Source organism: Perognathus longimembris, chromosome 5 (assembly GCF_023159225.1).
Source record: "Perognathus longimembris pacificus isolate PPM17 chromosome 5, ASM2315922v1, whole genome shotgun sequence".
In the NCBI taxonomy this organism is placed as follows: Eukaryota; Metazoa; Chordata; class Mammalia; order Rodentia; family Heteromyidae; genus Perognathus; species Perognathus longimembris.
The window spans coordinates 19,548,231-20,701,663 of NC_063165.1; the positions used below are offsets into that span (position 1 = coordinate 19,548,231).

General features: G+C 34.8%; 3 protein-coding genes and 1 pseudogene across 14 annotated transcripts; 2 read left to right on the top strand and 2 right to left on the bottom strand.

The window, feature by feature from the left end:
- The first annotated feature begins 231,070 nt into the window (after positions 1-231,070).
- Positions 231,071-747,387, top strand: Robo2 (roundabout guidance receptor 2). Of its 12 annotated transcripts, none has more exons than XM_048346411.1 (29): positions 231,071-232,004; positions 286,908-287,234; positions 591,711-591,868; positions 595,370-595,490; positions 604,975-605,113; positions 626,315-626,442; positions 631,067-631,078; positions 649,931-650,055; positions 654,468-654,639; positions 660,229-660,434; positions 664,358-664,439; positions 665,042-665,204; positions 666,765-666,931; positions 670,012-670,133; positions 675,976-676,207; positions 678,494-678,618; positions 681,031-681,202; positions 688,716-688,898; positions 695,351-695,393; positions 696,795-696,922; positions 702,167-702,448; positions 707,954-708,110; positions 718,281-718,541; positions 722,388-722,593; positions 733,097-733,279; positions 734,944-735,117; positions 741,923-742,195; positions 744,254-744,454; positions 746,020-747,387. In XM_048346411.1, coding segments are annotated over exons 1-29 (4,602 nt in total). In that variant the 5' UTR covers positions 231,071-231,946; the 3' UTR covers positions 746,022-747,387. The 12 variants fall into 12 exon arrangements, with proteins under 12 accessions (XP_048202368.1, XP_048202369.1, XP_048202380.1 ...); XM_048346412.1 differs by having other exon boundaries at positions 744,254-744,445; XM_048346423.1 differs by lacking the exon at positions 733,097-733,279 and adding an exon at positions 702,841-702,966 and having other exon boundaries at positions 231,072-232,004.
- LOC125351546 (39S ribosomal protein L30, mitochondrial-like) lies at positions 491,277-491,842 on the bottom strand. Its single transcript, XM_048346386.1, has one exon. The coding sequence runs from the start codon at positions 491,840-491,842 to the stop codon at positions 491,363-491,365; it is 480 nt and encodes a 159-aa protein (XP_048202343.1). The 3' UTR covers positions 491,277-491,362.
- Positions 747,388-811,742: 64,355 nt separating the features above from the next.
- On the top strand, positions 811,743-812,258 carry LOC125351242 (stathmin-like). The gene has a single exon (XM_048345951.1). It carries the CDS (start codon positions 811,812-811,814, stop codon positions 812,256-812,258), a length of 447 nt encoding a protein of 148 aa, XP_048201908.1. The 5' UTR covers positions 811,743-811,811.
- A 121,441-nt stretch (positions 812,259-933,699) lies between these two features.
- Positions 933,700-934,236, bottom strand: LOC125351243 (annotated as a pseudogene).
- Positions 934,237-1,153,433: the final 219,197 nt, after the last annotated feature.

Sequence of the window (1,153,433 nt, forward strand, 5' to 3'; positions counted from 1 at the left end):
AGGATATTTGTTCACATGGTAAATTTTAACAGAAATGTCAAGAAGGCAGAAGAAATTGGATTGTGGTAGTGTGATGTCAAGAGGGTGAGCCAAACTTTTAGGCTGGTTCTTGGTGCTGCACAAAGCATTGATTTTTTTTTTTAAAGCAAGGTTCCTTGCTCTAATCAGGGTATTGACAATATTAAAATAAAAGACTGATACTGTCAAATGGCTCTTGAGGTATACTTGGGAAAATAAGGAACTTGTCAGTAGACTAGGATCCACACATAAGTGGTGTGATTTGTCAAAGGTTAACCACCCATACATTCGACCTACTACAGAGAAAAGGCAGACCATACATACTCCTTGAGGATTCCTAAATGGAACTGTGATTTCCCCTCCTTGTTGTTTTTCATGTTTTATTTATATTCTAGCCTTTCTGGATAAGCTCCAAATAGTTGAATAAATCATGGATATGATGATGTTTAACGATCATCACTGAGTAGCTCTGATTACTTGGGCAATGCTGTTTCTTTTATTAGTTCAAACTATGAAATTTACTGCTGATCAGAGATTACTAAGTCTTTTCAAGTGCCCAATTTATATTTAGGATTAGACCTTCATTTTAATAACCCACAGACACCTGATGGATATTTTGAAAAATGTATATCAATGGTTAAACTTAAGACTACAAAATAATTAAGGGGTTTGGCATTCTGTCATTTATGTCTGTTTGCTACATTACTGTGTAATAGGCACGGCAGAAAATTTAAAAATCTGATTTTATAAGGTTGTGTGTTTGCATTATGGTTTTGTGGCCAATCCAAATTGTATACAACTGATAATTTTTGAAATGGAAAGTCAGACAAAACAGAATGATGCTCAGGTATTCATAATACATAAATTCTATTTCTTTCACTACCATTTGTCTCTAAACTGAGTGTTATATTTTAATTTTATATAAATAAAGTACACTCATGATGTCAATAAATTCTATTATTACCCCCCTCAATTTTGTGTTTTTTTTAAATAAGTTGACAGTTGGTATTCCTCTTCTTATGTTTGGATTATTGACTAAATTAATTGCTCAGTAAACTAAACTCTAGACAATAACTAAATCCTTATTTACTTTTGATGCCAGGGTTTATTCAGTCACTCACTCACTGAATATTTATTAAACAGTTTCCATAGGATGGATGGTTTCTAGGTTCTAGAATTGCTGGTTCAGAGAACCAGCTCTGGGCGGTTCATTCTTGTATGGTTCTAGAACCAGTGTGTCAAAGTAGAAGTCTCCAGAAAATATTACAAATCTAGCTTGGAGGCATTGCCACAGAATAAAGATAAATGGCAGTGTCCATGGAGAGAATTGTACCATAAATTCATTTTAAATTCAAGGTAATGTAAAGAGTTTCTTCCAGGACTCATATTAAGAAAAACAAACTCTCAACAGAGTTATAAATATAGCTTGAATAAAATTCTGTGGCAAAATTTATTGTGAAATCCTTTATTTTTATTGGCCTATATTATTTACCCAGGAGGATGTTCATAGTTATACTTCCACAGGTTTGCAGTATATTCCAATCAATTTCACCTCTCTTTTATGTTCCATTCCATCTTCCTCTTAAAACAATAATCTTCAACAGGTTTCCTTGTTCTGTGCTTTACTTCTTTTCTTCATATTTACCTCTGTAACAAACTAAAAATGAACTGACCCATACCACATAGAGAGAATTTGACATACTAACTCTATTCAGGCAGTGGTGGTATCTGAGCTGAGTACAATGAATTTCTTATATATACTCAACTATCCAGAGGCAGAGATAGAAAGTTCAATGTATGAGGCTAGCCTGGGTCTGGTTAAAAAACCTTATCTCAAAAACAAAACCTTAATGGTGGCATAATTCTGTAATCCCAGTTACTTTAAAGGCAAAATTAGAAGGACCATGAACTTATGATAGCCAATGCAAAAACTTCCGTGTCAATCCAAAAAATAAAATAAAAAAAGCCTGAAGACATGGTTCAGGTGATAGAGTGAGAACATTGCTCAAACCCAAGTTCCACTAAGGATAGGAGACCAAGAGAAAATGTGCTCTCCTAACTTCAATGAGAAGACAGGTGCAGTTTAGTTTTTGAGAATATTAAAGGGCCTAAAATTAATTCATTCACTTTTTATCTCTATATATTTTTCAATAAAAACAGTCTGAAAAGTTTCTTCTATAGAATCATATGCCTATATTGATAAATACTTCATTTAAAACCTTATAACCACTAATTTCTACAGACAGCCTCAGTTATAATGATGACAAGGTATGTAGTTACTTATTTTTCGAAGCAACCCATTTAAACTGAATTTTATCTTATCTCCCATTGAAAGATTTTTAAAGTTTAGTTTCTCTGGCCAAAAACATTTTCTGTAATTAACAGAATCACCTATGTTTCAGTTCCTCACATCTTTTTCATGGGAAAACAGCTCCTCAACATTTCACCTAAATAAATTAAATTCCAATAATAATGTAATATTCACCAACTCTTAAGTGTTATATTAATAAAATATGGCTTTGAATTTCATGGTGTATTATCTAAACTCAACAAGAAACACTGTAATCATATATTCTTGGACTAAGTTTATCAATTGAACATTTTTGTGATTGTCTAATATAAGTGCTATTTATTGATATGATATAAATAGAAACTGGAAAAATAATCACAGAAATAAGAAATAATCAAATATAAAAAGTTTCAAAGGTAGAGTATAAGTATACAATATCAAACTTTTTCATACTCCACTCCCTTCCTTTTTTTTTGGCCAGTCTTGGGGCTTGAAATCAGGGCCTGAGCACTGTTCCTGACATCTTTTTGCTCAAGGTGAGCACTCTGCCAACTTGAGCCACAGCACCACTTCTGGCCTTTTCTATATATGTGATGCTGAGGAATCAAACGTAGGGGCTTCATGTATATGAGGCCAGCACTCTTGCCACTAGGCCATATTCCCAGCCCTCCACTCCCTTCCTGAACTTGGAATTTTTTTTTTAATTTTTAAATAATTTTTATCTATTTTACTACCTTATCAAACATCCCACTGCAGTTAGTTTAGCATGAGTTCAATCTGTGAAAGTATTTTCAATTGGAAAATGAAATTGCATTTTATCTTTCAGAGGTTATTTAAACATATATGGGGAAGGTATCTTTGTAGTAAGAATTTTTTAAGAAAACTTGTATTAGATTTAGTTATTAAATTTTCCATGATTGTTTCAGCAAAGTATTCATCACAGTGACCCTTGTATTTTACCTCAAATTAATTATTGCCTATTTTCTTATCGAATAGTGCCTGGGAAATTTCCATCCATGACCAAATTGGAGGTCAAACTGTTCCCAGGGAGTTGTATAATGAGTTTAGTTCTCAAGTCAATCTACAGGAAGATGAAGTTGTGCCTTTCAAGGACATGGAGTTTTGTTAAGGAGGGAAAAAGGGATTTTATGAAGCTGTGTTGCTTTAAAAAGCTGAATATATCTAAGCATATAGGAAGACAGGAAGTGCATTGTTAAGGATGAAAAAATAAAAATAGCAATACTTTGTACAATTAATGATAATTTTCGAAAAGTAAAGCATGATCATAAAATAAAAACAATATAATATAAATTAGTTTGTTAGATAAGCCACATGGGCCTGATCATATTATTTTGAGTTAAGAGATAACAGCTGCAAGACTCCAAGTAATTGCAACTCTCTCTCTATTTGTATGATATATGAAATATGAGATATAATATATGTTATGTAAACATATTTAATTTATACATGCAATTTTAACAAGTATTTAAGATTTTTTACTTTAATTTCCATGTTATGCGTACAAAACTTTCCTAATGGTAAGGCGCTGGTATCTCATGCCTGTCATCCTAGCTACACAGGAGGCTGAGATTAGAGGGATCCTGGTTCAAAGCAAGCCCAGGCAAGAAAGTTTCTGAGACTCTTATCTCGCTCTGACTCAGAGTGGTAGATTGGTAGCCTTAAGCAAAAGGACCCCAGTGATGGCACCCAGTCCCAGTCCCAGAGTTCAACCTTGAGGACTTGCCAAAAAAAAAAAAAAAAAAAATCCTAAAGAAGATCAGATACTTGTCCCATTTTGCAATAAATAAGATAGAAAATAATGTTAGATTTAATCCAGATTTATACAAAGACGTAGCTAGAATAGTCAACACTAGAATTTTCTTCAATCATTTAGAAAGTAGGTATTTATTTGAGTTTTGTAGTGTTAATCCCAGTACACAAGTCCTTTCAGATAATAAAAGACAATTTTATCATAAGCAAAGGCAGAGAACTCAAGATTTCATGCAAAATAATGATATTATACTCTCCCAGTAAGGAAAAGAAGAATGTATGCCTCATCCATATCCAAATACTGGGGGAGGGGGGGGTTGTGTGGTCAGCACAGAATGGAACAAGGCATGGATTCCGGGCTGCTTCTGCCTGAGTATACAGGCGGTGGCCCTCTCCTCACTTGGACTGGTGAGAAATGTCAGTGTTAGGACAATATTGATCTTACACTTACATCACCTCTAGGAGATGAAACATAACTCAGTGGTAGCATTTTTCTTGTTGTTTTTTTATACAACTAGCAAGATTCTTTGTTGATAAAATAAACCATGGTTATGTTTCTGAAACAGAGGGAAGAGGAAATATAAACATTAGGAACAATAATGGCATGAGTTACGTGTATGAAATTTAGAAACATCCAGTAAGAGGTGACTAGGCTTGAACTCACTCAGCAGGAACAGGAAAAAGCACTCAGAATGATAACTTAAGTCATCTGCTCCAATGTTGCTCTAGGAGCATTTTCAACTCTTTACCTTAAGAGACCTTTTCCCTAAAATATATACTTTTAAAAAAAAGCTCTCTTGAGGTAGCTAAAATATTAGAAAGGATAGAGAAGAGTAGCCGCCCCTAAATGGAAAGCATATTTAAATCTCTCCCACTTCTCTCCTTACCACACTTATTTTCTTGCCAAATTTGGTTCATTTCTTTTTATTTTCTCTAGAATTGTGTCATTACAATCTTCAGAAAGATTCATCTCACACTACCACTGAAGCTCATGTCAATGACGGTGGAGCTCTTCCTGAAAGCACAGTATCCCCATCATTTGTGTCCTACATAGCACAGATAAATTGTAAAATAGTTATTTATGATTAAAAAGGTATATCTGAAAATTTCAGCAGAAGTAGAAAAGAAAGGAGATATAAAACATAATAGATGTAAAATATTCAGAAGTAAATAAATTCCTTCAAATATCTTATGTGATGGAATATGCACTTGAAATGGACAAAAAAGAGCATACAATATTTTATTAAATGGGTAAAATGTTACTAATTCTGTATGTCTAGAATATCACTTATAAAAGCAGATATAAGATATTAAGAAACACAAAATATTTGAATAAGGTATATTCAAAGATGAGTCCATCATGACAAAGGTAGTAAGATTTGTCTGTGCTAGTAATTTACTCAGTGTGAAAGAAAGTAACTCGTAGGGTAAAGGCTTTCATTTCAATGGGTTTTATGTATATGATAGGAGACTTGGAAAGTATTTTCGGCATTTTTTTTTCTCCCTTGGCCACCATATCTCCCACTGATCTTTACAGCTTACCTAGATTAAGTGTCCTTAGATATCTAGGGCTCTGAACAATTAAGTGATGTTCTTGATCCTTCAGAAATCCCCAGAGAATCTGAAATTTTACTATCTAGTTCATGAGAGTTGCCCCAACCTATGACCTTCTCACTTGGACCACTTCACTTGGTTGGGAAAATGAAACCTCAGTGAGAAAAGCTGACAAACAGAACTTGGACTGATAAAGGTATTAACACAGTAGGCCATCAATTATGTCTGTTGGTAGTTGACATTCTTGTTCACTGATATTTGTTTTCAACTTTTAAAGAAGATAGCATAGTGAAGAATTACCATTAAGAAGGTAGGTATTGATTTTATGAATACATTTTGTTTGTAAAAATAGAAGCAATATGTACATATAAGAGTAATATGTGGGGCTGGGAATATAGCCTAGTGGTAAAGTGCTTGCCTGGGTTCAATTCCTCAGCACCACATATATAGAAAAGCCAGAAATGGTGCTGTGGCTCAAGTGGTAGAGTGCTAGCCTTGAGCAAAATTAAGCCAGGGACAATGCTCAGGCCCTAAGTTCAAGCCCCAGCACTGACAAAAAAAAAAGAAAGAAAAAGAGTAATATGTGCAAATACAGTTATCTACCCTGCAGAACTTCAACCTGTAAATTTCTCTGTGCAGAAATAAAGGAAAGGTAGGATTTATATTGTTATTGTTTGAAAAGAGATTGTAAAGTAATTGACTTTTGAGTTATCCTTATTGTAAGCAATTATTTATAAAACAGCTATAGTATTTGCTTTTGGAATCTCAGTGAATTTAGAACTTTAATATGATAAGTAATGTACAAAGGTATTTTATTGTCTTTTGCCCTCCATTGTAGACTTATTGGAATATTCCAGTTACAACAAATGAGGGAAACCATACAAACTGTGTTTCTTTGGGTCTGGCTTACTTTGCTGAATGTAATTTTTTCCATGTCTTTCTATTTCCTTACAAATATCACCCTTCCTGAAAAATTATACAGGACTCTACTCATTCATACAGTGACAAAAAGAATTTTCTTAGGAGAATATCTCAAATACTCAATAGCTATGAGCATATTATCATGTAAAATGATATCAAAATGAGTTCCAAAAATTGGAAACAAGGAGATTTTTCTTTTGTTATTTGGTTTTGTTTTGTTTTTCTTCTCCTTTACTGCTGTTTTTTTTTTCTGTACCCTTTGTCCTATATGTAAGTTTATTTGTTTGGGTAGGAGAAGGCAGGAGCACAGATATGTTGGAACAAGGTGAACAAATGCAATGGTGATAATCACTAGACACTGTTGAAAATGAACTATACAGCTTATGGAGGGGGAGTCGGGAGAAGAAAAAAAACTGTGAGAAAATGAGGGAAGAGATGACACTATTCAAAAAGAAATGCACTCATTACATGACTTATATAACTGTAACCCCTCTGTACATAACCTTTACAATAACAATTTAAAATGTTAGTAAAATGAGTCCACCTTGCAAATAAAGTCAAACATAGTTACCCTAAATTGTTCATTGGAATCAAATCTAATAAGCCCAAAAGTTTAAAGGGGAAGTCATTTTTTAATTTCCAAGCCTCTACTTATGATGTTGTTTTATGTCCAAACTCTGCCTAGTCCCTAAATACTAGATAAGCATACAGCTCTTATCTGTGGTGTGATACTTGATACTTTAGAATTTAAATGATTACCTTAAGTACATTTTACTATAATCAGTGCTTTTACCCTTTATTAAAAATGTTCCTCTTTAATCACAAGTTAGAAATACAATGCAGATTGTTGGCACAGTGAGTGTACCCATAAATTTTAGAAGACTTAGGCATGAATGATGTTGTCTGCAATTTCACTCATTGTTAGCTTCTTTTCTGTCATGTTTTCCCTCTCCCCTCCTGTGATCTCTCTTGGCAGTACTTCCTTAATAGCAAGCAAAAATAGTTGTCTTGTTCAGATCTACTTTTGGAGAATCAGCCCTAACAAAAGCTACAGGCCACATGGCCCAAATTCTTTAAGCCCATAGATCCAAGAAATTGCAAAGAAGACTAGATCTCTCCAGGAACTTTCTAATACACTGACACTGCTTTTGTTATTTCAGATGGATGCCTTCCTAAAATTATTTTACATACCAAGAATAATCACTGTCTCTCACTATAACCAGTTTACAAATATTCTTCTGAAAAAACAAAATGGCCTGATGTATTTTCTACGCTGATTATTTGACCTTGTATTTACAGCCCGCACTGAGGAACAAAGTTGAAATGGTGGAAAGGAAATAGGAATGATCAAAATCTGTGTACTTTTTGCTACAGCGCTTTTTTTTTCTTATGCTTCCAGTTGACTTGTGGCCAAACAGGATCAAAGTGACAAAATAGAACTAGTTATTTTTGAGGTATCCTCGAGACTATAAACCGTAATAATACCTGAAATCTATGTATAATGTAGCCAGCCCAGAACAGAGGAGCTTGATGCCAGTGGCATGACAGTGGAAACAGTCAGTACATAGGAGTGAACCACTGTGGCTTATAAACTCGACCACACCTGAACCCACTGCATACTCTTATGCAGGAAGCATTTCCACCCCTCCCCCCCCCCACCCCCCACACACAACCTGTATAAGAGAGGTTGCTTCCTGTTTGGGTCTTTCACCATCTCTCCAGCGTTCTCTATTGACCATCCCTGATTAATGCTAGATGGAATAGGAGAAATATTAACAACACAGTTTTAACAAAACGAAGTAAGAACCAACAAGTGAAGGCTTGGACCTGAGAGGAACATATTTATTATACTTATAGACAAAATCATGTTACAGGGGGTTATTAAAAAGCAATAGAGGCAGTTTTTATGTTCATCTATTAAAGCACTTCATTATAACTCAACGACTGGCACATAGCTGGATCTTTTATCAAATTTTAGCTAAATAAGTATACTCAGAAATAGACACAGAAATAAAAAAATCATGAATTCTGCCAAATAGTCTCTCAAATATTGAATATCCTTAGGTCAAGGGTTTCTCTACTATAAGGAAGTGGAAAATAATCAACTAGATTAAACTTTAGGAAGTTGGTTCTGTTTGTAACTAGTTATAACTTTCTAGCAAGGTTATTTGATGTAACGTCCTAAAATGCAATCCAAAGACTCTGAAATCGATGGATTTTCAGATCCTTTTCGAGATGCTGCCTGCATGACTCTTTTTACCTAGCCAGCCAAACTTCACAAGGTCTGCCATGAGGAAGTTTCACATCAGAGTGATAGAATTTTTGGTGGCAGAATCGTGGGGCAAGTGAGGTGATGAGATGGAGAAGAATGATGAAAGTATAATGATCGATATATGTTATAATGATAAACTGACATGTTGAAATGAAAACATTTTGTACAACTACTTAAGGATAATTATAGAAAAACAATTATCAGGGCTGGGGATATAGCCTACTGGCAAGAGCGCTTGCCTCGTATACATGAAGCCCTGGGTTCGATTCCCCAGCACCACATATACAGAAAATGGCCAGAAGTGACGCTGTGACTCAAGTGGCAGAGCGCTAGCCTTGAGCGGGAAGAAGCCAGGGACAGTGCTCAGGCCCTGAGTCCAAGGCCCAGGACTGGCAAAAAAAAGAAAAAAGAAAAAGAAAAAAGAAAAACAATTATCGTCTATAAAATGTTGAATTAATATATCTTCTCTCTATTCTTTCGCTCACATCTGAAGAAAATGTTTGATAAAAACAGTTTCAATAAAGTATTGGATGAAGCAATATAGAAGAGAACCCAGAAGAGATATAAAGAGAAAATGTCTCCTTTGGAGCTCATACTCAGATATGAAATGATTTGATCGGGGTAAAGCAATTCTAAAGATAAAGTAATCATTTTAATATTACTAAGTTTCTAAAGGACATTTTTATTTTTTGAAAACCCACAATGAGTAAAATAGACTTGCCAGATTACCAAAATAGTGTGCCCTTTTTTCTTGTTAAAGAGTTTCTGATTACCTCCAACCAATTTTAGCCTGCTATTTAAAAAAAAAAATAAGCATGGCATGGTAAAAAGAGATAATCTGGTTTTAAAAAGAACATATGCTTCTGGGCTGGAATATGGCCTAGTGGTACAGTGCTTGCCTCACATCCATGAAGCCTGCATTTGATTCCTCAGCACCACATGATAGAAAAAGGCAGAAGTGGTGCTGTGGTTTAAATATGTGGTAGAGTGCTAGCCTCGAACAAAAAGAAGCCAGGGACAGTGCTCAGGCCCTGAGTCCAAGACCCAGGATTGGCAAGAAAAAAAGAAAAGAACATGTGCTTCTAAAGCGATTTTAACAAACCACCAAGAACACTGCTCTAGTCAAATTCCTAAGCTGCATGTTCTAATGAAAACCAGGTAGGAAACAAGTGTCAGTAATCACCATGGAATCTACAGTGTCCATATGAAGTTGAAGAGAGCCTCAGACAAGCTACTTTCTCCTCTGAATAAAACTGCTTTCTCATTAAATTGCTAGCCTGCCAGTGTGTATGACTCTCTCTCTCTCTCTCTCTCTCTCTCTCTCTCTCTCTCTCTCTCTCTCTCTCTCTTTCTCTCTTTCACTCATGGGTGGGTGCTTGGGGAAATGAATGGATTATCAGCATCTTACCTCTGAGTCAGTAAGTTAATTAAAGAGTGTGTATATAAAATGGAATGATGAATTATTTAGCTGATAACAAACATGATATAAAATTCCATTTATTGGAATGTCAATTCGACTTTAATGGTCTTAGAATTGTATAAATTCTTTTTAATGGAATGCAAAAATACTTAGTATTTACAGAATTATTTTTCACTTCTTACATTTGTCATCTGACAAGCATATACCTTTCAAAGAATTTTATGGAATGCTTTCGGTGTTTGAAGAATAATGCAGTTTGCTTATTTAGGTTATTTAGATTGTGAATCAAGAATGCATAAAAGCCTAAAAATAATCATTATTTTCCCATTCTGTGCTTCTCTAGCCTAGGATTATCTCATTATTTTGAGCAGGATATCCTTTTGCCAAAGTAATTTTCAAATAACTATTAACTAAGGAATAATTCCTTAAACATAAATAGCCATGCTGTTAAACCAGCCCGTATTTTCTTATCTATTTAAGAAAGAAAAGTTCTCATGTTCTCCAAGTTATATAAGTATATTTTTCAGAGGCATATTGCTAAAGGACAACTCTGAAGTCTAGGATTTTACTTTCCACTCTTCAAAATAAATTTTAGTTCAAACTATGGAGAAAGAAAGAATACTTGTGAGTAAAAGTGATCAAGCTGGTCACAGATAGGTTTCTCTCATTTATGAATGCCATGTTATCAGTATGGTACGTATCTATGGAGAGAATGGTCATATATTAAAAATATGAAGAATTGTCCCAATTGAGTCTAGTTAACTAACCATTCTGTCTACTGATTATTCTCTTCCTCATTATTAGGCATTCTCACTTGGAAAGTAAATAATATGGTCTCCTACCCTTCATTGTATATGCCAAATAATAATTCTATAAATTGGTTATCCTAGCTCACTCTACTATGAGGAAATTCTCTATCTTTACTTTCTAGCTTAGTTATAACATGCTGTCTTTCATTTTGTTCCTCTGACTAGACTTGATGTTGTTTCTACCTACCTATATAATTCACAAAAAGTACTATATTCATCTGAAAATGCAAATGCTTTTTTGTTGAACCTATGACTATGGAACAACCAGTTTGCCTACATGTTATGAAAAATATGGGACAGAGAATATTCTTTAGTTGAGCTATGACCTGGTGCAAATTTAAGTTCTTTGATCTTTCATTTCCTGTTTTGTAATATGTGGGTAGTAAAATTCTTCATATGATCATTGTCAGAATTGAACTGTTGTGGTGCCTATGATCATGTTTGATATATAGCAAACAGAATAAAGCAAGTTGTCCCATTATCATTTTTATAATTGTCTTTAAGAAGTTGTTTAAAAGGGTTCTGATGCAACATAATAGGTTGAGAGTGCAATGCATTTTAACCAATGCCACCACATCTGTCTTTCTCCCCCACCTGTTAAACCCCACTCATCCCTTCAAATTTCCTGATATGACTTTCATGTATGTACATTGAGTATTATGATTCTTTTTGCCCAAACTTTTTCTCTCTGTTCATCTATCCTTCTTTTCACCTAAAGCTCCCTGCATGGTACAACGTCCTGGGATGTATTGAAGTGTATGCTCATTATTCATAGGAGTTACCCCCATTGAAATCCTCCCCTACGAGTTTAGACAATTTGTTTGTGAATAGCTATATATAATCATAAGCATGTTTTCATACATTTGTCCAACTTAGATCAAACTTCCGGATATGAGAGAAAACAATCATTCTTTGTTTCTCTGAGCATTTTAATTAAAAAGATCATTTAACATAACTAATGAGAATCTAAAATATAAACGTTTCATTTCTCTCAGAAAGTACCTCAGAACAAAGTTCAGTAGACTTCAACACACATTAAATTTTATGTAGTTGAGTCTCTATTTGATCAAAGATGAATGTCCAGTTCAGACCTTTAAAATATGAATCTCAAGCATCAGAAATGAAGAAATAAGAGAAACTCTGATGTTTTATATAAAGTGATTTTTATTCAATCACCTTTGATTATGATGAATTTGAACAAAGAGAACATGTTTCAGGAATAGGTTATGCAACGATATACAAAAACAATAATCTTTGATGTGACAAGTCACACAGTTCTGGCTTTAAAAATAGAAAAGTCTCTAGTCACTTCAAGAATGCTATTCACTTAAAACAAAATTCAACATACTTTTGTGTGAGTCAAATATTTATTCAATAAAAAGGACCTGTCATATATTCTTCAGTTACTTTCATGCCTCTCTTTGAGGAGGATCCGTCTTTTACTTGTTCTTTTAATCTGTGCAAGCTGTTTGTGAGGGGCAAGTTACGTTGAAAACATGTTCCAGATTTGAATGGATAGTAATGACAAACAGCCATTTTCGGTCAGATTACCCATCATACATGTTTCCCAATTTTGAAATTATAAGTGAGGTTCACCACAGAGAAATGTTTTCTCAAATTTTAATGGGACCATGCAACTTGAAGTCCTGAACTTGTGTGTGATTTTGAAAAAGTGGCTACTTTTCTTAAATTAAACATTGTTAGAATTGTCATCTATTTCCTCTTACTTTGAAGCATGCCTTTCTCTTTAGAGTATATGTAAACTTATAAGGGCTAAATATGCTTCATTGGGAAGAAACAGAGAAAAAAATCTAGGTTATTCGTTCTGAGATTTGTCTGCATTATGTTATTTTCTTTTATATATCTTTGTTTTCCTTTATTGTCAAAGTGAATTACAGAGGGGTTACAGTTTCCTATGTAAATAAGTGAGTAAATTTCTTCTCCAACTTGTTACCTCCTCCCTCATTCCCCTCCCCTCCCCCTTTCGCTCTCCACCCCATGAGTTGTACAGTTGGTTTATACCAACTGGTTTTGCAAGTGTTGGTTTTGGAATCGTTTGTCTTTTTATCCTTTGTCTCTAGGTTTTGGCATTCCCTTTTCTTTCCCTACTTCTAATACAAGTATACACAGTATCCAGGATACTGCGATCAGATACAGTGATAGGAGGTTGAAACCACAGGAAGTGAATACAAAAGGAAAAAAAAGAGGCACGATTTCACATGGCATGTTGAAAATAATTACAACAATGATGAAACACTTGTTTTCATAACACGGAGTTCATTTCACTTAGCCTCATCTTATGTTTTTATAAAGGCAGAGACATTAGGCTATTGTGATCTTCTGCTATGACTAGCCTAAACATGTACCAATTATTCCCTATGAGGGAAACCATAGAGTCCTTGCTTATTTGGGTCTGGCTCACTTCACTTATAATTCTTTCCAAGTCCTTCCATTTCCTTATGAATGGGGCAATGTCATTCTTTCTCATAGAGGCATAGAATTCCACTGTGTATATGTACCACATTTTCCTGAGCTACTCATCTACTGAGGGGCATCTGGGTTGGTTACATATTTTAGCAATGACAAATAGTTCTGCGATAAACATCTTTTATATTTCAATAGTGATAAAACATAACATTTGCCCAACTAACTGGCTCACGATGCCAGTTTGAACAGTTATAGAACAGTTTATAAAATGATGAGCAATCAATTACTGAACATTAATAAGTAAAGACAGAACATCTTTATTTAACCTAGAAGTTATCTACTTCTGTCTTTGTTAAACAAAACCAGTAACATGTAAGCATTTCCTCCTTAAAAGACAATTGTAGTTCTATCTTTAATGCCTGAGCATTCTTAACATCAATCATGCACTAAAAGGATTTTTTTTTCATGTATGTTGATTTTGAGTTATTACAAAGTAGACAAGTTGAAAGCATTTATCTAATGCCAACTACTCATTCTGCCAAGTGCACGGGAATGCTCTGTATGTCTAAGTGAAGTTATCTATTTCATGCAGTAATATATGAAAAAGTACATTCTCAATTACAATTTATAGCAAATGGACATCATCATATTAAATACCAGCCAATGTCTTAGACATTTAATATACCATACTACAACTTCTTCTAATTATCCATTATTTCCTTCAATTCTTCATGAGATAAACATCTATTGCTATAAATCAACTGATTATCTCTCTCTTATTATATTTCAGAATTACCAAGATTTACTTGTCAATTTCCCTTTTAAAAAGTTTTCTTCAATTTTGCACTTCATTGGGATTTTATTCACATTCATTGGAGGAATGCACGAAAATAAACAAAAGGTTTACATTGTTGATTTCAAAGCACTTCTGTTGCTTCAGTGACCTGTTCTGATTATCCATGCTTCCTAAATTTTAGTGTCTGTACAGATCTTTACCTGGCAAAAACATCATAGACTGGGATTCAAAGGGACCATAGAATCTGAATTTCTACTCAGTGTCTAGTGCTTATAATGCTATACACTTCAAGTAGGAGGACTCTGTGGTATTGAGCTTTTGGCTCTCAATTCTTCCTGCCCTTATTGTGCCATTTTCTTACAAATATCTTTTTTCCCCCTAACTGGTCCTGGGGTTTGAACTGTGAGCCAGATTGCTGTCACTGAGCTTCTTTTTGCTCAAAGAAATTCATCTACCATTTGAGCCACAGTGCCATTTCCAGCTTTTAGAGTAGTTTGTTGGAGATGAGTCTCAGCCTTTCCTGCACAGGCTGGCTTTGAACTTCATTGCTCAGATCTCAGCCTCCTGCGTAGTTAGGATGACCAGCATGAGCCAGCAGCACCCAGAACAAGAGTCTTTTTCTATAAACAATAAAACCTTCGAGCTGTAAGCAAATTCCTGCACAGTTTTTTCTATCTTTAACACATTCCATGTGCAGGAAATTCCACCAAACAAAGGAGATTCCTTATTGTGTATTTTATCTAGAAAACTTTTACTCATTGCAATTAGCCCACTCACAGGCAGGGAAATCACGAAACTCAAGTAATTTGAACTCCATGTGTTTTGTCCCTTGGGGGTTAGAATGTGGAGTGTATTCTCTCTGTAGCTTGCACTGTCTTGATTACTACATGAAAATGCAAATGCAGGATCTTTGGAACATAAACCAACAGATGCATGGTGAAGGGAAATTTAGTGAACACCTGATTTCAATCCAGTTCCATGTAGGCTTTGTGTTAAGCATCCATGGTTTGTTTAAACACCTTTTTCTCTGCTCCAAATTCTATTGAAACTTTATGCAGCTTTGACCACTTTGAAATATTTTAATTGCATTGTTTCCGTTGCTTGAAAACATGCCCCAGTACTTTTATGGTCTTAATTCATACTTTCTGACTGCTTTAAATGTGTTCCATCATTAATATTTAACGATTGTATATGTATACAATGTTAAGTATGATAGCTCAACCTTTCTGTTTTTGACTCTTAAGTTTCATCCTTCATCATAATATACACAGAGTACAACATAGCATTATATAATTGAATTCATTTGTTTCTATTTCTTGCCTTCTAAAATATAATTGTGTATGGACGTTTGTAGTTTTGTAGAAGGGAAAAATCCATCCAGATCTCCTTTGTCTATTTTCTGAACACTCAGCAACTCTCTCTTTAAATCCTGTACAGCAAAATTCTACCATCTTTCACCTGTGTGTGCTCCTATGAGAGTACCTAGCATCAATGTACACAACACTATATGTATTCTTCAGTCTTTCCAGCTTTTTCTTCAGGCAGTTTTTTCTTTAATGTTTCATTGCTTAGAATTGAAGTTTCAAAGAGCGTTACACCGATATGTTTTGTTGAATTTAGTGTTTTCATTTTTTAAAAATCTTTACAAGTACTTTAACACTCCATATTAAAGGGTGGGATTTATATACGCTATTCCTTTCCTTATTTTAGACAAAATATTTATCACTATTGCTATCTCTCAATTGGAGTTGAAAGTTTCTTAGATAGGCTTTTGCAACGGAATAACTTGAACTCAAGGTTCTGAGTTCTGTTAAAGACAAAGAAAATTATGGCTTAGAAATTAGCATGCGAACCCTGCCTATGACCTCTTTCAATGAGAATTAACAGTTTTTCCTAAGAACCTCTAAACTATGATCAAGTCAATTGATGCCAAATTTTATTATCTCCTAACAATAATCTCTTCCAATTTCAATGTTGAATTCAATGGGAGAAGTAACTGTGCACGTAGAGGCAAGCTACCAGCTTATAAAAATAGAATGCTGGAAACTGTGGGGGAAAGATGGCAGAAAGAAAACCTAAAAACTGATTCGTTTGAGAAGTGACACAATGAGTAATGATTAAGATGGGAATGAGACTAAAAATAGGCGAGTAAGAAAAGACAGTGGCATTTTTCTCCATTTTCTTTTATATAGTCCAAAATGTGTGGTACTCAACCTTTCCCACAACTGCACTCATCAAAACTCTTGAACTGATATGATTTTACTGTCACTCTCAATCGATATTTTCCTTTATATTAAAGTGAGGGTGATGCAGTGATTTTGGGGGATAAATGCATAATGGAACAATAGCTAATGATTTACCATAAATCTCCTGTTAGTATGTGTCATTGCTCTCTCCTGGGTATTTGAACACAGAAAACAGATACAGGACTAAGGAATTGAAAACCATGGATTCTAACATTGACTTTATGTGTAACAATAGGGAAGTAACTTAATTTGTATTGCTTGAGGGATTGGAAAAGTTTCACGTCTCACACTTATGAAGTTTATACACGGATTAATGAATTGGTGCATAAAAATGATTAATATATGATAAGCATAAGAAATAAATATTAATAGTATCTCAAAACCAAAAATCTAAAAGATTATCATTGTACTTCTCTCAGTCTGTCTTCTTTGTACTAAACCTTCTCAATCTACAGGTATAACAAAAACCTTTTAGTCACTGATTGAAATCCAGGATATATGTGCATTAAGCTAGACATTTTCAATTATCTTCAAAGAATGGATGATTTGTACAGTTTATTGCCTTTGTTATTTAAAAGCCTGAAATATTTAACATGAATACAAGTACTTACATACCTAGTAAATTAGATATATGCACCTTAAAAATATTAATAAGAAATTAATTTACCAAGTCAACCTCTTGTCCAGCAATGATTTAATAAAGCTTCATGAACATGGAACTTGATATGATGAGTAACAGATATTAAGAAATTATTAAACATAATAATTATAAAGGGAATAAAGATAAATTATATGAAGAATAGACATATCCTATGCCTATTTCACTTACAAGTACTAATTTGACTCATTTTAGCTAGGGACAATCTCCATAAAATAAAAGCACATACAAATTTGATTGTGAACACTTCTTTCAGAGTTAATTGCTCTAGTTATTTTATTTTTGCCTAGAGTTAATGTTTCCAGGGCTTCTATTTATGATGCATCATATATACTGAGTACTAGAAAAGCATTTTTCATAGTTCTTTTAGCCTCAGTGTAATATATCTTATATATGATATATAAGATAAATATGTATATTTCAGAGCCATTATATATATAAATCAGAGGCATATTATTAAACATATTAATTAAAGTATAATTCTAAAGCATCAGTTTATGAGATGTTTATTGGATCTACATTTTTTGATTTTCATAGATGTCCCTAAAGTATAAAACAATATTTATTAGCTAAGCTTGAGAAGTGTTTATTTTTTTATTTTTATTTATCCTGCCTTTCTTCTTCAAATCCTAAATAATATGTAAGCGTCCCCCTCGGGGAGTAAGAAGGATACACTAGGACTGGAAAGGTTTTCTGACACCTGGGAGACCCTATTAGGGAGAAAAATGTTTCCCTTGTATCTGACAACTTTCAAACAAATGACAAGTTGAGGGAAATTTGGCTCTCCCTACCTTCTACCACCAGATGTCTTGAGACTTGGGTGACAGGGACCCTCTGAGCCAAGGGGAGCAGTGGCTTGGTTTGGGGACCAAATAGCCTCTGGTACTCTTCACTTTTCCTGGACATTTGGGAAGATCTCTGGTCTTTCCTCTAGCACAGAGCTCCTGATCTGCTAGGAGCACCAGATTGAAACTAGAAGGTCAATAAACCTGGGCCAGCTCCACCTTCTACCCTTCCTCTCCTCACAAGGTCTGTTGTTTCAGACTTGGCAGCAGCTGACTAGGGAATGAGGACAATTGGTGTGTCTTTTTTCCCCTCCTGGTTCCCAAGCCCTGCCAACTCCACCCCCAGGCTTTGTGCGAGGCAGACCCTAAGCTGACCTGCCTTGCTGGAAGTTGGGGGAAACCCAGTCCTAGCCTCTTGCCCCCTGGAGCTTCTGGAGTTCTAGGGATTAACCGAGAATTTGTTCTTAGGGAGGGGCTTAGGGGCAGGAGGGAATTGTTGCGGACTTAGGAAGTCCCCGGGTAAGACCTGCCTGTGGGGTCAGCAGCCCACATAGCCAGCTGTCTTAGATTTTCGTTCTGGACTCATCAGGGTCCTATACAGGTTGCTTGCAGTTCAGGCCAGGCAAAAGCTTGTCCCTAAGGACCCGCTAACCCAAGCTCGTCCCATTCAAACAAGGTTTGGGGGATGATTTGCGTGTTACCTGTGGAGGGTTTCTTTCTTTCCAACAGTCTGGGCTGGCCTGAAGTTGGAGATGCCCCAGAAAAGAGCCATTAATTCTGACAAAATACAAATAAGAGCCTGGCTCCGTGACTCATGCTATAATCCTAGAGACTCCGAGGCTGAGGAAAGTCTATGACACTCTTATCTCTAGCCAGCAAAAAGCAAGAAGGGGAGCTGTGGTTCAAGTGCTAGAGTACCAGCCTTGAGAGAAAAAGCTAAAAGGCTAAGCATCAGTAACTGTGCCCTGAGTTCAAGCTTCAGTACAGGTACACACACACACACACACACACACACACACACACACACACACACACACACACAGCTGCTGTGAACCAATCGAAACCTTTAGGGCTGCTAAGCATGTACCTTCCTCATCTCAAGCGACTCAGGTGTCTACAACACAGCCTGGGAATCTCCACAACAGTGCACAAATACATCATGGTGGGCTTCCGTGCAGGAACTGAGGTACTGAGCAAAGACAGTTCCAAGGAAAACAGACTTGCAGTCCTATTGTCCCAAACACTTCTAGTGGTCCAGAAAGTCAGAAGGAAGCGACTGTGAGCAGAAGCAATCAATGTGGAGATGAACTCGTGGGTCCTTCAATAGTCCTGTTGCTCCCCTACCCTCCACCTCTTACCCTTCTTCCTGAAGACTCTACCAATGATCCTTCCATGTCTCCTCAACCTCCTATCCCAGAAGTGAGCCTGAACTTCTTGAGAAGTGTTTAATAAGAGAGTATATATGTGTTTTATTTTAACTACAGATTTCTATAAATATTATGTTAATATGCATTAAAAACCTATAGTAGAGCCACAACTTTATTTTGAAGAATGCTTGATTTTTTTTGCTGACCTTTGTGAAGTGGCTATATTGCAGAATACAATTTGGAATAATGTGTTCTACACAGCCTTTTCGGATAAGAATGATCTCATCTGTCTATCCTGTCATTGATAAATGGATCCCAAAGATGACTTTCCCCAATAATTTTAGGTTTTCACTGTTTTGTTTTCCTTTTGTGATGTAAAATCAAATTGTAGGTGACTTTTAATCGCTTTGTTCTAGAAATAGTTATTAGATGAAAACTTGAAACAAATGCATTTTTGCAGAGAAATGTATTAGTCCATAGTATAAAACTGTGTTTGACTTGAGATTTTTTTTAAAATCTACTAAATAAATTATCTGCTAAAATTTTCTATAGTAAAAATTGAATTGAGCCTAATTATTTTGTTAAATTGTGTGATAATTAAAGTAGTAAACTGTACATGACAGTAGAAAGTAATTTTAAATATTAGTTGTCTTTGAATTTAAAACACTTTTTCTTCAAATGATTTTCCTAGCAAATACACGCATAATGCACACGGATGTACACAATCATTTTTATAGCTAAATGCATATAGGGATCTTTGGCAGACTAAGATGTGCTTTTATATACACAGGCACTTCTTTTGGCACTTCTTTTTAAAAAACTTCAAAACATTTTTTGCAAATTTCATATGTATTAATAAAGCAACTACCAAGAAAATTGTAGCAAGATTAGAAGTATATCATTGTCTGTTTCTCTCTCTCTCTCTCTCTCTCTCTCTCTCTCTCTCTCTCTAAATAAGGCTGTCAACTATGACCATAGTCTGCTCTGTGATATACTCAGACATCATAAAAATTATATTGTTGGTCATATAGTTGTTCTGTCCTTGACAGATATGATAAAGCTCATGATATGTAAAATTAACCAAATCTTTGTAAAGCTGGTGAGATGTAGGTAAAAAGGCATTTTATGTAGAACTTAGCATCACAGTACAAATTCAAATCATTTGTGATTTTTGTTAAAAAAATTGATCCTTATTTAGTATATGATGAATGGGTCCTGAGATTCTGTATCTTTTAGCAGCCAGTGATGATGATAATGATAAATGATGATGATGATGATGATGATGATGACAATGATGATTCTTTTCCAAGACCTATGATTGTTTTTTGTAACTAGTAAGAACATAGAAGTGTATTGATTCATTTTCTTATTGGTCAGCTGTATAACTCGTCTCTAACATAATCTACACTGGACTATTCTGTAAATGATATACACAAATTTTAAATATATATTATAATGTAGACAAAGGCTAAAGACCTATAAGGCAAAATAATACATTTAACTAGTAAGCGTGCTTTCTTATCCTGACAAGTATATTTTTGATAGTGAGCTCTCAATCCATAATTGTTTATTATCTCCTACTATGTAGAATTTTTTTTTCTAAAATTCACCCTTGACAATTCAGTATATCTAGGTGGATGATTTATTTGCCACTAATGCTTATTAATTGCCCATGTGATCTCATTTAAAGTCATCTGGCTTTAGGAATGATCTGATCAGAAACATATTATTGCTCATCTCTTCTATGGATTGATATTTCAGCATGCATTATTTTCCTCTACACTCCCTGAAAATTTCTCTTAAAAGATCATTTTCCATTATTTTCAAAATATTACTGAAATGTACTAAGGAAGAATATTGACATTCATCAACATATATTTTTCATGTAATGTCATGTCTCCATATGTTTAATTCTCAACTTTAACAGAATATCACATCAAGAATTGTGAGAACACATACTTTTTTGATCAACAATAGATTAGACATTTTCATGGCTTTGATTTAGCATTTGCTCTGAAATCATTCTAAAATATTTAATCAAGCATATTACCATAAGAATATAGTCTCAGACTTTTTTTTTTATCTATTTGCAAGATTTTACCAAGTACACATAAAGTTTTATTCATTTAGGAATGTAAGCTAGGACTATTTTTTAACCTTGTATTGTCTCTCCTTTTCTCTGTATGTATTTCTCCTCCACATGTCCCACTTCAAATGCTGTATGTACTTAATGTACCAATGGAAAGCACTCAGCCTCTCATCATGGTGTTGCCCTCTTTTCCTAGATGATGATTAATCAATTACAAATTTATGAGAAAGTAACACCTGGCACACTTCCCTAAACAAATAGGTTTCCTGTGGTTTTTCAGAAGAACTGAGGGTATTTCAAAGGGTCAGGGTGATCTGAGAGGGAAGCTTTCTTCACAGTTTGACTTCTCCTCCATGCATGTTTCTCATAAATATGCACCCTTACCCCAACAGACAACTATTTACTGACTTCCTTATCAGGCAATGTTGTAAAGCCTATAAAGAAACAAAGCATGTAAGGGAGAAAGAAAGATTGAGATATACTTCATATTGAAATATGGAAAAAGCTATCTATAAAGATATATATTTCTTAGCATGAATGAAAATCAAAAAAATGTAATGGAAGTTGTGACAGTAAGAAAATAATATCATACAGTGTAAAGGAGGCAGTCAGGATTGGAAACAAGGTTCAGAAATATAAGGATGCTGCAACACATCCTTCATTTCTTCCAGACCTACTTCCTTGCCATAGACTACAACTCCATGGAAAACTCTACTGTTATGTTTGTACATTTAAACTTGAAAATATTAAACGTACTGTGATATTTCTCAGCCTTTTTGTATTTTATATATTTCTACCTTACTTTCTGTAAACTCAGATTTCTTTCAGAACAATGTATTTGTGAAATTTGTCCCACTCTTCTCAAAGGCTATATAGTGTAATAGTATAGTTGTTAACCTCAGGTTCAAAGTGAAACATTCCGGTTTTGGGAAACGTAATGAGATACTTAGAATAAGAAAAGAGTAAAAAGCATACTATTCATGATTTTTTTAGCTTGTTTATATGCTGGGATACTAATATGTTTAGTATATTGGAATTAAATAAAATATGGTTACTTTATTTCTTTTTCTTTTTGGCCTCCTGGGCCATGGACTCAGGGCCTGAGCTCCGTCCCTGGCTTCTTCCTGCTCAAGGCTAGCACTCTGCCACCTGAGCCACAGCGCCCCTTCTGGCCGTTTTCCATATATGTGGTGCTGGGGAATCGAACTGAGAGCTTCATGTGTAGGAAGCAAGCACTCTTGCCACTAGGCCATATTCCCAGCCCACACTTTATTTCTTTTTAATCCAATTACTAACAATAGAATCGTATATATAGTGATCTGATGTTTTATTTGAACAATAATTCTGTTTTAATTTCGACTTGGTGTATTTTTATTTTCAATTATGGCAAGGTCAATATTGTTTACATAGTCTGATGCCATCATTCTCATTCGGTTAAATCCTGACACAATTCTGCAAACAGCAAGCTTAAATCTAAAAATAATAGATAGTTTCTTAAAATAATATATTTAAGTCAAGTTCATCTCGATGTGCTTTTTAAAATTATTTAAGTATCACAACTGCTCTAAAACATAAAATCAACAATATCAACAAAATGAACATCAAAGATTTTTAGTACAGCAATGCTGTTTAGTATATTCATATATAGATATATACACATATATAGTTTTATATAATATATAATAACATACTAATTATATATTTTATACTATAGTTCTATAGTATATAGAATTATATATAGTTATATAATATATATAGTTTTATATATAAATTTATATATTTATATGTGGATCAAGTGATAGAGTGCTAGCCTTGAGCAAAAGAAACTCAAGGAGAGTGCCAAGGGCCTGAGTTCAAGCCCCCCAGGACTGGCAAAAATTATTGCATTATGTACACACATTAATCCTGATATAAAAATTATAATATGGAAATTTTGAAGCTATTGTAATCAATAAGTATTGTCACCACATCTTAATGAATCTCATCTGATATCCCAATACCATTTAATTAACATATAATTATTATCAAGTAAGTCTTCTCTGAATTCCCAAAGTCATCTTGATGGTTTGAGACAACAAAAGCACCTTATATCCTATGCATTTGGTTGATAAGTTAGTTTCTCAATATTATTTTTATTATACAATAAACATTTATAGGTGATATCTCTCTATATCTGTGTAGGTATAGCCCACAGGTATTCATTTATTCAAACACAAACAAACCCACACATCAGCAAAGTAAGAAGGAAAAAGAGATTTAAAAAATATATATGTATATGTATATACATATACATATATATATATATATATATATATATATATATATATATATGTAACTTACTCCTGGACTTGAAAATCACATCCTTCTGGTTTGATAAAAATTGGCATCTGATTATTGAAATGTCATGGTTTAAACCTTTAATCAATAACAATATGCAAAGTATTCACCCATGCTTATGTTTGTCTTGAAGGTCTCTTATTCCAAGCCATACCTTTCTTTTCTTCAAACATTTGGTTTGTCGTTGATGTTATTTTTAATGTACTATGCGAAATTATTTCTTTTTCTTTTGTTTATCTTCCCTATGACTTAGCCCCAGTTTTCACTGTATTTGATTCTAGTACTGTGTGTATTTTGTATTGGTTTGCCTGAATTAGGGATGAGGAAGGGAACTTTAAAATAGTGAGACGAAGGGTAAAAAAGTGAACCAATTGAACAGCAATACATACAAGACAATATGTTATAAACTATCTGTACACCTTGGGATGGTGGGTGGGTTGGGTTGGAGGGAGAGTGGGAGAAAAATCAGGAGGGGGTAAAAAGTTGGACAAGAAATGTACACACTACCTTATGTATGTAACTAACCCCTTTATACAACACCTTCAAATTAAAAGTTAAATAACAAAATAAAATTTTAAGAGAATTCTATGTGGGCTGGGAATATGGCCTAGTGGCAAGAGTGCTTGCCTCCTACACATGAAGCTCTTGGTTCGATTCCCCAGCACCACATATATGGAAAACAGCCAGAAGGGGCGCTGTGGCTCAGGTGGCAGAGTGCTAGCCTTGAGCAAGAAGAGGCCAGGAACAGTGCTCAGGCCCTGAGTCCAAGGCCCAGGACTGGCCAAAAAAAAAAAAAAAAAGAGAGAGAGAGAGAGAGAGAGAGAGAGAGAGAGAATTCTATGTAATTTTGTTAAACTTTCATGCTCTTCTTGTATGTTTCTTTGGGAATGATTTCATGAAGGACATTGTTCTTGAAAATTCCCATGGATAAATCAATCATATTAGTTTTTTTCTGTACATAGGTTACATACATATGTTTTTTGTGCTTAATGTTAAGATTCATTTATTTTTCTTCTTGATCTATATTCTGCTTTCATTAGCATATGTCATTCTCAAGTCATTATTTGGATCTCATTATCTGTGAAATGCTACAAATTTGAGTTTTCCTCAATAGTAAGATTAATGGCTTTTGTAAACCTCACAATACAGTGAACTTTCCTCTATGAAATGAATCTCTCTCTCACTCTGTCTGTGTCTCCATACACACACACTCACACTCACATAAAGTACACACATAAAGTACACACACATAAGGACTATTTTCTTGGTTTTTTTGTAAGTGCTCCTTTTTACGAACAAATAATTTAGTTTTATTGCTGTGAGGCTTTGAATCATTGAATAAGTTAGCAAGCTGTATATGTGTGTTATAAAACATAATACAACTCAAATTATTATCTATTTTTGGAATGATTAAATCATTCAATAGCTATGTTCTACAATTTATATTTCTGAAATTCCTGAGTCAATTTTGTACTTACTATGCATTGTGAATAACCATTCCAAACAGTAAATTATTGCTAATACTGTATTTTGCATCATATGATACTCTGGTCTTAGCTAAACTAATTTCTTGTATTATATCCCATATAAAACATAATTTCAATATAATAATATAATTTAGTTGGAAGAAAGAATACATCTAGAAACTACCTTGTTAGATATACTATAAATACTGTTTTAGAAAAATCTTAGTTTAACTCTTTTTATTTTTGCAAAGTTATATTTCCTGACAGATACAAGTTGATATGAATAATGTTTTGTATTAAATCCTTTTATTTGTTTGAGGTAAACTGTCTAACAAATTGCCTATTAGATTGCAAGACATCTTCAGATAATAAGGAAATAGACATGAGAAGAAAAGGCCAAGATCAGAGGCAGGTAGAAAATGTGCATTATTCAGTTTATAAGAAAAGTGTGGTTATTGTTATTTAAAATCAAACTGCATTTTCAAAAGACTGGTTCCTGTGGGAACTTGGATTTCTCACTCTGCATTTACTGGAGAATTGTGAAAAAAAACACTTTAAATTGAACATCAGTTTCTTTTTTGTTGTTTTCATGTAGTAGTAGTGGTAATAGTAAAAACAAGTGTTTCCTTCTACAGCCAAAAATTTAATGAATAATTACAAAGTCTTGATGTACAGCTTGCATGATGACTGAAAGAATACAAAAAGATACAATTTCATCAAGAAGACTCTCTAAATAAATTGGATTCATTTTGGTTTAGTTTTACTACGAAGATTATATTTATGGAAATTATATAACTATCTTCCGGAAAACTACAAAACAGACAGGATTTTTAATTTTTTTTTAATTTTTTATTATCAAACTGATGTACAGAGAGTTTACAGTTTCATATGTTAGGCATTGGATACATTTCTTGTACTGTTTGTTACCTCCTCCCTCATTCCCCCCTCCCCCTTTCCCTTTTCCCCCATGAGTTGTTCAGTTCATTTACACCAGTTTTGCAAGTATTGCTTTTGTAGTTGTTTGTATTTTTTTTACCCTATATACCACTGTTTACCAGTATACATGGTTTCCAATATACTCTGATAAGATACAGAGATAGTGTAGGTACAAATACAGGAAGGGGATACAAGAGGATCATCAATAATAGAAGCTACAGTTACACATAGCATGTTGACAGTAGTTACAACAGTGATATAACAATCGTTTCCATAACATGGAGTTCATTTCACTCAGCATCATCTTATGTGTTCATAAGGGTATAGCTGTTGGGCTCTTGTGATCTTCTGCTGTGACTTGCCTAAACCTGTTCTAATTATTCCCTATAAGGGAGACCATAGAGTTCATGTTTCCTTAGGTCTGGCTCACTTCACTTAGTAAAATTTTTTCCAAGTCCTTCCATTTCCTCACAAATGGGGCAATGTCATTCTTTGTGATAGAGGCATAAAATTCCTTTGTGTATATGTACCATATCTATTGGAAAACTACAAAACAGACAGTTTTTTTTAAAAAACATTACTTTTCTAAAATAAAAATATGTCAAAAATCTTATTACGGGGCTGGGGATATAGCCTAGTGGCAAGAGTGCCTGCCTCGGATACACGAGGCCCTAGGTTCAATTCCCCAGCACCACATATACAGAAAACGGCCAGAAGCGGCGCTGTGGCTCAAGTGGCAGAGTGCTAGCCTTGAGCGGGAAGAAGCCAGGGACAGTGCTCAGGCCCTGAGTCCAAGGCCCAGGACTGGCCAAAAAAAAAAAAAAAAAATCTTATTACGGCTATTAGATTAAGAAGCCAATTTTCACTGGGAATATGTTCTAGTGGCAAGCATGCTTGCCTCGTATACATGAAGCCCTAGGTTCAATTCCTCAACACTACATATATAGAAAAGGCCAGAAGTGGCACCGTGGCTCAAGTTGGTAGAGTGCTAGCCTTGAGAAAAAAGAATCCAGGGACAGTGCTCAGGCCCTGAGTTTCCCCCCATCCCTCACTCCCGCCCCCAGGACTAGGGAAAAAAAAAGAAAAAGGAGCAAATTTTCCATTTACACATAATTATGTATGTAATTCTGCAGAATACCAATAACTTGGTTCTCTCTCTCTCTCTCTCTCTCTCTCTCTCTCTCTCTCTCTCTCTCTCTCTCTGAAAATTGTTTTCTTGCTTTAAACATGTTTATCACTGTTATGCATCTAGATGTTATGCTCATAAAGTCTATAAGGAAAAACACTTACTGAAATTAGTTAAATTCCACTTCCTTTTTGGAATGTGACTTTGGATTTATGAATGAAATATAGTTTCATATTCTGAAGAAGTTACTAGGTATTGATTTATTTGTAAGGAATTTTTGAAACTGTCAAAATATCAGTAAAAAGCAGAAAATTTAAACAAGTCTACAAATTAAATTTTACATGTATTTCAATTACTTTGTATATATTCTTATCTTGAGCAATAGATAACTAGCTTTATCACAGTTACAGGTTAAGCAGTATGTAGAAAACTTGACTATGTGATGATAGCTGATATTAGATTTCCTAGCTTCTTAGAAGGTTGAACCTGAGGATTATCTTCAAAATATAGCCAAGCAGAAAAGTCCACAGGACTCAATCACCAAAATAATCAAGCCCAGATCCATGCTAACGACATTACTCAACTGTTTTAGTACCAGCCTAGCAAATGCATGGGCCTGAGTTCCAGCTCCAGTACTGTCTAAAACAAAACAAAGAAAAGCAACTTATAAATATCACAAATTTATTTGAGAATCTACTCACCAAATAGAAATAGCAATCAACTCATCCATAGAAGTAACATCTCTTTAAAAGTATCAGTGAACATAACCAATCTAACAAATTTCCGGAATACCTAATTGCATTGAGCTGTTCAGTTATATTAAATATAATTTCAATTTTTTCTGTAGTTTAAGGTTCTAAACCTAACTGAAAATCTAAAATGAGATAGAATATTTTTTCATTATCATTGTAGTATCATAAATAATATATATACATAATTTAGTTTATAATTATGATACTACATGTCAACACGCTTTTCTGATAATCAGACAAATTCAAAGAATAGTTGGTACAAGTGACAGACAAAATTAAACAAAGGAAACACATTGATGCCCCTTAGAAGAGTTCTGTTGAATAGCCTTTGATAGCAAGTATGAGCATGCCCTTGTACTTTTTCCTGGTCCCTTTTCCATGTGAATAAATGATTCATTTCTTATTAATTATAAGGATGCTTATAATTTACTTGTAGCTATTACAAAATGAGTTTTATTTCCTCACAAAAAATAAGGACCAGGGGCTCGGGATATGGCCTAGTGGCAAGAGTGCCTGCCTCATATACATGAGGCCCTGGGTTCGATTCCCCAGCACCACATATACAGAGAATGGCCAGAAGTGGCGCTGTGGCTCAAGTGGCAGAGTGCTAGCCTTGAGCAAAAAGAAGCCAGGGACAGTGCTCAGGCCCTGAGTCCAAGCCCCAGGATTGGCCAAAAAAAAAAAGAGACCAGGCAAATATGCAATTCATTTTGTATGTAATTCTCCAGAAAAATAATACGAAATTTGCCTACACTTTTGCTATCAATTTTTCCAGTAATCATTTCCAATGGCAAATAACAGTGTGTTCACAAAATTTTAATCTGTAGAGCAGAGTCCTAACTGCCTTCTACCAGTTTCCTTTTACATGTGGATTTAAATATCCTGTTGTACAAGATATCTATCTTGCAATGAACTCATGTTCTGCATATCCTGTGTAAGATGAATAACTTAATTCAACGCCTAGCATTCCTTCAGTTCTGCAATATAATCCTCAATTTGAAATGAAGTTTGATTGTTTTAACTACAAAACATAAAGGAGTCTGTACTACATCAGGACCTTTAATGGAAACTAATGGAATTTTTGGCATAAAATAGTGGAATTAATTAGATCCAGCAATGCGCACTGTTTAACTGCTAGCCTGCCATTTTACACTGATTTGAAGTCATACATACTTGACAACAGATATTGAGTTGATTGCACAAAGGAGTTAAACATTCTTTTCACATTCATTGTGTAAGTTATTATCCTCAGGGAAAAGATTATTGACTTTTTCTAAGGAGATATTATAGAGAGAAATGATGATGACAAGGATGACTGTTGGAATTAGGTATGAGATAAGTAATAACTCTAATTCCTCCTCTGCTAAATAAATGACTTTAATTTTAAAATACTAGTTAGTGCATATAAGATTTCTGCTGAATAGGGCAGAATTATCCAAACTGGCTTTCAAATGTAAGAGACACAGTATAAATAATAAAAGAAAAAAATTTTTATGTATACTTTTGTTTTTTCAACACTTACATATAGAGCATTGATAGTTACAATGCTTATACCTTCTTAATGAAATTTCATCTAAAAAAGTTACATATCTGTGTTTTATACTGGATTTAGCGTACTGAGATATAGACAGTCTCATACTCTAGTTCTTATGTAAGAGATTGATTATAATTACCCAGAAATAAGGAAAATTTAATCTGTAAAAAGAGGCTAGGTGATCTTAAATTAAAATCTAAAGCATTCTTGTGTGTTATCACTATTGTATTTCTTTCCCATTATTGTGATTTTCTTTAACCAGGTGGTTCAACTCTGCCTGGTCATTTTAAATATGAAAATCCCTTGTTCTGTGAATGCAATCAAATTTGAGAGTCATAGTTGTTGAATGGGGGGAGGGGTATATGCGTGCTTTAGGTAAAATACCTTTTTTTTCCCCCTTTTGCTAGGGTTATACTATATGATCAGGACAATGGACACAAAAACCTATAACATATATTGATTGTGTCATGAAGAGGCAGTTACTGAAATGAGCATCCTTCAACCCTGCTTCCTTTTTTTGGAAACTTGGAAGCTATATAATCTTGACTATATATATATATATACCTATAAAATAGGGGAGAAGGCCCTTTCACATCAATGTGGTAGGGGTTATTGGTACTTGCTGAGTCCTTCCTTGTCTTCCTTCTCAATAGTTATTTTTGGATTCATATGAGTAATTTTACTAGATATGTACAGGAAGCAGAGATTATGCGTTTCATTTCTTTTTTTAGGAATAATTACTTATTTACTGTCAAAGTGATGTACAGAAGGGTTACAGTTCCATATATAAGGCAGTGGGTACATTTCTCCCAGTGGGTACAATTTGTTTCATTTCTTAAGAGCATTTAATTCTAAATGTGAGAGTACAGCTTATATTCTGTATGGTGGGTATTTGTTAGTTTGAGTCCCTTAGAGAGAAGACTATGGTGAGCCCATAGCAGGAAAACAAATTTTTTTTGTGTTTTTATAATTATAAGATTGATAATATTCAGTGGATATAATTTGTCCATTCCAGATTGATATGTGTTAAATAAAACTTCCATTAATTAAACTATTTTTGGTGATTTTTTTTCTTTTTTGTCTACTCACCTAAATTATCTCACATGTAGTATTCTTGAGCCAATTTAGCACGCTTGTTTTTTCCCTTTGTTGTCCTCTAGTCTTTCTAAAATATATTTTAATTGATACATAAGGACTCAATCCTTCCCCCCCTTTCCTTTCTACTCTACCATGCCCGACTTGGACTCTGTTAACTATCATTCTGTCCTCAACTCCTATGAGGAATATTTTTATATCACATATATGTTATCCCATATTTATTTTTTTGTGTGGATTTTTGTTTTCTTTAACAGCCTCTCCGTGTGTGGTTCTGAGAACATAAGAATAATAATCACAGTTTAGTAGCATACACAACAATCTTCCAAAATCATAGTTCAAACTTGAATCTCTATTATTTGTTAGTACTTAAACAGTACACAGACTTTGAGAGTAAACCCTTTAATCCAAACCTCACCACATGAATCACAAAGGTACACCGTGATCAATGGCTCATTACTTCTTTGAGAATCTATCTCTTATTGGTCACTGCACACTTGTTATTCAGTATTTACACAAAGAGCAATGGTATCCCATGGATTTGTGATGACCCCTCTTGCTCCCAGTAATGACCTTGTGGCACTTTAAAAATTGGATAATGAAAAGAGGAATTAACTAACCAAGATTAAAAGGCAAGATGAAAAGTGATAATCCTGTAAGTAAACTCCAAGTTAAATATAAAGAGATTTACAGAGAAAGGATCCCACTGCCATTCAGCAGCCTCCAGACATGCAGCCAGAGGAATTCAGTGAAGGTGAACTCTTCAACATAAATTAGGAACGTGTTATGATGAAAATGATGAAGCTGTCTCACGGGAAGTGCTATGGCAACAAACTTGACTTTGAAGGGATTCTCGGAGAGAGTTCCTGACATTGGAAATATGAATTCTGAGATACTGATGCATGCTTAGAAAGAATTGACTTAGCCTAAATGAAGATGAACATTCTGCATTGATTTTCATAATAAGAGAAGTCTTGTTCAACATCTTTTGATAATTTAACAGCATAATATAAAAATAAACACATCATTAAAATTTCAAATAAATGACATCATAGAAACTTCAATAAACTTTACCTTTGCTCTTTGTATTCCTTGATAAATTTATAGCCAACAGTATTTTTTATCTTTCCTTGCAAGTTTCTAAAGACAGAGATATAAATTTTCCCAATTCCATTACAAAAGCTTAGCACAACATGCACAGTTCATTTTCCACCTCTGTTCTAATATACAAGGGAAGACCCTTGTATTTGATTAGAAATAGTTCATTAACTGAATGAGTGAGGGATGGAAAAATCCACAGTATAGTTAAGTATTCCTTACATCCTAATGTAGCTGTCCATCCAACTTCAGGCTAGCACCCTACAACAAACAAACCTGACTCATTTATTTATGTCTTTAACAAAATCTTCCCTTGTGTTATAATGGTCTCTTTTCATCTTCTCACAAGAATCATGACTCTGCTCTTACCCCAGGCTTTTCCCTCCATTTTTATTTGTCTATCTTTTTCCACCTGATCCCTCCAACTTCTCTTTACCTTCTGACTTCAGGTAATACCTAGGATCAAAAATGTTTCATTGAATGTCCATCTGATAATATATATTCTGATGTTGTTGGATGTAAGATTTTTTTTCCAAATTTATGCTATTATATATGCCATTGAAGTGACTAAGGGAGTGTAGCTCTTTCTTTATGGTTTTGAGTACCAAAATAAAGCTGAAAATTTTAAATGGCTTAAAATTGGAACCTAGCTTTTTATTTTGAATACTTCCGGAAGCAAATCTTTAAAGATTTTAATCATCCATAGTCTCATACCTAATGGACAATTTCCAAATTTGAATAGGACCAGTTTATACATGATAATGAAATTGACCCTACCTTTATTTGACATAAAGGAATACTAAATATTCTTAAAGCATTAAATGATATCTAGGAAAAACATAAGCAAGCTGATTTATTTAAAGGCCAGATAACAAAGGGTGATATTACCTCTGTCACACCATTCCCATCTTTCACTGTAGCGTATAAACAACCATATGTAACACCTAAATAAATACAGGTAGCAGTGTTCTTATAAACTTGTACTTGTGGGTCCTAGAGTTTAATTACATACAATCATTATATGTTACCATATGACATTCTTTGGAGTTTTCAATATCTTATATTTTATTTATTTACTTATGGCATTGGTAGGATAGCATTACACCACTGAGATACATTCCCAACCCACTACCATTTTAATATAAACAATATCATCCACTTGATATTTTTATCTTGTCGGCTATACAAAGAAAAAATGGCTATCTAGATTTAGTCTGTAGATAAACATTGACCCTGTCTTAGCATTCTCAATTGTTTTGAGCAAAAAATGAGGATGAAATTTGATTTACAGGCCTTGAGAACCTTATACATATTGTTATGCCACCTAATTGACAAATGTTGTAAGAACTGTTGCTTCCTGTAATATATCTATGAAACCATTTTATCACAAGTTCTCTAACCATACTTTGTTAAATTATTATTCAAATGTAAATGAAAGACATACTTTATTCTATCTCAGAAGATTAAAACAGGTGACTCATCTGTCAGCTCAAAGTGATGAAACCAAAAAAAAATTGGCTAACATATGAATTAAGCAGATTTTAGTAGACAAAAATATGAAAAAATTAAGATATTTGACCTATGCACACTGTTATATTATAAAAATAATTTTCATGTTTTGGTTAATTTTTAGTAAAACACTTTTACAGTGCACATCTCTCTTACTTTCTAACACATACATGATGAATCAACATAGCATATATACAGAAGGATCCTATGTTTTCTCAGAACAGCTCTGAATTGTAATAAAAATAAACCTAATTTTGACAACAACTTACAACAAATGGAAGAAACTCATTATCAGTCAGTTTAGATAGAGAAAAATCCACATAAAGATAAGATTTTCTTTATTTTTCAAGCAACTCTGTTATTATTATTTCCAAAAGAGAGCAGAAGTAATAAACAGTAAGGTATTGGGAAAATTGGAACTTACATTATTAAATGCCTCAAATATGTCAGTCAAGTAACAACAAAAGTAACAGAAATATACTTTGGAGAAAATATTTGTAAGAAAAGTCAATGGTATTTATGTACTAGTTTATCTCCACTTGACACAGCATATGTACTAATAAATTCTCTGACTTCCTGGTCCTATCTGAAATAGATAAGGTTCCATGATCCTGATCTACCTAATGATTACTATATTGGATATATTGTTCATAATACCTTAATAAACCTAGTAAAGCAGGTGGAGGGAAACTGAGGTACAGAAAATGAACAATATGCCTCATTTTACACACTTAATATAGAATGAAGGACAAGACATGGGACCTATTGTCATTGAATGTAGAAAAGGACATATGAATGTTAATTTTATGAGAAATAATTAACTCAACTAGATATAATTTAAGAAGTCACCACTTTATATTACAAATTGTTATCATATAATGATCACAGCAATGATTTGGCATATATATATATATATAATAGAAAATGTTTTTATGTTTCTTTATCTGATCCTCTTAAGAAGCACAGCATCAATTATTGTGGCGTCAAAAACTGTACACTAATATTTCAATAGATGGGTCTTTGATACAGCACAGTTTCAAAACATCTTTTCCTCTAGCAAGCTAGGGGACCTAAAAGAAAGTTTAACAGTGATAATCAAAAGAACCTTAGGCTTGAACGCTGATCCTATTATGGTAAATGATTAGCACAGGTGGACCTTTCTCCATGTTCAGTGACTGTTGGTAATCCTTAGATAATCAAGCAGCTGCTAGACAGCAAGAAAATGTCAAGTTGAACACCTGGGTGTTAAACATTTATTCATGCTGTAGTCCACTTTTGATCTATCTGCCCAACTGCCAAATGTCAGAAGCTTCACATAGGTTAGGAGGAAAGTACCTCATTAGAGCGTGGCTACTTTGCTAGGCATCAAAACTCACAAAGAACCCTATGCCCTCAGAGGCAGAATGACCATTTTCCTGTGTACTGTGCTTGCTAGTAGATTTGAGTAGCCCAGTTCTTCTATTGTCAATATGTCTATAAACTACTCGCTCCTTTCACCCTCTAAAAAGACCATCTCAAGGGCTTCATTTTGTCCAAGCAGAACAATACAAATTACTGTTTAATGGTGTAGGATGCCATTATAGGAAGGAGCAGCCTGCACTGGCAACCTCAAATTATACTTGGGGTTCGTCAAGGAGTTAATGACTGGTGATGTACACAACACAAGATAAGGCAGCATCCTGACTCACAGGATGTTGTGCAGACAGAAGCATGTTTTCTGATTGCCTCTCCTAACCTTCTGTTCAGCTGTCTGCCTTGCTATTGTACTGCAGAGGCAGTAATTAGTTTGTGAACGGCTTGGGGAAACAGGCTCACAAGTGAACTCATTTTCTTTTTTTCAAAGTAGCTGCCGAAGTTCATAAGCTGTAGTGAGTGCTTTACTAAAATCAATGTGGAGTTTATAAGTGGAAAAGGACAAAGCATAACACAAAATGAAACTTGATTTTTCTATCCAATTTAAAGGACTGCAAATTTGATTTAAGAAATAGAATGTCAAGAAAAAGGAATGCTATGCAGTACAAAGGCTCACAAAAAAAAAAAATACACATTTTCCAAAAGGCATATGATTGTATCACAGCTACCCTATATAAAAACTCCCTGAGCTACAGAAATTTCAAATAACATTGAAAATAGATGTTTCTAGATAAAAATCATTTCTTCATTTGGACATTAAAAAAATCTATTGATCCTCCCATAATATACTTCAATCATAATACATTTCAAACCACTATGGAGGTTTTATTTTTGCAGTTAATGATGTTTTGATTTAAGAATGTATTACTCTATAAATTTTACTAAAATACAGGATTGGTTTTGAACTGCTAAGTCAATATTTCTACCCATTATGAAGATTAATATAAAATGGCTAATAAGTGAAAAAATAACATTTTTTGTATTTTATTAACATACTTATTGTTATTATATAGGTGATATACAGAGGTGCTACAGTTACTAAAGTAAGATACAGAGTGCATTTCTTTTTGGACAATGTCATCCCTTACCTGGCTCTTTCCCACTTTTTTTCCCCATTCCTACCCATAAATTATACAGTTCATTTTCAACATAGTGTCTACTAAGTACCATTGAGGCATTTTTTCACCTTTTGTACCTCCATTTCTGAAACTCCCCATCTAGTCCCAAAGACATATAGATAAACCAAGCAAAAAGAAAATGGAAAAAAAAAAAAGATATCTTCTTGTCTTCTGAAGTTCCTCTGGAAAGTGAAGCGTTTCTCAAAAATTATAGTCTCTAAGTAAAATGGGAAATTTTAGTCAACTTGAGGGTTTTAGGATATTTTAGGAACTCTCTATTGTACGAAGGAGTTGAAGGAATAAGAATAAATAACTTGAAGCTGAGTAGAGTATGGAACTGCTTGTTGAGGGTACAATTAGAGACACAAAATACCTAGGCAGACTCCAAGATTGTCCCAATATCCCCTACTTCCTGTTCTCACCTTTGTACAATGGTCTTCCATGTTGTATGTAAGTTGGTATGCAGGTTGGATTGCAGCAGAAATAATAGATTATCAGTTCTGAAATCAGGTTTAACAAGGTACTATTGCTTCATTCTTTCTCTCTCTCCCCCTCCTTTACCCTCAGTTGCCTCTAGTTCCACCCACCCCAACATTGCTCATTTCCATCTAGTGAGCAACTCTATGCAGAGATGCAGATGGTAATTGTGTCCTGCTCACAACCACACGCCTCAGTAAATTCTTAGTTTAAGAAACATAGAATTTAGTGACATTACAGTTGCATTTGTTCAGCCTTTGTCCCACCATTTGTGTGCCCCACCTTTACCCTCTCAAAACAGATAAATTTACATGTGACGGAAGTTAGAGAAAACAAAACCGTGATGAAGGAAAATAAAGTAACAAAAAACTCTCATTTCCATTTCTTGGAGTTAACTTTGATAAATGACATTTTATATGATCATATGCACACAGCTTTAGTGCCTTTGTGATCCTCTCCTAATAATATCCTCCTTTGGTCTCACTGTGTGAATATTTAGAGTCCTATAAAATGTATTATGTGTATTTTTTTATCTTTTACTATCCACTGTATTTACTTATAGATATATAGGCATATTCTAGTTACAACAAATGAAAAAAATGCAACTTTTCTTTCTTTAAGACTGGCTAGCTTTGCTTATTTCTGAGATTTACGTTTCCGTACAAATGGTGCAATATCTTTCTTTCTGATGGAAACATATGTGATATGTATATATAATCACATTTTCTTCATCCATCTGTACACTGAACCTAGTGCATAGGAGCCCTATTGTTCCCCCTACATGATCTTGTAATAGTTCAGGGTATCTGGCTTACAATGTGGTCTTCAGCCCATTTAGAAGTGATTCTGGTGCAGGGTCAAATGTAAGGATCTAGCTTCAATTTTCTGCAGCTAGTCAATCCTACCAGCTCCATTTGTTGAAGAGGCTGTATTTCTTCCAACCTGTGTTTTTTGTTCCATCATCAAGTATTAGGTGTCTCTACGTATATAGGTTCCCTTCTGCATATTCCATTCTGTTCCATTGGCTATGGTTCAAAGTGCTAGAATGCTGGACTTGAGTGAAGAAACTCAGGGACAGCACCCAGACACTGCGTTCAAGCCCTAAAATTGACATAAGAACAACGACAACAGCAACAACAAAAATAATAATATTTTATTCAATGTAGTACATATAAGATTCATTATCCTTCCTGTATATTGAAATTGACTTTTTGTCATTTTGTATGTGTTCCATTGAATATATTTTGCTTACCAAATCATATCATGACCATTTATATTGACACCTATTTTTCATTATTTACAACCATAGTGCTGTGAGAGAATTGTTAACTAAAATTTCATGTAATTAAAAAAAAAAAGTTTTCCACTTAGTTGTCAACTCTTATGCCTAGTCAAGTTGAACAACAAGGAAAGGGAAAAGTATTTGGGAAAAATTTAGAACTTTGTCAGGAATGTATTTCACCTTAAATAAAATCTGGAATCTTTCAAATTCAAATTTGATATTAATAGCTTTAACTATAAACAAACTGCTCAGATCAGAGTTAAAATTAACTTTTTAATGTAGAGTTTATTTTAAATTTAGAAACACTTGGCATTTAACACTTTAGTAATAATGGCCTTCCAGTTGAGTTTATAAGTTATAAAACCAGAGTCTATTTAACTTTCATAGAATTCCTAACTTTAAGGAACACTATTAAAAATAACTAGGATGGAAGGTAAGGTAATATATCAAGTGCTTTGAAATTTGGTATTAAGTGGCATATGAGTTATTTTTATAAGTATGGTATTCTATATCTGAACAATCCCTGTTATTCATTCCCGTATGTCATGCTCTGATTGTATTTTAAGTCAGTTTTTACTCTACAGCATATATATTTCATTAAAATTTAATACAACATTTTTAAACCTAAGAAGCTATATGAAATGTATCTAGTGCCAATTTTTAAAAAACTTACACCTTTATACTTAACTTACTAGACATTGGTGAAAGTATTTTCATAAGATTATTTTCCTGACTTACGAATCAGTTTTGGTAAAAATAATCACTCCTTCTAAAATACAATTTCCTTATTTGCAAAATAGAAATGACTACCTCGCAGCATTCTTTGTAAGAATTTTCCAATTCCCTAATAACAATCTACCCTAGGAAATGATTGCTTTCATGGAATAGTAATTTATTCTTTTTAAAACCTACTTCCTAAGTCTGCAGTTTTTGTTACTTGGTCTTCTGCTTAGTGAGGATTGTAGCAGCCTTAAAATTGTTCATGATAAGATGCTACCATCATATTTCTTAATAGAGATGAGTGTAAATAGAAAGTAATTATTCTTCTAAATATACACATCTATTTTTCTTCCAGTAGCCTAGTATTTATGTCATTCCACCTGGGCAAAAGGACAGGACCAAATAATATCTGAGGCCAGTGAAGAAGTAGAACTCTCTGAGAAGTGATGACTTATATTAGGCTAGTGGCTGTTTTCTTTATTATCTGTGGAGAGTAATCTTTAATAACATGGATAAATACTGAAAACTTGAGACCTATTTTTGTTCTCATTTCAGAAGTGGAAAAAAAAAATCCCAAAGTCATAGAATATGTTAGCAAAATTAAATTTAAAAGAAAATTAAAACTAAGATAACACTAAATCTGTAATGAAATGTACCAATATTTATGTAATATTTCACCTTCTTCATAAGAAAAAAATATACTGTTAGTTTGCTTAGTTTTGTGTGTAGCTTTGAAGCACTTAGAAGAGCCATTAATTTTAACATGAATAATTCCTAAAAACAAAAGTTTTCTCCACATAATAAGTGCCCCATTTGCTCTTTTCTATTTAAACAAGATGAGGATAAAGAGTATTAGAATGAGAGAGGGAGAGAGAAAACAGGAAGAATGGAGGGAGGGAAGAAAGGAGAGAGGAGAGGAAGAGTATCTGCAGAGAGAGTCTGCATTTTTAGTTGCCTTCTTTCTCTTTTTCTTCCTTTGACATTATTGATATAAATGCCTCTCCTCTGCACTTTCATTTCTGCTCCACTTCAACTTTGATTACTTTTTTCCCTCCATTCTATGTTCCACTGAACTCTTCTACAGCTGGAAATACCTTCTTTTCTCTCAAAAGTCAGTGGCTTTATTCTTCCCCTTGAGTGTTTCCTTTATTATCATTTTCAATATATCCTGCAACCAACAGATCTGTAGAGGAAAGTTAAGCATCTTTCTCTTCCCCTTATTTCCATTCTAAATACACACACACACACACACACACACACACACACACACACAGATTCTATGTATATAGATTTCATTGCTTTGAAGAAATCTATGTTGGTTAATTTTAGTAGTAGAATGGATCACAAAAGTAGTATTTTCTAAAGCTCTATTGTTTCTTATTTGTGTATTTCTAAATTTAGCTATACAATTTCCACATATTTTTGAGTGTATGTGTAAAGTGTATTCAAAGACATTAGCATTTATATGTGCATTCTTAAATCTTACAGACTAACTCTATTTATCCTCATTGGATATTTCTATGTATTGTGCTCCAGTCTTTGTTACTGAGAACCTGTTGAAATTCTTCCCAAACAGACACCACTTTGTGAAAAGTAGAATGAAGTTCAAAAGTGAAATCATTTTTCTCCTTCATATTTCTCATAGAAGTAGTGATTCACAACTAAAAATCTAATCTTGACTTAGTTCACTTCCTGAAAATGTCTTCATATTTAGATACTGAACATCCCCAAATATAGCTGTCAGTTTCCTAAATTAAAGTTCCCCTTATATTTCCTATTCTTATAGAGCAGAGAAAGAGCCTGAGTACCCTGATGTGAAATCAATTTCCGTCTTTGTATGGAGACTTGTTTCTTGTACTAAGATTATATCTAACATTCTTCCTCTAGCTGTCTGTGTTTTCAGTGCATTACACGGTTCTGCTTGAAAGAATGCTTTTCCTATATCTGAATAATTTTAATTAGTCTTTTAAAGTTTCTTTTAAAACCATTCTCCATCTCTTCTGATTATTTACTCTCTATAATTTTCCTTATCTCTTTCTCCATGTTGAGTAATTTTCTGTATTATTATTTCTTCTGTCTGGAATCATAATTCCAGTTATTGGGTGTTTGCCTGCTTATTTTCTTGTGTACATGGGAAAACTATGAACACACACATACATGCACACATAGAGACACATTTTCCACATTTGTATTTTTTTTTTGGCTAGTCCTGGGCCTCACATTTGTATTTTTTCCCTTTCTATTGAATATTCATGAAAACAGAAATAAGTCTCAAGTTTTAGCTTTTTTAAAATTTCATTTTCTCCTCTTCTGTTTATGGTGATACCATAGTTTGATCTGAGGGCCTTTCCACTAGCAAGTAGAAGGTATGTTGGTATTCTACTAGTTGAGCTAAGAGCCTTTCCCTCTTTCTCTCTTGATATTTTGGAAATGAAATATATCTACATTTCTATCCCCGCTAGCCTCAAAGCTTGAATCTCTCAGTTTTAGTCACCTGAGTAGCTAGGATTATAGGTATGAACCATTAATGTTCAGTAAGAAAGAGATGCTCAAATGTAATGTTCTTACACCTTTGCTTAGACATTGGTGGATGGATGAGGAGTGAGCAGAATGTTTTCATATGGAAGGAGAGAGGGCTGGGAATGTGGCTTAGTGGTAGAGTACATGCCAAGTATGCATAAGGCCCTAAATTCAATTCCTTGGTAACACACAAACAAAAAATAAAGACATATGGAAGGAAAGAAAGGTATTATACATAAAATTGGTTTATGCAGTACCTACCTAACAAAAGAGGAAGGTATTGAAATACATATATACATATGTATATATATATATATATATGCACAAATTGAGTTTTTTTCATTATTTTGAATAGGAAAAAAATGCTTCTGTCTCTTAAAGATGCAAGTTGCTCTTTTCAATACTCACAATTTCCAACAGAATTAATGGGGAATAACTTTAGTCAACATCATGGAAATTAAGATTCCACTTCTGCTACTTAAGTAATAAACATGGTGTAAAGTATATAGTTATATAGATACAGATATCACGAAAATTCTCTACCTACCTCACAAAATTAATTTATCCATGCGATGAGAATACATGTTGTTATTGCCTTCAGTCTATTAGTACCACATTTTGGACTCAAATTTTGGACTGCAAAATCTTATAATGTGGGAACAAATGTATACGAGGAATTCATGAGAAATTGAACTCAATACAATGAAACTACATCTCTTAACCTCAAAAACTACAAAATAGTTCTTTCCACTTTCCAATGATAATGAAAGTGTTCTGATTTTTTTTTTTTGCTTTTTTCCCTTTTGCACGATGTCGTGTATGTTGTCAGTTCAGAAGCATTGTATGGCTAGTACCTCTGAGTCCTCAGTAACTGGTTATTTATTAAATTATTTCTTCTGAGCATATCAGGAATAAAATCTATTATGTGAATCTCAACTTACACACTTTACCTTGAAACTGAAGATGCAACTCTGGATCCTGCAACCAATTAATACTTATCTTAAGTGTTTTCACTTCCTACTGTGTTCGCTTATATCCATATCCTTTGTAAATTGGCTATTTTCCATTTCTGGAAAAATTTAAACATTCTTCATTTATTGATGGACCGAGATATAAAAGAACCCCTGAAGATATATTCATTGATAAGAACACCTACTAGAAGACTTTATTAGCCACCTACTTTGAAACTTATTAACTAATTAAAAATACAAAATGTCCCCCTCATCTTTTTGGTTCTAATGCTTTCTTTATACTTTGGTACTAATTTATTATAGCTGTAGAATGAATTCTGAGTTCATTTAGCCTTTAACAAAAATATAAGAAAGAATGGTAAAAATTGATTGTGTAGAATATGTTCTTTTTAAAGTAAATGGATATGATATTTTGAATATCTCTTGCTTAACAATATTACAACAAAATAGCAAGAATTATATCTATTAGTAGAAAACATTACAGCTTTCGAGCAATCTAAAATATGAAAAAGTAATTCAAAGGACAAATTATGATTATTGCAATTAATTTTGTTGGAGAATAAATCAAACACAAAACTGTAGACCAACTCATTCAATGCTAAGGTTATGTTGCATTGTATGGCATTTAACTATCTGAAAAAACAATTTGCAAGTCAAAAAGTTGAAACCTATTGTCAGCAAATCATCAATGCAATGAAGTAATTTCAGGAAAACTTTTTTAATAGGCTGAATAAACATAATTCTTTATATTTTTCATGGAAGTACAATGTCCAACAGGTAGTAAGATGAAAACTAACAAGGAAATGATACTACAGGAAGCAGTTAGATATCTTAGTAGCAGTGCAGTAATCTTAGAAACATATCCCAGATGAGACCCTGTCTATTCCTATAATCACCTTGTAATAATGGATACCCTAACCAGCAAAAGTGCAATTTTCCTGATCCACTCCTCTATTGAGGGGCATCGAGACTGGTTCCATGTTTTGGCAATGACAAGTTGTGCTGCAATGAACATAGTTGTGCTGGTGGTCTTGCTTGTAGTATTTTGGGTAGATGCCCCAAAGTGGGGCTTCTGGGTCGTAGGGGAGCACAATAGAATTTTATGCCACTGTCAGAACACTGCCCCATTTGTAAGGAAATGGAAGAACTTGGAAAAAATCATACTAACTGAAGTGACCTGGACCCAAAGAAACATAAACCGTATGGTGTCCTTCATAAGGAATAGCTAGTAAATGATTAGGCTAGTCATGGTAGAAGAGCAAAATACCCCAATAGTTAAACCCAAATGATCACATAAGGTGATGCCAAGTGCAATGAACTCCATGTTATGGTAACAAGAGTTATCCCACTGTTGTAATTATTATCAACATGCCATGTGAAACCTTACTTTTTGTATTTTTTTCTTGTCTGTTTGTTTGATTGTATTAGAACTAGGGAAGGGAAAGGGGATATCAAAATCGAGAGACAAAGAACAAAAAGACAAACCATTCCAAAAGCAAGACTTACAAGGCATAGCAGAGCATCACAAGAGCCCAATAGCTATACCCTTATGAACAAATAAGATGATGCTAAGTGAAATGAACTCCATGTTATGGAAACGATTGTTATATCACAGTTGTAACTACTTTCAACGTCCCATCTGTATCTGTAGCTTCTATTATTGATGATGTTCTTGTATCACCTTCCAGTGGTTGTACCTACGCTATCTCTGTAATCTTATCTGAGTATATTGGAAACTGTGTATACTGGTATTAGAAGTAGGAATTTAAAAGGGAATACCAAAATTGAGAGACACGGGGTAAAAAAAAAAAAGACAAACAACTACAAAAGCAATACTTGCAAAACTGGTGAAAGTGAACTGAACACCTGGGGGGGGAGGGAAAGGGGGAGGAGGGAGGGGGGTATGAGGGACAAGGTAACAAACAGTACAAGAAATGTATCCAATGCCTAACATATGAAACTGTAACCTCTCTGTACATCAGTTTGATAATAAAAATTTGAAAAAAAAAAACCACTTGGTGTGAATCAACTTCACAACTCTTGGGGGGGAGAGGAGAGGGGGAGGGTGGAGGTGAGGGAAAAAGGAGGGAGGAAGTAACAAGCAGAACAAGAAATGTGAGTACTGCCTTACATATGAATCAGTAACCCCTCTGTACCACACTTTGACAACAAAGAAAAAAGACTAATTAAAAAAAAATCTGCAATTTCCCTAGAGACAGAGAAGCAAATGAATAGAACATCTGAACTCTTTAGCTCAAAGCTAGTGCTCTACTAATTGCATCAGAGTTTCACTTTTTTGTGATTAATTGGAGATAAGAGACTCAAGGGTTTTCCTGCCCACACTGTCTTGGAACCATGATCTTCAACCCCCTGCATAGCTAGGATTACAGGTGTGAGTTGCCTGCACCCAGCTAATTTATTCAGTTCTTAGTGGCTATATTTCTTTTCATCTCTTTTCCATGAGTCAAATATTCAAGGAAGATTTGTCTGGTCTTCTGGTAAGAATTTCACTGTATTGCATGACAGCAGAGGAACAACCAAGGAAAGATCTGCTTTAGTTCCTCAGGCTATTGAGAGAACTATTATTCTTGAAGGTGTAGGACCGACATCTTAACTTCTAGCTAGAAATTGAACACAAGACCTGCTCTCTGCTTCCAAAACAGGGCAGGCTGGCCTGTCTCTCACAGGATGACAGATTACTACCTTAAAGCACCAAGCTATCTTCTCTCTTCAGTCTTCTATAACAGTCCTTTATGAAGTCATAAATTCAAAGGGCTTTAAAAAAATTAACTTTGAAATTTCCTGAATTTATATCAAAGCCTAAATTCTACCTTAATGTCAAAAGGAGAGACTCTTACACTAGAGTCAATGATTTGGTTGTTATTTTGTAAGTTAAGCACTTATCAGATTAGATATCCAACAGAAAAGCAAAGAGAAAAAATGTCATATGAGATAAATTTATGTAACATATTTTGGAAGTGAAACAGGAAGAATTAAATTACACTAGACATAATTTAACATTTAAAGACTGTAAGATATTACCAACTGGCTGAGTACTTACTAATTTCGGTGTAAATCATTTCAAGCAACATTTTCCAAAAAATAAGGTTAAAGTTCACCAAAGGATAAAATATTGTTAACTTAAATTTTTAATTTCATTTATACATTTTAGCTATTATTCTAAAATTAAGAAGGATATGAGAGGTCGTGTACTACTGTCTCATGCTTATAATCTTAGCTGCTAAAGAGGATGAGTTCTCAGGATCACGGTTCAAAGCCATTCCAGGCAGGAGAGTCTGTGATACTCTCAAATTAACCACCAAAATAATCTGTGTATCATTTAGCAAAAAAAGCTGAGAAACAACACCCAGGTCCCAAGTTCAAGCCCCAGGACTGGCATAATAAAGTAGAAAAGATATTAAGAAAAAAAGCATTACAATTTGATGGAGACAGATAAATTCCTATTTAATGACAGTTTCTGAGATGTAGATAATTTGCTTGTTTATTAATAAGATGCAAGTGACTTCCATAATGAATCATTTTAATCAGTGCCTTATCAGTTAATCAGTGTTAATCAGTGTTTCATTACTAAATAAGGAGTTCAGGAAGGAGTGGACAAACTCATAGTGTAGAATGCCTAATAAGCAGACATCACTTTTTTTCTAAAGGTATTTTTATTAGTAATGTCTATAATATTAAAATGTGTTGAACATCTGTCTTTAGGTTAACAAAGTCCAAAAGCATCTTGTGGGCAATCCAGACTTCAGTAGGAGATATTTCTGAGACTACCTTAGTTAGTGGTGTATGTCCAACTTATTCAAGATCTGGAGAAAATAGTATTGTTTACTTTAAATAAAAACACGGAACAGCCTCTGCATTTTTTTCTTTTATTTTTGTTTCTTGTGTTCTATTTTATTACTGATATTATTCCATCTTTCAAATGAAAAGATGCTAGACTTTTGAGATAAAAAAAAGTCAAGCAGTTCTTAGAAAGTAGTTCAGTCATACACTATGCTTGCCAGAGATGTAATACCCCTTCTGTTTGATGTGTGTCATGTTTTAAATATTGAGTAGATTACAATTCATCCTGATTTCTGGTGAACAATTTGTCTGAATGTTCTAGTACTGATGACTCTTTATCTACCTTTTAGCTTTGGGCCTCTAACCCTCAGAACTAGAAAGTCAAGTATCACAACTAGTCACATTAAAAAAGGTTTAAGAGAGAGATTGTGTTGTAAATTGAAGACTTTTAGACTGTGTCTACTCTCCAGACTGCTTGCCATGATTTTTGGTTACCTCATGTTTATTCTTTTTTTTTTCTGAGAAGCCTGAAAATTACAGGAGATGTACAAATCTTTCTTCGTCCAGCTGTCAATTTTATGTTCTAAATGATGACTTACAATATTATTTCTTCTATGAACAAAAATAATAGACATGTTGCTACAGGGTAAATATTGAAAACTGATAAAAGTTTTAAACGTACAAGATGTTTCAAAGAAATTGTATGTTTACAATTGAACATGTTGGGCTAGGGATATGGCCTACTGGCAAGAGTGCTTGCCTCTTATACATGAAGCCCTGGGTTCAATTCCCCAGCACCACACATATAGAAAACAGACAGAAGTGGACTTGTGGCTCACATGGCAGAATAGAATGCTATCCTTCAGCAAAAAGAAGCCAGGGACAGTGCTCAGGCCCTGAGTCCAAGGCTCAGGACTGGCAATAAATAAATAAATAAATAACATTCTAAGAAAATACAAGTGGACATGTTTCATTTCCAAATAGCATGGGTATTTGAATATATTATCCTCTACTTATAAGCCTGATTTGTATATTTTATAAAGTTAGGGTAGAATCAAGAGGAAAGCTTTGTTTAGAAAAATTTTAGAAAAATAAATATTAGAAAAATAAAAACTTGAAAGGAAGAAAAGGAATGAGAACATAATTGATCATTTCTAGGTTCCCCTATCATTTTATATGAGAAAATCAACTATGTATGATGGAGAGTTATTGCACAAATTATTCAATTGTTCATTGAAATAAAATACTACCCCTAAATGAAGATTATTTATTTTATTGTAAATGTAATTATGGGGATATACAGAGGAATTACAGTTATATAAGTCAGGCAATGACTTATATTTCTTTTTGAACAGGGTCATATCTTCCCTCATTTGTCCCAGTTTTTCCCTACCAACTGCCCTCCCCCACAAGTTGTATACAACTCATTCATTTTCAAAATAGTGTCTAAGGAGTATCACTTCTCCATTTTCTCACTCTTTTCCCACCATTTCTGTGCACCCTTGCTCTCCTAAAACAGATAAACTTACATATAAGACAAAATGTACATAAATCAAAAACAGTGACAAAGGAGAAAAACAAACAAAAAAATCAAATACAAAACATAAAGCAAAATAATTTAAAAAAACTTATTTTCACTTCTTGGAGTCCATTTTGATAAACCTCATTTTATATTATCATATAGCACATACCTTTTGCACTTTTGTAATTCTCTCCTGAGAATATGCTCCTTTGGCCTCACTGTGTGAATGTTCAGAATCCCATTAAACACCCCAAAAACAAACCTCAAAGAAACAACCCTTTTAATAGTGGGATAAAAACTGAAGGCAGTATTTCCCTTTAGAAGTAAGAGTGGCCAATAGACACATGATGAAATGTTCAACATCTCTGGCCATAAAAGAAATGCGAATACAGTAACTTTGAGATTCTACCTCACCCAAGTTAGAATGGCTATTATCAAGAAAATTAACAGTAACAAATGCTGGTAGGGATGCAACCAAAAGGGAACATTGCTACACTGTTTGTGGGAATGTAAACATATTCAATCACTCTGGAAATCAGTATGTAGGTTCCTCAAAAGACTAAACATAGAGCTTCCCAATAATTCCACTCCTGGCTATTTATCCAATAGACCACAAACAGGGCCACACTAAAGCTATCAGCATAACAGTATTGATTACAACATTGTTTACCTTAGATAAAATATGAAGTCAATCTAGATGCCCCTCACCCCCACCCCATGGATGAATGGATCAAGAAAGTGTAGTTTATATACACAACAAAATTCTATGTTTCCATCAGAAAGAATGGCTTGCTTTATTCATAACGAAAAGTAAAGACTTGGAAAACAATTATATTTCACAAAGTAAGCCAGATAGAAAGAAGCATTGTTTGCATGATTTCTCTTATTTGTTGCAAATAGCGTGTGCCTATAAATCTAAAAAATAAACACAACAGATGATAAAATACAAATATTTTGATTTATTAATAACACAGTGGAGTTCTCTCAAATATACTCAGGAAATTTTAGTAGATAATCACCACTAGTTAATGGTAGAAATAGTTAAATTTGAACAAATATAGTAAGAAAAACTTAGTAAGGGAAGTAATTTGTTAGAAGCGTTCTTAATGCTATGACGAGAAATCTAATTAAGTTTAATCTGTTCCTCAAAATAAAAACATTGAAACACTGACATGCTTTTCTCAAATACCATATTACAAGATGACACTTACTTAGGAGATTCTTCAAAAAGCAAAGTAAGTAAACACAGCTCATTGTTTGTACTGACACTCTTGCTAGTCAAACTTTAAAACTTGAAAGTATATTAAAAATAATTCCTATCAGGAAATTTGAATTAGCATAGAACAGAAAGACTCTTTTAAACAGTCATAGCTCATTAAGAACATTGTGCCTGCAGCTCAAGTATACATGTACAAGACTACAGTAATTTTGTTTTAAGATATTTCCTATGTTTAAATAACATTACTTTTCTTTAAACATTAAATTCACTGATATTTAGCCACAGAACTCTAAATAATTAACACAAAATTTTTATTAATCTATGGGTTACATAAACCTGGAAGTCAGTTCATATTTTTTTTAATTTTGGATTGTTACCTTAAATGAATTACCAGAATGGAGGATTTGGCCTGTATTTATTTGTCAAAGCATCTTTAATGTTATTTATTAATAATTTTGTATATATAAATAATTGTCTACCTAAACAAAAATAGACATTTCTGCTTTAAGAAAACTAAAATGATATATAAAATTAATTGATACTATATTAATGTTCATAGTCAAAATGATGTTTGATAAGCAAATTCAAATTTGTGAATTTTTTACAGATATATATGTATATATATATATATATATATACATAATGCCTTTGTATTTGGTGCTACAATAAAATAGGGAATATCTTACAATATCTTTTCCCATTGGTGTTAATGTAGTATGTCTAAGGAGAAAATTCATTAATATACAAAAATTTGTGCATCTCATAATTGCTATTTTTTTCATCTTCTGTATTGAAGATCACTGAAGGTGAGAATAAAGGACAATTTTATGTTTTTGATGAAGTTGAAAAGTTTCAAAGATAAGGTCAAAACTGAAAATAGTAAGATAAAATTAAGTATTAATATAATGGTAGTATAGGAATCTTATTAATACATAGCTTTTAATAACCACTTAATGTAAACATAGAGAATGTTAAAAACCACTCTTCCTCAAAGACATACAAATGGCTAAGAAAAATAATGTTCAACCTCACTAACAGTCAAAAATATGTAAAATAATAAATATTGCTTCTAAGAGCAATGTAGATAATTTTAAAATCACACATAAGAGTTTATCTTTGTGAAATTTACACTTGACGGTGCTGATTTTTTTTTTTTTTTTTTTTTTGGCCAGTCCTGGGACTTGTTCTCAGGGCCTGAGCACGGTGCTGATTTTTTACGCTCATTCAATTGAAGTATTTTAAACTTGAATTTGGACAAACATTTAAATGTTTAACAATCTCTCCCAAGTTCAGTAGTAATAAATAACCAGTGAATTGCAATGTGTTAAACAGATAAAAAGCAGAGGCTTATAATCTCAACTAACAATTAGGGAGAATATATACTGAAGTTTGAAATGAAGAATAAGGTGTTTCCAGTGGATAATTTTTTTTTTTTTTTCGGCCAGTCCTGGGCCTTGGACTCAGGGCCTGAGCACTGTCCCTGGCTTCTTTTCACTCAAGGCTAGCACTCTGCCACTTGAGCCACAGCGCCACTTCTGGCCATTTTCTGTATATGTGGTGCTGGGGAATTGAACCCAGGACCTCATGTATACGAGGCAAGCGCTCTTGCCACTAGGCCATATCCCCAGCCCAAGTTTCTAAAATTTTAACAAGTACAATGCCTTGTTCTTTTCCCCTTTTTACATTTTCCTTCATTTTTATTTCTTTTTTAAAAATAATCTTTCTTTAAGGGGCTGGAAAAAAAATGGTCTGTCATCTCTGTAGTTTAATTACATGTCAGACATTTTGGAGACTGGAAAGCTGCTAATAAGAGCTCCATACTAAAATGTTAAACATGTCCATATGATGTTCTTCCTCTTCCTGCCTAAGAAACCCTCTGGTAACAACTATAATGATGTGTTTATGTTTCAATCCATTGTTCTCTTTCCTCACTCATATTTGGTAATTACTTTCGCCTCAAGACTGCACTTTTGTAAATTTTCAAAGCATTTTGAGTAAAATCCAGCTTCTATGATAGAGCACGATTTTGAGAATTAGACAGCTTGTAGTTTTTACCACTTATTTCTATCTCTTCCAGAGTTCCTTAAAAAATATTCAAATATGTTTTCCTTTGTTAGGGAAATGTATTTTTTGTGCTTTCTTTTTTATTAGAAACCTTTCTGGGTTACCTAGGGAAAAGACCAGGTCATATTTTTTTGAACTTCCTAGTAGCATCTTTGCTATTCCAACAGGCTATGAGAAAAGGAAGGAACCGAATTTGGGTAGCAAGTGCTGAGCATTGGGAAATGGTTCCTAATGCTATGACAGGCCATTATTGTTTGCATTTTCAGAATTTTGCTACTCTTGACATTAGAAAAATATTTACTTGCATATGCATATATTAATATATTTATTTATTCACTTATTCATATATTAAATTAGACCTGGGGCTTTAACTCAGGTACTCACACTGTTGCAGGGCCCTTTTGTTCAACTTCCTACTTTAGCTGATATTAGTCAGTGTTCTGGGCAAACTTCTAATTTTGATCCTTATAACATGGCCTACAGAATAGTATCTACATTTATGAACCATCAGTGCCTGGCCTAGTATAAGATGTTTATAAGAACATATTCTCTTCAACTCTAGGTAATGTTCAAAGTGAATTTTTATGACAAATTTTAAGACCACAGAGAACACAATCATATGAATATAGAATCATCCTGCAGAAATGCTGCATGAGTGAGTACAATCATTGAGACAACACGTGTTTGACTCTGAATTTCAATGGTCCTAATTGCTTTGTCATTGTTTTTAAATGCAAGGTCAGTCTAATATATGAGGAAACTATGATTTTAATAGCACTTTGGTTGTGATGTTTCTTATGCTCAAGTGCATATCACTTGTCCTTCTGTCAACCTTTAGCTCATTAAGAATAATTTGAAGCTACCTTCAACATTCTGAACCTCTGTATAAAACCAAGAAATGGGATATTTTATGACCCTTTATTTGCCAGTAAAAGTTAGTTTTTATATCTTCAAGTGGGTACTATGAAATTATATTTATCTTTCTCTGGATATCATTGGGGTAATTGAAATCTTGATCTGAAAGCAAACTGCAGAATATGACATCAAAAAGCAGCAAAGAATTATTAAAGTATAATGCAGAAGGGTAAACCAGTATTGCCTCTTCAGTGTTCAGCTGTTCATCCTAGACTTTGTAAAATATAGCAGGATAATATCTAATGACTTTAACTTATCCTAGGCATTTTTTTATTTTAACAACTGTTGATAAAAGTAATCCCATAGATAAACAAATAACATTTACTAACCATACATAAGAAGACACAATCTCATCTGAGGGTCAGACATGTCCGTGTCAAAATTATATTTAATTTGATATCTAAAGCATGAATATGAGTAAGTAAAAGGAAGATTGCATTAGGTGGACTAGGCTGTGAAAAAAAAATCTGTTGTCACCTTGGATATGTTCTTCTAGGCAAATATTTTCAGACCAGAGAGTATTTTTCATCGGGATTTTAATGATTCATTCTTAACCTCTTTGCTGGTAGATCAGCTTCTTAGTTCAGAATATGTTAATGTATATTAACTGATCGTGAGTCTTATATGTAAGCATCTATTACACAAAAATATATAATATATTATGCTTCTCTTAGAGTGGGTTCATTAATAGCATCTGGAGCAACAGCAAATCTTCTATGCCTGTACTGTAGCTTGAACTGAAACGTGTTGTCATGGGAGCCTGTGTTGGAAGAATAAGGATAAATACTGGCTTTGTTTCAATGGAAGTTTTCAAGCAACACAATCTCTATTCTTCCTGTCTGATGACTCTTTTTCTATGTGTTCTAATCAAAGACATAACTCACATTCACTCAAACAAAATGCTCCACCAGGTAAATGATGAGTGACAGCCTCACTGCAGTTCAATCCTGGTTCAATATTGCACAGCAACTACATAAGTCATTGGAGGTCTGTTGATCAATTTGCCTCATGTACACATAATTTTGATTCACAGTGATTGCAAGCATCAAATTTTCAAATGCTATTATATCCCAAGTCAACACCACTAGCATTCTTACTATCTACTCCTTTACAACCACACACGAACATGCATTCATCATAACTTCCTTCTACATGTTCCCTAGCACTGCATTTATTGCAGAAGTTAAATTTTTCTTCACCTAAATAAATATGAAAAATAATATCAGCTAATAAAATAGTCTATTAGATATACAACATGTATATGTAATAAATAATAAAGTGTTACATATACAGTAGTAAAATCTATTTTCTTATAACTTATATAAGGTTTTTTTTTAAATAGCATGTAATCTTACTTAGGATTATCTCTACTTATGCCTATCACTACAGAGGTATTAGTGTTACTGTGTTTCATTTTTTTGTCTTTAAACATTTTAAAATGGAAAATTTTAGAAAAATAGATACAGTCATGCCTATAAATTGGCCTCAACTAATTCCTAACAGCAAATTTTAGTGGGAAAGAGACAAACTTCCTTGCACTAATGTACTTGAGTATAATCTTTTGAAGTGGGGTCTATAAATGTACACATATTGTTTATATTCTGAAGTGTAGACTACATGATGTTGTATATCTTCCCCTGAATCATTGCCAACAAGCAAGACTACTGGAAATTAGACAACTTTCTCATTCTTTAGTAATATATTTTGCATTTGAGTTATTTTGGCTAATATACATAAATATACTTCCTTCCTTGTAAAAAATTACAAAGAAATATATCCACAAGAAAATGTGAAGAGTAAACCATGTAGTTAATATTACAAGCTTAAGCTGGGTGCTGGAGGCTCATTCTTATAATCTTAACTACTCAGAATCCTGAGATCAGAATATTGAATCTTGAAGCTAACGCTGGCAGGAAAAGCTGTGAGACTCAGATCTACAACTAATCATCAAAAAGCTGGGAGTGGGCTGGGGATATAGCCTAGTGGGCAAGAGTGCCTGCCTCGGATACACGAGGCCCTAGGTTCGATTCCCCAGCACCACATATACAGAAAACGGCCAGAAGCTGCGCTGTGGCTCAAGTGGCAGAGTGCTAGCCTTGAGCGGGAAGAAGCCAGGGACAGTGCTCAGGCCCTGAGTCCAAGGCCCAGGACTGGCCAAAAAAAAAAAAAAAAAAAAAGCTGGGAGTGTAGCACTGTATTAAACATTAGAGAAACAATCTTAAGCAAAAAGCTAAGGGACAGCACCTAGGATTTGAGCCCAAGCCCCAAGTTTGGGTGCATGCGCATGTGTGTACACATGTGCACACACACACAAACACACACGCACACACACAATGAAAATGAGCACTTGGAAATTGGTAAAAATATTTAAGTAAAATTTGAAGAATAGGGGCTGGGGATATGGCCTAGTGGCAAGAGTGCTTGCCTCCTATAGATGAGGCCCTAGGTTCGATTCCTCAGCACCACATATACAGAAAATGGCCAGAAGTGGCGCTGTGGCTCAAGTGGCAGAGTGCTAGCCTTGAGCAAGAAGAAGCCAGGGACAGTGCTCAGGCCCTGAGTCCAAGCCCCAGGACTGGCAAAAAAAAAAAAAAAAAAAAAAAAAAATTGAAGAACACATACTAATGTTTAATTTTTTATTGAAGTTATAATCACAGGAACATTACTTTGTCATTATTTTAATGTGTGTAGTAAACACAACCAAAATAATGGATGCAACTGGAACCTTAAGTGCAGTGCTGTATCTGCACATTGATATGGTCTATGTTTTCATGCTAGGCAGACAGACAAATGCATTCTAAATAAAAGTAATTACTTCATTTAAACAGGTTAACTACCTGCCTTTTATCATTATATCACACGTATGGATTTTATATTATCTTTACATAACTCAATAATGTGAATATTGGATTTTTAGATAATAATTCCTTTAGCATTTCAAAGAGCTCCAATCAATTCTGTTTCTGACACTTATTTTTATATCATTTCTCAAAGAAATTCTCAATTCTATAGCAGAAACCAAAGTTTAATCTCCTATTACTTTTTTTAAGTCTCCAAAGCACAGGCTCTTATTAACAGACTAATTTTTGAACTAAAATAATAAAATCAGTGCTTATTGTATATCAATTTTCCACAAGCTATTTCTATGAAGGATTTCAAAAATAACATTTAAATATGAATATTCTTTGAACTACACTTAGCATCTAACAAATTCTCTTTAAATATGATAATAAAAATTGAAATGCAAAAATTCCAGTAAAGCATTGTATTTTACAGTATTATTTCTTTTTAAAAAATTATTTATTGTAATGGTGTTGAACAAGGAGGTTACAGTTACATAAGTAAGCTAATGAGTACTCTGCTTTTGAACACGTTACTCTCCCCTTCTTCCTCTGTCCCCGAAAGTTGTAAAGTTCATTTCTAACATAGTGTTTAGTGAGAATCAAAGTGAGTATCATTGTTGCATTAGTTACTTGAGTCACCTTCCCCAAGGGTCCTTGCTCTTCTGTTAACAATTAAAGGCTGAGAAATTTATTGGTGCTGTTATTGTTGTTTCGGTGTTGGTCCAGAACCTGAACTCCATGTTCATGCTTTCACTTGGCTTTTTTGCTCACACCCAGCATTCTACTTTTACTTCAGACACAATTCCTGCACTACATTATGCTGGTTACTGTATAAAGTTATGAAGATTTTCTTCGTGCTCTGGATTTATTCTGTGATCTTGCAGGTCTTATCCTCTTGAGAAGGTAGAATTTTAGGGATAAGACACCCACCACTACTCATTTTTTTAAAAAAATTCTTAAAAAGCAAGCTCTAGTCATCTGTCCTCAAACTAGACAACAAATGCACTTATATATCAATTTTGATGGGATTTTTCAGATATATTATCTTTAAAATATATTTAAATATTTTATGATCAGCATCACAATAGTTTTTATCAATAAGTTACAATAAAAAAAAAACCCTCAGCATTAATTGAATTCCTATTGGGTGCTCTTGAAAAAAAAAAAAACTTCCATATTATACCTGTCTCCTCCATTTCACTAGAGAGTTCATGAAATTAATAATATTGCCCACCTTGCTCAGTGATAAAATCCTGGTTTCTGCTATAAAGTGCAGATATCATAAATTTTTCTTGAATGTCAAAGATTCTTACTAATAAGGGTTAACAATATTCTTTTGGCCATACGCCTTATAATATTCATGACATTTCACTGAATTAGAATAATACTAAGATAATCTCTGCATCCCAATGTTAACTTATATACTGCTACTACATGGACTACAATAAAGGAATAATAATAATAATATTAATAATAATATTTCACAGTTGGAGAGTCTTGACTCTAAGGCAACATTCTACAAGCATTACATGCTGGCCGTGGTGGCGCACGCTGGTAATCAACGAGGAGGATGAGGCAGGAGGGTCACAAGTTCCAGACCAGCATTACGCATATATATATATATATATATATATCATGTGTAACTTTTATCCTCAATGTACAAAAAGTATTTATTTTACTGAATAATTATTGTCATTGCTGAAGAATTACAATAATATAAGAACAATTACATATTATATAATTACAATAATATAATAATTCATCCATAGTGACAGTCGGTAGAAGAGAAATTAAAGAAGATAGACATAAGTACTGACTCAGAGGACCAAAACAGGGAACATCTTTGTATATTTAGGGACTGTCCAGGAAGATGGGAAAGTAGATGCCCTATACTTTTTACTTTCCTAAGTACACCTCTGAGTATTTAAGAGAGATTTCATTTAGAAATTTATCCTTAGCCTTGTGACATATTCAGAAAGTAATTGTATTTGTAACAATAAAAGGCAGAGGTTACTTCAAAGTACCTTGACGAAGACATGAGATCAGAATGAGATCACCTAGCTCTTCAAGTGTGTGAAAGATTAAAAGTAGAAGCACTAAGACATTAAAATTATTCCAGGCACATAGACTAGCAGCGAAGACTCAGACCATAGTTTAAGAATTGGAAATAAATGTTTATTGACTAAAGAGAGATTTGGTGGAACAATAGTTTAATGTGGATGAGAAATTAAATTGCAATACCTATGGAAGATGGAGTAATATTTGTGGCTTTCCCTATTTATCATTGTATTAGGAGAAAATTTGGCTACTACAACAATGAGATCCTAAATTATAGTTGCTCAGTTCCACAAAATATGCACTAAAATGGACCTGAGGTTTCCTTGTATTCCTTGATTTTCATGGCTGTGACCAATGTTTAGGAGAAACAATTAAAATGATGGAAAGATTTATTTTGGCTCAAAATTTGGTCCATGGTTAGCTGGCCCAATGGCATTCAGCCTGAGGTGAGACAAAACATCTAGCTGCAAGAATGTGCACTGGAGTCTATTTACGTCATAATGCCAGCCAGAGGTTTCCTGGACAAGACATAGAACCTCAGGAACATGCATATACGAGGACTTAGTTCCTCCAGTCAGCATTTCTGTAACCAACTGATGAAGTTAGCACTGTTGTGATCCAATCACCTCTCAATAGCATCTCCATCTGGAGGAACACCTTAAATATATGAATGGGTGTGGGGGTGGGATTCCATAACCAAACCACAAAAGAACTTATTCAAATTAATAAGGCAACTCTGTTCCTTATTCAAGGACCAAGTTTCTTCTGAATTGTTGCACTACTCTTTTAAGACAGTGTTGTAATCTGTAAGGTCTACACAAGGTCAACTCCACATTTGGCTTCTAACCAGATAGAAGAGAATGTGAAGAGGCTGTCCATGATCTGACATGCCCCTGAGGAAGAGGAGGGAGGTGTCATGTCCTCTCATACTCTATTGTTTAGGATGTGTTTATAGGCTTACACAAAATTGCAATGGGAAGAAGTGAATGTGGACACCTAGGAAACTCATGAAGAGGTCCAAAAATGGTAGATATGGAAGATAGAGTAAGAAAACTTTGAAAGAGCTCCACGAGTTATCTCCTTCTGTGTCTAGTGCCAATGTTGAGATGAAAATTTTGTTGGGTTGAGGGCCAATTGGATGGCAGTGATTGCTAAGGACATACAGACAATGGGAAGGGATAGGTACCAAAGGAGATACTGCCTGCTGGTGATGCATTGAAAGGCATTGTCTAGATGCCTACTTGGTAGATTGTGAAATACATACTAGATTGCTTCTCACAAGGAGTGTTGGAAAAATTGGATGAAAAAAAATGTGTTTTGCTGAATTTCTTCCACAACAGTGGCAGTCATACCAAAGAGAAAAGACGTATAAATCAGCCCAGAACCAAGAAAAGCAGTTCTTGGTCTTATAGTATGCCTTCCACATTGTCTACCAAGACAGCTGCACATTCTGCTGGGACAAAAGATGAACTGATACTGAATCCAGTTCTAATGTCTTCAAGACCAGAAAAAAGGCCAAGATGAATTAAAGACAGTTAATTGATTTATTGCTTTCTTAGTTTTCTCATTTTAGAACTTAAATGTCATTAGTATCATAGTCTCCCTCCTCCATATAATCAAACACTCCAAAACAAAATTGCTGCATAATAATCAGTCTGCAGACCTCCTCTCTTTCCATATTAATAGCCCTTTGTAAACTCCTCATCCCATTGCACAGTAACCATGAGAAAAAATTTTGTTAATTGCCTAAATTTCACTGGAAGTCCCCTCTCTTGTAATCTCAGTGAAACAAAAGCTATCTGGGTACATAGTTTCCCATGAGGTGGTATCTTGCTTGTTAGGATGGTTGCACTCATCCCCTCAGTGACCCTTTCATTAGTGTAAGCAGTGTGAAAATGAAAATCAAAGCTACAGATGTGTTTTTGGAGCCATCTGGTTCTTTGCAAGGTAATTTTCTTACCTAAAAATAATCACATGTGTTTGGACTTCCCCTTCTCTTAACATAACATATTCCAAGATCGGTTAATACTCCGCATTCTGTTGAATTTACAAAGAATAGCATTTCTCCTATGCATACTGTTCTTTTGTTACTATTCATATGTGCTTCTTAGAAACAGAAGCAACTCTCAGAAATCCTAGGAAGCAGGAAAAATCTGTTGATGAGAGATTTTTTTTTTTAATCCAAAGTGTTATCTTAGGCACATTCAATCAGTGGGTTTGTGTGGTTCTTTTTTTATGTTTTTTTTTTCTTTAAAGTAGCTGGAAGAGTGTAACATTTTTGAAGTAGCAATTTAGTTTGATTCCTGATTTCTTTATATACAGAGTTCTGAAAGGTAGTTCTGAAAGATAGACCATGATTATCTTTTAAGTTTTCTGGCTGTACATAAGCATGTTAACACTGGAAATGTGAATTATTCAAGCATTATTATTCATTCCTATCTGCCATACAGATAGAAATAATCCAAAACACGGTTTAGATCCTGTCTTTAGACCTTGTATGGTTGAATAACAAGAGAGGTTTTAACATGGTGGATGCAAAGCCAACTGTTACTACAGACGCTTGGTTCTAGCTGCCTCATCATCCCAGAGTTCTCCTTCACTATCAGTGAAAAGGATTTTTATTCCATGGATGGTGAATGCACAGGCAAAGATCACCTGTGCTATGTAAGTAGTCTTGAGCTGATGTTGAGTTTCGGTGTGCACACCCCATAAGAGCAAAAAAATGACTCCACGTGTTGCTGCATTTAGGACCTGCATAGTAAGTAAAGATATGTTTTACTGTGATCTACTTCCTGAATATTAAGCTTAAATCTACTTGACATACTAAATATCTAGGACATTCATGCAGCTCAAAATGTAAGTTAATTCTACATTAGTAAAACTTGGTTTGGAAAGGAAACTATTGATTTTATGCTAGTCTCTATAATTTTACCTGACTTACTTATATGCTAAATTACAAAGATGATGTTCCTTTATATTTTCAGCTTGTCAAAGTGTTTTCAAATTGCTTAGAAATAAGAGCGAAATAGAGAAACAGCTGTCTTGTGTTATTTTGTTTCCTGCATACAAATAGTCTTAAATTGCTGTAAATGGAAAGGCTGGAACAAATTCAAACACTGCTTGTTTAAATACACTGAGACTGATGTTTTTGTGTTGGAACCTTTGGAAAGAGTAGCATGAGAAAATATAACACATTAACTTGTCTCACATGACAATATACGGTTATGGCCTCCCTTTGTTTGTTAGGTAGAGTTGAATTGGAATCATTAAAAAAATCTAGTGAAAGTAAATCACAAGTTATTTGAACTAAGATATCCAAAATGCAGCATTATATTATGAGATATTTAATAGAATCATTATTCTAACTCGTCTTATGAAAGCCAAGATCCTTTTGGACTTGTATATTTAATTGTGTCCAGAACAGTATTACAGATTTCATGACAGGAAAAGGATGACTGAATAAACCCAGTTTTTTCTCTTTCTGATATCCAAATATAAAATAAATGAGAAATTAATCTATATGCACAAGTCAAAAACTGGAATTCAGAGCACTAGGAATATGGCTTAGTGGTACCGTGCTTGTTTTGCATGCATGAAGCCCTGTTTTTTATTTCTCCACATCCCATAAACAGAAACGTCCAGAAGTGGAGCTGTGACTAAAGTGGTAGTGTGTCAGCCTTGAGCAAAAAGAAACTAGGGACAGTGCTCAGGTCCTGAGGAGTCCATACCCCAGGGCGGGCAAAAAAAAAAAAAGGAATTCATATGTTTTCTCTCTATCGTTACATTAAAGGAAATCCTGTCCTCAGGATGTTCTTAAATATTAGAACATATACATATAATACATATTATCATACATAACACACTATGTGTGTGTATGTATCCAACATCATTACTAAATATATCCAATTATAAAGATTGATTTGTTAGCTTGTTTTATTTAATGTTTGAGGACACTGAAGTAAGAAAGACTATGAAATTTGACTGAGATAACAAGTTCATACTTAGTACAAAGTCAGAAATAAGTCACTAGGGTTTAAAATTACAGCCCAATATTTTTATCATAAAACATTTTTCATAATTCAATCACAATTTACCTCTAATCATCATTCTGCAGAATAAGTCAAACTCCAATTTTTGTTATATAATTGCACTATTTTGAGTCTATTTTCCTGTTTGATTTGACAAGAAACTCAAAGTTGAGCACCTCACATGGAAGGGAAGTCAGGGAAAAAAGTTAGACTCAGCTTTCTGAAATTAAATCTGCTATAATTTTACTATCACCTGGCTTACTCATGGATTAGAAAGTGGCATGGGGCTGGGGATATAGCCTAGTGGCAAGAGTGCCTGCCTCGGATACACGAGGCCCTAGGTTCGATTCCCCAGCACCACATATACAGAAAACGGCCAGAAGCGGTGCTGTGGCTCAAGTGGCAGAGTGCTAGCCTTGAGCGGGAAGAAGCCAGGGACAGTGCTCAGGCCCTGAGTCCAAGGCCCAGGACTGGCCAAAAAAAAAAAAAAAAAAAGAAAGTGGCAGTGACAATCAAAGAAAAACGAAGTGAGGATTAATGGTTAATAAACCCAATAAACACAGTTCTTGTAGAAAACAAAAAATAAACTGTGAATTAAAGAACTTCAAGTAGAGTTGCAAACAGAAGGTAAAAAGCAAGGTGGTTTTCTTTTTCCTTCAAACGATATCTGGAAGAGAAAAATGAGTAATATTATCTCACAAAACATGTTTAATGCAATCTCTTGCAATAATAGTAACCCAAGTCTATATATATGGCTTACATTAGCTTTTGAATATGTTAGTGAACACTTATGAATCTGAGATGATTACAATTAAATAAGCTGATATATAACGTCCTTTGACAATTACAATTAAATAAGCTGACAATTACAATTTGACAATTACCATTAAATAAGATGATATATAAAGTCCTTATCTAGGTAGATGCCCAAAAGATTATTCAACTTATTTTATAGTGTTCATATTGTAAGTATGTGTAACAGAACTATATGCTAAAGTGACATAGCACTAAAATAATAGCATTTAACTGCTTAATCATCTAATTCATACTATTCTCCAATTTATACACAAATGTACATACAATTACTTTTTAAAATTTATTCACAACATACAGTTACTGTATAGTATGTTATTATAGTATTTATGCACAGTGTATTACAATGTACTACTTATTGTATAGTATTGAAAATAAATCAATCATTCAGTAAAGCTTATTATGGAAGTGGGGAAGAATGGTTCATGCCTTCCATCTCAGCTACTTGCAAAGCAGAGATCAGAATTTGAGGCAAGCACACTCCCCTTCACTCCTCCCAAAAAATCTTAATGAGACAGCATATCAATAAATAAGCCACAAACGGTGATTCCTCAATGAATTTACGTTTATAAGGACCCTATCCCATGATTAGGAAGTGGTCCCTTAAAAGACCATAAAATATTCACTTTCACATAAAATTCCACATGATGGAGACTCCCTTGTCTGTGTAATTGACATAAAAGTATCTAAGCAATAACAATCACCTTGATGTTTTAATCATCCTTATTTCTCTCTTTTGTACTCAACCTAATTTTGTTCAATTACTTTCTAATAAGTCTTACATTGCCACTCTTGTCAAAAGACAGAATATTTTTCTCCCTTATATGAGAAAGACTTATCTTTACCTTTTAAATAGCTATTTTATACTTCTGAATACCGCAAGCTTCTTCATTGTGTCTTACATTTTTTTAACCAAGCTGCAGTTGACAATTCAGCATCCTTCCTTTCTCTTTTATCTTTCCACTACTAAAGATCTTCAACCTTGCACCCCTAAGTCATTACTGTCATTCAACCCTGGTTCCCTACACGCTCCTATCTACATTTGAAGTTCTACTTTCCTCTTTAATCAGCAATCACACCTACTCTACATTTTCCAATATGCTAATGAAGTTTTCTCAGAAATGTACACACTAAAACTTGCCATGTTCTTAGACAAAATGTTAGTTGATCTTCTCAGAGTATTTGTCTTTGCTTCTTTCAGGAAATCCTCCCATGCGTGAAAACAAAATATTTTTCTGCATTCTCCTCCTTTCTAGTTTGCTTCTCTATCTCTAAATCCTCCACCATCCTTAGGATGCTATATTTCTAAAGAGTAATTTTCAGCCTGCTCATTCTATTGTGTGAATATCATTTCTTCATCCCTGACTTCTGTCTCCTGGGTCCCAGCTTGGCTTTTAGAGTGGTTTACAATATACCTACCACTGAACCTAATCTGCTTGATTATTGTAAGAATTACCAGTGTATTCACAGAGCTCAACCATGGCAACATTCTTTTTACTTCCTCTTCACAACTAGCTAGACCCCCAGCCCTACCAGTGGTACTTTAGAAATATGTTACCTCTCCCATGCTAACTTTCCACTATTGTGAAAAGTATCTGAGATACTCAGCTTAAGAGGAGGAAAGTTTTATAGCAATTCATGATATGCAGAATTCCATTCACAGTTAGCTGACTTTGTGAGAGTAGTGAGGCATGGAATCATGGGAGGAGCACATGGTAAAAGAACCTGATCAATTTATGGTCAACAGGAAGCGAAGACAGAAAAGAAGACAAAGGTATGTGTTACAATTTATCTGCTTAGGAGAAGAGTGAACTTGAGAACTGTGGTTTGAGCCTAACCCAGGAAAAAAATCTGTTAGATTCCATCTCTAAAATAACCTGCAAGAGCATACCTGGAGAAATGGTTCAGCACTAAAGCACCAGCTGACCAAGTTTGAAGTCCTGAAGTAAAAAATCTAGTACCAAGAACGAGAGAGAGAGAGAGAAGAAAGAAGGAAGGAAGGAGGGAAGGAAGGAAGGAAGCTAAGATCTTAGTATTCCAAGGCATAACTAACTTCCTTTCCATTCACACTACCTCCTAAAATTTCCTCCAGTTCATAAGAACATCATAATTTGAAGGCCAAATTTTCAAAATAGGATCTTTGAAGAACCTTAAAGATCCAAACAATAGTTGTCCTGACAGTAAATCTTAAATTCCACATTTGCTAATATCTTAACTACTTTACAGAGGGTCTTTATTATCTATTCTATTTTCACTCAAACCCACAGGGTATATATGTAATATTTTATACATTATATAAAGTGTGTACTATATATATTAATTATGTATATAAAACAAATATCCACCATCATCTTCTCCTCAAGGAACATGAGTTTGTTCCTCACTTCTTGCACAATAAAATAAAATATTTTTAGCATTTGCCGCGATCTAGACTTCATATTAGCCTACATCCTAAAGGCAAGCCAAGTATTTTTAAGCAGCTTCTCTCCTCTATGACTTAGATTCTTCTGCTTCCTGTATCCATGTGCAAATCCTACTCAGTCCTCAAAAAATATAGCAAATATCACAATCCTATCTATGCTAGGATTACCTCTACTAGCATGTACTTATTTCTCTTCCTAGCATTCATCAGTTTACCTAAATCTTTTTTGATGAATTTTTGTGTCCATTTACTAAATAAGACATGTAAAATAACATCTAAAATAATTGTTTATTTAGTTTCATCCTAGGTCAAACATTGTCTATCAGATTAGTAAGCATTTTCTGGAGTTTCTTTTTTCCTCTGATTTTTTTAATCATAAGCTTTTATGTATGCTACTTAACTACATTACAAAGTGAATATTTTCACCTCAAAAGTACATAATTTCTTAATATGGTAATTCTAGTCATCTATTTAAGGAACTTGAAAATTTTGTTTGCTTATTTATCACCCTTTCAAGGTAGGGTTAGCACATAAACAATATGAATTTTGTGATAAATCTATTAGAACATCTAAATGTGTGAATCTCTATAGGGCTTTATTTCAGGTACAACATTCCATATTTTTTTCCTTTTTTAGAGAAAGAAAGTAATGGGCCTAGTTTTAAGTTGAATTAAACCAAACTATAAGTCTAAACTTGGTGTTGGAAACCACTCACCTATTTGTGACTAATTTCATGCTTGTATTATTGTTATCCCTTTTCAATCTTTGCATCTATTCTTTTACTGCACATATTTGTATTTCAGGTAAAATGATTAATGTCTCCTTCAACTATGTTCTCTTCAACTATGTATTACAATAGAAAAAATAGTGTTAGGATATTTTAAGTTTCTTGAACAAAATTACTTTCATAAATATAACAAGATAAATTATTTTAAATATTATAAAAGTCCTATTGGACCATGTACATAAAATTGAAATTGCCTCAATAAATGTGTATCTGCATGGATACATCCACCTGTCTGTGGCTAGGAAAAGACCATGTGCTGATTGGCCTATGCCAAATTTACTGGAATTTGCTAAAAAAAAAAAAATACTTACTTGTTTAAACAAAACAACAACAAAAAACATTTAATGGAGGGGAAAGGGTGAAATCAATCCATTCCAAATTGCATGATTCCCATACTTGGGCAAAGAGTAAAATGGAGAAAATGAATGTTGGGAAGACAAATACAATGACTACCAATAAGATTAATTAGTAACTTTGACTTCACTTAATGCTTTTACTCTGAAATGTCCTGCAGAAGACTGTTAAGAAATTTAACACAAATCAATGAATTAATTAAAATACTTCCCTGCTATAGCCAAAGGAAGAAAGACTTATTGAACTAATTTTCAACTTAATGTGTCTCTAAATAGGCATAGGATCTAAAGATTGTGGGATATTATGACTGACTATTTCCTGCTCTCTTAAAATCAATATAAAGTTATAGCACACTTATTAACGGCAAGTATTTCAGAATTTATATAAGGTATTGTCTTTGCTCTGGAGGAATTAGGAACTGTTACGGTGGAGACAATACCTAAATACATAAAATAGTTGAGGATGTCACATGTTAATGCATGGCAGACTACTAGAGGATGGGATCATAATACAAGGGAATGGTCCTCCATGATTTGTCTATGTTCAAGAGTCAATGTGGCTAGGCATCTCACTGTAGGGTGATATGTTTCAATAAGTAAAAAAGGACAGAAAATCCCTTCAAGGTAAAGCAAACAGCACAAATAAGTGCACACATTTTGGAAGGCACAAATGGGGTGTATGTGTAGAACGCAGGGAGTTGGTTATGTGCAGCTGATGGAGGACAAGGTAGATGTCCTCTCTAGAGAGGACATCCTCTCTCAGAACTGTTGTCAAAGAGCATTTCAAAGAAAAGGTGAGGATGGATTTAGGCTTCAAATTGTAGCATAAGTCTGCTTGCAGAAATATCAAAAGTGGACATACTTTATCTGGGGAAAACGAAGATCAGTGCAAGATCGGTGTCTTACACTTATACAAGACCAAGAACAATGTGTCAATACAGATTGAATTAAAGTTTAATTCCGTAGCAAAAAAGCACATTGATCTTAAGTCCATTGTGACAGGATAGGATGAATTCAAGAGTTACCACCAGGGCTGGGGATATAGCCTAGTGGCAAGAGTGCCTGCCTCGGATACACGAGGCCCTAGGTTCGATTCCCCAGCACCACATATACAGAAAACGGCCAGAAGCCGCGCTGTGGCTCAAGTGGCAGAGTGCTAGCCTTGAGCGGGAAGAAGCCAGGGACAGTGCTCAGGCCCTGAGTCCAAGCCCCAGGACTGGCCAAAAAAAAAAAAAAAGAGTTACCACCAAAGCCAGGTTTGGGGTCAAATAGTACAGAAATTGAAGTGGAATATTTAACTTTTAGAAGTTATGGGGCTTTAACAGATTCGTTTTCTTTTTGAAGTTAAGATAGCAAAAAGTCAAAATAATTTCCTTCATCAACTACATTATCTCATTTTACAAGAGCTGCTGAAGTCAATGTGGCCATACAGGCAAACAATAAATAATGTGTGTCCAACTCACTGTTACCATCAAGTCTCGGAGAGCTCTGACATTTAAAACCTTGAAAGATTGTGGGAGGCACCTATTTATGTTAATAAAATCATGCTAATATATACATGGATGTGTTAGGTAAATGAGTAGCTTTCATTTATATCTTTCTTAAATCTTTAAGTAGTTGTACAAAGCAGTTAATGAATGCAATACATTTTGATCAGTGTCATGCCTTTTCAGCATTCTCACCCATCCCTCCCCTACTTACCCCTTCCCTGACTCTTCTTAATTTTGTAGGATAAGCATTGAATTCTTGACTGCATTCTCCCCATCTTTTCTTCTCTACTAATCTACCCCTTTCTCCTTGACAATACCTTTTCCCTTTCAAATACCTGTTTCGTAGTATTTATTTCATTGAACTTTGACTTAGCCTTTCTAAGAAATTGCTCAATTAGAGTTCTTCCCTGAATCTACCATACCTCAGATAGATCTTGATTAAAGCTATTTAAGTATTTACAACAGAGATACCAAGTGAACTTTGAGATGTTTGTAGAAATATGTCCAAATAAATGAATAGAATTTGATTTGATGCCAACCTGGGAAAAAGCTTAAGATCTCCATTTCAACAGAACTAGGTGTAGAGTGTCCCACCAGCAATCCTGCTATGTAGGAGTTATAGATAGGGGTACTGTAGTCTTGAGTTCAGCCTCGGCTAAAAATTTCTGAGCCTATCCCAAATGTAACCAAGAGAGAATTGTTGTGAGTGCACCTCAAACAGTAGTATACCACTAAGCAAGAATAAGGCCCTGTTTGAAAGGAAGAAATCTGGGTACTATGGCTGAAGCCTATAATACTCACTACTCAGGAGGCTGAGATCTGAGGATCATGGTTCAAAGCTAACCCGGGCAGCAAAATCCAAAAGACTTTTATCTTCAATTACCCACCAAATAGCTAGAACTGGAGCTATCGTTCAAGTGGCAGAGGGCTAGTCCTGACAATAAAAACTCAGGGTCAGGATGTAGGCCCTAAGTTTAAACTCCAGGACCAATATAAAATCAATGGGACAGAGAAAAAAAAAAAAAAAGATAAGGAGGTGGAGAAAGAGAGAGAGAGAGAGAGAGAGAGAGACAGAGATAGAGACAGAGACAGAGACAGAGACAGAGAGACAGAGAGAGAGACAGATTAGAGAATGGAGGGGGAGAGAGAAATAGGAAAATAGGAAATCACATGTATTCCACATGTGTACACGAGCACTTGCCCAAATTCGCACTCTCCTCTTTCTCAAACCCAGTCTGCTGTTCCTCTCAATCTTTATGCTCTCAGCCCACCCTCAACACCTGCTTTTCTCTTTCATATTCGTTGAAGAGCACACAGAGACACATTCATTTCTGAGTACATGAAATTTGAACCACACATTTTCAATCGGTTAAAGTACATAAAAGTTCCTTGAAAAATCCTTGAAAGTATTTGGATATCCACGTGCTCATTGGGCATTTTATAGGTTTTTATCTAGATGATAAGATTTCTTGATACTGCGTTTTGTAGGATACAGTGCCAGCTATTAAATTATTTATAAACACTTTAGTTAGAAGTTTGTTGGCACTGTTTAGACAGGTCGTGTGGATCTAAAATTGGAAACTTTCACCATTTCCTAAAAAAAAAAAAGTCAACTGAGTTTATATTTTTGCAAATTTACACCTGGAAATGGTATTTATGTCAGAGAAATAAGACACCATTTAGGAGCAATTATAATTATAGAATGAAAACATTTTGGCAACAATAAATGTTGACCAAAACATTACATTGACCATAAATAGAAAAGTTATGCTTCCTTGACAATAGTCATGAAAACTTAATTTTTCAATATTTTAAAATAAATTTGAAGAGTTAAAATGTGAAATAATTGCATACTACAATTTGCAAACTTATTTTTTCTTATGGTGGCATTTTAAAAATTTACATGAAGTTTTTTTCTTCTTCTTTATTGTCAAAGTAAAGTACAGAGAGGTTACAGTTTCATATGTAAGGCCGTGAGTACATTTCTGATCCAACTGGTCACCTCCATCCTCATTTGCCTTCCTCTTCCCCCTCCCCATCTCCCTCCCCCTTCTCCCCCCCCCCCATGATTTGTACAGTTGGTTTACCCCAATTGGTTTTGTAAATGTTGCTATTGCAATGGTTTGTCTTTTTATCCTTTGTCTCTTGATTTTGGTATTCCCTTTCCCTTCACTAGTTCTAATACATGTCTATTCAGCATCCAGGGTATTAAGATCAGTTACAGTAAAAGCAGGGGTAAAACCACAGTAAGGGAATACAAGAGAAAAACAAAAACAAAAACAAAAACAGTACCGATTCACATGACATGTTGAAAATACCTACAAAAATGACATACTACTTATTTCCATAAATTGGAGTTCTTAATTGTTCCATTTGTATGACCTTATGGGTCATTTTGAAATAAGTAGAAACTTTTATAATGACTATATAAAAATGCATATAAATTACAGCAATGCACAATGTTTTATAAATCATATGCAAACACTAATTGATGTATAACACAATAACACACAGAAATACATATTTGGTTTTGTTTACAAATTGGTCAGTGATGTGTAAGTTTGTTTTGACATGTATCAAGTAGTAATTAATTATTTTATTAATTCATTTTTTTCATTTTTTATTGTCCAAGTGAAGTACAGAGGGGTTACAGTTTCATGTGTAAGGCAGTGATTCCATTTCTTATCCAACTTATTATTATTATTTTTGTAAAGTTGGTGTACACAGGGATGACAGTTATGTAAATCAGGTAATGAGTGTTTTTCTTTTTTAACAGTCTCATGTCTTCCCTGGCTTTCTCCTAGTTTTTCCCACCAGAAACATCCCTCCCACCCTAACCTCCACCCCCAACCTCCCCCCACACACAGTTGTATAATTCCTTTTCAATATAGTGTCTGGTGAGTATCAATCCTGCACTTTTTTTCTCCCTTTTTCTTACCATTTCTGTACTCCCCTTCAGCCTCCCCCAAACAGATATATATTTTTATCCAGTTCACATAACTTTCATTTCCCTTAGAGTCTAAACACCTTTTTTTTTTTTTTTTTGTCAGTCATGGGGCTTGAATTCAGGGCTTGAGTACTGTCCATGAGCTGCTTTTGCTCAAGGCTAGCACTCTACCACTAGAGCCACATTGGCACTTCTGGATTTTTCTGTTTATGTGGTTCTGTGGAATTGAACCCAGGGCTTCATGCTTACTAGGCAAGCACTCTACCAATAAATTATTAAAAGACTGGAAACTGAAATACCTAATCTAAGATTGCATATTCTATAGTATCTTAAGTTATGGTCAAATATTCTTTTCTTGTATTATGATAACATTAATGTTACCACCTCAGATTATCATAGGTGAATACTGCATTTTTATTTCAATAAATTTGTATATATTTCTCGATGTACAGTTTGCAACTGCAGTAACTACATTACCAAAGAATGATAGGAAAATGGAAGAAAGTAGATGACATTTAATATCCTATATTTCAATTAACAGAGAGCACACTCTGTGTGCTAATATATGTAATATATGTGATATATAATCTAAAATATTTATATATTACATAATGTACACATAGAAACAATTAACTATTGTGATTAATTCAAATTAGTTACTAAGACATTTACAATAAAATGGCTAAATATGAGTGTTTTTTGTTGTTGTTGTTTTCAAAGTTACAACCTGACCATAGCAGCTGGACTAACCCAGGAAAGAGAAGCAGACTGAGGGGATTTCCAGAAGATTAGATATAGGAAGATAATTAGAAGGGTCCATATGGCTAAACTATAGTATATTTATGGGTGGAAGTATAGTTAAACTCACTAGTATATGCAATCAATATGCCTTATTAATTTTAGTACCTAGATTGTCTTATACTAAAAGAAAAAAAGAAAATCTAAAAAAGATCAGCTATCATGTTATATTCCTATGATCCCAGCTGTTCTTTTGGGAAATCAGAAGGTTCACAGTTTCAGGCCAGCCTGGTGAAAACATAATGAGATCACTTTTTATCACTTTTAGACACAGGGTGGGGCGCATGACAGACACTTTCTGAAAAAGCTGCCTAAAGTAAAAAAGAGCTAGTAATACAGAAGAGGTAAAGCACTTGCTAAGCAATTGTGAGTGCCTGAATTCAAGATCTAGTACCACCATACAATGAAAATAAAATCATCTAACAGCATCATTATTTGATTCATGCAATTGAAATTATTTAAATTCAGTGGATTGACTTTTGTAGTCTTCCTATTCCTGGATTTCATTATATATGATGTTTTAATTTTTTATGTATTCATTTCATTAATGATGCATCAACTATCCATAGAAGTACTTGATTTATAGGAGTCCTTAAAATACTCACGATTTTAGGTCTTGTAACCATGCCCTCCTCATAGAATTAAGATATTTTCATGTGTTCTAATAATTTTATAATTACTTTATACTTTTTATGTTTTTAAAACTCCTCAAACTTATAAAATATTGTCAGTAATATAACTAACTAATTTATACCTTTTACTTGGATTTGCTATGCAACGTTTCACTATGCTTGGTTTAGCACCTTCTGGGTGTATATTTTGTGCACTTTGGTGTATACACACCTATACACCTATATACCTATACACCTGTACACATATATACATGAATATATGTAATATCACTATTATTGGTGGCTCATTTGCAAATTATAATTTAGTGTTTATAATTTAATGTTTGTCTCCTAAGAACAAAGAAGAGGTTTTTTTGTGTTTTTTTTTCTTTTCAAATTTTTATTATCAAACTGATGTACAGAGAGGTTACAGTTTCATACATTAGACATTGGATACATTTCTACTGTTATCAAATTCCAGACATTTAACACTGATGCTACGGTATAATATCCATGCCATACCAAAGTTTTGTCAGTTGCCCTGTGTCTCTTATGGTTTTGCATCCAGGATTCTCTTTTGAATTGGACTCTTCTTTGTCTTCTTAACATTATTTGATGTTACACTTCAGCCAGCTTTTATATGCAATTGTCTCGTGTGATGTTTGTTGTGACACATAGTATTAAAGAAGAATTTTTTCTCAAATGCACTTTTTGAGAATTGGCATTAAAATGCTACATGCTTTCTCATATTGAAGAAGCTTGCAACTCAAATTGCTAGAACCTGTTTTAAAATGCAGGGGTAGATTTCCTTTGAAACACCCAACTATGGACTTGTCCTAGCACTTCCAGAACAATCAGCCCTTTTACTCCTTTGCAGATTATATTGTTTAAATGAGCTCATAAACCAACTGATGGAGTATTGTTTAAAATTTCCCTTGCTGATCTATATCTGTGACATATACCAAATCCAAGAAGGCACATAACTCAGTGGTAGACCTCTAGAAACAGAACTCTTGTTTTTAATTCTACTCTCCTGATCATCTAAGGAAATATTTCTTATGTAAATCAAAGTAATTTATTTCAGTTTCTTTATTAGAAAATCTTGTGGATAAGCACAGTGCCTTTCTAACAAGTGTGTTTATGAGAAAATTCAATGACAACATCACATCTGATCTACTCTTTGTCTCTCTCTCACTCACACACAAAGTTTACACACTGACTGGCATTTTTAGACACTAACTGGCACTCAATAAACATTAGCTACTTCTAGTTTATAAAACCACTAACTGCGGTCATTCCTCAAATGTTTAAACATCCCTCTTTATTGCATCTAGGAACCACTTTTTACACAGTCTCTGTTTTCCTTCAAACCCCTAAAATATATGACATCATTAATACACCAAAATGCCAGAAAAAAGGAAAGCAGCCAATGTAACTATTGGGTTCTAAAATACAAGAAAAGATTTCTCACATTCGATAACTAATAATGTATTTATATTTAGATAATAAATTCTGGAACTTCATCACATATTTTTTACTATGAAGAAATAATTGTCATGAAATCTGAGGGGAGAAGATATGATATGAATTTAGCAGTAAAAGTAAACTATAGAAAAGAGCTAGAGAAATAGCTTGATCCTTGAAAACAAGATCCAAATAGAAAGGGTAGTTAGGGAAGTGAATATTCTGTCCAGGGGAATGTAGATATACAAACATCTGCCCACACACAAACATACATACTTACACATGAATAAAACAGCTCACCCCAAATAAAGCATTGGTTTTCTTTATAGTAACTAGTAATATTAGAGAACTTATTTTGGAACTGTCCTAGTATCTATATGAAATGTTTGTAGACTCCAAGAAGATGGCCAATCATTTTGTACACAATTGTTCTAACCAAAAAAGTTAAAGTAAAATTTACATTATCATACAGAGTCACATGATGCAAGTACCCAAGTATCTTTGATTAAACTCTTGATATAATAAGGTAAAGACTAAGTTTTATTTTTAAGCTTTTTATTATCTTTAAGTAGCTGGATAAAGGAGTTGCCATTTTACAAATCCATATTTAAGCACAACATATTTTGATCCATGTCACCATTTTCAACAATAAATGCTTATTTTAATCAAGGTCAGTTCCTCACAGAAAAGACAAGGGATAAGATGTGATGATCTTCTTGGATCCCCTTCCTGTGGTATACCTGTACTATCTCTGTATCTTATTTGAGTACATTGGAAACCGTGTATATTGGTATTAGAACTAGGAAACTAAAAGGGAATATCAAAATGTAAGAGACACAGGGTAAAAAAGACAAATGACTACAAAAGCTATACTTGCAAAACTGTTTGGTGTAAATGAACTGAACAACTGGGGGGGAGGGAAGGGGGAGGGGGAGGGGGGAATGAGGGAGGAGGTAACAAACAGTACAAGAAATGTATCCAATGCCTAACATATGAAATTGTAACCTCTCTGTACATCAGTTTGACAATAAAAATTAAATAAAAAAGATGTGAAGAGTTAGGACTGCTGAAAGTGAGAGATAGGAGTGGGAAATTTGGAATACTCACAGTAATGTTCCCATTGAATTTTCCATTAAGTTGGTGTCCCTATAATTAGAAAAATCTATAATTTTTTGTCTCTATAAGTAGAAATATTTGCAGAAAATGTCTAAAGGGTGAGGTACATGCCACATAGCCCCTCCTTGTAGAGAAACAATCTTCCTATTTGCTGTTGGAGGTCTGGGGATATGGCCTAGTGGCAAGAGTGCTTGCCTCCTATACATGAAGCCTTGGGTTCAATTCCTCAGCACCAAATATATATAAAACGGCCAGAAGTGGTGCTGTGGCTCAAGTGACAGAGTACTAGCCTTGAGCAAAAAAAAAGCCAGGGACAGTCAATGCTCAAGCCCTGAGTTCAAGCCCCACGACTGGCAAAAAATTAAAAAAAAAAAATTTGCTGTTGGAGCTTTTTGTACTTCTACAGCCCTGAGATTGCACAAAGAAAGACAAGGGTAATTCTCCGAAGAGAAATAAGTGTCTATCCAAGTAGAAAAAAAAGTAATTCAACATACTAAAAGTGACATTTTCAAGTAGACCTTGTACCTCCATTCGAAGCCTTGGAGTTGGACATGAAGAAGACACTGAAAATTAATGACTTGTAGTACCCTGGGAAGGTGAATGGCAACACTCTGGACTCAGGATCCATGTTTCCAGGAACATTCTTGGGGCTTCTGACTTGTATACACACAATTCTATCTCTACACTCTGCAAGTGAGCAGAATTTTCCAATGTCTCCAATACTTCATTTTATATAAATGAAATCTACAAATATAAGAGGCAGAAGCAAAAGGGAAGGGCGGGATGTACAGATGTGGGGGAAAAGTCATTTGCTAAACTGGCCAGTGTCCCTGGAATTTGGGTGAAGGCTGGAAAATTGCCTTGTTGTTTTTGAGAGAAGGAACATTAACAATCCTGACATCCTTGCCCTCGCTTTGTACTGTGCATGTAATAAATTCAGGAACTTCGGTCTTAACATTCCTCATAAGAAATAATTGTCGGACTTCCAAACAGCATCATTATTGGTAACTAAGAAGGGGCCATTGGTGGTTTTGTCTGCCACCAAGATCAGTACATATGAGACAAAAAAAGTATCAAATATTTCTGAATACACAAAATAAAGGATATCTTTCATATATAAAATCTAAAAGTATTCTGCTTAGGGGAATTAAGTACAAATTTGTCTGGCAGCTAGCTGAAGCAGAACTTGTCTTATTCACTGCAGCTGATGCCTATCAGACGCTGAGGCGCAGTATGTACAGCTGAAGTCTGTCAACAGAGAGAACAGCATAAGGGTAACATGATAGTCAAAACAGGATGAAACCACAGTCTAAACAAGATGACATGAACATTTGTGCAATTAGCAGCATCAGCAAGAGGGAAGTCCTGATTGGAATATTCTGCCAGAATTTTTTTTTAAGGCAGAATGCTTATTTTTACCATAATAGGGTTACATTTGGTGTAATAGAATTAGTAGAACCATGAAGAACACTGCATTGACTACTGAAGTAAATGATAGAGTTGTAGCTAGTAGCAATGTCATAAGGCTGAACACCTTTCTCAGACTGCTGTAGCAGTAAGTAGAATCTCCATCTTCCATATGCGTTCCTCCTTAGCTTGCCCATCCAATGACAGTGCTCAGCCTGACGACTTGCTGCCAAGCATTTCACTGACCTTTTCATATGTATTTTTGTTTTAGTTTTGAAAACAAGCATTCACCATATACATTTGTTAGTCCCATTTCACTGATAACAAATATAAAGTAGCTTGTAACAATGACATGATGGAAAACCTAGGAAATATTCAAGAGACAAATCTACATAGAAATTAGATTTCTACTGGTTGATTTACTCAAGTCATGTAAATCTTGTGGACTAGCTAGTTTTATACAATGGATATACTTCCATCTGAATGAGGATTTAGATTATATACTGCTTTTAACACAATGTTTACATGAAGCAGTTCTTCAATAAATGGTTGAATCAATATTATTGCCATTATTATGAGTTTAGTAGTAAAAAGCTCAAAGAGATTTCATTACACAAGAAAAATGTGTCTTCAGTCTTCTCTTTATTTCCATCTCTTTCCCCCACTTGCTATTCTTTTCAACGTATAAAAGTAGTAGCTACTTGTTATTAATCTACAATGCAGGATGTGTCAATATTTACTGAATTCCTACTTGAACTTTAGAGAATATTTTTGTATTCCTTTTTTAATGACATTAAGTGTTGGTTCACAATTCTTTACTTGATGATAATGTCTTTTGATTTTTGTTTTTGTTTAGTAATTATCTAAGTAGTTGTGAAAAGGGGTTTCAGTGATTGGAGTTGGGATTGACGGTGAGAAAAATGAAAGGGGTGACACTGGTCAAGATTCATTGTACACACATTTTGATATGTTGATGATAATTCCTCATATTAAACATTTGTTAAAATGGTATAATGTAAACTATAATTATAAATCACTATGGTTATATGTAGTACAGGATACATTATGTAATATGATATGGTTAATAATAAACATTTATATCAGATACTGATCAAAACTCACTTCCAGAGGAAGGCTGCAAGGAGACCAGATGACTCAAAATAGAATGTCAGTTTATCTATAGTGCATTACATTGTTGGTGTAGTGAATATTTTGCAGCTATTAATGAGAAATTTAAAGCCTTACTACCTCTTAAAAGGAAGGCAGGTTTCTGGCTTCTGTGGATGGTGGCATAATTGTTACTTCAGTTTACTTAGTTACATCTCAGGAACAGCATCATCATCCCTTCCATTTTGTTTGTCTCCTTATTCAGAGATGAACAAGATTTATGCAGGAACCTTGTTGGCAGTAACACACATACACACACACACACACACACACACACACACACACGTATGTATATATGTAAAATATCCCTTATCTGGGTCTTCAGAAAATTGCTAAGTAGAAGAAGATCATCTGGTATATCTGTATACGGATTCTGGGATCCCACTCTAGGTCAGCTGAATCAGAATTTTCAACCTTACAACTTCAAGGAAGTTATCTTTACCTAAATATTTTAAAGCATTTTCACAAAAATAAACTACAAGCTGGAAATGCTGATATATTTATCTTAACAGAGCTTTTATGTGTACTGAAAACGAGAAATTTATGTCACCCTAGTGTTATGACAAGATCTGGTTTACAGAAATACAAAAAATAATCTTATATCCTTCTAGGTCCAGAATAAGGTATAATTTTTAAATTAGCTCATTGTGAAAGAGTATGTCTACTTTATCATAGTGAAGGGCTATAAATCTCTTTAGAAGCATCCTGGTGTCTTGTACTGAGGAACATTGGCATCACTTCTTTTGTTTCCCCAACATGTATATTATTTGAATAAATAGCGTATTTATTCAAAGTTAAACTGTTCCATGAAATATTGTTTGCAACTGGGTATATATGAATTGGTTTGAATGAAACTGTTACAAATAACATTATAGTCTGTTTGGAATAAAGTATGGTTTTCCAATCTTTCTGAACAGATTTCATATTATGTAACCAACTTAATATAAATTATTCTGCATCGGCGAGGATTCCATGCTAGCAAATTGGAGTACATAAAAAGATCTATGTGGGCTAGGAATGTGCCTCAGTGGTAAAGATGTTGAACAGCATGAATAAAGCCCTGGGTTTGATTCTTCAACACCACATAACCAGAAAAAAAAAAGCTGGGAGTGGCGCTGTGGCTCAAGTGGTAGAGTGTTAGCCTTGAGCAAAAAGAAGCCAGGGACAGTACTCAGGCCCTAAGTTCAAGCCTCAGGACTGGAAAAAAAAAAAAAAAAGAACAGAACATGTATGTGTATAGTAAAACACAGATACAGTCTGAACTACTTCATCAATAGGAATGTTTCCTCGTGTTAACTGTGTATATTTCAGATTATGGAGTAGCAGTGGCCAGTATGAATATTTTTAAAAGAAAATATTTATCTATTTTAACAGTTTTACTTTATTCATAGCATTTACCTCAGAGGACACCCCCCCCCCCGACATTGCTAACATCATTCCCACCAAGAGTCCATCAAGGCTTACTTATATCAGTGTTCTATTCCATGTACAATTCTTGTACTTTGAACACTGGATTTCCTTTTGCTAAAGATGCTATATCTTCAGAGTTATTGTTCTGGTATCTAACCAACCCCTAATGGAAAATGTTAAAATAAAATAAAAACTGTGTCTGTTTGGACTTATAGAGCATTTTCTTGTCATTGCTCTCTCAAGAATATAGTATAGCTACTATTTGTATAGGATTTGTGTTGCATTAGGATTTTACAAGTTATCTTATAAAAAGAAACTTAAAGTATATGAGATGTGGGTAGGTTATGTGGAAGTAGTATGCCACTTTATATATGGTACTCAAACATACAAAGGTGTAGGTATCTATAAGGGTTCTGAAACCAGGATATCAAGGGATATCTGCAATTGTAAACTCATTTTTGTCTCGGGTGAGTGCTTTGGCCATAGATCTGTCATGAGTCCTATTTTCTAATTACAGTACTCAACATACCAGTTTACTTTTTCACTTTGGATTCTGCCTATGACTAAAGAAGGAATAAAAATATCTTTATAAAATAGCATAGCATAAACATGCATACTACATTTTAAATTAAATTAACAAAGTGATAATGACTTCAGCAAGTTAAAACAAAAATATCAATTTGGGGGCAGAAATTTTAGAGTGGGAAATGAAGAGCTATAGCATGACATATGTAAGAAAACCACCAAACTCTTTTGTCCTGGATCTTCTCTGAATGTTCTTAGTATGATCAAAGTGAGATGGTCAGAAACATCTTTTTGAAACTGAAAATATCAGCATTTCATAGCTTCATAAATACACTTGGTCTAAAATAGTAACTAAATGTATCTCAAAATGTCAACATCAAAACCATAACTTTTACCTAATAAACAACTTTAACATGTTCTTTTCCCATTTGCTCTCTGTAAATGTTGGTTTGGTTGCTTTTGAGCTAAGAAAAAAATTCAAATGCAAGCTAACATCTTCACATAGAAGGAATCATTTTAAACTCTTTTATTACTCTACAGATTCTGAAATGATAATAAAATGTCTATCATTGAAACTCCTAGCGTCTTCATACAAAAGATGTTTTACCATGATGGATATTATGATATAAAATATGGTCTTTATTTTCATTTAAAATATCTATTTTTTACATTTAATTAAACTAATATTAAGTATCTCTTAATCAAAAAGTATCTGGGCTGGGCATGTGGCTTAATACTAGAATGCTTGCCTAGCACGCATGAAAACTTGGGTTCAATTCCTCAGTAACACATAAACACATAAACAGAAAAAGCCAGAAGTGGCACTGTGGCTCAAGTGAGCAAAAGGAAGCTCAGGGACAGTGCCCACGGTGAGTTCAAGCCCAGGACTGGCAGGAGGAGGAGGAGGAGGAGGAGGAGGAGGAGGAGGAGGAGGAGGAGGAGGAGGAGGAGGAGGAGGAGGAGGAGGAGGAGGAGGGAGGAGGAGGAGGAGGAGGAGGAGGAGGAGGAGGAGGAGGAGGAGGAGGAGGAGGAGGAGGAGGAGGAGGAGGAGGAGGAGGAGGAGGAGGAGGAGGAGGAGGAGGAGGAGGAGGAGGAGGAGGAGGAGGAGGAGGAGGAGGAGGAGGAGGAGGAGGAGGAGGAGGAGGAGGAGGAGGAGGAGGAGGAGGAGGAGGAGGAGGAGGAGGAGGAGGAGGAGGAGGAGGAGGAGGAGGAGGAGGAGGAGGAGGAGGAGGAGGAGGAGGAGGAGGAGGAGGGAGGAGGAGGAGGAGGAGGAGGAGGAGGAGGAGGAGGAGGAGGAGGAGGAGGAGGAGGAGGAGGAGGAGGAGGAGGAGGAGGAGGGAAAAGGATCAGATTATAGTATAACTTAGCCCAAGGTCTCAAACTTGAGGAGTGGGCAAACCTGGCTTCAATTGCAGCTCTCTGGTCCTAGATATTAGGTTTTTGACACCATCATTCTACCTCATCCAATTACTAAATCTATTGCTTCCTATAACTCTAAGAGTCTTTTCTGAACCCACATTTGACTTTTCTACCTCTTCTCTGTACTGTGTCAGACTTATTTTAGTCATGCTTAAGTATGCAAGGGACTTTCCCAGTTTTACAATTCCTGTTCTCATTCAATCAGTTTGATAACCTTCATTTGTCCCTATTGGATTTCATCATAATTAATTCTGACAACTTGTAGAATTTCCTTAGGTTATTTTACATTCTCATTCTTTCCCTCTGAAGGGCTGGAGATGTCACTCTCCACAACTTATCTGCAAAATTAATGATCATGTTCACGATTCAATCATCAAAGTCACTGATTAAAATGCTCAGCATTATGTCTGGAACCATCCACTGTGGAACATTACTTATGTCACCTGAACTTGGCAATGGCCCATCAAATACAACTCATTCCATAATCCCATACCTCTATGCTGTAACCTAATGGTGGTTGAAACAAGACAATATATTCCAACTTATTGATCACTGTTGGCATGCAGTACAGAACCAAAAGCTGCATAAAATAAAACTGCTTTTTTCCCAATTTATCATATCTGTCATTCTATCAAAGACGCAATTGATCATTATACTCTCTCCCTCTCTCTCTCTCTCTCTCTCTCTCTCTCTCTCTCTCTCTCTCTCTCTCTCTCTCGGTCCTTAGTGATTATTAAAAAAGTAGTTGTTTTTCTGCCCTGGTAATTAATGGAATAGTTATTCTTTGCATATGTATTAGTCTGTAAAACAATGCTTTGCATGGCTTGTTTTTAGTTGATTGCAGTGAACACATAATTCTCACTAAAGTTTGCTATGCTGGAATCTTGCTGTTTGTAGTCACTGAAATGTAATTATGATACATACATGAGTAAACATCTTCATATATTTAAGAAATACGCATGTTAGATGTGTTTTCTGTTTTCCTCATTTTGTAACTCTGAAGAATAGGCTAAAGAGTCAATACTTCAATTTACAATAAATAGTAGTTTTTGTTTTGTAATACCCCAAACCCACATACTATTACTTAACTGGAAGTGTTTTTGCAAAATTTTATCTTTTTATTTTTGCCTATTCAGTGGCTGTTCAGAGATTACATAAATTGAGCAAGTCTACATGGTTAAAAATCACAAGTATTCATTCTTATTCTTTTGTTTCTTTTGTTATTTTAACTCAAGTTCATCATTTGGTACTTTTTCCTTTATCAGTAATGTAGCTGCTGATGAAGAGAGCAGACCTGTATTATACACTCAATGACGCTTTGTAGCTTTTTTTTTTTTTTTTTTTTTTTTTTTGCTGCCAATACTAGTCTGTTTCTGTAATTCAGCTCAGATGGTTCCTGACCTTGTGATTCATGTCTTTCCTGGAACTTAATTACATAATTGAACAACAATCAACTTATACACTTTCAGTGGCCCTTCAGGCTGGAAATGTCAATAATAATTCTTCTTTACAGAAGCAAATTCAAGGTTTATTTAGAGCTATTTGACTGCATTGTTAAATATGCCAAATACACAGTTCCTAATTCCTTGATTCGCTACTGTAAAAGAGTTTAAATGTTTTATTTTCTTCCTCACATATTAGCCTTTTGAACAGAAGGTGAAGTGATATACACATACACTGCTTCTGTTTATGCCTTTCAGACCTACAGAAAGTAATTTTAAATATGTAGGCAATAATATTCTAGAAGAAAATACATAAATGTAAAATCTACTCTAACTAAGGAAGTGAACATTTTTCTAATCAACGGAAACATCATTAATCATGGGTGTGAGACAGTGTAGATATTAGAACAGTTATCCCAATGGGTAGATAAAGTTAGATTAGAATTACCTTATTTTTTCTCATCTTGCTTAATCTGATATAATGAATATCAAGCATAATCAAGCTGAGTGAAATGTATAAGAGACTAGAGGATAAATCTGAGAGGTAGACCCTTATTTTTAATGAGAGAGACCTCTGAAGGCCACATGCTTATATTTGGAATTTTACATAATTTCTCTACAGAAAAATATGCTGTAAAAATCTTATAAGAAACATGCTTCTGGGAATAGTAAAGAAAGTAATAAGTACTAAACATATGAAACGTAATGCTGAACTAAATGGCTCTCTAGACTTTGGAAGGTTACTGTGTATTGTGCTCAGCAACCTCAACTACCTTGACATTGCTCAGAGCTAGCTAGCCTTTTCTCGGTATTTTCTTACTACCTTCTAAGATTTCTTTTTCAGAAGAAATTTTATGACTTGTGTGTGTGTGTGTGTGTGTGTGTGTGTGTGTGTGTGTGTGTGTGTGTATCTGTGAAAGGAATTCCAACTGCCTCTCCATGTAATGGAAAAGCTTGTATTGATAAATATGAAAACAGTGGTTGGAATGCAAAAATTTGTTTCCTAGCAAGAATTAAGTGTACACCTTAATGTTTTTTAAAAAGTAAATGTTCTTTTGGTCATGAAATAAAGAAGAGATCACATATTTTAATGACAAAGAAAAATTAGAAATATTCAGATTATGTATGTGTGTGATAGAGAGACAGAGATAGAGACAGAGAGACTATGGGAACTTGAACCATGTATGGTTAAAACTCATATCCAGAGTATCTGTTATATACTATAAAATAAAACCTGAGCTAAGATTCCATGATCAGATCTCTTGGACTTTACAAACTGGAAAATTGTTTGAAGTCCCTAGCTTTACCTGTCAGCTGCTTTTTTCTCTTGAGGAATTGGGGTTCGGAGCAGGTATGAATTTTTGTGAAATATTTTGGCATCCAAGATAGTTGTTGCAGATAATTCTTCAGCCTGAGTATAAACTAATAGCTTTTGATTTCTGCTTTGATTAATTAAAGGAAGTACATATTTGTTCTCTGAATTAAATAAGGAATCTAAGACTCTAAACCATGTAAACCTAAGATCTGTCCTTAATCATTATTATCTTTGCCTTTTAAAGTACTGTGCACTCTAGCCATGTAGAATTATGTTGATTTGCCTAAGGAGTGTTCTCCATGTCATATGTCATCTCAAGGGTAATGGATTCTTGATGGCTGTTGAATATTTATCAGGAAAAGGTTAAAAAAAAAAGATTTACATTGCAGAAAGTTACTTCACAAATATTTTCAGGGAGGAAATTAAAAACCCAAGCAAGTGGGGCCGGGGATATAGCCTAGTGGCAAGAGTGCCTGCCTCGGATACACGAGGCCCTAGGTTCGATTCCCCAGCACCACATATACAGAAAACGGCCAGAAGCCGCGCTGTGGCTCAAGTGGCAGAGTGCTAGCCTTGAGCGGGAAGAAGCCAGGGACAGTGCTCAGGCCCTGAGTCCAAGGCCCAGGACTGGCCAAAAAAAAAAAAAAAAAAAAAAAAAAAACCCAAGCAAGTGCACAAAAACAATTGGTGTACATTTCCAAATACTAATATGTTAATAAAACATCAATGTCCTGTGAAGAAGACTGTATATTATGAGTAATTAGGTCCTTTACAGTGCTTACAGTTATTTCAAAATTTAAAGCAGCAAATGTGTTTTCTATACATTTTACCTATTCACTTAGCAGGTGATAACTGCATGTAATATTATTTTAAATAATGTCAGGACTGTTGTAAATATGAAACGTAAAAAAATAATCAATGTACACATACTTAAAAGCATCATTAGATGCCCCCTGCAGTAATACACACAACTGCTCTCTAACAATTTATGGTGGTTATTAAGGAATTGCATACATGTGAGAAGGTAGTTTCTTAGTAACTCACTTCAAGAAATACTGATTAATTTTTAATGAATAAATGTTAAAATTTATATATTAAAATAGCACTATATCTCATTACACTTCTCACAATAGGATATGAAATATTTTGGAAACCCTATAATCCTCATACTTAACTCCTGGAATATATAATACAACTTTATTAATATTTACTTTCTTTAATCCCCTTAGTTAATTTTTAAATCCCTTTCCTTGTGATGGTGGAAGTGTTTCTGGGGGGAAAAGAAATATTTTGAAAAGGATCCAAGGGATGGCTACTTGACTTTCTAAATGTATAAGTTTCTCCAAAGTTAGTCAGGCTTATTAGGTAATATAGAATTTCATTCAAAAACAAGAACTAATTTTAAAGTAGTTTTCAAAGTGATTAATATATCACTTCTTGTATATAGTTTAAGATTGACAATAAACAATATTAATTCCTACATTATCTCATTATAAAAATTGGGTTTTTAAATCCTGAGATCTATGTAGCATTAAAAATTCAAATATAACCTGGGCATGCATATGTAAATAAGTCTCCAGGATTTATTATAATTTTCCAATTGTATGTGGTTGAAATGGAGGAAGAGTTTATCTTGCTCGTCAATTTTTTTAAATGTGAATTGGCATCCCAGTTTTAAAATGTAAATAAAGTGTAGGCAATTGACAGAAACCACAAGTACTCAAAGACCACCAGAAGAACATTTATGAACTGTTCCTAATGGACTAGACTTTAAAATATATGACACAATGAAAGGTTTAACACTGAATTATTTTCAATTGCAATTTTAATTTTAAATTTTGTTTACCTGGTACTCTACTGTGATAAACTGTCTTTAAAAATTTTTTTAAATACAAAGAGAAATGGAAAGTTTATATCAACCTAACTGCTCTGCTCAGTCTCTGAATTGTTTTGAACATGTCTCCGGCAAGATAGTCATAACCATTCTATTTCCCTCCTTCTCTTTCTCCTTCCATCTATTTTCCATCCTTTATTCCTCATCCTCATGTTTCCTTTCTTCCCTCTCATGAAAACTATAGTGTGATATATATAACCAGTGCCTTGATAGTTTAAAATAGGTACACATGGATGATTAATCTACGTGATTATGTTCATATAGTACTACAATGCCTGATTCTTTTAAGTATCAGCAAGTAACTCATTATGTGGATGCACCATTGTTTAAATAACCTATCCCCTATTAACAGATATTTAGATTTCTTGCAGTAATTTCCTATTATAAACTATGATACAATGAATGTTTTGAATGTGTTCAATTTGCATAAATTTAATCCCATGAGGCAGATTGCTGGTTTAAATAGTAAATGCATGTTTGCTTTTTATAGATGTCAGCAAATTATCTCATGAAGGCAGTACCATTTTGCATTTTTACCAACAATGAATGCCATATGATCATGCAATCTCTCAGGGATCTAGCCCTGACTACTCAAGTATAACAATATAACTCAACAGATGGGCACTGAGTCAAAGGAATCTTGTAGTTTAACAGTAAGCCTTCTAGGTTCACATATCTACAAGTATGTTTAAATGTCCCATGGAAATTTTTTGCCAAATATTTATTTGAAATCTAATATAAAATGAGTATAACTACAGCCCCAATTTTTCTTGCACTAACAGTTTTACTAATACAGCATTTAGTTAACATAAAATGTACATTAGTGTTGAATAAACACTTACACTATCAGATAAAAAGGTAGGGAGGAAATCTAGGCCTCCTTAAAAGATTATCTAAAAGAATAGGCCATTGGGGCAAGGGATATAGCCTTGTGGCAAGAGTGCTTGCCTCTTATACATGAATCCCTGGGTTCGAGTCCCCAGCACCACATATACAGAAAGCGACCAGAAGTGGTGCTGTGGATCATGTGGCCGAGTGCTAGCCTTGAGCCAAAAGAAGCCAGGGACAGTGCTCAGGCACTGAATCCAAGGCCTAGGATGGCAAAAAAAAAAAAAAAAAAAAAAAAAAAAGAAAAGAAAAATAAGGCCATTGTTGGAATCTAAAATGTAAGCCAAAAATAACTGGAACAAATGAAAATCTTATTGCTTATGAGTAAATAATCAAATATCAAGAGACATATATATATATATATATATATATCCCCTCCTTGTCTATAGATGAAAACAATGAAATTACACTTTTTTTTTTGTTTTCCAATCCTTTGAAGTCATTACAAAGAACTACAAATGCTCATGAAAATTTTATTCCACCATTAAATGAAATTCACACATGGTTAAATAAGTAAAGAAGCACGACTAAAAAAGCATTTTATATGTTTTCTCATTATTAAACCTTCAGAACAAATCCATCTAAGTAGTTCGTTGTCATCCATTTAAATTATACCTTCAAATTTAATCAAAATCTTTTCTTTAGGGCAAAACAGTTCAACATATGTGGATGGTGATGTTAATGGTGATCAAGAGGGGGAAGACATTTTGCATATCACTTAGACTGCTAATGAAAATCTTCACACCCAGCTTAACCACAACAAGATGGGAGGTGTTTGAACACTGGTCCAACAGAAACCACAAGTGAGGGTTCAGGACACTGAGTTCAAATTTTGGACTTCTGCAGTCTGTATGTATGAAACAAATGTTGTCACAGTATGAACGAAATAGTTCTCTTCTGATACGATTGCATAATTCTTAGATCAACATCCATCTGTGTATGTGTACTTTTTTTTTCTTTTAGCTTATGTTAATGGCTTTATTTGGCAACTTAATGTTTTCCTTTTTCCTCCTAACAGCAGGTGAAAGAATTCATAAATCTGCCATGAACAGTTGCCAATGAATATTCATATCAAAGATGTCTGATTGCAGTAGTTTGACATTTTTATTTGCTTTCCATCAAGAAAAAGAAATGCTTTGTTTCCTAGTTCACAATGCATTCTATTTCATTTCTGCACAATATATTACTGGTAAAGTTATTGTCATTAGTATCAAACAACTAATTTATAAAATATGAAGATAGTGCAATATAGAAATTCACTAAGAATGAATCACACAAATCCTTTGAAAGGAACATACCTTTGTGATTTATTGTATAATTTACTTAAAAATTACCCACACTAAGCTCCTCCATTTCCCATCTGAACTGTATGGTGCCACCTGCATGGCATGTTCTTGTGTCTTGCGTTGCATAACCTGAAATAACCCAGGAAACTCCTTTTATAAAAAAGTCATAATGAACAGATGATATAAATTTAATGGAATATATTTATATCATTTTATTTTATGAACAAGAAGATATAATTGGTTAACACTGACTTAATATGGCTCAACTTTAGTAAATATTTATGGTTACATGTGAAAGTTAAAGGGATTTTCAGAGTAACATAGATCTGCATGTATGTTTCTGTGTGTCTGTATGTCTGTGTCTCTGTGTGCATTCATACCAATACCAGGGCTTGAATTCAGAGCCTCAGATCTTACTTGGCTTTGTGTTGAAGACTGGAGCTCTGCCACTTGTGCCATATCACCAATCGAAGTGGTAAATTGAAAATGAGTCTCACAGACTTTGTTGCCCAGGCTAGTTTTGAATGGTGATGCTCAGATCTCAGCCTCCGGAGTGGAAAGAATTACACACTTAAGACACTTCTGGGCTTGAATTTTTGTATTAATTAAAAGCCGATTGAATTGATTACTTAGATAGCCTTCTTTAATTGCAAATGGTCTGGAAAAATTATAAAATACAGATTCCTGGGCTGATATCTAGAGCCTTCTTAATATTTCTGGGTTTGGATCCAATACCTATTATTTCTAACATGTTGTTAGGCAATGATTGATGAAGGTCTGGTGTCTCTTAGTCATCTTTAAAATTTAAGAATACATAAAATTACAGAAAAATAATAAGATGAATTAAAAACTACATAAATTTCATAAGACTACAGCATGAAAATAATTAAGAAGCTTGTACTTCTAGTAACATTTCAAATTTTACATGAGGCAAAGTGGTTAAAAAATAGCATACACATCCAATAATCTAGCACCATGAGTACTCGCTATAACCCTTTATTTAAATAAATACAGTATTTGCATTTGGTATGCATTATGTACAAGGGGTTAAAAAACTAATAAAGAATGTTTTGTTTAATCCTCTTACAAAAATGGAAACTGAATTCCCAGACCTACTGTTTTGTTGAAAAATATAATTTAATAGTAAATGAATGCATTTCTATTCCTAGTCATTAAATACTGAACACCAAATACTGAAGAAAACTAACAAATTAGGAGAAACTACCATGGAATTACAGTATCCTCCATGTTTATTACTTAATTCAATGCATTTAGTTTTCGTTGCAAAATAGGCAATGCTGATTTCTGCATGTTTGCACAGCAGAGATGTATTCTCTTGAAATATTGTTATATTTTAATACATCCTCAATACCAAAAGCTGTTTTGATGACCCTTTTGTTTTCAGCACTAACAATAAGCACGAGTTATATTTTAGTGATGATAGTGGTTGTTTTTAAGCAATAAATGTTTCCCCAAGACTTTGTAAAGGAGGAAAGCTTCCCAAATTGTTTTCTTTTTTCTACTTCATGCTCATTGTCTTCCAAGCATTTTCGACTTTGCTGCAAGGCATCTTGCTAAAACACCAATATCATCATGCAGCTCATTATCTTAATTAAAATATTTCAGAAGTGTTTAGGATAAAGTAAATATTTTTTCAGCATTTCTGACCAAATTCCTCATTTATAATATCATAGCTAAACCCTTTAACCTAACCATTTGAGTCCCTTGACTGTATCCTGACCTCCTATTCTAAAATATCTTCACTTAGATTAAATCCTATTTGTCCTGCAAATTTCAGATCATTGATCCATGTCTTCTGTAATATTTCCTTATGGCTATGGTCTCTATTAATTCTACACAGGCTGTGTCCCAAGTATATCTTTATGTACTTCTAGCACACAGCTAACTGCCCTGTTCTTCAGCCTTCCTTAAGGACTGCATTCAAGATCTTGAGGACAGAATGTGTCATTTATGTTTATGTTTATTGTAGTGAAAACATGACATGTAACATCAACTCAGTAAATAGCTTTCTGAAACTGAATTGTTAACCAAGTTATGGGTACTGAAAAATAAGATCAGAGCTAAAGCCAAATTGTAATGGACCTAGTATGCCAGATAGAATAACTGTTTTATGAAATATTGAGAAGGAAAAATATGAGGAGTTCATTTTGATTACCATCATCTTATATGGTCATATGAACATAGATATTGAGCTATTGTGATCTTCTGCTAGGACTATTCTAGACATATACTAATTATCACAAATGAGGGAAATCATGGACCCTATGCTACAAGATATGAAAACTAGAGGTTTTGTTTATTGTTGTTTTAATGTATTGTGTGAAGTAATTTATTTATTTATGTTTGCCAATCCTGGGGCTTGGACTCAGGGCCTGAGCACTGTCCTTGGCTTCTTTTTGCTCAAGGCTAGCACTACCACTTAAGCCACAGCCCCACTTCTGACCTTTTCTCTATATATATGATGCTGAGGAATTGAATCAAGGGCTTCATGTTTACAAGGCAAGCACTCTTGCCACTAGGCTATATTACTAGCCCATAGAATTTGTTCTCTTTCTTAATTTTTTTTTTCCAGTTCTGGGGCTTGAACTCGGGTCCTGATCTCTGTCCCTTGCTTCTTTTTGCTCCATGCTAGCACACTACCACTTGAACTACAGTGCCACTTCCGGCTTTTTCTTTATGTCTGGTGCTGAGGAATTGAAACCAGGGCTTCATGTATACCAGGCGAGCACTTTACCGCTAGGCTATATTCCCAGCCCGGAGTTCTTTTTTTTTCTCTCAATTTTTTCCCCGTTTAGCTTACCCCTTGTTGTCACTGTATTTGATTTTTAGTACCCTGTGTCTTGTATATACATTCATTGGATTTGTGCAAGGGAAGAGGAACAACAAATGGCGAGACAACGGACAAAGAGTAATCCAATACAAAAGGGATACTCACAAGGCACGATGTTGGAAGTGAACTTTACAACTTAGTGGCAATGGGGACAGTTGGATAAAAGGGAAAGTGGAAGGAAAATGAGGGAGGGTGTAACAATGTTCAACAAAAATACGTGATACTGCAAATCAGTCATCACAATGGTTGAAATAGAGTGTAAAAGAATCTGTATTTGTGTGGCTTTTGTTATTTGAGTGGAGCCATGAGAACAATGGGTGTCCTAGGAGTTAAAAATTATGATTAAAAATAGAAGATAGATATTCTTGTTGTGTTAAATACCTATACATCTCCTCTTGCTAAGAATATTTTCCATGTGTTGAGATGGCATGTCCTTTCTGCAAGAGGATATTCTTGGTTATCAGAGGCTAGATCAAATTTATCTATCAGGTCTTGATCTTTTCAAATGTGTTTCACCTATTTTGTTTTATATTTCAGATAACTTTCCATTTTGATGAATTATAAATGGACATGCCATTAAAAGAAAGATGTGCAATGATTTAAAAATGAATAGCAGAAAATGATGAAATGGAGGGTTACATGTTACATTGAGAATAGTCAGATATTTTGTATAGATTATGCTTAAGAAATAAATGAAGGGGCTGAGGATATGGCCTAGTGGCAAGAGTGCTTGCCTTGTATACATGAGGCCCTGGGTTCAATTCCCCAGCACCACATATACAGAAAATGGCCAGAAGTGGCGCTGTGGCTCAAATGGCAGAGTGCTAGCCTTGAGCAAAAAGAAGCCAGGGACAGTGCTCAGGCCCTGAGTTCAAGGCCCAGGACTGAACAAAACAAAACAAAACAAAAAGATATAAATGAAAAAAATATAGAAAATCTGCAGCCATAAAAATAAGCATCTGCCAGGAAAATGAGTCGGTTCAGCTCAAGTCTTGAACATTAGCATCAGTTGCATGAACGAAAAGTGATAATGCACAAAAGAAGCAAGAACTTTCAAGAGAGGCATTGTCAATATTGCCAGTGATAAGACTGTCCAATGCTTCTGTTCTATGAAATATAATCACAAATATTGCGTGCTCTGATATTTTGCACACATGGTCGAAGAAACTGTCACCATGCATGGTTTACCTGGCTGCTGTGGAGATGGGAATGCCTAATTAAATTCTTTAATCTGCTTTGGGCTCATCAGATGTCCTAATTTATGCCCCTTATGATGATCCATTCCTGTCTGGAAGTCTTCTTTATCCTCCTATCTCACTTTCTTGTTACCTCATTGCTTTTCCTCTTTATGTTTTTTTTCTTTTTCTTCCCACCTGTCCCTGCCAAATCAGTTTTTTACATCCTACCATGTCAGATGCTGAGTACTTGGTTAGATCACATAGGAAAAGCAGATTTTCCATAACTGAACACAACTTCTGGCATCATCATTTTCCTCTTTCAGCTGATGGGGTCCCCACCTCTTCTTGCTGTTCTGCTTGATGGCATATGGCTGTGAACCAGTCTCTGTCCAGTCAGCATGCTTTCCTAGGCAGCTTCCTTTGTTCATATGAATGCCTTGCTGTTTATAGTTAAGTGTGACTCATCAGAGCTCTTACAAACCAAATGTGCTTCTGTAACAAGTCTACCACTTTCAAATACTGAAGCACTTCAACATGACTGCTGTTGGTCAGTTCTTGCTGCTCTTGATCTCCTCAGTTTCAAATGGGATTTCATAATTCCCCAAAGCCTGGTTTGTCATAATGTGCTGACTTGTATTATAACTAATTGGGTATAAATCATTTAGCTTTATCCTTTAAAAAGTTTTTGATATAAGGGCAGGAAACATTGTACAAAGGAAATGAGGTTGATTCAGAGTGGCGACATGCTTTACTCAAAGTGACACTACAGAGATGTACTGGAGTTGACCCACATCTGTTGCTATTCTCACACTGTGCCACAAAAATGCCAGTTTATTCATGGTTTTGCTCTGTAATAAATTCTCAAAGCAGATTCTTTTCTCACAGCCCCTTAGCATTTCGGATTTCCACAAAATCTTGTTTCATTCTAATATTTCATCAATATAAAAGTTGAGATGCTAAAAGCCATAAAGTAAACATACTTCCTCAAATCATTTATATCTGAGCTAGGAAGAGGAGCCAGACATCGTGTTAATTTGCCCCATGCTATTTTTGTAATGGATGTTGTCGTGCAGGCCCTTTTTGATGTTGTTCTTAGAAAAACTTGGTACTTTTTTTTTTTTTGGTCTTTTTCTTTTTTGGTACTGGGGATCGAACCCAGGACATTGTACTTGCTAGGTATGTGCTTTGCCACTGAGCTACATCCCAGCCCTGTCCTTAGAAAAACTTAAAAGTGTGTTGCCTTCAGATTTTCCTGGCATTTCACTGTCCTGCACTAATCCAAGACAAATTTACCTGCATTAGGTTTAGGTAAATCTTGTAGTAAATTCAAGTTTGGTTTACAACTTTTCCTTGCAACCTGAGTTTCCCAACATCTTCTTTTATTTTAACGCATTCCATCCACGGACTTGACTGTATATGATAAATTATTTTTGAGTTATCTAAGAAGAGAACAGCCAGAATTTTTTTCCTCTAAATATTGCCATAATATCCTTCCCTTTCTCTCAGGTTACTAATCTATCCCTTTTTTCATAGACTCATCCTTACTTCTCTTTTATGAAGAGTACTTAAAGTTTATATATGTAAAATATACATATATATGTGGTATATGTGTATTGTGGATGTATACATGTGTGTATAGGATTTATAGCACACACATATATATCACATACATCATACATACATATACATCACATTGACAGTATATAATTTTACACATACATAACATTCAATTGATCTTCTATCTACCACACACACACACACACACACACACACACACACACACACCGTTTCACTAGGATGGCTTTTTGCAAATTCACTTGTGACTGCCAATATTTCCCAACAAATCAATTCTACTTGGTCTTTGTTTTCTGACTTCTTTGAAGCATTAGTAATATTTAATATCTATATTACTTTGGAAGTTCCTTTCTTTTACTGTCATTGCAACATTCTGAGTTGTTTTTTAATAATTCTTAGCATCTTCAACTCTCTCTAGTACATCAAGTCAACAATGAAGAGCAAGGATTCCCTTAACAGGTGACTACCACAGGCACCACCACAAGTTATATAGCTTGGGGACTTTTTTTAATGTCTGGAGAGGACCAATAGAATAGGGACAACATTATATTTCCCACTTATTTTGAGGATTAGATGGCTTGGTGCAAATAAAGTGCTTATGACAATGTCTGGCATGTACTATTTGCTTTGTACATGATTTTACTACAGCTGCTATTGCTGATATCACTTCCCTGCTAACAGGCACTCCGTTTTCTCTTGCTTTTCTCTTCTCCTTTGATCTACTACCTAGATGTGGAAATTTCTAGAGCTCTGGTCTTATTTCCTTTCTCCTTTAAACTCTCTTCAGGGGTATCACATCCATTGGCATCTTTTCAGAAATAGCATTTTCTTCTCAGATATTAACATCAGAATTCTGACTAACATTCTATGCCAATAACTATCTATGAACTTTTTTTGTTGCTAGTCCTGGGTCTTGAACTCAGGGCCTGGGCACGGTCCCTGAGCTTCTTTTACTCAAAGCTAGCATTCTACCACTTGACCCCCAGCACCCTTTCCAGCTTTTTCTGTTTATGTGGTACTGAGGAATTGGATTCAGGGCATCATGCATGTTAGGCAAGCACTCTACCACTAATCACCTTCCTAGCCCCTGAAATCATTCATTTTAAATACCACTCAGGTATTTAGTCAACACTTATAAATCTCACCTCTTGTTCTTCAAAGTATGATTTAAAATGTATTTGCAACTAAGGTTAATTTTTCCTATTTGGTAAACAACCAAGCTAGAAATCTCAAGATTTGGGGGTTGGGGATGTTGTTTGGTTGGTTGGTTTGGTCTTTAACCTTGACTCCAATTCTAATGATCTGCTATGTTATCAGGAAGAGATTTTCCTATGCATAATAGAGAACTTGAAAATAGAAACATCATTAATATTTTCTTATTTTTAGGCACAAAGGAGTTGCCAATCAAGTTCTGCTAATATTAAAAAATAAAAGATGAAACAATTTCTGCTAATATTAAAAAAACAAAAGATGAAATGCGATAAAAGAGAGAAGGAAGGAGGTAGAGAAGAAGGGAAGGAGGGAGAAAGAGATATAGGGAAGCAGGAGGAGGAAAGAGAAAAAGAGAGATAGGTTTCATGTCTTAAAAGAGCTGCTTAATATACTTGCTCTAACATCCTGTCACTTAGAAATTAGTCATAAGTTTATGTGGAACTAAAGAGAAAACAATATGGCTTCTGCATTTTGAATGGTATTATGCTCATCTAGAGTATTGTAAAGGAAGAAAATACATTTATGGGAGGCTGTGTCTCAAAGAAAGCATGAAGATAAATTAGGAGACAAACATGTAAATTTATCTATTAAGGTGAAGTGACATTTTTGAGATCGTCTAAGAAAAGTAGTGCACAAATGATGGACTACATTTGTGCATGTGCGTGCTTTATTTGATGAAGCGCTTAGCCTTGAAGAAATAAAATTGGGCAGATAAGAGTTTGGTCTAACAGTAACCAAATTGGGAAACTTAACAAGAATTATTTGTCCAGATTCTTCTCTGTGTTCTTGTATCATCAGAGATAAATAAGGACACACTTTTCCTGTGGGTAGAAGGAAGTTCCTTTTAGTGGTCTACTTACCAGGGGAAGTTAGAGAATCTTTCTTAGTTTTTCTGACCTATGTCAGGGGACAAGGTTTGAGTAAGGTGGCAATGACTTTGGTGATTCTAATTTCTGTTTATTCTAATGCCAAGTTGCCATAAGTATGTCTTCAGCTTCATCAAATTAAATATATAAGTTAACATATGGGGATGACTCATCCAGTGCTTTCTAATGTCTATTATCAACAGTTGTAACTTTAACAATTTAACATCTTCCCTCTTTACCATTGTCTTAATTAGATGAGTCATCTTCTCCAATAAAAGGCAAACATAAAGAAACTTGTCTCCATATTGCTGATAAAGTCAACTTTCTAGAGCAACACCAGATGATTTAATTTCCCAGATAAAACACACTGTTTATGAGAGACAGGCATTGCCTCCCACAGTAGACATTTAACTAAAATGACATTAACTCACACCAGTTGTTATATCTGGTCCTCTAATCCTATTTCTTCAGGCTCTTTTTCATTCATCTGTCCTTGTAGATGTTTGTACATTTCCTTTATTTCTGTATGAACTACTAATCTACACAGTTTCCTTATAAATTTCTATATATCCTTCAAGATCCAACCCATACAGTAGATAATCTGATAAATTTTTGAAGTTTTATAAATTGATCTGGTCATACCCTCAGAAAACTGTATCTCACATAAAAAATACAATAGTATTGACTATGTTCTCTCATAATTTTTTTTGTTTAACTCCTTTAGTAGATTATAAATGTCACTGGTTATATCTGACTTAACTTTGTTACAGACAGAAAGTAGTTGGTGCTCACAAATAAATATTGTGATTATTCTATCATGAAAGTAATTATTCCATCATGAATTACTATAAGATTATGTATTACTACTAGAAAAATAACTACCCCCTACCAGTCAATGTCACTACCCCCTACCAGTCAATGTCTTAAGCAAGAAGAATGGTAATTATTACTGACTGTTTAAACCTTGAATTAGTATGAGTTACATTTTTCCAAATAATTGCCTTGTTTTAGTGCTTAAGAAAATGAATAATTAACAAAAGGACAATCCTGATGAGACTTAAGGAATTCAGTTATAAAATATAGAACTTTAAAATAAAGATAAACGTAGAATATTTCCAGGTGATGGGAAATTTCCCAGGAGCCTGTGATATTACCTGGAACAGTGATCTAATACATATGGCATGATTAAATCAAAGAGGGTCCTTTCTACAAATTGGCTCTTACATTTAATAGGATCTGGGACATATACTAGTAAAATTATAAATGTCTAAAATATATGTGGAAACTGTTGTTTGCAAGATGATATTTGATGAGCATACTTCTGTGGTTTCCTAAATTTAAAAATATGAGTATTTTTTTATCATACTAACAATTCTTCCTATGGTGTATATTTTCAGTTAAAAAAAAATCACTTCACTGCTTGCAAGAAACTAGACTGAATAATTTCTCATTTCACTTCATTTAATGCCAGAATACCAGGTACCGACTTCCTTCACTTTTCCTTGACAAATAGAAAAATTATTCCACCAACATCCCAGAACTAATCATGAGAATCCTTTAGTTTCTTCATTTCGTATGCCCTGCTCAGTCTCTTCTCATCCATTATGTCTCTAGAGTAGGCCTGCCAGAAACTCAAGTTGATATCACAGCATTTCCTGCTCCCAACATATGCTTTTATTTTGACATTCATCAACAAACTGTCACTATATGTCTTTAAGTATATGGAGCTCTTTAATATGAACATCATTTTACCATCAATAAGCCATGGTTTATCTAACAATAAGTCGACTAGATTGTCAAAAGTAGTAGGTACCTAGTATTATAAATACCTAACAGGATTAATATTTCAGAAAATCTATTTTCTATCCACATTCAAAAAAATAGATTTAGTAAAAGAATCCCATATGACAAATGACAAAATGTAGAACTAGACTTCATGTTGTTTTGGGGGTCAAGGTAAAATTTAATCATGCAAAATACCTATTTAACAGATTTCACACTGCTTAGTTACATTCACTATTAAAATGGCAGAAAATCATATATATGTGTGACTGTGTATGTATATGTGTATGTACGTGCATATATATATATACATACGTTATTGATAAATGAAGTTGTCATTAAAAATATCAACTGAAGTTCACTGTTCAGTTTCCCTAACGACTTATCAGAGAATATTGTTGTTCTAATGTATGATTTTATATGCATATATAATATATATACATGTATGCATATACATATACTCACACATACACACACAAACACAGACATGCACATATACACAATCTATATGTCTGTATGTGCAATTTAGAACATTGAATCTCAAACTACTGATAGTGAAGGATTGAGTTATAAAACAAGATCATATAAAGTCATTTGCCATTCATTTCATAATACCAACTTATGTTCACTGATGTATATGTCACTAAGTTTGGTTGGCCTCATACATAGTAGGTAAATAGAATTTTGTTTAGCAACAAATATTGAACAAAGCCTTAACAACTATAAAGAATATACAGCTTCACTCACCATCATTATCTTTTAAATATTTAATCTAACCTGTTTCTTGTTTAAATGCTACACTGTGTTTGAAATTAAGAGGCATTTGATTCCTGAAGGTAAAATTCTAGGGTTAATTATACCTAACTTGTATTTTAGTAGGCACTTCTACATGATTATATTAATTTAAACATAAAAATCAGGCTACTTATGCAGGAATTGAAGTACAAGAGAGCTTCTCCATGGGCTGCATATTTTAAATCTTACCAGCCGAATTACAGCATAATTGCTTTTATTTGATCTTTTCCTATCTAACAACTGCCTGGAGGGTGCATGTTTCAGTCCATTTAATTCATTCAAAAAAGATAGATTTTTATGAGATTTTCAAGAACTTCCAGATTCCAGTGAAAAAAGTAATATGTATTTTTATTTTCCGACTAGATAAGCAATTTAAACTGTTTTTTAAAAAAGAAAGAAAGAAAATAATGTGCATGATATTTAATGTTTATATTTTTAACAATATAATTACTCAATAGCATATTTGATAATATGTGTATTTTCCCAGGCTAATTTATTATCATATAAAGATTATGACCTTTAGTTCATTACTATCAAAATTTTTAAATGTGTAAAAATGTTATCACTGTCAAAATTCAGTTATGTCTTAATCATTTGGTTTCATTAATTTCAATTAAATAAAATTAATCCACTTGGCAACTAACAATGATATACTTAGCCCTTCCCAAGATTTTACCTTATAGAATTCCTCGTGACATCCTTTGTGAGTCAATCATTCTGCATCTTGTCTTTATTAAGCCTTTACATTTAATTCTATGAAAACATTTAAGCATATAAAAACCCCAAACTGACATTCTATTTCTTATGTCCCATAAAATCTCAGTTCATTTAATTTTATTGATTTATTTTTTAGCCAACAAATAAAACATAAGGAAGATTATTTCTATATAATCAGGTTGAAATAGACTGAAGTAGGGCAATTTTCACAATCCATATTCCTGTAAGTAGATACACCTGCACCTCCAAACTGCAAGCTTCCTGGCGCTCTAGGATATTTTCTCAAGGGTCTGATCGTTTTACTTAATGAACTATATGTTAATTGTTCAGCCATTTCTAGTGGCAGTGTAAAGTCACTCTGACTTAGAATATAAAGTGAACTGTCTCACAATGATGTAGTAGCTACATTTTAACTCAGAAGGATGACTACCACTTACATTTATTCTAGGAAAAGTTGAGGTCATTGGTTCAGTTAGGCAAACACTAAACGTTTATATATTGGTGAATATTTACTTGAGTGCAGTTTGTTACTATTACTTTTAAGACAGAAAATATAATATTGACTTAAAACTTGCTCTCAATAGAAGGCTGATTCAGTGAAAAAATTAATTTTCTGTGGTCATAAGGCATTTGTTTATTTGTTCATTAGGTATAGGTATGTAGGTTAATTGGATATGTGTATTATATGAATTTTAGTGTCAGTCAGCAATCTTTTAGATCCTTTTTGAGTGTTCCTATTATAGAAACTTAAGCATACCATAAGAAGTTATGCATTGCTTTAGCTTGCTTGTTTGCCTTTACATCACTGCTTCAAATTCCAGAACATAAATTGAAGAAAAATTTAATCCACAGTAATTTAAGCCTAAAAAATGTCAATATTTCCAATGCTTAGTTTGAGAGATAGATGCTTTGAGTTCCTGTAGCTTAACAGCACACTAAGTCAACCAAAAATGCTCTCTGCCTCCCAGATTCTTGAAAAGAAAATCCCAACATGAATTTCACCTGAAATGCATTTGTAGTCTCATTTCTATAGTAAAATGTTCAAACTTGAAAGACAAAAACAAGAGCAAATAAACAAGTTTCAGTGGACAGACCGGCTCTCTTTTGTTCTCTTTAGAGCAACCTGCTGTCATAGGAATTAACCAGGGTCCTTCAAGAACTAGGCAATCATTTGCCACACCTCATGGCTGACCACCTTCACTAGTTCCCATCCTTTAAAGAGTTCACTACCATTTAATGTAAGCAATTTCCACACGTAAACCATATCCAAACTTTAACAGCAAGAACTCTGCCTAGTATATCTCCAAATGCTTATGCTTTTTGTGGCAAAAAAGTATGGCAGTCATTTCTCCTTGTTCAAGCAACAAGCCTCAGTGTTCATTTTAAAGCATCAGATAGTATATGTTTCTTCGTTTTATACTATCATATGCCTATATACTGTGTATTTTTAGGGGAAGGAAAAATTAAATTCTGGATACAACCTACTTTGACAATGATAAATATGTACATATGCACAAAATTACTAGATATATTACATTTATTCCAGTTTAGATTCTTGTTAACAAACTACTTCATTTTTTATTTTTATTAAGTTGTGGTACTTCTTGTGTTTTAGATGATAAACTTATAATATGTCTACACAAGGGCTATACTCTTAGAAATCATTGTTGCTCTTCCTCTCATCTTCAACTTTTATATTTTTAAAATTTATTTTTAAGTGTGTGTGTGTGTGTGTGTGTGTGTGTGTGTGTGTGTGTGTGTGTGTTGATAATGGGCTTGAGTTTGGGCCTGGGCTTCTTCCTCCAAGACAGATGCTTTACCACTTGAGCCATATTTCCATTTGCCACTTTTTGGTGATTAACTATAGAGGAGACTCTCTGACTTTTCTTTGCAGTTTGACTTTAAGCAATGATTCTCAGATGTCAACCTTCTTAGTGGCTAGGATGACACACAAGAGCCGCTGGTGCCAACCTTCATATTCCACTTCTTTGTATAGCAAGTTTACATTTTCTTTTATTGTCCTTTAAAAAACAAAAAAGGTAGATTATTTTAAACTTTAGAAGCATAGTTCTCATTCTTAACTTTATTGTCTTTATTCTTGCCTTTATAATACATTCAAACAGACATAGGCATCTCTGGGAAAATAGATGGCCAGTTTTTATTTTATTTTTTAATAATAAATAGTACACTGATAAGTTATTTATGGTATCTTATCACCCTGGATTTTGGCATTGGTCATATGACCCTCCAGTTGTGGCTCTTGTTAAAATGTAGGTAAATCGAAAAAAAAATGCTCTAAGAAAATGATTCTAAGAAAGAATTATTGTAGCCAGATTATGTTTCCAACAATAACTGGATTGCCAGTTATAAAACATAAATAAGAACATCTGGGTAATTTTGAAATGCCATTTGTGTATATGAAACATAAAAAGATGTAAGTGGTGCTGTGGCTCAAGTGGTAGAACGCTAGTTTTAAGCTGAAGGGCTCAGGGACAGTGGCCAAGCCCAGAGTTCAAGCCCCATGATAAAGAAAGAAAAGAAAGAAAGAAAGAAAGAAAGAAAGAAAGAAAGAAAGAAAGAAAGAAAGAAAGAAAGAAAGAAAGAAAGAAAGAAAGAAAGAAAGAAAGAAAGAAAGAAAGAAAGAAAGAAAGAAAGAAAGAAAGAAAGAAAGAAAGAAAGAAAGAAAGAAAGAGAGCGAAAGAAAGAAAGAAAAAGAGAGAAAGAGAAAGAGAGAGAGAAAGAGAGAGAGAAAGAGAGAAAGAAAGAGGAAGAAAGAGAAAGAAAGAGAGAAAGAAAGAGAGAAAGAGAGAAAGAAAGAAAGAAAGAAAGAGAGAGAAAGAGAGAGAGAGGGAGGGAGTGAGGTAGGGAGGGAGGTAGGGAGGGAGGGAGGAAAGGAAAGAAAGACAGAAACAAAGAAACAAAGAAAGAGAAAGAAAGAAAGAAAGAAAGAAAGAAAGAAAGAAAGAAAGAAAGAAAGAAAGAAAGAAAGAAAGAAAGAAAGAAAGAAAGAAAGGGAGGGAGGGAGAGAGGGAGGGAGGGAGAGAGGGAAGAAGAAAAGAAAGAAAGAAAAAAGAAAAGAAAGAAAGAGAGAGAGGGAGGGAGCGAGGGAGGGAGGGAGGGAGGGGGGAAGGGAGGGAGGGAGGGAGGGAGGGAGGGAGGGAGGGAGGGAGGGAGGGAGGGAAAGGAAGGAAGGAAGGAAGGAAGGAAGGAAGGAAGGAAGGAAGGAAGGAAGGAAGGAAGGAAGGAAGGAAGGAAAGAAAGAAAGAAAGACCTAAAGTCATAAAGTCATTTTAATGATTTTGCAGCATAAAACAGTAGGAATTCAAAAAATCAGATTTATAGCATATATTATGATCATATGTTTCTTTTCTTTGGTAGGCCACTGAATATAGACATAATTATGTATCTGAGTAATATTATAGCCACATCACTTCTTAAGCAAAATTATCTTAGTTAAAAATATAAATATGCCTCTAAAAACAACTCCATAAAATCTGCAAAGCATTAACTTCATCATCATCAATGCCTCAGAAAACATTTTGTTTATTTTTTGAATTAAGGAACTGAGGTAGAGTGATTATAGAATTTGCTAAAAATCACTCATAAACTATAGAATTGGTGTACATAGTAATTTAACCATTATGTACACTTCCCTTATTATTAGGTATATAGATCTATAAACATGTACTTTTATTTACACAACATTACTCTTAAATCAAATGAACATATACAGCTTTGTTGAAAACGTTGTGCAATTGTTCCTGCAAATTTTACCAACTAGAATAACAATTAGAAACCTTCTTAAAGAAATTATTCCATTGCCTGCCTTTACACTAAGAAAATAAATGTTTCCTCATAGTCAGAATCAACCACTACTACAACCCAAGGCATCTTCTGATCATATCCTATGAACAAAGAAATGCAACATATTTTGGGTGTTCAGTTTTAGCTCAGTTAATTCTGATTGAGAGGCTTCATCCAATTTTTATTTTGTCCTTCCCACTGAGGTTTCATAACCAGGGACTAATGGATATCATTCTCTAAGACTTCATTCCAAGTAATTACTACATTCTCAAATGAATTAAGAACCCCTCAGAAACTATGTAATACACCCAATCTCATAGGACCTATTGAATTAAAGTAAACCTTGGTAGAATGTTGCCCAATGAATAATGATTTTTTTTCTCCCTAATGACAATGCTCAAGAGATGTGGTATAATGGCTTCTGACATGTTAAACAGTAGTGTTGTTGTTGTTGTTGTTGTTGTTTTCCTAGAATTTCTAGTCCCTGCCTATTTAGCAGTGCTGTGAATTTAAGAGATGTTTGGCTTTTTATAAGACTCACAGAAACAATCTGAGAGTATTATAATCTCTCTAGTACAGACAGATTAGGGACAAAAATATTCCTAAAATATACCTGCAACCTGTTATTTACAAAATATTCTATCTGCTTGAGAGTTCTTAAAGACATCTCTTTAGTAATATTATTATGTACACATAAATACATATTCAACAATAAAAATGGTTTTGTGAAAGGTGTGATGGATGATTGAGACTAGTACTGATGAATATGATTAGAAATTAATTAAATTATAATGGACTGAAAATGGTAGCATTAATGATGCATCTTTTTAGTTGAAGTCCTTTGAACTAAAGAAAATAATGAAACATGTGAAGTCTCGGCAATGAACAGAACATGAAAATGTTATGTCATTTGGGTGATTGTAAACATGAGTTTCCTAATACAGGTTATACAGACTATTGAATATGGGGTATAAAGGATAATAGGAGACAAAAGATAACTCCCTATTTGGATACCCAATCAAAAAAGTAGAAAAATATATGAGACAAGGCTGAACACATTTTTAATTATTTTACCCTTATAAAAAGTCTGAAATTACACATTGATTTAGGAATAACACAGCATTTGTTTGGTGGAAAAAAAATTTTACCATTGTGCATTCCTTCTCTTTTGTACATTATTTAGTGATAGTAATTATCTATATTAGTCATACTGCAGTGCTGTGAAAACAGCAATAATAACTGTGTGGCCTTGTGTAAAAATAAAATGACCTCTCTGGATTTATTCCAAGAAAGGAGAATGCTTTTGAGATTCATGCATGCAAGTACTCACAAAACTGGCATTGATAAGAACCACCCAGGGACTTTTTTTAAATTACAAATTCACACCTCTTTTCTAGAATATGATGCAAAAGATCCTATATAGTCTTCAGTAGTCTCTATTTCCTAAGCTTTCCATTTGATTCCATTATAGCCCAGCCATAGATTGCTAGTTCGAACTATGTAACCACACACTCTTCTAGTTCTAGTTTTCTAGAAAGCCTAAACATCCATGATAGACAACTTTGACTTCATAGGTAGTCTCTAATTAAAAAAAAAAAAAAAAAAAAAAAACAGAATAATTCTTCATTCTGTGTTAGCATTTCTCCACAGAAGATAAACCCCTAAAGAACATGTTTCAATTATTGTTGCTACTTAGAATCTGACATTTGGTAAATATAAATTTTTGAACTACAGTATGCAGTTAACATAACTTTTTTTTCTTGTTTTTTTTTTTTTGCCAGTCCTAGGACTTCGGACTTAGGGTCTGAGTATTGTCTGTCCCTGGCTTCTCTTTGCACAAGGCTAGCACTCTAGCCACAGTGTCACTTCTAGCTTTTTCTGTTTATGTTGTGCTGAGGAATCCAACCCAGGGCTTCAAGCATGATAGGCAAGCACTCTTCTGCCAATCCACATTCCCAGCCCCTCAACATAAGTTTTTTATATTAGCTATAATGCTATCAGCAAGTTGAAAATTACTCTTACCTGCTTTGTGAAATGTCAGTTATGCTGAGAATAAGAGGCATGACAAAAGATACTAAGAATAATGATGAATGAGTTTTTATCCATAAAAGTCATAGTCTTGAATCTATGCGATGAGGCAAAATCTTCAGGTTAGTTTTGTCATATTTTCTCTCCCCTAACCCTCATTGTTTTTTTCTCATTAAAGAATACAGAATTTCTATTGGGGGTCCTTTGTTTTTCATTTTCAAAGATATAAAAAAAATTGGACTTTATACGATGCATAACTAAAGGAAGATAGGAAATCAGACTTTTTTTGTGTGCTGCATCCATCTATATTGAGAAATAAAATGGAGACTTGCAAGGTAGCTCAGTGGTAGAGTTCTTGGGTTAGCATGTACTAGATTCATTCCCTAGCACTGTAATAAAGAACAAGCATTATAAAATAATCATCTAGTTAATGTTTTATTATATTAATTCTCTTCTTTTATTCCACAGAGGAAGTCTTTCTGAAATATTAGACACACAGGCCAAAAATGATATTTATCAATTGAGCAAACAACTGCCCAATTCAAGAGTTTCTGGAAATTGTTTTCTGATTTATTGTGAATAGAAGCCACTGTACTCTTAAGAAAAACAGTCATGACTAAAGCAGACTGATAGTATCATAACCTGACAAATAAAATTACAAAGGCAAATCAGGATAGTGATAGGAAAAGAAAATAAGCCAAGCACTATTAGCTCAGGTTAGCTACTCAAGAGGCTGAGAGCTAGAGGACCATTATTACCAAAGAGCCTAGACTGAAGAATCTGCAAAACTCCATATTCAAAATAGCAAGAAACTAGACTACAGGCATGTCTTGAATAGTAAAGTATCATATTTGTAGGATAACTGAGCAAGCATGAGATACTGAATTGAAAACTTGGCTTCTGAGGAAAGAAATTACCTGCAACCCTAATGCTCATATGGAAGAAAACATTTACTTTATGATTAGGTTTTTATATATCAATGTATTTTATTTCATTTTATACATTAGAAATTAACAAACTATATACTAGAATTAATACGCAAAATGATATGGCTTATATTTTAATTTTTTTTTCTTCTCAAAAGAATTTGTTATATTCCAAGAGAAATGATCAGTGAATGTATGAAACTTAAAACCAATAATCAATCAAGCTGTGTGCCTGGACAAAATCCCTGAGCTTTTTATGTTAGCTCTCTACCTCTTGAGATACAGCTCTACTTCTCTCATTTTTGGTGTTTGATTGGACATAAGTCTCTCCTATGTACATATGACCTGATGACATGATGCTAATTGAAATGACCTACAAGATAAGGAAACAGGAGTTTTGATGATGTTGTTATTGTTGTTAGTGTACTATATGCAGTTTTTTATTTCATTATCCACCCCCCTTTGGTTTACTCCCTGTTGTCACTGTTTTTGTTTTTTAATTCAATACCCTTTGTAATATATATATATATAATCTGACTTGGAAATGGAAAGGAGAATCACCAAAATGGTGAGACAAAGGACACAGGGTGAACCAATACCTAAGTGCAATAGAGATACTCACTGCACAGTGTTTTGGAAGTCAACTTTACAACTTGGAAGGGGTGGGCGTAACTGAGAGAAAATGAGGGAGGGGTTGACACTGTTCAAAAATAAATGTGCTCATTGCGATTACCTTACTTATGTAAATGTAACCCCTCTGCACACCACATCAAGAAAGGAAGAAAGGAAGAAAGAAAGGAGGAAAGGAAGGAAGGAAGGAAGGAAAAAAGGAAGGAAGGAAGGAAGGAAGGAAGGAAGGAAGGAAGGAAGGAAGGAAGAAAGGAAGGAAGGAAGGAAGGAACCACCTGGATGTTCTTGCCCAATTATGATCCTCAGATCTCAGCCTCTTAAATAGCTAGAATTGCCGGCATGAGCCACTGGTGCCCAGATTTGACTTTTAACTTGCTTTAAAAACAATCTAGGAACATTTATTCTTTCACATTAAGCACTACAAGGGTTAATAAATGTCACGGAACAATAAATCAGTCATTATTTATACCTCTTCTAACTCAAAGTTCATGTGATCTTGGGCAGGGAAATAAGCTTCATAAATATTTTAATTATTACAAGCAGAAATAAGAGTATATCGAATGACTTTTTAACCACTGAAATTATTTCGTTTATGTAGTTTCTGTCATTGGAACAAACTTCTGATATTGTTCAGAATCTTTAGAGAGAAATGGCTATGTGAAAACAGCAGATAAAGTTTGTTCTTTAGATTTACAGTTCTATAAATGTTCTCCCAGTTAGCTCTCTGGAAACTTGTGGCAATTCTCTATTCCAAAGATGTGCCTGGTACTGCCAGTTGCAGAACACACAGTTGAAGTGAAACAAAGCAATCAACTCAAGTCTCTGAATATACACTTGTACTAAAAGCTTTCTCCTCACAATTGTTCCATCTGCATAAGAGCTTAAGGATATTAGGAAAAGAATGCCTCATTCTATTCCCTCTTCTATTGCCAGAGGCAGACAGAATTCTGAAGTTTACCACCCAGGACAAACTTTATGTCTCCTGTTAATTGGATTATTGACCCTGGTGGCCTTGAAATAGAGAAAGGCACTAGCTAAGATAAATAGATCATGGGGAAAGAACTAAACAGAAGCCTAACCAAAATGGGCTAAGGAATGTAAATTTCCATGAGTTCCCCAAGTTAAATAGGGAAGCAGGTTAGAGGAACAGCCACAGTTGATTGACTGAAGAGATAAGTCACCCTGGGAATTTGAGAAAAGGAATTTGAATGCCATTACCTTAAACAAAGGGTTTAGGTTAACTATTTTATGGAAGAGTTGGTTGTTTGTTTTCAGACCAATAAAAATAAAGTGACTTTGACTTCCAAGTACCATTAACTCTATTTGTGTCAGCTCATACTTAATCTTATCCATTAAGAACCACAAGTAAAAGAACTTTCTCATCTTCAAACTGCCATCAAGTTTCCTGGCATTTTCCCCTTTTAAGCAATTATTCATTGTTGCCCAGAAATCTCCTTTTAAAGTTGCTACTGATCCCTTCTCAAAATGATCATATATATATAAACCAAGAATGAAGTAAATTTGGTTTTGATTCAAACCCTGACACCTTAAAGCAAGTCCTGATTTTCAAGCTAGTAAAGAATTCACTATGAATCTGCTATAACCCAGAACAGAAATTCTTGCCAACGGATCTTTATTAAGGAGAAAATGATAGCTGTTTGATAACATTTTTAATTGGCTTATCTACTCTTCACTTTAACAGCCCAAACTGAAGTTTATGAAAACCTAAAGGAAGGCAAGCCATAGTTGTATGACTTTATTCTCAGCTATTCCAGAAGTAGAGGGATGAGGATATCCAGTTCAGGCTACACTAGGCAATGCTAGGAGACCCCTATCTCAAAATTAAACCACCATAAAAAGTTTGGGAACATAGCTCAAATGGTAAAGTGCTTTCTCATGATCCAAGAATCCCCAGTTTCAGTCCCTTAGTACAGTAAAACAGAAACAAATAGCAACAGCAACCTAGACAAATACAAATGATGGGAAAAGATACAAAGGCTATCAGAGTAGGAAAAAAAACATAAAAGATGATGGTCTTATTTAGTTGCTTTTCAGTTGAAGTGGAAGTTGCCTAGTCTAGACAAACTAAGAAATTTCCTAAGGTAACACAGTGACTGAGCTAAGGCAAAAATCATAGTTCACTGACTTCATAGTAAAAAAAAAAAAAAAAAAAGAACAACAACAACAACAAAAAAAAACACGTTTGAGACACTGGCATAAGTGATTCTGTCTGAAATTTACCTGTTTAATGATTTAGCACAAGAATACTTTGCTTTCTGCTATGATTTGAAAATTAATGTATTGAAACGTAATGAGCAATGTGAAAGAATTAAAGGTTGAGGTCCCTAAGAGGTGATAAGATCATAAGGGCTCTTCTCTTAGTTAATTCACAACTCTTCAGAGCATTTTTCTTTCTAATATGAAATAATATTAGCATGTTGTATTTAGTGTGTTTGGGAGATGGACTTTCTCTAGATAGATAGGGCTAGCCTGGGACTCAAAATCCTCTGGCCTCACTCTACCATGTGTGTACCACCTATCTACCAGGGCTGTTTTGTTGTAAACTCTTTTGAATGCTTTATACCTTTCTCTGTTCCATGATACATAGTATAGTCTACACATAATCTGATACCTTATGAATATCTTACTTAGTCATAGCAAATTGCCATTGAATAATAGATGTCAAGAACAGACATTTATTCGCCCAACGTTCTGGGGCCTGGGAAACCATGATGAGAGAAAAAAAAAAAAAAAAGATCATTCTCTTCCTGGCTTGCAAATGTGCACAGAGACCTTGTTGACTTCCATTTGCATCCAAGAGCTCTATGTGTAATAGAGACACTTTGATATTTAGGAATTGAATATATGAGTTTGGATAGACAAAATTAACTCCACAGCATTCTGTCATCATGATTCCATAAGTACTTCCAAGGTAAAGGTCTCCATAACATACAAGGCCTTTGAGAAAACTCACACATATGAGAAAGCACTTGACTCCTGATCCAAAATTCTTTGAAGTACATTGATAACTGCACATTTTTAAAATGTCTTTTAAGCAATTAGTCTTTGAAAAAGGGAAATGTAAACAAAATCTTGGCATGAAGGTTTGTCACTTCCTCCATATATATGTGTGTATATATATATGTATATGTATATATATAGCAATTGAACCATAGCAATAATAATAATAAAGCTTTCTTTTATTGTGTTGCTCTCATTTTGACATTATATAATTTGGTAACAGTGAAAATAACTTTGTAACCCTTTGGATATTTTCTCACAGAAATTCAAGAAAAAGAAATGAAATAGCACAAACAAAATAAAATAAATAGGTTAAATTTACATCAGTCACTTTCTGAACATTGCTACCATATAATACTGAATAAGAAAATTTGATCTAAATCCAGTATTAATAATTGTGTAAGAGCTGTGTTTCAGTTGCTCATGCCTGCAATCCTAGCTATTCAGGAAGCTGAGATCTGAGGTTTAAGGTTGGAAGCCAGTCAGGAATTGGTCTTTGAGAGTCATCTCTAATTAACCATGAAAGCCATGAAAGTGGAGCTGTGACTCACTCACAGAGCACTAGCCTTGAGCAATAGCTCAGGGACATTCCCCAGGCTCTAAGTTCAAGCTCCAGGACTAGAACCCAAAAGACAACAAAAGAATATGTACACCATGCTTGTTAAGTAAATATTTTTCCAATTAGTGATATTTTACTTTATTAATTCAATGAAGGAGAAACATTTATTGTAATTGGAAAAAGAAGTATAAGACTTCAGTCGGCAACTGAAATGGTATTTAACCAAACATCTACAGATGCTTTAAAAATAGAAATGAAGCTGAATGGGGGAAAAAAATCAGATGGCATGCAGCATAAATAAGACATTCTAAGCTGCACCTTAATAATACCAATACAAATGGGGGCAAATGTTCATTTCTGTCTCCTGATGAAACATTACATGCCCCTTTCCTTCTTGGGAAATTAAAAGGAGAAATAGTATGTTCACAGTGCCTAGCACTTAGAAATATATATATATATATATATATATATATATATGTATGTATATGTATATATATATATAGAGAGAGAATATATAGAGAGAATATATAGAGAGAGAATATATTCAGCTTTAACAGCATCTATGAAGATAGGGTATAATTTGTTAATATTCTTATATCTAAGGTTAATTCATTTCAGATTGAAATTTTAAAAGAAAAAGCCAAAGGATTTACTCAGGAAAAGGACCCATAAGGCAAAGTCTTTAATTCTTTGACATAAATTTTCATTGCTTTAATGAATTTCCATGCCATTTCTATTTGACATTACCAGTGAAAGTGCTGCCCAGGAAATATTCAGAGAAAAAAAATCATCTATTGATTTTATGTTTTTAATCTTTAAGGTGCATTTGAGTCATCTGAGAATCTTGTTAATGTGAAACTTGAGATTCAATGAATGTCTAAGGATCTGTATTTATAATTAGCAAGTAGTGAAGCCCAGAAGACATTACTTTGAGAATTAACATGCTACAGAGTAAATTACAATGGGAAGAACCTATTCCCAGTAAGTGAACCATCATCCTTGTAGCAACAAAAAGAGATAAAAGAAATTATATTAAAATGACAGTAAAATAGAAGTAAACCCAGCAAACAAAACACCTAGAAAAATCTTCTGAGGCTATTTCAAGTCTAGAAAATCAAGGCTACTGAATCTGACCAAGAAGCCACACTATACAACTATGGAAAAAAACTCGAAAAGGATGAATCCAAGGTGAGACATTCTGAAACTATCATTTAATAATAACAATACCAAAATTGAGAGACAAAGGACAAAAAGACTAACCATTGCAATAGCGATACTCAGAAAACCAATTGTTATTAACCAACTGTACAACTCATGGGTGTGGGGGGGGGAACTGGGGAGTGCGGAGATGGTGAAAATGAAGGAGAAGGTAACAAGTTGGATAAGAAATGTACTTCCCTTAGATAAGAAACTGTAACCCCTCTGTACATCACTTTGACAATAAAGAAGAGAAAAAAAAAAAGAATAGTGAAACTAATGTGTAGATCCTTTCCTGACTTAAAGGTTTATTCATTGCCAACTTTGACTGTAGCTATTGGAAATTTGAAACACTATGTTCCACATGGCTCAACATCTAACCCTATAACAAAAAAAAAAAAAAAAGAAAGAAGATAAGGCTGGGGGTATGGCCTAGTGGCAAGAGTGCTTGTCTCCTATACATGAGGCCCTGGGTTCAATTCCCCAGCACCACATATACAGAAAACAGCCAGAAGTGGCACTGTGGCTCAAGTGGCAGAGTGCTAGCCTTGAGCAAAAGCCAGGGACAGTGCTCAGGCCCTGAGTCCAAGCCCAGGACTGGCAAAAAAAAAAAAAAAAAAAAGATAATACTATTTTTAAAATGGAACACACAAAAAAATGGAACACAAAAATAAATTAGAAGTGTGTTATCTTTTCATATTTGACTGAGTACATTTTGCTGTAGGATATAAATACATCGGGATTGGGTTGCGAATTATTCATTGCATGACAAAAAAAACTAATAGAAGTACGTCTGAATGTAATGATTTAGGGCTTGAATTTCACATGTTTTCCATGGGTCTTTATGACTATACATAATTCATGAATTCGTATTTCGGTAATGTTTGAAATTTTGTCCTCCTCCAAGTGTTTTTTTAATGATTGGGTCATGTGACCTGAGCAGTTCTTTAATGTCTTTTAATGTCTCTTTTTTTTTCTAGTTTATTATTTTTCCATTTTGCTGGTGAATACATTAGCCTTTGTTACATACCCTTGAAACATCTACTTTGACAGGTAGCAAGGAACAGAAAACGAATAGTTGTACCTAATTGAATGTTATCTATTTAAGATGGCTATGACAAACATGTATTTGAGAATTTAAAAAGAGAAAAGGAACAATAAATTCATATGTATCTGTGTAGTAAAGATTTTTAAATGGTCAGTACACCAGAAGAATTGGATATCTGACTATATAGTTCCATGTGTAGGCAAAAGTATATAAATATAGAAAAATATGCTACTCTGAGATCAGGTCAATGATTTCACTTGAAGACCAAAACAATTCAACATTTAACAATTAAAAACACTTTCATTTATAAATAGTTCAGTAGATATGTGAGTATGGGTTCTGACTTTTGATTTTAGTTTCTTGAAGATTTCTTTTCCCTAGAAATTCTAGGAATGGAGATACAACATATTAATGTTTGTAGTCTTGGCTGATTATTCTGTCTGATTCTTAATGTCCCAAATTGTTTGATACTAGGTAAACTCAGTAAAATAATCATTGTTGCTTAAACATTAAAACATTTATAAATACAGTGAATTTAAGAGAATACACTATAGAAAATCTACTTCAGTATTTTAATGCATTCTTAAAAGTTTGGTCTTGGTGTTATTTTATGAACAGAGAGTATTTTAATATGAGAATATGAAAAGATCCTTATTTTGCTTACTGCTCAGCCTTCTCTCTCTTGGGAGAGTTTCCCTATATTAATTGCTTCTGTGCTCAGATGCTTCTAATTATTAACCTGCAGGTGTCTCTAATCACTATGTCTTCCAGCAGAGTTTTGTTTGAGGGCCATTAGCTGTGATGCTTAATTACACTACACTGTACCTAGTTTTGTGTACTGTTTGATCTTTCAGATGGCTTCCCAGACCTCAGAAAATAGTCATTGGCAATCATTTTCAACAATTAACCACTGTGTGCTCTCTCTCTCTCTCTCTCTTTCTCTCGTTAAATTGGATCAGAGAGAATTACACAAGATCTAATTGATAAAATGGAAGACAATAAGCATGAAGAAGCTATGCCCCAAAGACTCCATTTCCAGAATCATACAACCATAATTTACTCCAATAATTTCTGTGAGTTGAAAGTTTGTATAAAGACACATGGAGTCATTGAATATTAAACTGTGTTTAGCGTCCTTGGAAAAAATTCTAGTTCTTTCATCTTAACAAGAGAGAAGTTTGGCTGCAATAGACCTAAGTCTGAAAAAAAAAAAAAGCTGTTTCTCTCATCTGCAACATTGCACTGTATGAACACTCACTTTCATGCCATTCCACTAATCTCAGGAATTTAGAAAATTGAAATAATTAAAAAAATGTTGACATGATTCTTGAGCTACAAACTATGAACTTTCTGTTTCGCATCACAACAAATTGCATGTTGAACATAGATTAACATGCAAATAAAGATGTGCATAGGTCAGTAGTGTTCTATTCAGGGTGCTTATTTGGATCTCTGAATGTCTTTTGACCCAGACGTGGCATCTAAATAGGGCACTGTGATTATGGCCCTGACTGTGGCAGCAAGTGTAGGCAAGGTTTGATGCAGGGATCAAACATAATTTCCTTCGTCTGGTGGTTTCCATGCCTGCCCTTGTAATTACTGTTTGGCTTGATTTAGTAGAATCTCTAGAGCATTTTTTGGATGCTAGGTTAGACATTTGTGTGGGTGTTTTGTTTTTTTTTTCTTCTGTGCTTTGGATGTGTTGGTTAAAGTTTAAGTTTGTTGTTGCTGTTCTTGTTTTGTAGTTAGATAATTGGACTGTTGGTTTTTAAAAAACATGTTCTATCCTGAGAATAAGTATCAGTCCATTAGTTAATGTCACATTCAAAATCAGAATTATTTAATTCAATATAGAGCTTCTTTTGTCCACCTCACTTTTAACTATTGACACAAACTCAGTCATTAGCACATTTGGAAATGTAAAGTCTCCTGTCATTTCACAGGAATAATTTCAATCCTATGTAATCTCAAAATTGCAAATACATTCTGAGTATCAAATTAGATTCAATAATGCGACTTTCCTTTACTTGGAAACAGAATTGGTGTTTTTAGCACTGTCAGCATCTGTTACCTATATTGCTCTGCATGCTAAACAACAACAACAACAAAATGCCCCCTAGCAACAAAATAAGCTCCCAAACAAAAAACACAGTTCTAATATAAAAAAACATGTAAAATACAAAAGACTTTCAAAATATTTACATAATGGAAAGAAAACCCTAACAATAAATTATTTTATTTCATCATGATTATTTGTTAGGTTTGTTCATCATTATATTTACTAGCCCATCTGTGACTTTTTCCATACTAGAGAACAAGAATATTATTATACTTGGAACTTAATGGGTAATTAGGAGCTTTAGGCTACAATATCTCTGAAGGAGAAATCTGAAGATGAATAGCTATGAAACATAATACCACAACTGGTATTGGGCTCACTGTTTTCTTAATTACTTTCCATTATCAATTTGTTCTGTGTTTGATTGGATCACTTGTATGTGTAAAAGTATTTTAACCCATGGATCTGCTGACAGAAAGGAGAATTGCCTCTTTTTGCTTACATGATGCCACTCAAAAATTAAAATTATTAAATACTGGATTATCTTTTTTAGGGTTGCTTTGAATTTTTCAGATTACTTGTCAGTTTATAAAAGGAAGTTTAGGCCAAAATTGTTGCCTGAAATAATTAAAGATTACCATATAAACGTGTTTCATAATCCATATAAAATGTAAATGGTTGAACTAAAATACTCTTTTAAAATCTTGTATATTGTTTTATTTCAATTTATTACAAAAATCCCAAGCATCAAAGTGTACTTCATCAATAGAAGAAAAAAATATCATTTTAGTTATGTTAAACTTAAAATGTGATTTAAACATCTTCGTAATTACAAGCACTCCTATCCTGTTAACACTTTGTAATTATATACCATATCCTTAACTTTGTGAAAGGCCAAAAACAGATAGGAAAAGCTATCTACAGGCCCCATTTTCTAAATTCTTTATTCTAATCTTTATGAATAATGAGGCAATCTCAGTATATTAATGGTGTCATTTTCTGGTTTTTATCCTCAACAGAAGTATATGATAGAAACCATTTGTCTCAAACTAATTTAGAAACATGCTGTAGAAGACAGTAGATGGAAGAAGCCTTATATTATGATTTATCCCATGCCTTATGATCTAAGGCTGCTAACTATCCATTTACTTTATTTGATGCCCGATACAAGATTATCAAATTAAACCCTGATTTTTGGTTTCCTAGGGTTGTTAGAAACATTTGACATAGAATTTGTGCTGGAGCTTGTTCAACATTTTTCCATTTCAAAATCACATTAGAGTTTTGCTTAAAAGAAAGCCCGTCATGTAGTTATTCATGTTGAATATGCACAGGCTGTGGAGCAATGCAAGGAGAAAAATTTCATTCTAAAAACTAAACACAAAGCTAATTTAAAATGACCCTTTATATTGTATTCATTGTTATCTATAGCACACACATCATAATTAATAAACATTCATCAACCCTCTATGCAAGAACACCAGGGGGTTTAATTATCTTTTCTTGCTTAGTATGGGCACAAACATTATTATGAATCATCTAAGTGGCACATCTTCATTCACTTTTATTAACAGATGAAAAACATCTCATCAAAAATTAAGCTTAAATTCAGCATAATTATGTTCTATAATATAACAACGGCAAATACCAATATGTAGAAATTAGCCCCATTGTTTGATATTTTAATCTAAAGTATATTTTAATCAAGTATTTTAAGAGTATATATGTATCTGTATACATATGCATGTGTGTATATACATATATATATACCTATAATTTTTATGTAGTCATCTTTCTCCAAGCAACTTTAAAAAATCTATTATTGTCTAAACTATACTTCATTGTGGAATATAAAGATAAGTAAAGAGGGGCTGGGGATATGGCCTAGTGGCAAGAGTACCTGCCTCATATACATGAGGCCCTGGGTTCGATTCCCCAGCACCACATATACAGAAAATGGCCAGACGTGGCGCTGTGGCTCAAGTGGCAGAGTGCTAGCCTTGAGCAAGAAGAAGCCAGGGACAGTGCTCAAGCCCTGAGTCCAAGGCCCAGGACTGGCAAAAAAAAAAAAAAAAGATAAGTAAAGAGACAGTTCCATTCTGGTGAGGCTCACTTTCTGTCAGGAGAGATGGTCTTGGGAAAAACCAGACACATTGCTGTTGTAGTGCTAGAGAAACATACAAGAGAAACCTTATGCAGAGGGGGGCTGCTAAGTCATCTCAGGATTCTCCAAACATCAGTTCCTGAGGCCCATGACCACCATCAGCTTTTGTTTGTAGCTTTACAATGCAGACATGAATTTGTCAGCAACAGAAAAATAAAATCAGATTTGCACTCAATAAATTACTAGAAAGCAAGGGCTGTTTCAATTTCCTTCATGTTGTTGTACCTAGTACTTTGTAATGCAACTATTCTGTGATCTTTCCTATTTTTAATTCTAATACTTGTGCATCTCTATGGCAATAAAACATTCTATTAAATAGGAGGTAGCTTTGGATGGTGCCCCTATGTCACATATCCATAAACAGAAATTATAAGTGGAAAAAAATTACTGCTTCTAACACACACACAGAGAGAGAGAGAGAGAGAGAGAGAGAGAGAGAGAGAGAGAGAGAAAGCAAGCATAATAAATTGTAGAATCTCAGCCCAGAAAGCTTAAGTCCTTGAGATCAACTGCAAGTACTACCAAAAGTAAAGACCAGTAGCAAATATATATATATATGTATATACATATATATTTAAATATGACAAAGTTCTGACAAGAATACAGGTATTAGAACGTGGGGAAAAGAGTGAATGAATGAGGGTGAAAAATAGACAAAATATGTCATCTATATGTGTGAAAATAGAACAATGAAGTATGTTGAGACTGGTTTGGGAAAATGGAACAGGAGATGAAGAAAAGTCATAAAGGGGATGAATCTCAGCAAGGAGCATAGCATGCATCCATTAACATGTGAAATGAAACTCTATCATACAACTAATCTATGTTAATAGAAACTGTGGAAACAACATATAAAGACATAGCTAGATACTAGTGGTTAATACTAATTTCCAGTCTAGACGGATATGTCCATGAAACTCTTATCTAATTAATTAACAAAGATCCCGAAGTGGTACTATGAATCAAAAGGTAGAACAGGAGGCTTATGGGGAAAAAAAGAAACAGAGAGTACAGGCCTTGGTTAAAGCTCCAGTACTAGCACACACACATACACACACACACACACACACACACACACACACACTAATAAATAAATTTTAAAATTAAAAAAATGGGCACATACATAAGGTAGTTAATCAATTTTGACAATATTTTGTTCAGTGGAATTGTGACACACACATAAATGATTCTATTAAATAAGCAGTAGATGGTAGTGAGAATCAATATTTCAAAACAAAAATTATAGAAGTAATATGTTAATGACATGATGTTTTAGTGAAAACTGGATTTTGCATAACATAATGACTAGCTATATCACAAATAATTTCATATGATTATACAAATAAATAATACATATGTAATAGTACTCCAATAGTGAATGATTTTAATTATGTTGATGTGTAATTTTTGCTGTCATCAATTTTTATTTTAGATGGCAACTCAAGAATTTACACTGAGCCAAGTGTTAGCTATATAACATTTTAGGGGAAGATGACTTTTTTTTTTTTTTTGCCAGTCCTGGGCCTTGGACTCAGGACCTGAGCACTGTCCCTGGCTTCTTTTTGCTCAAGGCTAGCACTCTGCCACATGAGCCACAGCGCCGCTTCTGGCCGTTTTCTGCATATGTGGTGCTGGGGAATCGAACCTAGGGCCTCGTGTATCCGAGGCAGGCACTCTTGCCACTAGGCTATATCCCCAGCCCGGGAAGATGACTTTTGAAGGAAACTTTGAAGGTATATGAGATTTGTCACATAAAAAAGGCAAAATAAAAAATTGTTATAATTTATAATTTATAAATCAAATATAAAATAGATTTGTGTAGGAATTATAAGATTTCAAAAGCAAGTTTAAAAAAACTGATATATCACGTATTTTATTAATATTAGCATTTATAAGACCCCTACCTTCCTCAAGTTTTTCCAGCATATATTTTAGCTAAAAATATCAGTGCTCAAACAAATGAACAGTCATACTCCATAATTATCCCATTTAGAAAACATAACTCATATTAGAAGATGTAGACAAAACACAATTATGAGAAAAGATCAGAAAAGTCTGAAGAAGAAGTTGATACTTGTAACATGCAATAGATAGCACTCAGAGCTAAGAACCTCTTAGCAGGTTCTTCTGGAGTCCTTGAACAAAATATCTCATTCTAGATGTGATTTTTATGAGTCAACAATACTGCATCATTTTCATGTCACATGGCCCAATTTGTATTTATCTTTCATGTTTCTTCTCTGCACTTTCAATAGACACTATTTAAAGAGTTTTCAAAGATTATGAAACGTTGTTGGGAAAAAAACATCATTTAATCAGATCGGGACATGTTGAAGTTGACAAAGATTGTTAAGAATTGGAGAATAAGCTTGTAACTGGTGGCTCACACCTTTAATCCTAGCTCCTCAGGAGGCAGCGATCTGAAAATAGCAGTTCAAAGCCAGCAGAGTTAGGAAAGTCTTATGAGACTCTTATCTCCAGTTGACCACCAGATTACAAGAAGTGGCACTGTTCCTCAAGTGATACAGTGCTAGCCTTGAGCTGAAGAGATCAGAGACAGTGCCTTGGCCCAGAGTCCAAGCCCCATGACTGACATAAAGAAATAATTGGAGCATAATATTAAGAAAACGATCTGGAGAAAGGAGTTGCTTGATGAAACTCAATACAATCAAACAAATAGAGTGTCAAATTGAAGATTCCAGCAAAGAGAAAAGACTAATCCGAATCTGTGTGACATGGCATCACTACCCATATGCAACTACTTAAATGAAAACCAACTAGATAATTCAATTCTCCAGCATCCTGGATACAGGAAAAGCATCATAGTAATTTTGATTATTAGAACTTTGCTAGATCTTAGAAACTGAACTAAGAATTTTTTGTTGCTATTGCAAAGGTGATTTATAGAGGGGTTGCAGTTATATAAATCAGGTAATGAGTAAATTTTTGACCAGTGTCACCCCTTCCCACACTTTCTCCCTGTTGTTTTTCCCTTCCGATACCCTCCAAATTGGTACAGTTCATTTTCAACATAGTGTCTACTGAGTATCATTTCTGTATTTACTAAGTTTTTCTTTTAAATTCTCAATTAAAAAAGAAAAAAGTCCTATAATCTTAACTGAACCACCTTCTGTTTGCTCAGATGTTAAAGATACTAAATTTCCATACACATATATTCTGAACTTGAGGTAATAAATCATGAAAAATACAGGATGAAATAACAGATAAGCTTGAAAACATGGAAAAACAAAAACACTTTCTTCTTTCAAGATTACCTCAGGTGAATCAAAACCATTCTAGTGACGTTAGGCAGGCAAAGGGAGAAATGGAACCAACTTCCCTCATTCCCACCTCCATTCTATCTCTATACTTACATCAATGCAGGTTAGAAACTGATTAAATTGAGATTCTTGATACTGTGGTACTAAGAATGTAACATGCGCCTCTCCCAAATATTTTCTGAGATTCTCTGATTTAGGAAAATCTGGATTCTACTACTAATATGTACTTTCCAGGATACAATTAGTGAAATCAAACGAACAGTTTCTAAGGTCTGCTTTTACTTCTCAACTCTTAGGAAGCCATATTAGGTAACCTTGCTAGATTAGTTAGATTATGTATTCTCCTCCATTCTCTGCACACTGATTCTCATTAATAGTACCAAAAGATAGGATCTGGAGAGGCATTTGAGAGATGAAGTTTAATATAGTGATTAGAAATAGTGTATCATCTACTCTGAATTTCCTTAACTGTAGATTTCTCTTCACCACCATATAGGAAATTCAAAATATTTTGTATGACAGATGTGGTATGATGGCCTAAGGAATATTATAGCTAGATATGGGTATATTAAAGAGAAACCATCATGAACAATTAATGCTAATAAAAATGCGTAAAAACTATTTTGATAACCACTTAAATTGAAGTTAGAAATCATTTTTAACAGACTGGAATATTCAAAAGAAAGACTGTTAAATGAATTAACTTAGGTATTATGATTATAAGTGTCATAATAAAATTTGGTTGCATGTGAGTTTGGCAGTCTTGGGATTTGAAATTTGGGCTTGGATGCTGTCCCTAAACTTCTTTTGCTCCAGTCTAGCACTCTACTCCTGAGCCAAAGCTCCTCAGTTTTCTTGATAATCAATTGGATATATGAATTTCCCAGACTTTCCTACCCTGGGCTAGCTTTGAAATACAATTCTCAGATCTCTGTCTCTTAAGTATCTAGTACTTTAGGTATGAGCCATCCCCACCAAACCAATAAATTACTTTTATATTGATTTATTTGCCAAGTTTTTGTGAAGAATTTTGCATTTCTATACTATGTCCATAATTTAGATTGAATGATAGCTTCCCATTGTGACAATATTACAAAAAAATCAGAATTATGAATGTGCTACCTTGTCAGTTTTGGAGTGAATTATATACTTTTTCTACACTCTGAGGCATTTTAACTTATAAATCACTAGGTTTGCTTTTTAAATACAAATCTATATGAAACTATCCATGTTTTAGCAATAAATGTCTCACTAGTTTCCAGTGTTTCCTATTGTGGATCTATTGATTTTTTTCAGTGTCTTTGGCTGATGTATAAGTATAAATAGAAGCCCATAAAACCTTAAAAAAAAAAAAGAAAAAAGAATCTAGACAGGTGTAGTGTTGGAAGGAAAAAGTGAGGATATGCTAATGTTTTACAACACCAAAAGGAATGACAAAGTATCTATATATGCCTGTGTTGGATGGAACACACTTGGAATTGGAGCTACATAGGATGAAGAAGCAAGTAGATTGTAAGTTTGAGGACATCCCAGGCAAAGGTAGCAAGACCCTATTGCCAAAAAAAAAAAAAAAAAAAAAAAAAAAAAGCAAAAGCAAAGAGAGAGCCAAGAGTGCTCTGTGCATTTGGGCTTAATCTCCAACACCACCACCACTACCAACAACAACAACAACAACACACACAATCAATCAATCAATAGTTGGTTTAAGCTCATAAACCTAAAAACAATTAGGCAAGCAAGACAAAATAATTGAGGAAGAAAGATTTCTAATTTTATGTAACAGAATTGTCTCCATTTAGAAATGTACCAACAGAAGTAATACACTCAACAGAAATAGCAATGTTACTACTGTGACACTCTATAAGTAAGAACATGGAGGGTTTTGGTGATGAGGTTGAAGTTGCAAAGAGTAGAGTAAGAGAATAAGAGGATCAGGAGAAGTGACATATTAGATAATTTTTTTTTCTTCTGATCAATAGTGGGTATTTATTTACTATGCTAGATTTATTTATTTATTTATTTATTTATTTATTTATTTATTTATTTATTTGTTTATTTATTTATTTATTTATTTATTTATTTATTTATTTATTTATGGCATGGGGCTTGAGATTTGGGCCTACTGAGCAACTAGCAACTAGACTTCCAGGCGTGAACCACTGACACCTGCATCAGTGGATTCTTTTTTGTCTTGCCTAAATGTTCAAGTCAATATCTGAGAACGTCAGAATTTGATTATCTTTACATCACCATTAAAAACTTAGAGGAAATGGAGCTGTTGATTTTGGTACCCCATGCATTGTATAAATGTTTATCTGAATTGGGCAAGGAAAGGGGAACAACAAAATGGTGAGACAAAGGACAAAGGGTAAACCAATACAACAGTGATACTCACAAGACAATATGCTGGAAAAAAACTACAAAATGGGGTTGAGATATGGGGGGAGGGAAAGTGGGAGGAAAAAGAGAGAGGGGTAAGAAAAAATGTTTGACAAGAAATGTACTCATTACCTTACATATGTAACTCTAACCTCACTATACATCACCTTGAAAATAAAATTAAATTAATAAAAATATGAACTCCCTCAAAAAAAAAATCTAGAATTTTTCATGGTCTAAGAAGCAGAGACGCCCAGATATCCCTTTGTATATTCCTATCCCTTTTCATGTACTCCCATCCGGTTTTTCAAAATTTAGATTTAAAAAAAAAAGAGATGACCAGATAGTTAAACTTTTGGAAAAGATTAAGATATTAGGAATATAGGATATTGATGAAAATAAATGTGACAGATTCTTAAGAGCACTATGATAATGAAGCAATAAATAATGGCATCCTTGGTGGACATGAAGATGTGAGGAATGTCTGCAGGCAGAGCTCTGCTTTCATCTCTCATATTGTTCCCATGTGGCTATGCAGACACAACACTTCGGAGTGGCATCAAAAGCACACTGAGATCTGCCCTTCAAGGCAATGTCAGCAACAACATTCATCAGCTCTGTCTTAACTCCCTGTGATTATATCCACAAATGTAATCCTTCTCTCGTTGTTCCAATCATGATTTACACTGTTTGTCTCCAATTATTTTGACCTCTTATTTCCTCAGCCCATAGACATTACTGTGAACTCAAAATCAAATGCTCCCTTTCCCATCTGTCCTGTGCAGCCCATCTAGTATTCACACAATAACAGTATCTATGACTCATAGATTCCTACTAATAGACATGTACCTACTGGTAACTAGATGGACAGATAGAAAATCTTTCTCACAGGCGCCAACAACTCCTTTCACCTGTATATTGTAGGCAACCTCCTACCTCAAAAGATACTCAAATATTTTGAGTTGGCCTAAGAAAATCTCTTTCTGTTGGAAACCTGGATCCAGTGATATTTCTTAATTAGGTCTTAGTCTCTACTTGGTTATTTGATGCTAGTCTTTACTATCTCTGTAAAATCATTTTTTTTCTCCTGACTTAGTAAAACTACGACTTATAATCGCACTATAATCCAATGTGTTTGTGGATTTTAGTATGTAATATGCTGTCCAAATATTCTGATATTTCAAAGTTTCATTCCTGTGGATCAGAGATATGACAACTGAACTACTGGTAATAGTGATTTTTGTGGTAGATATAACAAGTTATTTCTTCTAAAGCTTATAAATACCTATCCTAATCATAAATTCCTCTGATATAGTTTATGTCACTATCTTAACTTCTTTTTGTATATATATATAAAATTGTTTTGCTATATTTGTAAATAAAATAATTTCTAGTACTGACTAAATAATTTTGTTTCCATAAAATAATGAGGAATGTTATCTTTGGAAACCAGATCTGCTAAGTTTGCCTGATATTGGCTGAGTTGTCAGATAAAAGGGTTTCTGACAATGAGATAGCTAGCTTATATCTAGTGCTAAAGTCATCCTGGGAAATTATTATAACAATTTTTCATGTAAATAGTTCCAGGCTTCTGAACTGCTTCCTTACGAAGAAAATCTAGTAGGTTTAAATCTCATTTAGTCATGAAAATTTACTTCTCATGCATACCAGAAACATAGTTGTTGACGAAACATATTCATCCAAATCTAGTAGCTTTACTTTTTTTTTTTTTAGTTTTATTTGACTCAAAAAGAAAACATCTATGTTTACCAAACAGTTCCTTCAGGCACCATATGCATTTGCTATTACAATACAAAATATCTTGGGACTTGAACCGCAGTCCTGAGCACTCTCCCTGAACTCTTCAGCTCAAGGCCAGCTGCTCTACCACTTGAGCCACAGTGTCACTTTCAGTTTTCCGGTCGTTAATTGGAGATAAGATTTTCAGGGACTTTTCTGCACAAGCTGGCTTTGAAAGAGGAACCTCAGAGCTCAGTCTCCTGAATAACTAGGATTACAGTTATGGACCACTAGTATCCAGCTAAAATATCTGCTTTTAACTACTCAGTATCTATTGTACCCAGATCATTATGCATTTTCAATATTTGACAGTTTTGACACAAAGGCACTGGATGTCTTGGTGTCATCTAAATATACTTTAAAATGTATTTAAACATATATGTATTCATATGCAACATAATTAACATTAACTATATTTACTACAGTTTCATAGCATATGCAATACTTAATATACCATATAACTTTAATAATTATCAAATTTATGTGATCACAAATGTATACATATTCTTGTTTATATATACATATGTATTTATTCTTATATTCATATTTTTTAAATAGCTTTGAGATTAGTAGTAGAAACTTTCAAGGAAGGAAACTTCCTTTCCTTTTGGACACATAAACCACAAAGCTAAGTTCTTAGAAGTCTATAATTTCTAGCTCAGTAAAACTAGAATGATTTCAAAATATAATTATGTCATAGACTACTTAAGGAGAGGTTTTGAATTCTGTTTAGAGAGATAGTTGTCATTTTTCTAGCTTGGTTATTTTATGGTTTATTTTATTCTTTACTAATCTTGGAAATAATTTCATTTTGGCCACTGTAATTCTCCCAAGATTGTCCTTTATACTTTCCCTCTGGCAAAACTGTACATCTCATTTATTTGATCTTTACCCTTGAGAAAAATAGAATCTTCCTTTTGCTCCTTCGGCAGCTTGACTAGCCATCATATCCCCATATGGCAGACTTGCTCCGTGTGGTTTCCTGTACCTAATGCATTCTCCAAACTCAGAGCTTTACTTTCAGTACCACTGATCATTAACAGTGTGCAACAGTTCACTGTTGCTTCTGTCTCTGGCAGACAGCAAAGCCCATATCTGATCCTACAATTATATATGAACCTACTATTTTCTGTTATAAATGTAGTGTATACTGTCCATATCCAGGGTTGAGACATTAGTGTTATTAGAAATTTCTATTATGCCAACTAATTTTATCTTCATGCGTATTAAACTACTGTATCTACTTGGACTTGTCAATGAAAATAGTAAAAGTTACCTTGATTTTAGATATTTTTATTATCTTAAGTTTTGAACATTGGAATCCTTTTTGCTTATTGCAGTTATGAGTACAGTAATTGACTAAGTACTTCTTAGCATACAAATATGTGTAATTATGTGGCAAATAATAGTAGTAGTTATAGTTATTATTTAAATATAGGCTTCTTATTGTAGATTATATAAATGATTGTGATATCATTTTATGTATTTAAATATTGTCATTTTCAACTCCTAAATGTTAGAAAAATTCTAATTCAGTTGATAAGATTATTAGCAATTTTGAGTGTATATGAACTAAATTTCAAATGTTAAATTCATGGTCTTCGGTAATCTTGATAATAATCTTCATCTGAAAATATTGGTGGCTGAAAGATAATCATAGTTACTCTTGACAAGAGTTTTATTATGATTTAAAATCTAGCAATTGAACAAAATGATTTTAGGCATATATACTTAAGATTAATTTCAGTGCTAGGTATTGTTATTCAAGTATTTTTAAGATCTATATATCAATTGAATATTCAGAAGTGAAATCTGAAACTTATTGGCATATCTCTCATTGTACATGAGACAGTTTTGTGCTGAAGTCCATTTAAATAATTCCTCCACAATAGGTGTGGAAACCCTGCACCCATGGGGACTGTGACTGGCTGCCTGAGACTTGACTGGTGTTTGAATGATGCCAGTGGAAAATGCTGGTTGTATGAGTTTGACCTTCAGTAATCCTGTCAAGAGGCAGGAGATTTGCCTGTGTTTACTTACGTCAGTGATTCCTGGCATCTTGGGTTTGTTACCCAAACTTCCTAGATGACTATTTCTTGATTTATTGTGATCCACCTCTTGGAATAAGTCCTTTTGTTTATAACTCCCGTACGAAAACTTTGGGCCAATCTGATCATAGGAAACTGGGGAAGGTACCTTCATGTTAACCCTGTCTGTGCATTAGCTAAATACATATTCCCTGACAGTATTGGATTGTAATTTGGTTACTATTAAAATTATTTAAGATGAGGTATAGCATTTCTTCATCCATCACCCCAGAATATGCTGGTTAGAACTGGAAAGCATGGATAACTACCATCACTGAGTAATGACTTTGCTTTCACTACTAGTTACTAGTAGATCTCTTAGTTGTAGAAAAGGTCTAAAAATATAAACTGATTGTCTGAACCACAAGTGCCTAGTTGCATATTGTGCATAAAATTATGGAAAGCAGTTTTCACTTCACATTTATGATGGGTCCAACAGTAGTGGAATAAGATTCAAATTCAGATTCACATTAAAAATGCTAATTATATTCTTGTGTGACATCAGGAAACAGCTGCTTTCATCAGAAAAAAAAAAGTAAATGCTGGCTTAACTTACATTTAAGAGAGTTTCAGCAGTTTTGAAAAACTTTGAAACATCCCAATGCATTTTTTTGTATGAGGCTAGACATTCTGTCCATGAAAATTTCAAAAGCACACAAGCTTGCTGTTAAGAAAGTAAAAAAGCAAGTAAGAAAATTAACACCATCCAACCACACAGAATAATCATGATGGCTACCCATACAGATGTTTGTATAAAAGGAGACACAGAAAGCAACCTACATGACATGATTGTGAAATGACAAACGTTAAGAAAATGAATATTCTTCAGAATAAAAGGTTCCTAGAAATCAAATAGGTCTTTTCTGTTACTTCATTTGTGGGGTTGCTGGACCCCAAATTTCCCGGCCGTGCATTCCGGCCCCACGATGGTACCAGATGTTGGGGTCTCTGGGACCCCTCTCCCCACTTCTCCAGAGGAGATGACCAAATTCCAAACTATGAAAGAGCACTCGGCTTTGTCTCCCGCCCGCAGAAGGCAAAACGTGCTCTTGTGGATTGAGTTTAGCCGAGAAGAGAGTTGCCGAAACACCACCACCACCACCACCACCACCACCACCCTCCACCCCCACCCTGCCCCGCCTTCCCCTCTCAAGTGTCAGAGGTCAGCGCAGGAAGGAAGGCTCTGGGGAGACAGTCTGAGGTTTGAATTGGTCTCACCCGCCCAGGGGGCGGGCAGAAGAATTAATTACGGTGACAAAGGCGGAAAGGGAGGAACTTGAGGTGACTAGCTAATTGGCTGAACTGGGCTGCCCATCAGGTGATGTCATGGACCTTCCTCTATGGGCGGAGACTACAGCCCCCCAAGAGCTGGGTCTCTGTAGAAGTCCCTGCCATGATGGCATGCATGTGTTCGCCCCCCATGGGTGGGGTCTTCTCTTCTGGCTGAAGTCGGAAGATGGGAGTGTCTAGCTTTTTACACTGCCCCAGGCCTGGGAGAAGGGCAGCGTGAATCCCCAACATTCATTAATGAATGACCTAGATAACTTTTTAAATTAACACTCATCAAGGAGGAAATAGTCACTGTTTTAAAATGTTAAGCTCAGCCCAGCTTGCACCTATAATATTAGCTACTCAAGAGGCTGAGACATGAGGACGAGAGTTAAAAGAAGCCTGCCTGAGCAGAAAAGTCCTATGAGACTTATCTCCAATTAACTACTCAAAAACCATAAGTGGTGCTGAGGCTCAAGAGGTAGAGCACTAGCCTTCAGGACAAAGATGCTGAGAGTCAGCACCAAGGCCCCGAGATCAAGCCCTACAACTGACAAAATTAATGTTAAGCTCTTCACATATAGTTTAAATGTTATTGACTGACAAAAAATCAGACTGATCTTTCAATTGGCAGTCTGATAGATTTATCCAAAACTAGCAGTAGACTATATACTTTAGCTACATTTAATTGAACAATTAATCAGTAACAATAAAGGTACTATCTGTTGAGTACCAGCATCAACACCTATAAACGTAGCCACTCAGAAGTCTAAGATATGAGAATCCTAGTTCAAAGCCAGACCAGGCAGGGAAGTCTGTGAGATTCTTGTCTCCACTTAAGCACCAGAAAGCTGGAAGTAGACTTATAGCTCAAGTGATAGAGCCTGAACCTGTAGCAAAATGCTCAGGGATACTGCCTAGACCTTGAATTCTAGCCCAAGTTCTATACAAGTAAATTAAATTAAAAAGTACTATCAGTCCAGGCACTCTGGTGTCTCATGACTGTAATCCTAGAAAATCAGGAGACAGAGATCTGAAAGTCTTTGTGTGAAGCCAGCCCAGGCAGAAAAAGTGAAACAATTAACCCACTCAAAAACTGAAAGTGGTGCTGTGGCTCAAAGTAGTAGAGCACTATTCTTGAGCAAGGGAGTTCAGGGACAGCACCCAGGATCTGAGTTCAAGTCACACAAACACACACACACAAAAATACTATCAATAATGTATTCATTACTTGCATAAGTTTTATTGTAGTTGTTTAGAATTGTTATTTATGTACTTCTGTTAGTTATGTTTACCCAGTGATACACTCTTTATGGAGAGATAAAATATTAGATCACTAGATGGAACCCATATTCTCACAACTCCAGGGATCTTTTATTAACTATTATACTAAACAGTAACCAATAATATTTAGTATTGGTGCTTTGGTGGATTTTTATTATTATGTTGAAGTTGTTGTATCTGATGGTATGTACATAGCATAAAATTCCTCTAAAATATAAACAGATAATGTAATAATTAACAGTATCTTACTTAGGTAATAGCTGTATTTCATAGCAGCTCAGCCTCGACATGCTTTTGCAACATTAATTCAATTTTAATATAATTAGCATGGTTATCTCAAAATTAACACAAGCAATACCATATATTTCAGTAAATCCATCTAAAATAAATATTGATTTATTATAGCATAGAGATACTTTCAAGACTGAATATAAAATCAATAGTATGTACGAATAATTAAAACAATACATGAAAATCCAAATTCATGGCATTTATGTTCGTTCAATTGCTGTGTTCTCAAAATAAATTGTGAAATAATGATTTTTATGATATTATTCTATACTTTTTGCTCATTATCTCAGTTTTGAATTCTTATAAATCAGTAGTAACTCATAAATAGTCCCAATTAAAGTTCATGCAAAATTTTAACTAAATAGTTCTTCAAAATTTCAGGGCTGGGGATATGGCCTAGTGGCAAGAGTGATTGCCATGTATACATGAGGCCCTGGGTTTGATTCCCCAGCACCACATATACAGAAAATGGCCAGAAGTGGTGCTGTGGCTCAAGTGGCAGAGTGCTAGCTAGCCTTGAGCAAGAAGAAGCCAGGGACAGTGCTCAGGCCCTGAGTCCAAGCCCCAGGACTGGCCAAAAAAAAAAAAGTAAAATTTCACTCTTAGGTGGAATTTTTATTTCAATCAATTTTTTAAAAATAAAAAACTGACAAACTCAAGTGTTTTCAAATTATATAATGGCATGTTGAATTATTACTATCTTGAATAAAACTTCTATGTGTATTTTATGTTATCTCAAGACTTTTAGCAATATGAGTATTTATTGAAAACGTATTCTACTAGGTTACTAAAAAAGAGGGGTATTTCTAGCTGGCATTTATTACACTACAATTATGGGAGGAAACTCCAGGCTACAAAATGTAAGCACTGAACAACAGGCTTTCCACCATGTGTTTGACTGTAGAGAAGAATGAGTCATGTGATTACCCTAAGGAGTGGAGGGAGAGTAATTGGACACCCATCCCATGTGTTTCCATAATCACCAGTGCCAGATGCAAGATGTATGCAGCCATCCCTTGCTTACTCCTCAAGGAAAACATCTCTTTTATAGCTAATCTTGTGTAGCACTATAAATAAAAACAGGCCTTTTTCAAGGGGAGAAGAGGAAGTTTTGATAGAACCCTTGATCCAGATTGAAAAAAAGTGTTAGTAATATTTTTTCAACCTTTATCGTTAAAAAAAAAAATACATGAAATGGATGAACACTAATCCACTTCCAATGTCAAACCATGCATGCACGTAGAGATGAATAGTAAGCAACTGAAGAACATACCACATTCTACTAATATAAATGTAAAACCTGTACCAAAACTTAAATAATACTTCCTGTTTAGGATTGCAAAATAATCTCACAGACTTATGTTTATTTCCCACGTATTACATGATGATTTTTCTCTGTATTTACATTTTTTAAGTTATATTTTAATTGCCACTCAATTTCTTTGATAACCATTTTCTTCTCATACAAAATATATGCCCTTACAAGAATATGACCTTCCTATCTAGAGCAAGTAGTTTAACATTGGCAAGGATAATTTTTTTCACTATTCAAATAGTTTCGGAGCAACTATTGAATATAAGACATTGGTTAGTCTGAGACACCTAGACACAGCCTCCTCCCTCATTAAGCTTGCATCCTCCCTCAACCAACTTCATTCTCGATGGTGTTCTTGGATCTTGTTACCTTAAGGTCACAAGTCCCAACTTATTCAAAATTAGATCTATATTCATGTTTAAAACCAACGATATGCATTTGTGCTCTCTAGCATTTTAAAAATATTTTTATAGTAAAGGTGATGTACAGATAGGTTACTGTTACATAACTCACATATTGAGTACTTCTCTTTTTAAGCATTGTCACCTCTTCCATCATTTTTTCCCTCCCAACTGCCTCCCCCTCAAGTTGTATAGTTCATTTTCAACATAATGTCTAGTGAGTGTCACTGATGAATTAGTTCACCCTTTGTCCCACCATTTCTGTGCTTCCTCTTCCCATCCCCAAATCAGATAAAGTTACATGCAAGACAAAAATCAGCAACAGCAAGAAAAGCGGGAAAAACAGGAGGAAAAAGAAACCACAAAAAGTGTAACAACAGGGGCCTCGGAATATGGCCTAGTGGCAAGAGTGTTTGTCTCCTATTCATGAAGCCCTGGGTTCGATTCCCCAGCACCACATATATAGAAAACGGCCAGAAGTGGCGCTGTGGCTCAAGTGGCAGAGTGCTAGCCTTGAGCAAAAAGAAGCCAGGGACAGTGCTCAGGCCCTGAGTTCAAGCACCAGGACTGGAAAATTAAACAACAACAACAAAAAAAGTGTAGCAACAACAAAATCCTTGTTTCCATTTATTGGCGTTCATTTCGACAAGCATCATTTTATATGTTCATATACACTTAGTGATTGGGTCCTTGGATCCTTGTAATATTTATTAAAGTAGGTACCCGATGAAAGAGAGCACCACCTGTTTTTCAGGCAGGACAAAAAGGTTTATTCACAAACCGCTGACCCACTGCCCACCCTTGCCTTATCTCAGGCAGGGTCGGGGAGGTGTGGCCAGGTGAGGGGAGGGGCTGGTAAGGCTAAGGTACTGGGCAGAGACTTAGACAGGTGGAGGCATCTTCAAGGAGCCTTCCTGGAGTGGACCTTACAACCCTTTCCTAAGCATACCCCCCTTTGTTCTTTCTTCGTAGTAATATGATTGGGAGATTTTTCTCACTCTGTTACACAAGGACCTAACCTCTTCCCCAATATTTGTTTTATCTGTGCCTGTAAGTCTAGGTGATTTTCAGAAGGCTCTTCTCTCACACCCAAATTACTAGAAGTCCTATCATTTCAGATGGTGTCAAAATGTAACCCGCTTTAGTTAAGCCAAAGCATTAAAAACAATTACTTTCAGTATGACTAAATCTTGAAATGTCACTCTTTCCCCAAGATCTCAGAAGATTGTCTTCCTGTATCCTTTCACAAGGGTTAAGACACAATAAATGATTGTGATTGAAAAGCCATAATGGACGTGGGCTGGCCACTGGATGAGAATTTAGGACCAGTGCTTCCAGCCTGGATGTAAAAGCATAGAAACACATTACCAGAGAAGCTGCTGCTGATTATTAAAGACTGTGCATTCCTGTGGTTCATTTGAAGACAAAGCCATAGCAGTCGGCAGAGGAGACCAGTGACCACATCTGAGGCCTGGAATTTTTGAGTTCCTGTATACAATTGAAGCAGAGGGCCCCAGCAAGGCAGATGAAGGAAAGATGGCGGCAACCATTTCCTTTCCATCTGGTGTTTTACAGCAGCTTTGCTTACAGTTATTCTTAAAGGAAAATCCATTGTTGCAAAATAAATTCGCAAACTTGTGATGTGTAGGCTGAATCATCTAAGCCAAATTATTGCTGAGGAACAAATTAAATTAAATACTGAATAAAACGGAGCCCAAACTGAAATAAAATCTACCCGGGGCAAACTTTTCACTTTAATGAGATCCTGAGCTAAATTTGTCTTTGCCCAAGAGCAATACCACCGGAGTCCGGAGTCTGAGTGTTAATATATATTTTGTCACTTTTCACAGGCTGCCCTATATTAAATTGCAATATTCACAGTGTTTTCAATTTTATATCCCCTAATTTACTTTCATCTATAGAATGTACTTCAAACTTGCCTATTTTATTTTTAACTTTTTACTTTTGTTTATATTCGTTTTCTGGCACTAGAATACAAACTTCTCAAAAGCAAGGAGTTAGAAATGCTTGATTCCATTTAAAGTCTCTAGCTCATAGTGAGCATAAAACATTCATCTACTAAAGAAACAAAGATTTAATTCCCTTCCTATATACTTGATCCAGAGAGAAAGCTTGTGGGTAGTACAGTATATGGTACACTGTGTGGTCATTTAAGATTCAAAAGACATGTTTTGGGCCAAATGTAAATGAATCATTTCATTAATTGCTCTTTTTAAAAAATTTTACTTAGATGGTAAAACATATTTTATTTAAAATCTAGGTGCCAGTGGCTCACCCCTGTAATTCCAGCTAATGTAGAGCTTGATATCTGAGAATAGTGATTCAAAGAAGGCCCAGGCAAGAGAGTCCTTCAGACTCATACATAATTAATCACCAAGAAGCCAGACATGGAGTTGTAGCTTGAAAGTTAGAACACCAGCCTTGAGTGAAAAGGCTGAGGACAAGGCCCAGACCTTAATTTCAAGCCCCACTACACACACACACACACACACACACACACACACACACACACACTGCTTATATTAATTAGTTCTATAAAATAATGTGCTTCATTCTGATATGTTCATACTTGTTTTCGAGGAATATGATCGTATTTACTCCTCATGATCCACATTTATTTCCTAGCTTTCTCTATTGTCTAGAGTCTACCTACTACTTTAATGCCCCTTCCATTTATGTTGAGTTCACCATATAAGAGAAAACATGATGTGATGGTTGTCATTCAGATTCTGGCTTCACTTGATATGTGTGCACAATTCTATCCAATTTCCTGAAAATGACATGATTTTGTTATTTCTTCTATTTATTACATTTTTTGTGTGTTTTTTTCTGGTATTGGGTCTTGAACTCAGGGCCTGGGTACTGTCCCTGTGCCTCTTTGTGCTCAAAGCTAGTACTCTACCACTTGAACCACAGCTCCACTTCCAGCGTGGGTTTTATTTCTGTTTTGTTTTGTTTTATTTTTCCAGAGTAGTTTACTACAGATAAGAGTCTCAATGACTTTTCTAACTGGATTGACTTCAAACTATGATCCTCAGATCTCAGCCTCCTGAGTAGCTAGGATTACAGGCATGAGCCACCAGTGCCCTTTGCTCCTGCTGCTGATTCCTCCTCCTCCTCCTCCTCCTCCTCCTCCTCCTCCTCCTCCTCCTCCTCCTCCTCCTCCTCCTCCTCCTCCTCCTCCTCCTCCTCCTCCTTCTTCTTCTTCTTCTTCTTCTTCTTCTTCTTCTTCTTCTTCTTCTTCTTCTTCTTCTTCTTCCCCCTCCTCCTCCTCTTCCTCCTCCTCCTTCTTTTTCTCTCTCTCTTTCTTTCTTTCTTTCTTTTTCTTTCTTTCTTTCTTTCTTTCTTTCTTTCTTTCTTTCTTTCTTTCTTTCTTTCTTTCTTTCTTTATTTCTTTCCTTCTTTCTTCTCCTTCTACTCCTCCTTCTGCTCCTCTCCTCCTCCTTCTTTCCTCCTCATTCTTCCCCTTCTCCTTCTTTTCTTCTTCCTGCTCCTTCCCTTCCTCCTCTCCCCCTTCTCCTCTTCCTTTCTCTTCTTTTGTTCCTATTATTATTATTGCATTACCATATCATTTTAATCTAAGGGTGATTCATTGCGATTTTCCATTGTGCACATGTACACAGATTTTAATGGCTGAATAATATTTCACCGTGCATACATTTATTTTTTAATTTTTAATATCAAAGTATTTTAACATTTAATACATTTAATCTTCAAGTGATTTTAATGGGTTAAAATGTAACATATCTTAATCAAAATCACTCCTTTATCATTCACTTCCTCATACCTATATTTTTTTCTAGCAATCAATCTTTTCTTACATCCTTTTTGCCTACAAATATTAATGTGATTGTATTTGTCCACTGTTTGTTCCTTTTTCCATTTGTCCACCTCCCTCCCATTTGTTGTTTTCCATATTCAAAATATGTTTCAGGTTCCTGATGCTCATCTTGTTAAACTGTCTGCTAATTATCCAAATTGTTATTTTACACCATGGACTTTCATTCCTGGATACACTATAGTAAAGTCAGGTGGATGTGTAGATGGGTTTAATGACTCTGAAAACATATTTCTTATCTTTCCCATGATTAGTCCATAGCTTTACGTCATAACTTGTGAGGGTGGAGATTTAGCTCAATAGAGTAAATTTGTCTGGCAAGTGCAATATACTGAATTTAGTCCTCAGCTCTGGGGATTAAAAATAAAAAACTAAAACTACATGTAAAATTACATGTAAAATTACAAAAAAATAATTTAAGATTCTTATTTCTGCCATTCTTAGTATGGATTGCAATTAGGTTTCTACATGCTTTTTATTGTAGTCTACTCTCTAACCATCCTCTATGAGCTCCAAGTTATGAGAATAAGCTAGTTAGTTTGTCAAGGTAATTATCAATGTCTGTGTAGAAATCTGGTAGTCATGGATATCAAATTCAGTACTTTGAGTTAACTCAATGTTTCATCTCCTTTTGTATTTTTTGTCAAATATATTTTGAAGAGAGGAGAAAGATTGACAGCCATCAGTAAAAGCTAGCATGTATTATCTTTTTACTAGCTTCTGTTTGTTAAAGCAGACTGGCAGAAAATAAACTAATTCTTTTAAGCTCTAAGCATATGATAATGTGAGATTTTTTTTTATTGCAGTTGAGAATTAATCATAAAGAGCTTGTATAAGATGCAATAGCATTCTTGTCACATATTTATAATTCTTTGCATTAAAGCTATTTCTTATAGGAAATCATTACTTATTACTTAATATCATGGATATATATTTGCTTAAAATTGCATAAATAAATTTGTTTTTATGTTTTATAACTGATAAGATATATTATCTATACACATTTGAATACAATATTTGGAACATATGTACGTTTTGGATTATGCATACACCATGCATAAAATACTATTAGAATGATAAGGAACTTTAAAATTTTTCTAATTCTAGGTACAAAATCCGGGGCCATATGAATTCTTTAGTCTGCACAAAAATCCCATAGGGTATGTGCTATAATGATGGATTTCTTTGACCCCAAGAATTTCAGATACTGACTTACATGCTCTTCTATCTAAGCTCAAGAATCTTCACTTTATAGCTACTATTGCCCAGTTTAGATGGAGTAACAATAGCAAAGATAGATAAGAAAGAAGCTTGTTCTGAGTACAGAGGGCAAGTACCTAGTTGGAATTACAAACTGGATATTCTGAACTCTAGAGTCTGTTTTCTTAACCAGGCTTCCACCCTGCCTCTGCTATTACAATTACTTTACATGCTCATCTCCTTTCTCCAGTATTCCATAAAATTTGCTTTAGCTTCCTTTTTATCTTCATACTGATACCTCACAGCTGGACAACTAGTGTATGAAATGATTCATTTTGAACTAATAAATGTATCTGTTTATGAACCTACTTAGACTGCACAGTAATTTAGGTCTGGGGAAATGCTGTGCCATTAGAGCCTTTAGGAGCAAGCCAGTATACTTTCTTCCCTCTGGCTAGAATGAAAGGCTGGCTGTTTGCTTTGGTTAATTATTCTACTCCAAGTGTCTCTAATAATAACTAGTTTGTATAGGTATGCACAGTTAAGTTAGTAGATCACAAGTTAAATGATGAATGAGGGAGTGGATGCAGGGGGTAATGGAAGCAAAAATGGAAAGAAACTGATTTCTCAGTGACAAATTTAAGCATCAGCCTATGCTCCTTGCTTACTTCTTTTGGGGCTTCCTGATATGTGAAATAACTATAATTATTATTTTAAATGTAAATATTAAGGTAATTATTTTAAATGTCAATAATAAGGTAATACCTCTCCTATATGAAGATTAGTTTCATTTGATAAGAAAAGTATTTTAGGATTTTGCAATATAATAAGACTTGAGTTCCTATATTTTCGCTTCTCTTATTTTTTGTCACAACTTTCCCTATCTCTCTTGTCTTTATCTTATATTGAATATATTTAACCAAGTTAAATATAATAGCAAATATAGACTTCCACCATTGATAAATTCTTTGTTTTTGTTTTTTTGGCCAGTCCTGGGGCTTGGACTCAGGGCCTGAGCACTGTCCCTGGCTTCTTTTTGCTCAAGGCTAGGACTCTGCCACCTGAGCCACAGCACTCCTTCTGGCCATTTTCTGTAGATGTGGTGCTGGGGAATTGAACCCAGGGCCTCATGTATAGGAGGCAAGCACTCTTGCCACTAGGCCATATCCCCAGCCCAGCATTGATAAATTCTAAGAACAAAATAAAAATATTTAACTGCTGTAAGATTCACTACATAATCTGGTAATATTCACTGAAAGTCTTGTAGGTGATAGAGAATTTATTAGATGCTGAAACAAGTGTCAGGAGCAAAATATTACATAATTGTAGGTTAAGTTAAAATGAGTATTGCATATATGTTTGTCTGACTTAGGAAAAGGGGAACATCAAAATGGTGAAGCAAAGGGTAAAAGGCAAACCAATGCAACAGCAATACTTACAAGACAAGATGTTGTAAACTTACCATATAACTCTGGGGTGAAGGGAGGAGACTGGAGATAAGGGAATATAACAGAAAAATGTGGGAGGAAGTAACAAGTTTGATAAGAAATATATTCACTACCTTGTGATGTAACTGTAAACTCTCTGAATATCAACTTCACAATAAAAATGATCTTTACATACTTTTTAAAGAGTAGTCTAATTGTAATGAGAAACATGATCATTAATTAAATTTCTAAAGAGAATGATCTCTGAACAATAATGGTAAATGGCCTCTCTAGCTTAATAATCACATTACAAATCAAAGGCCAAGAAAAAATATTCTCAGACTTAAAAACAAAGAAATTCTCCAAATGCTTTTTGGTAGTATGACTTATTTTCTGTCTTTGGAATGATGTTTGATGTTTGTGAACAAATCAGTATTAAAATTAATAGTTTTAGGAGTTGCAACTTGTGGTCCCAGATATTTTGGTACTATTTCAACTTCAACCTTTTACCAAAATGGTTAAGCTCAGTTTAAGTACAAAGAAGGGTTTGCAGCTGAGAACCAGACCTGGCCTTCACTGATGGGATACCATCCAGGAGGAATTATTTGGTAATCAATTTTACTAACTGTTGGACCAAAATGAGACTCAAAACCACAACCCTGATAAGCTGGCCAACAAAATTCGCATCTTCTTCTTCTTGTATTTACAAACAACACTGTTCAAGGATGAAGTTTGGAAAGGGAGATCTTAGTAATCACAAATAAAGGTGAATTTTATAATTAGAGAAATGTATTCATAGTTATTTCATTCTCAGTTATTTTATTCTTTTTGGTATGAAAGGAATATTGCGTTAATACACTGATCTTATTTTTGCTTATTTATTTTGGAATACTATTTTTATCTTCAAGTATGTGTACAAGGGAGTTGCCATTCACCAAAGCAATTTGTAAATAAAGTGCATCTTGATATATGTCACCCATTTAACATTCTCACTTATCCACCCCCAACTCCCTTTTCACTTACTTACCTTAACTTTAAGTTATATGTTGAATTTTTTGCCACTTAACAAAGCAGTGTATGTCTTGATCTGTCTCAAAAATTCAACTCTTCACCCTCCTTCCACACACTCCTCCCCTTATTTTTCTCAGCTCTGTGGTACATACAATTAATTCTTGCCTTCCTTCTTCCTTCTCACTCATCATTTCTTCTACCCTTCTCCCCTTGGCAAGTACTTGTTGCTGGGAACTTATTTTGGGGGGGGGGGGGCGGCTCCGGCTTACTCTTTTTAAAGAATTATAATATTTGTGCTCTCAACAAAGTCTATTACACTTCAGTTAATTCATTTGTTACTCCTTTTTTTTTTTTTTTTTTACCACCCAGTGTGTTTCCTTGCAGTTTTATATTCACATTCTAGCTACCATAAATGAACGAAACCATACGCTATGTTTCTCTGGATCTGACTTACTTGCTTATTTCACTCCTCATTCCATATTGACTAGCTTAGGAAAAGCAGGCTTATTTGGACAGTAGAGGAGGATTACTCATCCAATCAAGTCAGTAGTGAAATGAAGATTTTGATGCACAATGTCAAGATAATTGATTGATTCCTTCAGTTCAACCAAACAAGATTAATATGTAATCTTATTAATTCTTAAGGAAATTGCTAGTTTTAAATTTTTTTTTTTTTTTTTTTTGGCCAGTCCTGGAGCTTGGACTCAGTGCCTGAGCACTGTCCCTGGCTTCTTTTTGCTCAAGGCTAGCACTCTGCCACTTGAGCCACAGCGCCACTTCTGGCCATTTTCTGTATATGTGGTGCTGGGGAATCAAACCCAGCGTCTCATGTATATAAGGCAGGCACTCTTGCCACAGGCCATATCCCCAGCCCCTTAATTTTTTTTTTTTTTTTAGTTTGAGTTTGTAATGATAGGTTACTTTGACCTCAAACATTTTCAGATATTGGCTTGTATCTATGCTCTTCTATCTATGCTGCAGTAACCCAAGAGGGTTATCATTCATTACAGTGGTAATTCCTCTGTAAAACCACTTAATAAAAGCAATAAGGTTATACTTAAAAAAAGAAAGAAAATGTATGTTCAGGCCTTGAAACAAACACACACATAAAATTACACGCACACATGCTTACACACAGAGACAAAAACATTTCAAATAAGGCAAGTGAAAATACTAAGTGCTAGATAAACCACAGATAAATTTAATCTCCTTGCATTGTCGTTATCTACTTTGCAATTATTAGTGAATAGCTTTCAAATTACTTCTTAGGTATTTAGTGAACAACTGAGGTTTTCTGGGTACTTGAAACATATGCTGTCATTTTTCAAATTTGAATGTTCTTTTTCTAATTCTCAAAGTTTATTGATGAATTATTTAAATATGAATTTCTATTGGCAATATATACATATATATATATATATATGTCCTTCTATTATTGATGATGTTCTTGTGGTCCTGTGGTTGTACCTACACTATCTCTGTAATCTTATCTGAGTATATTGGAAACCATATATACTGGTATTAGAACTAGGAAATTGAAAGGTAATACCAAAATTGAGAGACACAGGGTAAAAAAGACAAACAACTACAAAAGCAATACTTGCAAAACTGTTTGGTGTAAGTGAACTGAACACCTCAAATGGGGAAAGGGAAAGGGGGAGGAGAGGGGGGGTATGAGGGATTAGATAACAAACAGTACAAGAAATGTATCCAATGCCTAATGTATGAAACTGTAACCTCTCTGTACATCAGTTTGATAATAAAATTTGAAAAAAATAACAATTTTAATAAATCTTCAAAAAACTGTTCAATAGGCATAAAGTTCATTGCATAAAGTTTCAGAACAATAAAAGATAACATATTGAAGACTAGACGGGGAATCTCTTCTATCCAGGAATACATATTATGAAGAAAAATCGGAATATTATATCACCTCCAATGTTTATATCACATACTTATACATAGCACCAATTAGAAATAAAATAAACTTATAAAGCTTTAAATTTCTTCTACTGGTTGAAACCCTAGCTTTGTGATCATTCCAAATCATTTCCCCATTTCCCTTTCTATAACAGAAAATAAGTAAATTAAAACCTCCCCCAAAACACTTAAGTAACAAAAGTTCACCATATAGAAGCTCTGGTACCTAAAACACAACTGAGTAAATTTTAACTCTAGTGACACAAGAGGCTTTTAGTTTAAAAATAAATTATAAGTAGATATGATAATATTTTTCTCCATGTATACTTCTCTCCTTTGCAATTTAAAAGCAAAACAAAGAAAGGAACATAAATGTCCATAATATCCATCACAAATCCAAGCGTACAGAAAGTGAAAATTCCATTTGGCAGATAAAATAATTTGCAAACCTGCCAAGTTTATCAGCTCACAATTATCAGTAGACAGCTTCTTATAAATTCTTTTAATTCTCAATCAATAATAGCTAATTGCTCTGTTTTACAATGAATGGTTCTTCCATTAATATCCTAAATAAGACTTCAGAAAAAGAAGTAAAGAATGATCATATCAGAAATGATTCATAGTCATTCCATAAGAAGATAATTTATCGACAGTACTTCTATTTCACTGAATGAAAGTTAATTAAGCAGTATGTATTCAAATTTAGGCAGTGGAGCTTTCTGAACAAAAGCTTTTTTAAAATTAAATTAGAGGAGGACACTCTTAATGATGGATTACTACATTCAGTCTTTGAGATTTGAAATAGACAAATGCAAGGATATAATCCAGAACCCTCAGCTAAGGTTACATTCTTCCTAGGGTGAGGGTTTTTGTTTTTTGTTTGGTTTTGGTTTTTTTTTTTTGTTTTTTTTTTTAAAGAGCACACAGATAACTTCTGGGTAACTCAACATAAACAGGAAAGAAATTTGATAGCCCACTTTGGTGGAGGTCCAGATTGACTCTAATTACTGCCACTCCATGTGAAAAATCTTCAGTTAATAAAGTGGGAGTACAGAAAGGAAAAGCGAGCCATGATGAGCCTTCCAAATAAAATCTGAAACCTTGACCTCTGCTCACAACACGCCTCTCCTCATGAAACTGCCTAAATTGATGTATGAATGAGTGATTTTGGTGTTAAGAGGTCTTAAACTCTTTTCTCTGGTCACTCCAAGTGTGTCGAATATCAATATTATGGAAAGGGGTGTGGCCTTCTTTGCTTCTGAAAAAAATGCAAGGTATTCTCATTACATAGCATGCAGTGACTCCCCATTGCTTAATGAAGTAAAAAATTATCTGGGTCTGTTATGTAGAAGTAATTACAGATGTAGTACTACCTGTACTGGGAGTATGTTTACATGTGTCTATCTTTTCAAATGGTATTCATATGTATTACCAGCAATACAATAAAATAAAACTGAGTCAATGACTTCAAAGCAATTATTTATTTCTAAGATATTTATAACTGCAATTAAATTTCTTTCTTTTATGAAAGATAGATTTTGACAAATAAGTGAATGCTTTGTAGATATTAAACATATAGTCTGCATGGAAAGAGTAAGGTAATTTTGGCAATTCAGCTATTGGCTTCTTGGGGCCACTGTAGAGTCAATCTAATCTCCTGCTCAAATACTACATCTGTATATTGCAAAGCACAAAATAGAGATTAAATTTTAGTTTGATTCCTGATATCCTTGTGCAAATTACATTCAAAGGAAGAATTTATACCAAAGCATTTTCTGTTGTTACTTAATAAAAAATATTATGAAACATAAATATTCACATTACCTGTAAAATATAAATCCAGTTGTATGGAAAAAGTATACTTGTATGTTAAATTCAGTTACCACAACCCCAAGATTATGAGCAATGCACAGATTTTCTGGTAAGTGCTTACTGAATTTACCACAAAAAGTAAACGCTTACATGCTAGTTACATGAAAGATAATTACCTTTAGAATGAAAATACAAATATTATATATAATTTCAATAGTCTACTTCTCAAATATGCACAAGACAGAGTAACAGAGAAAGAGGACAATTTAGTCCTTTTAGTAAACTGCCATCAATTAGTGGATGGTCTCCATTTGATGCATTTTTTTTTTACTCTGAGGAACAACCAATGTCCATATCTAATACTATAAAATGAGTATTTATCATACGAACAAATGAAGTAATACTTCTTGGACCCTGGTTCCAAAAAATATGTAACCTCTTGGTAGCTTGAAAGATATGTCTTAATATTGCTGTGGACAAGATATAGAAGTATGGAAAGAATGAGCTCAGTCTGGTAGTTCTGAGATGTCCACATTCTTTCAGGCTTAAAGAAAGGGTACTGTCTTTGTCACTTCTGGCTGCTATAGCAAAAATATCACCAGGTACTGGCGCTCATGCCTGAAATCCATCAGGGGGCTGAGATGTGAGAAACATTACTTTTTAAAGCCAGCCTGGGCAGGAAAGCCCATAAAACACTTAGCTCCACGTAGCTTCCAGAAAAGCAACAGTCGAGCTGTGGCTCTAAGTGGTAGACCACTAACTTTGAGCAGAAAAGCTCAAGAAGAGCACTCAAGCCCTAAATTCAAGCCCCATCACAAACCAAACAAAACACACACATACGTGTGTGTGTGTGTGTGTGTGTGTGTGTGTGTGTGTGTGTAGCCAGGTGCCAGTGCCAGTGGCTCTCCATATCCTAGTCAGATACCAGTAGCTCATGCCTGAAATTATAGCTATTCAATAAACTGAGATACGAGAATTGAAGTTCAAAGCCAACTGGGATAGAAAAGTCTATGAGAGTCTTATACTCCCATTAATCACCAAGAAAAAAAAAAAAGGTTTGAGTGGTGGCTCAAATTGATCCTGATTTTTTATACATTCATATGCATATGTGTGCTGTGTGTTAGTGTCTATGTTTGTTTGTGTGGTAATATCTAGCAAATATGATTCATTGAAATTAATACTGCATTTCCTTACTGACAGTCTTCAACAGGAATGTAAGAAACAATGAATTCAGTGAAATTTTCTAAGTTCACACCAGAGATCTTGACTCACTCATTCTTAGTACAGGCAACTCTACATATTGTTTTTTGTTTCCGTTTTGGGACTTTAGCATAGTGAATATAGTGGTCCACTTGAGGATCCCTATGAAAGAAACTTCTCCCTCAATTTTATAGCATTTGCCAGCCCATCCTTTTCCTATGACAGCAAACTGACTGAAAAATTACAGATTTCACTTGGAAGGGAAGGCCTTTAAATTTTAGTCTCTGTTAAAGGCATGCATTGATAATAGAAACAGAGAAACTAGTCTGAGCTCTGTGGACAAGGTGGTCTCCATACCCAGAGGGAAGAACACTGAAGCTTGGCACAAGTGCAGTTAGGTTTTCTGCCTCATTTTTATGTTCTGTGTATGATAATCAAGAGTCCCATTAAAGTAAAGAATGAAGTCTGCTAGCCTGTTGCTTAGTAAGCACTGGGATCATTACTATTTGCTTTTTCAGTAAGAGTTATTTCTTTTCTGTCAGGAATTGTAGACTTTTCCAGGGAAACTCTTAACCTTGAGAGGATTCAGAAATTACAATGCCTCTAGGCACTATGGGCACACACACACACACACACACACACACACACACACACACACACGATGTCCTTAATGACAAGAAAAATGATTGGTAAGTATATGCTGAGAAAATCATTCAAACCTCAGAAAACTGTAGAAAGTATTCAATGGAATCAGCTCTATGCAAATGAATATCAACATTTGAATATTTCCTTTTTCTACTTGGAACACTAAGAGGCCCCAGGTGGTGCAGAAAGAAGAGTATGTTTTTTTTTTTAGGATTCGGTAACAACATACGTCTTTTTCTCGTCAACCAGCTGTGTCAAGTATGGCACAACTGGTTGGAACTTCTCACTGAGGGATAAAGTTTCTGGGAATCATATATAAGAGAGTAATAACCACTGATTTAGAAAATCATGTGTAAGATCACAAACTGAGAGGCTCACTCAAATAAATTTGGGTTCCTGAAGTCATTAAGATCTTTTATTATTTGAATTCTTAAATATTGAATTCTTAAAATTCTTAATGTATGAGTAAAAAACTCAAATTCCAAATTTTAGTATCATGTATCCATAGTGTTTAGATATAAAGATTACCTAAAATTATTGTTTGTATACATATATCCATTACAGGTTATGTTTTAGGAATTAGTTATTATTTTCTCTCTCTCTTTGTGTGTGTGTGTGTGTGTGTGTGTGTGTGTGTCTGTCTGTCTGTCTGTCTGTCTGTCTGTCAGTCTGTCATTAGGCTTGAACTCTGGGCTTGGGCACTGTCCCTGAATATTTTTGCTCAAGTCTGTCACTCTACCACTTAAACCACAACTCCATTTCTGACTTTGGGTATAGTTATTTGGAGAAAAGAGGCTCACAGACTTTTCTGCCTAGGCTGGCTTTGAATTGATATTCTCAAATAGCAGCTTGCTGTCTAGGAAAGATTACAGGCTTGAGTCACAAGTGCCTACCCACTAAGTGATTCTTATGAAGGAAGTATTCTAAGTTGTTTATCTTTTCATATAAATTAATTTAATACTAGTCTGGATGTTACTTTAAGTGTTAATTTCCTTAACAGTGTTTCCAGATTTCCTCTGACATTTCTATAATTTGTGTAATATTATAGAAGGAAACAAAAGAGATGTTGATTTACAAGTAATTTTAAAACATCTATTTTTGCACTCAATGCCTTACATCTGCATCTATACTTAACTGTCTATATTTGTATGTATCTATATATGGGTGTTTATACACGTGTGTGCATGTGATGGAGATTGCGCTTAGGACCTCACCCATGCTAAACACGTCTTCTACCACTAAGCGATACCCACACCTTTTGGAATCTTCAACAAGAAGAAAAGCAAAATTTCGTGATGGTCTTTTCCCTAAATATTTAGTTCATTCAAGACTGAATGTATTTTTTGTACGGATGCATAGATCTTTAATGTTATTTTCTGTTTCTAAACTATACCTATCCATTTTTATCGTGTTGCAACTATTGTTCAAAGCACACGTTCTAAAGGCTTGAAAGAAATCTAATAAGTCCTTGACATGTTTTTATTCATCAGTGTACAATCTTATTTTGAAATGATTTGCTTATACAGTTACTGCCTGAGTAGTGTTTTCTCTAAATATAAATATTCATATCAGAACAATATAATCAAATTTAATTATCTATATGAACAGAAGAATGTATATTCCCATTTACCTGGTTTGTTGATTAAGAAAGCTGAACATATCTTTCATCAGAGACAGTAACATAATCTCTAAGGCATGACAAAAAATTAAAATATGGAGCCAATTGTTCAAAAAGAAAAAAAAGTTCAGTAATGCCACACTCAGCAAATCATTGCAACTCTTGTATGCACATATATGTGTGTATATATGTGTGTGAATATATATATATATATATAAATATATGTCAGGTTTCAGCAATTTTATTATTCTGTGATTTTATTATTGTCTTTATTTTACACAAATAAAAAAAAACAAGAACAACTTATCCTAAAGTCTCAAGAGTCTTAATAAATGATATAAGCTTAGTTAAAAAGTGACACAAAGATATAAAAACTTTACATAATTAGCTTATTGTAAGAAATTCTATAAATTTTAGGAAGCTTTTGGAAAACTACAATCAATAAATACACCACTACAATTAACCTTAGATTTCATCTAGGTAGAAAATTTATGTTAACAATTTGAGAGTTTAGGGTCACTAGAAGCAGATACAGTTTTATTGGATACAGTATAAAAGTTAACATTTTCTTGGTCTCAATTTGAAGTTTTACTGTTTAGTTTCCTCTACAAACTAGAAGGCTTTAAACTGATATGGAGAAATCTCCAAAAATATCCAATTGCTAATATGGATACTGTACCAAGGGAGTATTTCTGAAACTTGAGTCAATTTTTAAAGGAGTTGATCACAACTTGCTTAAAAACATTATACAAGACAGAAACATTTAGGGACACAAATTTTAATATGGTTTTAAAAGTTAACATTGTGCATATGTTCAACATCAGTGTCAATTAATTGAATTGCTTAGGTTCAAACATTTTGAGAAGATTCAAAAGAATGCAAATTATAATTTTTTCCATGTCAGTACTCAGGTTAGGCTTTGGTTGCAAAAGTGAGACACATTTAAATAGAGATTTCTCTTAAAGCAATGTATTTAAGGAAAGCTAAAGCAGAGCAATGGTTTTAATAAAGCTTCATTAGAAACTGTGATTTTTGGCAAGCATATACATTGCTATGTTCGCTGTAAAATGTATATGTTCAGAGGGCAAACAGTATTCTCTTTGTTGAGCCAGAGAATGGAAGGGAAAAACTATTTCAAGCTACACTAATAAATTTTTAGTGAGTCCTTTCAAGTAATGTGCCAAAGCATTAGACAGGTTTAAGAGAATGCTTGGTTGCAAATTGATCTATAATAAATTGATTGATGTCATCGCTTGAATGTATGCCTTCTATCGTTGGTGATTTAGGATGTGTTACAGTTGAATGTGTGTTCGACTGTTTAAAATTCCTCTGTGAATTTAGTTTAATTATAAAGAGCAAGTGGGGAGAAAAGCAAATGGGAAATATCCTCTTGTGTGAGTACTTCATGTTTGTTCTATATATCCTCACATTTTGCAATAATAGTTTTCTTAAAAACATGAAGTGTTCTCATATACCAAGCATTGTCCTTGGTGCTTGAGATATTTCTGTGATTCAAAGCAAGGATTGAATGAGTCATGAGGTATCTGTGCTCCTGCTATAGTTCTTAAAGAACATAAAGGTTGTAGCACTACTGTTCAAGTAATATCTGAGTTTCTATGATCATGTGAATTGAGATAATAGTCCAATGTTTTTTGCTTTAAAATTAGCTGAAGTATTAACATACAAGAAGAGTCAAGAAATGTGGTGGTTTACTACAAGGCAGAATGAAATAATGGGTAAGCTGCTTTTCTGTGACCAGATAACAGTGCAGATAGACAATAAATCATTCAAATATTATTCTTAAAAGGTCTAATATGCACATTACAGTGATGGGAACCAGAAAGTAGAGAGAAAACGGAGATATAATTCTTCACTCCGATTGCTCGAAAACTATCTTTCTACGCACCAAGTTTCCAAGAACATGTGGAGAAAATAATTATGGCTTTAGGTAGCATTTAGGTACAACAAGTGAAACTGAGGCTCACTTCAAGATATTCATCAGAGCTTCCTGCCTTTAGGGGCATCATTTTGAAATGGGAACCTCCATACTATTCCACAAAGGACAATGTTCGCTGGGAAGACCTCCCTTAGAATGAGAAACAAAGATCTACTTTGTGGACCCAGCTTACTTACTTGGAGTAGAAGGCTGTCCATCTGTTTCACCATCTCAAACATATCAGAAGCTAAAGCTTATGATGGATCAATTTGGAGACTTGCAATGTCCCAAGATTCATTTTAAGAGCCATACACCCTACCAAAAGCTTTTGGTTTTCTTACATCTGAATGAGTCAGGAGAGTATTGGCCCCTTATTATTTTATTTCTTCATTGATACAAACTTTACACCTTTTCTAAGAGAGAGGGAAGGAAAAACTCTACTATGTTTTCAATCTTCTCACGATCAAATTTATTTTTATTGTCAAGAGATCTCAGTGAAATAAAATTTTGTTTCCTGAAGAACACAAGAGTGAAGGTGATGTTTACATTTATTTCTGTTTCTGGCTGTCGCACAGATGCTTCAGGCATAAAGGAAAAAGCATATGACTCCATTTTTCCTTCTGGTGTCCCAAGGATTTATAACTTCATCCAGGTATAAAGAGGCTGTTATGACAGAGACAGAGCTGAACTCACTCAGAGTTACCATGAAGAATGAATCATTGGCAGAGTCTCAGAGGAACATGCAGCTGCCATTCAGCTTCTGAAAACCATTACCACCTTTTGAAAATTAGAGGATAATGTTGCCTCCTAGCCGTCTACTTTGGAAAGTCGAATGCTTTCTTTTTTTAAATTTTTATTTTATTGTCAAATTTATGTACAGAGAGGTTACAGTTTCATATGTAAGGCAGTGGGTACATTTCTTGTACTGTTTGTTACCTCCTCCCTCATTCCCTCTTTCCCCTTCCCCCTTTCCTTCTCCCCAGATGAGTTGTTGAGTTTGTTTACACCAAATGGTTTTGCAAGTATTGCTTTTGGAGTCGTTTGTCTTTTTATCCTTTGTCTCTCGATTTTGATATTCCCTTTCAATTCCCTAGTTCTAATACCAGTATATACAGTATCCAGTGTATACAGATGAGTTATGATGATAGCACCAGTCCAACCACAGGAAGTGGTATAAGAGGATCATCAACAAAAGAAGCTACAGTTTCACATGGTGTGCTGAAAGTAATTACAACAGTGATGTAACATTCGTTTCCATAACATGAAGTTCATTTCACTTAGCATCATCTTCTACATTCATAAAGGCATATCTATTAGGCTCTTGTGATCCTCTGCTGTGACTAGCCTAAACCTGTGCTAATTTTTCCCTATGAGGAAAACCATAGAGTCCATATTTCTTTGGGTCTGGCTCACTTCACTCAGTATAATTTTTTCCAAGTTCTTCCATTTCCTTACGAATGGGGCAATGTCATTCTTTCTGATGGAGGCATAAAATTCCATTGTTTATATGTACCACATTTTTCCTGATCCATTCGTCTACTGAGGGGCATCTGGGTTGGTTCCATATTTTAGCTATGACAAATTGTGCTGCCATGAACATTGTTGTGCTGGTGGTTTTAGTGTTCTTGTTTGTGGTCTTTTGAGTAGATGCCCAAAAGTGGGGCTGCTGGGTTATAGGGGAGCTCTATGTTTAGCCTTCTGAGGAATCTCCATACTGCTTTCCAGAGTAGCTGAACCAGTTTATATTCCCACCAACAATGAAGTAGGGTTCCCTTTTGGCCACATCCCCGCTAACATTTGTTATTGTTAGTTTTCTTGATATAGGACATTCTTACTGGGGTGAGGTGGAATCTCAATGTTGTTTTGATTTGCATTTCTTTTAAGGCCAGTGAACTTAGAGCACTTTTTCATATGTCTCTTGGCCATTCTCATTTCCTCATCAGAAAAGTATCTTTTTAAGTTTTTAGCCCACTTGTTGAGGGGGCTGTTGGTTCTTTGTGATTTTGTTTGGGAGGAATTTTTCTTTTTTTAGTTCTGCATATATTTTAGATATGAGGCCTTTGTCCATTGTATGGCCGATTAAGATTTTTCGCCAATCTGTGGGCTTTCTGTCTATCTTGCGAGCTATGTCCTTTGCCATACAGAAGCTCTACAGTTTGATGCAGTCCCATTTGTCCAACCTTTTTTTGATTTGTAGCAATTCCTGGGCCTTTATTAAGGAAGTTTTGTCCTGTGCCAAAGAGCCCAAGTGCTTCTCCTACTCCTTCTTGTAGTGTTTTCAGGGTATCTGTTTATATTTTGAGGTCTTTGATCCATTTGGAATTGATTTTGGTGCAGGGTGATATATAAGGATCTAGCTGTAGTTTTTTTGCAGGTGTTGAACCAGTTTTGCCAGCACCATTTGTTAAAGAGGCTATCTTTTTTTTTATTTTTTTATTATCAAATTGAATTACAGAGAGGTTACAGTTTCATACATTAGGCATTGGATACATTTCTTGTACTGTTTGTTACCTTGTCCCTCAATCTCCCCTCCCCACTCCCCATTTCCCTTTCCTCCCACCCCCCCCATGCATTGTTCAGTTCATTTACACCAAACAGTTTTGCAAGAATTGCTTTTGTAGTTTGTCTTTTTTTACCCTGTGTCTCTCGATTTTGGTATTTGCTTACAATTTCCTAGTTCTAATACCAGTATACCTGGCTTCCAATATACTCAGATAAGATACAGAGAAAGTGTAGGTACAACCACAGGAAGGTGATACAAGAAGATCATCAATGGCCTGGGAATATGGCCTAGTGGCAAGAGTGCCTCGCATACATGAAGACCTGGGTTCAATTCCCCAGCATCCACATATATAGAAAATGGCCAGAAGTGGTGCTGTGGCTCAAGTGGCAAAGTGCTAGCCTTGAGCAAAAAGAAGCCAGGGACAGTGCTCAGGCCCTGAGTCCAAGGCCCAGGACTGGCCAAAAAAAAAAAAAAATCAATAATAGAGGCTACAGTTAAATATGGCACGTTGAAAGTAGTTACAACTGTGATATAACAATCGTTTCCATAACAGGTAGTTCATTTCACTTAGCATTATCTTCCATCCTACTTTTTTTTAGTTCCTTTAATCAAAGATTAAGTAGGCATAGTTCTGCGGGTTCATTTCTGGGTCTTCAGTTCTGTGGAAAGTCAAATGCTTTCTGTGCACTAAATTTTACCCTGAATGTGTTAGTAGGGTCTACATGAGTTTAAGTAGATATCTATTATAAATATAATAAAATACTATATACCCAAGATGGCAGGTGTCTGCATATGTATATATGCTTATTATTTGAAATCATATAATCTGCATTCCATCAAATTGCCTTGTTCTGAACTCAGCTAACTCAAGTACATGGCTCTTCCAAAAAAAAAAAAAGGATATGCTAATAATTCTAGTGCATTTTATATTTTCAGTCAGAGTTCTTCTGGCTCATTGGCTGAGCTCATTGGCCAGGAATGAAGAGAAAAAGCAAGTAACCACTGGTAATTGTTCTGTTCTGCAAAGTATCATTAGTACATCAGAAAGATTAATTGCAGAAACACTTTGTCCTGTCTACTACTGTGTTGACAGCCTGAAACAAAGCAGTTGCACTACTGATTTAAACTGAATGTTTCTACAAAACCAAGTTCTTCTACCTGTGCATTTTTCTGAGCTCAAATCTCAAAAATGAAACAGCTAGGAAAATGAAAAAAAAGAAAAAATTATATATAGATACACATATATGTATATATGTATATATTAATATATATACATACATATACATATATGTATGTATATATATATATATCAAGGCAAGTTTGTGGACCTGGAAATGTTGAGGTGCACTGGAAACCAGAGAATATTATACATCACAAAAAGTATTGATTTGCCACTGTCATCCCTCTGTCCTGTCATTTTAATAGTATCCTACTCCTCTTCCTTCTTCTCATATTGGCCCACCTCTTTCTATGCAGCAGCCAAAGTTACAATATTCAACACTGCTTTACGGTACTTCAAAGCTCACTCTTGGTAAAATCTGAAGCCCTTAGCATGTTCACCTCCCATCATTCTCACCTTCAGGCTTCTTCTCTTTTTACCCATTCTGCAGTGAACTGTTTAGACTTATTTATGCATTTTGCGCTCATTCACATCCTTGAGAGCATTCCTTCTAGAATGATCTTTCTTCACTATTTGGACACAGCTCTTTTACATCTTTGAGTTGTTTGCTCAAATGTCACCTTTGAAATCTGCCCTTAACACACCGTGTATCGTTTTACTTCCTATCAATCCTCCCTATTTAAAAGCCTCTTCACTCTCTAGTCCTATGTAATTTGCTTCGTTTTCAAGCCTCTACTATTACAAAGGGTTCTCTAGAGAAAATGAACCAAAAGACTAAACAAAGATATGGAGAGGATTATTAGAAGGGACTGAGCACCATAATTCGGGAGATTCTGGTGGCATGATAAAGCCCAGCAAAGATGGGGGATATAGGTCTACTCCAAACTCAAAGCCTAGATTTTTTCTAATTGTCTATCTCCATTGCCAAAAACGTCTAAATATAAAATTGAGAGTACTTAGCTCAATGCAGCTCATTGGTTGAGATTTATTACCACAGCAAACTCACCTCTTGAGCAGTCACTGCATATGCCAAGCTATGTTCCTATGAATGAACTAGTTCTAATAACTTCTGAAAAACTATTTCTCTTTTGGAAAAATCAATTCACAGCAGTGGACAAATTTTAAAACTTCATAAAGTTATCTCTATAACTTGCTGACATTGGATTTCCTAATGATGAATATTGAAATCTGAATTGTTAATGAAACACTTCTGTCCAAAACAAAATATATGAGTAGCAATGGAATTGATGGATGTTCATTTGTGATCCTGGCTTGATTTTGATTAAATTTCAGAAGTCAGCTTTGTAGCAATGATTTCACAGTTGGCTAAAAAGCTTTTCTCCCTCCAAGTTTGGATTGTTAGACTCATACATTATGTATTCCTTTTAATGACCTACATAGCCAAGAGATGGCACTTTAAATTGATGAGTGTTATATATTCATATGTAGAACAAATTAGTTTAGGGACAAATGAAGAATAGATGTGCTGTTGAGCTAGCATGAATGCTACAATTACAGTGATGATTATAACCACAGTCTAATACCTTCCAGACACCAGCTACCATTACACGTGTCTCTGTCATACAGACGCAGTCCTATTTCTCCTCAGAAAATTATTTCATTACAGGAATATTATTTATATAAAAATAGTTCAGTTGCTTCCTGCATTTCCACATCAAACCACTATTTTCCAGATATTAATATTCAGTATCATAAAAAAATACTTCAAAGCATATGCAGAATTAGAATTTTTCTTGGTAAAGCTTTTCTGTGCTGTATCCTAGAAACTTTTTTTGAGAAAAAAACTATTAAACAAAATGACAGTTTTATGTAAGTTTGACATAAATTGCTTTCTCATGTCTTATTCCTTGCAAGTGACCTGTGCAGAGTACTAGATTAAGAAATAAATATAAGATAAAACAACAGAATTATGGGGCTTGTAGATATAGTTGTATTTGATTCCTACCACACACATGCACATGCACACATACACAAGCACGCAATCAAAACACTTTTGAAAAATAAACTGTGGAACAAATTTGTATGAATTTTTAAAGACTTAAAATTAGAGAATGTTTCTTTACAAAGAGACAATTGTATTTTATTCTTTTTGTTCTTTGTATGTGTGTGTGTGTGTGTGTGTGTGTGTGTGTGTGTGTGTGTGTGTGTGTGTGCAGGGGAGAGAGAGAGAGACCCCATTTTGGTGCTTGAACCCAGAACACTAACATTGTCCTTGACCATTTTTTTTCAAGGCTAGCATTCTACCAATTGAAAGACTTCTGGCCTTTGGTAGTTAATAGGAAATAAGTTTAATGGACTTTCTTGCGCAGGCTGGATTTGAACCACAATCTTCAGATATTATTCTCTTTAGTAGCTAAGATTGCCAGTGTGACTTTCTAGCACCTGGCTTATATTTTATTTTTTATGAAATTTCAATATATCATCTATATCAAATAAGTACATTTATAAGTGTAAGTACATGTATAAATATAATTATGAATGTACTGCATTTACAATTATACATAAAACATTTATATTGTATTTATATTTCTGGTGCTATAGGATGCTTGAATAAATAGGTATCTAAGTAAGAGTCAGAGTACAAATGATTCACGATGAAAATAATTTCACAATAATTTGGAAGCAATAGAAGATTATAATATGCATTTTCACTAGTTAAAAGTTTACAATCTGGGGCTGGGAATATGGCCTAGTGGCAAGAGTGCTTGCCTCCTACACATGAAGCTCTCGGTTCAATTCCCCAGCACCACATATATGGAAAACGGCCAGAAGGGGCGCTGTGGCTCAGGTGGCAGAGTGTTAGCCTTGAGCAAAAAGAAGCCAGAGACAGTGCTCAGTCCCTGAGTCCAAGGCCCAGGACTGGCAAAAAAAAAAAAAAAAAAAAAAAAAGTTTACAATCTGAGATTTGTAGGAAATAGCAGAATAATCCTATGTTTTCCCACAAAGTAAGATATGTGTCCTCTTTGGACTCACAATGTGGAATCACCTACTTTTTATTTTGCTATTTTTGGTCAGTTGTGGGGCTTGAATTCAGGGCCTGAGTGCTGTCCCTGAGCCTCTTTGTGCTCAATGCTAGCACTCTACCACGAGAGCTGCAGCCATTTCTATGTATCTGAGGGGTTAATTGGACTTAATCGTCTCCACGGGACTTCTCTGCCCAGGATGACTTTGAACTGCGATCCTCAGATCTCAGCCTCCTGAATAGGTAGGATTATAGGCATGAGCCACACAGTCAGAAACATTTATTTTAGACTTAAACTATTTTGCAAAAATAATATGCTTTTCACCCATTTCCTTCTAATGTCATTCCATGTATATCATGGTAAGGACACTCTAGTATTAAACCTAAAACTTAATTTGTATTTTTTTCCAGTCATTCTAAATGTTGGTTTTGGGATACAAGATGAAATGCAATGTCTCATCACAGTAAATATCCTGTTCTCTTAAACTTCTGGAGTCTCAAATAATTACTGTCTTTGTTGTGCAAATAATTAATGTCTTTGTTTTCACCTTTTCACTTGTGTAGAGAATATTTAGTGTATACATACAATGATTCAGATGTGGGCGGGTACCAGGTGATAGATTAAAACCCTCCATAGCATTCAAATCTCTGGCTTGACAAAAGTATATCATTTGTTTATATTGAAAATAAGTTCTTCTAGTATTTTGAGATATATACAACATATTCTCATCTCTAATTATTCAACTATACCTAGAATATCAATAAAGAGATCAGTATCATTTGTCTTAGCACATTTGGACTTCAAACATTTATTTCCCAGAGGTTTGGTGGCTACGAAGTACAAAACCCAGATTTCAATAGAACCAAGTATCAGATAAAGGTGGCTTTCAGATTCACAGGTGACATCTTTTATGTGTATCCTCTTACATACAAAGATGGCTGATTTCAGTGTCATTGACCTGAAAGGCTAACAGGGCATCCTGGGGCCTTTGTATGAGGTCACAGATCCAAATTCCTGAAGTACTGATGGTAATATTCTGTGTGATTACATGCAGGGAAAGGGTAAGGCTCTCTGGGGTCACATTTATTTATTTTAGATTATTTTATTCATTTTATTTTTGGCACTGCCATGGTTTGTACTTAGAATGAGCATCCTGAAACCTGAGCCATGTTCTTTCTTTTTATGTGTTCTTGTTTTATTTTATCTTGTTTTTTTGGTAGAGTCTTTTGCTTTTGCCTGCATCAGCCATAGACTGTAGAATTTCTGTCTCTATCTCTTACATAGCTATGATTACAGACATGAATAGCTCATCGCCAGCGACTCAGACCTGTAATCCTACCTGCTCAGGAGGATCTGAGGATTGAGGTTCAAAGGTAGCTAGGCCAGAAAAGTCCTCTGTGAGACTCCTCATATCCAATTAACTACTCAAAGACCAGATGTGGTGCTATAGCTCATGTGGTAGACCCTTGAGCACAAAATGGCCCATGCCCTGAGTTCAAGCCCCACAACCAAAGAAAAAAAAATTACAGGCATTAGTCACAATGCCTAGCTTACTTAACTCATTTTGAAATAGGAACTCATTAACTTTGTTTCCAAGTTTTCTAGGTTTTTAAAAAATAATAATTGTAAAAAGTACTTTAATTGTGATATTTCAATATAGCCTTATAAAGTTCTTGATAACTGTTTATTCAGGCCTGCCTAGAACAGTGAATGATTCTCCCATCCCCACCTCCTGGATAGCTGGATTCCTGTTTTGTTGTTGTTGTTGTTGTTTGTTAATTTTTGTTTTTGTTGTAGTGTTTTAATGCTAGGCCTCGGGCTTGAACTCAGGGCCTCAGCTCTGTCCTTGGCTTCTTTTGCCCAAGGCTAGCACTCTACCAACTTGAGCCACAGCGACACCTCTGGCCTTTTCTATAAATGTGGTACTGAGGAATTGAACCCAGGGCTTCATGTGTACACGGAAAGCACTCTACCTATAGGCCACTAATTATTGTTTTTATATTTTTAAGTATCTTTAACTAGTTTTACAGAGGAATTGCCATTTAACGACTCCTTTTATAAGTTCTAGAGCCTTATATATTCCATCTTTTGTGTGCACATATACACGCACACGCATGCACACACACACATTGCAAGGTCTGGAAACAAGAGATTGTTGGGTTTTTTTTCATGGTTCTATTTTTTTTTCTTGATCAATATCTTCAGATATCTCTGGGAGGGTGGGTGGAGGACATGGAAGACGAGGGTAGAAGGGTGTAAAAATGCAGAAGTGGAACTGATGAAAGTGAACTATACAAGTAGTGACTGGAGATGGGAGGGAGGGCCTGAGAGAGGAGGAGGAATCAGAAGACTCTGTATGAAAGGAAATGCACTCATTACCTGACTCACGTGACTGTAATCCCTCTGTAGATCACCTTTTTAATAACAATAAAGTAAATTAATTTAAAAATTGCATACAACTTTAAAATAATATATTCATCTAAGTATTTCAAAGGTAGTAACTCAAAAACAGAATGTAAGATTGCTCTTGCAAATAGTGGTGTTCCTCTAAGTCAGAGAAGGTGTGATCTGACAGATTTATGAGGTTTTAAAAGCAAGGGCTCATAAATTAATTCTTTGCAGGAGACAACATATTACAATTACCACCACATGTTGACATTAGTAGGTTTGCTTTATAATATAAATGTACATGACTATTAGATATAAATAATGCTAGTTATGAACTTGGGATCATAATCTTTAACACTGGCATGAACAAGACTATAAAAATTCACCACAAGGACAGGCTGTTTCACATGATTTTGCATTTACCTTTTTACCCTTTATAATGGTCTGCTTTTAACCTTGTTTTTTTGTACTAATTTTAACACCTAGTTATATGCATACATTCTTCAGAATACCTTTGATCTTGAGCTACATATCTGAATCCTGATTCTATGGCATTACTTTAGGTACCTTGGAAATTCCAGTGATGACTAGCTTCCAGCCATTCCAGGCAGTTCTTTGTAAAGTTCTTTGACTCCCAAAGCTGGTATTTATTATTGAGCAACCACTTGGAATCTTCAACCCATTTACACTAATTCTGATTGAACTTAGTGAACATCAGCAGTGAGAAGTAGGCATAAAAGGAACTATTTTCTTACATTTAAAACAGAATGAAATACAACATAAGAGTAGCCAAAATACAGGGCATCCATAGGAGAGTTAGGGAATATTACTATAATTTTACTGTCATTACAGATAACTGACTCAAATATCATTCCTCCACCTGGTAGATCTATAGTATACAAAGCTACCTTTAAAATGTTATGGAAAGGGTAAGCAATATAGCTTTTCCAAAATACATCATTGACTCCAAAATACATCCTTGACCTTCTACCATAAATATTAGGTGTTATTGCATCAGAAAAATGTCATTCTATTGGGGGTAATGATATGTTCTTATCATAGGTTAATTCATATTCTCTTAAAATCTTATATTCCATTTCTTGAGTTAAGTATATATTACTTTTCTTTGTATGATTTGGTTTTGCTTGCTAAAATGCTCTACATCCTTATTTTGGCACATTTAACAGAGATAATTAAGTGAAATGAAGGAGAATTATTCCCATCACTAAAGAAACTCTCTTGCCTATTTGACTAAAATGAGAAAAAATTTAACTTGAGCAAGTTTTGCCTTTATTTTTTACTCATTGCATGCATGTGTGATGAGAATCACATGTTCAGTTTTGCAAATGTAGTAGCACTTATTTACACTTAAACTTCAACTCTTTTTACATAAAAAGCTGATCATCTTTGGGCAGACAATGTCACCTAATCCATTTTTACCTTTTGAAACAAATTTAAGCTAAAAGTCATAGTGGGTTGGGTAGGGATAGGATACTGTGAAAACACGGGCAATACCAAGGAACATATAGGTAAAAGACAGGCCACATGAATTAGGCATTCTTGAAATAATCAATAATCCCTGCAATTCTATTTTTATATCCATTCTGTGTGAGTGTGTGTATGTGTGTGTGTCTGTGTGTCTGATGACCATATTGCACATGTACCCAGAGTACTGGGCTTGAACTTTGGGTTTGGGGTTTATCTTATCTTTATCTCTTTGTCCAAATACAGCTGAAATTCTATTATGTGAGCCATATCCCCAACCCAGGCTTTAGTTAGTTCATCATAAATACAGTCTCTCAAACAAGTCTGTTCACAGTTGCTTCAGACTTCCCTTTCCAGCCTCAGCCTCCTCAGTAGTTAGGATTACATGCCGGAGAGACTTGCCTCTTTTATGGACCTGCTTCCTACTTCATTTGATTGATCTGAGTGATCTTTTAGATGATAGTCCTACAAGAATTGTCAATGAAAAGTTGTACCAAAGTAGATACACTTTCTTGACTTCTTTATAATTATTCTTGTTAAGCATTTCTAAATATTTCTTAATATACATTTTATTTCTCAAAACAATATTAAATTATGCTACCAAGAAATTATTCAGTATAGTGATCTACATTCTGTGGGAAATTTGGAAATATTTAGATTTCAACTCTTTAGTGATTTCAACTATTTAGAGCTCTCTCTGTTTTTTTTTTCTCATGTTAAGCCTCAACTGGTTTTTTTTTTTTTTTCCTCTTTTAACTCAACAGCACTGAGCCTGACATTTTTATTACCCCAATGGAATGCCTGGTTTTCATTTGCAGAACACACCTCACTTTTGCAAGTGAACTATTTCACTTTTACAAGTAAAATATCCTGGGCTAATGGTCCATACAGACCTAAACAATCAGCTCTTCTTTATTGTCCCTTCTTGTCTCTTCTCTGTATTTCCACTCCTGGATTGCTCATGCAATAAAGAAGTTTTTTTTTAAGTTAAATTTCTTTTCAATTTGTAATCAGGATCCTACCAACTCAGCTTGAGGATGTTTCTTCTTGTCTTTTTGTTTTTTCTTTCTGTGCTTTTGGGGAAGCAGCCCGCTAATCTTTGAAGAGTGTGACTCACACTTATCACATGCTGACAACAGCTTCTAATGGTGGAACAGGCACTCAACCTGCTCCGCATCCCTGTATCCTTGATGCCAGGGAACAAACACCACAGTGGGAAACACATCAATATAGTGAAGAGAACACAATAGCCTCTGGGATCCTGAAGTTTTGTTTTAGATCTTATTCCAATTCCTAATGCTTGCTTCTTTTTCCTTCTTTGACATTGAACAGTTAAGTCTCCATTTCAGTTCCTCAACTGGGAAATATGGAATCCATCCTGGGAGACTCTAAGAAGGGTCACTTTCAATTTTTGCTTTCAATCACTCTAATTTTCCTTCTCAACTGAAAGAAACAATAACATTATTGAAATACTGCATTCTCTTTTATTAACTTGTATTAACTTACATTGAACTGAACTGTGTCAGGAAGATCATACAACTGTTTATTTAGACTCCTGTGGTTTATAACCTTATCATAGTTTGGAGAATATTATTTTCTTCTTACCCTGCTATGGAACATATTTTGCATGGATGCACACTTAAAAGAAAAGTTTTGGCTAACCTTAAGTGAATACTTCAGCTGTGTAATAGAGACGTAAAGTTTTCTTTTGGGGGAGGAATATTCTTTTACTATGTTAGTGACAAAAATGCTTTCAACTTTACTTGACTGTTTCTTAGACGCATTGATTTGAGGTTAGTCTTTTCTATAGTTTAAGAAAAACATTTCCTTAGAGGACAGGCAATTTGTGTTTGGAGAATTCCCTTCTGTGATTCTCTAACCTCCTTTATCTTGAGGTGTTGCATATCTCTCCTTGCCATCTGGGTTAGTGCTTCGGTCTATCTTTCTGGCAAGGTATTGGAACAAACCTGGTTTATGAAATTTGAGATTTTAATTGTTCTTCTGGTGTTTCAAATGTACTAACCAATGATCCAAAATTTCCTAGAGAATGCATTTTGAAATTAGATCTTTAAAGAAGACATAAAATTAACCATAAGGGTTACATTTAAAATAGTACTAAAGGCACCACTTAGTATGACTAGTTTTTGAAAATTGAAGTCAGTTGCCAAAGTAGACAATACTGAACATATTTTACAAGTAGGTTTTGCACAATATATTTGTATCCTTAGAATGCCCATTTGGTCATAGTACGTAAAAAGTAAAGGAAGAGATGTCATTGGTTTTCTCTGTTATTATTTTACTTTATGGTTATTACAGAGGTGATCTACAGAGGGATTACAATTACCTGAGTCAGGTAATGAGTAGATTTCCTTTCATAAAATGTCTTCTGTTATCTCATTCATTCTCCGCCATTGTGTTTTGTTGTTGTTTGTTTTCGTGTGTATCAGTCTCAGTGCTTGAATTTAGGGCCGACACACTGTCTCTAAGTTTTTGTACTCACAGTTAGTATGCTATCACTTTAGCTCCACTACCACCAGCATTTTGGTGGTTAATTGCCAATGAAAGTTTCACAGACTTTCCTGCTTGGGCTGGCTTTGAACCAAGGGCTTCAGATCTCACCTTCCTGAGTATCTGGGATTAGAGGTTTGACTCTGTCTTTGAAAGGACATTATTTTTATCAGTGTTTTTCTTTCTACTGGATAGCTGAGATATTAGAAGTGCTTAGTACGATTTAGATTTGTTTGCTTCAATCAGTGTGCAAATGAGCATTGTCCTCCTCTGTGCTAAGCGCTTTGAGATGTTGCATTTCTGGTGTCACTTATTTCTCAAAGTCATATGAACATTAAGTTGCACAGTCCATACATGAGGAATAAGAAGGAAACTGAAATTATACTTAACACCATTAAATGATGAGACTGTGGTTCAAGCTGTAATTTATTTATCTAATTCAAGGTTGTTAGGCTTTTCTCTTCAAAGTGTAGTTTGGAAAAATTAGAGAAAAGTGTTTGATGAATGTATGGAAAGTAAAAATAGTTTAGGTTAAGGTTTCAAATGTACAGAATCCCCTATGATAGTATGGTAAATGCTTTCAGTTTCCTCTCTATTATGTCTGTCATCTGCATCATTTGTGGTTGGCTTTGCTTCCTTGGGCTGTGTTTTGTTTCCTCACATACTATGAGTTATATTGTTCTACTTCTCTAGATGGGTGGTAATAATTTATTGGATGGGGAAGACTGTGAATTTTACCTTTTATATTCCTATTTTAATTTTGCTACAAATATTCTTGAATTCCCAGATATTGTTTAGTTGCTTGAATTTTTCTGTTAAATGGGATTTTTGTTTCTGTTAATGGGATTTTTGTTAATTGGGATTATGGCTAGATACCATATTTGTCTACTTTACTTCAGCAAAATTGATCTGAGTAGTCTACCAAATATTCTTAGATTGTAAGGTTTTCTATGCTAGTTGGCCAGATCAATAGCTAATCTGTCTTCTTTTATCTCCATACTTTTTCCCTCTAAGTTGGAGGAAATTTTTTTTTCATTTCCTACCCCAATCCAGCTGTATAATGCCCATGAAATAATTTAGTACATGTTGGGACCTTTGTCCTTGACTACATGCGGCCTGTCTACTTATATTGTTCACATTGTATGGTGCAAGAATGATGCTACGAGCTCTTGGTGGGAAGACAGCGGAGGAGCGGCTGAGCCCTGCAGAGCTCCCTCCGATATCGTAGTTTTCTCACCTCATAGAAACTGTTTCTCCGAGAAAGACAGCCAAAGTAAGTTCTAACAGTACAGGGATTCTGAACAGGAAGGAAAAATCGACTTTGCTGGTCTGAAAACACAGTTTTGAGCTCCGGGCGGCGTCCCGCCGCGGTGCCAGCGCCGGCTCCGGCACAGTGCCGGGCACAGCCCCCCGCACTCCGCGCAGCTAAAGCGAGAAATACTCCAGGCGGCAGCCGAGCACGGAGGACCTGACATCGCAGAGACCGCGTGAGTACCCCGCAAAAAAAAAAAAATTATTCTCGCTTGTGCCCACAGTCCAGCTTCTGGAAGGCATCCCTGTCCCCACCGCCAGAGCAAAGCGCCATCTTTGCCACTGGCATAGGGTCAGACCAGACTGGAACTGAAGCGGGCCTGGGGAAAGCGAGGTCAAAAAAGCCATCTTTGAAAAGGGCAGGAGGGGCGGAATCAGTGAGAACCAGCTCCGCCCAGAAGAACGCCCCCTGCCCTGGTGGGAGGCGAGTCCGGTTCTTAGCCAGAGATGCCCCGCCCTGCCCGCCGGAACTTCTAAACTTAAAGCAAAAGCTGCGAGCAGCTACCAGGGGCACGGAAACAACAGACGGAGGAACAAACAGTTCCGGGGACAGCTAAACTTTCCCGTCACAGAGGAAACTAATTCCCAGCCCAAAATGGAGCTGCATTCCATAGCTACCTATGCCAAGGAGGCCGCCTCCCTCAGGCAAGCAACTCTTAGTGGAGCAAAACAGGCCAGAGGCGCCACGCTCTGCTGAGTTCACAGTCTAGTCAAGTCCAGGCATCAAAGGCAGCGGCCCCACAGCAGACAGAGGAGCCACAGTTCCTGTGACTGCCCACGTCCCCATCGACAGAGGACGCCCAAGGCCTGCCTGCAAGCTGTTCGAACCACAGAGACCCACGATTGCTCCAACAGAGGAGAAGGTCAGCACAGAACCACCCCTTGCCAACTGAAATCAAGTCAAACCAGCCAATCAGGAAAATAGACTGCAGTCCATTGCAGGGAAAGCAGAGACTGGTTTCTTTTTCTTTTCAAACATTTTTTTTAACTTTTCTTTTAAATATTCTTTTTAATTTTTTCACACCTGAAACATCATTGGCTGTTTTTTTTTGTTTTTTTTTGTTTGTTTTCCATTTTTACTGGTTTGTTTTATCAAGTTTTTTTTGTATTTGTTTATTTGCTTGGGTTGTCCCTTTTCTGTTATTTTCCTTTTTATTTACTTATGCTTCCTTGTTAAATAATTTTTGTCTGTTTTGTGTATCTGTCTTCCAGTATTTTTACTTCATTTCTCTCGTTACGTCCTCTTCCTTTAAAAACTACTTTCCTATAAATAACACCTACACCCTTTTCTGCTAACTCTCCAGTGTCTGTCATTTTATCAATGTTCTTTCTACTGATTCTACTCTTCTCCACATTTCCACATCACTGAAACTAAACCAAAATCACCCCCCCCCCAATACACTTTACTCTATTCTCTTTACTACCTCCAACTTACCCTCCTGACTTACTGCCTGGACCTCCAGGTTCCATTGACTCCTGGTTATTGGATAGAGAATATCCCAGCTTAATACGAGTGAATCAAAGGGGTTCATAGAGAAAGCCAGTCCTAAAAGAACTTAATATAAAAACAAGAATTGCGTATAAGGTTGTAACAGTAAATAAGTAACTACTGAATACAGGGCCCAGGATCAGATGTTATATTGAAATTGTATTCTTTAGGAACACCAAATCTAACTTTATAGACAGGTATACAAGTTATCTGTATATAATTGTGAAATTGTAAGATTTACACAACAGTGCTTGGTAAGGGCTGCTTTGGGTCTTAAACAGTGCTCACAGGTGCTGGTAGACTGGCATTCCCAATTCCAATGGGCAGAAGAAACACAAGAAAGATGGCAAATAATGAAGTCTTATCCCCCACCCAAAACAAACAGGAAGCAGAGCAGTCAATCAAAAACATAGAAGAAAACCCCCAAAATGCTCTACAAAGTTTACTGATAAACATGATAAATGAAAAGTTTGAATCTCTTCAGTCAATTATGTTAGAGCGTGAGGAGGCAAGGCAAAAATTAATGGAGAATTTCATGGCATCCACAAATAGAAAGATAAGTGAGCTTCAAGAGTCAAATGAAAAGATAGCTACCCAACTTAAAGATTTGAGAGACAACACTCAAAACCAAAGTAATGAAGTTAATGAAGTAAAGAAGTCCATACAGGACCTAAGAAATGACATGGAAATCATCAGGAAAGACCAGTCAGAAGGAAAAGAGATTCGAAATCAAGTAGCTAGCCTACAGTCCCGACTAACTGAAGCAGAGGATCGAATTTTGGGAGCTGAAGATTCCTTAGCTTCTATGGAGAAAGATCAAAAATCAATACAAATCCAGTCCAAGCAACAAAACAGATCGCTACAGGAGATTCAAGACACAATCAGGAAGCCCAATTTAAGGATAATAGGTATTGAGGAAAACTTGGAGAAAGAGGTTAATGGGATAGGCAACCTATTTAACAGAATATTAGCTGAGAACTTCCCAAACATCCAGAAGGAAAGGCCTATACAGATACAAGAAGCATTTAGAACCCCAAATCGACCAGACCAGAATAGGACTTCCCACCGACACATTGTCATCAAAACAGCTTCAGCAGAGTGCAAGGAAAAAATACTCAAAGCTGTTAGGGCAAAGAAAACAATCACATATAAAGGAAAAGCAATCAGAATTACCCCAGACTTCTTAGCAGAGACCATGAAAGCAAGGAGAGCCTGGAATGAAGTATACCAAACCCTAAATAAAAATAACTACCAACCAAGAATTCTGTACCCCGCCAAACTCTCCTTCATAGCCGAAGGTCAAATAAAAGTCTTCCACAATAAGGAAAAACTGAAACAATATATCTCCACCAAACCAGCTTTACACAAAATCCTTAAAGATGTACTATATAGGGAAAATAATCAAGATCCCAACACAGACAGAGAAATGAACCCTAATTAGCAAACACTAGATCAAGAAATGGGAAGACACAGCTTTAAACAAGACAGTGATAATGAAAGGAACAAACGATCACCTCTCAATCCTAACTGTCAACATTAATGGACTTAATTCTCCAATCAAACGACATAGGCTCATAACTTGGATCAAAAATCAAGATCCATCTTTCTGCTGCCTCCAAGAGACACATCTATCCAGCAAAAGTAAACATCTTCTAAAAGTGAAAGGCTGGAAACAAATCTATCAAGCAAATGGCCCCCATAAGCAGGCTGGAGTTGCAATCCTAGTATCAGACAAAATTGACTTCAAATTAAAAAAGGTAAGAAGAGACAAAGAAGGTTACTACATACTAGTAAAAGGATCTCTCCAACAGGAAGAAATAACCATCCTAAATATCTACACGCCAAATGCAGGAGCACCCAACTTCATCAAACAAACACTACTGGCTCTAAAAACATTCATAGACCCAAACACAATGATAGTGGGGGACTTTAACACTCCACTATCACCTCTGGACAGATCAACACGCCAAAAACTGAACAAAGAAACCACAGAACTAAACAATTGCATTGACCAACTAGACTTAATCGACATCTACAGAATATTCCACCCAGCAAGGACAGAATACACATTCTTTTCGGCAGCACACGGAACATTCTCCAAAATAGATCACATCTTAGGGCACAAAGAAAATCTGTACAAATTCAGAAGAATGATGCTACGAATACCCAAATGGGCCCTAGCAGGATAAAGGATCCTCTCCCCTGTGGATAATACTCTTTGTATCTTCACTCCCTGTCCAGCAAAAGGAATTTGTTTCTCATATGTACTGATTACCCCATCTGATGATTTGATGAGTACCATCTTTAGAGCCCCCAAATTCTAAGCCTGGCTCTTTTCTGTCTGGAAACGGTCCAGAAACCCATGCCAACTACTGAGTGGCAAACAAAATTCACCAAAGCCTATAAGCCAAGGTCAATATTCAGTATTTATTTTTTTTCCTCAACCTCTCATTTATTACTTTTTTCTTTGCCCATTGAAATGCCATTATTATCTGTTAAGTCTAATGTTCCCATTGTTTAAATGAATTAGGAAAATACTGAATTAGGAAACTACTGAATTAGGAAACTACTATTTTTTATCATTTGAAATCACTATAAACTAGCAATTTTCATAGCTTGTTAAGTGTAATTAATCTACTCCACTCCTTTTAATAAAACTTCATTAATTTAGCCTACTCCATTGAAAAACCAGAGAAGGCCAATCATGTTTATACAGTTCTGAAATTTCCATTCTATGGCAGGCATTGGTTGGAAGATATTTGTCCAAATATTCACAAGTAGCTTTCATGAATAGACTTTAACCAGCTCTTGTGCTATTACTCAGTTTCTGTTTTTTAATGGTTTTCTCTTCTATCTTTCTCCTGTAGTTTACATCTGGAATGTTCCATAAAGCTCTTGTTTGGAAGGCTTGTTTCCCTTTGTAGCAGTGTTCAGAGTTGGAGATTGATTGAGTCATGTAGGCTCTAAGCCTGAGAGATGGATCCATTCCAGATGAATATGAAAACTATTAGAGAGAGAGTGATTGTGATCTAAGTATATTATATGAATGTATTGAAATATCACCACACCAAGACCTCAACGTTTTACCATGTATATGCATCAATAAAGATGTTTAATATAAAGAAAATAAAACAAATGACATGAGTTAAAACTAAAGAGTTCAGATTCCCTATTTTATATAAAATTAGTCTTTTACCATGAAAGAATAAATTTTACAAAGCCATTAAAAAATACTAACCCACACCAAGTTCTCATTGATTTTCTGCATTTATTGTCTAAAAAGATTCAAAGAAAGAAGAGAAATTAATCAGAAATGTTGATTTTATGAATCTCACTGTGGCATAGTCATAACTGTCTTCCCAATAAGTTCATAGGGTAACTCATTACAATGAGATGAACTGATTTCCTTCTACTTTATGACATTACAATAGCATATGCATTTTTGCAGTGTTGAGAATCAAACCCATGTCCACAGACAGGCTAAACAAACGACTACTGGTATATGTTTTGAGCTAATACATCTATGTTTTTAACATTTTTGGTCATAATTTCCCCAAAATTCCTGATTAGTTTGGTAATCATACTTTTGATACAATGAGATGTAAATGCAAATAGAGTTGTGAACTGAAGGATTTTATGCTGATTTGTGCTCTGTTCATAATTTCCTAAATTTGGGAATATTCAAATCTCTTCTATTAATAGTTGTTTAATTTGATGTTTGTACTAGTTGCTGACAGAAATAGGACATAGTAATTGAAGAATTCTTCATCTGTCCATTTTAATAGTTCACCTAGCCAACTGGTGTAAGTTCATATCTCTCCCTTGTTCCCAAAGGCCAATAATACCTATATAATTTGATATATGCTGTAAAACACTCACAAAATCTGCTGTAATTTTATCTTTAGTATATACATTTCTCTAACCTTTTCTTGCAAGACATTAAATGTATTCCTCTGTGTGTGTATGTGTGTGTATGTGTGTGTGTGTGTGTTTCAAGTCTTTACCAGTTTTCAATGATCTATAGTTTATTTTGACCAGAAATACGAACTACCATATGCTAGTATCTTGCAATAATAAAGAAATACAGCAGCCTTCCTGTAATAGACATATTCTCTAATAGTTCTGATTGACCATGTTAGATAGTATTTTAAGTACAGTAGTCAATTGCCATTGGGCATGAAAATTTTTGGCATAAGAGCATCGCAAAGCATTTCTCTTGCTGTAAGAAACTTTTGCCACTTGCTTATCAAATAAGTTTTCTACACCCATATAAGGAGCAACCACATGCAACCTAATTTTCTTCTCATCTATCTTTAGGCTGTGTGTATTACAGTATGCATTTATGTGTAAAACATTCATTAATTAGATTTGTAATAACAAATTATGATAAAAATGATATGTTATGTCAGATTTCTCTGCTAGAATATTCAGCAGGAAGATTTTTCATGAAACAAAATTTTCATATTCTGTGTCAATTGTGAAAATGCCAGATTTTTTTACTTTAATGATTAAAATTGATTCATATCATATAAATCTCTGCCAAATGGTAGTAATACTAGCATTGTAATGTCATCAAACCCTAGAGACTTTTGGAAATATTCATCACAAAAACCGTAGAAAGTATCATTCTGCACCATCCTGACAATTAAAATAATAATGTATTAAGAATATTTTAATAATTTAGAAGAATGTTTTTTAAATATGGCATCCAACTTTTTTCAATGTTAGTTCTGAATTCAATATCTTCAGCTTTGAAAATTAATGTCTTTCTATGTTAGATAAGATTGAGAATGTTGGAGCTGTTGAGTTTAGCTGTCTGCTGCTTGTTATTGACAACTGTCTGGAAGGTTACACACACACACACAGACATTCACACACATAAAGTTACACACACAAACACATACACAAAACATAGCATCACTTTGTTAAGTGTTTTTCGGTTTCAAACAAACACATCTAATCCTTACTGTGAATGAAGCTTGATGTGATCTGTTTGATTCAGTAAGAAAAACATACACATACATCAAAAGCTTAGTCTAGACAAGAATCTTTTTAGTGATGGCAAAGAAGGGGAAATATATGCCAAAAGTGTTATGCTACCTAGAAACTTTAGGAGAAACAGCCTGGAGGGCATCAGAATTAAATTTAGACCTGGACAGCATGGATCAGACCTAAAAAGCTGCAGACCTCTTATATATCCTTAAAAACTATGAGTACTTGTATGAAATATTCATGCATATATAAGTATATCATGTATATTATATCTATACATATATTTCCATTCCAATGCTCTCTCCTAATAGAAATTTGAATTTCTCCTGCTGATAAACCATCCTTTGAATGTCACTTGCCTAAAAAAGGACCCTTTCAACTTGATCAGGATATGTGTACCATCATCTTATGCTTTGTGTGAAATACAGTTAGCATTGAAGAGACAATCTTTATAATTGTGCACACATGTGAACACACAACAACTCATAACAGTTCTCACATCTTATTCTCAACAGGAAAGATTGAAAAGACTATATGCTCGGATTTTTATTAATTGTTAATTAATGTATTATGTGTATGTTGGCAGAGGGAGGTTGTGCACAAGTATGAGTGGGTTACCATTCTATATTTAATGACCTAGAGTTATCACTTCACCAGAGTAAGTCTCCACTAAACTGTTATTTCACTAGAGAGAAGCATAGCACACTATACAATTGTTACAATAACCTTGACTGTCTTTCATTCTTGAATATCTATTCAGTTACATGTGTTGAGTGACTTACAACAAAGCAAGAGAATTCTGCGATTTGCCATTTACAGGTCCCAACAGATTCGTTTATTTATTCAACAGAGTAAATATTTAGGCAGCTGAATTAAATTGGAAAATATTTATCAAGTTTGAAACCAGCTTTCTTTCAATATATAAAGCAGAAAGCAAGATGCCTAGGCATAAGGAAATTTACTTAACCATGTACCCTACATAGAAGGGCATATTTAAATTTCTCAGTAGATTTCCTTCAGCCACTAGTTTGTTTTGAAATTTTCTGTCCATACTTTAGTTCAGTGTTATTGAAATAATACTTTATAAACCACAATTTACTTTAAAAAAGCTACCCTTCACCAATGATTTTATGTCAACGTAATCATGTTAGCAATCCTCCAAATGTATATTCTGTTTCTATTTCCACTCAAGCATCTAGTTTAGTTGTCTCACTTGTGTTGCAAACATTGTCCATTCATCACTTGTAAAACCATGTCAATGCATAAACTTGGAACAGATTAGCTTCCAAACTCTAACGAGAAGACAGACTTTATAAACAATATCTCTGCACAGAGCACAGGTTGTGATAAAAATATAAACAATGCTAAGATTATCCTAATGAAAACATTATATAAAAGCTAACTAAAGAGTATTTCTAAAATAAAATTTCCCAGTGATACTCAAAAAATGTTATTTTTCTTGAAGAAGGAACAAAACTATGTCCTGTAAAATGAGACAAGTTTGTCAAGAAGGGTAAAATATAAAAAGAAATCCTAATTTCTATAGAAATATTAAACATTTTCACAGAAAAAAATTTACAATTCTAATCATTTTAGTGTACAAGTAGCTTGTAGAAATTATATTCACAATGTTGTATTAAATTACGTGGTAAAGAACATTACCACGTAATGTTTTATCTCTGGAAGATATCCACACACTGTGAGTTGCAGTTCCTTTTCCATGCTCCCCGAAGCTCGTGGCAATGTCTAATAGACTTTACACCTGCATGATTCTGATTTTTCTAAGAATTCTATATGTGTGTTCATCTATTACTTTGTGTCTGGATCTTTTCATTAAGAACAAAAGTCTCAGAGTTCACATTGTAGTATGTGTCAGAAATTCATCCCATAAGTCTTCCATTATCCACAATTTTGCTTTCTCTATTTCAGTTGTTTGTGGTCAACTGTAGTCTGAAAATATTAAATGAAAACCAATTTCCACAAATAAACAATCCATAATCTTTAAGTTACACTCTTTTCTCAGTAGCGTGATAGCAACTGCTCCTTCCAACCTGACATGTGAATGTTTCCGGACTCCATCTGTGTCCTTACTGAGTCCCTGATACTATCTCTTTTACAATTCCTCATCAGACCAACTCTCCTGACATCACAATGTATATATCCACTTAATAACTATCACCATGTTACAAGAGCAGCATTGCTGGCAATTTAGAATATACAAAACAGTTGCTGGGTATCAGTGACTCACATCTGTAATGCTCTCTACTCAAGAGACTGAGATCTGATGATTGTAGTTCAAAGTGAACCAGGGAAGAAAGTCTGTGTGACTTACCTCCTTTTAACCACCAGAAAAGCAAGTGGTATACCAATTATTTCCATACCATGGAGTTTTACATCATTATGGTAGTTAATTTCAACATGCAATGTGAAACCATACCTTTTTCTTCTTTTGTATTCCCTTCCTGAGGTTTTACTCATGCTATTACTGTAACTGATCATAGTACCTAGGATACTGTATATAAAGTGTACTGGAACTAGAGAAGGGAAAGGGAATACCAAAATTGAGAGACAAAGGATAAAAAGACAAACCATTGCAATAGAGATACTTACAAAACCAATTGATGTAAACCAATTCTACAACTCATGGGAGGGGGGGAGAGAGGCGGGGGAAGAAAGCAGAAAAATGAGGGAGGAGGTAACAAGTTGAATAAGCATGTTCTTGCCTTACATTTGAAACTGTAACCCCCTCTGTACTTCACTTTGACCATAAAGGAAAAAAAATGTATCATTAAGCAAAAAAAAAAAAAAAAAAAGCAAGTGGTAGATTGATAGACTTAAGCAATAGAAACTCAGCAACAGTACCCAGGCCTTGCATTCAAGCCCCAGGACTGGAACCAAGAAACAAATTAATTAAATATACCAAGGAGAAGCTGTTAGGTACTTCCTCACAGAAGAGTCGGGTGCTGGTGTGTCATGCCTGAAATCCTAGCTACTCCTAAGACAGAGTTCAGAAGACATGGAGAATTACATTCCAAAGCCAACCCGAATAGACAAACGAACTCTTATCTCTGCTGAACTAAGAAAAAGCCAGAAGTAGAACTGTGGTTCAAGAGGTAGAGCACCAGGCTCGAATGGAAAACAAGAGCGTGATGTCCCAAGTACCAGCCCCAGTACTAGAACAATATACTAGAATAATAGAACAATACTAGAATATACAATACTTCACATAACTCATGATAACACATTAGTATAATTGCTCTATTTCATTATTATTAACCTTTACAGTACCTAGCTTATACATTAAATTTTGTTATAGATACACACATGTATGTATGTATGTATATATGAACATATATGTATATATAGACAGGGGTCTATGGGTGGAAAAGGGAAACAAACGTGCTTTAGATGAATAACCTTCCACTGCCTGCATACAAAAGATTTGGTTTTCTAGTCATCCTATGAATTGCTTCTGGTCATTTGGCTGTTATGAATAATACTGCAATGAACAGATGTGTACAAATACTTAACTGTGACCTTCTTCCTAAGGCTTTTTGGGTATACACCTAGGAGTACATGACCTGACCATGTTGCTTTATGTTGAGTTTTATGAGGAACTACCTAACTTACATCCTCCCCCCCCCATGAGTGGCTAAGCCACTCTACATTCATAGAGTATTGGTCTCTCTACATTCCTCACAAAGGTTATTTCTAGTTTTATTACAGACTTCCTAATACATATGAAGTCATTATGGATTTTATTTTGGATCTGCCTTTTTTAGTTTGGATTTTAGCCTTGGATGTGATCATTAATAATATTGAATGTCTTTACTTGTTGTTACCGATCAATATTTAGATATATTTGATGCATCAAAATCTGATCATTTTATTTTGATGCCTTGGTTAAAGTACTAGTTTTTTAAAATATAATTCTATAGGTTTAAAATACATTAAGATTTAAAAAATATACTTACTTGCATCTTAAATTTAAATTTCTTTAGCAAAGAAATTTAGGTAAACACTTGAACAGAAATGAATTTTCCCCATATTTTCATACCCTTATGCCTATCAGACCTAAGTGATCAGAAAGCAATCATCATGAAATATTCAGAAAATTTATTACAATTCTACTTTTTAATACAGCATTTCAGATCAAGAGTAAAAGTATATCAGATCAAGAGATAAAGTATTTTTAATATTGAGAATTTTAAACTCTTTTTACATGAAAATATGCTCATTACTTTGGTATATCAACATTGTCACAAATACTGGGTTTCCCAGAGGAAATATATGAATATATATGAATATTGCTGGAAATAATGAAACGACAATTTTCTATGTCACTTTTTCTCAAACTTGCCTCCAGAATATCACAGGGAGTATTTTTTTTAACATATGGAATTCATGACCAATCCCAGAACCACTAAACCCTCCTCCCATAGAAACTTGACCATTTAGTAAGTGCAGTTGAATATTCTTGTGAAAGGGTTAGAAACCACAGAAAGATTGTAAGAGGTTTGTAAAAGTGAATATAGTATATCTCATTACTGTAATATGCAAGGGACAGACTCCAAAAGAGTTTCCAAAAGGTTAAATTATGATACATTGAAACTAAACTCTAGGCCTTTGCTTAAAATTTCATACTTGAGTACATCCATCCTTAATATGTACACTGAAGTAAACCATCTTATGGGGAAATGTGTGGGTATTTTGTATTTTTAGGCAATAACAAGAAATTTTCAAACTGGAGTTTGAACTCACAGTGCTTGCTTGGCTGGTGCACTACTGCTGAGCTACCACTCTTAGTCCTACTCTGGTTAATTTTGACATGAGGTCTCACTTACCATCCAAGAGTATAGCTGGGCTATAATCTACCTATTTTATATTTGAGAATACCCCTTGTAGCTGGGATGATGAGGCTGCACTACCATTCCCTATTTCTTTCTGTTGAGATGAAGTCTTGTGAAATATTCTGCCCAGGTTGACCTAGAATCCCGATCCTCTTGACTTCACTCCCCTATATAGCTAGGATGAAAGATACATACCACGTCAATCAACTGCGCACTGAACAATGATTCTGCAAACGTTTCTGCCCAATCTGGATTCAAATGAATATCGCCAGTGAACTGCTAATTAGCTAGGGTGACACACAGGAACCACCAGCACCCAGCAAAACATTGCTATTTTTACAAAGAAACTACTGAAATCTTTCAGTCTATTGCAGTGACTTTTCTAATTCCCAGGAGTAGAGCTGACCAGTTGTTTCCTTGCAAGAATAACTGTAATTTGTCTATATTATATCCATTTGGCTTACGATAGTCCCCTGCTTATAAAGAAGACTCAACAATGAAGTTAGGTAAACTTTTCCTGCAACTGCCAGTCTCTTCTATCTATTTATCTATCCATCTGTCTATCTATCTATCAATCTATCTATCTGATCCATCAATAGATATCTTCAAGTAATTTTTAAAAAGTGTCTTATTTGGATTTGGGATATTTCTATAATTTTCAGATAGACATGTAAGGTTAATTTTGTTTTATTTTTCCAACTAGTTCACAATGAATCAATAGTAGTTAAAATGTGCTGGTATTGACTACTTCTGATATAATGAAATTCTTAAAGAAAGCAGAAAATTTTAATTCAAAATCAATTTGAAATGTGTCTGAAGATGTGTTCATAACCACAGATCAGATAGGACAGGCATTGTCAGTGTGAGTTCTCTAGAAGGCATTGAAACCCTAATGAATGTCCTCCTTTTCCTTTTAAGTTGTCTTCATTATCAGCTTTATGCTGGGACTTTTCCTAGAAATATGGAATTGTGAGTGGAGGGTGACCCTTAGAATGTGAAAAACAGAATAAAATTCCTTTCCCCATGCAGTAGAATACATATTTCACTTTTTCCATGCTGTTTTGAGGCTTGACTGATTTTACTTCCCTTGTCTTCTCATCTGAATGAATGCAAGGAGATGCTCAAAGCCTCTGAATTAGTCAGCTTTCTAGATACTTATGTCCCCCAATATTAAAATAAATATAAATTGCAAGGGAATAGATTTGTTAGTTATTTGTTTTTGTTTTTGGGGTGACTTTTTGTCTGCTTTTCCTCTCTCAGCTTATTTAGGCATCAAATTTGACTGAGTATCCTTCTAAATCTTAACCCACATAATACACTTCTGCTGACAGGACACGCTACAAAATGATTGTTCTGTTTTGCTATCCATAAATTATAGACTTACTTGCCTTGGGAAATCCCAACTGTCTTGGACTTTTAAGGAAATATTTTATTATGGCTTTTTGAAGTTTCATTTTATCACAGTGTTGAGCAAGTATCAAAACTGAAATTTATACATTTTGAGTGATTGTTGAAACCATGTTTTCAGTTTAGTGCAGTATTGCAGTTCACAATTCAATTGAGTATTCAGGTTTTATTCATCAGGATAGTAGGTAAAGCTTAAAACACAAAGCCAGTGTAAGAGGCAAAAAAAATCTCTTTATGCATCATGGATTCATGAGTTTTTGAAAAGGAGCTGTAATATTTACTTTTTGTTCCCTTTTCAATTATTGGTATAATTGATATTCTCCCTGCCTTTAATACAGTTTCCTCCCCGCCTCTTCTCCTAGGTCAGACTTTTACAGTTATCTCCATAGCAACGTTCACATCTAATAGAAAGATACATCTTCTGAATGGCTAGCAATACAACATTAGCTGTTAGAACATAACATTTTTCATCTTGAAAACATCTGGAATTCACGACCATTCGCGATGTATAAAAATGTCTTTGGCTATTTAATAGTTACCCAAGGCTGAGCTTACTTGCTTTCTTAGAACTCATTTACAAACAACTCTTATTCACCAGCTAACATAGCATAATGAAATTAAGCTTCATTTCAACATCACAAAAAAGTTTCAATTACAAGAGAAGTTGCTTATAAAGTCTCAAATCACCCTTTGTGGAAAAGAGTTTATGGTAGATTTGGGCTGTATGACCAACCTATTACCAGGGCACTAATACTTCTATTTACTGGCTGATTATATCCTCTGGCAAAATTCGGAACTGTCTACTACTCTGGTGCAAACTAATCAGTTTTCAAAATTAGTTATTGATCTCAGGCCCATTGTAGAGGACCAATTTAGTGGCTGGTTCATTGAGTACTGAAGTGACACCGTTTGTGTGAGTACCAGGGCAGTCAGAGCAAATAAACTGTTCAAATCCAGAGCTCAAAGGCAGTTTTCCATCGTAGGAACATTGACAAATACAAGTATTCAGGAATGTTAAGTTGTTCTCATTAGAGATAAATGACACCAGTGCATCTTATCCAGCCATGTGAACGTATGCTTTCCCTGTGGATATTTGTTATTTACATCAGGAATTTAAATAAGTAGTGCAAAGTTGATTATTTAAAATTCCCTAAAGGAAAAATAGCTCTGTTTCTTCAAACTGAAATTTTTGTTCTGATTTATTATTTGTTGTTACCTTGCAAGTATAAAATAATTCTTAGGTGATAAGCATATGAAGAAAGCAAAGCAGTAGTACAGTTTGAAGCACTTGGTACTTAAGCGCCACTTCATATTTTCATTATTCATTCATCTATTTTTGTTTTGTTGGCTTTTATATAGTTCATTTCATAAAGTATTTCTTAGTAGTTTCAGCAAATGCTAGGACAATTGAGAATTAACCTATTTTCTGGATATTTTAGAGAAATAGTTTGGAATAGAACCACTTGGCTACCTATAAAGATGAAAACAATTTAATTATTTTTTTCTGAGTTTTCATATCAATTTGATATCCTGAGTAAAAAACTCTGGAGATTATGTTGAAAAATAGTCACACAAAACCATATATCATAAGGAAAAAATACTTAGCACCTCAAAGGAAGATATTTATTTCTTATCCCCTTTGATAAAGACTTTTGTAACTTATGAGTACGCATTTACTGAAGTGGTTATCAATTAAAGATCATCATTATAGGAACATTATTATTGGGATTGATTATGTACATTTATATACCTTCTAAATATTTGGCTTTGAATACCTCATACTTTCAGCTAACCATTTTATGAGTTCCTTATTAATAAATTAAGCAGTAATTTAATTGAAAATTTCAAAAATTATTTTTTCATCAGACCTAAAGTTAGCTACTTTGAAAGTCTACTTATTCTACAAATGGAAGTTAATGTTAAAAATTCTTGTGTACACCCTTATGAACACATAAGATGATGCTAAGTGAAATGAACTCCATGTTATGGAAACGATTGTTATATCACTGTTGTAACTACTTTCAACATGCTATGTGTAACTGTAGCTTCTATTATTGATGATCTTCTTGTATCCCCTTCCTGTGGTTGTACCTAGACTATCTCTGTATCTTATCTGAGTATATTGGAAACCATGTATACTGGTATTAGAACTAGGAAATTGAAAGGGAATACCAAAATCGAGAGAGACAGGGTAAAAAAAGACAAACAACTGCAAAAGCAATACTTGCAAAACTGTTTGGTGTAAATGAACTGAACAACTCATGAGGGGGAAAGGGAGGGGTGTGGGGGGAGGGGGGAATGAGTGATGAGGTAACAAATAGTACAAGGAATGTACCCAATGCCTAACGTATGAAACTGTAACCTCTCTGTACATCAGTTTGATAATAATTTTTTTTTTAAAAATTCTTGTGTACACTGTAATTCTAAATGAAGAATTGGTGTTCTTTATGAATATAATCTTTTCACATATATCATAGAAAATGTGGGAAAAGTCTCTCATTTGATCTTTCTCTAGTCCTACTTAAACATTTATGTACAATAATTCAGTAGACTTTTTAAGTAATAATCACAACTAAAATCAGCAGACTTACAGTTCTGCCTACTTTCCATTACTATATTGTTGTTGTTGGTTGTCTGGGGACTTGAATTCAGTTCCCTGAGCTTTTTGGCTCAAGGCTAGAGCTTGACCAGTTTGAACTATAGCTCCACTTCTGCTGTGCTGGTTACACCTCTGATCCTTAGATCTCTGCCTCCTGATTAGCTAGAATTGCAGGCATTTTCCATCAGCATCCTGCTGTTCACATTTCTTTATCCAAATATCCATACTTGGTAAAAGCTGTAAATAAAAAGACCAAAATATCAAAAAAGCCCCCAAATTATGAAGATAATATGTAAATTGAAAACTGGAAACTCACCCAGGAGCATATAGTAGGGCAGGAATGGAAAGAACAATCTCCTTTTCAGTGTGCTGAGGCTACCTTTTCTGTAAATCTCTTTGAAAGTCTTTCCTCCCCATCCACCCCAACCCCAACCAGCTGTCAGGAAGTCTGCAATAGCATAGCCACATAATCTATCACAGACAAAAATGGACCACTGCGGAAATTACAACAGGAACATGGTTCTGTGAAGCTGTGCAGAGGCAACTGGCCACTGTACAGCCCCAGCCTTTCTACCTTAGCACTTTCCCTGATATGAAAGACAAGACTGAACATGCTCCACTCTTATTTCTTTCTTTGTGTATGGTAGCAGAACAATGTGGGGGCTTATATCTGAGCTAGGAGCGAGATTAGAACAGCAAAAAGGCCATATTCTTCAGATTTCCAAATCCATACTTTCACCCTTACTGTCTGTATATCATTGGGGAATTAATTTAGCTTCTGAGTCTTTTACATGAGTAAAGGGTAAAATTTTGATAACTTGATGTAAGGATTGGAGGTTCCTGTAAAGATATTTGCCTAATGCCATTATTTTCAAGGCAGTTGGTGCATTATCATTTATAATTTATATCATTATTTAAGAGTAATTATTATTATTATTGTGAACAATACTGAAGAACCATTTGTCATTATTTTCCTATGTGTTCTCTTTTACATTTATTTAACTAGGTGAATCTTTTATTTGACTCATAAAGAAGGCAAAACAGACATTCATAGTTTATTCATGCTGCACTATGACAGACATATTAATATTTATTGAGGCTCTTACATATTCCAAGCAGAGTTTTACCTGTATTCTTTCTCTTTTTTCCTATTTTACTATGAGAAACTATGTTATAGCTTATGTTTCCCAAAAATCATATGGTAGAGCCAGACAATGAGACCAAGCATAATTTAAGTCTCTACTACAATCTCTCTCTGTGTGAGATCAATTTTAGATTCTTTAATTGTGAAAGTAAGGCTACAGAGAAGTGACTATACAAGCAAATCTTCACTGATGAATGAACGGGAGTACAGGGAGTGGAAGAAATCACTGCTGTTAGCTATGGTTCAAGTCCTAACTTTTCTCTTTCCAGCCTTGTGACTGCAAGGTACCTTCCCATCTTTTAACATCCTTATCAACAAATGAGGGGGGGTTATGATAACCCCCACATGGGGGGGTTATCATAAGCATTATTTCAGATGAAATACTGGTTAAGCAGTAGGCATCCAAGCAATATTGGAAATATTTATTGTGGATGTAAATGGGGGAGTGCTCAGGTATCATGACAAAATTCCTATTACACGTCTCTCTCTCTTTTTTTTCTTAAGATACATTGATTAAAAAGAAAAGCTTTCTATTAAGTTTTGGGTCTTCTACAAAAATTTTTTGTTTGTGAGTGCCAGTCCTGGGACTTGAACTCAAGGCCTGAACACTATCCCTGAGCCTGTATTGTTCAAGGTTAGTACTCTACCACTTGAGGCACAGCTCCACTTCTAGCCTTTTGGTTAATTCATTGTTGATAGGAGTCTCATGGACTTCCTGCCCAGTTCACCTTTGAATTGTCATCCTCTTATCTCAATGCCCTGAGTAGGTAGGATTAAAGACACAGTCCATCTGTGCCCATCAGAATCACATTCTTTAACATAGCCAAAAGAGTGAAAATGTCACATTATAGTATTAAGCTTCCATCATACCCCAGAAAACTTGCTGGACACTTTGCATTCAACCCCTCTAATCCCGTATCAAACTGGCAACTACCATATTGTTATTTTTACACATGGGGATACTGATGTATATACAGAAAGTAATAAATCCATAGCTACATACGCACACACCTATGAAGATGGAAAACATATAGAAAATGATTGAAAATTACATAACTGTTAAACCTGATTTTTAATTACAGTTTGTCCCTTTTTATCTAACATTATTTCCATCTTGATACTGAGAGCAGCAGAATATGGCCCTCAAACCTCTCACATTTCTGGTGAGGTTAGGGATCTTCACAAAAGTTTGCCCTATCTTGCCATATCATGTCTTTATTGTGTAGTTTTTGTTTATACTTTTCCTGATGGCTGGAGTGAATTGAAAGGTATTTGAGAGAACCTGAAGAACTGTTTCTCATTGCACTTAAAATCACATGTAAATGTTAAAAGATATTTCTAGACCTAATTGTAAATAATGTAGAACCTTTCTACTACACAGCTATTTAAATAGTTTTAAAGTATAGGTGAGCCATATATTGTTTATATAAATTGGTCCTCTAAGAGCTAAGAGTGGTGGTCCATGCCTGTAATCCCAGCTACTTTTCAGACGAATGTAAGAAAGGTCAGCCTGGTGTTTGGGCTATGTGAAAATGTAAAAGCAAATGGACTGGGATGTAGCTTGATTGTTTCATGGCAGGCATTTAATCAACCCTCAAAATGTCAAAGTTTTTAAAAAGGACTTGTGAAATTCTCACTGTCATGAAATATGACTCTATACATTGGTAAACATCTGTCAACATTTTTCAAAAGGAATTGTGAAATTTCCATGATCACAAAATAGAGCTGTATGCATTCATAAACATCTATACCATTTTTAAACTATATTGGAATTTTATGCTTTCTATGGCTGATATTCTACCCATTAAACTACATCTCCTGCTTTATGTTGTTTATTTTAGAGATAGAGCAAAACTTTCTGCCCAGGTTGGCCTCAAATTATCCCCCTATAGCATTACCCTATTCTCAAACTATTCCCCTATAGCTATGCCCTATCCTCCATAGTTGTTAAAATTAGAATTGTGAGCCAACAGCAATTAACTATCATTTACATTTTTTAAAATCTAAATATAATATATATATAGCATGATGCCATATCTAATGTCATCGTACAAAACATGTAAGGTTCTAATCAATATCTTTTTTGAGTGGACTTAATCAATTTAGCATACATATAACCAATAGTTAGGCTAGTATTTCTCATATTATTAGGGACATTGAACATGTATATATGACCTTCAAAGAAAACAATAGCCAATGTTCAATTTCAATGCTAGTGATTAAGACAGTGTTTAAAATAGTATCTCTTTTGGAGATTGTAGTGCCTTTCTCCATTCTAGCTGTTTCTGTCAAGGTTGAATTTTTATTACTTCAGTTTTCAAATTTGAGCTTAGTAAGCTATAATGGGCAAGTTTTCATCAGATTCATATTGTTTACAAACTAATGTAAATATTATAACTTCATAAATGATTGATGGGTTCTTCCAGTCAAGTATGTGACATTGTCTGTCATAGTGTAGGTTATTTTTTTCAACAAGGTTTACATTTGAAAATGTCATTTCAGTACATTGTTCATCAGCTGATACTCTCCCGTTGAGTCATTTTTTAAAGTAAAAACTGACAGCTGTTTTCAGTTTCTGTTTCATCTCACCCAACATGCAGAACATTTAATTAACTATGATTTAATCTAGATAATGTGTGTCCTGATAGTACAGCATTAGAAGACTTACATTTTAAAGTAAAAACTTGAGGCTACTAAAATAAATTCCCTGAGACAAAAGCCTCAACCAGTTCAATGAGCTTTGAAAGTCGCTGAAAAATAACAAAATTCAAAAACATGTTCAGGAAATTCAACCTTACTTTGCAGATTTTTAGAGTCAATATGTTCAATGCATTATTATTGAAAAACGTTAAGAGTATTCTTTATGGAACATGATATAGCAGTAAACAGTAATGACTAACTGAAATACCAGGCGTCTTTTGTATTAATAGGCCTTGGTTCATTATAGTAAAGTAGAAATTGAAGTGGACTTCAGGCTTAGATAGTCTTTTAGATGTTGATCTTGTGACAAGAGACTGTTTATTTGCTTCACTAACTGAACTTTATTATTTCTACAGAAACTGATGTGCTTATATTTTCTAAGTACAAAAAAAAGACACAAAACACAAGGAACATTTGCTGAATCATATAGCAAACCAAGAAGAGATTTGTTAAACATAATTCTTTTGAAGAACATATTCAGCCCCAACTGGATATCCCCAGCTGGCCACATGCTGGTTTTCTTTCTTTATTTCTACCCTTTTAGCTTTCCCTTTATGTCTTTTTACTAGTTATAAAAGGAGAATTCCAGCCTCTGATAATAACTTATAAGCTTTATTATAAATTGTTGCTGCTTTGGAGTTATCACAAAGAGGATTTTCTTTTCTTATGCTGTTATAGTGCCAATCATATTGGAAAAGCTTTGTGTTAGGGGTGTGTGCGTGCATGTGTGTGTGAGTGTGTGTGTGTCTAGTTGTAGATATTTTTTGAAGCAGTTGAATATTTTTTTGAAAGTCTGTTGTATCATTATATTTTAAGAATGTAATTACAGCAAATATTACAGAGTGCCTTGGACAAGATAAATCCAACATGGTTCAAAAGTTCAGAATACAAAGCATCAAAGTAAGAGGCTGGAAGAAAAGAAATTCCTCTGGGATAACTATCATTTTCTTACATTCCCACCAGTGCTTTGCTGGTTTGTTCTGAAGAAGCATTCTCCACAGACCCCTCATTACCATTTCTGCTGTGACTGGACACAGTCACTTGAAACTTCGTTAAAAGTCAAGCCATTCATCCACGTTGTCATTTTGCTTCTCTGTGGCCAAGGAATTAATCACTTTCTCAAGGGCCTAGCTCTACCATGTCCTCTACTTTCGGGAAAAGAGATTTGAAGAAAATGCCACTGTGTGACCACAGTATATTCTTTAAAAAGAAATGTAATATATCATTTAAAGAAAGAAAATTGCCGGGAGATAATTTTAGCAAGCATTTGGTTACTTAATACATATTTAAGAGGTGACCTCACTTCATGGCTAAATCAGGTCTCGTAGCAGACTTCTAAACATGATGAAAAGCTAATGTCTTCATACAAGTGAACCTCATGGGCTGGCGGGGCGACAAGCATTTGGTTGGCTTCATTTTCATCAGCTTACATCTCCAAGCTGGAAAAGGGCTAAATGGAAACTGACAGGAGAGGTTTTCCAGGAACCAAATCTGGTTAGGATCCATAGAAAGTGATGCTTGGCTCAGGCAATGAATCAATGTAGTGAATTCAGAATTAGCCTTCGAGAAATGGCTGTTACAATTGTTCAGTATACCAATCCTATTGCACGAAAATAGACACGTATCAAATGTGAGTTTAGAACCAGATAATTCCTGAGAAGTTCAGCATATTCTAACAACTATTATGCTAAATTGTTAATTTGTGTGTGTGTGAGGGTAAGTGTGTATGTGTATGTGTGTATGTGCCTATGAATGGACACACACACACACACACACACTATATATATATATATATATCTGGGGCTTGAGGGTGCCTGGGTATTGTCGCTTAGCTTTTTCTATACAAGGTTGGCACTCTACCACTTGAACCACTGTTCTTTCTGGCTTTTTAATCATTTTCCCAGAAAAGAAAGTCTCAAGGGTTTTACTTCCCAGGCTGGCTTTGAACTTCCATCCTTATATCTCTCCCATTTGAAAAGTCTGGATTACAGGTGTCAGACACTGGTGCCTATTTAATTTCTTTTTCTTTTTTCTTTTTCTTTCTTTTTCAGTCCTGGAGCTTGGATTCAGGTCTTGAGCACTGCCCTTGGCTTCTTTTTCTTCAAAGCTAGTATTCTGCCTTTGCAGCCACAGCACCACTTCTGGCTTTTTTGGTTTATGTGGTGCTGAGTATTTGAACCCAGGGCTCTGTGCATGCTAGGCAAGCACTGTACCCCTAAGCCACATTCACAGCCTTAATGTCTTATTCTTTTGAGTCCCTTCTCATTCTTTCTGAGTCTCTTTTGACATCCCTTCAGAATGTCATATGTATGATTTTATTATTATTCATTGCAATTTCATAAAATTTGATATTTTTCTTTCAAAGACAAAAAATAGAAACAGAAAAGAATAAAGGAATTTTGCTGTGATATGTTAAGTTTACTATTTAAAATTGGTATCTGTTTTATACTTGGTCTACAAATTTAGCATTACACTCTGAAATTGTCTTAAGCATTAAAATATAAATTATTAATGTATATTTACCTCCTCTATACAGTTATCTACAATAATAAATTTTGTAAGAATATATTTAAGGACTATATTTTCATTTTTTAAACTTCCTCTGCCTAGGGACAGATGTAGAAAACAGGATCAGGCTATGTAGAAAAGCTGACCTGACAGGTACTATTGTACACAAGTTGGATGTGAACTTGTTATCCTCCTGCCTTATCCTCCTAAGTACTAGGATTACAGGCTGTTGCCTCTATCTTGAAAATAGTGACAAGAGTTACATTTTTTTTACTCTTAGCTTAATTTTCTATAATTAAAAATTGCCTACCATTTTCCTCTGTGATATCCCCATTTCTGATACTACAACGGAAATAAATGTGGTACATTTATTAACATGGCAATCATTCTAATGAAACTTTTTTGTCTTTTAATAAAGAGAAATATTCTAAATATTTGAGCATTTTTATTAAAATTACATTTTGTAAGTTTCCACTGCTTATCCTATATAAACTAAAACTATATATTCAGATTTTTTTCTATATGAGTCCAGTTTAATTAGTACAGATTAGAATTTTTAATGTAAGATAATACTTTAAAGCACGGAAGATAAACACATTATTCTGGCATGAATTCTCCATCTTTCCTGCTTGTTTACAAAAATAAGCCAAGGGGCTAGGAATATGGCAAGAGTGCTTGCCTCGCATACATGAAGCCCTGTGATTTGATTCCTCAGCACTACATATATAGAAAAGGCCAGAAGGGGCCCTGTGCCTCAAGTGGTAGAGTGCTAGCCTTGAGCAAAAAGAAGCCAGGGACAGTGCTCAGGCCCCAGGACTGGCAAAAAAAAAAAACAAAACAAAACAAAAAAAAAACCCAAGTTGAAAATCAATACGAATATATTAATTTTGTCTTTAGTTGTCAAACTAGTTTCATCAAGTCTGTGATCTTTGCCTTAGATTGATAGATACAAAGTAGCTGAGAGAGTTCATATAAAACCATAACATGTATTTTTTAATGTGGTTTTTGAGTCCAAATGAATGCTATTTGGAAGGCAAAGTAATTGGATTCAGCTAAAAAGAGTAAACTCATGCAACTCAACTAATGTTTATGTACTCCCTAACCACATTTTGCTAGGACAAGAAGTATGTAACAGAGGAAACTATACACAATGGTTAGTAGTATTTTCCATGGCAATTAAATTACAACAATAATAGCCATTCTTTTTCTTTTTCTTTGCTTTTTGTCTGGCATGGGGCTTGAACTAAGGGCCTGGGTACTGTCCTTGAGCTATTTAGTTCAAGACTAGTGCTCTACCACTTGGAGCCACAGTTCCACTTCCAATTTTTGAGTGTTTAATTGGAAATAAGAGACTCACTAGGATTTTTCTGTCGAAGTTGGCTTTGAACAGTAATCCTCAGATCTCAGCCTTTTGAGTAGCTAGGATTACAGGCATGAGCCAGACGCATCTGTTGATAATAGCCATTCTTACTGGGTTAGGTTAATATCTCAAGGTGATTTCGATTTTCCTGATGATTAGTGATGGTCATCTGTTTTTATATACCTCTCGGACTTTACATGCCTTCTTTTGAGAACTGTCTATTGAGGTATAGAGTTCTTTTTTTATTTTGTTACTGAGCTTTTGGAGTTCCATATGGATGCTGGATATCAATTCTTAATCAGTACATAACATGCTAATAGTTCTCCCTATTTTGTAGATTGTTTCTTCACTCTGATAATTGTTTCCTGTGTCCTGAAGATCCATAAATTTTAGACAGAAAACAGGATTTTAATCCTTTTACTGCAAAAAAATGAGAACTAAGTTACTTAAACATTACAAAATTTGTAGTCATACCAGAATATCACAGAATACCCCACTCATACATATAACTTATGTTTATTCATCAACAAATAACCTATTAAGCATAGAATAACAGCTCAAAAATATAATCCTATATACGGGGATTATGGTTTGAGGCCAGCCCAGACCAAAAAAAAAAACAAAAAACCACAAGCCTTCATTTCCACTATGACCTGGGCAAGATTTTACAGGCCTTGTATCCTAGTTATACAATGGAGAGATCCAGCAACCCATGCCTGTCACCAGGAGCAAAGCAGAGAGGTACAAATAGGAGGACAGCAATCCAGGCTGATCTAGGCATAAACCACTACCCTAACTTGGAAAATATCAACAGATAAAGAGCTAGAGCCTTGATACAAGTAGTAGCATGACTACCTAGTATGACCAAAATAATAACATTAATTTAATGTAAAAATCACAAGGACTCATAAGTTTTAATAATATATTTAAACAGAAAAATTTAAATCTTGGCAAATATTAGATATGCAGGGTGGTAGGAGGAGTTCATTATGACACTTCCTTAACTATATGTGATGTATTTTGATGAGACTCACTGTTCCATCAACCTCTTAATAACTTAAATGTATTTATTTTTTCTAAATATCTGCTCTGTAAATGGACTTAGTATCTGATACCTAGGCTCCTTGAGTGATCTTTTTTCATCTCTCAGTCTTTGCTTAAGATTCCCATAGGAGTCAGAGCTACTACCTAAAATTCCTTAAGGGCAATCATTGTAAAATTTTTCTTGCTTACTCAATGAGCTATAAAGCAAAAAATTGTTAAACTTCTGGAATCCCTGAAGAAATTTCACCTACATGATTGGGCCCTGCTGGAGCAAAGCATTTTGTGTTTGGGAATGAGATGAATTTACTTAACCACCCATCAAGAAAAAAAATTTATCTGGATTGATTTTCTTTGAGGTAATTGGCTGGAAATTGAAAAGTTTTCTTTTAAAAGGCTCTTCTCAGGAATGTGGGAAGTATATTGATTTGTTAGTTCTTGCCTGTTTGTAAATTATTTTTAATGCTTAGGAAAGGGTCAATGACATTTCATTATTAACGAATGCCATGATTTGGTTCTTTTGTACATATTTTTTATCATATGGGAATATATATGGACCTAAATGTAAATGATGTCTTCTTATTTTAAGGACAAATGCCTTAGCAAAAAGGCCCTACCAACTTCTAAAAAGTCATGTTGTTTCTTTTACCTATCATTTTCTTACAAATTATATTGTTATTATCTTTAAGTGGTTATGTTTATTTGATGATAAGCACAATACATCTTCCATGTTTTGTTAAGAGTAATTTAGTACTTTTCAGTAGACAAAGTACATTTTTAACTCACAATTTAGAGAAACATCCAGATGGCGAAAACTTGCATAAGGCCCTGAGGGCATGGATGTTACTTTTGTCAAAGAATGAAGTTTGCATCTCCTCAAGCTTCATCTTCCTTTCCTCCTTTGTAATTAAACTTTACCTGTGATTCTACAATAAAATCCATAGAAATCAGCCTGGCAACTTAATGGACAACATGCTTTAGCAGCCGAGAGACAACCTGCCTCAGATGATGACACAGGAAATTTAAAGCCTTCCATCTTACCCAAATTTAGGATTGAAAAGAAGAATTTAAAAATGCTTCACATAAGCAAATAAGTGTAGAATTCAAATCTATCTATCTATCATCTATCTATCTATCTATCTATCTATCTATCTATCTATCTATCTATCTATATGTATATATATACACACACACACACTGCCTGGCTGCTGTCTCCAAACTCTTCAGCTCAAGTCTATCTCTCTACCACTTGAGGCACAGCACCATTTCCAGTTTTCTAGTGGTTAATTGGAGATAAGAATCACAAGGACTTTCTTGCCTGGGCTGGCTTTGAAGCACCATCTTCAGATCTCAGCCTCCTGAGTAGCTAGAATTACAGGTGAGAGTCACCTGCAAGACATACAGACAGACAAATAGACAGATTAGTATATGGTTTAATTGTGATTCAGCTGTAGGTAGATCTCAGATATTCTAGACTTACAACTCTGGTGAAACATTTTTAAACTGAACAAGGTTATGAGCAGTTTGTAGAGTTTTCTCTGCCATTGAACTTGTCTATGAAAAGAAATTCAACCTGTTATTATATGCTAGCTTTTCAAGCTATTTGTTAGATGCTCATAGAGAATACAACCTGACAATATGTTTTAAATATCTAGATTGAAATTTCAAATTGTAGAACCTGAAGAAAGAAAATGAAAACTAAATATATTGTTGTGCAATTTGACAGATAACATGAAGAATATATATCATGAAAGGTGAAACACAAAGGTTATATCCCAATGGCCTTGTTAGGTCATCTTTATTTTACAATGATATGCAATAATCTTTTCAGAGTGAATACATTTTTCACTAAAGCATACAAATATTTATTACTATCAACACAATTTCTGTCATGGTCATGCAATAAGAAATACAGAAAGTACTTAAACTACAGAAATGACATTGCAAATGACTGACATTTCAATTTAGTCTCCAGCCATGGCTTTGAGTATATCCACTGAAAACATTACAGAAAGGGCCAGTAAGTAGGTTCACATGTGATAGAAAATGTGACTTTTTTTTTTAACAATTAGTAACCTTGTCTCCCAATGAAGCCCTTAGGCTAGAAGCAGACCCCATAAAGGTTCTTTCTATATTGATTTCCATTGTGTCACATTGTGTTTTACCACCTTGAAAGCCATTTAAATGAATTATTTGTCTGAAAATATGGTACATATTAAAAAAGTAAGGAGAGGAAAAGGAAATATTTTTTCTTTGTTTTATGAATCCTATTCTTAAGAGGAATTTTTATCAAGCAGTAGGATTCATAAAACATATGAAAAATATACAAACATAGATTCAGTGTTCAATATTATGTGATTTACTCTCATGTTGGTATTTGCTACTGAATGACATAATTTTTCTTAGCCATACTTTGGTTTATTTTCAGATAAATTAATTTGCTATTTGTTATTGAAAATGTCCTCCTCATATAAATACTCTCAAGTAAATTTGAAACTGAAGGCAAATACCAGAAGGAAAAATATTACAAAAATTAATAGAAGTTAACCATATATAGAAAAATATGTGTGTAACTCAAAAATGTTGGCAGTTCATCAAATATACATTACATTTCCTGATCAGCTTTGTGGATTTCATTATGCTAAACATTTTAAGTGAGAACTTTATAAGAAAGGAAATGATTCAATAAGTATAACACATTTGTTATCATTGCTAGAATTCTGAATTACCTTCTGAGAGTGTGGGTGGTCCATATATTTAAAGGAATCTTCTGATGATAATAAAAAAATGTGGTCAACTGGGATCTTCATTTTATTATGAGTAGCTAGAAATTACAAGCTGATTTGGTTCACAGAAATCACAGTCAATTTGGTGCAAAGAAGATTTCATAAAGTATTCTTCCAGAGAGCTTTATATTTATCAAATTTTATTTTACCTAAAGTCAAGGAAGCAAACCTTGCTATTTTTTTTAAACTTTGTTATTAAAGTTCCAGTAGGATAAGGCTATTATGTGACTTGGTTTTAGTAAAACATTCATCATTCTCTTCTTCACTGCTTCTTACTGGAGGAGAAAGAATATCTAGTGTGCCTTGTTTAGTAAAACGCATTTGACAGTCATGTAAAATAAAACAATACCAATTGGGGGCTGGGGATATGGCCTAGTGGCAAGAGTGCTTGCCTCGTATACATGAGGCCCTGGGTTCGATTCCCCAGCACCACATATATAGAAAATGGCCAGAAGTGGCGCTGTGGCTCAAGTGGCAGAGTGCTAGCCTTGAGCAAGAAGAAGCCAGGGACAGCGCTCAGGCCCTGAGTCCAAGCCCAGGACTGGCCAAAAAAAAAAAAAAAAAAAAAAAAATTACCAAATTCATAAAAAATAGTGTCATTTTAAATGTGAGATTATACTCTTCTACAATCTTCAAATTGTAATGATAGATCTTTTAATGAATGAGTGTATGTGCAATAATGAATTCATTTTATTGTATACCTGCTTATGATTCACTATCAGATGCTCTGCGGATGGTCTAACCAGTGTAAATATTCCCTGCTCTAAGACAAAACCTCAAAGCCCCAAATTCCACATTTTAACTCTCTTCCATCTCTGTATGAACATTCTCATGTGAATGGTATTGATGATATTCATGGTGAACTCCATGGTTATCTTTTAGCTCTCTATGGTACTAATTGAAGACACTTGGAAAATGATGGAAATCCTAAGTTTAAATGCACCATCTCGTTCTGTGTAGCAAAGATGCATGTTCAATCTTCTGATTCATAATTTAATTGTGAAAACAAAGTTCACAATATTGGAGATTACTTTATGCACCGACCCTACAATCAGTCCCACAATGAAAATACTCATATAGCTTGACACAAAATACTTTTCTCTGCATTTTTTCTGTCAAAATGTCTTTATTATCTTTATCACATGGAAGTGTGTCCTCAAGGATTTGAAATGCATTGGAATATGTAAATAAAGACAATGGATCTCCTAAACAGTTCAGTTTAGATCTCTGTTGTACAAAATCAAAACAAATAACTGGAGAAATCAATATTTCTTTTCCTTAAAAGGTGAAGGCTAAATCATAGGTGGTAGATTCAGGTTTCTATAAAACAAAATTACCTATGCCTCACAAAAATAGATAAATAGATATCCAACACTATTTTAAGAAGAGAAGGTGGTGTTCAATAATCAATAAGGGAAATAAAATATGTTTGTTACTTTGGTGTATGTGTGTTCCACTCAAAGATACACCAAATGTGCACATGCATTATTTGGATAAGACCCACAGGCATGGTTGCAAGAGACATTTGCTAGTTATAAAGGCATGGATCAGTTGTTCTTGTTTCAGAATATGAATGTTTGTCTTCATTTGTTTTTTTTTTTTTACACACACACACACAGTCATCATCTTCATTTCTTTGTACATTTTACATTTCCTCTTTGACAAACACCTTTATTCAGACAAACCTCACCACATAGCAGTTTAGGAAACCTGAAAGCCAGAAATTTTCATAAAACTAAGGACTAAAAAGCAATTAATGATTTGGATGAACATGTAAAAGATCTACTTCAAAGTCAAATGTGAAGACTCAGTATAAAATGAGTCTGTAAAACCACAGAGTTCTTAGAAATAGTAAAACTAGAGTATTTATAGAAGACATTAAAAGTGAAAGGGAGGGGCTGGGGATATGGCCTAGTGGCAAGAGTGCTTGCCTCGGATACACGAGGCCCTAGGTTCGATTCCCCAGCACCACATATACAGAAAAACGGCCAGAAGGGGCGCTGTGGCTCAGGTGGCAGAGTGCTAGCCTTGAGCGCGAAGAAGCCAGGGACAGTGCTCAGGCCCTGAGTCCAAGGCGCAGGACTGGCCAAAAAAAAAAAAAAAAAAAGTGAAAGGGAATATCAAAATCCAGAGACAAAGGATAAAAAGACATACGACTCCAAAAACAATACTTGCAAAACCATTTGGTGTAAACTAACTGAACCAACTCATGGGGGAGAGGGAAAGGGGGAGAGGGAAAGGGGGAGGGGAAGAGGGAGGAGATAACAAACAGTACAAGAAATGTACCCAAGACCTAACGTATGAAACTGTAACCTCTCTGTACATCACTTTGACAATAAATAAGAAATAAGAAAAAGACCCTAACTGAAAAGGCAAATAAATTAGTCATTCTTCCAAAGAAGATATACACATGTAAAAAAAAATCCAGCATCACTAATAACTAGGGAAGTGCAAGTCCAAACCCATGATGAGATGCCATTTCGTATCAGGTTGAACATATAAAAAAAAAAAATGTCAACACCTCTAGTTTCACACTGCTTATATTCATTTTTAGTAAGATATACTAAAAAATGACACAGAAAATTTTGCAAATGGAAAAATGGATCTATCCTACTGGTTATTCCTGACTGCTTTCTGTTTTTGCAAGCTGAACATGATCATGAGAATTTATTCATTTTGACTAATGAAATGATAGGTATTGAAATGATATAAATATAAATGGGTCCCTTTTCCCTACAACATCATCAATTTGCTGGCTCCCTAGATCTACCAAAAAGTCCAAGATTGCAATGTAAGAAATAATAGGCACTGTGTGTTATTCAAGCTGTATTTATGCTGGCAGAAGGAACAATAGCATCTTCCTTTAATTCTGTCTACCAAATATTGTTCCCGGAAGCAAGAGGAATATTATACCAGAAGATTTTTACTAGTATATTACAGATTATATACTAAATATATATATATATATATATATATATATATATATAGTATACTACAGATTACACTAATGGGAGAACAAAAATAGTTTAATGTATATTGAAAATAAAATGACTCATTTTAATGATACTACAGTTCTAAATCAGACACTTGTACTTATGATCCACTGCTGTACCTTAACTAAGGCACTATTTGCACCACTTACTTTTAAGATAGGAATCCAGGCCTGGAATATGCCTGGACTGCAATTCTACTATAGGAGGCTTTGCACAGTCTGAGGGATGGGTTCACAGAAGGTGACGTTTGGTCTTTCAGACTTTTCTGCCAGAGTTGGCATGGAACCAGAATTTCCCCCCAATTCTAAGAACTGCTTTTACATTCTTTTTTTTTTTTCTTTTCTTTTTTTTTTTTTTTTTTTTGCCAGTCCTGGACCTTGGACTCAGAGCCTGAGCACTGTTCCTGGCTTCTCTTTGCTCAAGGCTAGCACTCTGCCACTTGAGCCACAGTGCCACTTCTGGCCATTTTCTATATATGTGGTGCTGGGGAATCGAACCCAGGGCTACATGTATACAAGTCAAGCACTCTTGCCACTAGGCTATATTCCCAGCCCTGCTTTTACATTCTTAATGATTACCTATGAAACAACCACACTGAAAATAAAAAAAAACTTCCAGACTTTTTACAAAATATGTTAATTTTTTTTGCTATGGCTATTCATATTGGATCCATGCTGAAGAAATTAAACTTTCAGTAAGTTCAAGATAACTAAGTATTACATCTATATCTTTTTTCCAAGAGTTTCACACTTGGTTGTCAAATTTTATCATCCATTTTGAGTTACCATGTTGTGTGTAAGGTGAAGGAAGGATCTTTATTCTTTGTACATGAAGAGATATACTTGCACATATGTGAAAACACACTAGTTTTTCACATGGTAGCTAACTGTGAAGAGCAGTTCCCTTTTTACCCACATCTTCACTAGTACTTGTTGTCAATTGACTTCATGACAAAATCAATTCCGACTTGAGTAAGATGGAATTTAAAGGTACTTTGGTATGTGCTTCCTTTTTGGCTAAGGATGTTAAATATTTCTTTACATGTTTATTTCTTTTAGCCATTTGTATTCTTTCTTCTAGAGAACAATCTCTTGATTATTTTTTCATTTATTGAGTTACCTGTCCTTTCACTGATAATTTCTGAACTTCTTTTTTTTTTTTTTTTGGCCAGTCCTGGGGCTTGAACTCAGGGCCTGAGCACTGTCCCTGGCTTCTTTTTGCTCAAGGCTAGCACTCTGCCACTTGAGCCACAGCGCCACTTCTGGCCATTTTCTGTATATGTGGTGCTGAGGAATCGAACCTAGGGCCTCATGTATATGAGGCAAGCACTCTTGCCACTAGGCCATATCCCCAGCCCCATTTCTGAACTTCTTTGTGTATTTTGGATATTAGTGCTTTATCTGTACCATAACTGAAAATGACTTTTTCCCCATTCTATGAGTTTTTTCTCGGTTTCTATGATTGTTTCTTTTGATCTGCAGAAGCTTTTTAATTTGATGCAATCTCATTTGTCCATTTTAAAACTTGTAAAAATAAAATTTATCTGAATTTTGTTAAACATTTGAAATCATCTAATATGTGTTTATATTAAATAGGAAATATGAGCTAAGTAAATTATAAGGTTAATACATTTTTTCACAGCATTGTATTTTTACATAGAAATTGGAGCAATTCCCTTCTTTTGGTACATAATAAATTTGATAATTATTGCTAATAATAGCAACTGTTATTCAGAAATCATTCCATTTCCTATTACAAATGTAACTCAACAGGTGGAATATAACTCAGGCAGCCATGAAAGAACAGAGCAGGATTCTTAGCTGTATATAATTTCAACAATAACACATAAGGTGCCAGCATTTCCTGAGGATTAATGAGCCACTGGAAGAGCCTGTGGTCCTAGGGCCATTAACTCCACGTGGTCATTAATTCTTTAGAAATATCTCACTCCCAAGGACATTTATAGCAATTAATGCTCATCTCTACAATTTTCAGGCAAGATATTTTTAAATCTTTTAAGTTTTGAAGAATTTTAACCATGAGAAATTGCCAATGAATTTATCATAAACATTTATCATAAACATTTTAACAGTCATTTATATTTTATATATTTCTGTATCTTGTTTGCTTTTTATAACAAAACAATAGAAAAGACATCACTGTTACCTAATTAATAAAATGATTCCAAATGAAACAAACCTGGCATGCTTTTGAAGGACTTAGAGAGTTGCATGCATTGGCCAATGTAGAAATTTATAACATCTAAGTTACAGACTGTATTTATCTTCAGGGCCTTTAGATTACATTTCTGAGGAATTGCTGTAGCTTAAAAGATTTATGTTTCTGCTTTCAAGATGCAGGTCAAATTCCTAGTGAAGTTATGGGATGTAGGTTTACTTGGTTTCTCTATGATTTTTTCTCTCAAAAACAGTATTCTCAGTCACTAATACAAAAACTTATGTTCATTTCCTCTTCCTTACTTCCATAGGAACACAAATATATTAAAAATATATCAATTAAACTTCTTAATTCTGGGGTAAAATGTAAAATATTTTAGTTACTTTAGAAGTCCTCAAGAGTATTACTAATTATTAAATCACATCTTATTTAAATATTATTTTCAAATTAATGAGTACATGCTAAGAAATTTAATCACACTACTAAAAAACTATGAATGTAAAACTTATCAAGTTCTTGTTTCAGATATTATTGTAATATGAAACTCATATATTATTAACAGGATTTATATTACATATGTGTTGGTAATTACCATCAATCTTTAATTGATATCCATTACTAAGACAACAATAAGAGACCCCTTTGCTGGGAGAAGAAGCAACCAAAAGGACCCAGCTAGATTCAGGCAGAATGAGTCCTACACTACCTAAAATGAACACAACATTATTAAAAAAAAATCAGTGTCACGTCTTATTGTCGATAAAGGTGCCAAAAGCATGCATATTAGATTAGAGTTAACCTAATTGGAGAATGTGGGATGTTTGAAGTGCAGCAGTAGAAGCAGGCACTAATTTCTGTCATGATATGCCATGTCACTAGGACTTGAAATTCCATTGGGCAATATTAATTCCAGCAGAGGGCTGCGCTACTAATAAATGAGGCAAATTGACTCAATTACTAATTTCATGCTTTTATGATTTGGGGGTTTAGCAAGATAATATCTGCAATTTAATACACTGCCCTCTAGAGATCTTGACCATTTACAAGAACATGCTTTTGCAGACGTATTTGCACTATTCATTTTGTTTAACTTCCATGTGGCATGTGGTGGGGGAAGGGAAAGGCTCTGCCACAATGTTATTTTCTTTCTCAAAGGTCCATATGTGACTTCCCTTTGATTGAAATCTTCATCAGGGTTTATAGCTGGACTCCCCGCCTTCTAGTGGAATTTCCTTGGCCCTATTTCTCTTTGGGGAACAGTCATCACCAAAGACAAAGCAAAATCTATGTATTCATATGTTTTACTGGGATGCTGGCTGGGGCTTTTCTACCATCAAAAATTCACACAGGTTTACAAAATTAACACTATCTTCTACTCTTTTCAAAATCCAGTTATATTGTTGTCCAGCTCAGTAATTCTAAATTCCTTTCTCCCATATTCCCCACATACTCATAGATTCTTAATATCAGTACTGAACTACCAATTAATTTGTGCATACATATCTCTACTGAACACAGTATGTTAACTTTTCCCTTTGATTTCATTTTAAGGAATTTTTTGACACACATAATGAATTAAAAGCATTTAGTTTGCATTTTACAAGTTGAATTCTGTTGGGTTTAAAAGGCAGAAATTAAAACATAGCAATATGAAAATCATTTTCACCATGTGTGCTTTTGTTTGTGATAGGGATGCATTTCCTACATTAAAAGGAATTCCTACATATGCTAGTCTTTATTTGGCTCAAAGGAGGGTAGTTTGTCAACTAACAAGACAAACAAAAATTGTATACAGCCTCTTTGCTGATGTGATCATTACAGCATTTCTCTGAGAAGAGCCGGTTTTGTAAAGCAATCATATTAAGTGTTCATTTGTATCACCTCTAACGTAAAGCTCTCAGCCTGGCTTTCCCAATGTCACCAAGGACCAAATAACAATACACTTTAAATCATGTCTTCCAGCTGTGGTTAACCTGATTCAGGAGAGGTCAGTAGTAGAATGGAAGGTTGCCAAAAACACTCTTTGGCCAGGTCCCCAACACGAAAGTGAAAGTAGTAAATTGAGAATTGAACCAATTATGTGATTAAGTCAAGCTAAAAAGCACTTTCCATGAAACTCTATCAATAATTTACCTAAGCTTTGTTGTGGGAGTTTGGGCTATAACCCAAGTCAGAAACACATAAGAGATTATTTTCCCTTCTTCCTTCTTTCCTTCCTCCTTTCCTTCCTTCCTTCCTTCCTTCCTCCATTCCTTCCTCACTCACTCCCTTCCTTCTCTCCTTTCCTCTCTTCCTCTCTTCCTTCCTTCCTTCTTCTCTCCTTTTCTCCTTCCCTCCCCTCCTTTCCTTCATCCTTCCTTCCTTCCTTGTTTCCTCCCTCCCTCCCTCTCTCCTTTTATTCTCTTTCTTTCCTTTCATCTCACATGTCCTCCCTCCCTCCCTATTTTCCTTCATTTCTTCTTTCCTTCCTTCCCCCCTTCTTTCATCCCTCCCTGCACTCGCCCTCCCTTCCTTCCATCTCTCTTTTTCCTCTCAGTCCTCTAATTCCTTTTCCTCACTTCCTCCTCATTATTTCCCCTCTTTCTCTTCCTAACTCTTACCCTCTTTCCTTCCCTGTTTTCCCCTTTCTTCCTCTTTTCCTCCCATTTCCACTCCCCTTTCCTTCCCTCTTTTTTTTCTTTCCCTTCCTCACCTTCTTCCTGACTCCCTCCCTTCTTCCCTACCATCCTACCTCCCTCATTTGCCATTTTCTTTCTCTACAAAATGCCTTTATTTTCCATTTCATTCTGCTGATACAGGTATGCCTTCCAAACCACTATTTATCCCAGTAGAATAATTTTGTTTCAATAGAATTGAGACATACTGACCACTCCTTCTTTGCTCTTACAACAAAGCTTAAAACAACAGTCTTTCTTGACTGTACATTGTGGTCCAGGTGAACAGCATAGATATTAGCCAAACTGAGTCTTCTGCTGTGTTCCCAAAGATAATACTTAGAAAAGAAGGCTCACCCTGATGGCGAATGTGATGGGCCCATTCAAGAGAGAAGCTTCACATTTCAACACTGGGGTATTTAGAAATTTAATATGTATATCATAAACTATTATGTCATAACATGCAAATCAATAATTATGTTAGTCCAATATCTTCATATTTATCAGCCTATGTCCTGATTAATAAATAAAAATAAAACAGTTGGTGAGCACTAGCACTATTCTACTCATTTTACTCACTGGTAAGTAAAAATATTGTAATATAATCATAGACACAAATATAATTTCATATGAAATTTCTAAAACATTAGGATGATTCATTGCAGAACAGAAAATGATGTGATATTTATCAACAATTTACTCTACAACTGACTTCTATCAACTTCTTTATCTGAGATATTATGGTACTGATTAGGAAACTGAGGCTGAAAAAAGTAAATTAGTTGATCAAGCACTCAAACATATATATTGAGAAAAAAACAACAAAATGTTATTGCCTCTTTTATTTTGGGAATTTTTTGGTGTTTTTAAATTATTATTATCTTGTTGTTGTTGTTTTATTTTTTTTGCCAGTCCTGGGGCTTAGACTCAGGGCCTGAGCACTGTCGCTGGCTTCTTTTTTTTTTTTTTTTTTTTTTTTGCTCAAAGCTAGCACTCTACCACTTGAGCCACTGCACCACTTCAGCCTTTTTCTGTGTGTGTGGAGCTGAGGAATCGAACCCAGGGCTTCATGCATGCTAGGCAAGCACTCTACCGCCAAGCCACATTCCCTGCCCAATTATTATTATCTCTAATAATTGTACAAAGAGGTTATCATTCAATAAATCTGTTTACAAATAACGTGCATCTTGATTGATGTCACCTCTTTCATCATTCTTCCCCATCTTGCCTAATTCTACCCATCTGCTCAATTTTCTTAGTTTTGTAGAATATGATTTAAGTTTTATGACCGCATCTCATTTTCCTCCATTCCTTTCTGCATTGTTTAACTGTGTCTTTTTAATCTCAACCTCTACCTTTCCAGTACCCATTTCCTGATACTCATTTTGTTGGACTGTGAGTTAGCCTTTGTAAGGAGTTGCACCATTTGAATTCTCTCTTGAAAATATTATGTTTTTGTTAATATATTTGTGTATAATTGCAAATGACCCTGAAATATTTTCTTGCACACTTATGTTAGTTCTACTTTCCACATATGAGAGAAAACATTTCTTCTTTGCTTCTCTGGTCCTCAGTTATTTATCTTAACATTATTTTTTTGAGATATATCCACTTCTGTGCAATGTTGCAATATCATTTGTCCTAATGGATGACTAAAATGTACACACACGGACACACACATTTTCTTGATCCATTTGTCAATTGAAAGGTATCTAGGCTGTTTCTATACCTTGTCTTTGGTGAATAATGCTACAATGAATATGGTTGTAGAGGTAGCTCTACTTCTAGTTTGTATTTTCCCCCACAGATTACAAACTGGGTTTTTCTTTATTTGTTCCTACTTTGAAGCCATTTTTGAGTGAAATGTTTTTTGGTGTTTTGTTTTTTTTTGTGTGGTATTTTTCTCACACACATCTATAAATATTTTAGCTGAATTTTTTGTAGTATTTGTCTCACACATATATAAATATACATCTATATACAGATATAATGGAGGCATTGCTTATTTTGCTATTGCATTATTATTTAACTGTAATAGTGATATATCTTGTTTGGAGAATACTTCCACCAATGGGCACTGAATGTTCATCTTGCTGGGATGTAAAGATTCAGTTCAACACTGAGTAATGATTCTGGAAACCAATATGTCAGGTTATTTGTATGAAAAGTTTCCATGATATAGAGTTGTAGATGAAATCAAATTTTCTTAGAGTGTGTGGGGTATATGTGTCTACATGTGTATATTGGTTTGTGTTTCTCTCCAGAAATACACAAGTGAGTGACATGAGTAAATACTGGCATACTAGTGTTTCTTTTCTTGTACAATGTCACAGATTTGTTAGAGACCTTTGTTCCTTCAGAAACTTGCTGTTAGGAAAAAATCCTTGAGCCTAAGTTAGTTGAGGGTTTAAATTTGTACTTTTTATCTTGTGTAAACTTCAGAATAACTAAAGATAATATTTTCCTTTCCAACTACCATAACTTTTTAGAGCTTGTTGAAAAATTATTTTGCTATGTTTTCTTCTTTATATTTGTTAAAATTACTATTCTGAGACCAGAGTGCCAGTAACTCTCATCTACAATCCTTGCTCTTCATGAGACTTGAGATCAGAGAATAGGGATTTAAAAATCTGCCCAGGCAAGAAAAAGTCTGTAAGACCGTGTCTTCAGTTAACCACTAAAAAGGCTAGAGGTGGGACTATGACTATGGACCATGTGATAGAGTGCTAGTCTTGAGTGAATAAACAAAGAAACAGATTCCAGGCCCTGGTTTCAAGCTCCAGTACACCTGTGCACCTGTGCATGAATATGTGCACACGCACGCATACACACACACACACACACACACACACACACGCACTGGTGGCTCAAGCCTACAATCCTAATTACTCAGGAAAGGATTACAATGCCAAGCCACCCTAGGAAGGAAAGTCTATGAGACTCCAATTAACCCCCAAAAATCCAGAAGTAAAGCTAGGGTTCAAGTGGTAGAGTGCTGGCTTGGAGCAAATATGATCAAGGCGCTATCCCAGGATCTAAGTTCAAGCCCCAGGATCCCCATAAAAATTCCTTAGTTAATTTAAAAAAATTAAAACTCAGCCAGATTTTAAAAACAAGACAAAACATAACTTTAAGTTAAGTAAAAAGGAGGAAATTGAGGGTGTTTTAAATAAGTTTACGCTGAAAAATTAGAGAAAGTTTGTGGTGTCAGCTAATATTAGCAACATTTTCTATACAAGAAAAAATTGTATGCCTTCATGATACTGTCACATATATTTGACCTTCTCTTTAGAAAGATAACAAGTACATAATCCTCAAAGAAATCAAGAAGATGAATATTACTATTCATAATTTGTTGTAATGAAAACTAAGGCTCAGTACATATTACATGTATCTCTTTTTAGAAAAAATAACATCATGGAGGTAATTGAGTACAAAAACTCTTCGCCCCTTTATATTTTAAATGAATACACAAATACTTGAAGACTAATTTTTATGCCTAGGGAAATTTGGTGATTAATGAAGTTCATTTGCTGGCAATCGTCTATAAGGATTAAATTAAGTGCTGCTTCTCACACTGCAGAAAGACTTGCCAGTATGTTGGGGGTAACACTTTAATTTACTCAGTTAAAGAAATCTTAAGCAAACCGTAATAATTTTATCTATTTGTTGGAACCGCAACAGCAACGTTTCAACTTATAAGTATTTAATTAGCTGTTAGCTCAAATTAATATTTCTACTTAAATTCAATGAAACTATACATCTAAGTTCCTAGTGACCTTTTCCTAGAATCATCCAGATTCCCAGTGATTGTGTTTTTGTATCTGTAATTAGGTTTACAGAACACAGTGAAGATTTTGTTGATAAAGCACATTTTCAATTATCTGCTTATGGAAAGGAAAGACTTTTGTTTCACAGATGAGTACCAAGGATATCAAATATCTCTTTTTGTGTGTGGAATGAACTTCTGGTTCTTAATGCAGACTCAGAATGAGCTAACACTGTTGCTTACAACCTGGGTGGCTGTGAATCTGACCATAAATCAGATGGTACTAAGGTTGTCCCAAGTGAAGTAAATGCCCTTCTCATAGATAACCAGAGTGCCTGTAAGTCCTTTTCTTCATATTACAGCTTCCTCTAACTTGAAATTTCCAACACATGCCCACTTTTATTTACACTCTTCTTAAACTTTGTCTACAACTCAGCAGAGTCAAATACTTGTGTCCCATGGACTCCTGTTAAAATAACTTTACTCAGTTTAGAAATGCCAATCTTGCCATATCCCCTGGAGATTCTGTATTCTAGTTAATGGTATTCACTCTAGCAATAATTACAACAATTCCAGTTCATGACTAAATACAAAAAATGACTCACATTTTAGCAAGAAATGTGTGACAAGACTGATAACATGCATGAAGCCCCCTTGGGATTTATATAAAATACATTTTAAAGTGTTGTACATTTTCTGTCAGCACTAAGATTCCTAATGCAGAGCTCATTTCAGGAGTTGGTCGTCAGTCTGCTAAGGAGGTATTTGACATTCAACACTGAAACACACAAGCCTTTGTGTTCTCCAGCCCCTATGTTGTTTTTCCTATATGTTGAGAATGAGGCAAGTCAGTTTGCATTGCTTTTGTAACCTCTCATGCAATTAGCATAGCACATGGCATATAGTAGATATTTATAATCTATTCCCTTCACTATCTGTTACTCCTAAGATTTCCAAACCCATCTTATTCTTTTATTATTTCTATTCATTATTATATCACATACCCCCCTGAGACCAGATGTCTTACTTAACATCCCAAAAGTATTTGAGTCCTTTAACTATATATAAAAAAGGGAAGTGATTCACACAAGAACTGCGGTCATGTGAAAACGGATATTGTATATTGTATACCTGAGTGACTCATTCAGATCAGTTTGGGCAAATACAGTCCTGTCATGTGGCTAAATACCTTTGGGCTTTATATGAATCATGGAACTTTAATTGAAGAAGATCTACCATGTGCACACACCTTTCTTCTGGAGTCCAACCTTCATCTGCTTCTTGACTGGGACAAGTCCTCTTTTTCTATTTCAAACTTGGTCCCGAGTCTGTGAAATTAAACTAAGCTAAGCATTTATTGGCTGGGTGGCCGTTCTGTCTTTTTGGATCTTTTCAATGTTCATATTTGTAAACACCTATTAGTTATGTGTAGTTGATATTTTAGTTACTTTTTAAAATTCATGACCTATGTGAATGTGTTAATATGCCTGGAAGGAAGGAATAACAATTTATGTTTCTTTCTACCCAAAGTTCTTAAGAAAAGAATTGGAATATAGTAGATAATTGATGACCATTTTTATGATAATATTCGTCTCTTAAAAAGAAAAGTTGTTTTGTAAGGAAACAAGTGCTATTATAATGAATAAATAAAATCCTAATTTTTCATAACTGAAATGCCTCTTAAGCTGTGTGGCCCAAGCCTGTAACCCTGGATTACTTGGAAGCCTATGGTAGGGAGGATTAAGATTCAGGCAAAAAAGTTCATAAGACCCTTTTTTTACCAGTTAGCTGGGAGCAGTGGTGTGCATCTGACATTCAAGCTTTGAGAGTCTTCCTAAGATAGGTAGATCAAAATCCAGGCATGCGGTGTATACTAAAAATAAGTACTCCCTTTTACAAAGGGGCACTAGAGCATCACCCTAGTTAGCAAGAATCCCTGAGTTCTAAAGTTTTATACCACCCATAATGTAGAAAAAAATAAAACACTTAAAATTACAAATAACCTAATGCTATCTTGTCTGATCTACACAACTATGTGTGTTTTAGAAATAGTAAAATTAATGAATTTACACAAAAAGGATATGACATGTTGTGGCTCCTCGTTTACCCAATTAGGCATCACGTATGTAAGAGCCAGGAGGAGATTTGATAAGCTTACACAGCAGACACACTTTTGTGTGTCTGCTAAATTTCTAGAAATGAGCACAAACTAAACACTGAAGTCTCATTTCACCTAAGAACAAAGATGCAACAGAGCAGCCTAACCCTTTTCCCTCCTAAAAATATGCTCTGTAAATGAAATCTAATACCATCCTTTTGCAAAACTAGGGCAAGAACAGAGCTATTACTTTAAAAACAGACCCCGCTTCAAGCAGCAATCCAAACTGGAATGTCGGCTAATGCCAGTAGTAACAAAGTTTTGGCTACAAAACAATCAGTTTACGGACTTATTAACAGTTCATAAAATGTATGGCATTCTTCTGGTTCTCCTCACTGGGGCACATATGCTCTGAATTTACAACAGACTGAAGCCCCTTTCCATAAATATTAAAAATAATTGTGAGCATCACAATGGAAATACCTCAAGCCTCACTAGAAATATGATGCTTATTAAAAAAAACAGCAGATTTTTGCAGATATGCTCAGCATGGATAATACCTCCAAAACTTGATTTATGATAAGCACTGATTTGAAATGAGAATTTTCAAGGCCTCTAAGCAGTGAAAATTGTCAATTCTTCACTTTGTTTTAGATTTACAATTCTTCTAGTGTGGTGTTTCTCATGATTTGGCTAGTTGTGCTGTGATTTTTTTATGTCAGGAGGGTAGCCCTATTAACATCAATGTTAAACTGTAATGTCATTATGAATATTTTCAAAGTTCTTATTGAACTAACAATTTTAGAACAATAAAGTTACTCCTATCTTCTTCCCCTAAGTCCCTGTTCTTTATGTATTATATGGCACATGTTCACGACAATCATTGTGCTTAGAATGTGGCTAATCCACATTGGATTCTATCTTTCCTAATTACTCAAGTGATCTCCACAAGCAATCTAGAACCATGTCTTGTGGCAAGGCAAACTTTAGCCAGGTGCTGGTGTCTCACTCCTCTGATTCTAGTTACTCAGAATGCTGAGATCTGAGGATCATGGTTCAAAGACAACCTGGGCAGGAAAGTGTAAGAGTCTTATATCCAAAAAACTACTGAGAAAAAGCTGGATCTGGCTCTGTGGCTCACATTGTAGAGCACTAGCCTTGAGCCAAATATTCAGGGACAGAGTTCAGGCCCAGAATACAAGGCCCAGGACCAGCACCAAAATAAATAAATGAATAAATAAACAAACAAACAAACAAATAAATAAAAGATAGTGGGGAAAAGAAAAAGAGAGGAAAAGGAGAGAAAAGAAAGAAAGGTGAACATTATTGTGCATTGCTAAATGACTGAGTCACTATTTGAAAGTATATGACAAAAATTCATGGCAATTGTAGATAAACACTAAGTTACCAAATCTGTTTCTTAGCTATTTTTCAATATTTTTGTATCTCAAGAACATTAACATTATGGTTAAATATCTTAGCATCCAAGTTAAATCCTGTTATAGGCAATAGCTACTAGCACTCAGCTTCTAAAATTATATTGTATACTAAAATTAATCATCAGATTAGGTCATCTGTTTGACAGTCCTAGATATTTCTTTTAATTTTTAAAATGGACACATGGCTCAGATGATTTAAACATATCTAAACATTCATTTAATATTGGAATATCATCTTACTACTTACACCATTGCATTTACAAAGCTAATAAGAAAACCTACCACAGACACAAAAAATTATTTAAGATTTGAAGTGTCTAGCCTTGCCTAAACATTGGCAAATGATTTTAAGTTGAATTTTCTCTTCAGTATCTTTTTTTTTGTCAAAGACTTTAAAATCTATCACATCTATAATTATTAAGTGAATCCGGGATCACAGGGCTTGGAAGAATGGTTCAGTTGGTGGAGCATTAGTCAGTGAGTGAAATTGTCAGGTACTGAATTCAATTCCTGTTCTCAGGCCTGAAAAATAAATTATGGTTTGCATTTCCAAACAATATTTTTCTTTTGGATGTGGCACAACTCTGAAATTCAAATAAACTGTACAATAGAGTTTGCTGTGTATATGGTCAGAATGTGTATTCAAGGAGGTGCTATTACTTAATAAAATATTCATGTATATTAACAAGATCAAAGAAAATTAGTGACTGACCAGACCGTACATATATATAAGCCATAAAGGTAAATGAACAGAAGTATTCCCTATCAATCTTTTATCAAAATGGATGCAGTGGCTCATACTAGCTACCCAGAAGAATGAGATCTGAAGATCATTGTTCAAAGTCAGTTCAGACAGGAAAATCTGTGAGTCTCTTATCTCCAATTAAGCATCAAAAAGATGGAAGTAGTGCTATGGCTCAAATAGTAGAATATTAGACTTGAGTGATAAAGCTCAGAGATATGACCTGGTCCTGAGTTCAAGTCTCAGGACTGGCATAAAAAAGAAGGGAAAACAAGTATTTCATTGATATAACCATTTGAAAAATAAGAGACAAATACCAGATACGTCTTTAGTATATTAACTAGTTTTCCAGTTTCTCTCTATATAAAGATAATATTTTTCTCTATAAATCTGTGAATACATGATATGCTTAGTAAATGTCTTTTTATTTTTCTACAGCACCAGAACTGATCTTTACCTGGAAAAAATAACCTCTTATAAAATAAGGATGAATCAGTTCTGTACTTCTAAAAACACAATAATCACTGGACAATCTTCCTATAAGACACATAATGAGAAAATAAAATCCAAATATCTAGAAGAAATCCAATGCGGGCAATAGACATTCAGTAGGAAATATCTGTAATGTCTTTTAGCTAATAGAACAGTGAGGCTAAGTAGGGTCTTACTTGCCCACTGATTTGAAACTTACGTGGTATATGTCCAAGGCTTAATGAAAGAAGAAACATTAGCATCAATAGTCTTGGTTTCTTTCCAAGATTTTTAAAAAGCCATTTCCCCATGTGGTTACATTGACAGGTACAGAAGCATCACAGACACGACATGGACATCCTTTATTCGGATATAGTCCGTCTTCCCTCTGAAAATAAAAGCATCTATCCTGTTACTCTAGAATTTTTCCACTTGACTGATCCATTAGTCACTGGTTATAAACCGAGAATGTATACTCAATTAAAAACATGTTTTTTTCTATTGAAAATCATGCTCCCTGCTTTCATATTTCAGTTGATAAATCAGTAAGAAAAATACATTGAAAGATTTAAATTCTTGTGGGAGTCAAGAGATTAATTCTGAGTGTGTGTACAACAAATGTTGGGAATCTTAATACGTTCATCAATAATGGGACCTTGTTGTCATTTGAAACTGTTTTGTTTTGTGTTTTTCAACCTGAAGAATTAATGGCTACTGACATTCATAAAACCTCCTTTGTGCTTTTGGTTGGTTTCCTCAAACATGAGGATAGCACAATGGCTTGTAAATATGTCAGTGGTATAAAAAGGAGAAAATGAAACAATGTAAATGCATTAACAACACTGCGCTCTGATTTTAGCTCCTGGTTTATTGGTTACAACCAGTTAACTGTAACTAGGAAAGTGAAAGGGAATACCAAAATCAAGAGACACAGGATAAAAAGACAAACGACTACAAAAGCAAAACTTGCAAAACTGTTAGGTGTAAATCAACTGAACAACTCATAGGGGGAGAGGGAAAAGGGGAGGGGGGATGGGGAATGAGGGAGGAGGTAACAAACAGTACAAGAAATGTAGCTAATGCCTTATGTATGAAACTGTAACCTCTCTGTATATCAGTTTGACAATAAAAATTTTTAAAAAAGAAGTAGTTCAGGGTTGAACATTAGAAGAGAGACTGTAACAGAAGCTATACCTACTCGCACACTTTTAAGTCCTCCCCAAGTAGGAACCCAGTTAGGTCAGTCATTTGAACTACCCATTGTCCATGGGATTATAATTTATCCAGGAAAGCAATGGAAACCAAATATCTAAATTCAGTTGAAAGCTGCTTATCATCAAATTCCCATTCATGCTTTTGAGACCTATTTCAGTCAGAAGGAAGCCCCCTTTATACACATTTAGCTTTCAGTAAAATGTGTTGGTGCTAGTGTTTGTTTCCTCAAATATTTTGCAAATGGTTAAGTAAAGTAATAGCATTTGACACAGTTGAATCGAATTCATCTTGAATATTTTCCTACTGTGTTGGTTCAGAAGTTTGCACATAGGGCCTAACTCTCTTGCTCAATACTGGTCCTCTACTACTTAAGCCATAACTCCACTTCAGGTATTCTGTTGTTGCTAATTGGAGATAAAAGTTTCATATTTTTTCTGCCTATGTTGGTTTTGAACCTTGATCTTCAAAATGCAGCCTCCCAAGTAGTTAGGATTCTAGCTGTGAATCACTTGCTCATCTTGAAATTTTTCAAATCCAGGCAAAACCCATATTGTACACTTGGGATAGCGTACTCTCCAGAAATATTGTCTTTTGCATCAGCTTTTTGCCTGGCTATACTTCTTTCCAACATCTATTATTGGATAGTCCTCTCTCCACTCAGAGAGCCATGTCACTTTTAACTCTGGAAGCAGATAATGAATTTTCACTATCTGATAACATGACTTTGCTCCAAAAAGTTGTGAATTGCTTACAATGAGCACAGTTCATATTCTCTTCTTTTTATACATTATGACAGAACCAAATAGTTTCTGCAGAAGATTCAACTGTGCCTGTTACCATAAAGGACTTGTTTGCATCATAATTCTGATCATGGTCATATATGGAAAAGGAAAGTGTCACTCAGTTCTGATGAACTGATTTTATTTGTGGTTCATGGTGGAGTGATGGTTTTATGTGATGACCAAAGTAAAAAAGAAAGGGGCTTTGTTGTCTCAGTATGCATATACATTGGGCGGATAAGTGAAACTATTTTTTTTATAAAGGGAATGAGAGAAGAATAATCAATGAGAACAGAGGGCTGAAATGGCATGGATTGTTTGACTGGTATGGGCCATTCCAGGATGACTTAGGTTGTTTCTGCTTCGTGTAGATGTCTCTGAGGAAAACTGATCGTGAATGTGAGCTTCCTAACTTTACAAAGCTTACTAACATCAGAGTTAGAGAAATTATGACACATAGAAGGTTGTAGAAATTTCTCTTCACATCTTCTCTGTAATCTTGCTTACCCCAGACCCTGACACTATCTACAAGTATTCTGTCTCCTTGTCTCCTTTAAAGAATTAATTTGTTTTCTGCAATCTTTTTATGGAAAAGTGATGAAATGGTAACTTGATATTATGTGCCATAGAAGATAATAAGAATAAGCAGTGTGTAAAAGTATATGATTTCGATTTTTCCCAACTCCTTTGACTGCCAGTTCATCTTTGCCATAAGAATGTGCAAGAATGGTCAGTTGTATAGTCACTCACACTTGGGTAGTCCTAACTGTAAGATTAAAGGCTCTTCTTAGCTTTAAGAGCCTAGTATTATTTAACCAGAACTATATAGGTCAATAATAGAACATGGAAGTTAGAAATAGACAGGTATTATTAGACATGTATTATGTATAATACTATACACATATAAACATATACATACGCATGCACACAAACACAGTATATATACTAGCCAAATGTGTTTTTTTCTCCACATTTTTTTCTGCAGATTGAATGTGAGTTCTGTGTTGAGCACTAAGCACACTATCACTGATATACACCTACAAACAGATTATAGAAATTAAATAATACTATATTTATACCTGTGAATATACCTCAAAAATTCTATATAATTTAGAAATACTTGGAGAGTTCTAATGTATACCTGTTTGAGGAAAAATTTTTTAAAGATGGGGAAGGAAAATGATAGCAAATTTATGTGATTTTTATGTTATTTGAGAAAACTAATATCTGTGGAAGTCATAAAAAAGAGAAAAAGAAGCAAGGCTATTTGTATAATAGGGAACAAAGAAGAAAGTGATTCGGGTTTAAATAATCAGGGTTTTCTCTTATTGCAATTGCATACATGTCTGTTTCTTTGAGCCTTATTTCTGTTCAGTAAACTATACCTGACCAGTCTTATATGATAGGACTGGGAAAGTATGTGGGACAAGTGTACAAATGTACTTTGTAAATGATAAGGCACTCTTGAAAGATTTATTATCATTGCCTTACAATGGGAGAAATAATGGAATTTAAGGAAATGACTTCGTGGTTCTAAATCCAATGCATATGAGAATAAAATTATGAGACATAAAGAAGTTTAAAGTGGTAGCATAAAACTGACATTATGATAAGGCATGAGGGATTGAAAATATGAAAGAACATTGTAAAAATCATAGGTATTATTAAATGCAGCAGGGCATGTAGATAGTAGATGTTCTATAGTATATATTAGCATTTGAAAAGTTTAAGAAGATGGTACACATTGTATAGGTACAATGTGAGTAATGTACAGAAGGTAAGAGCAAGCTCAAAAGGAATTTGTATCTTAAATGTATTGAAACTACCAAGCAATACCTATGGCAAAATAATTATGAAATTGTTTAAGGCCCAAAAATAGAATGTCAATTTTCTTTAATCAGCAATGAGGTGACAGAATACACAGACAACACCCAGGAGAGCCAGGTAGATTACAGTGGAAAATGTTCTCGTCCAATTCATACTTGAAAAGATACCATCAGAAAATATCCACCAATTCAAATTCTGTGTTGAAAGATTTTATTGTGTGACTATTAATATTGTATAACTACACAGCACCATATATTACGAAATTTAGATCACAGTGATTATGAATTTACTAACGGTCAATACATACACATGCATTTTTCATTTTTTTTCTTCATATAAAACTTTTCTACATCAAAGCTGTTCACATCAGACCATTGTATATAATACCACAATAAATATATTTAGAAGGGGTGGGAGCTTGCCCTAAGTCAGATACCTCCAGGCCTATCTCAGCCTTTTGGTTCAAGGCTAAGGTTTTACAACATAAACCATACCTACAGCCGCTGATTAACTGGAGGTGTGTTTATCTCAGATATTTCCACCCTGGCTAGCTTCACACTATGATTTCCAGATCTCGGGCTCTTTAACTAGCTAGGGTTATAGGCATGAGTCACAACGGCCTGGCTTACAATATTGTACAATTTTTTTGCAAAGTAATATTTTATTTTTTAAAAGATCGCTCTAATAGCCAACTTATGTCTTAGTATGTAGACATCATCCAATTTTGTATTTGACATAAATCCAGTATTCTATTAACTTAATTGCCATTAACTATTTTATGCAAGCACAAAGAGAAACCTACTAAAAATCGTTTTTAGATTCTGCTTTGTTTTCTCTGTTTCTCTTTCCTGTTCTCTCTCTCTTTCTCCATTGCCTCTTCCCAGCTCTTTCCCTATGACTTCCTCCTTTCTTCCCTCCCTCTTTCCCTTACACATCGTCTCTCTACTACTACTGCTCCAGATGTCATTTCACTGTCGTTTCCTGGTTGCAGCCTTGTAACCAGCTGTCTGCTTCTCTTCCTGAAAGCTATGCATCAAGGTATTTAAAGAAAAGAAAAGAAAAAGAATGAAAAACAAACTATCATTAATGTTCCTGTTTATCATTCTCCAAAAAGGTCCCTATTTTATAAGGAAAGGATCCATAATTCCCCACAGGACCAATCCAGATCTTGTGATTCTCTGTTCCCACCACACTTGCCCTACTCACTGGGTCTCGGGAGCACTAATTTACTTGCTTGAACACACCACTCCTGTCCAGGACTCTGGAACCTGGCACGTGGGTTTGCTTCTTTCTGAGACACCTGACTGGATTGTCCCATGGCTGACACCTGTTAAGTTTTCAGATTTCCGACAGAGGCTTCACTTACAATTTTAACCAAAGCAACAATGTGAAGCCATGCACTAGTCACTATCTTCCCTGCTGATTTCCATTAAACTTGCGTAAACTTTATTTTAGTCCTTCCTTGCCTGGTTATATAGAGAAATTACTCTTTTCATAATTTGCCTAATGGAAAATTGTAAGGCAACGATCTTCAGTTTTGACTGGTTGTTAGAATTATTCAATATATTTAAATATTTTGATTGGCAGCTCCTGCCCTTAGAATTATTGGGGGAAAAGAGCCTCAATGTTAGCCTGGTAATGTTTTGTGAACCAAATCCCAGGTCGACCTGATAATCAGCTGCTATATTACACTTTGTTGCATTTTCCTAAACACAGTTCACTCCTTTATATGGGCAAAATTTTTATGAATTACACTTGCATTTTAAGATGTTACTTCTTTTGTTTTGCTATATGAATTCACATTTTGGAAATTTGTATTAGCATGTATTAATTACACAAAGGAGGTTTCATTGTGACTACCACCCCATGTGTCTCCATCTTCTCTCCTCTCTCCTTCCTAAAACAATTTCAGTATGTTTCATTGCTCTATTTCTATACATGCCTTTACAGTGTTTTGGCCATATTCACTTTCTTCTTTCTGATCCCTTGGCCCTGCCTTTTCATTTGATTCCTGCCTGCAAACATAGAATGTTTTACTTTCTTGTAATTTATTTACTTATTTTTTTATTAGCATGTATCAATCATACAAAGGGGCATTACCATGGAAACTCACATGCATATATTAAAATTTAGACAGATTAGCCTTATCTATTACTCTCTTTCTACTCGCTCCCTACTCCTCTATTACTCAAAAGCTTTTAATGAGTTTCCTTCTATCATTTTCATGCAAAGATATCATATATTTCCATATTATTTGTCCTTCATTATTCTCTTTCAGTTTATATACTGTCATCTCCTGAGAGAGAAAGTGTTTCTATTTCCATCATGAATGTTAAAGCAAGAATGAGAAAATACAATTGACTTGATATAATATTCATTTAGAGAAAGAAATATAAAATTCTATAAAATCCTTTTAAATACTAGCCAATATCCATGCCTTGTATCACTTGCAATTACTAGGCATCACATATTTAATCTAATAAGAATTGAGGTATTTTAGTCGAAAAATAACAATAACCTAAATTAAATTGTTAGTGTACCTTAATTTATGAGATAGATTGACCATGGAGGTAATTTCTATTAACTAAATTATATATTGCCATTGATGTAGGCTTATTAATTTAGAAATATGAGTCCTGAGGTATAGTGTAAAGCAGATATAGTTGTGTGGCTAACAAAGAACTAAACATAATTGGAATTTAAAGTTACTTTTTATTTTCTTTAAATATGTTTGAGTATAAATTGTAGATGTTGATAAAATACTTCAGTTTATTAAAAAAAAATAGTGCACCCCAGTTGTAATGCCGTTAAGTCTTTGACCATAAAGAAAAGGAATCATATACATAAGGGACATATTGATTAGAAAAAAAGCCCATCCACAATCAGTTACAGTGCTATCAGGGGTAAAACCACAGGAAAGAATGACAAAAGAAAAAGGGCATAATTTCACATGGTATGTTGCAAATAACAACAATGATAAACCACTTTTGCCAAATGTACAATTCATGGGGCAGGGAGGATAATCGGGTGTGGGGAGGGAGAGCGGGGGCAGGGGAGATAAGGGAGGAGGTAACAAGTTGGATAAGAAATGCATGCACTGCCTACGTGTGAAACTGTAACCTTTCTGTACATTACTTTAACAATAAAGAAATGAAAAGTAAATAAATAAAAGGCCATCCACATCACTGCTTCCTTGTTATTGGGATAATGTAGCATCTTTATATTCTTTTTTTTTTTTTTGCCAATCCTGGGCCTTGGACTCAGGGCCTGAGCACTGTCCCTGGCTTCTTCCCGCTCAAGGCTAGCACTCTGCCACTTGAGTCACAGCGCCGCTTCTGGCCGTTTTCTGTATATGTGGTGCTGGGGAATCGAACCCAGGGCCTCTTGTATCCGAGGCAGGCACTCTTGCCACTAGGCCATATCCCCAGCCCCCATTTTTATATTCTTTTTTTTTTTTTTTTTTTTTTGGCCAGTCCTGGGGCTTGGACTCTGGGCCTCAGCACTGTCCCTGGCTTCTTTTTTGCTCAAAGCTAGCACTCTGCCACTTGAGCCACAGCGCCACTTCTGGCCATTTTCTGTATATGTGGTGCTGGGGAATCGAACCCAGGGCCTCATGTATATGAGGCAGGCACTCTTGCCACTAGGCCATATCCCCAGCCCCCATCTTTATACTCTTAAGAGGTAATGGTCTTCTTACAAACCCAGAGACTATAAGACATTCTACTTCTCATGCCACTATTATATCCTTTCTCCAGGAGTATACAATAGTATTGAGATCTAGAAGGTGAAGTCAGAAATGGTGTTTCTAAAGTGGAGTAGGTTTTTGTTTTTAACGGACTTCCAACAACTCGGAACATTTTTTGTTACATCAGTTACTCAGACTCAGTATTAGGATAAATACAAGTATCCCCCTGGTAAATTTTCTTTCGTAAAATGTGCCCAAATACCTTCAGGATAATAAAAGTTGTATAAAATCTCATTCTCTACATTTTTTAAACAGGAATTCTGGTAGGTATAAACATTTAGCCTGACAGATTCCAAACTTTTAGCACACTGAAGTTTTTAATGGCTGCTAAATTGGCCCTGTCTCTGAAGTTACATTCCCAACATTACCACCTAATGGATCACTGTTTCGTTTGACATTCCTCTCTCCCAAGCAACTCAGATCATTTGTCTACTGGAAGATTCTGGTGAAAGTCTTACTCAGTTCACCACAGCAGACAATGGAATTCAGCCCTTCCCCGTTAGAGCTGTGCTTCAATAGAGAATGGCAGGGGAGACAGTCACCAGGTGAACTGCATAATGGCATGTGAGTCAAAATGTAGCTAACTGTGATGCAGAACAAGGCAGTTCTCACATGCATGCTACATGAAACCCCTGAGAACAGAACATCTAGGGGGTTGGAATTCCTCCCCATCAGTATCTTGCACTTCCGAGTTCAAAAAGAGAGCGAATAGTCAGAGGCAGCTAAGGACCTGGGGGGTGTCAAAAGATTATCTAACTTTGACTCCATTATCAGAGAAAAGCAAAGGGGGCCATTTGAAAGCATCTGAGAGAAACAGAGAAAGCAAAACTGAATAAACAGTTGGCAAAGCCTTGTTCAGCATCTGTATTCCGACTTCTGCGAACTTTTGCACAATTATAATTCATTTTCTGGATGAATAGTATTTTTATATTATTTCATTGATCCTGTTTCTCTTGGTTAAACAAAGAATGCCATCATAATCATCTATAGAATTCTAGCAAACTTAACTTTACAAAGTATTTTATCAGTACATTCTTACATATGAAAAGTTCAACTTCCTTAGTGTCTATTTTAAAATAAGGGTACTCATTTAGGGAAAAACAAGGGAAACATATCATTCTAAGCAATATTTCAGGAGAGATCTTGTCATTTTTCCACTAGGGTAGCTCATCATAAAAGCACTAAGGAAATAGTGTTTAAAATCAATTACCAAGAAGGCCAAAATCAATTTAACAAGAGTTAGCTAATGTTTTACTAAAGCAAGCTCTATTTTATTTAAACATGATTAATATCATTTAGGGGTTGTTATTAGTGGTGCCACTTCTAAAAAGTGTGGCCAATTTGTAATGAAAGGGTTTTTGTGTACACTTATAAGATTTATGAGAGGCAGAGAAACTTACTGTGGTATTAGTGATTACATCTTTTCCTTGTCTTTGATATTTTAAGAGACTACTCCATTTTTACTCTGTCTCCAAAGAATGTCTGCTAAAAAGGTCACTGAAGGATCAAGAAATATTTAAACTATGATCATAGCACAACATAGCACAGCTATGCAAATTGTATTGTAAGATGACATTTTGCAATGTTGAAACTGGGTAGAACAATAAAAATCAATCATTTTTAACATAGAAGGGGAAAAATATTACAGGCCTCACAATGGTTAAACCACCTTAATATAAAGCTTATTTCTTATAAGAATCTGGAATAATCCAATGCTTATCAATGCATCTACTATGTCTAAAAGGAAACACTTTCTAGAGGGGACCTACTGAGATTCTCCTTTATCAAAGTTGGCAAACTTAAGTCCCATAGTTCAAAAGCCACACAGCCATCTGCTGCTTTAATACAACAGCTGAGTGACCACGTGCTTTCCAATGGTTTATCTATATGAGTGCAACCTATTCACAAACTAGAAATGTCTCTTCACCATTAGCTATGATCTCCATTCCTCACTAATTACTATATGCTCATGTTTTTTCTATATATTAGAGAACTTTAGAGTTTTGTGTCTGTGCTTAGTATCCCTTGAGGTCATAAAACTATGAGAATTGGATCCATACATGAACATCTTTCTTTTTTATTGTAATGATGATATACAGAAGGGTTACAGCTATATAAGTAAAGTAGTGAATACATTTCTTTTTGAACACTGTCACCCCTCCCTTGTTTTCTTCCATTTTTTCCCCTCCTAAACCCCCACCCCCACAAGTTGTATAGTTCCTTTCATCATAGTGTTTAGTGAGTATCACTGGGACAAAGGATAAATACCTTTCACTTATGATAAACATAAATATTCTGTTGTTGAATGTGAATAGAAATGTTTTCTTTACCTTCCTATACATACAAAGTTTCCAACCAGAAAAAATATGTCATATCAATTTTTAACTTCAGACACTAGAAATAATACTGATACTAATGGTCACCAGGGCATTCGTATAACTTAAATTGAATCATATAAAATTATCAATATTTAAACATTATATTTAAGCTTCTCATTCTTACAATCACTCTGAAGGGGCCACCATTAATCCTAGTGTATAAGTAAGGAATCTAAGGTTCACAGAGATGAAATTTACCCAAAGCCACAATTTCAGAATTGTAGGGTGAGAGTTTGACCCTACCTCTCTCTAATTCCTGTCCTTTTTTTTTTCTCTTCCATCATACTTGCCAAACTTGTAATCAATATCAGTTGTATGGTTTATGGGAGATATTTCTAGGACCTCTGAATCATTCTGTAACATCAGCTGTCAATCTTAAATTAATATAGCTCATAAACACAGTTTAGTATTCTTGCTACATGTTGTTATGAAGCCAAGAGATCAATATGTTGTCTAGAATTTTAAAGCAAAATAAAATCATATTAGGCCAAAACACAAAAGAAAGCAAATAGAATATAAGAATGATACCCTGAAATTTATATCTAATTTCAGAAACTGTTAAAGGGAAAAATAACCAGCCTTTGTGTCTGTAACCTTTCATCTGTCAAATTTAAAGGAAATGAGTTAGAAACAAAATAACTCTACCAACAAAATAAGCCCTTTGATTGGAAAAGGAAGATAAATAAATGAGAAAAACAACAATGATTTGTGTTTGACCCATTCAGAGAGACTATCAGATGCCTATCAATACCCTAGAAATTAAAGTATTTCTGGAACCAATTGGACCTGGTTTTCTTTCCCAAACATTGCAGAATAAAGTAGTTCAAGAAAAAACATACACGAATAACCTAAACTGAAACAAACCTGAGACAATTTTAGCTTTTGTTATAGTTCTTCCTATTGCTACAAAACTGTGTTCGAGCTGCTAATAGAAATAATTCACCAGAACAAAAGAGGAAAAATTAAAGCTGAGATGCATCAGATGGAGATACAAACCTTCAATAATTATCATAATATTTACTGTATCCATTGAGTAATTTATTATTACAAAGGTGATGTTCTTCACACAATTAAAAAAAATACCCCCCCATTTTTCCCTTAACCTATACTATAATTGATAAATCCCAAATTATATTGGTAGGTATATGACATCCTTTTCTTATATTTTGCTACTGTTCTATATTTATATTAATAGAATATTAAACACCTAGCCCATTTGCACTATAAGATTGTCATCACATAGAAACACTTAGTGAACATGATAAATTATGATAAAGGGAAGGAAATTTAACATGCTCATATTAACTCAGAAGTGGTATCTGACATGTAACCTATCACTGACATGTCTGAATTCAATATCAAGATTTTAAAACATACACTTCCTGTCACCTTACAATTATGTTGTTAGATTCTGTTACACAGCTCTGGTTTACCAAGAAAATTCAGCCACACTTCTCTCTGATCCATTCTTAACAAACCTGATAAAGTTGGTGGGATGAATGAGAATGTCCTTACAAAATAGCGCATCTTCTTTTTGTTCTTGAGAGGCTAGCAAATCATTGCAGTGTTCCTCTAATATCCTAAGCTGAAAAAGGTTAGGATGAACTTCAGATGAGTCAGCTTAATGCATTCAGGCTGCTGTGACTCAATACCAGAAATTGATTGTTTACAATTCTGGAGATTGAGAGGTCCAAACCACACCCTGGCAAGATTTGTAGCTGGTATATAATTGCCACAGTACAACTGTGTCCCTATTTGATGAAGGGGGAAAGCTCTCCAAGGTTTCGTTTACAAAATCACACCACCTCAAGATTTATATTTCAACAAATAGATTCAAGAGAGATACAATCAGACATTACATGAGTCCACCACAGAGAAAATAACAAAAATTTAAGTGTTAAACAAAAAAAGCATTTCTTTAGCCATCAGGAAATTCTTCCACAAGCTGATTGATTTTAAAAGGAAATGGAAAAGAGAATATAGACAGAATTCATAGGAAGAAAATTCCATGAGAATTAATGTATCATGGCATAAAACCACAGTCAGGAAGTCTGAAATGACCACATCCTTAGTTCCCAAACTTTTTTGTTTGCTTGTTTTGTTTTTTTTTATCATTTTCCTCTGAAAGAAATTTTGAATGATATTCCATACTGCAAGTATTGATAACTTAGATATTTGAAACTATTTGTTTCTAAAAAATAAGAACGTGAAACTTGAGGGTCTTCTTTGCCTCTTGATATTACTGCTTTGAATCGTAGATCCAGACAAATGTGGGTTTGAATCATAAGCCAGCCATTTCTGTCTCATTGATGGGGATTAACAGTAGTGGGGACTTAACATTGCGAGTACAATGGATCTTCCTCAAGTTCAAGTAAGACAATCTATAGAAAATAGAAACGAGACAATCTATGGAAGTTAGACAATCCATAGAAAATGACATACATAGAGGACAATCATTAAATATAGTCATTATGACTCCCAATATATTTTAAAACTATTAAATATATTTTGATGTTTTTGAACAAGAAGAGTTACTTAACAAACTAAATAAAAATAGGTAGCAGAAAAAATTAATGTGGATGTTCTTCTGATACTCTATTAAAATAGAAAACACATGTTGATTTTATGGTTAAATATAAAAATGAAGCCACAAGCAAAGCAGTAAAAACTGAGCACTGAATAATTATCTAATATCGCGATGGTGGGAACATTCTATATATAAAAGCATTAGTGAAACAGAAGCTCTTATTCACAGCTGGTGAGAATGTAAATATTGTCTGTTTTTTCTCAGAAACATTTTTGCAATGCATGTTAATCACCTTAAATTGTTCATGTTCTTTATGTTAGTAAGCCAATCTATTCAAGAAAATAACCTAAATTCGAATAAGCTTATGGTAATTTTCCACAGCAGTCCATGTACAATGATACATTCAAGCCAGTTAAATTATATATAGAAACTAAAAATAATGCTGGAATTACCCTAAGCATCTAGTGATAATGGAAGATGAAATATAATGTCACATTCAGTGTATATAATATTACACACTAGAACAAAAGGTGTTATAAATCTATTGAAGTAGTATAATTTTACTTTTTATTATTAACTGGAAGAAAAGAAAGATAGAATGCAATGAAGTATGACTGAACTCATGCTTCTCATGCTGAGAAGCATAGTGATTGTATTGAAAGAATGTGCTCAACTCTTATTGTAGAAATATAGGCTACAAGAATTCTTTTCATTATATAATTTTGTTCCTCAACATTTGCTATAATAAAGAAGAGGAAAATCTACTTTAAGAAAAACTGAGATTAGAATTAATATGTATTTCTAAATTTTGTTAAAATGTAACTTAAAGTTTATCGTTTTAGCTGTGTAAAGTTTATCATCATTTCATTGGCTTTTCCTACATTCACATTGTATACAAACATCACCAGCATACATATACAGAACTTATTCCTTCTTCCCAAACTGAAGCTTTATCTATTAAAAAATAACTTCCATTCTCCTCTCTTTTTGACTGCTGAAAATCATGGTTCTACTTTCTATCTTCATAAATTTGACTACTCGAAGTATCCTGTTAGGGTCGAGTCATATTGTATTTATTTTCTTGAGACTAGCTTAAAAATGCACACTTGTAAGAAGAACTTTATTCTCTCCATGAAAGTACTAAAAAATAACCTAGAGGGTGGATAAACAGTGTCAAACGGCTTCTGAAAGGTTTTTTTTTTTTTTAATAATAATTAAGACCTTTTTGATTTGATATTGTTTCTATACTGATGTGAAGTCATTTTGGTACCATTTGTATTTCCATTGTGTCATATTAAATGTTTTATTTAAGGAATTAAAATATTGCTGAAAGAATATAGCTTTTTAGTTGAAAAAAAGAATGAAAATAAAGGGGGCTGGGGATATGGCCTAGTGGCAAGAGTGCTTGTCTCGTATACATGAGGCCCTGGGTTCAATTCCCCACATAGAAAATGGCCAGAAGTGGCGCTGTGGCTCAAGTGGTAGGGTGCTAGCCTTGAGCAAAAAGAAGCCAGGGACAGTGCTCAGGCCCTGAGTCCAAGCCCCAGGACTGGCAAAAAAAAAAAAAAAAAAAAAAGAATGAAAATAAAGTACTATTATCCATATCAATTTCAAATAAGATGTTGTTTAATTAAACTATTTTTTTTAACATTTATTGAGCTTAAAATTGTTTTTTAAACAGAAATGTAGTCAGGAAAAAATAATTAAGTTCAAGTTATCATGTGATGATATTGATCTTTCATATTCACCATTCTGTTGGTCTGATATTTCTATAACCAGAATAGTTTTTAGAACTGTATTCTGAGTACATTTAAGTCACAAAGTAAAAAAAATGGCACAATAATAGGCATGTAACCTACACACACACACACACACACACACACACACATACACACACACACACACATTTCATTTAAGAATATCTCATGGTGGCGATTATGGCTGGATTATGGCAGAGTACCTCCCTAGCAAGTCGTTGCTATAAATTCAGCCCCCAATGCCACTAAGGAGAATAATAATTTAAAACATAGTAACAGCCAGCAACTTTAGTTTAATTGCTTGAAGTAGGAAAATGTAGTATTAATGTGACATTGTCTCAGGTCTAAAACTTCAGATTCTCTCTACATAACATACACATATGACATTGAAATGCACAGGTTTGTGCTACATAGAAAGAAGACAGACTGATATTATCACAGATTTTTACAACTGCTTCCAAGATATGCTTTATGGATTGCCATGTCAATTTCTGAATTTAAGTGGAAAAAAATTGTGTTAACGTTTCATGTATATCAAACTACCACCTCAGAAATCCTCAAGAGGGAAGAGATGCAATTGGACAGAGGAAAGGTGAGCTGAAGCATCAGAGACATCAGATAAAAAAGTATTAAGCATAATGTGTTTGTTGTTCTGTTATGTATTTGTAGTTTAAACACAGCAAATGGTCTAAGCACAGTACTAAGCTGTTTTCAAAAATTGCAGATGTAACTAAGTTCTAACCATTATCCATCCTTTGTCTAACCCTCTTTTGCTACCATCTTTATCTTCCTCTAGCAAGCATTATTGTACATCCAGACAATCTATTTTTAGCTGCTACATATGAAAAAGAAGATATGAGATATGTATATCTTGCAAGAAGGAATAAATTCTGGTGTGTGTAGCACCAGAGGGTGGTTGTAGTTCACAAAAAAAATCATTATATAATTTATGAACAACTGGAGGAGAGGAGCTTGCTCATTACAGTCACAAAGAAACACGACAGAAAAGCTTTTTACCTAGATTTGATCAGTACATAATGTTTACATATATTGAAATTTTACACTGGACCCTGTAAATACAAGCTTATTATTTTATGAAGTAAGGCAATAAAAATGAGAACTTGAGTTACTGATGGCCACTGATAACAAAGGCAAGAATGATCTCAATTCGAAGAGGAAATGGTCAAAATAGAATACATTGACCAATCTATGTCATGTGATGGTCCGAGAGTCTGAGACACTGGTGAACTTAGAGTAAAAGCTACAACTGACAATTTGTAGATGTAACTGAAATGAGAAAACTAAGACAGAACTCTACACTGAGAGAACTCACTAAAAGCTGGACGCTTAGAGTTCCTATATCCTGCTTATTTTAGATTGAATTTTAAATAATGATACTAATAACAATAACTAAATAAGAATGCATATTTATAATTTCCTTTGAGAACTTGAATCTTATATCAGTATTTGGAACATTTCTATGTATGCATTTTGGTTTGCAAATCCATGACTTTTTTTGAATTTGTGAGTTAATACCTTATTGAATCAGGAAAAGCATGGTTTTGAATACAGGAATACCAAAAAGGAGAGACCTTGAAGCATTAGAAACAACCTCTTATTATTTTTTAAAGAAAATCCATTGGCCATAAAGTAATTTAGTAGGCCTTCTTTAAAAGGCGGGAAACCTGGAGACTAGGTGGGTGGCCTTTCTCCCTTAAGAATGTGTGGTAGTTAAATCTGTAGGAGGGAGCCCTAAACCTCAACTCAAAGTTCTTTCTTTTAATTTTTGTTATGAGATATTTAAGTTCAACTATTGTCAATTTGCATTCCAACACTTAGTTACTATTTTGAACTTGCCTTTACTATACTAATGCCTGCTTAAACCTGCCATAAGCTCATGATACTGTCCCCAAACTGCTTTCTTTTTTTTTTTTTTTTTAATTAGGGCTCTATTACCATGTTGAGCCTTGAAAACAAAATTGAATGGTTTCCCAGTGATATCAATAATTAAGTTTGGGAGAACTTTCCAATTTCTTACATGTAAACAAACTCAAATAAATATCTATTACAAAGAAGAAAAGCCAGGAAAATTTAGTTAACATGATAACAAAAGTTTCTAAAAGAATAGACAAATTGCTCTGAACTGAACATAAAGGGAGGTGACATATGGCTAGACAAAAGATTCACCATTTACTTGAATTTCCTTTGAAATTCAAACAGCCTTAAAGAATCTTTACAACTCTCTTAGGAAAAGTCTCCTGGGTGGTATTGAGAGGACTCAGAATGGACTCTGATGTGATAATGGGAAATCTTACAGTTGCCATTTGGGGATTTACACATAAAAATCCCTGGAGCAATTACTGAAGTTGTCCACATAAAGCTCTGAATCATTTCTTGGGAGCCATTTTCCTTAATGCTGCATTTAGCTCTTCCGAATAAAAACTTTCCTTCCCCCCTCTCTCCCTCCCTCCCTTCACCCTTCCTCTCTCCCTTCCTCCCTCCCTCTCTCCCTCCCTCCCTCCCTCCCTCCCTCCCTTCCTTCCTTCCTTCCTTCCTTCTTTCTTCCTTCTGCCCTTCCTTTTATCCTTCCCTTTCCCCTTCATTTTTTCTTATTTCTCCCTGTCCTCCTTGACTCTGTCTCTTTATATCTAGTGCTAGGTCATTGGATATACCTACTCATGCACCCTACCATGGAGCTACATCTCTGGACATACAGTTTTATATACTTAAAAGGTACCTGATAATGAAAAGCCTCAATATTATAAACAGGGAGACACATTTCTGCTATGAGCACTTCAATATTTCAATGGATAGATGTGTGCATATGTGTTCCTGTGTGTGTGTGTGTGTGTGTGTGTGTGTGTGTGTGTATACAAGTGTTTGAACTCAGGGCTGCCCTAGTTTTTTGTTGTTGTTGTTTGTTTGTTTTTTTAATTTTTTCTTAAGGCTAGCACTCCACCACAGGTCAACTTTTCTTCTTTTTTAATTGGAGATAATATTTCCAGAACTTTTCTTCCTGGGCTCACTTTGATCTTTATTTCTCAGATCTAAGAATCCTAAGTAGCTAGGATTACAGATATGAGCTACAATGCCGAGCAATGGACAGTTTCTTAAAAACAGCCTTCATTATGATCAACAACACCTTCAAATCAATATTCAAAATTAAATGTTCATGATTTTTTTTTTCACCAGTCCTGGGCCTTGAACTCAGGGCCTGAGCACTGTCCCTGGCTTCCTTTTGCTCAAGGCTTCGACTCTGCTACTTGAGCCACAGTGCCACTTCTAGCCATCTTCTATACATGTGGTGCTGGGGAATTGAACCCAGGGCTTCCTGTATACAAGGCAAGCTCTTTTGCCACTAGGCCATATTCCCAGCCCTGAATATTCATGATTTTCTAAAAGTTCAAACTTCAGAAAAGAATACATGCCCATATACTTGATAACATAAACCTATGTAGTTTCTTTTAATCACACGGAGTTGTGATCATTTACCTGTACTGAAATGTTATAGACCAGGGATAAAATTTGATCTTCATGATATCACTGTCTGTATCATTACAAGCTCTTTGTATGGCCAAAATACTGCTTTAGGCACAGAGACTTTATCAGTTTGAACAATCCAAAGAGTGTATATATACCCTGAAAAGTCAACTGGACCATGAAAACACACACACACACAGGCATTTTAAGTAGTTTGTAAATCACCTCATTGCACATGCAATTGCCTTTTATTTTTGGTTTTCCATTTTTAAAGCTACTTTGTTGCTAAAAGATAAGAATTGTTTGTAAGAGACTCTTTGTCACAATTATGTCAGTATGGTCCTTTATGGAATAGCAGCAGTAATAAAAAGTCCTCTCAGCATGGAGAGCTTGCTTAAGGACCATAGAGGGTCAGATTCAAAACTCCTTGCAAGAGTAGGAGTCAAGAACTACTCTCAGGACCACTTAGCATATTTAAATAAGTGGTGTGGGGGAGGGGAGAGAATTACAGCTAAGCCACCTCCAAGCCTCTGGTGTAAACTAAGGCACATTGCTTTGCATGTTACAAACGTGAATAGGAAGAAATCTTGGAGAGCATTTCCTCCGAACATCAAAGGAAAATAAGGAAGCCACAGACTATCAAATGACATGAGTGCTCTAGCATTTGTTTCAGTGCACACAAGTTTATTCAGCAGTCCTCTCTCCCACTTCTCACATTGATGCTTCTTTTTCTTTCCACTTTCATTTTCCCTTATTCTATTTCATTGCCTTCCTACTCTTAGTGACTCAACCTACCAGAAAAACAAAGACTCGTGAATCCCCCTAGGTCAATGGCTCTTTTTAAATCAAAACTGTTCTGCACAGTTTCTCTTTGGGGAGAATAACAACATTCAGCTAGTCAACACAGGGGAGTCCAAACTCAAGGACTCCGCAGGCTTCTGCCAAATCATTTATATTATCAGAGCCAAAGTTTTGTCATTCTTAATAAATGTTCTCCAATATCTCTGATCTGTCCTCCAAAAACTTTTCAAAGTATTTGACATTTTTCCTCTTTTTTTCTCCATGGTTCTGTTCATGTATATTTTTTTTTAAATGTGTTCTTCCAATTTTGACTTCATGTTAGTATATATGTGGTAGCTTTGTTGTAGAGGAACTCGGTGGTGAGAAATAGAGAAGCCACATTTTGAGAGGTCAAATCGGGGGTTTTGATTGGAAAGCCAAAGTCCACTAGTGGACTCTTGTCAGAAAGACCTGCAGCCCCTGAAATACACTTAACACTGTTAGAAAAAGTGAGTGGTGAGAGCAAGAGAATAAAGAAAGAGGAGAAAAACAATACCAACAAGACAGAGCAATTCCAATTGAGAGCAGTAGTGGGACTTCATCGTGGCAAGAGAGCAAGAAGACAAGAGGTGAGGCATAAGGGTGCCTGAGCTGGTCGGGCCTAAATAGGGCCGGGTTAGGTGACAGGGTCACAGGAAAGGTTTCACCATTCAAAGCTGACTGGTCCGGTAACCTATCATACAAGCCCCTGCCCATATCTCTAGCAATTCAGGCAAGCCCATTACCTGGAGGTGGAACTTCCCTGCTTCTACCATAGACAAGATGGTGCCATTTAAATAAAACACATTATCATTCACCACCTGGCCAAGAGGTCAATGGTAAGATCCAGTATCCTTATTTCAGTTTCCTCTATGTCAGTGCTTTGTTCCTTTAGGAAATCTTCTTTTATGTACTTCCTGGAGCTTGTTTGTGAGAAAAAACGATGACCTTTTTCTTTTCTCCCCAAACCATTTACACTGATATTTTGATGCAGCACCTGGCACCTAGCACTGCATGCAGTAAAACTGTTCAGCATCTCTATTTATAAGTTTTTTCCAAAATGTTGGTGTGAATTTCAAGCAGTTTGCTCAGAATAAATCCAGCTTGTGTTATATTTTATTTGTTATTATAGTTGTTATTTTATAAAAAGAAACACAATAGGCTCATAAGATTATGTCCCTTCAAAATAGTTTAAGGTACTCAGCATTTTTAATCATTATTCGTACGTGTGTGTGTGTGTGTGTGTGTGTGTGTGTGTATTTACCCCTCCTTTAGATTGTAATGATTACCTGTTTTATCAGGCCTAAAGTACACATGAGAAAATTGCCAAGTTGAAATGAATTGGGCAATTTAAGGCACTTCTAAAACTGATGCCTTTTTTCTTCCTTTCCTCACTCTATCCCTCTCACCCTTCCTTTCTTCCACTCCTTCTTCTCCTCTTCTTTCTTTCTCAATCCTATTCTTTCTCTCTCCCTTTCCTCTTCTCATTTTCTCCTTTTCCTTGAATACAGAATAAAATCAATTCTCTTCTTTATTATAAAACAAGGAAGCTATAATAAAACAAAGACAAGAGTTAAGTCTTCTTTTCTAAAACTACACTAAATAAATCAAGAGAGCAAACAACTTGAGTCTATTTATTGCCATAGGCTGTTGTTGAAATCTACTTCTGTGATAACCTTCAGTGCATTTTACAAGAAGTGTTCAGTAAAAACAGCAATAAAACTAGGTCTGAATATTTTTCTTTCACATTTCCACGGAGACTATTTGATATTTGTTCTAACACTTTAACTGTATAAATTTATTTCAAAATTCTGATATTCCCCTAATTACACAGAACAATATGTGTGTTTAAATATACAAGATTAAAATCTAAATAAGAATCCATGTGTAATTGAAGTAACCACTAACAGAAGATAACGTACAAATTACTGTAATTATTCCATTTAAATTAAAATAAATATTAGGGACCAGTTAATAAATAAAGTATCTATTATTACATTAATTTGGCTTCTTTTCCTTAGTTATATAACAAACAACAAAATTAAAATTGTTGATCTTAAGATACCATTTTGATCTGAAGTTCTAAAGCAGACTTTGAATAGAAAGTTTAAATTAATTTTTCTTTCATACAAGTTATCTTTGTAATCAAATACACATATCTGTACTTATATACATGTTAATGATCAAGTTTTATCTAAATTGATACAAATGCCTATAACTGTTACCTAAGACATCTTATTTATCATGTATCAACTCAGTTATTATTAAGTAAAAATTATATTTAATGCCAGGTACAGGTGGCTTTTGCCTGTATTCCTAGCTCCTCAGGAGGCTGAAATCTGAGGATCATCGATCATAGCCATCCTGGACAGGAACAGATCTATGAAATTCTTATGTCTGGCTAACCACCAAAATGCCAGAAAATAGACCTCTGGTTCAAGTGGTAGAGTGCTAGCCATGAGAAAAAATATGCTTAGGAAAAATGCCCAAACTGGCACACACACACACACACACACTTATATTTCTACTTTGAATTTATCGAACTAACTGATGGCTATATTGATTCTCTAGGACTGTCAGAACAAATTACTACATATGCAGTGGCTTAAAACAACAATAAATATATTCTTCATGGTTCCTGGGAATAAAATTTCTTCAATCAAGGTTTTGGCTTGACCATACTCCCCTTGAAGGTGAAAGAAGACAATTCTTTCTTTATTCTCCCAGCAATTAATAAATCCTTGAATTTTCTTAGATTGTGGTAGCATAGAACCATCTTATGTCTTCTCTTCATGGTTTCTATTTCTCTTTATCTATATATCTGTTTTATAAGGACAGTCATCATTGGATTAGGGGTCATTCAAACACCCTATAAACTCAACATCACTGTATATGCAAAAACCCTACCTACTTCAAGTTAACATTTTCCATTCTGAGGTTCTAGGTGAACGTAAATTTGGAGGACACTCTACAACTCAGTAAATATGATGGTCATTTTTGTTCAGCCTAAAATAACTCATAGTGCCACAACAAATTTATGCAATCCCCTCCTAAAACAAAGAACTCCAGAACTAGATAGATGTGAGAACATATAGAGATGGCAACAGGTATTTCCAAGGCTATTACTGTAAAAAAATAAAATAAAATAAAAAATAAATACTCATATAAAATCAAGAATGTATTTCTCACAGTTCTGGATGATGGGAAGTCTTAGAACAAAATACTGTCTTGATTCAGAGTCTGGTGAGGGTTTTTGGTTCCTACTTAACACCTTCTTTCTTTACCTCAATATGGAAAGGACTTCCTTAGGAGTCATTTGCCTAGTCAGCAATCCATTAATTATCCCTTTTCTTTGCAGAGATAATAGGTAGAAATGCTACCTCAACATAAGTATAACCAAGACTAATATTTCCCTCATGACCAATGAATGGGTTAATTAAGATGATTGTGAAATCTCATCTGGAAATCGTTGACTGAAATTTTATTTCTTTTTGATAGTTTAAGCATGATTTCAAATACAAGCTGGAAAACAGACTCTCAGAGCTTCCTTTATCTTTTTAATATGTTTAGTAGGGATAGAGCTGAAGGAAACAAAACACTAAGTTATTAACCTGAATTTATTCCAACTGTGGGAAAATCAACAACTTTCTCTCTCTCTCTCTCTTCAATGTTCATCATGTGACATAATTTTCTTTGACCCTGACTCTACTAATTACATCTCAAACACTAACATTTTTCACACCATTGAAGAAAAAGACCTAAATGAATAACGAGTGATTTTACAAGAAGAGGAGAAAGTACAGGACAGAGATTAGTAGAAAAACTTCCCATCTTGCGAAAAACCATAAACTAAGGTAGATGATGAATATATGTTCCATTAGATACAGTGTAAATATATTTAAGTTTTGTACTGCTACTAAATATAGGAAACTAGTTAATACAAGTCAATATAATAGAAAATTGTGCATTTTGTGCCCAATTATCAAAAACACTAGTATTTTTCAGTGTTAAATATTTGGCACTTTGATCCTTTTTCATTTATTTAATGTGTTATTGAAAAGCTATTTAGAGAAAAAAATCACTTTTTTTTCTATGTTCCTTCTTTTTGTGAAGCAAAAGTTGAATCAGTAGAAATAGCTTAAGTGAAAAGGGACTTTTCATCCTAAATGGATACATTTTGATAGGAAATACCTTACCTGGCATATTGGTGCTTCTCTTTAAACTTGGGTGATGAAGATTTTTTTTTCCATTTATTTCAGTTTGTCACTTATGGAAAAGCTTGTGCATGTACATATCTAATTTTTTCAAAGGATGATATTATTGAGATTCCCGGTTCGTTTGTAATCAGTAGAACCCAAGTTTTCTTCTTCAAAAGGACCCCAGGAATGCTAAAGTTAGTCAGAATAAAGAAGTTAGTCAGGCAAAAAGAAGATACTTGGTGTCTTTTCTGGAAGAAAATCAAAATGTAGTTCCAAACAGATTAGTTCTTACATGATAGGACCATAGACTATTCAATTGGATTACATGTGACCTTTAATTAATTCCATGGTATTATTGTAAAGTGGAATAACCAATGTTTTTTTCCAACTTGAAGAATCTATTATGAAATATATCTAAATGACAATTTAGTAAGCAAATACCTGCCAAAATCTGAGACCTAGGTAAATGATGATTCTTTTCCCAAATCTTTAATAATATTTCTTTTCTTAGGAACAAAAAAATAAAAATAAATCTGCTTTGGGTATAAACAAATTTTCCTATTAGGATTATACTTATGTGTTGCTAAAATTCAATTATGCAAAGTCCAGATTGGAGCAGATGGACTTTGAATAGTTTGGCAAAGATTCAAGGGGATTTTCTTGGTTTCATGATACTGCATTATAAAAATGGCAAAAAAATTACCATTTTACATCATGCAAATTAGTTATACACTAAAAAAAAGCAGCTATCACCAGTTATGATCATTGATTGAAGTTGTATTTTTAATTCCTAATTTTGCAAGGGTAGAAAGTTTTCATGTAGGTTTAAAACAAAACAAAACAAAACATTAGCCTAACCTAGATAACTGAATATAATTTTGTGCTGAGATTTTGTAATTTATTAAATTTGTACTGAGAAGGGATGAAATAACTTATACTGACATTATGAAAATAAATAAACTCATCAAAAACTTTGACACAATTGTATATTCTTTTGTAGTTTTCAAATTTTAATATGTATACATATGTCATAGAAAACACTTCATTCTTATATAGAATATTGTAATATTTCACTTAATTTATCTTGCAAATTTCTAAACTAGATTTATTTAATGACATCATGCAATGTACCTAAAAGTACCATTCATAAATAGATACATGGACAGACTTAACTCATATGGAGTGTGTAAAGAATGATTGATTGAAACCAGATATGTGTATTTCAGAAGAATAATATTAATTTGAATTTCTATCCCCAAATCTTTTTGTTAACAATGTAAAATGCAATAGAGCAAAAATAATGTCAGATCAAGTGAGCCATACTCCTCTAATAAAATTATCACAAGTTACTTTTCCAAGTAGTATCTCATACATTTTATTTAAATGTGATGCTTGTGTATTGTATGGTAAGACAAACTTGTCATACGTGAAACTTCTTACAATTTTAAGAAAATGGTTGCTTATGTATTTCTTATGTTTTGGTTTATCTGAGGTTTTCTGAAATCCATAAATCCAATCAATTCCTTAAAGCATGATGGCACTTCTAAGATGTGCAGATATCTTAAATCCATTCCAGGAAGCATAGCCTAAACTAAGCTCATAGATCCTATTGTTAGATATGGACTTAAAGGAAGTTTATTTCTCTTTAAAAAAAAGAAAAACAAAACAGACATCTGATCTTCAATTTTATCATGTGTATAATGAGAATAACATCAACCACACGAGACTTTTAAAGAAATGTAAAAACTGGATGAACTGGATGAAGTCTTTTTTTTTTTTCTTCTAAATAAGACCTTTCTGAAACACACTAGATGTTTGCCAAATGGTAGGAGAGATTGTATATATTTCTATGGATCAAAACTTACTTTTGTATCTATTTTGCCTTGCAATTATGATTAAGAGCAGGTTTGGAAGAGCTCAAGAAATGCATTTGGGGTTTTCCAGTTTATGCCACATCAGTGAGAAATCTCATATGAAAAATAAGTATGTATTTTGTTAAATCCTATATTATGCAGATTGCCTTCATATGCTTATTTTATCTTTTCAAGGAAGGCCAATCACAAAGGAGGTCATTTGATCATCTAACTCAAATAAGAGTAAATTATACTTTTCCCCACAATCTTCTTTAGATGTATTAAAATATATATATGGTAGGCACATTTTGAGTATATAATAATACCATTCCAAATTTTACATGAAAGAAATCTAAATTTTTCCATGTACAGTTCTCTACTCAGATGCTTGTTTAGAAAAGAAAAACATAATCACAGTGGAAGAGATCCTTGTCCAATCTCTATTTGATTTTCAGTATCATAAACAGTAAATTGGTGATAGAGGCTTGTTATATGCTATTTTTTTTTTTTGGCTTTCTGTCTTAATTAAAAAAAAAAAACTAACCCAGTATTCTTTCTGACTTTTCATACAAGTTTCAGGTTATAAATAATTTCCTTTAAATAAAAATAATTATGAATAAACTATTTCTTATATAGACAAGGCTCACTAAAAGTGTGTTAAATAGAATTGGGATATGCATGTTTTTGGTAATTCAGATCTTATCAAGTCTCTCAGAATGAATTGTCTGTGTATCCCATATTGAATTCCTGCCTGAGGACTCTTACTTTGCTTATTTAAATGAGAGTTTTCACCATAATCTTAAACTATGCTTTAATGGAAGGCTTATTTTAATCATCTGTGTTCTTTAGGCATATTTTGTACCAAGTGAGGTAGTTTAAAAAAAATCATTTAGGAACTCATCCCCAAGAAAAGCAGAAAGCATAGATTCCAAAATTCCTTTGTTACAGACATTATTTCATGTTATAGATGGATTCAGAAAAAAAAAAAAAAGTTGGTATCATTCTAAAATCCCAAGCTTGTTTTGTAAGTAAGTAATTCTGTTTAGTAAGTAATGTCAGATGCAAAATGATGCTTGGTACATACAAAGAGCTTTCCATTAATAAATTTCTTCTTTCTTTGTGAGCTTTATTCTCTCTCTTAGATGGGCAACTTTCTGTGCAATTTTTTTCTGTTTTAGAGGAGCACATGGATTATTGGGTTGGTCTCTTCCAACCTAACCACCCTGCTTCCCAAAGTACTCCTTTTATCCCTCAAGTAGTTTCATAGGCTAAAGAAACTTGTTTACAGCCGGGTCCTGGCTTCTCATGTAATCCTTGCCACTTAGGCAGTTGAAATCTGAGGATTGTAGTTTGAAGCCAGCCCAAGGAAATTAGTCTGGTGAGACAGTGAGACTCTTATATCCAAATTAACAACCAAATAAGACAGCGGTGTACATGTGGTTCAAGTAGTAGAGCACCAGTCTTGAGCGGAAAAGTCAAGTAAAGGAACAATTTCCCAAGCTTAAGCCCAACTACCAGCACAAAAAGCAAAAAGAAAGGAAATTAAAACTCAGTGTACAATTTATTCTTTGCCTAATAAATGAAGAAGCCAAAGGAAATTCTTCCAGCTAACTGATTCCCACTTTTCCTTTCTCAGGTTCCTCTTAAAATTTAAATCCTTATTAATTTGCTAATCCCTGCATACTTTAATTAGGGCCATGTGATTTTCAGGATTCTTTGTAATTGCACATAGGCACATAAAATGTATTTGGTGGTGATTAGGGAAGTAGGAAAATATTGTAATCCTTGTCTTTTGAACGATGTAACATGTTTAAAAAGGAAAGGTTTCGTTGTTGTATTGTTTGGTTGGCTTGTTTGTTGTTTTGGTGGGAGGAATGCTAGGGCATAGATTCAGGGAGTTGTCTAGTTCTCTACCATTTCAACCACACCTCCAGCCTTTTGTTCTCTCTCTCTCTCTGTTTCTCTACCTCTGTGTTTCTCTGTCTCTGTCGCTCTCTTGTTTTTCTATTTTCCCTCAATTTTCTGCCCTGGGTGGCTTTGAACTGAGATCTTCCTATTGTCAGACTGCAGATTAGCAAGGATTGTGAGCCACAGACACCCAGCTAAACTGAAAGCTTTAAAGAATTATAGATCCCCCCCCCCCACCCCCGGATTTCAGAGTGGCAAAAGAAATGTTAATCCAAACATTTCTGGATGTTACAAGACCACAACATTATCTAATTTTGGTAAAGGGTACCATGTGAACTTGTTTCCTTTTAATGGTTCCCCCCCCCCACCCCAGTGCTAATTCATAACCGTTACTGAAAGAGCTCAAGTAATTTAACTTCACAACAGTAACTGTTTGTTTTTTTTCCTTTAATCCTAAATACTGTAGATTAAAAGTTTGCAAATTATTCTTAGCCTTTTCATGAAAAGAGTGGTTTGTTTTATTCTTTTGCAAGACTATTTTATTACCATGCTCTCCCATAACCTGGGAATGCTATAGGGTCTCTTCCATACTGTGTGACTGTTATTGACTGTATTTTAGAATACACAATTCCACACCCTCGGGAAGAATTAAGTTAAGCTACAGCACCAAAATGTATCCTTCCAAACAAAAGGCTCTTTCCTCAAAAGACCCCAATAGGGGAATAGGAGAATCCCTTTGCTAATGTTTTCCAGTAGGGGGAACTAAAGACTCACCATCCAGCCTTTCGCTCTGCTCTGAGACCTGCATGAGTTCCCGTAAGCCTTCTAGTCACCCCACAAGCATCAAACAGCGACCAGCCAGCCCTGTGATCCCGCGTGGGTCCGGACACACCGACCTCACTGGGGCACCTCCCATAGTGGCATCCTTTTGATTTCATGTGGCCTTCCTTACGCAGCCCGAGTCCTGAATGTTATTTGCCTGGTAGTTGTTGCTTTCATTTAGGGCTGAAATTCGGCTCTTTCTGAGTTTGTGTTAGCTTTGTTGGGTTACTAGTGTACCTCCTGGATCTGAACCTTCCAACTCTCCCCGTCCCCTGAGTTTTCCTTTCCGAGGTGCTGGGCTCTGGAGGGTAAAACTTGAGTGTGTTCTGAGGCCCTCCAGACTCTTTGGTATTGGTTCCTGGGTGTCAGGAATCTGCACCCGGACCCCACACTCAATCTTGGAGAGGTCATAAGCAACGGAGTGACGTGGGAGGGGGGAGGGGACTGCCACTTCCCTCCCCAACCCTCCGGGATTCGGTAGGAGGCCATAGATCTTGGCTAAAACGAGCTGGTAGAAGTTACAGATTTGTGCTACCCCACCCCCTCTCGCCCAGGTCTTTTTTTTTTTTTTTTTCTGGTTCCTTTCTTAACCACATAGGAAATAGCCGCACACAACCTTTTCCACTCCGAAAGGTGGTTTTCTTTCCATTTCCTTCCCCTTCTGCGTGTGTGTGTGTGTGTGTGTGTGTGTGTGTGTGTGTGTGTGTGTGTGTGTTGTGTTAACGAGTACACTGGCTGCGCCCCGAGTATGGTCCTGGGGGCTGATCTTTTTTTCCAGCGCGTGCGGGGCTCCAGCTAACGGGGGTGGGGGGTTGTGAATAATTAGGGAGGGCTTCTGTGAAATCACTCCCTGAGAAAATTACCTGCCCATTAACTGGGCCGCGTGGGGAGCGGTGGCCAGAGCTCACCTTTCCCCTCCCGGGGCGGGAAACAGTAGGGGGTAAGGGGAGATCGGAGGCTCAGGGAAGGGGCTGGAGCTGACCGGTGGCCTGGTCCTGCAAAGCCCGCAGAGCTCCAGGCTCCTTTCCGCCCCTCTAGGACTCCCCCCTTGACAGGACCCCTCTCCATCCCCCTGCAGGCAGGCGAGTGGGGGAGAGCTCGGCGCACCCCCTCAGCTCCCTCCTCCCCACCCCCTTCCTCGGGGCCGACTCCAAGCAGCTCTCTTTCCACCCCTCCCCGCCCGCCTCCTCGCCTTCCCTCCTCTAAGTCCTTCCACCCGCCGCGGCTGCTGAAAGAGGCGGACGCTCTGCAGCCCGGCTGCCCGAGCAGCGGCGGCGGCGGCGGCGGCTGTGGCTGGAGCGGAGGGACGGGCTGGCGGCTGGACCGCGCGGGCGGCCGGACGGCGCGCTCCCACCACGCTGCTTCGCAGGTCCCCGGCGCACTCGGCCCGCAGTCGCCAGCTGCGAGACCGCGGCAGGGGCACCCGGGGGTGGTTAGAGATCTCAGCCCGGCCCCTCCCTCCCTGCGTCTCTCCACTCCTCCCTCCCGCAGCGCTCCACGGACGAGTTCGGATTCTCCACCCCGAGCGGTCCTGTTTCCCTTTTCTCCTCTCTTTTGGAAAACAGAAAGAGAGAGAGAGAGAGGTTGGCGGGAGGCAACCAGGCTGCAAAGGAGAGACGCTTGTTTGCAAAGTGTTATGTTGACACATCTTTAGGATGGAAGTTAAGTGAAAACAAAACAACACAGAACAAACAAACAAAAAACTCCAGGACGTGTTGCTGCTGCGGTGAGGAGCCGGAGAGGAGCCCACAGTAGACGCCAATGGTGTTTTGGACGGCGCGCTGGCAAGTTGTGGAACACTTTCTAGGAATTAGATCTTTTTTTCCTCCGCATGCATTTGCTTGACTCTTGAAGAAAGAACTTGGCTTTGGATTGCGATGGAACCTCAGGAGAGAGGGCTAGATACACGTGAACCATCCCGCCGCCTGGGGTGAATGTGGGGGAGGAATTTAGGAAGTACATCAGCTTTTTTGAAGTGCCCTCTGTTAATTTGGATGGATCTAAACCTGCCCCCCGTTCAAGACTCTTCCACCCGCCCCTTCTGACCCTGCCACTGGCTCTTCTTGACTTTAATTAGTATCTAGGAAAGTCTCAACTTTGGACCTACCTCCTTTTTTTGATACTTATTTTTGTACTTTTGCTCTCTGGGATTGGTTTCTTAAACAATCTGGATCCTTTTTAATATGTCAAAATGAGTCTGCTGTTTACACAACTACTGCTCTGTGGATTTATCTATGGTCGGGTGGATGGTAAGTTGAAAATGCTCTTTTCCTTTCACCCTCCTGTTCCCCTACATTTCTTTGGGTCTGAGGTGGATTATATATTAAATGGCATTATGTCTGTTATTCAGGTTTGGCCCAGGAAGGAGCTTTTTAGGGAATGGGGCTTTTGAGGTCTTTTGTTTCTAAAGGACTGCATGTGGAGCCTATTGTTATTATTGTTGTTGTTATTCTAATTAATTAATTGAGGAATTGGATAGTAAATGATGGCACTCAGCTTTGTTAGAAAAATAAAGCAATAGGAACATAAGTATCTTGCAAGAGCCCAATACTATTGTATCTGTTGTCTATGAGGTGTTTATTCCTGTGTCTAAACTTTGGCTTAGAAATTGAAGTAAACAATTATAGCGACCGACACTCCAAGGCAGGGCCATTAGGTTGGGAATTTGAGAGTGGACATCTCAGAGATTAATGTGTATCACCTACATGTCAGTGAATGCAATCCTAGCAGGAAATGAGAATGAAGAATTTAGATCATGAGCTGTCAAAAGTGAGACTGGGCAAAGCTCCAGGAAAACGATACATGGTTAAGAGTTGGCTGCTTGCAGGTGGGGACCATGGGTTCACTCACCAGTGGTCTCACACAATGGGGACCTGGAACAGGTGCACTAGGTGTCTCCCTTTAGGTGTCTTCCTCTGACTCAGGTGTCTCAATGAATCAGACTGCCAGGCACATAGACTCTGCCTGATTCTCCTATCTTTTGTTCCAATTGGCGTTCCTGGGTATTTGCACAAAAATTAAGTTTCTTGACAGACTATTACAAAACCATTCCTATAACTGTTTATAATGAAAAGTGGGAATAATCATTACAATGTCCTTTTGGGGAGGGAGGTTTATCATTCATTGAAACTCAAAAGAACATTTAGTACTAGCATCATAGGGACTTTAGTTCTTTTATATTTTCTATGAATGGAAAGTATTGGTGTAAAGAAAGAACTAAGCTTGTCCTTGCCAGAAATGTGCACTGGAAGAGTTTCAGGTTTTAATTCCTTCACTTGCACAGGAGCTGAGGCATAGGAATCTAAATATTTGAGCCATCTTAATAGCATGTCGCTATGCAAACTTTCCTTTAGCATTTCATTGAGGATGAATTCATTATTTGGGGCACTGCCTATTTTTGCCCATCTGTGGGAGCTAACTTTGGTCTTGGCAGCTGCTGTTGCACGAAACCTAATGTATCAGACTTGAAAGGGAAGGCTTTCTATAAACATGAGGCAATACAGATGAGTTTACCTACTGTCAAGTGGCTGTTTTCAATCATGGACCACAGGAGTACTTTTGCCCCTCAGCAATATGAGGCAAGGGTGTGTGTGTGTGTGTGTGTGTGTGTGTGTGTGTGTGTGTGTGTGTGTGTGTCTGTGTGTCTGTGTCTGTGTGTGTCTGTGTGTTTACTGCTTGATTTTCCATCCAATGTAGTCAGACTTGACTACTGTGAATTGCACTGTGACAATGGGTTTTTTCCTCAAGTACATTTACATTAATGGTACATATGCATTACCCTGATATAAAGGTTTATACATTTGTCTCAAATGTGTTTGGTGATGGTGATAAGATTTAGATACAGCTTTTTAAAATGTATACTTGCATGAATCATGATGTCCTAACATACATAAACTACACGTTTACATGTTAGGTTGTAGAATTATCATCAAGTTTTGTTTTTTTTTTAATCAGTGTGTCTCTAAGAGGAATGCAATTAAATTGCACAGTGGAAGTGACAGAGGGAATCAGAAGAGCTTGGTGTTACAGAACATAATTATTGTACCAGGCTGTTTGGAGTTATACTGAACAAATGCAATTAACCAGCTTGCTAGATCAGTGGTAGAAAAGAAGACATCATTTTTCTCCGTCTTTTCACTCCCACTTTCTCCCTCTCTCCCTCCTTCCTTCCTATTCTTCCTTCTTCCCTTTATTTTCCCATTTCTTCCTCCTTTGTCTCCCAGTTTTATTCTTCTCTTCTTCACCACTCTCCCCCTCATCTAAGGACACACCTTTGTTGTGATTTACCAATATGAGATTGAGGGTTTGGGGGCAGTTTGGGCTATAATTTTGCAAGAGAATTTATAGTAATATGTGTGTATGTGGGAGGTGTCCAGGCATAGAAGAGTTAAAACTGTTAAATTGTGTTTATATAAAACTACTTCTGTATTTAACATCTATATCAAGACTAACGGAAACCGTGGACACTGAATTGGAATGTTGAGCATACGTTTGACATTGGTTTGCCTTTGGATACTTAGAATGATGACAGCTTCTCCATGGGGATTGTTGAAAATTTGGGATGTGGACAACACTGCCCTCTAGGCTGTTTTAACACTTGGGACCTGGTGTTCACATGTCTAACCAGAGAGTTGCTTCATAGGATCTCTAAGCTTCATAGTCTTCCAGAATTCCTTTCTCTCCATTTACTTATTATCCCCCTTAGAGGTGTGTGCTTATTCTCCACATGATTTTCAAATTTAGAGAAGCTTGTACCATTTCAAAGATATACTGAGTAACCTTCTGCTAGAAACAGGAATTAATTTTATTCAGTGACAAATGATACATAGATTTGCATTGAAATTTACTTGGTGGGTAATTTATATGTGCATTTTTATAGTATATGAAAAACTGTTGGAGTTTTGCCTCCTCATGGAAGATATGTGTTAATATTATTTATGATTTCTTGGAATCTTCTTCTGGTAAAAATCCATAGAAAAGAAAAATTGAATTAGTTGAGAATTACACACAAACTTTTGGTATATGAATAAAGATTTTCTCATTTCATACAGATTAATTATAGGTAGATTTTTTGTGTTATTTGATAAAATAATATGTATTGTGTGTGTTCCTTGTTTCCCAGATTTTCTTTGTTTTTTTTTTAAATGATAATATATATATTCAATCATTTGCAAGAAAATAATGTGAATTTTAAGATTCTTTGATTCCATGTTTATCTCATATTTCACTCTGGTCATTTAATAGGACTTTTGAAAAGGTGCTTTTAAAATGAGAAAGATTTTCTTATCTCTGCTCTTTAGCTGTTCTTAAATGAAAATGACACACCTGATATTCAGGAAGATGAAGATAATGTGTGTGCGTAGTGCAGATGCATAATATCATATGGATTCCAATATATTGTTAAAGTGCTTCTTTCAATAATGGACCTATTATCATAACCATATGTAGCATATTTCAGAACTTAAATTGAACATACGTTACCTGAAATCTTTTCTTGCAGTGATGTATGACTAGCACATTTCAATTGCCTTTGTTTGCATAGTCTTTAGTGATATACAACATAGAACTATAAGCTAAAATAATTTCTTGGACCATCCAGTAATTTATTTTTATTATTCTATCATCTTTAAGTAGCTGTATAAAGGAGTTTTATTACAGTCAGTTTTTATTTCAGTCATGTTTCTTTTTGTGTGTGTGTACAATGCATCTTAATCAATGTCACTACTTTTGAGAGAGGGAGGAGAAAATTATGAAATTATTTTAGCTGGGATCTGGTGGCTCACACCTGAAATCCTAGCCACTCAGGATGCTAATATCTGAGGATCACAGTTCAAAGCCAACCCAGGGAGGAAAGTCCATGAGACTCGTATCTCAAATTAACCACCAGAAAACTAAAAGTGGCACTGTGGTTCAAAGTGCTAGAGCACTAGCTTTGAGTAAGAGTTCAGGGACAGCACCCAAGCCTTGAATTCAAGACACACACACGCACGCACACACACACACACTATATGTATATATACACATAAATACAAACATATATATGTACACACATGCATGCATGTATATACATATGTATATGTATATATCTGTATATGTATATTTTTAGCCAAATTTGTTTGACTTTTTTTAACGATTCAATGTAATTTTAAGTAGAGTTGCTTTCAGTGGGAGTTATATTTTTCCAATGTAGGCACACACACACACACACACACACACACACACACATATCTTACTGGAGTTCAAACAGACATGGAAACTATAGTACTGCTTTAAGACTTATTTATTTTTATTCGTGGTGATATTAGAGATTTAACTCGAGCCTTGTAAATCACTAGGCAAATGGTACTTCCCTTGTGCTACATCCCAAGACCTTTCAGGTTTAGTTTTCTGACAACTTCCTATGCTTTTACTTAGGCTAGCTTTGGACTGTAATTCTCCTACTTCTGTCTCTCCTTCTGTATAAATGAGATTATAGGTGATGATTCCACATCCAACTTGATTTTTAGTTTACAAGCATGCACCACTGCACTTGCTCCTAGAGTATTTTTAAAGAAAAGAATGGGTAAGTATCTTGCAGTGGTTATAAGTAAAGACCAGTGAAATAATACATTGACTTTAATATTTATTTTCTTCTTTAAAAAACAAGTACTTATCTAAAAATAACTGAATAATGATAGTCTTTTTTTTTTTTTTTTTTTTGCCAGTCCTGGGACTTGAACTCAGGGTCTAGGCACTGTCCTTGAGCTTCTTTTGCTCAAGGCTAGCACTCTACCACTTGAGCCACAGTGCCATTTTCCGTCTTTTTCTGTTTCTGTGGTACTAAGTAATTGAACCTAGAGATTTATGCATGCTAGGCAAGCTCTCAATCACTAAGCCACCTTCCCAGTATTTAGATGGGGGTTTTTATGATAATCTATTTGTTTTATAGCAAGTGAAGTATGGCTCACTCATTCAACATACCTCCTTCTAACTGAAAACTTTTGTGAGTTCTCCCCTATTTGTAGGAAGTCCTGAGTATCATTCATTTGTCTAATCCTCTGGGTTTTCAATACATTGTACAGGGTTAGGATGATGGAGCGTTTCTGTAACCCCAGCTACACAGGAGGCATTAGGAAGACTGCAGTCTGAGGCAGCCTCTAGTTAAAAATGAAAGACTCACTGAGCACTGGTGGCTCATAATTAGAATCCTACTTACTCAGGAAGCTGAGATCATAGGATCCAGGATAGAAGCCAGCCTGGGCATACAAATTCAAGATATTCTTATCTTCAGTAAAATAGAAAAAAGCCAGCAATAGGTATATAGCTAGAGGACTAAAGACCCAGCCTTGACATAAAAAGTTAACTAAGAGTGTAAGGCCTTGAGTTTAGGCCTTGAGTTCAAGCCCCATAAAGACCCAGCCTTGACATAAAAAGTTAACTAAGAGTGTAAGGCCTTGAGTTTAGGCCTTGAGTTCAAGCCCCATAAAGACCCAGCCTTGACATAAAAAGTTAAATAAGAGTGTGAGGCCTTGAGTTTAGGCCTTGAGTTCAAGCCCCATGATCACTGGTTGTGAGTGCACGCACATGCGCGCGTGCACGTGCACACACACACACACAGACCTATTTGGGGGAAAAAAAAAGCATAAACAGGCTGAGTTGTATGACAAATGACAAAGATCCTATGTAGCAAATGTGAGACTTTGAGTTTAAACCACACATTTCTACCCAGAAATAAATAATCAATGATAAAAGTATTAAGGTTAATATTTTTTATAATCCTCTTATCTTTACTTTATGTCCCATGAGAATATATCAAGCTAAAGCCCTGTTCATTTTTTTCTAGCTGCCACCACAGAAAATATTCACAGATTCTTTTTCTGACCCCAAACAATGAATAATTCTTAATTGTTTTCAGGGTCCATATATAGCTTGCTATCAAACTTTTTGAAATTTATCCTGATACCAAGCTCTTTGTGAATTTTTCTCTCCAACATTATCAACATTTTCAATCATGTGAAAAGCCAAAAGAATGTCCATAGAACAAATATCACAATATTCTTACTGAGATCCTTCCATTATGTTTCTAAATGATTTAATCAAATTCCAAATCCAACTTCATCTACTTAGAAATGGGGATGTATTTTTCATCATTATACCTAATAGTTGATGCAACCAACTTATAAAGAAAAAGAAGTTTATTGAGGCTCACTGGTTTGGGAAAAAAGTATATTGAGGCTCACAAATTTGGGAGTTTTACTCTGTGAGCCATTGGCCTCATTGCTTTGGTTAGGCAGGCCAACATGACAGAACAGAGACAAAGTATAAGAGGCACATACACAATGACTCAAGACCCACTCTTTGGGCTCTGCATTCTAGGCTTCACTGCCTCCCAATAGTGCCACCCTGGAAAGGAAGTAGTCAACTAATTGGCTTTTGAAGGACATTATATATCTTGAGTTATAGCAACATTTCAGGTCAAAACATTGCTGGGCTTTGAAACATTATTGGGCTTTCCCCTTTACTTGCTTTAAAGTATTTTCATAGTCCTCATTACATGGTAGGTGTGTGTGTGTGTGTGTGTGTGTGTGTGTGTGTGTGTGTGTGTGTGTGTGTGTGTGTGGTTTGTGTCTATCAAGAATTTTGAAATGACTGACCTTTAGCTTAGTTACAAGCTATGAAGTTAGAGCATCACAAATATTTGAATTCTAGTAGAAGACAAGACATTCTTAGGTAAGAGATGTATTTTCTTAGTCATGTCATACTAATTGACATTATTGTGAGTTTGTGTTGATTTGCTTCTGAAGCCCCTAGAGAGGGGACGAATTCTTAGCTTGAGACGTGAATATTTTGTAATGGGTGATAAGGTAACTTGTCTAGCCCTTGCCTTATAAAAGAAAACATTAAACTGGTTCCATTGGACCATAATAAAATCCACCTTCTGTACTTGAAGTTGACCATCTACGTATTTGAGGATGCATGAACTACATCTCAATAAATATCCCTGAAAACATACTTCTACAGAGAACAATAGTTAGTACATCTTGTAGGAAACTCTGCAGAAGCAGGAGAGATTAACCTGTTCTGCCAACAGTTCATAAGTATAGGCAGACATTGGTTAGTTTATCATCTGCTCCTTCACTAAACTCCTAGGGAAGGGACTTAGCACTGACTGTCATGTCTAGCAATGTACCTTCAGTGCCCAGAGCACGGAATAAAACATAGTAGATAGTCAAATATTTGTTGAATAAATGAAAATGTGCTTACAGAGTACTTAAGTGATGTTTTCATGGCTATCTCAACACATGACTGTTTAATTGTAGTTGCAGTATATGCACGTGTGTGTGTGTATTGGGTGATGGAGAAGAGCAAACATGAATGTCAACTCAAATGACATCATTATTTCTCATAATTTAATATTCTGCCTTATTTCTGGTAGAAGATACAGAATGGAATATTTGTTCCAATAGGCCTCTTTCCTATCAAAGGATATTTTCTATAATGCTGATTTTCAGGACTTTCCCTGATTCTTACACCAATACTGCTGTGTTTTTAGCCCATTACTGAATGATGTACACGTTTTGACAAGACACATACTCTTTCATGTGATTCTTTTTTTTTTAAAGTTTTTATTATTAAACTGATGTACAGAGAGGTTACAGTTTCATACGTTAGGCATTGGATACATTTCTTGTACTGTTTGTTACCTTGTCCCTCATACCCCCCTCCCCCCGCCCCCTTTCCCCCCCCTGAGGTGTTCAGTTCACTTACACCACACAGTTTTGCAAGTATTGCTTTTGTTGTTGTTTCTCTTATTTACCCTTTGTCTCTCAATTTTGGTATTCCCTCTCAATTTCCTAATTCTAATACCAGTATACACGGTTTCCAATATACTCAGATAAGATTACAGAGATAGTGTAGATACAATCCAAGAAGATGATACAAGAACATCATCAACAGTATAAACTACAGATACACATGGGATGTTGAAAGTAGTTACAACTGTGATATAACAATCATTTCCATAAAATGGAGTTCATTTCACTTAGCATCATCTTATGTGATCATAAGGGTATTGCTATTGGGCTCTTGTGATCCTCTGCTGTGGCTTGCCTAATCCTGTGCTAATTATTCCCAATAAGGGAGACCATAGAGTCCATGTTTCTTTGGGTCTGGCTCACTTCCCTTAGTATAATTTTTTCCAAGTCCTTCCATTTCCTTACAAATGGGGCAATGTCATTCTTTCTGATAGAGGCATAAAATTCCATTGTGTATATGTACCACATTTTCCTGATCCATTCGTCTATGGAGGGGCATCTGGGTTGGTTCCAGATTCTCGCTATGACAAATTGCTCTGCAATGAACATTGTTGTGCTGGTGGCTTTACTGTGATTTTGTTTGTGGTTTTTTGGATAAATACCCAAAAGTGGGGTTGCTGGGTCATAGGGGAGTTCTACATTTAGCCTTCTCCTTCATGTGATTCTAATGTGCCATCTAAGAAGATAACACTCTCACACTGAAGTTCTACTTACATGCTGATGTCTCCCAGAATTGAGACATTTCCTTAGCTTTGGAGAAGATTTAACTGTCTACTTAACTGTAACTGATATATACACAGGAAATCAGCAAATGGGACCTTCTCTGTTTATTAATGATTTAAGAAAATAAGTTGGATTGTACTTACCAACTGATTTGTTCAATGGTAACTCCTTCGTACTACTTTTTAAAGATAATAAAATTAAATTAAAATAAAGTCAAGGTACATTATATTAAGAAAAAAAGGGGAATAAAAGTATTAGGAAAATAAGTTGGAGAAGGCACGTGAAAATTTTACTTTTAAAACAGAATTAAGCCCATCATAGATATTAATTAATAATGTTTTGTTATCAATTTTCTCAAGTAGATTTATTGAGATGAAAATAGTATATCATAAAATGGTGCTTTTAATAAGGTTATTCAGTACTTTTAGTATATTAACAGAGTTGTACAACAATGTCGAGTCTAATTTTAGTATGTTTTTTGTCACCAAAAAAGTAGCTTTATACTTTGTTTCTTTTCTAGCAAGCCTTTCTCAAACAGTAAAGCAATAACAACAACTAAACAACAAAATAAAAACATTGACATTTAATTTCTATAGATTTTTCTGTTCTGGGCATCTCATTTAAAGAAATCAGTCAAAATACATGGTATTTTGTGACTTACTTTATTTCAAGCACAATAATTTCAAGGGCAATCCATATGACATTTACCAGTATTTCTTTCCTTTTTTATTGCCAATTACAATTTCAGATCACATATTCCTTGACTTAATAGTTGATGGACATTAAAGTTTTTTCCATTTTGCCACTTTTTACATGAACATTCATGTACTCATTTTTTACTCAGTCATATATTTTTATTTAACCTACAATGGAATTGCAAGGATATATGTGAACACTATGTTTAACCTTTTGGATCATTGCAAAAGGTTTTCCAAAGCAGATATACCAGTTTGCATTTTAAAAGTCATGCGTGGGATAAATGTTTTCTTTTAACTCAAAGAAAGTGTTGAATGGCCTTCATGGGTTTTATTTATTTGTATTTTTATGTACCAGTCCTGAGGCTTGACCTCAGAGCCTGGGTACTGTCCCTGAGCTTCTTTTGCTCAAGGCCAGGCCTCTACCACTTGAGCCACAGCTCTACTTCTAGCTTTTTGGGTAGTTTAGTGCAGGTTTGCTATGTTAAGTCTCACAGACTTTCCTGCCTGGACTGACTTCTAATCATAACCCTCAGATCTCAGCCTCCTGAGTAACTAGGATTAAAGGCATGAGCCTCCAGCATCTGGCTGGATTAGATGGTTTGAGTGAAACAATTTTATATCACAATAATGTCTTCAATTTTCCACAGTCCTAATTTTGAATTCTTTCCGTGATTGTTATCATCAACGTTATGGTCAGTTGCTCTGTAAAATTTTACAACTATAATTAATTCAATTAAACTTGTAGCTGAGACTCAAGAATGATAACTATAACTTATAGAATGCTGTCATCTCAGAACCAGAAAAGTCTCAAGATGTGTGACTTTTGTCTTATATCTTGAGGTTTGATTGAACATATGCAGACTGAAGCTCATATGTTTTATGTGCCTTTTCAAAGACCCCACTGATATACGGTGGCAGAGCTGACTCTGTTTATTTCTACACCACCTTTGTTCCCATGACAGCTTCTACCTTCTTACACCTTAAAACTTCATAACAAGAGTTTAGTTTTTTGTTGTTGGAAAGGGCCAGCTGTTGTTTGGACATTACCATGAGACAATTTGTTTGGGCATATTGAAGTTATCATTTGATTCCTCACAATTTATTGAGCACTAATTTATTGAAAAGAAAACTTACTTGGCCCCAGATATAAGAGAATCACCTGGTAAATTGGTCCCACTTGGGAGGCTATGAATACTTAGATGGGAAGGTAGCAATGAGATGAATCACTGAAATAAAAGAAGAATCTGGTAAATAGGAATCAGAAAACATAGAAAGTAGTCTGATGATTCTAAGAAGGAAGAAGTCATTTCTATCTGCATCATCTAGGAGCTGCAAAATCTACCAACTGGGTCCAATACACTAGGCCTCAGAGGAGGTTTTGACAAGTGGAAAAATGAGGAACGACAAAGAGATGACAGTGGTGAACTGGAGGGAAGGGGAGATGTCTGGGTTGATTGTAAGGAGGAAGTGGATTATGATCATTGAAAGACTGTTACAAAGATTACTCAGTACGTTTGACAAATAATTTAACCATTGCACTCCATATCACTATCTTTAGGAGTAATTAAGTATCAATATCTCTCTCATATAGATGTACCAAAGAAGAAATAAATACCGATAAAAAATATATCCCTAATGTTCTTCGTGGTGCCTAGCATTTTATAAGCGTTATCTAACTGCTGCTTTTAAAGCTGATTAGAAGTATAACTATTGTATTTTTCTAGTGTTTTTTTCTTCTCTGCCTACTGTAAACAGAATATAATTAAAGAGGTCTTTCGTTGTCAAACTTACTTTGGGCTTGTTGAGAACAGATTTTTGCAACCCTTTCCATATGATGTTTCAAGTCTGAGTCTTCAGGTACCTGATTAAGAATTTCGTTGCCCTCTACAAGCCCATCTGTGACCACATCCATGCAAATGTGACAAACATGCTGTGACTGGTGTGTTTCCATTGCATCATAAGCAGATCCCAGAACACATGGCATCCCCCGTGAATAGTGTTATGAATGGAAGCAGTAAACAAGAGAACCACACCAAATATAGCAATTTTGGGTAACAAATAGAACTGGTTTCTATCATACTGCCTTTTGTTCTCTTGTTGGCTGATTGACATTTTTCCAGAATATTGCTTTAAACTACTGGTGTGTGTGTGTGTGTGTGTGTGTGTGTGTGTGTATCCAAGATAGATCTTTTTGTAAATATGCATACTGAGTTCTAAGTAAGTATTCCTAGTTCAGAATGATTCTCTAAAATCAATGCCCAGTCTCCACTTAACTACTTTGCATCAACGTATTTAACTTTTCTACATGTGATAGAGATATTGATTGTAATAACTTTTCACAGTTACTCATTATTCATATTTACATCTGAGTGGTTGTGTATACCGGCAAAGAAAACACAAATAAAATAATATCTTCACTGCTGAATAGTGATTATACCTTGGGTGGCCAGAAGTTTAGACAAGAGATAGGGAGAGATTTGACTGTGCAGCTTTCAAGCCCTTTGGCAACGTTAAATTCTGTTATGCTAACTACTTTTGTATAATGCTCTATTGTTGATTTTTATCCATAAATACATTTGAAAGAGAAAAATTAACCTGGAAAAAATTATCCCACACCACAACCATCCATTTTTTAAAGCACTCGTGCTCTCTTGTCCAGCCTTATGTACTTTATTCCTGGATTTTGACATGGACTCATGATACACACATGGTACAGAAGGTATGCAAATATAATAGTGATTCTTTTGTAACTCATATTTACTATCCTTCATTGGCAGGAAGAAGTACTTATATTTTGTTTATAAATTAATAATATTTAGAATTTAATACTAAAACATTAGTATTCATTTATGATCAATATAATTGGGACTGTATGCAGCAGAGCAATTGCTCAGGTGAGTTATAAGTCATTTTTGTTTTAAATTTCTCTGGCAAGGATTGATTTAGTATCTTCCCTCACTTTTGGTTATTGGCCTTTTTGGAAATTAGCTGAAAAGCATGAACTACTTTGTTAGTTTATGCAAGATGTACCTAGATAGAATCCATCTAAAATTTAAAGTATTTGTCCAAAATCACTGTTATATGTTCATATGTAAGATAGGCAACAAGATAACTTTCAAAATAAATGAAGCAATTTGAATCATAAGGTTTATACATCTTTATATATCAAGGTGAGAATCACACAATAAAGTTTTACAATATATACTTGAAATAGTTGCAAAAACTACAACATGATAAAAATATTTTAAAGATATAACTGATAATTGTAGAATATAGTTTTTAGGCTTACATTAAAATAAGAGAAAGCTGGAACACATCTAAGAAAAAGAACTTTGACAATTATTTTCCAAAATTCCAATGAACTTTGTTTTTCCAAAAACTATACTTACTGAAAACCAAGTTTACTGTTGCTCTACTATCTAAACAATACATCTAACTCTCATATGCCTATATGTCTAATACCTTGTGCATTCAAAAATACATTTCAGGACTGGAGCTTTGGGTCATGTGTTATAAGGTCAAGGGTTTACTTCGCAAGTATGAGGTTTCAGTAAAATCTCTGAAAAGAAGGATGGAAGGGAAATAAGGGAAAAGGGAAAGAAGGGAGGAAATAAAAAAGGAAGGAAAACAGAAGGTGATAGAGGGAGGACAGAAAGGAATGCAAGAAGAGAGAAAGAAATAAAAACAAAGAATCAGGTACCTTTAGATATTAAGAGAGGAACCAGGACAGGACCTAGACTCCCATGATCTTACTTCCCACTCATCTCTATTGTGGATTCTAAGTAAATCTAAGTGGAGAAAAAAATATATTTTACAATCTCTTGTACTCTTTTTCACTCTCTTTCTTCCTTTCCTCCTTTTCTCCCTCCTTTCCCTCTTCATCACCCTTCTTTCTGTCCTCCTTCTCCTTTTCCTCCCCTTTTCTCCTCTCCTTTCTTTCCTCTCCTTCCCTTTTGTCCCCTCACTTCTCCTTATCTCTCCTCTCATTTCTTTATTTTTTTTTCTTCGCTTTCCTTTTGAGATAGCTCATTGTCTTGTAGCTTAGGCTGCCCTTGAGCTCTCAAACCTTCCTACTTCAGGTGAACGGTTATAGGCATGTGTTACTCTACTCAGCTAGAATGTAATTTTTTGAAAAGAAATGCCTGGGTCACCAATAATTCTTTTTTTTTTTTTTTGTGGAAATGGAAATGGAAAGATTTAGAACATTTCATGGTCTCCAAATGAAATGAGTTGTTTTTTCACATGAATTGTTTTCATTTAATCTTGTGTTAAAAGCTAAGATTGGAAAAATATTTCAATGGCATGGGAGTCCCCAACTGACACATCTTTGAAGCTGTCATTCCGTTGAGGTTTCCAACCTCCTTTTTCCTTAAAAACATGGCCACTAGTGCTGTTTAATAACTTCATCAGAAAGGAAGTGTTAACAGATTTAGCCGTTTTTATTCCCCTTGATTGGCTCTCATGAAAACATGTCGATGACTTTATAGTTAAGTATGTTTTTAAGTTTTTCAATCCTGCTCTTGTGCTTTGAAAGCCTGGATAATGTCAGTTTTGAATACACAATGAAAGAAAAGAGAATTCAGGGAAGTATTTGCAACATGTGCCTGCATAGTTTGGGCGAATAGAGCTTTTATCTGTCACCCCATATTCATGAGTGTAAGATATGCATAAATTGAGTTGTTTGATGCCTGCCCTCTGTTCAAATCCAAACTGCATACTTTCATTTCATAAGAACATTTTCCAAACTATAAATCCTATTTTGGTTTTCTGTTGAACTCTTAAAATGTTTGAGTATTTCAGCTGACTCTTAGAAAGGGTTTTGGATGCTTTCAGTAACCCTGACTCATTATGTTAAATGTAAATTCCAATTTGCTTACCTTTTCTCTTCAGAGGGAATTTTTATCTTACCAGACAGGTATGCAAATAAGACAACCAAGCAAAAGCTTACACTTTTATCTCCAGGAGGATTCAATTCTAAACATGGGCTAAATTTGCAGGAATTGTAAGCATATATTTTGCATCTGCAATGATCCAAGAAGTACAAGAAAATACCTGGGAAGGATGAACTTTGTGAACTATGAGGAATCACAGTTGGGGTGCATTGAAAAGTGAATAACAACTTTGAATAAAGTGGATTGTATTAGCATTTGACACTCAACTCTACAGCAAGAAGACCAGCTGATATTTAGTTCTACAGATTGTTCACATTCACATAAAACAGAATTATTTAGCATCGAGTGAATCCTTTTGATAATCAATTTGGGATCGAATGCAAAAGAACATGTGTCTGCTTTGTATGACCCCAAATTCTTCCGTTTTCCCTTTAAGTAGATGACATGCCTTCTTTACTGACTGATATTGGTTGCTAGGAGAAGTGCACTGATTTGGTCCCTTCTTATCAAGCAGTAAAACTAAAGAGTGTATTGAGTGAGAGAAAGAGGCAGAAACCAGTACAGGCCATGAATCATGAGTTGTCTCTTGTATGTCCACTTTGCTCAAATTCTTTTTTTTTTTCCTTCTAAAAACTTTTGTTTTTACCAATGATGCTTTCTTTCAGACATTATCTATAATCCTTCTGAAGCCTAAGGGGTTGAGGATTGCTAAAGAAAGACTGTGCTGCTAAGAGTCCACTCAAAGCTGTAATAAAAGCCTTGAGAGTTATTCATGGGGCCACATGAGTACGAATGCCTGAGTCAGTGAATAGCTTCAGTCAGCTGCCTTTGAGATTAGGTGATTAATACCTTCTGTTTTTAATGCAGAGGGAAAAAAAAGCAGACAAGAAAAGTCTTCATACTACTTTGGACATTTTGCAAATTAGATCTTATACATTATCATAGCTTTTGACAAAGGTTTTCTAAATTTGTGATGCCTTCCATAGTCCTTTCTAATGCATCATTTTATGTACTGTTAATGGAGACTACTGTTACATGAAATTAAATGGTGAAAATACCCCCAAGTAAACACTTACATCACTTGGCTAGTCTTAGGATTTTTTTCATGACATTGAAGGAAAAACATGGCATTAATGATAAAAATATTCAGAATGTGTTGTAGAGAGATCTGTTTCACAACATCTAAATAGCAGTTTTGTTTGTTTGATAAAGAAACTAATTACAATACTCTTGAGAGTTTCAAGAAGCATATAATGAGAATGTGTTAAGGGTGGCAGGTGTTACTTTCCCATGAGCACTTGGATGTAAGAGACAGTTTGTGATTTACAAAGAAGTTGTTCTTTATATTTAGATGTGTATGCACATATCTGTTTTATGGATGGCATAGTTCAGCAGGATAAATGAGAATTTGTAACACTGCAATTCCCTTTCTATCTCTCAGTTATATTATATACACAGTAGAGTTCAATGCCATTGCTAGAGTTACAGAAACCTTGTTGATGGTTGGAGTTGCAAATATAGGAACTCTATTTTTTGCCTGACTTATGCCTAACAAGTGGAACTTTTCAAGCTGATGTTTTTCTATACTTTTTTTTTTTTCAGGGTGATCTTAATGCAATGAGAGCTTTTAATATGCATATGGCAAATTAAACCAAGCCCTAGTTAAAAATATGTATTCCCTTTCTCCTTTTTATTTTATGTTTATCAAATATAAAATAAGATCAGCATGGGGCTTATATGTATACACTCCCTCCAAAAACCTTTGCTTTCACCTATGAGAACAAGTGACATTTGAAAACATGGTGTGAGGCTTATCCTGTTTTGCACTCTATGGAAGTGAAATATCTTGTTAAGAGGTGGTAACACCCAAGGGCAATCAGTGATAAAAATGTAACGATTTAGTGAGTGATGTCTAGAGATCTGCTTTAAGTGAGGTCTGATTTAACATCTTTATTAGTGATATAAAGGAGAGAACAGAACAATGAAGTTACTCATCCTATATTAGAAAACCACCACTTCCCCTCTCCTCCCGCCCACCCTACTCAAAACACAAAAATTTAGACAGAAAAACTCTTCTTAGAACCAGAACCATTGCTTTATTTAGTATATAAATGTAAACTAATTCTTCAGGGAAATAACCAGAAATCTAAGTATCTAACTAGAGGGAGAAGCCAGCAAAGCAATAACATTGAAAGGGCTCAGGGGATAAGTGTGGAAGAGGGGTTGACGGGAGGCTGATTCAGATTAGGAGTGTCATATCCCAGTTGAAAGGTCACAGGATTATAGTACCATTTCGGGTGTATTGCATCACTAGGCACACTTTGTTTCAGTGAACGTTGCTTAAGTACAATTGAAATAATTCTTCCATTTTGCACGTCACTGCCAGAACATGAGATTTGCAGAATACATATAGAGCTTAGTACAAAAACAGTCTTTAGGAAGAAAAACTTCTGTCAACTAAAATGTGAGGCAGTGCTGCATATTGTCTTGTGTACCCTGGCCTATACAGATTAATAATAATATGAATATGAACCTTGTTTGACCTTTTTATGTAGTAGAGGGAAAATTGGCAAGTGCATTTAAAATATTTCAGGTACCTGCTTTTCATGACTGTATAATTTTTAAAAAAGCCTTAGAAAAATGATTAGTTGGAAAATGATCATGCCAGGATTATTGTTGAATTAAATAGTAGGATTTGCTTGTATATGGAATTGCATTGTACAGTTCAAAAGGAAAAGTGCAACCCACTATGGAAGTATATAAGAATTGTAATCAGATACCTTAGTTGAACAGAATCCAGAATATAATACCTTTTACTAGCTTCAACATTAATGAGATCTTATTATCTGGACATATGCCATTGAGGGTCATTCAATTTAAGAGAAAAGGGAAAAATTTGATAGTTTCTGATGAATAGAGAGCTGCAAAATGATAACAGGTGTGGAAAGTAACCCCGAAGACTGGCTACATAAGTTGGAAATCATTCTGTGGTGTTTTTCTTCTGGTTTCATTATTTTAAATGAATTAATACTTGAGTGTGAAATAGTGTATTATAATTTGATTTTCAAATCACCTATCTTGATTTAAAACTTTTCAGATATGCACTAGACATTTCCTACAAGCTGGCACACAGGCTTTGCTTATTGGTTTCTATTATTAATGATAAACCCAAGAGAACAGAAAAAATGTGGAGCTGCCTGCCAACTCTCATCAACTCCTTCCTGATCTTGCCATCTCTCGTTGCCTCTGTAATATACTAAGCGTTAATACTGTAGACAGAATATCCCAGAACTTTTCCATAAAGGGAGAAGGCAATATCTATTTGTGGACATTTTTGAAGACCTATCATACTTCTCAACTTTGCCTTTGTTGGGAGAAAATAGCCATACACTCTATATAAATAAATGATCAGGGCCATGATGCAATAAAACTCTGCTCTAAGATGCACAGAAAGTTGACTCTGTTATGATGTCACAGAATACTTTTCTTGTTATTTCTATCATTTAAGAAATAAAATTTCTATCTCATGTGTCATAGCAAAAATAAGGAATGAGTTACCCTGGGTCTAATGGTATAGGCTTGTATAAAGAATCTGACATGGCTTGTCCTTTGTATTAGAAGCATGGCATGGTATGGGTCAGGTAGAATTAGAACTCTCTCATATACCCTCAGCTTCATCACTCTTCTTCCATTTGTTCAGTTCAGTGCTATATACAGTGGACTGAGCTCCATAGACCTCAAGATAAGTTCAATATGTTCACTTTCTTCCCTCTGAGGCCTCTGATTGAGGTACCTGCCGAGCTCATGTGAGACTCTAAAAGGCTGCCAAAATGGAGTCTTGTGAGAAGATTTCATTTGGCAGCTAACTTGAACAAAAGGTCAAGAATTAAGCATGGTTGAGATTGCTGTTTGAACAGTTGTTTCTAGGATAGTGCGCTCATTTATGGCATGGAGGATAATGTTGGAGAAGAGTGGAGGGGTGGCACAGAATAAGACACATTGTACAATAGCAATACTTGCAAAACTGTTTGGTGTAAGTGAACTGAACACCTCAGGGGGGGAAAGGGTAAGGGGGAGGGGAAAGGGGGGTATGAGGGACAAGGTAACAAACAGTACAAGAAATGTATCCAATGCCTAAGGTATGAAACTGTAACCTCTCTGTACATCAGTTTGATAATAAAAATTTGAAAAAAAACAAACAAACAAACAAAGACACATTGTACTCAGAAACCTGGCTGATGGAATTATAACCTCTTTATAGAACTACTTAACAATAAAATAAAGTAAATATTTAAAAATAAAGAGATTGTATTTCTGATATAGGGGCAGGAGGAAGATTCTTGAAAGTGAGATTGGAGTTCTCCTTGAGAAAAGCTCAGTCATAGAAGGGAATTAGTGAAATCCATCTAGAGGTTTTAAAGTGGATTAATGTTATTAAAAATACAAAGTATGACTGCTAGGAAAGTATTAGTCAAGGTGGAGGGAGGAAGAAAAGGCCAAAGTCAGAAAATGAACTCCAGAATAAAGTGATGAGGTCATAAACAAATGCATTATCACCAAATATGAAGCGATTAAGAATGATTGAAAACCTAACAGAGATATATTTGACAGAATTGGAATAGTAGCAAGGGAAGGGGCAGGTGAACTGTTTCCATGGGCTTAAGTTGAAATTGGGAATTTGGCAAAGTGAGTCAGGATGAAGATCCCCAAATATTTTTTGCTCTAGTTTTATTTCAGACTGAACAGGGGTAAATCTTATATTTTCTTATTGCTTCCCCCAAAATTGAAGATATCAGAAGTTCTTTGGTCGCACTTCTAAGTCTGCTTGTTGAGCTAGAGTAAATTGGAATTCAGCAAGGAATTTATGATTCCTGTAGATATGCTTTTTATTGAAAAATTCAAACTGTTCCTAGCTACTCAAAGACTGAGAGGAGAGGATCACATTTTAAAGCCAGCTGAGGCAGACAAACCAGAAAGACTCTTCTCTTCAATTAACAACCAAAAATCTGGAAGTGGACCTCTGGTTCAAATGGTAGAGTGCTAGATTTGAGCACAGTGTACGTGTATGTGTGTGTGTGTGTGTGTGTGTGTGTGTGTGTGTTTGCAAGTGTAAACCTTAGCTAAAGTTTATTGTATTAGCAATGCAAAGTGTCCTAATAATTAAATCCTTACATATTTACTTTTAGAATTATCATAGTTAATAGATATTTTCTAGAAATAGTAAAATATAGCCACCATGCTCACTTTTCTTTGATTTGTATTACTTGTATTGATTTATTTTAGGATTCTTCCCTTTTACGCAACTTATAATTCATATTTCTACTAAGGCTCAACCCCCTTGTATCTAATGTTTATTATTCTGTAAAAAATAGCATATATGTATTGCAAAGGATGGTCTCTATAGAGGGGTCTATGCATAAGTTCATTTTCCTGGTTTTATGATTAGGCCAGAAACCTGTGCACTGCATCCACAACAGGTTGCATTGTCATAACAGCTTGTGTGCTCAGCAAGGGGTACTTTGCTGGCGAGGCATATGCAAGAGCAAAGACCCACACTACACCACAGGATAAACCTATAATAGTAATGGAGATACTGCAAAAGAAAATACATTGGACTCATTTTCCTTTTTTCTCTACACTGTGATTCTATAATATATCCTCTTTTTATAACATTTCCTAGTAGCGTGTGTGTGTGTGTGTGTGTGTGTGTGTGTGTGTGTGTGTGTGTGTGTGTATTGGTTAGTCCTGGGACTTGAACTAGGGCCTGGGCACTGTCCCTGAGCTTTTTTTGCTCAAAGTTAGTGGTCTACCTGAGCCATAGCTCCACTCCTTGATTCTTTTTTTTTTTAGTAGTTAATTGGAGATAATAATCTCATAAAATTTCCTGCCTAGGCTGGCTTTGAATCATCATCCTCAGATCTGTCTCCTCAGCAGCTAGGATTATAAACGTGTCACCAGCACCCGGATATGAGTCCCTTTAATATTAATTACATGTGAAGGTTATGAAGAGTTTGAGAAAAAATATATAAAGAGGACTTATTTAAATATAAAATATACAATTGTAACCTTGAATGAATTGAATTTGACTATAACTCAGATGATATATAAGTAAACTACATTTTTGGACCCTGGAGAACTAATCAAAACCAGTGGAAACATAACATAATTCCAATTGGTTTATGCCTGTATAAATTTATATAATTTCTAGATATTTCTTAATTTTTGCATGTTAAAACCAAGGTCAATTTAGCTAAAAGGACATTGATAAGGTAAACTTCAGCAAAATGCTGGTTTACATACTATGAAATTTTAATCAACTACAAAGTCATATGGAGTAGCTGAGCTGTCCTTGCAAATGATAGGAATAAAAAGTCTTTCGTGGGCATATTTAGAACGTAGTCTTAAGGCATTTATCTCACACAAAGAGACAAAGTTCCCTTCAGTGGGAAACTAGGATTTAGGAAGGCTTAGAGATTTGAGAAGCAAGTCTGTGAACCCACATCAGACTAAACAAGTTACTACAAGATCAAGTCCTCAGATTAAAGAAAGGGGATGATAATCACACTGATCTGCCACTGTGGTTCTCAGCTTTTTTAATGTACTGTGGCCAAGAACCCTGATGAAGTCATCCTTTCTTGTTCTATTCAGATAAGAAATGCAAGCTCCCCCCATCCTATCCTGCCTCACACACCACCAACCAAACTTATACCTTCTTATTCGCAGGGGAGGAAGTATTTGGCAAATTTGTTACCACCAATTAAAAGATGCAGTTTTGCTTTATGAGATTTACAAGAATCAGGAAACAAAAAGTACAAGGTTGTATATTTGGAAATTAAAAGCAACTGCTTATTGTTAATAACTTTATTCATGTTCTACTTTCCTTCAGAAGGAAAAGGAAGAAATACTGTATGATATTTTTGTGCATTTCATGATGAGAAACAGTATTATTTTATTTCTTTGAAATTATATTTAGAGATGGAAATTCTGGGAACATCATATTTCAGAAAAAGTATAGTATATTTTTAAATAAATATTGTAGCTTTGAATATACAACTAAATCTAACCTCAGACAAAAAAACATCCAAAGTTTGGGAAATTGATGTTAAGATTTAGCAAATGAATAACTTAAAAGTAGTCTTTTCAAATATATTGCTTACTATTTCTGATATGAAAGCTAAGGAGAATTAATTGAGGCTCTAATCATAATCAGGGAACACATTTTATACATTGGAGGTCACTCTCCATATATATATGTATGTACACACATATATATATACACACATGATTATGGTCACAAGTACAGAAATGGTTATAAATATACATTAATACTCAGAGAATATAAAAAGCTTGTACAGTCAAGGTCAAAGTCTTTAACATCTATCCTTTGTCTTACATTTTTGTGAGTTACTAATATATAAGCTATTTGCTATTTGGTTTTTATAGAGTAATTGAAAACAGAAAGTTGAATTTTGATAGCATTTGACCTTATGAGAGGTATGTAGAATACTTTCACCCTCTGTTGGGGATTCATCTTGGCCTTAAGGGGGGAAGGGCAAGGAGAGCACTCCTGAGATGCCGCCCTTCCCCCAGCCCTGGGGCAGTGTGGAAGTGAGCCACACCTATCTCCTTCTGGGTCTGGAACCAGAAGGGGTAGCTTTGAGACCATCCCCCACCTTGCGCCAGCAAGCACTGTGCTCTTCTTTCGTGGGCTTTGCCCAGAGGGCGGTACTATGGGAAGTGACATTAGCCCATGAGGGAGGTCCTTGGGAGCTACTCTTGGATGGACAAGCTCGCCAGCCTATCGCCAGCTCATGCTCAATCCTCATCATCACTACTGTATTACTGTGAGCCCCTCCCAATTAAATTGGATTGCTCTCCGAAGCGTCTCCAAGATCCATCTGTGCCTGGCTTCCTTGGTGGGTAAGGAGGGAGGAAAAGGGGATATCGTTCGGCCATGTGCACCTTAGGCTAACCCGTGTCCCTTTGCTCTACCTTGGCTGCCTGCTGGTCGGGTGCCCAGGGGAGAGGGTGAAAAGGGGAGCACTGATAAGAGAGTAAGCTTAGCATCCCCGCACCAGGGGAGGTAAATCTAGCCCGGCAAACCCTCAAAAAAGTATGTATATTCCTACTTTGCTAATTTATATTTTTATAATTGTGAAAATAAAACCCTCCAAAGACTTTCATTAAACTTTAAAGTGTTACCTGAACAGAATAAGTTAGTAAAAAATGACTGGAATTATGTGTTTTTAGCTTGATTAGCTTTACTTAGTGGCCTATAGGCCACTCAAATGGGCTTTTGTTAAGATCATAATACTCTGATGCCCAGAATATTACCTGAAAAGTTCCACCCACATGTATTCACTGTTTACAGTGCAATTTCTGTTGTCATTTTAAATAAAAGATCATTGTGTATCATCTGGTATAACCCACAGACTTCTTCAATTACTTTCCTAAGAGTAAGTACCCAGCTCCTTTTGAAGTTAGTAAAGTCTGAAGTGACAATGCCAATGCTTTTAAAGAAGCAGTGGGTCCATGTTTTTTTGGGTCTGTCTCACTTAGTATAATTTTTTCCAAGTAAGAGCCCAATAGCTATGCCCTTATGAACATATAAGATGATGCCAAGTGAAATGAACTCCATGTTATGGAAACGAATGCTCTATCACTGTTGTAATTACTTTCAACATATCATATGAAACTGTAGCTTCTTTTGTTGATGATCCTCTTGTATCCCCTTCCTGTGGTTATCCCTGCGTTATCACTGTATCTCATCTAAGTACCCTGGATACTGTATATACTGGTATTAGAACTAGGAAAGGGAAAGGGAATATCAAAATCGAGAGACAAAGGATAAAAAGACAAACGACTCCAAAAGCAATACTTAGAAAACTATTTGGTGTAAACCAAATGAACAACTCATGGGGGGAGAGGGGTGAAGGGGAGGGGGGAAATGAGGGAGGAGGTAACAAATTGTACCCACTGCCTTACATATGAATCTGTAACATCTCTGTACATCAGTTTGACAATAAATAAGTAATTATTCAGAAAAAAAAAGAAGCAGTGGGAAAAAAATGTGTCCATGGATAGGAGACATGCTTTTCAAATACACAAGGTTCTATTCCTTTTCAATTTATGGTTTCTTTTCAGTTTAGATGGTAGCATGAACCTTATCTGTACCTGAAGTCATTAAAACCTCTCTTACTGAGCATCTACATATTTCTGGATGCCTGTAATATTGAATTGAGAGTCTTTAGTTTGAGGAGAAAGACAGAACACGTAATCATATTGGTTACATTTGTAACTGTACTTGAAGTTGAGTACTTATAAAAGAAAATGTAGAGTCACAAATAGATTTAAAAGTCTGCAAATTTGGGATTGTTGTTGGTGAGGTGTTTTTTGTTTTGTTTTGTTTCAGGAGTGAAGCTTATTGTGGGCATGGAATGGAGAAGATTAGGGGAAGGGTGGGATCTGGGAAGAACAGGGAACTCAGAAGGAAAATGTGGAAGTGTGTAGGAAAGGAACAGTATGTGCCTGGAAAAGTAGAAAGCCAGGGAAAAGCAGAAGGAAACAAGTGCAGATAACACTGTGTAGAGAGGCAAGAATGATGTGGTTTATCTTAAGGACAATGGAAAGGCAACAGAAAATTGTCCTGCTCCTGGGGTGGGGTATGAACTGGTGGAAGAGGTCCAGCATGCCATTTGAATACTGTAGAGTATGAACACCTGTAGGCTTGGAAGTGGCCTCTGGGAGCTGTGAAGCTGTGAAGGCATATTGGACAGGTATGGAAACCATACTTATAGGTGAGGAAGTGATACAGAATATGACACAGTGAACTGGGTCTTAAGAAAGCTTTAGCCAGGTGATGTGCTACACCTAGTCTCCACCAATTTTATAAAAAGCTGGGGAACCTCAGCAGTGAAACCCTAGTAAAGCCTGAACTAGGCCCAGAGTTCTATCCCTAGCATTGACAACCAAAAATTAATAAATTAAAATTAAAAAGACATCAGGAAGCTTGTGAGAGAAGTGTAGATGTCTGTTTTCTAAACTGTCTATGCATCCATGGTTTCAGAAGAATTCTGAAAAAAAATATTAGGGAAGAAAATAGAATGAGTCTACAATGGGAATGGAAGCCAGTCAGTCCTTACTGAAGCAAAGTGCTAGGACTGCAAATCAGTTCACAGAAAGAGTGAGACCTTCATCAGACAAGTTTTAAGTAAATGCTGCAAGACAGCAAGGCAATCAAAGTTTGACAGGATCTGTTGAGCACATCAAATCTCATAACTCCCCTTTGCTTTCTGTGGATTACAACTTTCTTGAATGGTGGTAATTTATGTCCACACTTTATGAATCACACTTGTGTTAAGCTCCTTTATGTCAGGAGCTGTTTGGTTTTTACTTGTTATTGCTTGTAGTATGTAGCGAAGAGAAATAACACACACAAATATATACTGTAAATGTGTATTGACTTAGATGAACGTAAATCACTTTCAATGCCTCTTTCCCTGTCCTGAACTCAGTAAATACAACCCCTTTTTCTTTGATTTCATCATTAGCGTGTACCAACTTGTAAGGATTCTACTCATCATTTTCTGAGTGTGTACAATTTATGTGTTCTGAATTTGATTGGGTAATTCCTATTGTTATATATATATTTTTTTTAAATAAGCAGGTTTTGGATGTTTTCATGTTACCGAAATGTGATGAATATGTTAAATGTGCTGAGTTGTCATTTCCCAAGTATATTTGAATCAGAGCATCTCAGTGAACACCGTACATTTATATAAGTATTAAGCATTAATCACAAGTAAAAAGTAAAATTAGGTGAAAAACTTATTTCTCACATGAGATTAATCAGAATACATACTTTCTGTTGTACTTATTCATTTACTGGCGGACATGGAAGTGCAAGCCTGTTTTGCTCCTGTTAACTCTATACCTACATCAAAATATGTATGTTGCTCTTATTAAGTAAGTTTTCATTTAATGATTTTGTGATTTTCATAACTATTTGACATTTTAAAAACATTAAAAGCGGGGCTGGGGATATAGCCTAGTGGCAAGAGTGCCTGCCTCGGGTACACGAGGCCCTAGGTTCGATTCCCCAGCACCACATATACAGAAAACGGCCAGAAGCGGCGCTGTGGCTCAAGTGGCAGAGTGCTAGCCTTGAGCGGGAAGAAGCCAGGGACAGTGCTCAGGCCCTGAGTCCAAGGCCCAGGACTGGCCAAAAAAAAAAATAAATAAATAAAATAAAAACATTAAAAGGAGAAAGTACTAACTTTATTTGGCATAATACTTTCAGAAAGAAAAAAAAAGGAAAACGAAGATCAAGAGATAAGAGTTAAAATGGTATGCAAACAAAAGAAAATGAAGTGAACTAACATTGGTGAAATATATTTTATATAAATTGCAATTTTATGTTGTATCTCCATAATATTAGTAGCATAAAACTAGTGATTTTTAAAACATAATGATAAAATGTATTCTTAAATAATGTGTTAAGAAGTTTGCACTAATTTGAAAATTTGAAACAGAAAAAATACTTCAGTCAGAAGCCATTCTATATGGGCTTTTACACCTGAAAGTTTTTATTTTCTCATGAGATGAAAGGCAGAATTAATTACTTTGTCTAATAAAATATCTGTGATATAGACTTGTCGCCATCCTGGATTAACAAGAATCCATAGTTTGCTTTTTAATTGCTTCAAATACATAAAAAGAAGCATATAAAAAGAAATGTGTATATAAAAATACCTGTGATCCTGATTTCTTTATGTTCTCGTATGTCAACGTTTTCTGTAAGCTTGATGGCCAACAACCAAGGGAATGTGGGAGTCTAGTTAACATGTTCAGCTGAAGAAATGGATTTTTGGAAATTGGCCAAGATTTTGTGACTGCCTGGTTTTGAAGGAGATAGTGCTCACAAAATCATTTTTTGCATGGATTGTAGAATAAGGTAGATCTACTATATTAGTCAAAAATTGTCACTAAGCCTGTGTTGGAAAAAAGACAATTATTTGAGGAACTGTGGATGAAATAATAATAATCACAATAACATTTAGTAATATTATCACAGTGTTTCCCCAAGGAACTTCAAGCACTTGACAATTGTCTCATTAATTCTCAAAAGCTCCCTGGGAAGGAGTAGAGCAATAAATCACCTATTGAAGAGATGTTTAAATAGGATCATCAATTGTATTCTTAATGGATATATGTTGGTCAGCTAAGATCACAACTAAAGTTTAACAAAATAAACTTACTAATTTTCTTTACCAAAAAAAAGTGACTAGGCACCTTATGCCAAATTAATTGTGAAAATTCTTCATTGTTCCCTTTTGTTCTTTTGTCTAAAACCAATTACCTGTCATTACTATGACCTACTTTCAAAATTCTATTAAAGTTAGTGAGTAACAAGATTCTTAGCAATCTTTAGTCAGGTGTCATCTGACTATTGGTGATCAAGATTGAAAGTACCCTAAATGAGGAATTTCAATCAATGGTCATCATCCATACTATTGATTAAACATTTAGGTGCCTTATTAATGGAATAAATTTAAACATTTAAATGTAACAAAGCAATGAAAGTACTAAAATAATACTGTTGTTTACATAATTAAATGAGAAATTGATGCAAGATGAAAGTAAATGTATATGTTTCTCTCTAAAAATAGTGTCTTGTGTGCTATTATTGGATATACAGATGCCCTTTCCACTCTGAGGTCAGAGTTCAAATTAAGCCTCAATCCTAAGTAAATTGAGATGAATGATTTGGCCTTTGTCCCTGGTGTAAAATAGTCCATATCACAAAATTACCATACATCTTTTTTTTTTTTTGCAAAATTGGCATAATTGGCATTCTCCTAGGACATTGTTGTCATCATAGCTGGAGCTATTTCTTATTACAAAGGCAGACTTTTCTAGGTCACGGATTTAAAAATAAATGTCTACAAAAACTGGTGCACAATATATCTGTTCATTTGTGACAAGAGATAATTATGTCTCATCATAATCAATTTTGTAATTGGTAGTAGTACTATAAAAACCTAATACATTTATGAAGATGGATGCACCTGTGGGAACTGGCAAGATAAACAGAATAATCTTGAGGAGACTGCCGCCTTGATCTTATTACCAGTTTTATAAGTACTTTTACCTTGCACCAAATAAAAAATTATTCATAATTATCGTAGATTTTTAAGCTTAAACATGCAGTCATAATATTACAGGCCAAAGGATACGTACCGGAAATACCTCTAATGATGCTAACTACAGATGGAAAAATAGGTCTCATGACCAATTCTTTATTCCATAGTTTCTTGTAGTCTAATGATACAATTTCTCAAATGTTGTTAACTGTTGATAAGCTATAACTTAAACATTTTTTCCATCCAGAAAAAATACATGTGATAAAGACATCTATAGTCATACAGCAATATGAGTTTAATAAAGTTTAAGGATAGAGAAATTAGCTAAAGTACTAAGGCGAGTGATTTAATCTTAAAGATCCTTATGTCTTAGTTATATAATGAATGTTGATTTCTTAAGAGAATGATTATTTTATTTCTATTTAAAAATAATTTTTGATAATACAAACAAGCAATCAAAAACATTTTGTAATGAATTGTTCATTGTTCTATATTGGACATATTATGTGAAAATATACAACAGTTACTCCAATTATCCTTACTTATCCACGTTAATAAAGAGTTCCTTGGGCCAGATATCAGTGGCTCACATGGTAATTCTAGATGCTTAGGAGGCTGAGATCTGAGGATTGTAGTTCAAAGCCAGCCTGGGCAGGAAAGTCTGTGAGACCTTTACCTCCAACTATCTGACGAAAACCAGAAGTTACACTACTGTGTCTCAAAGTGGTAGAGCACTAGCCTTGAAAAAAACAAAACAAAACCAAAAATACAACAATTCTGAAACAGAGTATAGGCCCTGAGTTCAAGCTCCATGACTGACCAAAAGAAAAAAAAGAAAATCCTTGATACTTACTGTTTTAGCAGTTTTTAAAGCTAAAACACGTTTGAGTTAGCAAATTTTTAACTGTCTCATTTAAACTACATAAATACCATTTTAAGAGAAAGAGCATCTACTTTTCTCCTTGAAACATATAAGCATCACAACGACACACATGAGCTTTTGTTTGCTGGTGTTTTTGTGGTAGGTCTTAACACCTTCATGAAGGTTTCAATAAGTATCTGTACTTGATTCTCAGAGAGGACCAATGTTGTTGTATTAGATTATTAAACATTTTTATTGCTTTGACAACTTGAACTGAAGAAGTGGCTGTGTATTTACAACTTTGCACAAGGGTTCATGTATGTGCATGTGTGCTTGCACACTTACCGTACACATACAGACACACATAATAGAATTTAGTAGGTCAGCATGGGTATACCTTTTTTTTTTTTTTTTGGCCAGTCCTGGGCCTTGGACTCAGGGCCTGAGCACTGTCCCTGGCTTCTTCCCGCTCAAGGCTAGCACTCTGCCACTTGAGCCACAGCGCCGCTTCTGGCCGTTTTCTGTATATGTGGTGCTGGGGAATCGAACCTAGGGCCTCGTGTATCCGAGGCAGGCACTCTTGCCACTAGGCTATATCCCCAGCCCACTGGGTATACCTTTTAATTGCATTGCAAAAATTAATAATAATTATTCTGTTTTCTTATCCACTACTTTTCTTCTTTAAAGAAAGGTAGAGAAATGAGCAATATTAAGAATGAAATGGGGGCTTGTATCATAGCTTAATTACTATGAATAAGTTAGTAAATAAATGATATAAAGCAGCAAATAGCCAGGCAAGGTGGTATCTAACTATAACCAAAATACTTAGGAGGTAGAGGTATTTGGATCTTAATGTGAGACTTAGGTCATACAAAAGTTAATGAGACAGTATCTCTAACACAATCCAAGTATGATGGCACTCATTTGTAATCCTTACTTCAGGGCAATATCCTCAGTTTAAAAAAGCTTGTCTTTATCACTACATAAATTGGGAGATTTAAGTTTAATCTTAGCACAGAATAAAAAGAAAAACCAAAAAGCATTTTAACCCTGAATGGTAAATTAGAAACAATTAATATATGTGTCCCTAAAATAAATTGCTTTCAGTTGGATATAAGCTACAGACTAAAATGATTGGAAAAATATAGAGTTTTTGTCAAATGGCATTAAACCAAAATAATATCTGACATGGACCCAGAGCTGCTCTATGCAATCTTTACTAGTTGTGTTCTGAATTTTTTAGTGGAGGTGCTGTAGTCTCTATTTATCTTTAGTCTCAAAAAAACACAGACTTCACAGAGCAGTTAAGAACCCAGGCTTAAGCTAGTGAGAACTCACAGATGTTTAAACCCATAGCTACAAATGAACCCAACCTTAAGAAAGGAGCCACAGTTACTTAAGTTCTCTTTCAAAGTTACAGGTTCTATTGCCAACCAACAAGCCTGGAGGAGGAACTTTAAAGGCTTTGGAATTTTGTCCTTTTAATGGTCACAGCTTAGTGTATTGATTTTAAAACTCATAATTACTAATTTCAAAGTATAATTTCAAACTACATGTTCAAAGCATAATTTCCAACTTTAAGTAAGCCCTGTCTAAATCTTTGGTGCATTTTTCTTTCTTTCCATGTGCTCTTGGCACATGACTTCATTCTCAAAACAGTTGTAAATTTGCATTTACAAAATTTTCCCAAGTCCCACCATTAATTATCCCTCTGCCATTGCATGTGTTATAACATTGTGAGGAGGGAGGAAACCCTCCTTTATTTTGGAGATCTACTCTGTCACCACTGGGAATACAGAGGCATTTTGGTTAATATTTATATCAATGGTGTGAACCTTAATTTGATATGAAAAAACATATTTTTCTGCTGAAAGACAGCTGTGAATCCTTTGCAGTGGAAACAAAGAGTGAGATTAAGAGAGCTTTAGCAAAGATGTCTCCTTCTGTTGTGCTGCCATTTCCCAGGGGAAGTGATAGGAACCATTGTGTTTGGCCTCTTAATTGAGAATGAACAAATCGCCCTTTTGAGAATAATCTTTGTTTAGTTGAGCATTCTACAGATTCGGCATAATCACTTCTGTTTCCATTGCTGATTTTAGGAACCTTGCAACCAGCCACTCAACAATCGGTTTTAGCATGTACTTTTTAAGAGAAAATATATATTGAAAATGTTATTTGAGCACATGATTCCTTTGTATGGGCTAGGGGACTGCATCCTGAAGGCAGGGTAAATAGAAGATGAATAAGGACTCTCCTATTTCTCTGAACCTCAGTATAACTCCATAATGTAATGTGCACCTCACATCTCTGATAAAACACATTGTGAAACCGAAGAGACACTCTCAGGCCATGGGTAGAATTCATCATTTACTTTTGTTTCTACCATCCCCAAATTTCCAAGATGTATTCTTTATACTTTTAACTAGTCAATATCAATTGATGGTACATAATGACTCATGATGTGAAAATTTCATTAGAGTTGATTTCTTGTCTACAAATAAAGTTTTATTGAAACACAACAACTCTTGTTCATTTGTGCACAGCCAGTGACTACCTGCATGGTACACAGAAAGAATTGAATTGAATAGCTGTGACAGACACTGCCTGGCTCACAAAACCTGAACTATTTACAACTCTGGTCTCTCTCTGTGTCTCTCTGTCTGTCTGTCTCTCTGCCTCTGTATCTCTGTCTCTCTCTGTCTCTCTCTGTCTCTGTCTCTCTGTCTCTCTCTCTCACTCTCTCTCTCACAGGTTTATTGCCATGCCATAAAAAAAATGGAATATAGCAAAGCAAAGGAGCATTGTGAAGCTAAGAAACAGGCTTATTTATGGAGCATTTGCTGATTGGCTATCTCCCTTTTACTGAATCCCATTAATTAGTTGTCTCTTTTCAGCCATGGTTTGAATTTCATTGTCATCCAAAGAGGTCAGTTTTCACCTCAGTGTACTTCATGTGGCCCATTTGGGGATTGACATATTCCACCCAGAACACAGAATTTCTCATTCTGCCCTGTTTCCTTTATTAGCGCCTTCTGCCTATTTTCCCTAATAGAACAGAAGAACCAGTCCTGGTGTTAGCAAGGCAAATGCCACATCTTCCTGTAGTATCCTGATTTTTAAGAAAATCTTTGATCATCTCTGATTTGAAATACAAAGGTGACACTTATGCCTTAACTGTATGCAAGAAAGCTATGGCTAAAAACAGGTTATTTAGATTGCAGTGCTCTGTCCATTGTTTTGCAGGGAATTATTAGATTGGTTTTATTTATGCAAAGGGTAAAATTAGAATTAGAAATATAGGTGGAAATTTTACTAAACTACATGTCAATTCTACACACAAAAAAATAAGTTTACTAATGACATCATGCTCTGACCAATTCCTTTACTCTTGTTTAGGTTAGTAATTTTCAGTTCACCAATTATTCATATTGTGGTTAGATGTAATGATTTTCTTATTTTCTCGTTTAATAAATATGTACTGAAAACTTAGTCTGGAGCACTCTTTTGGAAAAAAAATAGTTAAACTAAAACAGTCATTAAGGTAGACTCTAATCCAGTATGACTCAAAACCTTATAACAAGAAATAATCTGAATCCAAAGGCAGAGGCACTAGGACCCTCCATCTGAAGATGAGTTGGACATTAAAGCAAGGACTGAGAATTGAAAGATTCTCAGGAAATAACCCAAGTTGGGAAAAAGACCTAGAAAAGATTTTTCTCACATAGCTCATAGAATGAACCAATGCTAAGATTAAACTTCTAACCTCCTGGAATTGTGAAACAATACATTTTGGTTGTTTAAGCAACTCTGTTTGAAATATTTTCTTAAGACAATACTAGGAAACCAACACATATTTCTCATCATTTGTAGTTGCCCAGGTGCCTGTAAGACTTCTTGCAGCTCCAATGTTTTATTTATTTATTTATTTATTTATTCATTCATTCATTCATTCATTCATCCATTTTCAGTTGTGGTGCTAGAACTCTGGGCCTGGGCACTGCCCCTGAGCTCTTCAGCTCAAGGCTAGCGCTCTACCACTTTAGCCACAGTGCCACTTCCGCTTTTCTGGTGGTTAATTGGAGATAAGATTCTCAAGGACTTTCCTGCCTGGGCTGGTTTTGAATGGCAATCCTCAGCCTCCGGAGTAACTAGGATTACGAGCAGGAGCCACCAGTGTTCAGCCTCTAGTGGATTTTTGTGTGTGTGTGTGTGTTTTTTCCCCCTGGCACTAAATTCTAAACTAGGATTAAATTAAGTTTTAGTATTGTACTAATGAAGTTTTGTGATGCTACTTACAACTTCATAGCCAAAGATTTTTTTTCAATTTTTTTTCTAGAAAACAAGAAAAACATTCTCTCCCTTGTTGGCAAAACTCACCAATGAAAAATGGAATGGGATCATCAATCCATTGAAATGAGTGATGATGGTGTTTTGGAAAACATGGTCATTAAGCAGCTTGCTCGAGGGGCAGGGGCAGACAGACTTGTCACCAGAGTCTATTTGAGGTGAAAGGTGGGATTGGTGGTGCTGTGTAGATGATTGTTCCCCTCTTGTGCCCCACTGGGATCATTGTGCTGTTCTCCAGGACATGCTTGCTGTCATCAGCTTCCTGTCAAAAGACTGGACATGGAGTTTCTCTACTTCCATGAAGCACAGCTCTGTTCTTCAAACTTCAAACTACACACCCCTCATCAAATAACAAAAGTTCCCAGTATTCTCAGTCTTCGTACAGTACATTACTATCTCTTAGTTGGCTGATTGTAAGTGCCTCACCCTTGAAGTCTGTTCTTTTACTAGCTTCTCCATAGGTTGTAGGGTTCATAGAAAATGTGCACCAGCTCATGTTAGCTTCTCTAGGTGTGTAAAAGCACCTTAGTAGTTTCTATTGCACTTTGGATTGGATGGTGGTCATTCACATAGCCTTACAATTTTCTACTGTTTTGGCTGTGACTTTTAAACTCTATTCTATGACTCTCTGCTCTCTACTCAAGGTATATTGATTTATTTCATCTTACAGAGTAAATAAATATAGTTCCCATTTGAAAACTACCCATTTTGGTAATTGAGAGGAGTATTCTATGCTAATTCTTACATTGGCTAATTGTGTTTGTCTTCCAGAAAAGACGTGTGTGTGTGTGTGTGTGTGTGTGTGTGCCCCGCCCATGCGCCTGTGCCCGGGCTTGCGCAGGAGCACACTCTTCAGTTCAGGACCTGGGTGACTTTCCTTAACTATTTTGCCTATCTAGTGCTTAACTTTTTGAGACACAGATCCTTTTCCAGGTTTTCCCTGGCGAATTGAAGATAAGAGTCTAATAGACTCTCCTTCCCAGTTGGCTTTGATCTGTGATGCTCAGATCTCAGCCTCCTGTGTAGCTAGGATTCCAGGAATGAATCAGCTATGCCTGGCTTGAAAAAAAATCATTCCTGACAACCTAAATTAGTTCTTCCTCCTTTATCATATTCATCACCGTTTTAAAATATGTTCTTGCATACTTGTATTTGTACTATGTTTTATGTCCAGTATGTATTACAGTTTACAGAATTGTATCATCTTGAAAGTTGTTTACTTCGAGGCTTTGTACTGGTTCAGTACACCAAATAAAATAAATTCCCATTCATTTTATTCTACATTGTATCTAAATACATCAAAATAATATTCATTTGATTTCACAGAGGAATGGCTAGGCCAATCATCATTTCCTTGAAAGAAATGCCGAGCAGAAGTTAAAATGGAAATCATCAGAAACATGACTAAGAAATAAATCTTCTGAGCCTTTCTTATGTTTATGGTATTTTAACTTCTGAGCAGATTATAGGTTGGTATTGTGGAAAATGTTTAATAGATATGAAAACAATTGCCCTTTAAAAATTACAGCAAACAGTATTTAATCTAAACAGGGTTAATAAATTGCTGGAGGGAGAAGGATTATAATTATGTTTAATCACTATCATTAAAAATATTATTTAACAGGTTGAGTGCTTTTATCAAGGTGTTCAGAATACCAAGTAAACATAAAGCACATTATTTTTCTTATGTTTACTGTGTGGTGAGAAATGAGGAGAGACAAACTTGAAAGTTTCAATTCATATTTTGGAATTTTGGATTAAGGAGGACAAACCAGTGTCAGTGGAAATTACATAGTCTCCAATCTCAGTGTGCTCAGTTTGGGTGTTGGGAATACACTTTGATTTGTGAACAAGGCAAGTTCCTTTCCCTTGTGAACTTCATTTTGAATTGGGAATACAGACAGCTTTTAAGTAAATGAATACACCAAAGAGTTAGAGATTGTGAAGAAAAAAACAACAACAAAATTTCTTTTCAAAAAGCAGATGTGATTTCAAGGTCTTTAATCCATTTGGAATTGATTTTGGTGCAGGGTGATATATAAGGATCTAGTTTTAGTTTGTTGCATGTGTTGAGCCAGTTTTGCCAGCACCAATTGTTAAAGAGGCTATCTTTCTTCCATACTATTGTTTTAGCTCCTTTATCAAAGATTAAGTAGGCGTAGTTCTGTGGGTTCAATTCTGGGTCTTCAATTCTGTTCCATTGGTCTTCAGACCTTGAAATCAAAACAGACACCCTGAAAACACTAAAGGAAGGAGTAGGAGAAACACTTGGGCTCCTTGGCGCAGGACGGAACTTCCTTAAAAAAGACCCAGAAAAGCTACAAATCAAATAAAGGTTGGACAAATGGGACTGCATCAAACTGCAGAGCTTCTGCACGGCAAAGGACATAGCTCGCAAGATAAACAGAAAGCCCACAGACTGGGAGAAGATCTTTACCGGACATTCAAGAGACAAAGGTCTCATCTCTAAAATATATGCAGAACTAAAAAAATTACCTTCTTCCAAAATAAAACCGCAAAGAACCAATAGCCCCCTCATCAAGTGGGCTAAAGACTTACAAAGAAACTTCTCTGATGAGGAAATGAGAACGGCCAATAGACATATGAAAAAATGCTCTACATCACTGGCCATAAAGGAAATGCAAATCAAAACAACATTGAGATTCCATCTCACCCCAGCAAGAATGTCATATATCAAGAAAACTAACAATAACAATTGTTGGAGGGGATGTGGCCAAAAGGGAACCCTAGTTCATTGTTGGTGGGAATGTAAACTGGTTCAGCCACTCTGGCAAGCAATGTGGAGATTCCTCAGAAGGCTCAATATAAAACTCCCCTATGACCCAGCAGCCCCACTTTTGGGTATCTATCCAAAAGACCATGAACAAAATCACAGTAAAGCCACCAGCACAACAATGTTCATCACAGCACAATTTGTCATAGCGAGAATCTGGAACCAACCCAGATGCCCCTCAGTAGACGAATGGATCAGGAAAATGTGGTACATATACACAATGGAATTTTATGCCTCTATCAGAAAGAATGACATTGTTCCATTTGTAAGGAAATGGAAGGACTTGGAAAAAGTTATACTAAGTGAAGTGAGCCAGACCCAAAGAAACATGGACTCTATGGCCTCCTTTATTGGGAATAATTAGTACAGGTTTAGGCAAGTCATAGCAGAGCATCACAAGGCCCAATAGCTATACCCTTATGACCACATAAGATGATGCTAAGTGAAATGAACTCCATGTTATGGAAACAATTGTTATATCACAGTTGTAACTACTTTCAACGTCCTATGTGTATCTGTAGCTTCTATTATTGATGGTTCTTGTATCACTTTCCTGTGGTTGTACCTACACTATCTCTGTAATCTTATGTGAGTATATTGGAAACCGTGTTTACTGGTATTGGAAGTAGGTAATTCAAAGGGAATACCAAATTTGAGAGACACAGGGTAAAAAAAGAGAAACAACTACAAAACAATACTTGCAAAACTGTTTGGTGTAAGTGAACTGAACACCGGGGGAGGGGGGAAGGGAAGGGGGGGAGGGAAGGGGGCATGAGGGACAAGGTAACAAACAGTACAAGAAATGTATCCAATGCCTAACGTATGAAACTGTAATCTCTCAGTACATCAGTTTGATAATAAAAATTTGAATAAAAAAAAGCAGATGTGATAGATTATCAAAGGTGGAAGAAAGCTGATAAAGCGTGTAGGATGACCAGTGAAGATGACTCCAAGGTTGTACTATTTGAAATGAAACCACTAAAATGAGAAAGAATCTAGGAACATAGGATTTAGTGGCTCAGAGATACATAGAGTTCCAGATCTTTGAATGTTTCAAAGTTGTATTCCTGTCCTCCTTTATCATGTAATTCAGGAATATAGTATTATAGACAGATTTTCCTTGGACATCAGTATGATATTATTTTTCAAAAGAATTATTATTTTGAGATTAGTATAATAAAAATTTATCCAAAATGTTAAGAAAAGGCATGAGAGATCAAAACAAAAAAAAATAACACTATTTTCTTAGTAAGTGCAGAAAGCATGCTGTCTCTGGATTCACCTGTAGGGTAGAGTAGATAGCAAAACATATATTCTTTATAATTGTTTAAAAGTCATTGAAAATATTGCCTTTTCATATATAATCAAGGGAAAGGATATAGTGATCCATGATCAATAGGGAAATACAATTAGTTTGAAATTTAAGTAAAGAGGGTCTCTTGTTTGTCAGCCAGTGCCAAATCACACTAAACCTTTAATTACAGGGTTGTGTCCACTGCTCTAAAATCATTTTCACTGGAATCACTTTCCTGGAACTGAAACCTCAGTCTTCTTTACCTGAGTTGTCTGTGAAAACAGACTCCATGATGATGCCCCACTTCTTTTCTGTCCACGTGAATGTTAAGTGATTTCCTCCCTGGAGCATTGTTAAATCGTCTTATTTTATTCTACTTTCTGAGAACTCCACAGCTACTGAATGTGGACTGTAGACTCATCCATGGATGTGGTAAGAGTCTCTATCCTGACATGGGAAACAGCTAAGACATGAAGCAGAAATTATTACCTAAAACTACATACAAAAAAAGAGAATGTATGTAAACTAAATCATACACATTTGAACTTATTAAAAACAAGCCCAGTGATGTCAATAACCATTTATTTTTACAGATACCTTACTATAAAGATGCACAGTATTTATATCAGGAACTAAAATCTTGCATGTACAAATGAGCATTCTCATTAAACAGATAATGTTTCATTTTTATCTCTCGCCTATGCACATTTATGAATTATAGATGAATATTTAAATTTGGAGTTAGCATAAATATTCAAGTGTGTTCTGATTGCTTTCACAAATATTAGTGGGCAAAGCAAGTGCATTTTATATTTTCCACATCAGGAGTGCCATCTTATCATCCATCACATAGGTAACTATCCTTACAGCCTCTTAAGTTTCTTTTCCCTGAGGCTTGGTGTGTGTGTGTGTGTGTGTGTGTGTGTGTGTGTGTGTGTGTGTGTGTGTGTACTGCTCCTTGGTCTTGAAATGAGAGCTGTACCTGAGGGTTTATTTTTGTTGTTTGTATTTTTGTTTTTGTTTGTTTTTGGTTTTGGTTCAAAGCTAGGGCTTTATCACTTAAGCCATAGCTCCAGTCCCAATTTCTTAGGCATTAACTGGAGACAAAATTCTAACAACTATTCCTGTCCAAACCGCTTTTGAATCTTAACCCTAAGATATAAGCATTTTGAGTAGCTAGGATTATAAGTGTGAGCTACTTGTGTCCTGCTTGAAGTTCAGGTTTTTTTGTGGGTTTTTTTTTTTGCCAGTCCTGGAGCTTGGACTCAGGCCCTGAGCACTGTCCCTGGCTTCTTTTTGCTCAAAGCTAGCTACTCTGCCACTTGAGCCACAGCGTCACTTCTGGCCTTTTCTATATATGTGGTGCTGTGGATTCAAACCCAGGGCTTCAAGTATACGAGGCGAACACTCTTGCCACTAGGCCATATTCCCAGCCGAGGTTCAGTTTTAAAACAGAATCTCTTTCCCCCTGTGCCATAACTTTGGGACTTCAATCAAGGGATGAGGAACAAATGATTTTTAAAAATGTGTCTTGAATATTTACAAATGCCTTCTAATATAATTAGTTACATTCCTGGGGGAGTCTTTGTTTTCATCTATTATATTCAGAGCAAACCAAAGAACCATCTTTTCTAGCACATAAGAGTGTTTATTGGTTCAGCTGGTTTGCTGACAGATGTTTCTTTTATAGTAGAAAAAGAACTAATATAAATAGTTCAATTTAAAAAAAATTGTGTCCTGGTTGAATTCACAGCTTTGTGTTTTTCTCTCTTGTTTTTACAGTAACTCTCCGCAGGGAAAACATCACCTTTATTTTTTTTCTCCCTTTTGTGATATGTATTACTCAGTGGAACATTACCTATAAATAAATAAATGATGAATGAATGAATGAGCACTATCCTTTGACGACAGAATAATGTTATTTCAGTACACATAAATGTGCCTAAGGACAAGCTTCAGATGAGAGTATAAGAACATTGTCCCTCGAAACTTTGTGTTTACAGTGATGTACATTGGATTGTGCCTTGTTCTCTTCTGACCAGGCTTCAGATGACAGACTCAGAAAGTCGAACTTTGTATATCTCTTCAAGTTAAAGTTTTGTTGTCACCTTGTTCTTTTTTTAAATAACTTTTAAAGTTTCATAGGTAGAAATTTGACTATGTTAAACTCTGGCTGAAAGAAAATGAGCCATATATCAAAAGGGAAATATTACCTTTTCTCTGATTATTTTTTATTTTATTTTTAAATTTTTTTGGCTGGTCCTGGGGCTTAAGCTCAGGGTGTGAGCTCTGTCCCTGAGCTTCGTTTTGCTCAAAGCTAGCACTCTAACACTTGAGCCATAGTGCCACTTTCCAGCTTTTTGTGTTTAGTTTACTGTAGATAGCACTCTCATGGACTTTCTTGCTGCAGCTGACTTCAAACCATGACCTTCAGATCCGAGCCTCCTGAGTAGCTAGGATTACAGTCCAGAACTACCAATGTCTGACTTCTGGATAGTATTTTAAAACACATTGTCTCTTTACATATTAGCATTTTAATTTATAAGTGGATATTTCTTTTATCCAGGTGGTTATTATACACATTTAATTATACTATTTTCTTTCTTACCAATCATACCTTGGGCTGAAAAGATTTTGTCTTTCTGTCTGTCTCTTCTTCTATCTGAGCTAAAGGAATTTGAAGAAACTCACAACTTTATGCTTGTTAGGTAGGAACTCAACCACTTGATCATACCTCCAGCCCTTGTAGGATTCTCTGTACTTTGAAAAGTCTATATTAATCCTTGGGATGGGGGTGGGATGATAATTGAGTGCTACTACACCCAGAAGTTTTCTTTTGAGCTAAGAGGCATGTTTTGCCCAGACTATCCTTGATCCACAATCCTTAAAATCTGTTTACTAAGTAGCTAGGATTACTGGTGTGAACCATCAAATTCTACTGGCTCTACCTTTTAAAGAATTGAATTAGACTAGTTGTTCAATAAAATGCCTAATTTAACCATTTACGATTTGTTTGGATATTATATAGTGGTATATATATCATGATTCCCAGAACTAATGAGTCTGAAGTAGGATGTTTGTGAATTTGAGACCAGCCAGGGTTACAAAGTCATAACCTGTTTCACAAAAGCCATTATCCTCAATACCACAAATACTTGTTTGAGGGAAGGGAGCCATTTGACCTACATTGAAACACATTTAGTTTGAAGTATCCATCCATCTGTCTATCCATCTTTCCATCTATCCATCCATCCATCTATTGTCTATCTATTTTCCTCCCTCCCTCTCTCTTTCCTCCTTCCTTGCTTTCCTCCCATCCTTTTTTCCTTCCATCCTTCTTTCCTTCCTTGCTCCTTACCTATATACCAAGAGAATTTGATTTTTTAAATCAAACAGTGAAACAGTGAAAATACTTTAAAGTGGAAGAAAATCTTTCCAATCACATCAAGCCATATCTCACTATTTATAAAGTGTTTCAAAACGAAACTATATTAAGTTCTTGCAAGTGATTGCTTTGAAATCTAAATCTCATTATTCAGATGAATATTATACTTTCTAATGTAAGTAACACTGCAATTTGCATCATCAATAACTCATAGTTATGTACAGTTAAGTCTATAGAAAGCATTAATAATTTGCTTTAATTATAGCTCAACATAGAGAGTTTTGAGCTTTGAGTGTCTTTTTACAAAAAAAAAAAGATGTTAAAATTAAGAACTTTTAGTTGTGCCTTAAGGATATCAATAAACATGCTAAAAATATAATTTTTCTTTCAAGATTAAGGTCCTGAAATTTTAGGAAATATATTAGAGAATAAGGACCATTAAAAATTACCCTGAAGCAAGACTGGTAAATTCTTACTTCCTTCTGGTAAATGAGCTGTTTCTGAAGCAAACCCTTGAGCAAAAACATAATATGTCATTTTCAACCTATATGTAGATATACATTTTTCCTTTTGCAAAATGGAACACAAAGTATTTTATTTTCCTTTTCCTTTTGACAATACTGTGGTTTGAACTCAGAGTCTCACAATTGCTAGGCTGCTGGGCTACCACTAAGCCACAACACTAGCCTTAGTTTCTGAATGGGGTGCGTGCTTTAGCCATGATCAACCTGCTTTACACTCCCTGTAGTTGATAGCATCACAGGCACAACCCACTTTATCCAGCTTCCCTCTGATAACATGAAGTCTTCCAGACCTTTCTACTCAGGCTGGCCTAGTACTGCAATCCTTCTTTTTTCAAGTTCCCAGGTCACCAAGGCTAGAGATATGAACCACTGGTCTATTATATTTGGAAAGTCTATGTGTACTGTGAATAACAACACTTTCCTGTGAAACAGCGATCATTAGATAAAGGTCATTGTTTGATAATTAAAGAAAATTATCTTATTAAGGAATCTTATAATTAAAAATTCAGAAAAGTATAATCATTTAACTGATATGATGCTTTAGAATTCAAAACATGTGGTATATAGTTATGATCTCATTTTATCTTGAACACAGTAGATAGAAGCAAGGTGAATATTCAGATGGATCAGCTGATGATTTACGATTGTTTTAGCTGCAATTGTGAGACGGAGCTGGACCAGGAAGTAGATAGATGTATTCAATGCAATATGTTGTTGGGAATGTAAACTGGTTCAGCCACTCTGGAAAGCTGCATGGCGATTCCTCAGAAGGCTAAACATAGAGCTCCCCTATGACTCAAGAGCCCCACTTTTAGGCATCTACCCAAAAGACCACAAACAAGAACACACTAAAGCCACCAGCACAACAATGTTCATCGCAGCACAATTTGTCATAGCTAGAGTAAGGAACCAACCCTGAAGATAGACTTTTAATGTAAGTATTTCCCTGCCTAATTTGTAAGTTTTGCTAAAAGCTGGAATATTTTTGAGGTCACTTACTTATGGGATCACATCAATACTTTATTATCTGTATTTAATTTTGTTTTGAAACTTAAAACAATAAACACACACACACACATACACACACACAACGTATTAATCTAGCTGAGATCCATCAGCTCATACCTGTAATTTTAGCCACTCAGGAGGCTGAGGTCTGAGGATTGAGGTTTATATCCAGCCTGGTCAGAAAAGTCTGTGGAGATTCTATTTAGAAATACTGTTATTGATCTTCTCCTCTCCCTTCCTGTCTCTGCATGTCTCCATCTTGTGTGGGCCAGCAGTTTGCTCTCCCCCCAATAAATTCTTTTCTGCCTGAAAAAAAGATATTGTTATTGTAAAGGTGATGTACAAAGGGGTTACAGTTACATAAGTCAAATAAAGAATGCTTTTCTTTTTGAACCATATCACTCCTCTCCTCACTTTCTTCCAGTTTTTCCCTCTTGTCTCCTCAAGTTCTTTAGTTCATTTTCAATATAGTGTCTAGTGAGTATCACTGAAGCATTTGTTCACCCCTTTTCTCACAATTTCTCTACCTCCCCTGCCCCTAAAAACAGATAAATGATTAAACCAACAACAGGTAAAGAAAATAAAACAGCAACAAAGAAAAAGAAACTAGTTTATATATCATGGAGTTCATTTTGGTAAATATTATTTTATATGATTATATGCACATAGCTACTGTGCCTTTGTGATCCTCTCCTAAAAATATCCTCCCTTGGTCTGCTCTTTGTCCGTGCCTAGAGGCCTGTAAAATTTATCATGTCCTAGTGTACTTTTTTTTTCTTTTACCTTCCAGTGTGTCTACTTGTAGATTGATAGACACAATCTAGTTACTACAAGTGAGGGAAAATATCTTATCTCTAGTAGACTTATTTAAAAAGCCAGAAGTAGAGCTGTGGTTCAAGTGGTAGAGCACTAGCTTTGAGCAAAAGAAACTAAGAAACTTATCATCAATATACATTAAGCAAGAAGTGTAAGAAGTATGGCTATTAACAATGAAACCAGGTTCCCAGAAAGAATAGTTTACTGTGAGCACACACATACACACACACACACACACACACACACACACACACACACACACACATCATAGGACCCTATTAATTTACTTTGGCTAATTACAAAGCCTCTACACGATGATGGGATAGATTCCACAGGTAGTTCTGTCCAGTTCATAGGGGAACATTTAATCTGTGACCTTAATTATGGATCACAGTGGAAGTTCCATGGAACTGAATATCAATGATAGCCAAGGGCTGTGTTGTTCATATTACATAGGCTTCAGTGAATAAATTACAGCATAGTTTTGGAAATTCACAGCTATCTTAAGAACATATTAATTAGCCAACTTAGATTTCCACGTATCTTTGTGATCATTAGATAAACTTCTCAAATTTCATAGAGTAGAGAAGGTTGTATTTTAGACCATACTATGTTAAATAATATTCTCAACACATGTTTGTTAACTGGAACAAAAGACAGATTGAATTATAAAGCTCACTTGACAAATGAGCATGTTTTGCTCTCTTCCTGTATATTTTTTTCTCTCTTGGCTTTTGTGTACTGTGTTTCTTCCCAAGCAGTGTTATGTAAATGAACCAATTAATGGTAGATAAAATAGTCTTCCTACCTCCAAGTGTTAGTAACTGGAAAGGCAACACCCTAAGTCACGTACCTATTCAGTGCATTCTATAGGCCACTGTGAGGGTCTGATTAGCTTGACTGTGGAAGACAATCGCAGAGGCATCTGCTCCGTTAATTTTGAGAGAAAATTTACCAGATGGAGACTGAAGATTTAAGTGATTAGAAGGTAGTAGATTGGAATACAAATTGGATTAAAAGAAATTAGATTGATATAAATCGAATTGAGTCACAACAGTTTGTGTTGTTCGTACCAAGGGCCAGTGGATTATGGAAGAAGCAGATGCTCCAATGAGATAGGAATTAATGTGGCTTTGACAGTCCATCTGCGAAAGTCTGAATATCGAGTACATCCCTAATCTCTCTCTCCATTTATCAATGCCATAATGTTAATTAGTACTTCATTCATTAAGTTACTTACAGGAGAAAGAAGTCTCACCCCTCTCCCCTCTCTGCTCCAGAATTTGTTATTCTGCCAAGAATTAGAAAGCTCTTTTCAGCTGAGTTAGCTACAGTTGACTGAGGAGGGGACCTGGACCTGTGTCCCCCTCATGCATTCTACTGCTTCTGGAATGAGTGCAGGAAGTCTCATAATATTTCCCCCCTGTATTTCTTTTGTTAACCTACAGTTTGGGGGGGGCTTAGGTACACTACCAAGAGTAGATAAATGATACTAGTAAATGTAGATGTGTGCATATATATACTCGCACGTATGAGTCTTGTGATTCACTGATTCTTGTGATAGAAGACATATATATATTTCCATATGTAATGAAATTAAAACATGTATGTGTATAAACATATATATACATACAAATACTTGCATGTATATAAAATACACTCTAGCATTTATAACATTCACAGCAGTCATATTTTAATGGGTAAAGAGTAGCTATATTAATTTGATAAAGTGATCATATACATATATACACACATACATATATGTATATAATAGATCCTGATGTTAACTTATTGACAAAAGTCATATGTTTCATTTATTGGAATAAATATTACATTAATATTGAGTTTAGGTTCCTTTCTGAGGGAAAAATGTGAGAGAGATTTTTGTTTTCATTCTGTGAATGTATTTGTATATGTTGGTGTATATGTTTGTATTTGATGTCTATGTACCAGTTTACTAGTTTATGAAAATTTTTAAGTTGCTAATCGATCATATTTTGGCATATATTCCTTGGGCTTGATTTTGTAAGTAAAAGGTTAGAGGATATTAGTAGAAACACATCCTTCCACTGCTGTTGTTGTATTCAGAATCCCATCCTTTCAATTCCAATGGTTATTGACACAGAGCCTCCTTATTACACCTTTGGCCACCTCAGTGAAATGCAGCAGAAGGCAGTTCTCTCCTGGATCCTATCCAAGGGCACTGAGCCAATGGAGGTGCAAAGGTGATATCACCTCTAAGTCAGCCTGAACGTGTGAGGGCTCCAAGGACAGCTATGTAGAAATGCCCTTGTGTATTCATAATTTTCAGCAAGCACTACTTCTAGAGACTAAGGCAATGAGATGGGGGAAAAATGGAACATTGAATCTTGTGATGCAAGAAGCAAAACATTGAAGATTGTGCCAAGTTATTCAGAAATAATTGTGGTATACACATGTGTGGGCTACCTGCCAGTGTACAGGAAGGAATAATCTCTATTTTTGCTATGTGAAAGAAGGAGATGCTTGCGCAAAGCTGTAATAAAGGTAGTGAATCTTGGGATTTGTAGAAGAAAATTCTATGGGCTAAGAGCAGTTTGGAGAGTGTACTTAATATAATATATATGTTATATATATATGAAAAGGAAATCCTTGGGGAAATATTATATATATATTATAGTATCTCTATATGTCTATACTATATATATTATATATACATACATATATATATATATGAGAGAGAGACAAACAGACAGATAGATAAATAGGTCATTAGGTAGATAGATTTTATACCTATGCAAGCCAGGGGCTTCTCTTTCCCCAGTGTCCATTACTTGAATGGTTTTTGTAATTACTCAGAATAAAATATATATTACTCAGCTATAAAATAAGATTCTTTTAAAATCCTCCTTTCTGCTACCTAAAAAAAACAACAAACTGCCACCTTACAGCTAGTACTAAAGTAAAGATCTATCCAATTCCTGAATCTGTTCACTTATTCAGTTCAGTCATTTAAACAATGGATGAAGTCCCTATCTCTAAGTATGTAGTCATTGATTTAAGTTGATCATAACTTTCATTATCCCCTCTTCTAGGATTATCAAGCTAGACTCCTGAAAAGTTAGAAAAAGGAGAGGGGAAAAAGCCTAAAATACAAACATACAAAATATAAAGGAGGAAGTTCAATCACTGAATTTTAAAGAACATCCACAAAAATGTGTCTCATGTTATTGGAAGAGAGATTAAATAACACCTAAGAACAATTTAGCCTGCAGGATTCAGTCCCATGTTCCTATTTTGACACTTCCATGCTTGATGTAATTGTCATTTGTCTAATTGGTGCCGGTTGTCTTTGTTAGTAGCTATCAATACATCAAGGTGGAGCTTATTGAGCCTGGCAGACTAAAATGTTGTGCTCTCTCTCATTCATGCCTTTGTTTCTATTACTGATCATTGGATGTTTAATACCATTTTGAGTCCCAGTGAGAATAATTAAAATAATCACTTGGTTGTAAATCAATGACCTCAGAACTAGGACCTTCTCATTTGTTGATTGTTGATATATTTTAGGCAAGTGATATGTCTTTTCTGTGAAATAAGTTTCAGTGTTTGTGCATTTAAGTGTTCAATCTGCATGTGGACATATAAATACAGAGATTGAAGAATATGTGTCAGCTATATTATATTCAAATATGCTCTTTAATTATTTTTTTAGTGATCTCATGAGAAATGTTCTGAGATTAAATTAAAGCCCTTTATTAGTAGGTAATATTTCCTTATTTTATATGTAAAAACATTCATAAGCCAAATGGACAAAAAGTCAGCCAAAATATATCATTGCCTTCATGGTTATTTCAGAATTCATATCTTAGGTGGCCAACGTGGCAGTTTGATTATAAATTAGTGCCACAGAAATATGAAGGCAACATGAGTGAATGCTGTCCAAATAAATGTCGAGCCTTGGCATTGCATGGTGTTTCAGCGACTGGGGCTTCATCATCAGACTCAAAAAGCAATTTGCTTAATCCTGGCTGTGCAAACTGGATTTACAAAAGTCTAATTTTAATTCAGCTGGCTGCATAAATGGATTGTTACTGACTAGAGGAGCTGGAAGAATGTAGATAATACCATGGAAATTTGAGAAGTTGTGGCAGTCTAACATATTTCTTGAAAGAAAAGCTACAGATAACTATTCTAAAATCCATATATATGTATATATATGTGTGTGTATATATACATATATGCATTTTTTGCAGGGATTAGGTGATGAGGGAGAAGAAGACACTTAAAAGGGATAAAAGAAACTGAATAGCTCTTGGCATGGTGATACTGTGAAATTCAGTCTCAAGGGAGATTATGACAGGAGAACAGAGACAGACGAAAAAAATGAAATGTGTGGTGTGCATACTTAAGGGACAGTGAAAGAATTTGAAGAGTTAAAATGCAGAAGTTGGATTTTCAATCCATGGGGCTCAAAGACAGTGGAGGTGATGTCAAGTAGGAGAGATTGGAAAGTTTTTCAATAAGGATGAGGTTAAGGAATCCATTGGAGATACAGATTTTGAGGCTATGACCAATGTTCATATGCTCCTCTGAACAAAGCCTAGAGCTTTCATTAGCTGGGAACACTCACCTGAAGATTTGGCAAATGTTATCATACAGACAATTCTTAACCCACTAGAGGAACTGAACTCCCGGGAAAGCACTTAGGAGAACAGATGATAATTGTGCACATAGAAGAATTACTAGACTCAATTTAAACATTTTCTGTGCACTGATAATAGGGCTTGAACTCAGGACACTCCTAGCTTTTTCCACTCATGACTGATGTTCTACCACTTGAGCCACACCTCTACTTCCAGATTTTTACAAGTTAATTGGTGATAATGGTCTCAGAGACTTTTCTTTACAGACTGGCTTTGAAAGGTCATTCTCAGAGCTCACCTTCCTGAGTAACTAGGATTACAGTTGTTAGTCACAAGTAACCATGTCAAATTAAACTTTTAATTCTGTACTGAACACAAAGCACCAAGATAATTTTGCCCCACTTGTGATAGAAATTGAGAACAAAAGTAAATCGTAACCCTTGCCCTTTTTATTGAAAAAATCAGTATTATTATGTATTTTAAAAATCAGTTATTACAAGAACATCATCAATAATAGAAGCTACAGATACACATGGGACGTTGAAAGTAGTTACAACTGTGATACAACAATTGTCTCCATAACATGGAGTTCATTTCACTTAGCATCATCTTAGGTGTTCATAAGGGTAGAGCTATTGGGCCTTGTGATGCTCTGCTATGACTTGCCCTGTGGTTGTACCTACACTATCTCTGTAATCTTATCTGAGTATATTGGAAACCATGTATACTGGTATTGGAACTAGGAAATTGAAAGGGAATACCAAAATTGAGAGACACAGGGTAAAAAAAGACAAACAACTACAAAAGCAATACTTGCAAAACTGTTTGGTGTAAGTGAACTGAACACCTCAGGGGGGGAAAAGGTAAGGGGGAGGGGGGAGGGGGGTATGAGGGACAAGGTAACAAACAGTACAAGAAATGTATCCAATGCCTAACGTATGAAACTGTAACCTCTTTGTACATCAGTTTGATAATAAAAATTTGAAAAAAAATTAAAAAAATAAAAATCAGTTATTATTGCCTCCGTTAAATCAAACTAGCTACATAGAATATTAAGCAAGCATCATTATAGTCATGATTTGTATACATCACTTTCTTTGAGATTTTTCAGTTGCTGCTGCTTTATAAAATACAACTTGTCACAGTTTGATGTGCTGAATACTAGACCTTGAAACCAATTCCCTTCACTAAAAAATATGCCATCTTATTCTAGGCTCTCATTTTTCCTATTTTATGTGAGGGCTGTGCTTTTTTAAAATTCCCTTGATTGTCAGCATTTTCTCACATTTTAACATAATCCAGAGTGATTCTCTGTGTTTCTTTCCTTCTTGCTTTGTGACAAGAAAGCATACTGTTTTGTAAGTGGCTGGGTGGAGGTTAATTCCATGGGCACATGCTAGTAAAACTGAAAAAGCAGGGTGATCAGTTTCATTTGATTCCTTATTTGATAAGCCTCCAAAGTAAGTGGGCTTAGTGTAAAAGTAATATTTTTCCCCATAAGTTTTCTAGAAACTGCAATTGTTTTAGAGAAACTCAAATAATCTAGTCTTATGTATTTTAGAGAAATAATACAAGTAGGAGAAGAGTTCATTTTAAATATTTATAGTAATCCCATTTGCTGCTTTGCTCCATTTAGCTGAAAAAAAAAAAAAAGCCCTTATTGTTTTCCCCTCTATGCACACAGGATCTTTTAACTGTAAACTATACTTGGTCTTTCTCTTTCAATGATGTTATCTGCTGGTCATTTTGTTCTGAAACAGAAGACATCGTTTGAAGGGACATTTAAATTTTCTTCAATCACACACTTTACAGAGGCATAGACAGATAACATTAATAAGCAAAACTAAGAGAAAATAGATCTCCAGATGAAAACTATCTTACCATTAAGGTAATTCCTATTTCTTATCTACTAAAGTAACTCCAGTTTGCAGTATAAATTTGTCCATGTCATTCCATGCCTTTACTACAGATATCTGATCAAAATCATTGTGCTTTACCAAAGTAGAAAGAACATAAGTCCCTCAGGGAAGCCCAGGTCAGATATGTCATTCAGAACGACCTTTATTCAGTAGGTAAGAAGAGAAAGCAACAGAAAATCATACAAAGATGTACAGAAACCATATTTTGAATTATATAAAAAAGAATGTTTTATAGATGTTGGTTCATTGCCTTTATGTAGTCATAGACTTTTGAGGAGAGGGTGAAGGTAATAATGATGAAAAGATTAAACATTAAACTCTGGTAATAGTAGCAAACATTTAGTGAGTGAAAACTTTTTTGTTCAAGACATGGCAAAACACCAGTCTACTCAGCAATTTTATTGGGATGATGCTCATATCTCTAAGAAAAGAACTAAGTCAAAGAATAAACTGGCTAAGCATTTTGATGCTTTGTCTAGCAGAATTTCAAGAGAACATCCTTTATTGTTGGATAGTCTATATTAACTGCTGAAGATATGGCTCATTATTTTTCAAAAAGACCCATAAACTGAATACATTCAAAATACTATATACATTTCACAGGTGTTTTCCTTTAGCTCCATTTCATGTAAAACAATCCATAATTTAAGGTTCAAATTGAAGGCCTGAGAATGTGACTTAGTGGTTGAATGCTTGCCTAGCACACATGAAGCCCTGCGTTTGATACCTCAGCACCACATAAACAGAAAAAGCCTGAAGTGGCGCTGTGGCTCATGAGGTAGATTGCTAGCCTTGAGCAAAAAGAAGTCAGAGACAGTGCTCAGGTCCTGAGTTCAAGCTCCAGGACTGCCCCCCCCCCACCAAAAAAAAAAAAGAATCACATTGAAGAAATACAACTAAAACACAGATGGGGTTCTGGAGGGAAGTGGGGAAAGGGCAGATGGGGGGAAAATGAGGGAGAAGGAAACAAGTTGGATAAGAAATGTACTTGCCTTACATATGAAACTGTACCTTCAGTACTTCACTGTGACAATAGAGAAGAAAAAAATAAAATAAAAAACTATTTAAAAATTTTTACAAAAGTCAAACTCAAAAGACAAAAAACACACATAGCCAATTTCTTTAATAGGTCTTTGTTGATAATAAATGAACAAGTTTATAATCAGTCATGCTGTGCTTCTCTTGGACATAATGTACACAGTGTATTTGATTCAACACAGCAGTTTTCGGTAATGATTTATCCATTATTCTTTTAGGAAACTAAAATCCTGAGTTATACTCAAAATTCTAAACTTGATTTTTAAAAATTCTGTCCTACTGTCTAGTAAAAGAAGTTGTGTGTGATTTTAACAAGGGCCATTGAAACTCTAGTTCACATTTTATTAAAAATGTTAGAGAAAACAAAAAAATGCAGAGTTCTTAAAAAGTTTATCCAAAATAAATGTTTAACAGAGATTAGCTTAGTCAAAATGTCCTTAACCCTGAGATAGTGTGTTCTAGACACTGACATGATTTCCTTGGCATCTATTGTTCTTAAATTAATGTTACTGCTATAGAATTTTTGGAATGTATGGCTTAAGAAATAGAAGGCCCAAATGTTATCAATCCTTCACAAGTTTGTTTCAGTAGCATGACAGTTTTTGGAGACCTCTTCTCAGTCTCCATCAAACAAATGTCCATGGTTTTTAGGACACTAAACATTATGAAACAATTTAATGAGATTGGAGATTGTTTCATTGCAATATATTAGGTCAAGCCAAATGCAATTTTAAACCATGTCGAAGTATTATAAATATGATAATAAAAATCTAAATTTCAAAAATATCTTTCCTAGAATACATATTATTTTTGTCATTCTATGGCAAATATGCATAACCCATGAAAACGTGTGATTTGGAGGTAAATCACTCTTTAAAGAATACCTTCAACCATGTGAGTTGTAGGAAATTGATTTGAAATAGTATTCGATGAGTGTCCAGGTTAATACATCACCTCCTTGTTGGAAAATGAATGTATAAAGTAGGAGATTAATTTGTTATTCCAGGAGGAATATCACCCTTAATTTTCTGAAACCTTTCAGATTAGTGGTCCCAATTATCTCCCCAATGATGTATAGGTAATGCCACTTGAATAGCCTGGACTTTATTGTCTAAAGTGACAGACTCTAACTTATACAAACCAGTTCTTCATTTCCTCTGGAGACTGGCACTTGTCTGTCAGTTATGCCCACCTGCTAATGCAAGATTGGTGCCTTAAATGTGGACAGACATTTGCAATGTCATATTCTAAAATGTTGTATTCTGAATCTTATCTGAAAAAAGTACAGACTTCCACTTGGTGATAGAGAAGAAAAGAAGGACAAGTTTTGATTTTTTTGGTTGTTGTTAATTTTTGTTTGTTTTGGTCGGTTGGTGCTTGAGCTCTGGGCCTGCGTGCTGTCCCTGAGCTCTTCAGCTCAAAGCTAGCACTCTACCACAGTGCCATTTCTCATTTTCTGGTGGTTACTGGAGATAAAAGTCACAAGGACTTTCCTGCTTGGGCTGGCTTTGAACCACAATCCTCAGATCTCAGCCTCCTGAGTAGCTAGAGTTATAGGTGTGGGCCAACTACACCAGGTTTTTTTTGTTAAATTTGTTAACAGATAAGTAAATTTTAGAAAAAAAAACCACAACAACACTTCATGAGTTTATTTTGATTTTTTTTTCTCCTGAATCAGTAATATGTTCAGACTGAAAACCTTAGATAAAGTTTTACTTTATTTAATGAGTAAAATATTTCATTTTTCAAGAAACTATTTATTTCCATTTGTTCTTTTGATGAATGATTTATCAAAGTATGTATGTTCACCTATGTGAATAGAACTAAATTTCATAGAAATTCAAAAGTAAACTTAGATTCATAGCTAACACACTGTGCCCAGCTCCCAGATCTGGAGAAAGAAACTTTAGCTCATTTCATCTGTATTTTCCCTCTCATTTGTAGAATGGAAACTGAGACTAGAGTTTCTAAAAATAGAGTAACTTAATCTTTTGCTTTGTTTTCCCAGAAAACTAGGTAATAGGGAGCTGCTAGACACCATAGTGGGGACCTTCAGTATCAAAGCTACTTGTGGAGATTGACAAGAAACTTTTTTTTGAGACAGTTCCCTTCTACACATACAAACCCTGAGTTTAAGGACTTAAGTAGCTTAAGAGCTGAGGACTGAGGCTCATGCCTGTAATCCTAGCTACTGAGGAGGCTAAGATCTGAGTATTAATGTTTCAAAGCCAACCTGAGTAGACAAATCTGAGAGATTCTTGTCTCTAAATTAACCAGCAAATGACCAGAAGTGGTGCTGTGGCTTAAGAAGTAGAGCACTAGCCTTGAATGAAAAAGTCAAGCAAAAGTGCAAGGCACTGAGTTCAAGCGCCTTTATTAGCACACACACACACACACACACACACACACGTGAGGTCAACAAATAACAACCATCATGTGATCTGGAAAATAGGTTTTATTCTTTATTTTGGAAGGACTGGTGTCATTTTCCCTTTGTGTGTCAGGCAATCTTTATCTCTTCTTGGATTGTTACTGTAACTAGCTAACTGGGGTGCAGCTAATGTCAGGTAGTTACTTCAGAATTTTGTTGATCTTCCTAGGTTAATTCTATTAGGATAATTACTTGAAGGGAAAACTTCAGTAAACTTGAACAAAACAAGTTATTGTGACCTAAGATATGCATACTATGGTATCCCATACATTTTTGTGGCAGAGAAAAACAGACACTGTATAGGAAATAAATTTGAAGAAATGTTCGCAGAATATTCTGAATTTGTTACGAATGTCATCTTTCAGAAATGTTTGGAATGCATTGCTTGATTTGTGGGATGACTAATAGTTGATATAACTACTGAGTTTGTGAATGAAAACTACTGCTACAGTCTAGTAATGCTCTATTTGCATTGAAGAATGAGGCTGGGACATTTTGAAAACACATAAAATGAATCAAAGAGTTTTCTCCTAGGCTATTTATCTCTTTTATTATATTATATAATTGTAATCACTTCCTGAAAACAAAAGTTCTGTAGTGCTCATTGACAAAGAGAGATTATTGACTCAATAAAGTACATTTAACTGTGTTCATGAATCATGATTTATACTTCACATCCGCAAAATCTGAAGAGCTGATAAAGCACTCAACTTTTAAAATAATTAAATACTTTACCAAAATCATTATAAAGTCATTGTTGGAGAGCCCCTGGAAGGCTGAAATAATCCATTATGTAAATTTGGGTGCTTAGAACATTATTCAAAACTGCATCTGCCTCCAGCTGACTGAGTTACTGTGTCATGCCCGTATCATTTCTCCAAGTTTAAGTGCAAAATCTTGTCTTGGTAAGCATCCTAAAATTGCAGCTTCTTAGTTTGTGCTTCTTCCTTCAGTTCTAATTTTTCCTCATTACTTTGAAACTAAGAATTTGAGAGTTTCTTTTAAAAAAATTGTTTTTGTACTGGGATTTGATTCAAATATTTGAGCACACTCAGTTTGCTTGGTCCAAGATGGTACTCAAGCACTGGAGCCATGCTTTCAGCCTGTTTTTTTTCAGGCTAATTTGGAGGTGGAGTCGCATGGGCTTTTTACCTGAGTTGGCTTTGAACCATGAACCTGCTGATCTTCTGACTAGTTAGTATAACAGTGGTGAGCTTCTAGCATCTGGATACGAGTGAGTTTTAAAGAAATATCCCAGGGTTTGTTTTGACAGCACATAAATCCTAATTGGAATGATACAGAGAAAATTGGGCTGATTTTGAACAAGGATGGCAAGCAAATTTGTGAAAGTTTCTATATTAAAGAAAAATTACTCAGACAGTTTTGGTTCAGGTAATCAGAGAATCACAATCATTAGTAATTTTTAGGTGATTCATTTTACTGAAATTAAGTTGTATAGAGGTTCTGTAGATTTAGCCCAGATCCACTTGCCTTCTACCTATTTCCTCCATCCCTTCTTTAAAAAAAACACTTGGCACATTCTGATCTTGAGTTCCCATTATGTGTTTATTGGCTCTTCAATTATGGACAAGTACTCTGACTACACATTTATTTTCTTAGACAATGAATGTCAGTATTTGGATTTCATCTTTAGGATCTCTAATTAGTTTCACCTATCTGTCTTTTATAGTAACTAGCTCAGGTGAATTTAGTAGAACATTTTAAATTAAAATTTAGTTGCTTGCCCAATTAGTAATAAAGATAAAAAAAGGTGTCACAATTGATACTCGCTCCAAGTGAAGTTAGAATATTTGAGAAATTCAGATACATTGCCCTCCTAATGAATTCATGTACATAAGAGCAATGGGAAATGAATTGGGGAGATCGAGTCTGGCTGGCAAAATCTTGGCTGCATGGTGGATGGTAGGGTCTGGCATTTTGTCTTCAGGGGGGAGGAAGGTGAAGGCTCCACTTCCTAAGTGATAGGCTTTCCTGAATCCCTGAAGGCAGGGACTGGAACTTGGATGATAGCTTACTAAACTTTTCAGTTCAGTGCCTGGGACCAGGATTTCCCTCGGCACCAGCCCCTGGACCTACTCTCTTTAGCCCCAGATCAGCTCAGGTGCCATTATGCCATACTACATGTTTCGGTGTTCTGGCTCTTCTCTTGTCATCATGGCATTCCACTTCAGCTCTCCATTGGAGCTGAATTGGTTTGTTAGTATTGTTTTTATTCTTTATTTCCTCTCCAGCCTTCATGGCTCAGTTTCCCAACAGTGTTAAGTGTATTTGCTGGTTGCTAATCTTCGAAACAGGAATCCACCATGCAGTCGTTAGCCTTTTAATAAAGATTCAGTCCATCAAAATGTGGCATAGTTTGTTTCCTCTTCTTTCTCATATTTTTTTAAATGGCCTTAAATGAGGGATTGTCACAAACTAGTAAGCACTTCACAATTTAGGTCATTCTATCAGTCCTTTTGTTTTTCATTGTTTGTGAAATAGGGTCTCCTTAACTTTGCCAGAGCTGGCCTTGAATCCTCTCACGTGAAGGTCTAGGATAGTTGGGGTTATAGGTGTGCCCCTCCACATTTAATTTTCTCCCTCATCCTTGTCCTTTTTCCTCCCATACTACCCTCCTTAGAATTAACATAAAAATGTATTTCTGTGTTGTCACATCTTACAGAAGAGCCGGGATGACATAGGAAAATAACCAAAAAGAAGAATGCAACCTAAAACAAAACGAATGTTCATTCTTTCCTTAAAATTACTGAAAAGTCTAATTTCACCATTAAAATTCAAAGGGCACTGAACAGTGTAGGTATGAGGTTAACACCTGACATGGTTGTGTCTCATTTTGCAGGATCTCGTCTTCGCCAGGAAGACTTCCCGCCCCGGATTGTGGAGCACCCTTCTGATGTCATTGTCTCTAAGGGAGAGCCCACCACTCTGAACTGTAAGGCTGAAGGCCGACCGACACCCACCATTGAGTGGTACAAGGATGGTGAGCGGGTGGAGACCGATAAGGATGACCCCCGGTCCCACAGGATGCTGCTGCCCAGCGGGTCCCTGTTCTTCCTGCGCATTGTTCACGGACGCCGAAGTAAGCCTGACGAAGGCAGCTATGTTTGTGTTGCAAGGAACTATCTCGGAGAAGCAGTGAGCCGAAATGCATCTCTGGAAGTGGCATGTGAGTGAAATAATGGCCCTCCTGTGCACCCTTACTTTTATTTATTTTTGACAGGCTTTGGTTATTTCTCAGATGCTTAATGTCTAAAGCATTAAACAATGAATATAGTCTATAATTTTGGCTTTCGCCCAACTACTACTCTGATCCAAGAGTCTGTCTATGCGATGCAGCACTTATTTAGACAGGATCCATGTGCAACTTATGTTTGTATTTTAAAGCAACTCAGTGTACAGGATGCAAGTTTTTAATTATTAATGAGAGAGAGAAAGTTGGCTGTGTTAAATGGAAAAGTTTTTGTATAACCTGCCATCAAGCAGGAAGCATACATTCAGAATTACACCTATTTTTTATTGGGTATTTATAGATATGTAATCCCCAAACATTTTATCAGACAACTTTAAAAGGAATTTATGGTATTATTCTCTAGGTTGGCATGTTTACTTCTAGGTTGAATTTAGACATTACCCTATTCATGGAGGAAGAAACAACAATAGTATTTTTCCCCTTCCTTCCTTCTTTCCTTCCTTCTTTCCTTCCTTCCTTCCTTCTTTCCTTCCTTCCTTCCTTCCTTCCTTCCTTCCTTCTTTCCTTTTTTCTTTCTTTTGTAGCAAAAACCATTGAAGGCTTTCTGTGAGGACAATATGGTCAAGTGCATGTACATTTGCTTACTCACCCAATTGTTACGATAGTAACTGAAGATAGCTATTTGCACAATGACTTGTTGGATAATGAATTGTTCTCCAGGACAAATTAAAATCACTTTTTTTGTTTCGTTTGGGAGGATTTTAAAGGCTATACTATTATTTTGGTAATATAAATGATCATTTTTAAGGACAATTTTATATAGAATGATGTTGAATCAATGTTTGTTTCAAAAAGGTGTTTGTATTCTATCACTTTCTGGCTGCTGATTAGGTCTTCGTAGAAAAGGGACTTGATAGATGTCAAGATGCATGAGTATTCTTATATAACCAAGAAGACAATGCTAAGTGATAACTTCAGTGGTATGTCCTTAGTTACACTTGATACCTGTAATCACAAGTGACATGGTATTGAAGATGATGAAAAAAAGTTGTATATACGTGTGGGGAAATTTCCAAAAATATATTATTGTCTTTACATCTGACATCATGTCTTGTATACAAAATTGCAATAGTGTTTCAGCCCATTCCTGTTCTCAGTTATCTAGTCTTCTCATTTAAACTTTCTGCCAGGAAACCTGGAATCCACATGACTGCCATCATCCTTCTATTTCATACTAAACAAAAATATTTCCCATGATGGCTAAATGACCAAGGTGCAGAGAATTAGGGGGGATTGTAATACCAAATCTTGCATAATTTAAAAGTTGATTTTAGGGAATTGTGCTATGCACAGAGTAAGCCCTATAAATTGTAAAAAAATTCTGGTATCTTTGGAATAAGTGCAAATTAAGAAAGTTTCTTTTTTTGATTATCTTCTCAGCTGGAACGAATTACTATATTCCCTGTGCTAACTTTTATCTCCAAATTAAAGTATATCCAAATTGGATAGTAATTTTTTCATTGAGCAGTTATGAACAATTTCTTTTTCCTGGAGTCTTAGCTTTGTTGAAACTTCTCCCAACACACATATATCTTTTATTTTTATTTCATGTAAAAGGATTGCTGTCTTTCCTAATTGAATCATTAATAATGAATCAAACTGTTACTGGAGAAAATATTGTCGGCCATAATTCTTTTTCATGTAATGTGACAGTAACATTTTTTATTTCAAAGTAAATGAACTTTTAAAAGATGCTTGAATTACTTATGATCCAGAGAGGAAAATGAGAAGGCTTCCAAATTGGATTTAGCTGGTGAATAAAATTCTTTCTTCTAGTGCCATGTCAACAGTTCATGCCATTTGAGGCAACACAAGATCAAATACTATTCATTTCCATGTTACTCATCTCTTTCCATTAGCTCAGTCTTTTCTCTTTTGTCTTTCCTGAAACCTATTAATATGAAAACTTGGATCAACACATAGCAACTTTTCAGTATCTCTTATGGTGTATAATTATGGTGCATTATTATAGATGAGTAGAGGAATGACTTTAGATTATATAAATGTAGTTTATGTTTTTATTTTAGTACACAACGCACAGGCTCATTCATGTTGTGTTATACTTCTTGTCTGGTACAAGTGAATGGATATATACTGAAATGGAACTGGAGAATAGTAATGAAGGAGACATTTTCCAACCCAGATCAAAGAGTTTACAACATATCTGGAATGACAAACCTGTACATACATAATAATAACTTAAATATGCAAACACTAAAGCCTGTTCTAGAGGGAAATATTATTATATGGAAACCCAGCAGGGCAATATTTAATTCTTACTAGATAAATTATTACAAGTAAAGGTTTTATAATGGTACATTACATGGAATGTGAAAAGTCATTTGAGAATGTCTGAGATGGAGTGAAGGATGACTATGGCAGGTAGAATGGCAAGCAATCCAGAACATTGAGTGTTTGAAAACCTGTAGGTAACTTGTTGGGATGATGGTTGGGTGGAATGAATTGGAAAGATTGGCTTATTCTGAATCATAAAATTGACTATGTTTTTTCATCTTTGAATTGATGTACTGCAGGAATGATAACAGAGGTCAGGGAGGATTTAAGGATCTATTAAATAATTCAGATAAAAGCTTAGTCTTAACTCTAAGCTGAAAATAGTGGTAAAGGTGGGAATGAGAAATGGTTAGAAATAGATGTAGGAATTATAAGTCAGATAATTTTAGGATCAATTTAGGATGATAGCATGTAACCCCCAGATACCTTTATGGCTGGTGATCTGTGGGCTTACATTCTGCATTATTTACCAGCATCTCTGAGCTTTGCTTACAAGATGCCAGTAAGACTGTCTGCCAACCCTAGTTATGACAACCCAATATGTTTGTACATATTGCCAAATGCCCCCTGAGATGTATTTGTGCTGCCACAATCAGGGTATGTATCCATAACTAGTGGGACAACTTGTTGAAACCTGTATTGTGAAATAAGTATTCATATAAAAGCATGGAAATTATTTAACATTGTTTTTAAATAGAAACATATAGTATGTAGCTGTGGCAAAAGTGAGAACGTTGTGGTTAGCCATTGATTTAGATTTAGATTGTGTGGAAATCAACTTATTTCTTCTTCTCTCTCTCTCTCTTTTTCTTTCTCTCTCTGTCTCTCTCTCTCTGTCTCTCTGTCTCTCTCCTCTTCAGCTTTATTTAATATTTAATGGGACCATACAGAGAAACATAGAATTCAGAAGACAATAGTCATTAGGACCAACCATTGCAGTAGGTTTGAATCAACTCATTATTGCTCTTTTCTTTCTTTTAAAAATTATTTTAGGGGGGAAAAGAAAGCAATTCTTTTTTATGCCACTTGAACTTCAGGAATGTCTTATAAAACGTGATGTCTTAATAGTGCGAATATAGCTTTGCAGAGCCAGAATCAGCAGACTTGGCCTCAATAGTTTTCCAGTAGGACCAGCAAGACAGCATGGGGATGCTATGCAGCTAGGGTTTCAGCACTGGACGAGTGCTGGTGTGTGGAGCAGAAGGAGCACAAGGAACCTTCACAGGAAACTTGGCTGCGCTGATGCAGTCAGTCAGTGGCATCCCCTGGAGATCCCCACAGATAGCAGCTGTAGCCCCAGGTGGTAAATATATGACAGCAGTTGAGCTATCGACCAGGGGAAGTGGGGGATCTGGCCTAAATGAAAATTCATGAAAAATTGATGAAGTTCCCAGATTATTTTTTCTCATTCCTTTCCTCAGCACTATGCTAGTACGGAGAGGAGCGATTAAATGAGGTACTGAATGCTTTAGTGGCTGGAGGCTGGAGTTCAAAGGTTAGGGGTCACAGAAACAGATCTTTTTTGTTGATTTTCTTCTAAAGCAGAAGTTAAGATGAGAACTTTTGAGATTTGCTGATGTACCTCTGCTTAGTTATATAAAATGAGCTGAATGTTCTAATTCTGAATTAAGACAATACCAGGAAAAGGAAAAATACGTGATTATTTATTCAATTGGGAAATAAGCAATAGCTTTGGCGTCTTTGGCTTTCTTTTCTCCTTTCTCTTTTTGTTCTGTCTTCCCTTCCCTCTTCTCTTCTTCCTCCCTTCCCTCCCTTTCCTTCCCTTCTCTGTATTCATTCCTTCCCCAACCATTTCTATCTCCTTCCTCCCTCCTTTTTTTTCTATTTCTCTATATTTCAAAACTCATGTTGCAAGAAATTCATTTAGAAAAGAAGGTCTTGCATTATTTATAGGTCACAGATTGTAGACGAGTAAAGCTATGATAGAACAATCTACAAACATAATCATCCCATTTGCCTTCAATTCAAAGCTAAATTGATGTTTCATGAGTACAAAGAAGAGAAGTTACACAGAAAGTAGACTGACTTTAGTTTGAGAGGGCACACGTACTGGAAATGAGTACCAGGTAAATGAACTCTTTGGCATCTCCAAAATTGATAAGATCTTAGGAATTTATTGTGTTCTGTTTTGACTATAGGTTAATTTTACCCTGAAAAAATGTCAATAATCTTCATAATGACATAAGTTAAATCAAAAAGCCTTTTTGTAGAGCATGTAGAAAATGACTTCTCCAGTTAGTTGTGGCTCATGACTGATCTCAGGGGGTTGAGATCTGAGAACTAGAGTTGGAAGCCAGTATGGGCAGGAAAATCCATGAGATACTTCTCAAATTAACCATCTAAAACCCAGAAGTACAGTTATGACTCAAAGTAGCAGAGAACTACTCTTGGACAATCCTGACTTCAATCCCCACATCTAACCCAATGAAAAAAAATAATAATTCAATGAGTTTTAATTCACATACCATACCTTCCCCTTGAAGTATATAGTCCTATGCCTTTCTTCCTTAAAAATATCCTTGTAGTCCTGAGCAACTGATACTACAATCTTATCTAGAATATGTTCTTCATTTCAAATGGAAATTCTATGTACATTTGTAGACAATTTCCATTTTTTTTTGCACTCTGGTAAGAAATGCCTTTTCATTTCATGATACTTTCAAATGCAGGCATTGATTTGTTTGTTTATTTATTTATTAGAAATTATTCATTGGTCACAGATAAAGGAGTGAAATTGTTAGGCCAGGGGAAGGGAAACATGTTCAAACTCCCGATCTACTTAACTATGTATAATGTTTTTGTTTTGTTTTGTTTTTGCCAGTTGTGGGGCTTGAACTCAGTGCCTGAGCACTGTCCCTGGCTTCTTTTTGCTCAAGGCTAGCACTCTACCACTTGAGCCACAGCGCCACTTCTGGCCTTTTCTTTATATGTGGTGCTGAGGAATCTAACCTAGGGCTTCATGTGTAATAGGCCTTATCCCCAGTCCCTATAATGTGTTTTTGTGTTAGGTTTCTTCCTACTGATTGAGTTAACTGTGTCTAATCCCTCATTCAATTCAGGTCTCAAGTTTGAAATTTACCCAGAATTAACTGATTACAAGGAAAATGCACAAATGAATTGAAATCTTGATGTCCTCTCCTTTTCGAAAGTTTATTCCTATAAGTATCATTATTTGAAGTGTAATGTTAAACTGATTAGAGAACTTGAAGGAAGAAAACATGGTGATACTAAGGGAAAAAAGACACATTGTGCTGACTTTTATTTTGGTTTCTAACAAAAAAAAATCATTCTAAACTCAAATTAAGGAAATAATATACATTGTGTTGGAAAGCTTTCCTATAAAGCAGCCTTTAAATAAAAACAACAACCAAAAACCAAAAATTAAAGCAAAAACCTAGTTAGGTTTCTACCTATAACTTCTGTGGTCATAAGTTGAAATTACTGAATGTAGACGTAGTTGACACCACACTCAGGAAAGATAGATTTGTGGAACAACTCACATGCTTCTCAGGTTTGTGTTTCAGCAAATCCCCAGGTCTTCACATTTTCTTCTTGAGACTGTTTCCATGGATGAGAAAACCTATCTTTTCTAATTTAAGCAGCCCCCATATGTGTTCTACAGTTATTTAAATGAGATTATACATATTTCCTACAAGAGTTAATGCATATGAGAAGCTCTTAATAAAATTATGGAAGTAAAAACAATAGCAAAGTACACTCTGGAATCTTTTTCTGTATAAAAGTCTACAATAATTTTACCTGTCAAGCAATAACTCTAAGTGGGCAGTTGCCTTGATGGTATATGGCAAACACCTGCTGGTGACCAGTTGAAAGTGATTTTTATTGCTCTGCTTCCTTTTATATTTTTTACTTTTCTGTTTTTTGTGGAAGCTCCACCACCAAATAACCCTGGATTACTTATTCATTGATGAATCTAATATTATCAAAAAGTGGACCATTTAAACACCAACAAGGAAGGATTAACAGGCTGGCTGAATTATGCAAGAAATGTCACAATGAATGCGCTAGAGATGCATTGAATAACATCACAAGTAGGACCTAGAATTTGAACTTAAATTAATATCCAGGTAGAAAAAGGAGCTCTGGCTTTTTATACTCCTTCTTGAAAGTCAGATCTATTCCCAATTACATGCATACATTTTAGTATTTATGAACATAATCACTATTTTATTGTATATGTTTATCTGACATATAAATTTGTGCCAAGATTTTAGAATCATCTTTAAAGTCCATTTATATATTTTTATAATATATATCCATATGTCTGCATATATATTTGTGTGTATATATGTGAACCTGTGCTATAATTATTTCTTTGTTTACCACAAGGCACATTTTTTAAAAAAGTTTTTATTATAAAACTGATGTACAGAGAGGTTACAGTTTCACACGTTAGGCATTGGATACATTTCTTGTACTGTTTGTTACCTTGTCCCTCATACCCCCCTCCCCCCTCCCCCTGTCCCCCCCTGAGGTGTTCAGTTCACTTACACCAAACAGTTTTGCAAGTATTGCTTTTGTTGTTGTTTCTCGTATTTTACCCTTTGTCTCTCAATTTTGGTATTCCCTTTGAATTTCCTAATTCTAATACCAGTACACACTGTTTCCCATACACTCAGATAAGATTACAGAGATAGTGTAGATACAATCACAAGAAGGTGATACACGAACATCATCAATAGTAGAAACTACAGATACACATGGGATGTTGAAAGTAGTTTCAACTCTGATATAACAATCATTTTCATAAAATGGAGTTCATTTCACTTAGCATCATCTTATGTGATCATAGGGTATAGCTATTGGGCTCTTGTGATCCTCTGCTGTGACTTGCCTAAACCTGTGCTAATTATTCCCAATAAGGGAGACCATAGAGTCCATGTTCACAAGGCACATTTTTATAGACCATTCTATAGGAATGCCCCCAGCTCATTTTTTCCTTGTTTTCTATGTTTATTCATATTGAATGAGTACATTTAGTGTTTTTCCTTGAAGAAATTTCATAGGTTTTTATTGCTCTACCTATTTTGAGCAGTCAGCAGAGTTTTAAGAAATTTGGGACTTTGCTGATGCTTGTATTAAGTTATACTCTCATGAATGACAGGTAAAACCTTCCACTGTAGTATAGTATAAAGTCCTTCTGACAAGGCTTTCCACAGCAGTTGAAAGGAGAGGCCACACATGTTTCTGGCTAAATGAGGAATGAACGTTGTCTCAGGAACTTGGAAGGAAGTAGAAAAGGAAAGGTCTGAGCTTATGTCTGAGCAGACTAGGAAGGAAATGCGTACACTAGTTTGGTTGGAGTATGACCCTAGGGGAGTAAGGAAAGGTGATTTAGGTAGGGCATAGAGACCAGTGATAACTAGCCCATCTTGTTCTGGGACCTAACAGATCCTCTTTGGAGTTGGGCTTCTTATTGGAAGTAAGGTAGATAAGGAGAAAGACAAATCTAGTGTGAAATATATTAGGACAAAGTCCAGTATTGATTTAGATTTATCTACTTCAAAATAAAGTATGAAAGGATTGGGGCTGGGGATATGGCCTAGTGGCAAGAGAGCTTGCCTTGTATACATAAGGCCCTGGGTTCAATTCCCCAGCACCACATATACAGAAAACGGCCAGAAGTGGCGCTGTGGCTCAAGTGGCAGAGTGCTAGCCTTGAGCAAAAAGGAAGCCAGGGACAGTGCTCAGGCCCTGAGTCAAAGGCCCAGGACTGTCCAAAAAAAAAAAAAGTATGAAAGGATTAAGGTTGGATTAAGTTGGTGAAGTCAGTGGATATTAGGGGCAGAGGAGAGATCATTTTCAAGGAGGAATAATAGGATTTTTTTTAAAGTAATGAATTTGGAACTCAAAGAAAGGTGTTAATTTGTAGTGCTAAAGTTTTATACTATACCAATGAACTGCTAGGTACTCAGCTAGGACCTGTGTAGGTCCTTAAAATAGCCTTGGAATTTTTCCATGAATGTAGAGATTCTGGATTATAACAGATCTATAAACCTGTTTCACAAAAATGTTTAGTAGCATTGAGCTTTGGACTTTAATATGGTTAAAAATATATGCTTTATGTTGTATTTTTGTACCCAAACTGAAAAAGTTGCGTGGGATTGTGGAGAATGGGGTTGGGGACTGCTGTGATGCTGTCAAACTCAGAGTAGGAAGAGACTGATTTGGCCAGAAAAGTGGAGATGGTGAACGGATTCTGTAAGTAGGCAGGATGTGAGAAACAATCATGACTGCTCTCACAACAACCCTAAGATCCACTTAATACTATCTTCTCCACATTTCATCCCAAACATAACATTGATTTGCCAAATTTTATACCAAAATGAGAGATAGGATTTGAACTCAGATAGACCTAGCTCTCAAGCCTTTGTTCCTAATCATTAAGGTAAGCATCCTCATTGATTCATTCAAACACGCAAATAATTTGCCACTTAGAAAAAAAATCATTACTGAGCACCTCATGGGGGGAAAGGGAAAGGGAGAGGAGGGAGAGGAAGTATGAGGGATGAGGTAACAAGCAGTACAAGTAATGTATCCAATGCCTAACGTATGAAACTGTAACCTCTCTGTACATCAGTTTGATAATAAAAATTTGAAAAAAAAGAAAAGAAAAAAATCATTAGTGTTTGTTTTGGCATTTTACTGGGAGACCATTTTTCCACTTGTAGATATGCAATGATCATGGTGTTGGGAGATGAAAAGTAAAGCATCATTGTAGTGCTACATTTCTATGATTCATAGCATGTTGAGGAAAATAAAGAACAGATAGAGTAATCTTTTCTATTTTTTATTTAGTTATGTATTGACATTTGAGAGCTCATTAGTTTATTCAAGTAATTTGATTTTCCCTGTTCAGTTCCTACTTGTCAAATATCACTATCAGGAAAATCCATCACTCCCAGTTCCTATTGGCATATTTGCAAGCCAAAGCAGCTTGGAGATTAAGAATCCAATTTATAAGATGAGTCATCTATCATTTAATATCTAGAGATAACTTGACTAAGTTTACAAAAAAAAAAAAGGCCATCTGATAATAGCCATGAAAGCTGCATAATGCCTTAGAGTTTTGAGTGTAACATTAACTTTTTTTGTATGCTATGTATAAGTTAGACACTTGCATATTTTTTTTCCATTGACATTGGTCAATTTAACTTTCCAATTGTTATGTTTATATGCTTTCTAAATTTCAAAAGTGAACTAAAGTAAGGACATTATTTTATGAAATGATTCTAAAATAATTAAATATTCACAGTCGTAAACTCCTCATATCAATAGAAAGCATAAATCATAAGAATCTCTAGGAGAAACTTTTTTTTGCTTAGTGAAGATTTCTTAGACATGGTACTAGAAACACAAAACATGGAAATAAAATGAATAAATTAGATTTACTTACAAATAGAAACTATTATTTCTGAGTGTATTAAAGTAAAAGGTGACAAAATATAAATGCAAAACACACATCAGATAAAAGACTCATACCTCGGGATCTCTTAAAATGTAACTTTAAATAAAGCAATCAAATGATGGATGAATGTCAAATAAGCACATTGGGACAGGCTCAACAGTGGGAAATACAAATTAAGGCCATCCTAAGAGATTGCATGCTTTTGTAAATAGCCAAAATAAGAAATTGTGCTATCACTAAATACTGGTAAGGATGGCTTTTTCATCTATAACTAACTTAAGTGGTAGAATCACATTCTAGAATGCCTTTTCAGTTTCTAAATGCCCTAACTATATACTTACCTTTCTATTGTAATGCTGGGCGTATGTCTCAGAGAAATGATAACATATATGTGCACACAAAAAGTTGCAAAAATTTCAATACCAGATTTATTTGTAATAGGAAAAATCTTGAATTTTGTGAAGTGTCACTCAGTAGATGAATGATTGAACATAGAACGTTGTATTCATGCTAGGGACTACTACTTAGCAATAAAAAGGATTGAATTATTGATAGGCACAACAACTCTGATGAGTCTCCTGGGTGCTATGCTCAGTGTAAAAAAGCATTTAAAAAGACATTTCAAAAGGTCACACACTGTACAAGTCCATTTACATAACGTTCTTGAAATTGACAAAGTCATATGATGAAAAAAAGATTAGGAATGGTCAGGGGTTAGGAATAAAAGGAGAGACAAGACTGTTTAGGATTGAGAGAGAGAGATATCTTTATGGTAGAGATAAAGGTGCAAGGTTCTATATCTCAGTAGTACCATTGGAAAATGCTTGGGTTTGATTTGTATTGTATCTAAGTTTTAACTTTAGGGGGCAATGTCAAGGGTGGAATCTCTTTGCCATCTTAACTACTTCCTATGAATTAATGATTATTGAAAACTGTACACTTTAAAAAGGTGAAAAAATAGGTGGCAAGATATCGTAAGTAAACATTAACAACATAACTATAATTATATTTTTTGAAATTGAATAATTTTTGATAACGTTTGAAAATTCAAGTGTTTCTCCCAAACATTGCTGATTAACACTTTAATTAAAGTCTAGAATGTATTTAAAATTTACTGGTTCTGGGGCTGGGGATATGGCCTAGTGGCAAGAGAGCTTGCCTCGTATACATGAGGCCCTGGGTTCGATTCCCCAGCACCACATATACAGAAAACGGCCATAAGTGGCGCTGTGGCTCAAGTGGCAGAGTGCTAGCCTTGAGCAAAAGGAAGCCAGGGACAGTGCTCAGGCCCTGAGTCCAAGGCCCAGGACTGGCCAAAAAAAAAAAAAAAAAAAAAAAATTTACTGGTTCTGATATAATAATCCACTATATGAGACTTTTTTTTTACTTTAAGGAAAAGTTTCTGAACTTCAAAAATTTGCACAAAATGGTTACTATTTAACATTTCCAGTGGCTCTTGATCAGTGTACCATTGGAACTGAAAATTTGAAGCATGGTACATGAAATTCTCCTATCTTCAATTTCTGGTCTTTGTTTCTTCTTTTTGATTTGTGGTTCAGTGTACTGATAGGTTTAAAATATTATCAAAAGAGGAAGTTAAGGTAAGAGGGGAATTGTCATGAAAGTTATGAATGGTCATGAATGGTCATGAAAGTCACGAATGGTCATGAAAGTCAGAGGCATGACTTAATGAATACAGTGCATTATATAGCTGTACAAAAGTCCTTTACTCCAAAATATATTAATAGTTAAAATTAGAAAGTATAATTGAATGTCATTGTTTTTGCTGCTCTGACTACACATAGAATACTACTTATAGCTGTATATGTTAAATTCTTCATGAAACTAGGGAAACGAAAACATGGTTTGTAGCCCATCTGTGTGTGTGTGTGTGTGTGTGTGTGTGTTATAATGTATATTATTGTAAAAGTGATATACAGAGGGTTTCAGTTTGCACTTCTTTATGAAATAGCCATAGGTTCCATCCTTTGAGCTCACAAAGAAATGCAATGCCAAAGAGAAAATAAATGTCTTTACTGACCCAAGGTAGAAGAGAAGGAACAGTATGTGAAAGTTGGAGGTTTTGCCCTGATATAGTGGACAGGCTTATTATATGTGTGTTGTTTTCTGGGATCCTAAGGCAGTAGGAGTCTATACTAAGAAACACACCTAATAATTTGCATTCAAATGTGTAATTTGGAATAGCTATGCCTATGTTTTCCCCTCTAACAAAATAAGAATTTATAAGATTATTATACCAGAGGCCTCATTCAAAAATAATCCTCATTACTATTCACAAGGAACTTAATAATATAAAATAATTTCCTTTGATTTTTGATTTTGAATTATCATACCGGTAAAAAGACCTTGGGAAAAAGCCTCACTAGTACATATATCTTACACATCTTATTTTGAAATCCTTTGAGATTATAAACAATTAAATTAATTGAATTTTATAGGCAAAGCCCTCATTTATATCAGATAATTCCCAGGAACCACATGTTCAGATTCAAGAGCAACTAGATACAATTGCTCATTTATTTTTGTTTTCATGTTAGATCTGCTTTGGATATTGTGTAAGATGATGTGCAAATGCTGTTTTTAATATTCATGTAGGATTTGCTTTATAGCAGCAGCTCCTATCAGAGTCTGTTGTTAAAGAGGACTACCTATAAACAGGTCAACTTGTAAAAGCCTTTGTAAGTGCTTAGATAATTCTTTAGGATTGATGGATAAGCTGATGGAATTTAATCTTCCAATGTGTATGCCATGAATAGAGATGTAAGAGTTTCAATTTGCTTTGTCTTTTCTTTTTCTGACACATCCTAAGGAAAAGCTGTACTAATGAAGTACCCAATGGTAATAACCCATTATATGCTAGACGCTCCCTTTATATTGGATGACATGCAAATGAACTGTTCTATTTTGGTGGAGAAAGGGAGACTAGGAGTGGTCTAGTTAATCATACTTGAGGGCTGCTATAGTTGTCTTCTGGGAAATATTATCATTATTCATTCTTATTTAAGGGTCCTTACTCTATGCATAAGGAAATCTCCCATTCATTCCATTTGGGTTTGATGTTAATTATAGAGGCATTAGTAGATGCTTTCTCATAAGAAATGAATGTGGGATTAAATCAGGGAAAATAAATAAAGAAGCAACTTTTGTGAGTCAGGTCATCATGAAAACATGCATGCAGAAGCTCACAGGATGGGAGAACTTTGGAAATGATAGACATCCTTGTTGTGCAGAGAGAGAAACTGAGGCTTTAAAAAGCAAAGTGACATGAAGTAGCCAATTTCATCAGGCCACAAGGTAAGGAAAGCATAATTTTAGGAATTCAAGCAAAACCACTCTACTCCTTTTCCACTGTAAATAAAAGATTCGGTTTTTCACAAATATTTTAACTTCTCTGGGTTAGTTTTTTGAGTATATGATAAGGATACTAGACTAGACTACTTTTTCTCCAAATAAATGAAGAAATCTAAGTGATGTCATACCCAGGTCAGTGTGTGATTATTGAATTTTTATTGGGAAAATGAACTTTTAATAGATTGTATTTTCCTTCTAGGGTTTTTGAGGCATCAACTTTGAATATCAAGCAAAATTGACAGCAGTACCTTTATTTGGTCTTTTCCCCTAGTCTAAAAGAAGGCTATTTTTCTGATCTGTATAATATCTATTTATTATTGCTTCATGTATAGTGTAGCTGACAAGAGGTAATTGATCATGTCATGAGTAAAATGAGGCTTTTCCTTAATTTTCTGTGTCTTTTTGAGGAATTAACTGGTCATGTATCGATGTATACAAAGTACTATTCACCTTCTGACCATGTAGTTAAGTCATTTTTCTTTTTCAATCAGTCATTCAGGCCTAAAGCAAGTCATTTTTTGAAATGTTATGTACATCCTGAACCAGTATTTCTGGTCTTGTACAGTTTTCAGTGTGCAAATATAGATTCTTAGGTTGCATACAGGATTCTGCTTTGTTTCTCTCAAGTAAGCAAAACAAAGCAAACAACAAACAAGGAAGTTAGATACTGGCTTCTACTTGGCATAAATTATTTTATTATATAAAATCCATTCTAGTCATCAAAATATAATAAAGTAATTTTGCAAAGGGCAGCCATGTACTAGACCGACATTGTATGATCCCTACTGTCTCTTTGCACCCATGTTATCCAAAACACTGCAATGATGTTTCCCCAAGTATTTCAGATACTTTTTTATTTGTCTTTATTTTTGCATCTTATTTTCCTATTGTTTTGACTGACTATATGTAATATGTTCATGTTTTAGAAATGCTATCTTCTAGAGAATAATTAAAAATATTGCCACCATAAATAGACATAAATATTCTACATTTTCCCATTTTTATGTCAATAATTGCCAAGAGCTTGCCAGCGTAATACTAGACAACTTTTAGAACAGATTCAGTTGTGTCAAATATATCATTGCACCAACAAACAATAAAAACACTACACATACAATGAGATAATGTAATCAAAGATCATCACCTCCAACATAATTTTTGAAGACATTTGCAAAGCTAAAATTATAGGTTCAATATGGTGTCAGAGAAGAAAAATAGATGTAATCTCAATTTCAGTGGTATCTCTGGTAAATCATAAATTCTTAAGATTGTGGTCTCCTTGAAGTCTTTATATAATGGCCTTAGTTCCAAATTTTCATAACATTGTAGGCTGGGATAAAACTTCATTTTCAGCTTTTCCTTATTAGCTCTAATTGTGAATATTAACCCTTCCTCCATCTTTAGAAACCAACTAGAAAAAATAATTGTGGATGAACCAAACTCATGTCTTCTCCTTTTGGGGGGAATTTAGAAGTAGTTTGTTCTGCATTTCTTAAAACTATTTTTTTTTTCAGTATTTGAAACCAGAAAGCACATCTAAAATAGTTTCTCTTTGGTCTATTCATCAGTTATAAAAATGAAATTGGCTTATTTTGTGCAAGTAGTCTTCCTTTAAGTATACCAGTTGGAATGAGCTATGGAGTGACTGGTGTCTTGAGTGATGTAGTTAATGAGATCTAACGACACCATGACCCTGACCCCTCTGTGGCCCTCCCTGCTCTCATCCATCTTCTTAGGGCCATAGGCTGAGTTAGTATATAGACTTAGGATTAAACAAGTGTGAATAAACCAGTTTAGGAGTTTTTCAATCCTGGCTACTGGTGCATAGCAGTGGCAAAGCCAGCGACAGAGAACTTTATTTTGAGAAAATACTTCATACAGCTCTGTGAATCCTATTGGAGCCATCACTGTTTATGGTCATTGTAGTGTATCTAATCTCAGCACTGTGCTCCCTTACTGAGTATTTATAATCAGATAGCTGCTGGCACACTCAATGGATGGGTGGCTGATCTATCACTTATCCAATGTCACAGGTTCCTAAAGCTTTTATCTCATTAACTGTGATTAATGCCTTTATGGCATGGTCTTGTCTTGGAACTGTTCATATTCAGCAGTTTTGAATCCCTTAGCTTCCTTGATGAGCAAAGGATAATTGCTTTGTTTTCCATCATAGGAAAACTTTCTTGAGGATTCAGTGGCAAATAGGACCTGATAACTGTGGTACAGCTCTTGTTTCTTTCCTCATTATTGGTCTTTAGTGTGATGCCTGTCATTGAATGTAGGCGTGCTGTTAAAGAAGTATAGGCAGATGAAAATAAATGTAGTGAAGAAGAGAAGAAATGCAATAGTCGTTGTGGGCATATTTGATTCAATTTTTCACCTAAAAGTTGCTTTCTTAGTACAATTTTCACTTACGTGTTTCCCCAAAGTTAGATGGAAGCACATGTAGATAAAGAATGTTATCCTTTCTTGCCTATGGCTGTGGTTCTTGCTTTATCTGTTTTACATTTGACAAGTCTTTCCCCATAGCCCTGGGCATAATTTGATAAGTTGGCCAGTCAGTGATTAAACATATTTATTTAGTTCAATGGGTCAGAGCCATTGTGACAGATAGAAAATTACTGATGGATTATCAATTTCAACACCTTTGACATCTGGCCTCAGTATAGTCCATCATCTGAACACTCATAACACATTTGCTTAGCCAATAACATGCTCAGCTACCTGTGTGATCACAGAACTGCATATTGGATATATTTTGAATTAATAAAACAAATTGTAGAAATTAGAAGTGTTCTATATTTATCTTTGATAGCTTAAAAATGCCAAATTATCTATACTGCTCAGGGCTGGAATAAAAAACAGGTGCTTATAGTATGTTCTGCTGATTTCTGTAGATGGTTTTATGATTACTTTAACAAGTATATTTTTGGACATATATAATATATATAGGACTTCATATTAATTGTAAAAAGACAACATCAAAATGTTGTAATTTTTTAAATAAATGAAAGTCACAATATTAAATTTGGGGCCTACTTAAGGAGCAGTTGCCAAAATAAAACCTCAACTGAAACTGATTTTCCTCTTTGTTTTTATTTATTGTTATTGAGTGGTTCTTTTGTCCTAAGGGGATTCTAACAAGATTTTTTTTTGTAGCAAGTACTAAGCTAACAGATCTATGCTACTCTTCTGTCTGTTTGACAAATTTATTCCAATATAACCTTCTGCAGAGCCCTATCTTGAAGTGGCATGTAAAATTAAAAACTCATCCTATGATTAGTTTTGAAGACAAATAAGACTCCAGCCAACATTTTGTATTAAAATATGTTTCTAATTTTTCAGAACTGGCTATTGTTTGACAAATTAATAGATGATGATAGACAGTAAACTTTAACATTCCCACCTTATTGTCATTTATAATTGTTTTGTATAATTCATAGGTTTCATATGATCTGTGATAATGTTATTGAAACTTTGATATCAAAATTTACATTTATTCACAAAATCTGCAGCCATACCTTGTGCTCTAAAAGTGACAGATGCTTGGGAATGTCCAACTTCTTACAATGACAATATTACAGGTTTTTCTTGACAATATTGCAGGTATTTATTGCAAAGAATCCCTAATTTGTCTTAAAATGGCATGAAGTTTTTTCCCATTACCCATTACTCTGCCCACCTTTAGTAGTTGATTATATTATTTAATCAGTCTGTCTGTCCTTAGACTGATCAGAACTGACATAGAAAATTCTTAGAAGGATTCTAGTCTCAGGGTCCTATCAGAAATCTAGAAATATTGGTCAGAAAAGCTGGAAAGGATGTTGAGATAAGAAAATAAGGAAGATGGTTTTAGGTTAGTATTTTCATTTGGAAAGTTGGTTAGGGAAACTTTTATATTTTTCTTTTCAGAACATTTCACATGTGCTTTAAATCCTTAAACATGATACAAAAGATGCTTCCTTAGATGTACTACATGTTGCTTTTCAAATTGGAGACATTTTCTGTATGCTCTGAATTCTGATTGTTAAATGTCTCAGCTTTCTTTTTTCTTTTGCTGTGCACCATTTACTGTCTACAAATTTCCGTGTGCCTTTTCTTTTCTAATTTCTTGTCATTCTAAGCTGTGTATGACTGACCAAGCACAGACATTTCCCAATTAAACATACAGGAATGAAAAACTGATGTGCATTATTTTAGAATGAAGATTTTTTGTTGTGATCAGTGAATCAACTTAGATGCAAATATTTATTCATATGGCTTGATTTTAAAAAAAGGATCTTGGATTATAGGATTCATTTAGAAATAGGTCGTTAACATCTGTAATCTGATAGGGAAACTAAGAAATTAGCAATCTAAGGAAGATGAGGGTGCCTTTCAGACTACAAATCATGTGAAGTATTTCAATGCCAGGAGTACACTGGAAATGATTGCTCATTTTATCATTTGCCTACTGGGTGTATTAAAATATAACACATGTAGACCTTCTATTTGGAAGCATCACTTCAGTAATTTTGAGGCACTTTCATGCTGGCTAAGTTTTTTTTTTCCTTTTTATTTTCGTAAAACCTATTAAGCATTGATCATGTTTTCACTTGTTTTATTGTTGGATCTATATGTTGCAGCACCAGCAACCTTGATGTTTGTACGTTAAACTCTGGTTGCAAAGAAGTGTGCTGAACAATACTGATAATGGGGAGGTAAAATAATGATTATTTTTAACTTGTAGTGTGCACTGACACTTATGCCACTGCATCTAGCATACACATTCCATCCATATGTAAAATATTTTGGAAAAAAAATGAGAAAATAGCTACCTATATTGCTTTCCTCAGTATTCTTTTTTTTTTTTTTATTTCAGCTAAGTCTGAACCCAGTCCAAAGTCAAAATTAGGACTGTATTCCTTTATATTTCAGCTAGGTTCAAATGGCAACCTAAAAGTAAAAACAAGAAGTGAAATCTAATGAGCCACTGGGTCTTTTTTATTTGCTGGGTTGATCAGGTGTTAAATGAGCATAGGCATTTTAAAACTGACCACTCTTGAAGCTAGTACTGTTTGGTATCCTCTGCAATTCAATGATCTAGATTTCCTTACAGTTAAATGAATCTTTGCAATGGTTAAGGAAGACTTCTTAAAGGCCTGATGTCTATGAATATAAATTGCAACTAGCAATTCTGGTTATGAGACAGATCAGGGTCTTGCTTTACAGTTATAATTCTTTTTCTATGTATACGAAGTAGATAAGTTTTATAAAACCGAAGGCTGTGTGTGCCAGTTGTGGGTCTTGAACTCAGTCCTAGGCGAAGTCCCTGAGCACTTTTGCTCAAAGCTAGTTCTCTACCACTTGGAGCCACAGAGCCACTTCTAGATTCTGGTGCCTAATTGGAGATAAGAGTCTCATGGACTTTTCTTCCCTAGGCTGGCTTTGAACCAAAATCCTCAGACCTCAGCTTCTTGAGTAGGTTCTATTACAAGTTTGACCCACCAGTGCCTGGCCCTGTGTATGTTTATGTGCAAGAAGAGAGCAAATTGATTAATGTTATCCGGTTCCCAAATTATATGAGCTTGGAATTTTGCATTGTGGTTACAAATATATTTATTTATTGTAAACCTGAGACTGTTATCGCTTGTTATTCTAGTTTCAAATGGAAAATTTGTTTATATTTATAGATACATGTAAATGAGCAAATGCTATCAAAGAAAAGAATATATTTTATCATTTAGCTGTTATTACCACATTTCATTTGTGTGGATTAAAAGAATGAGCATGTAAATTCTTTACTAGTTTCCATATTCAAGAATAGAATGCTAAGTGAAATGAATTCCATGTTATGGAAATGATTGTTATATCACAGTTGTAACTGCTTTCAATGTGCCATATGTAACTGTAGCCTCTATTATTGATGATATTCCTGTATCACCTTCCTGTGGTTGTACCTACACTGTCTCTGTATCTTATCTGAGTATATTGGAAACCAGGTATACTGGTATTAGAACTAGGAAATTGGAAGGGAATACCAAAATCGAGAGACACAGGGAAAAAAGACAAACAACTACAAAAGCAATACTTACAAACTGTTTGGTGAAAATGAACTGAACAACTGAACAACTCATGGGGGTGGAAGGGAAAGGGGGAGGGGGGAGGGGAGAATGAGGGACGAGGTAACAAACAGTACCAGAAATATATCCAATGCCTAATGTATGAAACTGTAACCTCTTTGTAATTCAGATTGATAATAAAAATAAAGAATAGAAACATACCATGTCAGCTAATTCAAGATCGTATCATTAAACTCATAGTAAAATCATAGAGAATGCCCATCTCTAAGACTGAAGTCCAGTCAAATATCTTTCTTATGGTGATGACAGAATAAAAAATGGGTCTATGATGCTTCCTCCAAGGTTTCCTTCTGAGATCTATTTCACATGTGCTGTGGTAATATTGCAAGCACTCAAGTATTAAAACAGTTTTGTCTTGTGTTCTTTCATTGTGACAAGCCAATGACATAATGTTGACAAGCCATGTCTGATAGATTCCAAATTAAAAGTGAATACCCTGCCTCCCCCCCTCCCATTGTTCACACCTAATGGTCTTTGAGTCAATGCTGCCAACATGCAGTCTTTCACAGTAAGTTTGGGAAGAGCTTGTAAAGGAATATTTTTTAGGCTACATGTATTGTTTGGCTTGGGGCCAGTTCACGTGGATCAATGGTAAAGGGCTTACCTAGCATGTATGAAACTCTGTAACAGCGAGTACTTAATTAATTAATTGAAAATAAATATTAAATTACCCATACTTATTTGTTATTAAAGAGAAGCATAGAAAAAATAGGAAATGCTTGTTAAGAATTTAAACCATAAGAAGCAATTTACTAATGAATCTATTAATTATGATTATATGATTTAATGTTTTCAGAATAGTTAGCTGGTTGAGTTTAATAGCTACATATGTAATACAGCATTTCCAAAAGGGAAGATGACAATGTAAAATGTTCTGTGATTTTATTTTTATTTTTACATCATTGCACAGTTTCAATAAGGAAGATAGCTATATATAAAATCTAAAATTTTACTTTCCTACATCTTTTCTCTTCTGCACCATTTTTATTGAATCAAAAGTCTTGGTCCTCTGACTACAAATTCAAGATGTCTTGTTTGACTACTGTCTTTATAAAGATTTGGAAAGTATTGAAAAGATTTAAGGGTAATTAAGGTTGACTATTACAAGAACTTCGCAAGTGTAATTTTTATTTATTTAATCAATGGAATTTTCAATGGTCCTTGCTGATTTCTGAATGCACATTAATTTGAATAATTATACTTTGTCATATAAAATATTGATAGTTCCATCCAATGGATAATATTGTAGTAAATGTAAATAATGCCATGTATTTCAGTGTCATATGTATGTATGTATGTATGTATGTATATAAAATACAGGCCAAATATGTTTGTGTTCGCTCTGTATATATGTGTGTGTGTGTGTGTGTGTGTGTGTGTGTGAGTGTATATGTATAAAACTACTATTTTGACTATACGGATTAGAGACACTATTGAAAATTTTACTTTTTGATTTTATATTTTTATTTTTGATTTTATATAGTTGAAGAAACAACAAAACACGCTGATGTTTAATTACAATCACATTGCCCTAGATTTTTCCTTTTCTCTTTCTTTTTTGTTAACTTTGCTTTATTGTTATTATAGGGGTGATGTATGGAACGATTACAATTACTTGAGTCAGGTGATGAGTGCATTTTCTTTTGTACCATATCTTCCATTCCCTCCTTTTCTCCCATTCTCTCTCCTTCCCATCTCCACCCACTGGCTATATAATTCATTTTCATCAGTGTCCATTGAGCTCTACGGCTACACTTTTTCACCTTCACAAACTGCTTTTTAGAGATAAATTCACATTAGAAATCACTGTTCTAGGCCCCAGATATCTAATCTAAAAAACAGCAATCGTCGATTCTTTTCTTTCTGAAAATGTTAAGGTTTATCTAATTAACAACCATTTTCATAGTTAACAACATGGGCTCAGGACGTTCTGAGCCATATGTGTGGGCTAACAATGGAGATGGGATCTCCCTGTTTGAGAAAATGTGTTTTTCTTTGTTGTTTTATTTTCTGAGCTGAGTAAAATTGGGAAAATTGGAAGACAGGAAAACCAAACATAACAGAAAGAAGAAAATGGTTAAACAGAACCTCTGAGCCAGGAAGGAACAAATAGTCTTTGGACATGAGAAGCCCAAGATAGCAGAAGCGGATTCTACTACAGATTTATGAGGTCAAGCAGTCACCAATACTAGGAGAAAGAACTTCTTGAAGGGTATCTAGGAACATGATATATATATATATATATATATATATATATATATATATATATATATATATATATATATATTTTGCCAGTTGGGGGCTTGACCTCAGGGCCAAGGACTGTCTTTGAGATTTGGTGCATGAGGCTAGTGGTTAGTGCTCTTCCACTTGGAGCCACATCACTATTTCTGACTTTTTCGTAGTTAATTGGAAGTAAGAGTCTCACTTCCTTGCCAGGGCTAGCTTTGAACTGTGATCCTCAGATCTCACACTCGTGAGTAGCTATGATTATTGGCATAAGCCACAGTTGCCCAGCTAGGAAGATTTTTATATTAACATACTTTGGTTTATAGGAGAGAGTTACAATGTATCATGATCGACCTGACCTCTTCTTTCACTCTCCCCATTTCCCACTCCTCTTAAAACAATTTCATCTGGTTTCATTGTTCTTTTATATATGCAAAACCTTATCAAATATAGAACTTTTTTTTAACTAGACATGTTTACACTATTACATGGCAATGGATTCCTGTGAAAAGTAAATTCAGATAGAAGAAGAAATCAGAGAAGTCTGTTGTATTAGTGGGTTCAATTCCAGTAAAAAGTATACTGGTTTTGAAAATAATATATGCAACTAACATATACCGTATCACAGTATATGCCATATATAAGCAAACCGTCTTTATTCTAATAATTATTCATCGTAGTTTGAGAGTTTCTAAATGATTCTCTGCCTTCCTTCCTCTTACCTTCTATGTCTATTTTGCTATTATCTCCTTTTCACCTTTTTCTACATATCATTTCCACATTCAGGTCTTAAAATCATTCTAAATATTAAATTCTACTAGAGTAGGAACATATCCCCATGACACAGGTCTATCAAGGCTGGAAGATGGGACTCAAGGAAGCAGACACCCCCCCTTTTTTTGCCCACTGAACCATGCCTACAACCCTCATTTTTTTCTAGTTTATTTTTAAGAAGGGTCTAGATTCCTTGTGCTGGAAGACCAGGGTATAATCTGCCTATGTTAGACCTCTTGGTAGCCGGGAAAATTGTACCTGGAATTGTACCTGGAAAAATTGCCACTGCTTCCAGGCATTTGTTTAGAAGCAATGTTAAAGACTTTTTTTCTTGTTGAGACTGAACTTAAACCTTGATCACAAAAATTTCAGATTCCCAAGGGTCCAGTATTAGAGGAGGCAGCAGTGCCTGCTTGAATATATGTGCTTGCCAGCTATTTAGCATGTCATAATTTATATCAAGTGTTCCCGATGTGCACACTTATTAATAGCTGATTTTACACAGCTTAATGGTTAATAGTTCATATCATAGACTAAAAGGTGTACAGTTATCATAAAATACACCCACCTTTGGCTGATTGTTCTGTGTAAGAAAATAAGCATTTGTCTTTTCATATACAAAATGAAAGGAAAACATGTTTTCAGAGAATATAGCGTACAAATTCATAGCAGGCTTTTATTATTTACTCATCTCCCAGTGATTGCACACATTTGACCCTAAATGACAAAGTAAATGAAAGCTCTTTTTCAAAGTAATACAATCAGTTCAAAAAATATTGTGCTAATAAAGTTATGCATTCTAATTGAAAGATGGATGGCAATCCATTTAGTTGTTACTAGGTTATTTGTGACAGACAAATGTAGAGTAACCTCATTACAGACAGAATGGTGATGACTTGTAGCTGAGGAGAGGAATAAAGCTTTAAAACCCCTGTCATTGCCCATTTCCAAAATGTATTAAGATGACTTTAATGTATACAGGTGTATGACCATTAAATATAAGTTTGAATTGGTTACTTAAGAGCATTATTATCAAAGCAATGGAGAAATCATTGATTTGATCTTTAGTTAGCCCACTTCAAATTTAGAGATAAAATTTACAGACTCCAATTTAGGTAAGAGAAAGAAAGAAACTCGCATTGAATTGAGAAAGATTATCTGTTGTGGTTTGGTTTTGATATTCTGAGTTCATTTGTTAAGTTTTTCTTCCTTGTCATTAGGTCTAAATCTGTTTATATTCATCATTTGGTTTCACCATCATGAGTCTGTGATAAATTATTCAATACTGTGTATGTGTTCACTAGGGGTTGGAGGTTCAGCTTTCAGCACAAATACTCCAGGGACTTCACTCTACATTTGAAAATTATACAGTTGAGAAAAGGAAGGAAAGGGGGCTGGGAATATGGCCTAGTGGCAAGAGTGCTTGCCTTGTATACATGAAGTCCTGGGTTCAATTCCTCAGCATTACATATATAGAAAAAGCCAGGAGTGGCGCTGTGGCTCAAGTGACAGAGTGCTAGCCTTGAGCGAAAACAAGCCTGGGACAGTGCTCAGGCCCTGAGTTTAAGGCCCAGGACTGGCAAAACAAACAAACAAACAAACAAAAAACAAAAAGGAAGGAAAGTAGAAGTATGCATTTTTTATTTGTTAAAATATTTGTAGGCTATATTTCATGTACATTTTCTCTGGAAACCATTTTTAGTGATTAATTATAATAATGTAGAAATTTGTCCAGACATCTCATTCATTTCCTGAGTATTTCGATAGCAGTATTTGTACCTAGCTCTCAAAGATTATATTCAGAAATGTGTTCGCAGACACACACTCTTATTGTTTTAAATGCCATAATCTATAGCTTTTCCTCATGTATGAACTCATTTTATTTTGTCATTTCTCAATTGTTAGGCAATCTCATCCCTTGTTTTTTCAAAGCCTAACACTTCTACTTTCATATGTATACATTCATATGTATTTGCATGTATTCATATATATATGAATACAGATGCATAGTATGTACATACCTATATACATATATTTATATATTTATATGTATATTCATATATATACACATATATATGAGAGTGCAAAATATATGTCCTGAACTTTTTATTGTAAGCACTGTTGTATGTTTCATTATAGTAATCTTTCATTGTGAATTCTACCTTGTACATAATGTTGAGACACTTCTTCACAAAAACAAGTTTGTAAAGTTGTTTCCTTTAACTTCATCTAGAGCACAACGTGATTTCCATTCTGTGGCTTAGTCAGCAAAGTACTTGTTGAATATCACTGTATAATAAATTTAACATGGTATCCTTTCCAAGATAGTATCTATACAAAAATATTTTATTTTTCTTAATACGTGAATTACAAGGAATATTGGATTTCTGCTCCCATATTAGCCACAGCTAAAAGTTCTACCTGTCTAGGCAAGTTGATTAAAATATCTACAACAAAAGATCCCAGGCAACAGAAATACTAGTCAGTTGAGAGTTATGTGCAGAGGCGAGAGGCCAAAGGGTAATGTGAGAACAAAGCATTGTTCCTACAATTCAAGTAATAAATCATGTACTATAGATTACTTATTAGCAGTGTAACCTCTTGCAAATTATCTAACTTCAGATTCTGACTTGTTTCTCACCTTTGTTGGATGATGAAACTAATCGCATAAGGTTGTTATGTTTATACAAATATTTTATAATTACACATGATTGCTTTATTTATAAATCATTAGAATTAAAAATGCTGCAAAAATTATACTTGCCTTTTTAATTCTTTGAAGCAAAAATTATAGGGTGCCTGCCGCATGGCAGGTTCAGTTTCAGGTGTTATGGATATGGCAATACATAAATAAACACAACCAAATATGTAGCATCTTTCTGAAATTATGTTCAGTGATTGAACACTCAGTGCAGAAACTTTGAAAGTATGTGTGAGAATGTCTAAACATGAAATGACTCAATTGAGTATTTTGTATGTATGCATATATGTGCATGTGTTGTGCAATTCTATTTCAGACGGTCTTTAAAATGATTTGCATTTCCTAGATCATTCTATATCATATATTTTTTCTCCACTAGGATATATAATTATTTATTTACTCCCTTGTACTAGTGTCAAGTACTCACCACTCATTCTATGGACCCGATTCTGCCTTTCTATATCTATGGCTGATGGAACTCCAAAGCTATACTGAACTTTGGATAATTCCCCTCTCCAAACTTACACACACATTTCATTTTCTTTATGCTAGAACAATTTGAACGTAAGTATTATTTTTCATATTTTTTGATGTTGGGCTTGGCCTTTGTCCCTGAGCTTCTTTTGCTCAAGGCTATCTATCCCTTGATCAACAGCTGCACTTCTGGCCTTTTTGGGAGATTAAATGGAGATAAGAGTCTCACAGATTTTCCTGCCTGGGTTGGCTTTGAGTTGTAATCCTGAGATTTTAGCCTCGTAAGTAGCTAGGATTACAGGTGTGAGCCACTTGCTCCTAGTTTATCTTTCATATTTTAGATTATGTAAACAAAAAGGCTAAATAAAGGCAAGGTCATTTAGCCCTAGTGTCTTATGTAATTATGTTCTAATGGCATTTGATGCTTTTAGATGAGTTCTCCGTTCAGATCATCATTCATACTGTAAACCAGATTCGTCTATACCTAGCACTCTAGGATCATGCAGATTACCTGGCTGGATCTAGATGATGTGTAATTTCACAACAGCTACACAATAGCTTAAGATTGGTGAATATAAAAATATCACTGGTAAAAAAAATATTTAAGTGAAATTCCTTTAGGTGATATTAAAATTGCCAGTAACATTGAAGGGAATATGTAACCTTATAATTCATAAATGTCAAAGTGGTTTTGTCAAATTCTCAATTTAATGAGGGCAGGAGGTACGTATTGTAAGTTTTGCTGGAAAGGAAACCCCTCACATGGTTCAGGTAGAAATGAGTTTATTGAGGGGAGAGCAAACTGCTGGCCCGCATGCACAAGATGGAGGTGTGGGGAGACAGAGAAGAAGGAAGAAGAGAAAAAAGAGAGAAAGAGGGCAAGAAAGAGTAAGAGAGAAAAGGAAAGAGGAAAGGAAATACAAAGAGAGCAGGAGAGAATAAGAGAAAAGGAAAGTGAGCGGGGACATGAGTTGAGCAGGATTATATAGGGAAAGGTGAAAGATATGGTCAGGTGGATTGGATGTGATCTCAGAGGAGGAGGTAACTGCCTCTAAGTGGGCCAGTAATTGGGTGATGACTTAAACAGGTAGGGGGCATCTCCATGGAATCCTCCCAGGGGTGGACCTTGCATTCAGCCTTTTAATAATTATGAAAAAGGACATAGACTCTCTTTGGCTACTTCCTGCTGGCCAGGGGCATTGACATTTGGTGCAAAAGGCAGACATGTGGTCTCTCCAGAAGGAGGCAGCAAGCAGCGGCTGTCCGTTCGTTGGTGGTAGATGCCAGTCCTTGAATGAAGCCTGGAGGAAGTCTCATTAGGCAGGAGCTGTAACTTATTAAGAAATGACCATAAATACTTGTCAGAGTTATTTCTCTAAAACTGCCTGATTATTCTTTCGACCTGTGGAAAAGATTATACCCAGAATGTCTAGCTTTTGAGAGGGAACCTAGAGGCGAGGGGGGGAGTATGGGGGGTTGGTCCCGGTTACCTAGCCTGTGTCCTACTCAGGAGGGCACAAGCCAAAAGGTTGGGCCACTGAGACTCATTTTCTAGCCTATGAGGCATTCTGACCTTATGGAGTAATATGGTGTCATGGTGTCATGGTAATATGGTGACATAGGAGTCCATAAGGACGTAAATGGGGGTCCACAAGGACAAAGACAGTGGGTCTGCAAGGACATAGGGTCAAATTCTCAATTCAGTCATCTGAAATGAGAACAGACTGGCCAAAAAGGCATAAGGGGCCCCTCTGGCATGGTCAGAGAGAGGACCTGTAGATGGGAGTCACTCACGATATGTAGAGAGGAGATGGTGTGGTGGATGCATAGCCAGCAGTGGTAAAGGGGAGAAGTCCCCTTTTCCTCTGGCTTTTGGCAGTTTTGTCAGAGGAGGGGCAGTCAAGGAGTTGGATTAACCTTCAAAAGAGAAGAGGGAGGAGGGGATTCAGCCACTCCTGACTCTTTCCCCTCCCAAGTCATGGAACCAGATGTAAGGTTCTCCAGAAAGGAAACACACCACGTGGTTCAGGTAGAAAGGAGTTTTTTGGAGGGAAAGCCCACACAATATGGAGGCCTGGGGAGACAGAAAGGAAGGAGGAAAAGAGAGAAAAGGAAAGAGAGTGAGGACCGTGTTCAGCTGGGTTATATAGGAAAAGGTGGGAAATATGACCAGGTGGATTGGATCTGACCTCAGAGAAGGAGGGGGTAACTGCCTCTGGGTGTGCCAGTTACCCAGGTAACTCAAATACTGGGCATAGACTTAAAAAGGTGGGGAGTATCTGTATAGAAACCTCCTGGGGGTGGACCTTACACATATTTTATTTTTTTAATCTGCAATACAAAAGTTTGCCTACTTTGTATACATATTCAGTATAATTATTTGAATGAAATGTTATAGTTTCCATGTTATTTATATAATATAGGCCACAAAATTAAGAACTGATTATTTATCAGATGTGACAAGTAAATGTTAAATTTATTGGGCAATTACTACAACAGTGGGACAGGGTATTTTTTTTTATATAAGGCTCTTTTATAAAGATAAAATATTTGTAAACCAGGTAATTAAATAGAGCAAAATGTTACTACTAAATTATTAAGCAAATTCATTTTAAATCCGTTTTTTAAAATATATTTTAATTGCATTTTTAGAGTATATGTTTTCCAAAAGAATAGAACCTACCATATTATGAGAAGTAAACATTTTTAATCTTTACCTATATAATGCATATGATTTATTACCCAGCTGTGATTTTTATCCACTGCCTGTGTATTGAATGATGACATTTAATAATGTTGTAATGCTGTATGTCAGAAGATTTATTGTAGTTTTAATTTCTCTGAGCCAGGAGACAGAAGACTTGGATGATAGTTTGGTGATTATTGACTGATAAGCAAAGAAAGAGTCCTACATTAAGCTCCATGGTAAACGTTCCCGCAACTCTCCCTGATTAATATGGCCTTTTTGGTGGAATATGTCAATTTTATCAGATTCAAATTTATCATCAAACTAGCTATAGTAGCTTCTGCTCATGGAAATCTATCATTACAACTTTTTGGCTGAGGAATTACTACACTCACATCAAAAACTTAATATCACTGGTGAAGCTTTTATGAAACGTTCACTCTTAGCTCTGATCAGCAAAATCATTATTTTTAATTGAATTAAGAGTGTATATGTACAATATGAAACTTTTAAGTAGTGCTAATATACTAATAGAAAATTTCACTTAGTCACTAAACCAACCTTGACCCATAACCATCATCCAGCTATTATATCATCTTTGATTCTTATCTTTAGGGAAGAATTTCATTTGTTATTATGGAACTTGTCTGTAGCACTTGGAACCCCTGAAAAATGAGGGTTACTAGTAGAATGAGAACTCAACACAGAGTGAACAGTTCATGAAACTATGTTTAATATGTTAATATTATAATGGAATTTAATTCAGTATTATTATCTTTTGACTATCTACATGTCATGTACTTAATTGAGGGCCTACAGAAATGAATATATGCAAAAAGTAGGTGAATGGGAAATATTATTTGTAGGATACTACATATATTTTCACTATGAATAGAACCATACCAATAAGTTTTTAGCATCCTACCTCCTCCTACCTTGTAATAGATCTCTGTATTTATTCATTGAAGCAGCAAAGAGTGTAACTGGGACATTGCGTGGCCTTTATGGTGTATAAGTACAATTTCAAAAATCTCTAGGTCAGTAAGATGAACATGCCTTTAAAGTGAAAGCTCCCATATGAAAGAATATTATAGAATAATAATTTTCCTTTTGTGACAGAAAATATCTTGAGAAGATAGAGACTAGGCATAAGATGAGTTGATCAGAAATTAAGCATGTTTACTTTCATTACAACAAAATATTATGGACCTCACACTGTTCTCTGTTTCTGTGAATTGCGTCATCCCTTCGTTGCTATCATTGTAGTAGCTATGCGATTTCACTTCTAGGAAAAGCACATACCACAGTCAATTTTTGGAACCCTGAAATTTGAAATTGTGACTATATTTAATGCATCCCATGAAATATAATGTATGACTATAAGATGATTTTTAAAGGTATATCTAATAGATTGCAAAGAAGAAAGAGAGAAAGCAGTTTCTTGAACTGTTGTGCTAAAACACATTCTTCCTGGGATTCTTGTACTGCTATCTTTGTTCCAATCAAAAATTTAACAAATGATTTTGCTTGCTATTTCAATTTTGTCAGTATTAAAAAAATAATTTACATTTAAATTAATTTATTTTAATTTTTAAAATGTAAATTCTTACTTAAAAACTGAACACAGTAAGTTGTACATCTGAACAACTTCTAAAATGCACTTATTCAAAGACGTAGTAAAGTTTGCTTTTCTACCATATTGGACTGTCATACACCTTAGAAGAGTTGTATTTGTTCTCACTGTTTTTATCCAAATTATTCATAGTAAATAAACCCAATGTGGCTCATGAGTTTGCACATTTCCAACCCCAACCCAAACTACTCGGTGCAGAAATGTAAACATCTGTTTTATTCTCTTTGTTTCTAAAATTTACTTCATTAAGCCATGAAAGGAAAAATAGGTGATTCTAATAAGATGTTTTAAAGTTATTTTTGTAGAAACTTTTGCCCATTTTTCTAATCTTTTTGACCTTTCATAAACCTGAAGAAATTTAAATAGTGCACATTTATTTCTCTGTTTATTTTATCCAACACATTCTTTTTAATGATTAACTTCTATGTGGCTTATAACCAACTGATACTTCCTCTCAAGATATACTGCTTTCCACGAGCTTGGACTATTGTACCCAAAACAAGAAGAGGGTTAGGGATATAGCGCAGTGGAAGAGCATATGTTTAATGAACACAGGGACTCCATACCTAGGACTGTTGGTAGAGCATGAAAACAGGAGGGGAGATTGAAGCTTCTTTCAATAAGGCTCCATTGTTAGCATGGATGTGTGATATTTCTACCATATCAATTACCAACCAATAGCATTGCAGTGAGGATATTGTAGATGTGCACTTCTCTACTTGTCAACACTTCAGAGACCTTTTCATCACTCCATTTCTCAGTCTCTTCTTGATCAAAGCATAATTTCACCAAAGCTTTCATGGAATAATAATTTCATAAAAAAAAAAACCCTGAGTGAGAAGACAAAGGAAAAATCTGGGTAGGAGGCTGCTGCTCATTTCACTCCCAACATAATCAAATCAGTACAGCTATCCAGTTTGGACTCATAACCCTTAATAAGTCACTCTACTCAATTAAGAGAAATTGATTTTCCTCTACCGTGGATCATAGTGATTATGATAAATATAGTATCTGCCATTCACTGTGCTCTCCCCCTTCACTGCCAAGGTCCATTCGTTGCAGGGCAGCAGGTAAAGGAGTTATACAGATGATTCTGTGCCATTAAACTGCAGGTGTTTTCCTCACTTCAACAGCTGTGGAACGAAGTGGCTCCATAGATCAGCTTTGAAGACAGTGGTAGGAGAATTGCCCAGAATGTTATTCTGCTGACAACACTGCTGGCAGCCTACCACGTGCAAAACTCCTGGGTTGTGATTTTTAATTGGGAACATGAAAACAGAGCAGAAATTGGTGAGAATGACTGGAGTTTGAACTCTAGTTGTTTTGATATGAGGAATGATGGAAGGAAAAATCAACAGCAACATGCTAACTTGCCTAGGTCATTACATGTTCCTAAGATTATTTGAAATTTATGTTGAATATATTACACTTAGGTCATTGCAATCAAATATCTAGGATTTCAGACAAACGAGTCTTTTTAAATAATCACATTGGTGTAGGGACTTATAACTCCTGTATTGTTTCTCTTTCTGTCTCTTACTTTTTTGTTGTTGTTGTTGTTATTTTACCTGAAAAAGCTTTGATGCAATGACTTTATTTTGATTCATTCTCCATTGTTTGATGTCATTCAACATCTCCTAAGAGTATATTTGGGCATCAGTGGGGAAAATAAGGAAGGGGAGTATTCATTGTGTCAGGACAAAATAATTATAATTGCTAAAGATTTTAAGGTCAACTTTCTACATAGAATGGTGGTTACAAATAGATGTCTGAAAGGGATTTAATAAAGAAACAGAGCACCCAGACTGAAGCCATAGTGATGTTGTGTTCCTTCTTTTTGATGTTAAACATTTGGGCTTTGGTACTTTGTGCACATTTTTACCTTCTAGCATGTATTTCCTATTTCTCTGACTTATACAGAACATATGTAGAATTAGAAAGTAATGATTTGCAGAAAGATTTGAAATGATATTCTTAACTAAGGAGGCAATGCAGTAAGTGACAATCAAAACAGATTTCAAGGTTTCCTTCAAGCAAATAATGAATGCATTGCTTTTGGTTAAAATGTGATCTGTCTTTTCCTGCAGGTGAGTTAAAAATTTATGTCAGCTTTACCACAAAGTACTTATTTCAAATTTCCTGCTAGAGGACACTGATGTGTAACATTGTAATCAATGTCACATTTAAGAGTATATTTTTAAATTGTTATAGAAAAAATAGTCTTTGTGTCTTTATATTTTTGTTTTTTATGAATAAAATAGAGCAAAAAATTTGTTCTTTTCTAGTTTAAAGGTAAACTTAAAGAATCTTCTGTTAAAACCTAATTTTAATGTTGTTCACTTATAAGCATTCCCCAAGGAAAGAAACCCAATGTAATTTAGTAATATTTCACATATAATTTTTCAATAAATTTAATTTTTGTATTTTTTTACCAAAGTATAATAATAAATGATGATTAAAAAGCTCTGTCTCTAAGGTCAATCATTTAAAAGGAATTCTCCTCCCGTTACCCACAGGATTCTTATTTTATAGTCTAGTGAGCCCAAACAAATTCATACTTGAGAGCATTTCTCCAAATGACCGCCGATCTGTAAGAGTCAGTCATTTAATGAGGAAATGTGGCGCGGTGTACTTTATTCTGTCCTGCGGATCAAAGCTGGAAAATTCCTGAATGAAATAAAGCTCAGTGTTTATAATCATCTTAAAGCCAGACCATCCTTGCACCAAGAGTTTGTTGACCTTGTTGAAGAATTCCTGGTGGAGCCCTTCTAAGCAAAAGCAGTCATATCCAATAAAATATTTTTAGCACTCCCACAAAACAAAGATGTCTGCAACATACTTGGCTACCAACAGATTCCCTTCTTACCATCTAAAGAATTTCTCATGTGGGGTTGGGGATATGGCCTAGTGGCAAGAGTGCTTCCCCAGCACCACATATACAGAAAACGGCCAGAAGTGGCGCTGTGGCTCAAGTGGCAGAGTGCTAACCTTGAGCAAAAAAGAAGCTCAGCCCTGAGTTCAAGCCTCAGGATGGGCAAAAAAAAAAAAAAAAAAAATATATATATATATATATATATATATATATATACAAAACAACAACAAAAAAGAACTTCTCATGTAACTCACCTTTTTCTTTTTAGTTTTTAATTTCAAAGAATGGCCCAATTTTTCGGATTACAGTAGTAAGGCAGCACTTCTCACTAGTTGTTATTTTGTCTTCATTTTCATTTGCATGGAAACAGATCACTGGATTTCCATGACCCATATTAATTATGATTCTATTTTGTAAAAACACAGTTAAATATATATATATATGTCAATAGGTCATGGATTTTGTTGCATATTCTAAATTCATCAATAAATTTAAAATGTAACTCATGGACTTTCTTTTTAATAATAATTTAGATGACCGTTTCAAGAGAATGAGAGAATTATGGAATTGGTTTTATTGTTTGTTTTTCAAATAAAAAGTGTAGATGTCTCAAAATATCTTGAGCATGTAGTGTAGAGTATTTGAAAATATATTTAGAGGAAAAAATGATAGACTAATTAGCATATGAGAGACACTAATCATTGTAAGGATGAATTCATAGCATGACAAGATTATGCCCAAAATTTTTAGAATAAAGTGTGTGGAATGAATTTTGAAACATTCTTTGTCTTCAGACCTTTTAAAAAGATCCACTGTAGTTTTAAGTCAACAGAACAATTCATAGCAGTGATTTTTGTAAAATACTTATAATGATGACTTCTGTGTTCTGTTTCCTACAAGTCAGCATAATGTGGGCTAGCAAAAATTCTCACAGACTTCGTTGAGAATTAGAAATTGCAGACACATATACATAGAGTGAGAGGGAATACTCACAAATATTAGAATGGAAGTGACTGGCTATGAAAAAGGGAAAAGGAAAAAGAAATGGCTTTGTGCCAGAAACCCCAGGGGTTGCTATGTGGGAACATGGGTTAACAAGTAAACTGTGTTTAAGATTATTTATGATATAAAACCATTACCAAATCCCACTTTAGCATAGAGAAAGTGATCAGGAGTGGGAAAAGGGATTGTAATCTTTGAAACAGGTAAATCTGATTCTAGAGATTAAATTTAAAAGATCAATAGAGATAAACATCAAAAGCTTATATTTAAAACATATTTAAGAGGTCATCTGATCATTCTTTTGGGGGGTTATTTATTTATTTAAATAATAATTATTTATTGTCAAAGTGATGTACAGAGGGGTTACAGTTTCATACGTTAAGCCATGGGTACATTCCTTGTACGGTTTGTTACCGCCTCCCTCATCTCCCCTCCCCCTTTCCCTTTTCCGCTCGCCCCATGAGTTGTTCTGTTGGTTTACACCAAATGGTTTTGCAAGTATTGCTTTTGGAATCATTTGTCTTTCTTATCCTTTGCCTCTCAGTTTTGATATTCCCTTCACTTCTCTAGTTCTAATACCAGTATATACAGTATCCAGAGTACTCAGATAAGATACAGTAACAGCGCAGGGACAACCTGATTGTGCCCGATCTCGTCTGATTATTCTTAAGACTGTAGAGTGGAGATAGGTGCTTCCTATTGCCCTGATTTTTAAAAAAATACATTAAACAGTTTAAGCTTCATAGAAATAATTTATGGATATTTAAAACCTACTACTACTAGGAAGGAAAATGTTCTAAAAATATTAGGAATTTAAAAAAAAAACAAAACCTGGGGCTGGGAATATGGCCTAGTGGCAAGAGTGCTTGCCTCACATACATGAAGCCCTGGGTTCGATTCCCCAGCACCACATATACAGAAAACGGCCAGAGGTGGCGCTGTGGCTCAAGTGGCAGAGACAGTACTCAGGTCCTGAGTCCAAGCCCCAGGACTGGCAAAAAAAAAAAAAACACAAAACAAAACAAAAAACAACTGTTTCCAAGTCCTTTATTCCATTAGAAAATTCTTCCCATTCACATATATATATTTTATAAAATGTTGAATTTTAAGTGCAGTTAGTGCAGCAATGGATCATAATTGGAATGCTTCTTCAGCCCAATAGCGTTCCTAGAGGATATTCATAGAGAGTAACTTAGCATTGTGTACTAGTGCCTTAAAAGCCTGATGAAAATATTATTTACTGGCAAAAGTTTGTGAATTCTGAATTAATTGATTCAAAAGTAAAATACCTAATGGACAGATAAATAAAACTCCATGTACAAGTTAACAGTTGCTAGCTAAGAAGATCAGTACTTCCTCACAGGAGAACAATTTTCAGAGTGCATTGGCTTCATGACCATGTGACACTTCCCAAGAAAGTTCAGTATTCATGTAGACTGTGTCTTCTGCACACAGTTCTTAAAAAGACCCTCATCCCCACTTTCTCTGAAGTTGGACCCCAGCCCTAGTAGCAGCTGCCTGTCTAGTCACTTCCCTTCCCATTGTTTTGATAATTATGAGCAGAGGTCAGTCATTTCCCCATCAAAGCAAATACTGACAACCCATGTCACAGCCTAAGCTGGAGATGACATGCTTGTCAACATCAAAAAAACCCACTGTACCTTTACATCCTCAGACCAATGGAAAGTCAAAATCATATCGATAATCAGAGGCAGGAGAGGATGAGATGAAAATGGTATGTTGTCCTGTCTTGGTTACCTACAGTTCTGTAGTTTGTGGGAGCCTTTTGTCATTTATGCTCCACAAATGGACAATTACATTTTGCTTGTTAAATATTTTGTTGTGAAATCTCCTGATGCAATGCAAGTGTGTCTGTTGATGAAACCACACGGTAATGCCTTAGACAGAAAGTCTTTAGTTTTATGTGTGTATGTATGCATGTTTTCAGAACCCAGATTGGTCTTTAAAATAATGGTTAAATGTTTTAAAGCTGCAAGTGGGGCATAAATTATGTTCTTAAAGAAAAAGACAAAAAGAAAACTAAAACTCTGTTCTAGGTGAACTAAAACCCTGGCTAGGATTATTATAGGGATAAAGGTATTCAGTTTAGTTCACTGGTGACTGAAAGAAAAAGGAGAACTATTTATTATGAAATTTGATATTAAATCTACACAAGTCAAGTAATCAGATATTGATTTATATGTAATTATAAGATACCTTCCAGTATCCACAGAAGTATACTTTTTTTTAATACTGCTAGTAACCAGAGTCTGAAATTATAGATGAACAAGTTAAAAATCCACCAGCAATAGAGAGCATGTGCTCCAATAGTCTTTAAGTATTGGGGTTTCTGACCATCTAATGTTATGTTAACCATTTGTACTTTCAAGATAGAAATATCGCACTAGTTGCTCTAACTCATAAGGTAGTATGACTTTAGGGACAGCAGAGTCCCAATTTAAGACCTGTCCATCATTTTGCTTCCTTTCTATAAATATTTTTGTAAAACTTTAGATGGAATTCCTACCTCAAGGTAAACTGCAGTTTTTGTCTATCCTTCTCAGAATAATTGCAAACCCTTTTATATAATAAATCATTGTCTGTATACTTTTCACTTGTATAAATCTAACCATACTGTGTTCTATGAATGTCCTGTGAGGTGTTGCACACAGGTGTGCTGTGGTGAGTTTATAATGAGATTTTCATTCTCCATGGGAAAGAAAATATGCCTTTTCCAGATCGTTATGACCTAATGTGATAATTTACGATTAAGATAGTTCGAGAAGTAGTTTATGAAATGAAGAACTCTAACCTAACCTTCCAGCAATTAATGTTTATACAAGACTCTTAAGAATTAAAAACACTTGTATAATCTTGTGTTTTAAGAGCAAATTACTACCTCCTCTCTAACTGCTATACTCTTTGTTGTTTGTGCCAGGAGTGGGGCTTGAACTCAGGACCTGGATGCTGTCCCGCTAGCTTTTTTTGCTCAAGGCTTGTATTCTGCCTCTTGAGCGACAACTTCCAGTTTTATATTGGTTAATTGGACGTACTCGTAGACTTCTGTCCCCCAGCGGATTTGAACCTTTCTCCTCAGATCATAGCCACCTGAGTAGCTGGGATTACAATGGTGAGCCACTGCAGCATAGTGATGTACTTGCTTTTATAAGCAGTCCTATCCCAGGACATACAAGATTTCAGGCAGCCCAATCTGTGGTTGGTGACACTTGAAAAGTGTGGCTTGTCTTCTGTTATTTTCCATTTCTCATCCCATTGGCCAGCATTGCAGTTCTTCACCTACCATGATTCCCACAAAGTAAAGGGAATCAAAAAGCTGGCCAATACACAGGTGTTTTGTCACATTTTTACAATTCTCCTCCCTCAGTTATTCATTATGTTAATGGTACTTTGTGATGTGCAGTTTCTGGATTTATGACCCATTCGTGATAAGTGTGAATCTGGACGGCATGTGCATCTTTGATAAGGTTCTAATTGGATGGCGGTGACCTTTCTGGATGTAATTCAGGAAGGAAGATTAAAAAGCAGTTCAGGAAGTGACAGGTTTGGGACAATAACATATGAATTCGGCACTGCTGGCAGGCAAGAGATGTAAGCCATGATAAATTAGAGGCAGACCAAACAGGCTTACTAAATGATTTTGCCTTTCTGCTACATCCTTGAGTAAAAATCTATTGTATGAATTGTGCTAATACTGCATCTCCTTGCCCTGGTGTTTGACTACTTGCTTACTGATGGCAGAACCTAGCAAATTATTCATTGAGTGCAGTTGCAAAGCAACTAAAGGCTGCATACTTAATTAAAGCTATGGGCTCCAGTTAACAGAGTGTACAGTCTTATAAACTGAACAATCAAGTGAGCAAACTTCAGAAATATCTTTCTGAACCTCTTTTCAGTTTCCTCTTTTTATTTCTTGTATTTGATAAAGATGTTTGTTAGAAATATACCCATGCATATACATAACCAGATTCTGAGAACACCTTTGTCTAACTTTTGGAATTAAAATATAGATTTCAAAGAGAATCAACTTAATAAAGAAGCATGCAGTGACTTTTTCTGTATATAATAAATCCTTAAACTCATACTTTATCATTTACTTTGACTATATAGTGGAAATATATTGGTATAAATCTATATATCTATCTATATGCACACACATTTATATGCAGTATGTACACAGTGCATGCATATACATATGAATTATGCACTCACATGCAAATATATATACCCTAATAATTTGTTTCCTCTGAAATGAGACTAACTCTGAGGGATGCCATTATATAATAAAGCAATCCTAAGTAGATTACTATAATAAAGACTAAAGGGTATTTTTGTCAGATTATTCTTATAACAGCTGCTATTCTGTTAGTACACTCTATTTCTTATACACGTAGAATACAAAATAATGTGTTCCTGCAGCAGTCTTGTCATTCTTAGTCACTTCTGTAGAGATGAATCCAAGGAATTGTTTGCAGTCACTTCCTCTTCAGACCTGCATGTATTCAAGGTTCTTGTTGCATATACCTTTAAAGAGCAATGTCTACATCTTGCAACAGATAGACAGGAAGGTAACTTTTCCCAAAGGCCTGTGGTAGGTCACACACCATGCTAGGCATTTGCATATGAAGAAGTATTGCTAATAGCTCTGTTTTTACAGGTGAGAAGTGTGTTTGCCCAACACTCACTCAATACAAGATCTATCCATCAGCAGTTACTACATAAATGGAAAGAAAATATATTAAGCCAAGAGAAATGAAGTACCTTCTGTAAACATATCTTAATTGAAACCCAGAAAAACCAGACTTGAATTTAGACTCTGTCTTAACATAAGCACAATAAAACACAAGAAAACAATAGCAGGCCTGTAACTGTATTGCTTTTTTAACCTTTACAATTCACTTGCCAGATAATAAGTTTTTTTTTTGTGGCATAATCCATATGCTACCTGGTTCATCCATTTCACATGTGGGACATCACTTTATGTTATATTCCTAGTATAAAATTAGTATGCCATTTCTCTCAGCTGTGTTCCAAACTCATTGAATGAAGATCTGCTGGTATTTTAAACTAAATAAATCAAATAAAGAGTCAAGAGTGTTTCTTCTACTTGAATCCAACAGTGCACATTCCTGCTAGATTCCTTGGATAAATTATTGCTTTTGCAAGATTTCTCAGTTGTTCTGATTTCTTGCTAATGGTTTTCAAATTGATTATTCTTTGCTGTCTTTCAACAAACATTTAGGAAATTGTGAGAAATATTAACTGCTATAGTTTCTAGACGTCTTGCTATACTGTAAACTCACTGAAAATCTAAAAAAAAGTTTACTTTCTCTATAATACTTGAGTGCTTTTTAACATACATTGCATATTAATTTAAAAAGAAAGGACAGCTTAGGGTATTGACTAGTAATACCACCTATGTACTTTATTTACCCAAGTTTCCTTTCATAATTCTTAATCTCTCACTCATGTTCATTTCTGATATTTCCATTACTGGTTGATCCAACTTTTCCTCAGTTTACACTTTTTATTTTCTCATAAAAGTGATCCAAGAGGAAAATGAAATATCAGCTCCTTTGTCAATCTCAATTTTATTAGACATCCACCTCAGTTTACCTTTGTCCTGATTATTGATGGAACAGTTGGTATCACAATGCTCCTCTAGACTGGGCACCAGTGTCTCACACTTGTAATCCTAGAAGTAATAAGGCTGAAATCTGAGCGTCATAGTTGGAGGCCAGCTTGTGTAGAAAACTCCAGGCATATAAAAGCAAGGAGGTAGGAATGTTTCTGAAGTGGTAGAGTGCTGTTACCCTTCCAAAAACAAATGTTTTTGGAATAAACCTATGTATAAGATCATTACAATATCAAAGATCATTACAAATTATGAATGCCCACTTTAGTAGAGCCTGATGATAAAAATGGATAGAAGCTACTTCTCTGGTCATTTGATTTTTTTTTCTTATTTTCTTATTTTCATGTCTCTTTCATTTCTACATTTGTAGAAATGTCAATCATGATAGGAAGCTGTCATTGTTTTTGCATTTATATTTGCTACTTGAATTTAGATTTTAATATTGCATATAACTAAAGTACTTATATTAAGATCGAAGATGAAGCGAGCTTATTCATTTAATAGTTTAGGCAACAGTCTCCCTAGCAGATATGTGAACAATAAGTAGTGAACCCTAGGATGCACAGGTCATAACAAAACTACAATTCCCTGGAAATATATGGAGCACAAAAAGAGAAGTTCTGCATAAAAGTGATTCATAAACTCTTATGATGTCTTTATAGAACAATGGTGAATATTGATGAAAGAGAAACTTGAAACTGAGCCTAGTCCTGCATACCAATAATCCCAACACTTTGGGAAATAGGTCATGTAGATGATAAGTTTGAGACCAATCAAGGCTACATAGGAATCCTAGTCACCAAGAGAAGAAAAACATAACAGTAAAAATAAAAAAGAAAGAGTGGAGAAAATTTGGGAAATTGAGCATTTCTAGATCTAGTATTTATGGCTATGCCATTTATTTTTGATTTTCAAGAATATAAATTCTGTGGTTAGTATTTAATTACTGAAAGAATGTTCTTTTATGTCATATACTTTTCGCATAGAGACAAAACCTCTGAATCACTTTATTAAGAAAGAAAATATTTCCAAATGTTAATAAATATTGTTTAAATTGTGCATTTTACAACATTCCTATGTACTCTAAAAATTAGGAAAAGTAGGACCATGACAAATCTTTCAAAATCAGACATATTACAGCAGCACTTTTCTTGGAGTCAGAATGACATTTTTTCCTGCTTTTCTCACACATTAAGTGAATGGGATAATTGACGGAGTGAATTGAAATGGATATGGCATAAATGTGTCAGGGTAAGTACTGATAATGTATGGTTTTTTTTCTCATTGTAAACAGCAGTAATACAGTTCTTTTTTCAAATTTTTATTATCAAACTTATGTACAGAGAGGTTACAGTTTCAAACGTTAGGCATTGGATACATTTCTTGTACTGTTTGTTACCTTGTCCCTCATTCCCCCTCCCTCCTCCCCCTTTCCCTTTCCCCCCCTGAGGTGTTCAGTTCACTTACACCAAACAGTTTTGCAAGTATTGCTTTTGTAGTTGTTTGTCTTTTTTTAACCTGTGTCTCTCGATTTTGGTATTCCCTTTCAATTAGTAATAATACAGTTCTTATTTTCTAATTAGTACTCTCTCATTGCTAAAAGCAGTTCTAAAATTTTATCCAATCCATGTGTATATGAGTACATTGGTCATCAAAAAAAGAACAGGGCAGTGTGTGGGGATTGGTATCTTCCCCACAGCCTCTTACTCACTTGCCTGCTGACCAGAATGCTGTTACTGCCACTGCACAAGTCAGCCAAAAATGTCTATCCTGCTCCTTAAATGCTATAGCCAGATGACTTTAGCTCCTCTACAAGATGCAAACTCTCATCCTCTGCCATGTCAGGAAGCCAGAGAAATCAAAGAGCTACCCCCTGACCTATCCTATTGTCTGAGCTTGTCATCTTCTCTCAGTAGTGAGCCTCAATCAGTCAGATACATATGTACCTCCTGCTCGCTCAGGGTTTGGCAGCCCCCTGATCCTTGCACCTGTTTGCTTATACATGAGCTCTCTGTGTGTGTGTGTGTGTGTGTGTGTGTGTGTGTGTGTGTGTTTGAATTTAAATAGACACAAGAGGGTAACATGATGGGGAGAGGGCAAGAGTTCTTTCAGAAGGAGTTCATTAATGCATGCAGAAAAGCTAGACCCAGCTTATAGGCAAATGGTGAGATATCTCACAGTATTGGCTATTAAAAGATGAGTTTTGTCTTTGGGAATCACATTTTCCTATTCTCATGTGAAACAAAGAAAGGATAAGTTAAAATATGATCAAACATCATTCTAACAATGTCTATCAATAAGCAACATCTTTGGTTACATAGAAATTATAATATGAGTGATTGCTACACAGGATCTTTTCTAACATAACTCTCCACTAAAATCTTCAAATAATGTAATTATAAACACTAAGTAATCTTAAACATATGGTACTGAAGAAATAACATGGAATTTAGGTATACATATTATTGAAATACAGATAGTATTTAGTGAAATTACACATTGTGGACTCATATTTGGGATATATGTATTATATCTCCCTACACCCATAGACACATATTAATCTAGAAGTAACAATACTATTGATTATCTTTCTCAGATTCCTTACTAAACTTCAACTTAGTTAGGCTGAGTAAAGTATAGCTTACTAGTTGTGATGTGCTGCCCTTACTGTTAGTGGCTTTGAATCGGAAGATCTGGAACATGGTTGGGACATTTATTTGTTCTATGATTTTAGAAGGGATATTCAATCGAATGGAATTTCAACATCATCATAACAAGGGAATTGTCACCCACTTGATATGGCATCAGAGGGTAGAAATCTATGAACAAAAATAATTTTGTTTACAGACCCCCATAAGTCAATCCACAATCAATATTCTTCATATTAATTTTGATGTTGTATGAAATTAACCATACTTTATTATTGGATAAACACTGAAAGTTTCTCACTAAATATACATTTTTCTTTCAAAAATAAACACTCATAGGTGATAAGATCGAATATAACATTCTTCTATGTTAAAATCGTTCCATGATGTACTTTTCTATTATGTATAGTTAACAAAATATCTCTCTAATGCCCAGGTGGAATTTTAACTTGTTATTGCTTAGTGTCATACTGTCACCCTAATTTTATTGTGTCAAGAATCTGTGCAAACCTTTTACCAAGTGGTGTATCCATGTTGTTTTTTCTTTGACTTTTCAACCACTTATCTAATAAACTGAAGATTAAAGAATTTATGAAGTAGCTCTGATATTTATAAATATGTATTATTTCCCTTACTTCTAAACAGCACTAAAACTTCCAGCAAATCTGTCGACTTGGGGATCCCTTGAAGGACTTCAAGCTGTCATCTTTTCACTACCACATGCAGTTTGAGCAAATGAGCAGCCTTGAACTTTGCACATTGAGTTCCAGGCCTGGGCAGAAGGCAGTGCCTGTGTACTCCTTGCATGACTAATTTCCTGTCAGCAAGAGATTTTTATTATCATTTAAATAAGAATTTATCATAATAGCTGTAAACTTGCCAGATGGCTGAACTTGGTGAATTTTAAGGGATATGAGTTTAAAATACTTCTGTACTGTTTTTTCAGTGTTTTCTTTCCCTGCAAAACAGACTTCGGTCCAGTACTTTGGTTATAGGTTTAACTTAGCCATGTTCTTCATTGCTATTGATTAAAAAGATTTTTAATAGCCCAACAGTATAATTCCTGCTTTCTGAGAGGACATGACATGTTTTGTTGCTTGTGGGGAAAAAGAATTTGTCAGTGGATACTGACTTAGGTCTTCCTAAAAATTTATGCAGGAGAAATTATGTTTCTATCTCTGCTTTTCTGTCATTTAATAGGAAAAATACTTTGCCTGAACTTCTTAGTTCTTATTCCTCATAACATTGAAATAAGGTAAATGAGGGTCATTTTCTATTCAGTTTATTCAGTTTTCATTCCTTAAACTATGCAGCATTTTTTTAGTTAAAATTCTTTTATTTATTTATTTTTTAAAATTGTACACAGCACTTTTTATTCAGAAACAAATGAAGACAACCTGAAGCACAGGAGAAGTTTTTAATATTTCAGCTTTCACAATACTTTCCCAAGAGCACAGGTACAACCAAAATTCATATCAAATACAGACTTTCAACAATTAAATACTACCACATCCAAAAAATTCCACTGTACATGAAACACAATGTCATCTTTATGCCATAATATCGTATAGTTAACAAAATAAATCCAATAGAGAAATTAAAACTATCAATTTAGTTTAATTAAAAAGTACTATTTCCCTAGGCCTCTCCCTCTGAGACTTTCAACAGAACATTTGAGAAAGTTTGACACTGCAAATAGAATTACACAACAGTGATAATGTTCACTCCTTTAGATTTCAGATATTGGAATAGGCACTGAGATAAGTTCATTAATTGAAAGCTTAAAGCCAATACGAATTTTAATGATATCTTCCAAACATATGTCTATGGATAATAGTATTGAATATAGAGTAGTGACATTGGCTTGGGGATTACTTTTATGCGTTCCTGAGCTTTTTAGATGGAACCTGCATGCTTAAAAAGCTCAACTCATAACCCACAAGACACCACATTTATCATGAATAATTTCTTTAGGGGGATTTATTCTCCTCCCAGGTCTGGAGTCCCTTATAAGAGACTTAGATGCTTCTGTTAGCAGTAGTCACTTCAATATCGCTTCCATCCAAATGATAGCTTAAATTTACTTCCCTTCCTATGGCTCTGTAGGCTACCCAAAAAGCAACTGTTGATCAACTGCTTTAAGTAGAATCCATTATTGAGTAGTTTTATAACACTCTCATGTTAGTTGTAATGCATGTGAAACATTTTGTTATTGGAATCTGTTTCTTCCTCCTCTCTCCTCCCCCTTCTCCTCTTCCCCTCCCCCTCCTCCACTTCCTCCTCCTCCTCCACCTTCTTCTCTTCTTCTATCTTCTTCCTCATCTTCTATCTTCTTTTTGTTCTGCTTTTGCACCTCTACTGTCAGTGAAAGCTGTGCTTTTCATTTATTTTTTCTCTAAATTTTTCATAATCTCAATCATGTGCTAGTTAGGGGAGGTTACCACTCGGTTTTAAAATTAAGAAGAGGGCTGGGATGTAGCTCAGTGTCAAAGGGTTTGAGTAGCAAGTGCAACATCTTGGGTTTGATCCCCAGTACCAAAAAAAAAAAAAAAAAAAAAAAAAGAAAAGTAAAACAAAAAAAAATTAAGAAGAAATTGAGATTTAAAAAATAGTGATGGGGCTGGGAATATGGCCTTGTGGTAAAGTGCTCATCTCCTTTACATGAAGCCCTGGGCTCCATTCCTCAGCACCACATATATAGAAAATAAGCAGGAAGTGGCGCTGGGGCTCAAGTGGTAGAGTGCTAGCCTTGAGCAAAAAGAAGCTAGGGACAGTGCTCAGGCCCTGAGTCCGTGCCCCAAGACTGGCAACAAAAACAAAACAAATAAATAAAAAAGAGTGATGAAAAAAAAATGTTTCCACAGGAACATGATTATATTTTTCTGCTCATGAATTATTTTTCTTTCCAGTAGACATATGATCATATTATTGTTACTCTAATGTGAAACAAAAATTAGATGTGGAGAAAAACTCTAAATAAGGAACTAAATGTTCTTTTAGAAATGAAGAATTTAACCACACAACTCTAAGCTTCCCTGCTGGGCTCAGGCAAGCTGAAATTAATGCGAGACGGCAGATTTTTTTTTTTTTCTTCAACCAGGCTCTTGGAGATGAGGGATGTGACAGCTTTCAGTTAAAATGTCTTTCAGTGGCAAATGCACACATATTAGTCAAGAGATGTGACATAATTTTCCTGAGTGAGAGAAAATGAACCAATGACCATTTGAACTGAGAACAAAAGAAAAATACTTTATAATAAATTATGGAAAAACAACAAATTAGTTATGATTCCACATTTTTTTCCTTTTGTGTTTTGAAGTATTTCTTATTGTTGAATTACCTTTACAAAATGCTCTGAAACTAAGGGGGAAAGTATTATCTTACTCAATGATTTGTTTCTATCTTGTCTATACATTAAAAAGATTGTTGAATGAAATGTTTTTGCCCCCCAAAACAGGTGACCATTTTTCCTCTAGCCACCCCAAAAAAACTTTCATGAGATAGTTCTGAGTAGTTATTCATCAAAAACTGGGCAGAAAATGTTATAAATTTGTACAGATGAATTAAATTTCAAAATAAGCTGTTAATTTTTTTCCTGAGTGTTCCCTACCTCCTTCTCCCCATGAACAAGCCAATTTAGTTTATCTTATAAAACAGTGTAAACACAAGAAAAGTAGATATGAATTTACAGTGCAGTGTTGTAGGAAAGAAAAATTATTGAGAAACTACAGTTGGCAGAATCAACCATGTGAAAGTCAAATTTAATTAACTTTAGGAGCAGATGTTTTTAAGACATAGTAGTTACCAGTTTGAAATGAAAGTGTAATTGAGTTTTGTAATATAGTTTATTTTTCCAATTAAAATCAAATTTCATTATCATAATTTTTATTTGAAGTGATACACTATAGAGAACACACAAGGATGAATCTACAACTTTCCTCTTTTGTATAAAAGTTAAGAACCGACCAAGATACCTTTTAGTCTAAAATAAATTGTTTAGTGTGAATATTAGTTGTTATTTTAATATTTATATCCTTTAATTTATATTCTTAAAATATATGTTAGACTATAATATTTATTATAAAATGGAACTGAAAATGCAAATACTAAATAACACTTAAAATTTGAAAAGCTCTATTTCTTGACTTTTCTTTTTTAGTTTTTTTTCTGTAATGTGTATGTGCTACCACCTAACTACTTCCACATAGAAATTTATCCTGATAAAAGTAAAGAAAAGCACTATGAGTTACATGTAAGAATATTGTGTTCAAGAATTATAGTCCAATTGAAATGCATATTTGAGTAGAACATGTAAACACAGGAAATGCTATCATTGCATTTCTGAGTTTGAAAAAACAATTTTTTCAATAACACATGAAGTTTGAATAAGATATACTTGCTTAGGTTAGTATCTAATTAGCGACAAGTTTTTCTTCTTGAGATAAATAGATATTTCTGGCTTGAAGTAGACTTTTCTTCTTTAGCTCTAGATAAGAGGAATAGAGAAATCGGATCTTGTATCTTTGGCCTTTAATTGTCTGACTACTTTCTGGGACTAGCAAGATTTCACTCCTCATTCACTTTGCTGGTGACAAAGTTTATGTTGACAGCAGTCAACATACACAAAGAAACATAGGCTGCACGGTCTTTCTCATTCATAATAACTAGAATATGTTTAGGATATTCTTAGGAAAGGACCACAATAGTTATGTACATATGACCATGTAAAATGATGCTTATCAAAATGAACGTCAAGAAATGCAGTTATCTTTTAAAAAGTAAACTAAGCTGGGTGCTGATAGCTCACAGCTTCAATTCTAGTTACTCAGGAGGCTGCAACCTGAGGATCACAGTTCAAAGCCACCCCAGGTAGGAAAGTCCCCGCAAAACACTTATCTCCAATTAACCACTCAAAAACCATAACTGACACTATGGTTCAAGTGGTAGAGCACTATCCTTGAGCACAAAGGGGGGTCTCTCTCTCTCTCTCTCTCTCTCTCTCTCTCTCTCTATATATATATATATATATATATATATATATAGTTGTTTACCTCAATATTTCCCAAACTAAAATGATAATGTTTTTGTCCACATGACACCATTCTGCTTCTCTTTGCAAATCCCAGGTATTATTGTGATCTCACATGTTACTGCTATATCCATTTCTGCAATTTTCCCTCTCTCTTTTTGTTTCACCTGAATCAATCTAGACAGCTAGTTTCATTTAGGCTACAAGGCTCACCTACATTCAGTATGGGCTACTGTATATTCCTCTTCTCTCATCTTAGGCAGAGTGATTTTATACTGTCAATCTCACCGTATGGTACCTGAATCTGATACTATTAAATGGCTTCTATTACCTTTGACTAGGATAAGACCACTTACATATGTCATGCATAGTTCAAGTTTGTTATAACCATTCAATAGACTTAGCAGCCAGTAAAGTACTTTCTCCCAAGCATAATGTTCACCACAATCTAATCACTTTTTAACTGCAGGCAGGCAGTGTTATAAATTATAACCTTGCTAATGTAGAAGATTGATTGAAGATTCAGCTTGTTGTCTTTCTTAGTATCATTATAAATTGGTATCCTTCTGAATACATTCAGAAAGTTGTAGGCAGGTGCCATTTGGAATGTGTAAGGAAAAGATTGATATAAGCTAAAAAATTACTGGACCTGCAGTCAATTTTGACTACACTTCAGATTGTGCTATGGAAGATTATATATTTATGGATATAATTCATTGTACATACTTCTTCAAATAAATGATGTCAGTGTCAAAATGAATTCTAAATATCATTGGTTCTGTATCACTTCCTAAATAAGTGGTTTTTCTACCAAGGTATCTATGACAGAGGAAAATCATTATCCCTTCAGCTAGTCATCACCTATATGAGTCACTTGGAAAAGAGGAAATGTTCCCATGTGCTTCAGGTTAATATGAGGAATTAGAAGAGTTTTTCAAAGATTGTAGTAGTGTACATTAAATAATTTCTCAATATTTTTAAGCTCCTGTTAATCCTATAAATTTAACAACTAAAATATCACTGCATTTACTTATTTAATCTCTGCCAGTTAGTGTTTGAATTCAGGGTCTCATGCGCTCCCTTAGTTTTTTCACTAAAGGCTGGTGCTCTACCATTTGAGCCATAGCTTTACTTTTGTTTTTGTTTTTGCTGGTTAATTGAGCATATTTGCTGGTTAATTTAGTCTCTTGGATTTGCCATCCTGGGCTGACTTTGGACCCCGATCCACAGCTATAAGCCTCTCAAGTAGCTAGGATTACAAGCATGAACCATGAGAATAAGATTAATATGTCATTTAATTTCTCTCCAATTCATTAACAGTACAAGTTTAGGGCCCCATTCTGTTAAAATAGGCCCTCCAAATGGTTCTACATTAAAGATTGAAACTTGTGTCATTATACCCTTTAGAAACCACAGATGTGACAATACCTTCCATCCTTCTTATTGTTCTTTATTTTCAGAACCAAAACTATTTTCCCCCACCATATCTTCCCACCTTCTATTGAAGCCACAAATGTTCCATGTATTCCAAAGAAACAGAACCATGGGCAAAGTGGTACCTGTCCCTTCTCCTTCCTCATAAGAAATTGTCTAACACCACCTAATTTTTGCATAGCACTTCTAAGAGCTGGTTAATAAAAAGTTATTAGCATGTGTTTGCTCTGAATCTTAAATGTCCTTCAAAGCCCTTGTTTTAAAGGCCACCACCATGTGTTGCTGTTAGGACTCAGGAACCTCTTTTGCATGTGTGGTCTGATGGGAGGAAGTTAGGTCATTGCAGGTGGGCCTTTACAAAGAATGTTGGGACCCCAATCTTCCATCTCAGCTTTCTGGCCACCACAAGGTGAACAACCTCCTCCACCACAAAGCCCCACAACCTGTGGTATCGCTTTACTGCAGGCCCAAATGCAACCCTGTCAACCATAGACTAAAACTGTAAAGTGATTATCTCAAGTATTTTTGTCACAGCAATGATAAACTGACTAACACAGTATGATTATCTGATTCTTGTCTGAACTCTGTGAAGGCAAGAGCTAAGTTCGAATGTTCCCAAAGTCTGTAGTGTTCAGCATAGTGGTGGCCCCAAAACATTTTTATATTTCCTGGACCAAGAGAGTACACACTTACTAATTGCCATCCTGGAATATATTGAAGATAATATATAACAAAAATATTGAAATGTTTAAAAATTATGGTGAATATTCTCAATATAAACTACATTCAGCTCCCATATCCTGTTCTAAATGTTTTGTTTTATTTCCTGATAGTAGCTTAAAGATTCTCCAATTCCTAGATTGAATTTTCAAAGAGAGCAACTTCTTATAAGTTTGTACTTGAAGACTGGTTTTGTAGTGCTTTATCTCCTGCAGCTGACAAAGCAAATCAGAAGGCTATTGAAGTCCACATGGAGGGGCTTGTGGACCATTACTGATGTGAACAATCTATATATTTCCTATTTTTTTTCTATTTCTAGTGGTGAATTGTATAAACATTTTGCTTCACTTTATTGTAAGTTGAAGTTATCTACTGCATATAAAGAAATGCCATTTTCCATCTAAAACTAATAGTAAATGGGCTTTGGGGACCCAATTTGTTTCTATATTAGAGATTATGTTTATTTGATTCTGAGTGGCATGTATTGCTATTTGTATATTAAATTTTAGTATAAACATATTTAATAGAATTCTCATGGGAGCTTTGGGAGCTAGAAAATGACAATAATGAGTGCCAAATCCTAAAATGTACCCTGATTGCCCTGGCTTTTTACTTAGGACTTTTTGGTAGAGTTGATTTTTTTTAAATAGAAAAATGAAGCAGAAAAATTAGCTCTTAAAGCACTTATCTAAAATTGCATTCCAGTGGCCTAGCTCCTAAATACAGTCACTAAAATTATACTTCAGTGTTCTTCTATAGGCTGACTTCCCAGCAAGAACTGAAAAATAAAGAAATAACATTTAAAAGACTAAAAAACTTTGAAGGAGATAGTTTGTACAATGAATGAGTTGGACTCAAGCCAGGGCTGATGAAACTGCCTCTGCTAATATTGGGTAGAGCTCGATGACAATCAAGAGTGGTTAGAGGAATTTTTCTCAATGAGTTCATTGGTCAATGCAGCCTTCATGGGAATAGCCCTTGCTATTGATATTTCAAGACTATTACTTGCCCTTAAATAGCTATGATTTAGAGACCTACTCACTCAAGCACTAATGTAGCTCAGTGTGAAAAACAGACAGCTCACCATATGAGGTGAGTTAATACATGTAATTGGGGATAGTGCAGGAGACATTTGAAGCCTTCAGTGGAAAAATGTTCACAAATTGAATACATTAATAACAAATATCACCAGTTTATGCTTGAAATAAAGAATAAGGGCAGTCCTAAAATGCATGTCTAGCGTTTGTATGTTAAGAGATGTTTTTCACATCTTCCATAATAAATATTTGTAGTTGGTATTAGCTTATAACTACAAATATGTGCGCTGAGACTGTCTCAGAAGACTTTGTCTTTCTGACATGCTGACTTGCCCTAGGGTTGGTGGCAGCTTCATAAAATATGTGCGTGTTCAGGGTCGAGCTAGTAAGTTATTTATTCCACTTCTGATCCTGCATGCATGAACTGCCACTGTTTCATGAATCGCTGAAGACAATGGGAACTGACAAACAAGTCCTCCTTTAGAGGCTGGTCACACTGACAACATCAATAGAAAAACACATCATGGGTTCTAAAATGCCACATTTTCACCATTTACCCTGAATAAGACATGAAGCTCTTTAAGGAAAGCAGTAGTATGTTATCATTAAGGACCAGCTGACAGAGAGGCCAGTGTGCTTTGAACTCTCTCAGGTCATCATTCTTAATTTCTCTCTTCTTAGACGGAAGGCCCACCCACACAGGCTCAGAGCAAAGCAGGAAAGGGTTATACCTTTTACAATCTCATTGATAGATTGATTTCATCAACACCCATCCTGGCTCCTGCCCATCAGGGAGAAGCTCCTGTTCTCATTAGGGTCTTATAATGTCTGTGGCTAACATTGTTCTCATGCAAATAGAATGACACAGAAGATAAGTGCCATGAAAATTCAATTTCCCTCGACCATCATTACCCCTTTTCTTATAGTTATTCCCACTTCAATCTGCAGGAGGTAATGTGTGCAATCTGCTGGTACTTCTGCAAGATGATTACTACATTTTAGTAATGAATTTTCCAGCACTAGGGGGTGTTTTTGCAGGTTCCCCTGTTTTCCTAATATAAATTTGGCAACAGTCCTTACATAGTTCTTGCCCACTGAATTTCCACTATGGTGAAAGCCTACCTGACTCATAGGAGGACCAAAGTTCAGTTCCTTCCCTGCTTTAATTGCCAGTGCCCCCCTTGAGGAAGAATAGGTGATTTATTTAATTATGTCTGGAAAATAAAAAACAATAGCACATATTCATCTACTTTTCTAAATCAAACCATAAATGTTCCTCAAAAGCTATCTAATTTCTCCAGACATCCTGGGACTCAGGTCTGTCCTCCTAGCTACTCAGGATGCCAAGTTTTGAGGATCTCAGTACAAAGGCAGCCAGGGCAGACAAATCCTTGAGACTTATTTCTGTTAAAGCAGCAAAACCCAGAAGTGGTAGTGTAGTTCAAGGAGGAGAGTGCTAGCCTTGAGCTAAAAAAAGAAAAAAAGAAAAAGAAATATCAGATCCTGAGTTAAAGACCCAGTACTAGCATAAAAAGAAAAAAAAGTATTTAATATCTGTCAAGAACTAAATATGGATATAGTAATGAAAATGTAAAATTCAGCATAGATCATACACATATGTTGATATAATGAGGATGTATAAGTTAAATAAATCTTACCTTTCAGTTATATATAATTTTTACTAGGGTTTAAGACAATGAAAAAGATAACTTTCAAATTTTATATTTTAACTTTTTTCAAGATGTGATTAAATAAGTAAATATTTTATTGTCAACAACTCATCACATTTTACAAATTCTTTGCTTTTCTGAAAATCTATTCTCACTTCTTTGATATTCTGGGAGTTGACTATACAAATAAGCTGAAAAGGGCAAAAGGTATAAAGAGGAAAATGTAAAAAATACTATATAAAATTTTCTTAGAAAATACTTTTTCTTACACATGGGAAATATATTTTTGTAGAACAAGTACAGTTATGCAGCAGTATTTTCATTGATGTGTTGGTTTTATTACAAAGTGTTTTTTTTTAACTGATGAAACTTATTCATTTATTTAATGAATTCCCCACCCCCATTCTGAGGTACAGATGCAATAGAGAAAAAATGATGTCATTCCTTTATTTGGATTATTTTATTTTATAAAACTGATATATGTACCTACTCAGTACTTGTGTTAAAACTGCTTAGGATATGTGTAGGATATATGAGAAAGGATAGGAATAAATATTGTCAACTACAGCTTTGGAATTGCTACTTCAAGTTAGATGCTGAATATACAATTACTGTATTCTAGGTCTGTAATTATAAAAGTGTTGCAGTTTATGTTGACCTTGAGAATTATTGACACTATAATTTTAAACTAAAAAATACAAGTTGAGTGTGAAATTGTGTGCCGCTTCTTGAACTGCTTACATAGTGAGCTCCCCTGAAGAATTGGTTACAACTATGATAATTTCCTATGGAATTAGAATATGTAAAATGTCATTAAACCGTCCTTTTATGACTGAATGGTTAACTGGTTATATAGATATGTAAAATAAGAAGTATTCCAGTGGATTGGAAGCAACTGCTAATTACAACCCTCCCTTCCTGTAAGCTTCATGGCTGGTACTTCTCTGAAAGATCCAGCCAATGGAGCCTGAATGTCGAGGTTACTCTGTTGGGGTCTGTGGGGGTCTGGGAAGGGGTAAAAGGAGGGATGGACTTGTTTGTTTAAGTGTTAAGAAAAACACATTATGACTATAATAATAATTCTGTATTTGAAATTGGAGCTTCACATCTGTAAGGCAAAGTTGCAGCTTGTATAAAATACAAGCTTAGTGCCATTTTTTTCAAATTTTTATTATCAAACTGATGTACAGAGAGGTTACAGTTTCATAAGTTAGGCATTGGATACATTATGATGCTTCTTTGCATATGGAGCAGTATAAGGTGATTCAAACATAGACTTCACTTGACTATAGACAAGATGCTACTAATCATTTCCCAGGAGTATTCATATTCCTTTTCATTATTCGTGAAAAATGGACATGCATACTCTTTACCTGATATTAAAACTAAGGTAAGAATATTCTAAATAATTTCCAATGCTATGTCACCTTTATATAATTTTGCCTAACAGCAGGAAAGAAAAATTGTTCAACTACATGTTTAGGTAATAATTTCATAGCAGTTTGATTTAATATTTCAAACTATAAACCCAACTAGCTATTTTTAACATCTTTTAAGAAATCAGGCCTGGTAATGTGGCTTACCAGTTGCATGCTTGCCTAGCATACATGAAGCACTAGGTTTGATTCCTCAGCACCACATATAGAGAAAAAGCCTGAAGTGGCACTGTGGCTCAAATGGTAGAGTGCTAGCCTTGAGCAAAAGGAAGACAGGGACGATGCTCAGGCACTGAGTCACTGAGTTCAAGCCCCAGGACTGGAAGAGAAAGAAAGAAAGAAAGAAAGAAAGAAAGAAAGAAAGAAAGAAAGAAAGAAAGAAAGAAAGAAAGAAAGAAAGAAAGAAAGAAAGAAAGGAAGGAAGGAAGGAAGGAAGGAAGGAAGGAAGGAAGGAAGGAAGGAAGGAAGGAAGGAAGGAAGGAAGGAAGGAAGGAAGGAAGAGAGAGAGAGAGAGAGAGAGAGAGGGAGAGAGGGAGAGAGGGAGGGAGGGAGGGAGGGAGGAAGGGAGGGAGGAAGGAAGGAAGGAAGGAAGGAAGGAAGGGAGGGAGGAAAGAGGGAGGGAGGAAGGAAGGAAAGAAGGAAGGAAGGAAGGAAGAGAAAAAAAAAGAAATCAGACTTTTAAATATGAAATTCAGTTGGAAAGCAAATACATTCACCACTAGGTGTTTTCTGAAAATATATTTTCTCTACTTTATCTCTTTATGACAAATAGCAGTTACTCAGTTCTTTGATTCTGTTCTCCCTGCTTACTCTTTTCTTTTCTGCCTCCTTTCTGTGCATCCATAGTTCTTCACCGAGAGTTTCTTCTCTATACAAGAATATCCATGTAATTCTCAAATAAGTGTCTTCATTCAGGTTATATAAGTCAGAGTTTAATAACATGATTAGGGAATTCTCTAATACAGAAACAATGTTACCAACAATGTGTGTGAAAAAATAATATATTTCTAAAGAAGATATGGGTATACTTCATCTCTTTCAGAATTTCAGTAAAGCCTTAAGAGTGAATTTACCAGATTTTAATAAGGAACACATAAATCTTCACTTATGTTTTCTACTCCTATGGAACAACAACAACAACAACAACAAAAAGAACAGGACAAATGACCGAAAAGCATGTTCTGAAACATTATGCCTAAAAAGGAAAAATCAAATATTAAGAATAAATACCATGTCCACTGGAGTAATAATAGCATAATAGCACAGTATATATATTCTACTATGTTATTTTCATCTTTTACATTTCAAAATTGTTGAGTTTAATAAATATGCAATTCTAATTAGGACATTATAATTATCAAGTATTAGCCTGACTCCATCCAAAGAATAAATTTGAAAATATTGTGCTAAGAAAACAGCTACCATTGTCTTCTGTGTTTAATTAAAATAATCTTAAAACAGATAAAGAACTGCCTCCATGAGCAAGATGGAAACACCATTTTATAGAGGCCAAACACTGTGTCTTAATGAATTCTTTTAAGTTGGTAAATGGAAAGAGTGCACACATCCCTAATTCTCTCTCTCTTTCTCTCTCTCTCTCTCTCTCTCTCTCTCTCTGTCTGCTATTCTGTCTGTCTTGTCACCATCTTTGTCTCTGTCTCTGTCTTTCTCTCTTGTTCTCTCTCTGTCTTTCTCTCTTCTCCCTCTCCCTCTCTCTGACTCTGTCTCTATTTGTTGTTGCAGCACTGGTGACTTTAAAAAGATATTTATCCTATATAAATTGAATGATGTATCCCATATAAATTCCGTGCATTTTCTTTTTTTTTCTCAAATATGCCTATAAAATTTAAATAATTGAAGTCAGGCTTAAAGAGATTGGCCCATAAAATAGGTGGCACTCTCAAAATCTTGCCATTTAGCATTTCAGAGAATTCCTTAGACCATTTTAAGAAAGTTAGTGTTAAATTATGCATTTTATGAAATGTTTTTATATATCCTGATATAAATAATGACAATTAGTCTTATATGTACTTTTTGTATTTAAACTACACAATTAAATAAACACTTATATATTTATATGAAATATGTTGTGCACATATTTATTCATTGTCCCTGTAAGACTTAGGTCCTAGCTATTTCTAGTAGTAGTCCTGTCCATCATTCCACTATTAGTTGGTAGCGATTCCAATAATCCATTGACGTATATTGTTCTAGGCCATTGACTTCAAAATAGTTTATATTTTAAAATTCTTTAATTGCAGAGGTCTAGTATAATTGCTGACATCTTTCTGCTATCCTGCCCTTTCTTTCAGTGTCTTGTCATTTTTACATTATTTATTATAGTTAGAAATTATAGCCATATGTTTATTTGTATAGTGTCTATTTTCTCAACTTGACTGACTGATCTCTTTTGTTCACCTACTTATACATAATACTTGTAGAAGTCTTTGGCTTTGAATATGAAATCAAGAAAAGTGGGCAAGCATTGGTGCCTCACAACTATAATTTTATCTATTCAGGAGGCTGAGATAGAAGAATCTCTGTCCAAAGCCAGTCCAGGAAGAAAAGATTGTAAGATATTAATCTTCAATTGACCACCTTTAAAGAAAAAAAAGTGTGCTGAAAGTGCATGGTATAAAGTTATGTAACTGAATATCTACTGTTACTTAAGTACTCTATATTTTAAAATTTTGTAATATTAAATGGAGGGACATGATGCTTTGATACATGTATATATTTGCTATTCAGGTAAAATGTCTGTCTCCTCTAATAGTTACGGCAGAAGCATCCAAATGCAATTTTGCTAGTATTAGAGATATATCATGTTTTCTATAAGAATAGACAGGCATAGAAAATGAAAAACCTCAATTAAGATTTTTATGTAATGTCAGTGATGGTAAGCTGGGCATTGGTAGCTCAGACTGCAATCCTAGATTGAGATCTGAGGATCATGCTTTGAAGCCAGTGTGGGCAGGAACATCTATGAGACTCTTATCTCCAGTTAATCACCAGAATGCTAGAAGAGGGCATTGACAGAAGTGGTAGAGTGCTAGCTTTAAGCAAAAGAAGCTTGTGGGTAGTAGCAGGCTCTGTGTTTAAGCCCCAGCACAGGACACACACATACACACACAAAACAAACAAACAAACAAAAATAATGGTTTTTAACATTAACTATTAACATATTCCTGAATTTTTCATATTTGCTGCTATGTTTTTAAACTTCTCTTGCAGTGTTGAGGCTGCTATCAAAGGAGTTGAACAAGGTAGGATAGCACTCTATCACTGAGTAATAAACCCTCTGGCCTCTGTTTTTGTAAATTGAAGTGTCATATACATAAAGCAAAATGTGTGTGTGTGTATAAATAGATAGAGACATATATGTGCACTTACATATGTATATATATGCATACATTTAAGCATACTGGCCACACCAACATATATAACACATATTGGCTATATATATCAAATATATTATGGAACATTCATTACTCCAGTTTTAAATATATACAATATAGGTTAGTGTGCAAACTCTAGTTGCCAATCATGCATTAGTTTTGGTTATTCAGCATCTCTCTCTCACTTCTTTCTGTTCTCCGTGTGTTTGGAATTTTTTCTAGCATTTTCTGACCCTGTCCCATATAGTTTTAGAAAGTTGTGTCACTTCTTTTAGAGAAAGATACATTATATACTGTTGTAGCTCACAGAAGAAAATATAAATTTTGACATCGCTCTTTATGACGTAGTTCTCTCCCTTACTGACCCATATTAATTACTGACCAGCTTATGTGGTGAAAAATCTTTTAGACTCTATAGTTGAAAACCTGTGTAGTCCTCATTAGACCTTTATTTCCTAAATTTCAAATAAATTAAAAGGATTATCTTATATTGCTACAGTTGTATTGATTTAAATGTATTTGACTGTGTTAGTATATTTGCAGTTAGTATTTTGACAGTGGTACAGAAAATTACATTACATCAATACTTCATTGTTTATTTTGAGAAATAATAACTAATGATGAATGTACCAAATTTTAGATGCTATGCATAGTAACTAAATTATCTTAGAGCATTATCAGCAGAAACTCTGCTACAGAAGTTCTATATAGCTTCTCTAAATTCATCTTCCAAGCTGTTAATTTCTTTTGGAAGAGCTAGCTAGTCTCATGGCAAAACAAGCTTGCTCTTCTGTGTCCTTCATAGCCTTGAGAACTTTGTTTATTTCTTTTGATTCCAAACACAGGGACAACTAGGGTGGCAGTAAGTCTTTATGGGTAATAATTGTCTATGTATTTTATTTCCCAAACCTATATGTTTTATATATTCTTCGAAAAATTAAAATTCTTGTACCAATTTTAAAGCTTAGGAATGTCTAGTGGTGTTAGAAAAAAATTGTTTTTCAGAATTTACCACTATGGTTACAGTGGCATAGCATAAATATTTTAATGTGTTATATCAGGCCTAAAATTTTGTTTCTTAAAAATGATGTGAAGTGTTATGAACATTTACCTAGACAAGATTACTGCCATATGTGATCTTTCTACTTTGCCTTTCAAGAATGTTGACATGATGTTTCTCTGCTGCATTAACTATATCGTGCCCTGTAAACATAAAAGCAAAACTGGGACTTGTAAATGAGAGAGTTGTCTTTATTTTGATCAGAGAATTGGAATTTGTAATTCAAATAAGAAAAGTTAATGAACTTAGTTCATAGCCTTGAAAAGAAGTGTTGTAAGGTGTTAACTTGGTTCTCATAAAGATGATTCCAAACATCGCCATTCAGACATTAATTTTGTCCACTTAGAAAAGTGGAAGGCCAATGACATGGATATGACTACAGAGATTTTATTGACTGAACCATACCATCTCCAAATACATGACAAAGTCAATGACAGAGTAGTGTATAACCAGAAGGGATCTTTGTGTGTGTTTGAGCATGTGTGTATCTGTGTGTATATCTTTAGAAGCCTGTGCACTGTGATTTGAACTCTGGACATGTCTCAAAAATTTCTTTTTTTTTTTCACTTACAGCTGACAACAGGTGCTCTATCACTTGAACCATGGTTCTATGTCTGGCTTAGAGACAAATAGATTCACAGATATGCCTGCTCAAGCTGGCTTTGACCATGATTCTCAGATCTCAGCTTCTTGTGTAGATAGAATTATGTCAGTGAGCCACTGGTCCTGGGTTTACCAGTACAGCTCAGTTTTTACATTATCTTTGGTCCTATTAAGTGCATTATGAATGAAGCACTAAGATAGATCACAGTTAAAATCAATATCACACTCATGGAAGTCCACTCCTGTAATTGTGGTGCACTTCTGTAATCTGAAGCAACAAGCAGGCAGAAAAGGCAGGATCAAAACTTGAAAGACATCTTATACTGCATAGCTAGTTCCAAGCCAGCCCACCTAATTTAAGGCAAGTCTATGCAAGTGAGATTATCGCAAAAACGAACAAACAAACATAATGTCACTCTACAATTCTTTTAATGGACCTCTTTGACCACCCTGGGGGGAGGGAGTATTTGTCAAGCTATTACTTTGGAAATATTAAATCTGATTTTCTCTGGACACTTAAACAAGCAAGCTTGTATACATAACTACTCTCCTCACTCTTACACTTATGCATTTATAAGCCTTTATAGCTAATTTCTCATTTGTTTGTATTCATACAAATGTTATAACTTTATAGGATGACTTCTTACACCATTGCAAGTTTAATTCTTTTCTTTTCTTTTTTGTTTTTGAACAGATCTTAGCACGTACAGCAACTATAATAGGGAATTTAAGCTACACCTTGGTTTGTTTTTAGTATTGAATGAGTAAAGCAATCTCATTTAGTCAACTCTCAGATTTGCTGTGCTTTCTACCACATGCAATTCCCTCGTGTGTCATCTTGGAGTAGTCTACAGTCCACTTCAGGGTAGGTCAAAGGTGACCACGGAGCCAGTAGAACTAGCAGTATTTACCTTCTCTTGTCCATGAGAAGGGTTTCTGCCAAGTTTACAGAAATGCATTTTGTTTTGTCATATCAATAACATATTGGGACCAACAATAACCGTTCTTGTAATTCTACCTATTCAGGATGCTGAGATATAAGGATTGTGCTTTGAAGCTAGCCTTGGCAGAAAAGACCATGAGACTTTCCCTCCAATTTACTACCAAAAATCTGGAAGTGTAGCTTAGGTATTATAATGTCAGCCTCTAGTGAAAAAGCTAAAGATAGCATATAGGAAAGAGAGAGAGACACACACAGAGACAGAATTAGAGAGAAACAAATAGAAACAGAGTCAGAGAGAGAAAAAGACAGAGTACAAAAAGAAGGAAGGAAGGAAGGAAGGAAGGAAGGAAGGAAGGAAGGAAGGAAAGAAGGAAGGAAGGAAGGAAGGAAGGAAAGAAGGAAGGAAAGAAGGGAGGGATAAAGACGGAACAGCAGTGATTCTGTTTCAAGTGTTCAAAAAAACTAAAAATAGGAGTAAAAATGAAAGATTGTTTTCCATTATAGTACTCTAATTAGTCTATATGTAAATGTAATTATTCAGATACCAGATTCTAATATGTGAATAATAGAAAAAAATATGTGAATAATAGAATTTACCCATGTTCTTATTTCTAGAGTGAATTCATGAACAAGTCATTACGTTGTGTTGCAGTAAAGTGATTATTTAATGTTAGTTTTATACTTTCAATTGCGTACTTGGGATTAATGGGATGGTCTAGACTTTTGTGTATAAACTAGTTCTCTGTGTATTCGTTTTCAAATTTGTTATGCTGTAATACAGTATCATTTTTCTGTTATGGTCTCTAAATTAAAGTAAAAGAAACTGCAAGACTTTAGAGTTGCTAGTTGTTTGCAAATTAACTTTAGTAGATAATAGAATTATATTTATACTCCCTAATAGAATGTTTCATTTTAATAAAATTCCTGCACTAAATAGAATGTACACTTATATTCCGGTACTGTTATACACATTGTTTTGCAAAATTCTACTTGAAAATCAAACTAAATTCCCTGCACAGTTTCAGTAAAAACAAAACTGGGCAACTTATGACTGCATGTTTATCCTAGAAACCTGCCTTATTTATGATTGCCTTGATGTTTTCCTTTTCTTTTTCTATTTTTTGTCCATTCAAAGAAGATTGTTCTTGAGTTAAAACTATTCGGAAATGTTGGAAATTACAATGGAAACCGACATGTCTTTCCACAAAAAGGACAGGAGTTGAGCAGGACCCTCCCCACTGCGCTCCTCCCAAGGCCCCTGGGGTGGGGGGAGGGGATCTGACAGCGGTGGGCTTCCCTTGACTGCTTCCTCTCTTTGTACCTAACTCTGGTCCATAAATAGAGCAGCGCATCAAGCTCCCAACTGACACCAGGGAAGCTTCATAAATCAGCCAGTGAGTGTTCCGCCATGCACCTTTAGCCACTGCCTTCCTTCCAGAGCTGACACCTGTCACCTTTTAAAGAGAGTGTTCATTCTCTGTCACTGTAGCTGAGTCCTGTCTTTTCTTTATCCACTTCTCATATTTGGCCAACATGCGATTATCGGGGTGATTGCCCACATATAATTAAATCGCTACTATTTCGGACTTAGTGGGTTTATGTGTAATGCCTAAAAACTTGAAATTTCTAGGTAGTCTTGGGGTAGGCAACTAAGAACACAGTACATGGCATAGGATGTATTGCACTTTTTAGATGATTGTGAATTTGCATAGGAAAATATGTATCTTCTCTATCATAATCATGCCATGTTCGTGGAAAACTTCATGTGAATCAACTTTGATCAGCTTTGGCTTTACCTGATCATTTCTAGTTAAATGGCATTGTATTATCACTTTGTTTATAGCGAAGTGTTATGACAATGTCTTGTAAAAAGAAGACTGTAACCTACAAGAGCAGAAACATCTCCTTAATATTATTTATTAATAACAAATTATTATTACAATTATAACAATTATAAAATAATAATTATTTGTGATTTATTAATCACAAATTAAGTAACCTATGTCAGTCATATCTCACTTCCTAAATCTTATTTCAAATTCTATTACAGCAAATGAGGACCACGAGGTGTTGGTAATTGGGAAGTATTAAGTGCACAATACAAGCAGAGGGTGCTTAAAAGGGACAGAAAAAAGTCAGTTTGCTATTGATTGGGCTGTGGTGGGATAAATGTGTGGCTTCTGCCCTTAATGGAAGCTGATTGTTCAGGGATGTGCCGGTGAGACTGGTCGATTCTTGAGCTGTTGTTTACTGGGAAGGACAATATCAATTTTCCAGAGGGATGATTGGTGGGATGTCAAGGCTGTCACCCTTTTCTCTGTGTCCCTGACAGACAGTCCAGTGACAATTACCAGCGAAGAGACATTGACTGCATTGGCATATACACTAGAGGATATAACTGGCAAAAAAAAAAAAAAAAAAAGAGAGAGAAAGAAACAGGTAACACTCTTGTAAAAAAGATATAATCAGCAGTTGTCAAGACTGGTTACGTATATGATGTCTGAATAACGGGGCCGCAGTGCTGTGCCTTTTCGTTGAGGTGACACACAGCATTTCATCCTTTAAAACATTAACCTTGGGATGGTTAAGAGGAGAGTGTTAATGGTTGAAATTAATTATATTGGATTTAGAATAAAATTCTTCTCATTTGTTTTTTTCTCACTGAAGTGGAATTTACATTTTCAAAAGGGCTTGATAGTAGGTAATTTAATTCTACCAAAATGATTACACAAAGAAAATGTTTCCTGAAGAGTTGAGGTACTTTGTGTGTGTGTGTGAGAGATTTTTGTTTAGGTTCATAGTATTGGTAAAGAAAAGATGCATAGCTAAAAAATTACATTGGATAAATAATAGAGTGACTAAATTTCATAATGGCTAGAAATTGTGGAACTTCAATTGCTACAATGACATTGTGGAATATGTGGAGTTAGATTGTATTTGTGTCTATATATACATATACATACATACATACATATATATACATATATATTAGATTTTCTACATTTTCCCCCACTTTCCCCATTTCTCTCTGTTCTAGTGCCTAATATCTAGCAAGCCTAAAGAAAATCTGTAATTAGCTTATAAATGTATGAGTAAATACACTTGGGATGAATGTGTATGCAAATATACTAACTGAAATGTGGTAAAATAAAGGGAAAACTCAGTGTAATATCTAAGCAAGTAAAAGTCAATAGTCGGTCAAATAAGCACCAGGAAGCAGGTACTAGAGAAGGGTGGGGGTCGGGTTAGAGGAAAGTAGTAGAGCAATGAAGTGAACAAGAAGGGGAGAATACAGTCAACAATTCAATGTATATCCTACAAAATTAAGCACAAGGGAAGGAGTAGGTAGGGGAGGGTTGGTGAGAATGTTGAAAGGTATGGCATTAATCAAGTTGCATTAATTGCTTTGTTAAATGACTACTCCTTTGTATAACTACTTAAATACTGGTATTAGAACTAGGAAATTGAAAGGGAATACCAAAATTGAGAGACACAGGGTGAAAAAAAAACAAACAACTACAAAAGCAATACTTGCAAAACTGTTTGGTGTAAGTGAACTGAACACCTCATGAGGGAAAAGGGAAAGGGGGAGGAGGGACGGGGTATGAGGGACGAGGTAACAAACAGTACAAGTAGTGTATCCAGTGCCTAACATATGAAACTGTAACCTCTCTGTACATCAGTTTGATAATAAAATTTTGAAAAAAAATAATTTTAAAAGACAAAAATAAAATAAAAGAAACCAAAAATATTTCCAATTCATGCATTAGCATATACAGAAACTATTGCCTACATTAGATGAAGTTGAACATCAGAACGATCAGTAGCTGTATATGTTTCTCATCCAGAAACTACCTTTTGTGTTCATTCAAAAACACAATTCATTCCAGTTACTATATTAATTCTAATCACCTCTTTCAATCACCACATACTGCAAAAAGTATAGTTCCTGGAAATATTCATAATGAGTGTTATTTTGGTTTTTGGTTTGTTTGTTTTATAGGAATTAGACATCCCCTTCCATATAAATTTTCTTCATGTCAAGGTGAAAATACCTATATGCACAGATAATAAAAGGCAAGCACTTTTGCCATTAGGCCATATTCCCAGCCCTATGCACAGATAATAGATTTTTGTTGGCTTCCTAGCCCATAAGAATAGTGTGAAAGTACTTTCTGAGTTTATACTGAATTGCCTGGAAAGGATTGATTTTTGTAACATCAGTCCCTGGAGGAATGAAAATAATTAGATACATGTGGTTAGTGCTCTTCTGTATGGTGTATGTGACTTATACCATATATATATATGTATGTATATATACATATATTCTCTATAAGAAACATTATCTTAAACACTACTCATATAACTTAAAAAGATATTGATGTTTATTTAAAAGTTACCATATATTATTAGTAAGTTTGACTAGTGGCATAAATATCACACCTATTCTGCCAGTGAAGGTATTGTTAACATTTCCAAATTTATCTGATTTTTCATGTTTTATTTCTATGTTCCTTAAGTGTGCTCAATGGTTCTGTTCTCTATCTTCATAAATATATATGGAAGCTGAATAATTTTGATGGTTTTATCTTCAATAAGGAGATTTTAGTAATGGCATGTAGCTAAATATAATGGTTATTTGGGATTGTAGCATGCCATGCAAAACTTATCATTAATTTCTCCTCATAAACCATGGGCTAATTGATTTTTCCATTGCACTCATTAAAAATAGATAGATAGCTTTTCAGAAGACAGTCTCAGAAACCCAAGGCAAGGCACTGGTCCTCTGGGATACCATCAACTGACCATTGCACCAGGCCTAGAATAGTGGCCCTCCTACTTGTCAAGACTGAAGTATTTATTCTTTTTCCCAGCAGATAAACATTTGCAAGGCAAATAATAAATTAGCCATTAATCAGAAGAAGGTTTGCATTGGATGAACTCTGAATAGAGTGACATTGTCAGGTAGATAGACAAGGTAAATCAACAAGGGAGAATTGATTACACGGCACATCCAACCATGATTTAGAAAATATCGGCGCTTACATTTGAAGATTTTTGAAAGAATAAGGATCTTCTTTAAGTAATGGGAGACTACTTAGAAGAAAATAAAGTTATCTTTTAAGAGAAATATGAATACTTACATAAGATATATTACTCAGAAATATGATTTGAAAAATTGTCAATTATTTTTTTTCTAAGTATTGTGTTTTTAAATATTCTTTTACAGCTGGGAATATGGCCTAGTGGCAAGAGTGCTTGCCTTGTATACATGAAGCCCTGGGTTCGATTCCCCAGCACCACATATATAAAAATGGCCAGAAGTGGCGCTGTGGCTTAAGTGGCAGAGTGCTAGCCTTGAGCAAAAAGAAGCCAGGGACAGTACTCAGGCCCTGAGTCCAAGGCCCAGGATTGGCAAAAAAAAATTAAATAAATAAATATTCTTTTTCAAAAGAGGTGACTTCATATTGTATGAATGTTTCCATGTTAGTATTTTTTTTCAAAACTAAATGGGCAGGCAGATAGTTTTTAAAACAAAGTATAACCTTACCATTTAATTTTCTTTTTGAAATTATGTTTGTCAGTTCATAGATAAAAATGCAGACACTTTCAGAGTTGTATTCTGAGATGCCCGTATGTTAAGCTTTGCTTGCCCACTTAAAAGTCATGTGATCTGAGGTAAGTTACTTAACCTTTCATAACCTGCCACTTCCTCAGTTGTAAACTAGGGCCAGACACTGTTATTTTCTTTGCATATAGAAAATCTAAGTATGATATATAATTTTCAAACAAATCTTTGTTCATATTTAGCAATTTTAAAAATCTATTATCATTGCATAGCTTATTTCAGAACATTATAGGTAATCAGACAGAAATTGATTTCTATATAAATCTATATAAAGAAATGGATATTATATATAAAAGTATTATAGGCACAGTCGTTATGAAGAAGAAATATTGTCATCTGAAATTCTCCTGAGGCTAGAAACTACAGCCTCTGTTTAGGTAGAATTGACCATCAGGGAAATTGTTCTTTACTCCAAGCACCTAATATCTGGCACATTCTGTTTCCTCAGCACCATAATATGTACAATCTGTCCTAGATTTTTCAGATTTATTGTTTCTACATTTATCCAAAAATAAAGAAAACAATGAAAATAAACAGTAGCCATTGCAATGTTCCTCTCCTGCTTTCTTTCCTCTTTCACCCATTTTATTTTATATGAGTACCTTTCTGTTCCCAAATTACTCTTCATGACTAAGTACCTTATAAGTTATGACACCTTTATTAAAGGATATTAACTGGGTCACAGTTGTCCTGTCCCCATAGCTTTGATTAACTAAGAAGTGATTATTATGATTAGGTACTTATGAGTAATGGTACCTTTATTCTAGGATATTAACTGGGTCAGAGTTGTCCTATCCCCATAGCTTTGATTAGGTAAAAAGTGATTATTAAAGAGGAATTTTAAATGAATCTTGAGGTATTGATTAATATTGCCTCGGGCACACAATACAATTAAAAAGTTTTCAACTTTTCTAATGTGTAAACTACACTTGCAAAGGAAATTGATTTTTAAACCAACCCTAAAACATTGAGCTTTGGCAACCCCTAACTATAGGTTCAACATGGAAAATATTCAAACCAACATGGAGTAGTTGGGCTTCAGTGTTTTTCGCTATGCTATCTTTGTCATTTTTAAATTTGTTTCTAGTTAATCACTCCCAGCTCTATTTTGACTGTGATTTCAGGTAGGAATATAGAATTATACAGAATTGTATGATATCTTCTTTTATCCCCTGATTCATCACATCTTTATTCATTAGTCTATTTTGGGTGTTATTTTGATATTTATATCTAATACTAACCTATCTGTTTCTCCTTCTGTTTATCACTTACTTCTATTCTGTATTTATCAAATATTTACTCTTTTAGTCTCATCATTGATTAATTCTTCCTTAAAGTAAAAGTATACTCAGCTCTCCTCCATTCTAAAGCAGATAATGTAAGCAAAAACATTCTGTAGGGTTTTCTAAATAAAGGGATTTCATTGAGTTTTAGAATTCAACAAGTTGTATAAAGGCCTGGGAATATGGCCTAGTGGTAGAGTACTTGCCTTGCATACATGAAGCCCTAGTATTGATTCCTCAGCACTACGTATATAGAAAAAGCTAGAAGTGGTGCTGTGGCTCAAGTGGTAGAATGCTAGCCTGGAGCAAAAAAAAAGCCAAGGATAGTGATCAGGCCCTGAGTTCAAGGCCCAGGACTGGCAAAAATAAATAAATAAATTAGTTGTATAAAAGTGACATATGAAGAAAGTCTTAAACACTAACAACACAAAATTATCCTAAGTGCAAGTTATTTTCATTGTAGCTTTTAAAAATGGTTAACTCATACTTAATAGGTTTGGTTATAAATCATATAGCATTTCTAATGATTTACGTTCACAATTTATGTTTCTCAGAACTCTGACATAAATATTATTTTCTTATTTTATCAGTGTAGAAACCTAGTTAAGGAGAGAGTAAATAACTTGCATCTAGCAGTAATTATTGGAATTAGAGTTTGTAGTTAATTAGCTTAGAATTTATACTTAATCTACTTATGATGTTCAGTCTTTATATAATCACATATATTATTAACTGTTAAACTGTTAGTCTAATAATACTTATAGACACAATTTTATAATTACTTTTTTTTCTCTTGGTCTGGTAAACATTTCAAGGGAAGTAAGAATGAGATTAAAAATAGAAATGTATTGGAGCTGTGTGGTAGAGGATTTTATACTCTGGATCAAGAGTTTTGATTAATTACCTTGCTATGTCATGAGGAATAATCAAAAAGTTTGGACATTAATTGGCATGGTTAGTGCTACATTTTAGTATCTGCAGGACATATTGAAGCAGGAAATATTGATGCAATGGATAGTCATTTGGAAGGTTTGCAGCAGTGTAGGTGAGAAGGTATAAAGCTTAAATTATGGAGATGACTATAAAGTAATGGTACAAGGAGAATTTGCAGTGTCTGGCACTTTTAAATAGTGATAGACCTTATTAAAAAGGCAAGAGTGGAGCCAAATGATTCCAAAATTTAAATGCAGAACTTTGACCATCAAGGATAAAATAGAGAAAGCTAGATTTAAAGCCAAAATCTATATTTCATTTGAAAAATGTGTTGTTTGCTTTACTAGTGGAACATCTACATGGAATTTTATAAATACCATTTGAGAAGGAAGTAGAAAATTCTGACTGAAAGCTTAATTTTCAGGATTATCTACTGAAAGGAAGTTGAAAACATTTCAGTAGTTGAAATTATGATAGAATAAAATGCAGGAAAGTGAAAGAGAAGTAGGGCAAATCATTCTTCTCCTATAGAAGCTCAAACTTCTTTAAGATGTAAACTGTAGGAACTGAAAGAAGGACAGGAAGTCTCCAAAATGTTGAGATCTTGAATAATATAGCCATAAAGAAAGAAAAGAGAGTCATGAGAAACAAGAGGTGGTTCCAACTGTACACATTTCAGAGCTGAGAGAGAGAAAAACAAAACAAAACAAAAAACTTCAGTCTTCAAAGAAAACCTGCTGTTGGTCATTACCACTAAGGACCAAAGATAGATATGGAAAACCTCCTGAAATATGAATGAGACATTAAATTACCCGATGCAAAAAAAGTATAGGTAAGACCAGTGGATTTTCCCTGTCAGGATTTTTGTGGAAGAAATAATGCTTTCTTTAGGCAAAGGAAGGGAGAGGAAGGGTGGGATCCGTTTTTATAGAGCTTTCATGTAAAAGTGTTAAACAGGAAACAAGCCCTTAAGCAATATGAAATTTGATATCAGTTGGAGAGTAAGGGTAACCTAGAAGAAGATAAGTAGCCTAACTTTTACTCCCAAATTAGCTATTTTCATTGTCCCAAGTTATAGAATGTTGCTTTGCAATACTGAAAATAAAAGTCTATTTGTAAAATTGTCTCTGGCAAAATGGAACTCTAAAGATCATTAGTATTTAATCCTTGCCTTTAGATGAGGCTTTTGGTGTGCCTCCCTCACTTAATAAATTTCAAAACTCCTGGTTGCTTGCTAATAATGCTTCCCTTCTCAGGAGATTGAATGGCTATAGGCTAGTCACTTATAAGTTCAGTGGAAAAACAGTCACAGTTAATAAGAGATTCATGACACTCTCATTTTCAATCATTTTTTTCTAGGTTACCATAAAATATGCTTTGTTCTTTCACATAGCTTATTAATTTATACCAGAACACACATGTGTTTTCAACAAGATTTTTGTTTTGAAAAGTTATTCATATTTTGCATGGAGAAACATAGGACCAAATGTAGGAGGTAAAAATCTTTAAAGCCCAATTTAAATTCATGGGTTAAACAATAGCATTCAAAATCCTGGGCTGGTCCTGTGCAGGTAGCTTATTCTTGTAATTCTACTCAGGAGACTGAGACCTAAGTCTTGAGATTCAAAATCAGCATAGGTAGAAAACTAATCAGTAAATCCAACTAATCAGCAAAAATCCAGCTAATCAGCAAAAACACTGCATGGGATCCCTGGTTCAAGTAGTGGAGAAACAGCCTGCAGTGAAAGAGCTGACTGAGAGCATAAGTCTCTGAGTTCAAACCCTAGAATGGGCTCACACACACACGTACACACACACACGCAGAAAGAGAGAGAGAGAGAGAGAGAGAGAGAGAGAGAGAGAGAGAGAGAGAGAGAGAGAGGAAAAAAATTAAAAGGCTGTATGTGTGACTCAAAAGTGAAGTGGCAACACAGCAAATATGGGGTTAATACTATTTATGCAATCTGGTCTTATTTCTTTGTTTTGGATTCAGAGGCTGGAGATTGGGGATTAAACTCAGGGTTTTGCATATACTAAGGAATGCTTTACAACTGTGCTATGCTGTTGACCCTTATTTTCATTATTTGTACATGGTATGAAATCTTCTGTAAGGTTTTGATTGCTTTCCACTAACACATAAACATGATGAATCAAAAACAAATGATGGCTTTCATTAAGGAAGTATATATGAGTACAAAAAAGAGATTCCAAACTACTATCATTGGGTTAATTTGTCTCTGAAAAGTTGGATTCCTGATGTAGGCGGTTAAGAGATAGTTTCATGAGCCAGAGTCCATGTGTAATTAGATAAGGAAAGGTGACAGGGACAGTTGAGTTAGTGCCTCCCATGGAATGACAGATATTGACTGGACCCGGGGCTGTGTTTGAGATGGTGAGGGAGTCGATAAAAACATCAGGGCTTGTTTAGAGTAACACTGCCAGCAAGGCTTTAATTTGATGCCTGGAAAAGAGCACAGGCATTCTCCCTCCCATGTTTAGTGGTGATGAGATCTAACACTTGCATGTAATCTCCTATTCACCAGGAAAGAGACTTGTAGGAGATACAGCGCACTACGAAGATGAAATAGAACCAACGAACCTATTTTGTATGAAGTCTACTCAGTTGGCCAAGTTTGGAAAAACAATTATCATTTGAATCATCAAATCAATTATGGGAAATTCTCTTTTTTTTTTAAAAGTTTTTATTGTCAAACTGATGTACAGAGAGGTTACAGTTTCATAGTTAGGCATTGGATACATTTCTTGTACTGTTTGTTACCTTGTCCCTCATACCCCCTCCCACCTCCCCCTACCCGTTACCCCCATGAGGTGTTCAGTTCACTTACACCAAACAGTTTTGCAAGTATTGCTTTTGTAGTTGTTTCTCTTTTTTTACCCTGTGTCTCTCAATTTTGGTATTCCCTTTCAATTTCCTAGTTCTAATACCAGTAAACACGGTTTCCAATATACTCAGATAAGATTACAGAGATAGTGTAGATACAATCAAAGGAAGGTGATACAAGAACATCATCAATAGTAGAAGCTACAGATACACATGGGACATTGAAAGTAGTTACAACTGTGATATAACAATCATTTCCATAACATGGAGTTCATTTCACTTAGCATCATCTTATGTCATCATAGGCTCTTGTGATCCTCTGCTGTGACTTGCCTAAACCTGTGCTAATTATTCCCAATAAGGGAGACCATAGAGTCCATGTTTCTTTGGGTCTGGCTCACTTCACTTAGTATAATTTTTTCCAAGTCCTTACATTTCCTTACAAATGGGGCAATGTCATTCTTTCTGATAGAGGCATAAAATTCCATTGTGTATATGTACCACATTTTCCTGATCCATTCGTCTACGGAGGGGCATCTGGGTTGGTTCCAGATTCTCACTATGACAAATTGTGCTGCGATGAACATTGTTTTGCTGGTGGCTTTAGTGTGATTTTGTTTGTGGTTTTTTGGATAGATATCCAAAAGTGGGGTTGCTGGGTCATAGGGGAGTTCTACATTTAGCCTTCTGAGGAATCTCCATACTGCTTGCCAGAGTGGCTGAACCAGTATACATTCCCACCAACAATGAAGTAGGGTTCCCTTTTGGCCACATCCCCTCCAACAACTGTTATTGTTAGTTTTCTTGTTATATGACATTCTTACTGGGGTGAGATGGAATCTCAATGTTTTTTTGATTTGCATTTCTTTTATGGCCAGTGATGTAGAGCACTTTTTCATATGTCTCTTGGCCATTCTCATTTCCTCATCAGAGAAGTCTCTTTGTAAGTCTTTAGCCCACTTGGAGGGGGCTATTGGTTCTTTGCGGTTTTGTTTTGGAGGAAGGTAATTTTTTTACTTCTGCATATATTTTAGATATGAGGCCTTTGTCCGTTGAATGGCCAGTAAAGATCTTCTCCCAGTCTGTGGGCTTTCTGTTTATCTTGCGAGCTATGTCCTTTGCCATGCAGAAGCTCTGAAGTTTGATGCAGTCCCATTTGTCAATTATGGGAAATTCTTTTTAACAAGGTACATAAAATAATGTGGAACAAAGTTAACTAATTTAGAAAAAGAAGTAAAGAGAAGAAAATATCCTTAAATTATCTCCAGGAAGCTGTTGTGAGTTTTTCATATACTATTTCTATTGAGTAAAAGTTAGTGAATTTAAAGTGAAGGGCACAAGGTTTATATGTATATGAGGAATGAATCACCTCTGAGTGTTTTAAAAATTCTATTTCATGTAAGTAAACTTTTCTTAAATATTTCCTTATATTTCAATAAATTTGCTAAAACATACCTGAATACTTTTATTTATACTTATATAAATTTATTATATATTAATGTGATATTACCTTATTAAGTTTACGTAGCAGTAAAATTGTTTGGCAATGCAGTCTTAAATTATATGTGATTATACTTAAATTATCTAACAAACATTAGTGTACTTTTAAATGATGTTTTGTGAGATCATATCTACCCATAAAGTCTGTAAGATCACTTGAATTTTAATATTGAGAATTAGAGAATTCTAGTTACTTGACCCCTGAAAAACACTTCTGATCCCTATACTAAGTACTGTACTTAAATTGCCATTTGAATGCAACAAACATCCCCATAAAAATTTGCACTTACTTATTACTACTGATCCAAACCATCCCCTAAAAAAGAGCTTCAGTGCTAATTAAACAGGTACAGCATTCAATTATTCTAGATCATTTAAATCTCACTCACTTTGCCAGTATTGGATATTTTCCACCTATTCACAAAGAAGAAATGCCAAAGACACTCTAAATTGCTTTTTGGTTGTGCCAGGAAGTTCAACAGCTTAAGGCTTAGTAGTGAATCTTCAATAAGCACATCCTGGGATCAGAGGATGATCTTCCTGGAATCTCTTTCACGGAGGCTCTTATTCCCTATTCCTATTTATGTTCCAAAGGGTGCATTTGCCTGGCAAATTTCATCAGAGACTATGTAAATCCAAATTTATTTGACATAGAACTTGATGTGCCACATTTTATCTCCATAATAATTTTTACCACAAAAATGAAAAAAGATGGAGAGAAGTATAATATTTAGCTAATTCCTTCTCCCATATACCTAGAGTTCCTAGGACCCCTTTCTAAAGTCTTGGCAGAAATTATAAAGGAAAGAGATTATGATTTCACCAAGTGACTCACAACATAAAATATTTCAGATGAAAGTGTGTAATATAAGAATGATATACAAGTATTCTGGATTTTTTATATTCTTTTAGAATATATTGATGAAGCTTTATATCATTATTGTAATGTATATAAGTTGACACATTTAATTATACTACAATGATTTAAATGCAAAATCACACATACATTTCTTGACTAACATTTATAGGAAGTTCAAAAGCAGATGAAATTGGTCTCTATTAAAGAGGAACAACTATTAGAATTTCTATTGATACAATGATTAATTTTAGTTAAATAATATTGATATTAATATTTTATAGAAGTGAAAAACACATGTAGTATAGATTTATCCGGATGTAGCCTGCTCTCCTGAAATTTGTCAGTCACCTGATTCTTTCTAAATTGGTATTTGATTTTAGATGGTTATTTCATGTGTAATGGTTGATTTTAGTCTTCTGAAAAGACTTAATTTGTATTTGGCAGCTTTTAAATCTATATTTAATGGGACTGATTGAGATGAAAGTATTTCCTATCAAGAAATTTCCAACAGCTGCAACCTTATGTGGGTAGGTTCATACTACTATCTAAGGTTATACCAGTGTTTATATTTATGATCATAGGAAAAGCTATACCCATTCACGTATTGTACAAATACTAATTGAGGCCTGTGTTTGAAGTTGGCTTGGGACCACAGTGATGTGCACAGGCTCAATTTTAAGAGATTCCTTAGTCCAGGAAGAGAGAAGGACATTTAAATAAATGGTTGTAATATGGCAAAGTATAGTGTAGTCAGCACAGTAATCAAGGAGTACAAGACTGAACAGTCATTGTTCAGGGGGAGTGATGAATTCTATCTGAGGTAAGAGAGAAAAGGGATTGAATTTGAGCCCATTGTCTTGAATAATGCATGAGATAGCACCAGTCCATCCTCCTAACTTATGTAGTTTTGCCAAAGAGAGCTGCCAGCCTATCCATCAGCTAAGACAGAACTTACTTCTAGCAGCCCTAAATGAATACTGAGTTGACAGAAGCAATTCTTGGGTCCCTTTGCAACTTCATTGCTAAGACTACAGCGAGTTGGTACGCTCAGCAATCATAAGATGAGGTGGCCACACAATTGAAGAAAATGTTGAGAAAGAGCTTAGTAATGAATCTCCAGAGATGAATGTATCCAGCATACATGGCATTATACAGTACCTGAATGCAAACACTTTTTTGTTAAATATAAGTCACAAACCTGTTTCTGAAAGAAATTGTTACTTAGATATTTCTGAGAGTGCAGCAAAGTATTTTTTTCTTATCTTAGCAAGTAAAGGAATAAATGAAATAAAAAGTGAAATAGGAATTAAAGCTGTGCTTGGTCATTGCTCCTGCCTGAATTCACAATGTATATGGTCATTTTTCAGACTGTTTGCTTCTTTGTTTTATCAGTGCAAAGCTTTATCTAAGTATATCTTTCCCAGTAAGCTTTTTCAAGATTCATAACAAAACAAAAAGCAGTCAGGCAGAAACAAATATATTTGGTCTAATCTTCCAGGCTGAAATGTTCTTCCCTTTATCTCTACTTGTATAAACAAAACAGTACAAGAAATGTATCCAATGCCTAATGTATGAAAATGTAACCTCTGTCTACATCAATTTGACAATAAATAAGAAAAAAAATTCCAAACAAACTAGAATTCCTTCATCTCCATTTTTAGTGTAAGGTATATTTCTTCAACTCCTAAAATCCTTAGCTTGGATATTATTGTGAGGGTAGAGTTGTATTCTTTCAAAGCTCTTATGTTAAAGTCCTTAATCCAGGAACTCATAATGAACTTTTGAGATATTCTTTATGATTTACCAGGATTATAGCCCAATATATTCATCGTACTTTGAAAAAAACCTTAAGGCAAAAGTGTGTTCAATGTATCTATCTTACTCAGCATGATGGCTCATGAAATGTACTCAGAAAATGATACTATCCAACAGCTAAACAAAATCTAATGCCTATTTCATAATAAAGTGTTAGATAGTTCATGTAATTTATTCAATGCCTATATGTGAAAATGTTGCAACATGCAACTAGAGTATACCTGCAGTTTCTCCTCATGCTTGCCCATGTGACTAGCTACCTGCCCTGCCCACTTCCTTAGAAGTTATTGTAATGTGTTTAGCCATCCTGATAAAACAGAAAAGCTAAGAATTTATAAATCCTAGTGAATGTTTATTACTTTCACAGCATTTTTAACATGAATAATCATAAATTAGGGACCATATCTCATATAAAGGTAATTAAATGAAAAGTAGGTAATCTATACTTAGACTAGTGTAATTTGTGTCCTAATAAAAAGAAGAGATAAGTAGCTAAACCCACCCAGTGGAAAATGTACCATATGATACAAAGAGGTGTCCATCCATCAATGACATATTTTTGCCATTTTAGACATGATCATAAGCTCTAGCTGAAATTAGGCACCCCAAAGTAGAGTATTTGGTTACAACAGCCCAAGAAAGTTAATACAATAAGGATGAGTTATTATTATTATATTTATTCAGTCCATTGCATCAGTAATTCTTGCAAGTAGAGCTTTATTTACCACCTAACATAAAAAAGAAAAAAAAACTCTTCACAGAGTAAACACTTGAGAAATCACCATTTAAGTGGTAGGATATAATAAATAAAAATTGCCCGTACTGTCCTCTGCTATTGTTACCAATTTTGACCACGCTGATGATCACATTAGCATAGGGAATAGGGAGGTTATGTTCCACTATATATTTATAATATGTTGCATCTGATGTCAGTATCTGTTCCCTTTTGGCCCTGGACATCATTATATCTCAACAAATACCACCCATACTTGAAGGATAAAAGTATTTATAGCTGAGTTTACTGAATGATTAGGAGGATGTTTATAAGATTGGCGCAATGACCCAAGACTCTAGAGACATCTTTACTGCTGGACAACAGAATCTGAAATCTCCAGAGTTGGTTTGTACTAATTACAAAGTGTGTGTGTGCTTTCTTCTAATATAATCTTGCATCAGCTTCATTTTAAAATTCTGAGATTTGTAAAATATTGAATCATTTGATCGGAAATTCAAACTTAGTAAGTCATGTAATTGCTCCAAATGGTTGAAGTATCTACACATAGTGCATCATAGAAGATAGAAGAGATGAGAGAGATGTAGATTTTTCTAGGAATGATCTTATATTTTAATAAAGATCTTGCTCTGTGATAATTGGGAACTGTGATAAATGTTAAAAAAATATCTCCCATAAAAGTGCTACTGATATAAATTTAAGAGTTCAAAAGGTCTTAATGGCTTGTATGATTGAGGTCCTCTGGAAAATGATGGATTGACTACAGACTGTTTAGAAGGGAAAATAGCTTTGAATGTTGTGAAAGAAGCACATTTTTCAAGCTAGTGAAACAATGGGACACACAGGTAAAAGTCGCTATATTCCATTTATGGATATTGGACTAAAACACTGAAAGAAGTTTATGATATATTTTATAAACTTCCAATATTCACTTAAATAACTCATTTTAAAGTGGCTAGAAATATATCCCAAAATTCTGAATATGTTTTTTTAAATGTGAAATGATTCTCTTTCTTTTGTATATGTTGTAGTGGGAGAAAATAGCTTGAGAGATATTTTAGTATCTATGATTGAGATAATGTTAAGCTTTTTAACATACTTATATTCTAACTTAATGCATGGAATTTAGTAGACTAGAGAACTTATTGATAAGTAAGATGTAATGACACACTGCAATAGTGAAATAGCCTAGAAATACAACAGAATAGGATAAGTGAAAGAAACATTGATCCTGACAAAGGTGACAAGTCTTTGTGAGTATCTAGTGCTTGTATAGATAGCATCATCTAGTAAGACTTCCTATGAATCCAGGATGGACATTCGAATGATAGAATAACCAAAGAGACTGAGACACAGAATAAGTTTTACTGAAGAAAGTACTTATTGGGGGATCCACCACTGGAAACAAAAGATAGACATCTTTGTTTCTGCACAGAAGTAGATAAATAAAAGAGTATAGTTTTTACATTGGTAGATGAAGAGGAGTCAAAGACACAGGTATACTATACAAAGACACAGGTAAAGCTGGGGAACTGAACTTGAGGGAATGAATATTTCTGTGGGCAGGAAGAAATCAAACCATAGAAGGGTGGTACTCATACAAAGTGAAGGCACACAATAATCAGTATCAAAGACATGAAAGAGATTAACATTTTCCAGAGTTTGAAATGAAGACAAAAAGAAAGGTATATGGTTTTAAGATGAGTAAGATTCACTGATTATACTGTACAGAACCCATAAATTGAACTGGCAGTTAGTAAGGCATAAAGTGAATATTAATAGACAAGATAGGAATTGCAGTTTAAAAGAGCAGCAACATGAAGGAGACAAAACAGGTGATGCTAAGAAATTGAAGTAATAGAGAGCTGAATGTCAATGTCAGGAGCTAATTCAAATGTCTAGTGCAGAGTACTGCTAACTAAGACTCTTACAAAAAGAGGAATTTTATGTGTTTTTATAATGGAAGCATTGTTTTTAATAGTTATCGTTACCATTTGAGTAATTATTTCTTTAACCCTGGTAATATTTGTAAATAATAGAGTCTTTGAAATTGAGTTTCTGTGGGATAAATTATGTGATTTATGTCATATGACTATCCATGTGCAGTTAAACTCTAATCATTGTGCTGCTTCAAAACATGCAGCTTTGCTATGGTTGTTTCTTTTTGTCTTTTTAATGTTTTCCCTTGACAATAGATAATTTTTAAAAACAAAATGTTAACTTTCTTTTGATAATTAATATGATTAACAGTTGGACTGGCCCACTGAAATATTACATGTATATAACATGCATAATGTTATAAATGTTACATGTACATATGTGTATAATATATATAATATGAATGATAGCTATATCAGCTGATTGTACTCTTGTGCTTTTAGTATTCATGAACCAGGAAGCAAGAGCTAATAAATTTCCTGTAATCATTGTCACAAATGAAACCAGAGCTATTTTTTCTCCTATGAAATTCTCATTTAGTCAATTACAAATCAAGGCAAAAATAAGAGCAATCTTTAACAGTACAAAGTAAGGAAACATTTAAAAAGGGGGTAACTTGGAATTGATGAAGCCATTTGTATTAAAATATTTCTTCTATGAAAGTGGTTAAGTTAAAAGAAAATATAGAATTATTGTGTGGTTTTATTAAAGTAACTACTTTATATAAAATTAACTTGTAACTGTCATTTAGCCTCTCTCTTTCTCTCTCTCTGTCTCTGTCTGTCTCTGTCTGTCTGTCTGTCTGTCTGTCTGTCTCTCTCTCATGATGAAATATACATAAAGTTTCTTTTCTCTATGGTTAATCATCTGAAATATCTGGTTGGTGTCCAGAGTCCCATTTGTCTAACAGCCAAATTACATCAAAAGCCATGAATACAGCTTAAAATAAATATACCTAAAACCAGCAAGTTTAATTCCAAAATAATCAGTACAAAGTTCTTACTTGAGCAGGGATCTCTATCTTTGAAGTTTGTTTTTATCTTCTTTGATGAGCAAAGGAAACATAATGAGTTGTTACAATTTATAAAGTAGCTCATTTTCCATGTGGACTCTAGTTTCCCGTTCCCTCTCACCCTGAGCCATGCTACATATGAGTACTCTATTTTGTCTTTGCAATGTGCCTAGACATGCTTTTCAGTTCAACTTATTCCTGAACTAGTTGTCTCTCTTATGTTTTTAAATATTTAAAATGGTGATATATTATTTGTTATTAAGTGTTGTGCATCTATATGAGAGACAGAAAGACAGAGAGATAGAGAGAGACCAAGACTGAGACAGAGACAGTGATAGAAGATGTAGACAAAGATAGACATTTGGTTTTCACATTTAAAATATAGAAATAGAATTATACAAGAAACATGATTTATTAAAAAGTTCTCATATTTTAAAAAACTGTTGACAGACTATTCTTGCTAAATTATATCTTACAGAGTTTTTCACAAAGAAGATGGCTTCCCAATAAAATTTCTGAAAAAAACATCTTTATTTTTCCTCCTAAGGGCTACAAGTTTTACAAAAACCTATTACATAGTAATTGTTTCAGTTTGATATTGGAAATTATGACATGAGCTGTGATAATTAAGACATAGAGTTACCAGCAGGTTTATGTAGAAAGTGAAGATGTTACAAGTTTGCGGAGACAAAAAAGTTGATAAGATTTGTAACAAACTGTCTTAAAAGAGACTGTGGGAAGTTGATAAATGGTATTTACCTCCTGTGTCTTGATAACTGTTTTCTTAGAGAAAATGTCTCTGACCCCTTTTATCAGCAGTGTAAGGGAAATACATCACTTTCATGCCCTCAGTTGTGCCATTAAGAAATAGCTAACCTTGAGAATGTCAAAACAGTGCCTAACCACCTGCTGCTTTCTCTTGATTTCTGAAATTATTTTTATTATAGTTTCCAAATTAATGATTGTATAAGGTGATCTTTACTCTCTTCAATGATTATATAACAAAGTATCTAAATATATGTGATCTTTACTATCTTCAATGATTATATACCAAAGTATCTAAATATATGTGACACAGGTCAATTTAATTAAAGTATATTTTAGAGTCAACACCTATTTAGACAAGGTAGTGGTATTTGTAGTTGCACCTATTTCAAATTATTATATATTCAAATATTTTCTGTGGGCAAGATGCTCTTCTAAGTGCTCTTAACAAGTGTTCATAGTATTATTACTAAAATATTCCCATGTTATAAATTGAATAACTGGGGCGTGTGATGGTAAAGTAAAATCCTCCCGAAAGAATGCTGTTTTTTTTTTTTATTTCGCTCTGTGTGTGTGTGTGTGTGTGTGTGTGTGTGTGTGTGTGTGTGTGTGTGTTGGTGGAATAAATATCATGGCCTTGAGTCTGCTAGGAAAATATTCTATCACTGAGCTATATCCCAAGATCACACTGATTCCTTCAATAGAGTCACCTATGCCATCATTTCCACCCCCTCCCATCTTTCTCATCCCTACTCATGACCTCATATTTCTTAGTTTCATTTTCAGGTATATACATTGAATATTATGAGAATATTAATGCCCCATTTCTCTCACTTCATTCTACTAACTTCCTCACCTAAACTGCCCTCAAACAAAACATATTTCAGTTTCCTGGCATTAATTTTGTTTCACTATTAATTGCTCAAAAAAGTTACTAAATGTAAATCCACCTTTATGTATGACAGTCTTTTAGTTTGATCATGTCTATAGGCATACGAACTTATATATGTTTATATGTTTTCATATATGTTGATATTTTATATCCACCTTCCATATATGAGGAAACTGATGAACCCTAAATCAGGCTTTGAGTCTGATTTATTTCTCCCAAAATAATTTTTGGGTCCATTCATTTCCCTAGTAATCACATTATGCCTAGTAGATGAATATTGAATAGGAATCACACACACACACACACACACACACACACACACACACACACACACACACACGTGCGCTCCCCCCCACCCCCACTTCTTAATCTATTCATTGGCAGAGTATCTGGGTGTTTCCATACAACACCTTAAATTTTTGACCTGTTATACCACTTGCTGGTCTAGATGAGAGCCATAAATTGAGCAGAGAGTCTTAATTGTTCAGGGACTCTGTGATAGGTCTAAATACTCATAAGGGATTTTGCCAGATCATTCAGCTCTTTAAAATCGTGACCTAGGACAGATAGGAAGCAGGATCTCTGGGGAGAAGGGACTAATGCATTAAACTTGTATACTATCTTGCTTTTGGAATTTACCACTTTGTTCTTATTTTCCTTTTTGACCCCCCAAAATTTAAGGCAGTAGATTTATTTTTAATACTACTGAAAGGTTAAACTAATTGGGCAAAGACTAAAATTTATGATTTGGTGGTTAATTAGACTTAAAGAACAAAGCTAATGCTGTTCCATTTAGTGAGAAAGCCCTCTAAGGAGGGAGGACTGACCAATATTGGTTCTCCTGCTGGGAAAACACTATGCATAAACAAGTCCCCAGGGCTTCATTACCGAGTCTTTTAGACAAACACAAAATGCATCTTAGTTTATTTGAAAATCCTTACAATGAACCTTTATTGTGTGTCCATAAATTTTTCACATTGACATGTCAAAGACTTGTAAAACTATACTGGCAAGAACGATAAACATTATAAATAACACTTTTCTCTTAAATGGAAGATGATTGTGGATTGTACACAGAATGGTTATAAAATGAATAGGATTCTGTTTGGAGAAGCAATTGTGTGAATGAGTTGTAATATCTAACAAATATGTAAACATTCTATTGAACGAATATGCAGTGCAGCGTATTTAGCAATATTGGGATGGGATTTTTGGTAATTAGATTAGAAGGCCTCATTTAGGTATACCACTTTGTTTCATCTGTTTAAAGATAGTTTCTTAAAATTAAATTCATTACATTGTTCCTTCAATTACATTTTCTTTATATATGTTTTAAATCATGTTCTAATTTATGAATGTATTCTAACAATTTTTAAAAAGAAAATGTGTATTTTCATTTCTTAGGGTCTGTGGGTTGCAGTTACCATAAAGTTCACAAGTTTTTCATTTCTCTGTATATTTTTCTTGGGACAAGTACTCTGCCCCATCAATATTAGAATATTTTTAAAAATACGTTCATACAAGTACCTGTTCTGGAGGAATGTATCAACATTTAATATAGTTTGAGTTTCAATATGGTAAGATAGTCAAAGCTAGAAATAGTAGATATGGCCTCTCAAAACAAAATTTGTGACTTCTAGTTATTCTTGGCTTCAGCCAAGAAAACAGGTCACTGTTTTTAACCTTAATTCTAAAAGAAAATTCCATGGAAGAGGTTCTTTTTAGTGTAAGAATATTCTAAAGTGAGCAGCAGAAGTTTTTAATGAATGTGTAGACCTTTAAATCTTCTACATATTGAAGTTAAATTAATAAACTTTTAGGCAAATTTCCTTCATGTTGTTAATTCAGACATAACATTTCAGTAATAGAAGTTGAGGTCAACTTGTGACCTAATCAATGAGAAGGAAATAAATTAATATCATCACCCCTAAGCCTCAGCATTTACACAACAACAATATTCTTCTGTGAGAGATTTCTTGCTTTAATTATTAAAAAATCCCAAATATTTCTTAAGATACACTAATTCATGACACCAGAAAAATAAAATAAGATCCACCATCTAGAATTTGAAGTTCTGGTTACTGAGTGTAGTTATATTTAGAATTATTTATTTAACTAATATGTAGGCATCATTTTTTTTTGAGGGGGGTGCAGTCCTGGGGCTTGGACTCAGGACCTGAGCACTGTTCCTGGCTACTTTTTGCTCAATGCTAGCATGCTACCACTTGAGCCAAAGTGCCACTTCTGTCTTTTACTGCTTTTGTAGTGCTGAGGAATCAACCCAAGGCTTCATGCATACTCGGCAAGCACTCTACCATTAAGCCACATTACCTACTGGGAATAGGCATCATTTTAAACATAGAAATTAGGAATTTACATTTGCAGACAGTAGATTGGTTTATGAAAAAAATGGGGATGGAATATTGATTCAAAATATTAGTTTTCATTATATGATGTCAACCTAGAAAAAATCATAAGTGTTATAACTGGTTTATATAGTTATTCTTGATTGTAATATCACTGTCAGCTTAATCCACTCAATCTATTTACAACTTTCCTCTAAACTCACAAGGGGAACGTTTATGTAAACTCTCTTCTTGACATAGTCTTATTCTCTATTACTTCTCAATTGTTCCTGGACCTGCTGTTCCTCAAGTATGTCTACTAATTCCAAACATAAGATGGTTTTATGTCGCATTGGAAACTGTTTTCTCAGGACGTTACTTAATCTTTCTTTCACAAATTTTGGTTACCCTAGCTACCAGTCTCCTGTGTATATTAAAATTTTCTCCTCAGGTACAGTAAGTTTATATTAAAGATACCTATCATCGACTTAGTGAAAAAAATTAATTTCATTTATTCATCCCAACAAATGTTGGATGATTTAAAACTTGTTTTAAAACTTGTTTACATTAAAAAAATCTGGAGGAGTCTGGGGATCTGGCTAAGTGGAAGAGCCCCTGCCTGTGGAGCGCAAGGTCCCAAGTTCGGTCCCCAGCTCTGGAAGAAAAAAAAGGTGCAAGTAAAAAATCTGGAGATAATGCTCAGTTTTCAGAAGTTATTGTCAGGTTAACTGCAATTATTATTATGTCTATAACTTCTTGTGTTCTTTAAAACATCCCATAAAATGATTGATTTATGCTAGTCAGAACAAAAAAAATGAAATCATATTATTGGGTATTTGGAAAGTGATATTGGATGAAGAAATAGTTCTGCTGGATAGTTTGACTTGTAATATTTGAATTATGCCAGAAAATCATTTTCTTTGTTTTTTTATTAGAAGTTTTTTTTTTTTTTAGAATTTGACTTTCACATGGTTCTTAGAATAAAGAATTTCAAACTATAGGAACCATATAATTTGGATTTCCCCTGTTTGAAATTTCATTGAAATGTATCAACACCCTCCCTCTTCCCTTTCCTTTCGGTGCCTTACTCTTTTTAAATTATTACTTTTATCACTTACATTTCATTAAATTTAGATCCATAGGAAATGATTCAAATGATTCAACATCAACCTTTTCTGTTTTGTCAAGCTAACAATTTCTAATGAAATATTTTTAGCATTTATTTGGCATGCTTATAAAACATAACAATTCCACATTTTAATTTTTAATGTTCAGTTCTTTAGTTAGAGGAGTGCAGAAATTATTTATTGGAATGCTAAGTACATATTTATTAAAATGAATAGAATGTAAATTTTTTCCAAAGGAAAATTTGCTTAAGTTACTTACAATCACATTGTTTCCCTACTTACCAAATAAAAGGAAAGCCCTAGTTAAAAGTTCATTAAAAAATACCGAAAAAAAAAACCACTCCAAGCTTACAGTCAACTATAAAAAATCAAAGTAAAGGTAGCAAATGACATAAAATAAGATTATAGGGAATACTTCACTTTGACAACTTGGTATTTGAAGTTTCTGAAAATGTAGTTCATGGAAACTTACCTTAAATCTAAAATATCTACATTAATAAAATATCTAAGCTTTTTTGCTCTAACAAAAATCCTTTTTAGAATAGAACATAAGCAATTTCAGACTTCCAGATACAGTGTAGAATAATTGCACATATTTCTCTTACAAGACTGCATTACAAAAGTAGCACACTTGTTAAAGTGCTGAAATGTATAGAACCTAAATCTGTCACGTTAGCTGTCTTTCCTATCGTTTTCCCCACCTACCAGGCTCATTAAATCCCTCTGAGAAGAACACTATCTCTTTAAGGCTGGGCTAGTATTGTGCTGATGAGCCCAGGGGTGTCCCACCAATTGGCAGACCCATTGGGTGATGAATGTCCAGGGACCTCTAGGCTGACGACACATTTTTCATCATTAATCCAGCCCATTGTAACCAGGGCCATTCACATTGATTCAAACTAGGGGGCATCATCTGCTGTTTAGAGGGTGATGACTCGCTAAAAATGAAGGCCTGAAACTAATCAAATATCTTTAGAGCCTTCCCTGGTACTTGTTCTGAGAGCATCAGTGGTGAGCTAACAGGAGAGCCATGGACAGGTAGTAAGTGCCATGCTCTGCTTGCTTTGCATAGGAATGTGAGAAAACCATTTAGAAGCCTGTTGTGAAATTCCATCTACTATACAATTAGTACAATGGGAGTGGGAATTATGCAACAGGACCACATTTGAAGGTTTTTTAAAAAATATATTTGAGTAATGAGATGTTTCTGTTCGGAGGATCTAGGAACTGAGAACAATATTTCTCAATTTCAAGCCTTTCAAGGTAATAGTCCATGTGTACACAGGGATATATGTGTATGAGTTAGGCAAAAATGTTTGAATGACAAGCTTTGTTTTAAAGTCAATTAACATTTTTCAAGAATACATACTGTCTTCTGAGACATTACATATTTCAATACCGTATTTCATTAGTTTTAGGAAACCAGGCAAGGCAAATCATTATCTTTTCTAGTTCCACGTATTCTGCGAAAAATATATTGCACATAAAGGTGCTGATTTATATGCGTGAAAAGAGGATTTTCAATATATTTTCATCAGGAAGTTGCTTCATTCACTTTTCAGATTATGTTGACTAATAATGTTTAGTATTGTTGGTGAAATGTATCATGGCAAGAATTTTTCACATTCAGTTTTTGGAAAGAAAAACCTATGAATGACATTTTGAGAGTATGCACCTAATCTTAGGTTAGGAAATGACTTTTTGTCTTCAAATGCTTATGACTTACAATAAACCAGGCTGCAGATCATCCTTGGAAAGGAATGACAAGCATAAGTAAGATGGATTTGTAACTGAGGCATTGGAAACCACTGATGGAGCTGACATTTTAAATGTCAGCTTTGAAGTGTTCGAATATACTTTCTCTGTAAAAGTTACTGAATCAAGCATGCCAGTCTTTCTTTAAGAATTCAAATGTCAGTTTATTATTTACTTATATTTCACTTTTCTCTCTCTTACTTTCCTGTGTTTTTATTGAAAGAGGTTTCAAGACTTTCTTTTTATAATTTTATCCTAATTGTGTTGATCATATCAGTTGAAACTAATTGATTTGCATCTCTCATTAAACAATTCAGCCTGTCTCCATTTCTCTAAAAAATGACTGACTTTGTCATTCAGTCCTCATTGCAATTCTATGTGCTAAGAACTACAGCCAGCACCATTTTGTCAATTAGTAATATAAAAGTATTAATAAATTAAAAATACATTGATTATTTGCTCCTACGGGATCATTCAGCTTCTAAAGCCTGTGACTCTTAACTCTGATTAAAGTTGCCTCTCCATGATATAAATAATTTACATAAAACTGATATGTACTAGTTTTTCTATGTCTTAGGACAAAATATGATCTGTAAGATATCATGGACTCAACATTTCATGGAGAAAGAAATTATGAAATGAAATTGAATTTGCTTTCAAGTAGAAATAAATAAGAACCCTTTGCCACCTATACTACTTTGATTTTTAAATGCATACTGAGATCCATATCAATTGGTGCTTCCTGTATAGACATGAATTACTCCTCTAGCAGTAGCAGAGCTGCTAAAGATATGTGGCCAGCAAAAACTCTCTGTTCTTATTTCTACACTTTTTTTTTTTAAACCAGTTGGTGTCAGTTCCCTCCAGCCATTTTGGTCTTATATTCAATGGCTATGAATGAGAGATAACACTTCTTGTTTAATGAGAACATACTTCTTTCACATTATTTAAACATTAATTTTTTTTAAATAAGTCACATTTCAAAGTAAAATTCTTAATGGTTTCTGTGTAGTTGATATAGAGAGAGGGGACCATGATTCCTATGAATCCTCTGCTGGAGAATCCTTTTTTTGTTTTCCAGTTTCTGGGAGCTCTAGGTGTGACTTAGTTTGAGTGGTTAACTTCCAACTCTCTTTTGTCTTCATGAGACAGACTTTGTTTTTTGCACCTGCTGTCTATCTCGCTCAATTTGCTAGAGAGATTCCAGTCATATTGAATGTAAGGCCCACCAAAACTACTCCAATATGACCTATTGTCACTCGATTATCTTTGCAAGCTGTATGCAGAAAGAAGATACATTTAGAGACACTAGCCTTTAGAACTCCAAAATATCTATTTGAAAAATATAATTTGACCTATATCAAAGGGATTCTTTAATTGTATGACTTCATTTTGTGGGTGAGATAATTCTAGTCGTTTACTTTCCTTGCATGAAATTCATTAATGTAACAGATTTTCTGAAATAACAAAATGTAACAGCACTTACACTTCCTTTTCATTGACCTTCTATTGCACTTTAGTATTCTTGAATGATTGTATGGTCGTACAGTATTTACCATATATTTTTACATAAAGTATAGCACTTGGTTAGGATATATAGATTTACATATAGATATAGATATTAGTGGATTTAGATGGTACAGGGGTTAAACTGAAAGTGTGCTTGCTTAGTAGCAGTAGCCAGACACTCTAACAGTTAAATCACATCATCAAGCTTATTTTTCTTCGCTATTTTTAGATAAGATTTCACTTTTCATCCAGTGTTAACTTTAGCCATAATCTTCCTATCTAAGTCTCCTGCATAGCTGGGATTATATGAATTCACTGAACTTATTTAGCAAAAGAAGGGATAGTTATGAAGCCTATAAGGAATATCTTTATGTATGCATTGTTTCTTTCACTAATCAAGTCCGATTGCATCAATCTTCTTCTTTATTAGAATTTTAACATTAATAAGGAGTTTAGGTTATAAGAATATTTAATACTACAATGATTACTTTTCTAACTATGTTAATAAAAATCATTATAAAATGTAAATGTCACATAATATAAAATCTATTCTGGGTATTACATTATTCACAGAAACATTCTATTTTAACTAACTTTAATATTTAATCATTGATTTAAATGTTGCATTAAATATTTAAATAAGATATTTCCTTAATTCTTCCATTTCAGCAATTACTTTATTTTTCAAGAGCATATAGAAGTATATATGAGTAGAATATGTTCATAACAGCAGTTTCAAGTAAAGAAATATTAACAAATGAGAGTATAACTAATATGTGATACTTTGTATATTATCCTGATACAAATACCAACCAATGGAAATAAAGTTCCAGTTGTTGCAATAGCATAATCATACCCTGTCAATACACAAGTTCATAAGGAAGTTGGAATTCATAGGATCTGTGTGTGAAGTTCTGTCTGTGAAGGCTATTAATGTTATTCTGTGCAATATGTATTTTAAGATCGCTACTACTTCTATACAGGTGTGAGCAATAAAGATTCATTTTTACTCTTGAGAGCTGATTTCAGACACATGGAACCTTGTGAGAGATTTGCTCCCACAGTGGGAACTGTCTATGAACATCTAAGAATGGGAATTGACTTGGATAAAAAAATGAATCTATGTCTTTGAATGGCAATTCCTTTGCGCAACTAGTTAAATATACAAAAATATATTTAAAGATAATATATCTTTTTTAAATCTGAGAGTTGCATATAACATCTTGTTGATTCTGATATTAATTTCTAGTGTCCTTTGTGATTTTTAACTCTTTGGGTTGGCTCTACTTAATGCTCACAGATTCATCAGGAAATAAATTCATTTTATGAAATTCCCATTCTTTCATAGCTTTTAACCATTACCTCATCTGGAACTCAATGCTCCCTTGAATTTAGAAGTTATGACTATATTTCCTCCTTCAATCTATAAAAGTCCATCTTGCTTTGCATAAATATTTAGCATTTTAAACAAATGTTTTTGTGATATGATTGATAAAACTCTGTTATACTCTCACACACATATACATAAATTGCTCTTATCCCAGTTTCATATTGTTTTGTTAATTTAAAATACTAAGAATTAATTGAAACCAGCTACACGAGGTAAATAACACAGGTACAGCAACACAAGCTGATGTCACCCATGTTGAGTAGATGATTGAGTGAACTGGTGCTACAATTATCAATAGGTTTTCATTGACTTCTGCTAAAACTTAACTTCTGAGAACGTACATTGCTAACCAAAATTAATACTAATGAACAGATGCCACTGTTTTCCATCTGTAAATAAGCAATTAGTCTCATGTTTGTTTGAATTTGGACTGTTGCTCTTGAAACAGTGGCTGAATGAGTGATTTGTATGATCCGATATTTAGAGTTCATTTTACAAAGTCATTTTGTCATATATCATATGGTGAAGTCTTGGATGCCTCTTGGATTTCTTTCTGTCATACACTGAAATATGAGATTTCTTTTGCACTTCTCACTGACAGATATTTATGAAGAACACCGAATGAAGAGAGTTATAACTATTCATCTCTTAGAAGTTGTAATTTAGGTGGAAGTGAAACAAAAGAAACCAAAATGGAGATGTAGAAATAAGAAAAGAGCATAAACAAGGATAACATAATGAATTAAAGCCTACTGACATGCATGCTCATTGGTGGAAATTTTTGAAATGGTTGTCAGACAAGGTGTCTCTGAGGTCAAGGCATTAGCTGGAAACAGTGATGTAAATCTCTCATAAGAGAGCATTGGACTCCAAAAGATCGTGGAAGTTCTGAGATAAAGCTAGAAAGTCCATTTGACTGCTGATAGAAGGTGAGTGAAAAGAAAGGTAGAAAGTTAGTTCAGAGAGAGAGAGAGAGAGAGAGAGAGAGAGAGAGAGAGAGAGAGAGAGAGAAGAAAACAAGCAAGCAAACAAGAAAGAAAGAAAGAAAGAAAGAAAAGAAGAAAGAAAGGAAGGAAGAAAGAAAGAAAGAAAAAAAAAGAGAGGCCCATATTCTAAATGACATTGGGACTTGTAAAATAAAATAAGGCAGTTAGACTTCCTTTTAAAGGCAAATATAAGGTAATTTGATTTCTTTAAATAAGAGGTTGTTATTTTTTTTAATTAATGTATCATAGAAAAGTTACCTTTCTTCTGGTGAGCTTTCTAATGATCCCAAGAAATATACCTCATGTATAATTCTTTGAGAAGCTGATCTGATTATGTACAGGTAATAAGGATTTTTCACTGACTTTCTTATCTATTATTTCTTAACAATAATTTCTGAATGAACCTTATTCCAGGAATATTTGGTTATGTTAATATGCATTAGATACGAATGAGAATGAGTCAAGTAGAAATCAGTATTTTTGTTTCGTGATCTACTAAGATCAGATAAAGAATAATAATTAAACATTTGTTAGTCTTGCATGATCTTAAATACCATTTTTGGTGCTGATTATACAAATGTTCATCTTATAAAAAGCCAACAGCTTGTTACCATCTAAAATATATTGTAATTGAAGGTAAAATGGTCTGAATTGTACTGATTTTATTATCTAATTTTCAACAAGTTCAAGGTAATAGCAAGGCAATGAAATAAAAACAGCAGTTAAACTCTGTTCATTAGTAATGGAATCTATGTTTTGAGAAGATGCCATGAATATTATTAGATTATCCATTTATTCCCTGATTGATCATATAATGGTATTACTAGTAGGCAAGGATCACCATATGGGTATATCTCATTGACAATAGACAATGAAAACAAATTGTTATAGTGAAAACAACACTGGTTTGAACATTAGTAAGTCTCAACACATCTATTTTAACTAGAAACTCGTGCTTGCTAACTAGTGTACAGAATTAGCTACTTAATTTATCATGTACAGAAGGAAAGTGGGCAGTAAATCCTATGTATTGACCAAGTTACAAATGTAAAGCTATCCTCTTCAGTATCATGTACATTCAGATGCATTGCTGTTTTACAACAATTGAAATGTATGACCTCCAAAAAGCCCTTCTTTGAAAAATAACAAATAACTATGAATTCTGTGGTTTGATAAATAGTTTCCAAAAATGCTTATAAGTCAGGCCACATTTCTGGGTTTAGTTCATGGGCTCCTATTACTTTGGCATTGGGAATAAGCTCAAAGCTACTTCTGTAGTTTAGCTATTAAGTTACTCTGATATTTCCACAAATATTTCAAAATACTACATTTTTATTTGTTTTGGAAAGTGGCCTTAAAAGTTGTAGGTATTTTAGCTTATTATCTTCAAGCAATTGAGTCTAAATAATGTTTTTAAAAATATAAAAATATAATGTTTTTTAAAAATATAAGAACACCTTACTTATATAAATGTAACACCTCTGTACATCAACTTTACAATAAAATATATTTTTAAAATAATACATTTCACAGTATATTTTATAACTCAAGTTAATTTGGAGCATTGAAAATATCATAAGAGGAGGCACACATTAAAAGTATTTTCACAGAACAAATTGTACTCTGTAGCAATTGATATATTCAGTGTGGTAGACCTGGGGCTATTGTTACATAGGGAACTTCCACTACTGTTTGATGAAAGAAAGAAAACACAAACTATTATTACCCTATATATACAATCTAACAAAAGATTAAAAAAAACTCACATAGACAAAGAGAAAATACCTCTAATGTAAAATTACTTAATATTGTTAGTTGTGTCTTTAAAGATTCTGGATTACATGGATTGTCTTATATTTTGTTTAGATTAATATATCTTTGTATATTTTCTCTCTATATATATTTCCATTTATATTTCTATATTCTTATAAGATACGCTTAGCAAGATTTTACAATAAATTGACACACTGTAGCATGCAGACACTTTTATGCACAGGCATACTGAAAAACAAAACAAAACAACACACTCTAAAGATCTATTCCAAGACATTGTACAAATAGTGACAGAGCTTTAAGGCACAGGAAATAAGAAATAACAGAAATAGTAGAGTTCATTGTTAGATGTTTGTCTATTGACCCTTAATATCAAATGAAATATAAATGAAAGACATCAAATGAAAAGTAAATGTATTTGTCAGTATAAACCTGAAATAGCCATGCACCACTCACCTGAACAAAAAGCATGGCAAACTTCTTATTTCAGTTCTGGTCATCTTTTTCAATCATTTCTTTATTGTTCTTTTTCCCCCAATATTACATTATAACTATTGAAATTATATTTGAAAAGCTCAAAATTGAACACTTAATTATATTCAGTTTCAATTACTGCTACTAATTGATCCAAGCTTATTAACATGACACCTGAAGGGAACCTGTTACAAAACAAAAATGTAGAAAGTACTTGGGGTATTCCACTCACACAACCTACCAGTCTAGATGAAATTCCTTTAATTAACTTGATTAAATTTCACAGCTTTGGGGATTTATATTGGAAATCCATGGTCTAGACCAAACCCTTATTTTATAAATAAGGACACTATAACACCTAAAAGTAAATGATATATTACAGACAGAATTATTTCCCTCTTAGAATGAGTTCATAAATTATTATTTTTCCTACATATTGGCTGTGTTTTCATACACTTAAAATTATGTTTTAACCTTCATGGGAAATATACCTGTATATTCTCACAGAAGGTTCAGTAAGAAGTATTTAGCTCCAAATTAATCATCTTAACTCACTGTTGTAAACATTAATATGAAGTGTTCACTTGGATATGCTATTTTCTTGTAAATGTAAAATGTAAAATGGAACTTATTACATCTACTATTTTAATGTAGTTCATTTGGATTTTATATAAAATTACAAATCATACTTAAAAACTAAAGTCATTATTCTGTCAAGATGATAAAATGGACATATTTCCTAATCTTATTGAAACATTGAATTTTTCATTGAATACTTAAAATCATGTAAATTGTGAATACACTTTCATAGTAGGTGCAACTAACACCACCTGAGTAATGAAGAGAGATTAGTACCTCTTTCATCATTTTGACATTAATGAACTTTCAATCTTACATAACAGATATAACTATTCATCAGAATATTAATTATTGTTTAACTTGCTTCCAAAGTATTACTATATTTGTATAATAGTAGAAACCACACATCTTCTCTCACAAAATTAACTAACTGAAATTGATTTCCAAAAATAAACAAAAATCGAATCCACATGGAAAAAAAGACTATAATCAAGTTGCATTGTAGAAAAGAAATAGACATTTTAAATATAAACACCTTTGCACAGCTTTATGAAGATAATAATAAAAATAGGCCCTTAAAATGAAATTAAATGGACAAAAACCACACTTTCAGAAGTAATTTGTGTATCAGAATATAGCTTTACGCTGTACCTCAACTTTATAAGCAAAATATTTTTGGCAAGGAGAGCCCAATTATATGAGGCAAAAACCCAGATAGGACTGGTGTGCAGCTCTCCCTTCTCAGTCTGAGTTTATATTTTGGTTTTGTTGTTCTTGCCTCAATTCTCTCAGCCAGTTCTGTGATGTTCCGCAATAATGTTCAACATTATATGGCTCTTAAAGCTGAAATCTTACCACCACTCAAACAAATTTCAAAGTAAATAATAAAAAAAAAAAACCTTGACACTATGTGTTTTTTTTTTTTTGTTTTTTTTTTTTTTTGGCCAGTCCTGGGCCTTGGACTCAGGGCCTGAGCACTGTCCCTGGCTTCTTCCCGCTCAAGGCTAGCACTCTGCCACTTGAGCCACAGCGCCGCTTCTGGCCGTTTTCTGTATATGTGGTGCTGGGGAATCGAACCTAGGGCCTCGTGTATCCGAGGCAGGCACTCTTGCCACTAGGCTATATCCCCAGCCCGACACTATGTTTTTAATGAAATTAGTTTGCAACAGACAATACATATAACATATACCCATGGTACATATAACAAATACCCATAATCATTTACAGTGAAAGGAGGACTTTTATTTTAAACCCAACAGATGTGTCACTGATATAATTAATGTGAACGAAACTGAGCCTAACATCAGGTTTCACATTCTATCCTAGCATTAGATCTCTCTTACTACTCTCTTGCTCTCTTTTCTCTGTTTCTGTCTCTTTCTTTTTATGTCTCCCTGTCTCTCCTCTCTCTCTCTCCTACTGTTTCTCTCCCTCCCATTTCCTCTTCTCTCCCAGTTACATAACTTCTTATAATCTATTTCACAGTGTCCCTCCAAAGTTTTTATATCATGTTGCCATTAATACACCAAGTGACTCTAACATATAAACACATGGCTCCTCTAACTTATAAACACATGGCTCTTTGGAAGAATTATAAAGTAGAAATTCCCGAAAGAAAGGGATTTGTGTGAAGATAGATGACAATGTGTGACAAATGAAATATATATATATATGTATATATATATATATATTTGCTTAAAGTGACTTTCATTGTAATATGGTGTTTTACTTTACATTCATGTGCAAAAACCTTGAATGGAATAGAGAAGGTTTCATTATTTTTGAGAAGATACATGGGTCATATAAAAATCCTGCTATACAAAATATAATATCTCATTATCAACATGGAGAACTAAACGTAGATTATGGTCCCTTGTTAAAATTTTTAGTATCACTGTTTTGGTGTATGTATTCCTCTGTGGATCATACATTACCTGTAGTCTGTCAGGAGAATTTAAATATCACTGAGGATTTTTAAAATGAAAAACAAACTTTCCTCTTCATTCTGTTTTCTTATTGTCCTTTCTCTGCCTGTCACTAATTTTTTCTTCTCTTCATTGCTCTTCTCTACCCTTCCCTTCCCAGTTCTGCCCTGAATTGCCCTGCAAGTAAGGGTGAATCAGTTCTTTGAAGAATTTCTGTCTTCTCTTTGTTTCATTTGATTGGTTTGTTGTCTTTAAGTTTTCTTTCCATTATTTGAAAATAACTGCATTTTGATATCTATCTATCTATCTATCTATCTATCTATCTATCTATCTATCTATCTATCTATCTATCTGTCTGTCTGTCTGTCTGTCTATCTACATGAATGTACTCTAAAATCTGTAATGTCTTAAAATCTTTTCGAGCTTGAACACCTTCTTTCTTTATAGTCAGCTGAAGGGATGAGATAGAATGAGGCTCTCTCCATTTGCTTCATGTGATAGGCACATTCGTTCTCTGGGAAATGGTGGTCTACTCCTAATTTCATTTTCATTTCCTAAATAAGAATGCCCATTAAAAGACAGACATCTGGTGTACAAAGCACTTAAAGCTGTAGCTCCCCAAGAGTGCTTGCTTTCCTCTTTAAATATGTATGAACTCTTGTTTTGGTAATCCACTTCACCCTGTCAAAATAGAATCAAATAGAATATAAGTGTGACCTCTTCTCCCGAGCCCTGGGAAAATGAGTTGTAAGATCGTTGAGGTGTACAATATTCTGAAGCTTTCACTTTTTCTCTTTACATCAAAACTCCTCCAGCTATAGAAGCTGAAAGGTTAGCTGCATCTGTTGCATGGTTAGCTATCTTGTTTGACTTATAAAGAATATCTCCGTGAGATTTACATAGTTGGAACTTAATGAATGCACTTTAGTTCTCAAAGCAATAAGCCTGAATAAAAGCTTATGGGTGTCTCTTCCTGCATCAATATGTCATACCTATATTTCATACCAGATAGGGACCAAGAATCTTAAAATGAGCTACCTCAGAAATTCTGTGTCCAAACATTCACATGCATATCCTTCTCTTCCTCTGAGAAGAGAACAACTGGAGGACAGATTTGCATTGACATTTCCTTCCTCAAGGGACTCCCATTTGCTGTTAGTTGGCTTCCTGCATTCTTAGACCCCCCATTTCCCAGTGTTGAGCTCTTCAGATCACTAATTTTCCACATTTTGTTCTGGGAAAATGGTAAACATCTGTCTTTTCCTATAGAATCCTGATTAAAATTAACACTTGATATTTTCTGTTGAAAGTTGTAGTAAGAGCTTTGTCTTACTTTGGCTTTATTACATTTGGGAAATGTTGGTTTAGACTATATTTACATTTAGGTAACTAAAACATTTAATACTATCTTCAAGTAGTTGTGCAAAGGGATTTCAATTCAACAAAGATTCTATTTGGGAAAGTTAGCACAACACTATATTCAGAATATGGAAGAGAAACAACTTCATTTCACCTACTTTCTAGTTTTGAATGTTTATTTTCATATAGTTATATCAATTGAATTTGGTTAGGTTGGAATTTCAGCTTTTTCTATAAATATCTGGGATTTCCATAACATTTCACATATCATTTTCATATATATCTATCAGAATACATTCAAATTACTTTCAGGGAGGAAAACACATACTTTTATTATTACAATTTATTTATAATATATCTTCTCCTTAATTTGTATGAATGAAGACATGCCATTTTTATGTTTTCATTTATTCTGCTGTAGAGTTCTTTCTTTGGTGCTGTTGGTTATGGGACTTGAATTCTGGGCCTGGGCTCTGCACCTGAGCTTTGTTGTTCAAGGCCCAGAACTTTGTTGTTAAAGTGGCTCTGCCACTTTAAGCCACAGCTCCACTTCATTTTCTCATGGTTATTTGGAGTTTCACAAACTTTCCTGCTCAGGTTGCCTTTGAACAACAATCCTCAGATCTCAGCCTCCTGAGTAGCTAGCTATATGAGCCACTAACACCTTACTAATGAGAGTTCTTTAAACAAATGATCTTGAAAGTAGTTACATTCTGTTTGAGTGCTGATTGTAAACCATTCTCTTAACACTATCAGTGTGTTTTCTACTACTTTCTTGCCTGTAAGCAGAAAATTCTTTCACTGAAAGCAAGGTAATCCACTAATATGGATTCCTGAATTTGCCACTCAGGCTCAAACCATTGACACAGACCACTAGTGTTTGATACCAGAGCGGAAAGATTTCAAAATTATGTGAAATAGAATTTTTACTGGATGTGTGAGGAAAAGATACCTGGCTAATTTACCATTTTGCTGAATGGAATTCTTTGCTAATCCATTTTGCAAATAAATATTTATAGTCTTATGAATGTGTTACAGAAACATTAAAATTCTTTGAACTTTGAGCCTTTCACTTGGGATATTATCTTTGAGCTCTTCTCTATTATTGAGTCAAGTCTATATTGTTGCTACCACTTTTCTCAAAATTTGATTTGCTATTGAATGGATTAGGGTAGGGGTATTGTCTTTTATATTTTAAACTAAATTTGTTATAGCTCTGCATACCTTTTATCTAAAGTATTCAGCCTGACAGTGGTCAGAGGATTAGTACAAGAATGCTGATAATTTAAAATTACTTGCTTTATTGATTATAAAGAAGATACATTTTAGGTTTTAGACCCCTTCACCCACAAGAATGATGATAGTAGAACATCTGATCAATAATGTCTGCCTTGTGAACTTTTCACACATGGAAAAAAAATTAAAATTTAGGTCAAATTTGATGTATGTACCTACCAGTAGAACCTTTTGGCATTACTTCCTATTATGAAAAGTTTCACACATTAAAAAAAAAAAAGTCAGAGAAAATGGTGTAATGATCTGCTACATCACCATGACCTACATAACCATAACAAATACTGTGACACATTCCTTTATCTAGCTCTCCTTCCCTTCCTTTTGAAGTAAATTAAAGCATTGGTTTTGCTGCCAGATACTTCCCTAGACACATCTCAAAATACATTTAACTTCCTCAAATGAAATGAATGGAATTTATTGTAGGAATTCATATTTTAATGGAAGATATAAAGTAATTTGGGGTGCTAAATTTACATTATTTAATTGCCTTGAAAACACAGACTTTTTTCCAAGGATATTTCTTCTACTTGGCTTTCTGTATCTAAAAGTCATTTAGATATTCTATCTAACACAAAATGATGAAAAGCCTCATTTTTCTTCTTTCTAATGGTACTCGGATTCTTTTACTCAGAAGAAACTCATCTCCAACATTATTAGGTCATGCAATGTGAATTCATATTGTGCTTTTTTTCCCCCTGTTATTCTTCGAAATTCAGTTTCTTCAGTATTCTTGTGGCCAGGCATTTCTAGGGAGCTCATTTTTATATGTTGTATTCTAAATTAAATAAAGCTCTGTATAGGATATTTTTGATGATCTGATTTAAAATAATATAATTTGCCAAAAGAATAAAGGGAAACATTACGTACTTCTAAATCAATTAAGAGTGTATTTGCCACCAAGCAATAAAAGTGCATTAAAATGCATTTAGTGGTGTTAAAAATGACTCATTAAAATTGAATTAGTACTTGTAAGCTTATAATTGCCTTTGAAAACCATAAACATTTAAACAAAATCCTTAAATGTTGTCTAGAAATAAATTTCTGTATATGAATTCAGATTGTGCAAACTTTATCACAGGTAGATCTTCAAGATATATAAGTCAGAGCAATTTGTCTTAAGAAATTCAGATTTGGGGAAGAAATATTTTCACCAAAATGGTACCATGAGACTTATGACATCACAGATTACTATTGACCTAGATATTTGGAAAGTCACCTGTAATTAAAAGTTAGACACACAATTCTTCTCCAGGCCTGAATATGCAAGGTAAAGACATAGATCTAACTTTAAGGATGGTATACTCATAGAAGCAACAGCATATGTTTAGCCAACAGGAAATATATTCAGTTAAGGCTATTGGAACCAAAATTATTTTTCTTAAATAATAAATAAGCAGCAGGAAAGTGTTACCTAGTAGGCAAAGCAGCCCTTTGGGAGAGTTATACATGAGCACATGCTTCTTGTTTTGTTTTGTTATCTTTCTCCTCAGCTTCATACATGTTCTCTAGTGAACATGTCAATGTACTGTTGAATTTCAATTGGTGGTAATTTTTCGCCATTTCCCACCACTTCCAGCCATTTAGTCTTTTTGCCTGAAAAACACAAGACTATTAAGTCATAATATAATAGTTCTGACCCTGGGAAACTTTACTTAAGTAGCTAAAAGTAGGATGTTAATATGAATGTGGCTTGCTCCAAAACATTCATAACCTTTATTGAATGAGAAAAAGTTATACTTTAAAAGCAAGATTGTCTTTCTGAAAGGCTTTTAGATTTCTAATTTTCCTACAGAAAAAAAAATACAAACAACACCGTAAGTATCAAATTCTTTTTCAGTGTTGCCTAAAGGTTATCTTGATTAATAATTTATATATGTATATATGTATATATATATATATATGGGTTGGGAATATGGCCTAGTGGCAAGAGTGCTTGCCTCTCATACATGAAGCCCTAGGTTCGATTCCTCAGCACCATATATATAGAAAACGGCCAGAAGTGCTGATGTGGTTCAAGTGACAGAGTGCAGGCCTTGAGCAAAAAGAAGACAGCAACAGTGCTCAGGCCCTGAGTCCAAGCCCCAGGACTGGCAAATAAATAAATAAATAAATAAAATAACTAAAATATATACGTGTGTGTGTGTGTGTGTGTGTGTGTGTGTGTATGCACAGAAACATGTTGTTATTGTTGTTGTTGTTGAGCTTCATGGACTTTCCTGCTTGGACTGGCTTTCAACAATACTCAAATCACAGCCTCCTATATAGTTAGGATTATAGGCCTAAGACACCCATGCTCAGATTAAAGTATTTTTCTTAACAACCTCAAAGTACAAGTAAAACAAAAATCAAAGAAATTAATAAAAGTGGCATTTTGTGGTATCATTATCTTTAGTTTATATATACATAAGCTATATATAAATCATATATCTATAGATAAATATAGATATTGATATCTATCTATCTATATCTATATATGACCTTTATGTTAGTATATTTTGTTTTGTTTTGTTTTCAAGTCCTGGGGCTTTAACTCAGGGCCTGAGCACTGTCCCTGGCTTCTTTTTGCTCACGGCTAGCGCTGTACCACTTGAGCCACAGCATCACTTCCAGCTTTTCTGTTTATGTGGTACTGAGGAATCAAACCCAAGTTTTCATGTATGCTAGACAAGCACTGTACCACTAGGCCAGATTCTCTGCCCCATGTTAATGCATTTTGACTCCTAAATAGGTTCTGATAAAAATAATTAAAATTAGGTGTCTGAATTTCAAGTGCAATGAGACAAGTTTTCTGGAAAAACCTATTTTCAGTAAAATAAAACAAAGGATAATAAATGAATGTAATTTTATGTGTAGTGAAATTTCCCCTTTTAGAAGTATACCTAATAATTCTGCCAGAACCAATGTCTACAAACTAACTTACATGTATGTGAAGGGTTTGACTGACAAGTTGCATCAAGTTGAGGTGGGAGATTAGGTTGGACTACAGGGAGAAAACAGGTTATGTTATCCACTGCAGTCAATCAGATTACCTGATTGTTCTTTCAGCTGTCTTACCCTGTCATTGACTGCCAAGTCAGTCAAAACAGTGAAACCAGTATTTGTATGAATAAGAGATATTTAGTTCTTAGTGTCATTACTTCATCTTTGTACAAACTGACAAAACAAATCGTTTGTCCAAGAGTTGAGTACTATTCACAAATGTTGCAAATGTTTATGGGTGTGGATATATGCAAAAATAAACAGACTGAAATTAAATGCAATATTGTACCCCTCATGTTTGAGTTTACTCTTTCACAAACTATAATGATTTAGAAAGCTTACACTCAGATTTTTTTAAATAAAAATACATATCCTTTGTGTCTGTAATCATAATTATTTAAGAGGCTAAGCTCTAAGGGGCTGATTTCAATTAGAAGCCAGCCAATTCAAGAAAGTCCTAAAGACATGCCTTTTGTAAACTACCAAAAATAGCCATAAGTTTAGGTATGGCTTCAGTGGCAGACAACTAGCCTTTAGTACGAAACCTCAAAATCAGGGCTCATGCTCTGAGTTCATGACCTAGGAGCAGTGTGCACACGCACACACACACACACACACACACACACACACTCAAATATTTGTAACTTTCCTCTTTGTATTGTTGGATCTAAGTTAACAGTCATTTCAAGAATCTTTGAGTAATAGTCAACACTTAAAGATATATGCATATGTAAATTTTGAACATACATACAGATACACAAGCTCACACATACACATGCACATACAGATTCAACTTTTGAATTAAAAATTTAACTTCTGAGTTGTATTGTTCCAGCAATAAGATTACAACTTGAAACCAGCCAACATAGCAAGACATTGTCTCCAAGCACTAACAATGATAAATTTCAATTTTTCAAAAAAAAAAAATCTTCCCACATTTTTACTAAATTCAGTTAGGCTTAGAAGGGGATTCCTTTATGTCCATATGTGCATACAATGTGTCTAGATTATATTCACCTTTCTGTAACTCTCCCTATCCCTTCTCAAAATCTTAGTAAAATCCAGACACACTCTCCTAAATTCCTAAGATGTCCCAATCATTTCTGATCTCTTAAAGAGCATACTCTATTGAAATGTTCAAGTCCATATTAAGCTTATCAATTTAAACGAATAAGCTGACAGACTACAATAAAATACAGTTCAAAATAGTTGGATTAGTCATTTCTAATTTTCATTTAATATACCTTTGAGACTCAACATCTGATCTGTCTGCTAGGGCTTATTGGCATGTTTGTTGCTGTGGTCTTTGCTAAACCAATGAAATTAATCTACTCAAAGATGTTTTCACATTTGAGAACTTATTTTAATTTCTGAGCCTTCATTGTATCTTCTATATGTTATTTCTCACAAATGTTCTTTATATATATATTTTTTTATTATCAAACTGAATTACAGAAAAGTTACAGTTTCATAATTTAGGCATTGGATACATTTCTTTATACTGTTTGTTACCTCATCCCTCATTCCCCCTCCCCCTCCCCTTCCCCCTTCCCCTCCCCCTCCCCCTTCCCCTCCCCCTCCCCTCCCCTCCCCCTCCCCCTCCCCCTCCCCCTCCCCCTTCCCCTCCCCCACCATGAGTTGTTCAGTTCATTTACACCAAACAGTTTTGCAAGTATTGCTTTTGTAGTTGTTTGTCTTTTTTTACCCTGTGTCTCTCGATTTTGGTATTCCCTTCCAATTTCCTAGTTCTAATATCAGTATACCCAGTTTCCAATATACTCAGATAAGATACAGAGAAAGTGTAGGTACAACCACAGGAAGGAGATACAAGAAGATCATCAATAATAGAGGCTACAATTATATATGAAACGTTGAAAGTAGTTTCCAGGACCTGGAAAAAGTTATACTAAGTGAAGTGAGCCAGACCCAAAGAAACATGGACTCTATGGTCTCCCTTATAGGGAATAATTAGCAAAGGTTTAGGCAAGTCACAGCAGAGGATCACAGGAGCCCAATAGCTATACCCTTAGGAACACATAAGATAATACTAAGTGAGATGAACTCCATGTTATGGAAACGATTGTTGTCACAAATGTTCTTATAATGATATGGGTGCCCCTATCAACAATTAGAGGAGATTGGATTCAATACTGAGCTGTTACAGAACTGTGTATGGGATTATTTTATGTATCTCCAGAGATAAGCATCATAGGTTTTATTAATGCCACCGAAGAGATAAATGAATGGAGACAAAAGAAAAATAAACCAATGAGCTAAATTTTGACCAGCTCATGAGTAAGAGATTAACCAGTGCTATGGAAGTCTGACAATTCTGAGGGTGTTCCTTCAATTGTCCATGCTACATTGCTTTTTAACAAGACAATAGTAAGATAAATAGGAGTTCCTATACAAATGTGTTGTTAATTTAAATTTCTTTGAGGGAAAAGGTGGGTTTAATAGGAAACACTGAAGAATAGCAGCAAAAGAAAAGAATAGTATTGCTGGAATTGAATGTATGTTGTGTCTCAAATGGAAACTTTTCATATTTATTAAATGAAATAGTTAAAATACTTGTTGCCACAGAATCTAAATTTCTTATAAAGCACAAGCGAGGTTTGGAAAAACATCAGGCAATTGATTGTTAAGAATATTGCAAACAAGTTTCCAGCTTACATTAAAATTCAAATTTTTGCAATACTCAATTATAGTTTTATTAAATTTGATGAAATTAATTTACATAGATTGCCATTAGAGGCTCTAGATTTCAATGAAATATTTTATTTTTAGCATGACCTAAGATAGTTAAGTAACATGCACAACCATTTTTAATTAATAAAAGGAAATATTCATCGAGGGATGATGACACAGACCTAAAGTCTCAAGCTGATCTGGAGACAGAGAGAGCAACACTGTGATCAGCAAGCATAGGAGAAGTTAGTGATATCCTACTCAAACATGAGATACAAGTGAAAGAATTAGCTTGGTAACTCCAATGGTACAGCAGGAACCTAAGACAAGGCCCTATGTTCAATTCCTGCCACAAGCAAGCAACTAAATCTTTTGTGTGCTTAAGACATATAGCTGAATGGCCTGTGCTGAAAATACAGATTTTTTTTTAAATGTTGACTTTCTTTCTTAGTAGTTAAGAACTAGTGGTTCACATTTACAATCTTAGCTACTTGGGAGGCCAAAACCTGGAGGGTCATAATTTGAGTCCAACTCAGGGGAAAAAAAAAGTTCCCTAGATACCATCACCAAAATAACAACAAAAACAGAGCTGGAGGGTTTGGAATGTGGCTGAGGAGTACAGGGCTTGCCTAAGATGCATGAAGCCCTAGGTTTGATTCCTCAGTACCACATAAAGAAAACAAAACAACAGATCTGGAGACATGATTCAAGTGGCAGTGACAGCCAAAAAGCCAGCTAAGCAAGGATGAAACTCTTAGTTCAATCTCCCTAAATAATTGAACAATCACCTAAATCACCTATCACCTAAATAAATGAACAAATAGCCAGACATTGCATTTAAAAGTTTCAGTTCCACTGAAAACTTGTCCAAATAGCATGTGAATCATTCACATGTCCCAACTTCCACATGCGTAGCCTCTCTCACTGTCATTTTGTTCCAGCACAGTTGTGTTATTTGTTAACAACCTATATTGATACATCATTATCATCAGTGCCAAGTTTATATTAGGATTCTCTCTAGGTGGTTTTGTGTTACACTACTCTCTTAGTGCATGCTTATGGATCTGGACAAGTAGACAATGACATGTGTCTATCATTCCAGTATCATGAAGACTAAATTCAATGTCCTAAAATTTCTCTGTGTTCCTATTTTTTTTTCCACACAGGTCTTTTCTCACACCTTCAGCAAACATTCACCTTGATGCTATTTCCGTGCGTTGGAATACTCCAGAGTGAAATATTTTATTGAAAGTACAGTACTCAGTCCAAACACTAGTATCACCAAAACAAAACAAAACAAAAAACCATAAATAAACAAATAAGAATTATCAGGTTCAGAAGGGTTGCATAATTTTTTGATGGTTTGAAACTTAAAAGTCTCAAGTTAAAATAAAAATGAATACATAGGACCTTTGACTAAATTTTCCTCCTCCTCATCCTTCTCCTCCTGTTATTATTATTACTATTATACATTTGGTCTCACTATTTCGTCCAAGCTGGCTTTGATCTCATAGGCTTGATCCAGCCTCCTTTTTTATTATCCAAGTACCTACAGATGTAACAACCCTCAGCTCACATTCTCCTGTTCTTTACTAAGTGCTTTAGTATGCTACCTGCCTTACTGTGTGGATTTTTTTTTTTAAAACTTAACAGTCTACTGAACAAGGCAAATAGGAGTCACCATGACGGTTTCTTTTACCCTTTTTAAACTATAACTTTGTAATATTGTATGCTAAGTAAATGTTTCTCCTGTCTTAAAATAGCAGGACATGTTTGCCTTTCTGTGCTCTATTCCTAGCCTAACAATTCAAGTAGCCATTTTCAGATCTCATGACATTTCTCTTGAGTGCTTGTCTCTTTGACTCTATTTTATCTGTTTTTTTTTTCTCTCTCTCACTGATTCTTTATCTGTACTCACTATCTTTGGTCAACAAAATCACTGGATGTAGACTGACCCAGTAGTCTCTTTCTCCCCCTAGTTTATCTCTATCTTTCAGCCTATCTTCAAACTATTCCATCCAAAGATATTTAATGGTTTACCTGATCCTTACTTCCCACAGCTTTGAAGTTAGTGAGCATCTTATCCGTCCTAATATTTTTCCTTCCTTGAATAATAATACTGTACTTTGTAAACTCTTTCTGTCCTCAGCTTTACAATATTTCCTTCTTTCTATAAATCATTAATATTTTGGATGAATTTTTATTACATGGCTTCTCCAAATCATGTACAGCTTTCATGGACTGATGATAAGGGAAAGAAAATAAATTAGAAAACATATAAACTGTAGCCCTCACAGTGATGGTGAAATGTTCTAGAAAAATGTAAGAAGCAATAACACCCATAGTAACTAAGGCAGGAAGAGCTATTTATGTAGCATGGCTAAATGTTCTTGGGTGGATGCTCTCAAAATGAGACCCTATTTCCAAGGCTGTTCTACAAATACTAGAATAAGAGAACAAGTACAAGTGAATAAAATTATGAAAATGAATGGACAGTTAGAAGTTCACTTTTTGGTAACATTTAATGAAGAGATGAAGAACATGATTATCAAATCTCCCCAAAAGTTGCCTCAGGAGTGTAGGGATAGGTACTTAAAAAATGAAGATATTGTGATATGCTTATGTGTTAAAAAATTACCAGTACTGCAGGTTTCAATGAAGATAATAGCCGTGTTATATGAATTTCAGCAATCAATTCTTGTGGCTCTCTCTTTTCCATAACTAAATATGTGTTTGCTACAGGTGCTCTCTTGTCCTAGCACTTGGCTCAGCATGAGTAGTGTTTTCTCTGGTACTTGATCGAGCATTTCCAATTAGTTTTCTTGTCAGGTTACTACATCTTAGTCCATTATGCCCTACTGTAATAGAATAATAGAGTAATTTGTATACATAAACTTATTGACTTACATTACTTCTGGCTAGAATGTCTAAGGAGATAACATAAGCAGTTCCAGCATTTGATGGGTTTATTTTCTTCTTCCAAGTTAGTGCTTTCTTCACACAGGACACATGGAAAAGCAGTCCTTCCAGGGAGCAAGCCTCCCAACATGATTCCTTTACCAGAACCCATTAAAACATCATTAGGATCCTTAAGGATCCAAACACTTTCCTTTACCATGCCTGCGTCCCAACAATGTCACAGTGGGATTAAGTTTCTGACAGTTGGATTGTGGACTACAACTTCATATCACTGCCCTAACACATCCCACCTTTTCTTCCCAAGGAATTCTATTCTGTGGAGTTCAATTTATACTAACAGAATCATCATTCTCCATTTTATTTACTCTCCCAACTCTCTGAGAATTATTAAACAGTGAATCAGGATTGCTTTCTTCATGGTGCATTCATTCCTTCAACCGATACTACTTGACACATGTTTCTGTCTCTTAGTCATTTGTGTACTGACACTAGATAAGGAAAGCGATTCACAAACTTCAAGTTGATGAACAGTCCTAAGGTGCAACAAAAACTTACATCACCCTTTGTAGTTTGAGACCTTTGCAGTTTATAGCTGTCATAAATCTCCCCTATATAATTACCCTTAAATTACCTTTCTGTTTCTCCTTCTTATTTGGAAGAATTTCATCTTTCTGGTTCCCATAGCTTATTATCTGAAAGTAGATTGTTTTATTCCTCTTTAAATCATTATTTACATATATCTTTCTTCTCCTTTAGTAGTTTAAGGGTAGACTATATTTGCTATATGTTTTTATTTTCCTAAACAATGAACATATGGATTTGACAAAAGATTTGTTAACTGAATCATCTTAATTTCTCCCTTGGTCCCAATTATCTTTATCACTGACCTTGTGATATATTCCTTTTTAAAATTTTCTTCTTTTTAGGCATCAAATATATTTATGGATATGAATCTCCTCATCATTTTCAAAGTGCTTTATAGGTTTAAACAATTTTTAAATTGCATATTCAATAAAGAAATTAAATAGTGTCATTTAAATGACCAGTAGTAGTTGCATCCAACACACATTGAACTCCTTACAAGTCCAGTATCACATATGAGACTAAGGTTTGTAATATAGAATACGTTTATGACTTTTTTTTTTTTTTGGCCAGTCCTGGGCCTTGGACTCAGGGCCTGAGCACTGTCCCTGGCTTCTTCCCGCTCAAGGCTAGCACTCTGCCACTTGAGCCACAGCGCCGCTTCTGGCCGTTTTCTGTATATGTGGTGCTGGGGAATCGAACCTAGGGCCTCGTGTATCCGAGGCAGGCACTCTTGCCACTAGGCTATATCCCCAGCCCTATGACTTTTATATGGAAAAAAAATTAAATGGAAAAATCAACCACAAACTCATATAATAGTTTAAACATGTCTTCAGGGCTAGTTTTGATTTTTGTATAGCCAGTCTGATTGATGGCTGTCATATTAATTAATTTAGATGAAAATTCCTAGTCATATCGTGAACAGGTCACTACCACCAATCAGCCGAAGCCCATTTGTCTTATATTCATAATGTGATTTAAATAAATTTAAGGGAAGTAATTCTTGTATATTTTTAGTCTTGTACAGTTCTATGATGACTTCGTAACAGCTTAGTAAAGGCAGTGTGGACTATAGGAGTGTACTATTAGACCCTGGTGCCAATGACAAAGACAGCAGCTGCCTGCTAAGCTTGCTCTATTACATAAGAAAAGCTCTGTCCACCACGTTATGCAGACATTATCTAGTACAGGAAACCCCATATTGTGGTATTTCAAATTAGAATTATAATAAATAATGCTTTTCAGTATTGAGATTCCTCCGAATGCTAAACATAGAGCTCCCCTATGACCCAGCAACCCACTTTTGAGCATCTACCCAAAAGATTACAAACAAGAACACACTAAAGCCACCAGCACAACAATGTTCATCGCAGCACAATTTGTCATAGCTAAAATATGGAACAAACTCAGATGCCCCTCAGTAGATGAATGGATCAGGAAATGTGGTACATATACACAATGGAATTTTATGCCTCTGTCAGAAAGAATGAAGAACTTGGAAAAAGTTATACTAAGTGAAGTGACCCAGACCCAAAGAAACATGGACTCTATGGTTTTCCTCATAGGGAATAATTAGCACAGGTTTAGGCTAGTCACAGTAGAGGATTACAAGAGCCCAGTAGCTATACCCTTATGAACACATAAGATGATGCTAAGTGAAATAAACTCCATTTCATGGAAATGGAAACGAGTGTTATATCACAGTTGTAATTACCTTCAACATGCCATGTGAAACTGTAGCTTCTTTTGTTGATGATCCTCTTGTGTCCCCTTCCTGTGGTTGTCCCCACACTATCACTGTATCTCATCTGAGTACACTGTATAATGTATATACTGGTATTAGAACTAAGGAAGTGAAAGGGAGTGTCAAAATTGAGAGACAAAGAATAAAAAGACAAATGACTTCAAAAGCAATACTTGCAAAACCATTTGGTATAGGGCTGGGGATATGGCCTAGTGGCAAGAGTGCTTGCCTCATATACATGAGGCCCTGGGTTCAATTCCCCAGCACCACATATACAGAAAATGGCCAGAAGTGGCGCTGTGGCTTAAGTGGCAGAGTGCTAGCCTTGAGCAAAAAGAAGCCAGGGACAGTGCTCAGGCCCTGAGTCCAAGCCCCAGGACTGGCCAAAAAAAAAAAAAAAGCAATACTTGCAAAACCATTTGGTATAAACCAACTGAACAACTCATGGGGGGAGAGTGGAAGGGGGAGGGGTGAATGAGGGAGGAGGTAACAAACAGTACAAGAAATGTACCCATGCCCTTATGTATGAAACTGTAACCCCTCTGTACATCACTTTGACAATAAATAAGTAATTATTATAATAAATAAATAAATAAAGCTTTTGTATCTGTATCTCAGTGTATCGTATACACACACAGCATTTCTTATATAATTAAGAATTAGAGCCGAATTTTCATCTCATTATTTATGTCTACTTTTATATATTACAAAGCAATTATGTATAAACAGTTTTAGGAAACATACTGAGCAATTAGGTATTATTATTAACTGTTTAACTTAATTCCATTATTGGCTAAAAGAAAAAAAACTAACTTAAATGAAACTGATTTAAATTGTTCTTACCATATTTCAAAACCAGTTTACTGTTTATGCATCATAGCAGGATAAATGCATGTAGTTTTTGTTAACATTTCTACGGTTTAAGAACAAGTTGTACTGTAATTCTGTTTTTTTTTTAAATATAGCCTTGGGATTTATAAGAATTCTTGAAGAAATGCCTTATATTTCACAGCCAAATTAGTTCAGAGTTTGGCATTTGCTCTTTACAGCCTAACTAAAGAGCGGACCATTAGCCTTCCTGGTGCTTTGGGACCTGGGGCTTTTGCCTTTAGAAATTAAATATTTAATTTTGCTTTGTCTCTGCTGGCTTAGAACAGGACCTTTTCTTCATCCCAGGTCAATGTCAAAATTCATAGCAAAGCATCTACTCATATTGTCTATTAAAATCAAATGTGACTCTTCTCCCCTCCCATTTCACATGCCTGCTTTGGGATTGTGCCATCATTACAATCTCTGAGAGCCCAAGGGTTGTCCTTCCTATTACAGTGAAGTGAGATTAGAGTTCTAGGGGAGAGCAGTCAAATATTTGCCACTAATCATGCCTGGATATCTTTAATTACTTTCAGGCAGTAGATTTCTTTCGGCTTCAAGAATTATACATTGCAGTGATGTAATGGGACTGTGCACTGACAAGTATACAATTAGGTGAACCATGAGGCCAATCCACTTTACACAACATTCTATAAAATGAAAGATGCATCTACTTAAAGCTTGTCGGATATATGAAAGAGACATTTATTCCCAAAGGAAGATGACATTTATGAATATTTCAAAATTAAAACTGCAATCTCGTGATCCATTTGATTTTTTTTTTGTAATTTTCATGTTTGACCATGTAAATTCTTTGTCCAGGTAGCATTCCAGCCCCTCTTATGGGAAAATATTATCAAAAAGGAAACAGAACTAAAAACTCAATGACAAAAATTCAGTTTCTGTTTTGAGCTTATCTTCTCTGTGAGGGCTTTCATGATCATTGGCAGAGCTGTCTGGGATTGGCTTCTTCATGCCCAGGTGGATGACGTTAGTATCAAGGGAAATAATCTGCTTCTTTAGTTGTGGAGGTTTCTGGTGATTGCATCATATTTAAGCACTATGAATGTACTTAGATAATACATATTCATTCTAAAATATTAATAGGGTCCTGTTTTTGTAATTAGAGCACTGAAATGAGAAAAGGCTGTGTAGCTGTATGAGACAAAATGGAAAAGAATATTATTATATTTTCTTGCCCCCAAATGAATAATTCAGTAACAACTTCTTAGCATATTTGATGAAAATTTATCGTCAGTGATGAATAATATTTGATATGAATTATTAAAATACACTATATAATTGGGAGAGAATTATTATACATTAAATGATGACTAATCAGGAAAGACAGATTAGCCTAAACACTGTTTGGGTTTGTCTAGAAAACCAGAGAAATATTACAAGATTTGAAGCTTCCTATCTAGGTATTACCATTATAATGTGCTACTATCCATCACTAAGAGTTTATTCAACTACAAAATAAAAAGAAGGTCTTGGATATTTTATAATATTTATTTCCAAATATTTCCACTAGGCATTCTGCCAAAAAATAAAATGTGACTTAAAAGCATTCATTTGGATAATTAAATTTCTTTCTACTAGAATAGTCTGATATTAGCATTCCTTATCATTTTCTAAAAAAGACAAAAGAAAAGGAAAAAAAAATAAGACTTTGATTTCGGCATTCGTGTCTCATGAATATTTTCCCAGCTACTTGGGAGGGCAAGAACCTCAAAATAGCTGTTCAAATCCTGCCTAGGCAGAAAAATATGTGAGACTTCATCTCTAAAATATTCAGCAAAAGCAGACCTGAAAGTGTGAGTCATGTAATTTTCTGCCTCTGTTTTTCGCTGGAACTATAGACATGTACCACCACAACCAACCAGGCTCTTAACAATTTTATATTATAACCCCAACTGTAATGAGTATTTTTATTATTTTTTCTCATTTGTTTAAGGATTAGTTGAGGACTCTGGGATGATTGGAAGGTAAAAGTATTCAAATGAAAATATTAAACAAACTACCTAAGCATTTGTTTATAAACAATTTTTGGGTGTGCTCAAAGAAAATTATTTTTACATAAAAAATCTTGGAAATTTGTACACATTTTCATCATTTATCAGATAACATTTTGTAGATAGAAGTTTACCAAATTTATTACTGTTTGCCATTAATTGTAATAGCAAAATCTGTAGGCTGTATCAGAGGAATTACTTAAATAGTTCTATATATTAAAAAGTTTGCAGAATACAACAGCCTCTAGTCTGAAAAGATTAAAAGTACTGTTTTGAAACTTGCATTTCTTTGAATAGTGAGTAGTGTTTCTCTCTCTAATTTTCATGAAAAATCACAAAAACTACACTGATGTAAGTAAAATACTTAAAGTAAGAATATAGCCAAATTTTGTTTTAGTTATTTTGCTGTAACATTTTGTTTTTGTTGCTTAATGGGAAGTCTACGTTTATGAAACTTTTTACTTTAAGTGGCTCTCAGTCATTTACCTAGCTGACAAGTGTGATGTTACAAATAAGAATAATAAGCACTCTCCCATTTGAATTTCAAATAGAATAGATGCAAATCATTATGGATCTCAAGTGACAGAGGAGAAAATTGGGGTTCAGACAAGTTAAGTCATGTGGAAGACTCACAGAGGAAATAAATAGTGGCTAAGCTAGTATAAAATCATCAATCTTCTGACCTTTAATTCAGGGCTTTTCCGCCACTGCAGTATGATTAATCAATACCAGGAAGCAAAGTAAGTATGAAGAAAAGATCATCCATTTGTATCAGTCTTTCCTTTCTGTGGTTGGAATGTAAAATACCAAGTGCACTCAAGAATCACAAGTGAGAAGCTTTGGCTCTTTAGATGATGGGTGAATAGTCTTTTCTGTCTTATCAGCAAGAGAATCCTTAATAAACACAGACATTTACCAAACCCAAATTTTGAAATACCATACTTTGCAGATATTTTTGTAGCATGTTAAAAATGGCACTTTATTTTTGCAACTTATTTTGATTTTCTTTTATTTTTATATTGCTAAGAAAGCACTAGACATGTGCTGAAATATGGATAGCCGTATGGATTTGCAGTTGGAAGGGACTGCTGGTGGTAAAGATTCACACATTTCATCTGAAATTGGGTACATTTGTATCTGTGTAAGAAAGAAAAATAATAGAATTTAAGAACTTAAAAAATACAAGTAAAAAGGCAAAATCATGGTTGTTGGGTAAAGATATAGCTGTATCCTTTTTTAATCTAAAAGTTAGGAAATTTAATTTCACTAAGTTTTGACAAGCAAAAATTCTTTAGTGTGTGTGTGTGTTTGTGTGTGTACTATACTTGAATATCTTGAACTGAGAGAAAAAGACAATTCTTTACATAAAGTAATTACATTAGTTCTAAGATATGTAAGACATAGGCATTTACTAAACAAGAAACACTCCCTCTAAGATGTTGTCATGCAAAATATATTCTTTTTGACAGTTTGCTGAAATAATTTTTAAAGCATGTGGGAATTTCCTGTGCATCCAGCTTTACTGTAGATACCACATCACATCAACAGTGACATGACTTGTTTACAAGGGGATGGTGTAAACAGCAAATGTTCCTCCTCCATGAAACAGATTTCTTGTTGAAATGAAACAGAGAAGGAAGGCTAAATGTAGAAGGAAAAATAAGAATTCATCTTTAGAATGTAGTAGGAAACCTAAGGCAGAGAAGACAGTAGCTGAAAATCTTTTTTTTTTTTGTCTGTTGTGGGTCTTGAACTCAGGACCTGAATATGTCCCTGAGTCACTTTAGGATGGGGCTCTGCCACTTGAGCCACAGCACCACTTCTGGTTTTCTTGGAGATAAGACTTTCATTGACTTTCCTACTTGGGCTGCTTCAAACTGTGATCCTCAGCTCTCAGCTTCCTGAGTAGCTAGGAATACAGGTGTGAGCCACTGATGCCTGGCAATTGTTTCTTTATGTTATGTATTTGCTCCTTTCCCTCCCTCCCTTCCTCCTTCCTTCCTTCCTTCCTTCCTTCCTTCCTTCCTTCCTTCCTTCCTTCCTTCCTTCCTTCCTTCCCCCTCCCTCCCCCCTCCCTCCCTTCCTCCCTTCCTCCCTTCTTTCCTTCCTTCCTTCCTTCCTTCCTTCCTTCCTTCCTTCCTTCCTTCCTTCCTTCCTTCCTTCCTTCCTTCCTTCCTTCCTCTCTTCCCTCACTCACCTGTTCTCTCTTTCTTTCTTTTTGATAAGCAAGTCTAATACTTCTTTCTTCATATTCAGGCAATCTTCAAATTGCACATAGTCTTTTTGTAGACAGTTATTTCTGCCTCATGATGAGTTCAAGTTATGCCACAAGTTATGAAGTGGTTTGACATAAATTAAATAAGAGAAGGAACAGTAGAAAAAATCAAGAAGGAATGGGGGCTGAGAAAGAGAAAGAGAGAAGGAAAGAGAAAGAGTATGTTTGAGAACTTGAGATCTATAAGTGTGATCTGTATTCTCCTTTTCAATTTTCTGATCAAGGATGTGGCAAGTCATACTGAAGGGCTGCTGTTCTCTTGAAGGCAACAAACATACTGAAATTCTATGGTGCCTTTTGTATTTAAGAATGACCACATTTTGAAACTTTCAAAGCATGATTGCTTTTGGTATTTAGCTATTATACACACACACACACACACACACACACACACACACACACACACACACACACACACACACACACACACCCTGGACTGGGACTTGAACACAGGGCTTGGGTGTTGTTCCTGAGCTTTTGTTTTCAAAGCTAGTGCTCTCCACTTTGAATCAGAGTTCCACTTCTGGCTTTTGGTGGTTAATTGAAGATAAGACTCTTGTGGAGTTTAATTCTAGGCTACCTTTGAACTGTGATCCTCAGATCTCAGCCTCCTCAGTAGCTAGCATTACAGTTGTAAGTCACCTTTGCCCAGCTCCTAATAAATAATTGTTTTCAAAATGTGTTTTTTATCTTTAGTAGTTGTATAAGGAGTTGCCACTCAATAGGAAGTTTGTAAATACAAGGTATTTGATCAATATCATACCTTCCAAAATTCTCTCCCCTCCATCCCAACCCAATTCTTACTTTACTTTTCTTAATTTTGTAGTATATATGTTAAATGTTTGACTGCATTGTCCCAATTTCATTTCTTCATTTACTCTCCTCCCTTGATCCCACCCCATGCCATTCAAGTATATGTTTCCTGGTATTTAATTTCTTGAACTTTGCCTTTGCCTTTCTATATACTTATAGCAAATGAGTTCTGCCCTGAATCCACCATATTTCAATCCATATCTTTGTGTATACTTGCATACCACCCAAGGTGTGTATGTATGTACGTATATGTATGTGTATGTATATATACACATATACATTGTATTATATATATATGCATATATATGTATGTACGTAATTCTAGGTTCTATGTATGAGAAAAAAGCATGTAACCCTTGTCTTTCTGGGACTAACTTACTTCACTTAACATAATTTAGTCTAGTTCCTTCTATTTCTTTGCCAGTGATGCAATATTATTTGTTCCAGTATCAAATTCCATTGCGTATATATGTACCACATTTTCTTGCCTTCATAATTAGACAGTTTGTTTTTCTTTCCTTTTGTTGTTGTGTTTGATTTCTCTACATTTTATCTTGTATATAAGTTTATCTGGTCTGGGGAGGGTAAGTGGAAATACAACAATGGTGAGACAAAGAGCAAACAAATGTAGTGATACAGACTACAGAAAATTAAACAGACAACTTTTATGTGTGTCGGGGGGAGACATTGAGAAGTAAAAATTGGGAGAAAATGAGGGAGGAGGTAACAGTGCAAAAAGAAATGTACCTACTACCTGACTTATTTAACAGTAACCCTGCCTGATGCACATAACAATAAGAAAAAAAAATAATGACCATTTGGTTAGGTGTTCCTTAGTTATTTAATTTTCTTAGGCTGGATACTGTAGATAATGTAAAGGTAAATACTGACTCTTCTTTAATAACATCAACCAATTAGAATAAACATGAATTTCTATCATTTGAGTATCTAAATATCTGAGATTGAATATATATATATATATATATATATATATATATATATATATATATATATATAGTGCTGACCAAATGAACAAGAGTGGGTAATTTTAATAGTAAAAGGTAATTAGGTCATTTTCACAAGAGATAGTATACTGTTCATTTAGGTGAGAGCTTACTAGTTTGGGGAATTAAAAACAAAACAATTTAGGTACCCTGAATATTGTATATATGTGCATTGGAACTAGGGAAGGGAAAAGGAATACCAAAATCAAAAGACAAAGGATAAAAAGACAAATCAATGCAACTTACAAACTATATGGTATAAACCAACTGTACAACTCTTGGGGGGGCGGGGCGAGTGAGGAGGGGTGGAGGCCAGAGAAAAATAAGGGAGGAAGTAACAAATTGTGTAAGAAATGTATGCACTGCCTTATATATGAAACTGTAACCCCTCTTTACATCACTTTGACAATAAAGTACTGAATTAAAAAAAAAAAACACAAACATATAGCACTGCAATTGTGAAATTGGATTTATCTAAGAAACTTTTCATAGTTGAATGAGAAATGCTACAGTGTAGAATATGTAAAGTTCCATAAGTGTTTTTTTTTCCTCTCTCAACCTAACACCCTAAATATTGAGTGAAGCCATCTTAGAAAATCCCTGCTTAAGTATATACAAATGAATGAAAATCTAATTTTTATTGAAAGAAGTTGAAGATCGTTGAACTAATTTTACTTTGTTTGTTACCAAATATTATATTTCCATTTTGATTTACAATGATGAGGATGATGGATAAAAATAAGATGAACTGATTTTTATGCATGTTGCATTTTAACAAGTTGAATGTCTCATTGGAATGCACTGCCTTCTTGTTCCACATTTATTTTTGGAATTTAATAAGGCGCCTGTCATATCTGCCTCAAGGCGAAAAAAACATCATGGGGGAAAAATTCCAAAGTACTGTCATGTTTGAGTGACATGGAACCAATTTTATTTTATTTCCTTTTCATGGGGGGTGGCTGAAATTAGCCGGCCACACTCTGAAAATACATCGCTATACCATCTGTTCTAAAGGCCCGGTGCTGGTTAACTGGTAATGACATTGACCGGTGACATTTGTCAGGTGGATTTGACTCAGAAAACCAGTGGAGAGTTTTCATTTAAAAATTAATTCTTTGCATTTTCCTGTGAAGCTCATTCTCATGATAGATTCTGGTACACTGCCACATATTTCCAGAAATGGGTCTCATTACCTGAGAAACTTGGGAAGGTAATAACTTCTTTATTTCTTCTCTGTGATCCCAGAGCACATAATTAACATACTGACTCATTTAGCTCAAGTCTCCATAGGCTGAGGCTGTGTGAATCCAAGGGAGACCCAGAGAAACTGGCAAACAAGTGCACCTCCTGGTTCTCATCTGCCATTTACTGCTTCTTTCTTTGTTTAAAAAAAGTTTTACCTTTAAGTAGTTGTACAAAGAAGTTGCCATTTAACAAAAGAGTTTATGAATATAGCACATCTTGATCAAAGTCACCCTTTCAATATGCTCACCCATCTCTCCTAACCACTCCTTCACTTACACATCTTTATTTGTAGGATATACATTGAATTCTTGACTTCATTCTTCCCCACCTTTCTTTGTTTATCGACATCTGTCCCCTTGAACCTACTATACTACTTTCAAGTACCCACTTTTGGTGTTTATTTTGTTGAACTTTGACTTTGCCTTTCTAAGGAATTAAACTATTTGAATTCTCCCTTGATTCCATCATATTTCAGTTAGTACATGTGTAAATACTTGCTTCTTTCTTTTAAGTGGATATTTAGCACCATGTAACTATTTAAAATAAGACTATAGTATGATTTCAATGAAACTATACTATTTAAGGAATTTGAAGGAAGTCTTGGGATCAGGATGTAGTTATCAGAGAATGATCTTGCTATTCATAAAAGTTAGCAATCACACCAGGGTGCTGGTGGCCCAGGCCTGTAATCATAGCTACTCGGGAGCCTAAAATCTGAGGATCATGTTTCAAAGCCAGCCTAAGCAGGGAAGTCTGTGAGATTCTTAGCTCCAGTTAACCCCCAGAAAACTAGAAGTAGAACTGTGACTCAAAGTGTTAGAGCACTAGCCTTGAGCAAAGGAGCTCAGGGACAGTGCTTAGGCCCTAAGTTCAAACCCCACACCCGAGAGAAAAAAAAAGAAATCACAATAGAAATCACAAGTGGATTAAGAATAAATTATATTTCATTAGATAGATGAGCTATTTTAATGACTGGGATACATATTTCAAATATTTTTAAAATAAATCTGAATTAATACCTAAATTTAGTATTGACTATCAAGAAGCAAGATGTTGCAATTATACAACTGAGCTTATAAATTTTTAATCAGAATACTGTTAGGTTAAATAACTACTATGAAAAAAATAAATAATTTCAATCCAGAATGTTCTTTGTATCTTCACTTCTTGGGATTTCCTGCTTCTTGGGCAAATAGAAAGTAATATCAAATCAAAACTATGTTTTAAATAAATTTCTGCCTTCTTGGGCATAAAAAGTTATTCATAAGCTTTTCCATACATCCAAGACACTTCTAACGTGGAATTGAGCATTGAATTTGGCATGAAATAACTATGTATGTGTTTTAAGTTTTTGTTGTATTGATACGATAGAGGAGGACATGTACATAAAGTTTAATCCTAAAATTGTGTGCCTACATGCACCATTAATTCAAATATGAAGGATTACAGTGGGTTGGATGAAAGATACTTTAATGGCACAGGTAGGTCTGGACCATTAGGCAGCAGGCAGTGTACTTCATGTAGCAAATAAATATGAAGTATGAGATAGCAAGATGAATTCTCCTCAAAGAAACTGCATTTTAGCATTCTTGAGGAACTATGCACCAGTGGAAGTTAAGTTACTGTTGACATGTTCACACTCAACATTTTAATTTCCTTTCTCATGGAACTCCAAAACTGTTCTATTTTAGATTTCCTAAGTACTCTTAAAACTATAAATTTCACATATTTTAATAGACAATGTTCTTTTTTAATAAATACAATTCCTTGGAGGGAATGTAGCCTGAGTATAGCTGGAGTCCATTTTATTTTATACAAGCTTTCTCCCAAGGTTTAGTGCTTTCAGTTGGAGAAACTACAATTTACTGGCTATTTAACTTAAATGTTTATTTAGTTCTCCAAACACTTTATATCTTAATGATTGACAACTTGTGTGGAGAGGAATAAGGATGGAGTCTATTAGACATAAAGGAAGCAAAAAGGTAAATTATTCTGAAGAAAAAGAGATGGAAACAAAATTTAAAAATATGTAATTTGAATAACAAATATTACATTATACTTTAGTGTTATTTACCAAGAGCTCAATCATTCTGAGCAGATGTGTAGTTTTCCATTCTTAGAAGTGTGTGTGTGTGTGTGTGTGTGTGTGTGTGTGTGTGTGTGTTTTAACTTGAATCAGTTACTCATGATACTGCTGTGGAATTGTGTGATGAGGCTCCCATGCATGTCTTGGAGTAGCTTCTAAGCTTTGATTCTCATCTTTATTCCTAGAGATGAAAAGAGAGTAGGTTGTTATGGAGCTAGTGGAGAAATTGGTAGAGTCTATTTATGTTTTAGAAGAAAGGATACTCTCTCCTGTAAAACACTGGAATTAGGCAATGCTGTTGGCAAATCTGTCTGAGTACTTGTCAGATTATATTTTATCCAAAAAAACACTCAATAGATTTTATTGAGAGTGATTTCCATATTCATACCACAAATAAGAAGTCAGTTGCATTCTTTTAAATGTTTGGTTCACAAATACATTGGCTCTTCTTTCTTTACTAAGGAAAATTGGGATCCTTAGAAAATAGATCCTCCATGGCCAGGAATTCCAAGTGTTAGAAACATCTTCCTTGAGAGAAAACACTACATTTCACACACTTTCTCTCTGTCTCTCTGTCTTTGTCTCTCTCTCTCTGTGTTATCTATCTATTTATCTATCTATCTGTCTATCTATCTATCTATCTATCTATCTATCTATCTATCTATCTATCTATCTATCTATCTATTCTTGCTTTCCTTTGTGTTTTTTATACTATTTGGAAACATTTCCCTTAGCATCTCTGAGATCTGACTGAACTACATTTCAATTTCAGACTTGCCATGTCTTAATCCTAGGAAATTAAATGAGTTCAAAAGTATGTTGTTAAATAAGGAATATCACTGTTTTACAATTTTTATGAAGGAAAAACTCAGTAAAAATGACTTTCAGAGAATACAAGTAGATATGAATTTCTAGAACTTGAGTCAATTTTATATTTTTCTTCAACATGTAAATGTTCTTTACTGCATTTTTTGTTGTTGTTTGCCAGTCCTGGGGCTTGGACTCAGGGCATGAGCACTGTCATTGGCTTGAGCCACAGTGTCACTTCCAGCTCTTTCTGTTTATGTAGTGCTGAGGAATCGAATCCAGGGCTTTGTGCATGCTAGGTAAGCACTCTACCACTAAGCCACATTCCCAGCCCCCTTTATTGGATTAAAAAAATGCAATATCTTTAGCATAAACTTGTGACAAACATTTGAAGGAATACAGATATTTAACTCAATTCAATCTTAAATTATATACTATTATATGCTAGAACATCATGCTATATCATTAGCATGTGTAAAGGAAAGTGGAAAGGAATAGTATAAAGATACTTTGCTATATTGCTTGGAAACTGATTTTTCATAAAGCATTATATGTCTATTTTTATTTATCACTTTTTGTTTCAGTTAATTTTATTTAATATGTGCTAAAGGCCCGCACATACATGGAGTCTTAATTCAAGGTTCAAAGACTGTACATACTGATTTGATTTTCTTTAAGGACAATTGTATGCTTATTTTTAACTAAGAATTTGCATAGCAAAAACAGATTGGTGGACACATGGGCACTGGCGGTATAAATAAAATGCATTTAGTTGATGCATTTAGCTTTTACTTTATAATAAGTATAGTACTTTTTTTCAACTGGATACTATCACCCCTCTCCTTAGCCTGATTTTTAGATTTACCAATAATAGCAATCAGAAATAGAATTTCATTTAAAATACCTTTCTTATGCAAATGAAATTTATCAACTATGCGCTAATAATTATCACTATAATACAAGAACGCTATCAATAATAACATTAAACCAAGAGCTGATGATAAAATTATTTAATATTAAATGTAGTGCATGCAGTGGTTCTCCCTCCTCTTCCTCAGTGTTCTTTATATATACTTTACTGAAGGAATCCTCATTTAGTAGGAAACTTCCCCCCAAATTTGTTTATGAAAATACACATAGAAAAATATCAGTATAGCACATTAATATTGCACAGAGTGAAAGTTTACTATAATTTGCTTTAGTGTTCCTGCCTGGTTTAAGCCTGATCTGGGTTAGTGCAATTGTTAAAGGTTCAACTATTTCCCATTCTATATATATATCACTCCACTGGTTTAATACCCTCTCCCATCAACACTGGCCCTTCTTCTGCATCGTAGGGATGCTCACACCTTGCTGCTTGCTTTAGAGAAGTTCATCGGGACACAGTGTTTTGTGTCATGACTAAGGATCTCACATAGCTGTGAGGCAGGCCGATTTTTCTCCAAAATCAAACAATGAAGTATTCACTGACATAAACCTGTTTCTTTAATATTTTCTATTTTATCATCCTTTCACTTATCTTGTGATATACTTGGATTTTTAAAAGTTACTACTCAATTTTAATGCATCTTAGTAGTAGCTCATTTAAAAAAAGTGTCATTCATAAGCAAGGAGAGACCAACCATTCTTTGTGTGTATGTGATTTCTTTCTTTTTTCTGAATAATTATTTATTTATTGTCAAAGTGATGTACAGAGAGAGTGGTTACAGTTTCATACATAAGGCAGTAGGTACATTTCCTGTATAACTTGTTACCTCCTCCCTCATATCTCCCTCCCCCTCCCCCTTTCCCTCTCCCTGCCAGGAGTTGTTCAGTTGGTTTACAACAAATGGTTTTGTAAGTATTGCTTTTAGAGTCCTTTGTCTCTCGATTTTGATATTCCCTTTCACTTTCCTAATTCTAATACCAGTATATACAGTATCCAGGGTAATCAGATGAGATACAGTGATAGCTCAGGGATAGCAGAAGATCACAAGAACCCAATAACTATGCCCTCATGAACACAAAAGATGATGTTAAGTTAAATGAGCTCCATGTTATGGAAACGAGTGTTATGTCATTGTTGTAATTACTTTCAACATGCCATGTGAAACCATAGCTTTTTGTTGTTGTTGTTGTTCCTTTTGTATCCCCTTCCTGTAGTTGTGCCCAAACGTTCTTTAAAAAAACAAACTGAGCATAGTGACGCACATCAGTAATTCCAGCACTTGAGAAAGTGAGGCAGAAGTATCTAGAGTTCAAAGCCATGTTACATGCCAACAGTGAGACTGCCTTAAAAAAAATGAAATCAGAAACAACCAAGTAAGAAATCTAAATGGATTGGAGCTTCAGATGGGTACACAGTTTATTCATCAAACAAGTAATTCTTCTCAGAAGACATTTTCTTATTTTCTTCTTTTGAAAGGAAAAATATTTTATATTTTATTTTGAAACTAGGAAGGAAAATATAACAAATGAATTTCTACCTACTTGTATATTGAGAAGCTCTCAGTTTTTCAATAGTCTTAAAGTTCAACCCAATGAAAGGTCTTGAACAAAATTATGAGGTAAATCATTCCAAAACTGCAAACATAAACAAAACCGCAAAGAACCAACAGTCCGCTCATCAAGTGGGCTAAAGACTTACAAAGAGACTTCTCTGATGAGGAAATGAGAATGGCCAAGAGACATATGAAAAAGTGCTCTATATCACTGGCCATAAAGGAAATGCAAATCAAAACAACATTGAGATTCCATCTCACCCCAGCAAGAATGTCATATATCAAGAAAACTAACAATAACAATTGTTGGAGGGGATGTGGCCAAAAGGGAACCCTACTTCATTGTTGGTGGGAATGTAAACTGGTTCAGCCACTCTGGCAAGCAGTATGGAGATTCCTCAGAAGGCTAAATGTAGAACTCCCCTATGACCCAACAACCCCACTTTGGGGTATTTATCAAAAAAACCACAAACAAAATCACAGTAAAGCCACCAGCAAAACAATGTTCATTGCAGCACAATTTGTCATAGCGAGATTCTGGAACCAACCCAGATGCCCCTCCGTAGATGAATGGATAAGGAAAATGTGGTAAATATACACAATGGAATTTTATGCCTCTATCAGAAAGAATGACATTGTCCCATTTGTAAGGAAATGGAAGGACTTGGAAAAAATTATACTAAGTGAAGTGAGCCAGACCCAAAGAAACACGGACTCTATGGTCTCCCTTATTGGGAATAATTAGCACAGCTTTAGGCAAGTCACAGCAGAGGATCACAAGAGCCCAATAGCTATACCCTTATGATCACATAAGATGATGCTAAGTGAAATGAACTCCATTTTATGTAAATGATTGTTATATCACAGTTGTAACTACTTTCAACATCCCATGTGTATCTGTAGCTTCTACTATTGATGATGTTCTTGTATCACCTTCTTGTGATTGTATCTACACTATCTCTGTAATCTTATCTGAGTATATTGGAAACCGTGTATACTGGTATTGGAACTAGGAAATTGAAAGGGAATACCAAAATTGAGAGACACAGGGTAAAAAAAGAGAAACAACTACAAAAGCAATACTTGCAAAACTGTTTGGTGTAAGTGAACTGAACACCTCAGGGGGGGTAAAGGTAAGGGGGAGGTGGGAGGGGGGTATGAGGGACAAGGTAACAAACAGTACAAGAAATGTATCCAATGCCTAACGTATGAAACTGTAACCTCTCTGTACATCAGTTTTAATAAAAACTTAAATAAATAAATAAACAACAACAACAAAAAAAAACAACTGCAAACATCAAGACATGTTGACATGGCAGGTATGGGTAAAGCATGGTTAGATCTAAAGCTAAAAAGAATTAGGAAGTGATGTCAATTTGTGAGAAGCAAGCAGAGAATGGGAGTTCTCAGCTGGCCTCTCTCTCTCCAGATGGCCAACAGATGCTTCTGTTTGATTCTGTAGAAAGTATACTGCCTCTGAACTACATGGCTTCAACTCTAAAATTTTTATGTTAATGAGAATATTAAAAAGGTAATGATAGCTCCTAGGAGAATTTTTTAAGAGGGCAATTTTGAAGTGAATTCTAAAAGGCTATTAAAGCCAAGCAAGTTGAATTCAACTCTACAAGTTGAATTTTACCTTTGAATATATGCATGTGCAAGGGGTATTTAAAATCCAACAGAGTGAAGAAAGATGATTAATGCAGAAGTTATTCACATAAAGTCTATATGGTATACATTGTAGTTTAATAGTCATTGAACAGCTCTAGTCCAAATATAACTCCCTATTTATATAACTATCTATTGAAATGTGGATCAAGTTTCTCTTATTTGTATGTTAGGATTACCCTGATAATACACAAAAGTTGAGTTATGAAAATTATACAATGAGAGCAACAGGCTTAGATAAATTAAAAAAAAAGATCATGGGAATTATTTTCGTTTTTGGTAATGTGAAAAGTCAACATATATCACCCGAAAGGCATGAGAAAAGCTTCCATCCTAATATTTTGGTTTTCTCTCTAAGGAGATTGTGTTTTTTTGTAGAGAGAGATGTGGACTCTCCAGTGAGAACAAACTCAAAATAATAGAAATTACCCCAAACCATAAATATAAACTTGTCAGGAACAAAAAAACAACAACTCTTTAACTAATAATATTTTAGTACATTATTTAAATAATGAAAAAAAGAGGACACGTTTGGTGATAATTCTTTTCATACTTTCTCTCTCTCTTTTTTTTTTTTTTTTTTTTTTGCCTGTCCTGGGGCTTGAACTCAGGGCCTGAGCACTGTCCCTTCCTTCTTTTTGCTCAAGGATAGCAGTCTACCACTTGAGCCATAGTGCCACTTTTCTATATATGTGGTGCTGAGGAATTGAACCCTGGGCTTCACGTATACGAGGCGAGTACTTTACCACTAGGCCATATTCCCAGCCCTCACACTCTCTTTCATATTTTGCTTTATTACCATATTTAAAGAGACTTTGGCCAACTAGTTTGGATTTTAAGAATATCATAAAACTATTGTGTGATTTTTTTTCTTTAAAGACAATTTTTGGATCTTCTAGTACAGTAATTTCTATATTAAGCCAGTGTGTTCATATTTTCAGTGGATCAATATACACAACTTAAATTGATTGATGCAATAGTCATTTTCCTGGTAGTAACAGAAGACCAATCTTTAGAAATACTTAATAATATACAAAGTTTTTAATATACTACTACTTTAGTTTTCAGGATGATTTTGATTTCTGGTCCTTTTTCAGCTTTGAAGAATAAAGTGTTAGAGATCTAATAATTGTCTATATGAGAAAGCTACATGATGTTGAGGCTAATAGCTTTAGAAGGTATTATTAGAAAAGAGAGGCTTTTACACTCCTTTTATGATAAACCATTTTTATTTGTATATAATAATCTTTTCATTCACTGTCAAATGACACAAATTAAAGCAGTCCTGGTACAACCTTTGTTAAAAGGATCACTGTTTTAAGCACTCTTTATTTTATTTAGTCCAACTTCCATATTGAATCAACAATACCTTTTTTTTTTTTTTAACAGAACAGGAAGCTGAAGGTTAAGAGGTTAAGTGTTTTGCTTCAAATTATTCCTCAAAAACATGGTAGAACAATATGATGTCCCATGTCTTTTGACCCACTGTCTAATATTTCCATTCAGTATAAGATGATGCAGGGAATAGGGGCAGATTATTGTATATGTTACTGGAGAAACATACTGAAATGCAAAGTTTATTGGGCACTATTAAAAGACAACTAACTAGAGAAGGTGAGAAATTCCACAAAGATCCCAACTTGTTGAATTTTGACTAATGTTGGGTTAACCATGTTCTCTTGGTAAAGAAGCACAGAATTGTGATGTCAGTTACTGAAATATGAAGATTAGGGAACACATCTTTTTGAAGATTTATGAAACCCAATCAAATAAGAAGTCTAAAAGTTGAGAAAACCTTTCTTAAATGTACTTGCAAACTTAAAGGAGTTGGTGAAGTTAAAATGTGTGATAATCCATAAAAGAAGCAGTGTGCGGACATTTCAGATTTTGACAACAATTAGCCAAGTGAATGGATTTTAAATATCATTGCTGCCTGGTCTTTGGAGTTTACCTGTCTTTGGAGATCCTAACCATGTGACCACAAATCTCTACTGCCACCTTGTGGTAATTTTATATTTCAGAGATTGGCTGAGGAAACTTAACCTCTGAAGTGCTGTGGAGTGTGTTAAAGATGGGGTGGTGATAGTTACACTGTTAATTTCTTGACTGAGGAACCAAACAGGATTGAGAACATAGCATTTCTCCTCTTTAACTATTATCCAAATTCTTCTGGTAATAATTCAGGGATTCCTTAAATGTGAGAGGGAAGCTGTTATATGGCATCAGAGAGTGAAAGACATGGGGAAAAAAAAAAAGACACTGAATTTCCTGTCAGAATCTTTTCATGTTCATGGTAGAAGAAGACCAACTGTGTTTAAGAAGAAAAGGTTTAGTGCTTTGCACTATTTGAACCTGGAAAATACATTTTCATCTTTTTTTTTTTTTTCTACAAAGCAATGAGGAAAGAGGCTTGCCCAAGCAAACCCTATGGGAATGGGAGAATGAAAGACTTCTGGTAACATCTTTTCCTTGAGCTTCCTTTGCAAACTTGGTTAGGGTAGTTTTTGTCGAGTATGAGGAGATCCCAAGTTGTAAACCAGCTTTGTTGTCAGCACTGAGCATGACATATAATGATCACATTAAATAATATCACTGATTCCAAAATGATCTATTTTTGATATTTTGTACCTGATTTTTAATTCATCTACGAATTCATCAACCAGCAGTTGATCAAAAAGTTACTTGTGTGTAGATATCAGTGGTCTCCCAGTTATAATTAATGAGATAAATATTTCCAAAATAGTACAAATGCCCACAAAAGTCTAAAATTATCTATTGTCATCTTATGCCTAATTAACACATTGAACCTTAAGTATAATTATCATTTATCTTGTTTAAAATGCTTGATACTACTTGACATGCTAATAACAATTTATCATCTGCAAGAACATTAGATGTATAATTGAAATACTCACAGTATAAATATTTTAATTATTATAAAGAAAAAATTGTGAAATTATTATAAAATTCCTAATCATTAAAAATAAGGTTGCTAAAATTAGAATGTGTGTGATTTGGGTAAATCATTGATTTTCCTTTTATTTCTGATTAACATGGTACCAATGTCATACACAATAAACAAGTGTGCATTTGTACATGTGTTTTGTAAGTGAAAACAATGAGCAAAACTATCTCTTTCCTTCAGATGATGCATCTTGACATTTACATCTCATTTAACTTAAAGGTGATGAAAGGATTAAGCGTTAATGTAATGTTTATTCTATAGTGTTTGATTTGTGGAGAATTAGATGGAGAAAGTAGCAAAGAGGAAAACCTAATTCCAGTAGGGTCTTTAGCAAAGAAAAAAACTATAAAAACCAAGGCCGGCAAGGAACACGGAAACAAACCAACAGTGGAAATATCTGATTAAGACACGCATCTTTAGCTTAGCAATTTTCACAGTGCACCCAGAGATATCTCAGTCAATTTTTAGAGCCTATTTGCAAATGGTCTCCAAATTATGCATGAATACAGAACTGTTAATGAAAGTCCTCATAGATGCAACTCATTAGCACTCACTTTTTTTCCCCCCAATCTACACATTCTATCCTTCTTGCTGGACATCTGGTGATGCAGTCTCCATCCCCAAGCCCCACAGCACAGCAGAAATGTAATTGCCAAGGACTAGAATGGAGTTTCATATTACCTAGATGTGTGGCTTATGCAAAACCTTCCCTGATACTGTCTGTTGTCAATAATTAAGAACTATCAAAATACATGGCTAATTTACACTTGTTAATCTGAAATGAGAATCCCTGTGATCAACTAGATCCTGTTGTATTATTTAAATACATATACTGTCAGAGCAGTCTGGGGCTGAGTGACCTGTCTTTGGGAAATGATTGGATTTCTACCAAACAGGATGATACCCAAGAGGATGGGAGCAAGTTTAGCAAGGGTGAGGAAAGTAGAAGAAGCAATGCTCAATGTACAGCTTTTATGGCTGAGCAGCTTCACAGAGCAGATGGGATTTGAGAAGTTCTTTTGAGCATTGGGATGAGAAGATCTGGCAGGATTTAATTGGCAAGCTGATGTTGTCAAATGCAGAGACCATGAACACCAGCATTCATGTTAGACATGGGAAAGGAGCTCAAGCTCCCTTTCAAAATAGAATGATTTCAAGAAGATAAAAACACATGATGTATGGAATGAAACAAAATTAAAAAGTGTTAAATTTCAGAAAATGCAAACTTTAAATTAAAATCAGCAAGCACAATGTGATCTCTGTCTAAATATCAAACATTTTCACTTCAAAAAGAAATTTTTCAACCTGGGTTTTCAGCACAGGATTGACTGACTAACCTACCTGATTATTTGTGAATTCAAGATGGCTGTGGTTTTCCAATTCTCACTTACAAGTTAAGGTTAAAAGATTAGTAGAATAGGTGAAAGTGTTGGTACTTTGGGTCAGATTATGAATTAAATCCATGGTACCAAGAGAGAAAAGTAATGCATGACAATAAACACGGACCCTGTAAAATGCTTTTGCTAGTTTGTCAAATTATGCCTTTTGAATCTAAATAATAAAATAAAAGGGTTCTCTGTAAAGCTATTTAGATATTTCTTAGCACTTGGGACCATAGACTTTATCTGAAACTCTTCTATACAGTAAATGCATAATGCAGGTTTTTGATTTGATGACTGATTGTAAGATGCATTCCTGTGTGAAGGAACATTCAGAGGCCATAAAGTTCCAGCATGTGAAAGGAAAGTGTATGTTGGCAAGCCTGTAGAAGATTGGAAAGATGATGTAGTTCAGGTTCCCTTATATGACTTTCTAGTGGAAGTGGCTTGAAATTTTAGGTTAATTCTAAAGTAAGAAGATTGATGACAAGCTGAATAATTAGAGATTAAGCTAAATAATCTGACTGAGAGGAAAAGAGAGATGCTAGAGAAATTTCAATCTTTTACTTTGTGTTGGATGATCCATTTGTATTCATTATTATTATTTCATTATTTTTTTGTGTTACAATGCTAATGGGACTTGAACTCAGGGCCTAGGTACTTTTTGATTCAAGGCTGATGCTCTGATACTTGAACCATAGCTACACTTCTGGCTTTTTCACTAGATAATTGAAGATAAGCATGTCAAGGACATTCTTGCCTGGGCTGGTTTCCAACCAAGATATCTCCATCTCAGCTTCCTGAATACTTAGGATTACAGATGAGAGCCATAATCTCCCTGCAGTTTTTGGCATGTGAAGTTGAAATATAGTCATTTTGTTCAGAAGACCAGATAGTTTACAGTGTCTAAGTAAGCATTGTTAGCATTTCCGTTCTTCTCTTTGATGGATTAATCCTGTTTTTTTTTTTAATAGCCCTATCTTGTCTTCAAAGTTGAGCCTTCTTCCTCTACATATATGCTAAATCTCTCTTCTCAACGTCCAAGATGTTCTTGCTTGAGATTTTATTGCATATTTTTAATGCATAGGTATTTATGTACCTACAGATATTGCAAATTTTTGTTATTAAGTAGCTGTACAAAAATATTTCTGTAAGTCAGGTTGAATACAATGTATTTTGATAAATATTACTCCTTCCAACAATCACCTTCATTTTCTCCGCTCTGGTCCCTACCCTTGAGTTACAAATAGCTTAGTTTATACATAATGTGAATTGATTATAACAAAATCATTTGCTCCCTCAATTCATGTGCCCCACAATGCCATGCCTACTAAACATGTTTCTCCTAGTACTTATACAAATTTATTTTACATAACCAGTGCTTTAGGAGGTGTTTCCTTACTGACAACAAGCTCCATGATCACCCTCTGCTAACCCTCTGCTTTTATTTCTTTTACACTTTCCCTCTAATTTTATATCTCCTCTGTAAAGAATTGGCTGACCTTTGCACACTCAGTTCTCTGTTTTGGGGTTGTATGTATCTTGCCTGTATGGTCCCTGGCCTATTTTCTTCTAATCCTGCAGGTCTCAAAGGAGATCTTATTTGCTTCCAAAAGCTCTCTCTCTGATACTCTGTTCATATTTGCAACCAGTCCACTGACCATTCTTGAGGTTTGCAGAAATTTCCATGGGCTGTTAACCTGTTAGCATGCCTGCTTTCTGGTCTGTACCCTTAAATGCAATGCCTTCTACATAAGATGAGTTACGTAGCCCAGGTATATGAGCTGTATTCAATATACACTAGCAAATGAATATATTGGAATTAACATTCTAAAACACTGTGAGCACTATAGAAATGGGGACATTGTTTTGTATGTCTCTATAACTTTGGTGTTTTGAATGTAAAATTCTCAATAAATTTCCAAGAAAACATTGGCTGAATGATGGAAATTGAAATATATTGTGCATTGTTAAGAGGAAGTAAGTAGTTCCTAAATGATTGGATCACAAATAATTTATAGCTGATTGGACTTTCTAAAACTTTTAGTGATGACAGAAAGATAGATGAGAGTAGGTAGAGCTTAATATTTGGAAAACAGGAAAATAAAGAAAAGGAACCAAAAAAAAAAACAAATACATAATAGTGTACTAGCCGCGGTTCTTGACAAATAAACTCTCATTCTCTGAAAGTTTACCTTAGCATTTCAGCAGCTGGTGATAATAAAAGGAGTGAGAGGTATGAAAAATCACATGCCATTCCACAATCACTTCCGTTCTTTGTCTGTTTGCTCCATTGTGATGTTTCAGATGGCTCCATTTGACCCCAACCTCTAGCTGTTCCAACCTCAAAACCAATATTTATGGCCACAGATGGGTGATGCAGGGCAGCTGCAAAATCCAGATGCCAAGCTTTGGAATGTGTTTTTATGGCAGCACCATCTGCGGTTCTGGCCAGCCTTCTTTATTGTCTCTTAAATGTTTGTACTAATAGCTTCGCTGCTTTGTGCCACTACCTGTGGGACGTGCTAAGGTCAGTCTGTTTAGGAGAGCCTCTTGTGGCTCTGGCTAGAATTTTCCTTGAAATAACTCTTGCCTACTATCAAATTGTTCCTCTTTTTTTTTTTTTTTTTTTTTGGCCAGTCCTGGGCCTTGGACTCAGGGCCTGAGCACTGTCCCTGGCTTCTTCCCGCTCAAGGCTAGCACTCTGCCACTTGAGCCACAGCGCCGCTTCTGGCCGTTTTCTGTATATGTGGTGCTGGGGAATCGAACCTAGGGCCTCGTGTATCCGAGGCAGGCACTCTTGCCACTAGGCTATATCCCCAGCCCCAAATTGTTCCTCTTAATATAGCTAAGATCCTTTACAAATGTAAGCAGGTAATTACTGAGACCAGGAAAGAAAAATTCTTTTTTATAAGAAGATGTTATGGAGTAGTCCAATTTTGGATTTGTAGGAAGGATGATATGCATATTCTTCTAGTTTATTGACTATCATACATATATCATACATCTAGTTTATTGACTATCATACATATCATACACATACATATATACACATACATATACATGCATACTATTGAAATGAAAGGAATGCCTAATTATCACCATTTTTATTTTTATTTTTCTGTTTTTTTTTAACTTAATTCTTAGAACTAGCACATGGATCTTTAATTAAGATTATTATACCTCACAGCACAACTAAACAGGATTTTAATCCCTGTAAAATTGGGAGGAGAGGTAAGTAAGTCTTAGCAATCAATGGGCTTAGTTGTTTGAAGATTTCCTTACAACTACGCAGAGATGAATGAGTGAATACTTTTGATCCTTCATGCCATGATTTAAGAAATTTAACAAAAGTGAAAATTGGGTCAATTCAGTTTACTTTAAGTTATAGTAAACCCCCTTTTTTTTTAATGAAAGAAAAAGCCAAAAAAAATCCCCTCAAGCAATAATTTAGATTGTTAGATCCAGTAGGGAGAATTAGCCCAGGGAGTTTACGTGACTTATCCAAGGTCACCCGGCCCTTAGCTTCGGAGTCAAAAGGGAGATGAGTCTGTGTAATTATTTGATGGCTGCAGAACAGAGAGAAGTCAATGCTGACAATTGAGCTCCTGAAATGATTAAATGACCAAATAATTGTACCACATCCATCTCCTGTACTTTCACTGCTCTGACACCTTAGATGTCCCAGTGACAAATTTCACCATTTAGAGGTGGCTTTGAAGGGGGAAAGGAAGGAAATGGAATAGTGCTGTGGTGGAGCAATGAACATGAAGAAAACTGCATTTGTTTGACCTCTTTGAGACCTCTTCCTGGTAGGCTGGCTTCATAGAAAATTCACTGAAATGTACCCATATAGAATTAGCCATGAAATGGTGTAGTCTCAGGATCATGGACTCTAATTGACCTGTCACATTTCTGAAGAGGTATTGCAGGATGAGCAGAGGATATGGGAAGGTGATTTCCCTGGACATCTACCTCTACTTTTCATATCTCTAGTAGAATTGATGTAAGAGACAGAGATGTGACTTTTATGCATGCCTTGGTACCAAACTGAGTTTAGGGAGTGTAAGCAGGCTCTCAGAAGCAGTCTTCCAGGTTATGGAGTCACTTAAGAAGCCACAGTTAGATCCAAGGGAAAAACGATATGTTGTCCAAAGGCATTTTGAATAGAAACAAGCAGTTAAGGCTTTTCTGTAGACTGGAATGATGTTTAGTCTTTGCGAAAATAAGATATATTGGTACACTGTGTTGGTTGATCTCTAAAGAAACAGTAGAAATAGGGATTTTTTATTGTGGTTGAATCCATTGTCCTGGAGAATCTGTGCTTCTATATTCAAAGGTATATCCTAACTAAAAGCCATGGTCTTTAACTAAAAACCATGACAGTATCAATATTTTTGTATTAGCAATGAAGTACTAAAATGGACTGGCATATGCTCACAGGTGTTTGTATGTGTGTATGTATATGTGTGCACACACGAGTGCATGTGTGCGCACACACACATAGGCACCCACATGAACATTACTTTAGTAGAAAGAATGTCAGTTCAACCATAACAAAAACTTCTGGTAGCTGTTTTTTCTGAAGGAATTCATTTCTGCTTTCATCACTTGGATGAATGAAATGGAGGAAAAGTTTAAAACATTCTTAAATTGATTGAAACATTTTCAAATTCTTCAGAAATGAGTGCTCTAGAGCTGTCCACCTAGCACATAGCATGTATATATATATATATATATATGTATATAGGCATATATACATATATATTTGCCAGTCCTGGGGCTTGAATTTGTACCTGACCCTGCGCACTGTCCCTGGCTTCTTTTTGCTCAAGGTTAACACTCTACCACTTGAGCTGCACAGCACCACTTCTGACTTTTTCTGTGTATGTGGTACTGAGGAATTGAATCCAGAGTTTCATCCATGCTAGGCAAGCACTCTACCACATTCTCGGCCATATATATTTCTATTTAAAAATAAATGTTTGAATTGACTGCTTGGTTTTTTTTATGGCCATCATCCTGGCTACTTAGGTAGCAAAGATCTTAGTATCACATGACACAGCTTGCTCAGGCAGGCAAATCTGTAAGGCTCTCATGTACAATTTACCAGTAAAAAGCTACATCTTGATATGTTGTTTGAGTGGTAGAACACCCGTTTGAAAGGGAAAGTGGAGAGAAATTGAGCAAGAATGTAAGACCCTGAGTTCCAACCCCACACAAAAAGAAATAGTAAGTAAATAATTATGCAGTGAAAAAATAATAAATTCACAAATGACTACTTTATGTCACTGCTATAATTAGACCTAAGTGCATCACTAACTCCATCATTTTATACAGTAAACAACATATTTGAGATAAAGCTGAAACATTCTCCCAGTGAAAGTATAGACAACAAATGTCCAGTGATAGGAAAACATAACAAAGAATGCTACTATGTCGTCTTTGTTTGGAAATCTGTATTTTTCTAAATGAAAAATGGTAACATTATGGTGCTTAAACTGCTAGGCTCATACAAGAGAAGGAGTAAGTACATTAATAACCAATTGGAACCAGATTTTTATTGCATCAAGTCCTCATGAATGGGCATTTGTGCTGATAGGTGTACTGGGAGTTGTGTATTCACAATGAGGGAACATTCTCCCCATAAAATTCTTTGCACAGACCTTGGCTATGCATTCTGTAAATAATATATTAATACAGGAGAAATCCCTTGTGCTTTCCTGAATGGGCTGGCGTCAAGTTTAACCTGAAGTAGACAGTAAGTGTTCTCCTCTGGTTCACAGACATGCATGCTTGTGAGCACACACACACCCACACACATATGTAACTGAAAACTACTTTTAATTCCTAAAAACAAAATGGAAAGTTGTTATTCAATGTCATAAATCAGAATTTAATATCATAAAATAGGTAGGCATGACCTTACACTAGCCCCAGGGGGTGTTAACAAATCTTTATGAGATCAGATGAGATTGATGGTGGTGATGGTGGTAATGATGATAATGATGAGATGATGATGGTGATGAATGTTATGTGTGACAGTAAAGATAATACCCAACCTTTGCTGTGAACCAAAGTTCTACTCTCAGTATTTTGTTAATTTTTTTTGTTCACAACACTTCTGTGTTATTCCCATTTTACATATGAGAATACAAAAGTGCTTACACCAATTGACTTAGCTCAGACTGTAACAACATGGTAGCTTCTGTTTTCCATGTTGGAGCAGAATGCCACAAATCAGAACAGGAATGGGAATTTAAAACTATTGATTAGGGTTGAATTAAGAATGAAATGGGGGCTGAGGATATAGCCTAGTGGCAAGAGTGCCTGCCTCGGATACACGAGGCCCTAGGTTCGATTCCCCAGCACCACATATACAGAAAACGGCCAGAAGCGGCGCTGTGGCTCAAGTGGCAGAGTGCTAGCCTTGAGCGGAAAGAAGCCAGGGACAGTGCTCAGGCCCTGAGTCCAAGGCCCAGGACTGGCAAAAAAAAAAAAAAAAAAAAAAAAAAAGAATGAAATGATCTACAGCAAAGCATCCTGGTTGAAAAGAGGCATAACTAAATTTTAAGCCATTGACCTTTTTTTTAAAAAAATAGATATTGGTAAGTCTCCTTTCCATTTATAGCAGTAAAACAAATGAAAATTACTATGAGTTACTTTTAAAAAAATTTAAACACAAATTATCTGCCAGTTATAAATCTAGAAGATGTTTTCTTGATCTTGGTCTAAACAAAATTAAAAGATCCATGGAAAGGTTGAAAATGTGGCTCAAGTGATAAAGGACTTGTGTAGTAAGCCCTAGACCCTGAGTTCAAACACCTTTAACTGTCCCCCACCCCATCCAACCTAGAATGCAGCCCCCGGGACATTGATGGAAAACTCCACTTTTCATATTTATTAACAAATCTCTCATATTCATTCATTGTAGCTATATCTATCCCCATTTTTCACACCAGACAGGTTTTGCAAAACTACTATTTTACATGAGCTTCTGTTTTTTTCTTCACCATTTGCTTCTGTGCATGTTGAGAATGGTTATAATTTCAGCCATATTTATTATCGTTTACTTAGGTTTATTCTCTATCATCAAACAAATGTTCTATTTATCTTGTACTACATACATACCCATCTTGAAAAGGCTATATCTGTTGGGAAGAAAAATACCCTTCTATTTCTCTTCTACAGGATTCCATGGGATTTATGTTTTTTCTTTATTTTCAAAGTGTGATACAGAGGGGTTACAGGTTCATATGAAAGGTAGTTAGTACATTTCTTGTTCTACTTGTTACCTCCTCCCTCATTTCCCCCTCCCCCCTCCCCCTTCCCATCTCCCCCCAAGAGTTGTGCAGTTGGTTTACACCAAATGGTTTCTAAGTATTGCTTTTTGAATGGTTTGTCTTTTTGTTCATTGTCTCTCTATTTTGATATTCCCTCTCTTCCCCAGTTATGTTACCTGTATAGACAATATCCAGGGTACTCGATGTAATACAGTGGTAGCGAGGGTACAGCCACAGAAAGGTACTACAAGAGAAACAAAACTAGACAAACCACTCAGTCAAACAAACAGACAAGGAAAAAGAGAAAAAAAAGTAGTATGAGTTCACATGGCATGTTGAGAATAATTACAACAGTGGTATAATTCTTGTCTCCCTAGAGTGGAGTTCATTTCACTTGGCATCATCTTATGTAGTCATATGGGTGTAGCTATTGGGGTATTTTGGTCTTCTACCATGACTAGCCTATTTCTGTTCTAGCTATTCCCTATGAGGGACACCATAGGGTTTATGTTTCTTTGGGTCTGGGTCACTTCACTTAGTATGATTTTTTTTCCATGTGCTTCCATTTCCTTGCGAATGGGGCAGTGCCATTCCTTCTCATGGAGGCATAGAATTCCATTGTGTATATGTAGCACATTTTCCTGACTCTACTGAGGGGAATCTAGGTTTATTTTTTTTTTGGTCATGATTTCTATCAACATTTATAATATTCTTTAAACACAGTTTTTATCTCTGATTATTTGTAGCTAGAAAAAAAGTTCTATGTCTCTAAAACATTATCTGTGCTCTTAATAATTTTATTAGTGATATAATATTGCTGACATGGGAAGTGCATTCCTACTCACATGTCAAGAGATTTCAATATCTTTTTAAAACTATGTACACACAAGACTATTTCTTCTGGTACATTCAGACGAAATATGTTTCTGTCCTTTTAGAAATACCTTGAGTGATGATGTAATTTTCTACATTGTTGATTGCATATATTATTAGCTAAATATGGAATTTGGTCACTTAATTCAATGGGCATAGGATAAGATATCATTGAGTATCTATTGTAATTTCTGAAACCAATTTCTCCTAATGTGCTCTAGCTTTGTGTATATTTTCTGGTTCATCTTTTCTTTTTACATTCTTATGACATAAAATGAGAATAAGCATCACGTTTTCCCCATTTTCCTATTGAAGGATCTAAGATGGGGTCATAGAGGCACTCCCCTGTAATTGCAAACATGAAAGAAGCAGTAGCTGATCATGCTCTGTTTGCTCACTGCAATCTACTCTTCTTCCCATTAGTTTCTAGCCTCTGTCATCCTTAAGGTGTAGGCCATTAGAGGATTGATCTTGTGCAGAAAATCACATTTATTTTTAACCTGGATGCCTTTATAAAGTTGATCAGCTTTGATATAGTTTTAATAATAATATCATTGCCTGATTATTTTGTTATGAGGGATGAAGCAAACGTGAAAAAAAATACACTTAGAGAAATGAAAATAATAAATAAACCCACTTCCATTTCCATTATTCTTAGTCATGCTCCTTGGGACTTCAATCTCAATATGATGTTAATAGAACCATTAGATATGATTCATACCATATATAAGACACTTCTATTGACAATTCCTTCTTGACCAGGGGTCAACAGATCCATTACAATGCAAATCTTACGGAATGCTTTCCATCTAAATCAAAAGAATTTGGTTTTGTGTCCACTCTAATAAGTTTCATGAAGTGGGAGTCCAATCTCAGATGTGAAGTACACATCTGTGTTTCTCATACTAAATCATTCCTGTGCCTACTTGCTCTCAGTTTAAATGGTAATTAATTAAGTTTTATGTCAATAGACTACTTTGGAGTATTTAAAGAAGTACACGATGTTTGTGAGAATCCACATTTGCTCTTTTATATATACCATCCCATAAAAAAAAATTTTGATGGGTCTCTTCATCTGTTTGACATGTGTAATATTCTACTCTTTCTGTTAGATACATATAATTAAGATATTAAAAAAACATATTGGACACAGCTTTATAAAGAATACAAACATCTTGAGGTTTCAACCGGTTTCTTAGATAAACTGAAGGATATTTCTTTAGGCCCAGGTGTATTTATTTAACCATCTCTTTTCCCTAGATTATTTACTTCTAAGGTCATCCATCTTTGTCTATTTTTTCCCACTCTTCTGGGCATCCCTTGTAATCCTGTTTTCAGGGCTCTAGCTTGTGTGCAGAAACCTATCCTTGATAAGAATAATCAAATCCTGCTCTCAGTGCTCTAGCTTGTGTGCAGAAACCTATCCTTGATAAGAATAATCAAATCCTGCTCTCAGTGCTCTAGACCGTGAGTAAAAACCTATCCTTAATAAGCATAATCAATATCCTCATTTCTGACTATATCCAAGCTTCAGAACAGCACTTGTTTTCTTGTCTATTTTTCATTTTTCTTCCTGAATGATGTGTCTATTGCCTTCCAGTTCTGCGTCACCAACTAAACACCTGCTGCAGGTCAGAGCTTGCTGTTACCTGTGAAATGAGAGCATCTCAAGAGTGGTTGTAGCCATATGGTGACAGAAGGACATTCTCTCCCCTGGGAGCCCATGACTTCCCAGCCATGTTCTGATCTCACAGTTCTCCATTTTCCTCTCTTCAGTCTTGGAAGGTTGGGTGAGGGTAAACTTTGGAGCAAGTAGAGTTTGGTACACATCTTGTCTATGTTCTCACTGGGTGGTCATGGGAAAATGGTTTCATATTCAGTTCTGTCATCTGTACATTAGTGATAATAAAACACACACCAGAAGGTTATTGTAAGAATTGATTTGTTGATTTAGGTAAGGGTATCAATATTTGACTAAAAGTAAGTATGTGCATGCTTTATTACCTTTTCACTTTTTTATTTTCTAGCATTTCTACTAAAAATACTTTCTGATTTCATGCAAATAGGTTTGTTTCTGCATGTGCCACTAACCAGTCACATAGCTAAAAGCGGATGTTGTTGACAATTCTTTTTGCAATGCATTTTCTTCTTGCCCCATATCAAGAACAAAGCATTTTAAATCGTATATGAATCTCTCATTAAAATACCCTCAGCTGCATCATGCTTTGATGTTTTGTATAGTAATACTGAAATAAAAAAGACGTTAAAAATGATCCGTATTTCTGAATTTATGGGAAAAATCAACATGTGCATTTTTCATGCCTGTTGAAATATGCTATCTTCTTATAAGTAGTAGTTACAAATTCTAGTTGGTTTAGCACTGGCAGTCTTAGTAAATGGATGAGCATCTAAAAATACAATGTAACCAAAGATTTTTATTAGCAGCTACTGAGCATCAAAGGGCAACTTAACAGAAGAAATATTAAATGGATGTTTTGAAATCTTTCATGTTCCCAGGATCCACTTCTCATAGCTCCCACGACATACTGTGCCTGCATCACCATTTCTATCTTGTACAATCGTATACTTGAAAGAATTAGAGTGTTGATTACATGGTTGGCCTGATGATGAGAGGCAATTCCAGTGTGGAGAAGATGGGTTGCAGTATGGGCCAGAAGTGAACAAGGATAAATAAAACAGTTTATTTGTAAGTGGGACTGATCCCTCTTGCTCATGCATTAGTTCTTGGCTACAAGAGAGTAGTAATTTATTGATGCAGATGGCTATGTAAAGTGCATGCAATTTGTGAGGGGGCTTGACCCTTGACTGATGGGCCATATGTTGTAAAGCCCTAGAGGCGTCATTTGCCTCAGCTCTCTTCCTCTCTCTGTCTCTGCACCTATGGTCCTTGTTCAATCACCACATATTGAACTATGGTCTTAGTAACTCCCCCAATAAATCTCCAACTAATGGCTCAAAAGGCTATAACTTAACCCTTTCTACACAACAGAGCACATTATTTTGCATCATGATCACACTCAGTGAAATAAAAGATAAATATTATATGACCTGCCTACAATATGAAAGCAAATTATTGTAAATGTCATTCCCTGCTGGGTATTCCGAGTAGTTGATGTAGTAAGATTGCTGTAAGCTTGCTAAGTTATATTGTTATTATTCTATCATGCTATAATTACAGTTTTATGTTACTACAAAATTCTTAAGTATCATTAGTACACCATACTAGAAAAACATTAATTTGTTTAATTAGCTTCTTTTGTATGGGTGTTGTTTTTCATACTAGAACATGACACATATTTTCAGTAGACTAAAAACAGGTATTTCAATGCTTGCACAGGAACAAATTTGAAACATATTTAGGCATTTGTATAGAATAACAGAAGAGCAAAGGAAGCATTGATTTTTTCAATGTTTAGTTTCACAAGAAGGATTTTATACCATGAAATAAGTAATTTAGGGAGCACTGAGATTTCTTTGTAATGTCAGGTTAGTTCTGTATGTTACCTGGACTAGTTGAAAATGCTAAGGTTGGAAAGAAATTCCCACATATGTACATAGATATGAATATATTTGCATATGGAAGAATATATATATATATATCCTGTCATGCCTAATGGAATAAAATAAAAAAATGCTATTGACTTATGTACATTAGCATTTGTCTAATATGAGAAGTTCTAGTCTATTGCCATGTGCTCTTTCCCAACATATGGATAAGGGAAGAGAACTTATCTTCCCTGGGCTGCTGAGAAAATATGTGTTCTGACAAAAATGTATTGGGGTTTGTAAAAAGTCTGTAAAAAGAGCCACATACCCTTCACTAGACCTTTAGTTTTCACCAGAGCCATCCATCTATCAGTACGAAGAGAAGTATCAGATGAATGTGTGTAACTATACTTTGTCCTTGTTGTAGTAAAGCAATAAACCAATTTGCATCTACAGAGCATTCTGTTACACTGTCCAAGATCTGTGTCTCATATAATTACATAGGCCATAATATATCCATTTGAAAACTATGTTTCTTTTTAGCTAGATTTACTTCCTTTTTCTTTGTTTATATAAAAATAGAATTCATTTTTTTCTTCTATCTCATAAATATTGTTTTACACCACAGTAAAAATCTAGATTTCGGTGCCAATTAAAATAAATGTTGAAAGTGAAGTTGACTTCCACATCTACTGTGTTAAGATTTTTCATGTTTGAGTCATAAGTCTTATCAACATGGACAAATGATGTAGAAAAAATATTAAAATATACAGAAAAGAAGTCATTGCCTTCTGTCTTAAACCCAATAGATTCAGCACACAATGCAGCCAGACGTAGATCAGCATAAATAAACCATGCATTCAAAATTGAATTTCAATAATTTAAGCATAAATCCTTAAGGCTTTGATACGTCATTTGCCACATGGGCTTTTCTTGGGGATTCTGGCCCTCCTAGTGTTCATTTAAAATTCATCTGTAAGTCACAAATAAACAGAGTGCCCACAAATATCTCATAAAAAATTCCTTTCAGGTTATATTTTTCATGATTTAAAAGGTGCAGTGCAAACTTAGATGGCATAGGATTTTCAGTATGTCTGACAGTAAGCACCTACATTTTAATATAAAATACCAACTTGACTCCAAGCATAATGCCAAGAGGTGTATTTCTGAGATTGCAAGCAAGCAAAGATGAGCTGCTAGTATTCAGGGTCTGGTTCAACTACGTGAAGTCACGATGGCTTTAGAAAACATGTTAACAGAAGAATGTTTCTCTAGTCTGATGTAAATATCTTTTCTTGATTATAAGAATTGAGTTGAATCCGTTGTTTCTTTTCAAAATGAACTAAAATTTAAGGACACTGATAGCAATCTTAAGATTCAACACTGCTCAAATTAAAATTTAGAACTAACAACAAATGGTACATAAAGCATTTGAAAATATGAAGTAACAATAATATGCACTTGAAAATATCAATACACATTGACACTAAATAAAGAAAATAGTTACTTCTTTTCACCTCGTGTTCCATAAAACTTGTCTTTCCCTTGTTCTTCTGTTGGTTAATGTGTCTATAATAAAACTTTCTCTTTAGAAAGAACCAACAGACTAACCCTTAAGAAATAACACATTCTAAGCCAGGCCCTGGTGGCTCACGCCTGTAATTTTAGCTACTTAGGAGGCTGAGATGTCAGGATCATGGTTTGAAGCCAGTCTGGGAAAGTCCCTGTGATACTTTATCTCCAAGTTAACACTCAACAATAACAACAAACAGCAGTGGTGCTATGGGTCAAGTGGTAGAGTGTTAGCCTTGAGCACAAAGATGCTCAGATTTACCCCAAATGGTTTTGTAAGCATTGCTTCTGGAATCATTTGTCTTTTAATCCTTTGTCTCTCAATTTTGTTATTCCCTTTCCTTTCCCTAGTTCTAATATTTGTATATACAGTATGCAGGGTACAAAGGTGAGAAACAGTGGTAGTATGGGTAAATCCACAGGAAGTGAATACATGAATTTTTTTAAAAGGTACGGTTTACATGGCATGTTGAAAATAATTACAACAATGATATAACACTTGTTTCCATAACGTGGAGTTCATTTCACTTAGCATCATCTTATGTGTTCATAAGGGCATAGCTATTGGGCTGTTGTGATCTTCTGCTATGACTAGCCTAAACATGTACTAATTTTTCCCTATGAGGGAAACCACAGAGTCCATGTTTTTTTGGGTCTGGCTCATTTCATTTAGTATGATTTTTTCAAGTCCTTCCATTTCCTTACGAATGAGGCACTGAAATTCTGATAGAGGCAGAGAATTCCATTGTGTATATGTATCACATTTTCCGTATCCACTTGTCTACTGAGGGGTTTCCTATTTTAGCAATGACAAATTGTGTTGTGATGAACATAGTTGTGCTGATGGCTTTACTGTGGTCTTCCTTGTAATCTTTTGGATAAAAGTCCAAAAGTGGGACAGTGGGGGTCATAGGGGAGCTCTATGCTTAGCCTTCTCAGGAACCTCCATATGGCAGGGAGAGGAAAAGGGGGAGAGGGGAGGCAGGGGAAAATGAGGGAGGAGGTAACAAGTTTAACAAGAAATGTACTCACTGCCTTACATATGAAAATTTAACCTCTCTGCACTTCACTTTGACAAAAATAAAAATAAAAAAAATAAAAGATGCTCAGGAACAGCACTCAGGCCCTGAGTTCAAGTCCCAGAGCCAGAAGAAAAAGGAGAAGAAGGAGGAGGAAGAGGAGGACAAGGAGGAGCGGGCAGGAGGAGGAGGAAGAAGACAAGGAACAGAGAGAGAGAGGGAGGGAAGTTGGGAGAGAGGGAGGAAGGGAAGAAGGAAGGGAGGGAGGGAATAAAAGGAAGGAATGAAGGAGGGAAGGAAGGAAGGAACGAATGAACGAAGGAACGAAGGAAGGAAGGAATCATTCTTGCCTCAGATTTGAAAGATCATTGTCTATGATACATTTTTGACCCACAAAAACCCAAACGGAAACCCATTACCACATTTGATAGTTCCTAGTCAATAAGAAAAACCATGTCATTTCCTCTATATGTTCCACTTCAGAAAAATACGAAAATAATTTGTGATAATATTATATCACTATAAGGCATGATAGTAAAATATTATAGTATTTTGACTATATTGGTTAAGATATTTCAATTTTTAACTGAATGGATTGCTTCTGCTTTTTTTAACCAGTATAAAATTTGTTTTTGTAATTACGGCAAATTTTAATAAAATGTAGCAAAACAGCTACCTATGATTGAAATGGTGTACAAATTTTAAAGGAAATTTAAGTTTCTTTTGTTCTTAAACTAGTCTAAGAAATTGTTGAGTGTGATACGATTCTTTAATATAAGAAATATTTTATCAATATGTATAGAGTGTACCTTTTTGCATTTTTTTATTCTTCAGAAATGTTTAATTCTTTTCTGTATAAACATTATTATTCAGAGTAATTAGTTTCTCATGGACTGAATACGCATGATAAATCAAACAAATATTCCATAAGCACTTGCTTTATCCTGGGTATTGAAACAACCTTGAGCAAAACTATGTGCCTTGAAAACCTTACAGTTTAAACTACAAAGATATTTATCTGAATCGTTTAAAATTATAGCGTATTACTTTTAAGTTGTATAAATGCAGCAAAGTTTTACTTATAAAATCACTTCATAAATCCAATGTATGTTGATTGATGATAGCCTCTTCATCATATTCCCCCATATTTGAATATTTTTAATGTCATTTAAACATTCCTGACACTATTACCCTGGAAAGTTCTTCAGAAACAGAGGAGCATTTAACGATAGAACTGGGACAGAAAGATAATTTATATTTTGGAATACAAGGTATTTACATGACTGTATTTGTTGTACATAATATTTTTAAAACTCAGGAACCATCCTGTGAGAAGTGAATTTATCAGTCATTCATGTAAAGTATATTTTGAAGTAACAGCTGATGAAGAACTGAAGCAATAGCTCTGAGTATGGAAATAAGCATGACTTATGATGAACTCCTTCATAGTCTACTATTCTTAGCAAGTGTTTTGCTACGAAACTACAGCCATATTTCTTAGTGACAGTTTTTATTGACCTAATGCAAAAGATAATGAAGCAAAAGAAAAGAAAATATTAAGTGTAAGAACTCTGAGTACTACTGAGATATACTTTAGCATCATTGGTTGGTTTTGGGTACTTTACATTACCTATTAACAGAGAACCGCCCTGTACCAAAATGACATTCTCCCATGGGCTGTGATTTCACCTTTTTCTGTTATTTTATCATGTTAAGAATCTTTTTTGTTGTTGTTTATGGTTAACAAACAAGTTTTTCTTCTTCTGAAGTTCTTATGGTGAGAGGATTCCAGTTTTATTTTTAGCTTGCTCCGTGAATGAAGGTGGCTGGGAATTTCTCTGCCTGCTGAATGCGTATACTTCCCTGCAGAGCATAGAAGGAAGCACTTAATTCAGAGCTTTTCATTCTGGTTAGTAGCACTACAAACATAGCCCAGGTGGCTATAATTTACCCTGTGTGAGTTGAAATGTTCTTTTCTTTCCCCTTACCTTCTTATTTGGCTGTCTTCAACCCTCAAGATGGATAATAAGAGAGCTTAATCTTTTAAATTCATGAACTGGCTTTACAAAGTCTCTTCAAAAAGGCATCCATGTTTTCTATAATCAAACTGTAATATCATGAGCAATGAAGAATTCAAGTAAATGTGAAAGTGGTCCTATTTTTCCACTCTGGACACTGGTACAACTATATCCCAGATAGTTTATCAGAGTTTCATTACTGTAACTGTGCATTATCTCTGTGAAACATCTATGTCACAGATGATAAGATAAAATGTTTTTTCTTCTTTGTAATTTTTAACTCATAAATCTGTTCTCATAGGTATAGGGATTTTTAAATGACCTTAAAAGAAAACCTCAGCATTGATTTTTTTTGCCACAATACCAAGATTCTTGACTATATTTGATTGAAATGTATCTGAAGATTTTCTATAAATCTGAGTCTTAGGTACTGTAGAATAAAAAATAACAACAATAGCAGCATAGAGGTCTTATTAAGATTCATCAATGTGTACATAATATATTAAAACTACATAAAACTGTAGCAAGCAATACAAAATTTTCTGTAGGCCACATGTCCATGATGTTCTTCTTTATTGTATCTATTTTGTCAAGTGTCTCTCTCTTTACTCTCTTTGTTAGTTTCTAATCAATATGAATATTTTAATGTATTCTTATTTTCCTATTATTCTAAACATTATACAATTTATTCCTAAATTTTAACTATAATTTTCTTCAGCTTCTCCTTTGTAACATTTAACATACCTATAGCAGTGGCTCTCTAGGACTAATTTGTTATTCTTCTTAATGCATAAATTGCACTATAGAAAAATTTAAATATGTTCTCAATAATGAGGAAAATGAATTACTTTATTTGAAAATAATAGTGGTCATAAATTATACAATCTATTTCTTAAATATTGGAAAATACCAATTATTCAAAAATTTTACTGTTATGAAGTATAATTAGTGAGTAAAACAATTAAATAGTTTAATGTATAAAAAATTCACAATCATTAGTGCTGCATACAAATTGATTTTACAAACTGTGATGACATAATCACTCAGATTATTCCTGTACAACAAACAGCTAGAAAACACACACACACACACACACACACACACACACACTCACATTTTTTAAAACATTGAATAGCAGGAAGATTAAGGAAGAAAGAGTACAAAGAGTACTTACAAACAGTAAGCCATATATTTGTTTGATTCTTCTTGGACACATCTAGCCTTCTACACAAGGATGAGGAAGTCAAGTAGAATATGGTGACCTCACAGGAATGAATGTGCCTAGTATGTGAAATATAAATTACAGGAAAACATAATACCTCTTAGAAATAGAGACAGAAAGACAGAGACTGGACAACAAAGAAACTCTGGAGGCCCAAAGAGGCTTCCCCTCAAGTCAGCAGTGTTATGGGGAGTTCATAAAGGAAGGAAACCATGCACCACTGGAATATCTAAGCTCACTCAGGGATAGAAAACAGTTACGTCAACCACTAAGTAGAATACTTAGAAAGGTATCATCTCACTCTTGAATATAAATTGGCCTTATCAAAACATTTGTTCTTGCCAGGTGCAGGTGGTTCACACCTGTAACCCGAGATGAGATCTGATAGTCATGGTTCAAAGCTACCCAGGCAGGAAAGTCTGTCAGACTCCAATTAACCACCAGAAAACCAGAAGTATTGCTGTGGCCCAGATGGACAAGCATTAGCCTTGAGCTGAAGAGCTCAGAAACAGCGCCCAAGGTTCAAGCCCCAAGACCTACCAAAACGCATAAAATATGTTCTCAATTTTTCCTTATGGAATTGAAAAACAAATTGTGAAAGTTACCAGCCCATTTCTAGTCATTTAACTCAACATACACATATACTCACAAGTGCGTGTGCAGACACACACACACACACACACATCAAATCAAACATTAATGAAATAAAAGTCTAGCATCCAATCAAAAATTTCCTGACCTGATTTGCTAAAAATCAGAAAACATGACCAAAATTCAAGGTGACAGAAGTATTTCTAGAAACTAAAGAGCTGAAGGAACTCACAGACAGTGGGCTGAAATAGCTATGAGATAGGCTCAATACATATAGGAATGTAAAGAGCATGTAAACATGGTATGTTGCAGAAATGAAAAGTACAATATCTGACATTAAATTATTTTAATAGCAATAGTATCAAATTAGACATAGCAGGAGAAAAGATCAGTAAACATAAAGATATAGAAAAGGAAACTATCCAGAATTAAGCACTGGAAGAGAAAATGGGGAAAAAATAAGCAAAACATCATTAAATAGTGATATGATATGAAACAATTTAGCAGATGTACCACTGTAGGGAGCTCCATAAATCTGAAATGACCTAATGGAAGAGATTTCAAGATGAAACCTCTTTGTACAATGAATACAGGCTAGTACAAAAGAAATCAAATGAGTAAAAATGTGTAAGGTAAATATGCTAGTGAAGTAGTGGAACTGTATCACACTTCCAAAAACAAAAATAAGAAAGGAAAATATCAAGCAACTTTGTGGAAAGTAAAAATTAACAACAGAAGTTGTACTTCATCTGTTAAAATTCTTACTCTTCAAAACACATATTTAGAAACATATATAAAGCACAGTACTTCTATGAAGCATATATATTATTATATTCAATAAGAAAACCTGTAAATTAGTTTTAAAACTTAAAATGTTGAAATAGCACTTCACTGTTGCATACACATGAATAGGAAATATGCAAATGGAATACACTCATTTGTTATTTTCTGCAAGGAGAACATAAATGACACCGCCTTCAGATGCTCTACACACTCACTACATGAAACAAATATAAAACTAATGATAAGATCAAATTTTGATGAGAATTTGGAGCTACTGGAATGCTCCTTATTTGTCAAAGGGAAAGGATAATTCTGCAGTCTTTGAAAACTGGGCAATTTTAATACAGACAAATAAACATATACAGTATTATGTAATATTTAATTCTTCAATATTTTCACTCAAATATTTGTTTTATATTGGAAACAAATATGTTTATATGAATGTTCCCTTAAGAATGTGGTAGTAATAGTTTCAACTGTCATAATAAAAGAAAGAAAAAATAAAGAGGTAGCTAAAATATACATAAATGGGTGAAGAAATAAGTTATAGTTTTGTGTTTGTTTTGCTGTAGTGGGGCTTGAACTCGGGGCCTGGGTGCTATCCCTGAGCTTTTTCTCAAGGCTAGAACTCTATCTGTTGAGCAGTGTAATTCTGGTTTTCTGGGGGTTAATTGAACATTAGAGTCTCACAGACTTTCCTTCCTCTGATGACTTTGAACCAAGGTCCTCAGATCTCAGACTCCTGAGTAGCTAGGATTACAAGTGTGAGCCACTAACATCCAGCTATGGAGAAATTCTATGTACCAATTTAGTAATGGATGATGTCAGAAGTGATACTATATAAAATAAATCAGTCTGAGATAACTATGTTTTATTATTTGCTTTTTGCAATGTTTTCAATGAATGTCTTCCTTCTTCTTCTTCTTCTTCTACTTCTTCTTCTTCTTCTTCTTCTTCTTCTTCTTCTTCTTCTTCTTCTTCTTCTTCATCATTGTCAAAGTGAAGTACAGAGGGGTTACAGTTTCACATGTAAGGCAAGTACATTTCTTATCCAAATTGTTACAACCTCCCTCATTTTCCCCATCTCCCCCATGTGTTGTACAGTTGGTTTACACTAATTGGTTTTGTAAGTATCACTATTGCAATGGTTTGTCTTTTTTATACTTTTTCTCTTGATTTTGGTATTCCCTTTCCCTTCCCTAGTTCCAATACACATATATACAATATCCAGGGTACTAAGATCAGTTACAGTAATAGCAGGAGTAAAACCACAGGAAGGGAATACGAGAGAAAAAAAGGTACAGTTTCACATAACGATAGCAATGATACACCACTATTTCCATAACTTGGAGTTCATTTCACTTAGCTCTATCTTATGTGTTCATATGGGCATAAATGCAATACTCATCAATATCCCAACACCATTCTTTAATGAAATAGAGGTAGCAATCCAGAAATTCATTCAGAAAAATAAAAGACCTGGAATAGCAAAAACAATTCTAAGTAGAAAAAACAGTGCTGGAGGAAATACAATACTAAACTTCAAGCTGTATCACAAAGTTATAGTATTAAAAACAGCTAGGTATTGGCACAAGAACAGGCCTAAGGACCAATGGAACAGAACTGAAGACCCAGAAATGAGCCCACAGACCTATGGCTACTTAATCTTTGATAAACGAACAACAGGAAAAAAAGGATGGAATAAAGATAGGCTCTTCAACAAATGGTGCTTGCAAAACTGTTCAACACCTGCAACAAACTAAAACTAGATCCTTATATATCACCCTGTGCCAAAATCAATTCCAAATGGATCAAAGACCTCGAAGTAAAATCAGTTACCCTGAAAACACTACCAGAAGGAATAGGAGAAAAGCTTGGGCTCCTCAGCACAGGAAGAAACTTTCTTAATAAAGGCTAGAAACACAAAAAAATCAAAGAACATTTGGACAAACAGGACTGCATCAAACTGCAGAGATTCTGCATAGCAAAGGACTTAGCATGAAAGATAAACAGAAAGGCCACAGATTTGGAGAAGATCTTTATTAGCCCTACAGTGGACAAAGGTCTCATATATAAAATATACATAGAACTTAAAAAAATTAAATTCCTCCAAAAAAATTCCTCAAAGAACCAAAGGCCTCCTCAACAAGTGGGCTAAAGATAAAAAAAAGAGACTTTTCTGGAGAGGAAATGAGAATGACCAAGAGACACATGAAGAAGTGCTGTACATTACTGTCCATAAAAGAAATGCAAATCAAAACAACACTGAGATTCCACCTCACCTCAGTAAGAATGTCCATTATCAGGAAAACTATTAAAAACAAATTCTGGAGGGGATGTGGCCAAAAGGGAGCCCTACTACATTGTTTATAGTAATGTAAACTTGTACAACCAGTCTGGAAAGCAGTATGGAGATTCCTCAGAAGGCTAAACATAGACCCCTGTGACCCAGCAGTCCCACTTTCTGCATCTACCCAAAAGATTACAAGCAAGACCACAATAAAGCCATCAACACAACAGTGTTCATTGCAGCACAGTTTGTCATTGCTAAAATATGGGACCAACCCTGATGGCCCTCAGTAGATGAGTGGATCAGGAAAATGTGGTACATATACACAATCGAATTCTATGTCTTTATCAGAAAGAATGATACTGCCCCATTCAGAAGGAAATGGAAGGACTTGGGGGAAAAAAATCATACTAAGTGAAGTTAGCCAGACCCAAAGAAACATGGACTCTATGGTTTCTCTCACAGGGAATAATTAGTACATATCTAGGACAGTCATGGCAGAAGATCACAGTAACTCAATGAGTGATTTTAATTGATAGAATGCTCATCAGTGGCTTTCAGGAGATGAGTTTGAGCAAGAGGACTAACTACCAAGGCAGGAGGAAACATTTTGTTGAGATGTAAATGTGCTATTTTACTATTATTTCCTGAATGTGAGAGAGATTACATGATTGAAGCCACATTGAATGTATTAATGGTTTTTAGCCCTAATATATTTCTAGGTACATGTGAGTTAACTTTATCTCTAGTTACTGACAAACTGTGTAAGCGAGTAAGTTGAATAAAAATTTTAACCAAAACTAAACCCCTTTCCCCCAAGAAACATTCATCAAGCAAGTTCATATAAAATATGGACATTTTATATCCAGATTTGCATATAAAATGTTGTGGGAAAATTAGAAAGCATATGGTCTCTTTTCTTTTTTTATTGTCTCAGAAGCACTAAAGTCAAATAACTTGGCATGCTTCTTCTAGTCTGACTCTTTTAAAATGGTTTTATTGCCAGGCAGATGGGAACTGCTAGCCATTTATTAAAATTACACTTGTACATATTGTTAGAATGTTTTATATTTATTCATGAAAATAGAAGTTTTAGAATTGTCATTTAAAACCAACAGAACCTATCCATCATGAGCTTGAGTAACAACTGTGTCTGCCACCTTAAAACAATTTTGAAATATGTAGTAGCATGCGTGGCTGCCTAATGAATATTCTGAGAATCAGATTCATTTTAATGATTCTCTTTTAGAAGCTTTCCATCACTGGCAGTACAAGGTTATCATAGAGTGCAGATTGGATTACATGAGGAGAATTAACATTAAGGTGAACCACATTTTAGGACAAAATATCTCCTTAAAAGCCATTAGAAGGATATTACAAATAGTTTAATTCACCGATGCTGCTTGAATCATTCTTTCAATTCTATTAGAGCAAATAAAAATACATTCCTCTTATATATAGTGTTATGAAGATACTCCATGAGCTCTTGTAATATATAACCTTCGAGTATTATGTAGCTTGGGTTTATTGCATCATTTATGGAAGGCTGTATAACCCTGCTACAAAACACTTTTGGAGGTTTCCTTGTACTCTCTCATGCATATTTAAAATTTTTATTCTACATTCTTGGTGAATCCATCCATTTTAAAAGTGAACAGGTTGTAGAGTTGATGTCTCTGATATCTATAATATTGTATTTCACAAACTTTTTTCTAGACTACCTCATAAAAGTTGTTTTTACTTTTAAATCCCTTTCCTCTTCTAATTGTTATTGCTAGAAAACATTTCAGATATTAGTTAAACTACATATTTCTATTTTACCACTAATTCTCTGTTTCTAATACATAAAATGTTTAATTTTCTCCAGTCCTTCCCCCAAGTTTATTTTCCGCCTTGTGCAGTTGCTCTGTATTAGGGTGTCAGTTGCAGTTAGAACATACTCCCACACGGTGTCTAATGGTTTAAGTAACTAATGGATTTATTTATACTATTCTGCACTACTTCTTCTAACCTCACTTGGAAATGTTTTAATAATTATAATTTAAAGGAATGCAGTCTTCTTTGTTTCAGAAAGAGCATGGGAAACCGGAAGAGATGAGATCAAGTTTACCCTTTACCCTCTAGACAGAGAATTTAGGTTTTGGTTTTCATCACGGACAGTTTTAGAGATAACACTTCTTCCATGAGTTTAATGCTATGACTTTCTATTACAAAAGCCAGGCTAAGAAATAAGGTTGCTTGTTATTACCAATTTCAGTAGCTATTGTAGACTTTCACTTGGTTAATGATAAGATAATATAAATTACTCATGTATAACCTTGGCTCTAGATTTTTGTTATATTACTGTAACTGATATTAAGGAAATCCTGTAAACAGGACTATATTCAGATCTTATATCCTGTCCTAGAAGATAGCTTTACTGGAAAATAAGTTTAACACATAACTGCATATAGTTTAAGTTAATCAATCTTTCTTTCTTTCCTTCCTTTCTTTTTCCTTTGTTTTTTTTTTTTCCTTTTTTTTTGTCAGAGTGATGTACACAGGGCTTACAGTTTCATATGTTGGGTAGTACATACATTTCTTTCTTTTTTTTTTTTCTTTCTTTCTTTTTTTTTTTTTTTTTTTTGTTGTTGTTGTTGGTCATGGGTCTTAACCTTAGGGCCTCAGCTGTGTCCCTAAGTTTTTCCTCTCAAGGCTAGTGCTCTACCACTTTGAACCTCTGTGCTACTTCCAATTTTCTGGTGGCTAATTGGACATAATAGTCTCACAGACTTTACTACCTAGGATGGCTTCAAACCACAATCCTTCAGATCTTGGCCTCCTGAGTAGCTAGGATTTACACTTTTGAGCCACCAGGTGCAAGCCAGTACCTAACAATTTAGGTTAATTTTAACAATGTTGATATTTGCATGAGTAGAAATCAATAATGAATATTTTTATATGATTACTAGAATCCAGACACAGAGCTATGAAGGCTTCCCAAATAGTGTAATTGTATTTCTTACAGTAACATTTTTCAGCAAACAAAATGATACTTGTATATCTCAACAAACAAACAGAACCTTATATAATAAGCAGCAGAAACAAAACAAAGTGTCTATATTTGCATTATTTCTTCCACATTGTAGCGATACGGACCATAAATACAAACCAAACAAACCACTGGACTGGAAAAATCAAACAGGAAGATCAAGTAAAATTCACAACATTTACGCTGGCAGTTTTGAGGCCACAGACTGTCATAATCATAATCATAGTAACAGCTGGCATGAGTTAACTACTTACTAGGTCATCATCACCTTCAGAGAAGCACTATTATTTTACTGGAGAGGAGACAAAGGGTCAGAGATGCTAATCACAATCCACAGACTCTACCAGCCAATATTTTATTAGTGATGCTCTTGATTACTTGTTGGTGTGAGATGTGTTATAGATAATTAAATTGTGTTCCATGGAAACTGGAAACCTTTGCACACAGAAATAATTATCACAATATAAAATGAGTAGTGTACCATTTATTTTAAAATGCTTGAATTCTCTGAAACTTGTGTGTTTTCTAAGTGTAATTGCCCACACAATAAACTTAATTCTTTTGAGTTGGATAAAATAGACCTTGTCATTTGAAAAATTTCTAGTAACTTAATGACACTGCTTATACAGGAAACATATTATGCAAATGGATCTCAATGAAGTCTATGAGTTTAGTTAAGCTTGAGAAAAAGTTTGTAATTAACAAATTAGCATTTGAAAAAAGATATTTTGAATATTCATAGTAGTAAATTCTACTTAACTTGTGGGGTGTGTTCATAATGATTATTTCAGAATTCATGCATATGCATCATGCAATATGAAAATATCTAAAAGCTTATTGGGCTAGTACAGATCTGACTTGTTTTTTGTTTGTTTTTTTGGCTTAATAAAGAAAAATATATATATATATATGGTGCATATTAGCATATGGAGTCTTATTTACTACTCTCTCAGTTTCTTCTTAAGAACATAACATTGAAAACTTTCTTCTAGTTATTCTTGCAATATAGTTCTATAAAGAACAAAAAGGGGTTGGAGACATGGCTCAGTAGAGCACTAGCCAACAAGTCAAAACATCTGCAGTTCAAGTCCTGGTCTAAGACCTAAATAAAAGTGCAAAAAGGAAAAAAAATGTTGGTATCATCATTTTTCTACCAAGTATGCACTATGCAGTAGCACACTTTTGTTAGAGCTTCATTAGCTTTTATGTTCAGCTGTTATATCTGTGCCTCTTTGGAATTTTGTGTCTTACACTAATCAAACACTCACACTCACATACACACATACACACAAAAATTATAGTGAAAAGAGTATCTTACAATTACTTTTTCTATCTTATGCATTTACGTCAGTGCAAACTATATTTTAATTATATTTTTATCATCTTTAAGTAGTTGTACAAGGGAATCACCATTCAACAAACTAGATTATGACTAAACTGCATCTTGATCAATATCACTATTTTATTCATTCTCCCCCTCCCTCCCAACCCAACCCCTCTCATCATATCTTTTTAATTTCATAAGATATACATTGGATATTATGACTAGATTTCTCTTCCCCCTTCCTCCTTTCACTCATCTACATTCTTCCATTTGGCCTCCATGTTTCTTCCTATAGATCAGGCCTCTACGTTCTTTAGGGAACCCTATAGATTTTTTATTAGTTACTGAATATCATCCTGAATCTTCAGGTTAAATATTGAAGGCTGTCCTCTACTACAGAGGATCTCTCTCCTTACTGTCACCAGTGTTTCATCTCATCTGGTCTCTGTTCTTTTGATTATGCTTCCCATAACTACAGGATCATTAAACTTTTTTTTTCTGCTCCCATCAAAAGATCAAGATGGACAATTTCTTCTCACCTAAAAACTTATTGAACTTGCATAGGTCCTGTAGGTTTCCCATTGCTGTGTCAATACAATATTTATAGTCTGTAAGTTCTACACGATTTAAAACATAGTTTTATTTCTAAGTGAATTCCTGTTTCTTTAATCTTTAAAGAAGAAAAATCTTGTCTCTCATTATTTTGCTTAACCCTATAAAGTAACTCAGAGCCTCATTAGGTAGCTTTATGAGAGGAAAGGTATATCTATCTTTCTAATTCTTAATTTATTCCCCATCTTAGATCCAAAAGGAATAGGTAGACCCAAAGTTCCTGAAATACTTATGTGGAATTTTCGACACCAGGTCAATCCTTTACTAGGAAACAAGATAATTAGGTGAACTCATTAAGCCCTTTTCCAAACCTATCATGCTATGCAGTTTAGTTTTATGCACTTCTCCATCTCTTTGGCTATAGCGTATATTAAACACTGATTTCAAAATAATTGGTAGTGTTTCTTTTCTTATTCATGAGCTTACAATTTCTTAATTTTAGTTTATTGCCAGTCTACCATTTTCATGGTATTCTTTTGGCCGCTAACTCACAGTATTCAATCAAGATCTGGTTTAGAAAAGCAAAGCAAGTAGGAAACAAATTAAAAGTACCTAACCACTAGTCCCAAAGACTGAGCAAGAAGAATCTGAATACAGTTAATAGAGTGGAATCAGAACATGGACATACAGGATCAAATCTGTGAAAACACAGAATAATAAATATCCCACTGAATAAATAAAGTGGAATAGCAAACGGGCTAGATTATCTTTCACAGAGGCCTAAGGGCTCTGCTTACATTACTCAACCTATTAAAATGAGCAGCTGTTCACTGGTTATGTGTTCAAGCCTAGATGAAGATACTTGGAATTATTCAAATGATTTCAGAAGAAGTCAATGAGTCCTAAAATTTCACTGAGTGGCTAGAGTTAGCCAGATTAGATTTGTTGATAACTTTGGGTTCCTTTACTGAGTAACTCTTAATGTTGAGTTTTAAAAATTACTCTGACTCCGAGTTAAATATTTTTATTTATTTATTTATTTATTTTTTGCCAGTCCTGGGCCTTGGACTCAGGGCCTGAGCACTGTCCCTGGCTTCCTTTTGCTCAAAGCTAGCACTCTACCACTTGAGCCACGGCGCTACTACTTCTGGCCGTTTTCTATATATGTGATACTGAGGAATCGAACCCCGGGCTTCATGTATACAAGGCAAGCTCTCTTGCCACTGGGCCATATTCCCAGCCCCAAGTTAAGTATTTTAAACTCAGAAACACAACAACTTTTCTTTAAAAAAATAATTTATTTATTGTCAAAGTGATGGACAGAGGGGTTACAGTTTCATACATAAGGCAGTGTGTACCTTTCTTATCAAACTTGTTACCTCCTCCCTAATTTTTTCTCCCACCTTCCTTTCTCTCCAACACCCCACCCCCCCGAGCACAAGTTGTAGTTGGTTTATAGCATAGATTTTTTTTTAAGTATTTCCGTAGAATTGGTTTGTCTTTGACCCTTTGTCTCTCCATTTTGATGTTCACTCTTGGCAGTATAAAATTTTCTGACTTTACTGAAAGAAGTTGCTTTCTTTTCCTTCCTTCCTTCCTTCCTTCCTCCCTCCCTCCCTCCCTCCCTTCCTTCCTTCTTTCTTTTTGCCAGTTCTGGGGCTTGGGATTCTGGACCTGAGCAACATCTCTGACTTCGTTTTGCTCAACTTTAGCACTCTACCTCTGGAGTCACAGTGCCACTTCTGTTTTCCTGTGCTTATATGGCTCTGAGGACTCGAACCCAGGGCTTCATGCATGCCATGCAAGCACTCTACTACTAAGCTAATTTCCCAGGCCCTGGAGGAAGTTTTGTGTTAGATTATACATTTTCTAAGCCTCTATATTAAAGATTCATTTTGAATTAAATGTAAATAAAAACTAAAGGAGTATTAGAAATCATTTTGGAAGCAGAGACTTTATAGTTTCCAAGCTCTTAAGATTAAATATTCATTATTTTCATTGTCTTTTTCAACTATTGTAGTTAAATTTTTTAGCACATACAGCTTGAATATAGGATTGCATTATATCTAAAAAGAGTGTATGCTCTTTAATATTATTTCTAGATTACAGCTAACTTGTATTATAGATGACATTTGATTAGGTGACTAGAATAGTGAGATGTACTCAGTGGCTTGTTTCTTTAGCGTGAACCATTGCTCTTCAAATTTTATCATACTTGCAAAATTTCGTTTTTCTGTATGTGTATGTCAACTCTGCTTAATTGACCACAACATCACACTAAAATGGAATCAAGTTGTAGAACTTAGTAGAATCAATATTGTCCATGGAGAGCCACTGCATATCTGTTAATATTATTGGTGATGAGAATATATTTCTTTCTGTGAAATGGAAGCACAAATTTTATTTTTAAAAAAGGTTAAGAGAACCAAATATGATATTTGCAAACTTTTTACATATTGATACCTTATAAGATATATGCTTCGGACCAAATAAATCCCTTCTTAATATCTTCAGCAAAACAAAATATAAGGCAGAATCAAGAACATGGAAAGCAGTTCAAAGCATGACAAAAATTAGTGAGAGCCAATCCCAGCAAACAAGGTAGGCATGGTGCTGCAAGATGTTATGCCAGCCATAAAATAAAGCTTAAGTAGGAGGAAAAAACTTAAAAACATATCCAAAATTTACCTAAAGACTGATAGGCCTAGGATAGGACTCAAGTAGTGGAACTGTTGTCTAGCAAATATGAGTCCCTGAGCTCAAACCTCGATACTTAAGAAACAAAGCAAAATGTGCAAACATAAAGTATATCAATACCGTTATGAATTAAACTTCATAATAAGAAAAATTATCTAAACAATTACCTGGTAAGTCTACTATGAAATTAACACTTAACGAAATTCAATGCCTCTAGCATACAAAGAAAAAAATAATATATAAAAGTCAAACAGGGTAAAATAATAAATTGTTGGCCACTGGTGTCTCAGACCTGTAATTCTAGATACTTAGAACGCTGAGATCTGAGGACAGAAATTCAAAGCTAGCATAAGCAGAAATGTTCATGAGATTGTATCTCTAAACAAACAACAAAAAGCTGGAAGTACATAATACGTATTATATTACATATAATATATGCCTTGAATTGAAAAACTGAACTGAGAGTTTGAGACAATGAATTCAATCCCCAGTGGTAGCACTAAATAAAGAAACAAACCAACAAATAAACAACAATGAAATAAAAGTATTTAGATTTTTCTGTTAAACTATTAATATAAGTATCCAAAGCTTTTTGGTATTATTTTATTTTTATTTCAGCTGTTATTAAAATATGACTTTTGTAAGCTACAATAAGCAAAGGTAGAAATGTTCATAGATTTTTTTAACGTTTTAAAAAGCATTATCAACATAAACTTCATTTACTGTATTTCTGTTTTTATTGATGCTGCAAATCATTGATGATGTTTTCTGGGCTGCATCTAGAACAAGCAGAAAACTATAATATATGTGTGTAAGTGGGAAATGAAAATTCATGAAAATATCTAATTGTGTATACTGCTAAGCTAGAGAATTAAAGATGATAACCCCCCCCTTTCACCATTCAGCCAAGCACGAAAGAGCAAAGAAATTCAAAACTTCATTAATTGCCTTCACACAACATTATAAGCCACCTGCACTGGAAAAAATTTACATTGGAGCAGATGGATTGCAGAATGCAATATCAACGATTTTCAGAATGTTTGTTTGAAAAATAAGCTGGCTCTCTATGCAAAGGGCCAACAAGCATGTACAATCTGCAAAGAGGACAGGGCTTTTACTATCGGAACATTAAAACTTAAAGGCACATTTTTATGTCTTAAAGACATACACTCCAACTACTCTTTATAATAATTGTAGTTGCAGCTTTATAAATGGCAGAAGTTGTCACATATTTTAATTTTGCTCTGTTCATTTGGAGGTTTTAACCTACTTGATTGTTTTCCTTTATGCACTCTTTTATCAATCTAGCCTTTTCCCAATGTGAAAATATTCTGATTATTCAAGTACTTGAATAAGCAAAGCTTTAAATAAAAGGTGAAGGTTAACGTTTTGCTAAAGAAACTCATTTTCCCTTGTCATTTGACTTTGAATCAAGCTCTGTATTTGCATGGAGAGATCTGAGTCTCCCACTGGGGAACAGTCAGTCCAGATGACTTTGAACTTAGCTACATGCAGTAGGATTCTGACATCCTGTGCTTTTCTTTTGGAAGACCATGCTGGAGTTTTACTTAGAATTTTCATGAGGATATATTATCATTAACTCAAATCTCTAACCATTGATAAGCAAAGATAAGCAAATGGTGGTTTTCGAAGGCTGAGTATGACTGATTTTAACTTGGTCATGCTGTTGTAAAGATACTTAGTCCAAAGACTGCAGACTTTATAAATTCTAAAATATTTACTATCTGACTTTTCACAGCAGGATTGGAGAAAATGATGCGAACACAGCAGCCTACTGTGTGAACTTAGGCAAGGTTTCAAATAGGGCTAATGAAGACATTACTCAGGCACAGAACCATGACAGGGCCCATTCCTGCTCATGGTGCCACCCTCATTACTAACTGTAGCAAGTACAGGATGACACCTTCCTACACATAAGCAGGACAATGCAGAGCTGACTAGCTGCCTTAGAAATAGTATGAATAGCAAGCAACCTCAGTGCCAAAGTCATCATTTTCCAAAGGAATAACCATGGAATGAATTTGAAATACTATCATTGTAGTTTCCAGCGTTGTCTGATTTTGCCTTTTTTTTTTTTTTTGTAACAGGGTTTTCATGTGTAGCCCAGGTTAACCTTGAACTCATCATTGTCCTGATTCAATTGTGAATACATGTGCTGTGCCCAACCACACACAGCTCTTTCTCATCTTCTTCAATGAGATGATGGTACAGGTCACATATCTTATGATTGTGACTTTTGAATGGTACAAGCTTTAAAGTATGAGCATGAAGGACAATTTGTTCTTTTCTTGGCTATTTAAATAGGCCTTTTATAAACAATGTAAACAGTCTAATTCTTTGCCTTAAAGTAGTAGTAATAATGACATAATAATATAACCTACTATAGACTGCATGCTATAAAGGGTAAGTGAAATATGAAAGAAGGTAAATTGTAAGGTACAATACAAATCAAAGGTTTTCATGGCTAATTAACCCTACCTCACTTTCATATTTCACACTCTGAGATAATGAATATGTGTAATTATTCAGCCAAAAGAACTTAAGATTAACCCTCTATATCAAGTGTTGTCACATGTATTTTCATGGATGAATTTTACAGATATAATGAGCAAATGAACCAGATACGGTAATTCCATACTTATAAAAAAAACAAAAAAACATTTATTACTGATTGGAAAACATACTGGTAATCTTTTGAAATGTGTGTGTGCATGAGCACAGGCACACACGCATGTGCATTAGGATGAAGTGGGGGTGGGGTAGTAGTACAGACTTGGGGAAGGCTGATGACATTCAAAATCTTCATTGAAAGTACAACTTCACTGATCTGAGCACTAAGAACTTGAGCACTTCACTTTACGTACCTATCTAGATTTGGATTATGTTTGAGCTTAAAAATAATCACAATAATGCAAGGAGTAAAAGAGAAAAGGACATTTAACCAGAAAAGAAAATAAATCCAACCACTTATCCTGCTTTCAGAAACATAATAGTTCCTGCAATTTGAAATACCTCATTCTTAATCCTTATTTCAAGCACAAACTAATACACATAGTCACACATACAATGAATGCACACCCAATCACATTCATATTAACAAAACCACACATGCACAAACACACATCAATAATGAAATGGAACCTTTGCTTTGGTCAACCTGACCTTTGTATTGTACCCTGTGCTTTTTGACTGAATTAATGGCTTAGTGTTTTGATTATGAAAATCCAACACCTTCACTTGTACTTGCAGCTTTTTCCTATCTTAGGGTATTATTTGCCTTATGGCACCCATAGATTATGTCCATTCCATATTATACATTCATCCTCATGCTATATTCATACACATGTATCAGTTGTTTTCTCAAATTATATTCTCAGAAAAAAAGAAATGGAAGTTTATTATAGCAATCAAAAGAAATTTAAAATTAAATTCTCACCTTCTTTAAAAAAATGTGTTCAGTACAATACAAAACAAAAAATGAAAGAAGGCCATGAAAAAAATTAGGTCCTTACGACCTTTTAATCCCTGAGAAACCCAGAGTTTCTTCAAGTAACAAATACTGTTTTTGTTCAAATTATCTAATAATTGTGAATGAGCTGGAGCTTGCTTGCTATACATGTAATTTGGGGGGTTTTGTTTCCTCAAGTGAATTGTATATTGAGAATTTTCTTTACTGATAAGGTGAATTAAAAATTCTCAAGTAATACAACCATAAAATAGATTATAAGTAACATCATTTTCTGAATAACTTTACAAATCCTATAAAATGTCTTTCTTTATATCACCAGTCAAGACTATTCTGATAATTGCTTTTATTAACTTTGAGAAGGATTTTGTTTCTAAACTATGTTTGTGTATTGGACTATACTGTAAGCAATTTTTCAATTTGTCCATGTGGCTTTCCCTTATCCTTCACATAGGAATGGTGAATAAATATTTAGTCTATTGTTCTTGAAATCTGCCACAAAAATATGTGAAGTATTCCTATTTTTTTCCTTATTTGTTTGCTGTATTCTGGCCAGGGGTTTGTATAAGTGACATTTCAGAATGGGCTTTGCCAGACGTTGTTATATACTGCTAAGATGTAAGAGTAAATGGTTTCCCTCTTGATTCCTTTGTACAAATGAAAGACAACTTGGAATTCTAAACAGCTTCAAAATTGAGGTTGTTACTCGTTTAGGCTCTCTTTGAAAAGAAGGCTCTCTTTGACAAATCCCTCTGCTTATTAGACAAAGTGCAAAGCATTACATCTGCAGTTCATAAGCCATTGTTTTATGGAATTGATCCACTGTGCAATCCCTTCTACTCTTGAAATAAGCCCAGGAGAATTTGCTAAGTAAGATGCTGCATGCATACTGGCACACATCCACTCTTACACACACACACACACACACACACACACACACACACACACACACACCCCTTCATTTGAGATTTGTGACCTTTCACAACATCTTATGTTATGGAATTTGGGGAACTTAATTCTCAAATTATTTAACATTACTGCTTTGATTTCTTAAACTACAGGAAATATTTTTACTCCTTCAAACTGATAATTACATGTTTTTTAAATTCAAAATGATTTTATAATGCAGCATTTCCTTTTCAATAAAAAGGGAGAAAAAGCTTGAAATATTTTTTAATACACCGTCCCTGGATACTGAAAAATGTATTCCTTCCTCAAATCTTGAAGTACAGGTTATTTCTTTCACATCTTGAGATACTCAGAATCTAAATCGCTCATTCAGTGAGAATCCAATTGCAGGAAACATTCAGGAAGTACCTCAGTGTTTGAGAGGGACTGTGAGAGGGTTTTAGATTTTGAGAGGAATCTCTTCCATTCCACTGCTCTCACAACTCCTCGTGACACCTTCCAAAAGGATGGCTGCAATTCACATAACTAAGGGACTTTGATGTCTTATTTTTACTTTGTCAGACTCTAATCCACATATTCAGAAGGTCTCTCCCTAGAGTATAATTTGTTGTAATTGATAGTCATTGTTCCTGTAAAAGTTTGAATTAAATTAACATAAGCATGAATGAAACTGGTAAAATAACCACATGTAGGGGTTTGTTTTGTTTTGTTTTGTTTCCTTTTTATTTTCTTTAGCATCACTGACAATATTATGCCAAATCCTGGCATTTGACTATTAGAGTTTCTTTGAATCATTCACAACTTGAGTTTAGTGAATATTTCAGTGTATAGTAATTTAGGTTCACAGAAAAGAACGTAGGTTTCTTCGTTCTTGGTTTTGTTGAAGACCCAGACATTTTATTCATGTAGTGACGACTTCCATTCTTTCTCTTTCTTGTACTAAGATCAAATACAGACTGCAAAACTGACCAAGCATGAAATTGTTTTCAGAAATTGAGGGAGCTACTTTAGATGGCAAGAACTGAGGAGCAGTTGTTAGTAGACTGTGTGTGGACAGGATAATGGTAATGGATAGAAATAAAGGTAAAGAGATATTCGTTAGTGCAGGCAAACACAGTCAACTACCAAGCTCATCTGGAGCTTGCTGTTGCATGTACCATAAATTGTATAAATTTGAGAGACTAAAATATTTACCTTTTCTGACTTTTCTTTCCTGGGCATATACAGGGAGGACTAGTATGGCTTTTTGTCTAACAGTAAGTACCACTGCCAAGCAATTAGACTTCATTATAGCTGTGCTTATGCAATACTAATTAACATGCCTGTTGTGCTATTTTCCTTATTCGACCATGTGACAGCCCACAGGTCTGACACCCTCTGTGAACCAACAGCTGAGGAAATTTTCAACATGGCAGATTTTTTTTTTTTTTTTTACAAAATACATCCAAACAGAAATGTAATCACACTTTTCTTGAACAACTGCATTAACAGAATGTGTTACAGTGGATCTGCAATTAGTGGCTTGCATTCATTTACAGCAGGGGAAATAAATAAAAGGGAGTAGAGACTTTTCAAGCATATGTATACAAATGATTATATATTGGGTCTAGAATTCATAAGCATAATAGTACACTGTTACATTTCCATGTGATTCTGTCAGTTCAATCATATCTAATAAAATGACCATTAAAAATGGGAGGCAAAGTAATCAAGTATATTTATAATGCCATTATAGACCTCAACATTGACTAGTCATTAAACCTGTATATGATAGGAATGTAAAAGTTGGGACTTTGGTGAATTTTGGTTTTATTTGTTTGTAAGGAGGTTAAAAGTTACTGTGTTAAATGAAAGCAGATGTAATGACTGCCCACATGGACTATACTATATGTTTGGTGAGGTCAGGGAAGAAAACACAGACCCTAAAGTAAATATACAACTAGCAGTAGAAGTCAAAAAAGGTTCCTCATGATGTGATTGTTCATAGATGCTGTTGGCCAGAGTGTGAAATAAAGAAGGTTAAAAAGTTCATATTCAAGGCTTGGATGCATGGCTAGGTCGATAGAGCACTAACCAATGAGATAAAGCATCTTGGACCTATTAAAAACAAATAAAAAGAAAAAAAGAAAAGAAAAGGTAATGAAGATGGGCATTAGACAGTTGAACTAATGGGGTTAACAGATGTTGATCACATACTTTGCTGTTCATCAAAATCACCTAAGAAGTTGGGTTTTCTTCTTTCATTTGTTAGCTAAGTTGTGAATCTAGTTCTTACCTCTACAAGATAAGAATAAATGGTGCAGGGCATGTTTTGTGAGTCGAGCATTTCATTTGCATGGCTCGTAGTGTGGGAGAACAACCATCCATGATCTCTAGGCAAGTACACAAGGTTTTATTTAAGTGGCAGAGCAACTAGGCTCAAAGGAGAGTGATTGCTCTAGAAAAGCAAAGAGAAGAGAGACTGGGAGAGAGACTTGTGCAATCGAGATTGGACTATAGGAGCAAGATGACACACTGTGAGCCAAGACATGGACACGGGCTTTGACTAAATAACTGTGAGAAGCCACTCAAATCTCTTACTAGAAATGATGTCTTTGTGGAAACATGAATAATTGCTACTTTATTTTTCTTGCAGATTTTGATGTGTTGATTTGTATGTGCCATTACATGAATCGTATTTTTTTCCCCAAGAGAGGCTGTTGTTTACCAAATGTTTTCTAAAAAAAATCAAAATAGGACTTAAGTCCTTGTATAACCCCATAACCCCTCTGATCTGAAATTCAAAAATGTTAGATCTGTACTGGGCAGTGTTGCAGTGGATTTTCAACTTCAACTGGATGTGATGATCTGTTATGAATATAATTACACACACCAATGTTAAGACTCAAATAAGTCCATTTAGGGGTGATGTTTAAGCATAAGTTTTGAGGTTCCAAAATAGCTCTAATAAATTTGGGCCAATTGATCTCAGGGTGGAACTGGAATTTCTTGGATTTTAGAAATGAAGAGAAGTTAAAATTGCTGGTGTCAATGAAATAAAAGAGTCCTTTTGAGGTAGTTACGCTAAAGGAAACAGTTCCCAAAAGGTTGATGGTAAAATGATGGAATCCTTGTCTCCTCTGGAGCTGTAGTATTTTCATATTTTGTTTCTAAAATCTGTCATTTAGAATCTGACTTTAAACATTTATAAAGTTTGAGGACAACAAAGAAATGGTCAAACAAAAGAATTAAATGAGTGGAATTCCTGGGTCATTGGGAAGGTCTATGTTTAGTCTTTTGTGGAACCTCCATACTGATTTCCAGAATGATTGAGCAAGTTTACATTCCTACCAAAAGTACAGTAGTGCTCCCTTTGGGCCACATCCTCACCAGCATTTGTTATTGTTAGTTTTCTTGATAATGGTCATTGTAACTGGGGTGAGATGAAGTCTCAATGTGGTTTTAATTTTCATTTTCTTATGTCCAGAGATGTTGAGCATTTCTTCATATATCAATTATCCATTCTTACTACTCCTGAGAAGTCTATGTCTTTCTTTAAGTCTTTAGCCAATTTTTGTTTCTTTGAGGGTTTATTTCTGAGGGAGGTTACTGTTTTTAGCTCTGAGGATATTTTAAATATGAGGCTCTTGTCTGAAGAATAGCTAGTAAAGATATTCTCCCATTCTGTGTGCTTTCTATGTATTTTTCTAGATATGTCCTTTGCCTTGAAGAGACTCTTCATTTTGATGTAACCCCATTTTTTCAGCCTTTCCTTGATTCATTGTGATTCTGGACCTTTACTTGAGGAAGTTTTGAACTATGTCTAGGAGCCCTAGTGTTTCTTCTATTCCGTCCTGTAATATTTTCATGCTATCTGGCCCTACTCATTATACATTAGGTTGAAAATTCAACTTGTGGGTGGGAATGGGATGGAAAAACTGGGGAGAGAGCAAGGGAAGGAGTGACATGGTTCCAAAAGAAATATATGCAGTATCTTACTGACATAACTGTCACCCCTCTGCACATCCAATTAACAAAAACAATAATATATGTATAAAACATTAAAAATAAAGTATGCATTCTGTTGTCAAAAGAAAATAAATTTTGTAGAAATAAAAGTTTGTAAAAAAAATAGAAATGTAAGGAATATGGCCTTGAGCAAGAGTTGAAAAGAGAAAAACACATTTTCTGGAAGAGAAGGCTTATTGAGATGAGAAGGCTTGCTCTCTAAGAATGTGAAGCAGCTCAGGATGAGTGCCAAAGGGCTTGAAAACCAGGCAGCAATGGATGAGTTTATGAATAGATGGTCTACCTGAGGAGGAAGGCAGGAAGCCATTACTCAGCCAGAATTCCTCAGCCAAGTAATGGATGACATCAGTACCATCAAAGAATTCAGTAATGGGAAATGAGGACTTTTAGTTGATGAATTCCAGGGAAATTCTGAGGGCTGTGACATCAACATAGGGAAAAGCATGAATTGAACAATATTCAAAGTTTCAAAGTTAGAACCTCAAATGACTATTAAAACCATATCAACTAAGCAGCAGGGAAAACCAAGGGTCATTTAATAATAATTTGTAGGAACTCAAGCATATAAAATGATCTTTAAAAGGTCAAAGATCGTAAATTATACCCTTTACCTCCACTGAATTTCAGAGTCAGTAAGGAACTCCCAATTTATCCAGCTCAAACCTTTCATTTAATCAAATGGGAAAATTGAAGCTAGATGGTTTGCTAACCTTTTTTATTTTAAGTTTGGAGAGCTCACTCTATGACCTGAACTGTCTCTCTCACAAGTACTTCATCATCTAATTTATCATATTGCCTACAACTTAGAACTGAATATAGGAAACTGAATTACAACTGTGAACAATTTCTAACAGGTATGGAAAATTGTAATAAGAACTATTTGAAACTGAGAACACCATTAATATAGATATGTTGTAAGAATGACAGCTGATTAAAAATGGCTTGTTATCTGCAACAAGTACACATGGGACTTGAGTTCAAATTATTTTCTGTGATAGACAGGCAAAAGTATACCTTCATTCAGCTATACCTCTGACATGTATTAGAGCATGCATGGTACTGAGGATTGAGTTTTTATTAGAGTACATCCTTAGGATGGTGAAGTTAACACAGATTATAACACAAGGACATAACCAGTGGATTACAGATTATATAAATTATTCTAATATTTAGAACACATCTATATTCAGGACATATAATATAATGTATATTATATGTATAAACATATGTAATATGTTTTATATAATGAATGCACATAATGTATTACTTTCTATATTATATATAGTATATACCAAATATACCCTGTGATACATAGATATATTATACACCATATGTAGATAGATTATACATATACTTACATTGCTTTTATTTATAATATATGCATACATGTGTATATATGTTTGTATACATATAACACACACAAATGTAAATGCTGTAACTTTAACCAATTTCAAAGATTAGCAAACATTCATAAAATTCTGCATTATTTCTGTAGTCTAGAAATCAAATTTCTTATTATTATTCTTATACAAACCACATTCTGCCCAGCATTGTATCATTTGCTATCTTGATGTACATATTTGAGAAATATCCTCCAAGTTATTTGCAGAGTTGAGGCAGTATATAAAGCAAGAACTCAGAATTTAAAATAATCAATAGTAGATTAACATTTGAGTTCCAAGTAGGTATTTAGGCAGAGAACAGAAAGACATTTATTCCTTGTAACTTAATTTACTGCTATACAGAGAAAACAAATGTAGTAGCCCAAACCATCCATTCTTTTTTTCTAATTTTGCATATATAATTTCTGTATCAGTCTTGAAGAATTTTAGTTTTGTTTCTACATGACAAAATAATGACAGCAACAAACTGTAAGAAAATAAAAGACGTTATTGTTAAGTGAACAGGAAATTGTGTAATATTACACTAGCCATTTTTCTAGTTATATGGCATTGTACCTAAATTCATTTGAACGATAATTTTTTCCCTTAAACCACATGAACTTTTACTTTCTCAGTCTCTCTGTCTCAGGTTTTCATTAATATCTCAACATATTCTGCTATGAATTTGTAGTTGACATCTGGTTAATAATATAAGAGAGTTGGAGGGATTTTTTAAAAATCTAAATTGGAATAATAGATGGTTTCTGTAATTGGAATCATGTTAATGATTTAGGAGAATGGCAAGGCATTATAAAGGTGATAATGATTGTTTTATTCTTACCTCTCATAAGATTTGTAAGAAGTGAAATTTTCTATTATTTATTAGGAAAATTCTGAATAGATATTGGGAGCTAGATGTCAAATACATTTCTACTATTACATAATCAAGTGAATTGGCAGAAAGTAATTTATGAAAGAATATTCAAGGATAACTCCTAACTACTTATACATATTCTCTAGTCATTTTGTGCAATTGCATATGTATAGGTTGCTCTAAATGGCAGGATGATATAAATGTTTTCACAGATACCTGTGTTTATTCATTTGTCAAATTCATTTATTCATCAATATAGTTTTCTGAATATAGTTTTGAATATCTAAATTCACAGGCAAAAAATTTTGTGTGCCATTCATTGGAAGCATATGCATAAACATTCAACTGCAATGTCCTATTTTTTAGCTTGACTTATTCGCGTAATATTAGTTAAAATGCTATATTCATTTTGTCTTGCGAAGCCAGTCTTTATATATTATCACTCTCTTACTAGAGAGTTTTGTGGCTAAGTAGGTGCCTCTGGAGTTAGCGTGCCAAGATTTGTAAAATACATGCTGTTTGTCTTTGGGGAAGTACATCTTCTTTCCTGTCTTCATTTACTCCCTATAAAATGAAGGTCATAATAGCACTTATAGAATTACTGTAAATAGTTAACTAATACATGCAAATGACTTAGAACAGTGCCTTGTTTGTTTTCAACTCAATATAACTTCATTATTCTTCTGGCTTAATCATAACTTTTATTTAATAGTCTACATAAGCATTGAGCTTAATTTGCTTTCCTTCCATATTCAGTAACTGTGGGTTATTCCATCTCTAAAATATAAGCAATAAATCAGCAACTGTGTCCATTTTTATCTGTGTACATTCATATACCTTTTTGCTTAGAAATTTTCAAGAATTCTGTTGCTGAAATCCGATGGCAATGCCAATTTCAAAATATCTTCTCTACCACGTTCTGACTCTACCACTATGACATTTTAAATTCAACTATGATTTTAGTTATGTATTTGAAAATACATTAAGTATATTCTAAATGATAAAAATAGATGAAGCAATACATTAAGATAGTTGAGATATGTACTTGGAAGTTAGCAACAGCAGCTGGCTCTGACCTTTTTATTGAGAAATGAACCAGAAATGGCTGTGGAAATTTCCGCATTTATTTCTCACTTCTACACCAAAGTTGCAGATATGTTTAAATCCCCAGAGGATAAAGATGGCTTTCTGTTGTATATAAAATACAAATTAAGGGAATGTTTTATCTTTACTGTTCCAACAAATTGAGGAAGAGTTTTATCTGTATTGTTTCAATATTTTTTGTCAGCTTCTCATATAGAAATATACTTATTTCTTCTTGAAAGTGTACAATTCACCTACAATTAAAATCCCTACTTAACTAGAATTTGTATGGCTTAATGTGCTACCAAATATAAACACAGAATTGGTCAATTCCTTAGAAATGTGCATAAAGAGTCCCTCTGTGCATTTTTTTTCTGTTTTGCTACAAAGTACTATATAATATATTTTATGTTCAGAATGTCATATTAATTGGGAATTTTAATTCCTGGAGTTTATTTTATTTTGACCAGTACTGAAGATTGAACGCAAAGCCTTGTGGTTAGTAGACTATTGCTCTACCACTTGAGCAACATCTTTAGCCCATTTTGTTTATTCTTTTATTTATTTATTTATTTATTTTTTGCCAGTCCTGGGCTGTCCCTGGCTTCCTTTTTGCTCACTGCTAGCACTCTGCCACTTGAGCCACAGCGCCACTTGTGGCCGTTTTCTAGATATGTGGTGCTGGAAAATCGAACCCAGGGCTTCATGTATACAAGACGAGCTCTCTTGCCACTAGGCCATATTCCCAGCCCCATTTTGGTTATTCTTGAGGAAGGGACTTGCTTTATTTGTTGGCCAGCCTAAGGAAGTTACCCTGCTACTTGTTTTCCATATTACAGAGTTCTAGGTCTGCTGTTGTTTCCAGCCACTGTGCTTTTCGTTTAAAAGATAGCAAGCACCCAGCCACTGGTTGAGATGGAATCTAAATTCTTTTTTACTCAGGCTTACTATGAACCATGATCGTGAGTCCAATCTCAGATCATAAATTTGAGCCTCATGCCTATTTTAATATGCCAACCTAAGTCTGTATTGTGTTCATGGATGGGATCTGAATTGTTGTTGTTGTTATATTCTGAGTTTTATTTTTGAGATATGGCTTCATTATATAGCCTGGTGGCCTTAAAATCTTGATTCTTCTCATTTCTTTTCAGTCTTCTAAATGCTGGGATTACAGGCTCATACTACTACATCAAGTCCTCATGTGTTCTTGAAATATGGAACTAAATAATGATCAATGAGAGCTTTTAGCTACTTAAACATAGTCTCTACAATTATGCCATTTGCACCCAATGAATTGCTGAATGAATGGAAAAAAATACAAGCTAAGGAAATTATGGCAACTGAAAAGTAACCAAGCTATGTATTTTATTTGGGACTAAGATAGTACTGTTCAGCATCACATTTATTCCTATGAGAAATTAAATGTTCAATATTTATCACTGAGCAAATATATATACACTTATACTAATAATACTAAAAGCATCAAAAGTGTAGATTTATGAAATGGCGTGTATGCCTTGCCTTCACAGTGTTTATTTTTAAGTAGGGAAGAAAGATAAGGATGTGATTACAACATTGGGACATCTCAGCTGGGTGTTGATAGTTCACTCCTGTAATCCTAGCTACTCAGGATGCTGAGATCTAAGAATTGTGTTTCCAAGTCAGTTCAGGCAAGAGAGACTCCTTTTTTTCTTATTTATTGGCAAAGTGGTGTACAGAGAGCTTATAGTTTCATACGTTAGGCCTTTGGTACATTTCTTGAACTGTTTCCTCCTCCTTCATTCCTCCCACCTCCTCCCCCTTTCTCTCTCCCCCCATGAGTTGTTCAGTTGGTTTACACCAAATGGTTTTGCAAGTATTGCTTTTGGAGTCATGTGTCTTTTTATCCTTTGTCTCTCGATTTTGATATTCCCTTTCACTTCCCTAGTTGTAATGCCAGTATATACAGTACCCAGTGTACTCAGATGAGATACAGTGATAGTGCGAGTACAACCACAGGAAGGGGATACAAGAGGATCATCAACAATAGAAGCTATGGTTTCACATGGCATGTTGAAAGTAATTACAACGGTGATATAACACTCATTTCCATAACATGGAGTTCATTTCACTTAGCATTATCTTATGCGTTCATAAGGGCATAGCTATTGGACACTTGTGATCCTCTGCTGTGACTAGCTTAAAACTGTGCTAATTATTCCCTATGAGGGGAGACCATAGAGTCCATATTTTCTTTGGGTATGGCTCACTTCACTTAGTATATTTTTTTCCAGTTCTTTCCATTTCCTTACGAATGGGGCAATGTCATTCTTTCTGATAGAGGCATAAAATTCCATTGTGTATATGTACCACATTTTCCTGATCCATTTGTCTACTGAGGGGCATCTGGGTTGCTAGCATATTTTAGCTATGACAAATTGTGCTGCGATGACCATTGCTGTGCTGGTGGCTTTAGTGTGTTCCTGTTTGCGGTCTTTTGTGTAGATACCCAAAAGTGGGGCTGCTGGGTCATAGGGGAGCTCTATGTTTAGCCTTCTGAGGAATCGTCATACCACTTTCCAGAGTGGCTGAACCAGTTTACATTCCCACCAACAATGAAGTAAGGTTCCCTTTTGGCCACATCCCCTCCATTTATTATTGTTAGTTTTCTTGATAAAGGACATTCATGAGATCTTTACAAACATGAAAAGTGAAATTAAGGCAGAACTAAGGAAATGGAAAAACCTCCCATGCTCCTGGCTTGGGAGGATTAATATAGTCAAAATGGCAATATTGCCAAAAGGCTATCTGCAAATTCAATGCAAAACCCATTATTATCCCAACACCAATTTTTTTTTTTTTTTTTTTTTTGGCCAGTCCTGGGCCTTGGACTCAGGGCCTGAGCACTGTCCCTGGCTTCTTCCCACTCAAGGCTAGCACTCTGCCACTTGAGCCACAGCGCCGCTTCTGGCCGTTTTCTGTATATGTGGTGCTGGGGAATCGAACCTAGGGCCTCGTGTATCCGAGGCAGGCACTCTTGCCACTAGGCTATATCCCCAGCCCCCCAACACCAATTTTTATTGAAATAGAGGAAGCATTCCAGAAATTCATATGGAACAATAAAAGACCACGAATAGCAAAAACAATCCTAAGCAGAAAGAACAGTGCTGGAGAAATTATAATACCAAACTTCAAGCTGTATTATAAAGCTATAGTAATAAAAACAGCTTGGTATTGGCACCAGAGCAGGCCTGAAGACCAATGGAACAGAATTGAAGACCCAGAAATGAATGCACAAAACTATGCCTACCTAATCTTTGATAAAGGAGCTTAAAACAAATAGGATGCAAGAAAGATATCCTCTTTAACAAATGGTGCTGGCAAAACTGGTTCAACACCTGCAACAAACTAAAACTAGATCCCTATATATCACCCTGCACCAAAATCAATTCCAAATGGATCAAAGACCTCGAAATTAAAACAAATACCCTGAAAAAACTGAAAGAAGTAGTAGGAGAAACACTTGGGCTCCTTGGCACAAGATGAAACTTCCTTAACAAAGACCCAGAAATGCTACAAATCAGAGAAAGGATGGAAAATGGGACTGCATCAAACTGCAGAGCTTCTGCAGGGCAAAGGACACAGCTTGTAAGATAAACAGAAAGCTCACATATTGGGAAAATGATCTTTACCAGCCATACAATGGACAAAGGCCTCATACCTAAAATATATGCAGTATTAAAAAAAATAAATTCCTCCAAAACAAAACTGCAAAGAACCAACAGCCCCATCAACAAGTGGACTAAAGACTTAAAAAAGATACTTTTCTGATGAGGAAATGAGAATGGCCAGGAGATATATGAAAAAGTGCTCTACATCACTGTCCATAAAAGAAATGCAAATCAAAACAATCTTGAGATTCTACCTCCCCTCAAGAGAGACTCTTATCTCCAATTAACCACCAAAAAGTCAAAAGTAAAGGTATAGCTCAAGTGGTAGAACATTTGCCTTGAACAAAAAAGCTAAGGGACAACACCTAGGCCCTGAGTTCTAACTCCCATACTGGTACACATGCACATGCACACATACACACACATAGTGACATAAATATTAATATTTATATTCTTTGGCCACATTTTATGTAGCATGAATAGTGGTTGTTGTGGGAGTAAATTTGACTATGAGAGTCATTACATAGTGTATATATAAATATCACATTGTGCACCTTCAATTTATTCAATATTTGAATAATTATTTTAAAGTTTTATAGACAATGCTGATAAAAGGCACAGTTTTTTTCTGGGAAATTGAGAGGCCACTTTATGATGGCTAAACGTGTGAGAATAAAATTTCACCTTCACCAGGATTCCTAAGTTGTAGTGTATGGCTTACTTTCTGAATGAATGAGAATAACAAAAGCAGACCAGTGTAGCTCTTGTTGGTAGAATAGCTTTCTTTCTCAAGACCAACACAGGTGTCCTGAAAGTTTCAGCCTATAAATATTCTACCTCATTAAACATAAGGACTAGCCATGGACATATGCCACTAGTGTCCACTTTCCTTGGGAGATTTAGGGTGATGAGAAGATAAAGGGTCTGCATACCAGATGGAGCTTGTCAGATTAGCAATTGGAGCAGAGTAAATATCGCTGTCATTTTGGGTTTTTGAAGCACAAAGAACCCCCTTTGTATAAAGCATGTGCATATTTAATAGCTTAAAACAAAACAGCTCAGCAGAAGGTTGGCTGGTGGTTGTACCTCTAGCTGAGTGGCCATTGCCTGAAGGCATGTTTCTGCTTTCCTCATAATAAGGAACATTAGCAACCAGTGGCTTGAGAAAGGCAGAGTCAAATAAGTCTCTTGAGGCCCAATGGGCCACGTGAAGTGAGAGCACAGCAATGAGATTACTGCTCCAGAAAGGGTTTAACCACATATATTACCACATAGACTTTATAGGGCTGCCAGCTCACTCAACTTACAAATGTCAAACATGATTTAAAAGGTTATTATACTATGGAGAGAGAAAGAGGGTGATTTTCCATCACTGAAATTTCTATTTCATTCTTTGGCACATATTGTATCTTCCAAAGTCCAATATTGCTACATAACCTGCTTTTATCTTTAATAAGTGTTTGATGGACCTTAAATTGGAAGAACTATTTTCACTTTATTTGTATTAGAAACTCTGATCCTTTCTGGTTGAATAACTGGGTGATAAATACAGAATGTGCGTCTTTGTATCATGCTTAGAAAATTGTACTTGGAGGGGAGTAAATTCATTTGTTATATGTCGGGGGAGGATATATAGGTAAGCTGCAGATTTGATAAATGCATTTGTAAGTCTGTGGTACTCCATACCAAAGTGATCAGAGATAGCTTTCTATATTTAATTGTTTATTTCTTTTGGTTTTCTTTCCTTTTTTATTGCAATTGGTGTTGCAGCTCTCTCTTCTAGGAATATTTTTTGTGTTCAATAAATATAGGTTATCTTCAACAGTAAGTTAAATTGAACACAGTAGCTTAAATATTGTAGAATATGATGTATTTTTTTAATTTAACTAAATTTTGACACATTGCTTTGCAACATTTGGAAAAGAAATAAATATTCTTCAAGTGTAGCTTTTAAATATATACAACAAATAGCCCAATACCAAGGTGGAATTTTTAAAATTCACATTCGCATTTGAGAAAAAAAAATAATTAAGGGGGAGGAAGCATGAGAAAATAAGGGAGTTCAAAAAACAATGTACTCATTACCTTACTTATGTAACTGTAACCCCACTGTACATCACCTTTACAATAAAAACAAAGGAAAAGGAAAGAATAAAGCAAGATTTCTGCTGCCCTTTTGGTAGCATTCTTCTCTAGCTTCCTAGCAAATAACCCCGATTGCATTTTCTGCTGTGACACTATAAAACTGAAGGTTGCCTGCATAACCACGTCCCTGAGTTTTCCATGCATAGCGATCCATCAGTACTATATGCTGACATACATTGGGATGGTGCTCTCAGATGGGATGTAAAAAGGATGGAAGGAAGGATGTAATCTATGGTGTGGAGGTTTTATCTGCCTCTCTCATGCCTTTCCTTCTGAAATATTCCACTAAAATCTGTATTCACCCATATTCACCTGGCATTGTCAGGTGATTAAATACAAAGCTATACAAAATACTAAATACGGCTATACAAAGAAGTGTACTCAGCCTGAAGAATAACACTTTTGATTCAAGATCAGCACCTATTTTGCCCAAAGTGCTAGAACTAACAGGTTTCAACCACAGCAATAGTAATAAAATATAATCAATATTGCTTTTAATTTTCTTCCATAGTTTTCCTTTCAATGTCAAAATAGTACTCAAAATTATAATGGCTCAAAGATTTTCATCTGGAATGTATAATTAACTTTGTAACATTAGAATGAACTTGAATATCTATAAATGAGTTAATCTCTGTGGGTGTATGCCACTCACACATATATGTATGTATATATATATATATATATATATATACTTTTTTCTTATGTAGTTCTCTTTTGTTTTAAAAGTATATCCAGGATGTGAAAATATTTTATTTTTTTTTCAATTTTTATTATCAAACTGATGTACAGAGAGGTTACAGTTTCATATGTTAGGCATTGGATACCTTGTACTGTTTTTTTGGAAATAATTAAAATATCCTGTTCTCTTCTTATTTTAAATTATAATAAGAGAAAAGCATCATTTTAACTTTTAATGAAAATACTTTCAAATTTAGTTTCAAATTTTTTCATGTAATAAGTTTAATATCGATTTTTTTAATATTTAAGTAAAGTTTTCAATTTTAATATAGCTCTCTTAAATATTTCACACCAATTTTCTAACAGAATTAAACTTCTTTTAAAAATCTAGTACATAAAGTTTTAATTAAAAACAATACACAAAAATGTAATTTTTCAATAAAATGTAATTCCAACACAACTTTCTAAATATCTCATTATTTGGACAAAACAAAGTATATTCATAAATTTAAATTTATAAGCATGATTGCTAATATAATTAATATCTATTGAATAGTCATTTGTAATATACAATAAAAGTTGACAATTATTAAAATCCAGTTTGCATTTAGAGAATCATTCTCTGAAAAGGATGAAGATGTAGTCCTTATAATTTCGTTATTCCAATACATTATTTTCCTTCTATTGTTCTATAGTAACAATATATTGATTGTTATTGTACAAGTTAAGCATACAAATCAGTGCTTCTGTAACCCTAGAATCCATGTTTACCAAAGTCACCACATTTTAAAAAATTCTTAGCTTGATAATGAAATGTCTTTCTGATATGACTGTGCTTCTGTCAGAAACAAAGAGATATATGAAGAGTGCTATCTCTGCAGTTGACAATCTGAAGTGTAGGAAGATCAAGCAGCTGAAAGAGATCAAAAGGGATGAGGGACCTCAAGAGACCTGATCAGAGTTTAATGATTGCTGAAAAGGGGCATCAAGTACCACCAAGCACAGTGGCAGACACAGGGCACTGAGGGCAGGGACTCAGGGCACTTCCACATAGTGCCAGGTGTGAGAGATTGTTTGTTTGTTTGTTTTGTTTTGTTTTGTTTTGTTTTGTTTTGTAAAGAAGTGCTCACGGATTGGAATTTCTGAGAATGGGCCTGTAGTCCTGGACTGAAAGGAGAAAGGACAGTGAGCCAAGGGGGCAATGTTGGATTATGAGGGCAAGGCAGAGTCCCATAATAAAGTATTACTTTTCAGTCTCATTTTCCTTGAAAAATGTTCCAAAATGCTTTCCTATTGCCTCCTCTTTATGCCAAAATAGACACCCTACCTCCTAAAATGTATTTATTTTCCAAAAGAATTGTTGCACTGGTGGTGCATACCACAGCTGTCTGAAAGGTTCCTGAGGCCCAATATTAACAAATAGAGTTTGGTTTAGTAGATTGCCTCTGTCACCACAGCTATAGCAGGAAGACAGGAAGGATGCACCAGGACAATACCAGAAGAAATGAGAAATGTGAAATGAGAGCCAAAGGGCCTGGGTATGGTTCAAATGGGAGACTTCCTGCCCACCAACTGAGAGGCCTAGAATTCAAACAACAATAGTGAAAATAAATTTGAATTGAAAGAGAAAATCATACCTAGAGATTCAAGTATTGACCCTATGGCTGTGTATGTAGGAATACAGTTGATTCAGAATATGATTTCGTGGTCATAAGAATTTCAGTGTAATATTTTTTCCTACCATAAATCTAAAGACAAAAATGAGCATTGAATTCTAATTCTGACATTACTAATAGAAAGGCTGTAAGTATCTGCAGAAAGGGAAGGGGATCATACATCAGTTGTTTGTAGTTTTAGGTATTTATTTATTATTTTCTTTCTTTTTTTGCCATTATGTAATGCCATTTTAATTTCAAATCGCAATCTTAAATTTCAGTTACAATATTTTTTTTTCAAATTTTTATTATCAAACTGTTGTACAGAAAGGTTACAGTTTCATACGTTAGGCACTGGATACATTTCTTGTACAGTTTGTTACCTTGTCCCTCATACCCCCCTCCCTCTTCCTCCTTTCCCTTCCCCCCCTCCCCACAGAGGTGTTCAGTTCACTTACACCAAACAGTTTTGCAAGTATTGCTTTTGTAGTTGTTTGTCTTTTTTTACCCTGTGTCTCTCAAATTTGGTATTCCCTTTCAATTTCCTACTTCCAATACCAGTATACACGGTTTCCAATATACTCAGATAAGATTACAGAGATAGTGTAGGTACAACCACAGGAAGGTGATACAAGAACATTATCAATAATAGAAGCTACAGATACACATAGGACGTTGAAAGTAGTTACAACTGTTTCCATAACATGAAGTTCATTTCACTTAGCATCATCTTATGTGTTCATAAGGGTATAGCTATTGGGCCTTGTGATGCTCTGCTATGACTTGCCTTCCATCCTCACAAATTTCCATTTGTAGCTAGGATTGAAAAACTCTGGATTGGAATTAAGAAAATAAATCTGCATTTCATTTATTGTTCACTGTATGTTCTAGTGAAGTCTGATTGCTATTAAGACACACATTTAATCTTTTCTTCATCCTCAGAAATAAAACTTCTTTACTTTGTTATCTATCCTCAGAACAGATTTATGGAATTCAGAAGAATGGCAGGATGTGGTGTTGATTAGAAAAAAAATAAAATGAGTGAGATGCTTGTGTGTGTGTGTGTGTGTTTAATTTTTTTTCTGTAAAATTTTCCTGTGAGATTCTGATGTCCAATTAACAAAAATACAAAATGCCATCTTTTTCATCTATAGAGACTGGTCTTTCTGAAACTTCTTAGTGGACAATGTGGGACCAATCAAGCACTTCTCTGGGCTATGATTCCATTGAAGGATTCAAATTCATTGGAAGATGATGGGTTTTTGAAACGGTGCTGTCCAAAAAATAACAAGTGGTATTTCATGTTTGGAATTATTTTCAACATGCCATGTGAAATCATACCTTTTTTTTCTTTCTTTTTTTTTCCTCTCATATTCCCTTTCCATGGTTTTACCCCAGCTATCTGATCTTAGTACCCAGGAAACTATAGTACATGTCTTAGAACTAGGGAAGGGAAAGGGAATACCAAAATGGAGAGACAAAGGATAAAAAGACAAACCATTCCAAAAGCAATACTTACAAAACTATTCGGTGTAAAGCAACTGTACAACTCATGGGGGGAGGGAGGGAAAGAAGGAGGAGGGTGGCAGGGAACATATGAGGGAGGAGGTCACAAGTTGGTTAAGAAATGTACTCACTGCCTTACATATGAAACTATACCCCTTCTGTACTTCACTTTGACAATAAAGAAAAAAATTAACAAAAAAACAAAATTTATCACATCAGAAAAGTAAGAGTAAGGCTGAGAAATTATGCTAAAACTAACTTCCTTTATTTTTTCCCTGTGGTGTTGGAGTGCTGTTCCTTAACTTTTTTGCTCTAGGATGGAGCTTTATTACTTGAGTCACAGCTCTATTTTCTCCTTTTTGAGGACTAATTGGAGTTAAGAGTCTTATTGACTTTCCTGCCCTGTCTGACTTCAAGCCTTGATCCATGTATCTGAGCTTCTTGTGTAGATAGGATTATAGGCATGAGCCACTGCCACCTGCCTCTATTTCCTATATTTTTAAATATAAAACAAAACCTTCCTCTTGATAATACACAGGGGAAAAGAAACAATGATTAGCCATTAGTTCTTTCTTCCATTAAAAACAAACAAACAAACAAAAACCTGGAAGATTTCAAGTTCATCCATGTGCTGTCTAAGATGGCTACCAGAGATTTCTTCATTTAGAGTAATGTGATCTCTCCTGTGATTCCAGTGACAGGAAGAGGAAATTGCTTATTATAAATTTGTTTCAATGGATTACTATACAAAAGTTTTATGCCCCTCTGTGTAGGTTTAAATGTAGATTTCACTTATGACAAATTAATTCTTTCTAAGATGCACCATTTTCATGAGACTGAGTCCTTATTTCTATCTTGATCATCTTTAAAATTTGGGTTAAAATCTATTATTACTACATATAGAAGAACATGACAGCCAGTTCAAACCTAAGAAATAAAATCAAGGAAGCTGTTTTGAAACCCTTTATAGAAGAAACAGATTCTATTTTGTGTCTGAAAAACTAAAGCAAATAGTGAATGCCACCAAACAGATAATTCTGTCCAATGTATACAATTCCTCAAGATGAGAATTTGTCTTATATTTATTTTTCTTGCTGTTCCGATGAAAATATTTCTCTTGCTGATCATTGTAAAGCAGATTCTAGAGAAAAGGAGTAATATGTATATATCCATATAGAGTAATTGTAGCTTTCAGAATATTTTTGCCACTTCAGATGTCTCAGTTTTTAATTATTTTATAAGAATTCATTTTGCCTAAGACTGAGCTCTATTTTTCAGATAGTTAACCAACATCCTAATAGATGAAAAATAATTTTATGTCCAAGATTTACCAATTTAATATCCTTCTGTTTAAATATAGAATTCAATGTGGGCAGACATGATGAGCTTTAAGTGTAGAGGAAAAAAAAATCCCATAATGGATTAGGTCTGATACAGCCTTTTCCTCATAATGAAGAGGCTAATGTAATAGAAGCACTTTTGAGTAATCAGATGTCTTCCAATGAGTGAATTGAAATGTCATAGCAGAAGTAATCCACTATATATTTTATTGGGAACTTCTGTGGGCAGATTTTAATTCATTTCTGACTCATTTAATCAAAACAGAATTTAAGATGCCTAAAAAATTTCCATTTGGCTTATAAGAGATTTACACCACTATATGTATGAATTTCTTTTTTTATTTATTTATTTTCCTCATCAGTTGGCTGTCTACATTGGTGCAATCATTCTTTATATCTTTGTTTATCGTTTATTCCCCCTAAGGCCACACAGCCGTAGACAGACAATATTTTTTAGAAAAATCTTTATTATTGTTTGGACACAGAAATATCCTAGTGTTGTTGATAACTGACCAGGTGTTGACTTATTATGATTTGTCAACCTCTTGATATAATTTTTCCTTTCCATATGTGAGCAAAACTGAATTTTATAAGCAGTTAGAAACATATGTGACTATTTAATTGACTTCAGTTATGTTTTTAATTCATGTATGATCTGAGGCAAAGAACACCATGTCATCTAAAATCTGATGCTAAGAACGTCATAGCCAATGGTGAGAATCTAATTGTAGAAGATCTATATTTTGAAGTCATTGGCTAAATGTAAATAGGAAGAAAAGGGAGCAAGTGTTTGAACAATCATCATAGCCATCTTTATTGCCTATGGAAAATTAAGATTTAAGTGGGTTCAGTCAAATAAAACAAAACATTTAAAACAACTTTTAAATATTAAGCAGTTGTGCAAAGGAGTTGTCATTAAGCAAAGCAGTTTGTGATTACAGTACATCTTTATAAATGTCACATCTTTCTTCTCAGAGACTTCCTCCAAGTTATAGAATATGCTTTAATGAAGATCATTAATTTCTTTTCACTGGTAAATTAGGTTTTACAAACAATTTGTTTCTCATCTTCATCTCCCAAAACAAATGTTGAAGATGCTTTCCTGGTTTGCTAAGATACTATCATCCTTTCACAATTATTCATACAAAGGAATACTTGTTAGATCACAGGTTCTTTTCAAATTATTTCCATAAATATCATGCAATACTTTGCAAATAAAAGTAGGTGTAGAATATTGAATTTATTAACTTTTTATTGCACATAAACAGTATCTATATTACTTGGAATCATTTTATCAATCCAACTTTATAAATACCTTTAGAAGTAGAGAATATTCAAAATGGAAGTAGTGATGTTTCTATGTAGTAAAGTAGAAATATTTATCTCTTTAAGGATTTTTGAGTGAGTGTGACTAAGACAAGTCAGACAGTTAATTTTTGTAGTTATTATTCTCAGGCTATCAAGAATATGCTTCTTTTATGAGAAATGGTATGATTGTATATTTTCTTAGCTTAAAACTTCACTGACTTGAGTGAAAGTCTTGGATGTATTTTTGGTGAGTAAAATGATCACCATGAAAATTGTACATGGAATTTAAAAATTCTAGTTACTCTTGGAAATGAGTTAACACACCCATTTTTACAATTACAGTCATAATAATTATAAAATTTATAAATTTGTGCTCTTTATCTACATTAACTTTTACAGTAGTACTTAATTTCACAGCTGATAATACAAGGTTATCTTCATTGAATAAATGTTAAATTGGAATCTAGCAACTATTTGCCATAAAAGAAAATGTACCTTCTGTGAAAAAGTTGTTGCCTGTGAAAACTGTGTAGTTAACCCTCTATGTCATGAAGATCAAATAAACAGATAAATGTAAGTATGCATATATTTCTTTAAGAAATATTTTTTTTTGCCAGTCCTGGCGCTTGAACTCAGGGCCTGGGCACAGTCCCAGTCTTCTTTTTGCTCAAGGCTAACACTCTACCTCTTGATCCATAGTGCCACTTCCAGCTTTTTCTGTTCATGTTGTTTTGGGATATTGAACCCAGAACTTCATCTATGCAAGGCAAGCACTCTAACGCTAAGCCATATTCTCAGCCAAAGAACTAATTTTGTATTAGATCAGTCAGAGTGGGTTATAAGTGCTGCGGCAACCAGCAATGTCAAACATAGAATGTTTTGCTTTTGATATTAAAAAGAAAACAAAGTGCAAGTTGGAGTACATGCTCATTGCCAAAGAGCCGAAGCTTTTCTGGTACAGATAGACTTGGATGGAAAGTGAAGGAATATTTAAATGCTGCTTAGAGTGACAGAGAGAAAAAAGAGTTCTGGAGGCCTTTCTATCAGCCTAAATCATGTAGGTATAATAACATATAATATTTCCTTTCATAACTCACAGCATACAGCAAATCACCGCTGAAAGCCCCAACACTGTCAAAACGCAACCTAGTAGGACTTTGAAGAGAAGTAACTACAAACCTCCAGCAAACGGTGTGAAGGATCATATACACAACTAGCTACAAATGTATGACCTGCATATAGACTCTATTGCTAATACTTTGCTTAGGTTTGCATGCTCTCTCTAGACTCTATAGTTTATATATGGACTCTCTTATAATTCTGAGAAACTTACAGTTTCTGTATCTTACATCATATTATTTTATATGTCTTATAATACACTGCAAATCAAAGAACCTTAACATCATAGGGTTGATAGCAATTGTTAAGAAATATATTTCTAGCAGGTTACTGGTGGCTAAAACCTATAACCATAACTATTCAAAAGGCTGAGAACTGAGGATCATAGTTTGAAGCCAACCTAGGCAGGAGAGTCCATGAGAATCTGATCTTCAATGAACCACTGGAAAACCAGAGGTGGAACTGTGGCACAAAGTGGTACAGTTAGCCTTGTGTGGAAAACCTCTGGGACAGTGCTCAGGCCCTGAGTTCAAGCCCCATCTCACACACACACACACACACACACACACACACACACATATCCACATGCACAGACAAACACACACAAAGAAAGAAAAGTATATTTCTTATATTTATAAAAGTGTTGCTCTATCAGCAAATGTCAAACTACTTAATGTGGGAAAGCAGATAGAAATGCTTTTTCCAAACTCTTTTATTCCATCAATTACTGAGCAAGGTTATCATACAACAATACTGTAAGGAATTGAGTTTGTTTTATTTTAAATGAGCATATTTTTGCATTCTTTTTTGGCTGAATTTGAGTAGCATATTTAGTAGCATAATAAATAAAAAAAAAAAACTTCCAAATGAACCAGTTTGGGAATCTGTACTTATCTGATTAGCCAAATGGTTGTTTTGTATTTCCATAGATTATTGTGAATAATTGCCACAAAAACAAAACAATGTAGAGTAAGGAAAGGAAAAGGAGTGGCTTGGACCACATTGCTCCAATTCTTGAAGTTTTTCTGAATGTCTTTAAAGCCTTAGTGTGTGTGTGTGTGTGTGTGTGTGTGTGTGTGTGTGTGTGTGTGTGTGTGTTATAGAAAACAAAACTGACCTTTTACAAACTAATAATGTGAACTTGGAGCTACATGTGTCTTATTTGTACAACAGTCTTGGCATTAATGCATAAATAGAAGCATCCTAAGTGGGTCTGGACATAATCAAGCATGTGATTTTTAAGTGGAAATTAAATTTCATTATTCAGATGCCATTGGTTTATCTGATCAAACTGTTCACATAGTTGCCTTACAAGGCCTTGAGCTGAATGACATTCTGTGGCAAATTCCAACAAGTCTGGACTTTTCTTAATCAAATTTTTCAGTGTGAGACCAAACAGAAAAAGCTTTTGAAGTTGATTTGTTTTTCTCTCCTTGCCTCGCAGGTGCATTAATCAAATAAAATAAAATTTAAAAGCTAGAAGAGATTTTACATTTATAGTCTTCATTCCCTCTATTTGTATTTTTTAAAGCAGGGTTGTTAACATTTAGTTACTTTATGCAGCCTCTTGTAAACAATTGCTGAAAGTTAGTGACATTTACAAATTATGGATTTGTGCACCTTATGATTTTGAATATTCTCCGGCCTTCTTCACATAGTTTCCTGAAAATTGTGTACAATCTTATTATGAAAGGGTGAAAATGACAAAAACAAAAAGGTAAATGACTAATGACTCTGTCCTCACTTAAGAGCCAGTGTTCCTTGCTTCTGACACCTTGCTCAGTGTTTATGAAAAGACCTCACAGTGCAATGTAGTCCTGTGATCGATCATATTACTTATTCTTCCCAATCTTGAGTTCTATTGAATAAAAATAGAAAAGGCCAGTAGAGATATTTCTCAGAAACATCTCTCTCACAACTCTATTTTACCATTATAGATAGAAGGAATAAAAAATATTTCTTCTACTTATTGTGGTACCATGTCAGCTAACAAGGCATATTTAACCAAAGAACATATGTGAAAACCATATCTTCTGAAATAAAACTGAATTAGTTCAAACTATTATTCTATAATTTGCATATTAACAATGTACTCATCTATGCAATAAGGAAAGTATGCATTTCACTGTGTTAAATATGGCATTAGATAATGCATGAAAAATGTAATGCCTACACATAATGACTAGGATGTAGTCATTGCCCTGGAAATTATTACTGCCACCACCAACCAAGAAATGATGTTTGCTACATTCTGTGACTAGGAAATTAAAGGTGAATGATATTTTATCTAAATCAGTGTCAAATTTATATTGTACCTCAGGCCATCGTAATTACTTTAGAGCCTTTTAGTCTTTCCTTTCAGATGACAATGTTGATTACTCATCTTCTATATTTTTCTATTGAAATCTGGAAGATTGATGTTCTGGAGATACGACTGAGTCAATCATTTGGATTTGCCTGTGCTTTTTACCTAATATTAAAATACGTAAAAATCAATTATATTTTTACTTTTCATTTCAATTTGTTCTTACTATGTTAACAATAATTGGCAATGGCTAAGATCATTATGAGCATAATTGTTCATAAGCCAGGAGTTCAAAAGTCTCTTCTTTGAATGAAAAGAGAACAAAAGATCCAACTAGATGACCCTAATACATTTTGTGCATAGGTTGTTCAGACTAAAGGAAAAGAAATAACTCGTGTTTTTACATTTTAAGCCTGTTGCTGTTTTTGTCTTCAGTGAAATTTTTATCCCTAAGAAAAGCAGGATTAGATTTTTTTTTTTACTAAACAGATTGAGTTTGTGTAGTTTATTCTTGGTTATCAAAATATTCATGTAGCTTTGGGATTTTGAATTGGTGAATTCATAACATTTGGAAAAGCATGAGACATACCATGCGATCTCAGTTACCTAAAATGGATTGGTGTGTGTACATGGAGGATGTAGACAGTCATGTCCAACTGAACTTCTTGTGGCAGTCATGCTTTGCACTTTGCTTATATGTTTTCTGTAGTGCACATGTTAAATAAAGGTTATTAAAAATTTATACAGAGCTTAATCAAGTACATCTGTAAATATTTCCTAGCTATTCATCTTTGACCTGTTCAGAGTTTTTGAGAACTAATAACCTAATTACTCATGTTGATTGACAAAATAAGCACTGACTTTCTAGGTAGTCCAAGCCTTTATTTGGTCCATGGTATTTGTCCATTGGAAGCTACTGGCTAGAAAGTTTAGGTCACAACCAACTGCTATGAATAAGGCAACTGTAACTGAAGCCTCTGAAAAGGAAAATAGAAAACCAGACTTCTGATATCTTCTTCCATTATCAATAATGCCTGCAGCTAAGAATGGTGGTAAATGATAATATGAAACAGGTCTTTTCTTTTCTGTAAGGTTTCAATAGAAACTTATTCAAATTATGCTCTGGGTATGGAATAATGTCTTCATTCACCAAGTACAAATGAAATAGTTTCAAATGGAAGTAAGTAGCTTCTTTTACCCTTTCATATTTTAAGAGGCCCTTAGAAAATATCACAAGAGTATCACTAGTCCTCTTACATATCCATCCGTTCCCCTTTACAATCTGCCCCTAAGGAGTGGAGAGCCTGATTCTAAATAGATACCAACATGGTCAGTCCATGACTTCCTATTGCTATTGTGAGGCTGAATGAGCATTGCAAGTATACAACTAAACAACCTGAAATTTATTGTATGTAATATGAATTCACTCATTCAAATCATTCAGATCACAGCAATATAATAAAACTTAGATGTGTGGCTGTACATTTAAATTCAATACACTAAGTAAATAAACATCAAGAGTGTCCATCTATCACCTGTGAAAAAAGATTTTCAAAGGTTTCCGTAGGATTCATTCACTTCTGCTTCCTTACATGCCTGTATTAAAACCCCCCTTCTTGCCCTGGGCTTGTAAGGAAAAGCATTTTTACTTCTTGATTTTCTAATAGTTGCTAGCTGGGGTTATTGAGTTTTCAAACATTTCAGTGTATTTCCAAACTCTCCCTGTATTCAAGTTCTTAGCAGTTCTCTCTTGTCTCGTTCCCAAACGTGGCCTGTGGGGAATGGCAGTGATCGTGACAGATGGTAAAGGAATAAGATTTCACTCTGGTGCTGCCTCTGTATTTTCCTCTTGATCTCTTTCCACTTCTCAAGGCAAATTATAGATTTCTTTTTCCTCTAGAGGGACGCAAATTGCAGTTGCCAGTTATATGGTTCTTTGTTTCTAGCTCTTAGAAAAAAAAGAGAGACACTTACTTAATTAAATATTGTCATTACATTTGTTGTTGGTAAAGGTGATGTCCAGTATGTGAACCAAATACCCAACTAGACAAAGGTGATGATTTGAATCAATGGCTAAAAAAAGTTCTTTGTTAAATGTGACAGCAGCTCCCCTCTAGTGGCTAGAAGTGGTACTTCACTGAAATTATAACCCACACTATTTATCTTAAAATTTTTTCCCCGTCTATTCTGTATCTTTAATTACTATTAAGATATGATTACTGGTACCCACTTCTCAGTTTTTTTATTTATTGTCAAAGTGATGTACAGAGAGGTTACAGTTTCATACGTTAGGCCTTGGGTACTAAAATTATTTGATACGTAAAATTAGTGGATTGAGCGATTGGTACTCAACTAAAATTGAGTGCCCTGGAAGGTATAAAAATATTATCACTAATTAAACTAATAATTTTAGGCATGAAAAACTTTTTAAGTCATTTTACTATGCCCTTTATCCTCCAATGGAAACCATAACACAAATGAAAGGATCCATATAAATAGTAAGATGATTAATTAAATGTGTGGGATTTTTAAGTAGTTTATGTGTGCAAATCAATTTAAAGTACAAATATAAAATTGGATGATAGGCCTACCTCTACTTTTAACATAGTAGAATTATCTTTACACTTCATGTATTAGAATTATTTCTCTACCCTTAACATGTCTCAAAATAAAAGAATTTGAAGAGAACTAGTGGAATCACTATATATTTAAAAATTGAATGTTAAAATGTTGCTGGAGATGAATTGACTGCTATAATTTTAGCTTGAGCTTATCTCTTTGTGTTTACTTTTCCACTTAGAAATATAGTTAAAAGTGTAATTGTATGCAATTATAGTTATAATTAATATATTATACATAATATGCATATTTATATATATGCTTAAGTATATATGATATATCTATATAAATACAGTTATGAAATCAACCACAATTACTTCTGTCAACTGGCATTCCATCTTCCATATCCACAAACTTATTTTCTACCCTGGATATCAACCATGCTTTCTCTTCACCTCACACCCTGAGATCTCCAGCTTCTCAGGACTAAGAACTCCAGCTTCTCAGGACTAAGAACTCTACAACCCAAACACAGCTTTTCTCACTTAGTAATGCCCCCAGGTTGTTGCGTATGCACACCTCTCCTCCCCAGTGTTATCTGAATACCCCAGTATCTAGTAATAGATGAGATGAAGTATATAAGTGGAGGCCCTATCCTGTACTAATATTTTCATTACTATCTTTCCTTTGCTCAAAATAACTTTGTAGGGGTAGCTTTGTACTAGAAAGTGAGCCACTTGATTGCGAAAATTAATCTTAAGTAACTTTGGCATCATTTAACCATATCAAGTACATGCCTTTGAGCTATCATAGTTAATAGGACAAAATCAGTAGCTGATAAAAGTTTGCAATCCTGATAAATGTCTTAGATAACTCAGTAGTTTACTGTTTTCATATATGAAACTTCGTACACTTATACTTATTAAAAAGTTTCTAGTTTCCTCTGTCTCTGCCCTCCCTTCACACACACACACACACACACACACACAAACACACACACACACACACACACACATTTTCATACTGTGAGAAGCTCAAGTATCAGACAAAGTTTTGGGAGCAGACTTGGAAATCAATGGCATTTTTTTAAGATTTGCCAAGCAGCTTGAGATATTTAAATATATTTTGGTTCGATCAAATCCCCAACATGTTTTTTCCAAGTACATTTTTAGGTGGATTTTTATAGCCTCTGTAATTTTAAGGAAATTTAACCCATATGTCATTTTCTGTTCCTGTATGTTCAAGTTGATTTATAACACAGATGTAAGTTTTTCTTTTGACATTGGCGGTGAACAGGGTGTGAGAGATTCACAGTTTTCCCTTGGGAAAGTCTGCAGCGAGATTTGAAATGAATGATCACAGACCATACCCCAGCTCAGGACAAAAGTCAGAGGAGACTGTCCTTCAGAATCAGGAACAGATGAGATCCAGGTCTTGCAATGTGTTGATGAATGAATGTATATTCCTACCATGAAATAAAAAATGGACCTTTTGATAGATGATTATAGAGCAGGGCTTGGAGCCATTAAATGGTAATAAAGGTCTTTGCCAGCTGCAATTAAAAACCGAAAGAGCAATGAGACTTTGGTCAAAATTAGATGAAGAGTAGCCAACATAGTTTACTTTTTTGGGTTTTTTTTTATGGCCTAAAGCACGGAGTGGGCTAGTTCTCCAAAAGTTGAAATACAAGTTAGAATACTTCCAGACATTACAAGGAACACGGTAAACAAATCTTAAATCAGCATATGTGTTATTTTGAAGTTATTGCTTAAATTAAATGTAAATAGAATATCTCTATGCAGGCCCTTGGATTCAACCAAGATGCCACCTTAGAAGAAAGGGGTACCTGAAAATGGATATTTGGACATGAAAGTAATTGTAGAGTAAAGCAAACTGAAATACAGTCATATACATGTAAGAGGGTGAATGTAAGTCACTCTATAAACAAGAGCACCTAAGAAGTAAATAAATCATCTCTAAGCATTGCTTGTGAATGTAAAACAGAAATGCATTGATCACATTTACGGTGTTATTCAGCTCTTTAAAAATGCCTCCAACCCTCTGTGAGGGACAATTCACTCTCTGATCCTAAGTGTCATACCCAAAAACAAAGAAGAGGAAAAGTATCTGTCTAGTAGAGGAAGAAATCTCAGTGATCGGAGAAGTCAAACAACTTCTTGAACTCTGAGAGCCACCTTAGTGTTTCTGCTTCAGGGCTAAAGACAATGTAACAACATCTTCATGAATGTTACCCATAGCATGTTAATTATACCAAGGCAGATGCAATCTGGGATTTGACAACCCAGCCATACTTTGACTGGACTGACATTTCCTTAGCAGTAACAAGCTGCTGCTGTCTGGTGCCATGGGGGCCCTTGGGCTTGATTTAGGAATGCTGACATTGAGTGCTTGTTATTTCATATCTTAGAGCTGTCAGGAGGCAACTGATGTCAGCATAAACTTATGTGATAGCTCTACATCCGGAGCAAAACCTGAACCTATGGTATCTATAGAATAGCCATCTATTTGTTAAAATTGGGGAGAGGAGATAATTAAGGATAAAAACTCACTTGGTTTATTGTGGTGGACTCTTTTGTGTTAAATTTAGTTTGCATCAATATGAATCATAACTATCCACTAGACACTTACTGGCTACCCCAATTGCATTTTGTTTTCACCTAATCCTAGCAACAATGTCAAGATAAAGAGTATTATTCTGATCCTTATTAGATAAAATAGGGAATATTCCTAAAAGATGGTAGGCTGGCATTGAAAGGCAGACCCTTGTTTCAAAATCCATATTTCTCATTGTGTTATACATTTTTCTCCTACAGAGGAGAAGATGCTTTTAGTTTTATTTCGAGCAGCTAGCTCTTCATTCTATTGGGATTCTATTGGTAACTAATGATTGTATTATCTAACAAAAATACTAAGTAAAAGTTAAGATAGTTCCTCAACCTCATAGCTTTTGTGATTAAGCATCTAGCCAATGGAATGATTGTAATCAAAAGTGGAATTCTCCCATGATGGCACTTAGATTAATGTTGAGAACTGGCTGATATATAAATAAATATAGGGAATTATTTTTGATTAAAAACATTCTCAGTAATAAAGAATCTGTGAAATTCGTAAACTTTCACAGCAATAAATAATTATGTGATGCATAAAAAGTATACCTCAATTTGCCAGTGTAATCACCAAAGCACACATTCTTAACTTCTTCATCAAATGAAGCCATTTTCTAAGAAAAAATAACATTTTCCTGTTTTTGAAGACCCTCTGTAAATTCTGAAGAAGTTCATTTACAACAGTTTTATGTGCACACTTGTCTCGTTCAAAGTGATTATATATGTATGCATATATATATACATTTTATGTGTCCTTGTTATTACATTGGCATATTACAATGTAATTTCTAGAATGTGTTTTTATGTGTATATTTTTTTACCCAACCAAATCACAAAGATCTAGGGGAATTTTAACTCTCTAATTCTATTTCAGTATACACCAATTGGAAGCATTTAGTTGTGATTAAAACAGATTGAAGGAGATAATCCCTTTGAGAGAGCAGCTTCAAATAGCTTAACAGAGCTTCTTCAGGGATAAGAACTAACACAACACAGGCTAATTCTTGCCGTCTCCCTGGTGGTGCTGGGGACACGCCCTCATTTGCTGCTTCCCCCACCCTCCCACCATGGGTTCTTCTTGACTTCCTCCTCAACATGGATTCTACATTCAGGAAATCTTCCTTACTTATTTTGATTTACAGAAGCTAACATTTAGACTTTTGCTTTAACAAATACAGTGGAATACATTTGATATCACAAACGAACAGCATAGTCAGTTCTGAATTTACAATTGAATGAGTATTTTGGTAATTCCTAGGCAAATCACACAATGTTAGTAAGTTGCATGTATATTACCAAAAGAAAATAATAGCTTCATAAGAAGTTCCAGGTTCTTTATTTTCTACATCATTCCTGCTGAGCCTATTTAACCTATAATTTAGCTGTATGTATGGTAATATATCAAGCTTAACCTCTTCTCATAACAAACACATTATTGATAATAGTTATAGCCCTAGCTCTGGATTTAATATTTTTGGGGAAAAAACACATTTATTCCTTGAAAGTGCCACTGATTCATTTCCTTCACAGTATGTGATTGTAAGGATCTACTAATATACCGCAGTGAGGAGAGAACTAGACAAATGAACTGTAGGCTGAAATTTCCTTTAGTTCTTTACCCCTTTCTCATCACTAGCACCCCATCATACAGTGTACCTTATCTCAGAATGTGCATCACCTTTGTGAAATGGAAGAGTGGAGTATATATGGCAGTACTATCTGCCAAAGACCAGGAGCCAGATGTGTTGGTGTGCTTCCAAGGTGAAAGGAGACAGGAGGATTGGAAGTTCAAGGCCAGCTTCCATGACATTACAGGGCCCAGGATCAACACACAGAGAAAGAAAGACAGAAGGAAGGAATGAATGAAAGAGAGGGGGAAGGAAAAGAAGAAAGAAAAAGAGAGAGAGGAGAGGAAAGAAAGAGGACAAAAGGAAGGGAAGAAAAAAAAGAAAATGGAAATGTTTCTTAAGAATGCACAATGAGGGGCTGGGGATATAGCCTAGTGGCAAGAGTGCCTGCCTCGGATACACGAGGCCCTAGGTTCGATTCCCCAGCACCACATATACAGAAAACGGCCAGAAGCGGTGCTGTGGCTCAAGTGGCAGAGTGCTAGCCTTGAGCAGGAAGAAGCCAGGGACAGTGCTCAGGCCCTGAGTCCAAGGACCAGGACTGGCAAAAAAAAAAAAAAAAGAATGCACAATGAAACAAAATGAACGTTTTTCTCTTAAGGATATCTGTAATGACTTAATGATGAATCACATAGTAGGTACTATGAACTCATCAATACCTGAGCTGAGTACTCCTTAACCAAATACTATTACTTACTTATTAAAATATGGTACAACATATTTGGAATGGAATTACTATTGTAAGACATGGAACACCTTTGCTCTGTAATTTTGTAAGTCAGTAAAACAACATAAAGAATAATAATCTACAGGTGTTTCTAGCAAGCCAGAATTGATTGACAGCATAACCCAGTCTAAAGTTTTAATCTAGCCTTTATATATAAAATACCTGCCAGCATTAAATCATTTTTCTATACATCCTTTGCTCTGCTATTATATGATGACTGATCTGCTGTTTAATTTATAGTAATGGTGATGGGCTGGCATTAATAATAATGGCCTATGTTAAAGACTTAATGAGTCACCTTAATGCAATCAAAGAGAGATATATGATTTCAAACCTTTTAACATTGCATTGCCCCCTGTTAATGTTTCAAAACACTTTACGTTCTGGAAAAGAAAAGGAAATAGAGGCATAAAAATAGCATGTTAAGTGTTATTCCCACATGCTCCTCTCAGTCTTGGCATGTCTGTTTTTTCCACATTTTCTACAAATGACAAGAATGCACTCCATCTGATACATCCTGTGAAAAATGTAAGAACATATTTGAAAACACCAAATACTGTTTCATAAACTGCTGAAATCTGTGATAGTTTGGCAGTAATCACAGGAACAATGAAGGAACTCAACTCTTTATTTTTTCTCCTTCCCTTGCAGTTGCTTGTCAAACCCACTAAGTTGCCTGTGATGGTTGGTTTCTGATGATTGGTTTCTGATGTGTTGTCCCAGTCTCCCAGAAACACACATGTTCATGCTTTAACAGCCATTGCCCATTAATTAATGATCAAATATTGATATTAATGTAGGGATAAAAATAGTCCAAACATAATTTATCATTTTGTAAATCAGAAACAAAGCTTTTATGAAAAAAAACAAACCATAAGAATGATGAATGGGCAATACCAGATGTAAGATTCTCCTAGAATGACATATTCGGATAAAATTTTATTGAAGTAAGAATATGCAAAATTCTGAGAATGTTTGTTTCTGAAAGCATATGTCCTGGCCATCCCAGGGGACTATGCGGAGATAATCACAGACAGGAGATGAAGGTTCATAAGGTCTCCCACTGGAGAGGGAGCTACATGGCATCTACCCCTTATCCAGGTGGCAGCTTCTCTCTCTGAGGGTAAAGGGGAAGTAGTTAGGTAGTGAGTAGGAGAGGCTCATTAGTTATGGATGGATCTGGGGGCTAGTAGGAGGAGCTGAGGACCTGAGGCTAAGGAAATGCTAACAGTTTCTATTTTTTTTTCTTAGAAATTGAAGAGACTTGCTAAGAACCAGTGACTTAGCTACTCAGGAGGATGGGATCTGAGGATCCCAGTTCAAAGCCAACCCAGGGCAGAAAAATATACATGAGACTCTTATCTCCAATTAATCATGCAAAAACAGAAATGGAGCTGTGGCTTTAGTGGTACAGTGCTAGCTTTGAGCACAGAGAGGCTCAGGGACAGTGCCCAGGCCTTGAGTTCAAGCTCCACAGCTGAGAGAGAGAGAGAGAGAGAGAGAGAGAGAGAGAGAGAGAGAGAGAGACAGGGACAGAGACAGAGACAGAGACAGAGACAGAGAGAGACAGAGAGAGACAGACAGACAGACATAGACAAGAGCGATACAGAGACAGAGAGAGAGAGAGAGACAAAGTCAGAAACAGAGAAAGAAATTGAAGTCATTCCCTACGTGTATGGCAATGCATAAAAAAATACTAATCTCCATCTGTCCAGACTAGTAGATAATATTTTAACTGGTTTTTTCAGATTTCATTTATACTGAGTGATCCTGTACTGTTTATAAGTCATAACATTTACCTGTTAGCTTTTTGCCAATAAGTACAACAAAAAGAATTTCAGAATAACAACTACAAAAATGCCTGTTGTAGTAGACCTAGTATTACTATAACTTCAGTCACATTGTGCTAAAGTACTTACCTTACTTTTTGTGTATATTTTATTTTATTGGTACAGAGGCTTGAATTCAGGGCCATTTTCCTATGTTTTTTTTACTCAGTGCTGGTGCTCTACTGCATGAGCCACTGCTGGTTAATTGGAGATAAGGGTCTCAGGGCCATTTGTGTCCAGGCTAGATTTGACCTCTATCCTCAAATTTAAGCCTCCAGAGTAACTGGAATTATAGCCATAAATAATCACTTACCTTAAATTTGATGCTCTAGTATTTTATACTTCTCTTTGGATTTGTACTTGCCATGTGACATTTAGTGACATGTGGGAAGACACGGTTACAGAAGCAATGCTAGTTAATGCATATGTGTGCTTCATGTACTTGACATATTATCTCACTTAGTTCTTGTGGTCCTGAAACTTATAGTTAGGAAAGAAAGATTCAAGGAAGCAGTCACTCACTGAGACTAAAGAGTATATGCACTTCAGCATTAGACAAACTCAAACTGAGTTAATTATTTCAATTATTTATTCAGTTCCAATTGCAATTTTGTAACCACTCAATGGAAACAAACCCATTTTTCCCACTTTTCCTAAAAGACTAAACCCAAGCCATAGTACTAAATATCATTAATTCTTAATCTGGGGTTTTTACTCTGTCAAAGAAAGACCCTGAATGCAAGGATAGATGGATAGGTAGGTAGACAGACAGACAGGCAGGCAGGCAGGCAGGCAGGCAGGCAGTTTGTTATCAATGAACATAGTAATCAATGAACATATTTAATGATTGGATGGATGCTCTCATAACCATTACGAATGAGCTCAGCCAATATGGTAGAGGAGTCTACCAGGAAAGTAAAAAGAGGTCACCATTTACAGAGGTGCTTATGGTTTGTCAAAAGTCATTTTAGAGTGCAGGATTCATACTGGGTAGTGAATAATGAAACATTGAATGGGACATCATGCAAGCACTGGAAAGACAGCCATAGTATATTAATTTTGATCTGACCGCATACCTTTTTATACACTGAAAAATGTAAATAGCTGAACACTCACTTTTTTGGGGAAATGCTTTTGTGTTTGATGAAGCATTTGTGTTTCTTAAGTGTTAATAGTTCTGAATCCCCACAAGAAATAAATATCTAGATGAAATTGTAACTCAATACTTGATTGACTTAATGAATTTAAAGAAAAGGTGAGTCAGAGAATATTCTGTATAATGTGGGGTCTGCCATTTAGTGTCAAGAAGTTATCTTTATCTACCATAGTTTGAGAGTTCTCTGTGAATCTGACAAGAAAAGAGCTCCCATATCAATTGAAACACACATTGTCTAATCTAGATTTTAAAAATATGCTCCAGATACTTAGGATATGACTGGAAAACATAAAGCCCAATAAGATGGTAGCTACCTACAGTGTTTCTTTGGCTCCTTATACAACTCACAGATCACAACCCAAGCTAACACCAAAATATAAACTTTAGAATAAGTGCCAAATGTCTGTGTCTGAATTCATAAAAGCCATCTTAGAACCAGACAATTTCTGTTTACAACCTTGTGCCTTAGGGAGACTGTTTAATGAGGAGATGTGAAGCCTTTTAGAGTTTATTGTTGATGACATTTTGAGGACACTTGCAGTTGGGTAGACTGAAAAACAATAAAGCTGGGTGTTTTTTCTTTATTCTTGGATATGATTTTTGTGCCCAAGAGTGTTGTATCAAATTTTATCAGTAATCACATTTCTTCTAGATAGCATAAAGAAAAAAAAAGGCAAACAAAAATCCTTTCAGTAACTGAATCTCGTACATGTAAAGCAAAGAGAAAAATTATAAATCTAATGTCTGGATTTTCTTTTTATTTCTAATTTATATTATATTATCTTTAAATTGTTATACAAAGGGGTTTCAATTCAAAATATTCATTCATGAGTAAAATTCATTTTGATCAGCATTGCCCCTTCTATCATTCTCAGGATTTTCTTCCATTTCTTAAAATTAAAACTCATTTTTTGGAAAGGAAGATTGTTATTACTTGCCATTTTCTGGCTAGGCATGATGCTAACATATTACATACTGTTGGTTGACTAAATTTAAAATTTCTGAAATAACTTGATACATTCCTCCAATAGAAATTACCTACTATTGCTATTTAGACAACAACTTTCTCCTTACATGTTGTATTCACAGATATAATGATTTTTCACGTTTACTACATTATTACCATCTAAATGAAAAAAAGAAAGGGGAATAGCAAATAGAGAGACAAAGGACAAAAGAAAAACCAATGCAACAGCAATAGTTACAAAACTATGTTCTATAAACCAAATGTACAACTCATGGCAGGGGCAACAACAACAAAAATCCTCAAGGATAGGGCTTAGGCCCTGAGTTCAAGCCCCAGAATTGAAAAAAAGAAGTTATTGGCATATGGTACAAAGATGTAATTGAGCAGATGACCCAGCTGTTTCTGTGTAGTGGAGCACTATTGGTATGGCCTCCTGATCTAGTCTGGTAGTGTTGTACATAGGCTCCTCTTCCAGATGTATTATTATGCAGTGCATTAAAAGTTCTGTTACTGAACTCTCTGACCTTGACTATGACCCTATGAATCTTTAAATGTATATCTTTGAGGTAATTATGCAATCTCACTATACTATAAAATAAGCTGTGACACTTTGCACCTTCTTGGGCTATAATGAAAAAAAAGATAATATTTGTAAGTATCTTAATTTCACATATGATACAAAATCAACATTCTCTACTAGGTGTCTTATTAGTAGGAGTGTCAGTACAGTTTTATCATCCTGAAGGTTATTGTTAAATACTGTGTTAAAGCAGAGAGATGTGGAGTGTCTGAATTTCAATTCACCTAGTTCATGGGAACCTTGAAGTTTTGCCCTCAATTATGCTTGACATTGACCAAAATATACTAAATTCTTAACTCCTGGATCTGTTTTTTCATGCTTCCTGCAGATACTTCTTTCTCTAAAAATAATTTATTTGACAGGAAACAATGCCTGTGATTATGTTCTGCAGACTTAAGTCCGTTTATTATTATGGATTCCACTGAGACTTGGTTATATTCCAGCCTTAGCCATTTTATTAACCATGAAGAGGTTATGGCTCTACATTTGTTGATTTACTCATATCTTCTTAAGATACTGTCCCTAACACCTTAATTAAACCTGGCTCTTGCTAAATTTCCTCAGCTACTTCTTTTGCTATGGTTATAATTTTACTCTTTGAAGGATTTCCTTTTGCTTCTGTGTAATTGAGATGGTAAAGAATCCTAGATTTTAGTTTTATTACATGGATCACTATGAAGAGAAGGAAACTAGTTGCTTTTACATAAAACAGACTTATATAGGCTAAAATATATACTTATATTTTTGTTACATATCAGGATTGCATTTTAGTAAATTTATTTATAAAGAGAAGTACCCTTGTTAATATAATAAATAGTAACAAGCCAGTTTCACCATGACTCATGAAACAAAACCTGGCAGTGAGTTTTACTTCATGTGTTCTCAATCCACCTAAACTAGTGTGATTTTTTAAGAAATTTTTGTGTACTACATTGTTGTAGCCATCTGTAATATAATGTGCTCGGCAAAAGAGAGACTAATTTATATAATTTTTACTTGCTTCCATAATGAAAACCAACACATTATGTCTCTTGGAGTAACTAACCAGAGCTTAGAATCCAGTGGGCACTTTTTGGAAGTAAAATGTGCACTTTGGGCCTGTTTTTGTTTGCTATATGCATGCCAAGAGATCTGATCCAACAAAAGCATTGGAAACAGTAAATGTCCCGGGTTAGACAACTACTGCTGTAGAGATAAATTCATCCAGAAATTCTAAGTGCTTTTGTTTAAGGCAGAACGAATACACATGTTTTAAGTACTTGATTCTGAGCTTTCTCAAACACAGCTTTGAAGCAGATATGTTGGTTTTAGTAGAATAGTTTATAACATGTGTCTTTTGACACACAATTCAGGAAGTGGTCATGGTCATTGTAGCAATGAAGTAGCACAAATGAAATCTAAAGAAATGATTCTCAGGTGGTTTTTTTTTTTTTACTTTTTTTAAATCTATGTCAGTTTTAGATATATACAAAGAAGCTATTATTATCATGGTCTTTTCATAGAACTAATATATATATATTTACAGAAAATGATAGCCTCAAGAATAACTGACTTTAGGCATCATAGTAAGTATTAGTGTAGTATCAGAGGCAAACAAACAGCATACAAATGATGTATATTCATTTTTTCTTTCTACTTTAAGGCATTTATTTGAAAACTGCTTATTTGCCTGAATTTGCCCTGCTGGCAAGTTTTTTTCTTCCAGACAGCTACATTTTATTGCTGCTACACATCATGAATAACAGCTTTATTTGATGGCAAATGAGATGCCCCAAGTTTCAAGCTTTCTCTAAACATATCTAAATTGTTCAATTTCCTTTTCATTGTATAATTTCCACATTGGCCCTTTGCCTGCTGATATTCAGATAAAGACTTTATTCAAGTCATTTTCAATTCTGGCCTGTTGTTCATCCTTATAAGTGCAAAGATTGCTCAATTTGTATTCGCTTTAATGTAAGTGCAGCACAGGTTTTTATCAGTTATTACCAAAATAATTTCTTTGTAATGAATGGCAACAAGAATAATAAAACAATGCCTCCAGTTGTTATCCCAAATATTGGTAGTTTATTGAGAACAGAATGAGTAATGTGACAGCGTGCCATCATTTTGCTGAACAAAATATCTTAACAAACCATTTTGTTTCTTCTCTTTTTTTGCATTCCTCCCAATGTGGATTTCGACATCATTGCTGATTGATCCCTAATGACTTCACCTTTGTTTATCAACTAGGTAAGTGATTCTTATTCTTTGATATTTGGGGAGCCCAGAGTTGAACTTTCACAGCATTATGTGTGCCAAGTTATAATCGAGTGTTCTGACAAGATAAAATTTTGACAAAAAATGATCACTTTTTTGAAATATATTTAAATTTTATTTCACTTGTTGGCCAAGATGTGAACTAAGGAAGATGCTCAATTAGAGTTGATATTGTCAGGGGAATTATATGTCCTAAGTCAAGAGGCTTTGATTTGATTGTTCAAATGGGAAATGGCTAAATAGTCCATGTCATATAGACTGCTTATGGATGCTTCTTACCTATGAGAATGCAGAGCATATAGCAACTAGTTACAATTTGATATATATCAGTAGCTAACAGTATTTGTGGTCCTAATATCTATGCTGAAAAATATTATTCATCATCTGGTCCTGAGCTTTTATTACCTAAAATGCAGAAATCAACACACAAATCTATGAGCCAAATCTAGTCAAGGGTGAGTTACGATTGAATTCCTTTTCTGAATTTATCAATACCGGGGAAAATATAAAATAACTATGTGAAGTTAAATTTTTGGTGTTCAGAAAATAGGCGTGTTTGTAATACATATCATCAATGGCCATTTTCATGCTGTAAATATGTGTTCAACAAATCCTCAGATAGTTTGGGTTTTGTTTTTAATTTTTAATTTAATTTTATTTTTTCAAACACCAGTCCTACAGGCTTGAAATCAGGGCCCGGGCTCTGTCCTTGAGACCCCTCTGTGCTCAAGGCCAGTGCTCTAGGACTTGTGCCACAGTGCCACTTCCAGCCTTTTTTGTTTATGTGGTACTGAGGAACTGAACCCAGGGCTTAATAGGTGCTAGGCAAGGACTCTAACAATGAGCCACATTCCCAGCCCCCTCAGCTAGTTTTAACGCAGTCCTTAGCAGAATGAGTTTGATGTTCCAGTCATTGAGTACTCACATGTAAGTGATAAATTAATAAACAACTCTTTCCTTTGGATATATTGGTAAGAACAGAAGTAAATCGTTATATATCTGGCCTTTTCTTCAATCACACAGGACTCTGTCACACCTAAAATGACCAGATGAAGTGAAATGGAAGAGTAAATCTTGACTGTAGATTTAATTTTCTCTGAAGCAGCCTTTTGCATTATTATATTTCCTCTTCCTAAGAACTACAACATTAAATCTGATTATATTTTACTGCTGGCAGGTATTAGAGCTCTGCACAGACATTCTATGTCCAATGGCTTATAGGAACTAGGGAGGTGGCATTTTGTAGCTGGTGAAGCAGCCATGCATCATATAATGAAAAGTAATTTTCTCAAACTTTTCAATAGTTCTTAAGGCTCTGTATCACCTATGAGAACATCAGCATACTAGAGGTACTAATTCTTCTGAATAACACAAAATGGCTTGGAGAAGTATGCCATTACTGACTGTTACTGAGTTTGGTTTTTAAAACAATGCAAGTGTGAAGGTGTGCTTTGAAAAATTCGTTTTGCAATTTTTTTTCAGGAAAGTGGAATATGGGTGGTTTATATGCATATTTTAATGTAGAACATCTTTAACATAATTATAAATATGTTTTTCCTTTCCATTTTTTCTGGAAAAAATACAGTTTTCGTTTGAAAAAAAATTGAGAATAATGAAAGTATTCTCTTGGAATCTTAGAGCAAGAGACAGCAATGTAGAAACCACTAGATATTAAGAATATGCATTATCTTCTAGGTTTTAGACCACTGGGAAATAAAGCTTCTGTGTGTATATTTGATATATAATGACAGGCACAAAGAATAAGGCAAACATACTATGGGTATACTAGCACAGTACAATTATACAGTATGTTTTCTAACCCTTTTCATGAAAATTTGACATTATTGTACCTCAGATAGAAGCAGCGGGAATCACAAGGGAAAGACCAGCTGGATACTTTATTAGGTTTTATGTTGTACATAAGGAGACCATGTTTTCTATTGTCAGTGTGGAAAAGAAAATGAAAGCTCTGGGCATCATTAATGTCTCGAAAGCTTATGATGTGTCAGGTCTATTCTCTCAACACCTGGATTGAAGGCATCATGTGAGGTTAAGGTAAAACAAAAACAAACTGTCTGCTCTGGTTGGAATTTCAAGAGTTGATTTTACAAAAGAAAAGAAACACCCCATAATTGTGGCAGAGAGGTTTATTCCTTTTTAACTAGACAGTTACATGTAGAGACCTAAACTTCCTTGTCTGACAAGGCCAATAATGTGTTCCTCATAGAGTGGCTAACTTGAAAGTGCTCAATGAGTCATCAAGATGCAATGACAACATACCATGGAGACATTGACTGTATGGCTTAAAAAATAGAAGTCTCCTAGTTCATAATTCTGGAGGATGGATGTCTAAAACTGGGGAACTTAGCATGGTTGGGTTTTCATTAGCTCTTTCTTCCTGGCTTGAACATGAATCCCTGTACACATTTGTCCTCAGCTGGCAGAAATCTATGGACAGAGGTGTGTGTGTGTGTGAGATATAGGTGTTAGAGAGATCTTCTATGCCTGTACCTACTGGACAAAAGCTTATTTATTATTAATTACTTTCTAAAAATTCTATCTCCAGTGGGGTGTAGCTCACACCTATATTCTTAGCTGCTCAGGAAGCTTAGATTTGAAAATCTCAGTTTGGAGACAGCTTGACAGTTTTCCAGAAGCTATCTTCAATTAACCAGTGAAATGCCTGCACTGCAAACATGGCTGAAGTGGCAGAACACCAACTGTGAGTAAAAACAAAACCAGAGCTTAAGGCCCTAAGTTCAAGCCCATTGCCGGTGTGCATGTGCATGTCTGCACGTGCACGTGTATGCACACACACACATACACACATGGGGAGGGGGCATGGAGATTGGGGAGAATACATCAATAGATAGGAGACGAGAGCAAGGACATTGACTATGCTTGCTCTCTGTATAACAATCCTCTGGTGGTAACTAACTCATCACCCCATGAGAATGATCTTTATTCCTTTGTGGGTGGAGAACCCAATGACCTCTGACTAGTCTCCCTACTTTAAAGATATTACTACCTCTACAGCACCACAGTAAGGATCAAGCCTCCCAGACTGTACATTTGAAGGACACACTTCAAACCAAATTCAAAGCTGTAGCAATCTGTATCCAAGGGCCTTGACCCACAGGACTGACAAGAGGATACTGGCCCCAAGCTTCAAATCCTTCCTGCTAAGTCTGTCTGCAGAGCTGCTTGTGTGTTGTCACAATACAGCACCCTGTTATATTCTAAGAGCAAGTAGAACTAGCAATGCTATTTAAAGGGACTTGCCAGTCACACTCTCTTGCTGCTTTATTATATACTATAGGGTTGACCCTACTTAAAGTAGGAGGAGCTACACAAGGACCATGAGTGAAGGTCATTAGTAGCCATCTTGATTTTGGTGCTAGTATTAGGACTTGAACACAGGACCAGGCACTGTCTTATAGCTTTTGTACACAAAGTTAGCCCTCTATTCACTTGAACTATAGCTCTACTTCTCCATTTTTGGTGGTGAACTGAAGATAAGAGGCTGATGGATTTTACCTCCCTGGGCTGGCTTTGAACCATGCACCTCAACTCTCTGTCTCTTGAGTAGCTAAAGTCACAGGTGAGAGACATTAGCCCTTGGCCATTTGTAGCCATTCTGTAATCTCATTATCGTATAAAAATAATGTATTTTGTATTTAAACAAATCATTTTGCTATTATACCAACCAAATTGATACTTGAAAAAAATCAGTAATTTGATGTCTGTAACTGGTTAATTGACATAATTATCTTTGAACCTCAGTATCCCATCCCAATTTGATTTCTGGAGTACATATTTATATAATGATGTCTTTCTGTTGATCTGGTTTTGTAAATTAGCTTTATAAATGGAATAATAATATTAAATAACTTTGCAAATCAAAAGGTGAAAATATAAATCCCCAGAGTAAATGGTGAAGAATTTGTCCAGCATAATTGATGGTGATTATTTTCTAGTATACCCTTCAATTCATTACTGTAATAATCTTTTCAACCAATTAAGAGTCAATTTTGTTGGTAATGTTAAAATGTTAGCAACATTATTTGCCTGTTATTGCAGGTTAAGTGTTAATTATGCTGTTCTGTAGTAGATAAGATACTGTATCTCAAAATTGTTCGTATTATAGGTTGTTTCTCTGGCTATTGCATACTAATGTGCCTTATTAATTTTATGTTAATTTTCATACCAAGCTTATCATATAGTTTTACTAAAATAAATTATATCCTTTTAAACGAAACAGTAGGAACTTCTGATCTATAATTTAGGACTAGTTTACATGAGTAAAGAGAAAATGGTCTTCTCTTAAGAAGGCACACAACATAGTCCTGCAACATAGATCACAGTTATAAGTGTTTATAGGTCATGATTTCGATTTTAAGTCCAATGTATATTTTAGCTTCATGAATACCAAGGAGAATTTTCTCTTAAGGGAACAATGTGGTAAGATTGGACTCAACTCTATAATGGAAGGTCACTTTGCTATTTTAAGATCAATTGATAACAGATTTTGATTAAATCTGAGAAGCTCCTCCACAGTACTACCTGGTTGAATAACAAAGGGAAAGAAATCTGTCAGGAATATCTTTAGAATTCTGCTTTCTACTAGGTTGCTGGTTGATTAGAAAGAAGCTTGGGTTAAGGCAACTTGAATGAATCATTTCAAGGAAAATTACCCTGAAATGCTCAGTACCCCTGTCACCATATTTTATATTTCAATCCTATTATCCTCACCTGATGTTTTCTAATGCTAATCCCTGCTTTTACTCTCTTTATTTCTGTTTTGTTTTGTTTTAGTTTTTCATCAGAAAAGTGTCTGGAATGTACATGCTGTGTGGCAAGATTTTTTTTTCTCTTTTTCTCTCTCATTAGTTAAACCTGTCTCTATGATATATATTAGAGGCTCAATAAATAATGATGATAAAAAAAGAAAATATCTAAAATACCATGGTAGATAATGTAATTTTGTGCTGGTTACTAATTTTTGAGGTAGATTATAAAGGTATTATTTTCTTTATTTTGCCAATGAATGCAATTACACATCCTGCCCAAGGTCACAAAATTAGTTAAGTGTCAGAGACTCAACCCAAACTCAACTCTCTTGATTCCTAACCTGATTTTCATCCCACTACAATACGTGCTAAAAATATAGTGTTGTCTCTTCTTGGAGCTACAGTGCAGAATCCCTCAAGAACTTGGAAATAAAGAAATGATTGCCTTCTGAGAATTACACTATAAAGTCGACATATAATGAATCAGTTACTTTAAGGAACCAGAATTGCTTTTAGACCAAAGGGACCATTTCTGATTAAATGGTTTAACATTTCTAAAGAAAGATAATGTTAATAAGAAAAGACAAACTTTAAGGTACTTACAAAGCAAAAGTTGGGCAAATGCTTCTAATGGCCAATAAAATATGAATATTCTGAAGTTGTCTTAGACTCTGCCAGTGAATTTTTTGATTCAGCTCACTTAGTCATTTATTTTTTGTTTTTTGTTTTTTTTCTAATTCTATGGTCTTCAAATCACCTTTTGATTAAATAGCTTTTCTGGACCGGTCTGTCACCACATAAAAGAAAAATTCCTGACAATCTGCAGTAGCAACTTTATCCTGCTATTAGCTATTTTGCTTTGAAAGTTAATAAATTGGCAACATTCATGGCTTAGCTTCTATTAAGCACTCATTTTGAGGAATTGACATACATATTCTAATTGTTCTATCTTGAAAATTAAAAAAACAACAACACAAATTTCAATTCTATGCATTTAATATCACCAAATTTGACTAATTGGCTCTTAATATATTATGTACCAAATAAGGAGATATTCTTAACTCTGTTTGTGGTAGAAAGTACACCAGAAATTCCTTAGCATAACCTCAATTAGAATTACTAACCATGAGAAAATTCTTTTAAAGAGATGCCTATCTGAGGGAAGGACTTTTAATTGAATTGTATTCTAGAACAGAACATCTGATATAGATCCTGAATAAACAAGACAAGTTTACTTGAAGCCAGGTATGGCTATCCATGTCTAAAATCCCAACTATCAAGAAACAGAGGTAGTAGGACTCAATTGAGTTCAATGTCAGCCTGGGCTACATGTTGAGACTCCCTTTCACAAAAGCCCAAACCAAACTGAAAAACTCACCTTGAAACAAAACTCTGGAGCAAGAAAATCCAAACAGTTTGGGCCTGTATCTCTTGTAAGAACTTTTTGTCTATACTGTAATGTGATGAAGAAATTGAAGGAAAGGCAGGTCAGTCCATGAAGTGAACTCACTTTAAAACAATCACTTACTGTCCTAGGCAAAAATCCAGCTTTTCAAGAATGAATCCATTCCTGTGAGACAGACAACACTCCAGTCCTCTAGGGGTGCCCCACATAACATCACCATTCCCACCGGATCCACATCTCCAAGTTTCCACCAAACTCCATACTGAATACTTTGGCTCTAGCTTCTAGCACAAGCACCTTTAGGGACCAAACCACATTTAAACCCTAGCCAGCCCAAGGTCTTTTTTGTTTGACTATTTATTTTTGAGGAAGCATTTTAGAAGGAAGTGTCAGCTAAGGTTCTGCATTTTAGGCAACTATCAGTCAAAGATGGTTTTGATTTTCAAAAGGGGGAGATTCTTCTTATAAGTCAATGTTTAGGCAATTTGAATTTTCATCAAGATGCCTGGGCTGATAGTTTATGACTAAGGTCATCTGCTGGAGGGAGTCTGTTCTGAAAAGATGCTCAGGACAAAGGAAAATAAAAGAGACCCAATGGAACATTATTTGTCTTGTCTCAAGCTTAAAAAAAAAAAAAAGAAAAATCAGGCTTGTTAGCCATACTGTACACTAAGCTGACTGTACACTTTCTGACTTTGTGATTTTACCAAACTCTGATGTAAAAAAAAAATTGTAATTTTTTTTTAGAATTTAAAACATACTTTAATGAGAATACTTTGTCATTGACTTTAGATGAAAGACACTTGCATTTTTAATCTGCAACTGTTGTGGCATCAGGACTCTGCTCCTTGCTCAACAGCCTTTAGATGCCACTGCACTACTAACTCTCCTGTGCTTTTGAGACAAGTGTTGGACATATTCTCTTCTGTTGGAAGTCTTTGTGGCAGCTTCAGGTGCTTGATTCTTATCAAGTGCTTGACTACTTTCAATTTTGCATTCACCGAAGGAATGTTCTTGTGGACTTGAGGGGTATGTGCCTTTTGTAATCCAAGCATCTTTATAATATCTTTTTCCCAATATGGACGTCTTTGTGTACTTCTTATTCTAGTTACAATGTGTAGCTTGTGAGGGTGCTGTGGATCCCCGCCATACTTTTCATGGTCTTCAGGTGAAGCCTGAAACACTTTATCTGGAATTCTTGATCTGGTAAATTTATGATGAATCCAATTTGTACCAATGAGAGACTCCACACCTTTTGTCACAGTCTGTAGTTGGCCTGGGGGTATCTGGACTACTGAGCGCAAAATCCCCATAAAGATAGTACTGTTCTCTTTAGAGGGTCAGGAGAATACAGCATTTACAGAGCCCAGCGGCAAGTCCAACCGCCATTGCCCACCGAGGGGACGCCGAACAGAGGCCAGAAATTGTAATGTTTGTATTTATAAATTTTTATGTTTCAATAAGTTAACTATTGGTGGTTCTGTTTAAAGTATTTAAAAATAGCTAACAAACACTCATGTAATTTTATTTTTATTATTCTTACTGAGGATACATCCTTCCTCTTGTTTGTTTGTATTACTCCAGACTTGGTCTTTTTAAATTTGTTTCACTTTACAAGATCTATCTAAAAGATTATTATGACAATTTCATGTTTCTGTTTTACCAAAGTCAGCTGTAGTGTAAATAATTAATTTGATGGAACAAAAGAGCAACATAAACAAATCAAAACATCTTGGCATGTGAAAAAGGGATTATACCTTGATTTTAGTTCAAGAGCTAAATGTTACTCTCACAAAATCAAAGCTCCATTTAATTACAACACAAATAAAGAATGTGTAGTTGAAGGTGGGTAGGAACAGGATGATGTAACTTTTAGGAGGGGAACATAAAACAAATTATGAAGGAAGGTGAATGGACTAAGGATAAAAGGAAGGAAGGTTATTACCAGGATCAGAAAATTGCTCTACTAAGAATCAGTGTGCAAGTGGAAATAAAGAACTCAGTAGTTGAGATTCTAGGGTGTTTTCCTGTCTTCACCATTGATAGTCTCCTAACAAGGTGACATATTTGAAAGAGGCCCAGAGCCTTTACTTGGTCAGCAAGTAAAACGGAAGGTCAGGATAATAATTTCCAATGTTTTCTAATCAGTATAAAGCTCTTGTGTATTCTTTTTAAATCATTTTAAAGGTCTGGCTCAAGTGACAGAACACCTGTCCTAGAAGTAAAAATTTAAAAAAAAAATCAGGAAGAAATAAAGAAATGAAAGAAAGGAAAAAAGACAGAAAGGAGATAAAGAAAGGAAAGAAGGAAGAGAGAAAGAATAAGACATCATCTGTTGGCCTGGTGTCTTCATATGCATGAGTTACAGGTCAATATTTTAAACCTGCTTTCCTAGAAGAACTTAATTTCAGCTCAAAGGAATACACATCTGAATAAGGAAAGATCTAGGATCTCTTTTGTGAAAGGATATCAAAGAAGTACTAAGATTTGAATACAAATACATGACAGGACCACAGGTGTCCTCCAAAGCAAAGGTGTTTTTTTAATGTTTGAATCATTCTAGTTTCTGAAAAACATCCTCAAGCTAGTTATTATATATCATGTGTGTATCAGTTAGCAAAAAGAAAAGAAGCAATCACCAGAATATTGTGCTGTTTTTCCATAGATGGCTACAATTGTAAGACCATAAAGTGGATTTCTCATTCATTTGATGAACTATGAAGAGATTAGGACATGATATTTTTACTAGAAAAATGTAGGATACAGATGGTCTTTAAAAATAGTTCAAAACTCTTACTTTTACATAAAAATAGGCACATGACTTATTTTTTTCATTCATCTCACTTTTTGATGGTTCAACATCCATCTGTAACATTGCAGTCAACAATGAAAAACTCACCTCTGGAAATTAAGTATTTTTGCTGAATTGATCTGCTTCTGCTGCATTCATTATAGACATTATATTTGGGAACCATTTTCTTTCTTTCTTTTTTTTGTTGTTGCTTTGTTTTGTTTTTTTGCCAGTCCTGGGGGCTTGAACTCAGGGCACTGTCCCTGGCTTCTTTTGTACAAGGCTAGCTAGCACTCTACCACTTGAGCCACAGCACCACTTCTGGCTTTATATATATATATATATATATATATATGGTGAAGAGGACTCGAATCCAGGGCTTCATGTGTAGGAGGGGAGCACTTGACCACGAAGCCTTATTCCCAGCCTGAACATTTTCTTTCTGTGGAGAGAAACATCAGAAGAATTCATAGCTTTTGGATTTAAGTAATTCTTAGGATGCTGTTCCTCCTGATATCCTAAATACAGTGATTTCCATTAATCTCAAGCAACCTACCAATCTGAGTTATCTATCACCTGAGTCTCATTCAATCTCAATGTTTCCAATTTATCTTGAATGAATTGTCCCAGAATTGCTTTTTTGAAATCTGTAATAAAGAAACAAACTCTCACATTTCCATAGCACATTATCAATCAACGTTTTTTTTGTTGTTGTTGTTGTTTTTTGTTTTGTTTTTTTCAGTAAAAAATAAAGCCTGCAAACTTTAGCTCTGTGTTCATGACTACATTGCAACTGTGGGCTCTCCATTCTATGAATTTCATTTTATTGTCAGTTGAGGTGGATAATACAGTTTTAACAATATGTGTCACACTTCCGGGGTTTACTAAAGGCATAAACGATTAGAAAACACTATTTCTGAGAAAGTTGCTTCACAATAGGCCCACATTTTGGGAAAACAAGATTGAAAGAAAGCCTATTTCTGTACATGACTATGAACCAGGAAGAGCACGGTTTCTATGCATGGGACCTTGACTGCCCTCTGAAGACTCACTCGTTAGAGGCTTGTTCCCAGCTTGATGCTAATAGGAGCTGCCAGAAGTCCTAAGACATCTGAAGCCTCATAGGAAGTCTTTGGGTGGTTAGTCGTTTGCCTTCAGAAAATATGTGATCCTAGCCCCTTCCTGCCCTCTTTCTGTTTCCTGACCATGAGCTGAGAATTTTTTTCTCTACTACATTCTCCCACCATGGAACCAATACATCATGATCTGAAACTTTCAAAATGTGTGCCGAAATAAACATTATCTCTCTATAGATTATCCCAGATCTTTGTTGCAGTAACAGGAATCAAATAGATTGTATACTTCTGTTTAAATTTATCCATTATATTTAAATAACTACTGTCGTTTCTGGAACAAATGCATTCAAAGATGGGCAGGGTTTGGTATCAATTCTTCTGTATGTCTCAGAGTGGCTCTTTTATGGAGATCATTGTCATTTAGAAAGATCCAGCAACTATGAATTAGTACTCATAATATGCAAGGGAAAATATTGCTCTAGATATTTTTACATCTCTTCTGAAGTAAACTCTAAGCATAGAAAAAAATGCATAAACGAATTACGTTACATTAATTACATTAATTTCTCTTGTTTCTACCACCATACTTGTCTACAACTTTTTGTACAGAATTGTTTTTACTGAATTGAACTTTGGAATTATACCCTTGGGTCACATTGAGGCTCATTAGAAGAAACAGCCATGAAAAACTCATTACTTTATTTACTGTAAAATTTTGTTGAGGATGAAATTCTCTGCAGTCCCCAATGAACAACTTGAGAAACCTCCCAAGAGAGATATATCTCAAGGGGCACTACCAGAAATAGTCTTCCCTTTTTTTCAGCTAGAAGTTGTTGGTTTTACGGACTTGGAAAATTACAAACTGTTTTTCAGTTTTAACTGGGGAGAAAAGTAATGGAGCAACTTAGGGCAAAATGATTAGTAAAAAAAATTGCAGATTCTGATATTCCTGTATCTACTGTCTTACCATAAATTAGATATAAATCCCAAAATGTGGCTTCTCTATTTTCTAGTGACTGGATTTGTACCGGATTTATGGTACAACACTACCATGTGATCTTTCCTATAGTCATTTCCCTTGCTCTGATGTATTTATCTTCTTCCTATTATTTGATTTACAGTATATAAAATCTATATACAAAGTATTTGAGAAAAGTAGAAATATAATAAACAAATTGCTTTTATCATTTGAGAGCAAGATATCCTTGGTCAGATGCCTGATTTTTAAATAAAGAATTAGGAGATGACTGTCAATTAAAATGTCCCAGTGTAGCCCTGAGGGCTACCTGTATGTAAATATGGTGGAAGACATCTGTTGTTTGAATCAAAATCCCTGGGGATGACAGTCTATCAGAATTATTTTTCAGAAGCTAGAATTATAACATGTATTACCAAAATAATGACATTTTTGGTTTATAAAAGAATGAGGATGAAATTCCTGAGCACAGTTTGGCATGTGTTTTTTTTTTCTTCCCTTTGTCAGGACAGTACAAATGTTTACATAGCTATGAAAAAGTTAGGTAATGGTAATTAGGATAAGGTAATGGTAAAACTGATAGGGAACATGTAAGGTGTCAGGTAGGGCTTTCAAAAGATTTTTCTATGTCATTTCAGTATAAAAAGCAGTAGCATTCTGGTGCTAGTGGCTCACCTCTGTAGACCTAGCTTCTCAGGAAGCTGAGATGTGAAGTTCAAAGATTGAAGCTGGCCACTGCAGGAATTTCTATGGTACCCTTTTCTCCAATTAAGCACCAAAAAAACCATAAATGGATTTGTGGCTCAAAGTGATGAGTGCTATCCATGAGCAGAAAAAGCTCAGGGGCAGTGTCAAAATTCTGAGTTCAAGCCACAGGATAGGCGCAAAAAAAGAAAGAAAGAAAAAAGAAAACAAAAATGAAAAGAGAGGGGTGAAAGGGGGCGGGGGGGGGGGGAAACAGAGAGGGAAAGAGAACAAAAGAAGAAAAAACACATTGGCATTGATTTGTCATCCTGTCTGATACCCTCATTCCCAATCACTAATACTATTTAAGCCAAATCAATTACTATATAAACAGCATTTTGGTAAATTTGAGACAACCAGTCATTGTTGAGGCAAAGCTTCAGCCCTGATCCATTGCCTTTTATTTTATTTTGTTTTGTTTTAATTTAGTTTGGTTCCGCTTTTTTGGTCCTTATCTTCCCTCCTCTGCACGTCCACCCTGGATTGAAAGCCTTAATGGGAACAAAATTGTTTTCTGGTTTTTTTTGTGGTTGTTGTTGTTTTCATATAAAATGGTTAGCACTCTTTCTCACCCATTCTTCCTGATCCTTTTTGACTAGAAAGCAGTTCAGGAGTATCTAAAACAGAAATCAAATGTTCTTGGGAAAAGATACAAAAGGAACAAGGAAACAAACAGATTTTATTCACTTCTCAGGGCAGATTCATTGAACTGCAAAAGCTGAAGCACCTGTTTAAAAAAAAATCTGCCTAGGCAAGCAGAGATGTGAGCAAGAATGGAAAATGTGTTTCTGTCTTGGCTTAGAGAGCTGGGAAGTATTACATAGTGTGGCTGGTGTGTGATCAAGTGAAATGCAACAGAGACATTATTTCAGAACCATAGGGCATAAAAATAAAACATAGAAATCAGATAAGTGTTCATGTCTGTCCTTTGGAGCAGAAAGCATTATTCTGGAAACATAAAATTTACCTAGGCTGATTTTAGAGAGCTCAAAATCTGACATTTGGAAGGACATGCAAGTATTGCTTAGCAAGTGTTCAAAACAAGGAGCACTAAGGGAAGTGTGATATATATGGTTGGGGAAGAGGGACTATATCATAGAAAGACCTGTGGAGATGGCTGTCTGATAACCTAATTCAAAATCACTAATGCTATATTGGTTATTCAGGCAAGGAAAACTATTTCTTAATTAAAACTATTTCTTAGATATTAAATAGTAAGCTATGTGGGTTTTTTATGTCAACATCCAAATACTAGATCTCGGCCGTAGTCCTTGTTATATGCTAGGACTCACCCTCCCACACACACCATTTTAATTTAGCATTTCAGGTGATGCTCATCAACCTCCTACGGCCTGACCAGCTACTCCTCTTATGTAGGGAGCATACTGTTGGGGGCAGATTGTGCCTGTGAGGAAGAATGTCATTAAATGTTCTTGTTGGGTCTGACTGACTTCACTTAATATAATTTTTCCAGGTCTTTCCATTTCCTTACAAATAGTACAATATCATTGTTTTTGATAGATGAGTAGAATTTCATTGTGTATGATTTCTCTCATTCGTGGTAGCTAGAATGTGCTAATAATTCTGTAAGTAAACACACTGGGTGGTATGCAACTTGTTACAAATGAATTCACTCAAGTATATTAGGCTGTCTGGAGAGCTCAAATAGTGTAATTCCTTAGAAAGACTAAGTCAAAACACAACAAAATAAATACAAAAAAAAATGGGTTACAAGCAAAAGGGGATGATAGAACCAATGAGAGATGGGTAGAAAAATGAAGGGGAAAATGGGATAGAATTCAGCCAAGAATTCATTATATGTGCCACAGAATTGAGAAAAAATAAGGTAAGGGAATGGATCGAGGTGTGGGGGCAGTGAAATATTGAAGTGATAGCATAGATCAAGAGGCATTGTGTACATGCACTGTTTTGTTAAATGGCAAAAAAAAAATCAATACATAACCTAAAAAGTAAGAACAGTGAGGAAAGGGATGGGACAGGAGGGGTAGGTGAGAATATTGAAAAGGGTGGCATTGACCATGATGAACTGTATTCAGGAACTGCTTTGCTTAATGGCAACTCCTTTGTGCAACTACTTGAAGTTATTTTTTTTAATCCAAAAATAAATAAATAAAAGTTTCTTGCAAGTGCACTGATTTTCTGGAAAAGGAATGTAATTAAATGCAGAAGCCCTGGAAAATCGTATCTTATCGATAACTAGCAATGTGTTTGATCTTTGCAGACAATTATTTTGTGTAAAACAAAATTCATCAAAGAGAAGATACAGAGAAAGTAGTGAGAATAGGCAAAAAAAAAAATACCTTTAGGTAAACAAAAATCCCTGAATTTGTCAAAATATGTTATCAGTAGTAGCAACTATCTGTTTTCTCAGTGAATTCATATGTGATCACTTAACAAGCCTTTTATAAATACTGAGGATTCTAAGTCTTTTTGTTTGCTTGCTTTTTTCAGATTGAATTTTGTTTTTAAATGTCAGGCATAAAGCTGTGACCTGTAGTCCTCTAGCTTTAATTCCTTTCTTTTGCATTTATTTATTTATTTATTTATTTATTTATTTATTTATTTATTTATTTATTTATTTATCCTGGTCCAGGGGCTTGCATTCAGGGCCTAGGTGCTGTATCTGAGCTTCTTTTGCTAGCACTCTACCACTTGAGCCACAGCACTACTTCCAGCTTTTCTAAGTAGTTTATTGGAGATAGGAGTCTTGTGGACATTCCTGCCCAGGCTGGCTTTGAACCATGATTCTCAGATCTCAACCTTCTGAGTAGCTATGATTACAGGTGTAAGCCACTGGGCACCTGGCTATTTGCTTTAACTTCAAACAAAGTATATATTTTAAGAAGCAAAGTGATTCCTATGTGTCATTTCAATGTCCTGTCCTTGTCCTTCTATCCAAAACCAAAGTGTACATTTTCTCAGCTTAGTACTTTATACTTTCATCTTACCACATTATAGACTTTTGGGAGGATCTAAAAAGTTTCCCTAGGGGCTCTGAGCTAACTGGTAAAGCCTTGGAAGAAGATGTAAAGAAAACCAGAGAACAAATGGAGATTATACTTTGGGGATGGAGGGACATGTTGCCTTAACTGTACAAACTAAAACACCTGAGAAGATTAAGTGCCTTAATCTGCTGTTTCTTGGCTTTGTTGTTTTCTTCTTTTCCCCCAGTTTTACTGATTAGATATTTGTTGCTCATAATGGTTTACATTTCATTCTGATTAAGTTTTTTTTTAATTTCTAAGACTATTGCATTTTCATTCCAAGTATTGTTAGTTTCAAATGCTATTTCTTTTAAGCATCTTCATTGATAACTGTATGAATGTATAAGCTAATGATTCCTATATGAAACAATTATTAACAACTCCAAGTTATATTTTAACAAAGACATCTTTAACACACTATTGACATAATCAAGGCAGCGTGTTGGCTTCAATTTGGATTTCAGTTAAACAAATAGGCTTCCCTTAGCACTAAATATGTAACACAAGTCTACTAGACATTACTGTTACAAATTTAACTAAATTTGAATCTTCATCTATAGTGTTATTTTAGAGGTAAATGTGATTTTAAAAGTTATTATTTTAAAAAAAACATGTTTAAAGTATGAACTATGTATAAACTATTACAGTTCATTTGAGCTACTGTAAGAAAATATCTGAAGTAAAGTAATTTACAAACAAGATTGTATTGTTCAGTTCTGGATGCTGAGAAGTGTAGGATTTTGGTAGCAGTAGGTTTGGTGTCCCCTAAGGGTTACTTCCTCAAAGACAGAGCCTGCCATCCTGCTGTATGTCCCCACTTGGCCCAGCAAGGATGAGCAATTTCCCTGAGTTCCCTACCCTAGTGATACTAATCCCTAACTATTTTGACCAAGTCATATTTTAATGGCATTGTTTCTTAATACTTTGGTATTTGGAATCATGTTTATCAAATGGATTTGGAAGGGTTACTCACATAAACTACAGTACCATCTTTGAGAAAGTGTGTAATTTACCAAATGGCTACCAAATCAAAATGGCTATGAGGGACAAAAAATAACACGAGTCCGTTTCCTCCCCCCACCTTCCACCCCCAGTGGCTGCCAGTCTTTTGAAAACCTAGAGATGTTTTTACCTCAAAGTTCTTCTCTTGAAGGGGCAAGAACTGTAGTTGCTGGGTAGTGTCTTCCTCATGTAGATACTTAGCCTACTTTTCCCTCTCTATAACATATCAAAGGACCTAGACTTCCTCGGGCCACCTCGAACATTTTTCTTTCACACAAGCACGTATATTTCTGTTAATTCATATTCTTTGTGATCCTTAGTGACTAAAGAAATGCTACTTGAAATTTCAAGGTAACGCTTTTCTTCAGCCAAAAGATTAGGGAGGCAAATGAAAGGCTGGGAGAGAGGACAGGTTCAAAGTACTCCCTGTGATAGAATTAACCTTTAATATTGGAGCCAGGAGGGGTAGATATAAATTACAGATCTTTTTAAATGTTAATTCATTAATTTATCTCACAAATGTTTCCTGATATCTTAAAATGTCAGGCTTTAGTGGATGAGCCGAATAAACATAATCCTTGCCTTAATGGAATGTTTGGCTTAATGAAGAATATTAATCAAATAATCTCAAAATTTGGGGGATATGGTAATAAATACAAAAAAAGTGAACATTCTTAGATTAGGGAGCCCCATGGATGTATTTCAACAGGAGAGTCAGTTAGGATTTCCCTGAGGAAGTGAAATTTGAACTGTTAAACCTCAAACAATCCACTGACAGTTGTAAAAGCATGATAAAGGAGTCCAGTAAGGATTGTGACTGCAGGGTAGAGGCTGCTTGCAATGGGATATTGCAGAGGGATATGGCTAGGGAGGGAGACTGAGATAAATGCCGAACAGCAGGGAAAACTCTAGAATCTGTAGGACAGGAGCATAGTTACCATCGCTGAATAGAAGTTACTAAGAGGAAACTCATATGTAAAAGGAAGTCTGACTAAACTAATTCAGCAGTTGAAGTCAAGGTGGTAAGACATCACCTGTGTGGTTGGAGGGAGTGGGGAGGATGAGGAATCTGATCAGACACTGAAAGTAATCAGAGATTGAGCATAAAGATTGGTAGTATATTGATTTTACAAGAAAGAACAGATCTGAGACTAGGAGAAAGAGATTGTCTAAAGTTTGATAGGGTAAATAGGCTAAAATCACAGGTTTAAAGGAGACTAAATTTGACAAAGGATGTGGGGAAAGGAAGAGAGTTTCCATGAAGATAAAGCATCAGGAACTTAATTGAAAGCCAGTGATTGGCTTCTGGGAGCAGTAAAAGTTTTACTAGAAAAGCTGCTAAGGAATTCTGTAACCAGAAAAAAATGAGAAACAAGGGACATTTTTATCTTTACTGTTAAAAGACCAAAGCAATGGGAAGTTTCTACAGGCTTTTCAGACAATATCCAGATTTGCATTTTAAAGATAAATCTGGCAATTTGAAAGAGTGAGGATTAGTATTGATGAAAGAGTTATAAACCATTTCTTGGGTGGTCTCCAAGTATCTCCAGCCAAAGATCACAGGGCTCAATGTACATCAGAGATTGACAAGTGCTTTCTGTGAAGGGTTAGAGGGTAAAGGTCTGAGAATTGGGGGAACATACAATCTTTGTTGTAACTATTCAGTCCCTCTTTGTAGCACTAAGATGCAAATGGAGAAGTATCATTGTGACCTAATAAAACCTTATTTATTAATGCCAAAATATGAATTTGATCATCACTTTCAGATGTCACAGATACTAGTCTTGATTGCAAAAACAAAAAGTAAAAATAAAACCATACTTAGTCTATATACTTAGTTCATTCTTATTGTAATTGCTGAATGTATGCTTAGAGAATTGTTTATTTCTGACTTTGTTTGATGTATTTTTTTCAAGCCTAGGCTGAGGATCAAATTAAGACTCTTTTGTATACTCAATAAGCATTCCAGAATTGAGCAATTCTCCAGTCAAAGTTTGAAAAGTATTCTGGAAATAAAATTGAGAGAAATATTAATAACTTACCTACAAAGGTTGAAGAGAGAAGTATTAAAACTATTGAATTTCTGAGTTATATTCATCGTATGGATAGTTCTAACATTCCACTTAAATGGTATAGAAGACTTTTTGAAGGAGGAAGTCACAATTTAAGAGATGTTGGGTTTTCTGCCCTCTATGTGACATAAATATAAAGAGATATTTTTGTAGTATCAGTAAGTATTTCACCTAAAGCAAAAAAATCATAGTATGAGTTACTTCTAGCCAGTCAAGTCTACAGGGATGACTTCTTTCCTATAACGTTTAGTTTGTAAAGTTTTTCCATTATCTTTTCATTCTAGGTAGGTACAAGTGTACAATTTATTTTTTCTAGTATATTTATGTATCTGATTTTCAGCATTGATTCACACTAATAAGCTATGTGATCCATACATAATGCCAAATATTATGTAATCTAAAACTTCCCTGAATGCATAACCTCACAAATGGGTCACAGGTTAGTGTTGGGAATTTGAGGCAGAAATTTGGTGGCTCTTATAAGGGTAGGCACGCCAGTCACAGTCTTCATTTATAGCTAAAATGATTTCTTTGATTTCGCTTGGTATGGCCTCTTTCCTTTTACTTACCAATGTATCATTATTTTCTCTTTGCAACTTGACTTGGAAAGTTTGGAATGAATAAATTAAATGAAAAAAACAGAATTAAAAAAAAGTGTCAGAGCTCAGTGAATATGGAAATAGATATTGGAAAGAGGATATTTGGAGAAGTTGGAAATTAAATTGTATAAACACAGGCAAATAATCTTTCTAACCTTCAGTTTATGGATTTGTAAAAAGAAGATAGTTTTTTTTTTCTTTTTTTTTTTAGGAACAAAAGGTTTTAGGCAGTGAGACTATTCACTTAGAGAAATGTTTTGAATTCCTTACATGGTTTAGAAGGAAAACTTTTTTCAACCAACTTAGCCCATGTAATGGCCTGCCATTGAGATAGATTGGGGGCCTGGCAAGAGATAGATTAAAAGAAGTGCTTTAACTCAGCTGCGTGCCTGATGCTCACCTTGCTGCAGAGGGGAAGGCTCTTTATACCATCTTAACAACAACAGCAAAAAAAAGGGAGTAAGGAACTAAAGATTCAATGGGAAAGTATAGAATATTATTGTTTTTCTCATCTGAATTCTAATGTGCAGTATTCTGCCTAATAGAATGCTGTTTTGAACAAGGTTATATAGAAAATGAGTTCATACTTGCTAGCACTAAGAATCAGTCTCCTCCCAAGCAGAAGTCTCCTTCTATAGAGGATTAATGGCGACTGTATTTTCCAAAGGCTCCAAGATAAAGTATTTTATTTTATTTGTTTTGTTTTTCTTGAGGCTGTAGTTTTCAGATTGAAGTCATCTTTATGCACATCTGTTAGGTTGACAGTCCCTTCAGTGGCTGCCTCATTTCTGCAACTTGACTGAAGAGAATTGTCTTCTTTTAGAATAAATAAATAAATAAATAAACAAAAACAAATAATTGCAGTGCATAATGTTCATTTTGTATGACACCAATGAAGTTCAGCAGATGACTTGTGTGGGAAGTTATTCCAGATTCCTGGTTGCATGCAACCAGTTAGCAACAATTTGTACAAAATTATGAATCATTCTTGGATACTTGTACTGATTTGAAGATTTCATAGGACTGCCAAAATGCTTTCTGTAAATTATTCTACCTTGTCCAAGGGAACAAAAATATCAGAGGAAACTCTACACTAAAAAATATGTATATATATTGATATTGATATTTATTAGAGAGGAGCAGAGAAGTAGTATTGATTGTCAAAAATTTAATATCTAGGTTTGTTATAAGGACTTGGAAAACACTTAAGAGAAAGAACAATATTCTTTGTCTCTCCTCTCTTTTTAAAGAACAACTTAGCATAAAATGATCAGAGCAATCTGTTATAACAAGAAGTGGTCCAGGTAGTTTTATCTGCTATTGTTATGACAACTTAGTGTAAAACCAAAGTAAAATTTTCTGTTGTTCTTGTGCAAAGAATCTTATGTTTTAACTAGTTCATTCATCCACTTTGATATCTCTACAAAGAACTAATTTCAAGAACTTTGCAAGTAATCTAAAAAACAGAATTTATTTGTCAGGGATTTTTGCTCAAAAATACTTCCTCACTGCTCTAGACCAAATGTGTGTGCACATGTACATGTGTGTATATGTGTGTGTATGTGTGTACATACACAATGCATAAGTTGAAACTTAAACCTGAATATGATGGTATTCCATGGGGCCTTAGATAGCTGACTATGAAGGTAGAACTCTCAAGTGGGATTAATGCTCAAATCAAAGAGGCACGGAGAGACCCCCTGTCTTTTCAGCAGTGTAAGAACACTGTAAGAAAATAACCATCCCAGAAACATGGACTCTTTTCTGATACCAGGGTCATCCATGCCTTAATTTTGTAACTTTCCTGACTCCACAATTAAGAGGAATGGATTTTTTTGTTACTTACAAGCCACTCATTTTATCCTTAACCTGATAAAAATTACCTTGTTTACCATGTTTATCCAGGTAATCAAACACTCATCTTAAAAAAACAGTATTTCCACTTTTCCTGGTAAAATCTGGCTTTACACTGTTGTACAAACACCACATGTTTGGATTGAAACCAAGATAAACTGTGGTGATTTTACTTTGTGAAAACTGCTGTCCAACTCTTTCTAAAGAAATGATCAACCAATGTCAAAATTGATATATCAGTCACACAAGTGTCTGTGTATTAGGAGATGACAAAAATATTTCTCTATATCCGAATATTCCTGGAGTGTAGTTTCCTTTCCCCTTTTCTTATCCTATATAATTAATTCTATCACTTACTGTGAGAATCATCTCCCACTCTAAAGATAATAGCTTTGTACGGTTAATAACTGAGGTCTCAATAGTTAGCTAAGTAATAAAAAGGACATTCAGCATGAAAAAGTAAAGATGTTATGAAGATACCAAGAGACCTATTCTTCATTTTATTGTAAAAGTTTCAGGGGGCAAAAAAAGCTCCAACGCTTTCAAACAGGCAATAGTAATTTTCTCTGGTTCTCTGGGATATTCTATGCTTAGCAACAGGACTGTGTGTAATAAACCTTGTGGTTGAAATATTATTACATCCAGCTTCCAGAACTTTACTCTGTTTATCCTCTCAAAAGGAGTGTACTTTCCTGTTAAATCATAGATTGACAAAGTTTACCAGTGTCAGACATGTGTGGATTTTTGGTCTGATTTTTTAAGTAAGCTTCCGAACTTTAGTGGAAATGGAAAATGAGTTTTTAGATGATTTCTTTCCATTTAACAATATTAATGCATGAATTTACAGGAACTAATGAAGTACACATTTTATGAATTAATATATTGATGCTTTTAGGGTTTACTGCTTTTTTGAATTCTATTTTCTTTTCTTTTTTCTTTTCTCTTCTTTTTGCCAGTCCTAGGACTTGGGTTTCGGGGACTGAAACACTGTCCCTGACTTCTTTTTATTCAAGGCTAATACTCTACCACTTAAGCCATAGTCCCGCATCTGGCTTCTTCTATACATGTGGTGCTGAGGAATTGAACCCAGTGCTCCATGAATACAAGGAAGCACTCTGCCAGTAGGCCCCAGCCTAGGTTCCCAGCCCCTTGAACTGTATTTTCTAGGAAACATTTCCTAAATGATTTCAGGTTGTACACCTCAAGCGTTTGACTATGCTATAGAATCAGGTTATGCATTCTTGAAAGTATTAATGTATAAATCTCAAATACTTACTTCAATTTAGTTATTTCAATATTTTTTCAATATCCTCTTTCTTTGACATTTTTAATTGAAAACCTAAATGGCACATTCAAATGCATACAAAAATTATTTATATATATTTATGTGTACACCTGCATAGTATACACTATAATTTTCTACTTTTTTTTTCTTTTCTGGTTGGTTGTTGGACTTGAACTTGGGGCTTAGGCACTGTCCCTGAGCTCTGCTCAAGGCAAGTGCTGTCCTACTTTGAGCCTCAGCTCAATTTCCAGTTTATCAGTGATTAATTAGAAATGAATCTCCTGGAATTTCCAGCTTAGCTGGCTTTGAATCAAGATTCTCATATCTCACCCTCCTGAGTAGCTAGGATTACAGATATGAGGCAGTAACACCAGACAAGTTCCCACATTAAAAAAAAAAAAAGTTTATAGACTAACAGTATTTGGAAAATTAAAGTAATCTTTTGTTCTTGAGATGAGGATTAAAAAAAGAATCTTAAAAAACAGAAAAGAATAGATGTGAATTTATCATTTAATCTCCCATACTGTGACTAGTATGTAAATAAGTCAAATATTACTAACTCTCATAGTTAGTATGTCCTCCTTATAGAGAGTTGTATAAATTAAAAAGAAACTTATTTATAGAACTATTTTTCAAAGTTTCTGGTTTAGAAAAAAAATTCTACTAATTTTTAATTAGGATGATTCTAATGATGCATCCTAGAAGACAGCTAGAAAATATGACATAAAAGAAGAAAAATCAAGAGCATTGTCTGTTCCTTTTTTGTCAGTAGCTATAAGTAACATTACCTGTGAATACAATGTCCTTAATGTTAAGTTTTGTAGAATATACCAATGTTTAATATAGTATGGATCAAAACACTAGATAATACACTCACTTGAAGATCAAACACAATTTTCCATTTGTCAGTGCATAAGTGTGGTCTACTTATGCAACTGAGGTTTTATTTATATCAGTGTCCTGTTTCTTTTGTGTATGTTTGGACACATTTAACTATGAAGAACCCTCTTTTTCCCCTCCTAAGTTGATCATTTAAGTCTTCACTATAAATACTGTGATTGGTGCCCCATAGGAATGACCTCTTCCTATAATCCTAGCTTTGTGATCTGAGGATTGGGATGCAAAGAAATCCTGGTGAGAAAAAAACATTGTGATATTCTTATCTTCAGTGAATCAGAAAAGAAAAACTAAAACAGGTAGTGTAGCTCAAGTTATAGCATCAGTTGTGATAAAAGAAGTAGAAGGAGACCTTGAAGTCCTAGTTCAAACTTCACTACTAGCACTCAAAACAAACAAACACTGTGACTAATCCCATTCTTAGCTGCCTTTTTTCTTGGGCCCACTGTATCTTGATACCTTGCAATTGGGATACATTGTATTTCCCAGTGGGCTCATTCTAATTTATTTACTGTAGAAGACTGAGGTAAAGATCAGTGGTCAATGAACAATGGCCATATTCCAAATCTGGCCCACAATTATTTTGCTACTGTTTGTGAGCTAAGAATGGTCATTATGGTTTCAAATAAATGTAAAATGGATAATATCTTGGAACACATGAATATTTTATAAAAGTCCAATATCGTTCTCTATAAATAAATTTTTATAGGTGCATATATTTTCATTTATTTATGTTATTGTGTTTATTTAGAAACAAAATTCTGTCTTCATGAGGATTTGATGACATATTATATAATCCACAGACTTCACAATATTTAGTATCTAGCTTTTATAGTAAATCTCCCTTTGATAGCCTAATGAGATAGGATGAAAATATTCTAAAAAGATCTGCACATATACAATTGAGTGTGTGTTTCTGTCATTGAATGGTTGATGGTTTGTTAGGAAATTCTGGACAAAAAATAGCTATTGTAAAGAAAGCAAAGGAATCGGGAAAGTGGTGGTTTATAACTATAATCAGAGCTAATCAAGAGCATGGAATCTGAGAAGCATGGGTCACAGATAGCCTGGGTATAAAAATCCTGGAAACTCTTTTCTCTAGCAAAAAGCAAAAGTAAAGCTGTAGTTAAAGTTGGAGGTGGAGTCTTGAAGCATTTCTCCTGTGCTGACTTCAAATCATGATTTTCTAGGACTTAGCCTCCTGAGTAGCTAGGATTTTAGGTATTAGTTACCATCACATGCAAAACCTGTCAAACCTTAATTCTTAATCATGTCTTTCTGTGCATGTCCATAGGTGTAGGAAAATGTATAAAGCACAAATAATAGTGGGAAAAAAAAGACTGAAGGAGGCAGAAAGTGAAGGAAGGAGTGAGGAAAAGAATGAAAAAATCAAGGAAGGGACCAAGAAAAAAAATACCATTATTTAGAAAGCAACAATTTTTAAAGAAGAATTTAACCCTCCCCCCAAATAAATTCACAAGTCAATACATTTATTTTAAAAATCAAAACATAGGCTCTATGTATTTTTTTCCTTCTCTGAGTCTGAGCTTAATAGTTTCCCCCCAAAACATATACCCTATAGTTTGTAACAGAAAAAGGAAATAAATGATGCAGTCTCATACTAAACATGACAGATTTTAATCTCTTAGACAAGATAATCTTGTGCCTGTGCATATACCCACTAACTTTCTAAACTTCTGGTGCTCAAAATTACGAAATATTTCATTTTTTTTCAACATGTGAGGCACGGTATATTAGGATTTCTCAAAAGGGAAATTAAGCTGAAATTCTTGGCTTCCTTAAATGGAAATATATAATTTTCCTCTTCCTCGAGAAATATCTTCCTAGGTGCTGGTAGCTAGGATGAAAACTGTTATCATTGGATTTGCATTAAATAAACTTCCTTCCTCTTAGGATGGAGTGATTGACAGGGATTAAGACTGAATTACAGAAACAGTTCTAAGCCAGGCTTCTCCCCTTCATGAATAATACTTACCTTCTTATTTATTAATGGTGTTTTTGACAGGTGACAGTTCAAAAAAGCATATGTGCTACTGTATAAACTACTGAAGTCCTGTGCTTAGATGAGTAATGATAGCATACACTGCATACTACATTTTTATTAAAATCATGGATTATCATTGACTTTATTGCAATAAAGTCATAATTAAAGCAAGGCATGCTTTTAATTGTAGATTTTTTTTCTTTATAAGATGGCGCAGCTTTAATTAGAGAAAAAATTCCAAATATTATTAAGATATATTTAATTATGACCATCTTAATGATTTATTTATATATTACTGGTGAATCAACTATAAGACATATTACTCCTTAAATTAATTTTCACATATATTGAGCTTAAATAGTTCTAGTAAATATGTATGTATATATCTTCATATCTATTTGCCCTATTAGCTACTATACCTAGCCAAGTTTTGGCTTAGTATTACTTATATAAAGCAAGGACATAGACTTTATTTTCCATGCCTTAATATTATGTTTCACTTGTAAGGGTTTCTGGCAGAGAAAGATACTACACTCTTCAAAAAATAGTGTTAATATCAAAATTGCAAGTGAGTACAAAGAGCGTCATGTCAAGTGAATTACTTCTCTTCAGAGTAGCTGCCTCCTGGTGAAAAGGGAAACTGAAAAACATACATTTTGATTATGTGGATCAGAGAAATTATAGCTGCCAGCAGCCCTCTCTACAGGGAGAAATTTCACAGTATGAGTTTATCCAAAGGAAGGAGAAAGGGTCATTCGCCTTGCCTTGCTCAGTGTCTCAGCTTGTATTTGGCATTCTGGTTATCTCTCACTGAGCCTATAGTAGCTCAATAGTAACAACAAACAAGGGGAAAAATTTGAATACTTTCTTCAGTTCTTGTTATATCAAGAATGAAATAGAAAGTTGAATGACTAAAATACTTTCAGTAAAGGGAAGGAACTGAGAATTTTTTTTCATGGGATATTTGTTATGGTTGAAAGAACAAATTGTTATTTTTAATATATCTGATTCTATTTTAGAAGCTTATTTAGTTTTAATTATATGTTGATTTTTCTGAAATTTTAAACAAATGTGTTCCATGGAAAATAACTTCATATAAACCTTTGTGTAGACCATATCCAGTTTAATTCCACACCTTGCCCCCTTTAGTTACATGGGTTTCTGTTTTGGATGTTTTCAGGATGGGCAATTCTTGACTTGTTTTCACTACTATTTTGGTTGGCTTAGAATGTATTTTATTTTTAAGTGATTATACCATAGCTGTGATTGACTGAGCAAATTATTTTCCTGTCTCTGAATTGTAGATGTTACTTAAATCCTAACACTCACTGAAGTACTTTAGGGGCTCAGTTCCTGAAGGTTCATTTATAAAGTTACTTTCCTAGAAAGCATTTATGTACCTTTACCATATATGCTAGCAAGGAACATCAGCCTTATCTTGCTGAACTCTACTTAGGTGTGTATTTTTATGCATCTCACACTAGACTGGAAAGCAGAGTCTCCTTGCTTGTCAGTAGCATAGTTTTGGACAGTTGGTAGCTTAAGCTCTGTAGACATCTACTGCCTACAGAATCTCATAATATGGAATTACACAATCATTGCTCTTTTTCCTTTCTTTTATGTTATGGTATGACTTGGCTTGGATATTTTAATTTAAATGTTATTTCTTCCTGTGGCTAACCACACTATATCTAGGCAAAAATGCCATCCAAAATAATTCTCTCATTCTTATTAAGTAGGAAATCCGAGTACAGGTTTATTTACTTTGGACATATTTAGTAAAAATATGTACTGAATCATGAATTTGTCAAGAAGCTGATTTTCTTTCTTTTTTTAGAAAGTTAAATTATAAGTTAATTTTATATTTTATTTTTTCAAATAGATTTATATGACTCAAAATTCAAATGTATGAAAGAACACAAAAATTATGCTGCATAACTTTGCCCATTTGCCTGATTCTTTCAATAACAATTAGTGTTTCTGTTTCTTGGTTATTTCTCCTTAAATATACTGCAAATCAATTAGTAACTGCATATGAAAAAAATGTACAAGGGTTTCTTCGGCTTAAAATAAATATCAATGTATTATGAATAATTGTTTCAATGCTTGAAAGTTGTACTCCATATATCACAGGGACCCTTCTGTATTCACATTGAGAGCATCTCATTCATTTTTATGGCTTGATAAGCATTCCATTATATGCTATATACTGCTGAATTCTGTTTGTTACATTTCACTTATGGCATACAAATCCAGCAGACATTTACACACAAGTCAATAATGTCTCCAGGACCATATCAAACATCAGTCCATGATGTATGGGAGACCTCTCCAGTGATTGTGGAATGTTGTTAAAGTGATTGAGGGTTATTAACTTACTGTAATAGGAGTCAGATATCTGATATAGTAGGGTAAAGAAAGAAAACCTTATGGTTTTTGGTGCTTAATCCTTTGTGTACCTTAACTTCATCCTTGGCCATTAGGTTGGCTATAAAAATACTCAGTATCAGTGAGAGTCTTTCTCTAGCCTGAGCACAAAGCATCTGAGCATTAATGAGTGAGATACAATCAGGTATATGACAGAGATGAGAGATAATTTTGTTTTTATTTTCTCTCTTCTGACTCTTCTGCGGTTTCCCCACTGAATTAGGTCATATCGACCTTTACAGAAATAAAACTTTTCCAGGTGAATGTTTTTACATGTTGACATGAACTCAATACAGGGGTTAGAAAAAGATTGGGAAAATGCATGGTATTTTATGCTTTTTTTTTTCTTATTTTACATGAGACTTCTTGTTCCTTACCTGAAGATAAGAAGTCACATTTTTTTGAAAATCACCATAGTGTTTTCTCAACTTCAGAGATATTATTCTCCTAATTTGTAGATGTAGCTATGGTTTAGTTAGAACATCTTCTTTTAGGTATTAGTTTAGAAAGCCTGGCCAAGTTCCTTTGAGGTAGATCCTTTTAGCATCCTCATTTTATTGATTTATAGGGTTATATTTTTTATCTCATATTGAATCTTGGTCTTAGGACCTAGGAGCTTAATATTTTTACTCCAAATTGGCACTCTACCTCTTGATTTTCAACACCAATTCCCACTTGTGATGGTCAGTTGGAGATAAGGGGCTCCAAGAATTTTCTGTCCAGGCTGACTCCAAACCACAGTTCTTAGATCTCAGCCTTGTGAATAGGTAGGATTACAGACAGGAGCCATGGACACCTGGCTATGTTCCTCATTTTATACAATAACAAAGTCCCAAGATAAAAGACATGGCAAAGAGAATAGTACAACTAGAGCATAGTAAAGTCAAAATTAGAAGAAATGCATTCAAGAAAATTTTATTCTCAGAGTAAGGCTTTTGACTCATGAATTTATTTCATCTCCCAGGTAAGGAAACTGCTTCAATAGCCTTGACACCATGAATTTACTTTGTGGCAAAGCTAGGATTTGACCAAAGCCTCACACCAAAATTTATGTAGTCATAATAACTGAAATTCAATGAATAGGAAAGATAGGATAAATATAAATACAGACAAAAATTTTGTAATTGGCTACATGACATTGAGATAACTAAATTTTCTCTTGCACATTCTCTGAGCCAATATTTTGTATCTTGAACTGTTTACAAAGTGCTATGACACACTTTACAGTGCAATTCTATGCTTGGAACCTCTGTTTAAGATGTCTTTCTCTGTTAAAAAACAAACAAACACAAAAACCTTCTCTAGTCATTCTTGCCTCACATAAAATATGGACATAATCAAGGTATCAATCTTTCATTGTTATCACCTTTATATAACCTAGCTAAGGTACTTAGCAACACTTTGTTAGCTGCATTTATAAGTGCCTTTGTGTCTTCACCCTGCTCACTTTGAAGGCTACTCTTTGCTTCATTAGGATCTGTCCCTGTTACATCTATCAGCTCCTTCATAGCCTTGTTGTTCCCAACATATCTCTTAAATACCAGTCAGCTCCAGACTCCAGTAGCCTCTGGAGATCACCAGAGAGCATCTCATTCCTGTGTCAACTCAGTTGTGCGTGTTCAGCCTGCGTTTCTCAGCTTTAAGTATATGACTGGATCATATGTCATTTTTCTCCCCAAGGAGGAGCAAAGTTAGTTGAATTGGCCTAAAATACTCAGGGAGACCTAATGGATAGTCACTTTAAAACCCTCTTTCTTTTTCTTTTTTGTTTAAGACTTTTACTTTCTTCCTCTGTGCAGTGGGGAAGTAAATCTACTAACATCCCATGTATGAAACATGGAAGATTCATCAAAGTAAGTGCTATCAATGAACTTTTTGGATTTCCTTGCTCACTAAGTAAAAAAAAAAAATCTTTAGGGAAAAGAAAACCCTCAAAATAATACCAATTTTTCTTCTGAAGATCAAGCGTACCAGCTAAGTGGTTCATCTAAACATTTCGTTACTGCCTTGACTCCCAGATGTTTGACAATGTTGACCCATACATACTGACTTCATGAAATGTAGTCTCATTATCTGTTCAGTCTGTCACAGTGAAAACAGAAAATGGAAAGGTTGAGGGAAAGGTCAAAGACAGAGAACCCAAATGTAACATCATGTTCAAATATGGTTTCAAACTATGTGAAGGAGAATAAATACAAAAGAGAAAAATGAAATTCCAGTAGTAATGAAAAAGTGATAGGGAATTGTTTTAAAAGTAATTCAGGATGTATGCTTTATTTTTTCACGAAATTTACTCCTCAGGCTAATGTTCTGTCTGTGTCTATCCCTCTCTGTCTTTCTCTTTGTGTCTCTGTATCTCTCTGTGGTGTTATCCATACTTTTCCTGTCTCTGTGTCATCTCTTCTCTGTCTCTCTGTCTCTCTGTCCCTTTATTTCCCCTTTCCTCTCTTTTCTTTTCCCTCCCTTCCTTCTATTTCATCACAGGAGTATTTCAGAAATTATTTCATTGGTTAATTTGTGTGAGTAGGAATGTTTCTTTGATTTTTTTCTCCCCTGCCTTGTACAGTCTCAAATGCAAGATTTTAAAGTCCCAATCTTTGATACCCTTGTCTGTCCCTACCCTAGCCCTAGACTCAAAGAGAGTAAGATCACAGCATTCCTTTCTCTTTTTCCCCCTTGAAAAAGAAATTGGCATTTCCCCAGGTTTTTTTTTCCTAAAGCACACATTTATAATCAAGACAATGTTCTTACATACCCTGTTTTCATGGAATCTATAGAAAGTCTAAGGTATCTAGGATGCTGTGCTACCCATAAAACCATTATCAGATTTCCAGTCTCTTGAGTCTAGCTTAGATCTTCAGAGGTATAGTGGAGGACAGTTTTCAGCAGAGAAACCCTGCATGAAGGGCTTTTTAAATGTTAGCTTCTACACTTTGTTTTCCTTTGATGATTTCACACTCGGCCTATTTTTGCATCTTCCTGACATTTGCAGTTCCCCAGAGGCATGTATGAAAGCACATACACACTACCCATACTTAGATAATCACAAGTCTAGATATTTGTGAATATTTAGGCTCTAAAGAAGAAAAATGACTAAAGGCAAGAATACTTGTCAACATAATCATAAAAAAAAGTCTCAGAAAATTCCATTTGTGTATATACACATGTGGGAGTATTTAGATGTTTTTTCCATCATATCATTATTCTTTATTTTTGCTATTGTTCTTTTACTGTGCTTTTAGTGTCCCTTTGTATTCATTTACCTTTTTATAATCAGAGTAAATTCATCATGGAAATTTTTACAACTTGTTAAAGTTTGAAGAGGGTGAAAAACCTGATGCTGTTAGATATGAAATTGATTTTTCTTGAGAGGAATTTGAGGTGTTTAGGGCATTGTATTTTTAATTCCATGCTTCCATCCCGTAACATGTGGAGGATGCTTAAGTAAAATTTGTTCTTGTTCCTTTGTAAATAACTCAATATATCTGGTGGACTTGGATATTTTGAAGACAAACCAGTAAATAAACAAACATGAAAATAAAGCTTGCTTAGAACTAACTTTTCACTTTCTCAATGCAGCATAAATAGCAGAGCTGCCAAATGAGTAGAAGGTTGTGTACTGTAACACTGAATCTACAAATGGCTTTGTTTTTTGATTTTGTTGTTGTTGTTTGTTGTCAGTCCTGGGGCTTGAACTCAGGGCTTGAGCACTGTCCCTATCTTCTTTTTGCTCAAGGCTAGCACTCTACCACTTGAGCCACAGTGCCAGGTGGTGCTGAGGAATCAAACCCAGGGCTTCATGTATAGGAGGCCAGCACTTTACCACTAGGCCATATTCCCAGCCCCTACAAATGGCTTTGAACAAAATAAATTTTCAAATTATACTTGCGGAATAAGAATTGAAAAAATGAATAAATACCATAAAATTCAAGTTATTTGAAAGTACAACATTAAAATTGTTGGAACCATCACCCCCCCCCCTTTTTTTTTCAGGTCTGGTTACCAAATTCAGGCCCAGGGCCTTGCACTTTCCAGGAAAGTGCTCTTTCCCTTACATTGTAAGTTCATTTCTAATGTAGTATCTAATGAATATCACTGTTGAAATCGTTCATCCTTTGTCTGACCTTTTCTCTGACTCTCCTTCCCTTCCCCAGCAACAAGATTTTTTATATGCTATCAACCTTTCTTCCTCTACTTCAAATTCTCTACAAATTTCTATGGTTTCAAAGCTCCATAGTTCATTGACTTATTAATTTTCCTAGGAAGTCCTTCCATTCTCTGGAAAATGCATGTCATGTTTTGTGTCAAGGTTTAGCTATGTGGTTTCAAATATGAAGTTTATTCAGATTTTAAAAAAAACATTGATCAAAGCATCTGTAAATACTTTGAATTAGGAACATATTGTTCTTTAATTATTCATAATGATCATGTTAAATCATTGCAACATCCTGTGATAATATCATCCATGTGACCCAGTAGTGCATGGATCAAGAAAGCTCATGCAGAGCCACTAACTTTAGAACTGAGTTTAGCAGTGACAGAAAGGTTGGAATAAGCCATTAGCATCTACCCTTATAAAGCTAAAGGATTCACCCTGAGGACACCTTTTAGACCTGTTCTTAGGAAGGTTGAATTACATATGTGCAGTGAGGCCTTCAGAATGAAACTATCCAATGAAATGAGACACATAGAAAGATTTTTGTGTATTTTTATTGGTCCTGGGGCTTGAACTCAGGGCCTGAGCGCACTATTCCTGTCTTCTTTTTGCTCAAGGCTAGCACTCTACCACTTGAGCCACAGCACCATTTCTGGCTTTTTTACTGTTTTATATGGTGCTGAAAAATTGAACCCAGGCTTCATGCATGCTAGGCAAGGACTACCTGTAAACCATATTGCCATCCTAACACTTGGTATGTCCAACTCATGTCGCAGTGAAGACAGTTTTTTTTTTTTTTTTTTGTAGTGTTTAAATAACTGACTCAAAACTTTTTTTTTTTTTTTTTTTTTTGCCAGTCCTGGGGCTTGGACTCAGGGCCTGAGCACTGTCCCTGGCTTCTTTTTGCTCAAAGCTAGCACTCTGCCACTTGAGCCACAGCGCCGCTTCTGGCCATTTTCTGTATATGTGGTGCTGGGGAATCGAACCCAGGGCCTCATGTATATGAAGCAGGCATTCTTGCCACTAGGCCATATCCCCAGCCCAACTCAAAACTTTTTAAAGAGAGTTAGGTACAGGTATACTAACACGAAGTCCAGAGATTTCATTTCCAATCCTAAATCTAAAATTAATACTTAAAAGCAGAAACAGCAGCAATAACAAAGAGAAGCAAAAGTCTGAAGTATTATCTTGCAAAGTGTTTATAATGACATTTATTCTTTATTATTCTAACAGTGGCTAATGTTTACAGAGTGCTTACAAGTGACCCTCATGTGCCATATATCACACTAGCAATTTACTTGAAGGGTAGCTTTATAGGATCCTCAGAAATGAATAGTAATATCCTTATTCTAGAATTGGTGTAAAGTAAAGTTTTAAAAGCTAAATAACTTCCCAGCCCATGAATATCCATACTGGAATACATTCAAAATTCGGACTTCAGTTATTAAACTTACCTATGTTTCTAGTTTATAATATGTCCAGGACAAGCTTAAACAAAAGTGAATATGTACCAAATCACTTTCGCCCTCTTCCCTCTTCTTTTCTTTTTCTCTCTCTTCTTTTTAAAACAGAACTTGGAAAATAGTAAACATTTTTAGCAAATGTTAGATAGGGAATGTAGTAAACTTAATTGTATTTCCTGCTGCCAATCTTCAAGCTACAAAGTAATTCTAAGAACAATTTTTTCTTACTGTTAGATCAGGCTTATTTCAGAAGGACACTGTACAGAATGTTAATCAGAAAAGAACATCAACAAAATCTATATTTTAAAAAAGTCTTACAAAATAATTTTTCTGTAAAAATACTCTCTTTTTTCTTTTGTTGTCTGTGGGTTTTGAATTCAGGGCCTGGGCTCTATCCTTGAATGTCTTTCTGCTCAAGGCTAGTACTCTACCACTTGAATCACAGCACCATTTCTGGCTTTTGAGTGGTTAATTGGTGATAAGAATCGCATGAGGACTTTCCTGCCTTGGCTAGTTTTGAACTGTGATCTTCATATCTCAGTCTTTTGAGTAGCTAGGATTACACATATGAGCCACCAGTGCCTGACTAATAGTACTCTTTAAACAGAGAAAAGGTTTTCGATTATTAAGGTAGAATGTGGCTGAGCAACAGAAATTCTTGCCTATAATCCTACTTGCTCACGAAGCTGAGATCTGAGGATTGAGGTTCAAAGCAAGCAATTGGTTCTCCAAGTGAACTAGACAAATTTGACCCACACAGTTTCTTCATGTGGCTGATGGCCACTTTATTAGACAGTGTACATATGGACTGTGTCCATGATAACTGAGAAGTCTAATGAAGAGTTCTGCCTACCGGAGAAGCACTATCGCTACATATACCATCCCATGCCTCTCATTCTGAGTATCACAGAAAAACACAAGTAAAAGGATGGCAGTCTAGACCGGCCTAGGCACAAAGCCATTATTGATTATTGGTCTGGACATAATATGCTTGCCTGAAAGTGCAATCCCTAGTAAAAAAAAAAAAGAAAGAAAGAAAAAGGGAACTAAAACCATGTTCCTCTATTCCAAGGGAGAAGTAGATTGTACTTATACTAGTCTTATACCAATGATATCAAACATATTTGTTATAAGATAAAATTGTGATGTTACTTGTATGTACAACTAGTCCAATGATCTATGTCCAGAAGACTGGAACTAGGTTTACCCAAATACCACGCTTGGGAATGAGACATCTTTAGGTGAGTGGAGTTGAGTCAGATGGGAGTGGTAATATCCATTTTGAGGCCATTCCAGCCCATCCACCAACCACAGGGCTTAAGTACATCCCATCGAGCCTTGAGTAAAATAGAATTCTTATTTTACTCTCTGTAGATAAGAGAACTTGATTCAGTTCTTCTAGGAAAATATAAAATTTTACTGGAAATCATTCCCAATCAAGTTTGATTGGCCTGTACCATCCGTAATCATGGTATAATATGAAAAGAATTAACATATCTAGGAGACAGTAGTTTACACCAGTAATTAGTCTTATAATAATCGAAGTGGATATCTGTGAATTGTGGTTCTAAGTCATCCTGGAAAGAAAAGTCTGATAGACATCAAATACAAAGTAACCAGCACCAAGCAGAGCTGGAGGCATAGTTCAAGTTAGAGAGCACTGGCTGAGCATGATGCTCAGCTTAAATACCAGTCCTACTAGCAATAAATAAATACACACATAAATTTAACAATTAACATTTAATTTAATACTTATTAACATTTAGTTATTCATTTTTTTAAATAGTGAACACTATGATTGTAAATAACAAATGACCCAAGGCCACTTAACCCATAGAATCCATTATTGCTCTGAACACTACACTCAATATACCCAGTCTCCAAAGTAGTTCTTTCTGTGATTCCCATGGCTGAGTCTTCAACATCCCAATGTTTAAGAGCATCTCTGCAGTTTTCCCTCTCTAATCACAACCTATTTCAGTTTATATATCACTAACCTCCTTCTGCTTTTCTTCCCTACACTTTTTGGATGTATTTTATTCTACCTGGATTTAAAACCTGTCTTTACCTTTTCCTTAGAATGTGTGAGTTACCTTATTGAGATACAGTTGTTCCCGCATCAGCCAAGAGTCTCACAGTTTTGCTCTGTGATAGGCATTCAGTTACGATCTAAGCTTTTAGAGGAGAACATGGTATTATAATCATTTATTTGTAGTGTCACGTATTTGAGAGCAAGAATAAGATAAAACACACTCTCTGCAAATGGCTAGTTGTAAATTTTCAATGTGGTATGATTATTTTGTCATTTAAAAAACAGCAGTTTATATGCATCTTAATCAATGTCATCTCTTCAATTTTCTCATCCCTTTCTTTTCTACTATCACTTCTCTCACTCTTCATTTTGTAGGACATACATTGAATTCGTAACTGCAGTCTCCCTCTCTTTTCTTCATTTGTCTCAGCGCTTGGGCCCATCCCACTCCTTTCAAGTACCAGCTTATTTTCAATATGTTTTTGAATGTGAAACAAAGGCATGGTCTTTTGTAGAAAGTGAGAAATCTATGCACCTTAGACTCTCTTTTGTTTTATGAGATCTATTTCCATATATCATCCTTTGACTCCCATGAGAATCTTTCAAAAATCCTAATTTTAGCCCAGCCATGCATAATGCATTTTTATCCACATAGTGTGAAATAAGAACTGTTAAACAGTGATATTTTTAAAAAGGGCTTTGATGTCAAATTGAAGACTGACATTTTAATGTAGAAGTCTACTCACTCATCATTTTACTTCATTAATCATATTTAAACTATTAGTGGCTCCAGTAATGAAGTTTCTGTGGATTGTAGAAATGGGGTATTGCTACTATGGTTCCATGTGTATGTATATTTAATAGACTCTGTTTCTGAATAGCTAAAATTCACTTATCTGACTATGTCAGAAGAGCTTTACTGTCCTTCATTGTACAGACTAAGTCTCTGTCACCCTTGACAAATCCTAATAGGAATTAATTTGGTTATAAGCAATAGAATAAGCTGCAACAGTAACTCTGAATTTTGTCATGTATCCAAACTAGTTATAAACTTAGCTTTCCTCACTGCAAGTGGAAAGTTCATTACATCTACAGTGGACCTAGTACTGCCTGTTTTTTCTTTCTCTTGCATGCCTTTACTTAACAAAGCTTCTTTCTTTCTAGGTTGGCCCAATTAGAATTATATATTATAGAGGTATTTGAAATTGCAGTAATAAATATATGTTCTTCCAAATTTTAATCACTTGCCAGTCTGCATTAGCCTTTAATTATTAATAAAGTGAAATCCATTGATTTCCTCCAGTTGTTCGAACATGAGTCTGACCTAATCCTGCCTCAGGCTTCAGGGGTTTTGAGATGAACAGCAAATCCTTGAGCTAAACATTAATTTTGTGGGATTTAAACATAGTACTATTTTTTTTTATTCCTAAAGGAACCTACTCCTTTGTCCTCTTCTTCGAGAATTTGCAGAAGTATTATGAACTTCCGTCTGTTTCATGTTATACAGACAAAGCAAATCTTGGACAAAACAAGTTTGCAATGTCGCAAAAATTTGACCTTTTTCATCATTTTGTGCTGGTATTGGATATTTATCTCTGGATATTCTTAAACTAATAACTTTAGGAGATTTTAGTTTGCTTTTTAATTTAAATTGGAACACTATTAATAGAGCATATTTGTTTTGTGTGCTAAAAATCTATTTTTGTAGCTCTGTTACAAACCATGTTCAATAATATATTTGAATGTATTGCAAGTTTTAAATGAAATCTCATTTTCTACTTTCCTCTGGACTTGACATTATGTCAATTAATGTATCTTCATTTTATCTACCCACATAAATTGAATAATAATATGTCAGTTTCCCTTCTCCATCACCACTTACTAGGCTGAATTAAAACACTGCTTTTAAAAATATTTGCATTTGATAATTGTTTTTCTTTATCCCTAGGAAAAATATACTTTAGAGCCATAGAAACTAGTGAGCATAAGTAAATAAAACGTCCAGAGGATAAACAACAATAGTAAACATTTTATTTTATTCAGTGTGCTCATATTTTATTTTTCAAAGATAGAATCATGAAGGTGTCATGGCTATAGTAACATCCAGTTACTAGTACATAATAAACTAGTTATGAATATGCAAATTGAATGAATAAATTAAACATTATATTATTTGATAATGACAATTCCATTGCCAAAAATTCACATGTTTCAGAATATTCATATATGGAGACAATTTATAAACCTTTCTATTCTCTACAGAGTGACACAAATAAATATATGGGTATTTAATAACTATAAATGTATCAGCTGTTGAATACTTAATATGTTCAATTTGGTTGCTTCTTTTTGTTTGTTTTCATTTTTTTATTGCAAAGGTGATGTACAGAAGTGTTGCAGTTTTATAGGTCAGGTAATGAGTACATTTCCTTTGGTAAAGTGTCACCTCTTCTCTCCTTTTCTCCCAGTTATTTTCCCCTCCTTGTCACCCTCTCTCTCAAGTTGTATAGCTCATTTTCAACACAATGTCTACTGACTATCACTCTTTCACTAGTCCTTTGTCCCTTCATTTCCATGTTTCCCCTTGGTTGCCCTTGAAAAGAAATTTGGATTGTGTCTTTCACTATAACAAGCTTTTAGAATTTCACACAGATCTTCTAGATCTTGTTCGTTAGACACTACACTTTATTAAGCTTAGAGTTCACATACATATTTATAATTACAGCCTGAGCAATGGAAGGCTGAATTGTTTATTTCACCAAAGAACACCAAAAAAAGTTTTATTTAACACATGTAACCTTGTCCTACATAGTGAGCCCTCATAACTTCTTCTAATCTCAAATCTCAGGGAATTTGTTTCCAACACCAAAATAGTCTTTCAAAAGCAAGTGAGATTATTGTAACTTCAAAGCAGCAAACAGCTGTACTTGAAGATGGGCCAGCACAGGCTAGCATCAGTCTTCCATAAAAAAGCAGTTGTGCTTTTCCCTGCTGCCACTTAGGAGGGCTTCCTTGGGGACCTTGTTAGATTCTTTCATGTGAAGACCATTTGACCCACTTCTGATTAGTGTGCAGGTTTTTATTGCAGCGGTTTCTGGGAGGGAGATGCCATTGGCTGGTCGCCTCCTTATTCTTGAAGGGAAAGAAAACTCTCAGTGGAATATATTAAGGTTAATAAAGGAAAGAAGAAACACTGGTTAAAAGATGGGCAAAGTATTGAACTACTATTAAAAAATACAATGAAAGCATATTTCTGTGCCGACTGTTAAGAAAATAATAGAGCCAACACCAGTTTCCTATTTCATGTTCAGAGAAGTGGTGCTTCTCCATTTCTTTTCCTTACAATATTTTCAAAACATATATTTGAAGGTTGTAAGAGTCAGTGTCTCTGCTGCTCATTTTCTCTTGGTTCCATCAGTTTTTTTCTTTTGCCTATATACTTTCTGTATGTTTAGTGAAGCAATAAATATGTGTGTATATTTAACACTATAAACTGTATATATGTTTATTTTAAATATCTCTATATTCATATGTATGTGTGCATATGAATAAATATATATATATTTAATAAACGCATGTTTACACATATATTTATATATTTAAATATATAATATACACACATATATTTGAATATATGTATAGATATATTTAAAACTGACAATGACGAGACCAAAAATAGCTAAATTGTAAATATGGCATATATAGCTTATATATGTTCATTCACCAAACTACATTTCATATGTCATATATGAACGAGAATACTGATATCAAGGTATCAAGAAAACTCAAATTTATTTTGGATTCAATGTCAATTCTTCAATTAGTAGTTAGTATTCAATTTAGAATTCATTTCAGGTCCTAGTAACCTAATTAGAATTTCTCCATTTTTCCAATGATCAGAAAACTTACATTTGCAATGATGAACTATGGGCCATAAAGTTCACTTAATGGTTTCTCTTGCTATTTTGTGCTATTTATTTATGTGCAAATAGTTTACCACATAAGCCAACAATTATGCTCTTTTACTCTTTTCTCACAGAATACTACAATCTATTTTTCCAACAAGAAATTTAATTTTAATATAGTATTTAAATTTAATTTAGTATATACAGTAGTACATTCCACACATAGTGTAAGTAGTCTCATTTTTTAATTTCTTTGGCTCTATCTTTTCAAATGCTACAGCTGTTGCTAAGATAACAAATATGATGTTGAGTAACTGCTTAGTTTTCCACTTTCCCGGAGGGGTGGGGGAACAGCAGGTAGCTAGACCTCATCCCCAAACCAGATGTTACATGATTAATAATTGAACAATTTGAACAGAGTAGGAGGAGTTTTACGCTTAGAAAAGAAAATTTTGAAGTTTTGTGAATATGAGGTGCCCCTTTAATTTTTAAATTCATGTTTTGTGTAACATTATTGTTAGTAACTGATTTTTAAGATTATTATTTTTGAATAGTTGTAAGTTTTAATTCAAGATGTCAGTTTATGAGTACAAGGCATTTTTATATCACCCTTTTCATCATCCTTCCCCATCTCTCCCAATCCCATCAATCCTCCCAAGTTACCTGGTTCCATTTTCATGGATATACATTTAACATTATGATTGAAAATTTAGAAGTCTTTGTGATAATTCAACATCTAATGAACAACTTGATACTTAACAATTGCTACATTAGTTCATTCATCTAGATTTTCTTTCTTTGTATACAAAGACACTTGGGAAAGCTCCATGAAGTGTTTTGATATAATAGAATGTAGTAAAGAATATAGCTGTGAATAACATTCAATTAACTGTTTAATTGCTATAAGAATTTTTAGAGGAATATGATATTTGATATGTTGGTCTACTATTTAATTTCTTTCAAAATATTTTATTATATTTTGTGCCAAACATCTCATATTTGTTACTTTGAAAGATAAAACATATTTCTAAGTTACTAAAGCATGAACAAACCATAGCTTTAAAAGTAATGTAATTTTGACAGTATTAAGAACTCTCTTTCCAACTCATTTTGGAAACACACTGAAAATTATGACTACCATAGAAACCATTATGTATTAACTAAGTCCATTTGGCATCCAAATCATAGATATATTTTGTATTTATAAATCTGTCAGAAAAAGTTATATTTGAGAAACTTTAATAGAAATCTTAGCCATTTCCTTTTCCATTCACCCATTCCTAGGTTAAAATTCTGAAGAATTTTGTCTCATTTGCTTCCCAAATCTACTTCCTATTTACATGTCCACATGCTTTGTTATGCTGCTATATAGTACTTTTCAATTAATGTTTATATAAAAGATCAATACCTGTATCAAAATGAGGTAAAAATACAGTCCCAAAACTAGATTACACACTTCATTTTCTTTCCTTCTTGTTTCATATTTGAATTAGTCAAATTAGAAAGAGCCTCTTACTTAACTTCCAATGACAATGTGGTGATAAAAATACAGATTGCATGAAACACTTTGATCTTGAAAATTACTTTGGACGTATCATGTATTATTGTTGTTGAAATGTCCACTGGAAACTAATTGAGGGCAATTACACAAAGTAATTGATTTTTTAAATTTATTGAACTTAAACACTTGTCTCTTTTTAGTGTTGGTATCTGTTAACTTACTACTCTTCCTACAATATGATCTTCTAGAAACAACTATCCCATTAGAGTCCTGGTAATTCTACTAGTGATGTGTCTCAGTTATGTAAGTCTGTCAACTCTCAGTGAGAATAGATAGTTTAAATCTAGAAATTAGTCAGCAAATATACTAGTAGTCATTTGTCTTAATCTTGTCAATTTCATTTAATACAATTAGGCAAATAAAAGAAGTCACATTTGTTGGTTATTGCTGGTTCACACCTGGAAGTCTAACTACTCAGGAGGTTGAGACCTGATAATCCCAGTTCAAAGCGAAACTGGACAAGAAAGTCCTTAAGACTCTTATCTCCGATAAGCATGAAAGCTCAAAGTGCAGCTGTGGCTCATGTGGTTGAGCACTATCACTGAGCAAGAAGATCTAGGTCAGTGCCCAGGCTCTATGTGCAAGCCCCAGGACAGACAGGGGGGAAATGTATTCTTTTTAATTTAAAATAACTTATTTTATAATATTGTAAAGTTATGAGTAGAACATTGCTTGTTATTCTTTGTAAAGAGAATTAAGAGGTCATCTTCTGAGGAAAGTTTATCTCCTAGCAAATGTGTGGAGAAACCATGGCTTTTTTATATAAGATAAAATATATGTACATGTTTCTGTGAGATAAATACTGAAAACATGTTTAAAGAGGTTGCCTATCTGAATTTCAGAAAGGGTCTGACTATGAAGGTAGAACACATACTATCCATCATAACGTTTGATAAGTTCTCACCAAAAAAGAAATCTATCTATGCCTAATAGAGTCCTAAGACAAAAAGGCTCAGGCAGTGACATTGATGGTGGCTAGTACATATCATGTACCTCCCAAGGTGAAGATTCTGTGAGTTCAGACTACCTAAAAGTCTACCTAGTAGAAAACTGTATAGGAAAATGCAATCAAACATGCCACAGTGGAGAATGCTATACAAAATATGTTTGTTTCTATAAAAAAAAATCACCTTAATGTTATGAGTACAAGTCAGTAACTTTGACTTGAAAAAAAAATCCTGAATTGGAAATCCCACCATGCACCTGTGTCCTTATTTAGTAACCACATCATTTGGCAAATATATGCCATCTTCTTGGCAATGTCTGATATTTACTTATGAATAAATTCCTATGAATATTCAGTGTTAACTTTTTATGTTATAAGAAGTACCTCTGTATCACTTTATCATTTTTCTCTTCTTTTCCTTTTATTTCCTTTTATTTCTTCTTCTAAATATGTATTATGATATTTTAGGACTCTGTTTTACCTTAGAGTAGAAAAAATTAATGAAAGTCCTTCCCAATTTTGAATTGGGTTCTTTATTCATGTATAAAGCTTTTTATTTCCATCATTTTGGTAAAATATGTTAGTTCTAGCAAAAAAAATTAGGAACGAATAAAAAATAAGAGTACAAGACAATTTAAATAGAATAAAGGATGATTAGGGGAGAGTTGAGCAAGCAGACCTAGAACATTCAAGAACATCAAGACATGGGCTGGGGATATGGCCTAGTGGCAAGAGTGCCTGCCTCATATACATGAGGCCCTGGGTTCGATTCCCCAGCACCACATATACAGAAAATGGCCAGAAGTGGCGCTGTGGCTCAAGTGGCAGAGTGCTAGCCTTGAGCAAAAAGAAGCCAGGGACAGTGCTCAGGCCCTGAATCCAAGCCCCAGGACTGGCCAAAAAAAAAAAAAAAAAAAAAAAAAAAGAACATCAAGACAAAAAAGGTAGATTGTGATGCCAAAATGAAAAGAGTTTATTGTTTATTTTATCAGCTTTGCCAATAATAATATTCTGTTGCCAAAAATTAAAGAGCATGGGAGAAAGAATTAGAGAGAGAAAAAAACAATATTTTCTTCCTTTCTAAAAGTGGTAAGATTTATGCTCCCTCCTCAGAAAATAACAAAGATTAGGCATTATCTCTTACTTTTTGATTACCCACTTATTTAAGGGTTTCTTTGGAAAGATAAATGGCCAAGTTTCATTTTGATCGGACTTTCATTTAAATTACTAATTATGCAGTATGTGTTCAGTGGCACAATTTTCAAATGTTACCTGGTAAAGCTTCACTCGAAGAAAATTTTCTTCTTTAGGGTGAAATGAGACTTTTATGAGAATAACAACATATATCTCAAAGTAAATTGATTTAAATGTCCATAATATTGACTTATATTTACGTATCATTTAATAGTAATGAATAAAATCCTTGTGCTGTTTCAAGGAGAATAAAATGGTTTAGGTGTACTTTTCTCTTATTTTTCTATAACCTGGAAGATCTTCAATCCATACCACTGAAAACAGAAAATGTACATCTATGTAGAGTCAAAACTTGTATTCTTGCTTGAGAAATGAAGCTCAAAAACCTTAAGAAATGTTCCCAATTACACAGCTCTAGGAGTCAAGTTGGTAAAATTGGAGCACATCTAATTGGCACAAGGGCAGTATGAAATTTGTGGTTGTGATTGCCTTTGGTTAGCTGAACTGATAATCATTTTAGTGTGTGTGTGTGTGTGTGTATCAGATTGTGTGGAGCAAAGTATTTTGAAGAAGTCTGATCCATATGCAGGAGAAGAAATGATTAGTGGCAGGAGCAAGGAGGAACCAGGAGAGAAGCACTTGATTTTGAAGTCTGTTTCTTAATATTCTCATTTTGTGATTACTATAATTATGCAGCTTTCCTTTTTCTCTTGGCCAAAGATGTCATTATATATCCAAAAATTAGAGCCTTACAAAGAATAATTTTTGTTTAAAGGTGATTAAATGCATGTTGAAAATCATCTGGTTTGATAACCTCTAATTAGTGAAAAGTGTTAAAATGTTTCAATAGCTTTAAGTATATTTTAAATAATTATTCATAGCTACTGTTTACTGAACTCTCCTGCCTCTTTTCTTATTAATTATTGATGATGTAAAATCAATCATAGATTGTTTCTTAATCCCTCTGAAAGCTTCATTAAGTTGTGCAGATATTGGGGCACATAGTTCTAAGAATAGGGCAGAAAACTCAGTTTCAACTTTATCCAATGTGTTTATTTTTCTAAATTATCACTTTTCAAAACTGTAGTCTCTTTTTATATCTAGTTTTGGTTCCTGTGATTTCAGTTGGCTCTGGGCAAATAAAATCCAAACATATGAACAGTAAACTTCCCCAAGTTAGTAATTCACATGTTAGTGAACAAGCACATTAATACTTTGATGTCCTCTGTGGCCCTTGAACCTGAATCCTTTGATCTGTGTCCCTTGCACTTGAATCCTCCCTTTGTCCAATGGATGTAATACATATACACTACTAACCAGTTGTCAGCCATCTGGGTTATTTTGTTAAACTGTTGGAATATTACAATAGATTCAAGAGTTACTTTTTGACTGATGTACCTGGTTAAGTGAGGAATGTTTAACTTTTCTTTTTGAGGAACATTTCTTTGATTCACATTTCCTTAAAATGATTTTGTCCTTATGAGCACTTTTGCACTGTCTAGGAAAAAATTGATAATGTGTGAAGGAGAGATGAAAGCATTTAATCCGACAAGTATTCAATCCTACAAAAATAATGAAGCAGATACAGAGATCTCCATGCCATAAAGGAATGGAAAATGAGTGTTTAATTAAAAGAACTTCTTCCTTTTCTTTACTAAGTGACTTCCCAATTACTATTCAACTTTTTATAACTGAAATTTTCCTGCTATTATCTTTTGCATTCTTCTGTCTGCAATAAATTTGGACATATTTAGACATGGGAGGGGACTTTCCTACCTTTCCTGGAAGAGTGCTAAATATACATATAGCTTGTGTGGGGTTTTCAGAAAGAATCTATTGATGTGAAGGATATAAAGCAGTTCAGATGGAAAACTGGTGCAGATATTACATGCTTTTGTTTAGATTGTTTCTCCATGAGTCTTGCATCTGTTTCTTGAAAAGAACAGCTCTGGGTGGTTGGATTATAAGTTTATATTTCTTTTTCTGGTTTTCCTGTGCTACTGCAGATGTGTTCATATGTTTTGCCTGTTTTTTTTCATGAAGAGAATTTCCAATCTTTAAAAGACAAATGCCTTTATCTTTTTAACATTCATGCTGGGCAACATATTTTTTTAATAATATCCAGTTTCTCCTTCAGGAATATAGTATGAATATACATATATATGCATATATGTGTGTGTTCATATATATGTTCATATATATTCATATATAGTATATATATATATTTCTTTGTATACATGCTGGATTTTACTCAGAACTGTATCAAATGTTTTCTTGAACTAGATTTTACACTGCACAATATTTTGGAAGACTCATATCTCTTTAATCAGGGAGATATAGAAGCAAACCCACTGGTTACACAAAAGGAGAATATACATGAGACACTTATTGGCATACTGAGTATGTGATACTGTAATGAATGCCTAAGGGTTTCCCTAATGGTCATAACTCTAAGAGATCTAGCCTGTGAAATTAGTAAACAATGATAGGCCAAATGTATTAAAATTACTAAACTAAATCAACAAAATTATACAGCTTTATTTTTACAACTTCACATTTTTAAATATATGTACAATGTAGAATAGATTAAAAAACCCAAATAACATGGTATATATTTGTCATTTTGTGATAATACTTAGAATATACATGTTTAATTGTCAACTTGTATAAAAGAACTCTTAGGTTTATTAACCTATCTCACTGAAATTTTGTATCATCTGATCAGCAACTTCTGTTTCTTCCCAGGACCTTGAATTCTACTAATTCTCAAGCTTACCCTGATTAACACACTGATTTCATTTCCTTTCTGTATGTGCACATCAGTAGGATTACTGGATCATACAGTATACATCAGTGTACCAAGCCTTTTGATGGAGCAATAAACCTAGACAAGAAGAGTAGGGTTTACATTAAGAAAAATAGAGTCAGTTCTTTTCAGCTGATGCTTTGTTGTCAACCCCAGATCATCTTCACTAGCTCTATATTCTGTGTTGATAGTATACTTCAAAACGAGTAGCTTTTAAAATTGACATTTGTTAGGATTACAACAACATTAGCAAATGGCTGCATCCAATTAGAGGTGTCCGCATGCCATAATTCCTTTAAAACAATGAAAGAAATGGTTGGGGGAATAAACTACTTTAGGGAACTGAGGCTGCAAAAATTGTAAGTGACAATCTCTCTCTCTAGAATATCATTACTAATGGAAGCTTGCCTTTAAAATAAGCATTGGACATGGGGAAATCATTAAAATGGAGCAAAGCCTGATGTAATATAATAACTCATAAGTAAGTTTATGTATATAGGTCCCCTATATAAACATTAAGTGTATGTGTATGTAAAGAAGCTAACTTTACTTTTAGTTGTGTTTATAGAAAACAGATAATTTTATGATTACATTTCTTATTCTGCTTATAGTATTTGTTCTCACAGTTTTTAGAAAACAAGTTTAGACATTTTAAAATTCTACAGATGTCTTAATTAAAGTTAGTAATCAGTCTGGAAACCAAAATATAAATAAAAGGGAGACATAAAGGTCGGAAAAAATGGCACGGTGTCAACAGGCAATATACGTACTTTGCCTTTAATATAAAAATGCATTTTACAGTTCAAAGCATGTCATTCTTTGCATATGTATGTTTAAATGAAATATGAAAGAAAAATAATTCCCTCCAAATGATTAATGTTATATTTTCCAGGGGACATATGTATGTTCTTAAAATTTAATGTGGGAAGGGAACATTACCTGGAATCAATTACAGAAAATTTGACAAAATGAAAGTGGATATTCATTTTCTCTTTTTGTTAAAATTACTTTTGATATAAACTTTAAATATCCACAAAAATAAGAGGAGAATAATTGTAACCATTGGGATTTAATATGGGAAATAATTATATTCAATTAATAACATGAATTTCTTTTCAATAAAGATGCCCTCTAGTTTTGCATTTGATTTTTTTTTAATTTTTCCTTTTCTAACGAATAACTTTTTAGGCCAAGCTGGCTTCCCTGCATCCCTAGTAATGGGATTAAAGACATGTGCTCCCATTTCTGGCGATAACTGCCATATAAGTATGTGTGCTTAGTAAAAACTTTCAGATCAGTTTCTTTCCTCCCCTTGAATTTATGTACTTAAAATTCACCAAATTGAGGTTATCACTTCCATACCTTGTGTTCTTTTAATCCATTAATCCATTTTTCTGAAACAGAAAGAATATCGTAATTGTTTGCTTATCCAGTTGCAAGTTTGTTTAAAGTTGTAACTTCTCTAAAATCTATCTTTGCTTTCATGATTATTTTCAACACCTAATGAGCTTCCTGCTTCTAATGACTTTGAAAGTTCACAAAAATGATGAAGAATTTATAAGCAAGTGAAACAAGTAAATGAATGAGTGAATACATACATATTTTACAGCTATTTACTTATTTTGATTTGAAATTTTCCATAGTATGAAAATATGAATAATATCCTTTTTATTTGTTTTAAATTTTCATTGTAATGGTGATGTACAGAGGGGCTATAGTTATGTAAGTCAGGTAATGAGTACATTTCTTTTTGAACAGCATCACTTCCTTCCTTCATTTTCTCCTGACTCCCCTGCCCCCAAAATTTATAGTTTCCATCATTTCTAACAATTAGAATGTGCCTATGAATAGTAAAAAAAAAAAATAATAATTACATTTGAACATGATTAATTAAACAGTACTCTAAACATTCACACAATGATCCCAAAGGAGCATAATCTTAGGGGAGGATCAGAACTGCTCAATAGGTATGTGCATATGATCATATAAAATGATGGTTATCGAAATGAACAGCCAGGGTTGGAAACGAGGTTTTTTTATTATGTTGTTTGTGGTTCATATTTTCCTCTGTTTTTCCCCTTTGTTACTGTTTTCTTATTTCTGAACACTTTGTCTTGTATGTGAGTTTATTTGATGTGAGGAGGGGAAGAGGAAGCACAGAAATGGTGGGACAAAGGGTGAGCTAATTCAGCAGTGATACTCACTGGACACTATGTTGGAGATTATTTTTTTACTATGAAAATAGTGCTTTTAGTATTTTCTTAAAAAGATAATTTTACTTTGACATTGAATCTATGTTTGACTCACAAAAACTAAAATTATTGTAATTCAGTTAAGTCTTTAAAGTGAATGTGTGGAGGCGAAAAAGGAAGGGTTGACATATATTAATGTGCATTGTACTCATCACGTCACATGTTTAATTGAAATTCTCATGTAAAACTACTTAAATAAAAACTTCTGAAGGCAAAATAAAGCCAATGTCAGCAACATTCTCTCCTAAATATGAATTAACTTTGCAATCAAATTTAATCATTAGCAAGATCACACTGAAGCCACCAGCACAACTATATTCATCGCAGCACAACTTGTCATTGCTAAAACATGGAACCAACCTAGATGCCCCTCAGTAGACGAGTGGATCAGGAAAATGTGGTACATATACACAATGGAATTCTATGCCTCCATCAGAAGGAATGACACTGCCCCATTCGTAAGGAAATGGAAGGACTTGGAAAAAAAATCATATTAAGTGAAGTGAACCAGACACAAAGAAACCTTATGGTGTCCCTCCTAGGGCATAGCTAGCACATGACTAGGCTAGTCAGGGTAGAAGATCAAAATACCCCAATAGCTACACCCATATGATCACATAAGATAATGCCAAGTGAAATGAACTCCACATTATGGAGACAAGAGTTACACCACTGTTGTAATTATTATCAAAATGGCATGCAAAACTTTACCTCTTGTATTTGTTTTATTTTTTTTTCTTGTCTGTTCATTTGTTTGCTTGTTTTGCTTAGTTTTGTTTCTCTTGCATTCCCTTCCTGTGGTTGTACCCCCACTACCACTGTATCTTATCCTAATACCCTGTATACTTTTTAAATGGGTATTAGAACTGGGGGAGGGAAAGGGAATATCAAAATTAAGAGACAAAGGATAAAAAGACAAACCATTCCAAAAGCAAGACTTATAAAACCATTTGGTGTAAATCAACTGCATAACTCTTGGGGGGAGAGGGAAAGGGAGAAGGGAGGAGGTGGGGGGAAAATGAGGGAGGATGTAACAAGTAGAACAAGAAATGTACTCACTGCCTTACATATGAATCTGTACCCCAAAGTGTACCACACTTTGACAGTAAAGAAAAGAGTTTAAATTAAACAAAAAAGGAAAAAAAAATCATTAGATGGGTCTATGTAGGTGCCACAGTCGCAGTTTCTCCCTTTAGAGTAAATGTCAATATGTAATATTAATATTACTTGCAAACCATATATGTTAATAATCAATCATGTTTTCCAAGTCTACCAAATAATTCAAGATTTTTAGCAGGTTCATAGTGTGGTAGAAAAGAAGAGGGAAATAAATAAAGACATTGAAATGTAAAAGATGCAATTTGATGCTATACAAGTTGTCAAGATTTAAAGGCCAAATTTAGTAAGGTATTAATTGCCCAGTGTTTTACCAAGGCCTGCATGACACTGTATGCTAACCCATATGCTGTGAAAAGAAGGCTGCATTAAAGTTTTCATCAGGACATTAGTGATGGAATAATATGTAGAGTTATGAATTGAGTAACTACTAGATAGTTCTGAGAAATGCATCTCTAGATGATTTTATTATTGTGTACACATTGCTGAAATAACTTCCCAAACCAAGATATCACTCATCATTCAGTGAGGTCATTTTGCAGCATAACAACTGTTATATATGGATTCCATCCATTGACTGGCATAGCATTTTGAAAATCTGACTATATTAATTCTGGTTAAGTGTTAGAAATTAATCAATCAAGCCAGGCACTGGTGGCTTATGTCTATAGACCCAGATACTTAGAATCTTAGACCTAGAGGATAGAGGCTGGAAAGCAGCTCAGGCAGAGAACAAACTTCACAAGATTCTATGTAATTAACAACAAAAAAGGTGAGCTAGAGGTACAGCTCAAATGGGAGTGTCAACATTAAGTAAGAAAGCTGAATGAGTCTGAGTTCTCTGAGTTCAAGCCCCCTTTCCAACTCACACACACACATACACACACACACACAAACACACACACAATCACATTAGTTCTTTTTCTTTGTCCTTTTATCTCATGATGTTAGGTTTGAGTTAACAGATTTTTCTTATCATCATGGTCCTCCATGGATTTTACACATTGGTAATAAATAGAATGCTTACTAGAAACCCAACCCATTGTGATTTAACAACATTGTTAGTTGAATTCTAAGTATCAACTTTGTCTTGTTTTATTATTTGCCCTGGGATTTCGAGTGTATCTATGATTCAGACATTACAATTATGGGCAAAGTTGGCTTGTTTTTCTGACATTTTAAAAATTCCAGGCTTCAGTGTTCCATTTTGTCCTCACTCCCTGATTCTCCTTTCTCAAACTTGTGTTATAGATTCAAACTATTTTGGTTCCTCTAATATATTTATGATTTTTTTCAGCAACTAGGAACTTCAGATGGAAAATGTCAGTTATTTGACTTTGTCAAAGTTCATATTTCAAACCTAGCAAATGTTTGACCTTGTATTTCAAGTTCACTCTGCAATGTGATAAGTACTCACTAATGAGATTTCTTTATGAGCAAAGACAGAAGACAGCTTTAATTCTTTTAAGAGCTATAATTATTTTTACATTTGTAGATGTTTATCCATCCTAAATATGAAGGAATGAGTTAAATTTGTATTGCCTAGATTTCAAGGATTATTTGATATGAGGATATTTTGCAACTTCTTTTTTCTTGGATGAAAGAAGTTATTAGTTGTTTGAGGCAAATATTTTCTGAAATAAATCACAACACACTAGTTTGTTTTTTTGTTTTTTTAGGCCTGTTATATAAGAGTGAGCAGTTTTAAATACTCATATCGCTTAATAAGTGTAATAAAAGCTTTCTGAGCATTCACCGAGAGACTCTTTTTGTAAGAATGTGGTTTCTGTGCCAAAAAAGTATGGAAACTATCATTGTATCACTGTAGCAAAGGTAATCACTGTGCAGTATGAAGCCATCAATTGCTCATTTGGAGGAATTAAGGAAAATTCAAAAGGAAGATTATCATGTTCAAACACAGAGAGCTTAGATATCTTGCCTACTGGCCCTACTGGCGTAAGGTCTCTCCATCATTCCTGTAGCATTTACTTTTTGTATCAGGAGTTAATTAACGTGAAACATGAGGTAATTAAGGCTAATCCTCATAGCCTCCTGCTGGACTGTTGCCTCCTAGGCCATTGGCTAAACCCAACTGTTTTCCCAGATTAAGAAAGAAAAATTTCTTTTTTAAAGTGATAACTTTAATGTGTGTTTAGTCTTTTGCAAGACTGCACATTTTACATTTGTTCATTTTCCTGTTTGTAACAGACTACACAGGAAGGTAAGAATGCTGAAAGGACTGGTATTGTTCAAGATGCACTACATTCATAAACTGCTTTGTTAAATGCTAAGTCTTTACAGGTTATTTTAAAAAGAAATCAGTAGAATGATAAATCTTTAATCCTCATATGCTAGAAAACCAGGTGCTTTCTAAGAAAATTATGTTTGTATATACAGATTTGTCAGTGAATTAGATATTTATAATTATATAATAGTATTTGGAAGTGGAGAGAACAGATAGTCTTTCCTGAATTGCAATCGGGTGCCTTATCCTCAAGAAATATTCTAGATTTTATAGTATAAATAATGAATCTGCTCAGCAGTAACTGGCTAATTTATTCTTAGAATAATACACTTCTGGGTATTAACTATGTTTAGCTCATGCTAAGTTTTGTGTGAGTACCTACTTGTTTTTACTTTTGCTACTTAGGTTGAAGGTAAATTACTCTCTAATTTTCCAACTCCTTTAGAATCTGTACTTTATCCAAAAAACATTTTATTAGGGCATAAGGAATACAGAATTCACAAATCTCCCATGTTAATTAAGAAGCAAATGGCCAAGAATCAAGTCATGACATTCAAAAAAGAGGTAAGATACAGGAGTAAAATCTCTTCTATCATGCATTGCAACATCCTATCAAGTTGTATCATCACCAATTTCATCAGGAAATCATCATTGCTATCAGGAGTTTGACTTATACTTAACCTACACTTCTTTAAACATAGTATTAGTGGCAACAATGTTATTATATCCTGGATAGATGATAGATAGGTAAATAGATGGATGGATCGATGGATGGACAGACATTGCAGAGTTATTTATTTAGTTATTTATGTATTTATTTATTGCCAGTCCTGGGCCTTAGACTCTGGGCCTGAGTACTGTCCGGCTTCCTTTTTGCTCAAGGCAAGCATTCTACCACTTGAGCCACAGCTCCACTTCCAGCCTTTTCTGTTTATATGATACTGAGGAGTCGAACTCAGGGCTTCACACATGCAAGGCAAGCACTCTACCGCTAAGCCATATTCCCAGCTCCCAGAGTGATTTTTAATGTGATTTAAAAAAAAAAACAACAAAAACTAGAGGACAATTATACTGTAACAAGTTGCTAATTAATGCCTTCTGCTTGAGGGTTTGAAGCAGTTAATATTTACTTTGGTAGATGGGTGGCAAAATTAGAAACACTAGTCAGTTTTAAAGCTTTTTAAAGGAGAAAAAATGCCTATTTTTATTCTCCAAACTTTAAAGCTATAGGAAACAGGGATAACAGTGCTTGTGTTGATTTTGTGAATGTGATACTGATCTCTCAAAGGGAAGTGAGCTTTTCTCCTGCAAAATTGCAAGGAGGGCATCTGTTCATAGTATTTAAGAATATATCAGATGAGATGTTTCTATTGATCCCCATGGTGGGGATGAGTGCCTGGGAGAATAAATGAGCTGCCTTTATGAGGCTCCCTGTCATCAAGAATTTAGCTGTTTCATTTACAGATTCCTGTAAATGTTCAATAGATTCATGACCCGTAATTTTCACTGGAGAAGGACTAAACCATGGGTAAGCAAATGACCCTTTGTCATTAATGGTTTCAAGTAGCATGAGAAATATTCTGGGAGCTCAATTGATTCTGATGAAGCTACAGAGCTCAATTGCAAGGTGTATCTAGTTAATATTTCCAATTATCAGGCAAAGCAAATAATATATGGCATATACTATGTGTGCATACACACAAATATGATCACATAGGTTTTCTGTATTCAGATTTCAATTAAGTCTAGACATGTTAATATTTATACTATCACAGAAAAAAAATAAGTAAGCCAGAAACTACTTAGGTTATTAGATTTATCTCTACTAATTTCCCTTTCCTTAATTGGTTATTTTCTAAGTGATCAGTAAATTGCATTCAATAACTAATCTGCATTCTCACTTAGAAATGGTAGCTGCCTGATGATCTTAAATATAAGTATTTATTTGTATGAAATTTGGCTGTGATTAGCAGCAAATAAAAATTTTTCTAAAGTTATTATGATAGGACAGATAAATGGCTTAACACATCTACCTCTGAAAAATTTTTGTATGTATCAAAGATTTTAATGATATAAGTGCTGGTATTTAAATTACCTACTTTACCATAAAGCTCCCATTGCTAACATGATTCCTATTAGAAGTCTTTGGCTGGCTATTTGACAAGCAGCCTAGATTCCCAGTAATTTTTAGGTGACTGGTAGTCTCATACTCCCAAGCTGCCTTTTGCTTTACAAGAGGAGAGGTTTTAACTCACACAGAAATCTGACTAAATTCCAGACAGTTCTGAAGTATTTCCAGGGCCATGCTATTGGGGTCATTTGATTAAAGTGAGACCCTCAACCCAAAGACAACCCTCCACCCATATCCCTAACAAAAAGATAAAGGATAACTGCTACTCCCATTGGGACTCCACTTGATACCCAGAGGTCTCTCTTGGAGCCTGCCTGAACTGCTCTAAACGCTTGTATCTCAAAGCATGGTCATCTCAAGTGTACCAAAAAGACACATCATGTATACATGCTTTATTTTGGAATGTTCACTTTAAAAAATATATATAATTGCAGAACTACCTCCTCAAGAGGTACTGTGAAAGATACTGGTTTGAACTGTGCTTCTCATCTGCTCTGCTGCTTCATGAAGTGTTGGTTCTTGTACTGCCTAAGCCCTAGGAAGTCTCTGAGCAGCCCAGCCCATGGCTCTCTTTGTTAAAGATTTGAGTCTTTCCAAAGCTTTTTAGAGCCCATCCTGCCATGACTGATCCCAAGAATACGCTTTGCTAAATCCATTTCCTGGGGTGTCTGCTTACTGGGAAGACAGCCTGTACATCCTGTCTCATACAGACAGTTTGGCTCTACCCTGAGGCACTGGGATAGTGAATGTGTCCTTGTCCCACCCTAGCTAATGCCTCTTGGCATTTGAGGAGGGATCAGTGTAGTAGATTTTCTAAACTATTAGTTTACTCTTTCAAAAAAAAATATCTATTCAACATAGACTTTGAGCTTCAAACTCCCTGGACTCTAGAGATCCTGAAAAGAACAGAGAGACCAAAAATGTCATCATGAAACTTCCTTTCTGGAACTGGTTGTACACAATAACAGCAGCAAAGTAAAATATGTTTTATGGTAATAAAGTTTCATGACAAGGGAAAAAGCATGAATGACAGCGAAAAAATAAAAGAAGTGTAGCTATAAATTGCAATTTTACATACAGTAACTGAGGAAGGTCTTGAGAATGTGAATTTTGAGCCTTTCTTAAGGTGGGAAGGGGGAGTGGCAGGAAGAGAGAACAGAGTCTCTAGTAGCCAGAGACATTCGTAAACCTAACCTAAAGAGTTGCCTAAATTTACCTAAGGAACACCCTGCAGGCAGATAATTTAGTTTCCATGATGGACAGGACCAATTATAATATGGCACCATAGGTCCATGGAGAGTTCCACTCCTGTTCACAGAATATCCCAAGACCTCCCCAATAGACCACTATATAGTTCTGCTAAAATTCCTATGGTCAGCCTAACCAGCTTCTTGAAAATCAGATGTTTATGCCCTAAACTAGAATTCTCACTTAGGGTACATGTATGAAGAAGAAGAGACAATGAACCTATGATGTCATTTTGACCCACACTATTTAGAGTACAGCTTGAGACTGCTCAGTCTCCATAATAAACAAGAGCACATCTGAATATCTTTGCAAGTCTGGCAAGTCCTGACAGATCTGAACATAGACAAGCATTCATGTATTACATAAGCTTCATTTATCAACCTGTCCATTAGAGTTTACAAACACACACACATACACACACACACACACACACACACACACACACACACACACACACACACACACGGAAAAAGAAAAAGAAATGTTCCGACTCTACCCAACTAGACTTACCTTTCCTAATCCCTCCGTAATGGTAGGAGACAATAGCTTTCTCACATCGGGAGTGCTTACATTTTCTCCATGGGAGATAACTTTTGCTTTCTTATACTTTGTTTTTGCTATGATCAGTTCACATCTTTTGCTCCAGATACCAGGGTCCTGGAACTAAGACACCGGCCCTGACAGGAGACTCTATTCCTGAAACTCTTACCAAAAACGCCCTTGCTCTTGTGTGTACCCTAAAGATGGCTAGAAATATATTGAAGGAATATCCCACAGGTATGGAGTGTCATTTCACATAGCATTGTGCTGTGTAATAATTTATTTTCTCTTTCAAATTTCTAATAAACTTTCCTGTCACTTTCATTACACTTTACAATTTTTCTCTTGCTGGACCCAAGAACAATTGTAGATATCTGCCCAGATTTGCTGGTGACAGATAGACAGTGTTCTAGGAAGAAGAGGGAAGTGTAGATGGCTGAATTTAGGCAGAGCATGAGGCTAAAGTGAGTGCAGCAGTGCAAGGGACACACTCTGAGTGAGATGAGGTGAGAGCCCAGTTCATGTAGTCCCTTTGGGAACTTTCACTTCTTGGGTAAATGAGACAGGAGTCTGTTGAAAGGATTTGATGATGATGATCTGTCCTGTTAAAGTTTTCTTAGTGCTTAATTGAGACTTTCCCAGGGGGTAGCAAGATCCAGAAGATGGGTGGGAGTTGATTTATATGAGAGCTAGCCTGGTAGAGATGTAATTAGAAGGTAATATTGTTTAAAGCCAGCATCATGGATGTTAACCTACCCTGTTTTAGTGTGTGACTCTAAAAGACTGAGGATGCAGGATTTATGAGCAAGTCAAATGAGTGTTATATGCCTATTTGGTAGTACAAACAGAGATACCAGTAGTTAGTTCTATATATGAGTTTATCAACAAGTTAAGCTTAGACAGACACTGGGAAGCTTTGCATACATGTAGCTGTCTTTGTATTCATGTCATTTGATAAGAAGATAAAAGTAGTATGTGAAGGCAGAAGTTCTATGACTGAAATTTTTGGCCACTATTAATGTCATGAAGAGGACCTGGCAAAGACTGTGAGGAAACTGTCGGATCAATGGTAGAAAACAGAGTGAGGGTGTTATTCTGTAAATCAAGTAGAATAACTATTTCAAGATAGGAATGGCCCATTCTGCTGTCAGATGGTACTGAAGGATCACAAAAAATGAACAAGAAGGACTATTGGAAAGAGCAATGGAGAGACCCTGGACCCTGTTTTTGAAGTAGAAAGGAGAAAGTCTTTATTGTACAAGGTCTGTGGAAAATAGGAGGACAAGGTGGAGTTAACAAGTAATGATGTTAAAAAAAACAACAACACAAAAAAACACTAATGATACCTACCTAATTACATTAGAGTGTTACCTGCAGTCTAGGAAAGAAAATAATGAAGAACATGTGGAAAGAAATGTAAGTATAAAAGAAAGATTGGGGGGGGGGGGTGTTGTTATGTAAAATGGCATACACAAGCCTGAAACTGGTTTAAGCCTATAATCTCAGCTATTGTGAAACAGAATTAGGTGGTCACCATTTGAGGCCAGTATAGGGGGGGAAACAAAACAGAAGAAATGGAAAAGAAAAAAAAAGGAACTTGTGAGATCTCAACCAATGGCTGAGTGCAGTGGCCCATGCCTGTTATCTCAGCTATAAGGAAAGTATAAATTCTTGGCAAGTGTGTCATGCCTACCACTCTCAGAAAATTGGAGACACAAATAGGAGGGTTTTTCTAAGCACAAACGGAAGCCTAATTCAAAAGCAACCAGTGCAAAAAAAGGCTAGAAGCATGGCTCAATATCATAATGCCTGCTTCTCCAGTGTGAGTCCCAGAGTTCAAATTCAGTACAGGGGAAAAAAAGACATGCTAAAAGCATATTTACATGGTTATGGAAATCATTTAGTGTATGTAGAAGGAAAAATTGCAAAACGAAAGTCCTTGAGAAGGGAAAAGTAGATGTGAGCTAGATGGAATTAGAGAAGTTGCTCTGATCTAAACATTAGATCATGCAGTAGCATGGTAGGTAGGCAGAATAATCTTATATCTTTAGCTTCATGTGTGCAACTCACAACACATTTTTTTTTCTTTTTTTGGTTTGAGAAAAACAATGAAATGTGTTGAAAGAGAACAGATTTCTAGGGCATAGATTGAGGTCATAGATAATCTTTTACATCTGCCTCCTTTTTTATAGCCAATTTGTACAAACAGAATTCCTTTTCCAGTTTGTTTTCACTTAACCATTGAAGCCCTGTGTGTTCCTAAAGATGGCTAAGACCCCACCCTTGCCTTCAGGGAGCTGCCTATCAGATAGGAAAAGATCAGAAATATAGCCACTGTGTTTTCTAGATATACATCAAGCCTAGTCCTTTCCTCCATGTTCTCACAGGAGAGAAAAATTCACTTTACGACCATTGAGGAATGCACAGGGAATGCGTTCACCATGGCTGTAATTAGTGTCAGATGTCAGCACTGTTGGAGAAAAATAGTGTTAGAAATAAAAATAAAAAACATGTTCAGCCTTGCTAAAGACCTGTTAGGAAGCAAAGCTGAGGCTTCAAAAATTACTAAAACAAAAGGAGGAGAAGGGACTAAGCCTACATTGTTACATTGTTACATTGACTGAAAATTATTCTGAAGAATCTAGATATTATTCTATAAATACAAGGGGGTGTAATTATGTATTTTAGGCAAATACATATGATAGATGTGGTAGAGTAGTCAAATCAAAAGTTATAAAAATATTAGAAGTCCTTTGCACTAGTCTAGATAAATGAGTAAAAATGAGAGGTAGATACTAATAAAGTTGTTTTTAGGGGAAGATTATGAAAAAGGAAAACCAAAATCAAGCTCCATTTAATTTCCTGTCTCTAATTATATAGCAACACGATTAAATAGTATAACAGAATGTTGATTTGACCAAACCACAAAGGCTACATTGGTTTATGCCTGCCTAGTATATGAATTCAATGCATTATAAAATTTAAGTCCAATATTTAACAAACTAAAGGGAAATCAAGAGAAGATCCAGAAAGCCTTATTCAAGTTGGCACTTCATAAATGGCAGGAGGTGATAAAGGAAGAACTATTCATAGATACATGAAATACAGACAGAAGAAAGGAATAATTGGTGTATTCATGACTTCAGTAGGCCAGAAGTTTAATATTAAGATTTGGTGTCTCCTGGAGGCTACAGGGTATAACAATCTCCTACCTACTCATGAAAAATTATAAGATCTCAGTGTTTATTGTTGTTATTATCTCATTAAAAGAAAGAGCAACGAGGTACTGGTGGCTAATGCCAGACACAATAAAGGCTCAAAGCAATATAATTCATCTGTGTGCTTTATGCTTTTACTAATATCCTACAGTAGAAATCTTTATTTAATATTTTGTCACCATACAAAGATATATTACCCTATGTGACAGAATGACTGTATGTATTGTTAATAGCAGTTATGCAATAAACACAGACAAATGTTCCAATTATATATATGCACACACATTTTATATTTCAACTTCAATACATATGTATAAATGCATTTTAATATATATGTAAATGTGTATATGTATATCTATGTGTGTCTACATATAACTCCATATATAGATATAGATATTTATCCAAAATTCCAATTTCTAGACTTATATTTTGGGGTAAAATAAGAAAACATGCTCAATAAAAATCAATTAATGTTAATAAGTGTAAATACTTTCATTTAATAGGTAGAGGTTGTTTTTGTTTTTGTTTTTTTTTGCCAGTCTTGGGGCTTGAACTTAGGGCCTGAGTACTGTCCCTGGCTTCCTTTTGTTCAAGGCTAGCATTCTATACTTGTGCCACAGTGCCACTTCTGGCTTTTTCTATATATGTGGTGCTGAGGAATCGAACACAGGGCTTCATGTATATGAGGCAAGCACTTTACCACTAGGCCATATTCCCAACCCCAATAAGAATACAACAGAATAAATTGAACATGTGGTCATATTTTACTATAAAAATAGAAGAAAAGTACATATGTATAAATATTAAAATGATAGTGTGGCATGACATATAGAAATTGGAACTCTGTGAATTATATGCAACTTAATTTTTACTACTTTCTTCTGCCTTCCACAGCCAAACCCTTTATGCAATATAAAAATGTTATGTGGCTATTTACTGTGATCATAAAAATAAAAGCCCTAGTAAATATAGCTTGAAACCCTACTGTTTGAGTCAGAATGATTTATCTGGAAAAGTAGAATTTAATATGAAGTGCTATTATAAATAAATGGATATTTGTTAAGAAGGAAATAAAATGCAGGAGTGTCTTTAAAATGATGTTATTTTTTATGCTAAAAAAGCCAGAGATGTTGGGTCACCTTGTCAAGTAAGCATATCTCAGGTTTAATCACACCTTGGTGCTACTGAAAACGGGCAGCAGGAAAAGAGATGAAAATGAAGGACTTATGTTTTGAATGTTAAATGAGATGAGAATATCTACATTGCCAGCAAGTATCTCCATAATTACTTAAACACTTGAGAATCTTGGAATTCGTGTTTTCTATTGTGTGTGTGTGTGTGTGTGTGTGTGTGTGTGTGTGTGTGTGTGTGTGTTGTATTTCTGTTGGAACTATGGGGCTCGCTATGGCTTAGATAGGATAAAAGCCACATCCCACACTTCTAGCTTTTTTCTAGTCAATTAGTGTTAAGAGTCTCATAGAGTTTTCTTCCAGAGCTCGGGTAGAATCTTGATGTACAGATCTTAGACTCCAGAGTCTCTTAGATTATGGATGTGAGCCACTAACTCATACCTATGACTAGGTGTGTAGTAGTTTGAATATAGACTCTCACAACATTTATTTAGCCTACATGGCTTCTTCACTTACTCCCTTTTGAATAACATGACATTATTAAGATGGTAGAAAGAACAGTAGTCATAAAATTAAGGTGTAGTGTGAATCTGAAATGATTTCATAAATATTTCTTTCAAATAAGTTTTATTAAGAGGGAAATATTTATGGTACAATTTTACAAACTACTTTTTCAGTCAAGTCACTATGCTTAGAAAAGTATTATCAATTGATAAACTGTATAAAACAGCCTGAATATGACTATGTAATGGTATATATGACATCTCATATAATAGTGAGGTATAAGTAGTAGATTTTGTGCTCTCCTATGAGTCAACAGAAAAGCCTTCACATTGCAAGTGATTCACTGTACCAATTGGGCCAAATTTCTTGGACATCTCGCTATTCTTCTGGGAGTGGCTGCTCTCTTTACTTCCCATTTAGCAGCTGTACAACTGGGAAATGTCCAACAGAAGGAAAGCCACCTGCTCCTCTGGTGATTTCAGCCAGACAAGATTGAAACTTTACCAAGTGTGTTATCTGTTCCTTTGATTCATTTTTCAAAAGTAAATCGAACTAGTCAGATATTCATATCATAGAATTTGTGATTAGTTAGCTCCTGCAGTATTTAAAGTTCCTTTTCAGTAACAAGATTTTGCAGATTTGGACATGCCTTTCTGCAAAGAACTGTGGAGTTAGTTTGGGGAGATAAATTTGGAGTTAAGATATTTTGAAGTATTTCTTCTTTCATACACGATGTCATTATGCCCTGAAATAATGTGTACATGTGGGCACATTGTTTGCCCATTGACAATTTATTTATCTTTAGTGTGTGATTCTAAGTCACTCCTACTAATAATCCCATAAACTCCAAAACTGTTTCCAACTTACCCATTTCCCGAAAGTAGTCACTTTCTACTCCTTTAAAATTGTACATGCTGGTGCATAATGCAAGGACATATTGGAAAGCTTCACTGGAAAATCATGTTGGAAGTGAAAATTGACCTACCCTAAAACTTGAGTTTCTAGCATGTTCTTTCATTCTTTATAGTATGTTATGTGTAAAACATAATAATTTTATGGATGAACTATGCCTGTCACTGTTGTATAAGGACTTCTGTGTTTTGGTTAAATAGACCATCTGGTTTTTAAATATTTTTACATATTTGGGTTTGACATGGTGTCTATCCCATTGATACTTACAAAATGACAAGAATCAGACAAGTTGTTTTTCACTTGTTCCTTTACTATCTGACCTTATTTACTATCTTCTCTCTTCTTTTGCTCCTCCTCTCTTCCTTCTGATCCTCTTTCTCTTCCTCCTCCTCACTCTCCTCACCATTTTACTTCTCCTCCTCCTGTTTCTCCTACTTTCCCTTTTTCTTTTCTCTTTCTTTTGTTTGCCATTCATAAGATTTCACAGTCAATTCTAGTAAAAGAAAAAGCAATGTAACAGCAGCATGAATTTATATATAAAAATATTTCTACAATGATAGGAAATTTGATTTTGATCTATTACTTATGTAGAGCAAGTATTTTTTAGACGGCAAAAATTTGACAATTTTGCTAAATTGCTCTGTGTATGCACCTTTTAAAATTGGATTCCCAAGGTTTTAATCAACAAAATCCTTGAACCCCTTCAATGAACACAATCCCTAAGACATCAAGCTAACTGAAGTATATAAAGGGCATGGAGATAAATAAAGATTTTTTTTGTAATTAAAATGTATGAATGTAATTTTACATAATTGACTCTTAATTTTAGTAGGTAAAAATTGTATTGTAGTAAGCAGATGAACTATATAAACTTAAAATAACTTTAAGTTCAGAAAACCATTTCTGCTATTCAGAAATATTGTTTTGAAAAATGTAATATTATTCATCTTTGGCTCCTTTAATTTGGAGTTCATCAAAGTTTATTCAAATGAATTAGCAATAATATCATTAAAACTAGATCAATGTGCTGATTTGTATTCTTGCATTTAATAAGAACTTTGTTTTATACTCTTCTGGTAATTTTGAATGCTGAAACAGCACCATAGTAAATGCCAACGTCGGCAGATTAGTCTAAAGAAGTCCTTTCTTTAGTTACAGTATCAGTCTAAATGCACAATCAGCCCATGAAGTTTTATGGCACTGGTACCTGAAGTCCACAAGGACTTTGTGTGAAATCAGATCAAAGTCTTTTGACATATGTACATGTCACATTCTTACTGTATATGCATTGTCTTTGGTGTCAAAAGAATCTTCCCAGATGGGACAGTAACATTAAGTACCCAATAATATGTTCCTAATATGCCCCTTCTACCAGAAGATTGTGTCTTGGTAATCTTTGTATCCCAGATCATTCCTGACAAACAAGTTGTTGCATATGGTGGATTTCACCATACACATTTAAACAAAAATATCTTTGCCATGCCTTTTTGAGATATGACTCTGGAATCAATCCACTCTCACAGGCATTTTTTAAATTAGAGTCAGCTCGATGATATTGAACCACCGAATTATTTAAATAGAATTTCATTTCAAGCATGGATTAAAAAATAATTATCATAATATTTTCCTGCAAAACACAACTAATGCATTTCTTTACATTTATCTGACCTCCTCTAGTTGAATTGCTCTCTCTTTTTATTGCTTAAGCATGCAGGATTGCCTGGACACTTGCAATGATTTGCACCAATTTTTCATGGATGTGTCAGCCTGTGATTATATAATTATATGACTTTTATAAAGGCACAGAAGCTCAGAAAATAATGTGCCCTATTTTATGCATACTCAAGTACTCTTTGAATAAAACACTTTGCTCACGTTTAAAGACATGATATGCTACTGGGAGGCAATCATTTGATCTCTTAAGTAAATTACTATTTTTCATTATTTACCAATTCCCAATTGCCCTGTACATAATGTAAGTGTAAGTATTCTCTATGGCATTCAGAGTTGTACAGTTAAAAGTAAAATTATTAAAAAACAAAACAAAAAAACATATCTCCTGACATCTGATGCAATATAATGTTTTGCTGATAATAATGTCTGTTGTTTTTTCCCTTGACCACATAGCAGGCAAAATTTACCCAAATACATATTAGACATGTAAATAAGGTCCCTACATTTCTAATCATATAATTAATCTCTACAGTTCTAGAGATACCTTTGTTTAAGCATCTAAATTATTTATTATGTATTTTCTTTTAGCTAATATGTCCAATTCAGTGATATTCTTAGGTTATAAATAAGCCTTTCCTACTGATCATAAATGTTAAAAATAATTTTAGCATCAAGACATACATGTGATTATATTGCAAAGTAAACATTTATTACAGAGATTAAGTTTATAAATAGTTTGTAATATATGAAATTGCCTTAATTTAAGCAGTTTTGACCTAGCACTCAATTTTATAATTTACCAACTACTTTATATTTCCTCAGCTCTATCTATCTTACATTTCCTCAGCTCTATAACTCTGTCATTATTCCATCTAGCCTGAATATACATTCCTACTTTTTCTGAAAAAAACAACAACAAAGCCACAAAAATAACCCCTTTTCCTCTGCAATCCTTATTGGAGGCTTAGGTACTACTGTGCTTAATATTTGTTCATCACAGGATGACTTAGGTACTGCATTACCAACTATGTACCTTTTGCATTTAGAATACTTGTATGGATAACCTAGAATATGTAATTTTATAGATCCCTGACTTCATCCTCGTACTTTGGTGAAAATAATTCCTCTAGGTTAGTGTCACAAGTTATTTGTGTCCATGAGGGCAGATGTCATAAAAGATTTGTATCTACAGAGCTTACTGATGTGGTTGGCACATAATAAGAGCTGAAGAAATGTATTAATAATTGACTAACTTTCTGAAAGTAGACTAGATCTTGGAGAGTTCTATTTCTGTCCTTTCATTTTATAAACAAGTAAACAGAGGGTCAGAAAATTTAGTTTCATTTTTTCTAAGAGTTGTATTCCAAGGAGACAACACAAGCAACATATGAAAAAATCATTTGAAAATATGTCGACAATATTTGGCACAGATATTTAAGCAATGGTAAAATAACACTGGAATAACTCTAGGCAATGAAGATTAGAGAAAGCTTTAGAAGAACTTGATTTAAATTGGATCTTGAAGGATGGGAAGAAGTTGGACAAGTAGAGGAAATGAGAGAAAGAGATGGTAAGGATATTAAATTGAGGGAGAAAGGACAAAAATGTTCAGAGAAGACTGAGCAGAGAGAATATTAAATTAACCAATGATTCTTCTGATATCTTTACAAAAGATATATTTTTAGACATAGGATCTAGGATATATTTTTAGGTTTTCTGATTTTTTATGACACTGAAATTCTAGAAACTGTTATACCCAATTTTTTAAAAAATGAATGAAAATTTATAGAATTAATCTTAAATAAATTATAATCACAAACTTGGAATGTTGGTTAATATGTAAATCTATTTCTAATTAACTGAAACAATCAGATTTCCATACTTGGTTATTATAAATGATATTTTTTTTCCTTTCCTTTTTATCTTTGGAACCCATCAAATGATTTCTATCAGCTTTAAAAATATTGAAGAGATTTATTTCTCTTTTGGCAGTGAAATGTGCACATGTGTATTTCTGTGTGTGAACTCACAAAGAAGGTTGTGAGGAAATTTGTAGAAATATTTTTTTGTCAATTCAATGTAGTGTTATGAGGTTCCTCTTTTTGATCCAACAATGAATATGTTTTCTCCCTACATACGGCCTTGGCTCTAACATTCACCCAAGAAATCCACCACATGTACCACTTTGGATTACTATTGGCTAAAATACAAGACAGATATACTGATCTGACTGAAGGAATTATGTTTTAGGTTGTTATCCATGATTGTTATTTGGGTGAATGGAATATTGCTGGATATTTCTTCTGTTGAACCATTTTTTAAAGTTATGTAACAACCACTTCCTGAGTACTATTTTTGAGCACAGCATCATGCTGCTTTTCACTGATGTGAAAACTCAGTCCTGGTTTTTGCTTACATGGTTACATTGCATTACTGAGAAACTAGTTAACAAACAAGTGCGTCCAAATTTTTTTTAAGTATTTTGAGGATCATAAACACATTTTTTAGGGCCAGGGGTAATGGCTTAAGTTGTATACTACTTTGGAGAATGTGGGTAGAGGAGAAGTAATTAAATAATATTGAAACCCCTGGATATGAGACTAAGCACACTGTTCATGATGTTTTGCCTACACTACTGAATTCTGGCATCTGAAAAGACAGGCCCATTAATAATGGTAATAATAATAATAACAAATAGCTAATATATATGATAGGCCAGACAGGGTTTGAAAGCACTTTGTGTATTATCTAACTTAATGGTTGTAATGATCCTAAAATCATAGGAGTGAAGGAACTGAGGTCACTTGGATAATTTGCTTAAGTTCGCGTAGTTCCTAAGTGGTAGAGCTAAAGCTTGAATTCCCATGAATAAGAATTCTGATAATTGCTTGAAGAAAATGGTCTGCTAACTCCCACTGGCTAAAATAAAAAGAAAAGGAAAATATCAGCAAGCCATTAATTCATGAAATGTAATTTTCCCAACTGCAAAGCTTGCAGTTTGCACACCTGTCACTTTGCTGATTCATCTCACCTGAATCATCCAGTCAGCTTCATTGTGTTTGCAAAAATGGCTAATTACCTCAGGGGAATAATTTAACTATCAATAAAGAAGGCAATAAATCATTAAAGATATGGTTAATAAGGGGAAATAATTTTGACCATTCAGCTTGCATTGATCCATCATATAAAAAAGATTAATTTTTATATTCCATTCTGAACCTTCCAGGCAACCATTAGCTTTTTATTTTTCTCTGAGTTGAACTGTGCAGATTCTTCATTAAAAATATGGCATTTATCTTATCATCATCTTCTTAGTGTTGTATCTCGTTTCAGGAACATAAATACATTCTGACTTACCAAGAAGGCAAACAAAGACAAATACTACTGTCTAAGTAAAACTCAGTACAGTAAAGCATTGAAATGCATGCTATTTTATTGTCATTTTTTAATGTTTTTCAATTTGTTGTTGTATATGTAATTATTATCCTCATTAACTTAGTTGACCAACCTCTTTTTGTTTTTAAAACTGTAAAAGGTATATGACTTTTACTTTTTACTGAAATTTAGAGGTGATAAAGTATTGAGATAATTTGATCTGTAAAATATAACGTATAAATATATTTCTATCAAAGCATAGCTACTATTTTAGTTATGTCAGTTCAGCAGTACTCAGAACCACATTTATTTCTCATCATTTTAATTTATTTTTATGTTTTTGGCATGGTTGGTCAAAGTTATATTAGAGATGCTTGTGCTTTGTAGTCACATTGATCTATTGCCCAATGGAATTACATTATATAATGCATGTATTTGTGACATCTAGAAGTTTCAAAGTGAACTTTTTCATATCAACAGTGTGGAAGCTGTACTTTCTGTAAAAAGCCCTGCTTGTGGAAGGGACCATCGGAATCATGCTAGAGAAATTTTATTTTCCGATTAGCCCAAAATGAATATTTAACGTATTCTAAAGTTACATTCACTAGGCTGTTTTTATATCTATGAAAATACTTTATCTCCAAATGTGAAAACATGAGAGATACATATTTTAGGATTATTTTCTATCAAGAAGCAAGTCCACTATTTCTATCCCCAGTGTGGATATAAATGTATTTATCATTACTCTTGAATACAGAAAAATGTAGGGTCCTAAATACAGTCACCATATTTTTTCACTAATTAATACATTTTATATACGTGAAATGAGGAGTTCAAGACCTTAGTATACAAATTAGTGCCCAAGGACAATGTTAAAGGAAAAAAAAAAAGATAAAGCTTAAATTCCATCAAATACCATTAATAATGCAATCAAATAGTATAAAGTTTCACTTCACTTAAACATGTTGGAACAATTAGAATCTACGTGGAACTTTACCTGTTTCCTTATTTATAAAGTAACGAACTAAGATAGCTTTATCATAGAAAATGGGAAAATTGGGCTGGGAATATGGCCTAGTGTCAAGAGTGCTTGTCTTGTATACATGAAGCCCTGGGTTCGATTCCCAAGCACCACATCTATAGCAAATGACCAGAGGTGGTGCTGTGGCTCAAGTGGCAGAGTGCTAGCCTTGAGCCAAAAGAAGCCAGGGACAATGCTCAGGTCCTGAGTTCAAGCCCCAGAACTGGCAAAAAAAAAAGAAAATGGGAAAATTTCAGTGAAATAGCAACAAACAAACAAAAATCACCTGTGACTCAAGCCAAGGTATTGTGTGTATGTATTTCTGTCACCATGTTTTATTTTGCCATTCACTTATCCTTTGAACAAGCTAGAAGCTACCATTTATTACTACCCCATAATTGTACCTACATTGTTTATCCCAGGTTTGACACATTTTTATCCTCACTTGTCAGAAAACATAGATTTGTTGTGAAGTGGAATAATATTTCTCTCTTCATTCAAACTCAATGGAGAATTCTTCCTTATGCAATCAACCAATCAATAAATCCTACTGTGCTACTATCTGAGGGGAGCAGTGGAATACCAAGAAGGAAGGATTTTGTACTTTCATTCTGTCTGTGGATGTATTTTATTGCATGTGAAATAGAAAAAAGCAGCTCAACACTACATATTTAAAAATTTGCTGTAAATAGGTTCTCATTTTTCTCATCAAATATATTTATTTAAATCAGATGTAGAAAATTGGAAATCAGAATGTATTCCCCTAAACCAAAATACAGTGCACCCTATTGTTATATACATGCTGTTGTCTTTCTTTTACCAGTGGACTGAAATAGCCCCACTCTTTACCAGGGGACTGAAATAGCTCTACTCGTGACACAAATTCCTAAGCCTTTGTTCTGAGGCCCATTATTGGGTGCCAATAGCCTCTGAATCTGAAGAGGTAGATTCTGAATCAATAGGATAGATCCCAAGACTAAGAACATGACTGGTGCACCAGCTGTGCACATAGGGTTGATGCCTGTGTGTGTCTCTCAGTGCAACAAATAGTGTAAGGCACTGTTTCTTTAATCCTAATCCAGCAAACATGACAGAGACAGTAAAGGATAGCTAGAAATTCAATCCAAGGTCTCTTGAGGAGATAAAATTAGCAAACCCCTCATGACTGGGATTAGTGCTTTCACAAAGGAGGCCCAGAACTGCCTTGCCTCAAAGACCCTGTTTATAAGAATGATGCTTTCCCCAGGCATTGCTAGCAAACTGATCTTGAATGTCAGAGACTATAACAGCAAAAATAAATTTTTGTTTCTTGCCAGTTACTCAATGTAAAGTTTTGTTATAACAGTCCAGACTAAAATAGGAATACTTTAGTACTCATACATGTAATATATATATATGATATATACACATTTAAATATATATGATATATGTATGTATATACATATATATGTATATGGGTGTGTATATGTAGACACACTCAAACATATAGATGCTATCTTCCACATTTCATTACTACTACTTCATTATCTAAAATATGGTCACATATGTTCACACTTATGTCAGTCTGTGGTTATATTTTAAATAGTCATTTGTAGAAAAAACTATAACAGTGGCATTTTTAGGGCATATATCCAATGACATTTTATATAAAAGCTCTTAAAATATTCTTGTATTGATAAACAAGTTCATTATTAGTATTTCTCAATATCCTCTATTCATTTGTGCTTCCAAATTTCAATTGCAAATAATTATTTGCATTGTGGTACATGGGTTTTCATAGAAATATTAAGTTTGGCTTTTATTTAGTTCTATACCAGTCTACAATACCTAATTCATTTGGGCACTAGTGGCTCATGGCAGTAATCATAGCTAAAAGCTGAGATATGAGGATCAAGGTTCAAAGCCATCGTGGGTAGCAAAGTTCCTGAGACTCTTATCTCCAATTAACCACCAGAAAACTGGAAATGATACTGTGGCTCAAAGTGGTAGAGCACAGCACCCAGGCCCTGAGTTCAAGCCCCACAACAGGCCAAACAAACAAACAAACGAACATCATCTACTCTTAGATAATTCTTTATTACTAAAAGAAAGAGTGATTTGTGGAGACATTTAGTGAAGTTTTGCAATCTGAATTTTTATCAGGAATAAATCTTACCATCTCAGGTGGTATGCTGTGTCTCAAAGCACTGTTTTACACAGGCTTACGTTTACAGACAATGAAAATGTTAGAACCCCATTATTCAGGAATGAATTCTCAAGGTTTGAAAAAAAGCAACTTTAGCAACAAAGGCTAGAGACAGAAAAGTGAAGAACTGGCTTATTTCTTCAGATATTTTAACTCTACTAGAGAGGTGGCTTTATCAGGGGACATGACCATCTTTGTGGTAGCTATTGATGAAGGAACATTTCTTCCATCTCATCATATAGTTATCATCACTGGCATTCCTGTGTCTGAGCCCCAGATCACACTATCCATTCATACAAAGTACCACGTGGACATGAATTGACAGTTAAAGGTTTTTATTGTGGGTGAGGGGAGAGTAAGAGCCCACAGAAAAAGTAAGGAAAAATAAGGAGATGGAATAGGAAGTCAAGACAAACAAAAAGGTGTTCCTGGACCACTAGAGAAATAGATAGATAGATAGATAGATAGATAGATAGATAGATAGATAGATGTGTGTGCGTGTGCATGTGTGTGTACATATATGTGTATATATACGTATACATGTATGTGTGTATACATACGTGTATATACATGTATACCTACATGTATACTTATATGTGTACATACACACACACACACACACATATATATATATATATATACTATACACACGCACACACAGTATTTCCCCATCCTATGTTACATTTTCCTTAGCTGTTCTGTATTAGTCTCTGTGATACCTTGGTATGCAGTTGCTGTAACTGCTAGGTATATGTAATGATCACTGGGGATTTTCCCCTCTTCCTCTGGTGACTCCTCCTCTTTCTCTTTAGATGTAATCTTCCTCCATCTGTTCCTTAAATAATTGAGTTCCTTTTGCTTTAGTTTCTCTCAGCTTCCTTTTCTACATTATCTACTTAAACAATCAGAGCTACTTCATTGCCTCAATTGGGTTTTAGAAAGTGATAATTCTCCAATATTTAACTTGCTTCTTGACCTAATTTCTGAGCTTCAGATCTCTTTATCCAACTGCTCACTGAGGAACGTTTCTTCTCTGTTCATTCAAGGTCTTTTATCCTAGTCTTCTATCAGAGCCTGCCTTGGTAAACGTATTCACTTTTCCGGAAACTTCTCAGTCCAATAATTCTTGTGTCAATCTTCTTCCCTCCCTTTCTCTTATCCTCCCTATCTAGTAATCAAGTCCAGTGTGTTTCCTTCTCTAAAGAGCATTGCAAATACATCTACTGCTCTCTCCTAACACCACCATCCCAAAGCAATATCATTTCTCAGAAAAACTATGAAGCAGCTACTTACCTCTATTAACCTAATGTCACTCTGCGCCTGAATCATGGTGATATTGTACTTGAAACTACTCCAGCCCTCATTTGATGTTAGAAAAAGTACAATGTACAATGTACCCTTATATCTGGCCTTCCCCTTTCTTACCAAATGTCTTTACTCCTGTCTTCCATACTTTTGGGTTAGATAGTCCATGAAACCATCATCTCTAGAATTAAGCATTCATAAAAAGCTCTCAAGAACCATAGGATCGAGTTACCCCAGCTTCCATAAGCAACTGTAATCACAGTGATAACTAAGTAAAACAATAATTGTGTGAAATATGTTTGATTCACTAAAATAATCCCTAGAAAGTTGAGGCCACCAATATTCCCATTCAGAGTTGAGTTTCTGTATAATCACAGAGCACTGCTATAATTATTCAAATAAATGACATGTCAACTATTGATTGACGAGGGGAATGAGCTCATTTAACAAATATAAACTTAAAAGATCTTATTGTTGTTTGTCTTCATGTTAGGTAAGTTTACACGAAGTTGTGAATGCAGGCTATCAACCACTCCAGCCAACCAGTCTACTGTACTGCAGAAAGAAAAAAAAAAGGCTCAGGTTCATTTATTTTCTGACTGGGTACCTATTACCAAGTATAATGAAAAGTTGATGAGGTCTGCCTACTGGATCCTAGGAAGGGAAGAGCAAATCAATATGTAACATTGCTTTTGGTGTGAAAGGTCAAATTTAGTAACTTGTGTACCTTATTTTTTTTCACAGAGGTAATAGTTGCCCTGAGTACACTTTTATTTTAAGACTACTTATTCTGTGTTATTATTTGGAATGTACCACCATATAAAATGAAGAAATGGACAAATAATGAATATTCAATCTCTAAATAATGAAATCAATTTAATATGTTTGGAAGATTTAATATTTTCTTAGTAAAATCAGATTGATGAAGTCCTGTTAATGAATATATTGATGAAACTGAAGGAAAATGGGCTCAATGGTCTTTTGTCACACTTTGTGAAATGTGACAATATAGGCTAAGAAGTAGGGAAAGAGTCATATTAAAACATTCAACTAATAAAAGTCACCTAAGTATAAAAATGTACCTATCACACTAAAGAAAATAAGGAAATATGGTTTTTGGCATGTGCAATATTAAATTACTAATTTATCATACAATTTAAAATGAATACACTGTAAGTGTCTTAAGTTCAGATTTTACAGATCTCTTTATTTGCTTTTTACATAGGCACTGTAAACTCAATCCTCCCCCCCCCCCGCTCCTTTTTCTGATACAATGATGGAAGATACTTCATTTCATATTACACTTTATTAAGAAACAAATTAGAAATTTTAAGTATTTCTTTGAAGATATTCATATTCTATAGATAATTGTGAATATAGAATTAACAATTTGAAAAGATTTTTTACCCATTCTAATTCTACTTATCAGGTAGTATTCCCAGGTTAACTAGCCTGAAGACACATACTAATTGTACCCCAATTTGTAATGTATCAATTTAACACTATTGATCAGGTTTAAAAAAAGAAAAGGAAACTAAGCACAAGCCTGTCGCAATACCAAAGGAATGATATATCGATTCCATTTGACAATGCTTTGTCTACAGATCAATGTGTATGTGCTGCATAGAGCAGTTAGGAATGGAACAGGATGGACAAAGGTGATAAAAGTAACAGGATAACCAAATTATTGGAGACAATGAAATAAATCTATCTTAAAATCTATCTGGATAAGTGTTTACATAAAGAAATTATGGAGAAAACACTGCAAAATTATTTGTCATATAAATATTTAGTGACCAAAAGACTATGCCAATTTTTGGGGGAGCCTCTTTGAAGAATTTAAGAGTTATGTCTTTATTGAGAATGACTTTGTTGTAAACTTGCAAAATAAAGACAGAATATGAATTCAGTGAAATCAGCTGTCCTAAAAACTCTATCCCATTTATATCCACATTGATACTTGAAGAATGAATGTGTCCATTCATTTATGATAGTCCAACATCCTCATGTCCACAATTCTCTGCCAGCCTCTAAATTTTATTTCAGATTCTAATAGCAGACATGCATCGTCCTTTGAGAACCAAAGAGCATCTTTATCCTTGGTTATTTTCAGGTCTTTATTAGAATAGACATGTGTTCTCTCAATTGGCGTTCAAGGTTAATTTAGGACATATAATGACATGTTATCCAATATATCTCTGTGTTTTTCATAATATTTTGCTTCCATTGGGTTGACCTCTTTCCAAACGGAATAATTTTTTCAGTACCATATGTTTAGGTCTGTACAGGTCTTTCTGGTTTGCACCCTGATTAATTTCTTTAAAATAGCTTTGGTTAATTACTTTGAGAATAATTTGTGCATCATAAGTCTGTTTTTAAGTCCCTATGGACTGTTTATGCTACAGCTAAATTTGTTCCTAGAGATCTGAATGTGTATGTCTGGTAGTACAGTTACTTCTTTGGTTTTCTCATCCATGTTTCACATTACTTCCAGATTTCTTTATGTTTCAGATTAAAAAAATCAGATATATCATGTTGGGCTGATGAGAGAATGAGAGATGGAAAAAAATTTCCTGGAATGAGTACAAAGCAGTAATTCATCAGGTTGTCCGCTTTTCTACCCTGTGGAATAAAAATGTAACACACTACAGTAAAATGTAAAAGTATGCAAAAATTCCTCATAACCACTGTAATATAGAGCCAGAGATAATTGTGATATAACAGTATGGAAAAGTAATCTATCAAACATTTTCTTTTGTTTTACTTTTTGCTTTCCTTTCTTTACAGTTTTACTTTTCTGGAACTTGTTATATATTTTAACATCAAACTATAACCCATCCTATATCCACATTGATACTTTAAGAATATTTGGTTTTATGAATTATTCAAATAAGCGATTTTTGAGGATTTGAATATGGTCAAATGTGAACTTCTGAGATAAAACAAAGGCAAAACACTTGATTTGTGTGTAGAAATTCAATTCTCTATTCAAGAATAATGTTGTTTTTATAAATTCAGAATATAAGGAGCAAAGTGGCGCAGTGGAAGCATGCTGGGCCCATAAATACAGAATATATCTCTAATGATATATAATATATAGTTATATATAGCTTATATAGTACATATTCTATATGTATGTGAATTTCCTTATTTAATGTCCCCTTTTTGCTTTTTGAACCAGTTTTAAAGTATGTTTGTATGTAAAATACCAAGGAATAAAAAAAGAAACTATGATAGCCTATATGCAGGCAAAGTATCTGTCTATCTTAAAGTCTAGTATCTGTGTAGTATTTATATATGTATATATATTTATATTTGTAGGAGTTATAAAATGAAAAACTTTGATGTTTTTCCATTGTATCAGCTGTGCATTATACTAAGTCCATAGCTTTATGACCTCTACTATGAATTGATAAATTTTATATCCAATTAGTTCTGGAAAAGATGGTTATATTTTTATTCTTCTGTTGTCTTGTGAAATATGCTCAAGTAAATCCTTGCAAGGTACAGTATAGAATTCAGAGAGAAAATAGCTTCATAGGCTTGAAGAGTTCCTTGAATGAGTGCATTCAAGAGAAGACAGTATAGTGACTTATCACCTTCAAAGGCAAAGGTGGATACTCTGAAAATATCATTTTCTTCATTGTTTTCTGTTCCTTCTCATAGTTCAATTTTCCTTTCACTCATCCTTTGCTATTCTCTCTTCTTTCCTAGACACATATTCTTAGGTCTCTTCAAAATCGCTCATAATACATATATGACCTTCTCTTCAAATGGTTTTTGACCATTTATAACCTAGTATTTTTCAAGCAATTAGCTACATAATTTTGATTTAGTGAATAATATAGTGCAATAATGTAGAAATATGTTTAACTTTATACCTTTAAAATAAAAATAGTTATAATAAAGGAATTTCAATGTGAGAAACAAATAGTACAAATGTAGTTAAAACATAGAACTTGTTTCCATTTCTGTCTGCCTACTATATGTTTAACAGTGAAAAATATTCAGTAAAATAATCTTTGCTAATACTATTTGCTTATTGAGATACTTTTAGCTTGATTATCCAGATAATATCCATTTGCATGATTTTCATCAACAAAAGATGAATTTCCATATCGGTAGTGATAGCATACTTATTAGATCCATACTCTTACCTGTAATGAATTCCATATGCTATTTTCATCTTTCTTGAATAGTACAGCTCATTGATGACTTCAGTCTTTTGTTGTGTATAAATGTCAGATTGATGGCATTGCCTGTTGCCTATTTTCAAATAAGTATAATAGTTTTATACTTAAAATGGTAAATATTTATTTTTATACAAAGTAGCACTTAGTATTTGTGGTAGATATAATCTATACAGAGTAACTCTCTCAGTTCATGTATGTGTATCCCAGTATAATAAGTGGAATTTTGTGTTATTCTTTTAAATGCAAGATGAAAGATTAAAGCATCAATTCACCGAGTTTACAGAAGATTAAAGGCTTGATAGATTATTATTTTCTCCCCTTGGAAAATATGTCTTAAAATTTCTTTAAATTTTATGAACTACATGAGAGCTTGAGTTTATACCTCACAGTTCATTCCTTCTTAGAAAGAAGGAAAGGTATAGCTTAGGTTAAATTTTTTTTTTGGGGGGGGTAGTCCTGGGGCTTGGACTCAGAGCCTGAGCACTGTCCCTGTCTTCTTTTTGCTCAAGGCTAGCACTCTGCCACTTGAGCCACAGAGCCACCTCTGGCCGTTTTCTGTATATGTGGTGCTGGGGAATTGAACCCAGGGCCTCATGTATACGAGACAAGCACTCTTGCCACTAGGCCATACCCCCAGCCCTAGGGTAAAATTTTTGATATTAGATTCTGCTAGTTTTCTTTCCATATTTCACTGTTGTGAGCTGATCTGGTTCTTGAAGTCCACTGTCTAGGAATATTTGGCGAATGCAGGATGCAGGTGGAGTGGAAATAAGATAAATAATATTGTACTGTGTTAGGCTTAGCTATTTGTGAGCCCAATAAATGAAATCCTGCAAATGGAAATTAGGCTCAATGGATCCCCAACCCCGAATTAAAGTTTGAGGCTGGGAAGAATACATTTGAATCTTGTAAAAGATGTCTCTACCATTTTATAATTTACCTACTATCCACCTTTATATATGTATTTGTTGGCATTGGGGTTTGAACTCATGATCTCACACTTGCTGTGCAGAACTCTATCTCTTAAAGCCATACCCTCAGCTTCATGTGGTCTCAGTTACTCTTCAGATAAGGTGGAAGATTATTTGACAAGTTAGTCAGCAGACCTCAATCCTCTTACCTATAGCTCTAATGAAGTTAGGTTTTTATGAATGTATCAACATTCCATGGTTGTTTGTTCAGAGAATTCCATTTATTTTCTAGCTCACACTGATATCCTCCTGAACTCTGCCTATGAGTAGCTGGGATTTAAGTGTGAGTCACCAGACCTAGCATCATCTACCTTCTTCTTGGAGAAATAGAAACCCTAAGTGATGTCTTTCTCCAGAGGATCCAGACACTCAGGGATCCTTGCAGAGATGTTAATTGGAGGTTTTTTACTCTCAAATAAGGTCTTGTACTGATTCAAAAGAAACCACTTTTCTCTACCACAAAACAACAACACAAAGTTTTCTTCTAGAAAAATCTCCAAGGAGATATACATATAGATAGATAGTTAGATAGTAGATAGATAGATAGATAGATAGATAGATAGATAGATAGATAGATAGATATAGATAGATAGATATAGATATGTGTATGTATATTTCTATAATTCTTTATTTTTGCCACTCCTGAGCCTTAAATTCTGGGCCTAGGTGCTATCCCTGAACTTCTTTTGCTCAAGGCTTGCACTCTACCACTTGAGCCCCAGCATCACTCTGGCTTTTTCTTAGTAGTTTATTGGAGACAAGCGTCTCATGGACTTTTTTTGCCTGAGCTGACTTGGAAACATGATCCTCAAATCTCAGCCTCCTGAATAACTAGGATTGCAAGCATGAGCCACCAACACCCGGTTTTACTATGTATTCTGAATTTCCCATGTTTTGTTTGTGCTTATATTGGCAACAAAATTTAGTTAGATTTTTTTCTTAACTGTGTGCCATTTTTCCTGGAAATCATGTGTGTGTGTGTGTGTGTGTGTGTGTGTGTGTGTGTGTGTGTCCTGTGTGTCTGTGTATCTGTGAAGGAGGAATGAACTCAGGAACTATTGCATGTTAGAAAAGCACTCTGCCACTTGAGCCATGCCCTCAACTCAATTTGATTTTGAAAAAGTGATGTCCAAAGATATGCTGAGATCCCAGTGTGAAGGCACCTTGTCTGTGTAGACATTGCCATTTTTGCTGTAGTCCCCATGGACTCCTACTTCACTGTCAAACTGATTTTCTATAGCTGCTGTTTTTTATTCCTATTTGTAGTATTTACATTATTTGGAGAATACTTTGTTATTTTTTGTCATCAAACACATATCAAAACAACCTTATATAATTAATTCAGTTTGTTTTCCTTGTATAGTGTAAAAACAACCATTAAGATGAACATGTCTAAGCCAATGAGGCTACTAATTTCTGTTCTATGCATACTCAGTACAGTAAACGTGCATGTTTTTCCCCAAGTTTTTAGCACAGGTTGTTCCAAAACAATTCAAAATATGTATATACACCAAGAAGAGTATAGTTCAATATTTCAATAACAGTAATGGGTTTTTTTCTAGTTTCTGTAATCATCTGCAGAAAAGTATAAAGGCAAACAACACTTTTAACTAAAATAAATACAAAATAGCATTGTCTTATTTAATCCAAGAAATATAGTTTTAAATTGTCCTTATGAAACATGCAGTACTTTCAACAGAATCACAAGAATAAGAATGTGTTGATTCAAGACCAGAATGGTTTGACATGTGGTTTCACTTAATATGTAAGTATACAACTACATATTTGTATAGTTGTATTCACCACAACACCAGCATACACAAATATACATGTTTCTACAAAAAATAATGCATAGAAAAACTGAATAAGAATTAGGTTCATAATACCAGCACCTGATATTGAATTTTAAAGCAGTATTTAAACATCTTGATAAGATTGAAAAAAAGAAAAATATGTATCTTCACATCTGAATTAATGTATATATGCATCTATATATACATGTATTTCTTAGTGTTGGAACTTAAGTTAAAGCTTGCTGACTGTTCCTTAGCTTTTCTCTTTTTTTTTTTTTTTTTTCTCTCAAGGTTCATGTTCTACCACTAGAGCCACCACTCTATCTCTGGCTTTTTGGTGGTTAATTGGAGACAAGATTCTTTTTTTCATTTTTCTTTTTTTTTTTTTTTTTTTTTGGCCAGTCCTGGGCCTTGGACTCAGGGCCTGAGCACTGTCCCTGGCTTCTTCCCGCTCAAGGCTAACACTCTGCCACTTGAGCCACAGCGCCGCTTCTGGCCGTTTTCTGTATATGTGGTGCTGGGGAATCGAACCTAGGGCCTCGTGTATCCGAGGCAGGCACTCTTGCCGCTAGGCTATATCCCCAGCCCCGGAGACAAGATTCTAATAGATTCTTTCTGCCCAGGCTGACTTCACGCCTGTATACTCATATCTCAGCCTCTTGAGTCTTATAGGCATGAGCCACTGGCACCAAATATGTCTGAATTTTATTGAACCAAATTTCATTGATAATATGAGTTCTACTATGTAAGAAATCAGTATTCTGAAGGATATTCATGACAGAGGACTTTGGGGCTCAAGCTGAAGAAAAATGATCACCCAGAGTAAGAGTTATAAGATAAATGTCCTTAGTCAGTTTTCAAAGTGACTTTTTGCCTCTTGTAGAAAGCATACTGCTAGCTTTTAAACTTTAAAATGTAATTTTGATGACTAATCCTAGAGACACTTGAAGAATACTGTTTGAAATTATTATTCAGTTCAGCTAATCAAAGAAAACACAGGTAAAGTAATTACTATTGCTTGTGGATTCAATATTTAATTTATTTTTTGTTTGTTTTGTGCTTTTTTGTTTTGTTTTGTTTCTTTTTTGCTTTTTTTTTCCAGTCGTGGGGCTTGGACTCAGTACCTGAGCACTGCCCCTGGCTTAGTTTTGCCCAAGCCTACCACTCTATCTCTTGAGCTACAGCACCACTTCTGGCTTTTTCTGTTTATGTGTTACTGAGGAATTGAACCCAGGGCTTTGTGTATGCCAGGCAAGCACTCTAATGCTAAGCCACATTTCCAGGCTCACTATTTTACTTTTAGTGTACTAAAAGCTTTGTTCCATTTTAAACTTAAGAAAATTTTGAGTTGTTTAGCTATAACACATATAAAAACCTTAGTTATAAATTGTTAGATATGCTATTTCCAGTCTAAATGTAGAAGCTTACCATCCTATTATGTAGGAGACAATACTCTAACTTGCAGTCTTTCTCTTTTTTTAACCAAATGGAAAACTTTTTCTATGATGAAACACACATTATAAAATACATTTGAACAGTATTTTAAAAGACATTGAGAAATATGAATGTAATAAGATAGTAATATCTAGTGAAATATGAATGACTGATGTGATCATGTAAAATGGGTGCAGGTCACTGTACTTTCTGTTACAGAAAGTATCATGGTAGTTGGATGTCTGGCTGATATTTATCTACTGACTAACTGTAGCATTGTAGGAGCAGATAGATGCCCCTAAATGCTGGCCGGCTCACCAAGAATTCACATGCACAATACCCTCACTTGTACTACTTTTCAAATGAGCTAAGGACATGTTTTAAATAGAAAAAAAAAAGTCCAATGCTACTCACAACCTTAAGATTCTAGAGCTATTGTCAAATGGTAAGTGATTGCTCATATAAAATGTCTGAAATAATTTGCAACCTTTGCAGTTCTGTATGAATATCAGTGATAATATACTCTTTAGTATATGGAAAGAACCTCCATCAAAGCTTTTCCTTAAGTCAGTTATATTGGCAGTTTATACTGTCCTTATGTAGTAAAGCTTTAAACATAACATAACTTGGTATTTTTTTAATATTTAAAGATAACCATATTACATAAACACATTTAAAGTAAAATTCAATTGTTGCATTATTGTAACTCTTAGGTATGTCAATGGGATACCGAGAAATGTTTGGACTCACTTGGAAGAACAGGAATGTAAAAGCAAACTCTCATAATAAGTGCTTAAATAATATTCATGTAGTTATAATAGTTTATAAATAATATCTCACAATGTTTTCAATAATATTAAAATCAATCTTGTGAAATATATAGAACATGGAGATTTTTTTTAATTTTCTTTTTTAAAGCAGAACAAAAATAAATACCAATTGCCACCAACTTTTCTTCCAGTGAATCTAGGGATTGAAGCCTCTTTATATAGGGCCTGGGATAAATATCACAACATATCTTAGAGATAGTGCACAATAAGATATTCTAAGTTTCACTCTTCACTAAGTTAAACTGCAATTCTACTCAATCATTGAGCTAGTAAAAGTATGGACAGCACCATGAGGCACTATTCTAGAATAATGTTAAAGGATACATGCATGTGCCCTTTGGAGGCTGGAAACTTCTACCCAAATGGCATTTTAGAAATAATACTGAAATTTTAGAGATAATAGAGCAATAATATTATTTACTTCTTTTTGTTTCCAAAACATTTTTATCACATCTTTATCAGAAACTAATGTAAACTATTTGCTCTCTCAATATTTACTTATATTAGTGAAGACTTTAGATCCTGTGAGTTCATTTGGAGATATTTATCTTTCTGTTCTCTATGTGAGGTATATTTATAGACCAACAGGCACATATAACAGTAAGATAATCAATTTGGAATAAAGAAGGGACAAATGAAATGCCATGAGACACCAAATTATTCCTAGATATGAGGGCTTCTCCATAATCAGAAACTTTTTTCTTTATTCTCTGTCACTGTAACCAATTTCATGACATTCGAACTTTATCTTACTATGTCTCAGGATGCATAGTTTACAAAGTAAACAGATAAGGTTCCTCATTTTTCTCAAATCTCTATCTCTTATCTCTATATTCATTTCTTATTTATGTGTGTTCCTGACTTTACATTTTATTTTAAATATATGAAATATACCTAAAACTCTCAGAAAACCAGGAACACTTCTGAGTAGAGTAATAACATTAAGGGCTTCCATTGTTAGACATTTTGCATTAACAAGTTTAGGTTCCTGTCTTACATATCATATTACAAAAACTCTTTCTCTAATTAATGAACAGGATAAAGTTTTTGAAAGAAATCTAAGCTTGTCATGATACTCACACATTTTAGTATATAATCATACAATTACTCTGACTTGGTAGTATGTGTATAAAGGTTTCCTATTTTAATGGGCATCCTCTATGCATTAACTTATGTCTCCATGAAAATATTCCAATAGCTGTTTAATGTTACACCAATTTTTGTTTACACCAATAGACACATCAGGTCCTGATGTTTGATGTTAATTAATGTTCTTTGACAAGCAAATTACTTTTCTTTAGTATTAATTTACTGAAACTAATCTTTGCCACTCTGAGAAATTTTAAAGAGAAAAGAGAATGGAAGTTACAATAGCCATTGCAATTTTTTGTGTGTGTGTTGTAAATTCTTTTTTGTTAGCATACATTAGTGGGACAACGGGCTATTCATTGTGACATTTCCGCATGTGCATAGAGTGTAACCCACTGAAGCTAAACCCTTCCACACTCTCTCTACCTCACCTTCTTCTTTCTTAAAACTATTTCCATATGCTCAGTGTTCTACCTTCATAAATGATTAACAGTTTTTGACCATATTCACCTTCATTTTACCTCATTCACTCTCTTGTGTTTCTCCTCACTATTGCTGTTTTACTTTCCTTTCGGTTGTTTCTCCGTTGTTAGTATGTATTAGTGTACACAGAATTTCATTTGGGTGTTACACATATGCACTCTTAATTTAGCAGCTCACCTTTTCCAAACTTCTGTTTCAACACTGTGGTCTCTGAGGGACTGAAATGCAGAATTCTATGGGAGAAAAGGTAGCAATGACCAGAATAACTTATCTATTCGTCTCAGCCATGGGAGTTAGAAATGATCTTTATTTAAGATATGGTAAATGAATATAGGAGTTTCTCATCTGGTTTGAAAAGATATACAGTTCAGTGAGTCAGGAGATGAGAGGCATTGTCATCAATGTCTGGAGTGTCAAGAGGCACCTTTACTAGCTACTGTTATTAAATCAGGATAAGAGGTATGTCCATCCTTCCAGCTGGCCTGTCCCATCCCAAATCCCGAGTTGCATTGCTTTTTTCACATATATTATTTCATATAAATTGCTTTTTTCATATGTATTGCTTTTTTCACGTGTATTATTTAAATGGCATTTCCCTTTGGGAAATAAATAAGCTATTGACATACCAAACAGTTTATTGACATATTTTGCAGTATTGTTGAAGTATTGTGTGCATTTGATCAATAGGAACATTTTCAGGACTCAGTTCAGTAAGTCATTTAAGGAGGAGAATCACTGTCCAAGAGCAGAATGATGGGCATCTGTCATTATTAGTTTCCCTGTGCTGATAGTAGAAATTTCATTTTAATAATCCTTCCTCTGCACTTTAAGTTGAAAATGAAGGTAATTAATTGATAATTAAGATAATTTAGTTTTAAGATATTAAAATTAGGATAGTATCAAGATTACATGTAATCAGTTAAGAAACATGACATTTAATAATTAGCATACATATATATGTATATTCCAACTCAATATCAATTAATTCATTAAATCCCTATAAAAGATGTCCTTCCCTCAATGGCTAGACTACTTTGAACTTGCATGCTTAAATATCTATTCAAAAATGACAATCAAGCTGGGCACTGTAGATCACACCTATAGTCTAGCTACTCAGGAGACTAAGATCTCAGGATTGTGGCTCAAAGGCCAGCCTAAACTGGAATGGCTGTCAGACTCTCATCTCTAATTAAGTATCAAAAAAGAATTAGACATAGAGCTGTGGGTCATGTAATAGAACACTAGCCTTGAGGACAAAAGCTGATTAACAGAGCCTAGACCTAATTCAAGCCCAAACATCAGTACATATACAAGACAATGACCGTCAGTGGTACTAAATAATCATTTTTGGACCAAATTCCTAATAGGAAAAGGGTTTTAAATAATATTTAAAATAAAAATGGTGTAAATTAAAGTAGGATAATTCATAAGCTTATCCTCAAAATGCATATAATATTTTCATAGTGAAGACTATGACCATAATCTTAATCGGTAATTATAGAAGGTATTATTTCTAGGAGAGTTTCCTAGGGGGGGAAAGATAGGAAAATGTCACTTTTGAAAAATTGTTTAATCATACTAATGTAGCAAGGTAATATTTGTTTTTTAGCAGTTAGAAATATGTCTATGCTAACTTTTAATGGGAAGAATCACTTTTCTTTGATAAGTCATAGGAAAAGGATTTTCAAACTATGTCTAATATACTGATAGGTGAAATAATTACTGAGGATGACATGCAGTAATTGGGTCTGTAACTCCAATTACCCTGAGGCATTGACTCATTTAGAGATGCCTTTATTCATCAAGTTTCTGAGATAAGGTTTTTCTGTAGAAATAAATCCAGAGTATCATCCATTGAATTCAAGGATTCCACAACTCTCCTCTCTAGAGAAGCAGCAAGAAATCATTAAATTATTTGCTAATTGTGAGAAAAAATTTGTATTGATTTTTCCCCCGGCTAATGTTAATAGCATCATAGTTTGGGTCACAAAATACTTTTCAGCACCATCTAATTGTCAAAGAAGCACTTACTAAGGCATAATTGTGGATATTAAAGTCACACTGAGACACAAAGATAATGATACTTTAAGTAATTCACATTCTCTTTCTTACTTATCTGTCTCATGTACTGTTTTGCAACATATATTATATAACTTGAAACCAATAACTATGAGAAAAAGTATAAAAGCTATTATGTCTCACCTCTAGTTATGTCACATTGATCAAATATACTTATTTATCACAGCACCATAGGTTCACTTTACCAAACAGTGAAAAAAAAAAAAAAAGAAGTGCAAGCATGTGGTCACATCTTTCATTATGTTGTCATAGCCTTTAAAGGGCATAAGGAACATAGCTTTTGTTGTCCTCTGAAGGTCACTTTCTGCATGTGAAATTATGAAAATAGACAACGCCTATTTTTCCATTGTTGAAACATCTATATGTGGTTTCTGGTAAAATTAAACTATTTCCATGAGGGATAATTTCTACAATATACCAGTAGCATATTCTAAATTGGAAATGAATGTGAGTTCTCTACCCTGCCACACAAAACTATTTTTCACTAAATTTAGTGAAATATTGTAGTGGAAAAAAATAGGAAACAATCCTTTGGATGCTCACAATAGAATTTTACATGGGAAAAGCCATTCCTCTCATGGCCTCTAAGTAGTTGTTAAAACCAATGTACCCAGGCTTTGACATCTGTTTGAGCAGAATGAATCCATTTTAAATCCCCAAATCACTTTCATTGTGACAGAATGCAGTAAATGAAGCAAAATGGTTTGGGGAAATGAGAAAATGTAAACAAGCCAATCAGACACTATTTAATTTCCTGGAGAGCCTGAAGTTTCCCAAGGAAAAGTGAGATCAGAGTTTGATAAAGGAGAACCCACTAATGAACAATTGCTATTTAAAGATGTTCTCTCAAGATCTATTGAGAGTTCAAATAATACTCTACCCTAAAGTGTTTCACAGTAGCAGGTAATTCGAGTAAATTAACACTATGGATAGTCTATGATTATCTGTATACAGAGCAATAGGCACCAGTAATCTTTTAGGTCAGGCTGGCTATACAAAGAAACATGACTCTGAAGACTATGCACTATATTTGGACATGGCTTATCTCATAATGGATCATGTGTTGGAAGTTTGGTTCCATTGGGCAGATGTTAAGTGGTGGAGCTCACTGGGAATTCCTTAAGTCATTGGAAATTCATCCTTAGGAAGCATTAGGGGAGTTCTCAGGGGATCTTTAGGATCTCTTAGTTCTTTTAACTAAATACCTTACTTCCTGTTAGAAAAGAACAAACCCAACAACTCTCTCTGTCATTCAATCTGAGGATATGGTTCCTTCTAGCACATGACATTTTGGCCCTATCCAACTTGAGATCTTTGCTAGAACTGGGCTGATGCAGGCACTATGCCATTAAACATCCAGAACTTGAGTAAAATAAACTTGATCTCTAGAGAAGTATGCCTCAGATGTTTTGTTATAGTAAAAGAAAATCGGTTAATATACCTTCTATAGGAATATTTAACTCAGCTTTTAAAAAATAGAACATTTCATTCTTTAATATTGTTATTGTATTGTCAAATTCTATGAAATTCTCAGAACACTAGAAGAAACTTCTAAAAAACTTACATTCATAACATTTAACCCAAATATAATAAGTTATTGTATTATTTGTGTGCATGTGTATGTATCTGTGTGTATCTGGGCATGTGTGGTATTGGGTATCTAGCTCAGGTTCTTATTTACATCAACTCCATACTTTACTACTGACCACAAATCACTGTATTTATTACAAGATTTTACTTAGTATCACTCTGCCACATTACTCATGTCATGTGCTTATGGAGAGTCTCTGGAGGGACAAGTAGGCTCACAAGATAGCAAAGCAATGACATCATACCTTACTGGGGATTAAATTCATTTTTTATATGAAGCCATTCATGTAGGAATGCCATGAATAGGATACCTTGGGTGAATAAACATTTTCTTTACATTCAGAAGGTAGTTCCATCTTATCTGCTGGCTCCATAATCAAAGTTACTAATTGAGAAATTCTAGTTCACAGTAAAGGTAGAAGTCATCTGTATTATACTTCAGGTTATCATGTTTATAATTTATTTTTTTCATTGAGGGATTGTAAAAAGTATGTATATTGTTGTTATTTCTGATGACAATATCTGAGTTACTAATTTTATACATATAAATATCTTTTTCTTTATGAATATAAAAATAGTAATGAGTTTCAATGAAATTTAAAAGTATTGGGAAGATGAGTCAAATAATCTCTTCAATCCTATTATCCACATTCTTTGCAATGTAATTTTGTCAGTTCTTTGATCAAGAGAGAGACTAAAGTTTTCTACTGCTTCACTTAAGCTGGCCTTGTGACTTATCTTGACAATGCATACATTAATACGACTGTTTCAGTAGCAATAACTAGTTCCAACTAGCTAGTAGACTAGGTTATCTGTGTATGAAACCTACATGGTCTCTAATAAAGCCCCCCTAGATAATATAGTACGTGAATGAGTAGGCCCAAGCAAGAAGACCCACAGGCTTAGCAGTAAGCCATAGTATCTGTCCCACACAAGTGCAAACTAATAACATAGCTGTTGTTGGCATTAATTTTGATTTTTATTAAGCCATTAAGTTTTGGATGGATGAGGCTGGCCAGGATGAGATGGAATTAAGGAAAAACATATTAAAGCAATGAAATAATCTAATGTTTGCTTCAAGAAATTGTTGGTTTCTTTGGGAAACAATTGACTCATATCATTTACTGAATTCAGGCCTACAATAGTCTTATCATCTTGGTGAATTCTACGACTGAGAACATTAAGTATTGTCATCAAAAGCTATTTTAAGAGCCAACATAAAAATGTTCGCATGTAAATCTATGTGCACAGAAATTAATAAGTGAATGTTAATTAAAATTATTTACATTTTTCTCATTTAGTGTGATTATATTCTATTATTTGAAGTACACAATTATACTTTTACATGTCAACACACTACTTTTAAGTAGCTGTTTAAGAAAATTTCCCAAAGTAATTGTCAAATGAACAGTGATTATTTCTAAAATACTGTTTTTTTCAATCAGATATGTCAATTGATCACATCTGAAGGTGAGCTAATAATAAATGAAGTTAGTTTGACTGTTTCTTTAGCATTAAACTTTATTAAACACTCCACAGGTCAATATTAATTAAGGTTTACTTAAACAAACTTGAGCTTGGACAAGATGAATTTATCACCTTTGTAAGGGGCAAACACTAAGCTTCTAGGAAGAAAATATTTTTGGGAATACAGGAAAGGCTTATACTTGGGATTTTGAAGTGACTTTCAAAAGTGTGGATGTAAGCAAATGAAATTTTGGTTGTTAGAATTGCAGTTGGATTGACAAATATAAATTTAATGGGTTCACAGTGATAATATATATGCCATCAGTCTGTAAATTTTGAGTACTTTTAAAGGATTTTTTTTTCTCCATTTAGTAGGAACTGTGTTATTTTAATCATGGTGAGGATATTTTGGGTTGAGTTTCATTGAAAGAAGGGAATAAAGGAACCTGTATATTTCATTAAAATCTCCATGTAGCCCTGTTTTTATTAGAGTTCACTGAAAAATGACTCATAAAACCAACAATTTTATGCATCAGGTGACAGGTTTTGACAGAACCAGTCGTGCAGTTTTTGCGATATGCTACATTTTGAATGCTTAAATCGTGTGATTAAGAGTGCTTTATATGACTTTCACATGCTTAGCTAGCAAAAAACTGAGTTTATTCATACAAAATTATTCAAGTGAAAAAAAAAATGATGTTTCTCACAGGGAGCAAATTCAGACTGCCAAGGGGCTATGGAAACTGACTAGCATTTTATTACCATGTCAGCCCTTCTCTGTTAAAAAAAAATGCAAAAACCTACTTGATAAGCACAATAGAATATTTTTTTTTTACTGACTCAAAAGTAAAAGGACTGAATCTCACCTTTGACTAAAGTAATTTTCTCTTTTAGCTTGTACTATTTCAGATCTAGTAAAAGGAAAATATACACATCCTCTGTAATGAAGAAAAAAGTTGCTCTAAGGTTTTTTTTTTTTTTTTTATGCAGCAGAAACTCCAGTTCTTCTACATAAGAATTAGCAGGATGCTAAAATATTGAGATACTCTCAACATATTTTTCTTGGTATATTTTGAAATAATGACATTGAAAACTCAACTATTTTTTCCACTAACTAAACTTGTGGATTTGGGTTCTTCGATGTTTAAATCTACTCAGTTTCTTCTGGTATTGTACGAAATATACTTCAATTCTTATTGTTCAAATCAAATATTGATAATTTGAGTTAAACTATGTATGTCCCGTTCTAGTAATGGATATAGCAGTGCATGCTTTATAAGACAGCAACCCTAGGTTTCCAAGGTATATGATGCAAGGTATATCCTAGGTTTCTAGGTATATGACCTTTGGATAGATATCTTTGAGCTGGATAATCTACCTTAAATCTTCTGGAGAGTGTATGGTCATTATAGTGTCTGTTGGAGGACACTTGGAGAATACTAGTTGTTAGAACTGGAATGTATACATATCAAGTTTGTAATTTGCATCCTCTACCCCTTAAGTTAATATTTAAAAAAATTAAGCATACTTTTTCCATACTTTCATATGCACTTTCTGAGTTATCAATATTAAAATGCTAGAATATGTAAAACAAATTTTATGAAGAATAGATGTTATCTTGATATGGAAGGGAAAAGATAAGATAGAACAAAATAGAAAATAAAACACTTACATTAAATAGTTTTTGAGACAATGAAAGATATATAAACTGAGTAATTTGGGAATTAAAATTTGATCAGACTATTGTGAGAATTGAGAAACACAATTCTTCATGAAATCACATTTGCAATTCTGTCAAGTTAAGTAGCATGTCTCAAACTTCCATTTATTTTGATGCTGTATCAAACGCCTCAGTCAATTCTAGTAGGTGCCTTCATTTAATTGTCATATGTACAAATTTTCAAAAACCTAAATGTATATGAGATGTTTCTAAGTTGCAAAGGAAATCAGCACAGCTGCCAAGTATATTTATTTATTTTACTTCATTTTTAAAGTTTAAAAAGTCACCTTGCTCAAACTAAATGACATATGCTAAAAAGGATTCCTCAACCCCATTCACACATATCCACATGTACATGCGCACACACACATATACAGTGCACGCATGCACAGTCACACACATGCACACAAGTTGCCTCCTCTTTCCTAAACTATGATCATTTTCCTATTTTTAGGCTTTACTCTTTCTCCTGGAACTTTCTTAACTTAATATGATCTCATGGCTCCTTTCTTTGAAGTTTCTTGCTTTTGACTGTTGAGATTGCACACGTTTGGTTTCTCTGCATGCTATCTCACTGAATTCTAAAAGGCTTGTGTATATTTTGGCTCTGCATTGCATCCTCTGATGCTATCATAGCCTTTGACTGTGGATGGGTTCAATTTGGTTCTGTTTAACATTTATTCAGAGAATAAATTTATTTATTTCTAAAATAAATATTAATTGTAAGATCTCACCCTTTGAAATATGCATATTCCATCAGTATCATTCCTGATGTACCCTGTCTATTTAACTTCCTCCTTATTCATTTCCTTCCTGCATCATTTTCTTTATTTAATTTTATTTTGATTCTGCCTCATCTTTTACTATAGATTCTTTCTTGTCCTTCCTCCTACCTTCCATCCCTCATCAAAGAAAAAAGCAATAAGCTATTCACTGAATCAGGTTTTAAGAAAGAATAAATTTTTTAAATGAACAAAATGATCTTTCTAAATTTTAAAATCATCCACAAAATCTCATAATCCGTACTATCAGAACAGTGAGATAGGGGGAAACTGAAGTTATAAATTGGAAAAGACTTTTAAGTGTTTTTATTGTGTTTGGAACTGATTGAGTTGTGGAACTATAGTCTGTTTGTTTTTCTCTGACAGAATATCTATAGGTAAAATCAGACAAGAAAATAATGTTTTTCTTCCATCCTTGTGTTTTAGCTATAAAAATAGTAACTTTTGTTAATATTCACACTTGTCCAAATACTCTTGTCATCTTTTTTTAGCATTATGACAGTAATATATGTTATACATTACTATATAATGTTATTATATATCATTATTAATACTAAATATAGTCATTAATTTATCAATATTACTATATTTACTATATTACCTCAATATTAATATTAGTAAAGTAACATACTAATAGTATATATTACTATATAGTAACGTTTAGTAATTTCCATATATATCTTTTACATGGAAGTTAATAGTAAGCTATCAGAAAATCTTAAAAATTTGGGTTTATATGAAAAATGTTCATTCATTCCCAATTAAACACTTTGTTCTACTGTACCAAAGTGAGAAATTTAGTGAAATGAAAAAGCAAAGAAAGCAAACAAGCAAATTTCATCTTCCTAGGCCATGATAGCTGTAAATTTCATCCGCCTAGGGCATGATAGCTGTAAGAGCAGAAGTTCTTTTTTTTTTTTTTTTCTTTCTTATTTATTGTCAAAGTGATGTACAGAGAGGTTACAGTTTCATACGTTAGGCATTGGATACATTTCTTGTACTGTTTGTTACCTCCTTCCTCATTGTGCCCCAGATTTGTTGTTGTTTTATGAATAACATTTTAATGTAGTAGAAATGACTTGCTAGCTTTAATTTTGCCCCCTCATTCTTCCCTCTCCCCTCCCCCCCCCCTCTCTGCCTCAAGCTTTTCAGCTTACTGCTGGTGTTGCAAGACACCAGTGCAAGACACCTGTATTTTTTATTGTGTGTGTGTGTGTGTCTGTGTGTGTGTGTGTTTTCCTTTTACTGACTAATTGTACGAGAAAATGTCATGAAGTTTTCTGCCTGGGCTTGCTTTGAACGTCCATCTTCAGATCTCCACTTTTTTAGTAACTAGGATTACAGGAATGAGTCACTGGTGACCAGCTCCAGAAAGCTCTCCTTGATAGAACATGATCGTATAAAACCCAGTATTAAGGGAAGAGGAAGCCTCAGTATGACAGATGTCTTTTCTAATTTTCATTCTTATCATCAACATACTCCTAGGTCACAATGTAAACAGAGTGCTGAGAAGAGACATGGTCAACAATTCCCACCACCACCACCACCTCTTTTTTATACGTTCCTAGGTCAGGAGTGCTGATGGATGATTTGTTGCTTTTCAGATAACACTTGGTACTTGCTCCCACACTGAGTAGAGATTAGACTTTCCCTACAGTTCTTTCAAAGTCCAGCACACCAGCTTTGCCATGTGTTAGCAATATATGAGCACTATTAGCCTTGCTTGAATAGCTTTTGATAACACTCTCTAGGAAGTCAATTAAAGATGTCCGGGGGTGGGCTGGACTGCCTTGCTTTACTAACAGGCTTTTGGGAAGTGGGATATGGAACTGTCAAGAACAGGTAATTTGGGATTACCCAAAACTTGACAGGCATTCTTTGTATTACTATGCTTTTTTGTTTGTTATTTCTGTGATCTTGAAATAAATGATTTGGTTTTCAATTTTTACCAATATTACCCATATAATACGGAGAATCAGACACCTAGTTTAGCAAATAATGCCAAAATCTCCTTAGCATGGTTAAAAAAATTGAAAAAAAGTCTTCCAAATTTGAGCAGAGTGAAAACATATGGGAAGAACTAGTTTTGTGTTTTGGTTTTCTGCAAATCCTAGTTCTTGAACTCAGGGCCAGAGCACTGTCCTTATTTTACTTAAGGCTTATTTTACTCAAGGCTAGCATTCTACCACTTCAGCCACAGTGGCCACTTCTTGCTTTTTCTGTTTATATGCTAGTGAGGAATCAAACCCAGGGCTTCATACATATTAGGCAAGCACTCTACTGCTAATGCACATTCTGAGCCTTAAGGTAATTCTTTATATTCATTTGCTATATGTCAGTAACCATTTCTTTTGGTAAAAGTTTTGGTCATATTGTTTTATCTATTTTTTTTTTTTTTTTGGCCAGTCCTGGGCCTTGGACTCAGGGCCTGAGCACTGTCCCTGGCTTCTTCCCGCTCAAGGCTAGCACTCTGCCACTTGAGCCACAGCGCCGCTTCTGGCCGTTTTCTGTATATGTGGTGCTGGGGAATCGAACCTAGGGCCTCGTGTATCCGAGGCAGGCACTCTTGCCACTAGGCTATATCCCCAGCCCTGTTTTATCTATTTTTTACTGAGAAAGATGATGCATAAAGTGAATGACTGGATTTTTATTTTTCATGAATTAATATAAAAAATTAAAGCATTATTAATAATAACTCAATCTAACTAAATATATATGTGTGTGTTTAGCCAGATTAGTCAGAATAAATAACTCTTTTCTGGCATACAATGTTAATTTATATATGTATATATATATATATATATATCCTCAAGTTAATGAAATAATATAAACTTAATATGTTGTGTTTGATCAATAACTAAGTCATATTTTGTTGCCTAAATCAATAGAATTATCACAGTGGAAAGATATTTACTTTATAAGTAATAACAAAATATAAGCAGTCTATCTGTTGTTCAGGTGTGAGACAAAGGCTCAAATTACTTTCACTTAATTCTTTTTGCCACTTTAGTGATAGGTACCATCACTCTCACTTTAAAGATGAGGAGAAAGTTTAGAAAGGGTTAGCAAGTTCCCACAAATCCCATAGCAAATAATGCCAGGAATCAAAGTAGTTTTCATTCACCAAACCCTGGCAGAGTTGAAGGTAAAAGATTCTAGTTGTACCTGTGGTGGCACAGAAATTTAACCTGTATAAATTATGTCATTTTGAGAAGGTGAACCATCTCGAAGACAGTGGCATTCATTTTCCAGCTCTATGTTAAAAATAAATGAAATGGGAGTAAAATATTGAAGGAGATTGGAAATTTTGCTTCTACTAAGAACTAGTTTGGTTTAAGTAAGAGGAAAAGGTGAAGACTACTGAGGATTTGAGCATATGGTAGAAAAAGCTTCAGTAGTTCATTAGAGAAAACACTAGCATAATTCTCATCAGCAATTCATCTAGAATTTGCTTTTGGTCTCTAGGCTTGTTTTTATTAATGAAAATGACAGTTGTATATAATCAAGCTCATATTAAGGATTTATTCAAAGTAGGAAATTTTATCATGAATTTTGAGTAGAAAAAATACATGTAGCCTTCATGCTAAAAATCACCATATCATGGCAGAGGACAATAAACGAAATGAAAATCTGATGAAATCTAATGAAAATCTGAGTTACCAAGTTAAATCATTTCTAATATAGTTTTTGATTATTAGATTAGAGAATCATGAAACATAGCTACTTTGCCTAAATTCCCATCACAGTATTTTTGAAATGGGAGATCTGGAATAAAGTGGTCTATTTTTGAATCTTGGCACCTCTTCTTGTCTTGAGTTATTTTTTGTTTGTTTTGTTTTGTTTTGTTTTTTTGAACTCAGGGCCTGCGCACTGTCCCTGGCTTCGTTTTGCTCAAGGCTATTACTCTACCACTTGAGCCACAGCGCCACTTCTGGCCATTTCTACATATGTGGTGCTGAGAAATTGAACCTAGGGCTTCGTGTATAGGAGGCGAGCACTCTTGCCACTAGGCCATATTCCCGGCTCCTTTGGTACCTCTTCTTTGTTAACTGAATCAACTTCATTTTCGGAGTGGTTCTTCTTTTTCATTATAAAGTTTTCTGTGTTGCAAGGCCATTGTGAGATTTCCATCGAAATCACAGGTGAGAAATCTTGCCCATTTAATAGGCACTGAACTATCTCACCCTAGTAAATAAATGAGGTATTTAAAAATATTCAGAACATAATTTTTAAGTTTATGAATGAGGTAATTAGTCATATCCTCTGACATTTCTCTGTCAATTTGAATAATATGCATTTGGTAAGTTAACCTGGAAAATAAAAGAACTACTGGCATTTTTGTGGAACATTATTTCTCAATCAAATGTCTCAAAAATAACACTAAATAGAAGGACACAAAATTTCTCAGGTTGGTTGAGTAAAATGTAGACATATAGAGAACTTTCCCAGTAATAAGTAACTATATCCAGTTTGGTGAATGACATGGATTCAATTATTTTATTTATCTTTTTATGCATTAAATATTTGTAAAGGAAAATTATGGCAATAATAGCAATTTCGACTCTGAGGATAAAGCTAAATCTTTGTTTCCATGGAGCTAGCTTTCATTCTGCTGAAAGCAAATAACTAATTAAAAAATAACTGCATATAGAGATGTTTGAGGTATAGTACAATGTAAAAATAAGAGAAATGGCATGTATAATCTTGTTGTTTGGGTAGCTTCAAAGAAGAAAAATATAAGAGTGACCTAGGAACAAATTTTACTCACAAAAAAAGATGAGCTGTCTTTTTCCCCCATTTCTTTATTGTTAAAGTGATGTATGGAGGGGTTACAGTTTCATATATAAGTCAATGAGTACATTTCTTATCCACCTTGTTACCTCCTCCCTCATTTTTCCTCCGCCCCCCATTCCCCACCCTCCCGAGTTGTACAGTTGGTTTACACCATATAGTTTTGTAAGTATTGCTGTTGCATTTATTTGCCTTTTTTTTCCTTTGTCTCTCAATTGTGGTATTTCCTTTCCCTTATATGCCTGTATTGGAACTAGGGAAGAGCTGTCTGAAGGTAGAACATTGTTGCTAGGCTGGCTGAATAGTGCTGAAGGAGGAACTAAAGAAGTAACTCAGAAGTAGCACTGTGGCTCAAAGTGCTAGAGCACTAGCCTTGAGCAAAAGAGCTCAGGGTCAATACTCAGGGTGCAAGTTCAAGCTCTACAACTGACAAAAAAAATAAATAAATAAAAGTATCCTCACTGTAGGAACAGAAGTGCAAGCCTACTTGAGGGTGAATGAATTCGTATGATGAACTATTGTGAGATGAGGATGAGGAAACAGATCTCCAAATGCCTCCAGAGTGGTATTTTGATTTTTTAGTTTTGCATAAATGTGGCAAGAGTTCCATTAGAGACTTTCAAATAAAAAGAATAACCAGATTTTTTAATGACTTTGGAGAGATTACTATGACTGCTGTGTGGAAAACTGACTATAGGAAAGACCCAAGTAGGGGAAAAAATCTTTGAATTGACTCCAGAATAAAATGAGAGATGTTTGTGGATCTAAGACTGAAATTCCAGGGTCTCAGACCTGGAGCACTATATTTTGGAGTTGTCAGGATGGAGCTAGAACTAGAAAGGCTTAACTAAGATAGTATATTAGGGTTTGAAATTAAATAAGTTTTAGAAAGAGGTAATTCATTGCAAATACACAAAAAGGTAACGGCTATTGGAAAAAAAATAGAAAAATATACTAGAAAACAAGGGAGGAAACACATAAATTTAAAGTAGATCCATGTTATGCAATACTTTTCTTCCTTTATTGTTAATGGGAAGTACAGAGCTGTTACAGTTTCATATGCATATACAATACTCTCTAATCTGGTCAGTTATTCTAACTGAAAAACAATGACAACAACCTGAAACCTCTGGTGTGAGCCTGACACAGTAGCTCACGCCTATAATCCCAGCTATGTAGGAGGTGGAAATAGGAGAATCAAGTTTCAAGGCCAATCCCAGTAATAGGGAGAACCTCTCAATAACAACAACAACAACAAAAATATGGTGCTACCTAGTCACCCTAGATAGTTCAATAGGAAGATTAGAGCCTGGGCACAATGAGTAAAACTTATCTTTTAGAAAATGTATCCTTCCTTCCTTCCTTCCTTCCTTCCTTCCTTCCTTCCTTCCTTCCTTCCTTCCTTCCTTCCTTCCTTCCTTCCTTCCTTCCTCCTTCCTTCCTTCCTTCCTTCTTTCTTTTCTTTCTTTCTTTCTTTCTTTCTTTCTTTCTTTCTTTCTTTCTTTCTTTCTTTCTTGTATTTGTTCTCATTTCTTTATTGCCAATGTGATGTACAGTGGGGTTACAATTTCAAACACACGGAAGTGTATACATTTCTTATCAAACTTGTTGCCTCCTCCCTCATTTTCCCCCCACCTCCCCACTCTCCATTCCCTCGCGCCCCCTCATGAGTTGTAGAGTTGGTTTACACCATATAGTATGGTAAGTATTGCTGTTGCATTGCTTTTTCTTTTTATCCTTTGTCTCTCGATTTTGGTCCCACAGAAAATGTATTTTTCTAAAGCACTGAAAACTTCAGGCTGGTTAAGTTTTGATGTTTAATAAAAATATACAGTGAACCTTTTTACTATGCAAATGTATTCAGTTTTGAAAACCATTAAATGATAATAAAACATTCTCTATTTCTTTATGTCATACTATGAAATGAAGCTGTTACCTCTCAGCATGCATTTTAATGAGTTTTAACTAACAATTTAATGAGCTGACATTATCATAAACTAAAAGATTAGACAAAAAGTGAATGCACTAGTAAAGGGAAAGTTTCATGGAGTTAATTTTATTATTTAAAATATACTCGAAAGCATTTTAATATATGTCATCAACTATCATCCTACAAGGAAAAGTATATTAAGAGATTGGATAATGTCCTTATACTTAAACTCTACGACTGTATTTTACCTTAATTTAAAGTAAACAAATGGCTATTTTATATATTCAAACATATGAAATAGAAGTTTATAGAAATTTTATTGTTTGTTACATTTCCTCTAAAGTAAATCTTCATGTGGTGTTGTTTTTTGCTTTTTTAGTTGTTGAATTAGGAATTACAGTTTCCCTAAGTCATATTTATGAGGTGGATTATAGATTCACAAGCTATAATTGGGATTTCTGATTATCAGTTTTATAAAATAAATGCTAGTTGGGCTTTTTAAGAGTATGTACCAGCAGGAAGTTTATGTGATAGTTTTAAGGCACTCAGTGCAGCAGGCTATCCATTATGAACTGGTTACCATTTTTTAAATTTAATTTTTATTTTTTGTTGTCAAGGTGAAGTACAGAGGGACTACAGATAGTTTCATTAGGTAGTGAGTTCATGTATTACCCAACTGTTGCCCCCTCCCTCATTTTTCTCCCACATTCCCTCCTCCCCAATTCAACCCCAATTCAATTATACAGTTGGTTTATACTATATTGTCCTGTAAGTACTGCTGTTGCATTGGTTTGCCTTTTACCCTTTGTCTCACTATTTTAATGTTCCCCTTCCCTTCCCTAATTCAGACAGACATATATAAAATAATCAAGGTAACTGGTTACTATTTATCCAGCCTCTACTGAGACAGTTAAGAAACCATAGGTCTACATACAAAACTTGTCATCATATTCACCTTTATATCTCTTAAATGTAGTTCTTAGTAGGCCTTCTGTAAATGATAAAAGAAAGACAGCCTCAACATTAAAGCTTAAGAATTTTTATTTTATCTTTTCTAAAATCACTAATTGATAAAAAATGTATATGGATTAGCCTTAAGGTCAGGCATACAATAATACACAGTTTATTAATCTTTACATCAAATAGCTACTATGCTATAAAAAAAATATACTTTGTACCACTGAAAGAATCTTCTTGTGAACGTACGTGTGTGTGCGTGCGCGCGTGTGTGTATCTTGGTACTGGGACTTAAACTCAGGGACTGTGGTACTGTCCCTTATTATTTTTGTATTCTAGGTTCTCTACCACTTGAGCCACAGCACCACTGCTGAATTTTTGTTGGTTAGTGGGAGATAAGAGTGTCACACACTTTCCTGCTAGGATGGCTTTGAACTACCATCCTCAAATGTCAGCCATTTTAGTAGGTAAGAATGTAAACATGAGGAGCAGTACCTGGCTACCATTGAAAGAAATTTATAGGTAGCTATGTTTACAAATCTTCAAAACTCTCTGACTTGAATCTAGTTCAATCAGATTATTTGAAAATACACACATACTCTTGCTTTTATTTATTTATTTATTTTTGGTGGGGGAGTGGGGGTGCAGTACTAGGGTTGGAATTTCTGGCTCCATCTTAGTAGGTGAAGCACTCTACCACTTAAACCATATCTCCAGCTCTTGAAATATTCCTGCTCTGTATTTTCAGTTTAGGTGTTGAATTTATAATACATTGTTCATTAATGATATTGGCAAGTAATAAATATATTTGTAGGGTTTAAAATTTTAAAAAGTATAAAACAGATGTCATGACCTCTTTTTCATTCATCCTTCACTTTTCAATACTTTTATTTCTCCAAAGGCAAACATTATTATTAGTTTCTTCTGTGTTATTCCAGAGAGGGTTTTGTGTACATGCAAGCACATTCCAACTTGTTTTCTCCTTCTTGCAATATATTAATGTTATTGCAGACCCAGCTCTGAAACTAGCTCCTCTAAAAATCCTTAATCCTTTTCTGCAAATACTTTGTACTTGTTTCTGATACTTCACATTTTCTACTTTCAAATTATGATTTCTGAGTTAAACATGGTAATATCTCTAATTTTCTTAAAAACCCAGGGGGTGATCTCTACTTCAAATACCTTCTACGCCTAATGTATTTTTATTGTGTATATAATCAACAAGTGTGCAGTACACATTAGTTGAATTTAAAATGTTAACAATTTAAAAACAACATACCTATTTCACCCAACACAAATAGAACCAGAACTGGGTGAAAAGACAACAATGAGTATTTATTTGGTGTTTATTAAGCAAAGTAAAACTAAATATTATTGTAATCACTTTAAAAATACACTTGACATATTAGGCAAAACTTACACTTGAGGGACTTAAGAAATTTTGATCTATTTAATATAATTATTAAAAGCATACAGAAACCAGTGGTATATCATTGTTGTATTATTTTCAACATGCGATGTGAAACTATATCTTTTTTTCTTTTTCCCTTGAATTTCCTTCCTGTGGTTTTACCCCTATTATCACTGTAACTGAGTTTAGTATCCTGGATATTGCATATACATGTATTGGATGTAGGGTATGGAAATGGAATATCAAGATTGAGAGATAAAGGATAAAAAGACAAACCAATGCAACAGCAATACCTACAAAACCATATGGTGTAAAGCACCTGTACAACTCATGGAGGGAGAGGGAAACGGGGAAGGAAGTGGCAGGGGGGAAAATGAGGGAGGAGGTAACAAGTTGGATAAGAAATATAGTCATTGCCTTACATATGAAACTGTAACCCTCTGTACTTCACTTTGACAATAAAGAAGGAGAAAAAAAGGAAAGAGGGAGAAAGAGAGAAAAGAGAGGGTGGGATTAAAAAAACTTTTAAACTCTAATCTCTGACTTGAAAATAAAACTGGCATACTAGCTGAAAAAAATAAAAGCTTAATGGACATACAATCAATATGGGCATTGGGACATGTGGATATATTTTATAACGTTAAAAAGTCACATCTGAATACATTTGACTTAATATTTTGTTATTATATGTAAGTCCAAACTCTCGCCATATTCATTTGCAATAATTCTCATCTTCTACTAGAAGTTGCTTAATATTTACAATTTAGGCCTGGGTAGTTCCAGGAAAGCCATACTGGTTTGATTTGCCTCCTGTATGTGATCTATTCACTAAAAGTTTTACCACACCATCTTTGATTTCTTTATCACAATATTAAACCTATAGTAGCTAACGGCATTTTTCTTCACTTTTAAAATATCTACTTTATACAGGTGTTGTTGACGCAAACCTGTAAATTTTAAATTCAACTAATATGTACATAGGAGGCTGAGATCAGAGAATTACAGTTTGAAGCTAGACTGAGCAGATGAAAACATAAGATTCAAATCTCTAGTTAACCAGCCAAAAGCTGGAAGTTTGGCTGTGGTTCAAGTGGAAGAGGACCTGCCTTGAGTGAGAAAGGCTAAAAAGCAAGAGCTTAGCACCCTGAGCTTGATTCCTAGTATTGACATGTGTGCGTGTGCACACACACACATACACACACACACACACAATATCCGTTTGGTGGATAAAATGTATGATTACACAATTCTTCAGTCATATAGATATTTTTTGCCCCCAAACATGTATAAAACACCCACTAGCTGTTTGGACTATAGAGATGGAAATGAGGTTTTACTGCCTATATGCAGTATTCAGAGCAAGCAAGACATAATCATATTTGGGGCATAGATATAGACATTAGTGATTAAGATCAAATGTGAAGTTTAAAAAGATGACTTTATGAACTGCCATACTTAGGCCTAAATAATATGTGTTTGGAAGGTTCTGTGGTAATTACCTATTACTTACCAGGTGTTTTTTTTTGTTTGTTTGCTTTTTTTGCTTTTTTTGTTTTTTGCCAGTCCTGGGCCTTGGACTCAGGGCCTGAGCACTGTCCCTGGCTTTTTTGCTCAAGGCTAGCACTCTGCCACTTGAGCCACAGCGCCACTTCTGGCCATTTTCTATATATGTGGTGCTGGGGAATCGAACCTAGAGCTTCATGTATATGATGCAAGCACTCTTGCCACTAGGCCATATTCCGAGCCCACTTACCAGGTTTTGATACAATCCCAGGACAAGAAATAGAAAACATCACATGCAAAAGGTAGTTGTCACCATGTAGTACATTTGTTCCTCACCTAGCAATGGAAAAAGTGGCCTATGCATGTTTGTTTTTCATCTCTGAGCAGTTTGCCAGTGACAGAGTAGAAACTCCTCAGATAAAGAGCAATGCGGAAACCCAGCCTTAAAACAAAGCCAAAGACTCAGTAGGTAATTATATTTTCTCCCTTATTGCTGAGCCCACACTCTGTGGCAGGCCAAGAGTGACTCTGGTATGTAACATAAGGGAGGGAATTAAACAAAATCTCACTTTAAACAACTGTTTCTAATTTCATAAATTACATGATGATTTGATTAAAACATGCCTATGTTTTTTAAAAAAACTAATCACTTTTGAAAAAAATTTACACTCTAATAATTTTAATTATGGGAACTCAGTGTTGCTTACACATTTAAAAGATATTTAGGATATGTTGTTGAATATGTTTGTTTTCATGGAGGTATAAGGAAAGGCTGGAGGTGCAGTGGGTTTAGCATCAATAATGCATGAAAATGTGCTTTTCATAGGTAAACAAAACTTGTCAAGCACATTATTTTTCCAATCAATGCCAGTGGTATAATATGAGTTTTCTGAAATAATTTAAATTTGGTCTTTAAGACATTTATATTCATAAAAAAGTGCTTATATATGCTTCTTGCTTTCTCTTCTCCTGTTTACCTGTCAAAACATGGTGATGCTTTTGAAGATTTGTGGTAGATGAGTAATGAGATTGCTGAATGTTAACTGCAGCATTCAGAAATCACATGGTAGCAAAAGAAAAGACCAGTAGTTAGAGCTTTGCAATAGAGTAGAAGGGTGGTAGAGAATTTTTTAAATCAGTCAATTTAAAATATCAGCATGCTACAGTCTGGGTTAAGAAATCCTTCAAGCTTCTTGTCATGTAGTAATCAAACAGAACATTTCCTGAAGAATATAAGACGTCAAGCTCCATCCATTCTAACAGAATTCATGCATGGAGTAATCCTGATATTTTGTGATGTGGACATATGCAAATCCTACTATTGTGTAGGTAATACTGAAGAATCTGTAGGCATATAAAACGTGGTTGTTTTAAAATATTAAAATTTTAGACAGTGCAATGCAGGTAGGGGGTTAGAGCCTGTTCATGTGTGGAAGAAAAAAATAAGCTGTAAAGTCTGAGATGGGTTATTTTGTAAGTTCAAGGTTATGGTAAGATTCATGTGTAACCTCTAAATGGTATCTCTAGTGGGTATGGTTACAAAATGTCTTGCTAAAACAAGTAAAATAATAGAAATCGTCAATTCAACAAGAATCAAGATAAAGGCCAATAGAGGTATTATAATTATACTTCTCTACTTCATTGGGAGATTTGTTGACTTTCTGGCACAAGAGGAAAAGATAAAGCAACAGTAGTTTCAAAGTAACTAGCAGTGGTGACAAGAATGGTTAACCTTGACCTTCTACTCTTTCCAACCCCCCACTTCATCAGCAGGAGTGAGATTACTTTGAGACCCTGCCAATAGGTAATAAATAACACATAAATTCCAGGACACCCTCACACTGGAGGGTGCCCTAATGTGTAATAATCCTTAGACTATTGAGTTTATAACTCATGACATCTGGCAGTTACTTGGCATTGTAATTCCTGTTCATCATGCACATCAGAGTACACCATGGAAGAGAAATACTGGAGCAATAAAGCCTTGATACTGGAATGACAAGAAGATGCTGCTGAGGTTGTACATCTTTGTGAGTGGTGGAATACTGTAAAAGATAATGCCTTCAGATAATAACTAACAAGGTGGGAGAAGAGTGGTAATCTGTTGGGAAGAAATAAATACACACACATATTTGTGTGATAGCTGATCCTCAGAAATGTTCATTTACTGTGGTCAAATAGTACAGGTACAGGGTGAATTAGAGAATAAGAAATGGTTAAAAAAAGAATACTAGTGTGCAAAAATGTATTCTACCATGCATCTACAATAAAACATCCTGGTACCAGTTGCTCTGGCTGAAGACTTGAAACTCAGTGGATGGAAGCCTTGAAAATCCAGAAGCAGATAGATGTTTATTAGTAATCATCCTGTTAATATAAATCATATAAAATTTGTATACTTGCTTGCCAATCTATTTCTCTCTATCTGCAATACATTTATCATCTGTCTATATCTATCTATCTATCTATCTGTCTGTCCATCCATCGTCTGTCTACTTATCTACCTACCTACCTACCTGTCTGTGTATCCTCTAATGTACCAAAACTATGTCATAGAGAAGAAAAGCAGTATTGTAAACTAGGAATTCTCCAGACTATTCATCTTGAGCAGCACTATCTGACATTATTTTCTTGTCTTTTAAATGTCTTTAAACAACTGTTTCTAATTTCATAAATTACATGATGATTTGATTAAAACATGCCTATGTTTTTTAAAAAAACTAATCACTTTTGAAAAAAATTTACACTCTAATAATTTTAATTATGGGAACTCAGTGTTGCTTACACATTTAAAAGATATTTAGGATATGTTGTTGAATATGTTTGTTTTCATGGAGGTATAAGGAAAGGCTGGAGGTGCAGTGGGTTTAGCATCAATAATGCATGAAAATGTGCTTTTCATAGGTAAACAAAACTTGTCAAGCACATTATTTTTCCAATCAATGCCAGTGGTATAATATGAGTTTTCTGAAATAATTTAAATTTGGTCTTTAAGACATTTATATTCATAAAAAAGTGCTTATATATGCTTCTTGCTTTCTCTTCTCCTGTTTACCTGTCAAAACATGGTGATGCTTTTGAAGATTTGTGGTAGATGAGTAATGAGATTGCTGAATGTTAACTGCAGCATTCAGAAATCACATGGTAGCAAAAGAAAAGACCAGTAGTTAGAGCTTTGCAATAGAGTAGAAGGTCCACAAAGACAGTTGTGCTGTACATTTGTCCTGCAAGTGGGGTTCAAGAGAGAAGGTTTAGTTCGGCAGGAGAGGAACACAGCACCATTAGTTTTATATGCATTTCTGAATGTCCTCTTTCTCAAACACTGTATTTGAGCACAGTTTCTAACATGTCCTTGTCAAGCTATCTTTGATTCTGAAGACATCAGTCCTATATAAACAGTTTTGTGGACAAGGACTCTTTAAGGGAAGGAAAAAAAGAGGAACTGATTAAACATTAATTATCTCCAACCCTCAACTTCCTCATATACTAATGGATAGGGCATGCAGATCCCTGTCAAATATCAGATGCTAGACTTTGCCAAAAATAGGACTTCCAAGTCTTGAAGCAATGCCAAACACTGGCTTCTTAGCTGAAAAGCAAAGGAAATGATTGCCAGAGACAGGACTTGAGTCTGCCATGGTCAGATGTCACCAGTTTGCTGTGCCACATGTGATCGCAGAGTTTATGAATGATCTCAACACTTGGTCCCTAAGGAGAACATATGTATTACAGAGGTTACGCATACAAATTACAGAGAGCAAAATATTTCCATGCAATTTCTAAGAATCCTTCATCAAGTTTTAAACATTAATGGAAAACATGAAGGAAGACTTGGCACTCTTAGCAAGACTTCAAATTATTCTGTGGGTGAGGATGGAGCAGAGCTATAAAAAGATTCAAGAATAAAGACTTGGCTACGACACTCAGAGCTGGCCATTCCTCTTGTGTGAATTGTGTGTTTGTGTATTTTATTCCCTGCAGAATACCAGGCTTTGCAAAAAGCTTGGACTTGAAAATGAGCAAGTCACAGGGCAGTCTTGTTTATTCAGTATGCTCCAGTTCATACTACTGGTTTATCTGGTTCATTTGCTGAGTGAATTTGCTTATACAGGGAGTATTAGTGGAAGGGGCGTGGGGGGACCTCATGTCACATTTTGGAATCATCAGTAGGCTTCAGGGGTGCCAGTGTCAGCTTGCATGGCAGTAGCAGGATGTCTCCCATTGATTTCTTTCATTCCTATTCTCCTTCTGTGCAGAAGAAACCACTTGTGATGTGTCTCCCCAGAATCAGATTGTATTTCCTAGTTAGCTGGAAGCTGATCTGTTCATTTTGATCTCAAGTATTTCTCTTTTATTAAAAACATTAGTGTATGTTAACTGTGTAAAATAATTTTATTGTGTTATTTCCATGCATATGGATATGGATATAATGTACTCGAATCACACTCACTACTTCTATTACTCTTTGTTAGCTATCCCATCCCCCCTTTAAAACATTTTTAACCATCATCACATTTGCTGGTACAAAACAGAATGAAGTTGTTTCATATAAATGACACCTCAGCATAAGATTTGTTTTTAAGTTGGTTAAAGTTCAAAAACATATGTAATTATTCCATATCAGTGAAGAACTGTCACTTGGAAGAGAAAATTTGACGTAGACTGCCATCAGTGCAAAATGGAACTGAATTAGAAAGTCTAGACTTAGCAGAGTCTTCAAGATTGAATGATTTATCTACCCATATCATGGAAAACTCAAGTTTTTTCAGCTCATGTTCTACTGGGCTTAATCTGATATGAGACTCCATTTGGACTCAAGTTGGATGGCTGGTACTAATAGTCATCTACTTTGGCATAACACAGGGGATGTTCTTGCAAATGGAACTGAAGTCCTGAGTTTCATACCAGTTTGGACTATATCAAATTAGTCCTCTTATGAACACCCATAGTTCTTGTAGTAGTGTATTGATATGACTACAGAAACAATATGTAACATTTGTATATATTGGCCATTTCATGTGTTATCTTTATTTCAATTTTTACATTTACTTTCTATAATTTCTGGTACTACTTTTGTTGGTTGCAAAAAATGTACTGTTTCTTTGAGTGATTACTTACTGAGCCTTTTGAAGTGTCCTCTTAGTTGCCTTTGGTTTTCAACTGCATCCAGTCAAGAATATGAGTATATTTGTTTTCAGATTACCTTCCTCGTGATCACTTAGCTTTTCTGGGATGATTTATTTCTTTTTCAGTGGTGTATGGATGAATACTTGTATCAATAGTAGTATTATGTTTCTAGTCATTTAACAAAGTCTGTTCTGTGGACACTTGTGGTTCAAAAATATGTCTTCCCTGAGAATTTTAGTTTGTATTTTCTCTTTATTGTCATTCTTAATTTATTTCAGTAAACTTAGATGGAAATGTCTTAGTGACGCCTTACCTTAACTGAGGTTAAAATAAATAAAGTCCAGAAAATTATCAATTTAAGAGAAAGGGAGAAGTCTTGATGTATGAAAGAATAGAGTTGTGAGGATAAGAGTCACAGATGCAAGGTCTAAGGCTATAAGTAGATATAAAGGTTCCTTAGGGTGTACATTAGTTATCCATTGCTTTTTGAGGTATCACAAACACGGGTGAATGTAATAAGAGTCTTCAAGGGTCATTGAATTGAGGACCTCCACATGGTGTTGGTGGTATGCTGGAAGCTGCCCTCATATCCTTGTCATGTTATCCTCTTCATTGGTAAGGTGGTCCTTGCAAGCTCAGAGGTGTGAATGTGTGTGTGTGTGTGTGTGTGTGTGTGTGTGTGTGTGTCGGTCTGTCTGTCTGTCACAGAGAGAGAATGAGGAGGAAGAGGAAAAGTAGAAAGAAGGAAGAAGAAGAGGGGGAGGAAGAGAAATGTCACAATCTAGTTTTACAGTCTAATTACAAATGTGCGATCCTATCACTTTTTCTATTAAAAGATTTATTTGGATGGGAGCAAAGATCTCTATACATGAAGCTATGTCACTAGGCATAAATTAGTTAGCTGAGTTACATACAAACCCCAGAGAGCATATTACAAGTTGAAGAGGGTAACAGTACCAATTATACCATTATCTCACCCTACTTTCTGAGTGAATAGTCTGAAAGCCTAAAATTACAGTTGATGTAGATTTCTTGGCTTCATGTGCAAATTGGAGTCATTTTCTTTCTTTTTTTTCCTGAATGAGTAAACACATGTTATATTGTTTAAGAATACCAGTCCATATAGTATGCTATGATATTTTTTCTTTGTTATGATGTTTTTCTTTTTTACTTTCTCATATCAAAAGGCCTTTTTAAAAAATTGGGTTATTGTGAATAGGTATAACACTGACTCTGAATGATTTTCTGTGGTCTAAAGTACCATTTGAGCTAAAGGTTTTTGGCATTGTATTTGTTAGGAGACCAGAGCTGGGGAAGGCCCTTGAACTGGCCAGATGTGCTATTTTGGAACAGATTGAAGATCTGCCAAAACACCATAGGATGCCAATACCGGATATTGTACTGTGTCCGGGGGTGGGGGGAGGTTGATCACTCTGTTACTGTATTTTTGCACTTCTTACCATTGAATAAATAGGCAGCTGTTCTGTATTTAGAATAAAAATTAGTCACCAGCTTGCTCTCTCTGGAGGAAATGCCTCCAAGAGGAAACCAGAGTGTTCACCCCTTTTTGTGGCTTGCATGAATATCACATTTGAATGCATTACCCCCACTCCCACCCCTAAGATCAATCAGAAGCAAACCTTAAGCACAGGAATCACACCTTTTTCTGCCAGTTAGTGAGAAGACTAAAAATGTGCACTTCTCAGTGCTAACACAGAACATGTTTCCTTCGCAGTAAAAGCACTAAATTAACCTGTTAATAAGCTGAGAATGAACAATTCGTGTGGAATGCTTTCTTCTTTCTCCTTCAGAAGAAATAAGATGCTCTAATCTGGAAAAGGACCATGACTTCATTAAGACAGAAAACCATGTTAAAAGGATGTATTACCAGAGAAAAGAAAAGCCCTAGGAGTCACTTACCTTTTTTCTCTAGGGTTGTTTTCAGGAAAGAGATTTTTATTTATTTGGAGAATGACAATTAACCTAGAGACTTAGCACAGCAGATACACATAGTGATGAAGTGGGTCTTATTATTAGATAGAGAAAGCAGTTGATTTGACTTAATCATCATTTCCGTGGGTGACTTAAATAACAGGCTACCAGTAGCTGCTCTGTTATCTGTTACGGACAGTGTGTTTCTGTGTGTGCATGTACATATATGTATGTATATCTGTGCATATATACATGTACACATGCCTTCATATATAGACACAGTGCCTACATATATATGGTGTGTTATCTATAAAATATTTAACAGACCAGAAATTACACTATACCTAGATACACTTAGGTTGGCTCTACTTTGGAACTTTACAATGAAAGTGTCAGTGTTGAAAGTTCAAAATAGGAAAAATGGATGTAGCTGGGAAAAGTGAAGATAGTGGAGGGATGTGATACCTGACCGATTCTCTTACTTTTTTTTTTTTCCTGGAAGTTTGTCCTAAAAAAGCCCTCAGCCTTGTTTGCTATAGAAACCCTTTTTTTCTGCAGTCTGAGATGCCAAACCATTTCTCTAGCTTTCCATCTTGCCAGGAGCAGAAAAGCAGACTCTGATAGATAGGTTGACATTTGGAGAGCCAGGCATGCCAGATTTTTGGAGGTTACAATGGAGGTCCAACCTGCTGTTCTCCTTAATGAAAGGAGGGGAAATTCAGACTGGAGAAAGTGCTATAAGGGATATCACTGTTCCGAATGTCACGCTGCCCAGATGTCACTCGGCAGGTGGAGAGGCGGAGAAAATGAAGACCTAGCCCTGTGTATTTGGGTGCTAGTGTGTTGCAAGAGTGAACAATAAGCTTGTCTGTGACAGTACAAGAAAAATGGTGATCTTGTCGGTATTGGGCCATGCATGGGGAAGGACTTTCTCAGAGTTTCCTCTCCACTTCCTCCCATCAACATTTGTTCACAAACCCCTTGCACAGGACTTGATTTAGGTTTTAGTTTATCACTGACATTGATTTAGATGTGTTTATGAGCCTACATTGTATGTATGTATGTATATATGTATGTTTGTATGTAGATAGATATTTCCTTGTAGAAAACTGAGTCATACTACATGAAGTCTTTTACACAGTGCTTTGCTACTAAATTTCAAAACGATATCACAAATCTTTCCAATCTCTTTACCTCCAGAATCACCTCCTTTTTGAAACTGGATTTTAGAATGAAGGTCTATGTTCTTATCTTCAGTGAATCTCCTATTGAAAAGCAATTAGGCTGGAATTGGAATATTTTGAGAGGGAGTTGACTATGTTCGTTATCAATGTTTTAGATTGTTTTTCTTTCTAGAACAAGTAGGTATGTCTTGAAGTTACCTTTGCAAATATAAAATGAAGTTACTGACACTGAGCTTTGTTTTGCTATACTTTTATTTCCTTAGTGTTGCGAGATGACTTCCGGCAGAACCCCACAGATGTTGTAGTGGCAGCTGGAGAGCCCGCAATCTTGGAATGCCAGCCTCCCCGGGGACATCCAGAACCCACAATCTACTGGAAAAAAGACAAAGTTCGAATTGATGACAAGGAAGAAAGGATAAGTGTGAGTTAAATGACAAGAGGGTCTAATAAAATTGAATTTCTCTTCTACAAGTGAAAGCACTAGTTCTCTAATTTATTATTAATAAAATAATATTTAAGTACTAACCATTTCCATCTTACTGAAAGTATTTAAAAGCAAAATATTTGGGGAACAAAACATTTCAAAGAAACAGAAATGATACAAATCCAGTGCATATAATAAACTTGTAATTTTCCAACTTTTTATATGTAAATGTATTTTTGCAATATACTGTTTATGTATTAGCCCTCCCCAAAATTGTATTGGTCATTTATACTTTATACATGCTACTTCTTATACTTTATTCAAAAGTATAAATGATAGTAATAAACTATATTAACCATGTCTCATTTTACACTTTTCAAAATTTTAAGGAGAAATAATCTAAAGTGATGAACATTTCATACTTATTTCAATCTTTCTAATAGAGTAGTTCTAGTGACAGTGAAACCTCATCAATGAATTACTTTTTAAAATGACTGTTATACTAACATATAATATTATATACTAATATATATTATATTATATATCAATTATATATAATATATAATTACAATTATATTTATTAATACATTATATTATATATACTAATATATACTAACATATAATATATACTAATATATAATATAAATAATATAATATACATTATATTATATAATGTATGATATATAAAATAATAATATATATACACTAATATATAACTATATAATATAAATTAAAATAACTAATTCTTAGCACAAGTAGGGAAATAGTCTGTTTCCAAAGAAATTGATCAGGCTGGGAATATGGGAATAGTGGCAACAGTGCTTGCCTCGTATACATGAAGCCCTGGGTTCGATTCCTCAGCACCAGATATATAGAAAATGGGCAGAAGTGTGCTGTGGCTCAAATGGCAGATTGCTACCCTTGAGCAAAAAGAAGCCGGGGACAATGCTCAGGCCCTGAGTTCAAGGCACAGGACTGACCAAAAAAACAAACAATAAAAAAAAAACAACAAAGGAAATTGATCAGGTTTATCAGCTGATAAAGATTCCAGTTGATCAACGCCAAAACTGTTACGTGGTAGAAGACATGAGGTAATCATGTAAGTTTCTAAAGGTTTCTGTTAACATTTGCTATTATTATTATTATTTACATTTCCTAAACTTGAAATTGTTGTAGAAGGCATCACAATTAAACGTTTCCATTTTGGTGTCTTGTACTTCTGGATAGAATATGCATTTTTTTTTCAAATTTTTATTATCAAACTTACGTACAGAGAGGTTACAGTGTCATACGGTAGGCATTGGGTACATTATTTGTACTGTTTGTTTTTATCTTAGTGGTAATACAATTTTTAGATTCACTGTCATGAGTGAGAGTAATTTAATTTATACTGTTCCATTTGGGTGAAGAAATACGTCATTTCAATAAAAGGTTTATGTAATTTGAGTGGCGATCAACTTTGAAAATTGCCAGATGCTAATGCTTATGCTACTCAAGAGGCTGAGATCGGAGGATCACAACTTAAAGAAAGCCTGGGCAGGAAAGTCCTTGAGACTCTTTACCTCCAGGTAACCACCAAAAAGCTAGAAATGGAGTTATGGCTCAAGGGACAGAACCCAGGCCCTTAAGTTCAAGCACCAGAAGGGGCATGAAGTATCCTCCTTTATTACATCTATATCTATATCTATATCTATATAATCTATGTAAATATAATCTGTAAATATAATCTATACATATATAATATTTTCCTTTGTAAGACTATTATAATATAGTATTCTAATATTATATAGATAATAAATGAGTATTTCTGTTGTGTGCATATTGAAATTGCATCAAAAGTTAGACACAATAAATTATGTAAGTAATTACAACATATATTGACATGTTTCTGACTTTATTGTCAATATTGTGGAGATCTTTTTTGGGGGGGCAAAGAGAACATAAATATGGTGTGTTGAATATACAACTTTTGAAAATGTGCTATTTGTTTTTTGATCTGTATCAAACCACCCCCAAAATCAGTGATATATACAAAGGATTTTATTTAACCTGTGATTCCCTGGGAAAGTTGGCCCTTTTGCTCAGTCAGCTTGCATGATGTCTCCTAGACACTCTCATTCTTCTATGATCTGTTTAAAGGTGAACTGGCAGTTGGCAGGTCTAGAATGATCTCATGTCTGGAAATCAGCTTACTCTTCAGCTAATCACCTCCAGTTGTTTTTCTGGTCTCGTAACTTTCCAGCAGTTTAGCTCAAGCTCATTTTGTGGTCTCTGCTCTTTTAGCAGCAGCTACTGCAGCAGCAAGAGAAGGCATGTCCCATTGTTGAAGCACTTTTTCTTCTTCTTTACTCTGTAGTTTTATTCTATTGAAAGCTTTAGTTTCATTGCTCAAATCAATCTCTATTGCCATGCTCAGCTTCAAGATGAGACAAATATACTCTATGACACCTTTGTAACCATTCTACCATACTGAAACAAAGTGAGGAGACAGATTGTTCATCTCTTCTCCACACGTGGGGAAAAAAAAAAAAAAGAAAAGCTAAAAATCCCTTCCCAGGACAGGCCACATTTCAGAGTTGAAACTCTCAGGAACACTAATATATATGTGTTAATATATATGTGTTGTTTGCTTATGAATTTGAAATATATACAGAAAATTGCAATTTTTATTTCATCTTTTTAAGATTTCAAATAGATTAATACAAAAAGGTTTCATAATTAGGAGGCAAAAGAACTATGAGTAATAATACACATACTGACAGCCTGACCAATTCAATATTCTACTTAGTATAGATATTTTATTATTATTTCATTTGCTCATTTAATAAATACTTTTCATTTTAGAAATTGTAGGGAACATTTATCAGTTGTTAATTGTAACAAATTGTCATTTTATACAAGTCAATAGTGTTCATCCAAACTATCCTACTTAAAACCTATTTCTTAAATGAAATAAAAAATAGACAATATGAGTAAAAGTAATTCTTGAAATGCCAAGTGCACAAAGGCATGTTTTTGTTTGTTTTTAACTGTTGTACTTAGTTACTACTATAGCCTGGCCCTTATACATCCTCAACAACTTTAACAAATACTCAGAGAATCTTTATAAGTCATCTGGATTTATTTTTTTCTATTTGAAGCAGATACAGAATACTGTTCTGATGACAAATGGCAATAGCATTTCATAAATTGGAATCTGAGTGTAAAGATAAACCCCTGGGGTTTAGTGGATAGTTACCTCAGGAGAGTCAGTAAATGGCTGGGCTAGAGAAAGGAAGGCTTCCCTTAAAAAGCATTCCTGATGAAGGAAATATGGAGACTTTTATTGAGGATGAGTTAGGAAAGAGCATATACCAAGACTAAAATGGAGGAAGAATTTTTCTTTGTTAGATGCAACTGTTTACCTTGGCTAGTAAATAGTTCATATAAATATTTAAAATGATTGACTAGTTGACTTTCTCTCTATTTCCTTTTCCACTTTGGGTTTAATTTCAATAGATTCGTGGTGGCAAATTGATGATTTCCAATACCAGGAAGAGTGATGCTGGCATGTACACCTGTGTCGGGACCAATATGGTGGGGGAAAGAGACAGCGACCCAGCAGAGCTGACTGTCTTTGGTAAATCCCTCTTTTAAATTATAAATTGCTCCTTTGTATTTCATTTTTCTGTGTATTTAATACTTTTGATAACATTCAAAATCAGATTACATATATAGATAATTATCCATTACCTATGATAATGGATTATTACATTTTTCATCTTTCTTATGAAAACTTTGATAGCAGGGGCAAACTTTTGAAACTTTAATCTGTCTATAGTTTTCAGATTTTTGTTTGTATCAAAATGTAAAAGAAAGGTGTTTATGAGTTTATACTACATGTATCTAAAGTGTATCCTTCATATATGGATATAATTATAGGATACCTCTACATATATTCATATATGTGTACACATATTGCAATGTAGATACCCATTCCAATGTGTATATATGTATATATATCAAAATACTTTAACAAAAATTTAACTGATTCAGAATCATAAATTTTTAGTGCTCAGAGTCAGTTATACTTTTTTATTTTTTAAATATGGTGCTAGTTCTTGGGCTTGAACTCAAGGCCTGGACCTTGTCACTCGGTTTCTTTCTGTCCAGATAATACTCTATCACTTGAGTCACAATTCCATTTCTTGATTTTGTTTGGAAGGGAGGCTTTTCTTTCTAGGTTGAACCAGATCCTCAAATCTCATCCTCCCAAGTACCTAGGATTATAGGCAACAGGAGATTACTGTGTTTTAAAAAATATTATCTGTGTCAGTATTGTATTAATGATATCCATGATTGTACTTTATCCAGGATATATTAAGATACCTATTTTTGGTCTTTATCCAAGACCTGTATAAGGGTAACCAAAGCCTTGTTCAGTGCCTAAAAAAGCTTCTTTTGCCGTTTGTGTGATGGGAATGCCATAATGAAAAGAGATATATTATGATCTCCATTACATTTCAAGAATTAAGGTTATGCTTTATGAATATGTACCAGAGTGCAGGCTTCTCTATTCAATCACTCTGAGTACCGAGTAATCTCTTCTAATACTCCCTGTGGATACTAAGCAGCTTGAAGTCTCAAAGGACAAAGCCAGGAAAAATCCCATATTTCATTAAAAGAATGAAATGGTAAAAATGAAATTGTCCAAAGTATGGATATAAAATTCCATCCTGCAGAGCTCAGACAAGTATCAGTTTGACCCTGTCATTTCGAGGTATCTCACAAAGTGCTCCACTCTATAATGAGTAAAATCACTTTTGCCTGATAAAATATGAAATTAGTAACTGTTGGACATTAACACTGAAAGTCCTGTAAGATAGCTCTTTTATTTAAAGAGAGACTCACTACTATTTTTTCTCTGTACCTTTTTACAAGCTTTAGAGTAGAAAACATTGCTTTTCAATAGTACAGATTGCCTTTTAAGGGAAATGCAAAGGGTATAATGTTATTATCTAAGCAATTACACCTACCAATATTGAGTTTATATTGAAATATTTACCCTATTTTTCCTAGATATATGATGACAATTGCAGGAGACACTTAAATATGTCAGTAGCTATAGAGTAACTTCTAAATTATTTTGAAAATAGCTATCAACCAAAGAGATTGAATTTGTCTAGAGGCAGTTCCTCTGGAAGAATTGATTTAAAAACCTGAGAAACGTTTATCTGATGGTGTAAACTAGTCAGAACTGACTCAATGTGTTATAAATACAATAGTCAGTCGAGGACAAACCAAAATTCCATTATTGATAGCAAAACAACACCTAACTCAGAAAAATAGAAAAGAGAAGGGATGACCCAGATCAATGATGTAACAAAATTGTGTGACAATTCTTTTCTTTACCTTGGTTTTCAAGGAAACCTGAAATAAGTTGCTATTCATGGTGAGACTTCCTTTATTCTATTTTGAGCTACTTCATCCAGGATATTTTTTTAAATTTCTCATCATTGAGTATTATGATTTTTGGTCTAATATTTTTTAAATTGATTATATTCGCCTTCTGCACTTTTATTTTCTTGTAGCAGATACTTCATTTTCAACTATCTAGCTAACTGTAACTGCTCAAAGATCCAGAAGGTTTTTTAAAAACCTTTACAACTCAAACTTTGCCTTAGGAAATATTCTACAGAAAAAACAACAACAACAACAACAAAAAAAACCTCATGGTATTTTATTGCTCAAAAACAAAAACACCTTACTCAGGAAAAGCAAGAACAGGAAAAGAACAAAGAAAAAGACAAGAATAAAGGTTCTTTTTCTTACACAATAGCCATGTATTTTCTAAGACATCTTGCTAGAAAAAAAAAATCCTCACTTTTGAAGTATTTTGGTTCCTTAGGAAATGAAGTGTTGAAGTTTCACAGGTTACTTTGCATTAAAAAAATGACCTTTTGATAAAGATATGATCAATGTAAACTGATTTTATGAAAGCTTTTGTACCACACACCATGAGTTATTTGTTCTCTTTGTCTTTCTGCAGTATTTTGTGCTAATGAAACCATATCCCAGTTCAGTGAACAATCTCAAATGTAAAACTGTAATATCCTATTTTTAAAATGATGGTAAACTCTATGGCATATTCTGGCAATTAAACGATGTCTGACTGACTTACAGTTACATTAATACAATTTAGCTTCCTGTATTGGTTCTTAGAATATCACCACAATTCTGATCATGTGTCTTTAAATATAATCAGTTTTCCCTTTTTTTTTCCTTTCCAAATTTTAAGGACTGTGTTTCAACATTGCTCTGAAATGTTTAACTTTTATGCCTTGTTGTCATAATTTTTGTATCTTTCTGACCAAGAAAATAAACAATCATCAATCTGAAAATATCTGACAAAAGTAATTCAGTGAAAATGTCTCCCTATTCTCTGTGTTCCATGTCTCTGTCAAACATATATTCATTTGTTAAATGTTAATCCTTAAAATATTTTCTTTTCTTTAATTTTCCCCTTGAAAGAATCTTGCTCTTGTTTCATTAGTGTTGCAATTCTTAAGTAATTTTCTCTAAGATATTTTACTAGTAGTTCCTTCCTGCCTGCTATTTCTTCCCTGAATTGTTCCCTTTTTATTACACAGAAAGCTTTCTTCAAGTCTTCCTTAATGTATTCTTGCCTGTGCCTATTTGACTTCTATTCACACACATATTATTGTGAACTTTGTACCAATGGCTGCTTTTCACTGTAGCTTACTCATATTGTGAACAAGGCAGTTTGTTTGGCGGTGAGGACAGAGATTAGGGCTATGGATATGGATTTTCAGTAATTGGATAAAAGTTGATAGAGATATTATCATCTACATTTTATTAACATATGTGGCTCTTATGTAAGAATTAGAAGTAGAAAGTGTTCTTAAAATCAGTATGATTCAGGAACAATATAGTTGTTTTCTTGAGTAGAAAAATTAGGGAGAAATAATACATTTGACAAAAAGTGTACTCACAACCTTTTATATGTAACTCTAACACCTCACCCCATCACCTTGACAATTAAATTTAAAAATCAACAAATAATGTATTCAGCCAAAAAAAGAATTTTTGAAAACCTTGTTCAAATGTTGAAATATTGTGAAGAGGGGCAGACAAGGTGCCTATTTCTTGTTGTTTTTTTCCTTTTAGAAAACACTCATTTGTATTGGTCTTTGCTTCCTTGGTTTATTTTTCTCTGATAGAGAGAACTAATGGCAAAAAGCTTAATGTGCTCAAGATTTACCTAATCGCATTCAGATGGGCTGAATTGAATACAGTTGGGTTTTTTGTTGTTGTTATTTGTTTGTGTTTTGAAGAATACACTGTTAACATTCAATGGCTATCCCAATCTGCTCCAACACTCATACACACATAAGCAACCAGCCCTATGACATTCTTTTTTTTTTTTTTTTTTTTTGGCCAGTCTGGGCCTTGGGCTCTGGGCCAGAGCACTGTCCCTGGCTTTTTTTTGCTCAAGGCTAGCACTCTGCCACTTGAGCCACAGCACCACTTCTGGCCATTTTCTGTATATGTGGTGCTGGGGAATCCAACCCAGGGCTTCTTGTAAAGGAGGCAAGCACTCTTGCCACTAAGCCATATTCCCAACCCCACTATGACATTCTTAGTTGATACACACCACAGTGAGGCAGGTCTTTCTAGAGCAACTGAAGTCAAAAGAAGGTTTACAAGCAGTGGTTAAGGCTAATGTCTTTTTATCACATAGCGTTGTTCTTTTAGAACTTAAAAGACTCGACCTACACAATTATTGCTACAACGCTAGTTTTACAATGTCAAGGAAAGTTTATTTTGAAATCACAAAAGTTGTCCTAGAAATAGATGTCATAGCACAGTCATTGGCAATTTTACAACTGTTTCCAATGGCTGAATTCCATTAAAGTATTTCTCAACTGGATACTTTGTTTCCTTCAATGTAGCACATAAATAAAACAAGAAACATTAGATATCTATATCATATATATATATATATAGTCAAGGTTTGGATTCGTGATACTTTGTAATTATTTGAACATATTCCTTTTTTTAATAATGTTTGTAAAATTATGATAAGACTTGGCATTTCATTTTATTATAGCAATATGTAAAGTTGGATTTTCCCTGAATGTAAATTTGGACCTTAGTAGAAAGGAGTACTTGAAAGCTGTATTTTACAGAATAACAGACTGGCAAGCAGTGCTATTTTCTGAAGAGAGATTAACCTTGTAAGCAAGTTATGCAGGTAATTCAAATCCAGTTATTCCCATGGGGCGGGGGAAACCTGTTAATTGCATTGGCAAAGACATTGCCACTGATCAAACCATGGTTATAAAATTAGAAATCAGCCCATTCAGAGGAAAACTAACTTAATTGATAAGCAGTACACAAACAGCCCTCGGGATTTCTCCCTTTGTTTTTCAATATGCGGTCAGAATTGAGTTGATACCATGTTTTGACATGCTTTAAAATTAAGTCTTCTTGTTGTTCAATAGATCAAGAGTTTCCCACATATTTATTTTAACTGTACATAGCACATGGTGACAATTTCTATACACATTAATGTTTATTAAATGTGATTCCTTACCAAGTTATGAGATTACCTTACTTTCAACTTACTTCTTAATACTCTGGCTTTCCATTTCCTTGCACATGATCTTGGTACAAAAATGGATACCAAGCCTCTTTGTTTTGGGTTTGTAAGTCAAGTCTAATAGAGCTTGGCTTCGAATTGTCTTGTGAAATTATTATCTGTCAAAACTATAAAATATTTTAAAACATATGTTCCACTTGGACAATTTCTTTTGTCTTAATTTTTCATGTTTCTTATTCTCACATAGGGATGAAATGTGGTTAGGAAGAGTAGAAAACCATTTTTACAAAAGTAGTTTCTTACATTGATAGAAAATTAGGCAAACATCTTTTGAAACATATTTTTAATAGATAATGACCAAAATTGCAAAGCAGAAGGCAAGCTTAGAATAGTTAAATTAGGATAATTGGAATAATAAATAATACAGCTTAGAGATATTTGCTGAAATGTGTGTTACAGATATCTGCAGAATAACACCTTCAAATTTTGTGAACAATCTCCGTTTGTTGTTGTTGTTGTTGTTGTTGTTGTTTGTTTGTTTGTTTTTTTGCCAGTCCCAGGCCATGGACACAGAGCCTGAGCACTGTCCATGGCTTATTTTGCTCAAGGTTAGCGCTCTCTGTTTGGAGCCACAGTGCCACTTCTGGCCTTTTCTGTTTATGTGGTGCTGAGGAAACGAAACCAGGGCTCCATCCATGCTAGGCAAGCACTCTACCGCTAAGTCACATTTCCAGCTCATCCAACTTATTTTGTTGGAAGGCATAACCCACAATGCTATGATATTAAACCCATCTTTATGAGTCATGTCTAAGCAAGTGACTTATGTCTTTTTATTGAATCCATTTTCTTCTATCAAATGGATGATATTCTCTATCATGAGCAAGTGTCAGGCTTCGAAAATTTTTGTACTATGCCCTTTTCTGCTATTGGCCAGTTGCTAAACACCTGGACTTATCTTAAGGACAGAAGAAAAGAGCAAAAGATCATTGTGACATTCTTCATTCCTGTGAAGTTCATCGAAACAGCAGCAGGAGATCCAGTACCTTCCTTTCTTGAAATTATAAATCAGTTGCTTCTACGTGCCTCCATACAACCCAGTGGAGGGTAGAATATGGCTGATGACAAAAAATGGAATCATTGCAAAAACATGTTTCTATCCCCCAAAGAAAAACTCAACTTTGTTTTCCTGGAATGACTAACAGAAAGCTTGCCATTTAGAGGAATTATTTAGATTAATTCTCTAGTTGCAATACTTTGACAAGTATGTGTTAAGGAATGCATACAAAAACCTTGCTTGACAAAAATACAGTTACTTTAATGAAGCTACTTTCATGAACTATTTTGCAACTTATTTTTCACCCCACAGAATTCTATGGAAATATTCCATATGAGACAAATAGGTAGCTTCACTTTTCCAGTGGTTTAACAGATTTTCAGTATTGGAATTTGCAATTATTTGTTATTTTATTTTATTGTCTTCTTTTTGTCTTTTGTGTTGTGGACCATGATTCTAACTTAGTTTGTGAGGGTTTACTTATTGGCTAACACTCAGTTGATCCGCTCCTTCAACCCTGCAGTGATTTATTCTGAAGTCCCTCATTTTCCAATTCTGATGTTGTTGGAATTCTACAGTTTACTTTTGTCACAATTATAGTTATCTAAATTTTTGTTCTGTACTGTCACACATTGTAGAGTGTCTATAAGTATTGGTTATTTTGGTTCTTTCTTCAATATACATGCTTTCTTTTTCTGGCTGATTACTACTGTTGGCTTGTCTCTAGTTTCCATCAAAATAACTTTAGCTTCTTATATTTTTAAATGAAATTAGCATTTTACTTCTGACAAAAAACTTATTACAAAAATATTTTATTCATTCTCTAGATATTTTAATGAAAATATCATAGTTACAGATAGTTTCATATTTACTTCTCTTGTGTAAGCAGCTATCTCAATTTTATTAATTCAGGATTAACTTGGGTTCCAGTAGTACAAACCATACTAACATTGGCTTAAATATTGGGGGTTCATTTTTCTCCTAACAACCAATATACAGACATGTATACATATATGAGCACACATAACATATCCATATTTAACCTCTTACAGTGTTAAAAATATTAAACAGAAAATTAAAGATCTTTCTAGACTTTCCCTTTTCTCTGTGTATGTATAGTTATTCAGGTTTTAATCTCTTAATTCTCCCTTTCCTTCCATAATCCCAGAAGTACTATCATTTTAAACTAATTTTCTTGGCCTGTGTCATTATTCAGTTTCTATTTATCTTTCACAGGTATAGGAATATGACCTTTTCTCATTTTCATATTTAATGGTATATTTATGTCTTACCTTCAACTACTCTCTTTCACTTAAGGGCAAAACTTTCATTCTTTGTCTTGGCTTATAAATCCTCTACCACTTTCATGAAACTAAGCTGCTGGCTCTTCACCAGCAACCAAGCTTGAAATCTAGAGAGCTGAATTCATGTGTACTCAATGAATTAAGAGATGGTGCAAAACTTCTCTGTCTTGTTCCTCAATATGTTGTGTTATAGCATAATTCCTCCATTAATATCAGAGTGGGCAAGAAGGGGCTCCTCTTGATAAGTCATGTTTCAATCCCAAGTATGATCAACAGCAGTTAAGTCTTTAACATTACATTAAAACAGATTTTGAATAAATGGGATAAATGCACCTACCTAATAGCACAGAAATAGCCTATCCCACATCCTCTGCTAATGACTCTTTTAAATTATTCACATCTGAAACACCCATAAAAATATACTAATCCTTACTGCTAGAAACAACAGCATAGTATCAAATATGCTATAATTAAAATAACTGTCCTGTGCATGTCCATAGTTCAATAGCCTAATACTAAATCACACATCCAATGTACACACCTGGGCATATTGTGCTGCTAATAAATTTAGATTACTGGAGCATTAGATGGAACTTGTTGTAGATTTGAAGGATTGTTCATAAACTTTACATTCAAACCACTCTCCTGAGAACTATATTTTATGCTATAAACTTGAAAGTTAGGATCTCAGAATACAGGTATTAAAATATTTTCAGGATAGTGATTGGAAGAAAAATTGACAGCATTGTCTAATGTTCTGTGGAACATTTCTATTCTTTTTGAATGCCTCTGACAATTGACTTTCTTAAAACTAAGGAATCATTGAACTTGAAATTTAATCAATTGTTCTACAAATGTGTATTGTGATTTAGTCACTAAAATCAATCCATTAAAATATAGTCATATTTTTTAATATTAATGTATTATTTTGAGTGATTTTCTTCTTCAAGGTTTTTCTGATATATATATATATATATATGTACACACTACACACACATGACTATATGAGACTTTTGTGTCATTATATATATAACTCTAAATTAGAAAGCTTGAAACTGGAGTCCTAAGTGGCTAAATATGTCCAGATGGCCAAATATATATTTTCAACTCCCTATAGGTCTCATCTTTCTTTCCCTTGGTTTAGTTCTTTTTCTACTTCACTAAGTAGAAGGAAATATTGTATTTACTTATGAATTAGAGAAATGTGCTAATAAATTGAAGTGGTAATTTTCCCAGTGTCACACCATTGTCAATAAAGAAGAAAAATGCAACAGGAAGAAATTATAACTGTTTAGGGAAAACTTACACACTTTTTTATATTTCTTTTTGTAATTGGACTCATAAGTTTCAAAATGTATTTTCCAATTGTTGTGTGTAGAGGAGTGGTAGACTATAATTTAACAGAGCCAGATTTAGATTAACAAAAGAATAAAATGAAATATATATATGAAATATAAGAGTTACATAAAAATGAATAAGTAGCTCAAACATTTCATAGATCATTGGAGAAGACCAGACTATAGTGTATGACAATACTCATTTGCAATAATTAATAATAACAATACTTATATTAAAGGAAGTTAGTAGTCAGCTTTCCGTAGCTCCCACACATGCTGAAAATATCCATGCATATATTGGGTGCCTGCACAATAATATACTAGGGCAAAATATTTATAACACGTGAGAGTATAATTTTATCATTTTGATGAAATATTAACCTTCATTACTTTTTAATGATTTTCATCAGTCTTACTCTTTAGTTTTTCCACTATGAACTGCTATAATAGATTGATTCAGTCACTGTGAATCATCAGATTTAGTGTTCTGGTGTTTTGTGACAGGATCTCCCTGATTTGTTTCAAGAATTCAGCAGAAAAAGAAAGTCAAATTTAATTTTTTCCACAAGTTGGCATGGTCTTATTTATTGAAAACCCATAGTTTCTCCTGTGCTGAAGAACATTTCGTTATATTCACTTGCATGACATTAAAAAGACCATATCAGATACAGTTGAGAGAGACAGATTTAGAATTCATATACTAAAAAGAAACCATATATTTCCTTTACTTTTTCTTTGATTTTCTTAAAGCCTGAACATTCATCTCACTCTATTTCTCTGTTGTTGTTTTTGTTTTCTCACCCAAGAACGACCCACATTTCTCAGGAGGCCAATTAACCAGGTGGTGCTAGAGGAAGAAGCGGTAGAATTTCGGTGCCAGGTACAAGGAGACCCTCAGCCAGCTGTGAGGTGGAAAAAGGATGATGCTGACTTGCCAAGGGGAAGGTAAGACCATGATGAGATAGAAAATGTTTGGATGACCAATGAATGATTAACAAAGAAAGACACAGTTCCACCACCAGACACTTTTATGTCTATCTTCTATTGTTTCAAGATGTGTGACATTTATGTGCAATGTACATAATGGCCTTGTGCATATTCAAATCTCTTAATATTTTTTTCAATGCCTATGCACACCAATGCCTGACCCTTTACTTGATTACTCCCAAATACCAAGAATTTCTGCTTTTCACATCACCCCTTGTAGGATTGTTCTCTTACTACTGAATTCTTGACCATCCATCATACTCCCTCAATCAATGTTAGTCCTGGTTCCGTGTATTTCAATCCCATTGGATGCCATCTGCCTTCTTTTAATTCCCAAAGCATCTCTAACAAAAGGCTGACTCTTAAGAGTAATAGCAAGGAAAAGGCAAACCACAGATGACATCACTGTCTACACAGGGGATTTCCCTGTAGCGACCTCTGGACACTTTCTTTTCTCATTTCTTTTTGGAGACACACATTTAATCACTTACTCTTGCCAAACCATAAACTCAAACTTTCAACTGTCTACAGTACTCTAAAACCACTTATTCTATTGACTTACAATATTTTGAATTTTTACATTCTTTAAATTTTCCTAAAATGTTGATGTACAGAATTGAATAAGATTTCATTTTTCACACAAAGAACAATCATGTTTTGATGATTTGCCTTGCTTTCTTTCCATTCACACTTACTGAAACTACAGTTATCATACCTACCATAACCATTATACAAAAGTATACAACTTGCATTTTTATCTTGTACTTTCTCCTCAAAAAAAGTGTATTTTATTAAACTGATAGGATTAAACATGTTTCCACAGAAACTGGGAGGCTTGTGTGTGCATTCATGAGTACTGGTGTGGATATTTTGCTAAACTTGGGTACTCATTTTAAAATCCAAGTTGTGTTAAAGCCTTAGGTCTGAGGTACTGTACTTTGTTCTAAGGTCAAACTATCAATGACGATGAGTCAACATTTCAAATATTCAGTGAGAACTTATTTGCAATCTACTGGTATAGGCAGGTTTTCAGCTTTTTTGTTTTTTTTGTTTTAGTATTCATAAGGAAAACAGGCTCAGATTTTGATTGTTTTGTATAGTTACTTGAATTTTGTCACTTTGCTGCCAGGCATTTGCCTATAAATACTTTGCAGAACTGACTTGTAGACATACATCCTTTATGTATCACAAAAAGAAAAAAATTCAAATTTCAGAGCACATTATCAGTGACTTTTTAATGTTGACATATGATTATATATAATTAATAAAATACAGCCTAGCATAGACAATGATTACTCTTTAATTACCAAACCACATTCCTTTGTTCACTCTTTTTTAAAAAGTTACTTTTAGAAAAACATTTGATTTATAAACATAAGAAAGTGAGCACACGTAGTTCCAGTACACTTTGAATCCATTTCACTTACAGGCAACATCTATAAAACATTTGTCTCCACTAATGAACAGATGTTCATACATGATAATTAAATGTAATATAAACAATTTTTTGGATTTCTCCACTTCGATTAATATCTTTTTTTTTCTGCTCCGGGATTCAGTCCAAGGGATTTACTTAGTAGTGGATCATATTGGTGTTTTTTTTTTTTTCTTTCAAATTTCTCTGAATTCTGACATGTTGTTATTGTTTTCTAGTTTTCATGACCTTGAAAATGTTGACAGGGTGCATTGGATAGATGTGCTATAATGTGTCTCCTAAACCTGGATTTGCATAATATTTTCTTTTTTTTCAAATTTTTATTATCAAACTGATGTACAGAGAGGTTACAGTTTCATACTTTAGGCACTGGCTACATTACTTGTACTGTTTGTTACCTCGTCCCTCATACCCCTCCTCCCTCCTCCCATGAGGTGTTCAGTTCACTTACACCAGTTTTGCAAGTATTGTTTTTGTAGTTGTTTTTCTTTTTTTACCCTGTGTCTCTCAATTTTGGTATTCCCTTTCAATTTCCTACCAGTATACATGATTTCCAATATACTCAGATAAGATTACAGAGATAGTGTAGGTACAACCACAGGAAGGTGATACAAGAACATCATCATTAATAGAAGCTACAGATACACATGGGACGTTGAAAGTAGTTACAACTATGATATAACAATTGTTTCCATAACATGGAGTTAATTAGGCTGGTTTTGAGGTATTTTTCTGATCTGCTTTTCAAAAGTAGATAATATCCAAGGAAAATTACTGTTGGCCCATCATTAATAATAATTGTTAAATAATAAACAAACTCAATTTGAGGAAAAATTCAAAAGTAGAGAGCTGTAAAACAACTTTAATTTATCTGTGCTTTTGAACAAAGATAAAATGATAATTAAGTAAGCCTGGATTGATTTTTCCTTACTTACTAAAAGTGTTAAGGCAAACACCTGACAGTGTTAGCTGTTTACACTACTCTATGTCAAATTTACTTTTTTCAAAGTTTAGACAATACACACACACACACACACACACACACACACACACACACACATCAAACAATAGCACAAAAATTTGATTTTCAAAATGTGTAATGTTAAGCCATCAAAATACAGTTTAAATATTGAGGCACTTTCACCTCTCTCCAACTTCCTTTAAAACATGTTCATAATGCTGGCCTCTGTTCTTTTAATGGCATAGTGCTTTTTTGAGTAGCTAATATTTTTAAAGTATCAGTCAAAATGAAGTTCCTTGTAAGCTTTAAATTTTTGTGTCAGGAAGGATTAAAGCATGGATCCACAGACTACAGAAATTGAGGTCAGTATTTTTATCACGATATTTCCAAGAATCTTATTCATGCTTAGGTTTGTATGTATTAACATAAGTTTCATTTATGTGTGATGGGGAAAGAGGCCTCTTTTCTTGGTGAGGAATAGGCAGAATTTTAGCCAACCACCCACTAAATCGAGAACATTGATTCTGATACATTATTTAGGTCTGAGATGAGGGAAGATGGCCAATGTTCTTTCATAAGCAGTTGTTGTGGAGGATGACATATTTTTGGCTTATCACTTAATGAAATTCGAATAAGGTCTGTGTAGTGGTTCTTGCTTAACACATTTAGAGTGAAGCTTTGTAGGGCAGCTGCATAGCCTGTAATTACTATGTAAGTAATATGTGACTATTTTTTTAGAGCCCAAAAAGCTTTTCAACTCAAGTTTAAATTTATGAAATGCTGTGATAGCTATTTAAACCTTCAGTACAGAATAAGGTATCTCTGCCAAACTTTCAGTAACTAGAGATAAATTTAGTGTAGCATTATTTTTTTCCTTGTGGTGAAAATGTTTTTCACAGTATACATGTGTCTCTTTCTTTTATTTAGTCTTATATTCCTGAACTTTCTCATTTAACTAATATTAATTGTGGGGAAGATAGATTCAAAAATTATCTCAGATTATTATATTTTGATGAGGTTAGGAACATAGAAAAATCTTTAAAAATATAATCCCGGTGCCCAACTAAACAAATGCTATTTTGTGTGTTCATTTTCTGTATGACAAATGAACACAATTGAATAGAAGACTTACATTTTATGGATTCCAATCAAAATATTAATTAATTTTAGTTACTTCTCAATTACTACTTGTAGTTTCATATATCATAAGGAAAAGTCACTGCTATGCACTGACCATGCAAAGTATCTTTTCATGTTTACCTGGGACATTAATGTGAGTTGAAATAAATTTCATTTATCAAGGACAAGAGTTTTACACATCAATATGAAGATAATATAAGAAAGATTAGCAAAAAAGGAAAGGCACTTTATAGTTAAACAATGATTAAGATCCTGAACACTACACATTTTAAAGCACAAATTAAATTGTAGAAGATTGTAGAAGAACATGTTTCAGTTGTCTATTGTCATTGAAGGGCTTATCTCTAGTTTCTAATGGCAAAGTCATTTATGCAATGTAGACATAATCCTTTTCATTCTTACCGTTTTTTAGATAAGAAGTCAGTGAAGTGTGAAAAACTATTTGCACATTAAAAAGCATGAGGAAAACATATAAATATAAACAGAGTTCGTTTTTTCCTGAGTGCTTCATCTTTCTTTCTCAGGATCCCTAGATCCTTAGGCTTATTTGTATTCCTCATGATCAAGGAACAAATTATCAGTGGATCTTTTCACTAGGTATTCTATGTGAGAAAAGTTGCCAGTATTTATAATAAAGGATGCCTTGTTCTAATTTATGCATCTCTCTACCATCAGGCAAAAAGATCATATATTCTTTTTCTTTTGCCAGTCCTGGGGCTTGGGGCTCAGGGCCTGAGCACTGTCCCTGGCATCATTTTGCTCAGGGCTAGCACTCTACATCTTGAGCCAAAGTGCCAATTCTGGCACTTTTGTCTGAAACTTCTGTTTATGTGGTGCTGAGGAATCGAATCCAGGGCTTCATCCACACAAGGCAAACATTCTATCACTAATCCACATTCCCAGCTGGGAAAATGATGCCAGGGACAGTGCTCAGACCCTGAGCCCCAAGCCCCAGGACTGGCAAAAGAAAAAGAATATATGATCTTCTTTGCCTGATGGTAGAGAGATGCATATATTCTTGTTAAGCCAGAAATATGTATCCACCAAAACTCCATAATAATATATGAACACAAGAAACAAATACAAATGTATTAACAAAGAAACAAGGGTAAAATTGATATGTAACAATTCTATAATATCTGTGCTATCAATACAGAAGGGAATTTTAGGAACCTCTTTCAGAATCTGAGTAAATTATAGTGTGTTTAATAGAATTATGAATTATCATTTTTATATGAGTGAGTGTGTGTGTGTGTGCACACCTGTACCAGCATTTGAACTCAGGCATAGGCACTGTCTCTGAAGTTTTACACTCAAAATTAGTGATCTACTACTCGAGGCCCAGCTCAACTTCTGACATTTTGGCAATTAATTGGAAATTAAAGTCTCATGACTTTCCTTCCCAGGCTATACTTGAACTGTGGTCCTCAGATCTCAGCCTATTGAGTAGCTAGGGTTACAGACTAAGCTACAGACATCTGTTTTTTTTGTGCATGTGTGCTATTATGAAGGCTTGAATTCAACCCTCATGGTAGGCTTTTTTTTTTTTTTTTTTTTTTTTGTTATTTTGGAGCTGAAATCTCAAGACTTTTCTTTTGAGGCTGGCTTTGAATCATGATCATAGAGATCTCTACTTCCCCAGTAGCTAAGATTATAGACATGAGTTACGGATACCCAGCTTAATTGTGGCTTATTATTTGACATATTAGCACAGTCTGTATCTCAGATAATGATTCTACCCCTGAAAGAACTATAGCCTGCAGACCTTACATCTTTCATCAATCATATAGTTTTCAACATGTCACCATTAGTTAGCTCTACAATTTCTTTTATTCCATTTTTACTTATTTTCTAAACCAATGCTAATGTGACACTAATGTCCTCCAGGAGGATCTGTAGTGGCGAAAGGAATGCCCATGATAGCTTGTCAGAGAAAAAAAGGAAATGAAATATGCCATTTACCTTCTTATGTAAGCCTGCAAATTGTAAATGCTGTTGATAGCTTGCACGTAGTAGATGTAATTCATGAATATTTCATAAAACAGAACAAGGACAAGAGAATATGTATTTCAAGATATATGGTGCAAAATTCTATCAATTTTCTTGAACGTACTGACAAATTCCTTTTTTCTACAGTCTATTTTAAGAGAGACTTTTTAAGAGTTCTTAGTTCCAAGAAATATGAGATTCTCCGCACTATAGGATTCTTTATAAAAGAAACTGAATAGAACCACTTATAATTGCCATTGGTAGCACTTTTACACAAAATGGTTCTTTCCGTGGAACCCTGCAAAGTCCTTGTATTAATTGTCTGGAAGTTCCATTGTTTAAAGCATGTCCTATTGGGACACAGGGATTCTGAACAGGTGCTCCGCTACCCTGCTGAGGACATCAGCCTTCTGCCCATTTTGTGTGCACCTCAAGGACAGGTGGTAGTTTAGATGGCTAATGCACACCCATCCTGATTAGGCTATTTTTAAATGGGAGAGCAATTAAAATAATTTTAGAAAAAGAGAGGGGGAAACAAACAGGAGGAAAGATATATATATATATATATACATATATATATGCACATATATATATATGTGCACACATTTAATAACACAGGACTAGTCCTGTTTTAAGAATCAGCTATATGAAGAATGGTGAAAATCAAAATTCTTTGTCTCTTCTATTGGACAGACACATTGGCCTCTTTTCTCCATTTGAAAAGACTGGCCAAAACAAGAGTAATTACTTATGGGATCTTTTTATATAGATAACAATAGACTCAAATGATATTCCTTAAGGCTTGTTCTTCCACTATTTGTGTCCATTTAGTTACACTCCCATTTCTGAAAAGGATGTTGAACTAGGAGTATGACCTTGACAAGCTATTTAAACTATTTTACATCCCAAAAGTAGGACCAATAATGTGGTACAGCTAATTATTATCTTGTGATTTAGATCATCTTCTCAGGGTAAATAATTATACTATATACTTTAACTCAATGATATAACTATGTCAAAGTGCTGTAAGCATTGTACAATGGATTTATGTGCAAGGTTTTCCAGTTTTATAATTCTTTTTGCAATGGTAGCCTTCATTAGTTCTACAGAGAGAAATGCAAAGAAAACATACTTAATGCTAAAAAGCAGAAAGTTCAATTTTTTATGTAATAATTACACATTCTCCTTTCTTTGCCAGAAACTTTTCATTCAACTAATAAAATGCTAGTTGTTTAATAGATGTCACTTTTGCTTTTAAGTTACGTGCATTCATTTACACACATTACTGTCGAGGTTGGTAAGCCTTCATGTTGCTAGCCGTATTCTGCCCCTTGATATTGTATCCCTTCCTGGGGAAAACACATTTATACGTTTTGCCATTTAAATTTCATGCTGTACTAATTTTTACTAGTATTGAGAAAGCCATCCTTGTATAGGAAGATTGTGTAATGAGAAAAGCAAATTCTTTTTTTTTAATTTATTAATTCTTTTTTTTTACTTCCAAGACTGACTTTTTATTTATTTTGGATCATATTTTTTTGCTTTTCTTATCAATTTCACTGTAATAATTTATTTTTATTTTTATTTTTTAGAGTTTCATATGTTAGGCCATGGGTACATTTCTTGTACTATTTGTTACCTCCTCCCTCATTCCCCTCTCCCCCTCCTCCTTTCTCTCTCCCCCCATGAGTTGTTCAGTTGATTTACACCAAATGGTTTTTCAAGTATTGCTTTTGGAGTCGTTTGTTTTTTTATCCTTTGTCTCTCGATTTTGATATTACCTTTCACTTCCCTAGTTCTAATACCAGTATATAACAGTATCCAGGGTATTCAGTTGAGATACAGTGATAGTGCCATAGTGCCAGTACAACCACAGGAAGGGATTCAAGAGGATCATCAACAAACATGGCATGTTAAAAGTGATTACAACAATGATATAACACTCGTTTCCATAGCATGGAGTTCATTTTACTTAGCATTATCTTATCTGTTCATAAAGGCATAGCTATTGGGCTCTTGTGATCCTTTGCTGTGCCTAGCCTAACCTGTGCTAATTATTCCCTATGAGGGAGACCATAGAGTCCATGTTTCTTTGGGTCTGCAAATTCATTTCTGGAAAACATACTCCCAGTCACATTCTCTACTAAATGTTTTATAGACACATTAAATGAATTATTTTAATAAATAATATTATAGTATAATATTATTCTCATTTGAAAAGTGTGGACACAGTTGTATCAGTAACTTTCCAAATCAAAGATTAATATTGGATGAAGTTGATTTGGAATCTGTCTGAAATAAAAATCTATATTTGAGACCAATAAATTTTATAATTTAGGTGATATTTTATATACCTAGTTACAAATAATATATGAGTATCTGTAGCATAGAAATACTATGTGGTATTACTGTTAAAGGTAATTATAGAGCAATTTTATAAGTTATTCAAATACTATCTTGTTATTTTGAAAATAAAATCTGGACCAATACAAATAACTTTCTTGGAAACTGAAGTTAATGATTTTGTTTACAAACAGAATTAATTAGAAACTTTCAGAGGGTTGCCAGAATGGTACTTTTTGTGTTTTAATCAAATAGGTGCTAATAGTTGCTGTCAACACATAACTAATTGCCACCTAGGGTGGGGAATGCAAGTTGCCTGGTCCTGTGACCACATTGGTCCATCTGTTGAGACTCTCAGCTTAGAACAAGGCTGCAAATGATATCCAATTTGGGCTTTGGCCAGTGGTCAACTAACAAGCTGGGACATACTTGGAATATGAAGTGCCTTGAAATCAGAGATGCTCTGATGTCCATTAACTGACAGCTCTTGTGTTGTATGGTGGAAGTGCCAAGAGCAGGTGCCAGTTTTTCAAGCAAAAGGATCTGTCTGAGTGCCACCTGTCATTGTCTAATATTGGAGTCACAGTAGGTACAGTTCTTCCCTCAAAATAGGACGGTATAAAGGATTCAGTTAGGCTGAGGTGGAGACACAGTGGCATTTAAATTTGCCCAGATTGTCAGACATACCTGAGGCCTGACAGGAGATAGCCACTCTAGTGCATAGGTGAATGAATGTTTACCATTAAGGATGTTTTTTCCTTGTTCACAGTTTCTTACTTGAAAAGAAATATATGAAATTAAATTTTGGTATATTAAGTATATTAACACAGTATCACATCCATAATATGTGTTGTTCGGATAATTTAAATACATATTAAGTGTCTTAGCTTTTCTAAATGAAGTCTATTTCTGAATGCCTCTTGTCATTTTTTTAAAAAAATTCTTGATATATATATAGATATAGATATAGATATAGATATAGATATAGATATAGATATATATGTGTGTGTATTTCTTCCTGGACAACCACTTTTACTTACTTTCATATAGCTTACAAATTTTGTGTGTGTTTAGACCATTTCTTTTATTTCACTGTTGTGTCTGATCTTCAATTCTTATGTAGATATTTTTGCCCTTTCATTTCCCATAGACAAATATTAGTAAATATTTACATAGTATTTACACTAAGTATTCAATATTTATATTCTAGTGTCCTTCGGGATGCTCGAGTGATATCAACATTATTATATATACAAATGTTACAGCTGCTACAAAGTAAGCATATGTAAGGCCAAGGCCACTCCTCTAGTGAAGAGCATGAGATGTGGGCTCTTAAACCCAAACACTGACATTGCCTACAGGTATTAAGCCCTAACAACTTTTGTTTCTGTTTCTCATTTGGGATTGACCATTAACAAAAGACAAATTAGCATATAGTTGCTGAGAAGTATTACTTTTATAATATAGTTATAAAATGTATTTGGGTAGCAAAGTACATACTAAATATTTTTATTAGATGATACTGGTTTATATTATTAACTAGAAATCATAGAAATCAATCATATCATTAATTTTGTTCCTGTTCTCTCCAAAATATATTTTATTGTTCATGGAAATAAAGTATAAATCAGTACTATTTTTCACTTATTGAACAATTTAATTCAATATATTCTTAGTTCCCTTTCAACCTTTTGTTAGGGGGGAAAAGAGGTCATGTTTGTGTGTAAAGAGATATAACTGTGAACGCTAAGAGACTGTAGAAGCCCATGCAAAATATTTTAAGACTGGACCTTATTTCACCACCATAAAGTCAATTATTGGAGAATTCTCATTTAGCTAACACATAGGGTTAACTCACTGGAGTTTATTTTAAAAGGTAATATTAGGGAGTTAGATGATTTCAGGAGGTTGAAGCCAGATGGAAAAGCTTTAACGAATACAGACTAGTACTTCATGGTTTATTTTGAGTGGAGCGTAGAGGAGGAGCCATTCAATCCAAGAACTTAAATTCTGACTGAGGACTTTAAGCTATATATAGGAAGATCATTGAAGTACATTGAATAGCAAGGTACCTGTGCCTACATTTAGAAATGTATTTCTTATATTTCTGTATAGGCAGCAAAGAAAGTTTGAAGGCAGGCACAAAAGGCTGTACAAAAAGTGTGACATTCAGTTGTTTTCTGTGAAAATAGTAAAATAGATAGTAAGGTTAGTTGCAATACAAAGAAAAACATCTTAAAAATTGGGAAATGTATGTTTGAGCTCATGAAAAAAGAGAAATACAAACAATGCTGATGTTTGTAATTTGTAAGAATGAGTTGAAGGCATTGTGCCAAAAGAACAAAGAAGTCAGAAGACTCATTGCTTATTCTAGTCATTTTTAATCAGATAATGGGAACTAGTATCACTGAATTCAGCAGAGAATTGATTGTGAGATCCAAATGTGCTTCTTTTATTCTTCATTAAAGAAGAAAAAAAAACAAATTAATTATGATATACTTTCGGTGGTAACATGATTTCTTAATTTTAGAGATACTAAAATATTAAAAATATGCTTCTTAAAAAGTATTAGTTATGATAGTAATAGCCAATGTTTCTAGTGTTCTCCATGTAAGTTATTTAATTGCTTCATGGACCTGGTATTTTTTTTTATCATCACTAGCTTACAAATACCAACTCTGAAGGACCATTTTAATAGTGGAGATTTGAATCACAAACATAGCAGCTTCAAAGCCCACTCAACTACTATATGTAATATAATACCACATATAATTTACATCATATGTAAAATATTATTAACAAAATATTTAACTGTATGAGGGCTCATTAATTTTGTGATAATATTGACTGAGCTTGTAACGTTCTCAACAACGTTGAAGAATGAGTTCTTTCCTTCAGTAGAGAAAAAACCTGGAAACTTTGAGACATGGAACATCTTACTCAAGCATATTGGTTCCCTGGGTGACCAAGCATAAAATTTTGTCACAGTAATGTTGACTGTTATTCTGATTTTCTATTGTTGATTTGGAACACCATCTTTTCCATATTTCACTTGGCAGCTGTTGATTTTTTTGTTGTATTTTTGATTCTGTATTAATAATTAGCATGGCAGAAAATAATATTGAGTGCATTAATCTTATAATTTTCTAGTTCTCTATTTTACCAGTTTTCTTTTCTGTATTTATTTTCAATCACAATTACCATAATTGTCTAGTTCTATATTTTACCAGCTTTCTTTTCTGTATTTATTTTCAATCACAATTACCCAACCCTTTGTCCAATATCTGATCATTTAAATGCAGCAGAGGTTTCTTAATAGGGGGAAATTCATTTCTCCTATCGCTGAAGTATATTTGACAGTGTTTGCAGTCATTTCTGAATAAGTGTTCCTCCAGAATCCTGGTAAACATCCTACATTGTAAAGGAAACTCATACAGAGAGTAATTCTGAAACAAATATTTAGGCCCAAAATGTCAATAATCCTGAATTAAAGAAAACCTAGTATAGTGAATAGGTGAATCAAGAGCATTGCTTAGTTAAATGTTGCTTTTGTTATTAGAGCAAAAATAATAGAATATAATTCAATGGAAAATGTTTAAAATGTAATGGTCTGTTCTTAGCTGCCTTCGAAGGTTACCTCAGGTGAGATGGACAAATAATAGCATGATTGGATTCAACATTTACATGGCATCATTTAATTAAAAGTGAAATCCCTTTTATTCCCTAATGACTTCAGATGAATTTATATTTTACATGTTTCCTAGAATATATATGGTAAAGAATTACTCTTTATACTTTTTTCTTATTAAATAATTGAGGATCTGATTAAATTAATCAAGGAGACCTTAATTAGATGAATATGTAAGCTTTCATTTTGAGTGGATCTGCTAACCCATAGGTTAGTTATAAGGCATGTTTAATTATCAGTAGTACCACCCCCACCTCCCACCCCCCGTGAAACCATGGTAAAGTCCTAAATTATTTCACAGTCACATTTGGTGAAGTCTTTCCTGTGGCAAAAAAGGAAGAAAGAAAATAAAAAAAGAAAGGAGTAAGAAAGGAAGAAGGAAGAAAGAAAAAGAGAAAAAGAGCCTCTTCAAGTTTCTAGAGCATATGCTAAACTCAACACATATTTTACCACAGTTCACCTACTGTTCAGTTCGAACATTGACAAAGGATACATCTTAGTAGTTTGTCCTGCAATATTAGTGAGGCCACTTACCATTTCAAAAATCCAGTTTTACACAAACTTGTGTTAGTTTCTTATTGTATAGATCCAACTAGGTACTATTGTCTCAGAGGGTCCAAGAATGTGATCTGCCTATTAGAACACTTATGAACTATGAATTCTGTGGATTCCTGTGGACTTAATCCCCAAAGTCTTTTTGTAAAAGGACTGAAAGTTGAGGTTAATTGCTAGCCAAACACCTGACTGTGAGATCTATTCCCTTTTACACATCTGATATTGCAATTTCTAGCCTTAATGTAAAACCAAATTATCTTAAAAGAACTTAAGCCAATGAGATAATTATTTCTAAGTGGAAGGATAATTGAACCTGATTCCATGACTTTATTTGTTCCAACATGCTTTGCTTAATTGTGATATTTTTGCATTTTTACTGTAAAATTGCCAGCAGCCCCGTGATTAGATACCAATAATTATCCTATTAATTATCTTAAGGAGGGAGACATTCTAGATTCTATTTAAAACTAGATGACATGAGTGTCAGTGAAATCAGATTATTTTGTTGCACTTATTTTGAGAAAGGCTGAGTATTTCATTAAAAATGTATTGAATAGCTCCTCTGTCTTAGACACTGACATTATCTCAGATATCTGGGAGAATGAAGGGCAAAGCCTCAGGAAAGAGGTAGATTTCATGTAAAGTATCAAGGGTAATATCCATTGAAGTCAGAGGAGAAGGAATTTTTTTTTAAATCAGGGAACTTACTGGTGATTTATAAAGTGCACTAAAAGCTCTTTACAGGTGGTCACCAAAGTCTTTTGAAAGGTTATATCAGAAGAGATGACTTACTCTGCAGTGGAACTGAAAAATACAGGAATGAGATAACAAAAGAAGAGGAGCACTTGGGCAGGGTCCAAGGGCAACAATTGGCCACACATTTCCCAAGAGATTTAACCCTGAAGGAATTGCCATGTCTGCCATTGGAGTAGAAGACAGACAAGAGAATCAGGAGAAAGCCACAGCCTGTTGTGGTTGTAACTTTTAGGGAGTTTTTGGTTTCATGTGACCAGAATTCTTTGACCTCACAGCTGAAATATTCCAGCTGTGCTTTGCTTTAATTGCCTAAGTTCTAGAGAGATGCTCTGGTTCCCATAGTGTCAATATCCAGGATCCTTGACAATAGTTCAAGGCCTGCTTTATTTGGCCTAGTTAGCCTGTAAGCTAAAAAATCTGTACTTTGTCAAGTCAACTATTGCTATCTTGTTATGGTGACTTTTAAACATCTTTTTTTTCTGTTTATTTTCACTTAGCTTCTCCATTAAAAATGCAACTATGATAAAGGGAAGCTAGTGTCATTATCCCTATTTATCTGTGAGAGATCATATTCCAAGATTCAGAATAGATGCCTGAAACCTAATCTGACATATACTATCTTCTTTTCTATACACATATCCATGATGCATTTTAATTTTTGACTTAGACACAGTAAGAGATTAACAGTAATAAGCCAAAACAAAATGTTTTTATAATTATGTGAGCAGATAAAGTAATATGACATAGTATGAACAAGCCCTGTGTATGTGTGTGTGTGTGTGTGTGTGTGTGTGTGTGTGTGTGTATGAGTGAATGTGTGAGTTTGATACTTTCTCTCTGAGATAACAAAAATATGCATATGATCAGGCTGAGGCAAACCACACTGAACTAATGGAAAATGAAACCATGGATGGGGAGACAACTGTTCAGGGGTTCTGTATCGATATATCAGGCTGATGGGTAGGTCATCCCGTATGACTGAGGATAGAACTGACATGGGTATTGAAGAAAAAGAAGCTGCTAAAAACATTGGTAGGTCAGAGAAGATAAGAATACTATCATATATCAAATTCTATTAGGCTTGTGGAGAATTTCCAGAACACAACAGCAAGCTTAGGTCAGGGATACCCTTGTCTTCTCTTATTTCTCCACAAGTTTTTACTCCCAAAAGGTTCATTTAGTTACTCTCCCCAGTGGATTTCATGACTATTATCATTTTATATTAACACCTCTTTTCTTTAAAGCATGGTACCTGTACCAAGCAAGTGGCTTGATTCCTAAATGAATATGTAGATGAGTTCACCTAAATTATAAACAAATGCCTACTTTCATTTATCAAGTTACCTACATGCTAACTGTATTTCTGTATAATTTTGTTAAAAAGAGGATCATAGCCTGACATGGCTGCAGAAGATTTAAAAGGACTAAGTCTTTGGTAAGCAAATGAGAGGACTCTGTACTCAATCCAGGGTCCCAGGACTCAGATATGATAAAGCTTGCCTTTTGGGTATATCTTAAATATTACAGGTTAAGAAACTCACATGATATTTTTGCTTGTTAGAAGTGCATGCATGAGTTTTTATAACAGTTTCATTAGTGCCTGTGGAAGGATTTTGTTTGATGAAAGGTGAGGAGACATTATTTTAGGTTAGTTAAATAACTTTTCCTATTTATCTCTCTCAAGAATGAAAGGGGCTCAGAAATCTCACTATCTTCCAGAAAGGTTTATGTTTTATAGATGATGCCTTAGCTAAAATTAGGAATCACTAAAATGATTCTTTGTTTTAGAAACTGAAAACACACAGTGCTGGTTCTAAATGGCTCTTCCTTCATGTCCAAAAAAAATGGCACAGTAATATTTAGCTTGATATGCGTGTCATAAATGTGAATAAAAGATTCTATAAAGTTAATAAATTATTTGCATCTTTAAAATCCTTTTTGCTGAAATTAGGGTAAATAGAACATTTGGGATGCTTTCTGTATAAAGCACCACAATGAAATTTTCATCATATTATAGGATTATGGGGGTATAGTTATTACAGACTTTTATTTTCTGAAAAAGTGCAAAAGGTCTTGGGTAATCTTCTGATATTTGAGTTCAGTGAGAAATAAAAGAAGAAAGAAAAAGCTTCCTGGTCTCCTTAAATGTAAAGGAACATTTACTTGCACAGACATTACATGCTTACTTGTTCATCTTAGAGTTTTCATTATTGGCCCTCCTAATAGTTAATAAAACAGATGCTTAATGAAACTTGTCCTAATGTAGAACATTTGTCTAGAATTGACACCAGAAATCTTATAATAGTAGTAGGTTATTTCAGTAAATAAAAGTATTGGGAAATACATATCTCTCTGTGGAAAACAAAGGTACTTTTGAGATGAGAATTACCATTCAGGAAGTTTTGTAGTGTCCTCTTAGGAGTCAAAGAACTTGATAAAGTCCACAGACTTGAAGAAAACATGTCAAAATTCCAGTTTGTAAAAGGAAGTTTCATTTACATACTTCTTAATTTTCTCTTTTCCCATTTTGTACCCAATGTGGAAGGCCTGGGCATCCCTAATTATCTGAATTACAGTCACAAGAGTAAGAAAATCAGGAGAAGTTTCTACTTTAGAGCTGTGACATTCCCTGGGGATTGCAAAGTATAAGCAACGCATGCAGTGTGGTTACTTTATACAATTTGGCCAACTTGATAGTCTTCTTTGATATTCTCATAATAAATTCAGATTAATTGAAACTCCTTCCATTAAGTACAAAAGGAGGTCTCTTCATGAGGAAGACATTAAAATAGATTGTTTTATTTAAAGTTGGGAATTATTTCAGAATATAATGAACAATAATATTTCTGGCACTTTTAGAATTATTCAACAAACTAGAGAGAACCCACAAACAGAGCCTTGCATACAAACTGTTGTTTTAAATATTAAAGTAAATTTATTTTGTTTTGTTTATTACTTAATTGAGCAGATGGTAATGGTTTTGACACAATTCAATTGAACGTAGAGCTTCTTTGCTGCTTTGTCACAGCTGGTTACCAATCAATCTCAATTCACAGTACACTACTGGTGATAGCACAAGTTGTGCAGGGGCCAAATCTGCCTGGGCTGCATTTTTCAGCAGTGTTTCATATGAGAAGAAATGAGGTACCACTGTGGTGGAGCACACAATGGTGTAGCTGTCATTAATCAAACCTGGCGACAATGACTATATCTATATACCAGGAGAGATTGGAAGATTGCTGCATGCAAACTACCCCACTTCTAGTAAGGTGGCCTGCTCACAAATGTGTTTCCTTCATTTTTTTCTCCACTTGTTTTTAATTAAACTCAGCAATACCTCCTACATGTTGTTCATACTTCAAATTAAACCATGTCACAAAGCAGCTGTTTTGTACCAAAATTTGTTCTAGTTGTTCAAAATTTATTCTAAACTAATTAAAGAAAGCTAACAGCAATGGAGAACAATATTTAAGTTTATCTGTGATTAATAAAGGAACCACTATAAACAATGCATCATTAGTAAAAACACTTAAGAACCTCCTAGAGTTAGCGTTGATTTTAAAGTAACCTTGAGAAAAATGTCGATAAAGTTCATTTGTAGTGTTTTCAACATCCTGAATGCAGTCACTCACATAGAAATAATATAGTTACCCAATGCATATATATGCAGTGTAACAAACATGTACATGAAATGGAAAGTTGTGTCACTTTCTATTAGCAAAGGAAATCTATTAAAGGGGTTTATCAGCCCTTCATCAGACAACCATGGCAACATCGTCTTCAAAATTATGTGGCAAAAAAAGCATTTTTTCCCAAAGTTTTGTGTTATTATGGAACCACCTTCTAAGCCATGTTGTACATTGTAAAGATCCCTTTAAGTGTAACAAATCATAATTCATCACATTTCATATATCATTCTGCCAATATTATCTTTCAGGGGAAATATTAGTTATCGCTCTATTCACCCAGTAGAATGGTGTAAAGCTTAAATGAGTACATATTGGGAGACCCAGAAAAATATATGCAACATAACAACTTGTAAAATACATAATTTTAGAAAGCCCCTTACTATCTGAGGTAAAATATGACACAGTGGTGGACACTTCTGTAAATTTGTTTCTCTCATCATGGTAACTGTATACTGTGTGGTCTTGATAAGGTGATATGTCCTGATTTGCCTTTGAAAATTTGTGAAAATTCTTTTCTTCTTCTTCTTCTTCTCCTCCTCCTCCTCCTCCTTTTCTTCCTTTTTTTTTTTTTTTCTTTTTTTTGTCAGCCATGAGCCTTGAACGCTGGGCCAGGGGCTTCCCTGAACTCTTCAACTCAAGGCTAGCACTCTACCACTTGAGCCACAGTACCACTTCTGATTTTCTGGCAGCTAATTGGAGATAATGGTCTCACAGACTTTTCTGCCCCTGGTGGCTTTGAATCGCAATCCTCAGATCTCAGCCTTCTGAGTAGCTGGGATTATAGGTGTGAGCCACTGGGGCCTAGCTGAAATTTAAAATAAACCAAATATTTATTTTCTGTGTTTTGAAGTTAGCTAAATATTATTCTTTACAACCAGTTCTCATATTCTTTGAGAGTTAATCTGATCAAGTTATTGCTCTATTATTTTCCGAGCCCTAGGCCTGTATGAACATTCTTAATGATTCCACAATGTGCTCAAGTCTCCTACCTTTGTTAGGGGCACAATCAATGTTCAAGCTGGAGACTGACACAGTGGTGCAATAAAGTCACAAGGAACAGTAGATGTTTCCCATTATATGATGTACAATTGTATTAAGATGGATGCACAAGCTAGGCACTGGTGGCTTACATCTGTCATCCTAGCTATGCAAGAGACTGAAGATCCCAGTTGGAAGGCAGTGTAGACAGAAAAGATTGTGGGATTCTTACCTGCAATTAACTACAAAAAAGCCAGAAGTTGAGCTGTGATTCAAGTTGTAAAGTACTAATCTTGAGCAAAAGAAACTCAAGGATTGTACCCAGGCCCTGAGTTCAAGCCTCAGTACAGGTACAATAAAAATAAATAAATAATAAATAAATGATGTACAGGCAGGTGATAAGCAGAAGTTGAAGTTAGAGTTACAAGATTGAAAATACAAATTTGTATTCAAGGAAGTTTTTGTCTTTGCTTTTTAGAATAGAAAAGAGACTCAATCAAATAATAGCCATTGACAAACTTATCAGGAGGTCACAATGTGGTTGTAGATACTGAAAATTGTCTGTTTTTAATCTTAGAGCAGAATTTCTAAGCAGAACTAGACTGTAGGAAAGATTTATTTTTGACAGATATTATATCTCAATAAAAATCACAATTTTTCACTTTTTTTTTTTTTGCGCCAGTCCTGGGCCTTGGACTCAGGGCCTGAGCACTGTCCCTGGCTTCTTCCCGCTCAAGGCTAGCACTCTGCCACTTGAGCCACAGCGCCGCTTCTGGCCGTTTTCCGTATATGTGGTGCTGGGGAATCGAACCTAGGGCCTCGTGTATCCGAGGCAGGCACTCTTGCCACTAGGCCATATCCCCAGCCCCAATTTTTCACTTTTTATTAACAAAATTGATCAGAAAATATTTCTCAGTATTATTACCCTCTTAAATCTCTTCACTTAGTACTTTTCCTAACTTGTAAATATAGCCCATTAGAAAGTCAATCAGAAGCCTTATATTCATCACATTCAAATGGCCTTCATAGAAGCAGGAAACAAGGAAGGCATTCATTACATAATTAACTCATATGTTTTGAGTGACTAGCAGATGTAATAAATAATCAAGATGAGATGTATTCTCATCATTCCAGTCTTAAGTAATATATATATTATATTTCATACATAATATGTATAAAAATTATTCAAACCTCATGCTTCTGTTGGGATGTTGTTAGCACAGTTTTATTAATACTTAACTGGAGTCCAAGAGACTTTAAGTGCCTTGTCTGCCATTATATGCATAGAAAGAGGCTGTGATTAAAACTTGACTCCTACGTCTATGCCCTTAACAACTTGGTTATGCAGCTAGGTCTTCAGAGCTCTGTGTTTGAGCATATGGATATTAGACCTGAGTAAACTAGACAAGACTTTACCTTTATCAAATGGACAACCAACAAGAAGAAAGGAAAAGCACAATCACTACTATATCAATGAGTTACAAGGAAGCAATCTTCATAGTTTTTTTTATTACCTGTCATTTTGTTTATTTTTATTATCTTTAAGAGTTGTACAAAGGAGTTGCCATTTAACAAAGTAGTTTATATACACAGTGGAAATTGATCAATGTCAAATATAGTGAATGAAAGTTTCAAGTAAGAGTAGAGTATATGATTTCCTTAGGGACTTGTAAACATGAAGAAATGCAAGGAAAATATGTACACAGAAAAGAAAATCTCATAAATAAAGAATAGAGGAGTATGGATAGCTAGATAGAGTTGACATCGTTAAGACATAGATATTTCCTCTTTTATGTTTGTGTCAGGACTGGTACTTGAACTTTGATCTTAGGTTTCTCACTCCAGTCAGCGCTCTGCTACAGCTCTGTTTCTGAATTTTTGATAGATACTTTGAGATATGAATCTCACAAACATTTCTGTCCAGGCTGGCTTCAAACCACTATCCTCAGATGTGTGACTCCTGAGTAGCTAGGCCTTAGCCCCAGCAACATTGCTTTTTGTTATGCCAAGATGAAAAAGGCACATCTATTATTAGTTCTTATAATAAAGCTGTTAAACTGTGTTACTTTTTTGGTAAATATAGAACTAGAGTACATTGAATTATGTTTATTTTCAGTGCAATCCTAAAAATTTGTCCTAAAACCAACAGAATGCCACAGCTAGTCTCCAGCAGACAGAATCAATTAAAATAACTCATTGAAACCATGAACCAGTGCAATATATGAGACAGAGAACTGGTCCACCCATAGATATTTCAAAAATGAGGGTGAGATACAAAGCAGATGATGATGATGATGATGATGATGATGATGATGATGATAATTAAAAACAGAGGAACGATCATTTAATAAGATGCAAAAATAATAACTCCATGGCTATGTTTTTGCCAATATAACTTCATAGTCTCTAACAAGAGTATGTTCTTATGAAAATATCAACTTCATGTTACTATTTCAGAATTTTTTAACAATCTTTTTTTAAAATTTGCGTTATTGTTGTTTTAGAGGTGATATGCAGCAGGGTTAGCTATACATACATCAGGGATTAAGTGCATTTCCTTTCTTATAGTGTCACATACCATCCCTCCCCTAAACACCCACCAGTTGCCTAGCTCACTCTCATCAATGACTAGACAGCCTGTGTGTTCCACTGCTCTGTTTTTGCACCATTTTCCCTCTATTTCTGTACCCTCCCCTGCCTTCCTGCAGTTGTATGCATGAATACATCATATATAAGGTAAAGAATACATGGTCTTCAAAAATTTTAAGACAAAAGTCCTTTGTTGAAACAGTTGTTTTAAACTATAGTGCTCATGAAGAAGCTGAAAATGTACATTTCTAAAACTCACTGCAGGGGCTAGGGTTATGGACTAGTGGTAGAGTGCTTGCATCATATACAGGAAGCCCTGGGTTCGATTCCTCAGCACCATATATACAGGAAAAGCCAGAAGTGGCGCTGTGGCTCAAGTGGTAGAGTGCTAGCCTTCAGCAAAAAGAAGCCAGGGACAGTGCTCAGGCCCTAAGTTCAAGCACCAGGACTGGCAAAAAAAAAAAAAAATTCACTTCAAATCTTGGTATTTCAGCAATTAATATTAACTGAAAGTAATCAAGCTTCTTTCATTCTTTTAATTTACGTGCATTTACTCAACATGCCTACAGTCAAAACAAAGATTTTCTCCTAATATATTTTAGTGTTTTTGTGTCAAAATGCCTAAAATGCAAACCATCTGTGTATGTGTGGTGTAGCTCATAAATAGACCACTTGTCTACGATGTGTGAGGCCATGGGTTAAATCCTAGTCCCATAGAAACAAAACAAAACAAAGCATCATTGAACACAGTGAAACATAAACAAATCCAGTATAAATCAAGCAAAAAAAAATGATGTATGTCCTATTTTTCTTGTATCTGTTTCTCCAATCATTTTCAGGTATATATGATATGTAAATCATATAAGCAGTTATAGATCAAGTATGAAATTAACCCTATTAGCAACAACTCTAATTGTAATTTTGTGGCTGAAAATTGTATGCATATTATGCTGTGAGAAATTTATATGACAAAAAGCAGAACGAACATGAATACATATAAATGCTGTTTTCTAAAGCCAGTTCATGTTATACCCAGGTATGACATCAAAGATGATTACACTCTGAGAATTAAGAAGGCCTTGAGTACAGATGAAGGTACCTACATGTGCATTGCTGAGAATCGGGTAGGAAAAGTGGAAGCCTCTGCAACCCTCACAGTCCGAGGTAAGAGACATAATATGTCAAGTACAATTGAACCAGGAGACTAATGCATTTTAACTTGGTAAGTGAGTTCACAATGAAACTATTAGAAGCTGAATATGTTGGTGTACAGTGTACACCTGTAATCTCAGGTCTCAGGAGGCTGGAGGAGAAAGATCATGAATTTGAGATGAGCCTCTGCTGTGTATCATGACTGTCTCAAAAAAGAGAGTGATGAAGAAAGGAAGGAAGGAAGGAAGGAAGGAAGGAAGGAAGGAAGGAAGGAAGGAAGGAAGGAAGGAGGAAGGGAGGGAGGGAGGGAGGGAGGGAGGGAGGGAGGGAGGGAGGGAGGGAGGGAGGGAGGGAGGGAGGGAAGGAGGGAGGGAGGGAGGAAGGAAGGAAGGGAGGAAGGAAGGAAGGGAAGATCAGAAATAGATTAGACTGTAATAATATTATATTATATGCCTTGATTTTGAGCTCACCATATCATGTGTTATACTGAAATTATTTGCAAACTTCCAGATAATGATCATTTAAAGAGATGTGCCTTGTTTAGTTAAAAAATAGCTTATATGGTTAAATTGAACTCAAAACTCTGTGCTTGCCAGGCATATGCTCTACCACTTGACCCGTGCCTGACCCCTTTTTGCTTTAGCTATTTTGGGGATGAGATCTCATGTTTATCATCCAGCTGGCCTGAACCAATGTTTTACTGTTTACACTTCCCATACACACCACTATGTGCAATTCTTAATTAAAAGGGGCTCTCAAAATTTTTACCTCAGCCTATCTATCTTCAAGCCATGAACTTCTGATCTTTCCCTCCTTTGTAGCTAGGTTTACAGGCATGAGCCTCTATACCAGCTAAGAGTAAATTTTAACAACATAAAATGTATATGCTAATGTTTTACCTTTTTACTCTATTCTACTATTTACTGCTTTTAAATACCATCCATTTCAAATGTACTCTAATGTTCTCTGTTGATTGAGTTGTTACCTTTGAAACATTATTTTTATTTCAGTATTCATAAAAGCAATGTGATTAAAAACAAAAACACCTAAACATCTAACCATGCTTTCATAGGTTTAGAAAGGAGGAGTTTTAGCATCCTGATAATCTGATTTACATACTGATATATAAAATTCACTATTCCTAAATAATTGAAATAATCCATGATACTCTTGGAAAACTTTCACTTTCCAGGTGTTATGTAATTTCTTGGTCATGGAATAATGTTCATTTGTGAACTCAATGAAATTGCTTACAAAGGAAAGAAAGCATTACTAAGCCCTAGCACTTGGCAGTAGAATGAATTAATTTCCCAGTGCAACATGTTGCTTATAGGAACTAAAGTCCACAGTTCCAAACAGCATCAGGTAGACAGTGAGCCAGCACTAAGTCTTTAAAGCAGATGTTACCATGGTATTGACTATACTCACCTAACTTTAAACAAAGAGACATGCTGCTCATCTGTTCAGTCCTTAGTCTTTCTTCCACCAAGACTAAGTCTCCTCTCACTCATCGAGATCAGTAGGCCAGATAGAAATGTTCATCTCCTCTCAGTTACATCTCTTCCTAGCCAGAACTTTTACTCTTGTACAACCTTATACAATGTATCTTTTTGAATAAAGTTAGTAGGAGAAGGATGTAGATAGAGGAGTTAAAGTTGCTTGATATGTGTTAGAGATTCTGAAGTATTTTTCTTCACTGAGATTTTCACCAGACCTATAAATTAGGTTTAATTTGCCTCCATATAATGAGTAGGAGAAAGGCTTTCTCTGTACTTCAAAAATATTGGCGCTTCCTAAATTCTCGTTGTGTTCCATTCCTATTCCACCTATGTATGTGTGTAAGCATATGTATATGTGTGTTTCATTTTGTTTTATTGGGAATGTAGGCCAAAACAAATTTAAGCAAGATGCTAGTGGCTCAGCCTGTAATCCCAGCTACTCAGGAGACTGAGACCTGAGACTACAAGTTCGAAGCCATTTTAGGCAGAAAAGTCCATGCTATTCTTATGTCAAATTACCCAAGAAATATCTGGAAGTGGAGATTTCAAATGGTAGAATTTCAGCCATGAGTGAAAAAGCCAAGCAAGAGCATGAAGTCCTAGTTCAAGCCCCACTACTAGTCCATGTGCATGAGCATACACACACAATTTAGGCAACATTGACAAACTAGCTGCTTAAAAACTTACTAAGTCAAAAGTACAATGATAATATATGAAGTAAATACATATAAATTGCCTGATTAAAAATCTAGTAACTCCTGTGAACCTATGAAGTCTTTTCACTCTAACCTACATGCTTTGTGGTTTCATAAATGTTTGTTTTGAACTAGCTAGTCATTTACGAAAGTGATTCCCTTGACCAAATCATCTCCACAGTTTGTATGTGTCTGTGTGTTTCTAAAGTGAATGGAAAAACAAACAATCTACCAAGAAATATCCCATTTTGATAAATAAAATATTTGCTGACTAAACACATGGTGAGAAAATATGAGGAGTTGTTTGCTTGTAAAAGCAGCAGGGCTCCTTTTTTATACTTGAATGCTTGGCTGAATGAGATTTGAAGTGTTCTGTTTGCTTTAAAATCTTTCCCAGCTAATTGTTTTCATAATTTGTTAAAAGTTTCAGGTTTAAAATCACATTGAACAAACCATGCTTCTGATGCATGGATGTTTGAATCTAACTTACGAAACTAATTGAAAACATTGTTTATTTTTGGTAGAATTTTTTTAAGCTAGCAAATTTTAAGTGGTATTTGCCCTTAATCTGTAGCTGGATTAGAGTGTTTGTTCTGTATGGTATGTAGGTTGATGATTTTGACTCTTAGTAGACCTAAAAATCAAGGTTTTAAAAAAAATGTATCTATAAGACAATGTGATATAGAAAACAATATTGCTTAAACCGTTTTTTTTAAACCATTAAGGAAAACAGCTGGGACTTCTCATAGTAAGAGATTAATAGGGAAAAATACCACTTTTTTTTTCCTGTGCTCATTTCCTATGCACATAAATGTATTTTTCAGCCTTTCTTTAGTTTGTTTTATTAGAAGCAAGGTCAGTAGACCCCAAATGCCATGTCAGTTTTCATTCATTTAATGCAGGGACACACAGTTTAATTTGCTGATTTTGAAAACATCCACCTGCTGACTTTCTCAGACTAATGTTTTACTATGTAACAAGGACAGGAAGTTTTATGTGGAGTTTCTACTAAAATTGTATCATAATGCTCACATTAATTTGAGAGGGTTCTTTTTGTGTTTGGCTATTTTTGTTCTTGTTGTTCTTATGGTACTCAGGTCTTAAACACAGGGGTTTACATTGTGAGATCATCACTCTACCCCTGAACTATAATCTAGCCCCACTTGGAGAAACTTGTTAGTATAAACAATCAGCATTTGAAACAGGGCTCCTTTAATAATGCTAAAGACTATAACTCTTAGAAAGAGACAACTCTACTGTTATTTGTAGAGATTACAGAATGCTAGGAATTCAATGTGTTTTTAGAATGAATGATTGTATATAAATCTGTTTTTAATGTTCCATCTATCTACCTCACCACCCTCAGAAAGCAATCATCACAAAAATATTCATACCTTCTTCTATAGTGACACATTATTAGGCACTAAGGCTATATCCATTGGGATTTGATAACAATACTGTGTATTGAAAAAACTTATTGAAATGTCAGATTTTAAAAATGTTCAAATACTAATAAATCCAATTATTCTTTCTTGGGGATAAAAAGAATGCATGCTTTTGTAATATTTCCCATTGCTTCTATATAATGTGGTTTATTATCTAAACTCATTAAGAATTAGTTTTAAAGAAATTATTATTAAGCCATGTGCATCCGTTCTTGTTTCTGTGCATTAATATCAGGGCAGCTTAGTACTAGGGATTTAGTGATTGAAAGTTATGGCATAATAAGAAAATAGCAATTTGTTGGAGCAGGCATTTGCAAGCTCTTCTCAATGTGGACAAGAATCAACCTGTCAGTCATTGTTTCATGGCCTCTGCCAAAAGAAGTAAAAAGCTTAACAGTAGTTAGGAAGCTACTGAGTTGAAATCTCTAAGGATGTTCCAGCCTATTTGTTATATTTTCATCCATCGTGTCCACGGTTGAAAAGTGATGTGATCTTAACTTATTACTGACTGAAAAGCAGCATCAGGCGCTTTCCTGTAGTCCTTGTAATAGTTCTGACTAACCATGCTTAAAATCCAATTGCTATTTAAATCAGACAGTGAGGCCTTCTTTTATTGACATGACATTTGCTAGTCTGTGACTTGAATAGTTCCCTTCAGCAGGTTTTAGACTTTGAGGTAGCATATGCCTGTTTCACTCAAGGTCTTTGAAATAATGACTACCATAAGAGGTAATGATAAGACTTACTCATAATATCTCATAAAGTGCTAATAGTACTGAAACTTAAAGTAGTTATGTTCTCAGAATTATATTTACAGCTTTCGGGTTTTATCAAATTCAGTCATCCTGGTCATACATGATTTATCAGACTAGAGATCACTCTATTGTCCATACTTAAATGTAGCATTACACATCATGCATTCTGATAATTTTCTTTTCTTTCTTCTTTTTTTTAATTTCTTTTTTATGTTGTCACCACACCATTGTAATGTCTACAGCTCGCCCTGTTGGTAAGTAGCCATCCTTCTATCCATTCAGCATGACTTTGTACAATGCTTCATAATTCATGTATAGCTGCATCTACCAGATGAAATATACTTATTCATCCATGTTAACATATTACTTGAGGGACCGTCTGCTGTACAGGTAGCTTCTGACTTTTTCATCATTTTGTTAAACCATTTTTATAATGACTTGCTACATAACAATCAATGGGTACCAATTTTCATGTAAAGAATACATGAATGATTAATATTATAAACTGGTAATATTTTCTTAAGGAGAAATATATAATACCTATTTTTTCCTGTACCTGTTAAAAATAGGTTACTGATAGTGTTTGATATTTTTGAAAATTAAAGATTAGGAACTAAAATTTTAAGGTGTTTTTGACTTCTTTGGTTTCTTCACTGTAATTTCCTCAAACTCCCAGCCCTCTAGGACTATTCTTAAACCTTCTGAATGCTTGCCATCTCTGCTTATCTATTTAAACAAATAGTGGTAGATTTCTTTAAGTTACTCTAAGTATATACTTTCTGTAGTGAGTAAAGAAGGAGGAAGGTGTGTTCTTTGACATGAAAAGTTATTTATGACTATATCATATTTCCATTTGAATTCACAAAACTGAATTCATAGTTTGCATTTACAGAATTTTATTGATAATTGTTTATAAATATTTGTATGATAAAATGGTTTCAAATTTCTCCCTGTACTTTACTTCATGTTTAATATTACTCACCAACAAGTGTGTTAAAAATGAATGAAAGCTTGACCCTTTGCTGTAATTAAAGAAATAAATTAATGCATAAATGGTTACAAGATCTCAAGACATTTCTTCTTTAAAATATCAAAAAAATCCTCTAGTAAATTATTTAGTTTTAATTATTTGTAAGTCATCCACATAGCTGTAAAACCTGTCTTAATATACAAGCTTGAGATTTTTGATATCTGATTTGAATTGATCCCACTTAACTTTTACCCATTTAGTTGTGATATTCAAGGACTTTGTTGTTATGAATTATGTTCTTAGCTGGACAGTAAATTTAACAAATAAGACTTTGACTTGCATTTCTTAATTTCTGATATGTAGTCTATCAGTGTTCTTTTTTCTTAGCTTTTCAATCCAGCCACCTCTAATTGAAATATCAGTATTTTAATCTTCAGTTGCCTTCTCTAAAATGGAGATAAAGATAATGTCTTATTAGGGATGTGTTCAGTTAAGATGGGCCAAAATATGAAAAGCATCATATATGTCCAATACTACATAAGGTATTTCTAGTTTCTCAATCATACTATTTTGCATTTAAGTAGTTTTAAATGCAGATGTAGTGTAAATTTAACTGAACCATACACTGGAATGTTTTGATTATACATAATTATTATTTATATATATACTATATTATATATATACTATTATATATACTATATATATATACTATATGTACTATATGTACTATATGTACTATATATGTACTATATGTATATATATGTATATATACTATATGTATATATATACTATATTATATATACTATGTATATATACAATTATTATATATCATATAATATATTGTATTATTATGTATAATTATTATACATAATAATTATTTTTGTTACATAATTATTAAATCAAGGATTTGTTTTTGTTACAATTGGTTATTTGAAATTTAAGAATTTTTTTTTTCCATCTTGGTTCTGGGATTTGAATTCAAGTCTTTACAATCTTCCTTGGCTTTGCTTAGTGCTTGTCCTTTACCACTGGAATTACACATTAACTTGGACTATTTGCTTTGATTAATTACAATAGGTGTCAAATAGACGTATCTGCATAGATAGCTTTGAATTGGTAGCCTCCAGAATCAACCTCCCGAGTATCTAAGATTACAGAAGTGATCCCGTCATCTGGTTAAAAATCACATTTAAGTTATAGGTCATTACTCGTAAAAACTTTACTCTCAAACACAGTGACCACGTGACTAACATTATTTCACAAGCTTTCAAAATATAACACAATGTTAAAAACTTTCTATATATTTATAAACTTTAAACAAAAGTGCACGGATTCAAACAATATGACATACACAGCAAATTGAGATGTATCTGTCACATGTAAGGCATTTCAAAAGTTATTTCAAGTTTTTATTCTTGCTTGAAATGATTTTTAAAATTCCCACTGGAGTGGAAATTAAGCACAGCTTCTTGACACATTATACCATATTCTTAGAAAGTCTGTCATTTCATAGATCTTTCTTGAATGACTTATGACAATGTTCAGAAATCTGAAGATGTACACTTTAAATGTGACAACTACTGTTAATTCTGAAAACTGAATGTTAGATAAAATTTTTATTAGCTTATGGGGGAACAGACTAATAATGGAGAAGTTAGGGTAATTTTCCATTGTATCTACTCCTTAAATACATTTAATTCCACCAGGTATGGTCATTGGAACTTTTGTTCTAGGGTCAAATGATAGACACAAATATGTTAGTTAATTAAATATTCCCCTGAATATTTATTCAATGGTGTTAATGGAGCTGGATACAAGTTTTTAAATATTGGAGCCGTTTTAGATAACACAAAGAATATTTTACAGAATAGACTCCCAGAGAGGAGAGAAAAGCTAGCTTTTCATTCCAATATAAACCACCAACTATATCAGGTCTAGAGAAAAAAATTAGGGTTGTATTTGTGTCTCAGCTTTTCCAATAAAATTAGGAATTAATGCAGATTCTATACTTAAAGACTCATAATTCAAGAAAAGCACATTAGATGAATTTCTCCTAGCCCCACCCATGACCACATGCCAACTTGGTAATTAACAGTATACCAAGCCTTTCTGTGGCTTTGACTTTTCCCTGTTCCACAGGCATTCTTCACATAAGAAGCAAAATAGCATACTAGGGTGCAGCAATCAGTGCTGAAATATTCGTTCATTTACTTGGAAAGCTCTTCTGATGAGAGGAGTGACAATAAGAAAATGATCTAAATAAGGAAAGACTCTTGCTTCCTATACCCATCTGTCTTATTTTTCTATTGGAAGGCCTTCCCAAGCTTAAAAATAAAAAAAGAACATCTATTTTGGAGATGGGCAACACATTTTTTCCTAGCAGCGACTAAAAACATGATGAGTAATTTGGAAAAGAACTGTCAAATCTCCCAGCTGCCGTGCTTGTGAAGATGAGCTCTGCTTGGTTTTGTATCTTATGCATGCCATATGCTAACTGCTGATAGCCTCAAGTATGAAAAATGAAAGTTCAGTTGTATCTGTGAGACTTGTTTAAAATATCAAAAACAATCTGGCAGCACACAGTTTATGGAAACGTATAAGTATTTCCCAATTCATTACACCAAAATATGTTTTCTTGCTAGAGCCTGGTGGCTCATGCCTGTAAACCTAGCTACTCAGGAAGCTGAAATTACAAGGTCATGGTTAAAAGCCAACAGAGGAAGGAATGTCTATGAGTCTTTTATATGCAATTAACCAGCAAAAGGCAAGAAGTGGACTTGTGGCTCAATCAGTAAAACACCACCAGCCTCAAGCAAATGAGCTAAAGAACAGCACCAGGCCCTAATTAATTTCAAGCCCCAGTCCTGGTACAAAAATAGTATGTTTCCTTTTGATAGAAGAACATATATTTAGCCACACAATTTATAACTATTGAGAAATATATGTCATTGGCAAAACTTGCCTTTCTTAAAATTATTTTTTAAAGAAGTAGGCATTTTGAAAACAGACGTCTATATTATCATGTAAATTTCCCCCAACATATCAGTATATTAGAAAGTACTATTTTGTGAGTTGAGGTGAAGATTCTTATAGCCAAATCCAGAACATTTTGGTCTAGGAGCCACCAAAAGTACAAGACAGTAAGTGGCAAATTTAGTAAGGGTGATTTATAAGTAAGACATTATTTAAAAAATAAACTGATGATTATTTTCAATGCTTTCATTTCCTCATACAGCTTGCAATTTGGAAATCCTAATGTGCTGTATATAATTTAATTTAATGCTGAAATGGGTCCATTATTTCTTACTTTAAAAAACATGCTTTTCTTATTTATCACATTATCTACAAAAGATATATTGTGTGAATTTTGGAAGGAGATATAGAAATCGCATCTCTTCTTTAGGGCAAATTGCAAATCACATTGTTTGGGCAAAATGACATGAGGATTAATCTCCCTCCTTCATGCTCTTGCTATTTACTGCACCTTGAACTAATTAGCTACTCTATCAAGAATGCCAATTAATTATCACTAGGCATCAGGATTTCATTACTCTGTATTTTCTGATTACATGATAAGTGCACATCCATTCTATCTTCTATATTCTAATAGATTTTTCATAGTGTAAAGTGCCTGAATTTAATGCTAAATTTGAACATTAAAGGCAAATAAGGCTTATTTCTCACATTGGACTGGCTTTCATCTGTTACTTCATCATGTAAATCCACTATTGTCCTAAGGGAGTCTAGGTATAAAGTTACTGAATTATAATTTGTTTTTTATTCACAGAAGTTGGTGAAAAGATTCTCTTCTCTGGGTATTGATGGGTATTGAATGGTACTATAGTGAATGAAGTATGAAGCTTCCAGATTGTTTCCCTCTTGCCTGAAATTCCCTTTAGCTATATGAATGCTCATAATGTCCATGATTTACTGATTACATTTTGTTGTTCATCATCTAATATTAACACAAGTTCCAAAATCAATAGATTTATGAGTTACTTTGTTTCAAGAACATTTTCTCTGAGTTTATTTTTGGATAATTTCTCTCCTGTTATTTCTTCAAATATTTCAAGAATTTTAGATTTCCTTTGTCTACACTCTGTATTTATCACTTGCCTGTAATAGTCAGTCATATCTCTTGATATTAAAATATATTGACTTCTTGATTATTTGCATTTATATATTTTATCTTTTTTGTTCATTTTAGCTATGTTTTCTCCCTATTTATTTCTCCTACTTGCCTGTTTTCATTTGACTTTGTTTTTAACAAGGAGCCTCTGTAATACATAATTTTATCTAGATAATACCCAATTATTTTAAAATGTGGATATATCCTTTGGGATAAATTTACATATTCTCTTCCTCCTTTTATTTATTTTCATTCCTTTCATTAATTATGTACATTATTATTTGACTTGCTGTCTCATTTTAACTTTACTATTTTTGATGGTTATCAGAATATTAATTATATAGTTAAATATAGAGATTAAAATTTGAAAGTTTAAAGAAGAGAAAGTAGGTTTATTGAATAGCCCTAATTAGATTTTTTTATTATTTTTAACAAACACACATTCTTTTGTAGAAATGCACTTGTTTGACTCTTAACTTGGTTAAATTGTGACTTTTCATCATTCCCATATGAAACTCCATCTTTGGTCATTCTTCATTTATCCTGCTTCAAATGCAAAGGAATTTTCAAGTGTTTTATAATTATGGGTGCATAAGGAAATTGAACAATGAACATGACTGATTCAAACATACAATTGAACACTTAATGAATGGATCAATGAAACAAAACTTGAACAATTAAAAGCAGCATTCTTTTCTGATTTTAAGGTTTATTACAAATTTCAGACATGCACAAGTGGCTTTTCTGCTAATGCCTGTATAGTCTGAGAATGTTGCCTAGGTTAAGATCTTCTGTGGAAATCTGCCTTTTCAAACCCTTTTTAAATCTCAGGTTGTTGAAAGCATTGATGTTGTAGCATTGGTGGTAGTATTAATGTCCCCTTGCCTTTGCTAAAATCCAGATCATTCAGAACTCTCCAGCCTTTACACAAGTCCCATACACCTTCAAAGGTAGCACTACTACCGTGTATTCTTTTTTTTTTTTTTTTTTTTTTTGGCCAGTCCTGGGCCTTGGACTCAGGGCCTGAGCACCATCCCTGGCTTCTTGCCTCCCAAGGCTAGCACTCTGCCACCTGAGCCACAGCGCCCCTTCTGGCCGTTTTCCATATATGTGGTGCTAGGGAATCAAACCAAGAGCTTCATGTGCAGGAGGCAAGCACTCTTGCCACTAGGCCATACTCCCAGCCCCCCGTGTATTCTTTATGTCTTGCTTTGAAATTCACTGACAATTGGTACCTGTACTAAGCAGAAGAAACATTAAAGTTTCTTATGATTAATTGAAGCCTCCCTGGTTATTTTTCTAGTCTTAAGAGTATACGGTTAATAACCTAAATTACCTCTTAAAAATCTCATTTTTAAATATAATGTAATCATAGAAATGATTCCAGGGATAAACATCATGTAGGATGCTGTAGAATTCTGCCAACATGGTAGCCTTTTTCTTTCAGTAAATTCTTCTCCCTCTATCTTCTGAAATCTAGATGGATTGTCCGTGCATTAATGTGTCTCATTTCCAAAGTCTTACACTTGATTCTAGATCATGGTAAAAAGATCAAGGAATAAATTTACAACAATATGGCAGACAATTTTTGCAAAATAATTATCAGTAGAAGATGAAGGTCATTTCTGTTGGTGCTCACCACATTTCTTCATAATCTTCTATTATAGCTTATGGTTATGGTAGTTGTCCTGTACAGTATTCTATCTCTTTCTCTCATTTCTTCCTTCCTTCTTTCCTTCCTTCCTTCCTTCCTTCCTTCCTTCCTTCCTTCTTTCCTTCTTTCCTTCCTTCCTTCTTTCCTTCTTTCCTTCCTTCCTTGTATATTCTCATTAGAGGAAAGTGGAGAAGTGAAACAACAAGCCTCTCTTCCAGTATCTAAGTATCAAAAATTTAAATACTCTGTAACTTCTGATACACTAAGCAAATAATTTTTGAGCTTTTCATCTCAGAAATAGGAACTAATAATCTTTTGCTTTTATGTAACACATGTATTCTTTAAGAATTTTGCGCAAAGCAAATATTGTTAACCATGTCTTGCTCATACTGGAGAAACATCTCAAACGCAGGGAAATTAAAGCATGAGATTTTCCTCTGTTTTAGATAAATGCCTCTCCTTTAAATAAAAACAGGCACATTTGTACATCATTTGGGCAATTTAATCATAGTCATATTTCTACTCTATAAATTAAACCCAACTTACTTTAAAAAATCACTTGTGATAAAGCAAGCAGACAAAACCCTTCCTCTTTCCTCCCACCCCCTTCACAAGACAGTTCTCAGAACATGATGCAAACATACAACCTAAGCTATTTATATAATTTTATTCAAAGAACATGTCTTACTCCCTTCCTGACCTAGACAAGGAGAGTTGAGTGTTATGTTTGTGTGACTATGAGACTTTATTTGCCTAAGTGATATACTTTCCTTTGGCAGATGCCTACTTAAGCAGTTTCATATTGAAAGTTGGAATATTGTAAAAATTTTGTCAAAGATTTACTGTAGTGCTATTTGAAGTACCTGTAACAAAATACTTATTTTCATTTATTATCATTGCAAGCTTCATATGGAAATTTTATATGAATGAACAGAAAACAGATGTTAAGTAATGGTTTGCCGTGTGCTAGAGCTGTAGGTGCTATGGAATAAATTTCTTTGGGTTTCTGGGGAAAAAAAATAAAGATAACTTGGATGCCTTGTTTGGATGAAAAAAAAATTAAATACTCATTGTTTCTGGAATCTCTGCAAACAGTAGGAAAATTTAAATATAACATATTTTAATTTACTATTAAAATTAAAGCGCTATAGTGTCATAAATGGTACAAAATTGTACTATACTTTGAGTATTTAGAGATTTTCTTACCTCTAGGCAGAAAAAAACACATTAACATTCAAGCCATATTTTTTAAAAGTCACAATCTCTACTTCCATGTATTGTAGGCATTTTAAACAAAACAATATAAGGTATATATATTTGCAGTATATAACAATATGCACTATAGCTAAAATTTATTGATGTGGCATTAGAATTACTACACTATTTGTTTCAAGACACTGGAAGTCACTCAAGGAATTGGTACATAATGATATTTATTAAAATACTTAAACTAGCAAATTAGTATTTGAGTAAAAATATCTGAATTCCTTAAAAAAAATCTCTGTGTGCAAGAATTGCTTCCCAGATTTATTAGCAATTCTGCTTTTTTCTCCTCTACTAAAATATTAGTTTCTTATCAGTAAATACTTTTCTGTATTTATCCTACTGCTCTTTCTGGTTCTAACATAAAAGATACACATGGTAGGGGAATGCCAAATACTGGTGCCATTCATTGATACACCCATATGCATACATAGGTAATACTTGCCTAGGAAATGTTTATGCAAGCAGCTTTAAATAGTGCTATAAAAAGATTAAGCAACATTAATGGTAACAGGCCAATTGAATATCACCCATTCTGCTGGTAGGAGATAAAATACAACAAAAAGAAGGTACTAATGAGTTAGGGTAGTGTCTTACTAAGCGTGTAATTAATGTTATTAAGAAACATTGCAGTCACATATTAAAATTCCGTTAACTAAGCAGCCCTTCACCATACATTTGTTCCTTGGTTGCAACAATTTTTTGTTCCCTTTTCATTTTTTTTTTTACTGATTGGCATCTTTACGCAATCTTTCTCTAAAAAAATGAGATAATGGGATGTAATCCGCCTTTGTGGTCTAGCTGTGATGCTGACATGACAGTTCTGGTACATTGACAGGTTAAGTGACTGAAAATGGATGTCCTGTCTCACCATTTTAAGCTATAGATTTCCCTCCTAAATCCCTGTAAACAAACCTCTGGACTCTTACATATAAGGACCTTGGTTTTTCTCAACTGATGAGTTCAGGATTTTGAAGGTCTTTTGTTTTTCACCATTCTTTTACTGATTCTCGTTTTCATTGCCCCAGGGATATTACTGATAGTGTCTTAATAAGTTATAAATTCTTTTTAAACTTGATAGTGTTTCCCTTACAAAATTAACAGTCCCATAAAGAAAAAAAAGTTACTTATTTGTAAAAAATAATACTGGGAAATATGAGGAATTTATTCTAAAGTACTGACTGTTTTCTACAAAGTTTTGCATTTCTAGATTTTTCTAATATACAATTCTGTGAATCTTAGCATGTTGGAATAGAGAAAAATTCCCTCTCGTTACTTAACTTCTCATATACCTGCAGTTAGAGTAAATCTGTGTGAATAATGTGAATTTAAGGAGTTTTAAATTATCTATAAACTAGCCCAACTTAGTTCTCATGGGATAATTATAATATGTACTTCATTTTATAACTCTTTATTATAGGATTTTTTTAAGGTCAGTGAAGATAATTTTCACAGAAAAGTATATGGTACCAGTAATATATTCCTTCAGTTTTTTATTCAGAACGCCTTCATTGCCAAAGGACACAGAGGCAAATGTGAGGTTTGATACCATATAGGAAGTTTCTATCTATAGCATCATGGGTGGCTTTTTACTATGTAAGTTGACAGCTCCTACTCTTATCAAATCACAGTCTCTTTCCTTCCTTTCACTTTTCATCTTTCCTGCTTTTTCTTTTTTATTGGAATTGATTTCACCATTACTATACAGGACAATTTAGAATTCTCCTTCCATTATTTTAAGATTGTTGTAGGTAAACATTTTTAACTTTATTGCCAAATGATTAATCAGAATTTGAATTACTGAGAAAAATGGGGGGAGGATGGTTCACAAACTACATATGCCCTTTAAAATTAAAAGTTTCCCTATTTTGTGATTTAAAGCTCTTACAATATGTCTTTACTCATACAGGGCTGAATGAACTTTGTGTACACATGAAACGTCTAGTAGAGAGCAAACTATAAAGCAAGCAGATGAAAAATCAGAAGACTCTTATTCATTCTAGTTATATTCTTATTAACTAAGGCCATTTACTTCACATTTCATATTTATGAAAGCAGTAACTCAGTACTTTTCTTTTTCCATTTTTGCATTGAAGTATAATTTAAATCAATGGTATATAGGTTTCTAAAATTTAGAGTTACATTGAAGAACATATTTTGCTTGAGGATATGTATCTATATATATTTATACACATATATACACATATTATATCACATATACATACTCCACAGGATTATTGTTGATATCCTATTGTTGATATTATTTTATCATGAAGTGACAACTTATACTATTAACTAGAAGTTATTGGCTGGAAAAAGAGAACCTGTAACTTATCTGCAATGCCATAAACTCAGTAGGAAAATAATTAATTGGAAAAATAAGTAATTTAGCAACTTGATCATTTCTTGGAAACAATGACAAATGAATAAAATGTGATTGAATTATCTGTATAAATATGATAAGGTTTAATATTATATTCCTGTTTTAAAATTTTCTATTTCTGATTTATTGTTTCCTCTGAGATTAATTAGGTTAATACACTTCAAATTAACTATTTTATGATACAATGTAAGCATTTATAATACTAAGTTATTTTTAAATCAAGTGATGAATTAAATGACAAAAATTAGAGACAAATACAACCATTTATCAATGACAACTCATGCATCAATTGAACGAACAGTCATTTTTATACTTCATATATATTGCATCACAATGAAATGACTTCTCATTGGATCTTATTTGTGGGGTAAGCATATTGAGTAATTTTCTGCAGGAATACTTAGGTCTACATAGAAGGCCATGTTCAAATTGGCTAGGGAATTTTGTTTATTTGTTTCATAATTGCTATTAAAATTTGATATACAGAGGGGTTACAGAAACAGGTAATGAGTACATTTCTTTTTGAAAAGTCCCACCTCGTCAATTGTTTTACTCCCAGTTTTTCCCTCCTGACCTCTCTCCCCCACAGTTGCACAGTTCATTTTCAGCATAGTATCTAGTGAGTATTGCTGCTGAATTGGATCAGCCCCTTTTTTCTTTATTGTCAAAGTGAAGTACAGAAGGGTTACAGTTTCATATGTAAGGCAGTGAGTACATTTCTTATCCAATTTGTTACTTTCTCCCTCATCCCCCCCTCCCTCTTTCTCCTCCTCTCCCCATCATGAGTTGTACAGTTCTTTACACCAAATGGTTTTGTAAGCATTGCTTTTGGAATGGTTTGTCTTTTTATCCTTTGTCTCTCTATTTTGCTATTCCCTTTCCCTTGCCTAGTTCTAATGCATGTATATACAGTATCCAGAATGCTAAGATCAGATAGCAGGGGCAAAAATATGGGAAGGGAATATGAGAGAAATAAAAAGAAAAAAATAAGGATACTGCTTCACATGGCATGTTGAAAATAATTACAATGATACACCACTTGTTTCCATAATGTGGAGTTCATTTCACTTATCATCATCTTATGTGTTCATACAGACATAGCTATTGGGCTATTGTGATCTTCTGATATGACTAACCTAAACATGTACTAATTATTCCCTATGAGGGAAACTGTAGCATCCATGTTTTTCCACATCCTTCCATTTCCTTAAGATTGGGGCAGTAATGATCTTTCTGATAGCATTCACCCTTTGTCTCACCAATTGTGTGTTCTACCTTGCCCTCCTGAAAACAGAAAAACTCACATGCAAGACAAATTTACAGAAATCAAAAGTTTATTTGACTTCCCTCTTCCTCTCCATATATTTTATGGAAATATTATCAAGAACAGAAAAGTGTAATATGATTCAACTATAATATGCATTAGATAAATTGAAAATATTTGTATGCTAAGAATTAATTTTTAATTACTATTGGAGAATTTCTAGGACAAGTAAATTCAATAGTCTAATGCAAAGTGGTAGATAGTACCTTTAATTGGAAAGAACACAGGCAAGCACAAAGATAGAGTATGTTCTGGTTAGTCATTTTCCACAAGGTAGATGGATCAAAGATCAGATTGTTACAAACAAGAACCAGCAAAAATATATGCAAGGGACTGAAAGTAGACTGATCTGAATATTATATATATGTATGTATATATACATATGTATATATATATATATGTACACATACACACACATATAACACACCCATATGAATAATCTGCTGAAATTCTGAAACTACATTGGAGACAAAGGAGAGTCAGTATGATAAAATCTTTAGTTCTTAAGGAAGCCAAAATGCAATATGAAAGGGAATAATTTCCCATTACTACAATGGTGTGTATTGTAGTCTTTTATTGATATGTAATGAAAAGACTTGTAGGTTTTAAAATCAAAACTGAGTTAAATAAAGATTGTATTTGCCAGGTCCAGTGGCTCAAACATATAATTCAGCTTCTTGGGAGGTGTGACTGGGAGATGGTGGTTCAAGGATAGCTCTGGCAAACACGTTTACAAGACTCCATCTCACTGCATGGCTGAGTCTTGTGGTAGGAACTTGTTTCCTCAGCTATAGTGGAAGCAAAATGACAGTACTGGTCACATCCAGGAATACAGGGAAGCAGAGCATGAGGATTGAAGCCTAGATTAAGCTGCCATAAATCAATACCGTACCTCAAAATTAAACAATGCAAAAAGGCCCTAGAGGCATGGCTCACGTTATAGACTACTTGCCTCACAAGTTTGAGGGAAACTGGAAAACAAAATCAATATTACTTATAGGTTGTATAGAAAGAACAAGATTACAGACTTTTATGATACTTTAAATGTTATGACTTTTCAAAATATTAAAACACATTAGCAACTATTGCCTTCATCTCTTACTCTTCTTTTTACTCTAGACAAGACAAATCCTGAGTTAATCAGATCCTGATGTGAAGGAAACAAATTTGAACAAGCAGCACTATGTGTTTAATAGATCCAATTGGAACAACCCAAAAGTCAGCCCTTCATTCTAGTCTAATTCTTTATACAAGAAGCCTGTGTATCCTTCATAAGATTCAGTCCGTTGATCTTCATATTATCATCATAGTACTTAAGATACTCAAAATCTAAAAAAATGCCTCTCCAGGCATTTATTTGTGTTCTATTAAAATTGGACATAGTCCGTGACATTTAATAAGCACTCGACTAATGTTAATTTCTGTCATGCTATGATTAAACTAAACTTAAGCCTGAGCAAATGATGGAAGAGATCAATTTTCAAACAATTCTTCAGAAAAATAGTAGCATTTCAGAAGAAAATTATAAAATAGCCAAAAAATATGTTTTCTACTTGAGTTTGTCAGCAAGTTCAAATGTTCACTATGGAATCTAAAGTTAATTCATTCAGGCATGAAATTATACTCTAAGAAACACAACAGCTGAGGGTGCTTGGAGACGCTCTGTATCACATACTAATGTATCGAGCTGTCGCATGACTATTTCATGTTAATGCCTGCCACGGAAAGTCATATTTTGCTGTAGAAACAACTTGAACATGATGTGATTAACCTTTAAGGTTCTCCCTTCCCTCTCTCAAAGCCCACCTCCCTCATGGCCTCTGTTTCCTCCTCTTGTTCAGCCATCTGATTTCCATATCACCCACTCATGCTCCCCAGCAGGCATTAGCATAACAGAGCTGTAGCTTGACTTTGATTGAAGCCAGCTTGAGTTGAATGCAGTATCAAAGCATAATTTAGCAGAAATCAAATCTAATTTGCTGTGCATTGTATTTATATTCTCAAAACACAATTTCAAGAAAACTATCCCAGACCTCTAATCTTAATTGACCTTTTTATATTCGGGTCTACTTTGAAATCATACAGTGTATTTTTCTTATAAAGATATTGTATTTTAACTTGTAAGTGTTGATTAAACACCAAATTGTGCCTTCCTTTTATTTCATCTCATTTCTTCTTACAGCTAAAGCAATAAGGTATAATCACTTGACAGATTAAGCAAGTAGGTTATTACCTCTGACTGACAAGAAATTTATCTAATCTTTTCAGGTTGATAGAAGAGAGAGATACTTTACAGTTTTCTCCCTTACAAACACATAGAGAAAATGCTACTTTCATAACTAGAATATTCATCTGGAATGTATACCTCAATCACTTCAGTTCACTTTGGGTTAAAACATGTGTTTTGAATTGTCCCCTTAAAAACCTACTTGTGCCTTTTGTATTTGACAGGAGGCAACATAGGAAGTCCATTGTATGCATAGCTCTCTATGGGCCCCCCTGCTGTGTTGATAAAATACCACCTCTCTCTCCCATGGAACCATCAACTTAAGACTGTCTTCTCTAACAGTTTTCACTGTCGCCTGACAGAAAGGCTGAAAACTATGAAGAGCTATCAGAAGAAATATTGATGCTCTGTTTAAATTTTAAAATCCTTGAAATACATTCCTCCAACTGATCTTCCTTTGCAGATAATTACAATATAGATCTTGTTCAGGGAATATTATCTACTATAGCAAAAATGATTGTTGTAGTTTGTTTTTTGGGATTGAGTGTAGCTGACCACAGAACAGACTTTTTTTCAGAGATTTGGATCACCTTTGAATATTTTGCTTCATTAAATGCTTCAACAATGTTAGTCTCTCTCCCCCCTCAGTTTTAAACATGTAAAGATAATTTCAGCCACTCTGAAATACAACAGGCTTCAGTTTGGGCAATACAAAACTTATATGCAGTAGAAACACTTAGAATAAAGTACAATTTAAGTACATATCACATAGGAAGGTACTTTTAAAAACGAATATCATGAATGTTGATGACCTTTTGTGAGTGGTCTTTAAAAATGTAAGACTAGGGCTGGGAATATGACCTAGTGGCAAGAGTGCTTGCCTCCTACACATGAAGCTCTCAGTTCGATTCCCCAGCACCACATATATGGAAAACGGCCAAAAGGGGTGCTGTGGCTCAGGTGGCGGAGTGCTAGCCTTGAGCAAAAAGAAGTCAGGGACAGTGCTCAGGCCCTGAGTCCAAGGCCCAGGACTGCCCCCCCCCCCAAAAAAAAAAAAATAAATAAAAATAAAAATAAAATAAAAATGTAAGACTACATCAATGTCCAAGAAATTATGATTTCCTGGGCATTGTTATTATATAAATATTATGTTGTGATAGTTGTTGTAGTCTGGGGAGCCAGAAAATCCACTGAGCAATGTTAAAGGTGACAAATGAGTTTTATTAGCCAGTTTGCAACTGCCTTGCCCTGGACTACCCCAGAGCTAGGAGCAGCTGCAGCCTCTAGGGGCCAAGTTTCTTTCCTTTCTTCCTCTCCACAGGCCTCTCTGCAAGCCTCTTTCTGTACTTCATAGGCCTCTCCCCTCTCTGGGGGACTCCATTTTCCACTTGGCTCTCTGTGGGCCTCTGGTCTCCTCAGGCCTCTGCTCTCTGTGTCCGTTGTGGCTTGGACAGGCACCAGGCTTCGGACTTTCCCACAAGTCTCAAGCTCCGGACTCCTCAGCAGGCCTCAGGCTCTTCTCAGCCCCGCTCCACTCTGCTCCTCTCTGTCTGATCTCCTTGGGACTCTGGCTCTCAGCAGGCCTCTGCTCTGCAGGACTCTCCTTCCTTCCTGCCCAGAGTCGGCCACTCCAGCCTCCATTCTATGCAGGCCCAGACACAGGCCTCCCTGCTCTGCTCATCTGGACTCGGTACTCCCTCCACTGCTGGTCTGGACTAAGGATCAGCTTCTCCTGTCCGAAGGCCTGGGCTCCCCCTCAGGTCTGAGGGGAATTCGGCCACTGCTCAGCTCCTGGAGGCACCTCCTGGCGCCTTACTTTTTCAGCACCTCTCTTTTCCCCCCTCTTATATCCCCCTAACCCCTCTCTGCACTGGGGGTGGTGGTTCCAGTCCCCTCTATGTGGTGGCAGTGATGACAACATGGGATGGGGCTTCTCGTGCCCCCACCCCAGGTTATTACAATATTGTGACATATCTTAATTATTTCAGATTTCTAAGTGGAATTCTTTCCTTAAATGCTGCTATAAATTGCAATTCACAGCTCAACTTTGCTAAGATTTTACAGCCCTTTCACCTTCACCTTTCCCATTTTCACCTCTGATGCTTCCAGAGCATTGTTCTGAAACAGAAATTTCATTATATGTTTCTTGAAAAAAAAGTCTTTGAACAGATTTTAGTTGCTTTGAATAAAGAAAATCCCACTCCTCTTTTTAATATAAATTAACAGTCTCTGTATCAATCTGTATACCAGAGCTTGAACCTTGATACATTTTAAGAATCTTTCCTATGATGATTGAATAATATTGTTTAAGCTATCATTCCTATTAGAAAATAGGGAACCAAGTTATTGTATCTGTTCATCTAGTAGAATGGTGTAGAAATACATAGGTTATGAGAAGCATGGAATTCACTAAAAAGTCAGGGAAACAAAAAACCACACTCTGTTTAAAGAGGTTTATAGATCTAGAGTCTGTGTACTGTTAGAATGAGTTTTCTATTATCTATCATGATGGAAAAAAATCATTTAGTAGATTTACTGCTTGTGTTCATGAGATACATCTTGGATATATTGAATGAAAAGGCAATATAATAGTGTACACAAACTTTAGTTATTCATTTCTCACAATAACATACCACTGATTTCTTACTGAGGGCATTTTTTTTAAGGACAAGTAACTGGTCTTATATTTGGGTCTACCAAACATTTAATCAATTTTTGGATCTGTTTGAATATATAGTTGCCGGAGCCAGCTGGCAGTGAAAGGGAATCCTGAGGGTCGAGGATTAAAGAAAAAGAAAGATACAAGAAAGATACAAGACGGGCTGGGAATAAGGCCTAGTGGCAAGAGAGCTTGCCTCATATACATGAGGCCCTGGGTTCAATTCCTCAGCACCAAATATACAGAAAATGGCCAGAAGTGGCGCTGTGGCTCAAGTGGCAGAGTGCTAGCCTTGAGCAAAAAAGAAGCCAGGGACAGTGCTTAGGCCCTGAGTTCACGGCCTAGGACTGGCAAAAAAAAAAAAAAAAAAAAAAAAAAAAAGAAAGATACAAGACAAGAGAAAAAAGACAAGAGACAAAAGATGAGGTCGGGGAGGTCTGCAGCTCAAGACTGTAGCTCAAGACTACAGCCACATTTATTCTTAACCTCCGGCTTATATGCAGTTTAGGAACCAGGGGATAGCATAGGGTTGCTAAAATTCAAGAACACAAAAAGGCTTTGAAGTTAGGCAACATCTGATGGCAGTAAACACAGGATGAGGTTGATTAACATAGGAATGGACTCCAGTGGACCTAGTAAAGCAATTCTGGGTTAGTGCTGACTTACTAGTAAGCAAATGTTCTCCCACTTAGCATATCCTTGATGGTAACAACACAGCCAGAGGTCAGGATGAGCTTTGCTGGCTCAGCTCCCAACATATAGTAATAGACTAAAGAAATTCCAAGTGAAGGCCTTTACTGGATAGTGCATGTTGTTAGTTCTTTAGAATTCAGATTTGGGGGTTGTTGCCATGTAAACTATTTTCTACAAATTAAAGTTGGTTTTGAACTGTTTTCTTGTCCTTCATTTTCTAGGATGTCAAGTATTAAAATTAAAAGCAGATGATTGGAAAATTTATGGGAGAAACATAATGTTTTCTCTTAAATGGAAGTTACTTTGAGATAAAAGATATCCTTATGAAAAGTTCCAGTTACACTCTCCTGATGTTCACTTTCATGTCTTTCTTTATAATTAGTCTCCGTGGTAATTCATTTCTTTCTTTTTCTTTCTCCTTTTTCTTTCTTCCCTCTTCTCTTTTTCATTTTTCTTTTCATTTCATTTACTCATGTCTTGATCTCATTATCTTCACTGGCTCTATTTTACTATTATTCTAAAGAAACTCCTTACTTTATTGACTAAACACAGCTAACACCATCTATACAATATCCCTTAGAGAGGGGTATGGCTTTGAAAATGTTTGCTTTGCATCTGTCATTACTTAGCATCCTTAGAATAACTTATTAGCCTTCTTTTGTTTCCCTGATGTTTGTATAATTGGATCCTTCATTGGCTTCAGACTATGCATTGTCTTGCCAGATATGTTCTTGTTCCTTTGACTTTGCTCATTGGGCACTTAGCTTTGTATATGATCCAATTCCACCTATCAATCAGTGCTCCCCCCCGCCCCCCCACCCTCCAAGAGCTCCATTAATATCCAGTTCTTACACAATACATTCACAGCTACTACAACACAGGGGAATCATTCTCCCCTAAGTCTTCTCATACTTGGTATATATATATATATATATATATATATATATATATATATATATATATATATATATATATATAATTTGGGGCTTCTGAGTATACCACTGTTATTGCACTTGTCACAGCATTGGTGATTGTTGGTATAGTCTTGATTCTCTTGTTATCCTTGCCATCGTATTGGTTTACCTTTTATTACATGTGAACTTCTTGATAACACTCAGAGCTTTTCATCTGTATCTTGAATATCTAGGAGGGGAAGATATTTCCCCCTAATTATTGCTTATTTAGCTAAACAAAGTTAACCAAGTTGACTGAAATATTTTGGTACATTCATTTATTTATATTGATGATTACTTTTTTATTGAATTTCCATATCATAATAATTTCAAAATTAATTAAACTTTCATCTCTACAATTCTACAGTATAAACATGTTAAAAATGGGATCGTTGCTCCTTCTGTTATTCTTGTACTTCAAACTATGCTTTGAAAATATTATGAGAGTTTATTTTTACAAATAGATTGATTTTAGAGGAAGGAAATATTTGTATTCATGATTCTTTTCTGGCTTTGTTTGTTTAAAAAGAGAAGCAGAAACAAATTGGGACATCAAAAATTTCCTTACAAAAGTTACAGTAATAAGAAAGTATTTTCCTATATAAGTGTGTACAGCATAGGATTATAATGTGCAATGCTTAAAATATGCCTATTAATAGTTTTACTTCTTTCCTCACACAAAATAGAGGGTTCTTGCCCGTTTCTTTTTGTGTTTTAAGAAATACATAAAAAATACTAAGCTATCATTTCTAACACCAAGCAATCCATCTACTACCAGACTTTTCTTTTTAATATTTTTTTCCATTGTCAGTCGTTGATATTTACACATTATATTTGTTTTTAAATTATAGCTCCTCCACAGTTTGTGGTTAGGCCAAGAGATCAGATTGTTGCTCAAGGTCGAACAGTGACATTTCCCTGTGAAACTAAAGGAAACCCACAGCCAGCTGTTTTTTGGCAGAAAGAAGGCAGCCAGGTGAGTGTGAGACTTGACTGCTTTTCTGACATTTCTGAACTTTCCCTGTCTCTGGTGACCCTCATTGCTTGCTTGGCTTCTGTTGCTATAAATACTGATTTTATTTTATTTCTCACAAATAAAATGATTCTTTTTAATTGGAAAACACATTTATAGCCTACTTCATTTGCTAGTGTTATTTATTTTAATTCTGGATCATAGCAATATAATTAAAGCACTGTGACAAAGGTCTATTTAAAAATCAGTTTGGGAGGTTAAGGTATTTTTTTGTTATTTTTGCACTGAGTTAGATAGTATGATTAAATAATTTAGTATATCTAAAATCGTCAGAATGGTCCCTGATACAAGAGAAACAATCAAAAAAATTTCTGCCATTAATTAGCCTAAAACCTAATTTTTATCTATTGTTTGACAGAGTATAAGTGACTTTGTAAAGCTATTGTTTTAATTTAATAATAGAATAAATATTTTTTGTCCCATCTGAATTTCTTCACTGTAGGCTTAGATAGGAAATAACATATTACATACAATAATAAACCAATACCAGCCTTTTTTCCCAATATACTTTCTGACCAGATGCTTCCTCACAGTCTACTCAAAAAGTCACATGGGATAATAATTTTGTCATATCGAACTTGATACAGATTTGAGCAAGTACTTAGCCTCTAGGGTAACAAGCAATGAGTGAAATTTTCAGGCTAAACTAAATCAAAATTGAGACCTTGCCTAAAATTAAACTGTGTATTCCTGAGGGAATTAGGTGCATATTGGTACTATATTCTCAGAACCATCCCAAATAGGTATATAGTTCTCAAAAGGAGACTTTACTCTTTCTCACCATAGTTGTTAATCCAAGTTCTGAAATAATTTCTTAGGGAAAAATCAGATACTGAAAGTCTCAGGAAAGTTGAAAAGTTTTCCAGAAGAATTAAGCTTTAAGGTGTCTTAAGAGACCATGTTGCATGTTGTCCAGAATTTTTATATGTCTATCTGGCTAGAGAACTTTTCAGAATTTCTCTTCAAACATGCTGTTTCAGGTAAAGCTTGCCATTTCAGTGATTCAGTTGGGATGGACGTATAGCCTTCCTTATTTTTGATTCACTTTGTGAAATCTACAGTCAGTGATGAAAAGATAAGTTAAAGTGAAGGCCCCACCTGTTCTACATCAAAATTGTTGGTGGTCAACTGTCAAACTTTTTTAAATCACTGAGTTACTTTCAGATTTCTATTCTTAGTTGTTTGACTCTTAAATGTTTCTTTTCGATGATTTTTTTCTGAACATTAAAGTGAATGTAAACAAATATGAAATAGTTAGATACACACACTCATATTCTAAAAAGGTGCAAGTCCAAAGTCATTTCTTCCTTTTGAATGACAGTATTTTGGAGGATTGACTTAGAACATCACTTTTGGGTCATTTTAAAAAATCAATATAGATAGACAAGCTCTAGGCACCTGTCAAGAACTACTGGAGAAACAAAAATATTTACCTATTGATGTAGCAAATGATTTCAATAGCCTTTATATGACCCAAAGTCTAAACAATCCCCATGCTTAATACATATGTACATTTTATCTCTCCTATGTTATACATATGATACAATTAATTTTGTTTATTTGTGAAGATTTATTATGCAGTACAAAAGTTACACAAAATGTCACCATTTACTAGAAGTAAATATAATGATGTAAAGAATTTTGACTTTTTTTTGCCAATCTTGTGGCTTGGACTCAAGGCCTGACCACTGTCCCTGCCGCCATTTTGCTCCAGGCTAGCACTCTTCCTCTTGTGCAACAGTGCCAGATCTGGCTTTATCTGTTTCTGTGGTGCTGTGGAATCGTACCTAGGGCTTCCTGCATGCTAGGCAAGCACTCTACTGCTAAGCCACATTCACAGCCCTAAGAAATTTGACTCTTGAAAATTTAATTTCAGGTTTATGTTTTGAGTGTTATCCCTTCGTAATGTCTCCTTTATTGTGTATATAATAATATATCCTAATAATATCCCCTAAAAAAGTTCTTCTTTGGATTCAATATAAAATGTGTATCAGACTCTCATTCTATAAGCATACAGTGTTGAACACAAATTTTAATGGTTCAAAAAAAATAATTACCAAAATAATTTAAGCATTTCTATTTCTTCTATTTGTCAAAGTACAAGGAAATTTCATGGAGATTAATTCTAAAGGTTACACAAAATTTATGGTTAATTGTGTTGATTTGCTTATAATGTTGAATCCAGTCATATTTTTTCTATCCATCTCCTACCTATTAGACAAAGAGACAGAGATACAAACAGACTAGACAGGGAGAAATTTAGAGCAAAAAGAAATGCTTAAGCCAATTGTAAACTATGAAATTGTAAACTGGTATATTAAGGAAAATAAATTACTTGCACTGTCTCTAGTATCCAATTTTTATGGACAAATGTGACTATCCATCAGTAGAAAAGGTTGATGCTGGACTTAATGGACCATCTTCTTCAATATGTGCTGATAATGCCAATTAGTACTAATAGGATATCTTGGCACTTCAAGACAGAAGAACTCTGTAGGGCTCCTGACTTTCGCTCATAATCCATTTTTTTTTTTTTTTTTTTGCCTATGTCATACAAGCAAGGAATAAAGATGATGGGTTAAGCTCAATCAAATGTCATTTTCCATGTCAACGAATCATTTAGATGGTGGACTGATATTCCACTATGGAGGAAGACATCCAGAGGGAATTAGAACATCTGATGGATTAGTGCTATGTAAATTAGTTTTCTAATGGCTAATTGCAGGAAAGTGCACACTTTGAGAAATTGTATCACTCTTAAGTGACTTTGAAATGTAGCCTCTTCTCTTTTAGATGGTTTATTTTGGCAGTATGTTTGGATTCCACAGGAGGTTTATGCTCAAATTATCTTTCATAGTTATGAAAATTTCTAACCACATTGAGGAATTCAAATTCTAGAGGAAAGCAATGGCATTTTGAATTATATTCCTGATGTGCTAGCAATAAACAACTCTCTTTTTAGAAGTTTAATAACATGGTAATGTTTATGTAAAGTGGGCTTATAGTGTCACACTTGAATCTAATAAAGTGGACATCCATCATGTCGCAATAAAGAGAAGGGCTTCTAATTAAAGTAGGACATCATTTGCAGGATTAAAGTCATTTAGTGTAATTGAAAAGTGCTAATACCCTATTTTATCCTCTTCCATTGGTATTACTTCAAGGGTAAAAAACATTTTAAGGTGAAAATGTGTCTTGTGCCTTTAATTGAATGTTATTACCTTCTGATTGTAACTTATTGAAACTGTTTAATTACAAACCTGGAAAATTAATTACTATATTGAGAAACCAATCCCAGAGGGTTATCATGTTCTTTTTTGTAAGTAAATACAACATAAAAATTGATATGTCCTTATTTATAGTCCAACTTGTACACATACCTCAATATGATTTATGCTACCCAAGTGTTTTTCTTAATTGAACAACAGTAAAGCAACATAGGTCATTCAAATTAATTTTACTGCTCTTATAGAAGAAGTTTCAAATTTTGCCTTTTGGCTGTAGAAGATCTAGGATGGGCTTTAGTGAGTTCTATAAAATATTAAATTTTGTTTTGAAAATAAAAGAACGTTACTGTGTTCTTGAAGGTAACATGCATACTCAGAGCAATTCATACCATCTTTTGGTTCTCAGCAATTTTCTTTACCTTGCAGATACCCTTCCTAGCTCTTTTGGAAGCTGTGGTGATTTGTAGAACCTTATAACAGAAGATTTGTCTGTGTTAATCTGAGAGGCATGTTTTTGAATGACTTTAGGATAAAGTCCATTGTCCCAATAGTATTAAAGACAATCAAGCATCAAATACATTTTATGTTCTTTGTTAGTGTGTAGATTATTAATCACATACCCAGCTACTATACAGCTTACAGCCTCACAATGTCTTAAGAGTCAAGCCACATGAAAATTATTCTACTTCTTTTACAGATTGAAAAGTCATATTTCAATGATATTAAGAAGAAAGTCAGGGAATAAATGGTTGAAATAAAGATTAATCAACCTGATTTAATACATATTAGATAAAAGTATGAAAGTGTTACATAGCACTCAATGAAAATCTATGAGTATTATAAGGTAATCAAAAATTCAAATTTTAAAAAGATTCATGATTCTTTTTAAGTACAGAGAATTCTTCCTTAAGCTAGACCCTGGTGACTTTGTAAAGTTCAAACTACAATCTGGAAGCATTTTTCCAGCCAAGCCCACTGTGTGGCCTATAATCATTTCATTACCATATATTTTTAAATCTATATGTTTAATTTTCCAACCATACTCTGGTTATTGTAATAACTGTTGTTATCATAATTTTCCTTCCACTTTGAAAAATAATTTTGAAGAAGTTGCATTTATTTCCACAGAACCTACTTTTCCCAAACCAGCCCCAGCAGCCCAACAGTAGATGTTCGGTGTCACCAACTGGAGACCTTACCATTACCAACATCCAGCGCTCAGATGCAGGCTACTACATCTGTCAGGCCCTAACTGTGGCTGGGAGCATTTTAGCAAAGGCTCAACTGGAGGTTACTGATGGTGAGATACTTTCATTTCTGATTGTCTCATGAAAAATAATGATTATTTTCAAGATATACACATGTGGAATTTTTAACTTGTTAAACCATTTAAGTTCAAGTTTGTTCTTTATATTTGATTCTTGGTAAACTAAGACTCATAATTGTTTCTCATTGCCTTTGATTTAAATATCGGTATGCCAATCTTTACCATTTTTCCAGTATTACCTGTTGGACCCGGGTAACTGCAACTGTAGTCAGAACACGGGGGATACAGATGTGAGTGGACCAATGCACACATTATTTCAGGAGGGCCAGGGTTTATATAGGGTTAGAAATCAATTCACAACTTCAAGGGTAAAAATTAATACAGCATGATATCCATATCAATACAAAAGTTGTGGATGTTGCTTCTGACAAAAGTTTTTGCTAGTACAAAGGGCTGAGCTACTACAAAGATTGTTGATACCAAAACAAAGGATTAAACCAGTCAAGGCAAAACTCTATCACCTAGCTACTATTTCCTGGAGACTAATTGTCTTTGACCATGACTTCTCTATTTACTGTGAAAGGACTTCCCTATTTTACAATGAAAAGCTTTTGCTAAAGGCAGCTGGTCAAGCAAGTCTCCCCAGGGAGGCTCTGTAGGGGGGAGGGGGGGTGGAAATCTCATGACAAAGATGGCATCCTTTGGCCATCAAACACAGGAGACCCTTAATGGAGATTTTTCCACAAGGCCTATTAGTTTGCTAATAAGGCTTCAGAACTTCTGTGCCAAGGCTAAGTTTTCCACTGGTTAGAGAAGTTATTCTCCCACAAATACCTATCCCATTGGGAAACTTACCAATGTATTTTTCAAAAAAAAATGAACGTTAAAAGCAAAATTTTATCTTCAGTACATCATTGTGCATTGTTTTCAAGAAACTGACATTGCACTTGCTATGATTACAAGTGTAATTTGTGGAGTTTTATTTAACTTCAAGCTATATATGACTGCTTCTCTTAAGTACTGATAATTTTATTTTACCTCAGGAAAAAGAAATATTATCTTGAACATTATTAGCAAAACAAGTTTGTGATTAACTAATCAAATTATGACATATGTATAACTTCATACATTTACAAAGTGACATTAAACAACTTTGGGTGGGCTGGGAATATGGCCTAGTGGCAAGAGTGCTTGACTTGTATACATGAAGCCCTGGGTTCAATTCCCCAGAACCACATATATAGAAAACAGCCAGAAGTGGCGCTGTGGCTCTAGTGCACAGTTGCTAGCCTTGAGCAAAGAGAAGCCAGGGACAGTGCTCAGGTCCTGAGTCCAAGCCCCAGGACTGGAAAAAAAAAACAACAAAAAAACCCAACAACTTTGGAAGTACTGATGAATAGGTAAGTGATAACTTCTTTACTTGTACATAGATACTTTGAATCATATCCAGGATATATTATTAGTAAAATGTGAAAAGGAACATATTTTTTTCTAGCAGCTTTTTTCCCCACAGTTGATAACTAGAATCTCTGAGCATGGATTTACTGCCTCTACATGGATGTTTTAAACAAAAATTCTTCATTTTGGTTTTATTATTTGTGAGTTTTTTTTATTATATTTTTCTTCTCTGAATGGTGGCTTCTGAGATATTAAAAAAGTCTGGTTTATGTTCTCTATGGTTCCCTTTTTTACTGGTAAAAATTGATAAGCTTTCATAAAATTCACATCTGCATGAACATAAAGAGGTTATTTTAAATGAATAGCTGATCAGTATTTCCAAGTATGTGCCCACGATATAGCCTGATTCAACATTGAGTGAGGAATACAAATAAACAGACAAACATTCGCTGCAGATACAACTGGTTAATGGTTGCACCTGCTAATTCAGTAAGAGATTTATTGCTATAGAACTGAAAGGAGAACTCAAGTTCAAGGGTAAAATGATGAGAAATTTCCCCTTACTTGGGCAAGATTTGTGCAAATGTATTCTATTTATTTAGCAGAATAAAAGGTAACAACAAATCTTATTGAAGTTCTCATACTTTACCTGAGCAAAAATATGTAGATAATGTATACTTGGAAAATAAGGTATTCAGTACAAGGGCTATGTTTTACTACACATTATTATAAAACCTTTCAAATATTTTACTTAAGATGTAGGCTGTAATCTAAATTCTTCTAGTATTTTGCAAAAGCCAGACCTTAAATGCCTTGAGACCAGCACGCATAATAATTGTACAATGTGATACTTCCTACTTTCATATAACATTCTTAATTATATTCATTGCCTTAATTACTATTTCTTCTCCTTCCTCTCCCAAATCCTAACTTCTTTCTTATAAATTAATAATGCATGAAATAAGGAAAGCAGTATTTTTAGCAAACATAATAGGTAAATTAGAAAAACTAGTCCATGTGATTCATAAGATTTATGAGACTGGTGTATATTCAGAATCATGCCTAATTTGAATAAGAGGAAAGATTTTAAAGTTATGACAGTTAATAACATCTTCAAGTTAGTCATTTTTACATCATTCCTTGTGACAATTAAAAGAGTGATGAACAAGTTTAAGATTTCTGATGACTAAGATGTCCCTCAATATTTTGTTACAAATGACTTGAACAGTAACCAATATGTTTCTACATTGATTTTTGCCTAAGTAAACAATTGAAAAGTCAACATGCTTTCTCAGAAACATTGAAGGGAGGTAATAGTGTGAATTTCAATGGTAAAAATAAACCTGACTCCCAGCATAACATGCACACACAATTATAACATATAATATTCTCTAAATAGTGAATTGACAAATTGAGTGATAATTTCAGCATTTACTCACAGTTTCAATATTTTAAGTAATGATAGAGCAGTATATCAGCCACATAATCTTCATTTTGGACATACAATTCTTATGATCTAAGAGAATTTTGAGTTGATTGAAATTCTATTGTATGCTGAAATATGTTTAATACTCTGAGAGATAGGTGATCATTCTGCCTATAGTAATGTTTATGTTATTAAGTTTTTTCCCTAACACTCATTTTCTAGGACTATTTTTTCTTGAAATTTTTACATAAAGTGAAAATGACCATGTAAATTAAATTAGCTATGTTTAGTGATATTTACAATGATTACATTTCAATACAGTGATATCTCAAAATACACCTTCAGATATATTTTCTTCAGTTCCTTAGCACTGTTCATTTTTGTGTATGTGTGCTGCATCTTTTCTTCAGAGTATGTAAAACTGCAATGAAAATTCTATTAATGAAGCATATAGAACATGATCTGTAACTATATCTATGTTAACAATAAATGTCACAACTTACTCTTATATGAAAGGTTTATTGAGGATTTATATTGCATAGTTAAAGAAGACCATAGCATGGTTCACAGATCACTGAAAACCCTAAATGTTTGTTTAACCTTTGACCTTAATGTCATGGAAACCTCTGGTCATCGTTCACCCATAACATCCTTGAAACTGAAAATTTCTTCTGGTCAGGAGATTTTCAATTACTTTATTGATCAATGTCATTCAAAAGACCATGGGCTACTCATTTAGGTAGGAAAAAAAAACCTACAAGGAAAAAACTAATTAGATGACCCTTGGCTGCATCTAATGACTCCAGACATATGACAATAAAAGCAAATGATAAGAAGTTACTGGAATTCTATATCAGTATTTAATTTGAAACAAAGAAGTAGCAATACTTGAATTGGGTGAATACATTTTAATTTGGTAATGAAGATCCATTTTCTCCCTGAATTGACAATTTCTTCATCATGTATTCTTTGTCTTTTATTTAGACTAATAAGGAAAAGAGGTTATATAAAAATTTCTGATTGAGTTTATATTGGCTCAATTATTATCATGTGCCTGAATTATTGTAATATTTATGCCAACATTCTTTTAAGATTCAAATTTTACTTTTCTAGTAATAAGGTGAAATAACATCTAACATAGGCTTTTGCATTACAAGAAATTGCCTGTGCTTCTATTCTAGGGTTTTATAGTAGATGTAGTAGATATAGTTTGACTGGATTCCACAGTATCTTGGTATGTAGGGAACTTATATCATGTCCTCTAAGTTAAAGAATAATTGCTTAGGTTTCTCATGATAAGTCTTAAATATCTGATAATTTTAATGACATCTTATCCGAATCTATGAAATAATGCCATAAAGATGATACGAGATGATTAGGAAAAAGTCATATAAATTAGTATTCAAAAAAAGGTGAAAACACACAAAAAAATTAGAGAATCAAGAAAGATAGATTTTCTGATTGTAATCATAGTAATACAAGGTGATCTTTTTTGAGAAAATATATTATTTCTCATCACAGTTACTAAGCTATTAACTACATGCATATGTGTGTGTGTGTGTGAGAGAGAGAGAGAGACAGACAGACAGAGAGAGAGAGAGAGACAGAGACAGAGACAGAGAGAGAGAGAACATTATCTCCTATCTCCTCAGGAGTTCTCCAAAAACCCTAACTCCATTTATCAGCAATGAAATAAGATGTGCTTTTCAGGTCACTTTCAAATATTCCTGTAACCACAAAGGACCAAGACACTAAAAGTCTTTCATAAGCATAAAAGCACACCAAACCAAGTATTCATAAAATTATGGAAACATTTACCAAAACGAATTCAGGAGCTGCAATACCCAGAAAAGCTGATTTTATAGAAAATCAACTGGGGTGACCCATGATCATTTACTTGAATAATTTACTTTAAGTATTAAATAACATAATTCGAAATAATATGCTATCATTGGAAAATGGACTGTCAAAATTTATCTGGGCAAATTATAATGTTTTTATTTATGAATTGTCATGGTGAAACTACTTTGTACAATTATGGGTGATGAAAAGATTGGAAAAAGAAAGTTAAATAGTCTCTAATAAAGGGCAGGTAAAAGTGCAGTCTGGGAAGTATAAAGGAGAGGCTGAATATGTAGCCATAAAATATCAAGGATGAGGGAGAGAGGAGTAGGTTTGATGGAACTACATCGCATGTATATGGACATATGCTACAACAAACCCTCTTCCTACAACTAATATGCTAATAAAATGTAAATGTTTCAGCTGATATAAGCATACTTTTATATCTCATAGATATGTTTATTAGTAAACCTAACATTGGCTCTGCCTGACATATATTTCACTGGCTTTATTAAACATGCATGTGTAAAATGGAAAGAAAATTTTACAAAGGACTGCTACAGGCTGTCATATTTTCATTTTAATTTCAGTTTAATTAAGCCTATTGATAAAATATGCCCTTCTAAAATAATTTTTTCCATAATTTATTCCAGTATTGTTTTAACTATAGAAATAATTAAGTTATAAACAATAGCATGGGCTTAGAGTATATATAAACATACTATATATATACATATTATATGTATGCACTATATTATATATATATATATATATATATATATATATATACCTGTGTGTTTGTATAGCTAGGCAATGCATAATATTTATTGAGTATGCAAAGGAAAGTGTTAGTAATACAACATAACTTTGGAGATTTAACCATACTTTTAATGTCAAGATTACAATATTGCCTCATACATTGAAGTTAAAATATCTTTAATATATGTGTCTTTTAGTCCTGACAGATAGACCTCCCCCCATAATCCTTCAAGGCCCGGTAAACCAATCTCTGGGAGTCGATGGTACTGCCTTACTGAAATGTAAAGCCACTGGTGATCCTCTTCCTGTGATTAGTTGGCTAAAGGAAGGATTTACTTTTCTGGGTAGAGATCCAAGAGCATCTATTCAAGAGCAAGGAACACTGCAGATTAAGAATTTACGGGTAAGTAATATTTGGCTTTTGTATTAACGTATGTAGTCCTCTAAGGGAAAATTGTGTGGTGAACTTAAAATCTTAGAGCTCAGCATAATTACTATACTTTTCATAAAACCATAAAAGTGAGGTGTTGAAATTAGAAATAAAAGGCACTGTCCTCATGTTGCTCAGAAACTCGTAGATCTAATTTTTTCAAAACTTCTGTCTCTTCTCTTGCATGTATACAATCAATGAAACTAGAACTATGATATACATAAAACTAATAAAACAACTGATATGTAAAAATCATTTGGAAAAAAATAAATTTAAAAAAATCATTTGAAAGTGACAATTGTTTCTGATTTTGCTATCACTAATAAAGCAAAATTGTAGAGCTCTATATATTTGCTTGACCAAATAATTTTGTTGAAATTGTAAAGGGATGAGACAGTGTTCACAGAAATCAGGTTTGGCTAATTCTAGGACAATTTCAGATTTTAGGATAATTTTTGTGGATTTTCTATTTAGTCTCCTACCTGAAAATAAGTTGTTGGTTTTCTTTAAACTGAAATTTATTTGATAAGGATTATTTTCCCTGGACATTTAATAAGTTGTATCTGCCTCAGAGACATCCCAAAATAAAATGTCTGCTTCTTACTAGTGTATTCATTTTCTGTTAGACACTTACAAACAAAGTTAAGGAGATTCATAAACCAACACACTATTTCTCTACAACAGTCTCCGAAAGTTAAAAGCTTGATCATGAGTCACCTGGGTCTTCTTCAAGGGCTCATGGGAATCTGTGAGTACATATGGATATAGGCTGTGTAAAGTGCCCATCTATATTTTATTAAGGAGCTGTGAAAACCAGGTAGATGCTTTATATGTAAGTTAAGTTGCCTATAAACTACCAGTATGTTTTACTCATGCAACCAATTATATTATAAGTCTACCCCTGACTATTTTAGTCAGCAATTGCCACACTAGAGGATAGAATATCCACAAGATTGGAGATCAGATCAGAACTGAGATAACTGATGAAATAATATATGAGGGAAAATCACTTAAAAGCAATTCAGTAAATTAATTAGCAGGTTCAAATCTTCAGGTAGACATTGGAAGCTAAGGTGAATTCAAAGCAGTGTTGTTGAATTTCACTCAGAAGTCAGGAAAGAAGATAAAAATATTTTGATGTACATATTTGTGTACATGTTTGGTGTACACTTAAGTAATACCCACCTATCTCTCCGTCTATCCCTCTATCTCTATTTATCTATCTATACATATTGAAAAGATAGACAGTAATCATTCTCGGAGAAGAAACCCCACCAAGTTCAGTTAAAATAAACTAAATTAATATGGATTGTGTTATTATTTATTGCAGATTAGTGGTTAAGTTTCTTTGAGCAAAGTGGAAGTTATGGAAAAAGTTATGCCAACTGTCTTTGTACAAACACTTTAACCTTTCTCTCTCTGGGCATTGGCTGACTTTGGTACATGGAGGTTAATGCATTTTTACTCTAATGGTGAGTGAAACAGTGTGCAGCAATTATAAAAGGTAGATTCATGGCGCTGTCTAACACTGAGCTTCATCATAGGCTTCTAAGAAGCCTCCCTGAGATGCCTGTGTCTGAGGGCTTATATGCAATCCAGTGCACAGGAGAGAAGGAGGGGACAATGTGTCCAAGCACCCTGACCTGCTTTTGTGATCAGAAAAGACATTATTTAAAGTAATAAAGAAGAACATGGTGATGATGGTGGTGGTGACAGGACAGGGAGACTCAGCAATGCTGCTTAGTTATTTGGAATCACATTTGTTAGTTCACAGTGTGAGCATAGTGTTCTTTTTCTGCAAGATAAGTAACTTTAAAGAGAATAAAATGGATTTATAGTCTTGTTGTGAGAAGTTTGTAGTAGGTCATGTGCCTTTTTATCTTGTATTTTCTCTTCAGTATTTAATGCAAGAGGGGGAAAAAAGCATGATGAATACTGTGTTCTCATAGTTCCACTAATTGGTAACCAAATCTTTATCTTTTGAGAAGTAAAATATTCCAGCACTCATTAAAACCTACCTACCACAGCTAATGTCAGGCTGGTTCTCCTCACAGTGACAAGAAGATGCAGTTAAGAAGCATTACCTATACACTCTTCTTTTAGCACTGGCTGGAATAACAAATGCTACACTTTAGTTCAACAGTGATAATAAAATGTAAATTCTTTTACTCTTTCACAGTCCCTATTTAAATGAACATCCCATTAAAGAACAACCTCTGCTCATTATATTTATTTTGTGAGTGAGGCTTCTGCAATGCAAAGATATCTAATGGCTCTAATGTGCTCCCAGCCACATTTGAAAGGAGGGCTCATTCCACAATGGAGATTCCCATCATCTTTCTGTGTGAAGGAAGACAATCTTAGTGAAATAATATGACAGAAAAGGATATACCAGAGCACTTGAAACTTATTTTAATGGACATAATGACATTTAAAATTAATTAAAATGGTGAGATGACAGCCACATCCATGCACTAATGATTGATCCAAAAAGCAATTTTGAAAGCTTCAAGTTTCACTATGCTTTCATTTTAAACCTAACTGATAGAATATTCCACAAACTCCCAGAATTCACTAAGAATGAGACCCATCTTTATCACTCCCCCTATTTTTGCTCAAAACTATGGCTCATGTGAGCCATAGTTTCTTCTGGTTAATTAGAGATAAGAGTATTAGGGACGTTTTTGCCTGGAATGGATTTTTCATGTCCCTTTCAGAGCTAGGTTAAATTAACTCATAGTCATGTTGGTTTATTTGCTTGTTTGATAGAAAAGAAACTCAAAGAAGAATCACATTTTATGATTGCAATGATGAGAAAAGTAAGAATAAGACAGAAGCAGAAAGTATACATTCAAGGCTGACAAGTGACAGGGTTTGTTTACCATATCAGAGCTTGAAGTAAAAGCCTTGTGCTTACTCAGCTTAGTACAACTGGTGACTTAAGAGTTGGATCACACTTCTAGCCAAACTTTTTGCTGGTCCATTGGAGATAGAGTCTCAAAGAAGTTTGTTTTGGGTCCGATTCATGATCCTTCAGTTCTCAGCCTCCAGAATAGTTAAGATTGCAATCACATCAAGTGGCACATGACCATTAAAAAAATATTTTTGCTGTTGTTCTATATTTACCTTTTCTTTTCTTAGAACGAACCCTTCCCCATTTTTCTTAATGTCTGAAAAAAATGCACCCTTTTATTATTTCATTCTTTAGTCTAGGGTACATTTTTGTCTACAGTTTATTTGAGATGGTTGCTTGGCATTTCTGATGTTCTTCAAACATATAGGAATCGCAATAATTTCTTTCCTGTCCATATCTGATTCTGATATCTGTAAGCCTTACTCTATAATAGAGTTAAGATTTGATTATATCACATTAAGAAAAAGGAAAATATAAATCAAATTTATTTTTTAAAATAACAGTTGTAAAAACAGATTTTTTAAAGCTGGGTGCTAGTGCCACATTCCTGTAATCCTAGTTTCTAAGGAGGCTGATATCTGAGGATTGAGGTTCAAAGCCAGCCTGGGCAGAAGTCCATGAGAATGTTATCTTTAAGTAACCAGCTGAAAGCCAGAAGTTGAGATGTGGGTTAAGTGTTAGAATGCCAGCCTTGAGGAAAAGAGTTAATCAAATGCGTGAGGCACTGAGATCAAGTCCCAGTACCACCATGCACAATAAAAAGAAAATACACAATTTCAAAATCTTTGGTTCAGCATTATGACAAAAACCCAAATTTATTTGATAATTTTTGTATACATACATATGACTGACTCTACCACATAATATGAATAAATGATACCACTCTGTTTGAAAGAGATTAACTCTCTTTTTTTGTCAAAATTGAAGAATCAATGTACAAATATTGCTGAAAGTCAAATCCTTTCTCTCTTTTGCATGTTAGATTTCTGATACTGGCACTTATACTTGTGTGGCTACAAGTTCAAGTGGAGAAACCTCCTGGAGTGCAGTGTTGGATGTGACAGGTGAGATTTTTTTTCTTATTACCTTTCTTATTAGCCAAAATACTGAATCCATAACTTATTATCAAATAAAAATTAAGAGATCAAAGTTTAGTTTTTGAACTACAATCTAATTCTTCACATTCAAAACCACTATGTATGTATGTGTGCATGTGTATGTATGTCTGCATTTACTTTTGTGGGTCTTAGGATTGAGCTCAGGGTTCTGGGCTTGCTTGGCAAGTGGTCTTACAACTTGAGTCATAAACCCAATTGGTTTGCTGTTAAGTATTCTGATAGGTTCCTGGGCTATTTTTGCCTGGGCCGGTCTTTTGAGCAGTTGGGAACACCCAAAACCAACTTGCTTTTGAGATATGTACTCATTTTCAACATAATATGTCACTGACATATGCTTATGCTGATCTGGAACCATGATCCTCCTGGTTTTTCTTCTAAAGGAATTGGTATTACACCTGCAAACTACCAACACCAGCTCAGTGCCAGTTTTTATTTGCTGTACCAGTTTTTGCTTTTGAGGGAAATACATGCTTCTAGTCTTTTTCTTTGAAACATCACTGTTGATTTATGCAACTGGGAATTAAGTTTATTTTATCTATCCTCTGTAGAATCTGGAGCAACAATCAGTAAAAGTTATGATTTAAATGACCTGCCAGGGCCACCATCTAAACCACAAGTCACAGACGTGACTAAGAACAGTGTCACCTTGTCTTGGCAAGCAGGTACCCCCGGAGCTCTTCCAGCAAGTGCATATATCATTGAGGCTTTCAGGTATGGGAAAAATTGCTTTTTTTTTTCTTTTCTGGGGTGTTTGCATTAGTTCCTATTTCCTAAAATGTTACCTAAGCTTGACTACTGTTTTTGTTAAGGACAATTGAATCTATATATCTTAAAGAATTTATCCTTTAACCTCATTCAAGAGCAGTCTTTCATTTTTTCATTTATAAATTAATGATAAGATTTTGCATTATCCATGCCCAGTGTATAGGAATCTAGTCTACAGCATAATAGTTCCTTTCTCTGCCTTTAGCAATTGTGTGCATTTTAACTGAGAATGCAGGATTTAGAACTAAACAGAAAATACAGTAACTGCTAAGCATAGCTATTTTTAAAAGGGATGCAATGGTTATTGAAGCACGAGACTTTGAAATAGCTATTCCTAATAATTGGAGCAGAACTTTAAATAATTGCATTGTTTTACGCTCTATACATGCATGCAGTTATTTTTATTTCTGCAATAAAACTAAAAAAAAAACACAGTTTAGAAATCAATTTCATGTGGCTCTCCACAAGCTATTTAAAACAATTGTCATCAATTTAAAGATATAGATAGTCCCATTGCTTTATTTGACTTAAATAAAGTAAAACGTGGAAAATATTCTAAATATTCTATCATAATCAATTTCATTGTGTTCCTCCCTGACTGGTCAAGTCTGAAGTATAGTCACTCTCTTTTGTCAGTATCAATACAATGAACACTTTAGTTTGATGCCATTCTAATCTAAGGATAGAAACAGTTTTTCAACTTTAGCATTTGTATATTAGATAATTTAATTTTTTATGTTTCCATGCTTCTAGATGTCCCCTCAAGTTGACAGCCCCAAAATCCATATTTTCCCCCCATTCTCAACAAAAATAGTATTTTCCCTTTGATCAAGTGTTGTAAAATGTCATTTATCTATAGCTGTCTGTACAGGGATCCCACACATAAATTCAGCAGTATTTTACCATTTGCGATGAGAAATCACAGTATTGTACAATGTAAATTTTATTAAAGCTCTAAGCAAGGGAAAATATTCATTACATGCTTCCTTTCTTCTTTTACAGATATGTAGTTTTAGAAGGCTCTGTTATAATATTGCATGCGGAGTTGATACAAAAGAAAACACACCTTGTAACAGGAAAATGTATTGGCATAATTTACTCTGTAGCCCATTTATTCTTTCTGCAGGTTAATTCTTTTCAAGGTATATATATGTGTATGCATTTATGAGGACCATATTTATTGTAAAAATTTGATGTTGTGATCTTGGCCTTTGTTCCTTTTACAGGTATTCATTTAGTGGGCTGCTCTGCATTTAGCAAAGGGCTGTCACATCTCCTGTGCTGAGTTTAATTTTGTTGTGCATGGCACTTCCGTTAGGTGGGCTCGGCTTTGTTGTTGAATCAACTGAAATCATTCAAACGTTTCATTTATTGGGCTGAACACTTCAAGTGCTGTGTGTCTGTCTGTCTTTAATTTTCAGCCATTAACTTTTGTCATTGATACCCAATTCCATTTCTAATAATTTTGTGACGGATCTCTAAATGAATGCTCTCTTCATGTTTCAGCCAATCAGTGAGCAATAGCTGGCAGACAGTGGCCAACCATGTAAAGACTACCTTATATACCGTGAGAGGACTCCGGCCCAATACCATCTATTTGTTCATGGTCAGAGCAATCAACTCTCAAGGTCTCAGTGACCCAAGCCCAATGTCAGATCCAGTGCGCACACAAGGTAATTTCATTTTCTCTAAACCTAACTGATTCTAGACAAAGCACCAGACAATCCTTATAGAAGAGGTGTTTCAAAAGTAACATACTTTGATTTTCTATGATGATTCACAGGACTTCATTCAGTGATGAGGAAGAATGTTTGCATTTTATCATATTAAATTGTGTCCTCTTGCTGGACATTGCAGTTTTAAAAGGACACAACAATTGGTGGCATGTGCATAGTAAAAACGAATTCACTAAGTTAGATCTTCATTGTGTTTACAAGGGTGGAAAAATGTTTCTTTCTCTTTGTATTAGTTAGAAAATAGCAAAAAAAAAAAAAAAAAAAAAAAAAAGCAGTTCTGTAAAGGATAGGTACCTAGACAAAACTATGACTTTTCATGAAGCCTACTTTTAAAATTCAGGGCAGCTCATCATAGAGGTTCTGTGAAACCAGTGTCTACTTCTCTAAAAACAGTGAGAAACTCAGATTTCCAGTGTCCCAATGAATAGATCCACAGGGCCCTGTGGGTACATTCATATACCCTCCAAGTGGTCAAGTTTAATAATGACCAGTACTAGCTTTTTTTTTACTCAGATAGTTGAAGGAGTAACCTATTTCAGCAAACAGTAAATGTGGTTTTCTTCCTAAGTCAGTGAATGGTTTTGACTAAGACAAAATTCCCCATAACATTAAAGTATAATTAACTTCACAATGGAAAATTTCCTCATCCCATCTTTAGTGACCTGTCTCTTCTTACTGAGAAGTTACTGAGAGCTAAGATTTAAGGTATAATGTTTCACTATTATCTTCTTTCCTACCAGTAGGTGATGGGAATCAATTCAATAGAAAAAATGGTGCCTTTTTTGTTGGTGCAACTTACTTGCTGTAGGCTTCTTGAGAAAGGATTGCTTTGCCAAAGATGTTGAACAAGATATAATTCAAAGTAGTATTCGATGGTAGAAGAAAACCAGATAAGCATAAAATATTATTATAATTACTGTGTAGTTCAGTAGTAGCAAGTACCATTGCCATTTTAACAGAGAATGGGGGCTTTAAGGAAATGAATAATAAAATGAAATCACCACATGACTATAATATTGCTGACAGGATGATGGTCTAGAGAGGAGGCAATTCCACTTGGCTATTGTTCTTGAAGAAGAATGTGATTAATTTTCCATCATGATAAACAGACTGTAGGTAAAGATCCTGTCTCCAGAGAGAGGGGGGAAAAGCAAAATGAAACAAACAAACAAAAACCACAACAAACACTTGGAAAGGCTGCCAGTTATATTTAATTTTACCTAGATCCAATTGCTTTTAATGTCTCTGAATTTAGTGCCAGATTAAATTAAAAATAGAAGAGATGTATAATTTGAAATCAAGAAATTATACTGTTTAGATTATTTTTACTTGTGGGGATGTGATAGCTTTTGTACATGGCTCTAGTGTAAGGTAGAATGGGAAAGACAGGCCTTGATCATTTAATAACTCTGCAGTCACTAAATCTTGACTCATAAAATAACTTCCAGTGAAAAGGTCAAAAAGAGATTAATGAAAATCTATTTGTGATCTGGCTTGTTCCAGTTGAGAGGCTGTACAAAGCAAAAAACATATGTTCTCTTACCAGATATTTAATAGGAATGTTCATGTTTTCGGTCTCAATGTCAACATCATTTTCACTATCACACCTTGTAGTGCTGTGTTCTAAAAAGAACTACTTTCCAAAGGACACTTTGTTTTATTACCTCTTATTTTCAAAGCTAGTGAATACCATAGGATCTGGATTTTTTTTCATTAAGTATAACAAATAGTTATACATCAACATCATAGTAGACCATACACCTATCAGCAAAGATTAATATTAGTCATATAATGGAACTACTTTTTCTCAATCAATCAGTAATTTACTTTGCTGTTTATATCAGAATGAAAAGACTGGAAATGAAAAATACACCTCTAGTATAGCCCCTTGTTTTTATGTCCTAATTAAAGAGTATACCATAGTGAATTACCATAAGAATTTAAAAAATAGTTTAGCAAGAATGTTTCATTTTGACAAGAGAAAAATAAGAGAAATGATTAAGAAAGTAAATTATTTTAAGTTAAACTTCAGTCATTCAATTAAGTGGAAGTACAGAAAGAATCAGTGTAATCAGAATAACCAGCTTAAAAAAAATGTCAGTTTGACAATGTATGAATTTCCATTAAATAATGGATTTAAATGCCTCTAAATTATCTGTTTTTTTTTGCTTCACAGACAGAGAATATATCTCCTTCCTTTCCTAGTGCAGCTCTAGAACATCTTTTCAGATATTGAAATTCTCTTTCAAATCTTTAATTTCACAGCATTTTGTCAGCATTCTAAGTTTTACAGTTTTGTAACTTTCAGTTCCTATTCTGTTTGCGTTTGATGAAATAAATCACCTCCCCGGTCTCTCAGTCTTCTTCCAGCCCTGAGAAAGGCCCAAGAGTAGGAAGTCAGAACTAGTTGATGCAATATGGGATTCATACAAACCTTCAGATATGCCTGGAAAGTTGAATAAATGTGCCAACATATATGCCAGTTTGGTGGACTTCAATGCCTATGGTTTATCCTTCTAAAGAAGTATTAGTACAGACACCCCAGTCTTTGTAAATAGGCAATCTAATGATCTTCCACAACCATGTATCTGTACTTGGAAGATAATGAAGGATCATAAACATACATTTGAATGAAATTTGATGAAGATAAATAGTATATCTCAAACTATGTTATTTACATACACATGTGCATACATACATATGTATATATATATATATGTAATGTGTGTTAGACCTTTAACTTTTTCATTTCTTAAATTTTGAATTTGTATCTTCAATGGTTGTATCCAGGGATTATAATTTAACATTTCCATTCCTGTGATCAGTGCATATTAATCACAATTATCCCTTTCGAACGTTCCTCCTTCCCTGTCATTTACTTGAAACCTTTTATAAGAAAAGTTTTAATTTTTCTGCTGTAATGAGCTGCGGATGTACTGTGTTGGCTTTTATAGAAATAAACTTGAATTTTACTATGTATTTTTGAAATTGGGAGTGATTGTCTCATCTAACTACAGATATCAGCCCACCAGCACAAGGAGTGGATCACAGACAAGTACAGAAAGAACTGGGGGATGTCATTGTTCGTCTTCACAATCCTGTTGTCCTGACCCCCACAACTGTCCAAGTCACATGGACGGTAAGTTACCAAAGATGGAATTAAGCCTTATATGCAACTTCACATGTAGTAACAAAGTCTATATTAGATCTCTCCTAAAGGTAAACAAAACAAAAGATGCAAATATACAAGCACAAATAAGTAATTAGGAGTCAATCTTCATTGTCCTATGCCTTACTTCTATGGAACTACTGATCTATTTTCTATCTCTATAGATTTATTTAGGCTTTCATAGTATAAATTCATATAATATGTCTTTTTTGTTGTTGTTGTTGTTCCTGGCTTCTTTTTACGCAACATAATGTTTTTAAGGCATCCATGTTGTAGGACCTATATGTCTTTGTTGTTGTTTTTTAATAGTATACCATTATATTATTGTTTTTGTGCTCTTTTAAAATATTCTGCCCTACAGCTGTATCACATTCTCTTTACCTCTTCTTCAATTAATGCTCCTCAGACTGGTTCAAATTTTGACTACTATGAATAAGCAGCTATAAATATTAGTCTTCAAGTTTTTGTATGAATATACAAGTCTCATTTATCTTGTCATATACCTAATTGAACAATATAGTAGATGCATGCTTAACGCCTCATGAATTGCCAGAACATTTAATTTGTGGTCTTATCCTTTATTTTCTAGCCATTGTTGTTTGTTTTGATGTCCTAGCTTCTTCCAGACCCTTCTAGTTGCGTCCATCTTCTTCTGAACTTTTTCTGTTTCCTTCTAGCTATAGTCATTTTAGTAGTTATACCCTGCAATTAGAATTTCATTGCAGGTCTGACTTCTATTAATGAATTGTTAATGAATAATAATGTCTGTGGGTTTTTTTGTTTGTTTGTTTTTTGCCAGTCCTAGGACTTTGACTCAGGGACTGAGCACTGTCTCTGGCTTCCTTTTTGCTCAAGGCTAGCACTCTACCACTTGAGCCACAGCTCTACTTCTGTCCTTTTCTGTTTATGTGGTGCTGAGGAATCGAACCCAGGGCTTCATGCATGCAAGGCGACCACTCTACTGCTAAGCTACATTCCCAGCCCTGTTTTTAGTTTCTTGATGATATGATTAGGAACATAAAAAATTAAATCTGAGTATTTTTGTGAATTTGAAACAACCATCTTTTTATTTTGTTAGCTGAAACATATAAAAGAACATCACATATAAGATAGGTGACAAACAGTATAAGAAATGTACCCAAGGCCTAACATATGAAACTGTAACCTCTCTGTACATCACTTTGACAAAAAAATAAGAAAAAAAGAAGAAAAGATAGGAAATAGTGATTCAGGCACTCAAGAGGCTGTGATCTGCCAATCAAGATCAAAGCTATCCCAGGCAGAAAAGTCCTTGAGACTATAATGTCCAATTACCTACCAAAAAAGCTGGAAGTAGATCAGTGGCTCAAGTAGTAGGGTGCTATTGACAATGCCCAGGCCCTGAGTTCAAGCCCAAGTACTGTCATGCACACACAAAATAAAGAAGAAAAGGACATCACAAATAACATATAATTTTAATAACATGTAGACCAAGATAATGAGTTTCAAGAAATAAATTTATATTTTAACATATGTTGAGAAAGTTCAAGTGTCATGAGTTATTAAATTTATTAAAAAACAATTGGTACATCACATTGAAAAAAAGTTTTGTCAGATGATATGTTCTGCAATAAAAATTGTACACAAACACTATCTCCCACAACTTTCCTTTACTTGGTAATTAAGTATTGCTGATAGGGTAAAGGGAAGTTAAATTAACCAGGCAATAACATTCAAAGGTCAGGTAAATATCAAGTTTACTTGAAGAAGCAGTATTAAAGGACTCTCTGTGAAGCCAGTGATCTCAGTCTTCCTTCTGCCCTCCTGGTCTTTCTACCTATAGCATGACTCACCTCAATCATGTTTCAATGACTTTGGAGTAATAATATAAATTAACAGGGAGTGCCATTTTTTTGCCACAAAAAATCATAATTGGCAAGACAAATGCTTTGGAAAAAAATATCTGCATTTCAGAATATTTAATCATTTTTAAGGATCAAATTCTTAATGTCTCATGTATATTTGCAGGTAAAGATTAAGATTAGAATTCCCTAACTTTCTCTATCTTCAAATGGCTGTACATTGAGATTACAATTTAACATGTCTATATATGTATATAATGCATCTTTTTTTTTTTTTTTTTTTTTTTGCCAGTCCGGGGGCTTGGACTCAGGGCCTGAGCACTGTCCCTGGCTTCTTTTTGCTCAAGGCTAGCACTCTGCCACTTGAGCCACAGCGCCCCTTCTGGCCATTTTCTGTATATGTGGTGCTGGGGAATTGAACCCAGGGCCTCATGTATATGAGGCAAGCACTCTTGCCCCTAGGCCATATCCCCAGCCCCTATAATGCATCTTGATCAGGATCATACTTCCCATCACTCCTCCTACATATCTCTGCTTCTACCAGTCACCTTGGGTCATATTTCTCAAAGTATCCATGAAAAAAAGGTACTGGGAAGCATAAATTCTCTGACTTTAAATCTGTTTCACGTTTTCATTTTAAAAGAAAAATGAAACATTTTTTTTAATAGTGAAATATTGGCATATCATCCTGAGTTGGATATCTTGTTATTTCTTGAACAAGACCATGCCATCAGTCAATTTTCTGGCTTATATATACAAAATTGGATAATCCTTTAAAAGTATAACTAAAGTCAAAATTTTAAAAAAGGCCAGATTCTGGTTAGTCATACCTATAATCCTAGCTAAACAAATTGGAAGTTTGGGAGGGCTTCTTTCAGCTTGCTTTTCAATGAAGGAGCTATTGGGTAAGAATCAAAGTTGTATATTACTAGAATTAATCACTTTAGCACACACTGAGTTTAAAAGTATGTAAAATTAGATCAGAATAATGTGGCAGTATTCTTGGAGTTCCTCCAGAAAAAAGGGCTAGTTATTACGAGTTTGTGAATCTGTCACCTGCATGACTTCCAGACTCCATTACTTTTATGTCTGTTTGTACAGTGAAGTGTCTGTGATGAAATATTTCTTTAATAACTGTTTGTTAAGTTGGTTTTACAAATACTTGGTTTGAAAACATAAGCAATTCAATCCTTCAGCCCATGTATGGGGTAGTTTACAGTTATAATGAGATATATTGCTCTACCTTTTTTTAATGAAGTCACCTTCCCATGAAATATGTCAGACGGAAGGTGAATCTATTGCCAAAGAAATTGTAACTATTTTGCATAATAATTTCCAATTGTTAAATGGACAAGGGAGGAGGAGAACCACACTCCTCATCACAGGCAAATGTTAAAAAAGCAGTAGTTAACAAGATCCATTTCCTAAAACTGACTGCTGTAATAATGAACACAGGCAAAACGAATAAGAATAAGTCACTTGTTGGGAAATGATAATTGGGGGATTTCTTTTGTTATTGTTTTATTCAAAGACAGAAATTTTTATTGCTTAAACATTATGGCAATGGCAATAAAAATATTTTTTTTCTTCAAACTCAACTTTCAGAACTACATTAAAATCAAATTGGCCACTTAGCAAAGCAAATTCACTTCAAATTTTCTGCTTACCATTGAGGTTTTTGTTTTGTGGAGTTCTACACGTTAAAAAAATGATTCCTGACAATCTCAAAAATTCAGTCAAAACACTAAAAGCTACCTGTATCTGTGCCACCTCTCATTCTTTATAAAGTCCTTTCATCAACAAATATGTTTTAACACTGCTCATCTCTAGAGCTTTATAATATGCACTGACTTCATTAATCATTTCTCTGTTTGTGTGCTCTTGAGATGTTCAGAAATTTAGAGACTGAGCTGTGATTCAAACCTAGGTCTTATACTGAAACAAACATCTGAAGCACTCTTTCCATCACTGAATGCAACCACAGCTATTATTTTTTCTTTCAGGCTCACAAACTACAATCTTTTAAATTAATAAGACCCCACAAAATTGTGCTTAGACTGATTGCACTCTGAACAAACATCTTTTTTAATGGCCAGAATACCAATAAAACTCCCAACAAGTGTATGATGCAACTTGAAAACCATCATCAGTCACAAGTCATTCCAATAGGGAGCGGTATTCAACATATATACACATGGAAGTCCACCTAACTTTTTAATGGAATGGTCAGCACTTTTATTTTTTGCTTCTACCTGTAACTGCAGATTGGTCCCTACAAAAGTATCACAAACTGCACAAAATAAAAGCACCGAATTGCTAAGCAGGCCATTGTCCCATTTCAAGCTAATGGCAGTGCCCACTGAAGTGAGCAAGGCAATGTTGTGTAGTAAACACTAGCTTCATAAAGTCCCCCAAACACTTAATTAATGAAAACCAAACATGGATAAAACCAATTTACCCTGATTTACAGACTCCCTTCATCTGGAAACAGCTGCTTAATGTTCTCCTTAAAAACACAGCTTGCTTCTTTCAGTATTAACAAGCTATTATTGTGAGTTATGTCTTTCTTTCAGTATATAAATTCACTTAAACCAAATGCAGAGAAGTTTATAAAATGTAAGCTCACTGTGTTTCTAATATATACTGCAAGGATTTTTTTTAAACTTTGACAGTTTGGATGTAAGGTGCCTCTCTCTTGTCCTCATGTATTTAATATTTTGCTTCTTGGTGGCATTATTTATAATGTCAGAATAATTCCTGCTTTTCAAAATAAATATCGCAGGTATATAGAAGCACAAACTGGTGGCATAGGTGGAGGCCCTATGTTCCGATGCCTTCATGTTAGACCTGGACTCACTCATTCTTTTTTTTTTTTTTTTTTTTTGGCCAGTCCTGGGCCTTGGACTCAGGGCCTGAGCACTGTCCCTGGCTTCTTCCCGCTCAAGGCTAGCACTCTGCCACGTGAGCCACAGCGCCGCTTCTGGCCGTTTTTTCTGTATATGTGGTGCTGGGGAATCGAACCTAGGGCCTCGTGTATCCGAGGCAGGCACTCTTGCCACTAGGCTATATCCCCAGCCCCAAGGACTCACTCATTCTTGATATCATGAGTACGGTACTAATTCCAGCAATCTATCAAGGTTTGGAAGTATTGCATGAGGAAGGGAATTCTTACTTTCCAGACTCATGTGAAAGGTGAATATGGGTGACTGGGAGTATGGCCTAGTGGCAAGAGTGCTTGCCTTTTATACATGAGGCCCTGGGTTCGATACCTCAGCACCACATATACAGAAAATGGCCAGAAGGGGTGCTGTGGCTCAAGTGGCAGAGTGCTAGCCTTGAGCAAAAAGAAGCCAGGGACAGTGCTCATGCCCTGAGTTCACGGCCTAGGACTGGCCAAAAAAAAAAAAAAAAAAGGAGAATATGGCACTACAAGAAAGACAACAGCTCCTGCACATCCACTTTTTGGAGTTTACCATTGTTTGTTATTCCAAACATAGAAAAATAATCTTTTGTTGCTACAATTTGGACTTTCAAAAGACAATATATTAAACTAATAATCATTTGTCTTCCTTGCTGCCTAGCCTTAAAAATAAAACATTCTGCATCTAAATTTAAAATGTTAGAAGTTGTTGAATTTGTTGGATGCAGGAAGCATCAATCAAATGAGGAAAATCAAAGCAAATCTGGGCCTTGACAGCTTTTTTTTTTTTTTAGAAATACAACCTGAAATAATTACACAGATATCTTACATATTGTGAGCTATTTTAAATAGAAGAGAGAGTTGGTCTACTCTTCATTTTGAAAATGCTCATGTGGACAATGTGAATTGAGAATTGGAAAGCTTGTTACAAGCACGTAGAAAGTTACAATGAATTAGATGGCCAAGGCTGACATGGGAGAAGAAAGGTTGGACTGCCATGATATCAGAACATACTTATCTTCAGGTTCTAATCACTTTGCTTTATCGACAGGTGGATCGCCAGCCTCAGTTTATTCAAGGATACCGAGTGATGTATCGTCAGACTTCAGGCCTGCAAGCTACAACTTCGTGGCAGAATTTAGATGCCAAAGTCCCAACTGAACGAAGTGCTGTTTTAGTCAATCTCAAAAAAGGTGTGACCTATGAAATTAAAGTTCGACCATACTTTAATGAGTTCCAAGGAATGGATAGTGAATCCAAAACAGTTCGTACTACTGAAGAAGGTCAGTACCACCACTTTCTTCTTTCCTTCCTTTCTTCCCTTCTTTTTCTCTCATTTTCTTACCCTCCTCCCCCTTTACCTCCTTTCCATTCTTCTTTGTATTTTCAAGAATTTGAGACTTTCTATGCTACCAAAGTTGGCCTGATCCACCTGTTTTATAACCCAAGAATCAGAAATATAAGTGTACACCCCTACACAAACTTCATTAGCCAGATTTCTAATGTAAATTGAATTTAATATGACAATTAAAACAATTTATTTCTCTATTCTGTGCAAGAAAGAACTCAACTAAATCTGATATATATTCCTGTTTGACTTAAGAAATTTTCAGTTACACATTGCCTATAAAAGAATATACAGAAAACTATATTTTTTTAAAAAATTATCTTTAAATAGTTAGACAAAAGGGTTTAAATCAACATCAGTTTATGAACATAATGAATATTGATCAGTGTCACCCCTCCAACATTTTCCCTTTACACACAGAAAGATATATAGATTTTTAGATTCATTATTAATCTATTTTTTAGGATATTTGAAAAAATGCTAAAGTTCATGATAATGTTGTTACCCACCATTACGTTCACCTTATGGTGAAAATTGGTATTACTAAAAAACAGTACTACTCTTCACATAGAGTGCTAAGTTTAACTTGTTTTCACTGAAATTTGACTTTTACTTGAGATTAGACATTTGTCAGTGTTCACTTCACATTTGTCTCTGAGTTTGGTGGGCTGGTGATGGTAACAAATGGAACTAAGCTGGACTATGTCTGTGAACGATAAGCAGTGATTTGTTTTTGTTCACATTTGTAGGAAGAAGCTGAGCACTGGAATAATTGAGCTGTCAGGAAGCAGGCTCGGTGTTCTCAGCAAGCTAGCAGCAAGGGCAATGAAAAGCCAGTTTCAAAAGTGTTATTTTACAGGGCAGTCTACTTAATAACAACAAGGCAGGTAGACAAGAGGTCAAATTTATGTCATTGTGCTGTATTCTGGAAATATACTGTCACAGTAAAGACCAAGAGGTTTTGGCATATGTTAGCTTGAAACCGCTATCTCAATGTAGACATGGTCACACATCCATCACAGATATAAGAAAGATGAGAGCCATTATTAAATAATCTTCTAAGTATTTGGGGAGGACATTTAGAATATTATTGAAGGGTTCAACTGTGTAGAGCTGTGGGGAAAAAAAAACACCACACACACTGATAGTTTTACATAAAGTCCTTCCAAGATGAGAATTTCTTGGATTTTTAAAAGTATCATCAAGAAGGATTTCATGTAGCATTTTGGTTTTACCTTTTCCATGTTTTTTTTTTTTTTAATTCAGAAGTTGCCTGAACACAGAAGAGTTTGTTTTTTTCCCCCTGTAAAATGAGTATTTCTTAGCTTTCAGGTGCATCGAATGGAACCTACTGGAGTTTAATGTCAGGAATGACTTCTCAATCATCTCCCCTCAGCATGGTGATAATTAGTTATAGGAAGAACTATAAAGAAAGAGAGTTATTGTGGGAAATCAAAATCTTCCCATTTCACATTTGACCAAACATGAACATGTTTTCATTTTTATCAGCAGGACCTCTTGGCCATCCATATAAAATAACTTTTAAATCTTAAATTGTGGACCAGTTTATTATGGTCAATTATTTCCCCCAGGATAAAAAGAAAACCATGCTTACTTTTTTGTTGTGTTTCTATTTTTATTTAGTACAGTGCAAAAAGCCTGCTAATAATGCTGGCATTGAGAAATAATGCCTGATACAATGGTGGAGCTTGTCCTCTCAGAATATGCTTGGTTGGAAGCATGTTGGTACATGTGTAGTTTCCAGAAATACAGCCTGTTGTAGCTGAAATAATTTAAAAAATCTACAATCAGATATATCTGGGTTCAAATTCTGACTGCTCTTTGGCTTTGATAAGTCTTTTCCAGTACTTGTTACCTAGTATGTAAAACAAGATAACAGTGATTTCTAACTCTTGAAGTTATTGTAAAAATTAAAAATGACACAAAGCTTAGTGCTTTGCATAGAAAACATATTCACTACAATTTAATTAAGGATATTGATAGTACATTATCTGATCTGTTGGATTTGCTTTAAAGCTATGCATGAATTTAAAGTATATTTTTCTAAAATATTGTCCCTGTTGGATATTATATGCATATTTTGAACTATTGACAACTGGAATGCCATACATCTTGACATTATATTCATAGTCTGTAAGCAGCACTAATGCATACCACCAAGGCTTACAGTTTTCATTCATTCTGATTCTTTCTTCTGCAGCCCCAAGTGCCCCTCCACAATCTGTCACTGTGCTGACAGTTGGAAGCCAAAATAGCACAAGCATTAGTGTTTCCTGGGATCCTCCTCCTCCAGACCACCAGAATGGAATTATCCAAGAATACAAGGTAAGCCTGGGTGAAGATGGAGGCCTCACAGACATAATTTCCTGGAGAAACCTCAGTGTTACCAAGAGAAGACATGTCCTAAGAGAGCAAGGTCCTCTTACTCCATTTCTGTGCAAATGAATGATGTATCTTTGTATGGCAGAAAAGGAGAAATGCATAGGGGATTAGAATTCGATTTTAAGAACAAACATGCAATTAAACTGGACAGCTAAATTTAAGACAGAAGTAATTGTCAGTGTGGTGGGGTTCAGGAAATTCAAAGATTTCGAGTGATGGGGCTCGGGCCATGTGTGCAGCCCTCATCCTAGAACCTGCATTATCTATTAGGATTCTCAGGCATGTAATTTTGATATACGGGCAGAGGGGGACAGGAAATAGGAGCTGGCATGACTAATTCCATACTGTATGCTACTTTTATCTATGTTATTGAAGTTGTGTAAAATATTTGCCTTGAAAAAAGACAAGCACTGAAATGAAGAAATTTAGAGGTAACAATTCTCTCAATTTCGGCTGGTTTGTTAATATGTAAAAATGTTACTTCCTGATTTTATAATTATTTCTAACTTTTCAAAACCAGACACTGTTTAATTATATTGTTATTTGATACTGTGTGTATAAAACACCTCATTAACTTTGGGAAGATCTCAAAATAAAACATTTTGTTATTAAGAAATGTTTCTAATCAAGTATGTAGGTATATTCCTGCACTGTTAGCCCTGAGAAGGCTAAGCCAAGAAGGTATGAGTTTCAGGCCAATCTGAACCACATGTTAAAATCTCATGACAAACTAATAACAACAGAAATAATAACATACTAGATAGATCCAGTGAAGGAGATCTAGATACTGTACCACACTTTAACAATATATGTGGATAATCTTCTTATGTCAGTTATCTAGTAAGATAATAATTTTATGTTAATATTGTTTGTTTGTATCTTTGCTAGTAATCTTACAATGTGAAATTCAACTGAATGATTTCACCCAAAACTTTGAGACTGGAGTTTATTTCTAAGACATAATAAAAAATTTAGTATGAATTTGTTAAGTCAAAAATAAGCTTTCTCAAACAAATAGATAAACTGAATACCTGTGCTTTTAGTTTAGGTTTGTTCTTATCACAATGTAAACATATCTACATAAGAAAAATGAATGACTTTATAGTAATAGCATAATTTCATAGAAAGTTTTATAAATTTTAGGAGATTGTCTGAACATTGAAGAATTAGCCACAAGTTACTGTGCATGTGTGAATGTGTGTGTGTTTGAGTGTTTGTGTTAATGTGGTTAGGAATCTATTTTGTACCATCCATGACTAAATAACCTAAACAATCACTTTGATAAATATTGATAATATTCACAAAATGATGAATTTTTCATAAGTGATAAAATCTGATACTGATTACATACCCATCATATATATTATATATGTATGCATGTGTATGTATGTATGTGTACATACATAGGCATGTGTGTCTGTGTGTATGTGTGTGTGTGTGTGGTGTGGGCTGGTCTTCCAACAGGAACAGAAAAAATATTTGTAAATAAAAGGAACATACAACTCATAGTTATTACTTTGCCTAAAAATACCTTTGCAGAAACAAAGTATTCCAAACTTTTACCTTTATGGAGATTTGTGAAATATTATGTAAGATGACACAAATATAGATAGATAGATAGATAGATAGATAGATAGATTTCTAACATTATATTTGTAACAGATTTGTAACTCCCAAAGGAAATATATCAACATTTATTTCTACTTATAGTGAGAGTGCAGCTTCTTCAACATCATTATATAGACTTCCTATTTTTCATGCCGTGTGTGGATATATATTTTGAACAATATTAAGGTTTGTTAGTGTCAAGTGTAAATATTGGCTTACTTCATTTTAGTCAATAGGTATAACTTGTGGCAATTAATCAGCCTGACTATTTCTATGTAAGTTGTTATTCCCTTAAGTGAAATATAAATTAATTGGGTATATCCTGTATACCCCAATTATTGTAAATTACAATCACCACATTTATAATAGAGTATGTTGAAAAATAAATATTGACAAATTAGCAAGAGGAAATTATAAATTAATCTATACAAAAATGCTGTTTGCAAACAAAGTCTACTTTTCAGCAGTATTTATTACAGGAATCATTGTGACTTCTAACTCATTATGAGTATATAATCATGATACTAAGATATAAATGAACATGATCTTGTTTAAGCTTGTCAAATTATTTTACCTATAACATGCACACGTGTCAATGCATGCAGAGATTGGGCTATAAAATATTTACAAACAGCAGCCTAGAAAATAGAATGGGCAACTATTAACAAGTATTTAATCAATTATAATGATCAATTCTAATTATCAGAAAACATAATTTCATATTATGTTTATACCCTATTTCTGTAGATCTGGTGTCTGGGAAATGAAACACGATTCCATATCAACAAAACTGTTGATGCAGCCATTCGGTCTGTAATAATTGGTGGATTATTCCCAGGTATTCAATACCGGGTAGAGGTGGCAGCCAGTACAAGTGCTGGAGTTGGAGTAAAAAGTGAACCACAGCCAATAATAATTGGTAAGTATCCATGTCTGCCATCTGTATTTGGCTCTCAGCTGGCAGTATGGTAGATGCTTTTGACTCAACATGCTAATTATATATACATAGTTGTGATAGGGCAGCATGCACCATGGAAGCATGAATTAACCACAGGGTTAATTTGTGCATGTGTGTATATGTGTGTGTTTGTGTGTTTGTGTTAATGTGGTTAGGTATCTGTTTTGTACCATTCATGACTAAGTAACCTAAACAATCACTTTGATAAATATTGATAATATTCACAAAATGATGAATTTTTCATAAGTAATAAAATCTGATACTAATTACATACCCATCATATATATTATATATGTATGCATGTGTATGTATGTTTACATACATATGCATGTGTGTGTATGTGTGTGTGTGTGTGTATTGTGGGCTGGTCCAATAGGAACAGAAAAAATATTTGTAAATAAAAGAAACAAACAACTCATAGTAATTACTTTGCATAAAAATACCTTTGCAGAAACAAACAAACTGCTGACCAATTTCTAAATTGTAAATTTGTCTATATCCAGCTGCAAGGAACAAAGACATTCTGTGTCTCTACATTATAACCAAGATTTGACCTTGGCGATCTTTGTAATTGGTCTCAGTCTAGTGTCTACAACAGAATATCTCCTTGTAATTTTAGCCTCAATTTTGTTTCAAGACTTTTTTTTTTAGTTTAATTTTATTGTCAATGGCAATGTACTGATTGGTTACAATAACATGCATATGGTATTGGGTACAACCTCCTCCCTCATTTTTTTTCTACCTTTCCTCCCCCTTCAGCCCCTCCCCCCAGTTGTACAGTTAATTGCAAACATATTGTCTTGTTAGTATGGCTGTTGCATTCCTTTATCTGTTAAACATCTCTCCCTAGGCAGATTTTCCTTTGTACATTGAGCGTGTCTTTCCATTTAAAAATATACTTGTCTGTTTTTTTAAATTAAGCTTTTTATTTATTGTCAAAGTATGGTACAGAGGGGTTAAAGATTCATATGTAAGACAGTGAGTACATTCTTTAACTTGTTAGTATAAATTGTATATTCTGTATAGATTGTGTGCTATCTGTCAGTATCTATCATCTATCTATCTATCCATCTATCTATTGATCTATCTATCTATCTATCTATCTACCTATCTATCTATCTATCTATCTATCTATCTATCTTCTATCTATCATCTATGAACTATGAACTCTGATCCACCATAACAGTCTAAATGTTTTCCCTTGGAGCTTAACTTTGTAGCACTGCATCAATTGACAGTTCCAATGAGAGAAAGGATAGACATAGTACAGTTTTTGTCATGGAGCATCCTTGTTTTACAAGGCAAATTCATTTCTTCTTGCTCTTATTTGCTTGGCAATATCGTTAACAAATCTTCACACAGTTTATAGATTAAAAATGTTTACAGATTTTATAAATCATCCCTTTTTTTGTTTTGCTCATTGACTGAAATAACAAGAGTATATTGCCAGTTTCTGGATAATTATTTCTATTACAAAATGCCTGTTGCATAGGGTCAGCTTCAAAATTCTGTAACAATATCAAACTCTTTGGATTCTGTGGCTGTTCTTTTTTTATATTAAAGATATTGGAGAAGTATAGGTAAAGTATTACCTTTTCTCTAAATTGCTTTTCCTCTCTTAATTAGTCATTCAGACTAAATTAATTCCTTAACCTGAGGGAAACCTAAAATTCCTCTCTTCTGAGATTTTCTGTGCTAAATTAGAATACAAAAGAAATAGAGGTTTAGCCAAAATGATACATACATATCTATATTTATGTGTATGGGTGTATTTCATATTTTGATGAAATATATCTATATATCACATTTTAATCATATGTGTACACATATATTGCATTTCATGGGATATCTATTGAAATAACATTTATAGCACTTAGAAAAGAGTTATTAATTTCTGAATTTCAAAACTATATCTGAGGTTTAAGGGTAGTGGACCATTCTCACATTTGAGAATCTGAGGCAAGGGAATTGTGAATTTGAGTTCAGCTTGGCCGATGTTAGAAAACCTTGTCTCAAAAAAGGAAACAAAGCACAAATATGAAACATTTCAAATGAATAATTTTCTCTGAGAGTCGCTAGATTAGGAAAATTTTAACTATAGTTTATTTATATATGAATGTATATAATAGAGGTGTGTGTGAGTGTGTATGTGTGTGTAATGGATTTAGTGATTATTTCTGATTATTCCTGAAGAATTATATTTCCCTTTCACCTTTTGTATTTCTTATTTCTTTAGTAATTAATTCACAATGTAAGTGGAACACATTGCTGTCCGGGGGGGGGGGGGGCTCTGGACCCCCTCTCCCCACTTCTCCAGGGGAGATGCCTAAATTCTAAACTATGAAAGACACTCAGCCCCACCCCTCCCACCAGCAGAAGGAATAAGCATACCTTTGTGGACTTTGCTGAGTTGAGGAGAAATGCCGAAATCCCCTTCCCCATCATCCCCCTCATGTGTTTGACTCAGGAAGAAAATTCTGGGGAGACAGCCTGATGGTTGAACGGGTCTCACAGGATTTAATTGGGAGGGGGTTTATATAACGGTAATGCCGGGAAAGGAGGGGGACTGGCCAAAGGGCCAGTCATAGGCTAAAGACCATGTCCGTCTTGGGTGGGGACTACAGCCCTCCAAGAGCTGGGTCTCTGTAGGAGACCCCGCCATGATGGCACACACACGTGTTTGCCCCCCAGGGGCGGGGGCTTCTCTTCCTGTTCAAAGCAGAAGGGGAGGGGACAGGCTAAAGCCAGCTGTGGCCTCTTAAAGGCACAGCTGTCCCCAACAGATTGCCTCTTTTTTTTTCAAATGGCCACCTGAAAGTATTTTAGGGATCTATTCCTCTTAAAGTCAAATAGAGGGCTGGGGATATAGCCTAGTGGCAAGAGTGCCTGCCTCGGTATACCCGAGGCCCTAGGTTCGATTCCCCAGCACCACATATACAGAAAACGGCCAGAAGCGGTGCTGTGGCTCAAGTGGCAGAGTGCTATCCTTGAGCGGGAAGAAGCCAGGGACAGTGCTTAGGCCCTGAGTCCAAGGCCCAGGACTGGCCAAAAAAAAAAAAAAAAAGTCAAATAGAATATTGCTAGCCTGCATTATATACAAACCTGTGCCATGACAATGATGGTTGTGTATGACACAATTGTATAGTGCCTAAAAATATTAAAGTTAATTCTGACTAAATCTAATAGAATGCTTTATTTAACTTTTCTATCATTTGAAAAATATTAGGTCTCTAAATGGATTTTAATTACTTTCTATTTATTTTTAGTGTACCCTAAAGTGTTACTGATTTATTTTCTATCAAATAAGGACAAGGTAGTTAAGTGATTTTTCTAGTTAAGTAATTAGAATACACAATGCTCATGGGGTAACCATAAAAATAGAATTGCATTATTTGAAATGAGTGCATATGCACAAGTAAGCAAAATTCAACCCACAAATGGCCATTTGTTGCTGGGAATTTGTTTTGTTTTAACATCTACTGCTGTGCTAAGAAGCCTTCTAATTGTCTCTTTAATTATCTTTCCCTATCTACCTACACATCTTGTCAGATAACATTATCTACACAGCCCTTATTCTTTAGTTGAATAGTGATTTAGTGTTAGGTAATCTTTTATTCTGGCAATTTATGCTTTCCTATTGTCTACTTGTTATTGGGACCATAGTCCAAGTGACAAGCTCTACTTCATTCCCTCATGACTTACTTTAGGTAAATCATGTATGAGCATTTGATGTAGTTTATAATTTTAAATTTTTCTTATGCCAGACCTTGTAAAATTTAATCTCTTCTATCTCAGTTTAATCTTCATCTTCAAAAGTTCCCTGAAGAAGCCATCAATCAAGACACAACTTCTTGCAGACTAAAATCAGGGTCATTTTTTTCTGAAGTTTTCTGTGAGAAAGTGACTTTTACATGAAGCAGTTCATAATTGTCTATCATTAAACTTGCAGACACAAAAATGTAAGCAAGTATGTTCACATATGGGACCATCACATGCTACCCCATGAAACAAATTTGCACTAACATCTAAATTTTTAATTATCTTGCTTTATAAACAATCTGCTATTTTTTAAATCATTTGCCATTTCATGCTTACCTTACTTCATTAGTAATATGTAGAATAGCTGTGAACCTTCCCAGTAACAGACACAATCAAATCTGATGTGTCATACTCCAATGGATGAGAGTCTCTCTCTCTCTCTCTCTCTCTCTCTCTCTCTCTCTCTCTCTCTCTCTCTCGTCTGTCTGTCTGTCTGTGCAATTTAGGATCATCACAGGTTGGTCCATTCTTCTTATGCTCAATTTAATGCAGCTGACAACAGTTTCAAACCTTGGCTGACATAAACGTCCCAAACTGTATTATATTTTATGAAGTTTTATACAGTAAATTGTAATTCTTTTCCTTTCCCTTTGCTCTGTAAGGCTCTTATTTTCAATATCTGCTATTATGTTAAAAATAGGAATTACTTAAATTATTTATTCATTTTATTCATTCACTTATTTATGATTTTTTTTTTTTTTTTTTTTTTTTGGCCAGTCCTGGGCCTTGGACTCAGGGCCTGAGCACTGTCCCTGGCTTCTTCCCGCTCAAGGCTAGTACCCTGCCACTTGAGCCACAGCGCCGCTTCTGGCCGTTTTCTGTATATGTGGTGCTGGGGAATCGAACCTAGGGCCTCGTGTATCCGAGGCAGGCACTCTTGCCACTAGGCTATATCCCCAGCCCTATTTATGAATTTTGATCTCAGGATTTAAAAAAAATTATTATCAAACTGATGTACAGAGAGGTTACAGTTTCATACGTTAGGCATTGGATACATATCTTGTACTGTTTGTTACCTCGTCCCTCATTCCCCCCTCTCTCCTCCCCCTTTTCCTTCCCCCCCATGAGTTGTTCAGTTCATTTACACCAAACAGTTTTGCAAGTATTGCTTTTGTAGTTGTTTGTCTTTTTTTTTTTTACCCTGTGTCTCTTGATTTTGATATTCCCTTTCAATAACCTAGTTCTAATACCAGTATACACGGTTTCCAATATACTCAGATAAGACACAGAGATAGTGTAGGTACAACCACAGGAAGGGGATACAAGAACATCATCAATAATAGAAGCTACAGTTACACATAGCACGTTGAAAGTAGTTACAACAGTGAAATAACAATTGTTTCCATAACATGGAGTGCATTTCACTTAGCATCATCAGGATTTTGATCTCAGCCCTGCACCATTTTTTCCATACTTGCTCCTATTTTAATTTAATCATTTTTCAGATAGAGCTTCACATTTTTGCCCAAGACTAGCTTTTGACTACGGTCCTCATATTCATTTCTTCTATGTAGTTGGATTGTATTTGGAAACCTCCTTGCCTAGTTTATTGTAACAGATGATTTTTATGAACTGTATGCCTAGATTGGCCTCACACCTCAGTTTTCTAATCTCACTTATAATAGAATTAGACCTATGAGCCATTGTGTTCATCTAAATATATATGCTATTTTAAATATGGATTTTTAACTTCACAATCCATGAACTATTATATATGTGTAAGTATATATGTATATATACATACACACATATACATGTATATACACACATATATGTATATACACATATATACATACACATATACATATATGTATATACATACACATACTAGTATATGTATATACATATACATACATATATACACATACATGTATATACATATATGTGTGTACACACACATACACACACACACACACACACACACACACACACATATATATATATATATATATATATACTGCTTATGAGTATACTGGGAAAATATTTACATAAGTGAATTTGATCTAGACCAGCACTGACTTTCTGTAATGCTATATAAGTATCTACAAAAATGCTAACAACTATAACAAACAAGCCTTCATTTTTATATATTTAGCGAATGCATTTGTTATGTATTCAAACATGGGTTATGCGAATGGGGGATATGTTTTTCATTCTCTACTGTTATTCAGAAATCTTGGACTCTTCCTGAGTGTGCAGATATGCACCATCTTCTGAGAAATACTGTGCCTCTGTCTCATTATAAACAAAGAAAGAGTTATCAAACATTGCCACAAAATATGATGGGTTCGAGTTTGTGCTTACTGAATATTGATTAATATACTTTTAATATTTGCCTAAACTGTGATCATTTTCCTCTCAAAACACTAGCATAAATAGTGTGGTTACCAACTCAATTTTGTCTTGTAAGGTTCTCAATTCTAGAGAATTTATCATTCAGGGCTGTGAAGCACTTAAGGTATCCTTTAGTGTTATAGAAGTCATAATTTTGAATGCAAAACTATCATATCCACATTTGTCTCTTTATATACAGCACCTCAATGACTCTTCTCCAAATACATGAAGTAGATATTATTGTTGCCAAGTAGGCCTGAAAGGTTTAAGTTCCATGCATAAGCTTCCTGCTTAGTTAGCTATTAAATAGCAAAGAAAATGTTCCATTGCTATGTGGGATAAGTTGAAATATTATATATATATATATATACATATATATCAATGTATGTGTAATATACATTATACATGTGTGCTGTATTTTAATTACATTATTTTATATATGGTTTATACATGCAACATTTGTGTTGTATATGTTTTCTGTGATATATATGTATATATTTAAGCCTTTCACTTTTATTACGGGATGATTCCTGAATTTAAACCCCAGTTAAAGATATTTTTTTCTTATTTCTGAGTTGTATACATAACCACTAGTAGAATAATCTTCGTCCACACTTAAATGTATGTGTGTTTTAGTTATAACAACCTAAAGGTCAATTTTAAAGTTGGTCTTTTTCCTTCAGAGCTCAAGTGGATTGTCAAATTAACTTTAGCTACTATAAGGGCATATTCATGTATAATCCTTGTGACATTGTAGTTATACATACTGATAGATTTCTATGAAAGAAAGTTTTCATAGTTGTTTTTTTATGTAGTAGCCTTCATGTCTGCTATAAAAATATAGTTGTATGAATAAAATATTAGGTAGGATATTAAGGCCAATATAAAATGACATTAATCTTGTAACTCAAGCATTTGAATATGGGCATATCAACTCATTTTAAATGTACTTGTTGCTTTCTCTTCGAATATTGATATTAAATAACTCAACAAATTTCAAGCAGAGTTGTTATTTCGGTTCCAAGTATTTGTTTGAATAGTAGTTTATAAGGCTAGAAATCAAGAACTGGTTCTTTATCTTCCCATAGCAAATCCCAGGGAAGCATATTCTCAGGTACTCTTTTACATATCAATTTTTTCTTCTTAATAACTTACAAAATTCTTACCAACAGTTGTGATAAGAGCTGGTAAAACAAAACAAATATCAAGCAGAAAAACAGATATTACCTCAGCTTGAAGGGATTACCTGTGCATTAGGCACAGCATATATGTCTTCCTTTATTTATTTTAATACATATTAACTCCATTGTTTTATACATAGGGGGACGCAATGAAGTTGTCATTACTGAGAACAACAACAGCATAACTGAACAAATCACTGATGTCGTAAAGCAACCAGCCTTTATAGCTGGTATTGGTGGTGCCTGCTGGGTAATTTTGATGGGATTTAGCATCTGGTTGTATTGGCGAAGAAAGAAGAGAAAGGGTCTCAGTAATTACGCTGGTAAGAGACTATTTTCAGCCATGTGAACCACTTATCTTTAGGAATGTAATGAAATGAGAAAGAGGAATGGAATGGGATAAGAAGCAAATGATTTTGGCTTGTTTTAAGAACCTGGTCTGTAAAATGCAATTATAAGCAGCATGCTTCAGTGCCTTGCTCTTGACCGTATCACTTTTTTGACCACAGGCAATCTCTCTGCTTCTGTGTTCAATGCAGCATAACAAGTATACACACCAATAAAAAGCTCAAATGTTTTCCCCAACCTGATCTTCAAAAGTATATATAGAAACATACACATACAAACTTTATTTGATCAGAAGATATTCTTCAGGAATGTTAAGAACATTATTGAAATACGCACTAATGATTAGAAACACAGCTTATGCTATGTCAGAATATAGATTACACTGGAACACATCCCAGACAGAATATAATAAGCAAAAATCTCACCAGAATTTAAAACAAAAACTGATGAGATATTAATTCTGTGATTTACTGTTCACTTAAATGGAGTTTATATCTGACTGTGGATCAAAGGGTTTTCAGAAGAAACAGAAGGAAGCAAAGAGAAGAATTCAGAAATAGAAAGGGAAAAGAGAAGATGCTAAATGAACTTTGAACATTTAAAAATGTTTAAGTCTTATATCTAAGCCAGAGTTTGAAGCATGTGAGAAGTGATAGCTTTTAAAACTTTCAAAAAATATAAGGGACAATGATAAAGAGAAAGGAGATAGGGAAGGATTGAGGGAGAAAGAGTGAAGAAAACAGAAGCAGAAAAAAGAGAAGAGATAAAGTCACTGATTAAGAGATTATAATTTATGGTTCAATACATTTTGATTGTTTTATTGTTTTGTTTTGTGTTTTATAAACAGAACTACAATAAAAATGATACATAGTTTTTAAAACTTTTTAGAATTTTCAAAGTGATAAATTGAATTTAACATTGTTCCCTACACACTTTTTTAAGTTTTGTGATACTGTATTCAGTCTTCAATTACTAATGGGTATTGTGAGCATTCATCAATGTCATTTATACAGAACTTATTATTCTTACCAAATAGTAGAAACATGTGTAATTAGTGTAAAAATCAAGCACTGGATGTTTCTCTTGTTACCTGACAGCATTAAATATGGTAACTTGACAATAATATTGTTCCTTACATCTGTATCTTATGAAGATGAAAACTCTTGGTTTCTGACCAGAATAACATTCTAGGAGTAGAGAAAGGAGGATAACCACTGGCTTCCATGCTGAGTGACATGCCATCATTCTGCCATTTTTATTTTCAGTAGCTACTTAATTCCTTGTTCTTTATGCTTTGTCACTACCTCAATGCTCAATCATTGAATATCTGAGAAAATACTGAATAAGGAAGAACTTCTCAGTGTCTGTGTCATCAACATTCACATTATGCCATGCATCTTCCCATTTGAAATCTAGTCCCTATTCATCTCTGAAAAGTGTCCACGATCCTACACATTTAACCAATCATTAAGATGCATTTCACCTTTGTGACACACTCATACCCATCTTATAACACATAAAGAAAAACTGATTTAATTCAAGGTCAGCTTGTGTTTATCCTTTCACATGACTTTACTGGTATTAGAAGATAGACATTCAAAGCACATTAGTGCAAAGTTCTAGTACATCCCGTGTGAATGGTGCCTATTAACCCTCCAAATTCTTCCTTCAGACACTCCTTTTTCCTTTTCTTTTTTTCTTTTTTCCAGTCCTGAGGCTTGACCCCAGAGCCTGGGCATTTCCCTGAGCTTCTTTTGCTCTAGCCACAACATGCTACTTCTCCCTTTTTCTGTTTGTGAGGTAATGAGGAATCAAACCCAGGGCTTCATGCATGCTAGACAACCACTCTATCACTAAGCCACATTCCCAGCCCTCATCACTCACTTTTTCACTTTTTTTTTTTTGCCAGGCCTGGGACTTGTACTCAGGGCTTGAGCACTGAGGAATCGAAACTAGAGCTTCACATATGCCAGGCAAGCACTGTACTGCTGGGCCATATTGCTAGCCCTCACTGACTTATTATAAATAAAATGATTCTTGTAACTGGAAAGTTTACACTTTTAATACATTCATTAAAAAAATTAGCATTCTTTGCAAAACCTATGCAGTTAGTTTTAAAATATCTGTTGGTCATTGAGCTTGACACAAATAACACATTTCCTATTATCATTTTTTTCATCTTGATTGGTGCCCATATGCTTGGGGAAAACCTATTAACTCAGAATGTGCTATGATTTTCAAATATTTTTGTAAAGGCCAAGTGAGAGAGAGAGGCCTTTCAAAATTTTTATACTTACTTGATAGATGGCTGACTCTCAGAATGTATTTACCTTCAGGTAGTAATTCACTTCTTCTAAATGAGAAGCAAATGAAATTTTGTGAAACCATAAGCACCTAGCATTGCATATCTGACTTGTGATAATTGCTATATATTTTCTATCCTAATAACCAATCTCCCACTTTTTCAACTTTTTACATTTCCAGTTAACTTAAAGAATATGATGTTTTTAAATAATATTGAATGACAGAATGTGTGCTAACCATACTGTCATGTTTCTGAAATTAAATAAATTAGTGAATGAATCATTTTAATAGTACAGAGAGTAATTGATGGACTATTTTCTCTGATGTGGTTTTAATTGTATAGAACATACTCTGCATGTGTTCCGTTTATATAGAAAGTTTTATAAAATCTCTGAGAATCTTACAATTTATAAGTATTCTCTGAGAATCTTACAATTTATAAGTACAAAAGAGAGCCCAAACTTATTGAAACAATGTGATTTTACTCACAAGATGAAAACCAAAGATTTAACATTTTCACTGCATGATACATGTTTATGTAGTTTGAATTCCTTACACCTTCATAATCTCTAATTGCCAATTCATATTAGTAGTAATTGATTTTTAGTAAAGAGTCCATACTGAATCAGCATTTTAATTGATTTAGTTTACCTTGTTGAGAAGAAACTTGTTTGGGAAGGAGGAGAGGGAAGAGAGATGAGTCTGCTCATGACTGTATGTTTATATGAACATGTTAAAATGAAACTTCTTGTACAACTAATTAATATTAATAAAGAAGAAAATATACAATAAAATAATTTATAGCTTTAGACTATTTTTCAAAACTCCAGTTATAATTAAGAACACTTGGTATGATTCTCCTGTACTTTTAATAATGCTAGATCTACAATAAATAGAATTATAAAGATAGTTTGATTTCAGCACATACATCTTGACTCTAAGTATCTTGTTAACTAAAGGAGGTACAATAGAGACAGAATGCTTAGTGGGACACATAGGACTCTCTTGTGGGGTGAGCCTTTACTGTGGAAAAGAAGCCTTCCATTCACCTCATGTTGACAAGCATCACCCAACGCCTTTTATTATGGCTGCTTTTTACTAGCTTTACAAATTATATACTTTTTAAAACTTGCAAAAGATAGTTTGCTACTCAGTGTTGATAATTTTCTTTAGGTATCAGAGGATGTAACTTACTTATCCTAGAACACTAGTGGTTTAAACTTGTATGTGCAAGTATTAACAATCATAAATTTGCACATTTAAGCCATTTATAAAGATAATTTTCCTCAAGCATGTTTTGCTTTTTCTTGCCACAGAAAGCAGATGATTCTCTAAGACAGTGTTGCACAAAGACGCTTCATTAAAAAAATAAGTAAATCTTGGCTGGAAATGTGGCTTAGTGGTAGAATGCTTGCCTAGCATGCATGAAGCTCTGAGCTCAATTCCTCAGTACCACGTTCACAGAAAAAGCCAGAATTGGAGCTGTGGCTAAAGTGGCAGAGTTCTAACCTCGAGCAAAAGAAGCACAAGCCCAGACCCTGAGTTCAAGCTCCAGAACTTGCAAAAACAAAACAAAACAAAAAATAAAAATACTAATTCTTCATTTAAGTTCTTCAGATACAAATGCACATCAACAATTTGCCCATGACAATAAGGACAGATAGAACAAATGTTATTCCAGAAACTGACATCCTACATAGAGCACCATGCAATATTATATATCTTTATTTTGCTAAGCATTAAAAATATTCTTGTTCCTACATGGAGATTTTTGGATAATTGGAAAAATTTACTTATCTAGGCTTGATGAGCTCAAACAACATTGTAAAGTTTGGACAGAAAATATTAGGAGACTTTTTTATTTGAAGTAAATGTTTTATCATGTTTACAATGATTTCATGTGTGAAATGCACAAATGTATAGTATATGTACCTATATTACTCTATTGTAATTTTAATGAAGACTGTATGTGTCATTTAAAAGTTATGCTGGATATCATTTATATTTACAATGATTGACAGCAAAAATTATGAAGAAAATATATTTTGACTTCTAAAGGGTAAGTTATATTTTGTGACTATCACTGAACATAACATTTCATAAAATTCAGTAAATATAAATAATTTAGCATGAGTTAGAAAGTTCACAAAATTCTAAATACTTTATACATGTGTTTTAAAGAGATTGGTGACATATAAATTATTTGACAAGACTATCCAAAAGCAGACAAAATATTAGATGGAATTTTTATAGCTTGATTATTTGAGTTGTTAATGCTTATTAAAAGAGGTTTAATCTCCATTCATATTTGAGAAATTGTTTGTCAGAAAATGTAATGTGTTTGGGCAGCAACATTATGGTTTTCATTCAGAATAGGAAAAGGTGACTTTGTGGAGATATACTTCCAAATACTTCCTTAATTCAGAATGTCAATTTACCACATGGTTATATTTTTCTCCCCCTTTTTGTAGCTCTGGCTGGCATGAGATTAGGGTTAAACTTGTCAAATAATATTAGCAGTACTTTGTATGTGTGCTGACCTTGCAAAACCTTTTTATATTTCCCATGAAATTGCAATAAATTTGAATGGTATGCCATTCTAAAAATTATTAGTTCATTTTGTCTAGGGACCTTTTTGGTTCTTAACTATAGCTAACTGAACCTTAGCACTATTCAGTTAGGTTAAGAACTTACAAATGTTACCATGGAATGCTCTTGATTTTTCAAATATTCGAAAAAATTCCTGATTTCGAGTGAATATGTTTCCAGCTTTGTCTCTAGTAAGCACAATCTTTTTCTTGGCACAAGTACAATTCCATATTTTAATGTACTTTAATTACAAATTTGTAATTAAACAATTTTCCCTTCATTTTAGTGGCATGCGAAGCACTGATGGCTCACACATGTAATTCTACTTATTCAGTAAACTGAGATCTGAGGACCGCAATTCAAAGCAAACCTGGGCAAGAAAGTCCCTGAGAGTCTTATCTCCAATAAAATGCCAAAAGAGACAGAAGTGGATCTGTGGCCTAAGTATTAGGGCATTAGTAACCTTGAGCACAAATTCTCAGGGACAACATCCAGATGTTGAATTAAAGTCCCAGTACCAGCAAAAAGAATATAGTGACAAAATTTGATATAAACTAATTTCTGATTTAGGGAGTTTAGGATACTGTTTAGGCATATTCAAATTTGATTGCTAAGTTACTAGTTTTCAGTGGAGTTGCTGTCCTAGATAGTTTTGTAGAATCAAAAGCGCATTATTTCTCCTATTAATAAATTACTTTGAAGTTCAAATACATTTGGTGACAAATCTTTTGTGTAGAAGCTGCTGGATCTGCACTTTTATTTACTTTCTTTCACTAATCTTTGACATCCAGTTTCACTGTTTTGTGCTATATGGAACAGAAACAATTGATGAATGTAAGGTAGTGGATTCATTACCTTGGCTCTGTGGCATGCTTGCTGGTGTTGTTAATAAGTTGTATAGATTTATAGGAATCTTTGACTTGACAAGTATTAAATTCAGTTGGAACCCATTCAGTCTCAATTGTTTGTAAATTCCATTTTCAGGGGCATTTTATTCTGAATTAATTATAAGTTCATCTCTATTGTAATTGTATTTGTACTACTCAGTACATAGTGCTGCTAACTTTACTTAAAAGGATATCTGATGGTGAGGAACAGGTAATCAGCACATACTACTTTTGTTTGCTTTATTAGAAGAACATTCATTTTTGGAAAAATCCTGTTTTAGTATCTATTCTGTGTCTTGTTTAATAACTTCTTATTAAGATGTCTTTATGTTAAGTTTTGGTTTGATAATTCTACATCCTCAGTAGTTTAGGACCAATGCACGTACAACTTGTAGCAGTATTTGGCATTTAAATATAAACTAGCTTTTATAAGTTATAAATTATCATTTTGATTTAAGCATTTACTTGAAGAGATGAAATATTCTATTAAAGTTTGTGCAAGTGATGGCTTTGCCCTGAGCCTGTACAATTACATTAATTATATTTTGTTAAAATTCCCAGAGGCTTCAATTCTAAACTGAGGTCCAATATATAGTCGTTATTAACCATAATTAATATTGACTGTGTCTTTCTGTTTTGTCATTTAGTTACATTTCAAAGAGGGGATGGAGGACTAATGACCAATGGAAGGTATGCTATGAAAATTCCTTTTTATGATTATTGCTACTCAGTACTAGAAAACTATAGTAGGGTGCTATTATTGAAATAAATGATCACTTACAAGTCTAACAAATCTAGGAGGAATTAAATTACTTACCAAAAGGTTTAATGATCTATCTATTGTACACTTTAGAGGAATCAAGTCCAGATGCTTCATATCTCCCAGATGCCCCTGAAGAAATTAGTAGTAAATATCACAAGGAATGTGTTCATTTGTTAGCAGGATGTTTATTGCATTAATTAGACATTAGCAAATGAAGTTGCTCTTGTTTAAGACTCCTTATTGGCTCTCCCTAAATTGCTGTGAGTGAACAATTACACATAATCGATCACAAAGTAAATGATTCATGGATGATGAATGGGCTGTAGATTGATAGGACTGGATTCCACAATTTTGGATACTCAATTGAAATTGATAAAAGCTGATAACAAACCCATATATCCTCATCTATTTTCTCTTTGCCAATATGTAGATTGTAATTAGGCTCTGGTAATAACTTCCAATCTCCCATTTAATCAATATTTTAGCAAAGAGAAATTAAGTCTAATGAGAGCTAGTGAATGTAGCAAGAAAGCTGTTGAATCTTCTTATTGCAGTTTCCATAGAAACACATGTTTCTCTTAGGGATTTGTAACAGAAAGGGTCTATCATAAAATGTACAATGATTATAGATGTTCTATGTCTTTGTAAATATGCTAATCATATGTAAAGGAAGAAGAAATCTAATCTTTAGCATTAAAGAAGGAAATTCTGTACTAAATCTGAGGTGAAAGAACTTTTCCTTACAGATTGTATGCACATGCTGGATCAGATCATAGTGAATCTTTTATTGCTTTTAATATGCCCCTGATATTTGACAATTTAGAAGACTAAAATGTGCTATTGATGGAACAGTAGAAGTACTACTCATTAATTTTCCTCAATTTCTTTGCTTCTAAATCAAGCAGGATAATAAAGTTGGCAGCCTAGAGGCACAGATTTGTGTGGAGTATCAGGAATCCGGGATAGAATCGCCCAAACACCTGAGAATGGCTGATATGGAATGGCCATTCATTGCAAGTGATCCCTTGAGGTGTCAATTTGTCATCAAACTTTGTTTGAGGATCTAATATATCACCAGTTTCAGGGCAGACAACTGATTTCATTTAGATGCTAGCACAAACACAGGCAAAGACTCTGCTTCCACTGACAGGGTTGATGTATCTATCTATCTAGCCTTGATTAACTGCTAAAGTTCCTTAATTCTGAAGTCTTCACATTTTAATTTGAAGTCAATTAAAATCTTCTTTTATGCCTTAACCCTTTGTAATATAAGAGAGAGTGTCAGCATCATGAAACTCTTATTGAGTCCCTTCTCATTTTGGTTTTAGCCGTCCAGGTCTTCTAAATTCTGGTGATCCCAATTATCCTTGGCTTGCTGATTCGTGGCCAGCCACAAGCTTGCCAGTCAACAATAGCAACAGTGGACCCAATGAAATTGGGAATTTTGGGCGTGGAGGTAAGTTATATTTTTTAATTATAAATTTATTATTTGTTTTTTGTTCTTGACTTTCCAATCCCTTTATAAATGAAAATATGGTAGAGAGACTTTTGAAGCTTCCATATGTAAAATATCTTTAGCATATATGCTAATGATTGTTGTGTTCTTGCTAAAAAATTTTGTGTAAAAGTAGTGTGTCTGCATTATATTAAGTGAAACAAAGTTTTTGTTTTGTTTTGTTTTGCCAATCTTGGTCCTTGGACTAAAGGCCTGAGCACTGTCCCTGGCTTCTTTTTGCTCAAGGCTAGCACTCTGCCACTTGAGCCACAGTGCCACTTCTGGCCATTTTCTATATATGTGGTGCTGGGGAATCGAACCCAGGGCCTCATGTATATGAGGCAAGAACTCTTGCCACTAGGCCATATTCCCAGCCCTGAAACAAAGTTTTTTAAAGAAGGTGTTACTCACCTAGAATGTGAATGGTCATAATCCACTTTATTTTCATGAGCATTCATATAATCTATGGGAACTATGCTGCTGACTAGGGCTCATGATTATGAATTATATTTTTCACTTTCCTAAATCTTATACAGTATGAATTTATTGAACATATCATAGGGACCTAGCATTTCATTAGTCACTATGAGTATGGTATTGGTATAGCAATAGATTATCCTTAACCTGATGTAGTATATTACATTAGTAAATTGGACAACATGTTCAGAAAGAACTTTCATCCGTTCTGCAGTTGTTAACTTCAAATGAGATAAAATGATGTAAACGACCTAGCATGCTACTACCTCCAAAGGTTTATGCTAGATTATTCTCTATATTTTTATGTAGTAATACATATGTATCTATTTAAAATAATGTACTCCTCCCAACAAACTACATTTGTTTTCTAATGAATTGAAGAGATTAATTTAGAGAAAGGTAAGGGAGAGTCTATGATATCAATATTTAGCATGAAAGATGCATGCACATTTTTCCTGGCAGAGGACAGTTTCTAGTAATTGAACTTGAGCTCCCATTCCAGTACTCTATGTGGGATACTGTCCATTTTGAGTAAGAAAGTTCCTAAGGGGATGCTATTTAAATTGTATCTGAGGAAAGAATAGGCATTAAGCAAGCAGATGAGAAAAGTGTGGAGAAGAAATTGTCTAGAAATAGCAAGGATAGTGACATTTTAAGAAATGAGATGGGCCCAGACAGCTATCATACACAATCCAGGCAAAGAGTTTTCAATAAACCAAATATGTGTCATGCCATGTTCCTGTGTTTTCAATCACATAGAGGCATGTGCAAGAGGACTGAAGGTGAAGGCCAGTCTGGAAATAAAAGCAAAAGACATTTTATTAAAAATAACTAAAAGTGAAAATGACTAGATGCATGGTTCACGTAGATAGATTGCTTCCCCATGGTCCTGGGTTCAAAACACTAGTGCACACACACAAACAAAAATAAATGAATGGTGGGGCTGAGGATATGGCCTAGTGGCAAGAGAGCTTGCCTCCCATACATAAAGCCCTAGGTTCGATTCCCCAGCACCACATATACAGAAAACGGCCAGAAGGGGTGCTGTGGCTCAAGTGGCAGAGTGCTAGTCTTGAGCAGAAAGAAAGCCAGGGACAGTGCTTAGGCCCTGAGTCCAAGGCCCAGGACTGGCCAAAAAATAAAATAAATAAATAAATAAATAAATAAATAAATTTATGAATGGAAGCCTGAGATCTTAAGTCATTGAGAAAATACTTGCCTGCTATGCCCTAAATTCTGGGTCCATTCCCAATTTGGCACACAGAAGTAAGAAATTAATTAATTAGTTAATTAACTTGCTAATGCTTGTACATAAAAATGCAGAGCAGCAGAAATGGTAGAAAGTACAGAAAACTAGATAACAGAAAATATTCTGTCATGTAAAAAATTAAACTATACCCAGAATTAAACTATTCCCAAAGCCATTGATGGTATTTTGATGAGGAGAGCACTATTTTAAGTCATCCAGTCTGTTATTGAGTGGAGAATGGAATAAGAGTAAAAAATTGGAGTAATTAGTTTGATTACTCTCATCAAAAGCAAGAAAACACTGAAAGATTTTATACTTCTAGAATATATTGACTTCTAAAGTATCTTGGTACAATTTATCCAACATATACATGTGTAGATTTGCAATATTTTTCTTCTATTTCTACCTAATTTTCATCTCATGACAAGAAATGCTTCACAGATGAACATCAAGGTCAAATGTAAGGCTTTTTAGTTTTACTGTCCCTTTTCAGTGTGAGATGCCTGTGAAACATTATTATTTTCTGCTGGAAATACCATAGAGATTTCTATAGTTTTTGAATGTATGACTTTTATGTAACTGAAAAATTGTGTAGCATATTATCAATTTAAAAATCAAGAAACTAAAGTTTGCCAAGCCAAATAATTGGTGATATAGGTATAAAACCTCATATCTTCATTCTCCTCTGCTCTGTAATCTCAACTAGGTGCATATGTTTAACTATATTCTCATAGAATGGGATTTTGATATCTATCTTTACGACTGGAATGCAGACACTCATTTGAATGTAACAATAATGATGTTTTGGCTTTAAAAATAACAAATTATCACATAATTTTTCATTTGTCAATACAGATTGTAAAAATTAATGAGCCATTTGCTAGTAGGCCATTCCTATAATCCTAGATTCTCTGGCTACTGAGATTGGAGGATGATAGTTTGAAGCCATCTTGAGCAGAAGAATCCCTAAGATTACTGTGAAGAAAGCAGTTATTCACACAAATAAATTGTGTATTTGTGCCCATCCTGGGTCTTGAATTCAGGACTTGAGTGCTTTCCCTGTTTTGTTTTGTTTCTTGCTCAAGGCTAGCACTCTACCACTTGAGCCACAGCTCCACTTATTTATTTGCTACATACAATTTTATAAAACAAGACATAAAAACAGGTATAATCAAGATAATTGAAAACTGCATTACAAGTGCACAAGGACTTTGAAAGTGGAATAAATACTGCCTAGCCATGATAAGACCTATTCAGATCCAGCATGGGTGGAAAGATGCAATAGTTTTCCAAAAGACCCACTGAAATAGGCCTCTCCTATACACACACACACACACACACACACACACACACACACACACACACACTTTCGTATAATCTTCCAATATTTCAATATTGGGTTACAATTAAATTCATTTTTGTAAACTATGGTAATGATCAAATGATGTTGGAGGACAACATACAGCTGCCAAATCAAAATACAAGTTATTTGACTTGAAGACTGACTATAATCGCATCTACCAGGAAGACATTTTATTTCTAGAGTCATCCTTTAGTTGTTGTGGAATAATATTACATTAGATTATCTTTGGCTACATTTTCTTTCTTTCTTTTTTTTTTTTTTTTTTTTTTTGGCCAGTCCTGGGCCTCGGACTCAGGGCCTGAGCACTGTCCCTGGCTTCTTCTTGCTCAAGGCTAGCACTCTGCCACTTGAGCCACAGCGCCACTTCTGGCCGTTTTCTGTATATGTGGAGCTGGGGAATGGAACTCAGGGCCTCATGTATACAAGGCAAGCACTCTTGCCACTAGGCCATATCCCCAGCCCCCTTTGGCTACATTTTCTTTTGATAATTTGTGCACAGATAAAAATCAATAACTTGTAATTGGAGTGGCATACAATCTAAATCTAAGGCTTTGGAGAATCTCAAATTCACAGTATATAAAACTGAGTCCCATGTTGAAGGAATATTTTTGTTCAACTAATGTTCACAAGTGAAACAATAAATACAAAATACAGAAACAAAAGTCTGAAAACATCCAAACAGGAGGTTTGATTTCCAGGTGAGGATTTTTGAGACAAAAACGTGATACTAGTACTTCAGAATGAAATATGCTATTCATCATCATACTTAGCAGTTAGCTAAACTAGCACAAGATATAGTGAAATGTTATAAATCTTATAGGTTTAATATATTTAAAGTCCTTATTTCAGCAAAGTTTATTCCCAATGTACTTATAAAACAAATTGGGCCAGATTTTATTTTATATATTTATTGTAAAGGTGACAAAAAGATTTTAAAACTTTTGGTTAGTCTGAGTTATACAATCTACAATGTATATTACAATTCTTTGTTATTATTGCTAAGGACACTTTTAGCTTTCATAAATTTCAAAGCAATGCTATGAAGCTATTTCAAGAAAAACTGATTACCATTAAATTTGTTTGTTAAATTAGTTGAAAATTTCCTATAGTGAAGAAGTCTAGTAATTTTATGATATCATGTTCTGTGAAGCAAGATTTATCAGAATGTCCATTCTTAAGGAAATACAGCTAATTGTATTTATTTTAACTCTATTGGATTAAAACTACTGTCAATATTTTCTAAGATTCGCTTAGTATCTTTCTTCTGAAAAAAGAAAGCATAAGTGCTCAGGAGAGAGGTGGCAGATCCAAATTATAAAGCATCATGTAAAGGTAATTCAGCATACCAAAATGATAAATGAACTGATTGATATTCAGTGTTGTTCCTGAGTTTAATTTTACTCTTGCTGTATTACAACGTGAAACTATAATTCTCCATTTCTAAGAGCTGAGAGCATAAATTAAACTCACTGATCACTGAGATTGCCTTTTCTAAAGCTAAATCCTGCTGTATTGTGAAAATGATTTATTCATGAAAATTTCCCTTTGTTATCCAAGAAAAAAAGAACACATTTTCTGCTATCAGTTATTCTCCATTTCTGGAGCTATAAAATCAAACCAGAGAAATGGCAAGTTAAAACTTAAAAATATATATATTTCATCATCAGAGTAGTATAATTAGGGTCCCTGTTTGCAAGTACTCTGCCATTGTACTCTGTCATTTGGAGTGAAGTGGAAATACATATTTGCTTTTGTGATTTGTGGATTCCTTTTAGGTGTTGCTTCTAACATGCTAAGACTTGGCTCTAGAACTGATGAAACAACTGAAAGTGTTTTTCCATCGTGAAATATCTCAAACTTCTCATTCATGTTTGAATAGACTGGGGGAAGTGATGGGTTAAGCAGTGAAATGTGAAGGGCGAGTACTAGGCCTGCCTATCACTGACGTTGATAGCTTGACGATGGTTGTATATCATCTACCCTTCATTGGCTCATGAAGCCTATCTCAGCTGAAATGCAAACACGCAGCATGACACATTTATTTTTCATCTTCAGTCCTGATAGTTTTGGTTTTCCTATGCATAGTTAAATTGCTCCATTTCCCTGTTCATCACAGATGTACTGCCACCGGTTCCAGGCCAAGGGGATAAAACAGCAACAATGCTCTCAGATGGAGCCATTTATAGCAGCATTGACTTCACTACCAAAACCACGTACAACAGTTCCAGCCAAATAACACAGGCTACCCCATATGCCACAACGCAGATCTTGCATTCCAATAGCATCCATGAACTGGCTGTTGATCTACCTGATCCACAATGGAAAAGTTCTATTCAGCAGAAAACTGATCTGATGGGATTTGGTTATTCTCTACCTGATCAGAACAAAGGTAACAATGGTGAGTCAGGTTCTTGTGTCTTGACAAGTGAATCTCACAACATTTGTGCATGATATAGAGATTAGTATTTGTTGTTCACTTTTGTGATTCATTCCCAGGTTTACTACCTAAACTCAAACACTGTATTGGCATGTATTAAATACCTTGAACAATTCTTACCACCACCATCGCCACCGCCACTGCACACCAGCACCAATCAGTTTCATTCTTTTCAGCATTTCTTTTCGACTAATAATCAACAATCCATCTCTACTTCCATTAGGATAGGACAGACCAAACATTCCTTCACTTTCCCACATCTGCTTCCGAGTTGCTAACTGCATGTTCTGCATGGGCTTGTGCTGTGAACTAATCACATGATGCCACTATGACCTCTGCCCTTTAACCCTTAGCCTTACTTTACATCCCTGACTACCGATTGGCTGAGGGATTGTCTAATAGAATGCCACACAACCAGTCACAGGATTTCAGCACCACCAGCTCTCACAACAGCTCAGAAAGGAGTGGCAGTCTTTCAGGTTGGTCTCCTTACAGTAAGGTGAAATCTTCTGTTTGTCACCAGCATATGACCTGTACTCCTAATAGCCAATGAAGAAATACGCCTGGCTCACAAGCCCCTATCAGGCATTTCTCTTTCAAATGACAAGAGGGGTTTATCCTAGTGAAGTTAAGCTTTGGTTGGGGGGAGGAGGAAGAATAAATTTTCTTGAACTAACTAAACTGGGATAAGTTTGTTAGAAAATTATGCCATTTTACAATAATATTTTTAAGAAAAAAAAGGTGAATGTGATCTGTCTTGAACCCTGTTTATGTCAAGAGAAATTCATAACACAAAGATTTCACATGAAAAGTAATTCTACATCATTGAAAACACAAGCTAAATTCAACTGAAATGAAAATGAGTATGGAGACTTTTCATATAGGGGTTCTACTGATGTGATCACAACTTTTTTATAGTCAGAATGAGGTCATTTTAGTAGACACATTTTAACATCTAACCATAATCTTTACATTATATGGCTGATAACTAACTTTATATTTTTATTGATTTTTTTACCCTTCTTGCTCAACATATTCAGATTAAATATGTGCTATTGTTTGTAAAATATTTTAATTCTTTCTAATAGCAAAGCACCATAGTGTGCTATGGATGTCACATGCTATAGGCATAGACACCATAAAGAGTTAACTAATTTAACATCATTAGGGTTACATTTACTAAATTACTTTTCCTCAGGAGATAGAACCCTCTCAAACTGAAAATGTTAATGCTCTCTCTTCCCTCCAGAATGAGTCATTTACTTTCCTTGCCTATTGGTAGGATTTGATGTATTATAGAATGAAGAAAATTTTAAACATCTGTTATGAATTTAAACTGGCTTAATAATATAGGGGAACTTTTTGAATGACCTTATATGTCATTTGTGCTGTCACTTATGTATAATTACTCCCACAATTGTTCTGAATAATTAAAAAGTATGTTTTTTGCCCTGAGGTTTCCTTTTTATTTCATTGAAATATGTAAAGATCAAGAAATGCATAAAAGCAATCTACATATTCTATGCCATGAATTCTATAATACCTATGAAACTATCATTAAGTACTTTGTATAGATTGATTGCTATTGGATTTTAAAAGTTATATTTTGAGTAATTGTAGGTAGTACAGGTTTCACAATAGTGCTTGCCACTTTTTTGAATCCATTTATCTCTTGAGTGACATTTATATATATCTAGGAATTATATTAACTACTTCATCTACATTTGAATACAAAATTACTTAAATTGGAGATAGAAAGCATTTTCAATAGCTAAGAGTGAAGTGATAATCCTTTCTTTCATTTAATATTGAGTTGATACGCCAGTTGAGTTTGATATTTCATTTTACTGTTCATATATCTATAGGTTTGTTTTCTAAGTCTCAAATTCAAGATAAGTCTTCCAGAAGGCTAGCTAATGGTAACATATTGTATGATTTCTTTAGTTTGTGCACAGTAATGTAACCAATTAAAAAAAAATAAGAGTAATAAAAGACTGGAGATTTTGAGTTATTTGAGTGAATTTCTTACCCTCTTTGAAATGCTTACTATTTACTCAGTACATAAATATGGAGAATTTCTGTTTAAAAGCCAATTCTTAAAACTATGAATCTCAAGAAATTTCAAACCCCTTTTTAAAGTCATAATCACACATGTGTGTATGTATATATACATATATATTGAATGATAAATAATTTAGTATATCATTTTTTAAAAGAATAGGACATATTTTTGTTAATTCGTTTTTGCAGTGCTAGAGGGTTAAACTCATGCATGCTAGGCAAGTCCACAGTCCCTATACATTTCATCCTAAAATGAGATGTTTTCATAATTTCTTCCTGTAGAAATCATATAATAAGTCTAGAAAAATCAAAATATTTACATTTTGCATTGAAGAGACAGGGATCAGATGCATTTGCAAGGCATGTAACTATGCTCTTAGACTCAGTGAAGGCATTTCTCCCATTAAAATAATAGAGCATTTTTTGTGTGTACAAGTAATAGTAGTGGGCTGTGGCTCACATTACTAAGTTCCAGAACCAAAGGAGAACTGATATGCTTTAGGTTATATCATATAGCTACCACTATGCTAAGGTTCTACCACTTAGCTCTTTGCTAAGAGAACATGGTTGTGCAACCAGACTGTTCAAATGAGACAACAGGCATTTTTTAATAGAGAGAAATACTGCTTTAAAAAGCTCTCAGAAAGTCACTTTGTGTATCATTTGTTTCCAAAACACATTTTTAAATCTAGTGTTAAAACAGTAGACAATGAATGCCTTACTTGAATTTGGGTCCTTAATGAAGGACTTAAACAAAAGACTGAAGGGGAGTTGCATTCAGAGCTCCACAAATAGTAGTTTCTTTCTTTCTTTCCCATTTTCACAAATTTTCCTTTAATTGAAAAAGACAAATATTTAAAATATTTTACACAATTAAGTATGAGTAAAAGGTATCCAAATGGTCTTGAACTCTAAAGTAAAATTGATTTGTGTCCCTGCACCACAAGTAATATGTTATGTGATTCTGTACTTTAAAATCCTTTTCCAAATATTTGGCATAATCTACCAAAAAATTAAAAGAAATCTATTTTCCCCAATAGCCATAGATATTTCTAATTGCACTCTGGATCAACTCAATGTGAGACACTGAAATAGAAGATATTACTGTGTGTACTGGAACAATCTGCTTTTTTTTAATAAGTATATATGTACAGTTTTTTTTTATAAGTATATGTATATCTTCTCTCTTGATTTACTCTACTTGGTACCATAATCCAAGGAGAAAGGCTAACTGCCCTTCAGTAGGCCCAGTCTTTGCACTTACAGAGCATGCCATATTGACTGTGCCCAAATTCTATCAGGCAGAACTGTGTGAATGAAACCTGAAGAATGGAAGAAATAATGGAAAACAAGGGGGAAAGCTATTACCATTGATGAAAATTGTATGGAAGAATCATTTCAATAATTTAATGAAAATTTATTTTACACACTAACTTGATATTCAAACCCACATTAACAGAGGCTACGAAGAGAGGAAGTGGGATTTGATGGTTATATTGCAGAAAGTTAGGAAACAAAGAGGGAGAAAGCAAGAATTGAGCTCACTATGCGCAAATCTTGGAGTCAGATAGAAAAGCCTCTATAATCTTGCAAAAATAGACTAAAAAGTAGAGTAAATCAAGAGAGAAGATGGTCCTATGACTGTACACAGATACTTAGGAAAAACAGATTCTCTCTCTTTCTGTCTGTCACTGTCTCTCTGTCTCTCTGTCTCTCTGTCTCTCTCTCTCTCTCTCTGTTTTTCTTTCTCTTTTTCTTTTCTTTATTTCATTCCTTTGCTCGTCCTGGGGCTTGAACCCTCAGCCTGGGTGCTGTTCCTGAGCTTTCCTTTTGCTCAATAGGAGCAACCTATTATCTGAGCCACAGCACCGCTTCTTGCTTTTTTGAGTCATTTATTGAAGGTAAGAATCTCACAGTGTTTCCTGCCTGGACAGGCTTGGAACCATGAACCTCAGATCTCAGCTTCCTGTATCACTAGGATTATAGGTGTGAGGCACTAGCAAATAATAGTTACTAGTAAAGTGGTTATCTGAAAGATTAAAAAATAATTAAACATAAGTTCAATTAAGATTCTTCTGCTAAATAGTGTACCATTTCAGGAATACCCTTGGGACCTGAAGAAGTTAAAGCAGGGAAATCACTAGAGGATTATAAGCTGTGCTTTCTTTAAGATAGAGGAATGATAGAGATAAGTATTAACTGGCCTATATTGTGTAATTACTAATGAGCTCCAATGGGTAAAGCACTTTGTTTGCTGGAATTAGAAATGTGTGTAGATCTACATGCTATATAGAAAACAGATTACACTGTGAATGAATGCATTATCAAATAAGGTACACAACTCAGAGATTAGTAAATGGTAGAAGAAAGAAAATATGGGTCGAATTTCTGTGATGTGTACATGACTAGACAACCATAATATAAATGTTTTATACTCATAGCTTTTAGTCCCAGAATGATGAAATGCAAGAAGTCAATAGCACTTTTTGCATAAATATCGATAGACTAAGGTGGGAATAATGGAAGTTACTTATATTCCAGATATACCATTTACATTGTTAAAGAAGTATTCATTCTTGAATACACTGGTCCATGTGTTTTGTGAACAAGCTTCGTTCTCTTAGTTTTGGAAGAATAAAAAGTATGGTGTTATACAAATAATCTTTTAGTTTTGTTTTTCAGTAAACTCCATGTAATCCTAGATATGGCTCATGTGCTACTGACTTACTTTGTGCATGTGTTCATATGTTTTATAAGTAATACTGGAAATAATTACTATATTAATCTCTTCTTGGAATTTTATAAAATGTTATGATTTTAAATACCTGCGGACTATTTTCACTACATATGAAAGTAACTGAACCTTTCATTAACAAATGATCTTTAGAATGTAGCTGATTGACTTTTATCAGTGACTTTTGAGGAAAAAAATGTTTATTTTCTTGGATAAATTAAACTGAGTGATTTTTTTTGTAATTGAGTAAATTCTAATAGAAACCTCAACCTGAATCCTCTGATACTAAATTTTCTACTGAGAGAGAAGATGCAAAAGAACATTATGCATGCACTAAAATCTGACATTTAAAAGAATTTGCTATGGACCATTATTTCACTTAACAATGAAAAAGGAACTAGCAGACATGAATAAATGAATAAATGTGCTTTGGATACTGCACCCATGATTTTGGTTTATTCAGCTCTGTAGTTAATGTATTAGGAAAGAAACTATCATTTCGATTGATTCGAATCCTCTTTTTCTGATGATACTATCTCTTTATGTTATTATCTAAGCCATCTCTAACATTATGACTGGGTATTTTGTAAACATAGGGTACAGCTTTCCATGTGAGAGTCTCTGTTTCTTTTGATATTCAGCAACTCTGAATGCATGCATTTTACTTTTAGGTGGAAAAGGTGGGAAAAAGAAGAAAAATAAAAACACTTCGAAACCACAGAAAAACAATGGATCAGCCTGGGCCAATGTTCCTCTACCTCCTCCCCCAGTCCAGCCCCTTCCTGGTACAGAGCTGGAACACTACACAGTGGAACAGCAAGAAAATGGGTAAAAGTATACAATTTTTACCAACAAAATGACTAGGCCTGCATTCCCTTCTCTATTGTTCACTATCCTTCCTCTCCTCTACCCTGTCCTTGCATTTTCCCCCTTTTACAGTTTGTACTGAAAATATATTTTTAGCTGATAGATACACAACAGCACACACTGCAGACTGTGAATCCTTGGCCTTCAAGTGCCTTAGATTGTCTGCAATCATGATAATGAAGCCTCCATTTATAATATTGCTTGTTAGTTTGAAAGCAAGTACCCACAGCTCTGTGAACTAAAGAGCCACTCCTGAGAAGGGCTGAAAAGGGAATTAAAATAACCTTCTTCATCATCCCTGGCCGCTCTCTAATGACTTGATGTCTGGCCATAGCAGGGCGCCACGATAGAGCGCCATCACAATGGGATAATTGTAGGGACCTGACCAGTGGGTAGAACTTTAATCATCTGCTGCGATGGGAATTTAGGGGCAGGAACAATGAAAGAGGTTCAAGCCAATGCACAGTCTGCAACAAAACCTTTTTTAAGTTGGAAAATTACCTTTGAGGGCCTTTAAGTGTGAATAAGTTTCCTATTCTTTCTAAAACATCTCGCAAGAGTTGTTTCCTGTTAGTTTAAGTGTTAATTGATTTTAAACACAAAGCCACAGATAATTTTTATTCCAATAAAAAGCAAGTCAAAAAATGGTCTCTTTATAGCATTTCAATGATTCCAAGTGCATATGGCTTCCTTAATCTCTGCAACCTTCTTTTAATTCAGACTAGGCCTATATGTAAACTGAAAATTTAGAATACAAGCAGTTTTTTATCTACATAGTATTTTTTGTTTAGAAATAATTTCATATTGTAACATCTTAGTTCATTTGAATACTGGTTTTATGTCTTTTTTTCAAATAAATATTTCATTGTATATATCACAAGTTATCTCTCTGGGATTACAGTGTCTATTTACATAACTTCATTGTTTTCCTTTACATAAAATTATCACATTTGAGTTAACCAATTATCTTAAAATATGATTTTAATTTATATTAGTGATATAACTATATGTGTGTCAAGTAATCATGAGTAAAGAAAAGCCAAATATTTAAATTTATTAAGAAAAGATTGTTACAGTACTTAATTTTTAAGATTGTGGTTAGAGAATGGTGAAATAGAACAGACAAAATGAATGGGAAGTGATAGTAGAGCTGATAATGCATAAAATGATGAACATAGATCACAAAAAAAAGGGGGGGAATTTAAATGCCACTTTCTTTTCATATTGAATCAAAAGTATAGACTATAAAATGTTTGTTACCTATTGAAATAACACATTTCCATCAACTTAAAACTTGAATTTATTATCTGGAAGTAACATTGGAAATATTTATTTGTTGATGACATAGTACATGTTCTTGCAGCTTCATCATTTTTAGAAAATTATGATACAAAATATAAAGTTACTTGTACATACTTGGAGTAATGTAAAATAATTAGCCAAATTATGTGTTATTAAAAATCTTAATAAGGGCTGGGGATATGGCCTAGTGGCAAGAGTGCTTGTCTCATATACATGAAGCCCTGAGGTCAATTCCCCAGCACCACATATACAGAAAATGTCCAGAAGTGGCTCTGTGGCTCAAGTGGCAGAGTGTTAGCCTTGAACAAAAAGAAGCCAGGGACAGTGCTCAGGCCCTGAGTTCAAGCTCTAGGACTGACAAAAAAACAAAACCAAACAATAAAGCTGCAGTGAATATGGTTGTGCTGGTTGCTTAAGTGCCAGCTGTTTTGTAGTGATTTGGGTAAATGCCCAGGAGTGGGATTTCTGGGTCATAAGGTGCTCTAATGTTTAATTTTTTGAGAAACCTCCATACTGATTGGCAGAGTGGGTGATCATGTTTACATTCACACCAACTGTGTAGAAGCTTTCCCTTTTGGCCACATCCCCACCAGCATGTTATTGTTAGTGTTCTTGATAATGACCATTCCAACTGGGATGAGGGGGAATCTCAATGTTGTTTTGATTTTCATTTATTTTATGGCCAGAGATATTGAACATTTCTTCATGTGTTTGGTGACTATTATTCTGTGTGTGTGTGTGTGTGTGTGTGTGTGTGTACGGTATGTATGTTGTTGGTAGTGGTGGTCATCAATCTTGAATTCAAGGGCCTGAGTGCTATTACAGAGATTTTTGCTCAAGGCCAGTGCTCTAGTCATACTTCTGAGGAAGATCTCCACTTCCAGTTTTCTGGTTGTTAGTTAGAGAGAGCAGAGAGAGGATTCACACATACTTTCCTGCCTGGGCTAGCTTAAAGTGGGCATCCTCAGATCTCAACCTCCTGTGTAGCTAGGCTTTCAGGCATGAGCCCCTAGTACCTGGCAGTATTCTTAATAAAAATAAGGATTAGGTCATATCCTGGCCATATACCAATAGCAAACTGCCAGTCCCTTATTCTTTAGGCTCAGTTTTCTAAAACCTAACATGTAAGTTCTTATTTCAGTTGTTTTTAGTAAAACCACAATAAAATAAACATTACAGAACAAATGAAAATCAGTCAATTGAGGAATTATCATCTTTTCTTGATAGGTTATTTATATTTTTGTGCTTTGAAATTTGTAATCTTCATGAAAAAGTAAAGGAAATATTACTTAATAAGTATTATATTTATAGATTAACTGTGAATATCTCACAGAAATAATCTTCCATATTGCCTTCTCTGCCTTTACTTGAAAACTTTTTAAATTCAGTATTATTTTCTTGATAGAGAAAACTTGAAGACCTTAAAGTTAACTTTTTCTTTAAAGTGTCCTTCTTGATATTTCTGTATTAAAGTGATATACAGATTTGTTATTGATATTCATGGCAAATAATAAAGTAAAATATAAAATAAATTTATAGATATATAGACATATGTACACACACACATATATACATATATATTCATGAGCACATATATATATATATGTGTATTTTTATTTACCTTCTTTTTTGTGACAGACCTGGGATTTGAATTTGGGGCTTGAGCACTGTCCCTGAGAATTTTTTGCTCAAGGCTAGTGTTCTGTTACTTGCGCTACAGCTCCACTTCTGGATTTTCGGTGGTTATTTCTAGATAAATGTCTCAGAGACTTTCCTGCCCAGGCTGGCTCCCAATCATGATGCTGAAATCTCAGCATCCTGTGTAGCTAGAATCACAGTTGTGAGCCACTGGCTCCCAGCCCATTCATATATATATATATATATATATATATATATATATATATATATACACACACACACATATATATATACATATATATGTATATATACATACACACACATACATACATATGTATGTATGTGTGTGTGTCAGAAGGGCTAAGGTTAGAAGCAAGAAGAAAATAGCACAGTTAGAAAAAATACAATTAATAAGAAATATCTGATCCTCTTCCTAAAGGTACATAGGCAATAGACACTACCCCACCATGCACACTGTTTTCTACAAGCCATAATTGAACATCATAATTGAACATTGTATACAATTGAATCAGTAAGGTGAAGTCCCATCTGCCAGATAAACTGGTAAACCTAGGTCAGTCTTATAGCAACTCAGTGTTAGCATGAATCAGAATTATTTGCTCAGAAATAATAGTACACAGAGTAGAGTATCAGTCAGAGCCAGTCGAGCCAGAAATAAGGACAAAGGATAATTGGAAATCTCTAATTGTGCACTAGAATAGATTGCTAGCCAACAACTACAACAAACTGCAGTACTATGGGTCATATCTGTACAAGTGGATAGAATTCCCCTAATCACAAAGAAAAAAATGTAAGTATGGTATGAAATGAGAACACAGAGAAGAAATAGCCTCATTACTCTCCAGCTATAGATTTTATTCAAGCTAATGTTATTTGCCTTATTTTCTATTATTCCTCAAGCTTCTGTGACTTACCACATTGCATATTAATTACTTATCTACACCTTTCAGCCATCAGTTTATGGATAGATATTTGCTGGGTTTTAAACCTACACAGTGCAGGAGATAATATGACAAGGTGTCTTAAGGTTAATTGTGAATCCTTGTGTGCCATAGACGGATTCTGATATTTAACTATAGATGATGAATTACATGAGGCTGTGGCAAGTGGATAAGGTATGGACCATCACAGATTCAGCTGGTATTGTGAAAATGACACATGACAAGAATATGACAAAGGCTGGAAACGAGGAGAAAGGTTAGAATTGGGAGATGTAACAAGCTGAAACATTATGCTCTTTAAAATACAGTCTCTAAATTTTAGTGTTATTTTTATATATTGTTTGTTAGGGTTTAGATTTTCCTTCCAATTCTTTCTTGGGCTACTTTTTTTCTTTTTAATACTAAATACCCAAAGTTATCAAATATGTACCCAATGAAAAATCTACTACTAATTAAATAATAATATAATGATAATAATAGTGGGCTGGGGATATGGCCTAGTGGCAAGAGTGCTTGCCTCATATACATGAGGCCCTGGGTTCAATTCCCCAGCACCACATATATAGAAAACGGCCAGAAGTGGCGCTCTGGCTCAAGTGGTAAAGTGCTAGCCTTGAGCAAAAAGAAGCCAGGGACAGTGCTCAGGCCCTGAGTCCAAGCCCCAGGACTGGCCAAAAAAAAAGAATGATAATAATAGATGTTTTCTCTTGATATAATAGCTTCAGTTTGACAAAAATATATCAAACATATTAGTTCATCTCTATAAGTATAATACATTTTATGGTATTCATTTGATGCTAGGAAGAATTGAGTGGTAACAAAATAATTGTGGAGTTTGGCTCTGCTATTGAAATTAAAGATTGGCAAGCTTCTGCTGTTTTTGAACTTTATTATATTTTTATTAGTAATTTGGTATTTGTATCTGGCCTTTAACAAGTCAGTTCATATGTGACATTGATTTGCTGTCATCTTTATTATTATTCAGAAAGCAAGATAGATAATATGATGCCTCTACTTCATTGACAGAATGTCAAAGAACAAGTGCTTTCCCCAGAAAGGTTGGCCAAAACAACTTTGATTTGCCATTAAAAGCATTTTTATGGTCTTTTAAAATGTTACTGTAAGAAAAAGTTGAAATTCTATCTTCCAAACAAGATGTGTATATCTGATAAAATGTGAGGGAAGCTATAAAAACAGAGCTACTTTATAGAACTTTATAGAATCCTCTATTACCTCCTTATCTTTCCTCACTAACTGAATGCAACCTAAGTATTTGTTCCTCTGGAATGCATTAGGAAATGATTACTACAGAGGTGAGGAAAAATTCTTCCCTATCTTACAAAATACACCTTATCCCAATTTTACTTTAGATTTTATATTCTCCTGGTCTTTTGGTTTATTTTTTTCTATCTTCTCATTTTCCTTCTGGTTTAAGCCACTTTGAGTCATGAACATTTTTAGCTTTGTCCTGAAAAAGTATGGAGTTTTGCTTACCACAGCTTTGGATTATCTCTGAAGAAAGAAAGGAGAATTTTTTGATAATATTTATTCTATTTTAATAAAATAGTACATAAATATATTTCCTCATTTAATATATCAGACAATTGATTTACATAATATTGAAACACTATTTAAATAGAAGGCAGCTTGGGATATAGCCTAGTGGCAAGAGTGCTTGCCTCCTACACATGAAGACTTGGGTTCAATTCCCCAGCACCACATGTACAGAAAATGACCAGAAGTGGCACTGTGGATCAAGTGGCAGAGAGCTAGCCTGAGCAAAAAGAAGCCAGGGACAGTGCTAAGGCCCTGAGTCCAAGTCCCAAGACTGGCCAAAAAAAAAGAAAAATCATTAAATAGATGGCACATGTTATATTAACTAAACAGTAGACATGTATAGCATCATTTTATGCTACATTAATAAATTGTGCCTATACATATTCTTCTTTATGTTATTTGTTTTATTGAATATGTATATCTGCATTACATTTTGGACAAGAAGATTTTTTTTTTTTTTTTTTTTTTTTTGGCCAGTCCTGGGGCTTGGACTCTGGGCCTGAGCACTGTCCCTGGCTTCTTTTTGCTCAAGGCTAGCACTCTGCCACTTGAGCCACAGCGCCACTTCTGGCCATTTTCTGTATATGTGGTGCTGGGGAATCGAACCCAGGGCCTCATGTATATGAGGCAGGCACTCTTGCCACTAGGCCATATCCCCAGCCCGGACAAGAAGATTTTGATACTTACAAAGTAGGGAAATTTCAGAGGATAAGGCTTACCTCAATTTGAAAAGCAGAATGAATTTAAATACATACGATTTTGGTGATAAGCCAAAGTAAATAGATAAATTAGATCAATTGTTTTCTGGCACCAAATGTGTACTGTTTTTCCGAACAATTTTAATGGAGTAAATCTAATTGTAACTGCAGATGAAGTATAATGGCAAATATATTTCATAGTGAAAAGGGGCAGGTTTTTTGGGATTAGTTTTTAAATGAATGTCTTTGTTTCATTTAATATTACCTTCCAAGTCAAATAAATAATTTAAGTAACACAAGCCCTCTTACTAATGAAACAAGTTGTATGTTTTTATTTCAAACCAATAAATATGCTTATGACCTTTTATTTAAGGTATTAGATTATGTTATTAGCACAACTAAAAGTCAACAGTTCAAGATCATAAAATATCTTAAATAATCTTGAGAAATTGAAACTAAACATGTGACAGGCTCTGTACTAAAATAAATGACTGAAAGAAACAACATTGGAAATTTACAATCCATTTTAAAACGAATATAAAATATATTGTCAGTATAGTACTCTTAAGAAGAGAAACTTAAGAGTATTATCTGGCTTCATCAAGGAAATCTTTATGGAAGATAAAGAATTTAGCCTGCAGCTTGAAAATTTTGTAAGCGTAAAATAAGGAAAGTTTGAGTAGTAAAGTTGATTTGAAGGAACTTGAACCTGTTAACAAATATACTGAGCTAGGAAGGATGAAAGGCACAAAGAAATGGAAACAAACACAGCTTAGTTTGATTGTGATGAACTACAGACATTAGGGCAGGTTGAAGTTTAAGCATATTTAATGGCATAGGAGAACTAAAAGGAACAAATGTGCTTTTAGAGCATCCTAATATTTTTATGTACAGTTGTAAGTGGTGGTAGAGAGATTAGAAAAAATTACAATAGAAAAGCTAGCCAATGCTATATATTATGGACATTTTATACAATAGTCTTTTCTCCAAATGACATCTGTGATCTCTGATTTATAAAACAAATGAAAATGACAATAATTTACAGCAATATTCTTTAATAAGTACAGATTGGTATTCACTAGATAGTTAATGAATGTGAATACAAGTTTAACCAATTACATGATACATGTGATGCATTGAGTTATTCTTTCAGTTTAGGCTCTTAAGAAAGACATCAGTTCTATAATAATGAGTTACTCCTATTAAATGTACAGAGTTTCTGAAACAAGCCTTTCACTTGCAATTCATTGAGACTTAAGAATTGTCAGGTAGCATCAGTAAGGAAGAAAATAAATGATCACAGAAGTGAAAATAAGATTCCAATATAAAAATAACTTTGGAAGAGAATTTTGCAGTCTTAGGGAACGTGAATTTAGAATTTCAGGTCTTTGCTAATGTAAAAATGGTACCATTACTTACATAAAACTCCCAGTAGCTTGCAATCACCCATGAAAAAACTCCAAATTCCTCAGGGCCTGCAAGGCCCAGTATGATGATTGAACACACACCCTGCCCCCTTTTCTCTCTCAACTGTGACCATTTGTTTCTTTATTGGTCAGTTCTTGCTCTAGAGGGAACTATTTAAATTGTTAAAATATTTTACTGAAAAGGAAAATATTTGTGTGTTATTTAAAATACTCCCTTTGTGGGCTGGGATTGTGGCTTAGTTGTAGAATGCTTGCCTAGCATGCATGAAGCCCTAGTTTTGATTCCTCAGTACCACATAAGCAGAAATGCTAGAATGTCATTGTGGCTCAAGTGGTACATTGGTAACCTTGAGCAAAAAGAAGCGCAGGGACTGTGCCAGGCCCTGAGTTCAAGCCCATGGACTGACCAAAAGAACAAAAAACAACTTCTTTTTTTAGTGATTAGTGGTAGCTGTCCAGTTGTAAAATCAGTGGACGTCTTTGGCTCTGCATTAATATACTATGTATTGTTGTTTGTTTATAATCTACCTATCCATTTATATTGTGCTTTCTATGAAGTAGATTTATGGCTCTGACACAATATTGATAATATAAAACATTGATAAATAAAGTGTTTCAAACCTTTGATGAGCTTAAGACTCACAGGAAAATCAAAAAGTTAAAAAGATTTGGCCAGGCATACATAGGAACTTACCATCAGCATTGCCTTCAAAGGTGATACTTATTTTACTCTATCAGCATATATTAACACAAAAATATCAGCCAGGGTCCACAGTCTACAATGTGGATCAGTTTTCATTTTACGGATTGCACAGCTTTATTTTATTATTATTATTAGTTGTACACAGGAGTTGCCATTTCACATAACATTGTATTAATCCAATGCATTGATTAAAATGCTATAAGCATCTGTAAATTCAGTTTTACAGAGGAAAAGCAAAATACTCAAGCAAAAATGTTAGACTCATTCAAACATTGATAAGTTATAGTTTGTAGGAGAATTCAAGACTAGGTGTATTCATTTGTGATATTTTTTAGATTTTTTTTAGTGAATATTGCTCATGTACCAGGCACTCTAACCAGGTGGTAGAAATATCATGCTAGGAATGATAAACTTTGAGTTTACAGACATGTCATGATAGTGAAAGAAAAGAAACACAAACAAACAAAAAAATTCCAAATGTAATATGAGAAGTTCCTCCATGTATTGTAGAATTAAAATAAATTTCATATGACGCAGGAGTTTACAGACAAATGATGTCATAGCAGTCAGATACAGACCCAGAAGTTAGAGAGAAATACAAGAGGAGGCTGGTATTGGGGACATAGTGGGCAACCAAGGTAGAAAAGTATGTTGATCAGTCGGGGGGAAAAATGAAGCTGAGCTAATAAGTTTAGATGTTTCTTTAATTAGTTAATATTTCTGAATCATTTTAATCACAAGCATGGTATGTATAATAATTTCAGAAGTATAAACTTGTTGCCTGCATTAAAGGTAGAGTAAGTAAGAAAATAATGTCATTCAGCTAATATGGTAGCTAATAGAAAGCTATATATAATAGAAATGCAATGAAGACAACTGATCTATTGGGAAAATAGGGATGAAATTAGGAGAAATATTTAAGATATGTTCAAGAGACTGAATTTATAAAATAATTATATCCAATGGTAGTATTACTTTTTTTTTGTTTGTTTTTTTTGGCCAGTCCTGGGGCTTGGACTCTGGGCTTAAGCACTGTCCCTGGCTTCTTTTTGCTCAAGGCTAGCACTCTGCCACTTGAGCCACAGCGCCCCCTCTGGCCATTTTCTGTATATGTGGTGCTGGGGAATCGAACCCAGGGCCTCATGTATATGAGGCAGGCACTCTTGCCACTAGGCCATATCCTCAGCCCCGGTAGTATTACTTTTTAAGTCTATTTTTAAAAGTGTCAATGATTTACTAGTCTCCTAAAATATTAGGACTACAGATTAGGTATAACTAGAATTTGTATAATTTAGATATCATTATTGGTGAAACAGTTATGTCTATTAAGGAATTTAGCACAATACAGGGATATTAAATTACTTTTATATTATATCATCTTTATAACTGGTATGTCACATAGAAAGATTGGTATAGATCAAGAAGAGCAAATAATCTTCCCCAACACTTCTTAGATAATCAATCAGCTCTATTGGCATATTTTGTTGTTGCATAAGGATAAATAGAAGGAGGTAGTTCAATCTACTAGCAGAAATTCATTATTGTCTTTAATTAGCAATTTGGTGTTTCCACATGAATAACTTTGCTGGGAAGTTAATGCTCTTTGTAACTGTGGGGGTAACAATTAGCTAATAAGGTCTTTAAGAATTAATTGAGATATTGAGATAACAGATGTAATTTACAAATGGAAATTGAGATAAAAGCCAGGTGATTTACTATGGTAGCTCCACCATGATCAGGAGGAAATAAACTAAGAGAACATATTAGATACCATGTGGTTGCTCTTTATTGCCAGTATAATTGTGTGCTAACATGTGTGTGTGTCAATGTGCACTTTTCCTCAGCTATGACAGCGACAGCTGGTGCCCACCATTACCAGTACAAACATACTTACACCAGGGTATGGAAGATGAACTGGAAGAAGATGATGACCGAGTCCCAACACCTCCTGTGCGAGGCGTGGCCTCCTCTCCTGCTATCTCTTTTGGGCAGCAGTCCACAGCTACTCTTACTCCATCACCGAGGGAGGAGATGCAACCTATGTTGCAGGCACACTTGGATGAGCTGACGAGAGCTTATCAGTTTGATATAGCAAAACAAACATGGTAAATACCCTCACTAAGTCATGGGACCCATGCTTGCAATACAGGCAAACTTTCCTTTATATGAGTTCACAAGAACTCATCCTCAAAAACATACAAGGAATGAAAATGTCTTTGTATACTCTGTAATCTTTAATATAAAAAGAATAGATTGTAGTATTTTTTTTAAATCTGGTCAAAGTGATATAGTTAGATAATGACTGGGAGCAAAAATTTAAATAAACTGATTTTAGTCTAAAGTACTTTTTGCTATACCTAAATTGTTCCTAATATATGACTTACCTTCAACTAGCTTATCCTTGAACTCACTTTTAATGCCATAATAAAGGACTCCTTTTAGATTCTTCAAAGTGCTTGTGATTAATTATATATCTGTGGTTATGAATATGTAAATCGGTTTCTACAAATCACTTATGGACAATGCCAGTTAATAAAAGGAAAAAAGGACCTTCTTTGGGTTGAATTAAATCCATCAAGATAAACAAAAGTTAATGCATCCTAAAGAAGCTCAGGAACAGAATAACAGTCCAAGATTCCTTTAATTAATCAATCCACAAACATTCACAAACTGTAGATGGAAATCTTCTAAGATATCTTGTGAAAGTAAGGCAGAAATACAAATGATACCAATTCTCACAGGTTTATAATTTTCTTTTTATCTTTTCCCCTGATACAGTAAGATATAAGCCTGGACTTTTGTAAATGAAGCACTTTGAACCTCTCACCATTTATATTCTGGTCTTTTGCATCCTGGGCTTGAAATCATTAAAGAAATCCTTGTTTGCTTGGCTAGTTGTAACTAGTGAAATGAGTTGATAATGATATAACTAACATTCACAGTGTTAATCATTACTATTATTTTTGTGGTTGTACCGGAGTATGAATGGACAGTATCATGCTTGCTATGCTGGTATTCTACCATTTGAACCATGCTTCCAGCCTTGTTTTTTGCTCATTATTTTGGAATTCTTTTGGAATTATTTTGGAATCTAGTGAATCGTTTTGCCCAGGCTGCCCTTGAACTATGATCTTCCAGATCTCAGCCTACTGACTAGCTAGGATTATGGGTATGGACCAAGTGTGACAAGTTTTTTGTTTTGAAAATGCAGCTACTCATATAAAAAGAGATAGCGAAATGAAATTTATGATTAAACCTATGTTAAAATGTGCTTTTTATTAGCATGAGAAAATCAAATCCTGAGTTTTTCTTCATAATCAGATACTTTCTCAATAGAGACAACCTACTCTTAAGCAGTATTAATTCACTTGAAGGGACTTCCTACAAAATATTGAAACTGCTTGATAAATGATAGGATTACCTTCATTAGTTATGACACCAAGCAAGTAAGTAATTTAAAACATACTGTGGCTCAGAGTTTCTCCAATTATTCTGCATTTAAGAATTATTTATACACAGATTCAAACTCCAGATAGATTTTGGTGACTTAGTCTGGAATTTGACTGAGAACACCAAAGTTAGGGACTTTTCTATGGAAGTCAACTTATCTTAACAATTGTAGGACCTCACATTGTTTCCCTAGTAAAGACTTTGACCATGTGGAGGGAGTATTGCCAACCAGGGAAAGGAGCATGAGCCCTGAGGAATATACTCTTTATTTAGGTTTTATGTAGACCATTGACTACCAATATGGCAGACTTAAATCTTCCGCCCATGTAGAGGTCAAGCTAAGATTGTGTGATTGAAAGTTTCACCGTAACTTATCCTGTCAGACATTCTAGAGTAGCCTAAGGCCTCCGGGTAAGCAGCAACCTATTTATCTGACAATCTAGAGATTTCTTGCCAGGTATGCTGGAAAAAGCCTCTTCTCTTGGGTCAAGGTTAAATTTTTTATTGTATGTCATAAATTTGTAAGAATTAAATGATGGTACTTGCACAGTACTTAGGAAAGAGCCTGAATGTTACTAGCTGCTATGGTTTACAAAGTCTTGGATTTTGGGCTGGGTTGTTGACTGATGACTTTCCCTACTTAGAAGAGGTGGCTTACTTAGTGCTTGAAAGGAATTTTCCCAAGGGATGAACAAACTAGGTTAAATTCACCTACTCAACAAACCTCCAGACCCTGTTTCATTTTCTTAATATTCCAGATTGCCTTAGTTAATTCCACAAGTAGATGTTGTGACTTTTTATGTCCCCATGTAAAACCTGGCTCATCTGGTTTGGATGTGCCTTTTAATCTGTATTAAACATCACCATCACAGGAACACTACTAACAAACACCTCCAGGATTTCTGTACATGCTGGTCCAGGAAAAGTAGAACACAGTGCCTCTCAATATACACTAAATGTTGGGTATGCTCATTTATATTTCAGTTTTAAATGCAATTTCTTTATTCATCAAGAGGTGCTATCAGTGATAGAGAACTAGCATGTTGTTCTATTCCATCCCATTCTTCCCCAAACCAAATCCCAGTCTTAAAAAGAAATCCTCAGGTGTGTAATTCACAAACAGAATTTGAGGCCATAAACGTGATGAGATGTACTCATTAATACTCAAGACTTGCTTTTTCTTCCTGATTTTTCAATTAATGGTTTGTGCTGAATGTGAAGCGATTATTTGGGGCCTCAAATTTGTGTTCTCTTAGTTACAGAATGGGGTCTGATCATACTGGGTGAGTTTCCAGAACTAGTATTTCTAAACTAATTTTTAACACTGAAAAATCTGGAATCCTATTAATATTGGGGTATAAACTAGGAGAGGAATATTAAGCAAATTCTAGAACGATAAAATATTTTTCATACAAAATTCAAATGAGAAGAGAAGTAATCTGGTATCTTCCACATAAAAGCCAATCATAAAAATGATTAGCACTTGTTTCTAATTTCCTTAAGCAGTAGCCATCTTTCTATTATCTAATACTATAGTGACATTTAAAACATTTCTAGTATTTGTATGAACACAATGGAAAAATATTATGTTCATATGTGTGGCACATTCATTCTTCAGTGACAATAGCAAGTAACAGTTGCTTCTACTTAGCATTTTATAGGTTAGAAGAAACTCAAAGCAGTTTCTAAATATCAAATATCTTCTAAATAAGGTGCATATTGTACATTCTATTGACTGTTCAAGGTTAAATTCTATATTTCGTTTTCACTTCAATATCTTCTAAAGAAGACTAGTATTGGACATTCCATTTAATTTATATGGTTAAAATTCAAATTATTTCACCATGATAAAGGTTTCCTGGAATGCTTTAGTTCTCCTTTTAAGACTTGAGACATGAGTGAGAAATAGTCACAATGTAGTATGATAAATAAAACACAAAGTAGTTGTGCCTATACCTAACTGGGTAAATGGTTACAACCACTCAGCCTGATAATGTGAGGAATCAAAGTTAAACTCATTCCTCTCTCCAGCAAGAAAGGTGCTGAGGAAGGGTGAGAGGGAATTAGTTCATCAAGTGGCTTTCTTTTCTTCATCTTCAAAGCAGGCAGAATGGCTCAAGAAGTTTAAAGACTAAACTGAAAATAAAAGAGGTCATTTTGTAGCAGAAAGTCAACTCTAAATTGTTATTTGTGATAAATATTTCTATTCTCTGTTGCATGAATTACTGATAAAAAGATATCAGTTCTGCATTTTGTCTTTATATCACACAATGTTAATATAAGACATTTTTAATCAACGTTCTTATTTGATAAGATATTCTCCTATAGTTTATTTTTGCTTAAAAGATAAAACCGCACCATTAACTCCAAGAAAGAATTAGTACAAAAGAAGTTAGTGTCAGTTATTATAGCATGCTATCATCTCATTCAGACTGTAATTTTGCTGAACATTAATGAATTGCTCCTCCCCTGCTTTTTTTCCCCACCAATTTAAATTCCAGGCACCTTCAAAGCAATAATCAACCTCCCCAGCCTCCCGTTCCACCATTAGGTTACGTGTCCGGAGCCTTGATTTCCGATTTAGAAACAGATGTTGCAGATGATGATGCTGATGACGAAGAGGAAGCTTTAGAAATCCCCAGGCCCCTGAGAGCCCTAGACCACACTCCAGGATCGAGTATGGACAATCTAGACAGCTCTGTGACAGGTAACACAACCGATTTAATAGGAATGCCTGATTTCTTTGCAACGCTGAAATGCATCAAATGCTTTTTTCATGTAAGAGTTATTCCACTCCATCTATTTCTGTAACATTTTAAATATGTTAATGTTAAACACCAAATTCAAAAAGCATTTAGAAATACTTTTGCTTTGCTGCAAAAAAGATAAGAAAATTCATGAATTTTAAAAAGCTTTAAAGACATGAAAGAAAACTCAATTATATCCAAGGCTTTTATGAAAAGTTCGTTCTGCTAGGGTACCAAATCTTTTACATGAAAGAAAAAAAACCTTGACTTTTAGGGATGATATATTTTGTATATCAGAAGCAACATACAAAGTGAATGCAATCTTAAAATGCCTCTTGATATTTCACTCTGTAAAACCATTCAGTGATGAAAACAAGCAAGTCTTCAAAATATTCCTTTCTTGGTTGCACAGTTTTATTTTTAGACTGGAAAAAATGTATAGAGAGATAAACCATATGTTTATGTGCTTCATTTTGCTGAATCCAATAATTATTCCTCTCCCAAGAAGTATAATTATTCTGTTTACTTTCAAGGCTTTCCCCCTGCCTGTTCACCAAGTGAAAGATTTCAGTTTATATTCTCCTATGATGATCCCAGCACTGATGCATAACCTATTTCCAAGGACTGAAATTGGAATGCTTTGAATCCCAGTATATGCAAAATGAATAATGAAAAGCAAAGCTTCCATCTTTTCCCCCAATCAGGTTATCTTTCCTTTGCTTCTTTCTCTCTGTCTCTCTCTAAGTCTGTCTATCTCCCTCTCTCTCTCCCTTTCTTTGTCTCTCTCTCTCTGCCTCTGTCTCTCTCTTCCTCTCTCTCTCCATCTCTCTCCCCATCTCTCTCTCTCATGCGTGCACGCGCGCGAGCTCACACACACACACTCACTCACTTGCATGACTATCAGGGCACAATCCCCAAAACTTAGATTTGGTCCTTGCATTTCCTTTGTCTTAGAATACCATATGTATTACAGAAAGAATCTCTATTTGCTTTAATGATATCTTTAATCTTGAAAGTATTTTATAGCAGAGTTGTTTCACCTATTTTTACTCTAACAGCTGCTGGACTGTCACAGGATTACGCCATATGTGGTTGTTAGCTTTGCAAATACCAATGCAAACTGATGTGTGGAGAGCAGGAAGCATTAGTACTTGTAATTTCCCTCTCCTCCCTTCCTGGTTTACCCAGTGTGTGATGTCCAACTCTACCCTTTACTTTGTCTTCTTTCATGAGTGCCAGACTGCTTGGTAGGCTAGGACTTAAAACCTACAGATAGACTTCCGTGATTTGAAACCTACATTTAAATGAAGATGACAGAGCTGAAGTTAAAATCTTTGAATATAGAGAGATGACTTATTAGTGCACCATTATGTTAAGCTTATTTGCCTTGACTCCCTAGCCTAATCTCTTCTAGGGTAAAATTCTACATATTTCTGCATATTTCAGTAATGATACTGAACACTTTTCCATCAGGAATATAGTAAAATTGCAAGAATAATGAAAAAATTCAGCATTAGGATATATAATTTTATTACATATAATAATGGCAAAGATGAAAAGTATTTCTATAAATTAGGATAATTCTATTTTACACTTTTCCAAAAACTCACCTGTTAATAATGAGTTGGTCTGTCTTATGTGACAGTAATTGGAGCAATCTGAACTTTTCCAACCAGTGTAATGTTCATTCCAATGAAGCTTTTATTGCTAAGAAAACAAATTCAATTTCTCTGTTTGAATTCACTTCTTAATTAAGATCATATATGGAAATCCCCAAGTGTTTAGGTGTATATTTCACAATAAATTGTCCTCTAAATTTAGCATTACTTAGTCAAATTTGTACTTTACATTAAGCTAACAAAGAGAGTTTTGAGTATAAAGAATTGATCCAAGCTTTTTTCTTAACATGTTTCGAGAGAGTCTCTCTCTCTCTGCACACACAGACACACAGACACACACACGTATTTCTATATAGAGGGTGTGTGAGCACCTTTGCATATTAGTGTATGCAAGTACATACATTTCTTTGAGAATGGTGATAAATGATTGAGCATAACTAGAGAGTGTATGAGTGTGTATAGGGATGTAAGTGAACAGATAGTGTGTGCATGTATAGTACATGCATGTCTACCTCTGTATGGCTGAGAGGTGGAGATATATATGTGTGTGCATACACAAAGACACACACATATTAAACTAAATTGTTAAAAATCAACATGTTAAGAAATAGTGTCCTTGTTTGTCTATATATTCCTCATATACATAAGGTTAGCATAATGGTGTCAAATGAGGTAGGCAAGTAAACAAGAATAAGATGAGTGGTATACACCTATAATCTCAGCATTTGCAAGAGGATGGACAATTTGAGAAAGACTTTAAAAAGAAAAAAATGCAAAACAAAATTAGAGCAACAAAACCTATTACTAATTGATTTGGAATAGATGGATTTTTAAAGTCAGAATGGTAGAGAATGAATTCTGTTCTTATTACTAACAATTCTAAATTTGTTGATAATGTGACTAAATTAGTCATTTACGGAATAGAATCCCAAATAGATGCATGCATTGTCATTACTTTGATGTCCATTTTTATTAACAACTAATATATAGGTTTCATTTCCTGAATCTCTGAAAACAACTATCATACTGATAGCCAAAGACAACCAAGCCGATGAGCTTGTACGTAAAATCATGCAAGATTTTATTTGAATACATTGTACTCTACAACTGCACATTAGTTAATCAATTATAGTGTTCTATTTTTTTTTTTTTTTTTTTTTTGCCTTTCCTGGGGCTTGGACTCAGGGCCTGAGCACTGTCCCTGGGCTTCTTTTTGCTCAAGGCTAGCACTCTGCCACTTGAGCCACAGCGCCACTTCTGACCATTTTCTATATATGTGGTGCTGGGGAATCGAACCCTGGGCTTCAAGTATACAAGGCAAGCGCTCTTGCCACTAGGCAATATTCCCTGCCCCGGTTCTGTGTATTTTTATGACAGCTAAGGAACTGATAATATTTCTTAAATTTTTTAATTATCATTCATGAATGATAAACCCTAAAAATGATGAAAATACTAGCAGATCCAAAATGCATACCTTGGGCTGGGAATATGGCCTAGTGGCAAGAGTGCTTGCCTCCTACACGTGAAGCTCTCCGTTCGATTCCCCAGCACCACATATATGGAAAATGGCCAGAAGGGGCGCTGTGGCTCAGATGGCAGAGTGCTAGCCTTGAGAGGGAAGAAGCCAGGGATGGTGCTCAGGCCCTGAGTCCAAGGCCCAGGACTGGCCAAAAAAAAAAAAAAAATCCAAAACAAAATGCATACCTTATTAGTGAAAAATATTTGCAAACTTATTAATTTATATATTAACTGTAATTTATGCCTGTTACTTTTAACAATGATAAATAATTTAAGCTCCTTAACAATAACCCCAATCATGATAAATAGCACTTATATGGCCTCTAGGAAAGGCCAGGCATCCTTCTAATCAGTGGACTGGTTTGTTGGTTGGTTGGTTGGTTGTTGGTTGGTCAGTGGGTTGTTATTATTTAGTTTAGTTTATTTGTTGGGTTTTTATTTTTACATTTTTAAAGGAGAGGAGAGAGAGTGAGAGAGATTGAGAAAGGGAACGAGAGAAGAAGAGAAAGAGACAAAGAGGGGGAGGGAAGGATGGAAGGAAAGAAGGAAGGAAGGAAGAAAGGAAGGAAGAAAGGAAGGAAGAAAGGAAGGAAGGAAGGAGGGAGGGGGGAGGAGGGAGGGAGGAAGGACATAGTCTGAAATATTAGTATCTATCATTCTATATAATTTTGCTTTTGAAGCTTTGAAGCTCTTAATAAAGAACTCCATTATGAACATTCTCATTTTGTACATAAATTGAGTCAATGAGGAATTTAAATCTCTGTTCATGGTCATCTGCTTGATAAGTATTAGGAGAATGTACAAAATCAGTCAGTCATACTCTAATGGTAAATGACCAAGATCCCTGCTCGGGAAATACTCAACTTTCTTCTTATCTGTATAACTTGTATATTTCACAAGAAAACAATATTCCCTCCTGTTATTACCAGGTGGATCTCATCTCTCTCTCTCTCTCTATCTCTCTCTCTCTCTCTTTCTCTGTTTATATGAGTATTTGAATGTGAATACAAATGAAAAAGTGTATTTTTTGAACAACACATCTTGTAATATTACTGGAACCTTATCACTGGCACATTATTACATAGTTAATGAAGATAAGGACATGAAATATTGGCTGTACCTTTAATTTACTTTCCTCATATTTAGCATGAATTTTTATTCACTTTCTTTGTGTTTCTCTGTTTATTTCCAACAAAACTAAACAAGATCAGCACTTTTATAAGGAAGTCCTCTTGTATAATTTTTATTTTTAATTTATTTTGGAATTACTGAGTCTAGAACTCTGGTACTCATTCTAACTAGGCAGGTCCCTTACCACATTAGCTAGGATCCTCAGTCAAATTTTGTTTTAGTAATTCTGGAGAAACCTGAAATTTTTGTAAGAGCCTGGCATCATTTTGCCATCCTTTCATCTGTGCTGTATAAACTAGAATTACAGTCAAACACAACCTTAGCTTGTTGGCTGAGATGGGATTTTGGTAAATATGCTTGAGCTATCCTTGAATTACAAACCTCCTTTCCCACCTCTAGTAGCTATGCTTACAAACTTGACCCTGACTAGAATTTTAATCTATTCTTACGAGATGGACTTACTTCATTGTTAAAAATTTTTTTAAATGTATTATTATAGCACTTCAAACCTTGTTATGGTCTAGAAAACAAACACATAATTGTTTCAGTTTCCAATAACCTGGAAGCAGTAATTCTTCCTCCCTGTTCAACCTAGTCTGTCCCAGTAAGAGGGTGGGGAAAGTCTTCATCACTTCATTCGGTAACTTCGATGGTGGGAGGCATAGGTAAGAGCTTCCTGGTTTTAAGGTTATGATCATGAAAAAGAAACAGAAAGCAGAAGGAGAAGAAGAAAAATATCCTGCAAGTATAGCCAAGATTCTAACAGCACCAGGGAACACAAAATGTAAAACCAATAGTGAGTGTTATTAAATGAAATCAGGAAAGGTTGTCTGGATGGTTGGACCACACACAAATGGCCAAAAGGAACTTGTGGCTGTGCATATTCTGTGTGTTCAGAGATTTTCACTAGAACTTCCACATCACATGAGTATAAAAAAAAATAAAACCTGGCACTATCTGACTTGACCACACAAATTTCACAGCAGTAGCCACAACAATTTTAACCTGAAATGTTGCCTCCGGTGGGGAAACTTTAAAAAATAACAAACTTAATATGAAAGGACATTTCAGAGATGATAATAAGAAATGATATTATTTTCTTAGACAACTTCCACAGACGAAATGTCTTTAAGTATTTCACAATTTAACAGATAAAAAGCAACACACACACACACACACACACACACACACACAGAAACACACTATTATTTCTTAATGCAATAACTAAGCAGGTATCATATCATATGTTCCCCGGAAGAGGAGTTTTTGGTTTTTTTGTTTGTTTTTTGTTTTGCATTCTTTGTGTTTGTTAGTTCATGGGCTTGAACTGAGGATTGCATGCTTTTGTTTAACTTGTTCACTCAGTGCTGCTACTCAACTACTTGAGCCCCTCCTCCACTTCTGGCTTTTTATTAATTAATTGGAGATAAGAGTAGCTAGGATTGTAGGCTGAGCCACTAGTACCCAGCTTAGTCTGTTTATTCTGCACACTAAGCATTCTTCTCGCATTGAGGATTGTGACTGAAATTATTACATATTCAATATCTTTGAGTGAAAAAAAGAGACTAGACATATCTTTCTACATCTATGCAGAGGTCAATACTTGGATTAATTTGACCAAAAGACAATTATAGCTGAAGATTTTACTTAGCTGGTAGTTAGGAAAATAGCATTTAATAAAAAGTGTTCCCGGATTAAATATTGGCTCAAAAATGGGGCTCTGTTAGTTTTTGTATCTCATAAAAATGGTAATGCAACAATTAGCAGGGTCATATTATAAAGCACAGACTTTACTCTGGCTTAATGGATCTAAGGATAAGCATTTATCAGCTAGGAAGGATTTAGCATAAAATGACATGTAAATGAATTGATGACTGATCATAAATTAATTTTAGTGCTGGAGATGTAATAGAGACACAGCAAGATGCCACTTTATCACAGTATTTTATGCTCAGTAGCATGTGAGCAACAACTTAATGTCCTATGTGCAGTTCCTCTTTAACAGCTTGAATAAATTTGAGATTTTTTTTTTACTGTCTTTCAGCAATTTTAAACTAGAGGAATTGGGGAAGATTGAAAATGTGAACACAAATAAATTTGACTATGTGACATAAATTCATTTTTCATTGAATGTTTAAGTGTATATTGATTATATCAGGAGCTGTAATGTGTTATATGAATATGAATTGCTTGTAATTTGTACATAATGTAGCTAAGCTGTTTGTACTTGGTAGTTTTTAACTTTAACTTTCTTTTTTTTTTTTTTTTTTGGCCAGTCCTGGGCCTTAGACTCAGGGCCTGAGCACTGTCCCTGGCTTCTTCCCGCTCAAGGCTAGCACTCTGCCACTTGAGCCACAGCGCCACTTCTGGCCGTTTTCTGTATATGTGGTGCTGGGGAATCGAACCTAGGGCCTCGTGTATCCGAGGCAGGCACTCTTGCCACTAGGCTGTATCCCCAGCCCCTTTAACTTTCATTTTTAATAAAACAATAACTTACATTTTATTTTAAGAATTAGTATTTTTCTTTTCTTCCAAACTATAGCCTCACCTCTGTGTTTGGTAACTATCTAAATATTCAGGTAATCAAAAAGGAAAAATGGTAGCCAATGAAAGGTGAAATCAGTAGACATTATATAAGTCTATGAGAGGAATACTAATATATATCACTTTTATTAATAGATCATAGCCAAATATCTTGAAAAATAATCCTCACAAATATACCCATTGCATATAGTTTGCTGAAGATGTTGAAACATGACTTCTTTTCATGTTCTTGTCCCCTTTGCTGATAGCGAAGATGATACCAATTTCACTCTCTTTTACATGGGCTTACTAAGTACCTCATGGCCTAATTTTACCAAACCTACTGTCCATATCACTTTAATGTCATCTATCTAGCCTCTTTATCATTTTGAAAGGTATAAAAAATACAAAAGACAGATGATTACGGTTTCTGTATTGACCAACAACTGCTTGAGACCGTGACTACCATAGGATTGGCTCTTTCTAGAAAAGGTAAAAAAAAATCCTGCAAAAATTGGGTAAGTGGGGTTTCTAAGGACAGGACAAAAAACAGTCAAAATGGAGGAAAGTCAGAAGACCAGAGCAGAAAAGAAGACTTGTTTGGGGTGTAGCACATGTGCATGAAGCTCCCATATGAATGACTCCCTACCATCAGACATATAAGATTTTCTTTCTCTTATTTTTTTTTTTGCAACACTTAAGATAATTCTCTTAGAAGTTCTTTTTTGGTGATATTGCTGTGATGTGATTTTGGAGCTAAGGAGGCCAAATATATGAGTATTAGAATACACAACAGACAGAGAACCAAACAGACTATGTCTTGACTGATATTAGTGAAGATATAAGAGCAGAACCAACTTTACCTAAATATATTAAGGTAGATCAGTATAGAGAGATGTCACATGCACAAAAAACAAATTATAAACTGCCACAATATAAATCAAAGTATTACAAATACAAACATTTAATTATATCAAAACATTATAAGATATATAACACATAATTGTAATAGAATATTGCACTATGGAATGAAAATTTTGCTTTTGTAAGTTTTAATTTCTTAGTTTGGATTATATCAATGTTTTCTCAAACAATGAGCAAAAACTTACATATTCCTTGTTTAACAAATTCTCTATGAATGTTTGTGAGGACATGTCTTTCATAAGTTACATTATTAAGAAAATTATACACCAAATAAAATCACACAAATAATTACAGTGAATAATGGAAATATTAAATGGATTTGAGTGACTATTGACTTGCTACTGTACAATGACCCTGAAAAAAATATGAAAAGGCATAAGAAATAGTTCATAAACACAACTTCCCATAATTCTATTATTACAAAGGAAAACCTATATATGCAACAAAGAGCAGGATAGGAAAAAACACAACTGTATGCATAGTATTTGAACAACAGAGCAGAGATTGATTCTCTCTAACATAAAATTGAAAGTGAAGTTAAAACAAGTCAGTCGAATATATGAGACACTGCTAGACAGAACTGGTAGCCTTACAGTTTAAGTAATGGGAGATGACAGAGATGTTAGAGAGAGAGACTGTGCTATATGTCAGACACAATGGAGCTCAGCAACCTCAGAGTTAACTGAACGATCTCAGAAACCTGACCCTGCTGGGTATTAGTGGCTCATGCCTGTAATCCTAGCTACTTAGGAGGCTGAGATCTGAGGTGGTTCAAAGCCAGCCTGGGTATGAAAGTCCATTATACTCTTATCTCCAATTATGACCAGCAAACTTGAAGTGACACTGTGGCTCAAAGTGTAGACTAAAAGCCTTTAGCAAAAGAGCTTAGGATCAGGGCTCAGACCCTGAGTTTAAGTCCCCCATCCCCACCCCCCCACCCCCAAAATGGGGCAGGGGGGAAAAGAAAAAGAACTCTGACTCTGACTTTGGATGTACTATTGGTGGGCTAGGTAAGGCTTTAAACTGAGGATGAAATGTATAGGAAGTGGTTCAGAAAGATAATTTAGACAACTGTAAGGAAGCTAGAAGGAACTAGGAAGAAGCGAGTTCGGAGTTTAGGGATGAAGGTGGAGATGAAGAACAAAGAGATAATTGCTTTGGAGAGAGAGGACAGACATTCAGAAAAACAGTTAAGAGTGGTTGGGAGGCATTGGAAGTGAGCTTCGAAAAGTTTAACTATTCTCAGTTTGAGAGTTCTGTTTTTCTGCCCCTCACTGAATAACTTTGATTTGTTTTCCTTATCTACTGTAGCATTATATTGGCAGGCCTAGTGCATGATTTCTTCTCTTGGTCTTTGACTGGGGATTATTAACTGGAAATGATCTCTCTCAGGAGGTTCAGTTGCTATGGCTATCTCAGCCTCCTTCCAGTGGCCTGTGTCAGGGGAATTCATTTGGAAAGTAAAAAGTGTATCTGTGTGCTTTTGGCAAGGAAACCCAAAACTGCTACACTTAATACCCTTGCAGCTTCTCAGATCATCCTGACACTGCCAATTTCTATTTTCTCTGTCCTGAAAATTGAGGAATCTGTGTTACTGTATCTTGGCACCTTGACAAAAATTAAAAGTGCTTCAGGATGACAGACTGCTAACCACACTGTTATTGCTTAAATATTGGAGAAAAAGAAATAATCTATAGCATTTGATTTTCACCTCTTTTATGTAGTGTATGTATGTGTGTGTGTGTGTGTGTGTGTGTTTAGAACAGTTAACATCAATACTTGTTCGTTCATTTTCTAAAAATAAAATTCATTAGTTGGTATTTTATTGTGGTATGAACTTAAGGTACTCTAACTTAAATAATATTCTAATACTAATATCATGAAATAAAATATTTAGTTTCTAGTGTACCTTTGTCTTAGGAAAAAAATATATTTGTCACTACAAAGTCAATGATAAAGTTATTTTTCAGTATCTACAGAGTTCATTATAACTGAAGCTGCAATTATTTCCTTCCATTTCCATGTTGTTTTAGCCAAAAACAAATCTATATTTTGGCTGGTGATATTCTTCAGAAAGATGAATTTTTATGATTAGTATTAGTATTAAGAAAGTTAAACTAAAGTTCTTAAAATAATGAAAACAGGAATATTATTGATCCTCGAAGCTAATACAATTTTATAGAGTATTTTCTTTATATTTTATTTAATACTGTTTATTAGTTTTGTTTATAACTTTTTGTGACTTTATGAGTAATTTATTATTCTAGTGTCTCAAAATAATTCTGCCATTTTATGATATGTAAATATATATCGAATATACAAATATTCATGCAGATTAACAAGAGTGTAACCTAAATTCAAAAGATTCTCATAGTATTCCATCAGCTGAGTCCCTCTGTTTAAGTACACTAAAACCTGTATCAATAAACATTGCACTTTGATAGTTGTAGGAACTTAAAATGTACATAGAAATTCTCTTGGTGAAATTATCTTCTAATAATTACACTATGTCAGACCTGAATCACTTGCAGTATGTTTTGTTCATGTGCTAGGCACAGATACAGATTGAGATAAACTTCATTCTGCACTTAGAATGCTTACCTGAATGATGTTGCAATAAGAGAATTCATGGCAAAAGCTCCAGACAGTGAGGAGTTCTGAGGCAGCATACTTGCGCATGAGTACAGTGTATAAAATAGATGAGATTCTAATATATACAACTTACTAGACAACTACATTTGTTTTTAGGTTCAATGGTAAATGGATGGGGCTCTGCATCTGATGAGGACCGTAACTTTTCTAGTCATAGATCTAGTGTAGGTAGCTCCTCAGATGGTTCCATCTTTGCCAGCGGCAGCTTTGCACAAGCACTGGTGGCAGCAGCAGATAAGGCTGGTTTTAGGCTGGATGGAACCAGCCTTACAAGAACAGGTTGGTAGCCTCCAAGAAAAACACTCTTTGCATGAGAGAATCTTGTGCTCTGGACACTGACTTTTAATCCTCCTGTTCTCTCTCCTCAGTGAGTCTACCTTCAGGGTTCTCTTTAATATGCATGAACATAATTCAGATGTTCTTTTACCAGAATTCTTCAGATGCTACTTTGGCACAACTAAAAACAATGATCAACTTTTATCTTTCTATCTTTTTCTCTTTGTGGCTTTACTGGTTGATTGGAATATGCTTTTTGTTAAGTATATATTACGAGAAAGCCACAACTGAGATTGCTATTAATTTTTCAATAACTTATACTTTGCAAAACCCTCACATAATCAATAGCAATTAAAATGATTCAGCTTTCATCTCCATTTTTTTTTTGCCCCAGTTCTTTCTGCAAGTTCATTTTCTGGGGAAGATACCTCAGCATGGGGTGAATGGGTCTAAGGCTGTCGATCTAACTGTTCGAATGGCTGATGATCTGGTTAATGGTCTGGCTAATATTTTAATACAGTAATGTATTGTTTGTTTGAAAGGATGCTAATTAAAGATACACTTACTGCATTTGCAAGGTTGAATAAAATGTTGAACACATGTATATTATACCTGAGAGTAATTTAATTTTGATTTCTGGGAGTAATTAGTAATAATGTAAAAGGTGAATTATGTCATTTTTCATGTGCTTCTCATTCCACAATAAAGAATCACAAGATTAACTTTAATAATGAATCAGTAATTTGAAACCATTTGTTTTGCTCAAACAATAGCTTTGGCTTGGTGCATGCCCTTATATTTCTATTATGATTCCTATATGCACCCATGAGTAGATATCTATGAATTAAGCCACAGTTCCTTACAAACAAAGTAATAAAATGTTGAATGCATTTTAAAATTACAATGATGTTCAAATTGTAAAGAAAAATGATTTTGACCCTTTGCTAAACTCTCAGTTTATGAAAATGAGTCTTGGAATTGTCTTTGAATTATGTCATCTATATTTCTTTTGAGCTTGCATTAGCTATCTTGAACCAAAAGGATTTCTCAAGCATTGCAGAGGTTTATTTTCATATAGCATCCAAGCTAAAATATGTTGTAATATAACTGTTATTTGAATTTTCTTGCTTTATAAACCGTTAGTCAGAAACATGTTGCCTGAGTGCTTTTTTTGTGGCATCAGCTATAAGCACAGCAGTGAGAAAGTGCAAGAAAACTAATAAATTAGAAGGCATAAGAGCATTTCTTGCATGTATGCTAATAGCTAATAAAGCATTAAGCAATGTCATGTCACATTGGCTTAGGCAATGTAACTACATAGAAAAAATGGTATGAAATGAAAATATGCACAAAAGAATAAATACATACACATCAACTAAGTTGCTCATACCATAATAAACATTGTATTCCACTAATACGTTGTTGAAAATTTATCAGATAACCTTTCCCAAGGATAAATTCTTGTTTATGTTCTAAAGGAAGCTAGCACATTTTATTTTTTCTATGAGAATTTGGAGTCTGTTTTGATACAGACAATACTGACCAGAGAACACCTCTTCTGTTTTGGATTTAAAAGATGATTTTTAATCTACTGTCTTCTTAGGAAGAGAAGAAATACAACATATCAGTGTTTTCTCTACATCTCATTCCCTTTGTTTCCTTCTTAGGAAAAGCCTTTACCTCCTCTCAAAGGCCTCGACCCACCAGCCCGTTTTCTACAGACAGTAACACCAGTGCAGCCCTGAATCAAAGTCAGAGGCCTAGGCCCACTAAAAAACACAAGGGAGGGCGGACAGACCCACAGCCAGCGTTGCCTCATCGAAGGGAAGGGATGGCAGATGGTAGGTTTCTTTTCTTTTATTCTGTACCATTACACTAAGGGTTGATATTTATTTCGATGTGTGAATCTTGTGACTATAGTCATTCTGCCTATAAGAAATGGTCAGTAGATGTATTTTTCCTATTAGAATGCAGATTGCAAATATTTTCCATTTGGGGGAGCATATGGTCTCTCAGTTGTACAAGTGTTGAATGAATACAGATCTAGGAAAAAAATTAGAAAATGTATATGGTTGATTTCCAGTACATCTTTATTGACACAATGGGCAGTGGCTGATTTCCTCTATAAACCACAGTTTGTTCATCTACATCAATTCTTTTCTTTATCTCTAGCATCTAATATTTTAGTATTTATTTAAACAATGTTAAATTACACTAAGCAAAGCAAGCCAGACCCAAAGAAATATAGGCTCTATGGTTTCCCTTATTTGTAATAACTAAAATATGTCTAGGCTATTCTTAGCAGTGGATCACAATAGGTCAATACCTATGAGCATATTATGATATAAAATGATGCTTATCAAAATGAACTCCAAGAAATGGAAACAAGAGATTTTTTTTTTAGTGTACTGTTTGCAGGGTTTTTTTGTTTGTATGTTTAGTTCCCCTCTATACTTTGATTTGTCCCATTGTCACTGAATCACAGAAATGGTGGGACAAAGGGCAACTAAGGCAACATCTACACAACTTTACAACTTGTGAAGAAGTTGAGTTGAGGAAGTTGGAGAAAATGAAGGTAAAGGTGATTTCCAGAGGGGTTGTAGCTTCATAAGTTAGGTAATGAGTACATTTCATTTTTAACGGTGTCACCCCCTCCTTCATTTTCTACCCTCTCATCCCCACTCTCCCCCAATTTGCTTGTTTCCAAAATGTTTTCTAGTGAGTATTACTGCTGAATTGGTTCACCCTTTGTCCCACCATTTCTGTGCTTCCCCCTTTGCTCCCCAAGTCAGATAAACTTATATACAAGACAAAGAATACTGAAACCAAAAACAGAGACAAAAGGGAATAAGCCAAAGGGGGAGGGGGGACTTCAAGCAATACAATTAAAAAAAACCACACACACACACAACACAAAACAAAACTTCTTTTTCGATTTCTTTTAAAGTATGAATGACATATTTATCTTGAAACTTTAATCCAAAATTATGTAGCTTATTTTAAATGCCTCTATAAATCCTAAATGCAAATTTATTCTACCTCTTCAGGACTATTCTTTCTACTTAAAGCATACAAACCTTATCCTAAGATTGTTCTGTTAAATGTCCAAAGGCTGATGAATATAGATAGCTAAGCTGAATGTTAGAACCATTTAGTGTCTTGAAATATATTCTGAAGATTCTGATTTTGTTGTTTTGGGGTAAAACTCAGTTATGGGTAATTTAGTTGTTCTAGGTGAAATTTAGTTATGAGAAAGTGCAATGCATATTCTGGCTTAGAAAAGTTCTGACTTGGTCCTGAGACCTCAGATTTCTAAGTATGGAAGTGTAGGGCAGAGTGAAGCTGAGTTGGAATAAAAGAAAGTCTTTTTCATGACTTGTTTTTGTGGTGGGTTAAACATGTTTGTTCTAAAAGCTTTCATGTTGACTAAAGATTCCTGCTTACTTTATTTCCTTTTGAATTGTTTCTATGTAATATGAAGGTTATAGGTTCAAATGAGGTATCATTCTCTATAAAGGAATGCCTTGTGGTGAACAATTAATTATTCTGCCCAATATTTTTCTGCCTTAGATGTGCTGAAAACTAGGATTGTGCACATAAGGCAATTTGTAGCGTTGTTCTTATTCTCACTAAAAAATAGAATTGCCTTTCACTAATGTAGAAATACTGATACAACAATTAATAATTATTACTGCTCTAATATTACAGCAAGAAAAAAATAGCTGTGTATTTCCCCTTTTTGCCCAGAAATATTTGAAGGCCATGACTAGCATTGGTGGCTACAATACATAAACCAACAAAATAAAGACTCTTATTATAATACATTTTCATACGACTTTCTCCTACATCCACATAAAGTAATCCACCCCTAGTTGAAAGCATAATCAATATGTTGCTCTTTCTAAAAATCAAATAGGACCCTAGATTTTCAGACATCTAACATGCCAGCATTCTATGCTTATGTATTTTCTGTTATTATTTAGTCCATTATAGAAGTAGTGATATGGAGAAGAAATTTAAGATCACATTTTTCCCAAGTGTTTGATCCACAAACACTTTGATAATGACATAAAGGCAATTATTTTTTTATAGCACTCTACAAAATACTCTCAACAAGAGCATTTTACAGCAATAGTAGGACATTTATGACATGGGAATCATTTTGTAGCATCTTCATGTAAAATAAAATGTTCTTCTTAGGAAGGTTGTTGCTGAGTAGTATTTATTGTATTAGAAACTTCACACTAAGAGTTTGCATTAGAGATTTTACAATAGTGTTTTATGATTTTATTAATTATGGTAATTATTGCTAGATGCTTTACCAAACAATCTCTTACCTTTAGTATCTTTGTATAATAAAAATTTACTTTGTCATTGTCATGATGATCTATCAAAATCAGGCAGCTTTCTTCTCAGAAATCTTGTAAGTCTCTAGGACTCTTTAGTAGAGGATGTTTTTCAAGATTGTAACTTTGTGGTTTCTGTGTGATAGGCAGACAGAGGGTGATTGGTCATTGGAGGTTCTAATAGCAAGTGGCACATGTCCCTTCTCACATATTGGTAGAGCTCTGGTTGTTGCTATCTAACTTCTGAGTTACAAAAATAGTCTCTCCCGGGCTGGGGATATAGCCTAGTGGCAAGAGTGCCTGCCTCGGATACACGAGGCCCTAGGTTCAATTCCCCAGCACCACATATACAGAAAACGGCCAGAAGCGGCGCTGTGGCTCAAGTGGCAGAGTGCTAGCCTTGAGCACAAAGAAGCCAGGGACAGTGCTCAGGCCCTGAGTCCAAGGCCCAGGACTGGCCAAAAAAAAAAAAAAAAAAAAAAAAAAAAAAAAAAAAAAAAAATAGTCTCTCTGTTTCCACTGAGAAAAATATCGAAAATAATGCACAGTGGGAATTCACCCTCTTTCTCAAAGGACATTCAATACTCACACTCACTTAAGGAAGTACTTCTGTGGAGCTTTTTTTTTTTTTTTTTTTTCCTTTTAAATCAATTGTGAAGTTTGAATCCTCAGGGCCTGGGTGCTGTCCCAGAGCTTTTTCACTCAAGGATAGCATTTTACCACATTGAGTGGGGGCACTTCTTTTTTCTTATCTTAAGCAGAGATTGCTGGAAGTAAATATAACTATTTATATGATAAACAATTATTATGTAACCAATACACTGAAGAATGTTGACCAAAGAAGACAGATCCTATATTGGTATAATGGTACATCCTATAATTTCAGCTACCTGCAAAGGTAAAAGGTAGCATGATCCCCTCTCAACAAAGAGTATATGTAAACTCAGATATTCTCTGAGAGGCTGAAGTAGAAATACTGTGGCCAGAGGCCAGTTCTGAGTAAACCAACATAATCATAATTGGAAAATAAGCTAAAGCATAAAAGACCGTAGTTGTCAATGAAGTGGTAAACTATTACCTAGACCGCATGCCTAAGTTCAAACCTCAGGAATAAATAGATTTATAAAAAAACATTTAGATAGACAGACAGATAGATAAGTATGAGTCCCTACCAATCAATGTTTACTCTAGACCATCTCCTTCAATCCTGTTCTCTCTTGCCCTAGTTCATAGTACTTAATTCAGAGAAACAGCTCTTTATTTGCTATGCAACATGCTAACTCTCAAATTTGAGGAAACAGGATTAATTAACTACTTTATTCAAATATTTATTTGGCACATAGTATAGTAGATGGTATTCCTTGGTCTCCTGCTGTTTACATTGATATATATATATGTATATATATATGCATATATATATGTATGTATGTATATTATTACCCTGGATTAAAAAATGTATAGGAAGTTCAGAAGCATATGGGTAAGGAAGATGTATGTTTAATAAAGGTTTTAGGGGAAACATAACTATCAAGGTAACATTTGAGAAAAAGAATGCAATAACATTAGTAAATGAAGAACACTTATACACAAGAAAAAGTATTGTAGGAAATGAGAGCAGCAAGTAAACTTCTGTACTTAGTTGATGAGAAGGATTGGGAATCATGTGACTCAAGAAAAGAGCAACAAATGAAACATGATGTCTGGCAAGCAAAAAGAATCAATGTCATAGGACTTTTAATTTACCTTGATTGCATTGACTTTGATACTGGGTGAATATGTGCAGTTATATGCATTTTAGACACAGGATTGGTGTTATGTTAAACTGAAAGCTCCCTCTGGCTATTATGTTTCAGTACACTAAAAGGGTCAAGGGTAGAAAAATGGAGATTGTAGAAGTAGTTTAAAGAATTGATGATGGTGATTCTCTAAATAGTAGAAGCCGGAAGAAAAGATGTATTCTAGAAGTGAGGCTGTCAGGGTCTGTTGAGAGTAATGTAGGCTGTCAAGCAATCTCAAGGTTATGTCATAGTTTGTTGAACTTGTGGAATGGATTGTTACTAATTGAGAAGAAGAACAAAGTGGTTGGAGAAGCATATCTTACACAGGATAACCTATAGCTTAGTTTTAATGCGAGGACATTTGAGAGTCTTTCTAACCACACAAATGGAACTACCCAGTGGACATTGGGCTCTATGAATCTGGAGTTCAGAGGAGAGATCCAAGCTGCAGATGCTTAAGTTCTTTCTGGCCCCATGTTCTTCTTTATATATGGAGGATAATATTATTACTTGTCTCATGGGATATGTTCCTCAGTAGGTGAATCCTCAGTAGTAGGATAATAAGATACTATTCGGTGAATGGACTTACTCAAAATGAAATCACAATGGAATTGAATAACAAATTTAATTTAAGTGAATGTATTTGATTACCTGCTTTTATTTTTTTCCACAATCATTTGTAATTCCATCTCTTTTTCCAATTTGTTTATTTCAATGTTCATGCAATGTCCTTTCTTCTTAGAAGTTAAACCCTCCGAGGATATTACTTAATTATGAAGCTGAATAAATTCAAGTTGAATTAAATAGTCATCAGAATTTTAGCTGGCATAAGCAGATGCTGTTTGGGCCATTTTAGATATTATACTGCTCTGATGGAGAGAATACAAATCAGTGGCAAGATATGACAGTTTGGAAGCATTTTTTCCTCACTGTTGAACCTCTCTAGGTCAAATAATTCAAATAAAATAATTACTTTGCATTTATAATAACACACAGAAAAAGAAGTCAGTATTGAAAGGAAACATCAACCTCATTGGATTATTCAAAAATTGCATATAACTCCTTATGATATTAGCTCTTTATTTTGAAAGAAATGTTCCAAGTATTCTACCAGACACAGACCATGTTCTCTTTAATAATTAATAATTCATGATCTTAACTGAAGACATACTTAACAACCAGGGATGCTGTTCCACTGCTGTACCACCCACCACATTCCCATAGCACATGCTCAGAAGGTCACCATTGCTAGTACACGATGCTATCATTTTGCTCATAAGAAATTATGAAGCTTTTAAGTAATTTCTTACAAGAAGTTTTGCCTTTCATTAAGGAAGCTATCTTATGTATATAAATGTTATATTTTCCCTTTTAGATGTCACAAACAGAATATTATTAGAAGCAAGAACACAGTACAAAAATGTTGTGGAAATAATTGCCTATGTTAAATATAAAATATTTTATTAATGAAACAAATGTACACAATGTATGATAGGTTGGTCTTATAAATACATAATATAATAACTTTCTCTGAGGATAAAAGGAATTTGTAACAGCACTTGTGTAAAAAATATAGGGAAATTTGAAGTCTTCAGTGAACTAATGCAGAACTCAATCGTTGAAGGAAATGTGATTTCATAATTGAAGGAATTAAAAATATAAGGTTGGTGATGTAAGGAGAAAAATGAAAGAATAACATGAAAAATTAGCTAATACCTGAACTTTTCATTTAGTCACTGGTGACATTTTATTCAAAACTTTTCTGAGACATTATCTGTTCCACTGCATTTCAGATTTTCCTTATACACTGCTTTCTGTGTAATACAACAGTGTTGTACACTGAACATTAAATATCACTTATTAAAATTGCTGCATTGGAAGATTATAATGTATTAGTTGTAATTCATTAGCTAACTCATGAAACGAATAGCCAAAATTGGTTGACAGGGAAAATGTTAATTGTATTTATTAAATATTAGCTTAACCCTTTGACTATTTCTAAATGTGCCACGGACAGGGTAAAAGCAATCATTCGTTGCATATGATATGGCATGTAGCTGTTAATTTCCCAAGGGTGATATTTCTTGTAGAGATTGGCAGAAGAGCTTTGCTTCTTCCTAGGAAATTTTACTAGCACAGATGGTAGAATTTCTAGTGGTCTTATTTTTTTATTATATTATTTCTACTTTGAAGAGGCAACATTAAGCAGAGGATTGAATATGAACTATAATAAGATTCCCTTTCACCTTGAAGGTTAGCCCCAGTGTGCAATTGAAAACAATTTCCACGGTTAACAGTTGAATAAGACCAGTCAATTTTCTTTCAGCGATGATGAAATGAGAAGACAGCAGAGAGATCAATAAAATGCATTTTGGATAAGCATGACTGACTTATTTTGCACAAAATTCTTATGCATGGGGATATTTGTATGAGGGCAAGGTCTATTTTTTTCAGCTTGAACTAAAATCTGTATTTTTTTAATTAAATTTTAGTTCATTCTAAATATTATTCAAAATTTTTAGATCTTCCACCTCCACCAGATCCCCCACCAGGTCAGGGTTTAAGGCAACAAATAGGCCCGAACCAGCTCACTGGTAATGTGGAAAAGTCAACAGAGAGGAAAGGAAGCTCTCTAGAGAGACAACATGCATCCAGCTTAGAAGACACAAAGAGCTCACTGGATTGTCCAGCTAAAACCTCCCTAGAGTGGCAGCGACAAACCCAAGAATGGATAAACTCCACAGACCGCCAAGAAGAGACACGGAAAGCCTCACACAAACAAGGTGTTGGATCAGGTGTGTTCTACACAGTCCCAAGAAAGTGTGGCCTGTTACCATTTTTTCCCTACCAGGTATTTTAGAAATAGCATGGTTTAAGGGCATCTGAAAGACATTTGCCTTAAATCAGTAATTAACTTTGTTTTTCTTCAGCAAAGTTCACTATCTTAAGCATGATACCAGTAGAGATTGTTCCTCAAGTTAAGGTCCTTGAGCCTAAGAGATGTCTAAACATCATCTACCATGCTCAGAAGACAAGTAGAAATTTTTTTTATCTTCTGATTATAATAATATTTTAAGACCACTATATTTCTTCTTTGGTGTCATTTTCATCACAGTCTTCAGCCAGTTTGTGAAATGAAGTAACACATGAAGGTTGAGGGAAACTCACTTTAGTCTAATAAATGAGTTCATTAAAATTATCAGTTGCAAGCTTGGTACCAATGGCTCACGCCTATAATCCAAGCTGATTAGGAGACAGAGATCTAAAGATCTTGGTTTGAAGCCAGCAATGAAGAGAAGTCCTAGAGACTCATATCTCCAGTAAATTATTTAGAAAACACTGGATATGGAGTTGTGGCTCAAGTGGTCGAGTGCTGGTCTTGAGCACAAAGAGGCTCAGGAAAGCACCCAGGCCCTGAGGTCAAGCCCCCTGGACCAGCTTTTTTTTTTTTTTTTTTTTTTTTTTAATGATTAGTTGCAAGTAGAAAAGCTTGAATAGGCTCAAACTTTCTTCAACTGAATAAATGTAATTTATAGTAAACCCTTGGATAGAAAATGTTCTTGTTCTTGTAAGAACCAAGCTTCTTGGAAATACCACATATAAATTTCACAATTTTTGGTTAGATATTATGTAGGGGAGGTATTCTGTTAGAGAAAAGGGGTTCGGGGACTTCGTATTAGCATTTAATGGGAATCAATGCACATATGCATAGAATCACACAATTTTCAAAGCTTTTCTTATTAGTCATTCAGGTTTGATTTTACCTAGATATACTAGATATGTCCTCTCCCCATGCTTTTTTTCCTCCAGAATTCCATTTTGTAACAATATGGTATAAGTTTTTGAAATATTTAATTAATTTCTGTAGGGGCTAGAAGATGACAGTTTCAATATTTTATATGATGAAATATTTAGGAACACTAAATTATTCAAGCTGTAAAAGAAAAAAAATTATGTCAACTCCATCATTACAGACTATCTTGGAGACATAGTCAATTCTCTTACTTTTAAATTTTATTTTGTCATCAGTTTATTTACTAATCATTTAGACCTAGGAATAAAGTAGGGGGTACTTCAAGAAGGAGGTGGGAGATACAAGACAAAATGAAGGAAAGAATAAAGAAAGGAAGAGAAGGAGGAACGAAGGGAGGAAGGGAAGGAAGGAGAAAGGGAGGGAAGAAATCAGGGAAGGGAAGGGAATGAAAAAAAACTAATGAAGTCTTTATTATTTGCAGTATATATCAGGAGTCATTTGTGGAGATGGCAAAGCAATATATAAGTAGAATATTAACAATATATTAATATGTTTTTAGCTTTATGAAACACATAATCTTTCAAATAATGTTGCCATCTTTCAAAAATTGAAAATTTAAGTAACTTATTTAAGTAACTAATATGTAGTCTTGTCTCTAAATTGATCACAAAAATATTGCACCATTTATACTGAAGCAAAACCATGTCATTGTTGTTTTTCCTATCTTAATGAGAAAATTAAATTGGAGACTCTCTGGACTCCAGAAATGGCTCTCAGATATACTTTTGGCTAAGCAAACTATGGTTCCTTGTATACAAGCTCTCTTTTTTAATGAGTTAAAACTTGGTAGTTAATATGTTGTATACTTACCCCAAGATTTATTTTAATTAAATACATTAGATTCTCTTGTAGGAAATGTTGCTTGCACGTGGAAGTTCTTTTCATATCTGGATCTGATTTTACCTCCTATTTCTAATTTTTTTTGAAGAATGAAATAATAAAATCATGTGTTCTGAGCTTAATATGTCAAGAGTTCAGTTGGCGTTTTGCCACCATGTTGCAGTTCACCTTAATCCTTTCTGTTTTTTCTTTTGATTAGAGGAGGCTTTGGTGCCCTACAGCAAGCCCAACTTCCCATCTCCAGGAGGCCACAGCTCATCTGGAACATCCTCTTCTAAAGGTTCTACTGGACCACGGAAACCTGAAGTGTTGAGGGCAGGCCACCAGCGCAATGCTAGCGATATTCTCGACATAGGATACATGGGCTCAAACAGTCAAGGACAGTTTACAGGTGAATTATGTAAGTGCATTAGGTCACTTGGAGGCTTAACAGACCATTACTGATTTGGAAAGGCTATTCCATTCATAACCTTGCAATATTGTACCTTTTTTGGAATAATAGAACATAATAATAGACTATTAATACTTTGTGAAGGCTTGCTCATAAATTAGATAACTGCTATCTATAATAGTAAATGACTAATATTGCAATGATACTGCAAATTGACAGGCTGCATGCATTGTTTTCATATAGGTAGCCTACATTCGTCTTTTTCTTAGATTGAATATCATCCCTTTGGTTATTTTCTTGTTCTTTTTAACTGAAGCGCAGTAAAGAGTTACTACTATATTTTCCTCTATGTAGTATTGCTTTTGTTTGTTTTCATTGTGAGGATTAAATCTATGTGTATGTGTACTAGTCCTGAGGCTTGAACATAGGGCCTGGATCCTGTCCCTTAGCTATTTTTGCTCAGGGATGGTACTCTACTACTTGAACCACACCTGAACTCTGACTTTCTTTTGGTTAGTTTTGAGATAATAATACTTCAGACTTGTTTGACCTGGCTGGTATTTAACCTTGATCCTCATATCTCAGTCTCCTGAGTAGTTAGGTTTATAGGTGTGATCCACTGGTGCCCAAAAAGGATTAAAGTTTGACCTAGGACACACTAAACAGATGTATAATCATTGAGCTGCAGCCCCCTCGTTGCTTTAGAGAACACTGGTGGCAATTCCTCTTGCTCTAGTTGCTCCTCATTTGTTTATTTTCAAAATTTGAGAGTCAACCTTGAAAAGTTGATCTTTGGTTTTGTTTTCAAATATGTTGTTTGTAAATGACATATTCTAAATATAATCATTCTGTAATGATATACTCTATCAATAAATTTATTTTTTGAGTTGATTCCTATCATTGGTAGTGAGTATAACATTTTCTAAATATGAAATAGTAGGCAATAAAGAAAGATACAATGTTTGAAGCAAATCAGAATAAAGAAATGGAATTCTTAGTTTTAATTCTACCTGGAAATATACCCATTTCCCTATTCCATGATATCATTATTGTTACTTAATATTTGTGGAAGCTTCTTTGAATTCAGCTTAAGAACACTACAGAGAGGATAGCCCTAGGTACTAATATTCACAACCCCTGCACTGATTTTACAGTATGAGAAAGCAATCTGCTTTCCTAATCTGCTCCCTATTTTTAAAGGGTAGTGTAGGATTATGTTCATATCATAGACTACTTAGGGCATTTTAATAAAAAATGTAAAGAGAAAATATCCCGTTAAATTATACAATTCTTTATGAGTGTGAATTATTGTTGGTTATTACTAGCCAGATTACTAACATATTTTATAGTTTTTATTTTGATTCACATCTTTTGAGATTTTTTCTCTAATGTTACTTCTGAAATATTTGTAGACTCATAAAGAATGCAAGGAAAGTGCTTCTTTTTCTTTCTCTGTTTCCAAATAATATTGTGCAAAATTTATCTGATAACTTTATCTTCATTTGCTATCTGATTGCTTTGAATTTGGTGAATATGAACTTTAATTCTGAATTTTGCTATTTATCTCTTTTTAGAGTAACTGAGAGGAGACATTCAAAGCTGCTCTGAAGGACCATCAGGTCTGAACTCATGGAAGTGATTACACTACACAGTGCAATGAACAATTTCTTTTATTTATGTACTATTAAGAGAATTGTAAATGCAATGTAAAGACACACAGCCACACATCTCCCACAGATATTTGACTTATGTTCTCCTAAGTACACCACCCACCTTAACTCTTTCTTGTCAGGAGTATATTAAAAAGAAAGAAAAGAAAACTCGCCCTCCAGGATCAAAAGGATTTCCTCTGTATATAATTTCTTTTGTGCATTGCTATGCAAGCTCACTCTTTTTAGCTCTGTTCATATTATTGTCTGTTATTATTGGTCTCTTGTACTATATGTGAATTAATAGGCTGTGGTGCCATATATTAACTTTTAATTGTGTAACTTTTTTGTTAAGATTTTGCACTGCAATTTTATTTGGTGAAAAGCACAAATCTCTACTCCTCATGACATGAAGAAAAGATTGAATGTGAAGGGAGTTTCTGTACTGTAAGCTAGGTTGGATGAAGCTGGTGTAACCAATCATGTTAGATGGTTTTTGGTTGGGGTTTAGAATAGGAAAATGCCAAGGAATGATAGTGTTGGCAAAGTCTGCTTAAAACACCAAAACTGAGTCAAGTTAAAAAACAGAAAGATGGTTAAAAGATGATAAAAAGCAGGGGTCAGGAGAAGAAAATTGAAGTCTTTCCACAACATATGCATTGAAATATGCAGGTAGCAAAGATGTACTAAACTTGCTTTAAAAAAAAAAGATAATTAAAATTTTATTTAGAATCAACTTCACCTGTCATTGAAATTGGCCCATCAGACAATTACAAGCAAATGGAAATTAAGGTTTTTCACAAGAGCTGCATTTATATTACAATTTTTTAAAGAGTATTTTTCTGAATTAGCATAATTAATCTTTCCAACTCATTAAGTCAGAATATAACATGAAGTTCCCCCAAGGAAATAAACAAAATGAACTCTAGAGTATCTAGCAACTAGGTAAAGAAGCAATTTATTATTAGGACATACTCAAGCTGCTTTCAAATACAAACTCTATTGTAATGTCTCATTTCATCTTTCTAATGCATGTAGGCATCACTCAAATTCAAACACTTTTTAAAAAACAATGCAGTCTTTCTACAGTCTGTGATCCGCTCTCAATTCAAGAGTGAAGTTGGTGCCACCAAATAGCCAGCCAAAAGTCCATGCTAAAGAGCAGTATTCAGAGTATGTTCCGTTCACAGTAATTAGATTTATTAAAAAATAATAATACTTTATGGTACATCTTCAGAAATTGGCTACCAAAATCTCTTTGACCCATCCCATCTTGACTTGAGTACATTGAAAAGGGGAATAAAAGGAGAAAAATGCATGTTTATACACTTTTTAAATAAAACCAAATCTTGTAAGTGGACATTAATGAACAGTGTCCTGCCTCATTTGTTTTCACAACTCTAAGAAGTTCCTGAAGTTCTATCATGTAGGAATGCTTAAAAGAAGCATGACTTGAAATGTGTGTCAACTACTGTACATGTATAATCAGCAAAGTAGAAGATACCTTTCCTGAAATTTCCATATGCCACACTTCCTTCCCCATGTGCTACTTACACAATTCTGAATTCTACTTTTGCCTTTATTTTTTTAATATGTTTTCCTATCATATGTCCAGTAGTTGATATTGTGAGAAATATTCAGTATGATAACCAGGGCTAGGCTGAAAATAGGGGACCCTTTGAATAACTATTCATATGGTTATTGGCTTAGTCAGCATGACAATGTGTTGTTATAGTAAATGGAAGATTCAGTTAATGGTTCTATGCTCTTTATCCCAAGAGAATATATCTGCACATCAGGTCTAGAATACAAAGTTTACTATGGGCTCAACATCTTCTTTGTGCCATGTAGTTTATTTCTTTACTAAAGACAACAAGCATTTGGGTGCAAATGTCTAAACCCTTTATTAACTTTCTCCTGTTAGTGACTTTAGCTTAGAACTTTTTATTACATGAAGCCTTGACTTCTGATATCTGACACTTATACCTAATTAGTAAACTGACTTCAAAAAGGTATCTCTATGCAGATGACTTGTAGACTAACATGGGGGCAAAACCTCAGGCTTCCTCATTGACTTCAATACATGAGAATGAATCGTCGTGTTATGCCAATATAGACTTTGTGGTGACTTGGGATGTTCTTTTTAGAAAAGACTATGTTACCTGTTAAATCTTGTTTTGTATAAACTGATCATTCAAATTTTACAACCAGTATGTGGGTATATAGACACCCCACACAGATAGCAATATTAGCTTTCTTTGGCTATATGCATTTTGGAACATTACCAAAAAAATAAAAAACATTGATCAGCTTGTATTATGAAGTTAGAATTCAATTGAAGAACACAAATTACATGAGTGGCACCCTGGTTTACATTTTATAGATGACTAAATGAAATATTGGAATTTCCCTGAACTTACTCTTTTGCAGGCTACATGCAGGCAAGGCAATCTGGAATGTTAAGAATGTAATATCATAGAGAGTGTTGTTTATAGTCATCCCAGACCAAGCACAGCTTTATTCATATCATGCAGAGTCTACTTGGGGAAAATAATCCTATCAGTGGCTCCAACTCAGGAAAGCCAATGTGTTTGATATAGTGAGTTTCCCTGCCTTCGTCCAAATTCTTCCTATGCCATTTTTAAACCTGATACTGTAGGCATATATGTATTCGACTCCTTTACAAGTTTGGAATCCAATTTAAGGGAGAATATAGACAAATCAAAACAACCATGAAACATAGAACACAACCAAAGTGAAGTAAAACAATTGCAAGTTTATTACTTTTAGTGTCAAAACAGATTTACCATGTTCTTTGTCTTAGCTCAAATCTCTGGGCATTTAAATATATTTTCAGTGGGATTTGAATTAAGTTGAAAGTTTGTGCTTTGGTGGAACACCTTCTAAATTTTATTCAGTAAATTTTATGTGATTTTATGTGTGATTGCCCCTTCCCAATAAAACACCATGCCAATGGGCTTTATATGGATTATCTCCATTTCAAAGTGATTGTGTGTCAGTATTAAAGATATGCAGAAACATTACATTCACCAATGTTAGTCGGTTCATTGGATGTATATGTGTTTATAGAATGACACGACAGAAATTGGTGTGAAGCAACATTACTTTCCACATTATCTCAGAGGTGAAGTTACTTTTATTTCACTTCTTCATAATGTGTAGTATAAATGAAAGACCATACATTTTAACTGACATGCAATTTACAATTTTTAACCTCTTAGTCTCTAAAACATTAATAGTAACTTTTAAATGTTGCAAGATAAGGGATTGTTGTGGTCGTGGGTAGACTTTTTTATACTTTGTTTTATAGAAGGATTTTTTTAAAACAAAATTGTAGTTTGTTTAAGTCACTAAACAGTGTCCAAAATCTTTAATATGTTTCATTTGATGTTGTTAGATCAGTAAAGAAAATGGAAAAAAAAGGTTAATAGTACTGTCAAAAATTGTGTATTGTGTACTCACTGGAAAAATAAAATAAACTATATTCACATTTCAAATTTGTAAAAAAAAAAAGCCATTTATGTAAGTCCAACTTGCTTGTAGATAAGCCAAAGATAGACTATCTGGTTGCTTTTTAAATTTTAGATTGATATTCTGTGATCACATTCATAATTTCATTTTCCAACTCAGGTATGGATCAGCAAGTGATGTATAGGAGCTGACATTGACTTAAATCAGTTCCTAAAATATACTAATGAGCCAGGTGTAGCTACTCAGGAGCCTGAGATCTAAGAATCATGGTTCAAAGCCAGCTCAGTCACGAAAAGTCCCTTAGGCTTCTATCTCCAATTAACCATGAAAATACCAAACATGTAGCCCAAATGGTAGTTAGCCTTAATCACAAAAGTTCTGAGACAGCATTCAAGTTGAGTTCATGTGTTAGGTAGGACCAGCATAAAAAGAAAAGGCATTGCTGGACACTGGTGTCTCACACCTGTAAGCCAAGCTACTCAGGAGGTTGAGATCTGAGGATTGTGATTAGAAGGCAGCTTGGGCAGAAATGTCCCTGTGAGACTCTTACCTCCAATTAAACACTCAAAAACCAGAAGTGGAGCTGGGGCTTAAAGTGATAAAGCACTAGTCTTGAGCCAAAGAGCTCCGGGACAGAGCCCAGGCTCTAAATTTCAAGCCCCACAACCAACAAAACAAAAACGAAGGAAGGAAGGAAGGAAGGGAGGGAGGAAGGAAGGAAGGAAGGGAGGGAGGAAGGAAGGAAGGAAATAAGGAAGGAAGGAAGGGAGGGAGGGAGGCAGGAAAGAAGGAAGGAAGGAAGGAAGGAAGGAAGGAAGGAAGGAAGGAAGGAAGCAAGGAAGGAAGGAAGGAAGGAAGGAAAGAAGGAAGGCAGGAAGGAAAAGAAGAGAAAGAAGGAAAGAAGGAAAGAAAGAAAAGGAAAAGACATTGATGAGATGTCTAGTTAATATTTAAATTATATCCCTCACTCCATCAGCACCATTGTCCACATCTTTGGCAAACTCCACTGTAGTGACTTCTAAATATAACTATCAAATACATTTTATCAACAGAAATACTGTTATAAATTGCTGTAAAAAATGTCAACATGAGAACTGGAAAGAAGTGATAATTTAATTGTTTTAGAATATCTACCTATGCGTATTGAAAAGTCACCACCAGGCTTGGGTAGAAAAGATAAACATGCACTCTTATTGTATTTCATAAATATTTCATGTTTCCCTTTAAATTACAGTTAGAGGACCTGATTTTGTCTAAAACATAAAAGCAATCGTTTCCTGTGTTCTACTCAACAATAATCATGATAATAAAAAGAAAAAAGGAGAACAGAAAATATTTTTCTCTGAAATCTTCATTTAAGAATATTTTACATAACATGGTTAATGGATTGTAATTTTGAACTTAATTTAAATAAATGATACAAAAATAAGATACTTTAAGAATAATTGTACAGCTGAGAATTTGGCCTAGTGGTAAAGCTCTTTCCTCATATACACGATGCTCTGAGTTCGATTCCTCAGCAACACATATATAGGAAAAAAAAAATCCAGAAGTGGTGCTGTGGCTCAACTGGTAAAGTGCTAGCCGTGAGCAAAAAGAAGCCACAGACAGTGATCAGGCCGTGAGTTCAAGCCCTATGACAGGCAAAAAAAAAAAAAAAAAAGAATAATTATAAATAATGTTACATTAATATAGTACAGACACAATATATAATATATGTAAATCAAAAACAAAATATATACTGATGTGATCAATTGTACATCCATTTCTTTGTGAAATTTACTTGTACTACAGAAATACACATTGCAAAATGTTAAAATTATCACAAAAGATTATTATAATAACACATTATGTTCTCTTAATTATGTTATGTATTAACTAGAGAAAATATATAGTGATGTTTAAAATAACACTCATACAAATACAATATTTAATATATTTAGAATTGTGTTTCTCCTCCACAGAGAAAACAGTAGGGATTATGTTAAACTTTAATTCACAACAGAAATGTTAAATAACAGGATTCAATAACAGAAAATCAAGTTTAAAGAGTTCACAGGGAAAGGCAAGTAAAGATTATCTAGGAGGGGAAGACAATGTGTTGTCTCAAAATATCTTTTACTTTGGTGAATTTAGGGCAATGTTGAATTTGGCCTTCTGCCAAAGGTACTTGGTGCTAATGTGTTCTGATCCCACAGACAGAATGTAAGATAATGGTATGGCTAATTGTAGTATTTATATAGAACTACATAGATGACTGCCTTTGTTTCTTTTAAATAACTGATTTTCCTTCTGTGGTAATCAAGCTGCAAAAGAGAAAATAACTATGATAGAGATAGAGATACATGCATCTCCATATACTTGTATATATAATATATTTCTAAGACATTTTAATAGATATTACAAAATATCATGTCTATATTATGTATAGATATTCCATATTTACATGAATATCTTACATCTTAATCAGAGAAAGCTGCATTTACATTTCAAATACAATGACCTTGAGCTAAGATCAATGTCCATTTCAAGCCACTGTCAGTGCTCTGAGATCATACCACCACTGAACCCTTTGCCTAAAAATGCACTATGAGAGATTCAGCCTCCAGGAAGTAAAAACATTCTTTGACAATTTTATAAGTCACCATTTTTCTATCATTTGTTTTTCAAAAATCTGTTTTTTTTATTTATTTGTTCATTCTCTTTGCCAGTAAGTATTGAGACATTAGGTTTAAGTGAAATATTCAGAATCCTTGAAAGAGCAATTACCTTTGTCTTCATAAATAGATTAATATCTTCTGTTGACTGTTTCCCAGATTTCTAGGAAAGTAACTCATTGATGAATGGTTTTATGCTAATGGGAAAGAGCAAATAAATAAAGTTTTCAACTATACTACCAAACAATAAATTACATTAGCTTCGTTCACACCTGAAATTACTATCTTACTTCTCTTGTCTTTCTAAAAGGGTCTACTGGATATTAATAGATAGTTTTAACATTGAAGAAATAAGAAACAGAAGCTTGATGGTTGAATATTTTCAGTTATTTCTTAGAGTACAGGACTTCATTACAAATGTATTCAACTATTTTTCAAAAGTAGTGGGCTTGGAATATGGCCTAGTAGCAAGAGTGCTTGCCTCGTATACATGAAGCCCTGGGTTCGGTTCCCCAGCACCACATACATAGAAAATGGCCAGAAGTGGTGCTGTCCCTCAAGTGGCAGAGTGCTAGCTTTGAGCAAAAAGAAGCCAGGGACAATGCTCAGGCCCTGAGTTCAATGCCCAGGACTGGCAAAACAAAACAAAACAAAACAAAAAAATAGTGGAGCACACTTTGAAAAATATTTTCCCAACAACTGTTAGAACTAGTCTGCATTAGTAGCCCTAAAAGTGTTAGTTGAAAGCTGTCATTTGCTGTGGTTTTTTAAAACAAAACTTAACTTAGGAAAACTAATATAAATCTCTGGTATTCTGAGAAGATAATGGAAAATATGAACAGCAAGTAGTAAACTTATTATATTTACAAAGTTCATTATGACCAGAGATATGCTCTTTGGCATCAGGCAAGCTATCATCAAGATGTTTACTGTCTCTGCCATTGTTTTGCATATTCACAACTTCTGTAAACTAAATTATGGATAAAACAAATTTTGTGTCACCATTCCTGTTCTACCTCCCATAAAAGGAGAATTACATTTTAAAGCCACCATCTGATTACTACCAGGCTATATGACAAATAGAAATTTTCTAATAATAATAGTGAAAAACAGAAAAATTAGGATGAGGAGGTTTATCTCAACAAAAATATACATAGATAAATCACAATGGACTTGGAAATACTGTTAATGAATAATGACAAAAATGACAAAAACTCAGAACTTGATAAATGGAAAATAAATTGAGTATTTTTCTATGACTTTCACTGATAATATGTACAAAGATGACAGTATTATAATAAGATAAATTAAGTGAATTAGAAGACATAGGACTTATCTGCATCTGATTGATTTTAAATGTAATCAATTGACAAAGACAATTTTTTTAATCTTAAGAGACTTGAGAATAATTTTAGGATAGTTACTAATGGATAATGATCCTTCTAACAGAAAGCTGGAACAGGCAAATGCAAGCAACCTGGAAAAGAAGGTCCATAAGAATTATGAGCATTCAATTCAAGTAACAGGATTGATTTATTTTCAATAATTGTTCAGAGACTTCTTAAGCAAGTAACTACCCACCAAAACTAAAATACCTATTTTTACCAATTATCAGGGATGTTAGTTTGCCAACAGAAATTCTCATACATGTGGTAAATGCCCAATATCAGTTAATTTCAATTTTCCATTTAAATATATATATATATATATATATATATATATATTTTATTTTTTTTATTTTTTTTTGCCAGTCCTGGGCCTTGGACTCAGGGCCTGAGCACCATCCCTGGCTTCTTCCCGCTCAAGGCTAGCACTCTGCCACCTGAGCCACAGCGCCCCTTCTGGCCGTTTTCCATGTATGTGTTGCTGGGGAATCGAACCAAGAGCTTCATGTGTAGGAGGCAAGCACTCTTGCCACTAGGCCATATTCCCAGCCCAATTTAAATATTGGGCTGTAGACGTAATTCAGTAGTTCAATGTTAGAGCACTTGATTAGTATGGGAGGGGTGATGGTTTGCTCATGCCTCCAACATATAATTTTTTAAAAATTTTAATTACAGATTTACGTAGTGAAGCTTAGGTACAAAGATACCTTGGATTCATTCTGATAGTTACAAATTAAAAGGAGTCATAATGTAACAAATAGTATATTTAAACATATGTATAACTACACACACATATACAAACAAACAACTTAAGATTTATTTTCGATAATAAGAATCTCAATTAGGCTCACTGTTCTCATGAGGAAGACAAAAGGACATCTCACATAATCTATTCATAAATGAAGGCACCAGAGAAAGAATGATGGCCCAATAAATCTCTTATGGACAAATTATATGAGTGTTTACACACACACGTACACAAACATTTCTTGTACACGTATTTGTCACACATGCAATGTACATATGAAGAAAACGAGACTTTGTCAGCTGAAATGGCAATTTTTTTACAATTTACTTTATATATTATTCGCTCATTTTACATATATTTGATGGTAATGGAGTTTACATCCAGGGTCTTGTTCTAGTTTTAGGCAACCCCTCTACTTCTTGAAGCACAATCCTATCCTTTCTGCTTTAACCAAATTTTTGAACAGGGCAACTCACTTTTTTCCATGCGGTCCTGGATTACAACCTTTCTAGTTATCCTTTTCACATAGCAGTGAGGGCAAATGTATGTCATTATACCCAGGTTGCTTGAGGCAGAGGCTTATGAGCATTTTCTAGACTGTTTTCAAACTGTGAGCTTCCCATTCATAGCATCTCAAATATGAATGGATACAAATTTCAGCTATTATGCCTTAGCTTGTTTTGAAAATAATGGAAAACTGATGGAAATAGTGGAAAACACTCTGCAGTGTTAGGCTTAGCACAGTCTAGTGGAGAGTAGCCAATTACACATGATATAATCTCATTGTAAACTAGTTATATTACTAAAAAATAAAATTGCAATGAACAATATAGTAGAAGTAGGAGAAGGAAAAAAACATGTAAGATAGAAAATGTTGCCGAAATCAATTATCATGTGGTGGGAGAAGGAGTTGGTTTAGCACCTAGTTGACATTGGGAGTTGGTATGGTCAGCTGAGACTTCAGGGAGAAATAGAAGTGCAAAAATTGATAGAAGATAAATAATGGGGAAAGGAAAAGGCAGACACAATGCAATATTAAAGGATTTAGGTATTTACTCCAACATTTGAATTTGATGCACAAATATACATTGTGCTTTAGTGCAGACAGGAAGTCAGGCATCAAACTTAGACTACAGGAGTGAAACATACATCCCAAATGAACATTTTAGGGAATTTCTTATGCTTCCAGAAAAAGGTTTAATGTGGACTTCATTTTACCTGTCCAATAGCATCTTGAGAAAACATGGCATAATAAATATAAAGTAAAGGTAGACTCATCAATGATAAATGAAGTAGTTGATGGCACAGAATATTTCACAGAAAAAGGTGAATATAGGAGGGAAATATAGTAGAAGAAAAGGTGAATGGGATCAAAAGAGGTAGACTATGTGGTGGAATTCATGAAGATATAAAGGAGTGTTCATGAAGGGTCTGGCTGCCCTGGTGACATGTTTCTTTCTCCAGTCTGAGGAAGAAAAGATATTTCATCCTCAAAGAAGATTTGTTCTTTGGAAATGAGAAGAGCCAATTCTTCCTTCAACTTTTATATATTCAATCTCACTATTCATGTGTAAAGAGTCAAAATAGAGAGCGTTATGAAAGCCTCACTCTGTAAACTAAATAAATAACATAGTAATAATGGAGCGTGAAATATTCCCATTTAGAAAGCATGTAGTTTCATGTAAACAACAACAGGAAATACCAGACAAAAGCAGAATGAGACCAATTAGGATAAACACATTCCTAAATTGGTCAGCGCAACTTTCTACACATGTGCTGTGGATTGTAGCTGTACCAACACAGACCCCAGGGCTCAAATAGGAACTTAGTCTGGGAACATTTAGAACAATACACAATGATGATGAATCTGGCAACAATAACTTGCCTGAGGACCAATTTCACAAAAGGAGCATAAACAAATACAGCTATATCCTAGAAAATGTAAATGAATTAAAACAGAGCTAATGATGTGAATAAAACTTAGTAGAGAAAAATTGAATCAATAGCAAACCTTGGTGTTCTCCTCTTCCCCCAGGACCTTAATGAGTTGTTAATTATTTCTTATTAAAGACGAATAACAACAGAAAGACTCAGGAACATGAAAAATAATTAGGGTATAAGACTAAGTATAGATAATTATGAAATGGCAAAATAGAATTAATCACCCATTCCCTGAAATGTTTCTTTTAAATAGACTCCACAATTAGAAAATGCAGAAGAACTTTAATTTTGTAATATGCCTACACACATGCAAACAAGATGCATACAGATCTATTGCCAGACAAGTACCCTCGCTATGGGCCTCAGGAGCAATATTAATTCATGAACATGGCTTTATTGATTAGCTCTCTAAGAATAACCTATACCTGCTCAATGTTTTATTTGGTATCTTTCTCTTGTGACCCCTTGTCAGCCCAGATTCCAAGTTTTCTGTCTTTAAATTTGGTGTTATTAGAAATGATTTCCTTTCAAAGACATGTGTATTTTGTCAAACACTTGATGTTTTCTTTTCTTTTTTGAGTACTTTTTTGAGTTCTTTTTTGAGTACTTTTTTGAGTACTTTTGAGTACTTTTTTTTTTTTTAGAATTTTACTGTAAAGGTGTTGTACAGAGGGGATACAGTTACATACTTCAGGTAATGAGTACATTTCTTTCTTTCTTCTTTTTTGTTTTTTGGTCTGTCATGGGGCTTGAACTCTGGGCCTGGGTGCTGCATCCCTGAGCTCTTTGGTTCAAGAATAGCACTTTACCACTTTAAGTCACAGCTCCACTTCTGGTTTTTGAGTGGTTAATTGGATACGAGTCTCATGAACTTTCCTGCCTGGGCTGGCTTGGGACAGCAATCTCAAGCCCCTGAGTAACTAGGATTACAGGCATGAGCCAGTAGAGCCTGGCAGTGCATTTCTATTGGAACAGTGTCACTCCCTCCTTCATTCTCTCCCAGTTTATACCCTCCCACTTCCCCTCCCACCCAAGTTATATAGTTCATGTCTAACACAGCATCTAGTGGCTTTCACTGTTGAATTGGTTTACCTTTGTACCACTGTTTCTGTGTTTTCCCTTCCCCTCCCCAAACCAGATAAAATTACCTAGAAGACAAAGGGTGTAGAAATTTGAAAAAAAGAAAAAAAAAAGGCAAAAGGGAGTAAACCAAGGAAAAAGGGAAAGAAGGGAGGAGAGGAAGAACCCCAAACCATACAGTGAAAAAAACCTCTTCTATTTCTTGGAGTTCATTTTGATAAACATCATTTTACATGACGATATTCCTAGGGCTACTGAGCCCTTGAGATCTTCTGAGAATATCCTCCTTTGTTTTCAGTGTGTGACTATTTAGACTATCAGCCACCAGCACGATCATGTTCATTGCAGCATTGTTTACAATGGCCAAGACATGGGTCAACCCAGATGGCCCTCAGTAGACAAATGGATCAAGAAAAAAATGTGATTTTATATCCTATACATATTTAATTAGTAATCAAAACAATAAAGTACATTAAAATGTGTTGCAAGGGTAGTAGGACTTTAGTGAGTGAAGAGTAAGTTTGGAGCTCAAACTCACCCAAAAAGAACAAAGAATTGTAAAGCATCATTTCACCTCTTTAAAAAATATTTTTATTATCTTTAAATAGTTATACAAAGGAGTTGCCTCTCACCAAAACTGATCGTTAATTCAGCACATCATAATCAATGTCACTCCTTTCAACATTCCCACCCAGCCCTCTCAACTCACCCCTTCCCTTGCTTATCATAATTTGGTAATGATCTTTCCCTTTATACCTCACTGAACAGTGTGAGAAATATTGGTGTCAGTTCTCCTTTGAAGACTCCATAGATTTCATCTGTAAATAGAATCAGCTCCTGGGCTTTTCTTGGATGGGCAGTTTTTTTATTGCCATTTCAATTTCCTTACTTGTCATGAGTCTATTTAATTGGTTTAAATCTTCTTAGTTCAGTTTGGGTATATCCTTGTTGTCTAGGAATACATACATTTCTTCCAGATTCTCCAATTTGTTGGCATAAAGGTCTGAAAATATTCCTTTATAATATTTTGATTTTTGCATTTTCTGTAGTGATACTCCCCCTTTCCCCCATTAATGTTAATTACTTAGGTGTTCAAGTCAATATGAAAATATTTCAAAGATTCATATTTATGTTGCTAAAATGTCAAGCAAATAAAGGTTTACCAGGAGATTTTTTTGTATAAATGATAGCTATGAACTTGTCACAATATCCAACAATGGTTTCGTAAGAGCCAGAGGTATTTTTCAAGTAATGCATTTAAAAATATAAATCTTTATAAAAATCTATGGACTGAATTTCCAGGAATATCTCATCTAAGACAATTGTACTGATGTTTATTAATTGACTTATTTATTACCAAATTGTTGTACAGTGTCATTACAATTTCATATGTAAGGCAGTGAATACATTTCTTATTTTTAAAAACAGTCAATAGAGGAATACTTTTTACCTAGAAAAGTTAATCAAATCAAGCAATATATACACTTAAATCACAGAGTCAATATTTTTGTATGTGAAATTCCTTGGATCTTCAGACATTTTGGAAGTACCTGAGTTCTAGAGAAAAGAAAAGAAAAGGGGCTGGGAATGTGGCCTAGTGGCAAGAGTGCCTGCCTCGTATACATGAAGCCCTGGGCTCAATACCCCAACACCACATATATAGAAAATGGCCAGAAGTGGTGCTGTGGCTCAGGTGGCAGAGTGCTAGCCTTGAGGAAAAAAAAAAAAAAAAAAAAAAGCCAAGGACAGTGCTCAGGCCCTGAGTCCAAGCCCCAGGACTGGCCAAAAAAAAAAAAAAAAAAAAAAAAAAAAAAAAAAAAAAAAAAAAGAAAGAAAAGAAAATACCTTAATTTTAAAACTGTTCTTGCACTTGTTTCCAAAATTCTTCCTGAGAATTTTAACAAAAACTGTAGAACGAACTGTGGACTCCACAGACTGATGCCCAACAAAGACCACCCAAATAATCTTTATGAAAAAGCAACTTTGCAGTTGGATGAGTAAATCACAAATCTTTCCATTGAGGTATTAGTAAGTATCCAATATGCCCACTGACTTTTACATGGTTTTACAAAATTTCCCATTTGAAACAAGACAGAAAAGTAAAACACTTCCCTTTGCAAATACAGCAAACAGGGAAAGCAGAATGAAATGAGGGAATGATATGAATATGTGTTTGTATTTGAGAAAGAAAAACCCCAAAGAGATGCAGACATTGTCAGGGCAGTCACTCCTGACTTATCCCCACAGACAAGGTGGCTTCCTCCTTCTATTCTCCATTTTAGCGGAGCAAGCTGTATCACAAAGAAACACATATATAAGCCTTCCCCCAGAAAATCGTGTACCTGGATTCACTCCTGGAACAGGAGCTGTGCTACTACACAGTAGTGTGGAACAGATACCTGGGCTTCAGTGAGACTGGAGGGCAGAACACAAGAGCAAGAAAAATTATTCTCATGCATTCAAATCCAATAGAATCGGTCTCAGGTTTCAGACTGGTTGTGACGGATTTTCAACTCTTTTTTTTTTTTTTTTTATCTTTTAGAATGGGAGTCTCTTAGCCATATGCCTGCCTATCCAATCATCGGGTTTTGGAAGCACATAGCATCTGGTTCCACAGTTTCACAGTGAGAGAGGAATTTTACCTCAGGATGAGTCTCAAACTTAGATGATATTGTTTTTTAAAATGAGACTTTGGACAGTGGGCTTTGAATTGATGCTGAAATGAATTAAGATATGTGATGCTGTTTGTTCGAGTAAATGCATTTTGCTACAAGAAAGACATGGAACTTAATTCACAAACTAAATTATGATTTCCCTAAAGCCATATGTCAAAACCTTAGGCTCCAGTGTATTTTTCATGAAGACAGAGCCTTTAGGAAATAATTAACAATAAATGAGGTCATGTAGACTGAGTACCAATTTGTATGTTTGGATGATAGTATAAAAAGAAGAAAAGATCAGGTGATGTAACTCAGTGTCAGACTACCTATTTTATATACAACCTTGCTTTAGTCAGTTCCTCAATATCATAAAAAAGTATACAAAGAAATGTTTCTCTATTCATGTTCACATAAATATGAAATGCCAAGTGAGGGAAATTAGCATGTGTAAAAGCAAGAGAAAGAGTCCCTCCTCCCATCAGAAAACGGCTGTTGAACCTTGGTTTGGACCTTCTTTCCTCCAATTTATGGCACCAAGTCATGGAATTTGTTTTTCTCTTTGTGGCCATTTGAGCTAAGTAAAGTAAGTGTATTTGTTTGCTTGTTTTTAATGCTAGACAATGGTCAGAGAGGGAAAAATTTAATCTCTCCAACCTTAATACACACTATGTAGCTTTTGTCTTTTATTTTTTATAATGAAATCTGTTACCAGCTGAGGTCAGAAGCTTGGGTTGGATGGTAGGAGGCAGCATGAATAAAATAATTTCTTGTCTTGGCATTACTGTTCTCTCCTGTTCTGTAAGCCAGATGGCTAATGGTACTATTGCAGAATTCTCAGTGAAGACTCCTGTCATCATATGATCATTTGGCAGTAGCTTTTCTTCTCCACCACCAGTTGCCAGGACAACTCATGTATTGATTACTGTCATTTTGCTTCTGTTAGCTCCCTTCACATTATCATTTGAGTTTGCTGAGATATATTTATATGGAGGCAGTATGTATGGGTATTATATATGACATATAAAGATATACTTTTAGCATGTACTAATCTTATCCATGATTTTTTTTCATGTACAAATATAGGACCATTACCTTTTTTTGGACTTCCATACACCTAAAGAAGGAAAGTTGGCATACACTGTGTTTATCAATGGGTTTTCTAGCCACATGGCACCCTCATTTTAGGGGAAAGAATGCAAATTATATGTAGGAAATGCTAAGTTCCACTTTCTCAAACTGTACATTCTAGCTTTCAGGTAAAAAAGATGTTTTTTTTTTTGTAGACACCAATTCAGTAACATATTGCTTTGCTTTTTATTAAAGTCTTACAAATAAGAATGAATATATACTTAAAAGTCAAGGAAATTTCCAGTTCTTATGCTATCACAGAATAGCTGGACAGTTCAGAATATTTTCCTTTATTCTCTCATGTTGGGCTCTGGCTATACATTTAAGGGGCAGTCCCTCGAGGCCTACCTCTTTTCCCGCCCTGGGGCTGCCGTGGCTGTTAGCCACTCCTACCCCCTTCCGGGTCCAGAACAGGAAGAGATAGCAAACCAGCCCCGCCTTCCACCTGGGCCATGTGTGTGTCAAAATGGCACTGGGCCAGGCCCAAGGGGCGGTCCTATGGGATGTGATGACCGCCCATAGAGGAAATTCTGTGACATCACTGTGATGGGCAGCTTATCAGCCTATTGCTAGTATGCAGTTCGTCCCTCCCCTTCCTGCCACCATTACTGTTATATAAACCCCTCCCCTGAGTAAAACCAGAAGAAGTTCCAGAAGCTCACCCTGAAACGCCCGTGTGACTCCCGTGTCATTCTTTAAGTGTGCGAGGGGAGGAGGGGCGTCTCGCGACTACACACCACCAAGGTTTGCACATTGGGCCGCACTCCAGCTTTCCACCCGGCGGGACAGGGCGATATATGTGCGAGGGTGAAAGGGGTTCTGACACTCTCAGCCTCAAGACTTGTCAAAGACACACTATATCTGAGGTACTGCAGTGACAGAAAGAAACAGTAAGAACAACAATAGCTAAACCCCATAACACATACAAACACAAAATTCAAGAAAAGTAAAAGCTCCAAATTTCAGAGAATCTCACATTTTTTGCCAATGGAGCTGATGTCAAGAAAATGTACCATGTGCTGTAGGTGACATTTGCTTGGGATTTTACATGCCATACTGCTATGTGAGGTGTGTGATCAACAGCCAGCATTATAGATGTGAAAAGTATGAAGGATTTCAGGAAGATAGATAGAGGAGGACTGGCAGGGCTGTTATAGAATCTAGTTTTGCAAACAAAGAACCAGATTTGTGACACAATCTAAAGAGAATGCACAGGAGTACACAATGATGGCTTTACCTGGGAGACTGTAATGATGTCTTCCTTTGGTGCTTTTGCAGCTTTGTTCTGCTCAAGATTTCTCTACCCAAAGCAGGACATCAGTCACCAGAAAGAGTAAGTGATTATGGCAGCCAGAGAAAAGCATGCACTGGATTTTCCCAGTAGGAAATAAAAGTCACAAGTAGAAGATACCGTCTGGATTACCCATACTCAGAGACAAAACTTTATTGTTGCCCATATGTGGTGCACACAATATTTGAGAGGTGACTGAATTCTCTTTGCAGAAACAAACAAATGAATAAAGAAGGAATTTAAGCAGGAAAACTATTGATACAAATGGAAGAGTAAAAGTCCACAGGACCTGAAATGGGACTTATAAGTTATGTATGCAATTGTAATTCACATATGTAAGTATCTAATGCTTATGAGTACAAAACTAATAGGGATGCATACAGGACTCATAGAGGACTCAACAACAAACTATGGTTGATCATTTCCTAGATAGTAGAATAGAATGTTGGCAGATGGGGAAATGGTTGGAATAAAAAAATTCATGAGGAAAAAAATCTGAGGGAATGCCTGATATTTTCCCACTATAGATAAAGAGCTGGACTGAATTTATGAGTACTACAATGTGTGTGTTTGTTTGTGTTTGTGTGTGTGTGTGTGTGTGTGTTGGTGCCAGAATTGAACTCAGTACCTATACACTGTCCCTTAGCTTTTGTGCTCAAGGTTGATACTCTATAACTTTAGCCAAGCATTTTTTTTTTTTGGAAAATTTGAGATAGAAGTTTCATGGACTTTCCTGATTAGGCTGGCTGAAAAACCTAATCTTCAGATCTCAACCTCTCAAGTAGCTAAGATTAAAGATATGAGCCATGAGAACCCAGAAACAAATACAATTTATTACACATAACAGAAGATTTTTAAAAAATCAGTAGTTTAACAAAAAGTTCATCTATATTATGTAATAGTAAGCTACTGTTAGGTATGGCTCAGAAGTCCAATTATGTCTTTCCTTTGGTTGCAAGGTGGCTACCTCCTCTCCAAATATTATACAAATATTGTATTTAGTCAGGAGGAGGACATGAAAACACAAAATGTGAATGACATGTCGTCACACAATTTTAGCTGCAAAGATAAGGTTTTCCAGAAAAGTTCCTTTCCCCAATGACTTCAGCTAGCTATCTGCCTAGTATTATCAGATTTTCTTTTTACCCTCCTACCCACTCTCTACTTCCTTAATGGGATATACCAAACATATTTAGCTGAGAAAATGGCTGTAATGACTAAGAAAAGAAAAAGAAAAATGAAATGAAAGAATCAGTCAACAGGGAATAGGGAGAATTTACACATACCAAGCATCTGTAGACATTGTGGGAGGAAGAAGTACAGTCTAAAACAGAAGCATGGTCTGGTTTTAAAGGCATCTTTAAGCTGCAGATCTATAGATCATTCTCTCTCTTTTTTTTTCTTTTTTTCTTTTTATTTATTTTTTTATTGTCAAACTGATATACAGAGATCATTGCCTCTTGGTTCACAAAAGAAGAATTTGCTTGTATATTAATAACCTCTAAAATTCCTTGTCATTAATTTCTAACTTTTATATGATGTCCTTACTTGAACTTCAATTTTTATTCACAATCATAAACTCTTTCCTTAGCCTGGTGCCTATAGCTCATGAGGATCATGCTTTGAAACCAGCTCTGGGAAGAAAGTCTGTGAGATTCTCATCTTCAATTAATGAACAACAACAAAAAAAGCTGGAAGTGGAACTGTGGCTTCAGTACTAGCTTTAGGCAAAAAGAACACAGAAACAGTGCCAAGGCCCTGTGATCCAGTCTCAGGACTACTACATACGTGGACACACACAGGAACACGCTGTGCGCATGCACACACCCACATATTGACATTCCCTGAAACTGAATCTGGAATACCCAACTTCTCTCCCTCTCTTCATAGGCAGTATTGGGACAACAGCATAATGATGAGCACCACAGAGGCAGATACTACTTCAGCCAAGGTCTTCCATATATCCAGCATCAACCAGCAGTAATGGGATGAACAAAGAACTTGGAGGCAGAAAATCTTCAAGTCCTGAATGTCACAGATGGGCTGTGTGGCTTCATATAACTCATTCCCTAGGCTCATGTCTTTGAGGATAAGTTGAAATAATAGGGTTGAACTGAAAATATAGAATCCCTTCTGGTTCTGTGATTATTGGTTGATTTATTTCCATTGGCTCCTCCAAGCATACACATCATGGCTGTATTTTTCAAAGACTGATAGAATGACATTTAATGGGAGAAATTTCAAGAGAAAAAATTCCTTTTATTAGATATATGGATCTCTAACTTACCTAGATTTACAGTTTTTGTGCAAGTAATAATACAGCCATAAAGGAATCTATTAAGCAACCCTCTCCAATTTAGAGTCCTGCACTTGTATAAATTCAGTCTCTCTTATTTCACTGTCAAAAGTTTTGAAGTCTTAGGTTATTGGGTATTTCTTTTATTTCTTTCAGAGTATAGTTACATTCATTAAAGCTTAGTGCAAAGGCCTTCATGTTCCTGGATAGTCACAAATGTCTTTAAATGTTATGCAGGCATGACTGTATGTACTAGAATGAGGAGGTTTTGCAACTGGGTTCAGGGAAGTAACAACCTGGCTGTCATTTATCATCAGTAAGCCTTTGATGAAAGCCCGTGTCGGCACTCAATCGGACACAAATGCCCAGCCAAGCTGCTTGGCTAGCGTCTGGGCTCTGTTGTTGATTTTTCTTCTGGGACCATTTCCTTTAGTTCATGTGGGCAAATTAGTAAAGATAAAGAAGACACTTATTTCTGTTGTGGGTGTGATCAAACCACTTGTCAAACAAACTGATTCTCAATTTTTTTTTGGGGGGGGGGGTTAGCTTCTGGGACCAAAAATAACAATGTTCACTGAAGAAGGAAGTCCTTATTATTGTGAGTGTACAGCAGCTCAGCCAATAGAGAAACGGTGACATTTTTCTAACTTGATTGCATCTGTATTTTTGAAAGACAGACAACTAAAGTATCACTAGAGATAATAGGATCTGGGACTGGAAAGCCTTCATATTCTATTAGAGCTACATTGATTCCATTTCTTTAAGTCACTGGAGTGTTATTTCACATTCTAGTGTCTACATAACTACATTGCCTTTGTTTCTTAGTTCGTTTAAAATCCCTGACACATCAAGGCTAGTGAATGTCACTAAGGATAACTATCAATGTGTAATGACTTCCAAGTATAGGAACATATGCCTTGGAAATGCTTAAATGAGAAGGTCCTTCTGTATTAAGAGTGAGCCAGGGGAGGACAAATTAACTCTAACCACTTGGTGTGTGTCAGATTTAATTTTGACTGTACATACACATAGACATCCTTTTTAGATGGTCAAAGAATGGGTGTGTGCTCTAATGAATATTAGGGCTATCTAAACCCATTGGAAGTTTGATAACGAACATCACAGAATAGTGTTAGATAGTTATAAAGTCAGTATAAGAACCTGGGGAAGAATCCAAAGTATCTTTCACTGAGGAATTAGTTTGGTACTTGTTTGGAACTCTGTATCCATATTGTTTTAATGTCCTGTTTATCTTCTGCCCCCAATGCAACAATTTAGGATTACACTAGGTATCTTCAGGCTGACCACTCATGAGGCAAATGTGTATTTTCTTTCCTTCAGTGAGACTTTTGGAGACTGAGGTACAAACTAGGAGAGATTTTATGTGATATCAGAAATCAGGTAGAATTACTTATGTCACAAACTAGTTGTCACCAATAAAATCAATTGATCAGCCTAGACACAAGGCAAGTAAATATTTGAAGTGCATGAATCATTGAAATCTTTGCCATTTGAGGTCTATAGAGATCTTGTTAACTACTATTCAGATTCAGATGCCCCTTGACTTGTGATGAGGTTATGTCTTGATAAGCCCATTGGATATTGAAACTACTGAGCCTAAGAATGCATTTTAGGGCTGGTGATATGGCCTAGTGGCAAGAGTGCTTGCCTCAGATACATGAAGCCCTGAGTTAATTCTGCAGCACCACATATAGAGAAAATGGCCAGAAGTGGCTCAAGTGGCAGAGTGCTAGCCTTGAGCAAAAAGAAGCCAGGGACAGGGCTCAGGTCCTGAGTCCAAGCCCCAGGACTGGCAAAAAAAAAAAAAGAATGCATTTTACATTCATTTACATGCAATTATATTTTACAACTCAGTGAGTGAATGCTTAGTACTAATAAGCATTTCAGTTTTGCATAGTCTACCTTAAATATAATCATAACACCTACATAAGAAAAATCTCCTAATGTAATTTTTTTATATAAAACACAGAGTTTTGCATGATAGGATGTGAAAGCACAAATCACAATATCCAAAAAAAAAATAGCTAGCAGCATAATGCAGTAGCAAGTACAATTCACTATATTTGTGATTTGATGGTATATTAGAGGTATGGCTCCCAGATCACTGCTAAGTATCACAAGATAGTAACATACTCTATATTGCTAGATCTGGAAAAGATAAAACTCCAAAATTCCAAGTGGAACTTCATTTTCTGATAAATGTACATCACAATCACATCCCCACAAAGTGGAAAAAATTGTAAGTCAAACCAACATAAGTGGGGGTAGCACAAATTTCATTTGGATTTTCTTTTTAATCGTTTAATCTTTACGATAATCCACTGAGAAGTGATGTTTTGAATTCACATTAGTTGGTTCATATATTTTCTGCAAGCCACTCTGTAGCATATTACAGTAGACAGAACTCCAACAGACCCTCCTGACCTCTGCCCTGTGGTGTTCTTCCCCTGACTCTGTGAAGTGACAAAGGGATCCTGCAGATTTAATTAAGGTTTCTAATTATTTGACCTCAATATAGGGAGATTACCCAGGTAGACATAACCTCATCACTCAGGCCTTTTAAATGCAAGGGATTTTCTCCAGCTAATAGGAGAAGAAAAAGTCAGAGAGATAAAAGATGTATGAAGGACTCAAGTCATTCCTGGCTTTGAAGCTATAGAGGTATGTGAAGGTTGTAAAGAAAATTTTAACAGTTGTGAGAAATTCAATAACATACAGAAAAAGAAAAAAAAAGACTTCAGTTCTGTGAGCTCATGGAATTGAATTCCACCTGAAATCTAAATGAACCTCAAAGCAAATTTTCTCTGAATCTCAAACTTGACCTTGGAATTTGGCTTGGTGACATTTAAGAAAAAAAAATACAAAAAACAATTAGTCCTGCCAGGGATTCTGGCTTATGAAGCTTTGTGCTAATATAAGGCATTATGTTATCCCTAAATGTAATTTTTACATAGTAATGCAGTATTAATTTGTTATCTGTGTAGGTTTTCTAGAGGCCTCATCCTTGCTTTTGCTTTGTTATTGTCCATTTGAGCATCTCTAACAAAATACCAGTGGTTGAGTAATTTATAGACAACAAAAATATATTTCCCACAATTCCAGATGCCAAGAAATCCAAGCTCAAGGAAGCAGCTTGTTTGGCTTTGGAGAAAAGGGATGACATGTTCTCATGGAGTAGAAGGTGGAAGGGCCAGCCTCGTTTACAAGGGCCTTATTCACATTCATAGCTTAACCTCTTCTCAAATGCTCACTTTGCAATAACATTACAGTGGCAGCACCCGACATTTTCAAGGGGATACATTAAAAACACAGCAAGGGCTGGGAATATGGCCTAGTGGTAGAGTGCCTGCTTTGCATATATGAAGCCCTGGGTTCGATTCCTCAGCACAACATACATAGAAAAAGCCAGATGTGGCACTGTGGCTCAAGTGGTAGAGTGCTAGCCTTGAGCAAAAGAAGACAAGGCCAGTTCTCTGGTCTGGTGTTCAAGCCCCAGGACTGGAAAAAAAAAACAAAACAAAACCAAAAACAGAAACGTCCATTCTTTCTCATTCATATTTCCTTACTTTAGAACTAGTTTGTTTTTTTCCCCCTCGAAATTCTTTCCTTTTATTTTTTTTGTGATGCTGGGGAATCAAACCCAGGCCTTCGTGTATACGAAGCAAGGACTTGCCACTATGACATTTTCCCAGTTATTTCTAATAAATTTAATCATGCAATCCTTGTCTCAGAATTTGAATAAGGGGAAGTTCATCTATTGAGTGCACAGATGTGGTCCTTAAATATTGACATTTTGGATGAAAACCTGAATGGAGTCATTTGCAAATTTGTGGCAATATGAGTGCAATTATTAGTGGAAATTGGATGGTTACTCTTGATACAATACTGAATAACAACCGCCAAAATCTACCTCTATGTTTTATGCAATATGGCTGTCATTCAACTACTACAGGGGAAACAGTGACTTTCAGAATTGTGGAAGTGATTGCATTTTGTTGGGCCTCACTGATGTGTCTTAAGGGTAAACAATGACAAATTCAGGTCAGTTGATGCAAAACTCAAAGCCCACTATTTAAGGGAAATGGCAACCCTTTTGGCAGTAACAGAAACACATATAACTGAGAGTCACAGAAGGGACCACACTGAGTAGCAGGTCCAGAACTCAATGGTGAATCTAATAAATAGTGTTACAAGAATTCCAATTTTATAGTTTTAGGAAATCCTTAACTCCTATCACAAGAAAGAAGTGTTATCTGGAGACAATGGAGTGGATGTTCCTGAATATGTTAAAGTTAATTTACCTCTAATCCTCTGTGTTTGTAAAAATGTAGCTACATAATTTTCTGTGAGATTGCGGACATTCGTTTGCCTAAGAATTATTCTGAACTCTCCTCTTGATATCCTGGACAGGGTCTCAGTAGCTAAGATCACGTCTTAGGATTTCTAACTTGAAAGTATTGACTGTGTTAAGGTAGAGTATGGTTAGTCACCAAATAAACTTTATGACTTGGATAGTGTATAGCAACTAAGTCTAAGAAAACTTGACTAGGAGTATGTCTTGAGCATTTGTCTATGTTAATTATGCACATGTATGGGTGGAAAGGATTGGATGACATAGGGACTCTTCTGTGATATGACTCAACACCTTTGAAATGCTCAGCTTTAATGCATTGTTGGAATGTTTATGGCAACATTGGCACTTGTAATAAACAAATTAAATTAGTAGGCAATGACAAGAATTGGTTAGGAGAATATTAAGAAAGGAAAAAAAAAACGCTTAGAGATGTGAGTATACAAGAATGAATTTATAAGGCTGGGAACATTGCTTAGTGGTAGAGTGCTTTCCTAGCATGCATGAAGCATTGGGTTCAATTCCTCAGAGGACATAAACTGAAAAAGTTGAAAGTGGTGTTATGACTCCAATGGTAGAATGTTGGTCTTGAGCAACAGAAGCACAGGGACAGTGCCCAGGCCCTGAGTTCAAGCACCAGGACTGGCACACACAAAAAGAATAAATTTATGAACTTACACCAACCCACCAAATAAATACATTTCTTTGAGGGCCCTTACTATACTCCTTTAAGAAAAGTTGTTATGGAGAGAAAAAACAGGGAAAGGAGGAAAAAACTCAGGGATGAAATGATGACTGTCTCCTGGATGCCAATATTCACAATAGTAAATATTTTGTCAACTGTGACCCTTTCTATTATGTGAATCAAAAGATGACAGAAAAGATGAGTCAAGGTTGCAGCATTTAACTATCAGACCCAATGTTACTGCACATACCACTCTGGATAGCATAGTTCAAATATCATCAAGGGGGTTCTTAACCACAAGAATCTGTAGTTATGGCTAACACAACACGATATTCTTCAGAATCAGGTAAGCCTATAACCAACAGGTATAGCAACACACACATGTGTGTGTGTTAGTATGATCAAAACAGTGAAAACAGATGTCCTGACATTAACTGTATCAGTGAAGGGAAAATTATTAATCCTCATAGAGATTTTTAGACTGAGTTTAGTTGAGGTAGATACAGGGGTATTGGAGGAATGATCCTGCCATATTACTGCAAGTATAAGCAGCAACACTTTCTAAAATGATCTGTGCACTTTGGGTCCAGAGAAATATCTAAAATATTTGAAAGTTGTTAAAAGGGTCTAAGCAATATAATTTTCTATTACCTCATTATCTCATTGCAATTACTATCAAATGGAAGTTCAGATGACAGATGCAACTTTTCTGAAAACACAAACTACTTACTACTTATACAAATTCCCTAGTTACTAAATTTCTTTTTGACATGAATATGCTTATAGGCAGGATGACAGACAGAAGCATATATTCTAGTTTTAAGCAAGTCTGTTATTACTCTCCTGCTTTATGTGTTGGTACATTCTTAGAGATATTGATTGGGCAAACATTTCTCCCACTTCACAATCCTGCATAGAATTCTTAAAAGATAGCAGTGTAAGAAATCTTTCCAGCAGGCAGAAATTGTGTAGAGCATCTGAGAGACAGGAATTGCCTCTACTAACAACATCCCAGATTTCTTGCTAGTAGAATGGGGTTCAGTTGGTTCCACAGTGGCTAGGAAAGAAAGAGCAATATCAAAACAGAAAATCTAGAAAAACACATCCAGATGAACTCTTCTGAGTGACGCCCACTGTTTATATCTAGCCTTTTTCACTGTTGCCAGAGAGAGGTTTTGCATAGGAGGTAATACACAAGTAAGATGACAAGATGATTTATACAACCTGGCTGCTACTGGTGAATGCCTATCATCCTAGCTACTTGGGAGACAGAGAACCAGAGCATCACAGTCCCAGAACAGTCTGAACAAAAAAGACCATAAGCCTTCTTCCATCTCAGTGGAAGATACCGGTTGTAGGTGTGCATGCTTGTCCACCCAGCTAAGATAGAAGACCTAAAATAGGTTGATAACTATTCAGGCATATGTCTTGACAGAGAATATGATTTTATCTCAAAACTAACAAGTATACAGAGGGATGAAAGCATGGCTCAGTGATTGAGTACCTTCCTGGCAAGCATGAGACCCTGAATTCAATCCTTAACACTGGTATTTGGTATATACCAGCAATGTTCTACTCATCTAAGCTAGTGATAATATAGTAGAATGATACATTGTTTAGGGAAGGCAAGAGAGACACTTCTTATACATGGGCTTAAAAGCATGGTCTTATTCTAGCAATGCTTGGATATTTGGCTTGTCAGAAAATCAATGGTGTTTGGTGTTCTAAGTTATCAATTCTCCAGGAGAATCAGTTATTTCATGGAAAGCTGATTACATTGGATCTCTTGCACACTGAAATGGGCAGTAGTCCACCAGTACTCTGGTACAGGTATTCTTCAAACAGTGACGCCTTGGTTAAGTATTTAACAATGTGCCTTGTATCTGTTTATCATTTTATTATATATAACACTTCTTTAGGCCAAATGACACATTTTGTAGAAAAGAGAGTGCAGCATTGAAACATGTCTAGGGAATAATTATTTGTATTATTTTGTAGGTCCCTTAAAACCAACCGCCAGACATATAGAATAGTGCAAAGACTACTAAACACCTGGCTAAATTTCAAACTTGCTCTGAACAGTTAGCTAGTGTGAAAAACTGCTTTCAGATGTGGGTCGACCAGTGATCATTTTCTTCCTGTGTTCCTTATAGCTAGTATGGGAGTGCAGAAATAATGAAAAGGGAGGTGAAGTGGATTGTCTCATCAGAATTTTCAGGGACTGAAAGAATTTATGATTGGCCCTTGAAATTTTGAATTTGGCAGATCTAGAGTTCTAAATGTTAGGAAAATGGAGAACAGAAAGGGAATAGGCCAGACTTTATCTGGACTTTATCTTCAACAGGGGACTGTTGATTGAGGAACAGCGCCTAGGTGAGATTTCCTGCCTGCATATCAAAGGAAGTTTGCATATTGAGGTTAGGCCTGGTGCCTGCATATCAAAGCAGGTCCTCATATTGAGGTTCCTGCCTGGTGTCTGCATGGGCCTGAGGCAATAGGGTGGTGGTCAATCCTTCATGAAACATTACTTCAAACATGACTTCCATGTGGCCATCTTGATTGAGCCCCAAGGCCAGTAAACCATCATATGATAAAAGAGTTACTTTTTTGGTATTGGTACCTGATCACTACAAGAGGTAAATTTTTTTTTTATAGAGAAATAACCTAATGCAGTCTATTTGAAACTCTGAAGACATGCTTCATATATATCTTGGCTATCTAAGCAATGCTTTAACTACAAACAGGCCAAAGTCAACAGGGATACAGCAAAAAGGGATATATCTCATGAGGTAAAGATATGGGTCATCCTACCTTTTAATTAACCAACAGGTGCAGGCAGAAATCTCAGCCAATCATGAGAAAAACAGACTAAATGCTGTTAAGATTGGGATTAAGAATATCACTTAAATCTTAGGGCTCATTAGGGAGAGACCTTGCTACAGTGAAATACTTACTTTGAATCCCTCATCATTTTGTCTTTTCCTTTATTTCTCCATCTTCTTCTTCCCCCTACCTTCTCATCTTCCTTTTCTTTTGCCTTGGCCTTTACCTTTACCATCTTGTTCTTCATCTTGTTCTCTGTCTCTTTTTCTTCATTGATAAGGACTCAACACTGGGTTTGTGCAGCATAAGCAAATGCTCTATCATTGAGCTTCTTCACCCCATTACTGGGTTTGTTGTTTATGTTTTTGTTTTTATAAGTGTTACCAGTTACAAACCTGAAGCAACAAGATAGTGAATTTATTGTGAAGGTTGATTGATCTGACCACTCAAATGTTTAGTTTTTAGCAGATACTGTCTGGAAATTTCACCATACATTCCATTCATCTAAGTTCCTATAGACCAATCTACATCTTGAACATAGGTCCATTCTCAGAATGTTTTGATTACACTACATAAGAGGTAGAAATGGCTGAGAATTTGTGTTCCTCTTAGGCACAACTCTTAAAAATTAAATGATGTACATGAACAATCTCTCATCTCGCTCACACTGATGAACAAAATTCTAGGTTGCGATACACCCTGTAAATAGATGCTCCTTTTGGGATTGGGCTAAGTAAGGATACTTCTCTAAGACTTTGCTTACCACAGCTATACTTGGCTTCTTTCTACTCCCTGTATACTTTCTATCACATTTTATGCATACGTCTGCATACATAGTGTATTCATACAGTATCCACTAGTGGCATGTGATTAATTAAATGTAATATCTTGCACAAAATAATCCCTTCACAATTAGCACCGTTTTGAATGCTTATTAGCCAAATTCTAGTGGCTAATATATTAGAAGACACAGACTGTAGAACAGATAACTTTTGTGAAAAATTATTATAGTATACCAGTATAACTGAGAAATTACCATGCTGGAACTTCATTCCTGGAGATAGTATTATTTGGATTCATTACTGCTTCCATCCATTAGACTCCGATTCCCATCTTTAGAGGTTGCTTCATGCTAGTTGTTCTCTGAATAAACATGAAAAAATGCAAAGGGAATCATAGAACTTTTTCTGTGCAGAAATGAACAACTCCTATCTGTCCCATATTAATGTGTCATGTTTGAATTTTAATTAGTGTTCTTCCAACTAAATTTTGTACTTATTTATATAGAGAAAACCATGAGGCTTTTAGTGAATTAAGTAGTTAAATACTTCGTCTTTTTTTTTTTTTTTTCCAGTCCTGGGCATTGGAATCAGGGCCTGAGCACTGTCCCTGGCTTCTTTTTGCTCAAGGCTAGCACTCTGCCTCTTGAGCCACAGCGCCACTTCTAGCCATTTTCTACATATGTGGTGCAGGGGAATTGAACCCAGGGCTTCATGTATCTGAGGCAAGCACTCTTGCCATTAGGCTATATTCCCAGCCCCAAAGACCTCATCTTTGAAACAATCATATTTAATAGAACCAAATCATATCTGTGATGACTACTAGACAATCTTCAGAATTACTTAACTTTTAATATGGTTTATAGTCAAAATTTCATTAACTAAATCATGTTTGAGTCAGTTCTAGACACAAATATGGTAAGAAAACACATTATTGCACACTATAGTCAAAACACAAGAAGGAAGTCAGAATTTCAGAACTTTTTTTAGTAAGAAATTCTGGTTGAAAGTCACAGAATTCCAATTTGAATTAATTACACAAAAGAAATATAAGAAACAGATAAACACCCAATGTATAGGAGAGACAGAGGAGCAACTAAGGCCGAGGGACACATAAGACATATGGCTTGAAGACTGTAGCACCCTTTTCTATGTATTTACTGAGCTTGCAAGTATTCATTGTTATCATTTCTTCTAAATAGATAAGGTTATAGAGGTTTCTTCTATGGAAAGAAAAACATAGTTTTTAACAGTTCCACTTTTGAAGTGTGTGTGTGTGTGTGTGTGTGTGTGTGTGTGCACGTGCTAATGCTGGAACATGAACTCACAGCTCTTCACGCCATCACTCAGCTTTATTTTACCTCTTAAGACTTAAGTCTTAGAGATGAACCTATCTTGATTTTCCCAGGATCTCAAAGTCTCAAGACATAGGCCACCAAACTTCAGCTGGAAATCAGATACAATATTATAGTTTGGGTTTTGTTCTCACACCACTACTGCTGCTTCTACAAGATATACCCATGACATGGTGGCTGCTGAAAAATTTATGAGCAGATAGAAGAAATTCTAGAAGAAAAATGTTATACCGTAGATATCCAGTACTAGAATATGAAAGGTAGCTCCCAGTTCTTATTTCAGGTTTTCTTCGGGGACTCTATAACTTCTTTGATATGGTTCAAAAATAAAGCTTGGGACCCAGCGCTCACATTACAGAAGCTTAAGCAGGTCAGAACTATGGGGCATCACTGCCTGACTGCTATTTCTTAGCTTTACTCACAAAAGCAGAACTGTTAGCATTCACCACGCACAATGGAATGATCTCATCTATTTGCCCTGTACCAAAGGCAGTGTTAACTATTAATTAACCCTTATTGTTGCTAGAGAGAAAACAAAAACAGTGTTTCTCTCTTCTTTCATTACTGAGATTATAACTCAGCAGCAGCATCCTTCCTGAGTTTCTTTCTTTAATAGACAATGACCTTTAGCAAATAGCTACAAATAGCATTAATATTTTTATTGTCAATCTTTGGCCTCTCTCCTCATTGTCTTCAAAATTCTGTCTTTCAAATCACATTGGGTCATACAGAGGACACAAGGCTTGATGTTTAGTTTCCAGAATCACAAGCTTCACACAGCCAATATGTATTTGCATAAAAGCAGAATTCTCTTTCATACATTCGACACACACACAGCAGCATTCACCCTTCAAACTTTATTACTGTTCATTTCTCCTTTCTACAGTAGCTCTGTCTAGAAAGAGTAACATAAATCTCAATGGTATAAAGAGGTATCCATAACCACTCATCAAAGAAATAAGACATTATCTTCGACTATAGTGTACATCAGTGATGTGGTATATGTTAAACATTTTATTATTTTAGAACAAAGCATGATAAAATCTGATTGAATATTTGAACCAGACATCTTGAAGGATAAAACTAGAAGGCAAGAAAAAAAAATAGAGATCGTTTATTTTGGCTCTGGGTGCTATGCCAACAGCGCTGTCCAAATGCCTAGGTACAAATGTAGCAGCAAAATGAAAATGCTTTGAAAGTTAGAGACTACCCCATATATTTTACAAGAGACTGACACAACACATACTTCATATACTATGTGTTCACATTCCAAGGCCTGGGATATGACTTGCTGAAGCAGCTAATGGGTTACTCCATATTCAAAGATTTACACTACGCTTTCTTTTTTCATTTTTTCTTGGACTGCAGGAGTTACTGATGCTGATTGAACTCAGTGGCTCAATAAACAACTTTGCTATCTCTAAAAATACACCCTCTTTTCCAGCAAGATGTTTGGAGTCATTCCAAAAAGAAAGAAAGAAAGAAAGAAAACTAGTCAATGCAAAGAAGGAGTTGCATTGAAAGGTATGCGCTCTTGTTTTCACTCAGGTCATAAATCATTATCCACTCTGGCATTGATTAATCGGTTTTCCTCAAATCCTGCAGAAATTGTATGAAAATCCAGGATAAAAGGCGATTACACTATTAGCAGCAGACAGAAATGGATACATTTTCAAAATGTTGTCTGGAGATAACCATGCACAGACAAAAATGTACCACATTTGAAATAGCATTTTGGTTATTTACATTTTTAAGTGATTTACTTCCCTTTGTCAAAGTCTTCATTCACTCCTTTGCTTATCTCGGGTCTACAACCAAGCCAGTGAAGGTGCAGATGACATGCTCGACATATTCCACCAGTCAGGGTGATGCCAGGGCACCCTGGATCCTTTGAACATTTCTGTGTTACGATGTTTAATTCTTCAGGGTTCATTGCTAACGATCAAGTTTTGCATTAGTAATTGAAGCAAACATTAGAGGTGGGCTAACACAACTATCTGAATGTTACATATGGTCAGTCTCATGCAGATTACTCTACAAACTGGAACAATAGGTTCATTTTGAGAATTAATAAGCTATCATTTGAGAACTAATTTGCTTGCAGACTCCAGCTTTCTTCTTGCCTTCATTCACTCCTCAGAGTGCATTTACTTTTTGCTCATTTCTTTCTTTTAAGGAAGACTCATCATTACGCTTTGCAGTACAAATGTCACTGTTCTACACAATTTTCTTTAAAGAAGAGTTGTTGCTACATATTTATAAAAGTAAAAGTGAAAAAACCACATGGGGAAAAAGAAATAGACTAACATCACAGTCAAAATTTCAGACCAAAACCCATGTATATGCCAGTGCTAGATATATGACAAAGCTAATTTTATACATAAAAGGCTCAAGAAATGGCTTTGGTTGACTGGGTAATTATTTCAATAATAATAAATCTAGATTCTTGAGGAAATAAAATAAGATGTTGGAATAGAAACTTTTTGGCACTGCATATGGTAGGTGGCTCATATCAGTAATCTCAGATACTTAGAAAGCAGATATTGGGAGAATTGTACTTTGAGGCCAGCCTAGGCAAAAAGTTAGGGAGAAGGCCTTATAAATTCATAGTAAGGACTGACCCCATCCTAATGCCTCAGGCCATACAGACACCAGGTGGAACCTGCAGACGGGATATTTCACCTAGGCTCAGCTGTAAACAACCCTTTGTGGTAGACCTAGTGGCTCCTTCATCAACCTCTGCCTCCTGGCTCAGGCCCCATAAGAGCCTGGTCCCAAATTCACCCACTTGCACAAACCGGCAGGAAGGTCCTTGCCCCTCGCTGTTCCTCAATGAACAGTCCTCACCTGTTGATGATCAAGTCTGGCCTATTCCTTTTCTGTTCTCCTCCATTTTCCTAACACATAGTATGAACATGATGATATTAGCCTGTTCACCTAGCTATGTAGAATGTGATATGTTAGAGAATTCCAGTCCAAGCAAGTCCTTGGCAAAATCACTGGATGATACCAAAATAAATAATTCAAGCAAAAATAAGATGGGGATAGGTCTGAAGGAATAGAGTTCTAATTTCTCCCCTTCCTCTCTCGCACACTCATAGGATATTCTCTAATCTTGGAGGCTTTCTTTCTTTGGAAGTACTGACAAGTCAGTGGGACCCTTCCTGGACCACAGGAAGAAAAGCACTTTACGGCTAGCAGAAAACTCCCCATATACAAGGGAAGCTTCTGAGGTGCAAGCAACCTTGAAATGTACAAATGACCCTTGAACGGCCCCTCCCTCAACCCATGTAAACTACTAAATGAAACTGCAAGTAACCCAAGCTAGTTTCCATCATGCTATGTCATACTAGTGATTAAGTCCTGTGACCAGATTATGTGAATAAATGTTTGGTTTATTGAGCTGCATCACCGAATCAGTGTAGAAAAACTACACAACCTCGCTGCTTAATAATGATGCCTGAAAATAGAGGACATTTTAAATTGAAAGGCTAATGTGTGATTTAAATTTCCAACCAAAGATATTGCTAAGCAATAGAAACACTTAAAATAATTACAAGTGTTATATGGGGACTTGGTCCCAAGAAATGGAGAAGCCACATTTTGAGAGGTCAAATTGGGAATCTTTATGGGAGAGCCCAACACTGCAGGTAGACTCTTCCCTTGTAGACCTGCATCCTAGAATACACGTAGCACAAAGCTTTTAAAAATAAAAATCACATATTTGGAGTGGAGTGCAGAGCCAAACAGAAGCAAACCATGTAGGGAAAAACTCAGGGACAAGCAAAACTTTTCATCCAGGGAAAAACTCACAAGACTTCATATATAGGGGAATATTTAGAGGTGAACAAATCAATGCACATAGTGAAATAGTCAGAAGCCAGCATTCTCTAGAAAAGCTTTCCTGGGGCTAAAGAGTAGGACATCTGGAATTTAGGCCTTTTGGAGCTGCAAAACCTGACCCAGTTAACACCTTCATCAGAATACTTCCATTCCTTCCTTAAAAATTATGTATACATTGAAAATAACAGTATATCTATCTGGTTTGAGTCAAAGTATTGTCATTTGTAACCACAGGTTTTGAACTGACAATTCTTACACTATTAGACCTTTTATTTTTTTATTTATTTTTATTTTTATTTATTTATTTATTTTTTTGGCCAGTCGTGGGCCTTGGACTCAGGGCCTGAGCACTGTCCCTGGCTTCTTCCCGCTCAAGGCTAGCACTCTGCCACTTGAGCCACAGCGCCGCTTCTGGCCGTTTTCTATATATGTGGTGCTGGGGAATCGAACCTAGGGCCTCGTGTATCCGAGGCAGGCACTCTTGCCACTAGGCTATATCCCCAGCCCCTATTAGACCTTTTAGAAATTTTAGCTATCCTACTCATTTAGAGTTCCAGAAACCTTATCAGTCCAATTTTATGGTTAAGGACTCTGAGTAACTAGCTAAGGTCAGAGAGTTAGTAATTGTCAAAGCCTGGAATCAAATCAAAGCCTGTTTATTTGTTTTGCTCCCTGCTAATATCACATACAAAGAGATAATACCTGAGGGATTCTGGGAACGGCTTGCGTACCAAAATAATTCTCATTGGCCCTGCCTCAGAGTTTGAAATCCTCAACATTTTCCAGTTCTTTCGTTAAGGCAGCTGTTTAAATGCAAATTATAGCTGGGAAGGGTGTGACATTAATAGCTACTACCAGCTATTAACTCCTGAACACAAATCAATGTTCTTGTTCTCTAGACTAGACAGGACTGACTCTGAAAGAATGTAATATGTAAAGGAAAATTTTGAACTGAGAATGAGAGTATTGGGAAATGTTTGGAGCATACAGATGCTGTCATCATGACAGCCCTGGACATGTGACAATCCCACAAGTGCAGGGCATGGTAAGTGAAGGGCACAGAAGAGGCAATCTAAAAACACTATTACAAGGGCTGGAAAAGAAGCAAAGATTGCCTGCTTTAAATTTTTGCATACACCCACTTGAAATTCTGCCATCCCTTTTGAATATGCTTCAATCGTGATAAACCTCAGGAAATTACCCTTCCCTTTGAATGTGTTATATGTGTTAAATATGAAGAATTAATCCAAGACTGCCAAACCTAATTCACATAAGTTCTCAGCATGAGCTCACATTTGATGAACATTAACATTTTTAACCTATTCTTCAATTATTTAATGAATAAATATAGTAAAATTGAGCCCTTTTTCAGCTTTATGCTCATATATAATGTAAGATAAGATATTGAAGGATATCATATAATAAACTTTATATTGCTTTGTGGTCAAAAGTTATAATAAATGGAATAATATTAGAAAGATATTGTAGAAGCAAGTCTAATCATTCCTTTTGTCTATTGCCCTTAAAAATAGACTTTACATGCACACACACATATGCTAAATTAAAAAATATATGAGAGAGCTATTTGGCCATAGTGGTTAATGCCAATACCTAATAAATTTGTTATAAAATGTTATAGAATTAAAAAATAGCATTACTTAGGATTGGATTGCCAATAAAAAGGCTAGAGCTTTTCCTGAAACACTAGGTGAACAATAACACTTGAAAATGAAAACACTGGCAAATTGCCCGACTCCTGTGGGAAAAGGAAGAAGGAGGCAGCAGCATCTTGGTAAGCAATCACACAGGAGAAGGCTGGCTTCCTCCCGGGTCATTGACAACATCTCAACAGGACTCAGAGATTTTTGTCAAGAGCCACAATTTACACAATAATTACACTCATTGGAGCAAATACTGATCCCAAATTGCCTCCTACTTCTTGTTCTCTCCCCAAGTCAAATGTTTCATCCAAGTCCCTAAGTTGTTTTAAGAGATTAGTTCATTAGTGCATTCATTTCACAAACAGTAGCTATTCAGTGTGCCTGCCATTTCTTTTTCAAAGCAATCAAATCATAAAGATGATTCCTTTCTATTTAAGTACAAAAGAAAATGGTTTTAGAAGCTGTTGACATAGCTAGACGTATCTCTTTTATATTCTGAAGGAAATAGATACTTTTGAAAGTGCAGCTAAGTTTGCTAATCATAATTTCATAGGAAGCATAAAATCAACCGCAAGGAGAGACAACTTGGATTTATGTGGAAATGGTAAAGATTATATTGTGCATTTTATAAGTCAAGGGTAGTTTTTCCAGGCTATTAGTTACTGGTTTTTCAAGGACAGATGTGAAGCTATCATTTTTCCAGATGAATAAGATTAGGGGGAGTAACCCATTTGCTATAGCTGATGCTCATATACTGACTGTTGCTGTTCAGTAACATTCACATGTGTCCATTTGTCTTGACAACATGGGAATTCAGCGATCCTATGATCAGATCTTGCCTTCCTAGAGTTATGAAAGAGAAGTCATTTCAGTCCACTACAAGGCTAAAACTATTGATGTCCAAGCTCATTATGCATTATTAACTTCTCTATGGTGTTGGGACACCAGACATATCCTGTTAAGAAGCAGAGAGTGCAAAACAAGATCAGTGGGGGTACTGTAATCAGGTAGAGGAGGAACTAAACTGCCTGGTGTAAGACCTCCAGATGGTGATGAAAAAAAGATGATCTCCAGTGGAGATGTTACACAAACTCCTGGAGGGGAGCCTCAAGGCCCGTGCTGGGAAGGGAGTCAAAGAAAAAGAAAAAACATCCAATTTTCTCTTCTAGAGATCAGGTCAAAATTTCCTGGGGGAAGCTTTCCCTTCAAGGAAGGAAAAGAAGCTTGTTGATTATCTATGTATTTCTCCTCACTCATCAAGCAATTATGTATGCTTATATGTATCCATTTCATGTATGTTGCTATTTCTAGATGAAATAGTTGGGCTCTACTGTTTTTTTGGTTTTTGTTTTCAGTTCTGGTAGGAATCATATCTAATTTCCATTCCAGAATTATCATGTTGGTACAGATTGAAGTTTTTATTTTTTTATTTTTCTTGTCAAGGTTATGTACAGAGTGGCTACACTTAAATTTGTGAGGCATTGAGTATATTTCTTTTCAAACTTGTTACCTCCTTCCTCATTTTTCACCTACTTTCCCTCCTCCTCAAACCCGCCCCCCCCATTATACAGTTAATTTACAACATATTGTCTTGTAAATATTGCTGCTGCATTGATTCACCTTTTACCCTTTGTCTCACCATTTTGATGTTCTCCTCCCCTTCAGATAAACATATAGGCAATACCCTGGGTATCAGAATAAAATACAGTGACAACAGGGCCTTAATCATAGAGTAAATAAACAGAAAGAAAAACAAAAAATTTCACACAGTACATTAAAATAACAACAATGATAAAACATATGTTTCCTTATCTTGGAGATCATTTGTCTTAGCATCATCTTATGTGATCATATGTATATAGCTATTGAGCTATAAGTTTTTTATAGGAGAAGTCTTATCATTTCTTCTTTTGAAAAGATATTACCATCACTCCTCTATTTGTATGAATGACAGTTTTGTTTCTACTCTTTATCTTATTATGTGAAAAAGAAATTAGTTGGTTTCAATATTTAAAATGCTATTCAAAAATTAGTTACTTTTCTCATTTTATTGACATTGATGAATTATCTACTAGACTATAAAATGATCGAAAACTGCTTAGTATTGGACTCCTAGCACCCTCTGAATTGCTATTTATGTTAACAATGATATCCCCAAAATATAAATAAGATACCGTTTTAAGAATGAAATTAGGAGGTATGTAGTGATTAAAATTAAGCATAGTTAGCCTTGTCCTAACCTATCATAGCCTAAAGAAAAGAGTAAATATTGACTGGAAAAATCTTAGGAGAAGAACACTATTTTTATTTGATGTTATATATGAACTATTTTTGCTACCTGAAGGTCTCCCATAATCTATTTGGCCCAATTAAACGCACACACACAAACACAGAGAAATACACATTGGGTGTAAACATAAAGATGAAAACATTAACATATGTTCAATAGAAGACAAGTTACTGACTTATGGTTTAGAATTCAGTATGTCCCACAATAAGAATCTACGTACCTCTATAAAGTTTCCATCCATACCAGTAGATATGCCTTAAGCAGTCTTATAATTTGAGACTTATAACCTCATTGTTTGTCACATGAACTATGATGAGAGAAAGAGAGAGAAAACAGGGCTGGGGATATAGCCTAGTGGCAAGAGCGCCTGCCTCCGATACACGAGGCCCTAGGTTCGATTCCCCAGCACCACATATACAGAAAACGGCCAGAAGCGGCGCTGTGGCTCAAGTGGCAGAGTGCTGGCCTTGAGCGGGAAGAAGCCAGGGACAGTGCTCAGGCCCTGAGTCCAAGGCCCAGGACTGGCAAAAAAAAAAAAAAAAAAAAAAAAAAAAGAGAGAGAGAAAACATGTCAGAATGAATTTAGTTAAAATTTTATGTTTCTGTAAACTTAATTATTTCCTATTCCTACAATCTGTACACATTAATCACAATCTATACATGTTATTACTTAAAATATAATTAGGAAAGGGAATACCAAAAACTGAGAGACAAAGGATAAAATGACAAACCACTGAAAAAGCGATACTTACAAAACCAATTGGTGTAAACTATCCCTACCACTCATGGAAGGGGAAGGATATGAGGAGGGGGAAATGAGGGAAAAATGAGGAAGCAGGTAACAAGCTGGATAAGTAATGTACTTGCCTTACATATGAAATTGTAACCCCTCTATACTTCAGTTTGAAAATAAAGAAAAAAATTAAAGAAAAAAAGAAAAAAATATATATAATTAGGGAGGTGTGTGTGTGTGTGTGTGTGTGTGTGTGTGTGTGTGTACTCTGTGAATGAGAGAGACACCTATAGAGACACATAGTTGGAGAGACAAAGCAAGGTTAATCCCTTTAGACAATTTTAGATCCTTATTAGCTTGGAGGAGATAATACCAGAATGCCACATTAACAAACATTACTAACTAGCCTTATTTACAAAAGTACCACCTCCAATGCTCCCTCCTCATAAGCTCACAAATTTAATTTGTTCTATATTTTTTAATATGTCTTTGTCATGATGATCCATTTCAACCTTGTTGGGACTGGAGAAAATTAACTTTGCTTCTATTAGCCTTAGGTTTCTGACTCATAATTACAAATATTTAGTTGTTAATTTCTTAAGGGCAAATATTTCTTTTCTTATCAAATCTCTGTTCTTCACTCAGCACGTGTAAGGACCTGTCACTTAAGAGTTGCAGGATGCAAATGAAAGATGGAAAGAATCACAATCCTCTTTTTGTTGTTGTTGTTGGTGGTGTTTTTTGTTTTTTTTTTTTTTAATCTGAGAAGGAAATTTGATTCTGTGTAGGAGGACTGGTGAAGCACACTTCATCTCTGACTTCCTAGAAGTGACTCTGTAGAAAATAGTGGCAGCATCTGAAAATGTGGCGTACAGAATTAGTTATTGCATATATAGCTACTTAACATCAGTTCAAGAAATGCCACATCTTCAAATAGGGTGAGAGGATGCTGTACTAAACGTCTCGACTCTCTAAGCTTATGCCATCTCTAACATCCCAAGACTATATTCAGATATAACTTGGCTAGATACAGAGAGCTTCACTGATACTTAATGATTTCATTAGCAGAAGTCTCATTAGAGTTAGGTACTAAAAATGAAATGCATTCTTCCATAATAACTTGGAGAAAAAAAAAGTTGAAATAGGTTTGATTTAATTTTCTTTAATTGTAAGGATATATGGCAAGCTGTAAATAATCTGCTTCAGATCATTCCAAAAAGTGCATTGTGTTCAAGTAGAGAGATTTTGGTCTCTCTAGTGGATATAGAGTAGTGTGGTTATTAGCACAGCCTATAAATGCATCAGCTTAGAATTACAGAAGGGTAGAAGGTGTTGAAGTTTCTCAGCACAAAATCCACCATACCCATTTCAGAAAGTTTTTCCTTGAACCCTTGTGCTTTCTGTACTAAACTATTTACATTTTTGACACACATAGTGTCAGTCAAGTGAGAGAAGATAGACATCAAGTGCTTCAGGGCTCTAATATACCATTTAGGAGGGAGCCACCAGCTGTGGCAATGAAAATGTAAGGGAAGAATGAAGTCTTTTCAAAAGAACTCTTTGAAACATAAAAGAAAAATTACAGTGTGCCTTGATACTTGATTGTGTCCTGTACAAAGTGAAGTGACACTGACTAGAATCTCTGGCCTTGTAGCCCATATGCCTTCCAGATTATCTAAATTGCTCAGGCTTGAAATGAGAAAGCTTAGGCCTTGTCTTATATTTAGACAGGATGTAAGCCATTGGTTGTTTTCAATCAAACTTCTATATATGTTCCTCAGTCAGTTTTACTCACTAACATCTGAAAATAAAAACAAAGCAACCACTGACAGGAAACATATGATCTTGATTCTTGCTGAACATTGTCAGTTAAATACTCAATTTTAACTGTAATAGGGTCCCCCCAAGGGAGGGGACCACAATGTAATGGAGTGGAGGGTGGGGGGTGGGATACCCCCATCCCTCCAAGAGTCCACTACTCAGACACAGTCTCAAGTAAAAGGATGGAGTTATTGAGGAAGTAAAATGTAGACTGACTGGCCAGAGTTACAGCCCAGATTTGGGAGCTGAAACTGAGACCTTATATATAAAACAGCCTGGCCAGCCAGGGCCACTGCCCAGACTGGGGAGCTGGGACCACACGCCCCGGCCAAGCTCAGGGTCAGGTTATAAAGGCAAAAATCACATGGTCAAACTTGCCACACACAGGTGGCCAATGAGGTTGCAACACTTACAGTGCATGCCAGGTCACACACAGGTGGACAATGGAGTTACAGTCTGCCTCATAGTGACTGTTAGAACCAACCTATCATTTTAATTAGACTTGGTGGATGGATTTGGCGGGGCTCATATGATGCAGGCGAATATGCGTACTCATGGAAGGGCACAGGTTTAACCTTGAATGTTCCACTACTCAGGTGGTCAAGCAGTTTACACAGTCTTATCACAGAGAAGGGGGACTTCCTTGGATTCTGAGCAGACAGGGAACAGTCCCAACCCTGAGGCTCAGGGGCAGGAGAGATCTTAGTGAAGATGGAGTCGGCTTCTGCTCTCTTTAACTAATCTGAGATGGAGTCAATCTGGTACCCCTCAAGAGCCAATGATGGCGCTGTCCAGATCTGACCTCCATATTACAGTAACATGCAAGCAAGTGTACTAATAAGTTTCTGATGATCATAATAACATTAACAGTGAGGCTCAATGGTGTCATTTCTAAGGTTGCCAGTGAGATTCACAATCATTTTTAAAATGTCACCACTTCTGAATTTTGGGCTGCGCATAATCAAATGCTGCTGGCTGAACCTTCTTTCAGTCTGTGTACTCCTAAGTACAATGTATAGCAACGAGAAATACATCCACCCATTTTGCCAGTGCTTCTAAACACGGAGAGCTACAACAGTTGATTTAGACTCAATACATGCCATTCATAAGATGAAGGTTGATTTGAGATACTAAATCCTATGTTCCATCTAAATTTTTACTATAACTGAATTAGACCAGATAAATCTTAGTTCCTATTTATTTATTTGGTCAGAGACTTAGTAGTAACATGTAAATCTGGGATACTTTTCTCTTGTGCAGGAAGCAGGTAAAGTCCCTTTTTCAAGTGGCTCAACTTATGGTGTCATAGTTTCCCAACTCCTCTGTGATTCAGATCTCCTGGACTGCTTATTTAAAATACACATTCTAGAGCCTTTTCTCACATTTACAGAATTCCATTCTCAAGATATTGGCCTGCAGCTTTGTAGGGACAAAAGACAGGTATATTGAGCTTTATGTTTCTAAAACACTGGCTTTGATCTAGACAGAGTCCATTGGCCTGGGACAAAAACAAAACAAAACAGAAAACAAACCACATATAGTGAATCCAGTCATAAAATATATTTGTTCCTTTCTTTAAACTTTGCTTTGTTAACTGCATCCTTACTGTACTAAATTGGTATTACTACACCTTAGATTCTTTATGTAAAAAGAAGGAATGGTAAAATAATATGTATTTATCATTAAGGACATATCTGGCAACTATAGTAGAACTGATTTTTAATTTTTTTTTTTTTTTTTTTTTTTTGGCCATTCCTGGGCCTTGGGCTCAGGGCCTGAGCACTGTCCCTGGCTTCTTCCCGCTCAAGGCTAGCACTCTGCCACTTGAGCCACAGCGCCACTTCTGGCCGTTTTCTGTATATGTGGTGCTGGGGAACCGAACCTAGGGCCTCGTGTATCCGAGGCAGGCACTCTTGCCACTAGGCTATATCCCCAGCCCCTAGAACTGATTTTTAAATACAGTTTTATAAAGAAATTTTAGTTCCTTTGAAAAACACATGAGGAGACAAATAAAAACAAAAAGTTGAAAATGAAAAAACATTATTGAAACAATAGTGTTTACTCTTAAAGATTCTTTGAATATCCTACAGCTCCAAAATAGAGAAATATGAAAATGTGCTACATTTTTTACATTAATTCATTAATACTCAACATTAATGATATGGCATGGTACACATACCAGAATAAATCTGATACAAGTAAAATTAACAAACAGAAGAATACAAACCACACATAGCCAATGAAATAACACAAAACTGTGAGTTTGGTACTGCTATAAAACAAAATTGTGGATAGGTCTTATTCCAGAATTCAAATGGTGGCCATGTCTACTATCTGCTCCCATCCTAGAAGTTGGTGTCCAAAAACAATTTACTAAATAATAAACTTACTAAAATTTAATACTAAATAACATTAAATGTTAGTAACTAAAATGTGTCCTTTTGAAAATCTGCACCTTTTTTGGTCAATTGTGGGGCTTGAATTCAGGTCCTGGGCATTGTCACTGAGCTCTTTAACTCAACCATAACCACTTTGAACCATAGCACCACTTCCAGGTTTCTGGTGATTAATTGAAGATAAGAGTCTCACAGGGGGCTGGGGATATGGCCTAGTGGTAAGAGTGCCTGCCTCAGATACACGAGGCCCTACGTTCGATTCCCCAGCACCACATATACAGAAAACGGCCAGAAGCGGCGCTGTGGCTCAAGTGGCAGAGTGCTAGCCTTGAGCAGGAAGAAGCCAGGGACAGTGCTCAGGCCCTGAGTCCAAGGCCCAGGACTGGCAAAAAAAAAAAAAAAAAAGAGTCTCACAGAGTTTCCTGCCTGGGCTGGCTTCAACCCATGAATCTCAAATCTAGCCTCCTGAGTAGCTAGGATTTTAGGCATGAGCCACCCAGCGCCCAGCTAAAATTGTACTTTCTACTACCAAAAACTCTTATCAACTCTGCATTTTCTTGTCATGAAGGAATCATTGTTATACATTATGCAATATAGCTATTGTCAAGCAGAATGTTAGGCATGCTGAATTTTAAGGAGGAATTCAACTGTTTTGAAAATTGCTCCTGCGGTACACCTTCAAACCCCCCATGTAACGACTTAAGTAAAAAGAACATTCTTGAAAAAAAACAAAAAACAATCTCCACATTTATGATTTGAGCAATATATCTATTCAGAGCAGTGCACATAGTCATATGCATGAATTTTTATGCATCATCTTTACAAAGGACATTTTTCTATATGCAGATTTGTATTGAGGGTTGTGAGTCAGACAGGGGTATCAGAATAACTTGTGGTTTTTCAAGATCTTATCTATTTTGGGTATATATCCTTTAATTCAATAATAATATTTTATAGATTTTATTTCTAACTGACAGCATATAAAAAGTTAACACAAGCCACACCATTGACATAGTTTTTAAGAATCAGAAGAATATAAAACCAGGCATCTGGCAATTCATCTGTGGATTCTTTCTGCACCTGCATAATTCCCTTCTAAATTATGTATTTGGAGGCCTAATGCCATGCCTCAAGGGTAGATCAAGGTGTGCCCTGGCAGCTACTATCTGAGCAAATTTCCCAGCACCTGCAAATATTAATTGTTGGTTGAATTTGGACAGCTGAATGAGGCAAGTGTTGGTTTAATTCGGATGTTTTCAATGTGGTTCCAATTGTAATTACAGGAAACTTGATGATTTTTGACATTAATAAATTCAAATGCACTTTTAAAGTTAGGCAATACAACAATGAAGAAAGGAAGTCATATTCTTTATTGTGTGAGTAAAATAAAGATTGGCTTTACAGATTTACTCATCAAAGAGAAATTAAAAAAAAAAACCTACCATGTTCAATGTCAATTATGGCATTACATATAGAAAGGGATTAAATACAGAAATTTACATCTAAGTCCCCAACTAATATTGGAAATGCTTTCAAGTTGGGAAGCAGAAGAAAGTGTGGAAAACTTAAGCAAATTGTGTAATACTAGAAATGTGACATTTGCTTCCCTGGTGCTTGTTAAAAGTCACACCCTATATTCAGGGATAGAAACAGATTTTATGTGAATTTATAATCATTTTTCTTGTCAGCACTCAACACAGTGGATTTCTTGAAGTAGAAACTGTGTAAATACCTGGTAAATGAGTGTACAAGTCAATAAAATACATTTTCACCTTCATTCCTGAAGATGATATAACTCCAAGAAATAGAAATGTTCCCCCTATACTTGAACACTAAAATATTTCTTAACTTTCACTTATGATTTACATTTTGTTAGTAAATAAACATGTAACAACATTTAAACATTGTTTTTCATTTGAGAACAAACGCAGGACTCCTCTATAGGGAACTAGCTTGGGCATTCCCTCTACATTCTTCCCTGAGAGAGAAACTTTCCTCCCATTTTGTAGTAAAACTGAGAATTGAAAGATGTGGCTTAGATTGCCAATTGACACACTTAAGTAGAAAACTATATAACACTTTCTACTGGAGGTATTTGTAAAGGCAGAAGCAGGCTGGAGGGTGGGGGGGTACACGTGCCTGTACTAGACGTTAAACTCAGGGCCTTTGCATTGTCTCTTAGCTTTTTGGTCAATGCTGACACTCCACCCCTTGAAGCATACTCTACTTTTGCTTTTGTGATTAACTGGAGATAAAAATATAATGGAATTTTCTGTACATGCTGTGAAGTTTTATCCAGCATGGGACAAACACTTTTTCAAGGTTTTGTTGCTTCTTTTCCTTTCATTGATCTTTTCTTCACTTTCATTTCTCTGGGATTATAGCCACAAGTAATGTATTCTAAGGAATCCTCTAGCTCCAATTTTAGACCATGGGAACTAGAGTAGAAAACTGTTAGAGGAAAGTGAGTTTAGGGTTTTTGTTTTCAGGGTTACAGCCTTGTTAACTTTACTCTATATATTTTCATTCCTATAGTTTTTCTTGTGTATACCCTGAGTTCTAGCATCCATGTTACAGTGGTTACATGGTTATTATAAAAGTTAAATGAGAGGAAGCATGTGAAACTACATTATTTTCTTAGAGTTGAGGGATGAAGGATTTTATGAGAGCCAATGTAAATGTTGAACATTTGTAGAAGGGATTACAACTAACATTTATGCAGCAGAAAACACTGGTCATACATAATCTTTGGATAGATGATAAAAGCAGTGCTTTTTCATGTTAAGCCACCTTTTGATTTAAGATCATAAATGCTTCCTTGAATGATGCTCTGAGACCCTTGTGTTTCCATCTTATTTTATTTCTAACATGGAATTCATTTTTATGGTAACTATTAATACTAATTGTAAATTAAGACAAATAAACAAACATATTTCAAAGCCAGGTGCTGTTGGCTCTTGCCTGTAATCAACCCTAGCTGTTCAGGAGGCTGTGATCTGAGGATCAGAGCATTCAAAGCCAACCTGGCCAGAAAAAGTCACTGAGACTCTTATTCCAGTTAACCAGAAGACATCTGAAGTAGAGTGATGTGACTCAAGTGGGAAACGAGTTTGAGGAATAAAGCCAACTGAAAGTATGATGCACTGAGTTCAAGCCCTTGTACTAGCATAATTTCTTTAAAGAAAGAAAAGGAAAAACATGGATTTTTTCCATAATCAATATAGTTCAATGTTTTGTTTCCCCTTATACCCTTTATCATGTATCCTGTAGTGCAAAATCAAACAAACAAGCAAACACATGCTTTTCCAAAAGAAATCAACTAGGAAGATAGCCACATCGTAGCATAGCTGAACCCTGGAGCAAACTGTTGTTCCAAGTGGAGTTTTGGAGCCAGTTCCCGCAGTTCAAAAATGTTTTGCCTCCCTCATTTTTCAGACAACTCCACATTGCACCAAACCAGCTATTTGTGGTTTCCATGCACAGAATAGCTGATATTGCAACACATATAACCATAGACACTTGAATTCTCTTTCTTATCTGAGACTGATCCAGAAAGGACATTTATCAACTGTTCCTCATTTTCTCGGTTCACATGTTGAAAATTTGCTGACACACACTGTAGAATTGAAATCAGTTTCAATATCCCAGACAATTTTAGCATAGAAAAGCAAGCATATTTCATCTGTATCATGACATCAGTAGTAAACATATTCAATAATATCAATTGCTGACTGAGACACTTCCATGATCAGGAAAAACATACAGCCTCCCAGAGGCAGCATCTTCTGTAACTTTGAGAATATGGTATACACTATATTACAGTGCAAGCATGTTCAGCAGACAGTAACAATACAGCTAACAGGATAAGCATATTGAGAATATTTAGGGAGCATATGCTAAGTATATAATCTAATTCTTATAAGTAAGTTTCTCATATAGATAAACTATAGATTACCTAAGGAGAGCTATATTTAAATATTGCAGAGTATTATAAACAAAACTTTATCAAAGTTTTTGTGGTAAATGCATTGTGTTTTAAAACTTGTAATAAGTTCCATATTGACTTTTGGAAATTATGTGTAGTTAAATACAATGTGATGATAAGTTTTTTTTTTCTTTTTATTTTACCATTATAATAACATATTTGATAGCTACTTTATATGCTTTCTAATATCAAAAAATATATGAAGTAGAAACTACTATAATCATTTTTAGATAAGGAAACAAAGGTTCAGAGTTGGTTAATAATGCCAAAATCTATACCCAAGAAATAAGAGAGACAGACTTTAGCCTACTTTCTGATGATTTAGGACTAAGTTCTTTCAACTATGTTCTGCTATTTTTTCCATCTATGAAGTCATTAGGATGCAATTTTATTGATATCTTAGTTTCTAAGTTGAAAAAGACATTTCTTTTTAAGAGTAAAGTTCCTCTTCTCTTCTACCAGCATCTTGCAGAGAATATTCCTGTACTGCTTAAGGCTTCTCTTTGTGATTTATTGCCCCAGGTAGAAAAAAATTTTGCCATGTATCTAGTCACAGGCTTTACAGGACCTAAGGATCTTGCTAATTCCATTTGATAATGATTGTTCTCTCTCCCTGAAAACAAAGAAAACTACAAACTTTTAAGAAAATTTTTGTTTTCTAAAATCCAAGTTTTCAGAAGAATGAAAATGCAGTCCTCACCTCAGAAATCCTAGCCCCAACAGAGGAAATAGGATACTAACTTCCTTTTAGAAGGTTTCAGTGATGCTCTGGTAATGAGGCATCTTTAGATTCTTGGGTTGAAAGAGTCTGTTGGTCAGATAACTATTCCTATTGGGGGAGGAGCTATAAACACAGCATCACTGTGATGTGACAATGGAAAGAAAGGCTAATTAAACTTCAGCTGGCAAAATGGTATTAAAATGATTTTAAAGGAAGTGGCTCAAGTGGTAAAAATGGTATTACAACCTCTCCCTACTAATGTCAGATACAAGAACAAAAAGGAATTCTAGCACCATGCAAAATGAAATGCCAGGAAGGTCACTCAATTGTCACATTTAAAGGACCTTAAAGAGATGAAATGTTTCCTATTAGAAAGCAAGAAAGACTTTATGCCATATGTTTGGTTTCATTTTTTGAACAAATAGTGTTCATTTCCTTTCATCAGTAGACTCTGTGTCTTGCATGGGTTTACAATTTAGCCACACTAGTGCGTGACATTCAGGACTATAAGTATTATAAATCTTCATTTGTAAGTCTTCCTCAGTAGAATGTGATTTGCCTTAAGATATCCCACATTCATTTCTCCTTTCACTCTACATTGAGCCATTGAACAAATGAAGGGGAAAATAAGTGAAGGGACAAATGTTAAATTTGTGCACAGCTATTTAGCAGGGGTATCTAAACTGTCAGAATATTTTGATAGTAAACAACTCTATCTAGCATTTCTGTGGATAAGGGAATGTTTTCATGCACTAACTTGCTCATGACCACCTTCACTAGAACTTTGGAGGTATGTAGCTTGGGAAGATTGATTTCATCCCCTCCTCTCACCAGGTTCAAGGCTGAGGCTGTAGAACAAAAGATAGACTGATGAGACAAAAATAATACAGATGGAACTGAATACCTTCAGATATGTAGACAAAGAACAACAATAAATATAAAATTATGAGATTTCTGTTTAGCTATGATGGAGTAGGGACATTTGTACTGAAATTTGATTGGTCAAAGGGGTATTGTCTAAAGTAATTGTGGGAACTTAATGAGGTCTGTTGGTTTTGATTCTTCTCTGTATTCCCATTTATTCAGAAACATTCAAGAATGAAGATGTGTGTGTGTGTGTGTGTGTGTGTGTGTGTGTGTGTGTGTGTGTGTGTGTCCTGGGGTTTAAACTCAGGGCCTGTACATTGTTGCTCTGCCTTTTTGTTCAAGGCTAGTGCTGTACCACTTGAGCCACAGCTCTACTTCTAGTTTTGGTGTCATTAATTGGAGATAAGGGTCTCATGGATTGGCTTCAAACCACAATTGTAAAAATCACAGCCTGGTGACTAGCTAGAAATACAAATATGAGTCATCAGTTCCTTATTCAAGAATAATTTTATTATTTATTTTGAGAATAGTGGAAGAGATTAGGGGAAAACATGGTTTATCTGTTGCTGTTCCCCAGGAGAGCTATAACATACAATGGAACAAACTTGAGATTGGAAATTTGGCTCAATTAAAAGAGTACCAGTCAATAAGCATAATACCAGGTACCTAGTTCAAGTTCCCATCTTGGAACAAAACACTGATGGGTAGCAAGGAAAGACCTCATATGACTCCTAAGAGAATATGTGTTCAGAGCAACTGATTAGTTGGCATATTTAAAAATCAAATAATTGGTATGTTAATTAGGAAAAAAAGTATTGCTTTAATAATAACCACATTTCAATGTCCTAATTTCTCATTTGATCGTGAAGAAATTTACTACACGTGTTTTCATTTTAAAACTACTGAGATATTCCCTGTTTCTTTCTAGTTGTCTTCCCTATGGCTTTAGTTTGGTGAGGTCAGTTATGACTTAAAAATCTTAAATGGAAAATCCAGAAGTAAGTTATTCACTAGTCCTAAATGCATCCTGGGCTGAGTACTGTCATGAAATTTTTGATCATTCTGAATCTAAATCTAGAATATGTGTCTACATTGTATATGCTGCCCACTGATTTGTCACAGAAGCCATCTTGATTATCAGAACTGCTGTCATAGTTCCACAGTGCTTTTGATCCTATAATAGTTATTTTACCTAATATTGGCCCCAAATAATGATAGTAGAGAGTCAAAGGAGAACCTGGGGAAGAAGACACAAAAAGATTAAACCTAGTATTATAACACTGCAGAGAATAGAAGAAAAGATCATAGGCTATACAGAGTTTAGTAAAATATAGTCTTCAGCATGCTTGTATTCATTCTGCATTTATCTTCTACTTTATGGAAATTTCCATTGCATTGCTTTGCTGATTTCTAAGTGGTGTCACCTGTCTTAGCTTCTATTTTTTCTCCAAATATATTGTTAACTTCTTCAAAAAATTTGTATCCCCATTCCAGTGAAAGCACATAGCACCATGAGTGCTGCCTTTTGTTTTTAGTTATAACCAGTATCTATATGGACCCCCACAGTTCATCATTTTTTTTTCACTTTTTGCTATTTCTTTTAAATTTCTGACCTTGTTCTTTTACTGTTTCCATCTTATGTATGCCATCTGGAATTAATTCAATTCATCACTCTGTTTTGTTCACACCATTCCATTCTTTTCCATGCTTCTCAGTAAACTCTTCCTTATTTTTACTCGAAGCTCCTAAGAATACACTCATCCCATGCAAACTTATTTCTAGTTCACTTGAGGGATAGAGGTTGGCAGTGAAATAATACTCAGCAATTAGTAGCAATTGACTAACCATTCACTCATCAGCACAAGGAGATAGTAAAAATACAGTGCTGAGTGCCAAAAAGAAAAGTAAGCCATAGTAAGAGACAAATAGCATAGTAATGACCATTGTGCTGCTTAAAAATTCATGAAGCTAGGAAGATACTATTTATGAGAAGCTAAGCCTTTCTTTTAAAAAGAATTCCTATTTACCCTAGCTTATTGCATACTTGACTGACATTTTTGTTTCCTCCTTGACAAATTTCAGTGAATTAAAAAGAAAAATTCCAGGACACCTCATAACACTAAGCATGCAAATGAAAATTAATTAAGTAATTAATGAAATTTATTTATAATTATTTATTTAGTGACAAGGTATTCAAGGTTCTCTTTTGCTGATTCTGGGCTCATGTCTCCTAGACACAGTGGTTTCTTCAGTGATTGCTGATCCAGTCAGGCATTCTTTCCATTGATCTTCTAACTGGGACATCTGCCATTGAGCTTAACCCAGGTTTTTCTCCCACTGCTCATGTATATCTCAAATATATACCCACAGTCTACTTGCAACATACTTTTCTAGGAAGTAAAAGGAAGGAAGTAGTGAACAATGAACAAACCTAGAGATAAGAGAAGAGAAAAATTTCTGGGATAGAAAGAGGATTTTATCTGCTGCTATTTGGTTGGGGCTGGTGGTGGTCGAAGTATATTATGTAGATGAGAAAGTCATATACCATTTTAGAAAGGCATCCATTTTAAGGTGTAAAATTACACAGGGATATAAAATAGTACCTGTGGCTTGTAGGAGATGAAGGGATGCATTAATATTTTTCTCAGGCTAGTTAAGAAGAACTCCTAGAACACAGACAAGTGGAGACTAAAAGAAGTTTAAAAAGTTGCCAGCTGTCTACCTAGAGGAAATGGATTCTGACTGGAGGAGAAATAAGGGAATAGTTTTAAGATGTGGAGGTTGCTGGCCTCAAATTTCTTCTTACCTTTAGTAGGGACCTCCTTTCATCATTTGTACCCTTGTAATTGAAAACAATCTCACTGAACAGAGACAATGTAGCATGGTTACAAAATATGAATGGAGAAAGTATTCTCATTTGCAACATATAAGTAGAGCTATGGAAATTGTTTTCAAAGAAACACCCTTCTCAAACACAGAACTGGAGTTTCTATTTGGGAGGCTATACTATGCATAATTCATACTGGAAAGCACACTGGGGCAGGGATGATGCTGAATATCATTATTGAGGAGTAAGTACATTCAGGTCAAGAAGGAAATGGACAGATTTTTGGTCATGCCTATGTAGCCCAGGGTCATGGAACATATGTATGAGAGGTTAAAATGTCCTAAAGGAACATATTGTGCATGCTAACATTGCATCCTAAGACAATATAGAGGAATCCCTCTTGAAAGGTTCAGAATTCCCCACAAAGTCACAAAATTTACTTAGAGGAAGAAACAAGAGAGAGGAAGGACAGAAGGAAAGACTGAAGAAAAAGAAGAAAGAAAGAAGAAATAGAGAAAAAAGGAGGAAGGATGGAAAGAAGGAATGAAGGAAGAAAAGGAGAGAGAAAAAGAAAGAGAGAGAACACTTCAAAGGTTCTTTAATATAGGAATTTCCCCCTAAAGGTTCCTGTTTCATTTAGGGGATAACATCTTCTCTTCTCAGATCTTTAACCTTTTGGTCCCCATAATTTTTCTCTTTAGGACATTGTCCTGTCTGACTTTCTTTTTTTTCATCTTAAAAAGAAAAATTGACCTTTCAGACAACGAAATAGAACATGAGGGCAGGATTTGGGGGAGCAAAACTCTCCAGGAGCACAACAGAAGTGGCATAAGTAAAAATGAATTTCAGTAAGGAGAAACCGAATGTACTGGAAGTTGCAACTAAGAAAGAATGGGCTCTACCATATTTTGTAAAGAAGTGGAGAGATTCACTGAGAAGTACTTAAAATCTCCATCCCATCTACTTCTGGCATGGTGTGTGTATAGTAAAGACTTGAATAAGAAGTAAAAAAAAAAATCTGAATTTTAGTGTTTGGTTCAAAGGATATAAAAGACAGAGGATTTCATCTTCTGAAGCATTGTACTCAAGGCTTTGGTGTTAATGGCATTATGTAAATAATAAACGCCTGCCCAGCCCTCAGGTACTGTGGCCTGCTCCAGAAACAGTTTCAGTAAGCAACTGTAACTAAATAAAACAACTAGTTTTGTTGTACTGTGAGAAAACAGAGAAACTACATTTTGAGAAGTGAAATTGGGAGTCTATTAGAGCCCCGGGGGGCAATCAGCAGTTGAACTCCTGTCTCCAAGATCTGCATCCTGGATTAGAGTCTGCACTAAGCTTTTAAAGATAACAAAACACATGCTTTTGGTGGAGACACTCAATCCTTAACCAAAAAAAGGACTATATTTGGACATAGCTAGGCACAAGCACAGGTACTAGCAGAACATTTCCATTTAGGGAAGATATGCCTTAATCTTCCATGTAGGGAAAATCTTAGAGGCTACTCAGAGGCATGTGATTTAGGCCATTTAGGGAGATAATGCAAAAATCAGAGCATTCTCTATGCAAAGCTGTCTTAAGGCTAGGACATCTGCATATCTCTGAAGCAGGGCTCCTAGTTCATCTAGAGCTAGACATGTGCATTCAATGAGTGACCTCTCTCAGCTGTAGGCTTTTCAGCACTGTATGGAGAGCTCCCTCAGAGCATGAAATAATATGAATTTAGATTAAACGTAATATGAATTTAGAAGCAAGAATTACATGTCAAAACATTATTTTCTTTCATATCAAAGGATGTTGAGTTTTGCCTTGTAGGCCAATAAGAAGCCATCAAGTAATTTTTCAGAAGTGGGGCACCATATTCAAATTCTGTCTTTCTTCTAGCAGATGGAGTAAAGATATATGAAACATTTTTATTCTTCCATGCAACAGAGGTCTTAAAAGATTTTCCTAGAGGGAAATATGTTAACATTAGTCAGATACATTTGGGGAAATATACTGTGCCTTTATGTGTTATTTCAAAATAGGTATTAGCTATCCAAAAGTTGTCTTTAGTCAAAAAACTAATAATCTACAAAATGCATTTAGCCACCAATTTCCCAAACTTATATCAGGCTTTTTTTGGTCAATATTCTTTATCACACACAAAGAAAAGGATGTCATTCTAGCTAGTTTAATCAGAAATGTAGTTAATAGCATTGTAGTTAAGCAAAGTCTGATGCTGATCAACTCCAAACTGTAATCTTAGCTAGGTAGGAATCTGAAATCTTAGGATCATAGTTCCAAGCCAGCCAGAGCACGAAAGTCTGTAAAACTCTTATCTCCAATTAGCCACTAAACAATTAAAAATAAAAATAAAAGCTGAAATTGGAGCTATATCTCTAGTGGTAGAACACTAAGTATGAGAAATAAAGCTCAGAAAAGTGACCAGACCCTTAATCAACAACAAAAAATAAAACCATGTTGACTCTCTGACAAAGCCTAGGAGTCAGTTTCATGGGTGAGAATTTTTCTCAATCCCCTTAAAGGGTTAATAAATGAATCTATGATATAAACTGACATACAGATACACAGAGGAAGCCTATCTGAATTTTGTGTATATGCACAATATTTCGTCTGTCTTCCTCTTATAAGATTTATATGGCCAGTTGCCACTGGATTTTGGTGCTCACTTGGAAAAAAATCAGGAATATCTCCTCTTAAGGAGGATGACAATCTAAATTATATCTGCAGAAATACATTTAGGTTCCAGAGAATAGAATAATGACATAATAAAATACAGTTTTATGTCATTAAATGTATTAATATTGTACAAGATAATTAAAATTTTATTGTGAAAATATTAAATAATTTGTTATAAGTATCATATGACAAATAATTGTCAAAAATCACATTCAAAGTAATTTAAAGTATTTATTAAATGTTAGAAAGATCTACCTTAAAAGGCTGGCAATATGGGGCTGGGAATATGGCCTAGTGGCAAGAGTGCTTGCCTCTTACACATGAAGCTCTCAGTTCGATTCCCCAGCACCAAATATATGGAAAACGGCCAGAAGGGGCGCTGTGGCTCAGGTGGCAGAGTGCTAGCCTTGAGCAAAAAGAAGCCAGGGACAGTGTTCAGGCCAAGGCCCAGGACTGGCAAAAAAAAAAAAAAAAAAAAAAAAGAAGACAAAATCAATTACAGATCCTATTTGTATGGGTTGTTTTTACTTTAAAATATTTCTTGACATACCTGAAAGTACTTTCTCCCCTTTTTGCTGAATACATTTTATTTTATTTTATTTTTTGGCCAGTCCTGGGCTTCAACTCTGGGCTCAAATCTAGAACTCTACCACTTGAGCCACAGTGCCACTTCTGGCTTTTTCTTTATATGTGGTACTGAGGAATTGAACCCAGGGCTTCGTGTATGTAAGGCAAGCATTCTACCACTAGGCATTATTCCCAGCCCCTGAATGAAAATTTTAAGCTATTAAAATATTTGATTTAGTATACCTGCACATATGGTATATTTTCTTAGCTGTTTCCTATGTTAATGGGTATTACCTTTTTTTCCTTTTTATCTCAGGATTCTGTTAAGGACACTGCTGCATGATCTATTGTCCTTGGGAATTACTTCAAATTTTCTCATTACTCGAAGACATTAAATTGCCAGGATATGATTTAGTTTATTAAGTGCTTTTTGTAGTCATCTATTTGGAGATTTTTGTGACTTTAATTTAAAATTCATTTCCCTGCTGTTCTGTTACAACTGAATGTTTAAAAACAAAGGAGAGACAAGATGTTGGAATGGACAAGCTATTTAAAATATTAGAACACTGATGTACTGTTATTAGGAACCAGTAGGGCAGACCACACACTATATACAAGCAGAGCAACCACCTGCAGAAGTTGAGTGACGATCTCTTTGAAACTGCTTTTTGGAAATGTTTTCCTATCATTTGAGCACATTTCTGCATATGTGGAAGCAAAGAGCAAGCCACAGAATTGGAAAATTCAAGGCAGGAAAAAAAATACACTCTCCCCCCAGGCAAAGACTTAAAGTGAATTTTAAATAATTTTTAGGTGGAGAATGCTTGCTGGAGTTTGATAAAGGTAAAGAGTACAATAGAAGGCATCTATGCCAATGTTTGGGGACTGTGTTGAATTAGCTGATAAGAAAATGAAATTATGCAAACAAACTGAAGGCAAAGATGAAGGAGTTCAGTGCTGTTGAGGACTTGGTAAGCAAGGCTTGGGAAATGTCACCTTATGTATCTGAGAAAGTAAAGTTGTACCTCTTTGAAGCCAGCACAATATTTAGAGGGAAAAAAGTAACATGGACAGAAACTCATTTAAATCATTGCTCCACAGTGTAACAAAATATTCCAATATTTTCGTATAATGCACTAAGCTAGAGAGAATGATTTAAATACTAAGTTAAAGGAAATGTTTTAGAGAAGCTAAATAATAACACATTTTGTGTACATCTTTGAAACTTCGTAACATCACCTAATAGGTATATTATATTTGATAATAGTTTTTGAAGTCATGATTTCTATTCCTTTGATTTATAATGTGCACTTACTTTTAGGGCCTCCAGGCACATATAAATTGCAAAATCTTAAATGATTTAAAATGTGGCATAGCTAACAATGGCACTTAAGGTTGGCATTTGCACTGTTACTCATATCAGCAGACCTGAGTTACATTATCTCAGAAATTACGTTACGGAATTATTCTCATTCTTGTCATCATATATATTCCTGTTTAATAGCATTAAGTTAAAAACCATTTAACTGTAAATCACCAAACTTTTAAACTACATTTGCTTGAAAGTTTTCAAATCATAGTGTTTATAACTGGTTTCAGTTATTTTTTTTTTCTCTAATGTCACAGAATTTGCTTTTGTTTTGAGACATGGTGTTACATGTTTCCAGAATTAGCGATGTTGAGGCAACACAATCAAGAGTTTGGGAGCAGCTTGCACTTCGTGAGGACACCTTATCTCAAAATGTAGACAATCCAAAAGAAAAAGAAAAAGGGAAGGGAAGGGAAGGAAGCAAGCAAATCAAAATGACTTTGTTTATAAACAAGTAAAAGAAATAAAAACAAAGGCAGTGCATATAATAAAATATAAGCTTTTATTATCAACAAGTTTATGAGGTAGAATTATTGCTATATCTATTTGGATGGAGGAAGTTAATCAAGAATGTAAGCTATTGTAGTATTACATTAATAGCAAAAGAATGCTTAAATAAACCAAAGCTAACTTCCATTAGTTTTAAAAAACCAAGAAATGCTTCCCTTTTTGTTAGTTTTTATTTCCAGATTGGTTTAATGAATAAATGTTTCTACTTTTTTAAAAAAAGCAACTAACTACAATTATTTATTGGGTGGTCCCTACAACTCCCCCCCACCCCACCCCTGCCATGTCTAGGTTGTCAAAGTACCAACTTCAAATATTTGGAAATATTTGTGCTTTGCTCTAACTTCATTTTTTAACTTTCCACTTCAATTTATTATTTCTTTTTATTGCAAACATGAGGTACAGAAGGGTTACAGTTACATAGGTCAGATAATAATTACATTTCTTTTTGAACTGTGTCACCTCTTCACTTGTTTTCTTCCAGTTTATTTTTCCCTTCCAAACCCTCTCCCCCACAAGTTTTCCAGTTAGAGGTTGAGCAAGAGAGAGAGTAATAGAACAAAAGATAAGACATAAAATCAGGGAAAAGTACTGAATCAAGTCACTGTGGAAGTTGAGGCAACCATAATATTCATCAACTAACATGATCCACAGTCCAGGCAGCTGACAGTTGGTCAACTGAATCCCATAGAGTTATTGATATGAGGAAGACCTGTTCAATTCTATTGCATCCCCAGCCATGTATTCAGAGCTTGTGACTTTTTGAAGTATAATAAAACCTAACTGGAAACTGAGATCCATTGGTACACTAGGAACTTAAGATTTCAACATGCACTTCTTTGGATCAGCAATAACAATAAAAGCTAGTTCTACCAGGACTATTTCAGGTTTTCTAAAAGTACACGAACCATTTTCCTGAGGCATCAGGTTTGCATTCAGTAGAAATGATTTATTTCCAATGAAATCATACCTAAGACATCAGCATTATTATTATCAGACTATTACATGCATATGTAACTATTAGTGTACATATACATATATACACACTTATGTATAGTTATATATATGTGTGCATGTCTGCATGTATATATGTATGTATGTATGTATGCATGTATTGCCTCTTGCTTATTTACTTCTCTCATCTCTTGAATTAAGATTACTAAAATAGTTATAGAATTTATGATGCCAACTTGAAGTCATCCATCTCAACTATGTGCCTTTCTTGCTCGTTATTCCTAGAGCTGCTCATCACAAGCCAACAATTCTATAAGAGATCCTTTTCTCCTTCATCTTTCCTTTCCAAGTTATTTTTACAGAAAGTGATATGTGTTAGTTCTGACATCAGGAAACTAATGTGTGTGGTTTCATGGCATGATACTTACACTTCTAGCCATTTTTGAACAACAGGCTTTACAGAGAAAAGGAAGAATTCTCGATCAAACATTCATAGACAAAAAAAAACATTGGCATTTGATGCCTCCATGAAACTTCTTTGTATTGAACATGACTAGATATCACTTGTTCTAGAACCTTGCCATGAAAATAAAGTTAGCTTAGGTATTAAAAAATATCAAAGATTAAGGCAAAGATAATTGTAAACGAAATTAACTATACCATGGTTCCCTAGTTTATTACTTCATTTACTCTAAAATTCAGGAGACTTGAGATTAAAGTTATCTTTAAAGTAGCACAGTATTACAATTACACATTTGCTATTGTAATATTAGAATTTTACACTTTTTATTGTTTACATATGTAATTGTTTGAATATGTAAAGATAATTTTGTAATCTATCTTTATCTATCAACCTAGTTAGCTACCTAGATATCACAATTTTTTTATTAGTGGGATTTTCTCTATTAATGGGTTCAAAACTCAGTTGTTGTTTATTCTATAAGGAGGGTACACTTACACTCCTGCTAATTCATGTTGCTCTTATTTATATTTGGTGGGTTTCTGTAGGTGGGCTCCATAGTCTATTCAGAGTTGTTTTAAATATAGTATAAAATGCATTGCTTTCCCTCAGAAATTTCTTTATGAATATAAATATTTTACAACATTTGAAACCTAAAGGAAAATCCAGTAGAGTCTAATCATGAAGATGTATTTCCCCTAAGCCTCACTGTTTATGCACCAAAAAAAAAAAAGCCTGAAAAGAAGAGATAAACAGTACCTATACCTCATTATAAATTCCTGACTCTGCAGTAAAGGTGCAGCTGTTAGCTATTCATCATATAAACTTTGCTTTGTTTCTATTGACAGATCATTTTAATAATCACAATTCTCCAGCTGATGTGAAATATTCCACATTTCTTTGCAGAAGCAATTTATTAAACTGCCTAAAACAGGAAGTTCTATTTTCTGTACCTTTTCTTGGTCATTCTTCCTCACAGTACACTTTTTTTAATATTAAAAGTAAACCTGAATAACAAATAACATTGGCTGCTTTTCAGAAAAAAAAAAGAGCATGACAGAACAAGAATTGATAGGGAATATGAAGCTTTGAAACAGAAGAGATTCAGTATCACATGACCTACTCAATACTTGTGTTCTGTTTCCTGTGTTAGATGGCCCAAATATTAATCTCTTCTTCTTCTTTTTTTTTTTTTAGTTAGTGCAAAGTTAATTTCTTCTGTAATTTGTAAAATATTTAAGTTAAGCAAGTCTTTAAAAGCTGGGAAGAGTATCATGTAATTAAGGATATTTGGGGTTATATAGAATAGGAAAAACAATATGTGCTTCTTTGATACTGCTTAATATTTATCAGTTTTCCCAAACAATTACCAAATCCTCTGTCTCTTCTATTTTTAAAAAAGGGGAGAAAAATGTATTTTTTTTGTAATGGCTGGTGTATGATTCAGTATTGCAATGACATCATTTTTTATCAGTAAACCAACTCTCACCTATATTGTATTCTAAGTTAAAAGTATGACATGATCTTACGAAAATATACTCTATGTTTGGTTATGACAACAAATAAGGCTTGAATTGTCAAGGCTTGAGCAATTCATTTGAAAAATACATACACATGAAATAAGAGATAACTGTTTTATAGAGATAATCCTCAATGTTTTTATGTTTAATTTGAGAGAAAAGTAAAGGATAGTTCAAAAGGCTATTTTCATCACCCTTCTTCATTTTGTTCTTCATTGCATTTCCTTATTTCTTGCTAAAGCAATTTTGCTAAAGGCTACAATATACTAAGAATTAGAGTTAGTGGAGTGGAAGTAAGTCAGCTTTGAAGCTAAGTGGACAAACTGCCTCCCTCAGGCAAAAATATCTTCTTGTGATAAAGCAAGATTTCTCTATAATAGGTCTGGTAGACTGCAAAGGGATTACCTGAGTGTCAGGCCCAGTTTCGAATGTACTTAGGATGCCATTTTGAAGGGGAAAAATACCATGTTTGCTCAAGTACGTCTTTAAAATAATACTCAAGCTTTAGTTGCTTTTTATTTCCTGCTGACAAGGCACAATAAAATTAGGGACACCAAATAACTAATATCAACATGAGGGAAAACGGTCATGACCATAAGTTCTTGTAATTGAAAAAAGAATTTGGGGAATTAATGGGCCTGTCTTCACCAACTTCCAAGTCCTTTTTTTTTTTTTTAACCTAGTCAGTATGGTTTTCAAATATTACCCTTTAAATTAAGCAAATCTCATTTCCTATGCCAGCTTTTTTTTTTTTTTTATTTTTCTTTGTCTGAAGCCCACAAGTCTTTCCTTTGAGAAAATCAATCCATGTCTTACTGTTGGAAAATCTTGCTTGTATGAAGAAGGGTCTATTACCACATTACCTATTACCTATTATCAAGAACTGGGTAACACAAAGACTTGGACTATAGACTTGACCTATATCTCTATTATACCATTGTTCCTCAGCATACAAATAGTGTACTTTGCTAAAAAAAAAAAAAAAAAAAAAAGAAAAAGAAAAAGAAAAAGAAAAGAAAAGAAAAACTTTTGAGGAAATTTCCCCCTCCTACCTTTTTTTGTGGAGCTTAATTTCTGGGTCTGGGCCCTATCCCTAAGCTCTTCAGCTCAAAGGTAGCACTCTCTCACTTGAGCCACATTGCCACTTACAGGTTTTCTGGTGGCTAATTGGATATACAAGTCTTACGGACTTTCCTGCCTGGGCTGGCTTTGTATGAAAAGAATATCAGCATTCTAATTCAGTTATAGTATATTTCAGGACAAAAAGTTGGGTGTGTATCTCAGTGGGCAATCACTTGCTTAATTTGTTCAAGGCTCTGGATTACATCCCTGTCAGCCCTCCCACTCAAATAATAGTTTATGACTATTTTCTACTTGTAGATAAATTCAAATTTATTTAACTGCAAAGAATTCATTGTTATTCCCATTGCAGTTTAGATGCCATCAGACAACTAAATGACACTTTTTCAAGGTAACAGACAGTACAAGTAATGTATCCAATGCCTAACGTATGAAACTGTAACCTCTCTGTACATCAGTTTGATAATAAAAATTTGAAAAAAATAAAAGCATAAAAGAGATGGAGATTAAATAAAAATAAAAAAGAAAATGCTCATTCTCCCGGCATTAGCACAACTACACACATCCTAGGTACTCATACTCTCAAGCATGTCACAGAGAGATTCTTTGTTTAAATTAGAAACAAAATACCCATCCATAGTAACCATAATGTGAGTTCACTTTTATTTGGCCCACATCTCTATCAGATAAACCTATCACTTAGCTAAGTGCTTTGGCATTTTGGTATCTTAGGTAACATTATGGGAAACATCCAAAAGTAAAACAGGCTGTCTGATATCATGTGGATCTGGAATTTTGAAGAGTAATCTTTACTATTTTTGCTTTTATCCTCCCATTTGCAAAACAAAAACATCACCACTAAAAAATAAAAACAGTTCCTTGATTGTAAATGTTATCCTCTCTGAGTGTTCTTAATTAAACTGTAACTCTTTAAAAGGCTATATATGTTTTAAAGTTTATATTTTCAATTTATTTACTTCTAACCATCTATATACGAGGAAATTTCTCTCTTTTCTCTCAACAGTCATTGAGATGGAAACCAAGTTCCTCCTCATCAAAACCTAGAGAATAAAACCAATAGTGTGTTCACATGGTAGTGGACACAGGTTTTGAAAATCTCATGTTAGTTTTATTCCTTTCTGCTCTCAGAACAGATGTTTAACATATTTTAGTAGTGTCCTACTAAATCTGTCTAATGTTTGCAACACTGGGGAATGTGGACTTGACCTTGACTTTTCTACTGACCAGTTGAAATATTTCTGCACAGGAAACAACTTTTGAAGTCTTCTTTGCTCAGAATGCAAATAGAATAAGAAATGTACTAGTTGAGGGGAAAGCACAGGCAGTAGTTATGATTGTAGACTTTCTATGTTTACAAGAATATACTATGGTTAAAGTGGCTTGATAGGTGATAACAATGTCTTACTAAGTATAGGACGTTTAGTTGTAATGACAGAATAAATGGAAGTTGTGTGGGGAAATGATTGTTTCTTGTCTTGTTTTCATGGCTTTTAGACAAAGTAGAGCCATGCTTTCTAAAATTGTGTGACCATGTTAGGGAGAGAATTTTGAAATTCATGTGTGTTAGGATAATTAATGTCAATCAATATAGCAACCCTAAACTTCATTGGCCTACACACAAACACACACACACATACACACGTATGTTTGTTTTATTTACACTCCCAGATCAGTCTACTGTGGTTGAACAAGGTTTACCATCAAGTTGTAAGAAAGGAATTCTGGCTGGGTTTATCTTCTGAATGCTATGTATCTCTCTTTTGTTTTTCTCCCCTCAATAGAGTTTCAGGAAATATTCTAGGTCATTTATTGAAATCATACCTGGATTGTTAACCTTCTTTCTGATTTGATCTAAAGAAGCTGAATTTTGCAGGACAGAGTAGGAGAGACACCAGAACTTATAGGCATAGGCATGAACTTCCAGAACAGTGTCTCAGGGGCACAACAGATTGGAGAGAGACTCAGCAAATGGGACTATATCAAAATAAAAAGTTTCTGCACAGCTAAATATATAGCCACTAAACTAGAAAGACAGACAAACATTGGGAAAAGATCTTCACCAGTAAAGCAACAGACAAAGGCCTAATATCCATCATCTACAGAGAACTAAAGAAACTAACCCCTTCCAAATCTAGCAAACCAATCATTCAATGGGCAAGGGAGGTAAAGAGAGAATTCACAGAAGAAGAAATAAAAATGGCAAAGAAACATACGAGGAAATGTTCAACATCCCTGGAAATAAAGGAAATGCAAATAAAAACAACCCTGAGATTACCATCTTACCCCAGTCAGAGTGGCCTATACTCTAAATGCAGGCAACAACAAATGCTAGAGGGGATTCGGAGAAAGAGGAACCCTACTGCACTGCTGGTGTGATTGTAAACTAGTACAACCACTCTGGAGAACAGGCTGGAGGTTCCTCAAAAAACTTAGCATAGACATACCATATGACCCAGCCATACCACTCTTAGACATCTATTCTGAACAACATGATCCAGGATATGACAAGGATACCTGCACATTCGTGTTTATCGCTGCACTGTTGACAATAGCCAGGATATGGAAACAACCCAGATGCCACACTACAGATAAATGGATAAAAAAAATGTGGTAACTGTACACAATAGAATTCTACACAGCGATTAGAAAAGATAAAAATAATGGCATTCACAGGGAAATGGACAGGTCTAGAACAAATAAAGTTGAGCAAGACAAGCTTAGAACACAGAGAACAATGCCACATGATGTCCCTGATACGTGGGTGTTAGTAATAAATAACAAAGGACATGACAAAGAAAGCATGACCCTAGGTACCAATTTACAGGGAGACAAAAAAAAAAAAAAAAAACGGTCAGCCTTTGGAGAAACATGACCCCAAATGAAACACAAACACTAATTCTTATGTACATGAATTCATATGTACATAATTTAGTACCCAGGCTGTAAAGAACACCAAAGATGAGGAAGTAAAAGATATCTTCATAATCAATCTTAAAGAAACTAAAGGACCCTATACCCTTTACCACATATAAGGTACACACTGGTACACAACTGAAAGAAGCTGGAAGGGGGACAGAATGAATGGAAAATAGGGGGAAATACAGTAGAAAGGGCCCAACAGCTGCAATGGACATTGATGAGAACAAACTAAGCAATTCAAGGGCAGCAGGGAGGGGGAACTTAGAGAAAAAGAAAGAACAGATTACAATAAGCAAAAGAAAAGAGATGTCTGGAAGGAATTGTTTTACAGTTAATAACCATAGAGGACATAAGCGTTGTAGACTAGAGTGATAATGTACATCAAGGATAATATATTTTTTTTTTTTGTTGCAAAAATAATGAAGAAAGCGAAGAGGGGGCTGGTTGTGGGGCCAGGGGGAGGGAAGAAGGGATAACAGGTATGACAGTAAATGTATTTGTATTCACTTCCGGAAGCATATAACTGTAACCTCTCTGTACATCATCTTGACAATAAAATAAAATCTAAAAAAAAAAAAGATTCTAAATTTTCTTATAATGAAGAACTGCATAATGTAGAAAAAATATATATTTGTGAGAGGAATTGGCTAGCTCTGGTCAAGTTCTCATGCATGCAATACCCCTAAAGCAATGGAGCCTGTAATAAATAATTTCATTATGAGTAAGAATTTAGAGAAAAGGTGTCATTTTTCTTCAAGTAAAAACTATTAATAATATTCCAAATGGTTCCCATGGAGCATATTAATTCACAGACATGGTAGCTTTGACCTGCTTTCTCAGTGCTACTGTATAGTCACCTCTGTGTACCAAAGAGAGTTTTATTTTCTTATTTTTTCTCTGCCAACTCCTAACATTGTTTATTTGTCCTTTTATCTTTTTCTTCTAAATGTATACATCTCACCATGTTTCTACTTCCTCTATTGCCTAGTCTCTCTTTGTATCTTCAAGTATTTTCTGCCTAAGATATGTGCAGATCATTGTGAGAAGGAATAAAAAAAGTGGAGAAATTTTCTCAGGATGCTGAGAATGTCTATATTCATGAATGTCTGGGAAATATTAACACTATATCCACTGTGTCCCCAAGGAACTTGATCTGTGTAGTGCAAAAAGAAATGATTTTCCAAGACACATAATTTGATAGGTAGCTAAAACCGGCACTCAAAGGGGAAAAAAAGGTACTGTCCTTACTTTGGAATATAAAAATTCCATTACTATTACTTTGAGAACGCGATTAAGAAGGAAACCTACAAAATGAAGACTTTTAAATAATAAAAATATTTTTATTATCTATGTTATTCATTCTTCTTACATTCCTGTTTTATTTGGCCTATAGTTAATTTGAAATGAGATCCATCTATTCATAAAGATGTCTTATGAGTCATGAGAAAGAGCAAGTATTTACTAAATGGAGTTAATACACCTTGGACGACTGAGAATTTTTAAGTTCTACATGTTATCTTTCACTAGGATTATTAAATCTAAAATATAGGCTTATTTCAGCAGGCCTATATTCAGTGGACTGGCGAAGCATTGGGATTTATTTATGTATTTTTTTTTTCAAATTAGAGCAACATTTTTCTTGGCTCCAAATTTTGAAGCTACTGCTCTTTTTTGAGATATATAGCCTCAGAAACAGAAAAGAGAAAGATTTCCCAGAAGTTTCTATAAAATAATTTTTCATTGCACTGATTTTCTGTTTTGATTTTCCTCTAGGGGGGTAACTAATGTGAGTGGTTAATTTATTTTGGCAACTATTTTATTTTCATTGAGTGATTTCCCAGAAATTTGGCTACGCAGTAATGTCTTCATCTCTTGGTGAGGATGAGGGGAAAAAAAAGCATAAGAGTGAAAATTGTTGATTCAACATACACAGAGCATGCTTTTTTATTTTTATTTTTATTTTTTGTCAGTCATGGGGCTTGAACTCAGGGCTTGGGTCCTGTCCCTGAGCTCTTTTGCTCTAGGCTAGTTCTATACCATTTTTAGCCACAGCTCCACTTCCAGTTTCCTGATGGTTAAATGAAGATAAGAGTCTCACAAACTTTCCTGCTACAGCTGGCTTTGAACTACAGTCCTCAGATCTCAGCCTCCAGAATAGTTAGGAATACAGGAATGAACCACCAGTGCCCAGGAGATAGTTTACTTGTTATTCTTACTTTTTTTTTAATTAAAAGAGTGAGAAAAGTTTCAAATCCAATAAAATAGTTACTTCTTTTGCCTGCTACATAATATTTCTGGAGTTGCACACAGCATGTTTTTTTTAAATATATTTTTGAGTATGTAGAAATACATTGAGCTATGTCGTGACATACTATTTATGATTATAACACTATTTATAACTTTATAAACTTTATTGAAACTGTTGAGGATTGTTTTATGAAGTCTATGGATACCATAAATATTTACCACTTTGCACATAATTTCTTTAAGTGTTATTGTAGTAATCAGTGAAAAAGCACTCCATTTTTATATCTGCATCTCTCTGGCCCATTTGAAGATCTTGACTCATTTCAGTATTCCATTTGGCCCATCTCATACAGTTGGTACAACCCTACATTGCACCTCAACAAAGACATTTCTCTGTCTCCTATATATTCTTTTATTTATTTATTTTTTGCCAGTCCTAGACTGTGAACTCAGGGCCTGAGCATTGTCCCTGGCTTCTTTTTGCTCAAGGCTAGCACTCTGCCACTTGAGCCACAGCGCCACTTCTGGCCATTTTCTGTATATGTGGTGCTGAGGAATCGAACCCAGGGCCTCATGTATACGAGGCAAGCACTCTTGCCACTAGGCCATATTCCCAGCCTTGTCTCCTATATATTCTTCAGACATCTTTCCCAATCTACTCCTTTTTCTTGTACCTTACCAGGGAAACCACTAAGTTACAGAAATTTTCAATTATATTGCCATAGTTCCACTTCCTTTTTATTCTCCAATATTGTGATTCAAGTTTATGTTTACTATCTCTTGGCATAAATATCTATTTTTGTCTTACAGTTTTTAGCCTCAGTATTTTTCCATCTACCTATAAGTTGATGTTATCCTGAAAACAAGGCTACAATGCCTCAGTACTTAGAAAAAAAAACCTTACATCATGAATTACTGTTCTAATCATGACTCAACTGCAATCAGTGAAATGTATCATAGGTCTCTAGTGATAAAAACTGAATCTAATGAAAGCCTTAATCGGAGGCTGGAGAACTTGAATTGAAAAGCACATGGGAGAAAGACCAATTGTGAAAGTTTTCCTAGTACTACAATGACTATATTTTAGCAAGGACATTCTCACAGACTTATTGCTATTGGTGCTATAGGCAGTTAGTGTTAAGTTTGAGCAAGAAATATTTTTTCGGACTTCTAGAGTGTGAGAAGATGCACTATATTAGAGATACTGTGTGAGGAGCAAGGGCTCAAATCAATAGGGAAGTTGCTTACTAGACAGTTACTCAAATAAAGGCCAATAAACAATAACAAATATATATAGTACTACTACTGTAAATGCTAATTTAATGCATAAATAAAGCCTAAACATGTTAGCTTTGCACTCATATCTCTTCTCAAGTTGATTTTACACAACAGTTCCAAATGCCTGCTTCCAACATATACATTCTCACTTTGCACAACAAATTATGGTTTAAAAACCAAGGCAGGAGAGTGTGGCCAGGCAGCTGGGACAGAGCTGGGCTTTCTTTACCAGTGGATTGTGGAGGATACACTGCCAGTCTCTTGTCTTCTGTTCACCATGGCTTCTTCTGATATTCAGGTGAAGGAACTGGAGAACCAAGCCTCAGGCCAGGCGTTTGAGCTGATTCTCAGCCCTTGGTCAAAAGAATCTGTCTCTTTCCCCCTTTCCCCTCCAAAGAAGAAGAATCTTTCCCTGGAGGAAATTCAGAAGAAATTGGAAGCTGCAGAAGAAAGACGCAAGTCCCATGAAGCTGAAGTCTCGAAGCAGCTTGCTGAGAAACGAGAGCATGAGAGAGAAGTGCTTCAGAAAGCTATAGAAGAGAATAAAAACTTCAGCAAAATGGTGGAGAAAAAACTGACCCACAAGATGGAAGCTAACAAAGAGAACCGAGAGGCACAAATGGCTGCCCAATTGGAGCGTTTGCTAGAGAAGGATAAGCACGTAGAAGAGGTGCAGAAGAACAAAGAGTCCAAAGACCCTGCTGATGAGACTGAAGCCGACTAATTTGTTCTGAGAACTGACTTTCTCCCCTTCCCCTTCCTAAATATCCAAAGACAGTACTGGCCAGTGTCGTTTTATTTTTTTTCCCTCCTGACAAATATTCTAGAAGCTGATGTAGGACTGTATAAGTAGATCAGACTGTAAGATGTTGTTTTAGGGGCTAAAGGGGAGAAACTGAAAGTGTTTTGCTCTTCCTAAAGTGGTGGTCTTTCTAATGTAGCTATTTTCCTTGTTGCATCTTTTCTACTTCAGTACCCTTGGTGTACTGGGTTAATGACTAGTACTGTATTGGCTCTGTGAAAACATTTGTGAAGAGTATGTAGTGGCTTCTTTTAAAGTGTTAGATGCTGAATATCTGTTCACTTTTCAATCCCAATTCTGTCCCAGTTTTACCAGATGCTACTGTACTTAAATGGTTAATAAACTGCACAGTGCTGTTTAAAAACAAACAAACAAACAAAAAAACCAAGGCATATCTTTCTCATTTTTACATTTTAATATATGCTGCTTCCTTAATCCAAAATTTTCAAACTGTGAACACTTTTTGCCATTTTGCACTGGATCATTCTTTGCTGCAATGTGTGCTACTTCTGGTATAGGACATTAAACAGACCCCTGGCCTCTTACAAATAGGTTCCAACACAACTTCTCCAGTTGTGATAACCAAGAATAGATATTTCCTAATCTTTTTAAGAAGTCAGTTCCCCTCAGGTTAAGCGGGAGCCTGAGAAGAAATAATTCAATGCATATGGGAATCTAGACAAAGGTCATATATAGAAAAACTTGTGAAAACAAAATAAGGGTTTTAATGAGAAATGTTGTTGATTTAATTTTCTGGTTTTATTGTTACACTATGTTAATGAACCATGATGGTTTAGGAAGTATTTGAAGAGGGATACATTGATGTTTTGTGTGTTAGCATTACAAATTTTATTTTGGCAGTTCCATAAATTGCATCAAAATGAAAATGCAAGTATTTCTCTGGGTTTTCCTCAGTAGTTCCTCTAGTCCAGTGGTTCTCATATTTTCTTTTCCATCATTGTTCCTCTCTCAACCACCCAAGGGCCTTTGAGCTATTTTTTTGCATACTATTTCAGTATATTTTGAATATCATAAAGAAACTGTATATATATATATATGTATGTATGAATATGTAGCACTGTGGTTTATGCATACAAGTTATTTTTTATTTTTTATTGCAGCTATTGTTTTTTATCTTGACTCTCCACCTGTCTTGAAATGAGATGAAGGATATTCACAATCTTAAAGGATGAACTCTCAATTCCCTCTATTGAGAGATGGCATAAGTTTTGTAAGTGAGGCCAAGTGGGAAAAAGGACATTAGACATTATTCTTTGAAGGGGATATTGGAGGTTTGGTCCCTTCCTGTCTTTGTCTCCTGGCAACCATGAAATGAGAAGTGTCCTGTGCCTTATGTTCCTGTCATAACATAGAGCCTTACTACAGCCCCACAAGCAATGTAGTCAAGTAAATGTAGACTTAAACCTTTGAGAGCAAAAGCCAGCACAAACCTTTCCACTTCATACACTGTTTACCTTGGGTATTTTGTCAGCATAGCTGAAAACTAATAAACTCTTCCAATCCCAGGAACTAATTTTTCTCGTTTTAGAATTCATGTTCTAGTCAGAAGTGACCGACCAGCTTCTTCAAAGCTTTAAAGCTCTTGTTGAATGTAGTTTTGGAATTTAATGTAAATATGACTGTGTGTATATGCTTTTAATCTGTTTTACTATACACAGTTGCCTTTTTAATCCAGTTAAGGGTATTTTAATACCCTTCAATTCATGTCATTTATTAATGACTGACATAAGGCACTCAATGTTTGACTATTATGAAGAAGACTACATTCACGTGTTTATACATATGAAAAATCGCCAGATAATACAAGACATCAAATGAAGAATTGAGATAACAAAGTTTGAAAAAACAAACAACCAAAGCAAGTATATACATGGTGATATTTGGCATGTGTTTCATTTGGGAGTAAATGTGAGGTATTGAAGAATAGTTAGGGAAATTTGTAATAAATTAATTTAGAAAAGTACAAGATTTGTATAGTAATAAATGAGTACACATGGCTGTGTGTTCATGTGTAGATTTTTTAAGTCATAGAGTATATATGTAACAAAGTTAAAAAATGAATCAGGCTATGTAGAATAAAATGAAACAACTGATATTCGTGCCTATTATCTTTTTTCTCCTTGATGAGAGTCATTTGAGGCCCCAAACATGTTAATTAAGAGAGGACAATAATATCCTACGTTTCCCACAAAGTTTGGGTACTATATAGACCCCTTTTCCTATTCTAAATATCTCTTCCAATGTTATATTAAAACTTCAAATTCCCTAATTATTATTTAAACTAGCTGGACCTTTCTTAGACTGGAAAATTTTGGGGGAAAGTCATACCTTCTCTTACAGTTTTTCTTGATGAAATAGCAATTATTTTCAACTTCCGACGTCCTCATAAAGTCTGAAAGTGGGTGGTGAGTTATGCTGGCAAAAAAAAAGGAAGGAAGAAAGGAAGAAAGGAAGGAAGGAAGGAAGGAAGGAAGGAAGGAAGGAAGGAAGGAAGGAAGGAAGGAAGGAAGGGAGGGAGGGAGGGAGGGAGGGAGGAGAAGAATGCAAGCTCTGCAGAGCTGATATAGAAATCAGTATGTAATTTAAAAAAATGTTTGGTACGTGTTACATATTTTTATGACCTTAAACATGGTGGTCAGAAATTTAGTGATTACAGGAAAAATATTATCATCAGGCTACAGGAAAAATATTATCATCAGGCTACAGTTTTAAAGCCTGAATGTAGCCATTGCCCCACAGTGATGCCTGGTAACAGTTTGCCCCTTTTTCTCATTTCTCTCCTCTCTCTTTTAAAAATACCTCTTTCTATGACATTCTGTACTAGTTTACACATTCAATTATATCTATGTCCTATTGTATAAATATATCGTATTGCAGATTCCTGTACATTTTTGTCAGTCCATCTGCTTCTCCTAACATAAAAAAGAAAGAAGTACTGGATTCAAAAAAGCATCATTAGAACATGTGACATAACTGAGAATACAGAAGAATTAAGTATATCCTTTATTTTGGAAACAATTGAAAAAAATGTAATAATGCAAAATATTAGTACATATTTCATTTTGCTCCTGTTTCCTCCTCAATCATAGATTCAGACTAGATGATGTTACTCATCTCCAAATTATGCTCAAAACAGATGTCATATTGATGAGAACATGTTCTACATTCTCATTCTCTGTCTTTAGCCCCTGAGGACTGTTTTCTGAGGATATTTCCACTGTATTAACCAAGGATATTTAAGTGGTCTCTGTTTCTTTAAAAATTCCCAAGTAATTGATGTGTCATTTTTTTATCCCGTTTAAAGTTTTATAGTCTGCCACTTATAGGATTTACTATTATGTGGGAAAATACTTCCTCTTTTAAAAATAAACTTAGTGCTTTAAGGTCCAAAGAATGCCCTCTATCTAATACCATGGTCACCAGCCACCAAGCATTGAGGGGACCTGAAGGAATGTAAGAGGCTGATAAGCTGGCTAGTCTGGGCAGTTGTCAGTCAGAGATCAGATAAGGAAAAGACATCAAGAGAACAGCCACACTAGTGAGCTGAGGAATAAAGATGGTCCAAAGGCGAGCAAAATAATCTGACATACTGGCAAGCAGCAAAAGTAATTGTGAGGAGCTGTATTGGAAGGATAGAGAGGAATGCTGATTGTTAATGGAGAATGAATTGAAGGAGAACTTGATTCAGTGGCAGCTCATTGTCTTAGCCTCTACTGCCTTCATATTCCTCTCACTTGGTTGAGATTTAGTCCTGACCAAACGTGGCTTTGAAGAAAGTCCTCAATAATGACAAACAGGTGGTTTGCTGCCTGAGTAGCTCACAATCTACATTTGTCAGGAGAGAGAACATAGATATTTCTCTATTACAGTCAGTTCTCTGCCATTAATACTGATGAACACAATAGCTGACATTTTTCTAAATTTAAAATCTTTGATCAGGGTTGCTACATCTTTTTCTTTAGCCTGACAAGATTCTATAGTCCTTCAATTAGTCCTCTTCCTCCTGATTTATGACTTTTTTTATATACTGTATATTGTCTTCAGGTCCATTGATGTCAATGTATCCTACACTATTTAAAACAAAATAATTATTTCTGTACTCCCATCATTTATCTTCTGATCCAGTATGATCTGCTTATTGGTCCTTGTATTTTCAGATGAACAGAATATTTCTCCTCTTTACGTGGGCATGTGAGCCACCAAGGCAGGTGGTACAACTGAAATGAAACAGATGTGAAATGTCCTGGCAGGGATAAAACACAGCTCAGATGTGTCAGTGCACTAACAGTTCTCTACACATATATTTCAACACTTTTATAAAAGTGGCATTGCCTTAGATTGTATTCAGATTTCTTCCCTTTATAGAATACTGGAATTAAAACTAGTTCCCCTATCCAGAAATACTATTATTCTTAATTTATTGGGTCAGATTCTCATTGTATACTATTATAGACATTTTCTTCTGGAGTAATTCTTTGTCATGTATGCTAACAATGTATATCTAAGTTCTGTGACTAAAAGTATTTCCTTGTCACATGAAGATTTTTTAAAGTAAATTATGTTTATATAACTTAGGCATTTTAATGATGTAAATATCACCTTGTCTTATAGTTAGACATTTTGAGATTTATTAATTTTAGTTAAGCAGTATAAAATAACATTTGTTAGCCTATTTCAGTGAAGGTACTTTTAAAGGTCCACCAAACAGATGTTTTATTATAAACATGAATAAAAATGAGAGTACCCTAAAGCTAAATATTGAATATGTTAATATAACTTAAAATTTAGCAGTGATAAAGTGGTATATAATTAGTAAATACAACAAAAGATACACTTAGTTACCAGATACACTTAGTTATCTGGTAACTAAGATACACTACTAAGTGTAGAACTACACTACTAAGTGTAAGATACACTACTAAGTGCTAGAACACTTTGTACTCACCTCAAAATAGTTTTCCTGTATCTGGAGCATAATCACAAAGTTATGACACTGCATCTAAAACCTAGAAATATCAGTTTAGCTCTTCATAGATTATAGGAAAACTAGATAACTTTATCTGTCTCCCTATTGGAGCTCAATCACCTAAAATCCTCTTGTCCTAAAGCTTGTTTTTGTTGGAGACTGAATAGGGATATAACACACACAGACTGCTACCATGAATCCTGAGAATTATATTCGGAAATGGTCCTATTATAGTCAATTGACATCCAGTTTTTGCTTTATCCATGTTTATTGTCACAATAATTATGTTCCGTAAGACTGATCCTCTTAAATATTAATACAGTCCAGGTTAGTTTTCTCTTCAATGTCAGTCAGTTCTAATTCATGTTCTCTATGTAATGATACTATTTTTTTCCCAAACTGCTAAGATCATTTGGTAAAGTTATCAAAGATCTCAAAACTTTGCCCAATAACCTTGGACTTAAATCCAAATTCCTTAATTCAACATTCATAAATTTCAGGATCTTGCTGGTGTGTAGCTCTCAATCAACTGTTCTTTGATTCTGAACAATTAAGTTAAGAAACAATTAAGTACTCATCCCAAGATTTTCTTCTTGCAACTTACAACAATTATCCGTTCTGTGCACCTATGACCTTGCAAGCAATTGTTGAAAATATTAAAATTAATATTAAATATTAATTAAATATGTTGTATGCTATTTCTCTGGTTGAATTTTAATAAATATACTTTTTTTTTTTACTTATTGTTGTTGTCAGTTTTCTATCCAATAGATGCTGGCTTCTTAGAAAAATCCCACACGCACACTAGTGTCTCTCGCTCACAGTTGGGTTTTCATTTAATGCTGTTGGTTCTTTAAGAACTTCCCAATTCTTTGAGAATCTGTTTCTCCCTTCAAGACAATGTGGTCAGACAGCAACGATTTACAAACTTAATGGATGTAAAGGAATGTAACTAAAAGGATCAAAACCAAAAGGAACTTAGGTCCTAAAGCCATCATTTAAAAAATTTAGATAGTACAATCATCCTATCAAGGTTATTCCATGCTTATGTTTCTAATTGTATATATGCTGCCAGATAAAGAAGCAGTGTTGTAACATTAATCAGATACAAATACAGTCACAAGAAAGAAGAGAAGCCACATTTTGAGAGGTCGAATTTGGAGTCTTTATTAACAGACAGATGACTGCATGGTGGAATCCTGTCTCAAAGACTAGCAGCCAGCAAATGTACTTAACATTGTTAGAAAACTGAGCCATGAAGGCCAGGAAGGAAAAAAAGAACAAAAGCAATACCAACAAACAAATTCAATTCCACTTTAGAGCTGAAGTGGGACACCATGGAGATGTGAGAAGAGCCAGGAGACAGGGAACAGGAGGCAGGACACAAACACGGAGAAACATGGCACAGTGTGATGTCATCAGAGTTGGTTTGGGTGTAAAGAGTCAGGTTAGGGGGCAGGGGCAGACGAGTCCAAGGCACTTGACTAACAGGTTTAGTAACATCATCCAAGTCCCTGCCTCTGCCTCCAGGGATTCAGGAATACCCATCTGAGAGGTGGAGGATTCACCTTCCCCTACCATGAAGACAAGATGCCAGACTGTACCACCCACCATGTGCCCAAGATGGTGGTGGCCAGGCCCAATCACCACCAGTGCTTGGGGAAGCAGTATAATTTAATTATGCATTAGGTAACTGATAAAAGTTTACACTTAAAACAAGTTTCTAGGGGCTGGGGATATGGCCTAGTGGCAAGAGTACTTGCCTCGTATACATGAGGCCCTAGGTTCGATTCCCCAGCACCACATATACAGAAAATGGCCAGAAGTGGCGCTGTGGCTCAAGTGGCAGAGTGCTAGCCTTGAGCAAGAAGAAGCCAGGGACAGTGCTCAGGCCCTGAGTCCAAGCCCCAGGACTGGCCAAAAAAAAACAAAAACAAGTTTCTAAGGAATTGTTTATAAGAAGAGAAAAATGAAAACAATAAACACATATACATCTAGGGTTAATTTAATTTCAAATAAAATATTAAGTAATTTATCAGTACACATACTCATGACTTGATCTCTTCATTAATTTTATCATGGAGAAAATATATTTTGAATATCTCTAAGTACAAAATAGACTGTTAAAACATAAAGGAAAGAAGTCTCCAAGAAATTGTGGGGAAATCAACAAAATCATCGAGAGGCAAAAAGAAACATGAGATTTCTTAGTTTTTATTGCCTTATGTTTCTGACCGAGGCAGTGACTCAGAAACAAAAATAGGAGTACATATAAAGAGGCCTGAAATTTTAGGTATTGTTGATTATATGCAGGACTAGAACTTTATAAAAATGCTCTTACAATAAAAACAATCAAAATAAGTCAAGTCAGTGGTAATTAATAGCTTAACTTATTCAGTCTTCATTAAATTTCTGAAGAGAATTTGAGGACACCTTGGATTGGAATTTATTATATGTACCTGGGTTATTTTGAATCTGTATGTTTGAAAGGGTTTTCCAGGTATAGTCCATAATCAAATAACTCTGCTAGAATTCAATGTACAAACTTAATCATATAAATTTCTATTGTACATCATTTGCCCAATTCCACAAACACACTTCTTTGTAGGAGCAGAAATATAGGACGAGAAAATAAATGTGCACAGGCTTCTTTTTCTTGTGTTTGGTGTAAATTGGCTTGTGTTGAAAGCAATTGTAAAGGTCAATGTTCATTTTGACCCAGGAAATTAAGAATCACACAGAGAAAGCAATGGGTCTATATGAGAGAGCCAAGAAATGACGATTACAAATTAAGATCAGTTTGTCACTGTTTAAGATAATCCTGGTTTATTTTCTATGCCATGTTTTAGAGCCAGTAACCATCCAGATGGTGGTAGTTCTTTGGGACTTGACATTATTTAAAAGGTCACCACAGGCAAATTGCAACAAGAACCTCCTTCTTATCAGAGAGCAAACATCTGCGATCTTGCTGCAATTTTAAGTCACCAGTGGAGCCGTTTCCCATAGCAGCTCTCAGGCAACTTTCCTTCTGGGTGAACTATGTGAACTATTTCTTTTCTATGAAAAACTGTCAAAAATGTTTCCATAGGGAGTCCCATAATGTTCCTAAAATGTTGCCACTTAAATTTAAGTTGCATAAAATTATATTTTCAATTTGGAAGCATGATAAGATTCACTCTTGTAATGACATCAACATTTAGGAAATATGCCTTATAGAAGATCAGATTTCCTCCTGTGAGCATCACTTCATGACAGCAAACTTACATTTATGCTGATGTCTCAAGAATATAACATATATTGAATGAACTGGGAATATGGCCTAATGGCAAGAGTGCTTGCCTTGTATACATGGAGCTCTGGGTTCAATTCCTCAGCACCACATATACAGAAATGGCCAGATGTGGCTCTGTGGCTCAAGAGGTGGAGTGCTAGCCTTGAGCATAAAGAAGCCTAGGACAGTGCTCAGGCCCTTAGTCCAAGCTCCACGACTGGCAAAAAAAAAAAAAAAAGATATTACCCATTTTATATGCTCCTCTTCAATGTTGCAGAGTAAAAATGTGTCCATTTCCCTTTATAGGTATATTTTCATTTTGTATTTGGATTTGACTCAATCAGTGATAGATATGTGATCAAAATTAGAAAATACAAGTATTATCTTGGGGGGGGCATATGGAATTAGGGTTCTAAAAGACTAGTTTATCCTTGTAAACGTTTAAGGAGAAAGGCTACATCTTGGCTATATAGAGAAGAAAAAAGAACTGGTCTCAGAAAGAAGGGCCACAAAGAAAGAAAAGATGAATTGCCATTCACCAAAGCAGCTTTTGAATACAGTACATCTTGATCACTGTCACCCCATTCAACATTTTACCTGCCCCTCCCAACCCACATCTTCCCTTGCTTAAAAATAATTATAAAAAATTTATAAAAGGAGGAACGAGATCCCACTTGAAAGTCAGAAGTCAAGAAAAAGAAAGAAAGGAAGAAAGAAACCCAAATATCTTGTTTCTTTCTAGTTCTTCCTAAACAGTGTATACTGTTTGCCCTGAGTTACATGGAATATCGAATGCACATTTATTCAAGTTTAATGGAAACACTTGATATCTTTCAAAGCATGACTTTGAAAATAAAACTAGCCTTAATCAAATTTTGTCATACTCAGGCAATTGTGACTTAGACATGATCTCAGGTGGACATGCCTCTATTTCTAAAATACTCTCTGAGGAAGTTCTGTAACTTTTTATGTGACCCTGGTGCTTGACGCTGAGACTTGTTTGAGTTCTCAACTCACTATGCTTAACTAAACTTTATTGTTAGTAATGGCTTAAACATGTTGTACCAGAATGTTTTCTGCCTTGCTCTGACTGGTACTGTAGTTGTTTCTTGTTAAAGTAACCAGGAGGGCTGGGGATATAGCCTAGTGGCAAGAGTGCCTGCCTCGGATACACGAGGCCCTAGGTTCGATTCCCCAGCACCACATATACAGAAAACGGCCAGAAGCGGCGCTGTGGCTCAAGTGGCGGAGTGCTAGCCTTGAGCGGGAAGAAGTCAGGGACAGTGCTCAGGCCCTGAGTCCAAGGCCCAGGACTGGCCAAAAAAAAAAAAAAAAAAAAAAAAAAAAAAAAATGAAAAAAAAGTAACCAGGAGAATCTCAATGCCGGTATTTAGTGAAAATTATAAATATATATGTATGTAAATATATATATGCAATGTACCCTAGTACTCATCTTATAGACTGTAGTATAGCCTCATTTGACTGAAAGAGGCTATACGAGCCCCCTTGAGTAGGAAGTTACCCAAGCTCCTCTCCCTCCGGGACACGAGGACAAACCCCCCATCCTGCCATCTATTGTCATCTGGACTTTGAAGTTATCTGAACTATGCAGCCTTTAAGCAGTCAACTAACCCCACCTTGAGGGGAACAAACAAAAAGCGCCAGCCCATCCAAAAGGTCACTTCCACATTCCAAGAATCCTCGCACACATACAACTTGGCACATATCCCTTACCAGCCCAAATTAGGATTCCTTAAAATGATTGGTAAACGTATGTGACTCAGTGTAAAATGATTGGCTGCCTGCGTGCAGACCACGCTGTGTTACTTTAAATCTATTGGTTACAAATGCGCGGGCTTTACCCTAACGGATAGTAGAGTCCTATATAAGGTCACCCTCAGAAAAGCTCGGGGCTCTCAGTTGTTGACTGGTTTACGGTCATGTTGTGAGCCCGAGCTTGCTCGAATAAACCCTTTGCTTTTGCATGAGAACGTCTCTTGGTGTCCTCCATTCCGCGGATGCGCTTCTCGACCCTTTCATGACAACTACTAACCCTTCACAGAATGTAAAATTTCTAAGGAAACAAGGTGCTGGTGGCTCACACCTATAATTCTAGCTACTCAGGAGGCAGAGATCTGAGAACTGTGGTTCAAAGCTATCCAGGGAAGAAAAGTCCCTATGAGAATCTAGTCTCCAATTAACATCTCAAAACCAGAAATGGCACTGTCATTCAAGTGGTGGAACACTAGCTTTGAGCACAGAGGCTCAGAGACAGTGCCCAGTCCCTGAGTTCAAGCACCACAACCGACCCCCTCCCTCTCAAAAAAGTCTTTAAAGAGTCATGCAATAAATAGCACAGTGGATTTCCATTTATACTTGATAGCTTCAAATCAAGGCCAACCCAGTAATAAGTGAAAGAGGTATTTACAAAATAACCAAGGCCTAAAGTGCTAGTGGTGTGTTTTAAGTGGAAGAGCATCTGTCTAACAAGTGCAGTACACTGAGTTCAAATCACAGTGCTTCCATTCCCAATAGATATGAATTCTTCATTGAAAAATGCAAAATAACAATTTCTACAATATTTAGGCTCCCGATAATTTGAAGACATGTAAGTTAATGCATGTGGGTAATAATAGTCATGTACATAAATCTTATTTTGTATTTGGCATCTACCCAAATAGATTTAAAAATCTGATTTATTAAAACAAATACTTGCAATAGTATCAATAAACAGAAACACATATAAGTAAACCTCTTTAGAAAGCCTTGGCATAGCATTAATAAAAAAAGATACATGAGAATGTTCTGGCAGTTTTCATATTCTTGATAAAAAGTAGAAATATTTTCTGCCTGTAAACTACTAATTTCCTTTCCAAGAACAAAATGTGCTCACTATTTTCTTAATTGGCAGGCAGAGGGAGGAAAACATTGTTTACTTCTTTTTTTTTTTTTTTTTTCTTTTTTCCAGTCCTGGGGCTTGAATTCTGGTGCTGAGCACTATCTCTGGCTTCTTTTTGCTCAAGGCTAGCACTCTACCACTTGAGCACAGTGCCACTTCCAGCTTTTTCTATATATGTGGTGCTGAGGAATCGAACCCAGGGCTTCATGTATACGAGGCGAGCACTTTACCATTAGGCCATATTCCCAGACCTCTTTTTTTTTTTCTTTTAATAAAGAAAAGGGTCATTTTCTTTCCCAACTTAAAAGTGGTAGAAAGTAGAATAACAGACATGACTTATTTTGTTTTGGAATGGTGCATTTTGGAAATAGAAATTAAAAAAAACATGTGGAAGTATATTTTCCTCATTTTGTGTACACCATAACCAGAATTTAAAACAAAATGTATGTTCAAAAATCCAAAAGAAGGTTGCCTATTCCATTAACTTCTTTCTCTAGGTTTTCCTCAATACGTGTTAGCCTCAAATTGGGCTTCCTGATTGTGTCTTGGAGCTCCTGGGGTGATCTGTTTGGTTGATTGGATTGGTTTTGTATTGTTTTTTGATCTTTCTCCATAGATTCTAGGGAATCTTCAGCTCCTGAGATGTGATCCTCTGCTTCATCTAGTCTAGACTGTAGGCTACTTGATTTTGGTCTCTTTTTCTTCTGACTGGACTTTCCTGATGATTTCCATGTCTTTGCTATAATTTTCTCTTAGGTCCTGTATTGACTTCTTTACTTCATTAATTTGGTTTTCAGTGCTGTCTCTCAAATCTTTTAGCTGGGTAGCTATCTTTTCATTTGACTCCTGAAGTTCATTCATCTTTCTATTTGTGGAGGCCATGAAATCATCTTTTACTTTATGGATGGATTGATGTATTAATTCAAACTTTTCATTTAACATTTTTATCAGTAGACTTTGTAGAGCATTTTGAGGGTTCTCTTCTATGTCTTTATTTGACTGCTCTGCTTCCTGCTTGTTTTGAGAGGGAGATGAGACTCCATTGTTTGCCATCATTCTTGTACTTCTTCTGCAGATTTGGATTGGGAATGCCAGTCTACAAGCACCTATAGGCACCGTTTAAGACCCAAAGCAGACCTTACCAAGCACTGTTGTATAAATCTTAGAAGTTCACAATTATATACAGATACCTTGTATACCTGTATATAAAATTAGATTTGGTGTTCCTAAAGAATAAAATTTCAATGTAACACCAATCCTGAGCCCTGTATTCAGTAGTTACTTAATTACTGTTACAACCCTATGAGCAATTTTTGTTCTTATATTAAGTTCTTTTTGGACTGGCTGGATTTCTCTATGAACCCCTTTGATTCAGTTGGATTGAATAGGGATACCCTCTATTCAATAACCAGGAGTCAATGGAGTCTGGAGGTCCTGGAAGAAAATCAGGAGGGTAAGTTAGAGGTAGTGAAGAGAATAGAGTAATATGTATGGGGGAGGTGATGATTTTGGTTTAGTTTCAGTGACATGGAAATGTGGAGAAGAGTAGAATCGGTAGAAAGAACAAGGTTGAAATGATAGACAATGGAGTGTTAGTAGAAAAAAGTGAAGGTGTTAGTCATAGAAAAGTAATTTTAAAGAAAGAGAATGTGAAGAGAGAAACAAAAAAAATACTGGAAGACAAATGCACAAAACACATAAAAATTTTTTTTAAAACCCTAGAAAAACAAACAAACCAAAAAACCAATAAAACAAACAAATAAAAATGGAAAAGAACAACAAAAAAACAACATCTCAGAAATGAAAAATAGAAAATAAAAAGGTTTAAAAAATGTTTAAAAAAAATGGATTCTTCCTTGTTCAAGTAGGCTCTTCCAGTCTCTGGTTTCCTTGTGATAGTATGCAGTCTATTTTCCTGCTGCTGTCTGGTTTGACTTGCTTTCAGTTTGCTTTCACCCTCCTCACCTGTTAGTGAAATCCTGGGGCTCTGTGGTTCGCACAGCTTGCAGGTAGGACTTGGGTGTACTCTGTAGATGGGGGATGTGAACAGTCTTTGGAACTGTGGCTCCTCTGCTGTGGGATCATTGCCTTTAACACCTGGCTTTGAATAGGCTGTGGACTCAGCAGGGAGGGGCGCCTCTGGCCTGGTTTACCTGGCTGAGAGTTCCTTGCCTGGGGGAGGTTCCTGCCTCCTGGGCAGAGCAGGCTATGGAATTCAGCTCCATTTCTGGCTGGGAATTGGGCTTCCTCTGTAATGGGACCATTTATTTGTCTCCGGAACTGTTTATTCCCCCCTCTGGTTGTTTCTTGCCCTGGTAGCTGCTCACCGCCTTTGGTTTGTGTCGGGGCTCTCAGCTCTGCACGCTTCTCCTTACCCATGGGAGAGGTGTGAAGGCTTGCCCCTCAGGGCAAAGCCAAGAAGAAATATGTGAGTTGCGAGACGCCCACCCAGCCCCCCTTTAGGTTTAAAGGCAGGACTCAAGATACACAGGCAACTCGGGGTGAAGTCACGCTAACATCCAAAGTTTAATATCATGGGTGGGGTTTATATAGTAGTGATGACAAGCAGGAAGGGGAGGGATTTGGAGTGGCTAGCTAGACATGGCGATAGGCTGATCAGGCTGTCCTTCACAGGTGACGTCATGGGACTTCCCCTAGGGGCGGAGATCACGGCCCCCAGGACCACCTCTGGGTTCATCACCCGCCACCATCTTGGCGCACACGAAGTCTGAGGCGGGAGGCGCGGCTGGTAAGAGCTCCCTTCCTATTCAGGGACCGGAGAAGGCAGGCAGGGCTAGCAGCCTCGAGGCCCCAGGCCAGGAGAAGAGGTGGGCCTATTAAGACCGCTTCCTAGAGCTGCAGGCCAGTGCCCCACAGGTTTGAATTTAGAAATTCCTGTGGGCTGGGTGGGGCACCTCTGGCTGAGTTCTCCTGTACCCATTCATATCCCAACACCATTTTTTAATGAAATAGAGGAAGCAATCCAGAAATTCATATGGAACAATAAAAGACCTAGAATAGCAAAAACAATCCTAAGCAGAAAGAACAGTGCTGGAGGAATTACAATTCCCAACTTCAAGCTGTATTATAAAGCTATAGTAATAAAAACAGCTTGGTATTGGCACCGGAACAGGCCTGAAGACCAATGGAACAGAATTGAAGACCGAGAAATGAACCCACAGAAATATGCCTACTTAATCTTTGATAAAGGAGCTAAAACAATAGTATGGAAGAAAGATAGCCTCTTTAACAAGTGGTGCTGGCAAAACTGGCTCAACACATGCAACAAACTAAAACTAGATCCTTATATATCACCCTGCAACAAAATCAATTCCAAATGACCTTGAAATTAAAACATATACCCTGAAAACACTAGAAGGAGTGGGAGAAACACTTGGGCTCCTTGGCACAGGATAGAACTTCCTTAACAAAGACCCAGAAATGGTACAAATCAAAGAAAGGATGGACAAAACGGACTGCATCAAACTGCAGAGCATCTGCAGGGCAAAGGACATAACTTGCAAGATTAACAGAAAGCCCATAGATTGGGAAAAGATCTTTACCAGCCATACAATGGACAAAGGCCTCATATCTGAAATATATGCAGGACTAAAAAAATTAAATTCCTCCAAAACAAAACCGCAAAGAACCAACATCCCCCTCAAAAAGTGGGCTAAAGACTTAAAAAGAGACTTCTCTGATGAGGAAATGAGAATGGCCAAGAGACATATGAAAAAGTGCTCTACATCACAGGCCATAAAAGAAATGCAAATCAAAACAACATTGAGATTCCATCTCACCCCAGTAAGAATGTCATATATCAAGAAAACTAACAATTGTTGGAGGGGATGTGGCCAAAAGGGAACCCTACTTCATTGTTGGTGGGAATGTAATCTGGTTCAGCCACTTTGGCAAGCAGTATGGAGATTCCTCAGAAGGCTAAACCTAGAGCTCCCCTATGACCCAGCAGCCCCACTTTTGGGCATCTACCCAAAAGACAGAACACACTAAAACCACCAGCACAATAATGTTCATCGTAGCACAATTTGTCATAGCTAAAATATGGAACCAACCCAGATGCCCCTCAGTAGACGAATAGATCAGGAAAATGTGGTACATACACACAATGAAATTTTATGCCTCTATCAGAAAGAATGACATTGCCCCATTTGTAACGAAATGGAAGGACTTGGAAAAAATTTTACTAAGTGAAGTGAGCCAGACCCAAAGAAACATGGACTCTATGGTCTCCCTCATAGGGAATAATTAGCACAGGTTTAAGCTAGTCACAGCAGAGGATCACAAGAGCCTAAAACTATGCCCCTTGAATGCATAAGATAATGCTAAGTGAAATGAACTCCATGCTATGGAAATGAGTGATATATCACTGTTGTAATTACTTTCAACATGCCATGTGAAACAGTAGCTTTTATTGTTGATGATCCTCTTGTATCCCCTTCCTGTGGTTGTACCTGCACTATCACTGTATCTTATCTGAGTACATTGGAAACTGTGTATATTGGTATTAGAACTAGGAAAGTGAAAAGGAATACCAAAATTGAGAGACACAGGACAAAAAGATAAACGACTGCAAAAGCAATACTTGCAAAACTATTTGGTGTAAACCAACTGAACAACTCATGGGGGTAGAGTGGAAGGGGGAGGAGGACAGGGGGAATGAGGGAGGAGGTAACAAACAGTACAAGAAATGTATCCAATGCCTGACATATGAAACTGTAACCTCTATGTACATCACCTTGACAATAAATAAGAAAAAAAGTCCAAAAGAATAACTTGAGTAGGTTCCTAAAGTACTAATTATGCAATAAATGAATATGAGTTTCATGATAAAGTTTCTCCGAAAAGTTTGAAAATACATCAAGAGGCATTCAACAAAAAAGATATCTTTGGAATCACACAAATTTGGAGAAAGTCAGACATATTGTTTTACTCCTCTCACCCTACCCCCCCACCCCCCCCCCCCCCACACCAGTTTTAGGGATAGAATGAAAGAATCCAAGGGACTTTGTACACCATTGATCATTGGGCTGAAGTTCTGAACCGAGATTTCCTTATTGCTTGCTGTACTTATACTTCTGAAACTCTTAAAATACTAGTACACATTGTGGGTAACTAAAAATAGGTATCTGTCTATAGTAGATATGAGAAAAAGAGAAGAGGAGAAAGAAAAGAGAGAAAGAGAAACTTGTTTTCAATGGTTGTAGAGTTTTCTTAAAAAATTTCATGTAGAAAAGTTTTGTAGAACATACTTCAGTATATCTATTTAGTTTACTGCGTGCCCCTTAAGTTTCCAGTATTAGATACCTAGATATAGATCTTCATTGATGAGTAACAAAATGGTATTTAATTGTTTTGTTAAATGAATCATACACTTATTTCAGTCTACAAGTTGGTTGACCTTTTTTCTTTTGCCCAACTGCAGATGAAACTAGGTATTAATATGCACTTTGATGTTAAAGATTTCTGATAGAAATATCTTTCTGAAGAGGTAAAATGTTTGCATTTCCACCTTGAAGTTATACCCAGTTATATTCCTCATAATAAAATATTTCGATCCTTCAAATGAACCATTGTCATAACTATTCATCATCATTTTTTCTTCAGAAAGAGAATTGGCTTCTGAGTAGTCTTAGACTATTCCCATCTGGCACCACACAATTTGGGCTTTCAAGAAAATACATTAGGTATTTTCTGGATCACATCCCTAGATAATAAACAGCTTCATTAAACAGAGAAAGTTCTCTATATCCTCACCTCCCACTGGTTTAACATATAAAAGCTTTATTTGATAGAGAAATTATATTCACATGGGTGAAAGGAATTTTTCATCATTTAAATAGCAGAGGACTAAATGTAATGTTTGGATTCAACTCCCTTTTGTTGTTGTCATTGGTGGTGGTTTTTGCCTGATTTTAATTTGAGAAGAAATAATAGGAAAAGTCACAGTGACAAAAAATATTTTAGAGCCACATTTCAAGTAATAATAGCTTGCCACTTCTGCAAAAAAAAGCAAAAATGTTCCCACTGAATCCTACAATAATACGAGCTCAAATACTTTTATCACCACTTAAAACAGAAAAGAAGAGCTATTTATCAGGGCATAGGCTAAGGAATAAACTAGAAACCTAAATGATTCTTCTTTGGAAGTTTACCAGATTGTCTCAAAGTAATGTGCCAATATGATTGAGAGGAGAAAGTAAGACCAAGTATAATTCTATTCTAACTGCCTGAAAGTCTTATAAAGCTCAGTAACTTAAACCAAGGAAAAATATGGAATTCTGTTGGAGACATCTTGTCTGACAATAGTGAGTATTTCTCTGCATTTTAAAGTCTAAAGGCATACTAGTTAAAATGAAAGACACTACTAATTCTTTTTTTTTCTCAAATTTTTATTATCAAACTGATGTACAGAGAGGTTACAGTTTCATACGTTGGGCATTGGATACATTTCTTGTACTGTTTGTTACCTTGTCCCTCATGCCCCCCTCCCTCCCCCGCCTTTCCCTCCCCCCCAGGTGTTCAGTTCACTTACACCAAACAGTTTTGCAAGTATTGCTTTTGTAGTTATTTCTCTTTTTTTACCCTGTGTCTCTCAAATTTGGTATTCCCTTTGAATTTCCTATTTCCAATACCAGTAAACATGGTTTCCAATATACTCAGATAAGATTACAGAGATAGTGTAGGTACAACCATAGGAAGGTGATACAAGAACATCATCAATAATAGAAACTACACATACACATAGGACGTTGAAAGTAGTTACAACTGTGATATATCAATTGTTTCCATAACATGGAGTTCATTTCACTTAGCATCATCTTATGTGTTCATAAGGGTATAGCTATTGGGCCTTGTGATGCTCTGCTATGGCTTGCCTAAACCTGTACTAATTATTCCCAATAAGGGAGGCCATAGAGTCCATGTTTCTTTGGGTCTGGCTCACTTCACTTAGTATAACTTTTTCCAAGTCCTTCCATTTCCTTACAAATGGAACAATGTCATTCTTTCTGATAGAGGCATAAAATTCCATTGTGTATATGTACCACATTTTCCTGATCCATTCATCTATGGAGGGACATCTGGGTTGGTTCCAGATTCTCGCTATGACAAATTGTGCTGCGATGAACATTGTTGTGCTGGTGGCATTACTGTGATTTTGTTTGTGGGCTTTTGGATAGATACCCAACAGTGGGGCTGCTGGGTCATAGGGGAGTTCTATATTGAGCCTTCTGAGGAATCTCCATACTGCTTGCCAGAGTGGCTGAACCAGTTTACATTCCCACCAACAATGAAGTAAGGTTCCCTTTTGGCCACATCCCCTCCAACAATTGTTATTATTAGTTTTCTTGATATATGACATTCTTGCTGGGGTGAGATGGAATCTCAATGTTGTTTTGATTTGCATTTCCTTTATGGCCAGTGATGTAGAGCAATTTTTCATATGTCTCTTGGCCATTCTCATTTCCTCATCAGAGAAGTTTCTTTGTAAGTCTTTAGCCCACTTGATGAGGGGGCTATTGGTTCTTTGCGGTTTTGTTTTGGAAGAAGGTAATTTTTTTAGTTCTGCATATATTTTAGAGATGAGGCCTTTGTCCATTGAATGGCCAGTAAAGATCTTCTCTCAGTCTATGGGCTTTCTGTTTATCTTGAGAGCTATGTCCTTTGCCGTGCAGAAGCTCTGCAGTTTGATGCAGTCCCATTTGTCCAACCTTTCTTTGATTTGTAGCCTTTCAGGGTCTTTGTTAAGGAAGTTCTGTCCTGTGCCAAGGAACCCCACTACTAATTCTTTACTGTGGTAAATCTGATCCAAGAGCATCATTTTCATTTTTGACGCTTTTGAGTTAAAAAATTCTGTTGACTTTCTGGGAGAAGAGGTGAAGGCAGCTCTTCACTGCTGGCAACTTCATAAAGTTATTTGGCAAACAGAGATATATGGGCTTATTCTGAATTGGAAGATACCGTTCTGTTATTCTATCCATGTAGACAGTTTTGTGAGTACTAAGTCATGAGGTAAGTTCAGAACATAATGTTTAACCTCAAACATTTAGTTATTTGTCATAATATGGGAAAGAATTACAACTTTAAAATGACATGTATTTCTTAAATTCCATCTTTCATCAATTAGATCCCACAACCAACCCATCCTCTCCCAATCAAGAAACAAGAATTTATGCCTATGTAAGATAAAAAAAAATTCTGTGGTTATAATCAAGAAGAACACAAAGGTGAACATTTTCATTAGTGCATGTCATGACCATTCTGGAGAAAAGAATTATAACCCATCCCAGTCCAATCTATCTTCCCCGAGGAGCCACAAAGAGAGACTCAGTCCTTGTTTTATTTTACTTTATTTCTCATTTGCTGTAACTTCTGGAAAATTTTAAGTAGCACAATAACAGTTCTTAAGGAATAGCAATGGCTTTTAGACTCAGCTAGAGAAAACTCAAAAATCTGTAAGTTAGAATCTGTTGACTGAATGTCAGGAATAATGATTTAATTTTGAAATCAGACACACTGATATCAAATAGATGCAACTTGGAAGCCTGTGAAAAAAGACTTAGTACACTATTTTCATATATACAATTAAACATGGTCATTACAGGACAAAAAAATTAAGGATAATGTAACATTTGTCTGGGGCTTTACATCTCATAATTGTATGACATCTACATGAGGATTCAAACATTTTGCTTTTAGATCACAGGGGAAAAACACTGGAATTTCAGACTATAAATTCAACATGGTTTGGAAATAATAAATTATTGGCTTTACAAAAATAGGTCACTATTTCAGTAGAGATCACAGAAGCAGCTTATAGACTAATCTACTAATAGACATCCAGATTGCTATTGATATTTATAGAAAGAAGCGGATTTTAAAAAATACAAGCTCCCAAACAAATCATGCAGCAGAAAATCAGATATTCTTAGCTTGTGGCTCAAATCGATATAAATTTGATGTTACATATGCAAGGTTGGTATGGTATACATAATTAACTATTTTTTATGCATATCAATAGGCCCATTCGCCAAAATGCATGTGTTATTGTTAGAGTAAAAAATAACATTTATAATTTACATAAAATATAGAATTTAAAAGCTTAAAAAGTGGTATGTTTCTGACCTCAAGGTTTTATAAAGAACAAATAGGATTATACCCTTATATGAGAGGTCTATGTTCCAAAACCTTTGGTATATTCTTGAGATAAAGTTTAATTTATAAATTAAATACAGTACCAGATTAACATTTTAATGGATAAAGCAGAATCATTACTTTACTATGCTATAATAAAAGTTATAAGGTTGTGGTTTTTCCCTCTCAATATATGTTATATTGCATTTACCCTTTACATCTTTGTGATGCTCTGAAATGACATAACATCCAGAGGAAGTAATGTAAATGACATAGGAATTGTGACATAGCCCAATGTACTACTTACCTCCTTACAATACAGCATTAACAATACCAATAACAATGGGAGACCGTAATCATGGAAAGCAAAATTGCCAGCCAACAGTGACTACTTTAGAACATTTACAAATTAACTTTCTCTTCACAAATTTTCTATTCCTTCACTGGCCTCTTAATTGCGCAAAAACTCTTTCTATAGTTCCTCCCTTTTATAGAGGAAAAAAGAACCCTACATGGTATTACATAAATGGAATTTGATTGACACTTAAGTCCAATCTTGTCTAGGTCAATGTCTTTGGCAAATGACATATATAACTTAGAATCTTTATACTTTCCTGAATTTACTCCCCATTGTCAGCTTCCTATCATGGTCTGGTGATATAACTTTTTTGAGACCTGCTTAATTTCAGTAGACATCATGGAAACGCTGGAATTGAATTCGCAATGTGGGTCTTGATCTATTGTGCTTCTGTCATTGCCACCAGTTAGGAGTTAGGTCCAAGGTTCCAGAATAAAAACATATGGATCAGAACTTTCCCAAGTCAGCTGTCCAAAGCCAGGCAGCAAAGAATAGAATTGTTTCTTACCAACAATTGCAGATAAGCAAGTTCAGTTAAGTTCAACTGAATTCGGCCTGGACCAGCTGTGTTTGAGATGTTCAAGGATTCATGAGCTGAAATGACTCTTGTTCTGAATGATGGTGTAGTTTAATATGCTTCGTTTAATAATCTACATAAAATCATCAGCTCTTTCCTCTTCATTTTGTAGATGATGAAAATGAAACACAATGCCTGGTAAGAGAAACTTGTTGAAGAGAGGAAGTTTAGTAGCTATATTCAGGTAAGAGAAGCCCCATGTTTTAACAGGCAGAAATGAATGGATTAAAGTAATATATTCATTTTCCCACTTGTATAGTATAATGGTGTGACCTCTGTTAATGTAATGCAAAACATGAGATCCAAAAAGGAAGACAAGATTTCAGTGATGTAATTTAGTGACTCATCAGTACACTTTAAATGTAATCATTTCAAGATGATGTGTTCTTTACTCACTCCTAAATGCTGTCAGCACTCCTGGAAGAAGTACAATAGTGGGCAAAACTCAACTGTGGAGCGGAAGAGTTTCCAAAAGAAAAATGTCTAATATTCTGGGACTGGAAAATAATAGCCCATGAGTAAAATTTAGGCAACTGTCTACTTTTATAAGTAAAGTTGTATTGAATACACGCAATTCCACTCATTACATATTGCCTATTGTTGGTGTTGTACAATTACAGAGTCAAATAATTAATAGTTAAGGGAAATGTGATGTCACTCAAACCTTGCTATATAATGCCATTAGGGGAGCATTACTACATGCTAAGAAGAAAATTTAAAAAAAAAAGTATTACTGTGTCATGAGAAGGGGGTTTGGAATTATAGTTGTACTCATATTTGTATTTATAGCAGTTGTAGCTAACAAATGGGAATGGAATATGATTGTGGGACCTTTAGTTTGATCCACTGTGAGATTTAAGGTCAATACTTTTGTCAATTAGTTCTTGCAGAAAATTCTTTGGTAGCTTGCCTACTTTAATAAAACCTTATTTTCATATAGCATATTTTGCATTATTAGTGCCATCTGAAAGACTTAACATGATTTGTAGGTTGAAATTTAAGCCAAGAGAAATGGGGCATTCTTGAAAGGTAGCCAAGCTCAGATTCATTTTCTATAAAACATCTGGTGTGTGTGTGTGTGTGTATGTGTGTGTGTGTGTGTGTGTGTGTTGAAAGGTATTTTTTAGACCTTATCCCAATGATAAATATATTTAAAACTAGCATAAGGTATGTGCATTATGTGTATATATGTACATTTAAAAGCATTTCTCAATAATTGCCTCAATAGTGATTGAGCTTAGAATAAATACATGTTTATTATAAGGGGCACTGTGAAGCTTTTGTTATGTGAATCTCCCATTCCTAACAAATAAAAACTAATAATATTACCTTCCTCCCTACTTCAAAGTTCTCTAGTTCTTACTGTTTAGATTTCACTGGGGTTTAGTTTATCTCTCATCCATTTGCTTGTCCATTGTCTGTTTTCATACTCCTTCTAGCTGTGTAATCACTCATTCTCTCTCATTTATCACAGTCTTTCCTGGTCCTGACTACACTATCTCCCCAGTTTTGTCATGGTGCACTGGTACATTACAAATACAATTAAACCTCTTATGATACTGCAGCTTTTGGCCCACACAGCCCAGCTTCAAGGTTGAAAGATTTCTGATATTACCTCTGATAACAGTTCTTTCCCATTTATCGGCAGTGTCCGGACTAATGCAGTAGTGTTGCATTAATTAAAGGAAGCATCTAGTAATACTGCTGTATTTGCCAGACTGACAGAGAATCGAGAAGCCGATGCCTGCTCATGTTTTAAGAACCATTTATCACCCATGTCATCCCAAAGCAGCCAGCTGTCTGAGCCAAGCCTCATTTGCATTTCATCAACCACAGACTCTTTTCTCCCTATCTCACTCTCAAGTCTTTGTATAGCAGCTTTCATCTTTCTTAAAGCACATTTTTCAAAGAAGGAACTTAGCTAAAATTCATAGGCTAACTGGAATGATAATTTGAACACCAGACCAAAGTCTCCATACTGATGGTGGCCAAAATGAGGCAGAAAAATGGTAGCTTGGGTTTGTTCTTGTGTGTTAAGAGCTAGTAACCACTATGCCATTGCCCAATATTGCTGCACAGATTTCATCTGTATTCATATACAAAACTAGACATGAAGGTTCTGTTTCATCTTCTGATTAAGAAAATTCATTACATTTCCAAGTGAGATGTATTTGACTCAATTACATCATTTTTCACTTGGGCCACTGTTCTTTTTTCTCTCTGTAGCCCTGTATCTTGTACCTTCTTTATTGATCAAAACTTTTCTAGACACGTGTTGACAATGGCTCAAGGTTCACAAAACACAAGATCAACTTATGAGACTACATAATTTGAAGCTAAAACAGGTTTGCCTTTATTTTCATAGCTTTAAAGTTATATAACAATGCTCACATTGTAAAATATAGGAACTTTTATATATCATTCTTTTCTGTGTACCCATATTTTAATTTGGAAAATAAATAATTTTCCACTTCAAAGCAAAACTAATAGTCACCATTTGTGCAAATAATCTTCATAATAAATGTTTTTTTTTAGAAAATTTATAAAAAAATGGTTGGAAGAGCTGTGCATGTCTGGAGAGAAAATATGAAAGAGTTGTGTTAACTCTGTGATGCAGATTTTGTTTAACCAAAATGTTTTTCTAATCAACATTTCTCGAGATGACTTTTAGAGCCATTCATTCAATCTTGTGTTCCTTTTACTTAACCCAGATGGCAAGAAACAGCAGACACCTCTCTCCCACTGAGACTACTTGATAATGGTCATTAACAGACTTTTCTGATACTACAGGTTAGTCAGTGTGGGATTGATTTCAGATTCCACTCAAAGATCTAGAAAGCTATAAGCGTTGTATCTAACCCCATCTAACCCTAACAGGTTTTTATTCCTCAGTGGGTAATTATTTCAACAAGTGTTCTCTTAAAGAAGGTATTCTTTTGGAATTCTTATTAACTGAATGGAAAATATAAATGTAATTGCTATTAAATTTGGTGAAAATAATGATATTTCAAACATCAACATTTTGTTTATAATTTTCCTGTCAGCTAAGGATTGTTGATGAATAAAAACATAAAGTAAAAATTTGAAGTCAGATGCTGGTACCTTACATCTGTAAACCTAGCTAATCAGAAGGCTAAAATATGAGGACCAGAGTTCAAAGCCAGCCTGGGTAAGAAAGTCCTGGAAACTCTTACATCCAATCAACCAGGAAAAAAAGCAGATTTGGAGCTATGGTTCAAATGGTTGAGTGTTAGCCTTGAACGGAAAAGCTTAAGGACAGTGATTAGGCACTGAGTTCATGCCCCAGGACTGGCACAAAACGCATGCATGTGCACGTCCCTGCACACACACACACACACACACACACACACACACACACACACATACAATTTTAATAAAAAATAAAGTTTTTTTTTTTCTGCTTGTGAATGCAACTACTGTGTGCATGAAAGAAAATATTTCAGGTGCTTCACAAATCGAACTTGAAAGAACAGGTCTTTAATTTCCTGTTATGCTCAGGTTTGTACTCTAGAACCTAAAAGCCTGCTCATTTTTCTGTTTCTTTGTTTTTTGGAGAAAGTAAGGATTTTTGTTGTCAGTACAAGTGATATAACAAAGTCACAAATAAATTAACTTTTTTGACAATTTTTGACACCAGAGTTTCTCTATGAGAAGGTGAACTTTCTATGTATGGGTCATCTTTCATATTTGTCTTTGAGAACATAAAATAAAAAAGTTCAAGAAAATTAAAAATAAGATTTTAAAGAGCAGAATTCTGATAATGTTCTCAGACTGAGAGGAGCTGACCTAGATTGCTTACAAGCTGTCAAAAATTAAAGAGTTAGAGTGATCATAAGCAAAAAATATTAAAATGGTGGTATCTTGAGGAAAGGAGATATAGAGAGCTCTGGATCTGATAGCCTTCCAAACATGTTCCTAACAGGAATTTTACCATGTATGCTTTGAAAATAATGATCTACAATTTGGAAACTAGTATGAAATTCATCCTAAGATAAATTCTCCTATATAAACATCCATGCTAATTAAGCATGTTTGTGCATTGTCAGTCATAACTATGTATGATAGATATAATAGTGGTTTATGGATACCATTGTTCTAGTTAGTGATAATGTTCTTGGTAAGGCTGAAGTTAAAGCCATCACATTCAAGCTGAATTGAATATAATCAAACATTGGATGGGATAATTCATACTTATATTAATAATACAGTCATAGTTACACAATATTATTAAAATTTCTTAGTTTAAATACTACATTTTTGTAACTGAATTTATCGAGTCCAATTTCTTTTACCATTGTTTACTTCCTATAAGTCAACTTACAAGTCAACTTTCAAGTCAATTATGCGTGAAGTGTAAGTCAAATTATAACACAGATTAGACTTTAGTTAATAGGAATTAGAGTGTCCTGATTGACCTCTATCCACTACACACACACACACACACACACACACACACACACAATTTCATAAGTATGAAACACAGATGTATGGAAAAAAAGCCTAGAGGAACAACCACATATTAAAGAAGAAAAACAATTAATTAAAATATTGTTTTTCTAACACAATTCGAATGTACTATCCGTAGATACTACTATACAGCACTACACAGTAACTTTTGAATCACAAAAGCAAAATTTTCTTTAACCTCAAATTACTCATCTTGATACAAAATAAAGCCAATGAAAAGTTGCCTTGTTAAGCAAAACAAAAAACATGAGAAAGAAGAAAAATAAACACATTTTCTCTATTACTTAGCCATCATTTTTAGAAAGAAGGCATTTCAGTTAAGCTCTTAAATTAAATTGAATCTTTTCTTAGCTACTAAGGGTGCTGGAGGTAAATCAGGACTATGGTCTTTTTGGAGTCTACATAAAATTTAAAGATTTTAAAAGCTCCTGTGTGTCAAATATTTCTTAAGCATAATTTGGGGGATTTTAACATAAGTGAATCTGAATGTCCATATGGACAAAGTTTCTTTTAAATTTCTCATGGTTCTAAATTTTAGGGAGATGTCACTTGGCAAAATAGGGCTTTGGTTTTTAAAAACGTCCAAATGATTAAAATATAGTTTTCCAATCAACCATATCCATATGCACCCAGATTCCTTTATCCTCACTACTGACGGATGAAAAGAACTAGAATTGTAACAAAATGGGTGGACATGTGATACGTTTACAGTAAATCTAAAAATCAAGTATATACTTCAAGGAACTGTTTGGTTACACATACAATTTTGGTTCTTACACAAACTTAAAAGAATCTAACATGTTTACTCTTAGCTGTTTAGTGTTATGACTGTATTAATCTATCAGAAAACAATCAAATGACTTTTTCAGAAGTAAAAATATAGGGAAAATAGAAATTATATATATATTATTATTATTTAATTGTGTTCCAAGATCTGTGAGTATCTAGAAATCAGTGTTCCTAAAGAACGAACACGTAGATAAGTTTTGTTGTTGTTGATGTTGTTTTTCATGTAGAATCATTTCCAGCACCTCAGGTTTTGATCTAATATTCCTCACTGTACGTATTTGGCATCTGGCTTTCAAATACAGTGAAGATTCCCTTATAGAATCTACAGATTAAATAAAAGTGAGTGTGCACTTTAAACAATATAGACAGTAAGTTCAAACAAGTGGTTATATTGAATGTTATTTTAAAAATAAGAATTTTTTTTTTGGATTGGAGATATAGCTCAGTTGTACAGCACTTCTGGTACAGATTCAAAACTCTAGGTTTGATCTCTTGCTTCATAAAAAGAAAGAAACAATCAAAATGGTTACAATAAGAAATAGGTGTCAATTTTAATTTTAAAATAAAAAGATAATTTGGCAATTACCTACTTGTTTCTCCAACAAATTGATGGGACACATTTTATTTTCATTTATATTTACAGGAATTTGAATATACAGATGCAAAATAAAACTGTAATTTCTACAAAATATTTAATGGGATAACATCAATTAATTTGAATAGTATTTAGTGAACTGCCACACATACATTTGATAGGCCTCTAAGGATTAATAATAATTAATTTTGGATGAGACTCAGAAGTAAAGGCACTTATTTCCCTATCTTTTACTCAATGTTGATTTGTACTTTCATTATGAGATTAGGTAATAGTCAAATGTAACTGAATCCATCTGGTTATTCTACTGATTGTTTGCAAACAAACTTTTTCTTTGTTAATTTAATCACCCAGAGTATATGGAGTTGCATAATATGGAACCTTCATTCTAAATATTACTATAGCCTTTTGCTATTACCTCTTAGGAAAATGTGAATAAAAGGTATTTTTTTTTCAGCCAAGTACTGGTAATGTATTCCTGTCTTCCTAGCTACTCAAATGGCGAAAATCTTAGAATCACGTATAAAAGACAGCCCATGAAGCAAAGCACCAAGAACACAGTGCTGGAAGAATATTAATGCCAAACTTCAAGCTCTATGCCATCTTTATAAAAACAGCTTGGTACTGGAACATCAACAGTCCTGAGGACCAATGGAAGAAAGTTGAAGACCCATAAATGAACCCACAGACCTGTGGCCACCTAATTCTTTCATAAGAGAGCCAAAAACACAGGATGGAAAACAAACAAACAAACAATCTCTTCAACAAATGGTGCTGGAAAATTGGCTACACATGTGTAGAAAGCTGAAGTCAGATCCTTACCAGAATAAATTCCAAACAGATCAAAGGAAAGTATAGGTGAAACACTAGAACGGCCCAAAATAGCTATAAACTCCTAAGTAAAGATTCAGAAACACAGGAAATCAAAGAAAATTTGAATAAATGATATTGCATGAAAGTGCAGTTTCTGCATGGCAAAGGACATAGCTGGCAAGATAAATAGAAAGCCCACAAATTGGGAGATCTTTAATAGCTGTACCTTAGACAAGGACCTCATACCTAAAATATATTTAGAGTTGGAAAAACTAAACTCTCAAAAAATAAATCCTCAAAAAATAGCATTAGTATGTAGACTAAAAACTTAAAGAGAGATGTCTCTGATGAAGAACTAAGAATGGCCAACAAGAAATGTACCCAAGCCTAATGTATGAAACTGTAACCTCTCTGTGCATCACTTTGAGAATAAATAAGAAAAAAAAAAGAAATGTTCAACATCTCTGGCCATAAAACAAATACAAATTAAAACAACGTTGAAATTCCACCTCACCCCCAATTAGAATGGCCACTATCAAGAAAAGTACTAATAACAGATTCTGGCTAGGACACGTCCAAAATGGAATGCTACTGCACTGTTAGTGGGAACGTAAACTTGTTCAACCACTATGGAAAACAACATGGGGGTTTTTCAAAAGACCAAATACAGAGCTCCCTTATGACCCAGCAATCCCACTCCTAAGTATTTCCTAAGTAAGCATGAATGAGGCCACACTAAAGCTACAAACACAATCACATTCTTTGCAGCACTATTTCCCATAGTTAAGATATGGAATCATCCCAGATGCCACTCAGTAGATGAATGGATCAAGAAAATATGGTATATACAAACAATGAGATTCCATGCCTCCACCCAAAAGAATGACATTGTCCCATTTGTAAGGAAATGGAAAGACTTGGGAACAAATTCATTAAGTGAAGCAAGCCAGACCCAAAGAAAACACAGGCTGCATGGTTTCCCTCATTTGTAATAACTAGAATATGTCTAGGATATTCTTAGAAGAGTATCACAATGTTTCAGCTGTGATGTGGATATGACTATTTAAAATGATGTGTATTGAAATGAACTCCAGAAATGGAAATGAGGTTATTTTGTGTACATCTTGCAGTTGTTTCTTCTTTTACCCTCTTTGGATTATTCCCTGTTGACACTTTTTGATTTCTATATCCATTGTCTTGTCTATAAGTTTTCCTGATTTGGGGGGAAAGGAAGGGGAATCACAGAAGTGGGACAAGGGGGTGAACCAATGCAACAGTGTTCTTGTGGGGAGGGGGGGGGGGGGGGGAGAGTTTGTCGGGGGTTTTTAGCCTTCCGGGCTCTCCTGTCCTGCAGGAGAGAAGGGAAAACACACCCCACCTGGGTGGGCCAGGAAGAGGAAAGGGCCAACGAACTGCCACCCAGCCCCCCTTTCGTCGGAGGACACACAGTCCGGGAGCAAAGTCAGCACTAAGACTTGTTTAATGGCGGCAATGAGCTGTTCTTTTAAAGGGGTCGGAGGGGCAGCGGAAGGGGGAGGGGCATGTGCACCTACGTAGGGCTGGGATTTGATGCCTGAGCTGTCCATCAGGGTGGAGCTCCAAGGGACCTCGCTAAGGGGTGGCCTACATGTAAGTCATGGCCATCAGGACTGCCTCTGGGTTCATCACCCGCAGCCATCTTGGTGCACATGCGGTCTGAGGCTGGGAGGCAGGGCTGGTTAGAACTGCCTTTCCAGTTCCATACCCAGAGAAGGCAGGCGGGGGGCTACTAGCCACGTGGCCTCAGGGCTGGGGAAAAGAGGCGGGGCCAGCTAGAACCGCCTCTTAACAATGCAAGGAGTCAGGGCAGGGCGTGCCCCACAAGAGTGAGAAGGGAGTGGGAGAAAATGAGGGAGGGGATAGCACTGTTCAAAAAGAAATGTACTGGAGAGGAGAAAGATGGCGCCGAGACAATAGGGAGGCACCCCGACTCGCACCAACTGAATAGCGAGCTGGGAACTCCAACACCCAACACTCCACCAAGAACCCAGCAAAACCAGCATCCAGAAGCAGTGGAGAAACGCAGGAAAACAAAAAGGAGCAAAAAAGAAGAACCGAAAACCTACACGGAGCCGGAGATTAATCGGGGCACCCTCCCCCCACCAGCCGGCCCTGGCCCAAACAGGGTCAGGCTGGGAAAGGGAAACCCGGCGATCGGCAGACAGGTTGCCAGGAGCGCAGAATCCATATAGCGGGAGACCCCACGGACACAAAGCAGGGTGCGGACCAAGACACACCCAGCAGCGACGAGAAGTTCGGGGTCCACACCGGATTCGGACAAGGGAACCCAGCGCGGCAGAAAGAGGGAACGGGGGAGCCACCACGACACTTCGCCAACCCCTGAAGGGCCAACGGCGGTGCGGGACACGCACACAAAGCAGCAAAAGTGAGTCCCCCATAATCCCTTCCCCCAACGGGAGACCCAAGCCCGACAAAGACGATATATCTCCCTCCCTCCCCCTCCCCACTCCCGTGGGAACAAAGATTCCCCAAATCAGGCGGGAAGCTCCCAGCAGGCACTGGGAAGCCAGTCTAGCAGGGGAAGGGCGGAACAGCCCCAAGCCCCCAAAGGTTCCTGAACTGGCAGAACCGGCCCCGTCCCCTTCCCAACAGGGGCCAGGGACGGCCGGCAGGGCAAGCCCCACCCGAGGCGCCTAGACCTTGCGGACTCTTACAACTAAAATCACAGGCGCTGGTGGGCAATACCAGCCCAGCAGGGTCACCTGAGCCTGATCTCGTTCCCCCTCCTCGAAGCGGAGGCGAGGTCTGAGGGTGCCAAGCCACACCCGGACAGTCGATCCCACTGGGCCCCACACATACTGCTTCCCCCCCCCCCAACGGACTCGCGGGAGGGCGCAAGCACAACCCAACAACCCAGGGCTCGCTCTGGGAGGCAGACCCCACTTAAGTGCCTGTTGTAGGGGACTCACAGTGCACAGGAGGGCGGGGCCCCGGCGAAAGCGCCCGCTCTGATAGGCGTGCCCTGCACTGGTGGGCGGGGCCACAGCGACAGCACCTGCTGACGCAGACACGCCTACACAGAAGGGAGGGAAGAACTACACAGACTTCCAGATGCGCAAATCACAAAGAAACATAACTCAGTTCATCAAAGGACAAGCCAACTCGCCAGCTCCAAAAAGCAGCACGACTGGAGAGGAGATGGAGAATAAAAAAGCAAATGAGGACATGTTAACAGGAATGATCGAAACCGTCAGAAATGAAATCAGAAAACAATTCCAGGAGTTTAGAGCGGAAATCTGGAAGGACACCCAGGAAGCCAAGAAAGAAATGGAAGCAAAACTGGATACAATGCAAGCCTCGTTTAAAGAAATGGAGCAAAAATGGATACAATGCAAGCCGCCTTTAAAGAAAATCTCCACACCCTGAGAATTGAAATGCATGAAAAAATAGATTTAAAATACAACTCTTTAAAGGAAGAAATTTCCACGATCAGAGCTGATATGACAACCATGAATAGCTCTCTGACATCCATAAACTCCGCAATTGAAACCATAACACAAAGAGTGGACCATATGGAATCCAGAATCTCTCGCCTGGACGATGAAGCAGCTGACAACAACCAGAAAATGACCACACTCCAAGAAAAGGTGAAGCTTCAGGGAAGATTACTCCAGGAACTAATGGACAAAGACAAGAGATATAATCTGCGTATAATTGGAATAGAAGAAGGAGCCGAATATCAGAGCAGAGGGCTTAATCATGTTCTCAATAAAGTTATTGCAGAAAACTTCCCCAATCTCACAGGGGACCCCATCCAGGTAACCGAAGCCTATAGGACACCTGGCAGGCCAGACCCCAGGAAAACCACCCCAAGGCACATAATATTCAAGACTACAGACCTCAAGATTAAAGAGCAAATTCTGAATTCAGCCAAAGCGAAGAAGGAAACTTTTTTCAATGGGAAGAGGATTCGAATAACATCCGACTTATCCACACAAACTTACCAAGCTCGAAGTGAGTGGAAGAACACCATCAAGTACTTCAGAATAACAATTTACAACCTCGGATCAAATATCCAGCGAAACTGGAGTTCACATTCGAAGGGAGAAACCAGATCTTTCCACACCAAAGAGGAGCTAAAAGGAGTATGTGAATAAAAAACCAGCCCCTACAGCGAATATTAAGAGGGGAAGCCCACCCAACAGAGATCGTAAAAGACACACAGACAGATTCAGAAAGAAACTTCAATAGCCAAAGTCCCAGCAGAAACACAAGCTCACTAAAGACAAGAAGAAAAAAAAAAAAACAACAGGAAAAAAACAGCCCAACAAGAAAATGGAAGGAGAAAAAACACCCTTATCCTTGATCTCTTTAAATATAAATGGCTTAAAACCCTCCCCGATCAAGAGGAGCAGACCTGGCAGAATGGATCCGCAAGCAAAAAGTTGACATCTGTTGTCTACAAGAGACCCACCTTACAGCAAGGGACAAAAACAGGCTTCGAATGAAAGGATGGAGCAAGATCTACCAAGCAAATGCACCCACCAAAACGGCAGGTGTAGCCATCCTGATCTCAGACAAGCTGGATTTCTCTTTAAAGTCCACTCAAAAAAGACAAAGAAGGACACTACATATTGATACAAGGAAAAATCCCCAGAATCAAGACATCACGGTGATAAATGTATACTCACCGAACAAAAGAGGCCCGACATATGTCAAGCAAATTCTCACAGAATTACAGAGCAAGATAGATGCAAAACACAATCATAGTGGGTGACTTTAATACTCCTCTCTCTCCAAGAGACAGATCCAACACCCAGAGGATTAGTAAGGGAGCTGAGGACCTAAAATAACACCATTGCCCAAATGGATCTAACAGACCTATATAGAACCTTCCACCATACAGAGACCCAATACACCTTCTTTTCAGCAGCCCCATGGATCATATTCCAAAATAGACCCACGTCATAGCCCACACAAAGAACCTCAGCAAATACAAAAGAATTGACATCATCCCATGTATTATATCTGATCACAGTGGATTAAAGGTAACCCTCAACAACAAAGGATACCACAGAGCCTATACACACTCTTGGAGGCTAAACCCCACGCTGCTATCCCAACACCTTGGGCCACAGATCAAATTAAAAGATGAAATCAACGAATTCATAAGCCACAATGACAAAGAAAACACATCACAAAGAAACCTATGGGACACCAGCTAAGGCAGTACTGAGGGGCAAGATCATTGCACTCAGTACCCACATTAAAAGAATGGAAGCAGAGCAGGTGAATACCCTCACGATGAAACTAAAACAACTGGAGAAACAAGAAATGACAGAATCTAAAACGACTAGGAGGGGAGAGATTACAAAGATTAAAGAAGAGATAAATCTGATTGAAAATAGAAAGACCATTCAACAAATAAATAAGACTAAAAGCTGGGTTCTTTGAGAAAATAAACAAAATTGACAGACCCCCTTGCAAGACTCACAAAAAAAAGAAGAGAAGAGACTCATATACGTAAAATCAGGGACTCCACAGGAAAAAATTTAACAACAATACACACGATATTCAAACAATCATAAGGAGCTATTTCCAAAACCTCTACTCAACAAAAAACAATAATTTTACAGAAATGGATCAATTCTTAGAGAAGTACAAACTGCCCAAACTGACCAAGAAGAAATAAATCAACTAAATAAACCAATAACTTACGGTGAGATACAGGAGGTAATCAAGAACCTCCCTACTAAGAAAAAGCCCAGGCCCAGATGGATTCACCAATGAATTCTACAAAACCTTTAGTGAGGAGCTAATTCCAATACCCTCTCAAACTCTTCCGCGAAATAGAAACGGAGGGAAAAATCCCGAACTCATTCTACGAAGCTAATATCATACTCATCCCCAAACCAGGCAAAGATCCAACAAAAAAAGAGAACTACAGACCAATATCACTAATGAACACAGATGCAAAGCTCCTCAATAAAATATTAGCTAACAGGATCCAGAAAGTGATCAAGAATATCATACATCATGACCAAGTAGGCTTCATCCCTCAGTCACAAGGATGGTTCAACATCCGTAAACCAATCAATGTAATTCACCACATAAACAGAACTAAAATCAAGAATCACATTGTTATCTCAGTCGATGCCCAAAAAGCCTTTGACAAAATACAACATCCATACCTATTAAAAGCTTTGGAGAGAACAGGAATAGATGGAACATTCCTCAAAACAATAAAAGCCATATACAACAGACCCAACTGCTAATATCATATTAAATGGAGAGAAACTTAAATCATTTCCCCCTAAACCACAGGAACAAGACAAGGATGCCCACTCTCCCCACTTCTGTTCAACATAGTACTGGAATCCCTAGCCATAGCAATAAGGCAAGAGGAGGACATCAAAGGGATCCACATCGGCAAGGAAGAAATCAAGTTATCCCTATTCGCAGACGACATGATCTTATATCTCAAGGACCCAAAAAACTCAGTACCCAAACTCCTACATCTAATAAACCAATTTGGCAAAGTAGCAGGATACAAAATCAATCCACAAAAGTCAGCAGCTTTTCTGTACACCAGCAATAGACAAACAGAAAAGGAAATTATGGAAACGATTCCATTTACAGTAGCCAAAAAAAGAATAAAGTACCTAGGGATCAACTTAACCAAGGACGTGACGGACCTATTCAATGAAAACTACAAAAATCTAATAAGGGAAATCAAAGAAGACACAAGGAGATGGAAAGACCTCCCATGCTCATGGGTAGGCAGAATCAATATAGTGAAAATGGCCATACTGCCCAAATTGTTATACAAATTCAATGCAATACCTATCAAAATCCCAGCCACATTCTTCACTGAAATAGAGAAACCAATCCATAAGTTCATATGGAACAGCAAAAAACCTAGAATAGCCAAAGCAATTCTAGGCAAAAAACATAGTGCAGGAGGTATCACCATACCAGACTTCAAGCTCTACTACAAGGCCATCATAACAAAAACAGCATGGTATTGGTATAAAAACAGATCGGAAGACCAGTGGATTAGAATTGAAGACCCAGAAATAAAACCGCACTCTTACAGCCAACTGATATTCGACAAAGGAGCTAAAGACATACAATGGAATAAACATAGCCTCTTCAACTACTGGTGCTGGGAGAACTGGGCAGCCATATGCAGAAAACTCAAAGTAGACCCAAGCCTATCACCATGCACCAAGATCAACTCAAAATGGATCAAGGACCTCAACATCAGACCTGAATCCTTGAAACTACTGAAGGACAGAGTAGGAAAGACACTAGAACTTATAGGCACAGGAAGGAACTTCCTGAATAGAGTCCCAGGCGCACAACAAATAGGGGAAAGACTCAACAAATGGGACTACTACAAATTAAAAAGTTTCTGCACAGCTAAGGTCATAGCCACCAAAATAGAAAGACAGCCAACGATATGGGAAAGGATATTTACCAGCACAGCAACAGACAAAGGCCTGATATCTGTCATCTACAGAGAACTCAAAAAACTAAGCCCCTCCAAGCCCAATAAACCTATTAGGAAATGGGCAAAAGAGCTAAAGAGAGACTTCACAAGAGAAGATATAAAAATGGCAAAGAAACACATGAGGAAATGCTCAACATCCCTGCTAGTAAAGGAAATGCAAATAAAAACAACCCTGAGATACCACCTCACCCCAGTTAGAATGGCCTATACTCTGAACTCAGGAAACAACAAATGCTGGAGGGGCTGTGGGGAAAGAGGAACCCTTCTCCATTGTTGGTGGGAGTGCAAATTAGTACAGCCACTTTGGAGAACAGTATGGAGGTTTCTCAAAAAGCTCAATATAGACCTACCCTATGACCCAGCCATACCACTCCTAGGCATCTATCCTAAACAGCAAAACCCAAGATATCAAAAGGACATTTGTACTTCCATGTTTATCGCAGCACAATCCACAATAGCCAAAATTTGGAAACAACCCAGATGCCCCTCCACAGATGAATGGATCCAAAAAATATGGTACTTATACACAATGGAATACTACATAGCGATTAGGAATGGTGAAATATTGTTATTTGCAGGGAAATGGTCAGAACTCGAACAAATAATGTTGAGTGAGACAAGCCTAGAACACAGAAAACAAAGGGGCATGATCTCCCTGATAGATGACTGTTAACAAAGGGAGATGGAGAGACAGTAGAGACCAAGTCTGTGAACACTGTATATGTGCTTGATACATTGTATACTGCATATGGGTCTACCTGACCTAGACAAGGGATGGGAAAACAGGTTGTAAGATATCACAAGAAATGTACACAATGCCCTACTATGTAACTGCACCCTCTTTGCACAGCACCTTGTAAAAAAAAAAAAAATTATGTTCAATTGATAATAAAAAAAAAAAAAAAAAAAAAGAAATGTACTCATTACCCTATGTAACAGTAACACCTCTGTATATCATCTTTACAATAAAATTTAAAAGAAAAAAATAAAACACAGGGCTTTTTTTCTTTTTTTTTTTTTTTGGTAAGTGTTTCTACTGTACAGAGTGACAGAGTAGTACAATCCTGATATGCAGGTGATTATAGGATTGTCACCTCTTTAAATGTGTTACAGAACAATAGCAAATTTTTTAGTGAACAATACCTAAATTTGTAAATAATCATTATTTTGATTTACTTGCATTCTTGTGCCTCTAGCTCCTCTATTTTTCCTTCCTGGGATGACATGATCTCTGTTAATCCTCATAATAATGCCTTAAAAAAATCTGCATGTTTAAGTCACATATATTACCATGCCTTCTCTTGTTACTAATATTGGTCTTTGTATTTAATTACTTTATTATCACTAAGCACAATCTACCTACTTAAATTATTGAGTATATGGCTCTCTCTCTTTAGATTTTGAACTTCCTCAGGTTCAGAACTCTGCATCATTCTGTACACATGCTTAAATCAAAATAATAACAGAACATCTCCAAAAGCAACAATTTGGAATAGAGTAAATCTAGACAGAACCACCTTCAGTTTCAGGAGCAGCTAAAAAGCATGGACTACTGCTAGCTGTTTAGTACAAATGATCTGATCAGACAAACTCTGAGGGCTATCTGCTCTTTGTGTCTGTAACTTCATGAAAAGTGAAATATGGACAAGCTTGTAAAAATGTGTTTTTATTGTTGGATTTCTCTTTGCCAAAATCTTAATGTTTTCTATTTCCTTTTAATGTACATTCAAGTATGAAGGTGTTTGAAGAACTTGTCATTCCTTCCCTTCTCTCTATTACTGTAATTTTAAGAATAATTCTTTCTATTGACCATTCCAACTCATGTTTTCCTGGAACTGGTGCTCGCAATCCATTTACCTTTGCACACAAAGGAAAGGTTGTCATAAGATAAAGGGTGAAGATGCTAAGGTGACTCTCTAATCTGCAAGGCAGCAAATTGCAAGAGTTATTTGTCCAGTGGAAGATTTGAATGTCTATTTCCTCACTAGTATACAAGTTACTGGTAGCAAAGAACATAAATCTTATAACTGAGAGAAGCTAGAGATATATGTCAGATAATGGTTTTGATCATGATAAATTTAGGGGTTGGGAATGAAGAGAAACACAAAAATAATTATTCTTTACCTATGCAAATTAAACATAAATAAAGTGGCTTGATGCAAACAGTTTAGGTAGAATTCTCATTGAAACTTAAATATCTTTGTTACAAATGAAATGTACCAAGAAAAAAATTTGTTAAAAATCTAGCAATATTCCTTTCAATTTCCTCGTCTACCTATTTATCTATCTGTAGATGGCATGATCTATATAATCTATCACCCATCAATTTAGCATATGTTGGTCCTTAAGAAAATAGAGAAGAAAATCTGAGTGCCATTTCTCATTTCCTAAAACCTGCTGACTTAGACGGGACGTTATGGCAAATGATCTGTGAAAATAAGAACTCCCAAAAAAACCCTACAGTAAGCTTTCAAAACAATTACATTGTTACCTTACTCTATAATTCTGTACTCTACAGGATATTGTCCTTCTTACATACAAACAATATATAGATGTTCTTTTCCATTTTTAATATTCTCAATATTTTTTTCCTGGAAAATGTGTGCTTCCTCGAATACATTAATTCAAGGTTTGAAAATGTACTGGTGACCTCCCTCTGTGTGTTTTGCATGTAGACAGTGTTTAAAAACACATGAGCTCAAACATGGCAAATGAAACCATGGGGTGATTGGTTAATTTTAAGTGAAATTGGCTACTCACCTTGTTACTGAAAGAGGAAGTGAGGAATAGCATTTATGAATGCTCTCATAAAATACATTGTTAGTCTATTATAGGGACACATTCATTAGCTGGATATTTAGCTCACATGAGAAAAAAATGATAGCTATCTATGTATCCAACTATATGTCTATGCATCTATGTAACTATCTACCAATAAATTTATGTAAATATTAAATATCATAAAAATAAATTTCTTTTACATGAGAGGACAAAGACTCAGGGACAATCCAAAGAAACATACAGAAAAATCACTTCAGAAAATCTTTCTGTGGGTATAATAGGTAAAGAAAGAACTCCATTATAAACATATGCAATAGTCACAGGAAAAGTTGGGAAAGGGCTTTGAATGGAAGGAAAGGAAGAAAAAAGGGAGAAAGACAAGGTGCAAGGGAGATGGGAAGAAGGAGTGGAGAAAAGGGGGAACAGGGAAAAGGAGAGAGGGAGTGAAAGGAGGAAGAGAGAGAACAAGAGGAAGAGAGAAAGGAATGGGGAGAGGAAGAATGAGAGAGAGAAAAAGGGAGGGCGGGGGAGGGAGAAGGATAAGGAGAAACAAGAGTTGGAAAAGAAAATAGGGCACATCAGGTAAGAATTAATAGATAATAAATCAAAAATGAAGGAAAAATGAACTTCAAGTATAAGGCATATTTTCTCTAAAGGAACAAATGATAGGTACTCTATGAATTGTGGATTTAACGGAGTGCTCTGAAATCACTCAGCCCGGTGCATCTTTGTTGTCTGAAATAAGCCACAAGAAGTTATCAAATAAAAGGACTATTATCCCATGAAACTTTCTGCATTAACACTAAATTTTAAATTTTTTATGACATCAAACATGAGAGAAAGTTCTTTTTTCTATTTTCATTTTTTGATTTCTTTAGGGAAAAAAAAACACCTCCAATTATGAGTTGCACAGAAATAAGCCAGATTTTTGCAGCTCTTGAGCTACAGATCCTTACATAGGCCATGTGAATGCCTTCAGACAAGGGAAAGTGCAATCAGATCAAGTTCCCTGAGGTGGTAACTTATATCCCTTCTTTTAAGGTAGCAAGATTACTATCTTTCAATGCTTCATTGTTTCAGCTAATGAAGTGAGAATGTTGAAATCAATGCACAACAAACCTGCTTCTTAAAATAACTTTTGTTTATTTATTTTCTTTTTGTTCATTGTTTCACTTCTATTATTTATAAGAACCTCTTGTCAAAGGCAAAAAAAAAAAAAAAGAAAGTGTTTTCACTCTTTGGGTGTTGAAGACTTTACTTTTAGGACTCTTACAGTATTTGTCATGGTGATATCTTGATATAAAATTCCTGATGTGTTCACTCTTACACGCCATGAAGCTAGGCCATACTAGGATCTAGCAAAATGTTTGAGGTGCCATTTCTCTAAGAACCATCCCTAACTGGTAGGTGCAAACATTGCTTGTAACAAGTCATCTCATTCATTCCATTTTGGATTTCCCAACCACATGTGTTTGTTTGACTTTGGAAAAATAAATGTGCATTTCTTGTTGAGATTGCCCTCACTGTACTGCCTTATGACAATGATGGTGTAGATGTTAACTTCCTAGGGAATTTTGTTTTTCAGAATGACTTGAAATACATACTTTTAACAATGAATGATTGAAAAGTACTTTTTTCCTCTCCTTTACTTGTTATATTTGTGAGCTCTTAGTTCTGTGAAGGAAATGTGAACATTTCTAGAAATTCAATGGAGTCACTTGTATCAAACTTTAAAAAAAAAAGAAGTAAACAAAATCAAAAGATTATGAAATAAGGGTACTTATGCATGATTGTCGGATAGGCACCACCACAAAAGACTTTGCCAGAGCCATAATCTTTCAGAGACACATCACACACTCACAATGATTTAAATGTACTTCTAAAATGACATCTTCCTAGCAATTATCTGTACAACAACCCTGAATGATACTGTCTCTCTCTTTTTTTTTTTTTTTATTAAGCATTCTGGCCAAGGATTCTTTTAAAATGTCTTTAGTGGTCCTATCCTTTTGGTCTTTAAACACTTTCCTTGACTCAACAGCTTTGATTGTGCCCATTGTTTTCTTTGTCAGGCAAATATTTGCAGTGATCTGCAACTCATGTCAATAATTTTTGGAGGCTGTTCCTCTGATTATTAGTTGGATTGATAATTCTATAGAACATATAGCAATGTATGATATGTATAAACTGATTTAGATTGTGTTTCTGAAGATGTCTGCCTCTATCTACATAATGTCTGTTCTTCTACCCTCTTGGGATTGGAAACTTTTTGCTTGCTCCCCTTGAAGCAGGCCTGTTGAATTGACCAACACAATCCAGTGGGAATGAAATTTATCCGGAGTCTATAATTTCCATTTCACAGTCTTCAGGTACCCTAGGGAAGAAACAACCTGAACAAGAATAAGAGATAAAAAGGAAAGGAGGGAGAAAGAGGAGAATGAGACTTTCACATCTCTTGATGGTTCTAGCCATTCAAGCTGAAACATCTGTTAAGTGAATGATTTCTTTTACCAGCTACCTGGCTCTCCAATGAACCTGATTGCCAGCTGATAACAACACTGAAGGCAGGAAATGCCAGGAGGAATGCAGGAAACACCCAGTCAAGCACACCCACCACCTGATTCTCTTACCTAAGGATAAACCAGAGAAAACAATTCTGGTTTTAAGCAACTATGTGTTCAGTTACGTAGTTGAGCAACAAGACATTAAAAACAAAACCGTGATGTTAATTAAATTTCGTAATGATCAACTATACCCCACCTACACTTGAGATGATCTGTGCCCTGATTATTTTCAACTATCTGCATTCTAGTACACCATGCAGAAATTTGTAATATTCAAAACATATGCCCTCTTAATTTTAAATATTCACTGTTCTTTAGACAATTTGCTGGGTATTCTAATTAAATCAAAACAAATATAATTATAATGAAGTAGCATATGCAAAAATTCAAAATTACCCACAACAAATTTAACACAAGTGAATTCTGCTTTTCAGTTATTAGAATTAGATATTTGATTGTAATGCCAATAAAAGACAATTACATTAATCCTTTGGATATTTTGTTCACTTCTGTAAATAAATGTATTTTTCAAATAATGCTAACTTATGGAGATATGGTCATTTATATAATTCATATGGTATAAATATTAAAAACTTTTTCTTAACATGGGTATAAAGTTGTATGGTGTCAGATACATCTGATTTTTATTTTCATCATAGATTATTTAAGATCTCTCCAAGACACAGAAAATGAGAATCACTACTTAAATTGTGACACAAATTGACGTTAATAAATTAGTGCATTCATAAAAGAACTCCGGATTTTACTGCTAAAAGCACGCCATTATGAACAGCATTATGTAGTTTAAAAGGCACAGGGATAAGTGCTTATATTCAAATCCATTTCTGTGCCCTTTGTGTTCTTATCTTCCCTGGGCCAGCAGACAATCCTGCTTTTCACTAACCTTTGGCATTCCACCATCAGCAATAAACTGTGAACTCCTTCCTAGTCCCAAGCCTCCTTAATTAGCATCACCTGTGGTACATTCCATTTGGAGTAGTCCCATCAGCTTCACACACCTGCTTTGGTGCCCTTAGGTAGAACAAGACTCAGTATCTCTGGGCTCTGGGGAGTCCATCTGGCTGCCCTAAAGCAATAAGTGAATACCCATCATCTTCAACAAGCTTCCTATGTAGCTTTTAATCCTGGTAATTGTGCCTCAATCGTGAGAAGGTGCATGAATAGGGACACACAGAGGGGCCTGGAGAGGGAACAAAAATATTTCTTGCATTTTCAAAATAAAAGATGTTTACATTCAAATAAAGAAACTAAGTTCAATATTTTTCTACCATATTTAGATTTGCTATAAACCATCTCTCATACATCAAGGAAATGGAAACCATTTTAATATTTTTTTGTCATGGAATGTTTTGCAGCTCAAAATTTGAAGCACATCTTCAAAAACAGTCAAGGTCATGTTTTTCCTTAACATATGTTAGTAGTGTAAACCATGCAGTGTACAGTAACAGGGTGCCATTGGTGCATATAGGAAATAAAAATGATAGCAATGAATCATAAAATGCAATGAATGTCTCTTACTGAACAATGGATAAAATACATGTAGTTAAGCAAAAAGGATTTCAAAAGGTGCCTTAATTGGGTTCTTCACATTAACTCAGGTTTTTATTTGTTATATTTTTTTCTTTGCCATGAGGAATTTAGCTGTAATATTTAGTGGGCATATTTTAGTGAAGCTAAGATTCTTTTAATGTCAAGCTATTATATGTTCTACACACACTGAAGAGAAAATGACAAGATTTATTCTAACAAGTAGGCATACATTCTCTTTAAACAGAAACTATCCAAAAAAGCATTGTATTGCTAGACTGATATGCTGCAAGATATTTAATAAAATTCTTAATCTATTGAAGATTATTTTTGAAAGAAAAATTGGTTATCAATAAAACCTACTGAAAACAAATGTCTTTAGTCTCTGCTTAATTTAGTTTTAAAGCATAGATTTCTAACAACAATAATTTGAGTGAGAAGGTAAGGCACAAACATTGCTTTAATTAAACTAGGTTTCAGAAAATAGACATCATATTACAGTCTATTCTGTTTATGCCTTTGTAGGTAAAAGTTAAGAAAATATAAAAATGCAATTTCAGTGTTAAATAATTGGCTTTTGCAATGATAATGGCACAGATAATGCAAACAATTTTAACCTCCATAATTTAATACTCATTAAGTTTTAATTTTCCATTCTATACTCAATATATACTATTTTATACTTAATAAAGGAGTTCAGAATGTGACCTTTAAAAGGTTGTACTGTAGTTGTACTGATTGCTTAATGTTATTTCCATTGCTATAGACCACTGATTTACAACTTGCTGTTAACTGAAAAGATGTATTTTAACAATTACCAATCTGCACTAGAGATCAAATTTGTAATCAGATGCATTTGTGTCCCAATGTGATCAGAATCTAGCGTTCTAGATTCCAAAAGTCAATGTAGATACAGTCACTAGAGAACGAGAGTTGCTTCAACATATATGCCTTTAAACATCAAGCCCTCAAGTTATTTAGAAGTTTTTGTCAGATAAAGCAAGAAACAACTCATGACAGATGCTTTCTTAAAGAAGCACAAAACTGTTTAAAATAAATACATAACCTGAAAGAATATTTCAGGAACTGACTTTGTATATTATCCAAAGGCTGACAATAATGATTGTAATATAATATCAGAGGTTTGGGGCTACAGTTTTCAAAAATTTTCCAAAATATGCTTTGTACAATCTAAGTTCCTATGGATAGTGATAGGTTTAAAGTAAAAGCAAAAGATTCTAATTTAAATACTTCAAAGAAACTGATATTTCCAATATACTCAAGCACATGATAGGTTTAACCAGTTATACAGTAAAGATACCTCTTTAACTTTGTCTTACTAATGTTTCCCAGCCTTTTTTGGTTTCAATATGCTTTTCAAATGAGACTATTTTACAAAGGCAATGAGAAACACCGATTTAGGGTATGCCTTGCCTTCTGAGGATTTGGAGCACTTCTATCATCTGTTCTTAAGCAGAAATATAGTTTCTATTCTCTTTCTTGAGAATAAAAGCTTTAGTTTCACTTTTTCTGAGCCAATTTTTACAAAGAAAATTAAATCCACAAAAGCTTGAAGAAAACAGCAAACGCCTAAAATCTAGCTCCTTCAATATGTAATAATGGAATTTACATCTTGGTTTCATTCACTTGTAAAGGGCATTTCTCAGGAGGGCCAGTCATTCTGAGATTACAGATTACCCTTTATTCTTAACATACACACACACACACACACACACACACACACACACACACACACATTCATTCATGCTCACAATCTGTTTTATTCATGAAATATGGCAGAATTGCACAGGTGAGTGTGTGCCTGGAATTTCTTTAAGGCACTTCTTGCTAGTTATACTTTACTTTTCTTCTTTCTTTATGGCAGCAAGTGGCCTTCTTATATGAAAATTTTTGTTTTCTTTAAATTTTTTTAAAGGCAACCAAACCAACTACACAAGCATAAAGTTCTCTTCTATGGAAAATATGAGAAAGAAAAGGAAGAACATGAAGAAATGGATACTTCATTTGCTCTTAATAGCTGTTCAGAAATTTGATCCTGTATTTACCAGCAATTGGGAGAATTTTTAATAAACATTTTAAATCCCTGTTGATGTGAAGCTTTAGTGACTCAGGAGTTATTAGAAACATAAACATTTGGCCTGAATGAAAATAGGACATTTCTTTGTTACATAGGTGGTAATTTATAAATTATGGTTATGTTTTCTTTTCCTATACAGTAAGCTTAAAAGCATAAGAATTGTCATAAAAACCTATGTAGTGTAAAACTTCAAAGCTCTTGTGTTAATGAATGATATAATGGCCAGAAGAGCTCAGATTACTGGGCACTGCTTCACGTTCAATCCAGTTAGTTCACGTTTAATATTATCATAAAAGGAGGTACATGGTGGTACTAGAAATACAATTTAAGCATGTACTATCAAAACATTTAGCATGACCTTATCATATTCCAATTTTCAGAGTGAACCAAATCTCAATACTAAAAACATAGTTTCTTCTTATCTTCAAATAGATATTTATATTTACATATTTGTGCATATATGTTTATATCCTCAAAAATTCACTGAGCATAGACTCATTGCTTTGTTTAGTACAAAATCTGGCCATGTGAAAAATACAGGCAGTGAAGTGGAAAATATTTTTGCATTTTCCTATGCCAACGTTGCCCTTTTCTGTCAAGTTTCACATGCACATGCCCACAATGGGAGCAATATTTACAAGCTGCATTTTACATAATTCCAGGGAACACTATCTACTCTTCCACTGAAGAGAAATCCCTGGACACTGCTGCTTGCCATTCAGTCCTGCTGCTTCGTTTGTTCTATTGTACATCCTGCAGAGTGATGCATTGCAGCATCTTTGCCCAGTGTAGCTGAAGTGGAGTCATCCATCATTGCAATCACGGGAACTGAGGACCTTATGGACTGGGAGTAAATTATGAAGCTATGAGGAAGGTGATCATTTTTGCAGAAACAGCTATTTTATGTTCCTGTTCCTTTCTTTCTTGTTTGGGATAATGAAAGAGTTAGAGCCCCAGGACCAGTTTTTGTCCTTTGAATTCATGCTGAAGGAAGAAAATGCAATCAATAAAAATGCACTTAACAAGCCTGCAATTGACTGGTCTTTTTCTTGTTTATTTTGAATTTCAGATGTGATTCTCTGTTGACCTGCTGTTAATGCTCTATAGCTTCAGATTTCCAAGATTTAAGTGCGTTATAAATGGATAAACTTCACCAAGTGGAAGGATTTAAACTAACTGGTTTGAGATCCAGGATAGGCATGACAAAGAGAAAGTTGTCAATGATCATTGTGAATTTTAGTCACGTAAAGACAAACTAAATAACTATACTTGTTACTTCTTCTTGTCCTGCTCCTTCACCTACAGTGGAATCATCAATTAGTAGGTGGAAATATCATCTAAATTCATAAGTTATTTGAGAATTTATGCTATTTTGCTTCATGTAATTTACATAAGTATTTTATCTTAGTGATTTTATAATTGGCTTTAGTGAACATACAGCTAGGTAATTTCCACAAAAGTTGACTTATTCCTCAGTTAGTCAAGAAAGAATTTGAGGACTAAATTGTAAAAATGAAATAGTCTTCATGCATATTCAATTGGACTGAATATTTATTTGTTCTTCTGTCAATTATTTGACAGCTTTATAGCCTGATCTTGTAAAATCTACCAATATTGATCCGCTTGAGTTAATTACAGGCACAGTGGCTATTTTCTAGTATACAAGAATACTACATCAAAATATTTTACTATCCTATAGCAAGCACTTAACTACTTCTTTACTAAAATCTTTAAATCTAAGAAATAATTAACTTATTTATTACAGTCAAATAACCTCATTTTGAAAACTGATTTTCATAAATATAATGTATCTTAAGTGTTCACATTTCATAGTGAGTAAACCCATAACACAGTAAATAAAATCTAAATCAGCATTTTCTATTTGGAAGTTGCAGTGCTTTTCATGGACCATCAGATATTAAAGGAATCATGCTCAACATTAAATATTATGAGTGGACTAACCTTCTGGATATTATACATGAGGGATAATATATAGCACAAATTAACAAATGTTGAGCCAAATACTTACCTCTATCTCAGATGACCACAGACATACTCTTTTGTCCTATAGCTAGTGAACATTTATGCAAAATTCCAACAGTACTAATAAAAGTAAATAGTAGAATTAAAATTTCCTTTGTGAGGGAAAACTATGTGTGCATTTGTGTAAACACACACATATGCATATACAAACATACATATATCTGTGTACACACATACATACATATATACACACATATCAATATGTATAACATATTAATATAAGCTAATATTTCCATGTGCCAATGTAAACCTTATTGAAACAAATCAAAGACAAGATAAATCAGGTATACTTGCTTTATTTTTTTAAACTATTTTATTGTCTTGAGCTGTTGTGTCTTGTCTTGAGTGATGTTAGTCTCTTTTTTATTGGCAGCATCCTATGGTCAGTCCTTTGCTAAGAAACAGAAAAGTCACTGTTCAAAGAACCTTTCCCAGTACTTTGTCTTGCTGAATGTCTCAAATTATAAAATAGTGTGGAATATGTATACATTTTTGAGCTAAAAATGTGAATGTTTGGGCTTTTAAAATTACAAGAATAACAACAACTAGCATAGATGATTTCTGAAGCACTCTTGAATGTTGCATCCATAATTTTAAGTCATGCAGAGAACGCCAACCAACAAAGATAAATCTGGATGGGATTCTTAAAAAAAAAATTATACAATGAACGAAATTTATTCCTTAACAGACCACGGTTCTAGAATTTCACATGTCCTTGCAATGTGATATCATGACTCCTATTTCAAAGACAGATTTATAGCCATGTATGCAACCTAGACAGCTCAAATTTCACATGAACATCCCAAACTAGATTAAGTTCATATGGTTTGATCTATGGGATAAAAAACAGCTCTCATTTGCCACTCTTTTGTGCCTGGTTTTCCTAAAAGCTAAATCTCATAATCCATAGGTTGGAACCTCTGATTCATAGGAAGTGTCTTTACTATTTCTCTTTGTAAGACAACTTCCAAATCTACCTACTTGTTATTTATAAACAATTTATCTAATTGGCAGCAAACGAACCAAATCCCACAACTTTTAAGTCACTTGTCAGACAAGAATATAAGGCACTTATTTTCTTCTAGTAGTGCATTCATTTGTTGGGTAAAGAATAACATTCATTGTGAATTAGTTGTAACAATCAGGGCAGCTTAATTTAATCCTTGACATCTATACAATTCATGCGTATTTATTACAAAGTACTGAATCGTAATCACTTAAGGCAATACTAAGCTTATTGTTTTTGCCTTCCACCAACTTATCAAAAAAAGTAAGTGGCTCGAGCATATGCTAGCAAAACAGTGTAGACAGAACCTTGGTCCTTAGTTGGTCAGATGTTAAAAAGAAACTCTCATGACAAGTTATGTATAACTGAAGTGTTATTTGAAGGAAATATAGACTTTGTATACTATTGAGCCATTTGAAAATTTTGTCATAGGCATTTAAAAAACAACAGAATTCCTTTAAATTGGTGATTTTGAGTACTAATTTTCAGTATCTGAAGGGATATTTGACAGTATCTGTGAGGGTTGGGACCAGGATGAATTGATGCACTATCCAACTTGGCATTCAATTCTGCCACTTTAAGCACCTCTGTCTAAAGGAATATTGATATTTTCATGGAGTAGGTGCAGTTTAGATACGCTATTTTGTCGCAAAGAATTATCCTATCCCAAATCTCAAAAGTACCGAAGCTAAGAAAGCCTGCTCTTTTAATATAAACAAATGACAAACAAGAACTTAAATAATGGTAGCTACCTAATGTAATGTGACATTTACTCTTTAGATAAAATTTCTATGGCCACGTGGTTTCATCCAATCACAAACAGCCAAACTCCACAACAGCATATGTATGAATTAAGAAAATGTCTTAAATTTATGATTTCTAACTTACCATATTAAATAAAATATGAGATCCAAATATATAAATAGACAACTTTTATTCTATCTCTGAGAGATTATTGTCATATGCATCTCATCAGCCAACATATCAGGTAATAAAAAGTATACCTTACTTTTGGTAGCTCACAAAATGTTTAATATTTTTACATATAATGAGAGTTTTTGTAAGCGTACATGAAATGGGTATGCCAAATGTCACAAACAACTTAGTACCATAATCTAAACATCTTACTACCATTATCTTCTATATCTTGTCATGATTTTCAGATATGAATTCAGATCAGCTAGGCCTCTGGTTTGGTGTGGACACAAGCAGGAATCTGATTTATTAATTATTTTGGCTGACACAGGTACTGCGCTCAAAACAACTACTTTCCTCAGTGTTGGACATCCATCATTCTGCTTTCTTTGCTAGGCTTCATTTAATATTTATTGTATCAAGGTGGGCCAATTTGAAACAGTACAATAAAGGCTCAGGAAAGAAATATTTACCTCCTTTAAAAAACCAAGAGACTGAGATAGGAAGATCTTAGTTCAGAACTAGCCTGAGCAGATAAATCTGAAGGAAGCTTGTCTCCAAAAAACTAGCAAAAATCTGGAATTAGAGTGGATCAAGTAGTAGAGCACCATCAGTTATCAAGAAAGCAGAGCCAAGGACCAGATTTCAAGTCCCAGTACTGGAAAAAAGTTTTTGGTATGAAATGGAATTTTATGGTCACCCATTTCTTTTATTTATAAGCATGATAATAATGGAAGAATGTGAGGCAATATAGTTAAAATACCTCCGCATAGTAAGTATTCAAGGAAAAGTCAAACTTTTCATCAGTAAGTTTTATTGCCTTTTTTGTTTCCAATTTTGGACTTCTCCGATTCTGTGCCTGATTCATTTCTATGTTACTGACTAATATGACATATATCCCATGCCATTTGTTCATATTTAATGTTACTATCTTAAATTATGTATATCATTAATAAATCAATTCATTAAACCAATGTTGGTTGGGTAACAACTATATTTTACTTTGCTTATATAATAAAGAAGTATATAAAAGGTTTGTCTCATAAAACTTAAATTGTATAAGCTCACACCATGGCCCATGAGCAATATGGTCCATCTTTGAGCACAAAAAAAAAAAAAAAAAAAAAAAAGAAGCTACGTGATAGCACCCAGGCCCTGAGGTTAAGCCTCAATACTGGCACAAAATAGCCTTAAATTCTAGTCTTTCTTCCATTCATAGTTTATTTTAAAAGTTTACTATGAATCAATGGGTATACATATGAAAGAATCATATATCATAGAAATGGTGCATTTGAAAACTATGTCGTCCATAATTTCCTGAAGATATTCTTAGGTTTCCAGTGCTATTTTTTTTTGTTTTTGGTTGTTATTGTTGTTTTCTCATCAAGAAATGTTCTATTGTGGTTTTTGTTTTTAATTATTTTTGTAACTATAGCAAAAACAGAAATAAGTTGGATAGCCTGTGTGTCTGAGGGAATGCATACATTTATATATTCTAATGTGATTTATATTCCATTGAACATCTTTGAACTAATGAAGATAGAAAGAAAGCTTTCTAAAAGTTTGGTTTGTTTCCCCAACTCATGTTTTATGCATTTTAATGTTTTAATTTTGGAGAATAGCCTTAGGTAAATTACACAATGGATTTTTAACAAAAATAATGATTGTTCATGCATCTTCTACATTGTAGATATCAGGGCCCTAAATTTATATTGAGGCAAAGTGATGGTTAATATGCTGCTAACTAAAGCCAGATGCCTCTTGGGTACAGAAGGGAAGGATCAGTGATATGTAGGAAGATGGAAATGGAGTAAATCAGTCACACGTGTTAAAGGCATCCTAGTGATTTTCTTCCTATGAAATAATAATCCTAATTTTCTTCAAATAGAAAAATGTTTTCTAGAGAAAGTTAAGTCCAGTTTGTGATAGTTTAAGGCTACTTTTGTGGAACAATTTTTAAAGTAGCTGATGAAAGAGGAGAAAAGTACGTGTCTTTGATGTATAGAAGAAGAGTCCTGTTACATTGAGGGGATATTGGACACAACTTCCTAACTGGAACTTGCAAATTTTAAGCAGGAAATCTTGGGAAGACAGTGCTTTTTTATGTGGGAACATTCATATAAGGTTTTCAAGTTTCCATAACTTCTTAGTTACCTATTTTTAGGTTGTATGTGAAAATGATTTCCTAAATGGATAGTGAGACTCAAATCCAGTAATATGTATCACCATTAGCAGACACTGTCCCACATTCCATTATTGCCAGATCTCAACTGTATGACAAAGAGGAGAAAGTGTAAAAGACCAGTCTAAAGAAGAAATGTAAATTCGATGAAACGTTGTGCAAATATCCCAGAGACCACAGAAACCCTACTTGTATGACGCAATGACAAAGAAACAAAGAGGAAATCTGGCTCCCCAAACTAAAAATAATTTTAAGAGGAAGGGAAAGGAAAATGAAAGAATCAATCAATGTCTTTACACCTGGGATAACTGCAATAGTATAAGGAAATAAATGATAGCTAAACATAACAGTAAGATAAATCTTTGAAATCATACAAAGGAAAATAATAAAACTTGGGAGATCATACACCATATCATACTCATGTTTAGAACTTAAAGTAATAACATTTGTAATATATATTTTAGCAACATGTCAAGTCTAATAATCTAGGAAGTGGTGGTTATAGAATATAAAATTAATATTCTTTTGAAAAGAGACAATTACCATGAAATGTCAGAATGGCACAGAGGTACCTGCAGGTTATTAACAATGACCATGGTCTTAGTTAGGATTGTGTGGTGGTTTGATGTTGTTTTTCATATTATTCTTTTTGAAAATTATACATAATATTATTCATATAAGAAACATACATTAAAGTTTGTTTGTTTGTTTGTATTTTTCCTTCTGGTTCTGGAACTTGATCTCAGGGCCTGGTCACTGTCCTGAGTTTTGCTGATGACTGTCACTATACCACTGGAGCCATAGACCCACTTCTAGCTTTTTGATGATTGATTGGAGATGATTCACATGGACTTTCCTGCATGGGCTGACTTTGAACCTCAGCCCTTGGGTCCTTGCCTTCTGAGAAATTAGGATTTCAGGCATAAGTCACTGGAATTTGAATAAACTAATATATATATATATATATATATATATATATGTGGATCAAATTTAGATTAACATACTAGGAATCATTTATACTTGAACATTATGTACTTACTGAGCATTTGGTCATGGCAAGGTTAACTAATGTGGGAAAAGTTTAAGACTTGTGCTGATAGTTATTTTTTAAAGCTTCTTAAAGGAAAACAATGCCTTTAATTATGCTGCTGTGAATTTCTGGAGCTACATTTCATTTTTGTTTCAATTACTGTTATTTTGTGATTTATTTTGATTACCTTGCATTAATTTTAATACTAGGATTTGTTAGTACAGTCATTTGATCAACTTGGAGGAAATTGATTTTTATACTAACATGCATTTGTAATTGTAATTTCACTTTTTTAATGGAAGAGCTAGTTTAAAAATATTTTATATTTTAATGAGACCCAGGATCAAGAGGGAACAACATAGAAGGATGTTTGACCTCAAATTTTATTATTAATAAGTAGCATGAAATAATAATGTAAGATTAATTACACAATAATAATAACTCTTACTGAGCATGCAATTAAACATATTCTGTCTAAGCATTTGAGAGTTAAGTCATATTTTTCCAGAGATTTAAGAGGAAGCAAAAGATACCCATTTATATTCTCATTACATTGTTACTATCTTGCTTGAGCTCTCATCGATATGCATATTGTTTAGGGATCTTATTTTGACAAGGTACATACAGAATCTCCAACAAATAATTTTGTGGGGGATAGTCATGATATTTTGACAAGTTTGGAATGGATAAATATAAAACTGATTCCAAAACCATGATGTCTGACAGACTTTGGTTTTGCCTTCATTATTGTCATGGAAATTATGTATAAAAATAAATTTGACAAGCTTTGTTATGTTTGCTGCAATTTCGAAAGTTGTTTGTGTAATTCCTTTGATGATTAACTGACTAGAGTTTTAATGATGCCATTGAAGAGAAAAACAATGAAGCCTCATTCCTAGCAACTGGTACCCAGCAGCAGAGAAAATGGCTCATTTGGCAAAGCTACCTTGAATACATCTGTTGGATGAACACAAAATTTGAAGAGTTGGGAGCAAAATGAGATGGAGTCTGGAATTATTACTGAATTATCAAATCTGAGAAATTGTACTCAGTTGAACCAAAACACTGAACTTTTTAAAGCTGACTCATCATTTTGATAATTTGCTTTTAAACGCTATCTTATGCCTAATAAATCCCAGCAACAGCAAAGCTCTTTGAAACAAAATGTAGCCTTATTTCTATCATTAGATGAGGGAGTTAACCCTTAAGCAAAATTTTCTAAGCAAATAATTTCTCTACAATGCAATGGAAATCATAGTATCCTTTTCTGGCTGGCTAACTTCATAATCTGGGTCTAGCCATGTAGTTATTCTGTAATCATAAAGCAGGTAAATAAGTAAATGTTTATTCAGAAAATGGACAAGGAGATGGAAAATGGATTGCAGGATCAAGGGCATATGGAGTTGGAAAATCTTGATTTTCCTTTGCAAATGCGGAATTATTCAGAGCTGTGATTCAAATTCCACCACCTATAAAGTTAAATTCAGTGGGTATAAAACTCCCCATTGGGAATTATCATGGTGTCTGATGTTATCATATCCAGAAACATAAAATATCAGTGCAGACAGTTGCTCCTCTCAAAAAATAAATGGCATTAGTAAAGTTATTGCCCTTTTACAAAATGACAATAAGACACTAGGATATTATTGTTTAATCTGATTTTCTTTTTTCGTTTCAGAATTTTATAATTTGAGTTCCACTTTATGTCTAAGGAATACTAAAATGACAATGTTCCATAAAATTGGAAAAAAAGTTATCTATTAAAGTTGATATATTTTCATCATCATCATCTTGGTGGTAGTATATTTTGAACTCAGGACCTTACTCTTGCTAGTCAGGCCCTCTAAGACTGAGCCACACCTCCAGGCTGACACTTATTACTTGTTTTCTGGAACAGAAAATAGATTCAGAGAATAAGACATAAGTAGAATTTGCTGTTGCATTGGGTAAATTTAATATTTTGTCAATAAGTTAGGTTGAGATATAGATATGGCTATATAGATATGGCTAGCTCTGGGAACAGTAAAGGCCTCAAATTCATGATATCCAACTGTCAGTGTTAAAATAGGTCAGTAAGCTCCACATAGTTTGCTGTGCTACTTCTGAAATCCTAGCTAATCAGGAGGCTGAGATTTGAGGCTCTCCATTCAAAGCCAGCCTAGACAGGAAAGTCCATGAGACTTCAATCTTCAATTAACCACCAAAAATGTTGGAAATAGAGCCATGGGTCCAAGCAGTAGAGTCCTAAACTTACGCAAAAAAAAAAAAACAAAAACAAAAAAAAACAAAAAACAAAAATAACCTCAGGATCTTGAGCTCAAGCCCCAGAATTGGCACAAACAAAATGAAGCAAAAGGCTAAGCAAAACCAGCAGGGAGCCATTTTGGAACATGATTTTCCTGTTATGAAGATGTGGCTAATTGTTATTGTTACACATGGGGCTCTATTGGTGGGTAGTGAACTGAAGACAGGAGGTAGAGCATAAGAAATTTGGGGTTTTAAAGTTTCTTACTGCATTTATTTCTGTACTTAACACTTTCTTTACCTTTACAGGATTTGATTGCACTAAATGAAATCATACTATAAATACTCTTCAAAAATACATATTTAATCATTCATTTTCAGGATTTCAAGTAATGGCCTCTTGCTTGCTCAGCTGACACTCAATCACTGGAGCCTCACCTCCAATTTTTGTGTCCAGGTTGCCTTCAAACCTCATTTCTCCTCATTTTAGCTGAGTACCTGGGGGTAACAAGCATGAACCACTTGTTTCTAATGCTTAGTTATGTCAATTTAATTGGCTATTATTTACCTGTTTACTCCATATTCTGTTACCTGGGTTTGCAACAGTTTATTTACTATTATTCTGCTTATATATAATTTGAAGGGTTTTTTCCCCTCTAACATAGCATTATTAAAATGTTCGCAAACTTCCTCTTTGGGTTATACACACATACTTTTCTAAGACAGTGATTTTCCAGTATTTGAGCATAAAACAGACAATCCTTTCCTTCTTTCTTCCCTCCTTCCCTTCCTTCTTCCCTTCCTCCCTCCCTCCCTCCTTCCCTCCCTCCCTTCCTTTCTTCTTTCCTTCCTTTCTTCCTTCTTTCTTCTTTTAGTCTTTCTTTCTTCCTATATTGGGTTTGAAGTGAGCCACCCCCTCCCCCTGCCAACACTTGAACTGTTTTCCTACACACATTTAGTGGGAAATATCTTTACTTATTTTTTATTTTATTAAATTTAACTAATTATTTATTTATTTATTTATTTATTTTATTTTATTTTTTTTTGCCAATCTTGGGCCTTGGACTCAGGGCCTGAGCACTGTCCCTGGCTTCTTTTTGCTCAAGGCTAGCACTCTACCACTTGAGCCACAGCGCCACTTCTGGCCATTTTCTATATATATGGTGCTTAGGAATTGAACCTAGGGCTTCATGTATACAAAGCGAGCACTCTTGCCACTAGACCATATTCCCAGCCCCTACTTATTTTTTTTTTAAACAAAGAGTTTCTCATATTTTCTGCCTGGACCAGCCTTGGGACCCAATCCTCCTCTTATGTTTCCCAAATATCCAGCATTCTAAATATACCCAAACATAACTGATTCATTTTTTGAGATGAGGTTTAACAAACCTTTCCTAGACTTTCCTCAAAACACAATCATTCTGATCTCTTTCTTCTGAATAGATGTTATTATAGGCATGGACCACTACTTCTGACTTTATTTAGTAATTATAACTAATCTTATATGAGTTTAACTTGTAAATAGAGGTTTGTAATGATAACATGAAGAAAATAATAGTTCAATTACCTCTAATTTGGCCAGATAATTAATTATTTGTAGTTTAATGTTATACTAATTTCTGAGACAATCTTCTTGCTCAGTCGCAGACTTAGAGAACTCTGTACTAGACAGTCATCTCATTAAGTCTATGGTACATGTATATTCATTTTGTTGGGAGATTTTGGTTCCTGGTCAGCTGTGTTACTGGAAACATAAATCATTACTTTATGGAAACTTAAAAAGTGGGAAATATCTGTGCTCCTAAGTTGACTACCTTGTTTTAGACAAACTGCTCATCAAAAAGACAAAAGGTAGGCAAAATAAAAAGTCATATAAATTTCTATCTCTTGTAGACATCAGAAATCTATCAAGATACTGTTTGAAATATCACCTCAAAGAGGAACAATGTCTACAATCACAAGTAGAAGCTATATACAGACATTGATCTAATTTTATCCTGGAGTCATTTTCTCACTTAAAAGCAATAGCTTTAAGGATGCACACAGTTAAAATGTAAACAGAAAAGAAAGCCAAATAAAAATAGATATTGACTTCATAATGCAAAGATGAAAAATATTACAGCAGAAGCAGTATACATATTTGACAGCAAAAAAGAAAATGTCAGAGAATAAAAGGAGTAAAAGTGACAGAAAGCCTTCATGTTTTCCCAGCAGTGGTAACAGTACTAGTTTATGTATGGCTTTAACAGGTCATAGTACAAGTGAGAAATGACAAAAGTAACCACAAACTATAGGGGGAATTAAGCAATAAAATATAGCAACAAAGACCAGTTAGAGAATCAGCAAAATTACTCTCTATTGGCATTGTTTTCAAATAGATTCAGTGCCTTCCACATTGTCTTAGGAGGTGGTAACAATGCACTAAAGAAACAAGAGTTATGAGATAACCGGTTTTCCCATTACCTGTCCCTGACATCATATACTGCCATTGGTCCAAGCAATATGGACAAACAAAACAAAACAAACAACAACAACAAAAACCCAAAACCAAGAATTTGAGCTTAAACAACTTTTCTTCTATTTTTGAATTAATCATTCTAAGTATTTGTAATAGTGATGTAAATTGGACTAATACATATAGTGGATTTTGTACATCTACAGGTTTGAAAAATGTATGTGTTTCTGAAGGATGAGGAGGAAGTGAAACAGGGGAATAATGAGACAACTTCCTCCCTTTTGGCCTCATGTCTGCAGACATTTTGTTTTAAGTATTTATGCCAAACTTTCGTATGGTTCAGCACCTCAGATTTTACCTATGTAATTATCTGGTGATTCAAAAACTCACTTCTGTATGTTATCTGCTTTCCAGAAGAGCAAATTACTATGCCTTCTTGCCTGAAATATGAATATTCTAAAATCTCTCTTCCCCTACGATGAGGTAGAAAGGAAGGGAAGTAGTACTCTTCTAGAAAGTCAAGTTCAGATGCAGTTGGAAGTAGAACAGGTCTTGTGTGTTTCCCAGGCTCGTTTCTATCAATTATATACTCTTGGATTCGCCCTTGGCTTTTCATTGAGAAGTTGAGTTATATTCCTTCCTCTGAATTGAGTAGAGAAGCAATTCTAGACAACATCTGATTTAACTTTGGAAAAAAAATATATCGGTGCAGATTCTACTCCATTCTTTTCGGTCACTTCCAGATGCTTCTCCATAGAGATCTCAAAACCCAGCTGCCATACAGAGAAAAATTCCCACTACCAAAGAAAGGCTCTTTGAGACTGTTTAGTTCGCTGCTGAAGCTGAACCCAGGATTGAGTCATCATATGGGGTATATGGGATATTTGAGGAATGGAGACTTCCTAATATTGGAGTTGTCTCATCCATTGGAGTTCATGTGACCAAATATTAAAAATCGCTGAGTAAAGGTGGCAGCAACCAGCCATCTTGCTGAGCTCCATCTGAATTTCTGACACACAGAATCTGTTCATGTAATCGGATAGTTTTTAAACCACCATGTTAGATTGCTTTGTTAGGTGACCAACATGACTGGAACATTAGAGAAGAGAAAATACAGTATAAATGAAAGGAAGCCAGCAAGTTTTATTCCTCTGCAATGGAAGAAGAGTGAAAGGAAAAAGAGAATCCTTGGGAAAGAGAACTTGCAGAAACAGACATCATTTTTAAGCGTTTCTCAACGCTCCCCTATATCCAAACAGCCACAATACATTGTTTGCCTATTAAGTCCCTATTATTCAAGATTAGCTAAGTATTAAAAACCTCATGACATACATCTATAGACATATGGGGGGGGGGGAGAAAGCATACACATATAGTGATACAAATTTTGTATTGTTTTCAGAACTGTAATTTTCCAAATTACACAAATACTAGAGATATTAGTTTAAGCAAGATGGTATATACATTAGGATGATGCAAACGAAGGTAAGTATCAACTTTTTTTTTTTAGAGAAGAACTGGGATGTTTTATTCCTCTCTTTGTATGTGTTTCAATTTCCCTTCTTTCAAAGATCAGCTTACTGGCTATTCAGTAAAGCAGAGACAAACCAGAGCTGCTGAGGAAGCCTGTGCTAACAGGTTGCAACAGAGTGCAGATTTCTTCAGTCCCAACAGTAAATTCATAGATTCAACCATGTGTTGCTTAGACTAAGGGATCATAATTGGGGAATGAAATCTGATAGCCCTGCCTGCCCTGGCTTGATAAAAATAAGGGATCATAAGAGTACAAAGTGAGTGCTTGGACTGACCACTGCCACCCTGTGGTAAAACAAAGGAAAACACCGACCCCCAACAATGGGACACTGGAAATGATCTTATATTATTTCCCTCTACAGCCCCACTGTGAATAGTGTACTTTGAAATGTCAGACCAATTTCATAGAAAAACCAGTAGGCTAAATCAAACTGAATCATATACCATGTTTTTTGTATAAATTATGTAATGCATACGACATGGATTCCCTCAAGGAATTTCAGGGTAACAGTCAGCTTCGTCCCAATTGTGCCAATTGCACTCCATTTCTAATGACCATGGGGTATTTAGTTCCTTTAAAATGGATTATTTCTTCAAATCCCATTATGGGACCTAGGAAATATCCTATATACCTGGGACACACTGTTCTGGATAGTGGTAGCCCAAATAAAGTGTACTTGTCTAGGTGAGTTGGAAGAGATGTAGCAGTTCTAATGGAAAACCTGGACACGGAATAGCAGATGTGTTCCCATCGTGCCCATGTTTGCAGAAATAACGAGTAATGACCAGCTGATCAGTACCAGCACAGCTGGACCAATGAAATTAGAGTTGTCTGCAGAAATGTAAGAAATGTCATTTCAGGTCTTGAAAGCTCCTAAGGCCATTTCCTTCTTTTCCTTACTTTCCCCAAAGGATGGCTAAATAATACCTATCACCCAAGGAAATTCAGTGTGATTCTGTACCACAAAAATTAAAAAGAAAAAAGAAAAGTACTTCTCAAAAGCAATTGTAATAACCAAAAAGAAAGAAAGAGTTCAAAGAGTTTAATTTCATTAGCTAAGTTCAAAAAATTGTATCAAGGTTGAACAAATGCAGCAGTGTTACTCACTAGATATTATGTTAAATTTGAACTATAACACTTGTGGCTTGGGATAAGAGGGGAAAAACTAGAAGAGAGGGAAGAAAGGAGTGACTTTGTTTGAAATTAACTGACTTATGAAACTAACCTTTCTGTACATGACTTTTATAATAACAATAAACTTCATACTCCTCCCCACTTTATCCCCTCTACTATTTGACATTGGTGCCAATTGTTATTTTGTCTGTGTTGGTTCTGGGGCTTGAACTGAGGGCCTGGGTGCTGTCTCTGAGCTTTTTTGCTTAAGGCTAGTACTTCACCACTTGAGCCACTGCTCCATTTCCAGTGTTGGGGTGGTCAACTGGAGATAAGAGTCTCACACATTTTCCTGCCTATAATAGGGAGGTCAAATCTGGCCAGCACCATTAGTGACTGTGGAGGGGCGTCAGATTAACTCCAGCTCAGATTAGAGCAGAAGCCAACTCCATCTTCACTAACATCTCCCCAACCCTATCCAGGAAAGTTCCTCTTTATTATGATAAGTTGTGTAAATTGACCACCTGAGGCCTGGAAAGTTCAAGGGAACCTGTGCCTTCCCATGAGTATGTGTATCCACCTGATGTCAAATCCATGCACCAATTCTAACTAGAATGATAGGTTGGTTCAAATAGATACTATGAGACAGACTGTAACCCTATTGGCCACCTGCATATGGCCTGGCCAAACACGCTCTCTAAGTGCTGTATCCTCATTGGCCACTTGCATGTGACAAGTTTGACTGTGTTTTTGCCTTATAACCAGGCTGGAAGGCCACACATGCACATGGTTCCAGCTCCCAAGTTTCGGCTGCACACATGCTTGTGGTTCCAGCTCCTGAGTCTGGGCCGTGACCCTGCACACGTGGTTGGCAGTTTCGGCTCCCAAGTCTGGGCTGCAACCAAGGCTGGTCAGTTCGCTTTTTGTTCAGTTTTTACTTCCCCAATAAATCCATCTTTTTATCATCTTGTAGCTGGAGACTGTGTGGTGGACTCTTGGGTGAACCAGGAATCCCCTCCCTTGGGTGGGGGATCCCATTTCATTGTAGCTATCCCCACTTCACTGCCCTGGCTGGCTTCAAAGGACTCCTTAGATCTCAGCCTCCTTAGTAGCTAAATGGGAGGCAGCAGCACAGGATTCCCACTGATATATTTTAATTTTTGTATATGAGAGAGAATGTGTGCTTGGTTTAAATGACTATCATTCTCAAGGAACTTAAGGCTCAAGGAAATTAAGTTACTTCAAATTATAGAATCAGACTATAATAAAGTAAAAAATATGGATTAGGACTCAACCTCTTAAGCACATTTCTGAACTGCTTAAACTGTAGGGATTTTTGGGGGGAGGTGGTATTGCTGTTGTTAATCTAGAGCATTGAGAACAAAAAATGTCATTTTCAAAAATCATAATATAAAAACACTTGCATAGAAGACTCCCAGTAGCAGATATGTGGTTACCTTGCCACATATTTTCTGAAATATTTGTCCTTAGATGATAATCTTAAACTCTTTCAACATCTGGTTCAAATAACACATTTTTCTTTATCTATAAAACTGCAAAATGTTTTATCATTAGCACCAAACAAACATGTGTTCTCCATTATACTTTATGCTATGCATATTGAAATCATTACTAAAATGACAGTTTCTCTACATTCTTTATTTGATCATTCTATTTTAGTAACAAATTAAGTGTTTTATTGTTAGTATACAATCCCATATTAAAATGTGAGTATTCTTTTTTAGTACTAGTTTTGCAAATCATCAACTATTATACAAATATTAAAATTTTGTAGTCCAGAGTTTATTAAAAATAACTTCCATTCTAACCAGACTATAAATGCCATATTCTCCAATGGCACTGCTTTTTACTTGAGGGAAATTGGACAGCCTTTGAAATGTAGCCCTCCCCACACACTATTAGAGGATGTTTGACATTATTTTCCACCTTCTTTTTCTACAGAGATGTGTCCCTTTATGAGCCAGTGCTTGTTTATTCTGTGCATGTGTCGCTCTGAAGCTCCTCTCTGCATGAACACAGTTGTCTTTCAAAGTACAATTGGCTACCCTAGAGTGCTTGCTGTTTTGTACTCTCAGGAAAACTAAACATTGTTCTCTGTGCTTCAAAGAACCTGGGTTCTGGACTTGAACTTAATAGAATCTCTTTTCAAATCATCAACATGTGATGGTGGGTGTGAAAACTAACATGTCCACACCTCAGTTCCCTCGGAGGAAACATTTGGAAAATCAGATTGCATTTTTCTTAGGAAGAATATGGAAATTAAAATGAAAGAACTGAGTGAAAGGTCTGGTATTTTAGGAATTGATCACTATAGGCTTTTTTTTTCAACCCTAACTTCTCAACTACACTCTAATTCAATATTTTCCTCTCCTCTCCAGCAGATAGTTTACTAGCTAATAATACATATTCTGTGGTTAAACAGTCAGGAAAATATTTTCAGAAAAATAGTAAATTCCAGGATACCATGGGCATTTGAGGCAGCAATACCTGATGGATGCTGCTGACTGTAAGTGAGGAATGAAATGGGAAGGTCTGAGGTAGTACCCATCTTGGGAGACATGAGTAGACAGACATTTGGAAAGTGAGATCAAATGGCTTTACAACGATTACATGAGTAAGACACAGGGAGATGAACAAGCAGTGTGATTCCTGGTGACGGGAATGTTGGCTGGATTGTAGGGACACTCAATGCAGAAAATAGAAGTGGCTGAAAGTAGTGATAAATTCAGCTTTGGATTTTCTGACAATGGATTGTCTTTAACAAGTTCAGACAGTTATGTAATATTTGAATGTACACACAGATCCACATTCATGTCAGATTAAAACTCAAGAAAAAGCCAGCTATCAGTGGCCTCATGCTTATAATACTAGCAACTCAGAAGTTTGAGATACAGAAAATATCAGTTCAAAGCCAGCTAGGCAGAAAAATCTTATAGATTCCATCTCCAAAGAACCATCAAAAACCCAGCCTGGAAGAATGGCTCCAATTGTAGCATAGCAGATGAATAAGAACAAGGCCCTGAATTCTGACTCTAGTATAACAAATGCAAGAAAGAGGTGATAAATATGTATGTGTGGGTATGTATGCATGTATGTATGTATATATGTATGTACATACACATACATATATAAGAGGTTTAAAATATACTGTAAATATATCTATATACAGTATATATAATGTATAATATATACAATATATGATGTATACTATATATACAGCACATTTATTTTGTATGGTATATACATATATTATTATATATGCTACATAGAAGTTTAATATATAAGGATTATAAATCATGAATAAGATAAGGAAAGCTTGGAGGCTAAGGAGGAAATTGAACTAAAATAATAATGTTTTCTGGTTCAACTGTAAAGAACATGTGGAAGAAGAGTTGAGAGGAATGATCCATTAGCAATATTTGGAAATGCATAAAAAGAATCCTGAGGGTTTTTTTCATGAGATACTAACATCCTGGAAGCCAGAGATGAACACACTTAAATAGTTGGAATGTGATGCAATCTAGGAGTGCCATAAACTAGCAAAAGAATATCCCAGCTTGACAATGATCCTAGGCCTTAGCAACTTGGAAGATATTAAATTTTTCTGAGAGCAATTTTCACTTGAACAGATGAATTGGGAGACATTCCAAAGTGAATTGGAAGACAGTGGGAAAAAGAATGTGAAGTAGGTAGAGGAACACAGTATCTGCCACCTGGAGATAAAGGATGGTGTGTCTGTCATGGATTAGAAGCATATAAAGTCTGGTGGAAATTGACTTTGTGCTCATTTGTTTTCTGTGGTGACAGAAATGTGGAAACACATTTAATTCCAGACAGGAAAGAACTGGTACAAGGAGAAATCTGGAGTTCCAGATGATCAGATAAGCATGCATTCCAAAATTCATGATAAGGCAATAGATAAAGATTTTGCATCCAGGAGGACTCTTGGAGTAAGCATTAGATTTGTAAATAATGCGCCATACCCCAGTGCCTGAAGGAGGGGAGAAGATAAGCATTATTACAAATGCAGATTGATTTCCTCTTTCTAAATGAATAAGAACAATGCTGTTTTGGTTTTGGTTCCAGAATATTTTTCAGATTTTGGAATACAGATAGCACCGAATTCTAAATAGGAATTTCATATTTATTTTTCACATTCATCTGCATAGGTTGAAAGCAATTTTATATTATAATTTCTGTCTCATGAAGTTATGGAATACTCTACTTGTGGCATTATGCCAGCTATCAGAAACGTTTAGATTTTGGATTATCTAATAGTTTGGATTTTTGGACTAGCAATGCTCAGCTTGAATAGTTAAATACATAAAATAAACCTAAGCTTGTGATATTTAGCTAACTGTTGATATTCTCCCTCTATTTGGGGCTTCATGATCTCCCCCTTCCTGTTCCCCTCCTGGCTCTCTCTCTGTCTCCCTTCCCCTCTCCCCTCTCAGTCTCTCTCCTTATTCTTCCTTTTGTTATTCCTCCTGATCCTCATCGTTTTCCTTATTTTTGTCTTTTTTTGTTTTTTTTTTAAATTTTATAGCAAAGTTGATATATAGAGAGGTTATAATTACATAAGTAAGGTAATGAGTACATTTCTGTTTGAATGGTATTATTCCTAGCCTTCATTATCAACTGCTTTCCCCTCCCTGAACCTCCTCCCACTGAGTTGTAAAGTTCATTTCCAACATAGTGTCTAATGAGTATCACTATTACTTTGGTTCACCTTTCATCCCAGGGTGTTTAGGATTCTCCTTCCCTTCCCCAAATCAGATAAATTTATGTATAAGAAAAGGGTACAGGAACCAAAACAGTGACAACAAGGAGTAAATCAAAGGAGAAAGACAGAAAGAAGATATACATGAAAAAAGTACACTAAAAAACCTTTTGTTTCCATTTCTTGGAGTTCATTTTGATCAACATCATTTTGTAAGGTCATATTCACATTGCTATTGAGCCATTGTGATACTCTGCTAAGACCATATCAGATATATTCTAGTTATTACAAATGAGGGAAACCATGCAGACTGTTTCCTCATAGGTTTATCCTTTTACTTCTTTTTCATTTCTGATGTTTAATAACATGGTTCACTATTAAATTTCTGGCTCTTAATTTTTTTGGTAGTTATCATCATTACTTAATTTTAAAACATAAGGGTTATGAAATGGATGAATAAATTGATAGGTAAATCTGATGAGATGGTAACCTTGTCTCTACACTAATTCTAGTGCCAAAAGTTAGGCAATGAAAAAGGAAAATAAAGTGATAAAAATAAAGGAATATTTTTTAATGAATACCATGTAATTGAGTATGAATATCTTCTTTTTTTCTCCTACTTCCCCCATTCTAAAAGAATTCAAACATTTGATATCCAAACTCAAACTCATTTCTAGGAACATAAGGTTTTCCTTGCTTTCTGAATCTCTGGATTGAAAATCAGAAAATTTTTTAACATTCTTGAGTTGTTAAATGAACTTTTTTATAATATGATAGAAGAAAGACTTACCTCAAAAGATTAAAGGCTATATGTTTTCTTATATATGGAATAGTTTCTCCATTTATATAAAAATCAACAACAGCCCAATCCCAAGCCATAGTCACATCTGACTGATCAAAGCAAGTCTTACTCATCACTGTATATGCTCCTTCATGTGAAAACTGAGATCTGTCATGTTTCTAAATGGATGCTTATGGCATACTTATTTTTTGAGAGTTTATGTTGAATATTCATTTCTTAGTAAAATCTTGCAAGTGTGATTTGTTTTGATAATTGAGCAATTATTTCTGTCTTATTTTAGAACTCTACTATTTTGGGTTTATTTGGAGAAGAAAATGACCTGGCATGTTTTCATTTTAGTTGTTTAAATGGGGAGGGGGGAACACTGTGGTGAATGTGCTCTTTGAAATTCTAATTTACTTATTTTTATCCATGTGCTTTAAGGACAGTAAAATAAAAGCACTGATTTTTTTAAAGACATTTGAAAACTGTGGGAAACAAAAGAAATTCAATCACGTTAGGACTCAAGTAGTGTCTTTTGGAATTATGTCTTATTGGAATAAGTTGCAAACCAATTCCATCTAGTGAATTTCATTACTTCTAAATTAAAGAGGTTTTCCCACACTTTTTATTATATGTTCTCCACTCTTTGTCAAAGTTTCCTGAATTTGGTAACATCCTTTTACTGAACAAGCCTAGAAGGAATATAACTAAAGGCAAACACATCTCATTTGTTTTCTAGGGCATCTGTGTGGGGACTTACAGTGGGTCTGGTGGTTCTTGGATACAGTATAAATCATATAGTGAGTCAGTTATTGATAGAAAAAATGACATGAAATTTATAAATTCCATTTAATGACAGATTGAACAATGTTATCTGTGAACTTCTTTAATCCATATAAAGGTAATGTGTGTGAATTCATATATGTATTTGTGTGTGTGTGTGAATCTACATCTGGGATAGTATATAAACCTTGTTATACTTATTTACTTAATGCAAGTTTGTCAGAGATTACTGTATAGGTACATATATCTTACATTCTGTTTTCTTACTAAAAGATCTTACACTTTCTGTTTATCATCTACTCCATTGTAAGCTACTGCTAGTTTGTTTCTGTTGACAGTTCTCTATCCTTTCTTACTCCAGGTATTTTAAATGTTGATCTTTTTTTCTTTTTCTTTTTTTTTTTTGGTCTTGAACTAAGGGCCTGTACCAAAGCTTTGTTTGCAACAAAGCACTAATGCTTTACTATTAGAGCCACAATACCTCTTCTGGGTTTTTTTTGTGATTAATTGGAAATTGGAGTCTCATGGATTTTCCTGCCTGGTCTGGCTTAGAATCATGCACCTCAGATTTCAGACTCCTGAGTTGTAGGATTATAGGCATGAGTGACCACTGGGGCAAATGTCGATCTTTCAGAGGTTTGCCTCTTAAATCTCATCTTCTGTGGGGCCCACCCACCAGGGCACCTTGCATCATCACGAGGCAGTTCTAGCTGGCACCACCTCTTTTCCCATCCCTGGGGCCGGGTGGCTGGTAGCCGCACAGCTGGTAGCCGCACCTCCCACCTCACACAGCATGCGGGCCAAGGCGGCGGGGGAGGAACCAAGAGGCAGTCCTGAGGGCCGTGATGTAGATGTAGGCTGCCCCTTAGGGAGGTCCCTCGGAGTTCCACCCTGATGGACAGCTCAGGCATCAAATCACAGGCCCTCCGTACGTGCACATATCCCTCCCCTTTCGCCGCCCTCTGACCCCTTTAAAAGAGTAGCTCATTGCCACCATTAAATGAGTATTAGAGCTGACTGGCTCCCAGACTGTCTGTGGGTCCTCCGACAAAAGGGGGGCTGGGGTGGCAGTTCGTCGGCCCTTTCTTCTTCCTGGACCACCTGGGTGGGGCATGTTTTCCTGTCTCTCCTGCAGGACAGGAGAGCCCGGGAGGCTAAAACCCTTGGACATTTTGGCGCCCAACGTGGGGGACAAAGCATGAAGAGGTGAAACTTTTGATGGGTCAGGCCAGTTGGATCTCAAGGTGAGGGCACCCCGAAAAGATGGGGCAGGCACAAACTCAGCATGACGACCAAGTGCTCAAAGCACTGAGCTTCATGCTACAAAATGTAGGTTTGGCGGTCTCGAACTCCCAGACTGGGAGGGTCTGGAAAGCGTTGAAACATGCTGCACTCTGGCTGGTGACTGCCGGCCTTTTCAGCCTGGCTGCTTGGGAGGGGGGCAGCCCTCCTGCTGCCCAGGAGGAGAGGGGTGCAAAGCCTCATTACGATTGGCCCTTAGACCTGCCTTGGAGGCTCCCAATAACCCTGCCCCCCACCTTGAACTCTTATTGTGGCCTTGCAATTAAGGTGTCTTGCTCTGAGCCTGCTAAGGCTCTGACCAGCTCCCCTGCCATTAAGCCATGCCACGTGTCTGTTCTGTTTGCGTCCTGTCTCCCATCTCCTGGACCTTCTCTGGTCATAGCATCCCACTTCAGCTCCCCATTGGAGCTGAACTGTTTTTTTTCAAAATGTGGCTTCTTCATTTCCTTGCCAGATAATCTGTGAAATTTTTTGTTTTCTAGGAAAAGATTTTTGTTTTCTAACTGACCACGTGGTTCTAAAATATGGGCAAAATAATATCATTTTTCCACTGGAATTCCAGAAGACTTACATTTACATGGCCAATTCAGAAAAAGAAAATTTTTTCTAAGCGCAACCAAAGCTTGTTCACAACTGTCTGTCTGTCTGTATGTATGTCTGTTGGTCTGTCTGTTTGTCATGTAAAAACTAGCATCATTGTTTAAAGATCACTTGCCTTTTAAAATATTTTAACTTACCTAAGTCTTATGTTAAACGGATCCTTGCAGCCTGTAGGTGGAGTCACAGTCACCAGAGTCCAAGCAAAAAAAACAAAAAACAAAAAACAAAAAACAAAACCCAGGTTTTATTATGTTTGGGTGCAAGCAAATGTATCTAACAAAAACTCCAAAAGGTTCAAATATGCAGCATGTTATCACAATGACGTTAAATCAGTGCGTTGTTTTTTATGTCTATCTATGCTAAAAGTCAAATGTACATCTGATCCTGACAATTCTTTGGTATAGACTAAGATTTTGCTTTTCCATTTTTCTCTCCTGGGCTCTCCTAAACTCTTTAAGATCAAGGGATCAGAGTAATTTTATACAAATGTGACTACTAATCTAGATTTTCCTGACCCAAAATTAATATTTTGCTCCATAGGATACAGATTAACATGTGTGCTAGCTGTGTGGACTGTGGCGGTTCGTGAAGCTGCCTCCAGTCTTCTCCCAAACTACCAGGTTTCATTGATTCCCGATTCTCTCTCTCGTTCATGGAAAACTGCTCAGGGAATCTAGGAGTCCTGTAAAGATTTTGACAGGCACAGAGTGCTCCTGCTCTGGCTCTGCCCCATCCCCTCCCAAGATTAGAGTTGGGTTCATAACAGTCCTATCATAACAGTCACTCAAGATTAAATGCATCAGAGTTATGTTTGGTGGCCACAAGGTTGCCTTGGGGTAGCATTGGTCTTCCCCCTCAATGTCTCAGAAACTGTCGTGGCTGCTGCAGAGAGCAGGCCTGGTTGGCCTTTGGTCTGTGTGGATTTTGTGACTAGGAAAATCTTTTTAAAGTTGTCATCCTGCTTAAACCAGTAGGGCATCAGCCTACACAAGCCACAGTACTCAGTAAACAACCAGGAAATACTGGGACATTTCAAATGTCTTTAACCAGTCTGTATAGAATTTTGCAGGCAACCCAGCAGGAGGTGTGACAATCTACCCAAGGGACTCTGAGATGCCACTACAGCCTCACCCAGATCCAACCCATCTCTCCTGCCTGCCTCCATTATACATAAATAATGAAGCCTGCTGATCCAGGATGGAAGACACAGCCACTGCTAAAGCTGAGACTTTCACATTATCCTGACCCTTTGCCCTCTTGATTGTTATTTATTTGTGTTCTCTTCCACCTTCCAGTAAGGTTAAATGATATGATTGGATGGCACATGGATCTCATTCAATTTGCTGTTCTCTAAGTGTAAACTCTGGCAAGTGTTTGTTGGTCAATTCTCAACAAGTTACAGGTAACTCTATTCCTATTGTTCTACTTGTTGCTTTAATTGGAAATAAAAAGGGCTTTTATGGGTAAAACTCCTTGGATTGTAGTTCGAAGCCAGCTCAGGCAGAGAAAAAAAAACTCCCTCTAAAACTCCATCTCCCAACTAACCAGCAAAGAGCCAGGCTGGAAGCTTGGCTCAAAAGAACCAGTGAAATGCTGAAAGCGGCACCGTGGCTCAAGTGTTAGAGCACTAGCCTCGAGCAGAAGTACTCAGGGACAGTGCCCAGGCCCTGAGTTCAAACCCCGTGAATGCCATTGGGGGCAAGCCATCCCAGCAACAAGCACCTAGTTCCCTGGGACTCAGCCAGTTCAGGGAACAGGATCATGGAGAGGAGTAAGAGGAGAATGATGTCACATCCTAAATGGAGTCACTTTGTCTGGCCCTTTCAAAGTTAATCAGAGTTGGGAGATCAGGAGGAATAGTTGTACCCACTCAATGCCCATACCTGTCCATTTTCCTTTTTCTGCTAGTTGTATATATGTATATATATTTATTTTAGCCTCTGACTGGCTACTCCAAACTGGTCAACTAGCCCTAAACACTTCCTCCAGCTATCCCTCCTTCCTTGTAATTGGCCACAATTGGGTTTATGTTCCAAATGGAACTTTTCTGGCTTATGCCCAGGGTACGTTCTATGTTGTTCATGTTAACTAGCCCTGTGAACTTGTCAGCCTTTTGCCTGACCTTTTCAAAAGTCTCTTTTAACAGGATAACATCCCTCACTGAGGTCACCACCTGGGAACTTGCAGTTCAAGGCCATCATCTTTCTACACTGCTGTGCCCAGCGCAGATCTGGACCCTGGAGACCTCAGCCCTAGGGACTCGCTGATGTGCCCAAACTATAGAAGGTAGCCAGAGGAGACCATGACACCCTCTGGCCCTGGTAACCATTCTTGTGGTAATGATGAGGACTTTTACCATCCAAACTTGACGGTACCAGGCCAAATGACGAATCAGGGACCCCTGACTACTTCGCCCCCTTTCAGCAAGAAGTAGTTCCAGAAGAGATGACCTCTGCCCATACTCCTAGCCTGGTGCCCTCCTCTGTCATTAATTAAAACACAAATGGGAGGGGGGGGGGGAACAGCCCCTATGACCAGTTAAGGACAGCTATGCTTACATTAAATATCTTAAATTTACACTAAAAAATTTTAAATCTCCCCAAATCAGTGTGGGAAGGAGCTTTGCATGCATCTTCCCTGATTGCGGAACCAAGCCAATTTGGATATGAACATTCACTCTGGAGAAATGTCTTCTCCTTGTTGTCTCTAGGAAAACAAAGACCGTGGTGGATTTCTTCCTGCTCTTCTATGGAAATATGGGAAGCCTGCCTGCGTGCATCAGCAATAGATGGCACCGGAGGCAGCCAGCTTCCCCTCCCTGCCTGCTTCCTGGACTCTGCCTTGGCGTCTTTCGTGGCACAATGTTTTGCTGTGGCGATATTGCCTACAGCTTTACACAAGGACTGGAATGGGGTATTGCACTGTTGTTTCCCTTTTGACTTTCACCCTGCTGCTGAGTTTAGGGGTTCACGTTGGAGGAAAATAGGTGTGAGGGTTTGGCACCTTGCCTCAATGTTTATGATAAAATGTTTACAAAATAGGCATTAAGGGTTTGGTGCCTTGCTTCAATGTTTATGATAAATGTTTACTAACCACATGCGTTAAGTTACCAGCACTTTGGCTACTGTGGACCTCCAGAGTCACCAGAGCCTGATCCTGCTTCTACCTCACTGCCACAGAAGGGGAGCGCTGCCTGCGTTATCTTGAGTGGCACAGAAACAGACTAAGAACTCCAATTTTCTCTGGACTGAGCCAAACAGGTGGCCCCTCCACTTACCCCCCATTGTGGAAGAGGTCCTGCATTTGCCTTATGTCTACATATGCCTTATGTTTACATCGCCTCCTGCTATTTAAAAAACAAAAGGGGGAGATGTGGGGCACACCCATCCGGGTGCCTTGCATCATCACGAGTCAGTTCTAGCTGGCACCACCTCTTTTCCCAGCCCTGGGGCAGCATGGCTGGTAGCCCCGCCTCCAGCCTCGGACAGCATGTGTGCCAATATGGCGGCAGGGGAGGAACCAAGAGGCCATCCTGAGGGCCGTGATGTAGATGTAGGACGACCGTTAGGGAGGTCCCTCAGAGCTCCACCCTGATGGACAGCCCAGGCATCAAATCCCAGCCCCTACATAGGTGCACATATCCCTCTCCTTCCACTGCCCTCCAACCTGTGTAAAAGAACAGATCTTTTCCTGAATAAACAAGTTGGCTTGACCTGCTCTCAGGCTGCCTGTCTGTCCTCTGTGGAGAAGAGGGCTGGGTGGTGGTCTTTCAGCCCCCTATATCCTCTTCCTGGACCCGTCTACGTGGGGTACGCTTTCCCATCTCTCCTGCAGGACGGGAGAGCGCAGGAGGCTAAAAACCCCCAACAATCTTCTCCTTAAGGAATCTTTTACTCCAGTAGTAAACTCCAATGTTTACTCTACTTTTCTATTTAAAAAGAAACAGGTTCCTTAAAAAAATGTTTCATTTATTTTCATTACATAAATTTCAATCATCTTAAGGTAGAGATAAAAGAAATTAACTCCTCTCATGTGTTATATTTGTAGGCAAGAGTGAACTACAACAACAATAAATAAAAACCATTCCTCCACATGGCCAGTGATCATGGGAACTGGAAATACTATGGTGTCTATAGTTCGTATATTGTTGTTAGTCTTGAGGTGTGTGCAAAAACAAGAATTTTGTGTTTTGTTATTTAAGTTGTAGATTTCTTTCACATGTGTAGAAAAATTGCCTCTTTTTTGTTTTTGCCAAATTCATTTTTGTCATAATGATCTAATGAGGACAAATGTAGGAAAACAATCTGTAATTTGAACATTGTATAATGACTAAAGATACATGCACACATACACAAACACATATATATCTTTATCTTAATATATATATTATCTTGAATATATATCTAATTTTTAAAATTATAGAGTTTTCTTTCTATGCAATTACAATGTTCAGTTACTCTTTTTAATTCTCTTTGGCTTAAAGATCGCTTCTTATGTATAATCAAATTTGACAGGGAATAATGCCAAAATTTTTCCAGAAACAATTGGAAATAAACATGCTTATATTGTCTATTATGGGATTTTTAAAGTTCAGATATACTGAACTAAATTTAAAATCTAAAATAATTCAACAATCAGGACAAATTCCTTCAATGCCTAAAAATAGAATAAAAAACTAATATCGGGTAAACAGATTCAGAAGCTGAGATTTTTACCACCCAGTAAAAGATATTGTAGAAACAATAAAAAATAATTCAAGATGAATATAAACAACCAGAATACATTTGAAGTATAGACAGACACTCTAGCTTTTCACGTTGATCTACAACAACTGATATTAAATTGGTGGGAAAAATGAATAAAGTTGGTATCAATACCTTTCTGCATTGTTAAGCAAATAATTATTTCATCTTCAGGTGTGTTCCTGAAATTCTATCTAGTCATAATAATGTTTTCCTGTTTCACTTCTTTTTACTTCTAAATAAATGCATTTAGTTTACCTCTACTCTAAAATATGTTTTAGTCATGCTTTATAAGAGTGAATCTGTATTTGAACTTCTTGGATATAACCATAATATGCAAAGAAATTTTATACAATTATGTATGTCATTATGGAGTGCACAATAAATGTTGAAAATATGTGGGGCAAAGGACATGTAAAATATGACTTGCAGCCCCCAAATGGCAAGATTTTCTTGAAAGAGATAAAGGTCAAATTGTAATGGCATGCCCATATATTTTGGAAAATGCATCGAGTGCTGAATTTAGAAAAGCTAAATTGGGTAACTAAAATTGTGACAAGGACAAAGTTGGGACAAAAATCAATACATTTCTATAGACAGTGTAATAAGGGTAGAAATAAGGTGGACAAAATTAGACTGTTATAAATTAAAGTCTAATCATTATGTGATTGACAAAAGGTACCATATACATGAAAATGCATAAATTTTCAAGTAGAATCATTACTTTTACTGTTTATTCTCCAAAATGACAATGGAGTAATGATTTATGGCCCATGCTTATGATCTCAACGTCTGGGAGGCTGAGGCAGGAGGATCATGAATTTGAAATCAGCCTAAGCTACATACAAAGAGCCCATCACAGAACAAAATTCTAATATGAAGAAGAAAGCTTTGAAAAGTAGCAGCTGAGTGGTGCTTCCAAACTCCACTTTCATGAGATCCAGTATTTGTATGTATCTATCTACACACCAGGTAAATTTTCTCACACATGAAGGTAATTGGACCATCATTAACTGAGCAGCCACATCCCAATTTCTTAGGCAAATCTAAACACAGCTCTGCCTTGTGGGACTGGCTATATTTTACCTCACATTCACAAAATGAAAGCATGAAACAACTTTTTTTTTTTTTTTTTTTTTTTTTTTTTTTGGTGCAGGCCGCAAGGACAATCTATAGTAGAATGAAAATTATAATTTGGAATTGAAATTTGATATCACACCTTCTTTGACTTTTAGAAGTTCTGTTTTTGGGGTCATGTTGTGCACTTGCTCACAATACATAGTCTGAAGGCTTTTCTTTCATGGTGATTCTGTCAATTACCCAGAGTTGCAACTACGAACAATTAGATCTATTTCTTGGAATAGTCTGCCAAGAGTCTAGAGGAATGTGGGGATGTTCACAAATGTATGCATGTGTACTTTTAAAGTTAAAAATATTAAGCACATAAATTAAAAAAAAAGAAGGTTTACCTATAAACATAGACTAGCAAATGTTTTCCTTGTGTGGATATGGCATCACTTTGATCATGCCCATAAACATCCTGGTAAATGGAACTTCTAATTGACTATAGACATGTCTCATTTAAGATTCAAATTGACCAGAACAATCCTAATTTCATTATTTATATTTAAAGAACAGCTAATTCTTGAAACACCTAAGTGTGATTTGTTAAATTTGGAATGCTTTTATGAGATTTGTCTATTTGTAAAAATCTATAAATATAAAAAAATACATTTCACAAGCATTAAGTCCAAATTCTCATTTTTTAATCAATTAAGATTGGAATTATGGAAATTTTGAATTGTGTCTTTCAAATTACCAAATAAATTTTATTTGCTTAGGGTAAATTCAAGACAGTCTTGGAGAGAAAATAAATCCGCCTGAAAGACAATTAAAGATTTTGTAATTGCAAGGTACCTTGGTATTTATTTGAGTGTCTGTGTCATACTTTTGCTTAATGCTTCTACCTCTAGAAAATTGCATGATGGCTGAAATAAAGAGTATGTATATTCCTAGACTAGGACGTTTGTTATTAATAGATGCGGTAAAAGATGAGTCTGTGAATTTGAAAAACAGACTAAGAATACTGCCTTCCATATTATTTGGAATAAAAAGAAATCAAGAAAAGCATAAATATGTGTATAAATAAAACATGTATATGCCAAATAAAAACATACAAATAGAAAAATATGATCTTAAGTTACATCTTTTGAAATGTCAATGCAATAAGTATGTCCTTGGATGAGATAGTGTCTAGGAATTTTGAACAATAATGCTCAAGTCATTAAATTTTTCAAACCACATTTCAAAAATAAAATACATTTCTCATAGAAATTGCTAGATTCATCAAGGACTGAATAATTTTTATCCCTGTTATTAAAGGATTTAAAAGCAACTTTCTCTTTCTAGGAGGCACTTTGTATAACATCATCCAAAAGGGAAGCTATATATATATTTTTTTTTTTGGCCAGTCCTGGGCCTTGGACTCAGGGCCTGAGCACTGTCCCTGGCTTCTTCCCGCTCAAGGCTAGCACTCTGCCACTTGAGCCGCAGCGCCGCTTCTGGCCGTTTTCTGTATATGTGGTGCTGGGGAATCGAACCTAGGGCCTCGTGTATCCGAGGCAGGCACTCTTGCCACTAGGCTATATCCCCAGCCCGGGAAGCTATATTTTGATCATTTGATCTAAAATAAAAGATAGGGATCTGCATTGCTATCTTTACTACAGCTGTCAATCTACTATGCTGTTTCTGTGAATACCAGGTGAATTAATTATAAAAGACTGTTAAATAAATGACATTTAAATCAGAGAGGGAAACAACTTTTTGGTTCTCATTTCCCAGGTAGAGTCAACAGTTCGCCTTCAGGATGAACCAGATAATAACAGAAAATGAAGTATATACTCTTTCAAAGGTAGTCCACATATGCAATCCAACCTATCCAAGCTGAAATCTGGAAGATGGAAGTTTCAAGCCAGCCTGGGTAGAAAAGACTGATCTACAATCAACCAGAAAAAGGATGAGCTAAAGGCATGGCTTAAATAATGGATGCTAGCTGACCAAAGGAGCCCAAGGCTGGGTACTGACCAGAAAGAGAGACAGAGAGAGAAAGAGAGAGAGAGAGAGAGAGAGCTAGGAAGGAAGGAAGGAAGGAAGGAAGGAAGGAAGGAAGGAAGGAAGGAAGGAAGGAAGGAAGGAAGGAGGGAAGGGGAGGAAGGAAGGTAAAAAGAAAGGGGGGAATTAGGCAAATAATGATAGGTATCAAGGAAATTATATTATTTAAAACAAATAATAAAGGCACCAGATATAAAATTTAAAACAAGGAACTACAAAGACAAAATATCCTTTTATCATGGTGTGGGGGGAGGACTTTGTTATATGTGTGTAAATTATTCAAGAAGCTACATATTGAAGGATGGAATCTTGGAGTGTTTATTAGAGCATTAACAGTCTGCAGGCAATCAGTTGTTACAAAGGCCTGCAGCCCACACATACCCTTAACACTATCAAAAAACAAGCCAGAGAGGAAAGAAAGAACAAAAATGATACCAACAAACCAATTCAGATCCAATGGAGAGCTGACTTGGGACACCATGGTGACCAGAGATGAACCAGCAAACAGGACACAGGACAAGAACACAGAGACATGTGGTATGGAGTAATGGCACCTGAGCTGGCCTGACCCTAAATAGGGTTAGGTCAGAGGGCTGAGTCACAGGAAGCTCCCAGTACCAAGTACTTGACAGGTTCAGTAACATATAGGCCATGTGCCCTGGGGATGGGACCTCCTGTAGGAGGTCTCATCAAGACAAGATTCCAAATAGTACAACTCACCATGTGGCCATTGATGGCACTGGCCAGATCTCACCTCCATATTACAAGTTAAAAAGTTATCTCCATCTCTTCTTGTCCTTGAAATGATAAAAAGCTACAATATTCCTGAAAGAATTAAAAAGAACAGATATTTAAATTTAAATTTTAAAAGGCATGCCCAACTAAAGATTGCCTGTATTTCTGTGTAGAATTCACCTTTTCAATCACCAAAAACAATATATAAGTTTTAGGAAATAAACAATATGGCCCTGTGTATTCTACTAGTTCAAAAAGCATAAAGTTTACTGATAGTAAGCATCTTTCTGAGTCTTTAACCCCTACTTCCTGTGTGGGGAACAGGAACTGCTATTCTCTTTTTAATCTCTACTTATTTTATTATCAGTTTATACTAAAATAAATCCTTGCTGAAACTTCTGCTTTGTGAGACTCTCCTGTTTATGAGACATCTTGAAATTATTTTCACACATAGCACTTAAAGACCTGTGGGTTCTTGTGGAAACTAGGAAATCAAGAGAACTGCCTTGAGGCAGGAACAGTTATCAGGTACATAGTTTGCAAGGCCACCAGATAAACCTCCTATGGATGTGAAAAATAAACATGACAAAACTTCCTGCTAGCAAGGACGCTTGCTCAGCAAAATAAAATTTGCATTAATGGCACATGTGCAGTGTTGCACTTAACTGTCCTTAAAGGAACATTCAGAAGAAACCCCTAATTAAGGCTTCATTTTTATGCAATGAATATAATTAATACCATTATATTGAAGGGAGTGATATGGGCTTTACTGAACTGTTTTCTGATTACCTCTTATCACTCAAAACTGTCCATCACAAAAGAACTTTTCCTGTGGCAGGGACTCTCCAGTCTTTTCCTCAACCCAAATCAAGTAGGAATTGTCTCAGCCACCAACTTAAAGGCCTTAGATCTCTTGTTTAGGTTTACTTGAAACTATTTAACCATGCATCAATTTTGTTCCCTATACCCAATTCTTCCTCTGTTTATGTATCCATGCCTGTATCTCAAAGATGGATGAAGATCAACTATCATCTTCCTGTGGCATCAGGACATAGTGGTAGTTTTCTTTATCTGCCTTCCCTTATATCTATCTGGCATATGGGGATGAGTGGCATATTCCTTTCCTAATAAATGTCATCACATTCACTAAAATATATTTTCACATATATTTTATATTTTCAATCAGAAATAAATATAGATGCATATACATGATCACATAATCTCTTTTTTTCTTATTTGTTGTCAAAGTGTTGTACAGAGAGGTTACAGTTTCATACATTAGGCATTGGATACATTTCTTGTACTGTTTGTTACCTCCTCCCTCATTCCCCCTCCCCTCTCCCCCTATGAGTTGTTCAGTTGGTTTACACCAAACAGTTCTGCAAGTATTGCTTTTGGAGTCGTTTGTCTTTTTATCCTGTGTCTCTAGATTTTGGTATTCCCTTTCATTTTCCTAGTTATAATACCAGTATATACAATTTCCTATGTACCCAGATAAGATACAGTGATTGTGCTGATCACATAATTTCTTATAGTTACATATTGTATAATAATTTACAATTTATTTTTTAAAAATTCTATCATTAGATGCATTTAGCAGAATAACAAAAATGCTTCTGCTTCTGTTGAAAAAGTCTACTTGAGTTGATTTAAGCACACAAAGCATGAAAGAAATAAGACTATTGGCAAGAATTTTTCCATTTTTCTGAACAGCCGCTTGCTCCCTTTAATTCCTAACAAGGTCATCATCTAATCTTCAGTCAATTTGAAGTTTTGACAGATCTAAGAGTCAGGAGCAGATGTGATGTGCTCACTAAAAAGTAGGTGTTCTGTGGCTTGCAAGTGTAAGGTTGAATTGTTTATCTATTAATTATCCATGCCTTTATTTTTTACTTGGTCAGTTGTAACTCCCTTACTCCCCTCTCTTGGAGGAGGTATTACACTATGACACAAGCTTGATGAAGCTGAGTGATGGGCAACTGTAACAGCAGCTGGGCTTCAAGTTGTACCCATTCTTTAGCTCTGGTGAAGGTATCCTCTTGCCTAACTCATTTTTATTAACAACTATATATATATATATATATATATATAACTATATATAACAAACATATAACTATAACTATATATACATACATATATATGTATATATGTATATATATGTGTATATACATATATATGTATATATATACACATATATATACAGTCAAAATAGTAAAGTGGCAGTTCAGAGGTTCCCTCCCATTCTCTGTATTGCTCCTTCTTACTTCTACCTCTCTTTTTCTGTGTTTCTTCAATTATTTCCTAAGTCCCAAAGAGCCCTTGGTAGGCAGAAACAGAACGTGTGCTGTGATAACAGTGGCTAGTGTAGAAAGGGCCCAGATACTCATCAAGGTGACCCATTCAAGAGAAAGCTTGCTCCTCATTGAAGCATCCACTCCCTGTCTGCATTGTACATGTACACTGAAGACACCTAGCTTATAATGTCTCTTCTTCAAAGTTCATGCTATTTCTTTTATGCAAATTTCACAATACTAAATATACTGGGGATGTGGATTTTATATTGTCTTGCATTTATCAGCAATAAAATAAATCAATCCACTTGTTTTCCACATTCCTCTTTTCCTCTTTCTCTCCCCCTCTCTGTAATTAAACATATCTTTTTCGAGTCATAACTACACATTGGAAAATTTTAATTCCAATTAGTTTGTGATATTTTCTTAAATCAAAACTCTGACTTTTCATTTTGTGTTCATCCAATTAGTTCAGCCTTACCACTTCCTGCCACATGCTTGCATTGTATTTCCCAGTCTCAATCTCTCTTTCTCTTTCTCTCTCTCTCTCTCTGCTTTTTGACAAAAGGTTTGGCCTTGAGACTTGTTTCTCAATATGAGCAGCTGTGAAGTATGAACTGTGCAGAACTGGGGCTCCATTTGCCTGGCTGCCTTCTTAGCAATGACCTTGAAAACTTCTTTCAGACTGATCTTTAAATAAACACATTGAATAAAGTGCCCTAATAACCTTCATGAGATGTAGGTCACATAGAGAGAAATAACCTTTCACAGGATTAAATCACTGATAATACTTGAAGACTAAAAGAAGTTTCCTAAGTGGAAAAATTAGTATTCATGCCAGACATGGAATAAATACTCAGTAAATGAATTTTCTCATTCATAATTCAAGCCAGATATTCCATTCTAAAGAAAGATCAGATTTTAGATATCAATTCTTGGTACCAAATCCTTTTTATTTCTGCACGAAATGAGAAAAGATACATTAAAAAAGCATTTTAATACTCACCAGGAACAAATACCAATGTTTTTTGAACATTCCATTTCATTTTTAAAACATGCAAGAAAACTCTGATGAGTAACTTAAAATCCACTTGATTTTATTTAAGCTTACTTATCTACACAGTGCATTCTTTGTGAAAAAGAGAAAAAAAGATTGTCTATGAATCCTGTAGAAAAATCCCTCATGTGTCCTTATCAATTGTTTCCTCTGCTGACAAAGGTAATTTCCTAACTTCTAGAATGCACATACATACAGTCACACTCACATATATGCACTCATACACAAAAGCATAGATAATTCTAACTCAGCCTTGAAATTTCACTCCAAACATAAATCATTTAAATTTTAACAAATCAGGTATCAATCCTATCTCAATTTAAATAAGGTTTGTTTTCATCCTCTATTGTCCTATCATGTCCTGCTTACAATACTCATTTTCATTCTTTCTGGCTCGTTCTTACTTCCTTTCTCCTCCCCTATTTCTTTTTCCCCTCCTCTTCTCTCTCCTTTCATTCTCTTTTCCCCTTCCTCTTCTACTTCCCCCTACCACATCCCCTCTTACCTTCCATTTCCCTCCCTTCTTTGCTCCATTAAAAAATTTAAAATATTAAATGTGACCTGACATTAATTTTACTTTTCCACCATTTACCATTTTCTTGGTATGTTTGTTTGTGGTACACTTTTTAAGGAACAAAGAAAAAGAAAAAAAAGTAAATAAGCAATGCTTCAATTAGGACATTATAGGCAATGTGACAATGTCACTAATGTGACTCTATTGTAATTCATGGTGGTCAATAATGGATTTACCTTGTCTTTAGTTATTGTTTGGGGCTATGCTAATATGGTAGTGATTATACTTAACTACCTAGTGGTTAGCCCTTAAATACAGAGGATCTGTCCCTATGATTTCTCTTATGGTACGCTTTTAAATTCTACAATTCATTTTTCATTGCAACGTAGCCTTTCCTTATTCTCATATTTCTTAAAGTACATTTCCTCTTTCTGCTCTTGCCAATTGCCCTGTCTTCCATATTGCCTTCCTATTTGATAGCTTAGGTCTACGCTCAAGAAAATGACCAGAAATACATACATACTTACATACATACATACATACATGCATGCATATATATGTGTGTATGCTTTCTTATTTGCTTGTTATCCTGTAAATATAAATATTTGTATGTTTACAATGACTGGCACTGTAATACTGGAATGACATAGGCACTCAAGGCACTGAAGGAATTTATTCTCAGATTTTTTGTCGAATATCATTTCTACTTTCTACATTTACGAAAAACATAATGATAAGCATGCTCCCTACAAATTCACAGTAACAGAAAGTATTTGAACATTGCTTGCTTCCTGCAGGTGGCCCAAATTCAATAATTCCATGCCACTTTTAGTTCATGCTGCTAGGGTTTGGTTTCTGTTCTTTCATGCAATCACTTATGAACTACCCAGACATTCTTTGTCCTTCCTAGGTGATTTCAACACAGGTTCTACATTTTCTCCCTCTGCCTTGTCTCCTGCAAAGTTTATGGTTGTATAATATAAGTCAATCACCTCACAGTTCCTCAGTCTCCTAGTCTCCAGTAATTTAATTTCTCCCAGCCACAAGCACAACCATATAATCCCCCAAATTTATGAAGATGGAAATTTCACAGAATTTCATATTCACACATTCTTACGTTGGAATAAATTGATCCAAATATTAATACATTTAGAAAATTTGGAAACATTCTTTGCATGAAACATGTCCATTCTGGATTTCAGATTGCTACCTTGCAATCATACAGGCTGAATGCATAAGGCATATGACTAGCAGGATCTCACAAATTCTCACAAAACTGGCTTTGAAATTGCATTTACACTTTTCATGAAATTCCATTTCAATGCCCAACTTAACATACAGTCTCTAAGAGAGCAATGAAATTTTCTTGAGATATAATTCACATGTACATGTATTTGTTGAGGATTTTTTATTTATAAGATTTAGGTCTTTGAATTTGGCATAATCAAATGAGCAAAATGGACCATGTTTTCATTTGGGCGCTTAGATCCTTTTCTTGAATTCTCTAGCAAATGTATTATTTTAAAATATCTATATAATATACATATGAATAAAATATAAATACATAAATAGATGTTATATAATTTTCAAATATATGTAAATATATAAAATATATTTAATAATAATGAATATAATGTATAAATATATAACATATGTATGTAGATGTAACTCATACAGATATATTTAAATACTATATATAACAAAATATATGTGTTATACATAATATAAATATATTTTATATAATATATAGTGCATATACAATATATTTTATATTATGCTTATTTATAAATATATGTGCATGTGTAATATATAATATAACTATTAATGAATATATATTTTAAAATATATTCTATAATTTTATGTGTCTCTGCATTCAAAAGATGCTCAGAAGTAGAGAAATATTTTCATTTGCTAGATCAAGTACCATATTCAACTTTCAGTTTCCTCTTCCATGATAACAAAAATACAAGGTCATAAGCTCATTTGTGGACAGGCTGAAAACATGTCTGCAATGTTGACAAGCATATGCAGAATATTTTGAAAACCATGGTTACTAGTGTTTGGGTTGGTATTTTTGAAGTTATAAATGAGTATTATATTTAAAATTGAATGCACTTAATACATTGCAATTATTTTCAATATTTTTGAATAGCACTTTCCTACTGAAAAGTTAGCTCCATAAGCCCAGGAGCCTTCATTTCTCTTTCTCTCTGTTTCCGTCTGTGTCTCTGTCTGTGTCTGTCTTTCTGTCTCTCTCTCCCTCTCCCTCTCTGCCTTTCCTTCCCATATTTCCAACAAAAAATATATTTGATATAAAAATTTTGTAACCTATGGAATTTAATTAAATTATTATTTATTTAATAAACTTCCAGGTTTTCATTTGTTCGCAGTTTTGTCTAAATTGTCTGTTTTTAATACTTTCTTAAAAATATTTAACCTCAGTAGAAAACAAAACAGGGACACAAATGATAAGAAAAGACAAACGTACATATTGTCATGCTTAGAAGGAAATTTTGAGCTTCATTCTCTTGTTAAGAAAGTTTCAATTGCCTTTCTCATTATAGCAGAGATTCACATTATGATACACGTGGGAGTTTCTCCTTTATTTTTTTGAATGTTGAAATGTTTATTGCCGGGCTGGGAATACTGCCTAGTGGCAAGACTGCTTGCCTTGTATACATGAAGCCCTGGGCTTGATTCCTCAGCACCACATATATAGAAAATGGCCAGAAGTGGTGCTGTGGCTCAAGTGGCAGAGTGTAGCCTTGAGCAAAAAGAAGCCAGGGACAGTGCTCGGGCCCTGAGTTCAAGGCCCAGGACTGGCAAAAAGAAAAGAAAAGAAATGTTTATTGCCATGACCTGGACTGGCACTGACAGTTACCAATCTAAGAAATGTGCACACTGGAGGTTGGCACAAGCATATTTCTTTAAAAAATAAAACAAACATACCATTTAATTTGAGGGTAAAAACCAGCTTCTAAGCCTTCCAAAGCCTGCGTTTTCCACATTCTGTATGCTAATGACTAATCAAATCACAATCAATGTGCATTTGAAACCACAATGCAAATACTGAACTACATTTGATGATGTAAATATACGATAATAATTATGGAAATTTCCTTGAATTAAGGGTGGCAAATATTAGTGTAACTAATGTAGCATTTTGTTAGGTCCTAACTGATTCAATCTGCCTAAGATACTGAAGAAGATGTCACTTTTAGTACATGCACTAACCCACCTTTACAAAGTCCATAGTTTATGTTTTCTAGATAATTTTATGGGAAGCACTTACTTTGTTCAGACTACCTTTAATACACTGGGTAATCTATAGGAAATTAGAAGGTCCTACATATGTATAACAAGGCAATTGAATACACAAAAGACAATATCAGATGCTTTTGTTGAATAGAAGTGTAGTAAATGAGATGTTCTTTTGAAAGCAGGAAGGTTTAATTTACTATACTAGTTGATACTGACAGGCTGTATCGGAAGGAGTTAATTCTGTTCACAAAGGAAGGTGGTGTTTATCTGTAAGAACCATGTACTGATTTTGCTTCCACCTTGAACTAGAGGTGGTTAAGATAATCTTATCAACAGTTCAAAATGAATGCACCTCAGGTCTCAAATTTTGAGATAGCACTATACATTGCCAAGAAATTGTATACAATGTTTTGAATGAGTCTCTCAGTCCTGCAAAGTAGAACCTACCACATTCTTCAGATGAGAAAATAGAGATAAATACTTTAATTATTGTGCTTATTTACCTTAATGGGCAAATTCTCAAAATTATTTTACTTATTTTCTGTCAAAATAATATTTTAATTTATAGGATATTAATGCTATTATGATATGAAATATACTAAAAAAATTCCCCACCTCTCTTTCCAAGAACTCTTTCAGTTCACATCTTTTTCAAGTTTTATCTATATATTATCATGTTTTAGAACTAATAAATGGATTATCTTCTCTATAAGCTATGAAAAAACTGGTTTCTTCTCTTTAAAAATAGTTACATATTATTTGGTTTTGTCTCATTTAGTAGTAATTTTAATACTTTTTCTGTTTGTGTGTGTGTGTGTGTGCATGTGTGGCAGCATTTGGATTATGTTCAAATTTTTACTATGGGCCAAAATATTACAAAATCATTACTTTTAATATTTTCTCATTATCAGCTATATATATGTTTTGTTTATAAAATTTAAGACTCTCCAGGAGTATATGGTATTATATATTTTGGAAATTTATAACATTAAATGTGTTTTCATTGTGAATTTTTTCATCCAATTCTGGCAATTCAAAGTTATGGTTACTAATTATATTTTGTGAAAATAACTGTTTGTAAGACACATAAAAGAATACTTATGGAGGATTCACCCTCAGAAAACATGCAAACCACCTTCCTATGATAGAAAAGGAGAAATAACATGATTTAAATTTTATTCTCCACTTGTTGTATTACATATTTTAATCTATAAACAATCATTATCATTATTTTATTGTAGAAAAATGTAATGCTTTCAAATACTAAAACAAATGAATCAAACAAATAATCAAAACAAATGAATCAAAACAAATGAATCTGTTTATGACAGAACTGAAGTTTACAGAACTTGCTAATGGTAAATTTAAGATTTGATGAAAAACCTCTGACTGAGTTAATGCCATTCTCATTTGAGCATATGATAAAAGATGTGAGGTAAGGATTTTTAAGCATTTTCTTAGTACATAGTTCATTATCTTCTTATTTGGTCATAAATTACATACCTATATAGAGAGATATGATACATGGTTTCTCATAACAACAAGGTCTCATGAATTAAATCATACATATTTTCCTGTGAATAGGAAAATAATTCAGCTGATTGATTTCTCCCCATGGGATAGATTAGATAAAGGTTTCAATGATGCAGATTTAGAAAGACATCTATATAGAGGCCAAACAGTAATTTCTATAAAAATCTGAAATAAAAACATAATCTTTTTTTGGAAAGTTGGGTTGCTAATAGTGCTGTGAGAATATTAACAGGGCATTAATAGAACATTTTGTTGCACAGTACAATCAAGAACAATCTGGCAGGAATTAAAGCAACATGATGAAGCATAACATGGACAGAAATTACTCGAGTTTATTTATAACAAATATCTCAGAGTGCTTAATGAAGACTCCTAGCGTGTTCTGATAAATCTTAAATCATCGCTTCAGCTCCTTTATATTCAATCTAAGCCTCTCTTTATTGTGAGTGCATCTACTCTCACAACCACAGCTCCTGGTTTCCCTTCCACTTTAATGGTTTTGAAATGGCCAATAAATAAGGTGAATACATATGTATATAGAAAGAACGTTCTCTGAAATGCTGTATTATTTTGTTGTTGTTGTTGTTGTGAGGATTCATACCCTGATGTGGTCCTATGGCACATAAACTCTTCCATGTTGGTGAATAGTACATTCATATTGAATGAGCTAAATTATCCCAGATGCTAGAAACTCCCAGCAATGAAGTTTTCTGTGCAATTGTGTATTTGCTGTAAAGGAATGGACAGTTTATTCCCCAGGAAGTGCTTTGATTTTCTCCAACATCAGGTATTTTATTGCACCAACTGCACAGTTATTAGAATATAACACTTTATTTAAAAGAAACTCACCCCATCATCTGGTAGTTACAGTTAACCAAAGGTATCATGTAAAGGTAAGACAATACACTCTAATAAACTCAGGCACAGACATATGCATATGGTTAGTTTATGCCTAGTCTGGGAAACCTTCAGCAATCCTTACCTTCTTCTGTTTTTGACAAATGGTTCACTACATTAAAAGAAAGGGAATCCATTCCTTGGTAGAGATTGCCTGATGGCTGCTTCTCACTTTTGCCTCTTTGAACAGTATGAAATATATGAAATATTAGCCCAGGTGCATGCAACTTAAGAGCAAATTTAACTGAGTCATCCATGAGCATCTCACATAGGTGGGCAAGCCCACAGCCAGCTGGGCGCATTTAGATATCAAAAACCCCTGTTTTAATCCAAGCCCCCTGGATTCTGAAAGGTTTCAGACTGTGATAGAGATATAAGGATCTTCCAAGTCAGAGCAAGCCTCTGGAATTGTGCACTGCCACTCTAAGTTGTTAAAGAAAATGAAGAGGAATATAGGACATTTTCTGCAGGAAAAATAATCTAACTTATCTTGCTTTGGCACTTCATATTTTTCTCTAATGGAAAACTAAGTGAACCATCAAGTTTGGAGCATAAACGGTGGGCCTTAAATTCTCCCTCAGCTTTTTCAGTCATGACTATTGTCTTATCATATAAGCCATGTGTCCACTTCTGGCTTTTGTTTTGGGATTTGTCTGTTAATCCAAACTTTGACTCTCCTCCTATGTATTTGTGTAGGTGGGAAGCTCTGGCACTGTGTTAGGCTTGGAGATGGTTAAGTGAAACTGGGAAGCCAAGAACAAAGTAAAAGATGAAAGCGTTTGTAGAAGGAGACCAGTTCTATTGCTATAAGCAAATCCTTAGTCTCTGGAGCTATGTTTGATAGGAGTTAGGACTAAGCAAATCTGTGTAGAAGTATCTAACTTATATTTAATTTGCTCAGAAATATACTGAAAGTGTTATAGACGGACTCTAAATAAACTGATTTCATATTATTTTGTTGGAGAGGAAATCACTATAACTTTGGTAATGTATTACTAAATTGTGCATTTAAAATACTCTTTGTGGTGCTAGAACTTGAACTCTATGCCTGGTGCTGTCTCTGAGCTTCTTTTGCTCAAGGCAAGCGCTCTACCACTTGAGCCAAAGCACCACTTCTGGCTTTTTTCAGTAGTTTATTGGAGATAAGAGTCTCACAGACTTTCTTGTTGTCTGAGATGTCTTTGAACTGTGATCCCAGATCTCTTTCTTCTGAGTAGCTAGGATTACAGGTGTGAGCCACAGGTGCCTGCCACCAGCAGCTGGCTTAAAATTATTTACAAAATTGTTTAACTAATTTGTTTTGGGGAAAACAGTACCTGAAATGTTTTTTTGGTTTAGAAGGGCATTTTTTTTAACATGTCTAGGAACTAGAAAGTAAGTTATTATGATATTAGTTATGTATCACATAAGTTAAAAATCCAAGTGTTAATTAAAACAATTGATTTTTTTTCTCCTTGAAAAGACTACAGCTAGTAGTATTTTGGATACATACAGTAGACTGATAATTACAACAGAAAGCATTAAAACTAAGTGCCGTTGATCAGATTTCTCTGTAATGTTTGGTATGCATCAAGTTCTCTGACAACATGCAATTAAAGGCCTAATGCAGAGGTCTATTACAAAGTGATCAGAACCAAAGGAAACTGGGCAATCACTTTGATGGCATTAGCATCTTGGGTCTTTTCTTGCTAATACTCCTTTAAATTATCCTTTCTGCCCAAGGCTTGAGATATTAAGATCTCAGGACAATTTCTTCTGTCTTTACCACTGATTGAAGTGACAACCACAGACAAATGTGTGAGGAGATACACACTATGCCAAACATATTCACTCCACTCTTGAAGGATTGAGAGTTCTACATAGCGAGTTGAAGTGAAGCATAGGTTTGTACCTATCATTTCAAGGAATCATTTAATGATTCCTTGTAGACAATGCCCTATGGAATCATGGTGTACAGCAGCAGAGACATGGTTTAACTCCCAGAAATTTCTGTTCTGCTTTTTGCTTGGAAATTTCCCCCTATTCATATACAAAAGGGAACTATTTTAAAATGAGACTGTATTGAAACAATATGAAAATAATTATGAGAAAAGCAAAAATTACTCTTTATAGTTACTGACATATACATGCAACACACAATCTCTGCTATGCTCAATCTAATAGATGCCATTTCATTTATTTCTAGTATATAAAATAGATAAATTACATTTTTACATCTTCAATATTCAGAAAGTAAAAATAAAATCATTGGTACTCAATTTGTCCCTAAGGTCATTTACAAAAAGAAAGAGCAGAAATATCATCAATAGTACATTATACAATAGACTCAGGAAAATAGTGAGGATAGTTGTTTTTAATAGTGCATGGCCAACAAAAAGAGTACCTATTATTTTATCTGTCTGTCTGTCTAATCTATCTACTAAATTACCTACCTATGGTGAAGTGATGAGTATAGGAATTGAGCCTTTATTAAAAGGAATTATATCAAAGTTTTCATATATGTTAGCATGGCTGATAGCACAGAAGTTGCGTGTACTGGGCATTATATGATCACAAGCACCTTAATCCTAAAGAGGCAGAGAGATGTTTTACAAACACTGAAGGGAATGCAGCACAATACAGAAGAATGTGTTTTCATTGCTGTTGGGAAGTCTGCCTCCTAACTCCCGTCTCCAAAGAGTTAAGAAATCAATTTGCATATCTGAATATTCATGCCTACCAGATCTTTCTTTATTGATTTCTGCACATGTGGAAATTACATCAAAGTGGTATACTCAGAGAAGTGTGTTTCCACTGCAGACCTCTCATACTTTTCCCATAATTCCTTGCTTCCTTCTTCTCTTTCAGTCAACCAATATAGGCAAAAATATTTCTTGAGCACCTGTTATGGTGATTCATGATTTAATCACACACAAGAACATAATCTATGTCCAATAACAGTTTTCAAAATGGTTTATCTCTTGTTATTTCTTATATATTCCTGAGACATGAATAGAAATTAGAACTATCATTGTTTCATGAATAATATATCCAACCACTAGATCAAACAAATTCAACATAGCAGACTGAAGTCTGTCCTTGGTAAGATAGGCGACAAAATTTGTTGTTCTTACATTGTTGGTGTCTGTTTAAAAACTTCCCAGAATAGAGGAAACTTGTTAACGTATGGTAAATTCCCACAGATAGAATTGAGTTGTCACATCATGTGATTCTGTTCTTATTCTCAGTCTGAATCCATCTAATTTTGAAACAGTGCAAAATGGATAGAATTTTTAAAATTCTTGAACTTGGAAGAAAATAAAGATGACTACAGATTTATTAAAACACAAAAACTAGTCTCTTTACACTGGAGGCTTCTAATAATATAGGACACTGTTTTCACCATTTCTATTAATTCATATGGAAATTTTTTACAGTACATGAAGGAATCATAGATGCTTTAACTTTCCTTGAGTGCTTATCAGAAAATCAGAATTTCTGACACATTTTCAGTGAAAATGGATATTAATGGGAGCTCATTGTAATTTGTGTGTTTACATACTTTATTCTAATCTATCCTAATGGACAAATAAAGTTATATGCATTTATGGAGTAGGGTGTGGTATTTCAAAACATATATAAAACATAAGAATCAGGCCAGGATAATTATCATACCCATCACATTAAATATCTATTATTCCTTCAGGTTAAAAACACGTAAATTCATCTCATCTAGCAATTTTGCATTATCCAGTAAATCACTGTTGGGTAAAGTCATCCTATCATGATCTAGAACACAAGAAGACACACTCTCCTCTCTTTTTTTTTTTTTTTTCTGCTAGTCCTGGGGCTTGAACTCAGGGCTTACGCACAGTTCCTGAGCTTCGTTTTGCTCAAGGCTAGCACTCTACCACTTGAGCCATAGCAACACTTCTGTTTTTTTCTGTTAATGTGGTACTGAGGAATAGAATCAAGGGCTTTATGCATGCAAGGCAAGAGCTCTACCACTAAGCCACATTCCCAGCCCACTCCTCCTCTCTATAATAATACAGTCGTTTTCTAATCTCTCTCCTCTTTCCCCCTCAAGACATTCACAGCCTCAGGTAAATACTCTTTTTTTTTTTTTTTCGTTGCCAGTCCTGGGGTTTGAACTCAGGGCCTGAGCACTGTCCCCCTGGCTTCTTTTTGTTCAAGGCTAGTACTCTGCCACTTGAGCCACAGTGCCACTTCTGGCTTTTTCTATATGTAGTGCTGAGGAATCGAACCCAGGGCTTCATGTATGCAGGGCAAACACTAACCACAAGGCCATATTCCCAGCCCAGGTAAATAATTTTGTACTCTCCCAGCAGTCAAATTTTAAACTGATGCATTGGAGTAGATGATATAACATTTGCCTTTTTTTACATTGCTAACTTCTTGTATTTAGTCACCTTAAGAATAATCCATGTTGTTGAAGGTGATTGAATTTTGTTCTTTATGGCTGCATAGCATTGTGTGTGTGTGTGTGTGTGTGTGTGTGTGTGTGTGTGTGTACCCATTGTAAACACAGATTAATTCTCAATCTTGGATATTTTCAATAATATTGCCATTAACACAGGAATAGAGCTATTTTAATGCACTTATTTTCTTCCATTTGGATATATATCCAGTTGTGGTTCTGCTAGAACATATGGCATTCTATTTTTAGTTTTTGAGGAATGTACATTCTGTTTCCATGGTGGCTATACTAATTTACATCTCAACAATGATATTTTTATCTCTCTAAATCTTTGTCAGAATTTTTAATTATTTTTGTCTTTTACTAGGGAGGTTTGTAGCAATAAACATGTATATCAATAATAAAGGAAAGCCAGTAGCTAATGACTCACACATGTAATTATAGCTACTTAGGAAGCTGAAATATGGAGGATTACTGTTTAAAACCAATTTGGGCAGAAAGGTATATGATACTCCCTCTCCAAAAAATAACAACTAAACAGAAAAAAAAAACATGCTCTGGGTCTGGTGAATTGGAACAGCCCAAACTGTGAAGAAGCAAGTTGATAACTAGGCCTATGCTGAAGCTCCAGTACAGACCAAACAATGAAATTTAAAGAAATTTTAAAATAAATAAGACATGGTGCGCCAAAAAGAACTAGCAAAACAAGAACAGAGCAACCATAAATTAAGAAGAGAAAGACAGAATAAAGTTCAGTCTGAAATAAACAACATTAAAACCAGCACATGAAAGGATCATGGATCATGGATCATGACAGTTTAGGGGAAAAGTTTGTGGGACACCTCCTCTGATTCCATCCCCGCAAGAAAAACCTGAAAATTATGGTCTATATCTGCTATCACATTTACAAATGAGAAACATAATTAGGATGTCTATGGTCAGCCCATTGTAGGCAAAAGTGAGACTTAAAAAAATTATAAAAGGATAACAAAACAAAAAGAAATTTTGCAATGCGATAAAGCAGGCACTCTTTATCAAAAAGCAAAGGAACAAGAGCAGTTCAAACCCAAACAAATAAAATTAGAGATGAAAATGAATACATGGCCACTACTATCACTGAAGTATAAAGGATTATTAGAAATTATTATGAACAACTATTTACCAAAACTTGGTAAAACCTAGAAACAAAAACCTGACAAATTCTTTGGCATATATAACCTACTAGATTTTAAGAATTCATTAAAAAAAAAATAGAAAATCTGGCCTGTTGTGGTGATTCATATTTGTCATCATAGCAGAAGGAGAGGTTGGAAAGACTGTGATTTGAGGCCATCCAAAGCAAAAAGTGCATCTCTAAACATAGTGCCTGGTTACGCTTGCCAATCATGCCAGCTGTGTGGAAAGCATAAGTAGCATGGTCACAATTTAGGCTAAAATTGAGAATGTAATCTCAAAACAACTAAAGCAAAATAAATAAATAAAAAGTAAAATTAAATTAAATCCAAAGAAAATTTCAATATGCCAAAATGAGTAACAAAACTGAATGAGCAGTGTGTTTCTCATCAAAAGAATGTATGGCTTTGCTAGGGAATCACACCAAACCATTAAATAAATGACAGTATTTTCCTCAAACTATTCAAAACTCTGATATGAAAGATCTTTCAAAATTAGTTGACCTACCATTAGCCTATCTCTAAATAAATAAACAGGAAATGCATGTAACAAAAAAATAAGAAGGAAGAAAGGATGGAATAAACTAAGGAATAAATGAACAAACAAAAATAAACCTCAAGAAAACTATGGTCAATTTACTTTCAATAAATTTTAAACTGTAGTCATCAACCATTTTTAATAGAGAATGTTACAAATATCCAACATCAATTGTTTAGCTCCTAGATGCAAATGTACTACCCTATTTGTTTCCTCACCAAGTCACATTAATCTAGAGAGAGCAAAGACAAAGCTTCCAATTGTAATTCATCTAAGTTTTCCATCATTTAATGACTAATAGGGACATCAAGCTTATTTGAGGAACATTGTCATTTTCTGAGCAATTGTGGCTGTGATTGTCTTAGCCTGCATACTTCTTTATTCTATAAAGAATCTCAATATTCTGCCTCTGCAGTTTGCATTAGAATAGTTTAGTTTCAGCATCAAGTGAACCTATCTGAAGGACATTTCTTTTTATAAAAATGTGGACACTAGTGGGCACAATGTAACTATTGTGACTTGGCAGCTATTCTTGACTACATAAGTTCCTTTGAGGTCAAATGATCCAATGTCTAGGTGATACTTTTGTAATGTCCTATAAAAAACTAAGTTTTCATTTTTATGGCAAGTCCTAGTTCTTCTCAACAACAAGGACACCTTACGTCTTGTATTTTTATGAATCTTATCAATTTTAATGAATTTTATCTTAGATATTGAAAAAGGTGGTCTTAAAAAGTGGCACAAAGAAAGATTTTCAGTCTACTTAGAAGAGGAACTGGTTTTTACTTCACCCATTACTATGTGTCACAAATACACAAATAAAATAGATTTACTTTTCCCTGAGGCTTGCTTAAGCTAAGGTCAAACAAAGGGAAAGAATAAAGCCATATTCTGCTCCTCTTTTTGATCTGCTGAAAGCTCCAAAATGAAATTAATATTGATTTCCACTAAGAAAAGACAAACATTTTAGGTGGGCATCTATGTTTATAATTGGCCTATTATTGATGGGTGGTTAATACAAAGCCATCACTAGTAAATGGAATCATGATTCAGGCTTGAAAATAAAGCAGGAATTTAATTTTGCAAGGACTCAGGCCATAACTAGGCCAAATTGTTTTTCTCAGTAATAATTCAGACAACATAAACCACCAGTCTGACATACCTTACTTTGTACTTGCAAAATCTAGACATCTTCAGTCATCTGTAATAGGCAGAATAATGGCTGTTGGAGACATTCACATTCTAATTTTGAGAAGTTGTGAATATCTTACATTATCTGGCAAAGGTCAATTAAGATTTCAAGAAGACTTAAGATAGTAGATCAGTTGACCTTAAGTAGAAAGATTACCCTGGATTATCTGTGTTGATTTAAGGTATCTTTAAAAGTAGAAGAGGGAGATAGAAGTGACACCAACTAGATGGTAACAAGAAAGGAAATTTCCAGGCATCATTGGCCTGGAAGATGGATGAAGGAGGACATGAGCCAAGGAATGTAGGTAACACTCAAAACTGGAAAAGGTGGGAAAACAGATTTCTCTTTTAAAGCCTACAATAAGCAATGTTCACTGCTTCTGCTTTGATCTTAGCCAGTGAGCTCTTAGTTGAACTACAGATATTTAAAATTGGGAAATACATTGCTTTGAACTGATCTTTTAGTACTGTTACCACAACAGTGTAGTACTTACCCACCCACAACTCTCACTTTCATATTTCAAATAAGAAGTAATTATAGCCACAGTGTGCTCTTCTTATGGTGGTGTACCAGTAATATAAAATTTATTTCTTACAAATCATTTTAAAATGCAAAATTTTTTAAGTGAGGAATTTGAGCCTTATGAAATTTAACATTGCATTAAGTAAATGCTGAACAACCATTTGAGCACCAATATTTCTAACTTATTTCAAAATCTGGATATTTCACCTGTATCATCTCAAATGATAGGTGATATTTCTGATCTACTAGTGCTATTATCATTTGATGATAATTAAAATCACAAAATGTATAATTTTGTAATTATCCAGAAGGAATATATGAATTTCATAATTAATTTGTTTTTATAAGTAGAAGTTGAATAAATTGTCCCAGTCCTTTGAATGACAAACTTAGTTTGGATAAATATTACTGATCTAAAACAATTATTTTGTAATGCTAACAAATGACCAGAAAGGGAAAATGTATAGCTTAAATAAAATTTACAACATTTTATGTAATTACTTCATAAGAAAAATAAGTATCTGACCCTACCAGAAAATGAATATAACTTTTGAGAGTGCTCTAGTTCTATGATTATTACATTGACATAATCAAAATCCACTGTTACTTTTTTTTTCTTTTGCATCACAGTACAAAAATATTCTTTTGCACACCTCTGTCATGAAGTGGCTTTAGGTAAAGGTACAAACCTAGGTTCATAACCCAAGCTACAGCTTGGTATTTTCCCTTCACTTGTGTAGCTCTTTGTGGCAATCTAGAGTGGAAAAATGCCCAGGGAACCAATGCAGAGAAGGCTACTTCTGCAGGAAGAAACACAGATTCCAAGGAAAAACAAGCCCTCCAATTTCCAGCACCACTATTTGCCAATAACAGACTCACTATCTTAGTGGACAGATTTAGTACTATATTTCCATGTATGTGATTTTCACTTGAAAAGTTATTTGGGTGCTGGCTTCTTTCTCCGTTAACTGTCAGAATATGGACTTCCTAGAGCATATCCCTTAGGCTCAATTTTGATAAATTGAGTTAATCTAGGAATGCATCCATTTCTATTAAAGTTTCTAATTTGCCTGTGCAAAGATATAGAAATCATTCCTTCATAATGTTACAGATATTCCCTTTCTTTAACCACAATTTTATTTCAATGAATGTTTAGTCAGATTGGCTAAAGTTTTTATTTTTATTTTTTACCTATTTTGTTTCTTTTTAAAGAAAAATTTTGTTTCTGAGTTTTTAATATTTTGAGTTCCTATTTCATTGATTCCTGCCATAATCTATTATATGTTTTCTTCTACTGGTCTAGGGTTTGGCTTTCTTTGTTTTGCTTGAGATACAGTATTAGATTATTACTTTGTGATAACTCTATTTTGTTAATGTGGGTACCTAATATACACTCTCATCTTTTTTTTTCTTTCAAATTTTTATTGTCAAAATGTCCTACAGATTCATATGAAAGGCAGTGAGTACATTTCTTCTCCTACTTGTTACCTCCTTCCTCATTTCCCCCCTCCCCTTCCCCCTTTTCCTCTCCCCACCCAAGAGTTGTGCACTTGTTTTACACCAAATGGTTTCTAAGTGTTGCTTTTTGAATGGTTTGTCTTTTTGTTCTTTGTCTCTCGATTTTGGTATTCCCTCTCCCTTCCCCAGTTCTAGTGCCCATTTCCAAAATATCCAGGGTACTCAGATATAGTACAGTGGTTGCGAGGGTGCAGCCACAGGAAGGGACTGCAAGAGAAACAAAATTAGACAAACCACTCAGTCAAACAGACAAGGAAAAAGAGAAAAAAAGGAGTACGAGTTCACAAGGCATGTTGAGAATAATTACAACAGTGGAGTTCATTTCACTTGGCATCTTCTAATGCGGTCATATGGGTGTAGTTATTGGGGTATTTTTGTCTTCTACCATGACTAGCCTATTCCTAGTACTAGTTATTCCCTATGAGGGACACCATAGGGTTTATGTTTCTTTAGGTCTGGGTCACTTCATTTAGTATGACTTTTTCCAATTGCTTCCATTTCCTTATGAATGGGGCATTGTCATTCCTTCTGATGGAGGCATAGAATTCCATTGTGTAACTATAGCTCTTGTATTCCAATTGTTTGTAGGTTATGCTTTTATTTCCATTGGATTCTAGAAAACTGGGTTTTCTCTCGTTGTGTTGTTCAGTCTCCATAAGTTTGAATATTTCTGATTGTTTCTTTTGCTGGTAACATCTAATTTTATCTTTTTATGGTCTGAGAAGGTATAGTGGGTATTTTGATTTTCTTATATCTCTACAAAGTTTCTGTAGAATGTAGACTATGATCTATTTTGGAGAATGCTCCATGAGCTGCTGACCAGAATGTGAATTGTAAAGCTGCTGGCTGAAATGTTGGTAGATATCTGTTAGGTGCACTTGGTTAGTGCTGCCATTTAAATCTTAGATTTCTTTATTAAATTTTTGCCTGGATGACATAATTATCATTGGCAGAATCTATGTGAATTTTAAATTTAAAAAATTGTTCAAGTCAAGCAACCTATTATTTGATACACACCCCCCCCCCCCCCACACACACGCACGAACTGCTAGGTTTTCTTGGTGGAGAGTTCCCCATATTAACAAGATGTAAATTTGTGCATTTGACAAATATTGTTTTCAAATGTCCTTTGTTGGATATGAATATAGTTACTTATCAATTTTTGTGGTTCATATGCCTGAAAACCTTTTTCTAACCTTAAATCCTAAACCAGTATTTATTTTGTCAGATAGAGAGCTTTTTGTAAACAATGAGAGGCAGTTGCCTTTCCATTCAAGCCACTTTTCTATATCTTTTGATAGTAGAATTGAGTCTATTGATATCGAGTGTTAGAATTGAAATGTGTATATTAGTTCCTACCATTTTTCTTCCAAATTTTAGTTTTGTATTTTTTTCTGATATCTATTGTTTAGCTATGCATCAACAAATATATGCTGTTTTCTTTTCTCATGCTCATGGTGATTTTCAAGAGTATCTTCCATAGTAGTAGGTTAATGGAGATAAACTGTTTTAACTATGTTTCTTATGGAATGTTTTTATTTGTCCTTTGTTACACATGAAAGCTTTCAGGGATAGGGTATTCTAGTACGGCAGTTGTTTATGCGGAACATACATCATTTTAAGCCCTCCTTGCATTTATGCTTTCTACTGAGAAATCTGTTGCTATTGTGAGAGGTTTCCCCATAAAGGGCCTTGTCTTTTCTTTGCTTTCTGATATAGTTTACTGAGAGTTAAAATAGCTCATTGTAACTGGATGGGATTTTCTTTAAGATTTGAGAAATTTTCTGCTATTTCTGTGCTGAATGTATTTCCTATGTCTTTGATATCTTCATTCTCCTTTCTTAATACCCGTAAGATATATGGTGTATCACTGATTTGCAAACTTCTTGCAATTCATTTATATTCTTTGATTTTTTAATCCCTCTGTATTTTCTACTACACAGATTCCATCTTCAACCTCAGAAATTCTGTGTTGCATATAATTTAGTCTGCTAGAGAGGACTGACACTATATTTTAATCTCTCTGCCTTCTGTTTTGTTGTTTTAGGGATTTCTTGTTACTGAGATCTTTTCCCATGTCTTTGGCTTCCTTACTCCACTAATTTATCCATCTCTCCTAAGGTCATTTTTAGCTACTTACCTGTTATTTCCTCTTATCTTCTTGCTCTCCTTTATTTATGTTTACTTGATTTTCACTTAGTTTTTATCCATCTTATCATCGAATTTCATTTTCTTTATGTTTGTATTGTTGTTTTATTATGTTATTGTTAAGATGGGGGTCTCTATCATTTTTATCCTAGCTACTCTAAAACTGTGCTTCTCTTGATCCCCATTTCCCAAATAACTAGGACTAAAAATGTTATTATAACTGTTCATTTTGGGGCTGGGAATATGGCCTAGTGGCAAGAGTGCTTGCCTCCTACACTTGAAGCTCTCGGTTCGATTCCCCAGCACGACATATATGGAAAACGGCCAGAAGGGGCGCTGTGGCTCAGGTGGCAGAGTGCTAGCCTTGAGCGGGAAGAAGCCAGGGAAGGTGCTCAGGCCCTGAGTCCAAGGCCCAGGACTGGCCAAAAAAAACCCTGTTCATGTTGATTGTCTTAAAGAATGCTGGAGTGGCTTGAAATTTGACAATCAAATGGTAGCTTTAGTTAAGTTTAGAGAATTTTCAGCATAAACAACTGTGCATGTATTCAAATGTTTAGTTCCTTTGCTTTTGAAAGACAGATGTACTTCATTCAGCAAAATGGACCACATAATCTAGGACATAACAGGTTATATGTGTATTCTCTGAGTAACTCATCTGACAAAAAGCTGCAATCTAGCATGGTCTCGCTATACTGAATCCAGTAATCCTGGCCCCAGTATCCCATAAATACTGACACCACAGGGTACATATGATTTTCAGTTTATTTATTGTCTTTTATTTTGGAAGAAATTTAAAATGTTTGAACCTAAAATTATTTTTGTATACTTTCAATCATGCGGCACATTTTTTTTCATTTAGATTTAGATTTGCAGATAGATTATAATATATTATAACATAGTTTTGCAATGCATATATGTATGCATCATTAGGATGAACATGTCTATGACATAGTGTTTTGCTATTGCAATTGAAATTAAGTAGGAAAAAATAAAGATGATTATGGATTTATAAGAACAGAGACGTGCCAAGATCGGTACTCTTACTGTAAGTAGCATAACTTTCCCATAAATGCCATGTATTTCTAAGAGGCTGGAGAGCTACGTTAGGTTTTTTTTTTTTATTTCCTCGATTTTATCTTTCAAATAGCAATCGAGGTAATTGTCTATTGAATTAAAATAAGCTTCTGGCACTTCTTCATGGATCATAGTACACTTTAATAGTAAGGCCTTATTTTTAGTAGTGGAGGATGATTATGCAGGACAACAAAACCAATGCATCTCTTGATACTCATTTGTACTGGTTAAATGGGTCTAAGTGAATTGTTAACAAAGTGGCATAATTTGTATAAATGTATTTTACTGCTGCTTTTAATATAAAACTGTCTCTGTAAATTGTATTTTAAATCCCCTCTAAATTAAATATTTTTACTTTCTCAGGATTAAATCCAAGAATAAAAAGGCAAGGTAGAAATGAGATACCTTGTGTTTTTGTGTGTACATGTGCGTGCGTGTGTGTGCACACACACGTGCATTTGTGTGGGCAGGCACATGCACATGTGATGCTTCTGGAGTCTAGGTGCTGTCCTTGAGCTTTTTTGCTCATAGCTTGCACTCTAGGACTTGAACTATTGCTCCACTTCTGGCTTTTTGTTGGGTAATTGTTGACAAACGTGTCTCATAGACATTCCTGCTTGGGTTGGCTTCAAACCATGATCCTCAGATCTCAGCCTCCTGAGTAGGTAGGATTACAGATTTGAGCCAGTGGTACCCACCAAGTTACCTTTTGATGCACAGCAAAGAATTTAATAGCAAGGAAAGCCATACTGAAGTAACATGCTACACTTTGCAATATACTGAGCTTCTTTTTATCAAAGGCATCAACTTGCTATTTAAAACACATTTTTAGGAAAGTTTTATGCATCCAAAGAGAACTGGGCATGTTTCTCTTAAGCACTTCATATGCATGTAGAATGGCATCATTTCATGACTTCTTCTTTTGAATCCACACGATAACAAGGTACCTAGGACAACATGGTATATACTTCATGATAGTAGTATAACTGCAAATATTTTTAAATCATCATCATCATAATGTATGCATGGGTATATGTGATTAAATTTGACAAAAGAACTTTTTTCATCACTATTAATGTGGTAAGGAAGGAACTCTTGGACAAATCTTATTCAATGTCATTTGGCTTTTTAATTATAGAGCATGGTTTGGAGACTAAACTGCCTAGCCTCTATCATTTGCAAATTGCTTTTTCTGTCCTTTTGCTTTCTTTTCAGTTTTTGGTATGCATGTTGGTTGTCAGGGCTTGGGCACTGCCTCTTACCTTTTATGCTCAAGGCCAGTAAACTGCTATTTGAGCCACAACTCCAATTCTGATACTTTTTGGTAGCTAAGTAGAGATAAGGGTCCAATGAACTTTCTTGCCTGGGTTTGTATGTGTATTCTCAAATGTCTCCTTTCCACTTACTGGCATGGTTATGAGGGTAGGTAAATTGGTCTTTAAATGAATATTGAAATTAATAAGCTTAGAGTCTATGCTACCATGAGTTAAAATATGAAATCATAAAGTTGAAAATAAAAGATGACATCACACTTTCATCAGTTTGAAAGTCGTATGCAGGTCACATTTCTTAAGTTCTCAGGCAACAGAAACACCTGCTTATTTATAAGAGTGCAAGTAGTGTTCAGAATGTAGAGTGATAATAAACCACAAAACATGACTTAAAGTATTCCTTTCATTAACAAGTGGTAATTCAATAACAAAACAAATTTAGAGTTTTGTATGTCAATAACTATTTAGTGTCTATCAGTTACTTATGAGTACTATGTATAGCAGCCTTTAGAAAAAGAAGAATCCGAAGACTTATTTACATGTATAATAGATGGGAATATAAACCTGTCTATAAATCAGGTTTTGAATTTTACTATAATCGTGCTTTTCAAAGTAGATAATTAAATAGCTATGTCTTTGGGAAAAGGTCAGCCTGTTGGGATAGCACAGATTAATCTCTCTAGGGCATTTGTTCTTAATAACCATGAATCGTTGTTTCATAAGCTTGAAGGCTTGGCACTATTCCATCCAGACTAAAATACTTTGTAAATGACAGGAATTCACTAAGAAACACTGTAATAGCTTTATTTAATCACCAATTAACCTGCATAAGCACCTTTGTGTTATCATCTACCAGTTAGCCTATGTGATGATCAGATAATGTAGGAAAATGAGAACAGGGAAGCCTCCTGGGTTTCTTTGTTCTTTTCTGTCTACTTTGGTGTTAGCACCTTGGGCAAGATGTAGAAGGCAAAGATATGTGAACTCAGGTTCACACAGAATAAAACCTTGTTTTCTGAATATCTGCCAAATGATTTTGTGGAATATTATACAAATGACGAACACTTTCTGATACAGCTTAAGAGAATCCTAAAAAATCCTTCATCAGTATGACCAAAGTCTTCATGTCATTCCTATGTACTTATTAAAGCCCTTTAATTAGAAAACATACATTTCAAACCCTTCAAAGGATCTGAAAATGAATCAAAACTACTAATTTGATGCTGAATAATCTAATGTGCATAGTAGAAAAGAGAAAATTTGAAGTAAAACAGTAAAACAACTACAGATCATTCATGTATCTCTGTAACATTGTGAGCTTAATGGTTTGCTAAATTCTACTAATATGCTCTTTAAATTGATAATAAAAGATCTGTAATATCCTTGCAAAAATTCTTTTCTTTTCTTTTCTTTTTTCTGCCAGTCACGGGTTTGAACTCTAGGCCTGGGAGCTGTCTCTGAGTTCCTCAACTCAAGGCTAGTGCTCTAGCGCTTGAGCCACAGTGCCACTTCCGGTTCTCTGGTGGTTAATTTGACAGAAGAGTGTAACAGACTTTTCTGCCCAGGCTTGAAGACCGACCCTCATATCTCAGCCTGCTGAGTAGCTAGGGTTACAGGCGTGAGCCACTGGTGGCCAGCTTGCAAAAAATTCTTATGGTTTCATTTTTAGCAAGTTATTGGTCATAGCTTACAGATAATACAAGTGTATTTCCCACTGTTCTGGAGGCTGATAGTGACTTGTAGATTCAGAATTAGTGAAGACTTACTTCCTATTTTATGGACGGAGATTTTTCACCATGTCCTCACACAGTGCAAAAGTTTGAGAAAGTCTCTATTCGGTAATTAGTGTGACTCATGGGTGCTCTGTCCACATTACATAACTGCTTCCTAATGTCTCCATTTCTTAATAGCATTTCTTTAAGCATTAACATTTTAGAATATTAATTTATAGCAGACATAAATATTTAGTTTTATTGCATGACACATGTAAATCATATTTTGATTGATTCATTAAATTTTTATTTCAATAGCCTTCCCAGTAAGCAACATCTTTTAAGTGTTGAGTTTTACCAAGATTCAATACCTAATAATTTATACCTAATAAAAGGATAATTATTGTTATTTAACCTTTGTATCAACTTTTAAAAAGGTACTGGTTTGTCAGGTGCTGGTGGTTCATGCCTGTAATTCTAGCTACTCAGGAGGCTAAGATCTAAGGATAGTGCTTTGAATCCAGCCTGGGTAGAAAAGTCCCTGTGAGACTCTTACCTACAATAAACTACTCAAAAAGCCAGAAGTAGTGCTGTGGCTCAAGTATTAAGAGTACTAGCTTAGAGCATAAATGGGCTCAACAACAGTGCCCAAGCCCTGAGTTCAAGTTACACGACCAGCAAAATTTAAAAAACAAATACTGATTAGTAATAAGGTAATGTATTTATTCTGAAGTACCAAAATATCTTTTGACCAAGACATAGACTAATATAGACTAATTTTTCCCTGTCATTAAGAGTTTAACTCATTACTACTTAAGATTTGTGGTACTGTGTCCCTGTTATTACAAAGTCATTTGTACTACTTTTTGCCAAAGGTTTATTTAAAAGTAGACATTTAGTAATTTTAACCTTTGTTTTAGATCAGTTGCCACTGTTTAAAATACATTCTAAACAAATACAAGAAAAATTTCAGCATTAATTATAAACCTAATAGTAAGGAATTGTGACTGCAAATGTTTTATTTGGTCATATTTTTTATTCATTAACAGAATCCTACCCTGTACTTATTAGTATGTCCATGGTCTGTCTTAGCACAGCCAAAGACAATTACATTTCACCTCTCTATATATCAATAGGAATGCATTGAAAATAATGTAATCATAATTGTTAGGCTTAAAAGTCGCACACCTATTATGTGATCCAAGCATTATGTGGCTATTGCTAAAATGCACACAAGGCACTCAATTTTTAAAGTACTTTATAAAAAAAATAGATGGGCATTTTATGTCTACCTATTTAAATGTGTTTCATTTTAATGATAAGAATAATTTTGAAGAATTCATAGTTTTGTTTACTGTTTATTTAATGAGATAAAGTGTGAAATCCATTCTAGCCTACAATACTACAATAAAAAATTACTACACCCCCAAGGCTATTTGAATCTGAAATTAATTTCATTTGTCGCCTAGATCATTTAATGCTAATTCCCTTGAAATCTCCTCACCCTGTTCCAGATCATTCGTTGCTTTTACCATTAATAAACACATTAGCCTAAAGAGTATTGTTTAAAATGTGTTTTCATGTGGTGATAGTGATCTACAAAGCCATTTGTTCATTGTCATGTCCAAGATTCACTTATTACCACTGAGACCATTAGTCTACCTTTAATTATGCTGTCTACACAGGCTGACAATAGCTTTAGTCTTTAACAGAACATTCCTTAAAGCAATTCACCTCAAACTATTAAGCAAAGAAATTAATGACTCTGTCCACTGAGGCTGTTTCTGGCAGATTACTTGAGTAAGATAAAGTTTTTTGTAGAGCACATTCCTTTTCCTGTCTTTGGTTTGAAATCTATCATGAAATTTGATGACCATCCCCAACTCATTATTCTGATCAAACTTTTTCACTTGTACATTAAACTTCAGTCTTGTGCCATGGTATGCACAGGCGAGTGTGTGTATGTTTGTGTGTGCATGCACACACTTGTGCCTGTGTGTAGATGTGTGTGTATTTGTGTAGTGTAAAAAGGTTTTATGGCAACACTAGACAGAAAAAGTAGTTCAAATAAATTAACCCTAATTTTAGGCCCTGGCACTGACCATTGCATCTCGCAACACTGAGAATTTACCTAATCTTTCTGTTTGTTCTGGACTTGCAGAACTTTTAGAAAGGATTGGATTGATTTAGCTACACATTGATTTGTAAGTGATGAAGGTTTCAAGTAATATTAAAAGACAGGTTCTCATACTGTTTTAAAGAGTTTCAACTGCAATTAAAAAACAGTTTACTAAGTATTACGTTAGTAGTTTTTTTCAATACTAATAACGTTAATGTTTATAATATACAATTTATACTATGTACATATTTTTTTAAGGTTATCTCTTTTATATTAGTATTTTGAGGCAGGTAATGGCATGATTTTGTACTTATGCATCCTGAAATTTGTAAAATTACAGTGGTGAAAAAATAAGTCGAATTTCTGATGTCATTCATTGTACATGTGGGCAGGAGGAGGGGCTGGGTAGCTCCCACTTTTTTAAACCACGTTATTTTTCAGTGAGGAGTCTGTATGTAATCAATAACATATTCAAGTCTTAATGTATAATAATGTCTACCAGTTATGAGAAAAACATAAAAGTATTAAAAGGGCATACTCTAAAACAAGAAACATGCAGAAACATAAGATAGGAATCTATTTTTGGAAGAAGAGAAAAGATGTGTATCATTTACAATTAGAGTCTTAGAGGGAAACATCACTACAAGAAAGGATGAGGCCTAACAAAAGCCCTGATCTCATTTTACATATGAGATTAAATGTAGCCCTTTACCTTTTCCTACTCATTCAATTTATTTGATTAATATATATTGAAATTTATTCAGAGTAAAGATTTGTATGAATGATGTATAGATTTCAAATTCTTAGTTGAGAACATGGGAAAGTTAATGAACTTTTGCTGCAAGTTTTTGTTTTTTTAATTTTACATGAAGTGGTACAACTTTAACACTGAATAAACTGTAGATGGTAAAGGTACATTTTGCTAGTTGTAGAGTAGTTACTAGAAAGTACAGCTCAAAGTTTACACAAATCCAATGAATAAATAATAAAACTATAATTAATGCAAAATGTGGCAAACTATTAAAAGAAACAAATAATTTGAAAAACAAACACACCAAATTGTATACAAGAGCACAAATAACTTTGATATAGATACTTATTTATAATGGAAATTTAAGTTATTATCACTTTCCCTAAAAATAAAACCAAATAAAATCTCCCCATGGAAAGGAAACTATCAACAAATGTCACCAGTGAATCTAAGTAGAAAAATTAAAAATAATCTGCAAACAGAACTTAAGAACACAAGTTCTAGCAATATAATAACCAAGGAAGACTATAAAATGAACAAAATCCAGGAACTAATGTCTCATGTCTCCAATTCTAACCACTCATATCGCTGAGTTCAAGTTCCAAACCAGCCCATGCAGTGATGGAAGTAGAGCCAAATCTCAAGTGGCAGAATGAATGATTGGGCACAAAAAGCTCAGGGATCATGCCCAGGTTCTGAGTTTACACCCCACAGTGGGCATACCAATACAAGGAAAGTAAAAAAAAAAAAAAAAAAAAAATTGCCATTACCAGTAGCTAGTATCACTAGTCAAGGACTGACCACTTGACAGATTACTGGTGTAGCAAAATTCAACTACACCTTCCTGAATCATTTACCTTCCACATTGGCATAGAATTGTTTTGCAGTGGACCTACATAAGACAAGTAGGCAAGGCAAATAGATCAGAGAAACTGTAATATGTTAAGATACCTGCAAAATAAGTATTAAATAAGTAAATTTACCAAAGGTATAGGATACTATCGGTACTGTTACACAACCACAGCATATAAATAAAAAATATTAAATGAATTTAAATTTATAAAACACACTTTTATAATAATATCAAACTTGAATGAGCTAAGGTAAATTTATTACAATTAGAACACTATTGTTATTTTTATCACTGCATTTACTGCTGACAAAAATAAGGAACTGCAACACATCTATATTTATATCATCTCTACACATGCATTTATGTATCTATAGCTCCATTTGTATCTCTGTGTGTGTGTGTTTGTGTGTGTCTGTATCAATAAGCTATGGTGATATATAATAAAATCTTATTCAAAATAAAAATGTAACCACAAATTACTTGAAAAGACATGATATATAAAATTCAGATGTAACCTAAGACTACATACAAAGTTGTCCAAAATCACTAATTTACAAAAACTCAAAATAATTAGGATGTATATACAAATCAAAGCCATAAAGGAATAATACCGGACAGTCACCAGAATAGCTAAAGTTTGAAAGAATGAAGACATCAAATTTGGTGAGGTTTAAGAGAAATTACAGTAGTTATACACTATTTGTTCTATTCAGCAAATACCTTTGAAAGAGCTATGGCAATTTCTTGTAAAGATAAACACATATCTAAGTTAATATTTAGGAGGAAATGGAACACATACCATGCATTTTTTTCATTACTGGTTTAGAAAGCTGTTTTTTAAATCGCTGCTTTTATTACAAACTTCCTGTTCTGAATTCTGTCATGCTACCTACAACTTTACTGATAAATTCAGAAGTTACACTTATTTCAGGGTATGTGTACTTTAATTTCACTAGGAAGGCTTTTTATCCTTTGACTATTTTGTGCCTTCCTGATTAGTGACTGAATGGACTATTTTGAATACTATATGGTATGGGTACCACAATTTCTTGAGCTTTTCAATTGCAAGGACTTCAAATAGTAAAATTTCCAAAGTGGCAAAACTCCACTGCAGATTATGCCTCCCATTGAAATGTCAATCATTTTTCTGAGACTTAGAATTTCACTTCTCTCTACTTTCACATCTGCTCTGCTCTTTTTCTTTCTTTTTTCTTTGCTTTGCTTTCACCATGACCTCTGATCCTTCAACACCTGCTCATTTTCCTGTTCTTTTTCTTTCTTCAGTTACTGGGAGCTGACACCAAGCCTTGAAACTGGAGTCCTCTGGAAAATGTTAAGCTGAATGAAGTGGTTCACTGCATTGGTTTGTCTGCATTTTGGCATCTGTCATATCCAGGTGCTTTTATAGCACCATGGACGCACATCCCCTTTTACTGCACCCTGGACTATTTAACAGGATCGCTTGGAGCTTCCTTTGTGCTATCTTTCACCTTGTTGAATGTTGATGTATAAATTCCATACATATGACGAATTACATGTACTAATAATATAGCCAAGAGTAGAGAACCCTACCAATTGCCTGTATTTCCTATCTCTACTCTAGGTGCCAGAGTTGCTCTTACATTAAAAAAAGAAACTTTCAGTTGATTTACACAAAGTGGTTTTGTAAGTATTGCTTTTGGAATCATTTGTATTTTTATCCTTTGTCTCTCAATTTTGATATTTCCTTTCCCTTCCCTAGTTCTAATACCAGTATATCCAGTATTCAGGGTACTCAGATGAGATACAGTGATAGCACGGGGACAACCACAGGCAGGGGATACAAGAGGATCATCAATAAAAAATGCTACGGTTTCACATGGCATGTTGAAAATAATTACAACAGTAATATAACACTCATTTCCATAACATGGAGTTCATTTCACTTAGCATCATTTTTATGTGTTCATAAGGGCACTGCCTTATGTATGAAACTGTAACCCCTCTGTAAATCACTTTGACAATAAATAAGTACTCAAAAAAAAAAAGACAGGGCTGGGGATATGGCCTAGTGGCTAGAGTGCCTGCCTCATATTCATGAGGCCCTGGGTTCGATTCCCCAGCACCACACATACAGAAAATGGCCAGAAGTGGCGCTGTGGCTCAAGTGGCAGAGTGCTAGCCTTGAGCAAAAAGAAGCCAGGGACAATGCTCAAGCCCTGAGTCCAAGCCCCAGGACTGGCCAAAAAAAAAAAAAAAAAAAATTGAAGAAAAATAGAAATAAGGAAATCATATTTTTTCACTCAACTAATAGAATTTTATTAAAAGAAAAAAAGAAACCTTCATATTTTTGTTCCATTTCCTTTCTCTTAATATTAAAAAAAGAAAATCAATCTGTTTTCTAGTATTTCAATGTATTTATATACTCACATCTACACAACAGCTAGTTTTATCATTAACTCTCCCATTGACAATGGATTTTTAGAATGCTTCATTATCTTTTTCCTTCCTGTAAATTTACTAAGTTTTCCAATCGCTTTCTCTCTAATATATATTTCCAATCTCTTTGTATATGTATATACTCACACACACACACATATATATATGAATACATATGTATGTACTTGTGTATTTATATATACAAACACACATACATACACTTTTGCTTATAAAATACTTTCCATGATATTATTCAGATTCTTGTCATCAGGGAGTCATAAAGTAAATGTTCACTTCCCTGTTCATCACACATTAAGCTTTATTCTCTATCTTGTCAACAACCTGACATGTTAAAATTGGTACATACTTGTCCTCATCAATGGAACTTGAGACTTTGCACCAAAACCATCAGACTTTGTTTTCAGCCACTTCTGAACTGCAAAAGTATGGACAGCTAAAATAAGTAAATAAATAAATACATAGAAATCTAAACAAAAAAAGTATAGGAATCTTTATTCAGTGTTAGTGAAAAAAATCTACTTAAGGTAACAAAGGCTGTGTGCTGGGATACACAGTTGAAGATAACAACTTATCTCAGTATATGGAAAATGTTGAAAACATCAGAATTTAGAACTGATGTGTTGGATGGATGGTTGCACATTTGATTCACTGAGCAGAAAGTAAAATGATTATTGTTTAATTTTTGTTCCATTTACTAGTTTGACCTGGAAAGCAAATAGCAATCCAAGCAGCATTTTCTTAGGGGAGACAGAGCTGTCTATTTTTATATTTTATTTTTTGCCATTAGTTAAAAGTGGGTAGTGGCAAGCCACTGTGAAGAAAACCCTCTGACTTTTACAAAAAGCAATTCCAAACAGAAGTTGCTTGCATGCCTTCATTATGGGGTTTGCTGTTTCCTCTTGCTTTCACCCATATTAATCCTGTGCATTATTCATGGGTAACCTTATGACTTAATTCATCAAAGAACTATTCTCCAAATGCTATACTATTCTCAGATTCCTTTTTACCTAGTAACATTCATTCTGCACCATCATTTGAGCAGAAATATTATTATTGTACTCAATTGTACTCAAAAGTATCAGACTTCTGCTTTTGAAGTGCTTTTGAAATTATGTATTGACAGAATGGAGGTAGACTTGTATTTTAATTGCACATGTCCAGTACCTAAAATATTATACATTCAGCATGTTTGTTGGGGGCCAGATGCTGTCCTAAACTCATTTAATCCTCACAACCACACTCTGCAGTTGTTGTTATTAAATCCATTTAATAAATGAGAACAGAGGTTCAGAGAGGTTAAATCTCCAAGGTCATATAACTAATCAAAACCAGATATGTTTGATTGCAAAGCCCATAATCCCTCCATTATACCTGAAAGATGCCAAATGCTTGTGAAATGATTATTTTAAATGAAAAGATTTTGAGTTTGCTTAATATGATGTCAAGTATTGAAATATAAATATTATGCGAATTTTGAGTCTACAATATGGCAACAATCATCTTGGAAACTTTTTTGTTAGCAGTGAATAGATTTTCTAACCTGTGTTTTTCTGCCCAGTGTGCCATGGCAACCTGTGAAATTCTTTATCAAGTTTAAGTTTATATTATGTAGTAGGGAAACCAAAAGTACAAATGATCAGTTGTGTGAAACTGTCAAACTGTACTGGAAAAATAATTACGCTATGATGACTAGCAACAAAATAGCAAAACCAGAACATTTGGAAAATCCTTCCAGTATTGTGAAGATGATAGGAATGTAGAGGAGTATTTATTAATAAGGTGTTTTCTAAAGGGAACATTACAATGTTTACTTCACAGAGAATACTATGAAAAACAGAAAAAAAAGGCTAAAAGAAGTCGTAGACTCTTTTCCAAATGTGCAGAACAAATATATACTTATGTGTGTATATATATATTCGTATTCATACGTATATTCTTATTCTCAGAGTGGGAAGGAAACCCATGAGAGAAGTTCACAGTATTAACAGAGAAAAACAAATTTAAAATAAATACATTAAGTAATAATAACAATAATAATAAAACTCTGTGTTGTGGAAATGCTATATTTACTTGATGTAACAAGTAGAAATATCCCTGATGAAAATGTGTGTTAAATAAACCATGCAGAAATAAATAGTTTGTCCACAGAAGCACTAGGTGGAAAAACCTTCAAATCAGATTTTTTTCAGTATATGTGAATGACATTTAAGTCCAGTCTCTTCATGGGAAACGCAGTGGATGAATGAAGGAATGTACAACATTTGGGTGACTACATTTAGCCAGGAAACACCTGAACATTTATTTAGTTATTTTTATGAAAGGTGGGTACTCTTAGGTAGGGCTGTCAGAATGGTTAAAGATACTGGATGCTGATTCTCCTTCCTTTCATTCTTACTTCTTGAGTTACTCGTGAATTGACCTGAATTTTCCTTTCTTTGACATGCATCTTCAAAACTTGTGAGAATACCATTTTTTTTGTAGACATCCTGTATCTGAGAGGTCCTGAAAATTGGGGTACTAGCACACCTCATAAACCCTCCTCTTTTTTTTTATTGTTGTTCTTTTCGTTTCTTTGCTAGTCCTGGTGCTTGAACTCAGGTTTTGAGCACTATTCTTGGATTCTTTTTGGTCGAGATTAGCATTCCACCACTTGAACCACAGCATCACTTCTGGCCTTTTCTGTTTATGTGGTGCTGAGGAATTGACCCCAGGGCTTCATGCATGCTAGGCAAGTACTCTACCACTAAGCCACATCACTACTCTCCTCTTTTGTTGTTGTTGTTGTTGTCATTTTGTTTGTTTATTTCTAATGACTTCACAGCCATCACACTATGTGTTTAGAATCATGAGTATCCATTATCCAAATAATGACTCTGTTCGTCCAGATTGGGGATGGGAGGGGTATCTAGCTGATATCAAAGGACTTGGTCTCAAATAAGAACTTTCTCTAGGAGAATGAGGAAGGAAGAAATGACAGTGATGACAAAAAGGAGACACATCTTTCTGTCAACAGTCTTACTTTAATTCCGCAGAGATCCATTAACAGCTGTGAAGTGTGAAAATTAGGAGCGAAGGCACAGATGATATTTTAGGGCTGAGAATGCAGTAAGCTTTCACATTTCCTTATCACATCCTTCTTTTTTTTTTTCCTCCCCACTCATTCTGTTACTTGTACTATTTTATCTTTTAAAGTGATTGCTCAACAGATTCAAATACAATGCCAGAAGTCTACTGAGGAAACTGACCTTGCTTGAAGTGATACCATCCGGTCCTATTTCCCAAGAGACTCTTTCAAGGGGACAGGGGCAAAGGCAGATGTTTTCCATCAGCATCTGATGTTGGGGAGCTCCTATTACTTGCTTCCTAACCACATGCTCTAGGTCGTAATCATGTACTCCCTTCTTCTGCTTTCATGGACACAGCAGCGTGTCATAATTCAAATCCTGTCTTGTTGACACAGCTTGCTTCAGCTGTTCAACAGTGCAAATTGTTTGTTCACTGAAACCAAAGACACAGCAGCTCTTTGTGGAGTGACTTAAAGGAGCTGCGGATTTGCTGGATGATGTTTTCAGTGCAATTTACCACTGCGTGGGGTGAGGACACATGGTAGAAAGAGCTTTACAAGGCTTCGAGTCCAGCTATCTATGTGGATTCTCCATCACCACATTAGCTAGAACAGGGCCTGTGCATCCAAGGATGAGACTGCACAAAAGCCTTAGCTATCTGCCAGAGGAACCCGATCAAATTTCTTTCTGGGCCAAAATGGAGTCATTTCAAATGAGGAAATGCTTTTTAAGCAAGGGAGGCTGCAGGATGTATTAGCCAGGCATGAAGTAAACAACTTGCAAATCTTTCCTAGGTATGAAGCAATGAAGCGTCCTCATCCTGTGTCTTACGTGCACACTCATTACCAAAGGAGAGTGATAGCTAGCTAGGCAGATGATTTACGCCTGACTGTACCCGTTCACTTCAAGTGTTTCTCCAGTGTATCTGGCACTTTAGAAGGATCACAGCACTGGGGCTTAGGGGAGAGGGCACTGTGTCAAGGCCAAAGCCTTGGTCTTAGCCCAGCAGCACACACATTACATAACCTGCACAAATTCCCTTAAAGATTTCATACTTTTATCTGCAGTGACAGATCTAAACTATCTCAAAGACCCATTTAAGTTTTAAAATTCTCTTTTCTCCAAATTATTGCTTGGTAATCAAAGGTTCAGATCAGTCCATTTGCGATTTATCGTCTTTCCAAATAATTATGGATACATCCCAAAGACAAAGTCCAGATGCCTAATTTTCTCAGCTCTTTCAGAAATTATATGTTCAGTTTTCCAGAAAAAAATGACCAATTTTATATCATCAGTTTTTACATGGCTATTTTCTTAAGCTTAGGACTTTGTATATTTTCTCATTGGCATTTTGATCTTCAGTTGATTTGCTCATGCTTCCTCTCTCCATTTCTTTTATATTTATTTATTTATTTATTGCCAGTCCTGGGGCTTGGGTTCAGGGCCTGAGCACTGTCCCTGGCTTCTTTTTGCTCAAGGCTAGCACTCTGCCACTTGAGTCACAGCGCCACTTCTGGCCTTTTCTATATATGTGGTACTGAGGAATTGAACCCAGGGCTTCATGTATGCGATGCAAGCATTCTTGATGCTAGGCCATATTCCCAACCCTCCATTTCTTTTAATTTGTTTAGTTTTAGGAGAATTGTGTGGTTTCACTCAGGTGCTAGAGCTTCCTTAGGCAAGCATACTAAACCTTGAGCCACAATTGCAGCTGTTTGCTTTTTTTTTTTTTTTTTTTTTTGGCCAGTCCTGGGGCTTGGACTCAGGGCCTGAGCACTGTCCCTGGCTTCTTCCCGCTCAAGGCTAGCACTCTGCCACTTGAGCCACAGCGCCGCTTCTGGCCGTTTTCTGTATATGTGGTGCTGGGGAATCGAACCTAGGGCCTCCTGTATCCGAGGCAGGCACTCTTGCCACTAGGCTATATCCCCAGCCCCTGCTTTTTTATTATTATTATTATTCAGACAGGGTGTTGTGATTTTCACTTAAACAATATCAGGGATTACAGGCATGGATCATTATACCTGTGAATGACTAAGATGAATTTTTTTCTTTCTCTTTTCTAGAACATTGAATATTTCTTTGTCATCAGCCAATTCTATTCTAAGATCTTTGGGCACAAGGAACCAAGACTTGCTTCTGCTACTCTGAATACCAAAATCTAGGGAAAGATCAAAAGTCAGTATGTTCTTTCTACTACATTTATATCATTCCTGTACCACAGTTTAAAAAAAAGCATAGGCTGACCTAACACATGTCAGAGACTATTCTATAGTTTGCTGAGAGTAGAGGTCAGCGTTATCACCACAATTACAGCCAAAAAATGGTGGTGAGAGACACAGGATAAAAAGACAAATGACTACAAAAGCAATGCTAGCAAAACGGTTTGGTATAAACCAACCAAACAGCTCATGGGGGGAGAAGGAAAGGGGGAGGGAGGAGGGGGGAATGAGGGAGGAGGTAACAAACAGTACAAGAAATGTATCCAATACCTAGCATATGAACCTGTAACCTCTCTGTACATCACTTTGACAATAAATAAGAAAAAAATGATGGTGGGGTGTTACAGCACCATGACAGTATTGAATATTTAATTTTTTTACTCTGTCAAATGTTGATTTTCTGTTTTGAAAGGAAGCATGGGAAAAAGCTATGGTCTTGATGAAGACTTTGTCAGTAAGACATAAAACAGAAAGTATATCCTCAGGTTTCATTTTTATTTAATATATATGTTCAATTTCAAGAACTGATCAAAGAATTCACAGCATAGATATTTATTTTGGAAAGAAGCTTACATTAAAATAAAAGGAAGAATAATTTAGAAATTGATATACAAGGTAAAATTCTTTTATTGTTGCTTTTTATTATTAATCATCTAAAACTGTAAATATACAAAAATTATTACAATATGTTTTATCTTATTAGATTTTCTTATTTTGTCCATTGATACTTTTCTGGAATGATCAGATATAGAATTGAGATAAAATCCATAATTTTTGGTTTTTGTTTTATCCGAGTGTAAGAGAAAGGCCTCTTTACAAATACTAAATTCAGGCTGTACACTTGCTTAGTGCTTTATTTGCACTGGCTCATTTCACCTTCTTTGCTTAGCCAGCCAAGTCTCTGATTTCAATTGGAATATTGGCCACTCAGGATCACATTGTGTTTCAGTTTCATTTGTATCAATTCTCTTGATTTCAGGATTGTTCGTAGCAAATGTGCTGGAAGCACTAGGATCTTCAAGCCTGAAGGAGTTAATGTCTAAGGCTGAACTGTTCCCATAGTTCCAACTGTAATTGCTGCTGATTATTTTTATGTAGTAATGAAGCAATAATGATGGAAGCACAGGGCATTTCTTAGGGATTCATGACTGGCTGGCTCTGCTCGGGCCATTAACCCCTGTCATTAATTCCCCTGGAAATGCATTGTGCTGAGGTCATTATTGTTAATAACTGAGCTGTTTGAAAACATTCACTCATACTCTGGAGTAAAACTGTTGATTATTTTCTGTGTATACAAATTTTGCAACAGAAAAAAATCTAATCATAAAGAAAAGAATAAACAGGAAAGTGAATTATTGTTCAGTAGAGATATAGAATTTATTCAATTGTGTAAAGTGATAATATGCATGTTTATGCCTATGCTTATATGCATATAGAAAGTCTTTATTTAAACACATGAGCAAGCACTCAATAATTTTTATCCTTAGGACATATGCATTTATAAGTATACAGTATTTAATCTCATTTGCTAATGTATTGCATAGGAGTTGAAGAGGTCACAGCCTCATTTGTAATTAGTGTTGTATTTTTAATTATGAAAAATACATTCTGTTGGGGCCAGGAATTTGGCCTAGTGGTAGAGTGCTTGCCTGGTATGCATGAAGCCCTCGGTTAAATTCCTCAGTACCATATACACAGAAAAAGTAGAAAGTGGTGCTGTGACTCAAGTGGTAGTGTGGTAGCCTTGAGCAAAAAGAGCTCAAGGACAGTGCCCAGACCCTCAATTCAAGCCCCAGGACTGGCAAAGAAAAGAAAAGAAAAACATACTGAGAAATGTATTTATTTCTTTTACTGTACATCTGTTCATTCCACTGAGAGGATGTGCATTAAGAGAATTCCTTTGGTGTGTAATTCTCTGTTGAATAACCAATAATTCTACATTTTCCCCTGTCCAGCTATAATTGCTTAAAATAAGGACAGTGGTGCTGTGATTATTACACTCACAGTTCTTTTGGTTTGGTCTTTACAAATTCTATGTTGTGATCATGTAACACTGACAAAAAGAATAGCCACAGTGTGAGATATGACTGTTTTGAAAAAAAAAATAGCAAAGCAACCTAAATTCTGTCTTGAAAGCACCATTCACAAAGCACAAAACTTCAATTAAAACTCCACTTGACTTAAATTTCCTTAAAGATCTATTTTTTTTCCTCACAATTAGAGAAGCAAGACAAAGAGAAACCCAAGGATCAATTTGAATGAGAACTAAGCCACATAACTCTGTTTTTGCTTCACTATTTTGTAAGTTGTAATTTTTCTTTGATAGATCTCAGTCACTGCTGAAGTTTAATTTTCAGTATTCATGGAATTCATTGAAATTTTGAAATATTACAACTATCCTAGATAATTTCTACTTTATATTTTATATTCTTCTGTATTACATTTTAACTTTTATTCATAATCAGAAGTTTTTAGATATTCCTTATAAAATTCATTGCATTGAGTGGAACTATAGAGTGAGAGAGAAAGAATATACATGAATAACTTAGGTATCATCTAAAATATAAATATAAGTTAATATAAATTAAAATACCACACAAGAGGCAGCCTAGAGAAAATGATTTAAATCCCAGAGATATTAGGAAATATTTGACTCAGTGTCTGCATTCATGTAGGAGCAAATCAATGAAATGAGAATGAGTAGAAAGATCCATCTTTATTTTACAGATGAAAAGGCATGATTCCATTAAGTAATTGAACTGAGGTAAATCAACTACTGAATAGACTTTAGTTATTCACTGTTAACTAGACTTTTAACTATTCACATATTCTTATCATTTTTTCACATAGTTTGATCAATTATGAATATTCACTGTTATATTTTATTTTAAAAACCATTTCCTAGACAGGCACTGGTGGCTCACACCTATAATCCTAGCTAACCAGGAGGCTAAGATATGAGGATTGTGTTTGGAAGCCCACTTGGTCAGAAATTCCATGATACTCTTATCTCTAAGAAACTACTCAGAGAAAGCTGGAAGTGTCCTTTGGTTCAAGTGGTGGAGTTGGGAATGGTAGCCTTGAGCAAAATGAAACTCAGGGACAGCACCCAAGTCCTGAGTACAAGCCCCAGGAACAGAAAAAATTTTCTATTTTCTTTAGGATTTTTCCCCCTATGGCTCACCCTCTGTCACCAAGTATTTGGTATCTGAACTAAGGAAGGGAAGGGGAATATTAAAATGGTGAGACAAAGGACAAAGAGTGAACCAAAGCTACAGAAATACTCACTAGAAAATATGTTAGAAATGAACTGTACAACTTGGGAGAGGGAAAGTGAGACACAAACGAGAGAAGGGGTAATAAGTTTGACAAGAAATGTACTCAGTACCTTATGTATGTAACTGTAAACCCTTTGTACATCCTTGAAAATAAAATTAAATGATAAAGGAGGACAAGGAGGGTGAGGGGGAGGTGGAGGAAGAGAAGGAGGAGGGGGAGGAGGAGGAAGGGGATGATGATGAGGAGGAGCAAAAGGAACAAGAGGAGCAAGAGGATGAGGAGGAGAGTCCAACATGAAAAAAAAATAAAAACAATTATGGATTTTTGTAGATTGTATGATGATAAATTTTATGCATCAATATGGCTGGGTCTTAGCATGCAGATATTTGGTCAAACATTTTGCAGAATGTTTCTATGAGGGTTATTTCTGGATGAAGTTAAGATATAAATTGGTGGACTTTACCCTGCATATTATGACAGGGCGTCACTAGACAGAATGAAATTATCATTGACTAGGGGCAGGAAGGGGATTGCTCCACCTCAGCAACACACAGAAACCAACAACATGGATACATAGAATGTGGAATTGACATATAGAACTTACATGCTATTGCTCTTCTGTTTGTTCAATGTAAGTGGATAAAATCACTGTATATTTCATGTACCTAAAATTATCTTTCCTAAAAAAAATACCCAGGTTCATATGCTACTTTCTTAGGTAATACCTTTGTCTGGAAAAGGGTTTGAGTAGAATATGTATAAATGAGGTTACAAATGAGTGCATGTATACAGAAAAATTACATTTAACTGAATAAGTAATGTAGAATCTTGAAAATATATTTCTTGAGTAAGTGATATTTTCCAAAGCCTTCTATGAGACAGAATTTGCATTAAAATGGAAAGGGAAGGCCCTTTAAAGACCCTACCATCTATCCTGGATATCCTATATTATTTCAATTACACCTAATGTATTTTTTTTCATTTACATCTGATTATTTACACAGGTGTGTGTGTCTGTGTGTGTGTATGTGTGTGTTTGCATGCACCTGTGTGTGAATTAAAACACAAACTGACCAGTTTTGAAACAAAGGTGAATTCTGCCCAGAGGTTGTCTTTGGATAATTTCTGCAGTTTGTTTGAAGCTCCTGAATCTCCTGCAGTGGGCATGTATGTTCAGACCTACTAGGCCACTATTTTTTTGAAACTTCATTATGTACCTTTTATTATTGCAGAGACGTATGTGTCAGTAATAATTAATTTGTTTTTCTGTTTTAGTTTTCATGATGACAAAGGTTTCATTAAGGGCAATGCACTATGGGTAAGTGGTGGGGATTAATGGCTATATCCTAAAGATAATAATGGCTTCTTATCCCTGGATTTGCCACAAGTAAAGATTTTTCTTTCTTGAGAAAATGATTCATCATTTGCATGTATTTAACATAGCTAGGTGTGTTTCTAAAATAATCATATTTAATGGTACTAAATAGGGTTAATGCTTGAGACAAATGATTAAGAAGGCAAAAGTTCCTGAAAGAGAATTGGGAAATCTTTTGGTGAAGATATTTCTCTCCAGTTGTCGTAGGTGGAATGTATTTTGACAAACATATTTATCAAATGTATTTATACCACGTTGTACCTCTGGCAGAGCCTGCAGTCTCCATTTATAAAGAACCTCCCTGAATGCTGCCACCTAGTCTGCCTTTTCTGTAGACCTTCATTCCAGTATTTTCATATGGCAAAGTCCTTAGCCTTACAAATAAATTCAGGGGAACAAAAGTCTGCTGATACTCCTCTACAATTATTTCACAAAGTAGAAAGTGGCAGGGTTTATCTTTAATGTTTTAGTTTATTAAGGCCTTTGGCAAGGCTTGCCTAAAAAAATCTCTTAATGATTTATGATGGTGATCAATTAAAATTGATGTATTATAACACAATTGAAGAAGGAAAATAAATGTTTTTCATTTCAGAATGGTGCCAAAAGCAAAATTTTATGCAATTTGCATGATCTATCCTTAGCATAACATGCAAACATACTGGCTAATAAGGAAAATCTTGGACTTATTTGTTAAATATCATTTACTTGATCACTGTAGAGAAAAAAAACATTAATAATGCCACCATGCCAAATATGTTGATTTTTTTCTCCTCCTAGATTTGTATATTTGTATGTAGTAAAACACTATTAACAAAATAATATTTGCAAGCATACTTTTATAAATTATTTAGGAATATTTCAATACTGGATATCGTATCATATTTGACACTTAATAATTTATGAATTATTTAATGAAGAATGAGTTAGCCAGAATTGTTGGCAAGCCATTTATAATTTTAAAGAAATTTCTATTACAGATTATGTCATATTATCATGGGCCATATCAGTACAAAATGTTTGACTACTAGAGCTTTGAGATAATATTTATAGCTTTTTGTAATGTTCATAATAATTTATATGCACAGTCTCAAATTTTCTGGGTGTCATAAAGGTAATAACAGGCAATTATTTCTATTTTTACAAAAGTAGAAATTAAGTGTTACACTTGGATAAGTTTGCACGTGGCTTGATTTTCAAGGAACATTGTAATAGTTGAGCCAGGATTGAAAAATGAATTTCTGCTTCACACATAAAAAGAAACTCATGTGTTATATCGGGGATTTCTAAATATAGTCACAAAAGTAGTTGTCATCAACGACTTAGGAATTGGAGCAGAATTTAAAGCCTTTTGTTTTAGGCTATTATAGGATCATGCTGCTTCATCTCTGCTTTATTGGCTGCTGTGGAAATTGCTTTGATTCCAGGATTAGCCCTGCTGCCATATTTACATCATCATTTGAGTGAACGCTTGGATATTAGATTACTTGAAAGTCTTCTCCAGGTTTCAATCATTTGTAGTCTTCTACATCTGCTTACACTAATCCTTCTTGCCTGAGCTTTTGTTTCCATTGTTTTGGCTACAAAACAATAGAAGGAAAAGTGGAAAAATTCCAAAGAAAACAGCAACATTCAGAAGTATTAAATTTTAATCACATGTCAATCTCTCTGTCCCACCTGGGGACAGAAATCATCCCTGTTCTAGGACAAAATAGTTACCAGCTTGATGTGACTGGAACTTGGAGATCAATTTTTCTTGGGCTGCTGTTTCTAAGGCATGTAAGTCATCTAGCATATAGTCACTGGGCACAACTGAGTGTCAGTCTTCACCATACTTACTAAGCTCAAAGGAGAGCAAATATGAATGTCATATCTCTCATCTAGCCATAAGAAAAAAAAGAGAAATTGAATGAATTGTGCATTTGTGGTATGTGGATTCATACATTAAAATAACTCCTAATTTTGTATTATACAAAATAAGGGGAACAATAGCTCTATAGTAGTCATTTTCATGAAAATGTGACTTAAATACCAGAAAGAATAAGTTACTGAATGATTTATTCTGGCTTATGGCTTCAGAGAGTTGAGTCCATATCACTTGGCCCCTGAAACTTGGCCAGAACATCATGTGGCAGAAATAGTTCTGCACTTCAAGGTGGACAGAAAGCATACAGAGAGATAGGAATGTGACAGAAAAGGCTGCATTCCCAATGACACATTCCTAGTGATCTTCCTCCAACAAGGCCATAAACTTCCATAGTTGCATCACTTCCTACAGTCAATTTAAATGTTGAATCTATCAGTGGACGGAAGCTTTTATTAAGCTGCAACCATCATGATCCAGTTGTCTCTGAAAATGCTATAACAGACATTTCTAGAAGTCTGCTTTACTAATCTCTTAGGTATTTCTCAACCCAAATAAACAGTTAAAATTAACTATCTCAACTTTATTATTCCTTTGAGAGAAACTGATCTACCTAAAATTCTGTCATGGTTACAGATCACAATAAAAGCCATGTTGGGGTTCAAATTTATTACCTCAAAACGTCGTATCTTGAAATGAAGAAATAGGAGATCGATAGATCTGTCTCTGCCTTTTATGCACAATTACCTTCCCTTTACCAGGAGAATCTGCCATGAAAGCCTTTATGTGGATGCTTCCTATGAAAGTAAGCTTCATAGAACTTATATTTTGCTTTAGGCCTGGAGCCACAATTACAATCTAAGACTGAAGAGTTATCTCTTGTTGACTCTTCATATAGTAAGTTATATAAGATGATACTCATTTATTCAGTTATTCTATGACTGCCAATTCCCTATCAAACCTAATCACAAGAACATAGTTTTTAATTCAAAAGACTCTTACATCATCTAAAATTTTGCTTAATTAAATGGATTATACTTCTTACTTGTTATTCTGTATTATGTTACAGTGGTGTCAATTATGAAACTATAATCAGTGAGAAAATATTATTAATTATCACTTACACTTAATTTTACGAGTACCCTCCACATAAATCAAAAGAACATAGACTAATTTCAATATCATTCCATTGTGTTCTGTATGAGTTAGGTTTTGATGATATATAATGTTTATATTATTTCCTTCAACAAGTATCTCTTTGTTCACAAAGCTAGGGTTTTTCTTCCTTGGTTACTCAAATTATTCACCTATGTTTTCCCAAGTTTTGTGAGTTAGACCTGTGAAATTAACCTTTTCCAACCTCACCAACCAAACATTTTTCAGCTTAACAGAATACAACAGAATTTAGAAACAAAGTAAGCATTACTCTCTTCTTTAAATTTAAAAGGCCCTAAAGGTTCCACGAACTCCTACTGGGAAAGTACTAGAAGTACAGCATCGTTTTTTACAGTATGCAAAATTTCTTCAGTAGTTGGGCTAATGTCTCATTTCAGCACACAAGAAAAAAGGCAGCAAGGCTATAGTAAAATGAAAGAAACTTATCTGAAAACGTTAGAGAATAGCTGGTTTTCTGTACATTACCAAGATCTGACAATGTGTATTGCATACACTGTCAAAATCACATCATATACTAGTGAAGATTTATAACTGTGTAACCTAACATTAAAGGAAACATAATTTAAATAAGGTAGGCTTTCTTTAAAGTAAGGCTAAATATAATCGAAAATATGAAAACAGCAATGAAATAGTTGAAACTGTTTTCAGAAGTGGATCTTAGGTAAAGAAGAATGACGAACAGGTTAGCTAGACTAGGATACCTTCTATACAGGTATGGGAATATCATAATAAAGATTCTCTTGAGCAACTAATGAGTGCTAATATAAACAATAAATAAATATCTATCCACTTGTCTTTGAGAGCAGAAAACATAACTCATTTTTAGGTAGAAGGAGGAATATTACAGTAAGAAATAAAACATAGATGTTGTTGGGTAATCCATCTAACTGAAAGAATATAAAGATCATGCTGTAGCAATGACTATTGGCTATACTTCTTATGTGAATATCAAATGTTCAACTATCAGCAAGCTAAGTTTAATTTAATCTCCAAAAGTTTATGTTTCCTTCTTTGTGAAATCAAGACTAAATATCTGTTCATTGGCAAACTTGATGAAAAAAATCCAGACAAGTCGGGATTCAGAGCAACAGCTTCTAAACACTCACACTTACACATATTTCAAACTTTTCAATAATTAAGCATCTGTGCTTGTGAAATACTAGGAACATTCAAAGTAGATATTAATAAAAATACATCACTAATTTGACATGAATTTTAGTAAACCCCTTTACACCATTTTTTCCTACAATAATTGGAATTATTTTTCTTCTATTGTAGTCAAGTATGTATCAATCTAGTTTCCTATTCTTTTTTTTTTTTAATAATGGTAACATTCATTTATTTAATTTTTATGCTAAACTTATTCCCATGCCATAAGTTCTTGTTTTTTCAGTTTCTTCTGGGATACCTTTTTCTTCTGTGCAACTTCCTCTTCTGGTGTAGGAACACTCTGCTCCTTTTCAGTAAGGATCCATGTGGCAGAGGAGCTCTTATATGGGTTAATCCTCCTATGGGCTCTGTAAATTCCGCAGCGCATCTTGGGTGCTTTGTTCACCTGGATGCGTTCAACAACCAGGGAGTCAACATCTAAACCCTTCAGTTAAGCATTACTCTCTGCATTCTTAAGCATATGCAGCAGAAATTCGACACTCTTTTTGGGCCACTGACACTGTGTCCAGCCCCACTGTTTGGCCTGGGCACACCTGCCAACTCCACCATTGTAAGGCCGGAAGGGCACACTGTTTCTTTAAAATGACATCTTTCAGGTATTTGGTAACCTTTCGGATATGCATACCTTTGATGGCCTTGCTCTGAAAGTGAACATGAAGATTCGAACTTCTTGACTTGCATGATTTTGTGGGGTTTTCTGGGTCTAGAGATAAGCGAACCATTTTCACAGGTCATCTCAGGCCGTTTACAGGAAGAGTTTTATTTATTCATTCATTCATTTAGACAGGTCTGTGGCTTGGACTCAGGGCCTGAGCACTGTCCCTGGCTTCTTTTTTGCTGAAGGCTAGCACTTTGCTAGCCTTCTTCTGGCCTTTTCTATATATGTGGTGCTGAGGAATCCAACCCAGGACTTCATGTATAGAAGGGAAGCACTCTTGCCACTAGGCCATATTCCCAGACCCTAGTTTCCTATTCTTGTAGAAATGCCTGACAGATTTTGATCATGAGAAAAAGTTACACTAAGCATACACTATTTACTTTTTTTTAAGCTCACTTATTTTACAAACATTTGGATGTCTACTTTGAATCAATTATGACAGAAATCCTAACCTTAACAAGTGACATTGTATACCTTGCTGTGTATTTGGACACAGTTTCAAGCTCATATGACTGAAAAGTACAAAGTAGTACAAAGAACACTAGTATACTTTTTTGTTAAGCAGGTCTGTGAATTGGTAACATTTTACCTCATTTGTTTTATCTATGCATTTTCTCTACCCCTGCATTTTTTCATGCTTCATGGTGCACTTTTTATAAATAAGGATATTCTTTCACAAACACTGAACATGCAAAAATCTGTAGAGAATTTAATATTGATTTCATCTTTATGCTCTCTAATGCATAGATTCCAATTTTGTAAAAGAAATTTTTCATGGTATTTTCCCTACCAGTCCAAGAACCAGTCCAAAATCACTTACAGCATTTACTTGTCATGTTTCTTATCTGGGACACTTACTTCCTCATCCTTTTGCTTTCATGTCAAAAAGAGACTTTAAAATCCAAGCCCTCCTGTTTCTTTCCAATAATGCACTTTAGTGCATCTGTTTTAACTTTCTCCCTAAATATAGATTCATGTCATGTAGCATCTAAAGTCTAAATTGTAACATGGGTAATACTGTATTCAACTTATCGTGTCATGTGAAGCTCTAGATCTAGGTCTGTCCCTCAATATTGATGTCAATATGAACCAAGAGATCAAAGTAATAGCTGTTTGCTTCAATGTACAGTTAACACATTTCTTTTAAATTAATTTTATTACTATGAATTGGTTGTACAATGGTGTTTCATTGTGTTATTCTCATACACTAATATGTCTTTTGATCAAATTCACCCTACATCCTCTTTCAACAGGATTCACATATGCAGTCAAAATACTTTAAATATGTTTAACCTTCATCATTCCATTTGCCCTTCTTCCCACGGATACCCATCTCTCAACAGAATCTGAAATTTATTCCTGTCATTCATTTTCTTTAGCATATACTAACTGCAAAAAAGGTTCATGGTAACATTTCATATATGCATATTTTATAACTTTGATTAATCCCTTCTATTGTGCTGTCTTTGCACACCCACTTTCTTTGGGATTCGTTGTGCTATCTTTATTCCCAGACACAATACATTTTGATATTATTCAAACTAAATGTACCCTCTATCCCACATCTTACAATTGCAATCATGTGTCCCACACATTTATTTGTATATTTATGTATGTAATTTTTTTATCACTAGCTTACAAGCATGAGGAAATAGTAGTGTGGGGGCTTTGTTCTGCTGAAACTAGTTAAATTTTTTTAATGTGACAATCTCCAGATCCATCTATTTTTCTGCAAATGACATAATTTCTTTCTTCTTTGTGACTGAATAGTACTGTATTATACAGTATATCAACTTTTCTATATCCATTAATCTGATGCAGGGCATAGATGTATCCATACCTTGTCTATTATTAATTGTGGCTTAATAAATTTTAGTGTGAAAGTGTCTCTATCCTGAACTCCATCAGATTTGTGCCCTTAAATGGCATCACTAGATCATATAATTCTAATTTTAGTGTTTTTAGAAGTCTCAGTACCAACTTCCTCAAAGATTTCTAGTTTTCTAGTTTCCATTGACCCCACAGTGGGAATGCCAGCAATTGTTGTCCTTCCTTCCTTCCTTCCTTCCTTCCTTCCTTCCTTCCTTCCTTCCTTCCTTCCTTCCTTCCTTCCTTCCTTGCTTCCTTTCTTTCTTTCTCTTTCTTTCTCTCTTTCTCTCTTCCTCTCTCTCTCTTTCTTTCTTTCTCTCTCTTCCTTCCTTCCTTCCTTCCTTCCTTCCTTCATTCGTTCTTTCTTTCTTTTCTTCTTTCTTTCATTCCTTTGTTCTTTCTTTCCTATCTTTTTTTTTGGTGGGTGGTGGTTCCAATTCAGGGCCTGGGGGCAGTCCCTGAACTCTTTTGCTCAAGACTAGCACTCTATCACCTTGAACAACAGGTCCACTTCAGATTTCCTGGTGGTTAGTTGAAGAAAATAGTTTCAAGGACTTTCCTGCCTGGGCTGGCTTTCAACCTCAGTTCTTAAATCTCAGCTTCCTGAAAAGCTAGGATTACAGGTTCAAACAACCAGAATCTCCAGCTATTAATGTTCTTAATAATATTAATTCTGATTAGAGTTAGATGAAATCTTAATGTCATTTTGATATGCATATAAATAGTATTATCTCATCAATTGTATTTTGATTTTTCTTCAAACATACTAGTTTAATCATGTGGACCAAAATTAAAATAGAGGATAATATCTTTGAAGTTTAATAGTATTTTAACTAATGAAAGAATGGCCCCAATTTTATTTATAAAACAATGACTGGGGGGTTCTTTAATTCCCACTTTGTGTGTGGGGAGCAGGAAATACTTCTCTGTCTTCTCCAGTTTTCCCCTTTAACACCGTTATAATAAAATAAGATTTTGCCAAACCTTTCAAAAATTAAACCATGGTTTTCCTAAGCAAAAATTAAGACTACCAATTTATGTTTCTGATAAAATGAATTATTTCACATTCTCTAGAACGGTTTCTCTCTTTTTAGATATATTTAGTTAGGTCATTTCAGGAAGTTTCCAACCTATATTATTTCAAACTCCAGAATTTAAAGAAATTTGATTAAAAAAATCTGTATCAAAACTTAACACAAAATGGAGTTTTCTGTAACTATAGCTTTTAGACAGAACTAGCAAGAACCCAGTGCTGGAGATATATAAGTCTCACCATCAGTGACTCTGTACCAAATCTTATGCTGGAAGTTTTATGAAAGAAAGAATAAAAATCTTGCGTGATCATCAATTTTATGCTGTATAAAACCTTAATATTTTTTTTTTCTTTTGTGGAAAATAATAACTTTTTTGCTGGATCATTCAGATTAGATGTCAGTTTTGGTTAAAGACATAATTACATTAATGGCAGTCAATCTCAGCTCTACAAAACTAAAGAAAGATGTCTGATTAAGGCTGATATTGCTTTGCTAATTAATTTCCTGTGATGAAACTTATAAATGGAGATTTTTCTTTATGGCATTCTGACGCTATATAATAGCCTACCCTGTCAAATTGCAGAACTCTTAACAAAATTGGATATGCTCTCTGAGTTTCTGCTATTAAATTTTTTAATTTAACCATAAATTGTATTGACAATATATTCTAATTTTCAGGTAGACCAAATTAGGATTCCAACTCTATTAACAATAGTACTGTTTAATTCAGACATCCATAGATTTGAATAACATACTTCAATTGCATTTGTAAATTATGAAATGGAATGCTGATCTGTACTCAAATAAGCAGAACAAGAGCAAAACAAAGAATAAAAATAGATGTTTTTCCTCTAACAATGGAAGTAAAATTGATCAGGTGATTTTTTTTTCTGACAAATTTCTTCCATTACAAATGTGTGTATGTGGACACAACCCTCAGGCACACATATACACAGATTCGAAGACAGGAGAATAGATCATTTTTTACTTGGCTAATGTTTAAATCTTTGTGTTCTAATTTTTCATGTCAAGTTTGATGAATTTTAAAGGAAATTGAGGGCTGACAAAAAGACTTTGTGATTGTCTATTCAGGATAATAGTTACTGTAAAATAGAGTGACAGGCAAAAAATCTTCAACTTGAATATGAACAATCACGCCAAAACTTACACATGGTTTGATCAAATTAGACTTTTCATTTCTTTGAGAAATGGCTTAATGCACCTCAAAAAGTTAAATCAAATAATGGGTATCTCAATATGAGCATTTAATATAACTCTTAGTAATAGAGCTATGCAATGAAAAGATACAACATTGTCTTTTTAAAATGTGATGAACATTATAAAGAACCTCTGTCGTTAACTGCATAATTAGTAAATAAGCATGTTTAGACATCTTCGATATACTTAAATTTCTTTAAGGAATCTAAGATTCCTATCTAGTGGGAAAATATTTACAACTTAAAATAAAAGATGTCTTGTTAGTGAGGAAAACCTAGGTAGTATGTTCCAGGTCCTTCCTTATTGGGACCAGACTTCGTCTGTATGGAGCTATGACATTTTGAATTCATGTGACTAAGGTATTTTCTGCTTACACATATTATCTAAGAATTGAATAGCTGGTTGCAATGAATTTAATTTCAATTTACCTCCAAAATTCACATGCTGAAAATTTGCCCCTAATGGTGACAATATTATGAGGGTAGCTTTTGCAGGTATGACTATATCACAAAGGCAGTGTGATGAATGAGCATTGTGTTCTTGTGAAGGAGAATCCTGACCTAAGCATATGGGCACATACATGTAATCCTACCACTAATGAGGCTGAGGCAGGAGGATCAAACTTTTCTTTTTTTTTTTTGGCCAGTCCTGGGCCTTGGACTCAGGGCCTGAGCACTGTCCCTGGCTTCTTCCCGCTCAAGGCTAGCACTCTGCCACTTGAGCCACAGCGCCGCTTCTGGCCGTTTTTCTGTATATGTGGTGCTGGGGAATCGAACCTAGGGCCTCGTGTATCCGAGGCAGGCACTCTTGCCACTAGGCTATATCCCCAGCCCAGGATCAAACTTTTAAAACTAACTTGAATTGGCTAGTGAGACATCATCTCAAAATTCTAAAATATAGTTTCATAATAAATGTGTTTAATTAATTATACAAAATCAATAGAAAGCCATCTCCCTTCTGCCATGTGAGTTTACGGTGCAAATAGAGCTTATATGAAACCCCTCCCCAGACACCAAATTCTCCCAGGATTTTGATTTAGTAGTTTCCAACTTCTGAAGTTGTGACAAATAAACTGTTGTTTATAGCATACCTAATTTATGACATTTCTTTAGAACAGTCTGAATGGAGTAGTTAGATTCCTGTCTATTTATAATGTCCAAAAATAACACAATTAACTAGCTAATATTATAAACCTACATGAGTCACATGCACCAGTCACAATTCCATTCTGAAGAACATCTTGGTCTGTTAGTTGTGACACGAAACACAATCCCTGCTGAATAGTTCACATCAAGAAATTTAATCTAACCTAACTTCATGGGTTTCTTTTTTTACTTTTTTCTCACATTCCTAGTACCTGCTTCCCACAGATTTCCTGGTATAATTAGTAAAAATTAGGAAATTCAAGCCATTCTTTTGGTATGCAAAATAAATTCTGATAATCACATTTGGTGTAGAAGAAAGAAGGTGCATGGGCACTATACTCTCAAATATGATCAAACTTTACCATTCATGAATTTCAAAAAGAATGACATATGAGAGTACACTACATGGAAGCATGTAATTTCACATTATTTCAATTCTTAAATTATCTTCATGAAATTAGATTAGGCCATGAATAGAAAAAAACAATCATAACAGAAGATTTCTTACAGTGTAGGAGAAAGAACACAGGGTATCTACCCCCTAAAAAACCCACAAACTAAAGAAATGTATCCAATGCCTAACGTATGAAATTGTAACCTCTCTGTACACCACTTTTATAATAAAAACTTAAAAAAAAAACCCACAAACTAACAAACAAGTATAATCCCCCTTCTAAGTACATCCAAATTTATAAAGAACATCAGTCAACAATGTGTGGTTCAAAACAGATAATTAACAAACTGCTGTTTCATGCTAGATTTCTCCTGATTCCATGTGTAAAGTGAATTTGAAAACCTGGGAAAGAAGAGAGAATCTGGTTATGAAGAAATTAATCAGTGGACAATAATTTAAATGAGATTTATCATGAGATTACAAAATAAGAAAGTTGTTATGTGGCCAGAAGGGAGATGTTGAAGTGGACTTTTTTTAGTGGAGTAAAAGAGCCAGAGCCATATTGCTGTACATGCAAAATTTTAAATATTCCAAGTCATTAAGCTACAGGAGAGATGGTGGGTATCTCTAATATGAAAGACATTTCTGTGTGATACATCAAAGCTCAGACTGTTAGAAGTTGGCAGAGATGTGATGATTCCAGTTCACAGATCTTTCCACTGCATTAACTGCCTCAATCTTACTTATAAAAAGAAAACTTTCTCTTTGAAAGAGAAAGGAAAGTTAATAAATCCAATTATGATGTGGGTTTACATATCCAAATATGTCCATAATCACAAACTCTGAGTAACTATGATATTTAATATAGTATTTTACTCTATGAGAAAGGTTTTCAAATAATCACGTTAGTATACTTTATTGATACTCAGCATTACAGTTTATTTGCTGATTGAAGGACAGTCTCTAAATGATTACCTTCTTATCTGTAACTCTGACTATTCAGCCCTCCACTCTCATTGCTGGAAAAAAAATCCATGTCTTTTGTTTCTCTTGCTGTCTTAAAATAATTTCTCCTTTCACTTACTAAACCTTTAATGTTCTTTGTGAGTTGCTGTAGCTTTTCATAAATATTATGGCTTTTATTCTCTTTATATTCATAGTAGCATTGTAGTTACCTGCCCATTTTAAAAGTAGGAATGCCCATATTAATGATTTGGTTAAATATATTTAAGAAAGTGATATATTTCTTTCAAGGAATATATTTTGATAATGAAATAGTAAGTCCCAATGTTCTTTTTCCTACCATAGAGATCAGAGATGGGTGAAGGATGTAGCTTAATCACATCTAGTTCTTAAGTTATACTTTTGATGGGACTGTGTGAGAAGTAACCAGTAAATCTAAGACTTGGAGATATTTGTTACTGAAAATGAGTAAACTCTTCACAGTAAGGAGTACTGTTTGTATCACAAAATCTTGCAACTTGGGACAAATTTTATAGTGAAAAAAATTAGAAATTGCAAGGGAAATTAAATATATATTGGAAAATGAAAGCAAAAAAATGTTTTGAAACAACAGTTGATGTTGATAATGTTTCTGCCTACTGCTATTTAGAAAAAAGGGACTCTAATGAATTACTATAGCTGCACAAAGGGGTAGAAACGGAATACTTAATACTTGCATTTTACATAATGGTACAGTTAAAGATACACTGAAAAAAAAAGACATGGTCAGCTTGAGCAGGGTTTAAAGACGACAGAGAGTTCATGAGTGTTAGATCCTTTTGGAGTTGAAAGAAATAACTTCTTCTCAACCCTATCATGTAGAATATAAAGAAGGGAATATTGATCAAAAATCCCTACTAAAATTCAGTGTTGCTATTGAAGTAAATTTAGAAAATGGCCAATATCCATAACCAGTAAATTTCTCGTTATAGTATTCTAGGACAAAAGATGCAATAAATAATTCTGAGCAAAACCTTTCAACTGGAAAACAAAAAAATACTCTGAGAAAATTGACAAATCATTTGAGTTTCCCTCTAAAATAGGGTATGGTCAGGTATCTATTGCTAACAAGAAAGAAAGAAGATAGATTTTGAAAGAGTTAAAAACATTGTCAGAAAAGAAACTATGACCATATATTTTGATCAAATGGTACTGGAACAAACTTGGTAAGAATATAAAAAGGAGGAGGAGGAGGAGGAGGAGGAGGAGGAGGAGGAGGAGGAGGAGGAGGAGGAGGAGGAGGAGGAGGAGGAGGAGGAGGAGGAGGAGGAGGAGGAGGAGGAGGAGGAGGAGGAGGAGGAGGAGGAGGAGGAGGAGGAGGAGGAGGAGGAGGAGGAGGAGGAGGAGGAGGAGGAGGAGGAGGAGGAGGAGGAGGAGGAGGAGGAGGAGGAGGAGGAGGAGGAGGAGGAGGAGGAGGAGGAGGAGGAGGAGGAGGAGGAGGAGGAGGAGGAGGAGGAGGAGGAGGAGGAGGAGGAGGAGGAGGAGGAGGAGGAGGAGGAGGAGGAGGAGGAGGAGGAGGAGGAGGAGGAGGAGGAGGAGGAGGAGGAGGAGGAGGAGGAGGAGGAGGAGGAGGGTCTAGTGACAGGTGAGAAGTTGGCTCCGAAAGAACTAGAGACTCATTTAGTTCACATTTTCTAATGCCTTTTTCAGGACCACAAGGAAAATAACAAAAGAAAGGTTTCATAGATTTCATATAAATCAGAGCAAAGAACCATAAATGAATATTAAACAAAAGAAGTGGACACATTTCAAACTCACAGTATACTCTGCTTATATCCTCTTTTCTTATATCTTGAAATTTACATTCTTTTTTTTTTGGCCAGTCCTGGGCCTTGGACTCAGGGCCTGAGCACTGTCCCTGGCTTCTTTTTGCTCAAGGCTAGCACTCTGCCACTTGAGCCACAGTGCCACCTCTGGCAGTTTTCTGTATATGTGGTGCTGGGGAATCGAACCCAGGGCCTCATGTATACAAGGCAAGCACTCTTGCCACTAGGCCATATCCCCAGCCCTGAAATTTACATTCTTATAACCATAATACTTAGTAGATGACATCTGCCTATTCCATGATTATATGCAAATATTTGATACAAGGCAGGTGAAAACAGATTTGCTGATTTATCTAATCTTAAATTTAAGATCACAAATTTCAATATGACTCAATAATGCCTGAAAAATAGCATTTTCCTTTCAGATGCTCAATTTTACATTGTGTGAAATTCACTTCTTTCCTCTCGTCAGCACTGCACGCTTCTCCATCCACTTAGTACCTGTTGATAGGAATATAAGTGCAAAAAGGGGGGCAACATATCATGTGCCTTCTCATTATCTCAATAGCATACTGCTCACTGTCGTTTCTTTGAGTGGTTCTTACTGAAAAACTATTCCTCCTATCAAAGGCCAATACCACGGTGTGCAGAAATCCTTTCTTTGGTGAATCAGAAATTTCTCCCTATCAATCTGTTAAATCATTTCAACCAAATATGAAATATTCTTAATATATCCTTTCCAAATATTTTCAGTTGTTATTTATAGTAATAGAGTTTTAAATATTTTTGTCTCTTCTTCTGTCTCCTTGTAAGTTTTCAATGGGTTTAATTATTCTATTTTCATACATGTGTATATTCATACCTCTTTCTCCTCTCCTTTTACTTTCCTCCTCTCACTGGTTCTTACTCTCAAATAGTACCTTTACCTCCATTTTATGCTTATTATTACCCTATTCATGATAAAGCAATAATTTAAGCATTTTCCTTTATTCTCAAATTGAAAGATAAATTGGACTGTGATACTGATTTTAAAAAGTCTATATTGAAGCTTAGAACCTAACAAAGGACAACACCAGCATTTAAAAAGGAAGTATGACTAACAGAAAAGTTGAAGTAAAATGTGAAACCAATTATTGAATGACAGAAAGGAGCCATGCCAATATTTGTAATAGGGACTAGTGAATAGAAAAAGGGAAGTATTTATTTAATTCATTATAAGAAGTATTATTTAATTAATTATACTGAAATACATAAAGTAATGAGAATTTAAATGTGACTATAATATTTTATTCAATTGATTAGTGACAGCTTATGTAGGCTTCAGAATGACTGTCAAAAAGGAAAAAAAATAGGAAAGTGAAATGAATCATATAGTTGGAATAAAAATGGGAAGAGAAATGAAATAATTTTGGACATAGTAGCTCAACTCCGAGTAAAGTTGAGGAGAGAGGACAAGCTGATATTAATAAAAATAAAAGTGAGATTTTAGAATGATCTTTGAAGATGATGTGTCATACTGAAATTTGATTGATGAGACTGATACTTTTTTTAAGGAAATCATTTGGCTAAAAGGAATCCAGAAATATGAAACTGCCACAAAAAAACCACTGGAAATATTTTCACAAAGTAATTTTTCCCCAACACAATATTTTCACCTTTGAGATGACAGGTATGACTGTGGTAGTGATTCATCTAGAATATTAAAAAATCTCTGAACATCATAGAAGTCCAAGAAGGACAGTGAGAAAAAAAATAAACCTTATATTTAAGTTTTTCTCTTTTACTGCAATGCATTTTTCCTTCAAAGAGTCTAGAAAACCATGCATCACACAGAATTACATTTTATCTTTCACAGACAAAACACAGACCTAAATAGGGGACAAGCTGGCTATAGGCATAAATGGAAGCTACTTAAGTAGGAGTTAAGTAGGCAAAATGAAGCTTTTGAGAATGTTTTGAGAGAGAATAGAAGTTTTATATCTTACATTAAAACTTAGCTTCACAATCTGAAAGTGCTTCCTCTATCTTCCTTGAGCTAAGGATGCTTTATTTTTTAAGTGATTACAAATAAAGAATTATGAGAGTTAAAAAAAATAAGTATTTAGTGACATAAAAATTGTGAGGTTTTAAAATTTTTTGTCCATAAATATTTGGGGGAACATATAAACAACCATTAGTAGTCTTGAATAGTAAATACTTGTGGTTTGAGATATTTCTTATAATTTTCTCCTTTAACTACATTCTAGGCAAATCAATGAAGAGTACAGGGATGATAGATAACAAGCATGGTTCTAATAACTACTAAAGCAAAAACCTGATAATAAGTCATATCATCTGGGAGCTAGTAAAATATGATAATTAATAAATCTTATTAATTCAGGAGGTGCTCTGGGAAAGTATAGACTTCCACGAAGAGGACAGGTCTCTTTTGTGACAAAGCAAAGAACAGAATACGATGCTCTTTCCCATAGGCAGCTTGCTCTAAAGAGGAAAAACTGTAAAGATGTATAATTTCTTCTGATAAACTCAGCAATCAGATACATAACTCTCCAGGGTAATAAGGATAATCACAGAGGCAGGCACAAGTTGTAAGCGTTTCTTTCTCCTGAAAACTAAATAATTAGTAGACAAATATTCTGTCTCATATATACTAAGCTTAAAAAGCAGTCTCATAAATTCAAGTCTTAAACAACAACACACCAGTTGTTAACATAGCTGTTATCATTCTATTCATGGATGCTGTCAGCACTTAGATAAGCAAATGTAATGAACAAAATATTCAATAATAATCTCCCAATAATAAATTTGTAAAAAGAACAGTCCCCTCTATGATCAGTTTCTTTAAAGGGGACATATATTCTGCAATAGTAAGTGCTTACAAGTTAAACCTAAATAAAGGAAAATATTTCTCTATGCCCACTATTCACAATCCTAGGACTGATATTCCATGCTTCATCAGCCTATATTTCTTTTGGGATTCTTCATTTCAGTTGTTACAGTTGCACTCTGGGTTCTTGCACTAAGAATCTGAGGGCTGTCCAAAACCTATTACAGATGCCCCAAGTATGCATTTGCCAACCTTTAGTAGCTCTGTCACCTAAATCATATGTTTATTGAGTTTTCTTAGTCAAGTTCATATACACTGAAGGACAACTTCCATTGTTCCTCATGTAGAGTGCTTTTAACAGTCTTACAGGTCTTAGGTCTTACTTCCTTCTATCTTTTTTTCTCCACTAATCACTAAGTGTAGACATGAATTAAGCCAAATTCAATCACAATGACTGACATAGACAGATGTTTACATAGGTTGATCAGAGAAAAAGGGAGTTGCTTCAATATGAGAAAAAGTGTCATCTCACTTCTAAATCATACATGAATGCACAAAAATTGGCAGAGCAACCTTTTAAGTATTTAGAAACAACTGTCTTAAAAGGTTATTTATGGAGAATAAAGGCAGAAATTCTAACTTGGGATGTGGGAATTTGTGTATGTAGTTTTATTCCATAAATTCTATATTGTTTAATTCTAATGACATAAAATGTAACTTCATGTTTGTGTTACACTTAACAAAACAAAATGATATCTGAGAAGATATACATCAACAAAGCTGTGATAAAAATATGTCCTTTAGGGAAATTATGTAAAACTCTGTTGACACAGACTATTTCATACTTTCCATTGATGGGAGTGTAAAGTAGTCAAGTTCTTGAGAAATAAGAAGCAAGAGACACTACAGTGTACTATCAGAAAACAAAGGGTAAACCCAAAACACTTTTGCAATGAGGAAACATCCAAATTCATTATTCAGCATCACAGATAAAAGAGAATAAAATATCAAAAGGCACTCTAAAGTTCTCATCTCCACTTATGATTTCAACTGACATTAATGGCTTATATGTGACATTGACATTGTTTTTGAAGATTGTGTTTTTATTTATATTTTAAGTGATTTTGATATGAAGACATATTTATTTGTAATTATAGACATAACAGCAAAAGTTATTGTGGGAAAGTGGACTATTTTCACTATTGAATAAATGGTACAATTATAATACAAACCGGGAGCCATTTGGGAAAGAAACAAAAGGTGACAAAAAATGAGTACAAACCTTCCAAAAGGCTCATGACAGGGACTTGAAGATAATAAAGAGAATATAAGAGATTAAAAATATATAGCTGGAAAAAATATATATATAGCTGGGTGCCCATAGCTCATCCCTAGCTACTCAGGAGGCTGACATCTGAGAATTACAATTTGAAGCCAGCACAGGAAGAAAAATCTGCAAGATTCTTATCTCCATTAATTAGCAAAAGGTCAGAAGTGAAGTTGTAGCTCAATTGGTAAAGTTCCAGCCTTGTGCAAAATAGCTCAATGACAGTGCTTAGGCCCTCCATTCAAGTCCCAGAACCAGCACAAAATAATAACAACAATGATAATGTGGCATGATGGCCAAAAAAGCTCAAAAGAAGGAGGCATACCTAAAAAAAGTGTTAGGATAATAGAGTTTATAGTGACTTCAGACATAAATATAAGCCAAGAAATAACTAATAGTTACACTGGAATGAAATTTTCCCCTAAATAAAAACTTATCTTATTGAAAAATAATCATATACAAAACATATGTATTGTATATTCAAATGGCTCTACCATGATTAAACATATATCTTGTAAATAGTTAATACTGGAACTATATATGAACAGAGGACAGTGAGTATGTTAGACATCTATCAAGTATAAAAAGACATATTCATATTTTAGCTACAACAAATTGTGCTGCGATGAATATTGTTGTGCTGGTGGCTTTAGTGTGTTCTTCTTTGTTGTCTTTTGGGTACATGCCAGACCAAAGAAATATGGACTCTATGGTCTCCCTAATAGGGAATAATTAGCACAGGTTTAGGCTAGTCACAGCTGAGGAACACAAGAGCCTAATAGCTATGCTCCTATGAATGCATAAGATAATGCTAAGTGAAATGAACTCCATGTTATGGAAATGAGTGATATATCACTGTTGTAATTACTTTCAACATGCCATGTGAAATAGTAGCTTCTATTGTTGATGATCCTCTTGTATCCCCTTCCTGTGGTTGTACCTGCACTATCACTGTATCTTATCTGAGTACATTGGAAACTGTATATACTGGTATTAGAACTAGGAAAGTGAAAGGGAATACCAAAATTGAGAGACACAGGATAAAAAGACAAACGACTTCAAAAGCAATAATTGCAATACTGCTTGGTGTAAACCAACTGAACAACTCATAGGGGGAGAGGGAAAAAGAGTGGGGGGGTGTGGGGAATGAGGGAGGAGGTAACAAACAGTATAAGAAATGTATCCAATGCCTAACGTATGAAACTGTAACCTCTCTGTACATCACTTTGACAATAAATAAGAAAAAAAGAAAATTTGCTTGCAATACAACCTGATACTAATTATTTTCTCACACAAATCCTATACTCAGAATGAAAGTATATAATATTCATTACGTGAATTCAATAAAACTATGCTATATGCCTAAAAAAGACATCTGCAAACTTATTTGTAATTACAGAGATGCCAATGAAAATACTCTGGCACATGTTTACTTTAACACATTTGCTCCAAAGTAACTGTAATTCAATGTTGGTAGTATAGCAAATTACAATGAATAGCTTTAACTGTATGTTTAAAATCATGTTCATAAGCTTAAATCCAGATATCAGAATTTAAGCAACTATTGAAATGTATGGATGTCTCCTTAATATACTGATTACAAAGTAAAAAAAAAAAGAAAATACTCTGGCAGAAATTAGAAAGTGGAATAATGAAAATTATTGATGGGGATATGGAAATAGCAAACTAGCACAACGTATCTAAAGAGCACTTTAGCAGTATTTAGTCAGATAAACACTGTGTGCATCCTATAACAGTGTGTTCCTGTTCTTGGCCATATAGACCAAAGTTATGTTTTCATCTGTCATGGAAGAGGCTTCTGTGATTACTGTGTCACTCAAGAGAAGTCAGGTGATAGTGTAGCAAATCCTATCCCTTTTGTAACAACATAGGATTGGATTTTTGTTCCTGCTGCTGGTCCATCCCAGGTTGTCAGGCTGTGTTTATTAAACACATTGAGATAGATAAAGAACCAGCAGGTCTTGAATGTCATTGTGTAGTGTCAAGAGCAAAGAGATGTGCTTTGAAGAGTTTAATCTCAGCAAATAAATGATCCAGATGAGAAATAATGTATTCAAAACTGACCCACATTTATTATCTAGAATTATATTGTAAGTTGTTTATGAAGATAAGCATCCTCCCATGCAGTGACATACTTTGTGTTTTGACTGGAATGCCCTCACCTCAAAAAGAATTTATGGACTGCGATATCATACAATGTGGTGGGATGAAGAGGTGAAGTTTTAGGGGGATAGTTAGTATTAGATATGAACATAGGAAAATAATATATTTATGAAGCATACCAAATGAACATGTTTTCCTCTCTTCCTCATCAAATGTGAACAAAAAAATCTGGGGATTTGCAACCTGAAAGAATAGCTAGATCACAACCCAACTATGAAGATACCTTGCTTGATATCATACTTCATAGTCCCTAGAGTTGTGAGAAATATTTTGTTTAAAAGCTGCTTATACTGCAATTTGTTAACACAATCATGTGTAAGAAATATTCAGCATGAGAGATGCCTGGGAACAACTCAATGACTCCCATTAAAAATGAAAGAGGAAAATAAAAAACAAAAGGTAAAGGCAAAGCTCAAGCACAAGCCACAAATTCCAGTTTCTCAGATCAGAAGGATAGTGCTGGGGCTGGGGATATAGCCTAGTGGCAAGAGTGCCTGCCTGGGATACACAAGGCCCTAGGTTCGGTTCCCCAGCACCACATATACAGAAAACGGCCAGAAGCGGCGCTGTGGCTCAAGTGGCGGAGTGCTAGCCTTGAGTGGGAAGAAGCCAGGGACAGTGCTCAGGCCCTGAGTCCAAGGCCCAGGACTGGCCAAAAAAAAAAAAAAAAAAAAAAGAAGGATAGTGCTAAAAAGTGGCTAGATATCATCTCAATAAACAAGATGGGTGTGGTTTTTGTGTGGGTATAATCTCAATTTAGGAATTAAGTTTTCATTGCAAGGGAGAGTTTTGTAAAAATAATGTATTACATGATCTGCTATGCAATATCATGCAGTAATTCGAGTTAAGTAACTGAGATATATACAGAAACATGGGTAAATATTTAAAAAATAGTGCAGAGTAGAGAAAGGAGTAAGCTAATGTTTCCCATGTTTGTTCATGTTCCAATAAACCTCTGTTTCTCGGAAATCAATCAATCCACTAATGAATCAATCAATCAATAAAATAAAATCATTAAATTAGAAAAGGACACTGAAATGCTGTTCTTGATTTCTGGATAGAAACACTGCTTGCTGTCAACAGAAAGGAAAACACCACACAAACTACAATTCTCAGTTTTCTCCTCTCCCAGTCACACAGAGTATGCTCTCATCAGGAAAGTGGCAGTACCTTCTTCCAGTCCTATCTTTGTTTCTTCCCAAGATTCTTGGCCTTTTTGGACTTGCAGTGCTGCTTCTCAAAGAGGTCACCCTGTCTATGATTTCTCCCATATAATTGTCCGCCATCTGCTTCCCTTTTCTCTTAGAAATGAATAATTAGGCAAGTTATTCCTTGGTGAATTTAATGTGATCTTCCAGAAGTAATGCTCACCTTGTCAGCATTTGACACTGACCTACCAACCTTCTGTGGTTTTGGGTACATGTCCAGTCTGAAGCATTTCTGAGCATGCGTGTCAAGCTTCTTACCCTCAGGGATGCTTAATCACATCTTTAGAGAACTATGCCTTATAGGACTATGCCTTATAGGCAGTACTGACCCTTTTAAAAGAGCTTTCACATTTTTTACATAAAATCTTGCTAAGGTTCCTGGTCAAAAGAAGAAGGTTAAAATTAGCAAGTTGCCAGAACTGTCTTGAAAAAGAAGCTGGAAATGACTTTTGTGGTTATCTTTTGGAAAAAGCATGACCTCTATTTTATAGATCCAGAACTTGATGCTACATTGGAAATATAGTTAGACTAAGGGGATGAAAGCAAAAAAGGCAAAAGGACAGTAAAAATCATGAGCTCTTTAAAAAAAATGTCTGTTCTTTCCCTGTTTTTAATAAATCCACACCATGTAAGCATATATTCTTAAAATTTAGCTGTGAACACTCTAACATTTTTATTAACACTTGGTTTTACTCTTATTCAGAATTCAAAATAATATTGACATCAGAAAACACACCATTAACTAGAAATGTATAAGGTTTACCAAGAAAATTTTAATAAACAAACATTGATTTTTTTTCTACTGAGGTGAAGATCAAGGAAAAAAAATCAATCAATATTTTCCACTTCAACATAATCTTAATATTACCAACATCAAAATCCTTGGAATTTAAATCTCTATTCTTTTCACTTGGAAGCCTCTGGGAAATTGCAACATCCCATGGGGGAATTAGGAAAATTGTTTTTCTGTAACCGTTTCTCATCTCTTTTTGGCCATTTTCCTACCTCCTGATAGGGTCCTGCTTAATTCCATATTCTACAAATAAGTGAATTGGAAACAAAACAAGATGCCTCCCCCTTAAATGTTTCCTGTTTCCAATTAGAAATAATTATATTCCTCTTAGATAACTTAAAAAACAAAAAGGAAAAAGCAAGATGGAAAGAGGATACAATTGAATAAATAGTAAAAGTAAGTTCTACTTCCCTATAATTTATTTGAATCCTATAGAACTTTTATAAGTTTTTAAATAACTTTTAATAATTAGATGCTGCTGTCTCAAAAATAAACTTATAAGAATAAACTTTACATAGTTAATAAGCATTGCTTCCACTATCACTATCCACTATCCACTATGGCAATTACATTGATTTTTTAAGAATTTAAATCATTATTTGGATTAAATTATTAAATTATTCCTTGTTAAAATTTACTGATGTTTGAACTCAGGGCCTCCAATTTTCTTGGTTGTTAACTTTTTAATGAGACTAGCCGCCAACTAGTTTTGATCTTCTTATATTTCACAGGTAGTCATACTTCTTGCCTGAGCATGTGCCGGCACCATAACCTACTTCCTTTCACAGTTTGGATGAACACTGTGCACCAGCTCACGCAGTTTCTTCCATTTCATGAATTCTTGAGGACTTTTCCTGCACAGGCTAGCCACCAGCATCAATTTCCTCCCCAAAAGATAGCTTAGCTTTATACGTTTTCTTTTCAGTTATGTCCAATGGAATTCTAAATAACTTATCAGATAATACAAAGCAATCATTCTGAGTCACCATTTACTGGGTACATTTTCTACGTGCAAATGTTTATTCATGAGAGTTAAATATAAATTATAACCATTTAAGTTTTTTTTTAATGACAGAAAAATGTTAAGATACATGTTTAAAGGTATAATCATGATAGTATCTTCCTGATAGTATCTTCTACAACAGAGGCTCTGCTCTGACACATGACCTTCAGACTCAATTATTTATTGCTAAGTTATGGGGTTTTTTTGAGGGGTTGTCTAAAGGGAATATTAAAATCAAAATTTGTTTTAAATGGGGGTTTTAATATCATACTTCCATTCTAACCTCTGTTTCTACTGTATATGAAAGAATTCCATGTTCTACTAGGGACTCAGATCAGAATCTTCGATTCACTTAAGTTTAAATACTATAAATACATAAAGTGCCATTAAAATAAATTATAATGCTATATTTGTATTTACATATAATACATGTACATAAATACATCTATCATTCAGGGAAATGTTGGTGTATTCTAACATAGCATATGTGGGGGGGCATATATATATATATATATATACATATATATTTAATATACTAATTTTGTTTGCTTTGGACCCAGACATGAAATTGCTGGATTGTGAAATAGCTTCGCTGTGTACTGGTTACTGAGTTCACTAAGACAGAACTCACTCAGATGCAAGAAGTTGTATGAAGTAGATATTCTTATAAGAGACAAAAGAAGCCTAGGTTCTATTGTGTGACAGTCCCTCAAGACTCAAGGAATCTGCCTAGGACAGGTGGAGTCTCAACTGCAGGTGGACCAGAGTTAAGGGACCTGAAAATCCCTGCCATGGGTTGCATGCTTTAGGGATAGTTTGAATCATGGGATAAAGATTTGAAAAGAAGAAATACAAAGCCTACATTGTCTCTGGCAATTCCTTCTTAAATCAGAATATTGTGTTCAGCAAAGTGTACAGGAACAAGACTGGGATAGTTTTAGGCAAATCATCCCTATCTCGAAGTGTTATGCTCCCAGCATTGTCTATAATAATTCTTGAGGACTATAAGCAAGAAAGGGATGGAGGGCTAGGCTAGTACAAGGCTGTTAGAAGAAATAGAGCATCATGTGTTAGTTCTATTTGTAATTTTTTGATGAAATTCTGTAACTGCATTCATAATGACTATATTTATTTACATTCCCACTAATAGTGTTTCTTTTGGCCCTGGTACCTACCAATACATGTTATCTTCTGAGTTTTTCAAAAGAGCCATAAAACACATTCAAGGTGATAAGTTACTAAGGTTTTCATTTGCATTTCCCTCATGATTACTGATGTTGAGTGATCTTTCATATACGCTCTGGTCTCTTTCATGTCTAATGTGGAAATTTTTCTATTTAAAGTAGGCAAAAGTAGTTTATATTCATAAAGGAAAGTAATGGATATGTTATGGATAAGTAGACTATAATTGAATATTGTATTAGGAATGGTCTCAAATAGGTTAGAACTTGTTTTTTTTTTAAATTAATTTGGCAGTATTGTGCTTCTTGGGAAACAAGGAGTATTTTGGAATGGTATGAGGTAACAGATCATTGTTGTGTTGACAAAACATTCAGATCGTATAGTAGAATCAACTTGTTAAGAAAGTCCTGTACCAACAAGCTTAGATGTTCCTTTATTTCTCTATTGCTCCTCTGCCCAGAACCTTTACTCCTGCTGTCTTAAATGAAAGAACATATCATCACAAACAATTGGTTATAATAATTGGCGGCAATAATAAGAATCCATGAGCAGTGAATAGGGAAGAACTGTGAGAGGCAGATCAGAGTCTCAAATAGGCATTAGAATGGACCAGAAAGAGAATAAGTCCTTTCATCACAGGCAATGGCCTGGAAAGGCTAATGTGTTTCTTTAATGTTGCGAGGAATAGGAATGGAAATAACAGGATTAGTCTGGATAATCCTCTAACATACAGTGTCCACCTGTAATCACGAGGGCACAAGCATAGATCCTCTATTTAGTACAGAAAGGAAGCATTGCATGAACGGAGAATAATGAAGTTGTTGTCTGCTCCAAATTTGCAAAGATGGCCAAGGAAAACTCAGGTTTTCAAAAACAAATAATCTTCTTTAGGATTGTATTAGAATTGGATGTATGATTTTATATTATTTCTAAGAGTTCTAATATTTTATTTTCAGCCAGTCTTATCCTGAGTTATAATAATGGCAAAATGACACCAGGAAAACACTCAAATGAAAAGTGGAAGGGTTACTTTGTTGTCTGAGTTCCATTACAGAGACAAGTTCTATTATTATTTTCAAAGAAGAGAGTATTTGATGATCCTAATTTTCTATTTATACCTTCTTGGCAATAAACACATCTTTTTCTGTTGTACCACTACAAATTTGCAAGCAATACTTGGTGTAGTCAGAAAGCTTTTATTAGGTACTTGTTGTATTTTTCATGTTCTATGATGTTTCTTTTCCATGTTATTAATACTGTATATGGATAACTTTTCAATCCAAGAGTGAAGTATTCTAAAATAAATTCTATCATATTATAAGAGACTGACTAGAAAAGGTATTGAAGATTAATATTTAGGTCATGATATCCTTTAAAATTTCTCTCAGTAAATAAAATATATTTTGCAGGTTTGGAAACACATGGGATAATAATATCCTTCCTTCCTTCCTTCCTTCCTTCCTTCCTTCCTTCCTTCCTTCCTTCCTTCCTTCCTTCTTTCTTTCTTTCTTTCTTTCTTTCTTTCTTTCTTTCTTTCTTTCTTTCTTTTTTTCTCTCTCTCTTTCTCTCTCTCTCTCTCTCTCTCTCTTTCTTTCTTTCTTTCTTTCTTTCTTTCTTTCTTTCTTTCTTTCTTTCTTTCTTTCATTTTTGTTACTTGTCGGGCTCTAATTCAGGGTCTGGGCACTATCCCTGAGCCTCCTTGTACCACAGTGCCACTTCTGGCTTTTTGAGAAGTTAATTGAAGATAAGAATCTCATAGGGACTTTTCTGCCCAGGATGGCCTTGCGCTGCAGTCCTCAGATCTCAGCCTTGTGAGTAGCTATAATTAAAAGTGTGAGCCACAAGTGCCTAGCTAATTGTGTCATTTCTACTTACCAATATCAAAAATACTTATTTACAAATGATATAGAATGTCACTATTTAATTTAAAGGAAATTGACTGTAATAAAGGCACTGTTTACCTTCTAGTATTTCATACCATTGGGTTCAATCAAAACCGAGTCTTTCCTTTTCTCTGGTAGTTTTAACACATGAAGGAAAAACTGTAATAAAACAAAACTCAATATGCAAGACCCAATTTGTTGCAATGCAAAGATATGGTTGAGTTTTCATAACTTATTTCTGAACAAACAAATGCTTATAAACAGCCTCAACATTTTCTTATTTACATTTTGGGTCATTGATCTATTGGTATATAAATGATCAATTGGTTTAGTTTATCTGCTAAATATGCAAGCAGAAGTGATGTGTATAGGAATCTATAACCAAGTCAAAAATCATCAAGTGCTTAAGAGTTTCAGCTATGACTGAATTCTTACATAGTGGCAATGGACACATTAGTCTGCCTGCAGAGGACCTTGGTTGGAATTTCTGCAAGTCAACACAAGTGAGCAAAGAAATATCAATGCAGCCATCCATTATATTCCTGTTATACATTCCTACTCAATTATCTTTGGAATAAGAATTATCCAATTAAGCCTGGAAAGAAATAATACCAAACTAATCAAAACAAGCAATAATTTGCTTGAGTTTCTTTGTGGTCAGCTGTTTTGACACTAAGTTTATGGAGTGGACAAAATTCTCCTTAATGATGATGTCTTCATTTCAAGGACATACAAGCTAGAGGTCAACGGGAGAGATGAGAAAGAAAACCTTCTGTGAATATTTCCAGAAGAGCTTCAATTTATGACCACAAGGCAATGGATAAAATTACATGATATAAAAGCAGGAACAGATTTGAAACAAGAGAAAATACAGATTCCTGGTTAGGAATCCAGTAGAGATTTAGGAGAAATAATAATTTGCATAAAAATAATCTTTGGCATCTATATGCAATGTTTTAAGTTTATATGATATTTACCTGTTTTATAATATAAAAGTTAATATCAATTGGAGTAAAACAATGAATGTCCAGATAAAAACATGACTTCAGTGTGTGGAGATGCTTCAAGACTAGATGAATATCAAAATGAACACATTCAGTATAGTAGCTCAAATTTGTGGTATGGATGATTGTGTTGGGAATTATGACTGAAATTATTGAAGGACTGGATAGAATAAGATATGGAGGCTGAAAGAATTCACTCTTTTTTCGTCTCACTACTAACTTAGTACTTCTTATCTTTTCTGCTATCAGACTTGGATTTACAACTGTCCTAATTCTCCAACTTTCAAATAGCAGATTATGGAATACCTCAGTCCTTATAATTCTATGACCTTATTCCTTATGATGAGTTTCTTACCTGTCGGTCTGTCTGTCGTATTATCTAATATATCTCCTATTAGTATTATTTCTCTGGAAAACTTTAGAGAACTCTGGAGAATAATACAGTGATTTATAGAGAAAAGGAGGTTAGAGACTAAAGATAGATGGAAACTTAGAAGGATGAAATAGGTTAAATATCTCAGTGAAAAATGTAAACTACTGTTCTGGAAGGCAAAAATTGTCAATTGGAATTCTACTTCCAGAAACTTCAGCCATGTGATGTGTTCAGACATTAAAAAGTACATCAGTAAATGCTCCATGGATCCCTAGTTTGTCCAGACCCAAAGAAATATTGGTCTCATGGTTTCCTTCATTTGTAATAACTAGAAAATATCTATGATATTCTTAGCAGGGAATCACAATAGCCCAATTATTCCCATTGCTACACTCATAGGACCATATATAATGAAGCATATTAAAATGGACTCCAAGAATTGGAACAAGAGGGTCTTACAATGTCCTGTATGAAGTTATTTCTATTTTTTTCCTTTCTGTTTTAGTTTTCTGTACCCATTATCTTCTTCATAAACTTATCTGATCCATGGGCAGAAAATGGAATCACAGAAACAATAGGACAAAGGATGAACTAATTCATCAAGGATACTCATTAGACACTGTATTGGAAACAAACTTTACAACTTGGAGTGGAGGAGAGGAGTGGAAAATGGTAAGGGAGAGAAAAATGAGGGAGGGGGTAACTTTTTAAAAATAAATGAACTCATTGCTTTAGTTATATAACTGTAAGCCCCCCCCCGTTCATTACCATTATAATATTTTAAATAAAAATAAATAAATAGGATACTTTTCAAAGATGCTGTTAAGAAAATTGATGAGGAAAAAAACCAACTGCATCAAATAGAATTCGATCTTATGATTTGAACATAAGTAACTTCTGATTTACTAATTTTCAAAAAATAAAGAGCTTGTGGCCATTTTGTGGGCTTAATTATATTTTCATAATCTTTTATTCCTATAATTTAAAAAGGAATGATTTTTGTTTCGTTCTTTTCCCTTTTCTACATTTACTAAAGTGATTTTATTGTATTTTTATTGTCAAGGTGATGTACAGAGGGGTTACAGTTACATATGTAAGGCAGGAAATACATTTCTTGTCAAACCTGTTACCTCCTCTACCTTCCCTCCTCTCCAATCTCCACCCCACGGTCTACAGTTGATTTAGAGAATATTGTCTTCTGAGTATTGCTGTTGTATTGGTTCATCTTTTACCCTTTGTCTGACCATTTTGATGTTCCTCTTCCCTTCCCTAGTTCAGATAAACATATATACAATACCCAGGAAACCTAAGTCAAATACAGTGACAAAAGAGGTAAAACCATATGGAAGAAAAAGAAAAGAAAAAGGCATAATCTTATGTCATATGAGACCTCGAGGTAAAAGCAGATATTTTGAAAACATTGCAGGAAGGAATAGGAGAAACACTAGGGCTCCTTGGCACAGGTTGAAACGTTCTTAATAAAGGCTCAGAAACAACAAACCAAAGAAAGGTTGGACTTGAAACTGCAGAGCTTCTGCACGGCAAAGGCCATAGCTTGCAAGATAAATAGAAAGCACTCAGATTTGGAGAAGATCTTCACTGGCCATACAACAAACAAGGGTCTCATATCTTAAAGGAAAAAAAAAGTGATGTTTTTATTTAATTATTTGACTAGCAAGGAGGAAGAACAGTGTCTATTTAAAGCTCTTTCAGTTTTCATTTTTCTTCTGGTGTCTATTATCTGAATGAACTTATAATGTCTTTCTTATAGTACCAATTGATACTATATTAATTTTGACCTCAGTATTCTTATGCCTGTATTCTTTCCCCCCTTCCCCTGCTTCAGGTAGCTGTTGAAAAGTAGAGACTTAACATTCACCAATATCATCATTCTCACTAGTATCAACTTCTTTGAATTCCATCAAATGTTTCCCACAAACACAGCCCTGAGTCCAGACCTCAGCATTTCCTGAGGCTTAGGAGTTGAGAAGTTGTACAGCCCTAGAGGTCCTTTTCCCAGGATTGAAGTTGGGCTTATAAAAGAAGATAGCAGGATATTTCATATGTGACAGTGACTAAGGTCACACTGACAGTCAAGAAATCAAACCAGAACCCCATCTCTGAGGCAAATCAAAACTCTTATCAAAGGAGAAAGGATCAAGGAATCTAAATTAAGATTGATGGTCAAGGGCTACCATTAAGAAGCCAATCAAAAGTGCCTTTCAGGTTGGGAATATGGCCTCGTGGCAAAAGTACTTGCCACATGAAGCTCTTGGTTTGATTCCCCAGCACCACATATATGGAAAACAGCCAGAAGGGGCGCTGTGGCTCAAGTGGAAGAGTGCTGGCCTTGAGCGGGAAGAAGCCAATGACAGTGCTCAGGCCCTGAGTCCAAGGCCCAGGACTGGCCAAAAAAAAAAAAAAAAGCGCCTTTCACTCTCATCTATTTCTTTTTTAATGCATTTTTCATTGCATCAGAAATCATGATATTATACCATTCATAAAGCAATGGGAAGACTTGGAAAAAATGCTATTAAATGAAGTAAGCTAGACCCAAAGAATCATAGGTTGCATAGTTTGTGGTAACAAGAATGTGCCTATGAATCTAGAAGTAAACACCCTACATGGTAAAAAACAAAAAGTTACATTTGGACATGATAAATGTTACAGTACATTCATACAGTGAGACCAAAGGAGAGTATTCTGAGGAGAAAACCACAAAGGCTTAATAGTTGTATGAATATGATCATATAAAATGTTGTTTATTGAAATGAATTCCAAAACATGGAAACAAGGTATTTTTGTTATTTTGCCATTTTTCTCTTGGTTGCTATTTTTGACCTCTGTACATCTTCTTTACAGAAATAATGCAAAATAGTTTTTAAAGAGTACATTTTTTTTTTGTACAAGGGTACTCTCTCTCTCTCAGTTTTTCCCTCCAATCCCCACTCACAAGTTGAAATGATGGGGCAAAGCTTGAACTAAATGTAACAGTGATATTCACTAGACACTATGTTGAAAATAAACTACATTTGTTTCTTACTCCCAAAACAGCTATATATGTTCATAACCAATGCCCTAGGTGAATTTTCTGAAAGCCCAAATTAAGAAAGTTTCCTTGTATTGTTAACATTAGATATTAGATGGGATAAACAATTGTTAATTATTGCATTCATTTTCTAGACTTTGAATGAACACAAATGAACTCCCTTCATGGAAAACTCTCTTAGACAAGATTCTTTCAACACTTGTGTGGTATAAATGACAAGACCAAGTGGGCGTGTGCATTTATCTAGAAGATGCTATTAAATTGCTTCATATTCTTACATCATAAAACAGATATTTGATAACTTGCTTTGTATCCTCTCCTCACATCAGAATCCATTGTTCTGGTAATTTGTCCTTTCCTTTGGGGGCTACTCATTGTTATGCTTTAAATTTCAAAGCTTAAATTATAAGAAGTGAGTCTCAGTTTCCTCTGGGTAGCTCCAGTAAGCAGTTGTGTGGGATATGAGTAGCAAGGAGTGACCTTTCTTCCCTCAGCCCTCAAGTTTAACGTAAAGCACATTTTTTTTTACTACAAAGATTCTACTTGTTCGGTTGTTCTTCCTTCTATACGGCAAAAAGTCTGACTACTCCATCTATTGGAGGCTCAGTATGCCATCAGCATGGCAGCATTCCCCTTACCCACACAGAGCCCAGCATGATGTTGAGAGAGTGAGGAAAAGGCAGACAGCCATCTATATTACTGGGACAAAATTGACTTCTGAGATCAATGGAAATTATAATTAAGCAGTAGATATTTATCCCTCCTAAAGCCTTCCATTTCTCAAATATTTAAATGATGACTTTGCAATAGGACTTTCACTTCATCAGCATCTCCACAGAAATTGGAAATTACAGTATGCGATACAATTAAAATGTATATCCACAACCACTCAGAATAATCATGGCTAATTAGAAATTATGAATCATTAAAATGACATGGCTTTCTGTCAGTACGTGTGCATAGCACAATCATGTCTTCTAACTTCCCAATTCAATCTCTGTGTAAATCGAAGGAGGTACATTTGTTACAATATTTCTATTAAGCCTCTCCATTAAGTAAATTACCATTACAGCCAAAGTTTAAAGGTTATCTGGGCTAGCAAACTACTCAACATAGCTAATACATATAATTAGCTGTGGTTAGATTCTACATTAAACTTTTCCACTGCTATTTAGTGAATTTTCAAAAACAAATCAGTTATGCAGGCTTATCAGTTTTACCTTAGTGCTCCCGGTGAAATTTAGAGTATCTTTATCATAATAAAATCCTAGTTTCTATTTTTTTCTTGTACCAGTCATTAATTTTAAGGCTATCTATAAATCATCTAAGTGCTTCAGTTCAGTATTTCTGAAAAAAACATTTTAGAGTTCCAAGATGAAAGGAAGGGAGGAAGGAAAGGAGGGATGAAAGAAACAAGGGACAGAATTGAAGATGGAAGGAAGGAAGGAAGGAAGGAAGGAAGGAAGGAAGGGTGAGGGTAGGAGGGAGGGAGGGAGGCAGGAAGAGAGGGAGGGAGAGAGAGGAAGGGAGGGAGGGAGGGAGGCAGGAAGAGAGGGAGGGAGAGAGAGGAAGGGAGGGAGGGAGGGAGGGAGCGAGGGAGGGAGGGAGGAAGGAAGGGGAAAATTTAAAACTTCAGTATTCTTTATGAATAGTTCATTTTCCACTTTAAAAAATACCTCCAAATGCTTTTCTTCAAATAGGCTAGATTTAAGTATTATTCAGAAAGAATTTCAATCATGAAATTTGGGGTTGAAATGAAGATAAGAGATTAAGGCAAGAAATTCTAGGAGTGACAGCCACAGACTAGGATTTCTCTCCAGTTGTCAACAGATATTGCATGTTGTTTACAAGGCCAGAGGTAAGGTAGAAACAGTATAGATACAGCTCTTTTCAAAGCTAGTTCCATGGAGATAGAGGGAAAAATAATACCAATAAAAGTTACGGATTTCATTGGAACTATACTCTGAGAGTGAACTACTGAGAGTTCCAAATAATACAGAGAAAGGCTGAAGACATTTCCCCTCAAAAGGTGGATAATGTGCTCATAATTTAGGTAACATGATTCCAGAAATCAACAAAACAAATAGAGAGAAGTTTGTCACATTATGAAGTTTAGGAAAATGACTGAGTCACACAAAGCATTAAGTGCAAGAGATGGGTAATGGGAATACGTTTTTTTAAGTCATTTTTTGTATCTACATGTACAGATTTAAAAGAAAAAACAGATGGTTTAAGCACAGTATTTTCTCTAGATGATATGGAGTTACTGGTGCCATTACTGATATGCTAATTATCAGGCTATTATATCTGAGTCTTGAACTCACTCCTCAATAGGCTTTACTGCTATGCTTAGACTGGGATAAGAAAAACTGAACTTTTGCTTTGAAGCTAGATTTGATGAAGCATGTATCAATGGTGTGGGGGGAGGTGGGGAAAAGGAAGGGGAATAGTAGGCCAGAAGAGAAAAGATTTACTCCATACTCTGAGCTTTTGTGTTTTTTTTTTCAGTGCCACATCAACAAATGACCTGTTTTTTGTTTTTTTTTTTTAATTTTTTATTATCAAACTGAGGTACAGAGAGGTTACAGTTTCATACGTTAGGCATTGGATACATTTCTTGTACTGTTTGTTATCTTGTCCCTCATACACCCCCTCCCTCCTCCCACTTTCCCTCCCCCCCCCAGGTGTTCAGTTCACTTACACCAGTTTTGCAAGTATTGCTTTTGCAGTTGTTTGTCTTTTTTTACCCTGTGTCTCTCAAATTTGGTATTCCCTTTCAATTTCCTGCATCCAATACCAGTATACACAGTTTCCAATATACTCAGATAAGATTACAGAGATAGTGTAGGTACAACCACAGGAAGGTGATACAAGAACATCATCAATAATAGAAGCTACATATACACATGGGACGTTGAAAGTAGTTACAACTGTGATATATCAATTGTTTCCATAACATGGAGTTCATTTCACTTAGCATCATCTTATGTGTTCATAAGGGTATAGCTATTGGGCCTTGTGATGTTCTGGTATGACTTGCCTAAACCTGTACTAATTATTCCCAATAAGGGAGGCCATAGAGTCCATGTTTCTTTGGGTCTGGCTCACTTCACTTAGTATATTTTTTCCAAGTCCTTCCATTTCCTTACAAATGGGGCAATGTCATTCTTTTTGATAGAGGTATAAAATTCCATTGTGTATATGTACCACATTTTCCTGATCCATTCGTCTACTGAGGGGCATCTGGGTTGGTTCCAGATTCTAGCTATGACAAATTGTGCTGCGATGAACATTGTTGTGCTGGTGTCATTACTGTGATTTTGTTTGTGGTCTTTTGGATAGATACCCAAAAGTGGGGCTGCTGGGTCATAGGGGAGTTCTATATTTAGCCTTCTGAGGAATCTCCATACTGCTTGCCAGAGCTGACTCCTGTTTGTAGTTTGTTTTTCCATATCCTAAAGAATAATCCTAGTTACTCTGAAGGCTGAGAGCTCAGGATACAGGTTCAAAGCCAGCTGGGGCAAGAAAGTTCAGTGAGATTTTTATCTCCAATAACTTCCAAGAAACTGAAAGTGGTGCTAGGCTCAAGGGTTAGATTGCTAGCCTCTAGCTCAGTCCCAGAGTCAAGCCCCCATGACAAAAAAAAAAAAAAAAAAAAGAATGGAACTCAGAAATCTTTCAGTGACAGCAGCACTTGTGGGCCAATATTCTCTCAGAGACTCAAATACTAGCTTTTCTGGAATCTCCTTTCCTATTATTGAATAACTTAGTCTTTTAGTTTTTTTATGTATTATTTAATTTTTGAGTTAGGGTAGGTTTGTTAGTGGCTTTATTGTGCTATCCCTCTATATGATAATATGTTTAACATTATTTCTATTGTATTCCATTGCATAAAGTAGCTAAAACAAGCTAATTTATTTATTACTACATATTCTTATGTTTTAGGAGAAAATGGTTCAAATATATTCCCTCACAATTTTCAAGTATACAATATATTGTTATTAACTCTGTTCACCATAATATATAACAGGGGTCTTTTTTATCCTAGTCCTTCAGTCAACATTCCCCCAAACCCTCCATTCCCAATATCTAGTGAACACCATTCTAGATTTTTGTTTGTTCAGATTTTATTTTATTTTTTATTTATTTTTATTTTTTGCCAGTCCTGGGCCTTGGACTCAGGGCCTGAGCACTGTCACTGGCTTCTTTTTGCTCAAGGCTCGCACTCTGCCACTTGAGCCACAGCGCCACTTCTGGCCGTTTTCTATATATGTGGTGCTGGGGAATCGAACCCAGGGCTTCATGTATAGGAGGCAAACACTCTTACCACTAGGCCATATCCCCAGCCCTTGTTTAAATTTTAATTCCTTCTGAAGTTGGGATTTGAACTCAGAGGCTCCTACTTGCCAGGTTAGCATCATACTACTCTACAGCAAGTGGTAATTACCATTCTGCTTTCAGTTTTAATGAGATCAATTTTTTTTATCCTTTCCCTAAAAATGAAACCATATGGTATTTGTCTCTATAAGCCTGGCTTATTCCACTTGATATCTTTTTGTTACACTGATTTTCTGTCCTTGAGACATTCATCCAGTATTTGGATTCCTGTATCATATGCTAGCTCTATTTTTACATTCTTTTAAGGAGCCTCCATACTGTTTTCCATAATGATTGTCTTAATTTGTATTCTCTTAACAATGTGAAAGGGTTCATTTTATGACACATCCGCACCAACACTTATCTTTGCCTTTTATTTATAGCAATCCTAACAGGTGCGAGGTGATAGCACATTATGGTTTTAATTAGCATTTCCCTGATGATCAGCAATGCTGAGAAGGTTTTATATACTTGTTTTCTTCTAGTGAGTAATAAACCCAAACTCTTTTCCTTTGTACATGTGTATGGAGGGGTAATTGAGGAAGTTTAACACTTGCACTTACTCCTTCTAATATACCTAAATATTCTCATTATCTATTTAGTACATCAATGTCAGTTTAGCTATTCCTGCATGTTAAATTTTCTTTGCTAAGAGGATTTGTATCACTCTTCTGATAGAATAAATGTATAACTACACTCATGATTGTTATATACAAGCTCACATTGTGAAGTCTTTTATTTATTCTGTTTTGGTTTCTTTTTGTGCCAACATTGGAGGTTGAATTCAGGGCACCTCGCCCTTAGCTTGTCTCTCAATGTTGCCTCTCTGTCACAGGAGCCACGTTTCCACTTCAGGTTTTGGCTAGTTAATTAGAGAAAGGAGTCATATGGACTTCTTTGACCAGGCTGCCTTTGACCTACAATCCTCAGATACCAGCTTCAGAAATCCATAGTAGCTAAGGTTACAGTTGTGATTCACCAAGGCCCAGCTCTGTCAAGTGCTAGCCATAGTGAACATAAGTAGTTTGTCCAGAATCCTCTCCTTTATGAATCACCCGATCTGAATGGTTTAGTCCTAGTGTGTTTGGGTGGATGATACGCTGTTGAAAATGGCATTGGATCTTATTATAGAGAATGACCTAAGATACTGGCTGACCAACCAGACCTTCCCAAAACTGTTTTCAGAGACTAGTTTTGTGTAGGCATTATGTTTGACTAGGCTGATGACCAGGTTTGCTACAATGTTTCTGTTTGGGTTGTAAACCTTCAGTAGCTGTGGCAACTCACTCCCAACATAGTGTCCAGTGTGGAATTGTAAATCATGGTCTTATAAGGAAATGGGAAACACCCAATAGAGAGACAGACAGAGATAGGGAAAGAGGGGAAAGTGGGGAAAGAAAGGAGAGAGAAAGGGGGGGAGAGAGAGAACAGAGAGAGAAAGAGAGAACAAATTCTATTGAAATCCTTATGTAGTTTTTGACTGGTAGTTTCTGGAGCACTTGTAATGCATTTCTGTCACTTGAAAACAACCATCATCTACCTACTGTGCATCAACAATGTCATTATCAGTCAATACCAAAATAAAATAACAAGAGAAACAACAAACAGCCACTACCGAAAGAGCATAGCAGAAATAACTTACACCTCAAGTTTATAGAAACTAAAATCAACCTTTTTTGCTTTAATAATTTAAAAGTTAAAATATATCACTAAAATTTAGAAAGCAGGTAAAATATTTGTGGGCAAAATCAATCCAAATACTCTATCAGCTCTTTTGCATATATTAGCAGTATATTATTAATCAATACATGCAAAAGTAATTAAAATTCAAAATTCCACCTTGCTTAAGGGCACATGGGAGTGTAACACATCTTTGATTTTAGGGGGTCCCTTGTGGCCTTTCAAATATCATGAGAGAATTACATCTACTGTTTTAGTGATAACAAAGAGAATAAACAAATTAGAACAGCTACAAGGAATTTCAAAAGCCCTGAGCTTTAGAAGTGTGGCATTGCTTGAATATGCAGTTCAGTTATGACAGGTAGTGATGTACAGTACGCACTCCTTCTAGAGCTCTTACAATTTGTTTCTTTTTATTTTACCTAGAGTAGAAAAGAGACAGAGGAGTTCAGAATGGCTATGACTTCTCTCTAGGGATAACAATAGCTTTTGTTCTCAGAAAAAAAGAGGTATGCTAACAAGCAGGGTTTTCTGTGTCACTCACATAGAAAGACTTCAGGTCTTTAGGACCTGGAGACCTAAAGACCTTTTTTTTCCTCTCTCCAGAATTTACACCACTAACAACACACAACACAGCATTCATAATGTGATTTTCCTTTTCATTTTGACACCATCAGGTGTTGCTATCCCAAAGTCCATTCCAAGGGAGTCCTGTTCCCATTTTTTCAAAGTTTATTTACACAAACCTCACAGTCCAGTGTATAAATATGTGGACACATGTCTAGATCATTGCTTACAATAAATGAGTCTGCCAGGCTTAGTATATGGTATCGCTCAGATGCTTTCCTTCCTTGACTATCTACTCTATGTGGCTGTTATAATTTTAGCAAAGATTCATGCATTCTATTTGTTTCCATAAAATTGTGCCACAAAAAGATGTGAAAGTTGCAATTTGTTCACATTGCATTACCATGTTCATAAACTACAGAATTAGGATTTATCCTAATGTGTCACTTCAAATATGGACGGAAGCTTGGTCATCTAATTAGTAATATGCATGAATTTTCTACAATATCTAATGTAGCTGTCTTAAGACAGTAGAACCGATTTCTCACTTATATGAAAATTGAGTTCAGCTTGGAATTAACTTGACAAAAATAAACCATAGGAAAAAAATCAATTTATATATAATATACGTTCAATACTTAGAAGTTACACAAAGGTCTGAATGAATATAAGCAAATGTGTCTGCTTATTTTTATTATCCAAAGCTGTAGAGATCAATAGTGAGAAAAGATCTATTCATCTAAGTAATGGAATAATAACTTATTCAAAATTTTAATAAATTCTGGGGCTTTAAATATCCTTTAACTAATAAAGACCTCACATATTCCATGACAGCAAGTTAAGATAATTAGATCTATTGTTACCATAAAGACTATTTAGTTATCAATTTTATAAAGCAACAGCATTTTATAGGCAAGCTCCTTCCATTTCATTTGTATTTTGGGTCCAGTATGAAGACAAGATAAAAAGCCTGTGAAAACTTCAGGAACACTGACTCCCCATCCCCGCAAAAAAAAAAAAAAAAACAACTTCAGGGTTTAATAAAGATCATATAGAAATGTTGGTGTAGACTACATTTTTATTTCTAAAGGGCACACCATCTAATTCTAAAGGAACTGAGTTTACTGGATATAAAAACTATATTCTCAATGTGATAAAACTGAGAAGAGAGTCTAGATAAATTTAACTATTACTCAAAAAAGCTACACTTTTCATCCTTTTTAAAATAAATCACTGAGTATCATAAAAAGAAAGGAGATGGGTGAAGGTGAGATAGATTAAGAAGAATCGTAGGAGGGAATGAAATTGATCAAGCTACATTATTTTCATAAATTTACATGTTGAATGAAAACCCCTTTGTACAAAAGATGATTCTTAAAGAATTATAGGAAATAATTATGATAATTATAATTGAGTTACAACTGGTTCATAAACTGAAACATGATACATAATATGGAGTAAGTAGAAATTATAAGATTACATCTTTGAGGTATTAATGTGTATATAGATTATATTATATTCTTACATATGTGTGGTTTTATATGAAAATTATGAGTTAATTCAATTAGGGCAATGATTTACTCTTTTTTAAAAAAAATTCTGTATGTCTGTATCAGTGCTGGGCTTTGAACTCAGGCTTGGGTGATAAACTGGTATGTCACATTGGCCTCAGTGTTTTCATAGAAACTAGGAAGGAACTTTCCAAACTGTACAGTGTTAAACTGTCCACAGTGTTGAATTCAATGGTAGAACAGTACAATAGGGCATTGAATAAGAGAGTTTAGCGAGTTGGCTCTTGATATCATTAGCTTGAAAGGACGGTAGCAGTGAGACACACAGAATGCTGTGCAAGGAAGGATAAGGAATGAACTAAGTTCATGGTGACAAACTAAGTTCATGAATCTTGTCTATGAAAAGAGGTAGACATGGCTCTTTTACTTTGAATGTGCATGCCTATGTTTTCAAGTTGGAAATTCACACTTATTTTGAATCTGAAAAATTTGTAACACTTTTGCTAACATTTCATATAGGTATTTTCTTCATGAAATAAAGTCATTATTTAGTAAATATTTACACGTGTAACCAAAAACAACTCAAGTTTATATAAGTTAAAGTTTTATATTACTCTCTCTGATCTGCGCACCAACTTCTTCAGCTATACACACATAGCACATTAGCAACTATGTGATGAATTTTGATAGGGAATTCATTTAATGGCAAAAGTGAATGTGAATGAGCATTACCCATAACCCAACAGTTACAACAAATGTAAAGAATTTATTTAAATGTTAATTAAGCAGAGAGTGGATAATCTAATTCAGTACAGCCAAAAAAAATGGAGCACTACACAGCAATTAAAAGAATCAAACAACAATAAACAAAGCTGAACCTCATTTCATACTGGGCAAAATAATCAAAACTCAGTAACAATGTACTATATAATTACTACTTATTGGAAGTTCAGGAAAAAAAATCCAAATACCTCAACAGACACTGAAGTCACAGCTATACATTCGAGAATGTAACATAGGAGACATTTAACAAAATGCATGAAAGACTGCTCTAGAATGATAGAGTTATTCTTTTAAACACGGTGCCATTGATTAACTGTTATGATAGCAAGCATAAACTCATCAACTTTTATTTTTAAGATCTAGGCATATATTTTTTTACAAATACACATTTAAACATGTGGCTAAAGTCTGAATGGAAAAGTGATACAAGGAGAGAGAAATATCAGAACCATAGTTCCACTACAGAAAGAATGATAGGCCTGCTCCTTTATGGAACTTTCCAGTATTCCAGACACTGACTTAAGTGCCCAGTTAATGATTGCAAATAAATCAGTCCGATAATCAAAGAAAATATCTGAATTTCTGACTTACTCAACATTTCACAGCATTGCTAAAAAATTAAAAAAAAACAGAACAAAACAAGCCTAGTCAAAAAACAAACAAACAAAAAATACTATTCAATCTCCCAATCATTTCAAGAAGACATGTTCTTATTACTACTATGCTTAGCATGACATGTTCTTATTACTACTATGCTTAGCATTTCCTAACTCTACTGACGAAGTAGTGAATGCCTATTGTCTGTTCACCAGCAATTTGGAGCAATCTCTGACCTTGCTCCCCCATAATACTCTGGTAAATTGTGGCTGTCGCTTTTCATCCTTCTCCTCATCTTTCCTAAAAAATTTACATAAAAGTCCTATAGATTTCCAGATCATAAAATAATGCTTCCACTTCTTCACACACATATTCTCTATATACACGAACCCCCACCCTATTCCAGGGCCTCTTAGTCCATTGACCCAGAATATGTCTTTTATTCTCTTTCATTTATTTTCATGATATGATTTTCAATTTAGATTTAACATGCTGTCGAGTGACCTTTATTCTTACCCCTGGCATCAGCCAAACCAGATTCCTTTGTGAATAAAATAACCATTATTTTTGTTTTATTGAAATTGTGATTTTATATATCTTGGACAATGTGAGTAATAAATTAATTGTTATTACTTACTTTTAAGAGAAAAAATAATAAAATTTTCAGAGCTATATTGTTTCATGGAGAAAAGAGGTCCTTCCCAACAATGGAAAGAATGCTCTAAAATGTACAGTGTACTGAAAATTAAAGGATGCATCTCTTATGAATAAACTCAGCTTAAGATAAAAAATAATGGTAAAAATATAAAAAATAATTCAGATAAAATATAAATTAAAATAAATAAAATAATTCAAGAACAAAGAAGAGGATGGGAATCATTCCATTGAGTGTGTAGGGGAATTGATATATTGAGAGTGAATAGCTGGAAGAAATTTGATTTGAGTTGCTTGCAGTAAATTCTTAAGGAAGATTCAGATATCCACTTATCCATCAATTATAGCCACAGAAAATCTGTGTGAGCTGTGTCATATACTAAGGAGAATCTACAAGGATTAAGTTAGGATGGTAAGTGTCAACTACCTGGGACTCTGAAATATGCCAGAAATAATTGCCAAATTTCCCAAATATGAAATAGTTCTAACAATCGATTTTGATGAGCAAATGAATCAGAAAATTGAATACTAAAATTTCCTTACATTTTCCAGTGATTGCAAGGTTAAAACATTTGGATTGCGATTTGAGAGCCATCACCAACTTCTGTAAAGTGTATTCAAACCAAGTCATTTCAAGCACTAAAACAAAATAATGAATTCCACTAGTTCAAATGCAATTTGGAGGGCTATGGTTCACATGTAGAGGAAAACTGGGCTTCAATTTTGTACACATTATGTAAACACAGACACAGATCCTCAGCAATATCTTGAGATTGTAAGCTGTGCCAAAATCATGTCCACTAATAATTGATGAAGAAAGTATTGTTATAGAAAGCAAGTTAATTTAAAGTATTTTGTAAAGAAATTTATACAATGTAAATAAATGCATTGGAAGACTCCTTTATTTGTTTAAAAATCTGGTGTTATAATGTTTGTTGTGATCACATGACTTTGCATTGTTTGGCTCTTTTCAACATTTTAGTTTTGCTTGTTCTGTGGCTTCGTACTTGCTAGAGAGGCACCCTGCCACTTGAGCCATATCTCCAGCCAAAACAACAGAATTTTCATTGATTTATGGATTCATTTGTTTCTGTCGCTTAACACTATAATAACTCATTCCACTACTTTTTTTTTTTTTTTTTTTTTTTGTACTGGGGATCAAACCCAGTACGTTGCACTTAGGAGGCAAGCACTTTGCCACTGAGCTACATCCCAGAACTTCCACTACTAACACTAGAAATCTCATCTTTAACTCAGCATTTTATCTTAAGATTTTGTTGTCATGTCAAACTGCTTGCTACCAGTTTTCATTTTTCTGGAAGGGGCCATTTGAGTGTGTAAAATCATTTTCCTCAGCATTTGTATCTTTACACTGACTCATAGAGAAGAGTAATACATACAAGTTAAATAACTAAAATCCAAGTTTATTATAAAGTACCTTTACTAAGAACTTTCTTTCTAAACATAATACTTAATATAATATGGACTTGACTTTCCTCTGGCCCATTCAACTCAATTCTGGACTACAAACCACTGCTGGAAGAGCATTGAGGTGAATAGAAACACAAAGTTATGAAAAACAAAAAATATATTTACTTTTATATACTTGGAGGTTTGGATTGGCTCTCTGTTGTGCTTTATCTGTTGTATGAAAGTAATCTTTTATGCAAAATCTTTTTCAGACCAGTGCCTTTTGCAATATTAACATTCATTTTGTTTATTGAAAACTATTCCTTCTTCGTTGTTCTACATAAGTGTCTTATCAAGTTCACATCATGATAGTTCTGTATTTTAATATTTTATGAAAAAGTTAACCTTGAAAGGTATTAAAAGAGCAATGAAAGTTTTACCAACGAGTAAACTGCTGCTAGCAGAAATACAAATACGTCATCTTAGGATATGACATCTTGCTAAGTCTACAAACACAGATTATAAATTGAAAATTTCCATCACATTAACTGACATTATTGATACATTAAATAAAATTGGATTTTAGTGTATCAAAAATAAACACTATGTTGAAATTACATGAAGGTTGAAGAGGATAGTCTTTCCAGTCTACTCACATTCATATTTATGCTATGTTGTACTTACTAAACACAATATTTAAGTGGATGTAATGAAGAACAGAAGAACACATCAGAAGGTTTGAGAAAACAACCTTGTTACAAAAATTACAGGAAGTGTGTTTGGGAATAAAGCTAATATTTGACTTGTGGTCTCATATTATCTGTGCCCTTCCAAAGATGTATATTTATATTGCAGTTAAGTATATGTTTCTTATAATATTAGTCAAATTATTATCAGAATTTTCTTGTTTAATTATTAACAGTTCTATCCCTTAGAATGTTTTCAATTATAACATACTGAGATGTATTTAAACTCATTAGTGCCAGGGCACTGGGGAAAGGGGTGCTCACCCCGTAATCCTAGCTATTCCGGTGGCTGAGATTTCAGGATCCTGGTACAAAGACATCACAGGAAAGAAAAAATAATCTAAGAGATTCCTATCTCCAAATAACTAGCAACAGAAGTCAGAAGAGGAGGTGTGGATGAAGGGATAGAGGTCTAGCCTTGAACAAGAATACCTAGGCATGAGCATGAGGCCCGAGTACAAACCCCAGTACAAGTACAACATATAAAAAAGAAGAAAGAAAATCATAAGTTCCTATAACTGGAAAATGAAAGGAAGGCCTATGTCATACAGTAATGACTCAGCAGTTTAATCATTGTGTTAGGACTTGAGTCATTTCCATCCTTTCTCTTTGTATTCACATAGCTTTCTACATCCTAAAGTTGGACCACGTAAAGGTTCTCAGAAGCAACTAAGAATATACTTCCTTACCAATATCCAAAGGAAGGGAACTTCTTCTACCCAGAGAAATTGGGCCTCTCCTTAAATCCCTAAGGGCAAGCATTTCAAAGACCAGGAGAATGCTGCGTACTGTGTGATAAAGGCAAACCATAAACTACCACTGGGACTTAAAATAGAAGTAGTTTTCAGCATCTGAACAAGCTGAAGTTCTGATAGAATAGAGAACATGAGGAATAGAGTTGGGGTAGAGAAATACCATTTCCTACCACTGTGGTTTTGTCTCCTCCATGTGATCGTAAGTGCATTCCTCAAAATCCGTCAGCAGAGCACTAGCACAATAACTTATATGTGGTTGGTGCTCAACAGACACTTTGTTGTCTTGCCTGTTGGGAATTTAAGAAACATCCTCATTATAGATAAGAAATGAGAAAGAACTGAATAGTGCAGAGCAAATATTAAAATGTTGGCAAAAATTGACTTGTTATCTTGAATTTAAAAATGGCCATGCTGGGTGCAATCAATGTTATAGGAAAGGCTTTTCTAAAAAATTGATGTGCCTCAATCTCATAGAAGTGCGGTGGACCATAAAACATAATCCATGTAACCAGAAAATAATTTCAACATACATCAAATCCCTTCTTACATTTGTCAAGTAGCATGAAGGAGTCATAATCTCTGGAAATGCCTCTGAGGTTCTCCTTACTTTCCTGTCAACCCCAGCTTTCATGTACTTTGCCCATCCTTTGTCTCTGCTCCAAAATTACCTCAAGACACCTTGTCAACAGAAAAGTTTTATCCCCAAGTATGTTTATAAATATGAAATTTTTGAACCAATGTAATTATTTATTAGACAAATGAGAAAGAGTATGATGTTATATCTATGAGTATTAAATGCTTAACATATTCATATTCCTCTGACTACACTGCTTTGTCATTTTGCTTTTTAATGGCAGCACTCAGTGGGGGTGATTATATGGCGAAAGCAAGCAGCAGCTTTTAGAATTCTCAGACTCAGCTGCTGATGGTGACTGGCACTATTTCCAAATTAATGATCATATTGTTCATAACTTTTGATCTTCTGAACTTCTCTGAGTCTAAGAATTAAAAGAAGAAAAAAAAGTATATATGTCATAGAGTTTAGATTTGCATGTCCAAATTTCATCCATAATTTTAAACTATTTGAAGTACTATAAAATAGATAGCAAAAGGCTAAGCAAATTCTAGTCACCTATGAAATAGAATTTGACTATAAAAAAACACTATTCACAAACAGTGAGGGTAGATGGCAGGAAGGTAAATATGAACTGAGCTCTTATATCGTGGAGCTTTTAGCCCTCTCAATTCTTAGCATGCTTTGTTTGGAATTGTTTTATGTGCTAATATTTCCCATTTTTGCTGATTCAATTTGTATGGGCTTGTAGATAGTACCATACTAAAGTGTTTTTCAAAATTAACAAATAAAATCTGAATAGTTTTTCATTACATGTTATGACCAATGGAATTATCTAGGAATTAGCAAAGGGTTCACCATTAAACATGCACATACACACTCCATACACACAAACACCCTGCATTTCTAACACACCTAACATTTCTACTATATTGTATTCTACTTTTGCAATAGTTTCTAATTTTAATATAAATATGTTATCATTTCTGTTTTTAATATCATTTTAGACATCACTATTCAAATAGATTAGTTTTTAAATTCCTAAAATCTGAGTTAAACTCTTTCCAAATTAATTCTCTAAAAATTCAAAAAGAATTAGGCGTAAAGTGAGATTGCGGGATAAAAATACTAACAACAAATTCAGCCACACAAATAGGACAGTGATCAATGTTGGAAATGCATGTGTGGTAGTGGAATAAGGAACCATCTTAATTCCAATAAGTAAGACTGTACTTTCAATGTGTGAAAGAAATGTTCAAATTTGTAATTAATAAGTCATGGTTTTTCTTAATATATGAGTGTGAAACAGATTTTTGAATTAATGGGAAGATATTACAGGTCACAGAAGGTGATGAGTCAACAATGCAAAGAAATCATTTCTCCCAAATTGACTTTTAAATTAAATGCCTCTCTAATCAGAATCTCAGTGGGAAATTGAAAAATGGATTCAAAAGTTCATTTACTGAAATGGAACAAAAATGAGGTATTTTTAAAAAGTAAGTATTAATTATGCCAAATATAGAAAAATTAGTAAGGGAACTTGATACATTATAAGCAATCAGTAGCAGAATAATTGACGGAGGTAGATTTTTCTTTCTCAAATGGGTGCAGCCTTTCTGCAGTAGACACTTCCCATTTCTGTTTTCAATTGAAATATTATTAATAAAAACTAAGACAATTATATGTATTTTGAAAAACAGACACAACTTCAATGAATTATTAAGAAATACTTACTGAATAATAACATACAATGTGTAAGTACTGATTAACATAAAAGGTTGTGAAGATTCAAATGAGCTACTGCATTTAGAGTGCTGAATTTGTATCAACCATGTCAATATAGTGATATTTATGATAGTATGCAAATTTGACAAATTTTATATAGAAGAGATCCATGGATTTTCATCATAAGAATCATATTGTTTATTAGCATTTCAAAACTTATCCACCTTAATGAATAATAAATTCTCCTTAAACGTGCAGCTTTAAAAAAATTAATTTTATTGTCAAGGTGATGTACAGAGTGGTTACTGTTACATATGTTACATATTTAAGTTACATATGTGAGGTAGTGAGTACATTCTTCTCAAACTTGTTACCTCCTCCCTCATTTTTTCCCACTTTCCCTCCTTCCCAACTCCCCCACCTCAAGTTGCACAGTTAGTTTACAACATATCATATTGTCTTATAAGTATCACTGTTGTATTGGTTTGCCCTTTGTCCTTTGTTGCTAAAGGTGTAGCTTTACAGGAAAAATTATCAGGTTATATTACTTGAACACCATGAACACTACACATCTTACTTGAACACTACAAACATTTCATATTTGGACAATTTATGTAAATCAAAATAAATCAAACAATTTATTTAGAATTATGGCACATGAAATTAAAATTACTTAAAAGTTTAACTCCTTCCTCTGATTTCCCTTAGACGTGAGCCAGAAGTCTGTTAATTAAATATATTTAATCTGGTACCACAACTTTTTTTTCAATTTTTTATTATCAAACTGATGTACAGAGAGGTTACAGTTTCATACGTTAGGCATTGGATACATTTCTTGTACTGTTTGTTACCTTGTCCCTCATACCCCTTTCTCTCCTCCCCCTTTCCTTTCCCACCTGAGGTGTTCAGTTCACTTACACCAAACAGTTTTGCAAGTATTGCTTTTGTAGTTGTTTGCCTTTTTTTTACCCTGTGTCTCTGAATTTTGGTATTCCCTTTCAATTTCCTAGTTCCAATACCAGTATACACAGTTTCCAATATACTCAGATAAGATTACAGAGATAGTGTAGGTACAACCACAGGAAGGTGATACAAGAACATTGGTACCACAATTTTTATCCAAGGACTTTAAAATATGCATAAATATAAACACAAATGAGATACCATTTCCAGAATCAAAAAGATACTATTTTTCAGAAAAACAAATTCTGAGCAAGATAGAACAGAGCAAGATAGAACAGTTTCATCATATGAAAAACAAAATATACTATTTTAATTGGAGCACTGCTATAAAACACACTGTTACAAAGCTGTAGTTTTAAAGGATAAAATAGATTAATGGAATAAACAAAAGAAACTAAACTAAGCAGAGATTATAGGATATGAATAATGAGCCAGGATAATTGAACTGTTCATATAATTAAGGCTAATCTATTTACTTTGTCCTAATTACATCTCAGTCTGACCTGAGGGTCTGGTCAGGTTCCTTTATCAAGCTATTTGATTCCTTTCAGTTATTCCAAAATGCATCATGAATTTCTGAAACAGAGAACTATGTCACTATCAAGACCAATAGAATTTATCCAACTGAAAGATGTCAAATCATTTGAATGATATATGACACATTTTCCAGGTGTTAAAGAAAGCAGCAAACTCTATCAGATTAATTAACTCTGTATTTCATCCAAATGTCCCAGTATAAGAAGACTATACCCCATACAGAACATCAGTCTTCTAGAAACTGCTCTAGAGATAAAGGTGTGTCCATGTCCCAAGACATGGAGCTGAAGAACAGCAATAATTTCAGCAACATGTCATCAGAGGCAGAGTACAGATTGCCACGAGCAAAGCCTCAAAGCTCAGAGCTAAAAAGATTGCCTAATTTTTTTGTGGGCTGAAATTGTTCACTCTGGATAGATCACAAAATTTGATATGAATGAGTAGACAAAGTTTACTCTAACAAAAAAATTATAGCCAGATGCAAAGCAGCTTTATACAAGATACTCATTTTTAGCACATTCTACACCTCAAAAGTTGGATTTTTCCCCCCTTAAAATTGGTAGGAAACCATACAAAAGCTTAAAGTCTGATATGGCTGTGATCCAGTTCATGTTTTAGCAATCCTTCTTTGCAAAAGGATGAAGAGTTTTGAAAAAGCAAACTTGGAATGAGAAATAGGTTTGTATTAGTAGTAATTTAGCAATTGTCTTAGTTTGTAGTGATACAGTAACCATAAAAACATAGATGTACTGCTATCACAATTACATCAGCTAGAAATAAGTGTAGCCAAAAAGATCAGGTAATCATAATGTGTTTTTTTGTTGTTGTATGAAAGCTGGATTATTTTCCTTCTTGGTCAGCTATTAGCTATTTAATAGTCTTCTGACCAGTTCCCTGTAGTTATTGAATCCAGAAAAATCTTTGACACTAGAGAGAGTTTCATTTAAAAGAAGAAAATAGGATTGAATTATATTCTTCCCTAACATTACTCACTGTCTTCATATTACTGTTTGGCAAAGAATAAATTCTAAAGATTCCCTTATACACTAGACAACAGTGAACTCCTTTACTATCAGCAACCCTCTTCAGTTACCCAGCCTCATTCCTCAATAATGTGAACACTTTTATATATTTATTTGTTTGTTTATTTATTTATTTTGCTAGTCCTAGGCATTGGACTCAGGGCCTGAGCATTGTCCCTGGCTTCTTTTTGCTCAAGGCTAGCACTCTGTCACTTGAGCCACAGTGCCACTTCTGGCCGTTTTCTATGTATGTGGTGCTGGTGAATTGAACCCAGGGCTTCATGAATACAAGGCAAGCACTCTTGCCACGAGGCCATATTCCCAGCCTTGTGAACACTTTTTAACTATTGGATTCAGCCAATTTCTCCTTTGGTTCTCAATTGCCCTGTACCTAGATTAATTTGCAAATATTTTGGATAAAGTTAAAAGATTAGCAAGGGAGGGAAGTGGAATGGCACAAATTGGAAAACTGGAGACCTAGAGTGGATGTATGCATTAATATTAAGGATGTCTGTGATGTCTCTGGAAGTAAAAAAAAAAATAAAGTTCATCTTGTCTGGACTTGACCCAAGACCACAGGTTTAAGCTAACATCTAGGAGTGAGGATACAAGCTCCTTTATTGTTCTAGGCAGTAAAAATGAATTCTTGAGAACAGAAAAGGCTCAGTGGTCTTTTTAACATGAGAAGAATAGTTTTAGGTTGAAAGAGATTTTATATTTCTATTCACTTTGTAGACAACTGAACACAAGTTTCACAACACATACACACACACACACATATACACACACAAAGCTGAAAATGAATATGTGTTCTAAAATTCAGCAACTTGTTTTAAAACCAGTAGCATCTGCTTCATTACAGCAAGCTCTAGGACAATTTTAACACAAGTCATAATGAAAACTTTTATTATGTTAGTGAGAAGCACAATTAGTAAGGAATATCAGTAGATTTTATTAGTAATTGTAAAACAGTTGATACGACAGTAAGAACAAATGATCATGTTTGGGTATGTTTGGGCCATGTAATAGTAAGCAAAATCAAAGCAGAAGAACTTGGCAGTGACACAGCAGAAAGAAAGGAAGAGCCGACCAACAAACAAAAACCCTAATGCTTACAAATAAACCTCAAAGATTGCTAAGTAGAACCAGCCAGTCAGACAAATTCTGGCAAGAAAGGGGACCATCTATTGAAGAGCTTCAAATTCCAAACATTTTTGCTGGGCAGAATGGAGAGACACAGAATATATGTTACTGTTATTCTGATTGAAATCATTTCTTCTTCATAACCTCATTGGCTAATACAAAATGCCTGATAATCAATGCAAAATAATATCAAATGAGGGATTATGGAATCCTTATTAACTTATCTGCATACATAGGTAAGGAACCCAAAGCATAATTCCTCTGTACAATTAAAGTACTGTAGAATGTATGCAGAAAAAGAGTATCAGAAAATGAAAACTTGGAGGTGTGGGGGGGTGGGACAGGTGAGGGAGAGGGGTCAAAAGGTCACATAGGAATGGGGGGAGGAGGGGTGACCTAATGTAGTGATTATATATAATGTTCATTATGATAACACCCCCCCATAATTTGTAGGTAGAACTGAAAGGGGAAAATGGGGGTAAATGAAGGAGGGAGTGATATTGCCCACAAAATATCGTATTAATAACCTGACTTTTAGAATTGTAACTCCTTTATACAAAGTAGTTTTCTATCAATTAGATATTTTGGCATAAGCCTTCAATCTCAACTCCGAAGCAAAAAGATATGGAGTTAAAATCTAGTTCAGCTACCGTGGGGAGAGGGGCAAGGAAAGGAGGAAAGTGAAGAAGGGAGAGAAGAGGGAAGGGAGGGAGGAAGGAAGGGCAGGGTGGAAATGGGATAGTGATAGAGGGACAGAAAGAAAGCATTTGTTTTCTTTCACATGATCTTTGGCATATACTGAGTACATCAGAAGGATTACTTATTTGACTATAAATTCCAGTATTTATTATCCACTGACTACAGAGTCTTTGACAACACTTCACCCATAAAAGGAACCTGTATGTTCACCGTGTCAACTCTTCTCTTCCTTTCTGAGTTCTGCATATTTAATGGCAACTATTAAGTAGCCTTTTTAAAGAGTAGTGTTACCATCTGCCTCTCTCCTTGGATTGGGAAAACAGGTCAAAATTAACTTTTCCTCCTAGGTAAACATATGCTAGCAAATTGTTCTAAAGTGATTATGAAGAGATTAAAGTTCATAGATCAATCTTTAGATTAGCTGATTCATTTCAGATTGTATACTTGCATCCATTGCTTTCCAGTGTACCTGTTTGGTTAATTATTTCTCCATGTGAGATGATAAATTCCATAAAGCAGCACTGTGAAACCTTCATTTTAAATATAAATCATAATCCTTTGTCGAAGGTGTGCATAATTACAAGAAAATGAGAGCTCAGAACTGCTTACAATTGGCTTTTTACGTTTGACAAACACAGGGAGAGAATAATTGCCTTTAGACAATGTATAACCTTGATTTAAATGACTTATTGTTCACACATTGCACAGATGCAGCAAAACTAATCTTCTTCCCTCAAAACTGTTCCCCTTGCTGAAAAATGACTTTGCTAGGTGGTAAGGAATGTGTATTTATAATTCCCTTGTTTTCTAACTTCATGTATCTTAATGCCTGTTCCTCTTTTATCTCATTGCCCTACTTTTAAATCTGAAAAAATAATTTTCATCTTTATTACCTATAAAAGTAAAGTCAGCAAAAGTCTGAAAGCAGAAGTACATTTTACAAATAGGGCAGGGAAACTGGGGAACGATGTTGTATTCTCTTTCTCCCTTAGAACATTCATACTATGAATGTTGTAGTCACGTCTCTATAGAGCAATAGCAAATGGCATAAACTTAAGCCAAAAGGTATTTAAGGTCCTGTAGACCAACAGATCAACAGCCAAATTGAGTGAATTCTAGTTTTTCCTTTTTTTGTGTTTCTTTACAGAAAGTTAATGCTTTACGTTTTCTGTAAGTACTTGCTATTTGTATTAATTTTCTAAATCATTTTCAGAATTTGCAATCTAACATATTTTCATTCTTATTGCTTTCAGTTCTTTTATTTTTTGTATTATTTGATGAATTAGAAACTAAATAGTGCATCTTGAGAGGAGGACCTTTTACCACTTGAATAAGAACTTCACAAAATTGAAAGTGGAAATATTAGTAAGAGAAAAGACAGAACAAAACTTGAAACTTTCATAAGGCATGCCAATATGTTGGTATTATTAGTTGACTTTCAGCTAAATGTAGACATATACCACTATGAAGTAATATATAAAGTAGTATAGAGAGTGGTCAAAATTAATGGATTATTACTGCATCAAGCTGTTGGAAAATCCAATATTTAAGGAATTTATTTTAGAAATGGTATGAAAACTTTGGCATATGCAGAGTAAAACAAACAATTATGTGTTCACTATCAGAATAACAAGATACTACTTTGTAGGCCATTCTCTTGGGGCTCTTATTGGAAATAAACATGAAAGTAAATAGGAAGTGAAATGGAAGAAAGGAAAAAACGTGTATCTTAGTATTCCAAAAATGTTGGTCAGTGAATATGTTATACAAGTTTTGTAAAGGAAAATCTTCAAATATTATTTTTTCACATATTACATTTTGGATGATTTATTTGGCTGTGGTGAAATGTAGCATAGATGATATTTGAACGATATTGGTTATAATTACATGTAAATAATCAGTCAGATGTATACATTTATACACACATATGTACACAGGCATATATGTGTATAGCATATGCTATGTGCCAGACACTAGAATAAGTATACAGAAGTAACAAGTTAGACAAATATCTTCACTCCCAAAGCACTGCTATGTCCTTGAGAATATATGGGTTGTAGCAAATACAGGGATGGGGGAGAGAAAGTGAGGGAGAGTATTATACAGTGTGATGTGATCATAGAATATACCAGAGGATCAACAGTGCATAAGGATTTTCACCAAGTCCATGAGTAAGAGATAATATGTAAACCAAAGCTTCCATGATAAGAAACATACCTCAAAACAAGCCAAAATGAAGAAAAATAAATATAGCCAGTGAGTATAGTAAACACAAGGGGAATCAACAGGACTTAGTCTTAGGAGAAAAAAAGAGAACAGCATGGGTGGGACTTTCTATAAGTATCAGAAGCATATAAGTAAACAGGAACTAGGTCATGTGGTCCAGATAAAGATTGGGGACTATGACTGAAATTAATAAGCTTCCATGGTTTTAAGTTCCAATATTTGATTGAAAAATCATTCTGTCTTCTAACAGAACATTGGACTATAGAGAGGTAAGAAAAAAAATGTAAGTCAGGTTAGAGGAATTAGAGGAATCTATTCATGAAGTGAGAATAACTTTTAAAATGAAGCTTTAAAACAGAAAAATAGGGTTGACTTGGGAAATTACACAGGTAAAAGAGTATAAAATAAAACCGAAGATTGCTTAAGGGCCTGTGTTAATGCTCTAATCAAATGGATAGGCTGAAGCCCACCTACTGAATCATGAAGATTCAATAAATTTCATCACCAATGGGATGCTGGGAGTAAGACTTCATGCTTTGGACATTTATAATCTGAAAAATGTGTTTTGGTCCACTAAAAGAGAAATCAAGTAAACAAAAGAGAAGAAGTTAAAATTTCTCAGTAATACTCAGAATAAATCAATGGTAAAAAATTAACATATGGATACCTTAAAATTGTTTAAGAAATCAGACATTCTTAGAGACATGTCTCATTTTATGATTACATTTTTTCTAAATTTTTTTACAAAATGAAGAGTAAAATACCTCTCCATTAAATAGATTGCTTTATAATTACATAAAAATACCAAATCCCTAAGAAGCCACACTTGAATCATGTTATTCATTTTAATAATTGTCATTTTTAAAATTTATAATCAATATTTTTCAACTATGAAAACTCTAAGAATTTATTCAGGAAATTTTCCATCAGCATTTAAAAAAAAAAGTTTTGTTACCCTGTGTCTTGTATATATTTTTATCTGAATTATGGAAGGGAAGGGAAATAACAAAATGGTGAGACAAAGGACAAAGGGTGAAGCAATGCAACTGTGATACTTACAAGATACTAGTTGGCCATGAACTTTACAACTTGGGAGGGAGGGGAGTTCGGGGGTTGGGGCAGTGGGAGAAAATGAGGGAGAGGGTAACAATGTTCCACAATAAATGTAGTAATTACCTTCCTTATGTAACTGTTATTCCTTTTTATATCACCTTCACAACAAAATAAACTTATACTTAAAAAAAGTCTTTTGACATTCTGAAATCAATTGTATACATATAGACTTTAACCAAATTCTACTTTTGATTCTCTGTGCCTACTTACATATTTCATGAATCACAATTCATTCATATATTTCTTTTATACTGAATTTTTATGGTATTTTCAAATTTCCTATTTTGATAGGGGGCATTAAATTTCTTTTAATAATTAAAGTGGATGGCTTATTTCAGATGGAATACTTCCAGAAAAAAATATTCTTCTTTTAAGTATCTTTTCTTCTATGATTGCTTTGCATCAAAATATTACTTCCTCTATTTTCATTCATTTTTCTATAAGCAATTTTATTTACTAAACTTTAACTAGAGAATCCACAGTTAAAGATTTATAGCACTGATCTGATTTAACTAGTTTATTTGCTTTTCTTCTTTTATACATAACATGGCTTTTAGTTAGCATTTCAGCTCTTAAAGCTATTTAAACATAATTTACTTTTAGGAGTTGAATGCTTTGAACAGTCACAAAAATCATATTCTTGCACATAAAAGATAGAAGAAGAGGCTTTGGTGTTATTTTTAATGTGTAATTTTTAAAAAGTTCAATGTGTGGTTGAATGTGCAGAAATAAATATTTGATGATAAAAAAAAGATGACATACTTCATGGATTTTCTCTGATGCTAAAAGATGGTTTAATGATAGCTTCCAGCAAGAGAGAATCCTTTTATTAAATTGTGTGTTTCTTTGATTAACCCCTAACCATAGTTTCTAATGAGCTCCTGCTGACACACTGCCTGCTTCACTTCATTCACTGGGTCTTGTTGGCAGAAAGCTGTCTTTATGAGTTGGTGGATATGGATATTCATAGGGTATCTTTTTAGCATGTTAATTCCTTTTTAAAATTTTATTTCTTTCACTTTTTTTGTGTAGTCATGTGTTGAAATACCATTTCTACTCAAAGTAAATATTCATGCATGAACACACACACATGTGTGTACATATATATGTATCTATACATATGTATTCTAACAGAATTACAACTGGTCTCTTCAGTTTATGACCCTTCTTAGTTATACTTTAAGTGACTGACATTTTGTTAAACATTATCCATTTGTCACCTAAAATACCACTGTGGCTCCCTTGAGTCTCAAGAATGCTGCTCATGTGCTTTGGTTTAATTTATCAAGTTCTTTATTCTTTAGGGGCCTATCTTCTGCTCAGACAGAGCATAGTGTTGCCTTACTTGAAGTCCCTGGTATACGTCATAGTGTCTAAGTATGTATGCATTCCACTAGCTGCTTGTCCAGTGTCCACACTTCACATTTTTGATCAACTTTGATTCTTCCTTTTTACTTTTGAAACCAAGTGCTCCGTCTTCTACCATGTTTCTTAGACCTCTCCCTTTTAATTAACAGTCTCACTTCATTTTTTAAAAAGTTTTTATTATCAAACCGAATTACAGAGAGATTACAGTTTCATACATTAGACACTGGAAACATTTCTTGTACTGTTTGTTACCTTGTCCCTCATTCCCCCTTCCCCCTCCCCCTTTCCCTTTCCCCCCCATGAGTTGTTCAGTTCATTTACACCAATCAGTTTTGCAAGTATTGCTTTTGTAGTTGTTTGTCCTTTTTTACCCTGCGGCTCTCAATTTTGGTATTCCCTTTCAATTTCCTAGTTCTAATAGCAATATACACGGTTTCCAGAATACTCAGATAAGATACAGAGATAGTGTAGGTAAAACCACAGGAAAGTGATACAAGAAGATCATCAATAATCGAAGCTAAGATACACATGGCACGTTGAAAGTAGTTACAACTGTGATAAAACAATCGTTTCCATAACATGGAGTTCACTTCACTTAGCATCAACTTATGTGTTCATAAGGGTATAGCTATTGGGCTCTTGGGATCCTCTGCTGTGACTTGCCTAAACCTGTGCTATTTATTCCCTACAAGGGATACCATAGAGTCCATGTTTCTTTGGGTCTGGCTCACTTCACTTAGTATAACTTTTCCAAGTCCTTCTATTTCCTTACTAATGGGGCAATGGCATTCTTTCTGATAGAGGCATAAAATTCCATTGTATATATGTACCACATTTTCCTGATCCATTCGTCTACTGAGGGGCATCTGGGTTAGTTCCATATTCTAACTATGACAAATTGTGCTGCAATGAACATTGTTGTGCTGGTGGCTTTAGTTTGGTTTTGTTTGTGGTCTTTTGGATAGATAACCAAGAGTGGGGCTGCTGGGTCATAGGGGAATTCTATGTTTAGCTTTCTGAGGAATCTCCATACTGCTTGCCAGAGTGGTTGAACCAGTTTGCATTCCCACCAGCAATGACGTAGGGTTCTCTTTTGGCCACATCCCCTCCAACAATTGTTATTGTTAGTTTTCTTGATATAGGACATTCTCACTGGAGTGAGATGGAATCTCAATGTTGTTTTGATTTGCATTGCTTTTATGGCCAGTGTTGTAGAGCACTTTTTCATATGTCTCTTTGCCAGTCTCTTTGCAAGTCTCTTTTTAAGTCTTTATTCCACTTGATGAGGGGGTCACTTCAATGTTTTTACCTTCAAAATTCAATTTCTTAACATTTATTTTCTATATCAAAATTGAACAAAATAATCATGCAATAAACCCTTAGGGACAAAATGGTTTTCTTTTCATTTAATGCCCTATTATCCCAAGTGTTTGGCACAATACTTTACATAAAAATCACTTGATATATGTTAGCTGAAAACATAAAAACAAATGTAAACAGAAAAGATACACTTTCTCCTAATACTAAATGAAATAACATTTCCATAATGCACTATTTTGCCTTGTGATTACAGGTAATAAACATCTAGAAAACATAAGTCCATTGAAAAAGGCTATCTAATTCTCCTAAGTTCATCTACTCACTAGTTACCTTGTGGTTTAAATTTATTTTGCTTCTGGATTTATTAAATTTATTTTGCTACCTATTTTCCTTTTGTCTATCTTCTACCTTGAAACAATTATGTCCTTGTACTGTATAGCATCAGCATGTCAGAATGGTAGGAAAAGTAGAGATTGAAGGGATAATGAGGTTACCTTGTCCAATTTCAAAGAAGCCCAAACCATCAGTTTTTACAGGTACTATTTGCTGATAATTCATTACCTTTCTGTAAATGTGCTGTGGCAAATTTTATGGAAGTAATGAAATTTAGTAATCTGAGACAGCTCTACCATGATCTCTGCCACAGAATATGTTTTCTTGATGATAAAGAACCTAGACAGAAGAGATTAAAACTACTCTTTCAATGAGATTGGTATAGTAGATGTTCAGATTTATGATATGATAGCAAATTGGTGATAAGTAGATGACGAGTTTATGAAATTGGTTGTTATAAAGTATAACTACAGTGGAAGAATCACTAATGGCTTTCTTTTCATTTAAGTTCTTTCTAGAGTGGTTCTTAACCCACCAAAAGTTCTTTCTTTACAAATTCCATATTTACAGTAGTAAATGAGAGCTTTTTATTATATTTTAGGAGTTTCATTTGAATGAATATTTTGTGAAAAACTGAGCTTATCCACAATACATTTAAAGGGAGTACTGTAAATTTTACAAGTAAGTAGCTGAAAAATAGTAAAAATCTACTCACTATGATGGTAAGATATTGGCTTCAATCCATAGCCTTAGAACATAAATAATCTAGTACTTAAAGAAAATAGAATACATTCTACAGTTAATAGAATCATCATTCCAATTTCCTGATTTCTTTTCATGACCTTCCAACTTTATCTCAATTGGTGAAAATCAGACTCCCACCGGCTCTTACTCATACAATGTAATACATCACTTCCAGCAAGATACTTCTGCCCTGAGCTGGCTGGTGTGTGCATATTCCATCAAGGAATCAGCATGAAAACCTGGAAAGAATGAACACCCTGGGAGGAGATAAAAGAGGAGTCCCCATATTAGAATAACAGCCCCAAGAACACTATGACAGAATAACTCCTGGTCCCTTCTCTACTAAGAGTCTGTAGTCTTTTCGATTTTAATAAACTTAGTGTTTATTACATTCCAGTAATCCTCTACCTCTTAATTCTTTACCTGGTTAAGAAATGGACCCACATCACTAATGACATAAAAACCAATAAGAAATAGCATCAGACAGTTTTGTGACCATTTAAAGTTAAACACAAAAGACCTAGGAACATACCCATCAGTAGAAAAGAAGATTCCAGAAATGCTTTGTCATGTCAAGAGAATCTTTGTTGCCTTTGTTTTTCTCGTTAAAAGTTTCAAGTTGAATGAGTATGTGATCCTAAAATATGACCATTTTAAATCTTGCTGGTTTGAAACATTTTGGAGTCAGCCCCTTGATACCATCCTAAGGAACACACAGCTGAAAGATTTCTCATATGAACCTAATGACCATTTTCCTTTAATTCTCCACCTTCAGTTCGGCCTTTTTAGACAGCACAACATACTGAGTGTTGATTTATACCAGGATACAGACTGTTCTTGCCTTTTCTTTGTCCAGACTGCATGAAGGTCACAATAAACAACAACTCTCTTTTGTACTTATTCAGTGTTACGGAAGCCAGGTCTTCTCCAAGCTTGAGGTTATTATTTGGAGATTTGAGTCATACTTGATTTATTTCTTGCCTTCTCTTAAATTACAAATGCTGCCAGTGCTTCATATATTTCAATGTGTATTTTCATCCAGTTTTATTTGCCTTTTGACATTGTTTCTCCTATGACAATAAAAGGAATGGTAAGTTCAGTGAGTTTATCATATTTGATAAATACAATTTCTCCATTAAACATAACCCCATATCTTCACCAAATGGATTTCATCTCTCTTTCTCACTTTCTCTCTCTCTCTTTTTCTCTCTCTCTCTCTTCTTAAAGAAAGCTGGAAGTTCATGACGAAAAAGGAACTGTACCAACTTCAAGCCCTATTTTGTGCTTGAACATCTGGAGTACTCTTAGTACATGTCCTGCAATATGGAACTCATTTACCTGCTAAGAAACACATTCTATTTTCAGTCTTCTTATTGCTAAAAGGTCTTTATATCAAAATGGAAAGCTTTTTCTTTCTTTCTCTCTCTTTTCTTTTCTTTTTTTTATTTTTTGCCAGTCCTGGGCCTTGAACTCAGAGTCTGAGCATTGTCCCTGACTTCTTTTTGCTCAAGGCTAGCACTCTGCCACTTGAACCAAAGTGCCACGTCAGGCCATTTTCTATATATGTGGTGCTAAGAAATTGAACTCAGAACTTCATGTATACAAGGAAATAACTCTTGCCCCTAGGTCATATTCCCAGTCCTGGAAAACTTTTTCTTTCACCTAGAGTTTGTGTGCCTTTTAGAAAATAATTGGCTCCTGTATCCTTTTCTTCATGACTCAAGTTGGAGAAAATTTTTTGTTGCTTTTCCTCTATGAACTCTTATTACTTTGTTACTTCTACCACAAAGTATCAAGTAGATGTCCCAGAGGCAAATCTTCTTTTATCAAATTGTTTCCAACAGACATACCCAGAAATTTATACTGTTATATGCAGAGTAGATTATATAAACTTTATTTTTGTTTGTTTATTTGATAACACTATATATAGGGTTGATGAAAGAGCTCTGTGTTCAGTAAGTAGGACCTCTACTACTGGAGCCATGAGTCCAATCTTTTTGGTGTAAGCTATTTTTCTATTATACTTTAATGTTATATTGTTGTCAGCCTGGTCTGTGATTCTCCTTATTTCTTTTCACCAAGTAACTCAGATTACAGAGATGAGAAGCTAGGCCCAGTCCATCAACATTTCTTATATTTAATGATTTATGCTACAATCAGTACAACATAAAATTATAATTAACTTTCTATAGTAACTACATTCTCTGATAATTCTTGTAATTACAAACCACTGAATTTATATTATGAAATTTCTATCATTAACAAGGTTTTGCATCCAAATTACAGCAGTTTTTTTAAATCTATTTTGAGTATATTCTATTAGATATATTTAACTTAATATTTTCCTGAGACTTCTATCAAAGACCAAATAAATAGTGGAAACTTGAGCCATGTGATAAAACAAGACAGAGGTATAGACTGGGGATTTCAAATATATAGGGAGGTGGTAACACTACTGGATAAGAAATGTACTTATTACTTTACTTATGTAACTGTAACCCCTCTGTACATCACTTTTACAATAAAATAAAACATTATTTAAAAACAAATATATAGAATCTGAGAATAACTGTATCTCTTACTTGCTGTCAGAATGTTTGATGCAGAAATGAACTAAGTGTAAAAGGAATACAATTACTCCCAAATCTTTAAACTGAAAAATGTATATATTTTTGCAAATGGCAGAAAATACATTGAGAGACACTATTTTAGTTTACATTATATTAATTGCCATAGAAACCAGTTGTAAATGAAGTTCTCTTCCTAATTACACTTACTTATGGGTCAGCAACACAATTACTAGACATAAAATTAAAAATATAGAGTCATAATTTATCTATGTGAAGAGCATAAGATGTCTGAGGACAAGTAAGTAACATAATTCATATAACATAAAGAACTCATATACAGTTAACTTTCTGTGTACTTAGAAAATTGTTATGGCCAATTTAAGTAAATACAGCAATGCAGACTTTTTATTTCTTTTGAAAGTAGTCAAAGGGGACAGGAGTCTACTTCTTTTCCTAGGGGATTAAACGGAAATTTTATTTACTGAAAAATTCTCAGCACTTATAGAATTTACTAGAAACTTCTGTAGTTCAAAGGCTAACAAGGTAAAAAGCAAGAGAACAAGTGTGACTCTCCTGCATACATGGAGTTGCTACTCAGGGAAAAAACACAAATAAAATGATGTTGAAATAAGAATTTTTTTTTTAAAGGGAAGAAGAGAATGGAATCATGAAATCCTGGTAAACATGCCAATCAGTTTGGGAACAGGATCATATAGTAGGAGTGAGATGAAATAGTTCAATTCTTTTAGACAGAAGGAATCAAGAAAAATCACTTTTCAAAAAGTATTATGATCAGGCAACACAAAAACTGGAAAAGTTCTGAGGTACTGAGCAACAACAAAATAACAATATTGTCATCAACAAGCTTGAGGCCCAAAGTACATACCTCAGGACTACAAAAGAATAAAAAAAAAAACGAATCAAATTAATAAAAATATGAGGTCACAGGGATAATGTGTTGGTCCAAATTGTGTGGTGGTGTGCCTTTGGAATATGACATTCACTTTGAGTGAAGTCAGAAGGCACTGGCTAGTCTTCAGAGAAAATAATATCATTTGTACTCCAGCTGCTCCGTTGAGCATGTGTGTAGGGAGGAAGTGTGGGAGTAGAATCAGGAAGAGAAGGAGAATGTGATTATGTGATTACAGTGATATATGTGAGTGATGGTGTTGTCAGAACAGGCCAGTAGCCACAAAGCTGGTTAGGAGTTGTCAAGTTTCTAAATGTATTTGGAAATTACATATATTAATATAAATTACATGAGACATATTTTGAAGAAGAGAATCAATCAAACTACAGTCACCTTATTTTCTTAACATTATACCTGGGAAATTTTCAAAGAAATTGCTATAAAGCATATTAAGAGCTCTAAAGTGACTAATAATGTAAAGCCAGGAATTTGGCTGTAGTGTGTGTGTGTGTGTGTGTGTGTGTGTGTGTGTGTGTGTGTGTGTGTGTGCGCGCGCGCACCAAACTTGAACTCAGAATCTGGTTGCTGTCCCTGAGGTGTTTTTGCTCAAAAGTAGTACTCTAGCATTTGAGCCACAGTTTCTCTTCTGGCTTTTTGGTGTTCAATTGGAGATAATTTTCTACTGTCTTTCAGGCCTAGGCTGATTTTGAACTGCATTCCTCAGTTCTCAGCTTCCTGAGTAGCTAAGATCATAGGCATGAACCTTTAGTGCCCAGGTCAGCTACATTTTTTAATAATGTAAGGAAATCAAACTTTCATGAAGCTAAGAACCAATGATGTGTCTCCAATTCTGTTATACATTATTTGTAATATTCTGAGGAATATTCCAGTGTTATAATTACATAATACATTAAACTAAACTGTTCCAGATATCTCAGGTACCATGAAAGAAAAAAGAAATAGTATGGTTATAAAACTAAATGAATGATTCTTGAATAACAAATTTCAGAATCTTGATATTCAAGAACCTCTCCCTTTCTTTTCTCTTGCCTTCGATGAAGCAACACAGACCAATTTTCTCTAACTGAGGAACTATTTACTGTCCATCTATTATGGTAGAGATTAATGTGATAAACTTGTGTATAATATAAAATTAAAGAAGAGTAAATTAGAACAACACAATCTAGATCTGCTCTCCTGGAAGCTGTAAATCTATATTCTGTGATAGTCTTTTAAAATGGCTCACAAGGATACACATCTGTTTGGTAGTAATCACATCCTTCTATAGCATTCACATCCCTCATCTTCAGTGTGAGGTAGATCTATTGTCTTTCTCATAATAAAGTATATGTCAAAAGTGATGGATGCTTGTCTTTGATCAGGAGACTAAAGGCTAGCTTATGTCATTATTGCATTCTCTCTTATGAACTTGCTGAACTGTATTAGGAGTCCTACATAACCAAAACAGACCTCTAGCCAGCAGCTCAGAAGAAAGTGAGAGCTCATTCTGACAGCCCAGGAAAGACTGAGTCCTATTAGGGACAAACAAGCAGGACCCTTCATAGACAAACCCTGACATGGCTACAGCCTTGTGTCATTTATAGAACCCAAGGGTAAAGGTAAGCTCCACCTGCATTCCTGACCAACTAGAAATTCCAATACCTGTATTTGAAGATATTTTATGCAGGGCTTGGTAATTAATATGGGTAACACTCTATAATTGATTTTAAATAATCCTAAAATAAACAACAAAAAGGAACCAATAATGAATAAACACTCTTATGTAGGTCACATATTACCTTAATGTCCTGATTTCTTATGCCATTCTGACCTTTTATTTCTAAGAGACAATGGCCAACTCTAAAGACTGAAACAACAGAAATTGTGGGTTATTTTTTCAGATAATAAACAAGTATACTTGGTTAAGAGCATGACTCAGTTAGAACAAAAGAGAACCTATCCGAGAACTGAAATATAAGGAACATCATTCAATTTTACTTCATATATGTGAAATAAATGTAGAACAAAGCAGTTCATTATTATTCTATACTGTTAATGAAGTAGAAAGAAGTCTTCCTGTTCATCTTTTCCATTTTCAGGAGCTAAAATGATTTAACTGGTCTTATACTGAAATTCTGTTGAAAAAAATGACTAATTTTGAGATATTTTATCTTAAGTAGGTAAAATTATTTTTCTATATTTTTTGTAAATTTTGTCATGCAATATTTGTAAAAAGAAACAGACATGTAGAACGTAATTGTCAATGATATAGCCTAAGAAAATCTCAGTTCTTTGTTGGTTAAGGAAAATTGCAGGGCCATAGACATGGATTTCTCCTAATGATTTAATTTAGAAAACCCAAGGAAATATTCTCATTCTTAAAGTAACATAAATAGTAAGCTATTATACGAATTTAAAATAAAATGCCCATTCTTAATATAACTAGCTATCATCTATAAATACCAGAAAATAAGACAACTAGTTTTACAAAACAGCTATTCAAAAATTTTACAACAGACCCCTGGCAAACCTGACCAAAAAAATGAAGGCAGCACACTCAAATAAACAAGAAAAGAGATGAAACAGGTAACATCACCACAGAAATAACCGAAATTCAGAAAATAATAAGGGACTATTTTGTAAACCTTTATGCCAACAAATTCGAGAACTTGGAAGAAATGGATGATTTCCTAGAAAAATTGATATCCCCAAACTTAACCATGAAGATTTAAACCTTCTAAACGGTATACAGTATTGAAATAGAAATGGCAATAAATGATCTCCCATCCAAGAAAAGCCCAGGTCCAGACGGATTCACTGCAGAATTCTACAAGGCCTTCAAAACAGAACTCACTCCAATATTTCTCAAACTCTTCAATGAAATTGAAAGAGAACGTTCACTTCCAGACTCATTCTATGAAGCCAGTATAACCCTCATCCCAAAACCAGGCAGAGACTCATCACGGAAAGAGGACTATAGACCGATATCCCTGATGAACATAGACGCAAAAATTCTCAACAAACGACTTCAACAAGTCATCAAAAAAATCATACACCACGATCAAACTGGATTCATCCCAGGGATGCAAAGTTGGTTTAATATACGCAAGTCAATTAATGTAATCCACCACATCAACCAGAGCAAGGTAAAGAACCACATGGTTTTATCTCTGGATGTGGAAAAAGCGTTCGATAAAATCCAGCACCCATTTATGCTAAAAGCCCTGGAAAAACTGGGATTCCAGGGAACATTCCTGAATATAATCAAGGCAGTTAATGACAAACCAACAGCAAGCATAACTCTAAATGGTGAAAAACTAAAGCCATTCCCTTTAAAATCAGGAACAAGGCAGGGATGTCCACTCTCTCCCCTGCTCTTCAACATAGTACTAGAATTCCTAGCCAGAGCAATCAGGCAAGAAGAAAATATAAAGGGGATCCAAATAGGAAAAGATGAAGTTAAACTTTCTCTCTTCGCAGATCACATGATCCTATACCTAAAGAATCCCACAGACTCTACCCCCAAGCTACTAGAGCTGATCCAAAACTTTGGCAAAGTTGCAGGATATAAAATAAACCCTCAGAAATCAACGGCCTTTCTGTATGCTAACAACATGAAGACCAAGGTGGAAATAAGGAAAGCAAGTCCTTTTGCAGTAGCTCCCCAAAACATAAAATACCTAGGAATAACCTTAACTAAAGAAGTGAAAGACCTCTTTGAGGAGAACTTTAAAAGCTCGAAAAATGAAATTATGTCAGAACTAAGGAAATGGAAAAACCTCCCATGCTCCTGGATTGGGAGGATTAATATAATCAAAATGGCAATATTGCCTAAGGCTATCTACAAATTCAATGCAATACCCATTAATATCCCAACACCATTTTTTTTTTTTTTTTTTTTTTGGCCGTCCTGGGGCTTGGACTCAGGGCCTGAGCACTGTCCCTGGCTTCTTCTTGCTCAAGGCTAGCACTCTGCCACTTGAGCCACAGCGCCACTTCTGGTCATTTTCTGTATATGTGGTGCTGGGAAATCGAACCTAGGGCCTCATGTGTACGAGGCAAGCACTCTAGCCACTAGGCCATATCCCCAGCCCCCCAACACCATTTTTTAATGAAATAGAGGAAGCAATCCAGAAATTCATATGGAACAATAAAGGACCTAGAATAGCAAAAACAATCCTAAGCAGAAAGAACAGTGCTGGAGGAATTACAATTCCCAAAATCAAGCTGTATTATAAAGCTATAGTAATAAAAACAGCTTGGTATTGGCACCGGAACAGGCCTGAAGACCAATGGAACAGAATTGAAGACCCAGAAATGAACCCACAGAACTACGCCTACTTAATCTTTGATAAAGGAGCTAAAACAATAGTTTGGAAGAAAGATAGCCTCTTTAACAAATGGTGCTGGAAAAACTGGCTCAACACATGCAACAAACTAAAACTAGATCCTTATATATCACCCTGCACCAAAATCAATTCCAAATGGATTAAAGACCTCGAAATCAAAACAGACACCCTGAAAACACTAAAGGAAGGAGTAGGAGAAACACTTGGGCTCCATGGCGCAGGAGGGAACTTCCTTAACAAAGACCCAGAAAGGCTACAAATCAAAGAAAGGTTGGACAAATGGGACTGCATCAAACTGCAGAGTTTCTGCAAGGCAAAGGACATAGCTCGCAAGATAAACAGAAAGCCCACAGACTGGGAGAAGATCTTTACCGGACATTCAACGGACAAAGGCCTCATCTCTAAAATATATGCAGAACTAAAAAAATTACCTTCTTCCAAAGTAAAACTGCAAAGAACCAATAGCCCCCTCATCAAGTGGGCTAAAGACTTACAAAGAGGAAATGAGAATGGCCAAGAGACATATGAAAAAATGCTCTACATCACTGGCCATAAAAGAAATACAAATCAAAACAACATTGAGCTTCCATCTCACTCCAGTAAGAATGTCATATATCAAGAAAACTAATAATAATTGTTGGAGGGGATGTGGCCAAAAGGGAACCCTACTTCATTGTTGGTGGGAATGTAAACTGGTTCAGCCACTCTGGCAAGCAGTATGGAGATTCCTCAGAAGGCTAAATTTAGAACTCCCCTATGACCCAGCAGCCCCACTCTTGGGCATCTACTCAAAAGACCACAAAACAATTACAGTAATGCCACCAGCACAACAATGTTCATCGCAGCACAATTTGTCATAGCGAGAATCTGGAACCAAACCAGATGCCCCTCAGTAGACAAATGGATCAGGAAATTGTGATACATATACACAATGGAATTTTATACCTCTATCAAAAAGAATGACATTGTCCTATTTGTAAGGAAATGGAAGGACTTGGAAAAAATTATACTAAGTGAAGTGAGCCAGACCCAAAGAAACATGGACTCTATGGTCTCCCTTATTGGGAATAATTAGTACAGGTTTAGGCAAGTCATAGCAGAGCATCACAAGAGCCCAAGAGCTATACCCTTATGATGACATAAGATGATGTTAAGTGAAATGAACTCCATGTTATGGAAATGATTTTTATTACACAGTTGTAACTACTTCAATGTCCCATCTGTATCTGTAGCTTCTATTATTGATGATGTTCTTGTATCACCTTCCTGTGGTTGTACCTACACTATCTCTGTAATCTTATCTGAGTATATTGGAAACCGTGTATACTGGTATTAGAAGTAGGAAATTGAAAGGGAATACCAAAATTGAGAGACACAGGGTAAAAAAAGACGAACAACTACAAAAGCAATACTTGCTAAACTGTTTGGTGTAAGTGAACTGAATACCTCAGGGGTGGAAAGGGAAAGTGGGAGGAGGGAGTGGGGTATGAGGTACAAGGTAACAAACAGTACAAGAAATGTATCCAATGCCTAACGTATGAAACTGTAACCTCTCTGTACGCCAGTTTGATAATAAAAATTTGGAAAAAAAAAAAAAAAAAAAAAAACAGAAAGAAACTGATATCGACCAGGAAAAAAAAAATTTACAAAACATGTTCAAAGCAAAACTACAATGAAAGTCCACCATGAAAAAAAAAGAAAAAAAAAATTTACAAAACATGTTCAAAGCAAAACTACAATGAAAGTCCACCATGATAAAAAAAAAAATATCGGGCTGGGGATATGGCCTAGTGGCAATAGTGCCTGCCTCATATACATGAGGCCCTGGGTTCGATTCCCCAGCACCACATATACAGAAAATGGCCAGAAGGGGCGCTGTGGCTCAAGTGGCAGAGTGCTAGCCTTGATCAAAAAGAAGCCAGGGACAGTGCTCAGGCCCAGAGTCCAAGCCCCAGGACTGGAAAAAAAAAAAAAATCACAAAGTAAACAAACAGCAAAGTTGTTGACATGATGGGAAGATAGAGGAAGGAATTCATTCCCTGGTTGTGTGAGAATGTAAATTAGTTCACCCATTGTGAAAATCAGCTTCCTCAAAAATTGCAACTCCAGATGATGTATCTATCTATACTACATATTCAAAGTGATCAACAAAGAGGAAAAGAGAGGTAGAATGTGGTCAATAATTCAATGTATATTCCACAACATTAAGAAAAGGTGAGGGAAGGGAAGGGAGAGAAAGTTGAAAGAGGTGATATTGTCCAAGATTCATTTCTATTCAAAAACTACTTTGTTAAATAGCTACTCCTTTGTACCACTATTAAAGATAACATTTTAAAAACAACAAGATCAGTTTACTACAGAAATATCTGTATACTCAAGTTCATCACAACACTATTTAGCATACACAATAAAGTATTCATCCATTACAAAGAATGAAAGTATGTAGATTGCTGGTAAGTGGGTAGAACTGGAGATCATCATCTTCAATAAAATATGCCAGAGGCACAAAAACAATCTTCACATGCATTCTCTCATTTGTGTAGGTCAAGGGCTAAAATGAAGCTCCAAAACAGGGTCATGAAAATAGAGAAATATTTGAAGTGAAAGATGAAAGGGTGGAGGATAGGAGATAAGAGGAAACATTAGAAGGGTGAATATGACCAACCCATATTTAAGCATATATGGAAATTTTATATGCTGTTTAAGGTACATTCTGTATTATATAGAAATCTACTCTTGTCACTTCTTAGCAAAGTGATTTAAAGGGAGCTCTACTGCTAAATTTGAATATTCTTTTCTTTAATAAAGTTGTCATAAACTAAAGACATATGGTATTGCCATTTAGTAATAAAATGTTTTTATTCCAATCTGTACTTTGGAAACATTAAAAAGTTAGTGTTATATTAAATATTTAGTCACATATAATGGATTAAGAATGGGGTGTCTGCACATTTACTCTCTTCTTTCAGCAAAGAAGAGATATTATTATGATAAAATATTGTATAAGTCTATATTAGACAATAGTAGAATGAACATTTGCCTTCTGTTAAGATATTAGTAGAATAGAGCACAGAAAATTAATTCTAATAATGACATCAAGAATGCATGACTGTGAAGAGCTAACAGCAGGTTGTTCAAATGTGTTGAAATAGCAACTTGTGTTACTTTTGGTCATGTCTTTAAATTCAATTTCTAAAGAAATTACTTGAAATAAAAATATCTGCAGTTTTCTCATGGAGGTCACTATTCCTCTGACCCTGTTTAGCTCTAGCTGAACATGCCAGGGAGCTGTTTCCTGTGCATTTTATCACTTTCACTGGGGATGAAAAGACTGGATAAGCATATTCAAAACATGACTCTTATTGAGTGAATAGGCAGTGAAATCTTCTTAAACCGTTTATTTTCCTTCTTGTATTACCAAGAATAGCAATATTAGGCAAAGATGGAAGTTTCCTAAGTAAAGCTAAGTAAAAAGGCTTTCCTTGTGAATAAAGCAGTATCCAGTGATTTTTTTTTTTCAGGCACTATACACTCATTTGGAGTATTAAATGCATGTCTTTCTGCAGATAACTATGAAAAAATGGAGCCCTGCAGACGACCTACTGATTCTTAATATTTTCTAATTGATATTATTCTCTATAATGTTATCAAAACTATGATGAAAATAAAAGTTTATTTAGGTAAGTTATCCAATGTTGCCCTCTAAAACTTAATTTTTATTTTAACACAAATACCAGGTATTTATGTTAGAGTTCTTACCAAGAAGATATCCCTATTCCAATCTCTTCTCTGAAAAAGACTTTGATGAAATGGAGCCATATCACAATTTATTGTAATATACAATACCAGCAAAGCTCTTTGAATTATTTTAGCCTTGCATAAAACTCAAAATCATAACGCTGACCAGATTTGAGAAGAAACTTGAAATCAAGAAGTTCTTAATTACCTGGTAAATTTCACATGAAAATGGATATAAATACAATGAGATCAAAATTAAATAAATTAGGTGAGCCAGTTGGAGGCAAAGCATACCTTGTAGCACCGGCCATGTGGGAAGGGAAGGAAGGAAGATCATCTTTAAAGGATGAACTTGGACAAAAGAGAGAGAGAGAGAGAGAGAGAGAGAGAGAAAAAGACAAAAACTTGTTTGAAAAACAAAAAGTGAAGGGAGCTAGGAGCTTAGCTCAAATGATAGAGCTCATTGCTAATGAGCACAAGGCACTAAATTCAAACTCCAGTACTGTTGATATTATTTTTCTTATGTCTTCCCAAGGCATTTAGCAATGGTTAATCATAATTACCAATTTATTTTCTCTATTTTTTTCTGGTATGTCTGAAGACTTTTCTACTTTACACAATCACTTACCAATCCACGTTATTTGTTACTGCTTCATTTTATGCCCCCCCCCTTTTCTTTTTTGCCAGAGTCAGGATTAGAACTTGGGGTCATGCACATCCCTAGTTGGCACTCTATCACTTGAGTTGTGCATCCAACCCACCTTGCGTGTTGATTATTCTGGAGATGGAGTCTCATGGACTTCTATGCCCAAGTGGTTTGACCATACTGACCCCCCTGAGTAGTTAGGATTCCGGGTTGTGAATCACAGGAACCCGCCTTAGCACTGTCCCAGATTTCCTGAAACTGTATACATGTACAGCAATCACAATCCAGTGAGTAACTACTGTGCAAAGGAAATCAAAATTAGACTAAGCAGTATAAATATGGAAGTAAAAATAAAAACATAAAAATGAAAGTAAACATCTGGGAAAGCCAGGAGACCTCACTGAAGTAGGATGTGATATATAGGGGATATGGCCTAGTGGCAAGAGAGCTTGCCTCGTATACATGAGGCCCTGGGTTCGATTCCCCAGCACCACATATACAGAAAACGGCCAGAAGTGGCGCTGTGGCTCAAGTGGCAGAGTGCTAGCCTTGAGCAAAAGGAAGCCAGGGACAGTGCTCAGGCCCTGAGTCCAAGGCCCCAGGACTGGCCAAAAAAAACAAAACAAAAAAAAACTACCATAGTTTGTTCTTTACTTCCATGTTTCAAATAGTACAAGGCATGGAAGCTGATACATAGACTGAAGAAGGAGATTATTTGTACAAGCAATTAGAAGACAAAATTTGAGGGCTGATTATGTGTATGTCAAAAATGTTTATACATGATCAATAGTCATGCAAGGCAGAGTCATAAGAACCTAGTTTGCCAAAGGGTATCTCTCTCCTCCTGGAGGGACACAGAGTCAAGCATATAAGTAGTAATGCATAGCTACAAGAACTGAAATAGGAAGTATTTGGAAATGCCTATTTAGGGGCTAGGAATATGGCCTAGTGGTAGAGTGCTTGCCTCCTATACATGAAGCCCTGGGTTCAATTTCTCAGCACCACATATATAGAAAAAGCCAGAAGTGGCACAGTGGCTCAAGTGGCGGAATGCTAGCCTTGAGCAAAAAGAAGCCAGGGACAGTGTTTGGGACCTGAGTTCAAACTGCAAGACTGGCAAAAATAAATAAATGAATGAATGAATGAATGAATGAATGAATAAATAGATAGATAGATAGATAGATAGATAGATAGATAGATAGATAGATAGATAAGGAAATGCCTATTTAAGAGAAAGCCCAAAGTCATATTGTCAAATGAGTAAATGTAGAGGGAGCCTGGGACACTAACAGAGTGCCTGGTGAAGGAGTGTCAGTATCTTCTTATTCCACACAGGACCTAGAGTTCCACCAGGTAGGTTCCTCTAAACCAGGTAGAGCTGTGTTGTGTGGCAACCAGTGCCTTTACCAGAAAGGTAATGACCCATTGGGAGCCACCAGAAGAAAGGTCTCTGTGCCTCCTTCAGCTTCCAGGGGAAGAATTGAAGAGTGCAGGCTCTAAATAACTGGAAAATGGAGATTTGTTTCTGTATGCAGGTAAGATATTAGGAATAAATAGTGTGAACTAAAGTAATCTAAAAGTAGTTTGGAAGACATTTAGGGAAGTAAAATTACAGACATTCAGTTTAAGATAAATCCTATCAAAATTTTATATATAGTAAATATCACCTGTAATGTGATTTATGTATATAAATATATTGTCAGTTCTTCCTCTCATAAAAGAAGCTTACTAGCAGCCACGTGCTTGAATGATTTAGAGCTTTAAGGAATAGATTAATATTATAACAAAACATTTTGATAAAGAATCTTTTATGTTCTAGTCTTAGGCTAGAAGTCAGGACCTGCTGCTTGTCCTTGTTTTTTTTTTTTGTTGTTGTTTGTTTTTTCTTTTCTCAAACCTGGCATTCTACCTCTTGAGCCACATATCCACAAAGAATTGATTACTATAAAATATTGCATATACAGTATAGTGTTGAAAATAAATGGATGGGTAATGTTGACTGCACAGTTTCATTCCTCGTATATGACAGAGATGCTAAATGGTGGGGCCTCTGATTTCTGAAATTAGAATAAAATCAGTACTTATTAAATACATGCTTAGATGATGATCAAAAAGTTACTGGATGAGATTTGGAAAACTAAAAAAATATAAATCAATTATTTTTCAAGACAATAGTTTTGATATCATTTTTTCAAATTCAGCTTTCCTTATTTCTCTTTTTCTTAGCAGTATTCGAGTTTTGAGATAGGGTTTCACTTTGTGCTCCAGACAATCTGGACCATAATCTTCCTATTTATGCTTCCCATAATAACTGGGATGACAGGTGAATCCCCAATGTCAAACTTTTTTTCTGTTGAGATGGGGGAAATCTAACAATTTTTTCCCCCAGGCTGGACTACCACTGTACTTCTCTAGATCTCAGCCTCTTGCTTATCTGGGATGCTAAGTATGAACCAATATAGTCATCTTTTTCTGTTAAGATGGGGTCATCCAAGCAGAAGGGCTAGGATTACAGATGTGAGCCACTAAGTCTAGATCTCTTTTGTTAACTAAAGGAAGAAGTATTGGGAATAAACTCATTTCCTACAAATCAGTTCTGAAGTATGTTTTAAAAATAACAAGTAAACGCGAATATAAAAATTGGGCTAATTCTAGTATTTAATAAAGTGTTTTCTAAAAAATTATACATTAGAAATATACATCATCTATCCGCAAGTACCAAGTAAAAAGACATAAAGTAGGCATAAACATTTCAAGTTTCTAAAGCATTAGCAAGATACTTTCACAGCCTACATATACACCATCTCTTTTGAAAATGTTATATATTTAATATTTAGTATTTATTAAATAATATGTAATATTTAAATATTTAATATTAAATTAGGTGGGATTTGAATACAACACTCTCTGATATTGTACATAACAATATATATTGTCTTTTAGAATTGGAGAATGGAAACTCTTGACAGAACAATTAATAGACTTAACACAGTAATGTGAAGAAAAAAATTATGCTACAGAGTTGCTCCATTCTAACATCTTCTCCTTATAAAAAAAAGTCTGTCTGTGGTAAGGAAATATATTCCAGGTATGAGTAGATGTAATGGTCACCATTAATTTTATAAAACAAAGGAAGGAATCTAGGGATTGTGGTACTTATAAAAATGTCAATGTAACTTTAGTTCAATTATACAGTCACTAGATTTGTAAAATGGGCTAAGCTTTTGGATCTGGCACTATTGACTTTTTTGAAAACCATGACTAGCTCAAACCATGTATTCAAGTTCTTCCAAATCAATACCCTAAGCAAAACAAACAAGCACATAATGCCAATAAAATAAAACACAGAAAAACAAACAAGCTCTTATTTTCTTTTAAGAGGTAGTGTGAATGTAACAGTTTTGCTAGAAAATATTTTGTGAAGAGCTTCCAAATATTCAGTGTATGTTCTGCAAACTGAAGATAAGAGCGAGCAAAGCAGTGGAGCAAAATCACTGATTAATAATGTTTATTCTCATTACAATGTGGAAAGAATTTTAAGTGCAGTTGTGTGCTTGGCTATTCGGAAAGGGCATGAGAAGAAACTACGTAGAGACAAGTTGTCTATACATTTTCTTGTCTGACTCCACAGTGTGAAGATGAAATAAAAATCTGAAAGTACTCAATTTTTGTTATCTTTAGGAGCAGTATGTTTTCTACTTTCTGAGACAGATTCCTCTAAATACACATAAATAGCTCTTAAATACTGGAATTTCTCAGAGACATGTCCTAGATTCTCATCTCTTTTAAGCAACATGCTTTCTTTAGAAGATCCAACTTTTGTAATTTTAACATCTAAATACATAAAATTTACAAAAGTTACTTCAAGCTAAGATTTCACACATCCTTAGAGGACTTGGACCAGTAATCCATCCAGCTACAGCCAGATGGTGTTTGTTTCATTATTTTATGTAGACTGTAGGTAAAGTTTATTGCTCCCATCCCATACTGAAATATCAGCATGATAACAAGGTCTAAATAATTAATTTTTATAATTCAAACAATGAAATTATATTACAGGGTTCAAGACATACTATCCTCAAATGTGTTTTTTAGCATATTTGTTTTGGTTTTTTTTTTGGGGGGGGGTGGTCTCCTTCCCTCCCTCTCTTCTTTCCTTTCTTCCTTTGCTTTCTTTCTTTCTTTGTTTCTCTTCCTTCCTTTCTTTGTCTTTCTTTTCTTTCTGTCTTTCTTTCCTTCCTTTCTTCCCTTCTCTTTCCTTCCCTTCCTCCTTCTCTCCCTCCCTCCCTCCCTCCTTTCCTTCCTTCCTTCCTTTCTTCCTTTTTCTTTCTTCCTTCTTTGCCAATATAGGACTTGGGTGCTGTCCCTGACCCTCTTTGTGCTCAAGGCTAGTGCTCTACCTCTTGAGGTACAGCAACACTTCTGGCTTTTTTCTGAGTAGTTTATTGGAGATAAAGAGTCCCATGGCCTTCACTACCCTGGCTGTCTTCAAACCACAATGGTCAGATTTCAACCTCCTGAGTACTTAGGATTACAGGCATCAGCTACTGGTGCTCAAGAAGTTTCTTCCTTATTCATCTTGTACTGTAAGTAAGATATGTCTCAAACATCAATAGCCAGCAAATACACTTAACACTGTTAAGAAACTGAGCCGTGAAGTCCAGAAAGGAAAGAAAGAACAAAAACAATACCAAACAACAACAATAACAACAAGAAACAATTCAGCTCTAATGGAGAGCTGAAATGAAATGTCATGGTAACCAGAGAAGGGCCAGGAGACACGAGATAGGACAGGAACACAGAGACACATGTTATGGCATAATCGCACATGGGCTGGTCTGGGCCTAAATAGCGGGAGGAACAAGGAGCCAGGATCACAGGAAACTGGAGTCCCAGGCATTGGCTGACAGGTTTAATAACCTGTCATCCAAGTTTCTCCCACTGCCTCCAGGGATTCAGGAACACCCAACACCAGGTAGGGTGGGAATAGAGGTAGGTGGGGAGAGAGCTTCACCTTCCCCTGCCATGGAGACAGGATGCCCCTACCATTCACCATGTGGTCAAGATGGCACTGGCCAGACCTGATATCTTCACTTCACTCTGTCACTTTTCCCTGAAGAAGTTCCTAAACTCAAGGAAGAATTTTTCTCAACTTTCCATTAAACAAGTCACGAAGCATACAAATACAGGGTTCATCTCATATATCCAGAGGATAGGAGCATCTTTAGGTCAAAGTGTGTTTTTTTTTAGCATGTTTACTAAGTACCTCCCAGTTAACAATCTTCTGTACAAACTGGAAACTTTTCATAAAACCTACTATTAGATGAAACACTTAGGTTTAACTATTTCTTCCGGTATTTATTTCCTTATGATGGTTCCCATATCATGAAATAAATATATTAAATAAAGATTTATATTTTTCTCTTTCATTGCCTTTTGTTACAGAGGCCCTAGCTATGAACTTTCAAGGGCAGGGTGGAAGGTCTGCAAAATGTGAGACTCAAACTGATGTTTTTGGAATATTGCTTAGTTATTTCCATAGGAGAAGGAAGTTCTAAAGGGGTTTTTCATTGGCAATATGTCTCTCTTTCAGAAGTAATATTCAGAAAGTCTGTTAATTAATTCATTGTATGGAGCAGTTTCTTATTGTGAAGTGAAAATAAGTCATGGATTCATGGAAATACATCACAAGAACACTAATGAGAGGAGAGAAGAGAAATAGTTTCTTTATAGTGATTAGGTAAAGAATATAATCCTCTATTATAGAACCTAAATACAATAATATAGTTCTTTATAATATCAAAAAAGGCATTCATAGAGAAGAGAAGGTAGCATAAAGATGAAGAGGCTGTTCTTAAGATTGATCTTGAAGGTTGGACTATTGTGACTACAAGCGAAGAGATGCCAACATCCAAGTGAAGTTGGAAGACCAAGAAATGAATTCTAGCCTGGAATAGTGGGGAAGAAGCATGAATATGCTGACTTCTTGGTTTTTCTGTAATGTGATATTGATCAGATAAATACATATTATTTTAAATAACCCTCAAACTTCTGATAATTATTATGGGAAATACACACATAAGATTGATTCAAGACTTGTCATGTTTTTTAGTATTTGTGTACTGAACAAAAAAATCTATTTTTGAAAATGATTACTACTAAATAGAAATAAAATATATTTATTTTGAGAAGATAAAGCACTTGTCATGTGTTTTTTATTCTTAGAAATGAGTAAATTTATAAATTTTGGGATGGAGCTTTTTACAATATTAATATTATACTGTGCTTGCAAGGAGTTTATTGCTTACAGTCAAAAATACATTCAGTGTAACTGCTGTGGTTTGTGGAGGTAAAATTGTATATGGTTAACTTTTAGTAGTTGTGGTAATATTGAGGTTTACCAAAATTATGAGTTTGTTTACTGCATGTGCTCCCATTTCTTCTTTTCCAAATTAATAATATTCTATACTTATTCTGCTGCTGCATCAGTTTCTAGCTTATTTTTCATCAAAATAGCAAAAATATAATAGCCTTACATATATTAGCATTGTTCGAATAAAAGGAAAATCCAATCCTTACAAATAAGAGGAATGTAAGTAACTCTACAAAAGTCTTTTAATTCTTTTTCAGGTATAAAACAAAGAAGACCTTCATATGAAAACAGCATAGTAGAGAGTATTTTGAAACTGATGTGAAATTTATGTATCTACTGACCATGAGATATGTGAAGGAATTGAATCAACCTATTTTTACCAGCACTCATACTAAACTTTCAAAATATTAGTACTTGAAGTGGCGCTGTGCCTCAAATGATAGGGTGCTAGCCTTGAGCAAAATAAGCTCAGGGATAGTGCCCAGGCCCAGAATGTCAAATCTCAGAACTATCAAAAAACCAGCAACCAAAATTATCAACTAACTAATTATTAACTAATTATTAACTAACATGTGGTAATAATTATTAACTAACATGTGGTAAAAATTGCCTCTTGGGAAAATATTTTCTTGGTCTTGAGTGTCCATTTATGCTTAATTTTTCATTATTATTGTATATTCTTTTTATAAAATACAACTCTACCATAATAGATTTTTAATAATATCCACCTCCAATCTAATGCTTTCTCTTATAATAACTGGGTCCAGTTAATAGTAAGCAACTTCATAAATCAATAAAAATCTATCATATAATATTTTGTTAATTTGTAGGCTATATTGATGCATATGGAATAGTTTTGCTTATACTCTAAGATCCATCAATTCCAGGAAAGGTTATAGTTCACCAACCAATTTTTGGCTGGTCCTCAAACCAGCAGTACAAAAATTATGCCTTTATTTCTATTTAAATCATGAGTCCCCATGCCTTCTGAATATCAATCAGTGCTTATTTCCCTTCTCTTCTCCACCCTGCCCTCTACAGTCTTCAGAGACAATATAACACATAGCTGAGGTTGTTTATTTCTGTGGAGTTATTCCTGTGTTGTTTATTCCTGTGGAGTTTTAACATTAGACTTGTTCTCTGAGACAATCAGCTTCACCCACTCTCACTCTAATCTTAGCCTTATTTCTGTTTGACTGGTCCCTCAGGGAGTCCTATGTATTCACAAAACACCCTTTGAAGTACAAGAATGCTTCCCTCTTTACTGGTACACAATGCCAAAAAAGAATAGGTTCCTCCCAAACTGAACATAGGGGCTGTGTCTTCTGTATGTTTGTCAGGATCCTCATTTCTCTATTTCTTCTGGAACCTGCATGGTGCCAGTCCCCTGTGGCTACTCCTTAAATGTTGTAAAAATGAATGAATGAAACCCAATGTGAAACCATGAGAAGAAAACCCCATAAAACTAAAAGTTAAGCACAAAAGCATTTGGATTTTCCAGTGATTTCAAAAGTAGACTGTTTTTGATCAAACATGGAGGCATTTAGCAAAAAGAAGTCATTACAGATGGAAACAGTAAGTGATCCCAGGAGATCAAAAGCCTTCAAACAAAAAGTTTGGTCCAGTTCTCCCACATCCATAATGCAAAAAAAAAAAAAAAAAAAAAAGAAAAAGAAAAAGAAAAAGAAAAAGAAAAAAGAAAAGAAAAGAAAGAAAAAAGCAATTCTTCTGAAACATTTTACATTCTACAAATCAACAACAACTATATATATACATATATACTATATATACAGTATACTGTATATACTGTATATACACTATATATATACATATATATAGTGAAAAAGATACAAGAACCCTGAAAACAAGAACAACAACAACAACAACAGAAAAAAACAGGTGTATAAAGTGAAGTACTGAAGAATTACAGGAGCAGAATTAACACCTGCCAACTGGCACACTATTTTCACATTTTTGTAGCCACAGTAAATAACATTTTGTATGTTCACAAGGCAAGTATTAAGAAACAGGTTCCAGACATAAGAAGTATTTCAACAAGACTATTCAGGAAATGAAGGCTAGGGAAAAAAAATGAATTGGAAATAATGTGAGAAACAAAAATGAGCCATGGAACAGACAGCTAATATGAAGATACCACTTGAAGAACAGTGGCTCTATTTGGCAAGTTGACAATTGGCAACATCATGACTGAAATACTTGAGACCACCTAGCCTTGGAGAGTAGGATAAAAGATGATGCCATTGTCAAATCAAAATGCTAAACTTTTACAACAGCATGATGAAAGATAAAATGATTTACCAAAAGCACAAGGAGCAAACCAATAAGTGAAGCAGGGAGTAAAATGTGTAGGTGGTGGTTAACACTTGGTACACAAAGTAACAGTATCCCACCTTCTAGAATCTACTTTTCTCACCAATCTTTGACACACTGACTGAAGTTTATTTTGAGAACAAAAGAAGCAACAAACAGCAGTTATTCTAATGGTTAATACTAGCAAATTTCAAATGCTTATTTCTCAAAACTGAAAAAAATACAACAAAGCAAAAAAATAAAATGTTTATTTCCCAATGTACATCATGGGAAAGACTATGCTAGACATGTTCATGGATGAGAACTGAGAAAAGTGTCAGCTTTCCCTGTTTTTTTTATAATTTGATTTAATTTTTATTTTCACTCATTTTTTTGGGAAACTCATTCAAGTCATTTCATGTATATTCTCCCAGAAAGATTGGAATTTCTGCAGCTCTGGCATGTGTATTCCCTTACAGAACCCCTCAGCAATGATCTCTATCTAATCCCTACTTAGGCCATTTTCCAAAGAACAAACTTATCTACCTTTTTTATGGTGGTATTGGGGTTTGAACTAAAAAAGAAGAAAAAAGAAAACCTCACACCTGTTAGTCAGGTACTCTACCACTTGAGACACAATCCTATGTCAATTCCATTTTGCTTGAGTATAGTATATATTGGTTTAAGGTAAATCTTGTGAGCATTAGGTGATTGAACTTGACATAAAAAAATCATAGACAATAGAACAGATTGAAAGCCTTTTGAAGCTAAATCGGCATACATAAATTGAGATGGACACATGAGTTAGTCATTCTTTTATTTTTAAAGGAAATAGTCATTGTTTCTGACATAAATGATAGATATTACTAAGGTCAGTTTCAAGATTTCTTGGGAAACTCTTTTGAAGAACACTAAGATAACCAATCAATTCCCTAAAGTTTGTCAGCATCTCAATCAATGTTTCTTCCTTTTAAAGAGTGGTTAAAAATGTACAAGTGTCTAAAGACCTAAAGGATTCCAGTTGATAGGCTGTTCCTCTTGTCTCTGGAAGTAAGTGATTTTTCCTAGGACTTTATAGGTATTTTTGATGCAATGAGGTGTGAACTACAAGTTTCTATGGACCATGTAATCCTTTGCAGTTTCATAGACCTTGGCCACTTGACCTTCATTGAGCAGAAAATCTTTCCTTTGTGTTGTGCTTGTCTTGTCTTTTCTATTGTTATTTTAGGAAGTGAATGCAAAGAATTACTGAACCATGATTGTTATTTGATACTCTTAGATGATGCCTGAAAATCATTTCTTTTTCTCTAGATAACATCACACATTGTGTTTTTCCTTGGACTTTGGTTAAAAATAATTATTGTAAAAGATAAGATAAAGGAAGGACATGCCACCTGCCTTTAGGAAACTCTCAGTTGCATGTGTACATGTGTACATTTGTACTGCTAGTACTTGTGAGGCTCAATTATAAGGATCTGGAATTCCAGGCCAGTATACACTACACAGCAAGACTCTGGCAAAAACAAACACACTAAATAACCCAACCAATTAGCCAAGCAAACCAACAACACATCCAAAACCAGACATGAAAACAGAAAAACATCTATCTCATACAGGCCTATGAGTTCAGGGTTTCTTGCTTTCCGTCTTCCACTCAGCCATATGTTATTTTTGAGACTTGAACAATGAACCTAACATCAGCTCTATGGACTGTAAACACTTCTTGTTTAAATTTTGACCACTTTAACTGAAGCTAGCTCTCCAAATTTATCATTGAGTTAACTCTACAACAATACAAATACTTACTTAGGGAATCTATCTCTGTGCTTAAGACTCCTCACTACAAATGCATTGTCCTAAGGCCTTACACTTAGCGCTCCAAAAATAGTATTATGGGAGTAAGAAAAAGTAAAATTAAAGACTAAACATTGAATTAAGAATAAAAAATAAGAAATTAGAAAGAATATTCCACAGAGTAGAGAAGGAAGAAACAAAACATCAAGATCAGATGACACGTGAGTAGAAAGGGCAAAGACAAGTACCTCAGAGGCAACTAAGGGTGTGTTGCTGTGTGCTCTCTAGAAACCGGAGTTTAGGTATCCACTGTAATACAGAAACAAGTATTTATACCACTAGGGGATGCTTGTAATTTGTGAGAGCCGGCAAACTCAGCAAAGAGAGCATATGAAGTCACAGAACTCAAGTCATTTGCTACAGGATTGGTGTTTAAATTTTCAAATGCATTAACTATGATTAACTGAAGATTTGAGTAAGTCATAGCAGCAAAGATATGGACTTCTCTTTAGAACCATTTAACTAGGACTGAAGGAGAAAAGAAGGATGGTAGACTAATGTGAGAATCAGATCAAGATATGAATCACGTCTTTTTCTAGGAGGAGTAAAGGGAGGTTGGGTGACTACTATGTCTGAGCTCAGGTTGCTGAATATCTGCTACTACCACTTGCTGATAAAGAGGAAAGGTAGAATCAGAAGCTTCACTGTCAACATTACATTTTAAATGTCAAATAGATATTTATTAGAAATGTCAGGTAACCTGACAAATACAGCTCTAAGTAGAGGAGAGGGTGACATAGAGATTTGTCAATCATCAACAAAGAGACATAGAGTGCTGAGAAAGGACCAGCTCTTAGAAATTAGAGGACATAGATACTTCTCAGCATTTAAAAGTAAGACACAAAACAAAGAGCTATTAAAACAGGAAAGTGGATGAGAAGGAGAGAACATGACACCGTGGAAACAAATGATGGGGAATAAGCAACTATAGCAAACACTGATGAGATATGAAGATCATAGTGAACTAGATGCTTCAGTAGTTTTGGGAGGGAGAGTCAGATTGGAAAGTTAGGGGGGAAAATTGCTTTTTATTAAAAAACAGAAAAGGAAGCACACAAAATAACCCAATCAATTAGTCAAAGAACTGCAGTAAGCAGTTAGGATTACAATGCCATGGAAGGAGAGTAATTATACTAGACATGGGTGGCTTATATCTGTAGGCACAGTTATTCATGATGCAAAGATCACATGGAGGTTCCAAGCCAGCCTGTGAAAATTGACCACATATCATTCAGTAGCTGGGCACACTGGCTTGCATCTGCTAATGCTTCTATGGCAGAATATGTAAGTAGAAGGACTATACTTAAACAGGCAGGTTGAGCAAACCACAAGAACGTATCTCAAAAATAACCAGAGTAAAGCCAGGCACTAGTGACTCATACCTGTAATTCTACCTATTCAAAAGGCTGAGATCTGAGGATGGCTGGAAGCCAGCCTCAGCAGACAAGTCCTGAGAGTCATATCTTCAAGAAACTACTCAGAAACAGACAGATGTGGTACTGTGACTCATGTAGTAGAGCACTAGCTTTGAGACAAAGCAGCTCAGGGACAATGCTCTTGTTGAGTTCAAGTCCCAGGACACCTGCCACCCGCACCCACACAAACAGCCCCCCCATACACAAGTAATTAATTAACAATAAATTTAAAAAAACTTAAAGCTTAATTAAAAGTGGACTGGAGATGTATCTTAAGCAATAGAGCAGATACCTAACAAGTGTGGAAAGCCTGAGAACAAATATCATACACCAAATAAATGAAGTTTTACTATAAGGATTGTAAAAATGTACCAGTAAACGTAAGTAAATACAGAGTAAAGAAATGTTTGCAAATGGTGAACAATATTAAGTTATAAGATTACAGTGAAGATATAAGAAATCTATCCTGATGTTTTTTTGATTTTATGAAAAAGACAAAGTACCAGATAATGAGGATAACAACTCTAAACTGGGAAATCAGATGGTCAGCCTTGAAGACTAGACGTGATTTGCTGAAATTACTGTACATGAGCTCCACAGAGTCTACAACTCTTCCTACCCTTCTGCTAAAAGCTTGTCACCTTTCAAATGATTCTGTTTTATTAAATAAGTTGGAAAGTATTTCACTGGGATCACTGAATTAAGCAAAGATATTGTTATGTTCTTAAAATCCATAATATGTGCATTTACATTGTGAATCTGTAATAGAGGCAAACATACAGTGTCTCCTACCATATTTAACCAATAAATCATTTTGATGAAGAGTTCAGTAAAGGAGAAATCATATGATCAACAATTTACAATTTTATCCAAAGTTTGCTATTTTCTAACCTTACTTGGAGTTCCATAGTTTGCTTCTGGGTTTGTTTTATTCTTGTATTGGCTATATATTTATTTTCTTCACCTTATGCTTATTTCATGAAAATTCTTAGTATTGAGGTTGTTGTTGTTTTTTTCCCACTAAGTTTACCCCTGACTACTTCTGAAATTTTGGAAGACATTGGAAATGAATCATTAGTTTGAAATTTGAGATAAGAATTTTATTAGTCCCACACATCCAGTCATTTACATTTGGAAAATTGTCTAACAAGTTGTTTAAAAAATGTACTCACTGACTTATGTATGAAACTGTAACCCTTCTGTACATCATTTTGACAATAAACAAACAAATAAATGGCAGAGGACAAGCTGCTTGTGCTTGTGTCTAGTGTATTGAACTAATGGTCCCATGCTTTGAATTACCATCCACAATATACACTTCTGTATCAAACTAATGGATCCATTTCTCTCTTTCCTCAAAGAAAATATTTCTCATTAAAAGCCAAGCTTGTTAAATAGATTCATTGTTAAAAATCAAAAGAAAAAAAAACATGCCAGTCTGATGCAGGTGGCTCCAATCTATAATCCTAGCTACTCAAGAGGCTGAGATGACAGTTTGAAGTCAGTCCAGGCAGGAAATTCCTGGAGACTTTTATCTCCAGTTACCCAGCCCCAAAAATCTGAAAGTAGATTTGTGGATCAAATGGTAGAATTTTAGCCTTAAGCAAGAAAGCTTAGGGACAGTACCCAGGCTCTGAGTTCAAGCCCCAGGTTCAGTTCGTGTCCGGGCATGTGCACGCACACACTTAAACCAAATTCTGAACAGCTGTGTAACAGTAATATTTATATGTTCTGAGACATAAAACAATAGTGTGAAATGGATTAACTTTTACACCAATATTACCTTGACACAATTTTCTTGACACAATTAAATTGCATGTCCTCTTCTTCTTTTGTAGAGTCCCACTCTATGCTGGATTTGTTTTATTTTTTTTTATTTTTATAGCTTCCAAAGGCTTGGAATACTTGTAAATACAAATACTTGCCAAATGTTCATTTCTTTAAACCAGGGAGTATTTGGCTCTGTATTGTACAGTGACATGTTTCCTTTTTAATGATATATGGACTTTGCATCAGGGTTGAATTGCCTTTCAAACCCACAGCATTTAAAATCCACCTCCTTACCCATGACTCTCACTACAAGATCAAAGCATTAACATTCACAGTAAAAGAAAAACAATTAAGAACTTCCTTAAATATATGTTGTAGTATTTACATTTATAACCAACATGTGTTGCAATGACTTCTTTTTTTGCATTTCAAACCAGAAATGCTAGCTTACATAAACTTCCACAAATTTATAGCTGAATCAAAACAGAGCCTATTTGCTTTTCTAAAAGCAATTAAAGCACAGAAACTAGTCTAAATAACTGGTTCTACTTTATTATAGTTTGCCTCTGTGTGGAAAGGGCTGGTTTTAGGAGAAGGAACCATTATTTTGGCTCAGAGCTCTTGATCTCTCCAGGAAATAGAAAAGTGTCAATTTTGGAGTAGAGCGGGAAAGTAAAGCCCTGAGATTGGAGATGTGGAGAGAAAATAGAAGAAAACAAAACAGAAAACAAAAACCAAAACAAGTCTAGGAGCAGCAAAATATCATGCATGAAATAATCATCATGGAGTTACTACAATTCTACTCAAGAAACTAAACTGGTTAAAAGTGGGTCTTTAGTTTTATGGTATGGACAAGGAAAATATATAGATAAACAAGAGTGCACATGTTTACATACACACATACACAAAGTTTTTTCTCTATAGATATATGTGATTTTTTTTCCTTTAGAAAAAAGGGGAAGGGAATACCAAAATCGAGAGACAAACGATAAAGAGGCAAACCAATGCAACTGCAATACTTACAAAACAATACAGTGTAAACTAACAGCACAGCTCATGGGGGGAAAGGGAAATGTGGATGGAGGAGGCAGGAGAAAAATGGGGGAGGAGATAACACATTACTTAATACCTATTTCATATATACTTTCAAAATAGCTGTGTTAATTTTTCTTAATTAGAATTCAATTAAGTAAGTATTGATATGAAATAATATTGAAAGTATTAAAAAGCTTCAAGTTAAAACTGAGTTTTTAATCCTAAAAGAAAAAAAAAAAGTTTCGTGTGGGAAAATGAAGGATTAGAATTCCAAGATAAGGCTGGATTTAATCTTCAAAGGCAAGTTGTATATTTGTGGCATGAAGCATGCAAGAAAATGTGAATACCTTCTGGGGTGTGCTGGGTCTCTGATGAACCTTTAGTAGCCTTGTAAGCTGCTATTTATGACACAAATCAGGATTATGGATAAACTAATTTATTGGGTTTCAGCTAGTAGAATAGATATTAGAAAGAATGAAAATCTGAAAGTATAATAAAAATCTGAAATTGGAAAAACAATTATATTACAAGATACATTTATACTGCTTACATGATCTATTCTCACATATAATCACTACATTTCTGACCCATTTTTCTCTTCAAAACATAATATGCCTGAATTGTTTCCCAGTGTTTCTCTTCATCTGATTGAATTCATCATCAACACAGACAGGATTTGTGTGTGTGTGTGTGTGTGTGTGTGTGTGTGTGTGTGTGTGTAAGTGTATGTGTATGTGTGTTACTAGGAATTGCATTCAGGACCTTATTTTTGTTCAACAGATGCTCTACCCCTGGATCTGAGTCCTCAACCCCTTGTGGGATTGGATAGTTTCAAAGTAGGGTCTCACTTTATGCCCAAGTTGATCTGAACCATGATCCTGCTGTATATGTGTTTCTGAGGTTAAAAGGCACATACCACTGTGTTCGTAGGTGTTGTATTTTCCCAGGAATTGGAATAGGAAGAGAAAGTTCACTATGTGCAACCATGTTTATGTAAAATTGTGAAGGTCATTTTAGAGAGCAAAATGAAAGTGACACCTAGAATTTAGATATTCTCCTCGAGTCTGATGTTCCTGCAGAGGTCAGGAACTAAACCACTGCTTTAGTAACTGCCTGTTCTAATGTTTAATTTTGAATCCTTCAATTCTGTTTATATTTTAGTGAGGGTATTCCAATCTACAGCAAAATGTCTGCTGTTACTTTATGCTTCTATCTCCATTGGTATGTTTCATGTCCTGGATCAGTAAATACTTTGAAATACTTCTAAAAGGAAAGAATATGGAAAATCAATCTCTCTCTCTCTCTCTCTCTCTCTCTCTCTCTCTCTCTCTCTCTGTGTGTGTGGGGGGGCAGGGGTCTCTTCTCTGTCTTTGTCCCTGTCTCTCTTTTGCTCTCTGTTTTTCCTGTAGTATGTGCGACTGTGGAGGAGGGAGTGTTTTCTCATGGAGGTAATTAAATTCTTGAGCCTTGCTAAGCAAATATTCTACCACTAAGCTGTATCCACACCCTGAATTTTTTGTAAAGAAACAAAGCTCTCAACCAACCAGTTTCTCCGGAAGCTAGAATAGATTTCCACTCAAAGCAAATTACCAAACTCTGACCATGACTTACAGGAAACTAAAACCTTATGGTTTGATAATATTTTCCTTAGATTTGCTAAACAAATTTAATTCAATGTTCTTGAGCTAGAATTTGCTTGAATATATGCAACCGATAATGCCTATGAAGTTGTTGAAATGTCTACATGAATATATATCAAACGCAAGAAACCAATTTGTTGTTGTATTCCTAACTCTAGCTTCTATTTTCTACCTGTAATACTTACTACCCAATTCCATAGTTTAGATATCAGCAGGATTGCTCTCTGCCGTGTTTAAAATACATTTAAATAACAATATCTAGTAATATATTTATATATCAACAAAGAACAACTACAAAAATATATGCACTTTAGTTGAAAGCAAATTGAATTTGAAATCATAAACAGTTAAACAAATGTCTCCAAAATAATAATGGCTTTATGAAAATTCTAATGTCAATTCATTTTCCAAAATCAGGAATTTACAAATATTCAGCATTTGGGCCAAGCATTGGCAGGTTACCCTTACAATCCTAGCTACTTAGGAGCTTGGGATTTGAGAATTGTGGTTTCAAGCTGGCCCAGGCATGAAGGTCCATGAAACTTTTATCTCTAATTAACCACTAAAATGCCAAAATGAAAGTATGGGTCAAGTGGTAGAGTGCAAGCACAGTGCTCAGGCTCCAGGACTGCCCTCCCTGCCCCCCCCCCAAAGAAAAGCATTTGTAATTCTTCATCTGGATTAAAATATTCAACAAACCATAAGCAACACCTGCTCATAAAGCATCTTAGTAGGCACTGAGAACATGAAGAAATATTCTTATTTAAATTCTTACTAGCTATGGTCTCAAAATATTGGTTATTTCATATTATTAAAGTCATTTCACTAAGTTTTTTTGTTTTTGTTTTTGTTTTTGGATTTTACTTGCTTATTTATTTATTTGTTGCCAAAGTGATGTGCAGAGGAGTTACAGTTTCATATGTAAGGCAGTCATTTCTTATCAAACTTGTTACCTCCTCACTCATTTTTCTCCCACCTTTCCTCCTCTCTAATTCCCTCCCTCTACCCCAGTTGTACCACTTATTTCCAGCATATTGTCTTGTAAATATTGCTGTTTCATTGGTTTGCCTTTTACCCTTTGTCTCTCCATTTTGGTGTTCCCCTTCCCTTCCCTAGTTCCTATTTCACTACTTTTTTGTGTTCAACAAACCAGATACACATATACACTCAGGAAAAATTTTTAAAAAGGATTAATCTCTCTTACCTATGTCAGATATACTGAGTTCTGTTGTTCCTTGAAATAGCAATATACTCTTATACCAATGTTAGAATATTAACCATATTTAGTTTCATATTTCTTCAGATTTTCCTATTTGCCATTCTCTACCTGGAGCAATATTGTTTCTCTTTTTACCTGGTATGCTTTTCTCTTCTAAAATTCCAAGAAAAATTCTTAACAAATTACTGAAATTCTAGTTTACTTTAAATAGAGGGTTAAGTTTATTCTCTGGGTTTGGCTGTGTGTGGGTGGTTAGTAAGCTTTGAATCAGCAGTCAACATTATCCCAGAAATAAATATGGACTTTTAATATTGAATACAGAATAGAAAATAATTTCTCACCATTGTAGGGGACACATGTGGTCAGCAAGGATTTTGTTAACCTGATTTCAATTAACTATGGTTAAAAAAAAGAGAAAAGAACACAGCAATCTTACCATTCAAAAGTAGATGATGCTAATCATCCCATTTTATTCCAAGATCTGCTATTGTATTAAAATAACAGCATCCCATCTGATTTTAATTTTTCAATTAAAACAAGAGTAAAATGTCATGAGGTCCTTGTCAAGTTTTGAAACACTGTACAGAGCAGCTAAGAGGGGGTCTTGCAGGATAGCCCAAGAGGGGCGGGGAAACTGACATTTCTCTAATTTTCTCAGACAGAACTCCTGAGAGAATGAATCTCAAAAAAGACACAGTTCTCATACCACATGGTCAATCAGGGATTTCTTCCAACCTACCCTCCCATACACACCACCAATGCACACTACTACAAAATAGAATTGTGGTTGGGTTGCAAAATGGTTTAATGTCTAGATCCATAGATAGCAAATTGCAAAAGCAATCTTCCCTAATGGCCTTCAAACATGCCAAGTGGAAAGTTCTACCGAAAGATCTGTATGACAATGATTTTTAAGCATTTGTTTTCTGACAGAATTGTCTTTTATGAGTGCATACCCAATTTCTTCTAAAAGACTCATGAGGTTCCTCTTGAAGACTAGAGGAAAATGAACAAAGGCTTCTTGTGGCTTATTAGGGAAAGAGTATTATTTAAAGAATCTCAAATGAAGAGGGAGATTTGACAATGAAAGGATAGTATGGATAAAAAAAAAATAAAACCTATACCATGTGTATAGATTGTTCAAAGATTTCATTTTCTTCCAGAAAAAAGGACATACTTAAGATATAGAGGCAATATTTTCTTAGGCATAATAAAGTTATTTTTTTTTAATAATTTTCAATTGTCTTTGTTATATCTGTGCAGAAACATGAGCTATGGTTGTTCCTGTACTTATTTATAAAAATAGTTATTACAAAAGTACTTCATGTTCTGGAGAAATGTTATGATGTATCTCAATCCATGTAAATAAAGGATGAGCATATAAAGAAATGTTTGTTCTCTGTTCTTAAATAATTTGTTGGACACTCACTACCTATTGAAACTCCTGACAGGGACCATGTGCTGAGGGAATGTTAAGAGAATTTAAATCACAACTCAAATAGGTGTCAATACATTATTCAGGGAGACAGCAACAGGATAATCCCATGAGTAATCATGCTTGTTGTCATAAATAAATGAACAATGCTCTTATTATTTGTTGAGTCTTAGAATTTTTGTGGTGGAGGAGACTGCACAGAACTTCAGCTTCAAGATCATGTGAAACAGAAAACAAAACCACACCCTCCTTAGGTCATAACTGTTTTCTAAGCAGATTCATGATTAATATAAATAGGTTTCAGTTTATTAGCATCAGCAATGAAGTAATCATATTTATAATCCAAAATTAAATATGATATACATCTGGCTTTTAGGCAATGTTGAGAGAAAGGAAAACTCGACACATAACAGAAATGTTATGATAGGATGCTTCCACCATTATACCTTACACACAATAAATAAACTCTTCCAACAAAAAAAATATGAAAATAGATAAAGGATATAGTTAGGGGCTTCAAATAGGATGGGATAACATGAATTGAGGTGATTTGATGCCCTCTCCCCATACTTTAATATTCTAATTTTGTTTCAGTAAATCAACTAGGGAAGAAACACTGACATACCTAACACCACCATTAAAATCAAAGTCTATTACAGAATAGTCAGCTGTTTCCAACCATTTGATGGCACTAATACCACAAGAGAAAAGAGTGGGATTAAAAAAAAAAAAAAAACAATACCAGTCCTAGGGCTTGAATGCAGGGCCTAAGTACTGTTCCTGAGCCATTTTGTGCTCAAAGCTAGCACTCTACCATGAGAGCCACAGCACCACTTCCAGCTTTTCCTGAACAGTTCAATGGCCACAAGTGTCTCACATACTTTCGTGCCCAGGCTCGCTTAGAACCCTGATCCTCAGACCTCAGTCTCTTGAGTATGTTATTTTTTTTTTTCTTTTAAGGAGAAAGAGAAGTTTATTTTGGTCTAAAGTCAAGGAATTGTACTTGGTAGTAGAATTCTTGCTGGTAAAGTCCTGATATAATGCAGTGTGTTCCATAGCAAGAGAAGGGAAGAGCAGGACAAACCAAATGAACAACAAATCAACACTCACCATAGTTCATCACTTTAAGGTCCATCTCTGCCTATCTCAGAATAGGCATTAAATTTCAACATGAGTTTTGGAGCTAACTACAATGAGAATAAACTCCATTCTAATGTCAGCTCTAAATAAGTAAAAACAAACTACTGAAGGAAATGACAGTAAAAGAAGAGGAATGGCAGGAAGAGTAGCAACGTAGCCAGGGTTGTTCTCTCACAATCCCTATTGTTTCTGGTACACCCTAGGGTTTCTCATGTACCAACCCCTGGCAAAGGACTGCAATTAGTTGCTTTAAGCACTAATGTTCATGTTCAAGGAAGAAATTTTAAAGAAGCAGTTATATTGGTAGTATGTTTATATTATTTAATTTTATAGAGATTATGCAAATGTTGATATTCCTACTACTCATAGATTTAGGAATCAGATTATCTGCTAAAGCTCCAATCTCTGTAAAATAACTTAGTACGCTGTGATTTGAACAAGATCTTATCCAATATGCACAGCTTTATCAACAAGAAATCAACCCATATAGTTTGAAATAGCAACCTTTGTATGACAAGTTATTTTATAGCACATAGATTATGTCTTCTGACACAGATAAATTTGGAATGTGTAACATACTATAGAAATGATCCCTGAAAGTATAGTCTTATAAATTGGAATATGTAAAGATACAACTTTTGTATAATATAGAGTACATGTTCTACTTAATACTTTCCTTTATCTTATCAAAGGTAAAATATTTCTGTGAAGAATAACAGTTATAGATACTTATATCATCTTTTCAATTCTATAAAGGAATTTAATAACTGATTTGGTATCCATTTTAATCTTATGCTTTTATCTAGCCTTTACAGTACTAGTAACATTTTGAAAACTTCAGAGAAACCTAAGTACTAGGCCAATAAAACATAATCTTCCCTTTCTTTCCTTCTGGGGTTGATATTAAGCTCTTAATCTTTGAGGATGAACGTTAGGAAGTTTATCAAACAGTACTGACTCATAATAAGGGGAGGGGCATGTATTTGTAAATCATACATTTTCCCTACTAAATAAAAATCTAATATCAGTCCCTGCTACGGATGTCATTCATCCTATTCAGCATGTGGTCACATCACAACTCATTGGCAGGTAGCTAATTGTGAACCATGACCCCTTCTGGTCTCAGGTGGGACTATTTTACCTAGGAATACTGCTGTCTTCACATGCTGTGTCTGCATGATGGGAAACTCCAAACAATTGTATCTGATCCTTTCCCTTTAGATCTGTTCCTCTTCAGATATTCTGTGACAATCTTTGTATCTGGGATGATAACACCACTTCTTTCTCTGTCACCTCCTTCAGTAACCTATCATTACTATTTCATTTTGTTGGTTCAATGATATGAATATAATTTGTCCCCACTGAAACACTGAAATTTAATCCCTGCTTATGAGATATTAAGAGATGGAACAGGTGTGACTTTAAAGTGGTGATTCTGACTCTTCTGACTCTTCCCTTCCTTCCCATTAGGAAATGGGAACACAGGTTGTTGAATATTCTGATTCTTACATTTAAGGATGATAAGATATAATAGTATTCTCTCAACCAGACTTAACTTGCAGATGATGGTGAAGGTGGCTGTTGGGAAGAGAAATAGAAGATCTGCTCTAAGCTGTAGAATATCCCAGTTTCTCCCTTTCCCTAACAAGAAAGTGTTCTATGTCTTATGGCGAAAGTGTTCTGTCTTACATCAAGAAGTGAGATGTACTCGACTGTGCTGAGTCAGGCCTTTGGTCTTAAGGATGGAAGAACAAATGGGGTATTTGGAAAAAAGTTACATTTCTATTACCATTTATCTCTAGAAACTGGATGCTTGTATTCAATTGATATTGCAGACATTCATAAGTTTTAAACATACTCATTATAAAAACAAAACAACAACCAAAAAAAATCCCAAAACTCTGAGAGAGCTAAGAAAGAAATGTCACTGTCCAAAAAGAAACATAATCATTACCTGATTTATGAAATGGTAAAAGCTCTGTACATCACCTTTATAAAAAATTACAATGACAAAACTTTTAAATGAAATGCTATATTACAGGGCCTTGGATAGAAAGTAAAAAATGTGGTTATTTGTGCAGATGTTCTAGATATGTAATAGTCTATACATAGTAAAAATGGTTGAGTTTGGTTCTATCCTGGAGACAAGAGAAACTATGCATATCAATTACATAGAAAATATTATTTTGGTGTGAGAATGATAAAAGAAGTGCCATTGATAAAGACATTTTGTATTCATAAACTGCTTTGATGAATGGCAACTCCTTGTACAACTACTTAAGTATGATTAAAATGAAAATATTGTTTTAAATTTTGAAACTAGTATAGATAGAAGCAATTTATTCTTTATTCTTATTCTTATTATTATTATTATTTGTTGTTGTTGTTGTTGTTCAGGTCTTAAAGCTGCTCTGTCCCTGAGCTTTTTGCTCAAGGCTAGCACTCTACTGCTTGAGCCACAGCCCCACCTCCAGCTTTACCAGTGCTTAAGTGAAGATAAGAGTCTCACAGTCTTTCATGCTTGGGCTGGCTTTGAACCATGATCTTTATATCTCAGCCAGGATTTCAGCTGAGATAATAGGTATAAGCCACCAGCACTGGGCTTATAAGCAACATCTTTAAGGAACCGGGAAGATATGAAACAAAAAATGTAATTTGTGGGAAATCTGCAAATATAAGTAACATATACTCTTGTTCTCTTTCACTGTTCATCCTACCTCAAAACCAGCTGCATTTCTAACTGGACAGTGTCAATTACTTAACTATAGTAATCTTCTAAAGACCCATTATAATTCTAGAGTTTTTGCTGTGAATTATAGGTATTTTTACATGCTTATGGTCTTATGATTATTCACTTTCTATGTAAAAAAAGAAACAATTTTCACAATGCACAAATTTTCAATCTGCTCATTTATTATTTACTATTTAATTTTATTTAAGTAAATTCTTCTAAACAATCTAATACTAAGACTCATAGTCTAAAATAAGTCATAGGTGAGAGAAAGTCCATGATGACTGGGTGATTTATTCATTTGTATCCTTAAAGTCTTTCTGAATTCTTGAGTAATAAATATTTTGGAGGCTAGTGATATGGCCTAGTGGTATAGTGCTTGCCTTGTATACGTGAAGCCCTGGGTTCAATTCCTCAGCACCACATATATAGGAAAAGCCAGAAGTGGTTCTGTGGCTCAAATGGTAGAGTGCTAGCCTTGAGCAAACAGAAGCCAGGGACAGTGCTCAGGCCCTGAGTTCAAGTCACAGGACTGGCAAAAAATAATGTTGTAAAGCTAGAACATGAAATGTGTTATAATTTCATCAAACAATTAAACCAACAGGAAAAAAGGTATTTAAAAAGAATTATTCAACAGCAATATCAAAAATCAAGAGACAAAGGATAAAAAGACGAAAGACTTCAAAAGCAATACTTACAAAACCATTTGGTGTAAACCAACTGAACAACTCATGGGGGGGAAAGAGAAAAGGGGAGGGGGGAGGGGGAAATGAGTGAGGAGGTAACAAATTGTACAAGAAATGTACCCATTGCCTTATGTTTGAAACTGTAACCCCTCTTAAACCCCCTTAAAATATACCTTTTAAAATATAACTGTGGCAAAATAAAACCAGGGATAATGCTCAGGCCCTGAGTTCAAGCTTCAGGACTAGCAAAAAAATAAAAATAAAATCAATAAATATTTTGGCAAACAGTCTTTCTTTTGTTTTATGAGATCTTTCATCTTTGTTAGAGGACACAGAAAATTTTAAATGCAAAAAAGTGGTTTACACCATAATCAATTTATGTTCAGCTCTTAGATGGTTATTTATGAATTGATTAACCTAGTTACCTTATTTAATGGTTATTTTCATTATTTATTCAATTAATGTTGCAAATACAGTATTGATTCAGAGGGCACAAGGCTTTTCATAAAACGTATCTGCTCTTAAAACTACATAGTAAAAGATGGAATATAAATATACATACTAAACCCATTTCACCACAACTTTAGAAATGTTCAGAAGTATCAGTATTTCTGTGTAACAGACATACAAGAGAATAAACTTAAATATTACTTGCACAGACTCTTAGATGTCATTTTTACTAGGAGAAATTATCATATGAACATACCATAACTGTGTACTTTTTAAATAAGTATTTTAATTTAAAAATTCATTCTGCTAAGCAAAATACTGTTCATATAGAAGTAACAGACATATTAAATTCCAAATTTGAGATGTCTTTATTACCAACCGTGTTCAAATTTTCACATGCTGAGGCCCAGAAAAATCGATAAACTTGCATAAACTTTAATGAACTAATTTATATTGTTTCCACTTTACTGACAACCTGATATCCCTGCCCTATACACATACACACACAACACACACACACACACACACACACACACACACACCAATCAGTTAAAAAACGCTCATTTAGTGCTGAGTTATCATCCTCTATTTCTTCTTGAAATTAGTTTCATTCCTAATATAGTTTTTTTCTATTTAAGTCACCAAAAAGTATCCTAATGAACATACCTGTATTTGTTTGGGCTATAAGGGATTTATGATTATTTATAACACTTAAGTCATTTCTGTGATATTTATTGAATGAATTTCTTTCTGTTCCCACTGCTACCTTAGTTCTGACCCTTTTAACACCTCTTCTGTGTACTTCACTGATCTCGTTATTGGTCTCCCTCTCCAATCAATACTTTACACTATTGCTAAACTTATTGCCATTCCCTTGTTGTAAAACACTCATTTCCTACTACTTGGAATAAATGCCAATAACTTAGCCTAGCATTTAAAAGCTCCCCATTATAATTTCAACCTTCTCCCTTTTTCTCCATCCTCATATACCCTCATTCCTCAGTGACATTCAGCTGTCTTTGTTATTCCTTGTGTTTTCCTGATGTATTTTACCTATTATCTTGACTCAAGCTTTAATTCATAATTCATGCAAAAAGCTTGCCTCCATATAACAAGTTACAGATGATACCATCCAGAATTTATCTTTTCTCCTTTACAGTAATCTTCTTGTTTAAATGTTTCTTTACTCACATATAATTCTCAATCTCATGTGTAAGTCTACATCACTGTCTCTAGCAAATGGATACAAGAGATAGATCCTGTCTCTCTTAATCTACAGGTCCATCAACTAAAAATGTTTATATTTAATTGATTTGATTAAAAATGTGGATTTTTAAAATATATCAGGAATATTCTTGCCCTATTACAATTGTATTCTATATATTTTTTCCTTCCTTGAAGATTCAGCAAAAGATCTTTTGCTAGCATTATTGCATGAGGTTGTAAGATCTTCAAGGTCCATTGCCTTGAAGGATAAGAGGGTAAAACTGTAGAGATTTGAGACAAGAAGTTCTGCATCTTAGAGATTCTTATGCCTTTGCTATTTTTTTTCATTTATTTATTGTCAAAGTGATGTACAGAGGGGTTACAGTTTCATACATAAGGCAGTGAGCACATTTTTTTAATCGACTAGAGATAGACTTGTAGGTGTTATTCTATCTTGTAGCAAACATATCAAAGTAATTGTAGCTACTCTTGGTGTCTAACACCTACTACCCTGTCTTGTTACTGAATGTTCCTGACCTGATAATAGTTTTGTTTTTTTTCCTTTGGAAACAAGAAGGAACTTTTCTAGATTTGGGCATAAACTGGTAGAAATTGTGGAAAGTGGTTTTAGATAGCATCTTTTCATTGTATGTATGATCTCATTTTCAGAGTAGGGAGACAGAACTGAGACCTAGTGTTCTCAAGAGTGAAGGACAAGCAAACCCCTGTATAGTCCACGGCCTTGCCCTACCTTCCTGTCCACAGATACAGAACAGAACTTCTGGTTGAAACCCATAGCTCAGCAACCTGGCTGTTATTGCTTCCCTCTTGATACAAACGGAAATTGTTTCACTACTGTTTTGTTGGATGAAAGGTCATGGGGCATTAGGTCACTGAAACCCGCAAGGGATGTAAAATATAGTAAGGGCAAAAAATCTAGTGCCAGCTAAGAGAACAGGGATTTGATTTCCTTTGGGAGTTTCCAGTTATGTTCCATTCTTCCAATTATGTTCCCTGCCCTCCTCAAAGTTATAATTTCTCCTGGATTCAATAATAGCTCCTGTTCATTTCCTTTTGGCTTTTCCTTCATGTACTTTTCCAAGCAGCTGTGTGTGTGTGTGTGTGTGTGTGTGTGTGTGTGTGTTTTCCAAGTACATGACTTTTTCACCCTTGAAACTTAATAAGTGTATTGATTTCATCTGAGCCATCAAAGTCATATAACAGTAATATTTTTACTTTAGGTTTTTCCACAAAAATTATATTTTTTCACCATTCTTTTCATGAACAACAACACAAAATGTATGCAAGATGGCATTTGGGGACATGTAAACCATTTCCACAAAGAAAAAGCAAGGAGAGTGGTTTTCCTTCTTCTTCTTTTCTTTTTGGACTTTCTGTTAGTGTGTTTGGTTGCAAAAAGTAAATGTTTTTCCAAAGCAGTTTTTATGTGGTTATAGATTGAGGTCAGGCACTGCCTTTCTGCTTCCTCAAAAAAATACTCTCTTTATAAATGATTACAAGCACAGAAATCTAAAAATCTGTTCTTTGTCTATACTTGTTGCCAAACTCTTGGTGACCTGGAATATGTAGCCGATATTTGAACCTCAGTTTCCTTTTTTGCCAAATAGATAATCTCTGACCTGTTGACTCATGAGACTGATGTGAAGGTCAAATGAGACTGTCAAAGACAAACATGGAAAGACATAAAATGTTAAATGTAGTAATGAGATAGTTTTTGTAACATACTTAGAAAACTATGAAGAGAGCAATTATTCTTACTGATTATAATTGTCCTCCACGAGTCTTGAGAATACTGGCTAATGTGCAGGGACAAGAATAGCAACATGTATTATTACTAATTTTCCGTCTCTAATGGATAACGCTCAGCTTCAGTAAGCCTTTTTAGAAGACTTTCTCCTCAGATACCCAGCCTGCTTCCTGCCTAAAAGCCTTCAAATTGGGTTTGTTTTAAATGTAAATACTTAAGTTCGGTAAATATAGGAACACTCCTGGAAATTCATCTCAAATACCTTTCCTGTCTCCATCTTCTAGGCCCCACTGGACCTCAAATTATTTTAACATCTATGTTCTAGGAAGATTATAGAGTTTTTAAATCTTCCTAAGGCATGGAGTTTAGTAGGGGAGGGGAAAGAAGTCATTTCTTATACTTCCCTAATTGGTGTATTTTCTCTTAGAAAAATATGTGAAAAAGTAGCAGAGCTTGAGATATATCCCATACTTTGCATATAAAGAAGCCTCCAATCTTCAGAGAACCCGATATTTAGGTTGCTAATTTTGCACTTGAAGAGATCTGATGTACTCATTACCATATGGTTGTACCTAAGTCATAGTAGCAGACCTTAGCATATTTAAACTTTGAGGGGAATACAACCTGTGTCATTACAACACACCCACATCAAAATGGTTCAAAGATCTATAGAATATTTGTAGTTGACCTGAGAGTAAATAACTCCAAAACTATTGATATTAATATTATTACTTCCTCCACTCAGAGAACTTCAAATATTTGCCTTATGGTTTCAGGACTGTTTTGTTTTTATTTAATAATAACAGCAATATGCCAAGACAGTGGGGTATATATAATATCACTATGATTATTATAGTATAGCTTCTCATTTAAATACATACAAAGAAACACCAATCATCAACACAACACAGAAACAAAAACAAAAGGAATCTACCACAATTTATTTTTCACATAGATGTAATTTTAAGTAAATCAAGGCTCTAAACTAGGAGATGTTCTTAGGAGTTAGAGTTAATGTGAGTTAAGACCAGCAGATAAAGCCCATGCATTTTCCACAATATCATAGTTTGTCTCTTATCTGGTCTATACATACTTTTCATGAATAGCATTTACTCAATTTGTTTCAATGAAATAATGACTGGGCTACATCACTGGTGCACTTAATGCTATTCAGCAATTTTTTTCCTCCAAGTTTGCTTATATTTCATCTATACTTTGAATCACAATGAAAACATAGACACTGGTGGTTCATACTTGAAATCCTAGCTACTCAGGAGGCTGAGATCTGAGGATCGCAGTTAGAATCCAGCCAGGGCAGAAAAATCTTTGAGAATCTTATCTCAAATTAACCACTAGAAAGCTAGAGGTGGCAATGTGGTTTCAAGTGGTAAAGCACTAGCCCTGAGTGAAAAAGCTCAGTGCCTGAGTTCAAGCTCCTGGCCTGACAAAAGAAAGGAAGGAAGGAAGGAAGGAAGGAAGGAAGGAAGGGAGGGAGGGAGGGAGGGAGGGAGGGAGGGAGGGAAGGAAGGAAGGAAGGAAGGAAGGAAGGAAGGAAGGAAGGAAGGAAGGAAGGAAGGAAGGAAGGAGAGGAAGGAAGGAAGGAAGGAAGGAGAGGAAGGAAGGAAGGGAGGAATGAAAAGTACGAGGTAAATATAGACCCCCTCATGGAGGATTACAAACACTAAAAGATATAGACTAGGCTGTGTCTGTGAATAGTGAGCAATATCTTATTATTTTTTTCATGAGTTCATACTGCAGACAGTATCAGAGGATTTTGAAAATAATAAGAGTATAATTTCTAATTTGAGAATGATTAGTCTCATATAAATGACATAAAACTGGAGGGGCAAAATCTGGTCAGAAAAATCAACTAGGCAGTGGTTGAGGAAAATTAAGGACAAAGAGAAAGCCCTCAAGGTGACAGCACCTGGATCTCCACAGTTACAATATCCATGTATCAAAAAATTTGCTTCGTGTTCTTTTCTTTTTATTTGAACTCTCCTATGTAAGCTTCAAGTACTGTCCACATATTATATTTCTTAACCTCAACATGTGTTAAGTCCTTGTTTGATCTAGCAATGCTGATTTTTCCATACTTGAAAGCATAGGTCCCAGCCATCCCAGAGGACCATGCAGAGATAATCACAGACAGGAGAAGAAGTTTCATAAGGAGGTTTATTAGTGGGGCCATAGTTCCCACGGGAGAGGGAGCTACGTGGCATCTGCTCCTTATCCAGGTGGCAGCTTCTCTCTCTGGGGGTAGAGGGGAAGTACTTAGGTAGTGAGTAGGAGTGGCTCATTAGGTATGGGTGGATCTAGGGGCTAGTGGGAGAAGCTGAGGACCTGAGGTTAGGGAAATGCTAACAATACTGACTTCCATTTCTTAGCTGAGACCATTCTAGATTGAGGGATTCATAGTCATGCATGTGTTAATCTCTATGTTAGCAGCTTGTTTTTCTTCTTCTGTGGTTTCCTTGTTTAGATGCTGTATATAATAAACAGGAGGAAAGTAATTATTTCTCTCACAATAACACCTAATTATAATTTGTCTCCAAATGTCCTTAATTTATTCATTGCTTTGGCAAAATTTTATTAAATACATACTATGTTGCACACATTGTCCTGATGATGAAATGCAGAAGTCAGTGATACATATAATCTGCATTTTCACAAAGGACGTCCTATCTATTAGGAAGTTTGTCAAGTATTTTCTTATCCAAATTATTTGTAGAAATGTCACATTTGTTATGGAAATGCTCTTGAATACCTTAGTCTCAACTTTATGTATTTAGTTTCCCATTTGCTTTGTTTCCTAGTAGTAAGAATTTTGCTGAAAAAAATATATTCTCACTACCATCTTTTATTATACCACAGATACTTACATTTTAGCTGTGTAAAGAAAATAGTAATTAGGGAAATAGTAATAATTATTGGTTCTTCTTTACAAACATGTATATTAGATATATGGAGATAGTCTGTATCCTAGCAGGTGAAATCACATCAATGACTTTATCATCAATAAGAGTGAATTTAGCTGAGTAAACTCACTAAATTACAATCCCAGAAATCTGCACTATTATTCACAGAAATTGTGACTTTAAACAAATGACTAAGTACACATTCTCATACCTTAGTCTTCTTACTAAAATTAGAAAATAAATATCAAACCCAGATTGCTACCAGATGATTAAATTATGCAATTTATAGAACATATTTTCTAGAGTGTCTTGTACTTAATGGGCACAAAGCTAATTTTCTTCCTAGTATCTCAATTCTTAAGACCAGTTTAGTTGAAGATATTAAGCATTGAAAGGGAGGGTTGTTTTCATTGTTGTAATTCTCAATTATGAAAGATAAAGAATTCAACTGACTGCTGAATAATGTAATACACAGTATAGTATACTTACTATACTCTGTTGTAAAAATTTTTAAACTTAAGGAAGATTCATGTAAAATGGTTTTTCCATGAAAAAACAACGAAGAAAGTGAGGACAGTTTAGAAAATGATGAATATGTTTACTACTTACTTGTTGTGATGGCTTCATGGAGATATTGAATATGTTGAAACTCATCAAATTAAATGCATTCAATATTTTCATATTTTGGGTATATCAATTTTACCTCAACAAAGTACGTTTTGAAAAAAGCAGTAATATGTCCTAATCTTTACATCAAAGCATATAACAAAGGTAAATGAGCTTGAAATTCATACGTCTAACAGAAAAGCAGGCTTCAAAACTCTATCTTGGGGCTGGGGATATAGCCTAGTGGCAAGAGTGCCTGCCTCGGATACACGAGGCCCTAGGTTCGATTCCCCAGCACCACATATACAGAAAACGGCCAGAAGCGGCGCTGTGGCTCAAGTGGCAGAGTGCTAGCCTTGAGCGGGAAGAAGCCAGGGACAGTGCTCAGGCCCTGAGTCCAAGGCCCGGGACTAGCCAAAAAAAAAAAAAAAAAACTCTATCTTGAGTCCTTCAGAAATAAATAATATTTGTTTTTTATGCTGATATTTGGGATTGTCACACTGTCCAGAAACAAAATTATGAACTAAACAAAGGAAGGGGAAAAAAGCGCAAACCCAAATTTTCTTAAAATATTCACTAAAATGTAGGAAAATATAAAATCCTATATGCATAAGGATCAACTAAGAAACCAACTGGTAATCTATACATGAATAAAACAGTACATTCACATTGACCTGATTTGCTGATTTGTTAGATTCCAACTTAATGCATGAAAGGAACTTAGTTCTTTTCTACTAAGAACTGCTAAGAAATTAAGATTTTGCCCTACTTGCAAAGTAATAAATTGGTCTGAGAAATTTTCTACATGATAGCAAAATACACAAGCCTCCTAGACAAAGATGAAGGAAAGAGTTTTATTCACATCAAAAGCAGTAGTCAAAGCATCAGTCAGGAATTATGTCAGTTACCTGAGTCCAAATGCTCACAGATAAGCACAAAGAAGGCCACACAAGCAATGGGAGCTACACTGCAGGAAAAAAATGCTGGTTTTAGAAAACTGGAAATTTGAGATGGGCATGGAGCATGCCTTTTCTCTTTTTCTCTGGAGGAAGGCTTTGTATCTTCAGAGACATTCAGTAAAAATACCATTTTCTCCAGAGGAAATCGCAGCATTCTTTTACAAAGCTGTGCACCCTACTTATTACACCATACATCCTTCACTTTAGAAAGACACGTAGGCAAAAACCATCAATGACTCTGCCTAGCAATACTGCAGAAATGTGAAAGATCTAGGTAGAACTGTCTCTCAGCAGTCCCTTTTGTTTCTATCATAAATTCTTGTGAAGCACATAAAACAATTTTAATTTCCATCATTAAGGAAAGGCAGCCCATTAATCTGCCTGCCCAGAGAGGCACATCTATCAGAATCTAATGAAACCTAAACTTCTGAGATTCCTACATTTTCTAAGCCACTACACTGAATTTCACACTAATTATTTTATTTATTCTTTTTAAAAAGGCTCCTCCTCATAAAACACAGTTATCCAAAACTTGAACAAACAAAATGTAAACAATCCTTCTACACTTCATATAGTCTGGGAACCATGTGTGGTCACTCATACCAGTAATGCTACTACTTAGGAGGCTGAGATCTGAGGGTCACAGTTCAAAGTCAGCTCAGGTAGGAAAGTCCAGGAGACCCATCTCAAATTAACCACCAGAAAATTAAAAGTGATGGTGTCACTCAAAGTGATAGAGCCCTATCCTTGAGCAAAAGAGCTCAGGACAGCACTCAGGCCCAGAGTTTCTGGAGCAATAGGTATTACCTGTTTGAAATAATGACACTGAAAGGATGTCACAAGAAAACTGTAAGCTGAAGCTATAACTCAGCGGTGAGCTGGTTCAATCTCCAGCACCAAATTGAAACCAATCCAAACCAAAGCAAGAATACAATAGAAAACAGTAGAACCGTGAAACCCATTAATGTGCTTTTTTTTTTAAGTTACAAAATGAGCTGGGAATATGGCCTAGTGCTAGAATGCTTGCTTGGTATACACGAAGGCCTGGGTTCGATTCCTCAGCACCACATATATAGAAAAAGCCAAAAGTGGGTCTGTGGCTCAAGTGGTAGAGTTCTAGCCTTGAGAAAAAAGAAGCCAGGGACAGTGCTCAGGCCCTGAGTTCTAGTCCTAGGACTGCCAAAAAAAAATGTTGTAAAGTTAGATCATGAAATATGTTATAATTTCATCAAAAAACTAAACCAACATGAAAAGAGGTATTTTAAAATAATAATTCAACAGCAATATCCCTTTTAAAATATAAATGTGGAGTATAAACTAACTTATTTAATCCATATTTCACTGCTAAGTTCCAAATGTCGTTTTTATAAAAGCACTGTTACAAAGAAATCACCATTAGGTGATAAATCATTATTCAAGAATTTAAAACTATGCACTCTAATACCTGCATATTTTTTTTACCACAATATGGACACTGGACTACTGATAAACAGGGGCCTTTTCATAGTCAATATTAGGATACAGTTTTAATTTACAAATGCATCCCCTGCTAGTATTTTAAAGCTGCATCTATTCAATAATATCCCTCTCTTACTAATTTCTCTTTGTATTTTCTTTCTTTCCTTCTTTTTCTCTTTGTATTTTGTGCCAGTTGCAGGGCTTAAACTTAAAGCCTGGGTGTCCCTTAACTTTTGTGCTAAGTGATCACTTGAGCCACAGGTCCACAGAGTTTTGGTGATTAATTGGAGATCAAAGTCTTATGGACTTTCTTGCCTGATCTTTGAACTGTGATCTTCGATCTCACTTTCTAGAGTAGGTAGGTCACAGACGTGAACCACCACAGTTTCTTCTGCTTGTATATAGCTGTAGTTTTTCTCAAGCCATTTATCTTTGAATTTAAAAGATGAGTGTTTAACACGCAAGACAATAGTAGTGATTATTTCATTTCTGCAGTTCCATTAAGCTGAAAAAATGCTATCAAGTAGAATATTCATATGCTTCATAGTACTTACTATTTTAGGCCTAATTTATGTTTTAATTAGAAAGTCCATCAGTCAGTAATATGAATGGGTTATCTACTAGCCCAAGGTAAACATGCTATGATTTCAATAAATCTAGCAGGTAACTTTGAAAACACAGTTCTGTGAGTTTAGTCTATTTTCTTGAAAATTATTCTGACATAAATGTTAGGTTGAAGAATGAATGTCATTTTGAAGACATGTATGTCAGTTGAAGAAGTACTCAAATTTTTTTTAATACCTACTTTTCTAAATGTTATCTTAGTGCTTTTATATATTCTCTTCAAGTGTAAATAAAATTTTCATGACAAAAACTAGGTTAACACCCTGATCTATCTAATGCCATTCTCCAATGAAAGAAGAAATGTTTGATTCTAGGTTTAAGGAAGAAATAGACAGGATAAACCCACAGCTCTATAGTATGAGAAATTAGGCAAATGCTCTGCACAAATGCAATGCACAAAGATATATACTCATATACACACATACACACACATACACAGATCTCCACATGCATGCATACATGCATGCATATACAATGAAACACACAGACATCCATGCATGCATCATATACACACATGCACACACTGACACACATACAACATGGAAGTATATCATATGCAAAGGTGAAAAAAGCAATAGCTCCCATGGTCACAAAACTAAAATTATTTGAGCATCAAATACATTAGATGAAGGGAGGAGTGTTATGACTCTACCACATTTAGTGTAAAATAAATACGTAAGGAAGTAGAATTTTACTTCCTACTTCTTTAGTCTAGGCTGGACATAATGACTTTTTCCCAAGAATTCAACTTAGAAGGGAAGTAAGGGAAAGTAATTTTGCAGTGGAGAGGCTTATAGACCTTGCCATATCCTCATGGTCAGACTTATCATCCACAGTGACAAGTCATGTTGACAGCTGCACTTTAATATGCTGACAAAGATACTTTACCAGTGAGCCTTTCTGCTCCCTCTCCTAAACCCACAACACTGCTGTTTTTTAAAACATGAAAGAAAAATTTTAAAAAATCAATTCTGCTTATGGGATATCTTGCAAAGTAACTGGTACTCCTCAAAACTGTTAAGATAATCAAAGAAATGCTGGAAAACTCTCACAGACAAAGGAGAAAATATGATTTGATAAATGTAATTTAGAACCCTGGAGGGGGTCCTGCAACAGGAATATAATATTAGCTAAAAACTAAGTAAAAGTGAAAATTTAGCTGGGTATAGGTGGTTCACACCTGTAATCCTAATATTCAGGAAGCTGAGATTCAAAGCCAGCCAGGACATGAACGTCCATGAGATATCAATTTCCATAAGCTACTCAGAAAAAGCCAGAAGTGGTAGTATCCCTCCCCCCAAAGGGAAAGGAGGCTCAGCTGTTCCCTCAACAACTTATGCAGACAGGAAGTTAGGCTGCAGAGGAACCGTCTACAAAAGTCCTTGACTTGATCACAGCTATTTTTGCAAGGAGGCAGGAGCCATTATCTTTAGTGGGAAAGCCAGTCTATTCAGTAAACAGTGGCAGACCAGACACACAATAATGTGAATCAAGTTCGGAGTCCCCTGTTGGAGGAAGCAGAATAAACTATTACCCCACCATATTGTGTGACTTCTCATTTTCCCACTGCAGGGTCCAGGTTTTTAAAGTAGGAATTTTCAACCCCCTGTGCTTGTCTAATATCTGCTTTATACCTGCTCCTGTTTTAAAATGCATGCATGTTACAATGAATCTCCAATCTGAGGAAAAAATTAAACTCAAAAAGCTTTGGTTAAAAAAAAAGAAGCCAGAAGTGGTGCTGTGGCACAAGTGGTAGAGCACTAGCCTTGAGCTAAAGAAGCCCAGGGACAGAAGACAGGCCCAAAGTTCAAGCCACAGGATTGGCAAAACAAAACAAAACAAAACAAAAAAAAACCCTGAAAATTAGTATTAGTTTCCTGAAAAATAACTTTCCTAAAAATTAGTACTAATTTTCAGTTAGTACTCATAATATCCCAACATTGAGTCTCCAATAGTGACTGATGTAGCATAATAAGTACATGTAAATTTTATACTATCATTGCAAATTTTTGGTAAACCTAAAATTATTATAAAATAAAACTTTTACTAAAACACAGTGAGTTTTCAAAAAAAAATAGAATGCCTTTAGAATTATACAGAATTCAAGCAAAACACGATCACTGTTCTTTAACAATAAACTAGTTCATTATTAAATGCTTCTCGAAAATCTTAAATTATATTTTAAGTAAAATTATATCTTTATTAAATCTGTCACATTCTGCCTCTTGTTTTGGAATTTCCTTCTCTTTGTGTGGTTTATGGTTCACTTCATTTCAAGTTATGTTTAAATTGCAAAAAGATCATCCATGTGAATATTATTAGATAACTGGGAGGAACCAAGACCTGAGATTTGAATAATTACAGATAAAAATAGTTTCTTAAAATAGTATTCAAAGGAAAAAAAATCTCTTCATGTTATGAACATAGGGAAAAAAAAGAACAATAAAGAGAATATGACCTCCAACACTATCATTTTCCCAAGATACTACAATTCAATAAGGCCAATCAATGCATAATAATTGTTATATTTTATTATAAATCACAAAATTGTTAAATATAAAGCAAAATCTGGTTCTAGAGTAGCAGAAGAGGGAAAATAACATGGAAAATCAACTCATGGAAGAACATGGAACAATGAAAATTCTCCTACATGGCTAGTATGGGTTGAAATTTTACAGCTATTTTAGAAGACTCTCAATCTCTTAAAGACAAAACAATGTATTTTTTTTTTTATAATTGAGAAATTCCACTCTGAGATGTACATCTGTGATTTTTGGAACCACATGTTCACTTAAATATTTGATCTAAAATGTTCAAATATTACCATTTCTATTAAATAAAATCTGGAAGAATGAATAAATCATTCATTCAATAAATATGTACCAAGAATGTACTATCACAGTATGCAAAATATGCATCAGTCACACAAACGTGTTGAATAAAGGAGAGCCCTACCAGATAAAGTACCTTATGATTCCACTAATAGACGTTACAAAAGTAGTGAAAGTAATCTGTACAGTAAGGACCAGTGTCGGGAAGCATAATACAGAAATATACTCAATATACAGTTATGTTCATGGAGTTTTATATTACAATGGATACACTATTATTTCTATATGTCTATGAAATTTTAAAATCCTATTGTGAAGCCTCAGGGCTTGATTGATACGCCTGTCTCACAATACTATATTTCCACCTATACTCCCGATATATGTTCCTATTTTACACATCTCTGCATCTAGATAACTTTGTTAGGTGAATCAATAAAAACCATTATAGAACTATTATATGCGTGTATCTATATTAACAAAAGAAAATTTATGTTTCATTGTCTTATCTTTCCCTAAGTAACTTATTTCCACATAGCTACACTATTCACTCATTCATAAATCCCGTACAGATGTTACAGTCATTCAAATAGGATAATTTTCAGAACGTTTCTCTTTTTCAGATTTCTACTGCATGATAATGGATTCCTGCTTGACAGTTAAAGATTTGTTTTGTATTTCGGTAACTGCAACCATCTAGAAATGACCCCCGTAGAACAAGATCCCAAATTGAATTGAGGAGAGGTAGCATTTAACACTGATAAGAGATGAGAAACTTATGTTTAACACCTCTACATTTCAGGTAACTTGTATTTTAATCCCTGGCCTCAATTACAATAAGTATTTTCTTAGTAATAAAACTAATCACATATAAAAGAATAAACACTATACTTAAAGTGACCATAGTATTTCCTTACAAAATATGTCAGTGAAAAGGTTATTAGTGTATCTTAATAATCAACAATTATAATTATATTCCTTGCTTATCAAATAACAGAAATCTTGCCAATTACTTTACATGCATTATTTCATTTAAATCTCATAAATATTTGTGAAAATATATTATCACTTGTTCTAGATTATAAGGATGTTGTTTCGATGAATAAATAGAATGCTCTTGTATTTAAACAATCTTGTGCTTCAGATAACTCATGAAGCCTATGTCCTATATCAACTAATATATATCTATTTTATATATTCATTTCCCTCAAAACTTATTATCACCATAACCAAAATAGAAATGCTTTGTATTCTTTCTAAAGTAATATCTAAGTTCTAATAGAATTGTTAATTTGAATAGTTAATCATAAATCCAAACATGGGTCTCATCAAATAAATTCAAGACAGTATTCAGTGGAATTTCTTTTTTTCCCCTTGGTGTGGGGCTTGAACTCAGGGCCTGGGAACTCTTCTTGACCTTTTTCACTCATGCTAGTGCATTACCATTTTGAGCCACAGCTTCACTTTCACTTTTCTAGTGGTTAATTGGAGATAAGAGTCCTGCAGACTTTCCTTTTCAGGCTGGTTTTAAGCTGAGTTACTCAGATCTCAGACTCCTGAGTAGCTAGGATTATAGGCATAAGCCATGGGCACCTGATTCCACTGTAATTTATTAAATTTTAATCACCCTAGAAATACACTTGCTTTTCTCCATGACTATAAAATACACATGTTTCTGCTGTCTCAATTAAAAATGAATTTGTATGTTTGTAACCATTCGCTAAAAATAAAGAAGCAAAACAAATTAAAGGTTATATTAAAACTTACTATAAATCTCAACTTTTATATATACCTCTGGTAAACAGTTTGGCAGACTTCCTTCTCAATGTCTCTTGATAGTTTTTTTAAAATTTTTATTAGTTTGTTTCATGCAGTGTTGGGAATAAAATTGATGGCTTCATACTTGCAGAACAAGTGCTCTATTACATAGAGCTTCATCCTGAACCCTAAGGACTTGTTAATTTCACCAGTATGTTTAATGAATGTTAAATTGTCCATCATACTGACCTATCAAAATTTATTTAAATAGATACCTCAGTAAATATAGCATACATTTTTGCAAAGTAAATATCTTTATGAAATATTTGCTTTATATCTTTGTATCACATTTTAAGATATCCTAACAAAGTCCATGAAAAAAGTAGGATCTGTAGTTCTAATAAAAAAAAGTCACAACTTTTCACACCTTCAAATGAACTATATTCCTTTTCCCTAGATTTTCCTTTTCTAGCAGTCCCTGATCAATGGAGAACTAGCCCCAATTTTTCTGCACAGAAGTTCTACAGACAGATTTTAGCTAGCACATCCAATCAGGTTGACCTGAATTTATCACCTCATACATAAAGTTGTCCCTGAACAAAGAAGTCATATTTGGTTCTGAACTACCCATTGGTGAGCCTTTTTAAATTAGGAAACTAAGCTTGGAGCTTGTGGCTCCTCCTGGTAATTCTACTCAGGAGGCTGAGGCCTGCCCACCTGGAAAGGAATGTCCACGGGGACTCTTATTTCCAATTAGCCATCAGCCAAAAGTGGAGCTGTGACTCAAATGGTAGCACATTAGCTTTTAGCAAACTAAGCTTAGAAACAGAGCCCAAGCCCTGAATTCAATACCAGAAACACCAAAACAAGAAAACAAACAAAAAGAAAACAAATCACATGTTCAAATCTCAGTCTTTAGCCTAAAGTCAGTTATTTTGTAGCTAGAATTAATTGTTTTGCATATAATGTAAATAATGATTGTCTTATTTATGGAAAAGAATCAATCAATGGGAGAAAAAAATTACAAAATTGTTGATAATAGCAGAACTCAGAATGGGGGTGGGGAGGGAGGGGAAGGATAGTTGCTCAGAATCCCTACTGAAGCACCCTTTATGTGCATTACTGCAATACTGAAATGGCATTTTAAGTGTCTTAGCTTTGCCTGTGATAGGAAAAAGGAAATAAACCAACTAGTATTTTTGTACTTACTCAAATACTTCTCCATGCTTTGCCTTTCCTTCTGTTCCTCTTGGAACCTGTGCTCTTAGGAATTTGCTTGACTCTATAAGTATATGAAACTGTATGTGTGTATGTGCACATGAAAATGCGTGCACATGTTTGTCACATCAGAATGTGTATGTTGTTTAATCATTAATGTCATGCCAAATACTAATGTCAAAATAATATTGTATATATACCCAGCACAGCATTTAGATTCAAACATACACTTTCTCACCATCAGTTACTTGTACACATTTTGAACTGATTCCATATTGGCTCATTTTTTTTCTCTTTCCTCCTACAGGAGGCAAAAACAATGTTTTCAACATAATGGTTCTGTTATTTCAGTTTGTGTTACAAGAATATCCACATTTTTCGTTTCCATGGCCTTTTTCTGCTAGTATCATTTCTATCTCAGTTGCATGTCTCTTTCTTAAGGTCTTGCATTGGTCCAGAAGCCTCCACTTCTCATTGTAGAACTTGTACTTGACCTTTGTGGCAATCCCACTTTTTATCTTGTCTATGTAATGCCTTTTAGGCTTCAAATTTGAAAGTTTTCCTATTATCCTCTCCTTCCACTTTCGAGTTCAATCAGGATTCTCCGTTTATTATTACATCTTCACAGTTGCAATTGATGTAATTTAATATATTCTATATCCCAAACTTACACATTTTGATAGATTGAATATTTTAAGCTGAAGGGATTTATGGCAGGATAGACTCTGAACTTCCCTATCTTTATCCCCTCAAGCAAACCATTAAGAACCTCACTGAAAGGTGTCTTCCCAATATGGTGGAAGGCTCTATCATTGTCTATAAAGACTAAAGAACACAGACAAAACTCTGAACAAACAGATCTTGCTAAATTCCCTAGTACATTATCCTTAGTTCACAACATCATTTTTTTCTATCACATTGTTCAGGCTTTCTACTCTTCATTAAATCGAATATAAAAACACTCTGGTTTAACTGTTCTTTTAGGTCTTCATTTCCTTTGAGAGCTTGCCTGTCAAATAAAAGTTGTATTAAGTAGATTTGTGTGCTTTTCTCTTGTTGATCTGTTTGTTGAGAGTGAATTCTGTCAAAATACTTTATGTATATGGATGAAAATGCAACAATAAAGCTTTTTGAAATTGGTTTGGGATGACAGGAAGAAGGAGAGGGACAGAAGTGTGGAGACATACCCTTGTATATTGCATGCATATGTGGACCTGTGAAAATGAAGCCTTCCTGTACAAGTGATTGATGCAAAAAAAAAAAAAAAAAAAAACCCTACAGGAATACAATGTGGCATTGGCATAGAGAGCAGAAGAAAGAAACATTTTTCCTCCTCTATACATGGAAGTCTTTCTTCCTGATTTCGGTTAGTCTTAAGTATTCTATGCTAGTCACTATATTTCATCTATTTCACACTCATACTCCTCAATTTATTGTCTCTTAACACAACTCAAAAAAATGGAAAATGATCAAAACTAACTCATACACACATAGATGTTTAAAGTAGATATTTATAAATCACAAGTACCACATTTATGTATTAGTACGGTCAGCTTCTTCAGAAAGCTCTATGATAAAGCCAAGATTTACCCAAGCTGAGAAAAACCTTAGTATAATATATAAGAAAGAAGAGTGATTCTAAAGCCTGAATATTTCTATTTTCTAATGATATATAATCATTTCAATATAAGTAGAAATATATTTTTAAAAGTCTATTTCCATCACACAGAAGAAAATGTAATTTTCTTTTATCTTCAGGGAAAAAGATATTTATATCCATTTGTTTACTAAGGCTGTCATAAAAAATACTTCTGACCAGGTGACTTACAGAGAATTTTATTTTAACAAAGATCACATAATTAGATGTCCAAGACCAAGGTGCTCACATATTTCATTTTCGGGGGGGGGGGGGCTCTTTCATTGGCATGTAGACTGCTACCTTCTTTTTATGTCCTTGCATCTCTTTTTCTTGCCTGTGTATGTATCTGGCATTTCTTCCTATAAGTAACATAATCATACTGGATTAGGTTTTCACCCTTATGAATTTATTTGAACCTAATTACTTCTTTAAGGGTCCTATCTCAAACTTCACTTTGAAGTTTAAGTATTCCACATGAATTCAAGGAGTAGATAATTCAGGATCTTAATAGAAGCTAAATTCTGTTATTTTACATATTACTATAAACAGAAAAAAAAATACCTCCCTGGAGTATCAAAGCTGTGCTATCAGTTACCATGAGTGTGCGTTGTCATATCCTATAGTATTGATAAGGCCCAGGAGAATTTATTTTTGCAGTTGTTCAATTGCAATGATAAACTTCCCTCATTGTTGTAATACCTGGCTTTCTGTTTCATTTTTATTAACAAACCCAGCAGATCAATATTGTCAATAATTATTACTGTTCCTGTGTGCTTACTCTTTCCTAGAGCCACACAAACAATGTGTGATTTTTTTTTTCCTCTCTGCTGTCACCCTCTTTTGACCCTTGGAGCTATGTTGTCCTTTGGGTGTTTGATCTGAAGCCTGATGAGGTATGAAGGTCTGAATTAAGTTTTACCTTGTGTTTGAGTTCCTCTCCCATATAGAAAGTCATCATTTCTAGTTGAAATTAAAGGTCTATTTTTTGTGAAATTTTACAGTAATTTCATAGTTTCAAAAATTAAACATATTTCTCTAATTGCCATTTACAAGTCTCCTGATAACTACCATATATGTCACATCACAATTTAATAGCTATTTACTTAATGATATATTATCTTTTCATAAAAAAGTATTCCTATATACTCATACTACTATTTTATAACCTCTTACAGTTTTTCCAGTCAAATTTCCAGTCCTTACTTTTAGAAATCTTAATTAGGCTCATTTCTGTTCTGTATTCTGAATGTAAATAGCTCATTTTGAAACACAAAAATATAATAATATAGATGTTTTATCGATTTCTAACCATTTTTTTTTATTTTCAAAAGTACTTTCTTCTACCTGTAATCTAAGTTCAGGTTTTATTTCCACCAAGATAAGGAAATGTGCACACACACCTCCTGCTTGAGACTGTGTAACATCCCCAGTCTCTTTTTATGTATATATGTAATATTTATTTATTACATTTCTCCAAGGCACCTTAAAATGTAAGTACAACCAGTCACAAGTGGATTAGCCACAGCACTGGTTTACAAGTGTGCACAAGGCTTTGTTTGCGTTCCAGTTTGGAATGCAGTGTCAAACCGACACAGCCATCTCCAGTCTTACAACACTGAGCAAGAAGGCTTTCCCTAACTTGATTATTTCACTCCCTTATGGTGATACCCATTATCTATTAAATCTATAATTTTGCATCTTTTAAAATGTCATTTTCTGTCATTGCTGTAGAAGAAAGTCTACTATTATACTTCTCCAGGAATAAGAATCCAAATGGCTACTCAAACGCCAGCAAGATTGTTGCTTAGTAAAGTATTGCTTTTAGTACAGTTCCTTACTAAGTGTTCTATTTTATTCTCTTGCTTTCAAAAATATACTTAAAAAAATAAATGTCTCTGCTTCTCCTTTCTGGAAGTTTTTAATATCTTAAATCATCTGAACTTACTGTTTCCTACTAAGTACCTAGGAAAGTGGTAAGGAGTAAGATCAAATGGCACCATAGGATCTGCAACAGAATTCCTAGTTTTAAAATTAGTTGTGATAGTATAGGTATTAGACAATATATGTATATACTTGTGTGTGTTTATACTATTACTGGGGCATGAACTCAGGGCCTTGCACTCTCACTTGGCTTCCTTGCACAAGGATGGCACTTGAGCCATGTTTCCACTTCTGGCCTTTTGCTAGTTCATTGCAGATAAGATTTTCATGGATTTATTTTTGCCAGAGCAGGCTTCTAACTGATATCTTCAGATCTTAGCCTCTTGAGGAGCCAGGATTACAGGCCTGAGACACCAATGTCCACCTCAATACTTCTTTTTGATATCAAGGAATAGTGCTGGGGATTCTATCCATGTAACTTATGAAAATCTTTAAAGTACAAAAGAAAAACAGGAGTCCAAATCATGCCTGAATATTTAAGATGTGTTTGTAAAATATGTATAACAAAAATTGTTACATACATTCATCTTAAATGAAATTGTATTTCATCAGACAATTAATCTACCCATTTTAGTAATGAGTGCACATATGAGAGAATACACATGGACTTCATCTTTGATCAACTAGGTCCACCTCCTCTATCTGGAGTCCTGTGGTTGTACTTAAGTGATTTAGTTTCTGTCCTAACTTATGCCCCCAATTTGAAAGTCACCATGTGGAATCCAATGGGAGAGGCAAGAGTATTGAACTTTCTGCTCCCCTGTGGCTGAAGAGTCCATGGCAAAGTACTTGCCCTCTTAGGTCTTTGCGATTTGTGATGCTTGGAATAAGATAATGTGCATAAAAGCTCTCTACTCACTGTCAAGCAGGATATAAATGCAAAGTATGATTATCTCAAAGGAGAAAAGGAACAGGTCTAGATGGGAAATGCATGTGATATTATCATGAAGGTCTACAAATCTGTGGCAGCCTCTTTGCAGAAATACTTAGGAGGGAAGATTTTATCAGACATACTTCCTGGATTCCTCCTATTGTGACAATTGACAGCTGAGTTGAGCAGCCACTCACAAGCATCACAGTGCTTCCCATAATACCACAGAAGTTTAGTCATATGCTTGTTTAATGCCTTCCAAGAAGAACTCTTATCCTGGTTTTCTACAGAAAGTCACTTTGCCTAAAAGGAACAAAAACCTAAACAGTATTATATACTCCAAACCATACACATTTTCTTTGAAATAACATGGGGGGGTGTAAAGATTTTAGAACAGGTTCTTTGTATTGCTATGCAGTTTTCCAATTTTAAGATCACATCACACATTGAAATAAATATGTAAATCCAACACTATAGTGCTGAATAATAGATGTTTGAAACATATCAAGGTACTTTATATGAAGTTTGTTTGTTTGTTTATTTTGCCAGTGCTGGGGTTTGAACTCAGGGCCTGGGCACTGTCCCTGAGCTTCTTTTGCTCAAGGCTAGCACTCTTCTACTTTTGCCACAGCATCACTTCTGGCTTTTTCTGTGTATGTGGTACTGAGAAATCGAACCCAGAGCCTCAAGCATGCTAGGCAAACATATTACCACTAAGCTACCTTCTGAGCCCTGAAGTTTAATTTTTAATTTTGGCAGTTTTGTATTTTGGTACTGAGGGTACACACCCAAACACTGAATGTTTACATTAGTGGCTTGAAAAAAAATCAGATCATACATTAGACTGATGACTGTGTAGTTTATCTCTTCCATAAATAGAGTCAATTTAATGGAATAAACTAACAAATGCTTCATTCAGTGCCAGTGTGATCAAGGGTATGTCATGCATGGCATGACATGAGTTGTCACTGGAGCCCTTGTGTGCAACCAGAGTGCCACCATGTTTACTGACTCATTTGCTGAGAACATCCACTGGTAATGATTTCCAATCATGGCTGATCTAAGCCAGATTTGAACTGCTGACCTAGAGGTGTGAGCTTCCATATCCGGCTTCTCATTGCTTGTGGCTAAGATTGTTCCATGGCAAACAGTCTTGATAAAGAAACTATTTAGAAAGGGGAAATAAATCAAATCAGTGACTTCAAAAGACTTTCTTAAAACACTGTTTCAAAATGTGTCTGCCTTATTAATTTGCTTCAGTGATTTATTCCCATTATTAATATTCAGATTCTAAAAATGAAGCATGTTATATGCTAAGAAGGGATTAGGAGATTGAATCAATCACCTGCTGTGTAATATAATAACAGTTTCTTTATGATTTAAATATTTCTAAAGACTGATGGAGGGGAGTAATTTGTGACAAGAGCTATTTCTAGGGAGTCAGCTAAAATTTACAATCTATTATCTACTCTATCTCTCCCAAATTCAGCAACTATAAACTAACTGAACAAAAGAACATTTTATGACAGTGAAAAATTGAAGATTAGATATCTCATACAAACAGCTACAGGAAAACAAGGGTTTGTGTAGATAGCAGGGAAAATACATATATTACATATACCCATCCATGTAGCACCTTCTACCCAGCAGGTTTCTTATAACATTGCCCTGGAATCATAATTAATTACATACAGAAGTTATGGCAATATTAATAGCTACATAGCTTTAAGAAAGTGGTTTTACATGCATTTAATTACCATGATAAGTTATAAAATTCTTTTCCAATATGTAACAATCTTCTCACATTTTATAAATTATTTCTTACCTGTCTTTGCAAATACATTAATACTCTTCCTACTAGTAGTGTAGCTTAAACTCTACATAAATTCCTGTCTCTGTGGTTGTTGTGATGTAAGAGGTGTTCACTTATAGAATTCACTTATAGAATTCACTTATAGGTAGTCAAGTACTTGCAAAATTGTTCCTCATGTGTTCTATTATAAATCAGATATCAAATTTAAGTGACTCAGTTCTAAAGAAATTCTTTATAAGTATCATTTTGAAATTTGTAAAAAGTTTAGATCTTAATAATAGCAGCCAGCTCATTAAAATACTCCTATTCTGATGATGGGCACCTTAATCACAGAAATCATTACATTTCTCATTATATTACATTACCAACTTATTCTAACTTCAACCCATCTCAAGCCTACCATCTTATTTTTTAAATCATATTTTTTGTCCACTCTTTGTCTTTCCATCTGCTAAGAATCTGGTAAGTAATGTCTCCTTCAGTTTTGTGTCCTCTTCTAAAAATGCAGATCATCCACTGACATTATTTTTTTTAAAGAATGACAAAGGAGCATTCTCTTGGTACTTTTTAGAAAATGGGAATGTGTTGGCTAGAAAAAACAGTGTGTGGGCAGAGATAGGTTATGGCAGTATTGCAATCTGTTATGTCCAGTATATGTAACTAAAAGTCAAATTAAAAGAAACATTCTATTTTATGCAGCAAATCCAAATGGTGATTATATGAACTGGAACTTTGTGAGTAAATTGGTATGCAGGTGCGTGTGTGTGTGTGTGTGTGTGTGTGTGTGTGTGTGTGTGTGTGTGTTTGCTAATGTGTTCTGTTATTGGTTGTCTATCACTGTACTTGATTTTGGTAGCCTTGGAATTGTATCTATGTTTGTCTGAATCCAGGAAGGGAAGGAGAATATTAAAATGGTGAGACAATGAGTAAAAGCTTAATCAATTCAACAGCAATACTTACAATAAATATGTAGTAAACCAATTGTACAATTTGGGGGGTAGGGGGTTGGGGAGGAGGGTGAGTGGTAGGAAAATGAGGGAGGAGGTAACAAGTTTGAGAAGAATATAATCACTACCTTATGGATGTAACTGTAACCCCTCTGAACATCACCTTGACAATAAAAATTAAAAAGCAAGGAAAATATTAGTAACTCTCATCACAATTACTTATATGCAATCAAATGCCTGTATATGATACAAAGTAATTTCCTAATTAAAGCTTATTTAATTCACACACAATGCCTATCAAATGAGTAAAATATCAGACTTTATAGATAAAATTGGAGTTGATAACATACACAAAACTAGCTAGTATATGAAATAAAAGATTCACAGATTTTGTGTAGAATTGAAATATACTGTCCTGTCTCTTGTGGCTATGCCACAGGAAGAATCCCATATTATCTCTCAAAGTGGAGGAAATTTTTTGGACATAATAATCCTTTAAGAACTTGTTCAAATGGGGACTCCATCTTTTCCTTTGCCTTTTCAACTTCATCTTTAATTTGCAGAAATGAAACACATTCATCTTTGCAATGTGACATAGACTCTCACTCATGAACTCATTGGAAGAATAAAGTCTTACCGAATTCTAAAATACAAAGATTTGTGTTCAATAATGATTATGTACTCTGCCTCAACATGTTCAGTAAGAATCCAAAGCAAGATAAATACCTGAAACAAATCTGCACAACTTTTCACTGGTATAAATGGGAAACAATGGTTCAGTGATCAAGGACGAGAAAAGAAAATGAATTAGGGAAGAGTGTCAAAGTATAATAATTGATGGCAAGAATTGGCATAATGTCAACAATTCCCCACCATGAGCTATGATATTTGACAATAGTAACTAAATTGTAAGCTAAATTATAGTTAAGAGACTTGATTTTGCTGCTAGTCTCAACTTGACACCACAGGCAAATGCCTGTCTTGTCTTTAGCAAAAGAAAACTTGACCTGGCATAAAATAGTGCAGATTAGGCTATATTTCTGAAGCGGATGCTAAACAAATCTGATTAAATGTCCTGTGGAAATGACAATGACAGCTGATAAGAAGACTGAATGATATAATCTATGTTGACTTTACCAAAACTGTTCATCCTTTACAGTAAAATAGGTTTGGAGAAAGCATCATACTATTATGGGAAGAGAGAAACAAAATAAAAGCAAACTTATCAATTTTATTTACTACCCAGAGTAATTAAAGATAAATGAATAAAAACTAGATTTAAAAAAAACATCAAAACTCTAGCTTTTCCAAATACCCCACAATATACTTGAAAAAATTAACTGTATGTCCCCTTTATCTATTTTGCAACTGGCAGCTGTACAGTAACTATATGAGGGTGAAATAAGAATTTACTTACCTTTCACATTTTAAATCTGTGAAACAACCCAAAATAATGTTAAATAGTGAAATGATATGACTATGCTTCCTTTCCCTTCCATCTTCAATACCTCTTGTAATTGTGAGAATGATTTAGTTCAATTTCAGTTCAATTCTATAAAAGCATAAATTAAAAACAGAGGAAACCATTAAGTTTGAGTCTCCTTGGTTTAAGATGGGGGTGATCCAGGACATTCATGCTATTTAAACATATTTCTTTTGGTATTGAAGATTGCAATATGCTATCTTCAGGCAATGTAATGATGAAAAACAAGATTTTAATGATAAAATAGAGGAACAAAGACAAGCTACTCTTGTAAGTGTCAGTAGGTAAATAGCACTAATCTGTCTTCATTATTGCTGTGTGCACTGTAATATCAGGTGGGAAGATGTGTAATACCTTTTACCATTATCCAAGAGCAAAGTACCATGCAGAAACTTAAAGGCATAATTATCTTTGATCAACCAAAATGTGGCAATCACATCAATCTGAAATTTCTTTCATAGGATTTTGACATCTTTCTGTTAAAATGCCAGGACATTTCACTTTCCCTTTAATTGACATTATTTCTCTAGATTATAAATTTCTTTCAGACATATATTCATTGTGAGTATGAGCTTCTTTCCAAAGAAAGAGGAAAAACAACAAAACACCTTGATAAATATTTACTAACTTTATTACACTCTTAAGGAGATAAAAACGAAATTAATTTTATAATGCAAAATTAGAAGTTAAAAGTTTAAGTATCTGAAGTCAAGTATGAATCTATCATTGTAATATTCAATCTTAAGTGAACAACTTTATCTCTGGCCCCTATGATCTTGATTCTGCTTTTTACAAAATGGATTATTCCTTCACTTTTGTATTCATATAAAAATTTGCTAGAACCTAATTAATCATAATTGGTCACTTGTAGAAGTATTAAATGTATAATCTTTGAGTTCTTTTTATAAATTTCCCTTCCACTTGTTTGTAGGGCACACGCATTAAGTGACACATATTTCAGAATTACTTATCTGTGTGTCTCTTTCTTTTCACCTACACAATCCTGAAGAAAAAGAGACATGGTTAAGCCAGGTGTTGGTGGCTTATGACTCTAATCCTGGCTACTCAGGTGGCTGAGATCCGGATCATAAAGGTAACTCAGGGAACCAAAGTGCATGAGACCCGACCTACCTCCAGTCAATCAGCAGTAAGTCAGAGTGGAGATCTGGCTTAAATACTTGCCATGAACAAGAAAACTGGGCATGTACATGAGTCCTTGAGTTCAATTCCTAATATTGGAACCACAAAAAAAAAAGATATTATCTTTGACTTTACTGGCTAGGAATTTCTCTGGCCAAAATAACTACAATTTCATGTGAGGGGAGTGAAGTTACATCACTCTTAAATATGACCCTTTGGTATAATCAGTATTTTACACCGACAGAATTTGAGAAAACCATAGAAGTAGAAGACTCCTTTTTATATTCTTCCTAAAGCAAGTTAATAAAACCTTTTGTTAAGGAATATATGACCTTCACAAGCAGACAAAACCAAGGAAGGGCTAATAAATTATCAAAAAGGTACCCCTACTATGTTAGAAGAAAGGAATAAATTCACCTCTGAAGAAGGAACATCAATGAAGAATCTAAACAACATTCCTTGATACATTTCTTCTACTCTATCACTATTTAGACCTTTTCTGGCCTATCATCCTTCTCCTTGATTAGGAACTCTTCATGAGTTCTTTCATAAAAATAAATAGATTTAACTATTTTGTTGTGTCTTTATTTATTTATAAAATCTCCATGTTACAAAAACTTAATTTATCTCTTGTCAATTGACTTTGTGTTTTAGGGAACTAAAATGAGTAGAGAAAAAAGACACAGTCTTCACTAATATATATCTTCTATGAGACATAGAGATAAGCAGATTGGCTTGTTAAACATAATCTGATTATCTCACTCTTTATATATTATTCAATGATACACAAAGTCACATTCTTTCATGTCATCCTATTTACATCTTCAGCCTCACATTTCACTTTTTAGTTCTTTCAAGGTTTTTGTTTTTTTTGTAAGTCTTCTCAGTAAATAAATGTGGTCAACAAAATTATACATACACAGAACAAATTGAAATGTGAAGGATAATTGTAATGTTATTGTATCTAATGTGGAAAGAAGATCCGAACGTTTGATGAATCAATTACAATAAATGAACAGGAAGATATAAATGACAGAAAAATGTGGCTTAATTCGGAAAGCAATGAGAATACTTTCAGGATTTTTTTTCCCTAAGAAAAGTTATGATTAGAAAAGTACTTCAAGAAAAATTAATCTTAAAGCACAAGTCCAAAGTAAGTCATGAAGCTATAGGAAGAAATTGGAAGAAAAGTGATAAGAAATTTTAATATGGTAGACATTATGAGAATAGAAAGAAGGACACAATGTGAGAGTTTTTTGTGAGTAAAATCTATTGTTCCTGGTAAGTATTTGCTGAGGGAGACAAAGGGAAGCGAATAGTCAGTAAGACTGAGGACTTGGCATCCTAACTAGCATGAAAATGGCACCATTGACAATCATGGCATCTTGGTGAAAGAGGAATTGTGTCAAGAATCAGATATATTGGATCAGATGAATAGTGAACAGTTTGATATGTCATTACAGTAATGTTCATTCCAAGAAAATGAAGTTTTGAAATTAACTTCTGTAAGTTAAGTCGGAGATATATTTTTGACTTGATGGGGTTGTTTTATTTATTCATTTTTTGAAACACATATTTAGTGTGGCTGATGGGACAAAAATTTATGCACCCTAATATTTATAATTCTATAAGCGAATATTACTCAAATCATAGCTGGAGAACTATAGTACAATGTTTTCTACATTGTTTATAGAGATGTGTGCAAAATGAAAATATAGACTCCTTTGTTCAAATATTATTAAAAGTTTCAAGATAACAAAACCAAATATTTAACTAAGTTCTGGGCCTTAAGTGCGATGTGATTACCTAGCCATCTCTATGGAAGAAAAAAAGGATTTAGGTCCTTTACAACCATGATTACTAAGAAACAGTATTTCAGGGGTTCATTTTTGTCCTTTTGAAACTCACTTAGAATTTTAATCAGTTCCATTAAAAAAATGCAGTTGATGGAATTAGTCCTACTATATTTTCTTTGAGAGAACTCTTGATGTATTTATCATGTGAGAGCAAAGATAAAGAAATTAGAAAGATAAAACAAAGAGAGAAAATGAGAGGCATAAACCAAGATGACAAAATAGAAGCAGCAGCCACTTTTACACTATTAATTAGAACAGTCTGGTGTCAGAGCTGGGACCAGATCTTAAAGCTAGAAAGACAGAGAATTAGAAACAAAAATATAACTGACAGGGAACAAGAAGACTGCAGGGGAACAAACAAACAAACAAGCAGGTGCAGAATTGCAGCTTACACCAGCTCCTGCAATTACAGGAGAAGGATTAGGGCCCTGCAGGATAATACCACAATGATACATCCCATGTCTACATTTGCTGAAAGATAGCAGAGTAATCTGGGTGACTACTCTTCAATAAGATTGCCTGAACAGGAAGTTGAGGCTTATCAACAGCAATATCTTTTGAGGTTAAAATTCCACATCCTGAGTACAGAGGAATACTGCATATAGACTTATGAACACTGAAACAATTTGACAGTTCTGAGTACTGAGGTTTTTTTTTTGTTTTTTTTTTTTTTGTTTTTTAACTGTATTTTTTTGTCTTTTCTTTTTTTTTTTTTTTGGCCAGTCCTGGGCCTTGGACTCAGGGCCTGAGCACTGTCCCTGGCTTCTTCCCGCTCAAGGCTAGCACTCTGCCACTTGAGCCACAGCGCCGCTTCTGGCCGTTTTCTGTATATGTGGTGCTGGGGAATCGAACCTAGGGCCTCTCGTGTATCCGAGGCAGGCACTCTTGCCACTAGGCTATATCCCCAGCCCCGTCTTTTCTTTTTTGGTACTGGGGATCGAATCCAGGATGTTGCACTTGCTAGGCAAACGTTTTGCCACTGAGCTACATCCCAGCCCCTGAGTACTGAGTTTTGACATCCACTTCCCCAAACAACTAACAGGGAAACACATCATAGCCTAACCATTAATCAGTCAACCAGTCCTAAACAATGTACTATAAGTTACCAACGAAAGGAATACAGGAAGCTAAAATCTCTATAGATTCTTATAATCCATCTCTACCCTCTGTAAAATCAAGTTGAATTTGAAATTATCAAAAATAATAAAGTATGTTTCTTTAATTGATTACAATTGAGGCAGAAAAAAACCAAGCAGGCTAATAGTCAATTTTATGACATTATAGAGACTATTTCAAAAGGAAAATTTCAGGGTATTGAATACCAAGGATACTTTCTCATCAGACGAGAACATCCCAAGTAATAAAAATGAAAACAAAACAAAAGAAAACCAGGAAATGCATCTTGTTCAACCACCATCAAAACTAAAAAAAAAAAAAAGAAGAAGAAGCAGAATGATACCAGAGGGGAGGAAAATCCAAGCACCAACTGAAAAGGCATGTTCATAAAAATATTCTATAATTTAAAAGAGGACAGGTATAAGAAACTCAAGAAAACCACAAATGAAAAATAAATAAACAGGTCCAATGACAATGTACATAAAAAGCTAAGGGAATGCCAAGAAAATACCAACAAACAAATACATATGCTCAAAGAGAACACAATTAAATACTTAAAGAAGCTCAAAGAAAATACATGTAAACAATAAGTAAGGAAATCCATGAAGAACCTAGAAAAGGATCTCTATAAAGAGAAATATTTCTAAATGAAATCCAGATATAAAACTTAAAATGAAATCCTCTCCAGCAAAATGAACAATATGGAGGTGAGAATTTTAGCAACAAAAGATAGACTAGAAATATGAGAAAAAGAAAAAGGAAATATACAAAAAAGAACCAAAGCTTGAAAAGAATTTATTACAACTTTAGAAAAAAAAACTAGGAAAAATATTCACAAGTAACAGAAGATTTTTGAGTCATGCAGAAGAAAACTCATTAAGGTAAAGAACACCAACACACCAGAACAGAATATAGCCACTTTTTCATAACACATTATAGTTAAAACAAATACAGAAAAAAAAACAAAGAAAGATACTATAGCCTGTAAGAGAAAAGAAGGCAGATCATTTATATGAAAAAACTAATAGAATAACAAGTTCCTCAACAAAAAAGGCATAAAAAGAAAAATAAAAAGCTTAAAATGATGTATTTCAAGAACTGAAAGAAAATGAGAGTTCTCAATTTTGATCTATTCGTTCATGCATTATATTCAATGTGAGGAACCAAAAAATACACTCTTTTTCTAAAAACAGAATAAAAATTGAGATTAGTATTTTAGCCAGGGTTCCTCTGCCTCAAAACATAATACAATCAAGTCTACATATGTTGACATAAAAGAGGATATTGGAATCGGTACATTTTCTTTTGGAGATCCACCAGTCATACAATCTACCATCTGCAATTTGGAAGACAAGAAAACCCAGAGTTGTACTTTAGCTCACTTCAAAGGCCTGAGAATCTGAAGGAAACACCGTGCCATTTTTGGAGTAGAAAGCCAGAGGAGACTGAGACTTTAAAGTTGAAATAGAAAGGAATGGTGATGCCAAGTTTGAAGACAGGGAGAATCTTTCTTCCTTTTTTTCCCCCTCCATACAACTCAAAAAATGCCTCTCTAATATGATGCATTTTAGGACATTGCCTGCTATAATCATATACTGTTATAATAGCTTCATGATAAAGCAGCTTGGTGTCCTTTCATAAAAGGATATATTCCCTTTCTGGGATTAGGGTCAATTCTATATATAAACAATTCTCTATTTGTGAGAAAATCACTCATAAACAAAAGCATAATCCATAAAACAATTTAGAGAAACTAAATATGATAGGTAGTTTATGGTACAGGATATGTACAAGAAGCTTTGTGTAGAGATGGATTGTCTTAACATAGGAATTTACCTAAAGAATGTTGGCCCTTTGTGTTAGAGCAGTGTTTCCTTTTCACAATGTCAGATAAACACTGAGGATTTAGTTTTTTTGTTATTGTTTTTTTTTTGAGTGCCCACAGTATCATCATGTCAAGTCAAGCAAGGTAGTACACAACTGAATAGCCTGAGGTTTTCTTTTGCAACAATCACATTCCAGGCATGACTACTTGAGGCTACACCCTGGTCACCCTGATTAGATATCTCAAGCTCTGATATCAACTCATTCATTAATCTTCTCTTTGATGATGAGCTGCAAACTTCAGCTTTTTGGTCCTTTTAATAATTGTAAATTGCTTCATTATTTTCTACTAACCTTAGTTCTATTTATAATAAATACTATGTTGAAAACACAATTTCAAGTAAATCTTACTTCAGTGCTTAAACATATTCTATCCTTGAGTAATTAATCATTTTCTGGAGGAGGATAGGAAATCTAGCCTCTATCATATACATAGACTTAATTTTTTTACACAAAAAGAAAATGTTTTCTTGCCCTCCCCTCCCCCCAAAGCATTAAAAGGCTAGAATCACTGGTGTAAATGAACTGAACAATTCATGGGGGGTAAAGGGAAAGGGGGAGGGGGAGGGGGAAATGAGGGACGAGGTAACAAATAGTACAAAAAAGTATCCAATGTCTAACGTATGAAACTGTAACCTCTCTGTACATCAGTTTGATAATAATTTTTTTAAAAAAGGCTAGAATCATTCACAGCAATAAATTATGAAAGTGTGCAATCTTGAGAGAAGTTAGAAAATTCCCGTGTCTCTAAGTGGCAGAGTAAATTTCTGCAATGGGACAAAATAGCAAAATTGGCCTGACCTGGTCTTACCAGGCAGATGTGATTTACAGCTAAAGTTTTGTTTGATGTACTGGCACTCTCAACTTCACACAATAAAATGCACACCTAGACACCTGTTTGAGTAAAATGGAATTTTATCCTTATGCAGAATAAATGGCTAGAAGACATGACAAAAAAAAATCAAACTGACCTATGCTCTTAGGTTTCATGTGAATACTAGGATATATATGTAGGTGGTATATATATATATATATATATGTATATATGTGTATGTGTATATACATATACATATATACAAACATATGTGTGTGTGAGTGATCTGATTATACAAATTATGTATACATAGAAATTCCAGTTTGGTCATAAGGAGAATAAAACCCTCTTCAAAAGCTTTGCATACTTCATAAAAGTTGTTTTAAAATTGATCAGATTCCAAAGACAAAATATTAAGTCTACATTGTAAATTCAGAAAGTAGGTGAATTTTTTCATGGAATGTACGAAGCAAACACAAAACCTGTAGGCATGATTGTGAATCCTCCTTTCCCTATGCCTCCATCTTACAAACAAAATCCTTAGGAAATGAATCTCTTATGTGCCTATGTCTGCAGAGGTAAGAGTAAATCATTATGGCTTTATGGGTTTATGGCTTGATGTGGGTTCTGAGACCTGGACTTTATTACTTTCTTAGAAAAGCATGGATACTAGTTTTTATGACCTGCTAAGGGAGGAGGAAGTAGATCAGAAATGACTTAGAGAACTTCTTGACTTTAAACACTTTCATTTCCCTTTACCTAAAGAATGTCATGTACTGAGCCCCAATATTTCCATAGTGCTAGTATATTATAATAAACAGCCCTCCTAGTTAATGCTTGCCATCATGACCTCTTTTGCCAAACCCTTTCCATATTATTCTCCTTCCTTATGTCTTTTCCCAAGAAGGATTAAAGTCTGGTTTTGGTGGGTTTTTTTTTTTTTTAATAAGCTCTCTATAAGAAAAGTATGTGTTTTCAAAATAACTTGGCATACAAGATGAGTTTCAGTGAAAACAATTTGCTACCAGAGCCTTCAGCAAAATTGCAAAATAGGTTCCATTCCTTTCACCTGCCCTTTGCCCACCCTTCCTTTCTGGATTTACATGTAATACTTTTTAAACTCTTATCTCTTTTTTCTACTTGCTCTGACTTTTGACACTGTTTTTCTGTTGAATATTCTATATACTTATCTGTGCAGCAAAACTGCTTATCAGTCCTCTCATTTCAGAAATTGATATCATTTAAAAAGAAAATAATTTTAATTCATTCATATGGAAGAATGACTGCCTGATAGGCTCAACTTCCCCTATAATTATTTTTATTTTAAAACAAGGAGATTATTAACCCAAATTGCACTCATTAGAGAAGCAGCTGGCATATAGGACCAAGTTTTCATCTAAGCACTGTCTGCATGTACGACACTGACCCTGCCACCATTTTAAGTGACTCACTTTTCTCAACTATGGAAAGACCAATTGGAATTAGAAAATTATAATAACTTCTACAAAAACATGAATACTTATGGCTCTTTACAAAAAGAAAGATAATTTTGAGTTATGGGATACCATTATTTATTTTGCATTGTCTAGAACACAATCTGGTCATCTGGTTCTATAAATTTCCTTTGACCAAAAAGATAATACTCAAAAACTAAAATAAATAAATAAATAAATATATATATATATAAATACATTTTTTCCAGGCAAGTTTTTTTCTGCTTGAAAATTAACTTCCCCCAAAGAATTTTTCAGTTTTTGCCACATTGAAAATGAAGAAAGATTTATGTGAGGGGATGACATTTGAACATTAACTTCATTTCTACTGTAAGGCTAACCCAAGCATAACCAGAACCATTTGACAGGTATGAAAGACGAGCAGCTGCAGAAATAAAGGTCTCTGCAAGAAGCTTCATGCTGGTAATGCAAAAGGTATTAGTCCTCATGGAAAACTTGAAACTTGCACCATAATCTATGATTTTCATTTTAAATTTGACTTGCCACTGTGTCCTACGTAAACAAAGTCAGTAATTAATGTTAGTATACCTCCTTCAAGCAAAGTAAGCTTCAGTCATAAAGGGTAAAAACTGTTTTCTCAACATTAATTGGCTGCATTTCCATCTACTGTCTGTGATGAAAGGTTAGCAAATGAGGAAAAGCTGCAGTAACTTTGGGTTAATGCTCAGGAAATTGCTGTAGCACTTAGTTTTAAATGCAACTCAAAGTGGAAAGCTACTAATAAAAAGGCTTGGGACATGATAAGTTTACTTTACAATGGTATAATGCAATTTGGGGTGATGCTGGGATTTCAGTGTGGGATGTTTATCTGCAGAACAGGAAATGACCTACATTAGGGAAAACTTGAACAAAACTGACATCAGTAAAGAAGTGGGGATGATGAGGGTACAGTGTTTTGAGAAAGCATCATATCTACCTTAGGATGGTCCTGACTAGCTGGGGGAAAAAAAGCTTTAAGACATCATTTACATCATGATGGGTAGATTCCAGGCACACAACATTTCAATTTAACCCAAAAAAAGGCAAAATATTAGTATGTAGTAAATATATTTTTGACAAAATAGTTTAAAAATTTGGAACCATAATACTTTGTACCTAAAACAGAACAATTGAAACTTATCTTGGCAAAGATTTCCAGTGTGGATTACACATTATTCAAACAACTTCTAGAAGTATCCTGTGGCATAACTTTAGGCACTATATTATAATGCCAGGTTTTCAAGCAATTTCCTAAGATGTCATTTGCATGCAGGAAACATTAGAACAACCAAAATCTTGGTCCAGTACTTGTTACAGTCAGTATCCTGATCCAGTTTTCTGTTGCACAGATTTAAGTTTATCTGCTCATTTCAGCATATAAAATTAGTGGATATGTATGCTAGATGATGGATACTTGATATCTACAAGAGTGGGGAAACATAAAGGAAAAACAAACTCATTCTATTTCTGTATAGAAATGATTTCTTTGGATTAAAGCTATAGCTTTCTTTGTGACAGGCTCCCCTCAGTAAGTTCCACCATCCTCAAAATTAAATTGTATAGATAAAAGTGGAGGGGATAATTTTAGTTGTATGTACTCAATAGAATACAGTAAAACTAATCTCAAATTTTCAGGAAATTTGTTCATTACTGTGGGTATGCCAGGAGGCACTGCCTTTCTTGTTAACAGGAAGGTCTGTTACCATTTCCGTCCCAGGAGACTCATCTACATGCTACCTTCTCTCATCATGCTGTGATTTTTCTCCTGGGCCTCAGCATGCTCCCAATAGCCTATTTACTGTCAAGACTTTGTGTAACTACACACAGACAAAAGAGAAATGTCCGGAGGAAATTCATTTTCTCTGCTTGGCTCACCTGATTTGGCTATGTTTTAGGAATTCAGTTCACTGTAACAGTTGGCAGTAAGGGCAGATATAAAGGAAATATAATCATCTACTTAAGAAGTACAAGCAATTACTATCCTAAATTCAAAATATAGGTAGGCATTGCTATTGTATAATTATTTTAATCCTATTGTTGGCACAGTAAGGGCTCTGTACTCGTCTCCCTTCCAGCAGGTAGTTGTGTTAACATTTTGGATTTCCCTTTATTACCCATCAAGTCACAGAGAGTCTTTTGTTTAAAGAACAGAGATTCATAGCAACTCTCATGTTTGCTTAACTAATTAGACAAAGACATGCAAGTTCTACTGTTAAATATTGAGCTAGGTTACAGTAACCCATTCTTTCAAAATTTTGCAAAGCATATGTTAAATCCTCCTCTCTCATTGATGATCTTCAAAGCCACTGAATTTCTATTCTCACTTCATATATGGAAAGTAAAATGTAGTGAATAAAGAAGACTTGCCTACTGATATATCAGAGTGAGTAGGATCACTGTGTTCTCAATTGTTTAAAAAAAAAAGTGTGTGTGATTAAGCACTACCTATCAGAGCTAGTTAACATTTGATCTTCAGAGGATGTTAAATTTATCTGACCCTATATATTAGTTCAAAATTTTATGTACATCTTCCTCAGTGCCATTCATGAGACAAGTTTCTTGCCAATATATGGTGGTTGCTGGCTCTTTTTTACATAGGCTTCTTAGTACAATTACAGTCTAGAGATCCAAGAGTTTCCAAAGGCTGGAATTCTTACTGAAATGAGTTACCCAGTTCCTATTTTGCACATAGCTGCATGAAATTAAAAGGAAATAGGAGAGATTGGCGTCCTTCATTTTATTTCAATTCAGATCTACAAGCAGCTTTGCAATGAGTGCCTTCTAAGTGTCAGACACTGGGTTATATGTTCTTAGATGTGATTTTTTTTTAAATACTGAATTCCATATTGATTTTAGCTGCCTCCACACTCCCCTTTGACCTACCCTCAGAGAATGCCTATCTTCAGAAATTTTCTCAAAAGCAGGTTTCCAGAAGGTTCAGGTTTACTGATGCTGAATGCTTTATAAATTCAATAAATACAGTTCAGAAGTTTTGATGTTGATCTTCTTATTCTTCTCTTATCTGCCAGGCTGCAGAGACGCAAGTACTGTGGCATAGGGTGGAGGCAGCCCTCCTGTCAGTGCCTGCATGGTTGATGATGCAGTCTGAAGTTCAAAGAAAAACTGTCTCAAGTTTTTTCACTAACACAGATACAGGAATCTAATGCCTGAGGGTCGTTTTTCCCCCACTTATTTCTTATGAAAATATTGATCAAATGGATATGAATACATGTCTATAGGTTTAAAAATGCATAATCTCCATAGTATCTTTAAGGCTTGTGATAGATTTATGCATCTTTCAGGATTATGGTAGATTGTATATATTCATTAAGTATATTTGGATGGTAAAGTGGGAAGCTCTGAATTGAAGGGATATAAAGATATGTAAAGACTTATCAAAAGAACAATGCCTCCAGAAGCTCAAAAAATCACTAGAATTTTTAGTTACAACTAAGAGTTAAGTAAAAGTTTAAATAATTTTAAAGTTACTAAGAAACGTAATCAAAAATTATGTTACGTTTCATGAAAAATATTAGAAGAAAGTTCAGAACAGAGAGCAAATGCAGTTAGTTCCAAGATGGCTCGGGATATTTGAAAACATAAAAATATTGAGTGATTGTGGGAAACAGAGGCTTCAAGAAAAGGAAAGGAAAATGAATAATATTTAGACCTGAAAAAGAAACAAAAACATAGGCAAGGAGAAAAATAAGAGTAGGCTATACACCAGGAATGGAAAACTGAATGAAAATATTTAAAATATATAGGGCAGGGACTGGGAATATAGCTCAGTTGTAATAGCAGACTTAACATGAACAGGAGGTTATGTTTGAGCCCTAGCACCATGAAGCCAGTATAACCCTCATCCCAAAACCAGGCAGAGACTCATCACGGAAAGAGGACTACAGACCGATTTCCCTGATGAACATAGATGCAAAAATTCTCAACAAAATTCTGGCCAATCGACTTCAACAGGTTATCAAAAAAATCATACACCACGATCAAACTAGATTCATTCCAGGGATGCAAAGTTGGTTTAATATACGCAAGTCAATTAATGTAATCCACCACATCAACCGGAGCAAGGTAAAGAACCACATGGTTTTATCGCTGGATGCGGAAAAAGCGTTCGATAAAATCCAGCACCCATTTATGCTTAAAGCCCTGGAAAAATTGGGATTCCAGGGAACATTCCTGAATATAATCAAGGCAGTTTATGACAAACCAACAGCAAGCATAACTCTAAATGGTGAAAAACTAAAGCCATTCCCTTTAAAATCAGGAACAAGGCAGGGATGTCCACTCTCTCCCCTGCTCTTCAACATAGTACTAGAATTCCTAGACAGAGCAATTAGGCAAGAAGAAAATATAAAGGGGATCCAAATAGGAAAAGATGAAGTTAAACTTTCTCTCTTCGCAGATGACATGATCCTATACCTAAAGAATCCCATAGACTCTACCCCCAAGCTACTAGAGCTTATCCAAAACTTTGGCAAAGTTGCAGGATTTAAAATAAACCTTCAAAAATCAAAGGCCTTTCTCCATGCTAATGACCCAAAGACCGAGGCTGAAATCAGGAAAACAACTCCTTTTGCAATAGCCCCCCAAAACCTAAAACACCTAGGAATAACCTTAACTAAAGAAGTGAAAGACCTCTTTGATGAGAACTTTAAAAGCTTGAAAAATGACATTAAGTCAGAACTAAGGAAATGGAAAAACCTCCCATGCTCCTGGATTGAGAAGATTAATATAATCAAAATGGCAATATTGCCAAAGGCTATCTACAAATTCAATGCAATACCCATTAATATCCCAACACCATTTTTTAATGAAATAGAGGAAGCAATCCAGAAATTCATATGGAACAATAAAAGACCCAGAATAGCAAAAACAATCCTAAGCAGAAAGAACAGTGCTGGAGGAATTGCAATACCCAACTTCAAGCTGTATTATAAACCTATAGTAATAAAAACAGCTTGGTATTGGCACCGGAAAAGGCCTGAAGACCAATGGAACAGAATTGAAGACCCAGAAATTAACCCACAGAACTGTGCCTACTTAATCTTTGATAAAGGAGCTAAAACAATAGTATGGAAGAAAGATAGCCTTTTTAACAAATGGTGCTGGCAAAACTCGCTCAACACATGCAACAAACTAAAACTAGATCCTTATATATCACCCTGCACCAAAATCAATTCCAAATGGATTAAAGACCTCGAAATCAAAACAGACACCCTGAAAACACTAAAGGAAAGAGTAGGAGAAACACTTGGGGTCCTTGGCACAGGATGGAACTTCCTTAACAAATACCCTGAAAGGCTACAAATCAAAGAAAGCTTGGACAAATGGGACTGCATCAAACTGCAGAGCTTCTGCAAGGCAAAGGACATAGCTCGCAAGATAAACAGAAAGCCCACAGACTGGGAGAAGATCTTTACTGGCCATTAAACGGACAAAGGCCTCATCTCTAAAATATATGCAGAACTAAAAAAATTACCCTCTTCCAAAACAAAACCGCAAAGAACCAATAGCCCCCTCGTCAAGTGGGCTAAAGACTTACAAAGAGACTTCTCTGATGAGGAAATGAGAATGGCCAGGAGACATATGAAAAAATGCTCTACATCACTGGCCATAAATGAAATGCAAATCAAAACAACATTGAGATTCCATCTCACCCCAGTAAGAATGTCCTATATCCAGAAAACTAACAATAACAATTGTTGGAGGGGATGTGGCCAAAAGGGAACCCTACTTCATTGTTGGTGGGAATGTAACCTGGTTCAGCCACTCTGGCAAGCAGTATGGAGATTCCTCAGAAGGCTCAATATAGAACTCCCCTATGACCCAGCAGCCCCACTTTTGGGTATCTATCCAAAAGACCACAAACAAAATCACAATAATGCCACCAGCACAACAATGTTCATCGCAGCACAATTTGTCATAGCTAGAATCTGGAACCAACCCAGATGGCCCTCAGTAGACGAATGGATCAGGAAAATGTGGTACATATACACAATGGAATTTTATGCCTCTATCAGAAATAATGACATTGTCCCATTTGTTAAGGAAATGGAAGGACTTGGAAAAAATTATACTAAGTGAAGTGAGCCAGACCCAAAGAAACATGGACTCTATGGTCTCCCTTATTGGGAATAATTAATACAGGTTTAGGCAAGTCATAGCAGAGCATCACAAGGCCCAATAGCTATACCCTTATGAACACCTAAGATGATGCTAAATGAAATGAACTCCATGTTATGGAGACAATTGTTATATCACAGTTGTAACTACTTTCAACATCCCATGGGTATCTGTAGCTTCTATTATTGATGATGTTCTTGTATCACCTTCCTGTGGTTGTACCTACACTATCTCTGTAATCTTATCTGAGTATATTGGAAACCGTGTATACTGGTATTGGAACTAGGAAATTGAAAGGGAATACCAAAATTGAGAGACACAGGGTAAAAAAAGTCAAACAACTACAAAAGCAGTACTTGCAAAACTGTTTGGTGTAAGTGAACTGAACACCTCAGGGGGTAAGGGGGATGGGGGAGGGGGTATGAGGGACAAGGTAACAAACAGTACAAGAAATGTATCCAATGCCTAATGTATGAAACTGTAACCTCTCTGTACATCAGTTTTATAATAAAAATTTGAAGAAAAAAAAGAAAAGAATGGAAAAAGAGAGTAGGGAAATTGAAACAGGAGCATTATGACAGGTAGGAGGAGAACATGAACACTGCTAGAAAAGGAAGCTGAAAGGGGATATTCTCTCTTTTTTTAATGTCAAAATTTGCCAAATTCTGTTAAGGAAAATCACTAGTAAACAAACTGTGGACATATTTAAACAGGTTTCCCCAGGCATCATGAAGAGTGTTTTACTTAGAGGAAAGGAAATAGAAGGCAGATTGTAGAGCCTGAAGGAAAAGATGGAGGACCTGGAAATGGCAGCAGCTCTCAACAAAGAGAGCTCATCGGAGAAACAGATAATAGGAAATAAATTTTAAATCTGAACAGCTAAAGGAGGAGAACTCTTGTTGCCATGACATAAAATACAAGATTATTTACAATGAAATATAAAACAATTTGTAATTATCAAAACAACTGATTATATTTTCACTTTATATTTTCCATAAACATGAATTCTATGGGAGCTTGATTTCTAAAAGAAATCCCACAGCATGGGAGAAACCAGAGTCCCAAAATCTGAGTATAGATCTTTGTAAAATTAAACTTATTTAGGAAAAGTAAGAAATTAGAATTAAAGTGAAAGCATTACAAATACTATTCTCATTGTCTTTGAAAAACTGGTAAATGTGAAAATCCTGATAATATGATATGAAAGTAGATCTATCAAAATATGGTAAAATAAGCTAAAATCAGTGTGGCATGATTTTATTATTTAGAATCATCCTATTATAATTGTTTATTTTATTTATTATTTTGTATTGGTTATATATACTTTATACACAGAACCCTAGGGCATAAGCAATTACTTGTGAGACATTTGCATTTATTGCTTTTGTTTTGTGGAAATGGACTACAATTAGGGCTTTGCACTTTCACAGTAGATGCTGTAGCTCTTAAGCTATACCTCCAATCCCTTATTGTCTGGTTATTTTTCAGATAGGATTTCTTTTTTTTTTTTTTTTTTTTTGCCCTGGCAAACCTGAACATTGATCCTCCTGAACCTGGCATTAAGCCAGATTCTTTGACACTCTAGACTCCCAAGTATCCCATGACTTCATTTCCTTCAATAAGTGAATTTTTACAAATTCCTGCTTTATCCTTCTATTCTTGTCAGTCCTCTCAGATAAAAAAAAAATTTGTGCCTGTAATCTTTCTTTGTATACTTTGACATATATGTTTTGTAAAGTGCATTAATTTTAATTGGATAATTATAACAAACTGTATATATATATATATATATATATATCCTTCTATAAGTCAGCTCATAGAAAATTTCCATTACTCCTGAAGTTTCATTATACATTGTTTCCTTCCATATTTTTGTATGAACCATCAATTATTTTGCCTCCTTACTTTTTGTGAATTTTTTTATCCAGTCTTCTATTTGACGAGAATCTATATGAAGAGAATTTAATATATTTAAGACTACATAGAAAGAGTTACTATAAATATCTTTGTTAAAATTTTAATATAGACATATGGCTCCTCTTTTCTCAAGCAAATATCTACAAGAGCTTTTCTGAGGGAAATTATATTTGGCCATATTATAGAATCAATCAGAACAATTTCCAAAGTTGTTATACCACTTTATATTCCTACAGAAATGTTCATAAGACCAGACTTACACAGCTTATATGAAAATAAATTTCTAGGGATGGAAAAGCAAGATTGGTCCGGAATGGATCCAGGATTTCCTACTACCATTGACCTACTTATCCAACTCTCACTCTTCTACAATGAAATGTACTGTGAACTATTGATATATACATAATGGGTTCAAATTTTCCAATGTTCTCTCCAAGGAGATACATCAGTTGTATGGACTATGGTATAATAAAACAGACTATAAACCAATCTAATATATTTTAAATTTTCATTCTGAAATTACCATGTAATGCATTTTTTTCATCCTGATTTAAAAAAAAATTCTTCATATGTCTACTTCAATTAGGGTAGATGAGTATTAAATTCTGTTTTGGATATATTTATTTTTCTTGCTTCCCCTCAACTACCTATAGATTATATCTACATTTCTGGACTATTACATGTTTGCATAATGCTAAACATATGCTCAAATATTTAGTAATACTGCTAAATAAAACTTCACTAATACTTAAAGTATTGTTTTAAATCAATAAGATATGAATTACAATTAACAATTATAAGTAGTCTGTTACCTATTTTTATACAACACAGAATAGTTTATATACTATTGTTAAAAATCCCACAGGGGAAAAAAGTGCTAATTCTTCTCTTAAAAATTAAGAAATATCTGACTCTGACTCTCAAAATACAGACACCTGATTTGGCTCTACTTTAGGCCATCGTCCTGATTTTGTAAAGCCTACCCCATTAGCACTTACTGAATCTCTATCTAAAGGTTCGCAGATATGTCACTTCAGCTGGAATATGGTCTTTCATCATGAACAAATACAAAAATGTGTCAACTACATCAGGCTTCATCATGGCACTTCCTTATTCACAGATCTTAAGCTTTGGCTGACTTTAATACTTGTTCTTTGACCCAAAGATTGAACTTATTATCACTTTTTAGTTACAAAGTAAGCTTCTCATACATATTACTATGATGAGAACAAATCAGTGTTCTCCACACATACCATTTTTTTTCTTTGTTTCTGTTTGTTTGCTTGTGCTAGTACTGGGTCTTGAACTCAGGGCCTGGGCACTAAATCTGAGCTTCTTTTATTCAATGCTAGTACTCTCACTTGAGCCACAGCTTTAATTCTGTTTTGTTTTGTTTTGTTTTTTTGGAGGGGGGGCATTGTAGATAACAGTCTCACAGACTCTCTTTCACCTGTGATCTTTCAACTGAGATCTAAGGATCACAGTTGAAAGAGAGTAGATCTCAGTCTCCTGAGTAGCTAGGATTACAAGCGTGCACCAATGACACCTGGCTCCTCATATAAGATTTTTAATTTAAAAAATCACCTTGGATCTGAGTAGCCACTACATGAAAGAGAGGTCTCACCATTTTTTCCTGTACTTCTGAGGTTATCCTACAGACCTTGTTATTTTGGAACCTCCAAATATAGGTTAAAGTAAATTATACATACTACCTACTGCTTTAAATTGTGCTTATATAATAACCTTGTCCATCTACTGTAAGCAAAACCCTCCAAGATCTTGTGATTCCACTACTGAGTATAACAATAAAATAAAAATTAAATCAGTATGTTGTAGTGACATCTGCACTTAGTAATATTTAGCCACAGAAAAGAATGGCACCCTATAAATTGTGACCTTGTAAAATGAAATGGAGATAATTATGTTTATTGAGGAAGATACTGAACAATCTCTTACGAGAGGTTATAAAGAAGTTGCCCTTTTAATAGGGAAAAATAGCACAGCTAGGCAAGGAAGTGTTGGGTGGGGAAAATTTGTCAAAAGGTACTAAGTTACAGTAATATAGCAAGATGTCTGGGGTACAATTGCACATTAGAATGAATACTTCAAAAACAGAGGAATTGATTTTTGACATTTTTCACTACAAGGAAATGATCTTTGAGATGAATTAGAAATGTGTAACTTGATTTAAACGTTATAAAGTGGACACATGTATCTAAACATTATGTAATAATCAATATTTTCAATTTTGTCTTTTTTTTGTGTGGCTTAAAGTGCAATTGGGAAATGAACAGGATCATACCCACATACTTATTCCAAAAATGGAGGGAGAAAAAGGATCATGAGGGAATTTGGACATCTTAGAAAGAGCAAATAAGATAACTTTTATGTTTAGTCTTCTGAGGAATCTCCATACCGCTTTCCAGAGTGGCTGAACCAGTTTACATTCCCACCAACAATGAAGTAGGGTTCTCTTTTGGCCACATCTCCTCCAACATTTGTTATTGTAAGTTTTCTTGATATATGACATTCTTACTGGGGTGAGATGGAATCTCAATGTTGTTTTGATTTGTATTTCTTTTATGGCCAGTGATGTAAAGCATTTTTTCATATGTCTCTTGGCCATTCTCTTTTCCTCATCAGAGAAGTCTCTTCTTTAAGTCTTTAGCCCACTTGTTGAAGGGGATATTGGTTCTTTGCGGTTTTGTTTTGGAGGAATGTACTTTTTTTAGTTCTGCATTTATTTTAGATATGAGCCTTTGTCTGTTGTATGGCCGGTAAACATCTTCTCCCAGTCTGTGGGCTTTCTGCTTATCTTGCGAGCTATGTCCTTTGCCTTGCAGAAGCTCTGCAGTTTGATGCAGTCCCATTTGTCCAACCTTTCTTTGATTTGTAGCCTTTCTGCGTCTTTGTTAAGGAAGTTCCGTCCTGTGCCAAGGACCCCAAGTGTTTCTCCTACTCCTTCTTTTAGTGTTTTCAGGGTGTTTGTTTTCATTTTGAGGTCTTTGATCCATTTGGAATTGATTTTGGTGTAGGATGATATATAAGGATCTAGTTTTAGTTTGTTTCATGCCTGTTCCGGTGCCAATACCAAGCTGTTTTTATTACTATAGGTTTATAATACAGCTTGAAGTTGCGTATTGTAATTCCTCCAGCACTTTCTGCTTAGGATTGTTTTTGCTATTCTGGGTCTATTATTGTCCCATATGAATTTCTGTATTGCTTCCTCTATTTCATTAAAAAATGGTGTTGGAATATTAATGGGTATTGCATTGAATTTGTAGAGAGCCTTTGGCAATATTGCCATTTTGATTATATTAATCCTCCCAATCCAGGAGCATGAGAGGTTTTTCCATTTCCTTAGTTCTGCCTTAATTTCATTTTTCATGTTTTTAAAGTTCTCATCATAGAGGTCTTTCACTTCTTTGGTTAAGGTTACTCCTAGGTATTTTATGTTTTTTGACGCTATTGCAGAAGGCTAAACATAGAGCTACCCTATGACTTAGCAGCCCCACTTTTGGGCATCTAGCCAAAAGACACAACAAGAACACACTAAAGCCACCAGCACAACAACGTTCATCGCAGCACAATTTGTCATAGCTAGAATTTGGAACCAACCCAGATGCCCCTCCGTAGACGAATGGATCAGGAAAATGTGGTACATATACACAATAGAATTTTATGACTCTATCAGAAAGAATGCCATTGCCCCATTTGTAAGGAAATGGAAGGACTTAGAAAATAATATTAAGTGAAGAGAGCCAGACCCAAAGAAACATGGACTCTATGGTCTCCCTTATTGGGAATAATTAGCACAGGTTTAGGCAAGTCACAGCAGAGGATCACAAGAGCCCAATAGCTATACCCTTATGAACACATAAGATGATGCTAAGTGAAATGAACTCCATGTTATAGAAGCGATTGTTATATCACTGTTGTAACTACTTTCAACATCCCATGTGTATCTGTAGCTTCTACTATTGATGATGTTCTTGTATCACCTTCCTGTGGTTGTACCTACACTATCTCTGTATCTTATCTGAATATATTGGAAACTGTGTATACTGGTATTAGAGCTAGGAAATTGAAAGGGAATACCAAAATCGAGAGACACAGGGTAAAAAAAGACAAACAACTACAAAAGCAATACTTGCAAAACTGTATGGTGTAATGAACTGAACAACTCATGGGGGGAAAGGGAAAGGGGAAAGAGGGAGAGGGGAATGAGAGATGAGGTAACAAACAGTACAAGAAATGTATCCAATGCCTAACATATGAAACTGTAACCTCTCTGTACATCGGTTTGATAATAAAAATTTAAGAAAAAGGATAACTTTAATTAGGTTTAATCTTTTATTACATTGTTTGGGCAGAATGTTTTAGAATGTGTTTATTTTTATTTGGATGCAATGGTGAAGGATGATTTTAACAAATCTTATCCAGGAAAAAGGAGAAAGAGAAGCAAAATGATTATTAGAAAAGCTCACCACTAATTATATTAACTATGATAAGAAAGATTGTTAATTACTGTCATGATTTAACTATGATACTCACAACTTAGTGTGTAGACATGGCTACAGAGTACTTTGGTGTTTGTAAAATGCCATCTTAGAGTAGTCCTGTGTTTCCTGTTGATATCCTGAGATACTGTTTATATTAAACAAGATCCCCCCCGCCCCACCCACAAAAAAAAAAAAAAAACAGAAAAAGTTGATCTGGTATTCAACTATGCGCACCAGATCAGTTGTTTGACTTTTATAGTAGCTATTATACATTTGTATTGATTTTCTTCTTTTGCTAATATGAACAGAATAATTATTACTAGCCCAGTGGCATAAAAATCGCTATCTTCCATTTAGGTAGGTCAGAAATCTATGTTGATTTATTCTACTGTCTAGAGGTCAGATGTGTCTTGAGTTCATGGTCTCTTCCTTTTATTTTTTGAACCAATAATAGCAGGTCAGTTACTTCTTATGTCCTATCATTGCTAACTTCTCTTCTGCTTTCTTCTTTTGTTGTTGTTTTTTTTCTTTTGTACAAGTCCCGGGGATTCAATTTATGTTCTGGGTGCTGTCACTGAGCTATTTTTGCTCAAGGTTAGTACACTACCACTTGAGTCATAGCTCCATTTCCACATTTCTTGTGCTTTATTGGAATTAAGATTCTCATGGACTTTCTTTCCCTGGCTGACTTTGAGTCATGATTTTCAAATTTTGGCCTTCTGAGTAACTAGGATTACAGGCATTAGCCATGGTCTCCTGACTTCTTCTTTTACATTTGAGGACACTTGTGATGATACTGGGCTTCCCTAGATAAGGATTATATCCCTATTTGAGGTTTTCATATTGGCAAAGTCTCTTTCCACGTAGAATACTATGGTCATGGGCACTGGGGATATACATATATATGGGAAGCTCTGAAGAACAGTAGTTATAATGAAAGGAGAAGGAAGGAAGGAAGGAAGGAAGGAAGGAAGGAAGGAAGGAAGGAAGGAAGGAAGGAAGGAAGGAAGGAAAGAAGGAAGGAAGGAAGGAAGGAAGAAGGAAGGAAGGAAGGAAGGAAGGAAGGAAGGAAGGAAGAAGGGAGGGAGGGAGGGAGGGAGGGAGGGAGGGAGGGAGGGAGAGAAGGAAAGAAGAAAGAAAGAAAGCAAGAAAGAGAGAAAGAAAGAAAGAAAGAAAGAAAGAAGGAAGGAAGGAAGGAAGGAAGGAAGGAAGGAAGGGGGAGGGAGGGAAAGGAGGCAGAGGCAAGGCGAAGGCAAAGAAATTTGAAAACACAGTAGGAATAATGGCTATGATTCATTTAAAACTCTATAACATTTCATCAATAGCCATTAGCCTTCAGCAGTATCAGCCTCATTCTGTACAGAGGCTTATTTTTTATCCACCAATACTTTTCTAGCAGCAATGCATGTTCATACTCTTTCTAGATCAAAGAAGCATATGATGAGATATGGCCTTAAGTTGACCAAAGGTAACAGATTCACACAAAATTCAAGGTTACATGAATATATTGAACCAACTTTTAGTGGGAGAGTCTGACTGGTTAACTGACCCTAAAGCATGCCATCCAACTTTCTAGCTCATAGCATACAACAACTATCAATTATAGTCTAGAAAAGAGCTACATTTATGTGCTAATGTTAGTATCTAAGTGATATGAGGCTGAATCACAGGTTCTGTTCACATTCTTAGATTTTCCTTAGATTCAGGCAGGCCAGAGAAACTGCTAAGACTAAAGGGGATGGGAGTCACATATATTCAAAGCTCTCTGTTCATAGACTCTTTAGCAGCAACAAAACATGTTTAGAGGCTCACATTCTATCCATCAGTATATCTCTATCTCCCTGTTCCCCAATAGCAGGAATTCAATGCACTCGGTCTACTTGTGGGAGCATTGCATCATCACACCTGTACCACAGTGGTAGCACATTTCCCACACTTTCACTCCCTTGCACCACCTTCAGTGATACCTATTTATATACTCTCTAGACAAAAGTGCCATATGTTCAAGAACAGTCACACAGGCAGTGTCTTACATAAGGTTATCTTAGGTATAAGGTTACTTAGATATAATGAACCAGCAGAATCCTAATCCTTTAGAATTATTGGTCCAACACCCTCCAAGAATACAGTGAGAGATGCTTGACTTCCTCCATTTACCCTTTAGAACTAAACAAAAACAAATAATTGCTGATTAGAATGTTTGATTCAAGAACTAATTGTGTGAAAAATTAAAGGGATGATTATAAATACCGAACTTGGTATAAGCAATGCATCAACAATCAATAGCATTTTAAGAACTGGAAGTCACAGGATAGCTAACTCATATATAATTGCAAGAATCAGAAAGGAAAAAGAAAGGCTTTGACACCAAGAACTCAGAACAACTTCCTTCCTAGTCCAGTGCCTTCATAGCCCAGAATTCAAAACAATGTTCTCCAATGTAATAAAATCCAACATATTTTAAAGAAAAAATTATGCTGATTCTTGTCATGCTGGATTAATAACTATGACATTTAGGGCTATTGAGCATATTCTAAAAAGCCAGAATGTAAGTAAGACAGCATGTGACATTAAATATAATGATAATTTTTCTCAAATTCAATAAAAATAAGAGATGTTTGTTACTGATTACTTTTATTTAGACTCTATTTTTACTTTTCACTTTTTATTCCTCCTGAAAAGAAATTATAATCAAAAATAAAACTACATCAAATAGATGTCTGTTTTCTTGCTTAGCATATGGACTACACTTGTCTATTATCACAATAAATAATGTAGCAATGTAGCAATATTTCTCTTCAGAGAAATGGAGGCAGGCTGCTCTCAAAGCTGAGAAGTAGACACAATGAACCCAAACTTTCTTGAGCAGAAACAGCCGTGAAAACTAGCGCTCTGGTAGCAAATCCTGAAGTGCAACTGCCCAGTTTACTGGAGGCTCAGGGTGCACAAATCTAAGAATTGAAAAACCCAGGCTGATCCCAGTCATCATTGGGTCCCACAATGATGAGAGTTTTTATCTATGAGACTTCTATCAGGCTCTCAGTAGATGTTTTGGAAAAACCCTGCTCAGTACTGGCATCCATTACAAATGTTAAAAAGTTACTTGAGTTTAATCCATCTGTAGGCCTGAGTGTAAACAGCTCCCTCTAATAATATTATACGGGAGTAGGAAGACAGAAACTGAGATCCATGTGTGAAATCCATAAGCCATGGCTGTTGAACAACTGTCCCCTGCCCACACCTCATCACCACAGCAGATCTATTCATTCCTCTAAACCAATGCATCATGTCCACCTTTCAACAAAGAAAAATCACATGGTATACTAAAAGTATGTTTAAGAGATATAGCAAGCTTTAGAACAAGATTCAGGTACTGCAAGGATGTTGGAATTCCTACTGTGAATTTATAATTGCTATGTTTAGTATACCTTTAATAATACCAAAAACTAAAACATGTTAAATGCAACTGGATAAACAGAGAAATGAAAATTCTTTGAAAGACTTAAAAAGAATTATTAAAAGGTGAACAATAAGGAACAACATATCAGAGCATTTAAGAATATTATCAATGGGCTGAGGAAAGAATCTCTATGCTTGAAGGTATGGCCATAAATGGTCCTAAGTAAAAAAGCCACATATTTTCTTAATAAGATCTTAACAAATGAAAATGTCAAGAGTTGTTACGCATTTATATAAGGTACAATATGTATAACAGCCATATTAGAAGAAAAATAGAAATACATGCAATATTTGATGAAATAATGCCTGAGAACTTTCACCAAATTAATTTCCATCACCAAATCACAGATCCAAGATCCAGTAAGCAAGATAAATGTCAAATTTTACACTCATGCATACCCTATTGATAATTCAGGATAACCAAATAAAAAGATACATTAAGAAGATAATTCAACATTGGTTTTAGATCAAATATATCACTAGTCTCAATATATCTCTCGCTGCCATAGCAGTTGTGAAAAACTGTTTTTTAACTGTCATGTATCATGTTATTCTTACTGTTAGGAAATAAGTGAATTACAAACTAATAATTGACATTCTCAAAATAAATCTGAGTTTAATATGTTGCTGACCAACTAACTACATGTTGGACATTCTTCAACCAACTACCTAATTTCATTAAGCCTTGTGGCTTTTTGTTTTGTTTTGTTTTGTTTTTGGAGCATGGAGGTTTGAACCAGCTTGGGAGGCTGGATTCACATGTCCAGCCTGTTTTATTTGTTATTTTTCAAATTGGGTCTCACTTTTGCCTGGGCCAATCACAGCACACAATTCTCTTATTTACACTTTCTGTGTAGCTGAGATTGTAGGTGTATGCAATCACATGCAGCTTTTTGTTGAGATAGTCTCTAACTTTTTGCTGAGTCTGGCCTACAGTAGTAATGCTCTAGATTTCTGCTGCCCTATATTTGTGATTCAAGGTATAAATCACCAACTTCAAATTCTTGAGGCTTAGTGTAGACACCATGAAAAATGATATTATTTATCAGAGTTCTTATTAATATTAAAGATTATGTCTGGAAAAAAGTAGTTGTTGTTTAGTTAAAAAAAAAACTACCTTTAATAATAACAGGTTACAGAAATTATCAGACAAGGCACAACTAGTCATGAAATGCTTCCTTTGTGTATTTTCCCCTTAATCATCTTATCATGCGTTCAGTTACATGAAATCTACTTTAGTGCAGAATCTAGTCATTGTAGGCAATGTAACAACAGCTCTTCTTTCTTTCCTTCCCTACTTCCCTTCCCTTCCCTTCCCCCTCCCCTTTCCTTCCTTCCTTCCTTCCTTCCTACCTTCCTTCCTTCCTTCCTTCCTTCCTTCCTTCCTTCCTTCCTTCCTTCCTTCCCTCCTTCCTTCCCTTCTTCCTTCCTTCCCTCCTTCCCTTCTTTCCTTTTCCTTCCCTTTCCTTTTGCCATTTCAGAAAAATCTTCAAGGTAAGCATCCTTAAGACAAGGTTTCACAGTTCTGATTGTAGTTGATAACCATCTGGAGTATTTTCAAATAGACTGCTGCCTGGCATCTGTCATTTTAATTGGTATCTAGAGAATGTAGGAACACTGTTGCTTTTTAATACAAGGTGGTATTTATGAGCTTTAAGGAATGAAACCCACTGTTACATCACAATTGTTTGTGTGCTCTGCTCTTCTCCCATTCCCTATGCTTAAGTCTGAGGTCATCTTATGCTATAGTTGTTGCTCCCCTCTACCTCCCTTACTCCTTGGGATGCACTCTGATTCCCTAGTTCTCATTTATTTACTAGTGATTACTAATAATAACAGTTTCTCTTTTGGTGGTGATTTGGCTGCTACTGCTTCTGATTAATGAATGTGTCTATGTTCCTTAACTATTCAGATTCCTGGAATGTTGGAAATTGTAGGCTTTGCTGTAAAGGAGTCAAACATACATTTTAAATTTAGTCTTTTTCCTGAACAGAGATGAGCTGGCTCTGAAGTACTGTGTCTCCTCACTCAAAGAAGATAATATACATCAAGCACTGTGCACAGGGAAGACCCTGGGAAAAGGATGCTTTGGGAGATAAGTTGTTTTCCTTGCCTGTATTTTCACTACGGGTTGAATCTTGAGTACCATAAAAATGGTCTTCCCCCCACATTCTTCACAGCCCTGTCTATACTTCAGATATTCGATGTCATCATATTTGCTTACTTATTCGTTATAGATTAAATCTCTTTACAATGAAAATGCCCAAGATCCCTTACTCACATACCAAATTCCTTTATTATTAAGAATTGATCTTTTGGGGCCCTTGTGAATGTCATGGCAATCAGGCTCCTTGTACATAAGTACTTAATGTGATTTACCCAATGAAAAATAAAATAGCCAATAAAATAAAAGTAATGAATCTTATTTAAGACCTTTTCTCATATTGAATAGCAAATGTGTCATCTCACCATGTCTGGATTAGCCCTTTCTTAGTATACTATAACAATAATATTCATAAGAGCTTAATATTTTCTGTTCTATCAATCATAGTATTGTGAGATTTCTCTCTTATTATTTTGTTTTCAAGTTTACAGTAACATAAACACAAGTTTAGGAAAAATTGTGTCTAAAAATCCCAAGAGTCACTAAAGATCGTAATTTTGGTCTCCAGTGTATACTTACTTAGTGTTATACCTATGAATAAATTTTTCAGCCATTTTTCCCAAGATGGTATAGAGTTTCTCTTGTGCAATATCAGATTTTTCAAGAAGAGGACAGTCCATAAAGAAATATGCTTACTATAAAACTATGCTGTTCATACCAGGATTGAATGTGACAACAGGAAAGGAATTTTTAGTATCATTTTCAGTATGTCTCCTTCATTCAATATCATAATCTCAGTGGTTAGATTTCTGTTCATGTATTCTCCTAATTTTAAAGCTAGCTGTAACTCCAGGTTTCAGTGATATTAAGTTGTCTTAACAATACATATCATGTCATAAGCCTTTGTGTTACAGGAGACTATAAGGAGAATTATTATTAACCAATGTGATATTGCAATAAACATTTAAATATATTTTGGCACAAAAGTTCTGAAAAAACCTTTTTTCCACACAAGAAGTCAACTTTAAAAAGCTTTAGAGGGAGGTTACAATTCCAATCTGGCCAGGGGCTATGTAGAAGAAATGGGGAATAAAAATAGATGAAAAATGAAAGTGTTCTGACAATGAAAATAACATCTTTGAAGCATTCTGTGAGCACTTTTCAGGGATATGGATTTGGATGATGATGTTATTTATATTAGCAAATGCAATGAGAGTAGCTATCACCTTCTAATGTAAGGCTTCCTAATCTCACGTATGATAGGCTCAAGCCTAGGCTAATGTTTCACATACTCTGTCCCATTTTATTTTTATAAAGGTTCTAGAAGTTTGTTTTTCTCATCTCCATTTTGTATTTGATGATAGGCACACACAAATCTACTTACTATGTTGCCTTGAGTCTCATCACCTACAAATGGCAGAGGTGTGTTCCAAACTCTGCATTGTGTTTTAACAGAGCAAATATTTCTTTCATTGTCTAGGGTGGTAAATAAAACATGTGCTTTTAACAAATGCAGTTATTTCTCAAGTGAAGTATCTGTTGTAGTTTTTCACTTCTTATTTTCAAGACTCCTTTCGAAAAGTCACAAGATTACTCCAGCTAAATAAAGAGGAGAAAAGTTGTTTTCCTCATTAAATACCCTGGGGTGTTCATAGTCCTGTGAATGTCTACACGGTGTGACTTGGGTGAAATGTGTTATTGAAGCAGCCCAAATGTTTCATGTGTATGTCGGCCCAAATATTTCATGTGTGTGTGTTGATGGGTTTGGCCCTGGGATCTCAGAAATTCAGGTTGTTTCCTATCCTGAAATTCTTGAGAGTTATCTGGCTCAGAACTGTGAGGTTTCAGGGAAATTGGCACTGAAGGAAAGGTGAAAACCCAGTTGGGGAAACTGTGGGAAACCATAAACGTGATCTCCTCCTAATATCAGTTTTCCTTCACAGTTGGTACTCATTTTTGATTCAAACACTCAGATCCCAAGGGATGGAGTGTTACATAAACAGTATCAGTAGCCATTCTGGCCTATACCTCACAAAGAGAAGGGGGCATAAGTACATAAATAAATAATGTAATATGGGACTTGGACAATTTTCTGGCCTTTTGGAGACCACTAAACTGGTTTGGACCACACAGGACTCTAAGGGCTGTAGAACAGCACACCACAACATGGTGTCCACTTAAATCCGCTCACTGCAGTGTAGTTTGCCAGGAGATGGCTAACAGGAATGCTCACAGTGTTCAGCACAGTCTGATAAGTCACTGGAAACTCTAGCCCCCCTCTCCACTCCAGGGTGGGCTGAGGATTTATTTGAGTCTTAGGATTCCTGAAGTCTAGTGTGAGGACTTCATTTACCAATGTCAGTGGGCTAACACATTAGCCATTAGATGCAAAAATGTGCAAAACAAGAGCCAGCATATTTTAGAAAATAATAGTAAACTTAATTAACTTAAAGCATTATAATGTCCTTTGTGAAATTATACTGATTATAAGTAGTATATTTTATGTATTCTTTTTATGTTTATATGGATTTTAAACATTTTTATATTCCTAGTAAATGTATAACAAATTCCAGACACAGTATATCTTTGAGTCATGGAAGGAGGGACGAAGCTTTTGGTATTCTATAACACAATAAAGGAAGTAAAGTTTAAATGAGATAGAAGAACTTCAACCCCCATCCCTCTGTAAGAATAAAGATTTTGATCATCTGCCTTAAGTCCATATTATTTGTTTTGTTTTGTTATTGTTAGTGTATATTAACTGTGTGTGAAAAAATTGGGTGTTATTAAGATAGGTCCAATTTATGGATCTCATTTTATGTCAACTGTTCAACTGTGATTCCACAGACTTAGAGAAAACTCAACTTGCTAATGCTAAACAAATCTTTTTAGTAGTCCAAGATTTTGAGGCAATTGGCTTAATTGTGTATCCATTGTAAAATAGAATGGTATTATTTTCTGGTTTCTTTTCTTTCTGAAGAATGGCCTCACTGGTACAATTAAATTTTGCTTAATTCTATTTATGGTAAGGATAGACTACAAAGTCAATGATAACCAAGCTACCAATTTCTGAGTAAACTTTATGTAAACACAAAAATTAGGTCCATTTCTCCTAAACTCTCACAGCCATTTTGATTTGAAAAGTTAGGAAACTGCTACTTCAACAAGTAACATAAAATGATAAAAATAACAGTACTATATACAATAAATTTAAATATTAATTCTAGTCATATGGATTTGTACTTTTTCCTTTTTTATAAAATGATTAAACAATAGTAATCTATGTGGGTATGATGAGAAATATATAGTACAATTGGTGTCAAAAATTTAATCTTTAGTATAAAGGAACGCCTCAATATTTAACCAGATAACTTACCAAATTTATGATTCCTATAAGTAATAGTTCTGAGATTTCCAGTGACTGGTTTACCATCTGTGATCCTGGCAATATAGCAAGACTATATGGTTCACTGAATAGTCTGAACTCAGAGAGGCATAAATATTATAGTTGTATTTTTCTCTATTCATTACCTTTAAATGCTGTATGAAACCTCTCTCTATTTTTCTCTCTCCCATCACCCCTTAAAGTTACCTTCAAGATGATCTACAGTATTAGACCCAAATACATTAAAATATAATTTTGTGTTATCAGCTTGAGCTACTAATATACCCCTTTTCAGCCCTGACTTCTCTATTTTTCATCAGCATGTCAATATTTATTATACTCCCTTTTATAGCTACATTGTAAAATACCTTTTCTATGACTTGTTTGTTGTCTAAGTGTGCAGACATTTGTAAAACTCAATCAAGATGAAGAGTGGAGAGATGAGTAATTTAGAAAACTCCACAATATTTCTCCTGACTTCGCATAATTTCTGGCCATGTTCACTTATCTCTCTCTTATTTAAAGCTGAAAATGATACCCATATTAATTATCCAGTTCTGGGCAGCAAATTATGACAAATGTGGAGAATAAAGCAAATCGTATTCATTGTCTTATTCAGTAGTTGATGTAGATGATCTCTCTGATAGATTATTGGAGCTATATTCAAGGAGTGAGATGAGTGCAGTGTTATGTCAGGCTTAGCTGGAATGGCATATACTTTTGCTGGCCCACTTGACTTCCTTGTGAGTCAGAGAGAAGGCCAGATGCCACTCAGTAGACGAATGGATCAGGAAAATGTGGTACATATACACAGTGGAATTTTATCCCTCTGTCAGAAAGAATGACATTGTCCCATTTGTAAGGAAATGGAAGGACTTGGAAAAAATTATACTAAGTGAAATGAGCCAGACCCAAAGAAACATGGACTCTATGGTCTCCCTTATTGGGAATAATTAATACAGGTTTAGGCAAGTCATAGCAGAGCATCACAAGGCCCAATAGCTATACCCTTATGAACACATAGGATGATGCTAAGTGAAATGAACTCCATGTTATGGAGACAATTGTTATATCACAGTTGTAACTACTTTCAACGTCCCATGGGTATCTGTAGCTTCTATTATTAATGATGGTCTTGTATCACCTTCCTGTGGTTGTACCTACACTATCTCTGTAATCTTATCTGAGTATATTGGAAACCATGTATACTGGTATTAGAACTAGGAAATTGAAAGGGAATACCAAAATTGAGAGACACAGGGTAAAAAAAGTCAAACAACTACAAAAGCAATACTTGCAAAACTGTTTGGTGTAAGTGAACTGAACACCTCAGGGGGGGAAAGGATAAGGGGGAGGGGGGTATGAGGGACAAGGTAACAAACAGTACAAGAAATGTATCCAGGGGCTGGGGATATGGCCTAGTGGCAAGAGAGCTTGCCTCGTATACATGAGGCCCTGGGTTCGATTTCCCAGCACCACATATACAGAAAACGGCCAGAAGTGGCTCTATGGCTCAAGCGGCAGAGTGCTAGCCTTGAGCAAAAAGAAGCCTGGGACAGTGCTCAGGCCCTGAGTCCAAGGCCCAGGACTGGCCAAAAAAAAAAAAAAAAAAAAAAAAAAAAAAAAAGAAATGTATCCAACGCCTAACGTATGAAACTGTAACCTCTCTATACATCAGTTTGATAATAAAAATTGGAAAAAAAGTAATAAAATAATCCACATATCTAAGAATAAAAAAATTTAAAAAAGAAGGCTTCAGTTTCTTGTTGCCTGTCAAAAGCTCTCCTCATTTCCTAGAGGAGCTCCTATCCATTCAAGTGCCCTATAAAGCATCTTTTTCTTCAAGCCATCAAAGATACATGATTCCAGAAATACAATTGTTACAGTGCTTTATGTTGTGTTATTCCATCCATGTATGCTTTTTCCTAACTTAGTCATATTGCTTATAAACAATGTAGCAAATTATAAAATAGAAGCAAGTCACACTCAAAAAAGAAAAAAATACAAAAAAAAGACTTATTCATCTGAATATGGGGCTCAAGAGGAATATTCTAGAATATGCAGGATAAAAAACTACATTATTAAAATATAAGTAGTCATTAATCCTTAGTGAATGTTGTTAGACTTAAAAAAAAAAAACAGAGCTTCACTGTGTTCTAACAGAACTACTCAAAACAACTTTTGGAGGTACAAGAAATCAGAGAACTTTGAAGAAACTAATGATTTACTACAAGTCAGTTTACATTATTGCTTTATCTTGTCCCCATTCCTACTTATACTTTCTTATGGGAAAATATTTTTTTCTGCCCTAAAGACACTGTAAAATCTATAAGGACTTCCACTAGAAGTGGTCATAATTTGACAGAATTAGCACTGTAGATTTGATTAATTGAATAACTTGAATTTTACAATTGAAATTCAGAGAAGTAATGAATATTCATGAGCATTTGAAGGACAAAAAGGGAATTGATAGTGGGTTTTTTTTTTTTTGTTGTTGTTGTTTTTTTTGCCAGTCCCAGGCTGTGAACTCAGGGCCTGAGCACTGTCCCTGGCTTCTTTTTTGCTCAAGGCTAGCACTCTGCCACTTGAGCCACAGCGCCACTTCTGGCCATTTTCTGTATATGTGGTGCTGGGGAATTGAACCCAGGGACTCATGTATATGAGGCAGGCACTCTTGCCACTAGGCCATATCCCCAGCCCGATAGTGGTTTTTTTTTTTTAATATGGGGTTTCATACATATGAACTATAACATAGAGATGTTCAACCTTTCCAGAAAAAGTAAACTTTCTATGCCAGTCTCATTTTTCTCTTTGCTACTATATGCCAAATATTTGCATCTTCATCTTATATCCTTTCCACCTATTCCATCCGTCTATGCTATATATGGACTTGATATTCCTTAGATATATTTCAGTTATACAAAATACTAATGCTATGACAATATTTGGATATGTAGAGGTTATCTGGACTCGGAATACTGTACATGCTTCTGCCTCTTAAAGTTTCTTAAATTTTCCTTCAGAGCATTGCATTTTGTCAATAAATGTAGGTATGTAAATGGAAATATAAAGTTAATTTTTGTTCACTTAAAGCCCTCTTCTGTAAAAAAAAAAAAGACATAAATCAGAATAACTTTGGCCAAATACTGTACCCATTTTTGTACCTCTAAATGGGTTGTTTACAATGAATGATGCATTGCTTTGTCTAAATTCAAATGTGTTTTTATTTTTCACTTTTTCATATTACTTGTACATTTTAACTACCAATATTAAAATAGAGAGGAGGAGCCTCTAAGTACTAAATTCAAATTATCTACCTCATGTACCCATTAATTAATATGAAATGTATGTATTTTATGTGCTAAAATTTTGCATAAATATCATTAGCATAATGATTATAACCTTTTATCAGAATAAATTCTTTGAAACATCTGATATTTAAAGGACAAAAAAAACAGTAACAAAACATAAGAATACAACATGGGAGGATCAAAAAAATCAGAATTCTTTTCCATTTTAGTTTTTCTTTTCATTTAATATAAAAAGTTTGATGTGATATGTTTTCAATTTGTGATACTTCAGATTCCATATTTAGTAGCTCAGTTGTGACCTCTATTTGAAATCTGAATACTTTGTTTTCCAATGCTAAAAGGACATAGGAAATAGGCACTTGAAAGAAGACAGAAGCTACACAAGCATGTGGTTCACTTTAGAGCTCCCCTATACTCCAGTTACCCCTATACTCCAGTCTCAGAACACATGTGCTTAAGGCTTCTGAGAAAGAATCTTTAAATAGAACCTCAATTCCAATATTCTGTAGTCATGAAATAAAGTTGTTTAAATTAACACTAACTTTCTGTGCAACTACAGTTCTACTGGGGTAGAATGTTGACTTTGTGTATAACTCCCTTCTTACTGTGGCAGAATCCTTTGGACACTGACTAGTAAAGGATATCTAATTTTGGACCTGAAAGGCAGTAATTGTATCAGATTTGGTTTTCATCCAAATCCAATTCTCTCCTATATTGTATATAATCGCTATAAAGCAAAAGGTCAATCACAAGCCCCTACATTCTGTGAATAGTTTCAGAGTTAGGGACAAAATGGAAAGAATAAAAAAAAATGACTGTAGAATCAAATAACTAGCTATCTCCAGAAAAAAGCAAGTAAAACATAGATAGAAAGCTAAAATAAAATAAAATAAAATAGTATGGTAGATGTAGAAAGGAAAACATGGAAAGAAAAAGCAAGTGTAAGTGTGTGTGTGTGTGTGTGTGTGTGTGTGTGTGTGTGTGCAGGCATCAGTAAAACCATTCAGAAATTGAAAATTGAGTGTAGTCTTTTCTGTGGTACTCAATTGCAAATGTAGCTATAGAGTTAGATAGATAGATAGATAGATAGATAGATAGATAGATAGATAGATAGAATGATACAACAGGAACACACATACAAATAATTTTGTACATATATTTGTGTATATTTGTTTGTGTGGATATATAGGGATATATTTTCCTATTGGTGAATGTAGTCTGCAAAGCATATTTTTATTAAAAATGAAAATTCATAAAATATACAAGGTATAGCTCTAGTTTATATTTTAAAGGCATTCTATAGAAATAAGCCTTAATATATGTACATGTTTACATTTTTATATAATTTATATATCCTAGCACCTATATTTCTGTATAGAGGTGTACACATGTGTATACATGTGTATGTATGTAAGACAGATATGTGTTAAGAATGAAATAAACATATGTTATATATACATATTCTATTGTTATTCATATCCATATTGCACTGAAACAGTAAATAGAGTCACAGTTATGCATGAGATATTATCATAAATTATTTCTAGTCAAAAGTCAAATAATAAACATCTATATTACTGCCATCCCAAGTCTATTTCCCTAAGGAACTGAATTTCTCTCCACTAACCTCCTCATGATTACTACAGGAGCTTTAAAATCCTCACATGATCCCAACACATTCTATCCACAGCCTATTCATTTAAGGATGAAAAACAGACACTAGTTTAATCAATTCATTTATCTTCAGATTTTAAAACTTTAAGTCCATAGCCAAAGTCAAGTGAGGGTTTCACTGCCATTTAAAATAAAATTCAGTCTGCAGTAAATGAGAATAAAGCTACTGAACATAAAGAAGAAAGAAGTAAAAATCATTGTTTCTGGGGCATCATTTCTTAGACACAACTGTATCCGTGCACCTTTATCTAAAGCTTAGTGGCTTAACTCTATCAGGAAAACACATTTTCCTTTTGCCAAAACATATTTAAGTTAACTTTGTCATTTTCTTTTAAATAAACAGTGAAGGAGAGTGATTGTTGGAGGGGATGTGGCCAAAAGGGAACCCTACTTCATCGTTGAAAGGAATGTAAAATGGTTCGGCCATTCTGGCAAGTGGTATGGAGATTCCTCAGAAGGCTAAACATAGAGCTCCCATATGACCCAGCAGCCCCTTTTGGGCATCTACCCAAAAGACCACAAACAAGAACACACTAAAGCCACCAGCACAACAATGTTCATCACAGCACAATTTGTCATAGCTAAAATATGGAACCAACCCAGATGCCCCTCAGTAGATGAATGGATCAGGAAAATGTGGTACATATACACAATGGAATTTTATCCCTCTATCAGAAAGAATGCCATTGCCCCATTTGTAAGGAAATGGAAGGACTTGGAAAAAATCATACTAAGTGAAGAGAGCCAGACCCAAAGAACCATGGACTCTGTGGTCTCCCTTATTGGGAATAATTAGCACAGGTTTAGGCAAGTCATAGCAGAGGATCACAAGAGCCTAATAGCTATGCCCTTATGAATGCATAAAATAATACCAAGTGAAATGAACGATTGTTATATTACTGTGGTAATTACTTTCCCCATGCCATGTGAAACCATAGCTTCTATTGTTGATGATCCTCTTGTATCTCCTTCCTATGGTTGTACCCACACTATCACTATATCTTACCTGAGTACATTGGAAACTGTATATACTGGTATTAGAACTAGGAAAGTGAAAGGGAATATCAAAATCAAGAGACAAAGGATAAAGACAAACGACTTCAAAAGAAATACTTGCAAAACTGTTTGGTGTAAACCAACTGAACAACTCATGGGGGGAGAGGGAATGGGGGAGGGGGAGGGGGAATGAGGGAGGAGGTAACAAACAGTAGGAGAAATGTACCCAAAGCCTAACGATGAAACTGTCTCTTCTTGCAAAGTTTTTCCACGGCATTTTGTCATTGCAGATTCCCTTTATCTTTTTAATATCAATTCAGTGGTCATTCATTTATGAAATCTTCTAAATTGCAAAGCATAACTTTCTGTGTGCCAGACTCTGTGCTTTCCTATAATTTCTATTGCTGCTCACTGTTATAATTCCCTGTTGGTTTTCATTTCCTCATCTTTTTGTATTAAGACAGGAAACATATAGTTTGCATTCACTGTCATTTCTCCAACACAGACTTTGCTTTCAGGCACTCAAACTACAATAATTAATTGAATTCAAGAAAACTTTATAAGCAAACATAGTAAATGTTTGAATTTTTCTTTATTTTGTTCCAATCATAATTTTAAGTTATGCATAGTAATTTCAATTTGCTTGGTGTAATATAAATGGATATATATCACATTATTAATAGAGTCCATTTTACAAATAAAAAAATAGTATGGTAACTTTATAGACAATTATGCTTAATGTTATATACATTTAACAAAAGGTGTCATGGAAAATTCTAGGATTTTACAAAATGAATTCATTAAATCCCCAAAGCAATTCTATACAATGATAGTTATATAGTAAATATTCACTTTTTTAATTTTTTTGGCTTAAATTTAATTAGTCTGACAACCAAGATATAATTTGTACTTCTCAAATGTCATGAGACTGACTAGCTTTTAGTTGCTTTGTTTTCCAAGAAAAACAACACTTTTTTTATGAATTGAAAAAGAAAATCACATTCAGTTCACATGAGATGAACAGTTGTTTTAAACAACCAGGAGGAAGTGCCCTTCAGTGAACAGTTTGTCTTGATCACAAGCCAAGGAAAACAATTGCTCTTAAAACCCTTCCCTCAAATATTTCATGTTTTAGAATCTTTTGGGGAGTCTTGAATAATGTATTGAATATTAAAGTGGGATTCTTTTTTTATGATGACTCTTGGAAGGTATCTTTTTGAAAAGGACTATAAAAACTCTGCTGTCAATGGTACAATGTAAATAAATGTCCAAGGTTTGTTGTATGTTTATATATTATCATACATATGTTTATGTACAAAGCAACTTAATTTTACCCTTCCTTTCTTCACTATTTTTTACATATAAAGCATAATTAGTTATTCATGTTTAGATAAAGAATAGTAGCCTGTTATAAGGTTTCTATTGTGGCATTCTATATTAAGCATACCAACATGTGAGTTAAAAAACAGACTATGAATATTTACTCTCAAAAACTAAACAGTAAGGCTCTCACATTAGTTACCCTGGCACAAGGTCTTAAATATATATTACTTGTCTCCTGCCAATTTCCATGGGGATACAATAAAAATGTTAATTCAACCTACAAATCACATTAACATGTTGGGAATAGTGAACTGTATATGTCAAAGTAATGTAGACCTGTGTGGCCTATTTCCCAAGGATAGATTTAAAACATAATGCTAAAGCAATAGTAAGGAGAGGTATCCTGCTTATTTATACATTTAGCTTTTCTTTTTTCCCCATATAATATTGTTTTGTACACCACTATAAAACCACTGGGCAAAAAGGATTTTTTGACCCAAGTAAGACCCTTTTCCTTTAGGATATGGATTCAGACCAAGAACTTCCTGGTAATATTCCATACATCCCAACATCTGTCCATCATACCATGACAAGGGACCATCTCAATTTTATAAAGCCCTTGGTCCTGGCATAACAAACACTGCGCAAAGACCAAGACTAGTCCATTGCATTCTAATCTAAGTGGGACTCTGTTCATTTCTTCATAGGGTTACATCTCCCAGACTTCCCTGGTTACTTAAAGCAGATTTCTTTGTAGGCTTCCTGGAACTCAAGACAAAATCTCAACAAAACCCCTATACATTCACATTCTCTAAATGCTTCCTTTCCTTGCTTGCTGAAGGTAAAAACATTCATTCCTACTGAACAGCACTGGTTTCCTAGCACTTCTCTCAAGCTGTGGTCCTGTCTCATCAGTGTCTTCTGTACCATGAGGCACAAAGGTAGTAGAAGTGTCCTCAGCCTATACCCTGTCTTGGTGCAAACATGCCCCACATATACTTTGAACATAACCAGTTGTCTTGCATCTCATTGTCACCCCATCATAACTCAATAAATTTCAATTCCAAGAGTTTTATTATTATTTTCTTTCTTTCTTTCCTTCTTTCCATTTTTCTTTCTTTATCTCCCCTTCCTTCCTTCCTTCCTTCCTTCCTTCCTTCCTTCCTTCCTTTCTCTCTTTCTCTCTTTCTTTCTTTCTTTCTTTCTTTCTTTCTTTCTTTCTTTCTTTCTTTCTTTCTTTCTTTCTTTCTTTCCTTCTTTCTTTCTTGTTGCCAGTTCTGGCTCTTGGACTCAGGACCCTGAGCACTGTCTCTGGCTTCTTTGTGCTCAAGACTAGCACTCTACCTCTTGAGCCACAGTGCCACTCTGGTTTTTTTTTTCTGTTTATGTGGTACTGGGGAATCGAACTCAGGGCTTTGTGTATGCTAGGCAAGCACTCTACTTCCAAGCCACATTTTCAGCCCCCTTATTATTTTTTCTTTTTCTTTATTGTCAAAGTGAAGTACAGAGGGGTTACAGTTTCTTATGTAAGGCAGTGAGTACATTTATTATCCAACTTGTTACCTCTTCTCTCATTTTCCCCCACCTCCCCCCTCCCCATTTCCTTCTCCCTGCCATGAGTTGTTCAGTTGGTTTACTCCAAATGGTTTCATAAGTATTGCTTTTGGAATGGTTTGTTTTTATTCATTTTCTCTCAATTTTGGTATTCCCTTTACCTTCCTTAGTTCCAGTACACTTATATACAGTATCCAGCGTTCTAAGATCTTCTGCTATGACTATCCTAAGTATGTACTAATTATTTCCTATGAGTGAAAGCATAGAATCCATGTTTCTTTGGGTCTGTCTCACTTTACTTAGTATGATTTTTTCCAAGTCCTTCCGTTTCTTTACTAATGGGGCAATGTCATTCTTTCTGATAGATGCATAGAATTTCATTGTGTATATGTACCACATTTTCCGGATCCACTCATCTACTGAGGGGCATCTGGGTTGGTTCCATATTTTAGCTATGACAAATTGTGCTGTGATGAACATTGTTGTGCTGGTGGCTTTAGTGTGGTCTTTCTTGTATTCTTTTGGGTAGATGACCAAAAGTGGGACAGCCACCTTATCTTTAGCTCTTAGTTCCTTGACATTTTTCTCCCTAATGGTCTTCACTCAGCCTTTATGAAATGGTAATTTCATTGCCATTACTAGTAAATGTTACCACTGCCTAATGTGAATCTTGAAGAGTCCTAATGTAACTAATCTCCTCAAAGTAGGTTTCATGCATGGCTTAACTTGTACTACAAAGAGCTTATAAAAAAGAAGAGGGAAGTGGTCATATGAATTCCATTCTAAGACCACGGCCAGAAGAAGCCTAACAAGTTCTTAGATTGTCAGACACACTGAAAATTTTTTCTTAGCCTTTTATTCTATTAGCCCTTCAATAGATGGAATGAGGTTTTACCATACTAGAAAGGCAAATCCATATTGTTTTTCAGTCTACCAATACAAGTGTTACTCTGATCCAGAAATAGCTTTCCAAACACATTCAAGATCAATGTTTAGACAAATATTTGAACACCTTGTGAACCAGTAAAACTGGCATATAATACTATACAGCATATATTGTTACTTCTTTATTGATATAAAAAGAAACATTCAGAAAAGAAGCAAGAGAACTTCTACAAACTTCCTCCATACAACCACTAACCAGCCTTTGATGTAAAACTACCTTATACCTACTACATTTGAATGTTATACACACTCAAAAACAAAGCCATCTTCTTCAATTGTGCAATACATCATATCTATCTTTGTCTTTGAAATAATCTTTTTGACAATTTACTATCTGCTTGGCCATATCTCACATTAGGCATAGCCACCTCTACTTATGGATACAATTATTTTTCTCTTTAACTGATCAAACTTTTATAACTGTACTTCCTCTTGACTACTTGTGTTTCTACTTCACATCTCTTCTTTAAGACAAAACTTGTTTTGTACCATGGTCTTAATATTCTTTTCTCCCATTGTCTCCTAAACCTATTCTAATTGATATTTGTCCCAAATACTTTACAGATTATACTCTGCAAAACTAAATCCAGTAGTTCAGTTTTCATTCCTGTTCCAGTGAATTCTTTTACTCTTCTTAAGTTTATTCTAAGTACTTGTGACCATCTCACATTCTACAGACATGTGATATTTAACCATATGTCTGTATCCTAAGAGGTCAGCAGTAGACAACTTTGTCATTGTTCAGATGGCACAGACCATGCTTACACAAACTTAAGTGATACAGGGCAACAAATCCAGGTGTTCTTTTAATACCATCAGACACAGTCAACACATGTTGCTTGGATTTGTTTTTGACAAACATGACACAGTCATAGCAAATGTTTTATAAATAAGAGAGTCCTCTAAAATAACAATAAAAGTGTAGTACAATAAAACATAAACCAATAAAGTATTCACTTATTATTATGATAAAGGAATGTAAGTAAACATAATATTGCTGAACTTTTATACGTCTTAAACCTCAGTAGGTTCCTTCAAACTCTCAACCCCACAAACACATGACTAATGTACTCTACTGTGCTGTTAATAGGCCACTATATCACTAGGCACAGGAAAGTTTCATCTCCATTACAACCTTACAGAACTATTATAATATATGTGGTCTCTCACTGAGCAAATATCATAACACATTGTATTGCTGGGTATGTACTTATTGAGTAAGTACTTACTTATTGCGCTTCTCTCTTTCTCACTGGAAGTATAGTCTGCAGGAAGATGAGGAAAAAAATCTTTCAGTTATTTTTTACTATGTTTCCCTTAAAATCTGCAAACAGACAGTAACTGGCCAATGAATAATTTATTAAGAGATAAATAAGTAATGTTAAATTACACCTGATATTTATTTCAGGAAGCCAATGGAAAGAGAAGGAAGATATCCATTTTCCTCCACTCACCTCCCTTATATAACTCAAATCATTTAGGAAACCCCAAATTCTAAAAAAAACCTGCTGTTTGTGTTTTGCAAATATTTATGAGTAAAAACAAAGTCACTACTTGTGAAAAACTTGCATTTTCTTGACCCACCTTGATTCTGATACAGTAGGACTATGAAAGACCAATTACAATCTGCATTTTTAATAAATCTTTACTTTTATTCATGTCTTTGAGGCAGTTTAGAAGTGATTCAAATGGAGTGACTTGCATAAATACAAAGCAGGGAAAAATTTATCATTATAGCTAACATGCTGAGATAAAGGGAATGTGTCTGGTCTGAATTTTTGATAGACATTCTTCTCAGGAGAGTTCAAAGTATAACAGTGATTTTCAAAACATACTACAAAAACTCAGTTTGCTATCACCCTCAGGGGATATGAAGACTTGGATTTTAACAGTAAGATTTTGGCAAATCTTCATCCAAAAGCAATTGTTTCTTTACAACATTTCTTTATGATCACTGTGGAGAACTTCAGCTTACTGACTTAAGAAGAAAAAGCTTTCTTGGTTCCTGGTACCTAACAAGAGCTAATACTAGTCAGATGTTTAGCATTCTATTCTTATATTCTTTATCATGGATCAATAAAGAACTAGATATTGAAGTTTTCATCAGAATTTTGATACTTTGTTCCTCCCATGGCCACTTGATATTTCATAGATATCTGCCTCTACAAAGATATTTTGTGTATTTTTCTCTGTGAGTTAATTACTTAAGAACAGTAGCTGCATCATAATAAATGCTGTCTCATCTGCATTCAAAACTATTCTCTAGCTTGCAGACAGTAAAGGAAAGACTTCTTAATTACACCGTTAGTTCTCACTCACTAACTGACCTATTTTCAAATAACCATAAACCAACAAACACTGTATTGTATATAACTTAACATGTCTATTCAAATCAGTGTGCCTATCAACAGGAATGTATCCATTTGTAATCAATTCTATCAGCAACATTTGACAGCTCCTATTAATATTACAAAAAATAAAAAGGTGAATTTGTAGTATTTTTTTCTTATAATCCCGTAAAATTCTAAGGTCAACAGCTAGTTGTCAAAAGAAGTATTTTTTTTCTCACTATGGATTATTTCAATGAAAGAAAAAAAGCAATTGAAGATAAGTTATAATGTGCCCTACATTATGCCGTTTCTAAAACAAAAGCAGCTTTGATATTACAAAATCTATAATCTGGCTTCAGATAGGTTATAGCAGAAATGCAAGATCACACAATCTGCTTTTAATTTTTTTTTTTTTTTTTTGGCCAGTCCTGGGGCTTGGACTCAGGGCCTGAGCACTGTCCCTGGCTTCTTTTTTTTTTTTTTGCTCAAGGCTAGCACTCTGCCACTTGATCCACAGCGCCACTTCTGGCCGTTTTCTGTATATGTGGTGCTGGGGAATTGAACCCAGGGCTTCATGTATACAAGCCAAGCACTCTTGCCACTAGGCCATATCCCCAGCCCCTTAATATTTAATTTTATTACAAGAGTGACATTACAAAGAAAATCTCTTTAGATTAAATATTAAGGGGCTGGGGATATGGCCTAGTGGCAAGAGTGCCTGCCTCATATGCATGAGGCCCTGGGTTCTATTCCCCAGCACCACATATACAGAAAATGGCCAGAAGTGGCGCTGTGGCTCAAGTGGCAGAGTGCTAGCCTTGAGCAAAAAGAAGCCAGGGACAGTGCTCAGGCCCTGAGTCCAAGCCCCAGCACTGGCCAAAAAAAAAAAAAAAAAAAAAAAAAAAAAAAAAAAAGCGAGGAAAAAACAGAAGTTTTAAAGAGTGATGGAACTGGTAGAGAGAACTTTTCTAGTATATCTGAGACTGACTACAAAACCCCACGGGCACTAAAAGAAAACATATACCATTATTATTCTAGATATAAGGGGGCTCATTATTCACAATTTCTTCTTTTACAGAGTTTTTTTTTTTTTTTTTTTTTTTAATTAAAACCATGCAAGAGAACTAAGCTAAGCCAGTAGTACTAAGATCACAATCACCATTTAGGTCTAAGAGGATTTTACTTTGAGGAGCTGACTTAAGTGGTCATTCCCCTGAGGGAAAGGATTTTATTCTACATGAGTGTTCCTGAATGGCTTTTGATACTCTATTTACTTAGAGAAGATGTGTTGTTTTCCTGGTTGCATTCCATGATGGGGCCAAGATTTGTTTCCAAGAAATGGTTTTATATACAATAATTCTTGGTCATGCTAAGCTTTAATGTCATTGAACATATTTATTGGAAGATTGATTTTTACTAGATAAACAATACTATCCCCTGATTCTTCACACATTTTCATTTTATAAAATTACTTTAAAATTTTCTAATCTATTCACCTAATTAAGTCTCTCTCTTGTATTCTTCTATGAATAAAAATGAGATATAGTATACCAATTTCAAATAATACACTTCAATTTTAAATAATAACTTGTCTATAGAGCATTATAAAACAGTCTTATTATATATACATATGACATATATGATATTTTACATATATTTATATGTATGCATATATACGTAAAGAGAGTAAAAGCTAGTGCTCATTTCCTATGGTCAAAAAAATAGAAATTAAAAATAAAGCTACCATATAATCCATCAATCCTACTCTTGGACATTTTTCCAACAGAGCACAAATAACACCACACCAAAGCTACTAGCACAGCCATGTTCAGTGCAGAATTGTTTACCATAGCCAAGATATGTAATCCACCCAGATGCCCCTCAGTGGACAAATGGATCAATACATACACACACACACACACACACACACACACACACACATATGCAATGGAAGTCTACTCAACCATCAGAAATGATTATATTGTATCATTTATAAGGAAATGGAAAGAGTTGGGAAAGAATTATATTAAAGAAAGCAAGCAGGATGCAAAGAAACAAAGGTTGCACAGTTTTCCTCATAGTTTCCCTAAACATACCTATAAATCTACCAGTATACACACACACACACACACACACACACACACACACACAGAGTTACAATAAATTATATACTTCTCTAGACATTCACATAATGAAGCCAAAGGAAGATATGCAAAGAAGGGGATTACAAAATCTCAATAGGCATATGATTATATAAAATACTATTTTATGAAATTCACTCCAAGAAAAGAAAACAAGAGTCATTTTAGTTGCTTTGTTTGTTTTCTATTCCCTTTATTTTTTGTTAGTTTGTTTATCTTTGGGAGTGTAAAGCAAGTACAGAAAAGGCAGAACAATAAGTAAACAAATACAACACTGGTATTCATTAGACACTGGAATATGAACTGTATGGAATATGAACTGTACATCCTATGGGAGGAAAAGGGAGGGAAAAGCCAGGATAGAGTGATGGAAGGGAAGACATGGTTCAAAAAAATTGTACCTCTGTAAATCACCTGTACAATAACAATAAAAATTTAAAAATCCATATTCATATTTATACAAATCCATAATTACCCAATGTAGTATATATTAGAGCTACATTATTGTTTGGAAAATGTGCAATGGATTTCCAAGCATGAAAAATTCAAGTTAAAGTCAACTTGCTAGACCAAATTCATGACAATGACCATGCTGGTATTCCCACATGTATGACAAGCATACAAAACACTGATTCTATATTGATCTCAACATAAACACTAAACTTATTCCCTAACCAGGAGTTAACTTTTGTAAACTGTTAATCAGAGAATAATGGACTTGTAATAAAGATAAGACCTCCAGAATAATTCAATATTTCATTCAAGAGATATTTTTAGAGTAGGCCTATCTTCAAAGATATAAAGTAATAGCACACATATTCCTGATAGATTGACTAGAATAGGACAATTCAGTGATAGGACAGTTAAGGTTGAGACCAATTAATCTCTCACCAAGGGGGGAAATAATTTGTCTGAGTTAATTTACAGCCATAAATATGCTACAGTTTAACATCAAGAACTATATGAACTTAATGATTGTTCAGAGGTTTTCCCAAAAATACCTTTAAAATTTGTAATACTATTTTTATTTCTCTTATCAAGAAGGAAAATATCTGTCACTGTGGATCTGATATTCATTATTGTCTTCACCATCTACATACATATGTGTGTGTATTTGTGTGTCAAAATTTTTTTAAAAAATCAACTATATTACAAAAATACATTGGGAGAATAAATATCCCTGAACCAAAATAATCAGTGATTTTTATTATAAGTAGCATATGTCAAAGCTAATGCGTGCTTTTAAAATATTGTCATAAAAGATCTTAAGAGCAAATACTCTGATAATTTCTACTTACCAATTCATACCCATGCAAATATTCCTACCCATAAGTACTTAGAATGATTTTTTCCTACCTAATCTTTTCATGTCTATAAGCAATTAAGATTGCAATTGGGAGATTAAATGAAATGAGCAAATATTTATTAAAAATGTGGGTTACTGATGATGTCTAAGTTTGAAGTCCACTACATTTTGCAATAACCGATTATAGTCATACTGCTGTTCACAGTTAACATTTGCCACTAGTTCCAGGCTTCAAAAGGTTTATAACTCAACATTAAATGTATGTTTAGGTTGAAGAAGTGAGCCTTAGAGAAATTGCTTTTGTGAAACTGAATTAAAAGGAAAAATCAAATTTTGTTATATCTTTGTAAGATAAAAATGTTTGACTTAAAACATTTTATTTCACAACCATTATACCACTCTGATAATACTGCATGAGAAAAATGGTGTAAATATAGGAATTACTTTCTTTTTTATGATCTCAGCATAGTTTTCCTTAGTACTTCAGTGTAAGGTATAAGAGTACATTAAATTAAAGATACAGTATCCCTCAAGTCATTTGAGATTTTCAGGTACCTTGCATTAAATTTGACAAAATAGTTTCCCTTATGAATTGCATATTGACTCTCCAAACAAATTTCATACATGGATACACACACACACACACACACACACACACACACACACACACACACACCCCTACATGAAGAGGCCCAAATGATATGTTTGGCCCAGCTGATTGAACAATAGCTACCCAATAGAGTCTTGTACTTGCGTTTAGGTATTTTATATTAAAAAACACTACTCCCAGTTCATTTCTGTCAGTGCAAATTTTCAACTGAAAATGGTCTGCACAGCATTGGAGTTTCAGGTACAGACTATAGAAAAGCCATACTCATTAATGCTATTTCCCAATAGTCTCTGTTTTCTTTACTTCCTGGCACACAATAGAAGTTTACTTCCTGGCAACCCTGTGGTTCAATGGCACCATGTGATTAATTGCATCCAACGATTCAGAGCTAGAGTGTTTCATTATCAATGCAAGCCTGTCAATGCTATATGGACTTAAGATCTACAATACAGAGTCACATTGATTTCACTACCTTAGACATAATAAGTAGAAACTGACTAGAAAATGGGGCTTCCAAATAAGTTATTTATTATAGGGTTATTGGACATAATAAAAAGCCATTGAATGCAAAAATCAATCTCATCAACCAGAATAAATTGTTTAGTGCACTCACACACATACAAAAACAAGCATGTTTTTGGGGCTTGGAGTAATGGGAATGAAGAGTTTTAACTTCAAAGCTTTGTGCCCAAGGGGCCCACAACCAGTAGTACATAGTTCTCTGGTAACTATAGCTGCTCTCTTATTTGGTAGTGGACTGAATTCAAATGAGGATTTTCATCTCAGTGACACCCAAGCGCTTCTTTCAAATGTCAGGAGGAGTGGGGGGCATAATTTTGTAGACTTTGTGAGCAAAAGGCATCCAGGCATAGAAGCACATGGTTTATATTATTTACAACAAGAAATTTCATTTCTGTTATTGGTTCCCCTAGAATTGGTTTGCTATGGTCAGTTTTATGCAAATTAATTATGATAGGTTAGTCCTACATGCTACCTTTGCCACTCTACCCTTTAAATGTATTTAGAAATGTGTGTGTATGTGTGTGTGTGTGTGTACTTTTGTGTGTTTAACAGACAATCAGGTGAGACAATGCATACATGTAGATAAAAAAATCTGCCACTTAGTCTCATATTTTATCTTTTCTTTTCTTTTTTTTTTTTTTTTTTTGGTACTGGGGATTGAACCCAGGACGTTGCACTTGCTAGGCAAGCGCTTTGCCACTGAGCTACATCCCAGCCCTAGTCTCACATTTTGAATACTTCTATACTCCTAAATACTTCCACAACTATCTTTTTTATTTGGCAGGAGAATGATTTTCAAGAATTAAGGCTGTGGCAATTTCACCAGTCTTATTACTTAAGTCACTACAGTGAAAGACTTATTCCAGTAATATTCAACAAGTTATATACAAGAAAAGACTACCTTAGCTGATATTACTAGTATTAATGTGCTCTTGGATATGTCTTATATAAACCATAAGAAAACAAGTCATCCTCTCTAAGTAATGACTCCTAATCTTTAAAATAAGGCTAATCATGGCAACTACTAATTTATGAAGAAGTGAGAGAAATAAAATGCAGATGAAATATTCATATTATGAGAGGCAGCACATGTGATAATTTCTGGGGATACATTTCTAGATATTCTTGTAAAATATTTACATATAATTGCTATTTGAATTGTGCTAAAATCAATGAAGAGATTTTGGAATGAGAAGACTGGGTTCAGTTGGTGTCTCAGGAAATAGAGTAACTGATTGGCATTACTATTTCAGAAAAAAAAAGTGAGATATAAGGATTCTTTCTGTCGAGAGCCCTCACAAATAGCATTTCCCAAAGGCACCTTAGGTATTTGACTCATGTCATTTTCATTCCTTAATATTAACTGGCAATATGAATTTCGTGCACATCTGTAACTAATACACTGCACACTCCGAACTTTTAACCTATTCTCCCAAGTTTTCTTGGAATTGCTCAACACCTACTCCTACTACCAATGCATGTTGGAGGTAGGTTACCAGGATCAAGTGCATTTTGCCATGGATTTCTTTTGTCTTGCTCAAGTTCATGTAGCAAAAATAAACACATTTGCTCAAACCTGCTCTATTTACTGTTTTTTTTTTTCTTCTTCAACCACTAGATTCATATCTTCATTTTTTTTTCTTGAGTTTGGGCAGAGATCAGCCCTTTAACCAATACTCCCTTTCTGTCTGTGTGTTCATGGTTTTGGGTATTTTTCTTGGTCAGTCTATTTCACCTCTTGCAATATTCTTATTCCTAGCAGTACCACTGTTTCTGAAGTTGGAGTAGCTCATAGTCTGTAGTCGGTCAATAGTTTGGATTTTTAACTCTGTGAAGTAACATTTTAATTTGCATTTAAATAAAGTCTGTATTTCATCAACAATAAGAAGGCATTCAATTCATTTTCCTAAGGGATTTTTATACATTCATCCACCTAACAACTAAGTTTACTTACTAAATACCTAAGAGTAAAGGAAACATCCATGGAGAAATAATATATATAAAAGTATCCTTCAGTTAATTTGTGGTCCGATTGAAGAAATAGAAATAAATCTATTAACCATTTTTGTTATTTTATTAAAATACCATCCTTTTGCTTTCACTTTTAGATTAAACAGATTTGGCAATAGCCAATACATTTTCACTATGTAGAAAGTCTGAAAATAAAATATTCATCTATGAGCTTTTAAATAACAATTTTAATGTTTAAAAAACCTGATAATTTTCTCTTATCTTCATTTGATTGTGTGGATAGTTGTTTAATATTGAATTTCAATATAATTTATAGTTAAATAAAACTTAGTCTTCTAACTCCTTACTTTCAATATCCCAGTAGGTGTGAATAAAGAATTCACAAAGAACTTTAAGAAAAAATAATCACTTGCAACTACTAATTATACTTTCATCCAAAAGTTACTATAGTTCTCAGCTGTATTGTCCCAGGTGTATGCATACTTTACAGATTTCACATACCTGACACCACAATTATGCACACCATGAACAGCCAAGACTTTAATGTAATTCAGTAGGAAGCTGTTATTCACCAAGAGTTTTGTTTTGTTTTCATACCTTCATAACCACCCTCAGATCTATTTCCCTGAAGTCCTATTTGCCCCCAGCTCCATCCTAAAGAAAGCCTCTCTTTGTGATTTGAAACATTTCACAGTGTCTATCACAGTGGCTAATTTTTCTTACTGTTAATACCAATAACATGACATATTCCAGAGCTCTGAAGTGTTTAGATAAGATTCTGTGGGGGTCTAGAATTTTCCAGCTTTGTAAAAAAAAAAAAAAAAAAAAAATTGTAATGAATCATAAGGGCAAAAACACATGCCCTGCTGACCATTTGTATCAAATGAGATTAGAACTCATATTCAAAGGCTATTTTCTAGAAGTATTTTCTGAAGAAAAGAGTCATGCAGAGGGCTTCATTAATGCCCCATCAGTTCAAAATAAAAAAAACGGGGAGCAAGTATCTTTGAACATACTAAAGAACAAGACACAACACAAACAGCAGCATGTACATATAAAAACGAAGTGTGATATTTGACTTTGAGTATTGATTCACTTTAATTACCATTTTAATAAAACAGAAAGTAATGGTAAGTTGATTTTATCAGACTTTAATCAGTTGTGCTAACTTACCTGTGCTGTTTACAACGTTTTACATGACAAAGAAAGGAGGAAACATCATCAGCTTACTAGTATAACAAAGAAATAAGAGAACTAATATAATTATATCTAAATATTTCAGAAAAAAAGTCATTGGCTATAAGAATTTAAGCAAACTATCTTTTCCAAATATGATTTCTATAACAAAATTTTATTTAATAAATCTTCAGACATATATGGAAATTAAGACATTGTAATTTTGAGAATGTATTTTAATATATCCTGAGAAATTTAGCAATTATCTTTCCTTTTTTATGCCAGTTATGGAGAATGATCAAAGTTATCCCTCTACCACTTGAACCACAGCTGCATAGCCAGTTTTCCTGGCAGTTAGTTGGAGATAGGAGTCTCACAGCCTTTTGTGCCTGGGCTAGCTTCAAACCCAGATCTCAGCCTCCTGAGTTACTAGGATTGCAAGTGTGAGCCACCTGAATCCAAAAATTTAGGAATTCTTTTTTTTTTTCTCTTTCTTTATTTCTTGAACTCAGGGCCTGAGCACTGTCCCTGGGTTTGTTAAGCTCAGGATTAGCACTCTACCACTTGAGCCACAACACCATTTCTGGCTTTTTCTATTTATGTGGTGCTGAGGAATCGAACCCAGGGCTTCATGCATGCGAAGCAAGCACTCTACCACTAAGCCACATTTCCAGCCCCAAATTAGCAATGCTTCATGCTAAATTTCTAGTTCATTGTTGGAGATCATGCTCTCCACTATTGAAATAAGTTTTTCAGAGGTTTTGGGAAATATTAGCTCATCAATTAATAACTTTTAACATTTTAACTCAGGGGAATAATATTCCAATCTGAAATATGCTCTACTCTATGTCATAAAGTACTTTAAAACTAATTAGCTAGAAATCCTTTCAGATGAGGCATTTCCAGGGATCTGAGTTCCTATGTAAACAAACCAAAGTCCAGTTCAAAGGAACAGTCAAACTCTAGGCCAATCAGTAATCTCCAACTAACCCCTAACCAAAGACTTTCCTCTACTTAAGCATAACTAATCATAGCCATCAACTAACCTCTAACTACCAACTTTCCACGGAGAAAATACAAGTAAGGATACAGATCCACATTGACCAAATATTTTCTTTAATTTTTCAACACAGAACCCATAACAGCCCTCTTCTTATGACCCTGTGTTAGAGACTCCAACCATATGGGTCAGATGCTCTCTGCTTCAAATAAATAATTTAATTTTTATTTCAATTAATCAGGATAATTTCCCCTTAAAAAGTATTATGAAATACTTTTTGTAAGAATTATTTAAATGTCAGTTATTCATGTCATGTTTTAGTGACGTCTTATACTAATCAAAGTAAATAAAAGAGAATGCTCCAAATAGCAATTTTTTAAGTAAAAATCAAAACAAAATTTTAAAATCCTTAGGGAAAAATATATGGGATATCAGAAAAAAAGAAAAGTTTGCTATTATTTTAAAGTAAAATGCTAAATTTTGTCTGCCTCATTTTTCAATTTATGACAAATCATTTGAAAGTGATAGAATAGCTTTGATTATTATCCCAACTGTCCATAGGTATGGATGCTCTTGTATTTAAGTCTTCTGTATGTACCAGAATATATACATCAGAGATTTTATGACACAAGTTTAGGCACATAAAAGGAATCAACATTGTTTCCTTTCTTATTATCAGTAAAAATTAATGACAACATAAATTAATGTAATCTAAATTCTAAATCCTATGCTTTCTTAATAAAGGGAAATTGTTTCTTTAAAAACAAAGTTTAAATAGATTTGCTTCATTAAAATGGAAAACAGTATAAAGGAGGATAAAGTGACCTTGAATGGAGCTAAAATAAACTTGAAGTTACACAATATATTAGGTGCATTTGACAAAGAAGAAATTCAAACTTGCAGTTTATTAACTTGAAATATTAATGGCAATGGGCTAATTTAAAGCACAATATAGCTAAAATTTCTCTGAAATCTACTTATGAAATTATAACACAAATACAATCATGATATTCTTGTAATCTTAAAATCCTAGGAATATTAAGATTAAAATAATTTGGGTCTCAAAAGTTTCATATTTATTTGCAGTAATAACACCTTTACCCCCTTAGCTATTGAAAACCACCATGGGGATCCATAAGAAAAAGTGTAGAAGCCACATTCAGTTTACTGCATTTGCTTCAACTTGCCAAATCAGTAATTAAAAGAAAACATAAGAAGTTGTAGGAAATTATATTTCTGATGAGATACCAAAGAGTAATGAGTTAAGGTGTCTGTGTGTGTCTGTGTGTGTGTATGTGTGTGTGTGCATGTGTGTGAACAAAAACGTAATATTAGGAAGACATGGCATTTACCCGTCATTATATCACACTTGAAATACAATTTATGGAAAAACTATACACAATGGAAAGTAAATCAATTAGTCATTATCCATTGAGCTTTAGGACTATATAAATCTGGAAATAATCATTTAAAAATATTGTGAGGCAAAACTTGAGTTCGCTATCAAGATCACACCGTGTTTTAAATTGTAGAATCATCTTGACAGATGTTTCACTTGAACTACTGAGTTACTTTTTGTTACAAGTATTCCCCAAAGATGAATTACTATTCTGTGAAGCTGTGCTTTAGATAAAAACCTTCTGAAATAGCCTATGAGTTCAATGTACGTTAAGACTTCATAGTCTCTGACTAAATCTAAAAAGCAAAATGAAGTGAAGAAGTAAATCAATTATTCTGACTAACCAAGCAAAAAGTAATCTCCTGTAAGTCAAAGCAGATACCCGTAAAGGCACTAATAGTTCAGATTAAATATACTTTCCATGTTTGTTGAATACAGTAAATAGCATTATTATAGCTTATTATGTTATGTCTACAGACAATATAAAAGACACCTAACTCTGAACACTAATTTTGCCTAGAGATTTCCCATTTTTATATGTTGTCGAAGTATAGGTATTTCTTCTAGGTGATCAAGAACATATTAGAAGAAAATGAAAATGAAAAAAATAATCCTCCAAAATCCTGAGTTTAAATTTTTGTAGCCATAATTACCTATAATGACCAAGACTCCTCCATAAGGACCCAAGGCAATTAAATGCAAAATATAGGCTTGCTCAATATAGAAGCTATTGATAAACTCCTGAAATATATACTTTATTTTATTTTTTATTTTTATTTTTTTTTTCGGCCAGTCCTGGGCCTTGGACTCAGGGCCTGAGCACTGTCCCTGGCTTCCTTTTGCTCAAGGCTAGCACTCTACCACTTGAGCCACAGCGCCACTTCTGGCCGTTTTCTGTATATGTGGTGCTGGGGAATCGAACCCAGGGCCTCATGTATACGAGGCAAGCTCTCTTGCCACTAGGCCATATCCCCAGCCCTATATACTTTATTTTAATATTAGAAAATTTATACTTATATGAGGAAACCTGACCATATAAACTGTTCAGAGAAAAATTTGTAAAATCACGTCATTTTTAATATGTTATGCCATGACAAGATAAATGCTTGAGTTAGAGAAAGGTCTACTTTAGAGTACTTAATAAATTTCTCCTGAGACAATGTATTAGGTGTCTACTTTTGAATGACAAAGTAGCACAAGTGTAGTGGCATAGTATAACATACAAACTTATTATCACACAGTTTCTTTGAGTCAAAAATCTAAGGCTAGCTTAGTTTGATGATTCTGCCCCAAAATCTGTCATGGGACTTCAAGAAAATAATCAGCAAAGGTGAAGGTCTCATCTGGAAGTTTGACTTAGGAACCTATACTCTTCCAACTTCACTTATGCATTCTTGACGGGATTCATTTCCATTTATGTTACTAGGCTGAAGACTTCAATTGATGGTTCTTTGCCTGGGACTGCTGCCATTTCCTTGTTATATGAACTTGTCCAGAGAGCACTTTGCTTTTTGGAAACTAGAAAGAGGAGCATCTACTAGTAAGACAGGATTTTTATCAGCTAGTCAGAGAAGCAAGGTACTTGACTAGTCAAAGAAAGTTAATAAGAGGAAGAGTGTAACACAGAAGCAGGAATCCCATAAAGTTCAGATCATTTGAGACCATATTAAATATGAACTACTACAGAGTAGGCCCCCAAATTCTAACAGAAAGGTAAGAGCAAGAGTTTCCCAAGCAGAATTTCCAAGGATTGATGTAGAAAGTGGCTATGAAATTGAAATAAGACTGAATAACTACAAATTATGAATGATGGGGGAAATATTATAGATTAGTTTGTATCCACAAATGGCTGTAGCCAGGCCATATAACTCATAGACTGGGATGAAGACCTTGATTTTTATGTATAAAGAAACCTCTTAATTATACTTCAGTAGACGAGTTATATAGTTGTACTTACTTTCTATTTGGGTAACTGAGCCTGTTGTGTGGAGAACAGAAGGATGACCCCATATTGATGGTAGTGAGATGGTAATTAAAAACTGTTTGGGATTGAGATATCCATGGCAGTAGAGTAGAAATGGCACATTCATGACCTGCCTTAAAAGATCATGGATGTGGCTGGTCAGGAAAATTGTGAATGCAATTTCTGCTAAGTTTATGGCTTAGAAAATGTGATTGTATCATCAACTGAAATGGAGTGAGTGTAAACTATGAAGTAAACATAAGAAAACCATTTTAATAGGACAAAGTATAAGTTCAATGTGGGGCATGTTAAATTTGAGATACCTGGAGAGCTTTAAGTGGAAACATGAAGTAGGTGGTTGACAAGTCTGGAGCTCAGAAAAAAAGATCATCCAGTATATTTCATCATATTAAATTAATGACATTTGGACAGAAACACTTTGGAAGACAACAGAATAGTCCTGATGAGTTGTAAGTCATTAGACAAGTGACATTATCATTTAAGGGTTTTGTTTTAAATATATGAATGATAAGCTAGAGTTATGGCTCAAGTGGTACAATACCAGCCAGCTTGCCAGCAAGCTAATTTATGTCAGGTCCTGCATTCTATCCCCAGTACTGGCAAATAAATAAAAATAACCAAATAAACATTTTCAAATTTATGACATTCATGACATATTAACCTCAGAACATTACTATTGAATTTCATGGTACGAATTTCATCAAGTCACTGAGCCACAATGAGCTTCCTGTGAATATCTGAGGTCTATTTTCAAATTTTTCCATTTATAGCTTAAACACATTGTATAACTGCACAAATAATGTATTTTCTGAAAAATATTCAAAATGGTCAAGGATTAAATAATTTCTATCATTCAAAATTAATACTCAATTTAACATCTAATTGGTATATTGAAGATAAAAAGCCTATATTTGTGAATAGTTTAATTATCATTTTATAAAAAGGAAAAATGACTAAAATAAATGCAATTTATAAATGTTTTGTTACATTTTTAGGAAAATAAATCTGATACTGACCAGATAACAACCATGTGTTTTCAAGATTCCTTTAACATATTCATGCCTAATAATGGACAATCAAAATGCATTTTAATAATTTCTCAAAATAAGGTAAATGAAAAGAAATCATCCCTTTTTCATGTTACACCAGGCCAGAAGAATCCAACACTTCTATTTAGAAACAAAAACATTGCATTGGCCTAAATTATCTAAATTGCCTATTTTTTTCTTTAACATTTACCTTTGTTGCTTTAAAAACCAGCCTTGATTAGCCCTATTATGATTATAGAGTTAATGTGCCTTTTACCAAAATTAACCTTATTGTAAAATAGACAATCATCTTAACAATATTTGCATATCTGTTTAGTGTGAGAATTTGTGAGTTGAAATGCTCATGACTTTTTAAAAAGCAACAAATTCATTATCTAAGCATTATAATTCATATCGTAATATACAAACATGAGCAACTGCTTAAGCTATTAAGCAAATACTCCAATTTGAATTTAATTTTGCTTTGTTTCCTTCATCACAATGATTCATTTTCCACAGCAGATTTTAAATATGTAGTTGACTTATTTTCCTTAGACAATTAAAGAGAAGCTATTTTTAGGAAAATAACTACAAAATTTCCACAGTGGAATTCCACACTTGGCCTTTCTTGGTAACTCCTTAATTATTTTTTGCTTACATTTTTCAGGATAACAAACATGGTACTATCTAAATGATCATTCTGTTTCTCCTTTAGCTGCCCCTTCCCCAGTGGCAATTTACTATGCTCACTGGGTGAAAAGATGAAAATTACTAACTGGACAAGATGGAACTAACTTCCCCTTCCATACAGAAAAATATATAGGTGATGCCATAAAGACTAGCCAGAGTGGAAAAGTGGATTAACACAAATTGTCCATCTATGTTAGCCTTGCAACAATAAGACCATCCTATAAAGTTTAGAGAGTTTACAATTTTATTTAATTTTGGCCAAACTATGGCAAGAAAACAGACATTCATTTCATATTTTTTCAGATACTTGTTGGCATTATAAACTGTACAAAACTTGAACATATTTTTATTTTCTCTAAGTAGTTCTACAAAGATATTTCAACTCAACATGCCAGTTTCTGAGTACAATTTCCCTCCTGTCATAATATTATGTTGTTGTTTTTTTTAACTTAACACAGGCTCTAAGAATACCGTGTGTGTGTGTGTGTGTGTGTGTGTGTGTGTGTGTGTGTGTGTGTGAAAACTCCATGTGTTCTATGGCTCCATTATTAAAAGCCAGAACATTAAGAAATATTTTAACCTATCAAATTTTTCTGTCAACTAATCAAGCATTTGGCAGCCTGTAACTATCACTTCTTCTCACCACAACCTTATTTGGTATAAAACTAAAAACAATCAGGTGCCAGTGGCTAACATCCATAATCCTAGATAGTCAGGAACATGAGACCTTGTGGTTCAAAGCCAGCATAGGCAGAAAACATCTATGAGACTCCATCTCCAAATAGCCAGAATAGTTCCAGAGTAAAGATCTGGCAAAGTAGTAGAGCACCAGTGATGAGAAAGGAAGAAGAATAGGACTATGAAGTGAACTCAAGCCAAGGTACTGGCACAGAGAAACCAACTAAAAGTTTAGCAAATTTCATTACCTCTGATTACTCTATAAATTATATGCTTTATGAAAACGAATGTAAAAAGTAATGTGACTTCTTTGTACAATAATTTAATAATAAATATAATATGTTTCTTGACTATGAAATGTGTTATCTCTTATTTATCATATTTAATACTTTTGTCATTACTTTGGTTATTTTATTGTATTTATACAAAATCTGAATTGTTGTAATATCTTAAATACTTGAAAATTATATTGGAATATAATTCATTATAAATCACACACTAGCATACAATGAAGTCAAATCCTGACTCTAATTGAAACCAAATTGATGTTATGAAGTACCGTTAAACAGTATATATATTGACAGAAGGCTTAGATTGTCATTCTGAATATATTTAAGTAGGTTCACATGATAAACTCTTTACATAATGGGAAATTGAAAACACAGTTACAAATATAGCTCCTTAGAGATTCTAGTTTTGAAATTCCATTGCAAAACCTAACCCTTAAATGTCCACATTGATGCAATCTGATGAAAGCTAACATGTTATTTTCCAGTTTAAAAAAAAAAGTAGGTAAAGTAATTTTACTGGTCTAAAAGTAATGTGTGTCCATGAGGCAAAAAAAAAAATATCTTTTTTCAAAGCTGTGTTCAGGGAACAGAAAGAGATTAAATTTAAAACTCCTCTTAAATACTTCATGGAATGACATTAATAGCAAGTCCAAAAGGACTTACACTAATCTACCCTTTTAGCTAAACTAAGGATTTAATGAAAATGGTTCCTGTAATGGAGGAATAAAAAGGTTTACCCCTTCAATGTTGTTTTGTAGGAAATAGCACCAGAGGTGATGTTGTGTGCTGTTATGTAAGACTGCGTACATTGTATTATCAGCAGAGATGGAATGAAATAAATTTGCATAGCATGGTAAGGAAGTCAGCTCTGTTTGCAAAAAGATATTTCATGATTCCTTCTATCTTATCAAGAGGTGTATGGGAACTATAAGTCCGAGAATATTCTTTGTATGTCTTAGCATAAGCTACAAACCAAGTTAAAAAAATAAAAAACTAGAATGAAGGAACCTCCTGCTATCTGCTTCACGTCATTAACCCTATTCAATACCTCATTTAGTCTCATGAATTCTGCACTACAACAAAATAAGTTTTAGAAAGTTTTCTGATCCCTGTGATTAAGGCAAAAAAGTCTTTCTGTCTAACTTAGTCAATTGGAAAATGAATTTCCCACTTCACGCTACAAATTTATTATAAATAACATTTGCATTGTGCTTTTCAGTAATGTTATTATGATTATGATGTGATGCCACTCGAAGGTCTATGAGCAGGTTCCTTGCAGTTTTGAAGCAAGAATGTCTTTTTGTTTTCAAAATGAGGGTATGGTCATACTGGTGTATCTAAAAATGATATAGAATAATTAATAACTAGTAGATGGTATATTAAACATGACATCTTTGTCAAGACCTATACAGTACAATAGGGCAATTTAATGAATCAGTAGGTAACATTGTATGATAAACAATTCTCAACTTCAAACGAAATTTAATAAAATGGGACTGAAATAATTTCCTAACCAGTACTAATTTGTGCTGGAAACTTGTGGCCAGCCACGTGTAATCTTAACCATTCTGGAGCCAGGAACTGGTAGCTGGAAGTTTGAAGGAAGTTGGAGCAGTAAAGCTCATGTGACTCCATCTCCCAAATCACCAGCAAAATGTTGGGCTGGAGGCATGGCTTAAATGGCATACTACCAGCCAAGCAATCAAGCTGAACAAGTAGTAGGTCCGGACTTCAAATCTTGGTACCAGAAAAGGGGAAAAAACAAGTCCAATTTTAAAACTTTAAATCTGCAAGTGAAAAATGAAGTAAAAAATACTCAAATACTATAATTACTTTCTAATGTCTTGATGGCTGTACTAATGTCATCCCTAAGAAACAGAAGACAGAGGGCCTAAAATATCAAGGAGTCACAGAATGGGCCCTGGAGAGCCTAATAAAATTTCTCTATCTCCTAAAATTTCTTCTGTCTCTTGCTGCCAAGAATACTACCAGTACTCCCCAACATAGCCTCAAGAAACTGGGCATCTTTTCTTAAATGTAATTTTTTTTCTTATTTATTGTCAAAGTTATGTACAGAGAGGTTACAGTTTCATACATTAGGGCCTTGGGTACATTTCTTGTATTGTTTGTTACCTCCTCCATTATTCCCCCCTTCCTCCTCCCCCTTCCCTCTCCCCCAAGAGTTGTTCAGTTGGTTTACACCAAATGGTTTTGCAAATATTGCTATTGGAATCATTTGTCTTTTTATCCTTTGTCTCTTGATTTTGATATTCCCTTTCACTTCCCTAGTTCTAATACCAGTATATACAGTATCTAGTGTACTCAGATGAGATACAGTGATAGTGCAGGTAATTTTTAAATAATTAAGTTCATTCCTGTTAAATGATATGTATATAAAAACAGACTTACACTTCATAAATTTTTTCTTTGATTAGAACTTAGATAGACATGAAAATTATGGCACCAATTGTGATGGATTTATCTGTAGAGAAATTTGTCAGATCCAGATAGATAGTTTTGACTTCTTCATAGCAATGGTCTATGTATATAAAGCTGAAAACAAATAACCTTACCCTGAAGAAAATGATAATTTCCCCCATAGTTGTACTAACATCAATGTTTGCTCTAAAACAGCAAGACTACAGGTAGTATGAATGACTCCATTTTTCATTAAAAAATTTTATGCATCTTAAAGGAACCAGGTTTCTACCTTTTCATTAATTTCTTAGGGCCTCTTCTGTTCTTTAATGGAAACATACAAACAAAAGCATATGAGTATACAGACACACATACATACATACACACACGCATACACACACACATACACACAACTTCTTTCATGCACACTATTTTAAAAGTAGATGAAGGTACAACAATTTAATACTAACAATAAAATTAAATTGTGTTTCAAATAACCTACCTCAGTAGAGTAATAAAAGATGTGCTCCTTTTTCAATTTAGCACATCACAATTTTTTTTAAAGATTGCTGGTAACCTTTACTCTGGTTTTATTCTTCTTGTCCAAGCAATGTATTCCTTTTTTATTTCTACACAGCACTGAGCCCTTCTGTCCTTTTTATGTTCACGCAAATTTTTTATGTTCACCAAATTTTATGTTCACCCAACCTGGGCAGGTACAATAAATACTTCTCCCACTGATTTCAGTTACTTTCCTGACAACAAAAAAGCAACAAGTAAAACGAAAAAAGTAACTGATCATATTTATGGCTCCTAAACTAACCTCCTGATTTTCATTTGAGCTACTCTATGGGTCTTATTAAGTATGTCCTAAGCCCTAATCACATTATTCGTACAGTTTTTCTACAAAGTGGGCATGTGAAATCCTAAACCCTCATTCTTTCCTATGTTACTGAACAACAATTCTCTTCAGGATAAGATTTCATTTAAGAAGTCATTTCCTTTTTGGGTTTTTTTAAGTCTACTGGAAGCCTCTATGGTTATCAGCTGTGTATAAGTGAGGACCACTGTCCACAAGAACAAACCTGAGATTACTAATTCATTTCACATGGATCACCTAACCGCTATCAAAAAGCATTTGCTCTAGTTTATAGAGAGCTAATATCTGAATGAAATTGGGTACTCAAAGTTAAAGGCTTAAACACCAGCCCCTTAACTCCTCTGATCTGTATGTGGAACACTTTTCATTAATGACAGAGTGAAAAGGGTTATGAATTCCAGATTTCCCACACACAATCCAAGGTGTATGCCCAATTTACTGAAAGCTAAGAGCCATCTCCATTCACATGAATTTGTTCATTTGCTAGTTCCTGCAAAAACCAAATGAAGTGGATATATGAGGAGGCAATCATATTGAAATTTCAGGCTAAATTACAACTAGATCTACTGTGTTTGGGGAATGTAGCGCTTTGTTTGAAATTGGAAAACAGTGTTAGATGATGTCTCTATAGTAACATGAGTTAATGCCAAAGAGCAAAGAGTAGATGCTCATGTGATTATACAATGATTAAAATCTAACCATCCAATGGAAAAATGGAGACGTCCTTAAGCAATGAAGAGATTTGTTGAAGGAGCTCATCAAAATCTGATATTTCTTTATTTCTAAGGGTATGATATAGAATGTTTGTCTCTCTCCCAGGTACTTGGAATTGACAGCAGCCGTTGGCATTTTTTGTCACCACTTATTTCTGCCTCCATTTTGACATGTTATATTCTTCCTTGATCTCTGTGCTTGTGTCTAAATATTCCTCTGAATTGGAAGGCACCACAATTGTAAGAGAACAAATTTGTATTATTTTATCCTACTTAGCTTATGATATTTATTAATACAGATCTAGGAAACTAGTGTGAAAATTATGGGATAGAGACTGAAATATTTACAAAAGAAAAAAGTATTCATGGTTTAGAAAGGGAACCATATGAAGTTATTCTCAAAATTCTGACCAGTAATTCCCTTACTCAGAAGAACAAACAGGAGGGATTGGGGAGGGGGGGGAAAAGGGGAGAAAAATGTGGGAGCAGTAACAAGTTTGACAAGAACTGTAACCTCTCTGTATATCACCTTGATAATAAAAAGAAATGAAGAATAAACAACAAAAAATTTCCAGCAAAGGGAGATTATTCCAAAATCCACTGAATGTCTAATTTCCAGGCTGATAGTAGCTTTTATAAAGTATAACATAAAAATTGTAATTTGAAATATGAAATTTCCCTCTTTTTCAAATTTTCTAGGCCCTTCTCCTGTAAAAGTACAGTCCTGCTCTTCTGTGTTGATGGCTATTTTCCTAAACATGCTTTGTGTTTCCTCATTTCTTCTAGCCATGCTGGAATTTCATCTTTCTCTCACAAGCCCAACAACATATTTAAATCCTAGTTAGCATGAAAACTCTTTGATAAACAAGCTACTGTCCTAACTATCAACTATATGAAATTTGCTTTTGTTATTCTGCCCTACAGTTTTGTTTGTTTTTTTGGTAATTTTCCTATTGCTTTTCCAGTGCTGTGTTTTACCATGTGGTAATATGAATGTTTATTTAATCTTCATCACTACATTAGAAAGCTCTAGGAGCAGGTGGTGTTCCCACCCATCTTTTATGCCCTGCTATTATCTCCAGAACCTAGTTTTAAAGCCTTCATATACTTGGTCTTCAATAAATATTTGCTGAATTGATTCTAAGTTTGAATTAAACAAGCATGTGATCCATTGAGTTGAAAAATCACATTGCAGATGGTGAGGTTGCATTGTTTGCTATCACTACACCAGTAGAGCAAGGCATGTGCTCCAAATTCTCCACTTATGGTAAGCACAAGAGAGAGAAAGGATTTTCATAAAAAGATTATCTACATAGTAAAAGCAACAGAGAAACTGGAAATTGCTCTTTTTTGGGCGGGGGTATTCTACCTATCTCGTGATAATTTATTTGTCTAAACTGCATATCTTCTAGATTCCAATGTTAGATGCAAAATAAGCTAATTTGGATTTGCAAAGTGACTTAACTCACTAGTGTATTATTACTATGTAAGCAGGTGTACATGCAACTACAAATAAATGCTTGCTGATAGAATCCCAGCAGGGTTTCTGATGACTTTTCATTTTGTTGAACCTTACCCAGGAAATTGCTGTGTAAAAGCTTTTCTATTAGTTCTTTGCCTGAAATGTCATTTAGCTACACCTGGCCAAATCCATAGCCATTATACTAACTATACCAAGAGGACATTCCAAATGTCACATTAGTCCTAAATATTCATTTCATCGAATGTATTATTGAAAATAAAGAAATATACATACATACATACACACAAATTTCAAAAGACCCATGTTAAGGAAAAGTTAGTATCAACAAAACTTGTAACAACAAGGTGAGAGTTGTCAATATTTCCATAGAAAAGAATCCACACTATGAAATATCAACTCCAAAATTCAAGCTATTATGTAATAATATGTATGTTTGTGTACAGCTAGAAATTGTACTTATTCTTAAATTTTGTATTAATTATAAGCCTTAATATATTTGCATGGGAATAATTCAAACTTTTAAAATATATTATATTATACTAAAAAGCTAAGAATGAAAACAGAAGTATGAATGTCATACTTTTGTGATCACATCTATCCATTTTTACCATAGTAAGCTATGTCATGTGATCAACCCCACTATGTATTCACCACATATAATAATAATGTTTATAATAATTAAAATTCATAATCAACTTGGTGTTTAAGAAAATTTCCATCAACAAATGTTCATTCTCTCTCTCTCTCTCTCTCTCTCTTTCTCTTTTTCTGTCTGTCTGTCTGTCTGTCTCTCTCTCTCTCTCTCTCTCTCTGCTTGTCTAATCCTGTTGACTGGAACTCTGGGTCTGGGCAGTGTCCCCCAGCCTCATTTGTTCAAGGCTAGCACTTAACCACTAGAGCTACAGCACCACTTCTGACTTTTTCTGAGTCATTTAGTGGAGATAAAAGTCTCTTGGACTTTCAGGCTGGCTTCAAACTGTGATCCTCAGATATCAGCCTCCTGATTAGTTAAGAGTACAGGTGTGGGCCACTGATATCTATGTGTCTAATTAATCCATAGTGAGAAAAAATGCAGTAAGTAGAGAATGTAAGATAGTATTTGATTTCAAATTCTTCACACTATTTTGAAGTGAGAAATGAAAAAAATATGTATGAAAGGACATAATCAGAAAAATTGAGGCAATACATGCCAAAAGCCAGAATGCTTTCTCTACAACCTCAGTGCCATAAATAATGAAAGGAAGAGTGATACTGCCAAGGGCTGAAGGGGTCAAGGAAGTGCCCAAGGTAAGATGAACAGATATCCTGACTATAGAATTTGTTCCTATCTGCCTGGCAACATGATAAATATAGCTCACTTCCATCTTCAAAATTGTTCTCATCTAAATAATTGTTATGTGTTCATTCTATCATAGGGGCAAATGCACAAAGGTGACTTTCAAAGAAACCTGGAATTTGGACAAGGTAAAGAATTCTAGAAAATTAAGACAGGTAAATAGCATATGCGAGGAAATAAAGAAAAATCACAGAAGTCATTAAGCTGGGAGAAAGCAGCTTGGTGCAATGAGCCCTTGTTTATATTGTGAACTGTAAACATTTTCATTGAGGCCTAGACTCCCCCAGTTTGATCCAGCTTTGTCCTAAAAGAACAATACAACTTTTTCCACAGCATGTTTTTAGGACTTTTACTGTATTTTGAACACACACCATAGGAATAATTCTTTAGAAACAAAAACTACAACAAACGATCATGCAGTGAGACTTAAATTCCTGTAAGCAATATTATTTTAGAGCTCTAATCCCTCGTGTCACTACTCTACTTTCAGCTTTTTAACAGTTAGTTGGAGATGACAGATTCACAGACATTCTTCTCTCGGTTAGCTTTGAATCAGGATCCTCAGATCTCAGCCTCTTGCGTAGCTAGTATTACAGGTGTGAGTCACTGAAACTTGGCACAGTGAATACATTTTTAAATTATTTTTTTTCCAAAATATTTAAGGGGGGATAATACATAGATTTTTTTTGTTTTATAAGTGTTTTGTGTTTTTTTTTTTTTACCAACATTACATGGAACATACCAAAATGTACTTTTCTGCTAGGCTAAAATTCAAATTTAACTGAATATTCTGTTTATGCCTGCATTCTTCCAGCCTTTGGAGACTTTCCTTGACTACTTTTGAGGAAAACAAAACTCTCCCAGTCTTGGCTCTCAATCTTCAGTTTTAAAAGTAGTTCCTTTTTTGGTACAGATAGTTTTATGACAATTTTTACAATACTTTAGTTGATTTGAGGAAATATTTTCTTATATCCAAGCCATAATAATTTTATAGTTTGAATTGAAAGTCGAAGTCCTATGTTTAATTTTTAATATTATAAAATAACAATAAAGGTACTCAATAATTTCTTTTTTTAATTAAATTTTATTGACAAGGTGATGTACAAAGGGGGTACAGTTACATAATAAGGTAGTGAGTACATTTTTTGTCATATTTGTTATATCTTGATCATTTTTCTTTCCCTTCCCTAGTTCAGATAAGCATATATAAAATATCCAGTGTACCAAAATCATATACAGTGACACAGGGGGTACGTCAAAGGAAATTCACCTAGTACATTAAACATAATGACAACAATAAAATCCTCCTGTTTCCATCTCCTCGAGTTCATTTTGCTAAGCCTCATCATATATAATCATATGTACATAGCTGTTGGGCTATTGTGATTCTCTGACAAGTCTATCCTAGACATTTTTATGTTTATTTAGTAATTGTTTGGTTTTAGAGACAAAATGTAGAGTCATTGACCAAAACATGTGGAATACCATTTGAAAATAAGCTTGTTATTTTACAGACATGATCTCTACTGTTCTCCGTCCCCCACTCCTCCCAACAACCACATATCAGGGAGACCATGTGCCTTTGTTCTTTGTGTTCTAGGCTTGCCTCACTCAATGTTATTTGTTCAAGATCTGACCATTTCCCTGCAAATGCTGTTATTTTATCATTTCTAATCACTGTGTGGTATCCCATTGTTTACAGGTACCACATTTTTTTAATCCATTCATCTGTAGTGGGCATCCGGATTGTATCCATATTTAGGCTATTGTGAACTGTGCAGTGATAAACATGGATGTACAGGTGTCTTTGTGGTATCCTGGAACCCGTTGTTCTGGATAGATGCCTAGGAATGGTATGGCTGGGTGATAGGGTATGTCTATGCTGAGTTTTTTGAGGAACCTCCATACTGCTCTCCAGAGTGCTTGTACTAGTTTACACTCCCACCAACAGTGGAAAAGCGTTCCTCTTTCCCTGCATCCCCTGCAGCATTTGTTGTTGCCTGAGTTCAGAGTATAGGCCATTCTAACTGGAGTGAGGTGGTATCTCAGGGTTGTATTTATTTGCATTTCCTTTACTGCCAGGGATGTTGAACATTTCCTCATATGTTTTTTTTGCCATTTTTATTTCTCCTCCTGTGAATTCTCTTTTAGCTCCTTTGCCCATTTAGTAATTGGTATACTGGGTTTGGAGGGGGTCACTTTCTTGAGTTCTCTGTAAATGATGGATATTAGGCCTTTGTCTGTTGATTTGCTGGTGAAAATCTTTTCGCAAATGGTTGGCTTTCTTTCTAGTTTAGCGGGTATGTCTTTAGCTGTGAAGAAACTTTTTATTTTGTAGTAGTCCCATTTGTCGAGTCTCTCCCCTATCTGTTGTGCCCCTGGGACTATATTCAGGAAGTTTTTTCCTATGCCTATAAGTTCTAGTATCCCTTCTACTCTGTCCTTCAGTAGTTTCAGTGTTTCAGGTCTGATATTGAGGTCTTTAATCCATTCTGAGTTGAACTTGGTACATGGTGATAGGCTAGGGTCCACTTTGAGGTTTCTAAATTTGGCTGCCCAGTTTTCCCAGCACCAGTAGTTGAAGAGACTATGTTTTTTTCCATTGTATGTCTTTATCTCCTTTGTCAAACATCAGGTGACTGTAAGTATGTGGAATGATTTCTGGGTCTTCTTTCCTACTCCATTGATCTTTAGGTCTGTTTTTGTTATGGTGGCTCTATAATAAAGCTTAAAGTCTGGTATTGTGATATCTCCTGTGCTGCTTCTTTTGCCTAGAATTGCTTTGCCTATTCTAGGTCTTTTGATGTTCCATATTAATTCATGGGTTGTTTTCTCTCTTTCAGTGAAGAATTTAGCTGGGACTTTGATGGGGATTGCGTTGAATTTGTATAACATTTTGGGCAATATGGCCATTTTCACTATATTCATTCTGCCTACCCATGAGCGTAGGAGGTCTTTCCATCTTCTGGTGTCCTCTTTGATTTCTCTTTTTAGATTTTTATAGTTCTCATTAAATAGGTCACTCACATTTTTGTTTAGGTTAATCCCTAGGTATTTTATTCTTCTTTTTTTTTTAGCTATTGCAAATGGTATGGTTTCCATAACTTCCTCTTCTGCTTGGACATTGCTGGTATACAGAAAGGGTGCTGATTTTTGTGAATTGATTTTGTAACCTGCTACTTTGCCAAAATGGTTTATTAGTTCTAGAAGTTTGGGGGCTGAGTTTTTTGGTTCTTCAGGTGTAAGATCATGTCATATGTGAATAGGGATAGTTTGGTTTCTTCTTTTCCAATGTGGATCCCATTAATGCCCTTTTCTTGCACCTAATAATTTCTTAACACAATCTTTTCTGCTCATCTGCAGCAAATCTAAATTTTAAGGCAAGATGTACCAAGAGAGTAAATCATGTAATTTTACCCAGAAAACCTTAATTAGTTCAATTCACAGTCACAATCTTATGAAGATATAATTCATCAACATTATATAAAATGAAATATATAACTAGGTATTAAACAATTTGGGGACACACTTCAAAGCCCACTTGATACTTTACAATAGTGACATAGTTGTGGATTTCCAATCTGGATATCCAACCAACCTCAAATTGAGGTTTGTTTGAAAAACAAATATTTGAACATGAACAGATTTTTTTTCTCCCATCAAGATTTTCTAAGCTATTAAAGTACAACAATTATTTACAGTGCCAGTATTGTATAAGAGGACATGCATAGGTTATATTAAAATACTATGCCACTTTAGGTATGAAACTTGAACATCTTCAGATGTTCTTCCAGCGTATGTCTTAAATCAGTCTCCCTAAACACACTGATGAATGACTATGCTAACTTTTGTCCTCATGAAACTTGGCTGTAAAGTTAGCCAGATTATTTATGCTATAATAGTTGTCTCCCTAACAGAAAAGGGAATTTCCATTTCATTATTGTAAAATAGGTTTTATATTTTCCTGAAATGCAAATAAGAATAGGCTGTTGCTTTCTACATATGTCTTTTCTTTTTGGTTTTAAAAACATACTAAATATAAAGGTGACAATATGTTGCAATCATCCCAGCAATACGCTCAGAATATTACATGTTAAATTTTACTCAGTCCTAACAACATATCATTTAATGACTTCATTCAATAATGAGGAACTCCTTACATCATTGAGGCTTTGGGAAATCACACCAATTTAGTCTTCTGACACACAGACATAACCTTTGAAACATTCTACAAGAGACACACTCTCACAACTCATTGTTACATAGTTGACGGACATATTGTGCCTCATCAAGGAATAGACTTTTAAACCTGTTAGGATATTTCAGTGAAAAAAGAAAGGTGTTTATTCTCAACAATGGAAAAGAAAAACAATGTTTATTCTCAATGAGTAAAAAAAATCACAGTAAAAATATTAAAATACTGAATTATCAAGAATTTAGTTCATAATAGCTATGGACATTTTAAGAATACTTTTTTATGCTTTAGTTATTAGAAGTTCTGGAAACTTAAAGAGAAAAATCAGAAATGGCAGTGAATTCTAGAAATTTCTAAAATCTTATAGCCTTGTTTTCAAACATTTTAAGGTTTTGAAACAACATCAGTTGCCCTTTATGGCTGAAAGTCTGTTATAACATCATAGATATCTTTCTTGGCTTTCTTCCCTTCTGATGGTCTTACTATCTGCAGAGAATAGGAGATATTTCCCCAGGCTGAACTATCCTTTGGTTTCCCCCTTTCTTTTGTGATTCACTCTGTACCCCCCAAAATGTTCATTTCAAAGCTCATTTTTGGCTAAAATCTTTAGTCTGAATGCTAACTTTAATCAAATGTAATAGATTGTTGGCAAAATTTGATGGCCAAAAAGTATCTCAATTTCCAGGTTAGACTCACCTCATAGGTATTTGAGTGTGTGGGTGTGTGTGAGTGTGTGGGTGTGTCTGTGTGGCAGTTTAGTAATAATAATACACGGGTGCTGCTTCCTTTCTCATGTTAACAAACATAATATAATGCATTACCCACACAATGTCACATACCTTGAACAATTATATGCATATATAGGAACAGAAATAGCTCCCATATTTACAATAAAATAAAAATTAGAAAAAAAGAGATATTTTCTATTACAGAAAGTGAATCTAAAGTTGAGAAGCAATATAAGAATTAATGATGTACTTTAATATATTAATGATTCACTTAATAGGATGGCCCAAATAAATAGGAACGCAGATGGGGGAGGGGGACAAACAAACAGAAAAGCCAAGTATATAAGCCCCATTACTGAATTGTGAATTTGTAAGTTACAGTAGCATTTCATTGTATAAAAAGTAAAGTAGTGGTAATGTCAACCAAACGGTGACATTGAATTTCCTCTATATCAATCCTCTCATTTCCTCTCTTTCCATGTAATAGTTGTATGCAAGATTTTCAAGATTTTCCCAAGTACACTCCAGGTGTTTTTTCCTGTCCCAGAAAGTGACCATAGAGAAACAGGATAATTAGATACTGGGAATGTTGTTAAGCAGGTTTCTGACTTGTTTTGAGTTGGGTTGTAGAATTTTTATGTTAATTTCAAACATCAAAAGTCTATAATTTCATTAAGATTTTCATTTTGATAATGGATTTGTTTTGTCAAAGCCTATTCATACTGTGACTAAATAATACAAATTAGTTAACGAATTATTTCAGCTGCCAGAGTAATAGCCTAGTAGAATTTTTATTTATTATAAAGAATCATAATCTTGGCTCCTTCCAAAAGCATGAATTTGACATTCTCAAATAGGACCTTTAGCCTATACTTTTAACACTAGCATCATATTACAGTCCCAGGCATAGGCTAGCTTAATTTTGGGTAATAGTGTCTTCTCCATGAAATTCTTCTAGAAACGCATCAAATCCAGACTGAAATGCTTTTCTGGTCTACATACCCTTTAAGCATGTAGCAGATGTGAATTTTGGTCCAGGGATTCAAATGTTTAATGTCTATTTGATTTTTTTTACAATTTTTATTGTCAATGTTATGTACAGAGTGGTTACAGTTATATGTAACGTAGTGAGTACATTTCTTCTCAAACTTGTTACCTCCTCCCTAATTTTTCTCCAACGTTCCCTCATCCCCAATACACCCCCTCTGAATTTTAAAGTTAGTTTACTATGTATTGTCTTGGAAGTATTGCTGTTGCATTGGTTTGCCTTTTACCCTTTGTCTCACCATTTTGATGTTCCCCTTCCCTTCTCAGATTCAGACAATCATATATTAAAATACCCAGGGTACCAAAATTAAATACAGTGACAACAAAGCTAACCCAAAGGGAAAATGAACAAAAGAAAAAATAATAATTTTCCATAGTATATTGCATTAGAAATAACAACAAGACAGGTATGATACCCCATTTTAAAGCCTGGTAGTCATGGCTCACTCCTGTAACTAGTAACTCTGTAATCTTAGTAACTCTTGAGGCTGAAATCTGAGGACTGTGGTTTGAAGCCAGCCCAGGCAGGAAAGTCTGTGAGATGCTCATCTCTGATTCACTACCACAAAGCTCAAAGTGGAGCTATGACTCAAATAGAGTGAAAAGGCTAAGAGTGGGCAGATCCTAGTATCAGTGTGTGGTCATGTGAGTGCGTGCATACGCACCCATGCGCACACACACCTATTTTAGTTCATCTTAACAGTCCCTCTCCCCATCATCTTCTATGGAGCCACACATAGTAAAAAAGAAACCATCCTTCCACCCTAGTGACAACCCATCTGTCTATGTAATGTCAATGGCATACTTGCATCCCTGTGACCTCTTCTGAAGATTTTGTTGCTGCTCTGCTTGTCTCTGCAGGAATGTTTTCATAATGAGGGTAATGGCTGTGTCTAGGATTCTGTCTACAGACACACCCTACACTTCATGACACAGAACATGTCCATCTAAAGATTTGCAATCATATCCAATCACTGTTGTCAATTGGGACACGAATCTTGGCTTCTGGGGGAATTATTTGAATGCTAACTTCATTTTACTTTCCCAGAAGCATGTCTAGAGCTCCCAGCCTTGAGAACTGGCTCCAAATCTAAACACTTTCCCAGTACTGGGAGAAAATATCATAGTACAGAGAGAAATGGAATAATGAATATATTTGCAGTTTGGGCCACAACCTGGGAGTCTCATTCCTCCTCTACTTTGTTCCTTTGAGCATCATGGTTTATAGAAAAAGTGAAACCAAATCTATTAAATGGAGGTAGTGTGCTTTCTGGCCTCAGGGCTTAACCTCATCCCCAGCATGAAATTTTCTGGAGGAATTGTAACTCATAAATTCCATTACACTTTTCTAACCATGTTTTTATGTTCCTCTTTAGTTTTGGTAAACCTCAAAATTCTTGCTTATTTGCTTTCATGAAGAAAAAAAATAGAGTAAACATGGCCTAATAGTTTAAGAAATCATTCTTCACTAATGCCACCAAGCCATTTTTACTTAATGAGCACTTGCTACTTCCCTGTGAATAATAAATCATCCTCTCGATACAATGTTCTATTCCATGTTCTCACCACCTGTATTAACTCATACAAGGTTCCCTATTGCAATGTTCATGGTATAAATCACCCTTCAATCCTTAGTCTTGGAACTGTGCATTGGGGGTGAGGGGGGTCTTAATGCTTATATAGCATCTCATTCTATTAAGCCGGTAAGCTAGCAATGGTTCCTTAAGCCATTCCGCTGATAATTTCTTCTATTAAAGGATGAAGAAAAGAAAAGAAAATGCTTGTCATCACAACTTCTCATTGCCCAAGTGCGTTTTAATCTTTCTTAATTATAGCTATATTGTCGACTATGTTTTAATCTGAGATTCCTCAAAAGATCTTTGTAAAGTGATCAACTCTCTCAAAATGTGTACAAATCTATTATGAATATTCAACAGCACTTCTCTCCTCAGAACAATCAAAATATTAAGCTACATTTTCAAATCAAAATGGGCACATTACTTGTATATTAAGTTTTTTTTCTAGTCCCAAGGGAGACAAAAGTGATACAGAAAAAAAGGAAATAAAAGCCTTGTGGTACGGAATAATATGAATAGCAATATTATTTAATGTTTGTCTCACCAGCTACATTCATTAGCATCATTTTAAATATAGCCCTATACTAAACATATTGAGAAAATTTCATCATTTATGAACTTAAACTCTAAACTGGAATTTGGGGGTAAAATATTATTGCTTACTTTTCACTAATAATACTATGGATATTACTAATAAAAATAATTATTTATCCTGGAACCTATGAAAAATATATGAACATGAAATTTTTCTAAAGGTTATTGTGAAACTAACCATATATTTTTTAAAGTACTTTGCATATGAAGGGATAGTCTGAAATAATACACAAAAGTCCACTGGATGATGAGGGATGAGGGACAGGAAGAGTGGAGAAGATGAAATTCCACCATCTCAAAGATGTTCAGTTTATTGGTTCTACATTTTGTCAGGCAACAATATTTTTAAAGTATTAAAACTGTTCAGCATAAATGTAATGAGTATATGCTGCAAGTGAACAAAATAACTTTAAGGAAATTTTACAAAGGACTTGGCTTTAAACAAAGCAGTTACTGATGACAATGCATCTTGATCAGTGCTGCCCCTTTCAATATGCGCATCCAATCCTTCCAACTGACCTCTTCCCTCACTTTTCTTAAGTTTGTGGAGTATACATTGGTTTTTAACTTCATTCTCTCCCTCTTCTCTTCATTCAACTGCCCCTCTCCCCTTGACTCCATTCTACCCTTTTCAAGTAGCCATTCCCTATTGTATATTTTGTTTTACTTTGCCTCTGCCTTTCTAAGGAATTATATTGTTTAAGTTCTCCCTTGAGGCTACCATATTTCAGTTAATATATTTCTATACAATTACATACCCAATATATATACTTATAAGCTAATTCTTGCTTATATTGAAATTTTTAATAGGTATACTGGAAAGAAAAAGAGCAGAAAAAGAATGGAGAGATATTCAACAACATCTGATCGACTATGTGATTCACTTAAAATTCTGGAGTTTAAATTCATCACTAATCCAAATGAGTTTAAGTCATAGCTGTGAGAGTGTGTGTGTGTGTGTGTGTGTGTGTGTGTGTGTGTGATAGTTATGCTGATATATATACACAAACAATATGTTTTAGTTTGAGAAATATATCATGTAAGTATGCTTATAACAGTTATGTATTTCTTGTCTGCATATATATTTATAAAATGAATTTAAGGGGAGAAGGTGCTACAAAATACTAAAGTGCCATTGAATTGCCAGTTTCAATACAACAAAATTGCATTCCTAGTTCATTTTTTAAGGTGTACTGACGTATTTCTTTTTTAACACATTAAGTGAGAAAATATAAGGATAAAACTAGATAGTATTATGAGCCTGAAGTATATCAACAAAAACATAAGAGAATTAGTATATGAGGTATGTTTTAAACAGAAGCAAGTACAGACCCCATTTGGCAGAGCAAAATCCAGATCCACTGTAATAACGTATTCAAAACCAGAGCTAGAAAGGACATGTAAGATATTCTGTCTAAGCTTTCTACTGAAAGAAAGAAATTAAGCTCAAGATGAATTAGGTACCTTATTCAAATTCCATGGTTACTTCTGATAGAATCAGAACTGCTGCTTTTATTAGACAAATTGCAATGTTGCCTGAACTACAGGAGAGACGAACTTAATAATCTATATCATAGCAAAGTAGTACCTTGCACATAATAGACGCTTATGAACATTAAATGTATGCATTAAAATTAATTTTCTGGGAACTATATATAAAAGAAAAAGAAAAAGGTGTCATCATTTACTGAAAGTGGTAGCATTTTATAGCCATAACTTGAGACTAGTGAATTCCAAATCAAAATTTCTCTTTTCAGTCTTGTCATTCCCATTATTCATGGTCTCATAACTTCATCTTTAAAGTGAATTACTTACTTTTATATTCTTGTCTCTTTTTCCTCACTCAATTAGAAAAACAAGAGGTAATTCAAATTCTTAAGGTGAACATTGTTTCATTTTCCTTTGTTCAAAAACCACTTATACTGACACCTTTCACAGTCAATTCCTCTTATTTAAGACTCCCCTGTGCTCCTTCTTTGTCTTTTATGAGGAAATTTCCTGAGATTTACTCTGTGCTGGGGAACAAAGCCCAGGCAGCTGTGTCTATGCCACAGCAATCTAAACAGCAGAAGCTGTCTCTCTCTCCAAGTCTGGCTCTTGTTTGTTTATTTGTATTGGAATGGTCAGACAGGACCTAACAGGAGCCCACCTGCATTGCCTAAACCCTCGAGTCCGTTTCCAGCATGAGCTTAGAAGCAGAGCCCTGCACGCTCTACTCTGAGTCTACACAAGTTCCATCCACTCCTGCAATGCAACTCTGAACAATTTTAAATATTCCTTTCAGATGCATTTTATGCAAAACTACCACAATATATGGAATATATTTGGACATCTCTGAGGTGAGGGAAATTGACACCATGATGTGGAAATAGAAACAGTTACATATACCAGCTGCCTAGAACTACTCTTAGTGAGATTAGAAATCTAAAGAAAAGAATAATAACAACAAAAGCTTAATTAGTAGCTCAATCAGCCAGTCTTCGATGCGGATCATTGTGAAGAAAATGAGGCTATTTTGTCAAAATAATAATCATGCTTTCTGAGAGCTGTCCTGCTAAAAATATAGCTTCTGCACAGAGGCTACTACATACTCCCTTTAAATATCTCCATTTGGCGTGCACCACTGCTTGTCCTTAAATGAGTAGGAACTGACTAATATCCCTCTAAATAAAAGTAATTTTTGGATTCAAGTCACAGTGCAAATTTAACAATCCTTTCCAGACGAGATTATATAGAATTGCTGCATGTACTTACAAAGTGGACAAAGGAAGTTTGAAGAAGTTAGAAAAAATTTGCTTTTTCTAGCCCTTCATATATTGACATAGAAGAGTGATCCATATGACACTGCACGTAGGTGAGTTGCATGCTGTGCTTTGAAAAGAAAACCTTCTCCTGGGCTGTGAATAGGAGTGCTGCCTTCCCCTTTGAGGCTAACCGATATCCTGTGATGAAAACTATGGTATAAATGCAATCCGCTTTTGTTCACAGCACCGGCAGGTGTTGTTAAAGCCTTCTATCCTAGCTCTGACAATGTTCCAGAAACCTGACCTCCGACAATAGGACAAAGCTGAACAGAATTGTAATTGTGACAGGCTGTACAAACCCTTGTGTTACCTAATAGACAGAAAAGAGATTTTTATGATTTGATTTTATATTGATAATCAGAGCAGAAAATTAGGTATCTTGATATATACATTTACATGTATATATACTTATGTATTAATGATATAATGCATATATACATGTGGTTATACATTTACAATATGTTCTCCAGGAATGTGTATACATATGTACATATACATGCATATTTGTATATATATATATATATATACGCATGCATATATGTACACATACACACAATCCACATAATAATGGAAGGCTCTGGTATCATTTCCTAAATCCAGTGGCTCTTGAAATGCCTTTATGTGATTGCAGTAAAATTTAATATAGAACAGCTAAGAAAATATTGTCATTCCATTTGACCATTCACAACTGAGCAAGAAAAATTGCTAAAAGCAAAGGAAAGGTGAATGGCGAAAGAGTACTTACTTTAGATGGAATATGTATCAGCTTCTCACTACTGCATACTTAGTGGTCTGAAATTATAACCACTTATTTAGCTCACTGTTCTATACTGGTACTTCAACTCTATTCTGACCAGGGATTTTAGCATGTCCTGGTGGGACTTGTTTTTGGATCTGTGATCTTCTGCAGGGTTTTAAAGGTGCACAGGTTAGCTGTCCACTGAAAACCTTCAGTTCTCTTCTGCCTTCTACAAGGCTAGATTTATAAGTTAGACTGTTGACTGTGCAAAGTTTTTGAGGCCCAAACTCAAACTGATCAGTGGCACTACTGCTACACTCTATTCACCAAAGCAAATCACAATAACAGCACTGTGTTAAAAGGTGGGGCAATGTGATGCTAGATCTAAAATACAGCAGCACATGATAAAGTATACAGGATTCTAAGCACAAAGGTGCAATGTGTATGTGCCCCTGATCATATAAAATAATATTTATTAAAATAAACTACAGGAAATTGAAATGAGAGGCTTTTTTCTTTGTTATTGTTTCTGATTCTCTTTTTTTTTCTTTCTATCTTGTTCATTTACCTGTCTTTGGAAGGTAAAGTGGTACACGGAAAGGACACAAAAGGATAAAGAGTTAACAAATGTGGCAATGGTACTCACTAGAAATTATGTTGAAAATGAACTATACAACATGTGGGTGAGGATGGGAGGTAATTGGGAAAGAGCAAGTGAAGGGGTGACATTGTCCAAAAAGAAATGTATTCATTACCTGACTTATGAAACTGCAACCCCAGGGGCTGGGAATCTGGCTCAGTGGAAGAACGCCTGCCTGGCTAGTGCAAAGCCCAGAGTTCGGTCCTCAGCTCTGGGGGAAAAAAAAGAAAGAAAAAAAAAAACACACACACAAAAAAAAAAAACCAAACTATGAAACTGCAACCCCAAAGCAGATAATTAGGATGAACCTCATAGAACAGAAAAATCTTGTGAACCAGAACCTTGTTCTTAAGAAAGCTACTTTCTAAATGTTTGATACTATTTCCAAATGTAAAATGAGAAATAAAACTGCAAACTCTGTGCATCATCTTTACACAATAATATTAATAAATAAAAATAAAATGGGGCAATGAATTCCACCTGTTGATTGCAGTATATTGATAGGAGCAAATTAATTAAGGAGAAATTTTGCCTAAATTTTTGTTAGCAGCCATATAAGGAAATCAAATTGCTGTTGTTATTTTTATCTTTGTTGTCATAAGCATGTATAAAAGCACTCTTGTTATGAAGTGTGATGTATGTGGTGTTAATTATAGACTCCTGAAGTTAGCGACAGGTGATGCATACAAGTTAGTCACTAAGTGAAAAAGCTACACATAGTTATGAACATATGTATAACCTTGCATGATATTTAGATCTGCTTTAAAACTTCTATACTATATGCTGTACATTACGAGCCAAATGATCCCTGCTTTGTTGGCTGTAAACTCACAGTGAAGTGGGGGAAAGAAGAAAAGAAAATCCTGTGTACGGTGAAAAAAAAGATTAGATAATCTTATGGACAGGCAAACATTACAAAGTAGTGGCAAGAAAATTGGGTGGTTGGTTATCAGAACTAAAACATTCTAGTTTGACAACACCTCCAATTTGGATGACTTTCATGTATTTGCTTCACATGTTTAGGCTCATTTTTCTTCAAGTAATTCAAAATTTTGGCTAAACTTGCTCTAATATCTGGTCCTGATTTCCTAAGGTTTATCCATCATAAGGACTAAAAAAAGAGATTTGATCATGCAAGTAACTACAAGATGATGAAAATTTGAACGAAAATACCAAGATTCAGGATATATAATATATTTCAAATACTAAGATTCACAAAAGTCTCTGGAGCCTACATAGGTTCTGTATGTAGGAACTATAACTCTCGAAATATATGTGTTTGCAAGCTAGACAGTTTTCTTCAATAAATTGTCAATTTATATATGGCAAATAATCCCATCATAACTATAATTAAACTTCAAATATATTTGCACTAAATATGAGATTAAAATATTTTCAAATGCATTTGTTTTACAAAAAGTAATCATTGAGGTCAAAGTATTATTCCTCTTCTTTTATATTTGCAAGATACACGAACTGTGGGCTGGGAATGTGGCCTAGTGGTAGAGTGCTTGCTTTGCATACATGAAGCCCTGGGTTCAATTCCTCAGCACCACATATATGGAAAAAGCCAGAAGTGGCGCTGTGGCTCAAGTGGTAGTGTTAGCCTTATGCAAAAAGAAGCCAGGGACAGTGCTCAGGTCCTGAGCCCAAGCCCCAGAACTCCCCACCCCCCCCAAAAAAAAAAAGATACACAAACTGTGATACTGTGATAAGAATTTATTGTATCTTTTGAGTCACAGAATCTGAGAAACCACTTACTTATATTTCCTCAAAACAAATACCATAATAAAAATAATTTCTCATTTTAACAAATGTTAAAACATCCAAGAGGATGAGGGTAACATGCATGACATTTAAACACATATTTTATAACTATATAAGTGAAGAGTGTGGACAAACCCTTAAAATTTATTAAAAATTGCCCATTCCAGTGGTTGTCAAAATCACAGGAACCTAAAAATATACCATTAATACTCTAGAAACTTGTCCAAAATGAGAACATCTAACCTCTCAGACACACCGAGTCACAAACTTTTGTACATCATTAGTGTTTTTATAAGTCTTATCTGATACATGTTAAAGTTTGAGCACAGTGAATTAGCCAGTATTACTTAGTAACACACTTCAACAATAAACCTGAACACATCTGGTTAGAACAAACTCCTTCAGCTGCCGTCCAATCCTTGATAGTTTTTTCCCTTAAATAATTAACAGGTTAGTTCTGAATCTCTGTGTACATTATGGTTCTCTGAGAAATGTATGTGACTTTAGTTTATCAGGAAGAATTTGATCCATGTGTATAATATACAGAATTTAATATTTTCTGAGTATTACATATTAGTAAAAAGCAGTGCCTTATTAGACATTTCTATGTAAAGATGTTTCTCTATATAAAATATATGTTCTGATTTTTAAAAAGGTTGATGCAGAGACTTACACTGTTTTATAATTGGGAGTAATCACATAGTTTAACCTCATTATAAGAAAGAAAGCATTTATAATTCACACATGATCTTGCAAAGCCAGACTGGTTTTTAGTTACAAAATTTAGATGATGATTGTTGTTTCTAACTACCAATTTAGTCTTTGCTTCTTTAAAATCTCTTCTGCCTTATGAATTAAAGATCTTAAAAATCATCTCACTGTTTAAAATAAGAAAAAAAATCAAGTGTTAAAATTAAATGCTTTTTTACTCAAAACAATGGCTGTGTATACACAGCCATTGTATGGAAGAAACAAAAATTTAGATTCTTCAAAGGCCTTCACTCCTTCATATAATTTTTTAAATAAAAAGAGATATCAACTTTTTCATTTTAAATCTTAAATAAAACATGACATTCTGGAATGCAAAAGCTTTGACTAAAAGCTTTTTTTTTTTTCATTTCTTAAAAATCCCCTAAGCATAAAGAAATCAAACTCCTTACCTGAGAAAACTCTTTTTATAACATCACAAAAAGATAAATCCACAAAAGAGAGAGGAAAGAAAGCTGTTGAAGGAGATTGTCATAGCAACCAGATAAGAACAAACTTGGCATAGAAAGCAACCTGATTATTTCTCCTTTTTAATCAAAATTATATATCATCAAGTTCTAACATAAAAACAATTGGAAAAACAGAAAGAGAATTTCAAACTATACCACATGCACTTTAATGTTTATTAACTCTCTCAGCACTTGAAGAAATTGTGTGTTTTTTAAGGCTTTCCAGCCCAATTCTTTCCTTATATTTATACATGTTAAACCAGCAAATGTTGCCAATCACTATATTTTAATGTTATAATTTTCCTGAATAATTATTTATTTTATTACATTTTATTATTTTTAAAATTCATTTTTGTCTTTGAAGTTCATAAACTCTGTTCTAAACTCATTTTCATAATACTCCTCAGCCACAATCAATGCCTTATAGACAATTACTATTTACACATATTTTTCAAAAGTATTCATACTGACTCAGTTTTTGGAAAACTTCTTGATTCATTTGTCTCTGGTCTTAACCTACTCTATGTGAACAATTTACAACAATACATAGGGCAGAAAGCTTTATGAATCAGGCCTTAGTCAGGTTACCTTTGGTTCCCTTTCCTGTATTCTCATGTGTCTAGAGAAGGAGCTGCATTGTACCTGCAATGTACAATGGCCTTGACAAAACTGTTGTTGCACATTTCCATGAGGCCAAGACATATCAATCTTATTTCTTCGGTTAGAAAATCCCTCTGTCCTCTTCAACTTTGTTAAAGTGAGAAAGATGGAGGTTATACTAGTGGCCCTGTGTAAATAGTTCCAAATTCTCAGAAATGAAATTCTGCAGTTGCAGAAACTAACATTACTTCTTTCACAAAACAAAACAATATTTAGGGGCCTGAATGCACAGTACTACTCATAACTTCAGACAAAAGAAATTACCTTGAAGACATACTTCTGACCTTTCTATTGCTATATACAAAACCAGTTATTTCAGACACATAAAATCAAAATTTCCTGATCATTTCAATTCCTAATTGGAACCTGCTGCAAACAATAGGTCATAGCTAGGGAAGGTATAATCATGAAGTGATAGGTCAGAAAAAAACTGAAATTTTATTATCCAATTCCTTAGTGTACAATGAAAGGTACTGCTGAATAGGCAGGTAGTTTATCCTCCACAAAGCAAAGTAGCAGCTAGCCAGTGAGAAGTAGTTAGGTGGCTACATGAATGAGTCTTGTCATTTTAACTGGAATTCTGAGAGCCTATATTTCTTACTGGAAAGAATCAATAGTGACATAAATAAAAATGCATAATTGCACAAAATAACAACACTACATTTATATACACATGTATATATGTGTGTATATGGTATTCTTATTTTATATATGTATATATATATTAAAATGACATATATATGTTTATACATTAAAGGATTATGGGTCGAGTTTTTTACAAGCAAAGACTGAAATTTGATTCTATAGAAGAGGCTCCAGACTTGATCATGCTTCTTTCAAAAGCTAATAAAGTAAATAGGAAAAATATCAAAGGGTATATACCTTAAATGAAAAAAAAAGTTGATAACAATTTATATGACAAAGTAAGTCTTAATAAAAACAGAAATAAATTGAAGTGTTCTGACTCATAGGCACAATCCAATAAATAACAAAATTATTAGGCAAATAAAATTATTTTACAATTGCCAAATATATCTAAATTTTTTATTTTATAGAAAGTTGAGGGTTAATATTACAATCTCTAATATAATGAATAAAGTATGAGTGAAAGACAGAACAGCTAACTTGTACCTCTAGAGCTCGCCTAGGAGGCAACACTTAAAAATAGAACCTGAATAGAAATTTGTGAAAAAGTGATCCTTTGAGGAAACAATTGAAAGTAAACATGTGAGCTATTAGAAACCTGAGGAAGAGAAATCACAGCAAAGGTGGAGTTTCATGAGAGCTCTAACTCCAACTTAAATCTATTATATACTCTCTAGAAGAATAGTGAAAATAGTATCCTAATTTTCAGTAAGAGGTACAGATTTATGTATCCTTCAATTTCAGGAAATCATTGATTACATCAGGTACACAGAGTAGCCTATCTCTATCAGCACAGTGTAGTAGCTTTGAGAAGTGAGTAGTTTTAAACCTACTTACATTACAGATGAGAAATCCACATTCATAGAGGATGGGAATTTGCTACACTTGGCAAGAATAGATAACCAGCAAGGCAGCAACAGGATTACTACAGACAGAAAACTGAAATAATAGTGGAGATAGGGACAATATATTCCAAATTTTATTTCAAAATAATTCAGAAAGGATTTTCTCAAATTTAATATCTACCGCGAATAAAAAAGAAATATGTTTTGTACATGTGTGAAAATGGAACCATGAGCATTGTTAATATTGGTTTGGGAAGGGGGAGAGAGGATGAGAGAGAGAGAGTAATAGAGAGAGCAAGTCTAATCAATCAAGGTACACTGTATTCATATACGGATATGTCAGAATCTACCTACCTTGTCTAATTATTTGATATAATAAAATATGGAGGTAATAGAAAAATAGTAAATGTTGGGAACTGTTGGCTGGTGCCTGTAATCCTAGCAACTCAGGAGGCTCTATTTTGAGGATCACAGTTCAAAACCAACCTGGCAAGGGGCATCCAAGAGACTCTTATCTTCTAATAAATTACTATTTAAAAACATAACAACAACTAGAAATGGAACTGTAATTGGAGTGGTAGAGCACTAGATTTGAACAAAATGAAGTTCATGGTCAAGGCCCAGCCTCTGAGTTCAAGCCCAAGGACCAGCACAAAAAAAGAATGAAATAGTGGTCTTGCTTGTAGTCTTTTGGGTAAATGCCTAAAGGTGGAGCTGCTGTGGTTCATAGGGGAGCTTTATGTTTAGCCTGTTGAGGAACCTCCATACAGCTTTCCAGAGTGGTTGAAGAAGTTTACACTCCCACCAACAATGTCATAGGGTTCCCTTTTGACCACATCCCCTCCAGCATAGATTATAAGCCAGACCACACTAAAACCACAAGCACAACTATGTTCATTGCAGCACAATCTGCATTAGTCATAATATAGAACCAACCTAAATGCCCCTCAGTAGATAAATGGATCAAGAAAAGGTAGTACATATACACAATTGATTCTATGTCTCTATCAGAAAGAATGGCCTTGCCCAATTCATAAGGAAATGGCACAATGTACCATGTGAAATTATACACTTTTTTTTTGTCTTTCTTCCCCATGGTTTTGCCTCTGCTGTCACTGTAACTGATTTTGGTACTCTGGGTATTGTATATATGTTTATCAGAAGTAGGGAAAGGAAGGAGAACATCAAAATGGAGAGACAAAGTATAAAAGGTGAACCAATGCAACAGCAACACTTACACAATTATGTGCTGTAAACCAACTGCAAAACTTGGGAGGGTGACATTGGAGAAGGGGGAAAGGTGGGAGTAAAAGGAGGGAGGAGGAAACAAGTTTGATAGGAAATGTACTCACTGCCTTACCTATGAAAGTGTCACCCCTCTGTACATCACTCTGACAATAATAAGTAAATAATTTTTAAGAAACAATGAAAGGAAGGAAGGAAGAAAGGAAGGAAGAAAGCAAGCAAGCAAGCAAGAAAATATTACAAGTCAGATAATACAAGTCAGATAATAAAACAAACTGTACCAAAACCAACCTTGATGCTATAATGTTAAATATGTTATCAGGAAAAAGACAAGCATCCTTCCTAGTATATGTACATTGTGTGAGAAATTCTTTATCATGTGATTGTACAAGGGAAATTCATAAGTACTGCAAGAAAAATAATCTCACATAACTTGCTAGTAATGCAACCTGAAGCCATATAGACTAGTGAAAATGAGGTATGGTCAGCTTACAGCAAATACAGGAGATATTCCTTCATCTACTTCCCTTGGGATTAAGGGACCAAAGTCATTTAGGGAAATTTTGAGAAAAGTGAAGCCTGGTGAAGGCAACTCAGAAGTATGGCATTTGGAAACATACATTTGCCATCTTTGTTTCAAAGAGGTAATAGGATGCATTCCTCCATGAGGGATGCATTCCTCACCCCAAGAATTAACATTTGTCTGACAGGAGTTATGCTTTCCTGAGAAAAATGCTTCTCCAAACTTAAGGAACTTCCTACCAAAATGCAGATAAAAGGGGCCCTAAGTGAAAAGTCCCTACTTGGAAAACTTTAATAACCCACACCTGCATCAGGTGACAAACCAAAGATGTTAAATACCCCAAAATATCACACTATTAGGATAAAATTAATTTATCAATGGCATTAGATAAAAAATTATTGTGTAAAACTTGACTATGTTTCTCTGTGTGTGTAACAAATTTCAAGCTAAATAATAAGACATACAATTTTAATGATGCCATAAATGAACAAATATTTAGAAATAAATTTAAGAAACTGTGGGGTTTCTACTAAGAAAACTCCAAATACTACTGAGAAATTAAAGAATATTTTATTTAGTAGTATTAAATATTACTTAGTAAAATGTTAAACGTTGTCCATGGACTTAAAAAAAATAGCACTATAAAAGATGTCAACGTTTCCTAAAGCTGACCTCTATATTTAATGTACAATTAAAGGAAAAATTTTTTAAAGTAAACTAGAAGACAAACAACTGAATTTGAAACTATTTTTAATCTTAACTAAATCTAGATTTACACCTTCATTATATGTTTTCTTATTGCTCTTCCTTATGCATTCTGGTCTTATTTTATGTGTAATTTGTTAATATTTTAAACACATTAAATGATTAAAAATTGTAAGGTCCGCCCCAGAGGGCTCCATTCAGATGCATCCCCATCTCATTAAGTCTCCACCCAGTTACCTGCTTAACCTGCGGACCTGGAGGCAATTACCTCACCCTTTCCTGAGGTCACATCTTAGTCCACCTGGCCCTGCCCCTGCCCTAGATAAGGTAGGGCTGGGTGGGGAGCTCCCCTAGTCTCCCTTCTCTCCCTTTTCTCTGGCCATGCATCACCTTGGTCACAGGCTACCAGATGGGTAATAAACTTTTCTTTCCTGAATGAATACCACGTGGTGTTCTCCTTTACCGGCTACCTACTTTAATAACCTAACAAAAATCTCTTATAAATTTAACTATATATTCTCTAAATATTCATAATACCATATGCACCTAATGAAAATATGCAGAAACAAAATATTTCAAGATCTTTAAATATAGTTTTCTTAAAAATCTTAAATAAGCCTTAAGTATAATTTTATCAAGCTCTGTTAAATGATCTAGTCATTTTAGAGACACAGAAAATATGCATAATATCTCACACATTACTCATTTACTAGTAAATACTTTCACATAAACACTGCATTTAAACATGGAACATTAAAACACTTTTTCATACTTTCTTGAGATTGCCTCACTAGACTACAGCAATAGCTGCTTTTTCTTCTAATAGGAAAAAAAAGAAACCAAAAATAAACAAACAAACAAAAAAACACCACCTGTCTTTCGCATTCACTTGAGCCCAGGAGATGCTGTTAGGTAAATAAGGGAGTAGGAGTAACTTATCCAATTTAGTGTTATGAAACTCATAAGGAAATCCCGCTGGTCAAAAGTGGGCTTGAGGAGAGGGGTGACAAAAGAATAGCAGAGCTCTAATATACTTATTTGATGATTTACAAATCCCAAAGAGAGCTCTGCTCACTGAAAAAGCATTTCTATTTAACATTCTGTACAGTCATTTTCAAAGATATAATGTCATTCTTCCTAATTTGTCCTTACAAAGTACAAACACCATAGTACCTTTTGAATGTTTCATTTTATTTAGCTATAAATAGAGATAAAACATTCCTTAGATAATTACTGGAGGCCAACATACAGTTTGGCTTGAAAATAAATGGTTTGGTATATATATGTAAACATTATGTTTGTGTTATTTATTGTCATTATTACCATCTCTAAAGAAAAATGCTAAGATGGTTGAAAACAGTCTCTTTATCAGCCTCTTTAATTTATGTTCAAATCCTGTCTCTACTGACAGTTGCCTAGGGCAGGTTATTTTACTTCCCTTAGTTTTCAATAACTAATAAAGTAAAAGTGTTAGTGCAATGTTTCTCCTAGTGCTATGGGGAAAATACAGTGAGCTAGTAGAGTATGAGCACTTAGGAACTGTTAACAAGTTATGGCAGTATGTTAGTATTCACAGTATTCAGTTAAAATTCTTTAATCTAGGCCCATTCAACCTTCCTGTGATAAGTGCCAAAGGGCAAATAGACGAAACCATGTGCAACTAGTGCCCTTTTCTATGGAAGAAAAGAATCACATCTGCTCTTGAAAACCACTAAGGAACTGGAAAGAGATCAGAGGTAAGTGGGAACATTCTTCCCACAAGACCTGTTTATCATAGACCCCTCTGGAGAAGCAGGAGGTTTAGAAGATCAGTGAGCCACTTAGACTAAGTTCAAAGTCCTGCATTGGTTTAAGAAAATAAATCATCTGAATAGATTCCTATTGTGGTTTTTTACCAGGATGGGAAAGGTTGATTTGAGTAGTAGTAGGAAAATGAAGCCAAAAATTTACAACCACAAAAACATGTGTAAAAAACTGAGAATTGGCATGAGGAAACCAAGAATTTTATAAATGTTTCACAATTCAGTTTCATTAATATAACTTAATCCAGCAAGATCTATAACAGATAAAAATCCATTTTCTCATTCTTGTCTCATACTCTCTTCTCCCCTCTCTCCTTCCTGTACATCTCTCTTTTATTGCTTCTCCTTCGCATCACCCATTTTTCATTCTGAACAGCAAACTAGCTACTACTTGATACTTAAGCCTAAAATCTAATGGAAATATTTTCTTCTTATCAGTATTCGGGTGTAATGTTCAAGCTATTTTATTCTTTTATTTTTTATTTTATTTTATTTTTTTGGCCAGTTCTAGGCCGTGAACTCAGGGCCTGAGCACTATCCTTGGCTTCTTTTTTGCTCAAGGCTAGCACTCTGCCACTTGAGCCACAGCGCCACTTCTGGCCATTTTCTGTATATGTGGTGCTGAGGAATCGAACCCAGGGCCTCATGTATACAAGGCAAGCACTCTTGCCACTAGGCCATATACCCAGCCCCAAGTTATTTTATTCTTAATGAAATGTTTTGTTTAAACTTAGTCTTGTTGAACTCAGTGAAAAATTATATCATGAAAGAAAAATATATCTTTCCTCATGCTTTCCTCCTCTTTCAGTGACCATAATTTTAAAGTACTGTCTTAAATTATTTTGAATTTTTCCCTACAGGAATTGACCTCTGTCTAATAGATTTATATAGTGTTTACATAAGGCCCAGAGCACCTCACCAACAAAATGATTCAATACATTTACATTGTAATTGTTGGAATGTAACATGACAGGCTACTTTTTTTTTTCTTATTTTAAGTAGGTTTCATGAAAGTATTTTTGGAATTTGAGAACTTTGCTCTGCAAATATTCATGTTCTATGGCTTAACTGTACATAAAGCACAGAAGACAGAGAAAATACAAACATTTACATAATATGTACATATGTACTCTGTGCACGTGTACATATGCATATGCATATCTTGAAAATGCAAGAAATAAAATCTCTTGAGTTTAAAATAAAATCACAATGCAGTTTTCATATGGATTATAAATGAGCATCCCAGATTTAAAAACTAATATATTAGAAAAATAGGAAAAACAACTTGAGGCCCACTGGAGTTATTGCTGTACATTTGGTATGAACTATAAACATCTCTTTCTCTTAAGTATTTGCCTAATTTATCTTTTATTTGTTAAAGTTCGAGTTTGCCAAGTCAAAAACACATATATTTCCATCTTTTTTACTCTGCGGATGTTGAATTATTAATTAAATTGCATCACAGAAATCAGTTCAGAAAATTTCTCCCAATTAAAATATATTTTGAGATCATAAACATTATTTTAGTGTCAAGACTTGTTATTATTTCCCTAGCCTCAGGTCCTCAGCTCTTCCCACTAGACCCCAGACCCACCCATACCTAATGAGCCACTCCTACTCACTACCTAACTACTTGTGCTTTACCCCCAGAGAGAAGCTGCCACCTGGATAAGGTGCAGATGCCATGTAGCTCCCCCTCCCGTGGGAACGATGGCCCCACTAATAAACTTCCTTATGAACCTTCTTCTCCTGCCTGTGATTATCTCCGCATGGTCCTCCGGGATGGCTGATACCTATGCTTTCATTGGTGCCGAACTGGGATAGATTCCCCCGTGAATTTGCTCCCCCATTTCTGGGGGGTCCAAGCTGCCTCCAGGACCTATTCTGCTGTCCTAAGCCCACCCAGACGACCACCAAGGTAACTTCTCCTGACTTCTACTTCCAACCACCACGACAATCTACAAATTTGCCCTCACACCCAGGGTAAGTGATAATCTAACCGAGGGCTCTGATCCGATTTTCCGATTTACCATAGGGCCACAGGGCCGTGGTTTCAGAGCCACACCAAAAATCTTGGCACCAAGTTCCGAGCCCCACTCAATCATAGCATAGGGCCACAGGGCTACGGCCACAGGGCCACACTCAGCGCTCAGTCTGAGTAACAGTGATTGGGGTGACGATTCCATTGCTGATTGTCTCTCACATTCCAGCTGACCAGAGTAATACCGAGGACACTTGGTATTTAACTTCTCAGCTCCACTAATCACTTACCATGGGAGGGGCACAATCATCCACCACAACAGGGTGAGTGACCATTAGCCGGGAGCTTGCATTTTCTCTATTTCAGCTCTACTGGTCACTTATGAAGTGGGGAACAATCTAAAGCTGCTCACAATTTCACAAATTTGGACTTACCTAACTTCTATGAGTGCTTAGGAGGATGGAGTTCTCTCTCTCTCTCTCTCTATCTGTCTCTCTCTAAACTCTGCCTGCCTGCCTGTGATGGGCTGGTACTAGCTTCCACAGGTACCAATATTTGTTTAACATCTGCTTTGATTGATGTTTGTTAAGCTTGGAGATTCGGTTAAGTTCTGCTTGTTGGCTAAATCCTGTTTTCTCTAGCATTGACCACGTGGACAATAGAATTAATTTTAGCAAGTGCCATCTTGGTTCCATCAAAGTTACAAAAACTCTTGGAGGTGGAGTCCCACCCATCCCCCAGGTAATGAGCATGCAAAATTCCTCAAATTCCTGGAGACAGGGCAGGGACTTGGGAGACTCAAGCTCCTGGTAACTCTGCCCCCCCCCCCCCCAAATTCTGTAACTGTGGCCTTGCAATTCAAATGTGCCTTGCAATTCAAATGCTAAACTGGTTTCTCAAAAAGTGGCTTCTTCCTTGCCAGATATTCTGTAAAAATTTTTGTTTCTTAGGAACTAGGTTTTTTTTTTGTTTTCTAACGACCACGTGGTTCTAAAATATGGGCAAAATAATATAATTTTGCCACTGGAATTCCACAAAACTTACATGGCCAATTTAAAAAAAATCTAAGCATGCCTCAAAGCTTGTGCACAAGTGTCTGTCTGTCTGTCTGTCTGTTGGCAAAACATTTAAAAATCTGGCATCATGGTTTCAAAATTACTTGCTTTTTGACTACTATTTTAACTTAGTTTAATTCTTGTGTTAAACTGATCTTTGCAGCCTGTGGGTGGAGTCACAGTGAACAGCCTGGAGGCAATCCTGACTCTTATCACCAGACTCCAAGCCAAAAGAAAAAAAAAAAAACACGTTTTAAACCCAAACTGATACAAGCAAACGGGTGCAAGCAAATGTGTCTAAGATGTAAAACCAGTGTGTTATTCTTTATGTCCATCTACGCTAAAAGTCAAGTGTACATCTGATCCTGACAATTCTTTGGTATAGACTAAGATTTTGATTCTCCATTTTTCTCTCCTGTGGTCTCATAAACTCTTTAAGGTCAAGGGACCAGAGTGCTAACCTCGATTTTCCTGACCCAGGATTAATATTTTGCCTTATAGCCTGGTACCCCTCCTCTGTTATTAATAAACAACAAATGGGGGAATGTTAACATTTACCTAGCCTCAGGTCCTCAGCTCCTCCCACTAGACCCCAGACCCACCCATACCTAATGAGCCTCTCCTACTCACTACCTAACTACTTCCCCTTTACCCCCAGAGAGAAGCTGCCACCTGGATAAGGTGCAGACGCCATGTAGCTCCCTCTCTCATGGGAACTATGGCCCCACTAATAAACCTCCTTATGAACCTTCTTCTCCTGCCTGTGATTATCTCTGCATGGTCCTCTGGGATGGCCGATACCTATGCTTTCAAGACTAGTAATAATGAACATGAATGTTAATTCTCTATTCTAGCCTCTGTGGTCTTGTTTCCAAGCTGTTGTATATTCCTCATTTTGAGTAACCAGTGTAGCCATTAGGAAGCCTCACTTCATTCCCAGCCTCATCTCCCCTTTGAAGTGTTAAGGGCTCAAGGACAAACACCACAAAGACAGCCATATCCTACAAACACAATAAGCATGGCCTTCCCCACTGACATTATCTGCCTCCTACTAAGTAACAATTCACAATATTATGTTCTCTCAATTACAAAGCATCTCCTTTGCAAGAATACAGACTCACACAGCCACTGGTCTCTGGTTCATGCTTCCATTTGATGTTGCTATGTTAATAAATATGTGCTGAATTTATGTGTATCTATCTTGTGCTTAATCTGTGAAATCGCTGAAGTTGGGGCCCATTGAAGTAAGGGCCATCTCATCCTTCAATCCATACCCCAGAATAGTATATCAATTCAATATGTAATGAATGATAACCAACAGGCTGAAATGTGTAGGTTTCAAGTAAGAGCTTCAAGCTTGGTGGATTTTGTTATATTTGCTCCAAAGCACCTATGGAGAGCAAAGAGAGCCAGAGTCCTATAAAGAATTCACTGAATTGGAGGGAAAATTGTCCACAAAGAAAAAAAAAAAAAAGAATAAATCTTCTCATCTGAAACTTACTCAAGGCCTGTTCTTCCACTTCTCTCTTCTAAGAGTGGACATAGGCTAGTTGTTGAATCTCAGTTTACCTATATCATATGGTTTGAATTTATATATCCCCTAAAGTCCATATAATTATATTAAAAAGCAGGACTTGGGATGCTGATTAAGGCATCCAGGTGGAGTCTTCATGACTGAGATCAGAAATAGGGAACAATACAAGGAGGTAGATCATCTGATTTCTCCTTTTTCCCTTCCACTGTGTGAAGATATAGTATTGGCCCCTTCTGCTAGGAATGGATGTAGCAAGAAGTCTTTACAAACTTTCGGTGATGGCACCTCAATCTTGGAGCCCACTTCAGAATTATTAAAAATAACAACAACAAAACAAATTTCTATAACTTAAACAAATAGTCTCATGTATTTGGCTATAGCAGAAGAGCAACAAAGACATCTATCCTGCCTAGCCACCTGTTTCACCGAAGTCTTAGGGCATCTTAGCAGATTTCAGGGAGTACATGTGTTTGTATCCTGTAATTTTATGAGGTATTTTTTCCTTAATGCTTTTTCTCTGTGTCTGAAAAAAAATGTACTCCTATAATTACATCCTTAATCTTATTTTGTAAGTCAGGAAAATATCCCAATAATAAATTTAAAAAATAATCCTACAGTCATGAAATTCTGTTACCAGATAAATCATTGGGATTAAAATAGGAATTCAACTTCTCCGTTTGGATGAAGATGATAAAAGTAGATGTATTGACAGCGAGGACAAAATCGAGGAGATATGCATAGAGCAAACTTATAGATGAAATTTGAGAAGGGCATGTGAAGCAAATAACTGTGATTCCAAAAATCTTCTTGGGAATTCTGGGTATGTCCATGGGACTATATATATACTTGATCATCTATAGTATAGATGGCTTTAGAATCTGATTATCATAGGTGCAGCCATGTGACCAGAGCCAACTCAGTGCATATATTTATTTGACGATTTTCTCATGAATTTTCGAATATTCCCTACCAAATAGAATTGCATAATCAAACATGTCTTTTAAAAATTTAAGGAAAGTGTTTATTACATGGAAATACAGCAGATTCTGGAACGGAGAGCAGAGCTTCATCTTTCTTTAAGAGGCATTGGAGTAAGGTAGAAAAGCAAGAACTTGAGCACTGGCGAGCTGGAGTCAACACATCCTGATCAAAAAAGCAAACTGTTAAATTCTGAGGAATTCTTTGCCCCAAGTCTCAAATCATGTTGATTGAGTTCTTGGAATATATTACAGCAAGAATATCTAAACCAGAGGAATCAGTTGGCTCTAAAAATAAACTCTTTTCTTAGGAAGCCCTCTTACTAGCTCAACACTGGCCTGATGTTGTATAGTTCAGACCTTGCTAAGTTATATAACAAATTGTGTATGTGTAGTGGATGGGGTGGATTACTCAAGTTACCTGGTTTTTAATTTTAAAAGGAAGGCCAAATATGCTTCACAGTGAATTATCCTCAATATCCATGGGGGTGCAGGGTCCAGAACCATTCAGATTAAAAAAAACATATACAATTGAGCAGTACTTACACATAATATAGCCCCCTGTATAAATTAAATCATCTAAATAAGATTCCCTATAATACTTAGTAGTAAATTGTTAATATATTGTTATCATTCAAGGAGAAATAATAAGAAAGAATGGACACATGTTCAGTCCAGGAACAACTATTTTCAGATATTTTTAATCTTCTATTGGTTGAATTTGTGAATATAGACCACAAAATATGTAGAGCCAACTACTACTGGGAAAATAAATTAAATATATGACAAAAATTTGATGTTTCATATATTTTCTGCAAAATCCTTTACATGCAGGTTTCTCTGATCTTCTATTTCTACAAAATACATTTAGTTTCATGGGAGGCAGTAGCGCTTACCTAATCAATTACATTGATAATGAAACTACAATCAAATACGAACAACATTTTGAAGGAATAACTACACTCTCACATATTTCTGAAATCATAGCCCATAATTCTCTGTATGCAGATGATAGCTTTAAATTTGAACATATGAAATTGAAGAGGCTAATATATCATCTACTTAGATATTAATGGCTTACAATTAGAATGGTATATAAACATATGAAATGTGAAGTCCCAACTACAATTTGAATTATATTTGGTATGAGACATGTATGGAAGGAAAGCCTTGGATTCTGTCTTCCTAAAGCTTGAGAGAGTAATGAGAATTCTCCAGTGGTGTTCTTGTTACTGCATATTTCCACTTTATTTACAGATAAAGGATTTAGTTGATAAGCTGTAAGTAACAGAAATAAAAATATCTCTAATGTCTACTTGTGAACTCTTTTTTTCCATGTGGGAATGGAACCTGGAAATCTGCATATACTAACTTACAAGCTTGCCTTAAAGACTAAATCAGAAAACATCTCTATAATTATATCATCTATGCATGTATTACAACTTAATATCAGTAATACAGTAAAATTATAATTTTAAAAAACCTATTGGTTTAGAATTTGCTCTAAATAGAAATATAAGGAAAACAAAATGGTTTTTAAGATATTTCTTAGTTTTAAAATTGTAAAATATTTGAATTCCCATTTTTAATTATATACCACCAGAATATTAGAATAAGGAGATTGATTCATGGGACATTGGACCAGATATAAATAATTGAGATTTTCAAGTAAATCACACGGTGTGTCAAATAAATTAAGAGCAATTAACTTCTTAGCTTTTTCAGAAACAAGAGTGCTCATATTCCAATGGAAAGATGTTTATATCCTAAGGGAGTATCTTAATTGGTGGTGGTGAGGTAGCTCTAATTAATTCTGAAATCCATCTTAATCTGCTGGCCAAGAAACCCACAAGTGTTAAAGAAAAAGCTAATATAGTTAAATTAATGATGTTACCATAGTCACAAAGACAGTTCATATACTTAGATAAATACCCTTAAATGGAAACTGTTCTCAGGTAGTAATTTTAACTTGAATAATAGTTTTAAATGGTGGTTTAAAGCACATCATCAGATTCTAAAAACAAACTTTCCAGGTTCTAATCACAGCTCAGCCTATTGTCTTTGGCAACATGTATAGTCTATCTGTACCTAGTCTTTTATCTATAGAAGGAGGATACCAACTTCATTTAACTCACTTGAACTAGTCTTAATATCTAAATGAGCTCAATTATGTAAAGCAATTAAGACAAAGGATAACATAAGTGTTGTTATTGCTTGTTATTATAATGAGATGCTATATCTAGCTCCTATTCCAACCTGCTCCTCCTCTTCACTAAAAGGCACACATCCCCATAGTCTCCTATTTCACACTTGCATACTCTATCTTATCCCTTTTTCTCCCTTAGTCTAAAATGCATAATTTCCTATACAGAACATACCCACAAAACACTCCACTGATAATGTTAATGTATGACTTAATTTAATCTTCTTTGGTATTTTATTGTCCTTGTTATAATATAGGAGAAAAGAAGGCAGAGATTCTAAGTAACCTAATTATGATCAAATACCCTTTATGAGAACAGCCAAACTTTGAGTTCAGGTATTATTATTCCAGAAACAAGATCTTCTTCAGCTTTTATGATGAAATCTTAATAGTTTTGGCCTTCATGAGACAGTGGCCAGGGCAGGATTAGTTTGAAAGTGGTAGGAGAAAACTCACTGGATTGATGAATAATATTCTGCATTTGAATTGAGGGTGGAAATAGGGCATATGGCTTTGAATCTTTCAAATTGCACACATGTAAGGTTGTGCCCTTGTTTGTCAAACTATACACTATATATACATCTTTCCCAATCACACTAAGGAAAGATTATATCTGTGATAAAGATGGGAAATGTAATGCTTGGATTATAGCCAAATAAATGTATTAATATACAATCATGTTACACTTTGATATTTGGTTTGTTTGAATAAAAATAAATGGTATTTTGATCACTAAGTGACAGTAACACAAATATAAGAAGAGACTGCTATGCAATGGATTAGTCATTAGAACTGCCCTTCTGTAGTGAGATGTAGTGCCTTGCGCTCTAAAAAGGTATGTATGCAGTCTATTTGTGCAGAAATTGGGCTCATGCTATAGCACTTATTCAAAACACAGAGTGTCAGGATTGCCACCGTTTTATTTTTATGGCATGTCATCTGACAAGAAAATCACATCCCTTCAATTCCCTGATGAATGAGCATTTGAGCCATGCAAATGTATTTTGCATTTGAACTTTATATTCCTTTATTATTTCAAGTGAAATTGGTTTTGCTGCCCTCAATATAGAGTATATAGCTTTCATCCAAGGGGTGGGAAATTTCACATATTCAACATCAAATTATATTTTAAAGGAATCAATAAATCCCTAAAGGCCTATTATGTTAAAAAATAAGACTGTTTGTGTAAGGCACTGAATATGTCTCCTCTGAATCTGCCTATAATCTAGTTAGAAAGACAAGGAATAATAAGATAAACAATGTATTTATTTAGCTGTGATAAAACATTTCAAGGAAATGTCTTTCTCTTCAACCGTGTATAAGAAGTATGCTAGTCAAGCCCAAGATGGTGGTACATAGCTGTAATCTGAGCCACTTGGTAGGCAGAGGCAAGAGGATGCTCAGTTTAAAACCAACCTTGAAACAGACATCAGTCTGCCTTGAAAACCAGATATAGCCAGGCACCAGTGGCTCACACCTGTAACTGTAGCTACTCATAAGACTGAGATCTGAGGGTTGTGGTTTGAAGCCAGAACAGGCTAGAAAGTCCATTAGACTCTTATCTCCAATTAGCCACTGAAAGAGCCAAAAGTAGACTTATAGTTATAGTGCTGGCATACTAACTTTGAACAAAAAAGCTCAGGGAGAGTGCACAGGCTCCAAGTTCAAGCCCCAGACCCAGCACTACAAAAGAAACAGGTAAAAGAAAGATGTCACTCAAGTGGTTATCTGTTATCCTTAGTTCATGTCATGTTGAATTCAGTTTCCAGAAAAAGGAAAAAATATTCTGTGAATCAATGACAATAAAAGGTTTCGTGTTTTTCTTTCCTTTCTTTTTTTTTTTTTGAAATGGTACAGTAGCATGGTTACTATTTTGTGAGGAAAGTCATAAAGAATTTAAGTTTGAACTGACTTAGGGAAATACGGAATAGAGTAACCTTCTTGCTTACCTACAGTTAAAGGTAGAAAAAAAAAGAACTATTAGTGTATGAGTTGACTCTTTCACGGAAGTAAAATCATATTCACATAGCATATTACAGTATATTGTTATCAGTGTTCATTTTTATTGCTAAATAATTTTATGAAACTTATTATTTTAATGCATACACTAAGTTGAAAGCAATAGGTATGCATATATAGGAAAAAACAAAAACAAGACCCTGTAGGATTCCTGTCTATGTATGTTTCACTATCTATGATTTCAGAAATACACTGGATAGGAAACAATTATAAGATAAGCACATATTTGAGTCTGCAGTGATCAATATTTCGTGTCCTAGTAAGATAGTTGTTTATCACATTTTGAGTTTCAAAATGCACACGTAGAAAAATCATGATAGATTGAACTATGATATCAGAATAGCCAGAGCTGTCAGATGTAAAAGGCTGAGAAGATGTATGAAGACAGCATCCCTGATACCTTCCGTTGTTGGTGAAGAATGAATATTGCAGTGTGCTTCATGAAGCTTCAGAGAAAGTGCACTGATGGAATTAACTTAGAATAGGGATGTAATTGTTTGGTAGACAAAGGGAGAGAAGGATTGTGTGAGCAAACTAAGTCCTCACTAATTGTTCTAGAAAAACAATACAAAACACTGTCAAATGAATAAGCAAAGAAATAGTAGCACACATATATTATTTAGAAATATGTATTTGGCTACTAAAAGACCAAATACGGAAAGCTAAGTGAAACTTATTTGTTTGTGATAGAAACAGGGTATGAGTTGGAAGAAATTAGAAAATTCTTTACTACCTGCCCACCCCTACCATCACTTTTGTAATGATGATCAGCTGATTGTATGTGTCTTCTAGGTCTTCCATACCAAATAATCAGTGACTTAAATGGAAGAAATGCATTCACTCATAGATCTTAAAGCTGCGAGTCCACTATCAAGGGGTAATCAAGATTAGTTTCTCTTATGGGCCTCTCCCCTTCCAGTTTGTTGCCTTCTTGTGTGGTTTCACCAACTCTTTTCTCTGAGTATACTCATGCTACTGTCTCTACTTATAAGACCAACTCTTTCACGTTCCTTTCAGTCATTTTAGGCCTCACACTGATACCTCATTTAAATGTTACCTATTTCTTACAAGGTTAATATTACAGATTAGGATTTTAATATGGTATTTGGTAGGAGGACAACTTGGCTTATAACAATATGGATATAAATTGTACTCATAATCAGTAAATTCTTTACTGTAATTAAAAATAAAAGATTCTTCTGGAGTATAAGACTGGCTGTTCTGATGATGTATGGAATTATTTCCACTTAAGTCTCTGCACATATTTAACTATTTAATCCAGTGTAAAGTTTTGTATGTGTTATCTACATGCACCTTATGGAGAGAAGCATATGACTATTAAGGTCAGTGCCCTCTCCTGACACAGATCACCAAAGGCAGCCCCCACTCCTCCAAGGCCCTGCAGCGGTAATAGATATGGTGGTTATTCCTAAATTCCACCAACTCATAGCAAACCTGTTCAACCTTTGTCCTCTGCCCATTCCATTCCCCTCTCTTCTTTTTTCGAGTGACATCTTAGTATGGATTTTATGAGAATATCTAATTCCACCCCCCCCCACAACACCAAACAGTACAAATTCCTTGCACAAAGAAATGCTAGCAGTTCTCTTAGAGTCCTTCCATAGATTAATGATCTTCACAAAGGAGAATTTCACAATTGAGTAATGAAGAGAAATCAGAAAGGAAAAATGACAGAGATGATTGTTACAGGGTCGGGGGCCAGGGGAGCAGGGGAGGTTGCATATCCCCCCAAGAGTCCACCACTCAGAGACAGTTTCAAGCAAAAAGATGGGTTTATTAGGGAAGCAAAAAGCGAACTAACCAGCCAGGGACACAGCACAGACGCGAGAGCTGAAACTACGCCCCTGAAAAGCGGGCTGACTGGCCAGGGACACAGCGCAGACTCCGGAGCTGCCACCATGAACCCCCCCGCCCCAAGCAGTCCTCAAATTGGGGTTTATAAAGGTAAAAGCATAGCACAGATGTAGGCTTGACGCGGGGGTAGAGCAAGCAACATTGCCATCAATCATGGCACAGATGTAGGAGGTTGACGCAGGGGGTAGAGCAAGCAACTATCAAGTTAAGCAAGCCATTTACAGTAGCAGAATTTGGGGGTCAGGTTGACCTAATGATCAAGATGGAGTCAGCTCTATTCTCCCCAACATTTCCTACCATGTTTCCCTAATCAAGATGGAATCAGCTTTGCAACAATTATGAAGGAATCAATCTAGGGCATAATCCCATTTTCCAATTGCCTTCCCATGTTCCAAAGAAAGCACGGAAATCTGAAATAGCCCCTGCTAGACAACTGAATTTTTGGAGGGAGCACTGAAGAATACATTGCAAGGATTATCTAGAGGAACAAATAATAACGCTGTAGTTTTAAATCAAAAATCAATCCTTCAACATTCAGCTGATACAAACAAATAAGCAGAGGGGAGGTAAAGGAAAGAAACTGGATCAATGCTAATAAAATGCAAAATGAAATCAGCAATAAGCCCTAGGGTCTAGTTAGACTCAAAACAAATCTTATGTACATTTGGCCCATGTTCAGATGATTCAGAGGGAAGAGTGATCGTTTTAAGAGTCCTGAGAAGAAGCATAGAAAGATCAAAGGTCTGAACCTTTCCAGTCAAGGGAAATGACTCTATTACATTTGATGTCCTAGTTATGGTGTACAAATGTCAATTCCATTGTGTAGTCAATGCTGGATGTGTCTGCAATATTTGCATTCAAGTAATACCCAGCACTGTGACTATGGTTGTTGTTGATATCTATTTAATTTTCATTCAAAATTTATAGCCATCAAAGATGAATGCATACTTTATAAAGATGAAGCTTTGTCTCTAATTTAAATATTTATAGGGTTGATCTGACTTCAAAGTCAAGCACAGAAATTGAACTACCTGCTGAGAACATATATAATTGTTTAAACCCTTTCTGATTATTAACTGTATTAATTTTATCTGAGTCCACACCAAAACAGTTATTGCAACTCCAAGGTAGTAAAAAAATACTCAAGGGCTTTTTGTTGTTGTTGTTGGTTGTGGGGATTGAACTTGGGTCCTAGCACAATCCCTGAGGGTTCTGTTTTTTTTCTTCTTTCTCAAGGCGGGCACTCAACCATTCTGAGCTAAAGCGTCACTTCTAGTTTTCTAGTGATTAATTGGAGATGAGTCTTGCAGACTTTTCTGCCTGGGCTCCCTTTGAACCAAGATGCTCAGATCTCAGCCTCCTGTTTAGCTAGGATTACAGATGTGAGCCACTTCTACTTGGCCTTAGGGCCATTTTTAAAATGTATCAATAAATAGATACGTATTGAAATCAGATATGGGAGATAAGAGCAAGAAGTCCTTCCCTCAGAAAGCTTGTGATCTATAGTCATTTTAAATTATATAACAATACCAAGATCACTAAAAGCTAGTTAGTTTAAGAGAAAGTACCGGGGCTGGGGATATAGCCTAGTGGCAAGAGTGCCTGCCTCGGATACACGAGGCCCTAGGTTCGATTCCCCAGCACTACATATACAGAAAACGGACAGAAGCGGCGCTGTGGCGCAAGTGGCAGAGTGCTAGCCTTGAGCGGGAAGAAGCCAGGGACAGTGCTCAGGCCCTGAGTCCAAGGCCCAGGACTGGCAAAAAAAAAAAAAAGAGAAAGTACCAGTCAATCCACCATCATGTCTCCTTCACAACATTCATGTTTATTGTAATATACAAATATATAAAGAATAATATACCAAAAAGAGAACAGAAAACTGGCAAATTCAAACATACAATTCAAATTGTATGACTCTGAATCATAGATGAATCAAATCAAACTAGATTTTCCAGTTGAGCTGATAATCATTTGAGTATTGATTTTATCTCACTGTTTAACTGCTTTTTGTTTTGTTTTTTGGTAATAAAATAATAATTGTTAAGCACTGGTAAAGATGCAGATTTGGGGGGAATGAGTGAGGGAAATACCACCTCACCAACTACAGTGCATTTCCTTTTGAACCCTCCATGAACTCTGATTTTTAGCGTATTTGAGGCTGAGTTGGAAATTAACTAAGGTTTTAAAGTAACCTTTTTGTTCTTTGTAAATATTTCTGTGAAAACTAACATATGGGAATTAGAATGGGAGAGTACTTTTCTGAATCCAGTCCTATTTCTATGCTATTACTCAGCTGTGATCTTTGGAAAAAAAATCTAATGGCAGTAAAAAGTACTTTGTACAAATTTCATGATGTGTGTCTTTGGAAAATTTTAACTCAAATAAAATAGCTACTTTGAATACAAAAAAAGTGCACATAGAGTGACAGAAAAGTATTTGCTCCTTCACCCTGATTCTTTCTCTCTCTCTCCTTTCTCTTTGTGCATAGGTTTCTCTCTCCCTCACCTTCTTTCCCCCTCTCTATTTCTGTATGTGCATTTGTGTATTATGTATGTGTGCATGTTCCTGTGTGTTGGTCATGATCTATCTACAAGCTTTGTTAGTGCCATGAGCTCATGTAACAAGACTAAATAAAAAAGCATATAACAACAAATCTATACGCCCTGATTAATGCTTTCTAAAATAGTATTGAGGCAAAAAAAAAAAAAATCTATGTATAACACTAAAGTTCCCCTATCAATTGTTGTAAAACTCTTCTAGTCTAAAGATCAAGCGTTTGACATCTAACCCCAAGATTTCAAGGTCTTGAGTTTTCTAACATTCACAACTGAGTTGCTTTTCTTTTGTCCCATAGAAGGTCGCAACCCCCTGAATTACCAGTCCAGTCAGCAACATAGCTTTCCTGGTCTGGTATCCTGCACAGCCTTGGGACTTCTGAAGGAAGATCTTTCCCCTCTCTTTGGGTCTAGTTGTTAGATATAAGAACTTCTCAGTTGATATGTCTAAGATTAACCAGGGTCTTCCATATACAAGATAAGCTCTGCTCTTGGGTCAGATGATGGAGAAATAGTCACAATCAGCTGGATACTAGATGAAAATATTAAGCTCAACTGTGTTTTTGTATTGGAAAATTTATGAATAATCTCTCAATCCTAATTTTTTATTGTTGTGTCAGTAATCTAATGTGCCCTGGAAATTCCTGGTTTGGCGTTTGTTTCCTGGTATAGTCAATAATGTCTAATTTCACTGTCAAAACATCCTGATTTGGATGCTAATTGAATGGCTGCTTTACCAAGTTAGCACCGTTACAGAATTGATGAATCTTCTCATCCTCTGAATACTTTGTTCATTTTTATGTTCATTCTTCTGGTTTTCCCTAGCCAGTCTTTATTTGCTAATCCCTTTGTATTCTGTATAAACTCTTGATATGGTGACTTACTCTCAGTACTTTTTTTTCCTCTTCCAGTAGATAATTACTATTGTAAACTATAATGGAATTACACTGAAGATGAAATGATAAAGGATTTGTCCATAGGAAGTCATTTCTCCATGCTAATCACAAAGTATGTTCACTTTGTAAATGAGACTGAAATAAAGGCAATTAAAAAAAACTACATTAAAGTTTTTACTAAAACATTTAAAATTATTTTGGCATTCTTTCCTATCTTTCCTGATGGCCCATCTCTCAATCCCTTCTCACAAAAATAAAATACTCTAAGGGTTACTGTGTTTTAAAAAAATAAATCCGGAAAAGACATACAGTGTTTACTTAAAGGAACATGTAAGATATAAGATTAACTTAATTAACCCCCCTAAACTCCTCTGCAAGTATTTTTCCATATAATAATCGGCAAGCAAAGAGCTTAAAGGAAGAATAAAAAATATGTATGCATATGTAAAATGCTGGTTGGTGTGTGGAATATTATGTATAATCTGTAACTTCATTTTCTCTCTCCAAAGCCTTTCATGTGATGAATAGAAAACTGGTTGAACATTGATTGCTACAATTCTAAAACAAGTACTTTTTTCTTTTGTTTATTTTACTGGTGAAAGGGTAAAGGAGCCTTTAAGAGAGAGGCATATTGGAAAAGCAACCCTTGAATATAAATGTAAATTACAACATTCCCACAAATTGTAACATATCATTATGTTGCCCATTCTTTAAAGAAAGAAAAACAAGGCTAATAATCATCCTGTTATATATTGCAATAGAATAGTTTCAGTTTTTCATTTAAATTAAACTATTATGTTCACTCATTTATAAATCGAGATGTTTGGAGTTTGTGAAATCCTTTCTGACCTCTGGTACATCCTAATGTGAAGGTTGATTTTCACTAGGGGACAACTAGCTTCAAAGCCCACAACATTGCCATCTCTAGTTCTCTATGTTTAAATAATATTAGTCTTCCTCCATTTCTTTACTGCCTGGGGTCAGTGTATTCTCTTCAGTTGCCAAATAATTTTCTCCCTTTCTAATTCAATGGCAAATTGAAACATGAAGTCCAATGTTCATTTCTTCCATAAATGTCTTCAGTCACAGATCAGGATATCATATGGATTAGATACTTAACTCACAACTGTGCTCCATTAGTGCCAGGTCTGGAATCACTTTATGTACATTAAATCTTTCTCCTTCAGTAGTACGTGATGTTTAGCTGATCTGTCAAAGTTTTTCTTTTATCACATTCTTGGTATTTTTCTTGTACAAGGCTTCGTTGTTGAGCTGCATTTTATTGATGCAAAGAAGTCTTATAGGCAATTTCCATCACATTAACTGTTTCAAGGAGATAATCCACATGCTAATGCACTGAACAGTAAACCACAGCCAGTTCTTAGCTGCTGCCTTTTCTTTTGTGCAGTTCTCATTTGACCCACTCTGACATTTTAGCCATCTTTCTCATTAAGGCTTTTACTATTTACCTAGGGAGATATTTTGCTGGTTGAAACTTGTGAGAAACTATGTTTCAAAGTATTTGTTGTAAAAAAAAAAAAAAAGAAGTATTTTCAAATAATATTCTACTAGCAACTCAAATGTTAAGAATGTGGAATATGTTCTTCTTATCAAACTTGTTTGAAAGACTATATAGATGCCATTAAAAAAAAGGGAATATGGTTAATGCTTAGTTTCTAAGCATTGAAATTAGAGAGCTCTCGGTTAGTAACTTAGATCTTCAAAGATATATGTAAAACTATGAGGGAAAAAGGAGTTACTGTGTCTCAGGTCACTTGTCAGCTTAGACTGACACAAGAGGGTTGTGAGAAGAGAAATTTAGGATACATAAAGCTAAATGCTTACTATGCTATAAAAACTATCAAGTGACATTGTATTTATTATCATAACTAAAAATCTAGGACATCCACCCTTAATACTGTCCTTCAGAAGTGCAGTGTAGACAGCATTCTAAATGCTGAAGGTATTATTTCTCATCATTGCCCTTACTGTTTGATGAGTTTTTATTAGGGCATTGATTTATCCCAGGATGAATGGTATTACTAACATGAAGATGTAGTCCACATAGGCTGTGACTTTGCCAGTGACTTTCTCCAAGTGGGGCCTTGTTGTTTCTACTGTAATCCTCTCCATGTGGTTTTCTGCTCATGACTTCTGAGGAATGTGCATATATATGTAGCCAGCATTTAATATTGCCTAAGTAACCTTCTAGTTATATCATAGTACACTGTCTCAAATACACAATATTCTTGATCATTCAAGTTTATTTTTTCCATTTCAAAGTAGAACTCAAATTGTATAATATAAAAAGCTCATATAGGCAGAGAGAATATTCTTCTGACTTTGATTGCCACGATGAAATATAAGAATCTACAAGGTACATTGTCTTTGTTTTTTAACATATAGTAAAGTGCAGGCTAAATGAATCCACTCCAATGTAAATATATGTTGCAGTTTTAGATCTCAGATCACCTACCAAATATTAGTTTAGCAATGGGGAACGCATTCAAAGTATATTTGAGAATTAGTTCTTTCTTTGTATTGCTGCCAAAATTCCAGCTTGAAGCTCATGACATCACTAACACGTAAAACTGTGCAGTACATATGGAGCCAGGATGTGGTTACAAAGAACAGAAGCAAAATAAACTAAGTACAAAAGCATTGCTGAGCTCCATATACATTTGAAAAAATATATTTCTTACTAACATACTTTAGAAATTACCAAGTAACTTTGTAGAACAAAAGCTTCCCAAAAAGCAAATAAGAAGCAAAGTGAAAGCATACAATAAAAAGAAATCTCTACATAGACCTAAAAGATCAACACACATAAGATACATATACAATGCATATTAATACATAGAGTATAATACGATGATAATTTCATTATATGTACACTATAGAGAGAGTCAAAAAGAGAGATATAAAGACAAACAAAGGTAGTGGACAGACAAGGAAACAGAGGCAGACACAATGTATTTGCAACTGTGGGAGCATTTGAGGGGCTTGAGTAGTAGAAAGAAAGGAAAAGAGTGTTAGAGAGTGATCAATAATGTAATGCTCTGCATCTGTGAAGAAACAGAGCAAAACAAGACTCACAGGATGCCATTGAGGCTATGCCCCAGAAAACAGTTTAAAAAATGATCCCAATTTGGTTAAACGTGAAGGATATTTAGAAAGAAATAAGCCAGAAGTCTTTGAAGAAATATGTCCTCAACCACTCTTTACACAGCTCAGACCTCACTTGGAGAGAACACATGTATTTGTTCATGGACATTGTACTTGACATTGACATTAAAGACATGCAGTGAATAAAGTAGACATAATAGAGTCCTCATATAATAAACATGCTTTTTATTTTGAAAATAATGACTCTACATTTTGTGGAATAGATTGCAAAAAGAGAAAAAGAAAAACAAGACAAGAAGAGAAATCAATTAGGGGCTATAATAATACTACAGAAGAGAGAAGACTCTGTTTTAGACTAGGTTGATAAGAGTAGAATTTAAGAAAATACTTGGGAAAGTAGAACCAAAAAGATTCACTGAATAATGCATATGGGGTATGAGTTTAAAAAAAAAGTAAACATGAAAAAAATAGTAAAGCTGAAACCAAGATATTTTTATTGTAATTAAAAGTTCCAAAGAGTTTCTAACCATTAATACCAGATACTGAAGACAAATCGTAAAGTTGGTATAATATAGTGAATAGAATTTATCGATGACATGCCTGAGATGGTGACAGAAATAGAGGAGATATTTTGAAGGTATTTTGAGTAAGCATGTGGGAAGGCAAATTTAAAGTTGTATGGAGTGGGTTAGGCTGGGTGTGTACATTTGTGAGTTCTTACTCTATAAACAATATACAATGTCTGAAGGAGACCTTCAGGAAGTAATTGTCAAGATGAACAGTGGAAAGATTGATAGAGAAAACAAAGGGAGAGGAAGGAATTAAAATAGTCAATAAAGCTGACTGCTACCTTCAGGGAATAACAAATGAAAGCACTGAGTAAAAATAAAGTACAGGTCATTCGATTAAATTTGAATTTCAAATAAACATATATGTTTTTACATTCTTATATTTAAAAACTTGGGCATTTGAAATTCAAATTTAACTGAATGCCACATTTATCTTCAGTTCATCAGGCAAAATTAACTGTATGGCATAATTTGATGATGTAAGATTTAAATGTGAGGTAAGGTTTATAAGAATGAAAAAGACTAAATGATATGTAAGCAATGGAGACCAGAATCTGCCACTCCAATATATGCTTTTGGAGTCTGATGATTATTGTAAATTGAATGTTTTGAGAAACTGTAGATATAGAAGCTCTGAAAACAGAGTAGAAGTTATCCTTTCTTGAGAGAAAATTTAATCTCTCCAATGAATTTTATTTTGTAAGGGTGTTTCCCCTCACTGTATCAGAAAGAGAAGCAAGACTCTTAATCCCCAAACCCTTATAAATAAAGGAATCGCCTACTTAAATCTACAAAAGCAATTCTACCTTTGTTTACCTTTACTTTTTTTCTTTTTTATTATTTCCTTATTACTAGCCTCTCAATATGATTTTCTTTTGAGTTGAGAATTTGCTTGGGCATAAAGCCACCACTTTCAGCTCTGCTAATTCCAGATATATATATATATATATATATATATATATATATATATATATATATATATATCCTACAGAAGTCCACCTCTGGCACAACGATACAATGCATGTGGAAGAGAGAACAATGAGTCACATTTTCTTTTTTATTTATATTTATTTCTTGTGATGTCTTGCTGTGTATAGCTCAGGTTTCCCTACAACTAATTATGTATCTCAGGGTTGCACAGAACACTTCCTGCTTTATACTCCCAAGAGCTGAGAGTATAAAGGTAATACTGATGAAATGGACTTCCAAGAGACTGTTTTAACTATGGTAAGGAAGAGAATCTTGAGAGTATTTCATGAAGTGGGATAGTTAGAGAATGACAAGTTTGGAATTTAGACATCAGAGTGGAAGGCTTGAAAGGGTTTAAAGGAGGTGAAAAATGAGTTATTAATACAAAGGATGACTTGAACAAAACGGAAATTTAAATCTGAATTTCTCTTATGAGGTTACAGATCACAGTGGTTTGATTGTATGGATCCTGAATAGCTAATGATGTTGAGAGTTTTGAAATTGGAGAGGGAGGATCTTTCCAGGAGTATTCAGTGTTTGGGGGGTGGGGGGGGGGAGCTTTCCTTGTTTCTACCCACGAGGATTAGGAAACAGTAAAATCTGGAGCTCATAAACTTTATTCACTCTTGTCAAGAAAGATGAGCAGATGAAGCAGTCCACTAGTGGCTCACGCTTGTAAAGCTAGCTACTCCAGCTGGTGGTAAGAAAAGTCCATGAGATTCTGATCTCCAACTAACCACCAGAAAACCAGAAGTGGAGCTGTGGCTCAACATAGTAGAGCACTAGCCTTGAGTGAAAAAGGTCAATGACAGTGCCCAGGCCCTGAGTTCAAGCCTGATAATGGAGAAGAAGTGGGGGGGGGGGGGGAAGGGAGGAAGGGGAAGGAAGGGGAGAGGAAAGAAAGAAAGAAAGAAAGAAAGAAAGAAAGAAAGAAAGAAAGAAAGAAAGAAAGAAAGAAAGAAAGAAAGAAGAAAGAAAGAAAGAAAGAAAGAAAGAAAGAAAGAAAGAAAGAAAGAAAGAAAGAGAAAGAAAGAAAGGAAGAAAGAAAGAAAAAGGAAGGGAGGGAAGGAAAGAAAAAAGGAAACAAATGTGAGGACATAGAGAAAGAGATGTCTCAAAGCAATTATAAAGTAGAAAAGCAAGATGGGACATTAAAAATGCCAATGTTGTCTAATATTGGTAATATTGGTAATATTTCTGAATTATCAATATAATATTGTTGTGTACATGATGTCAAAAATTATTATCCATTTCTAATTTGACATTTTTTAATTGGGTCAATCAGCATGACACAGAGCCCCAACACATTCTTTTCAGTGATACAGTTCCTTTGATTATATTTGTTTGGGCTTCAGCAAAATACATGAGAATAATATTAAGAGATAATATAGATATTCAGACCCATACTGCCTAGGGGCAAGAGACTACTTTCAGGACATATGAAAATGCACAACGTACTCAGTACAAAAGTTTTAGGTCTCAGAACTTAACTATATGGTATAGAGTAGGCTTTAAGATGGTTAGAGCTGACTAGTGCCTTAAAAATAACATTCACCTTCTAGCTTGTAAAACAAAGCAAAGGGAGACAGCATGTTAATTGAAATATCTAGTTTCCAGCCTCATAGATCCCAGGTAGATAGGGCTCTCCAACAGTCCAAAAGTCTGTTGAGGCAATTAAAACAAATGTCCGTGAAGGAACTATCACAACTATCACAACACTAATAGTTACAATTATCTTCTTGAGCATCACTGTCATATTTTTAGAACTAATCATATTATTTACAAAA

Bases quoted from the DNA above. Each gene is read 5' to 3' on its own strand.
- Robo2 (XM_048346411.1), top strand. From the start codon at position 231,947: ATGAGTCTGCTGTTTACACAACTACTGCTCTGTGGATTTATCTATGGT. The intron at 605,114-626,314 runs GTAAGACCATGA...TGTTATACCCAG, and splicing joins GCTGACTTGCCAAGGGGAAG to GTATGACATCAAAGATGATT. The intron at 688,899-695,350 runs GTAAGAGACTAT...TTTGTCATTTAG, and splicing joins GGGTCTCAGTAATTACGCTG to TTACATTTCAAAGAGGGGAT.
- LOC125351546 (XM_048346386.1), bottom strand. From the start codon at position 491,842: ATGGGGATTTTGCGCTCAGTAGTCCAGATACCCCCAGGCCAACTACAG.
- LOC125351242 (XM_048345951.1), top strand. From the start codon at position 811,812: ATGGCTTCTTCTGATATTCAGGTGAAGGAACTGGAGAACCAAGCCTCA.